We start from the raw sequence: 1,153,433 nt of genomic DNA on the forward strand, positions 1-1,153,433 counted from the left end.
CCACATCACTCAGGGACACCACCACATCACTCATGAACACCACCACATCACTCAGGAACACCACTCAAGGGCACCACCACATCACTCAGGGACACCACCGCATCACTCAGGGACACCACAACATCACTCAGGGACCCACTCAGGGGCACCACCACATCACTCAGGGACACCACCGCATCACTCAGGGACACCACCACATCACTCAGGAACACCAGCACATCACTCAGGGACCCCACCACATCACTAATGGACACCACCACATCACTCAGGAACACCACTCAGGGGCACCACCACATCACTCTGGGACACCACCACATCACTCAGGGGCACCAACACATCACTCAGGAACACCAGCACATCACTCAGGGACACCACCACATCACTCAGGGACACCACCACATCACTTTGGGACACCACCACATCACTCGAGGACACCACCACATCACTCTGGGACACCACCACATCACTCTGGGACCCCACCACATCACTCAGGAACACCACCACATCACTCGGGAACACCACCACGTCACTCAGGGGCACCACCACATCACTCAGGGACACCACCACATCACTCAAAGGCACCACCCCATCACTCAGGGACACCACCACATTATTCAGGGACAAGACCACATTACTCAGGAACACCACCACATCACTCAGGGACACCACCACATCACTCAGGGACACCACCACATCACTCGGGGACACCACCACATCACTCAGGGACACCACCCCATCACTCGGGGACACCACCACATCACCCAGGGACACCACCACATCACTCGGGGACACCACCACATCACTCTGGGACACCACCACATCACTCAGGGACACCACCAAATCACTTTGGGACACCACCACATCACTCGAGGACACCACCACATCACTCTGGGACCCCACCACATCACTCAGGAACACCACCACATCACTCGGGAACACCACCACGTCACTCAGGAACAACACCACATCACTCAGGGACACCACCACATAAGGACACCACCATATCACTCAGGGGCACAACCACACCACTCAGGGACACCACCACATCACTCAGGGACACCACCACATTACTCAGGAACACCACCACTTCACTCAGGGACACCACCACATCACTCAGGGACACCACCACATCACTCAGGGACACCACCACATCACTCAGGGGCACCACCACATCACTCAGAGGCACCACTCAGGGGCACCACCACATCACTCAGGGACACCACCACATCACTCAGGGACACCACCACATCACTCGGGAACACCACCACATCCCTCAGGGATACCACCACATCATTCGGGGACACCACCACATCACTCGGGGACACCACCACATCACTCGGGGACACCACCACATCATTCGGAAACACCACCACATCACTCAGGAACAGCACTCAGGGGCACCACCACATCACTCAGGGACACCACCGCCTCACTCCAGGAGACCACACACCTCACTCAGGGGCACCACCCAGTGGCACCACCACATCACTCAGGGACACCACCGCATCACTCAGGGACACCACCACATCACTCAGGAACACCACCACATCACTCAGGAACACTACCACATCACTCAGGGACACCACCACATCACTCGAGAACATCACCACATCACTCAGGGACACCACCACATCACTCAGGGACACCACCACATCACTCAGGCCACTACCACATCACTCGGGGCCACCACCACATCACTCAGGGACACCACCACATCACTCCGAGACACCGCCACATCACTCGGAGACCCCACCACATCACTCAGGGACATCCCCACATCACTCAGGGGCACCACCACATCACTCAGGAACACCACCACATCACTCAGGAACACCACCACATCACTCAGGGACACCACCACATCACTCGAGAACACCACCACATCACTCAGGGACACCACCACATCACTCAGGGACACCACCACATCACTCGGGCCACCACCACATCACTCGGGGCCACCACCACATCACTCAGGGACACCACCACATCACTCCGACACACCGCCACATCACTCGGGGACCTCACCACATCACTCAGGGACATCACCACATCACTCAGGGGCACCACCACATCACTCAGGGACAACACCACATCACTCGGGGACACCACCACATCACTCGGGGACACCACCACATCACTCAGGGGCACCACCACATCACTCAGGGACACCACCACATCACTCATGAACACCACCACTTCACTCAGGAACACCACTCAAGGGCACCACCACATCACTCAGGGACACCACCGCATCACTCAGGGACACCACAACATCACTCAGGGACCCACTCAGGGGCACCACCACATCACTCAGGGACACCACCGCATCACTCAGGGACACCACCACATCACTCAGGAACACCAGCACATCACTCAGGGACCCCACCACATCACTAATGGACACCACCACATCACTCAGGAACACCACTCAGGGGCACCACCACATCACTCTGGGACACCACCACATCACTCAGGGGCACCAACACATCACTCAGGAACACCAGCACATCACTCAGGGACACCACCACATCACTCAGGGACACCACCACATCACTTTGGGACACCACCACATCACTCGAGGACACCACCACATCACTCTGGGACACCACCACATCACTCTGGGACCCCACCACATCACTCAGGAACACCACCACATCACTCGGGAACACCACCACGTCACTCAGGGGCACCACCACATCACTCAGGGACACCACCACATCACTCAAAGGCACCACCCCATCACTCAGGGACACCACCACATTATTCAGGGACAAGACCACATTACTCAGGAACACCACCACATCACTCAGGGACACCACCACATCACTCAGGGACACCACCACATCACTCGGGGACACCACCACATCACTCAGGGACACCACCCCATCACTCGGGGACACCACCACATCACCCAGGGACACCACCACATCACTCGGGGACACCACCACATCACTCTGGGACACCACCACATCACTCAGGGACACCACCACATCACTTTGGGACACCACCACATCACTCGAGGACACCACCACATCACTCTGGGACCCCACCACATCACTCAGGAACACCACCACATCACTCGGGAACACCACCACGTCACTCAGGAACAACACCACATCACTCAGGGACACCACCACATAAGGACACCACCATATCACTCAGGGGCACAACCACACCACTCAGGGACACCACCACATCACTCAGGGACACCACCACATTACTCAGGAACACCACCACTTCACTCAGGGACACCACCACATCACTCAGGGACACCACCACATCACTCAGGGACACCACCACATCACTCAGGGGCACCACCACATCACTCAGAGGCACCACTCAGGGGCACCACCACATCACTCAGGGACACCACCACATCACTCAGGGACACCACCACATCACTCGGGAACACCACCACATCCCTCAGGGATACCACCACATCATTCGGGGACACCACCACATCACTCGGGGACACCACCACATCACTCGGGGACACCACCACATCATTCGGAAACACCACCACATCACTCAGGAACAGCACTCAGGGGCACCACCACATCACTCAGGGACACCACCGCCTCACTCCAGGAGACCACACACCTCACTCAGGGGCACCACCCAGTGGCACCACCACATCACTCAGGGACACCACCGCATCACTCAGGGACACCACCACATCACTCAGGAACACCACCACATCACTCAGGAACACTACCACATCACTCAGGGACACCACCACATCACTCGAGAACATCACCACATCACTCAGGGACACCACCACATCACTCAGGGACACCACCACATCACTCGGGCCACTACCACATCACTCGGGGCCACCACCACATCACTCAGGGACACCACCACATCACTCCGAGACACCGCCACATCACTCGGAGACCCCACCACATCACTCAGGGACATCCCCACATCACTCAGGGGCACCACCACATCACTCAGGAACACCACCACATCACTCAGGAACACCACCACATCACTCAGGGACACCACCACATCACTCGAGAACACCACCACATCACTCAGGGACACCACCACATCACTCAGGGACACCACCACATCACTCGGGCCACCACCACATCACTCGGGGCCACCACCACATCACTCAGGGACACCACCACATCACTCCGACACACCGCCACATCACTCGGGGACCTCACCACATCACTCAGGGACATCACCACATCACTCAGGGGCACCACCACATCACTCAGGGACAACACCACATCACTCGGGGACACCACCACATCACTCGGGGACACCACCACATCACTCAGGGGCACCACCACATCACTCAGGGACACCACCACATCACTCATGAACACCACCACTTCACTCAGGAACACCACTCAAGGGCACCACCACATCACTCAGGGACACCACCGCATCACTCAGGGACACCACAACATCACTCAGGGACCCACTCAGGGGCACCACCACATCACTCAGGGACACCACCGCATCACTCAGGGACACCACCACATCACTCAGGAACACCAGCACATCACTCAGGGACCCCACCACATCACTAATGGACACCACCACATCACTCAGGAACACCACTCAGGGGCACCACCACATCACTCTGGGACACCACCACATCACTCAGGGGCACCAACACATCACTCAGGAACACCAGCACATCACTCAGGGACACCACCACATCACTCAGGGACACCACCACATCACTTTGGGACACCACCACATCACTCGAGGACACCACCACATCACTCTGGGACACCACCACATCACTCTGGGACCCCACCACATCACTCAGGAACACCACCACATCACTCGGGAACACCACCACGTCACTCAGGGGCACCACCACATCACTCAGGGACACCACCACATCACTCAAAGGCACCACCCCATCACTCAGGGACACCACCACATTATTCAGGGACAACACCACATTACTCAGGAACACCACCACATCACTCAGGGACACCACCACATCACTCAGGGACACCACCACATCACTCGGGGACACCACCACATCACTCAGGGACACCACCCCATCACTCGGGGACACCACCACATCACCCAGGGACACCACCACATCACTCGGGGACACCACCACATCACTCTGGGACACCACCACATCACTCAGGGACACCACCACATCACTTTGGGACACCACCACATCACTCGAGGACACCACCACATCACTCTGGGACCCCACCACATCACTCAGGAACACCACCACATCACTCGGGAACACCACCACGTCACTCAGGAACAACACCACATCACTCAGGGACACCACCACATAAGGACACCACCATATCACTCAGGGGCACAACCACACCACTCAGGGACACCACCACATCACTCAGGGACACCACCACATTACTCAGGAACACCACCACTTCACTCAGGGACACCACCACATCACTCAGGGACACCACCACATCACTCAGGGACACCACCACATCACTCAGGGGCACCACCACATCACTCAGAGGCACCACTCAGGGGCACCACCACATCACTCAGGGACACCACCACATCACTCAGGGACACCACCACATCACTCGGGAACACCACCACATCCCTCAGGGACACCACCACATCATTCGGGGACACCACCACATCACTCGGGGACACCACCACATCACTCGGGGACACCACCACATCATTCGGAAACACCACCACATCACTCAGGAACAGCACTCAGGGGCACCACCACATCACTCAGGGACACCACCGCCTCACTCCAGGAGACCACACACCTCACTCAGGGGCACCACCCAGTGGCACCACCACATCACTCAGGGACACCACCGCATCACTCAGGGACACCACCACATCACTCAGGAACACCACCACATCACTCAGGAACACTACCACATCACTCAGGGACACCACCACATCACTCGAGAACATCACCACATCACTCAGGGACACCACCACATCACTCAGGGACACCACCACATCACTCGGGCCACTACCACATCACTCGGGGCCACCACCACATCACTCAGGGGCACCACCACATCACTCAGAGGCACCACTCAGGGGCACCACCTCATCACTCAGGGACACCACCACATCACTCAGGGACACCACCACATCACTCAGGAACACCAGCACATCCCTCAGGGACACCACCACATCACTCGGGGACACCACCACATCACTCAGGGACACCACCACATCACTCTGAAACACCACCACATCACTCAGGAACAGCACTCAGGGGCACCACCACATCACTCAGGGACACCACCGCATCACTCCGGAACACCACACACCTCACTCAGGGGCACCACCCAGGGGCACCACCACATCACTCAGGGACACCACCGCATCACTCAGGGACACCACCACATCACTCAGGAACACCACCACATCACTCGGGAACACCACCACATCACTCAGGGACACCACCACATCACTCGAGAACACCACCACATCACTCAGGGACACCACCACATCACTCAGGGACACCACCACATCACTCGGGGCCACCACCACATCACTCGGGCCACCACCACATCACTCAGGGACACCACCACATCACTCCGACACACCGCCACATCACTCGGGGACCTCACCACATCACTCAGGGACATCACCACATCACTCAGGGGCACCACCACATCACTCAGGGACAACACCACATCACTCATGGACACCACCACATCACTCGGGGACACCACCACATCACTCAGGGACACCACCACGTCCCTTGGGGACACCACCACATCACTCTGGGACACCTCCACATCACTCTGGGACACCACCACATCACTCATGAACACCACCACATCACTCAGGAACACCACTCAAGGGCACCACCACATCACTCAGGGACACCACCGCATCACTCAGGGACACACCAACATCACTCAGGGACCCACTCAGGGGCACCACCACATCACTCAGGGACACCACCGCATCACTCAGGGACACCACCACATCACTCAGGAACACCAGCACATCACTCAGGGACCCCACCACATCACTAATGGACACCACCACATCACTCAGGGACACCACCGCATCACTCAGAGACACCACACACCTCTCTCAAGGGCACCACCCAGGGGCACCACCACATCACTCAGGGACACCACCGCATCACTCAGGGACACCACCACATCACTCAGGAACACCACCACATCACTCAGGAACACCACCACATCACTCAGGGGCACCACCACATCACTCGAGAACACCACCACATCACTCAGGGACACCACCACATCACTCAGGGACACCCCCACATCACTCGGGGCCACCACCACATCACTCGGGCCACCACCACATCACTCTGGGACACCACCACATCACTCCGACACACCGCCACATCACTCGGGGACCCCACCACATCACTCAGGGACATCACCACATCACTTAGGGGCACCACCACATCACTCAGGGAAAACACCACATCACTCGGGGACACCACCACATCACTCGGGGACACCACAACATCACTCAGGGGCACCACCACATCACTCAGGGACAACACCACATCACTTGGGGACACCACCACATCACTCGGGGACACCACCACATCACTCAGGGACACCACCACGTCCCTTGGGGACACCACCACATCACTCTGGGACACCTCCACATCACTCTTGGACACCACCGCATCACTCATGAACACCACCACATCACTCAGGAACACCACTCAAGGGCACCACCACATCACTCAGGGACACCACCGCATCACTCAGGGACACCACAACATCACTCAGGGACCCACTCAGGGGCACCACCACATCACTCAGGGACACCACCGCATCACTCAGGGACACCACCACATCACTCAGGAACACCAGCACATCACTCAGGGAACCCACCACATCACTAATGGACACCACCACATCACTCAGGAACACCACTCAGGGGCACCACCACATCACTCTGGGACACCACCACATCACTCAGAGGCACCAACACATCACTCAGGGACACCACCACATCACTTTGGGACACCACCACATCACTCGAGGACACCACCACATCACTCAGGAACACCACCACATCACTCGGGAACACCACCACGTCACTCAGGGGCACCACCACATCACTCAGGGACACCACCACATCACTCAGGGGCACCACCCCATCACTCAGGAACACCACCACATTATTCAGGGACAACACCACATCACTCAGGAACACCACCACATCACTCAGGGACACCACCACATCACTCAGGGACACCACCACATCACTCGGGGACACCACCACATCACTCAGGGACACCACCCCATCACTCGGGGACACCACCACATCACCCAGGGACACCACCACATCACTCGGGGACACCACCACATCACTCTGGGACACCACCACATCACTCAGGGACACCACTACATCACTTTGGGACACCACCACATCACTCGAGGACACCTCCACATCACTCTGGGACCCCACCACATCACTCAGGAACACCACCACATCACTCGGGAACACCACCACGTCACTCAGGAACAACACCACATCACTCAGGGACACCACCACATCAGGACACCACCATATCACTCAGGGGCACAACCACACCACTCAGGGACACCACCACATCACTCAGGGACACCACCACATTACTCAGGAACACCACCACTTCACTCAGGGACACCACCACATCACTCAGGGACACCACCACATCACTCAGGGATACCACCACATCACTCAGGGGCACCACCACATCACTCAGAGGCACCACTCAGGGGCACCACCTCATCACTCAGGGACACCACCACATCACTCAGGGACACCACCACATCACTCAGGAACACCAGCACATCCCTCAGGGACACCACCACATCACTCGGGGACACCACCACATCACTCAGGGACACCACCACATCACTCTGAAACACCACCACATCACTCAGGAACAGCACTCAGGGGCACCACCACATCACTCAGGGACACCACCGCATCACTCCGGGACACCACACACCTCACTCAGGGGCACCACCCAGGGGCACCACCACATCACTCAGGGACACCACCGCATCACTCAGGGACACCACCACATCACTCAGGAACACCACCACATCACTCAGGAACACCACCACATCACTCAGGGACACCACCACATCACTCGAGAACACCACCACATCACTCAGGGACACCACCACATCACTCAGGGACACCACCACATCACTCGGGGCCACCACCACATCACTCGGGGCCACCACCACATCACTCAGGGACACCACCACATCACTCCGACACACCGCCACATCACTCGGGGACCTCACCACATCACTCAGGGACATCACCACATCACTCAGGGGCACCACCACATCACTCAGGGACAACACCACATCACTCAGGGACACCACCACATCACTCGGGGACACCGCCACATCACTCAGGGGCACCACCACATCACTCAGGGACAACACCACATCACTCGGGGACACCACCACATCACTCGGGGACACCACCACATCACTCAGGGACACCACCACATCACTTGGGGACACCACCACATCACTCTGGGACACCTCCACATCACTCTGGGACACCACCACATCACTCATGAACACCACCACATCACTCAGTACCACCACTCAAGGGCACCACCACATCACTCAGGGACACCACCGTATCACTCAGGGACACCACAACATCACTCAGGGACCCACTTAGGGGCACCACCACATCACTCAGGGACACCACCGCATCACTCAGGGACACCACCACATCACTCAGGAACACCAGCACATCACTCAGGGACCCCACCACATCACTAATGGACACCACCACATCACTCAGGAACACCACTCAGGGGCACCACCACATCACTCTGGGACACCACCACATCACTCAGGGGCACCAACACATCACTCAGGAACACCAGTACATCACTCAGGGACACCACCACATCAGTCAGGGACACCACCACATCACTTTGGGACACCACCACATCATTTGAGGACACCACCACGTCACTCTGGGACACCACCACATCACTCTGGGACCCCACCACATCACTCAGGAACACCACCACATCACTCGGGAACACCACCACGTCACTCAGGGGCACCACCACATCACTCAGGGACACCACCACATCACTCAGGGGCACCACCCCATCACTCAGGGACACCACCACATCACTCAGGGACAACACCACATTACTCAGGGACACCACCACATCACTCAGGGACACCACCACATCACTCGGGGACACCACCACATCACTCAGGGACACCACCCCATCACTCGGGGACACCACCTCATCTCCCAGGGACACCACCACATAACTCGGGGACACCACCACATCACTCTGGGACACCACCACATCACTCGAGGACACCACCACATCACTCTGGGACACCACCACATCACTCTGGGACCCCACCACATCACTCAGGAACACCACCACATCACTCGGGAACACCACCACATCACTCAGGAACAACACCACATCACTCAGGGACACCACCACATCAGGACACCACCATATCACTCAGGGGCACAACCACACCACTCAGGGACACCACCACATCACTCAGGGACACCACCACATTACTCAGGAACACCACTACTTCACTCAGGGACACCACCACATCACTCAGGGACACCACCACATCACTCGGGGACACCACCACATCACTCAGGGACACCACCACATCACTCGAGAACACCACCACATCACTCAGGGACACCACCACATCACTCAGGGACACCACCACATCACTCGGGGCCACCACCACATCACTCGGGGCCACCACCACATCACTCAGGGACACCACCACATCACTCCGACACACCGCCACATCACTCGGGGACCTCACCACATCACTCAGGGACATCACCACATCACTCAGGGGCACCACCACATCACTCAGGGACAACACCACATCACTCGGGGACACCACCACGTCACTCAGGAACAACACCACATCACTCAGGGACACCACCACATCAAGACACCACCACGTCACTCAGGAACACCACCACATCACTCCGACACACCGCCACATCACTCGGGGACCTCACCACATCACTCAGGGACATCACCACATCACTCAGGGGCACCACCACATCACTCAGGGGCACAACCACACCACTCAGGGACACCACCACATCACTCAGGGACACCACCACATTACTCAGGAACACCACTACTTCACTCAGGGACACCACTACATCACTCAGGGACACCACCACATCACTCGGGGACACCACCACATCACTCGGGGACACCACCACATCACTCAGGGACACCACCACATCACTCGGGGACACCACCACATCACTCTGGGACACCACCACATCACTCAGGAACACCACCACATCACTCAGGGACACCACCACATAACTTTGGGACACCACCACATCACTCGAGGACACCACCACATCACTCTGGGACACAACCACATCACTCTGGGACCCCACCACATCACTCAGGAACACCACCACATCACTCAGGAACACCACCACATCACTCAGGGGTACCACCACATCACTCAGGGACACCACCACATCACTCAGGGCCACCACCACATCACCCAGGGACACCACCACATCACTCAGGAACAACACCACATCACTCAGGGACACCACCACATCACTCGGGGACACCACCACATCACTCGGGGACACCACCACATCACTCTGGGACACCACCACATCACTCAGGGACACCACCACATCACTCGGGGACACCACCACATCACTCTGGGACACCACCACATCACTCAGGAACACCAACACATCACTCAGGAACACCACCACATCACTCAGGAACACCACCACATCACTCAGGGACACCACCACATCAGGACACCACCATATCACTCAGGAACACCACCACATCACTCAGGAACACCACCACAGCACTCAGGGACACCACCACATCACTCAGGGACACCACCACATCACTCTGGGATGCCACCATATCACTCGCGGACACCACCACATCACTCAGGGACACCACCACATCACTCGGGTACACCACCACATCACTCTGGGACACCACCACATCACCCAGGAACACCACCACATCACTCAGGAACACCACCACATCACTCAGGGGCACCACCACATTACTCAGGGACACAACCACATCAGGACACCACCATATCACTCAGGAACACCACCACATCACTCAGCAACACCACCACATCACTCAGGTGCACCACCACATCACTCAGGGACACCACCACATCACTCAGGGACACCACCACATCACTCAGGAACACCACCACATCACTCAGGCACCCCACTCGGCCAACGTCTTCTTTCCATCTAGGAACGGGGCAGCAGCGGGTAATTACACACCAACATTACCTGATCCACAAAAAACTTCTGCCTACTCTCTTGTAGTTGATCATGATCCTCTCACACTCAACCCCCTGGAAACACACTCGGACAAAAAAAATTCCCCGAGAGTTTGGAGCCCTCCACTGAACGCCACCCTCCTTGAATTGGCTACCGATGGCCATCTGGTCAAGCAGAGCGAGATCCAACGCAGAAATCTCAGCTCACTGCCCTTAGGAAGCAAAAACAAGTCAATGGTACTCGAGGCCATGATACACAGAGAGGAGCAAAAAGACGATGCGTCCAACCTCCAGCCTGTTAGCAGTTCACCAATTGCGGCGAAGTCTACCCGAGATGAGTGCATGGTTTCTCAAAATTACGCCAAAGGTCAAGGAGGTGACCCTCCATGCCCCCGCCTCCCAATTTCCCCCCATCCCCATCCAAAATACTACACTCGAGCCTGAGCTGCACCAGTGCTCAAACACCTCCAAATACTCGGCCAGCTACACCAACAGCACTACCAACGGCATCCCAACGCCGCACTTTATTGCCGTTTAACGATTCCCATTCCATAAACAACTCCATCAACGACGAAATGTCCTCAATAGCAGTCCAGGAGTGGGATGAATTAGTCGCCACATACAATCGCAACCCTCCTGAAGGGAAACTGACTACGAGCGCCTCGCCCAAAAAAGAAAGACACACTAGCCTTGACAAACCAGCTCTCGACACCCCATGGATAACAATCTTAAATACCCTGCAATACTCGGCCACCGCTTTGGACTTCCAATCACAAAAAATGGATTTACAACTTTCTGTCCTGCAATCAATGGCTGACTCCATTTCTGGGATTGATCGAAAAATCTCGGATCTGAACGGCCTCATAAAACGAGGCCAAGACGCCGTCTTTGCAGCTCAATCATCTCCGTTAAAATTGTCTCCCTATGACCCTCTCTTAGACAAGCTTTCATCTCTTCCATCGATGCTAGGGGTCTTGATAAGTAACTTAAAATCAACAGTCACTCAAACCCTAATGCCCCAAACCTTCGACCCAATCCCAGTATCCTCTGTGTCGATACCATGCCCAGTGACCAAGCCCCCTGCCACCATCTCACCCTCAGTTCAATCACTATCTCCAGGATCTCAGGAAACAGAGTTAGCACCTCCCACTCGGATCATAGCTGACCCCCCTTCACACTCCAAAGCCAAGTCCCGGAGAAAGAATAAAAGGAAAGGCAGATATCGGGCTCTAACATGCACCACGCATAAGGTTGAAGATCACTCGAGTTCCTCTCCCTCATCACCCTCCGTCACCCGGAGCCAGACAACCAATGTCCAGTCATCTCCACTGCCCGAGGCTCCACGTACTTCCCCTTTGGTATCTCTTTCCCAGAGTGCAAACTCAGGTCTCACACCTGCAAAGAAATCGTCACCTTCAAAATACAAACAGAAACTTTTGCAATTCAAACCAATACAACTAGGCCAAAACATTGTCTTCACAAAACCTAAACCAGCTGACGTGGCCTCAACAACAGGCTATGATGACACTCCCATGGCCAACGTCACTGAGAAACCCCAACAGCCTACATCAAAATTAAACATCACATTAGGGTCAACAAGGCTGGCCAACGACCATAGTGGGTTCTCCCCTGCCCCAGAGATAACCTCTTCAGGTTCACAGACTGATCAGGTGCAACAGGAGAACAAGTGTCCAGCAATAGTCTCAGCAACAATGAAGCACCCGAGCAATCCAACTTCGATCCTCTTCATCCCTGAATATAGATCTAGAGGCAAGGACGATATATTGAACAGGGGCAATATATTAAAACTTATGCACTCACTAACAAACCTTGCAAAAATCAGCACCACCGACCTCCTCCAAGTAGGGTTTCAGCCCAACACCGCCCCTCAGTGCCCAGACATAACAAAAACAACCTGGAATTCCTCGGAGACAGCGCATAAAATAATGAAAGAGGAAGCAACGTTCCAACAATGGGGGATCGCCTTGAAACTTGAAAAGCAACCCCGTTACCCGACTCCTCTCCTACCTCCCACCTGGTCACAATCTCAAAATAACATCAGTTCAATACTAAAGGGAGCCAGGAGCAGTTCACCCGGGCCTCTCGGGGGAACCGTAAAAAGTCCTCGACTTGCACAAAATAAAAGCCATGGAACTCAACTTTTTAATTCCGACTTTAATTGGAAGTCAATTCAGCGTACAATATGCTTCACGAACGTAGATAATTAACAAAAAGGGCAAGTTCCCTCCAATTACTCACCAAGGGGCAGGGTTTTAAGAATCTGTTCATGGAACATTAACGGCCTAGAAAGCAAAAAGACCGCCCCCAAATTCCTACAATATCTACTCACATTTGACCTCCTATTATTACAAGAAACCTGGGAAGACAAAGGATTAGATCTTCAGGGCTTCACGTCCTGTTCCATACCGGCAAACAAAAATTCAATCTTTGGTCGCAGATCGGGAGGGATGACGGTCCTCGCATCCATATCAACAATAGGCAAAATGGTGGCAATGGACTTTCAACATTTCTCCACCAAGTGTCATCCAGGTGGTAAAGCTCTCACTTTTGCTAACAATGCAGCCCCAAGAAACAATCATAATCAACACCTATGTGCATCCCAAACAGAAACATAAGGCGGTAGAAGAGCTGGTGAAAAATAAGGGAAGCCAGTCTGTCTGATCTACTCTTGATAGCCGGTGACTTCATTACGCTTCTCATAAGCAAAGATCAAGACAGCGACCTCACTCAAGAACTAAACTCAGCATGGGGCGTGCCGCCTCAAGGAATCACAAAAAATAATACCCGAACGAAGCTCTCGTAAAAAATCCTTTTCCACTTGGAACAACTCAATCTAAGGGCCTTAAACGGTCGCTATGCCGAAGACGACCCTCCAGTAGCCACCTTCCACTCTAACTTGCACTCCTCGCATCTCGACTACATCTTCGTTTCTCTGAACATGTTTTGTTGGGTTTCTTCCTTCAAAATTGGAGCGAGCGACTTCAGCGACCACCTGCCCCTAGTGGCTGAAATAAGACCTAGCTCGAATCTGGAAATTGCGCCCTTTACTGGCCTAGTTACAGATGTTAGTTCAAACTTAAAGCGGCTACGGTGTAACCCCGGCAACATTGACTCCATCAGCCTCACCGCGAAAACCCTTTTTTCTCAAATCTCTGGGTCCTCCACCAAGCTGACGGGCGTCTGGCAAAACTTCTGCGACGCCATGATGGAGAAAATGAAAGGTATGGCGTCCAAAAATCCAGGACAAATAAAGGGTTCTTCGATCGGGAACCACTTAACCATGGACATGAAAGTACAAAAACGAATAATAAATCAAACCTTGAGACTAATGAGAAAGGACCAGGCAAATTGTAGCTTGCAAACAGTTCTCCGGGAAGCTAAAAAACAGCTTAAACGGATGAAATGGGAAAGTCAAAAGCAAAGAAATGACGATTTTTGGGTAAAACTTGTCCACGAGGGGAAGCAGAAAAACAGCTCCAGGTTTTGGCGAATGGTGAAAAGATTGCAGAACCCCGACCACTTAGGGCAAAACTCTCATATATCTGAGGAAGTATGGACAAAATACCTATCATCACACTTCAGTGATAATGACACTTTAGGTGTCACTGCAACAATGCCTCCTGGCTTAACACCTTTAAGGCCTGGGAACAAGGAACAAATCAATTACCACGAGATCGCGAGCATAGAGGAAATATGGGAGGGTGATGTAATAAGGCCAACGAAATCTGACTATCTAAAAGAGGAAGAAAGTCTAGCAAACGGCGCCGAGCAAGAGCGAATGAAAATTATCCCAGCATACATCAGTCGGCAAATAAAAAAAGGGAGACCTAATGGAGCGCCAGGGCCAAATGGAATACCATCTATGTTGTACAAATCAGATGCAGATTTTTGGAGTGTATCTCTGGACCCAATATTTACCAACATAAACTCCACTTTGACACTTCCTGACTTATGGCATGGGTCCGTCATAAGTCCTATTTACAAACACGGGAACAAGAGCCATCCAAATAGTTACCGTCTCATTGCTTTGCTTGACGTTAAAGCAAAATACTTTGCAGGACTTATCCTGGAGGAATTAACATCATGGGCCTCCAAAAATGCATATCACGAACATGAGAACACAAACTAAGGAGGAATGTATTAATTAGGTTGACTGACATGTTGATATTTTTAAAGCATCCAGTTATTACACAGAGTTTTAAAATGGTAAAAACTGTTTATTTGACACTGTGCGACATATTTAAAATTGAGTTAAACTAGAATTGTCATACTTAATGAAGAACAAGATTAGTGATTGTGATTATTTGTTATCTATTCACAGTGACCCCCGAAGAAGGGCGTTGAGCCCGAAATGCATTGGGTAAAATTTTTTAAATAAACGCTGTCTGAAATGAATTTATGCGTCAGTCCTGTTCACACTGAAGGTCCGGATAGACATGGTTGGAGCAGTAAAAAATCGAAAATGGCATATACACTGAGCGTGCGCACTCGCATTTAAGTTGGTGAAAAAATATGAGAAATAGACAAGATTATGGAATACATGGATGAATGTTGGACAAAATAACATAAAATAACGCAATGGGCACTTTCAGCTGTGCGATTGTCTGGGGCGAGATGTAGCCCCACTACAGTGATGCCTCCAAAAATGCCATCATTCCCTTGAACCAAACGGGTTTCTGCAAAGGTCAAGGGACCATCACCAGCATCATGGCTCTGTCCCTTTTGATGAGCGCAGCAAAAGTAGCTAAGTCACCCTTATTCCTTACATTTATCGATTATTCTGCAGCTTTCGATCACGTTGATCGCAACAAACTTTGGCTGAAACTTTACAACTGGGGCATTCCGAAGCGCCTCCTAGACGTTCTAATACTGTTCCACTCCAATACCTGGATTAAAATCAAGCTTGGTGCTGGCACACACGTCTCGAAGCCGATCAGGACGACAAAGGGATTAAAACAGGGTTGCCTTCTTGCGCCCATCCTATTTAATCTCTTTCTAGCGGATCTGCCTGCAGAATTAGAGAAATGCCGTAATCACGCACCCAAGTTAGGGAACATCACCCTCTCAAATCTGTTGTACGCCGACGACCTTGTGTTGATAAGCCGCTCCCAAGTAGGCCTCCAGCACCTCCTGAACGCAACCTACGCCTTCTCAGCAAAGAACGCCCTCCAAATAAATCTTCATAAGTCAAAATCCATGACGGTCAATTATAGGAAAAAACTGAACCCTTGCTGGTACCTGAATGGAGAAAAACTTGATAGGGTAGCCTCATATAAATATCTGGATGTCCTCTTGGATTCAAACAACAACTCTAGACCTCAACTCCATTCCATCCGAGGGAAAGCACAATGACTTACCTGGCATTAAAATCTGTAAAGGCAAAACTCCCTGATCTCACACTAAAACCATTTCTTTAAATCTTGCGTGCGAAACTACAACCAACTCTCACGTATGGGAGTGAATCACTTTATGGGAAGGATGCCGAACTGCTTGACACGGTCATAGCCAACTCCTATAGGGCCATTTTCAACCTTCCTACATATGTCTCCCCTGCCCAGATTAGTTTGGAATTCGGCATCATCAAACAAACTCTAGAAAGGCGGAGTGCGTATGTAGCAACCTGGCGCAAAATCCGCAACGCAGAAGCCGACTCCCTAAACGCCAACATATGGTCTGAGCTACTACGGCACCGCATGTCGCTGCATAGAGTTTATCTTTTTTAATCAATTGAAGTCCTAGGTTTGTCTGACACCTGGGATACGTCTACAGACCTCCAGTCCTTTAAAAAACTGGCTAACAAAATCAGCACGCATCATCTCTGCGATTGAAGACAAGAAAGTCCTAGCAACAGGACAACCCTGGGTGGATATGGTAAAATACAGTCACAAGCATACCTTAATATCGGGATGAAAATACAAGTCAAAGAAAAGTTCTTGAAACTGCGCCTCGGTGTAATCCCGACATTGCCACACCTCCCCCCCTGGGTGAGACCACCCGCTTTGCAACAGTGTCGCCTGTGCAAGTCTGGCATGGAGGATATTATCCACGTGATATGTATATGCTCCAGACTGAGGGACCTGAGGCGCAATCTCCTGCTTCCATTTTTTAAGTCACATGCTGTACGGACCTGTAGGCAGGCAGTTATACTATGCTTTACTTCTAGCAACACAAAATTTAACTGCCAGGTCGTGAAGTTCTTTGACTCATTAAAAAAAAGACTTGACATCGTTTGAAGTTCTTCACTAGCACCTGAGGACATTTTTGATCTGCTCACAGTAATGCAGTATTCTTTTTAATTCTAATTACAGTATGGTTTTTAATGTTGCTACTGGTATTTTATATTTTTGTAAAGATTTTAATTAATCATGTACAAATAAATATTACTTACTTACTTACACTCAGGCACACCACCACATCACTCGGGGACACCACCACATCACTCGGGGACACCACCACATCACTCGGGGACACCACCACATCACTTGTTGACACCGCCACATCACTCTGGGACACCACCACATCACTCTGGGACACCACCACATCACTTTAAGGAGACACCACCACATCACTCAGGAACACCAACACATCACTCAGGAACACCACCACATCACTTAGGAACACCACCACATCACTCAGGGGCACCGCCACATCACACAGGGACATCACCACATCACTCAGGGACACCCCCATATCACTCAAGAACACCACTACATCACTCAGGAACACCACCACATCACTCAGGGGCACCACCACATCACTCAGGGACACCACCACATCACTCAAGAACACCACCACATCACTCAGCCCAACAACATCATCACTCAGCACCACAACAGCACTGTCCTTGCTTGCTACCAACAAGCATTGCCATAGCCAATAGGACTCACATTAGGAAAGTGTAAGCTATTGGCTTTGTGAATAACAATGCTATTCATTTATATATTTATTTTCAAAGCTAACACATATTAAAAAAAATTGTCATTTACAATACCAATAGCTCACACTTTCCTAATGCGAGACCTAATGCATTGCAAATGCTTGTTATTCAATACTTGTCCCTCCTGTGTAGATGTATCAAGTGATACATCGTGGAATTATTGTGACTTTGCCAATGAAGGCATCGAGCATGTCGAAACGGGCATAGACATAAAGAAGATCTATCATTTAGCCACTCTATCCATTTGTTTATTCATCAAATGTACTTTGTGTTTTCTAATTATCGATTTTGCAAACCTGTTATCACAACTTATCTCTATATTCAATGGGAAAATGTGTGACTTTTGATTAGTATGTTTATGTTGATTTTGCTAAGTCATGTTCAGATGTTGTCGCACTTCTGTTATTTTTTAATTATTGGAATATTCATTAGGATGATTTTAAATAATTTTGAATTAAATAATTGATTTTTTTAATGATTTGATGAATACACTGAGTCTGTAATATCATGGCTGTGTTCTGTTAGGTCTTAGATACTACTTAGAGCTATAGTTGCCTAGGGGTGTTTTCTCAATTACAGTAATTTCCCTGCCCTAGAAACCCACGTTAGTAGCAGGGTGTCCTTGCTTTTTTGATTTTACAACGAAAACAAGCATAATGGATAAAAGGGGCATGAACACTGACACAAAGCAAAACATCTCCATAATAGTAGATTTACAAGGAGAGATTACTGGAGAACAGAACTTACTGTCATTATTTCATAAGCTTACAAGATGGTGGAGTTTATGATAGAATTCATAGGGCATCACAGAAGCAGATTTTGGGATAGAGAAGGTTAGAACTACATGTCCCATGAATCATTGTAGATGTCAGTTGCTCTATAACCTTTTGTAAATAATGACTCACAATAACCTGGAAGAGCTATAAAAAGAGCTTCCACTTGAGGAACAATGCAGATTATTCAGTCTTTGAATCCTATATGGACCTTCTGCTGTTTTTCCTGAAAATCCTTGAACTTTTAAGGTGGTAAGGGTGCTTGCACCGATTCCTGTTCATGCATTTCTGAAAATCTGTATTTAATTATATTTAGTACCACAGAGTATTTTCTTTAATATTTTCATGTTTCTCAGTTTGAAATCAAATAAAGCTATAATTGGTGTCAAGGTCTTCATTAGAAGTGGTAAATCTTGAAGGAGGTAATTATTTGCTGGATTGCTTAAACTGCGAGGACATGGAAGTTACTGCTTAATTAAATCAAGAGATGAACACTTAGGAGCCTATTACGATGGCGGGGGGACTATGTCCGCCCGCCACCACATCATATCACGGGACGGACCGCCCATGTTGCAGTGGTCCCGCCATTCAAATTAGCATGCTCCCGCCACACTGGCAGTCACATCCTGCATTTATTACATTGCGTCGGGCAGTGCTGTAAGCAGCACCCGCCGCAATGTAAAAAATGCATGTTGTGCATTTGCATGAACAATATGACAGGCACCGCACGGTGCCTGCCACCTTGTGCATGCAAATGCAGGCATGTGCACCCCAACACCCTGGGGGCCCGCAACGCTGCCATGGAAAGGCAGCTTTCCGCCTGCATCGTGATATGGATGGTGGCGTCTTGCAGACACAGCACCATGTCATGCCCCTTTTCCTTTGGGTCGACGAGGCGACCGGTGGAAAAGTGGCAGACGGTCTTTCCGTCCGCCATGGACCCCCCAGCCATACTAATATGGCGGTAGGTCTATGGATGGCGGGCGGATCGCCCCCGCTGGGCCAGCGATGGCTACCGCCGACCTACCCACCATCCTAATAGGCCCCTTAGCTTTTGCTTTCTACAAATTCTTTCTTGATATAACATTGCTTGAGGTCATATTGGAACAATATGGAGAAATAACTATTTCTTATGTTCATTCATATATGATGAAATATGTTGATTCTTTACCAGAAGTAGTTCATTTTTTTTAAGAAGTGTTTTCACATTTGGTTTATTTTGTTTTATTGTTTTAATAAACTTAACAGGTGATCAAGTGGAGTTGAGGAAGTTTGGTTCTTCCCCTGTGAGGTACAGTTTCTATTTGTTTTTGGTGGGTATATGTTTCCTCAAATAGAGGTTCTATGCATTTTAGTGTGAAGAGTATAAATACATGACATCTACTACTTATTTTTTAGCTGGGTATTAGACAAGCATAAGGACACACGTACTACCGTTGAAACAGCCTCTTCCTCATCTCGGAATTACAAGAGCAAAAATAATATTTTGGTTTGTTACATGTAAAGCTTAAGGTATAGGGAACATATTTATTATGTTAAACAATGTGTGGAATGATTAATGTATGTTGCGCTTATTCCAGGTCTTCTTCCCAGCTGTTCCCTTCCCTTTCCTTCTCTCACTTGATCACCTCAAACTTCTGTGCTATAATAGCAGATGGAATTGAGACTCTCGAGAGGTGGACCCTATTGTGCATCAAACGGATCCTGAGGGCATTGATCGTCATTGTTACAGCTCAACTCTCCCTAGAAGAGCTACCTTTTTCCCCATCCAAGCATCTATCCTTTCATCTTTTCACCCTTACATCTACCTGCTGACACCCACCATTTCACCATCACATTCTGTCATCTATTTATTCTTTCATCTATCAAATCTTTCAACACGTTATCCATCTATTCACACATCCACCATCAATACATGCATTAATCCATATATACATCTGCCCGCCCATTTTATCTATTGACTTACACATCTTTCTAGAAAGCTTTTCATCCATCAACTGTTCCTTTTTGCCATTGATCCACTTAGATTTCCATTCTCTGCCATCCATTCACCCATCCACCCATCACCCTTTCTTTCTTCCATCCGTGTCTTCACCTTTCCTTCCATTCAACATTCGATCCTTCTTTCCCTTCTCTATTAACCCATGTTTATTTCTTTGTAAAGCATTCATTGAGAGCTTTGGTCTGCTGAGTTGTAGACAGAAAAGTCCCAAGAGGAAACCCTTCACTGCAGTAGCTGCTAAAGCGAAGTGTTCACAATGTCCCTGCTCCATCTATGTGTTGTAGGGATATCGGATCCTTGCTCCTTAACTGCACAGAAATTGGCAGCTGTAGAACTCCTGAATTTTACAATGAAAACATTTTTGAATCAGAGTGTGACATGAGATGTCTACTAGTTAAAATGAAGTGGGTGCAGTAATGACAGGGACCATTGCAGAACTGCTCAAAGGGGAGCCACAAATAATAGTTCCAACCATCTCAACAATTGTTGTGGGAGAACTGTCTTCAGTGCAGCATCTACACTTATTCGACAGCTGTAGAAAATCAGCACAAGCGTTCATAGATTTAAAACTTTACCTCCTGACATCAAAGTTGAATATTAAACTTGAATTGACATCTTGAGCATGTATATCTGCCATTAGAAAGTTGAAATGTTGAGAGCTTCTTTGAAGACAAGGGAGTTGTCCATACCCCATATAGCTTATAGAGATCTTCTCTTCCAACATGCCAATGTTTGTCTTTCTTATTCTCCTTTTTAATTTAGAACATTTTACCCCCAGTGTGTGGAATGTTCTAATAGCATTATAGCTCTTCCACTTCTGGCTAAAACAGTTGGTAAACATCCCCACCCTTGTTACCGGTGCTCGGGCCTGTAACCCATGTTTGTGGCCTATAACAACTGTTACAGCCCTCAGGAGTGGACTGTAAAGCATTTCTTCTTTTTTTTAGACCTCATTCCGCTTTTCAATTCCAGCTGTAGACTTACAACCCCTATGATGCCGCCCCATTCATTTGTCAGGGGCCATAGGTCTACAAGCATGGGAAGACATTATCAACCTTATTCAAACTAACCAGGCCAACTGAATTTCCAAGTTCGGGGTCTGATGTAATCATGGGACTTTGATTCTACCCTTCCGCCACATTCTTCCCAGCCATGTAATCAGCTGCCCCCAAACATATGATCCTCTTGAAAGCTTAGGAGAGGTGTCCATGTTCAAAGGGAGAGGTGTGGCGCTAGGGCGACTGACTCCGGAATCTGGGGACCACGGTTCGATCCCTGGCACTGGCGGCAGATTAGCCCAGCATCATGTGACCCTGGGCAATAGCTTGCTTAATCTTCCCGACGGCCCCCAGCGCCTAGAGACCCTTACGGGTGATTGTGCGCTTTACAAATGTGGATTATTATTATTATTACTGAATTTAGGCACTCAGATTTAGTAGGAGGATCTTTTGATACCCAATTCCTGCAGATTTCCCTCTTCGCCAGAAGGATCGTGTAGAACATCAGCTTACTTTTTTTTTATAATTTCACAGCTTCTTCTACTTTCCCAAAAATGATTAATCCAAAGTTTATCTTATTGTCAACTCGCAGCTTCTGACTTATGCTCCTGTTTACCTCTTCCCAGAACTGTTGAATCTTTGGGCACTCCATGAAGAGATGAATATCATCAGCCTTCTCCATGCCACACTTCATGCAGCATGATGGATCCCTTTTCCCCAGTTTTAAAATGTTAAAATCCTGTTTGGGTAGCTGAAAGTTCTATGAAGTGAAAATAGATGGTTCCTGCTCAGATCTGCAGGTTTTACTGTAGTATAAAGTATCCGTATTGATACTTGCCATAGATCTCGAATCTGCAGCTGCGGCAAGCTTCTTCCCCATAGTTCCCCTGGAAGTGTGAAGTCTCCGTCCATGCTATCCAGAAGCAGCCAGTATGAGCGTGAAACTGTTCTCTTTCTAATTTTCCCCTTTGGTAGCTGTTCTTCCAGCTCATTTGAGTTTCCATCCTAAGGCATCCGATCTCGGACCAACTTTTTAACTACAGGAGCTTGAAAGCTGTAATTTTACCCTGAGCTGCTCTTTGTATATCTTCCCATGGGAATAACTTGCTGTGCTGTAATATTCCCCCCCAGTGTTGTATCCCCATCTCCCTGATGGAAGTTGCCAACTTATCTTTCAGGCACCCAGGTGTGCTGGGGGACTCCCATACTGGTGCATACCTGGTAAAGGATGCAAGCTTCCGACTGCAAAAGATGGGTGGTTGCTCTCTGCTCTGCTACTAAGGCCGCCCTTGGTTGGAACGCGGTGCCCCTGGCTCTCTGTTGCATTCAGGACATCAATGTGTTTAAGAAAAAACTGAAAACGCACTTATCCATCTAATTCTGATCCCCGCTGTTTTGCTAGGCTCGCGCCGGGACACTCCTGTAGTATCTGAATGTGTTATAAATGCAACTAAGATAACAAGCTTCGTAGCGCCTTGTATCAGAGATAACACTTTTAATCTTACTCTTTTTGTAAAATGTTATATCCCCAAACTTATTAGGAATTCAAGTTACCCCTCTTACATCCTTCAGCATAACTTTGATTGGGCTCCCCTTGCAACGGTTTTCTTAAGTAAGCACCTACAGTTATTCAACTGAAAAGCCCATGCGTAAATCTGAAAGTCTGGCAGTGAGATTCCTCCCTTCTCTGATCTTTTATGAAGCTTCTTCCAGTAGGTTTGCAGACCTTTCGGTGTCTAGATAAAGCAGTTAATGGTTCCTTGCCGCCTCCCCGACCACCCATTTTTAAAATACATATAAATGGAGTTAAAGAGTTAGGTAAATTTTGGTAGGATAGTCATTTTTAACAAGTTGACCCTTTCAAAGATAGTTAACGGTAGGTGGGACCAACTAGCTAAAAGGCATTTGGTGTCTTTCATTTCGCTTTTAAAGTTGTATTTCGCGATCTTATCTATATCCTGCATGATTTTTATCCTCATTCCAGGCTATTATTCAACCTTCCAAAATCCGATGCCAGTTGCTCAACTACAGGGAGATCTTTTTTCCCATCTATTGTGCTTAAAGTGTAATTTCTTACTCTTTCCCCTCAGCCTCTTTGCCAGTGGTTTAATGTATAAGTTAAACAATTTTCATTTAGAGAACAGGTGAGATAGAGACTTAGAGCGCTTAATTGAGACCAAGGCCAGTCTTGATCTCGCCCAACTGTTAAACACTCCGACTCATGCGACGGGCTATATACTGGGCAGAATATGCTCCGACAATCCCCCCTAATCATAATGAGGATATTGCCTCTGACATGGTCTGACCACCTGGTGTGGATGAGCACAAAGAAAAGCATTACGAGGTCGGGAAACAATTGGATTAACATGGTTTGAAAAAGGAATAAAGGGATTTTTGAAACTTGAAGTAGGATTGAATATCCTTTCAGGCAGTGGCGCCTGTGATACAAAATTGAATCAGATGCACTAGACTTGGCTTTCACTAAAACAAATCCAAAACCCTAAAAGACTTAGATCATACTGTGACTGACTATCACTCTTGGATAGATGAAGCAGTAACAAGGCTAATCCCTGAAAAAAGTATTTACGACACAGGGCAACGCCATCTGATCCGTGGTTCTCGGGTACACTTAAGACCCAAAAGCAACTCTGCCATAGGCTACACCGCAAGGTGAGGCATAGTTACAAAGACAACAAAAGAGAAATATATAACAACTCAATCAGAGAGTCTAAGAACATGATTCGAGAAGAAAAACATTTCTATTTCTCAAACAAAATCGAGACTGCCAAAAACTCCACTAAAGAGCTCTATAAGACAATTAAACTATTCATAAATGTCCCTGGAAATAGGAATACAAATGTAAACCAATCATTCTGTAATACATTAGCCTCATTTTTTCAGGCTAAACAATGCGTTCATGGCGAAATCTTTGTCGACCTCTTGTTTCTCCGATAAGACATCCTTACTTTCCAATTCTGAAAGGTTAGTTTCCTTTTAACTACTTATAGCTGAACAGGCACTTAGCTGTATTAAGACAATGAAATCAGTCTCCTCAAATGACGCATGCCCCCCAAAAATGGTTCAACAGGTCTCAGAAACAATATTTGCTCGAATAGTTGACATTTTTATGAAATGTTCAGCTCTGGCTATTTTCCCAAGGCCTGGGAAAAAACCTCGATCCTAACCTTGGTAAAAAAAAAGGCCTGTCTTTCTACTGCAGATCCTAGTTAATATCGGCCTATATCTCATCTCCCTTTCCTTTATAAATGCAAACAATCAGCTTGATTCTACCCAATTCAGCTTTCAAAGCGCCAACAATATGTAATCTGCCCTAATCGTTGCAATGGAAGACATAAGATCTACTCTTGACAAAGGAGGAAATACGGCATTGATTTTTTTACACCTCTGACCATATGACAGGGTCAGTCACAACATACTGATTTACCGTCTCTACTCCTTAGGAATCAGGGAAGCAGCTTTAGCTCTTCCAAAATCCTTCCTCTCAAAAAGGTAACAACTGGTAGCTCTCGACAAATTTGTATCTGATCCCTTTGTGCTCCCATGTTGGGTGCCACATGGATCCTCTTTAAGCCCCACTCTTTTCAACTTATATGTCACCCCACTGGCCAGTCTTATAAAATTGTTTAGTTTCCCAGTGATATCCTACGCTGATGATACCCAGATTGTGGTCTCAGTGTCCAGTAATCCCGACAACACTGCAGCCAGGTTTCATGATTTTATGCTGTATATTGGCAACTGGATGGCAAATAATTGCCTAGAACTGAACTCGGGAAAGAAAGTTGTTCTCTTGTTTGGGAATAATACCTCCTTCTGGTCTCCTAGCTCGAATCCTCTTGAAATGGGTACACTGCCAACACCTGTCGAGAAAACAAGAAACTTAGGAATTATTTTTGACAACAGGCTGACATTTTTTGTACATTGTTAAGATGCTTAGGAAAATGCTTCCATTTAGCCCTAAGAACGTGCAAAAGACAGTGGTCATGGCCCTAGTCTTATCCAAATTGGATTACAGCAATGCACTTTGTACCAACATGCAGCTGAAACCTCTTAATAAACTGCAGATACTGCAAAATGCGGCAGCCCGACTTCTACACGGAATCCCCAAGCATCAATTTGTATCCTTGGTGCTTAAACAGCTGCATTGGAAAAGCTATAAAGAAGTGCATTGCTTTTATGGCTCTCTACATCACCTTTAAAACACTTCATAACTCAGACTCTGAGTACTTTAAATGCAGTTTTTCTTGGTACATCTCCTCTAGGCCATTACGTTCATCTATAGCCAAGACGTAGTTGTTCTCAAATTCAGAAAATCATCCAGGGGAGGCAGAAGCTTTGTCACATACACTACACAAATTATGGAATACCCTCCCTCTAAAAATAAAAGAAATGAAAAATCATCTTTAATTTAGGAAAGCTATAAAAACCTTGTTGTTTAACCAATAGTTTGCCTTGACAGAAAGTCTCCTCACACATTGAGCCAATCACTCCATATTGATTAAGTAAAGCCAGCGCCAAGGCGCATTCGACAATTTGAGCATTTTAGAAATATAATTTTCATTTAATTTAGTTTCACAGTAAGGGGGAAAGAGGGCATCCCTGCCTCGTCCTTGTCATGATTTTGAACTCTGTTGGTATTCTGCCATTTATGAGACTTTTGGCCACAGGATTTGTATGTATTCGTTTAACTACACTCTGGAAAATCTCTCCTAGGTTATAAAGTATCAGAACTGCATTCAAATAGGACCAGTTTACCTTATTGAACGCCTTAGTGGCGTTGAGTGTCTAAAAAAGTAGGGGGACTTCACAGATGGTCACCAGGTCAGTTGCACATATCAGCTTGTGCGTCAGTTCCTGAAGATATCTACCCTTCATAAAACCCTTATGGTTCACGAGAACCATGTCCCCCGGTACCTGCCCCAACCTCTTAGTTCAAATGTTAGTCGCTATTTAAAAGCATTATAGGTCTATACAACTCACCAGAGCTTTGGGTATTTCCCTGGCTTTAAGATTAGAGGAATTACAGCCTTACCCCACGATTGCAGCAAGATTTTCCAAGATTTCACAGAACAGCATGGTCATGGTGGGGGTTATTTTATTTCCTAGGACCTTATAGAACTCATTGAGAAGACCTTCCCGACCGGCAGCTTTCCCTCTCTAGCTTAAATTGGGCTTCTGCCTGACCTTGTGTTCCTTAATCTCTTGATTTAGTCACACTCTCTGAAACTCCATTAGTTCATTCAGTTATGCATTTTGTTAATGTACTTTTCCCTTAGTATGCAGGGAATTTCAGTTGGGTTGTAGCACCTATCTTCTTGAACTCCTCTATTCGCTTCCCCAACTCCCACTGTCTATTCAGGGTGGTGCTTTAGATATCCGACCTGATTTCAAATGTGAGCCCACTTCCTTTCAGGGATTTCTGCTTCAGTGTTTTGGCCAAGATCTGCTCTTTTGTGGAGTATGTTAGGAAGTTCGCCAAGATCTTCCATGGCTTGCTCCTATGGGGGTGTTTCCTAAATGGGTTCTTGTGTACTGTGACCTCTGTGATGTATCTGGGCTATAATTCTGTTGTTCCTACATGGTACCTTGTACATGGGGGTTCTAAGTATTGACAGTTGCTGCTGTGTCCGTGATGGCTGAGGTTGTGCAGATAATTAAGGTGATTTGGAGAAGGGAGAAAGAAAAAGCAACCTCAACATCGAGGAATATTTTCGGAAAAACGGAAACTTGTGCGACGAAAAAAGCGCAGTTGGGGAGAAGAATACTACTTGAACTGGAGCTACCGTGAGGCGTAGTAAGGGACTGGTCAGGCGGTAGGTGGAATTTGGAGGTGGTATTCGCTAGGCCCCGTTTATGTTTCATGAGTGACGCGTAGTCTGGAGCTGCCTGCGTCATTGAAACACGAGTTCAACGTGCGTGTCAAGCCTCGTTTGAGATTGGAGCGTAACGCGTGTGGCTACCGCATTTCAAACCTCGTTTTGGAGCAAGCTGCATAGGTGTATGGGAGGAAACAAGCCCAATCGTCTTCAGAAAAAAGTCTAAATGTGGATGTGACATCATCTGCGGACATTTTGTGAGAGATTTTTTTTGTTGTTGTTTTTATCGTTATTGCTGCAAAAGGAATAAGGGTGACATCGTTTTAATACAATATGAATAAATAGCAGTTGTGAGGAAATCGGAAGAAGATTGCTCAAAAGGTACTGCTATTAGAGAAAAACGAGATCATCGGGAAGAGATCTTGGGATTGTACGGGACGCTTTGCGGTAAAGAAAGGATGGACAAATCTTTATGAGTGAATAAAAAATAAGAAGAAGTAGACACAAGTTAAAGAGGAATATACTCACTTCTGTTTTGGTGTGGAAAAGCAAAATTGTTTAAGTGCTTGTACTTACGGTGACAGGCACACCTCAAGTGTTATTTTGTTTAGTAACATTGAATACTCATTAGCATGTGTACAATTTTAATTTAGTTTAAAGTGTATTCATTTAGCTTGGTGCTTGTGAAAACGGTGACAGGCACACCTGTAAGCGAATTCAATTAGAACTAAGTGGTGTTTAAATGAGGTATATTAGTGTAAGGGGGATATAATTTTAGATATATATTTTTTTTGTGGTGAGAGAAAATGCAGAATGTGACTTCACCCCCGTTCTTTCTTTCTGATCCAGGGGATCCTCCTATTAGGTGGAAAAAATGGAGGAACATTTTTGAAAATTATGTGAGGGTCTGTGGAAGGAATCTTAGTGCAGAAAGGAAACATGCACTTTTGATGCATTGTCTGGGGGTGAGGGACAGGAAGTTTTAGAGAACTTGCCTCAGCTAAGTCAGGCAGATCAAAGGGGGCTAAATGAGTATGCGAATTGCATAAAACAATTGGACTTACATTTTTTACCGAAAGTAAGTACGATTATGGAGCGATATTACTTTGTTTTAAGGGAAGAAGGAAAGGGAGAAACAGTCGAGCAATTTGTCACTGCTTTACGCCAGTTGGCATCGAGCTGTAAGTTTGGGGAATTGGTTGAGGAAAGAATACATGACCAGTTTGTGCTAAGATGTTCGAATGACAAAATTAGGGAGGAACTTTGGCTGAAAGATGAGCCACCTTTGGATGATGTCATGGTTATAGCTAAGCGGGTTGAACATATGGTCAAATGTGTGGGTGAATTGAGTAGAGCGGGTAAGACTGGGACTAGTGGTGAAAAGGTAGAAGAGGTACAGTGTCAAGAAGTGAAGATTACACAGGACAAAAAGAGGAAAGATTCTGTTGATGTCAAAAGTAGTTCCGGTGATAACCAAGCTGGTAAAACACCAATAGAAAAGAAAGGTGTGGGTGTTTTTCAAGGCAACTGCTTTAGATGTGGCAGATTTGGACATATGGCTAATGCTAAAGAGTGTCAAGGCTGGAAAGTTATTTGCAATGTGTGTGGAAAAAGAGGTCATTTTGGGAAGAATTGTCGTTTAAAAAACAGAAGAGGTGTTAGGGTTGAGACTAAAGAAGTCACCTTTCAAATAAATGACTGTAATGTAGAACATCCGTCTGAGTGGGTTAGTGTGGGTGGTGTAAGGATAAAAATGAAATTTGATTCGTGCTCTCACTTGACTTTGTTTCAAAGCAAGATTTTTTGAAGTTTTTCTCAAAGAACATTGTCTTAAAAAAAATTGCTGTAAAACCAACTGGATATGGGGGAACACCCATCAAAATGTTGGAATGTTTTAGTGAAAGCATAGAATATAATGGGAGGTTTGTGGTGGCAAAAATGTATGTGGCTGAAAAAGGCGATAGCTGGTCGCATCAAGCAGGATTGGGGGTGGTACTCAATCCTAATGCTAAACCCTCTGTTCAGGTTCAATCGGTGGAGGGTGTAGGAGAAGAACTTGTGGAAAATTATAAGGATTTATTTTGTGAGAAACTTGGATGTTTGAGAGGGTACAAACACCAGATAAGGTTAAAGTATGGTGCTAACCCTGTTGCGGTGAAAGTGAGGCGGATCCCAATTTGTATGCAAGATGCTGTAAAGAAAGAAATTGATAAATTGTTGAAGGCTGGGGTAATTTAGCCTGTGGAGGCAACAGAATGGCTGGCCCCAATTGTCGTTGCCAGGAAGCCCAATAATGAAATTCGTCTGTGTGTGGATCTTCGTGCTTTGAACAAGGAGGTGGTGGTAGATACATTTCCGCTACCTAATATTGAAGAATTGGTTGCCACATTGGATGGAGCTTGCTTTTTTCAACATTGGATATGGCTTTGGCCTATCATCAAGTCCCACTCAGCAAGGAACCACAAGAGTTAACAGCTTTTATAACTCCTTTTGGATCATTCAAATGTTTAAGGATGCCGTTTGGCCTAATTTCCGCTGCCTCGGTGTTTCAGAGGATTATGAATGATTTTTTTAAAGGTGTTAACTGGTGTGAAATGTTATCAGGATGATGTGTTAGTTTGTGGCAGTACAAATTAGGAACATGATGTGAGATTGAGATGCGTGTTAGGAAAAATGTTAAAGGTGGCGTTATCTCTCAGACGTGACAAATGCAAATTTGGTGTAACAGAACTGGACTATTTGGAACATCACATTTCTGGTTTGGGTGTGAGACTTAAGGAAGATCTGGTCAAAACCATTGAAGAACTGAAGGAACCATGTTCGAAAGATGAGCTTTCATTATTCTTGGGAATGGTTGAATTTTACAATAAATTCATAAATTTTTTTGCGGATAAGACGGAGAAACTCAGGAGTGTGATGTGTAGGAAAAGTGGGTTTGTTTGGACGGATGAATGTAACAGGGAGTTTGTTCAAATTAAGAAAGAACTTAAAAATGCTGTGAATCTTCAAGCCTTTAGACCTGGTGATCCCACTTTTATTGTCACAGATGCCAGCAGTAAAGGTCTGGGGGCATTACTGTTTCAAGTGAGGAAGGGTAGTGAGGATCTTATAGCTTGTGCTTCTAGATGTTTGAAGGGTGCCGAACTTAATTATTCGGTAATTGAGAAGGAGGCGCTTGCCATTTTTTGGGCTGTCAATAAGTTTAGAAAATTTGTTTGGGGAATTCCTTTTGTAGTAAGATCAGATCACAAATGTTTAAGGATGCCGTTTGGCCTAATTTCCGCTGCGTCGGTGTTTCAGAGGAATATGAAGGATTTTTTTAAAGGTGTTAACTGGTGTTAAATGTTATCAGGATGATGTGTTAGTTTGTGGCAGTACAAATTAGGAACATGATGTGAGATTGAGATGCGTGTTAGGAAAAATGTTAAAGGTGGCGTTATCTCTCAGACGTGACAAATGCAAATTTGGTGTAACAGAACTGGACTATTTGGAACATCACATTTCTGGTTTGGGTGTGAGATTTAAGGAAGATCTGGTCAAAACCATTGAAGAACTGAAGGAACCATGTTCGAAAGATGAGCTTTCATCATTCTTGGGAATGGTTGAATTTTACAATAAATTCATACATTTTTTTGCGGATAAGACGGAGAAACTCAGGAGTGTGATGTGTAGGAAAAGTGGGTTTGTTTGGACGGATGAATGTAACAGGGAGTTTGTTCAAATTAAGAAAGAACTTAAAAATGCTGTGAATCTTCAAGCCTTTAGACCTGGTGATCCCACTTTTATTGTCACAGATGCAAGCAGTAAAGGTCTGGGGGCATTACTGTTTCAAGTTAGGAAGGGTAGTGAGGATCTAATAGCTTGTGCTTCTAGATGTTTGAAGGGTGCCAAACTTAATTATTCGGTAATTGAGAAGGAGGCGCTTGCCATTTTTTGGGCTGTCAATAAGTTTAGAACATTTGTTTGGGGAATTCCTTTTGTAGTAAGATCAGATCACAAACCACTAAGGGAAATTTTGGAGAAAAAAGGTCTTGATTCTGTGTCTTCAAGGGTTAGAAGGTGGGTCATTTCTCTACAAGAATTTGACTTTAAATTTGAATATATTCCAGGCAGTAGAAATGTTTCTGCAGATTGTTTGTCATGCTTGGTGAATAATGTTGAAAATACAGTTTCAGATGGCAATGTTGATGAGAGTGCTGATGAGTGTGATGTCAGGGTGTGTGATATTACTCTTGGTGCCATAAAAGAGGATGAGTGGAAGGAGGAATTAGCTAAGGATGGTGAGCTGGTGGAAGTTATGGACTTGTTGTCTAGGAACTTGAATGGAAAGTTGTCTAAACCTTGGTCTTTGATATCTCATGAGTTGACCATTGTTGAGGGTGTTCTGGAAAGGGGCACAAGATTAATTCCTCCAGCGGTCATGAGAAGTAACATTGTAAACATGGCTCACAAAGGACATATGGGGATTTCGAAAACAAAGGAACGCATCAGGCAGGATTTATGGTAGCCTGGTCTAGATTTAATGGTTGAGCGAGTGGTTCGTGATTGTGTGCCTTGTCAGTTGAGTGACAAAGTTCTTAAACCGAGATGTCCTCTCATGATTTGTAGGAGGTTGCCTTTGTGTCCATGGGATGAAGTTGCCATAGACATACTGGATCCTTTGCATGGTGAACAGCAAACTCCTTACTTGTTTGTGTTATTTATTTATTTATTTAATGAAACTTATAAAGCGCGCAAATGCCCGAGGGCGTCTCGGCGCTGATGGATTTGTACTCTTGGTGGGTGGAAGTAAGCGCTGTGCGTGAAATAACTTCTCGGCGTGTGATTACGTTTTTGGATTCTATCTTTAAGAGAGAGAGTTTTCCGAAATCCTTGCTTTCAGATAATGGTCCTCAATTTTGTTCAGATGAGATGGAGAATTATCTGTCAGCTTGTGGTGTTGTACACAGAAAGATCTCTTTTTTTAACAAAAAATGCTCAGCCCATACCAATATGTTTCAGATATCAAAAAACAATATAATACAGTTTTCGAAATTGCAATATAATATCAATCACATAAACATTTATTCCCAAAGCCCAACGAATTTGCTGAAGACTTTGTTTTTTCCAAAAACTTTTCTTATTTCTTTATTTTGAAGGATGATATTTTCATTTAATCTTTAAAAACATGATATATGATCATAGCCTACGTGGCGCGTTTCGTCTCCACGAGACTTCTTCAAGGCTTTATTTGTAATCCTTCTTGCATATTTTTTCTTATATGTCTTGCGCAAAGGAACGCCCAATATTTTGGTTGGCGTGTTCTTATCACGCATTAAATCGTGCCGGCCAGAAAGTGCATGTACATATTCCTCAGAGTTGAGCAGTATTAGCTTCGATGTAGTCCTCAATAGTGTATTTCTGTCTCAATTAAGTGTTAGACGAGCAGAGAGTTCGGTCTGATGTCAGACAGGCAAGAAAAGCTCCGCGTCGGCTATGATCATGTATCATGTTTTTAAAGGTTAAATGAAAATATCATCCTTTAAAATAAAGAAATAAGAAAAGTTTTTGGAAAAAACAAAGTCTTCAGCAAATTCATTGGGCTTTGGGAGTAAATGTTTATGTGATTGATATATTGCAATTTCGAAAACTGTATTATATTGTTTTTTGATATCTGAAACATATTGGGATGTGCTGAGCATTTTTTGTTAAGAATATTAATTTTGGTTTTCCAAAATATAAGGGGAGCTTAGGAGGTCAGGTTCCCAGTTCGTGCACTACTACTTTATCTCTGATACAACCTAGAACATTAGCGATACCAGTGCAGGTCTAGGGTGCCTTGACCTTTCATCTCATGTGTCACAGAAAGATCTCATTATATCATCCAGAGTCTAATGGCTCTTTGGAAAGGTTCAACAAAACGCTGAAAGAGTGTATTCAGTTGGCTAGAGTAAATTGTCTTGATTGGAGGGTGGAGCTACAGAATAGGATCTCTGCATATCGCTTTTCACCTCATTCCACCACTGGTAGAACTCCGTTTGAATTGTTTAGAGGGAGGCCTTCAAATACCAGTTTGTGTCCAGGTTGGATGAATTTGGATAAAGGTTTCAAAGATAATAAGATTGTACAGTGGAGAGATAAAGAGTTACATCTACAAGAAAAGAGAAAAGTATACTATGATGTGAGGAAATCTGCAAAGGTTTCAAATTTTAAGATCGGGGACTTGGTTAAAATTAAAGTTCCTGTGGGGTGCAAGAAATGGTCAAAATTTACTGATGCTAAAACAATTATCAAAATGTTCAATAATGCTGTGAAAACGGATGATGGGTGTATTTGGAATCTTAATCGTGTGGCGCATCTGCTTACCCGGGATCCTGAAGAAGTCCATGTGTCCTCTGGTGGTGGTGCATCCAATTCTGATGCCAGTGATGTTACTAACCGCAGGAGTCTCAGAGTTGTTAGAGCTCCTGATTATCTGAAAGATTTTGTAAGATAACATGTCATTTGTGACAATTTCCTTTCTTGTAAGTTTTAATGTATTTGTTCATATAGGAAGGGAGATGTGTGATGTATCTGGGTTCTGATTCTGTTGTTCCTACATGGAACCTTGTACATGGGGGTTCTAAGTATTGACAGTTGCTGCTGTGTCCGTGATGGCTGAGGTTGTTTAATAAATACCTCCAACTACTTCAATCATACTGGATCCTGGTGTCACCTTATTACAACCTCCTCTGAGACTTCTGACAGGCCCCCTGATTTAAGAAGGACTACAATAAACCTCTTAATATCCTTCCCTTCAAGACTCCTGTGTTGTTTCTCCTTGCACTATTTTTTAGTGATTCAAGTTTACCCTGGATCTCTCTCTCTCTAAGTTGTATTGGTCTTATCTCCTCTCTGTCTTTTGTGGCGACAGCTTTCAATTCTGCTACGGAATCCTCAAGGACGTGTGTTCTTAGAACCGGCGAGTCTAGTTTTTCCACCAGGCTTTCACACATACTCTGAATCTCTCTCTGCTTTGTTGTGGAGATGGTAAACCAGTTTTTACCTCTACCATCAGAGGGTGTAGCATTCTTTTGATTGCGTCCCACCTGGAGAGTGGTGTCCCAATGTTGCGCTTTAAATGAGGTTGTGCAATTCCTTTCATAGCCAGTGCACAATCTCCAACCTCATTCCCCAGTGCAGACTCTTCCGCAAGCTCCCCAAAGTTCCCTTTCCCTCATTTATCTCCATCTCTGCAAATGCTTGGTATCTGTTATTTTGGGTATACACCCGTTACGACGCAACTTTTACTCCGCACTACCATTACAACGCGGGCATTACAACGCATGACATTACAACGCATTGCGCTGGGGGGCGCTCTAGGATAAGAGGTAAGTTTAATTTACTATCCAACACCTTCCCTAGGGTCCACGGGGACTGGAGTTAGAATAGTAAATTATACTTACCACTATCCAGCACCCCAAAGCGCTATGCGTTGTAACGGTATTCGTTGTAAATACCGCGTTGTAATGGTATGCGGAGTAAAAGTATGCGTTGTAACGTCATACATCCGTTATTTTGTGCTACACCATCCATCCTCAGAATTCTAAATGCGGTGTGTAGGTTTTTGCCCCCTTCTGGCTGCTGGGAGATGGGGCAGCTGGAACTGCTGCTTTTTAGATTAATAAGCTCACTCCTCTCAATAATACTATCACCCGCCTGCCTCACCAAATTTCTCCCAGTAGTAGGACTGGGCAGAATTTTAAAGAAGGTCCTCAAAGAAGGGGCTACTCTCACTGGCTATTGTTTGAGTGACTCGCCTCTGCTCCTTTGAGTGGGGGCTGCTTTTAAGCTCACGTTTGAGCTAGTCATGAGCAAAGGGGTTTTACACCAGTTCACTCGATTTACTCCTTTCACCCCAATGCTACTTGCTTTAACTTTAATGATTTTTGTAGGCTCATATGCTTGTTTGCCAACGGCCTGTGGGGCCATTAATTGGAGCTTTGTTGTACTTCCGAGGTACGTATCTGTTTCTTTTTTCTTGCCCGACCCCCACTCTTCAGGGTAATCTGTCACAAGCCTACCTTTTCTGTAATTGTTCTCCACTCTTGGGGCGGGGGACCTTACTCCACTAGTTCTGGCGCATTTGGCCGTAACAGAGTGCCCTCAATGTCTGTGCCCTGGTTCCTTGGCAGGCACTGAGCAGACAGTGGTCCTGTGGTGACGCTTCCTCACTTCCCTCGGAGGGGAATCCATGCTGTTGCCTGATGCCCCTTCCACACTTTCCGTGCGACCCGCAGCCAGCGCTCCTTGTCTTCCTCACCTTACTCTGCTGTTCTTGCCATGTCTGTTCCATGTGGCGTTAGCAAGAGTTACAGCCCCCGCAACTTCCGCAGTGTGATGCCGAAGCCTGTCAAAGGTAAGTTATTTTAGGAATCAGCCTTCCGCACCCTCCTTTAGTTTCCTCATTACAAGCCATTGTGTGACTGACTAACTATCTGGATGCCATGTTCTTCGAGTCTCTTTCGGGCTATAAATCTCAGATAACCTTTTCCCAAAATGGCTAAGATTAGAGTCAGAAGAGTAAATATGACAACTTTACTGTCCAAAACCTTACCTTAACTGGTTTAAATTGGAGTGGGAATGGTAAATGTCACTCTTTTTGTGTCCAAAGCCTTCCACTGAATAGTTTAGACTTGGGTGGAAATATTAAAAGTCCTCCCTTTTGTGTCCGAACCCTTTGCTTAATGGTTTAGATTGGAGTGGGAATGGCAAATGTTACCCCTTTTATGTCCAAAACCATCCACTAAATAGTGTGGATTGGAGTGGGAATAGTAAATGTCCCCACTTTAGCGTCCAACATCTTACCCAAATGGTTTAGATTGGAGTAGAGATTGTAAATGTGACCGCTTTAGTGCCCAACACCCTCCAGTAAATGGCCTAGATTGAAGCAGGAATTGTAAATCCAACCCCTTTAGTGTCCAAACCTTCCCTGTAATGGCTTAGAATGGAGTGGTTAGAGGAAATATGAGCCTGTTAGAGTCCAACAATTTACCCAAAATGGCTTAGAGTGGATTGGGAATGTCAAATGTCACCCCTTTATGAATGAATAAAACAGGATACATACAGTGCACGGCTACTCAAAAATAGTGTACTAGCACTTTTCACAGTGAACAAAAAGGAGGGGTGCCAACTGACTAATGAGTAAAAAGCCAAGTTTGTAATTTCTTTTTTAAATTCATCTCAGAATCAATTTGTCGTAGGTCTGAGGGGAGTTTGTTCCATGCCCAAGGGCAAAAATAGGAAAAAGGCCTCCAACTTTTAAAAAAGCAGACCCTCTGGACTATGACCAAGTGGCCATTAGATGAACCAAGTTTCTCTTCAGGCTGTAATGTTGTGTCCTAGTAGACAGACATCTTGGGCCAGTTTGGTGCAACAGTACATTAGGAACAGAATATTAAACAGAATGCGTTTGTTCACCAATGCGGATGCCTCAAGTGCGGGGAGTTATGATACCATCTTGGGAGATAGAGCTTAAGGCGAGCTGCAGCATTTTGGACTATTTGAAGTTTTCTGACTGGATCTAGTGGGAGACCTGAGTAAAGAGCATTGATAATCCAGCCTAGCCATAATCAAGGCCAATACCAATGTTTTCCTGGCAGGGAAGGAAATTAAGTTCAAACATTATTTGCTGTGCATAAGAGGCCAAAGCATGTTTCTCCACCGTGTTTATTTGTTTTTGAAAGGTCAACTGCTTGTCGACCTTGACTCCCAGATTTATGACAGCCCCATCTTGCACTTTGGGAAGTGTGTCTCCCTCAGATCAATGTATTTGACAATTCAGGTTGAAATAGTGTCCAAAGCAGAGTATCCCTTACTTATGGGCATTGCACTAAAGTTGCTTGACACACATCTATTGAAAACTGATGTAAGACATGGTTTGATAGCATCACGGAAGATTGCTTCACCTTTCTTAAATAAAGAGAAAAGCTGACTGTGGTCAGCGTAGGAGAATATTTTGACCCCTTAAGACTCTACCACAGCAGCAAGTGGGGTCATATAGATGTTAAACATCGTTGGAGTAAGGGCAGAACCTTGAGGAACTCCTACTGTAACTCTCCTTGTACTTGAGGAATACAAACATATCTAGACTTCCTACCCCCTATCATCAAGAAAAGGTTTCAGCTACTTCAAAGCTGAACCCCAATCCCTATGTCCTGTGGGCGAGAGAGCAGCCTGAAATGTGGGACTGTATCCAAAACTGCTGACAAGTCCATCAAAATCAAAACAGCTTTTCTCCCGCATCCAGGGTATTTCTAACTAGTTCCGACACTTCCAGGAGTGCGATCTCTTTACTAAACTTTGGCCCAAAAGCCAGACTGGCTAGTGTGAAGTAGCTCATTTGGTTCTAAATAGTCTGACAGCTGCCAATTTACACATTTTCCAATAGTTTGGACAGCGCTTGCAACAAAGAAATAGGTCTATAACTTCCGGGGATATTAGGGTCTGCTGTGGGTTTTTTGAGGAGGGGTAACATTTTTGCCTGTTTCTACAATGTTGGAACGAGAGCTGTTGACAGACTCATTCAACAGTGTATTAAACAGTGGTTAATGGCATTCATACCCAAGGCTAAAAGAAAGGGGGGACAGGGATCCAAGGGTGACCTTGATTTCAGGTTTAAGATACCTGCCCTAGTGTCTTCCATAGAAAGCTGATAATAGAGAGATTTTGAGCAAGACACATTTTTTGGGCTTTTGGCAGGAGTGTAGGAACCCAAGTCTGATATCTCTGTCACATTTAGGCTAGTTTGTATTTCCTGAGTTTTACCACAGAAAAATGTGGACAGTTGTTCACACCACTCAGCAGAGGGTTACTTTTAGTGCCCAAAGCCCTCGCCTAAATGGGTTACATTGTAGTAGGAATAGTAAGTGTTACACCATTAGTGTCCAAAACCTTCCTTAAATTTACTTAGATAGGAGTTGGCAGAGTAATTGTTACCCCTTTAGTGTCCAGTACCTACCCCTAAATACCTTAGATTGGAGCGGGAGTAGTTAACACCTTCCCCTAAATGCCTAAATGCCTTAGATTGGAGTGGGAATAGTAAATATGACTCAGTTAGTGTCCAACACCTTCCCGTTAATTGCTTAGGTTGGAGTGGGAATAGTAAATGTGACTCCTTTAGTGTCCAACACCTTCCCGTAAATGGCTTAGGTTGGAGTGGGAATAGTAAATGTGTGCCTTGTACTGTCCAACATCTTCTCCTAAATGGCTTAGATCGGAGTGGAAATAGCAAATGTGGCCGCTATAGTGTCCATCACATTCCCCTAATGGGTTATATCGGAGTAGGAATAGTTATAGTGATCCCATTGGTGTACAACTTAACCCTTACAATTGTTTCAATAGTAGTGGGACTAGGAAGTGTAACTATTATCGTGTATACTATATTATATTGCAGTAGATGTATGACGTTACAACGCATACTTTTACCACGCATACCTTTACAACGCGGTTTTTACCACGCATACCTTTACAACGCATAGGGGAGAGTGAGACACTTGTGCCTGTGCCGGTCCCAGTCCCTGTGCGTGGAAGCAGGGAACGCCATCGGGCGGAGCCGTGAGGGAAACGGCAGTATTGTGGCAGAAAGGGAGCGCCGGGAGATTCCCTCCCGAAGACTACAACCCCCAGCAGCCTAAGGGGCGCCCGTGACGCAAGGCAAGCGCACGGAGGCGCTTGAAAAGCAGACGCGGCCGAGAGCCCCGGGGGAGAGTGAGACACTTGTGCCTGTGCTGGTCCCAGTCCCTGTGCGTGGAAGCAGGGAACGCCATCGGGCGGAGCCGTGAGGGAAATGGCAGTATTGTGGCAGAAAGGGAGCGCCGGGAGATTCCCTCCCGAAGACTACAGCCCCCAGCAGCCTAAGGGGCGCCCGTGACGCAAGGCAAGCGCACGGAAGCGCTTGAAAAGCAGACGCGGCCGAGAGCCCCGGGGGAGAGTGAGACACTTGTGCCTGTGCCGGTCCCAGTCCCTGTGCGTGGAAGCAGGGAACGCCATCGGGCGGAGCCGTGAGGGAAACGGCAGTATTGTGGCAGAAAGGGAGCGCCGGGAGATTCCCTCCCGAAGACTACAACCCCCAGCAGCCTAAGGGGCGCCCGTGACGCAAGGCAACCTCACGGAGGCGCTTGAAAAGCAGACACGGCCGAGAGCCCCGGGGAGAGTGAGACACTTGTGCCTGTGCCGGTCCCAGTCCCTGTGCGTGGAAGCAGGGAACGCCATTGGGCGGAGCCATGAGGGAAACGGCAGTATTGTGGCAGAAAGGGAGCGCCAGGAGATTCCCTCCCGAAGACTACAACCCCCAGCAGCCTAAGGGGCGCCCGTGACGCAAGGCAAGCGCACGGAGGCGCTTGAAAAGCAGACGCGGCCGAGAGCCCCGGGGGAGAGTGAGACACTTGTGCCTGTGCCGGTCCCAGTCCCTGTGCGTGGAAGCAGGGAACGCCATCGGGCGGAGCCGTGAGGGAAACTGCAGTATTGTGGCAGAAAGGGAGCGCCGGGAGATTCCCTCCCGAAGACTACAACCCCCAGCAGCCTAAGGGGCGCCCGTGACGCAAGGCAAGCGCACGGAGGTGCTTGAAAAGCAGACGTGGCCGAGAGCCCCGGGGGAGAGTGAGACACTTGTGCCTGTGCCGGTCCCAGTCCCTGTGCGTGGAAGCAGGGAACGCCATCGGGCGGAGCCGTGAGGGAAACGGCAGTATTGTGGCAGAAAGGGAGCGCCGGGAGATTCCCTCCCGAAGACTACAACCCCCAGCAGCCTAAGGGGCGCCCGTGACGCAAGGCAAGCGCACGGAGGCGCTTGAAAAGCAGACGCGGCGGAGAGCCCCGGGGGAGAGTGAGACACTTGTGCCTGTGCTGGTCCCAGTCCCTGTGCGTGGAAGCAGGGAACGCCATCGGGCGGAGCCGTGAGGGAAACGGCAGTATTGTGGCAGAAAGGGAGCGCCGGGAGATTCCCTCCCGAAGACTACAACCCCCAGCAGCCTAAGGGGCGCCCGTGACGCAAGGCAAGGGCACGGAGGCGCTTGAAAAGCAGACGTGCCCTCTCGCCCTGCGAGTCGCGCGCGGGAGGAGCCAGGGAGAAGCCCGGGACAAGGGCGGGGCCGTCTGTGGCTGTCCGGGGCAGGCGGAGGCAGGGCAGGGCCACGATCCCCTGGCAGTTTGGCCTCTGGACTCAGTCATCTTGTAGTGAGTGCCTAACATCTTGTTTATTCAATCTTTATATTGATTCTGTCTATCGAGTAAATGGCAAAACTGCGCTCTGCTAAAACTCCAGCCCTAGTCGGGACATTGGACAATTACATGGTTAAGATGGTCACAAAGATAAATTCTGATCGTCGTCTGTCGCTCAGCCGGATTAGCCCCCCCGCCTCACCTACAGTCAACCTTCTTGTCTTAGATAACACTGAGAATGTGAATGAGGGAGCTCTATTTGTTCCCCCCCTTGTAGTGTCAGATTTTGACACTGCTTCTACTTCGGCGGATATTCCCGATAGCAATGATGTACTGTCATCTTCTCCCATTGCTGTTCCATCCTTGATCCGCTGCCCAGTTAGGGCTTGTAGAAGACTGATTAATAAGCGTGGGGGGAAACGTAAAACCAAGAAAATTGCAACCTCTCAGCCTGTTCGGGCGGAGGTAACGAATGATAATAGTATTGAGGGGGTAACGAAGCTGTTAATAGTGACCATCTTCAGCTATTTGCAGATATGTTGACCACTAAATTGGAGTTAATGATTAAACCCCTAATGGTAAAAGTAGATATGGTGACAAAAGAGGTAGCCAGATTAAGCACACTCTTATCTCCTCCAGCTCAAGCAATCACTAAAAATAGCATAAATGTAAATCAGAGTGATACCTCTGAGGGCGCTGTAGCAAATGGGAAGGGGGTTGATTACAAATTAGATCAAGTCTCAAAGGAGGTTTCTAGACTTGGGTGCCTCTTGTTCACACATTTGTCACGGACTAAACCGCCCCAGATCATTGGACCAGGTATAGCTGCTACGGCAGCGGCTTCTGGTTCAAATAGCAGCAAGGGGGTCAAAGGTACATCCACGGGACCACCTGTTATCTCTGTAAGTTCTGCCCAACCTCTGTCAAAGCCTGATACCATAGCTCCTCCCCTACAGAAGAAAATAGTTGCCAATAAGACAGGCGATAATAACCTGAGGGGGTTAATGGGGAGGAAAAAACCCGTAGTCAATTTACCCCCTGATTGTGCACCATACACAGTGGTCTTAACAAATGTCCCGACAGTAGACCCAAACTCTTTTGAAGCACGGGAAGAGTTGACCAGTTCTCTAGGCAATAAAGTCATTGCTTGGCTAAATAAATACTGTGGGTTTCCCACCGCTTTCTGTAATGACATAGTGTCAGTGCGCAGGGTTGACTGGATTGGCACCTCAAGAAAATCATGCAGAGGCGACTGTGTCATTGTGAATTTAAGACACCCGCAGCACGTCGCAACTGTATTGTTAAGGGCGGCCTCCTTACCGGTCACCGAGGACAATATAAGTGTGCGCCCATTGGGGTATTTTTATAACCATCTGAGCATGACTCCTACTCCTAATTCTTATGTTGGTCATCAGACTCCTACCTACCCCTCAAACAGGCAGGCCTTTTTTCCTGGGATGCCCCAAGAACACCAACCGCTTGTGAATATGGACTCATATTGCTATAATTTGTGTAGGCCTTACCCACAATCACTTCCAATTTTGCCCTTGTCTAACCGGTTCGCCCCTCTGTCATCTTTAAGTGAAAATGATTGACTGTCCACCAACGAGGGTTCCTCAAATGAACATTGTCGAATAATGACTTGGAACATTGCCGGTATTAGGGCCAAGGTAGGGATTGATGAATGGATTAAACTACTGAAGACCTTCGACATTCTTGCATTCCAGGAAACCTGGGACTTAATGAACAGTTTCTCTTTGGATGGTTACACACATTTTTCCGTACCTGCTACTAGAGGTGGGGCAGGCAGACCAGGCGGGGGGCTTGTTAATTTTGTTTAAATCGTCTTTAAAAGGGGTGTTAACACAACACAATTCCGGTTCCCAAAACTGTTTGATTGTTGAACTTAACCCTCCCTCTTTTTCAAACATTTTGTTTATTAATTTCTATAATTCTAGTCCTAATGATGACACTAGGCAGAATGTGGATATCATTGAATCTTTCTTGTCAGTCTATAGAACCAAGGTAAAAGAGTTTGAAGTTATTCTCCTAGGTGATTTTAATGTTCATCCCTGCAATCAGTCATGCATAGGTCCCTCAGAAGAGGGGCCTCCGCACTCATCATTAATACACTTTGAGCATTCTACTAGGGGGGAGACCCTTGAATCTTATTTGAATGCTTGGAATCTGTATGAATCTAGTTGTGGGGATTTTGATAGTAGAACTCCTACCTTTAAAGGTAATGGCAACGGTACTGTAATTGACTATATATTTATGTCTTGTCAGATTTTAGTGAGGGTGGTTCACTATGGTACTATGGTCTCAGTATTTAGCGACCATAACCCTGTAGTGGCGGAGGTGTTGTCAACTGTCTTTTTGAATCAGTGCGGGTTAGGTGGGAATAGAAGTCAAGATGTGGTGTTAAAGGACCAGGGTCGCAGATTGAAGTGGTCTTCCGTTGTCCCCGAGGACGTTCTTCACGCCGTCCTTGATAGCACTGAAAATGATGTGTTAACATGTTTAGATACAAGGGCATCAAATCCCCAAGTAATGTCTGCCTTTGGTAATATCTGTAAAACCATTGACATCAGCCTGACAAATAAGAAAAAAAAGTCTAAGCTTAGGGAGAAAAAATGGTTTGATCATGCATGTTCAAGAGCTCACACTGTTCTGGTTAAGGCTCTTAAAGCTGTCCCTAAAGACCGCCCACTAATAACCACATTAAGATCTTTATATAAAAAAGCCTTAGAAAATAGGAAGAAGGAGATCAGGGAATCTGCCTGGTCACAACTGTCTGACCCTGAGATTGTTAAAAATAATGCTGACTTTTGGAGGGTAGTCAATCAGCCCTTCTTTTCAGATAAGGATCAAGCTTCCCTTGAATTAAATATCCCGGATGGTGATTGGATCGATCATTTTGAGGCAATATATTCGAGTAATTTAGTTGATGATCTGTCAGACGGTCTCTCTTTTTCTCAGGAGGTGCAGGGTGTTGTTTTTGAGGCCTCTGAAGTGGAAAAGGCCATCGATCAGACCTTAAAAAATAAGGCCCCCGGGCCGGATGGAGTCCCTGCTGACTTCTTTAAAACGGACACAAAGCTTTGGTCGAGGGTGTTGTGCGGTGTTTTTAATGCCATAACTAGATACAGTATTCCAGCATCCTGGAAGGAGTCTGTAATTATTCCCGTCTTTAAGAAGGGAATTAGGGTAGACCCAGCATGTTATCGCCCGATATCTCTTATCGATTCATCAGTAAAAATTATGGGCAGGGTCATCCTACTTAGACTCCAGGCATGGCTTGATGATAGAGGGGTCTTATCTAACCTGCAGTATGGTTTCAGAACTAAACGGGGTACCATGGACCAGTGCCTTAATCTGCAGATGTTAGTGGATAAATACACCAGGGCAAAAGATGGGTCGTTATATTTAGGGTTCATGGACTTATCTTCGGCCTTTGACCTCGTGAACCGTACTAAATTGTGGCACATCCTTGCCGATTTGGGTCTTGATCGGGCACTTGTAAACCTTCTAGCCGATCTCCATTCAGACCTCCAGGCTTCCGTCAGGGTTGATTCGGGGGAGCGACGTACTAGTCGTTTTAAGTCCAAAAGAGGGGTGAGACAGGGGTGCATTTTGGCACCCCTGCTCTTCACAGTTTATATCAATGCCCTTGAATCCGAGTTAAAGACAGCAACACCGGACATACCGCGTATAGGGAAGACCTGTGTTCCTGTCCTCCTGTATGCGGATGATGCGGTGCTTTTGTCCCGCACAGGGCTGGGACTTCAGCGGTTACTAGATGCCTTTGGCTTTTTTATGACTTCATTAGATCTTAAAATAAATGCCAAAAAGTCACAAATTATGATGGTGGGTAAAGGCTCACGCTGCAAGAAAGCTAAAACTTTCTATTGTAGTAAAGCAGAAATGCAAAGAGTATCAACATTCCCGTATTTAGGAGTCATGTTTGAAGATAAGGGGAGTTGGGGCCCCCAAATAAGAAACAGAAATAGTGCCCTAGTAAGAACATCTTCTGCCATTTTGAGTTTCAGCAGAAGGCTGGGGGCTAGGCCAGTCCCAGCCCTTATGACTATCTACAACGCTAAGTGCGTGTCTGTTGCAACCTATGGCTGTTCATTATGGGGATATGGATCGATAGACTGTCTTCAGGCTTCTGAAAACAAATTTTTTAGATCAGTCTTGTCTGTACCTCAGTCTACACCATCTTATTCGGTTCATTCTGAACTGGGGGCCGATTTTATAGCAGACAAAATTCGAGTGGCCCCTTTAATTATGTGGCTTAAAATTTGGCTTAATAATGAACTATCTTTAAACCAGGCCATTTTGAAAGACTGTCTTTTACTTGACAACGCCCACAAAATCAAGTGGTTAACCTATGTTAAAAATGGTTTTAGCGCTCTGGGACGACCTAACCTCTTTTCCTCACTGGAGTCTATATCCCGGACTGATATTGTTAGAATCAAAAGTGACATGCTCATGAGGCTGTCCCTATTAAGAGAGGAAAAGGAGCTGATAAAACCTTTGGTTAGAGCACACCTTTTGGTTGCAACCCCTCCAGGCCCTGAATTCTATCTCACTCTGGTTAACCGCCCCTTTCATAGGTTTTTATTAACTCGTTTCCGCCTAAATATGATTCACCTGATATTAGGTCAGTACACAACGTGTAAACCTGATGAATTTCCACCTTGTTCTTGTGATAGTTTTTCTATCCAAGATACTATACATTTCACCATGTTCTGTGGGCACTTTATAGTGGAAAGGAGGAAGTATCTTGTGCCAATCTTAAAAAAGGCAGGGTTTCTGCAGGTCAGACCAGCACTTCTCTATTTGCAGCTGTTAAATCATCCCAGCACTGTCTTTCACGTAGCCAATTATTTGGTGTGTGCGGTGCGCACCAAGAAAAGACTCATGGAGAATGAGAGATTGGCCACATTGTTGTGAAGCTTTGCACCTTGCACTTTAGTAGTTAAATATTACCATATATCAGGAATTAGGTTGACGGCGGTATGATGATTTTTAAATATTTTATGACATAGTTTTTTATGAATTTAGTGATGATCTTAAAAATCCTTTGCTTTTTTGTTTTGTCTTTTATTAAACTATGATATGTGGTTTTTAAATCTAAAGATGTATATTTTTAACATTGTATAACGTGTGTTTTTCTTTATGTACCGTGCCTTTTTTTGATATTGATTTATCGAAATAAAGATTTTTGACTGACTGACTGACTGGCATAGCGCTTAGAGGTGCTGGATAGTGGTAAGTATAATTTTCTATTCCAACTCCAGTCCCCGTGGACACTAGGGAAGGTGTTGGATAGAAAATTAAACTTATTTCCTATCCTAGAGCGCCCCCCAGCGCAATGCTTTGTAATGGCTTGCGTTGTAATGCCAGCGTTGTAATGGTATTGCGTGGTAAAAAATGCGTGGTAAAGGTTGTATACCTATTGCAGTGTATTAGATATAAATCTTTAAGTATTACATTTTTTACATATGTCATTAGTATTGACTTTTTTTAAAAGGACAGAAACTTACACTGTTTATGACTTCTATATGTTTCTTTATTTCGTTTTTTATATTTTATTTAATGTATATGTTTACATATTTAAACAGATATTTTTTAAATATATAAAAGTTTTTTGTTAACTTTTTAACAACGTTTCTTATATTTTTTAACATACAAAGGTTTTGAACATTGTTTTACATATTGGTACTTTTCAAAATGTTTGCAAGCATGTTACAATTTTTTAATAATATACATTTGTTATACGTAGTTTTGGTAACAAGTTTAATTTACTTTTTAAAGTATATTACAAATAGTTATTTTTATAGACTATTTATTTGATACTTAACATGAAATTTAGTTTTTATACATTTGTTTATTCAGTTTTCCAACATAATGGATACAAAGATATAACATTGCAGCATTATTACAATTTAACACAGACAGTTAATTTTTTGAGTGTGCGGTAGGTGCAGAGTCCAGGCAGGGAATTCCAGCATGCATACTTAACGTGAAGTTAGATTTTCATGATACATGATTTTATATCATTGCTACTTTTTTTACAATTTTTGGTTAAAATCCCATTGTTTTCTATAGGAAGATAGCGTATTTTTCAATTTTTACCGGCAACTGTACTGTTGTGGTCTCTGTCTGTCATTTTTCATTGGATTTGCTGGGAGCAAGCCACAGTTACCTGCTGCGGAATGTTGGATAAGGTAAGACCTTTTTCATTTTTTTTCAGAGGGCTTTTGGGGGGTATTAGGGATGAGGGTAAAACTAGTTAATGGTTGTTATAGTGTCTTTATTTTGAGGATTATTTAGTCATAGTTTGTGTTCTGCTGGTTAGTAGTGTTATGCATTAGGCCTGCTAAGAGTTTAGTAGTAATCTAGTGTTATTTTTAGTTATTGTAATGTTATAATTTGTGTTTATCCAAAGGGGATGATGGACGGAGTGTTGAACATTGCAAGCACTCACCCCCAGTCAACTGATCTGGGTTTAACCCATCATCATTCTTTAGCTCACTCCGCCACCCCAGTTCAGACATGGCCTTATGCAAATCAGTCTGACCCAGTGCCTCATGGAAACAGTCCAGCCCGAACTGCCAAGCCATGTCTTCCCTGGACCGGAAACAAGCATCCTGGGACCGGTTTCTGGCTAATCATCCGTCATCAGCCAGGTTAGCTTGAATCCAGTGGCAAAGTGAGCAAGGGACACACGTCTGGGCATACCCTGCCAACTTAGGGTGAACAACAGGGCCCTAAACATGATTTAGCTACTCCTTTCTAATCAGGAATTACAGCTTAAATTTTGTTTTAATGATGTGTGAGTTTCCTGCCTCACAGTTGTCCAGCACCCCGTAGCACTACTTAATGGCGGCTGCAGCTGCACTGTGAACGTGCAGTTCACTATTCTTAGTGGACTTGCTCCTTCCACTGCGCAGAGCCTTTTGGTAGCTGCTGCTGTGGTCCTCTCCTGCTGCTGCTGGCACCACTGACCCATAGGTCAGAAGTTCGAGGCCCTCCTCCACCTGCCGGCTCCTGGCTGCACCTCATCCCTGGTGGTCCAGTGGTAGAGCGTTACTGTTCTGTGGTACCCTCATTCATAGGCCCCCAGCCGACCCCCCTTCACCAACTCCATAATAGACCTCATCACACCCCAGGCTCTCGCATCCGCTGACTACATCCTACTTGGAGACCTCAACTTCCAACTGGACAACCCCAGTGACCAGAACACAGCTTCTCTCCTGGAGAACCTAGCCAACATCGGCCTCAAGCAGCCAGTCACACACTTGACTCCGTCTTCTTTGCCAGCAGGCACATCAGCTACTGCCACGCCACCTTACTCATCTGAACCGACAATCACTGTGTACACCTGGCCTTCAACACGCTCACCGCATACCCCCGTCACCATCGCCCCCTACTGGATCAAGGCCACCGAAGAACTCCTTGTCAACTCCCTCAGCACAACTACTCCGCCAACGCCCATGGACGCTAACACCGCAGCAAGCAACCTCCACCAATGGATCTCCAACTGCGCAGACACCTTGGCATTCCTCAAGAGAAGACCAGGCAAACAATAATCTAAGGTGGCCAGCTAGTTCACCCCCACCCTCCATGAATCCAGATGCACCTGCCGATGTCTCAAGAAGAAATAGAGGAGCAACAAAACTCCAGAAGCTTACGCAACCTTCATATCCACTGTCAACACACAACACCTCTTCCTCAAAACCACTAAGAAAACAGCCATCCAAAACAGAATCAACACCAACGCACACAACAGCAAGGAACTATTCACCATCATCAAGGAGTTCACCAGGCCCAACAGCGAGACCTCAGATGTTTCCCCCCTTCCAAGACCTCTGCAATAAACTCGTCACCTTCTTCCACTACAAGATCTGGAAGATCGATGACAGTTCCGACACCCTAGACCCTGCCGACACACCCGCCAGCATCACAAACAAACTAGCCGCCCTTCAACAGATCATGCTCTGCTGGACCCTGCTCACTACAGACAACGTGCTCAAGAGCATCCACTGAGGGGCCTCAATGGACCCATGCCCATACTACATCTTCCACATTGCAGCCGCTGCCATCGCCCCCCAGCTCTGCCATGCCATCAACTGATCCATTGAAAACCGCCACCTTCCCCGAAGACTGGAAACACGCTGAGATCAACCCCCTGCTGAAGAAGCCATCCGCAGATCCAACAGACCTCAAGATCCTCAGACCAATCTCTCTCCTCCCCTTCCTAGCCAAGGTCATAGGGAAGGCAATCAATGCCCATCCGTCCAAGTTTATCAAAGCTAACCACATCCTGGACGCCTCCCAATCTGGATTCAATAGCAACCACAGCACATAGACTGCACTCCCCGCCACCACAGACGACAGCCTCTCCCTCCTCGACCGGGGTGAGACAGCAGCGATTATCATACTGGAACTCTCAGCCACCTTCGACACTGTCTCCCACTGCACCGTAATCACCAGACTCCACGATGCCGGCATCCACGACAGGGCTCTGGAATGGATCCACTCCTTCCTCACTGGTCAGAGCCATCAAGTCAGACTACCACCGTTCCTCTCTGAACCCACGGAGATCCGCTGTGGAGTCCCAAAAGGCTCCTCCCTAAGCCCCACCCTTTTCGACGTCTACATGGAATCCTTTGTAGCCATCGTCAGAAACTATGGACTCAACACCGTCGCCTACGCTGACAAAACCCAGCTGATCCTATCCCTTACCAATGAACCATCAACTGCCAGAAACAGCTTCCAGAGTGTGATGAAGGCCGTCGCAACATGGATGAAAGATAGTTGCCTCAAGCTCAACTTGGACAAGACCGGAGTCCTCATCCTGAGACCCACCACATCAGCCTGGGCCGACTCCTAGTGGCCAGCTGCTCTGGGCGCTCACCCTACCGCGGCAGACCACTCACGCAGCCTTGGCATCATACTGGACTCTTGGTTCACAATGAACGGACAAATTAATGCTGTTTCCTCAGCCTACATCCACACGCTCTGCTTGCTCCAAAAGACTTTCAGATCACCACAGAATCCAGAAGGACCCCAAGCCCTCATCACAGACTTCCCTACGGCAATGCACTCTATGCCTGCGTCACGCAGAAACAGCTCAATAAACCACAGTATGTCCATAATGCCACCGCCGGACTGGTCCTCGACATTCCCGCTGCTGCCACATCATGCAACACCTCTGACATTTCCACTAACTCCCAGTCAACAAAAAAATAACTTTCAAGTGCCTCACTCACGCCTACAAAGCCCTACACAACGAAGGACCAGCGGCCCTGAACCACCGCCTCACTTTCCAAATAACCACCAGACAACTTCAGTCCCCCCAACTCTCGCTCACCTCCATCCCCAGGATCCACAAGTCTAGAACTGGAGGAAAATTGTTCTCCTACCTCACCGCCAAGACATGGAACTCCCTGCCGCGGTACCTCAGCCAATCAGCGGCACTGACCAAATTCAGGAAGAACCTCAAGACCTGGCTCTTTGAATCATCCTCCACCCAGTCAACCAGCAGCCCCCCTACCCCCCAGAGCCATGAGACCCTCATGTGTGAGTAGCCATGCTATACAAGCCCCTGATTGACTGATGGTTAATCTTAATTTTAATGTGGTTTAGTAGTTCGTAGAAAGTTCTACTTTTTTTAGTATGTAGCAACGCATATATGAGGGATATATTAGTGTTTTGATATTCACCATCTATGGTGTACAACTATGTGAATGATTTAGGGCATACTTTGAATGTTACATTCATCATTCATGTTTGACATTGGCTTAGTCTTAGTAAATTATCTGTAGTAGCAATCAAAATAATGCGTTTGTTAATATTAAGGTTGTCATGTAGGAGGAAGGGTTCATCATTATGAGTGGTAGTTAAGAATTCAGCGATGTGGATGTCTTCAAATCTTCAAGAAGCAGCAGGAGAATCACTGGTGTCATTGTTAGTTTGTGCTGTTAAGCGGGTGTAGCGGAGAGCTGACGTGATGCGTTCAGGTACTTTGGGGAGTATATCTTTTAGAATTTTAGTAGTCGGTTCCTGGGAACTAGTGCTTGCCGCTTTTAAATCTTTAAGTACATCCCTTACTTTGCTTCTGGTGACATTTGGGGGTTGTTATGTTCTCCCACATTAATACCAACATCATATTTAGTTATAGCCCTCCCAAAGCAGGCATTAGAGTATCATTTTGTACATTTTCAATTAATATTCCCTACACTTGTGCTTTCTCGCCTGTGACAGTAACCCATGTGTGAGTGGAATTGTTTGGCTTTCTGTGAGGTGATATATCCTGCTTTTTCTGTCCTTCTGAATCAAAATAGTTTAATAATATAGTTAAATATATTTTAATAATTTTACATTTCCTTTGCAAATGAACATAAAATATTACAAGAATTGTTTTGCATGGCATACTTACAACGTGTTGTTGATTATAATTGCAGTTGTGTGGAAGGTGTTTCAGTGTAAAGTTTTATTAGTTATATTCTAAAGGTTTATTTGTGGGTCGTGTCTAGAGGTTTTACGTTTTACATTTAAGGTTTAGCTCATACTTAGAAGTGATTTGATTGTAATGTCTCTTTTTTGCCTTTCTCCTGGTGTTCGATTGTATAATTTTATTGGTGGTTCTATAGGTTTTAGATGATGTACTTTTTCTATAGTAACTCAAGTTTGGTAAGTAAATACAAATAGAGATTTTGATTACTTATTTGTATTTTTACATTTTTTAAATTAGTAACTTTCAGTATATTTTACTTCATTTTAAAAGGTTGTTGTATATTTCGCTACAGTTTTTTTTGGGGGGGTTCTGATGACAATCCAGCAGTCTTGCTGCTTTAGTGTTTTCGGTGCGGTGAATGTTAAAATGTTCTGCTCCATTTATATTATATTTTTAAATAATTTCCTTTATGTATCGGTTAATTTATTTTATGGTTGTTTTTATTTGTTAATGTTCATTTAGTTTGATTTTTTTAATGAGTTATTATCATTTATGATGAAGGCTAATAAATTTTTCTGTTTTAGTTTTAAATATATCTTTCTGGATTTTTTGTGTTATTTTGGATGTATTGTTTATGTTTAACTGTCTTTATTAATGTTTATTTTGTTTATTAAATGAATTGTACCGAGTCTTTTTTGTTAATTATTTGATGTATTTAAATGTATTTTTGTTAATGTGTTCACAATTTATTTTATCTGTTTAAAATCTAAATAATGTAGTTAGACAATGTATTGATTTATGTAAACTTTAATTTACATCTTGTTTGAAGTAGAACAGAGTTGTATATTATTTTGTAAAATGTGGCTTTTGTTTTAGCGATATTAGTGTAGTCAACAAAATGTGTTTTGATATTTTTTACTTTTTATATATTTATTTAAAGGTATCAATATATTTGCTTACAATATTTGTTGGTTTGATATCAGTAGAAATAGATATTTTTAACAGCAATATTTTTGTCATTGATATTTGTGTTTGTGTCATTTATGTATAGAGTGGTGATATTTTTGTAAACAATATTTGTTTCCAATATGTTTGTGAATCAATATTGTTTTCAACGATATGATGTCGTTGATCCCAAAGAAACTTGCAATACCCATGACACAAATGTTTTTGTTAGACTAGAATAGAGCTCTACCCTCTAGAAAATATGTGCTGAACACACTGAGCTTTTTTTTCTCCCATCGAAAGTCAACTAGGTGTCGAAAGAGTACTTTCAAATCATGGTCAATGTATCTGGGGACAAGAGCGCTCCAAGACCCTTCTGCATAGCGGATGAAGTAACTTTGCAGCGCGTCTCAGAAAATTCATAAATTCCATTGAACTCTACCAAGTAGGGAATACATGCTCTATATTAACCATAATGCAGTGACCAAATATCTATAGCTATGGTGACAAGCTTTTCCCAGGATTGTATTAATTTTAGGCAAAGAGATAAATATGTGTGCTAGATCTCCTCTTTCACTCAAACATCTTTGGCAAGAGTTGCTTGACTTGAATACATGCTATTGAAGTCTGACACAAGTGTTGTGTATGCAATTAGTTATCCTGCGCATGGTCAAACATGTGTTATATGACAGGCAATATTTTATTTCCAGTTTCCATACCTCTGTCAGAGTACTACTCCTTTTTTTCTTTACAAATATCTACATCATATTCTAAGTTACTCTTTATAATTTTGTTTCTCACCTAGTTACGTTTCATGTTGCCAAAAAATATATTTTAAAAAAGAGAGGTTTCTCACTAAGGCCCTAACAGAGGAGTTTTGTGCCCATACTCTCTTCCTCTTCTTTCAAGATATTAAGTACTGCTTGCATTTTATGTTCTAATTAATCATAATGAAAAATCTAATTCAAATGAATCCTAAACCATAAGATTAAATCAGATAAAATATTTACTCAAACATATTGCCTAATATGTTTTTTCCTCAGGTTAGAATGTTAAAAGAGAGTTGAAGAATATAAAAGAATGGAATATAGCTGCAAATGACTTGAGGACGAATGTTACCCCATTTTGAATTACAAGATATAAAGAATGATCATGTTCATTACACTGGGTTTAATCTTACACTGATGCCTACAGGAGTCTATTATTTAATTTTTATTTTACATGCTTAAAAATTTGGGAGTTGCCAGCAGCATACATAATACTTTTACATTTGTGAGTGCAATTCCACCATTTTAGCATATGTAGTGCTCTCTCATGCAACCAAGACGTGCATGGTTATAAAATTGCCTGCTGATAGTTTAAATGCAATTAAATTAAACTGGAACAACAAGGTCCAAGCTCTGTAAAGCTTGAACATTAAAGCACTCTCCCTCTAACACTCAGCTGGGCAAAATTGGTAGGATTATATTCCATAGTGGGTGGTTTAAAGTTGCAGACGATTTCTCTTTTAAGGTTTAATTAAGTAAATCTTTGGTATTCCAATTGATTGATGGTGGATTGTATGATGATATTTATTGATGATGTTTTATTTGGTGATCATATTTTGATGTATGTTAAGTTTTAGTTAACTGAACAATAAAGTCTTAGGGCCTCATGCATCAAGCTAAGGAATAGCAATTCCTTGATAGCGATTCTTAAGGAATCGCAATTACTTATGCAAGTAGGTTTTGCTAAAATATTAGCGTTTCCTGCACATTCCTTAATTGCGAATCGCAAATTGTGATTCTCAATTAAGGAATGTCTTCCCATTCATTCCTATGGGCCTTTAGGCCCATAGGAATGAATGGGACAGTGTTCGCAATTTGCGATTACCAAAAAGCTAAGTGCAAATTGCGCATGCAATTTCAAGGGTGCAAGGGGGCGAAATGGCTCCACTGATGCACCCCCAACAAAGGTAAGTATGCACATGTGGTGCCCTTAGGGCATGTGTATGCACCACTTTGCACTTTGAAAAATGCATTTTTGTGCATTTTTCAAAGGAATTGCAAATTACCATCAACTTGTAGTTGATGATCGTTTGCAATTCCAAATTGGGAAAACACAATTTGTGAATGCATAATGCATCGCAATTAGGGAATCGCAATTTGTGATTCCCTAACTGTATTTGCAAAATAGGTAATCGTAAAAATTGCGGTGTCCTGTTTTGCGAATGCCTTTGGGCTTGATTCATCGCAAATAGCATTTTACCGATCGCAAACGGGCTGATTCTGTGAATCGGCCCATTTGCAACCGGTAAAATGCTTGATGCATGTGCCCCTTACTTTCTACTGAATTAACCAGTAGTCATACAAACAAACAAACATGCACTAGTCATTCGTTCATAAACTTTATTTGGCTGCAAAAAAATACAGCCATAAAAGTACATAACTAAAATCACACATATAATTACAGCATACAAAGAATAAAATCCACACTCCTTCATCAGATCTCCTAATTGTTTAGTATATAAGACCCAAAGGTTACTATAAAACATCCAGCCCCAGTTAAAATAACAATATTATATAAAAGTGGTACGGTTAAAACACATTTAAAAAATGGTATGTACAGATCATTTTACAGTTGTATAATACATCAGTAATATAGACATATCAAAGCCTCGTAAATCAAAAACAATATGGTATATGTTACCCCATCCATTAGCTCTTGCGATATGCTTTCCTTGTTTTAATGGCATTCGTTATAAACAGGGCAACATTGTAACACACATCAGGACCACCTAGTGACACTAAGAAGTTCAATGCGATTTTATGTGTTCAAATATTCTGGGCAATAAACATAGGTTTCAAATAATGGAGCCTCAAATTCTGGTACATTTGAAAAGAATAATAGAAAGTGTAGAGTGCCTTGTTTGCTATGACTATCACAGGGGCACAGAATTGCATCAGAGGGGCAAGACCGCACATGTGCAAAGGCGACTAGGTGATGCACAATACCACACCTCAACCGTGTCAACACAAAGCGGTGTTGTATAATATTTACATATGTCAGATAACGGTTAGCCCCATCTACCTCATCCAGGGTCTTATAAAATATCACTAGCGATTTTTTCCCCTTGTCCAGATCACGCTTAGCAACCATAACTTGGATTTTTTTTTTTACTCCTATTCTTGGAAAGTGATGTCACCTGGGTAATATCAGACCAAACTGACAGATTACACAATTCACCCAGAAGAGAGTGGATGTTAAATATCCACAGTATATTTAGGACTTTATCCAAAGTTAGACAGTTAAGGGTTATTGTTAGAACTGGCTATTTCTGGTAGGCTAAGGCTGACGCCAAAGCCAGGCAGAAACCACCATTCTAGACAGGGCAAGGGAGTCACACGCCAAGATAACCCCTACTCACCCCCTTAGTAGCTTGGCACGAGCAGTAAGGCTAAACACTGAGGCAATGTGTAAAGCATTTTCGCAAGCACACAACAGCAACAACATCCTAGGCACACCACAAAAGGAACTCCACACAAGGTTATATAAAAATAACTTATGTATTGTCAAAACACATCAGATAGAAATCACACATGTACATTGTGCCAACTGGCACGGGCAATATTCACAAGGGATTATTTACAAGACAGGGCCACATGGGCCACTGTCAGGATCAACACTTTTAGAAATAGCACTTCTAGAACTTAGAATAAGTATAGCACAAAATAACAGTTATAAATCACAACCAGTAACTACTGGTAACAGGTAAGTACCACCTACGCAACCCTAACCACCTTAGGAGAATGTCATGCAGGGGACCAGGACCTCACTAGGACCACCTGTACTGGAAAGAACAATCACCTAAGAATAAAATACACTTAGGGGTATAAGCAAGAACACATTACACATGATGCATCACAACATTCAGCGGTGTAACACAGGAAAACACATGAGGCCTAAAACATTCAGAGGTGTAAGGAAAGAAAACACATGATGCATAAAAATACATTCAGCGGTGTGAGAACAAGGCACATGATGCATCAAAAACACATTCAGAGGCGCAGGGAAGGAAAAACACATGATGCATAAACCAACACATTCAGAGGTGTAAAATCAAGGAAGACACATGATGCATAAAAACATTCAGAGGTGCCAGAACATAACTCAATAGCGCAAAAACACATGATGCCCATAAACATTCAGAGGTGTAAGATCAAGGTGCGTAATCATATTAAATGCATTACATTTCCTAGCACCACATCACATTGCGCCAAACTCACATTAGGCAATTACCATCACATAGATAATCACATTGCGCCTAAATAAAAACACATACCAGCCCCCATCTAATAAAGGGACTAAAGAGCCCTGTGTCCAGAATGTCAGGGTGCGCTGCCATGCAGCGCCAGTCAGGGGTGCGCCACTGGCGCAAAACCTAAACGTTGCAGGTGCCCACTACTTGCTGGGCACCTGAGAACAATCACAAGACCTAAACGGTGCAGCTGCCCACTAATTGCTGGGCAGCTGGGAAGCAGAACTGCGGCAAGGCTCTCACTAGCCCTCAGGGACCCAAAACTGCACCAACTGGGAGCCTTCTAGGCTCTGAACTGTGCACGTTGGAGCCACACAGGCTCTGGACATCACACATGTCCCCAACGTTGGAGCCACACAGGCTCTTCAACAAATATGCCCCATGGAGCCCTCAGGCTCTGAAAACAACTGTGCCCCCTAGAGCCTCCGTGGCTCTAAACACAAAATGCCCCGAGCCTCTGAGCAAATGTCCCCAGGAGCCCTCTGAGCCTCGCTGGGCTCGAAATGGCCAAATGCTCCCCAGAGCCTCTCTGGCTCTACAACAAATCTATGGGCAGGGAGCCTCTCTGGCTCTCAATCAAGGAAATGCTGCCTTGAGCCTCACGGGCTCACAACCACTCAGGCCCTCGTCGCTGGAGTCCGGGGGACTCTGAACACACCATGGCCCGTGGAGCACAGATCGCGCCACTGGGGGGGGGGCGGACACCGGCAATGTGTCCCGACGCCCCCCTCTCCTTACAGCAACACCCCCGACTCACCGGCTCTGCTGCGGGGAGGCTCCATCGTCGCGCCGCCTCTCTGCGGCGTCCCCCCTGCTGCCGGCACTCCTCCGCACTCGGGCCGCGTGTCGGGGCTCTGCCCGCACACAGGGCACTTCACTCGAGCCCCGGCCACGCTACCTCTCTGCTCCTCTTCTTTTCTCGGGGCTCCCTCTCTGTCACGGGAGCCCCACAGCGGCCGCCGCCATCTTCTTCCCCGGTCTCCCTCTCTGGTCACGGGAGACTGGCAAAACAGGCAATGGCTTCCCCCAGGCAGGGGGAAGCGGAAAACACGTCCTCCCGGCCCCGCCCACAACCAGGCGGCGGGCCGGACATCTTCTTCCGGTGTTTCCTCCGGGCTGCGGCGGTGACCAAACGGGGGCAATAAGGAGGGGTGGGCACCCTCGAAATTTAAATAAAATAGAGGAGCGAGGTGGGCACTCACAAAATAATTAAACAAACGGGCAAAATCGCAGGGTAGGCACCTGCCAATTCTCACGCAAAATGTGTGATGGCGACACGCTCGCTATGGGTCCAAATAAAGCGCTCTCCCAGCGCTATAAGCACTAAAGCAGCCCCCATGAGTGAAGGGGGCAGGAGAGCCAGGCAAAGGGGTACCCAAAAGTCCTGGGCAGGAAAGTCCAGCAAAAACTTCTTCAGGGGTCCAGGACAAGTCCATCAGGGGTCCAGGACAAGTCCATCAGGTATCCAGGGACTGGGCAGGGCTCAGGGAGGCAAGCCTTCCCCTGAGCCCAAGCAGCAGCACGCCCCTGGCAGGATTCAAGTCAGAAACAAGAACATTTTTAGAGTGTCACAGCACCCTTTTTATACCCAAAAAAGTCTTTGAAGTCTTTGTGTAATTGGGCCCTGAGCCCGTTCTAAACCATTTCTTGGGTGTTGCTGGAGCCCTTGGGCTTCCTGGCTTCCTTCTTTCTTTCAGTATCAGGGACAGAGGTGACAGTCGCCCAGCGGGAGGTGGAGCCAGCATTGTGGTCAGGCAGGCACAGCCCTATTCACTCCCAGGTGCTATCTCCTCCCACTTACCTGGCAGCAGATGCAGCCTTTCATCCACGGGCTGACTCAGACAACCTCCTGGGGGCTCTGCAGCCCCTGTCATCCTCAAACCAGACAGTCAATCCACAAGCATGCCCAGGCTCACTCCTGGGGCCAGGCTCCAGCCAATCACACGCCAGACACAAATTACACAAATATGCCAACCTCTAAAAGTGGCACTTCTACACTAGACACAATCATGCCGCATATACCATTACGCAGCATTCAATCTCACGAGTTCGTACATACCAAACTCGACCCTACACACCCCACACATCAGGAACTACCATGGGCATACATATTCCCCATTCATTCCTATGGGAGGGCAGGTCACTCACCACACACAGAGAGCTCACGCACTTTACACTGTACCACAGTGAAAAAGTGCGCAGAGGCCTAAAATCACCAACACCAGGTTCCAGAAACAGGCTAGGAAAAAGCAGAAAGTTTCGGGGTGAACCTGCCAAAAAGGGCCAGGTCCAACAGTTATTTTTCTAGTAAAACAAACCTCCTGCTTGGCCCAAAGTGATACCCATAATAACAATGGTTTAACCAGAAGGAAATCCTCTACAGATTGCAGATTGTGAACTATAGTGTTTGCTGCACATGGTGGCAAATTTAAAAACCTTTTTAAAAAAGTATTTTCCTCAATTTGCAATTTCCTCAATGTCCATTGGCATATCCCCAGAGACCAGCTCCATAGGTTGCCATTGTCACGCCCTTAGCTTTATATATAGCGAACATTTCCTTAATAGTTCGGCTGCCCAGTTTCGAGGCAAACTTCAAAATTCCCTGAGAGGCCTTGCTCAGTTTGGCTCTGGTATTTAGTACATGCTGAATCCATGCCCCATTGCCTACAAACTGTATGCCCAGATAACAAAAGGATTTCACTGAGACAATTGGTGTACTGTCAATAGAAAGGGTTCTACATAGTTTTCGTGTTTGACCACCAGACCATGGTAAATGTTTTGGTTTTGTTGATAACCATTTTCCATAAAGACATAAATTCGCCAAATGCATTCATCAGTTCCTGAAGACCCACTGGTGTTCTAGCTAGGAGTACAGGGTCATCGGCATAAAGAAACACTGGTATTGAGTATCCTCCAGCCTTAGGGGAATCTTTCTGCAGCGACTCAAGATGACTATCGACCCCATTAATCATTAATAAAAATGCCACGCACTACTTTAAATTGAGGCGTGAATTCTCCTTGAGGGCCAAATGGAACCTCCTTAGCTTTTCAGAGATATGAGAGGAACCCTACACTCGGTCTAGGTGCACCTAGAAAGCTCAGCAATACCCATAATAAATTCTGTTAAACTAAATCAAAAGCACTGCTCAGATCTTAAACATGCACTACTCATGCCCTCTCCTACTCCACACAACTAAGCAGTATTGTCAGCTTCCTTCTATACAATTTTCTGAGACAAGGCAAATCCCTCCTTCGGGTCGAAGATGCCAATAGCTCTATGGCACCATCTGCGTATAAATACAGTGCCGAGAGGTTAAGACCTCTAAGTCATGCCGATTGCATTGTGTTTCCTTTTGGATTAAGCAACCGTAATTTGGGCCCCTACTTCCAGTGTTTCGGGCAGTGGTCGAAGTGCATTGAAAAAGTATGGGAACTGGGATGCTATGTGCAAAGGGGCCGGGTGAGTGAGCTTCAGGGAATGGTCTAAGGCGTGGCTTAATAAAACGAAATATTCTGTAACTTTTTTCAGTCTTTCACCTTCACGTAACTACATTTAAAATATTAAACAGCTTAAATGAAAAAAATAATTTAAGTTAATCAGTCTAAAATGCACTATCGTACATTATGAAATCATTATTATTTTGTGCACTGCGTAGGTCTGTGTCTGTAACCAGAGAGCTACAGAACTAAACCCTGGTTGGAGCAGTGGAAAATAGTGACTTGTGTATGTTTAGTGCTACGAGGTCCCAGTCTGTCTCATAAAGCACTGTGCATATATATGTAAATCATTATTTTAAACTTGCGTAACACACAGGAGATAGGCTGCTACATAACGCGCAAAAAGGTTTAAGATGATAAAAGGCTTCTAACATATAGATTTTATGAATATCCAAACTGTGCACAGTGCAAATATTTTATAAGTATTCTTTAATAACTCAATCTTTACAGCTCGCAAAACTGTGTTATCAGGAAGCGTCAAGTGAGTCCAACACCAGCACCCACTTCCAAGCACCCTTTACAACTGCCGATTAACCAGTTGCGCACATTTACATTTCTTTCAGGTAAGCAGGCACCCTGACAGGAAGGCTTGATTAACTCTCTGGCCCTCCTTCCGTTTTACAGCACGGAAGACTACCTGCCTTACACTTCAGCTGAAGCATTTCAACTTTTGTCTTTTCATAAAAAGTAGGAGTAGTGTTTTTCCTAAATTAAAATAAGAATGGGCACGTCTGGCCCCTCAGATCCCGCCCACTCCGACCACTGATTTCGGGACGTGTATCTTTTAAGAAACTTTGAGGTGTTTATACTCAGTGTGTCAGTTGTGCGTGTACCCCATTTCAGCAGACTACAGCAGCCCGTGGTGACATGCACAGCCCCTCAGTAGTGTTTGGCTCTGCTGTGCTAGGGCGCACCTGCTGAGGGGTATGGGAGGGTAAGGGCAGCCCAGGACTCTCCGTCACCCCCCACCTCGCCGGGGGAGGGGCCACGCCGCCCGGAAACAGGACCTGAGTGCCACTGGTAATCCACGTACGAAGTCGTCGCCGGGGCAGAAGATGGCAGAGCGGCGTGCCTTCTCCCTCCCACTGAGGTAACCGGGCTGGCGGCCAGCACTCCCCTCTGTCGATCGGCACTGCTGGGGGCGCCTAGAGCGGATTCGAGCTCACAGCGGCGCTTGGAGGAGAAAGGGCGATGCGAGGAGGATCCAGCGCCCGGTGACAGCGCCCGAAAGAAAGGATGCGGCTTCGGGGAGCTCCGCGGTGCCCACGGATGCCAGCACTAGTGGTGCTGCTGCTATGGCTGGTGAGGATAAACAGTGCATTGAGTTGAAACTCATTCTATGGCTGTAACACTCACACTCACGCAACAATCCGCCCCGCGCCCCATTCTAGAATTGGTTCCCGTGTTTTCCCATTCCTTCCTCGTCCAGTGTCACTATTATTCGGCACGTTTCCTTGGGGTCACTGCACCATGATTTCCAAATGAAGAGCCTTGTGTTGAGTTCCCGGGTTACCGTGCTGCACTGCTGGCTGAAGCTGCTATACCTGTTTAAAGACAGGTGCAGAGCAGCGCTCCCCTTCCGCCTACATTCCGAGGCATGAGCGACGCCGCGCCTGTCATGAGTGACGCCCCGTCTGTATACATGCATGCCATCACTCCTAGTGAAAGCCACGTTTATTTTAGGGCAACACATTGTAGCTTCCCCCTCTTAAAACGCCTTCTGCTTTAATGCAAGTTAATAAGGGGAGTACATTAATTTCTTTAGTGTATTTCTAAAGCGTCCTTTTTACTGTTCCCAAATGGTGAAATTGATGCGCCTGGACAAGCACCAGGTGCACACAATATGAAGTGCCCAAGAAGCAGCGCGGGGTAGAAAAACACATAACAGACAGGACAACAGACGGCACAGAGGTCAAAGAGCAGCATAGGGCAAAAAATGGTATCTAGGGTGTGACCTATTCACCCTATCAGTGAGGCAGTGAATCACGAGCTGTATGTAAATAGACTGTTATTTATTGGAAGGGTGTAAACCTCACCAACGTTTGGGATGGCACAAACCTACATTCTCAATTTTTGCCTTAAGGCAGTTATATGAATAGCACTTCAACGCCTTTAACCGCATGTCCACAAAACAAAGATGCATGATGAACATTTAGAAAACAGCCATGTTGTGAACTGGCGAGAAAGATCTTACATTTTGTACCCAGCTCCTTTGATAATCGCATCAGGGTCGGCATTTAGCATGGGCATCATGCCCGGTTCCAGGAGCGTATATCTGGAGGGGACAAGGGTGCGTGTGGGTGGGCCAATGTGTGCCCAATTTTTCACAATTCTGGAGGTAAGCCGCAAGTGCCAGATTTATATTATATTTTCTTTCAAACCATCATACAGAGCATGGGTAGAGCTAATTGAGCGTAAAAGCAAGTGTCTACACTGGTCAGGCCCAACCCTCATAATTTCCAACAGGCTGCACTTCAATAAAAGACCCTGGACACCAAACACATTGTAATAGTAGTTCAAGTTTAAGAAAGTCCCTGTAATCCCACCCAAGCCTCTGCATCTTTGCACTAGGAAGAATGGCTATTTTCTCCTTGCAATTTGCCCAACACCTATTTCTTTGCACACTGTGATCTTTGTAACTGTTTATTTTCATAACATTACTTTTCTTTCATTGATAAAAAAAGTTTATAAAAACAGCAACACATTAGGAACAAACGAAAGCAGTATTCTTGATACCTGAGAGCAGTTTTCATGCCTGGCAATTGTAAAACTGGTAGTTGCAGTCAAAGTGGTCACCTTCTGCCCCGTATCACACAGGGAGCCCCAGGGAAGCAACAGCCCGCTTTGTGCGCCCTCGGACACTATGGTTTTATAGAAGAGGGACACTTGTGTGTAACCCTGGGAGTAGTTGGGATAGCGGGGCTACAATAAGGTCCACAGAGTTGGAAACAAACTCCGTGGAACTCCGCTCCGCCACCCGCCTCCACCCCCCTATTAACAAATAATTCTACATTAATTAAAAGTAAATTAAAAACATGTATCTGTACTGAGGTGTCCCCTGGCTGCCCTCCTCCTCTTCCTCGCCGTCTGGGTAATCCTTGCAAACACTGCGCATGTGCCTGCGCCCGCACATTTGCAGTTTTATCAAGAATCACCCACAGTACGTCTTTGGACACTGCAAGTGGCTGGGCACCATTGCGGTTTAGAGCATGGTAGCTTTTATTCTGGTGAGGTCCCGGGGTGGGTGTTCCGTGACTTGCGTGGCGCAATGGCAGGTAAGCACGACAGTCAGGCTGCAGAGCCCTGCATTGGATGAAATATGCCAAACTCAGGTTCCTCCTTTGTGTACACAAACAAAAAGGAGCTAAAAGGAATAAGGGCACCCTCCACAGAGTAACTAAGTAACACACAAAAAACAACCAAGATAGCTAAAAGCAAACAGTTTGCTATCATCTCGACCTCCACAGTAGGAACTCAATTCCAGTGAAGTGGAATAGAGCAACTAAAATGTATATTAAAAAAAATGTATTTATACCCAGAAGTCACAAGCTCGGTTAGGTTATGGCGTTAAGGATTCACCTCATGGAAGTGATTAGAGGCAACAGGTGCTAATCAGACTATTATATCACCAGGCTTCTTGTCATCGGTGCTCGTTCCAATGGGCTGGGAGGCCATGTGTGTGCACAGGTTACTAGTGCAGTGATCACAAGGACCTCTCTGATGCTTCAGAGTACTAGCTATGAAGAGAGTCAAATTGACTTACCTCATCAAAGACATGAATGGAGCTCTTTACCAAGCAAAATAGAACTGCTTAACCAGATCTTCATACAACATCTGTTTGTGTTCTAATGGTAGCGCAGAGGCGTACTGGAGTATTTCGATATTAAAAATCTGTGACTCAATCACAATCTTCCCAGAGTTCTCACAGTATCTTTTTTACTACTTTCAAACCACTGGAGAAGAAGGCATATATACAACCCTTTAAAAAAAATAAAAAATTTCCGTTTCCAATCTTAACAGTAATCAGAAAGGTCCACCTCTAAGAGGATCGGTGTGTATCCTGTTGTCTATGGAATACACACAATGTGTTAAAATACCCCTCACACACCAAAAGGGCCCTTGGTGTCATGCTTCATCATCGGGGTCTTCCCGCCCGGCTGCCGGACGGGGCAGTGCTGCGACAAGCGACTACGCTGGAGCACCTTTAAATGTGGGTGCTATGTGAGTGAATTTGAGTGAGTGTCAGTGGGGTCAGGGGTGATAAAAAGGTGATGTTAAAAAATACCTGGCCTGGTGATAGAAAAATCTATTTAATAAACACTGGCTGGTATTATTAAAAAAAGTGGTGTCGGAAAGGATAAGCGGGTTAATGGGCTTACTTTCCTGTGCGGGTCAACATGTTTCGGGGCGCTATGCCCCTTCGTCAGGACCGGGGACAGATCCCCCTGTCACTCACTAATGTTTCTCCACAATAAAGTGTATGTACAAAGAAGTGTGGTGGTGATCTTATTTATCAATGTGTATAAATATACAGTTTATATTAATACACTTCCCTTGCTAATGCTAAGATACTGATGTAGTATGCCTAAAAGACAAGAGCACAGTATTATTAATGCGCGGATCCCACAGCGCTAATCTCTGTATTGCCTGTAAGGAGAAAAAGGACAAACATACATATAGCAGTAGTCTGGCGCTAGGGAACCCGAGAAGGGAGTCCATAATTTTCATAGTTATTAAGGTGTTAGATACTACACAGTTAAGCACACACATAATTGAGCTCACACATTGTTTACATGTCCAGTACCGTAAATTCAAATGGGGAGATACTGCACTTATTTTAAAAGATACATACTTAGTAAGGTGAGGAACAATGCCCCATGAGCCAACTCTAGAGCGAAGGGTATTTGAGGGTCCAACTGCAGGTGAGACAAAAATGGGAAAAAAGAAGAAAAATAGGGGGATTTCTGGTCCCAGTATTCTGATGGTAAGTAACTTAGAAGTGTGGTAGTGAAACCACATAAGCCACTGTCTTTTAGTCTTCCCCATTCGGCTATGCCGTACTTACTCAACCCCCAGCCTCGTTGTGCTTCCTCCTCCGTCCGTGGCTTCCGTGATAGTGAGGATGGAAGTTTGGGCGGGTGTTTTTATAGTGGTGTTAATAGGTACATCAGGGCTGGTCTAATTAGTTAAGGGCTTCTGACTCCGGACAGCTGTGCCAGAAAGGAAGGGTGCTTAGGTCTGGTTGGTGCGGTGGCCATTGTTAACTAGTCACCGATCTTTTTTATTTTGTTAGCACAGGGAATGGTGGTTAGTTCCGAAGTTCCCCGTGACTAATCGCCATGTAGATATCTCTTTTAGGTTAAGTTAAAGTGGTTAGGGAGGTAAAAATCACCGTCTTGGTCCAACCGCTGTCTGGTGCGTAATGCGCATGGGCGGAAGAGTGTTTCCAGGCCGCGCATGCGTGGTGGAATGTGATCGGTCCGAGCATGCGCGGTGGAAAGGGTAAACACTACGCATGCGCGGGCGGCAGTGGCACAATGCATGCGATTGAAAAGGGTTTGTGTTGGCTCATACCTTCAATTTACAAAATAAAGTTTAACAAAACTCATGATGCATAAAGCGGACAGGCTGTTGTGTAACATCTTGGCGTTGTTTCTTGGAAAAAAACTTTTTGGATATTGATGGGGAAAGGAACTTATTAGTATGATACAGCAATGTTTAATGTGGCTATATTTATAAATGTGGCAGGCTTGTATATTAGGTCTGGATACTAAAATTCAATTCTTAGACAGGCACAGATTGTGACAGCTGATTGGGCTAGTGTTATACTCTCTTGAGACATGGAGCTGGTCAAGAGTTTAGTTTAGTTGAGACCAGGGTATATCATCGTTTAGGCCAGTAAGATGTGTACCCAACCGATGCACCCACCTCTGTTCTTTCGTTAGAAGGTCCTTGTCATTGTTGAAAACCTCTATGACCGTCCATCTCAGATCATGAATGCTGTGACCCTTTGTCACATAGTGTGTCGCCATTTTATCATGGAAGATGCAGCAGGCCTCACCTTCGATGATGAAGAAGTCGATAGGATACTAGCTACTCTCCGCCCTTTTGAAGGGCTGAGCAATTCGGAACCAGGCACAAACGATGGCGATTGGGATGAACTAGCTGTTCTGAGAAGAACACAGATAAAGACAGCTTTACATGGCCTACTGATGTCAGAGTACCTCAAGACAAAAACTGCCCCTCCTGGCCTAATAGTAAAAAATGAACCTTTCTTTTTCACACATGACTTAGAATTCAAAAGAGACTGGTCATTGATAAGTTGGAGGTGTACTAGGGACTGGCTAGTCCTGATTATAAAAACTGCCACCAAACTTACACAAGAACTGAAAATAGAAATAACAAAACTTGAGGTGAAAATTAAAAGTTACCTATCTCCAGCCGCCCTCAAAAAAAGACTTGAGGAACTTAATCAGGAAATGACAGATTTTGAACTAACCTTAAAGAAAAGCAAATATAAGAAACACAAAAAAGATACAGAGGGCTTTACACAAGAACGCATATATCCCTATATCAAAAAAGACTATGTGTCCAAAAATCACAATAGTGATCAAGACACAGACAACTCAGACACAAGCTCCAACAGTTCAGGTTCGAGCAGGAACAGCAATCAGGGAGCCAGAGGTGGGACGCGATCCCTTAGAAGACCATATCCACCAGGCGGGGGAGGTTGGGCACCCTACTAAGGGCCACCTGGATACATGCAATATCCACCAATGCCACCCTATATGGGTAATCAGTTCCAACCTTGGGACCAACAGGCACCCGCATACAACTATTATGGTCCACCGCCTTTTTTAGGCCAGCGCCAAGGCCCCCGAAGGGGAAGGAACCGAAAGGGCACCCAGGTACACTGGAACCAACAACCAGCAGCACCCCCAGGAGTGTCAACCCAGAGCCAGACTGCATCAACCAGTCGGGGAACCTTGTGGTGAACCTATCTGATTTGCAATTAACAGAAGCCCAAGAGAAAGTCCTGTCAAAGGGGTTGGGTTTTGTCCCAACCAATAAAATGGACAAATTCAAAATCTGCCAGGAAATGAAAGAGTTCATGTGGAAATTAAAGCTACGAGCGTTCTTCCAGAACTCTGAGAATGAGACTATTGACCAATCTGACACAGGTCTAAAGAAAAAATCAACCTTTACCCTACTTGACTCTACAATACCGGTGGAACTCCTGGCTTTTGAGAAAGCGGTGATGGAGGATCTAGAGAAACTACACACAGATACAGGCACTAAATTCCAGAACATCTCCAGATTAGAGAGAGTTGCCCTACATGAGCTTGCCAACAACCAAGACATTGTGATAAAGCCGGCCGACAAAGGCGGTGCCACAGTTATACAGACCTATGGAAACTACGATAGGGAATGTAGGAAGTTGTTGGAAGATAGGCGCAACTATCAAATACTGAGGGATGACCCAACAGAAGAGGTCAGGATTTGTATTATGATAATGATCGAGGAAGCCACAGCACATGATTGGCTCTCTAAAAAAGAAAGTGAATTTCTGATTCAAGACAACCCCAAAACACCATATTTTTACACGATACCAAAGATTCTTAAGGATGCCCCTTATCCACCTGGACGCCCTATAGTATCAGGTATCGATTCAATCCTTGAACCGTTGTCAAAATTTGCTGACGCATTTCTCAGACCCATTGTGCAAGCAACCAGTACCTATCGGAGAGACACGAAAGCTGTTCTACAGCTGGTCAAAGAGATACAGTTCGACCCGGAACAACACCTCCTAGTAGGTTTGGACGTAGAAAGTCTCTACACAAGCCTTCCCCACCAAGAAACTTTGGAGATAATAGAGGAAGTTCTTTTCTCCACCCCCTGGAAATATCACACAACAAGACAGGTGGTACTTGAGTGCATCTCCCTAACACTGAAGAAAAATTATTTTCAATACGAAGATACTTTCTACCTGCAAAAGCACGGCATGAGTATGGGCAGCACCTGTGCCCCTAGTCTGGCAGGTTTGTACGTACACCACCTGGAAACGTCCAAGATCCTCAACGACCAGAATCCCTATAGAAACCACGTGGTAACGTGGAAGAGGTACATTGACGATGTGCTTGTGATCTGGAGGGGGGATCAGGACTCAGTCAACCTGTTTATGGAATGGCTAAACCAACAAGACCGGTTCTTAAAATTTACCCACACTGTTTCTAAAGAGAACCTTGTGTTCCTAGATCTGAATATCTACCCCATTGATGGGAAACTAGAAACAAGCACACATTTCAAACCCACAGCTAAAAACAGCCTGTTACTTTACGACAGCTTTCACCCTCCACACCTACGCGAGAATCTACCCTATGGGCAATTCCTTCGACTGCGACGCAACTGCAGCAATATCAAGGATTTTAAGACCCAGGCGGCAGATTTGGAGTGTAAATTACTGATTAGAAACTATCCAAAAGCCATTGTCAAAAAAGGCCAAAAAAGAGCCCGCAACAACAACAGAGAGGCCCTACTAGAAGAAACCTCTAACAAGGAGCCCGACCCAAGACCCATCTGTGTTACAACGTATAACACCAACTCCAACCACATCACTAAAATTGTGAACAAACATTGGAGAATGCTCAATTGTGGTAAACTTGATTTCCCGAAACCTATGTTCTCACATAGGAGAGGCAAGAATCTTAAAGATATGCTGGTTCACACAAGGCCTAGGAACACTGAGTCCAACGCCCCCACCAGACTTACAGAAGTTGGAGGCCACCACCCATGTGGCTCATGTGCGTCTTGTCAAAACACGCAAAAAAGCCGTACAATCACATTCTCCAATCAAAAAACATGGGAACAACGCGCATTTACTAATTGTATTAGTCGCAACGTGGTTTACTTAATCACCTGTCCCTGTAAAAAAGAATATATAGGGATGACAAGCAGACCGGTGAAAATTCGTATGAATGAACACCGCAGCAATGTACGCTGCAAAAAAACCACCACTAAAATGGCGACACACTATGTGACAAAGGGTCACAGCATTCATGATCTGAGATGGACGGTCATAGAGGTTTTCAACAATGACAAGGACCTTCTAACGAAAGAACAGAGGTGGGTGCATCGGTTGGGTACACATCTTACTGGCCTAAACGATGATATACCCTGGTCTCAACTAAACTAAACTCTTGACCAGCTCCATGTCTCAAGAGAGTATAACACTAGCCCAATCAGCTGTCACAATCTGTGCCTGTCTAAGAATTGAATTTTAGTATCCAGACCTAATATACAAGCCTGCCACATTTATAAATATAGCCACATTAAACATTGCTGTATCATACTAATAAGTTCCTTTCCCCATCAATATCCAAAAAGTTTTTTTCCAAGAAACAACTCCAAGATGGTACACAACAGCCTGTCCGCTTTATGCATCATGAGTTTTGTTAAACTTTATTTTGTAAATTGAAGGTATGAGCCAACACAAACCCTTTTCAATCGCATGCATTGTGCCACTGCCGCCCGCGCATGCGTAGTGTTTACCCTTTCCACCGCGCATGCTCGGACCGATCACATTCCACCACGCATGCGCGGCCTGGAAACACTCTTCCGCCCATGCGCATTACGCACCAGACAGCGGTTGGACCAAGACGGTGATTTTTACCTCCCTAACCACTTTAACTTAACCTAAAAGAGATATCTACATGGCGATTAGTCACAGGGAACTTCGGAACTAACCACCATTCCCTGTGTTAACAAAATAAAAAAGATCGGTGACTAGTTAACAATGGCCACCGCACCAACCAGACCTAAGCACCCTTCCTTTCTGGCACAGCTGTCCGGAGTCAGAAGCCCTTAACTAATTAGACCAGCCCTGATTTACCTATTAACACCACTATAAAAACACCCGCCCAAACTTCCATCCTCACTATCACGGAAGCCACGGACGGAGGAGGAAGCACAACGAGGCTGGGGGTTGAGTAAGTACGGCATAGACAAATGGGGAAGACTAAAAGACAGTGGCTTATGTGGTTTCACTACCACACTTCTAAGTTACTTACCATCAGAATACTGGGACCAGAAACTCCCCTATTTTTCTTCTTTTTTCCCATTTTTGTCTCACCTGCAGTTGGACCCTCAAATACCCTTCGCTCTAGAGTTGGCTCATGGGGCATTGTTCCTCACCTTGCTAAGTATGTATCTTTTAAAATAAGTGCAGTATCTCCCCATTTGAATTTACTGTACTGGACATGTAAACAATGTGTGAGCTCAATTATGTGTGTGCTTAACTGTGTAGTATCTAACACCTTAATAACTATGAAAATTATGGACTCCCTTCTCGGGTTCCCTAGCGCCAGACTACTGCTATATGTATGTTTGTCCTTTTTCTCCTTACAGGCAATACAGAGATTAGCGCTGTGGGATCCGCGCATTAATAATACTGTGCTCTTGTCTTTTAGGCATACTACATCAGTATCTTAGCATTAGCAAGGGAAGTGTATTAATATAAACTGTATATTTATACACATTGATAAATAAGATCACCACCACACTTCTTTGTACATACACTTTATTGTGGAGAAACATTAGTGAGTGACAGGGGGATCTGTCCCCGGTCCTGACGAAGGGGCATGGCGCCCCGAAACATGTTGACCCGCACAGGAAAGTAAGCCCATTAACCCGCTTATCCTTTCCGACACCACTTTTTTTATTAATACCAGCCAGTGTTTATTAAATAGTTTTTTCTATCACCAGGCCAGGTATTTTTTAACATCACCTTTTCATCACCCCTGACCCCACTGACACTCACTCAAATTCACTCACATAGCACCCACATTTAAAGGTGCTCCAGCGCAGTCGCTTGTCGCAGCACTGCCCCGTCCGGCAACCGGGCGGGAAGACCCCGATGATGAAGCATGACACCAAGGGCCCTTTTGGTGTGTGAGGGGTATTTTAACACATTGTGTGTATTCCATAGACAACAGGATACACACCGATCCTCTTAGAGGTGGACCTTTCTGATTACTGTTACTTTCGCAAGAGGAGGACGTGCCCACCTCGGTGCCACACAGCACCACCTCTTCCTTCCCCTTTTTTGATTTCCTTACCGTTTCCAATCTTAAACATGAAACAATTTCTTACCTAGCGTGTGCAGACATCAGAGAAGTCATTCTCAACTTCTTGAAACACTTCACCAGAACTTCTCTTTCAAGAAATGTTTTGACAGATACGAAGATGCAGACTTATTACTGGCCACTATCTAGCTAATCATACTACAGGACATCATGCAAAATGAAATTATGAGGCAATTTCTAGAATACATGATTTCACAACTGCGTTTCCACAAATAGATTCAGACCTAAGGGAGGCAGTGGATCTGCCATGGCGAGTATTAGAGAAGAGTTCCTCCTCTCAATGCATTAAGACTATAAAGAACTTAACTACTCACAACCCTCTGAGCTGCCTAGGAAGCAGTGGGCAAAGGCATATTACTAGGAAGGCTAAAAGAATGGCCAAGTGTGCCTGGGTTCCACTTAAAATGAAACCAAGACAACAGATACGGTCTGTGCTTTTTAAACCACCTTTTATGTCAATGCTGTACAGCCTACCTTTTAGATAATGTTTTTCTCCTTATAGTTCAATATCTATGTGCACTTTACGGTGAACTTTGATATTAGTTACACAAGAGGTTTCACATATATGCCCATAACACTGAAATCACCTTCTGACTCAAAACAGATGAGTGAACCAGGTCTACCCCAGCTCATTTTTGGACAATGTATTTCAGTGTAACTTTTTTGCTTCTCTGGATTTCAAGTTACAATTCCTATTCTTGGAGGAGTAGAGCTTGTTTGATTGACATGGAAACCTGACAACACCTCTGCTTTGCTTTAAGTTAGACATCTGTGAGTTCTGTTTGAGCTCATTCGCTCCAGATGTCATTGATGGACCCAAGATCCTCAACATACATCTTTGTTTGGCTTGGAAAATTCTCTCATTTCTCCAAACTGTCCATCTACCTGAGAGAACAAGACCATGTGGATGGCAGGCCTACACTATTGTAGAGCCATTTGTATTGTAAACCCAAAGAAGCTAATTGGCAGGCTGCAGGTGGTACCAGAATGAGGTGGCAAGAATGCAGATGAACTTTCGGAAGCTTAGCCACATAACACCAGCTTTCAAAGTAATCCATGGTCTCTAGGTGGGCCCAACGTTCAGGTTCAAATTCTTCTGTTCCTAGCATACAGCTTTCAGATTTAAAGGACCAGGACCCCTGCAGGAATTAGCATGCATTACCCACTGACCAGGAATTTGCAGTGAACCACAGCACAGCACATCAACCAACAATTCTTCAAACAGCCTTTAGACGGTGGCAAATGTTTGCTAGTACCCTGGCACAGGCTGCGAAATGCTCTGAATCCAAGTCTGAGGGATTCCCAAAACTCTAGAAAACTTAATGTTTAAAGTATAGGTATGATTTTGTGGTTCAAGAACATTGGAAAAGCCAAGCTGCACTCTGGTACTCCAGAGGTCTCAATGAAAGCAAAAGAGCAACAAAAAAACTTGAAATGATCAGCAGAAAAGCACAACTTATAAGTCGTTGATAGCCCTGTAAGAACAAATGAAAAGACACATATCATCCGGTGGACTAAATTAAACTACAAAAATACTATAAATTATCTTGGAACGCTGGCCCACACAATAAAACAATGTACAAATTCTATTTTACTCACAAAATCCCAAGCTCCCAAAACCTTGTCAAATTCTTTGCACAGGTAATTTAATCCATTCATAGCTTGCTGACAAAACCAGGCACTCCTTAACATAAGATTGGTCAAGACTATCAACCTGGACCTAAAGTTATGTCTAAACTCCTTTCATGATCAAACAAACTGAATAGCAGCCTCTTAATTACTGCACTACAGATAATACACCAAAAATAATGGATGCTGGAGACACTTGTTTCAGACACTAATCTCAAGAATGTGAGAAACTGTTCTGAAATGGCTTAAATCTTTCCTCCTCAAGATCCCAAATTGTGAAATTCGACTGACTCACCTCAAACCAGTTCTATGTGAAAACTGTTGTTTCACGAGGTTCTATCGTCTCCCATAATCTATTAAACATGTATATGGAGCAAGTTGCTATAACACTTCAAGATAAACAAATCTGCATACATCAATATGCTGTTGACACTCAGCTTTGTCTTCAGATGTCAGGCATGTCCAGCATAACTCATCTGAAATCGTTCTAAGGATTAGCTAACCAACCAGGTGTCATCTCACACAGAAAAAAGCCCTACAACAACCAAATTGCTGCTGACAATCTACTATAAACCCCCAAAAGGCCATCTATTCCATCCACTTTAGGATATATGTATCTCTAGTCACTTGTGCAAAATTGTGACTTCATTTTAGGTCAAAATCACATTTAAATGATCACATTGTGTAGAGAATTAAATCTGGTTCCTATCAATTATATCCCTTGTAATGACTTCAGATCTACAGTATAGGTGGTCATTCTCACGCATCAAGATGTAGGTCATTCTATCCTGGCAGGCCTATCACAACCTTCTGGCACACCTCCTTCTGCTATCTTGCATGCAGCTTCCAGTTAGTCACAGATCATGATGCTAAGAATTCTGACTCTCTTTCTCCTATCCCAAGAAGGCATCTATGGCTCCAGTTAGTGTGAAGCCTGAGTGGAAGTCATGTTGGCCTGCATAACTCTTAGAGCAATAAACTTAGGCCTTCATTTTACCACAAGGAAACAAAACTATGGTTTACTGGCAGGCAATGGAAAACGAAAGCCAAAATATCTAAGCAGGCCTTCCCTTGTCTCACTCCACGGCAGTGGTACTCCATACCGGACTACATCTGGCTAAATCCTGACCCCCCCCCCTTGCAATCTGAATAGTTTTGAAAATGCACCTTTTTAGATTTTATTTCCCTGGTTAATAGTCCCCATATATTCTACCATTTACATTTATGTTTTTTTAAACAGCCACGTAATTATCTGAGAAAGCTTCACTTCCCTTGCTGCTATAGAAACACCTTATATTGGTCTGAACTAAACAAACGATGACAAGCGGCAGTTTATAATATTACGGGATAGATTAGTCCAGACCAGTGACATGGTCTGAGGCACTCTAATGTCGTGGCTGCTAAAACTGAAGAGGAGCTTTAAGACAGGCGTACAAGTTTTTGGTTTTGGTCTAATGGGTACAATTAAACCATTGAGCGCACCTGTGCAGCGATTCCTGGTCCTTTTGAGACAAGGAATTCACTTGTAGTGAAAAATCGGTGTCATAATGTATTATAATATCGCATAGCATAATTCGCAACAAACCTCAACAAAGGACAGTGATGAAAGGAATGCATGAATGATTCTCACCCCCTGACGATGACCCGGGCTTGGATTCCAAACCATCTTTTTTAGCACGCTATTCCACTTTAAACTGAGATCAGATATATGCACATCAGTCTTTGTCCAGCTTCAATAGGAACAGTCCAAGCCTTTCGGCAACCCACGTCACCTGCAGAGTGAAACACAAGCAGCCCCAGAGGAGGTGTTTCCTACTTAAACCTCCTCAGTGAGTTTTAACTTGAGTCTTGTGACAACGTGAGCTCAGGTCCATGTCTGGTTACACCCGTCGCAACTAGGTTGTCTACTGCTTTGTAGTATACGGTGATATGGCATAACTTAATACACTATGGTATAACACTTCAAAATAGTCTCATTGTGAATTAGATTTCTTTTTACTCAACAAGGATATAGTTTTACTCTACACATCAAAAAGTAATGAAGATAAATACAACAACTTCAAACGGGAACTCACTAAATATGTCCTGGCCACACAGAAATGAAAGGAAGTAGCTCTTGATCATCAATCTGTGCAGAAGTGCTTGTTTGCTGCTGAGAAATGCAAGAACTCTCCCCTTAAAAGTATTGTAGCAGTGCTTGTGAAGTGCCGGTGCTATCCCTTTAAATGAAAGAAGTGCACATACTTTTAGTTCCTGCCCATTTAAAGCAGTGTCCTCAATGGAATTCAGACTTGTGCGCGAGTTAAAGAGGGCGTGGGGCCCCACTATTGGAAGTGGCCCTGTAGGCCCTGGGTATCTTATCACTGCCATGGGGCATGCCTGGTATTACGGCAGCCCCCTCGAATAAGGGAGGCCTTCGGGCATCGGTAAATCCACGGGCTGGTGGAGGTAGTGGTGGGACGGATAGAAGGTATTATTTTGGGCCAATCGTAATGAGGGACGGCATGTTTTGCTCCCCGCCTCCCGCCTGACCCGCCCTCCCGGGTCCCTTCTTATGACGCCCCCTCAGCGACCGCGCAGCGGACGCGCGCAGCGGGAGCACCGAAGGTGCGCCAAAGGTAAGCCCGTCTGCGCCCGTCCGTGCCTGGACCGCGCCCAGTGCCAGGACCCCTGGCCCCCGCAGATCCCAGCCCACCCGCCGGACGTACGACGCCGCCACCCTCATCGCACTCAACGACGGACGAGCCCCGGGATGCTACCGTGCCACCCCGAGGCGCTCCCACGGACCCTTCTGCTGCACCGCCTGCAAGTTCACCTGCATCCGGACCTGCCTCGCACCAGCACCCGCCAAGACGAACACCAGCACCAACCACCTCAAGTGCATCCTGCTCAACACCCGCTCAGTCCACAGACACGCCATCGAACTCTGGAACCTCATCGACACCACAGCTCCTGACGTTGCCTTCCTCACGGAGACCTGGATGAACGCCTCTTCAGTGCCCGACATCGCCATCGCCATCCCGGACGGCTACAAGATCATCCGGAGGGACCGCACCGCCAACCAGATGGGAGGAGGCATCGCCATCATCCACAGGGACACCATCCGCATCACGACCCACACCGACGACATCCTGACTACCGCCGAACACCTACACTTCCAGATCCACACCGACCCGAAGACCACCCTCAGAGGCACCCTGATCTACCGACCCCCGGGACCACGCACACAATTCAGCGAGGACATCGCCGACTTCGTCAGCCCGCATGCCCTCCCCTCCGCTGACTACATCCTCCTGGGGGACCTCAACTTCCACCTGGAGAACAACAATGACCGCAACACCACCACCCTGCTCGACAACCTCGCCAACCTCGGACTCAAGCAGCTGGTGACCACCCCCACCCACCTCGCCGGACACACACTCGACGCCGTCTTCTCATCCTGCAAAGACATCGCCTTCAGCCACGCCACAGGACTCCACTGGACGGACCACAGCTGCGTCCACTTCACCTTCAGAAGAACGACGATCCACCACCACCAGCAACAGGTCGCCCGCAGAAACTGGAGCAAGATCACTGTCGACCAGCTCGCCGCTTCCCTGAGTCAGCACCCTCCCGCCAGCTCAGCGAACCCCAGCCAGGCCGCCGACAACCTCACAAAGTGGATCAGCAACTGCACGGACGAACTCGCCCCACTGAAGACCCCGCCCAGCAGACCCGGCAGCAAGAAGGCCCCATGGTTCACCGACGAACTCAAGAGCTCCAAGAAGAACTGCCGAGCCCTCGAGAAAGCCTGGAGAAGGGAGCCAACACCGGACAACATGACCACCCTCAAGCTTGCCACCCGGAAGCACCACCAGCTGATCCGCGACACCAAGAAAACTGCATTCAAGGACCGACTGGACAACAACGCACACAACTGCAAGGAACTCTTCAACATCGTGAAAGAGCTCTCCAACCCCAACGCCGGAAACAACGACATCACCCCATCGCAAGAACTCTGCAACTCCCTCGCCTCCTACTTCCACAACAAGATCGCGGACATACACAACAGCTTCAGCACACAACCGACGAACGCAACGTCCGACTCAACCGATCCACCGCCCCCCACCACCACCCTCCGCGCCTGGACTACCATCAGCACCGAAGACACCGTCCGCACGATGAACTCCATCCACTCTGGATCTCCGACCGACCCTTGCCCTCACCACGTCTTCAACAAGGCCGACGCTGTCATCGCACCCCACCTGCGGGACATCATCAACACCTCACTCGACACCGCCACCTTCCCTGAGAGCTGGAAGCACGCCGAACTCAGCGCTCTACTCAAGAAACCAACAGCGGACCCCACCGAACTGAAGAATTACCGCCCCATCTCGCTCCTCCCGTTTCCAGCCAAAGTCATCGAGAAGACCGTCAACAAGCAACTGGCCGCCTTCCTCGAGACGAACGGATCCCTCGACCCCTCACAGTCTGGCTTCCGAGCCAACCACAGCACCGAGACCGCCCTCATCGCTGCCACCGATGACATCCGAACCCTGATGGATAACAGGGAAACAGCGGCCCTCATCCTCCTAGACCTCTACGCGGCCTTCGACACCGTCTGCCACCGCACCCTAGTGCAGCGCCTCTACAACGCCGGAATCCAGGAGAAGGCACTGGAATGGATCATCTCCTTCCTCGACGGAAGAACCCAGAGAGTCCGCCTACCTCCGTACAAATCAAAGGCCACCGAAGTCATCTGCGTCGTACCCCAAGGATCCTCGCTGAGCCCAACCCTCTTCAATGTCTACATGAGCCCCCTCGCGGCCATCGCACGCCAACACAACCTGAACATCATCTCCTACGCCGACGATACCCAGCTGATCCTCTCCCTTACCAACGACCCCGCCGCCGCCAGAGCCAACCTTCACGAAGGAATGAAAGAAGTAGCCGAGTGGATGTCGACCAGCCGCCTGAAGCTGAACTCGGACAAGACGGAAGTCCTCATCCTGGGATCCTCGCCCTCCGCCTGGGACGACTCCTGGTGGCCCCCCGCCCTGGGAACTGCACCCAAACCGACAGACCACGCACGCAACCTGGGCTTCATCCTGGACTCCTCCCTCTCCATGACCAAGCAAGTCAACGCAGTCTCCTCGTCGTGCTTCAACATCCTGCGCATGCTACGGAAAATCTTCCGGTGGATCCCCACCGAGACCAGGAAGACTGTCACCCAGGCCCTCGTCACCAGCCGACTGGACTACGGCAACGCCCTCTACGCCGGAACCACCGCCAAGCTCCAGAAGAGACTCCAACGGATCCAGAACGCCTCGGCCAGACTCATCCTCGACATCCCACGACACAGCCACATCTCCGGACACCTAAGAGACCTGCACTGGCTCCCGGTCAACAAGAGAATCACCTTCCGTCTCCTCACCCACGCACACAAAGCCCTACACGATCAAGGCCCGAGCTACCTCAACAACCGCATCAACTTCTACGCTCCCAAACGACACCTCCGATCAGCCAGCCACGCCCTCGCCGCCGTCCCCCGCATCCGAAGAACGACAACAGGAGGAAGGTCCTTCTCCTACCTGGCTGCCAAGACCTGGAACTCCCTCCCGACCGACCTGCGCCTGACCCAAGACCACCTCGCCTTCAGGAAGAAGCTCAAGACCTGGCTGTTCGGGCAGTAGCAGCACCCCCCCCCCCCCTAGCGCCTTGAGACCCTCCGGGTAAGTAGAGCGCTCTATAAATGTCTATGATTGATTGATTGATTGATATTTAGGCAGCCGTAGGTGATACTACAAGCAAAGAAAATGCTACCACCTCCCCAAACTGAGTTGCACTGGAAATCCGGGAAGAGGCTCAGGTTTGTATTTCACGTGCCTCAGTCTCCCTCTCCAATTTCTCCTTTGGCACATGCAGAGTTAATCTAATTCCTTCTGCAGCCTGAACAGTGGTTTTATTGCGCACAGAGCTTGATTGCTATATTCCGGCTTGTGTGTCAGCACGAGAGGTGCGGTCAGCCGCAACACTGAAACTGAAAGAAACGTTGATACGAAGGAAAACAAAAGCGGACATCGGTTCCAGATACACAAAGAGCGACATCTCCTAGTTTTCATTAACCTAGTGACGTGTGGCGTTTATCGAACAGAATGTAAGGACTGGATACAGCGCTAAAACCATTGTTTATCGTTTATTGCATTCTGCAGCGAGCTCTGGATGAAACCAGGTTCTTGTGACTCGTTGTCTGTGACACAGGACAGGACGCATGGGTCCTGTTGGCAAGCAGCGTGCGTGAGTGAGCAAACAAAGCTGCAGGTGGTTGGTGTGTTAGTATAATCCGATTAACGCCCAAATCCAGTGTCGGATGAATCACGAATGCTGGATGACGCCTTCATGTGTACATTGTCATCCCTTAGTCCTTGTGCACACATTCACCCCTCCCACAAGCTGCGACAGTGCAGTGTCTTTCCACCTTCAGCTGATTCTACATTTGCGCAACTCTTGTGAAACTTTTTGAGGACCAGCTAACTTTAGCAGCCTGGATGATGAGATCGTTGTGTCATTTATGTAAACAACCTCATAGACCACAATCGATTGCCGTTTGTTAAGGAATCACAGTTCCATTTCAGCATCTCGAGAGCAAATTCATATGCAGGTGAGTTCACCCAGATCTGAAGGGAGCAACATTATAAATCACGAAAACAATTAAAAGGGTGTAATGATTTTTCGATCCGACTTTTTTGAACATTTAGAACTGACAGCATGTCTTGCAGGCTCTAAGTGGGAGTCGGCTTTCTCCCAGTGCTTTAGAAAATCACAGACATTTCACTGAAAACTTCATTTGAAGGCATGCAGTGGCTATAATACACGCTCTAAAATAATTGAAGCTCACAATTTATAAACAATTCTGGACCTGTAACAATGCACCAGATTCTGCTCATGACGTAATAGATGGTGCAGCAGAAATAATAAACTAGAGACATCAATGACAGCACTAATAAAATCACATATCACATCGTCATTGACATCATCGACACTGTTACTAAGGTAATACACTGGAGCTCGCTCGACTAGGCAAAACCTTTGGCCATACCAAGCAGTATAAAGAGGAACATCTGCCAGGCCCATGGCTAAGGATAGGGTCATGTGGCCAGAGACAGCTGTGTCTGATAGCCTTTAGACACAGAGAGTGGGTTTCCACTCAGACATGTACTGCAGGGGAAATGATACAGACGCCAGAGGCTACTTTGGTTATGCACAGCGGTCTATGTCCACAGAGCCTGGCAAAATGCCTAGCCTGTGATCAATATTCCTAATCCAAGAGCCACTGGACATGGCCATGGAGAGTAAAGTCTGGCTGCTGCCAATTGCCTACATACGCATCCTATCCACATCCATAGTGATCTGAGGGCCTGCTGGGCCATGGCACATGTAGTACTGTTGGTCACTGGTCATGCCGGGTGCTCAACTCCTATTGCAGCACATAGCTTTTGGACGGACACAGCTGGCTTTGTGTTCTACTTCCAACCAGTGTTATAGTGCTTCCATTGCAGCCAGTGTACAGCTCTAAACTGCAGATTTGACCTGCCAAAATAAACCATTTGCCAGGCTGAACCTCTCTTTTGAATAAATATAAAGCAGACCCTAAACAGCTAATATGTCAAGGGGCTGTGCATTTAAAAGGTTGGACCTGAACTTTAAAGTTTTACATATCCTGGTAGTAAAAAACTCACAAAATTGGTTTTCACTACTGTGAGGCTTACATCTCAGATAGGTTAAAATGGGATTACCTTGTTATATTTAATAAGTGCTAACATTTGATTTGAAACAGGTAAAACTGTCAAGTTGGTCTCAAAAGATTTGTAATTTAAAAATGCTAATCCTCTTTAATTGTAAAGTCAGATTTTAAGTCACAATTCTGAAAACGCCACTTTTAGAAAGTTGGCATTTTCTTGTCCTAACCATTTGGTGCATGCAGCCTTGATGCTGGATCACATCAGTGGGGGTAGTTGGCCTTTGTTTAGTCTTCCCAGACAGTGCGAGAAAGGGGCTGCCAGAATGGGATAGGCCGAGCTGGAGCTGTTCCCTGCCCTTCTTACATATCATAGGACCACCTCAGCACAGTCACAAAGAACTTGAAACCAGTCTTTTGTCACCCTACCCCTCTTGGAGCCTGGTGAGGTGAGGAATGAAATTCCAGAACGAGATGTGAGGGGAAGTCTAGAAGTTTCTCCCACTTCAAAGGCTAGCACCGGATATACATTTTGGACCCTCAGGCCAACTCTTCAGTTTACTCCTGGACTTGCGGAGGGCCCCCAGAAGGACTGCCTTGTACTTCAGAGGACTGCCCCGCTGCTTGATGCCTGCTTTGTACCTCATAGAACAGCTCTGCTGCTACCAGAGGACTGCCCTTCTCTTTGAAGCTTGCCTTGTACCCTCAGTGAACTGCTGTGCTACTTTAGGCCTGCCTTGCTGCTTGATCATATAACTACCAGAGTGACTGTAAGGGTCAGGTGGCTGAACTGTTTGGAGCTGCAAGGACACATCAAACTCCAAAGGCCTCTCTGCAACTGCGTAGCTGACCTTTTGCACTGGACCTGCTTCAGCCCTGCTGGCCTCTGCTAAAGTGAGTTCTTTATCCCCAAGTGTTGCCTCCCTAGGTACTGGACCGTTGACTGGCATCAGTTGAGCTCCTCCTGTGAAGAAAGGGAGAAATCCTGAAGTTCTGAGATCTTCGCGTCTACAAAGAGACCTGTTTGCACTGAGATCCTGCCACCCACTCCAACCACCAGTGTAAAGGCCCAGTGAGCCTGACTGTTCTAGCTACATCGACCGCCAGTGACGACCGCCAACATGAAATCTGCACTTCGTGCTACAGCGAAGACAGGCTATGGTGCGCGCCAACGCAAGGCTCCAGCAACAACCATCTGTAATATCGGATAGGATCTTCATGCTACAACGATGACCATCCACGGGGCCTTGTTTGCTCTTTACTGTAGAGCAACAACCATCCGCCATGCTCTCCTCGCAGTCTCCTCCATTGCAAACTGAACTCTTCGTGCTGGACTTTTAGAAGGTGACGTTTTCAGCTGGACTAACTCGGTCCTTGTATCTGGCCCCTGCTCCATCGTGGTCAGCCTGAACTTGTGACCTTCCCCGGTCTAGCACGGCCACATGACCACGAGTAGCGCTTTATGCTTTTAGGTGCTATGCTTACCTAAATCTTTGAAATTGCATATCTCTGGTTCTACAGATTGTTGTCTCTATGGGCTCAAATCATTTATTCAATTTTACTCTATCTTTCTAAACTGGTGTGGGATTTTTCTTGTGTTGTTTTTTCACTTTATTACTGTTTGAGTGCTGCATAACTACTTGACATGTTGCCTCTAAGTTAAGCCTGACTGCTTTTGTGCCAAGCTATCAGATGGTTAAGCATATGTTAATTTAGTGACTTTTGTGGTTCACTCTGACAGGGATTGTGGCTGTTGCTTGAGAAGGGTATTTCACCCTCCTCAATCAGCTTTAGGTTCCACATTTTGGCAGCTTTCACAGGGAAAGTTCCCAATGCAAAACTGAAATCATTACAGTGAGTGTCCCTTTCTTCCTGGAGAACGTGGGCCTTTTTAGTCAGGGGCAAGTTCTGAGGGATTATTAGAAAAGACTGCTGTGATAATACGGCCTGGTATATGATGTCCACTATTGTAAGTGGGCACCTTGCACCAGCTCAGACAACCCTTATGGTGATTTAAGAGGTCTCAGACAACCTGAGAAAGCTAGCCAAGTGGTAGCTGTGGAGAGCAGCCTCCAGGCTTAGTCTTGAAGGATTGTAAAGTAGCTTGTTTTACCAGAATGCAATCTTATAGTATAGATTAAATGAAAAAGAACCACACAAAGTATTTATAAACATATGTATTTATTATATCACACGTACATTGCAGTATCTCCTGCACAGAGATAGACACAAAGCACACAATACTTTAGCAAATAAATCACAGTAGATAGCACTAATACACTGTGGGCCCCAGGGGGGGACCAAACCATAAACTAAGAAAGTTGTATAAGAACCACGACTCGAGTCAGGACAATTTTGAGAGGACGTAGAATTGCTGGGGACCCACAGAACCACCCAAGGTAAGTAGATAAGGACCCCATAGAGAGCATGTGCAGTGTGTGAACACAACTGTGTTTTCCGTACAAGTCTATGTGCAAGTCGCGGTTGGAATTTGAAAGATTAGAGACCCTTCCCAGTGGACCCTAAAGAAACCCTATGGAAGACAGAAGGTTGGAGAGCCACTACACCCGTGGATACCGTGATATCCAAGTTACCTATCCCAAGAAAGCCCAGTGCATAGGTGTGAAGTGGCGTCGGAAACCGCAGTCGAACTCAATGGAGGACTTCAGGAAAGTGCCGCTGTTGGAAGAGGAGAAATGGCCTGGAGGAATCCAAAGGTGAATTCTTGAAGAGGAGTACCTGAAAGCCGAGGGGACAGAATCTATGTCATTCGGGAGGGACCAGGAGCCCTGGAAGGCGAATGCCTTCCGATGTCGGGTGCTTCAGGAAAGATGAGGTGACATTGACTCTGCAGCTGAGAGGACCAGGCGATGCTGAGGATGAACAGGACCCGTATACGAGCTGTCCCATGAAGGATGTTGAGTGCTGAGGGGTCGGTGTCCGGCAGGAGCACCAACAAGCCTTGACAAATGCAACCTATACATGAAGTCAAGAAGAAGCACGGTTGGGATCAGCAAGGTCCAGGAGACTCACCACAAGCAGGGGAGTCAGGGAAGGCCTCAAGCAATCGGGGGAGCCAAAGGAAAACAAAGGTGACCCTCAAATGGACCCACAGGCCAAAGGCACAGGAGTCACAAGTGGACCTCAAGTAGTTCACCAAAAGATGCAGGCCACGATGCACACGATGCAATGTGGCCAAAGATTCTGGTCACTGGGGGTGCTCGAGGTTGGGGCTACTTGGAGCCTGAAGATCTTCTTGCAAAGATGTCAACAAGCCTTTGCAACTGCGGTCGGTGCATCCCAGGGGTTTGATTATTGCAACCCCCACAAGGTCTACTGGCCTCAAACTTGTTAAGAGGGTAGAGCAGGCCTCGGGAGCTGAGGAAAACCACCACCTGTATTGCAGACCCCCCGGAGTCCGGAGGAGCTCTGGATCTGCAGACCAGTCGTCTTCTTTGCGGTGGCTGCGAATGCAGGGGAGTGACTCCTTCACTCCAAGGGAGATTACTTCGGTTGTCCTTGATGCTTCACAGGCATTGGAAGGTTCCTGTATGATGCACAGGCACAGCCGATGGAGCAGACTGGAAGGGATACAAAGTCATGCCCAAACGAAGTCCAGCGAAGTCCAGAGTGCCCAAATGGTAGAAATTAAGTGGTTTCAGTTCTGAATCTTATTCCATGATGAATCTAGGGACCTACACCCAGGTAAGCCTTAAGTACCCTAAGGAAAGGGTAGGAAGATTCAGGGAACCCTCCCAGGGGAGGGTCTAGACATGGGGGAGGTTACTCCCATGTCATTGGACCAGTTTCGCGCCAGAGCTAGAGCCAACGGCTCCCAGGACTGGTTTGAACTGGATTATGCATAGGGACACCAAATGTGCCCCTCATGCAGACTTTCAGCTGCAGGCAAGCGCACCCACACAGCCCTAACACACTGATTCCTGTCTGGTAGGTGGTCACACCTCCCTGTGGCAGGATGTCTATTGTTCTGCCTTCCCCTGCTTGAGCTTGGCTCAGCAGCAGGAGGGCACAAATATGTTTCTGGTCGGCAGCAACCATTCTGTTCTGTCCGGGACTAGAAGGCTGGTACCGGGAATATTGAGAGTCTAATGGAGGGCCCTTCCAGGGCTTGGAATCATACCTCCCACACCGTTTATGGTGTGGAGGTACAACATGTTTGATACCAAACATGATAGGATTCGTTGCAGCCGATTTTGAGATGGTCATCGCGTGATTACGTGGTGCCTCTCAATTCAGTATATGGCTGCTTCACTGAAAACCTGGGAGAATGGTCTCCATAGGCTGCAGGGGTGTCCTGCTCATGCATGGGCACCCTCTCACTTAAAACCAAGCACCCTGCCATCAGGATTGTAAAGGCCTGCTATAGGGGTGACATAGGGTTTAAATGCAGTGCCCCTTAAGTAAGTGATGCAAGCACCAACTTACACAGGCTGCAATGGCAGGCCTGTATTTCCATTGTGAATGGTCTCTCATGGGTGGCATAATGCTTGCTTCAGCCCATGGAAGACCTCTGGGGTACCTATGCCCTGGGTACATGGGTATAATATACTAGGGACTGATAAGGGTGCCCCAGTATCCAATCTGGGATTGTACCTAGGTACTGAACACAGCAGTTTAGGGAGAAAGCAGATAGACTGGGGTCCTGATTAGCAGGATCCCAGTCAGACTAGTCAAAAACAGCATCACATCAAGCAAAAAGTAGGGGTAACCATAAGAAGCAGATCCTACTTTCCTACACCTGCTTTTCCTCTATACTGTCAACCTTCAGTACACATGCATGATTGGTTCCTATTTATTTAACTGAAAAGGTACTTAAAAGTGAGTCATGGTTATGTATCCAGATTACAGAAAATATACCAGTAATGTGAAGTGTTATATAAATGCAAGTACAATGTAATGCAGTGGAAAACTGTGTACATTTGCCTAAAATACTTCAGGTGAAAGGATATTATGGTTAAATCACTGGTATTTGCCTGGTATGGTGAGCTGCACAATATTAACTTCCTCAAAACATTTCACATTATCTCTCATGTTACAGATAACATACATTATAACCTTTTTGATGGTATCACATGAGCAGTGACAGCACTGACGCCACTTAGATCCTCTGCACCTCTTACCCCACAGGCTTCCCCTTTGGTACTACCCAGCATGCTTCGAGCGCTTAGCCCCCCCTGCCTTCTCCCATACCTTGCTGGTTCTTGTTCGCCCCATGCTTGCCATGGACTTCCACCATGACCATGCAACTGTGTATGTAGGCACTGGCCTTTAAATAGAGTTGTAATGGTGTGTCTTATTGTGACCAACTTTATAAAATTTTTAAGGTAATAAAGAGGACACTGCTACAGTTACACACTAGCAATACTTATGTATTTATACATTATTGCATTAATTATAGATAGCACGGTTTTTGTCCCAAATCGTTGGTGCATTGTGTGGCTGGCTCTGAAAAGGTGCACATTTGAATTTTGTGCACCGGTTCTTGGGAAAGCCATATAACAGTCAAGGTGTGTGTTGTTGGTAGGAAGCAGGGCAGGTGCCCTAACTGAGGTTAACTTCTCCCCCGTGCCTGAACAACGCTGAGGAACTGTCAGAGGGTTCCAAAAGGATCACTCCCCAAATCATTCATATTTTATCTGCTGCTTACATACAATTTTGGAGTCCTAACCTTAATCAAGCATGTGGACGGAGTACTAGAAAAAGTTCCGTTGGTACTCCAGAGAGCCAACGTAAAATGCCTGATGCATGAGCCAGAATGTTTTGAATAAACCCTCAGTTTGATTGGTAGCTACTCAAGTGACATCAGTAGAGGTGAAATGTCATTGGAAATCTTTAGGGTGAAGATTAGATGGGCACCATAGTTTTGCAATGTTTTGACCTTGTTTGTCTTTGGTGCTAAGACTTCTGTAGAGTTTATTGCAGTCATCAATACTGTATTTGGCTGTTGAAAAGACAAACACAGTTGAATAGCATGTCATCAATAATTGTAGGATCCGATTGATGTGGTAAACATGCTAGAATACATTTTGTTTTACACTTGTTTGATGAGTTACAATTTTTTCAACTGGGTTGAGTGTATTGAAAGGGTATCTATGGGTGATAAAACAGGAGCGCCATAGGGGTTGCTAGAGATTGGTCATGGTCTTGCTGTTTTTTGTTCTTTTGCAGCGTGGTGACTTTTGGCTATGCGATTCTTACACATGTGAGGCAATAAATGAAGACACATCAATTTCTCATACACTATGCAGTATTCGTATGGATCTGGTATCCTTGATCTTTGAGTAATAGTCTATGTTGTGATTTCTCTGAATGGTCATAGAAGTTGCTATGTAGCTGTTCGATAAAAGCATAGATAGAAAAGAGCCCCATGGCACACCAATTTCGCAATTTAGTAAAAGGAACCTGGGCCTAGATGTATCAAGCCTTTTGCGATTCGTTAAGGCCGAAATTCGCAGAATTTCGGCCTTAACGAATCGCAAACGGACATTTTGCATCTTTTGGGATGTATTAGAAATTAGCAAAATAAGAAATCGCAAAAAATTGCGATTCCTTATTTTGCTTAAGCATTTAAGGAATCGCAATTTTGCGATTCCTTAAATGCCATGTATGAAATTTTTTTACATTGCGAATTCAGGTTAAGGAATCGCAAATTAACACCAATTTGAGGTTTGTGTTAATTTGCGATATCCTTTCAAAAACCAAAATATGACAATTTTGAAGGTGGCATGTGACACACATACATGCCCATAGGGCATGTATGTGTGCCATATGCACACACATGTAAGTTTCAGGGGTGCAGCAGGGTGTCCATGAGACACCCCTGCACCCTTGAAATAATTCTCAAATTGCGATTAGCAAATTGCGAATTCGCAATTTGAGAATTACTTCACAATCATTCCTAAGGGCCTCCTGGCTTATAGGAATGCATGGGAAATTATTCCTTATTTGCGAATTCGCAAAATGCGAATTCGCAAATAAAGATTAATAAGGAATCGCTAAAAAAAAGCGATTTTTTACATACATTCCGTTTTGCGAATCTTAAATAGCGATTCGCTAAAAATCGCTATTTAAGATTCCCAAAATGGAATCTTGATACATCTAGGCCTTGGTTTCATTTACGGAATATGATTTGATAGGAATGCCTAGAATAAATGTAGTGCCCTCAACTCAACAGGGTTTCACTAACCAACTGAAGACGATAATGTGTTCTACGACATCAAAGGAATTAGATTGAGGTTGATTGATGTATACTACTGCTCCCTTCCACCTTTCCTAGCTCATGATAATCAAATTTCCACATTCTAGAGCTGATGGCATGCTAGACAGGCTTCAATAAAAGTGTTATCCCTCTCCCACAGCCAGACTTTTGTCTCGCCCCAGGAAAAAGAACTGTTGTAACCCCACCTGAGACAATGTATGAAGGCTTTTCTTCTTGCTCCTTCTTTCATCCCTGCCGAATGGTGGAGGAGGTTTTCCCTCATCTCCCTGACCAGATACTCTAATCTTGTTATCACCCTTCTGATAGAAAGAGGATGTTAGAGAGGCTTTCATAAGCAATTTACCTTGGCCAGTTCAACTTTCCTGCTCTGCTTTAGCCCTGTCTAGAGGACCTAAGGGATTTTTTCTTCACTGTCAACCAGCTTGTACAATTCAGAGAGGAGCCAGGACTGACTCTTTAGGGTCACATGACATAAATCTTCAGTTATGACCCCGTTTCTGATGTAGGACTACAGAGCATCGCAGAAAACGGAAAAACAGTATAAGGATGTCATCTTGTGTAAACCCAGTTTGACCATGTCAGGACCATGAAGATTTGGGACTTGACAACTTGCACTCATTACCACAGAAACAGCCCAGTTTCATTAGTTTCTCATGTGCACAACATCTATTCCCTGTGCTTCACCCATATCCACACAGAAGGCCCAGTGAACTCCAATATATCTATGTTCTCTCTGAAAGCCTTGCCTCCCACTCATGAACTAGAATTAAAGAGGATTGGTTCACCAAACATCTCTGGTAAGCGCCTTTGGGGTAGTAGATCATGGCAAACAGGGGGCCCAAGCGCTGCTGTGTCATTGATAAGACTAGCTCTCAGGGTTCACCTACTACAGTGACATCTTTGGTTACATATACATGTTGTACCTTAGTATATAAACATGTGATGTTAGATAGTGTCCTCAACAATAAACAATCTAATGACTCATAACAGGACCCTGATGATGCTGTCGCACACATGCACTGATTCATCTTATCACCTGCACCTAGCAGTAACTACCTCAAAACATTGCTCCATCACTTAACTTGCATCCACTGGTTCATGCACTGTACCTTCCCTCACTGACAACTACACCTGCACCCATCAACACCTGCTCTCTCTTGTACAAGTACTGCACTTATATCCACTGTCTCAAGAAGTTCACATCAGCATCTAACCTAGCACGCCTCTGTTCATGAGGACAACCTTACAATACATTACTTATATGAGAGCGCTGTTATTGGAACGGCGAGCCAAGTGACACACTATAGACACAGACACTGGAGAGAAGTAGACACTCGGAGACAGACAGTGGATGACATGGATACTGGAAGGTATAGAAACTGGGGAGACATAGACACTGCAGTGACACAGAAAGAGAGGAAACACTAGCTCTGGACGACACATACACTGGAAGACAAAGATATAAAATGCAATTACAATGAAAAAAGAGAGAGACAAGTGTGAGGGCACGACAATGAAGGGACACACAAAGTAGAGAGACAAAGACTGAAGAATGCATGCCTCTGATCAGACTCAGCTGGAGTCCCAACATTAATGCAGAATACAGCCTCCAGTCAGCCCTCAGCCATACCAGGTCATACTAATGTCAGAGGGTGCTATGCAAAGGCAAAGTAACATAACATAAAGTAACATAATACTTAGTATAGGATTTTGCCCTACATTGACCACTTCAAATGTTTCTTTTTGGCTCTGTCTTTGTTCAGTTTGTGCAGTAGGAATTGAACACCATACAGAATTGTAGGAAATAAGACTCAGAGAGAAGAAGATGCTACAATCTTGATATGAGGATTGACTGAGCTCCCACAGTGCCTAACCAGTCCCACTGACAGAAGTAAACTGCTTTCTGCCAGGATTCCCAGGCTCGCTTTTGATAACCTAGCATAAGAAGCAAGACCCTTCTCAAGGAAAATTAATGTGGCTTGTGTGCAAGAATTGACCAAACAATAATACAGTTAAAAAATGAAGAACGGAAACTCTGCAAAAAGTCCAGGTCCATCTGGTCCAGTGGAATTCTTGCAGGAAGGCCTTTCGCATGTCCCTCTGCTGCCTCCGTCTAGAGGAGAAAAGAACAGAGCAAACCACGTTTCTTGAACAGTACATTCACACCCATTTAGCTTTAGGGGTCAGCCAGAATCTGGCACTTCCAACCCTGGAGCAAAATACCTGAGCAAAAGCTGAACACACAGTTGGAGGCAACACTCAACAATCATCAAGCAGGGTGAAATTCTGCAAAAGCAGGTGCCTGGGAAATGTTCTTTTCTCTTCATTTCCAGAGAGAATTCATGGAGTGAGTTAAACAACGTTTTTTAAAGGGCAAGCCAGTCATGCAGGGGTGATGAAGGATTTCAATGTTTGTGCTGCAGCTAAGTAATGGACCTCCTTTCCTGGTGACAAACTTTGTGGCAACACAACTGTTCTGGACTTCCCTGTTCCACAGCTTTAAAAGTGGTGTACCTCTGCCTCAACAGTGTGGAGCTCTCTAACCCAACTCCAGCCCTGACTCTCCCATTCACGTCCACTGGAAATCAAAGGATATCTATTTCCCTGAATCACTATTCGGTCCCAGGCTCCTATAGTGCCTCATTACCCTGCTGAGTCCGCCTGAGTTAAAAAAAATAATTAATGAGGTAGAAGAAAAAAAAGTAGAATTCATAAATTCTTAGACATGTGTCAAACTTATTATTTCATTAGATTACATAAAAAGAGCATTACATGTTCAGGGCATTGCATACTAAATAGAAAAAAATCATACACATTTCACATATCATAGTTAAATCATACTTTAAACTTTATTGTGACATTGTTCCTCACACAATTTTCTCAAAGGTTCCCAACTTAGGCGACCTTTAGACTAAGTTGAATTTATCTGCTTAGCCGTTGCTGGAATATATGGGGTTCGGAACTAAGCCATTCAGCAGCTATACATAATTGGCCAATGGTGGTGACTCCAACGAAAAGGGGAGGAGGCATGGTTGTAGCTGAATCCTGTTCCCTATGAAGTCAATTATTCTGTTCAAGAATAGCTTCAATGCCCTACAGGAGGCAAACATGTGAACTGTATCTGCTGGCTCCTCTCCACAACAGGGCAATGCGAGTTATCACGACAGTGCAAAGACTGGCAGGTGTGTAATACATATTGAACAATGTCTTATAAATCAACATTTTTAAGGTGACAGAGAGTAGCGTCCTCCTGCTTGATCTTAAGGATTCCTCTATATCTATTTCTATTTTCCCTGGGTGTCACCGATACTAGGGGCATGAGTAACTTTGAGGGTGATAGTTACAGGGCATTACAAAGTGGATCCTGGGAATCCTCGTAGAAATGAGGAAATACACGGGGAATTTGTAATTCCTTATCTAATTCCTTTGGAGATGTTAGCTGCTTTCAGCCAAAGCGATCAGGAGAAATGAATCATGGTGAAATGTATCAAGTCCATAGGAGCTCAACAGACCTTGTAGTACTAATGGGACGGATTAAGGTTGGTATTGGCCCCATTGGAGTTACTATAAGACTTGTGACCCCCAGGACCCCGACCGGCTTTCTGTAATGCCATCTCCAACCTCATCATCCCCTAGCCATCGACTCCCTCTACTACGTCCAACTTAGCGACATCAATTTCCACGTCGATGACCCCAGCAAGCCAACTTTAACACTCTCCTGGAGAACCTGAACAACATTGGCTTACCCAACTGGTCACCCATCCCACCCACAAAGCCGATTCACACTCGACTCCATCGTCACCTCCAGTGACAGAATGAAATTCAGCCACATCACAGAACTCACCTGGACCAAACACTCCATTGTTCACTTCACCATCTGCCATGCTTAGCACACCATCACCAAGCATCACAACTCCTCCCACCCCAGTTCCCTTGATTCCTGTACATGGAGTGAAAGCAATTGTAAAATTATTAAATAAAAAAAAATATTTTCATTATGAAATGTTACAAATTGTCAGATTCCTTATGAGATATCCTGTTTAAAATGCCTATGTTAATGATTGTTATCAGAAAATGATTTACAGTATATTTGGATGAGAGTTGCTCTGCATTATCAGTTTCTTCCAAAGGCATACACCATAGCTTTTGGAAGAGCTATTTCTTTTAATGTACTAGGCTATATTTTGTTACATTTTACTCATATTTTGATAGGCAATCGTTTTCCTGGCCTGTTGTCCCCTGATCTCACTGTAGTTCCTCTTTTCATTAAAGTACACTGCTATCCCCTGCCCTTCAATAACAAAGCAATCCCTATGAAAGAATTTGGGACAGAGGTCGTAATAAGGTCACTAGATTTAAAAAAAACTGGATAAAAAAGTTTGAAGAATTTACTGACAACATTTGCAACAACCATTTGGAAAGTTGTGGGGCTTGCATTGGCTGCGAGCCTTTCCACTTTGTCAATGCTTGTTTCATTTTTATCAAAGTTTTTGTAAAACTTTAATATTGGGAGAGCTTCAGAGCACATGCCGATATATAAAATAAAATGGCTAAAAATATTTGGCCGCAAAAAGTTAACATTTCAACAGTAGTCCCTGGCACGCAAGAGATCTACTTTGTGTTGATGTGGTCCTTTTGAAAGAGCAGAATGTCGTTGCGCAGGTTAGCCAATGCCTAAAATGGGTTGACCAATTTGCAGCACTGTAAGCTGTAGTACCAAAAAAATTGAGAAGAAGGAGGTCATGTTTACAACTCAACTCTTCTTATCATTTGGAAAAAGTTCACTGAATTGAATTCATGTCTATTGAGAAGGCACTTTTAGTGATTGTTTTCAACCTGCTCCTCCAATATATACCTGTACATTTTGATAACGCAGTACGATTGTGAAAGATTTGTCTTGAGGATGGCCCCATGAACTTTATGCTGACAAAAGAGACATTATCCACTACAACAGGTCTTGTGATAGAACAAAAGGATTGTGCAATCAAGCGAAATGAACACTAATGGCAAGGACTTGTTTTGATAGGTTAATCTGCTGACAATAGATTGATGTGATATTTGTTTAATATTTGGTTTATGAATCCTTTCACTGAATTAAACCAAAAATGATTATTTGTGAATGAAGTGCACCTCAATGAATTATATGAGCAGTGTATGTGATTTTTGTCTCATGCAGATACAGTCACCGGATACCAAGGGTTCCACTGACCTAAAACCAGTTTAATAACATTGCTAAATGTCTCCTTCAGGGGGATTTTTGTGTTTGAATAGTATACATGCCCAGCCACTTGGGCCACTCGGGCCAATTGGGTCACTCTATTGTTGTCGGAGTATGCTTAAGTGGGCAGAAGAAAATGTGAATTACAAAATAACAGACCACTGGGTGAGCAGGGCTCGCTGAAAGTCCCTATAAGTATATTATATATATATATATACTTTTAGTAAAATCAAAAGGTCTTGGATAATGCCATACATATAAATAGAGGAAATTGAGGAGAATAAATGAAAAAAGTGCAGTTGCATTGCAACAGCCAGCTTGAAATGTGGTTGGAGTGAAGTAGAGAATACAGAAAATATCCCCAACACTTCAGAATCTTCCACAACTTTTATGGCTTTTTTAAAACAGATCACAGAGACCATCTATTAGTTTGAATGAACTAAAAATTATAAAATATTTATCAAAAGTGCAGTAAAAAAAGATTGAATCTAAATCGGGTTTAAAACTCTCCAGGCTGTCACCAGGGCTCTTTCTACACCTTGTATATCCAACAGAAGTCTAAAAAGGACTTTGATATTCTTTTTCAGACCTCAGTATGACAACACTTTTGTATTTAGAAGTGTGCATTTAAGTGATACTTTCTTGTATGAGCTTGCAGTATTTGGTATCTTTCTGATGGAGCTCTATATAAATGCTAAAAATGCCACAAGAGTTCTACAGGCAGGAGATTTTTATTGTCGAGTTCACCAAGAGAAAAACGACCATTGTTTGGTCTTTGAAATCTTTGTACCACTTGCACACTGTAGGAAAAAGTCCAAAGCTCTACACCTAATTATTCAGGTAATTTTAAAAGCTACCCGAGTCACTCATCTCCCATTGAGGGCCTGGGGATAAGCATGTGTACTTGTTCAGTGGGTTACTTGGGATTTGGTTAAAGCACAATATCATTTAATTGTTGAATCAATCACTGAGCAGGGTGTTTATGAACAAAAATGATATCTTTTAACCTTGAATACTCTATAAAACAGATTTATTAACTACAAACAGTAAAAAGGGGTTTAGTTACACATAGTACATTTAATTTTTGATGCAATAAAGTGAGAAAGACAGTGATAGGTGCTTTGTGCCCCCAGTGATCTTACACAAAAGAAGAGTAATTTCGCATAAAGAACATGTATAGTACACGGATGCAGAGAGCACACAACTTCAAGCTATTATTTGTTAGAACATGTCTTTGCTTACGGGCATGGCTACCGCTTGAGGGAGATAGCCGTGTAGCCTGTGTGCTCCGCCATGCCCGACCACGAAATAGGCTCACCCTACTGTCAGAAAGACTTCGATCCTGTAGGACTCTTCCGGGGTCGGATGACATGCTGTGCTTCCAAGGATCTGATCATCGCGCTGCCAGCTGCAGAGAGGTACTTAATTTGAGCTGAGCTCCAGAGGTGAGCTCGCTCCACATGGACTTCTGCTGGAGCCCTCCTGATCTCAAAATGGCCAACAAGAGAACACCACATTAACAAAAGCATCCTCCATTTGCACTGAACCTTCCAACCACGACCCAAACTCAGCGCGAGTAATCTCCTCAATACATGCTACACGGCACTTGCATGGTAGGTGCTTTCTACCAACGTTGTTATGTTCATCTGATGCTCCACAACACAGGGGAGCTTCAGAATTTTGCCTGACCGTAAGATAGCCTCTGCTGAAACACTGTGCTCCTTCTAGAATACACTCAGCCCTTAGACCTATCATCTCCTTAAAGCCGTATTGCATGCATTATTGCGGGCAATTAGCCAGTTGGGAGCCAAATTGTAGTGACAAATTTGGGCCCTAGAACCAACTGGGTACCCTCCCTTTTGCCAGACTCCACACAGTGCTCCTGTCATTGTATACATCCAGCCGACCTAACCAACCGCCCTGAACTGGGTTTGAAAATCTCATAAGGGGCGACATACTCCATCATCATGTCTGAACCATGAACACATGCCGCCAGGGAAGCAAGTGGGGGGGGAGGGTGTAAACAACCTAAACCAGCACAAAAGAGGTCTAAACAGGAGCCCCCATCCCAGACTCTCCTATCAAAACACAATCTGACAACAATGTAGCATTAGTCTTAATTATTCAAAAGTTTGACACACTGCACGTCCTTGCACAATGCATGAAGACCACCATGGAATCCATACAGCTTGACCTCTCATCCTTAAAACAAGAAATACTATTGATAAGAGGCAGAGTCACTGAAGTGGAATCACATTTAAACCTCCAGGAAGACCACAAGTATAGCTCTGCAAAGACACTAACAACCACTACTGTAAGACTGGCCCAGTTGGAGAGGAAGCAGGGGGGCAATCTCCATCCTATGGCACATTCATCGAAAAATGGATCCCTCAAGTGTTGGGAATAAACTACCCAAAAGACTTTGAAATAACACAAGCTCACAGAGTGCCCACCTCCAACCCCAAGAACAGTGATGCTCCAAGAGCCCTTATTTTCAGACCCCTCTGATGTTCGCAAACCGAGGCAATCCTCACAGAGATAAAGAAGATGCCACAGATTAAATGGCAAGGCTCCTCCATTGTGATCTCCCACGACTATTTTAAAGAAACTGTCAAAAAAAGGAAAGCGTTCCTGTCCCAGCGTCAGTCTCTTAAAGACTTATCAACACAATTCTCCTTCATAGGACCAGCATGACTGAAGACAACCCACAATGGAAAGATTACCATTTTTAAGGATCCTAAGGCCTTGAACTCCTTCATTGCCGGCATTCAGGACCTGAAGATGAGATCCTAACGTTTCACGTTGATGTGGTCTACAACTTACCTATGCTGTTAACCACTACCAACCTACACTAACCTGAGTTACGTCAAATCGTATATATCACTAATCTTTTTAAAGATCTCTAGCCAGAAGTGCGACCAGAAAGTCTGACCTATCCAATATTTGTTGTTATACCGGACCCCAGTTAATATACTCTGTCGCACAGCCTCTAGTCTGCCACTAACACCCTTATATCTCAGTTTACTAAACATTTCTACATGTTTTCTAACACTGAGACTGCACACCTCCAGTTCTGCATGGTACTGTAACCTAACAGCTACTATCAGTTACTAACTATCACCTTTCTAACAACTAATACTCCAAAACCTTAGATCTGCCTCACTACGGTTTCACTACTGTTTTTCTATGCAAATTGTTTGTGTGCATAGAAAGCTTCAGTTCTTAATATGCGCAATGGTTTATATTCAGTATAATCTTGGATGTTTCATTGTTATTTCGTTTACCACCTATGTTCACATCCACTTGTAGTAAACGCTCACTCGTTGATGAGCAACCCGTTACCTTCATAATAGAAGCACCCTTGGCATTTCTTTCCCATGAACATCTCACTTTGGGTACAGCAAAATCCCTTACAGTCTCTCACTCTTAACTACTGACACATACACTTTGCACCTTGGGTACAGCCAAACTCCATTATATTCTCTTTACAAATGACTCTAAGGGCGCGGTCCCCAGCCCATGGTCCTAAGGTCGACCACTCGTAGCCTCCACCACCCATTCTCATAGGTTTTCCTATATACCCCCTTAGGGTACCCAGACACATGTACACTCTGCCTATGTTAATTCTGTGCTATCTATTCCTCCCACTAAGTCCACTCTCTCTCTTTCTCCCCTTCTCTATCCTATCCTCTATTATCTCCATACCCACCACCCCTGCTTTTGTTCTCATCCATCCCTCCACTCCTCCACACCACCCCCTCCACCCTTCCTCACCCACCCCTCCACCCAACACCTTCCGGCAATCTACCTGGGCCAAGTCTAACATAATCCATAACTCATTTTCATTTATAACCTAAAGATACTTTCTCCTAACGTTAAGGGATTAAACTATTGAAGGAAACACAAAAAATTCCTAGACTTCACCCATCAACTCAATGGAGACCTCATACTCCTACAAGAAAAAAAGTCGCTCTTCAAGAAGCTTTTCTTCTAAAGAAAGCTTGGGTTAGTGACCTATCCTATGTGCCAGCTGTCAACAAGAAAATTGCCTAATCACCCTTATTTCCAACTCCTCTAGTGTTACAATAAACTCTACAGAAGCTGACCCTAACGGCAGGTGGCACATCACCAAACTCCATAAAGATAGCACCGAAATTATAGCTGTGAACATTTATGCTCCCAATAGCGATAGTCCAACTTTTTGGACACACCTCAACAAAAAACTGTCTCTCTTGCCCCCTCACTGCAGAATCATTGTGGGTGGAGTCTTTAAACTCCCTTGGGATTGGACCCTAGATAGAAACTCTGCATGCTCTTTTTCACCCAACTAGTCTCACAGACAAATGCTAAATCTTTGCAAAACCCTCAAACTGAAATACGTTTGGAGACTGTTCAACAAACACAAGCAAGGACTACCCATTCTTCTCCCACCCTTTTAACGCCTTTTCTCATATAGACTATATTATAGTTGATGAATTGCATTTCCAAGCCACCTTCACACCTACCATTGTACCAATCATAGTTTCCGATCAAGCCTTCACTTCCCTGCTACACAACATTTCATGCAGCATGCCTAATTCCAAATCATGGAGAATTAATTACCTCCTCACAGAAGAACCTACCTTTAAAGAAATAATTAGGAAAGAGATTGATCAATACATAGAATTCAAAAAGAGCTCGGGCCCTAACCCCAAATTGTATTGAATGCTCTCAAAACCACCTTTCGGGACTTATGATTAAACTAAAATCAAGGAAAAATAAGCAAGATAACCTCGACCAATTGGAATACCAAGTAAAATCTATAGTAAAAGACCTTCAGCTCCCCTGAGATAAATCACAACTAAACCTTTTAACCAAATTAAAATATGAAAACAATAAGGTTTTAAGTAACAAAGCACACTTAATGGTCTTAGATATAAAGGTATCAATCTCTGCGGACGAAACAAAGCGGGAAGTATAATAGTTTTCTATCTAAAACAAAACTACCATAGACCATGGATAACTCCATCACTAATGAACTTGGCATACCCTCCACTAAAGAAAGAGACATTTTATTCACCTTTAAAAACTTTGGTCGCACCCTTTATTCAAAAAGCAGTAATCCGTTTGAAACTTGCCTAGAATACCTCAACAAGATTAACATTACCAAGATAGATGACACAACCAAACTCTCATTAGAAAATCCTATCTCCAAAAAAGAAATTTCGAATGTAACTAAAAAACGCAAAGCTAGGAGGGCACCAGGCCTTCTAGCAAACATGGGGATCATTCCTGATTGGTAAACAGTCAACATATCGAGTAAAAAATATCGAATGGACATAATATCGAGTTTAAAATATAGAATGGACAAAATATAGAATGGACAGAATATAGACATCAAAAATATAGTTTTTAAGGTAAGTAATGTAATATCGAATGTTAAAAATATAGAAAGCTAAAATATCGAAGTATATAATATAGGTTATTAAAATAATCGAATTTTTAATAATATCTATTTTTTTATAGTGTTTTTTATGTAATTATATGTGTGAAAAGTGTGTATTTATGTTATAATTTATTTTAATTAATGAATTTTGTTTTTTAAATTTTTACGTAATTTAATTCTGTAGCAGGTTGTGGGCTTATAGGGGAAAAGGGTGGGAAGTAATTTAATTATAATTCATTAAATATGTAAATTTATTTATTGGTATTCATTTTTAATTAATTAATGTATTTATATTTGGTAATTAATTACATTTTAATTAGCAATTCATTGTAATTAGTTGATTAATTGCTAATTATGTTAATTTTACTAATTTATTTTCTGTAGCGGGTTGTGGGTTTATAGGGGAATTGGGTGGGAAGTAATTTATTTATAATTAATTAAATATGTGAAATTATTTATTGGTATTTATTTAGAATTAATTGTTAATTAATTTTTTATGGGTAATTAATTAAATTTAAATTGCCAATTAATTTGATTTAATTGATTAATTGCTAATTATGTTAATTTTACTACTTTATTTTCTGTAGTGGGTTGTGGGTTTATAGGGGAATAGGGTGGGAAGTAATTTATTTATAATTGATTAAATAATTCAATTTATTTCATTGTATTTAATTTGAATTAATTGTTAATTAATTTTTAATTGTTAATTAAATAATAGTTAATTTGTAATTAATTTGTATTAATAGGTAACTAATTGTAATAATTAATTTTAATTTGTAATTTTAATTGATTAATTATTATATTATATTAAATTGTTAATTACTTTTAATTCATTTTTTATAGATATTAATTTATATTTTTTTTAAATAATATATGAAGTATTTACTTTCCCTACAGTTGCATTCTGTGGAGTAGGAATAGTAATTTTTACCCCTACGCTATCCAACGCTTTCCCTACTGTTGCACTCTTTGGAGTGGGAATAGTAATTTTAACCCTCACGCTATCCAATGCTTTCCCTACTGTTGCACTCTTTTGAGTGGGAATAGTAATTTTAACCACTACGCTATCCAACGCTTTCCCTACTGTTGCACTCTTTGGAGTGGGAATAGTAATTTTTACCCCTACGCTATCCAACGCTTTCCCTACTGTTGCACTCACTGGAGTGGGAATAGCAATTTTTACCCCTACGCTATCCAACGCTTTCCCTACTGTTGCACCCACTGGAGTGGGAATAGTAATTTTTACCCCTACGCTATCCAACGCTTTCCCTACTGTTGCACCCACTGGAGTGGGAATAGTAATTTTTACCTCTACGCTATCCAACGCTTTCCCTACTGTTGCACTCACTGGAGTGGGAATAGCAATTTTTACCCCTACGCTATCCAACGCTTTCCCTACTGTTGCACTCACTGGAGTGGGAATAGTAATTTTTACCCCTACGCTATCCAACGCTTTCCCTACTGTTGCACCCACTGGAGTGGGAATAGTAATTTTTACCTCTACGCTATCCAACGCTTTCCCTACTGTTGCACTCACTGGAGTGGGAATAGTAATTTTTACCCCTACCCTATCCAACGCTTTCCCTACTGTTGCACCCACTGGAGTGGGAATAGTAATTTTTACCTCTACGCTATCCAACGCTTTCCCTACTGTTGCACTCACTGGAGTGGGAATAGTAATTTTTACCCCTACGCTATCCAACGCTTTCCCTACTGTTGCACCCACTGGAGTGGGAATAGTAATTTTTACCCCTACGCTATCCAAAGCTTTCCCTACTGTTGCACTCTTTGGAGTTGGAATAGTAATTTTTACCCCTACGCTATCCAACGCTTTCCCTACTGTTTCACCCAATGGAGTGGGAATAGTAATTTTTACCCCAACGCTATCCAATGCTTTCCCTACTGTTGCACTCACTGGAGTGTGACTAGTAATTTTTATCCCTACGCTATCCAACGCTTTCCCTACTGTTGCACTCTTTGGAGTGGGAATAGTAATTTTTACCCCTACGCTATCCAACGCTTTCCCTACTGTTGCACTCTTTGGAGTGGGAATAGTAATTTTTACCCCTATGCTATCCAATGCTTTCCCTACTGTTGCACTCACTGGAGGGGGAATAGTAATTTTTACCCCTACGTTATCCAACGCTTTTCCTACTGTTGCACTCACTGGAGTGGGAATAGTAATTTTTACCCCTACGCTAGCCAAAGCTTTCCCTACTGTTGCACTCACTGGAGTGCGAATACTAATTTTTACCGCTACGCTATCCAACGCTTTCCCTAATGTTTCACTAATGGGAGTGACCTGATGTTGGTACTGTCCCATTTATAATAGAATATTAACATGTGAGTAGATTATCATAAGATGAATTTTATTTATTATATCTTCTTTTACACATATTAACAAGTTTTCTAGTATTCCTTATACATTATTTGAAAAACAGCAATATGAACAGTCTACAAATACATTTCAAAATTCTTTCTGTGTATTATGACACAATCAATAACACCTTTCCTTAATTTGGTTAAAACACAATGGTACCATCAAAGATAGAACGACTACCTTTATACCCAAACCTCCCATTCTATCTTTCATTCACACTGTAACACTAGCCTACACAACATTCATACAGGTGCCTCAGTAATCTATACATCAAAACGAGCCTCAGCAGAGATACAGCATGTGATGTTATCCGCTGCGGTGTTGTGAGCTGGGATCTGTTTTCCAAAAAGAGGTCTAGGCACGTTTCGGTGTGGGCATATAATTCTTTTTCAGGACCGCACAAAAATATTTAAATCACTTCCAGGGATAGGTATGATGGGAAGAGTCTAATAAAAACAAATGATTAAATGGGATCAGGACCAACCAATATAACCTCCCAGGCTTCGAAGAAATAACCTTTATATTAAAGGTGGGTTTACATACCATCACTCAAAAAAACACCAAAAACTGGTAAGGAATAAAGGGTCATATATTGGTAAATACTATTTACCGATTCTAAAATACCGAATGTTACTGATTCGGTATTTCAGAATCGGTAAATGGTATGTAGCTAAAAATTTGGTAAATATTACCGATGCGGTAATATTCGGTATTACCGAATCGGTATTTACCGATTCGGTAATTCCCATTCATTCCTATGGGCCTCAAGGCCCATAGGAATGAATGGGAAGCCATTCACTATTACCGATTCGGTAAATACCGAATCAGTAATAGAGGGATCACATTCAAGGGTGGCAGGGTGTCACATTGACACCCTGTTGCACCCCTGAATCATGCTCATGTGGCACACATACATGCCCTAAGGGCATGTATGTCTGCTACATGGCACTGTTGAAAAAGCACAAAATTGCTTTTTCGAAGGTTTTCGATATTTACCACCAACTTGTAGTTGGTGGTAAATAACGAATCCTTAAAGCACATAAGCACTCTTAAATGTGTTTCCTACATACCCAATTTGGTAAATAATGATTCGGTAAATACAGAATCGCTAAATACCAATTCTGTATTTACCGAATCATCACCAACATTGGAAATGGCTCAATACCGGTCGGTGAGCCTGAAATTTACAGAATTTCGGGTTTATCGTTCAGTAATGAGCCACCTACATCGGGCCCAAAGTGTTCTTCTGTCGAAAGAAAGTTTTACCTCTCCTGAGCATTTATTGTACAGAACCAAGGCGCATTCTTTGTCCCATTTGCCATGCATAAGGTGAAATTAATTCACAAGTCATAAAGCAATTATTTTAGATAGAAAGAGGCAAGGGAATAGATTCACAGAAAGTCTCTTGCATGCTTACAGTGCTACTTAAACTAACCCATTCAAAAGTGCATTTAAAAATATATCTGCCCTTACTATGATGGTTACGGGGACGTCTCTTCTCTAAGGGTGCACTGGTCCTTAAGGATTATATGTGGATTCAGAAGCATACCCCCATTTAATGATGAGCAAACATCTTTAGATTCGTCTCTACATTTGAGTTCTTCTTTTGAAAAATTAATGAGGAGAATGTTTTTTTTCTCATTCAAACATGATCTTTTTTTTTAAATATACATTTCTGTTGTCGCTAATGAGGCACTATGTTTTACCTTTATCAGAAGTTTGGCTCAGTCACTGTTGAGTCTGCAGGGGTGCCATCCATCTGGCGATTCAGATTAACGTTTTTGGTTCTTGGTTATTCGAAATCAATGTCCTAATAAATGAAAAAAAGTGACCTATTCATTTAGTTAGTTCAAAAGATGCCAAGAAGATAATGAGATAGGGAGCATGGAGTCTAAAAGTGTCTCTAAAGAGATGCACATGAGATAAAGCAAGAGAAATTCCAAACAGTATATTTCTGTCTCTTTTTGTAGATAGGGCACCTGATATCCGGATATAATCTCACTAATGTCACAAATTAACTGTTCATGCCTACCTTGTATGTCGCTATGCTATTTCTAAAGCTATCTTAACAGAGGGGGCATGCAGGCTCAATTTCAAATGTCTAACTTTCATATGTGATCTACAGCTGGTAGGAGCCATGACACAACCTAGATAGAGCATATAAAATAGGAGCAAGGTCTAAAAGATGTAACTACTTAGAATCGATTGTACTAGACCAATAGGATTTATTGACATTGCATCTGGTTCACAAGCATAGTAGCATTACAAAAGCCGATGTTCAAATGGGTGGTAATGATTGTTAAGCAAAAGGCTACAATATACAAGATGTTGCTGTTTGAGGATGTTTATCACACATCAGTGGTGGCTGGTGACATTTGAAAGTGGTGAGGCGTAAAATAAATATCACACTGCACTGTGGCGAGCGAGCGTAGCGAGCGAGCCTGAACAACATACGGGAGGGTTAGGGGGGTTCTTCCCCTGAGAAATTTTGAAAAAAGAGTGGGCAAATGGTGCATTTTCAAGCAAAATTGAGAAATTAAAATAATAAGAATACATTCAAATGACCTAACACATGAAGTCAAGTTGTAATAAAGTAATTCGAAGTAGCAATGAGAAATAGACCTTAAAACATGTAAAATAAATTACAGCATGAGTTTTAGTTAAATGTAAGGTGGTTGAACATGTGTCCATACCTCTACATCTACTTTTCCGTGACTTATTTAAACAAATTCAGATCATACATTTTATCACTTTTGTATTTACGCTTTAGGTACTTAAGTTTACATGCCAAAGGAAAAAAGATTTCATTTTTACAATTTTACTGATTTTATTACCCGTATTGGCATATAAACACCAGCTAGGCCGCTAAACAGTTTTTAGGTGGCAAGGATGAAAACATACACAACATACTTCAACCACACACCGTATTCAGTGTAGCATGCTACCCACGCAGGCTAGCCCACATAGGGGTAGTACGCACTGTATAAATGCTGCAATATAATACATCCTAGTCACAGCAGCCCAACAGCATGTGCCAATCCTCTACCTCACCTGTAGGTACCTGGCAAACTTCAATTTTCTGTGATTCAACCTGACCTCACTAACACACAGGGTTAAACCACAAGCGGGCAACCGTGCATTAATTTTATTATTGTATAAATAATGACTTTCCCAGGATGTCTGAGAGAAACAGGAAAGCACACACACCGATGCAGAGATAGGCCAAACCTTAAAGCCGAAACGGCGCACCTGCCTTTTATCAGAGGTGAAATGAGATGCAAATGCATGCATCTGACCCAAAGATCTGCCGTCGAGGAAAGAACGAGGGGTGACATTTTTGCTGACATGCCTGCCTACAGGTGAATTAATTGTAACCGCGCGTGCAAAACAAACAGGCCCGGCTGAGTGGAAATGCACAAGGCTATTTTTAGCAACTCAGACCGAGAAACGTAGTGGTATCAAAATGCCTGGAACACAAATCAATTGAATCTTCAAGAGAGCAATATATTATGCATTTTTAAAAGTGGTAAAGATATGCTTTTAATCTACGCTCATGATTCCACCTCCAAGCAGTGCCAGGGCGGGAAACCATCAACGTCATTACTACCTCAGGCTACCAGTGAACACACATTTCTTTTTATTAGGGATAGCGACACAAGATTTCAGCAACAGGAGTCACTCCTAGGTAACAGACTGTGGTAACATTAACAGACTTCCAGGAAATTCAATATCCTCATAAATTCTCGTAGCTGCTAAGTATGGGCGAAATTTGCGAATTCGCGGTCCGTGAAATCGTGCGAAAGCGAATTTGTGATCCGCAGAATTCGCGAATTCGTGCGAGTTTGCAGATTTTTTGGTGTGTTCACGGGGTTTTTTGCTTATTCGCGGACCGCTTGCAGCGCACCGACCGCGAGGTTTCCCATGCGGTCGTACATGGGCGCGGCCATCTTGTGCACGTTGCTTAGTTCCGTTTCCGGGTGCTATTGGCAATGTCGCATTGTGTGCGGCGCGCTATTATGAGTTCTCGCTTGTTTTTGCGTACTCGCGGGGGAAATATCATGCAAACTTACCCACGCGGTCCTCAATGGGCGCGCCCATCTTGTTTTTCATTCATTGCTATGGTTCTGTGCATGCTTTCTAATCCTCCTTTCATCTGTGCAATCCTTTGTTTCTTTGGACTTTTTAAAATCTTTTCTACTCTATATCTATCCCTCTTTTTTTCTAGATCTATGTTTTGTGTTTTTTTCAACTTTTCGTTACTTTTAAAGCTACTTTTGTAAACTTTTTTTTTCTTTACGTTTTCCTTATTCTTTCCTTTTCTTTTTCTTTCTGCTGTACAGGACCATGGCAAAGGGAGCCGGGAAGGAGAAGGGGAAGGGTCCCGCACCCCGTACCTGGCTCCCTTGTGGGTGGTTACAAGGAGAGGAAGTGATGGCCAGGGAGATATTCAGCGCGGTGGAGGTGGCCGCAGTGATCTTTTATGTGCAGCACCACCTCCCCAAGACCGTGGCAGCAGGGGGCAGGCTCACGGCAGGGTATGGCCTCCGGGAGCGTCGCCAGCTGTGGGGAAAGGTGTGCCGGGCCATGCGGAGGGAGTCAGGGGTCCGGCGCACCTACCAGCAAGTGACGCATCGGTGGTTGGACCTCCTTGAACGCGAGCAGGACCTGCTTCACCTGCTCGGTGTGGAGATCCCTGTCCTTGGTGAGTAGCTATTTAATAACTACTTTGTTTTCTTCTGCTCTGTGTTATATTGCTAATATATGTTTTTCCCGAAGAGCACATTGCAGGTAAATTAACGTTTACATAGCTTCTGTGATTGCAGGTGCTTGCCTGCTCAATGGCGTTGCTACTATGCTTACTTGTTTGCAACTTTGTGCTCATTTGGCCTGAATATGTATGAGTGTAGTACTTTACAGAACTGCGTAATGCTAGAGAGACTAGAGACTCAAGTCTAGTCCTTCCTTTGTACTCCTGCTGCCACTAAGAAGAAGAGATAGTGATGGATTGATAGGTTCAGGTTGAGTATATTATGACTTGTTATTAGTAGTAGTAGTAGGACATTTTTTAGTGCTCTGCAATCATGATGACGGACTGTGTCTGTCACATCGCGTGCTGCTGAGTGCTGGCAGTCGTAGTAGAACCTTTTTGTTGTTGGTTTAGTTAGTGATTTACATAACTTTCCATGTAGACGGTCTGCGAATCCAGCAATACTGTACTAGTATCCTCCTAGTTGACCAGATCAGATAGGTCAATACATGTAGTGCAATTCTTGCTAATTTGTTTCCCCGAGATAATTTAGGATTGTGGTCAAAGAAATCAAATATTTCCAAAAAACAATCATCCATGTTTGTGTTTATTTCATGATCATCAGCACCTCCCAGACAGCACCACCCCAGACTCCGGCGGAACAGAGTGGGCAGGAGGAACGGTCCACTGCAGGCTCTTCTGCTGGTCCCAGTAAGTAGTTCTGTTGTTAATATAATTATAATTCCCTAACTCTATTTTTTACAAAATAGTCTTTGATCTCCTTGTACACTGTTTCTACGTTCCTATCCTGCCTCTCTACCATCACTCTCTGTGCTACTACTATTTACTATTATTTATGAGTCGGTGTGTGTAGGTAGCTAAGCTTGCCTAGTCGGCAAACGGTGTTAAACAAAACTCTGATCCAGCAATAGGTCTAGAGGCACTCAGTGCAGTCCTCTGGGTTGCCCTTGCTGTCTATTCCAGTATTCTTAATGTTAGTGCTTTGACAATTTCCAACAACAAAATGTCAATGTCCACCAAGAATAAGCTAGTAGTTGGCTTTTTGATTTGATAGTAGCACTTACCACACCGCTAGTGTTTCAGGGACTATTTTGCACATACAGAAGTATGGACAAGAGAAATAGGACATTGTTGATGATAGGTGCAGTTCGACTTTCCACATACCTCAGTCAGAAGTAACTGTGCGGGACTCGGGAGCCCTCACCTTGTTGGAACTTCAAGTCCTCCTGGTGGTGATGAGGAGTAGTTGGTTCTGTCTGTAATTATAACAATGTTGCACGTTAAAGAGCAAGCATTCATCAGTTGTGCCAAAAAGAGTTGCATGTTATGGCTAAGCATATAAGTTAACTCCCTCCCCAAAACCGTGACTTCTTTTCACTCCCAATAATTAAAAATTGTTTAACATTTTCTCTTCCATTACGAGACGAAGTAGGGGGTGGTGTATGGCATCTAAAAATATGACATGTTTTTTCTAGGCGTCACAACATCTGATGCAGCACTTGCCACCACCTGTGCCGGGGCCAGCAGCGCGAGTGGTCCACTCAAGCGGCGGCGCCACCAGGAGGAGCTGAGGGGAATGGCTCAGCAGCGGTGGACGGTGGTAAGTTATTATTATACTCCTTACTTATTGACATTTTAGAGTAGGCTCGCAAAAGAGTGTATGATGTACTGTACAGTAGAAAGTATACCTCTACAAGTACACTGTACTGTTAGGAACAGTTACTGATTTAGAACTACATTTTATTTAGCCAGTCACGGAGAAGACAGTCACCCTTGACTTAGCAATAGCATTAGCGGCGGTAGTTCTCGAGTAAGCAATGGCCCTCTCAATTTGACTTCAAATCAGCTGGGAAACTTTTATCGTGAAGCCAAGTCATATCAGATTAACTTGAGGGATGTGATGAACGAAAAGGTGAAAGAACTTAGGGTCAATGGAAGGACTGAAGAATGACTAAAGAATGATACGTGTTTTTGAATGCAGGCAGAGGTGGCTGATAGGAAGGAATCAAATGCATGGCTGCTTGAAGCAAGGATGGTTGGAGGAGAAAGAAAAAATGACTGCCTGTGTGGGTCAATCAGAAAAATCATGTGTGGTGTGCATTGCAATATATCATTTGGGTGAAACTCAAATGCAAGTCAAGACGGTGGTTTACCAAATAAAATGAAAAGGGTGTTATTTGGTTTTTGAGAAAAAGTTAAGTTGTTACAGTTGAGACATTAAGAAGAATGATAGACGTTTACTTTGGAAGCCTGGATGGTATCTTCTTCCTCATACATAGCAGAGGTGTATGTAGCGCAGACGCTCAGTGCATGAAGAGTGTTACTTTGTTCGAACAGCATGTCCGCGCCAGAGTAGCAAAGCATAGGAAATCCAAATACTACAAGTTGTGATTGTTCTGAAACTCTCCCTTGCCCAAAGTAACAGTACAGTAGTTTACTTTGCAAGCACAGCATATATTGTGTATGTATTGTATAGCTGACAATTATATCAAGTCAAGTCCCTTCCTCCGGCAATTATGGTTACCACATTCACTCCCTATGTTCATAACTTTCTTTCTGATGTTCTAATCATGGGTGGACTATCGCTGTTGTTCACTCAATCTATCAGAATAAAGCACCTAAAGTCATGCATCAAATAAGCAAAGAGATCATGTGATCGGCTGGAGACATGATCAGAAATGAATAATCTTCATTGTCCTTTTGTAGTACTGAAGGCCCGGGGGGCAGTGCGAAATATAAATTACATTGAGCAGTAGCCCTTGATGTAACCGAGTATGGCCAGTGCCACCCCTATACAAAAGTAATGCATGCAAGTCTGCCTCTCTTTTTCTTGGGTGCAAGCTGACTGAGCTGGCATTATGCCGGCTACCACAAGTTCACGTACAAGTAATTTCTTTCGCAAAACTAGAGAAAAAAAGACGAATACTGGTGTACTCTCTGACTCTCTGACTATGTATTGAGTGAGTCCATAGTGCTGCCTGGTAGAAGAATTCCTGAAACTCCCACTGTTACAGGCCTATAAAGACGGCGGAAAGGTACATGCCAAAATGTTATACTGTGCTTGCAAATTGCTAGTGTTACTGTGAGACAACTTTCTGTTGAAATATTTTTATGTTATTGTTAAAGAGTATTGGTTACATAATTTTTCTTACTTTCTTCATATAGATGCTCCCAAAAAGCTCACCAGAGGGGAGATGGCTGTCCGGGCCAGGGCCCGGAACATGGAGGCCATTGGGGTTGAATATTGCCGGCTGTGGGCTCGGCAAAACGAGGAGGGAACATCAACAACTTCCTCCAGCACTGCCACCGTGTCCAGCAGCCAGCAGCCTCCATCCCAGCGCCGTGCTCGGACAGCCCCCCGCCGCTGCTCAGCTGCAAGACCATCAGCAGTTGGCCCCCTCAGAGCCTGGAAGGCACGCGTGCGCCGCCTAACCTTACGAGTGGACTTCCTGGGGCGCAAGGTGGAAGACCAAGAAAAAAAGCTCCGGGACCTCCGCAAGGACCGCCTGCACAAACACCGCCGGAAATGACTGTGTCCCTTGCCCTTTTTTTAAAGACTGTTGGAGGGGTGCGAATCAGGAGTTGGGATGTATTTATTTTTGGACTACTTGAAATGGACAATTGTTTGGGTTAGGGAGGGGTGGGACTAGTTTATTTTTGTTAGGGGAAATACATCATTATTCATTTTACATACTTCAACATAGTGTACGCTTTGATCTTGTTTTGTGGGGTGGTGGGCGGGAGTTACGGCACATTTGGTTTTCCTCAAACTTACCAGCATGAATGATCTAAAACGTCCAAAAATGTTCAAAAGTGCCACTAACAGAGTTAGTGAATTCAATTGGCCTACTAGTACTTTACTTGTACTACTATCAGTCTCTCCTCCGCATCCTAGCCCATCTTTCTACCTCCCCAAAATGCTTATCTTACCTGTGATTCGTGTTTGAGAATAGAGCTAGGCACAGCGCTTGCTGCATGTCAAATGGCGATTACACCATCCCGGACCGAAATTCTGTTGTTGTGGTGTTAGTAGTAGGAGTGGTGCCACACTAGCAGTAGCAGCATATAAAAAACAAAGTAAAAAATGAGACATTGAGTGGCCTGAGAGGAGTATTAGAAGGAACAGTAGCCTAAGCAATGCTGAAGATAAGTATGGGGAAAAAAGAATTGCATGGATGATTATGGCTACAACAAGAACAGTGATACAGCAGCGTATACAACAAGTCTTCTTGACATGTAGGAGGATGATGTTGACGATGGATCCAATCGATGGTGGGGATGAAATTCTGAATTTATTTTAAAATACTCATTGTTGTTTTTTTACCCAGAATTACAATATCCTAGGATTCATTTAGCTGCCTTAAAATTGAGTTGAGGAGGTTGCGTGCACCTTTTCCTCCCCAGCAAGTGAGTTGAATTATTGTTGTAATTTACTCACACCTCAATGAAAACCACACAGCCCGGGGGAAGAGGGTTAGGGTTTGAAACTTGGATGGGAATGGGGTTTGTGGGTAAAGTTTTGTGGAGAGAGGAAAAAAAAACACAGCATGGACAAACAACAAATGAAGATAAACAAATCTTTGGATACGAAGCTATTCATAAATCTTTTAAGGGACATAAAGGAAGTGCATGCACGTCTGCATGCATGAAGTTGTTTGCTAAATGGATAGGTTTCTGTAAAGTAAGTAGTACTTTCTACAATGTACTATGAAGAAACAACAATGTGACAGTACAGGGCTGCAGTAATTACGCAATTTCACTTGCCTATCTGCCCTCAGAGAAAAGAACCACTTCTTACATTAAATTAGTTTAAAAAATTGCAAAGAAAAAAGTATACAATGGCTGGAGGGATGAATTAAAGCAGAGAGCAAACAAATGCACAGTGTCACACTCACAGAAGTTCACAGCAATAACATTACTTAAAAGCTAAGATGAAATGAAGATGGATACTGTAACTGTATGTTGTTGTAGTTGTCCTGTTGAATTTGGGAAGTTGCATGCATCCAGCCATTCCTCTTTCGCGGTACTCCTCCATTCCATCTGACGCTCCGCCGATCAATGTTGGGGACCAGAAGACACCTTGTCCACTGCCTGCCTGGCGGATGCTGAATTGCAGGTCGCTAAGCCTGAGGTCATCCTTTTTGTCATTGCACAGGGTAAAAGCCGGCCTGTAATTGTTGATGGAAAAACAGGAAGTGATATTAAAACACCACGGAGAAAAACATATAAGGTATGCTGTGTAGTGCAAAAATAACACTTTCTGTTTCAAAGTCGACAGTATTACAAAACATACAAGCATCATTTCGAAAGTGCGTACTCTGAGTCTCCTTTTCAAGTGTGGGCGAAATTTGCTGATGTTTCCTCTCAAGCTATGTGTAAATTGTAAACAGCGATTTCAAAACCCTAACCCTAATTCTAACCCTAGGCCCTAACCCCCCTTTTTCACCATGGATTTTGTCCAAACCACTTGATTCCGATATTAGACCTTCCCAGCAATGCCCCAAGAGCCGCCAACCCACCCGCAATAAAGTAGAAGGCCCCCAAACAGGCAAAAAGCAAAAATGCTAAATCTCATACATAGCAAAATTTAGGCCTAGTTCCCAAATCACTCCATGCGTGCTCTCCAGCTAGGCCCTAACTCCCCTTTCCAACCATGGATTTCTTCAAACCACTTGCAACCAAAAGTAGGCATGCCCAGCATTGCTCAAAGACCCCCCAAACCCCCCCAAACACGAGGAACCCCCCAAACAGCCCCCCAAAAACAGGCAAGTGAGAAAAAACTGAAAAACTTTTTCACCATGGATTTTCTCCAAACCACATGATTCCGATATTAGACCTTCCCAGCAATGCCCCAAGTTCCGCCAACCCACCCGCAAAAAAGTAGAAGTCCCCCAAACAGGCAAAAAGCAAAAATGCAAAAACTCATACTTATAATATTTTCGGCCTAGTTCCCAAATCACGCCATGCGCGCTCTGCAGCTAGGTCATAACTCCCCTTTTCCACCATGGATTTCCTTAAAAACAAATGCAATCAAAATTAGACTGTGCCAGCAGTGCTCCCAGACCCCAACCCCCCCCCCCAAACACCAGGAACCCCCCCAAACAGCCCCCCACAAAGAGGCAAGTGAGCAAAAACGGAAACACTTTTTCACCATGTATTTTGTCCAAACCTCTTGATTCCGATATTAGACCTTCCCAGCAATGCCCCAAGACCCGCCAACCCACGCGCAAAAAAGCAGAACCCCCCCAAACAGGCAAAAAGCAAAAATGCAAAAACTCATACTTAGAATATTTTCAGCCTAGTTCCCAAATCACTCCATGCACGCTCTGCAGCTAGGCCCTAACTCCCCTTTCCAACCATGGATTTTCTTCAAACCACTTGCAACCAAAATTAGGCATGCCCAGCATTGCTCAAAGACCCCCCAGCCCCCCAAACAGCCCCCCAAAAACAGGCAAGTGAGCAAAAACGGAAAAACTTTTTCACCATGGATTTTGTCCAAACCAATTGATTCCGATATTAGAACTTCACAGCAATGCCCCAAGAGCCGCCAACCCACCGCAAAAAAGCAGAACCCCTCCAAAACAGGCAAAAAGCAAAAATGCAAAAACTCATACTTAGAATATTTTCGGCCTAGTTCCCAAATCACTCCATGCGCGCTTTGCAGCTAGGCCCTAACTCCCCTTTCCAACCATGGATTTTCGTCAAACCACTTGCAACCACAATTAGGCATGCCCAGCATTGCTCAAAGACCCCCCAACCCTCCCAAACACCAGGAACCCCCCCCCCAAACAGCCCCCCAAAAACAGGCAAGTGAGCAAAAACGGAAAAACTTTTTCACCATGGATTTTCTCCAAACCACTTGATTCCGATATTAGACCTTCCCAGCAAAGCCCCCAGACCCGTCAACCCACCCGCAAAAAAGTAGAAGACCCTCAAACAGGCAAATATGCATAATCTCACACTTAGAACATTTTCGTCCTTCCTTCAATTCTGTCCAAACGCGCTCTGCAGCTAGGCCGTAACCCCCTTTTTCCACCATGGATTTTCTTCAAACCACTTGCAATCAAAATTAGACCTTCCCAGCAGTGCTCCAAGACCCCCTGACCCAGCACCGCAAACCTAGAACACCCCAAAAGAGCCCCCCAAAAACCTGCAATACTGGTATATTCAAAACATGGCAAATTGCGCTGTTCACAAAAAACACAAAAAACAAACAGCAGTTGGTTTCAACAGAGACAGACAGCCATTGCTGTCCACTGCATGCCATCTTCTCATTATTCATTACCTGTTCTACTTTTTGTCAGCATCTTCTTCGGAAAGTGAGGGCCCACAGGGCAGCCTCTCCTGTCATTTTCAGAAGTAAGTCTGTCAACAATCAGCAAGCATGTAGTCAGTCAGTAATTTCAGTCCCACTTGAGGGGACTCGTCTCCGAAGACAACGTTTCTTTATTCTCCATTATCCATCCATCTGCCTTGAGGGAAATGGATAGGGGGAGTATGGAGGAGGAGGATAGAGGAGCATAATTGAGTTGTGAACTTGTGAACCTCAGGAATGCACACTGTGGCACCTTCAAATCAATAAGGAAAATAGGATGAAGACAGTGCTGATGATGGACTTGTTGTGATTAGGTGATTAGAGTTTTGTTGTGGTAAAAGTTGCAAAACAAAGAAAGACACACAGGAATAAAAGTGAATAAGGACGAAAAAAAGGAAGTAATTTTCAGGCCTCGGTGTCAGGGAAGTAGAGCTCGTCCTCATAGTCTATGAATTGAGACGGGAGTAGGTCAAGTAACAGAGAAGAACTTCTGTCGGCGTCACCTAAGTCGGTGTCCTCTTCTTCCTGCGCGCACTCACGTATTTTGTAATCGGGTGGTATGAAGTGCTGATTCATCTTGATTATTGTTAACCTCTCCACATTTTTGGGCGAGAGGCGGGCCCTTTTTGAAGTTACAATGGCACCAGCAGCACTGAAAACACGTTCAGAAGACACACTTGCGAGTGGGTAAGACAATTAATCTAGAGCCAGGTTGGTGATCAGTCGCCATACAGGCCTATTCCTATACCAATACAGCAATGGGTTCTCCATAAGACAGACCTCTGTTGGGTCATCCAGATAGGCCTGCACCACTGACTCGAGGTTCTCCAGGGTTGCTCTACTTTGCATATCATCTGTGGCCTTTGCAGCAGTGGACCGAGCAAACCCTTGCTGAGTTAGCCAATCCGCTTCCGACAATATTTTTTTTGGGCCTGGTGCAGGTGAGGATGATGACACCATTGCGGGTGTCGTTAACGGCTGTGAGGGAAAGTGACTCCCTTCGGCCATGGATTCAGAAGTGGAACTTGACGCCGGATGGCCTGCTGATTCAGTTGTACTTGTGCTGCCTCCTTGAAATTTCTGCCGCTCTTTTTCTAACCGAGTGGCTGACACAGCGAGCCAATGTTTGTACTTTGAAACATCTGCTTCATCAAAAGGAATGAATGCTTTGCTGGCCACTGCCTTTTTGTACCGTGGATCCAGAATAGTGGCACAAATGTAATGTTGTTCTGTATTTATGTTTTTAAGCCTTTCATTGTGAAGTAGGCGCCTTAATAACTTCTCCGCCAAATCATATGCTTCTCGCTTTTCAGCATCATCTCTGAACGTTGAAGACACGTCCTTCAGTTGGTGCTCTAGCATGACCAACAATGGGATAGCTTTGCCCAAAGAACAGTCCTCCCTGCTGACTTCACGCGTGAAGATCTCAAAAGGACGAAGCATGTCTGTCAGGCTTGCAATTAGCTTCCATTCCTCCAACTCTAGCCCAGAACCCAGTTTATAGACATACTCATTTATTACCCCCCACTGCTCAGACAGACGCTCAAGCATGTAAAAGGTTGAGTTCTAACGTGTTGCCACCTCCTGGATTAGTCCTTTGACTGGCAGTTTACGTTCATGTTGAATGCTCCTCAGCTGCTTCCGGGCCTTAAAAGAATGGCTGAAATGTGTGCAGATTCTTTGGCAGATGGTCAGTAATTTGATGACTCTGTCTTCTTTTTTCAAGAATTTTTGCACCACGATGTTAATACTGTGCGCCAAACACGGCACTCTGAAATATTCACCATCAGACATGGCCCTAACTATATTACTGCCATTATCCGTGGAAACATAACCAACTATGCGATTTCTTGGATGCACCCATTCATTGACCTTCCTGTTAACCTCCTGCAAAAGGGTAGCTGCAGTGTGAGATTTCTCCATGGCAAACATGCCTACTGTTACATGTTTGCGAGTAGCTTGAAAAACTGTGTCTGTGTCAACACCTGCTTGTTTTAACTGTTGTTTGACCCCTGCAAAAGGGACCCAGTGTGCAGTGATGCACATGTAATCAAGGGCTTGGCAACTGGTCCAAATGTCTGTTGTCATGTGGATAGTGTGAACAGCACTCTTCAGAATAGCTGCGCCAATCACCTCCAGCACATCTTGATGTAGTGCTGGAACAGCAACCCTGGCAAAATAGGACCGGCTAGGAACCTTCCATTTAGGGCAGACTGTTGCCACAAATTCAAGAAAACCCACCCCTTCCTCGAAAGAGAAAGGGAGAAGGTCCAGCGCTAGCATTTTAGCCAGCTTTGCGTTATACAGACGTACCGTTGGGTGGTTGTGTTCAAATGGCGCATCCGACCAAAACATGCTTCTAATGGTGTGCTGGGACATTTTACGTGATGATGATGATGATGCAGACTTCAAACCAGTTAGGGTCATTGATGTAGTTTTTCACATTGGTGTCTCTCCCAGACTCTCAGTGTGACTCATACAGGGTAGAGGGTGTGGGCGCTACCACTGCAATGCTGCTGCAAGGGGTACTGGGTGTACCAGAAAAAATGTCGGTCGGTTCTTGACTTCCCCCCTGCACAATCAGCCCCTCATCAGCATCAGATGCAATATGAATGGATACATTTTGATCAGTTCTACTTGGGTTTTCCCGGATCTTCCTTAGGTGCGCCTCCCACCGGATAGTGTGGTGTTTTTGGAGATGACCTCTCTGGCCTCCGGTACCATAGTTGGTACCAAGCTTACCCCGACTAACTAATACTTTACAAATCGAACAAACGACCATGTTTTCCGCCCTTTGGCTAACAGTAAAGAAGTCCAAAACTGGGGACTGGAAATGTCTGCTGGTGGTGGAGATGCTACTTTGACTTTCAATGCCAGATGAAGTGGAGGATGGGTGTGGCTGAATTTGTTTCTGTTGTTCACTTACAGCACCACTACTTGAGGTAATTGAGGTCGAGCTGGATGGAGGTCCCTGCCGGCCCTTCTGACTAAAAAATATGGAAGCTGTAGGTTGTGTTGGTGTTGTAGTTAACTGCGTTGGTGGTGGTACCAGTGCCACGCCGCCCACATCCTGCTCAGCAGCCATTCGGGACAGGGTGAAAATAACTGTCTGCTGCATGCCCGCTGGGGCTGGAGTGACGTCTGTGATGACTGGGTCGTCGTCAGACTGTTCATCAGCAGCAGAAGACACCACTTCTTGTTCGTCGTCTTCACACATAAGTCGAAGCCTTGTGGGAACCTTCCTTTTAGGTTTAGCTGCCTTTGTCGGCTCATGGGGTGCCTCACTCTCAGACTGAATTTGTGGGTTCCAATCAGGATCAAGGTCATCAGAATGAAGGGGGCTTGAAGAAGAACTTGTAGTAGTAGTAGCCCTCCTTGACCTTTTTCTTGCTGGGGATCTGGAAGACAATGGATCATCCTCAGGAGGAGTGGCTTCCTCGGATGTTACCTCCACTTGAATATCAATTTCCGGATTTGCCCCTACTTCTGGGGGAACAAGCGTTGTAGGCAGGTGTGCCACTCCATGAACCTCTAGTTGCACCTCTCCATGCACCTCTCCTTACGCCTCTCCTTGCGCCTCTCCTTGCCCATGAACCTGCGCTTGTACTAGTTGCACCTGTGGTTGTCATTGCGGCTGAGGTTGTTGAACACTTGTCAGCTGAGTTACACCCGGCGTTGATTGGATGGTACTTTCTTGTGATGAGCCAACATCACTGGTCGATGGTAATTGGACAACCAAAGTGGCTGCCGCAGCAGCACTCATGGTCTTGGACCTAACTTGGCATGGTGGCACTGAGCCCAATGAAGCGGAGATGCTGCTTCCAAATTGGTCCCCGGTGGACACCGCTGCTGCTGCAGGCGTAGTTTTTTTTCCCCAAAAAAGGTGTCGGTGGGCACACCAGTCTCCTTGGTAGCTGGTGCCACTTGCTTCTTCTTCTCCTTCTTACTGGCAGTGGCACTGGCATTTTTTTCACTGAGACGCTAAGGCCACCTTTTTTTGGGGCCATCTTCTTCAGGTGTCAGAACAGCAGGCCGCAGTTGCACGAGTTGCAGAGTTGTCTTGTCTGTGGCCACACGTGACGTTGTGCTGCACACACCGCTGCAGGACTTCTTCCTGGCACTGGTGGTTCTCTTGTGCACCTAAAAGCAATGAAAGCCAGAGGAACATCAGTTAAACACCCCAAAAAGTCAAAAAACAAACAGAAATCACCACAATCCAATGCCATCCATGCCCTCAATGATGTTTAAATTCAAGACACCCCACAGAAAGACTTGGTCCATGCACCACTCACTACCCCTGGGCCTAATGGAAGAAAGCAAGGCAAACTGGGTGCAGTACTGAGGACACTGCCTGGCTTCAAAATGTCCCCTTGTCTCCCAGCCACATGGCCAGGTCCTGCCTGTACCAGGCTTCAAAATGGCCCCCACCCACATGGCCAGGCCCCAACACCACCCCAAAAAGTCGAAAACCACACAAAAATCACCACAATCCAATGGCATCCATGCCCTCAATGATGTTTAAATTCAAGACACCCCACAGAAAGACTTGGTCCATGCACCACTCACTACCCCTGGGCCTAATGGAAGAAAGCAAGGCAAACTGGGTGCAGGTCTGAGCACACTGCCTGGCTTCAAAATGGCCCCTTGACCCCATCACATGGCCAGGCCCTGCCTGGACCAGGCCTCAAAATGGCCCCCACCCACATGGCCAGGCCCCAACAACACCCCAAAAAGTCAAAAAACACACAAAAATCACCACAATCCCAAGCCATCCATGCCCTCAATGATGTGTAAATTCAAGACACCCCACAGAAAGACTTGGTCCATGCACCACTCACTACCCTTGGGCGTACTGGCTAGTGTGGCTTTACAGGCACCCCAAAATAAAATAAAAAAATCCACATATAGTGAGCTAAAATTCAATGACATAAATGAGATTTAAGTTCAACAAAACTCACAGAAACAGATGTATTATGCACCCATGACTAACCCTTGGCCTACTGGATACTGTGGCTACCACAATATATTTTTTTTAAAGTTGTGAAAAGTTTTAAAATTGTAGTTGCAGCAACTGCAATGCCACAAACAAACAACACCAACTTACTTGTAAAATCTCAAATCCAAAAGCGATCCAAAAGCTCCAAAGTCCTAAAAGTCCTCAAATACAAATATCCAGCAGCAGTCACAAAAAGTAATACAACGAAGGATACAGTCGTGGACGAAAAAAGTCCTGCGAGATACTCGCGGAACGTGGGAGATTTATGGTATGACGGGCGTTTGGGGGGATGGACATGGGTTCGTTGTGGGGAGGGAGGGGTTTAATTAAAAGGGTTATGTGCAGATCTTTGCTGTAAGCCTTTTTAACCTTTTCATTGAATCTTACGTATTCTGTGCATTGTTTCCGTGTGACAATGATGGTGTGGCCTGTTGAAGTCTTTAATCAATTAACAGGAAATACATGCTCTATGACATAAAAAAAACAGCAGGCTACGGAGCTCCGATCTTCTGCACGTCCCATTTCTAATGATGGACCACACAGTAGCTAGTGAACATACTGTCCTGCCCATGAGGGCGGGATTTTTTTTAGTTTTGAGGCAGCTGGTGCTATTTTATGACAATCTCTGGCATCTATTTGTAAAAGAGGTGGCCTTCTGGGCACTTTCCTCTTCTGAAATACCTCACAGTGTTTTTATTTATGCATCCGTCACGTAACCCTTTATGTCTAGTGTTCAGAGAATATGACGTGTTTGCAAATAATAGAGAATGGTTCCCTGGAGAAATCCAAATCCTACAACATGTCGTCGCTCTGAAGACGGTGCCCTTGCTTTTTTCGGACGTGGCGAAGTGGAGGCCGTAAAATTAGCTGTACGGTGAAATATGTTGTGATGTGGCTTAGCTGGTTGTGTTGGGTTGCCATTTTCACACTGAACGCAAGATTTCACACACCCAGGGGTCGCGGAGCGAGCAGGAATGCTGGCTTCATGCGCAAATAACTGTCAGGGATCCCTAAAGTAAAACAACTATTTATTTTAGGGTTTAGCATTAGCAACAAACAGTTCGATGGGAACACAACTTGTGCCCCGGGAAATCTCAGAAAGCAGAATAAATAAGACATTCAGCGCTAAGGCATTTGTTCGGTATGCTAACAGAATATCATAAAAAAGAAAAGAAAACTCACCGCCGCCTCAGCTCTTGACTTCTGCAGTCCCGCTTTTTCCGTTCTCCTCAAGGAAGCCACCCACAGGCAGCCTCCCTCCACTCCACTAATCACAACGCTGCAATGGCAGCGTTGTGATTGGTGTGGTGCAGGCACTCAGCGGCCCAGGCGGACGCCTAATCAGAGGCCCTTTTCTCTATGTAGGCTGCATACAGCCTAAATAGAAAAAAGGGAGAGTGCTCATGACTGCTTTGGTCGGCCCCAGGCTAGCCACTCCCCCCTTGCCCTTGCCCTCAAGCGGGATCGCCCACCCACCCTCCCACAACCAGGCACTTCTGCTTCTCGCACTGCAAGAAAGCAGTGGGGCGATGCCCCATGATCCTATGGAGGAGTCGCCACTGTCACACATTCTTACCCACTGCAAGACTGCAAGAGGAGTTCCTTCCGTTTCGGCTGAAAAACCAGCGTAAGATGTGTCGACCAGCGTCTGGCGTTCAGCCTGTTCAATGGAACTAATATTTAAAAAACTAACGTCAGCACACACATAATGCGTGTGTAGGTAGTGCTGAAAGCTGCTAAAAGGTGTCCCATCTTGAAGTGTGGTCCGGGAGTAATATAACCGAATCTAGACATGTAATAAGTGGAATGATTTTAATAAAGCTATTGTCAGCACACATGCAGAGTGTGCATAAACAGTTCAGGGAATAATTCCCCCTACTAGGTATGTTGCCATCTTTAAATGGGGTGTGCTAGTAACCTCACCAAGGTCTTTGAGTCTAACAGGGGTGAGGGGTACAAATGTGCAAAAACTGTCTTTTATCTTCCTATATCTGAATTCAGGGGTGTGTCAGTCAATAGGGGAATTCTACATAGGTGTAATTAGTGGAAAAGGGAATGTTCCATGATGATGAAGAATACTGCTAGCACCTAAGTAATGTTATGTAACTTTCCATATGATTTCTTCATTTAATTCTTCTTTTACCATATTGAGTAAAAAGATCGAAAGGTCTCTCTTTCTTTACGTTCTTCCATCATGGTGCTTCCTGGTTTCTGTTTTACCTTTTCCAAAATTAACGGTGTGCAGTCTAAATATCGAGTATTTTTTTTCGAATGGACATAATATCGACTCCAGAATATCGAGATGGCATAAATATCGAGGTAAGTAATATCGATGTATTTATTATCGATATTCATGTATGTAAAAAAATATCGATTGAAAAAATATCGAGTAAGTAATATCGATAGTAAAAAATATCGTTTTTTCTAGTAGTTTAAAAATATCGAAAGTTGTGTTATCGACAGTCATAATATCGACTAATAATATTGATATAAATAATATCGAATAGTTAAATGTACACTGTTTTAAATTTTTGTTACTACCTTTATTGTTAAAATATATGTTCATTTTTTATTTATTTATATTGAAATACATTTTTATTAAATTAATAATTTAAAAAAATTATTCAAATACTATAATAATTTCTAGGAACGGGTAGTGAGTTTTTAGGGGAATAGGGTGGGAAGTAATTTAATTATAATTAATTAAATATGTAAATTTATTAATTGGTAGTAATATTTAATTAATTGTTAATTAAAAAATTATTGTTGATTATTTAAACATTAATTGGTAATTAATTTAATTTAATTGATTAATTGTTAATTATGTTAATTTAAATAATTTATGTCATGTAGCGGGTTGTGGGTTTATAGGGGAATAGGGTGGGAAGTAATTTAATTATAATTATTTAAATATGTAAATATATTAATTGGTAGTAATATTTAATTAATTGTTAATTAAAAAATAATTGTTGATTATTTTACAATTAATTGGTAATTAATTTAATTTAATTGATTAATTGCTAATTATGTTAATTTAAATAATGTATGTCATGTAGCGGGTTGTGGGTTTATAGGGGAATAGGGTGGGAAGTAATTTAATTATAATTAATTAAATATGTAAATATATTAATTGGTAGTAATATTTAATTAATTGTTAATTAAAATATAATTGTTGATAATTAAAAAATGAATTGGTAATTAATTTAATTTAATTGATTAATTGCTGATTATGTTAATTACAAATTTTTATTTCCTGTAGTGGGTTGTGTGTTTATAGGGGAATAGAGTGGGAAGTAATTTAATAATGAAATATTAATATTTTTTTAAGGTATACAACGTTTACCACACAATTTTTACAACGGACTACCATTACAACAAAACTTTTACAACGCAAATACCATAACAACGCATGTATTTAGAACAAATGATTTTACTACGCAGGTACTTTTACAATGCATACCATTACAACGTAAGTATTGGTAAGTATATAATTATATTTCAAATGTTATAGTTTTGGATTTTTGGGTAAAGGGGTATTTTTAGGGTTCAGGGTCAGTTTTCAGTTTTTGGGTAAAGGGGTATTTTTAGGGTTCAGGGTCAGTTTTCAGTATTTGGGTAAAGGGGTATTTTTAGAGTTCAGGGTCAGTTTTCAGTTTTTGGGTAAAGGGGTATTTTTAGGGTTCTGGGTCAGTTTTCAGTTTTTGGGTAAAGGGGTATTTTTAGGGGTCAGGGTCAGTTTTCAGTATTTGGGTAAAGGGGTATTTTTAAGGTTCAGGGTCAGTTTTCTGTTTTTGGGTAAAGGGGTATTTTTAGGGTTCAGGGTCAGTTTTCAGTTTTTGGGTAAAGGGGTATTTTTAGGGTTCAGGGTCAGTTTTCAGTTTTTGGGTAAAGGGGTATTTTTAGGGTTCAGGGTCAGTTTTCAGTTTTTGGGTAAAGGGGTATTTTTTGGGTTGAGGGTCAGTTTTCAGTTTTTGGGTAAAGGGGTATTTTTAGGGTACAGGGTCAGTTTTCAGTTTTTGGGTAAAGGGGTATTTTTAGGGTTTAGGGTCAGTTTTCAGTTTTTGGGTGAAGGGGTATTTTTAGAGTTCAGGGTCAGTTTTCAGTTTTTGGGTAAAGGGGTATTTTTAGGGTTCAGGGTCAGTTTTTAGTTTTTGGGTAAAGGGGTATTTTTTGGGTTGAGGGTCAGTTTTCAGTTTTTGGGTAAAGGGGTATTTTTAGGGTTCAGGGTCAGTTTTCAGTTTTTGGGTAAAGGGGTATTTTTAGGGTTCAGGGTCAGTTTTGAGTTTTAGGGTAAAGGGGTATTTTTAGGGTTCAGGGTCAGTTTGGGGTTTTTGGGTAGAGGGGTACAGGGTAAAAATAACGTACATTTAAATTTACATTAAATTACTTTAATTAAATTATTTTTAATTATATTAATTTCAATTAATTTACATTAATAAAAATATTATATAATTACCAATACTTACGTTGTAATGGTATGCGTTGTAAAGGTATTTGCGTTGTAAAAACATTCGTTGTAAATACATGCGGTGTAATGGTATTTGTGTTGTTAAAGTTTTGTTGTAAAGGTATGCGTTGTAAAAGTATGCGTTGAAATGTCATACATCTTTTATTTAATTGTATGTAATAGAAAATAATTGTAATATAATTTATAATTATCAAAAAAATAATTGGTAATTAGTTGTAAATTAGTATTAATAGGTAAGTAATAGAAATAATTATAGTTAATTAGTAATTTTAATATATTAATTATTATATAAAATTAAATAGTTAATCATTTGTAAAAAAAATTATATTGATATTATTTTGTAATTTTTTTATTAATATATGAAGTCTTTACTTTCCCTACTGTTGCACCCACTGGAGTGGGAATAGTAATTAGTATGGGTTCAGTGTCCAGCACCTTCCATGAGTTTACAATTGGTGAAGTGGGAATTGTAATTTGTATGGTTTTAATGTGTAGTATGGTTTTGTGAGTTTATAATTGGTGCAGTGGAAATAAGAAAACATTTTTTATACAAATAATTGTTATTGGTAGGATACTATAATAAAGTTTTACATTTACATAGAACATTTTTGTATTAATTATAATTATAGTTATTGTAGTAGTTAAAAGATAAATACATTTTTAAAATTATTAAAATTTAAAATGCATTTTTAAATAGAATATTTCATATGTAATTAATATTTATATAGAATAATAAAGAAGGAAACATACACAGGGTTAAATGCAATAAATGAAAAACAGTTTATTAACATATAACAAATAATTTGTAAGTAGAGATGTATTTTTTATTTCTATTGAAAATTGTCAGTAAACAGTTTTTATTATCAAAAAAAATATATGAAGTGCATATATATGTTTTTAACAAATAAATGATATTAACATAATTTTATGTTTATTCACATATATTGTAATTTAAATAGTTAAAGAAACAAATTGGTAATATGTACTTTTCATTTAATAACAATTATTTTATTCACATAGACATTGAATATATTGTCATAGATAAATATGTATATTTCTTTTATAACAGTAACACTTTTGTTTCTTACAAAGTAATCATATATTTTTTAAAATTAATATTATGAATATTGAACATATTTATAATATTAATTTTTACATAGATAAACACACAAATACATTTTTATATACATACATAATGTTTAAACTCATATTAGCTATTTTTATAAACAAATTATTTGTAACAAGGTTATATATGGAATTTTTTTAACATATAGATTATTTTCAAAATGTATATATAAATCATAAAATATTATTTAAAGTAACAGATAACAGTTGAATAATTATTTGAAAGTAATGAATATTTAAGAAATAATTTTCTACAATTTAAATAATTATTTACACTTAATATAATACTCAGTGTATTTTTTTAAAGTATTGGAATATAGAAATTAAAGAGGTTTTTGCTGTATACAGGGACTACTTTTTAACCGCGTAATGTTATTTAGGCTTATTTGGTGCTTCAACAGATCGCGTTTGGATGCTGCTTCGCGTTAGAGAGGGTAAGTTTGTTTTAATTGTATTTTAGAAGTTAATGAAGTTAGTGTTAGTGTATGTGTGGTGTGTTTAGGTGTATGTAGATAGGGTTATTAAGAGAAGATTGTGTTTTCGGTGTTAGGTAGAGTGTACGATATTTGATTTTTACCGCGTTTTAGTTGTAGGTGTGTGACGTGAGCTAATATGTTTAAATGTTACAAAGATAATATGTTTGGTGTATAAATATGTGTTTTTATATATGTATGGGTGTTTTTGTGTGGGTGGGTATGTATTTTATTTTTTCCAGGTTATCGTCGCGTTTTACTGTTTTTGAGGAGTTCCTTCTTTTTCGATCAGAGTTGTGTGACGAGTATTATATACTCTTATTTTTGCACACAAATATTTTAGTTTTCAAGTTTTCCAGGAGCTTTTTTTTTTCAACATTACTATTTTCGGGTTTTTAATCGTATATCGTGTGTATTACATTGGAGAGGAGTCGCTATGGATTTGCTTGTATTTTTCCATTTTTTTTTGGGCTTCCATGGATTGTATGGGTTTTTGCAATGGTGTCGTATGGATTGCTTGGAATTGGATTACGTTTGAAGCTGCAACAGAAATGTAAGTATTTACAAAAAAATTCATGGGTGGGGAAACTGTTGTAATTTTTGCTTTAGTTACGTTGTATGTAACATTTTGTAAATACATTATCTAAATACATTTTATATATGTTCATATTATGTATTTGATAATTTAATTGCAAATTGTTACATGTAAAAATCAAGGAATTTAGAAAAAAAATGCTTAATGTAACGTGTATAGTTATGTTATGTTTTAAAGAATAGTTTTTGCAATCATTGATAGATATTCTAGTCCTTTGCTAGTTGGATAGAGGGTAACTTGACTTTGGAGTGTGTTATACATTTTTTTCGTTTCTTTGGTGAGTTTAGGTCCGATCAAAGTTACTGATTGCTCTATTCGGAGCTCCTGGTAACTCTGTTCTTTTTGTAAGGATTGTATTAATTTGTGAAGGGTAGGCGTTCCTCGGCCTGTAGTTGCTTGGAAGGCATTGTGCCATCCTTCAACTGCATTGTTTGTTTTAGCTTCCTTATTTAGTGTGCTAAGGTAGACATTCCACCAAGCTATTTGGTATTTGGGTTGTCTTCTATGGCCTGATCTGTGTAGCCTTCCTACCCATGTGTCTTCGAAGTAGTCAAGCATAGGGCTTAGTCTTTCTTCGTTTCTTTTATAGTAGGGGCTGTCTATTAACAAGTTATAGTGCTCAGTTACATCTGTCAGTGGAACATAGGCTAGGGCGATGAGTTTTTTATTTGATAAGCAAATGTGCTATCAGTGGCGTATTGGATACTCAAGGTAGATTTTTGTAGATGTCGCCAGATACATTGGTTAAAATGGTAATAGCAACCTTGTATTGCTGTGTGTGGGTATGTTTTAAGGATGCTGTTTATCATTGCTTTTTCAAAGTCAATGATAATTTTTTGTGGAAAATAGTTGTTAGTATGTTGATTGACTTCAGTTAGTATTTCTTGATAGGTAGCTTGCTGTTTGTTTGTTTGGTAGAAGGGCATAAAGGAATGGAATATTAGCATTTTGGAAATGACCATGGATAGTGTATAATTGATAAAAAGGTTTGGGGCATACAGAAAAAGTACCGTCCATCATCCAAGTTTGGCATTGGGTACGTTTAGTCATGTTGTTTGCTGTGGCAAACAGTATAATTCTTTTATCTGTAGATTTGTTGTCATAGAGTATAACATTATCTTTATTGTTACAGAGAGTTCAGGGGGAATTTGCACTTCTTCAAATGTTTTTGGTGTGGGAGGAGTAGTGCATGTTGCTCTTTTTTGTCTAGCTACAGTTCTTTTAAGGGATTCGATAGATGGTAATTGGCTAGAAGCATGTTGGGGAAGTACACTTAAATGGTGTTTCAGAATAGCAGTTGTTGGTTGATCAGTACTAGTACTAGCTTCTTTAAGGGAATCTAGCATTTGTCTAATCTCTATTTCTATTACATTGGGTGGGTGATTATGTTCCTTAGTATAAGTAACAGTAGTTTCCTGAGTTATAGCTCTACCATAACATTTGTTGGCATAATATTTCGTACACTTCCAAAACACTTTCATATCTTTTTGTTTCTCTTGAGTGTAGACATATCCCATGTAACAAAGAAGCATTTTCCCTTTTTGTGAATAAATGAATTTAGCTCCTTCAGTCATGATTGTATTGTAGTGCTAGGCGGTAATTAAAAGAGAATGTCATTACATTTTTTGAAAAAATAATGTTGTATTCTAATAATACAGTTTAATACATTTCTGATTTACCTGTAAATCTTTTGATGATTTCAAGTAGTTCTTTTCAGGTGTTGATGTTCTTCAAACTGTTATTTTCTGTGTATATATTTTTGTACCTGTGGAAGTTGAGAAAAAGTGTACAAATATTTTATAACTATTTATGATATTTTGGTAGAGGTTTTTAGCTAGTTTCAATTTAGTTACCTATCTATTAAATGTCGAAGTTACATTTCAATTATATACTTACTTATTTATATTTAACTTTTGATGTCCAGGTGTTGTCTAGGTCTTCTGTATTTTCTTTTTGTCTGTAGGATAAATAGTAAAAAAAAACATATATTTTAGGTATTTGGCTTTTAAAGATAGGTGTGAGGTTTGAGAGTTACATTTTCGATGGCAAATAATGTAGTAGTACTTACTTTAGATAGGTGTAGCTGTCTTTATGTTGAAGTCAAGAAGTTTTCTTTCACAAATCCTGCAGAGTTTCGTCTTCCTTTAGTTAGTTGATGTAGGCAGCATTTTTAGTTTGCTGTAATCTTGTTTATATAGTATGAGTGTAATTGTTTGTGAAATAGGATTGGTTGTTTAAATTGATAGTCTGTTTTTATTTGTGGATTTGAATTTTTTAACCTGTTATGCAAATTGCTTTCCTTATATGGGTGACGCCAATTAACGTTTATTTAATGTGTAAGGCCTTATTTAGTATAGGTAATGTTACCTTTATATTTTTAAAGTGGAGGAATATATATAATTTGCAGTAAGAAATGTTTAGTTGTTGGAAACATTGTTTATGTATTATAAAATGTATGTTTGTATTTATTTTGTGTTATAAATGTTAGGAAAATATATAGTATGTTTTATAGCTTCATAGAAACAATTAGTGAATAATTATGATTAGTATGACTAAATTTAAAGATAATAAAGTGATTTATTCAAGGATGTAGTAATTTCGATATTTAAAAAAAACGATCAATTTGCTATCTATATTTTTGTATTCGATATTTTGACTGTTTTTGATTTATAGATGTGATAATCAATGTTTTAGAAATCGATAATGTAGATAGTCGATATTGTTGTAGTCGTTGTTTTTTTTAGTCGATAATGTGGTTTCGATATTTTAGTGTTTTGTTGTTTAAGTATAGGCAAGCGATAATTTTGTAGTCGATAATTTGTCATCGATATTTTGTCCAGTCGATATTCGGTCTGTTGAGGTTATGTCAGTGATCCAAAATTAACATTGTAACTTCCATTCCTGAATGTTTCAAGGTCAGGAAATGTTGTACCAGGGGGGACCTGTATATTTCTAGTTTGAATTGCAAATTTGTGTTCTCTACATAGAATACGGAATTCCCTCCCTGTCTCACCAGTATAGTCCAAACCACATCGGTACCTAAGAAGGTATAGAATCTTAATGTAACAGAACTGCGGACAGTGGACCACTCCTGTTCCAAGCACCAATCCTAATATCACCAATATAATTTGTGTTGCTGATTTCTAAAGTACTGGCGTGCAATTTTCAAATGCCCCCTGTCCCCAAGGGCATATCCAAAAAGTTGGAAATAATCTATATTTTTTATAAATGAAAAAGCACCGCTGCAAAGTTAAATGTCCAATAGTTCGTCGAAGAGTATTAACTCGTTAGGCCGTTCACATTCATACAGACGCTGAATCGTAAGCAATGATGAAAAGATATATGGAATTCAATGTTCCTTTAATAGTCCATACAAACACCAGCCAACGCGTTTCGTTCCGTTACCAGAACTTCTTCAGGGCTAAATAATTTTCCAGACGCTGGGTGTTTCTGATCCGAAATCCTCATCCATAAGTGTATGTATATTTCCTGAGTTTGGATTACCTCACTATGTTAGACTCATCTTAATGGTCCTATTCCATTAGGAGAACATATATGTCCGATATTGTGCCAGGTATTAACCCGTATGGTCAATAAACCATCCTCGATGGTAGCGTCTCGGATCTCCGGCGTCAGTAACAGTCCAACTAAGGATAGAATGTTCTTACTTGTGCAAATCGTCAAATCTTTAAGTTTGCCTGAGCGTCCATGGTATTCCCATTGGGTTGTGACTTGTGCTGTATCACATGTGTGGCATGTGCCACAGCTATGATTCCCCTTAACCAGTGGGGTACCATCCATGGTCCTCTGTGTGTCTTCTGTTTTGGTGCTTTGTCTTTTATTCACAAATTCCTTTGACTTTGAAGTTAACTTTGGAGTGATTGGTTACACAGATGAGCTTATCTCCTTCCTTTTTATTCTTTCCATGTAAGATAGCGTCATGATTATAGTATCTAGCTCTCTTGAATGCTTGTTTTACCAAGCATCTTGGATATCCGCTCTGCAATAGTTTGGCCATAGGTTCTTGTCTATTCTGCATATATGTCTTTACCATAGTACGGTTGCATCTTTTTGTGAGGAACACACCGTATGGAATGGAGTCCTTTTGACTATTAGGATGGAAACTAGCATGTTGTAAAACCATATTCCTGGCAGTGGGTTTTCCATATAGACTTACTTAGAGTAGGCCTTATTGTTCTGAAATCCTAATGTCCTAATATTTTACTGTCTGTCTGTTGGTGTTGTTGTAAACTTTAATTTGTCATTACTAGAATTGAGCCACTTCATAAATTCTACAAGTGGTTCATGAGGAATATGTCACCTATGAATCATGACCAACACCTCACATTTTCATGAAATGGTGCCATTTCATTGAAGTTGTGCTTACTCTCATACTCACCCATATAGATGTTTGCTATGAGGAGGCACAAGAAGCCCCTTGCTGGTCCCTTTGATTTACTGGTAAATATTATCATTAAATTCAAAGAAGTTGTTGAACAGAACAATTTCCAAACAATCACTGATAAACTGATTCAGTCTGTCCCACGGCGTTTGTGTCATTACTTCCTGTGCAGCTCCTAATTTCTCCATTAGAGGAATATGAGTGTACAGTTGTTTGATATCAAGTGTCACTAAAATTTCTCATTGCTGGTTAAATGCAATATTCTTTATTTTCTAGGTCATGTCTTCTGGGTCTCTAATAAAGAATGTGCATAATTTCGTCAGAGGGCAGAGAACTGCATCAACGTATTTTGATAGAGGTTCTGTAATTAAATTAATAGAAGAAATGATGGGCTGAATTGGTGGGTCTGTTATATTTGTATGTGTTTTCAGGACTCCATATAAATCTGGGGTCACCAGATTGTCTTTATTAAGAATTCATACTCCTTTCAGATATCTCCATTACGTAACTCCCTTAAAGTCAGATGTTCTATTTTCGTCTTTAGTATCAGGAATAATTTGGTTGAAGCTCTTTTATAGTGTTCTGGCATGTGTAGCATGCCTTGTATTTTAGTAATGTAGTTGGCAGTATCCATTACCACAATTTCTCCACCCTTGTCACATGGCGTAAGTGTGATGTTGTTTTTTTGTAGGATACCTAGTTGTAGCTGTAATCTCACTTTTAGTTAGATTTTGTGATGTTGGTGGAATGTATTTTGTAATATTACCAAGATCTTTTAAAACAGCTTCTTCGAAATAGCCTCTTCTGGCCCTACCATTTCAAGAGTGAATGAATGAATACTTTATTGTGTGGTTACTCAAAACCATTACATTAAAAACCAGAATACAAAATTGCAAAAGTTAAAACCAAGAGAGTGTCGGCAAGCAAGTCTGTGTACTGGGCGCTGGTGGATACAGTGAGAAGGGTTCATAGTGGGGCAGCCCAATGTGTGTCTGCAAGGTCTCTATTCATGTGTGCGCTGGGTGGCCATCAGCTTGGACCGTGTCTGATGGATATATTTTCCGAAAGAGGCCATCTGTTTTACCATCGTTAGTGTGTATAGTTGGTAAATTGCCTCCTTTGCGGTGCGTGACTCCACTTGTATTAGAATAGGCCTGAGGTAGAGACTGCGAGCCGTACGCAGCGCCGAGCAACAAAATAGGAGGTGGGCCAGTGACTCTCGTTTGTACCTGCAGAGCCTGCATTCCCGTGCAGCTAGTCCAGCCAGTTCAGAGGCGTATAGTTCTTTTAGGGGCAGGGGGTGTAGTCTGTAGGCTAAAATCTTATGAAGGGCTGCACGGCCCACTGCCTGCGTGAGGTGGGATTTAGGGTTGTGCACAGTGTGCGGTAGGCATAGGGACTCGTGAAAGTTTCTATTAGCCAATGACTCCAGGTCCAGTTCCTGCGAACGAGCACGTACTTGTTTTTTGATCGCGTTTTTGATGGCAGTATAACTGACGTGTTCGGGATTCCAGGACTCTGTGGCTAGATGGAGAAGATCCTTTGCCGCATTAAGAGTGGCTGACCAGGGATTCCCAGGTTCCATAAAGATATGTTTCAATACTGCCTTGAGTGTGTTCCCGTGTGCCGCTGTTGTGAGGAAGTAATATTTACTTAAGGCGGCGATCTCTTCCAGATTTTGCTGGTTGAGAGAGAACTCTAAACGGACGAGCGTATTTCTGGTGCACCTTGGTAAATGGAACAGTCTCTTATAAGCTCTGCAGTGTATTTTTTCTAGGTCCTTGTTGAGTTTACCCGGGAACGCTTGTTGAGCATAATTGAGGGCCGGCATTAGCTTAGCTTTGAGTACTCTTTGAATAGCCGTTGTAGAGGGGCTATATAACGAGGCTTGTAACTTGCAGAGTGCATGGGTGATGGTTTTACCTTTTCCTTGAATTTTCTTTAAGTGGACGCTTGGAAGCCCCGACTCTTGGTAGAAAATGCCCAGGTAGGTGTATCGCTGTGTGGTTTCCAAGGAGAGATGGCCAAGCCTCCACCTTACTGATTTTTTCTTTGGGTAGTGTCCGAAGATGATTACTTTTGATTTGGAGTGATTTGCTACCAGCCTGTTTTTCTTGTTATATAGTGCAAGTGCCGTCAGCGCCTTTTGTAACCCAATTTTAGTGTGGTCCAGAAGTACCAAATCATCTGCATATTGCATAAATTGAATTTTGGTCCCTCCGATCTTTGGGGTTGCTAAGGCTGCCCCGGACAAGGCCCTCTCCATGTCCGCTGTATATAGATTGAACAACAGTGGGGCCAAGACGCACCCTTGTTTTAGGCCTCGATCTGTGTCAATCTTGGCGGATGCGGAGTCCCGGATTTTTTTTACTATTTTGGACACTAAAATTTTTCCGGGCGGGGCCTTCTTTTCGGTAACAGTGTCAGGCTCATCACCTGCTATGGGTGCGTCATTTTGCCGGTTAACTGATCCCTCTTCATTATAAAGGGCTTTTACATGGGCGACCCAAATGGATGCCTCAAGGGAGTTTTCTCTATGGTTTGTACCTCGTCCGAGATTGATTAGGTAGCTCCAGAACTCTTGCGATTTCCCGGGGCTCAACAGGTCGAAGATTTTTAGCCATTGTGCTTCGCAGTGGTCACGTTTTGCATCCCAAACCTTCTTGGAGTGGCTTTTTGTGGCTTCTTGTAATTGTATTTTGTTTGAGTTTGAGCCGATTTTACGAAAGGCTTTTCGTTTCGTGTTCAGTTGTTTAGCACTTTTTTAAATTATTTCATTGTGTCCATATGCAGTTGGAGGATGCCAGTGGGTTGTTCTATCTGTATCCCCGCGAAGTTTTGTCGCCATGGTCCCGGTTATGCCGTTCCATGTTGCTATAGCACCCTTCTTCTGTTCACTTGGTGGCCAGCCTATCCACGAGTTTGCCCAGTTGTTAAATGAGGTAATTACAATCGGCCCCCATTTAATTCTTCTGGGTAACTTTATCAGTTCTTCGCCGTTGGCTGCTCCAATGCATTGTAGCCTGTGGCGTGTGTTCACTGTAAAGTTCAGCGTGATGGTTAGAGCGGCATGATCGCTGTCACTGCGCGGATGAACTGAGAAATTTGACATCAGGGGTTGCAGTTTGTCACTTAAGATGATGTAGTCGATTGTCGTTTGGTTGTTGTACTTATGACCGACAATAGCTCCTGGGCTGTTCTTTAAATGAACTGAATGCGCTGTCGCCAGTTTGCAAGATTTTAGTAGGTCATTCAGTGCAGTAGTAGTCCCAGACTGGTGACTTTGTGTGGTTTGCACCCCTATGTTATGGGTATTGAGGTCACCAAGGATAATGCATTCTAATGACGGGAATTGGAGCAGTAAGGACTCTAAATAGTTTGTAAGCGTCAGCGGGTTGGCTGTAGGCCCGTGTGGATTATAGTAAATATTAATAAGTAAGATTGAAAAATTCCCGTTTGTCGAGTGGCGGCCTTTCAGGATGCCCGCATGAAGGAAGTCTGGAAGGTTGTTTTTTTCCGCGAATTCCAATTTCAACGAATGCTATATGTAGACGCATGTCCCCCCCGATGGTCTTCCAAAGATGTTGATCTTTTTTGCTGCTTTACCATATTCTGCATATCCTCTTAATTAAAGTGGATTGATCAACCAGGATTTTTGTATACAGATTATGTCCGCCTCCTCCATGAATTTCACCGTAGTTTGATTTTGGAGCAGCCTTTTGAGCCCAGCGACGTTCCAGGTCATGATTTTCAAGTTATTAGAGGTCCGGTTTTTATTTAAGGGTTTCAGTTGTGCGTTGGTCGTGCTTTGGCAATGGCTGTTAGGAGCTGGGATTTAGTATTTGTGGCAGCCAAGACCAGTCTTTGCTCACACACCCCTTTGTTACGCATAAGCGGTTGCCTTGGCTCAAGTTTGTTGTTATCTTGATTGGGGTGCCGTTGATTAGACCTGTGTTTATGCTGCCTTTAGACCCCTGAAGGATGGACATCGCATTTAGGGCGTGAATAGAGGAGGCGTTCGAGCATAGTCGCCCTCCAGCTAGCTGTTCCGGGCTTTCCTGATGGAAATGCGAGAAATGAGTTTTTAAGATTAGGGGTTATTTTTGCGTTGACTTAGACTTTATTTTTATACCCCAGCTTTCCAGTAGCTTTTGTTGACTTTTCAGTGCCTCAGCTATGTTCGAAGTGGTAAAAATTAATTCTGTGGTTTCATTTTTCTCCTCCGGGTCTGGCGGCAGGAAAGAGATGGTCTCAATATCTGTAGTTTTTATCCCTTCCAGCCCTTGGATGTTTGCGCAAAGTGTTAGGAGGTTGCTACGGTTGAGGATGTCCCACTTTCCCTATGAGACATAGTCAGGGTACAGCATTATTTTCCGGTCCTGGATTTGCGTGTAGTTTGGTTGGCCTGCAGAGTCCGCATCCTTCCACTTTTTTGCCTGGGCGCCAAATAGTGGTGGCTGTGCCGCATCAGGTGGGTGGGCGTGTGCCTGCTTTGTTAGCCCTGTTGACTGCTGGAAAGCCGCCATGAGCGGTGAGCTGGACGGGCCGTTGTTAGACGGCATATTTTCAGCATGCTCTGGTTTAATGATGTCCGATGACAATTGAATCGCTTTGCGCGTCGTGGTCATTGATTGAGCAGCGGGCTGTAAGTTTGTTGGATGCAAGTCATAGTCGCTTGTTGATCCTTGATTCACTTCCCCACTGATTTGTGCTTGTGAGTTATTTGCTTGATTTTGTGATGACGATGCTGGGGCTAGCTGAGGAGCTGCAAAGGAAGCCAGCGTCGTCAAATCTATTGCTGCATTGATTATGTTTGAAGGATCCGGAGTTGACTCAATTGTTTCTACCATTTTAGTGGTTGCTGCCAATTGCGTTGTTTGCTGGCTCTCGGTGTGATCAGGCGTCTGGTTATCAGGCCGTAGCCATTGCCGGATAGAACTGGAAGCATAGGATTTGTTTTTATTCGCCTTGTTAGCATAGGATTTGTTTTTATTTGCCTTGTTTCAAGAGTGGGGATAAACATTGATTTAGGTTAACAACCTGACTAATTTAACTCAGCATTCTCTATGCTGTTATTTATAAAGTACTTCTTTAGTCTGATCTTCCTAAAAAATTAGAATGCATCCTGATTGAGTTTGAACTCATTTGTATTAGTGCTGGGGACAAAAGATAGCCCCCTTGTCAGTAGTGCCCTTTCTTCATTCCCAATCTTAGTGGATGATAAATTAAAGATTGGTATGGTGTCTGACTCCATTTTTTCTAGTTTTGTTGTAGCCTCCAATATTGTTGTTTCTGGGTTGTAAGATACTGATCTTGAGGGTCTGACTGGAAATGCTTCACCCTGTTTTGTCTGTGATATATTTTCCTCCCTCTGCCCCTGCATCTGGCTAAAAAAGGGGACTGGTCTGAGTACTGATAATTTTGTCCTTGTGAAGCCCTATATGTGTTGTATGTCCTGTCACCTTCCAGTGGGCAGGGCTGTCACCATCTGAATCTGTAGAATAAGTATCCGAGAAGGTGATCACTGTTCTTTTCTTTCTATTAGTTGGATCTGTTTGTCCTGGTTCTTGTACCCACTCTTGATAATAACTAGCTGTTAAATAAGGATATGCCTTCTCTTGTGTGTACCATCTAATCTCTTTTTTAAGTTTGTCTGTTTTTTTCTTTATTAAGTACTCTTCAAAATCTTGTAGTTCTTCACTAATCGCTTTTAGTTTTCTCTTTGCTTCTTCTAACAAATAGTGCCAGAGCATTTCTGACTCTAAGTCCAGATGGAATTACTCCTGCCCTGAGGTATTCAAGCATAAATAGTGCATGAAATTCTGTTCTTTTGACTTTTTCTTGAGATTTTGTTGTTTCAGCGATTCACTGTTGTCTACATTTGTTAAGACTACTCTCTTTTCTGGATTAGTTGTTTGTCCCACCAGGGCATTGAAGTCATCATCTGAAAAAACCAAAAGTCTTCAGTGCTTGCATTTATTTAAAAGAAAATTAAACCAAGGTCGAAAGCCTATCTAAATAGCTTACCTAAAAATTTTATTATCTTCTTTATTCAATGCAATCCGGAAAGTGCAAATTACATCTTAAATGATGGCTTTTACACATGAAACCCACCACATGCAAGAACCTGCCGTTAAATAACCGCTAGACAATCAAGTGTAAGAAGGTGATCCCCTGAACAGATACTTTTAGGTCTTGGTGCAGGGGGAAACAGACACAACTAAGAAGAAGAGATAAGCACCCTCTAGACCTGTATTACTTCCATTTTGCTAATACATGCTGTTGGTACTGTCCCTTTTATGATAGAATATTAACATGTGAGATCAGTTTGACCTCTTGTTGGAAAACAGATCCCAGCTCACAACACTGCAGTGGATAATATCACATGATGTATCTCTGCTGAGACTTGTTTTGATGTATAGATTACTGGGATACCTGTATGAATGTTGAGCATGCTAGTGTTGCAGTGCGAATGAAAGATAGAATGAGAGGATTGGGCGATGAAGGTAGCTGGTCTATCTTTGATGGTACCAAAACATTTTTAACCAAATCAAAGAAATGTGTTATTAATTTGCCACAATACATAGAAAGAATTTTGAAACATTTTTGTACACCATTCATATTAATATGCTGTTTTCAAATAATTTATAAGGAATAATAGAACACTTGGTAAAATAAATACATGTAAAAGAAGATGAAATAAAATTGATCTGAAGATATAATAAAACTGAGGATACGGAACCCACAATTTATAAAGAATATAACTGATTTATCTAAGCATAAATCTCAAATGGATAAAGAGGGGTCCTTGGCTTGGTGAAGTTTTAGTGACTTCTCAACTCTCTTAACAAAATTAATTTTAGAAAGTAATTGATTTGACTTATTCTGCGGTAAATTTTAAAAAGCTGCAGATTTGTTTGTCTATCTTTAGAATTTTCAGCCTTTATGTATGTTCAATATTAGAAGCAGATAACTAGTCTTTATCTCAAATATATTAAAAACCCATAACTAGAAAGTTGATTTGTTTTACGTTCATTACTTTGTTATTCTTTTATCACTATTATCTTCAGTACAAAGAAACTACTCTGTATAAATAAAGAAAATATTCCTTGCTAGGCTTTTGTTTAATATGTTGTACTGTGTGCCAGATACTTAGTTGGCCTTTCTCATTCACGCCTGTCATGCCCATCGCTGTCATAAAGCATTTCAGAATTATTTGTGTCATATGTGCTTGACAGTTTTCTATAGTCCCCTCTCATGATTTCAATATAGGTCTCCTACTGGCAACTTACTTATTAATATCTATTTATGTATTTTTTTTCATAACCTTTATTATTGTTTCTTACTATGGCAGTTAAGAAAGAGGACATTACAAGAATGCAGCTGCCTTCATAGAACTTGGGTACAGTCAAGGAGGTAAAATATACATAGCCAATTAGAATAGGAACAAAGCAGGTCCGTGGACGATGATCTTCCCATGAAGTGAGGCAAGAGATAACCATCATCTTACACATGCATAACATAAACCAAGTGTAATGACACCAGTGCTACATCGAGGACATTGATCTTCCTCCGATGTCTCCATCCTGTTTCTGTTAGACTCCACTTGACAATAACCATTGGCAAAGGCCTAGCTCAGGGAAACTTCCCATTTTTAAAGAATATTTGTGACAACACAGACAATATGAAAAAGCAAAAGTATTAAAACAAATCTAAAAATAAAAAAGAAGTCAAGCAGCCCTTACACTGCAGTACACTCCTTTTCAGGAAGATATGCACATGTGATCAAGAAAACCTAGGGGCTAATTTGTGAAAACGTAAGGGCCAGGGCCTCAGTTATTTCTCAGAAGGCCATCCTGGCTCCCACTACCCTTGCTAGGTCTGCCAAATGTCAGTTCCTGTTCTACTTCTAACTATCCTACTGGTACAGATGTGACATTTTTCACTATCCTATTATCCCAGGCCACTTCAAGTTGAATGGATGGTCTTGCCTCACCCATTTCAATATGAATTTCAAAGTATATTAAGATGTAAAACACTCTGCTGGACTTATAAAAGACTGACAGTGCCACCACATTGTGAACTCTCATACATAAGTGCTGGTGCTTAGAAATAAATACGGGTGCCAAGCACCTGCAGACAAATTAAGCACTGGAAATGCAATCACTAATAGAGCAAGACACCCGCAGTATGAATTGGGCTGATCTGGTACCCTTTGCTATTAGCTGTGGAGGGTGGAAGCAAAATGTGAATGACTTTTATACAGACCAAACATGGCTGACCGAAAGCCCCTGAATGTATCAGTATAGTTATATATTTTTATAATAATTCTTTGCAGAAAACATGAGGTTGAGGAGAGAGCTATAGCTGTCTCTAAACCAGGCCGCAACATGGTTTAAACGGGACCCACCTATCCCGTAGCATTCCCTTTCCAGGGTCTGAGATGTTGGGATCTCTGTATGTTGTTTTTAGCCTAAAACATTTGAAAGTAACATAAACATATGTTTGCCAATAATGTTTTTCATTGTTGAGATGCTTCTCACAAAAATGTGTGTTTACCCTCACGCTGGTAGCTAGGCTCTCCTTAGAAATGAACTCTACTCTCAGAAACAACATTGCACACTAACACGAGGACCAAGCACTGGTGGCACATTGGTGATGTGAAACAACTTAAGTATACATGAGGATTTTGCTTTCTAAAACACACAATATCAATCGACATTATGAAAATTAACTTTATTTGGGCAGACTGCCATTAATATATTTTCGATTTGGCATATTTTGGGAATAGTTAAGCAAAAGCGTAAACATTTTAGGAATAATGCACATAATTAAAGCCACACCATAGAAAAGCAACACCACAGCTGTATGCACAAGAAACAATTGCTTACTTTTGTTATTCACACACTGCCATTGTAAAATAGTTGGTGCATGGCTGCATTACATTTTTGAAATTCTATTTAACATTTAAAGTGAAATATTTGAATTTCTAAGAAGTGGTATAGTTATAAAAAGGCTTCTAATTTATTAATAATTTCCGTAAGACGGGGTTCATAATATCAGTATTTGTTGTAGTTTGACTGTCTTTCCCCATCTTAGGCTCAGGTCTCATCCAGGTGTGCACACCGTCCCTTCCTCTGAGTTCTGCAAGAGGAGGAAGATCATTGCTGCAGAAGTGTTCTATATACCAGAGTCTTTTTTTAGTACCAGTCTTTATGGACCTTTTGTAAATATGATGGTATGTTCTGAATCAAAGTATGAAGTTGGTTAAAGGGTCCATGTGTTAGCCTTCTCCTGCTTTTTCCTTTTGTTTTTTTTTGTTTCCTGGTTGAAGTTTAGTTAGTGCTAGTCTTTTTTTGCGATCACCTGATGTACAGTAACAGCTTACTGATTCTTCTTCAGACCTGGAAATTTCAGGCTAGATTATACTTTTTAGACTGCTAGAGAAACCGCTTCTGAAACCACCTTGTGTAGAGTTTAAGTTATTGTTCTGTTGGTCCAGTTCATTCATTTGCTTGACAATTAGTCTTGCAGAGATTTTTTTATGTCAGGTAGGTTGGAATATAGCCCTTTAGGAGCCTGGTACACAGTTTGTCTTGTATCTATAGTGTTGCAATCAAGCTTGTTTTTCAAGATTCAGGGATGCTTCTTTTGTTAATTTGTGTTCACCGCCTAGCAACATATTTTAAGCACTGCATTGGAATCCAGTTTGGTCCTGGGGCTTTGTTCACTTTTAATCTTGTGACTGCTTTGAGGGCCACTTGAGGCATGAACTAGTCAGTCGAGGTGTCCATGGTATGTCTTATAACTGTTTCTTGTGGTACTCGATGCGCTCATTCCTGGTAATGAGTGCACTCATCTTCACAGAAGAGTCTTTTTAGAGTATGCTATCCATTCTTATGTCAGAATGTTGGCGTTTATGTTGTATTGAGCGTTTCCTGTGCCATTTGCAACCGACCTCCAGAGTTGTTTGGAGTGCTTGCTCATAGATGTTTCTATGAGTGGATGCAATTGTGACTTTTCTTATCTTTCTAGGCCGAGTCTATGAGATAGCTTAAGCTGTCGGGTTGCCAAAAATTATTATGAGCGTACAGCCCACCCACTACTTGCCATTGGTTAGCTTTATTGGCTCTCTCATTTGCTTGCTTCTTATTCAATGGCCTCACTCCCTCTTCTTGTGTTTGTCCTTCCTTTGGCATATAGCTTCTTTATGATCTTTTTGAGTGGCGAGCTTATATATCTTTCCACTGCTCACATTTAGGCTGCTACTATCTTTTTCAATCAGCACTTTATTAGAGTGTATGTGTTTTTATAGCTCTCTTTCCTTGTGTGCTGTTTCACGCCTCAAATTCCCTCCACTTGCAGTGTGTTGCTCCCTACACCTCCCAGCTTGTCAGTTAAAGCACAGAAATATAGATGTTTTTGCTGAGGTGTGGCTGATGAGTAGATTTTAAGGGTTGTTTTTGTTTGATCTCCTGTATTCCATTACAAAAAGCGCAAGCTTTTGCACTCAGACGTTTATGGCGGTGCAGTAGGGGCCATCTCCTGCACTCACTCAGCTGGTATCAGAAGTAAAAGGTCTATTTAGCATGCAAACTTAGGGGCCAATTCCGATTGCGGATTTCCCGCATCCACCGGGCCGGCGGAAGCCACCGCCGGCCCGGAGGATGCGGGAAAACCGCCGCGGAGGCATGATAGACCCACCGCCAAATTAGGATGGCTGGTGGGTCTTGCAATCTGTCCTCCGCTTTTCCGCCGTGGTCGCCTTCCGACCGCAGCGGAAAAGCATTAACATGGCTGGCGGTGTCTATCAGACACCGCCAGCCATATTAGGATGGAGTAGATATTATGCTTTTCCACGGCGGCTTTTCCGCCGTGGAAAAGCATACGGACCTTCACTTTGGGGGCCCGTTGCGGGCCCCCTGGGTGAAGGGGGGGTGGGGGATGCACATGGGGGGTACCTATGGTACCCCCCGGCATTTGCGTGTACAAAGCGGCAGGCACCGCACGGTGCCTGCTGCTTTGTGCACGCAAATGCCGTGCATGCATTTTTAACATTGCGGCGGGTGCAGCTTGAAGCTGCACCCGCCGCAATGTTAAGGATAGAGGATGTGACTGCCACCCTGGCGGTCATATTCTAATCTGCACGGAGGGACCGCCGCTGCCCCTGCGGACGTTCCCTCCTACTCTATGGTGGCGGACAAACTCCGGTCCGTCCGCCATCATAATCGGCCCCTAAGTGCCAATTCTCTGCAAGAAACTTCTTCTGAGGGACATACATCTGCTCCCTGGGCTACTGCGAGGAGCAAATCGCTGCATCCTGTGGAAGGTAAATTAGGGCTTGTAAATTGTTTCCCTTACATTCTAACATTTCTTATTCTTTTAAAATCTGTTTAGAGTTTAATGAGTGAAAAGTATATGAAAGATAAATGATGGGATTTATAAAGATTAATTCAATGCACAGTTGTGAGATACCATAAGGTGTATATGCATTTCCTTCAAAATTAAGATTTTTTTAAATGTTACTCTTTTTTTAAACAATACTTTACACAAAAGTATTGGTAAAGTCAACCGCTCAGCACTTTTATTAAAGGCATGAACTCTTGACTCAGCCAAAGCTTGTTTTGGCTTTTGTTAAGGTTTTGTACCCTGTTCTTAGTTTTGAGTTTGGTTTTTGCCTTGCATGTAGAATATTTGGGACTTGGCTGGTTTCATTCAATATCAAACGAAGAGATTTTTCTTTTACAATGATTATTTTTTTGAAGTCTTTTTTGCATATACTTCAGCCATGCTTAGTTATATAGATTTTTTTATTTAGTCAGTTATAGAATCGGATGTGCAGAGCCTGGTCCGGCTTGTCGTTTGATAGCTTCTCTCATTTCTTCGAGGCTTGACTGTCGTGTGTCAATGTAGCTAAGCTCTGTTTATGACTAAAATATTTTTTCATTGTAGGATCCACTGCCCGCTTTAGGCAGGATGACCACATCTGTCACCGTGCTTTCGGAACAAAAACTGAACTCTGATGACTTCCTCGAACTTAGCAATGTACCAGAAACAGTCCGTGATTGTGAAATCGATGTACATTATTTGTGTTCGAACCCTTGTATTGTGAACCTTGAAGTAGTGGCTTCTTCTGAGTTTAGAAGTGCAGTTTCCATCATTAAGAAGAGGTGGCAAAATGAAAATCATCTTTATGTCCACAGAACCAGGAAAGTGGATATAAAATTCCCAAATATTATGGCATACAGGGATGATTATGTCATCAGGCACTCAATAATCATTCATTCTGTGTTGGTAAGAGCTTGGATCACTCACCAAAACTTGAACAACCAGCCTGACGAGACCAATGGAGCCTCCATGCCTGCAGTTGCAAAGACCTTTGCTGTACTGAGACCTCTTCCACCTTTTCAACGCCCTTTCAAAGATCACAGATTATGCCTTGCATGGAACATTGAGATGTTGTGGAAAATAGAAGAAAATCGAATACCTCAATGCCCTTCTGAAGATGGTGAGTACAACTTTATTGCAAAATATGCTTTTCTTTGCACTTGGATCATGATTACTTGCTGATGGCCGTAGAGGGATGTTAGTCATTAATACTTTCCATTGGTGATGCAAATAACCCCATCCTTATCCATGACTGTGATCCATAAAAAGCAAATTGCCCTCATGAATATTCCTTTTAGAAATTCGACATGCCAACATGAACGGTCTGCAAGCAGTAAAGATAGCTTTACCTTTGTTGGTAAAACAAAGTCTTAATCATAGTATTCTAGCTTATTTAATAGTAAACATTAGTGCATCAGCGGTAAAATGCAGCTTCTGAGTGCACACAGTCTATGTCTCTGGGAACCAGCAGACCAATCCCATACATGTGTGCACCTGTTACATGGTCACCTCTTTATCAGTGACTGCTGTTTTTATATATGCTGGATTGTTTGCCATGTTCTAAAAGTTCACTAAAGCTCGTAGATTAACAACCAGGTTCCATATTACAGAAGTGCCCAAGGGGCGCAACAAGGGTTTGCACTTGCTTTGCGCCCCTCCCTCTGCACTTTGGTATAACAGAAGGGGCCACAGACACTTGTGCACCTCCTTCTGTAATATCCATAGCGCTGGCGCACATAAAGCACTTGCGTTATCATCAGAGGGCATTTCCTCATTTGCATGGGGGAGTATCCCCATGTAAATGAGGGAGTCCCTTTACTTCTGCACCCGCACAGTATTATAGATGCAGGCGCAGAAGCAAAGAAGCTGTCAAAAGGCGCACTAACAGTACACTACCTAAACGGTGGCGCACTGTCAGTGCATCCCCTGATTGCAGCCCTCTGGTGGGAGGGAAAGGGGTTCCATGGACCCCAGACATCCCCTTGCAGTCGGGTGCAGTCACTCACTGCACCGGCTGCAAGGTGATCAATAATCCCCCTTAAAAGTGAAGGCAAGTTGCTGCCTGCATTATAAAATACGAAGTGGCTTCAAAGCAACAAGCCGGTTTTTCACACGATTGCGCTGCCCTGAGGGGAGTGCATTCATCCAAATATGGAACATATTCCATGTTTGTGGCATGTGTACCTTTTAAAAGGTGCACCCGCTGCAAAGAAGTAAAATGCGCCGTATGTATGATATGGTACCAGTTATTAGTCTCTGGTGGGCTGATGCAGAGAAGCTCCAAGCAAACACACTAAGGAGCACGTACTAGGCAAAAAGACAGATACTTTGATGTTAAGTATTTCAGTCGAGAATGATGAGGCATCTTTTGGTGGGTAACTGATGCTCTAAGTTGTAACTTATAAAGGACAATCCATAGTTATATAGCCAATCTTATTTTGAGATTTCCAAGTCAGGTTCATCATTAAAACTTGTTTTCCACCATTATATCAGCATTCAACGGAATGTCAGGTTTGGATAGTTTTTAACAAAGATGCACTTACAGGATATGAAAAAGTTGCGTATAATAAAATTTTTGACTTGAGAAAGAGGTCATCTGTGAAAATTACTCAAAGTGCACTTACCTACAATTTGCATAAATACGCCCAAATGTTGTCAATTAACTGTGCTTGAAGCTTTACAATTTGCATACACACAATATCCAGCTACACGCCCCTGCCAACTCTGATAATTGTGTGACACGTTTCTCATAGTATATCTGACAATCCAGGATACACAGAGCCAGTGACTGATTCTAAGCCCACAACAACTTTTATTTGGGTGTCTTACATTCTTCAGTTACTGTCTAGCAAAACATTGATACAAATGCAAGATATATTCTTCATCTACGAGGACTCCCCGAACGTTCGGGGGGAAAAAACACTATTGCTATAACTTTGCATTGGTTCTGAAATTACAAACCATACAAGCGCTAGCAAAGTGTGCAATTGAACATGCAACTGATCATGGAAGTCAAAGTGACACAACTGGAACATATTGAATGCAATGTTTCCACACATTTATATATTTTCCAATTGTCTGACTTTTTGGAATTTGTCGTGCATTTATAACCCTGATCGATATTACCGCACCAGCAAGTTGCAGTTTCTTGCATAAGAGCATACTATTTCCACACTTGAAATCCACTTCTAGAAACATATGTCATACCATCCCATATTCCCTTAGGCATCATGATAAAAACAGCAGATAACATGTGCCAGTTAGGGTAGCTCAAGAGATAGGAACAGTGTCAACCTGAGAATATGCTACATGAGTTTAGGGCATATATTTTACTCAAGTTGCAAGTCATTTTTCATCAGTGTTGTGCCCATCATCCCAGCAAAGCTTGGGAGTTGATATGCCAATGCAGAGGAAGAAAGTACACATCCAGCTATGGATGCTTTGCCCACACTGCACACAGAAAGTGACATATATCCCAACCACAAAAGTGTTGCCTGCTGAGAGAGTGCCACAAATAAGTATTCTTGATATGCCAAATCTTTAATGGAAGACAGCATTGTTCAAATAGCGCAAATGCCTCGCGTATGTCACTGTCCTGCCCAACGCGTTTCGTGCTTCAACAGCACTTCCTCATGGGCTGCGGGCATCATTAAGAGCGAAGGCTCAGAAGTTTCAGTAGCACCAGTTTAAATGTTGTTTCCTCCCGCCCAGGTGGATGTGGCCAACCGCATGTGCCGCTGGTACCTGTAGTGCCACTCTATTCCTCAAGTGAGTCGTTGTGCACTTCTCTCCCAATTAAAACAAGATAAATCCCAAGTGGGTTGCGATAGCATATTCACCATTAGTTATGCTTGTGATGTCTTTCATCGGCATACTTGTCCCAATGCTGTGACGTCGAGTGGTGCCGAAGCTGGACTGCACGAGTGCAGCAGGGCTCCTCTCGCGGCCCAGGCTGTGCCGCTAGTATCCCAACCACAAAAGTTGCCTGCTGAGAGAGTGCCACAAACAAGTATTCTTGATATGCCAAATCTTTAATGGAAGACAGCAATGTTCAAATAGCGCAAATGCCTCGCGTATGTCACTGTCCTGCCCAACGCGTTTCGTGCTTCAACAGCACTTCCTCATGGGCTGCGGGCATCATTAAGAGCGAAGGCTCAGAAGTTTCAGTAGCACCAGTTTAAATGTTGTTTCCTCCCGCCCAGGTGGACGTGGCCAACCGCATGTGCCGCTGGTACTTGTAGTGCCACTCTATTCCTCAAGTGAGTCGCTGTGCACTTCTCTCCCAATTAAAACAAGATAAATCCCAAGTGGGTTTCGATAGCATATTCACCATTCGTTATGCTTGTGATGTCATTTATACCCGCTGTAACTGTGGCTGTTGCTCGTGTGCGAACCTGCCGAGTGGGCAATTGGGAGCATGAATTTACACGCGGCAGTCCAGCCGCGAGGTTTGGACCACCCCTCAGACGGGGGTCACGGGCATTGATACACAGAGCCCACTATGTGAAGTAGAAACAAGAGATTAATGGACTTCCTGTTCACCGAGGCCCATCTGTGGGCTTGGAATACGGAACTGTGCCCAAAGGATAAGGGATACGAACTACATTACCCACAATTCATCAGTGTTATGCTCATTCGAGTAGCCCATCTGTGGGCAGTTAATTAAGTATATGAAAGTGTGGGTGTATCCCTAGAACACTTTCCCAGGTCGAGCCTCTGAAGACGAGCAACACGGCTCAGAAACGCGTCAGGCTTTCAACCATGACAGGGTAGCTGCAGTTGTCGGTGCGCATGGAGGTCTTTTACCCTCTGTAACTGTGGCTGCTGCTTGTGTGCGAACCTGCCGAGTGGACAATTGGGAGCATGAATTTACATGCGGCAGTCCAGCCACGAAGTTTGCACCACCCCTCAGACGGGGGTCACGGGCATTGATACACAGAGCCCACTATGTGAAGCAGAAGCAAGGGATTAATGGACTTCCTGTTTCCCTTGGCCCATCTGTGGGCTTGGAATACGGAACTGTGCCCGAAGGATAAGGGATACGAACTACAGTTCCCACAATTCATCAGCGTTATGATCATTCGAGTAGCCCATCTGTGGGCGGTTAATTAAGTATATAAAAGTGTGGGCGTATCCCTAGAAGCTTTCCCAGGTCGTGCCTCTGAAGACGAGCAACACGGCTCAGAAACGCGTCAGGCTTTCATCCATGACAGGGAAGCTGCAGTTGTCGGTGCGAATGTAGGTCCTTTACCCGTTGTAACTGTGGCTGCTGCTCGTGTGCAAACCTGCTGAGTGGGCGGTCGCCAGTAGGCCGTTATAGTTAGGACCTATTTTCCATAGGAAATTCGCAACATTCTATTCCCAATAACTTTGGCGCCGGTTGACGATTCTTCGCAGAATTTTTATAACTCGTGGGGCGCTCCACTCCACTCCTATCCTGAAAGTTTCAGTTTGATTCGTCCAGCGGGGGCCGAGAAAAAAGGGGGGTCCCAAAACGTGTTTTCCCCATGCAGTTTTCCATAGGAACCTTCAGTCGCAGCTTCAGCCCGAACTGTTGAACGGAATTACACCAAATTTGGCAAAGAGGTAGTCCTTTGTTCAGACTCAAGCCTTTTTGTTAAATGGTGTAAATCTGTTCAGTAGTTGCTGAGAAAATCAAAAGTAAAATCATATATATATCTATGGCCGGGGAGGATCCGCGCACCCTCCCGATGACAAGCTCTATGCTAATTGGCTGTCAACACTAGCCAGGAAGTGTTGGCAGCCATAATGTGCCTCGGTAGAACTTTTTAAATCGGCAAAATCCACGCAGGGTGCGCGGATCTTGCCGGTAAAAAAAAAAAAAGCACAGGCTCCCGCACTTCCTTGGTAATTAGCCCCCGGGGGGCCAAATCCCTGGGGCAATACTGATTATGTAAAGGGGGGCCCAGAGGGGCCCCCCAGCCCCGGAGACCGCCTACCCCAGGGCTTCTTTAAATTATGTGCGGGGGGCTCTCAGGCCTCCCAAGCCCCGGGGACCACCACCCCCCGGGGCTTTTTAGGTTGTGGGTGGGGGGCCGTGCGGCCCATCTCCTGCAGCCTAGTCATGGCCCTGGGGACCGCCACCCCCCAGGGCCGGCTCCTGCAGTGTCCTGGGGGTGCCAACCCCCAGGACACTGCAGGAAATGTCATCTGTGCTGTCATGAGTAATGTCACTGACCATGTCATGAGTGATGTAATATGTGACGTCATCAACACATCAACAGTGCATTGTGGGGGCGCGAGTTATAGTTAGCTGAACCAACTATAACGGGGGAATTTTAATGGTCTTGTATGAGGGAAATGTCCAACTAACTATAACACCCCTGAAACCTATGGTTTTTTCAGTGAATATATATAGTTAGGATTTTTTCTCTATGGGATTTTTGAAAATTCTATGTCTAATAACTTTGGCGTTTGTGGACGGAATTGGCTGAAATTTTCAGGAAAATGGCACATTTTGTTTCTGAGTAGCCCTTGAAAATGTGGGGGGGGTTCATCAAGGGGGGGCCGAGAAAAAAGGGGGGTCCCAAAACGTGTTTTTAACATTGAGTTTTCCATAGGGCGGTTGGCCTCACTTTTAGCCCGAACGGCTGAATGGATTTGCACGAAACTTGGCAAAATTGTAGGGACTGGTAGCCCGATGTGCCTTTGCTAGGTCTCAATATATGTGCTTCAGTGGATTTTGAGAAATTAACATTCAAAAAAAGATATATATCTGTAACAGCGGACCGGGCAGCGCTCCGGTTCGCGGACTTTTCGCGGTACGGAGCTTTGTGAAGCGAAGCTGATTGGTTCTCCGGCGTCTGTGAACATTCCAAACAGTCCGTAGCGGCCGCCATCTTGTCTCTCGGTAGGATCGAGAGACAAGAGGAGGCCAAGGCAAATGACCATAAGGGGGCATAGTAGATCCTCGCTGACCCCCTAGGTTTGATGTGGAGGTTTTAAAAGGGCCCCGCGGGGCAAAAAAAAAAAATAATAATAATAAACGAACGGCTGAATGGATTTGCACGAAACTTGGTAAAATATTAGGGACTGGTAGCTCGATGTGCCTTTGCTAGGTCTCAATATATGTGCTCCAGTGGATTTTGAGAAATTAACGTTCAAAAAAAGATATATATCTGTAACAGCGCTCCGCTTCGCGTAACGGAGGTTTGCGAAGCTGATTGGTTCTCCGGCGTCTGTAAACATTGCAAACAGTCCGTAGCGGCCGCCATCTTGTCTCCCGGTAGGATCGAGAGACAAGAGGCGGCCAAAGCGAAGGGGCAAATGACCATAAGGGGGCATAGTAGATCCTCCTTGACCTCTTAGGTTTGATGTGGAGGTTTTAAAAGGGCCCCGCGGGGCAAAAAAAAAAATAATAATAATAATCGAACGGCTGAATGGATTTGCACGAAACTTGGCAAAATTGTAGGGACTGGTAGCTCGATGTGCCTTTGCTAGGTCTCAATATATGTGCTTCAGTGGATTTTGAGAAATTAACGTTCAAAAAGAAGATATATATCTGTAACAGCGCTCCGCTTCGCGGAGATAAAATTATATCTGTATTACCTAGCTGTTGCTAACACCAGTTAGCGACGGCTAGTAGGAGATAGCGACCATCTTGGGCCCCACTTTGCATGTGAGGGATATTTATCACTAATGACATGCAAAGTGGGCATGCCAAGATGTTAGCGACTGGAAACAGTCGCTAACATCGCTATCTCCTATTATCAACTTTTGGAAATATTCGCGATAAGCGCGAATATCTCCAAAAGCTAGCACCTGCCCTGAGCAGTTCTTAGCCATGTTATCCAATGGGAGGTGGATAACATGGCTAAGAGCATTAGCTCGGTAATGCATGAATATCGCTGAGTTTTCAGCGATATTAATGCATTGCGGTCGTTTTTTATCGTATTTGCGATAAACCTTGATAATAGCAAGGTTTATCTGCGATAATTTCTGACGATGCTTAGCGGTAAAAAAATCGTTGCTAAGCATCGTTAGGGATAAATATCGCTTAACTTTGGTAATATGCCCCAACGTCTGTTAACGTTCGATTCGAAGGAAATCAAGAAGTGTTGAAAAACATTGTCTGCGCCATCTTGCCTTTTTTCAAATGCCACACTTTTGTCGTGCACGGCAGTCATTTTAGATGCCTTGACCAGACCCACTCTGTGCACGCTGTCGATCCTTAGCATGGCTCCCCACCCTCGCAAGCATCTCCCCCAGGCAGTGGTCACCCCGCTCTCTGTCTTATGCATGGGTAATAAACCACCCCCCATCTGCGCTGCTCTTCCCTGAGAATCACACCCTGTGCCCGCCCGACACCTCCCTTTCGCCCTATTCACTTCCGCACCCTCTGACACTCCTTTTCCTCTGTGTCCGATTGTCCAGGCCGGTCCTAGGGTATCAGCTAGCCCTGCAGATGTAGTTTATGGCCCCAGCTGTAAAGAATCACCCCTCTTCAAAGGAGTTATAGTAGATCAAGGCCCACACTCGATGAGATCCGTCACAGCAGACGCGTTCCTATTATCTGAAAACCATCCTGTATTGTGATTGGGGAGGGGACCGAGCCTGAAGCGGAAGATTCCAGGGATGACTCTACATCAAAGTTTTTACAATTATGTGTCACATTAAAAATATATAGCACTCCAACAAAGTAGTAAGATTATAAAACTTTAATAACTTATAAATATATACAAGAAAACAAAAACAGTAATAACATATAAACATTTTTAGGGAAAAACAACGAAGTAGCGGTCGGCTGTGCGAATAGTCCCAACGCAGCACAACGTCCAGATTTCTGGCGTGGGGCGTCGCGGGGGGTGGGTCATCAGTAGCAAACTGTTGTGCGAATAGTTCCAAGGCAGCAGAACGATGGCACCAAGGTGATGTCCAGTAAGTTGCCGCACTGGTTTTGGTATCCTACAATGCTGCTCCGAATAACGGCGTGGGGCGCCCCGGTGGAGGCGGCGTGAACGGGCCTCTCCAGGTGGAGTCTCGTCTGTTGTAGTGGGGCGCCCCTTTACCGTTTCAGTTGCCATTCCGTCCGCTTTTGGTCCACTGTGTCAAAAGCCGCAATTCAGCTGAGTTGCGCCCACTCTTGCGGTGCAGCGATAGGCGGCTGTCACAGGACTCTCAAAATGGCGGCAGGCTGTTTCCTTTTTGGGCCTGGTCCACTGAAATGGCCCTGGGACACCTTGGAAATTGGACGCTTGTCTGCTAGGTCTTGGACCCCATTCTAGAAAGCGTCCCCTCCGCCTTGAAGATTCTACAAAAGTCTTGGGGGCCCCCGACTCCTGCAGGTTTCCGGTGGGGAGCGGCTGCCATGATTGCTCGCGGAATGACCACGACGGAGCTACGAGATGGTGGTGCTCTCATGCTGACGCCAGCTTCAGTCTGAAACATCCAGAAACAAGGTGGGGCTTTCATCGTTTGGGAAAAAAAAAAACGTTTTCATCCAATGAAAAGTGTTGTTTTTAGGTCATATGATCAAGCCTTCCATCATTAGGAAACCAAAAGTAAAATGAACCAATGAAAAGTTTTATAAACAAGTCACATGACCTGTTATGCGGCACAGGGTATAAAATGCGGAGAAAATACGTTGGCACGTGAGGCGGCGTCAGTAGCGGACCGATGTGCGAATAGGCCGAAGGCAACACAACGCGCCAAGATCCGGATGGCACCGAGGTGGTGTCCAGCAAGTTGCAGCACTGGTGTGGCCATCCTACAATGCTGAAAGTCGGCGTGGGGCGCCCCGTTGCCCTGTGAGTTTGCGTCAGTAGCGGACCGATGTGCGAATAGGCCGAAGGCAGCACAACGCGCCAAGATCCGGATGGCACCGAGGTGGTGTCTAGCAAGTTGTGGCACTGGTGTGGCCATCCTACAATGGTAAAAGTCGGCGTGGGGCGCCCTGTTGGCCTGTGAGATGGTGTCAGTTGCGGACCGATGTGCGAATGGGGCCAAAGGCAGCGCAACAATATTTTCTGAATAGAAGACACCACAAGGCGCTGAGATGCCAAGATCCGGATGGCACCGAGGTGGTGTCTAGCAAGTTGTGGCACTGGTGTGGCCATCCTACAATGGTAAAAGTCGGCGTGGGGCGCCCTGTTGGCCTGTGAGATGGTGTCAGTAGCGGACCGATGTGCGAATGGGGCCAAAGGCAGCGCAACAATATTTTCTGTATGGAAGATACCACTAGGCGTTGAGATGCCAAGATCCGGATGGCACCGAGGTGATGTCTAGCAAGTTGCTGTACTGGTGTGGCCATCCTACAATGCTGAAACTCGGCGTGGGGCGCCCCGTTGGCCTGTGAGGTGGCGTCAGTAGCGGACCGATGTGTGAATAGGCCGGAACCAGCACAAGGCGCCAAGATCCAGATGTCACCGTGGTGGTTTCATAGTTGAGAGGCACTTCATCTGCAGTGGGGCGCCGAGATCCGGATGGCACCGAGGTGATGTCTAGCAAGTTGCTGTACTGGTGTGGTCATCCTACAATGCTGAAACTCGGCGTGGGGCGCCCCATTAGCCTGTGAGATGGCGTCAGTAGCGGACCGATGTGCGAATGGGGCCAAAGGCAGCGCAACAATATTTTTGGAATAGAAGACACCACAAGGCGCTGAGATTCGGTTAGCACCGAGGTGGTGTCTAGCAAGCTATGCAGCTGAGTTGCGTGCGCACTTGCGGCGAATAGGTCGAAGGCAGCACAACAATGTTTTCTGAATAGAAGACACCACAAGGCACTGAGATTCGGTTACCACCGAGGTGATGTCTAGCAAGTTGCCGCACTGGTGTGGCCATCCTACAATACTGCTCCGAATAACGGCGTGGGGTGCCCGAAGGGGGGGGGGAGGCGGCGTGAACGGGCCTTCCTAGGTGGAGGCTCGTCTGCTGTAGTGGGGCGCCCCTTTACCGTTTCAGTTGCCATTCAGCTGAGTTTCGGCTGCTCTTGATGCTACAGCGACAGGCGGCTGCAACAGGACTCTCAATATGGCGGCCTGTTCTTTGGATTTGGGCCTGGTCCACTAAAATGGCCCTGGGACACCTTAGAACTCGGACGCTCGATTTTTTTTTCCTTTCCTGTACATGCAAAAAAAGGTAAATGCCCGGTACGTTACACGCTTCATCTGCCACGATGAACTCTCCAGAGGAACCGAAAAAAAATATAGTTATGGTAACTATACCATGCATCGTCATATGGAGAGGTGGCACCAATTAATTATAGTGCTGCATAAAAGAGAGATTTGGAGGAGAACCCCTGACCTGCTAGTACATTCATCAAAGAAGTGGCACTGACAGCATCAGAGGCAAGGGAAACGGTCCCAAATATTTAGAAGAACTTTGGAAAGATTAAAATGACATGTTTAGATTGTGGCAAATTAATTTCATGTGGACAGATGAGTGTTACTCTAATAAATACAGCATATGAACATCATCATAGTCGATGGTTGGTAGAGACATTTTGACTATATCCTGGACCTGCCCGTCCTCGCCCAAAATGGCGCCGGAATAAATGGGACTCGTAACTCCTTGTTGTGTACTGGTTGCAGAACCTTGAAATCACGAGATACGTATGCAGTTTTGAAGCACATGGCGGGCGGGGACGAGAATTGATTGAATATTTCGACATCCCTATTGATATTAAGTTCTGATGTGTTATTGATTACTGTACTATTGAAAGTTCGAATTAACGTCACCCATGGTACTTGCCCGCAAATGTATATCTAGATAATTTTATTGTAACTGGCCCTGTCGTATTTTAATTATAAAATGTACGTCCACCGATTCCGTAACTGTTAGACACCTTAGTTCTTGCAACCTAATGGCCCGCCCGTTACGTTCCTCTACAGTGTAAATGTCTACTCATCATATACGATTACAGTTTGCTCCGTGGCCGGCCCACGTGGTTATAGGCTCGTATTTGTATAATGAAATTTTCACAATAAAGGTTTTTAAAAGAAAACATGGTAGTAGTATATACATTGGTAACGTTTTTAATAATAGTCACTGTTTTAGAATCATTAAAAGGCAAGTGAAATAAAGCAGACCAATTACATGAAGGGTAAAAGGTATAATACGAAGGAACGCAGTAAAGATAAATGGTCAAGGGCTGTTGTGTTTTCTACTCCTGCAACATAAAGTGATCGATAAGAATCTCATATTCAGGCGTATCGGCGACTAAGACAGCAGGTCGACTCTCTTTTGCTCAACGGCTCCGTCATGGGACGAAGAAACGCTCTTTTTCTCGAAAAAAGAATATATTTTACTTGCAGGACAGTTGTAAATTTTCCGGGAAAGTACATTAGCCTGGAACATTATAACATATATTTAAGAAAAAATAATGTTCGGAAGTAATAAAAAGCGTAATTTTTAGGTCATATGACCAAGCCTTTCATCATTAGAATAAGAAAAGTAAAATGAACCAATGAAAAGTTTTAACAAGTCACATGACTTGTTATGCTTACGTTACGCGCTGCGCGCCCTGGATGACTTCCGGATGCGCTAACGCGGCGCGTCATATGACGCATTACGCGACAACGCAGGTCCAGAATATAGTCAAAATGTCTCCACCAACCAGCGGTCGGAACACAACCCCTTTCAGCAGGCTAAATAGTTCTGTTAAATGACAACAGAAGGGACAGGCAACAAGAACCATCAGTCAAAGAGGGGAGGGCTAGTTCTTCTCTACCGGGTACATTGGGGCGCTACCGGAACTGATCGAATTGGTAGTCTACAGTGTTTCTGGATGTTTCAGACTGAAGCTGGGTTTAGCATGAGAGCAGCACCATTTCGTAGCTCCGTCGTGGCCATTCCGCAACCAATCATGGCAGCCGCTCTTTATCGTTATTTTGGGCGGGGTGGGTGGCGGAGCCGAGCTGTTTTGCAGCCATCATTGTGTGGAGTTCAGTTCATCTCACTAGTTTTGTATTTGTCATGAGGGATTGTTCCTAATGTTTCTATTTTAGCGAGGTCAAAAAGAGATCCCATTAGTGGCCTACTGATTTTGCTCGATTCCTTTTCTTTTTTTTTTACACGATTTTTCGTTATCTGCAAAGACTAAACAGAGTATTGCGACTCTGTGTTTGTTTGTAAATAGAGAATGAACCAAAGAGAACCAATTCTAAAACAGTAAATACTTGGATAACAATCAATCAAATGGAGAGAGAAGCAGGCACGACGTATTACAACGGGGGTAAAGGCCTGCGTTCACTACCTTTCACTATCTGCAAAGAGAGAGTACTCCTAATAGAAATGAGGGGGGGGGGCACCATTCAAAGCAGATCAGTGTGCATAAACACGAACACGAAAATGTTTTCACTTACCGCTTATGATATTTGCTATTAAAAAACCATTGAAATTCACTGAAAAAACCATAGGTTATAGACCATATATAGTTAGGAATTAGCATTTACAAAACCTTGAAAATTCACTGAAAAAACCATAGGTTATAGACCATATATAGTTAGGAATTAGCATTTAAAAAACCTTATTTTACTCACACAAAACCATTGAAATTCCATATATAGTTAGTTGCACTAACTATATATCGCGCACCCGCAATCCACTGCTGATGATGTCACATATTACATCATTCATGACATGGTCAGTGACATCACTGATGACATCACTGATGACATCTCAAATGACATCACTGATGACATCACTGATGACATCTCATTTGACATCAATGACCACATCACTGATGATATCATTCATGTGACAATACAATGCATCTCCTCACATTTTAATATAACCTCTGTTTCACCCAGTGTTAAATACAGAGTATAATTTTTGAAACCATTGACACACCAATACTAGTTACTACATACGCACTCACTGATTCCTACGTCTACACACACATTCACTCATTCACCCATACAATCATTCATACATACAATCACTCATGTTTACAACACTATCATATGCACTCATACACCTATACAGACACTCACACTCTGCCACTCATCCATGGAGTTACTCACACACCTAGTCAGTCCTGTAAAGAATCAATCACACTTCCATTTTCTTGTCTATACAGTTAAACATAGAGCACCTTACATTTTCAAACATATACTAACACATACTTACTTTCTTATACAATCATTGATACAAGTACACATTGATCTGCACAGAGTCACACACCTCCCAGCCAGCCACACACACACTCAGTCTCCCATACAAATACTTGGACAATCAATCAATAACCCATATAGTTAATCATATAGCTACTGATCAACACATGCAGCAGTTTACAGAACAACAGACATAATGATGCACAAATTAAGACAGTTTAGTCACTAACCCATGCACTCAGTGAGACACATTTAATCACTCACTCATACATTCAGTCATGCACCTACTAAATCCTTCGTCCAGACACTTATACATCTACTCATTCTTCAATATGTAAAACATATTTAAACTTTACAGAAACACACAGTCACTGGATGATGTCATCAGTGATGTCATCAGTGATGTCATTTGAGATGTCATCAGTGATGTCATCAGTGATGTCACTGACCATGTCATGAATGATGTAATATGTGACATCATCAGCAGTGGATTGCGGGTGCGCGATATATAGTTAGTGCAACTAACTATATATGGAATTTCAATGGTTTTGTGTGAGTAAAATAAGGTTTTTTAAATGCTAATTCCTAACTATATATGGTCTATAACCTATGGTTTTTTCAGTGAATTTTCAAGGTTTTGTAAATGCTAATTCCTAACTATATATGGTCTATAACCTATGGTTTTTTCAGTGAATATATATATATATATATATATATATATATATATATATATATATATATATATATATATATATATAGGAACACAGCTCCTCCTCAGCACGCTCTGCGCTTGCAGCCCACGCTTCCACGCCAGCAAGTAGAGGAACGGACCAGCAAAGTCAGCAAGATGTAATTTATTTATTTACACATAACCCACAGAACCAGCGACGCGTTTCAGGCAAAGGTGCCCTTGTTCGCGCTGCAACATAATCAAAATTTTAATGCTTTTTTATACACTTATGTTTAAAGAATGTCACCACCCCCTGGTGGCGACCTGCAGTGTCACATGTGTAACAAACAGTGTAAAAATACTATCGCTGCTAGTCTTTCTATTGCATAGCACCTCGAAAAATCGTTACTGGTTAAAATCCATGTAATTCAAAGGAAACTCCGAATTAACAAACAATTTTAAAACATGTACAAAGACTGTTGTTATGTCAGTCATTACAGATGTGAGTTTCTTTAAACTTGCAGAATGTAGAATGACAGTATAAATACAATACTCTTAATCCTGAGAACGACCACCAATTAAGTAATTGTCACAGTAAGTCATTTGTAGCATTTCTATGAGCATGTGCAAATCTGTGCATAAGCAGCGAGAGATAAAGTACAAAAAGTGTAAAAAAGTGCAAAGTGTTTTAGTCAAAAAGTGCAAAGTGCGAGAATCAGCCGCACTACCATCCGAACAGGGATACCATCAAATTTCATACATTTATAATTTCTCGAATTCTTAATTTCATGAATAGCTGTATGACTAAATTCTAGGTTCCCTAAAATTACAAATGGTAAAATAGTATCAAAAAGATTAAAAATGGGCATATGTAAAAATAGTATCATACCCCATAACTAAGTACATGTCATGACACATTATAACTTGATCTAAAATCCTCTAGAAAAAGTAAAAAGAGATTTCATGATATACTAATGTAAACAGTTCATCTGTAAACATCAAGGCAAATAAGTTAAAAACCTAAATACAATGATATATATAGAAATATTTATGTGATATAAACCTGAGGAAAATGGAAGTGTATGTTACAAAAAAAAATCTCCTTTGCAGTAAGAATATATCTGATGTAATCACATCACTCAACTTTATCCACCTAAGGCTCATTACTCACTACTCATAGCTCCACTGGTGTTGTAAGTCTAGTTTCTCCTAATAGGGAACCTAACTAGGAGAAAATTGTACCAAGGGAGGAGAAGAAAGAAAGAAAATGAACAAACAATAGACCTACTCAGCAATATCTAGGGATATACAGTCTAGTGCTACAAGTAGTGGTGCATTTCTTCAATATTGTTGAGCTCATTTGGCCAACGGCTATCGAGCTCTAAAATGAATCTACTCTCCATTTTTCTAAGCTGGAGTTCACGATCTCCCCCTCTTTTATGCAACGGGACCGCTCCAATAACAAAATAACTCAAGCATGTAAGGTCATTGTTGTGGACCCTTTTGAAATGCCGGGCAACCGGATAGGCCGGGTCACTGTGTAATATTGCCCGTAAATGCTGCAATATCCGGACATGCACCTGGAGCTTAGTACTGCCAACATATCTAAGCCCACAGGTGCATGTCAGGACGTAAACAGCATGGTCTGTTTTACAGGAGAAGTTACCCAAAATCGGTTTGGCAATGGTGCTAAACGGAGTGGAATAATGCGAGATAGTAGTGCCAAATTTGCAAGCACGACAGCTTGAGCATCTAAAAAAACCCCGAGCAGGACGTAGCCAAGGCTTTTTAGTTTTGAGCTCAGGGGCTGCTCTGTCCAGGCAATTACCCATTGTTTTCGCACGTCTGAAAGTGACAGTAGGGGAAGCAGGCAATCTGGTATTGAGTACATGGTCACTAAGGACAATAGGCCAGTTTTTATTAATTATGGACTTGATTTTCCTATCCTCTCTACTGTATGTGGTAATCAGGCGTGGGCATTCTACTAGAGGATCTGTTACGATAGGGGTTTCTTCCACAGAAGTTATTGTGGGAAAAAGACTTTCTCTGGACCGAGATAAGGATTATTCAAGGGCTGCTTTTAAGATGGTATCAGAATAACCCCTTGCCTTTAGCCGTATCATAAGTTCTGCCAAACAAGTTTCATAATCAGAAGGAGAACTACAAATCCTCTTTAACCTCAAGATCTCGCCATAGGGGATTCCTGAGATAGTGTGTCTAGGGTGCATGCTGGTTGCGTGCAACGTAGCATTACCCGCGGTTGGTTTTCTGTGAAGAGTGGTTTTGAGTGTGCCATTAGCAACATACACTTCAACATCTAAAAATTGAATTCTGTTTTTATCAATATGCGCCGTAAAGTTGAGATTAAGAGTATTGCAATTTATCTCATGAATGAATAAAAGGGCTTCCTCTTTAGTACCTCTCCAAGCAATCAAAATATCATCTATGTACCTCAAGAAACAACTCACATGGCCATCCATCCACGCTTTATGGCATACATTGAGGACCTGCTCCTCCCACCAGCCAACGTGCAAGCACGCATAGCTGGGAGAGAAGCAGGCCCCCATTGCCACCCCTCTAAGCTGTCTGAAAATCTCTTTACTAAAAGAGAAAAAATTATTGTGGAGGCACCATTCCATGAGATACAAAATGACCTTGTTATGTTCATAATATATCATCGATCGCTTGGAAAGATAATACTTCACTGCTGAAAGTCCTTGTCCGTGATCTATGCTTGTATAAAGCGCCTCCACATCTAATGAGATGAGCCACATGTCATTATCCCATTCAATAGTTGCAATTTTACTAATAAAATCACTGGTGTCACGTGTGAAGCTGGGCAGTTTTTTAAAAAGTCTGGGAGAAAAAAATCGATATATTCCCAAACTTTTTCACCCACACTGCCAATAGCAGACACGATGGGCCTGCCAGGTATTGGTTGCACAGCTTTGTGTACCTTTAGGATAAGGTAAAGGGATGGCAAAACGGGAAAGTTAATACACATAAATTTGTACTCCTCTGATGAAATTAAGCCCTCTCTTTTCCATTGGCCCAACATCTTGTGTAGTTTATGCTTAGCATTCTCATATTCTTTGTGTGAGGCTCTAACGTAACACAGGGGGTCGTCCAGTTGACGTTTGGCCTAACTGATGTAATGCTGTTTGGGCCAAATTACTAAATTACCCCCCTTGTCCGATTCTTTGATCACGATTTCATGGTTGTTTTCCAATTTTTTCATCAACTTATCATAGGCGCATTTGATATGTACCTCCTTTTTTCTATGTTTGTTGTTGACCTTAGTATAAAGCTTTTTAATATCGTTGGTAATGCAGTCGTGAAAGATGTCGATTGCATCTTTAGGCATTAGAGCAGAGGTCTTCAAACTTTTGTAGGTTGAGCCCCCCCAGCTGAATTTTTTTAAATGTCGGGCCCCCCCACCACCTGACAGAAATTTCGGGAATCTAGTACACTACATATTCGACCGCCACCCGCATATCCCGGCCATATCGGCAAATAATGTTCAACACAATAAGAGTGTTTAGTGGGTGTGGTTAAATGACAAAGGCTTATTACATAGCTCAAAACACAATTTTCCAAGATAAAATGTGCGCAAATTGTTTTTACTAGGATGCTTCGTTTTACACGACATAGATTGATTATAACACCATCAACATTAATGTGACGGGTGTGCCTGTTTTTTTGCCACAGAGACGGTCAATCTGTGGATGGATTTTCGCGACAGCCATCCTCAGGTTGTGCTCCACATCCAGTCTTGAACTGTACTTAGTCTTTAATATCGCAAGCGCCGAGAACCCAATCTCACATAAATAGGAAGAGCTAAAAGGCAAGAGAGTTTTGATAGCAATTGTGCTGTGCGTACAGATTCCGTGAGGATGAGGCACTCTTGCTTTACTTCCTAAAAATAAAATGTCTTTGCTCTCTTGTGTTGTTCTTTTGTCTGGTAATAAGTGGCTGACCAAGAGTGAATTGGTGATTCCCATTTGGATATGAGTTTTTGTAATAATGTAAAAATGAAAATCTCTTTGAACAGGAGAAGGCGCCGTGCTCCAGGTTTTTGTTAATCTATATTTGGGCACACAAAGTTTCTTTCTCCTTTGCTCAGTTCCTATGGGCCTTGCCCAAACCCCCAAAGATGTTTCTTTACACTACAGAAGTATGGGCACGTCATGCCCCATTGCAATTTTCTTTAAATTACCTTGCTCTCAATAGGTGTGCAAAGGTTTCAGATTGCTATGTGTGACATTTTTATAATTTCAGTGTAATTGGGAGTGACATTTCAATGACTATGAGTGACACTTTCTCACGAGCAAACTCAAGCAGTGAAGATGAGGGAAACAAATATCTGGAATTGCACCCATTTGATCAACATGACTGTGCCAGCAAAAGCACATTTTCATAGCATAGCAAGTCAGTGTAACAGTAGATCATGATTTACACTCTGTTCCTGCACCGGGGCAATGGAGGTCTGATCTGTGTCACCTTAGCACAGTGAGTAACTGAATGTGCTGTAATGTGACACACTTTACACCTGGCAGCCACGGACTGTAGGCAGTTGCCTGATCGTGCGCTGCCAAGAAGGCATTTGCTAATTAACACAAACACACTCTGGTAGTAAAGTAAAGTAAAGTAAAGTCCACATTTGTAAAGCGCACAATCACCCGTAAGGGTCTCTAGGCGCTGGGGGCCGTCGGGAAGATTAAGCGAGCTATTGCCCAGAGTCACATGGTGCTGGGCTAACCTGCCGCCGGAGCCGGGGATCGAACCGTGGTCCCCAGATTCCAGCGTCAGTCGCCATGGCCGCGGCGCCACACCTCTCCCACCAAGGGCACTGCACAATACACTGAGGCTGGATAAATCGAATTACTATAGTTAGGCCTTAACAAGAAGCATTTCAATATTTCCTGCCAGGTGACTCGGTGTGACCAGCGCTGCTCAGCTCACTTTAATTAACTGCATGATGTATTCTGGGAGCTGTAGTGCAGACTGGGTCCGGATTAGTTGTTCCATTGCTGATTTGTAAAAGAAAAGTCCAAGGCAGAAGTGTGTGAGAGCGAGGAAGAAGAAGGTCTGGAGTGCCACAGGCCTTTCCTAAATAGATTTGATTTTAAAAAAAAAAGCTGAAGACAGGAGCACTAGAGTTTCCTGGTAACCTTACTAAGGTGGGCAGACATTCGCTCCAAGCTTCCCTCCCTTCACATCAATTTTACTTGATGCATCCTACTCCATCGAGAAAAAAATAACATGTGTACAGAAACAGACACATATTGCAGTTTCTGCTCACAATACCTTGAAAAAAACGGGATACCGAAAAGACATTTGCAAGCCTCCCAGATTAGAAGCACGCCTCTGTTCCTGGCAGGCCTGGCTGAAACCCCCAGGGAGGTTTCTTTACATTTCAAAAGTATGAGCACGTCGTGTCCCGGTGCAATAGTTAAAACTAACATCGTGTGTCTTCGATTTCCCTGTTTCCCCAACCCCACCCCAGCCTCCTCACCATCCACCTCTGCCCTGACTTAAAAAACATTTAAAGAATGGTTGCATCCAAAGAATATCTTCACACACACTGCAGATAAACTGGTGGTTTAAATCTTTCAACGGCAGCAGGAGAACTCCACTGCATCAGCAGAAGAATTCTTCACCGCGAGGAAGCAAAATGCAAATTCCAGACCAAGATAACCTCGACAGGACAGCAACCTAAGGAAGTAAAAGTCAGCAAACGGAGGAGTGAAGAAACGCCACACTACCCAAAAAGGTAAAGAATTCATGAGATTTATGCTCCTGGTCTCGCGGCACTTCCTGCCATCTGAAATGCTGTCCTCTTCATTTGTGTAACTTGATCAGTGATGACGTTACTAAGTGCTGATTGGCTGCGGTGCAGGAGTTAGCCAATCTAAAATCCCCATTTGAAATGGGGAAGAAATGCAGGAAGTAAACATACATACTTTCGAGTCTATGTGGTACATTCGAAAACAAAGGTGAGGTTTCAAGTGAAGTGGCGCCCCCACTGAGATGACGGCGCGCCCCGCCCCACAGATTGAAGAAGTCTGCATTAGAGGAATGTATTTGGATTTACTTCTAAATGGACTTAGGCCTGCACCCTTTTGAGAGATGGATATTTTGCTCAAGCGACTTTGTGTGGCCTCATCAGGATCCATTTCTAAATTGTTGGAAGAGTCAAGCAAGTCGTTTGCATCCAGAAAGATGTGTGTGTCAGCAGCACATAGTTGGTTGATGCCGCTGGGTACATTTTCTTCATCTAAAGAGTCGGTTTTATTGCGCTCTTTAGCGGATTGCAAAGCGAAATGTTTTTTCAATTTTAGTTACCTTATGAAACAAAATAAATCTACCCTGGTCATGGCATAATTGAAACTCTGAACAGGTGAATAGTTCAATCCCAATGATAATAATTGTTCTTCTGCCTTGTTTAAGGTAACATTGGAAAGATTGATGATCGTATTGTCCATTAATGGCGTTTCCCCCATGTTTTTTTCTTCTTTTTTTGTTGCTGTTGTGCACTGGCGTTGTTTCCGTTTGCGCCGTCGTGCCTTCCGATTTTGGTTCCTCCTTTGTCTGTTTGCGAGTTGGATTGCCATGACCTCAGGGTTTGAAGCCTCTCCTCCACAACAAAATCCATTTCTTGCTGGAGGTTGAGTGTTTCCAGTCCTATTAAGTTTAAATCAGAGTTGGAAGAACAAGACGATAAAGAGTCTACACTTGGTGCGCTTGTTAAGGATGAGATGTCACTGCCAGGTTCATTACTTTCACTATTCACAGCGCCTGATGCCATGGTGTTAGAGCTTGAGGCAGGTATAGTATTGTTGGAATTACTCCCCGTCACATTTTTCTTTTTAGCATACGCTTGTCTTTTAGCTGTGTTATATTTGCGTGAGAATGTGAAAATCCTGCCATAACGATAATCATCGGCATCTCGAGTGAATTTGGTTGCCTTGCGTATCTTTATTTTTTCCTCATGTTTGCGCACCTGTTCATTCATGTTGTCTGTCAGTTTCTTTATTTCTTGGAGTTCCGGGCGAGCATTTATCTCCATTTCCATTGTTTTGATTTGCCCCAACAACTTTGTACGATCGCTGGCAGCATATTTAATTAATATGCATACAAGGTTCATCGAGGCGGCCAGATTGCTCTCACCCCATTCCTGCAACATGGCCGGATCTGGATTGACAAAACTTGGCGCCAAGAGGATGCGTAACCCCAGAGGAACGCGACCAACCTCCTCATATTTGCTCAGGGATTTGTGCTCCCACCATTTAGTGCACTCTGCTTTTTAGGTTGTGGGAGGGGGGCAGTGCGGCCCATCTCCTGCAGCCTTGTCATGGCCCTGGGGACCGCCACCCCCCAGGGCCGGCTCCTGCAGTGTCCTGGGGGTGCCAACCCCCAGGACACTGCAGGAAATGTCATCTGTGCTGTCATGAGTAATGTCACTGACCATGTCATGAGTGATGTAATATGTGACGTCATCAACAGTGCATTGTGGGGGCGCGAGTTATAGTTAGCTGAACTAACTATAACGGGGGAATTTTAATGGTCTTGTATGAGGGAAATGTCCAACTAATTATAACACCCCTGAAACCTATGGTTTTTTCAGTGAATATATAAATAAATATATATATATATATATATATATATATATATATATATATATATATATATATATATGTATGTGTATATATATATATATATATATATATATATATATATATATATATATATATATATATATATATTCATCTCAAGTGCCCTGAGCTTTACAGAGGTCACACAATGCAGCCCTTTACCATCCGGTTTAGAAGCCTCGAGGCTGCTTGCAGTTATTTGCATCCATTTCTTTTCTCGATTCCTTGCTTGATTCCCGACGCGTTTCGAGGCAGAACGCCTCTTCCTCATGGGTGCTACACAGAAAAAATGAATACCTCACCAGTGTTGTCTCTCTGATTATTTTATTGAGAACATCGCCCCCAATGGGCGTGGCACACAAGAGTTGCCCGATGGCATGCTGGTCCATGTAGGTCTTGGGGTGAGTGTTGTATTGAAAGTTCATTTGAAAGTTCATTGTCTCTGTGTTCTTTTATGAAGCTTTTTATAATCCTTAAGTAGGCTGGATTGCAAAACTGCAGGCTTCGTTTTACCATAGAGCTACATGCCTACACGGAAAGAAAGGGTTTCTTTCCAAGCCTTTCCATTCAGTTCGTAGGAAATGGTGCTCCTCTGCCACGGCCAGGACTGCCGTGCGTTAAATATTCATCTCAAATGCCCTAAACTTTACAGAGGTCACACAATGCAGCCCTTTACCATCCGGTTTAGAAGCCTCGAGGCCGAGGCTGCTAGCAGTTATTTGCATCCATTTCTTTTCTCGATTCCTTGCTCGATTCCCGATGCGTTTCGAGGCAGAACGCCTCTTCCTCATGGGTGCTACACAGAAAAAATGAATACCTCACCAGTGTTGTCTCTCTGATTATTTTATTATATATATATATATATATATCCCCCATGCTTACCCAAATTCAGGAAGCACGAGCCACAATGATCCAAGTTCGATTCAATTACGATTTATTCTCCGGGCAAAACAGACGCGTTTCGAGCACACAAGCTCTTGGTCACATTTAACTAACTCCTGTTCCTAAAATGAATTACGGGAAGTATTTCGTCATAGATGTACATACATCTCCTTGTCATTATTCATTCCAACGGGGTAGGCGGTACCAGCTTGTAGAATGAATCTAGATTCCACTCTACCTAGGGCTTGGTTTCCACCCCTGGGTTTTTTAGGGATGGTGTCTAATGCAAAGTATTTGGCAGAAGTCCAATCATGGTTGTGTGCCTGGCTGAAGTGTCTTGCTGTGTTATAACAAAATCCTTATTAGTGATAGCTCGCCAGTGCTCCAAGATTCTTTTCTTTACTGGGAAGGTGGTGGACCCCACATACCAAATGCCACAAGGGCATGTGACCACGTAGATTGTAAAATCAGTGCCGCAACTTATGTTGTTTCTTATGCGCCACTGCCTGTTAGTTCTCTGGAGTGTAATCTCTCTAACGTTGGTGCTGTGACTACAGGCTTTACATTTGCCACACTTTTGGAATCCTCCCATTTTCTCAAGTCAGGTTGTCTTACGTTGTCGCAATTGGCTTCCAACTAACATGTCCTTGATAGAGGGTCCCTTTCTATATGTAATAGATGGATAGTGCCCTAGCTTATCTTTGAGGATCAAGTCTTGTGTCAGGATGTCCCATCTCTTTCTGATTATTTGACTGCATTGTGCCGATTGAGTATTATATGTGGTTATCTGTCTTATTAATGATTCTTTTTCTGTTACTTTAGTTTTAGTTGCTTTGTACAGGGCATCATCTCTCTTGATTTCATCAGCTATTCTCTCCCCCCAACTCAAACATCTTGAGTGGGTACCCTCTAGCAATGAATCTATTTCTCATCTCTTTCTTATTGCTCTGATAGTTTGTCTCGGAACTACAGCTCCTCTTGGCTCTCAAGAATTTGCTGAAGGGGATACTCCACATAAAATGAGGGGGGTGGCAACTGTCTGAGTGCAAAATAGAGTTCTCTGCTGTCGTTTTTCTAAAAAGATTAGTTTCCAATTTATTCTATTTGATGGTGAGTCTTATATCGAGGAAGTCTACTGTGTGTTTACCATGCTGCCTGTTGAATTTGAGGTTAACTATATTTTTATTCAATACTGTCAAAAATTCGAGTAGTTCTTCTTCCCTCCCCTCCCACACAAAGAAGACATCGTATATGTACCTCAGCCATATGTTTACTTGGTTGGTCCACTGTTCAAGGGACTCACTCCAGATACCTGCTTCTCCCACCAGCCTACCAAAAGATTGATGTAGCTGGGAGCAAAGCAGGTGCACATAGAAGTCCCCTGGAATTGCTTGTACAGTACACCATTAAACATAAAAACATTTTCCAACAGACATATCTCAATCATCTGTAAAATCATTTGGGTATGTGCTAACAAATATATGCTTCTGGTCTTTAGAAAATGTTTGCACGCCCTCAGGATATCATGATGTCTAATCTTTGTATAAAGACTTTCCACGTCCAGACATACCAGCCAATGATCTTTGCCCCAATGGGTATTTTCAATTTTTTGCAGAAAGTCTTTGGTGCCTCTCACATAAGATGTTAGGTCTTTGACATATCCAGCCAGAAAGTGATCTATATACATGGAGACATGTTCAAAAAGACTGTTTTTAGAGGAAACTATGGGGCAACCAGGGGGTTTGTGTGAGTCTTTATGTACCTTAAGTAGTAAGTAAAAGGTGGGTTTATCATTCTTTAAGCATTGCTGCTCATCCCAATTCAATAAGCTGCTATCAGCCCACTCTCTGGGATGTTCAGTAAATCTTGCATGTAGTTTGACTAGGTATGAATTGTCTACTTTGACATAGCAAGTGGTGTTGTTAAGCTGTCTCATTGCCTCCTGTATATACTAGTAATTTCTATCCCATAGTACGATATTCCCGCCTTTATCGGACGGTTTGATGACGATACTCTCATCATATTGTAAGGCTAAAATTGCGTCTCTCTGTGTTTTGGTTAAGTTAGATCTAATAACTGTTTTTTTCAGTGGGCGTAGAATGTCTTGGCTAACTACCTCGTGAAAAACATCAATGTTATCTTTCGGGATTTGTGGCATGTATTTGGATTTTGCCCTGAAGTGTGTGGTTACCGTGTTGCTTGGTCAATCCCAAAGCTAGCTATTGTTGTAATGTTACCTGGGTCGTGTAGATCCCATGCTTGTGAGTCATGGGCCACCCCTTCCTCTACCAGGTCTTCAAGTGATCTGAGAATGTTAATGTCTTCAATGGAAAGGTATATCGTTGTTCTAGTATCTTGCAAAGGACTCTGTCCTTTCTTTCTCAAGGTGTGAATTTTGAACAGCTTCAAATTGCGTACAAAATGATACATATCTATGCGTGTCTGGGTGTAATCAAGGGGTGTGTCACAACAGAAGGTCAAACCTAATTTAAGCACACCCTCTTCAATTTGCGTAATTACCCTTTTGGATAAGTTCATTACCGTAAGTTCTTGTCCATCCATTATTTGGCCTTCTGAGACTGTCCCCTTTTCCCCACGCCAGTAATGCTGCTCTTTCCTCCGTCGGTTTTGTCTTCTTTCGCTTGTGTTTTTCCTCCTCTTCCTCTGCCCCTTGTTCTCCCTTGTGATGACTGTTAGTTTATTTTTTGCATGAGGTGCCGTTCCTTGGGAAAAAACACAATTTCACATGGATTTGAAATGTTGCTATCAATGGAACCCACATTGGAACTAAGACTTGTACCGGATTCCCATCTTCCTCTATCCGCTTCGAATCTTGTCATCAACTGCGGCCAGTACTTTGTTTACCTCGTTCTGGTCTTGATCTTTCGCCATGTCGTCGAGCAGGCTTTGTATTTGGTCCATCAACTCTTTATGTTCCTCCAAAGCGTTCTTAATCAGGATATACAGCTTTGTTTTTGAGCATGCGTTAGTATTATCCATCCGTACTTTTAATATTTCCTGTTTGGAGATATTCAAGGTGGGCACAATGAAGATTCTGTGACCCCTTGGTATTCAGTCTACATGAAGGTAGTTCTGGAGCGCGGTCGCCTCCCACCACCTGCTCAGTTCTTTTCTCCGTAATCTCTCCAAGGTGTTACCCTTTTGTTTGATGGATGCTGTAGGTTGCGGCTGGCTAGTGTTTGTTCCCTCTTTTTGGTGATCAGTTGGCGTTTTAAAAAAAATCGTGCTTGCTGAGTCTTCCCGAACTCCATGGCCCACAATGCAATACAAACTTCCGATCTCGTTTGCTTGGATCGCGTCTTCCGGACAGCTGTCCTGATGCACCCTGGTAGCTTATTCATCGTCTTACGGCTCACCCATTCACACTCCTGAACTGTCCGTGCTTACGGTAGTCTGCAGATCCATCTCCACGGTGCTGCGCTAAAGTGGTGCGTTATTCGCGCTGCCGCCTGGCATTCTCTGGTTGATTTTCCCAATCAAAAAAAAGTTTTTGCGGTGCTGAAGTCCTCATGCAGGTCGGGGCTAGTCTTGAGCAGGTGCCCCCGCTCTCTTAAATCCACCACCACGCTTACCCAAATTCAGAAAGCACGAGCCACACTGATCCAAGTTTGATTCAATTATGGTTTATTCTCTGGGCAAAACAGATGCGTTTCAAGCTCACAAGCTCTTGGTCTCACACACACACACACACATATATATATATATATATATATATATATATATATATATATATATATCCAACAACCTCTCCCCTCGGGAAGAAAACGAGCCGCACACACAACGGTAGGATTTCTGATGGGTTTATTTCAGCGCTTGTAGTCCTAATGCATTTCGGTCTCCTGACCTTTTTTAAAGGAAGCCCCAGCATCTTGCTAATCACACCGTTACAAGTTGAATGCCGGCAGTTATACTTTTTCACCCCCCAGTGGGCGGCCCTCATTGAGCCATCTTGCATAGGCATTCTGGTCCCTGTGGTCCATGATTAGTACGTTTGTAGCCCTCCAGTGGGTGATGCTGTTCGATATTTCCGCTGTTTTGCCGCTTTCCGTTGTTTCCTCGCCAAAGCCATTTTCAGGCTGCATGAAAACCTTGCCACATAGAGAGAGAGAGAGAGAGAGAGAGAGAGAGAAAGAGAGAGAGAGAGCGAGAGAGAGAGAGAGAGAGAGAGAGAGAGAGAGAGAGAGAGAGAGAGAGAGAGAGATTGAGCAGGATGGTTCAATTCACAAATGTGTGGTTTTCCAACCAAAGCCAGGGTCATCAGTTGGTGGTCCATTTTGGGATTTAAATCGACGTTTCTGTCCAAAACAACTTGGTAAATTGAAAAAACGGGTACAGGTATCCAAATAGCCCCAAAAGAGGTACTCACAAGGGAACGAAATGTGCAGCAAGGCCCTTGTTACATAAGGATTTGCACACAGGTTTTGCATCAGGAACCTATTGTATGCTTAGTATTTTACTTGGATAGGACGAGTGCAGCAAAATCCAGAGGAAGTGTAACCATTACTCATGAAAGCCCAATGTGGGCCAAGACCTTGATTTAATAAGTTGAAAGAAAAACAATATGAACTGAAAATGATTAAAGGAGGTTAGAGAAGGTAGTACAGCAGAACCATTAAATGCAAACGTTTTTTGATGATTCATCTCCTTGCATTCTGACAAGGATCAAGAACATTCAAAATAACAAGCAGGTGGGTCAGTGAATGGCTTTACTGTGCAATTAAACTACACTGTGATGTATGCAAACATACACAGTCTGTTTCTTTTGACACCAAAAGGACGTGGAATTAAAACATGACACTTGCATTCTACCTATTCCTAATGCACTGGCAGATCTTTACTTGTTTGTTGTTCAGACTGTGCCCATGGGTTTGTTGGTGTCATGTACCAGTTTCAAGATGAAAAATGGGCAGCTATGCGGAGTTCAGGAATGGCAAATGTGTTTTGTTATCTAGCTGACCTTTTGTTTGTGAAGGGGGCAGAGAAGCAGGGCCAGTGCACACAGCTATTGGCAGGCCTTCAGAAGTTGGCAGTGGAACTCAGGTTGTCTGGTGCCTCAAAAAAAGTCTAAAGGTCTGGTCGCCAAATTGATGTTTTGAGGGTTTGCATTCCATGACAATGGAATTCATTTCTAGCAAAGGTTTTGAAAAATATGCTGCATTTGTTAGAGCATTTTATATTTGCATGCGAGACAGTGGCACCATGCAGGACATTCTGTAGGAAGATGGCATTGACCTTCGTAGTCTTGAGTAGGCTGCATCACAGGATGAGAATTTCTGGCAGTATGAGAGGAAATGAGGAGGTTGTTACTGCTAGGCACTGTGGTTACTGAAAACATGGGTATTAGTTCAGCAGGCTTAGATTCAGTCGGTCTAACCAGGGTTTAATAGTTGTAGGTTGTAGGGTGTACACCATTGGCTTGAAGGTTGGAAGAAGGGATGTATCTTAACTATTTACCCTCTTGGTGACAGTGTGGGTTTGGGCAAGGTAGTTTCAAACTCGTGATCTAAAATATTCGAGACGTGTCTGAAGGTGTCTTATCTTCAGGCAGTGGAGAGCCCTAGAATGAAAGGCTCTTGGAAAACATGCCTGAATTGAGGATGATAGCACACCTATCAGCCTCGCCAACAAGCAGATAGAAATATGATGTTGTGACTACTTGTGACTACTTCACCCTCAACCCCTTCTATATCACCTTTAACTTTGCTTCTGGCAAAGGACAAATCTCTTTCCACATTGATAAGGAAAACCAATAACTGATTCAAGTCTATGGCCCCTTGAACTTGCTTCACAAACCTTCCTCCCACCTGTCCCAAGAATATTTACATTCACCCCGATTATTAAATCTTTGAAGCAGAAAGCATGCATCATAGAATGTTAACTAAACGTATCCTCTAACAAATAAATGTTTTTGTCCCTATATGCCTGTAGCCACATACGTTGTTTTTACTTTCCAAATAGTGTGTTGCGCCATGCTTGCTATGTTCCATTATTTGTGTTAACTAAGTTGGGACACCACATTGACTGTATGCCGAAGTAATGTCTTAAAAGATGAGGGCCAGACAACCTATGGAATTGTTAGCACAGAAGAAATAGAAAGGCTTCACCTAGCAGCTGAAAGAGCCAGTCATTCTGAATCTAGAGCAGATGCCAATCACTTTGAGCTCTGCAGACCCCTCGGTCTTTATATATAGTTGGGTGATTTAAAAACTTGTTGAAGTTACAAAGGTCTTCTAATTGAAATGGCTTGGTACACCAGGGTTGATACCTTAAAGTTTACTTAAGTGGTCAACAATATAAATGTACTGTGGGAGCTAAACCTCAATAATTGTACTGCAGACCAATAATTTATGCACCCTGAAATTTTACCTCGGGCAGCCCATCTCGGTTGCTCTTGTTTATCTAGGGGCAAGAGACATCACCCTTCCCAACATTAAACCTACTGATTAGCAGAGTAAAATTCACAGGAACTGGGACCACTCAATAACTGAGTTCTAGATCAAAAATGAGTTTAAAATATTTATTACAGAATTGTTACTATAACGGTACAGACAAATGAATAGATTCCTATGAAGTCTCTGATGCAGAACACAAAATCATAAATTAGAGCAAAAATCTCTACTGTAAGCAGTTACATTTCTCTAGATTCTAACTGTCAAACTCGTAAAGAGTACTGACAGCATTCTAAGTAGGAAGGAGAAAGCCTCAAATAAATCAGACAGTGTCTCCGGGGGAAAATGAGAAGTCTGCCACCAACCTTCTAAACTTGGGTGTTTTATCCACAATTGTATGCATTAACTAATAGCAAAACTGCATAGTCAGGATGACATTCATCCCAGCTGGGTCACACCGGCAGATCAAAAGAAGCTTCATTAATAATTAAAACTCTTAGCATTAACTCATTTCTTAAGGTAAACTGAAATATTCTGTTTGCGTCCACAGCAGCTGCACTCCAGAGAAGTAGATACAGTATGAAATATTTTTCAAACAAAAGCTCATAGAATTACGTTAGTTTACAGACCTACATCTGAACCTCTAGTGGAAATCCTTCAAAATGATACATGGAGCACGAAGTGCAAAGTTTCATTCCAAATACACCCTTTCTAAGGATAATCAGCAATTATGTCATAGCACTCTGTGGTTTGCGGAAACTGTGAGGAGAGAAGACTCACAGCAGGTCTCTGACTGGGAGGGAGAATGAGTAACAGCAAGGTGAGCAGAACACCAGAAACCTCATCCTTTCTAATAAAATGGAGCCATGCACGAAAACGTTGCATAACTACACTTTATTATTATTATTATTAGTATTTTTTTTTTTGAGAACCTTTATTGTCACGTCAGGTAAATACAAGTACGGGCCTACAACCACTCCGGCCGGCCGCTAATCAAGACATACATATAGCAAAGCAATGTAGAAAAGACAGCAGCCCGAAAGTCAGGGCAGAATAAGTGTCCAGGTTATAACTCGCAATCAAACGTACTGTGCATGATCCAGGATTTGAGAAGGTCCATATTTCAATAAAGAAAACTAAGAATCAATGCCATACGGTCACACATGGTCCTACGATAGCAGTACAAAGCAGGAAATCCGCAAAAATGCAAATACGTCGGAAGCAGCGGGGGTAAGGCACACGAGTCAGGATAAATGCAAAAACAAATACGTTGTGTAGCAAGCTGCACCCCACCCCTCAAGATGAGCATACTGTAGGAGACATGCAAAACGACGACACCACAAAAAGGAAGGAAGATAAAGGGCCATAGAAACAAAAAAAGGACAAATTAACAAACCCCTTCCCCCTACCCCCCACCCTGCACCCCTGCAGAAGGCTACGGCCTATCCCCCCCCCAACAGCGTGCCTGTCGCCCTAAATAAGAGACCCGAAATATAGAAGAAAAGAAAAAGAAGAAGAAGAGGAAAAATACGGGGAAGGGCCCTCAATTTGGCCGCCCGGCCCCCCCCCCCACCACCGCGCACAGTAAACATTCTAAAAGCAAGATCAGAATAGCCATGGAAAGCATCACCACCAATAGCACAATCAATAACATCCCCGCTGAGTGTCCCCCTAAACACAGTCAGCCAGCACTAAATCCCACTATGTCCTAGACGGTCTCACCCCTGGCCTTTCTTATCAGTAGTACCAACACACGCCCACTGATCAATCGGCACACAGAGCAACATGGAGGGTCCAAGTGATCCAGGCAGACCGGGCAGTGTCGTCAATCTATGGGACTTCAGCCACCAAAACCCAGCCGAGCAGAAATGGCGGAAATCCGTCTGTGTCAGTATCGACCCCGAAAACACCCTCCAGTCCGGGCATAGTCTCACCAACCAGGGAAAGAGAGTCACACCATCCGGGAAGCGCCGGTGCGCCGCCGGTGCGGGCCAAGCCATAGATCGACATCGTGTCCCCAGCCGCCGAGTAGACAAGTGCCCAGACGAGTCACTCACATGTACGACAGGTCCGGCCAAAGCTATATCATGGACCGGGTCTTCCAGAGTCTCCACGAACATAGGCGTAGCTGGAGCACTCATCACTGACGCAGAGGCGGACACACCGGCGCCCCCCCGAGATCGAACTATGCCCGCGTGGAACGGTGGGACAACAATGGCGGCCATCCTTCCTCCCAGATCCCGGGCGTCCCGGAGCAGGGACGTATGCAGGGTTGTTAACGCAGCCAGGATATCTCTGAACGTGGGCTCCATCTCGTGTTTCCAGACACCAGGACTCTCTCGCACAGCAGCTTCGCAGCCCGGATGCGGTCTGCATAAGAGGGTGCCGTCCGCCATCTTAGCTGATCCGGCCTCGTCCTTCTCCATCTGACCTCGGGACTGGGCCCCGGACCAGGGCGCGACAGGAGTCACTACGGGGAGCCGGAAAGTCAAGGCAGGCTTCTCAGCGAAGGGCCACCGAAAGGCTAAACAAAATCTCCGCCGCTCCCTGGGAGTCGCCCACCAAGTCCGGGAGAGGTCATGAGTCGTGCCCGGACACAACACCGGAAAGGGGGCCAAATATCGTGCACTCCCCTCGACCCTGCTTCACCGCACGTCCCACAAGGCACTCCACCAGATGGACTGGGTCGGCACTGTCGCCATCGGCCCTTCAGATGTCCGGTGTCCTCCGGCCGACCCCTCACCCTCACCAGAGGCTGCTGTTGTCGCAGTCTCGGCCGGCCACTCTCCACACTCGACACCCCGGTCTCAGCTCCGTGAAGGCCGCAAAACATTCGGGGACATTTCAACGGGTCCGCCGCACAGAAAAGCCTCAGGAGCAAACGGTCAGTGAAAGTTGTCCTTTGCCTACTTGAATATGCCGTTACGGCTCAGGATAGTGGCCAGGATGTATGCGCGGGGTGAGAAGGCTCACGGAGCCGAGCGACTATGCAGCCATCTCGGTCGCCAGCTTGGCTCCTCCCTACACTTTATTATTAATCAGACTTCTAATCAATATTATCCAGTTGTTTCAAGTTCATCTTCATTAGTTCATCGGTTATGATCATACACATGTTTAAAATCAGTAATTTGCACAAGTAATTTGTCACAAAAAATGTGCACATAAGAAAAAACTTTAACAACATTATAATCTGGAAGACATGATTTCTCAGCTTCAAACCTTTTGTGCTTGCTAAGGGATACTTGGTTACTCCTAGACTCATGGCCTGGACAGACTAAATAAAAGGTGTTGCTGAAGGCAAGGTTTGGAAGAATGATGACAGAAGTAGAGAAGATCAGGCATTCAACTTTAAAAAAAGATGCATATTTCCGGCAAAGAAATGGAAATTGCAGACTTTAACTATGTCAATGATTTGTATCCAATTTCATCACCAACTAGGTGTCATCAGTGCATAATTGGAAGTCAACATTATACTTCTTAGATAAACCAGCAAAAGGTTGCCTTGGGAGAATATTGGTCCATTTGTGGGTGAATCCCCCCTCAGGGGAAGACCGTGGAGGACTACATCACAGCTACCCTCCTCCCCCCATAGGGAGGCAGGATAGGCTGGTCAGAGGGAAGAGTCTGGGAGTGCTCTGGGGGCTTGTTGCCTCAAATGGAGGTCGGGGGAGTCTACGGAGAGGGACCACCCCTTGCGGTCTGTTGAGGAGGACCCTTCTAGGATTAAAATTCAGCGACACAGGACTATGGGTTTGGTGCCCCTGGAGTCAGCGATGGAGCTGGGAGATGGTACTGGCTGAACGCTCACTCTCTTGATGAGTCTTATAATGTTCTGAGATACCTTTAGCCTTTTTTGTTCTCTTGCCTCTCTGCTTCTGTGTCTCCTGTTTTTCAGAAGTTGTGTATCTTGCCTGAGTTTATCATGTGATCTTTGGATTTCCACAGTTGCTCCAGAATGAGTCACTATAGTTGACTGGATGTGTGTTTTAGGGTCGATATGGCACTGAATGATTTGCTGGGTGCAGATGGCTGCCTCCATGATAATGGTAGATTGCAGCTTTGGGTTTCAGGTTTAGGCTGTGGGTCTTGACAGGGAGGATACAAATGGATATGCATTATGTGTTATCAATGTTTTACTACTGTTTTTCCGAAGGGGGGCATCACAATAGGGTGATTGTTTGGCAATCCCACAGTTAGTAGGAGGTTAAGGTTTTACTACAGTGCATTACAGCTATCTTCTGGTTGCTCTTATTTGTCCAGGCTGCTACATGATGATGATGGATTGGGATGGGAAGTAGGTTGGGTCCCCGGTGGTTGAACACATTTACCTCCTTGACTGGCTGTACTAATATTGTGATGTGGAATGTGCGAGGCCTAAAGGGCTACACCAAGAGGTATAGGGTCCACTCTTTCATGAGGTGCCATAAGATGTAGATTGTCTCCAGGAGACCCAAGTCATGGAGGAAGAAAGATCATAGGCTGGGTAAGAAGGGGAAGGGCAATAGTTTTCGGCCCCTTACTCCACTTATGCACTATTGTGGCTATCTGGCTTAAGCATGATTGTGACTATCTGGATCGGAACCTTACCTTCTTCTATAGTGTACACCTGATTGTAGGACTATCACACTCCTCAACACTTATGCACCCAAAGTGATGGTAAGCATTTCTTCAACCGCATTCAGGATTTGCTGGTAAACAGTGTTGGACACCCAGTGATATGGGCGGGAGAATATAACTGTTTCTTGATGGAGCCGAGGACCAGTAACACCCAAAAAATGGAACTTAGCCTCTGATGACCAAGTCACTCGCCATGGTCTTGCACAACCTAGGGTTCTCGGACAGCTGGGGAATATTACACACTGGGAGACATGAGTATACCTGCCATTCATCTGCACAAAACACTTATAGTTGATTGGACCGACTCCTGGTGGCTGGGATGGACCCCTGGAGATTGCACGGGGTGTTTCATCATGGGAGATATCTATCAGATCATTGCAGGTCCTCTTGCACTGCGGAGCGTAGATGGAGCATGCCTACCGACCTTCTGAGAGACTCATTGTGCAGGGAGGTGCTAGCAACTACACACAAGAACTTCCTGTCGGTTAATCGGGGGACGGTTTCCTCCAGGGCACTAGACTCTGTGGCTCTCAAGGCAGTTATGAGGGGGGCCTGCATTGGCTCTACTTATGGGGTCCGGAAGCAATTGAAGGCTGACCTAGTGGGCCAGGAGCTCTGCTTGAAGGAGGTCCAGGGGTTGGATTTGACTTCACCAGAGGCACGTGTGAAGGAGCTTTGGCTCCGTAGGGAGTTGCAGTGTCTGTGGGCCATCCTGGGTAAGTGTATGTTGTGCACAAAGTGTCAGTGCCTCAACAGGGAGGGAGACAAATCTGGCAGGCTATTACCTTGAATACTAAGAAAGGAACAGGCGAGCCCTCGTGCTTCATGTCTGATTCTCTGTTGGTACTTTGTTGACAAATTCCCAGGCCATCTCAAGCAGGTATACCAAGCTTATGGGCTGGGTCCAGAGGGGAGAATGAAGGATTTCCTGCGCATGGTGGGATTGTCGAACCCTCGAAAAGATCTGGGAAGGGAGATTATGGTGGAGGAGTTGGGCAAAGCCATTAAGGCCCTCGACAGATCTAAGGCACCCGGAGGGGATGGATTCCCTGTGGAATTCTTTCAGGCCTATTCCACAGTACCTAAAGGCAAACTACTGGAGGTATTTTAGGAGGCACAGAGGAATTGGATTCTTCTGGCCACGAAGAGGGAGAGCTTTGTCTGTGTTATGCCAAAACCTGTTAGAGACGATGCAGATCCTTCATTATAAAGGTCCCTTGCCATGCTTAATTTGGATGTCAAGATTCTGTGTAAGTTGCTTGTGACCAGATTGGGGGTGGTAATCTATATGATAGAGGATTAGTGCATGAGGATCAATGAGGTTTTATACCGGCATGTAGCACAGCATTTAATCTTGTTAGGCTCACTCATGTGCTCCATGAGACACTCAATTATAATCAGGAGCTGGCCCTGGCCTTTGATACTGTTGAGAGGGCTTGCTTGCAAGCGGTACAGGCTGGTGTGGGATTTGGGACCGTGTTCTGCAGCTGGGTGCGAATTCTTTTCACTGTCTGTATGGTCCATGTTCCGGTTGGGTGTGATCTAGGAAAGGAAGCAGAGCTGGGGTAGGTCTCGCCGTGGATGCTGGTCCGTGTCCATGAAGCTAATTAGCATTCACTCTGCCCTTCACTTGCGAGGGCTGAACTATAACCCTTTTTGGAATGTTTTTTTCTGAACTAGAAGTACATGTTTTACCAATACCTTGGTTGAGTAATTGATAATCTCACTTTTGAGAATACACTCCCAGAGATTCCTGTCACTGTGTAGATTAGGGTAATTTTTAGGCCCTGAAGAATTGCCTCATGATCACTTTTGACAAGAATAGGCGAGAAACGTGTTAACCAATCAAACTAAGCCTATTAAAGCTATCTAGGCCCATTATATCCTATGGTAGAGATCACCATTTCAACTATGCAAGTGAACTCATTCATTAACATGTCTTGATTCTGAGCTTCACATAACTTATTTTAATACACTTTTTTGTTCTCACCAATCTACACTAATAGCCCACACACCCTCACTTCATCAAATGGCTGTTCTATAAAAAGATCTCCAGCAAAGACCCCTCTTTCGGGTGACCATCAGGCATTGCAGCGCCGTCCTGCTGAGGTGCTAGTCCAGTGATGAAGCATGACACCCATCTGGGTGTGTTAGGGCTTTTGTTCCTATTGGAGCCTATTCTCATCTTAAAATACCTTCCTAGGCATTCCATCTTCTATACTTCCACAAGGAACTGCATATCTTGTTTAGACTCTGTGATATATATCGGGCCACCTATATCGGGCCATAGGTGGTGGGGCGGGGGACTGGACAGTACTCCCTCCTGTCACCCCTGCTCTTCGCACGCGCAATTGAACCACTGGCTCTGCTGTTGTGTCTGGAGTTAGAGCAATGAGGGATTCCAGTAGGGGGCTCCATGCATGTCACCTCCTTGTATGCTGATGATGCATTGATTTATGTCCACGCCCCAGGTTGTCGGTGCTGATCTTAATGGGCTTACTCACTACTTTTGGGCAGGTATCTGGGCTCTGGGTGAATGTCTATACGTCGCTGCTTTTCCCACTGGGAAGACTGATCAGGGTGCTTGAGGTCCTATTGCCAGAGTTAGGCCGCCTATGGGAAATTGAAGGGTTCCGATATCTGGGTATCAAAGTGGCTCATACTGAGGTGGTTTTTCTGCACCTGAATGTAGATACTATCCTGGAACGACTGAAGGCCGCTATAGCTTTCTGTTCCAGACTCCGCCTGTCTGTGATGGGCAGGGCGGCAGTGGCGAAATGGTCTTCTTGCCTCTGTGTTTTACTTGGTACAAAACGCGTTGTTCCCGCTTCGGCCAGGATCCCAGAATACTTTCGACACTTAGATAGCTTACTTATCTCGCTCATCTGGGTGGGGAGATGCAGCAGGGTGGCACTGTCAGTCCTTAAACTCGATCTGGAGTATAGAGGACTGGCCCTCCAGGACTTACAAACTTAATATTACGCCACCACACTGCAATATGTGGTGAAATTGTTGACCGACTCTGACAAATGGGATTAGAGTTAGTATGTAGAAATGTTAGGGGGGATATGCTGGTATGGTTATTGATGAGAGGGGGCCACTCTGACTACCCAGTTCCATACTTGGTGAAACAGACAGCGAGCGTGTGAAAAGCTGTGGTCACAAGGGTTCTGCCCAGAGCTCCCTTTGATAGAGAGTTCAGTCTGTGTGCCTGGACCCGTTTCGTACAATCGACAGGGATATGTCTGTGGAGCAATGGGGGTTAAGGATGTGCAGTGGCAAGTGACCTATACCCGGGGGAGGAGTTTCTTTCACATTATGAGGCGTAGGAGGTGTTTGGGGTGGGGCCTAGTCACTTCACCTACTATACTGAATTGGAAAATACAGCCAAAGAGATGTGGGCTGTGTTCCCGGCAGCGATACAACTCTCCCAGGTGCACAGTGGGTTGCTCCAGTGGTGGGACGGGCGGCATCTCATTACCCTGATTTATGGCGCGCTACAGGTGGATAGGGAGAGCTCGGAGTGTGTAGGGGAGCCTATTGCAGATGCAGACTGGTCCTGCGGTTGGAAGCAGGTGAGGTGGGTATCTTGTAACCACAGGTTTAAATTACTACATTTTAATTTCCTTCACAGTGCTTATGTGACCCCTAGATAGTTAAACAGGATAGGCCTCCTGAGGGTTGCTAGCTGTGCGCGATGTGGTGAGTTGGGGGCCTCTTTTCTACACTTAGCCTGAGTCTGCCCTGAGATTCAGGATTTCTGTAGGGCTGTGGTGCCATCCATTGTGAGAGCTACAGGCTTGAAGTTCTCCCTCGACCCGCTGCCTTGCCTCTTGGGAGTGGTGACATAGCCCAAGGGCTGCAAAACCCCTTATAAGATTGCCCAGTGGCATTGCTATTAGCGAAGAGAAGAACAGCCATTGGGTGGGTGGTTGACAGGCTGGTGCAATTGAATTCATGGCTCAGGGAACCTGTGAATGGGGAGCTTTGGAGGAGACCCATGAGCACCTTACCCATGCAGATGAGAAACCCAAAGATGAAATCTTGACCTGGAGGACGGTGACACCAAGTTGGGGGGAGGGCTTGGACACTGATTCGTGAGATACTTCTTTAGATTTTCATGCCTTGTATAGAACGTGACAGCCAAGTGTGTTCATGTATACTCCACTGTATCACTGAGTAATTGAGCGATGGCTTGGATTCATCATTCTGTTATCTTAAATGCACGTTGTTATGCCCCCAAAGACCTGCATTTTATTGTATTGCACAGATAATTTTGGTATGGACTGGATGGAAGGGAGCAATAGTCCTATATTGCAATGTACTCTGTATTATTTGCACTGCTTGTTTCTTTTCTTTGGTTTTTGTTCTGTTGTATGAGAAAATGAATAAAACAGTTTAAATATTTTTTTTGTATTTTACTTTTCTTTTTTTTTTAACAGACACCATTCAGATCCTTAATTTTACATATGCATCTAGCGGAGGGCATCATGGTATCATAAAAAAAATTGAGAAGTTTCAGAACCGAGAACTTGAAGCAAGGAGACAGCAGCTGAGCGTTTATCCTATGTAAGCAAAAGATTACGTTTTTGTTTTGAAGAAAACATCTCTTTAATATTATGTATTGATATAGTTGACTCAAGGCTGCTTCCTTTAGAGGCTTATTTCTGAGGACCTGATTATGCATCTGTCAGAATTTCGTGTGGGGATTCCCAGGGCCCAGAATTTCTGATTCTGCACAAAGGCATAATGAAATGTGAGGGACCCCCCTACAAAGAACATGGAGAGAGCCCTCCTCCCCCACCAAGTCAGGAGCTCTTAGGCCAGAGGCCCGCCACCCGCGGTGCATTTTTGCGAGCAGAGTTTCAAAAGGGAAAACTGGGACAGGTCAAATATAGAAGTAGGACTAAAAGATGCTAATGAAAATGAAAGAGACTCACAAGAAAGAGTGCGGGCGCGCACACATATACCCCGATTCACAACAGTGAACTTAAAATTTGTATAAGTTTACTCTTTTTTGTTATCGCAAACTATTTAAAAGTAACTTTACGATTGCGGACACTTCGTGGTCAGTGTGGCTAACTCTGTGCAAAAATAGATAGTACAGGCCCATATTTTTTTGTGGGGAGTTCTCCACCCCAACTGCGAAATCTAAGTTAATATTAAAAAGTCTATTTGTGAATACCGAAAAAGAGTACATTTACACAAAAGTGTAAGTTTACCTTTGTGAATTGGGCCCAGGGTATGATACAGTAACTTGCAAACACTCTTAAAACTGAAGATTACAGGTAAAAAAAAAATCCATACTAAAGCTCTGTTAATGTTACAGATGCATCAGAAAAGATATATTGAAACTACTTTTACTTATAAAGGTACCTTGATATGTATTGTGATCCTGGTGTATCCAGCATAATGATGACCAGCACAGACTCTTTCTTAAGGTTTTAGACTTTTGTTCATTTGAACTGTTAATTTACAGGAAGACTCCAGTTTGAAAGCTCAATCTATGGCAGCCTGGCATGACCTCCTCCATATCCACCATTCCCTTTTCTTCTCTTCTCTGGGAGTATGAATGGGGACCCAGCTGACCTGCTGTGACCTTGGGTATGGTAACTGGTGGTCTTGTAAAGCCTCCAATACTTTGGGGTGAAGTTAGCCCTATAAAGCTTCAAAAAAATAAAATAATATTTAGGATGTTTTGGACTTGATGCTGCTACTAACTCAGCATCAACTCAACCTTCTTCTAGAAAACCGGGACATGTATTTAAAAGTGTAAAAAGCGTGGGGACACTGGGACAGAGCACCAACAACCGAGATATCTGGTCACCCTGCTGAGGGGTGCCCTGGAGCTAAAGGTCACCCCCGGGAGCTGCGGGCCGCTGATTGAGCTCCAAATTTCATAGTCTGAGGTTGTCCATGGAATGGGAAATAACCCCATGATCGCAGAATAATTGAATGCATTATCAGGTCCAGAAGTTGTGGACCCCATACTTTTAGGCTAAGAGACACTTGCCTGTGGAATTCCAACTGGAGTTATTGTGCTAAGTGAAATTCTGTCACCTGTAAGTAGGAACTTAATCTCTTTAGTGTCCTCATGGTAAATATATTAAGGAGGTGTTTTTCATCCATCTGTTGAGGGTCAGATGTGAGGTCAGCAGGAAAGGTATTTTCACCCTTTTTAGGGCAAGCCTAGTCAGCGCTTGCACTGTCTCTTCAAGACATGTTGTATTCTATTTTGTTGGCTGTTTTCATTTGTCAGTGTCCTTTAAAAACCCTTATTTCTAAGTGGGCATATTTCCTATTAGTCCCTCCTGTTTATTCTGTATTAGTTCCCTCTCATGGAGCAAATCCCCATTTCTAGTAGGCTTCCATTTGTCCCATCTTAGTTACTGGCTCAGGGACTTTTTTCTTTACGCTTCAGATAGCATTTCTCCAGAGTGGTTGTGTTTTGACTAGCTACAAGCTTTTCTGTAAACAGGGCTATAAATTGTGGTCTGATCCCTGACATCAAAGTGAGAGGATTCTGTGATACTCCACCATTTAGCATCAAGTGAGGCAGCAAGAGGTCCGAGCACCCGCTCAGCCTCGGTTCACTTTCCATCACAGCGCTGCTCTCATTTCAACTTGTTTGTTTGAATAACTGGATCTGTGCAACACAGTAAGTGGCGATGCTGGAGCGCAGACTGCCTCCCAGGCCGAGCGAGAGTCCTATTATCTTTAGCATGTCAGGGCTCCCTCCCCTGCTCTTCATGCACAATAGCACATTAACCTAGAGCCACTTTGAATCTGCTATAAATATAACAAGCATTGGCATAGCCAATAGGTCTCGCCTTTGGGACCTTATAAGTATTTAATTATGGAGCGCAAAATCCTTGGTGCAACATCGACTGTTGCATGGCTAAACACTTATAATGTCACAAAGGCGAGACCTATTGCTATGCCAATGCTTGTTTTTTGAGAGGTGAGTAGACCAGTTGGGACTGGGGAGCTTGTGGAACCTACCAATATAAGACCATCAGGAATTTCCACCTCTCCACTCTTTGATAGGACAACCTGAAAGTAGTCAGACCTCACCATTATAACTTCTGTTTTGTTCATCTCGACCTTAGGCAAAATTTAAAAAAAATCTATAAAAACCTTAAAACCACATCATATGTTCCATTACTTCCGACCTCAATAGCTTGTTTAATTAAAGCCTGAGGCAACCTAACTTCAGTGGCCAGCACAGTGCAACCAACATCTACACCACATGCGTTAAACATACATAGTATTCGATCAAAATAGGCCCAACACTTTGTCAAGCTTATAATTTTCATATACAGCATGTTTCTTCAATCACGTACATCACAACCAAGAACGAACTGTGCTGTTCCTCAAATAAATACACTGACTACCAACCGTTGAAAATGTATCAACGTATAGATAAAGACAATGTTTACAGTTGTTTTTAAATTACAAATAGTAAAACGAGACTCGTAAAAGACAGAAATAAATAATGTCACCTTGCGGTGAATATACATTAAACCGTGAAAGGAAAATGGTTATTTTTCAGAATCCCGTCTCTCGAAGCCCCTGCAGAGCAAGACGTGTGTAAAGTTGTTTCAGCTGCACACGTCTACCTCCCAGCGCCAAACCAAGATCGGCGGGAAAACATGGGATCACTCTTCCCTCTCCACAATGGATGGAGCGACATCGATCTGATCAAGATTCAAAATATACATATTTCTACATGGCCTGATGGGTGTCCCACTCTCGTAGCCAAGCAAGACTAGAAGCCTCATTGGATTTTTCATAACCCCCTGAGGCATGAGCCCAGCCTTGGCCTCTGCAGAGAGGACGAACAAATACATGTACTTTCCACCGTCTCCTTTGGACTGTACTGTTAGGAATGTATGATGCTAGGAAACCAACAGACCTGCCAGAAAAGCTCTTACAGGGTTTATCAATCAATCACTGCATTTATAAAGCGCAACAGCTACCTCAGCGGAGGTGTCCGGGTATACTTGAGGAATCCCGGAAACCCATGAATCAGAACTAGTATGAACATGGTCATTTTATAATGAGTGTCTGTGCTACTCTAATATATGTCATCTGTGGTATTATTATCACCGTAGTCATGGATGTCTCAGCAAAATTAATATTTTTAGCTTGACTGCAGTATAAACACCAAATATTGTTTGTCACACACCCCTAATCGATTGATAGAGGAAACTGCCTGTCTGCCTTATTTAATTTCTTATGCTACCTTGCTGCCCCTCCATACCCGCTGGAGAACTACTGGTCTTTACTATAGTTTCCTCATTGGCACCAAATCCCTTAGCATAATTCGCCCCACATTTCTGTGGCGCTGGGACAACATATTGAGTGATTTACAACAGTCATCTGAACACATTGCTTTCTTCTGAAGTGTTAGTGCATGTTACATTTGTAACTCCATGAGCCCTAGCAAGGTCATTCTGCAGGTAACGTTCACCTCCCAGCTGCTAAAGATAAACAGTGCAGAAGTGGAAAGATCCCCTTCAAGGTTATCTGAGCGTAACCGAATACAGGTGGCAGTGTGCACACACTAAATTCATAGCCTGCTGATTCTGCTCATTCGAATCAAGAAAACGTGTTAAACAAACACACTGCACTCCAAAACTCAAATACACTTTTAATATGTATCAAGGCCTGTAACGTATATTAACGTCATCAAATGCCCATATAGGGCTAATTTAAAACTTAATCTGAGCTACTTGAGCGGATACAGCCTAACAGATCCTACTCTCCACTCCAGAAAGTGCAGAGGGTGCAGATTTAGCATGGTGTCTGCAAAGAGGGTCACAGGTGGGAGAGAGTCACAGTTTGGACTCAAAAGCCCCTGCTAGATCTCACAAAGGCCCTTAAGAGTTGGGTTACAATGTATTGCTTTTGTCTTTCTGGGCAGACCAGATGTAGTTTGTTACTGGTTAATAAATGTGGCAATTGATTATGTGAATTCTATGATGCTCTTTGTCTCACCACTTTAATTATATCTGTTTGCTTATAGTCTGTGCTTTTGCTATGTGTATAGTTGTAGGATTGCTGCTATTAAGGTCTGGGGATATATTCATTTCTATAAACATATTTACTGTTTACATATTGGTGTTTACGGGGGTGGTGCGTTTAGCATTTTTCTTGTTTATATTTTATTTGTGTGCTTTGAAGCTGATGCAGTGTTTGCATTGCATTGGCCTCCACAAATAATGAGTCAAGCAAACAAACAAACACACAAGTAAAGTCAATAAAGTTTTACCATGTGCTACTTCGAAGCTGTTGGAGCAGTATGAGAGGCCACCATTGCTGCAGACTCTGGATTGCACCTTGTCCCACAAGGTGCCAGCTGAACATTGGCGAGCCCGGCCCCATGAGACCAGGGTCCAGGGAGGTGGGCAGGAAAGCTGGCTTTGCTGTTTGCTGTCTGACGATTTTGTGCCTTCCAATACAGATAATGTGCTCATCCTTGGCTTTTTTGGGGGGTGGGGGCATGGACATCTTCAGTGCTGCTGCACTCCGCAAAGGATCTCCCTCTGCTTTTTTCTGATTTAATCATGACATGAGGGTGACACACTTGAAATATGTTTATCCTGTTACTGTGACAGATCATCCATCATCTACACACTATCATATGAACTTTTGAGTTGTTGAAAGTGACATCACTGCTCGCTTCCATGAACCCAATTTCCCAAGACCCCTGGAATCTTGTCCCACTGTGATTATCTAGATCTGAAGTTGTATTACATGGTGGAAAAAACTCAACTGGTTTGTAATTTCCATTTCCATTTTAATACATCTAGCCCTGCATGTATAATGGGGAGAAAGGAGAACTTGAAGTACAGAATGCATACAAAAAGAACCAAACCTAGGTGAACCTTACACACAATTTCTTGCTGATTGCGATTCCTCTAGTGAAAGTGCATGATTTTGTCCCACAGATCTAACACATTAATTTAGAAAAAAACTATGGTAGAGGTGTTCACACCGTCTGTTCCCAAGTTCAGAACAGCTAATGGGAAATATTCCCATAGACCAACTATGTCGACATCCTTGGACACAAGTAAGCCGAGACTTGTACTGAGATTTGAATTTGTTTTAATGTTTGATACAGGTCAAATGCTGAGAGAAAGACTGTACTAATACCTTAGCATGCCTGAAATTAGCAATATCTTGTATCTGAATGTTATGTCTTTAGGTAACTGTGGAATAGTGATGTCAAAGTCTCAACATTTTCCATCATAAAATGACAAAACTTTACAAGCTTCACAAAGTATGCGAACTTTTCAATGGTTTAATAAAAAAATAGTGAAAACAAAATCCTGATTCAGTAATGCAAAAACACTTCCCAATCCAATTAGTAACAAAATAGACAAATTCAACTGACAGCTGCTAAAGAATAGCTTCCATAATATTTCATGCTATTGATAATGACGGTTACTCTAATGTGAGCTCTGGAACATGGGCCTCAAAGTGCACAGCAAGATTAAAACAGCATCTTGATGATCCTGATTTTCAAAGATTTATAAGTAACTGTGGGGTAAATTTAATACAAGATACTTGTTTATATTTGCAGTTAAGGATTGAAATGAAAGGCATGACCCTCCAGTGCCGGTCCCTGTGGCGACTTATATTAACGTATTTTCCCAGTACGGGAGCAGTCGGCCATTAACTCATTGTAAACAAGTCTCAGCACCTACTTGTAGCCGCTGTGCTTTGATGTGAATACAACACTCTAGAACAGGGATTCCAACCTCTTCTGTAATAAGAGCTACTTATGTTCAATGAAACTCATCAAGGGCTACTAATATTATTATTAGTGTTGTAATAGTGGACACATCAGACAAGAATACACTAGTGGCCAACAAACACACGATTGTCAATGATCACCTTAGTGCATCAGCCTCTACATGGGTACTACATACCAGCCATAGCTGCAATACCTTTGGCACCAAGGTAATAACATTTGTAAAAAGGCTTCACCATACCATGATTTATCACTCAAATATCAGCTTTACATATATTGTGGAAACAGACATTTTTCTCCAAATTTCAGCTTATGAGTTCTGAACATCAACACATTTTCTTGTTAACTATACAGTCTGAATTTGGTTATACGTATATGAATTCAACCAAGTAAAAGCTTCTAATTTAGTAGTCTGGGCAGCACAGGGGAGAGCCATTTACAGGTGCCTGGAGAGCTACCAGTAGCTCACAAGCTATTTGTTGGAGAAGCCCGTTCTAAAACATTCCCACATATGTGAGTAATAAAGGCAAAAGGAAATTGTCTTTAGTAGCCTGCAAGGATCCACTATGTTTATAACTTCGATCCTTTGTTTATCTTATCAGTTTTCCTAAACACTAGCAGCCCAGTCACAACAGTCACTGGCTTCAGTGTAGGTTGCCACAGTTAAAACAGTCTCTATGTCTGCTTCTATTTTTAGGCTGCGGTTGTTTCCTATTTCAAAGCTAATCACAAGTTTGCATTTTTATAACTGGCTTGAAGTCAAGTGCAGCACAACAGCTTCAGTCATATTTCTATATGCCAACGAGTTGATTATGACATCACATAATTTCTCCATAGCTTGAAATGGTTCTTTAAGTCTCTGCTAGACTTTTACCCATTTAATATTATTTCGTATTAAAATTTGAAATGTGATTTTCTCTTTAAAATCAGGTACAACCTGAAGGCAAGTAATGATTTTTTATTAAATATATGCTTTATTATTCAGCACTTATAATACTTATAAGAATGCAATTAAAGCCTACCACAAACTAGTTCAAAAGACTAAAGCCTCATTCTATGCCAACTTGATTACGTCGAGCCCCATCCCCTCTAAAACTATTTTTTCTCTTTTGAAAGATATGATAAAATCCCCGGCAAGAACTAACAATACCATATCCACTAACATGCAATGCGAATAACTGGCAAGGCAATTCTTCAATAAGGTAGAATGAATCTACAGTGCACTCAACATGAGGCTGGGAGCCTCCAAATCTTGGGCGATCTCTACTTCAACAGTCCTCCCTCACTCTCCAAGATCTGCCACCCATGTCTCTTAAGGACCTGGAGTTCCTGGCAGCTAAGGTCAAATCAGGTTCTCCTGAAGATCCTATAAAAACGGACATCTTTAGGAAATTTGATGATTGTCTTTTGATTGAGGGCAGGGAACTGATCAATATATCGCTCCTGTTGGCAGAGATTCCTAAATCATGGAAGCACACAAAGGTCATTCCATTGCTGAAAAAGAGCGCAATAGATACATCTCTGCTGGAGAATTTTTGGCCAATCTCTCTGCTTCCATATTTGGCTAAGATCATGGAGTCCCATGTTAACATTACCCTGACCAAATACTTGGAAGCTAATTAGATTTTAGACAGATCACAAAATGGTTTCCGGCTCAGACATAGTACGGAATCTGCTCTTTTGGTTGTCACAGAGCAGCTGTGGGACACGTTAGATGAGGGCAACACTTCGGCAGTGATTTCACTTGATCTCTGTGCGGCCTCTGACACGGTCTCCCATAAGATTTTGCTTCAACGGCTATGGGAGATCGGGGTCAAAGGCAAGGCCCAGGCCTGGTTTGCGTCTTTTCTATCTAAGCGCTCCTTTCAGGTCTATGCCCCTCCCTACTTCTCCAGCATCTACCCCTCAGCTGTGGTGTTCCCAGGGCTCTACCTTGAGCCCCACGTTGTTTAACATGTATGTCTGCCCACTGGCCCTCTTGGCCAAAGCTCGGAACATTAATATGGTATCTTATGCTGATGATATCCAGTTAGTATTTACCTTTTCCAACAATCCGGATCAGGACCAACTGAAATTCCGTGAAGATGTCCTGGCCATCGCGGATTGGATGGCGGGCAACTATTTACAACGCAACTCCTCCAAGACTGAGGTGCTCTTGGTGTGCCATGATACCTATAAATGGGACTACCAATGGTGGCCCACGGCTCTGGGTACACCTCCCCAATTGAAAATTGCAGTCAAGAACCTAGGGGTCCTGATGGATAATGGCCTTTCATTTGAGCTTCTCGCTAAAAAAGTGGCAGGTACATGCTTTGGCCTCTTACGCGGCCTAAAACCCATTCTGGGGTTCTTTGATGCATCTATACGCCAAACAATTGTTCGATCTGTAGTTCAGTCATGCCTAGACTATTGTAATGGGCTCCTACATGGCATGAATAAAACTGTAATTAGAAGACTCCAGCGGGCACAGAATGCTTTGGCACGCATCCTATTTGCCCTACCAAAGTACTGTCACACCGCCAATCTTCTCTGGCGTCTTCATTGGCTGCCAATTGAACAGAGAGCTCAGTTTAAAACTATCTGCATCACATATAAGATCTTAGATGGCCAGGGTTCCCAAATTCTGTAGGGGCTTTGCACTTCATACGTTCCATCATGAGCACTACGCTCCGCTGACCTGCAGCTGGCTTGCACTCCTCGTGTATGCAAGAATAGAGTTGGGGGGCGCTATTTCAAGGCTCTGGCCCCTGCCCTATGGAATTCCATGGAGCACACAAGATCATTGGGCATTTAGGAAATTGATTAAGACCTGGCTTTTTTCTTCCAACTAGCCCTAATTTCTCTGGCCACTTGACTGCTAGCGCTGGGACAGCCATGCGCTATATAAATGCGTTTAACATAACATAGCATAACACTTGCATCTCTGTTAACAAACAATGAAGTATTATATACGAACTGTCCTCTGTGTTTGAAATAATCTGAATGTTTGCCAGCTGTATCTCCTCTGTGCTGCCCAGACTACTAAATTAGAAGCTTTTACTTGGTTGAATTCATATACGTATAACCAAATTTAGACTTTATAGTTGACACGAAAATGTGTTGATTTTCAGAACTCATGAGCTGAAATTTGGAGAAAAATGGCTACCTTTTCACAATATATATTTATGTTATTACCTTTGTGTTAAAGGCATTGCATCTATGGCTGGTATGTAGTACCCATGTAGAGGCTGATGCACTGAGGTGATCATTGATAATCCGGAGTTTGTTGGCCACTAGTGTAATCTTGTCTGATGTGGCCACTATTACAACACTAATATTATTATTAGTAGCGCTTGATGAGTTTCATTGAACATAAGTAGCTCTTATTACAGAATCAGTTGGAATCCCTGTTCTAGAATGTTGCATTCACATCAACGCACAGTGGCTACAAGTAGGTGCTGAGACTTGTTCACAATAAGTTAATGGTGGTCTGCTCCCGTACTGGGAAAATACGTTAATATAAGTCGCCACAGAGACTGACTCTGGAGTTTCATGCCTTTCATTTCAATCCTTAACTGCAAATATAAACAAGTATCCTGTATTAAAACTGCCCCACAGTTATTTATACATCTTTAAAAATAAGGATCATCAAGATGCTGTTTTAATCTTGCTGTGCAATTTCAAAATCTTGATTCCAGCCTGTATTTGCTTTTTTTGCAAACTCCACTAGATGTTGTTTCACAAAAACTCGAAATAATAGCTGGTTGGTTAAGTCCATTTCACCACATCCAAGTTTAGTGAAAATCCATTCAGCAGTTTTTTAAGTAGACGTGTCAATATTTTCCCTATGGGAATTACATTTTGAAATTACATTTGGATTCCCTTCACTTTTGCCCCCTTGATTTATTGTCTCAAAATGTACTTCCCTGCAATCACTGGCATCTAAGAGTTCTATTTTCTTTTCCCCTTTTTCTTGATGGTCCTTCAACAGATCCGGGAAGATACTTCCCATGTCCAACCGGCCAATGACTACCCTAGTCTCCAGTGGGTTTTACTCGAAGGGGAGGCTGTGGTTCTGCTATAGCTTCTTGGTAGACTGCAAGAGCATATCTTATTTGCAAGCGTTTAGAAAATTGTGACTTGTGTAAGTCAAATTCTGATTGTAACATCAATAATTATTTCGTATGTGGACCGTGGCGTGCATCTCCTAATTTGTAGATGCAAATAAGGTTCCATTTTCAAAACCAGTCTGTTGTGTACTATGCTTTACCCATACCCCACATCCTCTGGCCCTTGGATGCAGTGGGGAGCTTTGAGCCAGCGATATATTACCACTTCAATCATAACCAGGAGGGTCCTTGGGATGGAGATCATCTACAACACTCCAGCCGGGCCTGTTTTATTGTTTGTCTGAGATTCAAGTTTAAATGCTGCATCCGCCTCCCCTCTTTTATTTAATGTCCGAGATTTAAGTTTAAATGTGTGGTCATATAAGGGCATGTTCATCATCTCCATTCCGCCCTTGTATACCAATTGTGTGAATTGATCAAATGTGTTCTTTGGGTTCAGCGTACAGTTGCTCATACATTTTTCAAATCATCTCTGGTGCATTTCAAACACAACATTCTGTAATACATTCAGGAGTTCAGGCAATGTCATAATTTTAAATAAGGTGTTTCCCTTCTCTTCCATATATCTTTGGAGACTTTCTGTTTGTGAGGTAAGAGTCAGGTCCCAAGAAAGGTTGGAATCTATGGCTGTGTATATGCCAAGATATATTAAACTAAATGTTTGGAGTTTTAATCTGGATTGCCAATTGGTAATCTCAGGGTGTTTTCTTACCAGGAATAACAAGCATTTGCAAAGCAATAGGTCTCACATTTACTCAAGCTTAAGCTATTGGCATTGTAAATGACAATGCATTTTATATATGTTTAAAAAACCAAAACATGACTTTAAAGCATTGTCATTTACAAGGCCAATAGCTTAAGCTCACGTAAATGCGAGACCTATTGCAAATGGTAGGCATCCAGACAATGGGAGGGATAACGAAGGAGCCACGCCAACGGCAGGGGGGCACAGACAATGGAGGGGAAGGAGGGATTGTAAAGAAAGCACCAAAGCATGTGGTGCTTGCAGTAAGAGAAACTGGATAAAAAAAATGGGGCTCACAGTCTAAATAACATGGACTGCGTAACAACTGAAGTAAAGGGGCCAGTCGCATTGGGATGGTGACAAATGAAGAGGAGACGGTACTAAAGAGGGATTAACAAGCCTATTTGCGAATCAGAAGCCGGTATTTAGGACAGACAATGACACAAGTCAATGGTAAATATGGGTAGAGAGTGGGCGGGACTTCTATTCCCTACACTACAGCAGATCGCCAGAGCAGCGCATGCGCGCTGGCTTCTGCTCGACCTAGAAAAGTAATTGACGGAATACAAATGTGCAAATGCCAAAATAGCTAAAATTGGGAGGCTCGGGTAGTCTGCAGAAAAAAATAAACAAAAATGACCGTCAGCAAACAGTGTGGGAGCAGGAATATCATCAGTGTCATATACTTGTTATCCAGCCAATCTGGTATGTTAGTTATTTTTTATCTGAATAAATCACTTAAACAATTATCATTCTTCAATATTTTGTGTTAACTTAGGAGTCTTCGAGTCGTTCTGAAATTATATCTAGGCAACGGGCGCCAGGCAATGGGGCGTAACTTGTAGGCTACTTTTGTTAGGTTTTAGACCTGGCAATCACTATTTCCGCCACAAGAGATTTGCCAAAGATAACACAACGTATCTAAGCTTGACGCCAAACATTAATTTCCCAAGTCTCGATCACATAGAAGACAGTCCTAGGATGAAACAATGCGAAACATAAATTGAGGATACTGCCAGAGCGTACCAACTCTGGAACTGGTGAACCAGGTTTAGGCTTTGACACCGACCCATCCTTCTGTGAATCTATACATATCACGTAATTAACCCGGGCCTAGAAAATATGAATGTGACCTTATGTAATGTAACCCGCACTCCTGTAATACGCTCCAGTTTCTTCGAGTCCAGTTCATGCTGTATAAAAATAAGCACACTGGGAGTACTCTTACCTTGTGGTCCTCTGTACCTTCCTCCACGGGCACCGCGGTGTCCTCCCGGTGTTCCCAGAAGTCTTGGCACACCAGGCACAGGGCCTGCTGGTCCTGTTCGCAGTAGAACCTTACCGGTTCGTTGTGTTTAGTGCAGCAGCCAACCTGCAGCCGCTCCAGCTGCTCTACGAGTTTGGACATGTTAGCGAAATGTTGGTTCGGCTGCAGTTTCTTCCAGCGGGACACCCTGCAGCACTGCGGGCACGGTAAGTTGCACTGCAGTCCCCGCCAGGTCCAGTTGATGCACGACCGGCAGAAACTTTGGCCGCATTTTACCGACACTGGGTTTCGGAAGGGGTCCAGATGGCAGACTGGACAGGCAGGCTCCTCCTCCAGGCTATGCAAGGGGTCTGGGATGGCGGCAGAAGCCATGGCAAATAGAACTCCTCCACTGTCGGCTCAAGCGAAACTGTGAGCCACACACGGTTGGCTCTACCGCCATCCGAGTGTAAACAAGAACACGAGTGAGAACCGCAGGTGAACCACAGACTACCCACTATCCATGACCAATGCAGTGACCATCTTTGGAATCATTCTCTTTAGGAAGAAAATCTAAAGAACACCTCGTCAATTAGCTTGCTACCTTTGTAGTACATAAAAGAAAGAGAGTAATAGATGGGATGTAAATAAGAAGTTATTCTTCTAAAGTATGCATCGTAAATATTGTTACATACTATGCATTGTAAATATTGTTAGATACACGTCTGAAGTAATTGCTATTTTAAATGAGAAAACCCTAGTAGAATTGAGAAAACATTAAATTATTTTTCGATTAGGATAATGGGAGGGAGGGGAGGGTAGGGTGGGTGGGAAAGGAGGCACGGACAATGGGAGGGCGGGATTATAACGAAGGTACCTAGAGGGAGGGATGGATGTAAAGAAGGTGCAGAGAGGGAAGACGCATGTAAAGAAAGCATGTTATGCCTGCTGTAAGAGAAACTAGATAAACAAAACAGTGCTCACAGTGTATATAACACCTACCATGTAACATCTTAAGTAAAAGGGCCAGTCGCCATAGGAGGTGACAAATGAAGAGGAGGTGGTACTAAGGAGGAACTAACAAGCCTATTTTCAAATCAGAAGCCAGCATTTAGGACAGACAATGACACAAGACAATGGCAAATATGGGCAGGGCTTTTAATTGCTACTCCACCACAACAAGTCTCGCACAGCAGCGCATGCGCACTGGCTCAGGCTCGACCTAAAAAGGGCTTTTCACAATTAACTCTTAGACCAGAGGGCTCTTTCCGAGATATACATAGTTAAGTTATCCTAATACTATTAATTAGATATTCACCAAAATAATAATAATCATTTACTTCTCTCCACAAGTTATCAAACCATGGCCCAGATAAGGAAAAAAGCCCATTTTGCATGCGCACAAAATAACAAAATGAATTTGCACATCATTAAAATGTGCAGCGGGCACACAAAAAATGTTTCATGCATAAATTTCCCGCCGTTCAAAATTTACTCAGGAATGTACTGCAAGATGTTTCTGACCCAGATGTAAATGCATCCCTCAAACACAGAGGGATGACTTCATCTCTCAACCTGGACCGTAACACGTTTTCTCTGGGAAAAGGCCCGCTGGTTGTTCCACTGCTACTAGGGGTTGGGCAGAATGGCAACCTGACACCAATCTCTCCCTTGAAAAGGAATGTGGCACCCTGAGCCATACACTGAGGTGACAAAGGCCCCAGAGGCGCCGGAGGCAGCATGAAACTTCTAACTGGTTCTATGAGGAATTAAAAATTGTCAAACTAAAAACGCGTCAGGCAGAACGGAAGTGGCAGAGAAGTTATACTCCATCAGAAAGGAAGAAGTATGCTGAAGCACTCACGGAATACAAAGCCGCCATAGTGGAGGCAAAAAAGGCCTACTATTCTTCGTGGGTGCTTAACTCTAATAACAAGTCCAGTGATATTTTTAAAATCGTCAGAAAACTCTCTAGTCCTGACCGAATTACCTTGGCTATCACACCTTCCCAGGCTCTGTGTGATGAGCTGAACACATTCCTCGTGGAAAAAATTAAGATCATTCAGAACTCCATTTGCACAGGTCATTTGGAATGAAAATCCTATAAATCATATGAAAATCCTATTACGATGACTAAATTCCAAAAGATCACCCCTGATCGATTGGAGGAACTCAAGAATAAGGTGCAGTCTGGTTCCCCCAATGACCTCTGTCCTGTCAGGATACACAAAGAACTCTATCCCACTTCCCAACCACCTTCCTTTCCCTTTTAAATACTTCTTTGGAGCAAGGGGTAGTCCCACTCGCCTTCAAAGAGGCAGTGTTAGTGCCATTGCAAAAAAAGGCGGGAGTAGATCCTAGCGTTCTGAGTAACTGTAGGCCTATTTCACTCCTTCCCTACCTAGCCAAACTGTTGGAGGCACATGTGGCAAAACTCCTATGCGCCTTCATTGAAGACTCCAACTTTTTGGTCTCCAATCAGGCAGGGTTCAGACCAAAGCACTCTACAGAATCAGTTATTATAAGTGTCATGGACGACCTGAAGGAAGGCGCAGACAGGGGGTGCACCCAGGCCTTTTAGACCTGTCTGCGGCCTTCGACACTGTGGACCTCTCTATATTAGTGGATAGATTAGCAGCGGCAGGTCTGAGGGGCACTGCTCTGGCATGGATGCTCTAATTTCTAAAGGAGCGTTCCCAGTCCCTCAGACTGGCACCCTTCAGGTCCTCCCGGGTGAATACCACTTGTGGGGTACCTCAAGGTTCTTCTCTTTCACCGCATCTGTTTAATGTACACATCTGTCCCCTGATTTATGCTCTTCAAGAGAGAGGAGAGAAGGTATACAATTATGCAGATGATATGCAGCTGATCTTCCCACTTGATGGTACAAATGACTCCAAGGACGCATTTCAACATACTATGCTCTTTATCAAGGAATGGATGACCCATAACTATCTCAAGTTAAATTCAGATAAGACAGAGATAATTATCGCAAACAATAGAATACAACAGTGGACACCAGCACATTGGCCTGCTGCTTTGGGTATTCCCCCTACACCCAAAAAGTCAGTAAAAAGCCTGGGAATTAAGATAAATTCTGATCTTTCCATGCAGGATCAGATCAGCTTGGTCTCATCTGCCTGTATGTACCAACTGAGGATATTCAAGAAAATTAGGACATTTTTCTCTAAGGAGGCTAGCATAACCATCTTGCTTGCACTAATAATGACCCGGTTGGATTACGCAAACTCCATATATTTAGGACTTCCTGTTGGTCAAATTCATAGGTTACAGCTCATTCAAAATCAAGCAGCTAGGCTGGTTTTCCAGCAACCGAGACAGTGCCACACTTAACCATTAATGAAGCAGCTTCATTAGCTCCCTGTGATTCAGCGGTCTATGTTTAAAACCGGTTGTATGATTTTTAATGCACTCCATGACTCAGGACCCAAGTTCATATGCGCCAAGATTGCAAGATACATGCCCACATGGAATCTCAGATCAGCGACAATTAATATGTTGACTGTTCCAAGATTTAAACTTAAGAGAATGGGTGTTCGCGTTTCTCGGTATTAGGTTCCACCTTGTGGAATTCCTTTCCAATCGAAATTAGACTAACCTCAGAATATTCTAGCTTCAGGAAAAGACTCAAAACATGGTTAATCACTCAAGTTTATTGTTAGAGCCTGAAGGATAGCTCAAGTCTCCCCTCAGCGCCATGAGACCGTTGGTATACGAGCGCTTTATAAGTTCCATAAACATAAACAAACATAACAAAATCAAGGCGAAAGCCCACGAGACCTCAAAGCCATAAACGGTGTACACCAACATGGATTAACCACAAAAGGCTGTGGTAACTCATGGTGTCTTAGTAGGCATGAAAGTGAGTCTCTGGTTGGTAGAAATTCTCTACGCAAAATATCATTAGAAGTATAGCAGGAGTACTTTCCACTTCTCTGCAGAGCTCTGAAATAGAGGAGGGGAGGGATCAGTGTGGGACAGGACACCAATCATTTACTGTTTTTACGACTTGAGTGTTGTAGTATAAAATTACTTTTACACCATAAATTAGGAAGATAAATGTAATTCACTTCATTAATGTGCACAGGTTCTTTAAGAACAGTACATCATTGTGCTGCCATAAGTGACATGGCTGGTGGGTCAAGAGACTGCTGACATCAGCTTGTACCAATCACTGTACCCTCTTGGCCTATGTGATCCACTGCATTGCATCACAGTGGGTATGGCGGCTTGTATGTATGTACCTGATGTTTATGTACTAAAATATGCCAAAAAGTGATGGCTGGAATGCTTGAATTAATCTCAGCCAGTTCTAATTAACCTGGCCGAATCCCAATCCATTGTTATTTTGCCCACCATGCCACCTCCGTTTGGACATAGTCATAGCAAATCTGTCTTGGCCCTCCTCCAATGGGAATGGTGGGGCCAGAACTGCCAGGCCAGGTCTGCCCTGAAACTGAACAAAAGACACCCAGGACCAGTTTTGCAATAGTTAGGGCTCATCAGCCTGGTTTAGCTTGGATCTAGTGACCCAGTGAGCACATGTCCCTTGTTTGGGCATACCTGTCCCATTTAGGGTGACACACTGAAATATACAAAAAAGTGATGGTTAGAATGCTTGAATTAATTTCAGCAACTGGTAATTACTCGAGCCACATCCAAATCTATTATTATTTTGCACACCATGACACCTCAATTTGGACCCAGCCATATGCAAATCAGCCTTGACTTTGCTCCTCAAAGCAACAGTGTAGCCCAAATTGCCAGGCCAGCTCCTCCGTGAACTGGCACACAACCAACCCAGGTCAGGTTTCGCCCTAGTTAGAGTTCATCAGCTAGGTATAGCTTGGTTCCAATGACACAATGTGCACAGGACCATGTCAGGGCATACCAGTCCCACTTAGGATGAAACGCTAAAATATAAAAAAAAAACTGATGGATGGAATACTTGAATTAATCTCAGCCACTGGTAATTACCCGGGCTGCATCCAAACCCATCATTATTTTGCACAACATGCCATTTCAGTTTGGACCTAGCTATATTCAAATCAATCTTGCCCCTGCTCCAGTAGGAACAGTCCAGCCTGAACTTCCAGGCCACGTCCTCCCCGAACCGGTGGATTGGGATGCGGCCCAAGTAATTACAGGTGGCTTAGATTAATTCAAGCATTCCATCCATCACTTTTTTGTATAATTTAGCTTGTTATTCATGTGTACATGTATGTGGTATATGTAAAGTAGGATCAGCAAAGATCTGCAAAGCAAAAAATACAAGATAGAAAATGGGAGATGAGAAGGAAACCAATGTGTGTCACTAACATTAGTATTGTTGCAAGTAAGAAATATTCCACAATAGAGTTGTATTAGGGATATGATCAATGCTCTGAGTAGCGATGGCGATTGTTTGGTTTTTACTTGTAATGTTTCTCAGTGGTGTCTGATTTGATTTGTTTAGCCTTTATAGTATGGCTTTATCAAATGTATGGATCTTGCAATACTTTATTTTATGTGTTACTTTACTTTCCAGCTTTACTTTCTCAATATGGATGTACTTGCTGAATTACTGCTCGAATTTGCTGTGCGGAATATTACACCACATTGATCCAAACAACAAGTATACCACACCACTATTATTTCTAACTGAAGAAGGTAAGTGTTGCTTGAGATAGATGACATGTGGGCAGAATATTGAAGGTACCTGGATATGATTATATGAATATGGTTTTTTCCAGAGTACCCTCTTCTTAGGCAAATTGCAGTAACTCTATAACACAAGACTACAACACCCACCACCTCAGATTAGTAAGGACAACCTATTATGTTTTGTATCTGAACTAGTGTTTAGCATTCAGCAGTTGAAGTCCTGTTCATAAACCTATAAATATTTTTAATATATTTAGAATATCAATTACTGACAGACACCGTAATTCTTTAAAGTAGATAGTTCTTTTTTCTGGTGGCTTCTTTTGAGACACACACAAGAGCTACTGATTCATCACACACGAAAGCATGACTTGTGTCACAGTGGAGCTTGGGAAACAGGATCTCTGAAGTGTTTCTTCTCTAGCCGGGATACTTTTCATCTCAGAGTTTTAAATATTACAAAAGACTCTAGAGCTATCAAGAGGACCATAATTATGCTTACTGCTGACATCTGTGACTGACCTGCAGTTTAAGTCTCGTAATCTTGAAAGGACCAGCTTACATTTTAATTTTACTCAGTTTGGTAACTTAACTACCATTACTTTCAGTAAATTATTATTAGTAGCAAAAGTAGTAATAATAGTAGTGGTATAAGAGTTATATTACTACGGCTTCTACTACTACCAATAACAAGAGGTATGACCTATATTTGCTGAAAAAGGAAAAGCCTCGCGACTCTAGAAGAGACAAGTTGCAAGGGAGCCATGATGGGTAAGGAAAACTCCCCTAAAGTTAATGGGATTACTGCCAGTACGGTTAGTCTGCAGTGGTCTGTGTGGTAAATGAATGACAACTTGATCCAAATATCTCCCATGAAAAAGAATGGAACGTTCTCAGCCCCACAATCAGGCACCACAAACCAAAGTGTAAATCCCCACACAACCTTAATGCCTTCCAAGTTAATAAAACAGTATACACTCTTGAGGATTATCTACAGGTTGTCTAAGTACGACTGTGCTATTGTCAACAGCTTCCTTTCCCCTTGCGCCGAGCAACCAATAGTGCCATCCTCTGCGTGTTGGTGTGAGGATTTGTCCTCATTTTTAGAAAATAAAATAGCAGGGATCCAGGCTAGTCTGCGCACTGCCTGTCTCAGTCAGAGCTTCCCAGCCCTAGCTCACTCCACACCTTCTTCTTCCACTATTCACGTCTTCAGGGAACTTTCCCCACCATCTGAAGTCGATACCCTAGCAGTCCTACTGACCCCTGTCCCGCGCGCGTTCTTGGAGGGGTGGCGGAGGTGCTCTGTCATGAGATCACTAAAATCACTAGTCTCTCCTTTAGGACGGCGACAGTCCCCGATTGCTGGAAGCAGGCTAAACTTCTGCCATTGCTGTAGAAATCGGGCCTGGACCCGGCAGTTCCAGCTAACTACCGGCCAATCTCCCTGTTACCAGTATTGGCCAAGGTATGCGAGAAGATTGCTTTCCGCCAATTGAACACTTTTGTGGAAACTTCTCATGCCCTCTACCCCGCTCAGTCCGGATTCCGCGCCGCCCACAGCATTGGCATTGATGGAAATGTCCGAGGCTATCACGGAGTGTCTGGACGCGGGCGGCAGAGCGGCTCTAATATTATTGGACCTCTCTGCCGCTTTCGACGCGGTTCCCCATCTGCTTCTCCTCACTCGTCTGTCATCCATTGGCGTCACCGGTTCAGCCCTAGAGTGGTTGACATCATTTTTTCTCCACCTGACTCAGCAGGTATGGCTACCCCTCTTTTCGTCATCGGCCAAGCTCCTTTTCACCGGGGTGCCCCAGGGGTCGACTTCAAGTCCGTTATTGTTTAATATATATCTGACCCCTCTGATTGTCTTGGCCGAACAACTCGGTGCTAAATAATAATAAAACGCTGATGACACGCAGCTGCTGTTTACTTGGTCGGCCACGGATCTGGACACTTCATCTGCCCGGACCTGTCTTTCATCAGTCTTCAATTGGCTGGCATCTGCCCAGCCAAAATGCAATGAGGCCAAATCTGAAATTCCACTCTATGGGCAGTTCCCCCCACATTTCAGAGAATCCCTGTGGCCTTCGGACATTCCATCTCCTAGCTCCATTGGCAATCCGGCTAAAAACCTGGGGGTGTGGTCCGGGGAAGATTTAAAATTTGAGGAACATATTAAAAGCTCACCTGCGGTTGTTTTGGTACTCTTAAAGCTCTCTGCAAATTTTTTCCTCTTCTTCCCAGAGCGGCGAGAGAAACAGTGACGAGAGCTCTCATTCTCTCTCGCCTTGACTACGCTAATGCCCTGTTCATCGGCATCCCAGCATACCTGACTACCCGCCTTCAGATAATACAAAATGCGGCTGAAAGACTTCTTTTTAACATCTCAAGGAAGACTAGCGTCCTCCTCCATCTGCACAGTCTGCACTGTCTTCCAGTCTCTCAACGGATTGCATTTAAGACCCTTTCTATTGCCCACAGAGCCATCTACGATCAGGGCCCACTCTACTTGAGGAAACGTTTTTCTCTATATCTTCCTACCCGCCCCCTTCGATCTGCCACTCAATACCGACTGGTTGTCCCACGCTTCAAACGATCCCACCTAGGTGGACACTCTATTGCTGTGAAAGCAGAAGTTGCCTGGAATTCTCTACCTCTGGCTCTTCGAGCTAATCAGATTTTTAATTTCTTTTAAAAAAGCACTCAAGACCTATCTTTTCAAAATGACGCTTTAATTCTCTCTCCTCTATCTGTATTGTTTGCCTCTTTACATCTCTCTCTTCGTGCCAGTGTAATTGAGTAATTGAGAGTAATTGAGCGTGCTACAAAACCACCTATAACATAACATTTGGTTAGTACGAATTATCTGAGCATGACGGCAATGCACATGTGTGTCAATGCAGCTTGAAATGGGAGACTAGGTTAATGCTGACATTTTCCAAAGCAAAAATTCGTTTATATTACCTTTCTCCCACCTAAAATTGTCTCCTTTTGAATGCAAATCTATGGGGAAAATAAATGGCCACCCCCCTTATTTTTTATTTTTCAGAATCTGTATGGTATGATCCAAGGTGTGCTGAAGCAGAACAAATCAGTCTCCCTCTCTACTCAAATAACTAATTTCAAAGAAATTTACTGAAACAATTTTGTACATATAATGGAACAGGACCTGGCTTCCCATAACATGCATTAGGAGGGTAACTCTTCCATTATGCCTAAAATTGCAGACAACCACAATAAATACATAATTACACATTTCTTTTCATCCCATACTCATGATTACCATCCCCAGCCACAGAAGTGAAGGTAGAAGTTCTCATTAAAAGAAAGCATCAAGAACAAAAATGTTAACATCAAAAATGGGATAGATAAAGTATGAGATGGTAAGGATTACTGCCCAAGTAGGAGCACCATATAAGTGAACATCCTCTCTTTAGTGTCAGTGCCAATATAGGTAGACATGGCAGTATTTGAATATGTCCTCCCCGAAACCAAAATGCGGGTACCACCAAAAGGCACAGGGGAGTAGGCTGCTTAACCCTAAACATGCAAATCAGGTGGACCATAACAACCGCTCTTTCAGACCATAACACAGAAGATTCCATGGAAGGGGCATGCTGGATGCACATGATAAAGTATTTTGATGAGCTTGCAGAAATTGTTTAGCAAAGTCCAGAATGAGGAGACTGCTTTCAAATACTGGTTTTGAGGTTTACCGGACTTAGGGGCCTATTATGATTGCGGTTTTCCCGCATCCTCCGGGCCGGCGGAAGCCACCGCCAGCCCGGAGGATGCGGGAAAACTGCCTCTAGCCTCGAAAGACCCACCGCCAAATTAGGATGGCTGGTGGGTCTGGCATTCCGTCCGCAGATTTTCCGTCGCTGTCGCCTTCCGACCGCGGCGGAAAAGCTTTAACATGGCTGGCGGTGTCTATCAGACACCGCCAGCCCTATTAGGATGGTGTGAAAGGCATGCTTTTCCGCGGCGGCTTTACCGCCATGGAAAAGCATACTGACTTTCACTTCGGGGGCCTGTTGCAGGCCCCCTGGGTGAAGGTGGGGTGGGGGTGCACATGGGGGGTACCTATGGTACCCCCCTGCATTTGCGTGCACAAAGCAGCAGGCACTGCGCGGTGCCTGCTGCTTTGTGCATGCAAATGCAATGCATGCATTTTTAACCTTGCGGCGGGTGCAGCTTGAAGCCGCAATGTTAAAGATAGAGGATGTGACCGCCACCCTGGCGGTCACATCCTAATCTGCTCGGAGGGAACGCCGCAGCCCTTGCGGACGTCCCCTCCTGCTCAGGGGTTGCGGACGGACTCAAGTCCGTCCGCGATCATAATCGGCCCTTATGTTTGATAGATAAAATATTGCTACAGCAGCGTCTGAGGTAGCCATTGCTGCAAACATTCAGTTTTGGAAGTGGGCAAGTACAGTGGATGGGTCTTGGCATTCCTTGGCTATCTTTTTATGTCCACCTAGAGGCATTTAAACCTTTTATATGGCATTGGGTCATCTTGAGTCTGAGTTAAATCAGTTGTCCTGCTGCTTTTCTCTGCTTAACCTCTATTTTTCCTTAATTAACTCCCCGTTCTATCCTTCCTCACCTGGGCTGCTTTAGACCGTTTGGCCCCATGCGACTCACTTAATCATTCCCCGTCTGACCAGCATCGAGCAGCAGCTCTGTTGGATACATGCCAGAAGTAGATAGAAGGGACTATGGGCAAGTGTATCAAACATTTTTTGTGTTCGCAAACTGGCTGATTCTCAGAATTAGCCCGTTTGCAAATGCAAAAAATGCTTTTCACATGTAACAAACCCTATTTTGCGATTCTGTAACCTGTTACTGAATCGCAAAATGGATTTGCGATTCGGTATTTGGAAGGGGCGTGTTTATGGCGTCCCTTCCAAATACTGAATCGTAACGGTATGTATGAAGGTTTTGTGACCATGAATGCCATTGCAGAACATTTGCAATTTACCATCAACTTCAAGCTGGTGCTAACCCATTCGCAAATGGGAAGGAGTCCCCAACAGACCCCTTCCCCTTTGTGAATGTATGCAAAAGTCTTTTTTTAAGAGCAGGCAGTGGTCCCACAGACCACTGCCTGCTCTTAAAAAATGAAAGGTAAACTTTTTCATTTTTCATTTTGTAAAGCATCCCGTTTTCCTTTAAGGAAAATGGGATGCTGTACAAAAATATGATTGCTTTATTTAAAAGCAATCACGGATACAGTGGTCTGCTGACACCAGCAGGCTACCATGCCTGTGATTTTAGCGATTCTTTGGGGGCCGCAAATTGAAACCTACCTCGTTAATATTAATGAGTTAGGTCGATTTGCAACCCCCTAAGAATCGCTAAATGAAACTCTTGGAGTTTCATACATTTGTAATAGTGATCACCTAATTGCAATTCCCAGAAAATCGCAATTAGGTAATCGCTATTACAAATGATGATACATGTGGCCCTATCTGATGATGGAGACAATTATAGCTTCTCAAATAAGACCTTGAGTGACTGAAACCACAAAGAAAGCAGAGTATTTATGCTGTTGCAAAATGAATACTATTTCCTGATATAATGGAAGTTCTGACCGCTCCTCATCACAGGCGCGGATTATAGGAGGCTAAGCTCTTATAGTGTCATAGTCATATTCAATTTGATTGTATGAATATTTAAAACCTTTACAAGCAAGCAAAGCAATTGAGATTATTCAACATACAAAGTTAAAAAAACACATTATAAGAACAAACAGAGCTCTAAGTTCAGGACAGAAAAGATTTAGCAGAGCCTTATTTTAAGAAGATAAAACAGGTAAAAAAGCAAAGTTGAGAACTGCTCTTTTTTTTCAATTGATGTCACAACAAAGACAAACGTTTAACACATTTTAAGGAACAATGTGCATAACACGCTAAGCAAGGACCCATTATAGGGTGGACAGATCTGCAATCAGCACTAGGAAGAGACAAGTCACAGAATTATCTTGCTCTCAGACTGACCCATTACATGTGAAAAAAAGACATACCTTTTCGTCGCCGATCACCAGCCGCCGCCTCTCCTCCGACACAAGAACAGGGAGCATCCAGACTCCTCTAGCCAATCACGTCGCTGCCTTACAGCAGCAACATGATTGGTCTGAGCCCCTTGGTTCGGCGCACAGACGGGAACTTGGGGGCTGTGCATGTCTCCATCGAGGCTGTACAATGCAGTCGATGGGGAACATTCAAAGTGCGCATGACTGTTTAGCCAACCCAAGTCAGCCGTCCAAACCGTTGCGCACTTGAGGTGTAGCAGCAACAACACCTCCTCCCTCTACCTGGCTGTGAGAAGCCCAACCCCACCCCAATCAGGCTGGCTCCTTACAGAAGAAAATTATAATAATGTAACGTTATTAATGTTGCTTTATTATCATTGCTTTATTATAATTTCCTTTTTCTTTTTACACTTAGTGGGGCGAGGCTCCTCTGCCTTAGTGTAGGAACCGCCCCTGCTGTCCACTCGCTGGATTCACTGAGATGAAGTTGATGACCCAGGAAGAGGAAAGGTAAAAAAGAGCAGTTTTGTAAGGTTTTGTCAGGTCAGTAAGCTGTGCAGGCACCTGTATTGGGAAGCATTGGTCTGAAGCCTCCGAGGGGCTGTGCATCAGCAGGTCTGCTCGTCTACCAGGGCAAAACAGAAGAATCTGCTGCATGCATCAGCAGTACTTAGTTGGTAAAAAAATAAATAAGTGCCAGGGCACTCTTCAAGAGGCTTGCACTACACTTTGCCACTGTCAGCGCTGCCAATGACAGTACTAACACAGTTACTAACCATCATACTGCTCCAAGTGTGAGAATTCAGACTTTTTGAGGCTTCCAAAGCTGTTAAAATGGCTTGGGTGGCAGGTATTAGTTGAAACCACTGGCTCAAATTAGGCCTTGTGCATTTACCAACCTGCCCTAGATCCTCAATCTGCTCATGTTTACATGCTCTCCAATTAAAGGCCCAGCTGCTTCTATCTGCATCCACCTATCACAGCTAAGAGGATGCTGTCAACCTTGATGGCCAGCTTCAAAGAATGGAGTCCTCAAAAGTAGAATTTTTTAACATGGAGCTGCTTTTCCATCAAATTACACCCCAGCAACAGCCTAGTTTTCTGCCTTGGAAGGATTACTATCATGCACGAGGCTGACTATTTCTACGTGTAGGAGGCTTTGGAAGGCTTTCGGAGTTTACAAGTGACGCACCACTTTCTCCAACTAGTAGTGCCTCAAGTCATCAAGACTGGCTAAGGCCCACATGCTTTTGCAGTTTCCATTGGTCAGTTGTCTTACCAAAAGGAGTGCTCTGATGGGGACCAAGCAGATACCGCTGGACTAGAGTACATAACACTGTTTCCAAGACAGGAATAAGGCTTCCACCTAGTGATAAATGCAGAGTGCAAACAAATTATTCCTGCAATGTCTTTCCAAGACAAGCTCATAATGCAAGGACTTTGATCCTAATCCATGCCAGCAGATCTTGGCCTACCTTCACATCCAATTCACCTTGGCCATCAATATTCTTTCAGTTTTTCAAGGCCCGCTGTCATTTCCAGTTCAGATTCCTGCCTTTTGTGTCAAGTTTTGTCCTCTGACCCCAAATTTTTAATAAGAATTTGGTTCTCCTGGAAGGGTTATTTAACGAGTAGGGATTGCAAGCTTCTCCTAACTGAATGGCTACTCACTGCAGCTTTTTTTCAAAACTTAGGCAGATGTATTTCTAAATATCAGCAGCTTCCATCGCGAAGATAAATGTCGTGCTTCTGGCTTTTGACCTTATTTCTTAACTCGTCACATTTCTGGATGGTTCAATGTTCCTTTTTCCACTAGTTACAGAATTATCTTGCGACTTTTATAGCATATACCAGTGCACATTTTTACATGTTCATGGCAGCCTCAGAACATTTGAATCTTTGTGCCACCTACTTCTAAAATCATTGCTAGACAGTGTCTTCTCCCTTGCCCTAGTTTTCCACATTGTAGTAGCTCTCAGTGTGTCTCTCTGTAAAGCTCATATAAATCCATCTCCTCTTTACCTGCCAATTTTCCTGACTTGGGTCTTCAGAAGATAGTCTCCTCACAGGGACCTGCACAAGCCATGAATCACACTAGGCAACCAGCCAATTTTGCAGTCTTCTTCTGCACCTGATCGTAATTGTCAGATTTGTGTGTCTCCGTAGGTCTTCACCATAGGGCATATTATCTCTTCTTTCTCTTTCGATTTTTGTGGATGTTTTTCTCTTGACCTGTACAATTTCAAAGGAGTCGTGGGATAAAAGGTCTCGGCATAATGATTTCTCAAGAGGTTTGAGTCCCAGAAGCTGGTGGTTTATTCTCCTATCCACATAGGGCATGTCTTTGATCCTGTAGGCATTTCAGAAAGTTACTTTTAAAACACTGGAGGAAGTGTTTTTGTCAGCTAAGATTTTCTTCTTTGTAATCCCCACTTGGGACCATTTGGGTGATAGAATTTGATCCTTTATTGTGTCAGGAATAAGCAATTTGTATAAAATAATCTGATGTTTAGTTCTAAGTATTATTTTCTGAACCTTGTCCGACCTTTCTTTTCTCTCCACTCTTATGTCTAGGACTGCAGTCCCTCCATTGCTCGTATGTCCAACACTTTCTCTTTAAGCCTGTTTGTTGTCATTTCATCAGATAGAATAGCTATTTGTCTTTTTATAACCCAGAGACCAGTTGTAAGAGGCCCCCTGTACCTACTGTCAGTAGATAGTCTTGTTTTGCACTTACTAGTGCCTTTACAGTTGTTGGAATATGCATCTGAATCATGGTTCAAAGTAACACAATCACTCTGTGGCATCTAACACGTGCAACATTGTATGCTCATGCAGGTTGATGTGAAATGTATGTGCCTTTCCAGCATGGCGTTTCAGTTTATGCATTCTGTTGGATTTGTGTGTTGAAGATTTGTAAGTAAATAGATTGTAAATGGTGCAGCAACTTGCTTAGCTGCCACCTGGGTGGATTCTCGTTTTACTGTTCCATGCATTCTAATGCAGTTCAGTTATGTGATGACGAATATGGACGAGGGTTTAATATTCCCAATTTTTCATGTGTAAACTTTTTTCCGTCCTAGTATTCCTTGTCCATTTCAATGTTTCGCCAGTTTAGCAGGTAGGGGGACATGAGGGGCGGGGGTCAGATTCAAAGGTTTATTAGCATGTTTATCTATCAACTGGACCATTCTCTGAAGGCTGGTGTCACAGCATTAGGCCAAGATCCACTCTTGGCTAAAGCTAAGTCCATGAAGGTGTGTTTTTAGATCCTGTTATTTTAGATCTGCCGTCATCAATTTCCACTGACAAGTTCCCTCATGCTTTGCTGTTTTTCAGGTTCTGTTCATATTCAAATGCAGCTTGTTAGTGGATTGGACTTTGCAGTAAAAACAAACTTCAAGCTTCCAATAAGGAATTGGTTTCGACTGGACTTCGTTTTTGATGGCAGACAGGTACTTTACAAAGGTTACAAGAGAAGAATTTATTATGCTTGTCTGTTCAAAATATGTTTAAAAGAAGCATTAGGGCAGCAGCTGTTACATTTCTAAAAGTGCTATTTTCACATAGGGAACCACTTTCTAAAAATGTGCAAAACTGATGTAAGCGAGGGAGTATCAGTAGTGTTTTCTGTACTTTCACTTGATTGCCTTCTTAGGGTCCAACAGGGTATAACTTTAATGCAATGACGTGTAAAAAAATGGAAAATATCCACTGGTCAACAATGTTTTCTACAGTTTCTCGTAGTGAAACAGTTGAGCCGCTCATGAATCATTAGGGATTAGCTCATTAAGGAGTCTGAACTGTCACCTACGTCTGTGTCTTAAAGGTCTGGTGTTATGTTGGAAATGTGAAGTATTCAGTGTGTTTCCCAAGAGACAGATGCCCTGAAACCGGCCCCAGGATGCTTGTTTCCGGTCCAGGGAGGACCTGGCTTGGCAGTTCGGGTGACTGTTCCCATAAGGAAAAGGGTCAAGACAGAGCAAAAGAATGATGGATTAAACCCAGATCCTTGTGACTGGGAGTGAATATTTGAATTGTCCAGCATTCCGTCCGTCCATCAATTGTTTCTTTTGCAGATCCTGTAGGCAGCCACAGGTACTGAAATCACACTTTTTGATGTTTAAAATTGACTGCATTTCACAGTAAAACTTGGGTGGTTATAAACCAGCTAGTCGGATATCATAACAGAATCAGAATCAAACACAGCCCTCTCCATTCTATTCCCAAACAATAAATACCTCAAAACTTTCTGACTCACCAGTTTTGCCTCCTCGTGTCCTCTCCACTTTCCTGGATCAATTTCAGGCACCATACTGGCCAGACAAGGGGCTCAGCCTAGGCTTTCTTGCTGTTCTTAAGATTCCTTGTTTAAGCATGCATGCTAGGAGGCAGGATTTCAAGGTCTTAGCAGCCAAAGAACTGAAATAGTAATCCACACTCCACTTGCCTGACTGAATCCTTCCTCCAAAGAGTCCTGAAAACCATTCTCTTCTGTTGATCGTCTTCTATGTGCCAATATACCCTTGCGTAATAGTTTGCCCTCCTCAAGAAATACATTAAGTGAATACATAAAATCATAATATTGTAACTATTTGTAATTTGCATTGACGAACTCCAGCTCTTCAGAAACGAGTAGGATAAGTTTGCAAATTACAATTTCATCAAGCTAGCCTTCTGTACTCAAAAACATCCTCTAGGAAATCAGTCATGTCTGCCATTGCTGCTCTTTCTACTAAGCATACTTCGGAAAATTCCCAAAATAGAGACCTGATCCTGAATCTTACAGTGCCACAGCAACATCTTCTTCAATTTGCCATTTACAGGACAAATGATGCAATCTATAACAAAATGTCCCACTGATGTATGAAGAGCTTGACACTTGGAGGTTTCTGCATAGTTTATATTTCACAGTTTAAAAAAAATGTATTTTATTGCATTTTTTCCGAATAGCACATCGTGTATTGCACCTGCTCAGCACATTGCCTTGTTACAGCCAAGGATTTTTGCACTTCTGCATAGCGCAAGTGCTACTCAGTTTAATTTTAAACAGAACTTCTCACAACAATAAACATAAAGTCACAATATCACAGGTTTTACACATGAACAAGTAATTAATCTTCTGGGTTAGATAAATCATAGGTTAGGATCAAAAGGTATGGCACAGTCTTCTGAAAGCAAGTTGGAAAACGAGTCCCCACTCCCCCGTCCCCCACTCTGCATAACATACCTTTTCTCAGCACAGGCTCAAAGCATGTGCTCTGTCATCGTTTCTTCTTAAGGCAGACGTTTATCGGGGGGAATCTCAGAGCCTTGTTCAACTAGGGCCACCGGTCCAGGTAATCTGTGAGTCTGGGGTCAGCTCCGACTAGTTTCATATGAACACCCTCAGCAACGCACCAATCAGCCACCCCTCTACCATTGGCACCTTGGCATTGAATTGCCAACCGTCACGTGGTCAGCAACAGGGTAAAATCGATAAACTTTTTCTTTGTCAGTCATTTCATAATGAGGCCCCTATTTCTAATAGAAAGAGTTGCTGTGTGCGTTGTTGGTCACGGTGTATCCTCTGCCAGGAAGTGACCGCTACCAGTTTCCAGGAATCCTGTAGTTTACTGCATGACCATGTCAGGTGATAGCATGTCTCTCTTTGTCTCACTTGGAACATCAAAGAGACTTTGTATTAACTAATTTATGAAGGATGACAGGGGTTATATATGTACGATGTACAAAATTAAACTGTATAATTCGCAATCTATTGGGACTGGCTGCAGTTGTAATAAGCGTGACAGAGCATCGCCACTGCTTATCCTAGAACTGCGCATTAGAGTCCATCTCCCACTTTTGCCAAATGTGTTAAACAGGTACAACATGTCTGCCCAGATCGCCTTTGTCAAATGTGTTATCACTCCCAGGCTTCCATCTGTCTGTGCGAGCACCGTCAAAGTTGCAGAAACATGCCTCTCAACATCCAGAGGACCCCATCGCGCTCAGGCCAGCTGGCGCAGTGCCCAGTAATGTATGAATTGCCCTGCTTGAACCTGACAGAGGGTCTGAGGTTGCTTGCTTCAATATAAGCATATGCCTGTCAGTGTATAAATCACCCACTTCTCGGAAGTTCCCTGTTTTCCAGCAACTCAATTCAGTTCCTTGTCTAGACTCTAGAACTCGGAGAAACCCTATAGTGGCATTACCCTGGAGTAAGGGAAAACACGACCCAGAGTGATCCGAGCATGTCCTGCGCATCTACTGACAGTCTCAGGGTCTTCTCAGCTGGCAGAGATGTGCCTCTTTTTCGATATATGGTCTGAGTGAGTTTCAATTGTGATCTGGATCCTGTGAATAGAGTCCTGTCTTTGCGGTTATCGGTACAATACCAGCCTGCTCTGAAATATAGTTGCAAGGCCTGGTAGTATGCTTCCAGGTCAAGAATTCAGAGTCCGCCCTGTTTATATGTGCACTGCAAGATCTCCATTTTTACTCTGCTCCTATTTTCCCCCACGTAAGACTGATCAGTGCCAATTTGACTTTTACTAATATATCATGGGGGATTGGTAACATACTGCATTGAAATAAATACAAGGGTGTACTAGGGATTACCAACATTTTTGCTGTCGCTATTCTACCCACCATAGACAGAAGGATATCCTCTACCACAGATCACCTTTAACGACCATGAAAACACTACAATGGATTCAGAACTTTGCTGCCAGACCCCTCCAACATAAAAAACCACAAGACCACATCTCCGCTGCCTTGAAAGCCCTACATTGTTTATCGGTTGCCAGAAGATCCCCTTTCAAGCTGCTTTGTATCACCCACAAAGCGATCCATGGAACAGGACTGCGCTTCAACAGGAATAAAATCACTAAACACATTCAACAAAGGGACCGCCGCTCTAGAGTGGTACCGCGCCTCAAAATGCCAACGTCCAAGAAAAAAACTATGGGTGGCACATCCTTCTCTGTTCAAGCAGCCACACTATGGAACTCTTTACTCCCAAACATAAAATCCACGGATAACCACCTTATCATCAGAAAACTACTCAAGAATTGGCTCTTCCCCACATAACCACTGAAATATACAGCATATCACTCTGTATATAAGCATTTATGTGGACTATAGATATGTACCGATATATGTGTATTGCTTTGTATAAACGTGTAGAATAATTATGTTAAAAAAATATTAATATTCATTAGATCTGCTTAACAAATGTACATATTACTAATAGTTACATTATTCTATGCTTTTAACATGTTTATAAGTGACTGCATAAATAAGTAAATCTATTATCATAACTATTGATCTACAATTGCTTCACTATTGAATTACAAAAAAAATATAAATAAATACAATTAATTTAAAGTGCAACAACACTTGAAAGCCGGTTTTATTTAATGTATCTTTAATCTACATATATTACCTTCCTTTATGCATCTATTTACCTTCCATGTAATTATGGATCTATATATTTATTACTTTTCTTCTAATTCAGCATATCCAATTTCTCACCCTATACCACTCTCAAAATATCCTCTACCTCAACTCTCTGACTCATCTCAAACCTCTTTCTACTACTCTTTCCAATGCACTACCCTATTTCTCACCCTTACCTCTATCAATGTATCCTCTACCTCCACTCTCTCATTGATCGTAAACCCAATACCACTACTATGACCTCCAAAATAACCCTTTCTAGACTGTTCCCTACTCTACCCCTCCTTACGTCATCTCATACCTCTTTTACTATTCCGATCCCCCAAACAAGCCTTTTAAAACCCTTTGCTCTGACTCTCCCCCTCCACCTTCCTTTTACTTATTCCAAGCCTCCTTCTACTGCTAAGAGCTCCAAAACATCCCTCCACTCTCCCTTTCAATCCAAATAACAGACTAACATGTCCACCACTCAAATTAATTTCATATTTCACTATTCTAATTCACCACTAATCCTTTATGGATTCCGGAATACGGTGCTACTCGCTGAAAAAGCGCTTTAACACCTCATCAGGGGTAGCAAGTGCTATATAAATGCAAACCTTTTTCCCTCTTCTATCCCTCCACTACCCTTTTCAATCCAAATAACTGGCCAACATATCCACCACACAAATTACTTTCATATTTCACTATACTAATTCACCACTAATCCTTTATGGGTTCTGGAGTAGCATGTCACTCGCCGAAAGGGCGCTTGAACACCCCATCTGGGGTAATAAGCGCTATATAAATGCAGACCTTTTTCCCTCTTCTATACCTCCACTATCCTTCTCAATCCAAATAACTGACTAACATATCCACCAATCAAATGACTTTTGTTTTTCACTATACTAATTCACCACTAATCTTTTATGGGTTCTGGAGTAGAGTGCTACTCGATGAAAAAAAAGCTTCAAAGCCTCGTCAGGGGTAGTAAGCGCTTTATAAATGCATTTACAATTGCAATATGTTGCTTTATTTGCATATGATGCTGATAACTTCTGTGTGTTTCAAACAATTTTGGTACCGACACCTTTTCTATGTATTTCAATGTCCTTCTGTGATATCTGGTTGCAAAATACTGATTGTAAACTGTACCCAATCATGTTTGCGACCAGTAAAGATTTTTAAGAACCAAAAATATGATTTTAAAATATGAATCGTAGTGGGTCAGAAGACGACCTACCTCATGAATATTAATGAGTGATGTAGCAAATTGTAATTTGCTACAATTCTATGTCATCGCAGGGATGGTGGCCTGCTGGGGTCAGCAGACCAGCTTGTCTGTGGTCGCAGTTCAATATTGTCAACTTTAAAAAACTAATTCTGGCCATTTTTCTTTAAGGAAACTGGCCTGCGTTTAAAAAGAAATGTTTACTTTTTTGTTTGTTCGAGAGTTTGCAGTGGTCCTGTGGACCACAGCCTACTCCCAATAAAGCTTTTTTTAGCATTCATAAAGGAGAAGGGGAGCTCCAAGTGACCCTTTTGCGAATGGGTTACCTCTCAACCAGTAATGTTTTGAGGTTTTTCAACCGCTATTTTTTACCTAAACCTTTGAAACATATAGCGTGGAGATTCTGTTTGGAGGTGACGACTACAACTCACCAGTTCCAAAAAAACAGTTTTTCAATTGCAAACTTGAAATCGTAGTGTTTGTAACTGAAAAACTACTTTGTACATCTGGGACCTTATTCTGCATTGTGATTGCACCTGGCTCACCTTTTAAAGGGTGCGCCAGGCGCACACAATCACAATGCACCCTATTATGATTTATGCGCTGCCCCCTGGGCAGCTGCGAACTCGCACTGCCCTGGGGGCAGCACATACATGTGAAAACACTGTGCAGCTGCTCCGTGTTTTCACAGTGCAGACCGCACCCGCCGGCACTTTTACAGGGTAATAGACATTCCCTTGCCTGCAAGGGGATGTCTGGGGGGTCCATGGGACTCCCTTTATCCCCTGCAAAGGGTTACTCTAAGGAGGCGCACTGACAGTGTGCCACCTTTCAAATGGCGCACTGTCAGTGCGCCTCCTGAGGGCTTCTTTGACTCTGCACCCGCTTCTTTAAAATGGCGGGGCGCAGTGTCAAACAAATTCTCTCATTTGCATAGGGCATGCCCGTATGCAAATGAGGGAACACCCCCTGTTGATAGCGCTGGCACTTTAACAGAGGGTGTTCCCTCATTTTCGCTTTCAGTGCTCCAGCGGTATCGGTATTCTAGAAGGGGACGCACAAGCGTCTGCGCCCCCTTCTATTATACCAACTTACTGTAATACGGCCCTTGTTCTCTAACCTGGCAGGCATAAACTGTTGTGCCTTATCTCTTATGAATTACTACAATATTTCCTCAGATTGCGTTTCTCATTCTGTACAAAATGCAGAAATTATTAGAGCCAGGCATCTGTTTCTCTTTCCAATGGTGAAATACTTTTGTAGGTGAGGCAAATGGGTTCTGCCCATTTTTTAAGCCAGGTTCTTTTGCTTTAGATCAGCCGGGTTATGGACCCTCCCTACCTAACTCTTACTCTCACTCTCAGTAATTTTATGGTAAATTGGACTGAATTTGTTTACTGAAATGTTCACCTTTTAAGATACGGCTGCCGTGACGCAGCGGGGTAAGGGGAAGGCTGGTTATACATGAACATGTGTGCACATGTGAGTGCGCATGGGTGCAGGCTGCTTGGGAGACACTACAGTCATGTGCCTCCTGGCAGCTGCATACAGGTAAACTTCTACTGGCAATTCGACCTGTCAAACTAACCCCCTTTTGACAGGCTTAAACCTTCCCTTTAGATATTTATAAGTCAGGACTATGTATGCCTTATTTCCCATAAATTCTGTATATATTTGTAAATTAATGCATAGTATTTAGTAGACTGTGTGTATTAAATTAAATTTTACTTTTTCAAAGAAAAAGTACTGACTGAACAGTCATTTATTGAGTGTTATTATTGCATGCCTGAGAATGGTGATTACTAAACCACACCACCTCCCTAAGTTGGCATTGGACTGCTCTGCTTCGCTACATCAAGTGAGTCAAGTGCTGCAATGGGGTGCTTGGCTCCCAGAAAGAAGACAATGTGGACCTATTACTTTGTGCAGGACTCACATCCTGCACAGCTAATAACCAAATAACCACATTTTTTTCAGTAGGCTTCTGAATAGTGTTCCCTGCTTGTCATCATTGCTAGTAGTACGTTTTCTGTTTTGATCACAAATAACACTCTAAACATCTTTCTGGCAGGGTTTCTTTTGTACCTTCTATAGGTTTGGCTTGCTAAGTTATTGACTTCCAAATGTCTTTGCAGAGGAACCCTATTCCATGTATCATATGAAGGAAGTAGCCTTACAAACATATGTCGCAACGTCAACTCCTCTCATTGATCAAACAGCAGATGCAGGGTATTTTACCTCATGCTAACAGGTTAACCTGCAAATGTTTTCTATGTATAATGCACACCAGGGCCTTGCCACCCAGCCTAGCAGCAATGAGGCGTGACCATAATATGGTAGTTCGTGGAATCTTTCTTTTCCTCCCTCCGAGAAGACATCCAGGCGTTGAAACACAAACTTTTGTGTGACATCTGAGTGGTCACACAAGAGCTGGATGGTAATGGGGTACAAGCTTTCCACTCTGGAGGCCAATCCTGCTGCCCAAGGGGATGAGCTTGAACACCTGCAGCAGTAGGTCCTTCGCCTTCCGGAGCAACAGGCTCTTTTCCAAGCCCACACAGAATATCTGTAGAACCGCTTCCATAGAAACAACATCTGCATCAGAGGTGTTCCCACCGAGCCTAAAAGCACCGACATAACAGACTTTGTGCGTGCGTTTTTTCACCAGGTCCTGGGTGCAGACACCAAGGCCGCCATAAAATTTGATCACACAGGCAGAATCAGTCATGATACCAGAGAAAGCATGTCCCCTATGGACATTTTAACTTGTGTCCATGATTTATAGCACATGGAACAAATCCTACGCCTGGCGTGAGATGCACTCCCTGTTCATTTCGGGGGACACAAGCTGGCACTCTTCCAAAACCTCTCTGCACTAATGCTTCAGAAGCGCAGGGGTTTTCGACATGTCACAGATTTTCTCACAAGCAAAGGTGTGCCATACAGTTGGGGCCACCCATTTAGCATTATCTTGCGCTGCGACAACAAACTTCATCATGTCCGGACACTCGAAGAGAAACAACACCTCCTCCTGCTACCACCTCCTTCTTTTTTTTTTTTGTATCCTCATTTGCCTTGCCCTCCATGCAGGATCGCCAACCACCTTGCGTGTCACATGCCAGAAGGCTTCAGATCTTTGCCCTCTCATGTATTGAGACACGATTATTGATACTGGCGGAAAAAGAATCCCAAACGAAATGAGGGGAGGGGGATAGAGTACGAGCACGCCCTTACTCCTTCTCCATCTCGGTATATTTCAACCTGCCGGACCAACAGTATCTCGACGGGCACCCTTGTACTTGGTCCATGGAGTATTCTAGGCATAATCATTGGACCCGGGGGAAAAAAAAGAAAAAAAAGAAAAAAAAAACCCGGGATCATCTTCTCCACTGAACCAACATGTCCCAAAAGGCCAGATTTCTTTGGTTCCCGATTTAGCAAGGTCCACTTTAGATGTTTCATATAACGCTGTTAGCCAGCCCGAGTGTGACGGGGCTGTGTTCTCCACCCAAACTTTGCAAATTTGCCTCCTGGCCACTAGAATCGCATAAAATAAAAAGGACCTAGCCTGGCCAGTTATGCCTGCCTCGAGGCCAAAGATGATTAGTGGCAGCGTGATTGATAGCGAGATGTTTAAGATAGAATCCAAGGACCTTTTTACTTCCTCCCAAAAGTTGGCGATATGGGGACAGTCCATGAACATATGCACGTCCGATGCTTCCCTGTGGTTGCATTTATTACATTTCTTTCCCGGGAGGAATTTAGACAATCTCAGGGGCATGAGGTAGACCCTGTGTAGCTTGAACAGGTGATTCCGCCTAAGCCAAGCTGGTTTCACGATTTTATATAAGAGGGTGAAGGATTTTATCCATATCGCCTCACATGGGAGCCCGAGCTCTTCACCCCATAGTTCATCTGGAAGAACCAGGTCCCCATCCACCTCCTCCAACAGAGTCCAATACCATAGGGCAACCTCCTTGCCTCCCCCTGGGCGCTCTACCAGCTGTTGTTCCAAACTACTGATCCTTACTAATGGGACGCCTTTCCTGATCAAAACCTTGGCCCAACTTTCTAGCTGTAGATATTTAAATCTGGAGAAGCCCGAGCCCACCTTCTCCCATAATTCCTCCCAGACCCTCAACTTCCCTTCAACCACAAGCTCCCCCATCTTACCACCCTGGACTCCCTTACAGGAATGGACAATCTGTCTTGCAAACATAGTGGTAAACCCGGGGATTCCCATATCGGTGCATAGTTGGAATAGTAGGACAGCCCTATTCTTTTCCTAATATGAGACCATGCTGTCCCTAAGGATGCTAGAATTTTTAATTTAATCTTTTAAAAAAATTTCTGGTCCCCAAATTTAAATAAGAACCCGTCGGTTACCAAGTCCGACCCCTTCAGCATGGATTTAAACATTGTCCCAGATGATACACCCAATGGCGTTTTTAGAAGCATTCTTGTATGGGGCAGCTGAAAAGCCCATGCATAGTACTGCAGGTCCGGAAGGGCGAGCCCTCCCTTCTCCCTTCTCCTCCTCAACTTTTTCCATGCTAGTCGAGTGGACTTGTAATTCCATCTAAAAGAATTGATTTCTTGCTGACTTTTATCCAGCGATTTACCATCGAAGGTCAGAGGGATGGTATTGAAGATGAAAGTAAATTTCGGTAGGATAGACATCTTGACTAGATTAACCCTACCCAAGATGGTCAGGGGAAGATGAGTCCATGATCTCATTAGCCTCTTGCACTCATTATTTATACGCTCTAGATTATGATGAGCGATGTCCCCTATTTCTTGCACTACCCTTATGCTGAGGTATCTCATGGAGGTTGTCACACCTAGATGTAGATTGGGGATGTTCCATGCCATGATCTCAGTTTTGCTGGCATTGATTTCGTATACAGATATACCCCCAAACTCTTCCGCCCTCTTAATTACTGCGGGAAATGCTTTGGCTGGGTCTGACATAAATATTAAAATGTTGTCCGCGTATAATGCAGCCTTCCTCTCCCACTCTCCGAACTTGAATGGTGGGATGTTTTCGTCATCCCGCAAGATCTGGGCAAACGGCTCGATGTAAAGATCGAAAAGAAGGGGGGAAAGCAGACATTCCTGCCGCGTTCCCCTCGTAATTTTAACAGAGTCGGTCAGAACACCGTTTATCAGGAGCCTCGCTGAAGGAGCGCTATACATCAGAGAGATAACACGACAAAAGCCCTCGCCAAAGCCGAACTTCTTTAAGACTGCCTCCAAGTAAAACCAATTGACCCTGTCAAAGGCCTTTGTCGCGTCTAAGGTGAGAGTGGCTAAAGGGAGAGAGAAGGTCGAGGCTAAGTCGATTGCCCCGAGAAGATCATACGTTAAATCAGACAACTGCCTCCCTTTGATAAAACCCTTCTGGTCTTGCTGCAGAATTTCCCCTATTACCGCCCCCAATCTCGCTGACAGGATGGATGCAAAGATCTTATAATCGCTATTTAAAAGCGAGATTGGTCTATAGGATCCACAGTCTGTTGGATCCTTCCCTGGCTTGGGGATTAAAACAATAGTCGCCTCTCCCCAAGACTTTGTAGGGGCCTCACCGTTCCTTAATATTCCATTAAAGAGGGTCATCAATATTGGAACTACTGCAGCACCCAGGACTCGGTATAACTCTCCTGGCAGACCATCCGGACCGGCAGCCTTCCCTTGTTTTAGTTGTCCCATGGCCTTACTGACCTCAGCCTCCGATATGGGCATCTCCAGACAGTTGCTCTGAGCTATTGAGAGAGTAGGCAGAGTGATGTTGTCCAACCAAGTATCTCTTTTGCCAATATCATTCATGTTATCCTCCCTGTATATCTCCTCAAAAAACTCATAAAAAGCTTGCCCGATCTCCTGATTAGAGGTCCTTGCCAGGGCCTCTCCCTCCATCTTTATCTCTCTAATGTAATTCTTGGCTTGCTCGGACTTGACTTTCCAAGCCAAGATCCTACCTGCCGCTTCCCCAAATTCAAAATGCGAGATCTTGCTCGCCTCCCATCTTTTCGATACTCTCTCCTGAAGAATGTTCTCAAGCTGTCTTTTCATTGCTCCGAGTTGTTTTTGCTCCTCCTGGGACCCCAAAGAAGCCCCCAACTTATCCTCAAGGAACCTCATCTCCAGCTCGAGCCTGTTTATCAGTTCTCGATACACTTTCCGCCTATAAGAGGCTCTGTTTGTGATACATCCTCTAAGGAAAGCTTTTAAGGTTTCCCATACTATGGCAAATGCCGCAGAATCCAGGTTAGACTCCAAGAAGGAAATGGTTTCCGATACAAGATAGGCTACTTCCTCCGCTTCCAGTAGTAGAGTGCGGTCAAACGACCAGGAAGGATGTTTCACCTGAGACTCTAGCTTAAGAACAAACATTAAAGCTGAGTGGTCCGACAAGTGAGATGGGAGGTATTCTATTGTAGTTAGTCTGTCTTTGAGGCTGTAGCTAAATAAAGCATAATCTATCCTTGATTTATGCTCATATTTCAAGTTTCGGAAGGAGACCCCAAGTTTATTACCCACCCTTTCCCACCACAGATCTGCCAATCCAAGTTGCGACATTGATGTAATAAGCGACTGCCTTGATTTAGAAGGGATACTCGCTCTAGACCGTGGGGATTTATCTAATTTAGGATTGAGCACAATGTTGAAATCTCCAACCCATACAATTGGATCTTGCGAGGAAACTAAGTTATTGCTAATGATATCAAGGAAAGTTTTATCATCTGTGTTAGGGCCATAATAGCCAATCACTGTGCAGATCCAGCCATCCACTGAAATTCTCAACAACAACCATCTACCACTTTGGTCCTCTTTGGAATCCAAAATCTGAACTTTTGCTGATTTTTTAAAGATAAAGAGGATTCCTCTGATGTTTGCATTATGATCTGTGCAGTAAAAACTATGTTATTTTAATAAACCTATAATCTCAGCCTTCAGTAAATGTGTCTCCTGCAACACAATGATCTGCGTGGAGGAGTCCCTGAGATATTGCAGAATCCTTTCTCTTCTGCTCCTCACAAGCAGGCCATTGACGTTCCAGGACAGGAATTGAACCGACATCAGCATGTAACTTTCCACACTCCCCTTATTTGCTGCCTCCTGAGTGACTTTTTGTTTTGACCTCCATTGGCTCCCCAACAAAAGAACAAACCATTCTTAAAGAGAGCAAGCTTATGAGGATTTTTTATTATTTTGCCCCTCACCCCAACCCTCCCCCCTCCCCTGGAAAACCCACCCATACTTACTCCGGCTGGATGAAAAGCCGGATTTGCGTCTTCCGACGGCTCCCCCCTCTCCGCACCATCTCGCCACCGCTAGACCCAGGGGCTATCCTGAAAACAAGCTATCAGAAGACTTTACTTGACCCCCACCCATTGTAAAAACAGCAATAGTAGTGCCCATAAACCCATAATATTAATGCTAGGAAGGTAACTCATTTGCAAAAGTGTTTGTTTTGTTCCCCCTTCTCTTTCAACTATTTTTGTGTATATATATATATATATGTATTTTTTTTCTCCCTTTATTCGTTATTTTTGTTTATTATTATTCTTTTTTTTTTGCTTTTACTGCCAGGTAAAAATCCTTTACACTCCTTACAGTAATATGTACTCACCCCCTTTCATCTTTTTTTTATTTTTTTTAATTTATTTACCACTATTTAAGCCCTACGTTCTAATGTTTGGTTTACATAGAGGAAAACTTTATTAATCTTTATTAATCTTTTCCCGTTCTCCATTACATTCCCTAATGTTGTGGGGCCAAAAAACCATAAGGGGGCTAGGACCTAGAACAAGTTATTGGAACTAGACTCCCCCCTGTGAATGAATGTTGATGGATTCCAGAAGTTCGTCAGCATCTGCGGGTGATCGAATGTTATGCATCTTGTTATTATACATTATGCGTAAAAACGCAGGGAACCGCATCTGCACTGATGCCCCTAGAGCCCTGAACTTATCCATGCGCTGGCCTAGCTCCCACTGTCTGTCCAGTGTGGATTTCGACAAGTCTGACCTTATCTCGAATGAGAAATCCGGGCCCTTTAGTGTTTTTGCCTTTAAGGCTAGATTCAAGATTTTTTCCTTCAGGGAATAGGTTAAGAAATTAACCAGTATCTTCCTGGCTTTAGTTCTACCAGGGTTTAGACGGAAGGGGTCACGGTGGATCCGTTGGATGTCCTTCTCGAGCTCCTCCGCAGGTTCTTCAAGATCCAGGGAGTCTTTTAGAATCCTAACCACGAATGCCTTGACATCTCCCCCCTCTTTTCCTTCAGGGATCTTCAAGAGTCGAACATTGTTCCTCCGAGAATAGTTTTCGAGTGATTCCACCCTCTCCCGCATAGCTTCTCCCTCACGCCGCAGGTACTGGATTTTAGACTCAGCAATCCCTAGGCTGGATTTCAGCCGACCCACTTCCCCTTCCAACAACTCTGTTCTTTCATACAGGCCATCCACTTTCCTCTCGAGATTCTCACATGAGGACCTGATCTCATTTTGGTTGGCCTTGGAAACTACGAAATCGTTTCTTATCTCCTCCCTCATTGAGGCTATAGATGCCACCAGAGCCTCCAGTGTGTTCCCAACACTGTTCCCTCCACTGTGTCCTGCTACCACCTCCTTCTTGATGACACCTCCAATATGGAGCCCAGGAAAGCCTGGGGTCCTGCTGGCGGATGAGAACAGTGTTGGTGCTGCTTTCCGTAACACTCAGCGAAACCTGCGTCCTGACCCCACAGCCATGACCCTGGAGTGACAAGCAATCATCATCAGCCTTTCACGGGACTCGGATTGCGTTGAGGTGGACTGACTTGATCCGGACAGGCTCATGGTCCTTTCTGCTTTCCTTCTAGCCATTCTCCAACGCATCAGAACTCTGGCGCGGTATGGGTGCATAGGACCATGAATGCCACTCCTGATGTGGACTGATTAGCCCACAAACCTGGACTTGCTACCCGGATATTTCTCCTCTCTGCTGTTTTCTGGTTTTTCAGACTGTCCTAGGCTTATGATTTACTTAAATGGAAAGATGGGATTTTACTCACTCTATCTACTGAGCCATTCAGAACCCCTAACGCACCACAGATTCCTCTCAATGGGTTTCCACATCCCTGCTTGTTGGCCAAGTGCCCGCCATTGCCTCACATTACTGGGACACAGTGACACACAGATCCCATACCTGCACGCCCCAAAACATTAAAATAACTATCCTCAATGTACAAGGGCTTACTAACCACACTAAAAGAAAGGTGGTACTCTCAACTTTGAAGCAGATAGGTGGGTACATCTGCCTCCTACAAGAAACCCATCTGATTCCCCAAGACTGGCACAGGATTTGATCCTGCTACCTCCCACAACAATACATCCCTTCAGTCCATGAAATAAAGGAAGGGTGGCTATCCTATTCTCACGCTCCTTCAGGGGGACATTCTTGACCAAGGTGGCTGAAATTCAGGGTAGATTAATGGCCGTCCAAGTGATAGGGGATTCCCATTCACAGTTCCCAGCATATATGCACCAAATAAAAACCAGGAGTGATTTAATAGTCAGGAAATATAATGTCCTTGAATCGCCCAACCACTCCATCCTTATAGGAGGAGACCGTAACTTAGTCATGAATAATGACCTAGACCGATTGGGAGAGCGTTTTGTCCACACAGTGGCTCTCTTGAATGAAGGAAGAGGCTGGATGCAAGAAGAAGGACTAGGTGATCTCTGGAGACAGGCACGCCCAAATGCCAGGGACTATACATACTACTCTTTGCCCATAAAACCTATGCTTCATTTTCTCGGTTGTCTGGCAATACAGTCCAAGAGATTTCAATTGAGCCCATTAGGCTATCTGACCATGCTGTGCTGGCCCGCACTCTTCATACTTGAATACCTACGGGTCCCACTAACCCGTGGAGACGACTGGACATACTACTCCATTGCCCTGACACAGTTCAAAAACTGGCGCGCTCCATGGCAGAATTCCTCAATACCAATGATACAGAGGATGTATCCATAGCTACCTTATGGGAGACATTGAAGGTGGTGATGAGGGTAAAACTCATTGCAACCTCCCCTGCAGACAATAAAACCCACAAGGCAAAGAGAATATGATTAGAAGGTGTCAAAAAATGTGAAGCTATTCATCAAAGAACTTGGGCCTCAATGATCTGGAACAGCCAGAAGGCACGTGGACACAACTGCGTCAACTTGACATGGACCATGCGGAATATGCCCTATTAAGACTCCAACACAAATTTTGCACAAGGGAAGACAAATGCGGCACCACTCTCGCCCACAGACTGCTAGCTAAACGACAGGGTCAAGGACCTGTGTAGACCGGATGGCACGGAGGAGACGGAGGACAATGACATAGCGGTCTGCTTTGAAGATTTCTACGGAGACTGAAAGTCTTACATATCTCCATGGTGTGCATGTTTCAGAATTGACCCTTAAACAAATGGAATCTTTAGGCCAGCCAGTTTGCATTAAAGAGGTCATATCAGCCATTGCCCACACCTCTCCAACCACTTGACCCGGATGGCTTTTCTGCCTTGTTCTAAAAATCCTTCTATCCGGTTTTAGCTCTAATACTTACCAGACTATTCAATTCCTTTTTTGACATGGAATCCCTCCTGCTCTCTTTGCTTGAGGGACTCATAGCAGTAATTCCGAAGCCAGGAAAAAAAATGGGCTACCTTGTTGCTTCCAACGGCTCGCCTCAGTGGCTTATCCCCCATAGGCAATGCGGGGAAAGCACCAAGAGAATCCTGCATTTAGTGGACAATTTTAGACGCTCTCGTCAGGAGATAGTGCTACTGGCAATGAACACTGAGAAGGCGTTTGAAAGGGTGCACTGGTCCTTCCTTGTCGCTACCCTGAGGAGTTAGGAGTCAGTTCTGCAGCTGGATAAGCAGTGCTGCAGTGCACCGCAGGTGGCACGTGAGGGTTAATGCCATCCTGTTGGACTCCTTCCCCATTAGCAGGGAGATTCAACATGGGTGATCGATGTCCCCCTTATTATTCGCCCTATACATTGAGCTGATGGTGCAGAGAGTGCTTGATGACCCAAACATTATGGGAGACCGGTTCGGCAGGGGCATGCACACCATTAGCTTGTATGGTGACGTTCTTGTCTCCCTCTGCAACCATTCACACTCCCTTCCTGCTTTACTCACTGATCTGCAGCTCTTTGAGCAAGCTTCTGGTTTTAAATTCAACCTGCAGAAATTCCAAGCGCTCAGTCTCTTAGTTTCCCCAGCCCTCCAGGTGCAATTGGCTACCCGAAATCCATGACCTGGTCATAGTCTGACATCTCCTATCTTGGAGTGCGGATAGCCCTTGATTAATTACTGTACCGTGCTGTGTAGGGTCAAAGCGGACCTCAGCCAGTGGAATACATTATGACCTCTCCTGGCTCGGTTGCATCCCTGCCCTGAAAATGACAGTACTCTCTAGAGACCTGTACATGTTTCAAGGGCTCCTAATCACAGCCCTGCCAAGTATCCTCAAGAGTTTACGAATGGAGCTCCTCTGGTTTATTTGGAATGGCAAGCGGCCCTGGAAGCACAAGACGTTAGCTTACCACCCCACAGTGGAGGGTGGACCGGGGGTCCCCGACCTGGCACGCTATTATCAGGCCCCACAACTAGGCTTCCTAGTGGAATGGCACTGAATCCAGCCAGAGAAACAATGATGTTTTATGGACCATGTGAAAGCGGAGACTCCTATTTGGAAATCTACCTGACTACCACACAAACATAGGGCCTGGGGGCGCTACTCTTCACCCATCATGAGGGCTACTCTTCAAACCTGGGATTTGGTGGGGCTTTAGAGGCGGGGGCCAGACCACATTTCCTTCTCCAATGACCCCCATTCTGGGTAACCCTAACTTCACCCTGGGTCTCCATCTCTTAGCCTTTGCTGCCTGGCAACAGGCAGGATGTAGATTGGTAGGACAGCTCTTCGATGGGTGTGGGCTAATCCAGCTTGATCGCTTGAAGGAGGACTTTGACCTCCCAGAATCTGAACGTCTCTGCAAACTCCAAATCTCTCACTGGATTATGCAGCCCTCTGTCCACAATAGCGCAGAGAGGATCCTTACCCCATTCAAGAAAAGGCTCATTTGATGGAGGGAGGTAAGCGCCTCATAACTGTACTTTACATCCTTCACTCACTGGGTCCCACGGGAGAGAGGACTTCTGGGAGTCAAATCAGGGGCACTGTCTCACACTGAAAGAATGTAGCGAGATCTTTTATTGGCCATATCATACGTAATGTAGTCTGCACAGAAACAGTCATCAAGATCATCACTTATTGGTGCTATACCCCTGCCAGACTTTGCAGAAATAAAAAACACCCGCAGAGGGACTTGCTGGCGCAGCTGTGGTGTGCCTGGCACACAGATACACCTTCTAAGGTCCTGCCCAAAGCTAGCAAGGTCCTGGGAGGATATCCTTGAGTACACTGATATCCACATGAGCACATAGCTGCTTCGCTTCCCGGCTTATATAATTCTGGGCCTCCCTAACTCCCTTACGTATCAAATAAAATCCAAATGAGGGAGGCAGATTATACTAGCTCTCAGGGCAGCGCATCAGGCCATTCTTTCCCACTGGGGTGACACCACAGTGCCAACATACACTACATGACATCTTAGGCTGTGGTGGATCCTAAACATGAGAAGCTAACTCTGGTTGCAGAGCATAGCTAAGAGGAATATCATGAACTCTGGAGCTACTTTATCTCTCTCCTCTCCACGGAGTTCAATTAACTCACTTGCCCTAAATACTTGTTGGTCCTGCGCCTGCAGATGCAAAACATGAGGTCACATAAACCACTACCAAAGGGAGATTTATGCAATCTCGCCTTATTCTCCCATCAGGGTCACATTCACGGTTCCCTTGCTAAACCACGAGTGAGTACAGAGGGGAGTGGGATGGAGGGGTTTGGTTGGGCTCTTTCTCTTCGTTCCTATCCTACTTTCATGCCATTAGTTCATCCCATTAGTTCCTCCCTAATTTCAAGCACGGACCTAGCTGTGGGCATGACTGTTGGTTGCTCTGCGTGTTGACTTATGTAATAATTGCAAGAAACAGAATTTAACCTCAAGAACTCTTTAGATGCCTTAGTGAAGAAGTATTCAAATTCACAGCAGCCCAAGTGACATAGACGTTTACATTTATTTAATACAGTATATCAACATTTTCAGTATAGTTCACTTTTTAAAAAGGATACATTAAGACATAATTAGCTCTGATCTCAGTTCTCTGTGAGTTGCCTCCTAAACTGGAAGAAAACTTGCACGGTTCTTTGGGAAGAACTGTTTTCTAAGAAAAGCAGGCATAATAAATAACCAATTTACCATGGTGCAGCAGAAATAGCATCAAGAAGTTGGCATAGAGATGGGTACAGCTATACATTATATTAATGTGTTCTGGTTCTACATCCCTCAACTTCTGCGAGTGTAATTAAATTATTATATATGCATCACCTTGAGTTGCCGTGCCTCCTATTCACGTTTTGGCTCTCATATGTTCCCTAGATAGTAGATCTGATGATACAGGCATACTTTCCGACTTTCTGGAACTTCACGAAACCCTGCAAACATACTCAATAAAAACACTATGGATTTTGCCTGCCCTGCACTCAGTCTCATGGACTTTCAAAGGACAGACAACTCACAGAATTTAAAATGACTGGAAGGTGCATTAGGACATCAAACCCTTTTGTTTTCTAGTTTTGCCATACTGGAGACGGATGTATGACGTTACAACGCAGGCTATTACAACGCCTGCCTTTACAACGTGGTTTTTACATCGCATACCATTACAACTCATAGCGCTTTTGGGTGCTGGATAGTGAATAGTTTAATTTACTATTCCAACTCCAGTCCCCGTGGACACTAGGGAAGGTGTTGGATAGTAAATTAAACTTATTCCCTATCCTAGAGCGCCCCCCAGCGCAATGTGTTGTAATAGTTTGCGTTGTAACGACCGCGTTGTAATGGTAGTGCGTTGTAAAAGTTTTGTTGTAAGTGATGTTTACCACTGGAGACTGTTTCTCCTTGTGGGTTAGTTCCTTCCCCTTCTCTCCACCAATTAGGAGGACGCTTAGGGAACTTTTTGTTCTTGTTTACATACTTACTACAACCTTTTATGGGAGTACCTAAGCCAGTGTAGATGAAGTGGAAAGAAAATTGGGATGGTATTTGAATCTCACAATTATGACTTAGTTGATGTTCAATGACTTTCAAGTCTCTACCCTATTACCCTTCTTCTGAGAACACACATAATCCTGCCCCTAACTCCACGCTTACAAGTAGGGGAATGTTGCTCACTGATATATTTTCTAATGCAGAAAGATCCATCTACAAATATAGGTATGCAGATACTGTTTCTATGAATTTGGATCGTCCATTGCCCCAATACATGGGATTTTTGCTCACCTGTGTTGACAAATACTACAGACAATGTTATACTACTGGAAAGGTTACTACCCACCTCTCCCAACAAATTTTACACTTGTTTTAATATTTAGAAGCTCTTTTATATATAGTCATACAAATGATGCACAACCATATCTTCGTGCTAAACACACACACGAGGTGACTATAGAAAGCGCTAAAGTAAATAGCTAAAAAGAAGGTAAATGGCCTAAAGAGGAGGTAAATAGCTATTTTGGAGTGTTTATCAGTACGAATCTATATTTGAACACCCAGAAAAAAAGAAACAAGCAAAAATACTTTATCTCATCTTTGATCTTTAAAAAAACCTGTTTGAATGTCGGACGAAAAAGCTATATGTCTTCCCTCAAACAGGGCAATCCGGCTTAGTTAACTATTACTCTTATTTGTGGTCTGGTAGTGGTAGTTAAATTAGAAGATTCCATTCAGTGATGCTACAGTGTCTTGTCTTGCCATCATAATATAAAAGTAGTGGATGAAATCAGTAAGTTAGATAAATCAAAGTATTCACGACAAATAGGCTTCATTTCAAGACAATATCTAGAGTCTAATATGAAGTACATAGATATTAAGAAACAATTACATGTTTGAGATGTGGTGTAATTATCATTTGTGTCGGGATACCAGAACATGCATTTCAGTAGGTAGTTCTTAGGCTTTTTTGTACCACATTTGCACCCTCTTTTACCTGCAGTATTGGTGTCAGCGTTGTGCTTCATAAATATATAGGAAGAAAGTAGGCAACGTTGTTGAAGAAAAGGGAGTAACTTCCCCACATGTCAGGAGTAGCGTTAACATGTATACACTTATTTCTGTTTAGTAGGCCTAGACCCATGCTCCAAAGCACTGTACCCATATAAACATTCAGTGAACACAAGGATTCACAGAAATCAGTAAATACCAGAAATGTAGGGGATGTAATTAGATAAAATGTAATCAAAGGTGGGCTCTTGATGTCTGTTAACGTTCTAACAGACCAGACATGCTGCAAAACAACTAAGGGGCTGGGTGATCATGAGACTTTAACTTATAAAAATCGAAAACGTCTGAGAGTCATTACGAACATTATGCTTCCTCAGTCTGTCCATTTACTTTTCATTGCACTTAGGGTATGTTAATAAATATGTTTATTTGGTTTTGTTCAGCTTACAGTAATGACTCATGGTGGGGAGCGTATGGAACAAAGACAACACCAAGTGTTCAGGTAAGAAAAATCATCAGTCCCTCTGTTGTACACATACATGAATACACGAGATACACATTCCAAGGGCTTCATTCATGTTGCAGCTCTAATCCTCAGGTACAACATTTTTTTAAACACCCCATTTTAGAGAAATGTCCTAGTTACCAGTAAAGGACAAGAGACTTGCTCTATAATGTGTCGTAGATGAGCTGCCTTATGAGCTCACCCTCCAGCGCTAGGGTTTGGCTTAGTAAAGTGGCAGTGACTATTGCTGGAATTATATTGCTTTCACTGCAATATGCGACATGCACATGTTTTTTTTTTACCAAGTTTTAGACTACTTTGCCATTCCGGTTACCAGTTCACGAAACATAAACCTCCACCAATTTGGTAGGGTTGGCTCAGAATGTGCAGTACATGCAAAACAAGCAATGTCTATTTGCAGCAGGCTCACAGTTTTCAAGGTCCTGCCACTGCTAAATCTATTATATATCACAAAAGCAGGCTTAGCATGCAGGCTGTGAGCGCAGAAAGCTTCCAAGCAGAGATTTCCAACACGCTGGACCAATGTGACCCCAGACTAGGGAGCAAAGCCCAAAGAAAAAGACATTCTGGAAAATGGTACTCAGCAGATCTCAAAACACTCAAATGAAAGTGCAAAACACTTGAGCATAAGTGAAGACTATCTAAACAATACATGGATAGGTTGTCATTTAAAACAGAAATGAGGAACTACAGCAATGCTATTAAAAACCCCAAATAAGCCTACTTTGCAAAACGTATACACAATAACAGCAACTCACCAAAAGACCTCTACAAAATAGTCAAGGAGCAATATAATCCAGCTAGCCTGTCACAAGCCTGCTCCCCCCCAAGGGAGGGCTGCAAGGCAATCAGTAGATTTTTTTCCGATAAAATCTCTGTGATTTATTCTTCATTCGGTGATCAGCATCTACCAGATGACACTCACTGGGATGCCTTAGATCCTCACCCTGATGTCTATTCTCATCTCTGTAACTTCAACTCCTTCACACAGGAGCAGGTTGCAGTAGCAACGGGTGAAGTTAAATCAAGATCCCCACTAGATCAATGTCCTCATTTTATCTTCTCCCGGATTATATCAACTATATGCCCTTATGTAACCCACCCATTTAACCAATCTATGCACACTGCAGTATTTCTAGAGATCTGGAAGAAAGCCACTGTGGTTTCCCTACTAAACAAAAGCGAGCACTGATGTTCAAAACCCAGTCAACTATCGACCATACTTAGCTAAAGTAATGGAGAAGTTGGTAAATAAACAGCTATCCAACTGCCTTGAGACCAATGAGCTGCTGGACCCAACCCAAAATGGTTTTAAAGCCAATAACAGTACTGAAACCACCCTCTTGGCAGTACTTGGCAACATCAGATCCCTGATTGACTAGGGAAAAGCCGCCAACCTGATCCTGTTGGATTTGTTGCCGACTTTCAACACTGTCTCACACAATCTCCTGTTGAAAACACTTCATGGAAAAGGTATACATTCCAAAGCCCTTCAGTGGCTTTGCTCTTTATTAAGTAATCGAACACAGACCATACAACTAGGCACTTTTTCCTCAAACCCAAAACCCATTAAGTATGGTGTCCCACAGGGAGCTTCTCTGAGCCTGACCCTTTTTAATGTCTACGTATTATCGTTAGAGAAAATCAGCAAAAAATGAAGAGTCGGTATCTGCTCTTACGCAGACGATACACAACTGTTGATTGCTGTTAATGGGCTTCAAGATACGAGGATTAGACTAACCAACTGCCTCTCAGAAATGGCGGATTGGATTTCAATCCCTGTCTGAAACCGAATGCAGAAAAATCTGAGATTTTACTCTTTGAAGGAGCACAGTCAGTCTGGAATGCAACCTGGTGGCCCTCTTTACTGGGCAATGCACCCGCACCCAAACAGGCTGCAAAAAACATAGGCATTCTTGCTGATAATGCACTAACCATACAGCTTTGCAACACTAAAATTGCTAAAAAGACTATTTCAATGGATTCCTCTCAAGTGTAGGAAGACTATCGTCCAAGCTCTGCTCATTAGCAAATTAGACTATGGGAATGCACTCTTCATGGGTATGGCGGACTACATGTTCACTCGACTGCAGATGGTCCAGAATGCGGCTGGCAAACTGGTATGCAACAAACGCAAATACACTTCAGCATCAGAATACAAGAGGACACTCCACTGGCTCCCTGTGCGACAAAGGGCCAAATTTAAACTATTAAGCCATGCGTAAATAAAAAATGTAAATGTAGGAATTTGTAAAGCGCACAGCTACCTCCACCGGAGGTGTCCCGGCGCTGTCCGTATACCGCTTAGGAACCCTTCCTGGCTTTCCTGGGAAATGTCCACTCCTGGGCACCGCCCAGGTGCAGCCAGGCATCCCAGCGCTTTTGGGGCCGTTGTGGAGACTAAGCAAGCTATTGCCCAGAGTTGCAGCGTGGGACCCATGATCAGAACAGGCACTGAGGCGAGAATATCCAGTCAGGGGAATTAATGAGCCGGAGACCCGCCGAGGCGGGAATCGAACCCTGGTCCCTGACAGAACTCTGCATCAAGGTCTGCCTGCTCTAACCATTGAGCCACACTTCTCCACACTTCATGCGTACAAAGTCCTACACCAGTTGGGCCCCAGAATTCTTCATGATAGAGTCGTCTTTTATGCACCCAGGCGGAACTTGAGGTCATGCCACCAGGCATGGGCAAAAACTTAACGCATCAAGAAAAGCAGGGCTGGAGGTCACTCCTTTTCACATCTAGCGGCGAATCACTGGAATGAATTACTTTTAAAACTTAGGCTTATCGATGACTACCTAGTATTCAGGAAAACTTTAAAAATGCATCTGTTTCCCAAGACCTGTTTAGTAACCTGGAGACCCTCTTTCAGAACCGCACCCTCACTTATAATGTGCCGTCCGTAGCGCCGTGATATCCATATAGATGAATGATGCGCTGTATAAATAAATAAATAAGAAATACTCTTGTGATATATCCTTGATTTGCCAGGTATAATTAGTCACCACTAAGTATCACCATAAAACCATCACAATTGTGGCCAGAACAAAAAAAGTTTCTGACAAATCTGCTGCAGCACCTGACCAAAAGTTCACTTTCTATGTATTTGTTAATAACACAAGGTATTGGCTATTCCACATCAAATTTGAAGACACCATGTAAAGTTAGCTGTACTTCTAATGCCATTCGCAACAGATACCGAACCTCTGGTGTTTTACCAGCGATTATCCTTATTATTCTGTTCCATTGTACTCATTCCATGTAACTTGGTAGCTGCCAGCATGAGAAACTATGACCTGCAGCATGCACAAAGATGCAAGCAGAAAGTGCACGAACCCAATGAACTACTTTACTAGTATTCTAACTTGTGAACTGGAGGCTACACTGAGATATCTGTAGTTGCTGCTCAACTCACTGGACTGTCTTGTCGGGTTTGGAACCTTTTCCTACATGTTCTACAGATATCTGTACATCAGGGTAATTAATCGACAAGGCTATCTGAATATATATTTTTCTTCGGTTAAAAAGCTGTCCTTTATGTGAGAAATGTTCTGGAGAACTACTTGCATTGTTAGTTTATTACTTCACAAGTCTGGTCAAGAGGTGATGGAAGCGTGCTTCCATCACCTTAATGTCTACTGTTGAGGGAAGGTTTAGAGTGCACATCATGAAGGGCACAAATTGCCAGCTCGCTGTTCCAATGTTAAATATAACAATCCAAAAGACACCGAAGAGAGAGTTCAGACTCAGCAATTCAATTCAAATCCTTTTTTTGCTTGTTAGCTATGGATCGTATTAGGTTGTTTATTTAGTCCTGTTCACAACTTTCATCCCTCCTGTACCTGTGGAAAATCCGTAATAGCTGCAAACGGCTTGCTATGTAGTTAGTAAAGTACTGGAGTAACTGCTGGGCTCAGTGATGGGACATCCTCTAAGGACGGGCTAGAATAAGAGTCAAAATGGTGCTGAAGACAGGAACGCAGGCCTAGTGGTGGCATATGGGTGTGTGAAGTGATTACAGAGACGAAGGGGATAGCTGAGAGAGGAACTTCCTACCCAGTGATGTTATTGCTTCTAGCGACAACATGACTTGGAGTCAAGGTGGCACTAGAGCCAGAATTTGGGGGTAAACAACGTTTACCACAAAACTTTTTCCCCGCAGGGAATTATAACGTGGTCTTTACAACGACCGAGTTATAATACCGCATACCATTACTCCGCAAGTCGGAACAACATCTTGCGAAGGGGGGAGAAGGTGTTGGATTTAAAATCCAACACCTTCCCTAATGTCTGCACAGACTGGAGTTGGAATAGTAAATTAGACTGTTCCAACATCCAGTGCCCCCCCCTAACAATCACTTGCTGGGTAATGGTATGCGGAATTACAACGGTCGTTGTAACGACCAGGTTGTAATTCCCTGCGGGGAAAAAGACTGGGGGATAACAAGGCATATTCGGATTTGGGGCAGGACGGTAGTACTAAAATGAAACAAAGAAATGAAGGATGGGGTCCTGTGTTCACTGCACACTGGATTCAAGCTAACTTGGCTGATGAGGGGTGATGCCCCAAAAACGGTCCCAGGATGCTTGTTTCTGGTTCAGGGAGGACCTGGCTTAGCAGTACAGGCTGTGCTGTTCCCATGAGGAACAGGATCAAGACTGATCTGCATATTGCTAGGTCCAAAATGGGGTGATGTGGTGAACAAAATAATGATGAATTAAACCCAGATCTTTGTGACAGGGAGTGAATGTTTGCATTGTTTAGCATTCTTTCCATCAATTGTTCCTTTTGCATTGGTAAAGTTACATGAACTTATCTGCTAGGCCCTAGCCAAACACATGCACATGCACGAAATCAACCCCATGATAGCAAACCCCACATACCAAGGTTTCTGAAGCCACAGAATGCCTCTACCTGCTGAAGTAGGCCCAGTGGCTGCAGAAGGTGGGCTGCTTGAAAACAGTTATGGTAAACCTATACATCCTCAACTTATGTACCTTGTGGTAAAAATAGGGCTTAATGAATGGCATCATGGCATTTGTGCCTGAACATTCACACCTTTTATGAAGAACGACACAGATACTGAGAAGAGAACAGGAGAAAAAAGGCATTAAAGAAGACAGGACAATGCAAGAGTTCAGTTCCTGCCTGTGAGCTAGGAGCACAACAGCCATAGATAGAGGGAAGGTGGCAGAAGGAGACAAGTGGAGAACAGAGAGGGCACAGAAAACAAGGCTGATTCAAGGATGTGCGAAATCTAATTAATTAACATTGAAAAGAATTAATCGATTACTTTAATGTGCAAAAAGACATGCATTATAAGTGTGCTGATTTGTAATAGCCAGTCCTACACTTGTATATATATGAGAACACTTTTAATATTTCTATTCTAACTGTGACTTAAAACTTTCTAGAGGGCATTTGATAGAAAGCATGAATTTACATGTACAAAGAAAAGAAATGAACACATTTTGGTCTTATTTCCTGCCACGTAGACCTATAGATAGTGTTAAGGCTTCTCAGATTAATTGAAGCTATTTGATGAAACCATTAGAAAACCTTTTTCTTATGTCATTAGAAGAATGAAACATTAACATGACGCGTAGACAAACATAGTAATGTCTTGAAAAATATTTGGAAGAAAGACAAAGATGAATTTAGAAAGAAAATGGTATATCTGAAATTATGATTAGACAGTTAGGACAAAGGGAAAGTTTGCTTTTACAGAAGGGCACCAAAATGAACCAGACATGTGGGAATTAATAGCTGTGAAGAGACATTTGAATTATTGGGAGAGACATGGTAAATTTTGAGAGCGGAATCATCAATTCCAGTAGTTTCTTTTCTTTGTGGCCAGAAAGCCTATTTTGTGTTACCTGCTAACTCGGAGGGAATCTTTAATTTAGGGGTGCTATTTTCTAAAATGTGCCATGTGAATAGTATAGATGTATTAACAATATCGCCAGCACACAGACACACTTGTACTGCAGAGAAGGAAGCTCAATGTGTGGGAGATATATTTGGAGAAATCATTTTACCTGTAGGAGTCATTCTAAATGACAAAAAGATTAGAAAACGTAACTGTTGTCAACAAGCTAGCAACTAGTACTTCTGGAGCTCTGATAGTAATAAAGACTGAGTTGATTGCCATACGTTCAATTGTTTTGCAGGATCGGTTAGCATTATACTTTTTACTAAACAAAAAAAGGCTGAATCTGCAAAATGCTTAAATGAACCCATTGTTGTTCATACATACTTGATGAGAGTAAAAAAATAGAGAATTTTCCAAAGGTCATTTTAGACTTGAAAGCTGAATTGCAAGTGTTGGTAACACTGAGGGCCCAATTACAACTTTGGCGGTGCGATGCCGTGTCTATCCCACCACTGCAGCGCCAAAGTCGTGGTCAGACCGCCCAGCAGATTAGCAGTTTCCTCTTGTTTGCCTGGTTAGTTTTTGACATAGCCCCAGTTGTGCCTCTAAAAATGGCCATCGCAATGGGAACACCAAAAACTGTTTCTGCATGGCATGGTATGAACACTCCATACTGTGCAGGAACTAGGGTGCATGCACACAAGTGGGCCCATGTTGTGCCCTCCCTGTGTGCATCCCCAAGCGGATGAGGCACAGGGGGCCTTACAGGGTCCCTTTGTTCCCTCTTCTCCACAGAGTTTATGGAGGAGGAACCTCCATGACACCGCTGGCGCAGAGGAAACTTGTAATATGCTTGCCAAGCATATTGCGACCTACTGACTGCCGCAATACTGCCAGGGAACAGCCATTACTTGGCGGCTGCAGCAGGGCTGTGGCAGTCCCACTGCCCAACTCATAATAGGGCAGTCAGGAGACCGCCCGAGCCATGCCCCTGCGAGTCTAGTGTTCTAGAAAACGTTGGGAAAGGAATTCACACAATTATAAATTGGATTGCGATAGCAGGAGGAGGTATTTTGAAGGCTATACTTATACTAGTACCAAACTAGGCCTTTGTTTGTTATACCTATTTGTTTTAGTAAAAGGCTGTAGATATTTCTTACACAAGAAAATGAAAAAAGAAATGAATACAAGATTTAAAAATGGTTTAACATTAAATTAAATCATGAATGATGACTATAGGAAGTCATTGAAATTTCAAACGTTAAAAAGAAAGAGAAGGGATTCAACAGAAGATGAAAGTGCCTTTTGAATAGAACTCACATGTGAAACCTTGATAGTGTGATGGTTAAGGTAACCATCATGTGGGGTAATTGGGACAGCTAATTAATTAATATGGAAAATAATTAATCTAGTGGTTTAATGTGCATTGATAAATATAAAACGTAATGCAGAAAAGACACGTATTTGAAATATGCTGATTTGCAATAGGCAGTCATACCTACCTGAGTAGTCCTTAGAAAAGCTATGAAGCAATTTTCCTTAACTAGAATCAAACCTATTATTGATGAAATGTGCACAACGTGAATTAGAAGCTTGACTTTACATTGGCATGCTTAGAAATGATTGTCATAACTTCAGAATATTCTAGTTTAACAAATGTATTACTTTATAAGCAACATTTTTATTCTCAATTGTCATGAACTAGAAACATTTGTGCATTTTAAACAATAATGCTTGCTTCGTACTAAAAGGAATGCATTACCTAACACAGATTTTGCTTTTTAGTTAATAGTTCATTGTTCTCGTTGTGAAACAATTTGAGATGTAGAAGGTCATCTGTGTTTTAAGGCATATGGGAACCAAGTCCAATGTTTCCAGAATTTAACTATGCAAAACTAACTGTAGCTAACTTTGTGATGAGGTGTACAAGCCACATGTATTTTCGGGGGAACGGAATAGGCAAACCTTTTTTTACCAAAGAATGCTGCCATCCTATTGGCTCATGGAAGAAGAAGCCTGATACAATGTTTTAATATTCTTTTCTGACTATTATATCAGTGTGTGTTCTTACATTCCATCCCAAGTCCCTGACGATATACTGTTTTCCCTTTTACCTCATTTTGCTATTTGATTTTCAACAGTTTGCTACTGCAACTGTATGCTGATTTGCTTGGATGTATTGAAACATGGCTGAGTCCTATGAACTACTCTTTATGGGAGGTTCTGTTCTAATTTGACATTGAAGCTTTATGCTTCTCTGATCTCACTCTTTTCGTTTGAACTTATACTCTTCATGGGTTCTACAAATCTAAAATTCTGATCCTGATCTTAGAAAAGAATTTCTTTATGGAAATCGCATAATGCGCTATATTTTTGATGTGCTTTTGATGAGATTTCTGTAAACGCACTTGATTTATGGACTAACTGAAATAAAGACAAAATAAACTACTATCTCTTAATGAGAATAAAGGTTTTATAAAATTATCACAACTCTCATCATTGACTGAACTCAAAGCTGTTAATGAAATCTAAGTTTGTGATGTCTGATTTTCTCCTTGACTCCTAATACAACATTTCAAGATGCATCAAGAGAAAGAAGAATGATTTAGCCCCAAAAACGGGGCTTAACACTGCAGGGGATAGTACTAAAACAATGTTTTGAGATCATTTTTAGGGTCAAGTCCGCGCTATCAGAGGCAACTCTTCATACTACAGTACACTTCAATGATGTGCAAGATAGACACCTTGCATGCAGTGTGAGTATGTGGATTATTATATACTTGCATTTAGGGAGAGACAGAGACAGAAAGAGAGAGCTACAGATGGCCAGAGAGGGAATCCCACAATCCCATCTCTAATTAACTGCAAAGACATATGTAAGTTTAGAATGTCTGCTCTCCATACTGGAGCAGAAATGGGCCTACATGGTGCACTCATGCGAAGCAGTAGCAACGGGAGCATGCAACTTGCCATTCCTACCATCATTCTACCTCCACTGGCTTGACCGAATAGACAGCTGCCGCAGGAGTTGTTGGAATGGTAGTTCGGTGCATATATCACACAACTTAATGCTACTTTATGAAGAGAGCAGGATTGCAAAGATCAGCTTGTAGCCTAGTGAGGGACTACATTGTTGACTAATCAACATTGTAAAATGACAACACAAAAAATATAAACCTTCACAAAATTCTTTATACAGCTCCAAAATCTGAATACACTTGAAACAAATGACGGATGGAAGGTGCAAATCCAAAGAAGCTAACGGCAAAAATAACTGACCCAAACTCTATGTGCATTTGTTATTAGTATAAGTCCTGGCAACATCAGACAAGAAAATGGAGGCACTAGATTGTGAAATGAATACAAAATATATTTGACACATATTTCACTTATGCATTTAACTAACATTTACCCATATTAATCTATTGCCTTAAGTAAAAGAAAGAACCAAACAATTTTTCACTTATGTATGCTGCTCATCTGACAAATGGAGTTGAATCATTCCTATTATACAATGAAAACTGTATTGGTTGAATTTTAGCTCTGGTCTACAGGCAGTTTTAGCTGTCTCGCCAGCCTCATGTTTAAAAACGATGGCCAATAAAAAAGCATACATACATACATACATACATACATACAGGTGCTTTCAGCCAGTGAATTTCATGTTTTGGTCTGTCAAGATGTCATTCACATTACTCCTGCCGACTACTGCACGGGACAATGGGAAAACCCACTTTATCCATTGGCTGTCTCGCACTGTGAATAAGGCTATTTTCCTAATCACGAGTGTATAGCTTTCTCAAAGGGAATTCATTTGAGTGCCAATGCTGTTGTGCCTGGGCAACAGAGTAGCTTCTTTAGTTTTACATTTTTTCCATCTTGTTATTTTCATATTGCCTTTGGTTGCAAAATAAATAAATCAATGAATAAAATATTGCACACTTGCCAAGGTCTAATTGTGTAAAAGATGCAAAAGTATAGAAAATTCAGTTTGCTCAATTAGTCACCCAGGTACAAAAATCTTTAAAATATGTCTGCATGTTTTCAACAGTGTGTAGTCATATATAGATTTGATTACTTTAATGTTTGCTACTTGCTATTTTTTTTATTTATTTCTTTGGGTTTCACCTTTTCAGATGCTGTGATGACTTGTTATGCCTTTAACTCTAGAAGACTGTTCATATTCTTTCAGTTACATTGACAAAAAATGTGTTTTTATCTTTAGCAATTCCGAGCAGATATACGGCCTGATTCATGAACCGAAATTGCGATCGCAATAGCTGCGAAAAAGCTAATGCGAGCGCAATAGTCAAAATCGGTATTCATGAAGAAAATAGCGAATTCGCAAACACAGAATAACGAATACGCAAAATTATTCGCAGAATCCCGGCAGTAGCCCATTTGCGAATCGGAAATTGCGAGGAACCACGGATACAGCGAAAAATATTGCGAAATCCCAATATAATCGCAATCGCTATTCAAGAAAAATCGCTAATTGCGAAAAACACGTAAATCGCAAATTGCGAGGCGCATTTTAAGGGCAACCCAAAGCAGGTGGTAACCATCAAAGCCTATGAAATTTTTTTTGAAAATCAGGAACAGGTGCTGGCCTGACCAAACACACTTCAGGAGATGCAGCAGCAGCATTAGGAGTCTCGCAATGTCAGGACCCTACATGGTGGTCAGGCGGCGAAGGCTACAGCGAGCAGCACGGAGGAGACGTAGGATCCAGGAGAGGATATTCCGCCAGCGGGTCACCCTGCTGGGCCAAACCAGAGAGCAAATATACGGAAAGTACCGCCTGAATGGGGCAATGATCATCAAGCTAATTCAGGACCTTGACCCCCTGATGCAGCACCCAACAAGGCGGACCAATGCCGTGCCCACACATGTCCAGGTATTGTGCAGCCTGCACCTTCTGGCCTCCGGGAGCTTCCAGGGGATAGTTGCTGTTGCAGGGGGGATATCCCAGCCCACCATGTCCCGCTGCCTGAAGAGTTTCCTAAATGCAATGCTGACCCAGCTACACCACCACATCAAATTTTCCACCAGCCAACAGGAGTTGGATGAGACCAAGCATCAATTCTACAATGTTGCGCATTTCCCACATGTGATAGGATGCATTGACTGTAACCACATCGCCATCTGCCCACCAGCTGAAACGGAGTATATGTACCGCAACCGCAAGTCCTACCACTCCCTCAACATCCAGATGGTGTGCAATGCTAAGACATACATCACGGACATAGTGGCACAGTACCCGGGGAGCACACATGACTCCTTCATATTCCGGCACAGCGGCCTCCACACACGACTGGCCAGGGGAGACTTTGGTGAAGGACACCTACTTGGTAAGGACACTTGGCCCACAATGTTACACTGTGATGAAGTAGCTGCGCTGCACAGGCACTCACCCTCTGCTCCTCTCATGCAGGTGACAGTGGCTACGCCCTCCGTGAATACCTCCTCACCCCATACCTCAATCCTGCTACACCACAGCAACGGCGTTACAATGTAGCACACATACGCACAAGGAATGGCATGGAGAGGACATTTGGGCTACTAAAGAGCAGATTCCGCATACTGCACAAGACTGGTGGGGCCATGTACTACAGTCCTGATGTGTGCTGCCGCATTGTGGCTGTGTGTGCAATACTACACAACATTGCTACCAAGCGCCGGATACCTGTAGAGATCTCTGGCAGTGAGTCGGAAGGGGACGACCGGCCACCTGCACATGTGCGTCAAGCACGCGGGGAGAATCCAGCTGAAGGACACAGACGCCGCAACCACATCACAATGAACAGTTTCTAGTGCACCCACTCCCCTCACCCCACAATTCACAAATGCATGCCAATGGAAATAATGACAGGAGGCGGATGTACAATGCTAGAATAAATATTATTGTTGAAGTCACAATAATAATGACTTTTTGCAATTCTTAACATGTGAGCAGTATTGTGCCATACTCCTCTAAATCATACACAGGACATGCTTCTATCATCAGCATGTCCCTGCCAAAGGACAGTAAAGTCAAGTGCGCCTCCGGCGCACGGCACCCAATCGCCTTTCAGGCTCATCCTCTGGGACGGCACGTGAACCAGCAGTAGGCCTGCTGCTGCGGCGTAGCACACCAACCTGTGAGGCAGACAGGCTGCTGACACTGGAGATCCCCTCACTAGTGTCGTCCCCACCACCATTGGCTGGGCCGGTTGGATGAAGTGCCAGTACGGCACTGGTGACCTGCTCCAAGACTCGCGCCACATCCTCGCAGCATTGCACCAGCTGCAGCTGCATAGCTAGGCACCGACGTGAGAGCTGGGAGGTGGCATTACCAATGACATAGTTCGAGCGCGTGTAGGCAGATAGCCGCGTAAGTAGCTGGCGGTGGCGGCGGCGGGCAGTGTTGCGCTGCGAGATGATGGCTGCAGTGTTCGCCTCCATAGCAGTTGTCATCCGCTCTATCCTGTCCGACACATTTGCAACATTGCGGCCAATGTTGTGGAGCTGGAGTTGCATTGCCCCTTGGCGTCGTGCCTGCAGTTGATGGATGCTCAGCATCCGGCGCTCTATGCTCTGCCCTGGCACGCGCACAGCCATCCCCTCCTGCCGCTGCGTGCTGTGCTCTGCTGGCGAACCCTGCCATGCCTGCTGTGCTGCCTGGCCACAGTGGGTGTGCGCACTGTCTCCGCACTAGCAGCACCAGATGTTGAGGGTCCCGCTGGTGGTGGTGTTGCGGTTGACAATGGTGCAGCGCCTGATGGTGCTGGCGCAGATGGTGCTGGTCTGGCAGCAGGGATTGGTGCAGCGCCTCATGGTACTGGCGCAGATGGTGCTGGTCTGGCAGCAGGAATTGGTGCAGCGCCTGATGGTGCTGGCGCAGATGGTGCTGGTCTGGCTGCAGGGAATGGTGCAGCGCCTGATGGTGTTGGTGCAGATAGTGCTGGTCTGGCAGCAGGGATCGGTGCAGCGCCTGATGGTGCAGGATGTGTGGCTGTTGGCACCTCCTCTGCATCCTCTGGTGCCTCGTCTATGTGCAGCCTGTCGCTGTCGCTGCTGTTGTTGTCAGCCCCACCTATGAGGGGAAGTGGACCTAGATTAATTGCATGTGTCTGTCACACGTGCAGTTGCTACATGCATGCTGGCTGACATTCCCTGACTGGCTTTGGCATTGCGTACTTTGGCGAAAAAAGTGGTTGGTGGTGCACAGCGATTATTGGATAAGTTCAATTAAAGGTAGATAAGTTGATGGGTGCTCTGGTGGGTAGTGTCTCCGACTAGAACACTATATGACAAAAACGAAGTTGTGTGTGCATAAGGCTATGCAGCTACATCCCCATTCAGGCACACCAGTGAAGCAGAAATGCTTTTTGAGTTCCAAATTGCAAAATACTTTTATTGTGGTAACATATGTTTCAAGTGTTGGTCGATATTTAATTCATATCAATTCAATGTTGTAACTGGTTAATCCAAACGAGGAACATTCCAAATGCATGAATTCATTCCCAATGCATTTCGGGCAAAAGCCCTTTCTCAAGGGATTCTACAAAGAAGACAAGAGCATGTAAAGATGAGGGCGTGTAAAAATGAGGAAAAGCGGCGCGCAGTATAAATTAATGCGTTACGTGTCTATCAATATGTGCAACCGAAAAGGCATCACAACAATCACCGGGACGTGTTCCTACCGAGTGGTAGAAAAATGAAAGGTGGAGTTAATCGGTATCTGGGCGTGCTCGATAATTATACAAAATAACAACATGCTTAAGGAGGCTGAGTTACACTGGGTGAGGCAAACTTACTTGGAATTCAGTGCGACGCGTGGCGTTTCTAACAGGATCAGTGTAACGGTGAACGCGCTGAATGTGACGGGTATAAGCAGGTGGTGAGGACGCGAAATAAACAGGGGACTGAAAAGTGGGTTAACCTCATGCAAAAGAAGTGCCGCCATATTGGAACGGGGTGTGTTGAACGAATAGGTGCAGCAAAGAAGGAATATGGGGTGGAAAATAGGTGAATCAAAGTCTGAGAAACTACACAAATTAAGATTATGCAGACGCAATAAAGATACAATGTAACACATTTGTAATAAATCACAAATAACAGCTGTATTCACAATGATCGTTGTGTCCAAATGGTTTAAGGGTCTGTAGACGGTAAATCCATTCTAATTCTCTTTTCAGTAGGAATTTATTGTTATCAATCCCTTCTTTTTTCTTCACGATTTCCAAAATGATGAATTGCAATTGTGCAATGGTGTGTCTTGCTTCCAGAAAGTGTGTGGCAATGTTGGATTTAACGTTTTTGAGTCGAAAGTTTGATTTGTGTTCGTTTAAACATATTTTGATTTTTATTTCTGTTTTGCCAACATATAGTTTGCCACATGGGCACTTTAGTGCATAAATTAAGTTGCTGGAGTCGCATGTTCCATTTACTTGTAATTTGATGACGGTGCCTTTCATAGGATGTCGAATGATATTTCCCTTAATAACACAATTGAAATGGCTACAATTCAAACAGGGTTGAGTATCTTTATAGTTTTGCACTGTAGTGGTTGTTTTAGATAAAATTTCTTTGATATTTTTGCTTCTCGTGTGAGCAAACAGTGGTAAGGGCTGAAATATGTCACCAAAATCTGGTTCAACTTGAAGGATGGGCCAATGTTTGAGGATGATCCTTTTGTAGATGTGGCTGACAGTTGAGAATTTGGATACCAGGACGATACGTTTGTGATCTTCCGTGGGTTGTTTGGTTAAAGCTTCTTGTCGTGATATTTGTTTCACTCGATTGTGTGCTTCAAATAGTATCTCTGGAGGATACCCTCTGTCTAAGAATCGATCTTGCATCTCTAACAATCGTGTTTCCAAGGTGTCATCATCAGATACGATGCGTTTAACTCGTAATAGTTGAGAGAAAGGCAGATGTTTCTTCAAAGATTCTTGATGATAGCTTTGATAATGTAAAGAGTTGTTTCGATCAGTACTTTTTCTGTACAAATCAGTTGTGACCCCAGTGGGGGTGATTTTGATGTTGACATCCAAAAACAATATTTCTGTATCGCTAATTTGCCATGTTAACTGGATGCGATCATCTTGCAAATTGAGTTGATGAAGAGATTGTTCCAGAGTTTCTTTGGAATCCGTCCAGACGAAAAATAGATCGTCTATGTATCTCACGTAGAGTTTGATTTTGTCTTGAAAGTTGGTGTTGCCGTAAATGTGTTTACTTTCGAAGTCTTCCATATAGATATTAGCATATGTGGGGGCTGCGCAGTTTCCCATCGCCATCCCGGAGAGTTGTAGAAACCATTCATTTTGAACTTGAAAATAACTGTGGTACAGTGTGTAAACCATTAGTTCCATCAGGAAAGATTGCATGGAGTTTTCAATGTCACTGTGCAGTAATGCTTGTTCGATCGCTGCAATACCACCCTCATGTGGTATAGATGTATATAATGAGCTAACATCTGCAGTACACAAAATGTATGGTTGTGTTTCATCAAATTGAAGACTGGCCAGCTTTAGTAAGAAGTCTGTTGTATCCTTGATATAACTGGTGGCTTTAGTGACGATCGGTTGTAAGTAGCGATCTAACAATTTGCCAGAAGGTTCATGAATGGACCCCTTGGTAGAAACTATTGGTCGAAATGGAGGATTTTTGAGATCCTTGTGGATTTTAGGACTCATGTGTAGATCGTGACACCCTTAAATCTTTAGCTAACAATCCAGACATTAAATGCACTAAGGCTGACAAAGGAGGAGCTTTAGTTATACTTGATACTGCTTTCTATGAACAACGTCTTCAGGAACACATACAAGACACCTCACTGTACATGAAACTCGACAACAACCCCACCAATGAGTTTCAAAACACCCTCAAAGACATCGTCATGCGAGCTTTTCAAAATGATGTGATTCAAGAACGAACCAAGAATTTTCTATTGGTAGAACATCCTAGGAGTCCAACTCTACACATGAGTCCTAAAATCCACAAGGATCTCAAAAATCCTCCATTTCGACCAATAGTTTCTACCAAGGGGTCCATTCATGAACCTTCTGGCAAATTGTTAGATCGCTACTTACAACCGATCGTCACTAAAGCCACCAGTTATATCAAGGATACAACAGACTTCTTACTAAAGCTGGCCAGTCTTCAATTTGATGAAACACAACCATACATTTTGTGTACTGCAGATGTTAGCTCATTATATACATCTATACCACATGAGGGTGGTATTGCAGCGATCGAACAAGCATTACTGCACAGTGACATTGAAAACTCCATGCAATCTTTCCTGATGGAACTAATGGTTTACACACTGTACCACAGTTATTTTCAAGTTCAAAATGAATGGTTTCTACAACTCTCCGGGATGGCGATGGGAAACTGCGCAGCCCCCACATATGCTAATATCTATATGGAAGACTTCGAAAGTAAACACATTTACGGCAACACCAACTTTCAAGACAAGATCAAACTCTACGTGAGATACATAGACGATCTATTTTTCGTCTGGACGGATTCCAAAGAAACTCTGGAACAATCTCTTCATCAACTCAATTTGCAAGATGATCGCATCCAGTTAACATGGCAAATTAGCGATACAGAAATATCGTTTTTGGATGTCAACATCAAAATCACCCCCACTGGGGTCACAACTGATTTGTACAGAAAAAGTACTGATCGAAACAACTCTTTACATTATCAAAGCTATCATCAAGAATCTTTGAAGAAACATCTGCCTTTCTCTCAACTATTACGAGTTAAACGCATCGTATCTGATGATGACACCTTGGAAACACGATTGTTAGAGATGCAAGATCGATTCTTAGACAGAGGGTATCCTCCAGAGATACTATTTGAAGCACACAATCGAGTGAAACAAATATCACGACAAGAAGCTTTAACCAAACAACCCACGGAAGATCACAAACGTATCGTCCTGGTATCCAAATTCTCAACTGTCAGCCACATCTACAAAAGGATCATCCTCAAACATTGGCCCATCCTTCAAGTTGAACCAGATTTTGGTGACATATTTCAGCCCTTACCACTGTTTGCTCACACGAGAAGCAAAAATATCAAAGAAATTTTATCTAAAACAACCACTACAGTGCAAAACTATAAAGGTACTCAACCCTGTTTGAATTGTAGCCATTGCAATTGTGTTATTAAGGGAAATATCATTCGACATCCTATGAAAGGCACCGTCATCAAATTACAAGTAAATGGAATATGCGACTCCAGCAACTTAATTTATGCACTAAAGTGCCCATGTGGCAAACTATATGTTGGCAAAACAGAAAGAAAAATCAAAATACGTTTAAACGAACACAAATCAAACATTCGACTCAAAAACGTTAAATCCAACATTGCCACACACTTTCTGGAAGCAAGACACACCATTGCACAATTGCAATTCATCATTTTGGAAATCGTGAAGAAAAAAGAAGGGATTGATAACAATAAATTCCTACTGAAAAGAGAATTAGAATGGATTTACCGTCTACAGACCCTTAAACCATTTGGACACAACGATCGTTGTGAATACAGCTGTTATTTGTGATTTATTACAAATGTGTTACATTGTATCTTTATTGCGTCTGCATAATCTTAATTTGTGTAGTTTCTCAGACTTTGATTCACCTATTTTCCACCCCATATTCCTTCTTTGCTGCACCTATTCGTTCAACACACCCCGTTCCAATATGGCGGCACTTCTTTTGCATGAGGTTAACCCACTTTTCAGTCCCCTGTTTATTTCGCGTCCTCACCACCTGCTTATACCCGTCACATTCAGCGCGTTCACCGTTACACTGATCCTGTTAGAAACGCCACGCGTCGCACTGAATTCCAAGTAAGTTTGCCTCACCCAGTGTAACTCAGCCTCCTTAAGCATGTTGTTATTTTGTATAATTATCGAGCACGCCCAGATACCGATTAACTCCACCTTTCATTTTTCTACCACTCGGTAGGAACACGTCCCGGTGATTGTTGTGATGCCTTTTCGGTTGCACATATTGATAAACACGTAACGCATTAATTTATACTGCGCGCCGCTTTTCCTCATTTTTACACGCCCTCATCTTTACATGCTCTTGTCTTCTTTGTAGAATCCCTTGAGAAAGGGCTTTTGCCCGAAATGCATTGGGAATGAATTCATGCATTTGGAATGTTCCTCGTTTGGATTAACCAGTTACAACATTGAATTGATATGAATTAAATATCGACCAACACTTGAAACATATGTTACCACAATAAAAGTATTTTGCAATTTGGAACTCAAAAAGCATTTCTGCTTCACTGGTGTGCCTGAATGGGGATGTAGCTGCATAGCCTTATGCACACACAACTTCGTTATTGCGTACTTTGGGACATGTCTGGCTGCATTGGGGTTTTTGTACATTGTGGGCAGACTACATGTCCCACAATGCTTTTGGGCATGACCTAATGTGCATGGATTGCATGACTTGGGTGGATTATGGGAGGCTATAGGGTCATGGCCATTGTCAGGGGACAGGGTCGCAGTCGCATGCCACTTACCTTGGCTGTCTTGGGTGGGTTGGGATGAGTACAGAGTGATGACCCCTATACACGCCTCTGGCTCAAGTGTGTCCTCCACACGGTCCTCCAAGGGGGTGTTGGGAGGGACTGTAGGATCTTCACCTACAGTAGCCAGGGTCTCGCCCAGCCTCGCTGCCACCCTCTCCTTGGCACGACCTCGTAGGTCGTACCACCTCTTTTTTAGCTCCTCGTGCGACCTGTGTGTCACGCCCACAGCGTTGACTTTTGCGCCGATCCCCAGCCACAGTCGGCGTTTCTCCGCTTCAGGCACCCTCCTGGAGTCCTTTCCAAATAGTTTTGGGTAGTTTTCTACCACTCCCTCTATCAGGTGCTCCAACTCCTGCTCATTAAATTTGAGCTTCTGCTTGCGCCCGGTGTCACTGTGCCCTGGTGCTGCATCCTCTGCCATTGCTGCAGTCACAAAAGTGAGGATTTGAAAGTTTGGAGGTGTTCTGGAAGGAGCTCTGTGAGATGCAGCCTCGAGATCTGCCTCACTGTTCTGTATGGGGGTGGGAACTGCCTGCTTCCTGGTTGTGATGTCATCACTGTGCTCAAAATGCGACTTCCCGTTTTAGCGATCTCGCTATTAGCGAGATCGCATTTAGCGAACTCGCTAATAGCGATATCGCAATTCCTACACGGATTTTGACGGAAATAGCGATTTTCCAGCGATTTTTGAAATTCGCTAACGCTTTTTGCGGCCGCGTGCGAATCGCTTTATTTTGTTGCAGATTTTGATGAATGCCGGTCTGCGAATTCTAAATTGCGATTCGCTGTCAATCGCAATTTAGAATTCGCGCAATTCGGTTTTCATGAATCAGCCCGATAGTTTTTTGTTACTTAATTTGGTTTTCTGACGGAAGTACTGTGCCCTTTTAGACAGTTCATTTCAGAACTTTATTTTAAGGATCTTTTAAATAGTAATATGGTTGTGTCTCAATTTGCATACATAGCAATTTAGTATGCTGCTTTTAAAATATCCAAGGTTTAATTAATGTATATTCTTTTAGCTTTTCGGAGGATGTATATCACAATGATACTTCAGGATACTGTGTTCTTGGAGGCAGCAAGTTTGTGCCCGGTATCCGGGGATTCTTTGGCCCTGCAAAATATCATCGTCTCCGAGCACTGGACATACAAGAGGTAAATTTATATTTGAGTAGTATGCCTTTCAGTACTATGACAAAATAAAGGTAGAATTTGAGTTGATATGCCAGTGTGTACATGTGTGCCACTAAACCGAAAGTAGCAAACCGTACGTTTTAAAATATAACTGCATCTTTTCTTTCAATGTGTCGTACATGCTCCACAATTAGCATGCTTCTCGTAATTAATTGTAATGGAAAGTCAAGGACCACATTGGCATCCTTAATATTAGCTGAGGTCTGAGAGTAAATGTTATGTTATGTAGCATTTTTATAAAGCGCGACAGCTTCCCCAGCAGAGAGACGCCCCGGCGCTAACAGCAGTAAAATGAACGAGGCAGAACGAGGCAGAGAGCAACAGGCCTATTGCTGTGGGAAGAGGTATGTCTTGATAGCCTTCCTGAATTCTAGCATGTTGTTGAGGCTACGGATCTGTACAGGCAGAGAGTTCCAGAGTGTTGCCGCCATGGTCGAAAAGAACGCCCCCCCCCGCGCGCACCCTCCTAACCTAGGGCACCACAACCAGGTGTTACCCCTTGTTGAACCTCGAACTCTATCTGCCTGGCCACTGGCAACCAATGGAATTCGCGAATGGCATCTGTTACAGGGCAGGCTCTGCGGAGACCCAGGAGGGTTCTGGCAGCCACCTTTTGGACCCTCTGCAGTCTCAGAATTTCCGCTTTGATAGCCCCCAGATACAGTGAGCTGGCATAATCCAGTCTTGACAAAATCGAGGCCTGGATGATGACCTGCGTAGTAGATGCATCAAAAAAGCCCAGTAAAGGTCTAAGCCCCCGCAGCAGCCCAAAACTGGTCAATGCCACCTTTTTAGTTTGGACTTGGAAGCTGAGGGACGAATCCACTTAACCCCCAGATTCTTCACCACCTGCCTGCTTGGGGGGGGTTGCCAAGGGTTTTGGGCCACCAGTGCTCACTCCACAGCCCATGGTCTCTTCCCACCAATAACACCTCAGATGTTCGAAGTCAAGGCCACTGCTCCCACTGAAAGGCCAGTCCAGACACAACACCAGGGCATTTTTGTTTCATATGTCAGTAGCTAAAACACCTGGATCGAAAGTCAACCCAAGAGAAGCAAAGAGACCAAAGACCAGATCCTTCAAAGGAACATTGAGAATGTAATTGTCCTGGCACAGACACTAAAGGCATACTGTCATCTCCCCTTGGTGCCCCTGCATAATGAAGTATGAATGAGTGAAAACACTTAAAAAGCACCCTTTATAGGAAACTGTCCCTATGATCGATAAACCATAGCCCCAGAGGGCAGGGAGGAAATAATAAACCTAGAATAGTTCGGGCTTCAGAGTGGATTTGAGTGCCAGGAAATTTTTCATCCTGCAAATATCACATGTAAGGCTTTCCATATATTTTATACCAGGGACTGAAAGGAAAAGAACCAACTCTTCAATACTTGAGGCCAGTAAGTAAGGAGATTGAGAGACAATGAGTGGACACTAGATCAAGCAATGGTGCTAGGCTTCATTTTCACTATGTACTTCAGAAACCAGCTACTGGACAATCTTTAAGAAGAAACATATTCCTTTGATTACCTCTCTAGTTAGAACTTCTTATACGGCATTGCCTGTCTGCAGCTTTAAAATGTTCATGAGTGTTAAAATTATATACCAAGCTGTATTGGTGAATCAGTGGATGTATGATTGCCTGTATGGATGAATCTGTGGGTGGGTGTCTGACTGTATAAGTGAATGAAAAAGGTGTTTCAGTGAATGTATGGGTGAGTGACTAGGTTGTACGAATGTCTGTATCAGTCTGTCAGTTGCTGTCAAAATGGTTGTATGGGTAGGTGATTGGGTATGTGAGTGGCTGTATGGGTGATTGATTGGTTGTCTTACTACCTTTATGAGTGGCTGTTTGGGTGAGTGAGGGTGTGTGTGACTGCCTGCATGGATGAGTGAGTGGGTGAGTCACTGGCTGTATGGATTAGTTAGTGCGTCTGTGAGGGGCTGTATGGGTGACTGAGTGTGTGTATGGATGTGTCAATGAGTGAATGGATGTCAGGGGTATATGGGTGAGTAACTGCATATGTGAAAGGCAGTATAGGTGAGTGTTGAAGTATATGAGAGACGGTATGTGTGAGTGAGCGATTGTGAGAGTGGCCGTATGGGCGAGTATGTGCTCATGTCTGTGACTGTATAGGTGATTGAGTATGTATCTGTATGAATAAGTTAGTCGGTGTGTGTATAACTGTATAGGTGAGTAAGTGGCTATGTAATTGACTCTTGTTGAGTGGCCATGTGTGTGAGTAGCTCTATGGATGACTGACAGTGTCTGAGTGGCTATATAGTTCTATGAGTGGATATATCAGTGGCTGTATTGGTGAGTGAGTTGGTTATGAGTGGCTGTATGGTTGAGTAAGTGCATGTGTGTGCAGACCTATGAATCAGTGAGTGGGTGTGTAAGTACTGGTATGGGTGTGGCAACGGTTTTGAGAATGGTAGTGTGGAAGTTGGAGTAGGTGTTTGAAAGGTTATATTGGGGTGTGAGCGGTGCATCAGAGATTGTGTGGATGAGGCCATTACCCCCAGTAAAGCCCACACAGTGGGTTTGCTGAGAGGTTTTTGGTGGCCACGCCCCGTTTCTCCACCACTCTGTAAACGTGCCTCCTAGTGCACTACTAGTTGGGAGATGAAGTCCCCTTGGCACTTGAGGGTTCTTGGGGGCCAACAAGCCCTGCTGTTACCTCCAGTAAGACCCACACAGCTGCATTGCTGAGAGGTCATAAGAGGCCACACACCCTTTCTCCACTATTCTGCCAATGTGGCTCCTGGTGCTCTACTACTTCGAGGATGAAGTCCCCTTTAGTCCTGAGGCCCTCAGGACTCAATGGGACCTCCTCCCCCCACCAGTAGTGTGCGGAGAGGTGGATTTGCAGAGCGTTGGAGAAAGGGGACGTGGCCTCCAACCACCCCATAGCAATCCCTCTGTTTGGGGAAAACTGGAGGTAGCAGGAGGTCTTGTTTACCCTTGCGAACCCTCAGCAGCCAAGGGGACTTCATCCCCCAAACAGGAGAGCGCCACGAGTCACACTTGCAGAGTAGTGGAGAAAGGAGTCGGGCCTCTGGTGAATTGCCATTTTCTTTTCCTTCGCTGAACCATTTTGGGCCCTGGGGACCCCATCCCCGGAGCCTGCCCCTGTTTTTGAACTATTTTGTTAAATAAAATGGAGGTGGGCCGCGCGGCCTCCCTTCCAAGGTCTATTATTTTGGCCCTAGGGACCCCATCCCCCAGGGCCAGGCCTTTATACTTTTTATAAATGAGGAGGAGGCCAAACAGCCCCTTCCCCATGCCTAATTCTCCAATCTCCCAAGTCCAGGCCTTCATAATTTGTAAGAAAATTGGAAGGGGAGGCCCGCGCGGCCGCTCTCTCTGAGCCAATATCGCCCAGGGACCCCAACTCCTGGAGCATGGCCACCTCAATGGGGGCCACGGAGGGAGACTGAAGGCCCTCGCGTGCCCTGCCGGCTCCCTGTGTCCTGCGGGAGCCGACATTGCTTCTAGACAGAGGGAACTGCTAACAGCAGCTTTCTCTGTTTGCTATGGTTTGACAGGAGCGGTGGTCCAGCTAAGTCATAGCAAACTGCAATGTCCCGGGTTGTGTGCACCGTACCCCAGGACATTGCTGGAGCCATGTGGGCTCCTGTAGGGGGGCCGCGGGCCTTTGTTCAAAATTTCCCCGGGGAGGTGGTGGTCTGAAACAAACCCCCTTAATTATTGTATTTGTGCCACGAACGAGGTGGCAGTCCCCTGTGCTATGGAGTAGGCCAAAGGTCTTTCCCAGCTTAGCAAAAAAATAAAGTATGTGCCCCGATTGGTGGCGGTTCAAGGGATAGTTGGGGTCCTCGAGGCCCCTCATCATATGGAAATTAGCCCTATGGAGTTGGCGGTCTCCGGGACAGGGGGGTCCGTGAGGCCCCCCATATAATTGAAATATTGGGATTAGCCCCGGGGAGGTGGTGGTCTCTGGGGCTTCAGTAAGCCCTGGGAGGGCTCTCCCCTCCTAAATGTATTATATGACCCCAGGACCTGGCCCACCCGAGGGTTGTTGAAAAGCAAGCGCAAGAGCCCATGCTTTCTTTAAAAAAAAACAATTGCTGCAAATTCACAGATATCGCGATTTAAAAAATATATATATTTTTATGCTGTGATGGGGTCCAGGATTGGGGTCAGGGTATTCCTCCCCTGCCCACTTTTATTTTTTTTCTATTTTTTTGGGGGGTGTGTCTATGAAGCCGAGCCCCAAGATGGCTGCTAACACTTCCTGGTTGAAGTGTTGCCAGGCAATCAGAGTCGTGCATTTTCCTGCATGAGCTCGTCTTTTTTCATCAAGGCTTCGTCACCAGAGATATCACTATAATTTTTAACTTACATTTCTCAAAAACTACTGACCAGATTTACAACAAATAAGAAAAAGGCACTTTCTTGAACCAAAATCTACTTCCCTCCCAAATTTAAGAGAAATTAAACAAATTGAACATTCCGCAACTTATCAGCATTTCTTGCAGTCTTTAAAATAGAAAAGATCATTAACTCAGATTTTGTTGTCTATTACATAAGCATTTAGCTGCCAATAACATTGAGACTGCCACTTAAATATCAGTCCATTCAGCCATGTGGCTTCATTGGAATGCTGTAAGTTGTTTGTATAGTCTTTGGATTACAGAAATAAAAAGTAAGTCACTATTTGCCTTCATGCAACATAACTTTGGAACGCTGTCAGCCAGTCTTTGAGTCACGAAAATGAAAACAATCCTTAAATCGTAAAGTGCATATTGTTAAGCAGCGGAGCTTGCCTTGATCTGTCAACATAGCTGCTTGAACGCTATGCTTATAAATCAAGTGCTGTCAAAGCAGTAGCTCACTCTCTCAATTTCACCCTTCAGCCAATAGCCTACATCGGTGCCCTGCCCTTCTCACCCCCAATAACCCAATAACCTGATGTGGTGGCCGGATATATTCTATTGGGAATAACTTTGGCGCCGGTTGAGGAATCTGCCTGAATTTTTCAGCAACTTTGCCTCGCGGCGCTCTGGTCCTTCCCTGAAAGTTTGGGGGGGATTCGTCAAGCGGCGGCCGAGATAAAAGGGGGGTCCCAAAACATGTTTTCCCCATGTTAATTTCCATAGGGCGGTCAGTCGCACTTTTAGCTCGAACGGCTGAATGGATTTTCACCAAACTTGGCAAAATTGTAGGGACTGGTAGCCCGATGTGCCTTTGCTATATCTCAAGATATGTGCTCCAGTGGATTTTGAGTAATTTAGGTTCAAAAAATTTTATATATCTATGGCAGCGCCCCGGTACGCGCACCGGGGAGCGCTCCGGGCGCGCCCCGTGACTTGCGCACGGAAAGCTGATTGGCTCTCGGGTGTCTGTAAACATTCGAAACAGTCCGCAGCGGCCGCTATCTTGTGTCTCGGTAGGATCGAGACACAAGAGGTGGCAAAAAACAAAGGGGGAAATGACCAAAAGGGGGCAGGGTACACCCCCCCTGACCCCCTAGGTTTGATGTGGGGGCCATAAAAGGGTCCCGCGGGACAACATTTTTTTTTAATTTTTTTCCGATTTTCGCGGGGGAGCGCCCGGTACGCGCACCGGGGAGCGTACCGGAGAGCGTACTTTGGTGAAATATAGTGAAAATAATAGTGTAAAATAATTTTGAGTGATTACAGGTAGGGTAGCTCTGAAAAGAGCTTTTAATTCTGTGGCTGTTTTAGGTACCTACAAGTACATCCCACACACACCCACATGCACACAACCCCACACCTCCACACCCACACACTCCCCACACACACCTCACACACGCACACCTCCACCCACACCCCACACCCCCACACCGACACCTTACACATCCACACCCACACCCACACATCCCACACACACACACTCACACACACACCTCACCCCCCAACACACACACACGCACACACAGATACCTCACAGACACACCTCACACATCCCACACACACACCTCTCCCCCCCCACACACACACACACGCACACCTCACAGACACACCCAAACATCCCACACATACACACACATCCTACACACATACCCCCCACACCCACACACACACCCCACACACACCTCAGACACCCACACCCCCACCTACACCCAAACACCCCACACACCCACACCCACACACACACCTTACACACCCACATCCCCACCCACACCCACATACCCCACACACCTACACACACCTATACACCTCATCTCCCCTCAGACACACACACACAAACACACACTCCTCACAGACACATCCCACACATCCCCCACACACACCTCACCCCTTCCCCACACACACACACCTCTGACACACATCTCACACACACACACACACACGTGTTACCATCCTTGTGGGGACTATGTGTGAATACCAGCCTTGTGGGGACTAACCTTTCCCAATGTTTTTAAAATACACTTATAACAGAAAAATTTTAAGAAAAAATTCATGATACAGGATCCTGCTTCAAATTTGTAAATATATTGTTATTTAATCATGCGCACAGCACCATCCTTGTGGGGACTTGAACACGTGCTACCATCCTTGTGGGGACCTAGTCCGTAACACTATTTGTGATTTAATATAGTCAAAGGTACATGGCTAAATATTTTACCAACAATATACACAAACAACATTATAATCTATTCATATATGAACTGCTGCATATATACTAGGGGTATACATTAAAGACAGATTCTGTTAATGTGACAGAAAATATCATATCTTGCTTAAAGAAAGACCCTTAAAGCTGTATTTAACCTATTTATTAGTGCTTAAAATCTTAGGAGATAAGGGAACGAACACATTAACATATGGAACTAAGGAATATGGTCAAGTGGAACCCAGAGCTTGATTAGCTGCTAACGTTTTTGCCAAAATACATGTTCAAGTCCCAACAGAGATAGTGGGTGAAGATCATTGTGTTTAAGTAGTGGGTGAAGATCATTGTGTTTAAGTCTCCATAGAAATAATATGTACTTTCAAAGCTTAAATCCCATTATAAAGAGTGTGAAGCTAATGATGTTCAAGTCCACACAGAGGGGCACATTACGATGGAGGATTTTCCGCATTCTCCGGGCCGGCGGAAGCCACCGCCGGCCTGGCGGATGCGGAAAATCCTCTGCGGACCCACCAAAGACCCACCGCCACATTAGGATGGCTGGTGGGTCCTGGTTTCAGTCCGCTGCTTTTCCACCACGGTTGGCTTACAACTGCGGCGGGAAAGGCCTAATATGGTGGCGGTGTCTCTCAGACACCGCCAGCCATTTTAGGATGTCTGGAATTCAATGTCTTTACACGGCGGCATTTCCGCCGTGCAAAGGCATACGGATTCTTGTTTGGGGGCCCGTTGCGGGCCCCCAGGGGTGAAGGGGGGTGGGGGCTGCACATGGGGGGTACTGCATTTGCATGCACAGAGCGTTAGGCACCGCACGGTGCCTGCCGCTTTGTGCATGCAAATGCACAACCTTCATTTTTAACATTGCGGCGGGTGCTGCTTCAAGCAGCAACCGCCGCAATGTTAAAAATAGAGGGTGTGACCGCCAGGGTGGCGGTCACATCCTAATTGCACAGGAGGGAACGCCGCAGCACATGTGGACGTTTCTTCCTACTCAGGGCTCGCGGACGGACGCAAGTCCGTCCACGATCGTAATGGGCACCAGAGATTGTGTGTAATTATAGGAATGCTCAAGTCCTCACAGAGATGGTGTGTTATCATGGAGATGTTCAAGTATCCACAGAGATGGTGTGTTATTATAGTGATGTTCAAGTCCCCACAAAGATAGTGTGTTATCATGGAGATGTTCAAGTCCCCACAGAGATGGTGTGTTATTATAGTGATGTTCAAGTCCCCACAAAGGTAGTGTTTTATTACAGTGTTGTTCAAGTCCCCACAAAGATAGTGTGTTATCATGGAGATGTTCAAGTCCCCACAGAGATGGTGTGTTATTACAGTGTTGTGCAAGTCCCCACAGAGATAGTGCATGAAGGTGATTGTGTTTAAGTCCTCATTAAAATAGGGCCCAATTCACAAAGGTAAACTTAGACAAAAAAGTCTAACTTTATAACTTTTCAGTATTTACAAATGTAAGCTTAGACCAAAAGTATAACTTTACTACTTTTGAATATTCACAAAGCCCCATACAGAGAATGTGAATCTGATGATGTTCAAGACGAAACAGAGATTGCGTGTAATTACAGGAATGCTCAAGTCCCCACAGAGATGATATGTTATTATAGTGCTGTTCAAGTCCCCACAAAGATAGTGTGTTATTATAGCGATGTTGAAGTCCCCACCGAGATAGTGCATGAAGATGGTTGTGTTTAAATCCTCATTAAAATAGGGCCCGATTCACAAAGGTAAACTTAGACAAAAAGTCTAACTTTACTACTTTTCAGTATTTACAAAGCCCCATACAGAGAATGCAAAGTTGATGACGTTCAAGCCGAAACAAAGCTTGCGTGTAATTACGGAATGCTCAAGTCCCCACAGAGATGGTGTGTGACTATAGTATTACCATGGTCACCAAAGAGAATGTGTGTGATTATAGACATGCCAAGGACCCCACAGAGATAGTGTGTGATTATAGACATGCCCAGGTCCCCACAGAGATAGTGTGTGATTATAGGCGTGCCCAGGTCCCCACAGAGATAGTGTGTGATTATAGAGATGTCGAGGTCCCCACAGAGATAGTGTGTGATTATAGACAAGCCCAGGTCCCCACAGAGATAGTGTGTGATTATAGACCAGCCCAGGTCCCCACAGAGATAGTGTGTGATTATAGAGATGTCGAAGTCCCCACAGAGATGTTGTGTAACTATAGTATTACCACAGTTGCCAAAGTGAATGTGTGTGATTATAGACATACCCAGGTCCCCACAGAGATAGAGTGTGATTAAAGACATGGGCAGGTCCTCACAGAGATAGTGTGTGATTATAGACAAGCCCAGGTCCCCACAGAGATAGTGTGTGATTATAGAGATGTCGAAGTCCCCACAGAGATGTTGTGTAACTATAGTATTACCACAGTTGCCAAAGTGAATGTGTGTGGTTATAGACATACCCAGGTCCCCACAGAGATAGAGTGTGATTAAAGACATGCGCAGGTCCTCACAGAGATAGTGTGTGATTGTAGACATGCCAGGTCCCCATAGAGTTAGTGTGTGATTATTATTTCACTGTACGTAATGAAAAGCTACTGCACTCTACTCCACTGTATTTCACTACTCCACTCTACGCCACTATATGCCACTCCACTCGACGACACTCTATGCCATGTCACTCTACCACAATGTACGTCCCTCTATTGCACTGTGGCCACTCCACTCTACAGCACTCTCCTCCACTGTATGCCACTCCACTCTACTCCTCACTACCACACTATACAACACTCTACTCTACAGCACTACACTTTGCTTCTCCACTGTGACAGTCCACTGTATGACACTCTCCTGCACTCTACTCAATGCTACTTTACACCACTCCACTCTATGCCACTTCACTTTATGCTCCTACACTGTTTGCCATGCCATTCTATAACACAACACTCTACTCTACTGTATTGCATACCACTCAACTCTATGCTGCTCCACTCTACTCTGACACACCACTGCACTCTAATCCACTTCTCTCTACTGTACAATACACCCCTTCACTCAATCTACTCCACTCTATGCCACTCCATTCTATGCCACCTCACTGTACACTATTCCACTCTACGCCACTCTGCTCTAGCACACTGTACAACACTGCATTCTACAGCACTCTACAACAGTCCACTGCATGACACTCTCCTCTGGTCTACTCTACATCACTACACTGTACGACACGTCACTCTATGGTGCAGCACTCCACTCTAATGTACAACATGCCACTCCACTCTTCTCTACAACATGCCACTCTACACCACTCCACACTAAGCCTCTATGTTATACGCCACTCTACCCAACTCCACTGTTCACCACTCCACTGTACGCTATTCCACTCTATGCCACTCCACTCTACAACACTCAAATCCACTGTATGCCACTCCACTCTATAATGCCCCAATCTAGGACACTCCACTGTATGACAGTCCACTGTATAACACTCTCCTCCAATCTACTGTACACCACAGTTGCACCAGAGAGGGAGGTAAAAATCTCCCTGCAGTCTAGTCCAAGTCGAAGCATGGAGCATAAGGAAGTAGCTATCATTAGTGCAGCAGGTACAGTGGCATGGGAAGAGGCAGGGTGAAGAGCCAAAAAAAGCCTGATCTTGACATTAAGAATTGGGGAGCTGATACTGCATTGTATTGTACAGTGATTCATGTGGGGTGCCGGAGCACATTTTAGGACAGGTAGCATGCTAACCCCTGAGGGAGTGTGGGGCTGGCAGAGGATGTTTTCATTATCATTCCATGTGGGAAGTGTTTTGATTTCATGGATGAGTGACCGGAGAGGTGCTCTTTTCTTGTCTTGGGGCACAGTGCATATGAACGGAGCAAGATCTTTGAGAGATCGGCACTCATATAATATAGTTAGAACTAACATGCATAGGCAGCATTCGCCTAGTCAGATGGACAGCAAGGTAATGTGTGCAAATACACTATAGGGATTACCAGATAAGTAATCCTTTTGGCAACGTCTGCAAGGCAGAGACCCTTCCAAGTGTGTAAAATGATAGAGTGTACAACATTTGCTTAGTCTGTTTTTGTTTAATTATGCAAAAGTTCAGGAAAATTATGCGAAATCATAAAATTACGCAAATGTAAATCCATTATTTAGTCGTACATTTGAGCACAAAATGAGTTTTGCAGTAAAAACAGCACGAAAGAACGTAAGTGGCGTAAAGAAAAGGCTCTCATGTTCTGGACATTTGCATTAGTCCCATGCATTTGCGATAAATGTTTGCCACAAATGCCACGTAGTTATGTGAGGTGGCACTGGCATTTGTATAACAAGCGTAGCATGAAATTCAAGAAATTACATGAATTAAGCAGCTTAATTTGAATTTCAACCGGGTCTCAATATGATGCCAAATGGTAATGATGGGATTTGGTGCTAAGAGATGTATCCATGCACCTTTATTTTTTTTAAGGTAGAGATACTGTCTACTAATGTACAATTATATGGCATTGACTATAGAGAAGAACACCATGAGATGTGAAATAAACTGTCCACTGAAAGAGTTTTAACTAAAAGAAATGCTGCTGACCGAGGGATCTTACAAAGGGTTGGGTAGGTTAAGAAAAAGAAGACGATTAGACTGTAAGGATCTGCTTATAAAAAGCACGCAAACATTAGCAGGCAATCGATATTTTAAGTCAAAGCTATAGGTTTTCCTTCAGGTTCTGTAAAATAGTTATGACATCAAAGTACAACATAATGTGTTTGTTTTAGAATGCTAATAATCAACTAAAGACTTCAGGAGCCCACTTTTGCTCTATTAGTGGCGCTGCCACACTGGAGCGGCCGGATTGTAACCCCTAAAAATAATACTATAGCCATTATACGCTGTGGTGCAGTATAAGTAACTGTAATGTGTAATGTGGAACTATTTCTCAAAACCAATGACCCATGTGGCCCTGTCTTGTAAATAATCCCTTATGAATATTGCCCGTGCCAGTTGGCACAATGTACATGTGTGATTTCTATCTGATGTGGTTTTGACAATACAGAAGTTATTTTTATATAACCTTGTGTGGAGTTCCTTTTGTGGTGTGCCTAAGATGTTGTTGCTGTTGTGCGCTGGCGCAAATGCGCTTTACACATTGCCTCCGAGTTTAGCCTCACTGCTCGTGCCAAGCTACCAAGGGGGTGAGCAGGGGTTATCTTGGCGTGTGACTCCCTCGCCCTGACTAGAATGGTGGTTTCTGCCTGGCTTGGGCGTCAGCCTTAGCCTACCAGAAATAGCCAGTTCTAACATTGGGTCAACGCCCACAGCGTTTGTCATGGCCCCAGCGTGCCCCTTGATGCGCGCAATTACGACTCACATGGCATGAAGGGCGGAACGTGCCACACGCCCCCAGCGTTTGTCACGGCCCCAGCACACGCCCACAGCAGAACGCAGACACGCCCACAGGGGACTACTTTGCTGGCAGGGTTCTTTTACCTTTTAAATGTATATGGTGGCCGTCTGCATAGCCTATGTCTTTCTGCCGCAACTGCCCTTTCCAACGCTGTATTGGGTGTTGTGATTGGTGCTGTGGTTACTGAGATTACCCGCCTCAAAGGTTTGGGCTCTCTCTTTATAATATTAGTATGGATATATATATATATATATATATATATATATATATATATATATATATATATATATATATATATATATATATATATATATATATATATATTCACTGAAAAAACCATAGGTTATAGACCATATATAGTTAGGAATTAGCATTTAGAAAACCTTATTTCACTCACACAAAACCATTGAAATTCCATATATAGTTAGTTGCACTAACTATATATCGCGCACCCGCAATCCACTGCTGATGATGTCACATATTACATCATTCATGACATGGTCAGTGACATCACTGATGACATCACTGATGACATCTCAAATGACATCACTGATGATATCTCTTTTGACATCAATGGTCACATCAATGATGATATCATTAATGTGACAATACAATGCATCTCCTCAACTTTAATATAACCTCTGTTACACCCAGTGTTAAATACAGAGTATAATTTTTGAAACCATTGACACACCAATACTAGTTACTACATACGCATTCACTGATTCCTACGTCTACACACACATTCACTCATTCACCCATACAATCATTCATACATACAATCACTCATCTTTACAACACTATCATATGCACTCATACACCTATACAGACACTCACACTCTGCCACTCATCCATGGAGTTACTCACACACCTAGTCAGTCCTGTAAAGAATCAATCACACTTCCATTTTCTAATCTACACAGTTAAACATAGAGTACCTTACATTTTCAAACATATACTAACACATACTTACTCTCTTATAGAATCACTGATACAAGTACACATTGATCTGCACAGAGTCACACACCTCCCAGCCAGCCATACACACACTCAGTCTCCCATACAAATACTTGTGCAACCAATCAATAACCCATATAGCTACTTATATAGCTACTGATCAACACATGCAGCAGCTTGCACAACAACAGACATACTGATGCACACTTTCAGACAGTTTAGTCACTAACCCGTGCATTTAGTAAGACGCATTTAATCACTCACTCATACAGTCAATCACGCACCTACTAAAACCTTCATTCAGACACTTATACATCCACTCATTCTTCAATATGTAAAACATATTTAAACTTTACAGAAACACATAATCACTGGATGTTGTCATCAGTGATGTCATCAGTGATGTCACTGACCATGTCATGAATGATGTAATATGTGACATCATCAGCAGTGGATTGCGGGTGCGCGATATATAGTTAGTGCAACTAACTATATATGGAATTTCAATGGTTTTGTGTGAGTGAAATAAGGTTTTCTAAATGCTAATTCCTAACTATATATGGTCTATAACCTATGGTTTTTTCAGTGAATTTTCAAGGTTTTGTAAATGCTAATTCCTAACTATATATGGTCTATAACCTATGGTTTTTTCTGTGAATTTCATTGTTTTTTTAACAGCTAATATCTGTAGCTGTAAAATGTATTCTTCTTTAAATCCAAAAATATATTTTATATGTTTATGAATAATTTTTTTTTAAAATATTTTTTTTTCTTCGTTCCCGCTTCGCGAATCGGGAAGCTTCCCGTTAGCTGACCTTGATGCCGCGAAATAGACCGCGAGCCGGTAAACGTTTCTTTACCGCAAGTGCCGCGTTAGAAAACAACATCGTGACGCCTCCCGTCCGCATGACGTTCCACGTTGTCGCGTGATACGTCATATGACGTGCTACGTTAGCGAACTGGTACGCGAAGCGAGTGCCAAAGCGCAGGTTTCTGGAAGCAAACCGGGAGGCCCTGCAAAGCGCTTAACGTAAACACAGCAAGTCATGTGACTTGGTAATAACACTTTTCATTGGTTCATTTCACTTTTGGTTTCCTAATGATGTAAGACTAGGTCATATAATCTAAAATGAACACTTTTGATTGGTTGAGAACTCTTGTTTTTCCCAAATGATGAAAATCCCTCCTTCTTTCCTCACTCTGACTTTCATCATTGTGAGAGAAAGACCCTTTGTGATCACTGAGCAATGGCTTCTTTAGTAGCTTCAGCTGGTGCTTCCCCACCACCTCCACCACATCCAAGGAAGAGTGGACCACCTGCTCAAGTTGTAATTCAACAAGAAGAAGAAGAAGAGGAACAGGAGGACGAGCACGAAGAGAGGCAGTTTTTGCCTGAGCAGCCCAAGACGTCTCACCGGAAAGAAAACTTCATTTGGCAATTTTTTAAAATTCCCAAAGGTCAGAAAAAAGTAAATGCAAGATACGTAACTTGCCTTATATGTCAAGATAGACTGTCCAGAGGGACCGACAAAAAATACAGTTTCGGAAACTACACAATGCATCGCCATATGACTAGGTGGCATCCTAACAACTACAGTGCTGCACAGTTTCGGAACGACCTAGATAATCTCCCTATTATGGCCAGAAGATCTGTTGTACCGGAAGTAACGGGACCAGAGGGCAGGGAGATGGTGCCAAATATACAAATGAGATTTGGTGAAGTAAAACACACCTGCGTATTTTGCGATGGATTCATTTCCTACGGAGGAAGAAGCATCACTCTGATCAACAGAGCTATTGACTATCATATGCAAGTTTGTCCGAAACGCCCAAAATAATAAATACTTCTTTTTTTTGTTTTGTTGCTCCTGTTGAGCCCTTTACAATGAATCGTTTTCATTGCCCCCTCCAAGAAAAACCCCAAAAAATATAAAACTGTTCCGAAAAATTCAAAAACATTAAAAAAATGTTCAGAAAAATAAAAAAAAAAGTTCTTTTCAGAACTACCTCCCCGTTATTAAAAAATTGGTACAATATTTGGAACTGTGCCAACCTCTATTTCTCTTAGTTCGCTTCCTAGTTCGCTCGCTGGTACGCGAACTGGAAGCGAACCAAAAACAGTAAGTATAAGGGAAGGAAACACACACTTATGTTAAAAGAAAGACAGCTATAGGGGAGTAAACTAGAGATACTATTACCCATAATCCACTACTGATGATGTCACATATTACATCATTCATGACATGCTCAGTGACATCATCAGCAGAGGATTGCGGGTTTTTTGGCAACATGCCTTATCCACGGTTTAATAACGCTGCCTTTTGCTTTATATAAGTTTTCAAATTGTATGAAATATATACCAATAGGTCTTTATGAACCTATAGGTAGTGCTTTTGTTCATGAGGTCTGGTCGCTTCCATACACATACAGATGTTTCAAAGATGATCAAGAAGTTTATCTGAATGGAGAGGAATGCACTGAGACGCCAGATCATTCACTAATGTGTAGGCACATACAGTTACACGATTCATGCAACAAACACCGACCAAATATGGCTTGCGTGTTGCAAGGCACGCCAGTTCCTGCTATCATCCCCACGTTCAAGTTGTTGGAAAATGGTAGTTATTTGATGCTCAATAATGAAGATTGTTCTGAGTTAATTAAAAGTATTCCTTTTATCGTAACAGTAAGTGAACGGGTTATTTGCTGCAGAAATGTTCTATTTCCTCCCACACATGAACATAGGGAGTTTTCAATCTGGCCACAAATACCAACCTTGGGACACGTTTCAACGGCATGACAAGAATAAGAGCTCTTTTGTCTCAGAGAGAGGTGGCCTTGAGTTCGGCCCGTGAAACTTTCGTACTTCACATAGCGAACACCCGTACACAGGTTTGCCTTTCAATTTCAGCAACATGTTTCCGACTATCTTTAACGCATCCTCCACAAAATCCCTGGCACACTTTTTTAAAGTTGTTACCAGTGGTCTCGTGACTTCATTTGAGAAAATCTTTGGAGTCATCCCTGCTCCCTTTCATTCCATTTTCTCCACTCTGGTTCGTGGATTGCATTTTTACTTGCATTACCAGCGGACGCTCTTGTGCTTTTTTACATTTTTAAATATGGATGTCCCTCCTATGCAACCTCCGACCCTGCAGCTGCTGACACTGTTCCGCAATCGCATGCTAGAATATTATGGCACAATGCCGTTGGCGATATTAAGCACGGCATATGGATTATCTTTTCGGTTCTCCTACTTCACCTGTGTCCAGCCTGTATTTCACTGCCTGACCTGTGATTTCGATTGGGCCATTGATTTGTGTCTCTGCGGACCGGTTTCTCCTGACGTCGACTTTAATCAGCTGATGACTCCTATCATTACTCACGAGTTGATTTGTCCTGGCGAAAGGATTATGGCTGTGGCATTGATGCATGGACTACTTGGTCCCTGGAATTTACTGGCGGCAGCACAGTCTTTCTTGGAACACAGCTTTCTTGAAAACCCACCGAGCTGTCCTCTGATGGTGATAGAGGATCCGGTGCTGGGAGAGCACGTATGTTCTTTTCCGCTTTTAAATTGGATGGCTGAACTGTTTTCGGATGAAGACGGTGACTTCCTGTTGGAGGCTGTTGCAGCTTATTTTGCATACACAGTTATGTCATAGACCTTTTTCATGTTTCATATGCTGAGTACTAGCATTTCATTGACAATTCATTGACTTAATTGTCAAGTTTTTATTATTTACCTTGCCTATTGGCTTAAGACTCGATAAAGTACTTGGCTGTTTTATTTTTCTTTAGCATTGAATTTTCCTAGTTTTTAATGCTTTACCTTGCGGACCGTCCACATATAAACTTGCAATCTGCTCTCATGAGATGGCACTTCTATTATCTTATTCAGTTCGTTTCCGGATCATGAGGAGGTGTCATCTAGGTCCTGGATATCTTTACACCGTGTTAAGTTAGCATGGGCTCATTACCGGTTTAAACGCCATTTTTCCTTTTTTGCAACTTCTGCACACGACATTTAGTTGTTGCTTTAGCTTTCCACCTAGTAGTTCATCGTGGTTTACATGAGAATAATATGTTATTGGTCTACTATCTGCTTTACTTGTTAAACTATATCTGTACAGCGAGTGCTAAAGTTTCAAGAACAACACGATACAGAATTGTTATGAGGTCTGATCTCCACGACTTCATACTCATAACATAAGTGCAACTTCTGCCAATTCTGGGCATGAGGCGGGTTTTATATTGCTTTGCCGAACACACATACACAACAGTTGATGCGGTTCACATGAAGAGAGAGCTGGTGTATGCTGATGTGATTCCTTCAAATCTAAGACACTAAAGTATGGGCACGCCCTAAACCAACACAAAGAGACCTTCTTAGCAAATAATATAATATGTGTATTAGGGAGGGTGAGATATAAGCAGCCGCGGGCCGTGGAGGGAGTTACGGTGAGGCAGGGAGGCGGGGAGGGGGAGAAGCAGGGTGGAGCCCTCTCTACCTTGCCCCTCCCCCTCCCCGCCTCCCTGCCCCACCGTAACTCCCTCCACGGCCCGCGGCTGCTTATAAGTGTTGCTAACTCTTATTCATTTACAGCATGTTAACATACTGTCACCATTCGCTTTTTATGTACTAGTAACTATGCTGGTAATTTTGCTACTGATAATATGTGTACTTGTATTCTCCACCCTGCTTCTCCCCCTCCCCGCCTCCCTGCCTCACCGTAACTCCCTCCACGGCCCGCGGCTGCTTATAAGTGTTGCTAACTCTTATTCATTTACAGCATGTTAACATACTATCACCATTCACTTTTTATGTACTAGTAACTATGCTGGTAATTTTGCTACTGATAATATGTGTACTTTTATTATCTAAGGTACTACGCCTGAGAAGACGGCATTAGTAAATAAACATTTCAAATACACATGTGTTCTTCTTAACTCCATGTTCTGGTTTCTAAGAAATATATAACGACCGACTGTTCATGAGTTCCACGTATCCTGAGGTACTATAAGTTCATATTATGGATTGTCTAAACATTGAGAGTTTGTTATATCCAATGTGACACTGTACCTAGCTTGCTAAATAGTTTTTGATTACTAACGTGAGTTTTGGGACACCCTAATTCGCCGAGGTTCCAATCCTCTGTCCACAGTTCTGTGTGAGAACAGAAACCCTGCGACAGGGGCACCCCCGACCCTTGCTGGACCTTCATCACACTTGCGATACAACTCCAGCAATGCGCCACCTTTACGGCACAGATACATCACGCATCTGTGCTGTTTTTGCCCCGTGATGCGCCGCATTGTAAATGCAGCACACCATAGGTGACGGAACAGCGGCACAGAATGACTAACACATCCCTGGTGATGCGCCAGTCATCATAAATCTATCCCTATGCTTCTTATCTTGTTAGAGATGAACCGCCATATGTATCATCAAAGTTATTTGCATTTCCTAAATAGCGAACTTTAAGGAATAAATAGCGATTCTTTACCATTCCTAGTTTGCGATGAGCTATTTGCTAATTAGCCGAATGTAGCCCAATGAAGCCCAATGTAGCCCAATGTAGCCCAAAGATGGCCGCCAGACACACAAAAAAACAAATGTAGCCCAAATATCAGCCAGATGTAGCCCAACTATAGCCCAGTGACAGAATGACCAATCAGCTTCGCAAACCTCCGTTACGCGAAGCGGAGCGCTGTTACAGATATATATCTTTTTTTGAACGTTAATTTCTCAAAATCCACTGGAGCACATATATTGAGACCTAGCAAAGGCACATCGGGCTACCAGTCCCTAATATTTTGCCAAGTTTCGTGCAAATCCATTCAGCCGTTCAATTATTATTTTTATTATTTTTTTTTGCCCCGCGGGGCCCTTTTAAAACCTCCACATCAAACCTAGGGGGTCAGCGAGGATCTACTATGCCCCCTTATAGTTATTTCCCCCTTTGTTTTGACCTCCTCTTGTCTCTCGATCCTACCGAGAGACAAGATGGCGGCCGCTACGGACTGTTTGGAATGTTGACAGACGCCGGAGAACCAATCAGCTTCGCTTCACAAAGCTCCGTTGCGCGAAAAGTCCGCGAACCAGAGCGCTAACCGGTCCGCTGTTACAGATATATATCTTTTTTTAAACGTTAATTTCTCAAAATCCACTGGAGCACATATATTGAGACCTACAAAAGGCACATCGGGCTACCAGTCCCTACAATTTTGCCAAGTTTCGTGCAAATCCATTCAGCCGTTCGGGCTAAAAGTGAGGCCAACCGCCCTATGGAAAACTCAATGTTAAAAACACGTTTTGGGACCCCCCTTTTTTCTCGGCCCCCACTGGACGAACCCCCCCCAAATTTTCAAGGGCTGCTCAGAAACAAAATGTGCCATTTTCCTGAAAATTTCAGCCAATTCCGTCCACAAACGCCAAAGTTATTAGACATAGAATTTTCAAAAAACCCATAGAGAAAAAATCCTAACTATATATACCTACTGGCGACCGCCAGTAGGTAATATATATATTTCATTGGGGGAAATATGTAAAAAAAAATTATATTGGGGTAGTTACTCCCCCAATACCCTCTTTTTTGTTTCTTTTTTAAAAATGTTTTCTTTTGGAGGAATCCCTCAACCCTTCATTTTTTATTTTTTTTATACCCATTACCTCCCTTTACCCTAAAAAACCATTGCCTCATTTTATTCCTACCTGCCCCTGAACCCAAAAAACCCTTACCTCCCTCTACTTCTACCTATCCCTGAACTCTATAAAAGCTTTATCTCTACCTGCCCTTGAATCCAAAAAAACCTTTACAACTCGCATTACCCTGTTTCCTTATCCAACCCTGAGCCCTAAGGAATGCCCTCGCTGCCGTACACTGGCTACCGGTCAGGGAGCGAATCCTTTTTAAAACCCTGTGTGCCAGTCACCGCATTCTGCAGGGAAACGGACCTAGCTACCTACATAGTCTAATGCCCCCTACACGGGCCTTGAGATCCTTGGGGATGGGACAGGTCAAAATTCCAGTAATCAAAAGAGCGAGAATTGGTGGCCGATCTTTCCGCTACCTAGCCGCTAAACACTGGAATGGCCTCCCACTCGCTCTCAAGACAGAACCATTGGAAAGGCTCTTTCGAAAAAACGAAAGACCTAGCTCTTCCACATATAGGGTTCCCTCTTAGCGTTATCAGGTTACTGCAAACAGACAGGTAGATTGGCTGCAGTGCGGGGACACACTAGTGCGTGTAACCATGCACTTTATAAGCTTACTTATTATTATTATTATTAAAAAATCCTTTAATCTGCTTACTATCCTGCTCCTTAACCCATCCCGGGACCATAAAAGCTCATTTAAGACTCTTATCACCCTGTACACTTACCCATTCTATTACCCTTAAGTCCACCATTTTTAATAACAATATTTCTGACATTTCAAAAAATACTTATCTATGTGATAATCTAATGTGTGGGAGAGTTTGCCAAAAAGGCTTGAGTGGTACTTACCTGTGTAAAATTGTCCTGCGGGGTAAAGACAGCAGGCCTTATTTATGGGGCTTTGCACCACTTTTGCGCCACTGTTGCATTACTTTTTGTGACCCACCGTACAAAATGCACCATGTTGCGCCCTATTTACAAAGTGCCGCATCTAGGCAGATGCATCACTTTGTAAAGCCCTGTGCTACATTATAACTGCATCAGGTATAATGTAGGCAGGGTGGGCGTTCCCTCTCAATAAGCCTCGTAGAAGTAAATGTAAATGTTTTTGTACTTGTATAGCACACAGCTACCCGGACCGGGTCTCCCGGCGCTTGTACTCATACCGCTAAGGAACCCTTCTTGGCTTTTCCCTGTGAAATGTCCACTCCTGGGCATCCCCAAGGTGCAGCCAGGCATCCCAGCGCTGTTGGGGCTGTTGTGGAGATTAAGCAAGCTATTGCCCAGAGTTGCAGCATGGGACCCATGATTAGAATAGGCACAGAGGCAAGAAATCAGGTCTGAGGAATTAAGAGCTCAAGACCCCGCCAAGACCCGCCGAGGTGGGAATTGAACCCTGGTCCCAGGCTAGACCTCTGCATCAGGGTCTGCCACTCTAACCATTGAGCCACACTTCTCCACAAGTGGAGTAGTAAAATCTATGATATTTCACTGCCCCACTTCTAGGACGGCACTGCTACAAAATCTAACGCCGATCTCACAGCAGGCACATTTAACATAGGACTTGCCCATGTGTAATGACCCATTGCTGGAGTTCGTCAGTTTTGCGACATACTCCAGCGATGCGTCATTACTGTGCCTACAGATACATCAGAAATTCTGATGTATCTGTAACTCATTGCGACTTGGAGCACCATACATTAAATAGTGCATCCATTGTGTTGCAAGGAGGGCTCAGTGAAAACTGCTGCATTGGGTTTTTCACGCAGAGATGCGTCAGTTTTCATAAATAAGGCCCCTCATTTCTCTGCCTACTGCTGTGCAGTCATACATCACTTACTTTAAGCAGAACACCGTGAGATGTGAAAAGGTCAACAACAAAATTTGTGCCGAAAATAAATGCAGCTCATGCAAGGGTATGTTTTATGAAGAGAAAGAACATTAAACCATGACATGCTTGCTTCAAAATAACACGAACATTGACATGCAGTCAGTGTCGGTGCATAAATGCAGTTTTAAGACAGGACTGTTGTTTGTCAGTGCATCTGGAAATAAAATGACCGTATGGTCTAAAATATAAATTTCTTTTGTTGGACATTTGCCTTTGTAGCAGGTGTGGCGCCTTTTCACATATAATAAAGGATGAGAAATGGTTGCATTTTCGAAAATAATTTTCACTGCAGAAAGTGTCTCTTTAAGCTTCTGTGTGTGCTAATGTCGAAAACAGTGACTCCAGACTTCTGAGAAGTGCAGCCGCTCAAAAGAAATGCACATACACCGGTGTCCCCGGAGCTGGGAGTGTCAAGGTCTAGGCCCTTTGACATTCAGAGCTGCCTGGGACGGCGCATTCACACCTCTTCCTCAGCATTAGGCATGACAATAGAAGCCCGGCACTCGGACATCAACAGGAGGGAGAAGGGGCTGCTTCAGAGACTGAAGTACTGACTGAGCTCTTCTCTTTGAAAGTGCAATGCTCTCCTGTACGCAGAGAAGGAGAGAGGGGAGCCCCGTTCTCATGTCTTTGAAAAGCGCCATTTCACCACATTCTTAGAAATTATTTTTAAACATTGTAGATTCTGAGCAAAATAGAAAATTTCTTATCTCAAATCTGTGTGTATATTTTTTTTTATATAGAAAAAGGCAATCTCTACCCATGCAATACTGCAAGAGGTTCCAACGCCTTTTAAAGCTTTGGATGTGCTTGCACTTTTTCGATGGTTTGAATTTCCTGTCTGATAATGTTTGGCTTTCATTCTGTGCTCTGTGTGTGATTTCTCAGCACTTGGTTATAGCAAGCCTCTCCTGTTGAAATGGAAAGCTGAGTGTGTACACACTGTGCTTTCATAGAGTAACCTATAAAATCCCGGTATTACCGTTCAAGTGTTGTAAGTTGTAGTTTAGCTTTTCCAATTGTAAATGCAGAACAATAAGTCTCAGAACGCAAAAAGCACTGGCAAAACCTTTTCGGTCTGGCCTGCATATTCAGCTATAATCCAGAACTACTGCTTTTGCTTTGGTTTTAAATGTGGTAAAACATTCTCATTGGGTGGCCCCCCTTCTGAAGCGGAGGGATTAAGTAGGCATAAAAGATGGTGCAGCTGCAGTGTAATTTCAACAAACCTTCACTGTCGGCAAAAGGCCACAACATCTATTTTTAGTTGTTGTTTAGAGAAAGAAAGAAAAGCTTATAGACTATAAAAAAAATAAGATCACTCTAGCAATGTAAATTGGTCTGTAACATATCTTAACCTGTAAATACAGTGGCCATTTTCTAAACTTAGACAATTTTTTATAATGTCCGGGTTTAAGGCTATTTCATCTTTAGCACACACCGAGTGCCAGAGCTTTAGTGGTGCCAACTTAATTTGGACAAAAGCTTTCTGACAAACAGGTTTTCTTTCACCTGAAGGGAGCCAGTGTCACAATAACCCCACATCCCAGTGCCATAGACCATAGCCGTGCAACATCGAGCCATTTTTTGATTGCATCCATCGGCTTGCACTCAAGCTTCCCAGCAAACCGGAATAGGGCCTCTGTTGCTTGATTAAAATGGGCATGCTTGACTTTAAGTGAGACCAAGAACTTTTATGATCAATATAAATGCCCAGATAACTAAATATTGTGGCACAGGCAAGTTTTTCTTTCTTAATATAGAGAGCTCTGGTTTTCAAGATAGTACTTTCTAAAATCTTTCTGTGAGATTTAGCAATATTTGTCTGCAGTCCCAGTAGGCTCATGTAGTAGACAAATCTATTTAACAAGAGTTGTAAGGCCATCCCTGTCCTTGACATCAGGACCCAATCATCTGCATATAGCAGAGCAGGGTGTCTTCTTGAGCCCACCGCGGGTGTCTACCTCGTCTGGATTCAACAAGGTCTATCAATCATTTATATATAGTCAAAAAAGGAACAGAGCCAGCACACACACTTGTTGCATGCCTCTCTTCATTTTGACGGGGTACGCATATTTCCCATTAGTGCCATACCTAATATAAGCAGTCAAATACTCATACATTTGCACCAAAAAGTGAACCAAAGCTTCCTTCATTTCCATGTCAAACATTTCGCCGTAGAGCTTTCGGATATCCAACCAATAGAAGGCAAAAGTAAGGTACTAAAAAGATAATAAGAGACAGCTCTTCTTCGCCTGGGCATATTTACTAATTATCAAATCAACTGCAGTGTTAGACACTGCTCTGTCATGCCCAGACCCTTCTAAAGCCATACTGTATTGGGGACAGGCTACCTTTTTCGGCTACCCAGGCATCCAAAAGGGCCAACAAGATCCTTCCCAAAACCTGTGTTGCTTGAACATTAAATACCTTTAAAAACAGAGACAAGAAGCTATTGGCAAAACAGGAACACTTGGTTTTATTAAACAATGCGACCAGGAGCACTTTCACAGGCATAGGGTTTGAAGAATGTCTCAATTTACAATTGGTAGAACATGGATCACTATACAGTTGATTGAATGCAATAAAACAGTTCTGGTGATACTTTTATGGTAAGTAATGTGAACCTCTGTCTTTGGAGCCATAAATTAATGTATTGGATGAGGTATCCAGGTGGGCCTCGACCCTGCGTGAACACAATAGGCCTTTGAGTAATGTGTCCAGATGTCCAGCATGGGGAGAGCATGACCACTGTGTGTGCTGTGTCCTGCCTGGCTATGTGTACTCTTTTTGGTTATTTACAAATAGTTTGGAGGACGAGTCCTCTTCCTTCTCCTCTACCTCTCCCATTGTTTTTCTGATGTATGTGTCCTTACCGTCATGTGGCATCTGCCTTCATGGTGTTTTGGGAACGCATGCACCCCTCCGGCAATGTGTGCTTTATAGGGGGCCAATCTCCCTGGGCCATTGTGGTGTCGCTGCACCGATCTGTGGGAATGATCTGAGATTTCTTGTTCACACCTTTGTCTGCTGGCTATGTCCCCCCCCACACCTGTGACCTGTCAATTAGTGATCTCAGGCCTGGGTCTCTGGCCCTGGGAACTACGTATTTCTGAGTCAGGTTTGACATGGAGTTCATAATGGGTGAATCGGACAAGAAAGATATGATTTCGTTTTTATACATGTAGGTATAATTATTCATATTGACATCAGCTTGCGTGTGGAATCAATCAAGGAAAAAGGGCGATAACAACGGGTAGCTGATCTGTCACCTTTTTTAAAGATGGGAACGATAATGGAATTGGACCAGGATTTAAGTGGACCAATGGCAGCAGCGCTTCTGAGCATGTTCGTGATAAATGGAGCCCAAAGAGCGATATTGTTAGTAAATATGTCCATTGGTACTCCATCCCGTCTTTGAGCCTTATTCATTGTACTCTGCTGAATTGCAGTTCAGACCTCCCCTCTGATAAAGGGTGGCAAGCCCGAACAGGCGGCTTGAAAATCAACTCTTGCAAAGCCCTGATCACTATTAGGATCAGCAGGGTCGTCATATAACTTGGAGAAGTGCTCAACCCATTTATTAGGAGATATAGTTGAGTCCAGGGGAGTGTTCTGACTGTCACTTAAATAAGGGGCATTGACCGTATTTCAAAATTGACAGTATCTTTTTTAAACTGGCCACATGTAAGTTCTCCCAGGCTTCTTGTCTAATTGTCATCTTCCTTTTCAGAATGGCTTGCCTATAGTTCCATCTGCCTACCCTTACCTTCTCTCTGTCTCTAGGTACCCCCTTCAAGGTGGTAATAAGTGATTTGTGAGCAGAGGAACATGCATTGTCAAACCCTTTAATGGTATGGCAAATCCCATTGAAAGCTCCCAAGATTTTGGAGGGATCCAGCTTCTCGTCAAAACAGCAGTTTCCATTTTTCTCAACAAGGTCTTAAAGCACTGTGTATGCACTGCGACCCATTACAAAGGAATCTTCTGTTTTTAGTTAAAACAATTGGACCGATAACAGCTTAACAGTGGTGGGCTACCTTTCCCAGTTCCAAAGAAATTACCATAGGATTATGGTCACTGAGACCATTCTTTAATATCCACAAGTTATTGACTTATGACTGTGACACATTGGAAGAGCAATGCAATCAATACGACTACCTTGTCCTCTGCTCGAATAGGTAATATGGCCATATGATGGTATAGAGATGAGCAATGGCAGGGACAAGCGAATGCTTTGTCAAGATAGCCACTTTTTCGTAGATATTGAGCAGTTCTGCTCTCTCAAGTTCAGGTGAGCAACTTTGCTTGCTGCAGTGCGTTGAGCAAACTCTATGTAAATCTGGGCCTATGGGCCAGCATCTCCTATGAGTGAAACTTGGAAGTGAAACTTAGCGGAGATGCACAATGCGTTTGACACTGTGCAACCCAAAGTGTGTGGAAGTAATATTAAGACATGTCAATGCATTTTTCCTAGTCACACAATGCCTTCCTCCACCCACATGCATAGAGCAGAGTTGCTTTTCTTTTTGAAGAGCTCGCTCGATTTACATTTAAAACAAAAAATTATTCCTTAGTGTATTTGGTAAAAGATTAATGATCTTATGTACTTGATATTGCCATGTTGTATAGCAATACCAACCTTGTACTTTTTGGTGTCAGTTTTGAACGTCCTCAAAGCTCCAATTTGATGCACTATTGATAAAAGTTTGTCATGATAGTTTTCACTGCAGTTTTTTTACAGTGGTTTATGATAAACTTCATGTCGATCAGAAAATAGAGTAATATTGCTTTCGGTGCATTGCTCTTTGACACAATGACTTTCAAAATGAACTTCTCTTTGTTGTGTAAAGAAATAAAGTGGTACGACACTGAACAAATGTACGCATACTCCAGCGCTGTTTTATCTACAAGCCTGTGAGTATCAGCAGCCCAGGGAAAATTGAAGTATATATAGCATGCTATACAATTCATTGTTATATTTCCCCAGCAGGTGCCAACCAAAACCATGAAATGGGACAATAGTTTATTCTGCTTTTGAGTGAGGGCAGGAAGGGTGTGTTTAGTAGTTCCTGCTAAGCATTTTATAGCAGCTCTGGAAAATTAAATATAAATGGGCTCTTGGAATGCTGAGCAAATGTTCCAGTGACATTGTAAGGGTGCCTTGGACCCCAAATTAACAGCAGAATGTGTCCACTTATCTGTTGATTGGGGAGTAAAATGCAGCTATAATGGTAGTGCATTCTGTGCAAGTGATCGGCTGCACTAGTAAATCACTATCCTGAAAGACAGGTTCTTCCTATCTTTGTATGAATGTGACGTAGAGTCTTTCAAATTGCGTTGATAGTGTGCAATATGTGACTTCAGTATCAGCAGACATCTTTTCTGAAAGTCGTCAGATCGCTACGGGCAGACTCTAAGACCTTACATAGGGCATGGGTAAAGGCAATCATTTAGGTGACTGCTGCCAACAGAGGCCAATAATCCGTTCTCCACACCAGCACCACAAGCACAACCACAAGCGCTGCTACAGGCTGTTTATCATAAGTTTACAAAGAAATCAGTTCTCTAACTTTAATCCATGTGCATTCCCTGAACAAACACGCTTTCAGGGGAGGGACAGAACTTATGCCCAATCAACTCTTGTAAACATGGTTACTAACAGATGGGCGGAGGACAAGACCTTCTGTGTAGTTCTGCTGAAATCTCTTTTTTAGGTTGCTCACATAACCTCAGACGACAACTGCAGTATCAAGCCCAACCTAATAATAGAGAAAATGAGTGCCTGCCATTGCTTAACTTGATCTCTGGTAATCACCATGCCTCTCAGATTAGAATTTGAATTAAGAATAGCAAATATGAATCTGTATTCAGAAATTGGTCCTTTTTAACTAGAAATGAGCTGTACATGTCCAAATCCACAATAATGCTCCCAGCTTATTGCAGGCAACAAAGAAGCAGTCAGTTCAGTCTAGTTTCTACGTTGTATTCTGGGCATGGACATATCACTCACTAGTCTTCTCACCCTCACAGATCCAGGAATTAAAAACTCATAAAAGTTAAAAAGGTGTTTAATGTTTGATTCCTCAGCTGATTAAAGAGTTTCTATCCCAGGCTATCACAGGCTTGCACAGACTTTTAATATTAATTTGACACTGGGCTGGTATCTGACCTGGGCACAGATCATCGGATGTATGTCCTGACAACGCGGGCTGCCATTACGACGCATCCATTACAACGCAAGTCGTTACAACGACTTGCGCTGTAGGCGCTGGTTTGTGGTATAGTTTAATTTTCTATTCCAACTCCAGCCCACGTAACAGTAGGGAAGGTGTTGGAATAGAAAATAAAACTATTCCTTTACCAAGAGTGCCCTCCAGCGCAAGTCGTAACGACTTGCTTTGTGATGGCAGCGTGGTGTAAAGCCCGCGATGTCATGGCTGTCTCCCCAGATCATCAGTTTGACCTAGTCAAGAGTATGGAATCTCAGCTGGTCAAGGGCCTGAAGTCTCAGTTCTGCATAGGGCTCCAGGATGATCTGGGGACAGGTGTGCAGTCAAAGATACACATAGGGCTGCTGTTTCATCTTGGCAGAGAGCCTCAGTCAGAGCTGTGCACAGACTGTAGCTAGAGCTAGGCACAGGCAAGAAGCCTGAGCCGGGCACAGGCCTGCGGCTTCTTCTCGGTACAGACCTGCAATTTCAGTTTGGTAACAGGTCTGCAGTCTGCAAAGGGTGCAGGCCTGCATGAAGAGTTTGGTGCATGGCCACAGGTAGAGTTGTACACAGAGCCATAGTCAGGGCAGGGCACGGGAATTGAGTCTGAGCTGAGCATAGTTCTACAGTCTCAGCTGGGCACAGAAAAATAGTCAGAGCTGGGAACAGGATTGACATTAAAGCTGAGCACAGGTCTGCAGCCTCAACTGGACTCAGACAAGCAGTCTGAGCTAGACATAGACCTGCAGTTTTAGGTGGGAATAGGACTGCAGTTTGAGTTTGGCATAGGGATATAGTCTCGCATGGGCTTAAGGGCTAAATCTGGAGCTACCTACAGGGCTGCAGCCTGACTTGTATTGTTAGGAAGTTATTTTTTTCCTGCTGGATGGCTTGCCCTCTGTGGTAGAGGTGTGGAAAATTCATATAATTTCTATTTGCATATTAATGAGGACTTTATCGAAAATGAAGTGCAATTTGGCACATTTACATGAGTTTCAAAGCTGGTATTTAGAGCTGTCTTTTAGTGTGAAATGCATCATCATGTTCACTTTGACATGTACATTGCCCATGACCCAAGCAGCAGATGCTCTCTTTCTATTTGTTCCTGTTATTCCAATACTCCCACAATAGGATTTTTCTCCCTATAGAAATGGAACATTAACAGTGGCATAGGGGTCTAATTTCAGGTAAAAAGCATAAAGCAACCACAATGGACTCAAGTTCTGGAGGACTGGAGAATCTTGTTGGCCCCACTAGCCCATTACAACTCGGACCGAAGGCAACGGATGCAGTGGCTGATTCAGATGTTGGGTTTTGGTTGTTCCGGAGACCTCAGAGACTTCTTTTTGGAGTTTATGCTGAACAGGTCTGCTGTTCATGGATGTCTTGAGTCATTTTCAAAGACAAGAAGTCCTCCCAATTTTCTGGAGTCACAGCTGCAGGACATGTCGACTATGGAACATTTTTTGATGAGGGCTGCAGACAAGCTTCTCTGCTTTTGCAGCTCGGTGGTGTCCTCTCTCTTATTAGGTCATCAGGATCCAATTGTATATCGCCAGGGACTAACCTAAATACTGAATTTAGAGTTGCTAGCGGAGCAAAGGGTAGCAGTCCATGGACTGCTGCCCCTTGGGTCTATGCCCCCTCTGAAAAGGAGGCATAACCCTGTCCCAGAATTCCTAGGTATATCATTGCAAAGATAACTACCTCTGAAAATCTATGTCCACCTTGCACCTTAGGGGTGGTACTAGCCTGGGGTGGCACGCCTACCTGACTAGCTAATTGTCCCCACCTGTCTAGATGCCAAGTGGGCTCTGGGCAGGGGTTGTGGCTTCCTCTCCTGTGAGGGGAGGCAGATTAGCATTCCAAAGGCGTTGGCTCCTTTGAAGCTCCCCAACCCAAGGAGGCTAATCAGCAGTTCATCCTGTGGGAGGGGGTGATACACCCTCTCCCCGGACAGGCTTTTGTTCTTGAACTCCTGAAGGGGCTCAACCTAGGAGGTCATAAACTTGTCTTGGTGGCAGGCTGGCAGAATTCAGGCAGCAAGCACATAAGACGCAGCCTGCAATGGTAGTTGTGCATGTGCTTGGTGAGGAGAGGCACAATTTGTGCTGCTGCCCTTGGGGAACCCTCCATTAGTACCCCAGGCCCAAGCTACCATGTATACCCTTTTCTAGGGGCTTACAGTGGTATCTAACATTTTGCCAATTGGGGAAACCATTGTACAGTTATTGGGAAAGAACACTGGTACTGGGAACCTGGTTAGCAGGGACACAGTACACCGCAGTCAAAGTAGCATCACAAAACCAGAAAATAGTGGGTGATACGGCAACAAAAAATCCAGTTTACCATATCCAGGGTGTACCAATTGGCAGGTTTGGTGGATCTGAGCATTTTGGCTGTACTAGGGAGAGACAGTTGGATGCGCTGGTGATCCAGGCATTGAAGTACTCTACTGCTTGGCCCAAGTTGGTCATGGTGTTAGGCTGTGTGATGCTGAGAGCGTCGATCCACTGGTTCTGAGTGACACTGGCCCAGCTGTGGAGTGGGGCACTGGGGAAGTTGGGGGTGGTATGGGGGGGTCCATCGAGGGTGAAGTGTATGATGGAGTGGTCTGACCAGGTGGCTTCTGTGGTGTGGCTGTATCATATTCTGTTGATGGACGTGAAGATGGGGTCTAGCGTTTGTCCTGCTTTGTGTTTGGGGTATGTAACCAGTTGCATGAGTCCAAAGTTGTATAATCTTTCCAGTAGGTCAGTGGAGTTGGTGTCAGTGTGGTTGTCCAGGTGGAAGTTGAGGTATCCCAGGAAGACATAGGGACCGATTCACAAAATTAATCTGAGGCAAAATCCTAACTTTACGACTTTCGGTATTCACAGAAGGCATTTAGGAGTAGTAAAGTTAGGATTCCTAACTTTACTACTACAAAACTGAGAACAATTCTAACCTTGTGACTTTTGGTATTCACAAAAGGCATTTAGTAGTAGTAAAGTTAGGAATCCTAACTTTACTACTACTAAATGCCTTTTGTGAATAAAAAAAGTCGTAACCTTAGGACTTTGTCTCAGATTACTTTAGTGAATCAGGCCGAAAGTGTTCAGATTCTATGTGCTGTGTGACCTTACAATGGAAATATGCAAAAATGGTGGAGATTCTGGCGTGGGCTTTTTTCTGACACAAGTGTCTCCAAGTGGTACTTCAGCATGTGTAGTGATACCGGGGCCTGAGCATGTAAGAGACTCACTCCCCTCAATTATGATAGTGTTTTACAGCATAACCTTTAAGCATTGTGGTCTATTATACATGCTTTTCTAAAGGTCCATTGCATCCCAGACTCAACTATGTAGTTAGGGCTCCATGGAGAGGTCACCAGACAGCTGTCCAGTTGAGGTAATCACTAGTAGGGCTTGCTATCGAAAGTTTTTTTTCAAAGTACAGAATGGAGCAATAATGTGTGCCAAGGTCAGGTTTGAAGATCTTAATCAAATGCCTTTTTTCTAAGTCCAAAGAAATTTGAAGACTGAAATTGTTTTAATTATCTGAGTACTGCACCATTGAAAGCACAGGCATAAGAGATTGTAAAATATACGATCAGCCATTAATTTCTCGAAATATGTTGCTCATATTGTAAAATGTTTCAGACAGAAATATGTTCAGATATTTCTCCGCCACTAGAGTAGAACAGGAATATACTTTAGTAATAGGTGCATTCTCCTCCCCTTCAAACACATGGCTCCGTCACGTGAGGAAGAAGTGATATCAGAAGGAGACCATGGTTTGGCCACACTTTGTGGAGATGACTCTTTGAGCCTTGTTGTACTGACTGGATATATTCAAAATCTGCATGAAAGCTCCTTAATGAAACTGTTGTCAGCACTAGCTATACAGACACTTCACTAAGCAAGGTAGCAATATTAATGTTTATATATTTAGAGTTGCTAGAATACATACCAGTTCCATTTGTCTTAAAGCATTCCAGCCTTTAGCCCTAACAATAGTCAATGGCACTGGGTCAATACACAGGGTCTCACAGGGTTAGGAACTAATCAGAGCACCTCAAACCAACAGTTTCTATTTTGCTTCCTAAATGCTTGTATAATTAGCACTTCTCAGCTACTCCACTACCCTCCCGACCTGTCGCAGACTGGAATAAGGTCCATTTAGATGAGGGCTTTCTCATACTTTACTGCACTAGTTCCAGGCCATCTCCTGCTAGTTGCTGTGCACATACTGTCCTGGAGAGGTTCCACTGGCTGAATCTGTCTGTCTATCCAAAGGGTTTGATATGTGGCAGTCGCTGGCTTCTGGAGACAGTGTTTGCTTTAGCTGGGCCCTGGCCCACTGCCAGTCCTGGGCCCAGTTTTTTGTCAAAACGCATCAAGATTCTAAATGCTGCTGAGGAGGACAGTGTTGTGTTAGAAAATAGATAGATTTGTGACCTTGAATACATTTGTAATCACATGGCAGCAGTTAAGGCAGCTTCCAGTTCAGTGCAGTCCATAGAAAGGGTATATTTATGTATTCTCCTATATGAACATAATTGCTTCGTTCAACTTGTGATGAATGTCAGTCAAAGAGTCATACACATGGCATTTAAATGTCACAAAAGACCACTGAAATCCAATAAATGATTCAAATGATCTAACTGAAAACTTAGCAGCTGTGGACATCTGAAAGTGAGAACCTTTGGGATGTTTTGTGGATGTACGTCAGTACAACGCGATCTTTTAGATCGCGGTACTTTACAACGCTGCCATTACAACGCAAGTCGTTTGCGTTGGTGTGCGCGGATTGAGGATTATTATAATTTTGTATTCCAACACCAGCCCACGTCAGTAGGGAAGGTGTTGGAATATAAAATTACAATATTCCTTACCCAACAGCGCCATCCAGCGCAAGTTGCAGTAACGACTTGTGTTGTAATGGCATCGTTGTAAAGGTAGTGCGGTGTAAACACCGCGTTGTAAACGATGTTTTCCATGTTTTGTTCATGGACTCAATTGAGAAACGTTGTCCATCTTTCATTTCAGCAACAATCAACAGAATAACATGAATGGCTTTTTAAGAACACTTATACACATATATATATACTCCCAAGCCATAAATCTCAGGCAATTTGCGGACTCTATGTGATCTGCTCACAGATGCCAAATGCTCAGAGCGGGCCTCTTTAGAAAGATTAGTTCACTCTGTAGTGCTGCCTGCCAAGGTTAAAACTGGGACAAATTACAGTAAGCACCCATCAAAAACATACCATCCTTGCACAGTGACTCTACTATATACCTCCTGTTGCAACCTACCCCTGCAACTGAGCTTTCCCCACATCTCAGTTTCTATACAAGGCAGAGCAGACCGTCACACTCAGAGTGGCAGGTGTGAACTCCTTGGCATATCAAGACGCCGCATGGACACATGCTGCAGGGCACCAGGTGCATACGATGGATTCAGAGCGCTCAAAGCAAGTTTTTTGATCCCTGTGCATCCGGGTCTTTTATTACCTCCCTCTTAAGTGTGCATTTCAAGATACACATTTGAAAAGCTTTAAGAAGTCTTTCTGCGTGGAGTATTGCAAAAAAACAGGGGGGCAGATTTACAAGCCCCTTGCGACACTTTTGCGCCGCCATTGCGTCACTTTTGTGACACAGCGGCCGTGTAAAAAAAGCGGGCAATTTACAATGTGAGGCATCTAGGGAGATGAGTAACCTTGTAAAGCCCTGTGTCACAGTATATCTGCATCAGAAAAAATGTATGCAGGGTGTGTGTTCCCACGCAGGAAAGCCTCTTAAAAGCGACACAGTGAAATCTACAACATTTCACTGCGTCACTTTTAGGATGCCACTGCGTCAAAACCTTATGCCTGATTGAAGCAGGCGTTAGGAGTGACACAGTGTAGTGGGAATAGGCCTCAAAATGCATTGCTGGAGTGGCGCCGTGCTTGCGACATGACTCCAGCAATGCGTGAATTTTCCCCCACCAGATGCTGCAGAATTTGAAGCATCTGTCAATCCTTGCTCCATGGTGTGTCATATTGTAAATATAGCGCATCCATGGTGGCGCAAGGGTTTCTCAGGGTAATGCAGGGAAAGGGACGCATCTGTACAGATGCGTCACTTTCTTGTAAGTATGCCCCAGGATGTTTTATTTATGTATGGCCTTTAAAAGTAGGCTTCATTTTTGCACTCCAATTTTGTTTTTAACATTACAGTGCTAGCCGTGTTAAAGTGCACCAGTAAAGAATATTGCACAGGGTACACCAATGGTCAAACCGGCCCTCAAGATGGCAATTTAATATAGGCATGCAACAGCTACTTGTGCAGGAACACGTAAGTAGAAATACATCACGGAATCTCCTGTTTAAAGAGAAGAACAAGTAGATCCATCCAGTAACACATCCTGAAAAAGTCTATTAGAGACGTGCTTATATAATAAGCTTATATTACACATAAAAGTGCTGCTGCCTGGATAAAAGGTGTATTTTGTTCACCTACAAGGTAATATTTTAAAAAAACAGTTAAGTGTCTGTGCACATGAAGTTCGGTAGTGCTCTTCAAAATCCTACGTTTGAACTTCAGGCCGCGATTTTGGAAAGCTAATGCTCATGTGCCTCAGCGACATCCTTTACTGTCAAACTCACAAGACGGTCACTCCTTGCTGCTGCCCTGTCTCCCAACGTATCAAAGGCACGTTCTGACAGCACGTCCCATCCCCCAGCCTATTTTTTCAATCAAGTTCGGGGACTTTCTGTAGACCGGTCTGTGCTCTTGCTAATCAGCCTTTTGTTATTCATGATTGTCCATTAGCGCATTTCTTACTGGCTAAGCGAAAGGCCTGCTTGGGGGGTTACTCTTTGTCAGTGGAAACTGTAGCAGCGGACAGAGTGTAAGGTTTCTTGTAACATGTTCGTATACTTTTTGTTTGTGGCTCTTTATTTTAAATAAATGGAAAGTTATACGCGAAAATATGACTTGATGACTAGGTGAGAGATTCAAGCCCCTGAACTGCAGTTAAAACTACAGGCATCCTGACGTTGCCATTTCACAAAATGTTTTGAGAGAGAAAATGAAATAATATACTTTTATCACTGGTCCGTTTATCTCTTCACACCACCGACATTATCACACTGTTTAAAAATTGCATACTAAGGGGCAGATTTTCAAAAAATACACGCAGCGCAGTCTCTACATTATGTAGTGTTTCCTCCTAAAAACAAGCATTGGCAAAGTCATCAGGAAACTGTTGTAATATTCATATTTTTATTTTATTTTTCTTGTAAGCATACACCCAAACAATACAAGAGTAAAAACCTGCTGTGGCAGATATACGCTTTCAATATAAATGTTTAAAATGATAAGCATTAACCATTCTTTATAATTTTTAAAAATTAGCACAGATGCTTTCTAGCAAGCAAGTGTATTTAGAATAGGTATGCACAGCCTTTTTACTTTTAATGCACATCGCAGGAAAATATGATTTATATTGGAGCAAGGAAAATGTACTACAGAGTTTAAATTACTGTATCCTGATGGCGTTATTTAAAAACACAAGGTGGCCAAAAACAATTAGAATGATAAAGATTGGAAAGAAAGTGGCATTGGCAAAATAAAGTTTTTGCCTACCAGCAGCCTTCCCACTGCAGTGCACTTAATTTTAGGTTGGTGTGCACATGCGATCTGCTAAAATGTATTCAATGTCAGTGCAAGAGTCAGTGGCTAAGTGGGCTGATCCATTGCCTCATTTTGCATGCTGTGGTGACTGAAGTGTAAGGTAAAGTAAGATCCTAAATAGTGAATAGGTTAGGTGTGGAAAATGTAAAAAATAGGATTCAATTGATTGTGCAGGTCTATGCTTTTCGAAGAAAATAGCTACCAAAATAAAAAACTGCAACGTCAGTAGCTTCATTTGCTTCTTAAAAAAAGGAAAAAAGGTTACATATAATTAAAAAGTCCCCTTTATTCAGCTATTAAGTTTTCTGATGGGTTTGCTTCTTCAGAAATACTATCCTCTCTGTTGCTAGATGAGATCCAAATCCTCAAGTGTGTTTAATATGCTAAGTGTGTTTAAGGCTGCAGTACCACCTCCTGTCTACAGGGGCAGAGCGAGCAAAACAATAAACACACTTGGTGAAACACAGGTCCCCACAAGGCAATTTTTTAAAAAGTTGTAAAAATTGGCACATATGTTTCTGAAGTCATTTCCAATCATTTAGAACATTGTACCTTGTGGGGACTTGGGTTCAGGTCCCCACAGTGCAATCAAGTCCCCACAGTGTGAGTGTGTTATCGTACTCAAGTCCCCACAAGGATAGTAACACAAACCCACACACACACACCACACACACCTCACACCCACACACCCACACACCCACACACACACTCCTCTCACACACACACCCACCCCCCCCACACACACACCCACACACACACCCCCACCCCCCCACACACACACCACACACACACACACACACTCATTATTTTTTTTATTTTTTTGAGGGGGTGCGCGCCCCGGTACACGTATCGGTACACGTACCGGTACGCGTACCCTGGAGAAAAAAAGAAAGACAGAGTTTTTTTAAAATGTAGCATTTTTATATAAATTGGAGGTAGTTCTGAAAAGAACTGTTTTTTATTCTTATTGTTGTTTTATATTTTTTTTATTGGTTTTTTGTACCCCGTGACTTTAAAAAAAAAAAAAATATTATTTTTTGCCTTGGGGGTCCTTGTGGGACCCCCTGAGCAGGCCTAGGGGGTCAGGGTGTTTCTACTCTGGCCCCTTTGCGAGTTTCACATCTTTGTTTCACTGCTTTCTTGTGCCTTGGTTCGAACAAGGCACAAGATGGCTGCCAGGGACACCCAGTATGCAAGGGGAATTAGTTCCCCCTCTTCAAACATGCACGGGGGCTGCGTTGCAGAGAGGTGTAAAAAAGGGTGTGGCCTCATTACACCTCTATGCAATGCAGCCATCTGGCGCATACTGGAGGCTCCTGGTGGGCTAGTTGGCCCCCAGGGACCCCCATTATGCAAGGGGAATTAGTTCCCCCTATGCAAACACGCCAGGCGGCTGCGTTGCAGAGAGGTGTAACAAGGGGCATAGCCTCATTACACCTCTGCAATGCAGCCCCCTGGCACATACTGGAGGTTCCAGGTGGGCTAGTTGGCCCCCAGGGGCCCCCAGTATGCAGGGGGAATGAGTTCCCCCTCTTCAAACATGCACGGGGGCTGCGTTGCAGAGAGGTGTAAAAAGGGCCGTGGCTTAATTACACCTCTCTGCAATGCAGTCCCCTGGTGCATACTGGAGATTCCTGGTGGGCTTTCAGGTCTTATATAGTTAGGAATTAGCATTAAAAAAAACTTTGAAATTCACTGAAAAAACCATAGGTTTCAGGCCTAATATAGTTAGGAATTAGCATTTAAAAAACCTTTGAAATTCACTGAAAAAACCATAGGTTTCAGGCCTTATATAGTTAGGAATTAGCATTTAAAAAACCTTTGAAATTCACTGAAAAAACCATAGGTTTCAGACCTTATATAGTTAGGAATTAGCATTTAAAAAAACCTTTGAAATTCACTGAAAAAACCATAGGTTTCAGGCCTTATATAGTTAGGAATTAGCATTTAAAAAAACCTTTGAAATTCACTCAAATATATATATATATATAGGCTCCAACGTATGCAAGGTACAGCACACACGGGCTCTCCGGGAAAGTTAAAAACACCTTTATTTGCAGACGCGTTTCAGCAATTAGCTTTCATCAGTGCACAGGATCTCTCATGCACAGCGCTCCGATTTTTGAAGAGAAGGATATCTCTCCTGATTGGTCAGCTGTCGATGTGTGGCAATTAAAGCAGGACTTCGCCGTAACTGAAAGGTGATATTTCAAGTTTGAATGGAAATTGTTCATTTTCAGCGCAATTCAGTGATGTTTTTCATGCTGTTAATGTCGTTTTAGAATTATTCAAGTTCGCTGCAATAACACTTGTCACAAGCGCTGTGTGTGCATTTCCCTCGCCAAGCCTCTTTAACAACCGGTCGGAGCCGCAGGCAACGGTAAATAGAGTTGTCCTCGAATTTGGATAATTCCCGACATATGGTCGACGGGCCCTCCCGTTAAGAGACGGTTCACCGTCTGTATTGTTTAACGCTCCAAGTTCCTTCAGGCAGACATTCGAACTACAATAACATTTAACATGAAACGCGTTGGGATTGACTTGAGTATCATGTGGGCTGGTCCCTGGTTCTGTTTTGCTTCCTGCAATAAAGAAAGGTGTTGGCGATACATACCTGTTCGAGTGACGTCTTCTACAGCAGGCAACTCTTTGCATTGGATGTTAGCGGGTTTTGCCTGAGCCGCCAAACACTTCCCAGTGCTGTTCCAGTGTCCCAGCGAGTTTGTCAAACGGCGGACTTGCTTTTGGAAACAGGTGCCATTTTTGTGAGGGAAAGCAAGCAGCACGAGTAACTTCGAACTTGGCCACAATCCACTTGGATAAGAACTTTAATAAATATGCAAAGCAATTTGTGATGCCGCTCACGGAAGAAAAATGACGTGCACCACAATTACCAGCAGGCCACTGTGTTGGCCACGCCCACGGAGGCAGAGTAATTTGAATATAAAGGTTGCCGCCAAAAGTGCCTCACTATTGACTTAGATCCCAAAGCCCCTTAAAAAGTGTTTTTAACATGAAATGCCTTGGGATGGAATTGAGTATCACACGGCCCCCTCCTGGCAAAAACAAACAAAAAACAAAAAAAACAAGGCCAGGTCCCAGGGGATGGGGTACCGAGGGACAGAAGTGGCCCTGGGGAGGGGGACCACGTGGTCCCCTTTCCCAGCAAAAATACATTTCAAAAACGAGGCCAGGCACCAGGGGATAGGGGTCCCGGGGCCTAATAGTGCCCCTGGGAATGGGGGCCACACAGCCCCCTGCCATGCTCAGTCCCTGGGGGATGGGGTCCCCAGGGCCCAAAGAATGTTAAGCAAAGGGGGGCAACACAGCCCCCTTCCAACAAAAGAAGTAAAAAACAGAAGCCGGCATCTTGCTAGAGGCCACGGCCCCTCCCTGCACCACTCTGCACATGTGCCTCCTGGCGCATTTTGGGTAGAAGTCCCCTAGAATCTTATGGGTCCCTAGGGGCCAACTAGCCCGCCAGGTACCTCCAGTAAACCCCACACAGTGGAATTGCAGAGAGGTGGTCTGAGGCCTCACCCCTTTTTACACCACTCTGCAAACACACCTCTTGGCGCATTGCTGGTGGGACGATGAGGTCCTCTTGTGTCGTGAGGTCCTCAGGACTAAAGTGGACTTCATCCCCCAAGCAGCAGTGTAGCAAGAGTCACGTTTGCAGAGTCATGTAAAAATGGGACGTGGCCTTTGAGCACTCTCAGCAATCTAGCTGTATGGGGCTTACTGGAGGTAACAGGATGGCTAGTTGGCCCCCAGGGACCCTCAGGAGGAAAGGGGACTTCATCCCCCAACCAAGAGCGCGCCAGGACACGCGTTTGCAGAGTGGTGGAGAAAAGGGGCATGACCTGTGTCCACCTCTCAGCAATCGCACTGTGTGGGGCTTACTGGAGGTAAGAGGTGGGTTAGTTGGCCCTTAAAGGACCCCCAGCAGTGAAGGGGACTTCAATCCCCATCCAAGAGCGTCCCAGGGAGCGCGTTTGCAGAGTGGTGGGTAAAGGGGGCGTGGCCTGCTATGAAAATTTAGCAATCCTGCTGTGTGGGACTTACTGGAGGTAATAGGAGGGGTAGTTGGCCCCCAAGGATGTCCTTGGGAGCCAACTACCCCTCTTGTTACCTCCAGTAAGTCTTTGGAGGCCATGCCCCCCTTTCTCCACCACTCTGCTAATGCACCCCCTGGAAGACTCCGGGATGGGGGATGAAGTCCAATTTACTCCTGAGGGACTTTGAGGGCCAAGAAGCCCTCCTGGGTCCTCCTGCAAGTCCTATGCAGCGGAATTCCTGTGCGCTGGTCAGAGGCCCAGCACCTTTTCTCCACCACTCTGTAAACGCGACTACTAGTTAAAGAAGTGTTTGCAATGTCATAGGTTTTGCATTTGCAAGAGTTAGAGCCATTGGCGTTGCAAATGTAAATGTTTTTTGCTAATGTTTTTTGGAGTGGAGTGGATGTACATTGTGTGTAGTGGAATTATGTGGTATGTTGTGCAGTGAAATTATGTGGATAGAAAGTATGTGGTATTTAGTGTTAAGGAATTATGTAGAGTGGAATTATGTGTTATGGAGATTAACTATGAGGTATGGTAGTCTGTGTTGTGGAGTGGTAACCTCAGGTTTAGTGTTTCTCGTTTCCATAGAAGCTCAACTATGAACTCAGTGAGACAAAAAAAGAAGGAATCACTGAGGAGCACTTGTGGACCTAGTCAGAGGTATGAGCAGGGCCATTGGAATTATGCAACTGTTTTTTCTGCACCAACTTTCGCACAATTTTAAATTTTTCGCATTAGCCACATAATTCATCATCTACTTCCTAATGTGCAGATTTGAACAACACAAATCCTTGTTTCTAGCTCAAACGGCTCAAACGTTACTAGAAATGCAGTGACAAGTGTTACAGCATGGTGGAAGGCCCTTTGAAAACCTAGAATGGTCATCTGTTACTTATTGATAAATGTGGGTGTTAAATTGGTACTAATGGTGTGCAAGCCACTCTTGCTTCCTTCTTCGCCTCTCTTGCCTCTTTCTGCATTTCTGTTGCTTCTTTCTGCACATTTCTTTCTTTTTCTGCGCTTCTCTTGCCTCTTTCCACAAATCACTTCTACTTTCTGCACCTCTCTTGCCTCTTTCTGCATGTCTGTTTCCTCTTTCTGTACTTCATTTGCTTCTTTATTTACCCCTCTTACCTCTTTCTGCACCCTTCTTCCCTCTTTCTGCACCTCTTGCTTTTTCTGTACCACTCTTACATCTTTCTGTACCATTTTTGCCTGCCTCTTTCTGCACTTCTTTTGTTTCTTTCTGCACTTGTCTTGCTTCTTTCTGCACCCCTCTTTCTGCATGTCTGTTGCCTCTTTCTGTACCCCATTTGCTTCTTTATTCACCCCATTTACCTCTTTCTGCACCCTTCTTCCCTCTTTCTGCACCTCTCTTGCTTTTTCTGTACCACTCATATCTTTCTGCACCATTTTTGCCTGCCTCTTTCTGCACTTCTTTTGTTTCTTTCTGTGCCTGTCTTGCTTCTTTCTGCACCCCTCTTTCTTCACTTCTGTTGCTTCTTACTACACTTATCTTGCTTCTTCTGCACCTTACCTGCTTCTTTCTGCATCCCTCTTGCACATTTCTGCACCCCTCTTGCCTCTTTCTGCACCCCTTTTACCTGTTTCTGTATCTCTCTTACCTCGGTCTGCACCATTCTTGCCTCTTTCGGTACCTCTGTTCCGTTTTTCTTCACCTGTCTTGTCTCTTTCCGCACCATTTGTGCCTCTTTCAGTCCCTCTGTTGCTTCTTTCTGCATTTCTGTTCCTCTTTCTGCACCCCTCCTGCCTCTTTCTATACCCCTCTTGCCTCTTTGTGCACCTCTCCTGCCCCTTTCTGCAACCCTCTTGCCTATTTTCATACCTCTGTTGGTTCTTCCTGTACCTCTTCTGTACTTCACTTGCCCCTTTTTGCACCCCTCTTAGTTCTTTTGCACTGCTCTTCTTTCTTTCTGCACTTTTCTTGCCTCTTTCTGCACCCCTGTTGCTTTATTCTGCACTTTCCATGCTTCTTTCTGTACCTGTCTTGCTTCTTTTTGCATCCCTGTTGACTCTTTCTGCACTCGTCTTCCCTCTTTCTGTACCTTTCTTGCCTGTTTCTGCATCTCACTTGCCTGTTTCTGCACTTTTATTGCATCTTTCTACACCTCTGTTGCTTCTTTCAGCAATTCTTTTGCTTCTTTCTGTACCACACTTGCCTCTTCCCGCACTTCTCTTGCCTCTTTCTGTTCCCCTGTTATTTCATTCCACACTTTCCATGCTTCTTTCTGCACCAGTCGTGCTTCTTTCTGTACCCCTGTTGTCTCTATCCGTACCTCTTTTGCCTGTTTCTGCAACTCTCTTGCCTCTTTCTGCAGTTCTCCTGCCTCCTTCTGCACCCCTGTTGCTTCATTCTACACTTTCCATGCTTCTTTCTACACCTGTCTTGCTTCTTTCTGCACTCCTGTTATCTCTTTCTGCACTCGTCTTCCCTCTTTATGTATCTTTCTTGCCTGTTTCTGCATCTTACTTGCCTCTTTCTGCACTGTTCTTGCTTCTTTCAGCAATGCTCTTGCCTCTTTCTGTACTTCTCCTGCTTATTTCTGCACCCTACTTGGCTCTTTCTGCACCTGTCTTATCTCTTTGTGCAACTCTCTTGCTTCTTTCTAAACCTCTCCTCCCTCTTTCTGCACCACTCTTGTCTCTTTTTGTGCCTCTGTTGCTTCTTTCTGCACTTTTCTTCCCTCTTTCGGTACCCTTCTTGCCTCTTTCAGCACCTCGGTTGCTTCTTTATGCACTTCTCTTCCATCTTTCTGCACTCCTCGTGCCTCCTTCTCCGCCTCTGTTGCTTCTTTCTGTATTTCTCTTGCCACTTTTTGTACCTCTGTTGGTTCTTTCTGCACTGCTCTTGCCTCTTTCTGCACTCTGTTCCTTCTTTCTGTACTTCTTTTGTTTCTTTATGTACCTGTCCTGCTTCTTTCTGCACCCCTCTTGCCTCTCTCTACCCCTATTCCCTCCTTTTGCACTTCTGTTGCTTCTTTCTGCACTTCTGTTACTTTTTCTGCACCTCACTTGCCTCTTTCTGCACCACTATTGCCTCTTTATGCAGTTTTCTTGCTTCCTTCTGCATTTCACTTCTTTCTGCACCTCTCTATTTTCTTTCTGCACCTCACTTGCTTCTTTCTGCACCCCTTTCCCCTGTTTATGCACCCCTCTTCCCTCTTTGTGCAACTCTCTTGTCACCTTCTATATCTCTCTTCCCTCTTTCTGCACCACTCTTGCCTCTTTTGGTACCTCTGTTCCGTCTTTCTTCACCTGTCTTGTCTCTTTCTGCACCCTTCGTGCCTCTTTCAGCACCTCTGTTGCTTCTTTCTGAAGTTCTGTTCCTCTTTCTGCACCCCTCCTGCCTCTTTCTGTACCATCCTGCCTCTTTGTGCACCTCTCCTATCCGTTTCTACACACTTCTTGCCTCTTTTTCCACCTCTGCTTGTTCTTGCTGCACCTCTTTTGCTTTGTGTTGCGCGTCACTTGCCTCTTTCTGTACCCCTCTTGCCTCTTTCTGCTCCTCTGTTGGTTCTTTCTGCACTGCTCTGGCTTTTTCCTGCACCTGTGTTCCAAATTACTGAATGCCTCTTGCCTTTTTCTGCACCCCTCTTCTCTCTTTCTGCACCTGTCTTGCCTCAGTCTGACCACCTATTCCCTCTTTCTGCACCCCTTTTGCCTGTTTCTGGAACTCTCTTGCCTCTTTCTGCACTTCTCATGCCTCCTTCTGTACCTCACTTGCCTCCTATTGCATCTCTGTTGGTTCTTTTGGACTGTTATTGCTTCGTTCTGTACCTCTCGTACACATTTCTGCATCCCTCTTATCTCTTTCTGCACCCCTTTTACCTTCTTCTGCACCTCTCTTACCTCGGTTTGATGTTCTCTTGCCACCTTCTGCACCTCTGTTGCTTCTTTCTGTACTTCTCTTGCCTCTTTCTGTACCCCTTTTGCTTCATTCTGCACTTTCCATGCTTCTTACTGCACCTGTCTTGCTTCTTTCTGCACCCCTGTTGTCTCTTTCTGCACTCGCCTTCCCTCTTTCTGTACCTTTCTTTCCTGTTTCTGCATCTCACTTGCCTCTTTCTGCACTTTTCTTGCTTCTTTCAGTAATTTTTTTGCTTCTTTCTGCACCTCACTTGCCTCTCTCTGTACTTCTCTTGCCTCTTTCTGTTCCCCTGTTCTTCATTCTGCACATTCCATGCTTCTTTCTGCACCAGTCTTGCTTTTTTTTGCACCCCTGTTGTCTCTTTCTGTACCTCTTTTGCCAGTTTCTACAACTCTCTTGCCTCTTTCTTCAGTTCTCCTGCCTCCTTCTGCACCCCTGTTGCTTCATTCTGCACTTTCCGTGCTTCTTTCTGCACCTGTCTTGCTTCTTTTTGCATCCCTGTTGACTCTTTCTGCACTCGTCTTCCCTCTTTATGTACCTTTCTTGCCTGTTTCTGCATCTCACTTGCCTGTTTCTGCACTTTTCTTGCTTCTTTCAGCAATTCTTTTGCTTCTTTCTGTACCACACTTGCCTCTTCCTGCACTTCTCTTGTCTCTTTCTGTTCCCCTGTAATTTCATTCCACACTTTCCATGCTTCTTTCTGCACCAGTCGTGCTTCTTTCTGTACCCCTGTTGTCTCTATCTGTACCTCTTTTGCCTGTTTCTGCAACTCTCTTGCCTCTTTCTGCAGTTCTCCTGCCTCCTTCTGCACCCCTGTTGCTTCATTCTGCACTTTCCATGCTTCTTTCTACACCTGTCTTGCTTCTTTCTGCACTCCTGTTATCTCTTTCTGCCCTCGTCTTCCATCTTTATGTATCTTTCTTGCCTGTTTCTGCATCTTACTTGCCTCTTTCTGCACTGTTCTTGCTTCTTTCAGCAATGCTCTTGCCTCTTTCTGTACTTCTCCTGCTTATTTCTGCACCCCACTTGGCTCTTTCTGCACCTGTCTTCTCTCTTTGTGCAACTCTCTTGCTTCTTTCTACACCTCTCTTCCCTCTTTCTGCACCACTCTTGCCTCTTTTTGTGCCTCTGTTGCTTCTTTCCGCATTTCTCTTCCCTCTTTCGGTACCCTTCTTGCCTCTTTCAGCACCTTGGTTGCTTCTTTCTGCACTTCTCTTCCTTCTTTCTGCACTCCTTGTGCCTCCTTCTCCGCCTCTGTTGCTTCTTTCTGTACTTCTCTTGCCACTTTTTGCACCTCTGTTGGTTATGTCTGCACTGCTCTTGCTTCTTTCTGCACCTCTCTTGCCCTCTTACATCTTTCTACACCTTTCTACATCTTCTACACTCCTTTTAGCAATTATCTTGCCTCTTTATGCACTTCTCTTCCTTCTTTCTGTACCCCTCCTACCCCTTTCTGTACCTCTTGCCTCTTTGTGCACCCCTCCTACCTCTTTCTGCAACCATCTTTCCTCTTTTTGCACCTCTGTTGGTTCTTTCTGCACTGCTCTTGCTTCCTTCTGCCCCTCACTTGCTTCTTTCTGTACTTCTCTTGCTTCTTTACACACCTCTGCTTCTTCTTTCAGCAATTCTCATGCCTCTTTCTGTATTTATCTTCCTTCTTTCTGCACCCCTCCTGCCTCTTTCTGTAACTCTATTGCCTCTTTGTGCACCCTTCTACCTCTTTCTGCACCCATTGCTTCTTTTTGCACCTCTGTTGGTTCTTTCTGCACTGCTCTTGCTTTTTTCTGCACCTCACTTGCCTCTTTCTGCACTTCTCTTGCTTCTTTCTACACCTCTGTTTCTTCTTTCAGCAATTCTCTTGCCTCTTTCTGCACTTCTCTTGCTTGTTTTTATACCTCTCTTGCATCTTTCCGCTCCTCTGTGTCCTCTTTCTGCACTTCACTTGCTTCTTTCTGCAGCTCTCTTGCCTCTTCCAGCACCTCTGTTGCTTCTTTTTACACTTTTCTTGCCTCTTTCTGCACATACAGGGCTACTTTTAAGCGACCTCAGGCTCAGCAGTGCACGCAGAAAAGGGCTTCCGGCCTCTACACTGTCATGCCCTAATATATGCTAGATACTTAGAGGTAGTTTTAATCTCCCTGCCCTATTATGTACTAGAGCCTTACATGGGAGGTCATGCCAATCACAGGGATACCCCAACCCATAGTGTACCCTCGCGTATTTAGGTGTTTTCACTGTATTTTAAGTGTCTTTCAGCATAGCACTGGTTCCAGAGTCAGTTACCACCAATACCAGTCAGCAAAACGTTGGGGGCACAGGATGATTTTGCAACAAGGACTCTTTCTGCACCTCTGTTGGTTCTTTCTGCATATCTCTTCCTTCATTTGTCTTTCTGAGCTTCTGTTGCCTCTTTCTGCAATTCTCTTTGCTTTTTAGTGCACTTTTCTTCCTCTTTCTGCACAAGTCCTACCTCTGTAGGCATAGTTAGAAATTAACATTTAAAAAACCTTTGAAATTCACTGAACAAAAACCATAGATTTCAGGGGCGTTATAATTAGGAATTAACATTTAAAAACCTTTGAAATTCACTGAAAATCCATAGGTTTCAGGGGCGTTATAGTTAGGAATTAGCATTTAAAAAACCTTAGAAATTCACTGAAAAAAACATAGGATTCAGGGGTGTTTTAGTTAGGAATTAGCATTTAAAAAACATTAGAAATTCACTGAAAAAACATAGAATTCAGGGACTTTATAGTTAGAAATTAGCATTTAAAAAAACCTTAGAAATTCACTGAAAAAAACACAGGTTTCAGGGATGTTATAGTTAGTTGGACATTTCACTCGTACAAAGCCATAGAAATTTGGCTGTTATAATTAGCTGACCTAACTATAACTTGCGCCCCAGCAATGCACTGGTGATGACGTCACATATTAAATCATTCATGACATGGTCATTGACATCACTGATGACATTCATGATGACATCTCAAATGATACAACTGATGACATCACTGGTGACATCATCCACATGATAATCTGATGTACCTCCTCATACCCTATTATAACCTTTGATACACCCACTTTAAAATACACACTACTATTTTCGAAACCACAGATACACCAATACCAGTTGCTACATACCCACTCACTGATTCCTAGGTCTACCCACACATCCACTCATTCAGCCATACAGTCACTCATACTTGCAGTCACTTCTCAATTCAGCACTATCATATGCACTCATACACCTATACAGACACTCACACACATCCACTCATCCAGAGTTACTCACAAACCTAGTCAGTCATGCAAAGAATCAATCACACTCCCATTTACTCACCTATACCGTTATACACACACCAACTCACTTATGCATACAGATACTAACACATACTTACTCTCTTATACAATCACTGATACAAGCACACACTCATCCATACAGCCAGTCTCACATTCACTCCCTCTCCCATATAGTCATTGATATACTCCAACACTCACGTATACTGCCTTTGACATATGTAGTTATTCACACATGTACCACTGAGACATCCATTCACTCACCAACACACCCATACACACACTCACCCACCCATACAGCCTTTCACACATGCAGTCTTGAATCCATACACCCAGTGAATCACCCGCTCACACATCTATGCACAGAGTGACACATCCCCACCCACCCATACATACACTTAGGCACCCATACAGATACTCAGCCAACCAAATAATAACCCATATAGACACTCATGTAGGTACTCACCAACCCATGCAGCCGCTTACACAGCAACTGACAGACTGTTACAGGCATTCACACAGGTTAGTCACTAACCCATGCATTTACTTATACAGTTAGTCAGCACCTACTAAATCATCCATTCAGACACTCATACATCCACTCATTATATATATTTAAAACATATATAAACTTTACAGAAACACACAGTCACTGGATGATGTCATTTGTGATGTAATTCGAGATGTCATCAGTGATGTCACTGGCCATGTCATGAATGATGTAATATGTGACGTCATCAGCAGTGCATTGTAGAGGCGCGAGTTATAGTTAGCTCAACTAACTATAAAGCCAAATTTCTCTCTTTTTTTTTTTTACGAGTGAAATGTCCAACTAACTATAACGTCCCTGAAACCTATGTTTTTTTCAGTGAATATATATATATATATATATATATATATATATATATATATATATATATATTCACTGAAAAAACCATAGGTTATAGACCATATATAGTTAGGAATTAGCATTTAAAAAACCTTATTTTACTCACACAAAACCATTGAAATTCCATATATAGTTAGTTGTACTAACTATATATCGCGCACCCGCAATCCACTGCTGATCATGTCACATATTACATCATTCATGACATGGTCAGTGACATCACTGATGACATCACTGATGACATCTCAAATGACATCACTGATGACATCACTGATGACAACATCCAGTGACTGTATTTTTCTGTAAAGTTAAAATATGTCTTGAGTGGATGTATAAGTGTCTGGATGATGGATTTAGTAGGTGCATGACTGACTGTATGAGTGAGTGATTAAATGTGTCTCACTGAGTGCATGGGTTAGTGACTAAACTGTCTTAATTTGTGCATCATTATGTCTGTTGTTCTGAAAACTGCTGCATGTGTTGTTCAGTAGCTATATGAGTAACTATATGGGTTATTGATTGGTTGCCCAAGTATTTGTATGGGAGACTGAGTGTGTGTGTGGGTGGCTGGGAGGTGTATGACTCTGTGCATAGATGTGTGAGCAGTTGATTCACTAGATGTATGGGTTCAAAAGTGCATGTGGAAACAGCTGTATGGGCGGTTGACTGTGTGCATCAGTGTATTGGTGAGTGAATGGATATCTCAGTGCTACATGTCAAAGTAAGTACATATGTAAAACACAGTACATGTGAGACTTGACATATATAAATAACTGTGCATAAGAGCCAGTGAATGTGTGAGTGGCTGTATGCATCATTGTGAACTTGTATCCGGGATTGTATAAGAGAGTAAATATGTTTTAGTATATGTTTGAATAAGTAAGGTGTGTATAACTGTATAGTTGGGAAAATGGAGGTGTGATTGATTGTTTGCATGACTGACTAGGTGTGTGTGTAACTTCATGGATGAATGACAATCTGTGAGTCTGTGTTTACACTGAGTGTATCTAAGGTTATATTAGAGTCTGAAGAGGTTCATCGTATTATCACATGAATGATGTCATCAGTGATGTGATCAGTAATGTCAAATGAGATGTCATCAGTGATGTCATCAGTGATGTCATTTGAGATGTCATCAGTGATGTCATCAGTGATGTCATTTGAGATGTCATCAGTGATGTCATCAGTGATGTCATTTGAGATGTCATCAGTGATGTCATCAGTGATGTCACTGACCATGTCATGAATGATGTAATATGTGACATGATCAGCAGTGGATTGCGGGTGCGCGATATATAGTTAGTACAACTAACTATATATGGAATTTCAATGGTTTTGTGTGAGTAAAATAAGGTTTTTTAAATGCTAATTCCTAACTATATATGGTCTATAACCTATGGTTTTTTCAGTGAATTTTCAAGGTTTTGTAAATGCTAATTCCTAACTATATATGGTCTATAACCTATGGTTTTTTCAGTGAATTTCAATGGTTTTTTAATAGCAAATATCATAAGCTGTCGAATGTCAAGTACGTGGTAAGTAAAAACATTTTCTTCGTGTTTATGCACACTGATCTGCTTTGAATGCTGCCCCCCCCCTCATTTCTATTAGGAGTACTCTCTCTTTGCAGATAGTGAAGGGTAGTTAACGCAGGCCTTTGCCCCCGTTGTAATCCGTCGTGCCTGCTTCTCTCTCCATTTCATTGATTGTTCTCTTTGGTTCATTCTCTATTTACAAACAAGCACAGAGTCGCAATACTCTGTTTAGTCTTTGCAGATAGCGAAAAATCGTGTAAAAAAACAAAAGGAATCGAGCAAAATCAGTAGGCCACTAATGGGATCTCTTTTTGACCTGGCTAAAATAGAAACATTAGGAACAACCTGTTGAAAATAGCAATGTGTATGTGCATAAGCGGCGTTCATTTGTGTTCACAGTACCCCTTCTTGATTGTTTGAATCGAGCATTGAATTGTTCGAAGTTCGTTCTCTTAAGAATCTTCTCTGCCTGCAAACGAGGAAGAATAGGAATATTCTCTCTCCCTTTGCAGATAGTGAAGGGTAGGTAACGCAAACCTTTAACACGTCGTGCCTATTTCGTTCCTCATTGATTGATTGTTTCCCCAAACATTGACTGTTTGGGAATTGGTTCTTTTTGGAGGTATTCCCTGTTTGCAAATATACGTAGGAAAATCTTTGCAAATAGTGAAAGGGTACGTAATGCGGACCTTTCTCCCCAGTTGTAATCTGTCATGCCTATCTACTCCCCACTGATTGATGCACCTGTTTCACACGGACCATTTACTAGAGATACGTCATCTGGCCCGACCAGAGAGCACCCCTAGTGAAAAGGACATATGCAATAATAACGGAGTGATCACTGTATCCTGTTAACAGAAACTTTAGCATGAAACAACCTGGAAAGAAAAGAATAGGAAAACGAAAATCAGTAGGCCACTGATGAACATGAACTTTTATTAAACAACGAACAAAGAAACGATAACATAACGTAATGATAAAACCTATTAATGTCCTAGAAACAAGAAAATGTTAGAAATATGCCAGTGGTGAGAGACCAGAAAAACAGTAAGAGAAACCAAATCACCCCTCGCTGTCCCACCGCCTGCCACGCCAAAAAAATCGATAGACTAGGGAAAATGCAAGTCAGTAGAACATCCGCCCCCACTCTGGAAACTTCCAAGGTGGGGCAGGGTTGCGGCTACGCCCAGCCGGGAGCAGCCCATATAAGGCGGGTCCTGCTGCCACGCCTCGGCCAGGAGATCCTAACGTAGGGTGTAGCCGGAGGAGAGGCCGAGGCCAGCGGGACCCGGCCAGGGGATTGCCTTTACAACGCTGAAGAGTTGCAGGGGGGGAATGTCTCCTCGACCCTCCCCTCTCTCTCCCAGTCCGGCCGCGGTGGCCCTTGAGAGTTTCAGGTAGTCCCGCCACATGCTCTTCCGGTCCGGCCACCAACGGTCGGGGGGCCGAGGCCGACGGGATCCGGCTGCAGCCGATAAACCAAGGAACCCGTTCATGGGGCCAGAGCCAGGGGCGTCCGGCCGACATCCACCGGAAGCCCGGCCCGAAGACGGACGGGACACTTCTTCTTTCTTGAATAATGGCTGCGACAACACTGGGGGGGATGTCTTGCACATGCCTCCGACCCCCCCCCCCCCTCGTCCTCATCGCCTGGTCCGGCCATAACAAATCTCAAGCGAGACGCCGAGGGGTGCACTGGGAGGGAGAGACGATGCGAACAGGCCTCTCCCGCCTCCCCAGTGGAGGCTTCCCACCTGCACCCTCAGCGCTCCAAGCGCCCGGAAAAGGGTTCTTCCACTGTGGCGATGCTGCAACGTCTCGCCCGGCAGGGTGGAGCCCGTCCGCTCATTTGACCCCGCGATCGCCAGTAGCTACCGAACTCTCAAAATGGCGGTCGACCTGGCAAGAGCGGGCCCAGCATAAAGAAATGGCCCGGTCACTGGTTGACTCCACCACCGTAGTCCTCCACGACCTTGAAGATTCTAGAGGAGCCGCGGGAGTCTCCGACCCCCGCAGACACCCCCGATGGGGAATGACTGCCATGATCGCCCGTGGAGTGACGAAACTGTATCCGCGGGACGTCGGCGCTCCCATGCTGGCGCCAGCCTCACTTTGAATTACTAGAATCCTGCAGACCTCAGTTCCGGTGAAAGCACAGTGTGACCCGGTAGGAAAAATTGTTGCACCCCCTCCCCTTTTTGACTGATAGTTCAAACCACCGATCCTTTCCTTTGCCCTTTTAACGGAACTTTGGACTGCCTCCCCCTCTTTTACATTTTCTAGAGAAAACAAAACATTAACCACTACATTAGCATAGCAGTTGACACCAGAACTGTTTTCAAATTGAAAACCAACAACATCTTCAACAGAATCCTTTTTGTTTCTGCTGTGACCCTGCTACAGCACAGGCATTGTCCCCAGCAGTAATTCTGCAATGCCGGTAAGAATAGCTGTGGTGCCTACTGGACTCACTCACCCCCGCGGCGCCCCACGCCGTTATTTGCTGGGCGGCAACTTACTAGACATCACTTTCGTGCCATCTAGATTTCAGCGCGTTCTGCTGCCTTGGAACTATTCGCACAACAGACTGCTACTGACGACCCACCCCCAGGCAACATCTTCTGAATTTTCATAATTTGAAAGAACTAGTAACATGTCCTCATCAGGAATTCAAAAGAAATTGCCACGGTCTCTTCGTTGTTTAAATGTTTTTACTGTTTTTGTTTTGTTGTATATATTTATATGTTATTAAAGTTTTATATTCCTACTACTTTGTTGGAGTGCTATATATTTTTAATGTGACACATAATTGTAAAAACTTTGATGTACAAAGAGTCATTCCTAGAATCTTCCGCTTCAGGCTCGGTCCCCTCCCCAATCACAATACAGGATGGTTTTCAGATAGTAGGAACACGTGTGGTGTGACGGATCTCATCGGGTGTGGGCCTTGATCTACTATAACTCCTTTGAAGAGGGGTGATTCTTTACAGCTGGAGCCATAAACTACATCTGCAGGGCTAGCTGATAGCCTGGACAATCGGACACAGAGGAAGAGGAGTGTCAGAGGGTGCGGTAGTGAATAGGGCGAAAGGGAGGTGTCGGGCGGGCACAGAGTGTGATTCTCAGGGAAGAGCAGCGCAGATGGGGGGAGGTTTATTGCCCATGCATAAGACAGAGAGCGGGGGTGACCAGTGCCTGGGGAAGATGCTTGCGAGGGTGGGGAGCCATGCTACGAATCGACAGCGTGCAGAGAGTGGGTCTGGTCAAGGCATCTAAAATGGCTGCCGTGCACGACAAAAGTGTGGCATTTCAAAAAAGGCAAGATGGCGCAAACAATGTTTTTCAACACTTCCTCATAACCTTCGAATCGAACGTTAACAGACGTTGGTGCATATTACCAAACTTAAGCGATATTTATCGCTAACGATGCTTACCAACGAATTTTTTACCGCTAAGCATCGTCAGAAATTATCGAAGATAAACCTTGCTATTATCAAGGTTTATCGCAAATGCGATAAAAAACGGCCGCAATGCATGAATATCGCTAAAAAGTCAGCGATATTCATGCATTACCGAGCTAATGCTCTTAGCCATGTTATCCACCTCCCATTGGATAACATGGCTAAGAACTGCTCAGGGCAGGTGTTACTTTTTGGAGATATTCGCGCTTAGCGCGAATATCTCCAAAAGTTGGTAATAGGAGATATATATCTTGCATGTTGTAATGCAAATTATTGTGGTATATGGAACTCATACCATAATCTCTCAGGAAAGCAGAAACTGATCCTTTTGGGACCGCCTGAGAAGGCCAAGGGGGTGAGGGGTACTCTACTTTGCCCCCTTTTCACGTTCCGAACTATTTTATTTTACTCTCTTCTGTAATTACACAAAATAGCAGCGATAAGATGCATCAGAGACACACAGTGAGAGAAAGGAGGCCGGAGATAAAGAAGAGATGTCAAATACACATTGGAGATAATATAGTGGGAGAAGGGAAGTAAATATGAGTAAACTTACCATGTAACATAAAAATGTTGCACTCTATACTATAAGTCTCATTTTATACTACAATCACTTCGCTACAACCTCATAAATTAAAAATAAAAATGAATAATGTCTCAAACAATTTTTGATTTCTAAATATAAATTTATTCTTCAGAATTTTCTAAATTTGAAAGAACTAGTAACATGTCCTCATCAGCAATTTCCTCTTCAATCATCTCATCTGGAATCTCCTCATTAAAAGTCTGCAATGATGATTCTTGTAACTCTATGGTCTCCAATCATTCGATAAATTCGCCATCAACAGATTGATCAAAAAAATCATTCAAGTCATCTCCTCCTTGTGACAATATTTCATTATTGGTGCTGTCAATTTCAATCAATGTAGTGGAATCATTCAAGTCATCTCCTCCTTGTGACAATATTTCATTATTGGTGCTGTCAATTTCAATCAATGTAGTGGAATCATTCAAGTCATCTCCTCGTGACAATATTTCATTATTGGTGCTCTCAATTTCAATCAATGTAGTGGAATCATTCAAGTCATCTCCTCCTTGTGACAATATTTCATTATTGGTGCTGTCAATTTCAATCAATCTAATGAAATCATACAAGTCATCTCCTCCTTGTGACAATATTTCATTATTGGTGCTCTCAATTTCAATCAATGTAGTGGACAATGCAAAAGAAATTGCCACGGTCTCTTCATTGTGAGCCATTTTATTTTGAAATTGCTTGCTGTAAATTGCAGAAAAAAATAATCACTTTCATTTATCGTTTTTAGTAATACATAATATAAAACTAACTTTATCTAGTATTTAGTATAACAGAAGGACTGCAAATAAATAACAGAAAACATTTTTCAAATTATCTTCAAGTGTACAACATAGTTCCCCTTACAAATTAACAACTCACCTTTTTAAAAGTAGGAGAAGTGTTAGTACTGTGTAAATCAAACACCAGAAATTCACCACCAAAAATTCCTCACAAATGTACCTCAGACAGTAGTATCACAAAATGGCTGTGGTTTCCTCTCATTTGACATATATACATAACCAATTAACTTTCATCACACACAAATACAAAACCAAAGTAACATTTTAATTGGTTCTAAATTTCAACACTTTCAAATGTGTTTTCCCCATGCAATTTTCCATAGGACATTTACATACGTCTACAGCCTGAATGGCTGAACGGAATTACACCAAACTTGGCAAAATGGTACATCAAACCTAAGAGGTCAGGAAGGATCTACTATGCCCCCTTATGGTCATTTGCCCCTTCGCTTTGGCCTCCTCTTGTCTCTCGATCCTACCGAGAGACAAGATGGCAGCCGCTACGGACTGTTTGGAATGTTGACAGACGCCGGAGAACCAATCAGCTTCGTAAAGCTCCGTAACGCGAAAAGTACGCGAAGCGGAGCGCTGTTACAGATATATATCTTTTTTTGAACGTTAATTTCTCAAAATCCACTGGAGCACATATATTGAGACCTAGCAAAGGCACATCGGGCTACCAGTCCCTAATATTTTGCCAAGTTTCGTGCAAATCCATTCAGCCGTTCGATTATTGACATTTAGATACGTCTACAGCCTGAATGGCTGAACGGAATTACACCAAACTTGGCAAAATGGTACATCAAACCTAAGAGGTCAGGGAGGATCTACTATGCCCCCTTATGGTCATTTGCCCCTTCGCTTTCGCCTCCTCTTGTCTCTCGATCCTACCGAGAGACAAGATGGCGGCCGCTACGGACTGTTTGGAATGTTTACAGACGCCGGAGAACCAATCAGCTTCGCTTCACAAAGCTCCGTTGCGCGAAAAGTACGCGAACCGGAGCGCTGCCCGGTCCGCTGTTACAGATATATATCTTTTTTTAAACGTTAATTTCTCAAAATCCACTGGAGCACATATATTGAGACCTACAAAAGGCACATCGGGCTACCAGTCCCTACAATTTTGCCAAGTTTCGTGCAAATCCATTCAGCCGTTCGGGCTAAAAGTGAGGCCAACCGCCCTATGGAAAACTCAATGTTAAAAACACGTTTTGGGACCCCCCTTTTTTCTCGACCCCCCCTGGACGAACCCCCCCCCAATTTTCAGGGGCTGCTCAGAAACAAAATGTGCCATTTTCCTGAAAATTTCAGCCAATTCCGTCCACAAACGCCAAAGTTATTAGACATAGAATTTTCAAAAATCCCATAGAGAAAAAATCCTAACTATATATACCTACTGGCGACCGCCAGTAGGTAATATATATACATTTTTTTTTGCGACAACAAGAAATTGATCCAAATGTTTACAAATTGAGTAGATATTAATTTGATCTTTCTTTGTTCCTGTTGAGATTAAGATTAATAACAGGGAATGTGCATAGCAGGTAATTAATTTTTTTCTGCTTACAAAATTACACATGTTTACAGAAAATGTTTTAAATCCTTAATTTTGGTTTATATTTCCGTTAAAGTTTTCAACACTTGCACTTTACAAATGAAATTGATATCTTTGCATTTTATTAACCCACTATAAGATGGCCACCACATAATTGTTATTGTTGGGGCTGGTGAAATGTCCATCTTCTGTTTTCATGGCTATGATGACGTATGGAGGGTTTAAGATGGTTGTGTCACTAAAGGGTAATCGACATTGAAAAAGCCGCGAGGCGAAACGCGTCTGTCGATAGGAGGGGAGAGGGCTCAAGCACCGAATAAAGCATTTCCAGCTTTATAATCAACTCCGAGTGTGCCTTTCATTGCTGCAAGCCAGAAAACTGTTTGCCAAGTGAAGTAATATATATATATACATATATATATATAGCACTCTCTGGTACCCGCCCTGGCGGAAGGAGAAAGGGAGCAGCCGAGGTATCTTACCTCCATTGGGCTGATTGCTGTACGCGTCGCGCCCCTGCACACTGATTCCTGACGCTAGTGGCTGTGGCGGCATCGGGGACCCGAGGAGGGTCTCGTTATTTGGAGACTCTGCGGGGTGACACATCGAGCCTGCTAGCCTACAGGGTGGCCGCCATTGAGGACAATCTACCCATCCCGGCAATTTTCACCTACCTTCACTGCGGATACACTGCATTGTGGGTGTTGCAGTCCCAGGATGATGTCGGACTGCAGCAGGTGAGCACGATTGCAAATGGGGGGAGGAGCGGCACCCACGTGACGTACTTTAAAGGCAGCAGGAAACATCTTGGTGATGATGCACGAGTCTGGTGTTGGGCGCTGAAGAAGGGGATGCCCGAAATGCATTCGCCGCCATTGGACTTTGAGCTTTGAATAATAAAGTCCCTCCAACCCTTCCCCTGGGTTCCTGCTCTTTTCTTTGAAGGGAGACGCCTGTCATATATATATATATATATATATATATATATATATATATATATATATATATATTCACTGAAAAAACCATAGGTTTCAGGCCTTATATAGTTAGGAATCAGCATTTAAAAAACCTTTGAAATTCACTGAAAAAAACATAGATTTCAGGCCTTATATAGTTAGGAATTAGCATTTAAAAAAACCTTTAAAATTCACTGAAAAAAACATAGATTTCAGGAGTTATATTAGTTAGGAATTAGTTTTTAAAAAACCTTTGAAATTCACTCAAAAAACTATAAGTTTTAGTGGTGTTATAGTTAGCTGGACATTTTACTCATACAAAACCAATGAAATTGCTCCTATATAGTTAGTTGTACTAACTATATTTCGCGCACCCGCAATCCACTGCTGATGATGTCACATATTAGATCATTCATGACATGGTCAGTGACATCACTGATGACATCTCAAATGACATCACTGATGACATCACTGATGACATCAAACTTATAGTTTTTTGAGTGAATTTCAAAGGTTTTTTAAAAACTAATTCCTAACTATATAACTCCTGAAATCTATGGTTTTTTCAGTGAATTTCAAAGGTTTTTTTAAATGCTAATTCCTAACTATATAAGGCCTGAAACCTATGGTTTTTTCAGTGAATTTCAAATGAATGAACAATAGAACACTATCAAAAATACTTATACATCTATATCAACATTAAACAACAGCACGCATCCTATTCACATATGAAGTCATCCTACTCACTTATGCAAACAATGGATCATACTTACATATTTACTTAGCAAAACACATACAAACACCACTTCTTCTATTCATTAAAATAGTAAGTCATACTTAGTGAATTATAAAATCATTATTACAAGTATACAGTTATCCATACAGTCACTCACACAATCATTGTGTCTTATGTATACTTATTTATATACAACAACTGACACATACACTGCCTTTTATTTTTCTAGTTTGTTGGACCTGTACCTTTAAGAAATATATTTGCTCATCACCACACCCATAAAGAGATTCCCTCACCCAAACTGTTAGAACATGTAGTTTTAACTTCATATATCTACTGAATCAACTATTCACACATCTTTGGACAGTCACACACCCCGCACCGAACCACACACACTTTCACACTCCCATACAAATACTCAGTTAACTAATCAATAACTAATATAGACTTTCACATAGCTAGTAACCAACTGTAGAATCTGTTTACACAACAACTGACAAAGTGATACAGATATTCACATAGTTTAGTCACTATCCACTATATTTAGTGAGACATTATAAATTGGTCAAGTAAACAGTCAATTACACTGCTACTAAATCCTCCATCCAAATATTTATTTATATATATCCACTCATTCTTCAATGCAGATTGCTATATATATAATGCATATTTAAATAACGAAGCAAACCACATTCACTGGATGATGTCATCAGCGATGTCATCAGTGATGTAATTTGAGATGTCATCAGAGATGTCACTGACCATGTCATGAATGATCTAATATGTGACATCATCAGCAGTGGATTGCGGGTGCGCGAAATATAGTTAGTACAACTAACTATATAGGAGCAATTTCAATGGTTTTGTATGAGTAAAATGTCCAGCTAACTATAACACCCCTAAAACTTATAGTTTTTTGAGTGAATTTCAAATGTTTTGTAAAAGCTAATTCCTAACTATATAACTCCTGAAACCTATGGTTTTTTTCAGTGAATATATATATATATATATATATATATATATATATTACCTACTGGCGGTCGCCAGTAGGTATATATAGTTAGGATTTTTTCTCTATGGGTTTTTTGAAAATTCTATGTCTAATAACTTTGGCGTTTGTGGACGGAATTGGCTGAAATTTTCAGGAAAATGGCACATTTTGTTTCTGAGCAGCCCTTGAAAATTTGGGGGGGGTTCGTCAAGGGGGGGCCGAGAAAAAAGGGGGGTCCCAAAACGTGTTTTTAACATTGAGTTTTCCATAGGGCGGTTGGCCTCACTTTTAGCCCGAACGGCTGAATGGATTTGCACGAAACTTGGCAAAATTGTAGGGACTGGTAGCCCGATGTGCCTTTTGTAGGTCTCAATATATGTGCTCCAGTGGATTTTGAGAAATTAACGTTTAAAAAAAGATATATATCTGTAACAGCGGACCAGGCAGCGCTCCGGTTCGCGTACTTTACGCGCAACGGAGCTTTGTGAAGCGAAGCTGATTGGTTCTCCGGCGTCTGTCAACATTCCAAAAAGTCCGTAGCGGCTGCCATCTTGTCTCTCGGTAGGATCGAGAGACAAGAGGAGGTCAAAACAAAGGGGGAAATAACTATAAGGGGGCATAGTAGATCCTCGCTGACCCCCTAGGTTTGATGTGGAGGTTTTAAAAGGGCCCCGCGGGGCAAAAAAAAATAATAATAATAATAATCGAACGGCTGAATGGATTTGCACGAAACTTGGCAAAATATTAGGGACTGGTAGCCCGATGTGCCTTTGCTAGGTCTCAATATATGTGCTCCAGTGGATTTTGAGAAATTAACGTTCAAAAAAAGATATATATCTGTAACAGCGCTCCGCTTCGCGTAACGGAGGTTTGCGAAGCTGATTGGTCATTCTGTCACTGGGCTATAGTTGGGCTACATCTGGCTGATATTTGGGCTACATTTGTTTTTTTGTGTGTCTGGCGGCCATCTTTGGGCTACATTGGGCTACATTGGGCTTCATTGGGCTACATTGGGCTACATTTGGGCTCCAACATATATATAGGCCAATGTAGCCCAATATATATTTTTCAAAGTTAATTTTCGTAAAAACCACTGGAGCATATATCTTGAGACATAGCAAAGGCACATCGGGCTACCAGTCCCTACAATTTTGCCAAGTTTCGTGGAAATCCATTCAGCCGTTCGAGCTAAAAGTGAGTCCAACCGCCCTATGGAAATGAAGGAAATGAATGGGTAATTTGTAATTAGCAAATAGCTAATCGCAAACTAGGAATGGTAAAGAATCGCTATTTATTCCTTAAAGTTCGCTATTTAGGAAATGCAAAAAACTTTGATGATACATATGGCGGTTCATCTCTAACAAGATAAGAAGCATAGGGATACATTTATGATGACTGGCGCATCACCAGGGATGTGTTAGTCATTCTGTGCCGCTGTTCCGTCACCTATGGTGTGCTGCATTTACAATGCGGCGCATCATGGGGCAAAAACAGCACAGATGCGTGATGTATCTGTGCCGTAAAGGTGGCGCATTGCTGGAGTTGTATCGCAAGTGTGATGAAGCTCCAGCAAGGGTCGGGGGGGCCCCTGTCGCAGGGTTTCTGTTCTCACACAGAACTGTGGACAGAGGATTGGAACCTCGGCGAATTAGGGTGTCCCAAAACTCACGTTAGTAATCAAAAACTCCTTAGCAAGCTAGGTACAGTGTCACATTGGATATAACAAACTCTCAATGTTTAGACAATCCAGAATATGAACTTATAGTACCTCAGGATACGTGGAACTCATGAACAGTCGGTCGTTATATATTTCTTAGAAACCAGAACATGGAGTTAAGAAGAACACATGTGTATTTGAAATGTTTATTTACTAATGCCGTCTTCTCAGGCGTAGTATCTTAGATAATAGAAGTACACATATTATCAGTAGCAAAATTACCAGCATAGTTACTAGTACATAAAAAGCGAATGGTGACAGTATGTTAACATGCAGTAAATGAATAAGAGTTAGCAACACTTATAAGCAGCCGCGGGCCGTGGAGGGAGTTACGGTGGGGCAGGGAGGCGGGGAGGGGGAGGGGCAAGGTAGAGAGGGCTCCACCCTGCTTCTCCCCCTCCCCGCCTCCCTGCCCCACCGTAACTCCCTCCACGGCCCGCGTTTGCTTATATCTCACCCTCCCTAATACACATATTATATTATTTGCTAAGAAGGTCTCTTTGTGTTGGTTTAGGGCGTGCCCATACTTTAGTGTCTTAGATTTGAAGGAATCACATCAGCATACACCAGCTCTCTCTTCATGTGAACCGCATCAACTGTTGTGTATGTGTGTTCGGCAAAGCAATATAAAACTCGCCTCATGCCCAGAATTGGCAGAAGTTGCACTTATGTTATGAGTATGAAGTCGTGGAGATCAGACCTCATAACAATTCTGTATCGTGTTGTTCTTGAAACTTTAGCACTCGCTGTACAGATATAGTTTAACAAGCAAAGCAGATAGTAGAGCAATAACATATTATTCTCATGTAAACCACGATGAACTACTAGGTGGAAAGCTAAAGCAACAACTAAGTGTCGTGTGCAGAAGTTGCAAAAAAGGAAAAATGGCGTTTAAACCGGTAATGAGCCCATGCTAACTTAACACGGTGTAAAGATATCCAGGACCTAGATGACACCTCCCCATGATCCGGAAACGAACTGAATAAGATAATAGAAGTGCCATCTCATGAGAGCAGATTGCAAGTTTATATGTGGACGGTCCGCAAGGTAAAGCATTAAAAACTAGGAAAATTTAATGCTAAAGAAAAATAAAACAGCCAAGTACTTTATCGAGTCTTAAGCCAATAGGCAAGGTAAATAATAAAAACTTGACAAATAAGTCAATGAATTGTCAATGAAATGCTAGTACTCAGCATATCAAACATGAAAAAGGTCTATGACATAACTGTGTATGCAAAATAAGCTGCAACAGCCTCCAATAGGAAGTCACCGTCTTCATCCGAAAACAGTTCAGCCATCCAATTTAAAAGCGGAAAAGAACATACGTGCTCTCCCAGCACCGGATCCTCTATCACCATCAGAGGACAGCTCGGTGGGTTTTCAAGAAAGCTCTGTTCCAAGAAAGACTGTGCTGCCGCCAGTAAATTCCAGGGACCAAGTAGTCCATGCATCAATGCCACAGCCATAATCCTTTCGCCAGGACAAACCAACTCGTGAGTAATGATAGGAGTCATCAGCTGATTAAAGTCGACGTCAGGAGAAACCGGTCCGCAGAGACACAAATCAATGGCCCAATCGAAATCACAGGTCAGGCAGTGAAATACAGGCTGGACACAGGTGAAGTAGGAGAATCGAAAAGATAATCCATATGCCGTGCTTAATATCGCCAACGGCATTGTGCCATAATATTCTAGCATGCGATTGCGGAACAGTGTCAGCAGCTGCAGGGTGGGAGGTTGCATAGGAGGGACATCCATATTTAAAAATGTAAAAAAGCACAAGAGCGTCCGCTGGTAATGCAAGTAAAAATGCCAATCCACGAACCGGAGTGGAGAAAATGGAATGAAAGGAAGCAGGGATGACTCCAAAGATTTTCTCAAATGAAGTCACGAGACCACTGGTAACAACTTTAAAAAAGTGCGCCAGGGTCTTTGTGGAGGATGCGTTAAAGATAGTCGGAACCATCTTGCTGAAATTGAAAGGCAAATCTGAATTAAAAGTATTCCTTTTATCGTAACAGTAAGTGAACGGGTTATTTGCTGCAGAAATGTTCTATTTCCTCCCACACATGAACATAGGGAGTTTTCAATCTGGCCACAAATACCAACCTTGGGACAGATTTCAACGGCATGGCAAGAATAAGAGCTCTTTTGTCTCAGAGAGAGGTGGCCTTGAGTTCGGCCCGTGAAACTTTCGTGCTTCACATAGCGAACACCCGTACAGAGGTGCAGACCCATTTCAATTAACTCAGAACAATCTTCATTATTGAGCATCAAATAACTACCATTTTCCAACAACTTGAACGTGGGGATGATAGCAGGAACTGGCGTGCCTTGCAACACGCAAGCCATATTTGGTCGGTGTTTGTTGCATGAACCGTGTAACTGTATGTGCCTACACATTAGTGAATGATCTGGCGTCTCAGTGCATTCCTCTCCATTCAGATAAACTTCTTGATCATCTTTGAAACATCTGTATGTGTATGGAAGCGACCAGACCTCATGAAGAAAAGCACTACCTAAAGGTTCATAACGACCTATTGGTATATATTTCATACAATTTGAAAACTTATATAAAGCAAAAGGCAGCGTTATTAAACCGTGGATAAGGCACGTTGCCAAAAAACCCGCAATCCTCTGCTGATGATGTCACTGAGCATGTCATGAATGATGTAATATGTGACATCATCAGCAGTGGATTACGGGTAATAGTATCTCTAGTTTACTCCCCTATAGCTGTCTTTCTTTTAACATAAGTGTCTGTTTCCTTCCCTTATACTTACTGTTTTTGGTTCGCTTCTAGTTCGCGTACCGGCGAGCGAACTGGGAAGCGAACTAAGAGAAATAGAGGTTGGCACAGTTCCAAATATTGTACCAATTTTTTAATAACGGGGAGGTAGTTCTGAAAAGAACTTTTTTTTTTATTGTTTTTGTTGTTTTATATTTTTTTTATTATTTTTCGGAACTTTTTTTACTTTTTTTGAATTTTTCTGAAGTTTTATATTTTTTGGGGTTTTTCTTGGAGGGGGCAATGAAAACGATTCATTGTAAAGGGCTCAACAGGAGCAACAAAACAAAAAAAGAAGTATTTATTATTTTGGGCGTTTCGTACAAACTTGCATATGATAGTCAATAGCTCTGTTGATCAGAGTGATGCTTTTTTCTCCGTAGGAAATGAATCCATCGCAAAATACGCAGGTGTGTTTTACTTCACCAAATTTCATTTGTATATTTGGCACCATCTCCCTGCCCTCTGGTCCCGTTACTTCCGGTACAACAGATCTTCTGGCCATAATAGGGAGATTATCTAGGTCGTTCCGAAACTGTGCAGCACTGTAGTTGTTAGGATGCCACCTAGTCATATGGCGATGCATTGTGTAGTTTCCGAAACTGTATTTTTTCTCGGTTCCTCTGGACAGTCTATCTTGACATATAAGGCAAGTTACGTATCTTGCATTTACTTTTTTCTGACCTTTGGGAATTTTAAAAAATTGCCAAATGAAGTTTTCTTTCCGGTGAGACGTCCTGGGCTGCTCAGGCAAAAACTGCCTCTCTTCGTGCTCGTCGTCCTGTTCCTCTTCTTCTTCTTCTTGTTGAATTATAACTTGAGCAGGTGGTCCACTCTTCCTTGGATGTGGTGGAGGTGGTGGGGAAGCACCAGCTGAAGCTACTAAAGAAGCCATTGCTCAGTGATCACAAAGGGTCTTTCTCTCACAATGATGAAAGTCAGAGTGAGGAAAGAAGGAGGGATTTTCATCATTTGGGAAAAACAAGAGTTCTCAACCAATCAAAAGTGTTCATTTTAGATTATATGACCTAGTCTTACATCATTAGGAAACCAAAAGTGAAATGAACCAATGAAAAGTGTTATTACCAAGTCACATGACTTGCTGTGTTTACGTTAAGCGCTTTGCAGGGCCTCCCGGTTTGCTTCCAGAAACCTGCGCTTTGCGACTCGCTTCGCGTACCAGTTCGCTAACGTAGCACGTCATATGACGTATCACGCGACAACGTGAAACGTCATGCGGACGGGAGGCGTCACGGTGTTGTTTTCTAACGCGGCACTTGCGGTAAAGAAACGTTTACCGGCTCGCGGTCTATTTCGCGGCATCAAGGTCAGCTAACGGGAAGCTTCCCGATTCGCGAAGCGGGAACGAAGAAAAAAAAATATTTAAAAAAAAAATTATTCATAAACATATAAAATATATTTTTGGATTTAAAGAAGAATACATTTTACAGCTACAGATATTAGCTGTTAAAAAACCAATGAAATTCACAGAAAAAACCATAGGTTATAGACCATATATAGTTAGGAATTAGCATTTACAAAACCTTGAAAATTCACTGAAAAAACCACAGGTTATAGACCATATATAGTTAGGAATTAGCATTTAGAAAACCTTATTTTACTCACACAAAACCATTGAAATTCCATATATAGTTAGTTGCACTAACTATATATCGTGCACCCGCAATCCACTGCTGATGATGTCACATATTACATCATTCATGACATGGTCAGTGACATCACTGATGACATCACTGATGACATCTCAAATGACATCACTGATGACATCACTGATGACATCTCATTTGACATCAATGACCACATCACTGATGATATCATTCATGTGACAATACAATGCATCTCCTCACATTTTAATATAACCTCTGTTTCACCCAGTGTTAAAAAGAGAGTATAATTTTTGAAACCATTGACACACCAATACTAGTTACTACATACGCACTCACTGATTGCTACGTCTACACACACCTTCACTCATTCACCCATACAATCATTCATACATACAATCACTCATCTTTACAACACTATCATATGCACTCATACACCTATACAGACACTCACAGTCTGCCACTCATCCATGGAGTTACTCACACACCTAGTCAGTCCTGTAAAGAATCAATGACACTTCCATTTTCTTGTCTATACAGTTAAACATAGAGCACCTTACATTTTCAAACATATACTAACACATACTTACCTTCTTATACAATCATTGATACAAGTACAGATTGATCTGCACAGAGTCACACACCTCCCAGCTAGCCACACACACACTCAGTCTCCCATACAAATACTTGGGCAATCAATCAATAACCCATATAGTTACTCATATAGCTACTGATCAACACATGCAGCAGTTTACAGAACAACAGACATAATGATGCACAAATTAAGACAGTTTAGTCACTAACCCATGCAGTCAGTGAGACACATTTAATCACTCACTCATACAGTCAGTCATGCACCTACTAAATCCTTCGTCCAGACACTTACACATCCACTCATTCTTCAATATGTAAGACATATTTAAACTTTATAGAAACACACAGTCACTGGATGATGTCATCAGTGATCTCATCAGTGATGTCATTTGAGATGTCATCAGTGATGTCATCAGTGATGTCACTGACCATGTCATGAATGATGTAATATGTGACATCATCAGCAGTGGATTGCGGGTGCACGATATATAGTTAGTGCAACTAACTATATATGGAATTTCAATGGTTTTGTGTGAGTAAAATAAGGTTTTCTAAATGCTAATTCCTAACTATATATGGTCTATAACCTGTGGTTTTTTCAGTGAATATATATATATATATATATATATATATATATATATATATTTAAAGCTCGCGTTGCACAAGTTGCAAAACCACTCACGGGCAGGTGCATGGAAGTGGCTGTGCATGCCACAATGTCACATAGCTCCAATCCCTTTATTTAAAAGAGAAAAACCAGCACTCATGAGAGACGTTCTGCAGGGGTTTATTCACAAACAAACAGACGTGTTTCGGCAATGCCTTCCTTGGTGTTTACCGACACGCCGGGTGGCCGCCGTTTTTATACACATTTCATTGCAATGTCAGAATACACATGGGACTGACTCCGCAGTACCACAGCGAGTGGCATTTTGTAGTGTGCAAAACGTAATGTTAAACAAGACCAATTCATTACTCCACCTCGTTTAAATATGTTCACTCGTTTTTTGACTCTTTGTATAAATATTAAATACCATTTCATGCATTGTTTAAAAATTACGTTTCTAAACATTTTACGAGTATGTGAGCATTAATAAGCACTTTTTGCATAATCCATGCCCCGTATCATTTCACCATATATGTTTGCAGTTCCAAAAACTCCCGTCCTGCCGAGAATCGGCCGGATCGGCGAATCTTTCTACACACCCTGTAGCTTCCGTCTCAAAATCACAAGTGCGTGAACTATTCCTTTTTAAGCGCAAAAGTTCTCCATAAGGGATACCTTGCACCAATTTTGGCGGATGATTGCTTGTTGCAAAAATAATTGAGTTCCCCGCCGTTATTTTACGGTATAATGCTGATTTGCCCGTCGTCAATAAACACCCTCAGATCCAGATAGTTCACTGCCACTGGACTCACTGTACCTGAGAAGTGCAAGTTCACGTCATTTCTGTTTAGTTCACCAATGAAGCCCTGTGCTGTCTCCATATTGCCTTGCCATACTATGAACAAATCGTCTATATAACGATACCACTGAATTGCTGCACCTGTCTCATCCCCGATGGTATGGGTTCTGGGCACCTCCTCCTCCCACCAGCCTACGAACAAGTTTGCATAACTGGGGGCGAAGCAGGTGCCCATTGCTGTTCCGGAGACCTGTCTGAAGTATTTATCCTCAAACACAAAGATGTTATTAGTAAGGCAAAACCTTATACATTCCAATAGCATAACATTGTGTTCCGCAAATCGCAGTTCTCTTTTATTCAAATAGTATTGCATCACTTTCAGGCCATTTTCATGATTAATACAAGTGTACAGACTTGTGATGTCCAATACCATTCATTGGTAAGTATTGTCCCATGTCATTTTAGATATTTTGCTTAAAAAGTCCTTTGTGTCTTTCACATATGATTTTAATCGCAACACAAAAGGGAAAAGAAAGTAATCAAAGACCCTCGATAAATGTTTCATCAAGCTCCCTTGCGATGAAACGATGGGCCTACCTGGAGGATGCACATCGTCCTTGTGAATCTTTGGAATGAGATAAAATGTCGCCACTATGGGATTCGAGCTGCTCAAGAAAAGATGTTCCTCCGGCCCTAACATCATTCTCGTATTCCAGAATTTTATCAAGGTTTCATACTCCTCTATGCTTGCCAAATATATTTCACGCGTTGTTCCAACATATTGCTTGTTATCCGAAAGTTGTCGTAAGGCTTCTTCTCGATATGCAGTTCTTGTTTGAAAAACTACATTACCGCCTTTATCAGAAGGCTTTATGATTATAGGTTTGTCCTCCATTAGATTTTTAATGGCAGCATTTTCATCCTTGGATAGGTTTTCCTGGCGTTTGCATCTCTGATTTTTACTTCTGAAATCCACCAAATCGTTGGTCATAGCTTCTGAAAACACATCTATTGCATCGTATGGCATTTGTGGGACAAAGATCGACAGGTTTAAACGGACTCTCCTGTGTTCCTTACTCGATTCCAGTCTGTACTGCCCTCTGTGCCATGCCCATCTCCAGGATGCTACGATTTTCAGTTGTTTTATCCAGATTTTGTAGCAATTCTGCTGCTTCTAGATCATTGCATGTTAATGCATCTGTAGCAGTTATCCTTTGTGCAATAGTCTTGCTCTCCTTTGCCTTTGCTCGTAATTTGAAGTATTTGTGCAATTTTAATTTCCATATGAAACAGAAAAGGTCAATGCGCGTTTGAGTGAACTCAAGATGACTCGTGGCACAGAATTTTAGTCCTAATTATAACCCCTTAGTTTCAATATCCGTCAATTTTTTTGGGGTCAAGTTTCACTACTGTGAGATTTGTGGTGCTTACTTCCTCTTAGTGAATTTCTTCTTCCGTGTACCCCACGCTGGTGCTCTGCCTCTTCCTCTTCCGGCCCCACCCAGATCTCTGTGTTCTTTGGTGGCTTGTTCCGGTGGCTTGTTTTTGCCTCCCCTCAACCCAATGGATTAAACAGTGGGGAGGAACTAGCATGGCATTTGGGGGTCTAATAGAGAGATGAAGCGCTGAAGAATACGGTTAAAGTTCAGGATTAGGTTTAAACATCTAAAATTGTGCCATAGTGAAATTTAAAAACTGATGGGTTATTTGAATGCAGTTTCAGAATAGATTGGGTTGTAAACGGTGTGACTGAGTGAATGATACAAGGCAGTTTTTATATATGCATATAGATATCATAGGTTGAGGAGTCCATTAATAAAATGTATGAATTTTTGATTTTTTTTTACAAACTGTGTGTATTAAGCCTTATTGTGATATATACTGTATTTAAAATTATAAGATAGTTGCCTGAGAATTTACACTATTATTATGTGTTACAAGCACCCAGTATTGGCATCCATAGTACCCTACTCCTCTCATGAGCAGCATATTTCAACAGTCTATGCAGCATGTACCAAGGAGTCAACATGTTTAATGGGCAGATTCAATTAACTTGAGATCCCAAATGCAGAAATCACAGATGAGGACTACCCTTTTAAGACCTGACTTGATGAACCCACACAAAACAGAGATTTCCTTTTTAATTTCTATATTGGGATGAATATACAACAAACGTCTTCATATGTTTGTAATAATTAATTTTTTTAGTGTGTCATAGAAACCTACTCAAGAATTCAAATAATTTGAGCACGCCTGATGTTGGGTGCCAATTGTCAAAGAGAAAGGTACCAAAAGGTGGGTGATGAACTTCAGGACGGCAATGGAGCCAAAACAACTGAGAGATGTTTCACGGCCATGACCCAGTGTCTGCAGAGATGCTATATAGTCAGTACCTCCTAGAACCCCCCGCCAAAAAACTGGAAGTGTCCGTCAGCTAGCCTGTAGGATCCTGTTCTCCAGACACACCATTCTTGACCATAACTTGAATGTAGCTTTATAACCCACTGCCAAGGACTATACTTCTTGTTAAAGGCTAGGAACCTGATGGGAGAGGACCTTTAAGAATGGATATAGACTGAAGCAGAAAGGCTATAAGGCTATTCCAACATTCTACCCACAAATGCTCTAAATTAACGAAGGAGAAACATAAAGACAAACATTGGTATGTTGAAGCAGAAGGCTTATACCAGCCATTATAGGCCTGGAGCCTCTCCATTGTCTTCAAAGGAGCTCCCAACATTCCAATGTTCTAATGAGGGCTTGAAGTCTGCATTTCCGAGTATTGGCCCTTCATTAGTGAGATCTTTCCCACTAGTCATAACACCTAGACCTATTATTCAGACTTCCTTTTACTTTCTGAATCTCTTCCTCCATATTATTTTTAATTTTTCTCTGAAGCTCGTGTTTAACGATTGATCCTATATCTTCTCAATAATTCAAACTTATCTCGATTTTTTTTGTCAGGTTTCTATATTCTTAACTGATATTACACATCATATTTTTCAGTAAATGTCTTCACTTGGTTTGACGGTCAGAATATTCTTGTTATAGAGGAAGATATTCAGAAAGTAAAAGAAAACACTGCTTCAGGCTATTTACGAATTCTAGAAGAAATAGTTAGGAATATTTGATATCCTCAAATCAGAAAAATTGGAAGTGCACTGTTATACAAAAGATGAATTGTGAAGATCTATTCAGCTGAGAAATCAAATAACATTCAAGAAATACTTGATTCATTTAGGCAGTGAAAGACACATATTATGTTATAGAATGCCTCATGGAATCTGTGAAAACTTAATTTAATACTGGCTAAACATCCTGATGAAGGTGAGAAGTCGCATCCTGCTGAAACTTTGTGAAGATAGTCTATAAAATAAAATAAACTGGCCTGTAACATGCAGGAGAGCTGTTGATAATCCTGATTTGACATTAAGGAATCAACAAAAAACTTGTGTGAGTCATTTCTCCCTGCCCAGTATATACTGAAGGATTGCATGACTGCAATTGCATGTCTGAGTAAGTTAAATTAGTCATTATAAAGCCTTTGTGGTATATAGACATGTCATGTGTATAAAAGCAGAAATATAAGGAGTGTATGTATGTGATAATTTCAATATATTGTTGTTGCAAAGTCATCCTGTGCCCTGGGCACCCCCCAACTTTTTGCTGACTGATACTGGTGGTAACTGACTCTGACTGACCCTGGGCTCTGCCTACCCAGGCCCAGGGCCAGTGCTATTCTGAAAGAGACACATTAGAATCCAGTTAAAATACCTACATACACTAGGGTACACAATGCTATAGTGGGGTACCCCTGTGATTGGCATGACCTCCCCTATAGGACCCTCGTATATAATAGGGCAGGGGGATTGAAACTACCTAGAAGTCCCCAGTGCCCTGGGGCATGGCAGTTTAGAGGCCAGCAGACTTTTTCTGCACTTGCATGTGTGCACTGCTGAAGCCTGAGGTCAGTACAGCCCTGGTTGCCAGGACAGCTTTTAAAAAGTAAATTGTGCCCAAATTCGACTTTGGTGTTTGGGGCACTTAAAAATTGATAACCTACAATGTTGTGGCATATTAGGGACCCCCAGGGTCTCCCCAAGGTATCCCAGGGGTGGGGGGTCAGGTATGTATAAGCTACACCCTTATAAAATGAGTTTTATATGCCTGGGTAAAGTGACATTTTACATTTCACTCCCCACATTGTGGTAAAGTGCTGCTCAAATTCGACTTTGATGCTAGGAGCACTGTGGAGGGAGAATCTGCAATATTTCTACAGATTCAGACCCCTAAAGTCTCCCCTAGTTGCACATGGGGTGGGGCTCCTGTAGATATAAGGCAAGTACTTATAAAATATGTTTCTTGTAATGGCCCAAGTCATTTTTCCCATTGTAAATCCCCTGTTGCATAGGTTAACATGGTAGGAAGGGATTGATTATTAACTCTTGATAGGAGAGGGATAGAAATGCCATTCAAAGACTTCCCAGAATGGTATTAAGAAATCCAACAATATCTTGTTGTTGAATTTCTCCTAAAGTGTACATGCAAGAAGTTATATGACTTTCTTGTTTGTTAGTTCAAATTCAGCCTTTCAGTGGTCTGCCCTGATTGGTCCGAGTTAAGTGGATTAGTCAGGCTGCCTTGAAGAGGTGATCAAGAGCCATTGGGGTTAACCAGCTCTGCTGGCAGGGCAGTGTGCTGTTCCATAGGAATGCCAGACCAGGGGGAGGAGTCGTAAACTGTGTTCTTCAAAGAGGAGAGTAGAGACCATTGGCATTTACAGCTCTGAACTTCCCACCTTAGGCAGATGTTATGATTAAGGAAGGTATGAGCAGATACAGAGGGGAGAGTCTAAGTAAATTAGCCATCCTGGGGGTGGGGGGGGGTTTAGCCAGCTCTTACCTCCTCGCTGGAAAATCAGCCAATATGGATTTGGAAGGTTTGATGCACTCTGGGACAAAATAATGCCACACTCTGCAGGATGTGGTCATATCCTGGAGGAGCTACCCTGCTCCCATTGGTCAGAAGTGACCTTCTGCTTGACCCAGAGAACTTGGAATAAGTATCTGAGAGGGGCAGAGCCTTCCAGATCTGCTGCTTGAAACTTACTAAAGCAAGAAGTGCCCTGTTGAAAAGTTTTGATGTGCAGAGATTTCTAAGGCCTGTCCTCTAAAGACTGCACCATCTGAAACTACAGCCCTGTGGATTATCTTGCTGGAAAAGAACTAAAGAGTAGACTCCCTGAAAGCTACACGTTAACAGAGGTCATCTGGAACATCACCAACTAAATCTACACCTTGGAGAACCATCAGTGGATTTTTAAGGGTTTTGTACCAGTGGATTGTGGGAACTGACATCCTCACCTTTCAAGGACCATCTTGGAGGTTCCAGACCCTTGGAGTGAGTTTGAGACACTTTGGGACCCCTTGAGGAACTTCAGGAAGAAGGTCAAGAAGTTTGGAGAACTTTGGACCAACTTTGGAAAAAAAGCTCCACAGAGGGACCGACTCAACCTGGCCAGCCAGGCCGCCTGCCTTCAACCGCGAACCGCCCAAGCCATCCAGGTTCATCCTGCTAAAAGCTCCATCGCTCCAACCTTCAGAGATTGACCGGGACTAGAAGAAAACTGAAGCCGGCGAACCCTCACCGGATCCGGCTACATGAGGAGCATCAAGAGACCCCACAAGAAAATGCTCCAGAAAAGTTTCTAAGTCCGCTCGTAGAAAAGGTGACCGGGAGCAACCGCGAAAGCCAAGCCACCTGCCTTCCATCGCGTGCCGGCCTGTATTTTTGGTTGCCCCGCTGAAGCGATCTTGAGAAATGTCCTAAGTCTCCTCCAGGGAAGTTGATCGGGACCTCGTCACAAGTCAAGCTGGTGAACCCTCACTGAATCCGGATTGGCTGGGAGCTTCGAGGGGCCTCGAGGAGAAAAGTGCCAGAAAAGTTTCTAATCATGAAGGTAGAAACTGAAACCGGGATCTGCTGTGAGCTGAAGCCATTCAGGGCTCCATCGCACCTGGCCTGAAACTTTGACTTTGGCCCGGTCTATCGCGAGCAGGTATCACAATATTGTGCTATAATCTTGTAAGTGCTATATTTGATTACATTTTCTCCGGTTCCCTGCAGTGAATTTTTGTTGTTTTGGTGTCATTTTAAAGATAAAAATATCTCCTATGTTTATAAATTGGTGTTGGACTTTTATTATGTGTTGCGTCTTAGTTATGTACTGAAATTGTGTTTTCAAATGCTTTACTTACCTGTCTTTGAAGTTAAGCCTGTCTGCTCGCAGCCACGTTACCAAGGGTTGAGCATAGGAATAATTTTCTAAGACCTATGCTGAGTCCTACCATGTGTTAGTGGCCTTATTGCCAGTCACAGACCTACATTTGCCCCTACCAATAACCCACTTTCTAACAATTGTGAACTCTTTTGTAAATTGTTTGTATAATAATGAATAAGCTATTAGGGATGATATGGGGTGGGTGGTATTCCTTATGTCAGACCTATGGTATTTATTCTAGTTTATGAAATGAGGAGTGGAGACTTACTGATGTAAATTAAGAAATATGTTATGTGTCTATTACTCTTCTTTGATAAAGGTCTGCTATATAGGATCATTTCAATAAAAAGGCCTAACGTAGCACAGCCCAAAAGATTCTGGATCATAGTTTGCAGATGACTCTCAATATTCTAGTAGATACCTTTACATGTGGAGTGTTTTTGGATATCTCAGGGTTGGTATACCTTATAAAATTAGTTAGGATTCATTAACAAGCAGGTTTGTGGGTATTCACAAATATATTTCTAGTAGTTTACCTGAAAAGCTGTACAGCTTTGTATTGGTTAGGACAGGAATACATTTGATTTCAGGGTGAGAAAAGAGAAAACTTGCTTCCTAAATTGAGTGTGCTCAGAAGAAAAACATTTTCCACATGGAGTAATAAGAAAGTTCAACAGTGCAAATCCAGTGACATATATGACTATTTGGAAATATACAGATGCTACTTTATGAATGTTACAACATATGTTTACCTGGAATTCCAAGTATGTCAACCATTTCCACAAATGTAAGAGGAACCCTCTGGAAGTAAATTTCTGATTTTCATGGTGAATTGGACTCTCAAGTATCTCCCGTGTTATCCAGTGACTGACCAATTTAATTTTCAAGTTTATCCCACACAGTTTGTCTTTTCCCCTTTAAGAATCAGAATACGAATAAGAATAATAAGTATTGTTATTATTCATATAAAAAGGCTTCCCATTCAGACCAAAACATAGAATGCAAATACTGCTGCTTCTGCTACTACTACTATAACAGTACTACTACTAATAATAACAGTAACATCAATAAGTTTGCCATTCATGATCGTGTCAAAATATTTTTTCCAAGGATATGAGTTGAAAATGTTTTCAATGGTAAAGACAATTTATCATTGCACTAATAGTGCAGATAATCTCAAACTTGCACCTGAAAGTTACTTTGTGGTTAGTGAGACCATTTTCTGCTTTACCTTGAATCTTCAATATGATATTGTTATCTCACTTCTTACTACATAACCTCTTCCCATTTGCTTATTTTATTTCCCTAGATTAGTAATCCTCATTTTGGAAGAGAAATTGCCGAGAAGATTACTTTATACTATAAAAGATGCTCCAGTATTCAAGACATTGTATATCTGTATATCAATGTTCTGCAACAAGGAAGAACCACAAAAGCAGAGAGTATGTATTGCATTACGGTTGTTCATTCCCTTTGTGGTGACCACAAAGGGATAAGGATGATCGTGGCATTGGTGGGGGCCTGGGGGGGCATGGTTTCTATAGAACTGTTGATGTATCACAGAGCATATGAAGTACATAAATTAACGCAAAAGTGGCAGTAGCAAACTAGCTACACTTACTAATGAGGCTTTCCTTTAATAGCCCAGTGATGCATGAATACATGAAACAGGCATGATAATGGATGATTCGGAATGAATCAATTCATGGGGTTAAGGCTCTAAACAAGATACAAGATACAAAAGTTTGTTCTCTGAAGTCAAGTCTCCCTTGGTTGTTTGAGTGAATCAATGTATTTGCCAGTTCATCTCGATGGATCTGACGGAGCTAATTGATTCTGTAAATGTTCTTTCTCTCAACAGGAACGCTTGACTACTATTCTGAACTGGACCGCCAATATGGAGAAAAGCCTGTGTGTCCTGCCTTTCCTTGGGGAAAACAACTGGCAGACAAATACAGTAACTTGTTAAACCTTCTGCGGGAGATTGATCTGGAAACAGCACTTGGTAAACATGATTCATATTCTCTGCACCTATAAATCCTCACTAATATTCCTGTCCTTGGTGTTCCACAAAAACCTGCCTTTCACCCTCTCCATATTTGTTTATACACCACTTTACAACATTTCTACAAGAAATACACTCTCCTCTTTTTTCTATTGCATCCATGCTTATGACACCCAGGCCATTTTCTGTATTCCTACTTTCTCCATTGACCTGCAGTTGTGGGCCACAGATTGCTATTTGGCAATCCTTCATTAGATGACTCTTTGATCCTTCATGCTCAGCTCAGCTAAACTAAGACTCTGTATTGCCCCTTCTCCACTGTGCTCTGCAGGCTCTCTGACCCTATCTTCTTCCATCACAACACCAACATGTGCTCCCATTTGACTAGAAGTCTTGGTGCCCATTGCAGCTAATTCTTTGCACCTCAGATTCCCCCATCTAAAAGCTGCCATAGCAACCAGTTGCCATGCATTTACCGTCAGGAAAATAAACCCTTCCTTTAATCTCACCCCACTAGCACTCTTCAATTCACTTCTAGCAAACCAAACACTCGGAACAGACACCGGGTTTGCCTTTCACATTACCACTTGGCATCCCAGGATATGGCAATCAGCTTTGCTACCAGAACATTGTTTCACCTACTCAGACACACTCCCCTTCTAATAAGCATTGCCTAGACGCATGGATGATGGCTACTAAATAAACCATCTTCAGACTCCTAACTTAATCATCCAAGCTCCCCCAGCGCAGTGGGGCTGTCCCACTGCACCCTGGCACACATCTCCTCTTGCAGCTATCAACCCCCTCGCCTCTCCCAAGCCACCCTTGTGGGAAATACACATTCAGGTCTTTTTGTGTATAGGGGCCACTTGAAAACATAAAGGCCTCTTCATATATATCTCTTATTCTGCCTAATCCGAAGTGAAATTTCCATCACTCCTCTATCATTGATCTCATGCTCGCTCACAACCCTGGCGGCTTCCAGACACATCACTGCATAAAGTGTGTAGGATAAACCTGAACTGTCCACCAATGATAAAATATATTGCTTTCCTTTACGTTCCCCAAAGAATATTGATTTATATGTATCTGCATGTGCTGATGTGCTAAGTACAACATTTCTGGTGGAAATGGTATGTATTTACTTTATAAATAAATACATAGATAAATATTGTTTTTTTCCAAACCAACAGTGCTTTCTAATTTAATCCTGTTTTGTTTTAGTATCAGAGAATCCCCTGGATAGTGCACGAGAAATAGGCGAAAGGATGTTTAAGTATATTACTAAGAAATTATCACGCTCGGATGGTTTGGAATATTTGAACTCCTCTATTCCTACACTTGTGGAATCCAGCTGCTGTGGATACCATAAAGCATCACACTTGCTTGCAGTCATGTATGAAACCGGACTAACCGTGTCTGCAGATTCTTTGCAGGTATTTTATCTTAAATGAACAGATGTGATTTGTTATTTTTTAAATATATTTCAGGCGCAGCTCTACAGTCAGATCAATATCTGCATTGCATTGCACTTCTGATCACAAATAATGGAACAAATGTATGTGGGAGTGTGCTGACCAATAGGGGCAGCCCATTCCCAATTTTATCTTCAGTAAAACACAAACTTGAAATCTCCGATACCATCACCCTTCACAATATTGACACTCTATGTTTAATCTCCTATTACCCACAGGCTATTTTATATTTAGGAATTACAGAATTGACAAAGTTGGAGGAGGTGTTGCAGTCATCTTTAGAAACTCCTTTCAACTTTTCATATCAGCCCCTTCCACACTGTTGAATGCTTATCTCTTGAGCTTCAATTACACCACCACTCACCCCTCAGATTCCATGCCATCTACCACCCGCCTTGTAGCGGCCTTTTGTTTATGGAGGAACTTACTGACTTCATCAGAGACCAATACTCGCAAAGTGACAATCAGACCTTCGTTGGTGACTTCAAACTCCACTGGGGCTTACCGCAAGACTCTTCTGCGAACTCGCTGGCCACCTTCCTCTCTGCAAACGATCTTATCCAACACTGCACAGAATCAACACACTCTAGGGGCTCAATCCTGGACCTTGTTATTTCTAAAGCAGGCATGCTTTCTATCACTACCCCTATTCATGTAGACTGGTCTGACCACCTCCTCATCTCTTCACCAATCACACTCTATAACTCTTGGCCAACCTAAGAGGGCTACATCCTGGTTCCGTGACGCTAAAAATATTGATGTCGGTTCCCTCTGTGACAAACTCACCTCCCAATGCCTCACAGTCCTTGCAGTCGAAATCAATAACGTCGCTCCTCTCCAAAGCAAAAAGATAAGGCCCACTCCCTCGGCACCTTGGTTCAACAAATCCCTCTATGAAGAAAGAAAGCACCTAAGATTCCTGGAGAAACAATGGAGGCAAGCGCCCTCCACCGATAATTTGGCCACGCTTCGTTCAGCAAGATCCAAGTACCACAAGCTCATCTTCCACTTCAGAACCCTTCTTGACTCAGCCAAAAATAGACCCAAAAAACTATTCAATCTCATCAAGAATCCTAACTTCTCTCCCCCAACCTCCAAGTTGGAGGATTCTACAAAGAAAGCAGCGGATATCACTATATTCTTTGATGTATAAGGGAAATCACTGGTGGATCAGGTCGCTCATCCTACCCCTCCAGAGGAGTGCAAATCCTTAGCCATTTGGCAGAACTTTGACCCCCATCTCTGAAGATGCCCTCCTCAATTGCATCCTCAAAACAAAGCCCTCCAACCATTCTCTTGACCCCATCCCTAGTGCCATTGCCATTGACTTCTATACCGATTCCCTTTCCTATTGGACCACTCTGGTCAACCTCTCCCTCTGTCAAGGCTCCCTTCCGGTCTCCTTCAAATTGGGCAGGTCACCCCTCTGCTTAAAAAACCCACTGATGATGCGAATGACCTCAACAACTTCCGCCCCATCACTAACCTACCCTTTCTTGCGTAGATCACATAAAGATGTATAGCGAAACAACTCTCTTGTCATATCATGGACAATGATCTTCTTGACAATTGTCAGTCCGGCTTCATCCAAAACTGCAGCACTGAAACAGCCCTGCTGCAAGTGATTGATGACGTGCTGCGGATACTCGATTCGGGGGGTCCTGTCTTCTAATTCTCCTTGACCTTTCTGTAGTCTTTGACACGCTCAATCACAACACTCTCCTCAACACTCTTCAACAGAGAAAGGGCATGGAGGGCACTGTGCTTAAATGGTTTGCTTCCTTTTTCTATGATAGATCCCAAATGATCAAAACAGCGAACAGTCTTTCATCTCCTTTGGCGGTAGGTCAAGGTGTTCTTCAAGGCTCTATACTTGCAACCACATTGTTGAATCTCTGTTTAGAACCACTGGGAAATCTCCTAAGTAAATCCGGGATCCACTATCATCTCAATGCAGATGACACTCAAATCTACCTCAAGGTTGCCTCCACTCATGATCTCGCCATCCTAAGCTCTACTCTCAACTCCATTCAAAACTGGATGTCAACTCAGCAACTGATTCTGAATCCCTCACAACTGAATTCCTCCTCCTCTCCTCCTCACTTTCTCCTCCCCCGGTTCAATCATGGATGGATCAAATGAATCTACTTGACAATAAACCCATCATTGTCGACAGCGCAAAATCCCTTGGTGTCATACTCGACAAAAAACTCAATCTAATCTCCCACATTAATTCCATTGCAAAGTCTGCTCGATACCAACTGCGCCTTCTTTGGGGAATTCGTTGCTTCTTTCCGGAGCAAAACCTTAAAACCCTGGTCCAATCGCTGGTCCTCTCTAGACTGGACTACTGCAATTCTCTTCTTACTGGCCTCCCCAAATTCCACCTGTCCCCCCTTAAATCTGTTCTCCTTTCAGCAGCTTGTTTCATTTATGGGGCCAAAAGAAGCGACCACATCACACCCATGTTATCCACCCTCCGTTGGCTGCCCATCGAGGCTAGAGCTATCTACAAGACTGCCTATATCACCCACAAAGCCTTGCACTCCTCCTCTCCTCGCTACCTGGCGAATAAATTTAAACTCTCTGGAGGCTCTAGACCATCACGTAATGCGGAAAATTTACTGCTTGAACCTCCCACTTTCATGAAGGAAAGATCGATGGCCCAATCCTTTTCAGGCAACACAGTGAGAATCTAGAACTCACTTCCGCCTCAGCTCCGAACGGATGTATGATGGTACAACGCAGGTTGTACACCGCAGTACTATACAACGAGGGTTTTCCAACGCAAGTCGTTACCACAACTTGCGCTGTAGGGTGCTGGACTTAGGAATAGTAAGAATGGTTTCTCTATTCCAACACCAGCCTACGTACAGTAGGGAAGGTGTTGGAATGGTAAATGTACCATTCCTTAGTCTAGAGCGCCCTCCAGCGTAAGTCGTGGTAACGACTTGCGTTGTAAAACCCTCATTGTAATGGCACTGCGGTGTAAAACCCGCGTTGTAATAGATGTTCCCCGCTCCGGACCACCACCTCCTCCCAGGCCTTCAAAACTGACCTCAAAGTTCTCCTCCTCCAAAGACACTTCCAAATTTAATTCACGCCCTCTCTATTATCTGAAGGAAGACCTTCCATTATAGAAAATTCTATTCTCCATGACTATGGAAGTGCCTTCCCAATGTGTTCTTGTGGTTGTAGTGTGTGCCATTTATTGCAGTATTATCCTTCTACCCGTGTTTGGTACTCTTTTGTAACATGCACACGTCACTTTTCTGTTGTAACCCCCTGTTTGCTACCTCTTACATTTTGTTTGCTTTAGATACTTTCACAAGTGCCACCATTGCCTACATAACGTTCTTGTGCTTGAGTGTCTGCCATTTATTGCAGTATTATACCTCTACTGGTACTTTCTACGCTTTTGTAACTTGCACACATGTCACTTTTTCCTCCTGTATTGTACCATTTGCTACCTCTTGTATTTAGTTTGCTCACAATTGTCACTTTTGCCTCATGTAACTTAACGTTTGCTTTTGTAATTTGTTCACTTGTAATTTTCTCCTCATGTATCATTACTGTTCCTATTGTGAAGCACTCTGACACCTTCGGGTAAAGTCCGCGCAATATAAAAACGCATAAATAAATACTAAAGTATTTCCTTTAGAATTCACCTCCAGAAAAGTTGATCATCTAGCGTTATGTGGCCTCAGCTCTCACAATACATTTGCTCTACCCAACAGCCTCTTGGAGAAGAGCTAATCTACCCCTGACTTGTTAGATTTTTGAATAATTAAAATTCACTTGCACTGATTGGCTTTGCATTGCATTGCTACTCAACTGCCAAGGACTGAGTGGATAAGCTTGATCTTCTTTCTCAAAAAGGGATGTTCTACAGATTTGAGTGATCCCTGTTACTTCAAGAACTATGGAAAAATTCTTACTGTGCAAAAATAGGCAATTATTACACTATATCTTGTCTACCAAGTATGTATATTGGAACAGGTGAAACTAATACTGTGATCTTTGGGCTATGGAATGTGTTCATATCATAGATTCACACATTGACACTTCATGAAAGGTTTGTTGGAGATCATTTAGGATCCATCACATGTTACTGTGATCAACATATATACATGTATGCCATCACACAGGGCTCATGGGGCCATTGCCGACTTTGGAGCTGGGGAACAAGGTTCGAGTCTCGGCATCGGCTCAACATCCTGTGATTCTGGGCAAATCACTTAATCAACCTGTGCCTACCCAAAATTAATGTGTCCTTGTGTAATGTAACTTGTGCTCATGTAAAGCACTCCAATATCTTTGGGTCGAGTTCGCGCTACAAAAAACTGAAAAAAATACCAAAGGGACCTAATGTTACAGGGCCATTACTTTGTGACTTTAATGTAGTACCCATTGCATCTTTGACATCAGCTACTTGAAAGAAGAAGCCTTAAGTACACCCTAGTAATGCCTCAACAGTAACTATTTAATTAAGTAATAGGATCCTACATTTTACATCTTCTGTGACCTTTGGCCCTCTTTCACATGGGTAATCAACTTCCATACATTTTTATCCATCCTGCCTCACTGAAAATAATACACTTACAGGCACCACCTTTGCTACAAAACATGAAAAATGTGAAAAAGCATACTTTCCATCTACTGTGACCTCCGGCCTTCCCCACATATATGTAATGAACTTCCATAAATGTGGACCCATCCTACCTCACTAAGGACGCGATGTAGGTAGTAGGGAAATACCGATTCCTAAATACCGAATTTTACCGATTCGGAATTTAGAAATCGGTATTTCAGATGTAGGTAAGAATTCGGTAAAAAATACAGAATTCTTAATATTCGTTATTACTGAATCAGTAATTGAGATTCAGTAATAATGAATACCTACCCATTCATCCCTATGGGCTTGGAGGCCCACAGGAATGAATGTGAAGATATTCGGTATTACCGATTCGGTATTACCGAATCGGTAATACCGGTAGGAATTTCAAGGGTGCCAGGGTGTCCAAAGGACACCCTCTTGCACCCCTGAAATGTGCATGTGTTCCTTAAATGCAAGGCCAAAGAGTAATCAGTATTAAGGAATCGGTATTTACCGATTCCTTATTACCGATTCCTTCCCTACATCCCACATGGCTAAATACAAGTCGGTTGCGGTGAAATTTAGCAAATTTCACCGTTACCGACCGTTATTTGCCCACCTACATCTGGCCCTTAATCTAATACTCGAGGGGGTAGTATGTCCCTACTTCCAGACTCCACCTTTGCTGCAAAACATGAAAAATGTGAAGAAGCATCCATTTGGTGGCTTCTACTGAAATAAATCTCTGTAATGAAGGAAGGGCTAGATTATATTAAAAATGGACATCCTCTCTAACTGACCTAATTGTAAGATTCACAACACTGGATAATTGTCAAGTATAGTCTTCTCCCTAACCCTAAAGTTTTTCGCCCATATGTAGTCTTTCTAGAGCTATACCTTAGTGCTAGCATCTTTCCTAGAGTGACAATAGAAAGGGATGTAACACAGAGGGCTTACCACCCCTAAGTTTGAATGGCAGCTTCTGACTGTGAAACCTAGGACCTTCAGAGACTCTGGATGAGTGGGCACATGGAAGTATGCACCTTTTCAGTCCAGAGTTACAAGAAAATCCCCCTTGGAGCTCAGAGAATTACATTCTGGAGCAATAAAATGTTGAATCTCAGGTACTACATAGATTTGTTTTTTTGATCCAAAACAAGGCAGAAGGCACCATTTGGACTTCGCCCTCTCGGCAAGGTCACCTCTAAACTTTTTGCCTTCACCCCTCCTGTTTTCTTAACCCATTTGTGTTGGCCTTTAGGGCGCTGTGCCCTTTACCTTTACTAACCAGTGCTAAAGTGGTTATGCCCTCTCCCTAAAACATGGCACATTTGGCTTACACCCAATTGGCACATCTAGTTTGTTTATAAGTTCCTAGTAAAGTGGTTCAACCTGTACTCAGGGTCTGTAAATTTAATGCTTCTAGTGGAGCTGTAGCCCTTATAGTGCCACCCACTTAATTAGCCTTTTAAAACATGTCTCAGGCCTGCTTTTGCAGCCTGTGTGCAGTTTTAAGTTGCCAATTGGACCCAGCAAAATAAACATTTTTCCAGGCCCAAACCGCCCTTTGTAATACATATAAATCACCCCTAGGGAAGGCCCTAAACAGCCAGTTGGGCAGGGTGCAATGTATTTAAAAAGTTGGACATGTATTTTTAAGTTTTACATGTGCTGGTAGTGAAACACTCCTAAATTTGTTTTTCACTACTGCGAGGCCTACCGCTCCCATAGGATAACATTAGGTTACCTTTTTTTTTCTTTTTTGTTATAAATGTGTTTATTGGCATTTTTTCACATATCAGATTACAAAATTTGCTTGGCGCCAGTGAATGGCAGGCATTGCAGTTATAACTTTACAACAAACTTAACGATTAAAACATACGACTGCATTACAGATATAATTACTTAGAAGCATCAACACGTAATTACCTAAACAGTGCATTCTTGCCTTATTATAGAGCTCTTATATTCTACCGCTTTGACTCTCCGATCCCTGTTCTATTTGTACCTCTCATTGCACAAAGCACACAGTGTGAAGCTAGGTGTGTACTGCTGTTATATCTGGGATGGGTGCATTTTCCTCCTCAGATTGATTTGTGCGTATCCAATCTAGTATTGGCCCTCAGATTGCTTTTGGCCAAGAGGCTGTGGGCATTAATTCCCATAATATTGGGAGCTGGGTCTGACAGTAAATGACATTCTGCAACCATTTCCTAATCGACGGGGCATTCGGTTTCTCCCAATGCATAGCCACTCTGTGCTTTGCGAATAGCAGCAGCATGGCATGTAATTTCCTTCTGCCCGCCGGGGTCTCCTTCACATAGCCTAATGTTCCTACCAGTGGGGTGGGTTTAGTTGGTGTCCCCAGAACCTCCCTGATCATATTGAATATGTCTACCCAGTATTTTCCTATGGGAGGGCAACTCCAAGCCAGGTGTAAGAATGATGCTGGTGTAGCCCTACACCTCCAGTAGCCAGCATCTGGCCTTAGTCCCATACGATGTAACTGGGTGGGGATTCTGTAAAATCTATGCTGAAATTTGAAATGGATTAGTCTTTGCTTATAATTAGGAGACAGCATCCATAACTGGCCGCAGCAGAACTTCCACTACTCTCGGACGAGTAGTGGAAGTTCTCTCGGAGTGGGGGTTAATTTCAGTGTTCCAGTATTGTAATGCTTTAGGTATTGTCACCGGAAAAGTATTCTGCATGGTGTTGTATAATCGTGGGATTAACCTGTGCGGCGACGGACCTAACACTGTATGTTCAAGTACGTGCAGTGTGGGCGGGGGGATGGGGAATGTGGTGTGCACCTGTCGGTATGTCGCCCGTATCCGATAATATAAGACCAGCTCTGGGATATAAATCAGCAAATGTATTCATACCTAGTCCTTGCACTAGGATTACATTCCCTTTGTTTTACAGTGGGTGTATGTGAGGGTCCAATGGCATGAATGGGGAATATAGGACCTCTAACATGGCTCTATTCCTCAGGCCTTCCCATCCCCATCGCAGTGTTACTACTGTATCAATTTAATTTCGTGGGCATTTGTATGGCTGATATAGTGCAACCTGGAGTGGGGTCGGCGCAGCCTTGTCCGTCTCCACCGCAACATCTGGCTGGAACAGGACGGGGTGAATCCAGTAATGTAGGCACTGGGCTTGTGCGCAATATGCATATAGGGGGATGTCCGGCACGCCCATCCACCTTGTAACAGGGGAAGCATCAGAAGTTCCCATGATACACAGGCTTGTTTCCTTACTCACACCAAAGATACCAACAAGGAGCACAGTGTTATGAAGAAGGCCTGTGTGAGTGGGAGATTTATGAAAAAATATAGAAATCTAGGCAGAATAATCATTTTAGCTATTGCAATTCATCCTGCCGGGGGCAGTGGTAACCTAGACCAAGTCTCTTGCACTCCAACCATGTCACCGCCCTGCCATAATTCATAGCCCACAGTTCTTGTGTATTTTGGCTCAGTCAGATTCCCAAGTAGCGTACTGGGCCATCCGCCCATTTAAGAGGGTACTCCAGCTGGCAGAGCATTGTGTCTGCCATTAGCGCGAACAGGACCAATTTTGCCCAATTTATCTACACACCAGACAGCCCCCTGAATTTTAGGATTTCCTGCAGCACTGGGTGCAAGTTCTGCGTATAGCGATATGATGAGCCCTGTAGTAGTGAACCCCAGTCCCCTGGCTGCATGGTGCTGCCAAAATCTTGCCGCCAGTGGCTCCATAGCAATGGCAAATAGCAGGGGAGATAGGGGACATCCCTGCCTTGTGCCGCGGGTAATTGGTAGCTGCAGGGAGATTAGACCATTTAATCTAGGCTGGTGGTAGGAGATGTATACAGCAACTTTAGCTGGTTTATATAGGTTGGGCTGAATTCCAGTACTGCTAATATAGAGATCAGATATTGCCACTTCAATGAATCAAAGGCCTTGGTAGCATCTAGATGCGCTGCCAGGGCATGCGAGTGAGGGTCTAAATAAAGCAACAGCGGGAAGAAGATGCGTAAGTTGTGTGTCGTAGATCTGCCCTGGATGAAGCCGGACTAGTCAGACCTAGCGATCAGGGGAAGCAGGGGCTGCATCCTATTTGTGAGTAATTAGCATAATTTTTTGTATTAGTATTTATCAAGGAGAGGGGGCAATACGAGTCTCTCTCAGTGGGCGCTTTCCCTGGCTTGAGTAATGAAATTATGATTGCTTTCTGCATTGTTGGGGGAAAGATCCCAGTTTCCTGTGCCTCACCATAAACTGCCAGGAGTTGGGGTGCTAGCAGGTCTGCATAACTGTTGTAAAAGGCATCCGAAAGGCCATCTGAGCCCAGGGCTTTGTCAGAGTGGAGGCCTTTTATTACTTGTCTAATATCTTCCACAATGTAGGGTTCATCTAAATAGGCCCTATGCCAACTACCCAGCCACAGCAGCTCGAGGGAATCTAAATAGGCCAGCAAGTCAGCAGATATGGTGCAAGGAGTGGATGTGTATAGTGTGGTGTAGAATTTTGTGAACTGAGTACTTCCTGGGGTCCCCTGGCAGCTTTACAATTGTCATCTAGGATCTCTGAAATGAACATAACATTATTAGGTGTGGGTAGCCTGTGTGCCAAGGTTCTGCGTGGCCTGTCTGCTTTTCTGTACCGCCTGGCCCAAACATATTTTCCCATAAATTTCACCTCTCTCAGTGCCTCCTCTTCGTATTCTGAGATTTGTTCCCTTATTGCTCCCAGTAGATTAGCATCTTCATTACAAAATACTTTATTTAGATATATAAAAACATATCTTTAAAAAATTCTTCCAGCACATTGATACAATCTTACAACTTAAAGGAATAAAAAAATAAAAAAAAATAAGAGCAAAATAAAATGTGGCCTGCTTAACAGTGCTTACAGCAACGTGGCAATTTAGAAATTAGCGCTCCCGGAAAATGCAGATGGAGTTAAATACATTTTTCTGCACAATGGTCCAATTTTCCTAGAAGACTATAAGCATGCTGAACGAATTTGGCCAATTTTATGTTTAAAACAGTGTTCTCTGAGGACAGAGCAGCAATAATGGCGTGTCTGCAAGACCGAACTCCCAACCTGTTCCATTCCGGCCTGAGTAGGCGTTTGCGTTGGAGGATAAAACAGGGGCATATACAAAGCACGTGCAAAAAAGTTTCGTTTGCTGACCCACACCGTCTGCACGTTTGATCAACCCTTTTTTGACGCCATACAGGGAGATTTTGAAGGAAGCGCCAGTCTCCCAGTCTTAGGGCGATCAGGCATCGCTTTAGGTGATAGGAGAATGTCATTGAAAGATAATTTGCCGGGGATAATCGTTTGTAGCAGTTGATTACTGCCCAAGCATGGCTACGTTTCACAAGGAGAGCTTTGTCCATGATCAGGGATTTCAGTCTTGTAGCTTTTTTGATAGTAATTTTGAAGGCGGTCTGGCTTGGGTTAAGGGCCCAAAGATCCGCAGCAGACATTTGTTGAATGTAATCATTTAGGAGGCGGCCGAATGTTCCCCCCGGATTGCTCATACTGATTTCATTCCAAACCAAGAGTTCCAAAGTACCAGCTTCTGCCTGTCTTAGTTTGTGGATCACGTTAAGGTATGAGCCAACATTAGAGGATTCATAGTTAATTAAGCCCAGCTCTAATCTGACCTGTGCTGGCGAGGAGGAACTCGGCAGGTGAAGCAGTTTCTTATAGAGTTTAGTTGTCAGTTTATTTAAGGATTTATTCATTTTTCCCTTAAAGATCTCTATGCCATACGAAAGTGTGGGCCCGATCTTTGCTCTGAGCACTTCCAATAGGGGCAAGACCGTGGGGCCTGAGAGTCTCCTCGAGAGCTTAGCCAAGGATATCATGAACGCTGTAGCCTTGGCTGCAATCACAGTGCTCTGTTTGGTGAAACTGCCCCTGGAGTCCAAATGGACCCCTAAGTATTTGTACGATTTGCCGATTGAGATGCTTTCTTTGTTTATTGTCCAGCCTCCACCGCTGTAGCGTTTTTTGCCAAACGGAACAACCATAGTTTTTTTCATGTTAATTTCTAACTGATTGTTAACCGTGTATTGCATTAAGTCATCCAGGAGTCTCTGTAGCCCCACTCTGGTGAGACTGAACAGTGCCAAGTCGTCGGCATATAAGAGATTGCATAATGCCGTGCCTCCTACTTTTGGAGGATGGCTAATTACTTTCTCTAGAGAACTTGATAGGTCCGCAATGAATAGATTGAAGAGAAGGGGAGCCAGCACGCATCCCTGTTTGACACCACGAAAGGTCCAAATTTTCCGAGAGAGATGCGCGCCAGACCCTAACTTCAATCGAACCCATGTGTTGGAATACAGCAAGATGATGGGATTCAGGATGTTATCTGGGATTCCCCACTGCTTCAGTTTTTGCCACAGAGCAGCCCTAGGCACCCTGTCAAATGCTGCTTTGAAATCGACAAAGCAGCAAAAGATCGACCTGGAATTTATAAGGGCTTTGTCAATGATGGTGGAGATTGCCAGTAGGTTTGTCATTGTTCCTGATTTGGCAACGAACCCTGTCTGATTTAAAGGAATCAGATTTTTGTCCTTTGCCCATTGTCTGAGATCCTCCAAAATGTGGCCTGCAAAGTGCTTTGCCTCTATGTCCAACAAGGCAATTAATCTGTAGTTGTTCGGGTTGCCTCGTGCTCCGGCTTTAAAGATGGGATGGATAATAGCACCTCTCCAAGAGTCCGGGATGGTTTGGTGGCTCAGGGTGTAGTTAAAGAGATTTGATAGCACCTTGGACCAAAAAGGGGCGTCGGATTTGAATAGCCTCTGCGGCAGGCCATTCGGGCCTGGGTCTCCGTCTTGTCTCCCTTTCGTCAGTGCTTTGACTACTCTTTCTTCGGACAATTCCTTAAATGTGGAAGGCCCCTGCGTTTGATTGGGTGAAAGGTTCGATGTTATGCCCGTGCCAATGTCAGAGGCCCATATTAATCCAGGGCGGTCAGGGTTATCTTGTGCCTGGAGATGCTCTGTTAAGTACGAGATCCAGTATGCTTCCTGGATGTTCGCTGATCCAAAAGATGTTGTATTTTGACCGATGTTGTTGACAAGTGACCAAAATGTCTTTGAGTTCTGTTGTTTGCTTTCCCATACCAGTTTAACCCAGAATCGAGATTCCTGGTCCTTTCTCTCTTGGGTGACTGCCTTCCTGAATGCCTTTTGGGCTTGACGGTATGTGTCGAAGAAGCTGCTGTTCTCTGGGGATTTTAAAAGCAACCTCAGTGCATTATTTCTTGCTCTTTTTAGTGTTTTTATCATGGGGAGTGCATTTGCTCCTACTGGTGGTGTGCGGTTTGGGCCCTGCCTTGTCGCTGGATAAATTCTAATCAAATGTGCGCATAACTGCGACCATGTTGCTGTGGGGGAGGCCATTTGGTCTAGAGCATACATGATAAAATCCTTGCTTGTTTTTAGGATACATTGACAGTTGAACTCACTCCATTTCAGGCGTTTTAGGTTATCGGAATATATTCCTTTGTATGTGGATGGAGCCTTTTTATGGAGAGCTAAATTTGTGGCAAAAGAAACGACCAATGGCCTATGGTCGCTTTCGAGCCTTGGCAAGACGGAGAAGCTAGCCAAATTGGACAAAAATTCCGAATTACAAATGGTAAAGTCCAGGTAAGATTTTGTTCTTCCATTTGACCAAGTCCAGTTTGGGGGGGAGTCACTAGCTGATCTCCCATTCACCTCCAGATACCCTGCATTGTACAGTGTTAACACGGTGACCTCGCCTAATATATTGAAAGCTTGCGTGGGGGGTTTAGATTGGGGGACAGCCTCAATTATGCTGGTCTGGTTGGGTCCTTCTGAGTCTGCTATGTTCCCCTGGAAAAGGTTCGTGTTAAAGCCCCCTGTAATGATGCGGTCCGAGTTGGGATATTCTGTGGCTATGTCGTTCATTGTTTCACAGAATCTGGCCAGGTGGTCTTTTTTTGTGCAGGTATTAGGATTAATATACACATTTATAAGTAAGAGCAATCGCTGTCTGCTCCGTAGATTAATTTTGACCCCCAGTAGCCAGTCTTCTTTCAGATTCAGTTGACTGAATTCACCTTTTAGATTGTTAGATATGTATATGGAGAGCCCGCCTTTAGGGTGGCCGAAGCGGCTGTCCCTCAATGCCTGTTTCCGATATTCAATGAATCCTTCAATAGGGCGGCCCTCAAGTTCCCATGTTTCCTGCAGGGCGATGGCCACGTGTTCCCCCAGAAAAGACATAGTGTCTTCATTTGCAAATTTTTGATGTAGGCCGCTGATGTTCCATGAGCACAGTGAGAAAAGTGGCTCCCCCTTGCTGCTGACCACACTGTGCTGTTGTATCCCTGGCAGAGGGAGTGATTTTAATGAATGGTATGTTTTTGCTGGTGGACCTGTCACAGATGGTCAGTTTCTGCTTTTTGTGGCCAATACTGCTGGCAGCCATCCCCAGACATGATCAGGTTCATTGTTTCTCACCGCTGTTTCAGGGCATGTAAGTTCTATATCCGGCCCTGAGGCATTTTTTAGAACAGAGAACGGCCTCCCATGCTCTGTATTTTTGGTGAGGGCCGGCTTGTTGGGTGTAGTTGCTCCTGATAGCAGCGTGATTGGATACCCTGGTGTTGAGTAGGGGTGCACTCTAATCCCCCAATTCCGCAGTGTAGCCTTGTGTTCGAGAAAGGCTCCAGTCCAGCCTGCCTGCGTGAAAGTTGCAACAGTAACTTCAGAGGGTTGGTTTCCTCGTGGGGGAAGAAATTCAATTGATACGCTGTTATTCGTGTCCAGACCCGCTAGCCCCGGTAGGCCTTCCGCTAATTTCAGCAAATTTGATCTGTTAAGAATTTCGTGCCGCCCCTTAGATTTGTACTCAGGGGCTAATAGAATCCGATGACACGATTGGTTGTCGCTTCGCGGCTCTGATGCAATTGTGGGTTTGGGGATCAGTTTTTCGATTGTTGCATCAGATCTGTTTTTATGTAGCTTCTGTGGTGATTGGAGGGGAGCCTGTTTTGATTGTGGAGTATGACTGATCCGAGCAGCTTTGTCATTGCAAATGGTTTTGGTGAAATTCAATTTTGACGTTCTTTTTTCGTTCCCAGAAGGGGGGAGATCCATTAAAAGCCGAGATTTTCCTGCCGCTGTCTCTTGTCCAGTGTTGCTTGGCCTTACTGGACTCACCCTTATACTTGTTGCAGGATCGCTACCCTCTATTTTCGTTGCCGAGGCGATTGTTGATGTTCTTAGACTCTGAGGGCTTCTCGCCAGTTCTTGAGTGGGTAAGCCCACTGTTGGTCCATTCGAGATTGATGTTGGGTTTGTTGTTGGTACCACTGCGCTGGGCTCTATGGAGGATTTTTTGTTTTCGGCTATCGAAAAAATGGGGAAGAGATTCTGATGAGTCAAGTTGGGATTAGCCCTGAGTTTGTTTCTCGCTTTGCGTTGGCGTTTACGCTCTCTTTTACTGCACGGGGGAATAGGCCTGGGAGAGGCCAGGGCTGACGGAGCGGGCGAAGAAACAAGACTATTGATTAGTCCGTCCTCGGGTTTGGTATGCTGGTTTGTAGGCACGGGTGATGATGGGAGCGTGCAAATTTCATCCATCGGTTTTGTTGGAGCACTGTGGAGGTGACCGTTCACCGATGGAAGGCGGTTAATTGATCCTGTGAAATCCGTTTCTTCTTCCTTTGTTTTTGTATTTTTATTTCCACAGTCCTCCAGTGGTTTGTCCTGTTCTTGATATTTAGTGGGTTGCAGTGTGGCTGACACGTGTCCCCCCCTCAGCTGCTTTACTTCCCTGATAACTGTGGAGAGGCAATCTGGGAGCAGGGAGATGGAGTCAATGATTGGAGAGCAGCAGCACGTTGGTTGAACAAAGTTTGCAGATGCTTGCGCTCTAAGAATTAACGAGTTCAATTGATCTAGTTTACCGTCGACCCCTGACGTAAAGAGTGCCAAGGTGTTTAGTAGATCAACTTGCACCTCTAGTTTTATTGCATGATAGTTAAGTGCGGTCACGATTTGTTGAAGGGTCTGCAATAGATGAGGCCAAACACTGGTCGTAGAGTCCTCTTCTGTGTTAGTTTTGTCATCCGGAGTGAGACTCGGGCTTGTGGGATTTGAGGTGGTTTTAAAGAAGTGGGGCAGATTCGACATGGATTGATCGTTTGGTGCCATCTGCGCTAATTGACTTTGACATAGAGTCCTTATTTGGCCAAGAGGTGGAGATAGCTTGTGTAAAGGACTTGAGACTGTTGATGCTGTTAATGTTTTTATTATTGGTGAGGTTAGCGAATTTAGAGGTGGGCAACTGCCATTGGGTGGCGGTGGCCCGGCTTGGCCATGGATTTGGGCCGTCGTTGTTTGCTGTGGGGAGCCCATAAGTGGCTTAATCGGGAAATGTGAACGTTGTGGCGGCAGAGGGGAGGCCTCTATTGAACACATGATATCTTCCAGCTGTGATTGCGGTTGAGGGGCAACCCCATTATCGTCTGCCAGAGGGGTGGAGGGCTTCTCCGGATTGAGTGGAGCTGTTTGGGTATTTTCCCTAATTTGGTTGATGCAGGTAGCCCCAAATAAAAAAACCTCTGACGGTTCTTTTGCTGGCATTGTGTTGAGTACCCAATTTTGCGATGGTGCTTTAAGATCAAACCCTAAGTGGTCGGAGGTTGTAAAGGGGGTTGCCTCCGAGGCTTGCGGGTGTTTCTCTGATAATTGTATTGGTTCTGCTATTTTTAATGGGGTCTTTCTAAAATAATCCCGTAGGGTTAGACTGTTGAGTTTCAGAGGTTTTGAAGTGGTGTGGTATGCTGGTTTGTAGGCACGGGTGATGATGGGAGCGTGCAAATTTCATCCATCGGTTTTGTTGGAGCACTGTGGAGGTGACCTTTCACCGATGGAAGGCGGTTAATTGATCCTGTGAAATCCGTTTCTTCTTCCTTTGTTTTTGTATTTTTATTTCCACAGTCCTCCAGTGGTTTGTCCTGTTCTTGATATTTAGTGGGTTGCAGTGTGGCTGACACGTGTCCCCCCCTCAGCTGCTTTACTTCCCTGATAACTGTGGAGAAGCAATCTGGGAGCAGGGAGAGGGAGTCAATGATTGGAGAGCAGCAGCACGTTGGTTGAACAAAGTTTGCAGATGCTTGCGCTCTTAGAATTAACGAGTTCAATTGATCTAGTTTACCGTCGATCCCTGACGTAAAGAGTGCCAAGGTGTTTAGTAGATCAACTTGCACCTCTAGTTTTATTGAATGATAGTTAAGTGCGGTCACGATTTGTTGAAGGGTCTGCAATAGATGAGGCCAAACACTGGTCGTAGAGTCCTCTTCTGTGTTAGGTTTGTCATCCGGAGTGAGACTCGGGCTTGTGGGATTTGAGGTGGTTTTAAAGAAGTGGGGCAGATTCGACATGGATTGATCGTTTGGTGCCATCTGCGCTAATTGACTTTGACATAGAGTCCTTATTTGGCCAAGAGGTGGAGATAGCTTGTGTAAAGGACTTGAGACTGTTGATGCTGTTAATGTTTTTATTATTGGTGAGGTTAGCGAATTTAGAGGTGGGCAACTGCCATTGGGTTGCGGTGGCCCGGCTTGGCCATGGATTTGGGCCGTCGTTGTTTGCTGTGGGGAGCCCATAAGTGGCTTAATCGGGAAATGTGAACGTTGTGGCGGCAGAGGGGAGGCCTCTATTGAACACATGATATCTTCCAGCTGTGATTGCGGTTGAGGGGCAACCCCATTATCGTCTGCCAGAGGGGTGGAGGGCTTCTCCGGATTGAGTGGAGCTGTTTGGGTATTTTCCCTAATTTGGTTGATGCAGGTAGCCCCAAATAAAAAAAACCTCTGACGGTTCTTTTGCTGGCATTGTGTTGAGTACCCAATTTTGCGATGGTGCTTTAAGATCAAACCCTAAGTGGTCGGAGGTTGTAAAGGGGGTTGCCTCCGAGGCTTGCGGGTGTTTCTCTGATAATTGTATTGGTTCTGCTATTTTTAATGGGGTCTTTCTAAAATAATCCCGTAGGGTTAGGCTGTTGAGTTTTAGAGGTTTTGAAGTGTGCTTGGCGTGGCTCTGAACACCAGCTGCGTCTGGTTGCTTGGGCTTCCTTCGCTTGGGTGCAGTGTACTTTCTTTCTTTTCCGGATCTCATTACTCCAGAGAGGTCTTGGCTTGAGCTCTTTTTCACCGCTGAGTCAGTTAGTGTGTTCTTCATGTCCCAGATTCCCTTACAGACAGCTGTCCCAGCTGGTCGATTCAGGCCAAGCCTGTGCCTCCCGTGTGTCCCGCTGTGTTGCTATGTTATGTCGGCGTTTCAATCTGGGGGCTCTGGACTCCTCGTTTCGCTCGACAGCTCGACAACTCACAGGTCCTGCCACACTGGAGTGCACTGGAAGGTGATTCGTGACTCCCGCCACACAGTGGGTCTGCTCACGGCTCTCCGTGCTCAGGCATGCCCGGTGTTCTATAGGGCAAGTTGTAGCTCTCCGCCACACTGTGGTGCAGATTGCGGCTCTCCGCCGCGCTGTAGGGCGACTCGCGGCTCTCCGCGGCTCTCCTCGGCTCACTGCCACGCTCAGGCTTGCCCAGGGGTTTTGCTGCGTTGAACAATAATTTGCGGCTCCCTTGAAGGGGTTTGTAAAGCCTGGTCCGGCGCGGAGCACATGGAGCTCACTAGAGGGCACTCCACCTCCAACAGCAGCGGCGCTGGCTTCTGGCGCTCTGGGCTGTTGAAGTAACGTGTGGAGGTGGGTACAGTGAAGGTGGGGGTGGATGTCCCAGCCGCTAATGCCAGCGCTCGCGGCCCAGGCAGCCCTCTCGCGGCCCCCCCTCACCTCTCCCCGAGGCACGGCTGCTCCCTCCTCGCGGCTTTCACAGGCGGCAGACCGCTGTCTCCTCGTGTCTCGCGGCTAGCGGCTCGTTCCACTGCCGCCGCTTGCCGCTGTTAGATTGTACCTTCGCGGGGGAGGGAGGGAGGAGAAGGCTGTGACCTCCGCGGCCCCCGCAGTTCGTGGCTTCATAGTACCTCGATGGCGAAGTACGCTCCTCTCTCCTCTCCTCTCCTCTCCTCTCACCTCTCTCCTCGGACACCTCGGCTCAGACTCCTCTCAACAGCGCCTTCAGTACCATACTACTGTAGTTCCAGGTCTCTGATGTTGGTTTCTAATTTTCCGAGGAATTGCCTAATAGATTTCAGCACCCCTGCTTGTCTGGAGATGCATTTCCCTCAGATAACAGCCTTAAATGCTTCCCAGAGAGTAGCTTGCATTTGTACCGAACATGTGTTGGTAGCAAAATAGTCTTCTATATCTCTTTTGATTTCTTCCCGAAAAGGCATGTGGGGGAAGCCTCCAGCAAGTTACTCTTTGCAACCCCTCAGGTATTGTCAGCTGTAATCGGACAGGAGCGTGGTCCGACAGAGTCCTGGCTTGGTGTTCGATATCAGTTGTCCAGGCTGATATATTTGGTGACACTAGCAGTAATCTAATCTTGACCAGGAATTTTTGGTGAGCTGTGATGCAGGTACCCTCAGTCATGTCAGGGTTCCATTGCCGCAAATGTCTGTCAGTTTCCCCTCTACTATGATAGTGTTGAAGGCTGTGTTAGATTTTGGATGTAGTTTTGGGGACCCTCCCTTCCTGTCCATGCCGTCATCAACCAATGCATTGAAGTCACCACCCCAAATAATAGTGTCATTCCCCACTGTGTTTTGTTTTGCCCATACGGTATGGAAAAAATCAAGCATGTCGACGTTCGCCCCATATATTGCCGCCAAGGTTACCTTCAATGTTCCCAACTTGCCGCCTAGTATCATAAATCTCCCTTCCGGATGAACATGCACCGTGGGTTTCTGACTAGGCCAATCCACATCTAATTAATAGGGACACCCCTCTGGCGAAGTTAGAATAGATGGAGGAGTAAATGGAGCCCCATCACTTATTGGTTAGCTTTGCGTGTGAGGTGCTATTTAAGTGCATTTCCTGTATGAAGCATGTGTCAATATTGTGTCTGGCTAAGTAGGAATACACAAGTCTGGTCTTGAGGTTATTGTTTAGCCCCCCAATGTTCCATGTAAGAAGGTTGTAGGATGTCATATTGAGATGACTTTGATGTCTAAGTGTTTAGATCTTTGTTTCGCTGGGCTGCTAAGGTATAGATGTGTACTTGTATGCGCAGTCAGCAAATGGTACTGTGGGAGTAGATTCGGAGTAAGGCACTTAGGTGGTACAAACATGTTGCTTCTTGCTATAGACTGATAAGGTGTTTTGCTGTCCCGTCTACCTAAATGAACAATCCCATCCCTCACACCAACACCCAAACAGGTTGAGCCCAAAATCCCTCCCCAACTCAATATTGTGTCCCAGACAGCTGTTTTGGGACAACTGGTGAGAGTTCTCCCTGGAGGCATGACTACACTGGCGTACAGCCCTGCCTTACAACGGGGTGGCTGCACAAGTGTATGAGAGCTTAACTAACCATACAATTAGGGACAGTCTCTCGGCCTATAACCACATGAACATTATAATTGCATGATGGAGCTGCTGATACCTAAAAACAAAAACAAAGGGATGCCCACTCTTTCAGTTAGTGTATACTTAATAATACCTGGCAGTGCAAGGCACTGCAAAGTTAGTCATTGTCACTGAGTTCGGCATCTCAGGGGCCACCTGCTGTCGACTTCACTGCTCGTTTCTGGCCACCTATATGCTTGGCAAATGTTATGGACAATTTAGCATCCGTAAAGTGGTGCACTGATCCCTTGTGGGCTATCATCAATTTGGCTGAGTATAGCACTGCGTATGATATGTCAACTTGCCTCCGAATGCGTTTAAATGACACAAATTCCCATCTAGCTGCTTGGACCGCAGGAGTAAAGTCCAGATATAGGGGGATGTTGTTGCCCTTATAGTTGATGCTCCCTCTTTCCCTAGCCAGGTGCAGAATGGTGTCCCGGTCACAATAGTTTAATAAATGAGCTAGGATTGGTCTCGGCGTAGCTTTGACCGGGGGTCTGGGCCCCAGTGCTCTATGGGCCTTCTCAACTATAAACATCACTGAGAGCTCAGGACCAAATAGGTCGCGCAGTAGATCTTCCACAAACAATTCCATCTTGGAACTCACGGTAGTTTCTGGAATGCCAGTTATTCGGAGGTTGTTTCTGTGTGACCTGGCTTCCAAATCGTCATTCTTGGCCCTGATGATGTTGAGTAGTTTGTCCATATGGAGCAGTTGCTCCTTGGTTTCGATTTCTCGTGCGCTTCAGTGGAGCGGTTGTCTAGCTGATCTAGTCGGGTCTCGTGAGTGTCCACCTGCTTCTTGACCTGGTCTAGCTGAGAGATGGGTAGGTCCAGCTATTATCAAGGTTGTTTAGGCTAGATTTCATATCTAGTAGCAGGGAGCAAAGATCATCTCCACTCGTTTCAACTCCATCCCTTGTGCTCAGCTCTGGGTCAGTGTCTGCCTCGGTGTTTATTTGGGAGTGAGTCTTTTATTTTCGACTGGGAGCTTCGTCTGTTTGGTATCATGTTTCCCCATAGCGCCTCCAGCGCCCAACGGGGGTCCAATTGCGTGGGAAGGATAGTCAGCGCACTTTTAGGTATTCTTGGGGGGGAAACCTTGTACACCAAATTTTGCGGTAGCTTTCAGGGCTATCTCCATCACTGTGCGTAACTTATGGTAGTGCTGAATGCGCAATGTGACTTCCCCCTAGTGAGCGATCAAGTAGCATCGCCCACACAATCCCCGATCTTTGCTATGGGCCAGACCACCCCCACTCAGGAGGAATTGTGTATACGATGAACGGCTTCAGTAGGGACCCAGACCAGAATACAATTATCTCATGTCCTGGAGTCTTATCCAGGCGGTCTGGGTTGCAGCTTCAGCCGTAGGCCCTCATGCAGTGCAATTTTAACAGTGCCTGTTTTGGGACCTTTGGGCGGCAGCACCTAGTCTCTTATTTGTTAAGGACTATAGAGTCGGAATCCCAGTCTCCGTTAATTGATCACGGGGGAGTAGTATTCTTCAAGCTGGCGACCCCCAGGATCTGGCCCACGGATCCTCGGTGCAGATTCAGCGTCAGATGCAACCCTCTGGCAGATTATGCATTTTCTCCTCGCTTCTGTGTGCATGCTTCTTCACCATATCAGGCACGGCGCCGAGGCAAGCCAACCCTCTCAGGCCGCGCCACAGGGCCCGGACCGCCGCTCTGGCTAACAGATGTTTGCACCAATAACTTCAAGACCCGCAAGCTCTCTAGCCAGTAGGATGATTCAGTATTGTATGGCAGCCGGCAGAACCCTCTCAATGAGCGGCCATCTTGCTGCTCGGCAAGCCCTGCCCCCCTTAGTTTACCTTATTTAATTTATTAAGTTCTAACATTTGATTGGGAATAGGTAGAAAGGTAATGGTTGGACTTAAGTGAAGGGTAATTTCAAAACCTCTTCAATGGTTAAGATGAACTTCAGATTATAATTTAGAAAATGCCACTATTAGAAAGTTCTTTGAGAAAAATAGTGCTGACCATACAAAAATTATAATAACTCCGTATTTAGAGTAACAAATCAACCTTAATTAAAGATTTGTTTGGTATTATTTATTTATACCCTTTTAATTCATTTGTTTTTTAGTTAGAAAATAGTTCAGACAAAAAAGACATACCTTGTACATACAATTATTCAAAAAAGGAGAGAGGGGAAAAAAAGAAGAACAAACTTCAAATGACTGTACTTAATCACAATAACATTTACATAAAACATAGATCCACAACTATGTACATTTGCACAATTATTTGTGTACCAACACAAATACTCATTGACAGTTGATTTCTAATCCAAAGAATCAAGGAAAATCAAGAAAAATCAGATGGAGAAAAGATAAATCAATATCATGCACAGTATAAACAAGGCAGAAATGCTTAGTCAAACTTTCAGTCATTAAGGGAGCAATGTAATCCCAGATCTGACTAAGCATTTCAGCCTTGTTTATACTGTGCATGATATTGATTTATCTTTTCTCCATCTGATTTTTTCTTGATTTTCCTTGATTCTTTGGATTAGAAATCAACTGTCAATGAGTATTTGTGTTGGTGCACAAATAATTGTGCAAATGTACATAGTTGTGGATCTATGTTTTATGTAAATGTTATTGTGATTAAGTACAGTCATTTGAAGTTTGTTCTTCTTTTTTTCCCCTCTCTCCTTTTTTGAATAATTGTATGTACAAGGTATGTCTTTTTTGTCTGAACTATTTTCTAACTAAAACACAAATGAATTAAAAGGGTATAAATAAATAACACCAAACAAATCTTTAATTAAGGTTGATTTGTTACTCTAAATACGGAGTTATTATAATTTTTGTATGGTCAGCACTATTTTTCTCAAAGAATTTACATAGGGTCCAGCTGTCCTTACTCCCCAGGACCTATCTCCCTGTTTACAAAAACTATTAGAAAGTTAACACAAGGAGTTCTCCGTGCCACTGGAGTCAAGCTAGCCTGACTGATAGGGGGACACCCCAAAACCGGTCCTAGGATGCTTGTTTCCAGTTCAGGGAAGACCGGACCTGACAGTTCGGGCTGGACTGTTCCCATTGGGTGCAGGTTCAAGACTGATTTGCATATGGCTGGGTTCAAACTGGAATAGCATGGGGAGCAAACAAGCGATGGATTTAGGCCCAGATCTCTGTATTGTGGTGAATGTATGACATTGTTATGCATTCTGTCCATCAATTGTTCTTTTTGCATTTGTCAACCCAGTGGGACAGGTATGCCCAGACGTGGGTCTGTGCTCCCGATGCCACTGGAGTCAAGTTATCCAGGCTGATGAAGGGTGAAACTCTAAAACAGGTCCTAGGATGCTTGTTTCCAGTCCAGGGAAGACCTGGCCTGGCAGTTTTGGCTGGACTGTTCCTATTGGGTGCAGGGTCAAGACTGATTTGCGTATGGCTGGATTCAAACTGGAATGGCATGGGGAGCAAAGCAAAAAAACGATGGATTTAGGCCCAGATGTCTGTACTTGGGTGAATGCATGACATTGTTCTGCCTTTTGTCCATCAATTGTTCTTTTTACCATTAGAATTTTGCCATTTTCCTGCTCTAAACTTTCTGAGGGCTTCTAGGATTTTCCACCTGACTAGGCCTGTTAATTGCTCCCCCATAAGGGATGCAAATTGGGCCCAGACTGTGAACCATAGGGCCTGGAAATAGCTGGGAGAGCGCCATCCTGTCAGGATGGGATGGGTGGAGCAATTTCCTGTCCCACTTACATTTCAAAGACTGCCACTAACAAACAACCTGACAGCAAGTCTATTGTCACCGCAGACCCCCTTGAGCCTGGGCAGGGAGGAAGGAAATTTCAGAACTAACTATGGGTATAAAACTCTTATAGTTTCTTCCACTTCAAAGATGTCACCAGTTACAAAAGAAGGACCCTCAGACCCACTCTTTAGTACATTCCTGGACCAGCGAAACCCCCCCCCCCCGAAGGGCTGCCCCTGTTGCTTGAGACCTGCTGTGGATCTCAAAGGACTGCCTTGCTGATACCAGAGGACTGCCCTGCTGCTTGAAACCCGCCTTGTACCCTCAGAGGATTGCCATGCTGCTTGAGACTTCCAATGCTGCTTGATCCCAAGACTACAGGAGTGACTGCAAGGGATAGTTGGCTTGACTCCTGTTCTGAGCTACCAGCACATAAAAAGCTCCGACAACCTTGAATCGGTGCTTGAAGTGCATCCTACCCTCCAAGTGATGCCTGCCCATCCTGGTGCTAAAGGTGCTCAAGCAGCAAAAAAACAAATCTTGGGACTTCGAAAATGTTCTATCTAAAAGTGCTCTGAGAACCAACAGGAGACAGGAACCTACCTGCTAGCCGATCCGCCCCAGGTGCATTGTCGATCGACCATACTTAGTTTTAGCTTCTTATACATTCTTCTGTGCAGCAGCTATTCCTGCTCAAGAGCTTTCTTCGGAAAGGTATCCGGCGTCCTGAAGCGCTTGTGAATTTCACCTTCTCATACATTTTTCTCTGAAATTTCTTCTAAGTCTGAAAGTAAGCAGCGACCACGCCCAATCCAACTTGTGTATCTGAACTGCGCTCCATCACGCTCAGCCATAACTTTCGACTTTGCCCCCGTCTCGTGTGATGTCGGTGGTTGGCTCTTTGATGTTTTAGGTGCTAGTTTTACTAAGACATGCTCGCCGTAATGATGATCACCTTGGGGACAACAACCATGGTGTACCTAGGCCTCAGGCCAGGCACTCAGCTCGAGTCTCCCTCTTGAAATCAGTCTCCCTTCTCCACCTATGGCATCTGAATGGAGAGAAGGTAGAGACCCAATTACATGCCATCTCCATTCCATGTCGGCGTATACGCGATCCGGTGAGCAGGAAGCGCGTATTGCATTTACTTTCATTTTCACACATGCTTGTGTATGTGATCCTTTGCCGAGGTGGGATGGATACAAAAGTAAAACTATGACATGGAGGGGCAAACGTGGGGTAACCCTTGCATTATGCAGGGCTGTGAAAATACTTGATTGAAGTAGCAAGCGGTAAAAAAGTGCATTTCACTCATATTTACTATGAATTTAAGAAAGCATTGTTTCCTTCACATAGGCACACAAGTACTAAACATGAGGATAGCGCAGTTCCATGCCCTGACTGCAGGCTCACAGTGGCAGTCAGACTGGAGAGATCTGCAAGTGCACGGCTAGTCAACCACCAAACAACAATTTTGACTCGTCTTAAAGAGAAATGTAGGAAACAGCAAGCAGCTGAAGAGCCCGCCTTTAGAAATCTCTCGAAGTGGTTTGCAGGAAACAGAACACCGTGCCTTGCAGTCAGAAAAGGCACTGCACAGGGTGCACCGGTTCAGAACGGATGCATTCAAAGTGTTCTGTGAATCTTAAAATTGTAATTATTGAAGTAACATAATATATTGTATGAGATTTGAGTTGAAAAAAAATCAAAGCAAAGTCCTGGTTTGCTTCTTACTCTCTAAATTGCTGCAGAATCAGTTTTGTGTTTCATTTTCCAATGTTTGTAGTTGGGTGCTAATCTCACCCAGTTTAACCAACAAAATGTTGTTCATTGTGAGCAAGAGGAGATCCAACGTCATGCGCACTAGCCCTGTTTCAGAGCACCTGCTCTATATTCTACTGCATAGCCCCTGTACTTGTGCAAACATCTTATGCATTATAATTATTGCATGCTTCCTGATAGAAAATACAGCAAACACTGAGAAGGCGAAAAACACATTTAAATCACCCGATGTCCTTACCATTACAGATGGGTTTGTAGTGTAGTTCCTATTATCCCAATAGGCTCTGCGCATTGGAATAATACCTTCAATAGTATAGGCCTAGACCAGACGTTAACTAGGTCTACTACTGTCGATATTAGACTTAAAGTTTTGGGTTTGCCAGCTAGCTCGGAGTTCACTAGAAACTTTCTCGAATGTTCAGGAAGGAATTAACTTCCCTGATTAGACAAGAAGGGATTTAGTTTCTGACAACCATAGAACATGACAACTTTGCTCTCCCCTAATCAAGAGTGTATCTCGAGAGTCGTGTGAACAAAAGGCAATTTATTTTACTCAGTCAGTACGTGCATTCTTAGTCTCATCAGATTGTAGAGAAAAGGAAGAGACGGGCGTGTTCAATAAAAGATGTTATTTATTGATCAGTCTCTTTTCTCGTACAAGAGAAATGGATCGATATTATTGCAATACTTATCGTTAAGTAAAGTGCATACATTAAAAGCAGAAGTATAAAATAATACTGTAAAAACATTGATATGGTTTCTAAGCCATATGAAGGTTTAAAATGAATAAAATATATTACATACACATATACATTTGACTAAACGTACTCAACTGGTGTTTCTAGATACGCCTACCCCGTGTACCTGACCTAAGCCTAATACGTGGGCGGGAATAGAAAGTTACAGTTTAAGTTAAGTTTGTTTTTGCCAAGTGACTGACTAAAGAATTCTGTGTGAGGGGTTATTCAGTTCTGTACCTGGAAGTTAGGATGAATGAGGGATGGTATCTCTCTTCTCTGCTCTCGATATTCCAGGCTGCCTGCGAGGGCTACCCGGAAACGCCGGTGCTGGATTTCTCGGCAGGAGAAAGCAGCGCGTCTCGTTCTCAGCGCGTCAGGAAGGCGGGGCTGCGCCAGCGGGGTCTGCTCTGCTCTGGGCTTCGGCAAGTATGGCTGCTCCGTCTCGTCACCACCGCGTGTGTTTGCATAGGGCAATATCGGTAATATTTATACCTTTAAGGTGCCGAGATTGACGTAAGGATGGACATAGATACGTCAATAAGGATGTCATACGACCAGGTCGTTAGCACATTCTTTTGCTGAAGTTCTTGGTGAAATCAAAACAATGGCCGCAGGGTTTTTCCCAGGTTGTCATAGGTTTGATTTGTTATGAGAACTCCGTATGCCTTATCAGGGGCTGGAGGAATATCGCTTGTCTAATTAGATCGCAAGCGTTATGACCTAATCAGATAACACGTTCCTGTGCCGTAGTGTGGCTTCGTCAGATTACGGTATCTGCATCATGGGGGTTTGCTGCCTCATGGGCTGACTGCTAGTTAACTTGTTGGTTTGTTAACCAGAATAGGGTCAGGAATAGGGGGATCGATTCAGAACCTATAGGAATACATCACACCCACTCCACGCTAACTATGGTCATATTTACTAATCTATGCATAGTAAAACATAGTACAATATATTATAGAGTATTGTGTATACCTTACCACCCCAAAATACATAAATGCATTTTGAAATTTTCAAATATACGGAAGAAATGCAGTCAAGCTGTAGAATAAAGCTAAAGTAAGAACGCATTTGTATACATTATTGCTATTTGGTATATGAGATTTACACATGAAATGGCTCTCAATACAGAAAAAAAGTTCGAGGCCACTTCATCACAGAATATAATAACAATGAACATACCAGCGGGCAGCTAATGTCTATAAGCTGTCTAAAAATAGAAATCTTAGTTCTCTAGGAATAGTTTCTTACTTTAAGCAGAAGATAAGTGTCCCGAAAAATTGTAAAAAATAATTTGGGGCTGCTGAAAAAATTGCTGTCCGTGAACTGGAGGGAAAATTGTTCATGTGACTTTATTATTAAAGTTGAAGGCCAAATTCAGGGAACGCCGTGTACGAGTTTGTTCAAAAGTCCCTATTTCTGTTCTGGTGAGAACATCATATCATTTAGGCTTTCGAAAAAGTTGTCAACAGCTTCCTGGGAGAGTTCCACTAACTCGGAAATAGGTGTAACCATGCATTCATGCGCATGATTGTCTCCATTGACATTCTGATTTGGATTGCTGACAGAAGGTCGTACCTGATCGATGCTGCTTTCATCTTGTACTTCACTACCCCTTAATCGTAGTGGTGAAGCTTCCACGAATGCCGTCATCAGGATTGGTAGCCTTTGAGGGCAGCACAAAGCATGAGCCTTGATCGGACTCAACAATGTTTCTGCAACCAGTGGCGCATCCGATTGTAGCGTCAGACAGGTGTCTAACACGCATTCTTCTCCGCATAGCAGGCACCTTAATACAGGTAAAACACATCGTTGCCACATAGGTCGAAAGGATAGAAACCAAGTCATGTTCAGGTCTCTAAGCCGGGATAGTCCCAGGATTCTTGATATCCGGTCTCGGTATCCAATGGCTAGGATTGTTTCTTCCCTTGTCGCAGGTGTTTTGTCTGTGACATGGTTTGCCATAACGAAAAATAAGGACTAGGAATAGGATTCCTGCAATCAGTCCTAAAATGAGGGGAAGTCCGCCAAAAATCGAATGGATGAAGTCTGGAAAAATACCCAGTATGGCTTTGAATGGTGTTAATGCCATCGAAAATACTGTCTTAAATACCTGTGAGACCCCACTGGTATCAGAAATATTTAAGATTTCATTCAGGAATTCTGCGAAATGTATGGGGGAATTAGTTGATAACAATGAATGTATCTCTGCAGTCGTCCTTGCGACTTGTAGATCATATGTTTCTTTTGATGACGTGAGCCTGGTCGGCGTCTGAAGAAGCACTGTTTTCATTCTGCTTAAAGTATCTATTCGAATAGAAGTAATTTTCAAGTTGGGCCATGCCCTTGCCTCCCTGTCTGGGAAGGAGCTGGGGAACAATGAGTGTCCACAGCACTTGACCTTCGCAGTCGTAGTTACGAGATAAGGAGTCCCGGGCATAAGACTACAACATCTGCGATCTACAATTAGAATGTAACTCCCATTATAGAGTCTTTGAAAGAATGGTTCTATCTCTGTTGCAGGTGCGCCTTGCTGTGTAGTGTAGCTCCTATTTTCCCAATAGGCTCTGCGCATTGGAATAATACCTACAGCAGTAAAGGCCTAGACCAGACGTTAACTAGGTCTACTACTGTCGATACTAGACTTAATTTTTGGGTTTGCCAGCGTAGCTCAGAGTTCGCTAGAAACTTTCTCGAATGTTCAAGGAGGAATTAACTTCCCTGATTAGACAAGAAGGGATTTAGTTTCTGACAACCATAGAACATGACAACTTTGCTCTCCCCTAATCAAGAGTCAATCTCGAGAGTCGTGTGAGCACAAGGCAATTATTTTACTCAGTCAGTACGTGCATTCTTAGTCTCATCAGAATGTAGAGAAAAGGAAGAGACGGGCGTGTTCAATAAAAGATGTTATTTATTGATCAGTCTCTTTTCTCGTACAAGAGAAATGGATCGATATTATTGCAATACTTATAGTTAAGTAAAGTGCATACATTAAAAGCAATAGTATAAAATAATACTGTAAAAACATTGATATGGTTTCTGAGCCATATGATGTTTAAAATGATTAAAATATATTTACATACACATATACATTTGACTAAACGTACTCAACTGGTGTTTCTAAATACGCCTACCCCGTGTACCTGACCTAAGTCTAATGCGTGGGCGGGAATAGAAAGTTACAGTTTAAGTTAAGTTTGTTTTTGCCAAGTGAATAACTAAAGAATTCTCTGTGAGGGGTTATTCAGTTCTGTACCTGGAAGTTAGGATGAATGAGGAATGGTATCTCTTTCTCTGCTCTCGATATTCCAGGCTGCCTGCGAGGGCTGCCCAGAAACGCCGGTGCTGGGTCTCTCGGCTTGAGATAGCAGCGCGTCTCTCAGCGCGTCAGGAAGGCGGGGCTGCGCCAGCGGGGTCTGCTTCTGCTCTCGGCTTCGGCAAGTGTGGCTGCTCCGTCTTGTCACCACGCGTGTGTTTGCATAGGGCAAGATCGGCAATATTTATACCTTAAAGGTGCCGAGATTGACGTAAAGATGGACATAGATACGTCAATAAAGATGTCATACGACTTGCTCGTTAGCACATTCTTTACTAAAGTTCTCTGTGAAATCAAAACAATGGCTGCACGGATTTTCCAGGTTGTCATAGGTTTGATTTGTTATGAGAACGTCGTATGCCTTATCAGGGGCTGGAGGAATGTCGCTTGTCTAATTAGATCTCAAGCGTTATGACCTAATCAGATAACACGTTCCTGTGCCGTAGTGTGACTGCGTCAGATAACGGTATCTGCATCATGGGGGCTGTTCTTGCCTCATGGGCTGACTGTTAGTTAACTTGATAGTTAGTTTAACCAGAATAGGGTCAGGAATAGGGGGATCGATTCAGAACCTATAGGAATACACGACACCCACTCCACGCTAACTATGGTCATATTTACTAATCTATGCATAGTATAACATAGTACAACATACTATAGACAATAGTGTATACCTTACCACCCCAAAATACATAAATGCATTTTGAAATTTTCAAATATACTGAAAAATTGCAGTCATTTATATTGTATGCACTTAAGCTATGAATTAAATGCAAAAGTAAACACGCATTTGTATGCATTATTGCTAATTTGGTATTTGAAAAATACACATGAAATGGCTCTTAATATAGCTATACAGAAAGGAAGTTCGAGACCATCTCATCACATAATAAAATATTTGTGAACATCCCAGCGGGCAACTAAAGTTTATAGAGTATCTAAAAATAGGAATCTTAGTTCTCTAGGAATAGTTTCTTACTTTAAGCAGAAGATAAGTGTCCCGAAAAATTTGTGAAAAATAATTTGGGGCTGCTAAAAAATTGTTGTCCGTGAACTGGTGGGAAGAATTGTTCATGTGACTTTATTTTTAAAGTTGAAGGCCGAATTCAGGGAACGCCGTGTGCGAGCTTGCTCAAAAGTCTCTATTTCTGTTCTGGAGAGAACATCATATCATTCAGGCTTTCGAAAAAACTGTCAACAGCTTCATGGGAAAGTTCCACTAAGTCGGAAATAGGGGTAACCATGCATTCGTGCGCATGATTGTCTGCATTGACATTCTGATTCGCATTGCTGACAGAAGGTCGTACCTGTTCGATGCTGCTTTCATCTTGAACTTCACTACTCTTCAATCGCAGTGGTGAAGATTCCAGGAATGCCGTCATCAGGATTGGCAGCCTTTGAGGGCAGCACAAAGCGTGAACCTTGGTAGGAACCAACAGTGTATCTGCATCCACTGGCGCATCCGATTGTAGCGTCAGACAGGTGTCTAACACGCATTCTTCTCCGCATAGCAGACACCTTAGTACAGGTAAAACACACCTTTGCCACATTGGTCGAAATGATAGAAACCAGGTCATGTTTAGGTCTCTAAGCCGGGAGAGTCCCAGGATTTTTGATATCCGGTCCCGGTATCCAATGGCTAGGATCGTCTCTTCCATTGTCGCGAGAGTTTGATCTGTGACATGGGTTGCCATAACGAAAAATAAGGACTAAGAATAGGATTCCTGCAATTAGTCCCAGGATCAGGGGAAGTCCGCCAAAAATCGAATGGACGAAATCTGGAAAAATACCCAGTATGGCTTTGAATGGTGTTAATGCCATCGAAAATACTGTCTTAAATACCCCTGAGATCCCATTGGTATCAGAAATATTTAAGATTTCGCTCAGGATTTCTGCGAAATGTACGGGGGAATTAGTTGATAATAATGTATGTATCTCTGCAGTCGTCCTTGCGACTTGTAGATCATACGTTTCTTTTGATGACGTGAGCCTTGTAGGCGTCTGAAGAAGCACTGTTTTCATTCTGCTTAAAGTATCTATTCGAATAGAAGTAATTTTCAAACTGGGCCATGCCCTTGCCTCCCTGTCTGGAAAGGAGCTGGGGAATAAAGAACGTCCACAGCACTTGACCTTCGCCGTCGTAGTGACTAGATAAGGAGTCCCGGGCATAAGACTACAACATCTGCGGTCTACAATAAGAATGTAACTCCCATTATAGAGTCTTTGAAAGAATGGTTCTATTTCAGTTGCAGGTGCGCCTTGCTGGTGACATGAAAGGTTGTACGAATTCCCTTCACAGGCTCCGTGCAAACTAATACCGTTACACAGAAGCGTGCCGCTTAGTGACATAGCACAATTGTTGCCACTAAGAAACACTTTCTGTCCTTTATTACTGACACATGCATGTGAATAGGGCAGGTTCCAAGTTGTTTTAAGGTACCCCTTTCCCAATTTCTCGTACATGCCAGCCTGTATATATTTTTGGCAGTATTGAAACCTGAAGGTTGAGATTGGAATATTTATGATTCCGTGTATTATCCATTCACTGACAGGTCGTTCTGACATTGTCATTGGTAATCTTTCTAGTTTTTCAATGCTCAAGATTGTATAATCAGCACCCTTTTGCGCCATACCGATTTGTCTATCAGTAAGGTTAAAGATTTGGAATAGTGACGTTGTGTTGATTAAACGCCAAGGCACATAGCCTGAACGCAGATTTTGTAACGTCCAGCCAAGCTGTACAATAGAACGCAATTGTGACTGACCATGTTGTAATAACAGTAAGTCTTGCGATAATATATCGATTGCTGACGACACAATGCTGTCCAAAGAAAAAATTCTGGAGGACAGAGTCATTAACCCATTGTCCACTACAGAAAGTGATTTTTCCAAATTAATACGGTCAATTTCCCGTATTCTTTCTGCTGTCTCAATTTGAGTAACCTTCCAGGCCTCATTGTATGCTGCATATACAGAGGCTGCTATGAAACGCTTTTGACGCTGTTTGCGTGGTCCCATTATGAAATCACGCAAGTCAGCACCATCAGTAAGTAAAGTTAGGTGTTGCTTAATTTCAGGCAGTGTGGAAGTTTGTAGCCACTGAAGGCATAATTTGCCCACACTGTAGGTTGTTATTATCCCTGGGTGATGTCTTTGGGGATATCTAGGGTCTGGCCTGGTCATTTTGAAACCCTGTGTTTTATTCAGGAATCTATCTTGACAGTTATTTGTATCTGTGGGCCAGATCAACCATTGTTTCCAATCAGGATGTGTTCTGTTTTGGTTTAGTATATGGTTTACGTCTATCTCTTCATCTGTATCAGAGCTATTGTTAAACATTGTTGGCTTTGGAATAGACGGTTTAATTAAATCTTTGATTTTGGCTAAGCCAAGACAGGTGGTTTGTTGAACAGTGTCATTTAAAAATATCATTTGTTCTGGGATCATGCAGGCTCTAAACAAAGCTTCTATACCCTGTACTTGCCATTCTTTTGTACCCCAAACACTTTTCAAATCAACATTTTTGTCCCAATAATCAAATCCAAATGTATTCATTTTTTCAAAGAATGAATCTGAATATATCAATTTTGTGTTGGTTATCATGGTTTTCATCCCTGTCTTGTTTGACAATTTAAAATAAAATGTTTCAGCATTACTTGTGTTAAAACCTGAAAAATATGAATATTTGTCATATACGGTTCTAGAGCTCCCTTTTGGAGGTGTAGCACAATGTTCCCATTGATTATAACTTAAAACATTTCTAGGTTGTGCAGATTTATGTAAAAAATGGTTACCATAATGGTTATAGCAATACATACTATCATAATTTGTAGAACCTTGCAAATAATCATGTTTTGTAAATTTAGCAGACATTACTAAGTCAGACATCATGTTGTTAATACTTTCGAAGTCCCAATCATCAGCAAATGAGTTTGGTTTTGCAAAGTCACTCAAGGTGATCTTGATTTGGTGTGGATATTTCATGATCTCGACCGGACCATAAATTTCATAGTCAGTGTTGTCCCAGGCTACCCCACCAGGTATAGGATTGGCTGTGAAGTTGGCTGAAGAAAGTTCTCTTTTCTCGACGTGTGAAGATGTGTGTGGTTTGAGGACCAAGTTGATGTTCTGACTTGCTGTGTCCATTTTAGCATATTTTCCCTCAATGAAGCGTCCCAAAGTAAATACCATGATGAGCCAAAGTATGAGGATAAATGCACCAAAACCCACCCAAAATTCAATCCACGGAGAAACCAGATATGTTTCTTTCAGATGTTTCAAAAGTTCCTTCGCTTTGTCTTTAAAGGATTTCGATGATGGCTGTGTCTTTGATTCACTGAAGCCGTCAGAGGAATCATCGAAGTTGATGAAGTAACCGGATGCAGTTCTGTCAATTGTTCCAATTGGTTCAGGATTTCTGTTTTTTGCATTTTCACTTGGTACTTCAGTATAGATTGGTGTGTCTCTGCTAAATGTCTTTATTTGGGTTTTCAGAGGTCTGAGTTCTATTGCATTGTTGCATAGTCCTTCTTGTTCTTCTGCAGGCGTTTCGAATGTGATGAGCCTTTTTGTTAGGACCTCTGTGCTGGTAGCAAACCTTGGTGTTCTGCTACTTGTTGGGAGTCCACTTGGCCTACTGTTTGTTATCGGCCACATGTTGTGGTTTTACCAGGTCGATGGATACAACTCGGTTCTCCTTTTTACCAGCAAGTGGCGGTAGTACAACTGATCTTGTCCCGTTGACAGACAAGACAGGAACTGCTTTTCTGTAGGAAGGCCCAAATTCCTTCTTTACCGCGATCTTTTCCCTGACTAGATCCCCGACTTTTGGAATCCAGACAGGTCTTGCTGGGACAGGTGGTGATTCTTCAGTGGTCGTTGGCTGTTGTTTCAACTGTATGTTGCTCAGGTCTTTTCTTGTTTTGTTTAAGTCCTGCAAAATAGCCAAACGGTCTTTGACATCAAAGCTTTTTTCTTTAACCACTGAAGTCTGACTATCAAGGTCAGAGATCAACATCCTAGTTCCAAATAATAATTCGTACGGACTGAATCCCTTCAGAGAATTTCTTGGCAAGTTATTTAGACTACTTTGGACACTTATTAGATGTTTGACCCACCCAGCTCCCGAACCTAATATCCTTTCCATTATAGATTGCTTTCTGCCTTGGTTTTTTCTTTACACCATCCAGTACCCTCAGGAAGGAAGTGAGAAGATTCCCGCTGGGCTGTGCTCATTTGGCCATGTTTCCCCCCAGGCTGGTGTGCCAGAGTGAAAACAATGGTCGAACGTAACATGCTCTTAGCGTATATGCCATTTAGACTCGCAAATCTTGTATAATAGTCCGGACGTCAGCCGAGTGCTGGTGATCTACATTATAAGTGGAAACTAGCCTGTATATGTTAATCGCAAGCCATTCTTTTTGCTGGTAATATTATCTGCCTTGATACGACGAGGTATTAAACTGCTTCTCTCCCCACTGCGATCTCTGTTGCAGTTTGGGCAGTTTTTTACAAACATGGTGTAGTGCAGGCTCATGCCTGGCCACCAGTACCGTGATTGTAATTCTTCCAGAGAATCTTTTAATTTAAGGTGTCTGTGACCCTCGCCCATGTGTGCGTCTGCGATTAACAAGTTTCTCCTGTCCATGTTTGGAATCACTCTATCCCCCACTCCAGGGATTCGAGCAAAAGGGACGGAGTTCGCATCGATTATGTATGTATAATTGAGTGGATAGTTGATCGGTAACGCTGAGCAGTCGCCTTTTGATGACGTTTTCACCGCCAGCATTGTTTCACCGTCAATGTATTTTAATGTACGCTTTTTTCGGTCTACGGGAGCCGGTTTAGTGGCTGCCGCTGCGGCTGCTTCAGCCAATGAATTCCCCACAACGTGAACGCCATCACGCTGATGACTCAGTGAGTGTGTCACGTGAGTCTTTGGTAGTTCTTTTTTCAAAAGAGCTACTTGTTCCCAGAGCAGTTTCTGCTTTATTGGTGCATCTGTGTCATCTTTGTAACCGTTCTGAATCAATGTCTGCAAATCCTTGTTATATGCTTTGACGCAGTAATATGAATCTGACACTATAAGTGTCGGGAATTCGCGATCCGCATTATCTAGCGCCATTTTCAAAGCTATTATTTCAGTTTGTAGTTCTGAATTAGTTTCTACTGAGTGTGATTTTGTTAATAGAGGTCTTAGTTTACCTCCGCGCCACACTTCTTTTGTAATCTCACATGTGGGGTTGTATGCATGTTCTCCCCAAACGGAGGGTTGAGCATGTCCGTCTGTATAGATTACACAGGCGTAATGTCGTAGAGGAAGAATGTCGATTGGCAGAGGATACGTCTTTTCATATTTTAGATTTTTTAATTCTTCTAGTTCTGGATCAAAGAAGTAGTATACTTTGTCCATTGTGATTGAATTCACCCATTGTATCCATTCCGGATTCAATGTTGTTGTTGGTAAATTACACGGTGTTGTTAGTGCCTCAAAGGCTGATTCTGCTGTTCTGACTGTGATATGTCTGCCGTCAGCTATCTCTTTTTCTCTAGCTATTGCGGTTTGAACTGCACGAATGATTTTTTCTGTATTACTGAATTTCTGTTCAGCTTCTGTGTACAAGTGTGATTTGAATGCAATTGGTACCTTTTCTCCTTCATTAGAAGTCAGGTATGTGAATCCGCATCTCCCTGGGATGACTCGAATCACAAGATTGCGTGTGTTATCACGTGTTTCTAATTTTGTTTTAATTAGCTTGTCTGTTTGTAAGGATCTCAAAATTTCTGTGTGTGTTTGAGTCCAACTGGATCTTTTAAAGTCTGGTTTAATTAGATCATAAAGGGGTTTGACCCTTTCTGCGTAATTTGCAATGTATGTTCTTCCGAAATTTAGGAAACCTAGAATCGACTGTAGGTTTTTTAGTGTTTTAGGAGCTTGGATTACGGCACATTTCTCTAGGAAATTGTCAGCCAAGCTTTTGCCTTCACTTGATAACTCATATCCTAAGAATAGGACCGTCAGATGGGCAATTCTGGATTTTTTAAAGTTGAATTTGTAACCCTCTGCAGCGAACCCAAGTATTATGGTGTTCACTCTTTTCAAGTGAGTATCCAAGTCATCATCTGTTAAGTAAATGTCATCGACATAAGATAATGCTTCATCATCATATAGTTGTAGTAATTCTGTTACTCTCGCTGAGAATACCCCCGGGCTGTTCTTGTACCCCTGGGCTAACCGACAGAATTGTTTTTGAGTGCCATTTACTGAGAATGCAGTTAAGTATCTGCTCTCTGGTGCTATGTTTTGACAAAAGAATCCATTGGAGATGTCCAAGGTTGTTTTGTATTTTTTGCGCACTATGTTATTCATTAGTGCAGCACTGTGTGAGTTTTGCACTGCAAAGGTTTTGCAACATGTGTTAAGGTGTCGGTAATCCAAAACTAGACGATATGAATTGTCTGGTTTGGAGACCGGAAACAAAGGATTGTTCATTTGTGAGGTGCAAGTTTCAATCACCCCCTGGTATTCTAGCTGATCTAGTATTTCATTTACCTGTTTTTTAGCTTCTTGCTTAATTGGGTACTGCCTTTGTGCAGTAGGTTGTGATTTTAACTGGATTTTGTGAGGAGGGGAGTCCTCATCCCATCCTACATGATTTTTATATAAAGCAGGTGCTAAGGCCACTGCCCACTTTCTAGCAAGTGTGTATTTTTTATGAATCGGGATTTGATTGGAGAAGGCAGGCATAATTACTTCTTCGCCATGAGGGCACTCCCTGACAAACTCTGGTGGCCAGTCTTTTTCAGCTAGAAGGATGTCATAACCCTTTGAGAGGTTATCCCAAAATAGTCCCCTTATTTTCCTAGTCTTATCTCCCTCTATACGTAATGTTATCTCGTATATCTTGTGGGGCTTGCTAACTCTGGTGTCTGCAGTTTCCACTTGAAGGTATTCATTCGTGTCCACTGTCTCCAGATGATTCATAAGGACTTTGCGAGCTATGCTCACCTCTGCTGCGCTGTCTAGCATTGTCTGAGCCCATTCTCCGTTTTTCAGTTGTGTCCTCAGTATTCTCGGCATTATTAACTACCTTGATACTGGCTACCTTCTTTTTTGGAAATTGTAATTTCTTTTTTAGTTGAGCAGGTTCCTTGTCTTTGGACTTGGCGTGCTCTTCTGATCGTCCTCTTCTTTCCGATTTCTGCGAGGAAGTCTGAAAAGATTGAGAGGGACGTGTATCAATGTCTTGATATCTATCAGGTTTTTTAATATTATCCCTATTTCTAAAGTTATATCTATTCCCAGAGGGGTCACTCTGCGGTGACCTCTGTCTTTGGTTTGGAGATTTCTCTCTTCGCCTGGGAGACCTCCCTCGGGACTGGAATTTCTTTTCTTTAGGATTGGATTGTTTGTTTCCATCCCAGTTCTTTTTTGGTGAATTATTATTAAAAAATATTTTTTTCTGGACTTGTAGTCAGTTGCGGTTTTACTGGTATTCCACCTAGACTATCTCTGCCTAGTTCTTCATAGGATTTTTCTATGATTCTGGCAATTTCAGCTGGTTGGTCTGCTATATCTGTCTCTTTTAACCTCTGGCGGATCGCCACGTTTGCTGCTTCACCTTTTATGTTGGCTAATAATATAGCCGAGACCTGCTTGAAGTCTTTTAGTAATTTCATACCAAGAGTTAAAGCAGGTTCTGGACCGTATTCATCTTGAATTTGTTTTAGCACATCTGGTATTACCGAAATGGATGGAACACCGTGCGTTTTTGTGTGGATGGAAGCAAAGACTGTACCCCAAGTGTCACAGTCCTCAATGTGTGGTGCGATTCCCATTGGGAGACATATAGTCAGAATCCTGTGTTTTTCTAATGGGGTGGTGTCAGGAAACACCGCCTCTATTTGGGTGATTTTCTCTGCCAACCAGAATGGTATCTGTTCCCGTTTAGCTGGAACTTTACCTAGGCAGGATTGGATGTTCTGTGGTGTAATTTTATTTGTGTTCCCCTGGTGAGGGGTCAGCTGTGGAAGTTTAATCGCTGGCTGAATTGTTGAAGTCCGCATTACATACTGAACTAATTGTCTATGAATTTTTAGTAGTTGTTTTAGCTGTATTAACAGCTCTGCTGCAGGCATTCTTTCGATGTCTGGATGTGGTGTGTATCCGGCTAAGACCGGCCACGTTGCTCCTGGTCTTCCTAAAGGACCGAGCCTTGTAATGTGATTGTTATGTTTTAGGGCGCCATCAAATAAGAGCAAATGCTCTTGGAATTTGAGTGGTACTTCCACCTCCTCGAATGGAGTGTACGTTTCAGGAGGTTCCTCTACTTTGTAATAGTGGAAGTACTTTGTTACAGCATTTGCTGCTGGAAAATGTATCCATGAATAGTATACCTCCGTCTGCCGATATTCGTGTGCCTCGATTACGAATATGACTGTGCCACCTCTAGGTGTCAGTCCATTTTCTATAAGTTTTAAGGTTATAGATCTCCTTTTAATGACCGGAATGAGTGTTATATTCGGGTCTGCTGCTTGCATGGTAGCATCAGCATCTGCGAGTTCAGTTGCTAATCTAACTGCCTCTCTTTCATCATCACTCTCTGTCATTTTAAAGACAGAATGGTATTATGTTTGTTTGCAGATCAGGTTTCTTTATGGAAACAGAGATTAGATGCACAATATTTTGGGACTGCTTTTATCCTTCAACGTTGACTATACCAAGAACCATACATAGGAGTTCCCTCCTGCGAGGTCTTGGAGGATATAACCTTTCACCCACTCCAGACGTCTTTGGAGTATTTGGGAAAAGGGGTCTGAGTGAGAAAGCACGACTGAGTTACTCTAAATGTCTTACGTTAGTTTTATCGCCCTTTCCAAACGCGTTGGGCGCCATGTAGTGTAGCTCCTATTTTCCCAATAGGCTCTGCGCATTGGAATAATACCTACAGCAGTAAAGGCCTAGACAAGACGTTAACTAGGTCTACTACTGTCGATACTAGACTTAATTTTTGGGTTTGCCAGCGTAGCTCAGAGTTCGCTAGAAACTTTCTCGAATGTTCAAGGAGGAATTAACTTCCCTGATTAGACAAGAAGGGATTTAGTTTCTGACAACCATAGAACATGACAACTTTGCTCTCCCCTAATCAAGAGTCAATCTCGAGAGTCGTGTGAGCACAAGGCAATTATTTTACTCAGTCAGTACGTGCATTCTTAGTCTCATCAGAATGTAGAGAAAAGGAAGAGACGGGCGTGTTCAATAAAAGATGTTATTTATTGATCAGTCTCTTTTCTCGTACAAGAGAAATGGATCGATATTATTGCAATACTTATAGTTAAGTAAAGTGCATACATTAAAAGCAATAGTATAAAATAATACTGTAAAAACATTGATATGGTTTCTGAGCCATATGATGTTTAAAATGATTAAAATATATTTACATACACATATACATTTGACTAAACGTACTCAACTGGTGTTTCTAAATACGCCTACCCCGTGTACCTGACCTAAGTCTAATGCGTGGGCGGGAATAGAAAGTTACAGTTTAAGTTAAGTTTGTTTTTGCCAAGTGAATAACTAAAGAATTCTCTGTGAGGGGTTATTCAGTTCTGTACCTGGAAGTTAGGATGAATGAGGAATGGTATCTCTTTCTCTGCTCTCGATATTCCAGGCTGCCTGCGAGGGCTGCCCAGAAACGCCGGTGCTGGGTCTCTCGGCTTGAGATAGCAGCGCGTCTCTCAGCGCGTCAGGAAGGTGGGGCTGCGCCAGCGGGGTCTGCTTCTGCTCTCGGCTTCGGCAAGTGTGGCTGCTCCGTCTTGTCACCACGCGTGTGTTTGCATAGGGCAAGATCGGCAATATTTATACCTTAAAGGTGCCGAGATTGACGTAAAGATGGACATAGATACGTCAATAAAGATGTCATACGACTTGCTCGTTAGCACATTCTTTACTAAAGTTCTCTGTGAAATCAAAACAATGGCCGCACGGATTTTCCAGGTTGTCATAGGTTTGATTTGTTATGAGAACGTCGTATGCCTTATCAGGGGCTGGAGGAATGTCGCTTGTCTAATTAGATCTCAAGCGTTATGACCTAATCAGATAACACGATCCTGTGCCGTAGTGTGACTGCGTCAGATAACGGTATCTGCATCATGGGGGCTGTTCTTGCCTCATGGGCTGACTGTTAGTTAACTTGATAGTTAGTTTAACCAGAATAGGGTCAGGAATAGGGGGATCGATTCAGAACCTATAGGAATACACGACAGCTGGTGACATGAAAGGTTATTTGAGTTCCCTTCACAGGCTCCGTGCAAACTAATTCCGTTACACAGAAGTGTACCGCTTAGTGACATTGCACAATTATTGCCACTAAGAAATACTTTCTGTCCTTTATTACTGACACATGCATGTGAATAGGGCAGGTCCCATGTTGTTTTAATGTACCCCTTTCCCAATTTCTCGTACATGCCAGCCTGTATATATTTTTGGCAGTATTGAAACCTGAAGGTTGAAATTGGAATATTTATTATCACATGTATTATCCATTCACTGACAGGTCGTTCTGACATTGTCACTGGTAATCTCTCAAGTTTCTCAATGCTCAGGATTGTATAATCAGCTCCCTTTTGGGCCATACTGATTTGTCTATCAGTAAGGTTAAAGATATAGAATAGTGACGTTGTGTTGATTAAACGCCAAGGCACATAGCCTGAACGCAGATTTTGTAACGTCCAGCCAAGCTGTACAATAGAACGCAATTGGGACTGACTGTGTTGTAATAACAGTAAGTCTTGCGATAATATGTCGATTGCTGAAGACACAATGCTGTCCAAAGAAAAAATTCTGGAGGACAGAGTCATTAACCCATTGTCCACTACAGAAAGTGATTTTTCCAAATTAATACGGTCAATTTCCCGTATTCTCTCTGCTGTTTCAATTTGAGTAACCTTCCAGGCCTCATTGTATGCTGCATATACAGAGGCTGCTATGAAACGCTTTTGACGCTGTTTGCGTGGTCCCATAGTGAAATCATGCAAGTCAGCACCATCAGTAAGTAAAGTTAGGTGTTGCTTAATTTCTGCCAGTGTGGAAGTTTGTAGCCATTGAAGGCATAATTTGCCCACACTGTAGGTGGTTATTATCCCTGGGTGATGTCTTTGAGGATATCTAGGGTCTGGCCTGGTCATTTTGAACCCCTGTGTTTTGTTCAGGAATCTGTCTTGACAGTTATTAGTATCTGTGGGCCAGATCAACCACTGTTTCCAATCTGGATGTGTTCTGTTTTGGTTTAATACATAATTTACGTCTATCTCTTCTTCTGTAGAACTATTTCTGTTCATTGTTGGTTTTGGAATAGACGGTTTATTTAAGTCTTTGATTTTGGCTAAGCCAAGACAGGTGGTTTGTTGAACAGTGTCATTTAAAAATATAATTTGTTCTGGGATCATGCAGGCTCTTAACAAAGATTCTATACCCTGTACTTGCCATTCTTTTGTACCCCAAACACTTTTCAATTCAACATTTTTGTCCCAATAATCAAAACCAAAAGTATTCATTTGTTCAAAGAATGAGTCTGAATATATCAATTTCGTGTTGGTTATCATGGTCTTCATCCCTGTCTTATTTGACAATTTGAAATAAAATGTTTCAGCATTACTTATGTTAAAACCTGAAAAATATGAATATTTGTCGTAAACGGTTCTTGAGCTTCCTTTGGGAGGGGTTGCACAATGTTCCCATTGATTATAATTTAAAACATTTCTAGGTTGTGCAGATCTATGTAGAAAATGGTTACCATAGTGGTTATAACAGTACATACTATCATAATTTGTAGAACCCTGCAAAAAATCATGTTTGGTAAATTTAGCAGACATTACTAAGTCAGACATCATATTATTAATGCTTTCGAAGTCCCAATCATCAGCAAATGAGCTTGGTTTTACAAAGTCACTCAATGAGATCTTAATTTGGTGTGGATATTTCAGGATTTCGACCGGACCATAAATGTCATAGTCAGTGTTATCCCATGCTACCCCACCCGGTATAGGATTGGCTGTGAAGTTGGCTGAAGAAAGTTCTCTTTTCTCGACGTGTGAAGATGTGTGTGGTTTGAGGATCAAGTTGATTTTCTGACTTGCTGTGTCCATTTTAGCATATTTTCCCTCAATGAAGCGTCCCAAAGTTAGTACCATGATGAGCCAAAGTATGAGGATAAATGCACCAAAACCCACCCAAAATTCAAGCCATGGAGAAACCACATATGTTTCTTTCAGTTGTTTCAAAAGTTCTTTAGCTTTATCTTTAAAGGTTTTTGATGATGGCTGTGTCTTTGATTCACTGAAGCCTTCAGAGGAATCATCGAAGTTTATGAAGTAGCCGGATGCAGTTCTGTCAATTGTTCCAATTGGTTCAGGATTACTGTTTCTTGCATTTGCACTTGGTACTTCATTATAGATTGGTGTGTCTCTGCTAAATGATTTTATTTGGGTTTTCAGAGGTCTAAGTTCCATTGCATTGTTGCATAGTCCTTGTTGTTCTTCTGTAGGTGTTTCGAATGTAATGAGCCTCTTAGTTAGGACCTCTGTATTGGTAGCAAACCTTGGTGTTCTGCTACTTATTGGGAGTCCACTTGGCCTACTATTTGTTATCGGCCACATGATTGTGGTTTTACCAGGTCGATGGATACAACTCGCTTCTCCTTTTTACCAGCAAGCGGCGGTAGTACAACTGATCTTGTCCCGTTGACAGACAAGACAGGAACTGCTTTTCTGTAAGAAGGCCCAAATTCCTTCTTTACCGCGATCTTTTCTCTGACCAGATCCCCGACTTTTGGAATCCAGACAGGTCTTGCTGGGACAGGTGGTGGTTCTTCAGTGGTTGTTGGCTGTTGTTTCAACTTTATGTTGCTCAGGTCTTTTCTTGTTTTGTTTAAGTCCTGCAAAATAGCCAAACGGTCTTTGATATCAAAGCTTTTTTCTTTCACCACTGAAGTCTGACTATCAAGGTCAGAGATCAACATCCTAGTTCCAAATAATAATTCGTACGGACTGAATCCCTTCAGAGAATTTCTTGGCAAGTTATTTAGACTACGTTGGACACTTATTAGATGTTTGACCCACCCAGCTCCTGAACCTAATACCTTTCCGTTATAGATTGCTTTATGCCTTGGTTTTTTCTTTACACCATCCCATATCCCTCAGGAAGGAAGTGAGAAGATTCCCGCTGTGCTATGCTCATTTGGCCATGTGTCCCCTCAGGCTGGAGGGCTAGAGTGGAAACAATGGTCAAACGTAGCATGCTCTTAGCGTATATGCCATTTAGACTCGCAAATCTTTGTATAACAGTCCAGACGTCAGCCGAGTGCTGGTGGTCTACATTATAAGTGGAAACTAGCCTGTATATGTTAATCGCAAGCCTTGCTTTTTACTCTTGATTTTTTCTGGAGTAAAACGACGAGGTATGAAGCTGTTTCTCTCCCCACTGCGATCTCTGTTGCAGTTTGGGCAGTTTTTTACAAACATGGTGTGATGCAGGCTCATGCCTGGCCACCAGTACCGTGATTGTAATTCTTTCAGAGAATCTTTTAGTTTGAGGTGTCCGAGACCCTCGCCCATATGTGCGTCTGCGATTAACAAGTTTCTCCTGTCCATGTTTGGAATCACTCTATCCCCCACTCCAGGGATTCGAGCAAAAGGGACGGAGTTTGCATCGATTATGTATGTATAATTGAGTGGATAGTTGATCGGTAGCGCTGAGCTGTCGCCTTTTAATGACGTTTTCACCGCCAGCACTGTTTCACCGTCAATGTATTTTAATGTACGCTTTTTTCGAACTACGGGAGCCGATTTAGTTGCTACCGCTGTGGCTGTGTCAGCCAATGAATTCCCTGCAACGTGAACGCCATCACGCTGATGACTCAGTGAGTGTGTCACGTGAGTCTTTGGTAGTTCTTTTTGTTAAAGAGCTATTTGTTCCCAGAGCAGTTTCTGCTTTATTGTTGCATCTGTGTCATCTTTGTAACCGTTTTGAATCCATGTCTGCAAATCATTGTTATATGATTTGACGCAGTAATATGAATCTGACACTATAAGTGTCGGGAATTCGCGATCCGCATTATCTAGCGCCATTTTCAATGCTAATATTTCAGTTTGTTGTTCTGAATTAGTTTCTACTGAGTGTGTTTTTGTTAATAGAGGTCTTAGTTTACCTCCGCGCCACACTTCTTTTGTAATCCCACATGTGGGGTTGTATGCTTGTTCTCCCCAAACGGGGGGTTGAGCATGTCCGTCTGTATAAATTACACAGGCGTAATGTCGTAAAGGCAGAATATCGATTGGCAGAGGGAATGTTCTTTCATATTCTAGATTTTTTAATTCCTCTAGTTCTGGATCAAAGTAGTAGTATACTTTGTCCGTTGTGATTGAATTCACCCATTGTATCCATTCCGGATTCAATGTTGTTGTTGGTAAATTACACGGCGTTGTTAATGCCTCCAAGGCTGATTCAGCTGTTCTGACAGTGATTTGTCTACCGTCCGCTTGATCTTTTTCTCTAGCTATTGTGGTTTGAACTGCATGAACTATTTTTTCTTTAATGCTGAATTTCTGTTCAGCCTCTGTGTACAAGTGTGATTTGAATGCAATTGGTACCTTTTCTCCCTCATTAGAGGTCAGGTATGTGAATCCGCATCTCCCTGGGATGACTCGGATCACAAGATTGCGTGTGTTATCACGTGTTTCTAATTTTGTTTTAATTAGCATGTCTGTTTGTAAGGATCTCAATATTTCTGTGTGTATTTGAGTCCAATTAGATCTTTTAAAATCTGGTTTTATTAGATCATAAAGGGGTTTGACCCTTTCTGCGTAATTTGCAATATATGTTCTTCCGAAATTTAGGAAGCCTAGAATTGACTGTAGGTTTTTTAGTGTTCTAGGTGCTTGGAGTACGGCACATTTTTCTAGAAAATTGTCAGCCAGGCTTTTGCCTTCACTTGATAACTCATATCCTAAGAACAGGACTGTCAGATGGGCAATTCTGGATTTTTTAAAGTTGAATTTGTAACCCTCTGCTGCGAACCCAAGTATTATGGTGTTCACTCTCTTCAAGTGAGTCTCCAAGTCATCATCTGTTAAATATATATCGTCGACATACGATAATGCTTCGTCGTCATATATTTGTAGTAATTCTGTTACTCTCGCTGAGAATACTCCCGGGCTGTTCTTGTACCCCTGGGCTAACCGACAGAATTGTTTTTGAGTGCCATTTATTGAGAACGCAGACAAATATCTGCTCTCTGGTGCTATGTTTTGACAAAAGAATCCATTAGAGATGTCTAAGGTTGTTTTGTATTTTTTGCGCACTATGTTATTCATTAGTGCAGCACTATGTGAGTTTTGCACTGCAAAAGTTTTGCAACATGAGTTAAGGTGTCGGTAATCAAAAACTAGACGGTATGAATTGTCTGGTTTGGAGACCGGAAACAAAGGGTTGTTCATTTGTGAGGTGCAAGTTTCAATCACCCCCTGGTATTCTAGCTGATCTAGAATTTCTTTTACCTGTTTTTTAGCTTCTTGCTTAATCGGGTACTGCCTTTGTGCAGTAGGTTGTGATTTTAACTGGATTTTGTGAGGAGGAGAGTCCTCATCCCATCCTACGTGATTTTTATATAAAGCAGGAGCTAGAGCTACTGCCCACTTTCTAGCAAGTGTGTATTTTTTATGAATTGGGATGCGATTTGAGAAGGCAGGCATAATTACTTCTTCGCCATGAGGGCACTCCCTGACAAACTCTGGTGGCCAGTCTTTTTCAGCTAGAAGGATGTCATAGCCCTTGGAGAGATTATCCCAAAATAGTCCCCTTATTTTTCTAGTCTTATCTCCCTCTATACGTAATGTTATTTCGTATATTTTGTGAGGTTTGCTAACTCTGGTGTCTGCAGTTTCCACTTGAAGATATTCATTCGTGTCCACTGTCTCCAGATGATTCATAAGGACTTTGCGAGCTATGCTCACTTCTGCTGCGCTGTCTAGCATTGTCTGAGCCCATTCTCCGTTTTTCAGTTGTGTCCTCAGTATTCTCGGCATTGTTAACTACCTTGATACTGGCTACCTTCTTTTTTGGAAATTGTAATTTCTTTTTTAGCTGAGCAGGTTCCTTGTCTTTGGACTTGGCGTGCTCTTCTCTTTGTTCTGATCGTCCTCTTCTTTCCGATTTCTGCGAGGAAGTCTGAAAAGATTGAGAGGGACGTGTATCAATGTCTTGATATCTATCAGGCTTTTTTATATTATCCCTATTTCTAAGGTTATATCTTTTCCCAGAGGGGTCACTCTGGGGTGACCTGTGTCTTTGGTTCGGAGATTTTTCTCTTCGCCTTGGAGACCTGCCTCTGGACTGGAATTTCTTTTCTTTAGGATTGGATTGTTTGTTTCCATCCCAGCTCTTTTTCTGTGATGTTGAATTATTATTAAAAAATATTTTTTCAGGACTTTCAATCAGTTGTGGTTTTACTGGTATTCCACCTAAACTATCTCTACCTAGTTCCTCATAGGATTTTTCTATGATTCTGGCAATTTCAGATGGTTGGTCTGCTATATCTGTCTCCTTTAACCTCTGGCGGATCGCCACGTTTGCTGCTTCTCCCTTTATGTTGGCTAATAATATAGCTGAGACCTGCTTGAAGTCTTTTAGTAATTTCATACCAAGAGTTAAAGCGGGTTCTGGACCATATTCGTCTTGAATTTGTTTTAGCACATCTGGTATAACCGAAATGGATGGAACACCGTGCGTTTTTGTGTAAATGGAAGCAAAGACTGTACCCCAAGTGTCACAGTCCTCAATGTGTGGTGCGATTCCCATTGGAAGACAGATAGTCAGAATCCTGTGTTTTTCTAACGGGGTGGTGTCAGGAAACACCGCCTCTATTTGGGTTATTTTCTGTGCCAACCAGAATGGTATTTGTTCCCGTTTAGCTGGTACTTTACCTAGGCAGGACTGTATGTTCTGTGGTGTAATTTTATTTGTGTTCCCCTGGTGAGGGGTCAGCTGTGGAATTTTAATCGCTGGCTGAATTGTAGAAGTCCGCATCACATACTGGACTAATTGTCTATGTATTTTTATTAATTGTTTTAGCTGTGTTAAAAGGTTTGCTGCAGACATCCCGTCGATGTCTGGATGTGGTGTGTATCCGGCTAGGACCGGCCACGTTGCTCCTGGTCTACCTAAGGGACCGAGCCTGGTGATGTGATTATTATGTTTTAGGGCGCCATCAAATAAGAGCAGGTGCTCTTGAAATTTGAGTGGTACTTCCACCTCCTCGAAAGGAGTGTACGTTTCAGGAGGTTCCTCTATTTTGTAATAGTGGAAATACTTTGTTACAGCATTTGCTGCTGGAAAATTTATCCATGAATAGTATACCTCTGTCTGCCGATATTCGTGTGCCTCAATTACGAATATGACTGTACCACCTCTAGGTGTCAGTCCATTTTCTATAAGTTTTAAGGTTATAGATTTCCTTTTGATGACCGGGATGAGTATTATATCCTGGTCTGCATCTTGTATAGCAGCATCAGCGGCTGCAAGTTCAGTTGCTAATCTAACTGTCTCTCTTTCTTCATCACTGTCTACCATTTTACTGACAGGATGGTTACTTTGTTTGTTTGCAGATCAGGTTTCTTATGGAAACAAAGATTAGATGCACAATATTCTGGAACAGTGTATCCTTCAACGTTGACTATACCAAGAACCATACATAGGAGTTCCCTCCTGCGAGGTCTGGCGGATATTACCTTTCACCCACTCCAGACGTCTTTGGAGTATTATGGGAAAAGGGGTCTGAGTGAGAAAGCACGACTGAGTTACTTTAAATGTCTTACGTTAGTTTTATCGCCCTTTCCAAACACGTTGGGCGCCATGTAGTGTAGTTCCTATTATCCCAATAGGCTCTGCGCATTGGAATAATACCTTCAATAGTATAGGCCTAGACCAGACGTTAACTAGGTCTACTACTGTCGATATTAGACTTAAAGTTTTGGGTTTGCCAGCTAGCTCAGAGTTCACTAGAAACTTTCTCGAATGTTCAGGAAGGAATTAACTTCCCTGATTAGACAAGAAGGGATTTAGTTTCTGACAACCATAGAACATGACAACTTTGCTCTCCCCTAATCAAGAGTGTATCTCGAGAGTCGTGTGAACAAAAGGCAATTTATTTTACTCAGTCAGTACGTGCATTCTTAGTCTCATCAGATTGTAGAGAAAAGGAAGAGACGGGCGTGTTCAATAAAAGATATTATTTATTGATCAGTCTCTTTTCTCGTACAAGAGAAATGGATCGATATTATTGCAATACTTATCGTTAAGTAAAGTGCATACATTAAAAGCAGAAGTATAAAATAATACTGTAAAAACATTGATATGGTTTCTAAGCCATATGAAGGTTTAAAATGAATAAAATATATTACATACACATATACATTTGACTAAACGTACTCAACTGGTGTTTCTAGATACGCCTACCCCGTGTACCTGACCTAAGCCTAATACGTGGGCGGGAATAGAAAGTTACAGTTTAAGTTAAGTTTGTTTTTGCCAAGTGACTGACTAAAGAATTCTCTGTGAGGGGTTATTCAGTTCTGTACCTGGAAGTTAGGATGAATGAGGGATGGTATCTCTCTTCTCTGCTCTCGATATTCCAGGCTGCCTGCGAGGGCTACCCGGAAACGCCGGTGCTGGATTTCTCGGCAGGAGAAAGCAGCGCGTTTTGTTCTCAGCGCGTCAGGAAGGCGGGGCTGCGCCAGCGGGGTCTGCTCTGCTCTGGGCTTCGGCAAGTATGGCTGCTCCGTCTCGTCACCACCGCGTGTGTTTGCATAGGGCAATATCGGTAATATTTATACCTTTAAGGTGCCGAGATTGACGTAAGGATGGACATAGATACGTCAATAAGGATGTCATACGACCAGGTCGTTAGCACATTCTTTTGCTGAAGTTCTTGGTGAAATCAAAACAATGGCCGCAGGGTTTTTCCCAGGTTGTCATAGGTTTGATTTGTTATGAGAACTCCGTATGCCTTATCAGGGGCTGGAGGAATATCGCTTGTCTAATTAGATCGCAAGCGTTATGACCTAATCAGATAACACGTTCCTGTGCCGTAGTGTGGCTTCGTCAGATTACGGTATCTGCATCATGGGGGTTTGCTGCCTCATGGGCTGACTGCTAGTTAACTTGTTGGTTTGTTAACCAGAATAGGGTCAGGAATAGGGGGATCGATTCAGAACCTATAGGAATACATCACAGGTTGGCCTGGACGCACACAGTTCTGTGGCTCTCTTTTGTCCAGGCTGTAATCATTACAATTTTTTGATCATCAGGCTACATTAGACTAAGATATGTGATGTGTAATAATTATTACTAAGGCTTTGACTGAAAGTTCTTTCACCTTGTTTGCACTTTTTGGCTAATCTATCCAGTCCCAAAAAAGAGGTTTCATGGCATCTGTGTGGGTACCGGCTTGATGTTTTAAAAACGGAGGTGACAATAAAGCGCGGCGTGCGTGGCTTTGCCTAAGAGTTCTTTCACCTTGTATGCAAATATCGCAAATCTGGCCAGTTCCATTGGGATCTTCAAATTGAGTGAATGCTTGAATTAATCTCAGACACTGGTAGTTGCCTGGGACAGCATCCCAATCCATCATTATTTTGCATACCATGGCACCTCAGTTTGCACCCAGCTATATACAAATCAGTCTTGACCCTACTCCAATCGGTTGTATGTCGTTACAACGCATTCCGTAGCAACGCATGCCTTTACCACGCATGCGTTACAATGGAATGCTTTTTCCATGCATAACCTTTACCACGAATATTCCTTTACCACGCATAGATTTACAACGATTTTAAGCATTTAAGCATGGTAAGGGCATACTCTTGGCAAAAGGTTATACCCCTCCCCTGTACCTTTACATGACCCCACAGCCCTCACTCCTTATAATTTCCCCTGCCCTTAACCCTTATTCTTTTTTTTTTTAAACTAAAATTCCCTCTTACCTTTTCATGTCGTCTCCTCTCCATCTTCCTCGGTGACGTCACTGATGTCGTACGTCGTAAAGAGGAAGCAGAAGTTTCTTTCCGTTTCCTCTTAAGCGACGCTGATTGCCTCAGTTTCGGAACATCAGTGTGGAAAAGTCAGCCCATAACGCACCTGATGCACAGGCTGCTGGCGCAGGACGCCTCTTAGTTGCCATCTTGAACAATTACCAAATAAAGAGACGGGCGCTGGAGGCAGGAAAACAAGAACAGAGTTTTATTTCTCATGAGGAGAGCCTGTCATTTCGGACACTCGCATAGTGTCTTCAGGAGGTGCTCTAACAAGTTTCTCTGAGGCTTCGTCTTTTATACACATGTTTATGATGCACAAACATTCCTTATTGCAATAAAGACGCTTTGAAGTAGGAAAAAGCATGCTTGGAATCCCAGCTTCAGGCCTATTCCCATACCAGTCGCTCAGATGTCATCCTCCCCTCCTGAATGTAACAAGAGATTGTGATCTCTCAGCCGGACATTCCTACAGGACACGAGGGCAGGAGGGGATGATCAGATCAAAGGTTGGGCAGGCGATAAGATCGGGCACTTCGGTTGGTGTATCACGGTTTTGTTATGCTGGGCAGGAAAAGGGGGGGGTGTACATCCACGAGGCTTGGTCTTAGGACTTGGGACCGGATCGAAAGGACAAGTGCAGCTGGGGGGGCTCGTCAGCTGAGGGGAAGGGTGTTCTTGGGAGGAAATGGGGGGGTGTGGGTCAAGCAGGAGTGTTACTTCTAGAGCAGGGTCACGCAGAGGGAGAGGGTTTTATGGCCGATGCATGAGCAGTGCGCGCGGGGAGGGGTGCCGGGGGTTTAACAAACGGGCAGAGAGGCCATGGTGCCTAAAATGGCTGTCGTGTACGTGTGTGCATGGGTCTATGCTGGCGGGATAACACAGTCAGTGTTTCGCGATATCCGTTCTGCTTACAACAAGGGGTACAGTGAACACAAATGAACGCCGCTTATGTGCATATACATTGCCATTTTCAACAGTCGCCGCTTTTTTACATAAGTTAGTTCATTTCGGTGTTTACCCCAACTGACGGAGTGTACATATAGCCATGTGTGGCCAATGAAATAGCGTTTGTCAATACTAGCAGATTGCGTGTAACCATATACAGTCGATACGATTGGCGGAATGCGGTACATATGAATTTACATTTGTTGGGTTATTCATACAAGTCTAGAGATCGGCATAATACTTAGTCGGGGTCAATCAAGAAAAAGGTTCCGACACATTATAGAATCAGGTTCTGACTTTCTCTCCGGTGACATCAACATACAGTAAAAAGTGCTCTGATACCTTCGGGTCTTGTCAGTGCTATAAGAGACTTTTGGAAAACTAAATACATGAGTGACCGATGAAACATTTTTGAAAGCAATACAAAAATGGTTGAGGGAGGAATTCAGTTCGATACAAGCAATTAGTCAAGGGGTGGGTAGAAAGTTCAGGAAGGGGGGTCTTCGTCACAATGTCTTTTTAACAGCGAGCCATCACTGGTAGGCTCTGGTAGTCCGTCTTCTTTCGTTGGCGCTGTTGAGCACCGGCGGTGGAGCTATAGGTCCAGCTCGGATTCATCCTTACGCGTTGCAGGGTGCGATCAGTCCTCTGCTGTTAGATCACAGTCCTGTTTCCTAACTGATCTTCTTAGGGGTGCCTCATGCTGGGCACCTGCGTGTCTTTCTTCCGTGGCAAAACCTTATTCTATCTAAATGCTGCTCTTCTTTTCTGAGTCAAAAGTTATGCGAAAAGGGTGATGTTGTTGAATAATCGAGGGAAGAGAGGGCGGAGTGGGATCAGATCTTTGAACACACCAAGGGACCAAAGGAGCAAAGGACGACGAGCAGGCAGGCCCATCAGTCGGGCTCAAAAGGGACGGGGACTTCAGGCACGAGTGGGTCAGCAAATCAAGGCAGCCCTTCATTCCTTCATCTGCCGAGTTTGAGAGTGGTGCCTCGTCCCGCGTCTCGTTGCTCTGCGACTCCACCTTTGGTTGAGGTCACACGTGCTTCATGATCTGTGGCCAGGCTGTGCGTCACATCCAGCTCCTCTCCTCCGGTGATTGTATCTTTGAATGGGTACAAAACAAGTTTTAGAAAACAGGCAGGAGAAGACATTTATACATCTCAATTCCGTCCCCAATCCTAAGTAGGTGGGGGATAGGTTCATTGGTCACAGTCAGAAGTCATCACTTATGGAGTATGTAGGAGGGCATTTCCACTGAATTCGTAAGCCTATTTGGCGTTCATTCGTGACGTACGTGGAGAGAAATCGGACTCCCATCGACAGTGTATTCTATCAAACTCGAAATCGAGTCCTTAGGTAGAGACTCGCCCTTTTTTAACCCAAGTACTGACAATCTTACATTTCCCTTCGGGGTCGGCTAACTCTTGCAAGCAGGGGGGTTATCATCATGAGAGGGGGGCAGAAGTTAAACATGCTTTTCTTGGGGAGCGACGGTTAATCAAGGTCATCAATTACGCTTCGGGGATAGCTGATATGGAGCTGGGATAAATCGGGAGAAGCAAGGACGCTTTGGACAGGGAGCTGGGGTCAATCGGGAGAAGCGAGGACGCTTTGGACAGGAAGCTGGGGTCAATCGGGAGAAGCGAGGACGCTTTGGACATCCGCACTTAAGTGCAGAGGGGTGAGGCAATCTGGGCATTGGGGATTGCATTTCTAACGAACTGAAAAACAGAAGACCATTGACGTTATAGTCCCCCTATAAAAAGGCCAGATTAGGGGACATCAGTCGTCTTACCTGTCCTTTCTTTCATTACCAACTCGGGTTCTATCGTTTTGCAGAAAGGAGAGGTAGTAATATGGCAAGTTACAATCGTTTTAGTTCATGTCAATTTTGCCGAACACCTTTGTGTTCGAAGAGACCCAATTAGGTTTGTGCCGGTGGGGCACAACGTTACCACACAAGGGAGGAGGGAACAGGGGGACCCTCAGAGAGAGAGAGAGTCGTCCGCACTCTAAACGAACCATTCGGTACACGTATGACATGGAGAGAGAGAGAGAGAGAGAGAGAGAGAGAGAGAGAGAGAAACGTGTACAATAATAGGCCATTTAGTGCGCACACAACACAGAACAGCAGGGGTCAAGTAATACGGAAACACAGGCAGAGGGACGACGTAGATCCATACATTACGTACACACAAACTCAGGCGGGGGAGACAGTACATGTATTATATACAAAAATCCAAGACAAAACATAGAACAGTTATTGGTATTCTATACATAAATCCAAGACAAAACATAGAACAGTTATTGGCCAAAATGATCTCTTCCTGTATGCTGCGCATCCTTAGCATCCTAAGCTCTTTTTACCTTTTTCTTCTCTTTTATCGTCGGCTGCCTTCACTGGTGGCTTTGGTTGCACACACTTACGCCTTTGGCAATTGGTCAAGAACTAACCTGGTCGGGCTAATGCTCACGGTGGGCTGAGGCAACAGTGGGTGTCAGTTGGGAGAACAATGGGGCAGCTTTGAGTTTCATGTCTATGAGGGTGCGAAAAGGAGGTAGTAGATTTTAAACACTGGCAACATTCCTAGTCCTCCAAGCGGAGGGTACTTGGGTAAACCTCACCTCGGAATATTCCTTAAACTTTCCCTATTTAGTTAAACGTAGGAATTTATTCATTAGTGCACGTCATTCTTGGTTGTATTATTCGAGGTGCCGAGCGAACTCATATTTTGTAGTTTCCGCTTCAGGCTGTCCTCCCAAGCGCTAAGTTCAGGGAGAGAAATAGTCATTGTTTGCTCGTCGTGTGTAGGCACCATAATCGAACCCCTTTTTCCCATCTCTTCGTCCGCTAGATCACCATTTTTTTTTTCGTACTTTAATCGACGTTCCGATGTGACCTGCAGAAAGAGGGAAAAAAGAAGGGGGGGGCGGGGGCAGCATTTAAAAACACATTAGCGCGCATAAACCCGAAAAGGCTTTTACTTACTACATACTCGGCCTATCTCCACGGGATGCAGTCCCTGCCAACTTGGCGTTTAAGCCCAGGTGGACCGTTAGTGTGGGAGAGATGATTATCGGAAGCCTGTGGATAGCATAGGTCGCCCAAGTGTGGTATTACGGATAGTGTGCAGGGGGGGGGGTCAGAACAAAGGGCAGTCGGTGCAAAGTGGGGGGCGAGCTCGTGCTCTCCTTTGAGGAAAAGGGATAACCTACAGTGGTACGGGGTCATTGTCGTTCGTACTAGGGGGGTCAGGTGGCACTCCTTCGGGGCGACTTAGGGGCATTTTAAAACAACTTTCCTGATACAGGTAGCATATAAAGTATAGGCTAAATACCAGGATCTTTAGCGGTTGCTTTAGGCTGTACAAAAATGAAAAACACATACAACAAAAACCTGGACCGTTCATATTTGCAATATTTCTGCGTACTATACCTTTTAACCCTTAACTAATCGAGCTGAGCCATTTCACCTGTATTTTAGTTATATCGGAAATAGTGGTTATTTATTCGAAACTTACCAATCTACGCGTGACAACTACGTTTGCTTTTTCCAAAAATCTTTAATAAGAATGTCGGTGCACAAATACGGGCCTACAACCCCGTGGGCCGGCCACGGAGCAGGCTGGAACTGTACATGTGGGGATACTTATTAGTGGAAAACCTAATGGAGTCGGTGGTCGTTGATTTCATAATAAAAAGTGCGACAAGTGCAATAAAATCATATCGAAACTTCAGTGTGAGCGAGTATCATAAGTGTTGAAATTCGAACTTTCAATAATCATGATGCGCCAAAACTTAACAACAATTCATTGTCCGAATGTTCAATCAGTACCCATCTCATGTCAATTCATTGTCCGAACACATAATCAGTACCCATCCCATATCAATTCATTGTGTTTAAAAAAACTGCATACATATCTCATGACACCAAGGCTGAGCAATCGGGGTACAACAAGGAGTTGAAAGTTTCATTTGTACCAGCGCCATTTTGGGTGCAGCCAGGCAGATCCAGGCATAGTCAAAATCTCCACCAACTCGTGGTTGGCCCAGAGCCTCTTTCGGCAGTCCAAAAGTTCCGTTAAAGGGCAACAGAAAGGATCGGCGGTATGAACCATCAGTCAAAGGGGGAGGGAGGCAACATTTTTTTTTTTCTACTGGGTCATACTGGGTTTTCACCGGAACTGATCCGAACTGTAGTCTGCAGGATTTTAGTCATTCAAACTGAGGCTGGAGCCAGCATGGGAGCGCCGACGTCTCGCGGCTACATTTTCATCGTTTCGCGGGCAATCATGGCAGTCATTCCCCATCGGGGGTGTCTGCGGGGGTCGGGGGCCCCCGTGGCTCTCATAGAATCTTCAAAGTCGAGGAGAACACTTCTGATTGTGGGACTCATTTCTTAATTAACAAGCAACCGGGCCATCCCTTCACGCCGGGCCCGCTCCTGCAGGGTCGACCGCCATTTTACGAGTTCCAGCAGTCACTGCATCACAAGAGTGGACGAACCCTTGTCGGGTGAGTGGAGCGTTGGGGGTGCCACTGGGGGCCTCCACCTGGGGAGGTGGGAGAGGCTCGTTCGCGCCGCCTCTCCCTCCCAGCGCACCCCATGCCGTTTTTCTCGGCGTTAACATTCATGATGGCCGGACCAGGCGATGAGAGGGGGGGGGTCGGAGGCATAGGCAAGACATCCCCCCCGTGGTCTGCAAGGCGACAGAAGAAGGGAATGGGAGGACCAGTACATTTCCGGAGCCATCCACCCCATGGCTTCTTGTGAAAGCCGGACCAGGCGAATAAGAGGGGGGGGGTCGGAGGCACAAGCAAGACATCCCCCCCCCGGTGGCCTGCAAGGCGCCGCTTCAGGGCCGAACGGGGAGCTCATACCAAGCCGGGGCTGGACCAGGAGATACGAGGGGGGGAGTCGATGGCATGAGCAAGACATCCCCCCCGTGTTGTCGCAGCCATTATTGAAGAAAGAAGAGGAGGGGACGCCCGGATCCCGTCGGCCTTGGCTCCTCTTCTGGCCCACCTTATGCGACGACCTCCCCGGCCGACGGCTGGCAGCAGGACCCGCCCTACACGTGCCGAAGATCTCGTCTTCCGGAGGGGCGTAGCCGCGGACCTGTTGCACTTCGGGAGTTTCCAGAATGGGGGTAGGTATCTGCTGACTTGTATCTATCTCATGTTACCGTTATTGGGGCGTGGCAGGCGGTGGGACAGACATGTTTGGAGCAGTGAGGGGTGGCAAAGCCTAGTTGCCTCGTGGCCGTCGCGATGTCAAGCTTGGCTTCTCTCACCATTTTCATGTTTCTTATTACGGGCTTATTTCTAACGTTTCTTATTTCTAGCGAAATCATGTGTTTTATCGTGAGCTATTTCTAACGTTTTCCTATATGTAGCGAAATCAAAAACTCATCAGTGGCCTACTGATTTTGCTTTCTTATTTCTTTCTTTTTTTTTTTTTTTCCTTTCCTTTCTAGCGTGTTTCATGCTAAAGTTTCTGTTAACAGGATACGGTGATTACTTCGTTATTGTTGCATATGTCCTTTTTATTAGGGGTGCCCTCCGGTCGAGCCAGATGACCTACCTCTAATAAATGGTCCGGGTGGAACTAGTTTACCAATCAGTGGGTCGTAGATAGGCACGAGAGATTACAACGGGGGACAAAGGTCCACATTACCTACCCTTCACTACTTGCAAAGATCAGACAGAATATTTCTTTTCTACGTTATTTGCAAACAGGGAATGCCTCGAACGAACTATTCCTTGAACAATAAAATGTCCAAGTAATCAATCAATCAGTGGGGAGAAAAAATGGGCATGACGGATTACAATAGGGGACAAAAATCTGCATTACCTATCCTTCACTATCTGCAAAGGGAGGCAGAATATTTCTATTCTTCCCTGTTTGTAGACAGGGAATATCTCAAAGAGCAATAATCGATAAAAATCGATAACAAACAATCAGTGGGGAGAAAGATAGGCATGACGGATTACAATGGGGGACAAACGTCTGCATTACCTATCCTTCACTATTTGCAAAGAGAGAGGAACGTTCCTATTCATCGCTGTTTGCAAATAGAAAATGTCTCAAAGAGAACCAATACTTCAAGTACAATCAATCAATCAATCAGATGGATAAAGCCATCCTACCAATCGGACGTAAAGACGTCCTACTTAACCTTACCCGGACCGGACCGTGTGGGCAATTCTTCGCCTTCCCTTTTCCAGCGCCCAATCGTTCTCTTTCTCCATGTTTTTACCGCAGCATTCCTGTGGGATTCCAGTCAGGACAGTAGGTCACTTGAGAGAGGTCCGTTCGGAATCGGTGAAGTTCATTCAATCGGCAGCCGGACGAGGGCCCTCTCAAGGCAGGTATACTCCAATCATTTAGATGTTCACCCCATCGTCTGGACCTCTCTTACCGGACCTTATGTCGCTGATGGGCCCCACGTTGGGCGCCAATTGTGGAAAAGTCAGCCCATAACGCACCTGATGCCCAGGCTGCTGGCGCAGGACGCTTCTTAGTTCCCATCTTGAACAATTACCAAATAAAGAGACGGGCGCTGGAAGCAGGAAAACAAGAACAGAGTTTTATTTCTCATGAGGAGAGCCTGTCATTTCGGACACTCGCATAGTGTCTTCAGGAGGTGCTCTAACAAGTTTCTCTGAGGCTTCGTCTTTTATACACATGTTTTTGATGCACAAACATTCCTTATTGCAATAAAGACGCTTTGAAGTAGGAAAAAGCATGCTTGGAATCCCAGCTTCAGGCCTATTCCCATACCAGTCGCTCAGATGTCATCCTCCCCTCCTGAATGTAACAAGAGATTGTGATCTCTCAGCCGGACATTCCTACAGGACACGAGGGCAGGAGGGGATGATCAGATCAAAGGTTGGGCAGGCGATAAGATCGGGCACTTCGGTTGGTGTATCACGGTTTTGTTATGCTGGGCAGGAAAAGGGGGGGTGTACATCCACGAGGCTTGGTCTTAGGACTTGGGACCGGGTCGAAAGGCCAAGTGCAGCTGGGGGGGCTCGTCAGCTGAGGGGAAGGGTGTTCTTGGGAGGAAATGGGGGGGTGTGGGTCAAGCAGGAGTGTTACTTCTAGAGCAGGTTCACGCAGAGGGAGAGGGTTTTATGGCCGATGCATGAGCAGTGCGCGCGGGGAGGGGTGCCGGGGGTTTAACAAACGGGCAGAGAGGCCATGGTGCCTAAAATGGCTGTCGTGTACGTGTGTGCATGGGTCTATGCTGGCGGGATAACACAGTCAGTGTTTCGCGATATCCGTTCTGCTTACAACAAGGGGTACAGTGAACACAAATGAACGCCGCTTATGTGCATATACATTGCCATTTTCAACATCAGGTGCAGTTTTTTTTTTGGGGGGGAGACCCCCCAAGCCCCCTTTTTCTTTTTTTAGCATTTACCACACATGCCTTTACTACGTATCTCGTAGTAAAGGTATGCGTGGTAAGGACTGTCATTGTAACCACGCATGCGTTGTAATGCATGCGTGGTAAACGTTTTCGTGAAAACGGCCGCGTTGTAGTGGCCGTTTTCCCTCCAATCAGAACAGTCCAGCCCGAACTGGCAAGCCAATTTCTCCCTGAACCGGAACACCGAGAACCTAGGACCGGTTTCGCCCCAGTTATGGGCCCATCAGCATGGCACAGCTTGGTTCCAGCGACACAGTATGTTTTTCTAGCTGATATGGTTACCTTGTAAGAATGTGTAGAAGCATGGGGCTACGGGAGTGGAGGTGGCCTGCTCTATACACTGGCTCAGGGGGAGAGACCCAAGCAAGACCAGAATGACATCTACAGTATTGAGATATCAGGCAGCCACATACAGGAGTCGTTAATCTGCACTTTCCCAATGCCAGGGAGGTGGGAAGGTTAGTGAAGTTCTGAGGGTACTCCTACTTGCAGGTACCTGAGCTGTGATCTCTTGCTGTGAGTCGCCTGCTTTAGAGCAGGGGGCTATTTTGTGTCCTATCAACATGCTATAGGAAAAAACATCAACATCCGCAATACACTGGTCCCAAATCTGACAGGAAACCTATTGAAGCAATATTTAAAGCCCTCTTCTGTATGTGTATGTTGTGTCGGGTGGTGTGTACATTGTGTGGTGAAATTAGGTCTGGCACACATGACAGAGAAAAAGCTCTCTGTACCCAGACCAAAATAACAGACGACCAGAGGAAGACTATAGCTACATTCAATGTGTGGCTAAAATATAGCTACCTTCAAGACAGTGCCAACCAACAGAGGGCAAAATGTAAGCAGATAGGGGCAACAGAAACTTGCACACAGTAAAGGGTAAAGAAGAAAATATTGGAGCAGAAAGAAAAGACAACAAATTCAGATGATAACAAATTAGTTAACACACTTAAAAATTATTGGAAAATATTTGTAGGAAATATTTTGTCAGGAGCACATAGAAGATTTTAGATGCCATCCGCAGTTATCGACAATAGTAAATCCAACAATAAATATCATATTCTTTCATTTTGTGCCTCAGGGATTGTTGTACAGCTTGGTTGGGGCTCAAGGAGATGATCGTCTTGCTGTGATGAAACTTGGGTACAAACATTATCAAGGCACTGATAATTATCCACTAGATCTGGACCTTTCCTATGCTTATTACAGCAATATCGCCAAAAAGACAGCCCTTGACCTTCAGACATTTCAAGGGGAGCAGGTAAAGTCTTTTTCTCATTGCTTACTCCTCGTTGCTTACTGTTTGCTTGTTTCATATAGACCTATATATGAATAAATGTTTCTAGCATACATTCTGCTTCTTATTAAAGTGACACATGACTTCAATAAGGTACATTTGCACAAGGATAAGGGGACTTTTTGAGGGAATGTGTGGGGCAGTGAAATATTTTTAATTGCCATATTGTTCATTCTAATGACTTGCGTCACGTGTTATCCTCACTTAGTTACGTCCCCTTTTAATGAATTGATTACAGTATATGGTTATCTGATTTAATATCGTTTCAGTTTTTGAAATCTCTATGTTGCTTCTTTTCTAACTTTACAATATATTTTCACATTTTATTTGTAATAAAAAAATAAGAACGTTGAACAGCACCGAGCACACTTATCAAAGTGCAAATAGTAAGTAAGTAAGCAAAGAACTTGTAGAGCGCACACATGCCGAGGAAGGTTCCACTGTTAAGTCTCCTGCGTCTTGGCGCTAGGGTTTGCCAGAAAACAAGTAGAAAGACCGGGAAGCATGTACACCATACCATCAAATGGCGTTTTCTACATATACTGTTATATGGAGAAAATATGAGAGTTTCTCCCATGGTATGCCTTGTTGCGAAGCAATTTATAGCAGGAGGAGCTGGGGTCTCTCTCTGAAATCAGTGCTTAATTTGTAAAAAAAAGAAGTGCAGGTGTTGCAAATTTTGCCAAGGAGGACACCGCTCACGTCTTCCTCCGGTGAGCCCCACTTTCAACACTCTCACTGCCACAGTCTCTATCTTCTAACCTTGATCTGTTGTCTGTCCCCTAAGTCTTTGCCCTAAGAGTCTATCCTCCAACCTCTCTAATTGTTTTCTATCACCTTTGTCACACCCTGTATTTCTGATTTGCCCTCTATTAATTTTAGCCCTGCCCTTTTTTCTCTTCACTTTTATCCATGCTCTGCTCTCTCTCCCCTCAATCTTGGCTCTTTACTATCACTCTCTAACAGTGATAAACTGTGTCTCCATTTTATCATTTGTCTGCTTTTATTCCTTTGTCCTGTTCTCCACAGCCTTTCGTTGTATCTTCTCTCTTCTGAATGCTCGCTTCTCCACATCATGGCTGCTTTCTCTTTGTATCAGATTTGCTCTCCTCCTTTTCTTCTACTTCGCTCCGTTGTATCTCTCTCCTCTCTTGTTGTTTTTTCTCCTCTTTACTCTTGCTGTCTCTCATCTCTAACACTGCCGCTGCCTGTGACCCCTGTCGCCAGCCTGTACCTGTCCCTGCTATTTTGAACTCTGCGTTTTCCTGTTATCATTCCTAAAGAAGCGGAAGATGACGTGTTTTACTTTCTTTACTACACTGAGTACAAAAACAAAATGTACACCAAATGAAAATGCTTTTTTGCATATATTAATCAGTGTGATATGACTGGGTTTATTGCGGAACAGGCGGCTGCTTGAGCACAACAGGTCATGTCACTGCTAGTGCTGCCTGTAATTAGTAGGTCCAGGGATGGCGACGGCATCGGCATCCACTGCTCAGTTTGCTGTGATCCTACCTGCTACAGCACAGGCAATGTCCCCAGTTGTAATGCTGCCAATCCCAGTAAGTATGGCTGTGGTACCTACTGGACTCACTCACGCGCATCAATTACCATGCTGGAGTGCAGCGCACAGACTCTACTGGTGACGCCATGGCGCACAAACGTTGCGTTGGGCCACAGCCGCATCGAGCACATTGAGGATAGCAGGGCTGCCGGTTATGCTACTCTGGCTACGTAGCAAGTGGAAAGTCCCACTTACTTTCATTTATTCTTCCAAAAGAGCCCTCACTCCCAGGTTCCAAATGTGCTCTTGCAGCTTCCTTGCCTCAAATCCGTCATGAGCCAGCCCCCATCTACAGTTATTCAATGGGCGTTTTCGGCTCAGGCAGTGGCAGGGTACAGCAGACTAGGGGAATAGAATGCAAGCCATAGTTTGTCGATGACTTCTTGGATTTGTGATCAGTGTGATGACATAGTCACTAACGTGGTGATACACAATCATACGGATGTATGACGTTACAACGCATACTTTTACAACGCCTACCTTTACATCGCAAGTTTTACAATGCATACCATTACAACGCATAGTGCTTTTGGGCGCTGGATAGTGAATAGTTTAATTTACTATTCCAACTCCAGTCCCCGTGGATAGTAGGGAAGGTGTTGGATAGTACATTAAACCTATTCCCTATCCAAGAGCGCCCCCCAGCGCAATGCGTTGTAATGGTTTGCGTTGTAAAAGTTGCGTCGTAAAGGCACTGCGTGGTAAAAGTTGCGTTGTAAAGGATGTTTACCCAATCATACCTGCCTGGACAGGCGTATGCCGGCCTGCCTATTAATATTTACCAGCCAGTCACCATGCAATGTTTGTTATTCTTTTTATTTTGAATTGAACAATTAAAAGTGAGACCACCACCTGCAGGTTCAGAAATTGTAGCCCTGTGAAAGAAGTGCAGGTGCTGAGCACCTGAAAGCACCTGCTCAAATTAAACACTGTCGAAAGTGATTAACACTTACATTTTACTAAGAACTTTTTTTGTCTTTTTTTACATTTTTCCAATTTAAAAACCTTTATCTCAGGGTCTATGTGTGCACTTTAATGCAATGTAGGTAACACATAATTGCTGAACATAAGGTATTCTCTGCGCTATCCCCAGGGGTCAACCCAAATTGGATGCACAGGGAAATGCACTATACCACAGAATTAATTGGTGTTGGTTAGCGCAGAGACTTATTTGGGAACCAGTGTGGAGAAAAGAATTATGATATTTATATAGAAGACCTCCATATCGGCAAGTCACATGCCATGAGAGTTGCCTGGAGCGGAATTTTAGTCCTGAGGAGACCACTATATGTAGGACTGCGACAGTTTTGTGGAAATCATAAGCAGTAGTTTCGTTTTCTGGAACAGTTATACTGCACTGATATGTTGATCTATAGATACCCACATTGTATATATGTATCATATGTTAACTATCACACTTTTGCACTTATGATCACTGCACCAACTGCACTTTTTTAATCTTTTGGTCAGCGCCATTAAATAACGAATACAATAAAATTGTTAATTTTGTATATAATCTACAGTACAGACGCAGGGGCGGCTGGTGACATTTGAAAGTGGTGAGCCGTAAACTAATTTGCATATTGCACCGCAGCGAGCACAGTGAGCGAGCGCAGCGAGCGAGCCCGAACCACCTTGCATCCATCCATACATCATTCATGCATCCACCCATCCATCCATCCACCCACCCATCCTGCATCCATACATCATTCATTCATTCATTCATCCACCCATCCATCCATCAATTCTGCATCCATCATTCATTCATGCATCCACCCATCCATCATCCACCATTCATTCATGCATCCACCCATCCTGCATCCATCATCCATCCATCCACCCATCCATCCTGCATCCTTTCCTGCATCCATTCACCCATCCATTCATCCATCCATCCATCCTGCATCCATCATTCATTCATGCATCCACCCATCCATCCACCCATCCATCATCCACCATTCATTCATGCATCCACCCATCCACCCATCCTGCATCCATCATCCATCCATCCACCCATCCATCCTGCATCCTTTCCTGCATCCATTCACCCATCCATTCATCCATCCATCCATCCTGCATCCATCATTCATTCATGCATCCACCCATCTGTATGCGTGTAGTTACACGCATACAGATGGGTGACGTAAATGCTACTATTTCCTCAGAAACCCACATTCTTTTTCTGTTTTATTTTAAGTTCCGTGATTTATTGAAGCGTAAATCTTTGCTCAAACTAAGCCCTATTTGTCTTGGTAAGTCAGGCAGACTCCTGCTTATAAAGTCCAATAAGAGTAACAAGGTGAATGAATAAAATGGCTTTGACAAGAGTGTGAACATCCTTCCGACTACAGCGTGACAGTGATAACCGGCCTCAATTCATACGTCTGATTTCCACCTGAACTTCTTTTCTTGCTTTGCTCTCTGAAGCAGTTCACTGCCGACCACATTTTTAATCCCATTGAATGCTACTTTTCACGATGAAACAATAAGACTTCTAGTTTAAATATGTGCCAATTCTTCTGACACAAATCTATACATTCTCCTCCCATTTCACGATTATTTACAATAAGAGGCTCGAACCTGGTTTCCCAGCACCAAAGTCGGCCGCGCTAACCGTCAGGATTGGCTGGGGAGGGGGCACCATGACTCCTCGCCCAGTCCCCCTGTGTAACCCCGGGGGCTGCGGCCCGCCCCCAGGTCCTCTCTCTAAGGGGAAATGCACAGGGAATCAATCTGCGCATGCGCGAACATGATTCTGCCCATAAATCAACTTGCGCAGATGCAGCAGGCCCATCCGCCCCCCCGCACGGAAAAGTCGGGTGTCTCCCGGATTCCCGGGCGGCAGGTAGCGAGCAAGATTATTTCAGTATTTGTTGTATTTGTATTTTCATGACGACGCGGTGGGTCCATGGGGCTTAGTGGGGCTACGCCCCTACGCCCCAATGGACGCACCGCGCCCAGACGTAGTTTTTACCTCATGGGATGACCGGAGTGAATCTTGTCTTTATTTTGCATGCATCCAGGTTCCGTTAATTGGGCAGACTTGGGTTTGGTCATGTGTGTTTTCTATATGTACAATACAGGCTCTGAAAGGTATGCAGGTTGCACACTCTGCTGGACCAAAAAGTATTTACATTTTATTGATTTACATTTCTTTTTCTCAACATAAATCTCATATGACCCAGTTTGGGACGGCATTTCAGTTACTTTTATTTACTAATGAACTGAAAATGCAGGTAGTTTCCATCCTAAAAAATCAGTTTGCAGTATTTCTTGTTGTCAAAAGTCTTTAGGTGGAAAGGTGGAAAAATCAAAAGAATATCTTCAAATTTAGTGCGGTTGGAACAGAAGGGGTAGCTTTACAGGGGAAAATAATTTCTCCATAGAGAAACTACTTTAAGTGAATATGTTGACATACAATGAAGCAGTACATTTCTTCATGCAAAATGTACACTTGCTACATTTATGCATGCATACATGCTTACGCAAGTCAGTAAGTGTTGAAGCTTGTATCAGCCAAACCAAAAAAGGACACTGTTCCAGGGCGGGGTTTAAAGATTTACCTAACGCCCTCAAAAAAGAGGAGAGGAAAAGAAATCTAGATTAAATGAGTACCCACAGGTGAAGTGAAAGAGCAGGGCTTGTCTCTTGTTGCCCTCACACACCCCGGAGGGTGTCATGTTTCATCATCGGGCATTTACTCCTCATAGGGCCGGCGCTGCAATTCCCTACGGGCCCCCGAAGGGTCACTTTATCGGAGATCTTTTTCAGAGTGTGCCGGATGGGGCATGCAAGTGTGTGGGGTGTGGGTACTAAGGGGAGGGTAAGACAGGTGCGTGCAAAGTGAGATAACAAATTGAGATAAAGAACTTTTCTCTGGGTTGTTAATAAAAGGTGGAATCATATCAACCCAGTGGGTAAAATATTACCCCAAACAGGCAGCACTGTGCCTGAGTGTAGCAAGTCAACAGGTTTCGCGCCTCTATTGACACAAAGGTCGTTGGTGCTTCATCAGGACCAAGAATCAAAGAATTAGTGATGTGCACTTTATAATAATCATAAAGATAAATACCCTCGAGGAGAGCCAGGCCGAGCCAGAACGTTGTGTGCCCTACAGAGTGGCTAAAACTGGAGGCCACTCCCGAAACCTTAACCTAGAAAAGAAAAACTAAATAGAGCATAGGGAATGTGCATCAGTACAACTTGATGTACAAAGATGTGCCACAATCGTGTGCGCATCGTCCCGCAGTTAAAAGACATGAGACATAAGGAAACCTGGTGAAACACAGCCCCCACATGGCATCCCAATTAGGTCCAGTGGCGAGTCGAGCATGCGCAGCATCCAAAATACTGGCTGTCACATGTAAGGTCTCGTCATGTGCTATCACCGATACCCACGAAGGTACCCATACCTATAGCATGGAGGGACCCAGAATCAAGGATTTGTGCACTGAAAATGGCTAAAACAGGCATGGCAGGTCTCATCTACCCTCTATTAATGGAGAGTAGGATGAAACAAATGGTGGAATGGTACTGAAACCTCTGTTTCCTCAATCCCTTGCCACACAAGGAATGCCATGTATAAGTAACAATATCCTCATTAACTCATAACTACATGGACACATGCGAGTACTCGTATAAATAATATCCTTACCCAAAACTCTGAGGAGAATTACTCCAAGGGCTGGAGGCGATGGATATCCGCGCCTGGTCAGACTAAGAATGAAAAAATTTAATGGAAGGCCATGAGTAAACAAGCTTAATCCAATGTCAATACTGTACGCTAAGCCCTAATCACACGCACACTCCATAACTTACAATTTTTAGCGAGTGCCGACTGCCATGCACCTACCCTATCCATGCGCCTGCCAAAGATTATGGCCATGCATAGATTAAATAGTATCAGCAAATGGTGGTTAGGCAGCTCCCACTACTGGGACGTCTCGCCATTGCGTCCTGGTGGGTAGTGCGCATGTGTGGATGCTGGCCCCAACTGCGCATGCATCCAAGTTTAGAGGGAGAGAGCTATTCCCCTGCGCCTGCATACAGGCATGCTGCTTGTGGGCTAGTCATTAGGACAATAATGGATGCTTGCCCCAAATACGCAAGGCACATGAGTGCCTAGAACGCAAAGGCACGGGGGAACTGTTATGGGTGGTTAAATCCCTCAGCTTCAGGGATAGTGTCCCCTTCATATTTATAGTTAAACCTCAAGGTGCGGTGCCCCTAATCTAAAAAGAAAGGTAAGGACTACAAGGACATAAAATTCGCAGAGTCCTGGTATAGATGTATCCAGGTCTACCTCCTGACAGCATTTCTATCAGGTTAGACAAAAAAGTTTTTCGGGGGAATGGTAGTGTGTGTGGGGGGTTTTCAGTCTCATGTAAGAAAAGAAAAAAGAAAACAGAAGGGATAGGAAAGCAATACGATCCCTCAGCCAAACAGCCTTGCATTCGCTATATCAACACAAAGAAAAAGAAGAGGGACCAAGGAGCCAATTATGGTCCAGTGTCCATGCTTCTTTAATATAACATCCAAACCAAAAAAGGACACTGTTCCAAGGCGGGGTTTAAAGGTTTACCCAACACCCTCAAAAAAGAGGAGAGGAAAATATCTATGCTGATAATAAGACATTTGTAGACAGAACTTTCATATGGTATGGGTAGATATGAAATCTGGAATTACGCATAGAAACTATCTTAATATAGTTGTTCAACAGACATAAACACTCTGGCTCTAATTACGATTTTGGGGGGACTCATGTCTGCCCGGCACTGTTGCGGACTGGGAACCGACTGACCTCAGGTCAGTGGTGCCGACTGCATCATTTGGCTGCGACTACACACAGTGCGGTCGGAAACATACATTTATCTATGGGAGCTTGTGTGGCAGGTGAAAACGCCCACAGCATAAGCTCCCATAGAAAAATGGAGGTTTCAAAACTTGAGGTGCCTGTCACCTGGCTCAAGGATGTGGAGGGGGGCACCTTAGGTATCCCCCAGGGCAGTAAATGGAGGCTGAGAAGTGATGGGGCCCTGCTAGGGACCTCCATAGACACTTACCAACAACAGTTCCATGTCAGAAAGACTGACAGGGAACGGCTGTCGGAAAGTGCCATTGTAACTCCGATGGCGGAAACTCCATCCCTAGTGGATTATGAGGCCTTTCCAACTGGGCGATGGGCTCCTTGAGCCCGTCGGAACACGTCGGATTTCCCAGCTGGTTTAAACTTTGGTCGCCTTCATTATAATACGCGGTCAGACTTGAAACCTGCAATGTCAGTCGGAAAGCCTGCTGCCAGTGGTCAGAGGCTTTCCAACCAACATTGTAATAAGACCCTCTGTGTTTTTTATAGGTAAATGGCCACTTTCCTTTTTAGGTCTCGCCTTGAGCGCAGCGCGAATGGGCTGCTCTAGGAGAAGGCCTCCTATAATCACTGCAGACATTCAGAACGCTTTCAGAAAGCTCATGCATGTGGTTGTCACATCAATTGGCCTTTCCTTATGGCTTTCAAGAAATGAAAGCACGCAATTGGCCAAACTATATGCATTATCACAACACCGCACTGATGCTACATCCTCTCACCATTTATACCCTCCCTATCGCCTTCCCACTATTCAGGTACATTGATGATCGCATGTTTAAGCCCTTGCAGAAAAATATAGTGTCCATCAAATATGAGGTGAATCCTAAACTCGGTTCATGGTTCGGACAGCCGGGGAGAGGCGTAGCCTGGTACTGCAAGGTAAAATGGAGGTGAATGGGGGTCAGAGATATTGTGGTCAACGGGTTGGGTAAGGCCCAAAGAAGAAGTGTGTAATGGTTTGTGGTGTGACACTTCCAACTGATGGGGGGGCCATCATTTTGGAGCATGTTGCTTAGAGAATAGCACCACCATAAGAGGCCTGTCTTCCTGACGGTACCCCCACCCCCTTCCAGGCGACCATGTCTGATGCACATAATTAAGCTTGTGAGACCTTTCAGACAAAGCATCCACAGCTTTCATTGGATCTTCACTCAAGGTGGACCAGCCGAAGAAAGGAGAGACTCCTTAGCAGCAAGGCCCTCATTGGATCTTCACTCCACGTGGGCCAGCAGAAGAAGAGAGAGACCATTTAGCTGCGACATGCTCATATGCCTTGATTTCCTCAGAGATAAATATCTGTATGAACAGGCATTTCCAGGAAAATGCAGAAATTACAATCCAATTAGGTTTAGAGCACCACACTTAGACTCCCCATTCCTTTAGCAAAGATGGCAGCAGTCTATAGACCTTGTGACTCCAAGGTAGTGCGAGAATTCTCTTGTCTAGAAGAATTCTGTCACATCTAACAACTGGCTCCAGAGAGAAAACCAGAGCAAGCTGCCAGTCTTCCTCCTCTGGTCTTTCCATGTAGAGCTCCAGTTGATGCATGTCAATTCTTGGGATCTCTGTGAAGCCACAATTGTTTGTAAACTGTAACACTTCTACAAAGATCCGCTACAAATAGTTAGGAGGTGGTCTTTATGGTTAGTGTGGAGCAGTACTTGAGTGCACAGATTCCTCTTTTGTACAGTTGGCAGGGTCATGGACCACTTTAAACCCTGCTTTGGCTGAGCGTAAGGGAATTAAGAATCCATAGTGGTTGCTGCAGCACCATCCCCCTGTGGCTTGCTTGAAGCCAGGGTTTAAATGACAGTCCCGTCCCAGGGATTAATGCATTTGTAGATGTCACATGTAATCCTTACGAGGCCTTAAGATTGTTTTATATGGTCTTACTTTTTCCCCATAAAGTTGGCTTTATTTGAATCCATTTACCAGGCAATGACCTCTGTTATTTTTAACTTAATTTGACCTTTGACCAAGTAGGTTATCAACAAGCTTATCCATTGTTTAAACCTGAGAATGAAGACAAAAGTATCATAGATAACTAACTGCGTGGTACTCAACATGTTTGGTAATTTGTTAGGGTTCCTGAAGTCATAGAATCAGAAGGAAGCATTAGTCTAAATACCGAGGGTAATTTGAGGGTACTATGAGAATGTCAACACAATTATATATTTCTACCAGATAAGTGGGTTATCTGGTCACCGGCCTCAGACGTTGTAGTCATCGTCTGTAGATGTGACTTTCAAGAATAATTTTAGTTTCCTAAAATGGGCGATTACATTACCAAAGAGAATAACTCTAGTTTCCTGTAGTAGGTGAGTACGGTGGTGACTTGTTTCCACTTCCAGAATATTACAACCAACATGGGACTGTGTTACAAATTAGGTTAAAGTTAAGAGATTTGTGGTTGTGTTGGATGTCTTGCTCCCGTTTGACCCCCAGGGTAATGGTATTATCGCCCCAGGTTCATATCTTCAGAAATGCACTAAGACCATTAGCCATTTTTACCTGAAAGCAAACTTGCTAACTCATATACATATGCTACTTTCGGCCACACTTGAATATTGCCAAGGTATTTCAGTCTAGTGCTCAAGATACATAGATCTAGACCATGGGTACTCACAAACAAATTCCCAGGGGCCACACATTATGGTCTGTGGTGTGCCTGAGGAGCACATTGATTCTAGCAGAGTGGGAGTGAGGTTTTGGAGGGGATACAAGGATGGTGTAGCAGAAGCGAAGCATTCATATGGGGGGGCAGCGAGTCATGGAGTTATTTTGAGGGTTTCATTTGATGCTGCCCTCTAAAGGAAGCTGCGAGTCTCTAGAAGAGTCATTGATTGGACTGTACTGTATAATGCTGTGCCTGAACCACCATCTCTCTAACCCATCTTGGGGTAAGCATTCTCAGCAAGCTATTGCTACCTTGGGAGAATCCCGTTTTTAAAGCAAGTAACTTAACTATTGAAGTGGAATGAACTCAAATTGCACAATGTAAGAACTGAAAAGAATAACCTGGGATAAATGCTGGCTGCCCCACTAGTCTAAATTGTGTGATCCTAACCAATTTTTTTATTTCACTGTGGCTCGTCTTTCTTCATTATCACATATAAAAGCATTTTCAGATACATTAGTTCAGGATGTGCACTGTACAAAACCTTATCTTGTGTACTATTTATTAAATTATTATGTTGTCCATGTACAATAACAACCCAAGCGACCTGGAAAGGTCCACTTGATGACTGACTTGCCTCTTGGTACACTATTTTTTTCAGGGTGGGAGGAGACATTAACTTTTCTGTGTTCACTTTTGAAAACGTTTTCAGGGTGGGAGGAGAAAAGAACATTTGTATATTCATTTTTTAAAACTATCACTTTAAAAAAATATTTTTCAATGCACTGATATATCATGTTCTAAGGTGCAACACTTCTGCACATTAATGAAATTCACTTTTTTGGATTTTGGAGAGACGTTATCACATTTTTTTTAAATTAATATTTTAATTTATTTTTTGGAATCCACCAAATAAATGACAAATACAGCCACATCTCACCTTCACATTATAACCACCTATTTGACAGATCACATCCCCAGACTATAGTATGCCTCCCACCTCTCCCATAACTTTTCATACTTCAGTCGACATCCTCGTGCAGTATGAATAGGCTTTTCGAGGTGAATGCACCAGTCTAATCTGCTCTCCATTCTGCGAGGGACAGGGTGCGGGGTAGTTCTGTCTCAGGGCAATATCCTGCTTAGCAATCAGTGTGGCAACACCAATGAACCTAAGGTCCGCCCGGGAGCCACCAATCTCATCAACCTTGCCCAGCAGACCCACCCTGGGAGTTAGGCCAAGGTCCCGCTCCAAGACCTCCTAAAGCTCACGTTGTATTCACAGCTAATATGTGGACATAACCAGGCAGGCCCAGACTACGTGGGAAAAGTCAGCCAGAGCTGTGGAACAGCAGAAGGAGACAGGTTGAGGGATTCTCCTGCACAATGTAAGTGTATTGGTGTGAGGTACTCCGTGTGTAGGCAATTTAATTTATTCAGCCAGAGGCGTGTGTAGATGGCCAACATGCACAGAGCCAGCGTGGACTCCCTCCAATCTGCCTCTTCGAGCTCACCAACCCAGCCCTCCCAGCAGAGTCGGAGGGTATCAGAACCGTGTGGGGGATTCGTAGTGAGCAATAAATAAATTTGGGACATTGCGACTTTACCAATGCAGCCCACCAGCAGTTTGGCCTCCAGGGGGCTAAATTCCAGAACCTCCGTGTCAGGTGGGATGTTAGCTAAAAGGGTGTGGTGCAGTTACAGATATTGATGGAATTGTGTTTGAATAAGATTGTAGCAATCCTGTAGGTCTCAAAAGGGCAAAATGTGTTTCCCCTGCCAGACATCCCCAAAGATGTGATGCCGATCTTCTCCCATTTGTGGAAGCCCTCTAGGCCAGTCGAGTGGTGGAGCTAGCCTCCACAGGGTGGTCATCCCAGTCAATTTACAGTTCCAGCTTAGGAAGATCAGTGTGAATCTCCAGCAAAGGAAGATCACACATGTGTTGCCAGACAGGCTATAAGGTACTAGAGCACCGTACAGTGTATCTAGAATGCTGTCAAATCTTAGGAAGAAAGCTTTCCTCGATGTGTTGGATCCTCCCACCATCGATGAGCCTGTTGTTAACAACAATTAGTTGGGGGTCCAGGTAATAGCATTAGAGGGTCATCATTCCTAACCAACCATCATACGGAGATTGTCTACCATTGGGAAATGCATTTCGGGAGTGACCGCCTGACCAGACAAAGGAGCAAAGAGTGGAGTTGAGTGCATGGAACCAGCGTGGGGGAATTTGTAGTGGGAAGTGTTGGAATATGTATATAATGCAAGGGAGAATCCTCTGAAATATGATATAATACTATGGCTGATGCGTAGTGGCACCTTCTGCCATCTACATCAAACCTTACAGAAGGCTTTCACTGTGAGGGAATTTTTTATAATTTGTGGTTATTTTTGATAAATTAACTTGCAGACTTGACCTGATTTAGATCTTGGCGGATGGGTTACTTCGTCACGGAGTTGGAATTCAGGTTGGCAGAAATACAAATCCCATAGGAAATAATGGAATTTATATTTCGGCGGAAGGGATATACGTCACCGTTGTAACGGAGTAACCTGTCTGCCAAAATCTAAATCAGGCTCTAAGTTTGATTTGCTTGTTCATGTGGATGTTTTAAGTGGTTGTATGCTTTAAGTGTTTGGCTATGTAATAGCCCCGATATGAGAAACAACATATTGGTATGGAGGATTGACACAGTCTCAGATTTTAATTCATTATCTTTCTTTTCTCCCTTAGGCGTATGTTGAAACTGTAAGGATAATGGAAGATGAAACTCTAAAATCACAGACTAAAGAAAATGGCGATGTATTCCTGTGGCTCAAGCATGAAGCAGCAAGAGGCGATGCTGTTGCTCAGGTAAAAAACAAGATATTTTTTTCTCTTCGTTTGAATATGGAATTCTTTTGGAACAGGGCGTAATTTAGTGAAACTCTTAGAGACAGTCCGATATTTGAAACATTTAAAAAGCTTGTGTGAAAGGCAATATGCATAAGTTGCCATTTTAAATTCTGTGGATTTTTCATATGCATTTCGTGTTACACTGAAAATGTGTTTCAATGAACACTTTATAATCTTCCTGTCAGTGTAATGCATGTATAGCAAAGCAGGTTACATACATTTCCAAGAGAGATTTGATTTTTGTTCTGGGGTGCTGACTTGCAAAGGCCATTTAATTGTTGGTTTTATATATTCTTAGCGATATATATATATATTCACTGAAAAAACCATAGGTTATAGACCATATATAGTTAGGAATTAGCATTTACAAAACCTTGAAAATTCACTGAAAAAACCATAGGTTATAGACCATATATAGTTAGGAATTAGCATTTAAAAAACCTTATTTTACTCACACAAAACCATTGAAATTCCATATATAGTTAGTTGCACTAACTATATATTGCGCACCCGCAATCCACTGCTGATGATGTCACATATTACATCATTCATGACATGGTCAGTGACATCACTGATGACATCACTGATGACATCTCAAATGACATCACTGATGACATCACTGATGACAACATCCAGTGACTATGTTTCTGTAAAGTTAAAATATGTCTTACATATTGAAGAATGAGTGGATGTATAAGTGTCTGGACGAAGGATTTAGTAGGTGCATGACTGAATGTATGAGTGAGTGATTAAATGTGTCTCACTGAGTGCATGGGTTAGTGACTAAACTGTCTTAATTTGTGCATCATTATGTCTGTTGTTCTGTAAACTGCTGCATGTGTTGATCAGTAGCTATATGAGTAACTATATGGGTTATTGATTGATTGCCCAAGTATTTGCATGGGAGACTGAGTGTGTGTGTGGCTGGATGGGAGGTGTGTGACTCTGTACAGATCAATGTGTACTTGTATCAATGATTGTATAAGAGAGTAAGTATGTGTTAGTATATGGTTGAAAACGTAAGGTGCTCTATGTTTAACTGTATAGAGTAGAAAATGGAAGTGTGATTGATTCTTTACAGGACTGACTAGGTGTGTGAGTAACTCCATGGATGAGTGGCAGAGTGTGAGTGTCTGTATAGGTGTATGAGTGCATATGATTGTGTTGTAAACATGAGTGATTGTATGTATGAATGATTGTATGGGTGAATGAGTGAATGTGTGTGTAGACGTAGGAATCAGTGAGTACGTATGTAGTAACTAGTATTGGTGTGTCAATGGTTTCAAAAATTATACTCTGTTTTTAACACTGGGTGAAACAGAGGTTATATTAAAATGTGAGGAGATGCATTGTATTGTCACATGAATGATATCATCAGTGATGTGATCATTGATGTCAAGTGAGATGTCATCAGTGATGTCATTTGAGATGTCATCAGTGATGTCATCAGTGATGTCACTGACCATGTCATGAATGATGTAATATGTGACATCATCAGCAGTGGATTGCGGGTGCGCAATATATAGTTAGTGCAACTAACTATATATGGAATTTCAATGGTTTTGTGTGAGTAAAATAAGGTTTTTTAAATGCTAATTCCTAACTATATATGGTCTATAACCTATGGTTTTTTCAGTGAATTTTCAAGGTTTTGTAAATGCTAATTCCTAACTATATATGGTCTATAACCTATGGTTTTTTCAGTGAATTTCAATGGTTTTTTAATAGCAAATATCATAAGCTGTCGAATGTCAAGTACGTGGTAAGTAAAAACATTTTCGTGTTTATGCACACTGATCTGCTTTGATTGCTGCCCCCCACCCCTCATTTCTATTAGGAGTACTCTCTCTTTGCAGATAGTGAAGGGTAGTTAACGCAGCCCTTTCCCCCTTTGTAATCCGTCGTGCCTGCTTCTCTCTCCATTTGATTGATTGTTCTCTTTGGTTCATTCTCTATTTACAAACAAGCACAGAGTCGCAATACTCTGTTTAGTCTTTGCAGATAGCGAAAAATCGTGTAAAAAAACAAAAGGAATCGAGCAAAATCAGTAGGCCACTAATGGGATCTCTTTTGACCTCGCTAAAATAGAAACATTAGGAACAACCTGTTGAAAATAGCAATGCGTATGTATATAAGCGGCGTTCATTTGTGTTCACAGTACCCCTTGTTGATTGTTTCAATCGAGCATTGAATTGTTCGAAGTTAATTCTCTTAACGATCTTCTCTACCTGCAAACGAGGAAGAATAGGAATATTCTATCTCCCTTTGCAGATAGTGAAGGGTAGGTAACGCAAGCCTTTAACACGTCGTACCTATTTCATTCCTCATTGATTGATTGATTGTCCGAACATTGACTGTTTGGGAATTAGTTCTTTTTGGAGGTATTCCCTGTTTGCAAATAAACGTAGGAAAATCTTTGCAAGTAGTGAAAGGGTACGTAATGCGGACCGTTCTCCCCCGTTGTAATCTGTCATGCCTATCTACTCCCCACTGATTGATGCACCTTTTTCACCCGGACCATTTACTAGAGATACGTCATCTGGCCCGACCAGAGAGCACCCCTAGTGAAAAGGACATATGCAATAATAACGAAGTGATCACTGTATCCTGTTAACAGAAACTTTACCATGAAACAACCTGGAAAGAAAAAAATAGGAAAACGAAAATCAGTAGGCCACTGATGAACATGAACTTTTATTAAACAACGAACAAAGAAACGATAACATAACGTAATGATAAAACCTATTAATGTCCTAGAAACAAGAAAACGTTAAAATATGCCAGTGGTGAGAGACCAGAAAAACAGTAAGAGAAACCAAATCACCCCTCGCTGTCCCACCGCCTGCCACGCCAAAAAAATCGATAGACTAGGGAAAATGCAAGTCAGTAGAACATCCACCCCCACTCTGGAAACTTCCAAGGTGGGGCAGGGTTCCGGCTACGCCCAGCCGGGAGCAGCCCATATAAGGCAGGTCCTGCTGCCACGCCTCGGCCAGGAGATCCTAACGTAGGGTGTAGCCGGAGGAGAGGCCGAGACCAGCGGGACCCGGCCAGGGGATTGCCTTTACAACGCTGAACAGTTGCAGGGGGGGGGAATGTCTCCTCGACCCTCCCCTCTCTCTCCCAGTCCGGCCGCGGTGGCCCTTGAGAGTTGCAGGTAGTCCCGCCACATGCTCTTCCGGTCCGACCACCAACGGTCGGGGGGCCGAGGCCGACGGGATCCGGCTGCAGCCGATAAACCAAGAAACCCGTTCATGGGGCCAGAGCCAGGGGCGTCCGGCCGACATCCACCGGAAGCCCGGCCCGAAGACGGACGGGACACTTCTTTCTTTTATAATGGCTGCGACAACACTGGAGGGGGATGTCTTGCACATGCCTCCGACCCCCCCCTCGTCCTCATCGCCTGGTCCGGCCATAACAAATCTCAAGCGAGACGCCGTGGGGTGCACTGGGAGGGAGAGACGGTGCGAACAGGCCTCTCCCGCCTCCCCAGGTGGAGGCTTCCCAGCTGCACCCTCAGCGCTCCAGGCGGTGGCATCCTAACAACTACAGTGCTGCACAGTTTCGGAACGACCTAGATAACGGTTCTTCCACTGTGGCCATGCTGCAACGTCTCGCCCGGCAGGGTGGAGCCCGTCCGCTCATGTGACCCCGCGATCGCCGGTAGCTGCCGAACTCTCAAAATGGCGGTCGACCTGGCAAGAGCGGGCCCAACATAAAGAAATGGCCCGGTCACTGGTTGACTCCACCACCGTAGTCCTCCACGACCTTGAAGATTCTAGAGGAGCCGCGGGAGTCTCCGACCCCCGATGGGGAATGACTGCCATGATCGCCCGTGGAGTGACGAAACTGTATCCGCGGGACGTCGGCGCTCCCATGCTGGCGCCAGCCTCACTTTGAATTACTACAATCCTGCAGACCTTACTTCCGGTGAAAGCACAGTGTGACCCGGTAGGAAAAATTATTGCACCCCCTCCCCTTTTTGACTGATAGTTCAAACCACCGATCCTTTCCTTTGCCCTTTTAACGGAACTTTGGACTGCCTCCCCCTCTTTTACATTTTCTAGAGAAAACAAAACATTAACCACTACATTAGCATAGCAGTTGACACCAGAACTGTTTTCAAATTGAAAACCAACAACATCTTCAACAGAATCCTTTTTGTTTCTGCTGTGACCCTGCTACAGCACAGGCATTGTCCCCAGCAGTAATTCTGCAATGCCGGTAAGAATAGCTGTGGTGCCTACTGGACTCACTCACCCCCGCGGCGCCCCACGCCGTTTTTTGCTGGGCGGCAACTTACTAGACATCACTTTCGTGCCATCTAGATTTCAGCGCGTTCTGCTGCCTTGGAACTATTCGCACAACAGACCGCTACTGACAAGAATATTTCATTATTGGTGCTGTCAATTTCAATAAATCTATTGGATAATTAAAAAGAAATTGCCACGGTCTCTTCGTTGTTTAAATGTTTTTACTGTTTTTGTTTTGTTGTATATATTTATATGTTATTAAAATTTTATATTCCTACTACTTTGTTGGAGTGCTATATATTTTTAATGTGACACATAATTGTAAAAACTTTGATGTACAAAGAGTCATTCCTGGAATCTTCCGCTTCAGGCTCGGTCCCCTCCCCAATCACAATACAGGATGGTTTTCAGATAGTAGGAACGCGTGTGCTGTGACGGATCACATCGGGTGTGGGCCTTGATCTACTATAACTCCTTTGAAGAGGGGTGATTCTTTACAGCTGGGGCCATAAACTACATCTGCAGGGCTAGCTGATAGCCTAGGACCGGCCTGGACATTCGGACACAGAGGAAGAGGAGTGTCAGAGGGTGCGGTAGTGAATAGGGCGAAAGGGAGGTGTCGGGCGGGCACAGAGTGTGATTCTCAGGGAAGAGCAGCGCAGATGGGGGGAGGTTTATTGCCCATGCATAAGACAGAGAGCGGTGGTGACCAGTGCCTGGGGGAGATGCTTACGAGGGTGAGGAGCCATGCTACGAATCGACAGCGTGCAGAGAGTGGGTCTGGTCAAGACATCTAAAATGGCTGCCGTGCACGACAAAAGTGTGGCATTTCAAAAAAGGCAAGATGGCGCAGACAATGTTTTTCAACACTTCCTCATTTCCTTCGAATCGAACGTTAACAGACGTTGGGGCATATTACCAAAGTTAAGCGATATTTATCCCTAACGATGCTTACCAACCAATTTTTTACCACTAAGCATCGTCAGAAATTATCGAAGATAAACCTTACTATTATCAAGGTTTATCGCAAATGCGATAATAAACGGCCGCAATGCATGAATATCGCTAAAAACTCAGCGATATTCATGCATTACCGAGCTAATACTCTTAGCCATGTTATCCACCTCCCATTGGATAACATGGCTAAGAACTGCTCAGGGCAGGTGTTACTTTTTGGAGATATTCGCGCTTAGCGCGAATATCTCCAAAAGTTGGTAATAGGAGATAGATATCTTGCATGTTGTAATGCAAGTTATTGTGGTATATGGAACTCATACCATAATCTCTCAGGAAAGCAGAAACTGATCCTTTTGGGACCGCCTAAAAAGGCCTAGGGGGTGAGGAGTACTCTACTTTGCCCCCTTTTCACGTTCCGAACTATTTTATTTTACTCTCTTCTGTAATTACACAAAATACCAGCGATAAGATGCATCGGAGACACACAGTGAGAGAAAGGAGGCCGGAGATGAAGAAGACATGTCAAATACACATTGGAGATAATATAGTGGCAGAAGGGAAGTAAATATGAGTAAACTTACCATGTAACATAAAAATGTTGCACTCTATACTATAAGTCTCATTTTATACTACAATCACTTCGCTACAACCTCATAAATTAAAAATAAAAATAAATAATGTCTCAAACAATTTTTGATTTCTAAATATAAATTTATTCTTCAGAATTTTCTAAATTTGAAACAACTAGTAACATGTCCTCATCAGTAATTTCCTCTTCAATCATCTCATCTGGAATCTCCTCATTAAAAGTCTGCAATGATGATTCTTGTAACTCTATGGTCTCCAAACACTCGATAAATTCGCCATCAAGAGATTGATCAAAAAAATCATTCAAGTCATCTCCTCCTTCTGACAATATTTCATTATTGGTGCTGTCCATTTCAATCAATGTAGTGGAATCATTCAAGTCATCTCCTCGTGACAATATTTCATTATTGGTGCTCTCAATTTCAATCAATGTAGTGGAATCATTCAAGTCATCTCCTCCTTGTGACAATATTTCATTATTGGTGCTGTCCATTTCAATCAATCTAATGGAATCATACAAGCCATCTCCTCCTTGTGACAATATTTCATTATTGGTGCTCTCAATTTCAATCAATGTAGTGGAATCATTCAAGTCATCTCCTTGTGACAATATTTCATTCTTGGTGCTGTCCATTTCAATCAATCTAATGGAATCATACAAGTCATGTCCTCCTTGTGACAATATTTCATTATTGGTGCTCTCAATTTCAATCAATGTAGTGGACAATTCAAAAGAAATTGCCACGGTCTCTTCATTGTGAGCCATTTTATTTTGAAATTGCTTGCTGTAAATTGCAGAAAAAAATAATCACTTTCATTTATCGTTTTTAGTAATACATAATATAAAACTAACTTCATCAAGTATTTAGTATAACAGAAGGACTGCAAATAAATAACAGAAAACATTTTTCAAATTATCTTCAAGTGTACAACATAGTTCCCCTTACAAATTAACAACTCACCTTTTTAAAAGTAGCAGAAGTGTTAGTACTGTGTAAATCAAACACCAGAAATTCACCACCAAAAATTCCTCACAAATGTACCTCAGACAGTAGTATCACAAAATGGCTGTGGTTTCCTCTCATTTGACATATATACATAACCAATTAACTTTCATCACACACAAATACAAAACCAAAGTAACATTTTAATTGGTTCTAAATTTCAACACTTTCAAATGTGTTTTCCCCATGCAATTTTCCATAGGACATTTACATACGTCTACAGCCTGAATGGCTGAACGGAATTACACCAAACTTGGCAAAATGGTACATCAAACCTAAGAGGTCAGGAAGGATCTACTATGCCCCCTTATGGTCATTTCCCCCTTCGCTTTGGCCTCCTCTTGTCTCTCAATCCTACCGAGGGACAAGATGGCGGCCGCTACGGACTGTTTGGAATGTTGACAGACGCCGGAGAACCAATCAGCTTCGCAAAGCTCCGTAACGCGAAAAGTACGCGAAGCGGAGCGCTGTTACAGATATATATCTTTTTTTCAACGTTAATTTCTCAAAATCCACTGGAGCACATATATTGAGACCTAGCAAAGGCACATCGGGCTACCAGTCCCTAATATTTTGCCAAGTTTCGTGCAAATCCATTCAGCCGTTCGATTATTATTATTTTGTTTTTTTTTTGCCCCGCGGGGCCCTTTTAAAACCTCCACATCAAACCTAGGGGGTCAGCGAGGATCTACTATGCCCCCTTATAGTTATTTCCCCCTTTGTTTTGACCTCCTCTTGTCTCTCGATCCTACCGAGAGACAAGATGGCGGCCGCTACGGACTGTTTGGAATGTTGACAGACGCCGGAGAACCAATCAGCTTCGCTTCACAAAGCTCCGTTGCGCGAAAAGTCCGCGAACCAGAGCGCTAACCGGTCCGCTGTTACAGATATATATCTTTTTTTAAACGTTAATTTCTCAAAATCCACTGGAGCACATATATTGAGACCTACAAAAGGCACATCGGGCTACCAGTCCCTACAATTTTGCCAAGTTTCGTGCAAATCCATTCAGCCGTTCGGGCTAAAAGTGAGGCCAACCGCCCTATGGAAAACTCAATGTTAAAAACACGTTTTGGGACCCCCCTTTTTTCTCGGCCCCCACTGGACGAACCCCCCCCAAATTTTCAAGGGCTGCTCAGAAACAAAATGTGCCATTTTCCTGAAAATTTCAGCCGATTCCGTCCACAAACGCCAAAGTTATTAGACATAGAATTTTCAAAAAACCCATAGAGAAAAAATCCTAACTATATATACCTACTGGCGACCGCCAGTAGGTAATATATATATATATATATATATATATATATATATATATATATATATAGCTATCATGTAGATTCGTTGAACTGCACCAAAGGTTTTAGCAAAAAATATATATATATGTATAAAACAAAAAAAAAAAAATATATAAATATATATATGTATGTATATATATATATATATATATATATATATAAATTTTTTTTTTTGCACAAAGGACGCCGCACACAGCAACTTCTTTTTATCGATTTATTTCAGTGCCCAGTCTAACACCAACGCGTTTCAGCCTGACGGCCTTGCTCACGGTAAGTGCAATTACTTTCTTGCAACTGTTTATACTTTCTTTGATTTCTACTATTCCCATAGACTTCTGGGATATGTAGTCCATGTTTACATACAAGAATACACTTTCTGTTAGACAATGTTCTCAAAGTTATTTCATGGGATATTTTTTCGCAATGTATTTCAAAAACAAGTGTGTATTTGATCAGACATGTTTGCAATCTTGTTGCATTTATACATTGATTTATACATACAGAATGCCCTGAAAAAATATCTGCCCTCATAAGAGATAAAGAAAAGAAACATGGAACCATCATGTGAAAGCAAATTGATATGGGTACTATACCATAATGCAGGACATATACATAGATGCAAGTTGCAATGAGCTGGTCTCATATACACAAAAATAGTTGAAAAATGTATAAATGCAGCACTGCTACATGTATGAGAAATGTTATTAATAGCATTTAAATATCAAATTTTGAAAAGATTGCAAACATGTCTGATCAAATACACACTTGTTTTTTAAATACATTGCGAAAAAATATCCCATGAAATAACTTTGAGAACATTGTCTAACAGAAAGTGTATTCTTGTATGTAAACATGGACTACATATCCCAGAAGTCTATGGGAATAGTAGAAATCAAAGTAAGTATAAACAGTTGCAAGAAAGTAATTGCACTTACCGTGAGCAAGGCCGTCAGGCTGAAACGCGTTGGTGTTAGACTGGGCACTGAAATAAATCGATAAAAAGAAGTTGCTGTGTGCGGCGTCCTTTGTGCAAAAAATTGTCTTTTTGGCCATTGGTCTGGCCCAACGCCAGCACCCGCTGTGGAGCGATCCTGTGAGCAGACCACATTGTTTGAAAAAAAAAAAATAAAAAAAATAAATAATATATATATATATATATATATATATATATATATATATATATATATATATATATATATATATATATATATATATATATATATATATATATATATATATATATATTCCAAAAGAACTCCCAACAGCTACCTCCAATCCCACAAGATCGGCGAAGCAGGAGACGGACCACAATTGAGGGTAACAATTCTTTACTGCAGAGAAGGGTCAGATGATAAAGCCAGCAATGACGCGTTTCGGGCCAAACGGACTTGTTCAAATTTTTTGTCACTTGGTGTAAATCACGTCAGCATTTTTAAAGAAATTAGGGTTAAAAAATAGATAGTTCAACATGTTGGTCTTGTGGGAGTCCCGATAGAGAAATTAAATATTTAGAGTAATCTGATAGCTGAGAGGGCTTTTTTTTCCTGTTGGCTATCTAGGTATCATTGGACTTGGCTCAGGAAGGATTATTGTGCACCCCCTCCCCTTAATAAAGAAAGCAGCCCCAGCTGCCATTTTTGTCTCCCGATCCTGCGGGACTCCCGCGGGAGCCTGTAAGTTGCAAGCTTTTTTGGGGGGTTTGGCCCATGGTGGGTCCCTCTGGTTCCCCGCATGGGGACTAGGGGGCAGGCATCCCTCCTTTGCCCTCTTATTTATTTTTTATTTAACACTTCAGGACAGGGGACTAACGGCTTGATTACAAGTCTACTGGTCTTTGACCTCCAGACTCTTGTGGCACAGTGGTGGATATCCTGCCGCCACCATATTACGAGGCGGCCATTCAGACTACTACTGCTGTGCCAGATGCTGGTGGTAGCTCAGCAGGCAGGGGCATACAGTAGGCAAGATGGGACCACTGCAGTTCTCCAATCATAATACAAGTTTCTCCACCGCCAGCCTTTTCATGGCAGTGAGCCTGCCATGAAAAGGCTGGCAATGGGGAAACAAAGCCCTCCACCGCCATGGGGATGCATTCAGGTGGGCATCACATGTGCTCCCTGTTTGCATGCACCCCAAGTTTCAGCACGTCATGGACTTCACAGTCCATGCCGTCCTGGAACTGCTTTCACGTTCGCATTGTGGTGCCCATTTACAGGGCACCGCCATGGGAAAGGCAAAAGAAAAGCCCACCAGACACACGTTGAACTTGTAATCTGGCAGAGAGGCCATGAATGGCTTTGGCGGTGCTGTGCCAGTGCAGCTCCGCCAAAGTCGGAATCAGGCCCTAAGTCCCTGAGTCCTGTAATGCCTGCCAGCAATATTTTTTAGAGCAATCGCGGGAGTCTGGCTCCCGCAGGCGCAAATTGGCCCAAGGGAAAAAAAGGTCCCTAGGCCAATCAGAACACTCTATTTTTAATTTGGCACTCCCGCAAGAGTCTCTACAGCCTATTGCACGCCCAATCCTCCATATATATATATATAAACAGATTTACACCAAATCACAAAGAGCACAATCTACCTTCCTGCCTGATTTGGTGTAATTTTGTTCAGCAGTTTTTGCTGTAGCCCTGTCTAAAGAAGTCTATAGAAAATACATGGATATTTTGTGTTTTTGGCCCCCCTTTATTCTGTACCCAAGGGGTCCCAAATGAAATTTACATAGAGATTTTTGAACAGTACACCATCTCAAACAGCAACACCAAATTACAACAAATTTGACAGAAAACTTGATTATTATGCAGAAAGTGTGCTTTTTGTGATTTGGTGAAGATCATTTCATTAGTTTTTGAGAAATTATAGTTCAAAATGTATGTACAGATTGATGGCTGGGTACATGGGACTCCTGCAGGAGTCCCCTGCACAAGTAACATTAAATAGTAGAGTGATATGATTAGCTGATGGGGCTCTTTACCACTTCACCTTCATGCTACTGTGGAAGCAAAAAGCTTATGCAAGACCTGTTGAAGCTTGTGCTCTAATTGGCTGGCTGCAACAAGTAGAAAAATGTTGTGGCCTCCATTACAGGACTCAGGTACTCGGTTCCAGTAACCTTAAAATCAAAATAAAATAAGAAGTAAGTGACTGGGTTTAAAAGATACTGAGACGAACCAACTGTAATTCGCAAAGCAGACTTTAGCCATCTGAAGGCCCGCTTTTTGGCTTTAACTAAATGATAGCTATATAACCACTAACAGTTCTCTCCCATACCATCAATCACACAGAGACTTACTCACCCAAACAGTCACACACACACCCACTTACTTACTCATACTAATAGTAATATGTACTTACTCACCTATACAGTTAGTGACAGAAGCACACACTCATCCAAATAGTCAAGCATATTCACTCACTCACACATACAGTCACTTATATACTCACCTATACTGCCTTTCAAATACCCAGTTACACACTCATACTGACACAGCCATACACACTCACTCACCCAGCTTCTCACATGCACTCAGTACCCCACACAGCCACTTACTCTCCACACACACAAACAACCATAGAGGTAGCCAGACAACCAATGAGTCAACCATATAGCCATTCACATACCCACTAACACACTCGTACACCCACTTAGACTTCAACTGACAAACTGATACACACATTCCCACAACCAGTCACTCACCCATACATTCACTAAGACACGTAATCACACTTTTATAGTCAGTCACGCACCCACTGAGTCATTCATACAGACAGTCATGCACCCACGGATTCACCAATACACCTTAGTATATATATTTAACAATCATAAACTTTTTAAAAACAGTCACTGGACGATGTCATCAGTGATGTCATTTGAGATGTCATCAGTGAATGCACTGACCATGTCATCAGTGATTTCCTTAGTTATGTAACTGACCATGTCATGAGTGATGAAATATGTGAGGTCATAAGCAGTGCATTGCGGGGCACAAGTTATAGTTAACTCAGGTAACTATAACAGCTTAATTTCTCTGGTTTCGTATGAGTAAAATCTGACTCTAACTATAATGTCCATGTGATACTTATTTTTTAGTGAATTTTTAAGATTTATTAAATGCTAATTCCTAACTATAAAGTCACTGTAACATTTGCTTTAGTTTAGTGACTTTCCAAGGTTTTTTAACTAGCAGTCACTTTTGCAGAGAGTGGTGGAGAAAGGGGGCTGAGCCTCCGACCAGCTCTCAGGACTTTCACTATGTAGGACTTACAGCAGGTACCAGGAGGACTTCTTGGCCCCCAAGGTCATTCTAGAGCCAAGGGGACTTTATCCCCCTACTAGTAGTTCGCCGGAAGGCACATTTACAGAGTGGTGAAGAAAGGGGGCATGGCCTCAGATAACTTCTCGTGCAAAACAAACTACCTCTGACACCATAGATCCAAATTTTCTTTTTTACCAGTGGATTTTTTATTTATCCCCGGATTATAGTTGAATATAAGGAACTTTTTTGTTTACTTTACCCAAAACACATTCACCCTATGCAGGACTAGCTAGACAAAGAAAACATACTTTATGTACATCTAGACATTATTTACAATACCCAAACATCTATACAATTTACCAACATGAAACATATTGATGCTATCAGGCACCAAAGACTGTATAATTCATCAGGCCAATAATAGTCCAATTCCTTTTTTAGTGGACAGTACAACTCCTTTTTCAATGGACAATACAGGGACACCTCTCATTAATGTCTTCAAAGTACATTAGTGTTTTGTGCCAAGAGGAGGTCGCACCAATGTCTTGAACCTAGTATAGGGCCTTACGCCGTAGGCTCTATTGTGTCCGAAACTGGGACCAAAATCGGTGCTAGGATCTTGAGCGAACCTCTCAGAGACAGGTAACCAACGCGTTTCGACCTTCTAGCTGGCACTTCTTAAAGTGAAGGTCTTCATCAGGGTAAATCTTTCTCAAGGAGGACTTGTAGTACATGTGTGATTAAAAATCAGCAGCTAGTGAAACGCTATTTATATATCTAATATTTACAGACAAGTGCAATTGGATAGCTGGAGCATTACATACCAAATGTAGTTTTTTTCTTGACTTTTCAGGGGCGAGGAATTCCTTTATGGTACAATCAGGGGGATGCATAGGCTGGAAAAAAACATTATAATGCATGGGCATTATCCCTGATGTATATGCGCCACATGGATGCGCTTTGCTACTTGTGTAAATTATAAATATTAGTAATTACTGGTGTTTATTGAGACTGCCCCGGAGAGAGGAAAAGTTGTGTAAGGTGTCTTAAATCAAGGGATTACTGTCTTCGTGGTTACTCGAAGAGGTCCCCAGGTGTGTGCACAAAGTGAGATGGCGCATAGTCATAGTGATTTCTCACACCCGCAGTGTGCATGCGAACAGAGAGTATCGTGTGTCACCTCAGTGATTGACCATAAGACATACAGCAGGGAAACGGCAAGTCATAGTCTTTTACAAAGCATGCATTATGCATGCGAGCAAACGTAATCGCATTTCGCCTTAGTGATTGCCCATGGCACATACAGCAGGAATGTACCTGTGCTTAGTTGCAAGTACTTCAGGACCCCACACGCGGCTCGTGTTCTCCGGGGGGGCGAGGTTTCTTGTTTCGGTACCTGAAAGCTGATCCTGGCTTCACGCTCACCTTTGTGAAGCGGCACAGCAAATATCTCCCTACGTAGGAAAGGAGCTCCAATGTTTGCGTAGCTGTGGGCACCTTTTTTAACAAATCCCCATCCTTCAGCGTTCATGGAGGTGCTTCCATAGAACTAGTTGTGCCTGACTTTATCCTAGTTCCAGTTCCTGCGTTTGGAGCTGGACCTTCTTAAATGAGACACGTACTAATGTTCGAATGTGCCTCGGGCTCAGACTTTCGTTGGCAGCCGAATTCTTGGACGCTTGGTGTCCCAAATACTCATGAAGCGGCAGTCATGTTTTAGTTAAGAAGTAAAGAAAGCCAATCTACGTGTCTTCACTATAAATGCCATAAGTTCCCTAAGTAGCGCCCTATTAGAATTCTGTCTCTAAAACCTAAGGGGGGAAAGAGGAAAGAAGAACCATTGTCATAGTTTGATCATACACAGTGGTTTATCTCACTCATTTTGTTCAGTCCGTTATTGATTGTGTTTAGGTACATAATAGTTTTGGCTTCAAATCGAGAAAAGAGATTATCGATGTTGTTGCCAGACACATGTTTTAGTATTGTCCATTTTAAGTCGTTGGAGGCGTGTTGATATTCCATACAATGTGTTACCATTGGTGCAGTTGTAATTTTGCATCTAATTCTTGAACGATGTGTGATTCTCTTCTTTATGGCTTGGGTCATTTTTCCAACATATGCTTTCGGACATGGACACACCTCACAGTATATTACGTTGTGCATATTACAGTTAGTGAACGCTTCATGTTTCACAAACTTGTGTCCATATGTAAACATAGAGCCTTCTATTGTGCTGTCACAAGAGGAACAATTACCACATTTTCTGTGTCCTTTGATAGGTGGTTATGAAAGTAAAGTTCGAAGTATCTGGGTATTTTTTCTCTCTGAGGTATCGGCCCGTACCAGTTTGTCCTTTATACTTCTGTTTTTATTCAGTGCGAAGATCGAAAGATCTTTCAGTGGTTCCAGTGCTTTTACTGTGGCCCAATTTTTTCGCACTATTTTCTTCACGTCTTTAGTGCACCCCGAAAATGTGGTTACACATACCAGGGGGACATTTTCATTTCTTTCTTTCGGTATAAGAAGTGTTTCCCTGGGAGTGTACCAGGCTCTTTTAATAGCCCTCTTCAGGAGTTTTCTCGGGTAACCGCATTCCACCAGTTTCTCCATAAGTACTTTCGCGTTCTCAAAATAATCATCCTTTTTCATACAATTGTGTCTTGTTCTTAAAAACTGATAAACGGCAAATTTTCCTGAAGGTTCCGTTGGTGAAAACTTGAAAAGTGAAGTATGGTGTTTCTATCAGTTTTTTTCTTGTAGAGGATTGTATACAGAAGCCCTTCTTCGTGTTTTATCATCAAGTCCAGAAAGTTCATCTCGGTTTTATTATAGTTAATTGTGAACTGGATATCTTTGTTCCTATTGTTGACCCAATTTAGGAATTCCATGATTATTTCTCTTGAGCCTCTCCATAGCAAAAAAACATCGTCAATGTAACGGTACCACATTTTCATATGGATTATTACTGTAAATCCATCTGTGCCTTAAATAGAGCCATAAACATTATTACCATTTCAGGCACAAAAGGACAGCCCATTGCGGCTCCTTTTATTTCTACATATTGGGATCCGTTGAAATGGAAAAAAATATATTTTAGAGATATTTTAGCCATTTGACGTAAAAAAGTAGTCGGCACATTGTGGGGACGTACACATTTCTCCAAGAAGAATTCAATAGCTTCCTACCCTGCTTCTTGCGGGATGTTTGGATATAAGCTAACGTCTAGCGTAACTAGACATTCCTCTTCTTTTTCAAACAGTTGCCCCTCCGGTAGTGTGATGGCCTGTATCATGTCTTAGCTGGTAGTATCTCCTACCAGAGGTTTTAGGAAGGTAGCCACGTATTTAGCTGGTCTTTCTAGGATGGAATTCACTCCTGAGATAATTGGTCTTCCGAGAGGATTCTGAATATCCTTGTGGACCTTTGGTAGGACGTATATAATTGGCGTCCTAGGGTTATCATTATTCAGATACTGTGCTTCTTTTTTAGACAACCATCCTTCCGTTTCTCCAACGGTGATACGGTTATTAAGTTTAGTTTTAATCAAGTTAGTAAAATCTTGATCTGAACGTTTGTAGTGTTCTTCTTGGGACAACTGTTGTGCAACTTCTGATTCCTATTTGTCACGTTGTAGAATGACAATAGCACCACCCTTGTCTGCAGGCTTTATTATTGTCTCTTCATTTTCCATTAGTTTATCCAAGGCTGTATTCTCATTTTTTGACAAGTTCCATTTGGTGTAGATTTTCTTTTTATCTAGTGTGTTTAGATCTCTCATTACGTTCTTTTTGAATTCGAGCAATTCAATGGGCATTGAATCAGAGGCAGGGAGGAGCGTCGAGGGGTGCCTGAGCCCCGAATAGTTGATAGTCGTGGTCACTTGTTTGTTTGAAAAGAAGACTTTCAGCCTAATTTTTCTGAAAAGTTGTAGTATCTCCAGCTTAGTTTGGCCAATGTCTGGTTTAACTGTAGGTATGAAAGACAACCCTTTCTGGAGCACTGTTGTTTCTTCTTGTGATTAGGTATAGTTAGACAGATTATAGATAGAATTCTTCTCCTCTTCTACATTGATATACTTTCCTCCGAGTCGTGATCTCCCCTTGGTATTGTTGAGGAGGAGGTGGGCCATTGTACCACTGTGCTGGTCTTGTTCTTCCTGTTGGCCGTCTGTGTTCTCGCTCTAAAAAAGACCCCAGTTGGTAAAATTGTCTAGGTTTGTTTCCAAAGTTACTGGTTGAAGGTTCCGAGTCACTTGAATGATCTGAATACAAAGAGGCATCAGAGAATGTGGTGTATTGTCTCCTGCTTCTGCCGCCATAAGTGCGGAGCATACCAACATTGGCAGGCTGTTTATAATATTCCTTATCGAGGTACGGATAGGTCTTCTTTTCTGTAAAATTACTGATATCTTTCTGAAGTTTTGATCGCTTTAAATCCTCTGTATTCTCTTTAAAGATTTCGTCCTCTTTTTCAATTTTAGCCAAGAGTGCCTGGGCGTTCTGAACTGCTGTGTTGTTTAGAAAATGTTCTTCCAATTCTTTTATCAGTTTTAGTTCTTTTAGGCACAATCACTCCGCTGTCTTAATAGAGTGAAACATCGAGTCTCGCGAACATTTTGTCCCTACATGGCTGAATCCATCTAGGCACTCTGGTTGGTCTGTAAATATTACTGGAACATTTGTCACTTGGAGACCAGCTGGTATAGTGCCTCCTCAGACAACTTCTCAGCAGTCCTGCTGTGTGGTGCTTACTGGAGGTAACAGGAGGGGTAGTTGGCCCACAAGGATGTCCTTGGGGGCTAACTACCCCTCTAATTACCTCCAGTAAGTCCCATACAGCAGGATTGCTGAAATTTGATAGCAGGCCACTCCCCCTTTCCCCACCACTCTGCAAACACACCTCCTGACCCACTACTAGTAGTAGGGGACTTCCTCCCTCATCCAGGAGCACACCAGGTAGGGCATTTACAGCGTAGTGGAGAAAGGGGGTGGGGCCTCCAGCGAGTTGCAGCTTTTAAAAGATGTTTACATATTTTTGAGGAAGGAGGGCCCTGTGGCACCCCTTCTCTTGACCATTTTGTTCCCCGGGGACCCCGTCGCCCGGGGCATGCCCCTTAAAAAAAATGGAAGGGGGCGGCACCCCCTGCTGATGTTAGCCCTGGGGACCCCATCTCATGGAGCCCGCCTCTATTTGTATTTTTTTTAATTTCACACTGAGGGGGCCAGGCCCCAGGGCCCAAATCCCTCCCGGGTGTAACCAATGTTTTTTTAAATAATAAATAGAAGGGGGCCACATGGCTCCCCTCCCAAAGCTGATTTCAGCCATGGGGACCCAAGACCCCAGGAGCAGGCCTATATTTTTAATATATTTTTTGTTAAAAGGGAGTGGGGCCACATGGTCCTCCTTCCAAGGCTGATTTTGGCTCCGGGGACCCCATCCCCCGGGGCCAGGCCTTTATTTTTAAAGGGAGGGGGCCATGTAGCCCTTTTCCCAGGCCTAATTTGGCTCCAGTGACCCCATTCCCCAGGGCAGGCCTTGAACAACTTTTTTTTATGGGGTCGGGGGGTATGGAGTTCCCCCTCCCAGCCTGATATTGCCCCAGGGACCCCATCCCTGGGGCATGGCTTCTTGTTAGGGACCATAGGGGAAGCCTCAAGGCCCCAGCAGACCCTACCGGCTCCCCGCCTCCTGTGGGAGCTGGCATTGCTTTTGTGGTGGTGGTTCCCCACGTTTAATTATATTAGTGGTGGCATTGCCCTGGGCTGTGTGGGGGGGGGGGGGCTTGAGCCCCCGCACATTATTTTTACATATGGCCCCAGGGAAGTGCTGGTCCCCGGGGCTTCGGGGGGCCACATGGTCGCCACATTTCAGTATACGCGCCCCAGGGAAATGGTGGTCCTCGGGGCTGCGTACGGGGGTTAGAGTCCCCCACACATTATTTTAAACATACTCTGGGGTGGTGGTGTTCCCCCAGGCTGTGGAGGGACTGCGTGGTCTCTGCATTTCAGTAAATTAGCCCCAGGGAGGTGGCGGTCCCTAGCGCTTTTTCGGGGGCTGGATCCCCCCATGCATTATCTTTTTAATATAGTCCCGTGGAGGTGGCGGTCCTGGGGGCAGCTGGGGTTGCATGGCCCCCATGCATTTCAGTGATTCAGCCCCGGGGAGATGGCGGTCCCCAGGGCTACAGGCTCAGCGGGATTTGTCCCACCCAGGGGTATATTTAAATGAAGCGCGGCAACCTGCGCTTCATTTAAATATGGGGAGGGAGGGCCGGAAGAGTGAGTGACGGCAAGTGCCCGTCGTGTTGGGTAGGTGGAGGTGAACAGAGAAGTTATTTACAAAAAAGAAAAAGGGAAGTTATTTACAGTAAAATGCAGGCTAAGTTAGGTTGCTGGGGCAGGAGGGGTTTCATGTATACATGATGAGGGAAAAAACTTTAATCATGGTAGGAGGTAAAGGAGGAAAAATCAAAAGGGTATCTACCCATTCTTGGGAGGTCTAGTGACCCTAGCAGGTACGAGGCCTTACGTGAAAGTTCTCCAACCTGCTGACACTGTGTTGCGGTGGAGACCCCTCCCCGCCACACAGCATGAACAGAGAAACCATGTATCACTTATACAAGGCGAAGCAGAGTCCAGATATCTAAGTTGTACTCATACAATGTGGACTGAGAGTTCCTCGTCCTCATTAAGACCGAAGGGGTTCTTGGTGTCGAGGAGCAAGATGTACCTAGACTGCAGCACTCGCAGTTGTTTCTCCCCGTTCCCCCCTTGGGGACTTGCTGCCACCCTGTCAACACCAAAGAAAGATAGACTATTGGCATTTTTATCATGATGTTTTAACCAATGTTTAGCAGTGGAGTAACTCAGATCACAATGTTTGATCGCCCTGATGTGTTCAAGGATTCTCTTCTTCACAGGGAAGATCGTGCTTCCTACGTACATTTTACCACATGGACAAACAATGGCATATACACAATAATCAGAGTTACAGTTTATGAATCTGGATATGTCGCCTGTTTTGCCGGTAGGCAAGGGGTATGGTCTTCTGTTTTTACTTGTGCTACAGGCCTTGTACCTGCCGCACTTGAAGAAACTCTGTTGTTTACTCCCACCCATGTAGTTGTTAACTAACATGTCTATCAGGGATCTAGATTTTCGGTAGGACACCAAGGGGACTTTGCTGACTGTCGCTCCTATTTTCGGGTCATTCTTAACAATATGCCAATGTTTCCTCAGAGTTTCCCGGACCCTGTGTGATTCAACGTTGTACTCTGTTATCAATCGGATCTCACTCCCTCCCTCTTTGGGTCCTGGTCTTTTTACTACCAGGGAAGCCCTATCTCTGGATTCTGCTCTTTTGGTCGCTGCACTTAAGATTCTATCGGGATAGCCTCGCTTCCTGAATCTGTGGGTCATGACCTTTCTCTCCTTTTCATAACTCATCTCAGTGTTGCAATTGCGTTTAGCCCTTATGAGATCCCCATACGGATGCTCCATTTCAGTTTAGGGGGGTGATGGCTGTTGGCATGGAGGAGGCTGTTCCCCGCTGTGGCTTACCTATGTAAGGAGGTAGATAGGTTCCCATTTTCCACCCTCACATGCACACCCTCACATGCACATCTAGGAAATCCATTTCCCCTTTGTCAATCTTGTGTGTGAAGCGTAGGCTGACTTTGTTGGAGTTCAGTCACGTGAGGAACTGGTCTAGTTCAGGTTTGCTACCCCCTTAAATCATAAAAACATCATCGATGTAGCGGGTCCAGAAGACCACATGTTGCGTCAGATGTTCATTCGCATCGCTCCACACAATCTGTTCCTCCCACCATCCCATCATCATGCATGCGTAGCTTGGCGCAAAGCATATATATATCTATTACCTACTGGCGGTCGCCAGTAGGTAGTTATAGTTAGAACCTAGTTTCATATGAAATCCGCAACATTCTATTTGGAATAACTTTGGCGCGGGTAAATGAATCTTCGCAAAATTCTCCAAGAAAATGGCCTGCTCCGCTCCTTCCCTGAAAGTTTGGGGGTGATTCGTCAAGCGGGGGCCGAGAAAAAAGGGGGGTCCCAAAACGTGTTTTCCCCATGCAATTTTCCATAGGGACATTTAGGATGGGCTACAGCCCGAACTGCTGAACAGAATTACACCAAATTTGGCAGAGAGGTAGAGTTTAGTTCGCAGATGACACTTTTTGTTAAATGGTGTAAATCCGTGCAGTAGTTCCTTAGAAAATCAAAAGTAAAATCATAGATATATCTATAGACGAAGTAAAAATGTTGTAATTTTTTTTTTTTAAATTGCGGGATGCACGTAGGATACGCGTATGGCATGCAATTAAAAAAGAAAAACCTAAAGCCCGATTTAGTGCTAATTAGCCCGGGGGGAATGTAGTTTATTATCAAGGAGGGCCCCGGGGACCACTACCCCCCGGGGCTTTTTTAAAAATATATGTGCGGAGGGGGCTCATGCCCCCCGCAGTAAATGTAAATGTATATGTGTGGGGGGGGCTCTTAGGTCCCCCCAAACCCTGGGTACCTCCTCTCCCCGGGGCTTCAAAACATTAATTGAGGGGGGCTCTGAGGTCCCTTCAGCCCGGGGAGCGCCACCCTCTGGGGCTTTAAAATATTAATTGAGGGGGATCTCTGAGGTCCCCCAAGCCCCGGGAACCGCCACCCCCGGGGCTTTAAAATATGAATTGAGGCGGGGTCTGAGGCCCCCCCCAGTCCCGGGGAGCGACACCCCCTGCGGCTTTAAACTATTAATTCGGGGGCTCTGAGGCCTCCCCAGCTCCGGGGACCGCTACCCCAGGGCTTCTTGAAAGTGTTGGATGGGGGCCGCGTGGCCCCCCTCCTGGAGCCCAAGATGGACCTGTGTACCGCCACCCCCCAGGGCCAGCTCCTACAGTGTCCCGGAGTGCACAGCCCTGGGACACTGCAGTTTGCAATGTCAGGGCGGGAGCCTCGCGGCTCCTACCCTGTCATTGGAAACTGCTTTCCTATTAGGAAGAGAGAGCAGGTTAAACCGCTCTCTCTTCCAAATAGGAAAGCAGATTGCTTTTTCTCAGGGGGAGCAGCATGTTAGTTGTTCTCCCTGAGGAAAAGCAATGCCGGCTCCAGAAGGACGCGGGGAGCCGGCTGGGACCGTGGGACCTTGGGGGCATTGGGGCTCCCTCTACTGTCCCCAACATTTCATGTAAGCCCCGGGGGCTATTTTGTTTTTAACGGTAAAATAGTACGCTCTTCAAAGCCCCGGGGACCACCACTGCCCGGGGCTTTATGTATTGTGGGAGGGACGGATTTTGCAATGTTCCGGGGTGCCCATCTCGCCCTCCCATAGCAAGGAAATATTTTTTCTCTTTCAAAATCTAAATCAGATTGCTTTTCTACATGGGGAGCTGCATGTTAGTAGTTCCTGCTGTGGAAAAGTAATGCCGGCTCCCAAATGCATAGAAGGTGTGCACCAAAGGTGCTGGAGTTGCGCACTATACAGATTATGAGTTGTGCATCCAGGGCGTGCACAACAGGGGGCTGCACTGAGCTGGGTGCACAACTTTTACTTTTTCTGTTAAAAAATAGCTCCTATCAGAACTTTCTAATATTCCTGGGGATAGTATCCCCCGGGTCTTATAAAGAAATGTTGGGGACCGTGAGGGGAACCACTATGCCCCCACGGTCCGGCATTCCACGTTCTTTGGGAGCCGGCATTGCTTTTAAACATGGGGAGATGCTATCTTGCATGTGGAAATGCAATCTTGTTTGGATTTTGAAAGTGAGAACAGATTTCACTGCTCTGTCTTTCAAAATTCAAACTAAGTTTGTTATGGGAGGGCAGGAGCGGGGAGACTTCCGCCCTCTCATAGCAAACAGCAGTGTCCCACGGGTAGGCACCCCGGGATACTGCAGGAACGGGCTCTGGGCTTGGGGGTCTCCAGGGCTCTCGAGGGCACCAGGCGGAGGGCCACGCAGCCCTCCTCACACAATACAGAAATCTCTTGGGGGTGGTTGTTCCCAGGGTTTGAGGGGCGTCATTGAGGCCCACACACTTTTAATTTTGTAGGGGGTGGGGGCCTTGGACGCGAAAGTGGCGCAAGGGGGTTGTAAATCTGGTATTGTGTTTTGTTTTACTATGCTTTCCTTTCTGTCTTGTAGAGGATCCAGGGTAAATATAATGTTTTTTGTACAGCCAGTACCTTTCAACCCTACCCCCAAATGGCTTTCTGTCTGTTACCATAGTAACAGTTCATGGAACACTTACGTGAGCACAGAGGTTAGAAGTTCACCACACTATGTTGCTAATGGTGTTGTACTTTTAAAGTTTTGGATTAGGACCTTTAGTTGTAGCTATAGAGTCTGGTACAGATCTGGTAACGAGTTAGTCTCAGAATTATACTTCAAATTATAAATATCATTTCTATTGGGGACCGCTACCCCCCCCCCCAAAAAAAAAGTATATATGTTTTTTAATTAACTTTTATTGAAACAACAATAAATAACTGGAAACGTAACCTAAAGATAACAATACAATAAAGACCTAGAAACATAACTTTAATAAAACAGTATAATAAACAAAATATTCATAGCTCACCTTTTGCCTCTCTTGTGTGTCTAAGCATGTGCTGGTTCATAGTCTACCCTCCAGTTTGGTGATCTGAAAGATAGAATATAGACTTTGTAATAGCATAGTACATACAACTGCACACGTATATTTGCTCTTTATTTATTTGTATATATTTTTTTTACTTCCACTGTAAGGAGGTGTTTGTGCGCTGTTTTTCTTCCAAAGTAGTACATTACATACACTCCCACTGCATAGCGGTGAGTTCTAGATATTGCAGAGCAGATTTACAAGCTCCCTGCGCCACCAGTACGTCACTTTTTGTGACGTACTGTTGGCGCAGGGGACTCCTCTAGATTTACGAGAGGCCACCTTGTGTGACTTTTCCTCTCCTTGTAAATATGGCCCCTTCACATGCAGCACTTTGCGGTGAAGGGGCGTTCCATGGGTGTTGCTGTGGGTATTCCCACGCAACACCCATGAAACAAGACACATTGTCCAGATTTACGAGAAATCGTAAATCTGGAGATGCGCCTGAATGCTACATCACCCTAGAGGTGTCGTAGCAAGGCGTAACGAGGACAAATGTTTTCTTTTGTCCTCGGTTTTTTTCCTCTTTCAATGCGTGCTGCATTCTACGCACGCGTTGAAAGAGGAAAAAAGCCTTTAGTGATTGTTTTTGTGCAGGAAGGTGCCTCTTCCTGCACATAAACAAACTCCCCTTGGCGCAGGCATCCTTGCACCATGGTGCAAGGGTGCCTACACCGGCGTATAGAAACTGCTTGTGCGCCAGCAGAGGGGAGAGCACAGGAATGCAACATATTCTTGTAAATATGTTGCTTTCCTACGCTCTCAAAGTGATGTCACGTGGTGCAGCCAAACGGCTTCCGGTGCCACGCTGCGGCACTTTCATCTCATTGACTCGCAGAGTCTGGAGGTGAGTGTTTTTCTTAAGAAGTCAGAGGCAGATTTACAAGCTCCTTGTGCTACTTTTCCCATGTTAAAGGTGACACAAAAGTGGCGCAAGAAGCTTGTAGATCAGTTCGTCAGACTGTTGTAACCTATCTATTCTCACTGCTCGGAGGTAATTGTATATTTCTACGTAGTGAATGTGCTGGACACTACCCACTCTCTCCTTTCACAGATAACTTGTTATTGTTTCGGAAACAAGCTTCTTTGCTCACCTAGTGCCATTGGCGTGATTCAATGAGGGTGCACTACGTGTCGAAGCAGGCTTCACTGTGGCCAACAGAGTTCACTACTTGTACTTAGGTACGGTTGTGCACGGCTGAGTGGACAGCTGCGACCATAACTTTAAAATAGAAAGAGGAACGATGTGAGAGAAAGTGAGAAAGAGAAAGAGAGAAAAAACAACATTAAAACGTGGGAGAGAGAAAGTTATAGATGGAACAGTTAATACTGGAGAAAATACTCGTAGCTCACCTTTTGCCTCCGTTGTGTCCAAGCATGTGGTAGTTCATACTGCACCCTCCAAATTAGTGATCGGAAAGATAGTATAAAGAGTTAGTAATAGTATAGTCCCAATTTCTCCTTTGACTGATGACTTGTTGTTCTTTCGGAAACAAGCTTCTTTGCTCAACTTGTGCCATTGGTGTGATTCAAAGAGGGTGCACTACGTGTCGAAGCAGCTTTCTCAGAAGTTGTTACGATGGCCACGCATCATCGCAGAATCCTCGAACATTGAGTTTTAGAAGTGTTGGGGGGGACGCCAATTTGTGAAACACAACCTGTAAGATAAAAAGGAAGTTAACATTGTGTGTAATTTTTTTATCAAAGGAAAGAGGAACTGACAGAGTGACTGCAAAGAATAGTCGCAGCTCAACTTTCTGTCACCAGTGTGTTTTTCACCACGTGCTGAGACATAATGCACCCTGAAGCTCTACATCTAAAAGATAGTAAAAGAAAGATGTTATGATTGGTAATTGTTACTATCTTAATGTGGAGTTGGATAACATCGCCCTTTCACACACGTTCCTTCTCACATTTATAAGAACTATTTGTATAGTTTATATTCCGGATGTTTGAGCGATTATAAAAATGTCCCTGCTATTGGAAAAAAAATATATACATGTAATTTGATACACTATATAGGACTGCGTTTTTCTAAATCGCTGCGTCGTTTTTGTATCCAGTTTGCTACAGCCCTTCGACTCCCTCTGATGCGTACCCAGGACTCACTGCTCACCTTTTTATGGATAGGACACCTTCTACATCATGCAGTCCCGCTCTGCCACTAAGAAGTCTCACATATGGTGCAGAGTCTTGATATCTCTATGGCTAACAACATACTCGTGCTCCCATCATCATCATCACAGGTTCTTCACTCGCTCAGTGCTTCGGGTACCACTTACTCAGTGACCAAAGAGGCCATGCACATGGTAGTGGGCCCCTTTGTTCGGTAGTTTGGGCCTACATGAAGCGTGCAAACCACCAGGACGGGCCAAAACAGTGCTTGCGATGGGAGCAACTCTAAAATGGCATACAGCAAGTACGCCCCCATCTTTTTTATAGGTAGGGTCACGTGTGTAGTGACGTATGTGCTGGATGGGTGTGGTGTGGGTGTATACCAGCCATGAGGGAGTGTGTGTGCCGATCTGACAACTAGACCTGGAACTAAGAAATCACTACAATGGAAATCTGGGCCACGTAGTGTTGTTGTTTTTTCCTGGTAGCGGAGTGGGCTGTACTAACGTTTTCAGCCTTGATTAATTTACCACCACCCCCCGGAGCTTTTAAATGTTGGGAGGGGGGCCGCGCAGATCCGGGACACTGCAGGAGCTGGCCCTGGGGCGTGGCAGTCTCCAGGGTCTTTGAGGGCTCTAGGCATAGGGACACGCAGTCTGCCTCACACAATACACTAAAAAAGAGGAGAAAGTGATGAGAGATGATTTGTGACGTGTTTAGGCTTGAGAGCCTGGATAATCATTGAATGGGGTCTGGCAGTGAAGTGCGTAGTTATTCTGGAAGAAGTCTTTCAGGGTCTTGCGAAAGCAAGTCATCTTTAATAATTGCCTCTCGCTGTGTGTACTTGCAAGGTTATCTGATTTGCTCGTATGTTAAAAAAAGATACTTTCAACACCTCTTTTTGATTGGTTGTGAAGCATTGTAAGAAGATGTATTAGGGACCAATACCTTTCCTTGCGCAGATTTTGGAAAACATTTGATTGGCTGTTGTGTGGTTAAGTGTACCTTCCTCATGCTAATTTTGATTGGCTTTTTTTTTCTATGTGACGTTACGATACACTCACCATGTATGTAGCACATTTTGTGACGCACTTTATTTTACAATGCTTTTCAAAAACTAGTTGTGGTAGGGTGTTTTTAACTTAAAGTGTGTAGTCTGCTTACAAGTTTGTTGACTGTAAAGGTATTTCAAAATATGCACAAGTTTTCAAAATATTTTTATTGAGTCTTTTATAATCATCTTACAGGATGAAATGCAATTTTTTTTTTTTCATTCATTGGTATCACCCGTTGGACCACAATTCTTTTATTTTATCATAAGCAGTCATTTATTAAGTTTACATTATATAAGTATTGCCCATCATTTTTTTTTAATGTTTTGGCTTTTTTTGCTTTCATTTAAAGTAGAATAGAAGTGCTACGACAAACACTCCCTCACTCCTCCCACTTTTAAGTCACGTTTTTCAGTTGACAGGTGTTCTCATTTGCACTGTTTTAGTGTGTCACGTGTTTATGTAAACGTGCCTCTTTCTATACTTTTTAACTTTCGTATAATTTCTAAAATGCTTTATTTAAACTTGTTTTTGTTATTAAAGCATTTTGTAGGGGGGGCCTTGGACGTGAAAGTGGCGCAAGGGGGTTATAAATCTGGAACACAGTATTTTGTTTTACTTTGCTTTCCTTTCTGTCTTGTAGAGGATCCAGGGTAAATATAATGGTTTATGTACAGCTAGTACCTTTCAACTCCACCACCAAACGGCTTTCTGCCTGTTACCATAGTAACAGATCATGGAACAGTTTAGTGAGCACAGAGGTTAGAAGTTCACCACACTATGTTGCTAATAGAAATAGTTACTTAGAGGAGTTTTACATTACCGTTAGTCATAGAAGTCAGTGGAAAATATAATAAAAATAATAGCAGGGGTTCGCTGGGGCACTCACAGTCCTGGGGCTTCACTCGTGTTGGAAGGGGGGTGCAGTAGGCTGTGGAAATTATATCGGGAAAACAACAATGCGGCTTATTGCATCTTTTCTTTAATATAATGTGGAATAATGTATATTTATTAGGCAATGTTCACTTTTGTTACAGATACAATCACTTTGTTACAGGCAATTTATTAATATGTAGGACGGCGTGTTCTGTATGTGTGCGTGATACAAATTTAACATTTAATTGGCTAAGGTGTTCTAACAACAATCTTAATGTTCATTTGGGTGTGAACTATTGGAAGTAGAAGTATTTTCTGTAATTCACTTGTGCTCTCGAGAGTTGCAAGGACATGTAATTGGGTTTCATGTTGTCTGAAGGACTTTCCTGAGCTTTATGTTGGTTGGTTGCGAACTATTGAAAGTAAAAGTGTTGTCAGCCATTCATTTTCACTCTGCGGAGTAGGAGGGACATCTGATTGGCTGACGTGTTTTAAGGAGGACTTTCCTAAGCTTAATGTTTATTGGCTGTAAACTGTTGAAAGTGAAAGTGTTGTTAGCGATTCCTTCCTGTTCGTGGAGTATTAGGGTAACGTGTTCCAAGCGGGACCTTTCGAAGCTTAATGTTTATTGCCTGTGAAGTATTAAAAGTAGAGGTTTTGGCAGTCATTCCCTCCTCTGCGGAAAAACATGGACATTTTATTGGCTAAAGTGATCCGAGCACAAGTTTGCTCCTTATTGGGTGGGAACGGTTCACTGTTGTGAGTGATTTTGTGATGCACTTCCAAAGGAGTATGGGAAAAGAAAGTAGTAGAGGGCAGGTTAGGAACAATATTAACTCTGTACAGTGCTCATAAGGTGGTGGAGAGGGATTATGAGGGATTTTCTTTTTTTATATGTTTCAAGGGTCATTTATATAATTGCCGGGTGGTGTATAAATCAGGGCGGAAAAATGACAGTGTCTTGCGCTGTTTTTTTTATCAAGTTTGCGGGTGACATACTTCTTAGGAGTACTATTTACTTATAATGTGGTGTTTACTTTTCTGATGGGGAGGTGTGGTTGAGCAGCAAAAAATTCAATCTAGGTTTGAAACTGTTTGTATTAAGCAAATACACATAAACTTTCTCCAGAAACTGTCACTGTATATATGAAAGGGGTGAGAGTTAAAAATGGAATTTCATAAAATATCAGTTAAGCGTGGCCACACCTTCCTTTTTTCTGCTACAGTTTGTAAAAGTGTTGCCCCATATTGTTGATAATGTAAGAGGGCATCAGTTACTTTTAGATAAAGTAGAATAGAAGTGCTACAGCAAACTCCCGCCCTACATTATCTGAGGTCAAGAGAACAAGTAAAAAATAGTTAAATACAAGTGACTTCATGTTACATAGAAATGTATGCATTATTATTTTTCAAATTTGTATTCTGTAGAATTCAGGAATGTTCTGTCGTAGTGCTTAGAGGTTGCACACTGTTCTGCTAACAAATCACATACTCACTTAAGAATATACAGGATGGTACTCTTATAATATACATTACTGGTCCTATGTATTCTTTAGGGAGAAGGTGAATAGGATCCGCAAATAAGAATAGAAATTAGAAAATAACAATCAGAAATGTAGGGTTTATTAAATATTTAAAGTAACAAAGTATGCATGATAGCTATATATTTTACTCTGCAATATCGTAAAATATGTTTCTTGAAACAAACTATATACAGATATATGTTACAAATGGCGTTGAAAAATCTCCTATTCCTCTTCTGTGACAATAGGACAATCTATTACAATATAACGATTGATACCATTACAGTAAAAAGAAAAGGAAAATAAAGTTATCTATTTAACAGAACGTCCATAATGAAATACTTCCGAGCGGTAATTATTTACTGAACTTCTTTTCTCCGGGAGGTGAAAAAGTTTGATCTTCGTGGCGACGGGTCATAAACTCCTCTGAGATCATGACTGTGAGAATTATAATATATATATATATATATATTTACACAGTATATGATCATAAGAGGGGAACAGACTAAAAACCAAAAGCTGGTGACGTTGTTATAATATACATATTAACAGTATATGATCTCTAGGGGAAAACACAGTAACAACTGGAATATGGTGACGTTGATTGTAAATGTTTAGGGTTTGCGCCAACAGGTCACCAACACCTCTCAAGCGAAGTACAGCGTCAACATTATAATATAGAAAGTCACAATATATAAGCTGAAAGAAACCAGAAAAGGAGCAATGTTTGTTGTAATCTATCTGTTTCTGAAAACAAGCTGCTGACGTTACAGAGAAAAAGCGAAAAACATACCATAACATTTTTTTCTAGATATAAATGTTTAAATATTGACAAATAGCCACAAATTATAACTAAGTACTATGCCTATGCCATATTGAAACAACTTACAACTCCGGAATATGTTTGTTGACGCAAAAGAAGAGTCCGATGCTAGAAAAGGGAACCTGCATTACAGATTGGCAACTCATAAATAACTCACAAAAACGAAACTAATTGCACAGTAGGTGTGGTTTATATAGCTTTTGGTTCTTTAATAGTCTATGGAAGGAAGATTTGCTCCGCCTATGTAGATGTCACGTTTTACAGTTTACACGTGCTGACTTTTTAACTGTTTGGCTTCTGCACGTGTTGGGAAAAGTTACAAACTGAGCAGCTGTAAAGGTTTCGGTTTCCATAATAATACATATAAGGTCATTATTATCTACATACGTTGGAGAGTGTAAAAAGTGTTACTCAGTAAACTGTGTTTTTTGCATTCTCATGATTAAAAACATCTAAATAGAAGACATAAAAAAATATATAGTTTACAATAGAAGAAAAAACACAGATTAATATTTGTTATTACTATGCTTCTTAATTAAAAAAATGCTAGCATTTGTAAATCGTAAAGCTACCCTCTATGTGTGCTGGCGCTTGGGGCGTTGGGAAGATTAAGCAAGATATTTCTTACAGTGAGATAGTGGTAGGCTAAGATGTCATAGTGTATAAAATGGGACATGGCTTGAGAACAGGTCTCTGCAACGTCCATGTATGGTATTGAATAGAAAGACATGCTTGGCTAGTAGAGACTAGGGACTTACAGGATTAAAAGAGACCAAATTGCTCAACATAAAATACGTCACAGAGTATGTTTTCAAATACTCTTTCATATTTAGAAGGACAGTATAAGTTGATGTGTGTAGCTTTTCTTCTCTATGTAAATGTCCTCATTATATACAATACTTTGTGTTGAAGGGGCGTTCTACAGCTGTTGCTGTGAGTATTTTCGACTTATATAAGCAATGACTAATTTCTAATTATGTTAAAAGGTGACTATTAGATAGGTGTTTAAGGATTGATGTGTGTGAAAACACATAAAGTATTCAAAAACTAGTGTGAGAATTGTACCTAAATACACACAGATTCACAGTGTTATTCTAGACAAGCAACAGTATCCTTTGGATTTTACTAAAACACATTTACTAGTTTGGAAGGGGTAAGGTGAATAGACATATTCTACATTTTTTAGTACTGCATTTTAGTATAAGAGCCTGGATCATTTTCCATAGTCATAAGCAGCGACTGGTTTCGAATTTTACGAAAACTTAAGAACAGGTTATGTTTATAAGCAATTATATTTATATAACCTTATGAAGTACTTAAAATCTACTCATGGAATGTTATTAGACAATGGTATTTACATAATATTTTTTTGGGCCAAAATAGTTTATAAACCTACTTTTGTATTATGTACTAAGAAAACTGTTAAAGTGAAGTGTTTATGTTTTTGTGCAAGGACCTAGAACATAACAGATTTGTTATGGATAAAGAGGAGAATATTACCGAAGACACATTGAAAATGAGCAACAGTTTAATTGAAGTACAAAATCTACCTATACCTGTGATTTTGAAAATGAAAGCAATGATGCTGATTTTTTGGAAGCACTGGATCACGTAGAGTTACTGGAAGCTATAAACTCTGAAATGGCAAACCAGCAGTATGATCTCGAAGAAGTACCAGATGAACTCCTTTTAAAAGCTGTGTTAAAATATGAGATGTCTGAAGAATAATTTTATTGTTTAATAATAATAAAGCATTGAGCACTATGTACAAATCCATTCACAGTACTAAAACTCAAGCGCTTATAGTTTCACTCAGACACTCTCTTTACAGTATTCTATTGATTCAGTCATAAGCCAGTACTTATGCAGCGAAGTAGGCCTTAAGACATGGACCGCTTCAAACCCTTATACAAAATGCATGCAGTCTTGTATCTACCTGCACACTTGTCTTTTATACCTTTAATTCCCCAGTCTGAATCCTTACACTTCTACCAAGCACTCTGTCACTGCTGTTCCACTGTTGTAGTGACCCATTCAGCAGTATGTACTAATCCATTCACTGTGCTAAAACTAAAGCAGTTAAAAAATCAGGCACTCTCCTTGCACAACTGTAATCATTCAGTCAGTACCCAAGTACGCATGCAGCGAAGTACGCCTTAGAGTATGGACTGCTTGAAAACCCTATGCACTATGCATGCAGTCTTACATCTACCTGCACATTTGTCTTTTACACCTTCAATTCCCCAGTCTGTATGCTTACACTTCCAGCAAACACTCTGTTACTGCCCTTGTACTGTTATAGTGACCCATTCAGCAGTATGTACTAATCATTCAGTGCGCTAAAACTCAAGCACTTCACTCAGACACTCTCCTTACGGTAGTGTAATCATTCACTCAGTACCCAAGTACTCATGTAGTGAAGTAGGTCTTAGGACAAGGACTACTTCAAAGCTGTATGCTGTATGCATACAGTCTTCTATCCCATACAGTCTTCTATCCCTTTGCTACCCATCGCCACCGACCCTGTGCCTGACCCTAAAATGGCGGCCAAAGAAGACATCGCCTGACTTCACAGTGAGTTATGACTGTGAAACTCATGAGGGGCATTTAACAGGGGGTCAACGGAACGCCCTATCCCTCTATCCTCAACCACTCCTTCAAAAATGACCAAGGAGGTCCTGCAGACCTAAACTCCTTACCTTCACGCCAGACAGGGTACAATTCTATCAGAATGATCATGGCTGTTAGAGCTTATTAACAAGCAACCTAGAACTGCGTTAGACCAGATCCCTCACGGAGCTGGCTGTTGGTGTGTACGTCTGGGAGGCTTTCTGCATGTCCTCTCCTGATCAGAGCCCCCATCTCACACCATTCTCAAGACGCTAGCCTACAAAAGTCTAACTACCAACTGGAACCGATCACCGCAAACTCCTTAGCAGTACCACACGGGCTTAAGACCCTCTCCATCGGCCTGGAACGTCAACCTCAACACTCTACGGGAACACCTGGGCTCGTCACTCTGGGCCTCCTAAGCTCCTAGCTGCACATCTCAATTCACCAGACTCTCCCCCCTCTCCTATCCTCACCATGGCCCGGGACCAACCTCCCCCTCCTCCGCCAGTAACAGTTGCCCACCTCAAACCTCACAGTCGGAACTCCTACACCATCATCTTCCCCCCCTCCTCTCTACAAAGCTTCGACGCACTTTCAAGCAAAAACTCATCCGCAAACATGAAGAAACCCTAATCACTGACATCTACCACTCGACCTCCGTAGGACCGATGAAGATGGACCTAATATTCCACACAGAAAGACCCGAATATTGGGTCTCCACAATTAGAACGCGGATGTTCATCGCCAAAACCACCTCCACTGCTCACAGCTGCAAACTAACTACGATTCTTCCATTCAGATCAGTTGGCAAGGGCTATACAACCGTGACTATCTTCACCAATGGCACAGTCCTCATACAAGCCAACAATGATAACCTGGAAGCTTTTGACTCCTTATTCCCCTCTCTCAAGTCAGCCCTCCCTTCCCCGCCTCACCTCGCATCTACACCCTCACCGTCCACTCCCTCTACAGACAGAGAAGACCGCGACATGACCCCCCTCGATCCACATACAGCCCGTCAGGCTCCCTCCCCACCCGCCACATCCCACCCCCCACGCCCACTCATCCACAACCTACAGGAAAGCCAACTCTCACCCCCCCTCCACCCTCCCTTACCACCTCTCCCCCCATAGCTACCTCCCACCTCCGAGGACAATCACCCCCCGGTCAACTGGCAGCTCACAGCCAACGAGCCTCCCCTCGAATATCCCCCCCACTCTCCCACCTCCGAGGACAATCACCCCCCGGTCAACTGGCAGCTCACAGCCAACGAGCCTCCCCTCGAATATCCCCCCCACTCTCAAACGTCCCCCGTCTTATCCTCCTCCTGACCCTCCCCCCTTCCCGCCCATGTCCAATATCTCACCCAACCCTCTTCCCACACAACCCCCGCCCTCTACCCCGATCCCTATCTCCCAACCCACTCCCCCGCACTACAACACGCCCGGCCCCACTGCAGTTGCCCACAACCCCCCCATTGATTCCACTACTAAGCGGCTCACAGCCTTGGAAAAACAGGTCGACTCCATCACCCAAGGCCTAATTGAAATACTCCTCAACCTCGGTATAGCCTGTATTCCCCCTAAATTCCCTCCCCGAACGCCTCTCCTCGCCAACGACAACACCACCCAGGGACCCACAGTTCCCCACAATGCACAATATAATCCCTCCAAACATCCCAATACCCCTCCCCAATCGCCCCTCCTCGCCAACGACAGCATCACCCAGGGGCCCACAGGAGCCCTCAACGCTCACCCGATCGATCCCTATCCCAAGAGCCTGGCTTCCAGTCCCAAAAAACCTGAACTCTCCAGAGCCCCATGGACTAGGCCCCCGACCACTACCTCATCTCACATCCCACCTTGCTCTAAACACCTGACCACTAGACCACTCAGATCAGAAGCGCCTATGTCAGACAGAGAAGCAACATTACTAGCCACGTCCTACGACTCTCCCATCTCAGTCTCACCTAAATCTAAAATCCAAGTAATCACTGGTTATCGGAAAGATCAACTCACCCTCAAACGACAAAGATTACCAGTCCTCACCGCCATACCCAGAGAAGCTAAAGACAAACCAACCAGCATGCAGGAGAGAATCACCAACTGCCTCCTAATCAACTGCAGATCGGCCTCATTACATGCAACGGACATAGCTGAAGCCATCCTCACACACGACATAGATGTTGCGTTCCTCACTGAGACCTGGCTAAATAAGTCATCTCCCCCCTGCCTAGACATGCTGGTTCCTCCGGGATTCTCCCTCATCTCCAAAGACAGGATAGAACAACGAGGAGGTGGAGTTGCTATCATCCACAAGGACAGCTGGATCATCACAGAAACCTCCCCCTTTGAATACAACTCATTTGAATGTCTATCCGTTTCCATCAAAGCCAAAGACAATGATTCTCTATTTTGCCATCTACTCTATCACCCCCCGGGCAGAAACAATGAGTTTGGAGACCAACTATCCAACCTGATCGCTCAAGACGCTCTCGGCGATTCCAAAAACCTAATTCTTGGTGACCTAAATCTCCGATGGAATGAAACCCGCAACCCTCTAATTAGATCGCTATCCAACCTCCTCGCAGATAACAACCTCACTCAACATTGCACTGAGGAGACACACTACAAAGGAGCACTGGACGCCATCATTGCACAAAAGAATTCAATCACGATCAACCACATACTCCCCGTTGACTGGTCAGATCATCATATGATCCTATTTCACATTAATCACCCTATCATCCCGTTCAAACCTCCCCAAGACCCACCCAAATGGTCAAGAAACCTCTCTCAAGTCCCCCTAGACATTCTAGAAGGGCAGCTAAGCTCACTTCTCCCAGACAACTCTCCACACCTTTCGACCAACGATCTCATTGACCAGTACAACTCTGAGCTAGTCTCCATTCTCGATAATCTAGCTCCTCCAAAGCTCAAAAGAAGCCGTACCACCCCGTCCAGAACCTGGTTCAATTCGGACCTCAACGCAGAAAGAAGAACATTGAGAGCCAAAGAAAGAAAGTGGAGAAACAACCCAACAACCTTCCTTCGCCTACAACTAAAAACAGCCCGAAAGAAGTATAACAACCATATCAAAAACAAGAAATCCAACTTCTTCCGAGAGGCACTTGCCAACTCCAAAAACAGACCTAAGGAACTCTACAACATAATCAGACACCAAACATCCAAGCCTCTGCCCTCACCCCTGCAGGCGTCCAAAGAACTATGCGACAACTTCGCAAGCTTCTTCAACGAAAAGGTCCTAAAAATCGAACTATCTCTAGACATCAGCACCACAACCATCCCTCAGGCCCTCCCTTCCGGCCCCCCTCCCCTACCTTGGCTAAGCTTTCGCCACGTGCAGGAAACGGAGATAATCTCGCTAATCTCGACCTCCAAACCATCAGCTCACATCTCAGACCCCATTCCCCCCTCACTTGTCAAAAAAATGAAGCTCACCTTAGCACCAATATGGGGCAAAATCATAAACAGCTCCCTACAAAGCGGAGTGGTCCCCGACTGTCTAAAAATGGGACAAGTCACTCCTTTGCTGAAAAAACCCGGCCTTGACTCTGCAGACTTGAACAATTTCAGACCGATATCCAACCTCCCTCTACTCGCCAAAACACTGGAACGCTGCGTGCTCCTGCAACTAACTCATCACCTGGATAACATCAATCTCCTGGACCCCCTCCAATCTGGCTTCAGACAAGGTCGTAGCACAGAAACCGCAATGCTGAACATCATAGACGACATTCACGGTTCTCTTGACGCTGACAAGTGCTGCCTTCTCATACTCCTCGATCTTTCCGTAGCGTTCGACACGGTAGACCATAAGCTCCTCATCAAAACTCTGCAAGTAAGAGCCGGCCTCGGCGAGGTAGTTCTTGACTGGTTTTCTTCCTTTCTCCACAACCGCTCGCAAATAATAAAACTGAAGAACTTCACCTCCGAAACACAGCAAGTCAACAAGGGTGTCCCCCAAGGATCAATACTTTCTCCTCAGCTCTTCAACATCTATATGGAACCGCTCGCCAAACTACTCAGGAATGCCAACATCCTCTTCCACCTCTACGCGGATGACACGCAGATCTACCTGGAAACCTCTTCACCCAACGACATCCATAGACTAAATGCTGTCTTAAAAGATGTTCAAGATTGGCTGACAAAAAACCACCTGAAACTCAATCCCGACAAGACCGAAACCCTTCTCATATCAAACAAAGAAGACAACCCTCAAGTCACGGAGTGGCTGAAGTCGATCGATGCTCTTAAAGGTTCTCTCACGCCAACGGACTCCGTCAAATCTCTGGGTTTCACCCTAGACCCCAAACTCACCTTGACAAACCACATCAAGAACTCGGCAAAAAGTGCTTTCTTCAACCTCAGACTGCTGAACAAAATCAAACCTTTCATTCCTAACAAGGATCTTAAACTAGCTACACAATCTCTAGTCCTATCTAGACTGGACTATGGGAATTCAATCCTTACAGGTATCCCCAAATCACACTTGGCGCCACTAAAAACAACACTACATGCGGCAGCAAGAATGATCACAGGATGCAAAAAATTCGACCACATCTCCCCAGCACTCAAAGAACTTGAATGGCTTCCGGTGGAAATGCGTAGCTCCTTCAGAACGGCCTGCCTAACCCACAAAGCCCTCCACACCGGTAAACCTGAATACCTGGCAACCAAGCTCAAAAAAGCAGGCCAAAGCAGATATTTGAGAAGCTCCAACTCCCTGCTGCTCATCCTTCCAAAAACCAGAAAGAAGAAAACTGCGGACCGCTCCTTCACTGGAAATGCCCCCAAAATATGGAACTCTATCCCTCCACATATCAGAACTCTACCGTCCTATGCGGAATTCAAGAACCAACTCAAATCCTTGTTCCTCATCCGCTCCCTAGGTCCCAGATAACCAGGATCTCCCACTGAACTATGTGTTAGCTATGTATCCTTACACCAAAAGTCCCACTGTTACGCACTTTCCCTCCCCCAATATTGGACTGCCTCTACTTGTTACATGTCTTGTTGTTCACCCTGTCACGCCTGTTACTGTAAAGCGCTCTGCTACCTTCGGGTCTTGTTAGCGCTATAGAAAACTTCTAAATATAATAATACGTGCAAACTTGTCTTTCACATCTTCAATTCCCCACTCTGTATCCTTACACTTTCACCAAACAGTCTGTCACTGCTGTTGCACTATTGTGGTGACCCATCAGGCAGTATGTGCTTATCCATTCATTTGGACTTTTTTAACAGTATTATTTTTAAAGGAAAGAAATGGAAGTGCACAAAGAAAACAGCGTGTGACTGGAACAAAGAAACAAAAAAAAAATAAACGGCGGGAGCAGCGGTGCTCTTGTTTGCGCCTGCAAATCAAATCAATGGACTGTTCGCCATAACATAATGTCTCTTTACAAAATTAGCAAAGAATGATAAGGTCTCCAAAATCGGGATGGATGCGGACTCGATGGTGCTGTGGAAGTGCTGGCTACAGCTGGTGGAGGGTTTTCCCGCAGCCTGTTGCATGCAGCTCTCGCATAATTGCGGGAATGAACAGTCTTCACATGTCTCAACATGCTGGCGGTTCCAAAATAATATTTTTTATTCGGATCACCTCTAGAAAGCATGGTCCCACACACCTTACAGTTGACCTTGGTAGCATTCACTTTCTTTTCTCCTTCTGGAAAGGAAAAAACAAATCCAGATTAATGCCTCCTTCCTCTTCGGGGCTGGGCTTCCTGCACAAATTCTTCATCTGAAGAGTGTTCAGATAAACTTTCATTCTACTATGCAGCCATATTAAAGATGTTTTGGAAAACACAGGAACTTCTCAAAACAGATGGTTCTTCAGTGAAGGTGAAAGAAGAATGATTAAAATGGGTGGGGTCCTTCAACAGTTACAATAGGAAGTATTATTAACTAATCAAATCTCTTGTTTTGAAGTCACGTAGGGTGCGCTTACGATGCGAGTACATTCGACGTACCCTGAACTATGCGTAATTGCTTTTAAAAGTAATATACACGTATTAAAACTAGATTAATACTTTTTTTTATGATAACCTCATATAATGCCTTGGCTTAAAATTTACATTAAATACATAAATATGTCTTTTTAAGCCTTAAAAAAATCGCGGGGTATGCGTAACGTACGCCGTAGAAAAGCACATAAAGTCACGTGGAAGCTCCGATGTGACGCATAACGTCAAAACGTATTCGCAACGTATGGGCTGGTACGCGTACAGTACGATTACAGGTGCAAAGGATAATGTGAGGACGGTACGTGTACTATACCACAAAAAAAATATTTATATATTGAAAAAAAATGTTACGAATAAAAAATATTTTTTTAATTCAGTTTTTTTAATTATTTTACATTAAAAATATGTAATGTATTTAAAAAAATAAAATAGCTAAAAGTAATTATTATGAAAAATTTACTAAATGTACTAAATTTGTATAAAAAAAATAAATATAACAATTAATAGATATAAACATTGGCATTTATAAAACCTATGAAATTCACTGAAAAAACCATAGGTTTTAGCCACGTTATAGTTAGGAATTAGCATTTAAAAAACCTTGCAAATTCACTGAAAAAACCATAGGTTTCACACACATTATAGATAGGAATTTTGCATTTAAAAAACCTTAGAAATTCACTGAAAAAACCATAGATTTCACACATGGTATAGTTAGCTGGACATTTCACTCATACAAAACTGTAGTTTCTATTTTTCAATGTGTGAATCAAAGGTTATATTAGGGTGAGAGGAGATGTGCCGCTCTTTCACAAGGATGATGTCAATCCTTGTTTTCTTTACAGATTTTCTGGTCCTGAGGAGAATCCCAAAACTAAAGGGATTCGGAACGCGTAGACCATTGGTTCTGCCAACTAGTGCTCCTGCTAAAAATCAATTCTGTTAAGTTACACCTAATAATTGTGACTATTTGTGATTGGTTGTACAGTTTGAAAAACATTTTTGTATATGGTGTATATATGAGAAATTAATGGTGTAAATTGAAGGTTTTGGCAGTCCAGGTGCCTCTCAAGAGGGTAATTGAATTTCCCTTGTTGTATCTGCACCCAGTATGTTGAATGTGTTTTGTGTGTGATGAATAGAGCGAGTCTGTGAGTTTGTATGAATGCTTGTTTGATTTTTTCACCAGTCCCGACGTCCACACTCAATTTCATTACATGTGGTTTGGTTTTAAGTGCAAATAATTTTGCTATGATTGAAAAATAGTACATTTGAATAAAAAGCTACTAATGAGCTTTTAGATGCATTGTCTTGTGGTCTATGCATTTTTTGCCGAATAGTTGTGAATAAGGGATCAGTATTGGCATTTTTTCTTGTTATATAGCATCTTTTAGCCCAGCACTGACCATGAAAAGTAGTTCCAAGCATACTTACAAGTAACTTGTATTTCCTTCCATAGGAATCCCATTCCTATAAAAAAAAAAATGAATACATTTAGATTTGCGGGTCAGGCTCTAGTGGATGGGATCCAGGGCCCAAAAAAAAAAAAAAAGAATGGGGGCCACACAATGTAATGTCATTTAAAAAATAAAATATCGAAAAATATATAGTTAAAAAAAAATAGTGAATCAGTATCAAAAAAATAAATATAACAATAAATATATTTAAAATTTGTCATTTACAAAACCTTTAAAATTCACTGAAATGAGATGTCATCCGTGATGCCATCAGTGATGTCACTGACCATGTCATAAATGATGTAATATGTGACATTATCGACTATCCAGCCTTCTTTTGCCCCAATCGATCTCACAGCCTCCCTCCAAAGGTTTTTTCAGAAGTCCGACGCGTTTCGGGGCAGACACGCCCCTTCTTCATGGACATGAACAAAGTGCACATTACACTCACCAATTTGATTTGAATGCAATTTATTCAAAACGGGGCCGTCCTAAGTGGGCGTGGCTCATCATGCTATGCTCCCAGGCATGCTGGAAGCTGTAGTCTCTAATGGTGAGTATCAATTGTTCCTTGAGTAGGTTGTGCACAAATGTCTTTGATTCGGCATCTTGGTTATTTCACCTCCTAGTTGAAGGTAGGGGGGTAGGCTCTGGGACGATAATTATTTTCATGATGTTTCATGCTGTACAAGCAAAGATGAGTATCTTCGCTCCAGTCCTCTTCATGTTGATAGCTTCAAGCATTCGACGAAGCGGAGCCCCTCCCACGGTCAAGGCAGACCGGAGAAATGGGATCATCCTAAACCACGATGTTCGAGCAACGACTCACCCGAACAACGAGGAAAGAACAACGAAGACTGCTCAACATCGACGGACGGAACCACGACGGCCGGAACCATGACTTGACGCCCACGTCACTTGTCAAAGATTTCTTCCGCCTACAATCCCTTTACGCACAATACGATTGGGCTTTGTTGGAGTAAAACGTCAGTCATCTCTGCCCAATCAGAAACATTTGTCTAATGCAAAAGGTTTAGAAAAAAAAATGAAAATGACATCGTTTAGAATGCACGCTGGTTGGCGTAAACAGTTGTAAGAGCATAGAACATGGAATTCTGAGACATTCAAAGGTAGGTCATAACTTAAAATTAAAGTAATTTTCAATAAATAAAATTATTATTTTGGAGTAATATTTAAAAAAAGAGTTAAATAACATTAGTATTTAAAATAACGTATAAAAACTTACACTTCAAGCAAAACGTTAATAACGGAGATTTGGTGGGTGTGGGGGGTTTTCCCCCCACAAATAATGACTAAAAAAAGGATTTTCGTTGTACAGAAAGTCGTACTAAAAAAAGTAGTTGTAATGAAAAGATCGATGTTTAAACTTTCGTGGTTTAGGAGGTCGTGGTTCAGGCAGTCGTGGTTCAAGCAGTAGTGATTAAGTCATACAACCCGGAGAAATATGTGAAAGCAATGCGCCAGGTGCTTCGAGAGGGCTGACCATGAAAACATCGACTATCCAGCCTTCTTTTGCCCCAATCGATCTCACAGCCTCCCTCCAAAGGTTTTTTCAGAAGTCCGGCGCGTTTCGGGGCAGACACGCCCCTTCTTCATGGACATGAACAAAGTGCACAATACACTCACCAATTTGATTTGAGTGCAATTTATTCAAAACGGGGCCGTCCTAAGTGGGCGTGGCTCATCATGCTATGCTCCCAGGCATGCTGGAAGCTGTAGTCTCTAATGGTGAGTATCAATTGTTCCTTGAGTAGGTTGTGCACAAATGTCTTTGATTCGTCATCTTGGTTATTTCACCTCCTAGTTGAAGGTAGGGGGTAGGCTCTGGGACGATAATTATTTTCATGATGTTTCATGCTGTACAAGCAAAGATGAGTATCTTCGCTCCAGTCCTCGTCATGTTGTTAGCTTCAAGCATTCGACGAAGCGGAGCCCCTCCCACGGTCAAGGCAGACCGGAGAAATATGTGAAAGCAATGCGCCAGGCGCTTCGAGAGGGCTCACCATGAAAACATCGACTATCCAGCCTTCTTTTGCCCCAATCGATCTCACAGCCTCCCTCCAAAGGTTGTTTCATAAGTCCGGCACGTTTCAGGGCAGACACGCCCCTTCTTCATGGACATGCACAAAGTGCACATTACACTCACCAATTTGATTTGAATGCAATTTATTCAAAACGGGGCCGTCCTAAGTGGGCGTGGCCCATCATGCTATGCTCCCAGGCATGCTGGAAGCTGTAGTCTCTAATGGTGAGTATCAATTGTTCCTTGAGTAGGTTGTGCACAAATGTCTTTGATTCGTCATCTTGGTTATTTCACCTCCTAGTTGAAGGTAGGGGGGTAGGCTCTGGGACGATAATTATTTTCATGATGTTTCATGCTGTACAAGCAAAGATGAGTATCTTCGCTCCAGTCCTCGTCATGTTGTTAGCTTCAAGCATTCGACGAAGCGGAGCCCCTCCCACGGTCAAGGCAGACCGGAGAAATATGTGAAAGCAATGCGCCAGGCGCTTCGAGAGGGCTCACCATGAAAACATCGACTATCCAGCCTTCTTTTGCCCCAATCGATCTCACAGCCTCCCTCCAAAGGTTTTTTCAGAAGTCCGACGCGTTTCGGGGCAGACACGCCCCTTCTTCATGGACATGAACAAAGTGCACATTACACTCACCAATTGGATTTGAATGCAATTTATTTAAAACGGGGCCGTCCTAAGTGGGCGTGGCTCATCATGCTATGCTCCCAGGCATGCTGGAAGCTGTAGTCTCTAATGGTGAGTATCAATTGTTCCTTGAGTAGGTTGTGCACAAATGTCTTTGATTCGTCATCTTGGTTATTTCACCTCCTAGTTGAAGGTAGGGGGTAGGCTCTGGGACGATAATTATTTTCATGATGTTTCATGCTGTACAAGCAAAGATGAGTATCTTCGCTCCAGTCCTCGTCATGTTGTTAGCTTCAAGCATTCGACGAAGCGGAGCCCCTCCCACGGTCAAGGCAGACCGGAGAAATATGTGAAAGCAATGCGCCAGGCGCTTCGAGAGGGCTCACCATGAAAACATCGACTATCCAGCCTTCTTTTGCCCCAATCGATCTCACAGCCTCCCTCCAAAGGTTGTTTCATAAGTCCGGCACGTTTCAGGGCAGACACGCCCCTTCTTCATGGACATGCACAAAGTGCACATTACACTCACCAATTTGATTTGAATGCAATTTATTCAAAACGGGGCCGTCCTAAGTGGGCGTGGCCCATCATGCTATGCTCCCAGGCATGCTGGAAGCTGTAGTCTCTAATGGTGAGTATCAATTGTTCCTTGAGTAGGTTGTGCACAAATGTCTTTGATTCGTCATCTTGGTTATTTCACCTCCTAGTTGAAGGTAGGGGGGTAGGCTCTGGGACGATAATTATTTTCATGATGTTTCATGCTGTACAAGCAAAGATGAGTATCTTCGCTCCAGTCCTCGTCATGTTGTTAGCTTCAAGCATTCGACGAAGCGGAGCCCCTCCCACGGTCAAGGCAGACCGGAGAAATATGTGAAACCAATGCACCAGGCGCTTCGAGAGGGCTCACCATGAAAACATCGGCTATCCAGCCTTCTTTTGCCCCAATCGATCTCACAGCCTCCCTCCAAAGGTTTTTTCATAAGTCCGGCACGTTTCGGGGCAGACACGCCCCTTCTTCATGGACATGAACAAAGTGCACATTACACTCACCAATTTGATTTGAATGCAATTTATTTAAAACGGGGCCGTCCTAAGTGGGCGTGGCTCATCATGCTATGCTCCCAGGCATGCTGGAAGCTGTAGTCTCTAATGGTGAGTATCAATTGTTCCTTGAGTAGGTTGTGCACAAATGTCTTTGATTCGTCATCTTGGTTATTTCACCTCCTAGTTGAAGGTAGGGGGGTAGGCTCTGGGACGATAATTATTTTCATGATGTTTCATGCTGTACAAGCAAAGATGAGTATCTTCGCTCCAGTCCTCGTCATGTTGTTAGCTTCAAGCATTCGACGAAGCGGAGCCCCTCCCACGGTCAAGGCAGACCGGAGAAATATGTGAAAACAATGCGCCAGGCGCTTCGAGAGGGCTCACCATGAAAACATCGACTATCCAGCCTTCTTTTGCCCCAATCGATCTCACAGCCTCCCTCCAAAGGTTTTTTCAGAAGTCCGACGCGTTTCGGGGCAGACACGCCCCTACTTCATGGACATGAACAAAGTGCACATTACACTCACCAATTTGATTTGAATGCAATTTATTCAAAACGGGGCCGTCCTAAGTGGGCGTGGCTCATCATGCTATGCTCCCAGGCATGCTGGAAGCTGTAGTCTCTAATGGTGAGTATCAATTGTTCCTTGAGTAGGTTGTGAACAAATGTCTTTGATTCGTCATCTTGGTTATTTCACCTCCTAGTTGAAGGTAGGGGGGTAGGCTCTGGGACGATAATTATTTTCATGATGTTTCATGCTGTACAAGCAAAGATGAGTATCTTCGCTCCAGTCTTCGTCATGTTGTTAGCTTCAAGCATTCGACGAAGCGGAGCCCCTCCCACGGTCAAGGCAGACCGGAGAAATATGTGAAAGCAATGCGCCAGGCGTTCGAGAGGGCTCACCATGAAAACATCGACTATCCAGCCTTCTTTTGCCCCAATCGATCTCACAGCCTCCCTCCAAAGGTTTTTTCAGAAGTCCGACGCGTTTCGGGGCAGACACGCCCCTTCTTCATGGACATGAACAAAGTGCACATTACACTCACCAATTTGATTTGAATGCAATTTATTCAAAACGGGGCCGTCCTAAGTGGGCGTGGCTCATCATGCTATGCTCCCAGGCATGCTGGAAGCTGTAGTCTCTAATGGTGAGTATCAATTGTTGCTTGAGTAGGTAATTGTGCACAAATGTCTTTGATTCGTCATCTTGGTTATTTCACCTCCTAGTTGAAGGTAGGGGGGTAGGCTCTGGGACGATAATTATTTTCATGATGTTTCAGGCTGTACAAGCAAAGAAGAGTATCTTCGCTCCAGTCCTCGTCATGTTGTTAGCTTCAAGCATTCGACGAAGCGGAGCCCCTCCCATGGTCAAGGCAGACCGGAGAAAATGTGAAAGCAATGTGCCAGGCGCTTCGAGAGGGCTCACCATGAAAACATCGACTATCCAGCCTTCTTTTGCCCCAATCGATCTCACAGCCTCCCTCCAAAGGTTTTTTTCAAATTGGTAAGTGTAATGTGGACTTTGTTCATGTCCATGAAGAAGGGGCGTGTCTGCCCCGAAACGCGTCGGACTTCTGAAAAAACCTTTGGAGGGAGGCTGTGAGATCGATTGGGGCAAAAGAAGGCTGGATAGTCGATGTTTTCATGGTGAGCCCTCTCGAAGCGCCTGGCGCATTGCTTTCACATATTTCTCCGGTCTGCCTTGACCGTGGGAGGGGCTCCGCTTCGTCGAATGCTTGAAGCTAACAACATGACGAGGACTGGAGCAAAGATACTCATCTTTGCTTGTACAGCATGAAACATCATGAAAATAATTATCGTCCCAGAGCCTACCCCCCTACCTTCAACTAGGAGGTGAAATAACCAAGATGACGAATCAAAGACATTTGTGCACAACCTACTCAAGGAACAATTGATACTCACCATTAGAGACTACAGCTTCCAGCATGCCTGGAAGCATAGCATGATGAGCCACGCCCACTTAGGACGGCCCCGTTTTGAATAAATTGCATTCAAATCAAATTGGTGAGTGTAATGTGCACTTTGTTCATGTCCATGAAGAAGGGGCGTGTCTGCCCCGAAACGCGTCGGACTTCTGAAAAAACCTTTGGAGGGAGGCTGTGAGATCGATTGGGGCAAAAGAAGGTTGTATAGTCGATGTTTTCATGGTGAGCCCTCTTGAAGCGCCTGGCGCATTGCTTTCACATATATATATATATATCTATATATATATATATATATATAGATATATATATATATATATATCTATATATATATATATATATATATTCACTGATATGTAAAAGAAACAATCACAGGCATGCATACATGTAGTTTAATAGAACTTAATTAAATATTTTGTAAGTAATCAATAATAATAAACATTGTATTGAGTGCATTATTGAAATATGCATTTGAATATAATCTGTAATTTTGGGAGAAAGATAATCTGCTTTATATATAGGGTGTTGTGTGTGCAGGGATAATGTTTGACTGCTAGTGGGGGGTGGGGGTTAGTCCACCCGTGACCAAACCCCTTCAGCACAGCCAAAGGCCTTGCACAGTGTGTAGTTTGCTGTCTGCAAGGGTGGCCGCAGGGCCTGGCCCGTGGCCAGGCCCTGCAGCCGACCCTCCCCCACAGGAAGTCAATCCCTTCCCCTCTATACCCATCACCTGATATACACAGCAGATCTATTATCTTTCTCTAAAAATTGAAAATCATTTTACTCAAATGCATATTGATTGATTTTGTTCAGCCGAAGGCCGTGCATGGTGGGGGCTGGCTTTACTTATGGTAATAAAATATAACTACATGTAAAAAAAAAACTAGAAATTAACTGAAAAAAACAGGTTAAAGTAACTTTATAGTTAGGCAAAATGTTCAGTAACAATGTAACGTTTTAGATTCTAAAACTCTTAGCAATCCACCAGTTATAATTATAGTTATCTCAAGTAACTACAACTCATGCCTTAAGGTAACTATAACTTGCACCCTCGCTATGCACTGAAAATGACCTAACATATTACATCACTCATGACATCTTCTAGGATTTTATTGATAATTTCACTATAACATACGCAATGAAATTATTGATGAGAAACCTGTGCATGGCGTGTGCACAATTTATAGTTACCGTAGGGCACGAGTTATAGTTACTTGAGATAACTGTAACTATAACTGGTGAAGTTCTGTGGTTTTTATAGTTTAAAACATTACGTTGTTACTGAACATTTCACCTAACTATAACTTTACTTTAAGATTTGGTTTCTTCAGTGAACAAAAAAACCAAAGATAGATAGGTAGATACATGATAAAGTTTAGTTGTATGATACTGTGTAAGGGACTTCACCGTCTGCATCTAGAATTAACTAACTCACTCCACTGTGTTTTGTTGTTGGAATTTTAACCAACAAACAGCACTGCATTACAGGGACACTTGCCCACAACACTTCATCCGAGCACAATAACGAATAGTACTTCACTGCAAACCACAAACTCAACACAAGGACACTAAATCTACAAAATGAATCATACAAATGTTGCACACAATACTGCATTGGAAAAATAGGATATTAACCTCTACACCACACCTTAGACAGGCTAAACGATCACACTGCATTGTAAGAATATTAGCTCATAACCTCCAGAGTGTACAGAGTCGTTGGAAACACACTCACTGCTCTGGCAAACATCTAAAATATGCCAACCATACAGAATGCACTGTATAATATAAGCACTAAGTGAACACACATCAGTTGTCTTTTAGTGCTCTAATCCATCACAAGGCATTTAATCCTGTGGCCATCAGCACAATATTTGCAGCATCCCAAGCATACAACCCACCATTCTTCATTGCAGTGTATCCAAGCGATACTAATACAGCACATTGCATCTATCCTACAGGCACTAAGCCATCTCACTGTAATAGTCCCCAAAAAATCATGTCACACTGCAGTGCTTCTATGGGCGCAATAATCACTTGCACTCTACTGCATACTTTTGCCAATAGCCATTGTATTGTTAAAGCCATTATTGTAGCCTTTTTAATTATAGAGATACATTGTTTAGGTAAGCCAAACATATTTGTTAAATTAATTAAGCATTAAAAGCACACAGTATATTTACTATATTATCACTTGATAATGCATTTTCTTCAAAGTCATGTTTGCTACTCCTAAACAATCTGATGCCCTCTCTCATGTCCAGATTTTGTTTAATACATGAATGACAAAGAAGCTACCGCCTACCTCTTTGCCCTTACACCTTAGGACATTGCATATACATGACTTTCAGTAGAACTTCAGTTGATTTGCATCAGCCCATCTTACGTCAAGCTGTTTCAGATTTTCACAGTAATATTTCTTATGTGTCCATTGTATTTTTTCAAATCTAGCATCGACTTGCTCAGATGCTATTTTGGGGACAGCAAGGCATTGCCAAAAATACTGAGGCAGCAGTAGAGTGGTATGAAAAAGGCGCCCTAGAAAATGAAGATCCAGTAACAATGTACGACTACGCCATTGTCTTATTTAAGGTAAGACACAAAACGAGTTCTCTTTTTTTTTTTAAATATAAAAATGTGTTCAAACAGAAAATGAAATGTTATTTATAATATTTTTAGACTATCATTTACTCTCATTTACATAAAGGAAGTTAAAACATGTTTACTTTTTGACTTCAAGAATAATATATTGCTGTATTCCATATTTAGTGTGTTACAACATAAATGTAGTTGCAAAAACATCTTGTAAAGTTCATTTATAATATTTAAAATATTTGATTTTCAATCTTGTTTAGTAGATGCTACTCACTTAATTCTGAGGACCAATAATCTATTAACATCAACTCCTTCTCGTCCTTTTTCTGTTGCTTACCTGAAGCTAGTCCTTCACCTCTGAGACCAGGGTTAATATTGAAAAAGTCGATCAAAACATGGATAATGATACATTTATGTATAAAAATTAAATCTCATCTTCATTGACGAATTTGCCTGTTGTGAACACCATGTCAACCCCGACTCAGAAATATGGCATGTAGCCAGCAGACAAATACGCAAATAGTAAATCCCAGATTGATCCTACAGATCGGCGCAGCAACACCACAATGGTACTGGGAGATTGGACCCAAAAAAGCACACATGGTAGGCGGGGTACGCGTGTTCCCAGAACACCATAAAGTCAGATGTCACATGAAGTTAGGAAAACTTCGCCAATCAAGACACAGTACACTCATTACACGCAGTGATCACATGCTCCCCATGCCGGACATCTGGACACATTACCCTCTGGGGAAAAAGGATAGCTGGGAATATTTTATTACATTCAATGCATTGTTTAATTAAATGAACTGTTTCTGTTTTGACAAACGCCTCTTGTCTCTTGTTTTTTAAGGAATTTTATGCTCAAGCAACATTTTGGCAAGCCACGTAGCAATAGGCAATATCAAATCTCTCTTAGGTAGTCTTATCGGAGAGTAGACCACCACAGTGTTCACCTGAGTTTACATCCCAACAATTACACTGACAAACACTGAGCATGACGAGCAGCATTCAGTTGTTACAGGCACTGAATTTGGACGGCCCTGAGGGAGATGTTGACTGACTGTCCTGATGTAGGAGGGCTAATGGCGGAGACTATGAAGCCAGGGGAGACAATAACTGATTTTCTAGATAGGATGAAGATATGATGGGGACACGAGACCGGTCAGCCGTGGACTGACACAGGCCCACAGGTCACATTATTGCGCAAAATTCTCTAAAAGGGGCTGTCCACTGAGACACAAAGCAGATCGGACAGTGTGGTTGGGTTAGACACCAAGCTGTTGCAGGAGAGATACAAGCCCATATATTGCAATACCTCAAAAAGAAGCAAGAGACGGATAGAGAAAAACAGGAGAAAGCTCAGAGAGACACTACTAAATTGATCCAACACAAATTTAAAAATACCTCCCTTGAAGGGGCGGCATTGGCTGCAAACATGCAAATGCAACCAATCTTAAAGGTGGCTCCAGCACAAAAAATCCCAGAGTGTTTCAACCTAGCAATAGTGGCAGAGGCCAGGGAGGTTGACAGCAACCAGACCTTAGGGAATGCTACTATTGCCACCGGATGGGCCACCTTGCGGACCAATGCCGGTTAAAAGAATACCACCAACAGAGATTGATGGGCCATCCACAAAAACCAAGCCCTGGGAACTCCGAATACACCTTACATTCAGCTGCAGGGAGGTCGATCAGCCGCTTTACCTCAACAGGAATCAGGTAGTTGGACAAACACATGACAACGGCAACCACAGACAGGGAACTCATCCCAACAGGAGCTCTGGACATAGCTTTGGAAAAGAGATGTAACTATCTGGGGAGGGAATGCCTTCACACAAACACAGAATCCAAATGCACAGTAAAAATCAAACCCCAGAGTAAAATACAACCCATTCGCCCACATCCCGAGAATTAACCGTACCAAAAGCCAAAAGAAGTACCAATGAGACAACGATGAGAATGCAAACTTTTATTTGCATCTGGGGATTGAAGACCGATTGGGTATCCTCACTGCAGTCTGCCATTAAGGGCGCCTGCTGGAGCCAAGTCCTCACTCTGCTGCTGATCTCCCAGGGCCGGTTGGCTGGCCACGGTCCAGGGGGAGGGTAGTTTGATGAGGGTGTGGGCCGCTCTCTGACCAAGTACTTAAAAAGCAGACACCCAAGTCCCTGCATCAAAAGTCAAATGGGATGGGATCCAATTCCTAAGTCGAAAGGTCCCCATTCTCAGACATTCGAACCATGTTTTCTGTATGGCATGTAGTTCCAAAAGTGCCCACAAAACCTAGAAGCCTCTGGCCAAATGGAATCCCTCTTTAAGTTTAAAACATATTTGTCCTCAAGTGGTGGGATCCAGGATTCCTGTATGCGTGGAATAGTGAGGGTCCCACAACCTCCACAGCACATGCAGAAAAATCATTAAGTTATGAGTTGCCCGCATAGCGCCCAGTCCGTCAAGAGGTTCGTCAGGTTAACCAGACAGCCCAGATTTGCAAAACAGTCCTGGTTTAGTCATCACTCCTAGGCAAAGTTAATCTTGAGTTCCTGGCCTTGGCCCCAGGCTCCCCATGTTCTTATAATCTCTGCAATGTTTTCTGCTCTTTTCTTCAGGTTTTTCGAAATCTCATTTCTAGTCACCATGCCATACCCATCCAAAATAAGCGACAGGAGCACGCCCGCAAGTTGGAAGTCCCGAGCCATATGCCGGGAACCGCAGATTCAAAAACGACTGAGGAGACGTGGTCCGAGGGAGAGTGGGGTGCCTGGGAGAAGGGTGGCATCAAAGTCCATCCCAGCTCCAAGCGAGAGTAAAACACAAAAAGCACTCATCCCTGTGTCAGGCGTAGCAATTGACCAATGCTCCAGTCCTCACATACACCCACTGGAGAAAGCAAAAATCCCCAACCTCAGTGACCACAAGACAGCAATCAGGGGAGCAACTGTCTGACCCCCTCAGCCTTAAGATAAGTGAAATAGCAGATTGTGCAAGATCTAGGGAAGTGGCTAAATCCCAAAAAGTAGTCGAAAGTTAGTTAAAAAACAGAAGCCTCTACAGAAAGGGTGGAAGCGAGATATCTGGTGCCACAAGGGATGGGCACGTTGCACACCGCATGCCGAGAGATATGTGATCTCGGGGCACGCTGCAACCACCAACACTTATCAGTGACACACTCCCTCCTTGTACAGTCCCACGCACATGTAGGTTGAAGGTTACCTGCACCGATGGCGTCCCAGGGACACATCAGGAGAGACATGGTCTTGGACAACTAGCAACGCCCTTAAAGCCCCAGATAAAAACTAATAGATCCATCCCTATAATCACAAGAACTCTCCCATAAAAACAAATCCAAGCATCAGTTAAGTGTAAGGACTCAAAAATAGATGAATCCGCCTGATTTCCCAGAAGCCTCCTTTCAGACTTTAAACATCAAAAGGATACCACAACTGGGCCCACCTTCTGGTGCCCCACATAAAACAAAAAAAATATAAAGTGTGGAGTTCACACCACTGAGAGAAATAAAGGAACCTCGAAGAAATGATCATTAACCACGGCGTACATGCAATGTTTTCTGATTTGACAAGCAAACCAAGTTCTTATCCAGCAGTTCTAAAATCAAACCACCAAATGCACCACTTTTCAACTTCCACATCATCACCCCCAATGTGGATCTAATGTGTAAGAATCAAAACTTCACTACACTGTGAAGTTTTTTGACCGAACTGTTTAACGAAAACACCCGATAAACAGAGGACCACAGACATCTCCCCTGGATCCATATCAGAGACCTACAATGTTATGTTGTTGTTGTTGATAACTTTTATTTCGGTCAAACGACCATAAAAAGTGCATACAAAGTACATCAGCACGGACAATAAAACAATAAATAGTCATAAAATGTTAAAAAAGAGAATTAAACTAAGAGTTATCACAATACGAGACGTTAAAAACTGTATATACAACAATTAAGTTAAAAAGGTATATCTCCTGCGCCACATATTAAATAAATAACGAGAGACCGCAAACACAATGGGAGGATGTGTATCATATGTCAGTATCCTACAAGCCTGCCTAAAGTGCAAAAGTCCCAGGTTCTTGCAGATCGGTGTTAGCCAGCGTTTTCTAGTTGCAGAATAGGCAGGGCAGAAAAACAGCACATGGGTTACATTCTCAGTTTTGTAGCTACATGCTGGGCAAACTTCTTAGGATTTAACCATTTAGATGTAAAAGACATAACTGGAAGAGTGCCATGCCTTAACTGTAGATACAACTTTCGAGCAACTGGGGGTTCGATTAGGTTAATGAATTCCTCAACTTTAGGTTCTGATTTAACTAGGAGGAACTCAGATGTCAGCTTACCCAGTGATGCAGAGCTCATTAGTGATTGATAGTTTGACATACGTATCTGAGAAAGAAGTTCATTCTTAGATATCCCGAGGCAGAAAATCTCAGGGGTTTCCCACAGTTCAGGAAAACCTAAACGGGTACTAACAGCCCTAATATGCTGAAGCCAAGGGATCTTTATGTTTTAAGAAGGGGCAAGATCTAAAAAAAATCCGCTCTATACGCATCCAATTCAGGGACTGACCAAAACCTCTTCCAGTACATAATTGGTCTAGCACTAGTGATCTCCTCTATTGGCAACATGCCAAGGTCAAATCTAAGGGGGATCAATGGCGTGCTAGATGGTAACCCTACTAGATTTCTAACGAAAGACTGCTCCACCTTTTTAAATTTCATTATCTGCTTGTGCCCCCAAAGTTCAGGTCCGTAGGTTGCTGCCGACTTAGCCTGACGGCAATATATCTCTAGGGCTGGGAACACCGGCCTGAAAGTAGACGCCCTGAAAACCTTACTTATGCCCTCCGCTAGCTGGGATAACTTGAGTGTGGATTTAGCAATCTGCATATTCCAACCAAAATTCTCTGTTAACGTGACACCCAAATAAACAAATGTTTTAACCCTTTCAAGGGGAGTACCATGTAAAACGGGGTTTGGGCGTACACGCTTAGGGGGGTTAAAAATCATAAATTTTGTTTTACCTAGGTTGATTTCCAACCCCCGAAGGTCGCAAAACTCCACAAAACCATCAAGTATTCTCTGAATGCCCGATGATGTTCTAGACAACAGCAGAGTGTCGTCTGCGAACATCAGAGCGGGCACTCTACCAGTAACTAGTTTAGGGGCATCGTTATTTTCCACACCATTCAGATGTTCCACAAGTCCATTTATGTAGAGGCTGAATAACGTTGGCGCCAAAACGCACCCTTGGCGAACTCCTTTTTGAACAGGGAATTGATCTGTGAGTTCGCCATGCGTGCCACACCTCACCTGAGCAAAATTATTTTCATGAAACCTGGAAAGAATGGCTAGCAAATAGGGCTGGAGGCCCAGGTCTGCCAGTACTCTCCACAATTTTCCACGCGGAACAAGATCAAAAGCTGCCCGCAGGTCCACGAACACAAGGTAGAGGCTGCCACCCTCCACCTTAGCTGTCTTCCAGTACAAGACCTGCAGGCGAAATATTTGATCTAGAGTGGAGGTGCCAGACCTAAAACCTGCCTGGAGTATAGACAGTATCCCATTATCCTCAATCCACCCTAAAATCCTAGCGAGGATGACCCTCCCCATCAGCTTTTGAGATGTATGAATTAGGCTGATCAGTCTATAATTAGAAGGGGTTAATAGGCAACTCTTTTTTAAGACAGGCACGATTTCAGCTCCTAACCAGGTAGGGGGCAAATCATCTCCCTGTAGAATGCCGTTAAACAAAACAACCAAATAGGGGGCCCAGATTTTCGGTTGCATCCTAAACAAATCCCCTGGTAGTTTATCCCAACCTGGGGCCTTATTAATAATCAACTTGCCTATAGTAATCTCTACCTCAGCCAGGGTAAAGAGTTTGACTGGGGCGGGGCATAAGGGAACTGTAGTTAGCCGTCCCCGCTCAGCCCCACTAATGCTTTTAGGCTGCTGAGGTTCATGAGTAGTAACAGGCTTTTCATCAGACTCAGAAATGCCATAAAGATCGCAAAAGTGGCTTTCCTAAATTAAAGGGGCAATATTTGGAGCAAATGCGGGGGTATGCCCACTAAATCTAGTTGCAACTATAGACCAAAATGATTTGAAGTCATTGGTACTAAGCGCCGATCCCAATTCCTCCCACATAAAGTCCTCCCATTCCTTCTTGGCATCACAAATTGCTTTTTTATACATGCTGCGATGGGCCCAGATTTCCTCCCTGTTATTGGATTTTATTACTATAAGGAGGGCCTTTTTGGCCTTCCGACAGGAGGCGTTGAACCATCTAGAAGTTGCAGTTCGAGGCTGATTTAACTTTCTCACCGGGTACAGAATGTCTTTGAGTGCGGCAGCCAATTGAATATGTATTTCAGATGCCCTACCTAAGTGGCCGATTTCCCCATATCTTCAATGAATGGAATGACAAGCTCATTGAATTCGGCAAGTTTACTAGTGGACATCTGGAGGTCTGGCCATTTGACCCTGCGTCTACAGTTTGTTATTACTAAAGGCCTAATGGTGAAGTGTTCAGACGAAGTTTGGCATTTCAGCCCAAAGCTCCCCGGTTTAAGTGACAGGACCAAAGCATTATGATCACTGTCAGATCTTTCAATGACCCTGAACTCATGCAGCCTATCCCAATGCCTGGCCTCGATGAAAATATAATCGATTACTGAGGTGCTAATTTTTAATCGATTAAACGTGTTTTTCCCTGGTCTATCAGGGTCCACCCTCCCATTATAGGCTTGCAATGATGTAGCTAACGAGAATGACTGCAATTGCAGAACCAGGGGGGTCCATGCCTTGACCCGAGTAATCAATGGGTCAGGAATAGCCCACAACAAGTCAACTTCATCCGGATTGCTCAAATTAGGATCCATGAGTGGCTCAAAGTGACAATTGAAATCTCCACCCAGGATTAGCACGGTGGATGAATCAATCGATTGAATGAAAGTTAGCAAGGTCTCAATAGCCTCAGACTCAAGGCCCTGCCTAACTGGCCTTGAGTACACATTGATCAAGGCAATGTCCGGCCCATTTAATATACTCAACAGCACACACTGGACATCCATTGAATTAGTTGAAATTTGAGATGCCTTAGCTCCTAAGTGCGTGCCAACCCATATAGACAGCCCACCCGAGGGCCTACCCCTCTCACCCTTACTTGCCAAGATATCGTATATTGCAAAACCCTGAACCCTACTTTCTTTTAGCTCCCAGGTTTCCTGCAACATACAAAGGTCATGTGAGGCCATAAAAGAGCCCCACTCTGGGACGGGCAGTTTATTCTTAAGACCCGCCACATTCCAGGAGAGAATTTTAACATGGGCAGCCGACAAATCTTGCTTAGTTGGTTCACAGTCCAAGGTACCAGAAAGGTCATTAATAATGGAAGTGGTAAGAGCTGTCCCCAACTCAGGGTCACAGTTCAGTGGTGGGTAGTCATCAGGAGAAATAACAATAATGGGTTGAGTAGTTTGTTCTGATGCCAGGACTTGCACTAGGGGACTAGGTTTAGCATTTGCATCTAAGTTCTCATTTGCAGATCGCATATTAGTGGGGACTCCCATTTGTCAATCGCATTCGTCAAAGCCTGAAAAGGCATCAAACCTATTTGTGACTTCCAACGGGGTAAATGGTAACAGATGGTCCATCCTCCCATTTCCTAGCAAATGGTCCATCCTCCTAGTTCCATTTCTATGGCTCCTGAAAGGTACGGTTTCCCACCCAAATGCATTTTCAGCAGTCATAAAATTAGGTGCCTGCATCATATGCCGATTGTTAAATGGTATAGATGGTTTAGTCTGCGGGCGAGTTAATACCCCGGGATGGAGTGTAGGGTTTACTAGAGATCTCGGATAGAAATAAGTCAGATCACAAGGAACGATGGAGTTGTCAACGTTCCCTGGAATCCAATGTTATGTATTTTTGCTCTTCTATGGACCCTCCATCTAGTTTGGGTGCTGCAGCACCCATTCTCTGCCAAAGAGCCACCTAACCAAATGGAGTCTGTTCAGAAACTATGACACAGCTTGCGTAGGGATCGCTCCCATGTCACTTATAATTACACCGACCCAAACACTAGCATTACACAACACGTGGTATAAGCACATGACTTCTTTGGGCTCTAAGGCAGCAGCCAGGATGTGTTACTCGCTGATACCACCTGCATTTTTCGCCCTTCTCTTAAAACCATGTGAACGGACCAAAGAAACAGGCCTCTACTTTCTATTTAAAAATAAATACAAGGAAACATTCAAGATCACAAGGGCCGGGTAAAAGGATAAATCCCCTTCTAGGGGATCGTTAATTTGATCAGTATTGAATATGAGAAACTAAGGTGACTATCACATGGTTAACCCTTGGCTAAGCAAGACCTCAAATGCAGGAAAGTTACGAGAGAGAAGGATTTAAATATTTCAACTTCTAAAATTGTTCAATGACCTTAAGGGCATTCTCAGTGGATTCACAGGGGAGGGAATCCCATTAGAGTCTGTCAAGAGACGCGCACAAATTGATTATTATGGGAGTGGTTCAATATGTGATCTTAGTTTCACACAGCTTCAACTAATTACTAAGCATGTAACACCATTTTGCACACAATACATTTAGGCCTAGATTACAGTGTAAGTAACCAGTAACAGTGCTCAGAGTTGTTACATGTCTTCCCAGTAAATTGTAGATGGTAAGAAAATATTGCTGATTCAAATTCTTTTGTGTTTCGCTAACGAGAAATCCACTGCATGTGTATGTGTAACCTAATCATTGTATGCTTGTAAATCCATGATGCATTTTTATTTGGTTAATCATATTACATCAGCCTCTATTTTTTATTTGTGTAGGGTCACGGAGTACCAAAGAACCCAAAACTGGCTCTTAAACTCATGCGGAAAGCAGCTGCTCAGGTAAAGTGAGAACATTTATCAAGTGAGTTTGTCTGCCTACTTTACTAGTAGAAAGGTTTTGAATCTTACAGATGGTATTAACAGCAATTTTACCAAAGCAATTAAAATAAAATGCAAGTCTTTTCTAATGGCCATGTTAATAGAAATCAATGCTATAATTTGTTGTCATTATTAGGAGAAACTATCAAGTTATTGTTAGTACTGCACAAAAGGTTTACAAGGACTAGAACATTTCAGTTTTGCCAACACAATAATAAAATCGCTTTAATGATGTGAAAAGTAGACCAGTCCTTGTTGTACCGAACATGAGAACCAACCAACGCGCGTTTCGTCACCACTGTTACTTTCTCAAGGCTCAATATAGTGCAATTTGTGAGGAGAAGTGAGACGGCTCAAAGGACGTAATTCGAAATGATTCCGTAAATTCAGCATACAAAGTTTTAAAACAATATCTCAGTCATCTTTGGTCGCTGTTACCGCAGGTAATGGAAAGGGTCGTGGCCCAAACCGCATCTGGGGCACTATCCGACGGCAGAGACGGGAGGAGACGATTTCAATCAAAAGAAGTTCGGCGAGAAAATGAGGGACTTATCATAGTGCCCCAGATGCCGTTTTGACCAACATCTATGCTACTAGGGATACTGTCTACACAGAAGTCCTTGTAAACATTTTGTACCAAGACTGATAGGTTGTTATCATGAAATAAATTAGTGATTGTTTAGATAAATGCACTTTCCGTGTTTCCTGTGTCACAAGGAATTTCCCTGTTATTTTTTTCTTTGAGTTAGACTGACCGATTACTGTAGTTAATTTAATATGAATTACTGTGAGTGCCAGGGTTTCTTTGTTTGTAAGCATTACACAAGTTACTGCTGTTTCTTGCGTTTTTTACACCTTCGGTAGTGGGGTATTTTACCTGGAGTGGCATCAATCCTACTTTTTTTATGCAAAGGTTATTATCTATATTCATTCTATACGCCCTTATATACAGCAACTTTGAGGTGCAACCCTTGTATCTACCACTACATTCCTTTGTTCTATACCACTTAGAGTTAGTACACATCGAAAATCAAGATCCAGATTTAGCTTCATAAATGGCAGCAGTGTGTATTACCTTCAGATATGGCAGTAGTGAATTTGAGATGTGTTTTGGTAAGAAAAAGAGTCATCATAATAGCTTTTTTATTATTAATATTGCTATTGGGTAGTTCAGCAATGAAAGGTGATGTTAAATAACTAGTAAAGCAAGAAACTAAAGAGACATAAAATGAGAAAATTATAACAATTATTAACATCTTATCAATTCGCATATCATTAGTTACTTTGGATCACCTTCTAAGCACTGAAAAAACAATAAGAAAGGGTATAAGCAAATTATTCAGTACCGAAGCAATTGTGACAATTTTTCAGGATGGCAGAATGTATCTCCTAAAAATGGCACATCGGTGCTTATCAACTACTTATTGATGGTGGGCAGATTTAACCCATTTTCGAGCTATACATAATCATGCTATGACAATGGCAATGCAAACAAGATGGACACTTGTGTTGGGCATACTCATTGTGGTCTTAAACATAATATTTTAGACTGAAAGCACAATATCAGTATTGCGTCTATCAGAGAAAAGTCTTACAATGTCTGTCCAATATTCAAGCAAATAAGGGAAGCTAACAAAGAAATGTATAATATCTGCATACCCGAGAATGCTTCTTGGAGAATTAAAATTTCAGCTAATTTTCCAAGTGGAATTTTTTTCTGGCATATAGTATAACATACAGAGAGTTTTCAAATGTTTTGAAACTGGGCTAGTGAGAGCATCCTTTCGATCGCTGTTAACTGTTGTGTCTTGATATGGGAACTCTTGAATCTGAAAAAAGGGTGATGATCTCTTTCCGAAACTACCTTGTCTATTGAGAATTACCCCCAAGTCAGCAGAAGCCCTGTACAAGAGATCATTTTGGGTGGAGGAAAAGCAAATGGTACCGAAACCTCCAAAAAGTAGTTCCAGAATGGCTGGACTCACAACAGAGGACTAAACCTATGAAAAAAAGGAAGAACAAGAGGTTACTAGTTAATAAAGGAGTTCTATACTAACTAGCAGCATGCAGAGGCTGCCAGAAATATTGTTAAGTTATATACTGAATTACATTCTGGAAGGAAAGGAGCTGTTCCAGAAGGAAATCTCTACCATCTAAGTTTAGGCTAACCTAGCTTAAACTGCATATCAGGGGCACCATCTTGAACTGGGACATCTATAGTTATCCAAGTTGTCCCCTGCAGCCTATGAAGCCAAGAGGGTAGCAGAAGACAGGTTAGGGAGCAAACAGCGCCCCCCTTGTCCCCCCAAAGATTCCCTGACCTGGGCTTTTTGGCCTACACTGCCGATGGGTAAACCACTGCAAGTAGGAAGGTGAATAGTCTGCATACTGTGCTGCCGGGAGAAAGCTGCGTCCCAGAAGTGGAGCTTCCAACAGTATACCTTCCACCCCTTGAAGCCACAGGTTTTGTGGGATGCTGCCAAAAAAGTGTACGGATTAGAAAAGTTATATGGACAGCCTCAGCAGGTTCCCAGAACTGATCAGAGACAGGATACCCTTTCCACCTCACAAGGTATTGTAGGTTGCCTGGAAAACAATGAGAATTCAAATTCTGATTGACCATCAATCAAGCGGTGCAGGAGTGGGGCTCAAGAACAACTGCCATAAATGAAAGGTGTCAGTTGAGACACTTGTAAGGTAGGGTAAATTTCCAAGGCTTTAGGAATTTCAGCCTAATAGTGACAAGTTAATCTTCTCAACAATGAAAAAGCTACCAAAATATCATAGACTAAATTTGGACCTACCATACTTAACAGGTGGAAACTAAGAGGACAACACAATTTATCCCCAATCTGGCTTGTTTCGTCTTTGTTTATTGGAATGATTCTTCATCTTTATCTGTTTTATTTGTAATTTTTTAACTACTTGCTTTCTGGACTTTATCTGAAGGCGAACCAAATAAGTGATGGTGCGGCACCTTGGGGCCCTAACAACTTAAGGGCACATCCTAGGATGAAACCCCTGCAAATAGAAAAAGGGATATACTTTGGTGACAGTATGGGCACTACTACTAATAAAGGCAAACTCAGAAAAGGGGATTAAGAGTACCCAGTAATCACTTGTGGCACTACAAAATCTTATGGAATATTGTTCAAGGGTTTCATTGGGCCGCTCTGTGAGTCAATTAGTTCTTGGATGAAACCCAGAGCACAGGTTCTAGTTATCCCTAGGGCTATACAAAATGTTTAAAACAAATGTGAGACAAACTGAGGTCACCTATCAGAAATATTTTTCTCTGGACAGCCATGAATTCTGTAAACATTTTGGCTGTGCCAAAAGAACTTTTCTTTAGCACTGGGTAATTTGTTAAGAGCAGAACAATTTGCCATCTTTGAATATGAATTAACAGTTATCATAATAGTCCTCTTTGCTTCGCAGGGCGTTAGTGCCACCAAGTATTCCATACCAATGATATGACATGGTCCCAGAGCAATCCTCAAATGTTGACGTAACCCTAAAGGGAAGTTCCAAGGAAGAACAACCCTTTCTTGTCGGATAAAGAAAGTTTAATAACTTCTCTTTGCTTGAGCCTCCATTGGGCTATACGGACATTCTACAAGAAGGAAGTTAGGAGAGACATGATGGGGTTAGGAGGAAGAATAGTTTGAGATCTAGACTCAGTCTCCTGAAGGTATTGGCAAGAAACCACATCAGCCACATTATTTAAAGATTAAGGGAAAAAAGTCACGCAAAAATCAAATTAAGAAAAATAAAATCCCAGCAAGCCTTACAACTGTTCCGGCACTGAATGGTTTTTAGTGCTTGCAAGTTCTGATCTTGAAGGGGTGTCTAGCTCCTAGTAATAAATGTTCCACTCCATGCATGCCTCTGTCATAGCCTGTAGTTCATGTCCTGAAACTGAGTAGTCCTGCTCCTGGGATAGGGAGTAAGAGTAGTAGTAATTTAGGGTTTTATGAGAATTTAATTTACACCCAGAAATAGCACGAAATGTAGCTGCCTAGGCTTTTATATGTGGGATGGCTCTAAGGGTGTCTATAGAGTAGAAAGCCACATCATCAGCATATCCATTAGTCTTTATTTCTACCTCACTCAGTTCTATTGAGATTATATCTTTTTGATTACGAATACGAAATAAATAGGGTTTTAAATAGATAGCAAACAGCAGTTGGGACATTGTGCAGCCCCGCAGTTTCTCTCTATTAATTTGGAAAGATTCAGAAGCCTGCCCAGATTACACAATTTTTGCTACAGGTTGTTTATGCAGTGCTATGACTCAGATGACAATCTGTTCCCAATATCAATCCTTTTCGTAACAATCTAGAGAAAGGGTCATTAAATTATACCAAAAGCTTTTTTTGCATCCAAGAGAATAATACCGGCAGGCTTATATAAAGTATTGGCTGTATCAACAATAGAATTACCCATGTTTGTATGAATGGTAGTTTCTTACCATGGAACTACCCAGGTTGTTGTTCCAATCATAGAAACAAAAAAATTGCCAAGAATATTTGAATAAATGTTAGCATCTGAATTAATTAGCTATATAAGCCAGTATGATGCACTTTCATCAGCGGGTTGCCCTTTTTGAGGAAACTGCTATACTGATAGAGTTGAATGAGATTGGAATTGGAGTTCCAATTTCAATGGCCATCATTACCTGTAAGAGAAGAGGGAAGAAGGTCTTGTCATTGAGATAAATTGCTGCTTCTGTGTTCTAATCTGAACTATTAAAATGGCATGTACCGACTGAATCTAAGTATGTGTGTATAGTTTCTTGTATGCAAAGGTTTTGAGCATTGGATAGGGCCTGACAAAAAAATGTGCATTCTTTAAGTATCCCTTTGGGTTTGAAATTCTCATTCTTCTCGTCATCCCTAATACTAAAATTTAGATTTCTGTTGTATCGTTATTTTATGTTATGTTAACTGGGATTTATAGAGCACATTATCACCGACAGGTCTCTTAGAGCTGCAAGAGGTTAGCTAAAACCCCGCCAAAGGTTGAATGTACATGCTCCCGGTCAGGGCCTCTGATGTGCCCAAAGCCTCTATAAATAGAAGAGTCTTGAGTCTTTTCCTAAATGGGAGAAGGGCGGATTCCTTACGTAGGCTCTCTGGTAGACTATTCCAAAGTTGGGGGACCAATACAGAAAAGGCTCTGCCGCCTTTTGAGGTTGTTTTGAATCATGGGGAGGCTAGTAGGCCTGCCTCGGATGACCTAAGGGTACATCCTGGCACATATTTCCCTAGGCGCTCCTTAATGTATACTGGGGCCTGGCCATGGATGCTTTGTGGGCGATATGATGCAAGAGAACAGGGTTTTAGTACACAGAAAGTGATGGCACTCAGCTAATTAACGTTTGTGTGTTGTACGTAAAACAATTAGGTGTGGTGCTAACAAGGAAGGGGAGACCCTAATAACCCCTTAATATGTGTAGGAAGATCCTAACACATGTACAAGTAGCAACAGTCCCGTGCACACATACAATATAATGAAAACAATGTAGAACAATGTAGAAGATTTTGAATACAACTGGAACAAAAATCAATCCGGGTCTTCCGGATTGAGTCAGCCGCAGAAGTGCCCCGCTGCTCGTCGAGCGGACCACCGCGCTGGACTTCCTGCGCTGAATGGGAAAGAGAGTCTGTTTCTGTGGGAGTGAAATTGGCAGCAAAAGCAGAACTTCCCCCTCATCAAGCGACCCACTTGGGATAAACTTATAATTATTGACAATGTTCGGCGACACCCACTGGGGTTTAATTAGAAGAACTACAGGGACCAAGATGCCTTGTGACCACGCCCACTGGGGCGGGACTCGGTACTTTAATAAGTGTTCCTCATTGAAGTCGAGACATTGTTGCCAGTGATCAAGGGCAGAGGACTGCCCAAAACGCGTTTGGCTATTGCATCATTAGCACGTGAGGAGTGAGCTGCTTCTGTTTGCCATCCTGCTGAATAAAGGAGTCAAAGCTCTCTTTGTGTGGCATTTCTACAGGAGTAACTTTGTGTGGATTGATTTAAAGCGGCTGGCCCAGCCGCAGAAGTGCCCCGCTGCTCGTCGAGCGGACCGCCAGCGCTGGACTTCCTGAGCTGAATGGGAAAGAGAGTCTGTTTCTGTTTGAGTGAAATTGGCGGCACAAGCAGAACTTCCCCCTCATCGAGCGACCCACTTGGGATAAAATTTTAATTATTGATAATGTTCGGCGACACCCACTGGGGTTTAATTAGAGGAAATAAGGGACCGAGATGCCTTGTGACCACGCCCACTGGGGTGGTACACGGTACTTTATTAAGTGTTCCTGGTTGAAGTCGAGACATTGTTGCCTGAGATCAAGGGCAGAGGACTGCCCGAAACACGTTTGGCTATTGCATCATTAGCACGTGAGGAGTGAGCTGCTTCTGTTTGCCATCCTGCTGAATAAAGGAGTCAAAGCTCTCTTTGTGTGGCATTTCTACAGGGGTAACTTTGTGTGGATTGATATATATATATATATATCCTCCAACTTTACAATTTGTAAAGAATCGGGACACACTCACGGGTGGGTTATGAATTCTTTATTATCATTTCATGATTTTGTTTGAACAATCGAAAATCCTTGTGATGAGATCTTTGCAATGTCTCCATAACTTTCTTTGGCCTCTTCTGAGAAGTAAGTTCTGTCAGGGGAGCCACAATGGTCCCATAGTTCAGAACAAATCTTCTATAGTAACCAGTCAGACCAAGCATTAGCCTGACCTGTGTCTGAGCTGAGTTGAGGAGCTGTCCAATACATAATTGTTTGGATTTTGGCTCAGGTGTGCTACACAACTCTGCCCTATTTGGCACTTGCTGGCCTCAACAGTCAGATCTGCCAGCTGAATGGCCTGTAGCACTTCCGTCAGGTGGTTTAAGTGATCCTCCCAGGTGGAGCTGTGCACAGCTATATCATCCAGATAAGCTGCACTGAACTGTTCCAACCAAGACAGGACCCTGTTCACCAACCTTTGGAAGGTGGCAGGGGCATTCTTTAAGCCAAAGGGAATTACGCTGAACTGGTAATGTCCCTCTGGTGTGGAGAGTTTTACCTTTACACTTAAAACCTTTTCTGGAGCTTTTTCTTCTGACGTTGCTCGACCCACCACAGCATGTCAGATTTGGAGAGGTTTTGCTGGCTTGACTTTCCATCATGCCTTGATCAAATCCTGGAAGTCCTGAGCTTTCAGCACAAATAACCTGAAATCCTGGTCGGGTCACAGTTGAAGGTATTTGGCTTGACTTTCACGGTCGGGTCGTTCACCTTACAAAGCTTTTTACCAAAAGTACTCTAAACTTCAGGAGGAGGTGCTGCCAGAAGATCGCCTTGTCGGTTCAAAGTGTCCAAATCTCCAATCCAAAAGTCTGGAATCTCCTAGATGTCTAGACCACAATTCCAACAATGCACCTGGCCAAATCCATAAATCCATGGGGATTCTTGGTGGAGTTTGCTGACCTCTCCCTTCCTCATTCAGTGAGGGAAATCTGCCAGTAGCCTGAAGTCGCACAAAATGTACTCAGCTACTTAGCAGCCCCTAAACTATTGTGACGATGGGATCCTGTCCGGAATCGAGAGGAATAAAACTTTGACACCGAAGACTAGAAATAGACCTCTCTCACATCTCTTCCTACAGCAGTTAGAGAATTGGAACAGAGCCGAGCCCCCCCTTCCTGCCAGGAGAAGAAAGCGGTCCCTGTTTCTTCAACTGGGCTGAATTACCAGGAAGCCCCACCCCCTGTGATGACGCTGATGACTTAGAGCCGGTAAAACCAGGAAGTGCAGAGGAGACGGCGTGTTCTACACCCTGAGAAGGAAGCAAGTGCGGAGAGAGTGCAGCGAAGGAGGAGAGGAGAGGATCGAATGAAGGAACAGGAGAGGAGCCAACCCAACGTCTACCGGAGCCAGGAGGCCAACGGCACGGCTTATCGGCCAGCCACGCTTCAGGGGAAGCGTGGCTCACACAGGTATGTTCGCGTATCTTGGGTTGGGCGGGAAGGAAGGGTTTTAAACCACCATAGTCTACCTTGGAAAAACCCCATCACTCCCCTGTCCGGAGCACAGCCGACACAACGTACCAAGTTGTTTTTTTTGGGTTTCCCGTGTGCACAGAGTGACTCCTCACTTCCCTTCCCCTGCTCACTGGTCACGTGACTGAACTCAGTCTTTCAGTTCCTTTACTCCCTCATACTCCGGACCGGCGACTGGCCCTGGAATCACCCTGGAGTGGAAAAAAAGAGGAAAAGGCTTTTCAAAAGGGCGTGCATCCCCGGAGAAGGAGTTGGAAGCGTCCCTACCCTACTATAGACATACTATACGCAGGAAAAGACAGCTAAAACCAATAAAATCTGGGTTAAATTAATATACTGTCTCCGCGATTTCCTCTAGCCCGCCACACCTATCAATGAGCTGATCAGCATCAGCCCCTAACCTATCAATTAGTTCATCAGCGTATAGGGTGAGCATCAGTATTAGTGACTGCATTTAGTCCTCTGTAGTCCACACATAACCTTAACTCCTCCTTCCCTCTGGAGATTAGGTTTGGGCACTATCACTACTGGGCAGGCCCATGGACTGTCAGAGGGTCAATTACGCATAACTACAGCATTTTAGCCACCTCCGCCTTGATACTGGCTCTGACCTGGTCAGGCAACCTATACAGTTTATTTATGACAGGTGGGCTGTCACTAGTGTCAATGTGGTGCACACACCAATCAGTGATACCTGGGGTCAAACAGAACAGACCGACAAACTGCCCCAGCACCTGCTTGCAGTCTCTGTGCTGCTGGGCTGTCAATTTGGGAGAGAGTACAACTCCCACCATTAACCCATCTTGCTCATTGCAGGAGAGGAGGCCGGGCACTGGCTCAGTTTCCTCCTCTTTTCCCTCATCTGTGACCAGTAACATGTTTATGTCTGCTCTGTCATGGGAGGATTTCAATCTATTGACATGCAGGACCCTATGAGGGTTCCTGTGAGTGTTAAGGTCGACCAGGTAGTTGAACTCACCCTTTTTCTCAAAGATTGGATAAGGAACAGGCCACTTGTCATGGAGAGCCCTAGGAGCCACAGGCTCCAACACCAACAGTCCTGGAGTATACTCAGGCACTGCAGTTTTTTTTTATATCATACCAGTGCTTCATGAGATCCTGATAGCCCTCCAGTTTCGTTTCCTGCCTGCCTTGTACATGGACTCTACCATGTGAGATCTGAGGCCTAGCACATAGTCAAGCACGTTGTCCTTTGCTTCCTTGAGAGGCTTCTCAAAAGACTTTCTCAGCAGGCACAATGGCCCCCTCACAGCAAGTCTAAACAGCAGCTCAAATGGACTGAAACCAACAACTTTCTGTATATTCTCTCTGTAGGCAAACTGTAGGCGAGGGAGGGGAACATCCATATCATCCTGAATTTGTCAGACAACTGATTAATCATGCTCTTCTGGGTCTTATTGAATCTTTCCACCAGACCATTAGACTGGGAGGGATATGGGGTGGTGAACTTGTAAGTAACACCACATTCATCCCACATGGCTTTCCAATAGCTGGACATAAAGTTTGTGCCCCTATCTGAAACAATAAGTTTTGGGAAACTTACTCTAGTACCAGAATGTGCAGCAGACACCTTCATTCAGAGGGCAGGCCTTTGGGTGCATAGCCAGATTCCGACAGGGCGGCCCTTCTTTTCCTTGTAGTTTCAGGCAGTAGACCTGAGAGACTATACACACATTTACTCAATGTTCTGTGGTGATAAGCAGGGGGGAACCTCTGTCTGTTCATGCTGAGTACCACCCAAAAGCATGGCAACTTCCTCCAAAGTGTGGCATTTTCTTATCCCACAAAGTACTGTACTCCCACAATCCAACTTGGGTAATTTCTCTCCAGAGGAGTAAGAGCTAGGTAAACCAACCCACAGTGTAGCTCATTTCCATTAGCACCCCTCCCCTTGATTTATGCATATTCCTTTCCTAAGCCTGCCATCTGGCTGGGGCACAAGATGTGGGGGTAGGTACGTCTGGCATTCCTTACTGTGCTGCACTCTCTTTGGGCTCGGCTTGATTTACCCAACCCCCGCTGCAGGACCCATCCTCCCCCGCTGCGGAGCTCTCTCCATCAGATAACCTCTGCTCAGGCCAGGCCACTTATCACCTATTCAAAGCAGCCTGGCTAAGCCTATTAAAGCTAGCCAATCAGCAGAGACCACTAGACGGCTGGATTTTAGATTACAGAAGAGAAAGTTCCATATCTTCTCTTCTCTACTAGTTATGATACATTGAACAGTGGCAAGTTGTTGAAATTCATCAACACAAATCTTTTAAGTCCTTTAATCCCTTCCCCGTGGGGCTAATTCCCACACGGTGCGGGGGATGAGGGGGGCCGCGCGTGGCACCGCGGTGCTCGTGACGAGCTCAGCTCGTCTCGCTGCACAGTGGAGCTGTGCTCATGACGAGCTCAGCTCGTCATGACTCTGTTCACTCAATGGAACGCCCCGCACAGGAGGGGAATTATCCCCACGTGGGTGTTCCGCGGCAGTTATGACCAGCTCAGCTCGTCATGAGCACAGCTCCACTATGCCTCATGATGAGCTGAGCTCGCCATGAGTGTCCAACAGGTTAATGAGATTTATTCATTTCATAGCAATAGTTATATCTACATCAAACATTGCAATGTTAGACTATGGAGCTCAGTATCTACAATGGGGAAAAATTAAATGGGCAGTTTTTCCCCACCAGTAAATATAAAACATCTATTATAAGTCCCTGCTCAAAGTTACATGGCCCCCAAGCCCTGGTACACCTAGGGATACCTCATACATAAACATAAGATAGATTATCACTTCTAAAGTGCCCATACCACCAAAGTCGAGTTTGCAAAAAATTTACATTTAAAGACAGTCTGCAGCGTCAGGCTGCCTTCAAAATGACAGCTGGCACTCAGCAATTCAAACAGGAACAATGCAGGCCCTCTAAACTTCCATGCCCTATTAAATACTAGGGACCTAAAGGTATTTTGAACTCCCTAGCCCTATTAAAAACTAGGGACTTATAGGACCAGTCAATACCAATTGTGAGAAATGACTTTTAAAGGCAGGCTGCAGGCAGAACTGCCTTTAAAAGGACAGTAGGAACACAGCAGCTCACATGTACAAGTGTATGAAATCTGCTGTCCTCTAAACCTCCATGCCCAATTATATACTAGGGACTTATAGTGTCTGTCGTTGCAAATTGTAAGTGTACCATATTACATGTACCTTTTTTTCCCATAGAACTGGCCCTGGGCACGGTTAGCAGAGCCGAGGGTGCAGTCAGAGTCAGATAACCCTAATAGGATTTAGAAATAAAGGGCTGAACTGGGCAAAAGGATGACTTTTTAACAATAACAACGATGAAGTCAAGATGAGTACCACCAGGATTCCCAGAGCCCTCCCATCAAGCATCCTCCTACAAAATGAGAATCATAGGGTTTTCACTGCCAGTACCACGTGTGCATACTATGCTGTGCCCTATGACACCTCGGGCCCTGGGGAATCCCCAGGATTCAAACCCTGAACTGCTGGGAGTGTTTGCTATCCCACTTCACTGCAGTGCAAACACAACAGTGTATAAAGAATGAGTCTGTGGAGACAAACCAATGATGTTGAATCTTTTTTAGACACACCTGGTATCATTCCCCATCCTGAGCACTTTGTGGTTCCTGAAAGAACCAACGAGGAGACACTGCCGTGTTGATCATAGGGCTCACATCGTTATTTGACTCCCATCAGCACCAGCGTCCACTTAGAGTATTTTCATTCAGCTGAAACTTCGAGACTTTGGGCCCCCTATGTTATGCTGAAGATACTGAGATGTATTCAGGATCAGTCTGTGGCCACTACTCACTAAACAGAACTGTGCACCGAAGAAAAACCACAAACCCACGAATGTTTACATAATGAGCCACATGTTTACCGAAAAAGTATTTTGCTCATTCCGTTTCCGAACACTTTCATTACAGTTCTAGACTTCAATAAACTTGTATTCTAAGTTTGTCATATGCAGGGATTGTTGCCTAGTTGTCACTCTAATTAGTGGCTGAATAAGACAAGCTTTAGCAAAGTCAGTAGGTGTTGCATTGGCAGCTTTGTCAATACTTTTTTAGTCATGGCTTTTGAACAGCTATAGTAAAGGGATAGCTCCTGGGCCTGCATCGATCTAAAAAAAATATTGTCTGAAAGTAAAACATTTTGGGGGGTTTTAAATGGCACAAATTGCCATAGTTGTGTTTGACACTTAAGGGAATTACTTTGTGCTCCTTGTGAAAGAACGGAATGCCGTCACTGTTAGCCAGTGGCCGAAGAGGCTTATCCATTGCTCCATGATGAAGTGGGTGTAAATGACACAACAATTGGTCAGTGAATGAAGAGGGCTGGCTAAAAGCCCCTACAAAAAAGTATTTTCTTTCATATAATTTTAGTAAAATTGAAAGGTATTTTCTAACGCCAGACCAAACATTTTAATATCTCAACAAGAGTGAAAAGTGGCCCATTGTTCTGAATAAAGTATGCCCCACATGTACAAGTGTACATTAAAAAGTCCACTTTTGATTCAAACGGCATCCTATTTGCAGACCAACACTACTTACTCGTGTCAAGCTACAATCTTGTTGTCAGTGTATCTTTACTTACGTGAACAAATGTATACATGGACACTGAGGTAAAACTTAATGCTTCACTTGTAAGTGGAGACTCCAAAAGGTGAATGTAGAACATCAAAAAATCGTGAAATTGTCCTATAACCGATCGAATTGTCAAAGGTATAAATCCTCACTTGAATAATTCCACAAAGCAAAAACATTAAATATTTTTCTCATTAAGCACAAATATGAATATTGTTTGCATTGACTGGTGTGAGAGTTTCTGCATGATTTAAGTAGTTCCAAAACATCCCATTCTGTTTGTTTCAACATCACACTTAGATTTTGTCAATAACACATATTTGTATCAGCTGGTCAAACTACAGTGACTCCAAAACCCAGGTGTGTGTCCTGCATTGCCTGTATTTGAAGAACCATACCACAGCTTCTCATAAAACCGTCCACTGGCTTCCTTCCAAGGAACGATTTGAACTCATATAAATCACACATAACACCCTTTTACGTAATACCTGTCATTTTTGCGGTCTTGCTACAGGCAGCTCCATCTCTCTGTACTGAGACAGTATTGTATAACATGTTCCTCAGAGCCAATCTTTGCTCAGGATTGCAGGATGGCTTCCATGTCAGTCTCAGTTGCCATGCTTCTATTGCTTTCCTCCCTTTATGTATTTGATCTGCCAGATTAGATTTTTGTTTCGCTTTTGGTAGATTTGTCGCTTTTTTTATAACGAAGAGTTGCAACGGAGCCCTGTTTAAATGACACCCATTTGCTGCCTTTTAGTGCCACCTAGTGATTTATAGAAAACCTGCAGGAAAATGGGTGCAATACAACAAATATATCCTGTTAGCAAGTATTGGCAATGGCTGTCAAACACGCTTGTATCTAAAGGTAAGCGAGTCCAATTTGCATTGCAAATTCTTGATAATTTGTTATCAGTCGTCGACTGCCACGGCTCCCCAATATCATGCATTTTGAGATGTAGACGAGCATGCTTTGGAGGCTGTGGTTTTTCAGTCTGAATATCTAATCTGTGGTATACACTTTGGCTATTTTTTAATTGAGCTGCTAACTAAACTTTGTTTAGAAAAGGGCTGAAAATATCTCAGGCTTAGAAGAGCCACGCCTGCCTATAAATTCTCGAGTTCGATGAGAGTGAATTGCCCCAGTCTTCACGTTCTTGGCCTACCAGAGGTATGTGCCTCCCCTTCCAGTAGCCACGATGCCGCGATGCTAACAAGCATTTAGAATGCAATAGGTCTCGCAATTTCGAGATTTTGAGCTATTGGCATTGTAAATGGCAAAACCTTTATTATATTAAAAGGCATTGTCATTTACAATACCAATAGGTCAAACTTTGCCAAAAGCGAGACCTATTGTTTTGCAGAGCACAGCGTCTGTTAAGCAGGCGTCGTGCTCACCATTAAAGTAAAAAAAAAAAAAGAAAAGAAAACGGAGTGCAGTGTCCGTGAAGTGGGCGCCATGCTCACCAGTAAAGTAAAAAAAAAAAGAGAGAAACCGCGCGGTGTCCCTGAAACGGGCACCGCGCACAACAGTAAAGTTTCTAAAAAGAAAAAGGAAACTGAGCGAGGGATCTCTAAAGCAGGCGCCGTGCTCAGCATGAAGGTTTATTAAAAAAAAAAAATTACAAGAAAGCATCGTGTCCCTGAAGCGGACGCCGCGTTCTTCTTAAAAGTAATTTTTTTTTAAGTGTTGCCATTGTACTGTTGAGGTAGGGGGCAGGCAATTTTCAAGTTAGAGCAGCATAGCGCTCAATAAGAAAGAGGCTGCCATTGTCCCGTGTGTGCACTCTGCAAATACAACAAAAAGCAGCCATCATTTTCCCCATTAGTGAGCAATAAACTAAATAGTGCTCACCTACTTATAACATGCACCGTGTAACAAGCCAAGTAAAAGGGCCAGTCGCCACGGGAGGTTACAAATGAAGACAAGGCGGTACTAAGGAGGGACTAACAAGCCTATCTACAAATCTGAAGCCAGCATTTAGGATGGGCAATGACAAAAGCCAATCAAAAATATGGGCAGAGAGTGGGTGGGGCTTCAAATGTATACTCCAATACAGCATGCCTCACCGAGCAGCACATGCGTGCTGACTCTAGGCTCGACCCAAAAACTGTGACTGAAGCTCCCTCGCTCCAGTCGTGTCTCCTGTGCAATTAAAATAGGCGTAAATGAAATTTAAAAAATGCCAAATCCGGACAACTACAAAAAAAATTAATTTACAGCATCCGGGGAGAACCTTGCGCTCTGTTATGTTGGAGCCAGCCCCTCCTATAAAATACTACACAGAAAAACAAAAATGCAGAGCAAAAAGGACCCCTCATCTGGTGTTAAAGTAAAAGCTACATCTCCAAAAATGCAGACTGGACGGTCAACTCCCGATTAGTGCCACTCAGCTTGGTGGTTTATGAAAGCCGTTAAGACAGGGACATTTCCCAAGACGCTCTGTAGTGCCCCTGTTGGACTTGGCCCTTCTGGCAAGTTCACCCCGAAACTTTTTGCATTCTCCTAGCCTTTTCTGTAACTCGGTGTTGATGATTTTAGGCCTCTGAGCACTTTAGCACTGTGGTCCAGTGTAAAGTGCGTGTGCTCTCTGTGTATGTGTGGTGAGATTGGCCTGCCCTCCTATAAGAATGCATTGGGGATGAGTGTGTACGTGGTAACTCCTGGTATGAGGAGAGCAGCAGGGGTGAGTTTAGTATGTATGAACTTGTGAGGATAAATGCTGGGCAATGGTGTGCACAGATTTATGGTGACTGGTGGAGAAATGCCACTTTTAGAAGTTGGCATTTCTGTGTGCTTTGTGATTGCCTGCCTGATATGAATTGCATGTCTGGGTTGTGAGTGACAGGATGCTGAGCTGAATGGGACACCTGGAGGAAGAGTGGTGGGAGGGGTAATTCCCTGACTCTGAATATGCTGGTGTCTTCCCTAGTGAATGCTGGCTCCGCCCCCCTGTGTTGTGTCTGATGGGGAGCCCCCACCTAGCAATGGGGAAGAGGAGCCCTGTCAACAGAGTGCTCCAATTCCCCCATGAACCAGTTTCTGCTGGTTTCCCAAGCCCTGTGCTGGCGCAGACAAAAGAGAAAGGGTGTATAAAAGAAGGGTCTGTGACCCCATGTTGTTGTTCAGTCCTGGGTGCTGTTCCTGACGCTGAGGAGGCGTGCTGCTGCTGAGGTCCAGAGGGACCTGCCAGGAGGGCAGCCTCTGGGGGCCCAGCATTGCCCCCTGATTCCTAAAGACTTTCTTTTGGTTGCACCTAGCGCCTGGTGAGCGCTATACTTTCTCCAAAGGAAGAGGAGCGCGTGCGCTGTTGAAGCGCTGCTCTACATGTGGAGATGGAGGGAATCCCCAGCATAGGGATTCCCCCTGTGATGCTGTGACCGAGCAGGAGCCCACCCCGCATTCTACCACACCGGGCGGGAGCCTACCCCGCTGTATACATATTTTAAAGGCAGGAGCCCACCCTGCGCTTTGTTCAGGAGTGAGGGAGCCTACCCCTCATTGCCCCCACATGTAAAGGGACTCGAGCCAGCTGCCGCTTCACGACCCAGAAGTCAGGCAAGCTTCCTGACTCCGGGCGGAGCAACGTCTGGAAAAAGGAAGTGAGGGCGGAAGAGAGGATGGGAGCCTACCCCGCCTCCAAGAGCTCCAAAAATGAAGTCCTGGGTTCCAGGAGGGAGCCCAGGTGAAGCGGAGAGGCTGCGTCTGCTGGGGCAGGGCTCACCTGTGCCGGTGGGAGCCCTGCATGTGCCCCTGAAGCCCCGGGTCCCAGGAGGGGGCCCGGGAGAAGTGAGGTGAGGCGTGGAGAGAGTCCTGCGCGGTGAGGAGACAGGAGAAGTGAGGCCGGTCCTCAGCGAAGAGGCGAGAGAGTCCCCGAGGACTGGGGGCTCTCCTGATGCCTGCTTGCCGAGTGAGGGAGCAGAGCAGAGAGTCCAGCGGAGACACAGCACATCCCGGTGAGTGGGGGCTGAGGTGGGAGCAGATATCTTGTGCTCCCTGTGAGCAGTGTTGGTGCTGGGTCCAGTGAGGGCTTTGCATGGCACACTGTCGGTGCCTGGGGATTGTGGACAGAGCCCCATGAAAGGGGGCTCCGTGTAAACGTAGTGCCGAGGTCGGCACCAGAGGAGCCTTGTGAATTCCAATGGCAGTGTTTCAGCCTGCCCCCACCTGGCAAAGGGGAAGTGGTTCACAAAGATCGCCATCTGTTTGTTGCTGGCTCCTACGAGGACACCGTTGTTTTAGGGCCCTGGTGGGGGGTACCGAGGGCTCTATGGGGCCCGTGCCCATTTGGCCTTAATTGGTGAAGAGAGTCCCTGAGTGGGACAGAAGGTCACAGTGGTGCCATCTGGTGATTCCAGCTGCCCAGCAATCAGTGGTCAACTGCTACGTTGAGGCCAGGGCGCATGGAGGAGGTAACCCAGGAGGCACATTGGTGCCCGCACATTGCATACATTTGCTACAGCTGCAAGTTGCAGCTTTGCACCCCGACATTCTGGATATAGGGCATTTGAGCCCTGCGAGAAGGCCAGTTGGCATGGGGTCATAGGTAGGATGGTGAAAGGGCGCAAAGCCCTCAGGTGATGTATGCACCTGGTAGTGGTGTTACCGTGAGGCACTGCTGAGTTCCTGCCTGAGATGTATTAAGTGCCAAATGTGATGTATTCACCCTGGTTTATGCCTCTCATGATGGTTATATTCATGAGGTTCTTGCATAATGAGTTTATGTTGGTGAGGCCTAATGCGTTAACGTGTTTTTGCTTAGGAGAGTGTCTACGTTAATGAGGTTGGCCTAATGTGATTTATGCCTAATGCCATGTTATGATGTATTGGGGAGTGCCTATTTGCATAATGTGTTTATGCTTATAGGGTTAGTGCATAATGTGTTTATGCTGGTAAAGCCCATAGCATAATGTGTTTATGCTGAGGAGGTTTGGGCCTAATGTGGTTTTATGTCTAATGTGGTAATGCTTAGGCCATTATGGTACCAGTAATTACTGGTTGTGGTTTACATTTTACTGACCTTTTCTGATGGTTCTGACCATGGCCCGATTGTCCTGGCCCTGTATATAGTCCCCTGTGAATATTGCCTGTGCCAGTTGGCACAGTGTAAATGAGTGATTATGTTTCTAATGTGTTTATGTGAATACAAAGGTTATTTTTTATATAACCTTGTGTGGAGTGTCTTTTGTGATGTGCCTAGTGTGTTGCTGCTGTGTGCGTGTTGCGTAAACGCTTTACACATTGCCTCAGGGATAAGCCTGATTGCTCGTGCCAAGCTACCAATGGGGTGAGCAGGGGTTATCTTTGGCGTGTAACTCCCTTGCCCTGACTAGAGTGGTGGTTTCTGTCTGGCTTTGACGCAAGCCTTAGCCAACCAGAAATCCTATTTCTAACAGCAACGTACAACTAGAACAAACAAAAGCCGTAACTAAAGACCAGCTGCTTCTGCAATGGACCCCAAGTTCCTGTGGAAGCCGTAGTTCCTTCGAAATACTGATCACACCAACTGGCAAAGGAAGGGCTGATTAAGAGTTAACTTGCAATGATTTGTTACTCTGTGTATTTAAAATAATGCAGTAGTATTAGCACAGTTTGTAAAGATGAAATTTGCTAATAAGACCCTTATTTAACTGACAAAATCACTCTCTTAACACACTCATAAATATGCCATGTCACTTGAACCCATCCACACAAAAGTATGTTGCGTAACCAAATATACATAACTAGCAGTTAGGGATTTTTTTTAAGGGGGTCATGATTTTAAAACTCCAATAGGTAGGCGAGTCATCACCTCTAAAGCACCATGGTCATGCTAGTGATAAAGCACCTACGTATAAACCTCACGTCCTCTCATTCACACATACAACAATTTTACATCTACATGGACATCTGACAGCATTAATCGGACACAGAATGAAGCCCCAACATGTTTCGTGGGTGTCCTAGCACACTGTTATTATGGGACTTGCAGTTTCAAGAGTAACATTATAATTTTTCATAAAAGCATGCTAAGTAATGTAGGCAATAAAGCAAGAAATAAATGGTGGAGTTTCACATGACATGGGCTCATATGTAGCAGCATTGACTACTAATGGCCACTTACTGCATTGCAGGGAACGCTTCTCCCCATGTTCATTCCATTTTAGCAGGTGTCCTAGCACATTATTATGGAACTTGCAGTTTAGCTATTAATATTATAATGTTTCAAATAGGCATGAAAAATGATTTAGGGTAAAAAGCAATAATTAAATGTTGGGGTTACAAATGACAAGGGCTCACAAAGCAGCAGTCTTGTTACTAGTCGTCTCCTGCAGGACAGGGAGCACACCTCATGGTGTTCATTTCATTACAAGAAGTACAAAAGCTTAACATTGCGCTGCTTTTTCTCTGACTGAGCACAGATAACATGCTAGGTAATCCCTTAATCCTGTTCATACTCAATCCCCCTGGCCCCTACAATCACATTTCTCAAACTATACATACTTGACTTCGTTACCACCTCATACCACTATTCCCCGCTTTAATTACACACTCATCTCAAGAAGAGAAACCCTCTCTTACACAGTGCCTCCTTTTCAATGTTGTGCATCCTCCTACAAAACCCACTCACCCCCTGCAGCAAAGTTTCAAGCATTGCAATACACTCACTCCCAGTATTTGTTTTTTCCTTACCAAACTGCCATACGCCATAACCAGCACCACGTTTAAACCCGACAACCAGTTGCTGCTGTCTGTCGCCATGACGCTGTGCTGGGACCCCAATTCATCCAAACCCCACAGCTTGCATGCTCCTCAACTCACACCCCCGGCCAGAAGAAGTCTTCATAGTCCTCATCACGTGACTAAATAGGCAACGAGAGAAGGAAGCACGAGGGGTAGTGCGTCGGCAACCCGCATGGCAAATTAGAGTAATTATAGAATGAGTGATGAGGAAAGAGTACTAAAGAAAACATCCGTCTACACAAACGAGGAGTCTGAAAAGTTAAAACGTTGTTGGTCATAGAATACACATTTTTGAAGCCATGGTGCACAATTGACATGTTCTTGATACACATACTTTATATTACATAGTTGATTTGCATGTGAGTTTTACACTTTTAGGATAAATACCAATTGTATGCGTAGCAATACTCAATAAACCATAGGCAATGATACTGCTAATTTTTCTTATTTACAATTTTAGAATGGTTCTGTAATTCCTTGTGTTCTTGCTTGCCTTTCAACAAAGATCAATATTAAAAAGAATATTTGCAATGCAATAGGTCCCCGCTGCTTCAGAAGAGAAAGTGCACATGGCGCGCTGAATGTAAGCAAACTCAATAAACAAAATAGTGCTTACAGACTTAAGAACATGGACCACATAACAACCGAAGTAAAAGGGCCAGTCGCCATGGGAGGTTAAAGAAGACAAATGGCAATAATGAGGGACTAACAAGCCTATTTACGAATTAGAAGCCAGCATTTACAAAGGCACATGTTCCATACTTCAGTACAACAAGTCTCGCAGAGCCGCGCATGTGCGCTGACTCAAGACTCGACCTAAAAGGGGCGTAAGTGGATAGGGCCTTCCAAAAAAGACTTTGGAGGAAAACAACAATTTGGCAGAAAACCTCCAGAAAATGGTAATTGCAGGCGACGGCAGCTGGAATACTGGAAGTAGCGGAAACAGGTGCAGGATGGAACTAACAGAGTACATAGCAGGACAGGAATCAGAACCCAGGATAACAGCAGGAAGCTTAGAAACCCTCTGCAGGCATTCCTGCCAAGTACCATGCATCAGGCGTTAGACTAACACATTTCAGTTTGGTGCTGCGCATCATAGCATTGAAATGCATTTGTCACGCATTTATAGTGGCATGACCACACTGTGAGAGGCGCACTCAAGGAACCTATACCTGCATTTATGTAGTGAGCGTGCTGCCAGTACGTGCGCTCTGTGCTGACTATGAACCAAGCCTGCTGGGTCAAATACACTTTTACCCTGGACTGAAAAGTAGGGGCGATTTGAGCTGGTCATGGCTTCAATGAACTAATGGAGCCGACCTCTCACTCAAGCACTCAAGCGTGGTCTGCCAGCGCGAGTCTGCTAGTGACACCCGAGGTGATATAAAATATTAGGACACAGGAGTGCACTTGTGTGTCTCCAAGGGCGTGCCTTGTTGGTTTGTTATTTTCGACATTGCTGCCCTCTGAGTGTGCAGCACCTTTTGTAAATACTGCATGTAGCATGACGTAAAACTTTACTTTACTTTTTCAGTTGACACCTCGCTTCAGGTCAGTTCTCCAAGACAGCTTTCCATGACCGTGCCCAGGCACCAGCACAGCAGCTGAACATTAAAGAGCCAGCGCCTTTATTTAGGTCCTTCAACATCCAGTCAGCACTTTCATGCTTCCACTCTCCCAGCTATGTATGAGCGCACCCTGCACACTTTTTGTAGGAACACCATCCACGTGCTGGCTACACAATCACAATAATTAACTTAATTTGTGTTTTTAGATTTTGTTGCCATTTCGTAGTGCGGTACATAATGGCTAGGGGAAAATACGGTTTAATAATAGAGTAAAAAACCAGCTACGGACATGCAGAGCCACAGTCATACAATATCTTGGAGGCCGCTCCATCGAACTATCTTGTAAAGCCATGACACTCTGGAAAATGGCAGCCAAAGAATTAGACAACAAACATGAATGAACTTGAGCGGTTCCATCAAGACTGCTTGGACCTTTTTCTTCTCTTGCACTGACATAATTTCCGGTCTCCTTGCTCACAGCACCGCCTCACACTGCTCAAAATTGCATTGACTATAAAAGTTCACTTTGTGTACTATCTATTGATGATGATTCAGTACATGACAGCATCGTGTTTTTATCTTTCTGCACCTTTTTAACCTTCATTATTTTAAAATGTTTGTACTATTGTGCTTTATCCACTCTTTTGTGATTTTTAACGAGATCAAATAAATCATTTTTGACTGACTAATAATAGAGACAGAGTGAGGGCAGCTACGTCTCCATCGGATGTACATTCACTAGAATTCACTAGAATAGTATTGTTATATTTGATGGTGTTTGATGTTGCAAACATTTGATAATGTGATGTTTGTGTTGTGATCGTGGAAAGCGATTTCGTGATGTGATGTTTGGCGAAGCAGCAGGATGTTTTGCGATGTGACGTTTGGTGATCTTTGAGCATGTTTGATGAGGTGATGTTTAGTGGTGTGTTATTTGATGATGTAATTTTGGCAATGTTAGGATTTTACAAAGGCCTGATATTTTATGGTATGAAAGGGCATGGTATGGTACCTTATGGCAGGCCCCACCACGATCAAGCAGTATGGCTGATAGGTCCCAGAGATGTTAAGGAAGCGGCCGGCACCTTTTGTTTTGCTTGCTGTGCCACAGCTAATGCAGTTCAGAGGGAAGATCTGACTGAAAGATTGTTAGCTAATAATTTTGGGCTGTTCGAAGGTCTTTTGGGTCTGGTGGGGCAGCACCGGGTTTTACTGTTGATTTCTTCAACATTTAGAAACCGTGACTGGACCTTAAATGCGAGGCATCTCTACTTTGTACAATACATATGCAGACCAGTGGAAGTTGCAGGCTGCAGCTTTTGGTTTCCTTGCTGAGCCTGGCACCAGTGCAGTCCCTTCCCAGGGTGTATATGACGGCACTATCACAGGTAAGAGAGTGGGCTGAATTTATTCTGCTATTTGAGGGTGGGCCTTCTAGTTTTGGTGCGCAACACCGGGTTTTACTGTTCATTTCCATGATATAATTAAGAAACCTTGTCTGGTGCTTAAATGCCAGGATTCTCTACCTTGCAAAACAAGTATGCAGTTGAGATGTCAGGACAGGAGGCAACTTTCTTTTTCCTTGACACGCCAGCTGCCAGTGCATCAGGGGCATACCGCAGACCCCCGCTGCCCAGTGGTGCGGGGGGGGGGCAAGCTCCAGGGGCCCCCTGGGCACTGCCCTCTGGCCGGAGAGCTGCTGATTTAGCTCGGAGGGGGCCCCTCTACATACCGTGCAGGGAGGCCCCCTCAGTTTTCGTTACGCCAGTGCAGTGCATGCCCAGAAGGGTGCAGTGCACCTGTAATCTTGGCACAGGTGCGCACTTAAAAGGTGCCGGCCACCTGTGGTCTGCAGCTCTGATGGACAACAATGACTATCAGCTGCCATACAAGAAGACTGCCTGACATGATACACACCTCACACTGGCCCTATGATAACTAGAAAGTTCAAGCGTAGTGCCAGAGATAAGCTTAAGTGAATGTGCACCACCTGTGCCTGCAAAATATGAATGGATGCTCATGTAAAGCACTCTGTTAGAAATGGGGGTCTCAAGTTGGCAGAGGTAGGTACCTTTGTCCAAGTCGGGACACTTGCTTCTAGTCAGAGTATGTTGGAAACACACTCTAGATAAAACCTGCTCACCTCCTTGGTAGCTTGGTACGGGCAGACAGGCTTATCCCAAAGGCAATGTGTAAAGTATTTGTACTCAAAACACACAGTAATACAGTGATAACACAACACCAATTTAGAAACATAAAGTATCTTTATCTAAGCTCAACAAGACAAAAACTGCAAAATATCCAACATACAGGTAATAAGATATGACTTTAGAACAGTTATTGCAAAAATAAAGTTTGAAGAAAACAAATAGCTCCACCCAGGGCTATTGCAACGTAGTGACAGCAATACATCCAAAGTGTGTCACTGACCACAAGGGGCACGGCGTCAGGCATGGAGTCACACGGACCCCCAAACAAACAGTACCTTTGGAAATGAAGTCCATGATGATGCACGGTGTCGCGGAGGTAAGGTGTAAGTGCCGAGGTTGAGGACGGTTGCCTGGTTGCCACGGTGGAGGCGAGGATTCGTGTCCGCGAGGAGACGTTGTGTCGAATGCAGAACAGGGGAAGCCAGATGCGTCAGTGGTGAGGCGTCGGTTCTGGTGAGGCGATGCAAAGTCGGCGAGTTCATGGAGTCACCCTCGGCGGTTACCGGCACCGCGATAACAGCATGCAGACGGAGTCGGTGGAAGGACTGGCGTCGGGAATGCAGATAACTGCCGGCTTTGCCAGGCATCAGCAGGTGTCAGAGCTGCAGTGTAGGCCGGGCTGTGCATCGTGCACTTCACGAGCAGAGCCCCTGGCCTCGTTGCAGGTCGCGGCATCACTGCAGCATCGCTGATGTCGTCAGAGATTGCTTTTCTTGCTTCTCTTTTGTTTCTTCCAGCTCCCAACAGCAGAAACAACCTCCTGAGGCCCAAAACTGGAACAGGCACTTCCTGGCAGGTCAGAACTCTCAGCAATAGAGTTCAGTGGAGCTGGTGCTGAAGTCTTTGTGTCCCTGAGACTTCAGAAAAGGAGGCCCGCACACAGAAGCCCTCGGACATTCTTCTTCAAGAGGGTTCATCAGCAAAGTTGCAGTCTTTGTCCTTTCCTTGGCATAAGCAGAAACTGTAGGCCAACCCCTCACAGCAAAAGGGGCAGTGCTCCTCAAAGCTTCTGGGCCCTTCTCCTTGGCAAAGGTTCCCTTTGAGTCCAGAAGTGATCTAAAGTTCTGGGGTTTAAGGTCCACTACTTATACCCCATTTTGTCTTTGTTCTCTTTGTGCAAGGGTGTCTGAGCCCAGTTCAAACCAGTTCTGTCCTCACTAGTGTAGTATGACCACAGGGGGGGGGAGACAGCATTGTGCAAGGGAGACAAGCCAACTTCAGGTGCAAGGAAAACTCCTCCCACTACTGTAAATGCGGTCAACCCCCATTCACTCAGCTCGGAGTCATCTAGGAACATCCAGTCACTCCTCAAATCCCCCCAGCGGCTTTCTACAGTCAAGGCACATCCCTAACCCCTGTCACTCCAAAACTACACAGTTAATTCACAAACAGACAGAGGCACACAGAATGGTTAAACAAGAAAATGCATACTTTCTAAAAGTACAAAACGGGGGAGTGATTCAATTCAGGAGTACAGAGGCTGGAATCAGGAGTACAGAGGCCGTCCTGCTCCCAGCAGAAGCGGTCGCTCCACAAGCTGATCCACGCCTTCACCCGCCCTGGTACAGTAGCGATCTCGCACTGCACTGCGTGAGCCTGCAGAACTTTTCTAATATACATCGATTGCCTGCATCATTTTCGGACCTTATTGAAATTAGCCTGCATAATTATTTTGCTCTTCGCCAAGAGATACCTGATAGCAGCGCTTCTTGCCAGGGTGCGCTAGTCCAACTGTTTATATTGTTGCCTGCTGATTTAACTTGATTTAACTGATTGAACCTGATTAGCATTAGCCTCGTGCATTTGCCTTCGTGCCCCAGTCCGGTTGTAGTATTGGCTTGCAGCCATCTTGTTTGTTGTTGTTAGAGCCTCCCTGCCCTGATCTCCACCCCGCTCCCCGCCTCCCAGCTGACCCTCCCTCGCCCCTCCCCCTCCACTATCCACTTATGTCAGATGTCTGTTCGCGCAGCGTCCACGCGCAGCGGTCGCGCCCCATGCGCGCCGAAGGTGCGCCAAAGGTAAGCCCGTCTACGCCCGTCCGCGCCTGGACCGCGCCCAGCACCAGACCCCCTGGCTCCCGCAACCCGCACTCCTCCCGCATATCGTATGACGCCGCCACCCTCTTAGCCCTTAACCCCGGAGGCACACCACAATGCTACGAGGCTGCCCCTGGACGTACCCACGGTCCATTCGCCTGTCACTCCTGCAAGTTCGTCTGTATCAAGACCCACACCAAATCCACTCCCTCCAAACACAGCCCGACTCTAACCACCTGAAGTGCATCCTGCTGAACACCCGCTCGGTCCACAGACACGTCACTGAACTCTGGGATCTACTCGACACTACATCACCGGACGTCGCCTTCCTTACTGAAACATGGATGAACGCATCATCAACACCCGACATCGCCATTGCCATCTCGGACAATTACAAGATCATCCGGAAAGACCGCGCCGTCCAAACTGGAGGAGGCATCGCCATCGTCCATAAGAACACCATTAAAATCACGTCCAGCTCCGACGATAACCTTACAACCGCCGAACACCTCCACTTCCAGATCCACACCGACTCTAGGACCACACTCAGAGGCACCCTCATCTACAGGCCTCCAGGAACCCGTAAACAATTCAGCGAAGACATCACTGACTTCATCAGTCCACATGCCCTCGCCTCCGAGAACTACATTCTACTAGGAGACCTCAACTTCCACCTGGAAAAGAAAAACGACAGCAACACCACCACCCTTCTTGACAACCTGGCCAATCTCGGCCTCAAACAACTTGTTGACACCCCCACCCATGTAGCCGGACACACGCTCGACCCAATCTTCACCTCCAGCAAACACATCTCCTTCGACCACACCACAGCTCTCCACTGGACGGACCACTGTTGTGTTCACTTCAGCTACAAAACCACCTCGACCCACAACCCCCCACAACCTATCCCCCGGAGAAAATGGAACAAAATCACCACCGACCAACTCCTCACATCGCTCAACCAGAACCCACCCGCCCTCTCATCGGACCCAAACCAAGCTGCCATCAAATTCAAACAATGGATCACTCACAGCGCTGACGAATTAGCACCCTTGAAAAACCATCACACCAAACAAGACAACAAAAAGGCCCCTTGGTTCAACGATGACCTTAAGAAATCCAAAAAACTATGCCGTACTCTCGAGAAAACATGGAGAAAAAACCCGACAAGCGACAACATGACCACCTTCAAATCAGCCACCCGCAAACACCACCAGCTGATTCGATCCACCAAGAAATCAGCATTCAAGAATCGACTCGACAACAACGCCCATAACAGCAAGGAACCATTCAACATCGTCAAAGAATTCACCAACCCCACCGCAGCCTCAAACGACATCACTCCCTCCCAAGACCTCTGCGACTCGTTATCCTCCTTCTTCTACAACAAAATTGCCGACATACATAACAGCTTCAAAAATAGTGCCAATGAACAATCCTCGCCACCCCCATCAGAACCTAAACCGACCTCTAACAACCTCAACGCCTGGAACCCAATTACCACCGAAGACACCATCCGCCTAATGAATTCCATCCACTCTGGCTCGCCAACCGACCCATGTCCCCACCACATCTACAACAAAGCAGACTCCATCATCGCACCCCATATCCGTGATATCATAAACTACTCCTTCAACTCTGCTACCTTCCCAGAAAGTTGGAAACATGCCGAAGTCAGCGCCCTCCTGAAGAAACCCACACCAGACCCCTCTGAACTTAAAAACTACCGCCCCATATCCCTCCTCCCATTCCCGGCCAAAGTCATTGAGAAAGCCGTCAATAGCCAACTCGCCGCCTTCCTCTAATCCAACAACTCCCTCGATCCCTCACAATCCGGCTTTCAAGCCAAACACAGCACCGAAACCGCCCTCATCACAGCAACAGACGACATTCGAACACTACTGGACAACGGAGAAACAGTGGCCCTCATTCTACTCGACCTCTCCGCCGCCTTCGACACTGTCTGCCACAGCACCCTCATACAACGCCTCAGCAACATCAGCATAAAAGGTAAAGCATTGGACTGGATCATCTCGTTCGTCGCCGGAAGAACCCAGAGAGTCCGCCTCCCCCCATTCAAATCAGAGGCCACCGAAGTCATCTGCGGTGTACCACAAGGATCATCACTCAGTCCCACCCTCTTCAACGTTTACATGAGTCCACTCGCTTCCATCGCCCGCCAACACAACCTCAATATCATCTCCTACGCTGACGACACCCAGCTGATCCTTTCCCTCACCAAAGACCCCAACACCGCCAAGACCAATCTTCACGAAGGCATGAAAGAAGTAGCCATATGGATGAAAAACAGCCGCCTAAAACTTAACTCTGACAAAACGGAAGTGCTCATCCTAGGATCATCCCCCTCTGCCTGGGACGACTCTTGGTGGCCTTCGGATCTGGGCTCCGCACCCATACCCACAGACCACGCACGTAACCTAGGCTTCATCCTAGACTCCTCCCTCTCGATGACCAGACAAGTCAACGCCGTCTCATCCTCCTGCTTCAACGTACTTCGTATGCTCAAAAAAATCTTCAACTGAATCCCCACCGAGACAGGAAAGACTGTCACCCACGCACTGGTTACGAGTCGACTAGACTACGGAAACAACCTCTACGCCGGAATTACAGCCAAACTACAGAAAAAACTCCAACGCATCCAAAACGCATCGGCGAGACTCATTTTGGACATCCCTCGCCAAGATCACATTACCGGCCACCTGAAAGACCTCCACTGGCTTCCCGTCAACAAGAGAATAACATTCCATCTCCTCACCCACGCACACAAGGCCCTCTACAAACTAGGACCCGAATGCCTCAACACTCGACTATCCTTCTACACACCCACCCGCCAACTAAGATCCTCCAATCAAGGCCTCGCCGCAGTCCCGCGTATACAGAGATCCACCATGGGAGGTAGATCCTTCTCCTACTTGGCGGCCAGGACCTGGAACTCACTCCCCACTCACCTCCGCCTTACACAGAACCACATCTCCTTCAGAAAAGAACTCAAAACCTGGCTATTCGATAAATAACTCACCCCCTCCCCAAGCGCCTTGAGACCCTCTGGGTGAGTAGTGCGCTATACAAATTCTTGAACTTGAACTTGAACTTGAATCAATTACATACTGACAATACAAAAAGTACCTCTGTAACCATAAATAAAACATTACTAGTACCTCAGTAGTCCTTTTTATTAACTCTGGGCTTCATTCATTTGTATTCTTTTTTGTTTTATTAAGCCAAGGTTTTTTTCCCATAATATAAATTCAAACATACACCTCTAAATGTTTTGAAATATTCACAAAAACAGTGCCGGGAAAACGATATTTACATTACACACATACATTTAGTCAATAACTAAGACTCTTTTTACAAACATACCCTGGAATAAGGAGAAGCTGGAACACAAAGAGTCTACACCGGCTCGCTCAAGTACTAACATCCGCGTCCCCTTGAAGGCAAAACGAGAAAGCACAAATATTGAAGGAAGCAGAATCTCAAGAAGCACATAGAACTGAAGAGCTTGAGTGATTATTAAAAACTACGCCCACGTTTCTGCTCATACATCAAGAAACCTACATTTGGATCCATGTGTCCTACTTGAACTCTGTCCTGCCCTGATGAAGACCTTCTTTCAATGCATCGGTTTGGTCCCAATATGAAGGTCCAAACGCGTAGGCTTTTCTCTCCATGAGGCCAAGAGCAACCAAAAAGAAGAATAATATATTGAGCAACAGAGTTTCTGAGCTTGATTGAACAAGCTTAGCAATAGAGTTTTAGAGTAGTACTCTGACCTCTCCAGGACCCCGAAAATAGATGGTATTGAGGACATAAACACAATAGGTCCCGGTACCAGACACACGTCTGTAGGACAATGTTCTCATGTTTAAAACAGAACTAAATGTATAGTAATGTTTGACTTTGTCTTTATGTTTGTAAAAAGAGCCTTAGTTATTGACCAAATGTATGTGTGTCATGTAAATATTGTTTTCCCAACACTGTTTTTGTGAATATTGCAAATGATTTAGAGGTGTATGTTTGAATTTATAATATGGGAAAAAAAACCTTTGCTTAAAAAAACTAAAAAGAATACAAATGAATGAACCCCAGAGTTTATAAAAAAGGACTACTGAGGTATTAGTAATGTTGTATGTATGGTTACAGAGGTACCTCTTGTATTGTCAATACTTTCTAAAAGTGGAATTTTTTTCAAACACAAATTTAAAAATACTCAAAAATGTGTTATTAAATTCTGAGTTCAGAGAGCCTAAACTTTATTCTTCCCTCTTGTCCCAATGGGGAGTTGCACTTGTAAGAGGTTGCAACGTATCTTCCAGTCTATCCTGTGGGACAGATAGTCTTTCAATAGTGAAAAACAACATTTTCAGTATTTCACTATCAGGACATGTCACACACACTAATACAAGTCCTACCTTTCACATACACTGCACCCTGCCCCTGTGAGTCCCCTGGGCCTACCATGGTGGTGCCTTACATGTAAGAAAAGGGAAGGTGAGGGCCTTGTAAGTAGGTGCACTTATCAGGTTGACAAGACCGTTTAAACTGTGCACAAACACTGCAGTGGCAGGTCTGAGAGACCTTTTCAGGGCTACTCATGTGGGTGGCCCAATCAGTCCTGCAGGCCCACTAGTAGCATTTAATTTACAGGCCCTGGCACACTCAGTGCACTTTACTAGGGACTCACCAGTGAATCAAATATGCCAATCAGGGAGAACCAATTGTAAAAACAATTTACACAGGGAGCACTTGCACTTCGACATTGATCAGCAGTGGCAAAGTGCCCAAAGCACCTAAGCCACCAAAAACGAAATCCAGCACATCATCAAAAATACAGGCGGTAGAGGCAAAAAGTCAGCGGAAACCATGTCAAAGATGCCAAATCTAACACACTCCATTACCTCCAAGTCATGTTTGCGCTATATAAGAACTGAAAAAAAAACCGAACCTGGCAATAAAGTAAAAACAAGCCTCACTTAGCAGGAGCCATTGTGAGACGATGGGCAGCCCCCAACAGGAGCTCATTGTACAGCAACACTGCCATTGTGAGCTCAATGGCCCCCTGCAGAACACAAGGTAAAGACGCACTCTCTGACTTCACTCAGCCTGGCACTGCAGAGAGCCTGATTCACTGATCATGACATAGGTGAGTTCCACTGGTGGAGATGAGTGCAATGTCTGTGTGTCAAGTTGGTTAGTGTCCTTCCATTTCTGGTGTTTTACAGCAGTTTTAAGGTCTTCTAAGAGTTTGCCATTGCTCAAATGGGTGTAATTTATGATATTTATATGTTTCCCACATCTTCATTGCTAGCTTTTTGCTCACGATAAAGCGTCATTCATAGTATTTGAACGTCACTCATAATAACACTGACATTTTGAAAATGTCATATATAAGCAATCTGAAACCTTGGCAGCTATGAGCAGGACTGATGATGCATTGCGACACAAAGGCAATGCAATTCTGATCTCCTTATATACACAAAACACAGGAAATTACATCAGGAGAAAAAGAAACCATGATTAATTGGGAAAGTACTGTAGGGAAACTAAGGAAGGTCACCATATTGGATTGGGCAAATATACTTCCTTCCCAAGGAATCTTGGGAGGAAAAAACACCAAGAACATGGGTATACACAAGGTACCTCCTAGCAACAAGCTCCCCCAGGATCAGAATGGAGGCGCCGAGGACAACTCCGGCAAGCAGCAGCCCACCGGAGCTCCCTGCACCATCATCGTGGGAGAGGTGCCACAAATCACGCCCATCGGAGCCTGCATTTGAAGGTGGTATCCGGCACGACTGCAGCAACACCAAATGTTTCAGATTTAAAAAGCATTATCTGCTATCTATGTAAAACTCTAGTTAATGTCTTAAATGTACATTTGCATATAATGAGTGTGTTTTTCATGAATAGGGTTCACATCAGGCTATGAATGGACTTGGATGGTATTATCATGCACTTAAGAAGAATTATACCAAAGCAGTGAAATACTGGACAAAGGCAGACAAAATGGGAAACGTTGATGCAGCTTTCAACATCGGAGTCCTGTATTTAGATGGAATTCATCCCTTACAGCCCAACAAGAACGAAGTAAGTAAAATTTTGCTTTCTTCTAGTATTTAGTACTTGGTACATTATACCCTTGAGTGATAAATCAAAATATTTAATCTGCCCAGTTCCAAGAGTACACTAATGTTCGACATATCAATGTATTGATTCCTTAATGATTCTGTAATATTAGTTTACCTGTATCTTTTTAGGTCGAGCCTAGCGCAGCTAGGAAAACAACTTCCTGCCATCAGTTCAGCTTTCCTAAAAGCTCGTGTATGTGGGGCTCACACGCCATTGGCTTTTGCGTCTAGCTTTAGTACGCAATTGGCCAAAGGCGTGTGGAGATCCCAGCTTCTTGTGAAAAGTTTACTCCCAGAGCGATTTGCTCTCGGGAGCCAGCAGCGCAGGGGGCATCTTTTTAATTAGCCTGCCTGCGCTTGTCTCCCGAGAGCAAAACGCTCTGAGAGTGAACATTTCACAGGAAGCTGGGTGGTGATATTTCACTGCCTCTGATGCGGCCCTGGTACATCGACCCCCCCCCCACGGGCCACCTGTTTGTTTGAGTATCCTCTGAACCGGAAGTCACAGCAGTACGACCCCTTCAGGTGAAACAACATGGTCTTCGCCTTTGACCTGTCCGGGGGTCGCACCCTGAACCTGGGAAGGGGACCCCTCCTGAGAAACGTGGAGGCCTGTGAGACGGCAAGGCGTCTGTGGGGGTACAGCGGCCCCGTCCTGAGACAACCCCCAGAGAAATATGTATCCAAAGAGGAGGCAGGCAGCGTCATCCATGAAGAGAGTTTTAAAGCCTTGTCTGCATGGCAGTAATTCCTGTTTTCATTCACTTTGCATCAATAATCAGACACAGCCCCTGCACAGCCCGCCCGCAGAGCCCGCACACAGCCGCCTCTTCGACCGCCTTGCTTTCCCCCGTCCTTAGGGTGACCAACTGTCCGTAAATTTCACGGACAGTCCGTAATTTCGGTCGTCTGTCCGTTGTCCGTGAAGAATCTTTTAACGGACGCCATTTGTCCGTAATTTTAACCGGTGGCATGATCGGTCGCAACCCCCTGAAGCCGGCGCAGCTTCCACCCACCTCCCTTCTGGACTCCGATGCTGAGGTCGGGTGTAAGAGACTCTGAGGCAGTACAAAAGCTCACATACCCAGCCGAATTGGAGAGGCACAGCGGGGTGGCAACCCTCACACCTCCAGCCCTTGATGAGGTGTTAAGAGGTGCTTGCTTAAAGGTGACTGAGGGGGGGCGGCAGCTTCAGGAGCAGGGGGGGCATCTATTCAGATGCAAACAGCCCTGAATGCGCCATGTCTCCGCAATTTAGAGGGGCTTCACACATTCCATTTCTGCCCAGGGCCCCAAACATCCGAGAACCGGCCCTGATTACACCGAGGCAGCACGTGGTTCTCTTCACAGAGCGTAATTACTGTCACTAGATTGTAAGCAAACATGGGTTCTTCAAACAAGCAGTCTATAATGTAAGGAAATAAAGAAATGGCACAATCACATCCACACTGATTAACAAACTATGGAGGACAATCAGTTCTCTTGGAGTATCTCCTTTAAGTACTGTACATCAGTGTGTGGGGGGGGGGCAGCAAAACTAACATTTTGGATAGAGAGCCTGTCTTCTCGTTGTCTTGTCCAGGAGGGGGTGAGGAGCCCTACCCACCCTGGAAGAGACCAAGATGATACTAGAATAATGCATGCCCACCCCTGTGCCCACCCTGGTGGATCCTGTTCCCCCTCCTGTGATGCTCCTCCCCCCAGTGGTGGTTCCTATCCCCCCCCCGCCTGTGATGGCTCCTGTCCCCCCATGTGTTGGATCCTTTCTCCCCATGTGTTGGATCCTGTCTCTGCCCTGGGTGGCTTCTGCCCCAGTCCTGGAATGGCTCCTGCAGCGAGGGTGGTTCTTGATGGGCCTCTTCTCAAAAAGGCTCAGCTCAAAATTAATATGAAAAGGTGGGCGAGTGAGCAAGTGAAGGGATGGCTGGATGGCTGGATGTATTAGTGAAAGGGTGAATGGATGAATGAAAGATTGAATACATGGATAATGAGAGGATGGATGGATAGATGAGAGTGGAAGGAAGGAAGAGAGAAAAGGTAAATAGCTGGATGTATGAGTGGAAGGGTAGCTGGATGGGTAAAAGGGTGGATGGATGAGTGAAAAGATGGATGAGTGAAAAGGTGGATGATGAATGAGTGGGTGGATGCATGAGTGAAATGATGGATGGATTGATGAACTGATAAGTGCAAGGGTGAATGGATGGACAGATGAGCGAAAGGGTGGATGTAAGGATGGATGAGTGAGTGAGTGAAAAGGAAGGTAGATGGCCAAAAGGATGAATAGATGAGTGAAGGAGTGAAAGGATAAATGGATGAGAGAAAGGATGGATGAGTGATAGGGTCAATGGATGGATTCATGAGTGGATGAGTAGATGGGTGGGTGGGTGGATGGATGGAAGGAAGGATTGTAAGTGAAAGGGTCGATGGAGAGAGAAAGGGAGGATGGATGACTGAAAGGGTGGAAGGATGAGTGACAGGGTGGATGGATAGTAAGTGAAAGGATGGCTGGATGGGTGAAAGGGTAAATAGCTGTATGGATGAGTGAATGAATGAATGGATGGGTAGAAGAGTGGATGCATGAGTGTACAGATGGATAGGGTGAAAGGGTGGATGGATGGATAATGGATGGATGAGTGAAAGGATGAATGAAGGGATGGATGAGTGAAATGATAGATGGAAGGATACATGATGGATAGGTTTAAAATGGTTGAATATGTTTGGATATGGCTGGGCTTACTTATATACTTTTGCGCGACCTCTGATGTGTCTGTAAAACGTATCCAATTGTCATGAAGTTTTGTCCTGAATTTTGACCTCCTGTCCTGAATGTGTGTCCTGAATTTCGACCCTTTGTCCTGAATTTTTACACTCACCGTCCTGAATTTGAACCAATGCCAGTTGGTCACCCTACCCGTCCTCCTCCTGCCACTGAAGACCGTGCTCTCTCCCACCAGAAACTGACAGCTGGGATATTCACCCGACCCCGCAGACTGCCTATGGGTTTTCATATTGTAACTGGTGCACCAAGCGCTGCAATCCCTCTGAGTGAAGTCCGCGCTACATACAACTGCAAACAATATATTACTTTTATTATTCAAAGCTTAAGCTGCTTTTTTACTGGCTAAAGCACGCATGTTCTACCCGCCCAATAAACCCATTATACTTTCTGCTCTTTAAATTTTCCTAAAGTTTAATGTTAAACTCTCAGAAAATCTACTTTTCCGAATTGCCTTTCTAAGTCTACTGCTTTGGTGCCACCTGCAGGTTTGATGCCAATCGCATTGCCTAGGAGGCAGAGTGTATTCTGTAGTGACATGTGCATACATTACAAGTCACAGACTCCAATACCTGGTATTTAGTATAGTAGGATAATGCGCCTGCTGCTCCCGCGGTTGATTGTGACTCCAAGTTTAGCTCTATTTTATGTTATATATTGATATAGCTAAAGCTGTCTCCAGTTGAAGCAGGGCACATTGCATCGAACATTTTAATGTCAAGAGGAGCATCTCTGACTGAAGGTGCTGTGTGTGCTTGTATCAGAAAGGAAATGAGATTACAAAAACAAGCATTGGCAAAGTCAGTAGTTGTGGTCTATAACGAGGGCAAGGACTTCTTCAATAGATCTCTGCGCAAGTGAACACCTTTTGAGCTGATAAAAGCAATGTACATCATATACTTACATAGAGGTGCTTTTGAGTTGGTCGGCTGGATGATTGAGTGAATGAATAAATGGGCAGAGACTTCGTGTGAGAGGCAAGGGTGGGGTTTTGAAGCTGACTAACTGAAGGTAGAGTACGATACTCCAATAACGTTGTCAGAATATTGACCAACATAAATATTTTACTGTAAATACCATCTATCAAAATAACGCCCCCAGTGAGTTAATAATACAAATTCTACACCTAACAGGGCAATATTTTAGGGCACAACATATGTCAGGCAGTGTTTCTGACAATGACATTCTCACAAGCAAAGAGAGTGATGTGGGACAACTGGCAGTGCATGGACAAGGGGCAGTGACAGATGAATGAATGAATTAATTCGTGGAAAAGTGCAGGGATGCATGACTGAATGAATGGGTGAATACATAAATGGGGGGTGCTGGGGCATTCTATGAGAAGGAACAGTGAAGCTGCTAAAGGTTTGAAACATAAAGGAGAAAGCAGTCGAGACATAAGGGAATGGGGGGACCACACACAGCAAGTACTTAATTTGTGCCTGTGTTTGCCAATGCTTGGCACCAGCACTTACGTATATACATCATCACATGTTTATGACAGCTTAACACATGGTAACGCCATCGGTCTATTTTTGAGCAAAACTCTTTGTAAATTCTGGTGGTGGTAGACGTGGTAGAGGACCACCACCAGAATTTACGGTTAGGATCCATGCTGTGTGGATCCTAACACCAAATGTGCCAGCTATTTGAACACCACGTCCACCACCCCCACCACCATGTCCACCACCACATAAACCACCACGTCCACCATCACCACGTCAAACACTACCACGTACACAACCAACACGCCCAGCACCACCAAGTCCACCATCACATCGTCCACCACCAGGTCCACCACCACATCCACCACCACCATGCTCACCACCACCACCATGTCCACCATCACCATGTCCACCACGTCCACAACCACCACGTCCACCACCACGTACACCACCACTACATCCACCACCACATCCACCACTACCATGTCCACCACCATCATGTCCACCACGACGACATCCACCACCACCACAACCACCACCACATCCACCATGTCCACCACCACCATGTCCACCACCACCACCACAACCACTACCACGTCCATCACCACCACCAAGTCCACCACTTCCACCACCACCACGTCCACCACCACATCCACCACTACCCCCACCACTACCCCCACCACCACAACGTCCACCACCACCCCATCCACCACCACCATGTCTACCACCACTAACTACATCCACCACCACCAAATCCACTACCAGGTCCACCTCCACCAGGTCCACCACCACCATGTCCACCACTGCCACATCCACCACCACCACACCCTCCACCACCACGTCCACCACGTTCAGCATGTCCACCGCCATGTCCACCACCACCACATCAACCACCACCACCATTTCCACCACCATGTCCTCCACCACCAAATCCACCACCACCACACCCACCACGTCCACCTCCACATCCACCACCACCACCACATCCACTGGCACCACATCTACCACCACCACATCTACCACCACCACGTCTACCACCACCATGTCCACCACCATGTCCACCACAGGTCCACCACCAGCATTTCCACCACTACCATGTCCACCACCACCACGTCCACCACCACATCCACCACCACCATGTCCACCACCACATCCATCACCACCACCACGCCCACCACAACGCCCACCACCAACACATCCACCACCACCACTTCCACCACCACCACATCCACCACCACCACCACGTCCACCACCACCATATCAAAGACCACCACATCCACCACCACCACGTCAAACACCACCACATCCACCACCATGTCCACCACCACCACCACATCCTCCACCACCACCACCACGTCCACTACCACTACAGCCACCACCACCACGTCCACCACCACCACATCCACTCTCACCACATCTCTACCTCACAGTGGCATACCTGCACAAGCCACTTACTCAAAAAAAGCATTGGCATAGCCAATAGGTCTTGCCTTTGTGACCGTATAAGTGTTTAGCCATGCAAAACTTGATGTTGTTGCACTAAGGATATTGTGCTGGATAACTAAACACTTATAAGTTCCCAAAGGCAAGACCTATTGGCTATGCCAATGCTTGTTTAAACACGTTGTGTGTATTTCCACATTTGTGGCTCTCAATGTTATATTTGAATTATCTGGATGTATCACAACACTATGGTACCTGTTGCACTACAGCTTCAGTTAGCAACATCTGTTACCTCCTTCCCTACCTAATCTCACATACACTGCATACCCATTACCTGATTCTGTTTCAACATACATGTAATATATCCACAAAGCGATTCCAGTCTCCGCCACGTCATCCCATGTTGTATCACTCTTTTCTTCAACAATTGCCTATGTACAGACTTCACTTTTGCCACTCAGCCTCCTGCCACATATTTTGGATCAAGCTCTTACTATTCCAACCCAAACATGAGAACATGCATGAGTGCCCATCATCAAAGTTTATGAAAGTCATGTTGAGTCAAACTACTTGCTAATATCAGCCGCTGCCTCTCCACCATTCACACAGTCATGGTATTTACTAAACCATCCTACTTCAAAACACCCATATTGTGCCAATAAACACTGTCGCCTCTCTGAAACCCCATATATTCTTATTCCCCACACCCCCACTAAAATCTATCAATCAGTTCTCACTCAAGGCAAATTCTTTACTTTAATTCTTCTAGACGATCCAAGTATTGAGAACATTCTTTTTCCTCCTTCCAACAATGCATCCTTATTCATCATGTGCTCCTTCCACATGCAACCCACAGGAACACTTTCCACATTCACACTCATTCACAATCCCGACATTCATTCATTCTGGCTCTCATTTTTACAGTTCAGTAATTTTGACCATGTTTTTATCCAAGGAAATACTACCAAACACTTTTGAGTTTTCGTACTTTGTATAAAACACAGCGTTTGAAGTAGGATCCTTTGCACCTGAATACTATACATTTTCATTCTTTCCAATCAGTTTTCCCCATGCAGATTTACCCAGGTGTTGCTTGGCAAAGTGTGCACACTGAGTGATCACGGTTGAGCAGTATTGAAGAAAAATTCAAAATTCCAGGTGTAGTTGTAAGATCCCAGCCCAATATTTCTGGCCCTATCAGAAATAGGCCCTATATAGCATTTATTTTCACCTCTTCCAAACCGATTAATTCCAGCGCAAAAAAACCTCTAAAATGGCTTCTCTACACCCTCCAATTGGCACCTTTTTGTGTGAGTGAATGATAGTTATAATTCTTGTTTACCTTAGGCCATGTTGCAATACATTATATTAGTAATGCCTCTGTCGGATGATTTCTGCCAATGAATGGACTCTTAGCGTTGGAGTGATTGAGTCACAGGACGAGTGACAATATTTATATCGAACAAACGTATTGAGTCATTTATTAGAATTTCGTTAGCGCATTTATAGAAAGCAGTTGATAGGTAACAGAGCCAATACTACAAGGGATAAACTCAGTATGGACATGCGTGTCTGTGTGCGTCAAAAAGTCTAAATAAAAATAAGAGAAAGGGAAATTATAATTATCGGTATAGATTACTAAATTCAAGTACCGAAGCTGAGAACTGCTTCAAGGTAGGCTTTGCAGCCGAGGAATGAAGCGCCCACAGTTTTATGAATATTCAAGTTTCATATAAAATTGAATGAAACTTTTACAGAGTTCAACAATATAATACAACAATAACATTTAAAAAATAACCACAACACATGCAACCTCCTTCTGAAAATAAGAAAAACATAACAAATACAATTCATCTTTTTAAAATGTGAAAGTACATCTCAAAATATCAGAAGAAAACCCCAACAAAATGTAAATACCACATATCACGTGTGTGCAGATGGAGGACTTGTAAGAAGATGCATCTATTCTTGTTAATTTTGTGCATTCATTCACCCCTGAGGCGGAAAGCCGGGGGTTCTAGCCTGCTAACATTCATTTTTAGGTTTCGACCTGGGAGTTGCAACTGCGTAGCAGTTGCTCCTCCCACGGCGAAACCTCATGATCCTACATATTGACTTTGGTTCCGCCTCGGTCTCCCATTGGCTAGCTCCATAAATGGAGGCTAGCCATTGAGAGACAGAGGCTGTCAATAACGCTTTCTCTTGAAAACGCGATTCGGGGGCGTTTCGCGGTGTTTTTTTAAGCCCCGCCCCTTTGTCCCGGGCCGCGCTGTGATTGGCTGCCGGCCCGGGACACCCCCGTGATGTCATTCCCGGGCCGTGCTGTGATTGGCTGGCCGGCCCGGGTCATCACGCCTCCCTGCAAACTTTCAGTCTGCATTAGGCTTCCAAACAGTCTTTCCCTAGTGCGACAGAAGTGTTGTTTGCTGTGTTGGTGATTCAGCTTTCACATGCTGATAATTTGAATTTCCTTATTAAAGACTTTTGTGCAAAATCGCAGCATTGCTTCGTATCCTGCAGATTGATGGGCCCCAAGGAGGTAGCACTCTGCCAGCGAGCGATGGGCTTCGAACTGAAAACATAAACTTGACAACAGCAAAATAAACCCGGCAAACAACAACAGAAATGTGGTGATTCACATAATTACAAGATAAGAAACATCAGGGGAGGAAAGCACGTTGGCAATGATTGCGGACGCTTTACAGTGTTTAGCTACACTGGTTGTTTCTCCCGCAGGATCCCTGGCAGCCCGGCATTTCCACTTTACATTCCGACTCGTGCCCACGGTGGTGGGGGTTGGCAGCAAGACACGCTTCAGATAAACATCATACAGACACAAATCGACACTGCCCACCCTTCTGAAAAGCTCTCTCCATATCCCCCTATTTGCGGGATAATGGGCTTTCACCGTGTCAGCCGGCCCATTCACGCAGCGCCATTCCTCACACACTCCGGCCGATTGCATCTGTCTCATCCCCTTTCATCTCCGCCGCTCGGGATTCTTCACGAGACAAGGCCTCGCCTAATGCTTCCGCCCTGCTTACGCGTCTGCGTCTGCCAGAAACACTTTGCGCGCCTCTGCCTCACCCCCGCCCAGTATGGAGCCACCGGAACCTGTGCCGGGTTATTCATTTTGCATTAGCATCCACTTTGAAAAACACGGGGCGTATCCATTGATAAATTATTGAGAGGCAAAATGCTACAAAACATACATAAACGTTTGCGACCAGGCCTTCGGAAGACACAGTTCGGCATTAGTGCTTCGCAAGCACATCTTTTTACCATGACTCTTTTTAGCTCATTTACTTTTATCTGGAAGGATGACATTTGTGTGAAAGCATGCACAGTGTGTTATTTTTTTTTTACCATACGTGTTTTTCAGTAGTCTGTTGTACTGAGTATTTTGTACTGTTTTTTGTTAAATGTATGAGAGATAAAGGACTGCTTAGTGCACTATGGCCTGGATCAAAATAAACAGCCAGGCCCACAACGCATGCCACCCTCCAATTACAAAAACATTTGATGCGCAAGAAATAAGTCAACCTACAAGGAAAGAAGGTGTGGGTGTGTGTGTGTGTGTGTGTGTGTGTGTGTGATTTCTCCTGGGTGTGTGTGTATGTGACTGCTCCAGAGTGTGTGTGTGTGTGTGTGTATGTGACTGCTCCAGTGTGTGTGTGTGTGTATGTGACTGCTCCAGAGTCTGTGTGTGTGTATATGTGACTGCTCCAGTGTGTGTGTGTGTGACTGCTCCAGTGTGTGTGTGTGTGTGTGACTGCCCCAGTGTGTGTGTGTGACTGCTCCAGTGTGTGTGTGTGTGTGGGGGGGGCTCTGGGTGTGGCTGGCTCTGGGTGTGTGGGTCTGGGTGTGTGTGTGGTAGTAATTGCTGTCTGCTGAGCTCGTCCGTAGGGTACAATAGTTCTCACATTTGCGAGATATTAAGCTATTGGCAATGTAAATGACAATGCCATTTATTTATCTGTTTTCAAAACCAACACATAAATACAAATTTTGTCATTTACAATGCCAATAGCTCTAACTTCTCCAAAGGTGAAACCGTTGCATTGTAAATGCTTGTTTAACTGTGTTTGTCACTTTAATGTATTTGCTTCGTTTTTGCTTATAAAATCATGGAATTGAATTTTTAACTTACTACACAGCAATCTGCAAACCCTGCTCCCCACTAAGAGGACTCGGCGCTGACGCGCTCTCAGAGAGGGTACCGCCATTTTGGTGGGACACCTGGTTAGCGCACTAGTCGCTTGCTGCCTCCCGCCCTCCCTGATATTTAAATTGCGCTCAGGTGCTCGCGCGCTTAGATTTTGTGCATTCATTCACCCCTGAGGCAGAAAGCCGGGGGTTCTAGCCTGCTAACATTCATTTTTAAACTGTTTGTCACTTTAATGTATTTGCTTCGTTTTTGCTTATAAAATCATGTGATTGAATTTTTAACTTACTGCACCCGGTTACACAGCAATCTGCAAACCCTGCTCCCCACTAAGAGGACTCGGCGCTGACGCGCTCGCAGAGAGGGTACCGCCATTTTGGGGGGAGACCTGGTTAGCGCACTAGTCGCTCGCTGCCTCTCACCCTCCTCTCACCCTCCTCCAGCACTATAAAATGAACACTTCACACCGACGGCGCAGCGGGCGCACCGGCGGCGCGCCGAAGGCAAGCCCGTCTGCGCCCGTCCGCGCCCGGCTGGGGCCAGGGGCCATAACCCCTGGTCCTCCTACGGTCCTGGGGAAGCACTACAGCTCGGGCATCCTTCATACCTTAAGACCCCCTGCGAGAGCAAGCTGCTGCCACCCATTTCATCCCCTGGATTTACCCACTATTTGCCCTCACTGCAATGAAAGACTCATCGCCACTCAGAAGGGAGCCGACCTACACACTTTTACAATGTTTCTTTTAAACTGTAGGTCTTTACCGAAGCATAGCTTGGAAATCTCACTATTGCTGGACGAACTCGTCCCCGATGCAATCTTTTTAACCGAAACTTGGCTAACCTCTGATTCCGAACCCGACCTAGTGCAAGCACTTCCACCTGGTTATCAAATTGCACGCAGGGACCGTGCCCAGGGGAAAGGCGGGTGTTAGAACTGGCTATTTCTGGTAGGCTAAGGCTGACGCCAAAGCCAGGCAGAAACCACCATTCTAGTCAGGGCGAGGGAGACACACGCCAAGATTACCCCTGCTCACCCCCTTGGTAGCTTGGCACGAGCAGTGAGGCTAAACTCGGAGGCAATGTGTAAAGCATTTGCGCCAGCACACAACAGCAACAACATACTAGGCACACCAAAAAAGGAACTCCACACAAGGTTATATTAAAATAACTTTTGTATTGTCAAAATCACATCAGATAGAAATCACACATGTACATTGTGCCAACTGGCACGGACAATATTCACAAGGAATTATTTACAGGACAGGGCCACATGGGCCACTGTCAGAATCAACACTTAGTAGAAATAGAAATACTGTCAAGAAATTAGAATAAAGGATATAAAATCACTGTAGCACAAAATAACAATTGTAGATCACATACAGTAACTACTGGGAACAGGTAAGTACACACTACGCAATACTAATAACCATAGGCCTAGATCACGCATGGACACATAACCTCTCTAGTATAACTATACTAGGCAAAACACAACCACCTAAGAATAAAATACATTTAGGGGTAGAAGCAAGAACACATTACACATGATGCATCAAAAACACATTCAGCGGTGTAGGGAAAAAGGTAAACACATGATGCATAAAACATTCAGAGGTGTAAGGAAAGAAAGAACACATGATGCATAAAAATACATTCAGAGGTGCAGGGAAACAAAACACATGATGCCTAAAACATTCAGCGGTGTAATAACAAGACACATGATGCATCAAAAACATTCAGAGGTGCCAGAACATATCTCAATAGCGCAAAAACACATGATGCCTAAAACATTCAGAGGTGCAAGGAAAAACCACTTAATTGCACAAAACCTACATAAGCCACCACCTGTGGCAGTCCCTAGGCCAACTGGCCTTGTTGGGGCTAGAACGCCCTGTGCCTCAATGTCAGGGCCTAAACGGTGCAGGTGCCCACTACTTGCTGGGCACCTGTGGACAATCCCAAGCGCCTAAACGGTGCAGCTGCCCACTAATTGCTGGGCAGCTGGGAAACATCAAAAACTGCGACAGGGCCCTCACTGACCCTTTGGCGCAAACTGCGCCCACTGCTGGAGCCACACAGGCTCTGGGCATGTCACGTGCCCCAAACGTTGGAGCCACACAGGCTCTAAAACTATATATGCACCATGGGGCCCTCAGGCTCTGAAAACCATGGCACCTCGAGCCTCGCTGGGCTCGTGAATCAAAATAGGGGCGGGAGCCTCTCGGGGCTCCAAAGAACAAAGCATGCCCCCAGAGCCTCTCTCAGGCTCTCAGCAAATAAAAATGCCCATGAGCCTCTCTCCGGCTCTAAATACACAAACCGGCACTCGAGCCTCTCTGGGCTCAACAACGAAGAGGCTGGGGCCGATCCTCGCAGGCCCGGAAGGGGAAAGGTAGGCGGAGTCCCTCTCGGGGGACTCGATATCCCTGGGGGCCCCACGGGTCTAGGAGCACAACTAGCAATCCACTGGAGGGGAGGGGCGGGCCCCGGCAAGGTGCCCCAACGCCCCCTCCCCTTCTCTGCACTCACCGGGTCGGCGCGCCGGTCTTCTCTCTCCCCGGGGCTCCCTCAGCACACGGGAGCCCCAGCAGCAGGCCACGCTTCCTCCTCTCTTCCCGGGGCTCCCTCCAGATCACGGGAGGCCCCGGGCGGCCATTACCACTCTCCGCCTCTTCTCCCCGGCCACATACCCTCTCTCTCGGCTGCAGGGGCGGGACTTCCGGTGCTTTGTCTCGGGGCCGCGCTGCGATTTTTGCCCCCAAACGCTTTGTAGCGCTTTCATTGTTTTTATCGAGGGTGCCCACCCCTCGGATATTGATACCCCGCCTGCCTGCCTAGAACCCGGAAGTGTTGGGGCCGGCCCGTTTTTAGGCAGGCAGGCGGGGTATCAATATCCGAGGGGTGGGCACCCTCGATAAAAACAATGAAAGCGCTACAAAGCGTTTGGGGGCAAAAATAAAGCGCTCTCCGCGCTATAAATGAAATACAGCGCTTCTTGGCCAACATAAGGCGCTGGGGGAGAGATAAGGCGCTCCAAAGCGCTAGAGGCAACACATAAAGCAATAAAAAGTCCTTTCAGGAGTCCAGGACCTCAGCAGTCCAGGACATAAGATGGAGCACAGCAGCTCCCAGTAAAGGGAAAGTCCATCAGGTGTCCAGGGGCTGGGCAGGGCTCAGGGAGGCAAGCCTTCCCCTGAGCCCAAGCAGCAGCACGCCTCTGGCAGGATTCAAGTCCAAAAACAAGAACATTTTGGAAGGGGACACAGCCCCTTCTTATACACAGAAAAGTATTTGAAGTCTTTGTGCAGGCAGTGTGAGAACCAGCTAGAACTGGTTATAGGGAAGTCCTTTCAGTATCAGGGACAGAGGTGACAGTCGCCCAGCGGGGAGGTGGAGCCAGCATTGTGGCAGGCAGGCACAGCCTCATTCACTCCCAGGTGCTATCTCCTCCCACTTCCTTGGCAGCAGATGCTGCCTTTCATCCACGGGCGGACTCAGACAACCTCCTGGGGGCTCTGCAGCCCCTGTCACCCTCAAACCAGACAGTCAATCCACAAGCAGGCACAGTCACTCTGGGCCAGGCTCACCAGCCAATCACACGCCAGGCACAAATTACACAAATATGCCAACTTCTCAAAGTGGCACTTCTAGACTAGACACAACCATGCCGCATACACCATTACGCAGAATTCAATCTCACGAGTTCGCACATATCAAACTCAACCCTGCACTCCCCACACATCAGGAACTACCATGGGCATACATATTCCCCATTCATTCCTATGGGAGGGCAAGTCACTCACCACACATACACAGAGAGCACCCACACTTTACACTGTACCACAGTGAAAAAGTGTGCCAAGACCTAAAATCACCAACACCAGGTTCCAGAAACAGGCTAGGAAAAAGCAAAAAGTTTCAGGGTGAACCTGCCAGAAGGGCCAGGTCCAACAGCGGGGGACTTGCAATCATTTATAAAGCACAATACTCGTGCCACTGCACCTCGGACACCATTCCTGACTGTGAAAGTCTGTCCTTCTCTATCAAATTCTCTTCCAACAACTGCTTCTCAGGGATCCTTATTTATCGCCCCCCAGGTCCATTGAACCAATTTCATATTGCACTACCTCCCTTTGTAGCAGAATTAGCTACGTCTCCCTCAAATTTTACGTTGCTGGAGGACCTCAATATCCATTTCGATAACGGGTCAGACAACATGGTTAAAGAGCTGACTGCAAGTTTGGCGGCAGTTCAGCTGGAGCAATTAGCGCTAGCTCCAACGCACATAAAAGGGCATCTACTGGACCCTGTATTTAGCAACTGTGTAGAACTTAAGACTGGTCCCATTACCCATCTTCCTTGGACAGACCACTTCTTAATCCCTCTTATCTGGTCGATACATAGACCCGCTTCCTGCACTCCTAATCTGCGAAAGATGAGAAACTGGTCCAGGCTCCCATTAGAACAGTGGACCAGCTCCCTGGCAGCCTCCAGACCCTCATTTTCCCAGAATCCCCTACTTGATAACAAGGAATTCGACAATTGGATCCGGAAGTCACTTGACTCCATACTCCCCTTTAGAAAAATTAGCTTAAAAAGGCCACGAGAAACAGCCCCATGGTACTCGGAGGAGCTAAGAGCAAAAAAGCGACATTGTAGGAAGCTTGAAAGAAAGTGGTGCTTAGGATATGCCACCATAGACAAAGCCATGTATATAGAGGCTATTATAGCATACAAATCAGCAATAAAATGGACACAGTCTACCTACTACAGTGAAAAAATCATGAAGGCCAGATCAAAACCAAGAGAGATCTTCCAAATTGTTAAAAGTCTCACCAAACTTCCCCCACCCATGCTCCCTAATGATAACCCACTCTCCCGCTGCAATGATCTAGCGGAATTTTTCTATCAGAAAATAAATAAAATGTACTCTTCATTTGCGGTCACAGTATTGGAGCCCCTCATCAATGCACCCTCTCTCCCTATGGAAATTGATCACTCCCCCTGAACAACCCTGGACCATTTCCCTCTGCTAGACCTGGAAACGCTAGGACCACTGATACAGCAAGTAAAGTCAGGTTCCCCATGCGACCCCGCCCCTCCTTGCACTATGGTTGCAGCCAGTCAAGTTATTCTTCCCACCCTGATGGAGCTTCTCAACATCTCTCTAACCACAGGTAGTGTTCCACCTACTTGGAAACAAGCTATGGTGAGAGCACTTTTGAAAAAGCCTAATCTGGACCCAACCAATTTTAACAACTACCGCCCCATTTCCCTGTTACCCTGGGTGAGCAAAATCCTGGAGAAATACATTAATTCCCATCTAACAATGTATCTCGAGAATAACCACCTACTCGATGTCTCCCAGACAGGATTTCGCCCAAAACATGGGACGGAAACGGCCCTGTTAGCCGTGACAGAGGAAACCAGGCGGATCTTGGATCGGGGAGGATCAGTGGCAGTCATCCTCCTCGATCTAAGTGCGGCGTTCGACACGGTATGTCATAAAACTCTGCTGTGTCGATTGCTTAATCTTGGAGTATCGAGGAACGCTTTGGCTTGGTTTAAATCCTTTTTGAGCGGAAGGACATTCCAAGTCTTTGACGGTGACTCTTTCTCCTCAAGCAAACCTCTGGATTGTGGGGTACCGCAGGGATCGTCACTGAGCCCTGCGCTATTCAATGTGTACATGAGACCACTGGCTGAGATTGTCCACCCATATGGTATTAAGATCATCACATATGCGGATGACACTCAGCTGGTGGTCTCGCTCGCACTAAAGAACAGTGAAATGGCTCAGATTAATTTGACTACCTGCATGGAAGAGGTCAAAAACTGGATGACAACATCTTCCCTTAAGCTTAACGGTGACAAAACCGAGCTTATGTTGCTCGGCCCGCCAGCTCTGTCTACCATCGACCTCTTATGGCCCACCAGCCTGGGTACACCGCCCATCCCGAAAGACAACATAAAAAGCCTCGGGGTTTGGCTGGATAAATCTTTAACCCTTAACACCCAAGCAACTAAGACATCTGCGACCTGCTTTGGAATCATTAGGATACTGAAGAAAATCCTTCCGCTCCTACACTTTGAAGCCAAGCAGGCTGTGGTACAAGGCTTAATGCAATCCCGACTAGATTTTAGCAATGCCCTGTAGTTAGGGGCACCGGAGTACGTCTTGCAAAAACCCCAGCGGACGCAGAATTGTGCGGCACGCACACTGCTTCAGCTCCCACGAAGAGCGTCTGTAGAATCCGGGATGAGGACCCTGCACTGGCTCCCTGTCAGGGAGAGAATCAAATTTAAAGCCATGCGCATTTCCCACCAAGCCTTCTGGAAATCTGGCCCTAAGATTAATCATCCTCTGCTTTCCCCTTGCCACCCCAGCAAACAACTTCGCTCTGCCAATGCATTCTTGGCTATAGCCCCTCGGATTAAGAGATACAGAGATGGAGGTAGGTCCTTTACCTTTAACGCTGCCAAACTATGGAACTCGCTCCCTTTACATCTAAGATCCAATCCCAATCTGTCATCTTTCCGCAAGCAGCTTAAAACCTTCCTCTTCACCAAACAAAACTAACCCTAAGCTGCTGTATCACGATGCACTATTCTTCTTTCTCAGCGCTTGGACGCCCGAGGACAGCAGTCGCGCTTTATAAAACCCCTTTTCATTTCATTTCATTAATTTGATATAATAAAATGCACTATTAAAGGATATACAAAACGCTTTCTAATATCTCTCTAAACAGGGCAGATATGAAATGCATAAAAAAGAATCAGGGGGCTGGCCTCTCCATCTCGCCATCTCGCTTTTAGAATGTTGTGAAGATTGGCAATCCGTAAAAACTAAAGCACACATTGTACCTATGGGGAATTTGATTAAAAAACAGATGAGGTTGTAAATCCCCCAAACTGTTCATAGCAATAAAACTTCAATATGGTCCAATCTTTCATATCAAAGGAAAGGCTTAATTTATCAATTTGAACTTTGAGAAAATGACATAACTGAGAAGAAGACCATCTTTTGAAAACATCCTTACTGCAATTAAAACTCTTCAATCCAAAATTAAAATGAGTATAAAAAGTAATTTTATCAGCAAGTTCCGAATCTAGATTTGAGAGAAGAAGAGCCTTCAGTGACCTGGCTGGCGCTTGAAGGAACTTAAAGCCCACCGAATCATGTTTGCTGGAGCTTGTACAAAAATGCTGGATAAGCCTATCCCTAACCAAAGAACTTGGACTGAAATTGCTGAGCTCAGACTCCAAAGTTTTCACAGAATCTTCCCTTCATTTAAATTTAGGAAGGACCAACAGGAAATTAGAATATATTCATTCTAGTACATAAGTGAGAGTAGGGGGTATTGATAATTTATAAATATGTAAAAAATTATTAAAATGCCTTTCCCCCATACAATTATAGAAGTTATAAAAAGCTCTAGAATAGGCCTGGGCTTTTTCCCCTAAATTAGTAGAATGGAATTTGTGGGAGAAATTAGTATTGAAAAATCTGCCTAAATAAACACCTTTTTTTTTTCTTGACCGATGTAACAATTAAATATACCTCTTCTTTTACTAACACGAAAACTACAAGTGTCTGCCCACCTAAATCCTTCGTTCCCACAGATTTGTTTGCACATCTAGTGAGTTCACATCAAATAAAATTATGTCATCTGCATATAGCGTGCAGAGGATAAGACCCCAATCTTGGAGGAATAATATTCACCTGCATCTTGATTTTATTTAATATGAAGACATTGGTCAAGATTCTTTATGTGCTTTTATACCTCAGGCAATTTGACAGCTCCTGGAAATCTGAGGTAAATGAATGTCACTTCTATTGGATTTACAAGCTGGACCAGGACACTAATCAACATATATTTTGCCTGTGTCCTAGTCTGCTTGAGGCACAAAGAAAATAGTTAGAACCCATTTTTATAGCAAAAGGAATAAGAACAATCCCTGAATCAATTTTTATTCTTTTTCAGGTGTGCTACATCAAACATTATTTGTCTTATTGTAAAATGTTTTGACCTGGCCACTAAGTTATGCAAGAGTGTAACACTTAAAGTTTTCTGTGGGAGTGGACTTACTAGGAGGTTTCACTGCATAAATATGTACTATATCAATAATTAGTTTTAGCAATGGTAATTCATAATATATAGAATATGCTATAATGATTTTAATAGTAGACTTTTTAGGTAGTGATATTTCTTGTGTGTGTATATATATATATATATATATATATATATATATTCACTGAAAAAACCATAGGTTATAGACCATATATAGTTAGGAATTAGCATTTAAAAAACCTTATTTTACTCACACAAAACCATTGAAATTCCATATATAGTTAGTTGCACTAACTATATATCGTGCACCCGCAATCCACTGCTGATCATGTCACATATTACATCATTCATGACATGGTCAGTGACATCACTGATGACATCACTGATGACATCTCAAATGACATCACTGATGACAACATCCAGTGACTGTATTTTTCTGTAAAGTTAAAATATGTCTTGAGTGGATGTATAAGTGTCTGGATGAAGGATTTAGTAGGTGCATGACTGACTGTATGAGTGAGTGATTAAATGTGTCTCACTGAATGCATGGGTTAGTGACTAAACTGTCTTAATTTGTGCATCATTATGTCTGTTGTTCTGTAAACTGCTGCATGTGTTGATCATTAGCTATACGAGAGGCTATATGTGTTATTAATTGGTTGCCCAAGTATTTCTATGGGAGATTGAGTTTGTGTGGGGGTGGCTGGAAGGTGTGAGACTCTATGCATAGATGTGTGAGCAGTTTATTCACTAGGTGTATGAGTTCAAGAGTGCATGTGGAAACAGCTACATGGGCAGTTGACTGTGTGCATGAGTGTATTGATGAGTGAATGGATATCTCAATGCTACATGTTATAGTAAGTACATATGTAAAACACAGTACATGTGAGAGTTGGCATATATAAATAACTGTGCATGAGAGCCACTGAATGAGTGAGTGGTTGTATCGATCATTGTGAAATTGTATCAGGGATTGTATAAGAGAGTAAATATGTGTTAGTATATGTTTCAATAAGTAAGGTGTGTTTAACTGTATAGTTGAAGAAATGGAGGTGAGATTGTTTCTTTGCATGACTGACTGGGTGTGTGAGTAACTCCATGGATGAGTGGCAGTGTGTGAGTGTCTGTATACACTGAGTGTATCTAAGGTTATATTAGAGTCTGAAGAGGTTTATCGTATTAGCACAAGAATGATGTCAAATGAGATGTCATCAGTGATGTCATCAGTGATGTCATTTGAGATGTCATCAGTGATGTCATCAGTGATGTCACTGACCATGTCATGAATGATGTAATATGTGACATGATCAGCAGTGGATTGCGGGTGCACGATATATAGTTAGTGCAACTAACTATATATGGAATTTCAATGGTTTTGTGTGAGTAAAATAAGGTTTTTTAAATGCTAATTCCTAACTATATATGGTCTATAACCTACGGTTTTTTCAGTGAATTTTCAAGGTTTTGTAAATGCTAATTCCTAACTATATATGGTCTATAACCTATGGTTTTTTCAGTGAATTTTCAAGGTTTTGTAAATGCTAATTCCTAACTATATATGGTCCATAACCTATGGTTTTTTCTGTGAATTTCATTGGTTTTTTAACAGCTAATATCTGTAGCTGTAAAATGTATTCTTCTTTAAATCCCAAAATATATTTTATATGTTTATGAATAATTTTTTTTTAAAATATTTTTTTTTCTTCGTTCCCGCTTCGCAAATCGGGAAGCTTCCCGTTAGCTGACCTTGATGCCGCGAAATAGACCGCGAGCCGGTAAACGTTTCTTTACCGCAAGTGCCGCGTTACAAAACAACATCGTGACGCCTCCCGTCCGCATGACGTTTCACGTTGTCGCGTGATACGTCATATGACGTACTACGTTAGCGAACTGGTACGCGAAGCGAGTCGCAAAGCGCAGGTTTCTGGAAGCAAACCGGGAGGCCCTGCAAAGCGCTTAACGTAAACACAGCAAGTCATGTGACTTGGTAATAACACTTTTCATTGGTTCATTTCACTTTTGGTTTCCTAATGATGTAAGACTAGGTCATATAATCTAAAATGAACACTTTTGATTGGTTGAGAACTCTTGTTTTTCCCAAATGATGAAAATCCCTCCTTCTTTCCTCACTCTGACTTTCATCATTGTGAGAGAAAGACCCTTTGTGATCACTGAGCAATGGCTTCTTTAGTAGCTTCAGCTGGTGCTTCCCCACCACCTCCACCACATCCAAGGAAGAGTGGACCACCTGCTCAAGTTATAATTCAACAAGAAGAAGAAGAAGAGGAACAGGAGGACGAGCACGAAGAGAGGCAGTTTTTGCCTGAGCAGCCCAGGACGTCTCACCGGAAAGAAAACTTCATTTGGCAATTTTTTAAAATTCCCAAAGGTCAGAAAAAAGTAAATGCAAGATACGTAACTTGCCTTATATGTCAAGATAGACTGTCCAGAGGGACCGACAAAAAATACAGTTTCGGAAACTACACAATGCATCGCCATATGACTAGGTGGCATCCTAACAACTACAGTGCTGCACAGTTTCGGAACGACCTAGATAATCTCCCTATTATGGCCAGAAGATCTGTTGTACCGGAAGTAACGGGACCAGAGGGCAGGGAGATGGTGCCAAATATACAAATGAGATTTGGTGAAGTAAAACACACCTGCGTATTTTGCGATGGATTCATTTCCTACGGAGAAAGAAGCATCACTCTGATCAACAGAGCTATTGACTATCATATGCAAGTTTGTCCGAAACGCCCAAAATAATAAATACTTCTTTTTTTTGTTTTGTTGCTCCTGTTGAGCCCTTTACAATGAATCGTTTTCATTGCCCCCTCCAAGAAAAACCCCAAAAAATATAAAACTGTTCTGAAAAATTCAAAAACAGTAAAAAAATGTTCAGAAAAATAAAAAAAAAAGTTCTTTTCAGAACTACCTCCCCGTTATTCAAAAATTGGTACAATATTTGGAACTGTGCCAACCTCTATTTCTCTTAGTTCGCTTCCTAGTTCGCTCGCCGGTACGCGAACTGGAAGCGAACCAAAAACAGTAAGTATAAGGGAGGGAAACACACACTTATGTTAAAATAAAGACAGCTATAGGGGAGTAAACTAGAGATACTATTACCCGTAATCCACTGCTGATGATGTCACATATTACATCATTCATGACATGCTCAGTGACATCATCAGCAGAGGATTGCGGGTTTTTTGACAACATGCCTTATCCACGGTTTAATAACGCTGCCTTTTGCTTTATATAAGTTTTCAAATTGTATGAAATATATACCAATAGGTCGTTATGAACCTTTAGGTAGTGCTTTTCTTCATGAGGTCTGGTCGCTTCCATACACATACAGATGTTTCAAAGATGATCAAGAAGTTTATCTGAATGGAGAGGAATGCACTGAGACGCCAGATCATTCACTAATGTGTAGGCACATACAGTTACACGGTTCATGCAACAAACACCGACCAAATATGGCTTGCGTGTTGCAAGGCACGCCAGTTCCTGCTATCATCCCCACGTTCAAGTTGTTGGAAAATGGTAGTTATTTGATGCTCAATAATGAAGATTGTTCTGAGTTAATTAAAAGTATTCCTTTTATCGTAACAGTAAGTGAACGGGTTATTTGCTGCAGAAATGTTCTATTTCCTCCCACACATGAACATAGGGAGTTTTCAATCTGGCCACAAATACCAACCTTGGGACACGTTTCAACGGCATGGCAAGAATAAGAGCTCTTTTGTCTCAGAGAGAGGTGGCCTTGAGTTCGGCCCGTGAAACTTTCGTACTTCACATAGCGAACACCCGTACAGAGGTGCACACCCTTTTCAATTAAGATTTGCCTTTCAATTTCAGCAACATGTTTCCGACTATCTTTAACGCATCCTCCACAAAGTCCCTGACACACTTTTTTAAAGTTGTTACCAGTGGCCTCGTGACTTCATTTGAGAAAATCTTTGGAGTCATCCCTGCTTCCTTTCATTGTATTTTCTGCACTCTGGTTCGTGGATTGGCATTTTTACTTGCATTACCAGCGGACGCTCTTGTGCTTTTTTACATTTTTAAATATGGATGTCCCTCCTATGCAACCTCCGACCCTGCAGCTGCTGACACTGTTCCGCAATCGCATGCTAGAATATTATGGCACAATGCCGTTGGCGATATTAAGCACGGCATATGGATTATCTTTTCGGTTCTCCTACTTCACCTGTATCCAGCCTGTATTTCACTGCCTGACCTGTGATTTCGATTGGGCCATTGATTTGTGTCTCTGCGGACCGGTTTCTCCTGACGTCGACTTTAATCAGCTGATGACTCCTATCATTACTCACGAGTTGGTTTGTCCTGGCGAAAGGATTATGGCTGTGGCATTGATGCATGGACTACTTGGTCCCTGGAATTTACTGGCGGCAGCACAGTCTTTCTTGGAACAGAGCTTTCTTGAAAACCCACCGAGCTGTCCTCTGATGGTGATAGAGGATCCGGTGCTGGGAGAGCACGTATGTTCTTTTCCGCTTTTAAATTGGATGGCTGAACTGTTTTCGGATGAAGACGGTGACTTCCTATTGGAGGCTGTTGCAGCTTATTTTGCATACACAGTTATGTCATAGACCTTTTTCATGTTTGATATGCTGAGTACTAGCATTTCATTGACAATTCATTAACTTATTTGTCAAGTTTTTATTATTTACCTTGCCTATTGGCTTAAGACTCGATAAAGTACTTGGCTGTTTTATTTTTCTTTAGCATTAAATTTTCCTAGTTTTTAATGCTTTACCTTGCGGACCGTCCACATATAAACTTGCAATCTGCTCTCATGAGATGGCACTTCTATTATCTTATTCAGTTCGTTTCCGGATCATGAGGAGGTGTCATCTAGGTCCTGGATATCTTTACACCGTGTTAAGTTAGCATGGGCTCATTACCGGTTTAAACGCCATTTTTCCTTTTTTGCAACTTCTGCACACGACACTTAGTTGTTGCTTTAGCTTTCCACCTAGTAGTTCATCGTGGTTTACATGAGAATAATATGTTATTGGTCTACTATCTGCTTTACTTGTTAAACTATATCTGTACAGCGAGTGCTAAAGTTTCAAGAACAACACGATACAGAATTGTTATGAGGTCTGATCTCCACGACTTCATACTCATAACATAAGTGCAACTTCTGCCAATTCTGGGCATGAGGCGGGTTTTATATTGCTTTGCCGAACACACATACACAACAGTTGATGCGGTTCACATGAAGAGAGAGCTGGTGTATGCTGATGTGATTCCTTCAAATCTAAGACACTAAAGTATGGGCACGCCCTAAACCAACACAAAGAGACCTTCTTAGCAAATAATATAATATGTGTATTAGGGAGGGTGAGATATAAGCAGCCGCGGGCCGTGGAGGGAGTTACGGTGAGGCAGGGAGGCGGGGAGGGGGAGAAGCAGGGTGGAGCCCTCTCTACCTTGCCCCTCCCCCTCCCCGCCTCCCTGCCCCACCGTAACTCCCTCCACGGCCCGCGGCTGCTTATAAGTGTTGCTAACTCTTATTCATTTACAGCATGTTAACATACTGTCACCATTCGCTTTTTATGTACTAGTAACTATGCTGGTAATTTTGCTACTGATAATATGTGTACTTGTATTCTCCACCCTGCTTCTCCCCCTCCCCGCCTCCCTGCCTCACCGTAACTCCCTCCACGGCCCGCGGCTGCTTATAAGTGTTGCTAACTCTTATTCATTTACAGCATGTTAACATACTATCACCATTCACTTTTTATGTACTAGTAACTATGCTGGTAATTTTGCTACTGATAATATGTGTACTTTTATTATCTAAGGTACTACGCCTGAGAAGACGGCATTAGTAAATAAACATTTCAAATACACATCTGTTCTTCTTAACTCCATTTTCTGGTTTCTAAGAAATCTATAACGACCGACTGTTCATGAGTTCCACGTATCCTGAGGTACTATAAGTTCATATTCTGGATTGTCTAAACATTGAGAGTTTGTTATATCCAATGTGACACTGTACCTAGCTTGCTAAGGAGTTTTTGATTACTAACGTGAGTTTTGGGACACCCTAATTCGCCGAGGTTCCAATACTCTGTCCACAGTTCTGTGTGAGAACAGAAACCCTGCGACAGGGGCACCCCCGACCCTTGCTGGAGCTTCATCACACTTGCGATACAACTCCAGCAATGCATTCGCCGAGGTTCCAATCCTCTGTCCACAGTTCTGTGTGAGAACAGAAACCCTGCGACAGGGGCACCCCCGACCCTTGCTGGAGCTTCATCACACTTGCGATACAACTCCAGCAATGCGCCACCTTTACGGCACAGATACATCACGCATCTGTGCTGTTTTTGCCCCATGATGCGCCGCATTGTAAATGCAGCACACCATAGGTGACGGAACAGCGGCACAGAATGACTAACACATCCCTGGTGATGCGCCAGTCATCATAAATGTATCCCTATGCTTCTTATCTTGTTAGAGATGAACCGCCATATATATCATCAAAGTTTTTTGCATTTCCTAAATAGCGAACTTTAAGGAATAAATAGCGATTCTTTACCATTCCTAGTTTGCGATGAGCTATTTGCTAATTAGCCGAATGTAGCCCAATGAAGCCCAATGTAGCCCAATGTAGCCCAAAGATGGCCGCCAGACACACAAAAAAACAAATGTAGCCCAAATATCAGCCAGATGTAGCCCAACTATAGCCCAGTGACAGAATGACCAATCAGCTTCGCAAACCTCCGTTACGCGAAGCGGAGCGCTGTTACAGATATATATCTTTTTTTGAACGTTAATTTCTCAAAATCCACTGGAGCACATATATTGAGACCTAGCAAAGGCACATCGGGCTACCAGTCCCTACAATTTTGCCAAGTTTCGTGCAAATCCATTCAGCCGTTCGATTATTATTATTATTTTTATTTTTTGCCCCGCGGGGCCCTTTTAAAACCTCCACATCAAACCTAGGGGGTCAGCGAGGATCTACTATTCCCCCTTATGGTCATTTGCCCCTTCGCTTTGGCCTCCTCTTGTCTCTCGATCCTACCGAGAGACAAGATGGCGGCCGCTACGGACTGTTTGGAATGTTGACAGACGCCAGAGAACCAATCAGCTTCGCTTCACAAAGCTCCGTTGCGCGAAAAGTACGCGTCCTGGGCCGCTGCCCGGTCCGCTGTTACAGATATATATCTTTTTTTAAACGTTAATTTCTCAAAATCCACTGGAGCACATATATTGAGACCCACAAAAGGCACATCGGGCTACCAGTCCCTACAATTTTGCCAAGTTTCGTGCAAATCCATTCAGCCGTTCGGGCTAAAAGTGAGGCCAACCGCCCTATGGAAAACTCAATGTTAAAAACACGTTTTGGGACCCCCCTTTTTTCTCGGCCCCCACTGGACAAACCCCCCCCAAATTTTCAAGGGCTGCTCAGAAACAAAATGTGCCATTTTCCTGAAAATTTCAGCCAATTCCGTCCACAAACGCCAAAGTTATTAGACATAGAATTTTCAAAAAACCCATAGAGAAAAAATCCTAACTATATATACCTACTGGCGACCGCCAGTAGGTAATATATATATATATATATATATATATATATATATATATATATATATATATATATATATATATATATATATATATATTGCATATGAGTTTAAAGAAAACTTAAAGAATAACATTTATTCATTTATTCATTCATTCATATGGTTATAATATCGGCAACCAATTTCCAATATAAATGTGTATCTTTATTGTTAAAAGCAGAGAGCATTCTTTCCCTATCATTTTATTTTAAATGTATCTTTTCAAAGATAATGAATTGATAATTGTTGTAATTTGTAGAGATTTGGATAAAGATCTTGATTTTCATTACAATAATTTCTGCGTAATAGTTCCATTGACTCTCAGACCACTTTTCTTATGATAGTAACCATTCGGTGAAACTAATGAGTCCTATCACCAAATCTCATTTTATGTTGCAAACAGTTTGCGTCAGATATAAACCCATTGAGAAGTAAGTATTCATATATTTTCAGGGTAACCTGAACAGGAGGGTGAGGATGTTAAAACTATGGATTCCACTAGATAACATACATTATGGAGAATTCAAAAACTCTGGCATTTTACATGTGTTTAGATACCTTAATAAAGATGTTAGCATGAGGCATTTTGTAAAATATTTTGCTCTTGATAATATCAGGAAAAAACATGGATAGAGGGTGACTGTCAATTTCTATTCATTCAACAACACCAAATGAGGAGCTCAGTCTAGTGTGATCTACTTTATTCTACATGTAATTGATCGATTAAAACATCACCAATACACATGGGTGTATAGGCCAGTGTACCACATGCCATCCAACCCTTGACCATTCACATTTTTAGATGTTTGAGTATTGTTTTCCCACTGTCCCCCACTGATTCAACTCAGACTACAGAGGATGGCATAATTAAATCTAAGATCAAAAGTATTAGTCTCTCTGTCTTGATGGAAATCATAAATTTCCATCAATCATTAATGTAACTCATCAGCTTTAGTTCTCAAATCGGACAAAAGTCTGATCTTAGCAGCTCGTAATCTTTACTACTAATCATTACCAAATCATTCATGTTTGAGTAGCCAAATTTGTTTCAAAATTTCAAAGCTATCTTATTTCCACTGAGACAACAATTTAAGTCCAGTGACAATGGGTTGTCCTACGCGCCTCTGGGCATCCTTTGCTAGATTGCACTAAATGTCTGTGGAGTACTTTAAATACTGCTAGGCTTTATTCATGAATAAGCCAACTCTCCAGTATTAGTAGTAACTGATATAAAAAACGAATTAACATCTATACTTGACAAATGGTTCTTGAAGTAAGTGACCTGATCAGGGCAACAGCATATGAAGAGTCACTGTTATTCGCTTCATTCTTTACATTGATGTGCAGATTCTCACTTAGTCAGGGTCAATCCCCCCTCAATAGCACAGGAACAAAGCCCTGTACCATCCCATCATTAAATTTTTCATTCGAACCGTCCTTTAATTTCAACAAGTATAGCAAAACAATCCAAATTAAATTTTACTCCAGAAGAGGATCAGCTTCTAGGTAGCAGCTTATTAGCACAATCAGTTAAAGGGCAGAATATCAGTATTGCCACATATATGCAACCCGCATAGGAGATAATTGTTCCCTCCACTTGAGACTAAATGCCATTTCAGATATTACTTCCATACTCAATCAAGCTGAGGATATTAGGCTCAGCTCCCTATAGCAATCACGCATAGTTGAGGAAGGAAATGCAATAGCTAAAATATTTTAACTATTTTCTGTGATGGGCATTTTGTAGTTGGAGTAAACATTATGATCAAAAAACAAACCAGCCTCATTGTTTCTCCATGTTTTCAATCCAATTGCCTTTCAAACTATGACTTCTTCCAGATTTTTCTTTCTCGTTTTTATATTTTCACTTTGAGGACTATGGCTGGTCTAAACATCTCTTGTGTTGATTATTTACCATGGTTTTTCATTATGTGATACCCTTTTATAAAAGCTGCAGAGATATTTCTTTATATTTGCTTTGCAATATTGGAACAGACTAGGAGAAACTGAACAGGTGTTTACCGTGGTATCAGTTACCTGATATTGTAAGTAATGGACCAATGTGTAGACAAAATAGTTGTAATGCAAGCAGCTACACGAATCAGCAGCATAATTTATCAGCAGAAGCAATGCATTTTTCCTGAAAACATATTTTAAATGCAATTGTATAAAAATCTGATAGGGAGAAATCAAGTGCTTGCTGCTCACAATGATCGCCAATGCTCAAAAATCTTTATATAGAGAGTGAGGCAAATCTCCAAGGAACAACATTCTTTGTCAGCAATCACTTAATTTGGATAGTCACAAACACCCTCTATTAGACAAATTGATCCTAGTTAAAAAGTGTTCGTGTTGACAGTATTTCTACTCATTAATATATTGAGGATCACCGTCAATACATGCATTTTTAAGAGTGCAAGTTCTCATGGAGTTTTGTAGCGGTAAGGGTCAATATGAAGGATTTCCCTTGATTCCCTTGGATTCTAATATGAGGCTGCAAGAGTGAGTACTAAGCAATGAATGCATTCCACAGTATCACATGGTTAAGGCTATGAAGGAAAGAAGAGACGAACAGCAGTTCGACCATCACTGTCCTCCTTATCCAATAAATGAAGAAACGCTACTGGGAAGCGTAATTTCTATGTGATCACCACATCTTTTCTTGTTCTATCTTCTTGGAATTTTGAGACTGAATGGACTCTAAAGTTCAATGACCATCAAACCCCATTTCACATGTCTAGTTACATACCGCAAAAAGACACAGCTCAAACAAGTTAGCCGCTTAAAAAGAACCTCGGATAATTCATAAAGTGCAACATGCATAATGCAGAATCCTTCTGGTATCTTCTAACAACAAAACATAAAACTCTCATAAAGTCCTAGGATCACCACAGAGAAAATATTTTAAAGGGCTACTGATCTTAATTTTCATAAGACCAGTTCTTGACAGTTTACCGTTTCAGCTTCCATGTCTTCAATAGAGTACTGAGATGCCACTGAAGTTGAACCAGAGATAAATGCATCTTCCAGTTGTTGCTGCCTCAAAGGAGCAGCCACTAGGCACAGGATTTTCATTATTTTTTTTTTTATTTATTTGAACTTTTTACCGCGCACAGCTACCCACAGTGGGTTTCCCGGCGCTAGGGATAGACTGGAGAAGAAGATGTCAGATAAGCCAGCATACAGGTACCAACTACTTATGTGAACAACAGCGTTTTCAGTGCTCTACGAAAGCGAAGAAGACTGGTCTCTAATTTAAGGGCTGTAGGAAGGGCATTCCAATATTTAGGACCAAGATAGGAAAAGGAGCATCCCCCCATCCTTACCAGCTTAAATCTTGGTACAATGAAATTCCCAGTTTCCGAAGATCGTAAAGTACGTTTGGGCCTGTAAGGTTGCACCAGCTTTTGTAAGTATGTAGGTGCAATACCTTCCTTGATTCTAAACATATAGCACAGTGTCTGAAACTTTATGCGACTAGAGACCTTAAGCCAATGGAGATCATACAAGGCAGATAATGCCGAAGTTCTTCTAGGAACATTCTTCAAAAGTCGCGCGGCAGCATTTTGTACCACCTGCAGCACTTTAACAGTGGCTACATCAGCGCCCAAATATACTATGTTACCATAGTCCAGGCAGGATGTTATCAATGCCTGGACGACCGTTCTACGGGAGGGAATGGGAAGCATCCATAGGATCTTTTGTAGCCACCTAAGAGTAGAAAAACAGGTTGCTGCGACCTTAGTGGCCTGCTGCTTCATTGTTAACTTGTCGTCAATTTGGACGCTCAAATTACGTACAGCATGTGTGGGCACAGGAAGTGAACCCATCTCATTTGGCCAGTGCTGAGGGCCCCAGAGGTTCTTGTTTTTTCCCAGAATGACCACCTCTGTCTTCTCCCCATTCAGTTTGAGACAGTTCCTCTGCATCCAGTCAGCCACAAGAGTGAGGCCAGATTTTAGTGCAGAGGGGTTATTCTCGTCTCGCCCTGATAGGTAGAAGACAATCTGGGTGTCATCCGCATAAGAGAACAGAGTCAGCCCCGCCTGCTCAACGATGTTAGCCAAGGGTTTTACATAAAGATTGAACAATAGGGGGCTGAGTATTGACCCCTGAGGGACACCCCGCGCTGATGGACAGACCGCTGATGCCGCCTTAGCGGAGAACACTTGAAAGGTTCGCTCCCCAAGAAAGGAGGCCACCCAGGCTAAGGCCATACCAGTCACACCAAGAGACCGCAGAGAGTCGAGGAGGATGAAATGTGACACGGTGTCGAAAGCTGCGCTCAAATCCAACAGGATGAGCGCCATAGTTTCACCCTGATCGACACCGTGTCGGAGACTCTCTGTCACCCCAAGGAAGGCTGTCTCGGTCGAGTGGCGAGTCCGAAAACCCGACTGGGATGAATGTAGGAAACCAGAACTTTCCACCAGTTCAGTAAGCTGGGTGTTAATGTGTCTCTCTAACACTTTAGAAAAGATGGGCAGCAAAGATATAAGACGAAAATTTGCGGGATTTAAAATATCAGCACCAGTCTTTTTTAACAAGGGCACTACCATAGCGTGTTTCCATGGCTGGGGGATAAATGCCTCAGTAAGTGAGGCATTTAGCAATTTAACAAAGATCTGATGGGTGGAGGAATCTAGTTGTTTCAATATTTTAACCGGAAGTGCATCGCACGGGAAACCAGAGCGCACACTGTTTAGACAAGAAGAAAAAGAAACATTGTCTAGTGGTTGCCATACAGAGAGTTTGGCGACACCATCGACACTAGCAGATAACTGAATAGAGCCAGATGCAGAAGGTGTCACCACCGGTGACGGGGTGAAAAGATCATAAATCATGTCGATTTTCTTGATAAAAAAGTCTGCTAAGGATTGACATTGAACCGCGTCAAGCGCGGGAGGCATAGGAATAGAGTCTGCACCTGTTAGTTTTTTTACAACTGAAAAAAGCATCTTGGGGCAATTTTGTGCATCTGAAACTACTTTTTTAGTAAAGTCTGCTCCAGCTGTTTTGCAGCTTTTATGATAGCCCTTCAGAGCTTCTCTATATGCTACTTTGCGAGTAGGGGAATAGTTGTGCCTCCACTTTCTTTCTAGAGTCTTACATTGAGTGCGAAGGCACTTAAGCTTATCAGAAAACCATGGTGCAGGGGGGTGATGAGGCATAGATTTCTTAGATATCAGAGGAAGCGTGGAATCAACAGCATTATTTAGCCACTGACCGACTGCACAATTTAGTGCAGAGATAGGTAGGTCAGTGTTAGGGAGTGTCCTCAATAATTGTTTATTAAGTTCTAGCATGTTAATTTTCCCCCAACTGCGTGTCCGTTTATCTATTCCCTTTACGATCCTTGATGCTGTCCTAGTAGTATCTAATGAGAAAGGAACAGCATAGTGATTGGACCATTCTATTGGGCGTGCTTTCTGGGAGCAGTCCAACTGTAGATTTGACATGAGGGGATCTAATAAATGACCAGCATGGTGTGTAGGGGCAGAGTTCAGTAGCTGAATGTTGAAAACTTCAAGAATAGAAATAAGCTGTTTACTAGATGTACAATCAGAATCTTCGAGATGGATATTTAAGTCCCCAAGAATCGTAAAGTTGGCTGCTCTAAGTAGTAAGGGGGCCAGGAAATCCGGCAAAGAAGAAACCCAGGGATTAGCATTCCCAGGAGGGCGATAGATTAATAAACCTGTCAATGTAAACTGAGGGCTAATAATTAACTTAAACAGGGCTGCCTCGCAACCTTTAAGAGAAATATCTTCAAATTTACAGGTATACTTAGATTTAAAAATCATAGCTATCCCCCCCCTTGCCTGAGACCCTATCCTTTCTTACGATAACGTAATTAGGGGGAATTGCAGCGGCAATATCGGGGCCAGAACTGTCATGTAGCCAGGTTTCTGTAAGAAACACTGCATCCGGTTGTTCTGAAGTCAAAAATGTTGTACTTGTGTTGTGGGAGAGATCTACAGTTAACACTCCAGAACTATAAAGGGGAGTGTAAAGAGACAGTTTTAGATGAAACAGGCCTACTGCGTCTGCAGTGGCGCCTCAGCGATCTGCAGCTCGCCGGCATTCCCAGAGCAAATCTGCAGTGGTGACATTTAAATTTGGGGAAGGGCAGTGTACATACAGAGCAGTTCTTGCTAGAAGTACGGCGCCATAGATATAGTTCCTCTGCAGAATAGGAGAGAAACATAGTGTGGAAAAGTAAAACAAAAACACAAAGTTACTAACGAATAAAAATAGGGGACTGGCCAGAGCCCAGAGCTCGTCAAGCGCGGACGAGCGCAGACGGGCTGACTCAGGCGAGACTCCGGCGCTAGGGACGGCGCTTCCGCAAGCGCGACCGCTAGCGCGATAAGATGACCATTTCCTTTTATGTGTTCCACTAGAGCGCTCACACCGCTCTGGGCCACACTGAAGATGGCCGCCGTGGGATGATTTTCCTAACCCCAATTAAAGCAAAAAAAGGCCGCTAGAGCCCTAAAATGTTGGCGTAAATGCGTGCAGGTGGCCTAGGGGTATGCTGTCTGCAAACGCAGAGTGAAAATATACAATTTTAAAAACACGGGTAAAACGAGTAAAATGACTCGAACAGCTGACAGATGCTGATTAAATGTTAGCCCTTCACTAGTAGCGTTTCCTGATGGCAGCAGGCAAAGAATCTCGCGAGCACTATCACAGGGCTCCTTTTATGTGTTCCACTAGAGCGCTCACACCGCTCTGGGCCACACTGAAGATGGCCGCCGTGGGATGATTTTCCTAACCCCAATTAAAGCCAAAAACGGCCGCTAGAGCCCTAAAATGTTGGCGTAAATGCGTGCAGGTGGCCTAGGGGTATGCTGTCTGCAAACACAGAGTGAAAATATACAATTTTAAAAACACGGGTAAAACGAGTAAAATGCCTCGAACAGCTGACAGATGCTGATTAAATGTTAGCCCTTCACTAGTAGCGTTTCCTGATGGTAGCAGGCAAAGAATCCAGTATTATATTGAAAGTTTGGTGGAAGCACCAGCAGAACATGTCTCATATTCACTCTTGATTTTGAATAGTCCATTGTTACAGCCGTAGGCATCATCATCAGTTAAGTCGTTCAAAAGAATGTTCCTAACCCCAAAGGATCTGTTTACCGACCTTAAGGCATGTTGATGCAGAGAAGTTACACAAATGCCTCAATGTTGTTCAAGTACCTCAAAAGCATTATTTCAAAATCTATCATTTTAACCCTTGGACTAATATTCCACTTTAGTCACTGCCTCCTTAGCAGGGTTATCTTTCGATTTTTAGGTCGAGCCTAGAGCGGCAGCGTGCAATCACTGCTTGCTTTGCGAGGAATGCAGTATTCAGTATGGAGTAGAAGCTCTGTGGAAGCTCCGCCCACTCTCTGCCCATCTTTTTTTTTGGCTTAGTTACTAAACGCTGCCTTCCGATTGGTTTTAGGCTTGGTAGTCCCTCCTTAAGACGGCCATGTCGTCATTTGTATCCTTCGATGGCTACTGGCCCCTTTACTTCGAGTGTTGTAGAGCATGTTCTATTTAGATTGAGAACACTATTTTCTTCCCATGCCCCCCCCCCCGCAGTCCGTGCTTTCGATTCCCAGTGCTTCGATGTTGCAACCCTAAATGCAGGACTGTAAGAACCACAACTACGCTGATGCCTGAAGTGCAAATGTAACAGCCCCCGACTGAGAAGTGCGGGACAGGCTGTAATAATACTCCACCCTTGGATATGAAATGATCTGATCCTGATATCAGATAAATACCACATTTCCTATCACTTCCAGGACACGAGGTTTGTGTTTTCAAATGGTTCCTTAATTTCGGGATTGGGTGCTGGGGCGTAGCGGGGGGGGGGTAGGGCGGTCGACCCTGGGCAGCACAATTCGTGCTGCATGCGTTTTGGAGGCGAACCTCCCCCACCTCCCACTCATCTGTGGCCAACGGCGGTGAGGAAAACACAGGAATCGAGCCACTAAAGCAACTTGATGTTCCCTTTCATTTGTATGAATCCGCAGTTGCTTATCTAAACAAGCCTTTGCAATGCAATAGGTATCGCATTTACGCAACTTTAGGCTATTGATATTGTAAATGACAATGCCTATTATTTTTGTTTTTTCAAACATAAACAAAAGGCATTGTCATTTACAATGCCAATAGCTTAAACTCGCGTAATTCTCTTTACCTTGGCGCCAACAAGTCCAGTATCCGTGCGCCTGCAGAGAATACAGAATGCAGCTGCCCGCATCCTACTGGCGCTCCCGAAATCTTGGTCCGTATCTCAATCCCTACCTAAACTACATTGGTTGCCTGTCAAAAAAAGAATCCAGTTCAAAACGCTTTGCGTGGCTCACAGGATTCTGACCCAATAAGCACCATTGGGGCTGGCCAATTTGCTAGCTTTCTATGCGCCTCGGCGTACTTTAAGATCCACCGACCAAGATCTGTTTTGTATTCCTCGAGTCTTAAGAACGAGAGCTGGAGGCCGCTCCTTTCGCACTCTTGCGACTAAACTTTGGAACTCGCTCCCAGTCTCTATCAGAGGGATCCACAATCATCTCGCATTTCATAAAGCCGTAAAGACCTGGCTCTTCCCGCCTCGTTCAGTCTCAAGTCTTTGGTCGCACAGGGACGCCCCGTTGCTGGGGCAGCTATGTGCATTACAAATCCGACAATAATAATAATAATAATAATAGATGCGAGACCTATTGCATTGCGAATGCTTGTTAAGATTTCTTGAAGTTCGAGGTTACTGGTCTTTGGTAATGTTTAGATGCACACTTTTCCTTAAAAAGTTGATTAAGTTCTTACTAATCCACTATCAAAGTCTCTGAGCAGAAACTATTTGTACAAGATGGGGTGTAGGCATAGGTGTCAGGTTCATATGACATTTTCACTCCTCCAAGCCCTCCAGTTCCACTTTCCAAGAACTTAAAATATGGACAAACTAGATTTTGGAGAAATTCATTTACTGAATTTGATGAAATCGTAGAGACAAAGCTCAAACTAAGATAAATGTTTAAATTCTGTGTCTTACCTGATTTTCCTTCAAACAGTGAATTCACCAGATATTATAGTATTTTAGTATTTCCGCAGCCTCCTGTGCCCCGTATCTTCTGGCCTAAACTCAGACGTCCACATGACCCAGGATCTGTTTGGAGTGCTTCATGAATAAGCACAATTTTTGTGTTGTAGATGCTGAAGTTTGGGCAGTACAAACACGACATGAATAATATCCAAACTATATTTCAAAATAGAGCTGCAGAATTCCCAAGTGCCCCTTTACTAAGAAAATTCTCTAGAACCTATCCCCCTAACACAGGCAGTAAACATTGCACTTCCCTAGAACCTCAGGCACCTAAAATAGCTCAAAGTAAAGAAATTAAAAATTGCTGCTCACTCTGAACTGTGTGATTAGCCTCTAAAGCCATACATTACAATTACCCTCCTAGCTAGCATTGAAACTACACCTCCACAGAGGAACAGAAACAAAGAAGGGTAGGAGCTGGAAATATCAACATTCAACAGGCAGAGAACACACAACTGATCTTTCTCTAGAGCAGCACCTTTAGTTTGGGATAAAATATCTGCTGAATTTATGAGGGCCCTCACACAAAAAGTGTCAGAAGATTTCCGCTCTATCCGATAAAGCTGCCAAGTAAACAGACTCAGCAGCTCACCAACCCATTTAATTCAACCAAAGACTGTTTTTGATTTTTACCAGATGTTCAGATGCTGAGCCACTGCACTCCTGCATATTTCTATTTGTCATTTACACCTATAGGTTTATCAGTGTAAACAAAAATGACACCTTTGTGTGACAATGCAACATTTCACTCACTATGTCAAACTGTAAAGAGCTCCAATATTATCTTGATATGGTCAGCCCTAGACAAAACTCCAAATACGTACGATCTTCACTCAGTAGACTTTCCCAAAGCTCCAAGCAAATGATCCGTCGGCACTTCTCTACCCTCTGATTAATCAGCAGCCAGAATTTTTTAGGTGCACATAATGGTGAATCTTTTAATGACGGAATTATCACATGCATCTTTCATCAAAATTGTTTCTAATGATGAATCGTTTAGGAGAATATTTTGTTAGATTTATAGACCATAGTTTTAGACTTATAGCATGACTAATACTGTTTGAGGTCTAGGATATGTGTTTAAAGATCTTGGGTTGAATGGACTTGTTGATGGTACATTACATACATGATCTATCAACCCTAAAGCTGAGCGATTATATTAGGTGACAGCCATAATTACTGACCACAAACCAGTAGAACAATTTGTCAGATGCCAATAAAGAGAAAGACCTACTATGGTAAATGGAGATGTATAATGTTGATAACACAACCATACATTTTTCAGTGGTTAATTAGGCAGGCCACACAAACTGTTTCCGATCTCCTCACTCCCCGCCCTGGAAAAATGCATTGTCTTCATTCATAAAGGGGCTGTAGTAGCAGTCTGCGATCCACACATACAAGTATTTCATGTATTTATTGAGTCGTATGACCCCACAGTAGTAGCCTGTGTCTAGTATGCAGGATTTGAGCTCCTCCTTGGAGTCTTGTCCATCCACGGTGAGATTGCATGTCCTCCATGGAGTCATGCATTTATTTATTTATGCATATTTATATAGCGCAGACATTACTCTTTTAAAGGGTAGGGGTTGAAGGAACATTACATCAGCATTTCCTGATGGTCTGGGGCTGCCTAATATTTTGAGTGTGTACGCCAGATAACAGCGAGTGGATGTGTGCAGGGCTTTATGGGTGATTTATGCTGTCTTGTAGATAGCCCTTGCTTTCTTTGGCAACTATCGAGGAGTGATCACCATTGGGGTAATGTGGTCATTTCTTTCGGCCCCATAGATAAATTAGGCATCAAGTGTACAATAGCTTTCGAAGGGGTGAGGTGGGTTTTGGGGAGACCAGTCAGCAGAGAGTTGCAATAGTCTATTGTGGATAGTGTAGTAAAGGAAGATACAGAGTCCAGCTGTATAGTTAGATAATCCTTTATTGTAGCTCTCTTATAGGATAGATGAGTAGGAGAAGATAGGAAGTACAGATGTAGCCCCACCAGGAACAAGCTCCAAGCAGCTCAGCCTGAGTTGACTAACTGACACTGTGAGCCAGAGAGTCACCCAAGCATTCTATGATGTCATGTCATGTCATGGACATTCTATTCATTGGAAAACAGTAGAGAAGTAATTTACTACACATCCTCCTTCCTTATGGAATGACAACAGAATAGAGAGAAAGATAGGCAAGATACCTCAAATATAACATTAGCCTGAAAGTACAAAATGAGATACACAAATCTAATAATGTACGACATGTACGGCATGAGATATCATTAGCATGAGTAGAAATACAATAAGATGCTAAATTTTAGATGAACAGAAAAACAACTACATGTTACTACTATATGCCTCATCCCCCTCCCTTAGGGAAACAGCATGGTTTAGATGAATAAGGACCAATGCAGCAAAGAAAGGTGATCACACTCACAACCTCCCCGTACATGGGTACACCACAGGGTAGGCACCCTGGTAAACAAAGATGAGTGTAGACACAGACCCTTGGGAGAGATACAACAGGGGTATAATTCACTCTAGACAACCAGAAGAGTGGAAGCCCCATAACAAGACTACAGTAAAACCCTAGAGAAAAACGCTCTGAAAAAAACCACAAAAAAAACATTCCACTGGTCAAGACATACTGACACTTAAAATAAGATAACGCTCCTCACCCAAAGTCCTACCAACAAGACACCCTTGGCCACGAGTTCCAAGCAGGAAAACTTCAAAAGGAGCATAGAGTCAAGAAGAAAAGATGTCTAAACAATGTTCACCAAAAATAGGGAACAACGCAGGGTACTACCCCTGTAAAATAATACAACCTCCCCTAAATAGGGTACACCGCAGGTTAGACAGCCTGGGAACTGGAATGGAGCATTGACTACCCACAAACACACAACCTCCCCTAAATAGGGTACACCGCAGGTTAGTCACCCTGGAAACTGAAGTGGAGCATTGACTACACACAAACACGCAACCTCCCCTAAATAGGGTACACCGCAAGATACTCATCCTGGGAACTGTAATGGGGCATTGACTACCCACAAACACGCAACCTCCCCTAAGTAGGGTACACTACAGGAAATTTACACTGGGAACTGAAATGCGGCATTGACTACCCACAAACACTACCACCACCCCAAAGTAGGGTACACCACAGGATACTCACCCCGGAAAACCAAAACTACAATATCCCGTAAATAGGGTACACCATAAGGTTCAACATCACCCTAGAAAACAGAAATGGGCATGGACTACCCACAAAGCACACAACCTCCCCAAAGAAGGGTACACCGTAGGGTTAAAAATCACTTAACCTCCCCTGATAAGGGTAGATTACAGGGTACTCACCCTGGAAAACTGAAAACTAAGATTAGAGGCATTGACTACCCCCACAACCTCCTCAAAGAAACAGGTACCCTCTACATAAGAAAACTAAATCAAGACAGATTCAATGGTACACTACACTTATGAGCTGTACAGAACGCTTACTGTCACACAACACACTTGAATTCAAAACTGAATTGGAGCAGAGAACGCACATACAACTTCCCCAAAGAAAAGGGTACACACTGCACTAAATCATATACCAAATAGGACATGCATTATATCAACTTGCTCTGTGTTCCCTTGTAAAGAGCTGCGGGTCCATGTATTGTCCGTTCTGCTGTCCACGCATTCACGAGAGCTCCAGGAACATTGTTCTTGTCCCAGCACAAATAGGCAACACCAGGGAACTCCTCGTGGACTTCGTCAGGAGCACAGTGACCTCCTCCAAATTAGCGCAATGTCCTCCACTTACATGTCGCACTAGCCGTTGAGCCGTTGGAGAGAACTGTACTCGCAATACTCACTTACTCGAGCAGAGCGGGTTATTTGTTGTCCGCAAATCTTTATTGGCAATGCGGTTGGCGGTTTATCGGCAAAAGAAGTACACCGCAGTAAAGTTTGCCAAGATTCCCAAACATGCAACCACAAAATGGCGGCTTGCGGCAGGAGCGTGCACCAAAGCATCCATTGCAGCAAGTGACTGAGAGAGGAACGAACGTCACAGAAGAGTGATTGTAGGCATGTCGAGTGCAGGCGCGCAGAGCAGGCGCCTGGCGGGGGCTCGTGGGCCATTTGAAAGTCAACAGTCGAACTGCCATGGATCAAAGGTGACATCTAAAATATCCAAATGCAAATAAGTAAGGTAAAGTGCCCCATACATCAGAATAACATGGCCCCGTTGGCTGACTAAAGATGCCTCTCGGAACACGCACGCTGGGACCGCCAGCTAAATACCCACGATGCTGCTATTTACCAGCGTGTCAGGATACCACTTGCAGTACACTGAAAATCACTTTCCCCAAAAACGTATGAGCTTACCAACAGTGCCGCTTTTGTGAACACTCTTGAGTCCCTTCCAAAGCTGTGAAAACACAGGCAAACTCTGCTAGATGCTGATTTTTGCTTCTAAGTCTTCTCCAAGGCTGCCAGTTACTCATGCAGGCGCCAAGCTCCAAAAGCAGACCACAATTCAGCATCAGTCTTAGAGAGTGTACCAGTAAGTGCCTCTTTTGTGGAAACTGTTGAGTCCCTTCTAACACAGCAGGACAGGAAACTTATGACCCTTGGGGAAACAGTGTTGTAGGAGCGACTCGAAGAGTGTTGCTAATGGGACATGTTCACTGTAGGAATCTTCCAGACTGTAGCAGGGTGACAGCAGGCTCATTACTGACGAACACCCTGGGTGCAGGCTGTCCAGATAGTACAGGACACTGGTGGGGCTAGCTAGGGCGTTACCTTTTGGTTTAAATTGACTTTTTTGAAGTCCTTAATGTTCCTTTTCTTGTAATTCCTTGGTTCCTTAGTTGGCCTTTCTCCTTAGTTCATGCATAGGTTCATCCTGTTGACAATCGTCGCCAAGTTGTAGTAAAGGAAGATACAGAGTCCAGCTGTATAGTTAGATAATCCTTTATTGTAGCTCTCTTCTAGGATAGATGAGTAGGAGAAGATAGGAAGTACAGATGTAGCCCCACCAGGAGCAAGCTCCAAGCAGCTCAGCCTGAGTTGACAAGCTGACACTGTGAGCCAGAGAGTCACCCAAGCATTCTATGATGTCATGTCATGTCATGGACATTCTATTCATTGGAATACATTAGAGAAGTAATTTACTACAGATAGCATCAGTGAAAGGGCAAGCAATGTAAAATCGTGTTCTGGGATGTAGTGGCGGATTCCCCACAGAAGACTTAGTTGATAGCGAGCATTTTTGGTGAAAGTGCTGATTTGGGAATGTAACTTGAGTCTTTTGTCTAGAATGACTTGGCACTGTCAACAATGGTGAGTTTACAGTTGAGTGTGTGTCTATCCAGGATTGCAGCAGAGGTGTTGATTTCGAATGGGAGATGAGGAGAAATTCAGTTTTAGAGGGGTTCAGCTGTAGGTTATGTGAGATCATCCAGCCGTGCACAGAGTTTAGGGCGGTGGTGAGTAGCGAGATATCGTCCTGTGAGGAGAAATTTAGATACAGCTGTCTGTCATCCGCGTACTGGTGATAGGAGATCCCTGACTTCTTAAGAAGGACTTTAGGTCAAGTATGGAACCTTTACTGTGTGTGGACTTGAAGTTATGTTAGCTCAGATCATTGTTGTATGGTCATTTATGAGGTCAGTGCATTCCTCTATAAAGGCTGTATCATTACCTGATGGTTGTTAGATTGCGTTTATCCTTAAGGGCGGACTTGTCATAGGCCTAGAGTGTGGCACTGAAACATGGAGAAGGGGCAAATTGGTATCTCCGTACATTGCTGGGAGTCTCTGTAGATTACTACCACCCCAACTTTGCCTACTCAGTCCTTTCTGATGATGGAGTAGTTTGGAGGAAGTAGAAAATCAAAGGTGTTGAACCATGGTGAGTCAGGATTAAGAGGTCAAAATTGTATTTAGTGATGGTTTTGGAAATCTCCAGTTTGTGCTTCATTGCAGATCTACCATTGTGAAGTCGTAGTTGTCTGGGGCTGAGGTGGTGGTGGTGGTAGGAGGAATGGGAGTGGAGAGGATTGGGGTGAGTTGGGTGCTATAACATATAGAAAGGTTGGCAGTGTCAGCTTGGGAGAGACTTGTGTTAATCTTTTGGGTGGAGGTAACAGTCTATTTCTAGATATTGAGTGAGGATAGTGTGTCTTTGGCTGGGGCAGATAGTTTAAGCGATATGATAGTCTTGTGTTTAGTTGGGATACAGTCTAATCAAGCTGGCACAGTTTCGAGCTGAAGAGAACTAGTTAATGTTCTAGGTGGTGGGTTTTGGGAGACAGGGGCTGGGGTATAGGAGTTTGACAGGGGGTGGGAGGGAGTTTGAGCTATGGAGACTGGGGATGAGGTGAGAGGATCTTGGTGGGGCAGAGCACCATGTTGTGAGATATGTTGTGTGATCCCAGCAGGGTCATGAAAAATGGTCCCAGGGGTGGTCGTTAAGTGAGGTGGGGCTGTTTGCCAGTTACTGTGTGCTGATGTCATGTGAGGGGAAGGAGTAAAGTGAATGACTGAGAGAGATGTTTAGCCAGAGTCACAGAAGGCAATGTGTGCATAGTTGGGAGATGGTAGATTGAGGTGTAGTTGGGAGTTCCGGGTAGCCGGCAATACTGAGGTAATACAGGGATCTGGTTGTAAGTGTGCAGGTTCATTTAGCGAGGAGAAGTTTTTTAAGTGGTGGGGGAGGTGAGATATTGAGGTTGGAGCCATCAGATGTAGTGACACAACAGAGGGATTGTACTTAGTGTGGGTGAGGGATGTGATGTTGGTGGGGGAAGAAGGATTAGCCCACGAAGGGTCTGTGATGAGTGTGGGAGGTGGGTTGGGTGTGGCTGCAGGGTTGTCTTTGTGGTGGAGGGTTGTTCTGTTTGTGTGAAAGGGAGGTGAGTAGAAGAGTGGAATGACGTAAGAAGGTGAGGTATGGTAGGATGGGCTATTGTTTGTGTGATCCAGATGGATGGTTTTGTGCCAGTGGGTGGTCTTTGGGGGGTAGCTATTTGTGAAAGGTAGAGGGGAAGTTATTGATTGTGCAAGGTAAGGTAGTAGGGGATGGGGACAATTTTGGGGGGAATAGTGAACATTAGACATTTTTATTTATTATAACATTGGGAGGTATGGTTGAACATGAAAAGTATTCCTGATGAGGTGACCGCCCTACGACGCTCCTTGAGTGAATTGGCGCACAGAGTCCAGGCCCTTGAGGTCCGAGCGGAGGACAGTGAAGGCCGCTCACGGCATAATAACCTCCGCATCGTGGGTGTGCCGGAGCATGAGGAGGTCCCATATGCGGTCCAATTTCTGGAGAACTGGCTGCGGGCAGAGGTTGCCCCAGAGGGCCTTTCCCCATTCTATGCGCTGGAGCGAGCGCACAGGGTCCCGGCCCGCCCGCCCAAGCCTGGTGCTCCGCCCCGACCGATAGTGGCGCGGCTATTACACTATCGCGACCGGGACTTCATCCTACAAAGGGCTCGAGAACAACAGAACCTGCAAATAGGCAACAGCCGGGTGATGATATTTCCGGATTACACCAGGGAAGTGCAACGGCAACGGTCCTCCTTTTTGGCCATCAAGAAGAAGCTACGACAGCTCAGCATCCCATACGCCATGCTCTTCCCAGCACGTCTGCGGGGGACGGCGGATGTGAAGACCCACTTTTTCCTTACCCCGCAGACAGCATGGGACTGGTTGGAGAGTCGGGGTGGAACGACGGGGGGCTTCTCACGGCCAACTTCACCTCGAGAACGACAAGAGTCTGCCTCACCAACGGGGGAGCCCCACTTCCCCGGTGGCTCAGAGACATGAACGGGACAAGGCGATCCGGGCTGTGGTGGCCATCAGTCAGGGAGCGACCAGCCCGTCGAGTGTTGTCACTAAAGCAGCGAAGAGTGGAACGGGGAGCCCGGGCTCCGGCAGCTCTCAGGGCCTCTACAATATGGAATTACCGAATGTCACCCCACAGACAGCGGACGGAATATTTGGGTGATGGGCCTGCAGAAGTTATGGGAGATACATGATTTAGGGCCTGTTACGCTACCTGCTCTTGGGGGGCGATTGGAGATGGGGCAGCGCGACTGATGATGATCTCAAGATTGCCGGGGTCTTAGCTGGCTATACAGGTTTTTCTCCAAGGGTGGCCGGGGGGGGGCTCTGGGGGCATTAAGCGCGAGCCAAGAGTTTCCTCCTAGTTACAGTTATGCTTTCGAGCAGTTTGGTTTGGATTGGAACCTGTTCTTGTGTGCCTGTCCTGGGGAGTGGGAGTTGGGGGCAGTTTATGTGTTGAGGGGGCTTGGGGAGGGTCGGACATGCCACTAGGGGGGGTGCAGTAAATGTGTACACACAACAGATCCATGGGTACCTGCATAGGCCTTAAAGTCATGACCTGGAATGTCCGAGGGATGCATACCATGTGCAGGCGACACAAAATACCCGCATACTTGGTACGGAGGGGAGTGCAGATCTCTCTCCTTCAGGAAACACACTTGACGGAGATAGAGGGGAAGGCACTACAACGTCGCTGGGGAGGTCAGGTTTTTCACACCACTTACTCGGCATATGCCAGGGGAACACTGGTTTGGATAAGAGCAGGAGTACCGTTTCAATGTTTGAGGCAGGTGGTTGACCCTGAGGGTAGATTTACAGTGGTCACAGGGCGACTAGATGGACGGGACATTACGCTGGGAAGCATATACGCCCCTAATATAGATCAACCCACCTTTCTTGCACAACTTTCACAGAAGCTGGCGGGGGTGCTCACGGGCTCTGTGTTAATGGGGGGGATTTTAACTGTGTAACAGACGTGGACCTGGACCGTTCCCCCCCACCACTCCCTGACGCCCCCAGTTGTAGAATAGCAGAAGGCTGGAGGGATTGGCAGCGGAGTAGTTGGGGGCTTACAGACACCTGGTGGGCCCATCATCCTAGGGAACGTGACTACTCTTACTTTTCTGCAGTTCATGAGTTGCATGTCAGACTGGACGCGGTCTTGTGCTCCCCGGACGTTCATATGCAGGTTACAACGAGTGAATACCTCGCCAGAACGACCTCTGATCACAACCCCCTACTGGTGACCTTGAATTGGGTTCGGGTTAGAACGGCGATTCCCAATTGGCGTCTCAGGCCGGAGGCCCTGGAAGACCAGGTCTTCCAGACCACCATAGGCACAGCCATAGGGGAGTACTTCCAGCACAATGCGGGCACCTCCTCCAGTCTGCATAATGAATGGGACACGTTTAAAGCGGTGATCCGCGGACGGTGCATTGGAGAGGCGGTGGGTGTTCGCAGAACTCTATTGAGTGAGGTACAGGGGGCGGAACAACGACTTCGGGACAAGGAACGAGAAAGACCGGGGCGGGTGGATGTCCAGGAGGAGCTACTAAGGGCAAAGGAGGAGCTGGCCACACAAGTGGAGAGGCTGAGATGTTTTGATTATAAGGCCTACATGGTGCGAGCGCATGCGGAACGCGATAAGTCAGGGGCGCTCCTGGCCTGGTTAGCGAATCCGGCCCACAGGGGCACACCGATCCTGGAGCTACGAGACGAGGGGGGGACATCCCACTTTGGGCAGCAGGCAATCAACATGCAATTCCTATATTACTACTCCACGCTGTATCATAGCGCGCTAGACCCCAGGGAACTGGAAGACGGGGATTTCCTAGATATAGAATTACCGCAGATTGAAGCAGAGGAGGCAGGAAACTTGGGCCGCCCGGTGGAATTGGGCAAGGTCCGGAGTGCCCTCAAACGCATGGCTAAGAACAAAACCCCAGGCACTGATGGGTTCCCATCGGAGTTTTATGTCGCCAATATTGATGTACTGGCCCCATAGCTGGGGTCTCTCTACAATCGATCAAAACAGGTTGGTTATTTGCCCACCTCGACGAGAGAGGCAGTGATTGTCCTGCTCCTTAAACCTGGGAAACCGGAGTGGGATCGAACAGCGTATCGCCCCCTCGCGATGTTAAACATTGAGTATAAGGTACTGAGTGGCATATTGGCACATCGCCTGATGGTGCACATGACGACCCTGGTACATGAGGACCAATCTGGTTTCATCCCCACCCGGAACACGGCGGTGAATATTAGGAGGCTGTGTCAACTACTGCAGGAGTCGGAGGCCGGAGGTGAAGAGGCATGTGTGCTATCCATTGCCATCGAAAAGGTCTTTGATAGCCTAGAGTGGCCATACTTGTTTCAAGTTTTGAGGACCTTCGGCCTGGGTGAGGGGTTTGTCGCATGGACGCAGATCCTATACTTCAATTCGACGGCCAGAGTCCGGACGGGGGGGGGGTGATTTCGGCAGCGTGTGCGGTGGGTAGGGGAACGAGGCAGGGCTGCCCACTATCTCCCCTCCTGTTTGCCCTAGCAATGGAGCCCCTAGCGGTGCGTGCACGGAGGGGGGAACACTACAGGGGCCTAGAGGTGCTGGGTCGAATGCACCATATTGCCCTACACGCCGACGACTTACTGATGTTCCTCGCCGATAACATTGGCGCGCTCTGTGGAGCTCGGGAACTGTTGGAGAGATTGGGAAGGGTGGCGGGACTCAGGGTTAACTGGGCCAAGACCTGTCTGTTTCCGGTGCGGGGTGGCCGTGGTGCTCACCCTGAGGGGCTGGATGTGGGATGGGAAGGTAGCTGTTTACCGTACTTGGGGGTGCGGATTTACCATGGCGCAGCCGATTTATTTGAAGGTAACATAGGCTGGGCCCTGCGAAACACCAAGAATAACCTGGACTTCTGTGGGTCATTACCCTTGTCGGTCGCGGTGTGAGTGGCACTACTAAAAATGATAACCCTCCCCCGGTTGCACTATTACTTTGTGACTCTGCCACTTTGGATACCAGGGAGGTACTTCGCCCAACTCAACTCCATAATCTCGGGCTTCTTGTGGGGTTCAGGGAGGAGCAGAGTGGCACTACCTACCCTGATGCGCCCAAGACAGGAGGGAGGCCTTGCTACGCCTGATTTCGAGGCCTACTACCATGTGGCCCAATTTCAATGGTTTACCCAAAGATTGGCGAGGAGGTTGGGCCTGGAAGTGGCTCAGAGAGGCTGGGATGCAGAGATGCACCAACTGGCTCGGATTCTTCTGTGCCTCCCATTGCGGGAAGGGGAGGTCCCCGGGGAGCTCTGGGTCCTGAGGCTCTGCTGGAATAGGGCCCTACGACACCATAGGGGTGGTTCGGCGTATTCGCCGAGGTTCCGGTATGGCTCTGCATGGAACTTCCGCATGGGGGGAATTGGCAGCGGCTACATGAGTGGGAGGAATTTCGGGATCTCCACCCTTGGGGATCTGTACGAAGATGGTGCACTCCTACCGTTTCAAGAACTAGTGGACAGACATGAGCTGCCTGCGCAGGACTTTCTCCTACACGCGGCCGTGGCGGCTGTGATGCGCAAACATTGGAAGGGAGGACTAGAGGAACCACGGGTTTTCCCCCTTGCCAATATGTGGTCACCTCTGCGGGAAGGGTCAAGGTGGTCACGTGCCTGTACCTCAGATTGACACAGGGCTTGAGGACCTCACTGGAGAGATTGCGTGCCAAATGGGAGGTGGACCTAGGAACCCCCATCGAGACTAAACCTTGGGAAATGCTGATGGAAAGAGCATGGAAATGTTCCCGAAACGCCAGATTTCAACTCATCCTATTCTATGTGTTCCATCGGGCGTACCTCACTGCTTCCAAACTTAATGAGTTCTTCCACTCTCATGCTGCCTGTCCACGATGCAGACTGGGGGATGCAGGGTACATGCATATGTTCTGGGATTGCCCTATATTCCGGGGGTACTGGGGAGGGATAATGACAAAATTAACTGAGGTAACAGAGAAGGACCTACAAAGTACTCCAGCTGTGTGTCTTCTACAGTGGTTCCCCCACACTGCCCGCAGCAAAACTACCAGCAGGTTTTTGGATTTGGGTCTGGTTCTAGCCAAGCGCGAAATCACTAACCCTGGGCGTAGTGGGGCTCCGCGGAGCTACGCGGAGTGGGCGAGAAGCTACGCCCACTCCCGCACTCCGCGTAGCCCCACTACGCACCTCCCTCCCACTCTCCTCTACATACATTATTTGAGCAAAATACCCTTAATAAAACAATTTTAAAGCACTTACCGTGTCCGGGGCTCGTCCGGGGCTCCCTCTTGGAATCGCGTCGTCATGGATACCAATGCGCATGCGTGGGCGGCCGCGCATGCGCATTGGTATCTATGAAGGGACGCTATTCCAAGAGGGAGCCCCGGACGAGCCCCGGACACGGTAAGTGCTTTAAAATTGTTTTATTAAGGGTAGTTTGCTTAAATAATGTATGAAGGGGAGGGCGGGAGGGAGGCGGGTGGCGGCCGACTCGGCTACGCACACGGAGTGGGCGTAGTGTTGCCGGCTACGCTGTCTACGCAAAATGTGTAGGAGGCAGCACTATGCCTACTCCGTGGGCGTAGCCGATTCGGACGCCCAGGCTTAGAAATCACCAGTCATTGGAAAGCGGCCACAGGCCCTAATGCAGGGCGCTGGCTCAGAGAATTTCTCAAGTGGGCGGACTACGAGGGGACCCTCCAACTAGCTCGAAAAAACTGACAATGACAAGTTATGGGACACAGCCAAAGCCTGGGTAGCACTGACAGATCTACTTAAGGACCCGACTGACGAAGAGGACTGATCCTCCTGATCCTATGTGCCCTTTAGGTTGTATGGGACCTCAGCTGCGGTCAGTGTGATGACCAAGTAGGCGGGAGGTGGGATCTCCTGATTGGGCGCATTCTCCCGGATGGAGATTAGACCACTGACACAGGTCTCAATTGAAGTGTGCGGAATACATTATGAGCAGCACACATGGTATTGGAGAAGCGGCATGTCTGAGGGGAGGGAGGAGGGTAGGGGTGGGAGAGTTGCGTGGGGGAGGGGTGTGTGTCTGTTGGGGGGGGGGGAGGGGAGGAGAGTTGGATGTTCGGTTCCCTGATCTATTGAATGGAAGACAACTATATCTAGTATGAATGAGTACTAAATAGCTTGAGTCCCGCGGAGATATGCTGCTAGGCGACGCAGTTATGACACCTGACTCAAGAAAGACTGTGCACTGCATGCTGAAAGTACAGAGAATGCAATTGAATGGCTGAAAGGTGAAGCAATGTTCTACTATATCTGCATTTATAACTTAGACGTTATGAGCTTACCATGCATTTAATGAAAACGTGAAAAAGATGTATGCCCTCTGAAGTAAAAAACTCAATAAAATCTGTTTAAAAAAAATAAAAATTGGGAGGTATGGTTGGGCGGGTGAGGCTATTCTGTTAGGGGTAGGCGGCAAGACACTGGCTATGGATTAGAGGGGACTCAGAATGGGGGTTGAGTAGGTAGCCTGGGGTTAGGTTATTCGTTGAAGGAGGCTTTCAGTAGGGCATTGAGGAAGACTGGGAAGGTGTGGTCAAATAGTGCGAGGTGCAAGCCTGTGGACTGAATCAGGTCCCTACCATTATTGGAGATGGAGATAGTGGTGGTTCCCTTGAATACTGGTGAGGAGGTGATTCGGAGTTTGTGGCCATTGGAAATGATAGTAGACAATATAAAATTGAGTTTGTCATTGATATTGGACCAGGATGTAGTTATTTGTGAAGAAGATAAGGCCTGTTTTAAGATTTCCATATCGACCACTGTAATATTGATCAACAAATAGTGTGTCTGGAAAATCTTCTAAGGTGTTGTGCTTCAACCTTTTTTGCTGAGGATTCGGCGAGATTACGAAGGTATGTAATCTTGAAAGAGTACAAGCAGAGTATTATTATTTCAGGCGATTTTATTTTATAGATTCTCTGTGTTGTTGTGTATCCCCACATTATGGGTTTGGTTCCACGGAAGAGAAATGTGCCACCAAAATGGATATCATTTAATTGTTTTGCAATTTGCTTCAATGTACTTTGCCTCCTCCTACCTGCATTGAAGTGTACTGATGGGAGATCACACGTGATGCTTGTGACATAGCTTGGAGACCCAGGGATGTTACAGTTTTGGCTTTCTTGTGTAGGGTTTTCTCATTTTACACTAGGTCTGGGAAGCTCTGAGTGTGGCTAATAGACTGGTAGAATCGGGTAATATCGTTCCTGAGTGGACTTAATGGTCATCAGTATTATAATAGTGTAATAAAGATCAGATGGTATGTTATGTTTCATATGTATTTGTAAAGTGCACTATCACCTGCGTGGGTATCCTGGCGCTGAGCAAGTCTTTGTGCCTAGCCCTACCTATGGTAGGTGGATTAATTCATGCATGAAATAAATGCATTGGATCTAGTAGGTACCAAAGGGGATGATCTAGGAAGCGCAACACAGCACTAAAGGGGCTCACAATGTGGTGTCTCTTTTTGACCATAAACCAGTTTGCTAGTACGAAAAGCTTCACCCACTCTTAGGTGGCAAGCTTCATCGTCAGGTTCCTCCTCACACCACTCACCAAAGTGGTGGTGGTGTTAGGTACAAATCACCCCAAAAAACTGGAGAGGAGTACCTATAAGATGTACGTTAGGGGTAAGACACAATAATGTGAGCTATCTGATGTGGTAAGCATCATCAGCGTATAGTAAAGAAAAAAGTGAGGGAAAATTAAAAAAAACCTCTTGATAGACTCAGTCATAGCTTTAATGGATGTCCCCAGGGAACATATTAAAAGTGAAGACAGGAGTGTGACTTTAACCCATTTGTGACACTGAGAATCTGGCAAGTTGGTTGAATGTATGATGTTCCATATATGATGACAGAAGTTTAAAATTGGCTTGCAAATGATTCTAAACATTCTGAGAGCACTCATTGGTCTACGGTACATGCTTCCTTTGCCTTGTTTATGAGTGTAGACAACTCTTTGGTGTTGCGCTGTTTGTGTGTTAGATAGATTTAGTTGCAACTTGACTGGAAGGTGCTTAGCACACTGCTGGTTTCAATGTAAATTTTGCTTTACATGGTGCCCCTGAAATGGATTTCTACTTAGTCAGGATTTCATGCTTAGCGAGTGGCTTTTTCAAGGGTGCAATAATTACCACATGCTTAAGAATGCCATTGACAACATCTGCGTATAAGGCTATATTTATGAGATTAGTGATAAGGGGTGCCATGGTAATAAACCCTACAACTGTCTTAAGTTGTGTGACATCACAGTAACTCTGCTGTCCTCTGAGATGTTGTGTTTCATTACAGGACGATTTCAAGGTCTATTTGAAGCTGTGTTCCACCAAAAGAGATAGTTCTCCATTTAGTTTACTTCAATATGATTTTAAATCCTCCGTGGTGTTTAGTGTAACTACAGTAGGTGTTTAGGTCCTCCTTGTTTCTTTGTTCTACCAACGAAGTATGAATGTTCTTTAAAAATTAAAAGAATGTTCACTTTTGCTGTGACTTTCAAGATACGTGAACACTTTTCTGTGACCATTGGATAGGATGTTTTTTTGGTGGAGAGAGGAGCCTGAAAGCTCTCTTTAAAGTGTTCGAATCATGTTTGGTTTATAAAAGAAAAGGAAAGGGTTCAGGTAAGGTTTCTATGTCAAGGCCAACAAGCTCTTAGGACAGGCCATAAACTTTACATGAAAGTAAGACATATCTCAAAATCATTGAACACCCACTACGCAATTCTTGCCAGGAAGTCCATCTCACAAATGTGCTTTGGAGCTATAAACTAGGGGTGGGTGAAACTCACAGGGTTTCACTCCACCTAATTACGCAGAGTTACATAAAAACTCTTCGAGATTCCGAGGAGTTCAACGAACAGGCAGAAATTGGTACATCGCTCTGCTTGCCGTGATTTTTAGCACCTGGGACTTGTTCTGCATTGAAAGATCAGCCCAAACTGTGCGCCAGAGGGAGACTTTTCTTTGCTGACACTCGAGAATATTTTGTAATCGAGCTTCAGCTTTCTGACTGCTAACGTAACTGCCCCCTACTGCCATGTTGAGAAAATCTCGCCAGGTGTCATTCAAGTGCCCGAACACCGAGAGACACACATTCTTGCTAGTGTTTGCCAACTTAATGTTAGCGAGCCGCGCGTGAGAAAATACTCCACCACGTAGTGATTTACGGAGTTTTGGCAGAACTCCACGTTACAAGCGTAAGAGTGGGCAGAAGGCACAAACTCTGCCTGCAGAGTGGAATTTATCGCTCACCCCTGCTGTAAACCTGAGTTTACAACATGTTTTATGCATCAGAGGCTTTTTCACTAAAAACAAGGAATGTGTTAGCAGGTTGGCAGTTAATCTGAATTTTTAAAGGATTACAATTCTGGTCAGTAAGAAAGAGAAACACTAACCATTTTTGTTGTTTTTTTTACAGACCCTTGCTTTTGACTACATACACAGAGCTGCAAAAGGAGGGCATCTTGACGGAGCTATTCTATCTTCACACTACTTTATGACAGGCAGCCTGCACAGCGTCCCTAGAGACCCAGAGACTGCTACACTGTAAGATACTGTACTTAATTTGTATGTGTGTTGTCGGCGAGATCTAGAATTGCATCTACACAATGGTGTGATGTTTGCTGAGCGGAAAATATGCTGCCTCTTAAAACACAGCTTTTTGGGAGTGTTTATGTTCTCAACCAAGTGCCATATAATGTATCTGTAGGACGTGCAGTAATTGGACTACTGCATATTTAACTTGGTGGATTAAAAAAATGTTTTGGGTATTAGTGCATTACCCAATTGATATTCATAATGCATTGCATTGTGAAAAAATGTAGCAATTTATAGTAGCACAATGGCAGCAACGACCCGCACATAATTGTTAAACTTGATTTTCCTGTGTTAGTTCACATTCATGTGCTCGAAAAACAAAATCAGCGATCCTGTTTCTGATGTCCCATGCCACCCTAATTGAGGGTTTCACTGACTTGGAAATTCATTTCCTGCCCCTTCCCCGCATCCCATATTGCCAATATTGCCATGCACACATTGACGATACCTGGGGGGAAGTAAAGGTTTTTGTCTGAATATGTTTGCAGACAGAAACGAAAATCAGTTTTAGTTTTTTTAATAATTTACTTTTTTGCATAAGGTTATTATTGAAACCTTTACAAAATGTGCTAAAAAGAGAGCGTTCATGTTAAACGATACAATTAAAATTTAAAACAAGTTATGAATTTGTGATAACTTTTCACCCTCCAATATCTGTCTTCTGTAACAACAATGTTGCATGCACTCGAAGGCACTTGAAAATGACTAGAATCTTATGTATTTATTCATAACTTTTCAATTTAAAAAAATGTATTTGTAGCGTTAACATGGACACGCTCTTTTTTAGCTCATTTTGTAAAGGTTTTAATTATAACCATATGCAAGTACATTATCAGCTTTAGTTTTTTTCTAAATTTCCCTACACATCACAATGTTTTTGTGGGGATTTAAAATAGTATAAGACTGTGCCTTTGTCGTCCAATTTTTCTTTTTTGAATGTGCATTATAAAAATGATCTCAGTTTTAGTGCTTCAGTTTCCTTTGTTAAATAACAACATGCTTAATATGCCTATAAGGCAGTCATTCAGAATGGGCTAGGACTTGGGGAAGTTTGTGCAGAAAAACACAGTTTTGAATTTTCTTATTTGAAACGGTGGGAATGTAATTTTGCCATATTAGTCCTCATTACTTCTTAACCCCTTGTCTGGAATGATGGCCTCGAGGCAGGAAGGAGGTCCCTTTTGATGAACTGGAAGAGAAACAACGGTGGTGTATGGGAGTAGACTGATACTAGGGAGTAGCCAGAACATTAAAATACCCCCAAACCAAAGTCTGGTGGCACCAAGTGAAGCAAGTGAGCCCTACCGTCTCCAGAAGCGTTCCCTTGTTTCTTTCATTCAAGCATTTCTCCATCCATCCTTTCATCTTTCCATCCAGGTGCTGACATGTACCAGTTCAAATTTACATTTAGTCACCCGTTCATTCTTTAATCCATCCATCCTTCAATGTTTCACCATTCCATCCTTTCATTGTCCATTCCATCCATCAATTCATTCACACTTCCATCTTCTATGCATCCATCCATCCACCCATTCCTTGATGTACCCATCCATCAGCAAAGCCTTCTATCCATCCACCAATTAATTCATCAATCCACACTCTCAGGCTTCCCTTTACTCTGCCACCATTTCACCTGTTCATTCTCCTATCCACGTAAACCACAAAAGAGAGAGTCAGGGGGAAAAAATGGCCAGCCTACTGTCCCCACTCAAAGATCAGTCAACACAATAAGAGTAGGTAGCCAAAAAACAAAAAGAAGAGGGGGAGAGGGAAACTCAATTGCCACCTAAGATCAAAAGAAAATGTCTTGTATTTGAGACTAAGAAGGAGGTCTAGAAGGCCATTCTTAATGGAAGAGGATGTCTCATACACAATATTGTGTCATGCATCATCATAGACATCCTCTCCCCACCCTGGTAAGATGATACGACCAGTGCGGACTCAACCTCCACAAAAACTTGTTGGCGGTAGGAGGGAGTTCTTAGATAAATCTTGCAGGATAAGTCAGGATCCAGTTCAATTAAAAGTGCCTTCAGGTTCCTCGGTTATCACCTTTATTAGTGAGGATCTGAGGTACATTTAAGCCAAAACTAGTCAATGGACTCTATAGAGAATAATGTCTCTGATCCATCTATAAAACGGCCAACATGTTTGTGCCCACACTAAGAGCCATATAGGTCTGGGGCAATCGTCAGGGCTGTCGGATCCCTACAGTAATTCGAAGATGGTGTCTCCTACGTCTTACTATCCCAGGGAAAGGGGGTACACCTAAGAAGTGCCCTAAATAAGACCTACCTGAAACAATGCTAAGTGTGCCTGTCGAAGTGAGAGATGATCAAAACAATAGTACCTTCAGTGATAGATCAAAAACTAAAAGATGAACTAAAGAACACCAATAGTGATACACACGTTTGTTCACCATAGTAGTTCTTAAATAAGGACACCCAACCCGTGTACAGCTAGACAGAAATACTTAGATGGTAAAGGTGAAACAGTCACTTGGATTAAAAACAAAAAGCCCCACTGTGGAAACTATTAATGACAAACTTAGTGATATCCCAATCATTAGATCTATATAGAGAAATCACTATGCTATGTTAAGAGCTCAAACTCGTGGAGCACTGAGTCCTACAACTCTGTCAACTGGTACTGTATGCTGCTAGCAGTGCACATATATTCCTTGCCCTTTTGAAGGAATACATTGGTTGTCCAATGTCTAGACCTCCTGACTCCAGCACTTTCCAATTTTTGTTCAGCATAGCTGTGAATTGGTTTGACAGTATACTGAAGGTAGAGACACATATTAGCCAGTTGCAATGCTTTTTTGGTTGTGTCTGGAGCTGCTGTTCACAGTTGTTGTGCATTGCACTCTTGTTCGCTCTCTTGACTAGTTTTCTAGGGTAATTCGTAGATGTCAATTTGTCCATTTTTTTGTAGCATGAACCATATAGCCATTTTGTTCCGTACAGTTGCATCTCTACCGTAGAAACTGGCCTACCAGTTGATTCTCTCTTAGGCCCTGTGGGTGCCAACTGTCAAATCTCAAGAGGCTGTTGCGGTCCGTGGGTTTATAGAAGACCTCACTCGTCAAAATGCCATCCCTATCTCTTATTAACAGGTCTAAGATGGCAAGTTCTCCATGTCTAATGGTCAAAGTAAACCTAAGGTAAGGCTCTTGTGAATTTATCCAGGATCCAAACTCATTTACCTCTTCACTATTCCCTGTCCAGATCAAAAGGACATCATCGATGTACCGCTTCCATAGCCTGATTTTGCTTAGGAAGGGTTTATCGGTACTATAGATGATATTAGATTCCAAAGAGTGTACATAAAGGCAGGCTAGACTTGGGGCAAAAGTGCTCCCCATGGAAGTTCGATGAATTTGCAGGTAGAAGTCACCCTCATATTCAAAATAATTCCTTGTTAGTGTGTCGTGGGCCATATCAAGCACAAAATCCTTAGGAGTGATTGATTCCCATTCACTTTCATTAAGGATATTTTCCACTACTGCAAGAGTTGCTTCCTGTGGTATATTTGTGTACAAGGACTCCACGTCAAGGGTGACTAGGAGTTCCTGAGTGCCATTGAACTGTAGGTTCTCGATCAGATTTAAGACATCCTTTGTGTCCTGCAGGTACGATGGCATGTCCTTCAATAGGGGTCTGAAGAAGTGATCGCAGAATTTTGATAGCGGTTCAAGACAAGAGCCCATGCCTGATACTATTGGGCACCCGGGAGGGGGAAACTTATTTTTATGTACCTTTGGAAGGATGTAAAAGTAAGGAACATCCTCTGTGGGATCCTGACAATCCTTAAGTCCCTGAAGTCAGGGTCACCCACGGATCCATGCCCAGCCAGGGTGCTCGGTGGGGTGGCTGATACAGTGTGTAAAGAGTTCACCCAGATTGTGAACCTCTCCCTCTCTACTGCGACGGTCCCGACCGACTGGAAGCAGGCCAAACTACTACCGCTCCTAAAAAAGGCCGGGATGGATCCTGCTGCCCCTTCAAGTTACCGGCCGATATCCCTGTTGCCGGCACTGGCTACAGTCTGCGAAAAAATGGCTTTTCGCCAACTGGACCACTTTGTTGAGTCATCTCATGCCTTTCACCCTGCTCAATCAGGGTTTCGGGCAGCCTACAGCACCGAGACTGCCCTGGTGGAGATCTCAGAAGCGATGCGGGAGTGCCTTGATGGAGGCGGCAGAGAGGTTCTGATTTTACTAGACCTCTCTGCCGTCTTCGATACGGTGCCCCACGGGCTTCTCCTTGCCAGGTTGTCTGCTATTGGCATCACCAGATCTGCTCTTGATTGGCTGACGTCATTTCTTGATGACAGGACCCAACAAGTGTGGTTGCCACCGTATGCCTCCCGCCCTAGAAATCTCACAACTGTATTCCCGCAGGGGTCTACCCTCAGCCCCCTTCTTTTTAATGTATATTTGACTCCGTTGATCTACCTGGCCGAACATCTGGGGGCTTAAATTATGGCCTACGCCGATGACACCCAACGTTTGTTCACCTGGCCGGGGGACAATTTGGACACATCGGCTGTTCAGCCCTGCCTTCCATCTGTCTTCCGGTGGTTAGCGCTTGCCCAACTTAAGTGCAACGAAGAAAAGTCTGAGGTCCTTTTCTATGGTTTCTTCCCCGACAACTTTAAAAATCTCTTGTGGCCTCCTGACATTCCTTGCCCCAAATCTATGGGCGGTCCTGCTAAGAATTTGGGGGTCTGGTTCGGAAATGATCTGAAGTTTGAAGACCATATTAAAAGACTTACTGGTGCATGCTTTGGAACTCTCAAAGCTTTACGCAGATTCTTTACTCTTCTGCCAAGAGAGGCCAAAGAGACAGTGGCGCGCCCTCATTCTTTCTAGGCTGGACGACGCGAATGCCCTGTTCTGTGGCCTACCCTCCTATCTGATCAAACGGCTCCAGGTGATTCAGAACGCGGTTGCAAGACTCCTGTTTAATCTGCCCAGGAGATCCAGCATTCGCCCTCACCTGCGTAGCCTACACTGGCTTCCGGTGGCACAGCGTATTACCTTTAAAGCATTGGTCCTTTCCTTTCGAGTGACCCATCAGCTTGGGCCACTATACTTGAGAAAACACTTTTCTCTTTATGTCCCCAATCGCTGTCTTCAATCAGCTAATCAGAGCAGGATGGCTGTGCCCAGATTTAAGTTCACCAGGTTGGGAGGTCAGTCTATCTCGGTGATGGTTGCCAGAGCCTGGAATGCACTCCCTCTCCACCTGCGGGCAGCCCAGACCATCTCATGCTTTAAGAAAGGTCTAAAAACTCATTTGTTTAATATTACCGACAAATTTACCCATATGTCCCCCTCTCTGCTCACCGCACACCATTCCACGCTCCGCGCCAGGATACTCGCAAGTAACAGAGCGCGTTATAAAATATTTAATAACATAACATAACATTGTCAGAGGTTTGTAATGGTGGGTATTGTTAAGAAGTTTCTTACACTCATCTCTACATTTCCCTTGGGAGGACCACAATAGCACCCCCCTTATCTGCTGCCTTTATGGTGATCGATTCATAATCGGATAACACTTTTAATGCCTCAAGCTCTCCCGTCATAATATTTTGCAAATTCTTTTTGCGTTCTGAGCCTAGCTCGTCCACCCCCGGCCGAACTGCCTTATCAAAGTCTAGGACTTCAGGGGACATAAGTGAAGTAGGAGGGTTAAATGAAGACTTGCACCTTATGCCTGTGTTTTTTTCTTCTTCTTCCCATTGTGGTCTGTCTAGGAAGAAAACCTCGAATCTAATCTTACACAGAAACTCGAAGAGTTCGTTCTGGAGGACGAAAGTGTTAGTGTGGGGTCTAGAGACAAAACCAAGACCCTTGTTTAGAGCTCCCCTCTTATCTCCACTCAAAGTACGATTACTGAGATTGATGACAATATTCTCGTTGATGTCTACGATTTGCTGGTGCTCGGTGTCTCTTCCCGTGGTGTTGCAGACTCCTGTGGGGTTGCCTTGACACCTCTTTTTGTTTCCCCCTTCCTCTCTCTAAAAAAAGTTGCGGACCATTGGTTGGAAAATACCATTGCATAGCTTGTGGGGTATAACTTGGAGTATGCCCAAGGTTTTGAGGATGCCCAAAGCTTGGAGGGGCCCCAAAACCAACCCCTCCAAGGGGTGTCATAATGAGGTTGGAAAGGACCTTTCTGGAACTGTACTTTTTGGAAGCCCCTTTGCCTATTAGACCCTCTTTGGTTCCAATTTCTTCCTCTCCTTTGGCGGGTATTATCCTGATATTCCCATCAGAAGAGGTACTTCCAGTAGACAACCTCTCTGAGTCACTTTGTGCCACAGGAAGAAAGTCTACCCTTGAATATGGGTAAATTGTTTCATGGGAAAACCTTTTAAGATCTTTTTGACATTTTGAGATCTTATGTGGAGTCATTTACTCCCTGAACTCCCAAGAGTCCTGGTCGTCTCCTCAAGTTTTTTCTTAAATACACTCACCCTTATTCCAGATTTAAGATTAATTTCACAAGTTATTATCTGGAAAAGCAGAGCATCAGACAGTCTTTTAGCTGTTCTGATGATCAACACCAACCAGTCCCTTGTGCACCGCCAGGCAATCAGGGACCAGAAATTACATAATTCTTTATCCAATAAGAAACTCCTAGGTTCGTTAGTCACTATCAGTCCATTTGGGGCTGAATTTGTTCTCAAGTACTCTGCTAGTATGGCACCATGAAGTACCGTGTTTACCTGTGCTCTTTTAATTTCTACCAGGATATACCTGTCACCCAATTGGGTAACCGTCTGTGCTGAGGTGGTATCCCCCGCAAAAAGAACAATTGATGGACAGAACGTAGAACCATGTCATACATTCACCCGAGTACAGAGATCTGGGCTTAAACCCATTGTTTTTTTGCTCACCATGCCATTCCAGTTTGTACCCAGCCATATGCAAATCAGTCTTGACCCTGCGCCCAATGGGAACAGTTCAGCCCTAACTGCCAGGCCAGTCCTACCTGGACTGGAAACAAGCATCCTAGGACCGGTTTCGGGCTTTCGGCCCTCATCAGCCAGGATAGCTTGACTCCAGTGGCATGGAGAGCACGGGACCCACGTCTAGGCATACTTCCCACACTGGGTGACAAATGCAAAAAGAACATGCAAACTGCTCAAGACTTTTTTGGGCCCCCAAGAGGGCCGGCAAAGCAGTCATTGCACTCTTAGGAGTGTGCTGCCCACCACTCCTCACCTCTCCCCGCATCCTTATGCAAAGCTGCAGAAGTAAGAGAAAATTAAATGATAATTATGTGAGTAGTTATCGGACGACGCTCCTCCGCCTTAGCAGAGGAGCTGCCACTGCTTTCACCCTTCCTTCCTTTCAGCCCTCCGTCCTTCTCTCCCTTTTCTATCAATCCATCACTTTTATTGTGTTAATAATGAGCTTTTTTCCTGCTAAGTAACAGTCAGAATAGCCCCATAAAGAAACCCACCCCGCGGTAGCTGCTAAAATGGGGAGGTCATAGTGCCACTGGGATATTAAGACCTAAGTGGCATTGTGTACAATGGATTGAGACATATTAACAGTATTCCCCAGCAATGTTCCCTCTAATTTTGTCCTCTGTGTGCGACAATGTAAGGTCTCTGTGCACTGTATCCTTTGCCATGTAAACTGAGGAGGTGCAGAACCTGTGCTAGCGATTTAACACGAGAGCAACCAAATGGAAAAAATAGTGTTTCTAATTTGAATCACATTGCACTTTAAGTTTTTCATCCATCCTTCATTTGCTGATAAAGGATTGCGTGTGAGTTGGTTTGAAAACTATTGCCCCCCTCAAACTTGTATAATTCCTTTCTAGGTTGAAATCAAGTGAGTTTGGGAGTTGTTTGGAATCCAACTGCCTCCTAAGCTTTTTACTTTTTCTTACTTGAGGACAGTGTTGAAAACACAAAAGAGAATTGGAAGGACACTGAATATTTCCGCCATTAATCTTAGCGAGGCATCAGAAAAACAGACATGAGAACCTGCAGTGATAATGCAATTAATTGGTAAAAGGGGTGGGCCCAGGAGTAGTGATCATTATACATGATGGAAACGCTTGGTCATAAAATTCTAAACCACTATAATTTCATGCCATCACATTTAGCTTGGTTGTGTCACTAAAAGAGAGAACAATTCATAATTAAATCAGTCTGACTGTGATCCAAAGGAGTAGTTCAGTTGAAACCTCTTGCCCAGGTCCTCTCTCCTCAGGAAGTTAATCATCCTAGAATGTGCTTGATGGCAACTCTTTCATCTGTAGAGGTCTCTTGACCAACAGCGGCCCATCCTTTAGGAGAGAGTGGCAACCCCCCACCTTTTGGCCAACATAAAGAATGACTGTCAGGCTGAGCAAAGGTCAGTCTGACAGACACTGTTCATTTTCAGGTGAGGAAGCCAGGATCTAAACATGTGCCAAACGTGCAGGTGCCTGGCTGCTTGAGCTGACCTTTGCTGGGCTGAAGATTTCACAGCCATCTGGGCGTGACCTCTTCAGCCTGGCTATGTGCCTCAAGATCCTCTCCCTTATTACGAGGGGAAGCCTTTCTGATAGTCTCAGACGTGGGCAGTTCAGTTTTAAGCCCTGAAGTACCCAGGGGCATGTGCCCACTGACACTTAGTCACAGAATGGGGTTGAGTCAGTTGTCTCACTTGACACATCCTACTTAATGACAAGTGAAGAACTGCTGCCTCCCCTCATTGGCTGACCAAAGTACTGCCAGTGAGAGGAGGCGGCAGTCCCAACCCTTCTGGAACCACCGAATCTTCCCACCTCAAGATGCTGCAGAAGGTAAGTGTTATGTTTTTTAATGTTTGGTGTTTACGTGTATGTAAGATTGTATGTGTGTTTGTGAAGGCATGCTGTCAATGTGGGTGTGTGTGTGTGCATGTGAACAGTCAGTGCATGTGTGCAAGTTTCTGAATGCATGGGGGTGTGAGTGAGTGAGCATGTAGATGGGTGAGTGAATGTGTGTGCGTGTGTCCTGCTCCTCCCTCCTATTGAATTATCGGCTGCCACTGCTCTTGACTCCAAAAGTGAAACATCCAGGATACAGCAGTATGGGAATCATGGAACAAAGGATGGATCTCTATCACTTCTCTGCAAGAAATGAATGTTCTACAACAACCTCCTGTCAGGAAGAAAAAGTTAACCCCTCCCCTATTCAGAATTCAGAAAGCAATAAATACCTGACTGTAATCTACTGCTTGATTCATAAGCTGCAGGTTACAAGATGTAATGAAACATCCTGCGATCCTATCTCTCATTGACATTTACATTCATTTTCATACAATGCGGTAATACGTGCATGCTGCAATATGATTGGACAATACCTTTGAGCCGCATACACCAAGCATCTACAAATAGACTACAGAATAAATTGACATACGACAAACCAAGCATCACAAATAGGTATTTACTCGAGCACCAGCAACGCATGATGGGGGTCTTGCATAGGCCATATGATTAGAAATGCTAGACCAGGGTTCTCCAACATTTTCTGTTATGAGAACAATGCAAAACATATGCTATACTCTGCTGTAGCAAAACCTGTTGCTACCCTACGCCATGTAATGAGATCACTTGAAAATATTCTACAGGAAAATATTGGGGTAGTACTACAACTTTCTTGAGTAACTTACATGAGAAGACAGGTGATAAAAGCTCAGAAGCAGGTAAAGTTGTAGATAAAGCTTTATTGATGCAACCATCAACCAGGAAAGACAGCAACTGACTCTTCAGGAGAAAACATAACATTCTGACAATGATGTCAGGAAGGTAGAGCTAGTAAAGTTCCATTAAAGGGACAGTAACTAAAGAACAGTAACCATAACACATCCCCTTTCCGATAAACGAAACAGGAAGGAAAATGTATAAAGCTTAGGTCATTACATAATCATTGAATTTCCGAGGAAGGTGAGAAGTCCTCCCAGAAACAGTTCTTTGATAACGAGGAGAAGAAGTAACACTAGGATTGCAAGAAGAATTGGAACTGCTGTTGGGATAGAACTTAACAGCATCACATTTGGCCAATTTAGACATGTTCCAAGTACAATTATTGTCTAAAGTGACAACATTCTTCCTGATGGAAACAATGGTGAAAGGACCAGTGAAGTTTGAAACACCCTTATGACCACACTTGGATTTCTTCACCAGAACACGATCACCTACATTCCACTTCCTGAGTTTGACATGCATTTTAGTATCATAACGATGTTTATATTTCTGCTGGTAATTTGTCAACGCTTCCCTCCTTCTCACCTCTCTTTCCACACTGTCACCACGACCCTTCTCGGGAAGCCAGGTAGGATTGAGTTTGGAACAAGCCAATCTACCCCTCAAGGCTTCAAAAGGGGATCTCTGCATGACAGCATTGGGAGTCGCGCGATGCGCCCACCACGTCTCCCTCAAGACACTGCTAAAAGAAGCTTTGGATTCCAAAGCCCTCTGTGCACAACTCTTCACAACTCTATTCATCCTCTCCGTGAGACCATTAGCTTGTGGAGAGTAAAGAGCTGTCTTCTGATGGATGATGCCAAGGTCTTTCAAGAAATCATCCATCTCCCTGGAGGTGAACTGCACCCCATTGTCAGTGAGCAGGAATTTAGGAACACCCTCTGACCCAAATACCTCCTTCAAAAACTCAATCACTGTTCTAGAATTGACAACACTCATACACTTGGAAACAACCCATTTGGAAGTAAAATCAACTAACAATACAACAAATCTTTCATGTGCAGGCATAAGTTCAAACGGACCCGCAATGTCCAGGCCTAATTTAGTCCACACAGCAACAGGAACTTCAATCGGTGACAAAGGAGAATGACTAGTGGTGCGTGATTTGTCATTGACAGCACATAAATGACAATCCTTGACAACAGCTTCCACCATGCCATCCATACCGGGCCACCAGTACCTTTCCCTGGTACGAGCTTTCGTGAGATTCCTACCCAAATGCCCTTCATGAGCTATGTTAACGATTCTCTCTCTCAAATCACCTGGAGGTACCACTCTGTCACCCCTCATCAAGTTGTCCTGAATGAAAGTTAAATCATCCCTCACTGACCAAAAAGGCTTCAAAACACCCTCAAGAGCATTATAATTAGGCCAACCATCTCTAATCACACCCTTAAGTAGTTGAAAACTAGCGTCATCAGCCACGCTCCGTGACCATTCCTCTTTGGAAATACTAGACTCCAAAACCCAGTTCACACAAACACTTTCAGTGACACAATCCCTTACAACAGGAAGACGAGAAAGACAATCAGCAGGTTTATTGTTCGATCCAGGAATGTACTGTACCTTAAAGTTGAATTCTTGTAATCCCTCACTCCATCTTTTCAACCTAGGCGTCATATGATCACTTTGATGACATGAAAAGATTTGTACCAGAGGACGATGATCAGATTTCACAACGAAAGGAATTCCCCACAAATAAAATTTAAAGTGGAGCACTGACCAAAATACCGCTAACGCTTCTCTCTCGATACAAGAATAATTAAGCTCAGCCTCTCTCAAGGCCCTTGAAGCGAAAGCAACGACAACCTCTTCACCATTCACTACTTGTGAAAGTACAGCACCCAAACCCTTAAGACTGGTGTCAGTTGTGAGAATAGTTTTGAGTTTCGAGTCAAAATGATCCAAAGTAGGCATTTTACCGATCTCTTTCTTCACCAACTCAAACGCCCTCTCACAATCAGCAGACCAAGAAAAATGTACACCTTTCTTTAAAAGAGATCTAATAGGTTCGACCAGACTGGCAAAACCTTTGACAAACTTAGAATAAAATTCTGCCATCCCTAAAAATGACTTGACCTGATCTTTGTTCACAGGAGTCGGTGCTCCAACAATGCTCTCAGCTAACTCCAGTTTAGGCTGAATCCCATTCCCAGAAATGACATGTCCCAAATATGTAACTGACTTTAAACCAATGCGACACTTTTCCTTTTTCACAGTAAGTCCACTCTCTCCTAACTTGCTCAAAACAGACCTTAATACTTTGTCATGTTCACCCTCATCCACCCCATATAGCAAGATATCGTCCTGAAAGAACATGACGTTTGAAAGACAACCCAAGACCATCTTCATTACTCTCTGAAAACACGCAGCAGCTGAAGCTAAACCGAATGGCATTCGTAGAAATTGGTAAGCACCTAATGGCGTGACAAAAGAAGTAAGATGCCTGCAATCTTTATGTAATACAACTTGATGGTAAGCTGAAGAGAGATCAAGTACACTAAATACCTTCGCACCCTTCAAAGTACTAATGCTCTCAGCTATATTGGGTAATGGTTGTCGATCCACCCAGATCCACTCATTCAAACCGTGTAAATCCACACACATCCTAATTGACTTTCCACCATCCTTGGGTGCTAAAACCACTGGACTCAACCATTCCGAAGATTCTATTTCTTCGATCACTCCTAAATTCAACAATTTCTCAATCTCACACTTAAGTGGCTCAAGCATCATGTTGGGTACCTTTCTCACCTTGTGCACACATGGCCTGGCAGATTTCTTGAGGATAATTCTATGCTCAAAACCTTTTAAACATAGTTCAAGTTCAAGTTCAGGCATTTATAAAGCGCACTACTCACCCAGAGGGTCTCAAGGCGCTAGAGGGAGGGGTTCACTATTTATCGAATAGCCAAGTTTTTCCCAAGGTATCTGCAAAGACAACATCCCAAGGTATCTGCAAAGACTTTTGGATAATCAGCAAAGTATGTCTCAGAACTAGACACATAATGTACCAGAGGAGAAGTGGCAACATGAAAGTGTGCAGCAAGAAAATCTTCCTTCAACATAACTTGATTTTTTGGATCCTTTGCTCCTGGATCACGGATAATCCCCAAATCATGCTGATGTCGCCATCCAAGAAGATTATCACCTCTGACAGCAACATACACCTTACCAGAGATGCATCTTCCTCTGAAAGAAATGTTAGCTACGGTATAACCCAGTACCTCTATCCTTGACTTGTTGTAACTCAAAGGAGAGCTATCAGAAGGTAAAAGTTTAACATTCCCTAACCCAACCTCCTCATCCCAAATTTTGTTCCCAATTAAGGTGAAAGGAGAACCTGAGTCAGCCATAAGTTTGAACACGAACTTGTCAATGGCAATATCACTAAATGGCATAAATATGTGTTCAACATGAACCATACCTTCGCTAACACTAGAAACTGCAACTGTACGTATAATATCAGAACTCGGTTCGTTGCCCTCTTTCTTTTTACCAGACTTGCACACACGTGCATAGTGTCCTTTGATACCGCAATTATTACAAATGCTGTCTTTAGCAAAACATTGAGGAAAATTGGAAGTGTGAAAGAAACTTCCACACCTAAAGCAACGCATTTTTTGGCTAGTGAAGGAACGTTGTTGACGAGAATCTTGTTCCTTAGAGTTAGTGGATTCCCTAGAAGAAGAAGGGCGTGTTTCAGAAAAACTTTTCTGCAAAGATGGATTCTTTTGAAAAGATTTACTCTTAGGTCCAGCACTAACTTTGGCAACATCCTGACATTCAGAGAAATCATCCTCTCCTAACGTATGCACAGAGTCGGGAGTTTTCTTCTTATGATCGCTAACAGTTTGACTCTCATCCTCTTTATTTTTTCTTATTTCTTTGACCCATGTAGAAGTGTTCTCCATACCTTCTACAATATCTACTGCATCTTTTAATGTAGGATTTCTTGCCAATAATTTTTCTTGCACTCTAGAACTGTTTGTGCATCGAACAAGTTGATCTCTGACAAGAGATTCTGAAAGATCACCAAAATCACAAGTGCGTGAAAGAGTTTTTAAGGCAGAAACATAGGTTCCTACACGCTCACGAGCGCCTTGAACTCGAGTAAAAAATCTATGTCGCTCTAAAACAACGTTAATCCTTGGGCCAAAATACTGTTCCAACATAGTCATAGACATTTCGAAAACATCCGCAGGTTCACCATCAGCTCCGCCCATAGGTATAGTGTCCATACTATCATATGTGTGTCTACCCTCAACACCCAAATTGTGTAATAAGATAGCTTGTTTTCTGAAAGCTGAAAACTTCTCTCCCCCAATAGCAACTAAATACGAGTCAAACAAATTCCTCCATCTCTTCCAAGGCAGAATGGGTTCACCCTCCTCTGAAAGGAATGGAGGTGGCTGTGACATGCTAGACGTAGTAGCCATTGTAAAAACAAACCTATTAAAATGAAAGAATGTAAGTAAACAAATGTGACAATTTTGGCAAGTTTTCAAAGCGAAAATTGTAAATACCAATAAGCTATTGTAAAATTAGTAATGTTTGTTCAAAACCTTGGTGAAAGCAGTCAAAACCACAATAGTAGCTGAAAGAAACAAAACATCACCAAATAGTAGATTGTAGTTGAAGAAACGTGCTGTTGTGCACATCAACGAAGAAAGTAAGAAAAGTGTGGTTCTTTCTGAAGAAATGCGCTGCTGTGCATATCAGCGTAGATAATTGAGGGTTAAAATGAAATGCGCTGCCGTGCGCATCGGCGCTGTCAACCCTGTTGTGAAGGTAAACAATATGCACTGCCGTGCATATCGGCGCGGTTGACAGGGAAAATCCAAAATGGCCGCTGCGTGATGTCGTCACGCGTAGGACGTCAGACGTTAGACGTCCGGGTCAGGAGTCAAGCTGCCGGATGAAGCTGCCAGGAAGAGAAGACTCGCGTAGGGTGCACTCGCGCAAGGCATGGAACAAACTGGTTGCCAGGCGAGGGAAGCACTCACAGGACTCACCGAGTGACACGCGATGGCGCACGCGAAGTCACACGCGATGGCACCCGCGATGTCTTTCAAATGGCAACAAAGTAACGGTAAGCCTCAGGAAGAGGAAATTACCTTAAGTAAAATTAGTCGAGTAATTTAAGATTTTGAGTTTTCTCTTGAACCAAAAGTCGGCAAGGAGGTGCAGCAGACTCCACAATGTAGCAGAAAAAGTATGAACAGCGGTCCAAACAATAAGAGAGTCTAACTGTTGTTCAGCAAAGCAGCTAGGAAAGCCAAAAGGTTAAAGAATCCAAACCAAACAAGGCATGAAAGTGAGGCCAAAGTTGAAGGTCCCAATGTTAGAAGGCAGGTTCAGGACAGTAGGTCTGTGTCCTGCATAATCCAATGTCCAATGTCCAAAAACGAAAAATGAGAAAAAAACAAATCCAAGTCCAATCTGAAGAGATGGGGAGTTGATGGTTGCAGGTGCCTGTCCCCAATCAAGTCTTGACCCTCGTCGCCAGTGATAAAAGCTCAGAAGCAGGTAAAGTTGTAGATAAAGCTTTATTGATGCAACCATCAACCAGGAAAGACAGCAACTGACTCTTCAGGAGAAAACATAACATTCTGACAATGATGTCAGGAAGGTAGAGTTAGTAAAGTTCTATTAAAGGGACAGTAACTAAAGAACAGTAACCATAACAACAGGCTTCAGGCCTATGTTTAAAAGGCCTGTCCTACAACACGTGATTTAGAATCCACAGTGTGCCTTCATGGACAGTATTTGAGTGCCTCTGTGTGTTTTTTCCTTGAGTGCTTCCAAACATGTCACAGCAATGAACACCTAAACCTAAAAGAATCCATATCTCTTGGCTTTGGCAATCTTCAATTCAGTTTCAATATATTTATTCGATTTCATGATGACAACATAATAGATATAAATTACAATTTCACGAGGAATAAATTCATAAAGAAAATAAAGACACATGCCACCAAATATAACCGCAAAATCGACTAATAAAATTTCATTTCTGTTCCTGAAACACAGATCCCATAATATACATGACCAATTAAAACTGATAAATTGGACATAGAAGATACATCAGAACCACATATGACAGTCCCAGTAAAATATCTATACATTAGAGTTAAGACCGGTCCCGGGGGATAAGATAATAAACCTTATAACTACCGTTCATCGACTTCCTGCTTTTTACAGACATTTTAAAAATGGAACATGCATTCTCTCATACGGAATTTCCTTGATAGTCATAAACGTTGAATAGTTCTGCCTGCCTGCGGGGACCCTGGAGCACTTTTTCCAATATATCTTCTTAAGTGCTGAAGTTTGCCTTTTTTCAGGAAGGCTTTGAAAAATCACCTAAAAACGTCATAATGCTCCCAAGAGGACAAGGCTACTGTGGTCAGAATTCTTCAACTTGAAGGGGCAAAAGGAGAGACTCCAAGGAATATGCACTTAAGGCGTGAACAATTTTGCAAGGTCACAGTAAAAGAACCATCAATGTAACCCATAGGCTGACCTTATAAGTAAAGAAAAAGGAGACTGTGTCTTAAAGAACAGTGAGACCTCCAATATCCCATCATGCTCAGCCAGAGGCAGTAACCTCAGTTCTTTTTCCCAGCTCCTGCTGACAGGATCCTTGAAGCATTGAACTCGACTATTGAGGTTTTTTCTTCAAATTAAAACTTTAAAGTTCAGTGTTTTTTGCTTCACTCAACATCTTTTGTCTTTCTCTATTGAGGGAAGTATTTTCCTGACCGAAATTTTTTATTTTTTCTGTGTGAAATGCCTTCTCTTTTTGACAAATATCTTTGCTGTGGCAAGAAAAAGACCAAAACAGACCCCACGAGGTCTGTATATCTGTTTACCATCTTCCCACCTTCCTGCATCCTGTGACATCTGCAAGACCTTCTCAATACAAATCTTTTTTTTTTTGTCATCATCTCACTAAAGACTTTCACAGATTTAACAAGCCAATTTTTCTCTCTACGTATCTGGGGGCCCCTTTGGCTCACTGTTTCTGTCTAGGCCCCATGGCCTTCCTCACGTGATTGAGGACTGGTGTAATCATAGAACCATGATGCCAGGAGCCATTTTAGTTTTTAACACATTAATTAATTAACCAGGTGCCTTTGACATGCCCATCTTGTAAGTGGCTGCCAGATGTTTGGAGGACCATCCTCTCCAGTATCTTGCTCTAGCCATGACATGTTAATGGCGGCTTTTAGCCAGTCTTACCTGCCCGGTGGGGTGGCATCTTTCCACTTGATGCAGATCTCTCTCCTTGCCAAGAGTATTAAGTATAGTAGGAGAGCTCTTTGACTCTGTGTGAACACCCCATTGGTAGAATCGTTCTTACCAAAAAACACCAGTAGTAGATCTACTTCTATATCCATTTCAAAGATAGATGAAAGGGTGTCCCCCACACCTTTCCAAAAGATGTCTAATTCTGTGCATTGAAAAAAAAATATGCACGTCATTGGCATTGATTTGAGTGCATCTGGGACAGCTTGGTGGCGGGATAGGTGCGAATTTTGCAATTTTGACTGGGGTGTAATATAGCCTATTTATCACAAAAAAAATAATATCTTTAATGATGATTCGAATGATTCTTTCATACTTGGGGCGAGTGGCGTTGAATTCCAGATTGATGAAGGGGAGGGAATCTTGACTTCCTCAGCTTCTTGGATTCGTACATACCAGAGAGCTATCTCTTTCTTCCTAGGACTGGGGTCTTGCAACAACTGCTCTAATTCCCAATTCCCTGAGATGTCCCCAACTTCTGACACATACCATGATTTTAATTGGAGATACTTAAATCTTGAAAACAGGGGGCCAATCTTGACTTGTAGAACTTCCCAGGGAAGAATGCCCTCTGAATCAACCAAATCCGACCATCTAACCATCCCTGAATTTTTGATTGGTATCGCCAGTCTGTCTTTCAAACAGAGTGGAGTCCTGGGGGAATCCCAGATTGGGGCAAAATCAGAAAAGTACCCTATGCCCGATATACTTCTGATTCTATACCAATTAGATAATGCTGATCTCAACACCTTGAGCCGAACCCTCTTAAAAAATGTTGGTGCACCAAACTTATACAAAAAGCCTCCCTGACCCCCGCCCCCCTCCACCACGACCAATTCCCTAAGTACTCTACCCGAAGCCGATTGTTCAGGATAAGATAGTAACATCCTAACACCTATGAATTAATTGGAAGGCCATCAGATACCAATTGATGTCCGGGAGTGCTAATCCTCTTTTGAGGAGCTTCCTCTTCAGCTTTTTCCATGACATCCTGGCCTTCTTCTGACCCCAGATAAAACTGCCTATTTTCCCCTGTATCCTCCTGATGTTTTTCTAGGAAAACTCATTTCGTACAGACAGTTAAGCACTGACAGTGAAGCACTGTTACTCGGATGCTTCGGCTAAAATCCTACTGAATGGTTCTTTGACTCCAAGCTTCTCAATTCAAAGGGGGACTAGGCAGGGTTATCCCCTGTCCCCACTATTATTCAACCTCTACATAGAACCCCTAGCACAGACCATCAGACTCAATGATAACATTATCCCATTTAAATCATCAATCTATGAGAACAAATTGGCACTATATGCTGACGTTGTTATAGTTTACACCAGCGACCCAGAATATACCATGCCACAATTGGAGGGATGTATGGCATTACAACGCATGCTTTTACCATGCATGCCTTTACAACAGGGTTTTTACAACGCAAACCTTTACAACGCATATCGCTTTGGGGTGCTGGATAGTGAATAGTTTAATTTACTATTCCAACTCCAGTCCCCGTGGACACTAGGGAAGGTGTTGGATAGTAAATTAAACTTATTCCCTATCCTAGAGCGCCCCCCAGCGGAATGCGTTGTAATGGTTTGCGTTGTAAAAGTTGCGTCGTAAAGGCACTGCGTGGTAAAACTTGCGTTGTAAAGGATGTTTCCCCAATTGGAGTATATGCTGGGGGAATTTGGTAAGGTTTCGGGGTATCTTGTAAATTCGGATAAGACCGAAGTAATGTGTTGGAACACTGCATATAGAGGTGGTCCTGAAAGTAAAGAATTTATATATCTTGGAATCAAAATAGTCAAAGAACTAAATAGAATTCCGCTGATAAACCTAGGGAAAATAGAAAAGGATATAGACTATCTGTTTGCTAAATGGAAGAACCTCCATTTGACCATCTATGGGAGGGTTAATTTACAAAAAATGTCAGTGCTCCCAAAACTGACGTATATTTTTAATGCAATCCCACTAACTTTTCCTCCATACGAATCTTGCATGCCAGGGAAAAAAATCACCTTCAAGTAAGGGAAGAAAGAAGAGGATAGCAAAAAGCCAGTGGGAGGTGATTCTTCAACTAGAGCTCTTCCCTAAGTCTCCAGTGGGCATGGGAGGTCTGAGAGGTGTTTTTCAGGAAGAAAATGCTATCTTTCCCAGTATACAATGTGAGAGGAGGTACGGCACCAACATGCTTGCCGTCATTGACTGGCACAACGCCGTATAAGCTTTGACGCTCGACAGCCAGAAAGACTTGAGCGACGTCGAGACCTGCTTCACACCACCAACCGGTGTCGAGGGATTCTGAATCACCATCGAGAACCAAACACCGAGAGTTGTCGATGTCGAGAAGCCAGTCGGCATCGAGGGCGAGCCTACGTTGACAAGGATTGACGTCGAGAGGCACATCAACGTTGAAAACGAGTTGACAATGATGAAGGTCGATGTCGAGAAGGTCGTCGACATCGAGGAGACCACAGAAACCCTCCTAAAGAAGGAGAAACTATTCATTATCTGATTCTCACTCCAGGTCTCTATGTTAGAATTACCCTCTTCTCCTATTCTGGTATGTTCTCCCCCTGGTTCACTGGCACCGAAGGATCATCTGCCTTCGGCACTACCAACTCCTCCTCCTCCTACTCTGGCTAGACAAACTCCAGTTTTGCCATGACCAGCTCTACTGGCACCTATCATTCCACCTCCTGTGGTGCCACAGATTCCTGTCACGCAAGTTCCTATGAGATCGCGCTCAAGGAAAAGCCTTCTCTGTCACCATCGTCACCATTCACCTGGACGTTCAACTTCTAGATCACAACACTCTTGATCGCATCACAGATCTCATCACAGATCAGGATCACATTCCCACCGCCATCGCAATGGGGATACGTCCTCTGCCACCAGGGACTACTTTCCTACCTATTCAAACTCACCTTAGCCTCGGTCCTCACCAATTGTGACTTCAAAACCTTTCAGGAGGTTCATGTTCGAGGCGTAGCTAAATTAAATTTACCAATGGCATTTCCCACTCCATCGATGTTGGTGATCTTTGAAACACTTCACCAATGCTTGGCCTTAAGGAATTTGCTTCCACTAGTGCTGGGTCAACTTGAGCCAGCCAAGGTATTGTTTCTCACTCCAGCTAAAGCAAATTTGGCACCCTCCAGGCTCCAAAAGAAATTCCGCCCTACGAAGCAAAAAACGCTCTTTCTGTACCCCGACCCTCCACCTGTCTCAGTGTGGATATTAGCTGCCCGTAAATCTCATGCCACATCTCCATCTGCTACTTCTCCCCCGGATAAGGAGAGCAAAAGGTTGGACTCGTCAGGTCTGCAGCACGAAGGCTATGTTCTTGAAAGCAACCAGCACAACAGCCCTCCTAGGGAGCTATGATCGAACCTTGTGGGATTCCATCCTTCGCTTCACAGATCACCTTCCTAAAGAACACCGGGAGGATTTTCTAGAAGTCGTCCCGGAGCCGCCACGGTCTGTAACTAGATCATCAGTGCGGCGGCGGATTTCTCGATTCTAGCTGCCCACAGTTACTGTCACAGGTCTTCTTGTGCAGACATGCATGGCTCTTACTGACATCACTGAAGCCTGACGCTCTGCTATGTATTCAGAATTTACCTTTTTCGGGCTCCACTCTGTTCGGCTCGCATGCCAATGCAGAAATGGCAAGGATGACGATGGATACTATGAAAGCTGTAGGACTAGAGAAATTGAAAGAACAACGCTGTCCGTTCCAACCCTACCACCCTCATTTCCCTTTGCAGAGGGTTCAAATCCCTCAATGGCAGTCCGGGAGATCACAACACCATCAAAGGTATTAATAGTCTCAGCGCAAGCAGCAGAGGGGACGTGCTAGACGGCACACTAACCAAGGGGGCTTATAGCCTACGGCATCAAAACCCTGAATCCTTTCTTCTCCCTCTTCCGTTACCCACTCTGGTAGGAGAAAGCATGCCAAATTACTTGGTAGAGTGGCAACGGTTGACAACAGATGCCTGGGTCTTGAATATTGTCAAAAATGGCTATTGTCTTAGGTTCACTGCCCCACCGCCATCCATGTGTCACAAGAAAGCGGTGAAATCTGTCCCTGGAAACCCAAGAAGACTGGGTATTTACTCCAGGTACTTTCTCGTGCCATAGAAGGGCAGGCAAGAGTTCAGGCCCATTCTCGACCTCTGAATCTCAAGCAAATGGATTTGAAAGGAAAAGTTCAGGATGCTGGTGTTACATCAAATATACCCTCAACTTCACCAGGGAGACTGGCTTTGCTCACTAGACCTGCACAAGACTTATTTTCATATTCCCATTGCAAAGTAACTTCTGAAATTCCTCAGATTCGTCGTGGGGCAGAACCACGATCAATAGGCGATTTTACTATTTGGTCTCGAGTCAGCACCCAGGACATTTTCCAAATGCATGGCTGTAGTAGCAGCACATCTACGAAAACACAGGATCTTGGTCTTTCCTTATATGGATGACTGGCTGATCAAGGCGTCCTCCTTCCCAGAAGCCCAACTGCATTTTCAATGGACTTGCGATCTTCTTCATCGGTTGGGTTTTCACGTCAAATTTCAAAAGTCCACGTCAACACCGGTCCAGACTTTGCACTACGTAGGAGCTACTATCAACACACTGCAGGAAAAGATGTTTCCTTTGGAGGAACAATGTTTATCCATTAGCCAGAAGTGTCACGCCCTCAAGCAGATAGCCTGTCCAACAGTCCTCCTAGTCTCCTCTCTCCTCGGCTTGATGGCCTCCTGCATGTTTCTTACTCCCAATGCACGCCTCCACTTGCGCCCTCTCCAGGAGTGCTTGGAGGATCAGTGGAGCCAGTTCTCTGGTAACTGGGAGGACAGGATCACCCTATCCACTCAGTGCAGTGACTTTGCCACCAGGTTTTATCATCCAAGGTCATTGTGGAATGCCCTGTAGATTGACTGGCCCAACAATTGTTTTTACGCTTTTCCACAAATACCTCTGGTCCTAGCAGTTTCGTGCAAGCTTTCAACCATGACAGCCAAGATGATCCTCATTGCCCGTGGCAGCTATGGTTCCAGACCTGCTTCACCGGTCACTCTTTCCACATCTCAGGCTGCCATTCAGGCCAGATCTTCTCACGAAGTTCAGAGGTCAGCTATTATGTCACAGCCTCTCCTCCTTGAGTTTGGCAGCATGGCACATGAGATATTGCAGTATGGCCATCTGAACCTACATCAGGACTGTTTGGACATTCTAAAGGAAACCAAACTTCCATCTACGTGATCTGTGTATGCCTTTAAATTGAGGCAATTTTGCATTTGGTGTTCTTCCAGGCAGATCGATCCCAGGAGGATGTCATTCTCCCATATTTGTTACACCTTGCTAAATCTGGCCTCAAGTTCTCTTCCATCAAAGTCCACCTCAATGCACTCACGTCATGCAGGAAAAGTCCTTCACAAAACTCTTTCTTTAGAATTCCAGTTGAACATGAATCAGACTCCACCCACTTTCCTTCAAAACCCATCTTCTCCAGCTGAGAGAGCCCTCCAGTCGCTGGATGTAAAGAGAGTGTTAAAGTTCTACCTGGATAAACCAAATCTATTTGCAAATCGCAACAGCTGTTTATCAATTATAAATCAGTTTGCACAGGGCATTGCTACCTCCAAACAGTCTGTCCCCAGGTGGATTGTTAATTGCATCCTATGCTGTTGACAGCTAGCTAATAAATCTCTTACTGACAAACCCAAAGCGCACTCTACTAGAGGCAAGGCAGTCATTACTGCTTTTATGAGAAATATCCTCTCTGCAGACAACTGCAAAGCGGCTACATGGATATCAGTTCACACATTTACTACGCACTACTGCCTTGACACAGATGCTAGACTAGAGCATATGAAGTGGGACAGGCGTCCCTCAAAAATCTCTTTGCCTGATTCTCTATCTTTTGGTTTCTGTCCACTTCACCACTTCAAGAGGGATGGGCTTGTAATTCTATTCAGCGTTTATGACTATACATGGAAATCCCCTACGAGAGAAGTTATAATTTCTTACTTGTATCTCCAGTTCTCTCGTAGGGGTATTTCCATGATAGTAATAAGCAACCCTTCCTCCTCCCCGGTGGAGCGGACGGACACTTTCATGATCCGCTATTAATCAGCTAGTAAAGCCTCAAAAAGATCTGAGGTTACTGCCTCTAGATAAGCATGATGGGATATAGGATGACGCACTGTTCTTAAAGACAGTCTCTTTTTTCTCTATTTATAATGGCAGCCTATGGGCTACATTGCCCTGTACTTCAACATCCCTTGTCTCTCATAGCAAAAGGGTTTGTGAAGGTTCTTTTACTGTGCCCTTGCAAAATTATTCATGAATTAAGTGCATATTTCCTTGGAGTCTCTCCTTTTGCCCCTTCAAGATGAAGAATTCTGACCACTGTAGCCTTGGCCTTTTATGGTGCATTATGACTTTCTTAAGTGACTTTTCAAGGCCTTCCGGAAGAAATGCAAACTTCAAAACTTAAGAAGATATATTGGAAAAAGTGCTCCGGAGTCCCAGAAAGCGGGCGGGACTATTCAACGTTTATGACTATAATGGAAATAGCCCTACGAAAGAAATGAAGTTACAGGTAAGAAACAATACCTTATGACATGAACTATCTAAAAACTGGAGATACATCAAAGTATTTTTGCACTACTCAAATGCCAGGGGTTTTAAGAAAGGTTTAGCAAAACTGAAAAAAATTAAATCTATAAAGTTTACAGAAGAACATAAAGTGCTTAAGTGATTGTTCCAAAAGTCCATCACATGGACAGGCAAGGACTCTTCCCTGCCCCAGTGGCAAGCAACGTCTGAAAAACATAGGGGCCGATTCACATAACTAATCTGAGACAAAATCCTAAACTTAATACTTTTGGTATTCACAGAAGGCATTTAGTAGTAGTACATTTAGGATTTTATCTTAAGTTAGGATTTTGTCTTAAGACCCAAACTTAAGACAAATTTAAGTTTAACTTAAGTTTAACTTAAGACAAAATCCTAACTTAAGACACAATCCTAACTTAAGACAAAATCCTGACTTTACTACTTCTAAGTGCCTTCTGTGAATACCAAAAGTAGTACGTTTAGGATTTTGTCTCAGATTAGTTCTGTGAATCGGCCCCATAGTACACACTGTGCCTTTCCTAAAGCGAGAATGGAGAGATCTCTCCCACTGTGACAATTCCATGGTTAAATAAAACGCAGTCGCCACTGGTGCTGAAAGCAAAAAATAATCTCTAATAGAGCCTTTACTAAAAACCCCATCCAATCTTTGATTAAGACAAAAATCTACAGGATGGGACTTCACCAACATCTTATCAGACCTGGTTAAATTGACCAGTGCAGAAAATATTTCAGGGAGACGAATTTTATTAAAAGACATACAAACACATTTCAGCCAGGGGTTAGAGAGGCGCCTGCCTAACTTGAGACAACCTAAGATAACCTCCCTATTATTGCCTGCCTCAGCTTTAGATCGCGCACTGTCCCATAGCAGAAGCGGAGCTAAATTAACTGGTTTGGTAATATAGGATAGATTTAATTCCAAATGCAGAATAAAATAAGAGTTGTTGGGGGGAGGTAACAAGACACCTACAGATCCGATTTTCTTCAACCTGTGAGGGGGGCATTATGGTACCCCCAAACCACTGCACCATTTAGAGCTGCTGGAACACACTGCAGATTATATATTTAAATGTAGGGAGAAATAATCCCCTCACCTACACTTTGAGGAAGATTGAATAAAGCTCCCACCACCCTACTTAATTTCAGACAAGAGACGTTGGTTGACCTGAGACTGCCAAGAACCTACTGAATCAGAAATAACACCAAGGTAATTTAAGTTTGTCACGCTACTCAGAAAATGATCGATTTTCTGTGAATCACTGTTGCCCCTTCTCCCTTACACTTTCCCTGTTAAGAAGTGCTCTGACTGCACCTCCTCAGAGCTTCTGTTCAGAGCATCTGGGGCTGAATCCTGCTGGGCAGATGTGCACCTCAGTCATAATTATGGAGCACGATGCTCCCACTCAAGCCTCTACACCCCTTCCCAAATGGGTTTCCCTGCTGTCACCAAGAGAAAGGCGAACATCTGGCCTGCTCACATTTTAAATGACGAGCAGCGGCTGGCAGCGGCTGGCATCGGCTTTACATGACTCTGAGTGCAAGAGGCAAGCCAGATGCGCCAACAGGCACAAACCTTCAAGGCAACATAGTTCCCCAGTTACCACAACAAGCATAGTGCCTTAGGCAACCCCAGGACTGCTTAATCACGAATATGCCTCTCAATAAGGACAGGCATACATGTGTTCCCCATACTTTTTTAGAGGGGTTTTTAGAGGGGAGATACTGGAAAAGATAAATGTGGGATCCCTGTGGGGGAGAGAGGTCCACCTTTCCTTTTAAGCATGATTGTGAGTCAGACAGCAGGCCTTCTCTGACAGAGATCTCGCTAAGACTAGCTCTACTGATAGCTACAGATATGAAGGCAAAACATTTGCAGGACCAAAAAGACAGTTGGGTTCTCGATGTACTTATCCAGGGTCGGCTCACTAGATTACCCATGCATGATAGACAATGCACTTCTCTACTATTTATGTGAATCAATGCCATTATTTTAGGCAGGCTGAGCATTGTCTGTGGATGTGGCGGTCTTTCTAAACAGTCCTTCACTGATGATATACGGACAGTGGCCGATCCTCCACTAAGGCGGAGGAGGGTCGCCCCACTGCTTTTCAGCAGTGTAAGGAAATATAAAATGATAATAACTAAATGTTATTATCATGTTATTTTTTTCTGTTGCAGGGTGCAGCAGCCTTGCCAGGCGGGCAGGGCTGCAATGCTGACAGAGCAGGGGAGGTGTGGTTTTCACTCCCTAAGTGCGCATGAATGTTTGGCCGACTGTCTCAGACTGGCCAAACATTCATTTTCTTTTAGCATGTTCTTCACCCAGGCTGCATTACAGCCTGGGTGGAGAACATGCCAAGGCTCCCAGTCCCCGTTTGAGTGCCGAACCATGGCACTCAGACCAATCACAGCGCTGCATTGCAGCATTGTGATTGGCTCAGGGAAGCCTGGGTGCTTCCTGTTCCGTGCTCTGGCAGGAGGAGAGACACAGCGAGGAAGACGCAGCAAGGAGGACGCGATGAGGAGATAAGTTTAATTTTATTTTTTATTTACCTCCTTCCTCCCTCCTCCCCACCCTGCCACCCCCGATCAGTGCCGGCCACCATTGTATACGGAAGTGGGATGCACAGATATCTAAACCAGGATGCTGTGTCCGTATGTCTCCTGCCTCGACGGGGGCCATACTCACATAGGATTTTGAAATTGCCTTTGGCTGTTGGTTACAGAGATTCCTTGTGCCTTTAAGTGATTCAGGACCAAAGGGAACAACATTCTCTAGCTCAAGATGGGACTAGTTCTCATACTACTCATAAGTATCATTGTAGTCTCTAGTAGTCTGTGTCAGGCAGGACTTCCCCAGGTAGCACTCCTGGGGGTATTAGCCACTGCTTCCAAAACATTTTGCCCCAATCCATACAAAATATTTCATTTGACTCCTTTTTTCAGTAAGTTTAGATCCAGGCTGATTTTTTCGGCACCCACCCACCTATCCACCAGGGCCGGCTTTAACCCTGGTGGTACCCAGTGCACCAATCTTTGTTGTCGCCCCCTCCCGCCCTCAAAAAACCTTTCTTCACAAATTCGCTTACTACCATGCCCCACCAGCGCCTCTCATCTCTCCATAGCCCATCTCTGACATGCACTTCATTTGTTTTATAGCACTACTACTAGTGTAGGGTGTCAGTGCACTTTACATCTCACACGCACACAGAAACAACGAATCATATTTGTGTCAATCAGTCTATAGGAAATGTTACATAGAATAATAAGGGTTACAAGGTGTAGAACTTATATGTCGCTGATACTAGTAGGCAGCTTATTTTCAGAGTGTTTGGTCTGGAGAAGCACCGATTCTGGATTAAAAAAATACCACAGTGGTTGGCTTTACCAATAAGAATATATGTCTACCCAAATTAACCCTTTTTAGCAGCTAATTAGTATAATGAAAAAGTGGGGAAAACACATAAAGTTCTCACCTCTACCATGCAGTTTGTGTGCAGCTCTTTGATGACAGTTCATAGAGCATAGTGCTATAATAGGGTTGTAACTTATGAACTTCAAGTATCAAAAAGATCTCTCAGACAAATGTTGTAACTTACTGAGCAATCCACATAAAATATGGTTCGATGACTTGCATGGCACCGGCATATTAACCCTCTGCGCTACTTTATGATGAGCAGAAACTGCCACTAGAAAAAACTCTGGTCTCTCTCCAGCAAGAACATTATCCACCTGAGTTTTCTCGACATTTTTATTGTTACCTGAAAAATGCTGGACACAGAAGGAACTCTTCTGCAGGTGCTTTGTAAACCTGTGTTATTTCTAAACACGGCGCAAACTAAGGTCAGTGCCAGGTGCGGCTGCACCGCCCGAGAGCTGGCCCAGCATCCACCTGGCTAAACACACACCAACTATGTGTCCACTTGCAGCCAGATCCCTCCCACACAATCTGTACGTAGTCTGTAATCAGCTTTCCATGTGCAAGTATACAAGTAGTTATCCTGTTCCACTAACCTATGTAAACATTATCAGGCAGTTACCTTTACTCTTTCTTTTCCCCTCATTATACTCTGTTGGGAGAGCCCCTACCTGTTATACGCCACGTGGAGTCTGTTTTCCCCACTCAGAGGGCTGACTTTAAAATCGGCATGAGCAGCTGTGTGTCCCCAAGAGATGCTCAATTTCCACAAAGTCGGTGGGCAGTTTCAGGGGTGTAACACCAGTGTCGCATTTGCAGTGACAAAGAGGTCTGAAAGCCCCACTGCACCTCAATTATTGCTGTCTTTTAACTGTGAAACAAGGGCATGAGGCCATTTTCCTTGTTTGCATTAGAGCCTACGACACTCTTGCTATGCCACTGGACAATTTTAAATGTTTTAAAAATAGAAACAAAATTGTGTTTCCCTTTAACAATGAATAATGGAAAACAATTCGAATAGTTGAACACGTAGAGAAAGGAAACCTACTTACTGGCTTACTGTTTCTGGGCTAAAGTAATCAAGCAAAGATGATCTTGAGGTCTTTGAGTTCATCCATGGAATTACATTTCAGAATTCATTAACTTTAATAATATCACCTGCAAAGCACGGGTCCAAAGTACAGTGGTATAAAGTTAGACGTGCAGAAGTGATAGTTATTGATGTATACATTCACACTGCTATAGATACATGTTATTATTTTAGTGCTCCATAGCAACTTCACTCCACACATATGCTGACGCTGGCACACGATCTCATTTCAGTTGGACCTGGTGTTCATAAATGCCCTTAAAAGGAAAGTTTCACCCATCACAAATGTGGGTGCATTGAATGCCCTCCAATACATAATCACAGAACCATTCCATCATTATTTCCATTGTTAGTGCCTAAAAGGTATCATTGGGAACCACCACGTTTCACCCACCTTCCTGGTCTCTTACATGTGTTCCGTTGTTACATCTTGGTGAGCATTTCATGGCAACATATCCACACAAATTAGCACTTATAATGTGCCAGACAATAGAAAGATAGAGAAAGGTGGTGCCTTGCAGGGACCGTATCACAGATACATCGCATTTTCCTTGTTGGCGCCGGGCGCACCTTTTGAAAGATGCACTCTATACAAACAAGGACAATGTGCTGTATTGGGATGAATGTGCTAGCCCCAAGGCTTCCACGAACTCGTGCTGCCCTGGGGACAGTACATTCATGTGAAAAACAGAGAGGCTGCTTTGAAGCCGCGCCATGTTTCCCAGTGCAGGCGGGAACCCGTCTGCACTTTTAAGGGGAATTGGAGATGCCCTTGAAGGCGGGTGCAGTGAGTGATTGCACCCTCTTGCAAGGGGATGTTTGGGGGTCTTTGGGTCCCCCTTCCCTCCCAGAGGGCTTCCATCAGGGGGTGCACTGACAGTGCGCCACCTTTTAGGAAGTGCACTGTCCGTGCGCCTCCTGACAGCTTTGTTACTTTTGCACCTCCGTCTATAATCAGTGAATCAGCATTTGTAAAGTGCAACTCTGTCACCCCTAGGGGTAATGCGGCGCAGGCATAGAGGCCATACCCCCATGCAAATGATGGAGCGCCCTATGATAATAGCGCAGGCACTTATGTGCGTCAGCACTATTGGTATTACAGAAGGGGACACACAAGCGTCTGTGGACCCTTCTGTAATACCAAAGTGCCCTGGGAGCCTGCAAAGTAGGCGCACATGCCTGTTGTGCCCCGGGGCACTTATGTAATATGTCCCGAAGTGTTAACTTTAAGCTGTTGCATGGGCGTTACATCACCTTTTTATGTCTCTTCCATGCAATTAAATTTTCCCTTGGCAATTTATGGCACCCTGATGCCAGCCATTCACCCAAAGCCACATTCACCAGCCGGACAGGTCTGCATTCAAGCAAGAATGGTAATTATGGAAAACATCATATTCTCATTGCTGTTTTAGACTGTATGATCTTCTGTCATATTATAGGAAAAAACAAAGTGCTTACATTACCCTCATTCGTAATCACGTGTTTGCCTCTCCAACATGTAATCCCTACCTATATGCATTACAGCCACATTTTTTATGTTTCTTTGGTACCCACTGTTGCTTTTTCAAAGCACTAGTGTTTGTATGCATATAATCTATAGGGATGTTCAAAATCTTACATTTCCTAGCAGAGACTTGGAAAGGTGAAAAACCTCACTATGATACAAATTGCTAAATTTGTCCTGTTTATGTTCGTTATAAGCATACCACAAGCAAGCCATCAGGTATATCGTAATGCACTTGCAATTATATACAAAATGCGGTTGTCAAAACAATATTAAAAATCCTTACTATTAGTGCCTAATAAGAATTACGATTGTTCAAACCATCTATTCCCATGGTTTGTTCTGGTGGGCCACCAACACCAAAAACCTGCACTACTAAGTTAATTTCCTGTAGCTAAATACCTGCTTACAGGCTCCAACACAGTGTTATAACATTTCATCCTCAAAAGCCCTTTGCACTTTACACAGTAACTACATTTGTTATAGATTTTCCTTATAAACAGATAACATAAGAAGTCTGGCATAACCTTTCCCAGTGAACTGATAAGGTCTCAAAACATCAAACACAACTGGTCATGGTTACTATCAACACTCCTGGAGCTTCAAAAATAACCTTCCATTCGATTCACCATTGGATGACATTGTTTGTAACAGGGGCCCCATACAACGTTGGAACATTTCAGGACTAAAAGTTAAAAAAAGAAGATAAAGACTTTGTCTTTTTCATAAAACCACACAATATTTGCATTTTCTAAGAAACATAGTCATTAGATGAAAACTGAGTTTGATGGTTTTATCAAGTATAGCATCAGAGCAACAAAATAAGGAAGGTAAAACTGAAAGAGGTCTAACTATTTGAGTCTCGCCCAAATGCAGTCATTTACACAGAAAAACATGACAATTAACTTTAAGTATTATAGATGATGAATGGATTCTTGACATATTTAAACATTATCCTCACTCAGGACACTCCGAAAAGAATTCAGTCTTGATAAAAGACCTCCAGAGGAGCATTAGCACTGTCGACAGGAATCATTAGTCCAGACAGTGGAACCAAGTAAGAAGGCCTGTTCGCACATTATAATTGTATGCGGACATTTCAGTATTAAACCCCATCCATTGATGACAGATAAGGAGGTATATAAAGAAGAGTCTGCGTTAGTAATACCCTACCCACAAATAAAAAATCTCAGGAATACGAAGCTTGACGTAAAAGGAAGGGCCTGATTTATATTTTGATGGACAGCCCATTGCTCCGCCGTGGTGATAGATTAAATTACTCTTTCCCCATGGTGGAGGGACAGCCTGCCAAATTTATAAATGGATGCCAAGCAGGCAATCATTTAGAATGCATTGTCAGAAACCGCAGTCATGGCGGTTCTGCAAATGCAGTAAAATAATAGTGATATGTCACCCATCCTGACTGGGTGGGTGGATATACAATAACTTCTTCGACAGCCCTGACTCCATCAGGCTGTCGGAGAGGTTTGGCTATGGCCGTGATGGAGTAGTCCGCACCGAAGCCAAAGCTATTGTCCGCCCGCATATAAATTTGGTGGCTGAACCATTATGTTGGTTGTCCATCGTCGTTGCAACTAAGTATACATACCACCAACTAAAATGCTGACCACTAGTGCCTTACAACCACTCAGCAGGTGAACCCTATCTGACACACTGGGAAAAAAACAATCAGGAGCGCTTGAATGAGAACATGCCTATTAACCTGGAGTCTTGGTATTTGGTATTCAATATGAAAATTGAGATCAGAATTAAAAGTGATCAAGGCCCGCTGATAGCGAGAATATGGCTCCTGACTTGTCAAACTCTCGGACACCAGAAACAATGCCATTTAGAGCCTGTTAAACTGGTATGTAAGCTGAACAGGAAAATATTTTTTCGATACGAAAGCTTTATAAGGAAAACAAGCAGGAAGCCAGTATCCAGTACGTATCTGAACACTGAGAACTAGCAGAAATGTAGGAGATAATAAACAGATGTGCTATTCAGAGGCTGGAGAGTCGTCTAAAAATAATGTACATTTCTAGCAAACATCTCAGTGAATACTCTTCCAACATACGGGCTGGGTATAGAACTAAGGTAGAATTGTTTGACGCAGAATATTTGAATCTTAAATGCGCCCTATTTTATACTCTGAGATGCATGCACAGTAATCCAGAGGAAGACTAGCGCCTAAAATCCATGAGACAGGAATATAAATGCCTTCCCAAGCGCACAAATAGGAAGTAAAAGCCTGGATGGCCCTTAGAAAGATTCTAAAAGACAGAAATTCAAGATGGTCCTAGGAGTTGATCAGATAGGGCTGTGAGGGCCGGGCAATGAACTTGGAAACAGGTTTTACTCAAGCTGCATGGGTAGAGCAGCTCTCTGCAATGTGCCAAAAGGCTTGGTCGCCAGGTCTGATTGAACTGGAGGCTAATTCTAAACCCTGTATAGATGAGCAGCCTATTCAAAATGTAAAAAAGTAATCATCCACTGAAGTAGCCACCAAGCCCTCTCCTGAATTCTCTGAAGAGGAACCCACACATCCATTCTTAGCTAGAAGCCGCTGATGCACCTGGTCTTGATAAAATGCCAACTGATGTCTTCCGTAATAACTTGTCAACATTTGTTCCTGTTTTAATAATGTAGTACAAAGGGGGTGGTGATGGACGGAGCATCTGAACCAATCAAACACTCACACCCAGTCAACAGATCTGGGTTTAATCCATCACCGTTCTTTAGCCCACTCTGCCACCCCAGTTCAGACATGGACATATGCAAATCAGTCTGAGACTGTGCCTCATGGGAACAGTCCAGCCCGAACTGCCAAGCCATGCCTTCCCTGGACCGGAAACAAGCTTCCGAGGACCGGTTTCTGGCATTACAGCCGTCTTCAGCCCGGCTTGCTTGAATCCAGTGGCAAAGTGAGCAAGTGAGCAAGGGACTCACGTCTGAGCATACCCTGCCAACTTATGGCAAACAAAGTGGTACAAAAGGGGGTGGTGATGGACGGAGCATCTGAACCAATCAAACACTCACACCCAGTTAACAGATCTGGGTTTAATCCATCACCGTTCTTTAGCCCACTCTGCCACCCCAGTTCAGACATGGCCATATGCAAATCAGTCTGACCCTGTGCCTCATGGGAACAGTCCAGCCCGAACTGCCAAGCCATGCCTTCCCTGGACCGGAAACAAGCTTCCGAGGACCGGTTTCGGATTCATTATCCTCTTCAGCCAGGCTATCTTGAATCCAGTGGCCAAGTGAGCAAGGGACTCACGTCTGAGCATACCCTGCCACACTTAGGGTGAACAAAGCGATACAAAAGGGGATGATGGACGGAGCGTTTGAGCAAATCAAACACTCACCCCCAGTCAACTGATCTGGGTTTAATCCATCACCATTCTTTAGCTCACTCAGCCACCACAGTTCTGACATGGCCATATGCAAATCAGTCTGACCCTGTGCCTCATGGGAACAGTCCAGCCCGAACTGCCAAGCCATGTCTTCCCTGGACCGGAAACAAGCCGGATCTTCCTATTCATCAACCCCAAGCTGGGAGTCTGTCAAAAAGCCTTCCAAGATGTCTGCTAAAACAATGCATCACATCAACTGCATTGGTTCAACCATTTTGCAAATACTTTAAATGAATTAGGCTGTGCAGAGTACTGGTCCCAGCCTGAGCGGATGAAGAGATCTAATTTGTAACTAACAAAAAGGCAATGTTGGACCACTTGGCCAAAGAATCTTGCCACAAAAGGAGCCAAACTAATGTCACAGTTTTGGAAATTAGGGCCTATGTCTCATTCAAATGATATATGAACATTTTATATCCAGTGATAAAAAGATCACTGTACGCAAGATTTAGGCTAAGTACACTGACAGTGATACACAAGTATTGTCAAACATCAAATGATGAAAAATACTTTAAACTCTTGATTTTCAATTTTTGTCACATAGCCGAGACAAATAACAGAGGTGACATATTCGCCATCAGTTACAACATAATATTTATTGTGCAGTAAGGTCAGAGTGCTGGTCGTGTTGCCCTTACGCCCCCTTTTCTGCTGTTTCTTCGATAGGAGAGGATCAGCAACTCTCCCTCCATGAGGGTACTTAAGTAAGACTTACAGTTATCCAGACACCACATTCCACTAGGGACGTTCCTCCCACTTATTTCTACGCCACGACCTCAGTTGTGGGTCCAGGGCTCCTGCCAGTACCATATATGTGGGGTTATTCTCACTTTGGAGACCCCCCCCTTTAGGATCCCAGCAAGGGGGGCTGAGCTGGAGTACCCCTCCCCCAGTGCCACTGTAGTCAGCGCCACACCCTCTATATCAATTACATCTTGTAGCAATCACTCCAGACAGTCATCCTCCATTTGCTTGTCCATTCAGACTTCTTTAAATGCATCTCAGTTCCACCAGGGACCATTCCTCTAGGTCTTTAACCCATGCCTAAATCATGGGCCACCCTACGCTTGGCTAGCAGGAGCCATAACTGCATAAACCAATAGCATGCTCTGCCCTCTTTAAGGCGTGGGATTAGACCCAGCAGACACTGCTTAGCTGTAGTTGCAATGCAGATACTGGTAGTGCTTTGTAAGCGCTTGTAACTGTATGTTAGAGGGAGAGCAAATTGTTTCGCACTTTATGCTTCCTTGTGCCAAATTAGTGCGGGCAAGGAGGCTGTATCTAAAACCTGTTTATATAAAACATTAAATTAGACGTTTCAGGGATGCAATGTGCTTATGCTATCAGTTGGCTTCTGAAGCCTTTTTCATCCTGGTAGCCTCATAAATCCTTGAAACATGGAAGGCTACATAGACCCAGTTCTTTTCCTTGCATGTGGATCTCTGGAAGAGGATAAATTAATTAAGAACATTGTCTTCTACTGCACTAAATGTAGTGGTCTTTTTTTTGTAAACAAATTGTATTACATTTTTATATATGGTACAACGGCGGCCCCAGGGCCTTCACAACAATACATTTCAATACAAATGCCACCATGTACCAGAAGGAAAAGAGAAAAACAATTAACCTGTACTAAAATTGAGCACAGATTCAGCACCCCAACCTCCCCCCCACCACTCAATCATTACCGCATCATGTCTAACTAGATAATTATATAACATTTACAGAAGCTACACAAGGTAATTGCTTTCCCGCAGTACGAGGGATTCCAGGGACTCTACTACTGGTAAGTCAATACTTCTATAATCTGCCCATCATTGCCATATCCTTCGGTGCTTCTGCGTGCAGCCCCATGCCTGGAACACTGCTAATTCCATTCCCATGCACCAGTCTAAAGCTGTTTCCTAAGGATAGGAGTGTGGCACTCTTCCAATGTTGTTGTCTGCAATATCCCGTTTAGCAAGAGAGAGCCCTAGGAATGCATGGTGCTGTTTGTACACCTATTGCCACCAATTTCGTCTGTGCTGTGAAGCCAAACTAATTTGGGATCAGACCGGATGTGCCATGATAGCACCTTACCAATACAGGAAAATATCTTATACCAGTAAGGTTGGAGAGCGCTGCAGCTCCACACTGTATGGAGGAAGGTGCCAGTTGCTCGGTTGCACCTAAGGCACACCGGCGACGATATTGCATCCATGTGCTGGAGGCAGTGTCTGGTGTAATAGGCTCGTTGAAGGAATTTGAATTCAATCAGATGGTAGGAAGATGCTATAGCGGCACCGCAAGGGCTTTCCAGTGCCTCCGTCCAGTCATCATCTGAAAGATCAGGTATGTCACTTTCCCAATTCTGTCGAAGTGTGTCTAGTGTTGTATTGTTATGTGTAACTATGGTTTGATATATTTGTCTGATCTTATGTGTACCTATGTCCCCCATTAATAATCGCCCTTGCAATGGATGGAATTCTGGAAGCTCTATCAGTGTTGCAAGGTATGGGGCCAGAGCATGTCTGAGTTGCAGGTATTTGTAGAATTGATTACAGTGGAGGTGATATTCTTCCTGGAGTTTCTGGAAGGATTTAAGTACTGTTCCTTTCATTACATCTCCTAGTGTGGATAAACCAATAAGATCCCAAGAGACAAACCCGGACAATGTCTCAACTTGTCGATATAAGATCCCTGCCATAATGGGGTCATCTATGTTAAACGCCCCTCCCAACACACCTGCCAGACCATGCGTCTCCACAACTGAATCACTACCTTGGTGGCAGTGGTAGATGGTTCAAGTGACTGCAGCTATACAGTAAGTCGAGCAACGATTGGTCCTCGTCATGCCTCTCTCAACCGTAAATGTTGTGTCCGTCTAAGAATTGTACCACCATTCATTAATGTTGAGGAGGTGAGAAGCTAAGTAATAAGCTAATATTTCGGCCGCCGCAATCCCGCCACAGTAGGTGGATTTGGTACATGTTCGCAGTGTGACTCGGGTAGCCTGCCGCCCCACAAAATGTTAGTGAGGATTGCGTTTATTTGTGTAAACCACGATTGTGGTATACCATAGGGGTAATTCTGAAGCTGATATAGAATTCGCGGTAATGAGACCATAGATGAACAAGTTCCAATATATGTGGTAGGAGGCGGTTTGCAAGGATCTTACCTAAGAGTTTGGCTTCTAGATTTAGTAATGAAATGGGCCGATATGAAGATGGGTCATTATGGGGCACTCTGGTTTGAGAATTACCACAATTTCGGTATGATGCCAATCGGGAGGATCTCTTGTATTGCCCCGAGCAAATTAGGGCCTATCTGGGAAATGCATCCTCTAAGGAACTCACTTGGGAACCCATTTGGACCCAAGGCCCGACCAGGGTGCATGGCATGAAGAGCGGTAGTGAGCATGTTGGGGGCGTCCATTTGTTCACATATGTTATCTGGAAGCGTCTTCGGCAGTATATCACACAGGAATTCTTTAATTAACCCTGGGGAAAGGAGTTCCCTCTTTCTGTATAAGTCTGCGTAGTGCGCGATAAATGTTTGGGCCACCCCCTGGGGTTTGTGCATAGGGTGCCGTCTGTGCCCCGAAGTACTTGTATTGGGGACTGTGACTGTGTTGCTTGACATAGGCAATGCAATGTCTTGCTCGACTTGTCACCCCATTGGTATATTATGTGCTGGGTCGCTAGCCACGCCTTTTGGGCTTAGTTTGCGAGTAGTTGGTTAATCTGTTGTTGGAGAAGAGGAGCCGGCTACCGGCCTTTTCTCCACCTTCAGCCCATATCTCGTCTTTGAGAGCTCGCTGACGAGACTCCAGTTCTACAATCTGTCCATGGCGGCGCCACCTCGCCCCAGCACAGCAGCTGATATCGACTTTACGTATGGTGGGTTTGAAGGCCTCCCATAAAACTACACCTGAGGACGTGAACTCTGTGTTAAGTGCAAAGTAGTCTGAGATGGCCTGGTGAAGGGTTGCCATGTACTTGGGGTCCCTTAAATGCTAAGGTGACGTTCTCCAGTGGAACCAGGGTCGCTGAGGTCCTATATGTAGTTTAAATGTCATGGGGAGTGCTCAGAGAATCCTCATGGGAGGACAGAGGTAGATGCGGCCCTGTGGACATACGACAATAGAAGAAACATGTAGTCTAGCCAGGATAGGGACCCGTGTGTTGGTGAGAAGAAGGTATATTCGATGTCAGTTGGGTGATATACCCTCCACACATCAGACCACCCCAATGAGGCTGCTAGGAGAGGTGGCTTTGATTCCCTTGTGACATGATCGTGTTCGCCAATGCGCCACCTATCTAAGGGTTGAATGGTGTTGTTCCAGTCCCCTCCCATCACGGACAGACCATCATGTAGGGCTCCCCATAAACTTATGACTTTCTCCACAAAGGTGTGTCCTAGTGGGGGATATAGAAACTGCCCAAGACCAGGGACTCCCTATATAATGTACTTGCTACTATAGTGTACAGCCCTCCTAACCAGGTTTGGGTGCACTTAAAGGGGATCCTGCGATGAATAAGAATGGCTGTACCCCGTGACCCCAGGTGAATCCAGAGTGGCATATTTGATCGAATACATAGCGTGTCAGGCAAGGGGCTCTATTGCCCATCATGTGGGTCTCTTGCACCAGCAATACATCGACACCAAGTCTCTTGTCTTGGTTTAACACTGCTCCCGCTTGATTTTATCTAGCATCCTCCGCACATTCCAAGTCACAATAAATGTAGTATTATTTACATTAAATGATTTGCACATTTGCTCATCCGGGGGCATGCAAATTGATCTGCACTTTATGCTATTTTACACTAAATCACTGTAGGCAAGGACAGTGTATCTTTGGCCTTTTGTAATAAAATATACTATTAGACTATGCAGTAATGCAACGTCCTATGCCTCCCATGGGGCCCCTGAAGCCTTCCATCCTGGCAGACTCATACATCATGGCACCATAGAAAGCTAATAGATCAGGTTTCCAATGGGCCCGGTTCTATGCTTGGTAATGGGGCTTAGTGCACATGATGAACGGATCAGGTGAATTTCAAACGATTAGTGTTTATGGCTTTTAGAAATGTCTTTAATTTAATGGCTTTTTTAAAACTGAAACAATAAAGCACTTATATTCGTATTCATTTATTTGTCTTACTTTACCGATATCCCCACTGGAACCTGAATAACATTTCTTCTATGTAGGATCTAATTTTGGTGTGACTTTGTGTAATTAAAAGTGCTTCTCTTTTTATTGAAACGAAGTTAGTATGAGCTATAAATTACTGTGCATGCTGTTTGAATGTTGTTTGACTGTTTGAGTTATGGGTCTCTTTTCCCAGTAAACTACCTCACTGAGAACCCTTTGACTGCTTACTCTCGCGTCACTGAGAAGTGAGTGCATAAATGTGGACCAGTTTGAAGAGTCATAGTAGGATAGACATCAGAACACCAGAGACAAATCACCTCAAAAACCCACATTTCCCCTATTGGGCCTAAGGCCTCCAAACGAGGTCTGATAGTTACCATTTAAAATTCTATATTGTGGCTCCTGAGTCTTTTTTTTGTATGCATATCTAAGAGTTGCCTCTTCTGGAAAGGTATGAAAACTTTGTTTATTATAGTAGTGATCAATATGAGGAGGGCAAAATAGTCATTTTTTCAAGACCTGTGTCCCTTGTAAGCAAAACACATCAAGGCTTCCCTTTCTGATGTACTTTTTTGTACTATTAAGGTATTTCAGCCATTCCCTCGTTATTCTCTTCTGATTGTTATGTACATTATTTTTGGTGCTATCTAGTATGCAGCCTCTATATTTTTACAACTAAGTACCTTAAATCTGGACATCTGCATCACCCCTTACACCGCCCATTAGAGCACCTCTAACTTAATAAACTTTTGAATAGAAGAAAAATAAGAAAAATAATATGACAACAAACTAAAACAGGTCCAGAAAATGCCTAGAACAAATAAATTCAGCTGTAGTTCGTTTACCAACCCATCCTGCGTGCTCCCCCATCCTTGCTCTTACAGGTGTGAGAATGTCCTATATATTGCACTGGTGTAATCTTGATAATTTTGGAGGGTGCCATCTTCCAAAGATATCGTTTCAACATAGATTGTAATGCTTTAGTCATGATAATCCGCACCTTGGATGGATGCACAATAACCATCTCAAGTGCAACTCTGCGAAAACAGAGATCCTGCCCTTCGGGAAAAACAACATCTTTTCCCCTCGTACATGCTGGCCTTTAGACGCAGAACCCCCCCCCAATATCATCAATGCAACACGCAACTTGGGTATAAAATTTGACGATATGCTGTCCTTTAAACAGCAATCTAAAGAAGTGGCCGGTGTCTGTTTCAACATAATCAAGGGCCTCAGAAAGTTTTTTGACTACCTCCCACTGGCCGCCCGCCGTACGGTTGCAATCGCTCTCATAACATCGAGAATCGATTACTGCAACAGTTTGTACGCAGGAGCGGCAAAATCTACCCTGCACAAACTGCAAATGATCCAAAATGCGGCGGCCCGGCTTGTCTTGAGATGGCCTAGAAGATCATCCGCATCAGCTGCTCTGAATGCGTTGCACTGGCTACCCATCCAAAAACGAATACTATTCAAGATCCTTCTGATCACATACAGAGGCTTCCACAAGTGTGGACCTAAATATCTGTCAATCAAATTTCACAGATACCTCCCAAAGAGGGAACTTAGATCAGCCACAGCTAATCTAATGACCATACCCAAGTTTCGACTGTCCACCAAGGGTGGTAAATCCTTGGCAGTCCTAGGCGCCAAAGCCTGGAATACCCTTCCAGCCAAACTTAGAGCATCACCATCAGAAAAAATCTATAAAAAACTCTTAAAAACCTGGATTTATGGACTATCTGATGCAAAATGCAAGACTCTAGTCTAAGGACATCTAAAGCGCAGCTACTACCCCCAAACTCTCCATCTTTGCAGTGAAGTCAGCAGCGCCGAGATGCTCCCTGGAGTGTATGTGCGCTATACAAAAACCACAAAACATCAAACAAACATTGGATCAAAGCACTATTTTTACTCAAGTACTGATTGCCTCCCACATCCATGGAGGCTACTGCTTTTGTTGTTTACTGCAGTCTTTTATCTGTGCATTGTCCATTTTAGACTTGATCATCCTGAAACATGTTCAATATGTTCAAGCTTGTATCCTTATCTTGATGTTTATTGGCGCTGTAAGACAATGCCTCCTTTTACATGATCACCCCACTTGTTTTGGACTGATGCTGTTGGTTTGTAGAATCTGTACACTGGGACCCTGCTAACCAATCCCCAGTGCATTTGCTGTGAGCCCTACAAACTTGTGCATTGGTTAGAAATCCAAGTTGGTGCTTTTAACAAACCTATAAACCCCTAGTATATGGTCCCAGCCTAGCCAGGGCCAGTATGTTAAATGTCACTAGTGAGCTGCAGCACCTATTGTGACACCACTAAAGTTACAAGGCAAAGAATATCTTCCGGTCTTTTGCCAGGCCTAAATCTTTCTTTTGAATACTTACAAGTCACCCCTAAGGTAGGACCTAAACAGGGCAAGGGGCTTGGTATTTAAAAGTATGACCTGTGTCATGGCATTGAAAAATCTCAAAAGTAATTTTTCACTGTGGCAAGGTTGGCTGTCCCATAGAAAAGCACTGGGTTACATTTTTACACCTTATAATGCATAACTTTAGGTTGGGAACAGCTAGAATAGGGGTTCAAGTGCTCATATTAATAGTAATTTTTAAAATCCTATCTAATGGTTGTCAGAATTTAAATCACTATTTTCAAAATGCCACTTATAGAAAGTTGACATTATCCTGCCTAAAGCATCTAGTAGCTAGTTTTTTCAGAGTTAATTCCAAACTGTCACTTGGCAGCCTGTTGACCTGTAGCAGGGAGGTGTGAATGACCCCCATTAAAGTAAACTAAAGGGCTGGGAGGAGCTTTGACCGCCTCCTGACAGGATGGCCTGGGGGATGTGCTCACAAACTGAACAGGCTTCAGTGAGGAAACCTTGGGCAGATGTAACTCACACTTAGGCCTGCCCCTGCCATTGTCCAAGTAGCCAGAGTAGCACTAATCCCAGTGGGGGGAAAACATGCTGCAGAACTGATTTACAGGGTTGGGGGCAGAGCTCTGACCAGAGAAGTAGACATAAACTGTTTTAGTACTGATAAATCCTTTACACATTTCTCCTAAATGTACCCTGTCTGCTCTGTGCTACCATTACCACCGGTTAATGGTTGAGCTAAGGTTTACATTATTGAGACCTAAGTCACACTAGTAATGATAATTACGTACTTGTATAGCACACGACTCCCCGGAGGCATCTCAGCGCTTGTATGAATACCCGCTGAGGAACCCTTCCTGGCCTTTCCCTGTGAGGTTCCCACTCCTGGGCACCCCCAAGGTGAAGCCAGGCATCCTAGCGTTGTTGGGGCCGTTGTGTAGATTAAGCAAGCTATTGCCCAGAGTTGCAGAGTGGGACTCATGATTAGAATAGGCACCGAGGTGAGAATTATCAGGTCCGAGGAAATTGAGCCCAAGACCCGCCAAGGCGGGAATTGAACCCTGGTCCCGGGCCAGACTTCTGCATCAGGGTCTGCCGCTCTAACCATTGAGCCACACTTCTCTACTAGTACACTAGTACATAAGAGTGACATTATTACTTGAAGTCGACTAGAATCACTTCAACTAATAATCCGCTTTCTCACAATCTCCAAACTGAAAGTAGATTTCAAACAGGATTGGCCATTGTTGGGTAATATTTTGGACAGAATGTTTGCAGGGAGATAGAACCTGGGTGAGGGAGACCATTGATGAAGAGCTGGTGGTTGGAGCTGTTGTTCTAGCTGCTCTCTCATCCTGCTGCACGTATGAAGAAAATCCTTCACTCACCAACCGGCATGGAGTATTTTTATCCACCAGCACTCTATGTTGCGTCTCTCAAAAGTTTGATGATGGTTTGCACGTTTTGCACCAAATCAGTATCGTTGTTATGTCTTGATACATTTTTGGATAGGATTTGGCTCCAGAAACTGGTAACATCATCTTAGCAAGGAAGTAGAGTGTGCTTTGCTTGGCAACCACGTGCTATGAAATCTCTACAATTTCTCTTTTCAGCTCCACATGTTACCTCGGATTTCCTGGAGGAGTGTACTAGTGCATGCTGTGCTGTCATAGTCTCTGGTCACCTTTTTTCAATGATTTTTATCTGCATTATCCATTCTGGGACAAATCTCCAAATATTTTTTTTTCAATTGATGATCTTTATTTTAAGATTAAACCTGCTGTTTTTGTCAGGTTTTGCATTACCATTTTATCAGAACCTGCACGTCCTCTAATTGAATAGCCTGCACTTGAAGCCCTAAGGTTAGGACATTCCTGCTCTTTTCAGAACTGTTTTTGAAGGTTTGCTATTAAGTTGTCTTGGAATGCAGTTAAACATTGCATAATGTTTTCTTTCATGAGTGGGGGGCAATTGTTAGCTAGGGCTAGCATATTTGCAGATTTTTTGTTTGCAAAGTTGGCCTTTGTCCCTCTTTAATGAGCACCTTCCTGTCATCTTCTATTATTCCATTATTGCTTTGAGCCTTGCCATTGCTTCATCTAATTAAATCCTGGCCTTACCATGCTGTATCAGTGCCTAATTAATATCAAAGTGTTTATTTCAATAAGTTGGTAGAGCTCACCACACTATCTTAGTGTTTCATCCAGACCACCTAACATGTGGCATTTATTGCTATGGCTCTTCACAATAGCATGCGGTTCCTCAATCTTTATAATGCTTCTGCTTTTACTGCCTGTTAGAAGTGGGAGTCTCTAGTTGGCAATTGTTTGCAACTTTGTCCAAGTAAGGACCCTTGCTTCTAGTCAGGGCAAGGGAGTTATGCCCTTAGACAACCCTTGCTCACCCCCTTGGTAACTTGGAACGAGCAGTCAGGCTTATCTCAGAGGCAGTGTGTAAAGCATTTGTGCATAAATACAGTAACACGGTGAAAACACTGGAAATGAAAACCACACCAGTTTAGAAAAATAGGAAATCTTTATCTACACCAAACAAGACCAAAACAACAAAGATCCACCATACATATGTCAAGATATCATCAAAAAGAGGTGATTAACAAAAATAAATATTGTAGCAACAAATAGCTCCCCCTGGGGCTATTACGACATCGTAACTGATGAAAATCCAGAAGCACGGCGCCGACCACGTGGTGCACAGGCCAGTCACAGAGTCGCGCGGACCCCCAAGAACAGTACCTTGGCAAATGATGAAAACAAAGACGGTGCACGGCATCGAGGAGGTGATGTGTTGGCACCGTATGGTGTCAGTTCCTTACATCCACAGGGGATGTGAAGCGTCGGTTCATTACTACCACAGGGGAGGTGAGGTGTCGGTTCCTTACTGTTGTTGGGAAGGTGAGAAATTGGTTCCTTGCTGTTGCTGGGGAGGTGACAAAGCCTTGGCAGCGATGTGCCACTTCCTTACGATGGGGCGGGGTAGATAAATTCAGGAGGTCACCCACCTCAAGAATTGGCTCCATGATGACGAAGCCCCGGCATCAGTGAGTTCGCACTTGCGCTGCGAGTCGTGCGGTGCGTGGTGAGTGTCAAAAGCAGTGCCCTTGGCTCCAGTGCAGGCAGCGGCCTCAGTGACGGTATCAGAGTCGATACGATGCGGCATTGGCAGGCGTCGGGGTTGCGGTGCAAGTCGGGCGATGCATCGTGCACTTCACGATCGGTGCCCACAACTTTTTTGCAGGTCGGGGCATCACTCGCCAGCGTCAGTGTTATTATTTCCTTCTGTGGCACCTGAAACAGCGGTTCCAGGTGCAGGAGGACAGAGGGAGCAAAGTCTTTGTGTCCTTAAGACTTCCGAACTGTAGGCAAGCTCTACACCAAGCCCTTGGAGATCTTCTTCAAGCAGGATACTCAGAACATTTCAGTCATTGTCATCTCCTTTGCAGAAGCAGCCACTGCAGGCCAACCCAGCAAAGCATCCACACAGTGATGGGGCAGTACTCCTCCTCTAGCCCTTTTCCATGGCAGAGGTTCGTCTAAAGTTCTGGGGTCTATTTGTACAGCATTTTTCCTATGTTCTCTGGTGGCAAAAAGTCTCTCAGATCAGTCCAAACCAGAACTGTCCTATCTGGTCCAGCTTCTTGGCAGGAGGTGGAGACAGCATTGTGCATGTGAGACAGGGCCTATTCAGGTACAAGGAAAACTTCTCGTATTACTCTAAATACACCACATGTCTATTCAGCCCAGCTCTGAGTCACCCAGGAAAGGCAGGACACACCTAAAACCCCGTCCCCCCATGGTGATTGTCTGTAGTGAATGCACAACCCGAGCACGTGTCACTTCAAAACCAGACAGTCAATACAAAACTCAGCAGAGGAGATGTGTTATTAAATTCTGAGTTCAGAGAACCTAACCTCCCTCTTTCTATCTTGTCCCCATGGGAAGTTATACTTTTAAGATGTTATAAAGTATCTCCCATGCTATCCTATAGGACAGATAGCCTTTCAATAGTATGTCTCACTGACCCAGTACATGTCCTACCTTTCATATACACTGCAACCTGCCCTCGGGGGTGCCATGAGCCTACATTAGGGGTGACTCACTTGTAAGAAAAGGGAAGGTTTGGGCCTGGCGAGTGGGGGTATTTTCCAGGTCGACATGGCAGTTTAAACCTGCGCACGCAGACACGGCAGTGGCAGGTCTGAGATACATTTACAGGGCTACTCATGTGAGTGTCACAATTGGTGCGCAAGCCCACTAGTAGCATTTGATTTAGAGGCCCTGGCACACTCAGTAAACTTTACTAGGGACTTACCAGTAAATCAAATATGCCTATCATGGATAACCAATCATGTTCACAATTTACTCAGAGAGCATATTCACTTTAGCACTGATTAGCAGTGGTAAAGCACCCAGGGTCCTAAAGCCAACAAAAACAGGCCAGGAAAAATAGAAGGAAGAAGCAAAACGTTTGGGGATAACACTGCAAACAGGGCCTTTTTCACCACTTCCCTACATGCCTAATGTTTCAGTACTCTTCTCTAGGTGCACCTCGTAGTAATGATAGCAACTACTACAATGTGAGACATTTATTTATATCTCCTTTCCCCCATGTGAACAGCATGTTAATAATGCACTTTTTCAATCATAATGGAATCCTTTGTGGAGTCCCACAATGCAGTCACCCTTGGGTCTCCATTCTCTGATATCAGCTAGGATCCTACATCACTACAACATGGCCTGGTCACCTTCTGCATCATCTTTTCCACTTCCTGAACTCTCCCGTACATGCTGCGTGTCTTAACTCCTTGTGTTTAGCTTTCAGTGCTTCACCTCACTCTGAATCGCTTCGGTATGTGACTAAAATAAAAGTGCATTGTGGAGGCACAATATTTAGTCATTATTTACAAGTATTTCTCAGTTACTGTATGCCACTTGTAGGCCGCTTCATGGTCTATTAAAAATAGAGAATTCCTTTCATTTATTACCCTTACCAGCTGATATCAGAGACATTATTTGCAATGAGTGACAAGTCTGATAGTCAGTCAATATATTCCACTGAGACATGACTTTTAATAGGTATTGCTCATTGACCTTAGTTAATAAATATCTGCCGAATCTCTAAACTTTCTCTGCAAAGAACAGAGGACACCATAACCTTAGCCTGACACTAATATTCCAGCATTGGTACACTTAGTATTGTGATTTTCCACCGTGTCTTTACTTCATTTTGGACTTGTTCATCTGTCTTTCTTGGAGTCTCTAGGCTCCTTGATGTTTCATTTTTGATAAAAAACCGTGTCATCTTATATTCAGTGCAATCGTTTACTTTAATTCTCTTATTGCTCCCACTCGGCTCCCCTATATTACTTAGATTTCAAGCTTTGATAGAGGGTGCTACTCTGGACTGGGGTTTTCTCTGTATCAGCATTTCCTTATTCACTGAGATATATTTCCTAAAGTTAGTAAGATCTTTTAAGTAATTTAGAATCTTCCTGTTATCCCCTGCATTTCCTCCAAATGTGTATCTGCTTACTTTACCAACGGTTACATATTTCTATGTCGTCTGCTTCCTTCACTTGGATGAAGGTCCTGTCACTACGTTTACATTTTTTAACCTAATTATTTGGACCACTTGCTATTGAGTGGCAGTTTCCTTCAGTATTTCCTAAATATTTTATTCAGTATATAATGCTTCTTTCATCTTTCATAATCTCCCATTCTGCATTTAACTTTTGTTGATTTCTCTTGAATTAATTTCGTTCTGAAATTGATATAATTGTCTCCTCTTTTCCTATATTACCTATTCCAGTTCTTGAAGCAAAAATAGTTCCCACGTCCCAATTGCCAGTCCAATATATTCTCCATACAATGCCTTCCCTGCTCCTCTGGTTCAATGTATTTTACTTTATTTTTCACTTACCACACAACCGTACTACATTCTCCATAATCTCACGTTATAGCTATTTGTCCATCTTCACAGCATTATCTTTGTAATAAGCTACAGTGAAAGTGAAGAACAAAATTGTATGATGTCTAAAATGGAATATATGAAATAATTGTAATCATCAAATGAATATTGTTAATGGCTTTATCATAGGAATTTATTTATAGAGCGATAGCAATTTCGAGACAGTATGAAGACCCTTTTGTGTTATGAATATGAAAACCTTTTAATGCAAATGAATGTTTGATTGGAGGATTGAGTAAGCATGTGTTATGTGTGCTAGAGGATGAGTCAGGTGAAATTGTTATATATAATAAAAACCCTTTTTCTCTCAGGAGACCTGTGTTTGAAACATTTAGGATGTATTGCCTGAATGTGGGGATGTATTGTTGCCCTACACACAAAAGATATTGAGTACTTTTGTATAATTATGTGTTGAGAAAACAATTGACAAAATAAAAGGCAAAAAACTAGACAAAGTCACTCAGTATTTCCCTCTCACACATCCCTGCTTTCTTTTTCGGGAGTTTGTGTTGTTTTTCCTTCTTTCTCTCAAACTGTTCAAAGCTAAACATCTTATAAACCTTTTTAACTGGTCATAACTGGGCGTGGCTTGACTGCCAGACTTGACGGACACGAACTAGGTGAGTTCCCGGCCCTCGTGATCATCCACTTGCAACTTTAGGGCCCAAGGGTCCCCAATGGTATTCTTCACATGCTGTGGAGCCTGGTGGTCTCTGTGGGTGCATCCCCCTGAGCAACCAACAGCTGGGGAGCCACCCAGTGCCAAGGAGCTACCACAGTAGGGTAGGCTCCGTGGCATTGAACACAAGTGCCCGGAACGCTTTCATGAGGGTGGCTGCCCATCCAGTTTTCTATTCAGCATCAGAGATGGAAGGCACCCACCTCTACTTGGATGAAAACCGGCGGTGATGAGGGGTCCTGTTGAGCCTGTCTAGGCTGCATCTCCTGCAACTGCATTAGGGGACGCAGTGCCTGAATGGACCCTGAAGCCTTCCACCCCTCATCTCTTTGGCCAGGACTTTAGCATGTGAGCCCGGGCAGCTGTGCATACTTTTCTTCCTTCTGGCTCCTGCCCTGGACCCTGCCATGCAGACTGCAGACGGAGGGAATCCTGCTGGGACTGCCTGTGCTTCTTCTCGGACTACTGCATTGTGGGGACATGGCCCATGCTCGGAGTCCGCAGTCTAGCCCCACTCCTCCCATTTGTTTTGCTGAGCGCTCAAAGGGGGGCTTTGGAGCTGATGCAGGATGCTTAAGCCTGAGACTGTACAGCCGATGAAAATGGAAACTCTGACTGGTCACTGAAGGTGAACTGCGGTAAGGAGCTGCCACTGCAGGAATGTCTGATGTCAAAGGTGGCCTCTGCTGGATGGCAGCAGTGCTGGGGGCCCTGAACTAATTGGGAGACATTTTTTGAGGGCAGTGATATCTGCTAAAGTTGTTGCTCATCGAGCACAGCACTACCTATTGTTCATCAAACAGAATTGTTTTGGGTGCCAGGCCTCATGACGTTTGCTCTTGATGACATTACCCCATCTGAATACTGGATTGGCATGTGAGAGACTGCTTGTGCCTCCAGGATTAATTGAGTACAACCTTCATGGGTGAGGCAGGTCATTAAACCCTTCACCATACAGCAAACCTCTACTGGAATCCTTGTGCTGACTCTATCACTATATATAACTCTGATGCATGTGGCCTGCCTCTGCCCAGCCTTTAACTCCGAACGTAGATCCAAACTTAAAGTTGAATGGAACAACCAGGGCGTTCGATCCTGTAGGCAAGCGATTATAGTGGCCTTGAACCCTGAAAACATTGCTTTAAACATAAAACTCACAAAATTCATTCAGCTGGCATACCGCAACCGTAACCACACTGGGCCCTACTAATGCACCCCCCCTATATTTTTTAATCTTGATGTTCTCAACAATAGTTTTTAATTTTGAGGGGGCATAAATTGAAATTCTATCATTGGCACTATGGGCAATGGGTACTTTATAAAAGGGTTGACGGGAAAAGTATCTTGCACAATACGTCTTAATCTACTTTTTCTCTAATTATTATTGCCCTGTGTATTTATTTTTCTTTTAAACTGTTATGGACTAAGGAGGCCCAAGAGCGGACAACCTCTTTTTTTACATTGCTGCCTATGAACTGTGTATGATCTTTCCTTGTTTTAACAGTCGCTTTACAATGTGAACTTTGTAACTTCTTTTAAAGATATAAGTTTATATCTAAATAAAGATACTTTGATTTGATGATTTGATTTGATCTATCACTAGTTATTCTACTCAGTATCCTGTATACAATCATTGCATGAGGAAATGGAGAGGAGTGGACAAGCAACAAAGGGACTCTCCCTCTGCCACTCTACCCCAGGTGCTACACCACCAGTCACTGCTCAACTCAGAACAGGGCGATCTCATGTTTCCTACTCGACCCCCTGCAGAAATGGGTCCCCAGCAGACAAAGGGCTCCCCCTCCGATAGCTGGGTGCAATATTAGCTGTAATTGCTGAGTCTTGGGAAGCCTTTGAGGCAAAATTAGATTCTTTCACCAATCACAAGGCGATTCTCATGGAAATTCAGTTAAAACTGTTGGAAAGAGTTTCTACAAATACTCAATCCATTGTGCAACTTCAACTATCTACCCAAACCATTGCCGATCAGACACAATCAATCCTGAAGCATCTGAATATAACGGAGGGTAAACTGGACGACGCAGAAGGACGATCCAATCACAATAATGTTAGGATTATAGGCTTACCAGAGGGTGAAGAGAGCACTTACCCTGTGTCTCTTTCCTTGAACACTAGATAAAACAAGATATTGCTACTTCTACACTCACCCCGCATTTTGTGATTGAACATGCACGCAGGGTATTGGCACAGCGTCCTCCTCTGGGAGCCCAGGCGCATAACCCATAATTGCGAAACTGTTGAACCATTGTCATTGGGATATAATGCTGGCAGCAGCCTGCCTAAAGGTTACTGTTTGTTTCAACAACGCAAAAAGTGCTGTTTTTCCTGCACTATATGCTGGCAGTTCAGCACCAAAGAGCATCTTTCCTATTGTTCAAGAAGAAATTGTGAGACATTGGACTGAAAAAAACTCAAATAATTCCTGCCAAATTGCGCATTTCAGATGGTCAGAGTGTCCATTTCTTCCCACACCCTAAGGCAGAATGCGACTGGGTGAAAGCCTTTGATAAACAGGCACCTGGCTGCTCTGTGTCCCCGCACTAACCCTAAAATGGATGATATAATGACCACAGTCTGGAGGCTGTGCCACTGGTGATGGAGATGCTGCACACCCTTGCTTTCACAGAGCAGGAGGGAGCTACGGGACATAGTCACAGCAACAGCCTCCTTGCAGGCTCTGTCGGAATCACCACATCTGCTGTCTTCAGCTTCCACTGTTTTCAGGAAATGACCCCATGTCCGGGTAATTTTGCTTTGACACTTCTACACTCCCACCCACTGTGATCCATATTTTTTTTTACGCTGGGGGAACCTCCTCCATAAGGCATGTTTGGTTCCTAGCCTGTGGTTTAAGTGGTCTCTCTAAATGGGGGATGCTCGCCTTGAAATGTCTGATGGACATAGGATGGTAGGCACTTTCGGACTTTGAATGCTATTTCTTAGCTGCTCAGCTGCAGTAGACGGCTCATTGGCTCTCCGGCCAATCCTTAAATGATTGGGTTCTTGTTGGCAGATTAAGGGGAAGTTTGTTGAACTCCCTACTATTCTCATCCACTCACTTGGATCTTCAGGCTAATAGTCTACTTTGCATAGCGGTTGACTATCTGGCCAGGACCAATAAACTGACTGGCACAGTGACACACTTTGCTCCTGCTATCCCCCTAATTGGACCTACTGACTAAAACAGACATTTGAGACTGGGACACTTAGGTCTCAGGCATGCAGCTGGACTTTCTACAACCAGCAATCTATTTCTTAATGGTGAGATAATTAACTTTAATATGCTAGTGGCAGATTGTGATTTCCCAGCCGGGCAATTCCTTATAAATGAGAGCATCTTACAGTCATTTTACACCTTCGTTCATATCCAAAATCAAATAACCCTGACACACAATGTATACAAGGCACTTCACACATCGGTCCTGGAGGGAAATGTATATGACCATCTATCGGGTCAGAGGGGAGGCATAAGGCTTCCAACGTATTCCTCGTGCCTTAAGACACACACAGGTTGCAACATCTCTGTTTCCTAGGAAGTCACAAGACCTCTGGTAGAGTTTTGGCCGTCAGGTATAGCTTGATGAAATACTAGATTTGTCAGTTTCCCCTTGGAGTAGTTCTACCACATAGCATATGTGGATGCAAGGGAGTAATAGTCTATATTGTGAATCTACAAACCTCTTTGTTTCATGGTGCAGAGGCCATCTAGTTCTGTCTTTTGGAAGAGGAGAGGGAGAAATGTTTTTTTGTTGCCAATCCAAATTGTTGTTTATTGTTCACTCAATCCAATCGCAGCCTCACGAAATGCATTTTTCTCAACTCCATCGCTTCTTCAGGGCTGTCAGGTACAAATGCAATTATTTCCCATAAAAACGTAAAAAAATGTTGAAGAAATATTTCCGTAATTTTACCCCAGGCATTTTCAGAACATCATCATCATAAAATTGTCATGAAAAACTCCCCAAAACGTACATTTTGTATACCAATCACAAAATATAGATATTATAATATCCCATGGATTTCCACCACAAAAAGCAAAGGTACTCTTGGCCAGTTTGATACCCGACTTTCGACATTTTGATGGAAGCTATTTTCCCCAACCATGAAAAAGCATGCAGGTGCCATGAGAGGTGCTTTGAGTGACCTAAAAAAGATGTTTAATACTTCTCATAGTGCAGTTATATAAATCAGGTGTTAAGGTGATCCCACAATAAATTAGGCCTACAAATGTTTGAAAGGGGTCTCATTTTGCAGCGAAAAAAGACACTTCTCTCAACTAAAAACTATTAGCCCCATTGATTTCCCCAGGATCACCTGGAGACTGACTAAGGATTGATATTTCTCAAATAGAGGTAGAAACATCTCTATGGGGTTCTAGATGGATCTGATAAAGAGAGGAGGATATCAACAGCAAAGGCTGATACCTTAAAAGTGTCTTGATGGAAGGGCATGCCCAATCCCTGCAATATCTTAGTTCCTCTGAAGTAGCGCTCCAGCTGGAGAGTGAAAAGCATTGGGAATAGGAGGCATTTGTGCTTCTTCAAACCCATATCTTTGGTGATTTACCTCAAGTTACACTAACTCTAATCCATGGTGCTTCATAAAACACCTCAATTCACCAGAGAAAGCATAGACCAGTTGGCTCTGTCAAAGGTTTTCTCCATGTCCAGGGATAGCAGACTAATTCTTTATGGCATTTCCATGCTAAATAAGTTATGTGGAGAGCTCTATTAGTTCTGTCGCTAGTACAGGGACAAAGACAGTTTGGTCTGCGTATACAAGACTTGACAGAAAATATTCCAACCTGCTTGTGAGGATCTTGGCTATTATTTTAGTATCAATATCCAATAAAGATATAGGTATGTAGGATTGCCATTTAACAGGATCCTTATGCGACTTCTTGATTACAGTGATGGTTGCTTCAGACATCACTGGAGATAATCAACATGACTGAATTATTTTATTGTAAACCTCAGTCAATAAAGGGGCTAACAATGGGGCGAAGATCCAATAGAATGAAGTAGTGAAGTCATTGGGGTTCGAGCCGGGGCCTTGCCTAGTTTCAAGTGCATGATAACGGTATGCATTTCGTTCACTGAAATTGGTTTACCTAGGTCAGCTCTATCGTACGGTGACTGATTGCTAATAAGCTGTTTGGGCCTCTCTATCAGCAGTGTATGCCATGTACAGCATGCTGTAATACTCATGGAAGGTCAGAGCCTTCCACTCTTTGGAGGTATGGGAAGTGCCAGCTGTGTCTTTACCCTCCTTAATGAACTCCCGAGCTCATTGCAAGTAGTTAATTATACAAAACTTTAAGGATCAAAATGGACTGCAAAGTGCAGTCAACACTGTCCAGATTTTCCTTGATCAATTTTGCTTATATTTTTGTTCTATAGGAATAAGCTGTTCATCGACCTAAAGCAACTCCATTTTTATCATACGCCTGAGGCAGCTGGCCTCCTTGATAAGTACTCCTTATATTACCAATTTCGATGCATCCCAAACAATCCCAGGACTAAACTCTCCCATATGAGTAAAAGCGAGGTACTCCTGTATTGCTTACCTTGTTTTTTGTAGGGCCACTGGGCCCTAGAGCAAGGAATTATTCAATCCCCAAGTGCCCTAGCTCCAGTAGTGCCATTGCCCAAGCCATTCCAGTTCAGGGTAAAGTGGGCCGTGATCTGATATAGTCAGATGGCCCTGGGTGACATCTTGGATTAGCAGTAGCAGCTACTGATCAAGTACGATAAAGTAAATTCTAGCATAGGTGTAGTGTGCAGCTGAAAATTGCAAATATTGGGTCGATAATGGGTGTGGATATCGCCAGGTGTCAAAGAACCCAAGATCATCCAGAATGGCTTCACCTGCCTCAGAGATGGCTGGAGTCCCTCCAACTCTCTGAAGAAACTTATCTAGCACAAGATGCACTCGACAATAAGTAGATGTTCTGTGGAACTACCTAGCTTCTGTATTGTTGTAATTAAGTATGCTTCCTGGCCTACATTTGGCCAGTAAATAATCGCAATGGCACTTATATACCCTCCCATTCATCGACTACTGGGAGCCATCTACTTTGTTTGTCCGCCTAAAACCTCCTTCTCAAGGAATCTAGCTTTATGTTTGATTAATATGGCAGCACTCACTTTTTTTGATGGGAATGAGGCATGATCCTGTATAGGGAAGAACCTCGTGCAGTGTTAATGGTGGTCGCCTTTGAGTAAGTGTTTCTCTTGTAGATGTCCACCCCGATCTTGTTAATTCACCCACAATATTAAGACATTTTGTAGGGTTATTAAGGCTCAAACATTATATGTGAGTACCTGTAGTGTTGGTGGTTTTATCGTTATGTAAAATAATGCAAATCTGGGAACCCAGCCATAGCGATGTAGGAGACCTAGCAGACCCAATGTTACCTATAATGAGCGGTGTCAATTCCCTACCCGAACCCATCAAGAAACCCCCTACTAAATAAACGAAACATCACCATTCAACCTGAGGCATACTATCAATAAGTATTATAGAAATAAAAGGTAAACCAGTGTAAATCCACTCCGTCTAGTCTCTCTTGTGCGACCTTCAAAGAATCGTTCAGGAGTGTATCAACCCTGAAAGGCTGTTTGGAGGATCCATTCACAGAGACCTTTCTCCACTTCCTCCACTCAGTAGCCCTGCTCCAAAACATCTCTTTGTAACTCCTAAAGGTCACTGCAAAGATCTGTTTTGAGAGACGGAATCTCCTCCTTGTGGTCTCAAAAGGCTGCTAACAGGAAGTCCTTTATGGTTCCCGAATCTGCCAGCATTGACCCGAGTAGATTGTGCTCTACTTGCACCTCAGATTAGTGATGCTATGTGGCCCCCAGTTGTGGGTGGGTCTGCTGTGGAAGGGCTCTTGCAATGCTCCAAACTCTGCTCAGTATGGCCGATCTCCAATCACCAGCTTACTCCACATGCTTGAGTTATGAGGCTGCTCAACTGCCCGGGGCCTCACAGGAGTGCACCGGTGACCACAAGCGCAGCACTGTGGCTGGGTCTCCACCCCCACTTCTGTTGTGCTAGTCTGAGCCCTGCAGTTGAGAGGCACAAGACCGCAGCAGTGCAATCAACTTGATCCCAGCTGCAGGGGCTACACGGACACCTCAGGAACTGTGCCTCATAGCAGAAAAGAAGGGGTAAATTCAGAGATCAGGGTCAGAGCTCCGAAATCAGGCCTTCACAATGTTCAGCGTCTAACCATGCCCCCTCGGAGCTGCTTTTAATTCATTCATGACACAGACAGAGCTCTTTATTTTACAAATACCTTTTGAAAAAGGTACAATATGAACATAAATATACTTAACCTCCTAGCAAGTTTTATCTAAGTTTTCAGAATTTTTCTTCTTTTTCATTGTGTTTATTCTGTGTTAAAGTTTTGGCTGTGCAAAGGCATGTAGGGTGTTCATTGTGCAAGTACTGTATTGAAATGTCATGATCTTTCTTATTTTTCAGGTGGGTAAAATATGCAGCAGAGCAGAATGGCTATTTGGGGTTTGAACTTAGGAAGGCTTTAGATGCCTACTTGGATATGTCCTGGTAAGTTAGTCTCAGTTTTATTCTAATTTTTTAGTTTTAGTTTTTATTTAGAAAGGAAGCGTGGGGGGAGCGCCGGGTTTGCGGGGTGAAGGTTTAACGACTTCCATGCTAATGACAAGGCCAGCTCGTCATGCAGTTTACTGGAGCTGTGCTTATGATGAGCTGACCTTGTCATGAACAATGGGAGTTCTCTAGTACCAGCACCCAGCGGGAATTGCCTTAGCATTGAAGGTGTTAAACTAATATTAAACAATAAAAAATGTAAGCTTATCTACTGCTGCCCGCCTCCCGCTCTCGCCTTCGTGCTGGGACTTCCTTGTCCCAGCAGACACACTGTGACTACATCACAGACTCCATGACCAATCCCTGTGCTGCAGCGCAGCGTTTGGACTGAGCAGGCTAGAAAGATGCTCCGCTTGGGTCAGAGAGTCTGTGGGGTTTCTCTAAACCAGCTGTTCAATACAGCCGGGTTAGGGAAACCTAAGAGCTCATGTGTTTTTTGGTCAGCCTGAGACAACCAGCCAAACTCACATGAGCACTTAGGGAGTGCACCTAGCACTCCCCCTCCCATGCTTCGGCCCGCCCCTCCCTGTACATGTTGGCAGAGCCAGCAGCTTAGAAAATAAAACAATATTGAAATATTGTTTTATTTTTTTGCTGCTGACTTTTAGCCAGTGATGTGGGGCTCCTCCGCCAATGCGGAAGGGCGCCTCTGCTCATATTACATATACATGCACGACTGGTGGATATTGCTGCAGTCCAGAGTAGGTACTAGAACTGCACAAAACAATTTTCATTAGATCCCAGAAACACTATCTCAGATGTTACGCGGAAATCCAGCCTAGATGCATCTATACCTGTCTATTTAAACTGTCTCTCATGGCTTAGTAAACACCACCATCAATTTGGTGGGAGACTGTCCCAAAAACCCAGATTGGACTTTTTGAAACAACCTTTAAATCTAAGGTTCATAGTATGTGAAGGAACATTAGTCTTAACAGTTTATATCCTATTGTGTCATGAAGGCCACAGGCTTTCAAGTGCAATGAATGTCTCAAATAACTAAATAACTAAAAAGCAGCTGGTGTAAACACCCTAGCCCTCCTGGTTGTAATATCTTTTATGGGACTAAGGTAAATAGATTAATGGTACTGTGAGTCTAAAACAGGGCTGAAGACTACTAAGGCTGATCGTTATTACAGTACGGTGGGAAATATCATATTAGATGGAGGTTGGTGACCCTATCTGCTGGCAATATTTACATTCCTTGGGCCCTTTTCGCATAGGGTCTGCTTGGAGCATAAAACATTTACTCTAGTAGCATTACTTGGATGCTTGGAGCAAATATCTGAGTTTAATGGTATTTACAGAGAATCCCAGAAATTGGCCTCGATATGTTCAACGGTTGCAAGTTTTCGCACATCCAGATGCTTAGGAACTTTCGCAAGTGGAATTATAACCAGGAGTACAATTCTTCATGAAGAATGTGATCCAGATTTCCATGTCTCTAAAGGGAATCTGGATTCATATAATAGTTCTGGACTCAAGAATTAAAACTTCGTCGAAACATGACGAATTTGGTATCAAAAGACCGAGAATGACGAGTACATCATGTACATGTATTTTCAGCCTATTCGAGTGACGATTTCACCTCGAGATCGTCACTTACATTCTGTCCCATTCATGTGTTGCCCTTTACATAGGCCTTAATCCAGTTGAATTTGATTCCACAAGGACACGTACTCCATAATCGACTTTTCCCTGACCTCAGTACAAGTTGGAACCATTGCCCCAGGCCGAACTCGTTAGGTCAGTTCCCTCCCAGTGGCCGAGCAAGATAGCATCTAGGCTCAACAAACCATAAAACCATTTCAGCGCGCACACCTGCCATATCTCGCTCACATCTTTCTCCACTCCTTTGCTTCACTTACTTTATGGTGGGGAGGTGCCCATTTTTATTAGGGGTCCAGTGATATCTGATGAAATGTTGGGCCTTGCCAAATGATTTGTTGTAGGCAGCACAAAGTGAAATATGGACATGTCATCATGACTCTGCTTTTTTCTTTTGAACCAAAATATGTTAACAATTTACTTTACAACCAAGAATGTTTTGCCTGAGGCCCAAAATTGTGTATAAGAAGAGAAGCCTAACTTTGCAAAAGTGTGCAGTCTCCTGAGAACATACCCGTATTGTACTTCTAGGACACTTGTTACCTTGGTTGCAGCCAATAAACTAATCTTTGACTTCACCTAGAAGACTCCGAGTTTCTGTAGGTCTGGATCAGGAAGAACCCGAGGTCTCTGGGTGTTGATTCCCTGGCACCGCTGGGTTACCGGTTCTGTGCCGGTTCTTAAAAACCCAGTACCTCAATTGGCGCCAACGTTTGGGGCGATTCCAGTGGTACCAGTCAGCCTGAAGATCGTGAGGAGCTTCATGTGGAAATTCCGGAGGACGGCCAACCACCTCATCGACCCCTGCATGTCGACGTGGTCCGAAGGTCTTTGCTGCGAGGTTCCCCGCTTCCCGACGGCTACAAGGACTGCTGCCCTGGCTATCGCCCTGATTTGGACCCTTGAAGTTTTTTGGTAGAGCGAAACACTGAGACGAGTCTTCTGGTGACGTCATCGATATTTCAGTTAAGTATAAGTGGAGCGTCTCCCAGTCCTTAGTTGGACTTACTTTTGGGTATCTTTTGGATACAAAGTTTTGTATTGGTACTTGCAAGCACCAAAACCGAAGGACTCGTGTATTCACAAGAAATATCGTAATCGATAATCCTTTGAAGTTTGGAACTAGACTAGAGAGCGAAGATGCCTAGTCTTAGACTTGGGAATTTGTTTTGTCTTGGTGGTAATAATAGGGACTCCCGATTGGAGGACTCATGTCCGGTTCCTCCAGTTGGAACTCCGACTTACGAACTGTATGTAAAACATGGGGTAGGCCCCATCACCTACAACGAAGTATGGATTAAATACACTAGGAAAGATGGTGTTCTAAAATGGCCCCAATATGATAGTTTTGATTCTGAAATCTTAGACAACCTTGAAGTTAAACTCTTTAAAAAGAAAGCCCGGCCGGCGATGTTTGACTCTTTCCCCTTATGGCGTAAAGAAGCCAAACAAAAAGAAATTAAATTAGCTAAGAAAAATAAGAGAGAAGGGGGACTGTCAGTAATGCAAGCTGCTGTGCAGTTTAAAGATAATGAGGAAGAGCAGATGAATGAGCAGTTGCACAGGCAACGTAAAATGGCAATAGATAAGTGTTATCCAGTTTTGCCGTCTCTTCAGCAAGAGGCAGCAAAAGAACGTGAAAAAGACCCATTAATGTCGCATTTGCTAAATTCACCACCCCCTATGCGCAGAATGCCACAGCACCCCCGCAACCTTTAGTTGCGCAAACTACGCCTCCTGCTCCTCCACAGCACCCACCAGCTGTTCTTCAGCTGGCTCCTACTTCTTCGGTGCAGCCTCCTTCAGGCCCACCGACCACCTCTGTTTCACCTGTGTTGTCTACAATTTTGCCTACTGTACTTTTCACGTCTCCTAATGCCCCCTCTATGATTTTGCCTAGTGCCCCCTCTATTTCCCCTGATACCTCTTCTGCTATCTCTACCCCCGCCTTATCTCACCCCGTTTTTCCATCTGTTTGTCCTTCAGTTTCACCTTCCATTCGGCAGAAAATGGCCAGCACTGTTACTAATCTTCTTTTACCTCTTTTCGGGTTGCCTGCTACGACCCCTAACATAGGAAGAAGACAGTTGCGAAGTCAACTGCCTGATTATCAAGAGAGAGATTCACTGAATAGTTTAGCTCGGAAATGGGTCATGGATACTGCAAAATATGATGTACAGTCTGTCATGGAAGTCTTCCATCAATGGGAAGCAGCGACACAGAGATATGTTTTCGAACAGATGTGTGTTTTTCTTGGCGAGGATTTAGAAGACAATGATCAGGAATGCATCCCACAAGAGATGTGTCGTGTACGGTTTAAGTTTGGAGAGGGTATGATTGTAGGTCCAGATGTGGAAAAAACAGTTGAAATGTTGTTATCATATCGAAGTAAGGGAAGCAGTTCTGGGTCACCATCTGAATCTAATACATCCAGTAGGAAAAAGGCGCGACAATACCCTATGAGAGAAGTTCCCCCACAATGGAGAGAGGGTGACACGACTGCTGTCCCACCTATTCTGCCACACTTTCAGCGTGTATGGGTACATGTCCCATGGAAGCGAGCTGAAGTTTTAGCACTCAAACAAACATTACCAGATCCGCGTAAAAATCCTGCAGGGTACTATAAAGAGTTGTAACAAACTGCTGGGTCATGTATAATGAATTTAGCCGATATCGATATGTTATTTGGGAATGTTGTTCCACAGCCTTTATGGGGTAAAATTCGTCATATAGATCATGACCAGGAATTAGGTGACACATGGGCTAATATTACTGCTGCAGATGCCCGCCAAGTTGGTGGTGCCAAGCCTGAGCCTTTGATAGCAGAACTCCCTGGTAAAATAGTAGATTACATGAAAACGATAATGCCTGCAATACGCATAAATTGGGATAAGTTGTCTGCATGCAAGCAAAAGAAAGAAGAAACTGTTTCAGATTTCTTCACCAGATTTGAAGAAACATTCATTGACCACAGCGGTCAAGATATGACCACAGAAGGTGGTCAGAGATTGTTTGTCGATAAATTCGTGCACAATCTGCTTCCAGAATTGTGTAAAAAATTGAAAGATTCAGAAAGTTCTTGGGCAGTCTCATCTTCGGCCCAGATATTGGCCACTGCGCAATATTACGAAAATAGAGACAAAGATGAGAAAGATAAAGTAGAAAAGAAAACCAGAGAACTAAAAACGAAGGTTTTGCTACAGCAAGCCTATCCGCCACGTGGTGGTGGTAATCAAAATAATAATGGCCAGAATCACTACCAAAATACTTTTCAGCAGCCTCAACAGTATCAGAGAAACTCACAAAGATTCGAGTATACTCAACCCCGTGTATTTGTAGGCCCCAACCAGTGTTTATATTGCAAACAAGAGGGTCATTACAAGTATAATTGTCCTGTCCTATCACAACATGCAAATGGAGTTTCTGGTGTAAGAGGTCGTGGCAGTCAGCAAGCACCTTGAGGTAGAGGGCGTGGAAACGCCCCACAGGACACACGTCCCCTTCTACCACAAAACTCTATGAACAGGTTTGACCAGCCAAATAACGTATCTGACAGGACGGCTCAATACTATGTTGATGATTATTACACAGAAAATGAGCAGTGGGAGAATAATGATTGCTAGGACAGCCATAGACAAAGAGAGGGAGTTGTTTCAGTTCCAGTAGATCAGAGTGGACCTTACGTTGAGGTGATTACATCAGGTGTGTCAGAACCTTTTCTGTTGGATACTGGTGCTACAAAGAGTTCTATTATGCACTCCAAACTCCCTGGCGCACCTTTGTCTGGCGAAATGAACGTTTCTGTAGGTTTTTCTGGCGCCCCAGTTAGAAATCCGATTTTTGACCCTTTGTCTCTTTCTGTTGGTCCCTGCGAATTCGAAGCACCCCTCATACTGACAACAGGTTGTGGTGAAAATTTGCTAGGATTGGATTTGTTAAAAAGATTGTATGTGACTTTGTACTGTTCTCCTTCAGGAGTGCAACTTACTTTAGGTAAGAAAGTGGTTTCTCCCATGTATTTGTCGAGAGATGCACTTCTAGCAGAATTGTCATTTCTCCCGGATATTCTTCGGGCTACTGGTCCTAATGATGTTGGTCTTTTAGAAATTCCACCATATGTTGTAACATTGAAGTCGAATGTCAAAATGCCACGAATTCCCCAATACAGAATATCTAATGAGGGTGAAAAAGCTTTGCTAGCGATTGTTTACGAATTGATTGAAAAGGATGTAATTGAAGAAACACGAGGCAACGTTTGCAATAGTCCTGTTCTGCCTGTTTTAAAACGAACTGACCCTTCTCAGCCACCTGTGTATAGATTCGTGATTGATCTTCGAGAAGTAAATAAGATAGTTGTGCCACAATTCCCAGTTGTCCCCGACATTACCACATTATTGACTATGATTCCAGCTTCTGCTTCATGGTTTTCAGTGATTGACCTAAAGAATGCTTTCTTCAGCATCCCAATTGCTGAGGAGAGCAGGGACATTTTTTCCTTCATTTTAGGAGGTCGAAGCTTCCGCTTTAAACGCGCTCCTCAAGGCTACTGTGAAAACCCCTCAATATACAGTCAAGCTTTGAAAGCACAGCTTGACACGATTGTTTTGCCTAAAGGTGCCACTCTTGTACAGTATGTGGACGATTTGCTCATTGCTGCAGATACTGAGAAAATTTGTAAAAAGGCCACATTGACATTATTGCGTCATCTGTGTGATCTGCATCACAAGGTGTCACTTTCCAAGCTTTAATATTGCCGACAAGAAGTGACCTACTTAGGTCACCTCTTATCGAAGGAGGGAAGGAAACTGACCCCAGAAAGAATTCAGGCAATAGCGAAATTGAATGTGCCAAGAACACAGAGAGAAGTGCGTGCTTTGTTGGGCATTACATCGTACTGTAGACAGTGGATTCCAAATTTTTCGTTATTGGCCAAACCCTTGGTGGCATTAACGTGTAAAAATACACCCAATCCCATTCCTTGGTCTGAAGAGTGTCAGAAGAGTTTTCTCGAATTACGCACAGCATTATGTTCGGCTCCTGTGTTAGGTACCCCCAACTACAGTAAGCCTTTCACATTGTATGTCCACGAGAAGGAAGGCTGTGCATTGTCTGTGCTGACTCAGTTATTCGGAGATAGACAGCGGCCATGCGCCTACTTTTCTTCAACTTTGGATCCGGTAGCACAAGCATTGCCAAGTTGCTTAAGGGCCACAGCAGCAGCAGCTGTTTCTATTCGACAGTCTGCTGGTCTAGTAATGAATAATACACTAATCGTGATGGTCCCGCATGCAGTAGACACATTGTTAAATAGGACCAAGACACAGCACTTAACTAGTGCTCGACTGTCCAGTTACGAATTGACGCTGTTAGCGAGCCATGTGCACATAAAAAGGTGCAGTACTTTGAATCTAGCCACACTGTTACCAATTGCAGAGGAATCAGATGCTTTAGAACAGCACGATTGTTTCCTCACAACAGAGGAAGAGACAAAAGGGAGAGTGGATTTATTTGACACTCCTCTCGCTGAATGTGATGGTACATTATGGGTAGATGGTTCATGCTTTAAGTTCCCAAATGGTAACGTGACTGCAACATATGCTGTCACGACTTTGCACACAGTTGTTGAAACTGCACGAATACCACATGGTTCAGCTCAAGCCGCAGAATTAGTCGCCCTTACGAGAGCATGTGCATTGTCCAAAGGAATGAAAGTGACCGTCTACACTGATAGTCAGTATGCTTTTGGCGTGGCTCACAGTTTTGGACGATTGTGGAGAGAACGTGGATTCCTGACTTCGCATGGAGCTAAGATTCAGCATGGTCAGTTGGTGAATGAGCTTCTTGAATCACTGACCTTGCCCCTGCAAATGGCGATTGTGAAATGCAGTGCTCACAAGAAGGTGACTGATGATGTAGGTCGTGGAAATGCGTTTGCTGATGAGACCGCTAAAGAAACGGCAAAGAATGTGATGGGCCGAATGTATGTTGCAGGCCCTGAAAGATGGACTGGTGAGGTCGGAATATGTGAGGACACGATAGAAAGTGTGAAGTCCATCCAAGCTGAGGCCACAGAAAAAGAGTTGAGCACGTGGAGAGAGAGTACAGGAAGAATGGATGCAAATGCTTGTTGGGTTGAATTGACAGAGCATCAGAGATGGTTGTTACCCGATGCATATGTGCTTGCAGTGGTTACAATGGCTCATGGAATGGCTCATATCAGAGTGAAAGGGATTTGCGAGTTGTTGGCCCCAGTGTGGAAGAATTCAGGGATTCCCAAGTGTGCAGAGAATGTTGTCAAGAATTGCATGGTATGTCTGAAGCACAATCCTGGTAGGGGAACCCCAACTCCAGCTGGTCATTTTGCACCTCCTACGTATCCATTCGAGGTTTTGCAGCTAGATTTCATACACATGGAGAGGTGCAACAACTTAAAATACGTGCTCGTTGTTGTTTGTGCCTTCTCAAGATGGGTAGAAGCCTATCCCCTAAAAGACAATACTGCCTTGTCCACAGCAAAAGCCCTTGTAAAAGAGTACTTCCCCAGGTTCGGAATGCCTAGAATGGTCTGGTCTGACAACGGAAGTGAATTTGTGGGTCGTGTGATGAAAAGAGTGTGTGAAGGGCTAGGCATTAGGCAGAAGTTCCACGCTGCAAATCACCCCCAATCAGCTGGATTAGTAGAATGTTACAATGGCACGCTTAAACTTAAATTGGCCAAAATCCAAGCGAGCACAGGTCTTAAATGGCCTGATGCTCTACCCTTAGCACTCCTATCCAGCAGAATGACTGTGCACTCGCGAGTGAAACTCAGCCCTTACGAAATTGTCTTTGGCCGGCCAGCCAACATATGGGGAGTGCCTAGGCCCACGAAGTTCAGCGAGCTGCAACATCCTATTTTGCTTGATTACTTGTATGAATTGACGGCTAAATTGCGTGTTTTGCATCAACAGGTCCACAACACTCTGCCTCCGGTCTCTGAGACTCCAGGTCACTCCATTGTCCCTGGATCCTGGATACTCGTGCGAAACTTTCAAAGGACAAAGAACGACCAGCCCAGGTGGACCGGGCCGCACCTCGTCCTTCTTTCCACGAGGTCAGCTGTTCGAGTGGAGGGGAAGGCCAACTGGATCCACGGGGTCCATTGCAAGAGAATCCCTTCACCTCCGCCACATGACCAGTGGGTCCAGAAAGGTGGCACTGACTCAGAACTTACAACTGTGCCACGTGTCATACCTGTCAGCAATGACCGTGTAAAAGAAACTAACCCTGAATGTGAAAGCGAGAACATTTTTCAAGAAACTGTGCCACCATCAGAACCATCGAACTCTTTGGAGCCTGAACTGCTGTTTCAGGACCAGACAGTACCAGGGAAAAGACGCTACAATCTAAGACCGAGAAAAACAGACTAATAAAGTGATTCCTTTTTATGATTTGAGACCAAGACCTATGGACAAGCGAAAATATTTTTTTTCCCTCCCAAGTACTATTTTTGAAAGTGCAGATCTCACATCTAGGTAACTTGCTTATTTTTGTTTTTCGAACCGCCATCCGGGTTCCGCTGCTAGGGCCGCGGTTGATTAAAGTCTTTTGGGTGCAGCTGGCGACGTTAGGTTGGTAGTTCTGGTCAGTCCAAGGGAGTTGCCCTAGATTGACGGAAGCATCCTTTAGCAGAGGCAACCTACCACCGCGGGCAGCACCTTAGAGAGGATGGAGTTTCCTGATGTGGAGAGACCTGCCAAACAAATGAACTTTAAGCAGAGACTGTGTGACACGATGACAAAGAAAAGTTTTATAATATTGTGTATTTTTATGCTACCCAGCGTAATGATCTTTTTGATAAGTTATGTTTTATTCTCTTTCCATGTAACATTTGCGCCCACTGCATCACCCATACCTCCTCCTACTGTTTCCTCTCATTCTTTCCACCCTCTGCCTAACCACGAATCCAATAGGAGATTAGAGTTCATTAATAACTCCTTTGTTCAGGTATTACACCAACACCAACTAGTAATGAACACAACTAACTGTTGGGTGTGCGGTCTCATGCCTCACACAACGGATAAAGGTATCCCCTATTTGGTCCTGCCATTTAGTCACAATGGTTCAGTATGGGCATATAGGACAATGTTCATATATGCACGAGAAATCAAACCCCTACGTTCTGTAAAAGACAACCTCAAGACTAGCGCCCTAGTCAAAGGTATAGTTGACATGATCAAGGAAGTAACTTCTTATGAAGATACTCCGGATGATGAGATACTTGCATATGTAGGTTGGAACGTGACTGGATATGGCACTACATTAAGTGAGAAACAGCAAGCCAAAAGATCGTCCCCTATCTGGATCGTACCCCATCAAGGTCACCTGTGTCTGCAAGGTATTGGCAAGAATCCCAGAGCTCAGCTAGGGAAGAGTATCTGTACAGAAACGTATGTTTTTGGATCTCAGACTTCCCCTGCGTTTCTAGCCGCTAAGGGTACTTATTTCATCTGCCATGATAGAGCCTATACATGGTTGCCCCCTGACTTCTCGGGCTCATGTTTTGTTTCATTCCTGTTGCCTCCCACGTACACAGCAGCGGCAGATTACCACCGGACAAGGGTAGTTAGAGGTGTTTTGAGTAAAGAAGACACTGCAGGTCAAGAATTTGGAGACTTTGCAAAGGGTTTTCTGCCGTTCTGGGGATCCATGGCTAACAGTAGAAACATAAGGCAATTAACAAGGGTAGTTGAGTCCACCGTGACCGAAACTGCTGGTGCCCTTAGTAACTTGACTGCTGAGCTCCAGTCGGATCGACTTATGAACCTTCAGAACCGGGTCGCTTTGGATGTTATACTTGCAGACCGAGGTGGAGTATGCAAATTGATCCAATCTAGTTGTTGCATTTTCATCCCAGATAATGCTCCAACAGTGTACAGGGCCATCTCCAAACTGCATAAGATTTCCGAATCTATTCATGGGGATAAAGGAGATTGGTCGCTAATGGGATGGTTCTGGGAACTGATATCTGCCTGGGGATGGAAAATTCTGATGATCATTGGGATGGTCTTAGCCATTCTTTTCCTGTTCTGTCTGTGCCTACAGTGTGCTCCTGCAATATGTGGCCTCTGTGTTACATCATGTGTAAGGAAGCCTGTGTCAAGAGATGAACTAAGTACTAGAATGATGTTACAGCAACATCTCAATGACTTTAGGAATATAGATCTGGACTCAGACTAACATGAGGATAGATTAATTGCCTATGTAAGGGCAAAAGGAGGGTTTGTGGTTCTGAAAATCTGGATTCATATAATAGTTCTGGACTCAAGAATTAAAACTTCGTCGAAACATGACGAATTTGGTATCAAAAGACCGAGAATGACGAGTACATCATGTACATGTATTTTCAGCCTATTCGAGTGACGATTTCACCTCGAGATCGTCACTTACATTCTGTCCCATTCATGTGTTGCCCTTTACATAGGCCTTAATCCAGTTGAAATGAAATGAAATGAAAAATTGCATTTGTATAGCGCATAACTGCCCTGAGGCCTCGCAGCTGTTGAAGATAAAATGGTTTAGCGCAGGCTCAGGGCAGATCAGCAGGATTTAGCAAACAAATGCGTTTTCAAGGCCTTTCTGAACGAGAGGAGGTTGCTATTTCCTCGGATGGCAAAGGGGAGGGCGTTCCAAAGTCTGGTCGCCGAATGGGAAAAAGAACGGCCACCCCAACGGGCTTTATTAATTTTAGAGGAGGTGGCCAACTGCAGAGTACCAGACCGAAGGGGGCGTGTAGGGACATAAGGCGTGACCAGAGGGTGCAGAATCGCTAGGCCTACACGATGAAAGGATTTGTGCATAATGCACAGAGCTTTAAACTGCACTCTGGCAGTCATTGGGAGCCAATGGAGGTCCCTCAGAGCCTTCCTCGCCGACTGCCGACGGGACAGATTGAACAGTAGGCGGGCCGCACTGTTTTGTGTGACCTGGAGCCTCTGAAGAACCGAAGTCGGTGCTCCCAGGTAGAGAGCGTTCCCATAATCCAGGCGGGAGAGAATCAGGGCCTGGACCATGATCCTCCTCGCCTGGAAAGGGAGCAAAGGGAGCACCCGCCGGAGCATCCTCATGAGTCCGAAGCAAGTGGCCGCAGTCTTAGTAGCCTGGACCGAGAAATCAAGGGCGGTGTCAAGCCAGATCCCGAGGCTCTTTATCTGGGACTTGGGGACAGGAGGAGCGCCAAGACATGGTGGCCAGACGGGTGCAAGAGCAGAAGGGGAGGGATTTCCGAGGAGAATGATGTCTGTCTTCTCCCCGTTAAGCTTGAGACAGGAGGCTTGCATCCAACTGGCAACAGCCTCTAGACAGGGGCCTAAGGTGTTGGATGATCCATCAGCGTGGTCTAACGAGACCACCAGCTGCGTATAATCCACGTAGGTGACTATACGCACACCAAAGGGATGGACTATCCTGTCCAGAGGCTCCATGTAGGCGTTAAAGAGGGTCGGGCTCAGGGAGGAGCCCTGAGGGACCCCACACCTGAGAGGATGTTTAGGAGAGACTATCTCACCCTCGAAGACCCGGAAAAAGCGCTCACTCAGAAAGGAGGTGAGCCAGTCCAGAGCCGCGCCCGACACGCCCATGCCCGCCAGTCGGTGTACTAGCGTGGCATGGTTCACCGTGTCGAACGCGGCGCTAAGGTCTAACAAGATAATGGCCACCTTTCCTCCCTGATCCAAAGTCATTTTTGCTTCCTCTGTGACCGCCAACATGGCGGTTTCTGTGCCATGTTGAGGGCGAAAACCTGTCTGGGAGGCATGCAACAGACAGTTGGACTCCAAATAGTCTGTTAAGATATTGTTAGCGTGCCTCTCCAGCAGTTTACTCAGCCAGGGAAGCAACGAAATGGGACGGTAGTTGGACAAGTTGTTTTGGTCCAAGGAGGGTTTCTTGAGAAGCGCCCTCACCATGGCACACTTCCAAGCAAGCGGGACCAACCTGGACACAATAGAGGTGTTTAAAGCTTCCAGGATAACAGGACGAATAACGTCCAGTGCCTTGACAAGGATCCGGGGGGGTGCCGGGTCATTAGGAGAGCCGGAAGAGACTTTGGAGATTAATCCATCCAGGCTGCCGGCATCAAGAAGCGGAATTGTATCCAGCTTGCAGAGAGCCGGAGAGTCAGCTGGCTTAGAAGGGACGGAGGGGGTGTTGACCGTAGGATTACTAAATGAGGAGTATATGGTCGAGATTTTCTTGGAAAAAAAGGCAGCTAGCTCATTACAGCGGTCTTGTGCCCCTTCAGCAGTAGGACGCTCAGCTGGAGGTGAAATAAGGGATTTGGCTATCCTAAAGATTTCCCTAGGCGCGTTGGCTGCAGCACTAATTTTCCCTTCATAGAAGGAAGTTTGCGCCATTTTAATCTCTGATTTATAGAGCCTCATTGCGGACCTATAATCATCTTTCCTAGACAGAGAATGGTCCTTCCTCCACGCTCTCTCTAGTCTGCGGCAGTCAAGCTTTAATAACCTCAGAGCAGGAGTGTACCAGGGTGCAACTTTAGGTCTTCTGATGAGTTTACAGGGGCGTTTGGGAAGAACTTTGTCTAAGGTGCTGGAAATCCAGTGATCAAATTTGCTAGAAGCAGAGGCAGGGGTCGAGGCCCTTCCTGGGGGGTCTTGAGTGAGAGCCGTTGTCCAGTCGGTGAGGGGAAGTGAGGACCATTTCCTGCCCATGTACTTGGTAGAGGCTTCACAGGGGGAACAAGAGTTAGAAAGCCAGGTGAACGGTATAAAAAAATGATCCGTCCAAGGCAAAGGAACAGGGGACTCTACATTAAGATTGATATTACTGTATATGTGATCAAGGAGATGTCCCATCTTATGGGTCGCCTGATGGCCTCTCTGGCAAAGGTCTAACGCTTGCATGTTGGCCCGCAAGTTATTAGCTGCCATATCCTGGGGGTCATCTGAATGGATATTAAAATCCCCAAGCAGAGTGAGGTTAGATGAGGTCACGACTGCGTTGGCGGTGAGATCAGTAATTTGAGTGATAAAATTATTCAGGGAACCTGGTGGTCGGTAGAGTAAAATACCAGACAAAGTGGTGGTGGGGGAGAGATCAAGTGCAAAGTGTAAGCTCTCACAAGTCAGCAAGGAATTAGGAGTGACCCGACACTTAAAGGTGTCCCTGTATATAATTGCTAGGCCCCCGCCTCTCCCTGATTGGCGGTCGAGGTGCTTAAGGGTGTAGCCTGGAGGTGTGGCCCATATTAAGGACGGGTCGTTGTCAATCTGAAGCCAAGTTTCCGTTAAAAATAGAGCGTCAGGATTAAGCTCATCAATCAACAGATGCAACTCTGTGGAGTGTTTAGGTAGCGACCGACAATTGAGGAGATACAATCTCCAAGTCTCTCCCAAAGGGAGGGAATCGTTACATGGGCAGGAGGTGCTCCATGTACAGTGCTTGCAGTGATGGTTGGTGTTAGCTGGAGAGACGGAATGGCAACAGGAAGGACTGACAGGGGGGCGTAAGGAGTGTAACCACAAAGAGTTGTAGGCAACTCGAGTACCGACCATGGTGCCGGTCACCATCGCAGACCAGGGCCAGCGAGAAGCGTCTGAACGTGGACTGGCGCAGACTGGCTTCTCTTTGGCACCTCTTCGGCGCGTATACGGTGCTACCGCTGCGCGTCACCGCTGCGCGAGATAAGGAGAGGCTATATAGATTAGGCGAGGGGGGAGACTAGCCCGTCAACCTCCCCCAAGATGGCTGCCCAGTTGAATTTGATTCCACAAGGACACGTACTCCTTAATCGACTTTTCCCTGACCTCAGTACAAGTTGGAACCATTGCCCCAGGCCGAACTCGTTAGGTCAGTTCCCTCCCAGTGGCCGAGCAAGATAGCATCTAGGCTCAACAAACCATAAAACCATTTCAGCGCGCACACCTGCCATATCTCGCTCACATCTTTCTCCACTCCTTTGCTTCACTTACTTTATGGTGGGGAGGTGCCCGTTTTTATTAGGGGTCCAGTGATATCTGATGAAATGTTGGGCCTTGCCAAATGATTTGTTGTAGGCAGCACAAAGTGAAATATGGACATGTCATCATGACTCTGCTTTTTTCTTTTGAACCAAAATATGTTAACAATTTACTTTACAACCAAGAATGTTTTGCCCGAGGCCCAAAATTGTGTATAAGAAGAGAAGCCTAACTTTGCAAAAGTGTGCAGTCTCCTGAGAACATACCCGTATTGTACTTCTAGGACACTTGTTACCTTGGTTGCAGCCAATAAACTAATCTTTGACTTCACCTAGAAGACTCCCAGTTTCTGTAGGTCTGGATCAGGAAGAACCCGAGGTCTCTGGGTGTTGATTCCCTGGCACCGCTGGGTTACCGGTTCTGTGCCGGTTCTTAAAAACCCAGTACCTCAATGTTTTCCCCCTTTGGAGAACCGCTGACCTTTTCCTCCATGAAATGGTGTGTGTTCTGTACCCAATTTCTTCATGGAAGCACCGTTCTACACAGGAGTATTGATGTTCAGAGGGAGGCCATTGCAGCCCAGCCTACAAATGCATCCCTACTTATAAAATTGTGAATACAGAAATTACCCATTCTGATGAGAATCCACAAGTTTCTTTTGAAGGATAAATCTTGGGAATTTCTGATTCTGTGAATTATGAATGGGATTCTGTATTCACAAGTACATTTTGCTACAACCTCAATTGATTATAAGTGCGCAAAAGCATCCACTTAACTTGAACTATTTGATCTTTGATTCTGGAAAAGGAGCATGGGTTGCATTGTTTGGCCAGTAGAGGTAGATCTTTTGTGCTAAACCCAGCTTGCCATTTCTTCGCAGGCCCTGTCCTTTTACTTTCATTGGAATAGATCTCAACATCAACAGACAGTCTCATATCTATGTTATTTGTTATAGAATTTCTTTATCCATTTCAGGCATGAATCACTTCTGCATTACCTTCTAACAGCTGAGACTGGAGTTGAAATGTCACAAACAAACTTGGCTTACCTCTGTGAGGAGAGACCCGTATGTATGCTGTCCGAAACTGTAACAAAATATTTAGAAATTATGTACACGCTACAGTACTTTCACATTTAATATTTTGAACAGAAATGATGTCTTTGCATGAAATTGCAGAATATAGTGGAGGTGGGGGCTGTGGTGTTGGGCCCTGTGGTGCTAACGTAACCTGATGGGGCCCCCTTGCACAATGTGGAGTGGGGCACCTGAGACTCCCATAGGGTATGGTCCATACCTCACAGAAATGCATAGACCTTAGGTTGAATGAGGGCCCCTGGAGGGTGGATATCCTCTGCGCTACAGGGGATGGATTGGTCTGCGTTTCTCCAGTGGCTGGGCATTATCTCTACAATAGAGAGAACTAGTGACTATGGACCGAAATGTGCCGATGACAATACATCTCTACACATATGCGACAGTGGCAGCTCTAACTCTCTGTGTGCAGCATATCTGCTGATTACCCTTCCTTCCTCTATGCTCTTAAAATGGGGTGGAGCTGGAGAGAGAATAGGAGGTAGTTAAAGAACCGCAGAGGGTGGACCTTATGGATTTACCACGCAAGCCACCTTGGTCAGGTTCCCCACCTCCAACCTCAAGCCTTGCTTGGATAAGCCTCCTTGTCCCTGCACTGCATGCTGTTCATGTTGGTTGGCAGTGCAAGCGGACCAGCAAAGTTGGAGAGATTTTATAGTGGATACGTTTCTCTGCATATGGAAGGAACATTGCATCTTAGTGTGGTGGCTGAAAGTTGATTCTTGATCCTGTTGCAACCTACAAGCTCAAAATTAGGCCACACCTGTGCCCTGCATGTGAAGAAAGTATGTAAGGATAGCAACACGCATTTTTGGCAATATTCTTACAATTGTAGAATTCCACACTCGTAGATAATTAGTCATGTATTTGTCTCGAATCATTTTTCAGCAATCTGAATGTTAAAATCTGTTTTTTCAACAGAAACTGGCAGCAAAATATTTATCCATTGACTGTGTTTGGAGATACTACAATTTTTCAGTGTTCCAGAGCGAGGCTCCTTCTTCTGGTACGTATTGTTGGAAATGGAGACTTTATCTGATAACTTTTGAGGATATTATCAATTTTATAGGTCTGAACTTACCTTCACTAAATGGGTCCTCTTTTTCACTGGGCATTGACGATGAAGTGCAGACCTGCAGGGAGGTTCCATCTCTTGCCTCGTCTAGATTTATCATTCACACTGCTCCTAGTGCCATTAGCTGGCTTGCCCTATGGCTGATTGAGCTGGTTTCAGGCACATACTGCTAAGAGTTATTTTGGGCCTTCTGTCTGAGTCAAGGTTTTTTCTGGTCATGCTGAACCTTTCAACAGTAATTCTTCAAATGAGCCCCATGCAGTGATGTTTGATTAAATGTAATATAGTCCTGATGAATACCTATGGATACACTGCCACTCAGGTCAAAACGTTGTACTTTGTCTATTTGATTAATGAGTGGTAACCATTGAAAGGTCATAAAAAAGAATAACAAAAACATGGATTTTGTTTGTGGAAACTTCACTTCATCACTTGTTTGTTTGTTGTACGACTATGTGCATCTGAATCATTGTACATTTCATAGTACAAACACCATAGCACTGCACCACAAATGCAAGTATTGTTTTCAGTTTGTATGATGATGAATGCAGACCATTAACTCTGATTTCTGTATCTTTTTTATGTGAATTCATGTACTGCAACATCAATATTTTCTAATGTATAAATATATGTACTTAAAATGAATCGCATTTATATTTTAATATTTTTTTATTAATTAATCTAACAACATTATATTTGGAGCAATTACATTTAATTTTAAATTAATTTAATGTTACATATATTTCATTAAATGCAATATGTATTTTTAATAAAAATTATTGTATTTCAATATATATAATGTCATTTTAATTTATACCTCCCTGAACCCCGAAAACCCCTTACAAACCCTATATGCTACCCACCCCTGATTTTTAAAACCCTTTGCTACCCTTGAACACTACCCATCCCAGAGCCCTAAAACCCCCTTAATACACCTACACACAATGCATCCCTAACCCCTAAAAAAACGCACTATTCCTTTACACAATCCGTCTAACCCATACAAAAACTGCCCCTAAAACCACCGATCCCTGCACCCTTAAAACCATTCATTACTCATATAGACAACTGTTATGATCTAGTTGTCATCTTTTATCTTTTCCCACCTCCTAATATTAAAAAAAAATGTTTTTTTTTACTTTTAATCTCCTGCTAAGCTCTATATTTCAAACATGTCAATTGCTAAAATGTCTCAACCCTCCCCCCCCATTTTTAAATGAGGATGGGGAGCCACAAATCCCATGGGACAGATGACTTAAAATTTAACATTCATATCTTACTGCTATAGGAGGTGAAAAATGTTCATCAGTAAGAAAACAACATATTCTCCTTCACAATCTAGGTACTTATGGGAGGAGAGTTTATGAAGATCTTGCAATTGGTGGAGAGGAGGGAGGTGAAGGGGATGATGATGTGTTCACTACAACTTTAAGGAAATTAAGTTCCCATTTCAAAGATAAGATCAATGTAGTCTTAGAGTGACACAAGTTTTTTAAAAGAGTGTAAGGTAAAAACTAAAAAGTTACATTATACATTGCTGCATTGAGGGGGCTTTCTGCTACTTGTGATTTTGGTGTGCTTACTGATTCTCTTATAAGAGATCAATTGGTTTGTTGCACCAATGATCACAAGGTGCAAGAGTGATTACTAACCCAGAATCCTGATTTGGAAGAAGCTGTAAGTTTAGCTAAAGTTATAGAACATACGGCATATTGTGTTAAAGAAATGAAAAGTAGTAAAGAAAATACCACAGATTAAAGACATGCAAATGTGATTAAAGAAGATGATGAAGTTCTGAAGAGAACAGATGCTCATGCCATAGCCAAGACCAAAACTAAGAAAGAGAATTTTAGGTGTTACCGATGTGGGAACAGCAATCATCTGGCCAATTTCCCTAGATGTCCAGCCAGAGTGGTGACCTGCAGAAAGTGCAACAAAATGGGTCACTTTTCAAAAGTGTGTAACGCCAAAGAGGCAAAAAGTGAAGTACATGTCATACATGAAGAATATGGGGTGGGGTCTAAAGACAACAAATTTATTTTTCAAGTGCATGACCAAGAGTTGGAAGAGAATAATAATTACCCAAAATGTGAAATACAGTTAGATGGGAAAAATGTGGATGCCTTTGCAGACTCATGTTCACCATATACCCTCATTGATGAAAATACATTTAATTCTTTGTTTAAGGTAAATGAATACTGTCTTGAAACGCCTGACATACACCCAGGGGGATATAATAAGGAACCAATTCCTTTGAAATGTATGGTGAAAATTCGCTTCACATTCAGGGATAGACACACATATGGTAAAGTCTACATTACGGAGAAGGGTAGTAACCTGTTAGGGTGGAAACCCCAAAAGGACTTAGGTATTACACTTGACCTCAATAACAAAGAACGGGGCCTATTAGGGACAGATCTTTGATGGGAGTGGGGGTATGTGAAGAATTTCCTGAAGTTTTTACAGACAGAGTAGGAGTTCTAAAATACTATATGCAAAAAATAAAATTAAAAAATGATGCCATACCGGTTGCACACAAAACCAGATCCATTCCTTTGCTTAAGCATGAACCGTTGAAAAGAGGACTTGAAAAGTTAGAGAAACAAGGAATCATCCAAGCTATAGGAACCTCAGAATGGCTGGCCCCCATTGTGATCACTAAAAAAAAAAAAATCGGAGGAGATCCGCCTGTGTGTGGATCTGAGGAGCCTTAATGGTAACATTTGGGTCGACAGGTACCCCTTTCCCAAGTTTAATGAAATGCTAGCAGTTATCAATGGTGCTAAATTCTTCTCTGTTTTGGACCTGACATCGGCGTATCATCAAGTGCCTTTACACCCGGAATCACAATCATTAACAGCTTTTACCACTCCATTTGGCGCGTATACGTTTCTGAGGATGCCATTTGGGTTGGCTTTGGCCACATCGGCCTTCCAAAGAATAATTCAACATATCCTGATGAATGTAGACAAATCCTTATGTTTCCAGGACGATATCCTTATCTATGGGGGCCATAGAAAAAGAGCATGATTGTAATTTAAGAAAAGGGTGTGATTAACTCAGAGATGCAGCTCTCACTATCAAGAGAAGCAAATGCAAGATAGGGTGGCGTCAGTGGATTTCCTGGGTCACCCACTCTCCAGTAAAGGCATGAAACCCAAAGTAGATCTTGTAGAGTCAGTATTAGAAGCTCCTGTACCGACAAATAAAGATGAGATTAAATCATTCTTAGGTCTTGCAGAATATATGTCAAATTGTATTAGGAACTTTTCTGATGTAGTTCAACCAATACGAGATCTTTTAAAGAAGGAAGCTAAGTATACGTGATTACCTGTTCATAACAGTGCATTCATAAATCTAAAATGAGCAATTGCAACGGCACCTTGCATAGGCAACTTTGATTGTACAAAAGATACCCTACTCACCACTGATGCCAGTAATAGAGGCATTGGAGCTACACTCTCTCAGATGCAAAACGGCAAGACGATCATAGCATTTTCTTCCAGGTCACTTAAAGAGGCAGAAATCAACTATTCTACCATGGAAAAGGAAGCTTTGTCTTGTTTCTGGGCAACTAATCATTTCATATTTTTTTTATGGGGCATACCGTTCAAACTGAGAACAGACCACAAACCCCTTGTGTCCCTTTTTGCATCTAAAGACATCGGAAAGACAACACCCAGAATTGGAAAATGGCTAGTTTCTTTGCAAAACTTCAATTTTAAAATAGAGTATATCCCAGGCAACAAAAATCAATTGGCTGATTTTTTATCTCGTCTTCCAGTAGTCAAGTCGGAGGAAGAAGACATAGAAGATTTTGAGGTACTTTAAGTTACCATCCCTGCCATTCTTGAAGATGAGTGGAAGAAAGAAATGACGAAGGACACTACTCTTAAAGCTGTTGCCGAGAAAATTGAGAGTGGTTGGCCAAAGAAATGTGTAGACCTTCCATTTGAGTTACAACCTTATTTGAATGTAAGAGAAGAGTTGTGGATAAGTTCCAATCCATATAAATCTGATAAAATGATACCTCCGGAGAGTCTCAGAAAACATACATGTGATCTAGCTCATGAGGGTCACCCAGGAAGGAACCTTACCAAAAGCAAGTTACGTTCAGTCTATTGGTTTCCAGGTATGGATACGCACATTTAAGATCTGGTTAAAGGATGCCATACGTGTGCTATCAGTGACAAAACCAAATGTACTAGGAGAGTACCATTAGAACTTTTTTGTGAACAAGATAGATACCAAAGCCATCAAACTTTTCCTGTCAGACACCTTTTCCAATGAAGGTATACCTCATACCCTCATTACTGATAATGGGGTTCAATTGGTCTCGGAGGAGATAAATGAGTTCCTTGCTAGTTTGGCAATAAAACACATAACCACTCCATTGTACTGTCCCCAAGCCAATGGGTTGGTAGAACGCTGCAATAGGATGATCAAAGATACTTAACAACTAGCAATAGAATCCCATAAACCCATCATTCAGTCTATTAAGGACATAATTTGGTCATATGCCATAACTCCTAACAGTGTCACAGGTTATTCCCCTTTTTGTCTTTTTGGGGCCAGGAGAGCGGGGATTTCAAGAGACAAACACGAGGGAATATGAATTAATTATTTACTTTTCCCTCATGGTAGTCTCTCGAAATCCCCCCTCACCTGGCCCCACCTCCCCACCGCTCTTACCTGTATACGCCGCGGCTGTGCCGAACATAGGGCCTCATTACAATGCCGGTCGGACGCATGTCGGAGACGGGACCGCCAACAAGGATTCGCCGGTCCCGCTTCCCAAATTACGATGCGACGGCCTTCACAGCTGTCAGAAAGTTTGTATTTCCTATTTCGGCTTGTGCTGTGCTCCACAGCACAAGCCACATTAGGAAAATTCACTTTTTAAACGTCCATGCCCATTGTGGCAGGCACCATGCAGTGCCTGCCTCTCAATGCATGGATGTTTAGGGATGCAACGCAGGTGCCCCCCAGGGCCAATAGCTGAGGGCCATGGGGGACAGGGGCCTCCTTGGGCCCCCAAAAGCACCCTTTCCACCAGCCTTTTCACGGGTCGTAGAACCAATATGAAAAGGCTGTCGTAAAGGTGCATCGTAATCACCATAGTAGTGCCTGAGCAGGCACCGCCTCCATTTTGGGATTACAATCGACCCATGCCTCGACGGGCTTCTTGAGCCTGTCAGAGGTAGAGCATATTCACACCCGCAGGCATTGGTCTGACCCCCTGGATCACAATAAGGTGGTTGGACTGATGCCTCAGATGTCGGGTGGAACGCCATTGACAAGTTGCCGGATGACCTTCCGCCTGCTATCGTAATAAGGCCTGTAGTGTTTCTGAACAGTAAAATAATATTGCACTAGGGACCGTCCCATTCCAGGGCAGCTGCCCAGTTTAGAAATAGTGTCCATACAGAATACCGCACACTGAAGATGAATAAAAAGTACTGTAATGAAAGAGTATATACCAAAAAGAAAACAAAAAAACGAAAGGACTGGTCTCCAGTCCATCCACTGAAGTGGGCTAGATTTAAGGTAGATATGCACACATGATCAAACAAAATGCTGTTACTCACAAGTCAATGGGGGGGTTGTATGTCATTACAACGCGGGCTTTTACCCCGCATGCCATTACAACACGGGGATTACAACGAAAGTCGTTACAACGACTTTCACTGGAGGGCGCTGGATAGTGGAATAGTTTAATTTTCTATTCCAACTCCAGCCCACGTTGACAGTAGGGAAGGTGTTGGATAGAAAATTAACTATTCCCTATCCAACAGCGCCCTCCAGCGAAAGTCATTGTAACGACTTTCGTTGTAATCCCCGCGTTGTAATGGTAGTGCGGGGTAATCCCTGCGTTGTAATGGCTGTTCTCCAATAGAGCCACTGGGAGAAATAGGGTAACTCATTGCCCCATGTTGTATTCCTGTATAGGGACTAACAGAATGTTAATGATAATCCAACAAACAGAATAAGGCTATCCCAACGCGTCTGTATGTACGTATATGTATGTAGAGTTGTTATGTGTGGCTTTCATAGAAAGCCTCCATCATTTATTTCAGTTTCTAAATGTTATAATTCACTGCTATGATGTAGCAACAGATGATAACAAAACTATTTACCCACTGTTGCTACGTCATACAGGTTTTTCATGCCAGGCTGACAGGGCTCTCTGATAGCCTGTCAGTGTAGCTCTGCTGGTCTGCTTTGAATGAAGACAGGAGGCACAGCTGCAGGAGAGGAAGGAAGGCAGGAGGTAGGTGTTGGGGTTAGTCAAGAATGGCAGGTCACATTTTTTTTAACCTTTGGTACAGGTATAAATATCAGAGGCCATAATATGTATGGCTCTCCCATTACTCATCTGCTACTGCGTAGCAGTTCAAAATAGGGGCAAATGAGTTTGGGGGCCATACATAAAATGCAAATATAGATGGTTAAAAAGGATGTTTTTAACCCTGCGGTTCTGATTGACATCATTGACAACTCGATCTTCACTCTTGTTGTCTATTTGATGTCAGTCACCCCTCAGTGAAAAACATCCTTCTAATTCACTATTATCCACCTATAATTTTATGTATGTATAATTTTATGTATTTATGTTCATTACAAAGGCCTAGCAGGCAATTGTAAATATGTACAAAATCAGAGTCAGCCAAACAATATACAACCTCTCCTAAAAGTGCCTAACAAGAGTTCTTGCAGCGCAAACCATCTACCCCAGGGAGGTCTTGTCATATAGGTAACAAACACCATACTCATGTCTTTTATAATACTCTATGAGAATCCAGGAAACACAGAATCTGTGAACAGGCTTTACCTCAGTCGAATAGCAACCCACCCTTTAAGAAGTTTTGGCTTTAACATTTTCTTTTCACAATAAATAAGTCAGGCTTACTCCTTTTGCTATACCTTTTCATAAGGAACAGGTAACACCTATGGCATATCATATGACATTCCTTTTTCAAATGAACCATTCATGTTTGCTATTAGAGCTGAGATCCTTAGGGTGATCTTCCCCCAACTTTATTTTTTGCTTTCCCCCCGCCACTTTTCTGAACTTGTTTTGCTGGCCTTAGGACTCTGAGCACTTTCCCACTGCTTACCAGTACTAAAGTGTAGGTACTCTCTCCCTAAAATATAGTAATAGTGGCTCATCCTCAATTGCCAAATGTAACTTACTTATAAGCCCCTAGCAAAGTGCACCACATGTGCCCAGGGCCTGAAGATTAAATGTTACTAGCAGGTCTGCAGCACTTGTGCCATCCACTAAAGTAGCCCTCTAAACATGGCTCAGGCCTTCCATTGTGTGTGCAGTTTATAGTGCCATTTCGACCTGGCAAGGTAAACCTCTTGCCAGGCCAAAACATTCCCTTTTCATGCAAGCAAGTCACCCCTAAGTTACGCCTTGAACAACCCAGAGGACAGTGTGCAATGTATTTAAAAGGCAGGACATGTACTTTTAAGTTTTACAAGTCCAGGTAGTGAAAATCTCTCAAATTCGTTTCCCACTACTGCAAGGCCTATCTCTACAATAGATGGATATTGGGATTAGGTTATTACATTTTATAAGTGTAATTCCTAATTGTGAAGACATAGATGTCTCTGGAATCACAATTTAAAATCCAAACTGACAGTGAAGTCAGATTTTAAATTTCCATTCCTAAAATGCCACTTTAAGAAAGTTGACATTCTCTTACTTTAGCCATTTGGTGCCTGCTGCCTGTCTCTGATACACGTCTGGGAAGGGTGACAGCTGTGCTTTGTGTATTCCCCTAGACAGCCACACACAATGGGCGCTTAGGTGTGAACTGATGGGCCATACTGGCAGGATGGGAGGGAGAAGCTGGACCCAGCCTCACTTACACCTAAATAGGCTGTATCCTGTCCCCACGCAAAGGGCTGCATACCCCCCTGTAGTGAGTCTGGAGCCAGGGTCTCTGACACCACCACATCAGTATACTTCTGGACCTGTGAAGACTCTGCCATATAGAAGGATTGCTGTGCTGCTGAAGGACTGCCACTCTGCTTGACTACTGCTTTGCTGGACTTCTGCCTTGCTGTGCTACCGTGCTGCTTGCTGTTCCCCTGCCTGGGAGAGAAGGACTGAACTTACATCACTCGAACCCAGAGTGACTCCAAGGGCTTGCTGGCTGGCTTTCTGATCTGCAGTCTCAGGGCCATAAAAGACCTCCAACCATCCTGGCTTTGCACCTGGACTCTGCCATCAGTGAGTCTGCCCTGCCAAGTGGTGCCACCCCAGTCCTGGACCCTTAGAAGTGGGCCTAATTGTTGCTTTATTAGAACCCACACCTCTTTTGTCGAACCGGCACAGCTGGAATAGGCACCTCCTCGCAGGTCAGAACTCTCAGCAATCAAGTTCAGGGGAGCTGGCGGTGAACTCTTTGTGTCCCTGAGACTTCAGAACAGGAGGCAAGCACACTCTGTCCCTTGGAGATTCTTCTTCAAGCAGGTTCACAGCAAAGTTCCGGTCTTTGTCCTTTCCTTGGCAGAAACAGTAACTGCAGGCCAACCCCACACAGCACACTGCAAAGGGGCAATACTTCTCCTCTCAGCTCTAAAGCTCTTCTCCTTGGCAAAGGTTCCCCTTGAATCCAGAAGTGAGCTAAATGTTCTGGGGTTTAAGGTCTACTACTTATACCCCAATTTGTCTTTATTGTCTTTGTGCAAGGGTCTCTGAGCCCAGTCCAAACCAGTTCTGTCCTCACTGGTGTACTATGACCATAGGGGGTGGAGACAGCATTGTGCAATGGAGACAGACCCTATTGAGATGCAAGGTAAACTTCTCTCACTACTCTAAATGCAGCCAAGCCCCATTCAGCTCAGCTCAATGTCATCCAGAAAGGACCAGGCACACTTCAACCCCCCCCCAGTGGTTGTCTACAGTGAATGCACATCCGCATCCCCTGTCACTCAAAAACCAGTCAATCCACAAACAGGCAGAGGCAGACAGAATGGTTAAACAAGAAAATGCCTACTTTCTAAAAGTGACATTTTTAAACACACAATTTAAAAACCATCTTTACTAAAAGATGTGTTATTAAATTCTAAGTTCAGAGAGCTTAAAGTTTATTTCTCTAGCTTGTCCCATTGGGAAGTCATACTTGTAAGATGTGATAAAAGTACCTCCCATTCTATCTTGTGGGACAGATAGCCTTTCAATAGGCCCACTAGTATCATTTAATTTACATCGCTGGCACCCTTAGTAGTAAATCAAATATGCCAATCATAGATAACCAATTATGTTCACAATTTACACAGAGAGCACATGCACTTTATCACTGATTACCAGTGGTAAAGTTCCCAGCATCCTAAAGCCAACAGCAGGTCAGGAAATATAGGGTGAAGAAGCAAAAGGTTTGGGGACAACCCTGCAAAAAGTGCAAAGTCCAACACAAAATAATACACAACCCCTCCTAAAATGGCATAAACGTATTCTTGAAGCTCAAATCTACCCCCAGCATTTGTCACTGGGGTAACCTATTCCAAATGCCTGGACTTCTATGGTAATCTGTGGCAGACTATGGATCAAAATACCTGTCGACAGTCTTTAAATCACTAAAACGACAATCAACTCTTACAGCCTATTGGCTTTAACATTTGCTTTCCACATTCAATATATCAGGCCTACTTCTTTGTTCATATCTTTTCCTAATAAAATACCTATGACATGTGACATAACTTTCCAAAATGAGCTAATCAGGCCTATAACTTTTAATGTTGGATTGTCATCATCAACTCGGGCCTCTTCTCTCTATGCAGCCATCGCATGTGCATATATGTATAACATTATTATTGGTAAAACAATATACAGTCCCTTTTTAGAAGGCCTAACAAGGATTACCTAACTACAAATCTTCAACCATAAGGGTTTATCCAAGGCGGTAAGCAATAGGAAATCTCTTGCTTACTAAACTAATATGTGAGATTACAGTTAATGAAATACCAGTCTACAGTCTTCAACTAGGTGTAATAACAATTGAACTTCTATTGTTGTCAATAAATACATTTCACTTGTAGCTTTGTTGTAACTCTTCACAACAAACAGGTCGGACTAGAGCTGGGATGACCGTACCGGGCATCGGGAGGCTGGAAGGGTGCTGGCCGGTTTTGGAGCATTGGGGGCCGATGATGTTACTGGGGGCCGGTTTTGCTGCAAGATCAGCCCCCAGTAACAAAAGCCGCAGTGTGTCACACTTGCGCAACCCCCAACCCCTGGGAGCTGGTCCAACAAAAGTGTCAGTGCTGCTTTGAATTCCCAGTCTGACCCTGGGTCGAACTTATGGAATAAAACATAATGTTTCCAATGAACCAATCAGGCTTCTAGCCTTCATCTTTGGCTTGCTGCCTTCACTACCCAAGGCCTCCTGTACTGCACATAAGCTAGTAACCCGTAGGCACACAGTAATACAATTATAAATATGTTCACAATTACTGTTGGCAAAGCAATATACAAGCCTATCTGAAAAGGCAAGTATTTGTGATGGGGTAAAGAAACACTAAAACCCTTCAGTCGTATGATAATCTGTAAAAATCCACATAAATAAATACTTATTTGCAAGTTTTAACCCATCATGGGTGTTGTGTGCATCATGATTAAAGGATCCCAAAATAAGGCAGTCAGTCATAAACTTTATTGTGATTTAAAAAAATCACAAAAGTTGATACAGAATACACATAGAGGTGAGGGTAAAATATATCTAAGTTACAACTTAAAATAGATCATCTAAAATTAGAACAACCACCCTGAAATTTCATATTCATACAATAAATAGCTTAAAAATGCTAAAAATTCACCCCGGCAATACTGCCATCTGGGGAGCCAGTCTCCGTTGTATCAGTTTACAGATCAATTTTTAGTCATACAATATCGGTACAATAAAGTTCATAGTGCTAAATTGTTCATCTAAAGCTACAGAGCATAAACATTTACCTAGGGCTCCTTTCTTTCCACCGAGTCACCCACACCCATCCCAGAAACTTAGCAACAGCAATTTCAATGGACTCTTCCATGGATGTTTTTAGAATCCTGAATGCCTTGCTGCTAGTCCTGGTCCCCAAATTTGAACATATGGGTTTCAGCCTGCTGGACCTACTTTACTGTACGCTGGGCAGGCAAAGAACATATGTACCACTGATTCATTCGAATCAGGGCAAAATGGGCAATTGCTGATATTCGAGCTACACCATTTGTTGGTAAATGCGTTAGAAGGGAGCGAACCCACCCTAAACTGATGATACAGTTTCCTGTCTTTGGGGGTGGTGATTTGATCCCAATAACCTTCGTATTTTGCTTCATGCTTGATCTCAATGAAGGCTCTGCACAGAGAGGGGCCAGTTAAAGCTGCAAACCGCCTCATAATTAACATATTCCAATTCGCTGCCTTGAGCTCGGTTTTGGTTGGAAATACACTGTCAGCAGGGGATGTCCATAAATGGCTTATCCCCATCTCACAGAGTGTGGTTTTAACACGCCTTAACCATAAAATATTTCTCATGAATCAGCCTCTCTAACTTCTAGTAGAGCCAGGGCATAGTGTGAAAGCTCCCGGGTCACCCATAGCCTTCTCCAGTAAGCAACTGGCCTATAGTGTGCCACATCCCCGATCGAATGGCAACCCAGATCTGAATACAAAGGTAATAACAGGGTGGACTGAGGGAGGCCAATTATGGACCTCAGGAATTTATTTTGTGCCATCACCAGAGAGTCCAAATTGGCATAACCCCACAGTTCTGCCCCGTATAAGATCGAGGCGCAAATTTTGGTGTGATAGATTTGTAATACGGGAGCAATTGGTTTGGTGTATGATAATCTCTGCTCCTTCAGCAGAGCACCCGAGAGTTGGGGGTGCCTGTCAGTGAGCAATTATATTTGGGGCTTCCAGCTTAATTTTTTATCAAAAGTTACCCTTAGATATGAAAAAAATCTCAGTTTGTTCCAGAGTACCTCCCTTCATTTCAACTCTCCCCACAATATTCTTGAATTTGTGTAGGACCATATATTTAGTTTTATCCACATTAACAATAAGATCGTGCTCCTCTTGAGAGGGCACATTGAAGGCCCTTTCTTGTCTTGGAGAGAATGAGGGTGTCGTCTGCAAACACGAGTAACGGGATTTTAGACCCTGCTAAAGACGGCGCATCCATAGGAAAGTTCTCAAAATATTGCACTACCCAGTTAATACATAGTGAGAAGAGGGTGGGTGCTAAAACGCACCCCTGTCTAACCCCATTCTCAACAGGAAACTTTTCGGTGGTAATTCCCTGCGCATCCCATCTTACCTGCGCGTAGTTAGCGGCATGTAACTTGACCAGAAGTGGCAGAATATCCAACGGCATACCTAAGTTCAAAAAAGTGCGCCACTTCTTGGTACGGGGAACGAGGTCGAAAGCCGACTTAAGGTCGATGAAGACTGCATAAATGGTGCCTCTCCCTAGTACTACAGTACGCCAGTATATAAGAATAAACCTGAACACCTGGTCGATGGTACTAGTACATGACCGAAAACCTTCCTGGAGGTGGGACAGGATGTCACATTCCTCCATCCAAGCCTGAATTCTACTTAGTACCAACCTTGTTGATACCTTTTGTATACAATGAATGAGGCGTATGGGCCTAAAATTCTCAGGTTGAGAGCGATCCCCTTTTTTATAAATAGGAAGTAATTCTGCTCCTGCCCAAGTGCTGGGCATAGATGCTCCATTGGCAAGAGCATTCACAAGGAGCTGAATGTACGATACCCAGATATGTATATCGTGGAGGAACAGATCAGCGGGGATGCAATCAGGCCCAGGCGCCCTGTATCTTGGGACTAAGAGTAGAGCATTTTCCACCTCTTTCTTGGTAAAGTATAGAGTGGAAATGGGGAATGGCATGTCAAAACAATCATGTGCATCACCAGCACATACAAACTGGGCTTTGAAATGTGAGACCCACTGGTCTGGCTCCATGTGATTCGTAGGCACCTTACTAGGGGCCACACTACCCCACTTCACCAGGTGCCAGAAAACAGTCATGTTTCTCCCCGAACATGCCTTAGGCAGTTCCGCCCAATGTTGTTCATCCCAGTCCCTTTTGGTGCAATATTGGACTATCTTATACCCTAGCCTTGCATATTTCTTCCCTATCTTTTGACCTGATTGCCAAAGCTAAAGTTCTATAAGCCGTACGACAAGAAGTGTCATACCAGGCGGCGGCTTTAAAGCCCGAGTGAATCAAAGGTTTTTTCATTTTGGAAGTAAAAAAACTTTTAAGCTGGGTACAAAGTTCCTCATGGACCTGCCCAACTGTAAAATTAAGCTCTTCCTGTGATGCGCAAGTCTGTAAAATACCTAAAGCATTAACTACCAACCTACTAATTTTCTTCATATGCTCATCCTTTTTAATCACATTTGCCCATTTGACTCGTCTGGTATCATTTGTCAGTTGAGCCTCCACATAATCTATACGTGGGGCCAAACCGGCTCCGTGGGATGTATACATGGGATGTAAGGAGAGCAATAGCGGGTTATGGTCACTCTCAGGTCATTCACGGACCACCATATCTATTAAATTGGACCAGAACTCTTTATTAAGTAGGAAAACATCTTTTCGACTGCTACTCAGTCCAGTGCTAAAGGTATGCAAACCCTGCTTATCAGAGACAGATCTCCCGTTAACTGCCCTAACCCCTTGTTCCAGGCAGACAACCTTTAATTGGAGTGCTGCACACGACCATCTTTTTATTACAGGAAGATCCAGCGAGGAAATGGACCAATGAGCATTCTCCTCTGTACTAAGATTTATGTCATAAAGATCCAGAGGTTCAAATGTACAATTAAAATCACCAGCTATTATAACATTTTTGTCACCTCTATGTTCTAATAAAAATATATCTAAAACTGCTACAGTTGGAGAAGCTTTCCCACCTTGCAGACCCCTTGAATAAACGTTAATAAGTAGCAGGTCTGGAACAATTGCCTGTTGTAACCTAATTATGAGGATATCCCTACAATTAATGTAAAGCTCCTCCACCTTATACTGATCACATTGTCTGACCCAGGTGGTCAAACCCCCTTTTGGTCTACCATGCTGCCCTTGTTCCGCAGCCTTAGAAAAGTTTAAATAACCTTGGCAGAATACTTGGTCCATGGCCCATGTCTCTTGGAAAAACAGAATATCTAGCTCCTTGATAAATATAGACCAATCTACAGGGGTCCTGCGGTATCACTGGGATTGTTACTATAACCTGGCTGATGGCATTAGCCACACATCACCACAGGAGCAGTAACCCCTTCATTCAGATGGTTATCTACAGGTGTCAAGCCACAATCCTTTCCCATATTCCTCCTAGTTATACCCGGAGACTTTTCGTTATTTAGCCCATTCGGTATGGGTGGTAGGGAACTTCCTCTGTTAGTGGAGCCTAAAACCCTGTCACCCTCTCCCGGCTCAGCCGTTAAAGGGGAGGTCTTGCTTGTGACCAGAGAACAACTTAGTCAGTCGCTATCCTTCAGGTTAGAGAAGAGCTCAAATCTGTTTTGTGTTAGGATTTACATAATCGTAGGAGCCTTGAGCCTGGGCTACGTCCCTTGAACCAGCCCTTCTTATTATTTGAAAAGAAGTGTTTCGATAAAAGAAGCCTAATGGCAATATACTAATGTTGTCCCTACTCAGATGCCTAGACCCAACCCTGTCTAGAATAGTTTTAACTAGCAGTGGGTACCAGTAACGCAGCACCACTCAATCGCCACTGAAGGATTTTGGGGTTTCCCCTACCCATGAAATTCTGCGTATCATTTTGAATTCTTGAAATAGGCAGTTACCCAACCCAGTTCTAGTGTTCAGCAGGTGGAGGGCCTTGTTCTTGAGTGTTCATCGCTGCCTGGGGAAAGGACTGGCACATTAGAGAGTACGATGGTATATGGTGTGGCTTCAGGCGGTAGGTTGAGGAATTTGCAAGAGCTCTGTAAGCCACCTTGTGACATCCCTGGGTCTTGGCGCCCAACACGTTCCCTACTAAGGCCGGCATTAACAGGGGTGGTATGTGAGATACGTGGATTTACAATAGGAGCTGGCACTGCAGTGTTAGCGCTACAACCAGCCTCAGTAATGGGCGTTCTTATTTTGTGCGCTGTTGCCAATCTAGATTTAGTTGAACCACCTGGTATTACCTTGCTCAATATGGGCTTTGGGGAAAAGAGATGTTGCTCTATTTTGGTCAGTCTCGAATCAATGCCAGACAATTTTGTGAATAAGTGATCGAGCATAGCTGCAAATTTCTCTTCAAGTTTAGCATCTTCAAAGTCGCTAGACACCTGTCTAATATTGGCCGCGTCCCCACCACCTGGTGGGCTCAAAATACCTTGGGCTAGAGCAACATTGGGGCCTCCCTCATTACCCCGAATGGTTATTTTAGCCACTTTACTAACCTGGTGCGAGGATTGAGGCAGGCCACGCGCCTTCCTCTTTTTATGCACCTGGTATTCCCTTGCTCAATATATACAAATAACAAGGAATGCTGACCAGCTCCTGAGTAGATCAAAGAGTCCGGTGAAAGGGGGGTGGCCCATCCCTGCCTCCTCCTGGCTCTGACGGGAGCCCTTGAGCGCTTATGAAGCACCTCCTGGCGCTTCCCTGTGACTGGGGAGTGCAAGCCCAACACAGGGTATGCTGGGAATCGAAGTCCCCTGCTCCCAAATTGGTGGTAGCTGACAGCGGAAGTGACGTGAGGGCAGGCACAGGCGTTGTGGTCCCCTCAGACCATTTCAGGCGAGAGCTTTGGCAGGGTGGGCAATGTGAGCAACAGTCACGAAGGATTGGCGAGACCCGTGCTGCGGGAGCCCTTGAGCGCTTATGAAGCGCCTCCTGGTGCTTCCCTGTGATGCGGAGTGCAAGCGCCACACAGGGAATGCATCCGCGTTGGTGGTAGCTGAAAACAGGAGCGACGTGAGGGCAGGCACAGTCTTTGCGGTCCCCTCAGACTGTTTCCGGTGAGAGCTTTGGCAGGGTGGCCATGGTGAGCAACAGTCACGAAGGATTGGCGAGACCCCAAAATAAGTAGCAAACTATGTGTGCTGGGTTCTCAAATTTTAATCTAATTTGGATTTAAAATCAAGGAGGCAATTCACAAAGATTTTTCCGTGAGAGGTTGGGTCTTATTCATGGGTTAGGTATAACTTACTAATAATTTTTCTAGGTCTGATTGGCAAAGCTTTTTGGATGATAGGAGTAACACAAACCTAATACCAAAGAAGCCATGTGAATAAAGCCTATGGCTTGTGACTATATGTGGGTGCTGTTTTTATATGTTTCAGATCAAGTATAATAAGGCCTCAGCAGTTTCTGGATGGATTAGTGAAGGAATTCATTGGTGTGACTATAACTTTCATTGACAATAATTTGTTGAAGTGCTGCTGCTGTTTCTGTTCATTTAGTAATTAGAAACCACTCAGTAATGTTGCCCAGGTACTGAACAGAGTGTGGCCCAATCACTTTACAAAGGTCTTTTAGCAGTAACATTTTAATGTACTATAATATAAAATATAATAGACATAATATTGAATTTATGATTTTAATCAACAAACACGCTACAAAGTCATATAAGATGAATACATCTATATTTTTCAGAAAGCTGGATCACCAAACCACAGGCAGCCACCAACTGGTAGAATCTCAATAAAAGGACGCACCATCAAAATGCAAGAGAAATCAAATGAAAAACGCTTTATGTCATGTGGTTCCATTATTTTAGTTACTCCTCTTGGAAACGTGAGCAACGCCTTGAAAAAAAGCACAGAATATCAGGGTACCTCTTACCAGGGCTTTACAACTCAATCAATCAGGATTTAGAAAGCGCGGCAAATCTCCCAAGACAGCCCCTGAGAAAGTCCTTGCACCCTCTTACTCTAAGTAGACTGTTAACAAAATACTGGTGCAGCCACCACATTGTGGGCCGATGTGTACCAGCAATGTTTGGTCAAGCCTTTTGGTCATATACATTCAGGCTGATAGAATTGGACAGTCAAACTGCCATAGGCTCAGTGTCAGAAACTCAGTGCTCTCTGCCTCACCATTAAGACTATATGCTGATGTGCATCTAAACTGAGTAGAAGCATATATTTGCTGCATGTAGAGTCCTTCCTTACTCACGACATATAAATGCTGTTACTGGATCCACTTTCAGATGCCACCCACCCCTTAATGACCTCATTCCGTTATGTATTCTGGTCTTCTTGGTGAAATCTATATGAGGAAGCATCCACTATAAATTGTTGTTTAAATAAGCTGACTTGAAGATATATTTGGCATTTAATTTCCTCAAGCAAGGGTATAATAAATCTAATCTGAACCCTCTAACAACAAGTTTATCTGGCTTTGGGATCAACTCTGTACTGAATGACTTACCGTACCTCTCGCTTCCTGATCTTCCGTTACCAATTTTCTATCACTTTAAGTACTTTGGACTTCTGATCATTAAGTGCTGTACAAATTACACTAAGAGCCCTGATGAAAGCATGCATTTTATCCCCAGCCCTTGGGTTGGTAGTAAAAAGCAATAACTAATTGGGGTGAAATGGGCCCCTCATATGGTCCTTGGTGGCACTGCATCGGCTGCACCATGAATAGCTGTGCCCTTCTCGCACACAGTGCATGAGGGTTCCCAATGGTAGACATTTTGAAGTACAAAAACAATACAAAGTTTAACATAGCATTTGAAAAGATATGCGCTCGCCATTCAGCCGTTCCGCTGTGAGGATAGCCAATGAACGTTTGAAACAAATGAGAAAAGGGCAAAAAGAGGATTACATTGTCACATAGAGTGACCGTGAAATTCTTGTGCACACCCATTAAATTGCAACTTTGTACTGCTGACAGAAGGTTTCCATGGTGTTCTTTACAGTGGAAGCAAACAGAGAACAGCTTCTGCTAGAGGAAGTGATAGGATTTTTTACAGGTTGAGAAAGTTAAAGGACACAGCAAAAGTGTGTATTGAAGAAAGATATTCTGCACAGGTAATTATATTTTTCCTGTGGATACAAGAGAAAATATATTGGCATATGTGCATTTATAGTAAAGGTCTGTCAAGAAGTCTAACATTAAGGAACTACTATTTTAGTCTCCTTACAATCTTTCACCCAATTGCGGCAATACTCCTAACAGGTGATTTTAACTTTCAACTTTTTGGATAGTTATAATGAATTCAACTGGCATGAACCAGTGGAGAATCACTGGAAGGTGCCAGAGTCAGCAGTCTCCGCCCAGAGTCTTGACATTCTCAGTATCGTGTGCTGGGCCATGCTTTAAGACTTGAGCCTGGGGGCTCTGAACAGCCGCTTCCCAAGGGATAACTCTACCTCATGATGCCCACCAGAATCAGAACAAGCAGATTGGCTGTCTTAGATGAGACTTTTGTATCAATAGAGCCAATGTGTGTCTTCACATATTTTGAAATAATACAGCAGACTGAAAGTGATCACTAACCTGAAACCTGCACATCACAGATACATTAATCCGCAATGTCATCTTAGGCAGTGGCGGGCCAACAGGACAATGCTAGGAGAATTAAATGGTCATTACTTATCCGAAACAAACTGAACCAATGGATGGTTGTCACAGCTCCAGACCAGATCTAGCAAATATCTGAGAAGGTCTTTGTTGTAAATAGGATGGTTATAGACGACAGGATACTTCTAGATGATTACATGTAGATTTATTGTAGGACACAGCTGAGTACACAACCTCGCCAGCTGACCAGACCATCAACTGACACTAGTAGAATTCTTAGGTGGAAGTAAGAACATACATAGGCATTGTGGTAGACAGAGAATGAGAGAACACTAAGAAAGGACTAAGACTACAGACAACCACATTACATGAAGAATCAATGTACAACACATCTCCCTCCTTTATAGAAAAGAAATGAAATAAAGCAAAAACAGAGATTACAACACCTACCCCATGTAGTACAAAAATGAGATACACAAATCTAATTAAGTACCAAACGAGGTATCACTAACACGAACGGAAAACAATAAGATAGTAGACATTTTGTACTACACACTCCATCCCTCTCCCCTGGTGAAACCACAACATGGTTTAGATGAGTGAAAATCAATGCAACAAAGAAAAGGTGTTTACGCCCACAACCTCCCCAAACATGGGTACACCAGAGGGTAGTTACACTTTCCACACTGACCCCCAAAACCCATAATAAGTTAAACAAACCAGGTAAGAATATATAAGCTCTCCTAGATAGAGTACATCAGGGGTATTGGCCCTTAAAACTAGAATAAGGCACTGAATGTCAAAACAACCTCTCCATGAAGAAAACAAAAGGAGAACAGACCCTTGAAACTGGATGAAGAGGGAAACGCTCATACAACCTGAAGTAATCACTAATATGAAACTGGTTCGAAGTTCGTTATAAGTAGCTCTATGTGGCTCCATGAAGGTTGTCTTCTACCATTATCAACAAGTCAACCCAACTATAGACACAAGTATCGTGACCTGCAGCAGGCAAGACCAATCAAGTCTCATAAGTAACATTGAAACTGTCATCGTGTACCTGGTGTTGATCTAGTACGAGCACTCTCATACCTCATTCATGCACCATTTACCAATGCACTTGGTGACTTAATCACATACAACACACAACCAAACAGGGGTGGCCACAAACAACATAACAACTCACACACAACATATGTTGTGGGACAAACCCTAGTCCTGGTTCCTCTCAGAACCTTTCTGTCACAACTCTCTGTCGTGAATCTGGGACCTTAGACCAGGTACTTCTGTAAGCCCCACTGTCACAAATTTCCTCAAGGTTCCGGGACTCAAAACCTTCTTCTTAATTCAACTGGAAACTTCTCAGTCACAATCGCTCAGACGCTCAATCCTCTCCTAGATTCTCTGATTTGCTTCTGGACTCACTGTTCCATTTCTGATCTTTTTCTTAAAGTTTTGGAGTCACCACACTTACAGCAATTATCCTGTACATTCTCAGTCCTGAACATAGGTTTTAGACTCTACCTTATTCACCGACCCAGTTCAGAACTCACTGTTCCTGTTTCGGAGTCTCTAGACTCCACGCCACTATTCCGGACTCCTTCACTTCTCCTTGACATCGTTTGCCCTCTCCTGTTTAGATGCTAGAATCTTTGTCCTTTGATATACTTCGTCCTCTCCCAGTATCATAAGCAATGTAAAGAAATTCATTTTCCTTCCTGAAGTTTTCACTTCAAAAGATGGATTCGTCCATCCTTGTTGTAAATCTTGGAACCTTTGTCCCAAATACGGGCTTTCAGACTTTGCCTCCGTTGTGGACTTCTTGTCCAAACTCTGACAGTTGCCGTCGTGGACTTTCTGACTAAACACTCACTTGGAACTTTTGTCCCCGTTGTGGACTTACCGTCCAGAGTCACACGTGGAACATCTGTCCCCATTGTGAACTCACCGTCCCGAGTCTCACCTGGAACCTCTGTCCCCGTTGTGGACTTACCGTCCAGAGTCTCACGTGGGACCGCTGTCCCCGTAACCTATCGCCAAGACTCTCACCTGGGACCACTGTCCCCACTATGGACTTACCGTCTAGAGACTCACATGGGACCAGGACCTTTGTCCCCGTTGTGAACTTACTATCCAGAGTCTCACTTGGGACCTCTGTCCCCGATGTGGACCTTCCGTCGAGACTCTCACCTGGGACCTTTGTCCCGGTTGTGAACATTTTGTTCATCTTGCAAACTTGACTCTACTTGCAAGACCATTGTCCATGCGCTGTTTCCATACTTTGTTTTCTTTTATTTCTGTCCCCTCGCTTTTATGACTCAATTAAGGACTAATTTCTCCTTGCTCTTTGACTTTCCGAGGATTCCATGCACCGATAGTTATTGGACATTTGTCCATAGATTTTCTGTCAAGCCAAAGTCTCCTTTATGCTTCTTTGCCATGCATAAGTACTAATTACGGTTGTAAGGCAGTTCAATTTACTATGTACACTTCGACTCATTTCCAGATTATTCCCAGATCTCTGTTACCATTACGAAAAGATAGGTGGCAATGTTAACTAAAATTTCACTGTGTAACTGTGTACAATGGTGTACAATGATCAAACGAAGACTCGGTTTAAATACTGCTCCTTCGATGTTAACATAGAACTAATGCACAGTTTTCCGTCAGTTCAAACCCACAGTAGGACTTCTTGAAAAAATGAAACCGGCAGAGAAGATGAAATAATATTATTCTCTCGCCTCTAAAAACACACGCATCGCTATTGTACTGGTTAGACTATTCTCACCTTGAGACTGTAGTTTGACCGTTCATTTCACTCAGGGAAGGCTTGATTCTTGTATCGGCAAAGGAGAGGAACTAGTTAAGATATGGCTGAAAGACGTTGCGCAGTGACGTACTGAAATGTCTCATACAGCTAAGCACTGGTAACCAGGACAACATCGACGTGCCACATAGAACGCTCCGTTTCTCCGCTAGTACAAACTGAAGATCCACTACGTCATCATAGCAAGGATGACAGCGCAGAGGGAGGATCACTCTGCCCCCCAACGGCAAGGCAGACCGAGTGAATTCTCACACACAAGGCAGGTAGACGCAGGGTAGGATTTCTCACCTGAGAAGATAAGTTGTTCCTCTTGCTATGTTTTTTGTTGCTGCTGCGGCCGGTTTCTTCTTATTTTCTTCAAAGCAGCGTGTGTCCGTTTAATGCTTGTGATTACCTCGTTTTGGCAGCATGTGTATCCGGTTTTCATGTCATTCTCTGACTTATGGCAGCAGTTGTGGCTTGAACATTACAGATACTTCGCTTTAATATGTTCCATTTGAGAAGTCCATTTGCAACAATATTGGCAACAGAGGAGAAAACCTATGAACTGGACTAATAAAGTTACAGGCTTCTTTAAATTATTGAGAAGAGTTTCACAGCATCTGTAATTCCTTTTCCTCTTGGTTTCAACTCAACAGACAGAGATGTACTTTAATTTGACTTTTGCTATCACTTTAGAAAGGTTACTTAACTTATCAATGCGCTTTAAATACTTGCAGCTGGATTGTTCTGTTTCCACTGCGCTTCAAAGATTTCAAGTTACTTGACCGCTTTATTATTTTCCCACACCTTATTTCTTGATCAGTTAAGGTTGCGCCGTACTGCCAGAGATGAGTAATGTACTCACAGTTCTTTACTTGCTTTAAATTCCTCTTTGTTTTTCTTCATTCATCTGGTTTCAAATTTCTTTTGTAGATATCACTGGCAGCAGGTAGGTGGGGTGGGTTCTTTTCGCGAGGTGTAACTCAAGCTGTGTTAGATGATTTCTTCTCTGGTCTGGTCAGCAGAAAACGTCGCCAAAATGTTGTAAATAGGATGGTTATAGACGACAGGATACTTCTAGATGATTACATGTAGATTTATTGTAGGACACAGCTGAGTACACAACCTCGCCAGCTGACCAGACCATCAACTGACACTAGTAGAATTCTTAGGTGGAAGTAAGAACATACATAGGCATTGTGGTAGACAGAGAATGAGAGAACACTAAGAAAGGACTAAGACTACAGACAACCACATTACATGAAGAATCAATGTACAACAGTCTTCCCCAGATAAGTTGCCCCAGTAAATTGCCGCACCACGTGTGATGTAAATAAGATAGGGTCCAACTGTGTATGGTGGCCGTGTGAGAGGGAAAAGAAGGGAGTAATCGAGCATGCCTCTGTTGTGTTCCCTCCAGACATTGAGCAAGGACCAACTTCCCACTCAACTCCAAAGGTCTTAGCTTGTTTGGTGGCTCCTGTGTGTGGCAGAGGAGGGTCAGAATGGTTAAGATCATCATCCAAGACTGCATTAATGTCTTCTCCTATCAACCAAGTTGGAAGATACACACTGGAGGAAAAGGTCTTGATCGGTGTTCGGCACATATACGCTGCCTAAATCCAACATTTCTCCATCAAATGACCCATGGATAAAGACATAGGGCCCATGTCAGTTTTAACGTCCACGGGAAAACCCAGAATGTCTGGTGGTGAATAATTGATCCCTCTATTTGATGTGTAGTTTCATGGCTTCTGGAGCAGTGAGGTGAGTCTCCTGTTAGTAAACTATGGTCGCCTTCCGGCGATGGAACTGTGCCAGGACTCTATGCTGTTTGTGAATTGATCCCAACCCCCTTAAATTGTGATGCAGTCGACATGAGAGTGTACTAGCACCAGTCAAGGTGGCAGGGACCCTCTGGTCCAACACAACCTTACGTTCAACCTAAAAACAAACTAATAAACAGTTGTTAATACTCAAACAATACATTGGGCAACTGCTTGCAGAGGGGGGCCAACACCACTGTATGAGGAGTTGACTGTGTTTCAAGGCTCACCCCCGTGTGGGCACCACGAGAACCTTAGTACTAGATCGACATCAGACACCAGTAAAGAAATAAACCCAGGCACAGTAACCCCAACCGCTTGGATGTAGTAAGTACAGAGTGTGCATATAAGGGCTGTGGCTGAAGTATAATCATCGATGAATAACTTTATAAGTCCCAAAATAAAGAAAAGCCACAGAGATATGGATCCAGTGTATCCTCACCGTGCCCTCTCCCGAATTGTCCACTGTGTTAAGAATGAGAGATAGAAGAGGTTTGGGTCAAAAGGGAGAGATACAGACAAGAAAGGGAGGAGTAAAGGGTGTAAGAAGGGGGAGCACAATGAAGGACTTATCTGAACCATCCGCAAGACGTGGCAGTGGGAACAACATGGCGGGCATAATCTGTGACAGAATTCAGTTTAATCAGCAGTTTGTGGAGGCCGTTTCATATTGGGATAATTTTGCTCCAGCAAATCCCATGCAGCATTTGGGGAGTCAAAGAAAATGAACTTTTGGTCATGTAGCACTTTCAATCATGCTGGGTACATCAGGACATAGGTAAGGCCCTCAGTGAGCAACTGTCTTTTGACTGCCATGAAGGAAGCACGTCTCCTCTATACTTCCAAGGTATAATCTGTGAACAATGTTACTGTGGCATTGTCCATTGTTATGGGAGCCCTCCCCCTAGCCTGGAGGAGATTATCTAGGTCTCTGAAATTGAGAATGTGCGCAATCATGGGGTGGGGGGTGTTCCGGTGGGGGTGATGGGGGGGGGTGTCTGGTTGGCACACAGTGTGCATGTTCCACGGCAAACAGGGCAGAAAGCCAAATGGGGGGGGGGGGACGACACTGATTGTCTGGAGCCAGTGTTCAACAAATTGCTTCCGGTTAGAGCCTTTCACTACCTCCGGCATGTCTATAATGCGCACATTATTGAGACGTGCGTGGCCATCTGTGTCCTCAGCCCTGTCATGAAGGATGGTGAACTGCTGGTGAGTTCAGAGATTGCTGTTGAGTGTGATGCCTGCACAGGAGCCAGTGTAAACAGAGTAGTTCCAGCTGTTGTCAACTTTTCAGAATGTTTGCGGTGATCATCTCGTAAGATCCCAAAATCAGCGAACAAAGCGTCTATGCAATGCTCAATTGGAAAGCTAGAGTCCCAAATTTCCTGAAGTATCACATCTAGTTTATTTAGCGAGGGAACTAGGTGCATGGGTGGGCCACAGTCCTCAAGAGTATGAATAGATTAGCCATCAGAGATACTTAGCTGGGAGGGACCCCGTCCCCCACCCTGTTGAGAAACAAATTTGTGGATTTAGTGCACCCTATGGTAGTGGCTTTAGCATTAGCATGATATGGACTGTGATGCTAGTGGAGGTAAGTTCAACAAGCCAGTCTGAAAGTAAGTGTTTGCCAATTTAGATCTCCCCAGGCAACAGGAGAGTTCAGGCAAGGTACCCAGCAATTGAAGAGCGCCAAGTGTCAGACAGTGCCACTGGTGAGGAGGATTGGTGCAATGCCTTCTCCTGGGAGAGGACTGAGTCCCATGCAGTGCTGCCAGGCCACTGCTGCCTCCACAATACCAGGTTGGTAGCCCTTGGTGGTTATTAGTTGCTAATGGACACACAGGCGCAATCAGCTCAGTGAAGTCTTGCCTCAACTACACTAAGCCCACGGAGCTGAAAGATGTCATCAGCCCCTGCAGGCCTCCATTGGCTAGCTGTGGTTCATGTTTCTTCTTAATGGAGAGTCCAGGACCTGAGCGAATTGCTGATACCAAAGGAGATGGGACACCAGCCAGCCCCAACTCACAGGATTCTTGAATCTGTTCTTTGCTATACTCGTGTCTTGGTCAGACCATGACCTGGAAGGTGGACAGATAGGCGCCAGGGAAGGGCCACCAAGCCTGCAGGCTGAGAGAGTCACAGTCCGCACAAGAGAACCCTAGGCATGTTACAGTGGCTCACATGGCATTCCAGTTCGTATTGATTGAGGCCCCACGTTCGGGGATCGACAGTACAACACAGCAGATATGTTGACGTCGGAGCCCATATAAAATTACTACTAGGTCAGGGGACGAAAAAGGGGGGTAGGGATCGTCGATTCCCCCCCAACCACTGTTGCTGGACACTGCGGGTGGGGCCTCTGTCCCAGGGACACGGGGGTCCATGACTCCTACGCCCACCCAGAAACAGGCAGTCACTCCCAGGCTGCTGAGGGAAAACTCGGACCGGCCATGCTGTCTGCAGAATGTAAGCCGCAGCCAGTCCCATCAGCAGTCCTGGTCCATCCCAGCAGTGTCCACATGGGCTGGGCTCGTAACGGTCAGTCACATCAGTGGGTGCTGCAGAGGTACCCCTTCATTGTGGGGTGTGTGGGTTCATATTTGTACAGTGGCGGCTGGTGAAAATTTAGTGGGCAAATGGTGCATTTTCAAGACTTTTGAAAGCCAATGTGCTAAACAGAAACAGGCCACTGCCTCCCCTCAAAATATTGCCAGTTCCAAGGCCTCATGAACTAACCATTCTAAATTGCACTAAAACATAATTAATTCTAATAATGTTGCATAAATAGGTTGGATCTGTCTACTGAGCCAGTGCCTACGTGAGATAAAGTGACGTTGAAGATGGCCCAACAGAGTCAAATGCCTACTTTTTCCACATAGAATATCACACCACATCTCTTTTCCACTGGAAAACAGTCCCACAATTTGCACAGTTCACGGGAACACAACATTACAATATGCAAAACTGATATACTACTATGAGAAAATCACAGGGCGCATCACAGGACGTTACCACAGGAAAATAACACAAGAATGGGCACACCTCAAAGGGAAGCAACAGAATAATATTCCTGCGAGGTGCACAGTACACAGCTGCACACACAGAAAGCAGGACTACAGTGTACACAACTCAGAGGAAAGACAGAGGTAGACATTGCTTTAAGGTGCCAACAGGCGGCTTCCCACAAGAAAACAGCACTATAATTAGTACAAGTTAACGAGAATAGTTTAGGAACATAAGCCAACTGTCTACACCCTCTGTGGTATAATACACACAAGATTGTAATTGTAATGCTATAATAAGGGCCACTGGAATTACAAGATTCTTCGGCTGCAGCGTGATCCACATACTCATTAACTTGCTACACGTCCCACATAATTCCTCCTCTGCAGCATAGTTGGCTTTTTCCATTGCGCATAAATTAGTCAATACTTCCACAACATTTGGTCCTTCTCTGCTGCATTATTCCAATTTCTAGAGGCCCTGGAGCTGTAATATATGCGGTCTAGAGACTGACCACATGAACATGGTACTGTAATGTGTGCAATCCAATGATTAAGCAGAGGACCACGGCGCTCCAATAAACACTGCCACGTGTCCAATAAAACATGGGATCCAACACCATAATGTGGCAATTTTGCGAATAACAGCCTGAGGACAATATGGGTATACCTCGCAAAGCAGGGTTTGGCAAGCACAGGAAAACAGCACAAAATGCGGAAACTAGGAAATAAACACAGTCAACGAGAGGTATGTGAACACAGTACTATAATACCCACAAACCACAGAATAAGAATCAGTGAAACTTACACTGCCATAGATATAGTAACCTTGTGATATCATATTAAGGTATGTAGAATGTGCCAATTAGCATATGAGCACAATACGTGTATGTTCCACATTCCCCGACTAATCATTACACTGGAGTGCTTTAAATCGGGCACACCACACAGTAGTGCGCTAAGCCGCTATCTTCTATTACAACAGAGCTCACTCACGCAGGCTGAAGCAGGGCTATCCACTGCCACAGGACTTGTGTGACAAACCCACTGCATGCTGAGCGCGCAAGTGCATGGCTCATGAGGCCTAGTAAAAACATGGGGCCTCATTTATGAGGCCTTGCGTGAGTTTTGCGCTTCCGATGCGTCACTTTTTTTGACGCATCGGCGGCATAAAACATGCCTCCTGATGCGCACTGTTTACAAAGTGACGCATCTAAGCAGATGCGTCACTTTGTAAACCCCTGCGCTACATTATACCTGCGTCAGGTATAATGTATGCAGAGGGGGCGTTCACCCGCCAAAAGCATCGTAATAGTGACCCAGTGAAATCTATGAGATTTCACTGCATCACTTTTAGGACGCTGTTGCGTCAAAATCTTGCGCCTGCCTCACAGCAGGCGTAAGACTGATGCAAGCCCTTTCACATGGGGCTTTCCCCATGTGAAAGGAAGCATTGCTGGAGTTGCGTCACTTTTGTGACACACTCCAGCAATGCGTCACTTTTGCGCCTACAGATACGTAAGAAATACTGACGTATCTGTAACTCCTTGCGACATGATGCGTCATATTATAAATATGACGCATCAATCATGTCGCAGGGAGAGCGTGAAAACAGCGATGCGTCACTTTTCATAAATGAGGCCCATAGTGCCTACTGGAAGGCGCCCAGTGATACTGACACCCACTAGCTTTAGGAGAAAGAATAAATGTGTCATTGTAACTACCCTGGAACTTTTCAAACATTTCACTCGACGCTCTTATACGTATGCCTGTGCGGCGAGTCAACTATAAAGTAAAGGGCAGCACATGAAAACTCCTGAAACAAATAAAGATATTAGATGTTTCTATTGCCCAACTCAATAGACCTCGTTATGTCAACCTCATTAAATAAAGGCGTGATTCAGAACTGACTGGAGTCTTATATGTGACTTTGAACTCAAACACAGATGAGTGCTTTTTTGAAGTTTGCACGCATAGAAGAGTGTGTTTTGCATAATGTACATGAATTTTGATAGGGACATCATTTTAAAGAATGTAGCCCTTCCAAAAATTACAACGGAGTTTGTTCCAGTGATCTTTATTTTCTTTAAATTGCTGGTGTAAAATTCCCCGGTTCTGGTCATAGCACTCCACTTTGTGTCTGGCATGTATATCCCCAGAGAGCAGAAGTCATTGATTCTGACGGGTATGTCACTGTTGACTGCTATGGCGTATGTTGTGCCTGAAAGGATCAATTGTAGGCTGGGGTGGAAGACATATTGTGTTTTGGACTAACTAAACATGAATTACAGTGAATGTTTCCTTCACAAAGTGGGTGTACAGCATATACTTTACCACCTCACTCTGCCACAGTCAGTTTTCTTCAGGCGATGCAAGGCGTCTCAGCTCCCTCTCCCTTCTGAGGCATTCAGTTGTTGCTCTTGGGAAGGTGACTGTGGATTTCAGTTTCTACCTATCCATTTGCATGGCTCAATGTAGTAATGCGGCAGCTGCCCAAAAGATGGTTACATTTGTTGTGAAATGTGACTAAGATCCAAAGAAAAGGCTTGATTATTCCAGAACAAGTATAAGGATGAGCCCTTGGACATGATGGGGCTTGGCCAGAAAACAGGAAATCTCAGTAAGTGCACGGGCACTGGCTAACAAGTTGAAGGAGAAATTATAACTACATTATTTCAGAAGGCCTTCTCCGTCCTAGGCAATAGAAATTGCAATCATGCAAATATATAAGCCATATTAGTTGAGAGCTCAAGGAAATGCTAACCAAGAGAATCAAAAGTTGGGATAATTCACACAGATGTTAGCCAGCTCCTCAGTCCATTGAGGGCTCTTTGGAGAGATACGTCTATAAAGAAAATAATTAAGTTTGTGAATACTTTTACAGCCATTAACTAAGCCAATGCTTCTATGAAGACAGCCTTTCCTGATCATGTTTATGGAAGACACGTCATTTCAGGGGCCCCTCTTATGGCTAGATACAGTTCCATTGTGTGAGAAATTGGGTTGTTGATTAAGGGGGTGTGAGCCCATCTCAAGCAACAGCTACAATCCTTTTCAGGGTGAACCACAAAGAGTCATTATATGTTAATGTTAATGTTAAATGAACTTGTACCGCGCACAGCTGCCCCAGCCAAGGGGCGTCCCGGCGCTTGCTGTAAGAAGTGTGTCAGTAAAGAGTGATAGTTCTGTCACAGTGAGGTCGTTGAACATTAGCAGAAAAGGTGGGTTTTTATTGCTTTCCTGAAAGGTAGAAGTTCTTTAATTTTTCGAATATGGATAGGGAGTCCATTCCAAAGTCTTGCGGCGAGGTGTCTAAATGACCTACCGCCCATTCTTGCCAGTTTGAAGCGGGGTACTACTGCCAGGTTAACCTGAGCTTAACCCTCAGATAGTTTGGCACCAAAGGAGTCAGCCTTATTGGAGGGAATGTGTAAAGTATTCATGCAGCACTTAAACAGTAATAAAGTGAAAACACAACAGAAGAAAAACACCACACCAATTTAGATAGAGTACATTTTAATAAATTATTTGACACCAAAACGACAAACAAAATCCAATCAGTAGAACTGGAGTTATGATTTTATGTTTTAGGTGACAAATAGCACCTACAAAGCAACAGCACCAATTGCAGACATCTAGTGGTGCAAGACTGGAGCAAACCCAAAAGTTATGACTGATCGTGATGAAGCGCTGTTTGGATCCACAAAGTGGATCAGGGCGAGTCTCTGCTTACCTCCAGACTTAAAGGAAACTTTTAAGAAAAATGTCTGAGAAGGTAAAGTTCAGCAAGGTAAGCGGTATCCGAAGAAGAGGCATCCTTGTCAGGAAGCCACTGGATGAGGTCGCTGTGAAGATTTTTTTATTCGGACTTACTCTCTTTTTGGGAAGTCAAAGATCTCCAGCGGGACAGACTGTAGTTGACGAGGACTCCACAAGACTTGATACCCTTCTGCTAAGAGCAGCTGAAGAGTATTTGCTGCAGAGAAGAACATAGCGGAAGCTCCTGGGAAGTCAGGCCAACTGACGATGCACCATGGGTAGGTCCCGGACCCCTCTCGGTTCTCAGACCACTTATTGGCAAAAAATGTTCAAAGTACCAAGTTTTGGATTTGGGCTACCTGTGCAACTTTAGCACAAGGGTAAAGGGTAAAGAACTGGAGGGGCACCACTTGGAGGGCCAGAACTCACCCAGGCTGGGGCTAAATGCAGGTTCAATATGATTGGAGCCTTTTTTGTCCCTGAGACTCTGATCAAGAAACCATCCAACTAGCCCTTTAAGTCATTCTGGAAGTCTTGGGTTCCAACAGGGAAGCAGGTCTCCAGCAGCAGGAGAGTCCTCTAAGGGTACAAGCCAGGCTTCAGCCAACAATGCCATCCTCTTAGTATAGCAGGGTAGTTCTCTGAAGTACACAGCAGGCAGCAGGGAAGCCCTGAGAGCCCTCACTCAGGTCTAGAAATGAACTGAAGAGTGGATCTGAGAGCCCTAGTTTTGTTCCTGCTGTTTTCCTCCTACAGATGTGTCTCTAATTTCCTGCCTATTTGTCGTGGTCCCAGTCTATCTGCAGGCACAACAGGCTAGTGTGAAGTCATTTGTGTGTCAGCTGAGGCAGTGACTTTGAAGTACAAGTAGGACTGTGCACACCTCTGCCCTCCATCCTGCTTTGGATGGTCCATCTGCCAACACACAGTTTCTTTATTGTGCGGCTATGTGGGAGGAATACACAAAGGCACACTGCCAACTACACCTAATCATAGGAATCTAGGAAACGGGCTGCAGGCACTAAATGATTAGAACAAGAAAATGCCAACTTTCTAAAAGTATATCAGTGTCTTTGGGCAACCCAATATACTCATGTGGACGTTCTAAAAGTGGCATTTTAAGAATTGTGACGAAAATGTGACTTTACCATTTAAGAGGGCTTTTTATTACAATTCTTTAGGCTCCAAACCTGACTGTCTTCCTGATCCCAATGGAAAGTTATCACGCAATTAGTGCTGCAGGCCCACTAGTAGCATTTAATTTACCTGTCCTGTGAATATGGTATATCACTTTACTAGTCCCAATACAAAACAAACATAGCAGCCAAGAAAAATAGAACGATTAGATCTGCTCACTCTAACTAGTCCACCAGAGTTCCTTTTGCTACTTTTCCACTCAAACTCAACATCAGATGCAGATTCTGGTTTAAGGTGCAGAAAGGGATTTGGTGTATCAAGCTGAAGGGAGCTCCGACAGAGAAATGAGTCATTACTAAATATTAGTGTTTTCCATCTTAGTGGTTGCATTAGCAATATCATTTTAGTTCAGAAGAGAGGGAATAGACATTGGTCTGAGATCAACCAAAAATAATTTATTGCATGTCTGATACACATGTGCTTCAAGATGCAGAACATCTATCTGCTCAGGGTTATTTTGCAAGAAGTTGACTGGCTTACAAGACTCGATTTCAAACATACACATCCATGGATTTCTGTCTTCGAGCCACATTGTCGGTACAGTTTAAATGGCAAGAGGACGTCCGGGCATCTACCTGCATCACTTTTGGTTTATCTTCAGCCCGTGATGGTTTTACAAAGCTGTTGAAGCTGAGAACAGCAACTCTCTACTTGCCAGGAATATACAAGATTAAGTAAATGAGCGACATTGCATTCATCTCACATAAGGATAGAACCTTATGTTTTCTAATAAATGCAGACAAATCCACACTTTACCTCTAGGAAGGTGGAATCTTTGGGTTTCTCACTAAATGCAGTGGTGGACATGCATAGTCGTCCACCCCTGACTTACAGGAAGACTTGGAGAGAGAGAGGATAGGCTAAAAAAATGGAGACTGTCTATGTCCACAAGGGTATGTAGTACACATTGCTCCAAAAGATGCGATGGGAATGATATGATTGTAGCATCACATGTAGTCCTGGATTGGAAGAGCAAGCGTTGGGAATGGCCCGGGTTTTGTTATTGATTCAGATGACAGAAGATCAGTTTGCCTGACAAGTTGTGAAGTATAGTTGGTAGTTTATCTCAGTGGTCTAGAAGTTTGTATGCCAAAATATTAAGTAAAAAAAATGGACATGCCAAAACATCAACAACCATAATATCATGAAGGTAAGTATATATTGGTAAATATAGGTTTACTATTCTTATCTCCATATCTACTTACCATAAAGATGTATATTGTCATGATATTTATATGTAGGGTTTTACATGTAGTAAATCTAAACCAAAAATATTTTGGCACACCGATACTTAAATGTCGGTGTTGCGAAGTAAACTTTTGAGAGTTCATTGCATGTCACTTTGCAAGTAAGTGTTTTATCAGAGACTGATTTCAGTGCTCTGTCTTACTTTCCATGGTAAACATATCAGCAGTGATGTATATGCCCCATTTGGAGCACATGGCTCGTCCCCTGATGGAGTTAGGCCAGGATATTTAGCAATATGGCATCTAATGGCAAATTTCCAGGTCTGGCCAGACTAAATTTCTAGACAGGCCTAGATCAGGAGCAACTGAATCGTGGGCAGGGAGTCAGTCTAATTCTTGAACTTCATGTAGCACCTTGTGTTGGAGACAGTTTTGCTTCCAGTTTCATCCTCCCAACGTTTTTTTAGCTGGAGCCCGGGTCTTCTCACCACATCCATGAATGACCTTCTTCTCTGGACCAGCTATGCATTTCTCCCCATTCTTTGTAATTTTCAGGGTGATTTTGGACGCCAAAACCTAGTTTTTGCTGATTACTCCTATGCATATTACAAATGTGAGTCCTGAGTCTCCTGGAACGTCTTTGAAATATTCAATTCACATTACCCAGGTTCCAAATCTTTTCTGGAACCCACCGAGAGATGAGAGGATCCTTAGCTTAGTGGCGCTGAAAATGTTATGGCAAGACTGCACCTCACAACTTCCTTGTTTTTAGCTCACGCTAACCCTTCTCTGAGACGAGACACATGAATTTTGAAAATCTAGCTTGCCCTCCCAAAATGTATGCATTATTGCTAGTTACAAAGGCCATCTGCATGTTCTCTCCTATGAGCTCATTATTGCACCGGCTTGAATTCTTAGTGAAAATTTTGTCATGAGATCAGTACTACAAATCCCTGTGATAAAGTATATATTTACATCTTGCCTTCTCTCAGGGAGCAGATGTATGGGGATCCCTTTGTTAGTTAATTCAGTGACTTGCTGACTATTCATTTTGGCAATAAATACTTTACACAGTAAATCGGAGACCCTTTCTTTGACACAAGCTTTTTAGTGTAAGTTACCTTGTCCTTCCTGGACCCTTGTGTTTCCTAGGAAGGCAAGCTTCCTCAAGAAAAAATCCTTTGTAAATTACAGAATTTTGTTTCAATGAGTGAGATTTATGAATAGGTCATAGGTAAGAACCGAGTAAGATACTACAACCCACAGGAAATGCTTTGTGAATCAGGTCTCGATGTTTAAGTGCATTTTACACAAAGACAAATATAACACACACATATTCATAGAAATAGCTTTATGATTCGGGTCCATGGCATCATTCATCCTGTTTTTCCAATGTTTTACGTTATTATTAAAAGCATGGGTTCCCTTTTTTTGTTTTCTTGAAAAGGAGGACGGGGGGTGCACGGGTAGGTGAGTTCTTGTTCAACATGATTTTTATGACCAATGGGTTAAAGTTGGGTATTAGTTTTTTATATCCCTCGCCCTTGGAACACAATGGATTGCTCATTCACTACTGAGATTCCTCCACGAAAAGTTTATATTTTCCCCTTTTCTACCAGCCACCATCTAGATCTTGCTCGACTACTTAGAGCAGGGTCAGTTTAAACCGAATTAATTTTTCAGGGATTTGGCTGTGATGCTCATAGGATTTCGTTCACATATACATCTTTATGGTACTCTCCGATGTATCTGTTACTTTCGACAAATCTAGCTTTAGAAACCTTATTCTGTTTTGTGGTCTGCTGCCTGTTTTTTAGCCTGGCTATAATAGCGTCTATTGTACTAAAGACTGAAATTCATCTAGAAGGCACTGTAAGGTAGCACAAGGGCATGCAGAATACAGAAGTATATTGACCTTCTCGTGGTGGCATCAAGTTCAGTCTTTTCCCCTTTATTGCCTTGTTAGTAGGTATTCCTCGTCGTCATGTGCCAGTCACTCCTTTTTACGCTGAAGTTAGTGGACTCAGCTGCCACGTCATTAGAAACACTTGCATTTGGAGTGTTTCCAAATGATCTGTAAACTCCTTGACATTGATGGGCTGGTGGTGTTGTGTATTCCAAGGCTATTATTAGCATCCAGTTGTTCTTCTATCAGCCGAAAACATCATGATGCTGTCTTAAAAGTGGTACATAATCAGCACCACCCACAATTTCAGTTGTTACCAAGACAAATGCATTATACTAGTTGTAGTTTATCATGGAAATCAACTATAAAACCGGCTCACAGAACCTTAAAACCGACCCATAATCAGCCAAAAACAAGCCTATACACTAACCTTTCAGAGCTGCCATTCGGGCACTGACAGACTGTCCTATAGGCCAATCTGAACCTGAATACATATCTCACAATATCCTGAATGTATGAACACTCAACAGGATATAAGCATCGAAGGGATTAAACAACACAAAAAAACGTCAAAGGGATAAAATGTTGGGTACTTTTACTCCAGCAGTACAAGGGTCAATTTTTGGATAATCACACTTATAATCTATTATTTGGGGCTTGCAGCATATGCAAAGGCTCCTTGACCCACAGTCCAGTTAGCAATTTAAAAGGGGGGCCTACTGAACCAGCCAAAGACTTCTTGTTTTTGATACCCAGCTCCTCCTTTTCCTCTCAGTATTTCTCATTGGCAAACCACATCTTCTAAGCAGCTAAATCTGCGAATGTACATCATGTTCTGTCCTAAGCACTATTGTCTTATCATTATTATTATTATTATTATTATTACATACTAGGTGTGGTAAATAACTCATATTTTAAGTTTTTCACTAGGAAATGAGTCATAACAGGGGGAATCAGTATTTAAAGCAACAAATTGCACGATTGGCCGGTTTACCAGTCTTTTTTCCCTGATAAATTGCAGCAGGACTGACCTGTCTAAATCTGTCAAGGGGAAACACTGAGGTGTGATAATTATTATGCTACTCAGAATTCCAAAGACTTCAAACTCTTATTGGTATAGGGCTCTGAATGTGACCCCCAACTTCTGACCAACACAATAGTGCTTTATCCCAAACACTTGTCTTCCTGTGAGCTCTACAAAACAAATGGTTTAATGGTACTCGATTTATTGACCTAAGACATATGTCAGGCTGAGATGAGCCTTTCGGATGTCAATCTTGGTCCAGCCAATAAAAGACAATGGCAACAGTCCAACATTTGATACACTCCACATTTTTGGAGTTGTATGAAGGAATATGGTGTGACATTCACCCAAATTCCAAAACCCAACAAAAGTCTCTACAACAAGGGAGACAGGATGATGTTGGAATTTGCCAAAATTAAGTGAAAGGGGTCATTCACCAGATTTAAAAAGTAGTTGGTATGCTCAGACACTGACCAATGTAATCCTACTTGTTTTGGCTGGAAGCAGTTCCATGAGTGGATCCTTTGATCCATTCAATTAAGCCCAGTCTCTGTGAATCTGGAATTATCCCACGATTAAATGAATTACGAGGATCTCAAGCCCAAATGTATTGAAGTCCATTATTAGCGAGATCCGGTACATATACGTTTTCTGTGAGAAAGGACCTCCTTTTGCCTGCACACCCCTATTTTTTATGGACTGACGCTGCTGGTTATTGAACTTTGCGCTCAGGGGCACTGCTGTCCAAGCCCCATTGTACGTTCTCTGAGCCCTGAAAATGGTTAAATTGGCTAATCCCCATTTGATATATTTAAATTTCCAGTATGGCCTTACCATACAGTGCAGGAAAATACAACAATGGCATGGAAAAGTTAAATGTTACCTGTGAACTACAGTACATGGTGTGCCATTCACTAGGCTGACAAAGAAAACATTGAGTCAGACCAACCTGTGTAGCCTGACTCCTGCAGCTAGTAAACCTTCAGGAGATCCTGTCAAAATAACCCTTTTTGACATGAAAGAACCCTACTTTTGAATATTAAATAGGACATCCCTGAGTAGACCTTTTATTCCAGAAGGTAGAGTACTCAGTATTCGAATGTGATAGATGCAGCAATTTAGTGTAGGTATTTACCTACAATGAGCCACCCGTCTCCCCAAAATTATTTTCATTGTAAATGGGCAGTTGCTATACTAGAGACAAACTAAAGTTTAAAATAAAATCAGAACTCGTTTTGGTTTGGGAGAAGCTACCAGAGTTGTTCCACCATCATGTTTAATGTTTATAAAAATAAATACAATTCAGTTGTGAAGTTGGATTTTTAATTAATATTCAGGAAAAGGGACTTTTAAAAAGTTTGACTTTGTCTGCCTAAACCTCCTGTGGGCTTATTACCATTAACCTGCCAGCAGTGGGCCTATGTCAGTTCTCCACTATAATGAAGAGTGAAAACCACTCAAGAGTGTAAATAAAGGCTTTGGCCGTTTGGGAGAACGACCTGGGTGTGTGGTATGTGACTCCTATCAGCTCAGGAAGGGCAGTTGGGGAGGGTTCAGGATCTTCATCTACTTGAAATGGACCAGGGTAAGGCCAGCCAATTCAGAGTTAGGTGTAAAGGGCTTTGGGAAGTGAAGCCTTAGTTCTCTGGGCCCTCTCTTTCCAGCTTGTCACCAGCCCAGTGGGAGGGAGAGCTGATCTCAGAACCAGTTTGTTGTAGCTGCAGAGGAGAGGACTGCTCATTTCCCTAAATACACCTCTGGCTGACACAGCAATATCCTCCAAGAGCAGAAAGGTGTTGCCATCTTTGATTCGCCTCAGAATAGTGTATTTTGGGATTGTTTGCAGTAAGGCAAACAGGATGTGCTGCAAAAGTAGGAAGGGCTCATTGCTTAGTGAATGTCCCGGAGTCACCCCTACCCACTGGCTTGTTAAACCTACAGAAGTAGCACATCACCTACAGCTCATCAGAACACTTTCTAGACCAGTGGATGAACAGAAGACGATTGAGCTTGCTGTTTGAGATCTTTGTGGAGACCTCAAGAGCTTGACCTGCTCTCACTTGCACTCAGGACTAAGATATGGATTACAAGGGGCATTTGGGTACAGGGACACAACAAACTGCAACAGGCCTTTTTTCCTGAAGTGCATAGCTGACTTGTTGTAAATTCACCTGGGCTGGACCCTGCTGGTGGCCTTCCCTGGCCATTATTGTCACTGATGACCTGGAAGCCTTAGAGGTGGCCAAGAAGAGCTATTCCAGAAAATCAGAAAAGTTGGGATTTATTTGACCTCTTAAGGCCTCTAGAGGTTCAGCGAGACTGCATTGCAAAGATGCCCAACTGTGAGAGGACTTTATCGGATACAGCTTCCAGGCAGGCCCAGCTGGAGGATTTTGAGCTCCAAAATAGAGACAAATGGTCTCATTTCATTTTGGCTGATGGAGGTAAATCTGCTGGCATTGCAGAGCACTTTAGTCTCACCATAAAAATGATCCTCCGTCTGCCAAATGTAAAGTTGTCTGCCAGTGTTGCATACTACTATAAACATTGGCAGGAACTGGCAGTACCATCCATAAAACTTTTAACATGTTTATGTTTTCCAAAACAAAATTCCAAACCGTGATTTTGTTTTTGCAAAACCAATGACCCCCACACCAAGAGTATAGTTGCACATGTATGGGGTCATTTAAAACGTTTTACTGTTCCTTACCACCATTGCTTTTATGGTAGTAAGGAAAGTAAAAACTGTCTATTCCACTGCCCACTCTAAATTGTGTGGGTGGGCAAAGGGCCAAATATCTGATGGGCCTTACTCCATCAGCAGTCAGAGAAGTGTGTCAGCAGTGGAGGGGTAGTCACTTTGTCTGACATACTTAAGGTCCAACTGTCTAGAAATCAGGCCGACGGACTGTAAGTTTGCCGGAGAGAAAACTCTTTTGCCATTGCAACGGAGTACCCTCTATGCCATAAATTAAATCAGCCCCTTAGTCCAAAGGTAGAAACCTTGACCAGGTGAAGAGCTAAAAGTGTCAGCCTGCAAGAGGACTTCGGCAGCTGCTAAATTTGAATATTCACACTTGGAAACTTTTCAGCCAAAACCACAGCTTCAGAGGGACCTCGTCCAGTTCCTTTCCAACTTTGAGAGGATGCCACCCGATAAACCTGCAGCCATGCCTCAATGGAGGAGTTCAAGTTCTATTTCAAAGACTAAATCAGAAGGTAACATCTTGGTGTACCCAACTTGTGCTCCATCCCGATCAGCCTGAAATCACTTATATATCCTGTTAAAGCAAGAACAGTAACTTTTGATTGGTGCTTTAGATTTTATTGGCACTTTTTGCTGTAATCCTTTAAAAAATCATATTACCTGTGCTCTTGTTAGATTTTTGTCATTTTGGTCATTACATTTTCTGTGTTTTTAAAAATTGTTCTGTTGTGATTTTACTGTTTAAGTGCTTTGATGCTGCTAAACGTTTTCCTAAGTTAAGCCTGTCTGTATTGTGCCTTAACTACCAAAGAGTTGAGCCCAGGTTCATTTATTGAAACAGTGTTTTACCCGACAAATTTATGGCTGCATGCTTTGTGGTGGACTCACATCCACCCCAATTAATAAGCCACCTTTTACATTTTTTCTGTTTCACTGTGGTTTGACGAACTGACTGTTCTGCAAGAGTTCAATTAATGATCATTCACCTTTACCATGACAATTTTAGCACATTTGGAAATTCCATAGGTATTACAAATCTACACATGTGATTCATAATCTTGAGAGATGAATAATTGAACAATAATTTCATCTTCATTCCCTAATGGCATTGTCTTGTATGTAAAAGGACACAATGTTTATTTTAGGTTATTGTACTATATCGGTAGTTTATGTATTTGGTATTCTATATGTTTGTATCATTATCAAAAATGTGATCATACATGAAGCCTGCCTTCTGGCCTCATTTTAGACTGCTTGCATATCTCATCACCAGTACTTGTTTGATTTCATTTGAAAATTAATTCTGTGTTTATGGTTTTATTGAGGATACTAACAATTGCACATAATGATTTTTATAGCATACTTAAAGATGGGCGATCTCTACTATTATGGTTATCACAAACATTCAAAAGATCTTGAGATGGCGGCATGGATGTATACACAAGCTGCTCTGCTTGATGATTCACAGGTATCTGAAGTTTAACAAGTTTTTCTTTCCATAAATAAAGAGCCTCTAAGTTTCCTGCTTTTGTTTATTTTCCTTTAACATTGGAACAAAACTTTATTGAACTTTGCCTACTTTATCCTTTCATGTCACCGCGAAACATTCAATTTCACTCTTTGCTATCGCTTTTACTTCAATTTAGACAACAAAAATGAGTACATGTTGAAATACTGATACCACTTAGCAGGATAAGAGAAGTGAGTGACTGAATACACTTTACTTGGTGTGTCAAAGGTTCCACAACAGATCTATTAGGTTTCCCTAAATCAAATGTTTTAAAATGATCTAGCTGTTCGTAGCTTGCCCTCTGTGTTGAACCACCCAGTCAGTTAACTTCTCAAGAGTGGTAAAATTGCATTGATTGAACCTCTTATTGTGTTTTTCAAAATTATTAGGGCCACTCTCATTAGATTTCCAATGCTCCAAACGGAGCCTGTGATCATTGCAGCGAAAAAAACTTTCAGATGTCTCTCTTCACTCTCTTTGAGTTAGGTTCATTTGAAAAAGGTGTTAAAAATCAGATTACGTTGTCAGAGAGTCTCTCATCAACAGTTGAAATGAAACGCCTAACCCCCCAAATGAGAATACAAAGACAGGTATCTGCATTTTACAACAGGCTAATATTTACCTATTCTCCTACAAATAATATGAATTACTGCCATGATTTTTCGTAACTCAACAAACAAAAAGATTAAAAGCATGAACCCTTATTACAGTTCAACCATATTTTATCACTCATCCCTGACCAATTAGGCTAATCTCTACCAATTTTCTAATAAATTGAACTACACGAAGTTTGTCTTACAATATCTAGCCAAGTCATGTACCATCATGCGTACCTAAAGGCCAAATGGCCTGAAGTTGGAGATACAATTTTCAGCATCTCTATAGTAACCTGTCTATAAGGAGGCTTGAATTGCCCTGAAAGCAGATACCTTTTGTACCATGGGAGTCAGTGTCTACTCATACACTTGACTCTTATTTCAGTTATACTGATCCATGAACAATACTTTCATTCACAATTTCAGGAAATATATGGAAGCTGCAGCTGGTGGATCATGTCAATTCTCTTGATATGGAATTGAACAAGGCAGTCTATAGGTACTGAGCCACAGAAAAACCCAGCTGCTGCAGACAGTGTAAAACTCCCTTCTCCTGCTTGTTAGTGCAAGCTTCATAATAAGTAAATGTAAGAAAATTGTGCACACATAGTTTTAAAGCTGACAAGCCATGTTCTGCAAGGTCCTCAAAGTGTTAAACAGATCTGTTATCTAGGCCCTAAAATACTTTCATGCACTCTAAAACACTCTATACACAAACAGTAAACATGTTAGCATGCAACCAGGCCTGTGTCACATCCCATCGAATATCACATTTATATTTAATTCAAAGCTAAACCAGCTATGATGTCTTCATCATTATGTATATACAATAGTTAAATGACATTATCCAATATATTTCCATATTTTATTCAGTTCAAATCATGTTACAATTTCAAATCATAATTCCATTTTCTTTTTTCATTATTATTTACAAACAATTGCATTTCAGCTTCAGTATTTCAATTATCATCAATGCATTTTAGAAATTAAATTTCCTTCAACTGGCTGATATCCATATATATTTTCAAATCATGTAATCTCAAGGGGGAAGCAGACTCATTTCTTTTTTCTAATATATAAAAACCATCCGCATTAATGAACACATAATTGTTTGGCTTTATCTACTGGGAGTCACACAAATGTTATCCTCTAGCATATATACAAATACACCTATTGACAGAAACATAACATGAACACCCTTATATTCTCCTACAGTCCATATTCCTTCTTTCTACATACCAATGTAAAAGAAAATACCATAGATTTATTTTTCAGTCTTTCTGTTTTCTTCTCCTAAGAAAGCTATTCACTACATATCCTCGACTCTTTTTGCATCTGGACCTCTTCTCCTCTTATTTCTCTGACCTTGTAACTCCTTGCCCATTACTTCAAATACTTTCTGTTAGTGCATTACAATATTTTAGCCAGATTTAAAGTATAGCATTTCATGCTTCCTTTCTAAATCTTTCTGCTAATCCATCTCTATTTTTTTCAATTAATCTCATTCCAGTTTTCAAGAGCACTATTGTGAAAGCGTAATTAATGTCTGAAATGGTATCTTTCCATTGAAGAAGATTTTCCACATGTAACATAATACATCTTGTCTGTAGCACAGACCTAGCTGCAGGGTCAGGAGACCCCTCTGTAGATAAGAGTTGAAGAAGCTCTAGCCTAAGATATGCATCTAATGGTAGGATTGAAGAGAGTACAGAAAAACTAGTTATTTGGATCCTTTAATTCTTGATAGGCAAGTATTCAGTCTAATTTCCTTAGGGATGGATTTCCATAATCAGAGATGTAAGCAGGAGATTTATTAGCTTTAGTTATTTCCAAAATTATACAGCTTCTGTTTCTGGTGTGGCCATCTGTGAGTTTCAGTTTATCATTCAGGTAGCATGGTAGTTCTGTGTTGATTGCTTTCTTGAAGTCACTAATCACTTGCCTCCTGACTTCCAGGGCGCTAGCTTGCCCGCTGAATCGGTTCGTAATCTGGGGGTGATGTTCAGTGCTAGCTTGCAGCTTGATGTGTCAGTGAATCGAACGGTGGCCACCTGTATGGCGTTGCTCTGCTCGCTGCGTAAGATCTTACCATTGCTCCCTGCACAGGCTAGACCAGAGGTAGTACGGAGCATAATTTTAAGTCGTATTGACTATTGTAACGCACTACTTCTGGGGGCTCCGGCTACTCTAGTTGGAAAACTGCAGCGGGTACAGAATTTTGCCGCCAAACTGGCCCTCTCACGTCGACGCCTGGATTCCTCTGCTAAGGCACTTAGGGACCTCCACTGGCTGCCAGTCTCCCAGAGGATTGATTTTAAAGCAATGTGCCTGGTATTTAGGGCTCTACACGGACAGGGTCCGTCCCCTTTGCAGGATCTCTTTTCCTGGTACACCCCTTCTAGATCTCTACGGTCAGCCTCAGCTCATTTGGTGGTTGTACCTAAGATTCTGAGGTCTCGGACGGGCGGCCGGTCCTTTAGGTTTACCGCTGCAAGATTGTGGAACTCCCTTCCTTTGGGTCTGAGGGGTATGGAAAATGTTTGCTCTTTTAAAAAAGCCCTGAAAACCCACCTGTTCCCTAGAGCAATGTAAATGTATCTGCTGCTGGAAACATCATGTATGCGTAAGTGTCAGTACAGTCTAAGCGCCAGGATGCCCGACGGGTGACAGAAATTGCGCTATATAAGTACATCTATACATACATACATACATACATACTTACAGTGGGAATCAGTGAAGACGTGCTCTAATGGGAGTGGTATGTTCAGGTTTTCGGTCTCCTGTACTTTTCTGCCTGCACGATGGATACACGATGGAAGGTTATGCCTGTGCAGCATTGGGTACACCCACCAAAATTGTATTTCTCAATCCAGATGTGTTTGAACAACAGATGTACTGCTAGTTTGAATTCTGATGAAGAATGTTGTTTTTACTTTTCTTGGTAGAACTGATAGGATGATGGTCTCCTCAGTCTGGAGACTGAGATGTTGGTCTGTGATAAATCAGAGAGACTTTGCATAAGGAGCCAGAGAGGGGACAATAGAGGTAGTGTGTAGGGTGTTAAACCTTCTTTACATTGGGGGCAGTGAGTCATTAGAAAAGAGTAGTTGGGCTCATTTTCAGGAAGAGTGAGTACATCAGTTAGTTCATTTATTGGGGAAGGATTTTAGATTTCAATTGTTTCATTGAATATTTGGTATATTTATAAAAATATAAGTCAGACAGTTATATAAGGCATATAATATAAGGCAGGTAGTTGGAAAGTGTACCGTGGTACACTCCTCCAACTACAAAACTCACCCCTTCCTTCTAAGACCCTAAATCAACCTGCGTTCGTGGGTGCTTGCTCCTCCTCCCCCAGAGCTATTCATTGCTCTCCTCCTTGCTCTCCCTATTCTTCTATTCATCTAGGCTATATTTATCTGCCTCAGAGAGTCCTACCTCTCTGAGTCATTTTGGGGATGTTTGGCCTCTGTAGTCACCGTTAAAGTAGGAAAGAATAGCTCATCATATATTATATAAAACCTGTGCTAGGTTTAGGGCTCCGAAATTCAATTTCTCATTACCTTAGAGCGACCAAAGTCTCCAATAGCATAGCTTTAATGTCAGGACCTGGTCCTTGTACCACAAGGTTAAACCACCTGTTTTGCTGCTAGGATGTGGCATGATATAGTACTGCCATTTGCTGGTAACATAAGGTAGGCATTCAGGGCTGAGACCTTGAAGACTACCAGCATTCGAAGAAGGTTTTTGGTTTATCTATACCGACTGGATTTTCTATATGTGAGCATATCTGTGCTTCATCTCCATATTGATGTATTCCATATTTATGGTGTGCCTTATTGTGGCAGAGCTTCAATACATATAATTAAAAGAAGTGGTGAGGGAATGGATCCTTCTGGAACTTTAAATGTATTGAGTTTGGGAAGTCATTCTGTTTTAGTAAGGTTCACTTCCAGAAAGAAAGAGGACATCCACTTGGTTTGTTTTAGGATTTTAGATTACCTATGCAGCTGTATTTGATTCCTCAAATGTAGCTGGGCATTGTCTGCATATTGATGTATGAAAATATTTTTGACTTGCATTATGGTGGCCAAAGGTTTCGTGCATAAGTTGAAAAGATATAGTGAGAGAGCAGATCCTTGGGGGCACCACATGTACCTGGAAGCACAGATGGTTCAAATGAAACTAGTTTTATCAATTGAGAGCTTGAGGAGAGGAATGATTGAAACCAATTCAGAACCGACCCATCTATTCCTATTCTTAGTAAGAGGATGTGTAGAAGATTTAACCTTTTGAGAGATCAGGCAGAACCAGCAGGGAAGGATCCCCTTTGTCTAGGATACTCAGGGAATTAATTTGTGGCATTTTCAGTACTATATTTCAGGGGCCCCGCCTTAAGCTGGATCACTTCCTTTATCACAGGACGCACACAATCAGTGAGACTTGGCACCTTCAGAGCTCCCAGATTTCCTACTACATGTGAAGTCCCTCAAAGAACTTCATTATCACCTTTATTATTTAACCTTTATCTTCGCCCACTATTATATTCCTTAAGGAACTCTAAAGTCACTATTTATAACTATGCGGATAATCTCCACCTTGTCTTCCCCCTTAATACTGCAGATTCTGTGATAGAATTCCAGAACACCATGACACACATACAGAGGTGGATGAACCTCAACCATCTTAAGCTTAACCCAGGCAAGACTGAATTGATCTTGCCTGGGAAAAGCGAATTAAGTTGGGGCCCATACTTCTGGCCACCTAGTATGGGGGACCCACCCACCAAATCTCTCTCGGTTAAAAGTTTGGGGGTCACGCTCAGTGCAGATCTCTCACTGAAAGGACAAGTTGGAACAGTAGTCTCTGCTAGTTTCTTTCAAATTAGGAAAATAAAAAAAATAGCCCAGTTTCTAACGCAATCTGCACTTATCCAGGTTATTATTGCCCTTGTTCTTTCCCTACTGGATTTCTCTAACAGTCTGTACTTGGGTCTTCCAGCAGGCCTGTTAAAAAGACTTCAACTTGTTCAAAACCAAGCGGCCAGGCTTATCTGTAAACAACCGAAATGGCAGCCTATCAGACCTGGCCTGGAAAGACTACACTGGCTACCTGTGGTGCAAAGGGTTGCTTTTAAAACTGGATGCATTATTTTCAAAGCTCTGCAGAACACAGGCCCAAAATTTATCAAGAAAATTGTCTCTAGGTACAACCCCTCATTAAACCTCCGCTCTGCTTATTAAGCCCTTTTGGTTGTCCCGACTTTTAAGAAAAAACACCTGGGTGGTAGCTAGCTGCTTTCGCCATCTTGCAGCTACTTTCTGGAATTCACTCCCTCTGCCTGTAAGGCAGAGTCCACACCTCCTTACCTTTAGACATTCTCTTAAGACGTGGCTTTTCATTCAGGCTTACCTCTAGAGTATTATTTTTGTGATATGTTCCCTCTCGATAGCGCCATGAAGCCTACGGGCGTACACGCGCTTAATAAATAAATATTAACATAACATAACATATATTTGGGATGAAAGCCAGAGTGGAACTCTTTAAGAAGGGAGTTCTTGTTGATATGAGACATGAGCTGTCAAGCACCTGCTTTCTCTCTATATTTTCCCATTAGGAAATCTTGGTAAAATGGTATTCAGTAAATTAATGCAAAAAGGTTTCTCTGTGTTATCGTTGGTTTTTGTGAGCACCTGCTCAAGTATTACATTTCATTGATACTAATGTGTAGCCAGCCATATGTTAAAATGTTAAGCCAACTCTGTTGTTTGTTTATTTGTTCTAATTTTTAATTTGCCCTCATAGTTAGGTCAAAATGGATACTGAATTGTAAATATGACAAATGTACTCTCACATGCAAACAAAATCTTAGCTTTCATTATTTTTCTTTTATGGGAATGGTGCACTATGCCCCCTGGATCATGTTGTAAAGGTCTGCACTATTTACAAATTCCACTCAAAAGTCTCATTCTTTTTCAGTTTTGCGAGTATTTGTACCTCTCTCATAATATCCCTGCCTACTTTAAGCTTGTCTTTCAAATTTTTCCACATCTCTGTTTTTAAAATTGTTCTCTTTTACTTTAACAATTGGCTAAAAAGAAGTCTTTCATTTGGCTGAGTGGATGAAAACTTTCGTAATGAAAGTTTTTTGTTCTGTTAGTTTAATTTACATATCCCTATTGAATTTGTTTGTTTCTGGAATTAATGATCGATCTAAAAGGTGTGTTTTTGGTGTTCCTACTTTAACAGCAAATTTTACTCTATCATTTCTTTGATTTTTTCATTCATAAAATTCCAATAATTCAGATGTTTTTTTCTTGCCAAATCCCCGTGAAATCATCACTATAATATTCCCCAAAAAGATTTTGGGGATTCGCTTTACCTTAAGTATACACAATATATTTTTACATAATATATATTGCCGCTGGATGGAGCCATGTTAGAGCCCTTCCTGCTCCTCGACATTCTTACCTACTTGATTTGAATAAATCTGAAAATTTCATAATGGAGTATTATGTGCAATTATTACAACATGAAAATCTTGTTCACCGTCACATGTTGCTGTTGGTGTCGTAAAACCCTTTCAACCCTATCTATTCTCTTGCAAAAGAATATAGATGTATACAGAGATAAAAAACAAGAGTAAATAAAATTGTCTCCATCTGGAACCTTAAAACAATTAGCACCTAATGCAATCACCTTCATCTTTAATGAATGTCAATATTGTCTTGATATTTAGGAAATCATCAACATATATTGTCAAAGGTTATAGTATGCAATTAATCTTTGCTATAATTGGTCTTTCTGGAGGCTTCCACAACATGGCATTTATGGGTTGCAAACAAAGTATATGAACTGCAAAACCTTATTAGCTAAACAATTGTTAAACGTAAATTAGAACATTGGAATGTTGGGAGCTCCATTGCAGACAATGGAGTGCTCCCTGCTTCTACGGGCCGGTAAAGGCCCGCAGAGCAACATTCAAATGTTCTACAAAGGCTTCTCGAAGTTCGAGGAGATTTATATCCCCTCGAGCTTCGAAAACCCTTTGTTTAATTTGTTAGAACATTCTGCCCTCTAGTGGCAGAATGTTCTAATAGCCTTATAGCCCTTCGTAGCAGGGCTATACCGGCAATTAAAGTACCGCTGGACGACCGCACTAGCTGTTAGGCCACATTCTCTCCCCAATTTTCTTAACATTTCTTTAGAATGATTTAAGCTGAAAAGACCTCCCGCGCTTCAGATTGTGCTGACCTGAGCTCTACATAATGATGTTATTTACACCCCGTTTTGACAAAGTGTAATTCTATATTAAAATCTCATCTCACCAAACTGGACTATTGGGTAGGGACACTGTATATAATGTTTGGAGCCTCATTTGGCAGGTATCAGCCAAATCATCTACATGCGTCCAATCTAAAGATAGCGCCTATAACTTGAATCTGAGATGTCGCGTGAGTCCGACCAGCCTCAAAGCAGTGTTTGAGGGCTCTGATAAGTGTTGGAGATGATATGTAGAATTAGGCTTTTATTACCACATGTAGTGGGTGTGCATGTGCATCAAAACCTTCTGGAAAGAGGTACCTTTTTACATCAAAGACGTAAGAGGCATACTGATTCTTTCTGATCCCCTGACTGTGCTATTGGGAGACATTGATGACGCGGGCTTATGCCCATTGTTATTTCCTATAGGACGTTTAATGCCACAATTCTTGCAACGGTGCAGACTGACTATTGCATAAAAAGGAAAGGCCCATCAATCACTATGAGCAAAGAGTGGACGAAAAGCTAGAACTTACATGCAATGGAAAAATTGAAAGCTACAGTTAAAGATGGGCAGTCCAGTTTGAGACAATTTGAATACCTTTCCACGGGAGACAACCTTTACAACGCAACTTTTACTACGCAGTGCCATTACGATGCAACTTTTACAACGCAAACCATTACAACGCATTGCGCTGGGGGGCGCTCTAGGATAGGGAATAGGTTTAATTTACTATCCAACACCTTCCCTACTATCCACGGGGACTGGAGTTGGAATAGTAAATTAAACAATTCATTATCCAGCGCCCCAAAGCACTATGCGTTGTAAAGGCATGCGTTGTGAAAACTGCGTTGTAAAGGCATGCGTTGTGAAAGCATGCGTTGTGATGTCATACATCCCCTTTCCACACCTATATGAAAAGCCAAGCCTTAAGTATGCACTTGCATCCTACGCCCAATTAGTTTTTAGTGCAGGAGTGTTCCCTCATCCTTGATGCCTTATTAAACATACGGCAGCCTCTTGGTACATGTATCAATGTGCTTCTTTTCTTTGTCTGTCATAGTCTGTGAACTTTGTTTTCCTCACAATTTGATCTTCAATATTAGGTGCATCTGTAAATGGTGAAGTGCAAAACCTTCTATTCCACTGCAAAGTGATATTTAGTTAATGTACCCTGATGACAAAAGAAGGTGGCAAAACCTCCTATACTTTGGTTTAATCAGCAATTACTTCCAGCGAGATTTTGAAAATGCCAGTAATATTTATATCAAACTCAGGGCATGAGCAGGTACTGGCTGGTACTTAGGTCCTGAACTTCTTTAATTTAAAAAGGAGAGTACATCCACTTCCCAGCACTGCTGCAATAGATTTAATGGAAAAGTACTGGCACCTTTCAGGAACATCAGATAGTGAGTACCTGCACTTCTATGTTTACATTTAAGGCAATGCGTGTAGGCATCAGTGTGTAGCATGTTATGACATGACCAACTACTAAAGCAGACAAAAGACATTGGAATGAAAAGAGATTTGCTTCTTATGCCAGATAAAGTAGCACATTTGGGCTGAGGTAAACATGGGGACCCACTTCTAAGTCTGACTCAAAAGGAAGATGCTTTACATTTGCAATGTGTGCTATTTCATAAAATAATGCAATCATTATGGTTGAGCACAACATACATTTTAGGTGACCTATAACAGATTGATCAACTTCTACTGAGGACGATGGCCTAGAGACACTAAAGTGTTGGTACAGTTGTAAGATAATTTTTGGGTGCGACTGCTACTGAGAAAACGTCTTGCGTTGGCTACCCGAGTCAATGTAACTTCCAATAGTGTGTGACATACCTCCATGGAAGCCCACCTCCATGGCAACAACAATGTGAGTACTACTGCTGAACAGTTTTTCTAAGTACTTCAAGTAAAATGTACCAAATGTAAATTATTTTTACAATCCTACAATTAAATTAGCATAGGTTATGACTGTATCTGGTGAATAAAGTCCTCTTCTCAATGTACTGTATTGTATTTCTAGGGGTTCTTCAACTTGGCTCTGCTTCATGAGGAGGGGTTTATGCTACAAGACGATGTGCTGGAGCATTTAAAAATTAATACAACCGCCGACCCTGCTGACGTGTCTATACTTTTACAGCTTTATGAAAGGTAAGTTTATGTTTCTGCTAGGCTCTACATTCCATAGCAATTGTCTCTGGCATATAAATTATCTGCTCATTCTAGCAGTACTTAGTGAATTAGCTGCAACCTGTGGAGGTTCACAAGCGCCGTGCATTCTAAAAGGCGATGGTTATATGATCTTACTTCTCTGTTAGTGGATCCTTGTTACTATTTGGAAACACTAAATTGCAATGCGGGATCCCTGAACACTTCTAAAATAGAGAAATAACATTTCCACAAGCCCCCCCCCAATAAAAAAAAGCATATGTAAAGACAACATATCTTTTCTAATTTGCATGTTTTAGAGATATTAGATCCTGTTCCCTTCAGTAGCGCGTCAAAGTGAATTAAGGGTCCTGTGGCTGTGCTGCTTGCTGAGATTATAGAAGCTCTTGGCTGCTTAAAGTGACAAAGCACTTTTTCTTCTGTCAGCCTTTATGTTCATTAAAGTAATTTTCTTTTAATTTTTCTGTTGTTAAACGAGTTGAAGGAGCGAAGTTAATGTAGATAGACAGCTCTGTTTTTCTAAACTGGGTTTTAATTTTGTGATTTTTACTTTGTACGTTTGTATCAAAAGTAAGAAAAAAAGCAAATGGTGACTTTGCATCAGCATTATTTTTTTCCTCCATACTTCACAGTTGCTCCTGAGTTCTGTATGTGTGCAGTAATATTCAGTATCTATGACCAGTGGCAGCCGTTAAGTACAGCTTGGAGGGATACTGTGGACCCAATACCACATTTACTAACTTACACCCATGCATTCACATGCAGAAATGCGAACACACTCACACACCCCTTCACAACACTTACTCACAAATACACATACATTCATACATGCATACAACAAACAGGTAATGAAAGACACTTACCTGCTTCAGCTCTCGGGGAGGGAAGCCTTTGAGTTGCAGGAGGGTTGGGACTACTATCTCCCCTCATTGGCAGACCTCAGGTCACCCCATGAGGGGAGGCAGCACTCCCTACCTCGTCACAGAGTAGGATGAGGTCAGAGAGACTGCTAACCCCACCAACTGCTTGAGGAGGTATCAGTGATAGATACTCTGCCCTGGGCACTACAGGGCTTAAAACTGAAGAACACAGGTAGGAGACTAACACTGATGGTCTCCCCTTCCATCTCTGTCTCGCACCTCCTCCTCTGTGGTTGCAAAGTGGCCATATTGGTGTTACTCACAACCACATACATTAGCAAAACTTTACAGAGTTTTCCAGTTAAGTGCTACTTTTTTTCTCTCCTCTTAGTTGAAACAATATTGCTATCCCCAGGTAAGGAACTACTCCATTTCTGGAGGTACTGCAATACCTGGTGCAGCCTCGGCACAGAGAGAAAAAAAAGGTTCAAAAGACAAAAAGCGGCTGGTGTCCCGCTCAGCTTTATTCTCCATACATATTGTACGTAATGGCGGGTTTGTTAAATACTTCTAATTTAGTGAGGCTAATAGGATTCTCTCCAGACCCCACTCTCTTTGGTCTATCTCTTGCACAAACACAACCCTTAACTTGTATCTATCTCTCCTCTCCTCAAAGACTACCTCATTAATCCCCGTCTGCACCCACTACTCCCCATCCCTCACATTTATTTCCTTGCTGTTCCATATCCCTCCTATTTCCTCTAACCCTGCCCCCTGCTACTGCATCTCACAATGCACCCTCAACTTCCCCCCCCGTATTTCATCCTCACTTTGTCCATTCCACTCCAAACAAAAACACATAAAGACATTGTCATTTACAATGCCAATAGCTATAACTCTGGCAAATGCGAGACCTCTTGCATTGCAAATGCTTGTTTCTTTTGGAAACTCATTCTGAGGCATCTTAAGAGAACAAGAATGAAAAGTTTGAAAAGTACAGCTCGTTCACAAAGGTTATTTGTTGAGCAAATTAGCAGATGCCTGAGTACCTTCATATTACCAGCACGTGTTTTATACGGCATTCACAGAGATTTGCAAAGGAGCACAGCTGGAGATGCCTGGTACAATGTAATGGTGATGTTGGGTAAATACATATGGCTGGATAACTCTTAATCTACCAGCACAAATGCACCACATTCAAAACGTGTTCCAACCACAGACACAATACCTAGTTCTAATGGAGATGTTCGACCTAGTGGGTTTCAAATGTTGAGGATTTTATCACAGAGACACAGCGAGAGTGAACTCTTGACCTAAGTGAAGTGGTACGGAAATACAGTAACATATGTCTACCCCTTACTTGGTCCCTAATATACTCCATTGACATCCAGCCTGAAAGCAGAGTTGCAGCTTGTGCTGTGCTGTGCCACCTGGTGGTGCTAGATAGTCGTTGCTAGGAAACCGTTTTCCATATCAGGATGCAGCCTGGAGGAGTATTCACATATACATACGGTAAACAATCTTCAATGAGATCTGTCCATCATTATTCTTCAGTCTAGCACTGCCTTCTCAGAGCCTTACTGCCTTTTAATGAGACTGCTGAAATCCATTCAGTTTATTTAAAATAGACTGCCTTCTGCACTGGCAGTCAGTGGCTGAATTGCATAGCATTACCGCCTAACCCTTGTTGACTCTGATTATTTATCTTCTCAGACTGAGGCTGACTCCCTCTTGTTTCACAGGGATAACAAAAGCCCTCCCTCTTCATCTTTCCCAATTCCTTCAGATCTACACAGAAACCAGTTTGGTAAAGTGGAGAAAAAAGTGTCCTTGTCAGTTTTAATGGCCTTCTTCTCTTGTAATGGTGTGTTCCTGTTGGCCCACTGCTCCTGTACTCCTGTGGACTGGTGCAGTTAAGGGCAACTGATTCTACCTGACCTCTGAGTGGCTATTTTTCTGAGGTTGTTGTAATGAATTTTGAGGTGCTAAAGACCTCCTGGCATTGACACTGTTGACCATGTGCTATTCTCTGTGTCTTCTCTTTAGCCCTCAATTATATTTCACCACTCTCCTGGTGGCTGCCAAGGGGTACTTGTTGGATTTTTTCTCTGAAGGTTTATATCTTTTCAGATCAGGAGCTGTGTGAGCATTGGAGAGACACACTTCTTCTAGGTTGCTGGCTTCTCCTATGTAGAAAGTCATGGAGAATGCACACACAGGCTGCTGGCTGTATGACTGTTAAACCATATGAAAGATGCACTTCTGTTGAATATACATAGAACTTTCAGGCTTTTCCTAGTGGTTGGAGGAACAGTAAAGTCTCTGGGATTCCCCTTAACAGCTTCAGGCGTTCTTCTGGTGATGAGTTCCATTCTAATGTACCTGCACTCACGTGTCAGGTAAGGTATTCCCTCTCGTTGTCAAAACACTGTTTTCTTTGACCTTCTGCCTCAGATTCTTGGGGACACTGTTGACAAATTGTAGGTCAGCCAGTTTGATCTTTTGTAACATCCCATGGTCCAGTTTGCTACTTTGTTTCTCTTCCAGGGTATTTGATTAAACTCTCTTGATGTACCATTGTCTTAGTGGTAAGCAGGTCCTTTGCACTTGCAGTGGTCTTTCTAAAGGAGGTCTTCAGCAGGCCAACATGTACTGTTTTGCATATGGTGCATTTCTCTATTTGTTCCCTTTGTACTGATTGTGTCTCCTTTTGTGAATTCTCTTTGGCTAATGTGGGGGTGCACACCATGCCAGGGCTGGCTCAGTTCATGGTGTGCTGCTTGCCATCATGGCCTTAACTGTTTCCTAACCTCTTTCTACCATCTGATTTCTGGAGTTGACATGTTGGCTTTCCTTTGTGGAGAGCATAGAAATGTTCCTTGCTGGTCACTACAGTTTGTTGTGGTACAGTTGGGTATGGCAGTGCAAAATCTGGGTTTCAGCCTTGGTCCATTGCCTATCATTTTTGGTTGATGATTCCATCATGGGAGCATCTTCCTGTGAAGGGTTTGATGTGCAATGTGCCTTGCCTTTTCCATTGTGAATGTTTCTTATTTGAATGCTCTATTGCTGTTCAGTAAGAATTAAGGGCTATGCTTACTGATTTGGGCACATGGAGTGTTGCAGATTGGTTGCCATTGTAGTCTGTAATCACTCCTGTGGATGGCAGTCCATCACTGTAATTGGTTAGTACCTTGTGTTCTCCCATATACCTGCAGCGTTTGATGGATGGCTAGGTTCTGGCTATTCCCACCCTTCTCCTTGTCGCTATGTGGGTGTTCATTGTGACCCTTGCTTCCCTTTCTATTTGTATTCCTTATATGCACATGAATGACAGGGGCATACTCAAAAATAGTCCACAATACAAGTTTACATTCTTATGTAATTATACACAACAATATCCAGTGAATTGAATAAAAGATTGATGATCCCAAACATATGTAGCTCCTGGAATATTCTTTATCAGCAATCTTTTATTCAACTCGCCGAATATCAACATGTATAATTTCATAACAATTTTAAATTATATTGTGGACTTCTTGGGGGGTGCCCTTTCCTTCATTTGGATACTTTGTTTAATTAGGGTTTTAGAGTGGTTAGCCCTGAAAACTGGGCATCCATGTTGTTGGAACAACATTGAGGACAACGACATTTAGCACAACCACTCAAAGCAGCAGCTTAAAGAGTTTTACAATAAGTCTTATATCTGCTTTTCCATTAGCCAGCAGTTGTTTTGTTTTTGTTATCTGTTGTGAGGGATGATTGCAGCCTTCTCATGTCATTTCAGGGTGCCCTCCTAGTGGCTGTTCATGCCTGGAAGTTGTGCTAAGAATGGATGTCTAATTTTGCCATTGCGTACTTGTGATACAGCAAGGTCAGCTGGGCAATTCAGGAAAAATATCTCTTGCAGCTTGTTGTGTACATGTAGCCACACAGAAGGTAATCTCACTGACCTTTGGAGTACACTTCCTTGTCTTGGTGGTAACAGGCCCAGCCTTCTAGATGTTTTTTTGCAATGTATGGCTCAGGAGAGTTTTAATTTTGATTGCAGTTCACTTTAACAAAAACAGAGATCTTGAGTTGAATAAGTGGCATTCCTCAAGAAGGCGTTCCACGCCGATGCGCGCATTGAGATGTGAATGAACATTAGCCACAGCATCATCAAAATACAAAATATTTGGATATGTGATTTTGTAAAAACATGAAGACCAACAATGTGTAACAAAAAATAACAGGTTGTGTTATTACCTGCAAATGAGAGATTGTGATATAAACTGTAATTGACTCCTAAGAGAGTAGAATGTATAAAAGACATAGAAATACCCAAGACCAATCAAGAAAAAAATGTAAAAAGGAATTAATGGGTTTTAAATGTTTGATGTGGGGGTTCAAGAAGTATGAATGACTATGAAACAGAGCGAGAAGGATGGTTTAATTGAATCCAATCATGATGTATGGGATATTATCCATGCAAAGTGAAGAAACAATATATATGTTAATAAATAATGATTATTGATGATGGCATCGCTAATAAAACATATAAATGCAAAGTAATTATTTTCCTCTCTGTGGCATACATTTTTTTCAAATAAGTATTAGAATGTGTGAATTGAAAGATCATGGTTGCCAGTGTTGTACTTTATCAGCGCTAAGAGCTGGTCATTGCTGGAGCTGTGCATTGACGGGAGATACAGTGGTTGTTGCTAATGTGGACGCTGAGTCGAAGAGCAGGTCGTTGATGGAGCTTCGCATTGTAAACATCAAGGATAGTCAGTTCGTTACACAAAGAGTCCACTTGTGGACACATGAAGCCCAAAACCTCAGTTAAGTCTGATTGTGGTTATGGCGATATAGAAGAATGTTCTTGTCAATGCGAAGAGCCAAAAACCTCTGGATTGTTACCTGGAATCCAACTCTTATAGTTTGTAGGAGTACACTCTGACTCCAGCCTACGGTCCAGGACCTGGTGGCACCTCTTGGGGACCAGGACTAACTTAAGAAGAGGACATTGTGGGGCTCAGAAATGTCCAGCTGGTGCCGGAAATATAGGCAGTTGTAGTAAAGACCTATGGAGATTGTTGTGTCCCTGTAGCTCAAACAGGCAATCGGCAAGTGACCCTTCACCTTGGAGTCACTTTTGGGGAACCTGAGTTCATGGCTAGCAGGTCAAGTCTCGCTTATACAGACGGTGTAGGTAGCCCTTCTCCTAAATCTTCCACAGGCCCAGGAGTGTTCCGATTAGAGGTTCTGAAGGTGCCACATTTATTTCTGATGGGTGGATATCCTTGGCCTACTCCCAAATTGGTTCTGGTCAGTTCTTCACCTTTCCCAGGGATTGCCTCCAATCTGTCTAAAGGAACACAGGCAAGGGCAGGTGTGGTGTCAAGTTCCTTTAAGTGTGCTGCGGGCACGGTCCTTTGAAGTGTTGCCAAACTCTTATTAATGATTACATTTAATAAGGTGACTCAGTGTTAGTATATGGGAGAGGTAGCCTTTCAACAGTGAAAATGACTTTAGGAGTTTTTCCACAGTCTGGAGATGTAAAGCTTAAGTACACGTGTCCTACTTTTTAAATGCAGCCTACCTTATGAGCCTTTAGGGCTTACATAAGGGGTGGCTTATAAGAATTAATAAAAAGGGAGGTTAAGGCCTGGTAAAATGTATATTTGCCAGGTTGAAATGGCAGTTTAAAAACTGCCCTACAAGTTGCAGTGGCAAGCCTGACATGTTTACTGGGCTACTTAAGTGGGTGGCACAATGAGTGCTACTGGTTAATAGTAGCATTTAATGTACAGGCTCTGTGTACACTTGGTACTACTTAGGGACTTTAGCAAATAAACGTACCAATCAGAGGGATGCCTATGTTAACATGTTAAAGGGAGAGAGCATGCACACTTTACCACTGATTAGTAAGAGTAAAGTGCACAGAGTACAAAAAGGGGAACAGAACCCATGCTACCTTTTGAGCATCTACTGTTTGGCTTACAGCAACCTATCCCACACAACCACAATGAAGTAAAATCCAGTATCGTACAATCTTTCTGCCCTTGGAGTTTGGAGGTTACTGATTTGCTATCGAGAGGAGATGTTATAGAAATGAGCATCCCCTACTTCTCCACTACACCAAACAGTTTTGGGGATCAGCTTCCCCTCCCACTGGGCTGGTGATAGCACCTCTTTACGTACTTGGGGTTTAGGGATCTCTGACATTCTGCATCCTTGCTTTTGGGTGTTTTTCTCTTTTTCGTTGGGTTGGTGGCATCAACCACTTCTTGCCAGTTGTACTGTTGGACTTGCAGTATTAGGCATTTTTGTCTAAGCCTCTTCTTTTTTCTACGCCTTTTCTGTGACAGTTGTTTGCTATGGTCTTGAGGTATGTAGAGGTACGTCCCTTGAGTTAGGCTTGTACTTGTTTGATGATGTTGCTTCTTTGGTTACTGTCAGTCTATCAGGTGTCGGATGTGTTTTTCAGGGTGTGCTTCCTGTCTGCCATTCCCTAAAGTTGGCTAGCTCAATTCGCTCTTCATACCTGCCTCTATTAAGAACTGCTTGGGTATTGAGTCATTGGGTGAGGAATCTACAGGTAAAAATATCCATCAGACTGAAATGATCACTTTTTTATGTAACACACTTTCTGGTGCATACACTAATCAGCTGCAGATTCCTGGCCAATCAACTGACCTCCATCACTTTGGAGTATTTATTATATTTCTTATATGGTATTTTGTTAGTTCTATGCACTGTATCATTTAAATCTTTAAGGCTATTTTTGCCTCTCAAGGTGTGGGGGGAAAAGCATAAAAAGTGACATCAGAGGAATGGGTGGTGCACAATGGCTCTTGGTAGGTGCCATAATTGGCTTGGAGCCTTGGTATTGGTGCCGAAGAACAGTTACGGATTTTCTGTATCTATTCTGGCACCTGGGGAAAATTCAAGAGTTGCTGAATCAACAGGTGCATAAATAACTAACACAGATTGTTACTGACGGTATCATTTTTGTGTACCCCATAACAAAAGTGTCTTGTTTTAGGGCAGTTTTGTCCTTAGTCTTATTCACATTAACAAGGTGAACTATGACAGTTATGCATAGAGGATAAGCTATGGCACGTTTGAGTAATAATGATTCATAAAAATATCAGATGTTGCTAATGGAATAAAGAACCACAATGTTGTCTTATGGGTCAAAGCGCATGCACAAGACCCTCTTCTAGCAACCTTATAACCTGAAAACAAAAATTGTTCAACTAGAAAGCAACAGCATGACAGTAATACTATAAACGTTTATGGAAACTATAGTTTATATTTTGGCCTTTAATAAACACGTCATTTATTCTTACCAAATTCGTTCGGCTAATCTCATTGTGAGATGTTTTATAGATTTATTTTTTAGCCAAACTCACGTGGGACCTGACTTTTTTATTTATCTTCTTAACACTGAAAGGGCGAGATTTTGATCGATACCTTATATCTATTGATCCAAACCTCGATCTGGTCGACTGAACCTTTATTGCCTGTCTTGGAAGGAAACAGTACACCTATCTGCAAATTAGTTCACCCAAGAAAGGACTCTACTCTCAAAGATCACGGACAACTTCTAGGTTTCAAAAGTTTATTGTAAAGATATAATGAGCTGCAAATACAAGCATCTCAGAATGAGATTCACGAGGTACACAGGTCCAATTACATACATGTGCTCTCGAAAAGCCCTCAGACGAGCAACAGAAATCACTAACACAAGTTCTAAAAATAGCAAAGCTATCAGCATAGACGCATATCTCTCCTTCATTTAGGTTGGAGGAAAACAAACACAGGTTAGGCGTCCCTACCCTGTTCTAGATGGTATCCCTACTTAACCAAATCCCAACCTAACAAAGGTGTCAGCAATGAATGACCCCCAAGGGAAGTCACCCACTCTAAGTCTCTTGGTGAAAACCTAAAGTTCTCCAGTCATGACCCCTCACTGCCTACCCATCCGCTCTCTAAAGGGTCCTCAGGTCTCTGCTCTAACTCCACCCAGGGGTGCTGTCCCTAATACAAAACAGTCAACAACATTTGAGACGCCCCTTGCGAAACGCCTCTCACGTGGTGCAACTTCAGGCTTTTTCCATGATGCTTTGTATTGGGCCTCAGACGTTAGAGTTGACCTTGCTTCTCAGTCTCTTCTCCGGCCCGCTGATACCCCTTAAACATTCCAGAACCCTCCTCCATGTCTGGGCCGTCTACTGAACAGACCTCTATTCATTCACTTATAATTGGATCCCCCCTTTCCTGTTGCAGACAGATATCTGCCGCCAAGAACCCAACTCTCATAGACTTCTAAAAAAGGCTTGCAACATTTCTCAGCCCAGACATGTACGTGTAAATCAATGCTAAAACATTTCAGGCCTACAATATTTCACATTATGATTATAGCATTCAATTTCTTCATTTAATTAAAGCATGTTAAAACTCTTATTCTATTATTTAGAAAACATTACTCTAAATCATGGCCCATTAATGCAATGACCAAAAACGTTAAACAATCTGTGTCGTGAAAAGAAACACCTTCCCTTTTAGCTCCAGCTCTGGCCCTGAGGCCTACCACGTTCTGCGTTTTACCACAGACCATCTTATATGTTTAACAGCTACACGACATAGATTCAAAATAATCACGTCTACTAAAATCATATAATGTCACACATTTCTGTATTAGTTCCACTTCTACTTAAATCTCTATATTAGCTATACATTTAGAATATAATTTCAGATACTATTAGCACTCATGGCATTTCTCTTCATGAATTATGCTCTCTATAGGTAAGTGTGATGTACTCATATATTTATATCAGTTTGCGCTCTCTCAGTTCCCCCCTTTGATGACCTCTCGGGGTCATCACTAACATTTAAACTGCAGTTATTGCTGGCATTCTCTGCGCTTCCAGAGCTCTCAGGCTCCTGTACTGATTATCTTGTATGGCAGCCAATCTCTGCAACTGTTCTCTTTGGGCCCTTTCTGACCTTCTTGCTCTGTACCATTTGAATACCCTCACCAATCCCCACAATATTATCCCACAGATCAATATTATGATGATAGGCTTTAGGATATACCAAATAAAGCTTTTGCCTAAGGTGGAAAACCACCCTCCAACTGTACTCATTCCGTGGCCCACCCTTTCCCAGACATTTTCTCTACTCAAGTCTTCGATCTCTTTGTGTATATTAGTTATGTTCTTAATAACTTTCTCAAGGGGTTTTGAAAGGTCTGGTATGTAAGTGCAACATTCCTGAACCTTCAAAGCCTTACAGACTCCGCCCTCTTTTGCTAATAAGACATCTAATGCAAGCCGATTTTGAAGAACCATAGCCCTTATCGATTGCATCTCTCCTTCTACCAGCATTAAGGACTGAGCAGTGCTGGCAGACAACCTGTCGACAACTGTTGCCAGTCGTCTAATTTTAACATCATTAAGGATTATTCCCAAAAGAGGGAACATAGCTCCAAAGACATCTCCAACCATTTCTGCATCGCCTAAATCTCTCCTTCCCCTCGATGATGTCTGGCCCTCAATGATCAATAAGTCTTGTGCATGATATATTTTGGGGAAGACAATTGCCAAGTAACATGATCCATACCAGTTGTCAGGTAGTCTCACGTAAGCATTTCTTCCACATACAAAATACACATTTGGAATCACTTGCATTCCCTTCAGGAAATCCTTAGTGTAGTACTCTAAATTAAAAGCATGTTCACAGTCAACTTCACCCACGTATACATTTTCATAATACGTTTTGGCTCGGTGAAGACATAACTTTCCTCTCTGCGCTTTATCTAAAGCTATTGGACCACTACTACCCTTTCTCTTGTGTGACTTCTCTTCCTCGGTCCAATCTAATTTCCCTTGTCCTGATTTTTTCAAAATCTTTTGTCTCCTGTAACGATCATCCACCTGCCCTATGAACTTTTTCTCGACTTCTGACACCTTGCATGTCAGATTATTTCTACGGGCATGTGAAGTATCTAAGGTAATCCAAGGAATGAAGAACTTGGCCAATCTGTCTTCACTCTTCCAGTAATCCCATTTATTCATCTGCTTATAATTCGGGACTTCTGGCAACACAGAATCATAATTGGAGAAATAGTATTCAAAACTATCTCTCTCATAAAATATACTAAGCAATAAGCTACATGTAATGCCATATGTCAGAGGGAGGTGATGATATCGAATTCCTTCATCTACAGACGCAGGCAACTGCATGCAGACGTAGCAATCCTTAACCTCCATGGCATCCACGTATTCATACAAAAGTTTAGCATAAGCATTTGACCTAAAGTCTCCTTGGGACTCGTCTACATGTAACCTGCGGGCTTCTGCAGCCAATAACGCTTTCTCTTGAGTGTTTTCCCTTTTCTCACCTGCAACAGTGGGTGTAAGTGTTACTACAGAATTCGCATCAGTTACCTTTACCTCTTCCTCATGTCCCTTTACATAAGAAATTGTTACCACTAAAGCTATTAATATTATCACTCCTACTATTAGTGTACCTATTATACATTTAGCTCTGCGGTTCGGGGTGCCGGCCTCCATTTCGTCAGACAATCTAGCTTTTCCCTTTTTCTTTGCAAAAAAAGTTCTTTTCCTCTCGTTCCTTTACAGTCTCTTTCAATCCTTTTTTGTCTTTAGAATCCACACAGCTGGAGGCTGACAGCCTTTTTCGCAAAAAGTCCTTTCACAGTTCAAAAAGACAACCCTAGCCCTTCTCCATCCACTCAAGGGGTTCCCTAAAATTCTCTGCTTCCTGGGCGCTAGGTAATCTTCTTTTCTTCTGCTTGCTTTATTTACAAAGTCCTTTAACAATCGACTATTAGATTTGTGGTTGCAGCTTCAATAGCATAGTTCAATATTTCCATGCGAAGAGTATGCTCTTCATGTGCTGTTATCGTGGTACCAAAGTCGGGGAATTTCAATTCTGTAAGAAACATGTGTTTTAACTTGCTGAGGCGGGGAGGTCTGGGGAGCACGAATGTTAGTGACCCTTCTTGTTCGACACCGGGTACCAACAGTTGTATTTCCACGGTGATAATGGGCTCAGAACTGGACACCACCACCGCTCGGATCCTCCCTGTCTCCGGTTTCACAGACATTTGTCGCCAGATATGTCCACTCAGGTGTGGAGTATCTTCTGTTAGGCACACGCACTCTTCTTGACCTCCTTCGGTTCGGTGCCTCAGCGCCCTGAGCACCTTCTTCTGGGTCTGAGTCTTCTGATATCGGAGGAAGGGTTGCTTCTGGAGTTGACCTTAGGCTAGAACTTCTTCTTTGCGGCCAATTTGCTTCTCCACGTGCCCTTCTACTCCTTCTCCTTCTGGTCTGTTCTCGCTCTCTTTCAGACCTGTCAGGGTCAGACTCGTACTCCCAGCTGTCTTCTCCTTCTGTAGCGTCTTCTGTTTCGCTGTTGTACTGACCGTCCTCAGCTTGGTCAGACTCGTTCCCTGCTTCCACTGGCACCTCTACAGCTTGGCTAGCCCCCTCTATGGCTTCTTGGTCCTCAGCTGGACGTCCATCCGAGAGAGGAGCTGTTTCCAGAGGTGCTGGAACCCTTTTCGTATGCGACGCGTGTATCCAGTTGGGCAGGCCTCCCACCTTTACAGCTGTACTTGTGATCAGGATGACCTGGTAGGGCCCACGCCAACGAATATCCAAGCAGCTTCTTCTCACATGTTTCTTCACCAGGACCCAGTCCCCAGGATACAGGTCATGGCAAGGGCCCTGGCACGCTGGAACCTCTGCAGCCTGCACCTGAAGGGACACAGAACGCATGGCGTCAGACAGCCCCTTACAATAGTCCAGGATCATATCATCTGTGATATTTAACAGTGCAGTAGCTGGAATAGATGGCAGTCTCATTGCTCTCCCCATTAACACCTCATGTGGTGACAACCCTGTTCTTCTGTCTGGGGTACTACGAAGGCTCATGAGTACTAATGGCAGGGCATCAGGCCAACTCAGGGTCGTTGAGGAGCAAACTTTCGCTATTCTGGACTTGATCGTGCCATTAATTTGTTCCACAATTCCTGAGGCTTCTGGTCGGTAACTGCAATGGAGCTTTTGGTCTATATTCAGTGCAACACAAATCATCTTCACAAGCTCGCTGTTAAAATGTGTTCCCCTATCTGATTCCAAAAAGGCCGGCACCCCGAAACGAGGGATAAGTTCTCTAAGCAGTAACTTAGCCACTGTGAGGGTGTCGCACCTACGTGTAGGGTATGCCTCAACCCATCTGGAGAACACACAAACAACCACCAGGACATAGCGGAGGCGGTTGCATCTTGGCATTTCAATGAAATCTATCTGCATTCTGTTGAATGGACCTCCAGACCTTCCTATGTGACTTAGTGCAACTGGTGTTCTTTTTCCTACATTCAGCTGCTGGCAGGTCACACAACGCTGGCACACTGCTTCTGCTGCTATTCTAAACTTAGGATTGTACCAAGTCTGTCTAAACACTCTCAGCATAGCATCTCTCCCTAAGTGTACGGGACCATGTATGAGTCTAGCCATTGGACTCACCATCTCATTGGGCAATACTGCTCTGCCGTCTGCTGAGACCCAAAAATGAGTCTCACCCATTACACATCCTGCCTTTACCCATGTTTCCTTTTCTGAATCAGGAGCATTTTCTTGCATGGTTGACAATTCATCCCAAGTATCAACAGTTTCCAGTATCATGGCTAATTCAGTTCTTACATTTATTCCACCCACATCCACCTCTGTGAAAGAGTAACCTTGTTCTGCGCAATACCGCGCAACTTCATCAGCATATCTATTGCCTTTCGAAACAAAGTCCTCATTTTTGGTATGTGCGATGCACTTTACAACTGCGATACTTGCTGGACATTGCAATGCTTCTAACAACAAGCGCACAAACTCTCCATTGCGAATGGGAGAGCCTGAAGAAGTCATGAACCCTCTTTGAGACCATAACTGCCCGTAATCATGAACTACCCCAAACCCGTATTGGCTGTCGGTGTAGATGGTGACTCGAATTTGATTGCCTGCTAAGCAAGCACGTGTTAGGGCAATAATCTCGGCTACCTGAGCGGAGTTTACTCCTTCCAGGCACCCTGCTTCCACAACTCCTTCAATTGTACAAACAGCATAAGCTGCTCTCAACTGCCCAACTTCGTCTCTTACACATGAGCCATCGACAAAGAAAACTTCGTCTGGGTCGGTCAGTGGCTCATCTACGATGTCGGGTCTGGGTTTGGTGCATAGTTCAGTCACATCGAGACAGTCATGGTCTGTATATTCATCATCATCATCAATATCATTTGGAAGTGGCATTAAGGTAGCAGGGTTCAAAACAGAGCATCTCTTGAGGGTCACGTTCTCTGCAGCAAGAATAACTTGCTCATAGCGCGTGAGCCTGCTATTGGTCAGATGCTGTGTTTTGGTCCTGGTCATCAACAGTTCAACAGAATGTGGCACGCACACCTCTAACGGGTGCCCCATGACGATATTTTCACATCTCTCAATGCTGACACCCGTTGCAGCAACGGATTTGAGACATCCGGGCAACGCTGCGGCTACTGGGTCTAAAGTAGCTGAGAAATAAGCAACTGGTCTACGGGCATTCCCATGGATTTGGACCAACACAGACAACGCACAACCTTCTCTCTCACAACAGTAAAGAAAGAATTGTTTATTGTAATCAGGCATTCCCAATGCCGGAGCACGACACAGGTCCTCTCTCAGCTGTAAGAATGCCATCAAACAGTCTTTGTCCCATGGTACCGGATCACTCACCTCCTTGTGCGTCAGTTTTTGCAAAGGTTTTGCTTTCAGTGAAAAGTTCACGATCCACTGTCGGCAATAACCCACCATCCCTAGGAACATCCTGACCTCTCTCTGGGTCTGAGGCGCATTCATTTTCATGATCGCCTCTATCCTATCTGGTGACACTTTTCGTTTGCCTTTCTCAATTCTGTGTCCCAAGTACTGCACTTCTGTCAGGCAGTACTGCAATTTTCCCGGGGATACCTTATGCCCATTGGCAGCTAGGTGATTTAACAAAGCAATGGAGTCTTCCCTGCAAGCTTCTTCTGTGTCTGACGCCACAAGGAGGTCGTCTATGTACTGGACCAGAACTGACTTCTGGGGCAGCACTAGACTTTCAAGATTTTTCTTCAGAAGCTGGTTAAAGATCGATGGACTCTCTGTATACCCCTGAGGGATACGACACCATGTTAGGACGCGATTTTCCAGTTTAAATGCGAAAAGAAAATGGCTATCTTCGTCCAAAGGGATCGAAAAGAAAGCCTGACAAAGATCGATCACAGTGAACCACTCAGCTTGGAATGGAATCTGAAACAGTATCACTGATGGATTCGGCACCACTGGACAACATGAAACGACTATGTTATTAATCTTTCGCAGGTCCTGTACTATCCGAAATTTCCCATTGGGTTTCTGCAGACCCATAATCGGGGAGTTGCATGGACTACCCACAATTTCTTTCAGTATTCCCTGTTTAATCATGGACTCGATCACGGGTTTTATGCCTGCAATCGTTTCTGGAGTCAATTTGTATTGGGGTGTTCTTGGGAACTCAGCATGCGGTTTCACTACTATTTTCACTGGGTCCACCCCTTTGACCAATCCAATTTCTTCCCCAGTGAAATCCCATACTTCTGATGCCACTGTCTCTCTCAAATCCCAGGGAAGCTCGTCTACTGTCAAAGTAGGGTACAGCTCCACACATATTCTTGAGTTTGCAACTTTGAAATCTGCATCATCATCATTAGTCAATACCTCCACTCCCTGGGGTGTACAGTATATAGTACAATTCAATTTGCACAACAGGTCTCTTCCTAGCAGACACACAGGGCTTGAATCGCAAACCACAAATTGGTGCTCATCGCTGTACTTCCCTATTTTCACCTGTACCGGTTCTGTCAATTGGCTGGTTATTCTCCTGTTTGCGACCCCTACCACCTGTATGGTCTCTCCAGACATGGGCAGGTCTGGAACTGCAGCTGATCTGATCGTGGATCTAGTGGCTCCTGTGTCCACCAGAAATGTCGTAGGGCACCCTGCTACTTCTGCTTCCACATAGGGTCCCCTCTGATCTACCTCTAAGGCTGCCCCAAGGGTGCAGTCTTCTCTTTCCACTCTCTGTCCGGTTAATGGGTCCACATAATAGCATTCTTCCCCTTCCATAAACAGGGGCATTTGTCTATAGGTCTTACCCATACTCCCTACTCGAGGAGGTTGCGGGAACTGGGCTCGGGGAGGAGCCCCCCCCCCTTTGAGCACCTTTCCTTGGTATGGCGTCGCCCCTCTCATAGGTGCGCTCTGGACCTCTTCCTCCTCTATCTCATGCTCTCCGATCTCTACATTGTAAGGGCACTCGCGTTTCCAATGCCCCAACTCGTTGCACTGGTGGCACCTAGTCGTTTTCTTCAAGGTAGCTATGTCTACTCTGGGTCTAAAGGTAGTACTCTCCTCATTACCCTTGTTCTGACTGTACTGCTTCTTACCTCCTGTACCTGTCCCTTGCTGCTGTTGTTGCGGTCCCCCCTTTCCTGCTGTCTGCAATTGTACCACCATCAGCTTCTCTTTTAGTTTCTTAGCCTTGGAGTCTACCTCATCACAGCAGTACCTGGCATATCTCAGTATTTCATCTAGGGGTCTACTTTGCCAACAAATCGAGTGTTGCTGAATCATTAAACTAATATCCGGTCTCAGTCCCAGGACGAACTTGGACACGAATTGCCCTATGTCCTTTGGATCCATTACATCCAAGCCGCTATACTGTTTAAACGCCTTCAGCAATCTCTCGTAATATTCATGGACTGTCTCTTTGGGTTCCTGTCTCGTTCTGTCTATTCTGACCCAATCTATGTCTTGCATTGGCACTTTTTCTTTCAGCCAAGTCATCACTCTCTCGAATTTTGCCATCACGATCTCGGACGGCCCATTAGTCCTAGCATCTCTCTCTGGCTCCGTTGTGGGCCACTCAGCGCTAACCTTGCATGCTGTCCACAGATCTCCTGGTACTACAATGTCAAACAGCGTGTTCAGATCTATCCATAGGACTTTTGAGATCTTTACAAACCTCTCGACTTGCTTGTACCACTCCACGGGGCTCTCTCGTAACTTGGGGAAAGATGTGGTAAAAGCAGCTAAATCTCCCCTACTCCAAGGGACATGTACATAGCTCCCATTGGCAACTTCACGCAAAGGGTAAGCTTCTATTCCCTGCTGTCCTGGTGTTATACCAATCATACTTCTTCTGCCGGTCCCTTTCTTGGACCACCTCTCTTCCCATTTATCTAGTGCCCTCCATGTCCTTATTCCAGTAATCAGTTCCCTTATGTGTGTTTTCAGCCCAATCGTTCTCCTCTCATCTAGATCTCGATCTGAGTAATGTAGCCTGTGGTTACCCTGTAATGCTTTGGTTCTTGACAAGTCCACCATATATTTGCCTGCTAGTTCGACTAACTTCTCATGGACTGCTCTCGCCTTTCGTGTGATGTCCTTTGCCATATACAGTATTTCATCCTGTTCATACATTTCCATTCTTTCTAAAGGCAGGGTACCATCTACCATGTCATCCAGATCTGACCTTAAGCTGGAGACATCAAGTCTCTTGGCTTTTATCTCAGCTCGCAATATGTCTTTCGAAGGGGGCTCACTGGTCTCCCTACCATCCCAACTTCGAGCTCTGCGTTTGGGCTCAGGAGAATTAATGGGTGGCCTCCCTTGCTCCCATCTCTCCAGGTCCCATGCTCGGCCATCCGATCTTGGAAGGTGATGGAACACGGGCCTTTTATCCCTACTCTCTCTCTGCCCACTCTCGTCTTCTTCTCTCCTCACACCGCACATCTCTCTGTTATTTTCCCTCTGGTCGCTACACTCCCTTTGCCTCGTATCGCTCAGTATCCGATACGATCCTTCCTGGTTCCCCATATTCCCTGGGCTGCGCTCATTTCTGTCATCACAGGGACTATGGTGCGACCTCTCACAACTCCCATTCTGTTCTCTGGTGGCAGGCACACAGTGTGGACACTTAAAGCTGTTCCTGTACTCTTGCGCTCTCCTCTCCCCTTCACTGAGTATTGGGCACGCCACCCCTCCACTCCCGGGGCCCCCGTTTTCCAGGTCTGTTCTACCTCCATTCCGGGCCCAATGGGTGACTCCCCTACTCCCTCTACAGTCCCACTCCGGGCTACTCTCCCCAGCCCCGCAGTGAGTTCGTGCTCTGCTGTCCTGACTTTCCCTTTCTGCTTCTGCAGCATTGATGCACTTTTGAGCCTTCACTGCCTCATCCCACTGCTTCATGTACTCATTTAGCTCTTGAAAGGATTTTCGTCCAGATCCCCTCAGATCCATTGGCCATCTAGGGCCCCCAGGATCTCCTCCTGGGTCCCCTGCTGTGTGCATCGGGGTGCTCCACTCTCTGGGTATCGGCATCTGACTTGGGGAATTAGTGGTATCGTTCCTCCTTGCCTGCTCTGCTCTTTCTCTGTCTTTCCGTTTCCGTTCTTCCCCTTTTGCTCTCTCTTGGTCATATATCGATATTATAGGACCTATGGTAACAGGTACCTGTAGTGCATCTGGTAATGGGTAGGATGTGGCGCTTTCCGTTTCCGGCGCTCTTTGTACCACAAACCTACCGACTACCTGTTGCACCTGACTAGGCTGGAGCAACTCTTTCTTTGGCTCAGGATCCCACTCTGAACTGGGAAGCGGTCTATGCTCTCCTGCATTGCCCCCCTTTTCTCCTTCAGTATTCTCGACCTCTCCCCCTGCTCTATTATACGGGGGTGGCCTGTCTGTCAGTAATCTGTTTATCAGGCTGTCCTCTGTTTCGCTCTCATCATCTTCTTCTAGGGGGCTTTTATTTACTGGCGCCTCTAACACTGGGTACAGTTTATTTATTTCCAAATTATGCACTCTCCATCTTTTAGCATCCGCATCCCACCTGGCATCCTGTACTGCCCTTACCGAGCGTTTCACCCTTTCTTGTCGTCTGTTCATATTCCTTTCATGCGCTGCCCTAAGCCATGCATCAAGGGCTTCAAACTGGGTTGGTCTAGGCAAGGGTCTCTTTGAGGTCATGACTGATTTCAATCGATGTAACACCTCTAATCTGAACGTCCCGTACTTCGGGAACGTCAGTTCCTCGTTTCCTTCAGTAATCTTACTCCACTCTGATATCCAAAGGATCGTATGCAACCCAACATTTACTGCCATATAACGAGCTGGCGTACCCTCCGGCGGGGCTTCTTCCCCTTCATACGATCCTCGCCTCTCTTTCTTAAACAGCGCTTTCAACCATTTAAAACACTTCATAATTATGCGCACAAAATTCAGCCTCGCTACTCTGTTTACTTCCTGATGACAATCCACCAATCCTGTCGCGGCTTTGCTAGCTTGGCCTATCACAGCGCGGTCTTTCTCCTGTCAGCCAATCACTGCGCGACACCACCTGACGTCTCTTTTCTCCGCTTCGCAGCAGCACCCCTCCTTTCTCAACTCGTCTCCCGGTTATGCATGCGTCCCATTCATACACTGAAAAATGACTACTTCCGACCAAGCGGTCACTTCTCTCGACTGTACGTCCACAGTCTATCTGTAATTGTCAACACAACTGACGAGATGTCTATCGTCTCTCTGATAGGTTACTTACACACACAGTAACTTCCGACCAGCGTCCGTTACTCACGCACTCACTCTTACGTTCCCCCTATCTCGGTCTCTCGGGTGATCAATGGTACCTCATGACCCCCTTCACACTAGTTGACAATTACTCTGGGTGTCCGATACACCCGAACCACTTAAGCTCTCCTTGAACTTAAGATTTCCACTGGTTGCGCGCGCTCACAACCTGTTCCACAGTCACTCTACAGACATTCAACTCCGCCAGACATTACAACATAGATACAATACAAAAACACCGCAATCTAACACGCATAACCCTTTATACTCACTCTCGACCGATACTGCTGCTTTTTCTGTCTCACGTCATCCGGATCTTCATCTGCGGGCTGTTCTTCCGATCATCGATTTCTAGGGGCCTTGGGGTAAGCTAACCTGGCCTAGGTCACCGTCCTCAAGAAGGCAACCATCCTCTATAGCTACCAACTGAAAGGGCGAGATTTTGATCGATACCTTATATCTATTGATCCAAACCTCGATCTGGTCGACTGAACCTTTATTGCCTGTCTTGGAAGGAAACAGTACACCTATCTGCAAATTAGTTCACCCAAGAAAGGACTCTACTCTCAAAGATCACGGACAACTTCTAGGTTTCAAAAGTTTATTGTAAAGATATAATGAGCTGCAAATACAAGCATCTCAGAATGAGATTCACGAGGTACACAGGTCCAATTACATACATGTGCTCTCGAAAAGCCCTCAGACGAGCAACAGAAATCACTAACACAAGTTCTAAAAATAGCAAAGCTATCAGCATAGACGCATATCTCTCCTTCATTTAGGTTGGAGGAAAACAAACACAGGTTAGGCGTCCCTACCCTGTTCTAGATGGTATCCCTACTTAACCAAATCCCAACCTAACAAAGGTGTCAGCAATGAATGACCCCCAAGGGAAGTCACCCACTCTAAGTCTCTTGGTGAAAACCTAAAGTTCTCCAGTCATGACCCCTCACTGCCTACCCATCCGCTCTCTAAAGGGTCCTCAGGTCTCTGCTCTAACTCCACCCAGGGGTGCTGTCCCTAATACAAAACAGTCAACAACATTTGAGACGCCCCTTGCGAAACGCCTCTCACGTGGTGCAACTTCAGGCTTTTTCCATGATGCTTTGTATTGGGCCTCAGACGTTAGAGTTGACCTTGCTTCTCAGTCTCTTCTCCGGCCCGCTGATACCCCTTAAACATTCCAGAACCCTCCTCCATGTCTGGGCCGTCTACTGAACAGACCTCTATTCATTCACTTATAATTGGATCCCCCCTTTCCTGTTGCAGACAGATATCTGCCGCCAAGAACCCAACTCTCATAGACTTCTAAAAAAGGCTTGCAACATTTCTCAGCCCAGACATGTACGTGTAAATCAATGCTAAAACATTTCAGGCCTACAATATTTCACATTATGATTATAGCATTCAATTTCTTCATTTAATTAAAGCATGTTAAAACTCTTATTCTATTATTTAGAAAACATTACTCTAAATCATGGCCCATTAATGCAATGACCAAAAACGTTAAACAATCTGTGTCGTGAAAAGAAACACCTTCCCTTTTAGCTCCAGCTCTGGCCCTGAGGCCTACCACGTTCTGCGTTTTACCACAGACCATCTTATATGTTTAACAGCTACACGACATAGATTCAAAATAATCACGTCTACTAAAATCATATAATGTCACACATTTCTGTATTAGTTCCACTTCTACTTAAATCTCTATATTAGCTATACATTTAGAATATAATTTCAGATACTATTAGCACTCATGGCATTTCTCTTCATGAATTATGCTCTCTATAGGTAAGTGTGATGTACTCATATATTTATATCAGTTTGCGCTCTCTCACTCTAAAATAATATTTGTCATTTTCAATTTCTCCCTCAACCTTTGACATATTTCTTTGTTCCGTTTAGGTGTCGCAGCTTGAGTAACGAGGAATCTATCAGCCCGTGCTCCTTAGCGTTGTCTTACTTTTATGTGAAGGTTATTTGGGAGAGTATTTCAGAGTCTTCTCTGGTAAGTCAACATCTTGAACAAGAACCTCAGTACTTACGTTTCAGGGATGCACCACTTAGTACCGTGCACGAAGTAGCTCTGCTTACATTGTCCTGAGAAAGAAGCTAAGTGCATACTTGTTCTAACCTAGCCACATTCTCACGAGGCTCTTACTATAAGGTTATAAATTTATTTGCATAGTTAATTAAAACCGTTGCAAAATGCCAGCATTATCAAAAGAAAAGAACACAATTTATATACATTTACAATGCATTCCTTCATAATTATTCATTTTAAAAGCTTCTAAAAAATAAAAAGAATGACTTTTCTAAAATGAAGCAGCTGCAACAGCGAAATGTATAATTTCTGACAATTGCTGCCACACCATTCCAGACCATCCAACCCAACTTTTTTCCGACCATTGACAAGCCCTTCTGACCTTGGCGAACCACCCTCTTTTCCGCACAACATTCTTTCAGGTACTGTACTGTCCGACCTCCGCATACTGCAGATGTAAAAGTTAATTTCTTTCAGGGGAATTTCTTGACTGCGCCTCAGGACATTTGCCCATGTGTTCCCCCACGAGGCGTTTACTAAAAGTTAGAATCTTTTGGTGTACTTAATAAAGTTAAAGCTGTGATCCAAAAATAAAACTCATATGACACCAACATTTTTCTTTTATCAGGCCATTATCCTAGGAACTCTGCTCCTGACAACCCTGATTGCACGCGCAGTGGTCTATTTCCATTCTTTGACAGGTAACATCTTTCTTCTTTGATGCATGGCCTAAAACATAAATAAATGTGGCGAGTGGGCGGTGGCAGGGCCCTGAACTGCTGGCGCTTTTAAGTGGGGGGTACTCCTTGCTGCTATTTCTTTTACTGCTTTTAATATCTTCTGCTGATAATAACGCGCTATTACTGGTGACATCAACGCGCTATTACTTTATGCCCAGGCTAGTGTTGGGAAAACTCATTAATCCTACCTTAGGGTGTTAGCTGGAGGCCTGAGCTCAATCTCTACTCCTTCCCACCCCCGGTCCGACGCGGTAATTAGTACCGTTACGCGGAGGTCGAGGAAGGGAGACCCAGGCACTTCCGGTGGACCAGTCAGCGGTCTAGTTGCTGAGAATCGCCAGGAAATAAAGCCGCATGTTGAAGCGGCCGCGCAGTGCTGAGTGGGTGGTGGCAGAGCCCTGAACAGCTGGCGCTTTTAAGTGGGGGGTACTCCTTGCTTCTATTTCTTTTACTGCTTTTAATATCTTCTGCTGATAATAACACGCTATTACTGGTGACATCAATGCGCTATTACTTACTGCCCAGGCTAGTGTTGGGAACGCTCATTAATCCTACCTTAGGGTGTTAGCTGGAGGCTTGAGCTCAATCTCTACTCCTTCCTGCCCCGGTCCGATGCGGTAATTAGTACCGTTGTGCGGAGGGCGAGGAAGGGAGAGCCAGGCACTTCCAGTGGACCTGTCAACGGTCTAGTTGCTGAGAACCGGCAGGAAATACAGGCGCACGTTGAAGCGGCCGCGCAGTGGTGAGTGGGTGGTGGCAGAGCCCTGAACTGCTGTTTTTTTTAAGTGGGGGTACTCCTTGCTGCTATTTCTTTTACTGCTTTTAATATCTTCTGCTGATAATAACGCGCTATTACTGGTGACATCAACGCGCTATTACTTTCTGCCCAGACTAGTGTTGGGCAAACTCGTTGATCCTACCTTAGGGTGTTAGCTGGAGGCCTGAGCTCAATCTCCTCCTTCCCGCCCCGGTCCGACGTGGTATTTAGTACCGTTACGGGGAGGGCCAAGAAGGGAAAGCCAGGCACTTCCTGTGGACCGGTCAGCGGTCTAGTTGCTGAGGATCAGCAGGAAATAAAGCTGCATGTTGAAGCGGCCGCGCAGCGGGCACGCCAAAGGCAAGCCCGTTTGCACCCGTCCGCGGCCGAATGGGGCCCGGGGCCAGAACCCCTGGCTGTTCGGGTAGAACACTGCGATTCAGCTCCCAAGAACTGCACGCCCTATGCCTCCCTATAGCGGGGATATGCAGGCATAGTATGATTGGAGGTAGGACCTGCAGGTACTGCTCGTTTAGATTCAATACTGGGAGGGTGATGAAGGAGCTGAGCTCAGATCTGCGCTGTGGCTTGTTGAATTGTAGATCTCTCAGGATGCAAAGACTGGAGATATTCGACCTACTCTCGGATGGGCAGCTCGATGTGCTGTTCCTTTCCGAGACTTGGAGGCATTACTCCCCGGCTATGCAATTGTTAGGATCAATAGGTCTTTTGGCATAGGTGGTGGGGTTGCAATTATTCATAGACACACCCTTCAATGTTCCCTTGAGCCTATCACTATTGCTGATAGTGAGGTGGGCTCCTTCACGATTAAGGCGGATCTAAATAATTCCGGGGCTCTTGGTCTATAGACCACCGGGTCTCCCTACCCGGTTCTCACCTAGTTTGCTCGAGGGTCTTACGCACTTGGCATTACGCCATGACAAACTCCTAGTGCTCGGCGACCTCAATTTACATTTTGACGATGGGGGCAGCTGAACTATGCCAAGAACTGCTGATGCTGCAACTTAGTTTGAAATCCCACTCCCCTACACATCAACGTGGTCATTTACTTGATCCCATTTTTGTGAACTGGGAGGGCATTGTAGTTAACACCCCCCTCCCTGTCCCATGGTCAGACCACTTTATGGTCCCCTTTACGATGAGGGTGCAGAGGCCCAGGTTCCAGGAGAAATCTAAGAGGGTCATTAACTGTCGGAAATGGGTTGGTTTCTCTTGTGAAAAATTCAATAGTGCCCTGATCCAGGGCAGGCCTCCTGGTGGCTCCGACATTGAAAGTGCATGCGCAAAGTTAAATAGGCGTATAACAGCAGCACTGGACAGCACTGCCCCTCTGCTACCTAGTAAATTTCCGGATAGAACACAGAAATCTGCACCGTGGTACAATACTGCGCTGCGTACGGCCAATACAGAATGCAAATGCCTTGAGAGGTGCTGGATTAAGGGATTCTCAGTCCAGGACAAGAGGGAGTCCCATGATATGCGGAAAAAATACCATAGGCTCATTAGACGAGCTAAGGCAACGCATTATCAGGATAGAATTGGGGCAGCTGAAAATTCCCGAAAGAACTGTTGAAGATCTATAAGGAGATTTCTTCCCTAGTGACCACTGCTGTGCCGGTCTCCGGCTCGGAAGAATCGTGTAACCGTTTGGCAGACTTCTTTTCAGACAAAGTGGAGAAAATTTACTCCACCTTTCCAGAGTCTGCAAAGGAGGGTCTTGAACCTGCGGAGGATGCCAGGGTGGCCGGGGAGGACAGTTTCATCATTCCCCCCCAAGAGCTGCTAAGAAAAACTTGCCTGAGTGTCAAGTCGGGCTTCCCCAGAGATCCAGCCTCCCCCAAAGTGCTTAGGGAGAGCATTTCCGTCATTGAGCCCTACATTAGACATCTCTTGGGGGTATCTTTCCGGTCTTGCACTGTGCCAGGTAGTTGGAAGGAAGCAGTGGTCCTCCCATTACCCAAGAAACCCAATGTCAGCATAGAGAAACTTGACAATTTACGGCCTCTTTCACTACTCCCTTACATTGCCAAAGTGACGGAGAAGGTTGTTAATAAACAACTAATGGCACATGTTGAGAATCACAACCTCCTGCACCCCTCCCAATCTGGCTACCGTGCCTTACACTCAACAGAGTCTGCTCTGCTCTTTGCTACGGAAACCATCAGACAATGCACAGATGCTGGGCAGACAACGGCCTTAAAACTCCTGGACTTGAGCGCCGCCTTTGACACTGTCGCTTATCACACCTTGCTGCAGTGTCTGAATAAAGTTGGCGTCTCTTCTGCACTGAAGTGGATGAAATCTTTCATAGCAGAATGCAGTTTCCAAGTGATGCAGGGATCCCACTACTCTAAAATTATCAAAACTGAAACAGGGAGTGCCACAGGGATCGGCCCTGAGCCCGACCATGTTCAATCTCTATTTGAGACCTCTTGCTGAGATAGCGGATGGGTTCGGGATCAGGGTCGTGTCCTATGCCGATGACACCCAGCTGGTGGTCTCCCTGACTCAGGAACCGGACTTGGCAGCCTCCAATTTTGTGGCATGCATTCAGGAGCATGCTTCCTGGATGGCTAACAACTGACTGAAACTGAATGGAGACAAGACCGAGGTGCTTGTTGTGGGGAAGGCTCCATCAGTATGGTCCTCGGCTTGGTGGGCCCCTAGTCTGGGTCCCACTGACTCCTATTGACTCCGGTCTCTCCCTCGGGCCCCAGGTGGGGACAGTTGTCTCCACCTGCATGTTCCAGCTGCGCAGGATCAGGAAGGTGGCTTATCTCCTCACTCCTGAAGCTCTCCTGCAAGTAATCATGGCCCTTGTCCTCTCCCGCTTAGATTTTTCGAATGCTATCTATCATGGTCTGCCCAAAACATCTCTCTGCAGACTCCAATTCGTTCAGAATCAAGCGGCGAGATTGGCCTTTGGGATTCCGAAATGGCAATCCGCCAAACCCCTCCTTCTAAAACTGCACTGGCTCCCCGTCATTTCGAGGGCAGCCTTTAAGATCGGCTGCCTTACCTTTAAATCTTTATCTGGTTCCTGTCCTGTCTTTTTGAAATCTCTCATCAGGACCTACAGCCCCTCACGGAACCTGAGATCCTCTCATCTGCACCTCTTACTCACTCCCCCTGTCAAACTCTGCAGATCCGGAGGCCGGAGATTTGCATTCCTGGCCCCCAAACTTTGGAATTCCTTCCCCCTCTCTCTCAAAACCTCCAATTCCCTCACCCTCTTCCGTAAATCCCTAAAAACTTGGCTCTTCCCTCAATCTGGCTAAACCCTTCCAGTCCCTCAGCAGTCTGCCAGCGCCAGGAAACCCATGGTGTCAGCGCGCTTTATAAATTCCCCTTACAATACAATACAATACAATACCCCCACTCCCTGCACTCAGGTGAAGAACTTGTGAGTGTGGTTGGACTCTAACTTGCCCTTTGAATATCAAACCAGAAGTGTAGTGGGTACCTGTTTGGGAGTCCTTAAGTGCCTCAGGAAAACTCTGCATCTGCTTCCTATTGAGGCCAGGAAGACTATGGTGCATTCCCTTGTGACATCTCGCCTGGACTATGGCAACATATTGTACCTGGGTACCACTGCCAAATGTATGAACAGACTTCAGGTTCTACAGAATGCCGCTGCTTGCCTGGTTCTTGTGCAGCCTAGGAGGGCCGCCTCTAGCAAAGCATTGGCTTCCCTACATTGGCTTCCCATTAGGGAGAGAGTGCTGTTTAAGGCACTCTGTGTGTGCCACCGCATCACCCAGGGAACTGGTCCATCATACTTGACGAACTTGCTCACTCGATATTTCCCCACACGGCTTCTTAGATCATGTGGGAATGGTTTGTTGCTTGTCCCTAAGGTCATGAAGGCCAGGATGGGTGGCCGGTCGTTCCGCTTTCTGGTTGCCCAGAACTGGAATAAACTTCCCCTGGGTCTCCGGCTGGAGGCATCGGAGTTTAAATTTAGGAGAGATCTGAACACCCACCTTTTCTCCCGTGTGCAGGGATAGCCCGTTCTAACTTGATTGTGCCCGTAAGTTAACCTCCACTCACCACAGCGCTGGGACACACCGGTTGGTGTAACCAGGCGTTTTACAAATGTACCTATTATTATTATTATTATTATTATTATTATTATTATTATTATTATTATTATAATTGTTGTTATTAAATACTGCTGATTCAGGGCATGTGACTGACCCAGGTGTATTACATTCTTTAAGCGCATTTTATATAAAGTTAAGACATGCCCTAATGAATATTTTTTGTACTTACTTAACATAATGTGATATCTGCGTCACCAGGAAAGGCAGCCTAATCAATCACTTTCAAAGTTTTACAAAAAGTGGCATACATATTAGAAGTATTTGTTAAATATGGCTTCCATTGGCTTTATTGTGAAGAACCACATCGAAATCATGATATTGGCTTCTGTGACACAACAAAAGTGGTTACCCGCTGTTGTGACTTCAGCAGGGGAAGTGAGTAGCCTAGTGACAACACAGATACCTCATGCTTCATTCTTGTTGTCTATCTGATTTCAGTCAAAACTCCTCTGTGAAAAAAATCCTCGCTGTTCACAGTTGCTCATCTATAATTCTACATTTAATGCTTGTGCAATACAGCTTGTAGAGAACATGCACAGTGCGCATGACTGTTTGGCCTTACAGTGCAGCAACCATTCCTTCACCCTCTTAGATCACACTATCCTAGCCCTGCCCTAATATGGAGCTTGCAGACAGACTAAAAATAAAATGATAATAACATTCAATTATAATTTAATTTTTCCTTTGCACTGCCTTAGCGGAGGAGCCACCTGCGGAGCAATGTACAGTCAAAAGGCAATCATACAGTGAACAAGTGAGAGGTAGCTGGTTATTGGATTGTTACTGCATGTGATGTAGTGTTCTTTACTGAGGTGTGGATTCACCTCTTTCCTAAATTGGAGCAACATTAGGGTGGTCCCATTGGATATGAGGCTGTTGTTTGAGATCCTAAGTTCATAGATGGAAAAGGGACTGCTGCCTTGTTTTACCCTTTTTTACACTTTGGCTCGAGTATGGAGGTGGCCTGGTTTAGGGTGTGCTGAGCGCCACCAGAGAGGATGAGTTTCTCTACAAGATAGGTAGGGGTACAGTGGCAGTCCTGCCAAGTATCCCGCATCACGTGTGACACTAACGCATTTCAGTGTGGTAATCCGCATTACCGTACTGAAATGCATTGTCACGCATATGCAGGTGTCTCAGTTTCACTGTAAGTGCTGCCTAAAACTGTTAAGTGTGGCAGTGCGCTATCCGTGGCGTTCTCGCTGTTCCTGCAACCAGTGTCGGGCTCCTAGGCGAGTTAAGGCTGCTGGCAGCAGGGCCGGTCCTAGGACTTTTGGGGCCCCGGGCAGAAAGGAAATGTGAGGCCCCCCTAATTTACATACAGCGTGAAATCACAGAGCATGACATCACAGGAAGTGCCATCAATTGTTTATTTTTAAGCGACATTGCAGGAAGCACCTTTCTTGGTGAGAATATCAGTAAAACAATAACATAAATATTAACACTATTAGAATAAGCACTTATTTTACATTTCAATAAACTGGACATACATTATGTAAGTCACACTGGATGGAAAGTTTTAGCCTAAGTCTCTCCAAAACGTATAAGTTCAATCAGATGTTAACAATTTGTTTCCAGATTGGTGCATTAGATCTATATATGTGCATGCTGTATTTATATAGGACAGGGAATGGGCCCCTCAAGTCATGCTGCGCTTGACCAGGTCTGTGAGGCCCACACAAGAGACAGCCTATTTCTGAACCCTACCCACCATGGTCCAGCCAGCAAACCACAGGGGAGGGCCCTTCCTCCTCTAACAATTGCAGCATCGAGTAATGGCTGGGATCCCTTGATGAAAAGAATCAATCCCTAACTTCTAAAAGTGAAGAACATGCTCCACCCAACCTATCCCTTGGCATCCACCTGGGACAGAAGTCAGCTTTCCATCATTACTCTGCAGGACTCTAAGCGTGCTTGTGGTTTCACCAAGATGATGTATAAATGGAGGTTACCAAATATCACTGAGTTCATTTTGAGGTTTTCATTCCATGACACCCTGTCCTAAATCAGACTCCTATTCTCTTTAACACATAAAGAATACTGGAAAGTTATGAGTCTTCAAACAAGCTATCTTGGTTCTCCTACTTGACCAAATTGTTTGATCCTGGCCAAATCATGTTCTTCCTGTACCTTTAACTTCTTAAATGTCATTCTCTCATGGGCTGACTGGCCATTATCTCAAAGACTTTATGGTGAGTGCTGCTTGTTCTGGGGTGATTCATTTCCACTGTTTACTTCCTCAATTTTAGCATCCCTAAAGGTGAAAATGTTTAATAAAGTGGCCTGTGTATGGCACTTGCTTTGGTACAGGTACTCCATCCCAGTTACCATGTTAGTAAATGCTGCCCTCTTGCACCGCTGTAAAGGAAAGCCATTGTTAAGACATTGCCACTAGGCTATGCTGCTCGAGGCTTACCGGCTACACTGTTTGTTTTTTACACCATATTGATTAGACTACTTGTCTAGATCACTTCCTTGGCAAGCAAAAAGGGTTAAACGTTTGATATCCTGCAGGAACTCACTACAGTATGCTGTGCAAACATATAAAAGAAAAGCAGAGCAATCTTAGCAAACTGCCTTCCACTTTTGGTGGGCCTCCCTAGACTTGACCATGGCTGTGACGTCCAGGGGAGTGAAGGCCTCTCCTGGCTTGTAATGCAGGACCATGGCTGTGAGGTGTAGGTGAGTGGGCTAGCGGTGTAGCAATGGTGCCATTGGTCATTGTTACTGCAAGGTAAATGGGCCACTCTCGTCCGTCCCCCCCGCGCCGGATCCCCAAGATGGATATATAACATCCATAATTCTGGTAAATATGGTCTAAAGCACACCGGACTCCAGTGCCATTGCACCTTCTGCACTATTAATTCCAAGACCCTGGGTGGGGCCACATTCCATGGACCTCGCAGCCATAGTCCTGTACAAGACAGACATAATCTAGGTACATAGGGGACCTAACACCCTACAGTTCCACTTTCACGGCACCTGCTGCACTTTAATTAGCCACGCCTCTACAAGGGGTCTCACAATGATGGTCCTGTGATGCGAGACCTGACAGTGGATGAACATTGTTGAGAGAGGAAGGGAAACTGTGCCGTAACGGTGGTGCATTGAGCCCTGAAGCAAACAAGGTACATTGTTCCTCCGTCTACTGAATGGACAGTAAAATACAGCCATAATGTAATTACATTGGCCCCAAAACCCCACAAGGCAACAGAGACACTGCACTTGCTATTCAGTCTATAGCTACAACCCTCAGAGCCATGGTCCAGTGCTGGGAGGCCTAGGACAGAAGGATACCTTTCTTGGGACTCTGAGCACTAGAGCAAGGCTTTAAAGCCTAGGAGAGGATAGGCTTTTCCGGGTCCTCACAGCTCTAGGTCAATGCTCTGAGGTGCATGGGAGAAGGGACCAGTGGCAAAGTATGGGCTTAGATGCAAGTAAACGATGCTGGACAGTAAAACTCAGCAATACCTTTGGTGCACTGGCTCCTTGCTACCCATGTACCCTGGTGCCATAGCACCTGCTGCACTGATAGCTACACCCATGATAGAGCGACACCCCCCCTATGGTCTCATAGCCATGGACTAGTGCCTCAAAGCTCATGGGTGGGCACTCCCTGCACTGGGTATCCAAACGTGGCTGATGGGCCCAGGGGAGAATCTGCTCTCAGCCTCAGAGTGCAGAAACATGGATGTGAGGCCTATGAAAGACAAGCAAGTTGCATAGCAATGGTGCTAGGACCCTGGTGCAAAGGAAAAGCGTCTCCTTAACTTTGCCCACTGCCTGCACAGTAAAATACTGCTATTGTTTGGGTACTCTGGGCACCTAATACCCCTGGCTTGGTACTAGGTGTAGGTGAAGGAGTTTAACTCCCTTGGGCCTTGCAGCACTGAACCATGGCTTCGCACCCTAGAGTGCCCCCTCCCAACCCCGCCTGCCTTGGGCCTCTCAACCACGGTCTAGAGCAACGGGGCCTAGGAGAGCGGAGTCCAGTGTAATTGCGGCCTCTTCCCTGCATCTCGCAACAATGGTCTGGCACTGCAAGCCCAGTTAATGGGGGTTTTCTCTGCTGCACATTCCCCATGATTCAGAGCTGTAAGGAGCAGGGGAGTGAGTATGAGCTTTCCCCTGGGCCTCACATCTATGATCTAGTGTTGTGAGGCCAAGGGGGTGTGGTCCCACTCCACTATGTCTCCAGCAGTGGTCTAGCACTGCTAGGCCAAGGGGAGGGTGGTCCCATCTCCATAGTGGGTCCCATCCCCTAGTCTTCAAATCTACTGGCTGGTGTTGCAAGGCCCATGAGAGGCGGCCCCACGGACTTGGGCCTCTCATCAATGGTCTAGTCCAGCTGCAAGTCTCAGAGGAGAAGAGTCTCCATTCCTGGGCCACATAGATATGACCCATCACTGAGTCCCAGGAGAAGGGGGCCAGTCCACTGGAGCTCACAGGCATGGTCTAGCACTGTGAGGCCATAGTAGGATGGCCAATTTCCAATTTTGCTTTCACCGGGCACTTTGTGCCCTTTGAGACACATTGTGCTTGCTGAGACATCCAACGTTTCTTGTGTAGCAGAGGAACTGCAAAGTCACATAGAAGATTTTTGGAACTTCATTTTAAATCTCTGCCTCTGACACAAACCATCTTAAAGTAATTCAGCTGGAGACTGAGTTTATTGATTGTGATTGCTATTCATACCGTATGTGATTTTTGGATCCTGTTACCACGCCCTGGAGTAAGCCTTAACTACTCACTATTGGAAACTTTGAGTGACAAGTTTAGAAAATGAACTCTGGTATTCATATGGAATGAAGTGCTTAAGCTTTTAAACACCAGTAGCAAATATCAGTTTCTAGCAGTGTCTAGTAGTAACATCCACCACAGGACCTTGTCCAGTGGGTATGTTTTAGCCAGGGAACTGTGTTATTTGACATCTAATCTCAGCTTTACCATTTCACCTAAATATGATGGAAATAAACACTATAACTAGAATTACATTGCACTGAGAAGGGCACCCCCTTGACCAGTGGACTAGCTGTAAATGTGGAACGAGGGGCCACATTTTTAAACCCCGGCCTCTCACCTGAACAAATTCTGTGTTCTTGGGCAATCACTTTTCTTAAATTATTGCTGTGCTCCTTTTTTTGGCAAAACTGGGAGTATTTTGACCCCATTTAAAAACTGCTAGAAAGCGTATGATTACAACATGGACTACGGTCCTGATTATGACTACAGCAGTCTACCCGCCGTATCATGACTTTGGCAATTGGACTGCCACAGTACAGCTGCAACCTGTCAGAGGCTGCAATATATTGGTGTTGCCGCAACACCGCCAAGCATATTATGATTTGCCTCACCGCCATCCATTTCATTGGGGTGAGACTGCCATGAAAAGAGTGGTGGTGAGGAAACAAACAGGGCCCTAACAGGGCCCCCTGGTGTCTCTGTGAATGGGGGTGCATGCGGGAGGGGCACGTTCTGCTGCCCTGTATCTTTGCACCCTCAGTTCCTGCACGGGATGGAATTCATGACATAGAGCATTCCTTACCTGCAGGAACGTACAGCGGCAGTCCCATGGCGGTGCCTTTCTAAGACACCGCTGCAGCACATCCGCCTGCCAAGGATTACAGTCATAATCCGGCAGGCAATGTGGGGGCGGCTTTGGCGGTCCTACCATGAAGCACTGGTGTGGCGCTCCACAGGAGGACAGCCAAAGTCGCAATCAGGCCTTAAATATTACCTGGGAGAGAAGTGCCCAGTCACATGGTATATTCACCTAAATGCAATAAAGTGGTAAATGTATAGCCAGGGCCACTGAAACTAAGCAATTGTGCGGCCAGGGTGGTTTTCCCATAATTATGGAATTGCCACATTTTCCACATAATCGATCATCTGCTCCATAATCTACAGATTTTAAGCATAAAAACATTTTTATTTGCTCTAACAGTTCAAAAGTTACTAAAAACCCAGCAACGTGTTGCCATGCAATGAAAGGCCCATGTCAAAGGTTCAATGGTCCCCTATTGTTTTCTTATTACTATGTTTGGGTGTTGAATTGATACTAATGGGGGCAGACTGTTCACCGACAGTGTTAACAAGCATAAAATGAAGGAAGAATTAAGTAATACTATGATCAAATATACTGCATTACACTGCATACATTTTTTACCACATAATTTAGTGAACCCTGCCGCACAATTTGGCTGTCTTCTGCTGCATAATTACAGTGGGCCTGTGCATTGCCTTTACAACAGTAGAAGTGTGTCACAGTCCTGGCTCTACTATTTTAATCAACTGTTTGTTCCTGGGCAAATACTAATCTCCTTGTTCCTCCTTTAGTGATTTGACCTTGTGACAGCCCTTTGAAATAACCTTACAGGGCATACCCTCAGTACAGCTCCTTTTAATAGCTTTCATGCACTCATTTAAGGCTGTTTGCATCCTGGTGACTAAAGGATTTAAGGAAGTTGCCTTGCACGGGACCCCTCGTGTGCTGCACTGCGTCCCTGTCTGCTGTCCACAAGCACCTCTTTCACAGCTCATCATGGACTGAAAGAGAGGCGCTTGGCTTTTGAAGGGTTGAAAGTGCGCGATTTAGGGTGTCCTGCCGTGTCTTTGTATGGGCAGCATGAGACATGATCCCCAATCACAGGAGCTGATTAGCCTGGGAGAGGTTCTTTGTTCCCCGAGCATGCTACTTAAGGTGTAGAGCTGCGAGGCCCAGGGGGTGAGGCCCCTTTCCTTGTGCCTCCCACGCAGTCATGGCAGTGTGGCGAGGCCCATGGAAGTGCGTCCTGCATTTAATATTTCCAGAGGCTCACGCACATGTTTGCGAGGCCTGGGGCCTCGCACCTCTACATCACAGCTGTGAGGCCCAAGGCAGGAGCTTTAAAAGTGCGAGGCCCCTTGTTGGTCGGCTGGCCGCGGGGCCCTGGGCAGCTGCCCACACTGCCCATGCCTAGCGCCGGCCCTGGCTGGCAGGCTCACACTTACTCCAACTGCTACATTGTAGCACAATCCATTATTACAATTCCCCGGGCGCGGCTCTGTCAGCCTAACCAGGGGCGTAACACAGGCCCCCGCAGCCCACGCGGTGCGGGGGGGCCCGGGTGCTCCAGGGGCCCCCTCGTTTAGCAGAGCCAGCAAGGAAGCCTCTTCAAATCTAAGTACTCATGAATTAAATAGTGCGCACGGCCTCCCCATAAAATTAAATGGTGCACGCACGTCAGGGCCTCTTATGAAATGAAATGATTTCATAAACAAGAGGCCCTGACATGCGTGCACCATTTAAATGGTTGGTGCGCATGCGCACGCCTTGGCCCCGCCGGGCCTCTGAGGCTTTTCATAATTTAATGGTGCGCAGTTGTCTCCACCGGCGCAGGTCTGGGAAAGAAAATGTGGCATCTGATATCCCCTGTCAGCATGCAGCAGCGATGTGCACGGCCTCTGCCAGCCCCACAGGTCAGTACTGCAGGAGACCATGCCCGGGTCTGGGAGGGCGAGGGGTGAGGGGGGGGGGGGTGGCATTCACAAGCAGAAACTATCAGCTCTTTCTTAATCCTAACATCATTGGTGCCTGCAGGCTCGCAATCAAAGCCTAACTTTCATTATAACTTTTATTTACAATGCAATGCCGTGGGCTACTTTAAGTGAATGGGGATTGGGGCGAGGTCATGGGGGGATAGCTGCTATTTCTGTGCACGTGTAAATAGAAGGGATATCTGGACTGCAAGCTCCCGCCGTCACACAGTAATGAAGAGATGAAAACTATTTTATTGTCGAAACAGTGTGAAGGATGTTGCCATTGCTAGAAAAGTAAGTGAAAATAAACATACACTCAGGATATACATCTAAGAAGTGGTTTGTTATGTTTTCTTTCTGCTAGGCATTATTCATACCTTTTGTCCATTGTCACTGGACGTATGCAGCTGGGGTACACCAAATTATGTAGCAGGGTTGACTAAATTATGTGGCAAAATAAGACACATTACTACATGCAATGTGGCACCTTTTGTGAAAGTTCAAATTCATTATTTGTACATTTTTACACATTAACACCATCTTGGAAAAGGTAACATCTAGTTAGGACTACTTGAACACCGAAATACAAAATGAAGGTGACCAGTCTACCTTTATGAAAGACCTTCCAAGTTGCTGCATTTTTAGCATGTTTTGATTTGTTTAAGCTGGAAACAACATTTTGTTTTGTTAAAATCTGCAAATTATGCTGAAGATGATGAATATGTGACAAATGTGGCAAATATATAATTATATGGAATTCGCTACAGCCGCAGAAACCTATAATTCCAGTGGTCCTACTTATGGCACTCCATTAAGCAAAAACAAACACTGATAATGGCAAAGTTTTGCCTGTTCTTAATAGAAAAGACGTGTTAAGTTATACAAAGAAAAGCACTGGCAACAATTTCATGGCAGCACTGGCAACATGTGCTGCCACTATCCTTCCTACTCGCAGTGTCCCTAGGTGATCACAAAAGGAGGAGACAGCTATTATAATTAGAAGGAATTTAAAGAACAGACACCTAACTTTGGGGCAGCGGTAACTGTGCATTTGTACTCTTCCAACAAATTCTCTCATCATATCACATAAATAGAAATCGATTATAGTTAGGGCCTCTGGAATTATGCAACTCTGCAGCATAGCATTTTATACGTCATTCTGGATTTGTAACATTTCCCTCATAATACATCATCAGCTCATGGGTGATCTCAGCCGTGAAGGTGAGGCTAACAGAAGAGAGTGTGGTGGAGGGAGAGAAGGATGAAGTGAAGAGAGGGGACGGTGAAGCAGAGACGGGAGTGTAATCAGGGGGCAGCTGAGGCACAAGGGATGACAGTGAGTCAGAAGGACAGAGGAGGGCTAGCCAGAAGGAGAGGAGGGCGAGAAAGAGAGAAGGGCGTGGAAGATGGAAAAGCGCGAGGAAGAGAGAGAAAGGTAAGGTGGAGAGAGGAGGGTGAAGTGGAAATAGAAGGTTGAAGTGGAGTTAGAGTAAGTTGATGCACAGTCAGAGGATGGCGAGGTCAGGAGAGAGTGAAAGTAGGATAAGGCAGAGAAATCAGAGGATGACGGCAGAGATATACGAAAGTGAAATGGAGAAAGAAGGGTGCTGCAGGGAAACAGGTGGATAGGAAAGACTGAGATGGGAGGAAGTAGAGAGTGGGTGAGCAAGAAAGTAGAGTGAAGCAGAGAGAAAGGAAAGTAAAGTCAGGAGAGGGAAGGGACAGACAGAGAAAGAAGGGTGAGGTGGAGAAAGCAGATGAGATACAGTCAGTAACTTTACACCTCTACAAATAAAGGGTTAAAATGAGTGGACAGATGCCAGCAGTAGATATGGTATGCAGCCCACAAGACCACCTGCCATGCCATGACCCAGCTCTCAAACACCATACCTGGGAGACTCTGGGCAAAACCACTTAGCTTTATGGCCCACCCATGCTTCCCCATGGCCCTCCCAGTTCCCAGGTCCTGAAACCGGGCCTGGAGGAGACTCAGATTTGGGACACGGTGTGGCTCTCTCTCGAGCGTGCCCAGCCTCCTCACACCTCGTGGCCTTGCTCGGAGCCGCGCCCACACCCCTCACACACCCCTTACACTTCCAAGAGAGTAGAAGGTGGGTGCCTTGGCGCCGTAGGTCACGTAGTTGCCTTAGCCCGGCGCAGAGGAGTAGGGGCTGCCTTAGACCCCCAGGGCGGCCACCGTGGCCAGCAGACTGCTCTCATACACCAGGCAGTAGACGAAGGGTCTGCGCCGAGGCCCCGGCCTCGACATGCCCCAGCCGCCAGTCAAACTCACAGCAGGTGGTCAGGGAGTTGGTGGTCATCAGGAACAGGAGGGGGAGAGAGAGAGGCGTGAAGGGAGAGGGGAGACATGGCCTGAGCATAGACCACCCTACCGACACACTCAGGAAGGAGAGACGGGTGCTAGAGCCGGGGCAAGCGTCAGGCTCCGAGGGCACGATCAGAGTTGAGGCTGGAGAGAGGGGAAGGAGTACAGGGGGAGATTAGAGCAGTGCAGGTGGAAGGGCGAGATTTTGATCGATACCTCATCACTATTGATCCAAACCTCGATCTGGTCGACTGAACCTTTGTTGCCTGTCTTTGAGGAAGAAAGTGCCCCTGTTACCAAACCAGTTCACCCAATAAAGGACCCTGCTCCCAAAGATCACAAACAACTTCTAGCTTTCAAAAGTTTATTGTAAAGATATGATAAGCTGCAAATACAGGCATCTCAGAATGAGATTCACGAGATACACAGGTCCAACTACATACATGTGCTCTCTGAAAGCCCTCAAACGAGCAACGGAAATTACTAACACAAGTTCTAAGAATAACAAAGCTATCAGCATTGACGCATATCTCTCCTTCATTTAAGTTGGAGGAAAACGCACAGGTTAGGCTGTCCCTACCCTGCTCTAGATGGTATCCCTACTTAACCAAATCCCAACCTAACAAAGGTGTCAGCAGTGAATGACCCCCAAGGGAAGTCACTCACTCTAAGTCTCTTGGTGAAAACCTATAGTTCTCCAGTCATGACCCCTCTCTGCCTACCCATCCGCTCTCTAAAGGGTCCTCAGGTATCTGCTCTAACTCCACCCAGGGGTGCTGTCCCTAATACAAACAGTCAACAACATTTGAGACGCCCCTCGCGAGACGCCTCTCACGTGGTGTAGCTTCTGGCTTTTTCCATGCTGCTTTGTGTTGGGCCTCATACGTTGGAGTTGACCTTGCTTCTCAGACTCTTCTCCGGCCCGCTGATACCCCTTAAACATTCCGGAACCCTCCTCCATGTCTGGGCCGTCTACTGAACAGACCTCTATTCATTCATTTATAATTGGATCCCCCCTTTCCTTGCAGACAGACATCTGCAGCCAAGAACCCAACTCTCATAGACTTCCAAAAAGGCTTGCAACATTTCTTGGCCCAGACATGTACGTGTAAATCAATGTTAAAACATTTCAGGCCTACAATATTTCTCATAATGATTATAGCATTCAACTTCTTCATTAATTAAAGCATGTTAATACTCTTATTCTATTATTCAGTAAACACATCTATAAATCATGGCCCATTTAATGCAATGACCAAAACATTAATACAATCTATGTCGTGAAAAGAAACACCTTCCCTTTTAGCTCTGGCCCTGAGGCCTACCACATTCTGCGTTTAACCACATACCATCTTACATTTTAACAGCTACACGACATGGATTCAGAAATAATCACATCTACTAAAATCATATAGTGTCACACATTTCTGTATTAGTTCCACTTCTACTTAAATCTCTACGTTAGCTATACATTCAGAATATAATTTCAAATACTATTAGCACTCATGGCATTTCTCCTCATGATTTGTGCTTACTACAGGTAAGTGTGATGCACTCATACATTTAGGTCAGTTTGCGCTCTCTCAGTTCCCCCCTTTGATGACCTCTCGGGGTCATCACTAACATTTAAACTGTAGTTATTGCTAGCATAACTTGTCTCTGCGCTTCCAGAGCCCTCAGACTCCTGTACTGATTATCTTGTATGGCAGCCAATCTCTGCAGCTGCTCTCTTTGGGCCCTTTCTGACCTTCTTGCTCTGTACCATTTGAATACCCTCACCAATCCCCACAATATGATCCCACAGATCAATATTATGATGATAGGTTTTAGTATATACCACACAAAGCTTTTGCCTAGGGTGGAAATCCACCCTCCAACTGCACTCATTCCGTGGCCCACCTTTTCCCAGACATTTTCTCTACTCAAGTCTTCGATCTCTTTGTGAATATCAGTTATGTTCCTAATAACTTTCTCAAGGGGCTTTGAATTGTCTGGAATGTAAGTACAACATTCCTGAACCTTCAAAGCCTTACAGACTCCGCCCTCTTTTGCTAGTAGGACATCTAACGCAAGACGGTTCTGAAGAACCATAGCCCTTATCGATTGCATCTCTCCTTCTACCAGCATTAAGGACTGAGCAGTGCTGGCAGACAACCTGTCGACGACTGTTGCCAGTCGTCTAATTTTAACATCATTAAGGATTAAACCCAAAAGAGGGAACATAGCTCCAAAGACATCTCCAACCATTTCTGCATCTCCTACATCTCTCCTTCCCCTCGATGATGTCTTGCCCTCAATGATCACTAAGTCTTGTGCATGATATATTTTGGGGAAGACAATTGCTAGGTAACATGATCCATACCAGTTGTCAGGTAGTCTCACATAGGCATTTCTTCCACATACAAAATACACATTTGGAATCACTTGCATTCCTTTCAGGAAGTCTTTAGTATAGTACTCTATATTGAAAGCATGTTCACAGTCAACTTCTCCCACGTATACATTTTCATAATACGTTTTGGCTCGGTGAAGACATAGCTTTCCTCTCTGCGTCTTATCTAAAGCTATTGGACCACTACTACCCTTTCTCTTGTGTGCCTTCTCTTCCTCGGTCCAATCTGTTTTCCATTGTCCTGATTTTTTCAAAATCTTTTGTCTCCTGTAACGATCATCCACCTGCCCTATGAACTTCTTCTCGACTTCTGACACCTTGCATGTCAGGTTATTTCTACGGGCATGTGAAGTATCTAAGGTAATCCAAGGAATGAAGAACTTGGCCAATCTGTCTTCACTCTTCCAGTAATCCCATTTGTTCATCTGCTTATAATTTGGGACTTCTGGCAACACTGAATCATAATTGGAGAAATAGTATTCGAAACTATCTCTCTCATAAAATATACTAAGCAATAAGCTACATGTAATGCCATATGTCAGCGGGAGGTGATGGTATCTAATGCCTTCATCTACAGACGCCGGCAACTGCATGCAGACGTAACAGTCCTTAACCTCCATGGCATCCACGTATTCATATAAAAGTTTAGCATAAGCATTTGACCTAAAGTCTCCTTGGGACTCATCTACGTGTAACCTGCGGGCTTCTGCAGCTAATAACGCTTTCTCTTGAGTGTTTTCCCTTTTCTCACCAGCAACAGTAGGTGTAAGCGTTTCTACAGAATTCACATCAGTTACCTTTGCCTCTTCCTCATGTCCCTTTACATAAGAAATTGTTACCACTAAAGCTATTAATATTATCACTCCTACTATTAGTGTACCTATTATACATTTAGCTCTGCGGTTCTGGGTGCCGGCTTCCATTTCGTCAGACAATATGGCTCTCTCTTATCTTAGCAAAAAGTTATTTTCTTCTCGTTCCTTTACAGTCTCTTTTTAATCCTTTAGTCTTTAGAATCCACACAACTGGAAGCTGACAACCTTCTTCGCAAAAGTCCTTTAACAGTTCAATAAAGACAACCCTAACCCTTCTCCATCAACTCAAGGGAAGTTCCCTAATATTCTCTGCTTCCTGGGCGCTAGGTAATCTTCTTTTTCTGCTTGCTTTATTTACAAAGTCCTTTAACAGTCTACTATCAGGTTTGTGCCTGTAGCTTCGATAGCATAGTTCAGTATTTCCAAACGAAGATTGTGCTCTTCATGTGCTGTTATCGTTGTACCAAAGTCGGGGAATTGCAATTCTGAGAGAAACATGTGTTTTAACTTGCTGAGGCGGGGAGGTCTGGGGAGCATGAATGTTAGTGACCCTTCTTGTTCGACTCCGGGTACCAACAGTCGTATTTCCACGGTGACAATGGGCTCAGAACTGGACACCACCACCGCTCGGATCCTCCCTGTCTCCGGTTTCACAGACATTTGTCGCCAGATATGTCCACTCAGGTGTGGAGTATCTTCTGTTAGGCACACGCACTCTTCTTGACCTTCTTCGGTCCGGTGCTTCAGCGCCCTGAGCACCTTCTTCCGGGTCTGAGTCTTCTGATATCGGAGGAAGGGTTACCTCTGGAGTTGACCTCAGGCTAGAGCTCCTTCTTTGCGGCCAATTAGCTTCTCCACGTGCCCTTCTACTCCTTCTCCTTCTTGTCTGTTCTCGCTCTCTGTCAGACCTGTCAGTGTCTGACTCGTACTCCCAGCTACTTTCTCCTTCTGTAGCGTCTTCCGTTTCGCTGTTGTACTGACCGTCCTCAGCTTGGTCAGACTCGTTCCCTGCTTCCGCTGGCACCTCTACAGCTTGGCTAGCCCCCTCTATGGCTTCTCGGTCCTCTTCTGGACGTCTATCCGAGAGAGGAGCTGTTTCTTCCCGAGGTGCTGGAACCCTTCGCGTATGTGACGCGTGGATCCAATTGGGCAGGCCTCCCACCTTCACAGCTGTGTTCGTGATCAGGATGATCTGGAAGGGCCCACGCCAACGAATATCCAAGCAGCTTCTTCTCACATGTTTTTTCACCAGGACCCAGTCCCCAGGGTACAGGTCATGGCACGGGCCCTGGCACGATGGAACCTCGGCAGCCTGCACCTGAAGGGACACAGAACGAATGGCGTCAGACAGCCCCTTACAATAGTCCAGGATCATATCATCTGTGATATTTAACAGTGCAGTAGTTGGGACAGATGGCAGCCTCATTGCTCTCCCCATTAACACCTCATGTGGTGACAACCCCGTTCTTCTGTCTGGGGTACTACGAAGGCTCATGAGGACCAATGGCAGGGCGTCAGGCCAACTCAGGGTCGTTGAGGAACAAACTTTGGCTATTCTGGCCTTGATCGTGCCATTGATCTGCTCCACAATTCCTGAGGCTTCTGGTCGGTAACTGCAATGCAACTTCTGATCGATATTCAGAGCTGCACAAATCATTTTCACAAGCTCGCTGTTAAAATGTGTTCCCCTATCTGATTCCAAAAAGGCCGGCACCCCGAAGCGCGGAATGAGTTCCCTAAGCAGTAACTTGGCCACTGTGAGGGTGTCGCACCTACGTGTAGGGTATGCCTCAACCCATCTGGAGAACACACAAACAACCACCAGGACATAGCGGAGGCGGTTGCACCTTGGCATTTCAATGAAATCTATCTGCATTCGATTGAATGGACCTCCAGACCTTCCTATGTGACTCAGTGCAACTGGTGTTCTTTTTCCTACGTTCAGCTGCTGGCAGGTCACACAACGCTGGCACACTGCTTCTGCTGCTATTCTAAACTTAGGATTGTACCAAGTCTGTCTAAACACTCTCAGCATAGCATCTCTCCCTAAGTGTACGGGACCATGTATGAGTCTGGCCATTGGACTCACCATCTCATTGGGCAACACTGCTCTGCCGTCTGCTGAGACCCAAAAATGGGACTCACCCATTACACATCCTGCCTTTTCCCATGTTTCTTTTTCAGAATCAGGAGTATTTTCTTGCATGTTTGACAGTTCATCCCAAGTATCAACAGTTTCCAGTATCATGGCTAATTCAGTCCTTACATTTATTCCACCCACTTCCACCTCTGTGAAAGAGTACCCTTGTTCCGCGCAATACCGCGCAACTTCATCAGCATATCTATTGCCTTTCGAAACGAAGTCCTCATTTCTGGTATGTGCGGTGCACTTTACAACTGCGATACCTGCTGGGCATTGCAACGCCTCTAACAACAGGCGCACAAACTCTCCATTGCGAATGGGAGAGCCTGAAGAGGTCATGAACCCTCTTTGAGACCATAACTGCCCGTAATCATGAACCACCCCATAACCATATTGGCTGTCGGTGTATATGGTGACTCGAATTTGATTGCTTGCCAAGCAAGCACGTGTCAAAGCAATAATCTCGGCTACCTGAGCGGAGTGTACTCCTTCCAGGCACCCAGCTTCCACAACTCCAGTAATTGTACAAACAGCATAAGCTGCTCTCAACTGCCCAACTTCGTCTCTTACACATGAGCCATCGACAAAGAAAATTTCGTCTGGGTCGGTCAGTGGCTCATCTACGATGTCGGGTCTGGGTTTGGTGCATAGTTCAGTCACATCAAGGCAGTCATGGTCTGTACATTCATCATCATCCTCGATATCATTTGGGAGTGGCATCAAGGTGGCAGGGTTCAAAACAGAGCATCTCTTGAGGGTCACATTCTCTGCAGCAAGAATAACTTGCTCATAGCGCGTGAGCCTGCTGTTGGTCAGATGCTGTGTTTTGGTCCTGGTCATCAACAGTTCAACAGAATGGGGCACGCACACCTCTAACGGGTGCCCCATGACGATATTTTCACATCTTTCAATGCTGACACCCGTTGCAGCAACGGATTTGAGACATCCGGGCAACGCTGCGGCTACTGGGTCTAAAGTAGCCGAGAAATAAGCAACTGGTCTACGGGCATTCCCATGGATTTGGACTAACACAGACAACGCGCAACCTTCTCTCTCACAACAGTAAAGAAAAAATGGTTTATTGTAATCAGGCATTCCCAATGCCGGAGCACGACACAGGTCCTCTCGCAGCTGTAGGAATGCCATCAAACAGTCTTTGTCCCATGGTACCGGGTCGCTCACCTCCTTGTGCGTCAGTTTTTGCAAGGGCTTTGCTTTCAGTGAAAAGTTCACGATCCACTGTCGGCAATAACCCACCATCCCTAGGAACATCCTGACCTCTCTCTGTGTCTTAGGCGCATTCATTTTCATGATCGCCTCTATCCTGTCTGGTGACACCTTTCGTTTGCCTTTCTCTATTCTGTGTCCCAAGTACTGCACTTCTGTCAGGCAGTACTGCAATTTTCCCGGGGACACCTTGTGCCCATTGGCAGCTAGGTGATTTAACAAAGCAATGGAGTCCTCCCTGCAAGCTTCTTCTGTTTCTGATGCCACGAGGAGGTCGTCTATGTACTGGACCAGAACTGACTTCTGGGGCAGCACTAGACTTTCAAGATTTTTCTTCAAAAGCTGGTTAAAGATCGATGGGCTCTCTGTATACCCCTGAGGGATACGACACCATGTTAGGACGCGATTTTCCAGCTTAAATGCGAAAAGAAAATGGCTTTCTTCGTCCAGAGGGATCGAAAAGAAAGCCTGACAAAGATCGATCACAGTGAACCACTCAGCTTGGAATGGAATCTGAAACAGTATCACTGATGGATTCGGTACCACTGGACAACACGAAACGACTATGTTATTAATCTTTCGAAGGTCCTGCACTATCCTGAATTTCCCATTTGGTTTCTGCAGACCCATAATCGGGGAGTTGCATGGACTACCCACGATTTCTTTCAGTATTCCCTGTTTAATCATGGACTCGATCACGGGTTTTATGCCTGCAATCGTTTCTGGAGTCAATTTATATTGGGGTGTTCTTGGGAACTCAGCATGCGGTTTCACTACAATTTTCACTGGGTCCACCCCTTTGACCAATCCAATCTCTTCCCCAGTGAAATCCCATACTTCTGGTGCCACTGTCTCTCTCAAGTCCCAGGGGAGCTCATCTACTGTCAAAGTAGGGTACAGCTCCACGCATATTCTTGAGTTTGCAACTTTGAAATCTGCGTCATCATCATTGGTCAATACCTCCACTCCCTGAGGTGTACAGTATATAGTACAATTCAATTTACACAACAGGTCTCTCCCTAGCAGACACACAGGACTTGAATCGCAAACCACAAACTGGTGCTCATCGCTGTACTTCCCTATTTTCACCTGTACCGGTTCTGTCAATTGGCTGGTTATTCTCCTGTTTGCGACCCCTACCACTTGTATGGTCTCTCCAGACATGGGCAGGTCTGGAACTGCAGCTGATCTGATCGTGGATCTAGTGGCTCCTGTGTCCACCAGAAATGTCGTAGGGCACCCTGCTACTTCTGCTTCAACATAGGGTCCCCTCTGGTCCACCTCCAAGGCTGCCCCGAGGGTGCAGTCTTCTCTTTCCACTCTCTGTCCGGTTAATGGGTCCACATAATAGCACTCTTCTCCCTCCACAAACAGGGGCATTTGTCTATAGGTCTTACCCATAGTCCCTACTCGAGGAGGTTGCGGGAACTGGGCTCGGGGAGGAGCCCCCCCCCCTTTGAGCACCTTTCCTTGGTATGGCGTCACCCCTCTTGTAGGCGCGCTCTGGACCTCTTCCTCCTCTATCTCTTGTTCTCCTATCTCTACATTGTAGGGACACTCGCGTTTCCAATGCCCCACCTCGTTACACTGGTGGCACCTAGTCGTTTTCTTCAAGGCAGCTATGTCTATTCTGGGTCTAAAGGTGGAACTCTCCTCATTGCCCTTGTTCTGACTGTACTGCTTCTTTCCTCCTGTACCTGTTCCTTGCTGCTGTTGCTGTTGTCCCCCCTTCCCTGCTGCCTGCATCTGTACCACCATCAACTTTTCTTTTAGTTTCTTCGCCTTGGAGTCTATCTCATCACAGCAGTACCTGGCATATCTCAGTATTTCGTCTAGGGGTTTACTTTGCCAACAAATCGAGTGTTGCTGAATCATTAAACTAATATCCGGTCTCAGTCCCAGGACGAACTTGGACACGAATTGCCCTATGTCTTTTGGATCCATTACATCCAAGCCGCTATACTGTTTAAACGCCTTCAGCAATCTCTCGTAATATTCGTGGACGGTCTCTTTGGGTTCCTGTCTGGTTCGGTCTATTCTGACCCAATCTATGTCTTGCATTGGCACTTTCTCTTTCAGCCAAGTCATTACTCTCTCGAATTTTGCCATCACAATCTCGGACGGCCCATTAGTCTTAGCATCTCTCTCTGGCTCCGTTGTGGGCCACTCAGCGCTAACCTTGCATGCTGTCCACAGATCTCCTGGTACTACAATGTCAAACAGCGTGTTCAGATCTATCCATAGGACCTTTGAGATTTTTACAAATCTCTCGACTTGCTTGTACCACTCCACTGGGTTTTCCCGCAATTTGGGGAAGGAGGTGGTAAAAGCAGCTAAATCTCCCCTACTCCAAGGGACATGTACATAGTTCCCATTTGCGACTTCACGCAAAGGGTAAGCTTCTATTCCCTGCTGTCCTCCTGGTGTCATACCAAGCGTGCTTCTCCTGCCGGTCCCTTTCTTGGACCACCTCTCTTCCCACTTATCTAGTGCCCTCCATGTCCTTATTCCAGTAATCAGTTCCCTTATGTGCGTTTTCAGCCCAATCGTTCTCCTCTCATCTAGGTCTCGATCTGTATAATGTAGCCTGTGGTTACCCTGTAATGCTTTGGTTCTTGACAGGTCCACCATATATTTGCCTGCTAGTTCGACTAACTTCTCATGGATTGCTCTCGCTTTTCGAGTAATGTCCTTTGCCATATACAGTATTTCATCTTGCTCATACATTTCCATTCTTTCCAAAGGCCGGGTACCATCTATCATGTCATCCAGGTCTGACCTTAAGCTGGCGACATCAAGTCTCTTGGCTTTTATCTCAGCTCGCAATATGTCTTTCGAAGGGGGCTCACTGGTCTCCCTACCATCCCAACTTCGAGCTCTACGTTTGGGCTCAGGAGAGTTAATGAGTGGTCTCCCTTGCTCCCATCTCTCCAGGTCCCATGCTCGGCCATCCGATCTTGGAAGGTGATGGAACACGGGCCTGTTACCCCCACTCTTGATCTGCCCACTCTCTTCTTCTTCTCTCCTTTCACCGTACGCCTCTCTGTTATTTTCCCTCTGGTCGCTACTCTCCCTTTGCCTAGTATCGCTCAGTATCCGATACGATCCTTCCTGGTTCCCCATATTCCCTGGGCTGCGCTCATTTCCGTCATCACAGGGACTATGGTGCGACCTCTCACAACTCCCATTCAGTTCTCTGGTGCCGGGCACACAGTGTGGACACTTAAAGCTGTTTCTGTACTCTTGCGCTCTCCTCTCCTCTTCACTGAGTATTGGGCGCGCCACCCTCCCATTCCCGGGGCCCCCGTTTTCCAGGTCTGTTCTACCTCCACTCCGGGCCCAATGGGTGACTCCCCTACTATCTCTCTCTCTACAGTCCCACTCCGGGCTACTCTCCCCAGCCCCGCAGTGAGTCCGTGCTCTGCTGTCCTGACTTTCCCTTTCAGCTTCTGCAGCTATGATGCTCTTGTGAGCCTCCACTGCCTCATCCCACTTCTTCATGTACTCATTTAGCTCTTGAAAGGATTTTCGTCCAGATCCCCTCAGATCCACTGGCCATCTAGGGCCCCCAGGATCCCCTCCTGGATCCCCTGCTGTGTGCATCGGGGTGCTCCACTCTCTTGGTATCGGCATCTGACTTGGGGAATTAATCGTATCGTTCCTCCTTGCCGTCCCTGCTCTTTCTCTGTCCTTCCGTACCCGTTCTTCCCCTCTTGCTCTCTCTTGGTCATATATCGATATTATAGGACCTATGGTAACAGGTACCTGTAGTGCATCTGGTAATGCGTAGGATGTGGCGCTTTCCGTTTCCGGCGCTCTTTGTACCACAAACCTCCCGACTACTTGTTGCACCTGACTAGGCTGGGACAGCTCTTTCTTTGCCTCAGGATCCCACTCTGAACTGGGAAGCGGTCCATGCTCTCCTGCATTGCCCCCCTTTTCTCCTTCACTATGCTCGACCTCTCCCCCTGCTCTATTATACGGGGGTGGCCTGTCTGTCAATAATCTGTTTATCAGGCTGTCCTCTGTTTCGCTCTCATCATCTTCTTCTAGGGGGCTTTTATTTTCGGGCACCTCTAACACTGGGTACAGTTTATTTACTTCCATGTTATGCACTCTCCATCTTTTAGCATCCGCATCCCACCTGGCATCCTGTACTGCCCTTACCGATCGTTTCACCCTTTCTTGTCGTCTGTTCATATTCTTTTCATGCGCTGCCCTAATCCATGCATCAAGAGCTTCAAACTGGGTCGGTCTAGGCAAGGGTCTCATTGAGGTCATGACTGATTTTAATCGATGTAACACCTCTAATCTGAACGTCCCGTACTTCGGGAACGTCAGTTCCTCATTTCCTTCCGTAATCTTACTCCACTCTGATATCCAAAGGATCGTATGCAACCCAACATTTACTGCCATGTAACGTGCCGGCGTACCCTCCGGCGGGGCTTCTTCCCCTTCATACGATCCCCGCTTCTCTTTTTTAAACACCGCTCTCAGCCATTTAAAACACTTCATAATTATGCGCACAATATCCAGCCTCGCTACTCTGTTTACTTCCTGATGACAATCCACCAATCCTGTCGCGGCTTTGCTAACTTGGCCTATCGCAGCGCGGTCTTTCTCCGGTCGGCCAATCACGTCGCGACACTTTCTGACGTCTTTGCTAGCTGGCCTATCACGGCGCGGTCTTTCTCCGGTCAGCCAATCACTGCGCGACACTTCCTGACGTCACTTTTCTCCGCTTCGCAGCAGCACCCCTCCTTTCTCAACTCGTCTCCCGGTCATGCATGCGTCCCATTCATACACCGAAAAATGACTACTTCCGACCAAGCGGTCACTTCCCTCGACTGTACGTCCACAGTCTATATGTAATTGTCAACACAACTGACGAAATGTCTATCGTCTCTCTGATAGGTTGCTTACACACACAGTAACCTCCGACCAGCGTCCGTTACTCACGCACTCACTCTTACGTTCCCCCTATCTCGGTCTTTCGGGTGATCAATGGTACCTCATGACCCCCTTCACACTAGTTAACAATTACTCTGGGTGTCCGATACACCCGAACCACTTAAGCTCTCCTTGAACTTAAGATTTCCACCGGTTGCGCGCGCTCACAACCTGTTCCACAGTCACTCTACAGACATTCAACTCCGCCAGACATTACAACATAGATACAATACAAAAACACCGCAATCTAACACGCATGACCCTTTATACTCACTCTCGACCGATACTGCTGCTTTTTCTGTCTCACGTCATCCGGATCTTCTTCGGCAGGCGGTTCTTCCGATCATCGATTTCTAGGGGCCTTGGGGTAAGCTAACCTGGCCTAGGTCACCGTCCTCAAGAAGGCAACCATCCTCTATAGCTACCAACTGGAAGGGCGAGATTTTGATCGATACCTCATCACTATTGATCCAAACCTCGATCTGGTCGACTGAACCTTTGTTGCCTGTCTTTGAGGAAGAAAGTGCCCCTGTTACCAAACCAGTTCACCCAATAAAGGACCCTGCTCCCAAAGATCACAAACAACTTCTAGCTTTCAAAAGTTTATTGTAAAGATATGATAAGCTGCAAATACAGGCATCTCAGAATGAGATTCACGAGATACACAGGTCCAACTACATACATGTGCTCTCTGAAAGCCCTCAGACGAGCAACGGAAATTACTAACACAAGTTCTAAGAATAACAAAGCTATCAGCATTGACGCATATCTCTCCTTCATTTAAGTTGGAGGAAAACGCACAGGTTAGGCTGTCCCTACCCTGCTCTAGATGGTATCCCTACTTAACCAAATCCCAACCTAACAAAGGTGTCAGCAGTGAATGACCCCCAAGGGAAGTCACTCACTCTAAGTCTCTTGGTGAAAACCTATAGTTCTCCAGTCATGACCCCTCTCTGCCTACCCATCCGCTCTCTAAAGGGTCCTCAGGTATCTGCTCTAACTCCACCCAGGGGTGCTGTCCCTAATACAAACAGTCAACAACATTTGAGACGCCCCTCGCGAGACGCCTCTCACGTGGTGTAGCTTCTGGCTTTTTCCATGCTGCTTTGTGTTGGGCCTCATACGTTGGAGTTGACCTTGCTTCTCAGACTCTTCTCCGGCCCGCTGATACCCCTTAAACATTCCGGAACCCTCCTCCATGTCTGGGCCGTCTACTGAACAGACCTCTATTCATTCATTTATAATTGGATCCCCCCTTTCCTTGCAGACAGACATCTGCAGCCAAGAACCCAACTCTCATAGACTTCCAAAAAGGCTTGCAACATTTCTTGGCCCAGACATGTACGTGTAAATCAATGTTAAAACATTTCAGGCCTACAATATTTCTCATAATGATTATAGCATTCAACTTCTTCATTAATTAAAGCATGTTAATACTCTTATTCTATTATTCAGTAAACACATCTATAAATCATGGCCCATTTAATGCAATGACCAAAACATTAATACAATCTATGTCGTGAAAAGAAACACCTTCCCTTTTAGCTCTGGCCCTGAGGCCTACCACATTCTGCGTTTAACCACATACCATCTTACATTTTAACAGCTACACGACATGGATTCAGAAATAATCACATCTACTAAAATCATATAGTGTCACACATTTCTGTATTAGTTCCACTTCTACTTAAATCTCTACGTTAGCTATACATTCAGAATATAATTTCAAATACTATTAGCACTCATGGCATTTCTCCTCATGATTTGTGCTTACTACAGGTAAGTGTGATGCACTCATACATTTAGGTCAGTTTGCGCTCTCTCACAGGCAGCGAGGGCACAATGGCACATCTTGGGCATGAGGGAGGGGGTGGTAAGAGCAGAGAGCGCCCTTAAGCCGATCCGGAGTGCTGTCACACTGGGACAGCAGAGAAGGTGGGGAGTGGCAGGGAGAGGGTGAGTTAGAAAGTAAGCGCTACAATCACTAAGAAACTACCAGAGAGAGGGCCTGGTGGCGGAGAAAGAGGGAGGCTACATTGAGAACGCCCCGGCCACTGCAAACTCGGACGGGGGGTGGCGAGAGGGGTCCGAGGCATGCAGCAGATCCGTGTCAGTGTAATGCTAAGGGGGGAGGGCGGGTGGGGAGAGACGCAGGTGTGGCACTCACTAAAAGATTGCCGAGTGATGGAGAGAGAGGGGTGCCAGTGACTGGGGCAGAGAGAGCACGCTGGCACACTCGGGCAGAGAGGGGTTAAAGAAGCAGCACGCAGCGGGTCGCTGGCACTGACACACCTGGACAGCTGATGAAGGGCGAGGCAGAGATGGGGGGAAAGTGTCATGAGAGAGGATTAGGGTAGAGGTGTTGTCCGAGACACAGCAAGAGCTCCCTAGCATGGACTCACTCAGTCAGAAGAAGAGGACAGAGAGGAGGGGAGAAAACCAGGTGTGGTTTGCACCAATATTTCACTGTCAGCACACACCTGTGGAGCACAGGCAGGGCCGGACTGGCTACCGGACGTTTTGGCATGCTGCCGAGCTGGGGGCTGATTTCCTTGATGGGGACCTGCATGTGCTGAACGAAATTCGTTTTGCTTTGTTTATTTCGAAGCACACGCAGGTCTCCATCAACGAAATTAGCCCCCACTGCAGTGACATCAGCCCCCAGCTTGGCAGCATGCCAAAATGCCCGGAAGTTAGTCCGGCCCTGAGCACAGTGCATCCAGGGAGGTATAGAAAGGGGCTAGAAGCTTGCATTGCACAATAAGCTCACTAGTGTTGACAGACTAGGACAGGAGGGGGCAGAGAAAGAGATGTGTTTTCTGACGCACAGTGGGGGCTTTGTGGCACACTCGTGCAGCAGAAAGCTCCAGGGGTTAGAGTCTAGAGAGAGGGGTCTAGACAAGATGGGTGCCGTGCAAGTCAACTAGCTCCGGCGGACGGGGGTGAGGCAGAGACATGACATGCACAGAGAGGCCGTTAGGACTGACACACACATCCTGCAGGGAGGGGCACGAGGCAGGGGGCGATGGGTGGCCTGCAGCGAGGACTCACGGGCAGCGCCACACAGGGAGGAGAGAGTGACAGGGAGAAAAGGTGAACGCAGAAAGGCACCCTGAAGCTACTCCCAGTGAAACACTCGGGAAACAGAGAGGGGCCAAGGGGCCTTAAAGTGAGGCCTAGAGCAGAGTTCAGTGGTGCTAACTCTCTAGGCAGACTGAAGATGGGGGCACGGAGGTCTGAGGTCACAGGCAGGGCCGGCGCTAGGCATGGGCAGTGTGGGCAGCCGCCCAGGGCCTCGCGCTCAGCAAAACACAGGGGGCCTCGCGCCCCTGTGAAAGGTCACACTTTCACAGCTCACTTCAGGGCCCCCGGCAGCGCCTCGGGCGCCTTGGTTAAGTACCGGCCATTCTCGGCTCTGTTTGGGCATTTTGTATCCAAGCAACAGAGGCCCCTTTGTTTCTTTCGAGCACCAGCCGGACACAGGTAAGAGAAGGTGGGTGAGGGGAGGAGGGAGCAGCCAGATCAACTGGCTTTTGTTATACTTCGAATCTTGGTAGGGCAGTGTCTTGTATATTAAAATGTATGCATAAGCAATATTTGACTTGTACTGATCTGACAGGGGGGGCAATATTACATACACATCGAAAATATATTTACTGTTGCCATCTAAGCTAGGTACAGCTACAATTGAAGCACACCCCTTCAGCTGACGTTTTTTTTTTTTTTTTTTTTTGCTCTCTGATGAGCTCTCTGCAGTGTCTTGGGAAGTGCCTTGTTACGGTTTGAAGGCCCAGGGGAGGGGGGCCCCCTCCCAGGGCCTCATAGCACTGTGTCGAGCTGGAAGGTCATGGTGTGGGGGCCCCCTTCCCTGGGCCTTGTAGCCTTCGGTGTCTGTTTCAGAAAGCGCAGAAAGAGTGTAGGTTTTAAGCAGGACTCATTTATATATTGGTGATACATTTGGCAAGTTAGTGAAGGTGGCAATGTATGCCTCCAATGAGCCTGTCCTGGACTACAAAATTATCATCTTTGTAATGTGGGCATTGTAGCCATCGGTGGCTATTGGGCAGGAAGCAGAGACGTGAAAAAGTAAGTGAAGCAAAATCAGTTGCAGTGGAAACCACGTTCATAAATTACTAGTAGAACAGCACCTTGACGTTTAAGTATAGTGGACCTTTTAAACAAGCATTTGCAATGCAATAGGTCTCGCATTAGGAAAGTTTGAGCTATTGGTCTTGTAAATGACAATTTTATTATTTATGTCTTGGTTTTGAAAATAGCTAAATTAATAGCTTTGTCATTTACAATGCCAATAGTTATAACTTTCGCAAATGTGACACCTTTAGCATTTGTAAAGCAACATGTTTTGTATTTACGTGACTTAGATGTATTGATATTACAAATAACAATGGCTTTTAATTTTTTAATTAATTAATACTTAAATAAAAGTGATTGTAATTTATAATGGCAACAGCTTAAACTTTTGTAAATAACTTTTGTGAAGATTATGTTCAGTGTATTTTATTGTGAAGAAAATCCAAGAACAGAAGTGAAATATTAACATCGTTTTGTGACATTTGTAATAAAGCTTGAAACATTGAGAGAATGTATTTGAACCAGTTGTTGTTGAATGGTTGCACATATTGATGCTGTGATGGCGCGGAGTGATGTGGTGGCGACGAGTGATGCTGTGGCGGCGACGAGTGATGCTGTGGCTTTCAGTGATGCTATGGTAGCGCATAGTGATGTTGTGGTGCCCCTGAGTGATGCTGTGGTGGCCGTGAGTGATGCTGTGGAGGCCGTGAGTGATGCTGTGGTGGTGCTGAGTGGTGCTGTGGTGGTGCTGAGTGGTGCTGTGGTGGTGCTGAGTGATAATGTGATGGCGCTGAGTGATGCTGGGGTGGCGCTGAGTGATGCTGTGGTGGTGCTGAGGGATGCTGGGGTGGCACTGAGTGATGCTGTGGTGGTGCTGTGGTGGTGCTGTGGTGGTGCTGAGTGGTGATGCTGTGGTGGTGCTGAGTGATGCTGTGGTGGTGCTGAGGGATGCTGTGGTGGTGCTGAGTGGTGGTGTGGTGGTGCTGAGTGGTGCTGTGGTGGTGCTGAGTGATGCTGTGGTGGTGCTGAGTGATGCTGTGGTGGTGCTGAGTGAGGCTGTGGTGGTGCTGAGTGATGCTGTGGTGGTGCTGAGTGGTGCTGAGTGATGCTGTGGTGATGCTGAGTGATGCTGTGGTGGTGTGGTGGTGCTGAGTGGTGCTGTGGTAGTGCTGAGTGATGCTGTGGTGGTGCTGAGTGATGCTGTGGTGGTGCTGAGTGGTGCTGTGGTGGTGCTGAGTGGTGCTGTGGTGGTGCTGAGTGGTGCCGTGGTGGTGCTGAGTGGTGCCGTGGTGGTGCTGAGTGATGCTGTGGTGGTGCTGAGTGGTGCTGTGGTGGTGCTGAGTGGTGCTGTGGTGGTGCTGAGTGATGCTGAGGTGGCGCTGAGTGATGCTGTGGTGGTGCTGAGTGGTGCTGTGGTGGTGCTGAGTGACTTCTTGCAGTGATCATTTCGATGGCCATGCTATCAACTTCTCAACCATATTGCTTCAAAATGCATTTTATCCTCTAGTCCTGAAGTACGGCATGGACCAGAAGATGCTCTTTATGCGTTACTGGCAAGATGTGTCAGTAAATCAGATGCTCACTCCTGACCTGCGGTTCCTACACGTAAATCGTGCCTAGGCAAGCTAACACTTTTAACCTTCCAAGGTCGGTATATTACACACCCTTAAAGATTACGTAATAGTAACGCTCGCCACTGCACAAAAAGTCTGCTCTACATTGCTGTTCACCGGTAGGTGAGGTGGCCTCCTCTAGAATTCTCTGCGCTTCAACACTCGCCAGTCCTCTTATAGCTCCTTACTCATCTCAAGCACCTATGACCTAGGATACTAAGATTAAATGTTACTATGTTATGTTACGTCATGATGGTACCTTGACTCTACAACTTGATAGCAAAGCATGCTGTTCCGTCTCACAGTCCTCATACCCCACTATGCGATTGCTCCTCTTTCTTCTATACTGTGCCTGTACTCTTTGTTTGAAAAATCTCAATTAAAAAGATGCTGAAGCCCTTTGAGCCCAATGGGCAACGTGCCTGATCCTGAGTAATCACTGTTGTAGGTGCTAAGCTTCCTGGTGCAAGGTCGGCGATCTTTGGACCAATCTATGTAATTTTCACTTTCAAACTAAAACCAGCAGAATCAAAAAGTTTTAACTTGTCAGCTAGAAGAGCCATGGGCCAGATGTTCAAACATTTTTGTGGTTACAAGCGATCTGGTTTGGAGTTTGTGACCTCACTGCATTTTGCAACAAGCATTGTGTTCATTCTCTCAACCTTGTTTCATTGCAATATTTAATTTTATCTACTTTTTATAATAAATTGATATTTGCTCACGTGTTTTCAATCCCCTCTACTTTTTGTCCATGTTACTGATATCCACATTAGTTAGCTTCAGTGATGCCAAATAAGATCAATAGTACTGCGATGTCGCTTTCTGTGATGTCACTTCTTGTGACGCAATATGCAACAAGGGGGGCCTCGCATCTTCCCTTTCGCCCGGGGCCTCAGAAGGCCTAGGACCGGCCCTGGTCACAGGCCTGGCATAAAGGTGGGCCACAGTGAGAGTAAGACTCTTCGACAGTTACGAGTGGCACAAAGATGGTGCGGTCAGAGTCGTGACCTTCTGGAATCTGAGGAGGCGGGCGTCCAGGCACAGTCAGTCAGCCCACCTCCCCGGTAATTACCCAGCACCGCAGCTCATGGCCTGGAAAGTTGAGTCGAATTCCGCACTGCAGGCTGCAGCACGTGTTAACAATAATTTGCTTTTTAGTGTAAACTGCAGCATGCGCCGCGCGATCAGCTGCCTGCCAGTAGTGTTACTAGTTAAATCTCCCATGCCAGTTTCAGACTACCTTTAAATGTAGAGAGTTGATGATGCTTTCATTGTTCATAAACCACGTGGACACATGTACCCCACGGGTGAGACTTTTTGCACACTCGGCTCTTAGACTCAAGCGGGTCTCAGCATAAGGGCACAATGCACAAAGGCACAGAAGGAGATGCATGGGTGGGTTTTCTGTAGTCCTAATTTTACTGTTTAAGGTGTACAAAGACTCCTCCGCAGAGGGCTAGCAGGTGCCACCGGAGTGGACTGGAGTTATGCGAGTGTGACATCCAAACTTTGCCAGTGGTGTGTCCAAAATTGAATGTGCAGATAAAGTGTATTTGAAAAGCGCACATTTACCCAATTGTATCTTTGTGCTGAATAACAGATGTTTATCGTTACCCAACTCAATGGAACTCATTTTATCGACCTCAGAAGTATAAAAGGCCTGCTGGGGTTTGAACCTGTGACCACAAGAACACAGGCCCCCACAGTGGATGTATTAATCCACTAAGCCACCAGACCCAGCTTCAGTTACTTAAGGGGACGTGGACTAGGATGTAAACAAGGAACCAACAGGGCCTTGCAAGTTTGCGGAGTGAGTAGAAAAGGGGTGGGAAAGGCACAACGCACGATACACCGGTCACAAAGCCTTGACACTGTGCACGTGTAGGGTCTGAGGACTCACTCAGCCAGGAGCCTGCCAATCTATTCATTCTGGAGATTTTTTGGGCATAGTCTGGAATAATTCTGCAAAACCACAAAAAGCGAATACATCGGTTCAACTCACCAGTGAAATGTAAACCTCACAGACGTAATCTATACCTTGTTAATGGACACCTTCGGGAATATCTAGTGAGGATGTTGTCCGTTCATTGCCTGAGATGTCATTGTGGGCTCCGCTGACGTCTGATCCGGCCAGCATCGAGTACAGAGACGTGAACCCACCCTAGCATGAACCACTTCATGGTGACAGGGGCTCGGATGCATTCCCCGGCGAGGCCTTGACGCTGGAAATGGAAACATTCCTCCATCCAGACGCACACACCTCTTTTGAGGTTTCCAAAAATGAACGGACACCCTCTACTGTTCCAGCAATATCTCCTAGAACAAATGGTGCTATTGAAAACCTAGGAATCTAAGTCTAAAACGCTTTTGTCCGATTCCATCGCATAGATTTGCACATATTCGTCCTTTATGTAAAGCGCTTGCCTTGGTCACAACTGGGTCTGGTAGGCACTAAATGAAACTACACATGATAAACACGACAAAGAGTAAGGAACGGTAGCTGTCCTGGGCCCTCCCTCGGTCTGCATTAGCGACTCAGAGTTTGTGAGAACCTGTTTTTTGGTTTGCATCTGTTGCTTTCAGTTTGATATTCCTATTTGAATCAGATAATGTTAATTGAAAGCACTGACGCCAATGCCGAGGTACACTACGCGGGGGACTGGTGAACATGATAGAAAACGTGGCCATGTCATGCTGAAGTCAAATCAATGTATACTAGAGTTCTGGGTGGTAAGGCAAAGTGGTAGGTGATGGGCCGGGCCGCCGTGGAGGGGCCCCCTCCATGTGCTTTGCAGGGGGGCCCACTCAAGTTTCGTTACGCCACTGAGCCTGACGTCATTGAGGTGGTATGTCTAATAACTGTCTGTCACTGGACCCCCTCCCCTCCCCTAGGACTCATGGGAGTCCAGACAGCCCTGTCTGGACAATTATCAGAAGAAGCAGGTCGGGCGGCAAACCCGTGAATTTCCGCAGCAGCTCACGGCATGAGCCTGCCTGCTGCCGCCAGCCCTGCAGAGTAGAGTCGCTCCCCGCAATTATGGAGCTCCACCGGCAAGTCTTCTCGTCACTCGTCAGGACTGACTCTCATCTGCCAATGGCGGCAGAGGCCCAAATAAGTACCAGCCTGTGTATGGTGGTGACTACAAATGCCGACTCCTAGTGTTGACTCCAGACTCTGGGATTCATTCCTAAAGCACAAACAATTTAATCTATTGATGTTGGCGTGCACTGCCTGTCCTCCTCATACGTAACACGGTGGTAAATAAACTCAAACGAGGTACCAGAAGGAAAGCAGCGATGGCAGTGCCTACCTTGTCCCCTGAGACCTCTTTAATGCTTCTCTCGCGAGTCGCAGGTCACTGTTCAAGTAAAGTCCGGAGTTTCAACCTCTCTGATAAATTCGATTGTTATTCCTTGCTGCAGCGCCATCCATGGGCCCTGGATCCTGTTTGTTGGCGTCAAGGTGCCCGTAATTAGGATGATAAAAACTCGATCACCCGTCAAGTCAGATGACGTGGCGAGTGCCCTGCCTCTTAACCTTTAAGGCCCTGGCCCCATTCCAGCCCACACACCTACCCCTAGACTGCTTAAGTACCTGGGAAAATCACATTTTTTTTCATGGGAAAGTTGTGATTTTCAAATTCTGCTCCAATACAAGTTTTACAGGCTGCAAGGCCGGTTTGGACTATAGGCGCATCCAGCTCCATAAGTTAATATTGAGCCAGGTTCAAGGGCAGGGCCGCAGCTAATCTTAGCCTGAATCTTACTGTGTCAGAGGTAGTGTGAAAACACCTAGGCACATGCTGTGAGGCCCGCAGGAGGGGACTCTCCCTGCTTTACAGCTGGGCCTGGTGCACTGAAGCATTCAGCAGCTCACTGACAAGGCAGGGTGCATTTACATCTCAAAGCCTCCCATTTAGAATCGGTAACACCTTGATTGGAAACACAGACAGCCGTCCACCAGCGCAAGGCAGCACACGACTAAATAAGTGAAGTAGAAAATGTATTTCCCCTACTGAAAGAGTCAGTGAAAAAGAAAAAAAAGATTCACTTCAATTTAGTACCAAATCAAGAAAGATATCTAAATCAATGCACACCTGTCGAATTACCCGCAATTTTCGGGTGCATGCAAAATTTGGTTTAAATACTAACAAAATGTGCATCTCACCCGCAGATGGACTGTTAGGCCTGCATGTCAGTGTAAATTGATGTGCAACTTCTCCTGTGTCTGTGAAAGAACTCTTCATTGTCTTTTTATTTGTAACATCCCAAATAACCAGCAAGTGACAGGCTGAAACAGTGCCCACACCACTGCGCCCCAGTACAGTGAGCAGGTTTGTATAGCAGTTTTGGCTTGCACTTGCAGGCTTCAGTAATATAGCTCAGTTGACTCACTTCCAGGCACGACATGGTGCTCAGAAGATCAGAGTTTCAAACTGTGGTTGAGGTCCTAGTGTCTTTGCCCAGGTAGCTCAAGGGAAGTATTCAAGGAGGAAAATGTGTTTTCAGGAGCACCAAAGACACTAGTTTCTGCTCGAATCTCATGCAAACAGAGCATACCTTTCAACGCATTACACGTAGGAACACTGCGTAATTTGAAGAAAACAAACATGTTTCCCCTAGAGTGCATTGCTACCACTTCTAGATCTGACGTTATCTGGTATTGTTTCATGTTTTTATTGCATATCTCAAGAGTAGTGGCAGTTGTTGCTTGTTGTGCAGGCAGACACTTCATGTCCAATGGCTACCTGTGTTCTTGTTTAAGGAAGTGTATATTTTCTGTTAAATCCTGCATTCATTTAAGTAGTTCCTACACCGTCTTGTGAAGTTTATGCTGCTATATAGACATGCAGCCGGGCTGCTGAGCGTGACGGGGCCTGCCTGTTGTCACAGCTCCAGCTTGCCAGGCTTACAAAATCAGTAAGTGACTGAGTCTGAGTAACTGACGGTGTAATCTCCTAGTTGTACTTGCTGTGCTATAAAATTAGCTTTTTAGGCTAGCGAGCAGTCATGAATGATCATATCAATAGGATCATCCCCTGAGCCGCTGCAGTGCCTGCCTGCCCTCTAATACTGATAACTGCAGTCATGCAGTCTGCCTCTGATGAGTGCCCTTCCATTTATGGTGCTTTGCAGCAGTTTTTAGACCTTCTTAGAGTTTCTCTTTGCTCAAATTGGTCTGAATTTCTGATATTTATATGTTTCTCCCGTCTTCATTCCTTCATGTTGCTCGTGAGAAAGTGTCACTCATGGTCGTTAAAATGTCACTCATAATTACACTGAAATTATGGAAATGTCACACATAGCAATCTAAAACCTTGGCAGCTATGCTGTGGTAATGTTTTATAAGGGGGCAGAGAATGAGTATCACGTGGTTGTTTCTGAAATCCGGTAATCACTAGAGCAAGGCGTCTTTTATGTCTTTTAAATTCTCATTATCTTGCATTTTTTGAAAGATTGCAAAACACGTTTCCTCATAACTCATTTGCTTTTCTTATTTTGGATTTCAAATTAATAGTGACTTATATAATGAGAGGTCCTTCTATGGCTCTCATTTCCTGCCTGTTAAAGAATAATGCATTATTTACTACTCACATTGTGCTAAAATCAATAGCACTTATTTTTTTTTAAGTTCAGTAAGATTTTATTGAATTTTTAAGAAAGGAGCAATACATGAAGACATACAGAAAAAGTGAAGAAATTCATTAAAATACAGAGAAGCGAAAAAAGAATACTCATAAATAAACAGTCATGAAGAAAATTCATCGCAATACATTAAAATTGTCATTTAAAGGAAAACAAAAGAGGGGGAAAGGAGGGGAAGGGGGGGAAGGGAGAAGGGAAGGGGAAATATACAATTCATAGCAGAAATACTGAAATAAGTAGAGTTACTAATACTACATGAGCAATATAACAACAAGAATTATAACTGTACATAAGAATCTATGGGAGACCAGAAAGATTGAAAAGTCGAAGAATTATGATTAACACCTTGTAATGATAATTGCGCACCTCTTCTTGTAAAGACAATCCAGGACCACCAAGCATGGACTGAAAGGGAAGAAGCATCCTTCCAACAAAAAGTGATGGATTTTATCGCAGCTGATACTAGGAAATTAAATAATTTTGCTGCAATATCATCAAGGGGTACACTCAAAGCAACAGACTTACATATAATTAAATCATAAGAGGGTAAATCAGAAATAGGCAAAATTTTCTGTATTACGTTCCATACTTCAGACCAAAATTTCAAAATAATCGGACAATCAAATAACATATGACGTAAGGAACCAGGATGTAACTTGCAATGCCAGCATGCATTAGATGGTAATAAGTGAGCATTAAATAAACGCAATGGTGTCCATAAGGACAATAGCACTTATGTGGAGCTATTTCCAGATACATTCTTAAACCCATTTGATTTACGAAGAAAAAAAATGTTTACTCTTTCCTTGATCACTTCAGCTACCAAATGGTCTTTGAGAACATGCAGTAAAGCTACTTCTTTTCTACTTTAAAAACAAATGCTGAACTCAATTTATGCCTGGCATTCTTAATAATAAACACAACTTGCTTCTCTGTTTTTTTTTTATCCTCATCATCAAGAAATTGTGAAAATAATCCCCCCACTACTTCTTATTGATAAACATTGTGCTAGTGCCTCTTCTCCACTCAGACAAAACGATTTTGAGCTTAGCTTGAGTCGTAGGGAATATTTGATTTTGGATAACGCAAGAGACTTGCTGCTTTTTTGTTAGTCATCATTCAAGATCAGTATCAAGGCTCATTAAGTTAAATGATGACTAGGGGAGCTCTGCGCCTCAGGAATTAAATATAGCAAGTCTAGTGCTGCAACTCTGTCCAAACGTACATCCACGAACGATGTGAACCAGAAATTCAGAATGGAGTGCACAATGCATTACTATTCCTAGAGAAATACAAAAAAAGTTGTAATACTTGAATCTCACTGTTTATGGAATTTTCAATTGAAACAAATAATTGTCTGAGCTCATGTAAAAAGTTCAAGGCTGACCAAGGATTCATATATCCTAATATGCAAAGATTCGAAAAAAACTTCCTTTGGCATGGTTTGTTTCTGTAATTTAGAAATATTCTGGTGAAGGCTTTTCTGTGGTGAAGAAATAAAGCAAAGGCCTTTTTAGTCACAAAGTCCAAGAGTCGATTTCCGCCTTATCAGAAAACTTCAGCTGATTGCAGTTCTTCTAGTCCCTGATGAATAGCAATGTATTTTGAAAAGAAGCTTGAGAATCTGGTGAATTGCTGATAGCAAAGAGCTGTTACATATCCTCTGCTTCATATATGTTTTTTGGATTTTTAATCCGAAATAAACAAATTGAATTTAATTGAATAAATATCAATTTATTTTGGACTTTATATAATTTAGCCATGAATGCTATTACAACAAAGGTCATTACTTTTATTATAACAATAGATAGGTAAAGATGTGTATTTAATATGATAGGAAAATAGTAATTTAAAAAACATAATCTTTCTGCCCTACTCTCTGATTTTTGTGGACCTGGATAAGCTGATATTTGTGACCAGTGTGCAGTTTGGGCCATCCAGACAAGCTCTAGTTCCATGTACGTTTACCTAAAATGTGGAAAGTGTTTTGACTTTGTAATTGGCGTATTTGACATTAATATATGTCCGACATAAAGGACACATAGGGAACACATCTATGTGAATATCCAATCTCTCATGTGAGCTTGCAGCAAAGCTTTTATCACTCAATCCCTATGACATGAGCTGGGGTCCTGATTAGGCCTGAAAAAGTGTAAAGAAAAAATACCCAGTGCTTTCCAATGAAATCCCGGATTTAACACAGTGCAAGTCAGCCATCAGTGAGCCTAATACAGTAAGTTCAAAATGTATAGTGCCTAAATATAAAATATAAAGTTTCACCCTGGGCATTCATCTGAAAATGTAACAAGTTTAACTGGCGTTAACGTTGAGGCAGTACACTATTAATCTTCTGTCTATTTATTTCAGTCATTTGATTAGAATACAGTGTTGTTTAGGTTGCCAGGGTAAAGTTTATAAGGTTGTTTCAAGGTTTGAATGCTGAGAACTGGTAAATGCCCTTATTGATTGCCCCAAAAAAGCTTAACTCCTCCCAGTAGCCACAGTGTCTCCATGCACTGAACAGTATATAGGAAAGGTAGCCAGCGTGTTCTTACGATGTTTCCGGTTATAAGCCCAAAACAAAGTGTAAATAAAAAACACCTCCACAGTCTTGTAGCCCTTGATTGAAGATCAGTACTGACCAATTATCAAGGCACTGAACTCCTCTTACAAACCTTTTTTAAATCAGGGTACATGGCGTCACTGCCGTCCTGTACAAAGGTATATACCCAGGCCTAGAATTATGACAACAACCAAGGCTATTACAACAGCAAGATTAAAAATTAAAAAGGTGAACACACAGATTGACAACAACATTTTCTGATATTTAAGAATTTAATTCCAATGATAAAACAATCGATCAGTAACATATAGACGTAACAAAACTGATATATTGAATACAATTAATACATTAAAAGATATAATTTTCATAAATCAATTTTTTTAAAAACAACATTTGTTCTGATAGATATGCAGTTTTACAGATATGGTCTTCCCAGATATTATGGGGGGGTGGGGGGCTGTTTATCTCAACGCGTTTCGACACGTAGTTGTGTCTTCATCAGGAAAATATTTTACAGCCAATTATCTAAAGAGAACAAAACATATTTTTAGTTTTTTGAAACATTTAAGACTGTGTGTTCAAAAACAAAACAATATATAATTACATAGCCTGGTTTGGTTGAAAGGTAAACATTATTTCATAATGCTGAAGTATTGGGTTTATTGCATCTTGACATTAGTTCAAGGAAAACAAAACTCTATATCCATGATATTCGATATTTCCATATATATAATTTTCACATATATTTGGTATAGTTGATCAATACATTTCATTGCATTTTATTGCATTTTATCAAATTTATGTAAAAAGGCTCCTTCTGTGCGAGATGAAGAAAAGAGAGAGAGAGAGGAAAACCTAGAATGGTGAATTCTACGGCATCAAGGTGACTCTCTTACACGCAAAAAGAGAATGTTCTAGTGTCTTTTATAAATCAAAACTTTTTTTCTATTATAGTTTGTTCTACACAAAGATATTACATGCCGCTATTTTCGACCAATGCTTGTTTCTAAAGAACATGCAGTTTTGTATGTGTATGTATCCGTATGAACTTGCTAGAAGCACATCAAATACATAAACACAGTTATACTTATTTTTTACCTTTGAAAGACCGGTTTGTTTCCACACACCTAACTATTAGTTTTAAGCATCTTACCTAGACTATCTTTTACCGCTTTCTGAAAGTTTCAGAACGATGAGGGCGAAGAGTGAGGCACCTTTCTTTCCTTTCGCAATCAGTATCGGTATGTGAAACCTGCAGAAAAAAACCGGTTCCTAACTCTAAGTTAATCTTTCACAAGGAGGTGGTCTAGAGGTATTAATTTGCATAAAAACGTTTTAAGATCTCATTCCGTTTTTTACATGATCGCGTGTTACCTGGGTTTGGCGGTTTCACTGCATTCATCCCACTCTTCGGTTCGAACAATTAAAACATATTTTGCTTTTTTTAAAACCAGATATTCTGAAAAAAGAGGTGGAAATGCAAGCTTAGAACGATGGCCTCCCTAGATTATAATACTTTATACTAACGTTCTCTCTAATTTTTTGTATATAAACCGTATCATATTACTTATTCGGAAAACGTTAATCTAATGTGCATTTTATTCAAACATATTTGCTATTTGAATCTGATAATAAGTCGGTTCCCTATTTAACCTTAAACAAGGTTCCTGAAATATAAAGTATTACTCTCGACGGTAGTGTATATACATGCGGCATGATTTTACCTGCTTGGACTATTCTTCTCAGAATTGTAAATCTTTAGCGTTATAACTCTTTAGCTTCATGAGTGTTTTGGCCAACCAAAAGCGCCATCACGGGACGTCGTGTACAAATTAAAGTCGTCTTTTTGGATAGCAGCAGTTCTGAGGGGACAGAATCGTTATAGTTATATTTTAATGGAATAATGATATGTTACTTTTCATCATTCTTGTAAAGAGAACAGGTTTATACTTATAAAGGAGACAGATGTATACCTTTGCCACTACGCGGGTTTTAATAGATCCTGTCTGTTAAACTTCCTGAGCAGGTAACGGAAAGAAGCAGGATTTTCTTTTTTTATTATTTCCAAGGTCTTCTAGGCTTCCTGATAGATGAACGTTTTCTCATTAAAATGGAAGTTATCCTCTGCAAGACAGAAGAGTGCAAAAGAAGGGTACAGTCAAACTGTTAACTAATTCCCCTTAGTTTACTAGTATTTAGCGGTTAGGCAGGGAATAGATGTCGGAGCTCTTCCTATTTTCAAAATCTTACCGGTTAGAATGGTGACAGACTCCTGTCTCACGACGCCTCGCCTGATGCAAAAGAAGGTGTTTGTAATCTGTTTTCTCATTGGTATTTATACCAAACAGGTTCAGTGTCATCTCGGTATATCTACACCCACATTTAAAGCCGCAGTATATCCGAGATCAGTATGTTCTAATTGTCATTTTTGGTTTCTTTTAGAGCTGACTCTAAGAGTAGAACATTACCGTTGTTATTAATCATTTTGTCTTTAGGAAGGTTCCAAAACTTTAACGAATATAGGCTATGGTGAACTTTATTCTAGACGAACAATACTATTCATTTCCTTTTAATATATACTAGAGCACTTATGTTCTCATAACCACATATATATTTTTATCCATTTTTATATGATTGCATTCTCCCAGGGTAACTCATGATTAAGACCATGTTTGAATGTTCCAAGAGTAAAAATCCAGTAGACCTCTTTCTTTTTTCTTATCCTGTCTCCACCTTTACTGTTGGGTATGTGGACTTTCTCTAGTATTCGCCATTTCAGTTCATCATTATTATTATTATTATTAATAAATTTTATAGAGCGCGTAGTCACCCGTGAGTATCCCAGCGCTAGGAACAATTAACCAGAGGGGAGTGAGGGGCAAGGAGGTGAGAAGGGGATTTAAGGGAAAAGGACGGTTTTCAGCCTCTTTCTGAAACGTAGATAGTTGGGTTCTGTTCTGATCTCGCGGGGGAGGGCGTTCCAGAGACGTGCGGTATGAACCGAGAAGCGTCTTCCACCCGTCCGGGCCTTCTTGACTCTGGGGATGGTGATGAAATGTTCCTGATCGGAGCGAAGAGCTCTTCCGGCTTTGTACGGTATAATGAATTTAGCTAGGATCGGAGGTCCTTTGTTTTGCAGAGATTTGTGGGCCAGGCAAAGGGCTTTGAACTGGACTCGTTCCCTGATCGGGAGCCAGTGGAGAAGCCTAAGAGCCGGCTTAGCTGAGGCTCTTGCGGGTTGTTGGTGACGATCCGGGCAGCCGCATTTTGGATCCTCTGTAGCCGGTTCAGAGTGGCCTCAGGAGCGCCCAGGTAGATGGAATTGCTGTAATCGATCCTGGAAAGTATTAGGCCTTGGATCAATAGTTTTTTTGCGGTAGGAGGGAGTAAAGGGAGGATCTTACGGATTGATTTCAGGAGCCCAAAGCATGTTCCGGCTACTTTCTTTGCCTGTGTGGCAAACGAAAGGTCTTTTTCGAGCCAGACTCCCAAGCTCTTAACCTCGGATTTTGGGTCTGGGGGCGGGCCTAAACAGGGTGGCCAGATGTTCTGTGACCAGATGTTCGGTGACAGGGAGGGTCCCTTCTGACCCAGGAGGAGGATGTCGGTTTTAGAGCCGTTAAGTTTGAGATGGGAACGGTTCATCCATCCTTTTATATCCGTGAGACAATTATAGAGGTCCGGAGGTTGTTGGCTTGGGTGGGATAGGGAGACCACTAGTTGTGTATCGTCAGCGTAGCTGACGATGCTCACTCCGAAAGGGATGACTACCTCCTCCAGTGGGGACATGTAGATGTTAAACAATGTGGGGCTCAGGGAGGAGCCCTGAGGTACGCCACACTGGAGGGGTTTTTCGGAGGAGCGGGTGTTGTTCTCCCAGATTTGAAAGGACCGATGCCCCAAAAAGGAGGATAGCCAGGACAGTGCTTTTCCTTCCACGCCGACACTCCTGAGGCGTTGGATCAGGTGTTGGTGGTTGACGGTGTCGAAGGCCGCACTGAGGTCGAGGAGGATCACTGCCACTGATCCTCCAGTGTCGAGCAGTGCTCTGGCCTCTTCCACCGCTACCAGGAGGGCGATGTCGGTGCCCTGCCCTGGGCGGAATCCCGTTTGCGATCTTTTCAGCCGATCATTGGTTTCGAGAAATTGGGATAGTTTTCCGTTTACCAATTTTTCGGCGATTTTGCTAGTTCCAGGGAGGAGGGAGATTGGCCTGTAGTTGGCTAAGTCGGCGGGGTCAAGGGAAGGTTTCTTCAACAGTGCCTTGACTACTGCCGCTTTCCAGTTGGGGGGACGATACCCTGTTCCAGTGAGGTGTTAATGAGCTGGGTGAGGGGGGGACGATCGTGGGTGCTACACTCTTAAGAAAGCGTAACGGCGCCGGGTCTCTGGGGGAGCCGCTTTTGCTGTTATTTAGCGTGCTTTCGACCTCCTCAACTGTCACTGGTCCCCAAGAGGTGAGACAAGGGGCGATAGGAGTGTTATTGGTCTCTATATCCTCGCACGTGTTGGTAGTTGGAATTGAATCGAGGATTTTCTGGATCTTATCCGTGAAGAAGTTGGCTAATTTGTAGCATTTTTCCTCGTCAGCCTTGGGGTCTGTTGAGATTCTGGGTGATGAGTCGGGGACTTTGAGGAGCTCCTTTAGAATGGTGAAAGATTCTTTACTGGAGCACGCAGCGTGTTCTATTCTTTTTTGAAAGAATAGACTTTTAGTTTTCTGGAGAGAGGATTTATAGGTTTGGAGTGCGGTTTGGTAGGCGTCCTTTTTGTCCTTATCCTTATCCTTCCTCCAGGAGCGTTCCATTTTCTTGCATTCCTGTCTAAGGACTTTAAGCTCTGGAGTATACCAGGGAGCGGGGGTGATTCGTTTGGAATGTTTGAGGGTGGTTATTTTGGGGAGGAGTTGATCCAATGAGGATGTGATCCAGAGATTGTACTGATCATCAGCGACGATCGGGTCACCAGAGAGAGTCGGTGTGGAATTAGCAAAGGTGTTAGCCCACTCCTCTGGGACAAGTTTGTACCAGCGTCGATCGGTGATACGGGTTTTGGCGGTTTGTGGGGGGGCTGTAAATAGAGGGCAGGAGAAGAGGATAAGGAAATGATCTGTCCATGGGAGAGGAAGAGAGGGGCCGGTGGTAATGTCAACGATATTAGTCAGGACGGGGTCCAGGAGATGTCCTTTGTCATGAGTGGGTCCTTTATTGACCAGCCTAAAGTTAAATGACCGCAGGTCATGCAGTAGATCGAGTGCTGTGGAGTCTGTTGGGTCTCCGAAGTGGAGGTTAAGGTCGCCAGCTAAAAGGAAGTTGGGGGCGGAGGCGGCTAGTTGTGCCACCGTCTCCGTGAGGGCGTTGGTGAATTTTCCTGGTGGACCCGGAGGTCGATATATCAGCAGACCCGTTATGGAATGAGCTGGGGCAGTTTGGAGAGTGAAGTGGCAGCTTTCGCATTCATCGATGTTAGCATTGCTGATTCTGGAAATGAGGCGTTCTTTGTAAATTATTGCCAGTCCCCCTCCTCTCCCTTTGGGTCTATGCAGGGTTTGGATCAGGTAGCCCGGGGGGAGAGTGTTGACGATGTCGGAGTCAGAAGTTGCAGAGAGCCACGTTTCTGTGAGAAACAGTGCATCCAGACTGTAGTCTTGTATCAGTAAGTTGGTCTCATGCGTGTGCTTAGGGAGGGAGCGGCAATTAAGAAGGCCCATCAGTAGCTCTGTCCTGACCGGGGTCTGGGTGCCTGGGTTACAGCGTGCGCAGTTGATATAGGGTTTGCCTTCTGCGTGAATGTACAGACATTCCGGCTTTTTTTCCACGTTAAGAGCCCGGAGCGAGTCACTCGTATATATCAGGCGCTCAGGCGGCAAAACCGGCATAGTTCCAGGGCCTGGGTCCGGGCCCAGACGGGCTTGCCTTAGGCGCTCCCGCTGCGCTCGTCCGCTGCGCTTGCGTGGGACACACATTTATGGAGAGAGGGGGATGGGCGTGGCCTATCGTGTGGGCGTGGCCTCGCGTTTCCCAGCGATGGCGTCTGTGTGCCGTTTCCCTTTCCCACAGCGCTAGGTTCCGCTGATTGTGGGTGCCTGCTTGGCGGGAAAGTGGTTGCAGTGGCTGGGGGTAGGTGCACAGGTTTTAAAAATACAGATAAATCACAGTTTCAATAATTTTAAAAACGAGCGTGATGACACCTCCGGCTTCCGCCTCAGAGGTTAAGCAATTCCAATGACCGGCGCTCTAGATCAGCGCTTACATAGGGTTGGGGGTGGGCGTGGCCTATCGTGTGGGCGTGGCCTTCGCGTTTCCCAGCGATGGCGTCTGTGTGCCGTTTCCCTTTCCCACAGCGCTAGGTTCCGCTGATTGTGGGTGCCTGCTTGGCGGGAAAGTGTTTGCAGTGGCTGGGGGTAGGTGCACAGGTTTTAAAAATACAGATAAATCACAGTTTCAATAATTTTAAAAACAAGCGTGATGACACCTCCGGCTTCCGCCTCAGAGGTTAAGCAATTCCAATGACCGGCGCTCTAGATCAGCGCTTACATAGGGTTGGGGGTGGGCGTGGCCTATCGTGTGGGCGTGGCCTCGCGTTTCCCAGCGATGGCGTCTGTGTGCCGTTTCCCTTTCCCACAGCGCTAGGTTCCGCTGATTGTGGGTGCCTGCTTGGCGGGAAAGTGGTTGCAGTGGCTGGGGGTAGGTGCACAGGTTTTAAAAATACAGATAAATCACAGTTTCAATAATTTTAAAAACGAGCGTGATGACACCTCCGGCTTCCGCCTCAGAGGTTAAGCAATTCCAATGACCGGCGCTCTAGATCAGCGCTTACATAGGGTTGGGGGTGGGCGTGGCCTATCGTGTGGGCGTGGCCTCGCGTTTCCCAGCGATGGCGTCTGTGTGCCGTTTCCCTTTCCCACAGCGCTAGGTTCCGCTGATTGTGGGTGCCTGCTTGGCGGGAAAGTGGTTGCAGTGGCTGGGGGTAGGTGCACAGGTTTTAAAAATACAGATAAATCACAGTTTCAATAATTTTAAAAACGAGGGTGATGACACCTCCGGCTTCCGCCTCAGAGGTTAAGCAATTCCAATGACCGGCGCTCTAGATCAGCGCTTACATAGGGTTGGGGGTGGGCGTGGCCTATCGTGTGGGCGTGGCCTCGCGTTTCCCAGCGATGGCGTCTGTGTGCCGTTTCCCTTTCCCACAGCGCTAGGTTCCGCTGATTGTGGGTGCCTGCTTGGCGGGAAAGTGGTTGCAGTGGCTGGGGGTAGGTGCACAGGTTTTAAAAATACAGATAAATCCCAGTTTCAATAATTTTAAAAACGAGCGTGATGACACCTCCGGCTTCCGCCTCAGAGGTTAAGTAATTCCAATCATGTGAGTGTTTGTACTCTATGAAGTGGTTAACTAGAGGTGCTGCCAGTTTCCTGGTTCTTATTGCTGACCTATGTTCTGTTAATCTTGTCTTTATTGCTCGTGACGTCTCACCCACATAACCAAGATGGCATGGACATGTGATTAAGTATATAACATTTTGGGTGTTGCACGTCCATATTTCTTTAGCCTGAATGTTGATATCATTAAATATTAAATTTTCTCCCGTGATGATACTGTTACATGACTTACATGAACCGCAACGGGATGTTCCTTTTACTGTGCCATTGTTCGCAATTGATCTCTGTAAAAAAGGGGGATTATCCGTCCTTTTAATATATTTAGAATGTACAATTTGATCTTTCAGATTCTTATTTCGCTTGTGAGCATAGAGTGGTTTAGCTATTTTTTGTTGATTTTCATTCAAATTCAGTAGGTGCCAATTAGAATTTATTATTTGTCTGACTGTAGAGTCTAGGGTAGAGTGTTTTGTAACACAGACTAACGTTGAGTTTGTACTTTGTTTTTGTGAATGTAAAAGTGCGTCTCGATCATAAAATCTTGCCCTCTTATAGGCCTCTCTAACTAGACGGCGAGGGTATCCTCTCTCGATGAATTTTTCTTTCATGCTTTCAGACTGATTGTCATAATCTCTAAGGTTAGTACAATTACGTCTTACCCTTAGAAATTGAGAAAAGGGAATACTGTCTTTCTGGCATTTGGGGTGATAGCTCTTAAAATGTAATAATGTGTTCCTCGCTGTGGGTTTGGTATATAAATCTACTTCCAGCAGGCCTTCGTTGTTTTTTATATAGATATCCAAAAACTCTACTTTTGTCGTATTGGTATGGGCAGTAAATCGGAGATTTTTGTCTGCCAAGTTCAGCCAAAGGAGAAAATCTCCCAGAGTCTGTTCCCCATCGGTCCACACGAAAAAGCTGTCATCTATGTATCGGTACCAATGGGAAACAGACTCAAAGAAGGGGGCCATTTCATTGAAGATGTTTTGATCCTCGAATGCAGTCATATAGATGTTTGCTATAGAGGGAGCCATAGAAGCTCCCATACTGACTCCCTTAGTCTGTAAGAACAGGTTTTCTCCAAATTCAAAAAAGTTTTCATGTAAAACGAGTGTTAGACATTCCTTAATGAAAGTTTTAGAACAGGGTGTTTGATATTTGTCAATGAACCACATTGTGGTTTCAATTGCTCCTGTTTGGGGGATGTTGCTATATAGGGACTCAATATCTAGGGTCACTAAAATGTCTCTTTGTTCATTAAAGGGTAGTGTCTCTACTTTAGTAATAATTGCAGCCGTATCTTTGATATATGATGGAGACAGAGAAATGGACGAAGAATATTATCCAAATACTTAGAGACTGCTTCAAGGGGTGTACCTATTGTGGAGACGATCGGACGATATGGAGGGTTATCCTGATTTTTGTGGATCTTAGGTAACCCATAAATGCAAGAAGTTTTCTTATCAGATTTATTTAGAAATTCAAACTCCTTTTTATTTATGATCCCTTCCTCGTGTGCTTTTGCTGTTAGCCTGCTTATAGTTTTAATTAACCTTTCTGTAGGATTTAGTTTAATGCTTTTGTAGAAAGTAGGATCATTCAGCATTTTAAGCATATTGGTCTCATATGTGATGCTATCTATTAGGACTATTCCTCCTCCTTTGTCGCTGCTTTTTATAGTCACAGCCTTATCTTTCTTGAAATTGGTAAGCGAATTATGTTCCTCCTTGGTTATATTGTATTTAGGTTTTGGGATAAATCTGAGTGCCTGATCTAATTTGTTTAAGACTGCCTTTTCAAAAATTGCTGTTTCAGGACCTACCTGATCTAGAGATGGAGTAAATGTCGAGGGCAGAGCTACTATATTTGATGCTGCGTCGGCTGATTCAATGGGGTCACTATCTAAGAAGAATTTTTTTAATCTAATCTTCCGAAAGAAGGAATGAAGATCCTGATATAACTCAAATATATTCACATTGGTATGAGGGACAAAAGATAATCCTTTGGATAATAGGGAGACATCAGCAGGAGCTAAAGTGCGTGAGGATAGATTGAATATTGGGATTACATCCCGTTCCTCCAATACTGTTTGTTCCTGGTTTCTAGATATTGTTGAGGTTCCTGGGCATACTGATGGTTCTGGTAATTGCCTCTTGTTGTGTTTTGGAACCTGACCCTTGGGCGTCCCCTTCTCCCCCCCCGTTGTCCTAAAAAAGGCTGGCGGTTATTTCTTTGGCCATTTCTAGGGTCGAATGGTCTTTCATCCTGATAACCCATGCTATTCTCACCATCTGATTCAGCATCTGAGGAATCAGAGAAAGTGTTGATTTTATATTGAGAATTGTAATTATGTTGTCCTGATTGAGTGTCTGCTTTATAGAAGCCGTCTACGGTATATGGATAGGTCCGTTCTAAGGTATAGAACCTTTTATCTTTTATAAATTTGTCATCCTTTCTTTTTCTGAGATAATCTGAGAATGACGCAATATCGTTTTTTATGGCTTCCAGTTGTTTATTAGCATCCTCAACTGTGGTTGACTTCCTGATTTTATCTTCTAGTTCCTCTATTTCTTTTTTTATTTCTGCCGATATCTCTTTGGATGTTGATATTATTAAGATCATAAGATCTCTGGAGCAGCGACTCGCAATCATGCTCCATTTGATGAGAAAAGATTTAATATCCACAAAAAGGCCAGGGATATTTCTAATCCTAAGCCCTAATGGGATAATACCGTTTTTAAGATAATTCAGCATGAATTCTCCATGCGCCTCTATCCTAATTAGTTTCTTTTGTAGGTTCGATAATTTATTAATATCACTACTATTGTGGGAGTTACTAGAAGAGCTATTTCCAAACGTGACATTGGTGCCTACTAGCGTTGCGAAGTCCTCATCCGAGAACCCGAACGTTTGTAATTGGGCCATTGGTTTCTTTGTTACCTGAGTGCTACTATTAGATAGAAATTATTAGAGAAAAACAGGAGAAAACAGAAATTAGGAGCCAAGGTACATAGACCCAATCAGGTCAACAAAGACAAAAGGATGAGATAAGTGAAAACACACTTTGTTGTGTACTCCAGCAATCTAAGTATACATGATATAAAATGGACGTCCCACACGGATATACCGTGGGTAAATTATGTAGTGTATCAGGGACCCCCTGGTAAGGATGAAAATCCTGGGACAGGGAAATTGTTCAGTACAAAGGTATATACCCAGGCCTAGAATTATGACAACAACCAAGGCTATTACAACAGCAAGATTAAAAATTAAAAAGGTGAACACACAGATTGACAACAACATTTTCTGATATTTAAGAATTTAATTCCAATGATAAAACAATCGATCAGTAACATATAGACGTAACAAAACTGATATATTGAATACAATTAATACATTAAAAGATATAATTTTCATAAATCAATTTTTTAAAAAACAACATTTGTTCTGATAGATATGCAGTTTTACAGATATGGTCTTCCCAGATATTATTGGGGGGGGGGGGCTGTTTATCTCAACGCGTTTCGACACGTAGTTGTGTCTTCATCAGGAAAATATTTTACAGCCAATTATCTAAAGAGAACAAAACATATTTTTAGTTTTTTGAAACATTTAAGACTGTGTTCAAAAACAAAACAATATATAATTACATAGCCTGGTTTGGTTGAAAGGTAAAAATTATTTCATAATGCTGAAGTATTGGGTTTATTGCATCTTGACATTAGTTCAAGGAAAACAAAACTCTATATCCATGATATTCGATATTTCCATATATATAATTTTCACATATATTTGGTATAGTTGATCAATACATTTCATTGCATTTTATTGCATTTTATCAAATTTATGTAAAAAGGCTCCTTCTGTGCGAGATGAAGAAAAGAGAGAGAGAGAGGAAAACCTAGAATGGTGAATTCTACGGGATCAAGGTGACTCTCTTACACGCAAAAAGAGAATGTTCTAGTGTCTTTTATAAATCGAAACTTTTTTTTGAAACATTTAAGACTGTGTGTTCAAAAACAAAACAATATATAATTACATAGCCTGGTTTGGTTGAAAGGTAAAAATTATTTCATAATGCTGAAGTATTGGGTTTATTGCATCTTGACATTAGTTCAAGGAAAACAAAACTCTATATCCATGATATTCGATATTTCCATATATATAATTTTCACATATATTTGGTATAGTTGATCAATACATTTCATTGCATTTTATTGCATTTTATCAAATTTATGTAAAAAGGCTCCTTCTGTGCGAGATGAAGAAAAGAGAGAGAGAGAGGAAAACCTAGAATGGTGAATTCTACGGCATCAAGATGACTCTCCTACACGCAAAAAGAGAATGTTCTAGTGTCTTTTATAAATCGAAACTTTTTTTCTATTATAGTTTGTTCTACACAAAGATATTACATGCCGCTATTTTCGACCAATGCTTGTTTCTAAAGAAAATGCGGTTTTGTATGTGTATGTATCCGTATGAACTTGCTAGAAGCACATCAAATACATATACACAGTTATACTTATTTTTTACCTTTGAAAGACCGGTTTGTTTCCACACACCTAACTATTAGTTTTAAGCATCTTACCTAGACTATCTTTTACCGCTTTCTGAAAGTTTCAGAACGATGAGGGCGAAGAGTGAGGCACCTTTCTTTCCTTTCGCAATCAGTATCGGTATGTGAAACCTGCAGAAAAAAACCGGTTCCTAACTCTAAGTTAATCTTTCACAAGGAGGTGGTCTAGAGGTATTAATTTGCATAAAAACGTTTTAAGATCTCATTCCGTTTTTACATGATCGCGTGTTACCTGGGTTTGGCGGTTTCACTGCATTCATCCCACTCTTCGGTTCGAACAATTAAAACATATTTTGCTTTTTTTAAAACCAGATATTCTGAAAAAAGAGGTGGAAATGCAAGCTTAGAACGATGGCCTCCCTAGATTATAATACTTTATACTAACGTTCTCTCTAATTTTTTGTATATAAACCGTATCATATTACTTATTCGGAAAACGTTAATCTAATGTGCATTTTATTCAAACATATTTGCTATTTGAATCTGATAATAAGTCGGTTCCCTATTTAACCTTAAACAAGGTTCCTGAAATATAAAGTATTACTCTCGACGGTAGTGTATATACATGCGGCATGATTTTACCTGCTTGGACTATTCTTCTCAGAATTGTAAATCTTTAGCGTTATAACTCTTTAGCTTCATGAGTGTTTTGGCCAACCAAAAGCGCCATCACGGGACGTCGTGTACAAATTAAAGTCGTCTTTTTGGATAGCAGCAGTTCTGAGGGGACAGAATCGTTATAGTTATATTTTAATGGAATAATGATATGTTACTTTTCGTCATTCTTGTAAAGAGAACAGGTTTATACTTATAAAGGAGACAGATGTATACCTTTGCCACTACGCGGGTTTTAATAGATCCTGTCTGTTAAACTTCCTGAGCAGGTAACGGAAAGAAGCAGGATTTTCTTTTTTTATTATTTCCAAGGTCTTCTAGGCTTCCTGATAGATGAACGTTTTCTCATTAAAATGGAAGTTATCCTCTGCAAGACAGAAGAGTGCAAAAGAAGGGTACAGTCAAACTGTTAACTAATTCCCCTTAGTTTACTAGTATTTAGCGGTTAGGCAGGGAATAGATGTCGGAGCTCTTCCTATTTTCAAAATCTTACCGGTTAGAATGGTGACAGACTCCTGTCTCACGACGCCTCGCCTGATGCAAAAGAAGGTGTTTGTAATCTGTTTTCTCATTGGTATTTATACCAAACAGGTTCAGTGTCATCTCGGTATATCTACACCCACATTTAAAGCCGCAGTATATCCGAGATCAGTATGTTCTAATTGTCATTTTTGGTTTCTTTTAGAGCTGACTCTAAGAGTAGAACATTACCGTTGTTATTAATCATTTTGTCTTTAGGAAGGTTCCAAAACTTTAACGAAGATAGGCTATGGTGAACTTTATTCTAGACGAACAATACTATTCATTTCCTTTTACTATATACTAGAGCACTTATGTTCTCATAACCACATATATATTATTATCTATTTTTATATGATTGCATTCTCCCAGGGTAACTCATGATTAAGACCATGTTTGAATGTTCCAAGAGTAAAAATCCAGTAGACCTCTTTCTTTTTTCTTATCCTGTCTCCACCTTTACTGTTGGGTATGTGGACTTTCTCTAGTATTCGCCATTTCAGTTCATCATTATTATTATTATTATTAATACATTTTATAGAGCGCGTAGTCACCCGTGAGTATCCCAGCGCTAGGAACAATTAACCAGAGGGGAGTGAGGGGCAAGGAGGTGAGAAGGGGATTTAAGGGAAAAGGACGGTTTTCAGCCTCTTTCTGAAACGTAGATAGTTGGGTTCTGTTCTGATCTCGCGGGGGAGGGCGTTCCAGAGACGTGCGGTATGAACCGAGAAGCGTCTTCCACCCGTCCGGGCCTTCTTGACTCTGGGGATGGTGATGAAATGTTCCTGATTGGAGCGAAGAGCTCTTCCGGCTTTGTACGGTATAATGAATTTAGCTAGGATCGGAGGTCCTTTGTTTTGCAGAGATTTGTGGGCCAGGCAAAGGGCTTTGAACTGGACTCGTTCCCTGATCGGGAGCCAGTGGAGAAGCCTAAGAGCCGGCTTAGCTGAGGCTCTTGCGGGTTGTTGGTGACGATCCGGGCAGCCGCATTTTGGATCCTCTGTAGCCGGTTCAGAGTGGCCTCAGGAGCGCCCAGGTAGATGGAATTGCTGTAATCGATCCTGGAAAGTATTAGGCCTTGGATCAATAGTTTTTTTGCGGTAGGAGGGAGTAAAGGGAGGATCTTACGGATTGATTTCAGGAGCCCAAAGCATGTTCCGGCTACTTTCTTTGCCTGTGTGGCAAACGAAAGGTCTTTTTCGAGCCAGACTCCCAAGCTCTTAACCTCGGATTTTGGGTCTGGGGGCGGGCCTAAACAGGGTGGCCAGATGTTCTGTGACCAGATGTTCGGTGACAGGGAGGGTCCCTTCTGACCCAGAGGAGGATGTCGGTTTTAGAGCCGTTAAGTTTGAGATGGGAACGGTTCATCCATCCTTGTATATCCGTGAGACAATTATAGAGGTCCGGAGGTTGTTGGCTTGGGTGGGATAGGGAGACCACTAGTTGTGTATCGTCAGCGTAGCTGACGATGCTCACTCCGAAAGGGATGACTACCTCCTCCAGTGGGGACATGTAGATGTTAAACAATGTGGGGCTCAGGGAGGAGCCCTGAGGTACGCCACACTGGAGGGGTTTTTCGGAGGAGCGGGTGTTGTTCTCCCAGATTTGAAAGGACCGATGCCCCAAAAAGGAGGATAGCCAGGACAGTGCTTTTCCTTCCACGCCGACACTCCTGAGGCGTTGGATCAGGAGTTGGTGGTTGACGGTGTCGAAGGCCGCACTGAGGTCGAGGAGGATCACTGCCACTGATCCTCCAGTGTCGAGCAGTGCTCTGGCCTCTTCCACCGCTACCAGGAGGGCGATGTCGGTGCCCTGCCCTGGGCGGAATCCCGTTTGCGATCTTTTCAGCCGATCATTGGTTTCCAGAAATTGGGATAGTTTTCTGTTTACCAGTTTTTCGGCGATTTTGCTAGTTCCAGGGAGGAGGGAGATTGGCCTGTAGTTGGCTAAGTCGGCGGGGTCAAGGGAAGGTTTCTTCAACAGTGCCTTGACTACTGCCGCTTTCCAGTTGGGGGGGACCGATACCCTGTTCCAGTGAGGTGTTAATGAGCTGGGTGAGGGGGGGACGAACGTGGGTGCTACACTCTTAAGAAAGCGTAACAGCGCCGGGTCTCTGGGGGAGCCGCTTTTGATGTTATTTAGCGTGCTTTCGACCTCCTCAACTGTCAATGGTCCCCAAGAGGTGAGACAAGGGGCGATAGGAGTGTTATTGGTCTCTATATCCTCGCACGTGTTGGTAGTTGGAATTGAATCGAGGATTTTCTGGATCTTATCCGTGAAGAAGTTGGCTAATTTGTAGCATTTTTCCTCGTCAGCCTTGGGGTCTGTTGAGATTCTGGGTGATGAGTCGGGGACTTTGAGGAGCTCCTTTAGAATGGTGAAAGATTCTTTACTGGAGCACGCAGCGTGTTCTATTCTTTTTTGAAAGAATAGACTTTTAGTTTTCTGGAGAGAGGATTTATAGGTTTGGAGTGTGGTTTGGTAGGCGTCCTTTTTGTCCTTATCCTTATCCTTCCTCCAGGAGCGTTCCATTTTCTTGCATTCCTGTCTAAGGACTTTAAGCTCTGGAGTATACCAGGGAGCGGGGGTGATTCGTTTGGAATGTTTGAGGGTGGTTATTTTGGGGAGGAGTTGGTCCAATGAGGATGTGATCCAGAGATTGTACTGATCATCAGCGACGATCGGGTCACCAGAGAGAGTCGGTGTGGAATTAGCAAAGGTGTTAGCCCACTCCTCTGGGACAAGTTTGTACCAGCGTCGATCGGTGATACGGGTTTTGGCGGTTTGTGGGGGGGCTGTAAATAGAGGGCAGGAGAAGAGGATAAGGAAATGATCTGTCCATGGGAGAGGAAGAGAGGGGCCGGTGGTAATGTCAACGATATTAGCCAGGACGGGGTCCAGGAGATGTCCTTTGTCATGAGTGGGTCCTTTATTGACCAGCCTAAAGTTAAATGACCGCAGGTCATGCAGTAGATCGAGTGCTGTGGAGTCTGTTGGGTCTCCGAAGTGGAGGTTAAGGTCGCCAGCTAAAAGGAAGTTGGGGGCGGAGGCGGCTAGTTGTGCCACCGTCTCCGTGAGGGCGTTGGTGAATTTTCCTGGTGGACCCGGAGGTCGATATATCAGCAGACCCGTTATGGAATGAGCTGGGGCAGTTTGGAGAGTGAAGTGGCAGCTTTCGCATTCATCGATGTTAGCATTGCTGATTCTGCAAATGAGGCGTTCTTTGTAAATTATTGCCAGTCCCCCTCCTCTCCCTTTGGGTCTATGCAGGGTTTGGATCAGGTAGCCCGGGGGGAGAGTGTTGACGATGTCGGAGTCAGAAGTTGCAGAGAGCCACGTTTCTGTGAGAAACAGTGCATCCAGACTGTAGTCTTGTATCAGTAAGTTGGTCTCATGCGTGTGCTTAGGGAGGGAGCGGCAATTAAGAAGGCCCATCAGTAGCTCTGTCCTGACCGGGGTCTGGGTGCCTGGGTTACAGCGTGCGCAGTTGATATAGGGTTTGCCTTCTGCGTGAATGTACAGACATTCCGGCTTTTTTTCCACGTTAAGAGCCCGGAGCGAGTCACTCGTATATATCAGGCGCTCAGGCGGCAAAACCGGCATAGTTCCAGGGCCTGGGTCCGTCTGGGCCCGGACGGGCCCAGACGGGCTTGCCTTAGGCGCGCCTTCGGCGCGCAAACGGCGCTCCCGCTGCGCTCGTCCGCTGCGCTTGCGTGGGACACACATTTATGGAGAGAGGGGGATGGGCGTGGCCTATCGTGTGGGCGTGGCCTCGCGTTTCCCAGCGATGGCGTCTGTGTGCCGTTTCCCTTTCCCACAGCGCTAGGTTCCGCTGATTGTGGGTGCCTGCTTGGCGGGAAAGTGGTTGCAGTGGCTGGGGGTAGGTGCACAGGTTTTAAAAATACAGATAAATCACAGTTTTAATAATTTTAAAAACGAGCGTGATGACACCTCCGGCTTCCGCCTCAGAGGTTAAGCAATTCCAATGACCGGCGCTCTAGATCAGCGCTTACATAGGGTTGGGGGTGGGCGTGGCCTATCGTGTGGGCGTGGCCTCGCGTTTCCCAGCGATGGCGTCTGTGTGCCGTTTCCCTTTCCCACAGCGCTAGGTTCCGCTGATTGTGGGTGCCTGCTTGGCGGGAAAGTGGTTGCAGTGGCTGGGGGTAGGTGCACAGGTTTTAAAAATACAGATAAATCACAGTTTCAATAATTTTAAAAACGAGCGTGATGACACCTCCGGCTTCCGCCTCAGAGATTAAGCAATTCCAATGACCGGCGCTCTAGATCAGCGCTTACATAGGGTTGGGGGTGGGCGTGGCCTATCGTGTGGGCGTGGCCTCGCGTTTCCCAGCGATGGCGTCTGTGTGCCGTTTCCCTTTCCCACATCGCTAGGTTCCGCTGATTGTGGGTGCCTGCTTGGCGGGAAAGTGGTTGCAGTGGCTGGGGGTAGGTGCACAGGTTTTAAAAATACAGATAAATCTCAGTTTCAATAATTTTAAAAACGAGCGTGATGACACCTCCGGCTTCCGCCTCAGAGGTTAAGCAATTCCAATGACCGGCGCTCTAGATCAGCGCTTACATAGGGTTGGGGGTGGGCGTGGCCTATCGTGTGGGCGTGGCCTCGCGTTTCCCAGCGATGGCGTCTGTGTGCCGTTTCCCTTTCCCACAGCGCTAGGTTCCGCTGATTGTGGGTGCCTGCTTGGCGGGAAAGTGGTTGCAGTGGCTGGGGGTAGGTGCACAGGTTTTAAAAATACAGATAAATCACAGTTTCAATAATTTTAAAAACGAGCGTGATGACACCTCCGGCTTCCGCCTCAGAGGTTAAGTAATTCCAATCATGTGAGTGTTTGTACTCTATGAAGTGGTTAACTAGAGGTGCTGCCAGTTTCCTGGTTCTTATTGCTGACCTATGTTCTGTTAATCTTGTCTTTATTGCTCGTGACGTCTCACCCACATAACCAAGATGGCATGGACATGTGATTAAGTATATAACATTTTGGGTGTTGCACGTCCATAATTCTTTAGCCTGAATGTTGATATCATTAAATATAAAATTTTCTCCCGTGATGATACTGTTACATGACTTACATGAACCGCAACGGGATGTTCCTTTTACTGTGCCATTGTTCGCAATTGATCTCTGTAAAAAAGGAGGATTATCCGTCCTTTTAATATATTTAGAATGTACAATTTGATCTTTCAGATTCTTATTTCGCTTGTGAGCATAGAGTGGTTTAGCTATTTTTTGTTGATTTTCATTCAAATTCAGTAGGTGCCAATTAGAATTTATTATTTGTCTGACTGTAGAGTCTAGGGTAGAGTGTTTTGTAACACAGACTAACGTTGAGTTTGTACTTTGTTTTTGTGAATGTAAAAGTGCGTCTCGATCATAAAATCTTGCCCTCTTATAGGCCTCTCTAACTAGACGGCGAGGGTATCCTCTCTCGATGAATTTTTCTTTCATGCTTTCAGACTGATTGTCATAATCTCTAAGGTTAGTACAATTACGTCTTACCCTTAGAAATTGAGAAAAGGGAATACTGTCTTTCTGGCATTTGGGGTGATAGCTCTTAAAATGTAATAATGTGTTCCTCGCTGTGGGTTTGGTATATAAATCTACTTCCAGCAGGCCTTCGTTGTTTTTTATATAGATATCCAAAAACTCTACTTTTGTCGTATTGGTATGGGCAGTAAATCGGAGATTTTTGTCTGCCAAGTTCAGCCAAAGGAGAAAATCTCCCAGAGTCTGTTCCCCATCGGTCCACACGAAAAAGATGTCATCTATGTATCGGTACCAATGGGAAACAGACTCAAAGAAGGGGGCCATTTCATTGAAGATGTTTTGATCCTCGAATGCAGTCATATAGATGTTTGCTATAGAGGGAGCCATAGAAGCTCCCATACTGACTCCCTTAGTCTGTAAGAACAGGTTTTCTCCAAATTCAAAAAAGTTTTCATGTAAAACGAGTGTTAGACATTCCTTAATGAAAGTTTTAGAACAGGGTATTTGATATTTGTCAATGAACCACATTGTGGTTTCAATTGCTCCTGTTTGGGGGATGTTGCTATATAGGGACTCAATATCTAGGGTCACTAAGATGTCTCTTTGTTCATTAAAGGGTAGTGTCTCTACTTTAGTAATAATTGCAGCCGTATCTTTGATATATGATGGAGACAGAGAAATGTATGGACGAAGAATATTATCCAAATACTTAGAGACTGCTTCAAGGGGTGTACCTATTGTGGAGACGATCGGACGATATGGAGGGTTATCCTGATTTTTGTGGATCTTAGGTAACCCATAAATGCAAGAAGTTTTCTTATCAGATTTATTTAGAAATTCAAACTCCTTTTTATTTATGATCCCTTCCTCGTGTGCTTTTGCTGTTAGCCTGCTTATAGTTTTAATTAACCTTTCTGTAGGATTTAGTTTAATGCTTTTGTAGAAAGTAGGATCATTCAGCATTTTAAGCATATTGGTCTCATATGTGATGCTATCTATTAGGACTATTCCTCCTCCTTTGTCGCTGCTTTTTATAGTCACAGCCTTATCTTTCTTGAAATTGGTAAGCGAATTATGTTCCTCCTTGGTTATATTGTATTTAGGTTTTGGGATACATCTGAGTGCCTGATCTAATTTGTTTAAGACTGCCTTTTCAAAAATTGCTGTTTCAGGACCTACCTGATCTAGAGATGGAGTAAATGTCGAGGGCAGAGCTACTATATTTGATGCTGCGTCGGCTGATTCAATGGGGTCACTATCTAAGAAGAATTTTTTTAATCTAATCTTCCGAAAGAAGGAATGAAGATCCTGATATAACTCAAATATATTCACATTGGTATGAGGGACAAAAGATAATCCTTTGGATAATAGGGAGACATCAGCAGGAGCTAAAGTGCGTGAGGATAGATTGAATATTGGGATTACATCCCGTTCCTCCAATACTGTTTGTTCCTGGTTTCTAGATATTGTTGAGGTTTCTGGGCATACTGATGGTTCTGGTAATTGCCTCTTGTTGTGTTTTGGAACCTGACCCTTGGGCGTCCCCTTCTCCCCCCCGTTGTCCTAAAAAAGGCTGGCGGTTATTTCTTTGGCCATTTCTAGGGTCGAATGGTCTTTCATCCTGATAACCCATGCTATTCTCACCATCTGATTCAGCATTTGAGGAATCAGAGAAAGTGTTGATTTTATATTGAGAATTGTAATTATGTTGTCCTGATTGAGTGTCTGCTTTATAGAAGCCGTCTACGGTATATGGATAGGTCCGTTCTAAGGTATAGAACCTTTTATCTTTTATAAATTTGTCATCCTTTCTTTTTCTGAGATAATCTGAGAATGACGCAATATCGTTTTTTATGGCTTCCAGTTGGTTATTAGCATCCTCAACTGTGGTTGACTTCCTGATTTTATCTTCTAGTTCCTCTATTTCTTTTTTTATTTCTGCCGATATCTCTTTGGATGTTGATATTATTAAGATCATAAGATCTCTGGAGCAGCGACTCGCAATCATGCTCCATTTGATGAGAAAAGATTTAATATCCACAAAAAGGCCAGGGATATTTCTAATCCTAAGCCCTAATGGGATAATACCGTTTTTAAGATAATTCAGCATGAATTCTCCATGCGCCTCTATCCTAATTAGTTTCTTTTGTAGGTTCGATAATTTATTAATATCACTACTATTGTGGGAGTTACTAGAAGAGCTATTTCCAAACGTGACATTGGTGCCTACTAGCGTTGCGAAGTCCTCATCCGAGAACCCGAACGTTTGTAATTGGGCCATTGGTTTCTTTGTTACCTGAGTGCTACTATTAGATAGAAATTAATAGAGAAAAACAGGAGAAAACAGAAAATAGGAGCCAAGGTACATAGACCCAATCAGGTCAACAAAGACAAAAGGATGAGATAAGTGAAAACACACTTTGTTGTGTACTCCAGCAATCTAAGTATACATGATATAAAATGGACGTCCCACACGGATATACCGTGGGTAAATTATGTAGTGTATCAGGGACCCCCTGGTAAGGATGAAAATCCTGGGACAGGGAAATTGTTCAGTACAAAGGTATATACCCAGGCCTAGAATTATGACAACAACCAAGGCTATTACAACAGCAAGATTAAAAATTAAAAAGGTGAACACACAGATTGACAACAACATTTTCTGATATTTAAGAATTTAATTCCAATGATAAAACAATCGATCAGTAACATATAGACGTAACAAAACTGATATATTGAATACAATTAATACATTAAAAGATATAATTTTCATAAATCAATTTTTTTTAAAACAACATTTGTTCTGATAGATATGCAGTTTTACAGATATGGTCTTCCCAGATATTATTGGGGGGGGGCTGTTTATCTCAACGCGTTTCGACACGTAGTTGTGTCTTCATCAGGAAAATATTTTACAGCCAATTATCTAAAGAGAACAAAACATATTTTTAGTTTTTTGAAACATTTAAGACTGTGTGTTCAAAAACAAAACAATATATAATTACATAGCCTGGTTTGGTTGAAAGGTAAAAATTATTTCATAATGCTGAAGTATTGGGTTTATTGCATCTTGACATTAGTTCAAGGAAAACAAAACTCTATATCCATGATATTCGATATTTCCATATATATAATTTTCACATATATTTGGTATAGTTGATCAATACATTTCATTGCATTTTATCAAATTTATGTAAAAAGGCTCCTTCTGTGCGAGATGAAGAAAAGAGAGAGAGAGAGGAAAACCTAGAATGGTGAATTCTACGGGATCAAGGTGACTCTCTTACACGCAAAAAGAGAATGTTCTAGTGTCTTTTATAAATCGAAACGTTTTTTTCTATTATAGTTTGTTCTACACAAAGATATTACATGCCGCTATTTTCGACCAATGCTTGTTTCTAAAGAACATGCGGTTTTGTATGTGTATGTATCCGTATGAACTTGCTAGAAGCACATCAAATACATATACACAGTTATACTTATTTTTTACCTTTGAAAGACCGGTTTGTTTCCACACACCTAACTATTAGTTTTAAGCATCTTACCTAGACTATCTTTTACCGCTTTCTGAAAGTTTCAGAACGATGAGGGCGAAGAGTGAGACACCTTTCTTTCCTTTCGCAATCAGTATCGGTATGTGAAACCTGCAGAAAAAAAAGCGGTTCCTAACTCTAAGTTAATCTTTCACAAGGAGGTGGTCTAGAGGTATTAATTTGCATAAAAACGTTTTAAGATCTCATTCCGTTTTTTACATGATCGCGTGTTACCTGGGTTTGGCGGTTTCACTGCATTCATCCCACTCTTCGGTTCGAACAATTAAAACATATTTTGCTTTTTTTAAAACCAGATATTCTGAAAAAAGAGGTGGAAATGCAAGCTTAGAACGATGGCCTCCCTAGATTATAATACTTTATACTAACGTTCTCTCTAATTTTTTGTATATAAACCGTATCATATTACTTTTTCCGCCTTATTCGGAAAACGTTAATCTAATGTGCATTTTATTCAAACATATTTGCTATTTGAATCTGATAATAAGTCGGTTCCCTATTTAACCTTAAACAAGGTTCCTGAAATATAAAGTATTACTCTCGACGGTAGTGTATATACATGCGGCGGTCTTTCAAAGGTAAAAAATAAGTATAACTGTGTATATGTATTTGATGTGCTTCTAGCAAGTTCATACGGATACATACACATACAAAACCGCATGTTCTTTAGAAACAAGCATTGGTCGAAAATAGCGGCATGTATATCTTTGTGTAGAACAAACTATAATAGAAAAAAGTTTCGATTTATAAAAGACACTAGAACATTCTCTTTTTGCGTGTAAGAGAGTCACCTTGATCCCGTAGAATTCACCATTCTAGGTTTTCCTCTCTCTCTCTCTTTTCTTCATCTCGCACAGAAGGAGCCTTTTTACATAAATTTGATAAAATGCAATAAAATGCAATGAAATGTATTGATCAACTATACCAAATATATGTGAAAATTATATATATGGAAATATCGAATATCATGGATATAGAGTTTTGTTTTCCTTGAACTAATGTCAAGATGCAATAAACCCAATACTTCAGCATTATGAAATAATTTTTACCTTTCAACCAAACCAGGCTATGTAATTATATATTGTTTTGTTTTTGAACACACAGTCTTAAATGTTTCAAAAAACTAAAAATATGTTTTGTTCTCTTTAGATAATTGGCTGTAAAATATTTTCCTGATGAAGACACAACTACGTGTCGAAACGCGTTGAGATAAACAGCCCCCCCCCATAATATCTGGGAAGACCATATCTGTAAAACTGCATATCTATCAGAACAAATGTTGTTTTTTAAAAAATTGATTTATGAAAATTATATCTTTTAATGTATTAATTGTATTCAATATATCAGTTTTGTTACGTCTATATGTTACTGATCGATTGTTTTATCATTGGAATTAAATTCTTAAATATCAGAAAATGTTGTTGTCAATCTGTGTGTTCACCTTTTTAATTTTTAATCTTGCTGTTGTAATAGCCTTGGTTGTTGTCATAATTCTAGGCCTGGGTATATACCTTTGTACTGAACAATTTCCCTGTCCCAGGATTTTCATCCTTACCAGGGGGTCCCTGATACACTACATAAGTCACTGCCGTCCTGCCCTACTGTTTTTACAATTTCTGAGTGATATGTACTGTGTTGGTATAATAATTGTTTTTTTAAAAAGTACTTTGAGGAGAAGGAAAAATGTAATACGTTCTTAAACACTTTTATGGCTTAGCACTAATTGTAATGTATGGAACTGTATTAACTTGTGTATGAAATGTCGCTTTTATGATTTTATAAACTTGTGGAATCGAATAAAGCTTTTCTACCTACCCTCTTACATCAGGAAGGAGAAAAAAAGCAAGCAGAGAATGCCCTAAGGGAGAAGTTGCAGCTGCTAGAAGCCCACAATATGGGGCAAAAGCATTAGCAAAGGGGAAAAGAAGATGACAAAAAATAAGGAAATAAATATGTAGCAATGTATCCATCACTTGCAAATACTCCTTCATATATGATTATAAGAACTGACTTAATGGGAAAAAGCGCTATTTTAATTTTGGAGTGAGAAGTTCAAATATCCTAAGGTCAGACCATCTTCTTGCGAAGAATATAAGACTTGTCCATGGGCTTTTCCTGAAAATCATGGCATTTGTTTTGTACATAAGGAAGCCCAAGTTAGACACACTTCGTCCAGCTCTTAATTCCACAGTTCTGCCACTGTCCGTCAAGACTGATGCTCCTGGTAGCTTGTGGCACATTCCTCCAGGTGATCATGAGTCCGGACACTCCAGAGCAGTCACAGCTTGATCACGGCATCTAGCTACACAGAGTGTTCCTTCTTCTTTTTCTTGATACAAATGTAAAGGGTTGTCAGATTCCTGACTTTAAGAAGACCAGTTTGACCTAGTGCATAAGTTAATGGAATTATTTCACACCTCCTCCATATCTAGGAGAGTAGCTTGCCTTCAATGATATAGAACCTTAGAGGCATAAAGGTCGTCCTGGTATCACTACATCTGTTTTAGCAACTATCCAGGGGCGGGGGGCCCAAAGCTCCAAGGGGCTCCCTCGGCACTGCACTCTGTCCGGAGAGCTCCTAATTGAACCCGGAGGTGGCCCCTCTACATACCTTGCAGGGAGGCCCCCTCAATTTTCGTTATGCCAGTGCAACTATCCGTGAAGGTAGTTCAACCCTGATTAAAGCTCTGCTTAGGCAAAGGTTCGGCCTACTCTCACAGTTTCTTGTCTTAGCATGCTCTTGTTAAAGGAAGATTCATTTTGATTAAAGCTCAGGTCCAAAAAAAGTCATCTAATCTGATACGGCCCATCTGTTTTGACGACTAAGAATTCACAAAAAAGTCACAGCATGTGACTACTTTTAAGGGTAGATATGATGGACTAGGCTGAAGCATTTCAGTGTGTTGATCTTAAGGGGCCAGAGAATGTTGACTTTGTGAGGAGCTTGAAGTGAATGAGCAGGAGAGACAGCGCGAAATAGATTTAGTCAAAGCTAAAGTCTACTCTTTGATAGAACAAAGCATTGTGGAACTACTAGTGTAGGACACCAGGCCAGGTCTCAATAACTAGAATATACTTCTGAAATGTTAGAGAAGGAAATGTGTGGAGATTCTGACGTTTCTGTGGTTGATTTGGGATCAACTTTATATAAACAGATAACATAATTGAAAGCGGATTTGTGCTTGAAAATGAGAAGGCAACAGAACATTACCTGTCTGAACAATTCCTGTGTACCTACAGAAAGACTAAGCAGTGTGTCGCTCTTCGCCTGAATCTCTGTACCTGAATAGGTACTCTTATGAACTTGGGCCCTGGACACTTGTTGATCCACAAGAGTGTCCAAAGCTGTCCAGAAATAAGTGGCCTGTTGTAGTACCTATTCATCTGCTGATACGATTTCCAGAAGATCCAAGAGACTGAAGGAGTATTATTCTCCTGAAAAAACGACCAACAAGTCCACTCATCATATTCCAGCCTCTCAATGACTTAAACATTCAAATACAGCATGAGTTGTTTTTTGTTAAGAGGAATTCATGTGAATATTGCATAAAAATAATAGATACATAGTGTATAAGAATGATAGATACATTGTGTAAAGGTGGAAAGAAAATAATATAAAATGTACGGTATACAATTCAATACTGTAATATCTGTAAACACGAGATTTGTGCAGAGTTAGAGAATTGTGCAATGTGAACTAAAGATCTTCATTTGTATAGCACATTCCTGAAAGGTAGGAACGTTTTATCGTATGTAGCCATACAGATTGTAGCATTTATATGACAGTCCCATATCATCACTTTTGATTGTATGTTTTTGTGTTCTTTAGGCACTGCTTCTTTGGAAAGTCTTGAATCATCTCAAAGTCGAAATCACTCTACTGATAATGCAGGCAGCATATCATCTGAGACAGGAGAGCTGGCTGTAAACAGCAACACAAGGCATCAGGCCCATCAAGAAGGACCATCACATTTTCTCATTTGGGATACAATGTTAGCAATGATTTCTACTGTAAAGCAAGTACTAAGAAGGCACAGACCAGCGTTGGAGTTTTTTGCAACAATTTTAGGAATTTTCTTATGCATGAGATACATGACATATGTATTACATCACACATAAGCAACGACAAAAGGATTAACACAATGATAACATAATGCATTCATTCAGCCCTTGGTGGCAGGCCTTTGGAATGCAATAATAGAGTGAATGCAACATTCATATCTATCATAAAAGAATAACGCGCCATGCTTCCAAAAAAGAATGTTAAGACTTCTAGTTATTCTAAATGATCAATCAATCAGTAAACTTATGAAGCATGAACTACTCCCTGCGATGGTCTCAAGGTGCTGAACAAACCTAGAGGATAACTTCTGTGGTGAGGGGAAAAGAAAGTTTCCAGTTCAAATCAAGTGGCAATTTGATGTTTCATGGAGATTTGTGATCTATTTGGGTGATTTTCAGATCAGGGCAACATGAAAATATTATGACTGTGAAATATGTGACTTGTTCTCTCAAAACAATCTTTACCAAAGAAGAATAAACATAATTATTTCAAAATGAAAGAATGATGGCTCTTAAATTTGATTGACAATAGGGGACTGGGGTATAGACAAAAAGAGTCAAAGTGAGATATTGTCTTGATGATGAATTGTTTACAGCCGATTAAGGTAGCTTAGGAATTTATCTGTGCTCTATCTCTTGGCCAATTTATGTGATTCTAGCCAAGAAAGTATATTGTCCTGTGCATCAGCCTTGACTTCCAACAAGATTGTGTGTGCCAACCCACATGTATCAGGGCACAATATGCCTATTGACCCACGAATTTCGAAGTGAATCATCCTCCTTATTTTGATATTGAGATTCCAAAGCAACGCAAAGGCTTTGATCTATCAAGTAAAAATGATTCTGCTAGCACAAGCCAGCCTTCACCTCAGGGATGGGACAACTGTGGCCTTTCCGGCTAAGTTTCTCTCAGTCAAAACTCAGTATTCCTCCTTCTCACTTGACAATCTGGGGGTAAAGATGGAAGTGGCAGCAAGAGCCTCAACCATAGGTGTGGTTGATAGTATGGTTTATCACATACCCGCAATGCAAGCTTTGCTACAATGGTGAAAGGAAGGGGCATAGGCTACTGTCAGCAAGGATGGTGATGACACTGCCACCAAGTCAGGCCGTGCAATTGGTGATGGTGTTAGCAGTATATTTGCCAGATTTATTTTTATATTTGCCAGGCTGAGCTTCTAAGAGTGGGTGAAAACAAGGGCCAGAGAGGGATCCTAGAGCGAGAAAGTGTGGGTTCCCTAGATACTTAGGGTACACAATTCCCCCCAAAATGGAGGGTCTCTTAAATGACTTTGCTCTCTGGCTAGATATGGACAAGTAATTTACAGCAATAACAGTTTCAACAAATGGAAAACACCACAAAAAGCAACACTACACACTGCCAACAGTCACCATACAGAGATGGCACTATCAGTCAGAACTCTTGCCAGGGGATGGACAATCTGTGTGTATGCCCAGTGCACCAGATGGTCCTTTCTACCTAATACTTATTCAAGTCAAAAAGTACACTTGACTTTAAAAAGAACACAAGATGGAGAGGGACCGCTAGGAGGAGTATGGCCAAGCCCTCCATGCAGTCAACAACATCTATTGCGCTGTGTGTGCTTCTAATATTATGCCGTGTAACTTGGCCGGGCATAAAGCCTGCCTGATCTGGATAAACCAAATCTGTGATATGCAGAACTAGGCATTTGGCGATCGCCTTGGCTAAGAGCTTAGCTTCTACATTGAGGAGGCGATATCAGGCGATATGAAGAATACTGTTCCGGGAGTCAACCCGGTTTCAAGAAAACGACAATCTTGCATGTCTTCAATCTGGCAGGAGGCCTTCGCCCTCCCCGGCCGCTTCATGAGCCGCCAAATATGGATTCAGCAATTGTGAATGATATTTCAGGAAGAACTCACAAGGGAAGCTATTCGGGCCAGGTGCCTTACCCGCCCACATATCCAACAGCACGGTTAGCAATTCTCTAGGAGTATAAGAACTATCTGCAAGATCAAAGCAGATCCTGTGGTAATAGCACAGAGGCTAAACCAATTTCGATTAGCGATGAATTGTGGACAAAATATGTCTCTGAATTATATGCCTGCAATCCAGTCAATTCTGACTTCTCTTTTGCCTTTAAATACACTGGCCTTACACTGAAAATGAATATGGTCTCCCTTCTGGGGAACAAATTAGAGACTTCATCCACAAAGCTAGACCTTCCGGTGTTATGGGTAAAGACCAAATCCTGATCAATGTGATAAAAAAAAGAAGCTTCCCTTTGGTCCATTTTTTTATCTCCAGTTTTTAAATATTGTTAACAACATGGAAAAATACAGAGATCATGGGAAGGGAGTAATGTGGTCCCATTGTATAAAATGAGTTCTGTAGTCTTCCAAATAGTTATCACAAATATCCTTTTTACACCAAACGTTTTAAACCAGTGTTTCCCAAATGTTTGACTTCTTGGGACCCTCACTAAATCATTACTGGAATCAAGGGACCCGCCCATGAATCATAACTGGGAGCCAGGCACTCCGGCCTAAGCATTGTTGATGATTTTAATGATAATGTGGTGTCCAATGTCTCACGCACATCATCGGATAGAGCATGGGGGATCATCAATTAATTTCTGAACGAGTTCTGCAGGGATGGTCTCACGAGGAGCATATAAATCTGCAAAGTATGAGGCAAAACAGTCAGCAATAAGTGACAGGTCCATAGGAATTGTCCCGCCCGGACCCCGTACACTCAAAACGGTCTGTGGGTGCAGCGTCTGCTCACACAGGTGATGTAGCAAGGCACTGGATTTATCTTCCCACTGATAAATCCTTCTTCGGGTGACGAGCCAGCAAAGTTGAGCCCCATCCTCTTGCATACGATTGCTGCGTACTTAGCAGCTTTCTGCGTTCAGTGTGCCCCTCTTCATCTCTGCTTGCGCACTCTAAGGTGAGAAATTGGGCCTCAATCTGCAGCAATTTATTGTGGCTCTGCCGGCATCTTGCTGCGCAGAAAGCAAGGTCCACCCCTCTAAGCGAGGGCTTCATTGCCTCTCATAAAGTGACATGAGAGTCCACCATATTCGTGTTATGTGTAAAGTATTCCATGAGGGACCTGTGAATGTGTGATCTGTACTTCTTGTCTTGCCCCAGCCATGGTGACAGCCACCACCGGAACTGGGAGCGTCTAGGATCTAAGAACAATTGCACAGAGACAGGTGAGTGGTCCGACAGGCCCCCATGTAAAATCACCACTGAAAGTAACCTGTGAGCATGTGCCGTAGAGAGGAAGATGTATTCAAGGCGAGAGAAGGACTAGTGAACTCCGGTAAAATATGTGTATTCATGGGCAGTGGGATGTAATGCCCTCCAAGAGTCAGCACACCCCATTCTCTGGACCATGGGCAGTAATCTGGAGTCTCGGGTCATTGTTGCTCGCTCTGTGGCGCGCCATCTATCTTTTGTCAGGCATAAAACATAATTCCAGTCCACCCCGACTATCGTCAGTCCAGAAGAGATCTCGGTCCAAAGTGTTGTTAGCCGCTCTACTAGAGTCCACGTCCGGGGAGGCATAGATACTGCCCAGATCGGCGGGTTCCCCATATAAGCTTCCATATATCACAATGAACCTACCCTGGTGGTCTGACGATGTCTTGCTCTATATATATTTAAAGGGGACACTACGGTGTACGATGTTTGCTACCCCGCGGGAGCCTCTAGTGAATCCAGCATGATGAGTTTATGCGTAGCCAAATCTTACGAGGCAAGGTGACTTGGTGCCCATTAGGTGGGTCTCCTGGAGGAATAGACTGTCAGCTTTATAGCGCTTAAGCTGCCGCAAAAGAACTCCCCTTTTAATCTTATCCATTAGGCCATTAGTATTTCAGCTTATAACTCAAAGCTCCCTTCCTCTATCCCTAGTTGGATCTTGCATCATGACTGACGCTGAGACATATGGGCAAATGATGGCATTGAAATGGCCAAGGTGATCCCCAGTTTACATGTATTGAAAGACATAGTGGCATTGATAAAGAACAAGAATACCCAAACAGTTTTCCCAAGAATCCCCCACCCAAATACCTCACAAACATGGAAGTATCTGTCACAGCATGATGCAGCTCCACCCCCCAACGGGGGATGAAAATGCTCTTTTTAGACCGCCTGAAGGTGGACATTATGTGTACTCAAGAAACATGGTGTTCTGATGTTATTAATTTAATATTTATTACTCTTTTCATATTCTGCCAGGGGAACCAAGATGATGCATGCGAGTGGTGAATATTGATCCTGCTAAGCACAAATTATTTATGGTAAAATAAATGTTTTGCTCACCACTCAGAATCAGTATCAGTATCAAATATCTTTATTCGGCACTTCAAAAGATACCATAAAAGTACATACAAACATTTAAAAACCACATTAAAAAGATAAAAACCATTACATTCTTACATATCGGAAGTTTCCTGTTATCCAGTCTCTGTTTGCAGGGCATTACAATCACTTATCTCTCTCGTATTCCTTAGTCTCCTTGCCACCTAATAAAACTCAATATACAAGACAGTGTGTAAGCATCTGTGGCCTTCTGCAAAAACAATAGGGCTGCCTTGGCATGTTTACATTTTGCTCGTTTCAGAATTCCCACTAGGAACTTATGCCTGGGAGATGAGTAAAATGAGCATAACAATACAAAGTGAAGGGTATCCTGCGGAGACCTATTGTCGCAGCCGCAGGTACCTTTCTGCTCCACCGTTAAAGTAAAACCAGAGGGACAGTCAATAAATGGTGCAACATATTGAACCTGAGACGGGTCATGTAAAATCTATCTTGTGCAATGTGAGTCACTGATAGATAGGGTTCCATTCCACTTTCCATTTTCAATGATCTGTAGGACACAACCGTGGATTTATACTCTTCTGTAGCCGCCCTACTCATGGTTGTCCATTCACCAAACAGTTTCTTGACCATTGTCTTATTCTGGGCGTTAAGGGCTTCAGGCACGGTGAAAAAGTTCTTACATCCAACGGCCTCTAAGGTGTCTTTTACATATTTTATCCATGGGATGGAGCTCCCTTTGTCACGATTCAGGCAGTCTTTGATAACTTGCCTGCTCAAACCGGCCTCAGGATTAGACCAGATTTTGACCCATGCCAGGAGCAGCCTGATCTTAATTTGGTCTTCGATATAGGATTCTCCCAATTCCTCGTGTATGATAAAGGATGGGGTGCTTTGCGGTACTTTCAAGATCCTTCTAAAAAACGTATTTTCTTCTGCCTGGACCTGGTATGTATTTGCGAATCCCCAAACTTCCGATCCATAGGCTGCTTTAGCGCAGCATATTGATCTTTACAAATTCATCACTTGGTCCGGGACCATCTACCCAGTCTTCTCCCATAGCCCATTATAGCCCCTGTCGAGGCCACCAGTTTTGCAACATGTTTATCCACCAGGGATTTAAACTTTAGGAGCCATCGAATAGTACACCTAGGTAAGAAAAGGACTGGACCAGGCCTATTTTATGGGGGCCTATCTTGTAAGCCAATTTCTTATTTGGTCTTGCCCCCGCTAACATAACATATGACTTGTCCAGATTTGCTGACAGATCAAGTGTGGCCATGAAACTTACGAATCCATCAATCAACCTCTGGAGCCCCCGCGGTGTTCGAGCTAACAGCACCGCGTCATCTGCCTAAAGCAGGACGGGGATTGGGCGGGAGCCTATTTGGGGGGAATCCACTCCAAGTTTACATAGTTCCCTGTCCAGGTTGTTGATATACAAAGAGAGCAGAAATGGAGCTAAAATACAGCCCAGCCGCACTCCGCTCGTGCATGGAAATGGTAGGGTCTTACTTCCATCTTGGTTGTAGCGGACAGACGCAGATGTATTCCAGTGTAGGGCCTTGAGGATGTCAACTATATCTTGTTCCACCCCTAGGTCTATCATCAGGGCCCATAGTTTCTCCCTATTCACGTGATCAAAGGCCGCGGAGAGATCCATGAACCCTAGGTAGACCGCCTCCTTGCTGGCTATAGTGTACTTTGCAATCAAGAGGTATAGGTTCAGGCACTGATCCGTGGTTGACCTTCCCTCCCTGAACCCATATTGTATATCTGTTATTTGTTGGTTACTATCTGCCCATTCTGAGAGGCGTTTTAGAATGACACGACCCAGCACCTTCGCCGTAACATCAATGAGGGATATTGGGCGATAGCATTGGGGGTCATCCCGGTTCCCTTTCTTAAATATTGGTACGATCGTTGCTGAGGACCAAGAGTGCGGCAGACCTGCCTCTACTGCCGCATTCAGGACCCTCGTAAGAATGGGAACCCACAGTTCCACATTACTGAGGTAGAGGTCGGGGGGTATACCATCTGGGCCGGGTGCTTTGTTCTTAGTGAGCCCAAGAATTGCCCGTTCTACTTCTGCCAAGGTAATCTCTAGCTGTGCAGTCAGCTTTAGCCTCTGCCCTTCATCATAGTTTGTTTCACCTGTGTGATTATACAAGTTCTGAAAGTGTGCCTGCCACTGCTCGGGTAAGATGGTATTCAGGATTTGTGGGGCGTTTGAATCTTGGAAGCATGGTTTGTTTATGATTTTCCAAAACTCAGACAAGTCTCTTCTTTCTGCCGCCTCCCTTAAATCCTCCCAGGCTTGTCTTTGGAGGATGGCTTTGCGAGTTTTTAACGTCTTTTTGTATATCAATCTGCTTTGGGCTTTTCGTGTATCATCCCTGGGACGCTGTTTTAGGCTAAGTTTAAGATCTTTATGAGCCTTTGAGCATTCTTTATCAAACCATCGAGGTGTGGTGGCTCGTGCCCTGGTTTTGGTGGTCTTTAGAAGTCCATTGATGAGATGTGCCATCTCCTCGAAAGCAGTCACTACTGCTACTCCCTCTTTATTTAGGTCGAGGCATACATTTATTGCCTCTGACCCTTTGGTTATTAGGCTTTTGTAAAACGTTTCCCCGTCTATTTTAGACCATCTAAGCCTTCTCCCTTGGTCTGTTATCCTTTCTATCTTATCTGCTCTGGGTAGTGCGTTCTTACGTTTTAAACATTTTAGCTCCACCACCAATGGGTTATGGTTGCTAAATATACTATTTTCAATTGCCGCCCTACTGACCCATGTTTTGAGTGTGGGGGAAACCATAGTAAAATCTATGTACAAGTGACATCCTCTCCCTTAAAGGTTGGGCTGAGTTCTCCGGTACTACCCATCTCAACCATGTCCATCGTGTGGGCCAAATTATACCTTTTCATCACCTTGTCTATTTCCCACCCCTCTGGGGAGTGTACAAAGTGTGGCCCTTTCTCCACTGTGCATCGTGACCAGTCCTTGTTTAGTGGTCTTAAGTTCCCACAGAGGTGGCAATTAAAGTCCCCAACAAGGACGACACAAGGGCCAACTACTGCTTTTGTCTCCAATAACTGGGCATTTAAGTAAAAGTCTAGTTCTTTTATTACGTTTCCCCTGCTATTTGCACCTACAGTGTTATACCAGTTTACCAGTATAATGTTTAACCCTTTAGAGCGAAGGCCTACAGCCTGCATATTCTGCGATTTCCAGTTAAAGTTGGACCATACCCCTCCTATCCGGAGATCTACGTATATTAGTAGCCCTCCCACCGCTCTCCCTGAGGAAGACCTTTGTGTAGGAACTGGGAAACACTTAAACCCCTCCATGGTAAAGTGGTTAGAATCAGTCATCCAGGTCTCCTGTAAACATATAACATGAAACCTGGTGATGTATTCTCTCCATTCCTGTACATTATATTTGGCAGCAAGTCCTGCTATATTCCAGGATACGATTTTGAGTCCATCCTGCCAGTCTGATATGTGTACCCCAGCCCCGTGTGGGTGATTGGTCCTGTCTCCCTCAGCTATAGTTATACCATTTGGGACATGTACAGTGTCTAACTTTGTCCCTTCTATTTTCTCTGAGCTGGGTGCATCCCACATATCTTTCCTCAGTGCCTCATGATCTATAAGCTGGGTTTCCCATTTTTGCTCTGATTCACCCTTCTCGCTACATCCATCTCTCGTACATTCTCCGGGGGTAATGGGTAGTGTGTTTCCCTTCAGTGTGGACTCTTTTATAAGTTTTCCCTTGACAGATTGAGATGGGGAGTTTCCATCCCATGGGAGTCAATCCACCTCCTCCAATACACTGAACCTATTCCAGTGGGCTTGTAATGGGTTTATAAGATTGTGTGGGAAGATGCCCTCCCCCGGTACTCGCCACTGTTGCATTCTATTTGATGGGCCATGATGGCCCCTCCTGCAAGGAGCCCTGTTAGGGTAGACTAATCTCCAGGGTGGGGTGGAATAGAAGTATGACAGGTATAGGGGATATATTTGGGTGCTTGATCCACCCAGGGGGCATTGCAGATATAATCCACAGCAGAGGTGACCCTAAAATTTATTACTATGATATCTCCTGCCACGGTTTTTGGTCCCTCCCCAATCCACTCCACTCTTCTAACTGCGAGTATTTCCCTTGAGATGTTTGAGGGTAATGGTCTATTTGCGCTTAGCCATTGCATACACTTATTTTTTAGATCAGAGTGGTTTTCTCTTCTCCCTTCATCTAAGGGCGGGACTCCTGTTAGTGCAACAACGAAGGGCAGAGCTTCCGGGGGGAGGTTAAAAGGTCGGCAATCGGGCTGGATCTGCTTTAACCGGTACGTTTCTTCTTGTTTTAGGCAAACTGTTTTTAATCTAATTTCTGCCCTCCTTAGGGTTGGGGCCGATTTTATCATTGTTGGGGTTAGAGTTTCCTGCTCCCTGGTGGATCTGGCCATGGGTGGTGGTTGTAGGACGTGGGGGTGATGGAGCTCTGGTGACTTGATGGTGGTTAAAGATGTTCCTACATTCATGATCGATGTAAGAGAGTTTACTGGTGATGCTACCTTATCCCTATGTATGATTCTTGGTGTGGCGCTCTGCTCGGACGGAGCTAGATTGCTTAGGGGATTCAAGGGCTTTGTGGTCCCTACCCCCCTGTTGTTTAAAATAGAGACTAATCTGTCAATCTTAGCCACCAAGGGTTTGATGTGAGTGACAATAGTCTGTTCCAGGCATGCCTGTAGGTCGGCCACATTATTAGTGACCCAGCAAGGTACACCTGGTGTCAGTTACGGCGTGTTGGTTGTTGGCGTCACCAGATTATGATTTGTTATGGGTTTTTTCCCCATTTTCTTTTTTGGTAAGCTGTCTTTTCTCCTTCTAGGACATGATTTACTTGTTTTGGGGATTTCCGATCTAGGGGATAAGTTCAGATCTGTAGGGGAATCCTCAACCACTATAGGGGTCTCTATGGGTGCTTGTGCGCAAGGAAGCTCAACATAAGATGATGTTAAATAGGAGCTTAAATCAGGGCCATCTGTTACAATAGCTGAGCAATCCCCTCCTGGGTCTTGAGTGCTAACAGTGGGTGTAAGTGAAAACCTTCTCTCAGTGTTTTCAATTGCCGTTGCGACCACCCCTATGGTTTGTTGTATCATCCTGTCTATTGCTGTTAAGCTGGATAAAGGCTGAGGCATGGCCGCTTGCAACCTGGTGTTTGGGCGCTTTATGGCAGTTTTTGCCCTTTTACCCGCATTACTCATTCTTTACAGGTGATTGCTGATTCAGTGGTGGGTGTTGCAAGAGTCCCCCACCGGTTCAGTATTTACTCCTTCCAACTAGGACCTGGACCGTTTAGGGCCAAGGGGTTATATATGTTGGTTAACAGTACCTTTAGTTGGTAATCTAGGTTTCGAAGGCGTCCGCTGCAGGTGAAAGAGGGGCTGCCCAGCCCGGCCTCATCCGGCCTCCGACAGCCACAGACGGCCCGCCCTCTGCCCGGGCTCAGCCCGGCGACCATCCGCGCGCGTCCCGCCAGGCGGGAGATGTGACGCCTTTTTCAAGCACCTCCGGGCGCGTTTGGAGGCGTGACCAAGCTGAGGGCTCCTGGGTAATGTAGTGCCCAGTTCCCCCCGCTCTGCGGCTGCGCCTGGTGACCTGCGGCGCTTGCGGTGGGGGGGAACGGCAACAGGGCAGAGTGACGGCAAGCAGACTCCCAGCAGGGAAAAGCAGCGAAACAAGGGTCCAGGGTGTCCGGCGTGGTCAAGGTGAGCTCTGGATACTGGCAACCCACTCGCCAGTAGGTGTGATGCCTTTTTCAAGCGCCTCCGGGCGCGTTTGCAGGCGTGGCCAAGCTGAGGGCTCCTGGGTAATGTAGTGCACAGTTCCCCCCGCTCTGCGGCTACGCCTGGTGACCTGCGGCACTTGCGGCGGCGGGCAACGGCAACAGGGCAGCAGGGCAGAGTGACAGCAAGCAGACTCCCAGCAGGGAAAAGCAGCGAAACAAGGGTCAAGGGTGTCCGGCGTGGTCAAGGTGAGCTCTGGATACTGGCAACCCCTCAAATTTGGCATAATGGGTGAACATCACTATGAACACCATCCACTCCGGATCTCCGCTAGACCCATGCCCTCACCACATCTTCAACAAGGCCTGCACAGCCGTCGCACCCCGTCTCCGGAAAATAATCAACTTTTCCTTCGAGACAGCAACCTTCCCAGAAAGCTGGAAGCACACCGAGATCAACGCCTTACTCAAGAAACCCAAACCGACCCCAGGGACCTCAAGAACTTCCGACCCATCTCCCTACTCCCGTTCCCGGCGAAGGTCACTGAGAAAATCGTCAACAAACAACTGAACCGCTACATTCAGGAAAACAGCATCCTGGACCCGTCGCAGTCTGGATTCCGCAGCAACCACAGCACCGAAACCGCCCTCATTGCCACCACGGACGACATCAGGACCCTACTTGACAAGGAAGAAACAGCAGCCCTCATCCTCCTGGACCTGTCAGCCGCCTTTGACATGGTCTGCCACCGCACACTACAAACACGCCTACACGACACTGGGCTCCTAGAGAAGGCCCTGGACTGGGCCACATCCTTCCTTCCCGGCAGAACTCAGAGCGTCTGCCTCCCCCCCCTTCGGCTCAGAAGCCACCGAGATCATCTGTGGCGTACCGCAGGGCTCTTCCCTCAACCCAACACTGTTCAACATCTACATGGCGCCCCTCGCCCACGTCACCCGACAGCACGACCTCAACATCATCTCCTACGCCAATGACACCCAGCTGATCCTCTCACCAAGGACCCTCACACCACCAAAACCAACCTCCACAAAGGAATGAAAGCTGTCGCCGAATGGATGAGGAACAGCTGACTGAAGCTGAATTCGGACAAGATGGAGGTCCTCATCCTTGGATCCTCCCCTTCAGCCTGGCATGACTCCTGGTGGCCGACAACTCTAGGAACAGCCCTGACACCCACCGACCACGCACGGAACCTGGGGGTCATCCTCGACTCCACCCTCTCCATGACTAAACAGGTCAACGCCGTCTCCTCATCCTGCTTCAACACCCTCCGAATGCTCCACAGGATCTTCAAGTGGATCCCCACTGAAACAAGAAGAACAGTCACACAGACCCTAGCCACCAGCAGGCTGGACTACCGAAACGCCCTCTATGCAGGAACTTTGGCCAAGCTCCTGAGATGACTGCAACGCATCCAGACGCATGGGCACGTCGGATCCTCTACATCCCCCACCGCAGCCACATCTCATCCCACCTGAGAGACCTGCACTGGCTCCCCATCAACAAGAGGATAACCTTTAAACTCCTCATCCACGCACACAAAGCTCTCCACAACATCGGCCCAGCATACCTCAACAGATGACTCAGCTTCTACACCCCCATCCACCAGCTCTGCTCCACCGGCCTCGCCTTGGCCACAGTCCCCCTCATCTGAAGAACCACCGCCGGTGGCAGATCCTTCTCCCACCTCGCCGCCAAGACCTGGAACACCCTCCCCACCAACCTACGGCAGACCCAAGACGTACGGCCTTCAGAAGACTCCTCAAGACCTGGCTCTTCGATCAATAGCAGCGCCTACCCCCCCCCCCAGCTCCCTGAGACCCTCACGGGAATGTAGCACGCTTCAGAAGTGTATTGATTGATTGATTGATTGATATGAAGGGAGTTGTATGTCATGTGCTGCTTCTAGTGAATATGTGCATTCTGCTTGAAGGTAAGAATCAACTAATAACTAAATCTATATTGCCATTTGTAGTGTAGTGTATTGAAAACAAAAAATGCTCTTCTGTAAATATAGTTGGTGATTTTAAGGCTAAGGTATTCAACTAAGCCCGGCAGGTTTTTGCGGATACAGAAAGAGAAGAGGTGCTAACTATTTCTTCTGTTTTCTTGCCTGCTAACAATAAGCAGGTAAATGTAGGAGGGTCTTGTAGACTTCTTGAGAGCATGAGTGCCTCATTGCAAACCGGAGAGTAGAAATTATGGGCCAGATGTAGGTAAATACTATTTACCGATTCCTAAATACCGAATTTTACCGATTCGGTATTTAAGAATCGGTAAATAGTATGTAGGTAAAAAATCTGTAATTTTTACCGATTCGGTAATATTCCTTATTACCAATTCGGTATTTACCGAATTAGTAATAAGGAATACCGTCCCATTCATTCCAATGGGCCTGGAGTTCCATAGGAATGAATGGGAAGCCATTCACTATTACCGATTCGGTAAATACCGAATCGGTAATAGGGGGAGCATATTCAAGGGTGGCAGGGTGTCACATTGACACCCTGTTGCACATGTGGCGCAAATACATGCCCTTGCCACATGGCACTTTTAAAAAAGCACAAAATTGCTTTTTTAAAGGTATTCGATATTTATCACCAACTTGTAGTTGGTGGTAAATAACGAATCCTTAAATAAAAAATGCACTCACTTGAGTGCTCCCTACATAGGATTTAAGGATTCTGTAATTTACGGATTCGGTATTTTAAGGATTCGGTAATTTACCGATTCCTTAAATTACCGAATCGGTAAATTACCGAATCCTTAAATCTAGCCACCTACATTGGAAAAAGCTAATTACCGGTCGGTAACGACTAATTTACCGAATTTCAGCTGTTATCGACTACCTAAATATGGCTCTATATTCCTGTGAATTTCAACCATTGTTGTAAGGGTCAATCCATAATAAATTGCTATTGTGTCTTATTCCATCTTTGGTCTACTAACTGATATGAATATTATTAATAGCGCTTTTAGTAATCAGTGTTTTAACTTTTTTGATTGAGTTTTCATTAGAAGCGATATCAGAAGGAGGAAAGGGATGATAGAGCTGAATAAATCTAATGATTGAATACATTGTGCAACGGGAAAAATAGCTAAACTAAGTGAAAGATGCTATTGAGGATGTACTTATGCCGTATGAAATATCGATAATAAAGTTTGATATATATATATGAGGGATAATGTCAGAGGGATGTTACAAACACGTAAAGCGTCAACATTAAAACATGCATGAGGGGCTCCTGACCCCAAGAACGTGACCTTTCCCTGGAAATAAATGGGCTTATTAGGCACCTATTTGTGTATTTTTCTCTGATGTGAGGTAAAATAATTCATTTGTCAAAAGAAGAGCAAGACATAAAAAGCTCACAAAAAGGCATGAAGTGCACCATCAATGGATAGAACGTAAAGTGGCAGCTGTTTCTAGGAGTATAAGAACTTTCTGGAAGATCAAAGCAGAGGCTAAGCCAATTTCGATTAGCGATGAATTGTGGACAAAATATGTCTCTGAATTATATGCCTGCAATCCAGTCAATTCTGACTTCTCTTTTGCCTTTAAATACACTGGCCTTACACTGAAAATGAATATGGTCTCCCTTCTGAGGAACAATTTAGAGACTTTATCCACAAAGCTAGACCTTCCGGTGTTATGGGTAAAAACCAAATCCTGATCAATGTGATAAAAAAAAGAAGCTTCCCTTTGGTCCATTTTTTTATCTCCAGTTTTTAAATATTGTTATCAACATGGAAAAATACAGAGATCATGGGAAGGGAGTGATGTGGTCCCATTGTATAAAATCCGTTCTTTAGTCTTCCAAATAGTTATCAACAAATATCCTTTTTACACCAAACGTTTTAAACCAGTGTTTCCCAAACGTTTGACTTCTTGGGACCCTCACTAACTAATTACTGGAATCAAGGGACCCACCCATTAATCATAACTGGGAGCCAGGCACACCGGCCTAAGCATTGATGATGATTTTAATCCCAAATCAATACACAAAAAAGACAGAAAAAAAAGCATTTATCAAACAAATACACAAATGTTGGTACACATATTAAAAAATAAATGTTTTACTTTTAATAGAAAGGTTGGAGCTTTTCGAAATTCAATTGAGGCCACCCATCATCCATACTATATTCTGTTTGATGCACCTGCACTGCTTCCACAAACCAATCTGAGGAGCTAAACCTGCGCTACAGAAGAGGTTAAAAGCCTGGGAGTCCCTCCCAAATTACTGAGATTAATTGAGGCAATTCATACCTTCACGAGGTGCCAAGGGCTACTTGGTGTAAACCTATCAACGTTTTGTACTAAAAATGGATTTGAAGCAGGGATACCTTTTCTTACCTCTATGGTTTTCACTTTATTTTTACAATTTGCCTATAGTTCTTTCTAGCTCAGAGGAAGATGCTCCAAGTGTGGGAGAGCAAAAAGTGTCATGCTTACTCTATGCAGATGATATAATGATATTAGATATTACTTCCAGGGGCCTTCAGAAGAATTTGCACTGCCTCAAACGATGTGCTGAAGTGCATTGCTTGAGATAAATGTGTGAAAAAGTAGATTGCTTGTGTTTAAAGGGAAGATCTGTCTGAAAGAAATTAAATGTACATGACATGTCTCCAACCTAGAAGAAAAAGAATAAACTGAGCATGCAGTTTGAAAGTTCTTATCTTATGCAAATGACTTTTGTACCTTTTTTAATGCACGGGGGCATCTTTTAATGCTATATTATAAATTATAATATACCGTTAAAAGATGCCCCTGTGCATTAAAAAAGTATCGAAAGCCATTTGCATGAGATAAGAACTTTCAAACTGCAAATTCCCTCTACCATTTTGTATGCAACAGAAACTATTGACAGTACAAAATGTGGGTATGGATTAATGCACTGTAGGGAAATTTCACTTTGGAGTCTATTGTATTTTGAGATCTTTGTCAAACAGAGAGAAGACAGTGTCTTTTTGTACGAATCTTTAATTTTCCCTGGCTCTATTCAACTTCTGGAATTGATGTCCTTATCAGAGCTAAAAGCTGTTAAAAAAGAAATTTGTGACGCATACGGTTAGTATGAAATTAGATGTTGAATATTGAGTACAAAATAAATATTTGATGTCATTGTCTCTTCTTTTGTTTTGGAAAATCCTCAGGATAAGTGATAAGGAATATAGACTATGGAGTACTTTGATTGTTTTTATTAATCATGGTAAACAAATTGCCATTAAAAGGTGTTATGGGGGCGGGACAGTTATTAAAGATGAATGATAGGATTTGCGACATATGGAACAATATCGTTCAAATCTTTGACCATGTAGTTTCTACTTGCACCTCTTACAATGTCAAATTTTTAAGCCTTTTTTTATTAGGCATGTTATATTATTTGTGGCAAAGGCTTATCAATTCTTAAAGAATTCTAAAAATGAAATGATTCATTTTAGAATTGTAATGTTTTTCTTAAAGATTCTTCATTTTGTATGGCAAATGAAATATTAAAGTGTGCTTATATGTCTTGTGGATCTCATTGAAGTTCCAAATGTATTAAATACATTAATTATTCTTGTGCAAGATGGTCTAGATTGGAGTGGGAAAAGTAAATAATACCCCTCCACTGTTCAACACCTTCCCAAAGATGGTTTTAGTTTGGATTAGAAATAGTATATTGTATGCATTCCGTGTGTAAGTGTTTTCAGTAAATATATTCTAGGGTATTAGGTGATTTACAGTTAGTTTGTGTTTTATTTACTGTGATCATTGAGTTATGTAATAGATGGTTGTAGTTGATTGTGTTGTTAATTTTGCAATAAATAGAAACTTTTTTATATTTTGGTTATTGATTGCTCTATTGTCTAATCATTGTTATTGGTAACTATGTTCTTATTGCAGTATTTCTAGAAATGTGTAGGGTAGAGTGGCTTTGACCTAATATGACTTGGAAGATGGTGGGCCATCCCTCCACTGCATTTTTAGTTTTGGATTGATGACCTATGGTGCTCTTCTATATGTTCCACCATGGTATTTAAAACTTGTGTTTCCATCTGTAGCCAGACCATTGCAGTCTGCCAACCCAAGTGCTAAGTAGTGTGTGAGGGGACTTTGTTTTTGTTATTTTTTTTGGAACTATGGAGATTTTATTAGTATGTTGTACTTACTGGCTAGCTACTTCTGTGACTGATAGGTAGGCTTGTGATATTAGGTTTTTTAATTTCAAAGGCCAACTCACTGTTTGTTGCATATTCTACACATTTCTGGAGCTGTCTCCAAATGTTTTGATTAAAACTATAATAGCAGCCTTATATGGCTATGTGTGGACAGATCTTTGGAATTGCTTGCTCTTAGACCTCTCAGCCTTTGGGTGGTCTTCTCCCAACCTTTTTGCCTTCATCCCTCCTATTTTAGCCAAATTTGTTTTTGTTGGCCTGAAGACACTTTACTACCAGTTCCAGTGCTAAAGTGCTTGTGCTCTCTTCTATAAACATGATCAAATTGGCTTACACCTGATTGTCATATTTAATTCACTTAACAATCTTTTATAGAGTAGTATACTATATACCCAGGGACTGTAAATTAAAGATGCATGATGAAATCACTCATACATTTACAATGTAAGCCTTTAGCATGCGTCCTTTAACACGCAATGCCTCTACCACACATTTTCTTTACCATGGAAGTCTTTACCACGCAATGTAACTATATCGCAGGTAAGTGAACCCATATATATATATGGGTACACTTATATATATATGTGTGTGTGTGTGTATATATATAAATGTAGAGCGGGGATAAGAAAAGGACTACCATTGAAAGGTATATGCAATGCTAACATAAAAGCATAGCGGTAGATGGACACAGAATGATCCTCTAAATACCTTACTAGCGTGACATAACCTCTGCTGCACCAATGGAAGAAAATGATCAGTAAATGCAACCTGTTGCTGAGCAGGTGCCACTTACAGATTACTCTATTTCTTTTGGACAGAGAATTTTATTTTACTTGTACAGTGTTAGGCAGGCGTTTCTGTAACAAGTGTCTACATTAGCATCTGCATGGGCACACCTGTGTTCCTCAAAAAAAATAGGACTCCAATACATTTTTTCACAATAGATTCATTTCAAACGTACTCCGTTTATTTGATTTGTTCTTTCTTGAAATTGTTTTCATTTAATTTCAAATCAAGATATTCTTTATACATTATCCTCTTTAGCACGGCATTTTTGCTCCTATGCATTTCGGGCTGAGAGCCCTTCTTCAGGGAGCATCACTGCAAGAAGATCGTAGCACATATGTTGTTCATACCATAAACATTTCAACATACATTATTACCATTATAACACATCTTCAACTTGTAAACTTTTTAATGATGAGTAAGTTCATTGAGTGCTCGTGTGTTTTGTGAACGTAATCATGGAACCTAAATATGCTTTGTGGTGTTCGAGTTTTAAACTGTGAGCATGCGTTCAGTGCTCTGATAATGGTGAACCGTGTAGATACACATTATATTTATTTATTTATTTATTTGCAATCTTATACCGCGCTGGGAATCGACTCCCGAAGGAGTATCTCCGCGCCCTTGGCATCATTTTAAGCAAAGCAGGTTCTTTCATGTGTCCTATTTCCTAATATAGATAACCTAATATTGGAAGAGAAAAGTTTTTAGTTTCTTCCTAAACGGAAGGTGTTCCCTGCGTTGACTGATTTCTCTGGGGAGATTATTCCATAGCTTAGGGCCGGCAACAGATAGGGCCCTGCCCCCTTGCCTTGACTTCTTAATCCTTGGGACACATAGGAGTTCTTGATCTCCTGATCTAAGCGATCGAGAGGGAACATATACACCAAATTTTTTAGTCAGGTAGTCAGGGCCTTTCCCTATAAGGCACTTATGGATAATACAGCACGTCTTGAACATTACCCTCTGTTTCACTGGAAGCCAGTGAAGTTTGGCCAACAGGGGTTTAGATGGAGTGCGTGCAGGGGCATTAAGGACAAGGCGTGCCGCGGTGTTTTGCACAACCTGCAACCTGGAAATGACCCCCTCGTTGGCAGCTAGCAACAATCCGTTGCAGTAGTCTAGTCTGCTCAATATGAGCGCCTGTACCAAAGTTCTTCTGGTGGTATCAGGGAGCAGGGGGAACACTCTTCGGAGAAGCCCAATAACATGGAAACAGGAGCCAACCACTTGGTTTCCATGTTGTTTCAAGGAAAGCTCCTGGTCCAGTTTTACTCCGAGATTTTTCACGCACTGTTTGGGCTCAGGGACTGGGCACAGATCTTGCGGCCACCAGTCGGGAGTCCACAGGCGTTTAGCTTCCCTGAAGAGCATCACCTCCGTTTTGGAGACGTTGCACTGTATATCCCACGTGTAACCAATTATTTAAAAAACGATGTTAGCTCACAGTGTTCAGTATTCGTTATTGTCTTGTTCTCCTTATGAAAAAAGGGTAAATATTAGCGGATTTAATCGCGCACGGTGCATCGACTGATATTGACTTATAGCCGCTAAACAGCTAAAGACTTACCGATATTTTGATTCCCGAATTCTCCAATGTTGTCCCTGATCGTTCCGATGGCCGAAAAGCAAAGGTATTTCCGTGAATGTGCAAATCTTACCCTCAATTGCTTAAAACCTTAAACATGTGATCGCTCTGAATCACAAGTACATAGATATCATAAAAAGACTACGGGCATCTGTTACAAAGATGAATGATGCGTAGACCAGGTGATGTAGAACAAGATCTCTGCTTTATTCACAAGATCACTTCTTAGTTACAGGTTACAAGATATTAGGTAGATCCATTAGAGTGCCCCACCAGGAGCAGCCTCTTCACTCCTCAGCCCATCCACACCAACTGATTCTCCCTTCCAATCCAAACACACACAACATTCTATCTGACCTCATCATAGGCTGAGCAGCAAAGGAGAGAACATCTGTAGAGAGAGTGCATTGAGTAAAAGGTACATTACAACACATCTCCCCCTTTATAGTGATGGAAAACATTCAACATGTATGAAGCTGAATAAAACACACGTTTCAGCAAAGGAGGATGCAATAACAACAAAAATATACATCACCCCCTTGCTATAATGATCATAACAATCAAATGCATGAAAGTCGAAAAACATACAAATGAGGGTAAATGAGGATACATGAAATAACTAAGATTACTACACACATCTCCCCTTCATAATGATCACAAACAACAAGAATGCAAGATAAATAAATCCATTCTTAAAAACTAAAGAACTAGTGGATACTATCCACATAACTCACACCCTAAACCGCGGGTACAATAGTGTCACACTTCACAAAGTACCAAATGCGCCACATACTAAACCAGTACGAAACTGCAACAGAACAGGGATCTACCACCCTCAACTGCACAAACTAATGGCAGAACAGTTCTACCTCAAAGAAGAGTAATAAGACTCTGCCCATACCAAGACAGGGTAATATAACCTCAAAAACACTCTAAAAACAAAAAGAAAATCCAAAGCAGACGTAATATGGGTCTCCTTAAACCCAAGGCAACATAATACGGGGTTCTTTAACCCAACCAAACATATTTTGGGCATCTCTAACCCAATGTGCACAGCCAAAATGCACAGTCCAAACACCTCCAAAAGGCAAAAACCACATACAGGGTATCAGCAAAACCACTAGGAAAAGATACACGAGAGGTAAACTTCCCACGTGCGTACCCGTAACGCACAGTCTATATAATGAGTATACATAACCCATGACAACCCCAGGTATCCCTGAACCCCAGATATACTGGCCAAAACTTGAAATTCAGAAAATCTAGCACAAACGGCAGTCAAAACACTCTTACAACATACAATGGGTATCCGGTATCCTTAAACCCAAGACATAATGGCCAAAATTTGGAATAAAGAAAATTTAGAGAAAATGAGCACAGTCCTGAACACAGTCAAGCGCAACAGGGAACACATCACCCTGTGAACTAGAGTACTCATCCCTAGAAAATCTACAAAGCATACTAAAATTCATCACACCATAAACATTACACGTCATCCTATACACAACCACAAACTTAGTAAATGCATTATATGAAAACGGGCTTGCAACATTTTCCCAATTGTGTGCTCCTTGCTCATGCAACATTTTCCCAATTGTGTGCTCCTTGCTCATTACACCACTCTTTGCCTTACAGTCCGTTGTATCATCCAACTCAATTAAAATCATACACCAGGGCTCGATCTTTGCCCCCGAGGAATGTCAAAATGAACATAGAGACTACATGTAAATGCACAGTACCTTGACTGAAGTAATATCGAGTGTCCTGCAAGAAAGTGTTTTCATATCGCTCCTCGTAAATCACTGCTGCCATCATTATTTACCAATGCGTTGCTGATCTCCTTAAAAATAATGTGGTTGGCAAGATAACCTATAAATCTGTAATCAAGTTCCCCACACAAAATGGCGGCACGTAACAGGCGTCGCACCGGGTGGCACTCGGCACGTCTGTGCTGGAAAAACATTGGAGAATGCAGCAGCTAATCTTCGACGTCAGAAAGGCCTTCACGCGGTAGACAGCAGGTAAGAATAATGGGCATTACTTGGCACGCGCATAGTTTAACAAACACACATGACAGTTAAACTGTCAACACTTGCGCAGTGAAAATAAAATGATAAAAGATTATTGAAATGTCGAATATTCAATACTCAGCACATGGGGACAGGCTCTACGTATATCTTGACTTTAACACAGAGAGTCTGAAAACATCGACTGTGCGCAGCTCCTCATAAATTACAACAGGCTCACCGCATATCTTCACTTTCAGGCAGAGAGTCTGATAATATCCCCTGTGCGCCGCTCCTAATAAATTGTAAAAGGCTCAATAAGTGAATAAATTACATGGGCTGCGTGCAGTAGGTGACTTGGGCTGCGTGCAGCTTTCCTTAAATCTGATTTCCTCAAAAGTTATATAAAAGGCTCACAAGGCTAAAAACTGTCTGTTCACAATGACACGAACAACACTGTGAGAGTAGGTAATTAACTCACATTCGGCACATCTAGAGTTTTCTTTTTGTCAGAGACTGAGCACAGCTGTCACCATAAATCTGCAACCTCTGGATTAGATTTCACATGCAGGGTCTGTAATGGAGCACAACAGAGCGCTCCCACTCATAAAGCACGGAGGCAAAAATGTAATGGTTCTCAGCACAACTCAAGCAAAACTTTAAAATGCAAGCCAAAAACTGTCCCAAATCTGTATCAAGAACTCAAACACCCTGGGGTTGAAGGCTGTCCAGATTGAAAAGGACACTGGTGGGGCTAACCAGGGTGCTTTCCTTTCTTTGATATTTGCGTTATTTCTCTAATTTCAATATTATTCAGTAGGTTCTTTAAATACAGACTTATCTTTTGTAGGTTCCTTAATTCCTTTCCTTTAGTCCTGCTTACTCCACGCGTAAAGTTCTTTTAAATCGTCGCCAGTGTTACAGAGATGAATGATGCGTAGACCAGGTGATGTAGAACAAGATCTCTGCTTTATTCACAAGATCACTTCTTAGTTACAGATTACAAGATATTAGGTAGATCCATTAGAGTGTCCCACCAGGAGCAGCCTCTTCACTGCTCAGCCCATCCACACCAACTGATTCTCCCTTCCAATCCAAACACACACAACATTCTATCTGACCTCATCATTGGCTGAGCAGCAAAGGTGAGAACATCTGTAGAGAGAGTGCATTGAGTAAAAGGTACATTACAACACCATCATATACGGTTAGTTTTGGAAATGTTAATGGAAACATCCCAATTAGGAAAAGCTGAATTAATGTTCATGTGAATACCATTGTAATATTCACACAATATTGTATGACATTTAATCGAATCAAATAAGCTCTAGGGCGAATGTCTGTGAAGGGGACTATTACGGAATGAACCTGATCATTCAGACATTATGTATTTGTAGTGATCACGCTGGACGTGGTTGAAGTCAACTTGATTTATTAAGGCTACAAGGTAGGAGAGGTAGGCACAGCCTCTCACAGCAACTGTTCTCCTTACAACTGAACATAACCAAGTTGCTAGGAGATGATGATATTCTAAATAGAATATCACTACAGAACCCCCACTCAGAATAAACATAAGCAGAATACAACATATCTTCCTTTTTCCTAAAACAAAATAAAAATATCAAATAACAAATCCAAATGTACAAAAGGACTAACGATGTAGTGAAGACCACAACTCAACAACAAGTAGATGTCACAAATAGTCTTAAGTTACATCTGGACTAAAAGTAAACTTTTTCAGAAAATATTGAAAAAAAACATAACAGTATCTATAAACAACAATAGAAAAATGCAGGAGGGATAATTCTACCATAATTAATTAGTCTCTATATCTAGAAGGTTTAACAATGTGTCTGAAATTCCGTCTGACAAAGGTTTGGTCTGAGCAGGAAGGTCTAGAAGTTTCAGAGGATAAACTTTAGGCTAGATTGAACTCTGATGCGAACCTTGACAATTCTATTAAGATATCACCAATGTCCACCAGAGACTTTAACTGCATTACCTGCAATCTTGAGAACCTCAATAGGCTCACTAAATTTAAAAACACCTTTCTTAGTAAACACAGGAGACTTTATTTTAACCATGTCTCCTACCTCAAGAGGAACCAATTTGGTTGCTTTCTTGCTTTCTTAACATCAAACCATTCTTTTTGTTTGATTTGAGAGTTATTCACATTATCTATCACAGTAGACATTAGCTTGGAAACATCAGAATCAAACATTATCCATTTACTCATCCATCCAGGTCTAAAATTGCAATTGGTCTTTCTTCCCCTTAGTAATTCAAAAGGACTGACTATACTGGATAAATGAGGTGTAAGACCAAATTAAACTGTAAATTGCTTTCTGAACATCATGGTTCCCTGTTCTAGGCCATCTTATGCACTCCCCAATCACCCTATTCATTCTTTCCACCAGACCATTTGATTGTGGGTGATATAACAAGGTTTTGCAGTGTTTTACTCCAGATTCCAAAGGAAAATTTTGAAACACATGACTCACAAATTGTGTGCCATTATCCGAAACAAGAGTTTCAGGACAGTCTTCCTTCAACCATACCTCTTTAACAAAAGAGAATAGTTTTAGTGTTAGCATCTCTGACTAACTTGACCGCGGGCCATTTAGACGTGTAGTCTATGAGAACTAACACAAAAAGTAAACCTCCTTGAAGACTGTAATAAGGTCCCAGATATCTATACCAAGCTTCAACCAAGGTCTTTGCGGGCACTCAATAGGTAAGAGGGTAGGAACAGATACTTTCAAGCTTTTGTCAGAGGTACCACAGACCTGACAATTAGAGACAATGTCTTCAATTTCGGAGTCCATCCTGGGCCACCAATAAGTGTCTCTTATACGACGCTTCGTGACGGTGCATCCAAGATGACCCTCATGAGCTTTGTGTATAATTTCAAGACGGAAAACTTGTGGAGGAACACATTTGTCACTCCTAAGAAGTAAACCATCTTCCAAGGTAAGTTTGTCTTGAACTTTCAAAAAAGGTTGGACAAGGGAATTGGTAGCTTTCTCTCTAGGCCATCCCTCAATAACATGAGAGCTTACCTCTTTGAGAACACAATCAGATTCCATGTCTCTTAACCATTCACTTTCCGAACATAAATTCATACAAGAGACTTCTAACGCTGCAACTAAACAATCTTCACAGTCTTCCTCTGATAATTCATGTAACTTGACATTTTCAAAATCTGTAGACCTAACTGGAAACCTAGACAAAAAATCAGCACGTCCATTTTTTCCGCCTGATATGTATTGAACATCGAACTGATATTGGAGAAGTTTCGAAACCATACGTAAAATTCTGTGAGTGGAGCACTTGCTCATACCCCCACCAAGAATGGTTACTAAAGGCTTGTGGTCAGTCTGTAGAAAAAAACTCTTTCCCCATACGTAAGAGCAAAACTTCTCTATCACCCACATGCAAGCTAGCAACTCCTTCTCTGTGACAGAGTATTGAAGTTCTGCGGATCTTAAAACTCTAGAGGCAAAACCAACTGTATTTTCAATGCCTCTGTTATTTTGAGTCAACATGGCACCCATACCTTCTTGGCTTGCATCTACTGTGATACAACAAAGAAGATTATTGTCAAATAGCTTGAGGAAGGAATCATTTCTTAGGAAAGATTTTAATTTGTTGAGAGCAGCTTCACACTCATCACACCTTACAAACTTCTCTTTTTTTAAATGTTACTAATAGGTCTAACCATAGTAACAAAATTGGGTATAAACCTAGAATAATATTCGCATAGACCCAACAGTGATTTCACACTAGCCTTATCTTTAGGAGGAGGGGCATCCCTGATAGCTGAGAGTAAACCAGATTTTGGACTCACCCCGTCCTTGGAGATAACATGACCTAAGTACTCCACACTGGATTTGAGAAATTCACACTTCTCTTCTTTTAGTGACACCTCATTTTTTTTAAAAGAGAAAGAACCATACCAAGAGTTAAATTATGGGAGTCCAAATCACTTCCAAAAACTAATACGTCATCTTGAAACACTAAGACATTCTTCACTTCATTAAGTATGTTACTCATGATTCTCTGGAAAACAGAGGCAGCAGACGCAAGCCCGAAAGGCATCTGACAATATTTGAATGTACCTAGAGGAGAAACAAAAGAAGTTAAGTGGCGAGACTCGGGGTCTAATTCCACCTGGTGGTACGCACTAGCTAAGTCCAACTTAGTGAAGAAACACGCCCCCTTGGTGGAAGCAAGAAGATCACAAATTTTAGGCAAGGGATGTGAATCTATTCAAATATGTTTATTTAATGATCTGAGATAAACACAGACGTTCAGATCTCCACCCCTCTTCCTGGCCACAACTAAGGGAGACAACCAGTGAGAGGATTCAGTTGGCTCGATGGTTCCCCTTGAGCAAAGATTTTTTAGTTCATTATCTAAATCTTCTCTAACATTAAAAGGAACTCCCCTGAGTTTGTGTTTTATTGGTGTGGCTCCCTTCTTAACTACTATCTTATGTTTAAAACCTTTAATTTTACCTAGTCTTTTCTCGAAAACTTCAGGAAATTTGTTTTTCCATTTTTTACTTTCTTCGTCGTTACCTACAACTAAGACTTGTTCTTCTGCTCCAGGTCTAAGCATCATACCACAAAGGCCCTGATGAAACCATCCTACAATTTTGAGGCCCTTGACTGCAAAATATATTTTCCCTTTGATTGTTCTGTCTTTAAAAACCAATTTGTCTTCAAAAAATCCTAAAAGATCAATTTTCCGCCCTTCGTAGGACACAGGTCATCTATCAGGAGGTAATAGATCTTGTAACCCTTTCCATACATCATCAAAGAGTCTTTGAGTAATCATTGTTATCTTAGCTCCTGAATCAACTAGAAGTTTAATAGTATGTGGACCAATAGTAATGTCTACAATAGGATCTCTGCATGAAGACGGATCACCTTCAACAACAACTTTAGAACTGTTACTTCCTAAGTTTTCTTCACATGTAACTACAGAAATGACTTCTGAGTCTGAGTCCCTATCTGACTCAACAGAACAGACAGGTGTCTTCTTTGAATATTTCTTTTTAAGACAGACTTTGGCAAAGTGGCCTATTTTTTTTTACAATAGTTACACATTACCTCTGTAGCATGACATCTGGTACCTTTTTGATGAAAAGGGCTTCCACACCTCAATCACATATGGTTGCTTCCTCTTGAAAACTTAGACTCATGACCCTTGTGAAAAGAAGTGGTATTAGAAGAATTGAGATTAGATTTTGCAAGTGACTTTGAAACATTACCAACTTGCACAACATTAACAACATCACTAGGCTTCTCGTCAATTTCTTTAAGAGAGACAACAGATATCTCAATCATTTTGGCAATTTTCAATGTTTCATCTAAGGAAGGATCCGCCAAGCTTAGAAGTTTTGGTCTGATGTTTTTGTCTCTGCAATGGCACACAAATTGATCTCTGATCAATTGGTCAGTAAAGTTTTCAAACTTGCAATCAGCAGCAAGTTTCCGTAACGTTGATATGTAGGTATCAACATCTTCAGACTCTGTTTGTTTCCTCTTAAAAAATGTAGGACGTAAGACCATGAGGCTAGGTTTTTTGGCAAATCTGTGTTTGAGCTTTGAAACAGTTTGTTGCTATTCATCCAAATCTTGAGATTCATCTTGTGTCAGAGATGGCAGATGTTTAAAAATAGATCTAGCTTCGAAATCAAGAGAATAAAGGAGCAAAACTGTTTTCCTCTCTGCTGCAAAACTAGATGCACCAATAGTACCTAAATAAATTTCAAATGCATCATGCCAAATTTCCCATCGGATCTCCTGGAGAATCCAAAAAGAAGGTGGGGGGTTGACGGATTGTGAAGTTGTCATGTTTACGATAAAAATATAAATAAAGCATTGTAGAGTAAGAGTAAAAGTTAAGAGAAAATGGATATCACTGTGAACATTCGTGGAACACATACACAGTTAGCACAGTAGTGACGCACATGCCATTTTATGTGTATCACTGAAATAACACACATTGATGAATAATGAATGTAGAAATGTGTGTGTCACTGAATTGAAATGTAATACAAAAAATTAGGAATTGAAGTAAATCATAAAAGAAAATATAAGAGTGTGCGCATCACTGAGGTAACACGCATTAAAGTGTATTAAAAAAAATGTGCTTGTCACAGAATTGATATATTTGGATGAGTTTAAAATTTTCACAGTGTGCGTGTCAGTGAAATACACGCATTATTGTATGCGACGAAATTAAAGTGTGCGTGTTACTGAAGTAACACACTAAAATTGGCTTTGAATTAATTTGCTTGGATGTTTATAAAAAAAATTAATTCCACAGTGTGCGTGTCACGGAAATACGCGCATTGATGTACACAATGAAGTAAGTGTGCGTGTCACTGAAGTAATACGCGTAGAATAGGTCTGATTGAAGCTAACAACACACGTCATCCTGAAAATTCAAACCCAATACAATATGGCCTCCACGTCGACGTAGTGACGTGTTGACTTCAGAATGAGGCTGAAGCTTTCTGAAGAGACGAAGTGCCGAACATGGGTGAAACGTTCTGAACAACGCGCTCAGAGTAAGTGAAGAGAAACAGTTTAATTAATCTTTTGAAAGATGCACGCTGTACTCTCCTTTCTACACTGAGTGTAAGAACCAGAATTCTTTGAAAACCACTTTAAAAAAAAAATGAACGTAATAAGTTCAAATGTCGGCAGATGTCAAAGTGGAAATAGCGAAAATTACATCAATATAGTTCAGAAGGGTTTCAAGCGGTTCTTTTGTGGGTCAAAATAATGTGCTTAATGGTGGCAAAAGTCAATGTTGAAATAACATCAATGTCGGCAAATGTCAATGTTGAAATCACATAAATTTTGTAAAAGTACTTGAAAAATGTTTGATGCGGCGTTTAAAGGAAACGGAGAGAAGTAAAATTGCCTACCGTCTCACAGATGAAATAAAGAAGTCCTTTATTCGTTAGAAGTCGCTTTGTAGAAACTTGAAGTTAGATGATTTCCTTATTAATCTGAGATCGATTTGAAGAAGTTAGAAAATGGATGAATGAAGATGACATTTTCTTATCTTCATGAGCGTCACACGCTAGACTAGACTAATGTAGTCTAGTCTATCTACTGAAATGCCCATGTGGCAAAGTCTATGTGGGAAAAACTGAACGAAAAATTAAGACACAAATGAATGAACATAAATCAAACATTAGAACAAAAAACATGAAATCAGTAGTTGCGGCGCATTTTCTGGAAGAACACCATAATATTTCACAATTAAAATTTCTGGTTTTAGAAACAATACAAAGAGTAGAAGGAAAAGACAATAATAAATATCTGCTGCTTCGATAAAACTTCTGGATTAGTAAACTCAATTCAAGCAAACCAAATGGTCTGAGTGACCGGATAGAATACGCATGTTATCTTTAATATAATAATTTTAGGACATTTGTCCAGTATAGTTTCTGTTACCTTGGTATATTTAGTAAGTGATTTAATGGATTCAACATACATGGAACCCTCCACATATAATAAATTTCATCATAACAGTAATCACATATCAATGTGATTTGATCACATATAACCGTGGAATACATAACATCTGAATGATCAGGTTAATTCCGTAATAGTCCACTTCACAGACATTCGCCTTAGGGCTTACTTGATTTGATTAAATGTCATACAATATTGTGTGAATATTACAATGGTATTCACATGAACATTAATTCAGCTTTCTTCATTGAAATTTTTCCATTAACATTTCCAAAACTAACCGTATATGATGCCCGTAGTCTTTCTACGATATCTATGTACTTGTGATTCAGAGCGATCACATGGTTAGCGTTTTAACCAATTGCAGGCAAGATTCGCACATTCACGGAAGTGCCTTTGCTTTTCGGCACCCGGAACGACCAGGGACAACATCGGAGAATTTGGGAATCAAAATATCAGTAAGTCTATAGCTGTTTAGCGGCTATAAGTCAATATCAGTCAATGCACCGTGCGCAATTACATATGCTAATATTTAACCTTTTTTCATAAGGAGAACAAGATAATAAAAAATATTGAACGCTGTGAGTTAACCATGCTTTTTGAATAATTGGTTACACGTGGAACATAATGTGGATCTACGCGGTTCACCATTATCAGAACACTGAACGCATGCTCACACTTTAAAACTCGAACACCACAGAGCATATTTAGATTCCATGATTATGTTCACAAAACACACATGAGCACTCAATGAACTTACTCATTATTAAAAAGTTTACAAGTTGAAGATGTGTTATAATTTTAATAATGTATGTTGAAATGTTTATGGTATGTACAACATATGTGCTACGATCATCTTGCAGTGATGCTCCCTGAAGAAGGGCTCTCAGCCCGAAATGCATCGGAGCCCAAAATGCCGTGCTAAAGAGGATAATGTATAAAAAATATCATGATTTGAAATTAAATGAAAACAATTTCAAGAAAGAAGTTATCAAATAAACGGAGTACTTTGACATTAATTTATTGTGAAAACATTTATTGGAGTCCTATTTTTTTGAGGAACACAGGTGTGCCCATGGGAATGCAACCAATTTAGGTTGGAAGCACTGTATTATGTTCATGACCCAGACGTCTCCAGGACAGAAGACGCCACCCGAGGAGCACCCAACAAATAAAAAAAACACGATTAAAAAGGTCTACCTTAACAATTAAAGAGGTTGTGCGCCAACCGCATTTTTCTGAATTTAGATTAGCATCTGAACATTACTTATTATGTATGTAGGGCTCAAGATATTTTTGAGAAACTTTCATCAATAATTCCTTTTGTGTTTTAATTTTTTTAGTTACTCTCAAATCACAGTTTAACCACTCTTTGCTTAAAATTTTATCTAGTATATGTTATGGCTGTGTTGAGCAGCATAAACCATGTGCTATTTCAAACACATTTGTCAAATTGACTTAAACTGCTTGTTAAATGTTCCTTGTTAAATAAGAAGGTTGATTTACAGACATTTTCAAATACATTATTCTAGTGTTAAGTGAGCCATTCAATGAGAACATTGGATTTTTAGGTTCTTATGCCAACATTAATAGTTTAAGCTCTCTTATAGGTATTGCTGTGTTCCGGTAGAAATTATAATTTGGATATAGATGAGGAAAAGAAAAGTAAAGAAACAAAGAATGTATAGAGTAATACTGGATTATCCATATGAAAACTGAAAATCCTGATTTAACTAATATTTTTATCCATCTAGTCATCCAAGTTTGACAGTGAATTTACGTTAGCATTATGTCTGCACATCTAAATATAAAGTAAACTGTGTTGTGAAAGTCAGCCTGAGATATTGACTTCTGATGATTATGTGATTTTTAGGTCGTACCTTAATAGGCCATGCGCTGTCTCTTCAAGACATGTTGTTTACAATCTCTGGGCTTATAACCCACCCATTGCTTCCTATTTGTTATTTCGAGTATTAGTTGTAAATGCTTGCTTGTATGTGGTCTGCCTGTAATAGATGGCCCTCCTTTTCGTCTGCAGTTTCCTCCCACAGAGCATGCCTAAGTTACGTGCGTCCTTACACTTCTTTGCTTTTAGGTTTGTTTGTCGGCACTATTTATTTGTTTGCTTTCTGCAAGTGTTTGTGGAAGCATTGTAGTTACCTTTGTTCGATGTGGGAAGCATTGTAGTTACCTTTGTTCAGGTGTTGCCTTTTAAAAGATGTTTCTCTGGTTTCTGTCTGGCAGCGTTTGTTGCCTTTTTTGTGTTATAATGGATTTATTTTTGTGTGTCACATTTTGTAAGGTTTTTAACATTGTGCATTATTACCTGTGTGTTGAGTTTGGTATGCTTTTAAACATTATGCCTGCAAGGTTAGCATGTGAAAGATTTTTAAACCTTATAAACATGTTGCATTATAGTTGAATTATTTTCACATACGTTGCACTTTGTAAGCTTTTAAAGATTGTGCATTATTTTCTGTGTATTGCTTTTTATGAGCTTTTAACCATCATGCCAGGAAGGCAGTGTGTGTAGGCTTTTTAAAGCTTATAATCATTTTACTTTATAATTGAGTTATTTTTCTGAAAGTTGTTGTGGAAGCATTTAATAGATTTTCTCTTTTCTTGCAGTTTGTTGTATCTTTTACCTTACTTGATTGCTACATTGTGTTTTTATACATTCACCATGTTTTTGTACTTTTTACGAGAATGTTCTTGCTGCAAAGTTTCCTGATGTGCTAGCTTTACCACGATGGATGTCAAACTCCAGGTTCACCTGTTTTTACCCCTTGCAACTTCAAACGGACCATGTTTTAGAAAGTGTAATCTGGCGGTATATGTAAAGACATGTTATGTATTTATAAAGTTAGGGCTTTTCAATTATTTGTGGATACAACGTTTTTGTCTTAGTACTTTAGTTAATTATAGTGAGGAAGCTACTTTGGATGTGCTGCTGTATAGTCAAAAAGATTAAATATTTAAAAATAAAAAAGAGCAAGGTAAACTTGCATTTGCTCTGGGTTTATTATTTAACGATGGAAGAGGGAGTCTACAAATATTTCATTGTGTGGACCCTTACAGAGCATATTACTACTGGGAATGTAACTTAAAATAAACAAACAGATTTAGTTTACACTCCGCTTATAGATTAGAAATAATAGGCAGATTACATGATCTGGTAACTCAAAATGACTTATTTACATACCAAACCACATGTTGTTTACTCAGCGATGACTATCTTTGCAGCTGAGCTAAATTACTGATTGACATGTCAGGTCTGTTGCCCGCTGTCAGAACTATTTAGAGGCTGAATCTGTGGTTTGGGTTTTTATGTGTGTTTTATCCTGTGTTTTATTGATTGTTTTGAAAGCCATCTGCACTTCAAAACTTAGTTGCCCACCCTGAATGTACTGAGGAGCAGATTTGCAACTTCTAGCGCATCTCTGCAAATCAACAAGGATGCGCTAGAACAGATGCAACACGCAATCCCCCCATTGTGCAACCACGGATGCGTCGCTTTTACAATGCGGCGCACCATGGTGCAAGGAGGGGCAGGTGCATGATGCATCTTGTGGCGTACGGATGGCGCATTGCTGGAGTCACACCACAAGCGCAACGCAACTTCTGCAATGCACAGAGGCCGCCCATACGTAACGTGGTGCGTTACTCCTTATGCCTCCTTCAAGCAGGCGTAAGGGTTTGACGCAGCAGCGTCATAAAACTGACTCAGTTGAATCTTGTAGATTTCACTGCGTCAGTTCTAGGGGGCTTTCCTGCGAGGGAACGCCCATCCTGCGACAGAACGCCCACATGAAACCTGACTCCGGTTTCATGTGTCGCAGGGCTTTACAATGTGAGGCATCTGCCTAGATGTCTCACGTTGTAAATAAGTCAGAAAGTGGCACAAGGTTTACGCTGCCGCTGCATCACAAAAGTGACGCAATGACGGCGTAAAAGTGTCGCAAGGGGCTTGGAAATCTGCCCCTAAGTGTTGGAAACTATCATGTCATGTTCAGAGCGTTCGTGCCTTTCTGTATTAATTTTTACTTCTATCGGGAACATTACCATTTATGCTGCTTCTTTTAGGGGCATGCAATGTTGTATATGCACGTTAGGCCAAAGGGGCCGGTCCATGAGTTTGCCTAGATCCTTTCCTCACTTTGGCCACCATTTTAAGGTTAACGGGCTAGCTGTAGGTGGGGGATGTCCCAACCCTTTATTAAGACAGCCGGTGCGTGGACACAGACTCAGGTCTGTTAACTGCTGTCAGAACCATTTAGAGGCTGAGCCTATGATTTGATTTTTATGTGTGTTTTATCAGTTGTTTTAAAAGCATCGGCACTTTCAAGCATATTTGCCTATCCCGTATGTACTAATTTCGGCAGTGTTCAGCACTATAATGTTGTGTTCTGAGCGTTAGTGCCTCTCCATGTAAATTTTCACTTTTGTTGGGCAAAATAACATTTAATTTCTGCTGCTACTATTGGGAGCATCTTGTGTTGCATTTGTACTATAGGCTGGGGAGGCTGGGCCACAAGTTTGCCTAGACATTTTTCCCACTTTGCCCTCTGACTTGAGGTTAGTGTTCTGGCTGCGGGCGGGGGATGTCCCCTCCATTTATTAAGACAACCACCATGGTGATGTGCACCAAGCTCATGCAGTGGGCACACCGCTGGTGCACCAAATGTACGCCTAAGATAAACCTGTCTGCGCTCGGCCCTCGCTCAGTTCCAGTCATGCTGCCCAAATTTCTTCCAGCCAGGACCTGAAGTTGGTGTATTCCTTTCAGGAGATTCACTTGTTATATCATGGCGTTCCTTGTACAGATTTGTATGAACTTTTAATTTCCTCCTTTCCTCCGCTCTGTTCTTCCTGTTCTGCAAAGTTGCCTGGTCAAGATCTGCCTAAGAGTACTACACAGATGCTACCTAAATGCACTTGCAAATACTCTTGTGGTTCAGGCAGCATTGGTCAATGTATTAAGCGCACTGTGGACTGAGTTAAGCAAGTGGCCCTTCTGCTTTTAGATCTATCGGTGGTGTTATTTACAGTTTCTAACCCTATCTTCCTTCATCAACTAAGTAATAAACCTTAGCCTGGTTTGAGTCCTTTCTACCTGGAAGAAGTCAGCCAGTATGGATGCCATCTTTTGCACCTGACCGCAAACCTTTAAGATTCAGCATTCCTCAGGGCTCTGCACTGAGCCCAATGCTACTTAATGTCTACATGGCTCCTCTGGCAATTGTGGGGAAATCTTTTGGCATACAAGTGGTGTTGTATACTGATGACACTCGATTCTTCTTACCCGAGGAAGTAATATTCCCAATGACTAGAATAGATTCATCGGATGTCTGTTAGTGATATTCCTGTGGTTGTGCAAAAGTAATCTTCAATACAACACCAGCAAAACCGAACTATTTGTTTTTGGCACCACCCCTCCTTTTTTAATTCTAGCCCAGCCTGGCTGCTTAGCCTACCCCAGTTGTACACAACCTGGGGTAACGTTTGACAATATTTATTCTTCAGTTCCCAGGTGGACAGTGTGGTAGGAGTGTGCTTTGGGCTTTTTAGCACATTAAATAAAAAATCTGTTTCTGCTTCCTTCACACTACAAGAAAATGGTCATTCATGCTCTCATAACCTCATGGTTGAATTACGCCAAGGCTCTTTACTAGGGACACCTGCCGTTCCAATTTAAGAGACTCCAGCTGGTGCAAAACACTACAGTCCACCTTCTGTTAGGGCTCCAGAAAAACAATCACACTGCTTGCCAATCCGTGAGTGAGCTCATTTCAAGGGACTTGTGTTGGCCGATAGAGCCTTTAAAAAGTCATATTCTTGTTACCTGGCTAACAGACTCGTTCACTACCTCTCAACAAGAACTCTTGGGGTCATATTTACAAGGGCTTTATCCCTGCTTTTTTGGCTTAAAAAGCCAAAAAAGAGGAGATACAACTATCACCCTATTTACAAGAGCGTGCTAACATGCATAATTGCATGTTAGCACTTTTTTTTTACCAACGCCTCTCTTTGCATCTCTAATAAGATGCAAGTGGGCGTAACTGGGCGTACCCCGGATGGACAACCTTGCAAATATCGCTGATGTTCACATTGCGATATTTACAAGGCTAGCTTGCACATTCGAGTGCATTTGGGGACGTTACTCACGTTGGGAATAACGCAACAAGATTAATTTATCATTCCTTTTACTCATTAGGAAGAACCAAATAGCACCGATTTACCTGCTAGCAAATTGTAACACCACATAATGCAACAGGAGTGCGACCATTCTTTATTTTTATTCACAACCTACCCATGCACATGTGCTGAATCCAGCAAAGCAGCAGCTCTGTAAGCCAGACTGACAATGCAAGTGACAGTGGCTGCAGTCAAAATAATTGATATGGTGCACGAGTTGACATTGAGATGACCCAGTGTCTATCACATCCATAGAGGAGCAGGTCACACTCCGACACATCCATGTGCACCTATAACCCATGACGTCAATAACACATCTGCAGACAAACAATGCACAAGAGCACAAAATCTGTCCAAGAGCACAGCTGGTCCAAGTCGCTAACATCTCAGCACCCGAAAAGCACACATGTCAAAGGCACACCGTCCCAAAGGAATAAGGGGCCGCAAAATCAGACCTGCAGGGGCGGCTCTCCCACAATTCAGCACACACACATAGCAATCACAACACATCAACATTGACAACAATGTGGTACAAAGTGTAACACTTACACCACAGGACAGAGGACACAACTGGTGCCGCTTGTGTGTAGTAATTGGCCACTCATATCTGGCATTACAGGACACTGTGAGATGATAATGTACGAGTACAACCACACATCCGTCATGCAGTCGAAATGTCCACTGTCTCCCATCAAATAGCCAGCTCCACCAAAACAGTCACAATGTATATTGTCATGCAGTCTGTATGTAAACATCTACAGAGCGTCAACATACATGGGACACACTGTTAACCTTCATCTCCCCTTTACATTGCAGAGGGACAATGAACACCTCCTGTAGAGCAGACCACACATATCATCAGTGATGATGAAGAGGAGACCCTGCACATAACACCACCACACACACCTGACACACCGGACACAGAAGACATATCAGAGGAGTAAGCTGTGGATGGTAATGAATGTGTGAGGAAGGAGGCAGTAGCACCCATTCCTGCCATATTGCCTGTCCCTGCCTGGTTCAGCCCTATGCATCATGCCCTGTGACAACACGTCCCACTGTCCCCCGGAACACTCAGCAACATTCACCTGAACCCAGACATGAACTGCCATATCTGCTCTGGCTACCAATGCCACAGCAAGCCCGCTGCGGACTGAACTCTTCCAATTCACTTTTCAATCCCCCAAGGACTCAAGTTGGCCCACCACTGGGCAACCATGTAATGTGGACTTGGTATGGCCATGTACTGCTCCAGCTCTGGAATCCCCCAAAATGTGAATAAAACATTCGAAATCACACAGATGTGTCATGTCTATGTTCACTCATGTATAACAGTATGGATGAATGTAGGGACATTGATTCCACTGAAATGTACAACAAGGGAAAATGACATCAATGCGCATGTTTGACCCTGACCCACATGGTCAATTAGATGACTGTGAAGGTGTGAAGTAGCTGTGGCCACGTTGCACATGAACTACAATCTTGCAACACCCCAACGTAGCCCCACGTCCATGTGTTAAATAGGGCTGTGTGTATAAATGACAAAATCGGTAACAGGCCAGAAGTGGTGTCCCCCATCACATGTGACAACAGAACGTCACTTCACATACTTACTCACACACATATGTGTGGACACAGTCTGTTTTGATGGATAACATTGCTCTACATGGCCATAAGTTGGACACCATACTCACATTGCTGAAGACACGTAAGTGCACAGGTCTGCCAGCAACTATCCCAAACACAATGTCTGACTCACAGAGTTGGAGCTGTGTATGGACAATGCTCATTGAGGCACGTACTGTGTCATTCTAATCAACACTCATCACAGTTGAACACTAGTGATGTTGTGTAGGCTTTATTAGCATGTGCGTGTCAGTACGTGCAAGGCAAGGGCCACAACATGCAGAGAAGACACTTACAGGCAGCATAGGAACATGTTGAGGTGCAGGAAATGGGGAGGCAAAAATAAACACAAATCATTACGGTTGGCAACACGCTCAACCCACCTCGCCTTGCTGGACAAGTCATGTGCTGTTTGGCGTATGCTCATTGCCCCGTGTCAGGGGATACGACTCACAGCTCATGAGATCTGCATAGTGCTGTACCACCGGACTGCGCATACTGTCTTCTCTGCTGACAGTGAGCAGGTGTAAGGGTCCTACAAGGTCACATGTCATCCTACATTGCCATGTGTGTACTCTCCCCCGAGCAGTATGTCAGAGTTGGGAACGTTGCCAAACGATGCTGGGCAGCTCCACCCATGGGACTGCATCCCCTTGCCCAGGTGTGTGTAGCATAGTTTCACGCACATGCATTCTGAGTCCAGGCGTAGGCAGACATGTCCACTGTTGTTGTGGGTGTATGTGAGCATTCCCCAAGGTGTAACAAGGTATGGGGAACTGTGTTGTGGCTGACAATCCGATGTGGCTGCAGGAGCGTAGTTACTCATCCACAAATGCGAGCGCAGCTTCATGGGCAATCTGTTCCAAGAGTACATTGTTGTCGAGTTCAAGGAACACGAGGGAGAGCCAATCCATTAACTAGTCCGGGCAGATGTGCTCCGTCCACACCATTTCACCAATCCGCAACACAGACCAATAAGGGAACGCCTCGATGTAGTCACCGCACACGAGGAGTTGTGCAATCTCCCATGCACAACTGCCAGCACATACGCCAAAGATCAAGGCATCCCATGCACGGGTATCCTGGTGACACTCCTGTTTGTGGGCCAACATGGGGCTCACAGTCAAGTCAAAATCCAATTCAGCTACCGTTGCATTGGATAGGCAGACCTCCATGCGACACTCAAATGTGCATGATCGACAGTGGAACCAGCGCTGGACGCAGGTGACATAGGCAAGACGGAGTGATCCCAACAGATGTAGCATTTGTGCATGGTACAGTTCCAATTGACAGGGGCTGTGCATGTGCCCCAGATGGCCTGCCATTGCATTTGTTGGTCTCGTAGCACAGGCAGTCCGCAGACCGGCGGCAGTTTGGTGAACGATATGCCGCAGCTCTGGCCAATGAGTCGTATGTGTGCGCAACGTTTGGACGTACGGGTTGTTTTTTACCAATGTGTCACGGGCAGCCCTTGCAGGTGTAGCTCGTGCAGGGACAAGTGTGTGCAGGGTGTGGACGCGTTGGTCATTCATTAGCGCAGTTCGTGGTGTGGGAGTTGTTGGAGTCTGGTATGGTATCTCACGGAGGGTGTGCCAGCTGCTTTCAAGACCAAAGTCGGAGGTTGGGTTGTCCTCCCGCCTTGTGCATTGAGACAAAAGAGCTTTCATGCCTAATTTTAGTCTGACTACTGCTTGCATTTCTTGAATGTGATGTGGCCTTCGCGCTGACATTACTGCCAGGCCTTAGGTTTGGGGTGCACCAATTGCAAAACACACGCACCAGTTGAAATGTATGAATGGGCCAAGGGCCCGATTGTCCTTGCGCTCCTTGTTCAGTCTCTCTCTTTCTCTCGCTTTTGTTCTCTCTCTCTCTCTCCCTCTCCTTTGATGAGTGCCTGACACACCTTCTCATCTTGGATATTGTCTTGCAGGCTGTGACTTACAGATTGTCCAGGGATGCCCCGCCATGACTCTTCAACATAGTTGTTTGGAGACAAATTTGATTGTGATATTTTGTTTCGACTTTCAATGGTAAATGAATGATTCGGATTTTCTGTACTCTCATGTATGTTAATTGTTGTAAAGTTGTGACATCAGGCGAATGCTTTTATTCACGATTTCATGACGTTGATGTGCAATTTCTTGGTCCAGGAGAGGTGGGAGAGGCCCGTGGTAGGGCCCGGGGGGTTGGAGGGATGGGGGTTGGTCCTGGGTGTGGTGGCGGTGGGTGTTGTGGCCCTCTTGGGTGTCCGTGCTGCATGATCAGTGGCTCCATGGCATCTGCTGTTCTTCAGGTGTGGCTCTGGGCTGGGCTCCCTTTTCTGGGGCAGGTTGTAGTCCGACTTTCCACCAGGTCGGAGCAGGTGTTAATTTCCTGCTGCTAACGCACCTTGTTTTGTGACTTCATCGCAGATCTGGCTGGTCGTTGAGAATGTTGTGATGTGGTGTTGTTGTGGCTTTTTGCACAGGAACGCCTACTCTGCATCTCATTAGCGATAGTTGCCGGGGTCATCTCTGGCGATGTTTTTTGCAGCTGCTATCGTAGGTAAACTGGTGATATGGGCTGTTAGCACCTGCTTGTGGATGGGGAGATACATGTATGGCAACTTTGGCTGCGATAAAGTGCCAATAACTCTGCGATAGATCCTTAAGAATATGTCCCTCAGTTGTTCACTTTAAAAAACAATCGCTTTCACTGCTTCCAAACAGAACTCATTTCCCTTTTCTAATAATTAGTTTCAACTCCTTCAGACAAAAACTACAATGTATTGGCAAATACAATACTTTGTAAGCTTACTTTAAAAATGCACAAAGCTTATATAAAATAGCAGTCTATCTTCGGTAATTATACATTTGCGACATATGACTCAGCAGGCCCATAATATGTCTGCATTTCCCCTATTTTCTTATTTACCTACGGATGCCGTACACGGATAATAGCACAGTGGGATGCAAAATAGATTATTACTGAACGGACACCTGTGTTGCATTTGTGAAATTAGAGCTTTTCAACTATTTTCATTCACAACAATGTTTTCCTTTAAGTACTTTCCTTAATTATAGAGAGGAAGGATCCTTAAATAATACTTAAAGGTCCTGTAAAACAGCTGGATTTCGTCTTTTATTGTTACTTTGCGACGTTTGGCCGAGCTGCTTCAGACTCAAATGTGTTGAAATATTATTAAATAAACAAAGTGCAAAAGAAACAGATGCATTATTTATAGTTTTTTTTTTAATCTATCTGGTGGTCACTTGATTAAATCCCAGGAGTGGCAACTAGTTTTTAATCCTTCCAAGGTCAGCAGTTTCATCGTGAGATTGAGTGATTGCTGTATTTTACTGCAGTTGGAAACTGGAAAAACTTGTGTTAAGTGCTTGCTACATGACTATAATCAAAGTGCCATTCAATCTTTGTTAAATTTTTATTTAATGATGGAAGAGGAACTCCACAAATCGTTCACTGTGAGGACGGTGGCAAAGCATATTACCACAGGAAATGTTTAAAAAACAGATTTCGTTTACATGTTGTTTTTAAGTTAGAAAAATTAAGACCGCTGACATGCTTTGCTCAGTGAAACTGACTGGCGTTGTTTAATACAGCGATGGCTCTCTTTGCAGCTGCTAAATTACTGAGTGATATGGACAGCAGCCTGCTTCCCAGCACAGCCTTTGATTATGCATCCCCCTCACAGCATGGCTGCTGCCATCTTGTAGCACCTATAACGCATAAACAAAGACACGTGAGCGCTTTAATGCCATCTAGGTGCCTAAGAAAATCTAAGGCTTGGAGACACAGAATAGTGGACTTCAACCTCCTGCTCCACCCCTTTTCAACCCTTGCAGCTCCAAACGTACTGTTTTTAGCTTGTGTAATCTTGCAAAAGATCTTTAATGCTTTTGGAAAGGGTGCAGTCTGAAGTTCTGATTGTTTTTTTTGTATTTTTTTTCATAATATTGCTATCTATGGTTCATTTTACAAAGGCCAATTAAAAATTGGCGAAAATCCGTGACAAGAATATTCAATTCTATTAAGGACACGGAGGCAAGGATTATGCTTCTCAATTTTCTTTACTGAAAATTCTCAGCAGCCAATCAGAAAAGTGAAAACAAATACATACTACAATACCCATAAACCCTAGAAGGTATCACATGGTAACCGTAGAGTAGACCCCTATATAAGGAGCATAAGAGAATAGTACATCCTCTTTCTTTGTGTAAAATAACAGTTAAGTCCAAACAATAATAAACACAGTCCGATATCTGGAACCACAGGAAGAAAAATCCATCCGTCAACAGTAAATCCGTTGGCCAACAGGCAACAACGAAAACTTGAAGTTATCTTCAATGAAACAGCATCCAACGTGAGGGCACGAAGAGTCTCCTCAAAGGTGAATGACACCAAAGGTTACTTGAGGTCAGAACCTGAAATTGAAAGATAAAGCCATAATACCAGACCAGACCATTAAAAGGAGTTACATCATAAGGGGAGGGTAAAAAAGAGCATAAATATATACCTTGTAGTATAAACATTTCAAATGAGACATTACAGTACTGAAGTATGGGTAAGATAATCCTCGCCTCCGTGTCCTTAATAGAATTGAAAGTTCTTGTCACGAATGTTCGCAAATTGTGAATTCTATGTCAGGACCGGAGGCTCCGATTATGCTTGTTCAAAGCTGAGCCACCACAACAGATGCAACATTAACAATAGGTTTGTAATAACATGTTTTAAATGTAGAATCAGAGGACCAATCAGCTGTTTTCATAATGTCCAATAAACTGACTCGCATAGAAAAAGCTTTGGATGCCATAGCTCCAAGAGCAGAATGAGCACCAAATCTAGAAACATCAATACCTGCTTCGCCCATGAGCCAACGCACCCATCTTGCTAGTGTAGCTGGGGTCACTGGGGGAAAAGGCTTCTGCAAAGCAATCAACAATTGACCTGTCATATCTTGACGAAAACCTGCAGTACTCACCTCATAATCTCGGGTACATTGTACCACACACAATTTTGGATTGTCAGAAAATACAGGGTAAGTGACGGAAGAGGTGTTACATTTAGTGCGTCTTGTGATCAAAAAAGTAACACCTTCTGGAGAAAATCTGTGACCCGCCAGTTCAAGAGCGGGAATATCAGAAACGTGTTTACAGGAGACTAGACAAAGCAACATAGAGAGTTTGGCAGAAAGTTGCTTACGAGACAAAGACTGATTTAGCGGCCAGGAATCCAAAAGGCGTAAGACAAGGGAGACATCCCAAAGCTCTGAATATTTAGAACAGGGAGGTTTCACCAACCGAATACCTCTAAGTAATTTACACAACAAAGGATGTTCACCAAGATGTTTGCCATCAATGGGCACGTGACCCGCCGAAATGGCTGATCGGAAATTGTTGACAGTGCGATAAGCAAGGCCGGAAGCGGCTAAGGACGCCAGAACGTTCACTACCAGGGAGACATCTGCTGAAGCTGGATCCACTTCCCGTTGAGAGCACCAATCACACCAACGTTTCCATGCTGTAGCATAATGTTTGTGGGTGTTGGGCGACCAAGCTTCGCTGATGAATCTGGTAGTGTCTCTCGAAATATCTGGGACTTTCCAGGGATCCCCAAAATTCGCCAAGCGACCAGCATGAGTTGACCTGATGTTATCAACGGATGTGGAGATTGGAGAGGGTCTAACAACAGATTCCGCTGTTGGGAAAGAAGGACTGGAACTGCACATAACATCTGCAAAAGCACCAGGAACCACGCTTGAGCCCTCCTAAGAGGAGTGATCAGAATCAGTTCCACCTGATAACAATTTGTCCGGGCCAGCACCCTCGGAATCATCACAAACGTAGGGAAAGCATAACAAAGAGCCGGAGGCCACACCTGCAAAAAAGCATCCGTGGCTAGAGCCTCCGGATCCGGATGGCAGCTGAAAAACACTGGAATCTGTTTGTTGAGCCTGGAGGCAAATAGGTCGATTTTTGCAAAGACCCCACAACTTGGTCAACAAACGGATCACTCAAGGGTGAAACCGCCAATCGCTGAAGTCCTGAAGATGTCGGGAATGCCAATCGGAAACCTGGTTGCTGCACCCTGGAAGATACTCCGCCACTACAAACAATTTGTTCTGAAGGCAAAAGTGCCAAAAATCCTTTGCAATTTCCGCTAGAAGTCGGGATTGTGTCCCGCCCAACTTGTTGACATAACGAACCACAGACACGTTGTCCATGCGGAGAAGGATGCAACAATTCATCTGGGTGGGCGAGAGGCACCGAATCGCAAAGGAACCCGCCAGCAGTTACAGTCAATTGATGTGGAGAAACAGTTCCTCCTGAGACCAACAACTGCCTGTGGACAGTTGACCGCACCGGGCTCCCCAACCCCACCGACTGGCATCGGATTCTATGACTACCTCCGGCGTGTTGCCGAACAGGACTCGACCGTTCCACGACTCCATATGTTCCAGCCACCACAACATCTCCCACCTCACCTCCTCTGAGAGGAATCTGATCGGAATACCTGAGGCCTTTCTGGAGATGGCGTATCTTGAGCCGTTGAAGTGCTCGGTAATGAAGGTGACCCGGGAAGATCGCTTGTATAGAAGAAGCTAACAACCCGACGACCCGGGCTACAGACCTCAAGGACACAGTCTGCCTGTTCAAAATCAACCTTGACTCTCTCTTGATCGATCTGATCTTTTGAGGGGGCAAGAGGAGGTCACAAGAGAGGGAATTGACCAGAAAGCCCAGAAACTCCACAGTTTGGGAGGGAATCAACACAGATTTCTGAGGGTTGACTAGAAATCCCAAATTCTGCAATAGGTCTACGGTCCAGGCAAGATTTTTTAATACCAGACGAGGGCACTGACCCATGATGAGAATGTTGTCTAGATAAATGATGAGGCGAACGCCTCTGGTACGTAGAAACTCGACTATAGGCCTCAGAAGTTTCGTGAAGCACCAAGGTGCTGATGAGAGGCCGAAAGGAAGGACTTTGTACTCGTACTATGTTCCCTGCCATTAGAATTGAAGAAAGCGACGATGAAGTCTTTAAATGGGCACTGACAGATAAGCATCTTTCAGATCCAGACGGACCATCCAGTCCCCTTCCTGAAGAAGATCGCAAAGAAGATGGATCCCCTCCATCTTGAAGTGACGATAAACAACCCATCCATTGAACTTCCTGAGATTTAAAACAAGCCTGGATACACACCCTTCTTCTGAACCAGGAAGACGTTGCTGACAAAGCCCTGAGGGTGACGAATCATCCGCACTATTGCCCCTTTCTGCAGCAGAGACCCGATCTCGTTGGAAATGAAGACCTGATCTTGATAGGAAAAGACCATCGGATGCGGGGGAAGAGTCTGAGATGGGGAATGAGGAAATTCGATTTTGTAACCCTGAACTGATTCCAGGATCAACGCATCTTGCGAGATCTCTTGCCATTTGTTGAGAAAAAACTGGAGTCGGCCCCCCAATTGAACCTCTAAAAAAGGAATTAGGCTCACCTGAAGCAGCGGCATCGCGTTGACCTCCCTGGTTACACCATAGCGTCCTTTCTTGTTGTAGTTTCGGGAACCACGTGTGGGATAGAAGTTGGTGGAGGAATTGGAGTCTTGATACTTCCGACCCCGGAAATTATATCCTCGCTGGGTGCCTTGTTGGTAACCATGGCCAAACGACCGCCCCGATGTCGTTTGGCCCTTCCCAAAAACATTTTAAGGAACTTGCGCTTTGTCTAGGCCACTAAAAGTGGCGACAAATTTTGTCAACTCTTTCAAAAATGGTTGGCCAAATAAAAGACCTTGCGCCAAAGGACCTGACTCAGAGGAAGATAACTCCGCTAATTTAGGGTCAAGTTTCAGTAGAATAGAGCGGCGGCGCTCACTGAACATTGCACAGTTGGCATTGCCCAATAGACAAAAAGCACGTTGAGCCCACCCAATTAAATCATCAGGATTGATTATCTGCCGTGAAGCCTTTGATTTGAAACCCAAATCCAAAATTTTTGTTAGGGGGGCAGTCAAATCGAGTAATTTGTCCTGGCAGGACCTCCATGCACGATCTATCCCTTTCTTAGGGTCCTTAGTATATTTCTTTAAATATGTAAGCATGAAAGGATCCACTTCCGGAGTATCCGCCACCTTGTCTGCCAAATCTGGACGTGGACATTCTAACCGCAAACGCGCCCTGACATTTTTGTCAAAGTCTCAAGTGGGACTGTACATAATCAGCAACCTCAGTAGAGGGAAGCCAAGAGGAAGAGTTAGCATGAATAATTGCAGTGGGATCAAATGTCAGCAAAGCAGGATGAGAAGGAGCGTCAACGAACCGCTCTTTGCATTGCTTCTTGGCTGAGGGAGGAGAAGCCTCTGGCTCAGACGTCGAAGCAGAGGAGGAGGTATCACCATCATCCCTACGAGGTGATTTAGAAGAAGTATCTTTGCTCGTAGAAACATAAGAGTGTTCAGAGGACAAGGTCTGTGCGAGCTTGGCAAAATCTGAGCGTGTGGGTTCTTAGATGCCTTAACACTAGAAGAAGAAGAAAGGGACTTAGCGCCAGGTACCCAGCCCTGCTGTACATCATAATTGCATAAATGGCTTTTCAAGGGTTCAATAGCCCTGACCATAGCATTGTTAATGGAGTGCTGAACTCACACATCCAGAGCCTCAATAAGCTCATTCTCCAATGACCCAGAGGGTTCCTCCTCAAAATAGTCTGCGTCATCATAAAAATATTCAGACATGATAGACCCTGGTAAGTGACAAAAATATACCCACTGGAGGAAATGGAGACAATAAGCACTGCCAGTGGCAAAAACAACCAAAAGGTAATGACAGTGACAAATAAGGGGGAGTGGCAAAACCCCAGGCAAGCCAAGCAACAAAGGAATGTAGAAACCCAAGTGTGCAAGGATATTAAAATGTGGAGGGAGGGCTTGCCCAGCAATACCACTCTAGGTAGAGCCTATGCAAAATTATCCAGCCCAAAGCCCTGCAACATGACCAGGGCGTCGCTGGGAGGCTGACAAGGTTGTGGGTATAAAGCAATACAAGCGCTGCTCCTGCGCTCCAGAATACCCGTAAACAATGTTTGAAATCGCCGGTATGCAGAAAATGACTGCCGCGCATGCGCGGAACGGCCGAAACCTATGTCTGTTCGAGGTCAGAGCAGGCAGAGTGCGCCCGACCTTGCTCCCCGTCTCCTGCTCCACAAATGAGCTCGCGGGCACAAAGCGCCCGGAACCGGGAGGCTAGTCGCGTTCCCAACGGCGTGTACCGCCAGCAAGAATCACAGCAATAAATAGATAAAGTCACCGCATACAGTTGTGAAGCGCTCGCTGCAAACAGCGCTCGGGACCAGAGAAGAGGGAATACAGCCGGCGGCGCTCGCACACAGACGAGGGCCGCCGCGGGAAAGACGGTCTGAGTGACAGCTAAAACTGGCCAAAACACCAGAGGAAGAGCGCGAATGAACGCTACATGAGCAATATGATGAAAGAAAGTGCCAGGAGCGTGTAAACACAAGATTCAGCCACAGCGTGAACAGCGCAAGCAAATAACAACACACAGGTAACAGTGAATAAATTAGTAGCACATAAAGCGATTAGGCAAGCAACAGCATGAAAGCACTAGTAAAGTAAATGCACTTAACTGGCTGTGGAGCAGCAAAGAAAGAGGATGTACTGTTCTCTTATCCTCCTTATATAGGGGTCTACTCTATGGTTACCATGTGATACCCTCTAGGGTTTATGGGTATTGTAGTATGTATTTGTTTTCACTTTTTTGATTGGCTGCTGAGGATTTTCAGTGAAGAAAATTGAGAAGCATAATCGGAGCCTCCGGTCCTGACATAGAATTAAGTTTTACTGTTAGCCTATCTGTTTTAACTTTCGTTTGTGTAATTCAAAGCAAGACAAATAGTATGGAATTTGTTACTAACTTGTACATGGCATATCAGTACCAATACGTTACAGCAGTTTTCTGTTAGTTTATACTTGTAAATTCAAACTCGACAATTTGAAATACCTGTTTACTGTTATATCGGCGCAAAAATTTACACAATGAGGTCTACCTGCCCAACGCTTCCTATTATACATTGTATGCAAATACTTTTAATTTACAAACAGTCACAAACACGTTGACAATATCCACACTCTTTGACATTCACTTGGCCCACAACACAGCTGCATGTCACCTATGTTCTTTTTTAGCGACGGCTGAGGGACACACATAATGGCACAGTATGATGCAAAATATATTAATTTTGTGTAATTACATTAACATTTAAAAAAAATCAGCTTACAGATCAGTGTGCCAACTTTTTATAATACAGTGTGTAATATGGGTATATGCTTATGATTAATTGCACCACTTTAATACATAATGTCCTGACTGCCGAGAAAAAGACTCCTACCTAATACTTCCTGACATGCCAATAATGCACAGATGGCGTGGGGGGAGGGGAGAGGTGGAAATGGGGTAGAGAGAGGACCTTCAAGCTTCATTATCATTTCTTGACGATCCGAAATTGTTGATTTGCTGCTAGGCCTCTGGGATAGTTCTGTTGGGTTGGTTGGGGTATTAGTTCTTCAAGAAAGCCAGACACAAACCTTCATTCATAACTGGTCATAACTGGCTGAGCGCAGAGCCCACGTGTATAGTTCAATTGACATTTTCCGCCCGACCTCCGGGTTGTGGGCTGAATGGCTGTGTAACCGTGATACCGTAGTCTTTCGCTACCACTACAATTTGCACTATTGATGACCGCTGTATAACTGTGAATAACTATCTGCAATAAAAACAGATTTAAAAAAAAAAAAAGATTAATTGCACCACTGAATTATGAAATGTTCACTATAGCGCTTCAACACGCCATTTCTGACATACTTGACATTTTTTATGCATCTTTTAGTTCCTAATGCCCACATGCATCAACATTGCCATTTGCGATAAATAAGGAATCGCTAATAAGGAATCACAAATGGCAATGCATGAAGAAATTGCTAAATAAATTGCGATTTCTTAAAATTCCTTAATTGTGACTCGCAAATTGCGAATTGCAATTAAGGAATAGATACCCATTCATTCCTATGGGCCTAGAGGCCCATAGGAATGAATGGGAAGAATGGGAAGACATTCTTAATTTGCAATTCACCATTAGAAATTCACAAATTAAGAATGCTATTTCAAGGGTGCAGGGGTGTCACCCTTGACACCCTGTTGCACCCCTGAAATCTGCCTATAAGTACATTTTGCACACACACATGCCCCAAGGGCATGTGTGTGTGTGTAAAATGGAACTTTAAAAAATGCACTTTAGTGCATTTTTCAAAGTTTTCGCAAATTACCATGAAGGTCAACTTCATGGTAATTTGCTATCCTTAGTTGCGAATACGCAAATTTTGAAAGTTCGATGCGAAATTACAAAAATGTTAATGCATCCCAAATATTGGAATTGCATTCGGAACCGGCCGAATTTTGCGATTCGCACCATTTGCGAATGCAATTTCCTTTGATGCATGTGCCCCATAGTGCTCATAACATCCACAACGCAGCTGGTGCATCATTATATCAATGGACCTAAAAATAGAATTCTATGAATTATAAACGTTACTCAAAGATATTGCCCAAACACTGATACAACTACAATATCAAAATTTGGAACATTTAAATGCACTTATACTTTTTGCTACAAGTAATATATAAGGCTTTTAAAAAAACACACACAAATATGACAAGCATCAAATTATACACATCCTTCTTAAGTTCACGGGGACGATATGGAAATGCTGTTCTCAAGGTCAAACAAACATCGGTTTAACTGTTTTAAAATATAAAGTTGTTTTAGCACGGAAACACAGACAGTGGGTTTGTTTTCAGGGAAACATCATAGCTGCTTTGAATAGCAGTCCGAGGTCTTTACATTTGAGTGTTTTAGGGAAACAAATTGTTTTAAAAGTCTGCAAGTATTGTAAGTCTGCACAGAGAATGGATTCATATTTTTGGAGCTTCACTTTTAAATTACTTTCGTTATAATAAAATCATGTTGCGGTCGAATTACGTGTGACATTTTTTTTTAATTCAATTCCACAAATTTGAAAAAATACGCAATACAATTATTTTAACTCATGCAACCAATGGCTCTCACACTCTCTGTCTATATTTACCTCTCCCGATTACCTGTGAAGTACGTTTTTTGCAATGGATGTATTACAGACATTGTAAAAAAACTTGACAAAATGTAAATGTAAACAAAAAATTGTAAAATAAAAAAGTTTACACAAAGTGCAATATGTCGAAAACTTTAATAACATATAACAGATTAACATTTGTAATAAAATTCTTTTTGCAAAAAATGCTTACCTTATTGACTAGAAAGATTAAGAAAAATTAAAAGCTAGAACCACTATATGCAGTTTATTTTGACTTCAAATTCAAAACATAACACCAAAAACAATACACTATGCTTTCAGTTTCCATACAGGAAAAAATATAACAGCATATTATACAACATGGAACGTGTGCAAGGTACACACGGAAGTGTTACCCTTCACTTATTTTAGCTTATGGATGTCCAAAAAATGACAAGAGGAAGACATTTATATTCAGCTTTAAACTGACCTTTATTCCACCTTGGACAATGCTGCCTTTCAGCCTTCCTATTATATATATATATATATATATATATATATATATATATACCAAATCCTGCTCCGAGTGAGGAAGGCACGTACACAAGGCAGTCAAGATACGGCAATATTTATTTTCTTGGGTCTCCCCAGACCCTGCGACCAGAGAGACGCGTTTCAGCTGCGCAGCAGCCTTTATCAATCTACTTTGCGCCAAAACTCAGTAAGTATTTATGTAGTTTTCCACTCTAGATAAGCATGGACATGAAAGACATACTATGGTTTGGAGGCAGTATCCTGACATAAACACATTGTTATGTAAAAGCACTAACGTGAGAAAAGAGAATTTGACTATAAACACATACAAATTCATGCTATGCGATACAAACAATAATGCAACACAATATAGTGCACACATCAGCATAATACTGAAAACTGCCGTCAACTGCCAAAGAGTGCCTGTGATGAACCTGTTGCGCTTAATGCACAAAATTAAAAGTCACCAGCCTGTTTCTTAAAGCGCATGCCATGTAAATAATTCAACGTTATACTGAGCTAGATAAGATGGAATCTGGCGCCAATGCCCTCAAATAATATAGCCCTCATAAAATTACAGAGACATATGATAAAAAGCACGCTGTGTAAATTGCTCAGAGCATTTTGAATATATATATATATACATATATATATATATATATATATATATATATATATATATATATATATATTCACTGAAAAAACCATAGGTTATAGACCATATATAGTTAGGAATTAGCATTTACAAAACCTTGAAAATTCACTGAAAAAACCATAGGTTATAGACCATATATAGTTAGGAATTAGCATTTAAAAAACCTTATTTTACTCACACAAAACCATTGAAATTCCATATATAGTTAGTTGCACTAACTATATATCGCGCACCCGCAATCCACTGCTGATCATGTCACATATTACATCATTCATGACATGGTCAGTGACATCACTGATGACATCACTGATGACATCTCAAATGACATCACTGATGACATCTCAAATGACATCACTGATGACATCATCTAGTGTCTGTGTGTTTTTGTAAAGTTTAAATATGTTTTACATATTGAAGAATGAGTGGATGTATAAGTGTCTGGATGAAGGATTTAGTAGGTGCGTGACTGTATGAGTGAGTGATTAAATGTGTCTCACTGAATGCATGGGTTAGTGACTAAACTGTCTTAATTTGTGCATCATTATGTCTGTTGTTCTGTAAACTGCTGCATGTGTTGATCATTAGCTATACGAGAGGCTATATGTGTTATTAATTGGTTGCCCAAGTATTTCTATGGGAGATTGAGTTTGTGTAGGGGTGGCTGGAAGGTGTGTGACTCTATGCATAGATGTGTGAGCAGTTTATTCACTAGGTGTATGAGTTCAAGAGTGCATGTGGAAACAGCTACATGGGCAGTTGACTGTGTGCATGAGTGTATTGATGAGTGAATGGATATCTCAATGCTACATGTCATAGTAAGTACATATGTAAAACACAGTACATGTGAGAGTTGGCATATATAAATAACTGTGCATGAGAGCCACTGAATGAGTGAGTAGTTGTATCGATCATTGTGAACTTGTATCAGGGATTGTATAAGAGAGTAAATATGTGTTAGTATATGTTTCAATAAGTAAGGTGTGTTTAACTGTATAGTTGAAGAAATGGAGGTGAGATTGTTTCTTTGCATGACTGACTGGGTGTGTGAGTAACTCCATGGATGAGTGGCAGTGTGTGAGTGTCTGTATACACTGAGTGTATCTAAGGTTATATTAGAGTCTGAAGAGGTTTATCGTATTAGCACAAGAATGATGTCAAATGAGATGTCATCAGTGATGTCATCAGTGATGTCATTTGAGATGTCATCAGTGATGTCATCAGTGATGTCACTGACCATGTCATGAATGATGTAATATGTGACATGATCAGCAGTGGATTGCGGGTGCGCGATATATAGTTAGTGCAACTAACTATATATGGAATTTCAATGGTTTTGTGTGAGTAAAATAAGGTTTTTTAAATGCTAATTCCTAACTATATATGGTCTATAACCTATGGTTTTTTCAGTGAATTTTCAAGGTTTTGTAAATGCTAATTCCTAACTATATATGGTCTATAACCTATGGTTTTTTCAGTGAATTTCAATGGTTTTTTAATAGCAAATATCATAAGCTGTCGAATGTCAAGTACGTGGTAAGTGAAAACATTTTCGTGTTTATGCACACTGATCTGCTTTGAATGGTGCCCCCCCCCCTCATTTCTATTAGGAGTACTCTCTCTTTGCAGATAGTGAAAGGTAGTTAACGCAGGCCTTTGCCCCCATTGTAATCCGTCGTGCCTGCTTCTCTCTCCATTTGATTGATTGTTATCCAAGTATTTACTGTTTTAGAATTAGTTCTCTTTGGTTCATTCTCTATTTACAAACAAACACAGAGTCGCAATACTCTGTTTAGTCTTTGCAGATAACGAAAAATCGTGTAAAAAAAAAGAAAAGGAATCGAGCAAAATCAGTAGGCCACTAATGGGATCTCTTTTTGACCTCGCTAAAATAGAAACATTAGGAACAACCCCTCATGACAAATACAAAACTAGTGAGATGAACTGAACTCCACACAATGATGGCTGCAAAACAGCTCGGCTCCGCCACCCACCCCGCCCAAAATAACGATAAAGAACGGCTGCCATGATTGGTTGCGGAATGACCACGACGGAGCTACGAAATGGTGCTGCTCTCATGCTAACCCCAGCTTCAGTCTGAAACATCCAGAAACACTGTAGACTACCAATTCGATCAGTTCCGGTAGCGCCCCAATGTAACCCGGTAGAGAAGAACTAGCCCTCCCCTCTTTGACTGATGGTTCTTGTTGCCTGTCCCTTCTGTTGTCATTTAACAGAACTATTTAGCCTGCTGAAAGGGGTTGTGTTCCGACCGCTGGTTGGTGGAGACATTTTGACTATATTCTGTACCTGCGTTGTCGCGTAATGCGTCATATGACGCGCCGCGTTAGCGCATCCGGAAGTCATCCGGGGCGCGCAGCGCGTAATGTAAGCATAACAAGTCATGTGACTTGTTAATAAAACTTTTCATTGGTTCATTTTACTTTTCTTATTGTAATGATGAAAGGCTTGGTCATATGACCTAAAAATTACGCTTTTCATTACTTCCGAACATTATTTTTTCTTAAATATATGTTATAATGTTCCAGGCTAATGTACTTTCCCGGAAATTTTACAACTGTCCTGCAAGTAAAATATATTCTTTTTTCGAGAAAAAGAGCGTTTCTTCGTCCCATGACGGAGCCGTTGAGCAAAAGAGGGTCGACCTGCTGTCTTAGTCGCCGATACGCCTGAATATGAGATTCTTATCGATCACTTTATGTTGCAGGAATAGAAAACACAACAGCCCTTGACCATTTATCTTTACTGCGTTCCTTCGTATTATACCTTTTACCCTTCATGTAATTGGTCTGCTTTATTTCACTTGCCTTTTAATGATTCTAAAACAGTCACTATTATTAAAAACTTTACCAATGTATATACTACTACCATGTTTTCTTTTAAAAACCTTTATTGTGAAAATTTCATTATACAAATACGAGCCTATAACCACGTGGGCCTGCCACAGAGCAAACTGTAATCGTATATGATGAATAGACATTTACACTGTAGAGGAACGTAACGGGCGGGCCATTAGGTTGCAAGAACTAAGGTGTCTAACAGTTACGGAATCGGTGGACGTACATTTTATAATTAAAATACGACAGGGCCAGTTACAATAAAATTATCTAGATATACATTTGCGGGCAAGTACCATGGGTGACGTTAATTCGAACTTTCAACAGTACAGTAATCAATAACACATCAGAACTTAATATCAATAGGGATGTCGAAATATTCAATCAATTCTCGTCCCCGCCCGCCATGTGCTTCAAAACTGCATACGTATCTCGTGATTTCAAGGTTCTGCAACCAGTACACAACAAGGAGTTACGAGTCCCATTTATTCCGGCGCCATTTTGGGCGAGGACGGGCAGGTCCAGGATATAGTCAAAATGTCTCTACCAACCATCGACTATGATGATGTTCATATGCTGTATTTATTAGAGTAACACTCATCTGTCCACATGAAATTAATTTGCCACAATCTAAACATGTCATTTTAATCTTTCCAAAGTTCTTCTAAATATTTGGGACCGTTTCCCTTGCCTCTGAAGCTCTCAGTGCCACTTCTTTGATGAATGTACTAGCAGGTCAGGGGTTCTCCTCCAAATCTCTCTTTTATGCAGCACTATAATTAATTGGTGCCACCTCTCCATATGACGATGCATGGTATAGTTACCACAACTATATATTTTTTCGGTTCCTCTGGAGAGTTCATCGTGGCAGATGAAGCGTGTAACGTACCGGGCATTTACCTTTTTTTGCATGTACAGGAAAGGAAAAAAAAATCGAGCGTCCGAGTTCTAAGGTGTCCCAGGGCCATTTTAGTGGACCAGGCCCAAATCCAAAGAACAGGCCGCCATTTTGAGAGTCCTCTTGCAGCCGCCTGTCGCTGTAGCATCAAGAGCAGCCGAAACTCAGCTGAATGGCAACTGAAACGGTAAAGGGGCGCCCCACTACAGCAGACGAGCCTCCATCTAGGAAGGCCCATTCACGCCGGCTCCCCCCCCCCTTCGGGCACCCCACGCCGTTATTCGGAGCAGTATTGTAGGATGGCCACACCAGTGCGGCAACTTGCTAGACATCACCTCGGTGGTAACCGAATCTCAACGCCTTGTGGTGTCTCCTATTCAGAAAACATTGTTATGCTGCCTTCAACCTATTCGCCGCAAGTGCGCACACAACTCAACTGCATAGCTTGCTAGACACCACCTCGGTGCCATCCGGATCTTGGAATGTCAGCACCTTTTGGTGTCTTCTCTTCAGAAAATATTGTTGCGCTGCCTTTGGCCCCATTCGCACATCGGTCCGCTACTGACGCCATCTCACAGGCTAATGGGGCGCCCCACGCCGAGTTTCAGCATTGTAGAATAACCACACCAGTACAGCAACTTGCTAGACATCACCTCGGTGCCATCCGGATCTCGGCGCCCCACTGCAGATGAAGTGCCTCTCAACTATGAAACCACCACGGTGACATCCGGATCTTGGCGCGTTGTGCTGCCTTCGGCCTATTCGCACATCGGTCCGCTACTGACGCCATCTCACAGGCTAATGGGGCGACCCACGCCGAGTTTCAGCATTGTAGGATGACCACACCAGTACAGCAACTTGCTAGACATCACCTCAGTGCCATCCGAATCTTGGCATCTCAACGCCTAGTGGTATCTTCCATACAAAAAATATTGTTACGCTGCCTTTGGCCCCATTCGCACATCAGTCCGCAACTTAGACATCACCTCGGTGCCATCCGGATCTTGGCATCTCAGCGCCTTGTGGTGTCAGTCAGAAAATATTGTTGCGCTGCCTTTGGCCCCATTCACACATCGGTCCGCTACTGACGCCATCTCACAGGCCAACGGGGCGCCCCACGCCGACTTTCAACATTGTAGGATGGCCACAGAAGTGCGACAACTTACTAGACACCACCTCGGTGCCATCCGGATCTTGGCGCGTTATGCTGCCTTCGGCCTATTCGCACATCGGTCCGCTACTGACGCAAACTCACAGGCCAACGGGGCGCCCCACGCCGACTTTCAGCATTGTAGGATGGCCACACCAGTGCTGCAACTTGCTGGACACCACCTCGGTGCCATCCGGATCTTGGCGCGTTGTATTGCCTTCGGCCTATTCGCACATCGGTCCGCTACTGACGCCGCCTCACGTGCCAACGTATTTTCTCCGCATTTTATACCCTATGCCGCATAACAGGTCATGTGACTTGTTTATAAAACTTTTCATTGGTTCATTTTACTTTTGGTTTCCTAATGATGGAAGGCTTGATCATATGACCTAAAAACAACACTTTTCATTGGATGAAAACTTTTTTTTTCCCCCAAACGATGAAAGCCCCACCTTGTTTCTGGATGTTTCAGACTAAACTGGTGTCAGCATGAGAGCACCACCATCTCGTAGCTCCGTCGTGGTCATTCCGCGAGCAATCATGGCAGCCGCTCCCCACCAGAAGCCTGCAGGAGTCGGGGCCCCCAAAACTTTTGATGAATTCTCAAGGCGGAGGGGACGCTTTCGAGAATGGGGTCCAAGACCTAGCAGACAAGCATCCGATTTCCAAGGTGTCCCAGGGCCATTTCAGTGGACCACGCCCAAAAAGGAAAGAGCCTGCCGCCATTTTGAGAGTCCTGTGGCAGCCGCCTATCGCTGCACCGCAAGAGTGGGCGCAACTCAGCTGAATGGCGGATTTTGACACAGTGGACCAAAAGCGGACAGAATGGCAACTGAAACGGTAAAGGGGCGCCCCACTAAAACAGATGAGACTCCACCTGGAGAGGCCCGTTCACGCCGCCTCCCCCGGGGCGCCCCACGCCGTTATTCGGAGCAGCATTGTAGGATACCAAAACCAGTGCGGCAACTTACTGGACATCACCTTGGTGCCATCGTTCTGCTGCCTTGGAACTATTCGCACAACAGTTTGCTACTGATGACCCACCCCCCGCGACGCCCCACGCCGTTATTTGCTGGGTGGCAACTTACTAGACATCACTTTCGTGTCATCTAGATTTCGGCGCGTTCTGCTGCCTTGGAACTATTCGCACAACAGTTTGCTACTGATGACCCACCCCCCGCGACGCCCCACGCCGGAAATCTGGACGTTGTGCTGCGTTGGGACTATTCGCACAGCCGACCGCTACTTCGTTGTTTTTCCCTAAAAGTGTTTATATGTTATTACTATTTTTGTTTTCTTGTATATATTTATAAATTATTAAAGTTTTATAATCTTACTACTTTGTCGGAGTGCTATATATTTTTAATGTGACACATAATTGTAAAAACTTTGATGTACAAAGAGTCATCCCTGGAATCTTCCGCTTCACGCTCGGTCCCCTCCCCAATCACAATACAGGATGGTTTTCAGATAATAGCAACGCTTCTGCTGTGACGGATCTCATCGAGTGTGGGCCTTGATCTACTATAACTCCTTTGAAGAGGGGTGATTCTTTACAGCTGTGGCCATAAACTACATCTGCAGGGCTAGCTGATAGCCTAGGACCGGCCTGGACAATCGGACACAGAGGAAAAGGAGTGTCAGAGGGTGCGGTAGTGAATAGGGCGAAAGGGAGGTGTCGGGCGGGCACAGGGTGTGATTCTCAGGGAAGAGCAGCGCAGATGGGGGGAGGTTTATTACCCATGGATAAGACAGAGAGCGGGGGTGACCACTGCCTGGGTGAGATGCTTGCGAGGGTGGGGAGCCATGCTAAGGATCGACAGCGTGCACAGAGTGGGTCTGGTCAAGGCATCTAAAATGGCTGCCGTGCACGACAAAAGTGTGGCATTTGAAAAAAGACAAGATGGCGCACACAATGTTTTTCAACAATTCCTGATTTCCTTCGAATCGAACGTTAACAGACGTTGGGGCATATTACCAAAGTTAAGCGATATTTATCCCTAACGATGCATTGCAAAGATTTTTTTACCGTCAGAAATTATCGCAGATAAACCTTGCTATTATCAAGGTTTATCGCAAATACGATAAAAAACGACCGCAATGCATTAATATCGCTGAAAACTCAGCGATATTCATGCATTACCGAGCTAATGCTCTTAGCCATGTTATCCACCTCCCATTGGATAACATGGCTAAGAACTGCTCAGGGCAGCTGTTACTTTTTGGAGATATTCGCGCTTATCTCGAATATTTCCAAAAGTTGATAATAGGAGATAGCGATGTTAGCGACTGTTTCCAGTCGCTAACATCTTGGCATGCCCACTTTGCATGTCATTAGTGATAAATATCACTCACATGCAAAGTGGGACCCAAGATGGTCGCTATCTCCTACTAGCCGTCGCTAACTGGTGTTAGCAACAGCTAGGTAATACAGATATAATTTTATCTCCGCGAAGCGGAGCGCTGTTACAGATATATATCTTGTTTTTGAACGTTAATTTCTCAAAATGCACTGAAGCACATATATTGAGACATAGCAAAGGCACATCGGGCTACCAGTCCCTAGGAGATAGCGATGTTAGCGACTGTTTCCAGTCGCTAACATCTTGGCATGCCCACTTTGCATGTCATTAGTGATAAATATCACTCACATGCAAAGTGGGACCCAAGATGGTCGCTATCTCCTACTAGCCGTCGCTAACTGGTGTTAGCAACAGCTAGGTAATACAGATATAATTTTATCTCCGCGAAGCGGAGCGCTGTTACAGATATATATCTTGTTTTTGAACGTTAATTTCTCAAAATGCACTGAAGCACATATATTGAGACATAGCAAAGGCACATCGGGCTACCAGTCCCTAATATTTTACCAAGTTTCGTGCAAATCCATTCAGCCGTTCGATTATTATTATTATTTTTTTTTTTTGCCCCGCGGGGCCTTTTTAAAACCTCCACATCAAACCTAGGGGGTCAGCGAGGATCTACTATGCCCCCTTATGGTCATTTGCCCCTTCGCTTTGGCCTCCTCTTGTCTCTCGATCCTACCGAGAGACAAGATGGTGGCCGCTACGTACTGTTTGGAATGTTTACAGACACCGGAGAGCCAATCAGCTTCGCTTCGCAAAGCTCCGTAACGCGAAAAGTACGCGAAGCGGTGCGCTGTTACAGATATATATCTTTTTTTGAACGTTAATTTCTCAAAATCCACTGAAGCACATATATTGAGACCTAGCAAAGGCACATCGGGCTACCAGTCCCTACAATTTTGCCAAGTTTCGTGCAAATCCATTCAGCCGTTCGATTATTATTATTATTTTTTTTTTTTGCCCCGCGGGGCCCTTTTAAAACCTCCACATCAAACCTAGGGGGTCAGCGAGGATCTACTATTCCCCCTTATGGTCATTTGCCCCTTCGCTTTGGCCTCCTCTTGTCTCTCGATCCTACAGAGAGACAAGATGGCGGCCGCTACGGACTGTTTGGAATGTTGACAGACGCCAGAGAACCAATCAGCTTCGCTTCACAAAGCTCCGTTGCGCGAAAAGTACGCGTCCTGGGCCGCTGCCCGGTCCGCTGTTACAGATATATATCTTTTTTTAAACGTTAATTTCTCAAAATCCACTGGAGCACATATATTGAGACCTACAAAAGGCACATCGGGCTACCAGTCCCTACAATTTTGCCAAGTTTCGTGCAAATCCATTCAGCCGTTCGGGCTAAAAGTGAGGCCAACCGCCCTATGGAAAACTCAATGTTAAAAACACGTTTTGGGACCCCCCTTTTTTCTCGGCCCCCACTGGACGAACCCCCCCCAAATTTTCAAGGGCTGCTCAGAAACAAAATGTGCCATTTTCCTGAAAATTTCAGCCAATTCCGTCCACAAACGCCAAAGCTATTAGACATAGAATTTTCAAAAAACCCATAGAGAAAAAATCCTAACTATATATACCTACTGGCGACCGCCAGTAGGTAATATATATATATATATATATATATATATATCCAAATTCCACTCTCTACGTGTTTTGGCGGTCGCCAGTAGGTAGTTAAAGTTAGGACCTAGTTTCCATAGGAAATCTGCAACATTCTATTTGGAATAACTTAGGCGCCGGGTGACGAATCTTCACAAAATTCTCAAAGAAGATGGGGCGCTCCGCTCCTTCCCTGAAAGTTTTGGGGTGATTCGTGAAGCGGGCCCGAGAAAAAAAGGGGGGGCCCAAAACATGTTTTCCCCATGCAATTTTCCATAGGGTTCTTTAATTGAGGCTACAGCCCGAACTGCTGAACAGAATGACACCAAATTTGGCAAAAAGGTAAAGTTTGGTTCCCAGATTATGCTTTTTTTTTAAGTGGTGTAAATCTGTTCAGTAGTTCCTTAGAAAATCAAAAGTAAAATCATAGATATATATCCAAAAGTTGTAACGTACGTGTACCGCCAGAGGATAGTACGCGTACCATTACAAGCACGAGCTGCATGCTAATTGTCTGTCAACACTACAAACCAGGAAGTGTTGGCAGCAATATTGTGCCTCGCTAGGGACCACCCTTAATTGATATTGCAGTAGGCCCTGAAGAGAATCCCCAACGATTCCAGTGGGATTCAAAACGCGTAGGCCCCGCCACAATTGGTCTGCGTGAGCATCTGGGCATCTAAGTAGTTGAACCCGGAGTTCTATTTTGTACATTACCTTGCAGCATTAATTTATAATGAATTTCAATTAGTCTGTCTGAGATATAGGAATGTACTATGAAAAAATAGTTAACTTCATTGCTCTTGGAAAATACTTGTAGACCGTGGCTGTTTCTTGTTTTTTACTGTTGTGTTACTGTGTTTATAAATTGCACATATTTTTTCCCTTAAAGTGTGTGAATGTGATATGGTTGTTTGTGATATGCTTGCAATTTTGAATGAATGATTGAATGCATGGTTAATGCCTCTATGTCCCACGTGTTTGTCAGAAAAAACCTTTTTGTACTATGAATTAAACCTTGAAATACATTCTTTGAATTTTTTTTGAATAAAATGCTATTGATGAGCAATTCCCATTCTTGAATTTCTTTTCAGGATTTGGATGGACATTGGTTTATTCAAATTATTTATATCAGTATTGGCATTTCTGTTTTGTTAGATAACTATCCGGCTCAGCCTTACTGATTAGAGCCAGCCCTCATTTGTTTCTTGTCGGTAGAACCGAGGCACAAGAAAACAAAAAAGAAACGCAAAAAACGCGAAAAGGGGGCAGGGTAGAAACACTTTGGAAAAAATCGCGGGATACGCGTACCCTGCCGATAAAAATAGAAATGTGCATATATATATATATTTTTAGCCCCCCGGGGGGGCCAAATCCTGGGGGGAAATTGATTGTTTCTAAAGGGGCCCCCCCAGCCCCGGGGACAACCGCCCCCCGGGGCTTTACAAATGATGGGAGGGAGGCCACGCGGCCCCCCTCCTGGAGCCTTTGATGGCCCTGGGGACCACAACCACCCAGGGCCGGCTCCTGCAGTGTCCCGGGGTGCCTACCCCCAGGACACTGTTGTTTGCTATGGTAGGGCGGGAGCCTCGCGGTTCCCGCCCTACCATAGCAAACTGCTTTCCGATTTGGAAGAGAGAGCAGATTAACCTGCTCTCTCTTTCAAATAGGAAAGCAGATTGCTTTTCATCAGAGAGAGCAGCATGTAAACTGATCTCCCTGACGAAAAGCAATGCCGGCTCCCGACGGATGCGGGGAGCCGGTTGGGACCGTGGGGGCGTTGGGGCTCCCCCCATGGTCCCCAACATTTTATTTGAGCCCCGGGGGATGGGGTCCCCGGGGATAATAAAAATTAGTGATGGGGCTATTTCTTTATGGTAAATTTATAGTACGCGTACCAAGCGCGGCCGTACGACGTATGGTGCAAGGTTCCTAGGTCGTCCCGTATGCGTACCTAAGCAAGAAAAAAAGAATAAAACAATATGTTTTACAGATATCTATCAAGGTTATATGTTTAGATGTTGGTTGGTTCTAACAAGAGCTTTTCTCTTTATTGGTACTTATAAGTAAGTACCTTTTGCAGAGTCTAAACTTGTTGAAGAGGAGTGTTTTACAGTGTGCTGACAGTTAACTTTTGCATGATGTGTTGGGGGTAGGGTTTAAAGTTATGTGAGTTGGAAAGGGTTCAAATGATCAACCAATAGAAATGTGTGTTTGGTTTTGAATTAATGTGTGAAGCAATTTGATTTGTTATTAATATGTGTATATGTGTAAATTGAGAGGGAAAATGTGCCATTTTTTGGTTTTGCTGCGAACACTGAGGTAGAGAGATTCTGTATAAGAATACATGCTCTGTGACTGGCATTCTTCTTAATCTACAAATCAATTTGAAAGGTGAGCTGATAACTTGTAAGGGAATGTATGTGGTGTATTTTGTTTTTAGTAAGAGTAATGTGTTTATCCTTCTAAAGTGTGTAGAATCAGATTCTGAGTTTGTCGGCATTTGGATAACTATTCTGATAAAGCCATTTGGTAAGTTAATGTGTTTAGTGAGTAAGCTTTGTGCAATAAAGTGCAGTACTAAAAAAACTGTAGATTGTGTGCATTCACTTTTTCCGTTGTGGAGTAGTTAATAGTGTTGCTTGTTCAGAATCAGGCTTGTGTTTTAAATCTACATTTTCCAATCAGTATACATACACTATTGTAAATTCTCTGGGATATATTTACAAGCCTCCTGTGCGTCTTTGTGCTGCCATTGCATTACTTTTTTGATACAATGTTCGCACAAATAATACAGCAAATTGTTTATGTATTTGTAAAAAGACTCATGGTTGTACAGTAAAATGCAGTAATTATATTTCTGTAATGTGTGCACCCATATTAGCCCTTCAAGAGTAATTCATTGTGCTTTTTGTCTAGCATCAGACCTGTGTTTTAAATCTACAATTTCACAGTTAATATACATAAACTGCTGCATATACTCTGGTGCAGACTTACGAGCCCCTTGTGCCTCTTTGTTGTTGTATTGTGTCACTTTTTAATGTAATTTTGGCACAAAAAATGCACCAATTTGCTTATGTATTTGCAAAATGAGTCAGGATTGACCACTGAAATGTAGTAGTTATATACATGGAATGTGTGCAGTCACTTTAACCGTTTCTAAACTAGTAAATGTGTTCAAATGCAAGGTCTTATATTTTTTGTCTAGAATCACACTGTGGGTTTGTGTGCATTTAGCAATTATATTCACCCCTTTTTCACATTCTCCCCTCTTTCTCCTTATACTCCCTCTTCTTTCCTAATTCACACCCCTCTCTCCTTACACTCCCTCTCTCTCCTCACACTCCTCCTTGCTCTCGTTATAGTCTCCCTTCTCTTCTCACACTCCTACCTCTCTCCTTAAACTCCCTCCTCTCTCCTCATACTCTCCACTCTCCTCATACTCCCCCTCTCCCCTCATATTCCCCCGTTTCCTCATACTCCCCTTTTTCTCCTCATATTTCTCCTTATACTCCCCCTCTCTCTTCATACCCCCTTTACTCCTCCTCATACTCTCCCATCTCCTTATACTCCTCCCTCTCTCCTCATAGTACCTCTTCTCTCCTCATTCACCCTCTCTCTTGTTATACTCTTCTTTTATCCCCATTCTCCCCATTCTCTTCTCATACTCTCTCTTCTCTCATACTTCCACCTCTCTCCTCATACCCCCTTCACTCCTCATACTCCTCCATCTCCTCATACTCCTCCCTCTCTCCTCATAGTACCCCAACTCTTCTAATACACTCCCTCTCTTCTTATACTTCCCTTTTTCTCCACATTCTCACCTTTTCTTCTTATACTCCCCCTTCTCTCCTCATACATACCCCTCTCTGCTTACAGTCCTCTTTTCTCCTCATACTTGCCCCTCTTTTTCATACTCCCCTCTCTCTCCTCATATTCCTCCTCTCTCTCCTCATACTCCCCTTCTCTCCTCATATTCATCTTCGCTCTCCTTATACTTCCTCTTGCTATCTTATATTCCATTCTCCCTCCTCATACTCTTTTCTCATATTTCCCCCTCTTTCCTCTTACTGTTCCCTCTCTCCTCATACTCCCTTTCTCCTCATATTCCCCTCTCTCCTCATACTCCCCCCTCTCTCCTCACACTCTCCCTCTCTCTCCTTATACTCCCCCTCTCTTCTGATATTCCCCCTCTTTCCTCATTCTCACCTCTCTCCTCATACTCCCCCCTCTTCTCATATTATCTGCTCTTTCCTCTTAATGTTCCCTCTCTCCTCATACTCCCTTTGTCCTCATATTCCCCTCTCTCCTCATACACCCCCTCTCTCCTTATATTTGTCTTTTCTCCACATTCTCTCCCCTCTCTCTCCTCCCTCTCTCCTCATACTCCTCCCTCTCTCCTCATATCTCCCTCACTCCTCATACTCCCCCATCCCTTCATACTCCTCCCTCTCTTCATATTCCTTCTTTTCCATATACTCTCCCCTCCCCCCTCTCTCCTCACACTCCTCTCTCTCTCCTCAAACACCCCCCTCTCCCCTCACACTCTCCCTCTCTCCTTATACTCCCCCCTCTCTTCTGATATTCCCCCTCTTTCCATATTTTCACTTCTCTCCTAATACTCCCCCCATTTCCCATATTTCCACCTCTATCCTCTTACTGTTCACTCTCTCCTCATACTCCCTTTCTCCTCATATTCCCTTCTCTCCTCATATACCCCTTTGCTCCTTATATTTCTCTTTTCTCCACATTCTCTCCTCTTACTCTTCCCTCTGTCCTCATACCTCCCTCACTCCTCATACTTCCCCATCCCTTCATACTCCTCCCTCTCTTCACATTCTCTCTTTCCCATATACTCCCCCTCTCTCCTCATACTCCTCTCTCTCCTCATACTCCCCCCTCTCCCTTCACACTCTCCCTCTCTCTCCTTATACAACCCCTTCTCTCTCTCCTGATATTCCCCCTCTTCTCATATTTCCACCTCTCTCCTCTTACTGTTCCCTCTCTCCTCATACTCCCATTCTCCTCATATTCCCTTCTCTCCTCATTCACCCCCTCTCTCCTTATATTCCTCCTCTCTTTCCTCATACTCCCCCCTCTCTCCTCATATTCCTCCTCTCTCTCCTCATACTCCCTCATCTCTCCTGATATTCCTCTCTCTCCTCATACTCCCCCCTCTCCTCATACTTCTCTGTCTTCTCTGTCTCTCCTATTACTCTCCCGTCTCTCCTCATACTGCCTTTCTCCTCATATTCCCCCTTTCCTCATACTCCCCATCTCTGTTGTCATACACCCCCCTCTCTCCTCATACTCCTTACTGTCTCCTCATTCTCCCCCCTCTCTCCTGATACTCCCCCCTGTCCTAATACTCCCTTCTCTCTCCTCTTAATCCTCCCTCTCTCCTCATACCTCCCTCACTCCTCATGCTTCCCCATCCCTTCATACTCCTCCCTCTCTTCATATTCCCTCTTTTCCACATACTCTCCCCTCTGTCCATGTACTCGTCCCTCTCTTCTGATACTCCCCCTTGTCCTCATATTCCCCCCTGTCCTCATATTCCCCCCTCTCCTCATACTTCTAACTGTCTTCTTATAGTCACCCTCACTCCTTACACACCCCCTGTCTCTTTATATTCCTCTTTTCTCCACATTCTTCCCCCTATTTGTTCATATTCCGTCCTCTCTCCTCATAGACACTCTTCTCTCCTTATACTCCCCCTTTCTCCTTATACTCGCCCCTCTTTCCACATACTCCCCCTTCTCTCCTCATACTCTTCTCTCTCTCCTCATACTCCCCCTGTTTTCTTACACTCTCCCTCTCTCTTCTTATACTTCATATTCCTCTTTTCCATATACTCCCCCTCCCCCTTCTCCTCATACTCCCCTCTCTCTCCTCATACTCACCCTTCTCTCCTCACACTCTCCCTCTCTCTACTTATACTCCCCCATCTCTCCTGATATTCCCCCTCTTTCCTCATTCTCACCTCTCTCTGCTCATACTCTTCTCTTTCCTCATACTCCTCCCTGTCCTCATACACCCCCCTCTCTCCTCTTACTCCTCCCTCTCTCCTCATACTTCCCTTTTCCTCATATTCCCCCTGTCCTCATATTCCCCCCTCTCCTCATACTTCTTACAGTACCCCCTCTCTCCTTATACACTTCCTGTCTCCTTATATTCCTCTTTTTTCCATATTTTTCAACTCACTCTTCATATTCCGTCCTCTCTCCTCATACACACTCCTCTCTCCTTATACTCCCCCTTTCTCCTCATATTCGCCCCTCTTTCCACATACTCCCCCTTCTCTCCTCATACTCCTCTCTCTCTCCTCATACTCCCCCCTCTTGCCTCACAGTCTCCTTCTCTTTTCTGATACTCCCCCCCTCTCTCCTGATATTCCCCCTCTTTCCTTATTCTCACATCTCTCTCCTCATGTTCCTCCCTGTCCTCATACTCCCCCCTGTCCTCATACTACCCCCTCTCTCCTCGTATTTCTCACTCTCTCCTCATACTCCCCTTTATTTTCATATTGCCACGGTCCTCATACTCTACCTCTCTATCCTCATACTCCCTCCTCTCTCCTTATATTCTTTCTCTCTCCTCATTTCCCCCTCTCACTCCTTATACTCTCCCCTGTCATCATACTCTCTGCTCTCTCCTCTTACTGCACCCTCTTTCCTTATACTCCTCCTTTTCCTCATATTCCCCCCTGTCTTCATACTCCCCCTCTCTGTCTTCATACTCCTCCAACTCTCTCCTCACATTCCTCTTCTCTCCTTATTCCCCCTCTCTCCTCATACTCCCCCTTCTCTTCATACTCCCTCCTCTCTCTGCTTACTCCTCCCTCTCTCCTCATACCTCCCCCATAACAATTTCCAAGTCAGTATATATACACTGCTGTATACACTTTGGGGCAGATTTACAAGAACCTTGCGCCTCTTTGTTGTTCTATTGTGTCACATTTTTGATGTAATGTTGGCACAAATAATGCAGCAAATTGTATATGTATTTGCAAAATGAGTCAGGGTTGTCTACTGAAATGTAGTAGTTATATACATGGAATGTGTGCAGTCACTTAACTGTTTTAGTCTAGTAAATGTGTTTTGGTAGAATGCATGGTCTTATATTTTTGGTCTTGAATCAGACCGTGCATCTGTGTACATTTAGGAATTATAGTTGCCCCTTTTTCCATATTCTCCCCCCTCTCTCATACTCTCACCGCTCTCCTCATATACACCGTTCTCTCCTTATGCTCCCCCTCTCTCCTCACACTCCTTTTCTCTCTATTCATACTCTTCCTTCTCTCCTTATACTCTCACCTCTCTCCTCCTACTTTTCCCTCTCTCCTTATACTCTCCACTCTCCTCATACTCATCTTCTCCCCTCATACTCCCCATCTCTTCATACTCCCCCCTCTCCTTATATTTCCTCCTCTCATCATACTCTCCCCTCTCTCCTCATACCCCCTTCACTCCTCATACTCCCCCATCTGCTCATACTCCTCCCTCTCTCCTCATACTCCACCCTCTGTCCTCATACACCGCCTCTCTCCTTATACTCCCCTTTACTCCACATTCTCTCCCCTCTCTTGCCATACTCTCCCCTCTCTTTTTATACACACCTCTCTTTCTTTATATTACTCTTTTCTCCTCATACTCGCCTCACACTCCCTCTCTCTCTTCTTATACTACCTCCTCTCTCCTTATAGTCCCTCTCTCTCCTCACATTCCTCCTCTCTCTGCTTATACTCTCCCTTCTCTCCTCATACTCCCACCTCTCTCGTCATACTCCCCCTTCTCTTCTCATACTCTATACTCTCCTCATACTCCCCCTCTCCCCTCAGACCCTCCTGTCTCATCATACTCCCCCCTCTCCTCATATTTTTCCTTCTCCTCATACCCCCCTCTCCTCTCCTCTCCTCATACTCTCCCTTGTCCTCATACTCCCTCTTTTCTTATCTTAGTCCTTCTTCTCTCCTCATACGTCCCCCTCTCCTTATATTCCACCCTCTCCTCATACTCCCCCCTCTCTCCCCATACCCCACCTCCCCTCATGCTCTCCCCATCTCCTCATAGTCCTGCCTCTCTCCTCATACTCCCTCCTCTCTCCTCATACTATCCCCTCTCTTCTCACACACCCCTTCTCTCCTTATACTCCCCCTCTCTACCACATTCTCCCCCTCTCTCCTCGTACTTCCCCTTTTCTTGTTATACTCCTCCTCTCGTCTCATACTTGCCCCTCTCTCCACATATTCCCCTTTATCTCCTCATACTGCCAGCTCCCTCCTCATACACCTTCCTCTCTTTCCCCTTGTACTGTTATAGTGATGCATTTAGTATCATGTACTAATCCATTCACTGCTCAAAAGTTCAACTACTGATAAGTTGATTAAGGTACTCTTCTTCCAGATGTAGTTCTTGAAAGTTTTATGCAGTATGTATGCACTTCTGTTATCAGTTACACAGTTGTTTTTTTTACTTAGTCATTTTACATTGTATATATTTAGTAATAGAATAGTATATTTCATATATTTATTTTTATAATGTTATATATATTTTTTATAACAGATTCTCTTTATCAACACTAAAAGAAATCCATCATGCCTTCAAAAAGTGAAAAGAGGAAACAACATAATAAAGCTTAATATTTAAAGAGAAGTCATCCATGAGATTTACCTGAACAACAATGTGTGAGCAAAAAGAAAAAACTCCTGGTAAGACAACGAAGATTTTTTTGAAGACCTATCAAACACTAGAAGTAGTGTGGACAATGTCAAAAATACAAACAGTGTATCTGCAACTAAAAAGAAAAATGGGAGAAAAGAGAAAAATGATGGAAAATCATCTTGTAAACAAACACTGTATAGTATAGGGGGGAAGAATCAATTTCAGGAAATTTGAAAAAGATTGCTTTAAAATAGAGTTGTGTCGAATTTGAGGAAGGAAATGAAGAAATGTAAAAGAAAAACAGCATTTTATAAGGAGAAGAAACGTATAGAAAATATAGTTGAGAAGGCTTTCGAATTGAAAAACAAGTTGTTTATTTTAGTAATCAGTAGAAATCGATCACTAGATAAGCCAATCCATTTAATGAAGGCCAAAAGTAAGTAGACAAGAGTAATTAACAGAAGTAATTTTTCTGATGTTTTTTTGGGTGAATGGAAACATAGTTCAAGTTCTGAGCCTTTTTTTAATGAAGAGAATTATTTTGAAAGTAATGATTTGTTGCATGCAGTTGACACCAGTGGTCGAGCTTATGAGGTTAGAAATAGTTGTCCTATTGAGAAAGAGAAAATTGTTCCCAGAAATGCAGAAGAGGTGTTAGCTGATGCAGTTTTAGGGAGACGTCCTAAAGCTCCAGGGTGCACTTGGGATTGCATTAGTATTTGTAGTGTACGGCAGGAATCTATTGATTTTTTACGCAATTTCTTACGTGAGTATACTAAGAAAAGTGTTAAACAAAAGATTAAGATGTTGCAAGAACTAGACCCTTGTCGAGTGAGAGAAAATACTGGTTTGTAAGGTCAATCTCTGGCTTGTGTAAAAAAGTATGTCGAAGTGTTTTTCACCATTTTAGGATGTTAGCAGTACATCATACTCAAATGAGGAAATTAGTCAGAACATTGTATTATGCAAAAAGTCCAGCACTAATGTTAAAAAAGTATGTAATGAACATTTGTGAAGAATCCAGGTTAGTTACTTTGGTCCTGAGGAAGACAGTGCAGAAACTGATACATTAATAGAAGGAAATGTGGAATAGAATGTACAACATTGTAGTACAGAACAGTTTGAGCAAGAAATTACAAAGTTTAAGGTGAGTTCAGGTGAAAGGCCAAATTATTCTTGTATTTGTTGTTGACAAACTCATTATAAAAATCAGACCAGGACTGTTGATCTGTATTTAAAAAGTAAAAAGGAAAATAATAATGAGTGGAAGGAATTTGCAACTTATTTGTTGGTAGAGAATTGTTTTGATTTGGGGTCTGATCACGTATTTGTAAATATTGCTATAACAAATTAGACGAGAACAATATGCCAGCTAGAGCTGTGCATAATAATCTTGAGTTGGTAAATATTCCTTCTGAACTGATGGATTTAAATACCTACGAGTCTATTCGTATTTAATGTGTGCATCCATTTCAGGCTATTGTTTGTATGGAGCCTAAGACAGGGAAATTGCCTCCTTCAGATTTACAGAGAGGATTAAAGGGAAGAGTTGTATATTTGCTCTAGATTTAAAGAAAAATATTGAAACAATAGGTTTAGAAAATGTATAAGATGAACCTTTAGTTATTCTTGTTAATGGCGATCCTACTAAGAGTAAGAAAATCTGGCAAGAATTAGTGGATGTTAGGAAAGTGAAAAAGGCAACGTTGTATCTGGTAAAAAATAATCAATACTATAAAAATGTGTACGTGGGAGAAGAAGAAATAACTGTAGAAGAAGATAGTGACTCGTCATGTGGACAAATTGAAAAAGTGGATGTGTCCAGAACTGAAGAAAACTACGAACATTACAGTGTTCATCCACTTCATTCCAAAGAAGTTATGGGGAATACTATAGAGTTATTTCAAATGAAAGAAGCAAATGGAAGTCCCATTAGTGTATGGGAAGAAAGCTTTGAAGCTCGTTGTTTCCCTCAGTTGTTTCCAACAGGAAAAGGCGGACGATATGATGACCAACCTGTGCAGATTCCTGCATCTGAATACCGGGCATCAAGATTATATGCAGAAGATCCAAGATTTCGACAATGTATTCCGTATTTGTTTCATCTTTTGTTTGAGAGTGACTTGTCTGGACATTCTTATGCAGTCAACCATATATTGAAAACAGGTGTACATCTGCAAAATATTTCGGCAAAGGAATTTATGGATAAAGTACAGTAGAAAGATAATGCTTTGGAATCTCAGCTGATTAATCTCATGGCAAGTCAGCGTGGTACTAATGAGTGCTGGTACCGTCATCATGGAGAACGTAAATGTATGCTAAGGAACTTAGGAACTCCTACATGGTTCCTTACTCTAAGCTGTGCTGAATATGCTTGGGATGATTTACTTCAATTTCTTCGAGAGGCAAATGCAAATATAGTAAATATTGAATACAAGACACCTGGAGAATTGTGCTCTTTGGATCCAGTTAATGTATGCAGGTATTTCAATCATAGATTTGAAGCTATGATGTCTTTTACCACCAATAAAAAAAATCCTCCTCTTGGAGAGGTGCTTGGTATCAAGCAAGAGGTGCTCCTCACATACATATGCTAATATGGATAAAAGATGCTCCCAAATTTGGAACAGATTCAGATGATACTGTGTTGTCTTTTATTGAAGAATATGCTACATGTGCTATACCCAAAAGCACAGAAGAAAAGGACTTAAGACAACAAGTCTTACGATTCCAAAGCCATCGTTGTGGGAAATGCTGTTGTCAAAAGTACAAATCTAAAGACAAATTCTACACTAAATGTCGTTTTGGATTTTCACGTCCTGTAATATCAAAAGGAAGAGTGAACAGTTTTATGTCATCTTTGCGACGTACTATCAGAAGAAAGTCTCAAAAAATACCTACAACTTAAGAAGAAATGAAGAGTCAAAATACATAAATGACTACAACCCAATTTTGTTGTCCATGTGGAATGCTAACATGGATATTCAATACGTTGCGGACAATTCCATTGCTGTTGCTCGATATGTAACATCCTCAGAAAAGACGAAATTGAAGGAAATGTGGGAAGAGATTTCCCACGAGAAAAGTCTAAGTAAGAAATTATATAGTTACAGTTTGAAGATGTTATCTCATCGAGAAATTGGAGCGTATGAATGCTGAGATCGCTTATCATCTGCAAGTCTATACTCCAAATCTAGAAGAATCATTTGGGTGAGTCTAGGTCTTGCGGCAACATGAAATCGAGTCCTTAAATCTGTACAAGAAATTGAATATTTAGCTGAAAAAGAGCCAGAAAGTACAGATATTGTGAAAACAAATATGTTGGATACATATTATCCAAATAGAAGTCATCATCTTGAGAACATTTGTCTCTATGAAGTGCTGCAAAACTATATTTTTAAACGGAATATTACAGAAAACATCAATAATCGAATATATGCTGTGATTGATTCTGAAGGACGTTTGGTGAAACAAAGAAAAGGACATTTTGATTTATCACCGTAAACTGAGTTGTGAAACTCCTGACAAAAGGGAACTTTACTATTTAGCTCTTTTGCAACTCTTCAAGCCGTGGCATTCAGAATTGGAATTACTTGGAGATTTTCAGAGCTATGAAGATTCATTCAACGCAACTAAAGATACTATACAATGTCCTGTTTTTGCTAATTATGTGAAAATGTTGAACGACGAAATTGAGCAAGAAGCTACAATTGCAGCTGAGATTGCTAGAGACAGTTCTCAAGACAGTCAAACTTCTGCTCCGTTGAGTCAGGATCCACTAGGAGAACCAATTGTTCAAAATGAAGCAGCAATTGCCATGGATGAGGTGGAAACAGCAATGTATCAAGCTCAAGAAGATGTAATAAACTTAGGAAATTTGGATGAACAACAACATGTTGAGCAGAAACAAATATATGACCAAGTGAGAGAACAGATTGACCATAGATTATTTCATGAAAAGAAAGAGTGTTCTTGCTCATCATTTCAACCTATCCGAATGTACGTGAGTGGACAAGCTGGAACAGAAAACGTTTTTTAATTAAAGTAATTACAACTTATCTACAGAAAATAACTGAGTCGCATTTGTCTTGTGTTGTCACTACTCTAAATGGGTTGGCCATTATCAAAAACGGGGTGTCCCAGTTTAGGCCATGGACCTGGGTTCTATATGGGTTCAAAAACAATGGTCCAAGACTAACAATCATATATGAAACAAATTCACACTTATAATCAATATTTACATTTTTTGAAACCGCTAAACAGTAAGTTCCTATCGTATGGCTCAAGGTACTTGGTTTTGGACATTTGCAACAACTGACCAGAAAAAATGTCTTTCAGAGATGGAGTTTATTGAGTCACTCCCTCCTGAGGCATTAATTATCCGTTGCTTATACTTTTTTAATTTTATCAGTTATCGGTACAAAAAGAGCATAGTGTGTCCAGGAATGTGCAAAAGGGTGCTTAAGTGATAAGAAGAGATGATGTGAAAGCGTCAAAAAGGTGACATAAGGAGAATATTTACAATGATTTTTGAAAAAACTGATCATACACTCCCAGTTATGAGGGCACCTGGCCACCGAACTTTGTCATATCAATTTAACATCATTGATTTACAGCAGAGTTAAATTCATTGGTTTAGAGAATACTGTCTATCGGGAGTGGTCCGGTCGCAGGGTAAACATTGACGCCCTTTTTTATCCTGCGCCCGGACCACTCCCGATAGATAGTATTTTCTAAACCAATGAATTTATTTCTGCTGTAAATCAATGATGTTAAATTGATATTACAAAGTTCGGTGGCCAGGTGCCCTCATAACTGGTAGTGTATGACCAGATTTTACAAAAATCATTGTAAATATTCTCCTTATGTCACCTTTTTGATGCTTTCACATCACCTCTTCTTATCACTTAAGCACCCTTTTGAAAATTCCTGGACACACTATGCTCTTTTTGTACCGATAACTGATAAAATTAAAAAAGTATAAGCAACGCATAATTGATGCTACAGGAGGGAGTGACTCAATAAACTCCATCTCTGAAAGAAATTTTTTCTGGTCAGTTGTTGCATATGTCCAAAACCAAGTACCTTGATCCATACGATATGAACTTACTGTTTAGCGGTTTCAAAAAATTTAAATATTGATTGTAAATGTGAATTTGTTTCATATATGATCGTTAGTCTTGGATCATTGTTTGTGATACTAAATGGGTTGGCAGCACACAATCTTAAAGGAATTACATTACATTGTTTAATAATGCTACCAGTAGAGCATTAAAACAAATTGGAATACCACAAGCTATCTGGAAAAGCTTGTTGTGAAGTTTCAAGACTCTTGAAGAAAATGAAACCTCTCATTATTGATGAGGTAAGCATGGTATCACACTTAATGCTTGCCTTTGTGCATTTCAGAATGCAGCAAATTCTTAAAACAGAGTATGACGTATTATTTTGAGGAAAACACGTCATAGTTTTTGGAAATCTACTACAACTTACTCCTGTAAAAGGACAACCAGTGTTTAAAACACTGGCGCATGAAGATACCAGAAAGTCTTTGGGGAGCTTTGGAAATGTTAACATTTGGTCATATTTTGAGTATAAGGAACTTATTACAAATATGCGACAGGCAAATGATGCTGATTATGGAACTATTCTTCAAGATATAAGAATTGGAAAAGTGACTGAACATGGCAAACAAGCTTTACAGAGACGATTACTTTCCAATTTGTTTCCAAATGAAAATATTGTTCCTGAGCAAATATATATGAGAATTGCAGAAAACAAATCTGTAATCTGCTTAATGCCAATACTGCATGAATGTTGTATATTAAATGAAGACATTTTAAAGTTGGAAAATGAAGAAATTATAAAATTGGAAGCTATTGATAAAATAGAGCATGAAGGAATCACTATTATTTTGACAGAAAAGTTGAAGAGGAAATTGGATTCTTTAGAGAAATCGATAATTAAAACTGCTGGTTTAGAAAAGACTTTATATGCATGTGTAAACTGTAGGGTAATTTTACGACGTAATTTGAATGTGGAAAAAGGTTTAGTAAATGGAGCAATGGGTAAAGTTGTTGATTTCGCTAATTAAGTAAATAGAGATGGTATTGAATTTTTGAAAATGAAATTTGATCAATTTGAAGAAGTACAACAATTTAATCGTTGTTCAGCTAGGTTTTTGCTTGTAATAGATTTGCATGTTCGCAGAAAACAGTTTCCTGTTTCTTTGGCGTATGCGGTGACTATTCATAAATCTCAAGGTTTAAGTGTAGATAGTGCTTTAGTGAATATTGGAAGTACTGTGTTTAAAGAGGGTATGGCATGTGTTGCTTTGTCTCGAGTGAGAACTTTATCTGGATTGTACTTGATTGATTTTGATGAGAAAAAGATTAGTGCAGATGCAAACTGTGTGAAAGAGTATAATAGGGTAAGAAGAGAATATGCACCCAATTTAGGTCAATATCCAGTATTTGTGGTAGTTAGAAAAAGAAGATATGAGAATATCTATACTGAAGCTGTAGAGAAAGAAAAAAAACAAGATGAAGTTGTGATTGCAAGCAAAAAGAAAAAGGAAACTGTTGAAGAGATTGTTGGTTATCAGTTTGAAAATAGTTCTGGTGTCAACTGCTATGCTAATGTAGTTGTTAATGTTGTTTTTTTTCTTGAAAGTTTGCAACAGCAAATTGTTGAAAATCGGGAAAAAAGATTCTGTTCGTTGTTGTATTCTGTTTATGAGAAATGTAGTAGTGATAAAAGTAAAATATAAAGTGTTTCTGATATTCGAAATGTTTTAGACATATGTTCTGGTTCTACTCAATTTACACAGAATATTCTGCAAGATTGTCAGGAATTTCTAATGTATATGCTTGTTGTATTGGAAGATGAAGGTACAGATATTGAAAACATTTTTGGCCTTTCTAATAAATTACAACATGACTGTGAAAATTGTTTGTTTACATGTAGCACTAACATAGACACTGAAAGATTTATATATTTGGTTGTACCAGACTGTGAATCAGTGTCTTTTAACAATCTAGTTAGAGGAGCAAGTCAAAACATGGAGTGTAGCCAATGTAAATCACAAATGTCATCAACATTATTTATACAAAGATATGGACAGTATGTAATTTTAATGCTGTAACGTTGTAGAGCTGATTGAAGAACATTGGAAACTTTAATAAAAAAATGGTAGGTACTAAACTATCAATATCAGGAAGAACTTTTGTAGCTGTAGCAATTATTTTTCATGATGGTCCTTATACAACATCTGGACATTACACTGTTTATTTAAAATGGCCGAAAGGTTGGAAACATTGTAAGGATAGTCAATTGGTTTTTAAACAACGTTTGCCTAAAGAGTTACCAAATTCTTACCTAATATTTTGAAAGCCAACATTTTAGGAACAAAATTTGGCCTTTCAGGATTACTGCTGTTAAGGTAGGTTGGTCTGGTGTTGTAGAGTACTTTGTGAGTGAGGGTGAGGAGCTTGAAGATGATCCTCTTGTTGATGTTGAGGCAGTGTAGGTGTATCAGGTTGTGGGTGATGTGGCTGCCACAGGGGACATTAATGATCAGTCGGGTGGAGGTGTTTTGGATTTGTTGTAGTTGTTGTAGGTGTTTGGCTGGAATTCCTGTGTAGAGTGTGTTGCCATAGTCTAGTCTGCAGCTGATGAGGGCGTGTGCCACTGTTCTTCTTTTTTCTGTTAGCATCCACTTGTAAATGTTGCGGAGCTTGCAGAAGGTGTTGTAGCAGTACGAGGAGATGCTGTACACTTGCTTACACATGGAGAGGGAGGAGTTGATGATGAATCCTAGGTTGTGTACATGGTCGGTAGGTGTTGGTACTGTTCACAGTGTAGTCGGCCACCAGGAGTCGTCCCAGGCTGAGGGGATGGGTCTTAGAATGAATACCTCCGTCTTGTCTGAGTTCAGGTTTAGAGAGCTGATCCTTATGCAGTTGGCGATGGCTTTCATTCCCTCGTGGATGTTGCTTTTGGTGGTATGTGGCTCCTTGGTGGGGGAGAGGATGAGTTGGGTGTCGTCAGCATAGGAGATGATGTTGAGGTTGTGATGGCGGGCCACTTGTGTGAGGGTGGCCATGTAGATGTTGAATAGCATTGGGCTGAGGGATGAGCCCTGGGGGATGCTGCAAATGATGTTGGTGGTTTCGGATCAGAAGGCTGGGAGGCGGACGGTGAGGATTACTATTGAACAACTTCGAAACTAAGGATTTGACACATACTATTTGGCCATGAGGAAAAGTATCTAAAACCATTAAGGACTTTTTGTTGTATATTTTGTCAGCATATATTTGTAAGTAACATTATTTACAGTGTATGAAAATTAATCATAATGTTTTGTTATTTTATGATTGTTTCAGATGTCTCATATTTACTTAGGAAATTGCTCTTAAAAAACATTTAACATATGTTTTATTTCTATTTTTTAGATTGTTATTGAGAATGTTGAATGTTTTTTTAAGATAATCTTATTGATAGTCTTATTTTTTGCCCGCTGTTATGTGATGAGTACTGTTGAACTCACTGTTTCTAGTGAAATTCAATATATTCTGAGAACAGCAAAAAAGGCAAATGAAATGCTTTACAAATTATTTTGTGTTGTAAAATATATATTGTAACTGTATTTTTTCTTGTCTTCCACAGATGCTAAATTTATAATATATACTTTTTTTATTATTTATTATTTTTAAGGTAAGTATAAGTAATTATAAACAATGGTCAATGGGATGTGCTTCTACAGAGCTGAAGGAGCAAGAGATGGATGGAGTACATATCCGTGCAAAGATGGTTTGTGTTTTATAAACACATTTGAGAAAGTTAACATAGATACTGAGTGTACCTGAGGACCTACTATCTTTGAACATATATTTAAAAAATGCCAGAGACTTTTATTATAGAGGTTTTTAAAATGAAACATGGCTTCAGAACAGCTTTCTGCAACGTACCAGTATGGTATTGAATACAAAGACATGCTTGACTAGTAGAGACTAGAGAGTTTTAGGTTTAAAGAGATCAAATTATTCTACATCACAGAGAGAGTTTAAAAAATACTCTTTTATGTTTAGAAGGACAGGATAAGTTACTGTGTGTAGTTTTTCTTCTCTATGTAAATATGTCCTCATCATACACAATACTTTGTGTTAAAGTGGTGTTCGATATCTGTTGCTGTGAATATTTTTGACTTATATAAGGAATGACTACTTTCTTATTATGTTACAAGGTGAGTACTGGATAGGTCTTTAAGAATTGATGTGTGTGAAAACCCATGAAGTATTAAAAAACTAGTGTGATAATGGTACCTAAATATACACAGATACACAGTGTTATTCTGGACAACAAACATTATTCCTTGCATTTTACTAAAACAATTTACTAGTTTGGAACGGGTAAGGTGAATAGACATATTCTACATTTTTTAGTACTGCATTTTACTAAAACAGCCTGAGTCTTTTCCTATAATCATAAAGAGTGACTGGTTTCAAAATTTAAGAAAACTTAAGAACAGGATATCCTTATAAGTAATTATATTTATATAACCTTATAAAGTATTAAAACTCTAATGTTGGAATGTTATTAGACAATGGTATTTTTATAATATTTTTTTAAGGCCAAAATAGTTAATACAGCTAGTTTTGTATTATGTATTAAGAAAACTGCTAAAATGAAGTGTTTATGTTTTTGTACAAGGACCTACAACATAACAGATTAATTATGGAAGGAGAACAGAACAATACCGAGGACACTTTGGAAATTACCAACAGTCTCATAGAAGAACTAAACGTCCCTCCACAAGTAGCGAGAGTGAAGAACAAGAAATGAGTGCGGCAGATATGAGCTGTGATTTCCTAGACGAAAGTTTAGATACTGATTTTGTGGAAGCATTAGATTATATCGAATTTTTCGAACATATAAATTCCAAAATTGTTAACCAGGAAATTGATGTCAATGAAATACCTGATGAACTTCTTTTAGAAGCTCTGTTAAATTATGAGATATTAGAAGAATACATTTACTGTTTAATAATAATAAAGGTGTGAGCACTATCTACTAATGTATTCACTGTACTAAAATTGAAGCACTTATAGATTCACTTATACATTCTTTACATTATTCTATTGATTCAAAATATGCAAAGTGGGTCTGAGGGCATGGATTGCTTGAAATCCCTATGGACTATGCATGAAGTCTGGTATCTACCTGCATACTTATCTTGTATACCTTCAATTCTGTAGTGTGTATCCATACACTTGAACTAAACACTCTGTCACTGCTGTTTCAGCATTGTAGTGAGTCATTCAGCAGTATGTACTTATCTATGCACTGTGCTAAAAGTGAAGCAGTTATACATTCAGCTAGATACTCTCCTTGCAGAACTGTAGTCATTCAGTCAGTACCCACGTACTCATGCAGTAAAGTTGGTCTTAGGGCATGGACTTCTTCAAATCCCTATACAGTATGCATGCACTCTTTTATGCACCTGTAAAGTTGTCTTTTAAACTTTCAATTGCCCAGTCTGTATTCTTACACTTCCTCCAAACACTCTGCCACTGCTATTTCAATATTGTAGTGAGGCAATCAGAAGTATGTGCTTATCGATGCACTGTGCTAAAACTGAAGCTGTTATATATTCAGTCAGGCATTCTCTTTGTAGAATTGTAATCATCCAGTCAGTACCCAAGTACTCATGGAGCAAAGTAGGCCTTAGGCCATGGATTGCTTAAAACCCCTATAGACTATGCTTACAGTCTTCTATGCACCTGCAAACTTGATTTTATACCTTCAATTCCCCAGTCTGTATCCTTACACTTCTAGCAAACATTCTGTCACTGCTGATTCAGTACTGTACTGAGCCATTCAGCAGCATATGTTTATCTATGCACTGTGCTAAAACTGAAGGTGTTATAATTTCAGTCAGGCATTCTCCTTGCAGAACTGTAATCATCCAGTCAGTACCCAAGTACACATGGAGGAAAGTAGGCCTTAGGTCATGGACTGCTTGAAACCCATATAGACTATGCATGTAGTCTTCTATGCACCTGCAAACTTGTCTTTTATACCTTCAATTCCCTATTTTGTATCCTTACACTTCCAGCAAACACTCTCTCACTGCTGTTTCAGTATTGTAGTTAGCCATTCAGCAGTATGTCCTTATCTATGCATTGTGTTAAAAGTGAAGCTCTTATAAATTCAGTGAGGCACTCTCCTTGCAGAACTGTAATCATCCAGTCAGTACCCTAGGAGTCATGGAGCAAAGTAAGCCTTAGGTCATGGACTGCTTCAAACCCCTATAGACTATGCATGCAGTCTTCTATGCACCTGCAAACTTGTCTTTTATACCTTCAATTGCCCAATCTGTATCCTTACACTTCCAGCAAACACTCTGTCACTGCTGATTCAGTATTCTACTGAACTATTCAGCAGTATGTCGTTATCTATGCACTGTGCTAAAACTGAAGCTGTTATAAATTCAGTTAGGCACTATCCTTGCAGAACTGTACTCATCCAGTCAGTACTTAAGTACTCATTCAGCAAAGTAGACCTTAGGGCATGGACTGCTTCAGACCCCTATAGATTATGCATGCAGTCTTCCGTGCACCTGCAAACTTGCATTTAATACCTTCAATTGCCCAGTCTGTATCCTTAAACTTCCAGCAAACACTCTGTCACTGCTGTTTTAGTATTGTAGTGAGCCATTCAGCAGTATGTGCTTATCTATGCAATGTGACTGATTCATCAGTGTGTAGTAATCCATTCACTACATTAAAACACTAATGGGCACATATACAATAACTGTCACATCCCCAGGGATATGTTTAGAAAAACAAACAAGGGGCTCCGGGTTTCGTGCATGGATACATTCAAAATTGCATACGTTGAACACTTCGAAACACAAATTGGTAAAACAAACTATGGGTAAATATTCTGTTTGGTGTGGTGGTGGTGTAAAAGAGGCACAAGGGGGTTGTAAATCTGCCCCTAACACTTACAAATTCACTGAGGAAGTTTCACCAGCAGTGCAAAGGGAAGCATAGACATGAACATATTTATGCACGTATGTTACATTCAAGTGCTTCGGAAGCACTACAGTATACTATAAGTAAACACCTTGTAGATTTATGATGTAGCACTTCCTTATAGTTCTGCACTTTCACTTTCACCATACACTACTAATATATTCATTCATTCATTTATGCACTACACATTCACTCAAACAAAGTTTTACACACTATGATAGAAATATAGCTCTTTTTTTGACCAGTGAAGGTAGTTCTGTTTTTTTGTCTTTTTTGAAGTTTTTTATTTTTTTGGGATTTTTTGAAAAAAAAAGAAATTCAACAGGAAAAAAATGGAACTGGAGAAACAAAACAGTCAAAAACTGGAACAAAAAATTTTTTATTGGCCGGAGCAATGGTGATTCTGTTTCCGTCTGCAAATTAAGTCTATTGATTGCTCACCATAACAAAGTTTGTTTGCAGAATGTACACAAAATAATAAGATCAGCACAATCAGGGCAAATATCTGGGTGCAGACTTGATTCTCCAGCAGATGATGTAGTTCCTTGAGATGTTGGAGTCTCCCTACGTAATGTGCTGCATGCACCATGAGCATAGTTATTAGGATGCACATTTTTTACGTGCCTCACCATACTCGCTGTTCCAAAAGAATAGTGCTTAGCAGGATTTCCTCTGGAGAGCACTGTTGAACAAATTTTACACGTCACTTTTGCAGCATTGACTTTCTTTTCTCCTTCTGGCAAAGAGAAACATTTCCTGGGCAATGCCTCCTTTCTCTTGGGGGCTGGTTCCTCCACCAGAAAGTCTTCATCTGAAGAATGTTTAGAGATGTCTTCAGGTTGCTGTGCAGCCATAATGAACAATCTTAGAATAAACAGCTCCTTCTCAAAAATATGTTTTTTCAGTGAAGAACAGAGAAGAATGATTAAAATGGGTGGGGTCTTTCAGCAGTTAGAATAGGAAGTATTATGAACCAATCAAATCTCTTGTTTTGAAGTCTCATGGCTTTGCGCATGCGTACGGTGCTCTTACGGTACGATTACGGTGCAAGTACATACGACATACCACCGCGATTTGCGTAATTGCTTTTAAAGGTAATATACGCTTATTAAAAGTAAAAAAAAACCTATTTTCATGATTATCACAGATAATGTCTTCCCTTAATATTTACAATAAATTCATAAATATATATTGTTATAAACAATTAAAATCTTTCACGCAGTATGTGTACGGGCACCGTACAAACGTACGTGACATCACGCGGAAGCGCCGATGCGATGCGTAACGTTAAAACGTATTCGCGGATGGCGCAAATCACGTACGCGTACCGTACAATTACAAAAAAATATATATTTAAAAACAAAATATATTTATTTATTTTTAATATATTGAAAAAAAATTAAAGTAATACAAAATATATTTTTGAATTTTGTTTTTTTATTATTTTACACTAAAAATATATAATGTGACTTAAAAAATAACATAACTAAAAATAATTATCATAAAAATTTAAGAAATTAGTTTAAAAAGAAAGAAATATAATAATTAATACATTTAAAAATTATCATTTACAAAACCTTTGAAATTCACTGAAAACACCATAGGTTTCAGCCACGTTATAATTAGGAATTACAATTTAAAAAACCTTGCAAATTCACTGAAAAAAACATAGGTTTCACACACGTTATAGTTAGCTAGACATTTCACTCATACAAAACCATTGAAATTCCCCGTTATAGTTAGTTCAGCTAACTATAACTCGCGCGCCTGCAATGCAGTGCTGATGACGTCACATATTACATCACTCATGACATGGTCAGTGACATCACTCAGGACATCACTGATGACATCTCAAATTACATACAAATATTGCCTACAGTAGGTAGTTATAGTTAAGATCTTTTTTCTATAGGAAATCCGCAATAACGTTGGCACCCGTTGACAAATCTTTGCAAAATTTTCAAAACTCATGGGGCGCTCCGGTCTGCTCCTATCTTGAAAGTTTTGGGGTGATTCGTAAAGCGGGGGCTGAGAAAAAAGGGAAGTCCCAAAACGGGTTTTTCGCATGCAATTTTCCATGGGAAACTTTAGACACGGCTACAGCCCGAACTGCTGAATGGAATTACCCCAAATTTGGCAGAGGTAGTTCTCGGTTCAGAAAGAATCCTTTTTGTTAAGTGATGTAAATCCGTTCAGTAGTTGCTGAGAAAATCAAAAGTAAAATATTATATATATCTATGGCCGCGCAGGATCCGTGCACCGTCCCGATCACAAGCTTTATGCTAATTGGCTGTCAACACTCCAAACCAGGAAGTGTTGGCAGCCATCTTGTACCTCGGTAGAACCGAGGCACAAGAAATCAGTAAAACTAAGGTGCAAAATACAAAAAGGGGGCAGGGTAGACACACTCTGACCCCCTAGTACTGCTTAGGGGGTCCCACAAGGACCTCCAGGGCACCCAAATGTATTTATTTATTTTTTAAATTGGCAAAATCCGCGCAGGGTGTGCGGATCCAGCCGAGAAAAAAAACGAAGCGCGGGCTCCCGCGCTTCGTTGCTATTTAGCACCCAGGGGGGGCCAAGTCTTCCCGGCTCCCGCCCTGCCATAGCAAACTTGGTTTGGATTTTGAAAGAGAGAGCAGTTCCTGCTCTCCCTTTCAAAATGCAAACCGAATTTCTTTTCCACACGGGGAGCTGCATCTTAGCAGCTCCCTATGTGGAAAAGTAATTTCGGCTCCCGAGGGACGCGGGGAGCCTGCGGGACCCTGGGGGGATCGGGGAACCCCCCCACGGTCCCCAACCGAGAGGGCCAGCCCCAGGGGATGGGGTCTCCGGGGCTACAAGTGGCCCGGGAGGGCGGCCACATGCTCCCTCCCCAAAACTTTAGTTAAAAAAAATCAAAAATGGCCAACCCCGGGGGATGGGTCCCCGGGGCCATAAGTGGCCTGAGGAGGGGTCAATGCAGCTCCCCTCCCAAAAAATTATAATAAAAAAAGGTCATGCCCGGGGATTGGGGTCCCAGGGGACGATGAAGGCCTCGGGAGGTGGAACACGCAGCCCCCTTCCACATTTTTTAATTTTAAAAAACTTATGGGGCAGGTCCTGGGGGATGGGGTTCCCAGGGCCAATAAATTAGAAAAAGAAGGGGGGCCACACAGCCACCTTCTTAAAAAAATATATAAAAGATCGGCATCGCGTCTGAGGCCACGGCCCCTCCTTGCAGCATTCAGCAAACGTGCCCCCTGGCACGTTTGCAGATGGGGAACAAATTCCCCTTGAATATGGGGGGTGCCTGTCAGCCAGCTAGCCCACCAAGAACCTCCAGTATGCGCCAGGGGGCTGCATTGCAGAGAGGTGTTCTGAGGCCTCACCCCTTTTTAAACCTCTCTGCAACACAGCTCTATGGCGCTTAATGGAGGTAGATGGTGGGCTAGTTGCACCCCAGGGACCCTCAGGATTCAAGGGAGTTAATCTCCCAACTTAAAAAGCGCCAAAGGTGCGTTTGCACAATGGTGAAGGGAGGGGCAGGGCCTGAGGTGACATGTGTGAAAACACGCCCTGTGGCGCGTTTTAAGTTGAGGAATTAACACCTCTTCAATCCTGAGGGCCCTGGGGGCCAACTAGCCCACCAGGTACCTCCAGTAAACGCCACGAGCTGCGTTGCAGTGTTGTAAAAAGGGGCGTGGCCTCTGAACACCTATCTGCAACGCAGCTCTCTGGCGCATATGGAGGTACCTTGTGGGCTAGTTGGCCCCCAAGGACCCTCAGGATTGAGGAGGAATTAATTCTCCAGCTTAAAACGCGCCACAGGGTGTGTTTGCAAACATTTCACCTCAGGCCACGCCCCCTTCCTTCACCATTGTGCAAAACATACCTCGTGGCGAGTTGTAAGTTGGGGAATTAATTATCTTTCAATACTGAGCTCTGTGGTGCTTACTGAAGGTACCTAGTGGGCTAGTTTGAGCCTAGGGACCCTTAGGATTCAAGGGAACTTAATCTCTCAACATAAAACGGCCACAGGGTGCGCTTTACACAGCGGTGAGGAGTGGAGATGGGGCCTGAGGTGACGTGTGCAAACACGCCCTGTGACAAATTTTAAGTTGGGGAAATAATTCCCCTTCAATCCTCAGAAACCCTGGGGGCCAACTAGCCCACCAGGTGCTTCCAGTAAGCACCACTGCGCTGCGTTGCAGAGAGGTGGTGCAGGCCGTGTCCCTTTTTACAACTCTGCAATGGTGCTTCCTGGAGGTACCTTGTGGGCTAACTTGCCCCTAGGGACCCTAAGGATTCAAGGGAACTTAATCTCCCTACTTAACCCCTTCGCTGCTGCCGTCGCGCGAGCTACCTCCCTGATGCTCCGCATGTCCAACGGCCGATGCGGCCGCACCCGTTTCTTCGAACGTTCAGCACTGGCGCTGAACGTTCGAAGCAGCAAATGGGTAAAATGACCAGAGGGCGTGTTCGCACAGTGGAGAAGGGAGGGGATGGGGCCGGAGGTAACGTGTGCAAACACGTCCTATGGTGCGTTTTAAGTTGGGGAAATAATTTCCCTTCAAACCTGAGGACCCCTGGGGGCTAATTAGCCACCAGGTGCTTCCACTATGCGCCACCGCGCTGCGTTGCAGAGAGGTGGTCCAGGCCATGCCACTTTTTACACCTCTCTGCAACGCAGCTCTGTGGCACTAATTGGAGATACCTAGTGGGCTAGTTGTACCCAAGGGATATTAAAACTGCCACAGGGCATCTTTGCACACGTCAGCTCAGCTCCCCCTCCCTTCACCAGTGTGCAAACACACCCTGTGGTGCGTTTTTTCATATGGTGGGTAAAGTCTACTTGAATCCTGAGTGTCCCTTGGGTACAACTAGCCAAGGTAGTTTTAATTCCCCTACCCTATTATATACTAGGGGCTTACAGAGGAGGTCATGCTAATAACGGGTACCCCAAGGCATTGTGTTCCCTAGCGTATGTAGGTGTTTAACTGTATTCTAAGTGTCCTTTAGCATAGCACTGGCTCTAGGCCTGGTTAGTCAGAGTCAGTTACCACCGGTAACCGTCTGAAAAAGTTGTGGGTACAGGATGATTTTGCAATAAGGCCTCTTTCTGCTCCTCAGTTGGTTCTTTCTGCACATGTCTTGCTTCTTCCTGCACTTTTCTTCGTCTTTGTGGACTTCTTTTGCTTCTTTCTGCATTTCTTTTGCTTCTTTCTGTGTATTTTTCTTCTTTCTTCACATGTACTACCTCTGTAGGTATAGTTAGAAACTAGAATTTAAAAAACCTTAGAAATTCACTTAAAAAACAATAGGTTTATACTAATGGTCCTGCTCAGTAAAAAGGTTAAAATCTGTTAAGTATTAAAAAAATTAATTGCAATGAAAAGTCCACCTGTAGATCTAAAAATGACTTAACCCCAAAATGATCTACCAAATCACCTGGTCACCTGACTCCTGCTTGGCTTCAGGTACCAAAATATAAGGAATTGAAGCATTCTGGTACTTCAGGATTGTTCAAAAGCAATGTATGCATGGGGAGTGGTGGAATTCCCAGAAACCTCCTAACATTGGATCAAATCCTTTCAAGGGCTACTGTAGTCCTCAATCACATTTTTTTTTAATCTCTCACTATTAAATTTACTCATACTGATGCGGAGATTGTTCATAGCTGAAATGGCATGGAGAAAGTTATCTGGATAGAATTCCTTTAGCATGCAGATATGGTTGGACATGCCAGCCCAGTAATAGAGGGAATTTCAAAGATTTTAGGGATCTCTGTTCTTTCTTCACGTCCAGATAAATTTGGTTACTATAGAATCTAGCTGCTTGATCAGATAACTCTTGGTTAAGCACGATCTTTGCAACTGAGATCCACGTATTATTCACAGAAACATATCTATATGTGAAAGAGTTTCAGGGGAGGCAGAATAAGGCGTGAAACTAGGTTTGTTGGCTCTCTCAAAGTGCCATAGATCAACCAGTGAGTATGAGGAAATACGTTCAGTGCCCCTCTGAGCCAATACTTCCCCCAAAGAGCAGTGTTCAAGTGTTCCTGGACCTGATGTTTAGAATATTCTTGCTGGTATAAAGTGGCATTATAATACCCAAAAATAATGAGGGGCTATAGTAAAGTAGGATCTGCTTCAATGGTTACCCCTACTTTTTGCCTGGTATAAAGCTGGTTTTGCCTAGTCTGACTGGGATCCTGCTAATCAGGACTCTAGTCTATCTGCTTTCTCCCTAAATTGTTGTGTTCAGTACTTAGATTCATCCCATATTGGATACTGGGGTAACCTTGTAAGTCCCTGGTGTATGGTACTAAGGTAATCAGGGCATAGGTACCCCAGAGGTTTCCCATGGGCTGAAGCATGTATTATGCCACCCATGAGAGACCATTCAAAATGGAATTACAGGCCTGTCTTTGTGGCATGTGTAAGCTGGTGTAGCACCAATTACTAAAGATATATGTTTCCTATAGCTAGGGTCACTGCACTTAAAACTTATAAGTCACCCCTATAGCATGCCTTTGCAATCCTGATGGCAGGATGCTTGGTTCTAAGTGAGAGGGTGCCCCTGCATGAGCAGTACACCCCTGCAGCCTACAGAGTTTGTTCTCCCGGGCAGTCATCAAATCAGCCATATACTATATAGAGGGACACCGCATATTTATGCGATGACCATCTAAAAAATGGCTGCAATTAATCCTATCATGTTTGGTATCAAACATGTGGAAATCATACCCCCACACCGTAAAAGGTGTGAGAGGTATGAATCCAAGCACTGCAAGAGCCCTCCGTTAGGCTCTCAGTGTTGCAGGTACCAGCCATCTCATCCAGGACAGCACAAAATTGTTGCTGCCGCCCAGAGACACGATTCTGCCCTCCTGTTGCTGAGCCAAGCTCGAGCAGGGGAAGGAAGACCAACAGGCATCCTGTCACAGGGAGGTGTGACCACTTCTCAGACAGGATTTAGTGTATTGGGATGGGGTGGGTGCACTTGCCAGTGCCATACAGTCTGCATGAAGGGTGTGCATAGTCCAGTCCAAACCAGTCCTGGGAGACTTTGGCTCCCACTCTTGCACAAAACTGGACAAAGGACATAGGAGTACCCAGCCCCCTGTCCAGGACCTCCCCTGAGAGGGTCCCCTGAATCTTCCCAACCCTTTCCCTAGGGTAAATAAGGACTTGGGTGGAGGTCCCTAGATTCATCGTGGGATAAGATTCAGATCAGATACGACTGCTCTTCTACCACCTGGGCACTCTGGACTTTGCCTGGGCCTGGCTTCATCTCTCTTCCAGTCTTCTGCATCGTCTGTGCCTGTGCATCATACAGGAATCTTCCAAGGCTTGTGAAGCATCAAAGACAATTAAAGAAATTAACCTTGGAGTGAAGGAGTCACTCACCTGCATCCGCAGGTACAGCAACTAAGTTGACTGGTCTATTGATCCTGAGCTCCTCCGGACTATGAAAGTTTCTGCAACACAGGTGGTGGTTTTCCACAGCTCCCAAGGCCTGCCCAGCCCTCTCACCAAGTTTGAGGCCAGTATCCCTTGTGGGGGTTGCAATAACTGAACCACTGTGTACTGTGTCAACTTGCAGTTACAAAACATATTGTCTTCTTTACAAGAAGATCTTTGAGCTCCAAGTAGCCCCAACCTTGAGCAGCTCCAGTGACCAGGATCTTCATCCACACCGCATCGTGTGCTTTGTGGCCTGCATCATTTTGGTGAGCTGCTTGCGGTCCTCTCGCGACTCCAGTGCCTCTGGCCTGTGGGTCCACTTGAGGGTCACCGTAGTTTCTTTTGGGCTCCCCTGATTGCTTGGGTCTGCCCTGACTCCCCTGCTTTTGGTGAGTCCCCTGGACCTTGCTGGTCCCGACGTTGCTCCTTCTTCAATTCCTGCGTTTGTGACATTTGCCAAGCTTTGTTGGTGCTCCCGCTGGACACTGACTGCTCAGCACTTGACATCCTTTGTGGGACAGCTCATGCATGGTTCCTGGTCCTCCTCAGCATTGCCTGGTCCTCACCGTTGCAGAATCAAGGTCATCGTCATCCATCCTGCAACACCCGACATCAGAGGACATTCGTCTTTCAAGTCTCTTGGTCACCCTTAGTGACATAGACTCTGTCCCCTCTGCTTGCAGGTACCTCTCATCAAGAATCCATCATTGGATTCCACCGGACACTTTCTCCTCTTCCAGCAGTGGCACTTTCCTGAAGTCCTTTATTGCGTTTGACAGCGGTTTCTGACACCACTTCACACATATGCACCCGGCACCCAACCTTCTGTCTTCCACAGGGTTTCTTCAGGGTTCTTTGGCAAGGGTCCTTAATCTTTAAAAATCCAACCGCGACTTACACGTAGAGTTGTACGGAGCATGCAGTTGTGTTCCTACACTGCACACGCTGTCCATGGGGTCTCTATCTACTCATCTTGGGTAGTTCCTTGGGCCCCCAGCACTTCTACGTCCTCTCGACCTGGTCCTGACCCGGGCCGTGGTTCTTGTACCACTTTCTTAGTATACGGTTTGGACCCCACCTGAGCCCACTGTGTATTTCATGCTGTTAACTGTGTTTCTTTGCTAAAGTATTGTTTGCATGGTGCATATCTCCTGGTAGGAGATATTTATATGTGTTAGAGAGTATTTTATAATAAATACATATTTTTATAAATACTTTGTGTGGTTCTTTTTCACTTAATCTGTACTATAGGATTGTATTCTGGTAAAACAAGCTGCTTTACACTCCTTTTGGACTAAGCCTGTAGGCTGCTCTCCACAGCTACCAATTAGGTAGCTTTAAATGGTTGTCTAAGACCTCTTAAATCACCATATGGGTTGTCTGGACTGGTGCAAGGTGTCCACTTACATAAGTGTACATCATATACCAGGCCAGGTGCTCCCATGGGCGATGGTCAAAGATGGAGTACAGTCAACAAAAAGTCAACAATTGCTGCGTCATCCTTATCCGTACTATAGATTACACAGAGAGTAAGGCTCATATTGTTCTTCTGGATAGCCAGGAGGAGCCACCCACCACTAGAGTCAATCTTTTGCCTCAGAACAAGCCATTTACTGTCCGGGCCAATAATACAGCTCCCCTCAAAGCAGAAGTAAAACAAGATGTACATAAAACTGTATAGCCAAGCTCCTTTATTTATTTGCCTCGTTTATAAAGTGCACTGCCACCTAACAGCTATCCCGGCACAGTAGTACTCAATAGTGGGAGAGAGAGGGGATACCATTCAATGTGTCATAACTCAGCAGTATAGTACAGGGTTCAAAAATTAAAAGTCACTTTAGCTTTTTGGAAAAAGTCAAGTTTTAAGCCCTTTTCTAAAATATAAAAGATCAGCAGGGTCTCTCAGGGCAGCTGGAAGATCATTCCATAATCGAGCTGCTTCAATCGTGAATGCTCATCCTCCGAGCCTAGCCTTTATTAACCTGTCCACCCTGGGCATCTTGGCTGAGGAGGAGTATAAGCTCCTGTTGGGGTCATACCATTTTAGTTTTTTCTGAACGTTATTGACCCATTGCCGTGGCGGGATTTAAAAACAGTGCAAAGAGACTTAAACATTATTCTTTGCATTAATGGTAGCCAATGTAAATCTTTCAGAGACCAAGCTACAGAAAATCTTCTTGGCCTATTCAGTGCCAATTTATCTGCCGCTGCTTGAACTCTCTTGAGCCACATGATTAGGTCAATTGGGGCTCCTAGCAGTAGGGAATTGTAATAGTCCAGTCTAATTAGAATCACACTTCCTACCACCAATGATTTAGAAGAAATAGGAAGCAATTTGAGAATCTTCTGTAGTGCTCTGATTAAGGAAACGGAGATCCCTGCTGGCTTGTTGACATGTGCTTCAAAGCTAAGCTTCCAGTCAAAAATTAACCCCAAGTTAGTGCCTGCTTCTGAGGGTACCTAGACCTTATCAGAAGATGCTGGCTACAAATTAGGTGGGAGCGGGACCGGAATCTTAGACACTGGTCAGCACATGATTGCTGTCTTGTCTCAATTAAACTGCAATGAATTGGATTCAAGCCCCACTGTAATCTCATTCATGGAATGTGTTCAAAGGCATTAATTGATCTCCTTCCAGTGATAAAATTAATTGGGTATCATCAACGTAATTAACCACATTAACGTATTATTTATTTTAAGAGTTTTACAGAGCGCTAGCTGGACCAGAGGGTATCAGAGCACTACGCAGCAAGTAACTTATATGCACACAGGCAGTACAGAGATTATAGTAGAACAAAGGGGTTCGTGATGGGTATAGTTCGAACAAAGGAGTGATCGAGCGGAAGGAAACAAGTAGGGTGCAGTTCACACAAGATGAGTATCCGGTAAGTTTTCTTTTTCAGGGTGGAGGGAGGGGATAGGATTTCTAGAAGGGGTCAGTGTCACAGGGCACAGGGTTAAAGTCAGATGGAGTGCCAGCTCAGGTACTTCCTTGGATCCTATCGGTTTGCTAGTGAGCGGTTGAGGAAGAGGACTTTGAGCAGGTTTTTGAATTTTGCAAACAAGGGGATCGTTCTGATGTGGGGGGAGTGGAGTGCCAGATTTTGGACGTGCTACCAGCATACAACCTGGCCGCGATTTTTCTTTCTTGCATGTTTTCAGCGGGATGAGTAGCAGAGTATTGGAGCTCCTGAGGTTCCTGGACTGGCCGGCCCTTTTGAGTTTGACGGCCAGGTATTGCGATTTGCCTGTGTGAAGGGCTTTGTGCGTGAGGCAGGCTGTTCTGAAGCTGGCTCGCATTTCAATTGGGAGCCATTTTAGCTCTCTGGGTGCGGGCAAGATGTGGTTGAATTTCTTAGTTCTGGTGACCATTCTGGCTGCTGCATTAAAGGTTGTTTTGAGGGGGGCGAGGTGGGATTTTGCTGTACGAGTCAGGGCTGCAATCCCGTAATCGAGTCTGGAGAGCACCAGTGCTTGGGCGGCTTGTTGAAGGTCCCTGGGCGGGAGGAAGGGTTTTATGTTGTGCAATAATTTCAAATTGAGGAAAGCACTTTTATGATTATGATTTGATAAGTAAGATCGGTGGGCTTATATATAGATGATGAACAGTATCAGAATGTATTGATGACACTTGCGGGACACCATGTTTTATGGCCCTGAATTATGAGCAAAATGGAAGGAGGGACACAGCCTGCTGTCTGTCTGACAAATAGGAATGCAACCACTTTGCCACCAAGCCCTTAACTGCAATTGATGAGAGCCTGGCCAAAAGGATGATATGATTGACTGTATCAAAAGCAATAATGAAATCTCTGCAGGGGATAAATTGTTCTCCTGGAGGCAGAAGATTTGTGTCTTAAGGGTATTTAATTCTTACCAGACTATTTTACGCTCTTTGAGGTGGTAAACAGTCAGAATATCGAGTAGGAAATGTCGACTTGCACTAATATCGAGTGCAAAATATCATGATACATAAATATCTAATGCCAGAATATCGAGGACAAGAATATCGAGTTTAAGGTAAGAAATGTTGCATTCCAAAATATCAAATTCATTAATATCAATTGCAAAAATATAGTTGTTAAAAATATCATTGTTTTAGTCACTGTTATGTATTTTAGTGTGTATTTTAAATGTATGTGCTATATTTTTTTGGCTAAGTGTTGCATTTTTTAAAATTTATGTGGTAAATTTTTAGAAGTGATACATTTTATTTTCATTACATTTTGTGTTTTAGTTCTGTAGCAGGTTGTGGGTTTATAGGGGAATAGGTTGGGAAGTAATTTAATTATAATACATTGAATATTATTTTGTATTTATTAGATTTTTATTTTATAGTGTTAATCATGGTAGTTAATTGATTATTAATTATTAATAAGTGACTATTAATTTTTATTGATTAATTGGTAAATATGTAAATTGTGTAATTTTTATAGGAGTGGGTTGTGGGTTTATAGGGCAATAGGGTGGGAAGTAAGTTAATTATGGTTAAATTATTAATATTTTTTCATAGTTAATATTTATTTATATAATATTTTATATTATTAACTGTGGAAAATAATGCATTATTCATTATTTATTCTTTGTTAATTGATACTAATTAATCACATTTTAATTTTGCCAACTGTGTAATCATTTTGATGTGTGAGATGTGGAGTTTATAGTGGTAAATGAAGGAAAGTAAATGTTTTTTTAATGAATTAATGATTTTCTGTTAATTGATATTAATTTACTAATGCAAAATTAGTTAAGTAAATTGTGTAAATATTTTTAGGTGTGTGTTTTGGGGTTTATTGGGGTATAGGATGGAAAGTAATTTCAGAAAAAAACTCAAGTAAGCATTTAAAGTGAACTGTATTTACCATAATGCTAAGGGGTGACCTGTGCTGGGAGGTGCAGCAGTGTGCTCCCGTCCCCCTTCTGTTTGAAAAGGCTCCCGTAAGCCAATGTGCTGATGAGCTTTTGGAGAAGCACCTGTGCGACAAAGAGAGGTACTGAGACCTGAGAGGATTGTGCAAAAGGAGTATATAGCTGGCATTCTGAGTGGGTGCGTCCTGTCTAGGTGATGGTGCCAGCAAGGGACAGGGTTTCACCCCGGCGGCCATATACTTAAAAGACCAATTAACATCTAGCAGGTAGTAGAAAGGATAGACACTGGTGGAAAGGTATTTGTGGGTATTAACTCTGTACCATCTGGATCTCACTTAGCTCCTATTCATCAGTTGGAGAGGAGACAGAGTCCAAGGCCCACTGTACAAAGACAGCTGCGACAATATCTTTCCGGTAGGTAACTGACAAATCCTCAGTGCTGCTCAGGGCCAACAACGTGATACCAAAGGGGATGATGGACGGAACGCTTGAGCAAATCAAACACTCACCCCTAGTCAACAGATCTGGGTTTAATCCATTATCATTCTTTAGCTCACTTCACCCCCCCAGTTCAGACATGGCCACATGCAAATCAGTCTGACCCTGTGCCTCATGGGAACAGTCTAGCCCGAACTGCCAAGCCATGTCTTTCCTCGACCGGAAATAAGCATCCTGGGACCGGGTTTTGCTGGCTAATCAGCAGTCATCAGCCAGGCTAGCTTGAATGCAGTGGCAAAGTGAGCATGGGACGCTCGTGTGGGCAAAACCAGCCAACTTGGAGTGAACAAGGCAAAACCAAAGGGGATGATAATGGACGGAGTTACGAACAATACAAGCACTCACCTCCAGTCAATTGATCTGGGTTTAATCCATCATCATTCTATAGCCCACTCAGAAACCCCAGTTCAAACATGGCCATATGCAAATCAGTCAGACCCTATGCCTCATGGGATCAGTCCTGCCAGAAGCAAGCCTGTCTTATGACGGCTGATTAGCCAGAAACCGGTCCCAGGATGCTTGCTTCTGGTCCAAGGAAGACATGGCTTGGCAGTTCGGGCTGGATTGTTCCATTGAGGCACATGGTCAGACTGATTTGCATATCTGAACTGGGGTGGTGGAGTGGGATAAAGAATGATGATGGATTAAACCCAGATCAGTTGACTGGGGGTGAGTGTTTGATTTGCTCAAGCGCTCTGTCCATCATCCCCTGTGGTATTGCTTTGTTCGCCCTAAGCTGGCAGGGTATACCCAGACGTGGGTCCCTTGCTCACTTTGCCACTGGATTCAAGTTAGCCTCACTGATGACGGCTGTTTAGCCAGAAACCGGTCCCAGGATACTTGTTTCCGGTCCAGGGAAGACATGGCTTGACTTGGCTTGGCTTGGCTGTTCGGACTGGACTGTTCCCATGAGGCACAGGGTCAGACTGATTTGCATATGGCCATGTCTGAACTGGGGTGGTGGAGTGAGCTGAAGAATGATGATGGATTAAACCCAGATCAGTTGACTGAGAGTGAGTGTTTGATTTGCTCCAACGCTCTCCCCATCATCATCTTTGCTATCGTTCTTTTAGCCCTAAGTTGGCAGGGTATTCCCAGAAGTGGGTGCCTTGCTAACTTTGCCACTGAATTCAAGATAGCGTGGCTAATCAGGGTTTTGAACCCGAAACCGGTCCCAGGATACTGGTTTCTGGTCCAGGGAAGACATGGCTTGGCAGTTCTGAATGGACTGTTCCCATCAAGCACATGGTCAGACTGATTTGCATATGGCCATGTCTGAACTGGGGTGGTGGAGTGAGCTAAAGAATGATGATGGATTAAACAGAGATCAGTTGACTGGGGGTGAGTGTTTGATTTGCTCAAGCGCGCCGTCCATCGTCCCCTTTGGTATCACTTTGTTCGCCCTAAGTTGGCAGATTATGCCCAGACTTGGGTCCCTCCCTTGCTCACATGACCACTGCATTCAAGCAAGCGTGGCTTATGTCGGCTGATTAGCCAGAAACCGGTCCCAGGATGCTTGTTTGCGGTCCAATGAAGACATGGCTTGGCAGTTCGGGCTAGACTGTTCCAATGAGGCACAGGGTCAAACTGATTTGCATATGGCCATGTCTGAACTAGGGTGGTGGAGTGAGCTAAAGAATGATGATGGATTAAACCCAGATCAGTTAACTGGGGGTGAGTGTTTGATTTGCTCAAACGCTCTGTCCATCATCCTCTTTGGTATTGCTTTGTTCGACCTAAGTTGGCAGGGTTATGCCCAGGCGTGGGTCTCTTGCTCACTTTGCCACTGGATTCAAGATAGCCTGGCTGAAGTGGGTTTTGACCATGAAACCGGTCCCAGGATGCTTGTTTCTGGTCCAGGGAAGACCTGGCTTGGCATTTCGGGCTGGACTGATTCCATGAGGCACAGGGTCAAACTGATTTGCAAATGGCCATTTCTGAACTGGGGTGGTGGAGTGAGCTAAAGAATGATGATAGATTAAACCCAGATCAGTTGACGGGGGGTGAGTGTTTGATTTGCTCAAACGCTCTGTCCATCATCCCCTTTGGTATCGCTTTGTTTGCTCTAAGTTGGCAGTTTATGCCCAGACATGGGTCCCTTGCTCAAATGGCCACTGGATTCAAGCAAGACTGACTTATGATGGCTGATTAGCCAGAAACCAGTGCCAGGATGCTTGTTTCCGGTCCAGGGAAGATATGGCTTGGCAGTTCGGGCTGGACTGTTCCCATGACGCACAGGGTCAGACTGATTTGCATATGGCCATGTCTGAACTGGGGTGGTAGAGTGAAGCTAAAGAAAGACGATGAATTAAACCCAGATCAGTTGCCTGGGGGTCAGTGTTTGATTTGCTCAAGTGCTCTGTCCATCATTCTCTTTGGTATTGCTTTGTTCACCCTAAGTTGGCAGGGTATGCCCAGTCGTGGGTCCCTTGCTCACTTTGCCACTGGATTCAAGTTAGCCTGGCTGATGACGGCTGTTTAGCCAGAAACCGGTCCCAGGATGCTTGTTTCCGGTCCAGGGAAGACATGGCTTGGCAGTTTGGGCTAGACTGTTTCAATGAGGCACAGGGTCAAACTGATTTGCATATGGCCATGTCTGAACTAGGGTGGTGGAGTGAGCTAAAGAATGATGATGGATTAAACCCAGATCAGTTGACTGGGGTGAGTGTTGATTTGCTCAAACGCTCTGTCCATCATCCTCTTTGGTATTGCTTTGTTCGACCTAAGTTGGCAGGGTATGCCCAGGCGTGGGTCCCTTGCTCACTTTGCCACTGGATTCAAGTTAGCCTCATTGATGACGGCTGTTTAGCCAGAAACCGGTCCCAGGATACTTGTTTCCGGTCCAGGGAAGACATGGCTTGACTTGGCTTGGCTTGGCTGTTCGGACTGGACTGTTCCCATGAGGCACAGGGTCAGACTGATTTGCATATGGCCATGTCTGAACTGGGGTGGTGGAGTGAGCTGAAGAATGATGATGGATTAAACCCAGATCAGTTGACTGAGAGTGAGTGTTTGATTTACTCCAACGCTCTCCCCATCATCATCTTTGCTATCGTTCTTTTAGCCCTAAGTTGGCAGGGTATTCCCAGAAGTGGGTGCCTTGCTCACTTTGCCACTGAATTCAAGATAGCGTGGCTAATCAGGGTTTTGAACCCGAAACCGGTCCCAGGATACTTGTTTCTGGTCCAGGGAAGACATGGCTTGGCAGTTCTGAATGGACTGTTCCCATCAAGCACATGGTCAGACTGATTTGCATATGGCCATGTCTGAACTGGGGTGGTGGAGTGAGCTAAAGAATGATGATGGATTAAACAGAGATCAGTTGACTGGGGGTGAGTGTTTGATTTGCTCAAGCGCGCCGTCCATCGTCCCCTTTGGTATCACTTTGTTCGCCCTAAGTTGGCAGATTATGCCCAGACATGGGTCCCTCCCTTGCTCACATGGCCACTGCATTCAAGCAAGCGTGGCTTATGTCGGCTGATTAGCCAGAAACCGGTCCCAGGATGGTTGTTTCTTGTCCAGGAAAGACATGGCTTGACAGTTCGGGCCGGACTGTTCACATGAGGAACAGGGTCATACTGATTTGCATATGGCCATGTTGTCAGTACTGGGGTGGTGGAGTGAGCTAAAGAATGATGATGGATTAAACCCAGATCAGTTGACTGGGGGTGAGTGTTTGATTTGCTCAAGCGCTCCGTCCATCATCCCCTTTGGTATTGCGTTGTACGCCCTAAGTTTGCAGGGTATGCCCAGACGTGGATCCCTTGCTCACTTTGCCACTCGATTCAAGTTAGCCTGGCTGATGACGGCTGATGAGCCAGAAACCGTTCCCAGGATGCTTGTTTGCGGTCCAATGAAGACATGGCTTGGCAGTTTAGGCTAGACTGTTCCAATGAGGCACAGGGTCAAACTGATTTGCATATGGCCATGTCTGAACTAGGGTGGTGGAGTGAGCTAAAGAATGATGATGGATTAAACCCAGATCAGTTGACTGGGGGTGAGTGTTTGATTTGCTCAAAAGCTCTGTCCATCATCCTCTTTGGTATTGCTTTGTTCGACCTAAGTTGGCAGGGTTATGCCCAGGCGTGGGTCTCTTGCTCACTTTGCCACTGGATTCAAGATAGCCTGGCTGAAGTGGGTTTTGACCATGAAACCGGTCCCAGGATGCTTGTTTCTGGTCCAGGGAAGACCTGGCTTGGCATTTCTGGCTGGACTGATTCCATGAGGCACAGGGTCAAACTGATTTGCAAATGGCCATTTCTGAACTGGGGTGGTGGAGTGAGCTAAAGAATGATGATAGATTAAACCCAGATCAGTTGACGGGGGATGAGTGTTTGATTTGCTCAAACGCTCTGTCCATCATCCCCTTTGGTATCGCTTTGTTTGCTCTAAGTTGGCAGTTTATGTCTAGACATGGGTCCCTTCCTCAAATGGCCACTGGATTCAAGCAAGACTGACTTATGATGGCTGATTAGCCAGAAACCAGTGCCAGGATGCTTGTTTCCGGTCCAGGGAAGATATGGCTTGGCAGTTCGGGCTGGACTGTTCCCATGACGCACAGGGTCAGACTGATTTGCATATGGCCATGTCTGAACTGGGGTGGTAGAGTGAAGCTAAAGAAAGACGATGAATTAAACCCAGATCAGTTGCCTGGGGGTCAGTGTTTGATTTGCTCAAGTGCTCTGTCCATCATTCTCTTTGGTATTGCTTTGTTCACCCTAAGTTGGCAGGGTATGCCCAGTCGTGGGTCCCTTGCTCACTTTGCCACTGGATTCAAGTTAGCCTGGCTGATGACGGCTGTTTAGCCAGAAACCGGTCCCAGGATGCTTGTTTCCGGTCCAGGGAAGACATGGCTTGGCAGTTTGGGCTAGACTGTTCCAATGAGGCACAGGGTCAAACTGATTTGCATATGGCCATGTCTGAACTAGGGTGGTGGAGTGAGCTAAAGAATGATGATGGATTAAACCCAGATCAGTTGACTGGGGTGAGTGTTTGATTTGCTCAAACGCTCTGTCCATCATCCTCTTTGGTATTGCTTTGTTCGACCTAAGTTGGCAGGGTATGCCCAGGCGTGGGTCCCTTGCTCACTTTGCCACTGGATTCAAGATAGCCTGGCTGAAGAGGGTTTTGACCATGAAACCGGTCCCAGGATGCTTGTTTCTGGTTCAGGGAAGACCTGGCTTGGCAGTTCGGGCTGGACTGTTTCCATGAGGCACAGGGTCAAACTGATTTGCAAATGGCCCTGTCTGAACTGGGGTGGTGGAGTGAGCTAAAGAATGATGATAGATTAAACCCAGATCAGTTGACGGGGGGTGAGTGTTTGATTTGCTCAAACGCTCTATCCATCATCCCCTTTGGTATTGCTTTGTTCGCCCTACGTTGGCAGGGTATGCCCAGACGTGGGTCCCTTGCTCACTTTGCCACTGGATTCAAGTTAGCCTGGCTTATGACGGCTGATTAGCCAGAAACCGGTCCCAGGATGCTTGTTTCTGGTCCAATGAAAATATGGCTTGGCAGTTCGGGCTAGACTGTTCCCATGAGGCACTGGGTCAGACTGATTTGCATATGGCCATATCTGAACTGGAGTGTTGAAGTGAGCTAAAGAATGATTATGGATTAATCCCAGATCAGTTGACTCGGTGAGTGTTTGATTTGCTCAAACACTCCGTCCATCATCCCCTTTGATATCGGACTGTTCCCATGAGGCACAGAGTCAGACTGATTTGTTTAAGGCCATGTCTGAACTGGGGTGGTGGAGTGAGCTAAAGAATGATGATGGAATATACCCAGATCAGTTAACTGGGGGTGAGTGCTTGCATTGTTCAACACTCCGTCCATAATCCCCTTTAGTTTTGCTTTGTTCACCCTAAGTTGGAGGGTATACCTAGACGTGGGTCCCTTACTCACTTTGCCACTGGATTCAAGATAGCCCGGCTGGTGAGGGTTTTGAACCCGAAACCGGTCCCAGGATGCTTGTTTCTGGTCCAGGGAAGACATGGCTTGGCAGTTCTGAATGGACTGTTCCCATCAGGCACAGGGCAGACTGATTTGCATATGGCCATGTCTGAACTGGGGTGGTTGAGTGAGCTGAAGAATGATGATTTATTAAACAGAGATCAGTTGACTGGGGGTGAGTGTTTGATTTGCTCAAGCGCACCGTCTTTCATCCCCTTTGGTATCACTTTATTTCCCCTAAGTTGGCAGGGTATGCCCAGACGTGGGTCCCTTGCTCACTTTGCCACTGGATTCAAGTTAGCCTGGCTGATGACGGCTGTTTAGCCAGAAACCGGTCCCAGGATGCTTGTTTCCGGTACAGGGAAGACATGGCTTGGTAGTTCGGGCTAGACTGTTCCAATGAGGCACAGGGTCAAACTGATTTGCATATGGCCATGTCTGAACTAGGGTGGTGGAGTGAGCTAAAGACTGATGATGTATTAAACCAAGATCAGTTGACTGGGGGTGAGTGTTTGATTTGCTCAAACGCTCTGTCCATCATCCTCTTTGGTATTGCTTTGTTTGACCTAAGTTGACAGGGTATGCCCAGGCGTGGGTCCCTTGCTCACTTTGCCACTGGATACAAGATAGCCTGGCTGAAGAGGGTTTTGACCCCGAAACAGGTCGCAGGATGCTTGTTTCTGGTCCAGGGAAGACCTGGCTTGGCAGTTCGGGCTGGACTGTTGTCATGAGGCACAGAGTCAGACTGATTTGCATATGGCCATGTCTGAATTGGGGTGGTGGAGTGAGGTAAAAAATGATGATGTATTAAACCCAGATCAGTTGACTGAGGGTGAGTGTTTGATTGGTTCAGATGCTCCGTCCATCACCACCCACTTTTGTACCACTTTGTTCGCCATAAGTTGGCAGGGTATGCTCAGACGTGAGTACCTTGCTCACTTTGCCACTGGATTCAAGCAAGCCAGGCTGAAGACGGCTGAAATGCCAGAAACCTGTCCTCTGAAGCTTGTTTACGGCCCAGGGAAGGCATGGCTTGGCAGTTCGGGCTGGACTGTTCCCATGAGGCACAGGGTCAGACTGATTTGTATATGGCCATGTCTGAACTGGGGTGGCAGAGTGGGCTAAAGAATGGTGATGGATTAAACCCAGATCTGTTGACTGGGTGTGAGTGTTTGATTAGTTCAGATGCTCCGTCCATCACCACCCCCTTTTGTACCACTTTGTTCGCCATAAGTTGGCAGGGTATGCTCAGACGTGAGTCCCTTGCTCACTTTGCCACTGGATTCAAGCAAGCCGGGCTGAAGACGGCTGAAATGCCAGAAACCGATCCTCGGAAGCTTGTTTCCAGTCCAGGGAAGGCATGGCTTGGCAGTTCGGGCTAAAATGTTCCCATGCGGCACAGGGTCAGACTGATTTGTATATGGCCATGTCTGAACTGGGCTGGCAGAGTGGGCTAAAGAACGGTGATGGATTAAACTCAGATCTGTTGACTGGGTGTGAGTGTTTGATTGGTTCAGATGCTCAGTCCATCACCACCCCCTTTTGTACCACTTTGTTCGCCATAAGTTGGCAGGGTATGCTCAGGCGTGAGTCCCTTGCTCACTTTGCCATTGGATTCAAGCAAGCCGGGCTGAAGACGGCTGAAATGCCAGAAACCGGTCCTCGGAAGCTTGTTTCCGGTCCAGGGAAGGCATGGCTTGGCAGTTCGGGCTGGACTGTTCCCATGAGGCACATGGTCGGACTGATTTGTATATGGCCTTGTCTGAACTGGGGTGGCAGAGTGGGCTAAAGAACGGTGATGGATTAAACCCGGATCTGTTGACTGGGTGTGAGTGTTTGATTGGTTCAGATGCTCTTTCCATCAACACCCCCTTTTGTACCACTTTGTTTGCCATAAGTTGGCAGGGTATGCTCAGACCTGAGTCCCTTGCTCACTTTGCCACTGGATTCAAGCAAGCCAGGCTGAAGACGGCTGAAATGCAAGAAACCGGTCCACGGAAGCTTGTTTCCGGTCCAGGGAAGGCATGGCTTGGCAGTTCGGGCTGGACTGTTCCCATGAGGCACAGGGTCAGACTGATTTGTATATGGCCATGTCTGAACTGGGGTGGCAGAGTGGGCTAAAGAACGGTGATGGATTAAACCCAGATCTGTTGACTGGGTGTGAGTGTTTGATTGGTTCAGATGCTCCGTCCACCACCACTAAGCATGGGCGTAAAATCCGTTCCGCTCGCGGATTTTGCGGATTTTCGGTAAATTCGCAATCCGCAAACTCTCGCAAACTTGCCGAAAATTCATAAAATCCGTGCGAAGTAGATTTTTTGCTTGATCGCACTTGCCAACTAGAATACTATACAATTTCGCGGGAGTAAATACTTGCGAACACGTAGATGCGGCGGGCAGCGACAATCTCGCAATTGCGAGATTGCAAAATTTGCAATTTCGCACAAGAAATCCACCAGCAGGCAGCATAAACCTTGAAAATTATGATTTTTATCAGAATAACTCCTCAGGTTGCCATTTGCATGCACTTTTTCTTTGCAAGGAGTCCATTTTGGGGGGTGGAGGTGGGAGGAAGGAAGTGCCCCACAGTCTCCAACTTCCTGTTCCTGTCCACCAGGCTCCTCCCAGTGCTTTCTTCATGTGCTGGTCACTTTGATTTGGATCTTGACCTGGAAGGATTACTTTTGTGGATGCTGCTGGATATTTGGATTTTTGCAAAACTGAAAGCACTCAGCAGGTGCAAAAGTTCAATCTTATCATTAGTAACCATTCCCTGTAGTGCTTCCTGAGGGGCCCCTTCAGAGTTCATTTGCCTACTTGCAACTATTCTATGACCCTGCTCTGACCCTCACAGCAGGCTCAGAGAATAGCTACAAGTATACAACAAAGGTCCTGTTAAAAAAATTACACTGCAACAGAAAGCAATTACAGACAAAACTGAAAGCACTCAGCAGGTGCAAAAGTTCAATCTTATCATTAGTAACCATTCCCTGTAGTGCTTCCTGAGGGGCCCCTTCAGAGTTCAGCAAATTACAGATAAGGAAGCAGGTGCCAGCCAGACTGGAAGTTTAAATTCAGTGACACATTAATCAACCCCAAATTAATTCATGTCAGTTGAAGCAGGGCAGGTGTGCTTGCTTTTTTTCACCCCCATAATCTACAGTGATAAACCAACCAGAGGGTGGCATTGATGTACCAGAGGGTGGCATGGGTGTACCAGAGGGTGGCAGTGGTGAAACAGAGGGTGCTGTGAACCTGTGATGATGAACCAGATGTAGAAACAACATAGTCGCGGCCGTTGCAAGCCAACAAGTAAGTTCGCAATTGCGAACTGGTACAGAACCCTCGCGAACTGGCAGAAATCCTTGCGAACACAAAAAAAAAATCCGCAAATTCGCGAGAGTTCGCGAATTTTGCGGATTGCGAATCCGTAAATACGCAAGTTCGCGGATTGCCAATTCGTAAAATCCGCCCATGCTTAATCACCACCCCCTTTTGTACCACTTTGTTCGCCATAAGTTGGCAGGGTATGCTCAGACGTGAGTCCCTTGCTCACTTTGCCACTGGATTCAAGCAAGCCGGGCTGAAGACGGCTGAAATGCCAGAAACCGGTCCTCGGAAGCTTGTTTCCGGTCCAGGGAAGGCATGGCTTGGCAGTTCGGGCTGGACTGTTCCCATGAGGTACAGGGTCAGACTGATTTGTATATGGCCATGTCTGAACTGGGGTGGCAGAGTGGGCTAAAGAACGGTGATGGATTAAACCCAGATCAGTTGACTGGGTGTGAGTGTTTGATTGGTTCAGATGCTCCGTCCATCACCACCCCCTTTTGTACCACATTGTTCGCCATAAGTTGGCAGGGTGTGCTCAGACGTGAGTCCCTTGCTCACTTTGCCACTGGATTCAAGCAAGCCGAGCTGAAGACGGCTGAAATGCCTGAAACCGGTCCTCGGAAGCTTGTTTCCGGTCCAGGGAAAGCATGGCTTGGCAGTTCGGGCTAAACTGTTCCAATGAGGCACAGGGTCAGACTGATTTGTATATGGCCATGTCTGAACTGGGGTGGCAGAGTGGGCTAAAGAACGGTGATGGATTAAACCCAGATCTGTTGACTGGGTGTGAGTGTTTGATTGGTTCAGATGCTCCGTCCATCACCACCCCCTTTTGTACCACTTTGTGCGCCATAAGTTGGCAGGGTATGCTCAGGCGTGAGTCTCTTGCTCACTTTGCCACTGGATTCAAGCAAGCCGGGCTGAAGACGGCTGTAATGCCAGAAACCGGTCCTCGGAAGCTTGTTTCCGGTCCAGGGAAGGCAAGGCTTGGCAGTTTGGGCTGGACTGTTCCCATGAGGCACAGGGCCAGACTGATTTGAATATGGCCTTGTCTGAACTGGGGTGGCAGAGTGGGCTAAAGAACGGTGATGGATTAAACCCAGATCTGTTGACTGGGTGTGAGTGTTTGATTGGTTCAGATGCTCCGTCCATCAACACCCCCTTTTGTACCACTTTGTTCGTCATAAGTTGGCAGGGTATGCTCAGACCTGAGTCCTTGCTCACTTTGCCACTGGATTCAAGCAAGCCGGGCTGAAGACGGCTGAAATGCCAGAAACCGGTCCACGGAAGCTTGTTTCCGGTCCAGGGAAGGCATGGCTTGGCAGTTCGCGCTGGACTGTTCCCATGAGGCACAGGGTCAGACTGATTTGTATATGGCCATGTCTGAACTGGGGTGGCAGAGAGGGCTAAAGTACGGTGATCGATTAAACCCAGATCTGTTGACTGGGTGTGAGTGTGTGATTGGTTCAGATGCTCCGTCCATCACCACCCCCTTTTGTACCACTTTGTTCGCCATAAGTTGGCAGGGTATGCTCAGACGTGAGTCCCTTGCTCACTTTGCCACTGGATTCAAGCAAGCCGTGCTGAAGACGGCTGAAATGCCAGAAACTGGTCCTCGGAAGCTTGTTTCCGGTCCAGGGAAGGCATGGCTTGGCAGTTCGGGCTGGACTGTTCCCATGAGGCACAGGGTCAGACTGATTTGTATATGGCCATGTCTGACCTGGGGTGGCAGAGTGGGCTAAAGAACGGTGATGGATTAAACCCAGATCTGTGACTGGGTGTGAGTGTTTGATTGGTTCAGATGCTCCGTCCATGACCACCCCCTTTTGTACCATTATGTCGGCTGATTAGCCAGAAACAGGCCCAGGATGGTTATTTCCATTCCAGGGAAGACATGGCTTGGCAGTTCGGGCTGGACTGTTCCTATGAGGCACAGGGCAGACTAATTTGCTTTTGGCCATGTCTGAACAGGGGTTGCGCAGTGAGCTAAAAAATGATGATGGATTAAACCCAGATCAGTTGACTGGGGGGGAGTTTTTGATTTTCTCAAATGCTCTCTCCATCATCCCCTTTGGTATCTCTTTGTTCGCCCTAAGTTGGCAGGGTATGCCCAGACGTGGGTCCCTTGCTCACATGGCCACTGGATTCAAGCAAGCCTAGCTTATGTCTGCTGATTAGCCAGAAACCAGTACTAGGATGCTTGTTTCTGTTCCAGGGAAGACATGGCTTAGCAGTTTGGGCTGGACTGTTCCCATGAGGCGCAGGGTCAGATCGATTTGCATATGGACATGTCTGAACTGGGGTGGTGCAGTGAGCTAAAGAATGATGATGGATTAAACCCAGATCAGTTGACTGGGGGTGAGCGTTTGATTTACTCAAGCGCTCCGTCCATAATCCCCTTTGGTATTGCTTTGTCCGCCCTAAGTTTGCAGAGTATGCCCAGACGTGGGTCCCTTGCTCACTTTGCCACTGGATTCAAGTTAGCCTGGCTTATGAAGGCTGATTAGCCAGAAACCGGTCCCAGGATGCTTGTTTCCGGTCCAATGAAAATATGGCTTGGCAGTTCGCGCTGGACTGTTCCCATGAGGCACAGGGTCAGACTGATTTGCATATGGCCATGTCTGAACTGGGGTGTTGAAGTGAGCTAAAGAATGATGATGGCTTAATCCCAGATCAGTTGACTCGGGTGAGTGTTTGATTTGCTCAAACACTCCGTCCATCATCCCCTTTGGTATCGGACTGTTCCCATGAGGCACAGAGTCAGACTGATTTGTATAAGGCCATGTCTGAACTGGGGTGGTGGAGTGAGCTAAAGAATGATGATGGAATATACCCAGATCAGTTGACTGGGGGTGAGTGCTTGCATTGTACAACACTCCGTCCAAATCCCCTTTAGTTTTGCTTTGTTCGCCCTAAGTTGGAGGGTATGCCTAGACATGGGTCCCTTGCTCACTTTGCCACTGGATTCAAGATAGCCTGGCTGATTAGGGTTTTGAACCCGAAACCGGTCCCAGGATGCTTGTTTCTGGTCCAGGGAAGACATTGCTTGGCAGTTCTGAATGGACTGTTCCCATCAGGCACAGGGTCAGACTGATTTGCATTTGGCCATGTCTTAACTAGGGTGGTGGAGTGAGCTAAAGAATGATGATTGACAGAGATCAGTTGACTGGGGGTGAGTGTTTTATTTTCTCAAGCGCGCCGTCTTTCATCCCCTTTCGTATCACTTTGTTTCCCCTAAGTTGGCAGGGTATGCCCAGACGTGAGTCCCTTGCTCACTTTGCCACTGGATTCAAGCAAGCCGGGCTGAATACGGCTGAAATGCCAGAAACCGGTCCTCGGAAGCTTGTTTCCGGTCCAGGGAAGGCATTGCTTGGCAGTTCGGGCTGGACTGTTCCCATGAGGCACAGGGTCAGACTGATTGGTATATGGCAATGTCTGAACTGGGGTGGCAGAGTGGGCTAAAGAACGGTGATGGATTAAACCCAGATCTGTTGAATGGGTATGAGTGTTTGATTGGTTCAGATGCTCCGTCCATCACCACCCCCTTTTGTACCACTTTGTTCGCCATAAGTTGGCAGGGTATGCTCAGACGTGAGTCCCTTGCTCACTTTGCCACTGGATTCAAGCAAGCCGGGCTGAAGACGGCTGAAATGCCAGAAACCGGTCCTCAGAAGCTTGTTTCCGGTCCAGGGAAGGCATGGCTTGGCAGTTCGGGCTAAACTGTTCCCATGAGGCACAGGGTCAGACTGATTTGTATATGGCCATGTCTGAACTGGGGTGGCAGAGTGGGCTAAAGAACTGTGGTGGATTAAACTCACATCTGTTGACTAGGTGTGAGTGTTTGATTGGTTCAGATGCTCCGTCCATCACCACCCCCTTTTGTACCACTTTGTTCGCCATAAGTTGGCAGGGTATGCTCAGGCGTGAGTCCCTTGCTCACTTTGCCACTGGATTCAAGCAAGCCGGGCTGAATACGGCTGAAATGCCAGAAACCGGTCCTCGGAAGCTTGTTTCGGGTCCAGGGAAGGCATGGCTTGGCAGTTCGGGCTGGACTGTTCCCATGAGGCACAGGGTCAGACTGATTTGTATATGGCCATGTCTGAACTGGGGTGGCAGAGTGGGCTAAAGAACGGTGATGGATTAAACCCAGATCTGTTGACTGGGTGTGAGTGTTTGATTGGTTCAGATGCTCCATCCATCACCACCCCCTTTTGTACCACTTTGTTCGCCATACGTTGGCAGGGTATGCTCAGACGTGAGTCCCTTGCTCACTTTGCCACTGGATTCAAGCAAGCTGGGCTGAAGACGGCTGAAGACGGCTGAAATGCCAGAAACCGGTCCTCGGAAGCTTGATTCCGATCCAGGGAAGGCATGGCTTGGCAGTTCGGGCTAAACTGATCCCATGAGGCACAGGGTCAGACTGATTTGTATATGGCCATGTCTGAACTGGGGTGGCAGAGTGGGCTAAAGAACTGTGGTGGATTAAACTCAGATCTGTTGACTGGGTGTGAGTGTTTGATTGGTTCAGATGCTCCGTCCATCACCACCCCCTTTTGTACCACTTTGTTCGCCAGAAGTTGGCAGGGTATGCTCAGGCGTGAGTCCCTTGCTCACTTTGCCACTGGATTCAAGGAAGCCGGGCTGAAATGCCAGAAACCGGTTCTTGGAAGCTTGTTTCCGGTCCAGGGAAGGCATGGCTTGGCAGTTCGGGCTGGACTGTTCCCATGAGGCACAGGGTCAGACTGATTTGTATATGGCCATGTCTGAACTGGAGTGGCAGAGTGGGCTAAAGAACGGTGATGGATTAAACCCAGATTTGTTGACTGGGTGTGATGTTTGATTGGTTCAGATGCTCCGTCCATCAACACCCCCTTTTGTACCACTTTGTTCGCCATAAGTTGGCAGGGTATGCTCAGACCTGAGTCCCTTGCTCACTTTGCTACTGGATTCAAGCAAGCCGGGCTGAAGACGGCTGAAATGCCAGAAACCGGTCCACGGAAGCTTGTTTCCGGTCCAGGGAAGGCATGGCTTGGCAGTTCGGGCTGGACTGTTCCCATGAGGCACAGGGTCAGACTGATTTGTATATGGCCATGTCTGAACTGGGGTGGCAGAGTGGGCTAAAGAACGGTGATGGATTAAACCCAGATCTGTTGACTGGGTGTGAGTGTTTGATTGGTTCAGATGCTCCGTCCATCACCACCCCCTTTTGTACCACTTTGTTCGCCATAAGTTGGCAGGGTATGCTCAGACGTGAGTCCCTTGCTCACTTTGCCACTGGATTCAAGCAAGCCGGGCTGAAGACGGCTGAAATGCCAGAAACCGGCCCTCGGAAGCTTGTTTCCGGTCCAGGGAAGGCATGGCTTGGCAGTTCGGGCTTGACTGTTCCCATGAGGCACAGGGTCAGACTGATTTGTATATGGCCTTGTCTGAACTGGGGTGGCAGAGTGGGCTAAAGAACGGTGATGGATTAAACCCAGATCTGCTGACTGGGTGTGAGTGTTCGATTGGTTCAGATGCTCCGTCCATCTCCACCCCCTTTTGTACCACGTTGTTCGCCATAAGTTGGCAGGGTATGCTCAGGCGTGAGTCCCTTGCTCACTTTGCCACTGGATTCAAGCAAGCCGGGCTGAAGATGGCTGAAATGTCAGAAACCGGTCCTCGGAAGCTTGTTTCCGGTCCAGGGAAGGCATGGCTTGGCAGTTCGGGCTGGACTCCATGAGGCACAGGGTCAGACTGATTTGTATATGGCCTTGTCTGAACTGGGGAGGCAGAGTGGGCTAAAGAACGGTGATGGATTAAACCCAGATCTGTTGACTGAGTGTGAGTGTTTGATTGGTTCAGATGCTCCGTCCATCAACACCCACTTTTATACCACTTTATTCGCCATAAGTTGGCAGGGTATGCTCAGACCTGAGTCCCTTGCTCACTTTGCCACTGGATTCATGCAAGCCGGACTGAAGACGGCTGAAATACCAGAAACCGGTCCACGGAAGCTTGTTTCCGGTCCAGGGAAGGCATGGCTTGGCAGTTCGGGCTGGACTGTTCCCATGAGGCACAGGGTCAGACTGATTTGTATATGGCCATTTCTGAACTGGGGTGGCAGAGTGGGCTAAAGAACGGTGATGGATTAAACCCAGATCTGTTGACTGGGTGTGAGTGTTTGATTGGTTCAGATGCTCTGTCCATCAACACCCCCTTTTGTACCACTTTGTTCGCCATAGGTTGGCAGGGTATGCTCAGACCTGAGTCCCTTGCTCACTTTGCCACTGGATTCAAGCAAGCCATTCTGAAGACGGCTGAAGTGCCAGAAACCGGTCCACGGAAGCTGGTTTCCGGTCCAGGGAAGGCATGGCTTGGCAGTTCGGGCTGGACTGTTCCCATGAGGCACAGGGTCAGACTGATTTGTATATGGCCATGTCTGAACTGGGGTGGCAGAGTGGGCTAAAGAACGGTGATGGATTAAACCCAGATCTGTTGACTGGGTGTGATTGTTTGATTGGATCAGATGCTCCGTCCATCACCACCCCCTTTTGTACCACTTTGTTCGCCATAAGTTGGCAGGGTATGCTCAGACGTGAGTCCCTTGCTCACTTTGCCACTGGATTCAAGCAATCCGGGCTGAAGGCGGCTGAAATGCCAGAAACCGGTCCTCGGAAGCTTGTATCCGGTCCAGGGGAGGCATGGCTTGGCAGTTCGGGCTGGACTGTTCCCATGAGGTACAGGGTCAGACTGATTTGTATATGGTCATGTATGAACTGGGGTGGCAGAGTGGGCTAACGAACGGTGATGGATTAAACCCAGATCTGTTGACTGGGTGTGAGTGTTTGATTGGTTCAGATGCTCCGTCCATCACCACCCCCTTTTGTACCACTTTGTTCGCCATAAGTTGGCAGGGTATGCTCAGACGTGAGTTCCTTGCTCACTTTGCCGCTGGATTCAAGCAAGCCGGGCTGAAGACGGCTGCAATGCCAGAAACCGGTCCTCGGAAGCTTGTTTCCGGTCCAGGGAAGGCATGGCTTGGCAGTTTGGGCTGGACTGTTCCCATGAGGCACAGGGTCAGACTGATTTGTATATGGCCTTGTCTGAACTGGGGTGGCAGAGTGGGCTAAAGAACGGTGATGGATTAAACCCAGATCTGTTGACTGGGTGTGAGTGTTTGATTGGTTCAGATGCTCTGTCCATCAACACCCCCTTTTGTACCACTTTGTTCGCCATAGGTTGGCAGGGTATGCTCAGACCTGAGTCCCTTGCTCACTTTGCCACTGGATTCAAGCAAGCCATTCTGAAGACGGCTGAAGTGCCAGAAACCGGTCCACGGAAGCTGGTTTCCGGTCCAGGGAAGGCATGGCTTGGCAGTTCGGGCTGGACTGTTCCCATGAGGCACAGGGTCAGACTGATTTGTATATGGCCATGTCTGAACTGGGGTGGCAGAGTGGGCTAAAGAACGGTGATGGATTAAACCCAGATCTGTTGACTGGGTGTGATTGTTTGATTGGATCAGATTCTCCGTCCATCACCACCCCCTTTTGTACCACTTTGTTCGCCATAAGTTGGCAGGGTATGCTCAGACGTGAGTCCCTTGCTCACTTTGCCACTGGATTCAAGCAATCCGGGCTGAAGGCGGCTGAAATGCCAGAAACCGGTCCTCGGAAGCTTGTATCCGGTCCAGGGGAGGCATGGCTTGGCAGTTCGGGCTGGACTGTTCCCATGAGGTACAGGGTCAGACTGATTTGTATATGGTCATGTATGAACTGGGGTGGCAGAGTGGGCTAACGAACGGTGATGGATTAAACCCAGATCTGTTGACTGGGTGTGAGTGTTTGATTGGTTCAGATGCTCCGTCCATCACCACCCCCTTTTGTACCACTTTGTTCGCCATAAGTTGGCAGGGTATGCTCAGACGTGAGTTCCTTGCTCACTTTGCCGCTGGATTCAAGCAAGCCGGGCTGAAGACGGCTGCAATGCCAGAAACCGGTCCTCGGAAGCTTGTTTCCGGTCCAGGGAAGGCATGGCTTGGCAGTTTGGGCTGGACTGTTCCCATGAGGCACAGGGTCAGACTGATTTGTATATGGCCTTGTCTGAACTGGGGTGGCAGAGTGGGCTAAAGAACGGTGATGGATTAAACCCAGATCTGTTGACTGGGTGTGAGTGTTTGATTGGTTTAGATGCTCCGTCCATCAACACCTCTTTTGTACCACTTTGTTCGCCATAAGTTGGCAGGGTATGCTCAGACCTGAGTCCCTTGCTCACTTTGCCACTGGATTCAAGCAAGCCGGGCTGAAGACGGCTGAAATGCCAGAAACCGGTCCACGGAAGCTTCTTTCCGGTCCAAGGAAGGCATTGCTTGGCAGTTCGGGCTGGACTGTTCCCATGAGGCACAGGGTCAGACTGATTTGTATATGGCCATGTCTGAACTGGGGTGGCAGAGTGGGCTAAAGAACAGTGATCGATTAAACCCAGATCTGTTGACTGGGTGTGAGTGTTTGATTGGTTCAGATGCTCCGTCCAACGACACCCCCTTTTGTACCACTTTGTTCGCCATAAGTTGGCAGGGTATGCTCAGACCTGAGTCCCTTGCTCACTTTGCCACTGGATTCAAGCAAGCCGGGCTGAAGACGGCTGAAATGCCAGAAACTGGTCCACGGAAGCTTGTTTCCGGTCCAGGGAAGGCATGGCTTGGCAGTTCGCGCTGGACTGTTCCCATGAGGCACAGGGTCAGACTGATTTGTATATGGCCATGTCTGAACTGGGGTGGCAGATTGGGCTAAAGAACGGTGATGGATTAAACCCAGATCTGTTGACTGGGTGTGAGTGTTTGATTGGTTCAGATGCTCCGTCCATCACCACCCCCTTTTGTACCACGTTGTTCGCCATAAGTTGGCAGGGTATGCTCAGGCGTGAGTCCCTTGCTCACTTTGCCACTGGATTCAAGCAAGCCGGGCTGAAGATGGCTGAAATGTCAGAAACCGGTCCTCGGAAGCTTGTTTCCGGTCCAGGGAAGGCATGGCTTGGCAGTTAGGGCTGGACTCCATGAGGCACAGGGTCAGACTGATTTGTATATGGACTTGTCTGAACTGGGGTGGCAGAGTGGGCTAAAGAATGGTGATGGATTAAACCCAGATCTGTTGACTGGGTGTGAGTGTTTGATTGGTTCAGATGCTCCGTCCATCAACACCCACTTTTATACCACTTTATTCGCCATAAGTTGGCAGGGTATGCTCAGACCTGAGTCCCTTGCTCACTTTGCCACTGGATTCATGCAAGCCGGACTGAAGACTGCTGAAATGCCAGAAACCGGTCCACGGAAGCTTGTTTCCGGCCCAGGGAAGGCATGGCTTGGCAGTTCGGGCTGGACTGTTCCCATGAGGCACAGGGTCAGACTGATTTGTATATGGCCATGTCTGAACTGGGGTGGCAGAGTGGGCTAAAGAACGGTGATGGATTAAATCCAGATCTGTTGAATGGGTATGAGTGTTTGATTGGTTCAGATGCTCCGTCCATCACCACCCCCTTTTGTACCACTTTGTTCGCCATAAGTTGGCAGGGTATGCTCAGACGTGAGTCCCTTGCTCACTTTGCCACTGGATTCAAGCAATCCGGGCTGAAGGCGGCTGAAATGCCAGAAACCGGTCCTCGGAAGCTTGTTTCCGGTCCAGGGAAGGCATGGCTTGGCAGTTCGGGCTGAACTGTTCCCATGAGGCACAGGGTCAGACTGATTTGTATATGACCATGTCTGAACTGCGGTGGCAGAGTGGGCTAAAGACCGGTGATGGATTAAACCCAGATCTGTTGACTGGGTGTGAGTGTTTGATTGGTTCAGATGCTCCGTCCATCAACACCCACTTTTGTACCACTTTATTCGCCATAAGTTGGCAGGGTATGCTCAGACCTGAGTCCCTTGCTCACTTTGCCACTGGATTCATGCAAGCCGGACTGAAGACGGCTGAAATGCCAGAAACCGGTCCACGGAAGCTTGTTTCCGGTCCAGGGAAGGCATGGCTTGGCAGTTCGGGCTGGACTGTTCCCATGAGGCACAGGGTCAGACTGATTTGTATATGGCCATTTCTGAACTGGGGTGGCAGAGTGGGCTAAAGAACGGTGATGGATTAAACCCAGATCTGTTGACTGGGTGTGAGTGTTTGATTGGTTCAGATGCTCTGTCCATCAACACCCCCCTTTGTACCACTTTGTTCGCCATAGGTTGGCAGGGTATGCTCAGACCTGAGTCCCTTGCTCACTTTGCCACTGGATTCAAGCAAGCCAGGCTGAAGACGGCTGAAATGCCAGAAACCGGTCCACGGAAGCTGGTTTCCGGTCCAGGGAAGGCATGGCTTGGCAGTTCGGGCTGGACTGTTCCCATGAGGCACAGGGTCAGACTGATTTGTATATGGCAATGTCTGAACTGGGGTGGCAGAGTGGGCTAAAGAACGGTGATGGATTAAACCCAGATCTGTTGACTGGGTGTGAGTGTTTGATTGGTTCAGATGCTCCATCCATCACCACCCCCTTTTGTACCACTTTGTTCGCCATAAGTTGGCAGGGTATGCTCAGACGTGAGTCCCTTGCTCACTTTGCCACTGGATTCAAGCAATCCGGGCTGAAGGCGGCTGAAATGCCAGAAACCGGTCCTCGGAAGCTTGTTTCCGGTCCAGGGGAGGCATGGCTTGGCAGTTCGGGCTGGACTGTTCCCATGAGGTACAGGGTCAGACTGATTTGTATATGGCCATGTATGAACTGGGGTGGGAGAGTGGGCTAACGAACGGTGATGGATTAAACCCAGATCTGTTGACTGGGTGTGAGTGTTTGATTGGTTCAGATGCTCCGTCCATCACCACCCCCTTTTGTACCACTTTGTTCGCCATAAGTTGGCAGGGTATGCTCAGGCGTGAGTCCCTTGCTCACTTTGCCACTGGATTCAAGCAAGCCGGGCTGAATACGGCTGAAATGCCAGAAACCGGTCCTCGGAAGCTTGTTTCCGGTCCAGGGAAGGCATGGCTTGGCAGTTTGGGCTGGACTGTTCCCATGAGGCACAGGGTCAGACTGATTTGTATATGGCCTTGTCTGAACTGGGGTGGCAGAGTGGGCTAAAGAACGGTGATGGATTAAACCCAGATCTGTTGACTGGGTGTGAGTGTTTGATTGGTTCAGATGCTCCGTCCATCAACACCCCCTTTTGTACCACTTTGTTCACCATAAGTTGGCAGGGTATGCTCAGACCTGAGTCCCTTGCTCACTTTGCCACTGGATTCAAGCAATCCGGGCTGAAGGCGGCTGAAATGCCAGAAACCGGTCCTCGGAAGCTTGTATCCGGTCCAGGGGAGGCATGGCTTGGCAGTTCGGGCTGGACTGTTCCCATGAGGTACAGGGTCAGACTGATTTGTATATGGTCATGTATGAACTGGGGTGGCAGAGTGGGCTAACGAACGGTGATGGATTAAACCCAGATCTGTTGACTGGGTGTGAGTGTTTGATTGGTTCAGATGCTCCGTCCATCACCACCCCCTTTTGTACCACTTTGTTCGCCATAAGTTGGCAGGGTATGCTCAGACGTGAGTTCCTTGCTCACTTTGCCACTGGATTCAAGCAAGCCGGGCTGAAGACGGCTGCAATGCCAGAAACCGGTCCTCGGAAGCTTGTTTCCGGTCCAGGGAAGGCATGGCTTGGCAGTTTGGGCTGGACTGTTCCCATGAGGCACAGGGTCAGACTGATTTGTATATGGCCTTGTCTGAACTGGGGTGGCAGAGTGGGCTAAAGAACGGTGATGGATTAAACCCAGATCTGTTGACTGGGTGTGAGTGTTTGATTGGTTTAGATGCTCCGTCCATCAACACCTCTTTTGTACCACTTTGTTCGCCATAAGTTGGCAGGGTATGCTCAGACCTGAGTCCCTTGCTCACTTTGCCACTGGATTCAAGCAAGCCGGGCTGAAGACGGCTGAAATGCCAGAAACCGGTCCACGGAAGCTTCTTTCCGGTCCAAGGAAGGCATTGCTTGGCAGTTCGGGCTGGACTGTTCCCATGAGGCACAGGGTCAGACTGATTTGTATATGGCCATGTCTGAACTGGGGTGGCAGAGTGGGCTAAAGAACAGTGATCGATTAAACCCAGATCTGTTGACTGGGTGTGAGTGTTTGATTGGTTCAGATGCTCCGTCCAACGACACCCCCTTTTGTACCACTTTGTTCGCCATAAGTTGGCAGGGTATGCTCAGACCTGAGTCCCTTGCTCACTTTGCCACTGGATTCAAGCAAGCCGGGCTGAAGACGGCTGAAATGCCAGAAACTGGTCCACGGAAGCTTGTTTCCGGTCCAGGGAAGGCATGGCTTGGCAGTTCGCGCTGGACTGTTCCCATGAGGCACAGGGTCAGACTGATTTGTATATGGCCATGTCTGAACTGGGGTGGCAGATTGGGCTAAAGAACGGTGATGGATTGAACCCAGATCTGTTGACTGGGTGTGAGTGTTTGATTGGTTCAGATGCTCCGTCCATCACCACCCCCTTTTGTACCACGTTGTTCGCCATAAGTTGGCAGGGTATGCTCAGGCGTGAGTCCCTTGCTCACTTTGCCACTGGATTCAAGCAAGCCGGGCTGAAGATGGCTGAAATGTCAGAAACCGGTCCTCGGAAGCTTGTTTCCGGTCCAGGGAAGGCATGGCTTGGCAGTTCGGGCTGGACTCCATGAGGCACAGGGTCAGACTGATTTGTATATGGACTTGTCTGAACTGGGGTGGCAGAGTGGGCTAAAGAATGGTGATGGATTAAACCCAGATCTGTTGACTGGGTGTGAGTGTTTGATTGGTTCAGATGCTCCGTCCATCAACACCCACTTTTATACCACTTTATTCGCCATAAGTTGGCAGGGTATGCTCAGACCTGAGTCCCTTGCTCACTTTGCCACTGGATTCATGCAAGCCGGACTGAAGACTGCTGAAATGCCAGAAACCGGTCCACGGAAGCTTGTTTCCGGCCCAGGGAAGGCATGGCTTGGCAGTTCGGGCTGGACTGTTCCCATGAGGCACAGGGTCAGACTGATTTGTATATGGCCATGTCTGAACTGGGGTGGCAGAGTGGGCTAAAGAACGGTGATGGATTAAACCCAGATCTGTTGAATGGGTATGAGTGTTTGATTGGTTCAGATGCTCCGTCCATCACCACCCCCTTTTGTACCACTTTGTTCGCCATAAGTTGGCAGGGTATGCTCAGACGTGAGTCCCTTGCTCACTTTGCCACTGGATTCAAGCAATCCGGGCTGAAGGCGGCTGAAATGCCAGAAACCGGTCCTCGGAAGCTTGTTTCCGGTCTGGGGAAGGCATGGCTTGGCAGTTCGGGCTGAACTGTTCCCATGAGGCACAGGGTCAGACTGATTTGTATATGACCATGTCTGAACTGCGGTGGCAGAGTGGGCTAAAGACCGGTGATGGATTAAACCCAGATCTGTTGACTGGGTGTGAGTGTTTGATTGGTTCAGATGCTCCGTCCATCAACACCCACTTTTGTACCACTTTATTCGCCATAAGTTGGCAGGGTATGCTCAGACCTGAGTCCCTTGCTCACTTTGCCACTGGATACATGCAAGCCGGACTGAAGACGGCTGAAATGCCAGAAACCGGTCCACGGAAGCTTGTTTCCGGTCCAGGGAAGGCATGGCTTGGCAGTTCGGGCTGGACTGTTCCCATGAGGCACAGGGTCAGACTGATTTGTATATGGCCATGTCTGAACTGGGGTGGCAGAGTGGGCTAAAGAACGGTGATGGATTAAACCCAGATCTGTTGACTGGGTGTGAGTGTTTGATTGGTTCAGATGCTCTGTCCATCAACACCCCCCTTTGTACCACTTTGTTCGCCATAGGTTGGCAGGGTATGCTCAGACCTGAGTCCCTTGCTCACTTTGCCACTGGATTCAAGCAAGCCAGGCTGAAGACGGCTGAAATGCCAGAAACCGGTCCACGGAAGCTGGTTTCCGGTCCAGGGAAGGCATGGCTTGGCAGTTCGGGCTGGACTGTTCCCATGAGGCACAGGGTCAGACTGATTTGTATATGGCAATGTCTGAACTGGGGTGGCAGAGTGGGCTAAAGAACGGTGATGGATTAAACCCAGATCTGTTGACTGGGTGTGAGTGTTTGATTGGTTCAGATGCTCCATCCATCACCACCCCCTTTTGTACCACTTTGTTCGCCATAAGTTGGCAGGGTATGCTCAGACGTGAGTCCCTTGCTCACTTTGCCACTGGATTCAAGCAATCATGGCTGAAGGCGGCTGAAATGCCAGAAACCGGTCCTCGGAAGCTTGTTTCCGGTCCAGGGGAGGCATGGCTTGGCAGTTCAGGCTGGACTGTTCCCATGAGGTACAGGGTCAGACTGATTTGTATATGGCCATGTATGAACTGGGGTGGCAGAGTGGGCTAACGAACGGTGATGGATTAAACCCAGATCTGTTGACTGGGTGTGAGTGTTTGATTGGTTCAGATGCTCCGTCCATCACCACCCCCTTTTGTACCACTTTGTTCGCCATAAGTTGGCAGGGTATGCTCAGGCGTGAGTCCCTTGCTCACTTTGCCACTGGATTCAAGCAAGCCGGGCTGAATACGGCTGAAATGCCAGAAACCGGTCCTCGGAAGCTTGTTTCCGGTCCAGGGAAGGCATGGCTTGGCAGTTTGGGCTGGACTGTTCCCATGAGGCACAGGGTCAGACTAATTTGTATATGGCCTTGTCTGAACTGGGGTGGCAGAGTGGGCTAAAGAACGGTGATGGATTAAACCCAGATCTGTTGACTGGGTGTGAGTGTTTGATTGGTTCAGATGCTCCGTCCATCAACACCCCCTTTTGTACCACTTTGTTCACCATAAGTTGGCAGGGTATGCTCAGACCTGAGTCCCTTGCTCACTTTGCCACTGGATTCAAGCAAGTCGGGATGAAGACGGCTGAAATGCCAGAAACCGGTCCATGGAAGCTTGTTTCCGGTCCAGGGAAGGCATGGCTTGGCAGTTCGGGCTGGACTGTTCCCATGAGGCACAGGGTCAGACTGATTTGTATATGGCCATGTCTGAACTGGGGTGGCAGAGTGGGCTAAAGAACGGTGATGGATTAAACCCAGATCCGTTGACTGGGTGTGAGTGTTTGATTGGTTCAGATGCTCAGTCCATCAACACCCCCTTTTGTACCACTTTGTTCGCCATAAGTTGGCAGGGTATGCTCAGACCTGAGTCCCTTGCTCACTTTGCCACTGGATTCAAGCAAGTCGGGCTGAAGACGGCTGAAATGCCAGAAACCGGTCCACAGAAGCTTGTTTGCGGTCCAGGGAAGGCATGGCTTGGCAGTTCGGGCTGGACTGTTCCCATGAGGCACAGGGTCAGACTGATTTGTATATGGCCTTGTCTGAACTGGGGTGGCAGAGTGGGCTAAAGAACGGTGATGGATTAAACCCAGATCTGTTGACTGGGTGTGAGTGTTTGATTGGTTCAGATGCTCCGTCCATCAACACCCCCTTTTGTACCACTTTGTTCGCCATAAGTTGGCAGGGTATGCTCAGACCTGAGTCCCTTGCTCACTTTGCCACTGGATTCAAGCAAGTCGGGATGAAGACGGCTGAAATGCCAGAAACCGGTCCACGGAAGCTTGTTTCCGGTCCAGGGAAGGCATGGCTTGGCAGTTCGGGCTGGACTGTTCCCATGAGGCACAGGGTCAGACTGATTTGTATATGGCCATGTCTGAACTTGGGTGGCAGAGTGGGCTAAAGAACGGTGATGGATTAAACCCAGATCTGTTGACTGGGTGTGAGTGTTTGATTGGTTCAGATGCTCCGTCCATCAACACCCCCTTTTGTACCACTTTGTTCGCCATAAGTTAGCAGGGTATGCTCAGGCGTGAGTCCCTTGCTAGCTTTGCCACTGGATTCAAGCAAGCCGGGCTGAATACGGCTGAAATGCCAGAAACCGGTCCTCGGAAGCTTGTTTCCGGTCCAGGGAAGGCATGGCTTGGCAGTTCGGGCTAAACTGTTCCCATGAGGCACAGGGTCAGACTGATTTGTATATGGCCATGTCTGAACTGGGGTGGCAGAGTGGGCTAAAGAACTGTGGTGGATTAAACTCAGATCTGTTGACTGGGTGTGAGTGTTTGATTGGTTCAGATGCTCCGTCCATCACCACCCACTTTTGTACCATTATGTCGGCTGATTAGCCAGAAACCGGTCCCAGGATGGTTATTTCCATTCCAGGGAAGACATGGCTTGGCAGTTCGGGCTGGACTGTTCCTATGAGGCACAGGGCAGACAAATTTGCTTTTGGCCATGTCTGAACTGGGGTGGCGCAGTGAGCTAAAAAATGATGATGGATTAAACCCAGATCAGTTGACTGGGGGGGAGTTTTTGATTTTCTCAAATGCTCTCTCCATCATCCTCTTTGGTATCTCTTTGTTCGCCCTAAGTTGGCAGGGTATGCCCAACGTGGGTCCCTTGCTCAGATGGCCACTGGATTTAAGCAAGCCTAGCTTATGTCTGCTGATTAGCCAGAAACCGGTAATAGGATGCTTGTTTCTGTTCCAGGGAAGACATCGCTTAGCAGTTTGGGCTGGACTGTTCCCATGAGGCACAGGGTCAGATCGATTTGCATGTGGCCATGTCTGAACTGGGGTGGTGGAGTGAGCTAAAGAATGATGATGGATTAAACCCAGATCAGTTCACTGGGGGTGAGCGTTTGATTTACTCAAGCGCTCCGTTCATAATCCCCTTTGGTATTGCTTTGTTCGCCCTAAGTTTGCAGAGTATGCCCAGACGTGGGTCCCTTGCTCACTTTGCCACTGGATTCAAGTTAGCCTGGCTTATGACGGCTGATTAGCCAGAAACCGGTCCCAGGATGCTTGTTTCCGGTCCAATGAAAATATGGCTTGGCAGTTCGCGCTGGACTGTTCCCATGAGGCACAGGGTCAGACTGATTTGTATGTGGCCATGTCTGAACTGGGGTGTTGAAGTGAGCTAAAGAATGATGATGGATTAATCCCAGATCAGTTGACTCGGGTGAGTGTTTGATTTGCTCAAACACTCCGTCCATCATCCCCTTTGGTATCGGACTGTTCCCATGAGGCACAGAGTCAGACTGATTTGTATAAGGCCATGTCTAAACTGGGGTGGTGGAGTGAGCTAAAGAATGATGATGGAATATACCCAGATCAGTTGACTGGGGGTGAGTGTTTGCCTTGTACAACACTCCGTCCATAATCCCCTTTAGTTTTGCTTTGTTCGCCCTAAGTTGGAGGGTATGCCTAGACGTGGGTCCCTTGCTCACTTTGCCACTGGATTCAAGATAGCCTGGCTGATGAGGGTTTTGAACCCGAAACCGATCCCAGTATGCTTGTTTCTGGTCCAGGGAAGACATTGCTTGGCAGTTCTGAATGGACTGTTCCCATCAGGCACAGGGTCAGACTGATTTGCATATGGCCATGTCTGAACAGGGGTGGTGGAGTGAGCTAAAGAATGATGATTGACAGAGATCAGTTGACTGGGGGTGAGTGCTTGATTTGCTCAAGCGCGCCGTCTTTCATACCCTTTGGTATTACTTTGTTTCCCCTAAGTTGGCAGGGTATGCCCAGACGTGAGTCCCTTGCTCACTTTGCCACTGGATTCAAGCAAGCCGGGCTGAATACGGCTGAAATGCCAGAAACCGGTCCTCGGAAGCTTGTTTCCGGTCCAGGGAAGGCATGGCTTGGCAGTTCGGGCTGGACTGTTCCCATGAGGCACAGGGTCAGACTGATTTGCATATGGCCATGTCTGAACTGGGGTGGCAGAGTGGGCTAAAGAACGGTGATGGATTAAATCCAGATCTGTTGACTGGGTGTGAGTGTTTGATTGGTTCAGATGCTCCGTCCATCACCACCCCCTTTTGTACCACTTTGTTCGCCATAAGTTAGCAGGGTATGCTCAGGCGTGAGTCCCTTGCTAGCTTTGCCACTGGATTCAAGCAAGCCGGGCTGAATACGGCTGAAATGCCAGAAACCGGTCCTCGGAAGCTTGTTTCCGGTCCAGGGAAGGCATGGCTTGGCAGTTCGGGCTAAACTGTTCCCATGAGGCACAGGGTCAGACTGATTTGTATATGGCCATGTCTGAACTGGGGTGGCAGAGTGGGCTAAAGAACTGTGGTGGATTAAACTCAGATCTGTTGACTTGGTGTGAGTGTTTGATTGGTTCAGATGCTCCGTCCATCAACACCCCCTTTTGTACCACTTTGTTCGCCATAAGTTGGCAGGGTATGCTCAGACCTGAGTCCCTTGCTCACATTGCCACTGGATTCAAGCAAGCCGGGCTGAAGACGGCTGAAATTCCAGAAACCGGTCCACGGAAGCTTGTTTCTGGTCCAGGGATGGCATGGCTTGGCAGTTCGGGCTGGACTGTTCCCATGAGGCACAGGGTCAGACTGATTTGAATATGGCCATGTCTGAACTGGGGTGGCAGAGTGGGCTAAAGAACGGTGATGGATTAAACCCAGATCTGTTGACTGGGTGTGAGTGTTTGATTGGTTCAGATGCTCCGTCCATCACCACCCCCTTTTGTACCACTTTGTTCGCCATAAGTTGGCAGGGTATGCTCAGACGTGAGTCCCTTGCTCACTTTGCCACTGGATTCAAGCAAGCCGGGCTGAAGACGGCTGAAATGCCAGAAACCGGTCCTCGGAAGCTTGTTTCCGGTCCAGGGAAGACATGGCTTGGCAGTTCGGGCTGGACTGTTCCCATGAGGCACAGGGTCAGACTGATTTGTATATGGCCATGTCTGAACTGGGGTGGCAGAGTGGGCTAAAGAACGGTGATGGATTAAACCCAGATCTGTTGACTGGGTGTGAGTGTTTGATTGGTGCAGATGCTCCGTCCATCACCACCCCCTTTTGTACCACTTTGTTCGCCATAAGTTGGCAGGGTATACTCAGACGTGAGTCCCTTGCTCACTTTGCCACTGGAGTCAAGCAAGCCGAGCTGAAGACGGCTGAAATGCCAGAAACTGGTCCTCGGAAGCTTGTTTCCGGTCCAGGGAAGGCATGGCTTCGCAGTTCGGGCTAAACTGTTCCCATGAGGCACAGGGTCAGACTGATTTGTATATGGCCATGTCTGAACTGGGGTGGCAGAGTGGGCTAAAGAACGGTGATGGATTAAACCCAGATCTGTTGACTGGGTGTGAGTGTTTGATTGGTTCAGATGCTCCGTCCATCACCACCCCCTTTTGTACCACTTTGTTAGCCATAAGTTGGCAGGGTATGCTCAGACGTGAGTCCCTTGCTCACTTTGCCACTGGATTCAAGCAAGCCGGGCTGAAGACGGCTGAAATGCCAGAAACCGGTCCTCGGAAGGCTTGTTTACGGTCCAGGGAAGGCATGGCTTGGCAGTTCGGGCTGGACTGTTCCCATCAGGCACAGGGTCAGACTGATTTGAATATGGCCATGTCTGAACTGGGGTGGCAGAGTAGGCTAAAGAACGGTGATGGATTAAACCCTGATCTGTTGACTGGGTGTGAGTGTTTGATTGGTTCAGATGCTCCGTCCATGACCACCCCCTTTTGTACCATTATGTTGGCTGATTAGCCAGAAACCGGTCCCAGGATGGTTATTTCCATTCCAGGGAAGACATGGCTTGGCAGTTTGGGCTGGAGTGTTCCTATGGGGCACAGGGAAGACTAATTTGCTTTTGGCCATGTCTGAACTGGGGTGGCGCAGTGAGCTAAAAAATGATGATGGATTAAACCCAGATCAGTTGACTGGAGGGAGTTTTTGATTTTCTCAAATGCTCTCTCCATCATCCCCTTTGGTATCTCTTTGTTCGCCCTAAGTTGGCAGGGTATGCCCAGACGTGGGTCCCTTGCTCACATGGCCACTGGATTCAAGCAAGCCTAGCTTATGTCTGCTGATTAGCCAGAAACCGGTAGTAGGATGCTTGTTTCTGTTCCAGGGAAGACTTGGCTTAGCAGTTTGGGCTGGACTGTTCCCATGAGGCACAGGGTCAGATCGATTTGCATATGACCATGTCTGAACTGGGGTGGTGGAGTGAGCTAAAGAATGATGATGGATTAAACCCAGATCAGTTGACTGGGGGTGAGCGTTTGATTTACTCAAGCGCTCCGTCCATAATCCCCTTTGGTATTGCTTTGTTCGCCCTAAGTTGGCAGAGTATGCCCAGACGTGGGTCCCTTGCTCACTTTGCCACTGGATTCAAGTTAGCCTGGCTTATGACGGCTGATTAGCCAGAAACCGGTCCCAGGGTGCTTGTTTCTGGTCCAATGAAAATATGGCTTGGCAGTACGCGCTGGACTGTTCCCATGAGGCACAGGGTCAGACTGATTTGTATAAGGCCATGTCTGAACTGGGGTGGTGGAGTGAGCTAAAGAATGATGATGGAATATACCCAGATCAGTTGACTGGAAGTGAGTGGCTGCATTGTACAACACTCCGTCCATAATCCTCCTTAGTTTTGCTTTGTTCACCCTAAGTTGGAGGGTATGCCTAGACGTGGGTCCCTTGCTCACTTTGCCACTGGATTCAAGATAGCCTGGCTGATGAGGGTTTTGAAACCGAAACCGGTCCCAGGATGCTTGTTTCTGGTCCAGGGAAGACATTGCTTGGCAGTTCTGAATGGACTGTTCCCATCAGGCACAGGGTCAGACTGATTTGCATATGGCCCTGTCTGAACTGGGGTGGTGGAGTGAGCTAAAGAATGATGATTGACAGAGATCAGTTGACTGGGGGTGAGTGTTTGATTTGCTCAAGCGCGCCGTCTTTCATCCCCTTTGGTATTACTTTGTTTCCCCTAAGTTGGCAGGGTATGCCCAGACGTGGGTCCCTTGCTCACATGGCCACTGGATTCAAGATAGCCTGGCTTATGTCGGCTGATTAGCCAGAAACCGGCCCGGGATGGTTGTTTCTTGTCCAGGGAATACATGGCTTGGCAGTTCGGGCTGTACTGTTCCTATGAGGCTCAGGGTCAGACTGATTTGCATATGGTCATGTCTGAACTGGGGTGGTGAAGTGAGCTAAAGAATTATGATGGATTAAACCCACATCAGTTGACTGGGGGTGAGTGTTTGATTTGTTCAAGCGCTCCGTCCATCATCCCCTTTGGTATCGCTTTGTTCGCTCTAAGTTGGCAGTTTATGCCCAGACGTGGGTCCCTTGCTCACATGGCCACTGGTTTCAAGCAAGTCTGGCTTATGATGGCTGATTAGCTAGAAACCAGTCCCAGGATGCTTGTTTCCGGTCCAGGGAAGACATGGCTTGGCAGTTCAGGCTGGACTGTTCCCATGACGCACAGGGTCAGACTGATTTGCCTATGGCCATGTCTAAACTGGGGTGGTAGAGTGATCTAAAGAAAGATGATGAATTAAACCCAAATCAATTGTCTGGGTGTCAGTGTTTGATTTGCTCAAGTGCTCCGTCCGCCATTACCTGTGGTATTGCTTTGTTCGCCCTAACTTGGCAGGGTATGTCCAGACGTGGGTCCCTTGCTCACTTTGCCACTGGATTCAAGTTAGCCTGGCTGATGACGGCTGTTTAGCCAGAAACCGGTCCCAGGATGCTTGTTTCTGGTCCGGGAAGACCTGACTTGGCAGTTCGGACTGGACTGTTCCCATGAGGCACAGGGTCAAACTGATTTGCAAATGGCCATGTCTGAACTGGGGTGGTGGAGTGAGCTAAAGAATGATGATGGATTAAACCCAGATCAGTTGACTGGGGGTGAGCGTTTGATTTACTCAAGCGCTCCGTCCATAATCCCCTTTGGTATTGCTTTGTTCGCCCTAAGTTGGCAGAGTATGCCCAGACGTGGGTCCCTTGCTCACTTTGCCACTGGATTCAAGTTAGCCTGGCTTATGACGGCTGATTAGCCAGAAACCGGTCCCAGGGTGCTTGTTTCTGGTCCAATGAAAATATGGCTTGGCAGTACGCGCTGGACTGTTCCCATGAGGCACAGGGTCAGACTGATTTGCATATGGCCATGTCTGAACTGGGGTGGTGGAGTGAGCTAAAGAATGATGATGGAATATACCCAGATCAGTTGACTGGAAGTGAGTGGCTGCATTGTACAACACTCCGTCCATAATCCTCCTTAGTTTTGCTTTGTTCGCCCTAAGTTGGAGGGTATGCCTAGACGTGGGTCCCTTGCTCACTTTGCCACTGGATTCAAGATAGCCTGGCTGATGAGGGTTTTGAAACCGAAACCGGTCCCAGGATGCTTGTTTCTGGTCCAGGGAAGACATTGCTTGGCAGTTCTGAATGGACTGTTCCCATCAGGCACAGGGTCAGACTGATTTGCATATGGCCCTGTCTGAACTGGGGTGGTGGAGTGAGCTAAAGAATGATGATTGACAGAGATCAGTTGACTGGGGGTGAGTGTTTGATTTGCTCAAGCGCGCCGTCTTTCATCCCCTTTGGTATTACTTTGTTTCCCCTAAGTTGGCAGGGTATGCCCAGACGTGGGTCCCTTGCTCACATGGCCACTGGATTCAAGATAGCCTGGCTTATGTCGGCTGATTAGCCAGAAACCGGCCCGGGATGGTTGTTTCTTGTCCAGGGAATACATGGCTTGGCAGTTCGGGCTGTACTGTTCCTATGAGGCTCAGGGTTAGACTGATTTGCATATGGTCATGTCTGAACTGGGGTGGTGAAGTGAGCTAAAGAATTATGATGGATTAAACCCACATCAGTTGACTGGGGGTGAGTGTTTGATTTGTTCAAGCGCTCCGTCCATCATCCCCTTTGGTATCGCTTTGTTCGCTCTAAGTTGGCAGTTTATGCCCAGACGTGGGTCCCTTGCTCACATGGCCACTGGTTTCAAGCAAGTCTGGCTTATGATGGCTGATTAGCTAGAAACCAGTCCCAGGATGCTTGTTTCCGGTCCAGGGAAGACATGGCTTGGCAGTTCAGGCTGGACTGTTCCCATGACGCACAGGGTCAGACTGATTTGCATATGGCCATGTCTAAACTGGGGTGGTAGAGTGATCTAAAGAAAGATGATGAATTAAACCCAAATCAATTGTCTGGGTGTCAGTGTTTGATTTGCTCAAGTGCTCCGTCGCCATTACCTGTGGTATTGCTTTGTTCGCCCTAACTTGGCAGGGTATGTCCAGACGTGGGTCCCTTGCTCACTTTGCCACTGGATTCAAGTTAGCCTGGCTGATGACGGCTGTTTAGCCAGAAACCGGTCCCAGGATGCTTGTTTCTGGTCCGGGAAGACCTGACTTGGCAGTTCGGACTGGACTGTTCCCATGAGGCACAGGGTCAAACTGATTTGCAAATGGCCATGTCTGAACTGGGGTGGTGCAGTGAGCTAAAGAATTATGATAGATTAAACCAAGATCATTTGACTGGGGGTGAGTTTTTGATTTGCTCAAATGCTCTCTCCATCATCCCCTTTGGTATCGCTTTGTTTGCCCTAAGTTGGCAGGGTATGCCCAGACGTGGGTCCCTTGCTCACAATTCCACTGGATTCAAGCAAGCCTGGCTTATGATGGCTGATTAGCCAGAAACGGTCCCAGGATGCTTGTTTCCGGTCCAGGGAAGACATAGCTTGGCAGTTCGGGCTGAACTGTTCCCATGAGGCACAGGGTCAGATTTATTTGCATATGGCCATGTCTGAACTGGGGTGGTAGAGTGAGCTAAAGAAAGATGATGAATTAAACCCAAATCAGTTGCCTGGGTGTCAGTGTTTGATTAGCTCAAGTGCTCCGTCCGCCATTACCTGTGGTATTGCTTTGTTCGCCCTAACTTGGCAGGGTATGCCCAGACGTGGGTCCCTTGCTCACTTTGCCACTGGATTCAAGTTAGCCTGGCTGATGACGGCTGTTTAGCCAGAAACCGGTCCCAGGATGCTTGTTTCTGGTCCAGGGATGACCTAAATTGGCAGTTCAGGCTGGACTGTTCCCATGAGGCACAGGGTCAAACTGATTTTGCAAATGGCCATGTCTGAACTGGGGTGGTGGAGTGAGCTAAAGAATGATGATAGATTAAACCAAGATCATTTGACTGGGGGTGAGTTTTTGATTTGCTCAAATGCTCTCTCCATCATCCCCTTTGGTATCGCTTTATTTGCCCTAAGTTGGCAGGGTATGCCCAGACGTTGGTCCCTTGCTCACAATTCCACTGGATTCAAGCAAGCCTGGCTTATGATGGCTGATTAGCCAGAAACGGTCCCAGGATGCTTGTTTCCGGTCCAGGGAAGACATGGCTTGGCAGTTCGGGCTGAACTGTTCCCATGAGGCACAGGGTCAGATTGATTTGCATATGGCCATGTCTGAACTGGGGTGGTGGAGTGAGCTAAAGAATGATGATGGATTAAACCCAGATCAGTTGACTGGGGGCTAGTGTTTGATTTGCTCAAGCGCTCAGTCCATCATCCCCTGTGGTACTGCTTTGTTCGCCCTAAGTTGGGAGGGTAAGCGCAGACGTGGGTCCCTTGCTCACATGGCCACTGGATTTAAGCAAGCCTGGCTTATGTCGGCTGATTAGCCAGAAACCGGTCCCAGGATGGCTGTTTCTTGTCCTGGGAAGACATGGCTTGGCAGTTCGGGCTGGACTGTTCCCATGGGGTACAGGGTCAAACTGATTTGCAAATGGCCATGTCTGAACTGGGGTGGTGGAGTGATCTAAAGAATGATGATAGATTAAACGCAGATCAGTTGACTGGGGGTGAGTTTTTGATTTGCTCAAATGCTTTCTCCTTCATCCCCTATGGTATCGCTTTGTTCGCCCTAAGTTGTCAGGGTATGCTCAGACGTGGGTCCCTTGCTCACTTTGCCACTGGATTCAAGCTAGCCTGGCTGATGACGGCTGATTAGCCAAAAACAAGGTCCCAGTATGCTTGTTTCCGGTCCAGTGAAGACTTGGCTTGGCAGTTCGGGCTGGACTGTTCCAATGAGGCACAGTCAGACTGATTTGCATATGGCCATGCCGAACTGGGATGGCGGAGTTAGCTAAAGAATGACGATGGATTAAACCCAGATCAGTTGACTTGAGGTGAGTGCTTGCATTGTTAAACACTCCGTTGATCATCCCCTTTGGCTTCGCTCAGAGCCAACAAAGCAGATGGAGCAACAGCGGAGAAGGTGTCATGATTGAGTTCCTTTAGGGCTCCAGGCAAGCAATATGCTCATGAGCAGTTTGGTCATTGTTTTCATCATTGTTGGACAAACTGCCCGAGTCAGGGAGAGAAAAGAAGGCCTCTGGCCTTGAAAAAAATTATCCGGTGGCTGTGCCTCTGAAACAACTGCGACCCCAACTCTGAGGGGCATCCGGTATGCTCCTGCATGTTTCCAGGTTTCAGCTGGTGTATGGTCTCTCCCACATTGGTCCCATCCAGTTGGACTATGGTAAGATCTGTTGAGATGAGACAGAGAGTCAATAGGGCTTTCACCCTTGCCATAGTATGGAATTGGCAGTATTGGAGATATCAGACCATACTTATTGGTCATTGGATGCTGGAAAAAAATGCTGTCTTGATCCTCCTAGATTTATTCGCTGCCTTTGACAACGTCCCACACTCTAGCCTCCTCCACTGATTGCCATAGGTATGGGGGTATTTTTTGGGACTGGTATAAGTCTTTCTTAGACTCTAGAGGCCAGTCGGTTTGGCTTGCTACTTTTTCTTCCCAAGTGAAGGCAGTCATATAAGGGTTTCTGTATGGTTCTTTGCTGAACCCCACCCTCTTTTGTATTCTCATGTCCCCTTTGGCCTCAGTGGTGGAGCAGTTTGGGTGCCAAATTACTTCATATGCCAACAATACCCTTAGCTCTTTGCTTTTGATGTTTACCATGCATCTCAAGCTACATCTTTCACTGACTGCATGTGAGCCATCTTTGACTGGATGCAGGATAGCCAGTTTAAATGCAAATCATAGAAGATGGAAGTAATCCCATTTAAACATTATCTGTCTAACTGTGGGAAGATCTTTGGCCCCTAGTGCTGCCAGTCCCTCCTCCCCAGCCGTCGTTGTTGAAAGCTTAAGGGTGATGCTGGACTGAGACCTTCCCATGTTGCCGCAGATTTCGGCAGTGGTGGGCCAATGTTTCGCCATGCTCTGCACCCTGAAGAAATTCATCCTCCCCCTTCCTTTGGAAGTTACCAAAGTGGTGATTTATTCATTGATCAATTCACATCTTGATTATGCTAACACTCTCTATAGGAGTTGCAGATGCGTTGGTGAACTGCCTGAAGGTTGTCCAAAATGCAGCAGGAAGGCTTCTTTTTCATCCTCCCAAGCATTCTTCCATCTTCTCAGCTCTGAAAGCTCTCCACTGACTTCTCATCAGGAAATGGATCCTAATCAAAGCCCTGGTCCTGGTCCTGGTCCATAGGGCTGTGTACCAGTCCAGCTCAAAGAGATTTGTTCAGTATTTTCCTACCAGAGGGCTGCATTCTGCCTTGCTTTTGTCGATCCCCCACTTTAATTGTGTCTGAAGGGGCGGTAAAGCTCTCCCTCCCTCTTAGTGCCGGCACACTCCGAGGAGTAGCTTTGTGCTGTATTAGTCCCTCATTCCTTAATTCATTGCAACAAAGTATTGAGACAGCCACTTCCCTTTCCCGTAATAGTAGAAGGAACAATGTTGCAAGTTATGTTGAGAGATCTCGAGCGAGATACTCTAGACTGCTCAGGTGTGAGGAGCCTAGCTCTTCTTCTCACCCATATGCCCTCATAACTCATCCGGCTGCCATACAGCCTTTTTGTTCCTGCTCCGATGCAACCACGGGAGTATGCTGGCAGCGGCTCCTACTTTGTTAGTGCTTTAAATGCCACAGATACCATCTGGAATGCCACGTGGCGTGCACAATCAGCAAGACACCAAAAGCAGGTACAATGAGAGAGTGAGAGGGCAGGAGTGATAAGTGAACCATCTCAGTCTCCTTCTGGTGTATCCCAGTGTGGGCCCTGATCTGCGACTGGCCATATCTAACCATGGACTGGCATCTTGCGGTTCTGAAAAAAATACATTAATCTCTCGATTAAAGATTGCGTATAATCCAAGAGTTATATCTAATCATACTTCTATATCTCTGCTTACCCAAGTGGATGGCCTCCTTCAGCCTTCTGTGCTTCAAGGGTGGACATTTGAGCATGGATTGCTCTAAGAAGAGGATTATATTTGCCCTATAGATGTACTTTTACATGAATTTTTAGGTTGTGTGTGTGGTTATGTGTGTGGTTGTGTGTGTGGTGTGTGTGCGTGGTTGTGTGTGTGGGCAGTTAAGGTGGCCGTACAGGCATTCGGTGAAGTCTCAGGGTACAGGCTAAATCTCAATAAAATCTGATCTAATGCTATCCCTTCTGCTTAGGATAATCGATGGGTATTCTCAGCTTCCTATCTGGGGGTAGAATTGTCGTTTCGAATGGAGGAGGTCATCAAATATAACTATGGAGCAATCCTTCAACATAAATCCAATGAGTGCAATAAGTGGAATAGATTGTACTTGGGCTTAATAAGCAGGTGTAATCTCAATAAAATGATCATTCTCCCTAGGTAGTTGTATCTTTTTCATTGTATCCCTCTCTGTTTTCTCCATGCCCTTTTTTTAACAGGATTGAGTCTTGCTGGCAGATGTTTGTTTGGAGTTATAGGAAGTCTTGTTGCAAGACAGTTTCTTCAGCTGCCTAAGAAGAAGGGCAAAGTCTCTCTCCCTGTATTGTAACTTTACTATCTCGCCTCATTTTTATCTCTACTCCATCTGGTTTTGAGTTGGGGGATGTGTGAGCAGGTTCATATGTTTGATGAGTATCTGCCATTAGGAGAATCGATCGCTCCAGGTGTCAGCATGATCAACACAGTTTACTTTGACAGATCCCAGCTTAAGACTTTAAAGGTTTTCCACCTCATCAGGAGATCTCTTAAAAAAGTATTTCCCAATACTACTTTGTCCAACTAATACATATATTTAGGATTTAACCCTCATTTACCTCTCAGTGTCCATTATGGTATCTGGAACAGCTGGGAGGCAGCTCAATTGTTTACCCTGGGTCAATTTGTTGAATGGGGTGTTTTCCTGTCCATCGAGAATATACAGCAGCAGTTTTTCCTTTCATCGTATCAAATCAAATCAATCAAGCTTTATTCGACTATTTGTAAAAATAATCATAAAAGCACATTAAAATACAGTTAAAATAGCATGTTAAAAGAAACCACATTAGCCAGAAAAACTGGATGAACAGCAACATATAAGAAGCCATTTAGTTATAATATACAGTTCAAGTTATCACATGGAGATAGTCTTTCTGCAAAAGAAGACAGACTGTAAAAACATTGAAACAGATAAAACTACAAGTTCTTCCCCAAGGGATTGCATAACCTTAAATGGGGACAACATTGTAGCAAACTAAGTGATCTGAGCACCGGGAGTATCCACCTTTTTCTCTGAACTAGATAAAATTTACAAAAAAAATAAACCATGCATGGTGGATTGAACTGACAACTCATCACATGGGCATCTAGTCAGCTGTCTGGACCAATCATTTCTGGGAAACTAGGTGACCTGTGAATGATGCCCATCCTAAAACGTGTAAGCAAGAATCTTTCATAGACAGATATAACAAGATTTAAATAGGGCTGCATCTTGAAGGTAGTCAAGGTGTATTGTTGGGCGAGCACTATAATTTTGGTAATCTCTAAATCTAATATTTTCGACATGATGCAGACAGCTATTTTTAAAATCCTTCCTGTTAGATTTGCGGGTCTCTAGTTGGCACAGGTAGGTACTTGTGACAAATATGGACCCTCTCCTCTAGTCAGGATAAGGGGATTACACTCTTAAAAAAAACCTGGTCACCCCCTTGGTAGCGTGGCACGAGCAGTCAAGGTTTATTTCAGAGGCGTTGTAAGTTAAGCAGTTGTGACCACATACAGTAACCCAGTGACAATACTACAACTAGACACCACACAGGTTTTATATTGAAAATAAGTAGACTTTATATAGTTACCACAAGACCATAAACGACAAAAATACACACTATGGTTACTTTAAGATGGTAGATTTAAGCTTAGTTCAGTTCAGTTCTTAGATGCGACACTCTGCGTCGATGTACCTCAAGTTGCGTTGCACTTCCACGACAAGCAATGTTGCAGAGAAGGGAAATGCGGCAAAGTTCAGATACAAAGAAATAAAGACGTGAAGATCTTCCAGATGCGGCACGCTTCTCGGGGATGCGAGAAGTCCTCGGTTCGATGCGTGGACTGCAGCGGCGACACCCTTACGATGCCACGGCAACAGCTCCAGTGGCGATGCTCTTATCCACGATGCGTGAAACTTCTGCTCGATGCTACATCTACAGCGGCGATATCCAACATGCGATGGCAGCAGCTCCGACCGCAAAACGCTTCTCGGGGATGCGAGGTGCTCTTGGTCAATGAGGTGCAATGCGACAGTTCCAGCGGCGACACCCTCATTCAAAGTTGCGACAGTAGGCACAGCGACGGTGACACGCTCCGACCTCGTTGTGAGATTCTTCTCCTGATGTGGTGCAGTGCGATACCTCTATCGGCAACACCCTGCTTTGGAGTTGCGACGGCAGCAGATGCGACGGCGACACGCTTCCTCTTCATTGCAGCACACTTCTCTCCGATGCGGTGCAGTGCGACAGTTCCAGCTGCGACACTCTCCTTCGGAGTTGCGACGGCATGCACAGCGACGGCGACACGCTTCTTCTCGTTGAGTCGCACTTCCAACTCCTTGTGACACGCAGTTCCTCAGAAGGCCCAAAACAACAGCAGCCACTTCCAAAATACCTCTGGGGAGCTGGGGGATGAAGTCTGTTGTCCCTGAGACTTCAGCAGGAGGCAAGCTCTTTTCCAAGCCCTTGGAGATCCTTCACAAGTACAAAGCAAAGTACACAAAGTTCCTTTCTCCTTCCTTTGGCAGTAAGGCAACCACTGCAGGCCAATCCCCCAAGCAGCACTTCAGCTTGGGAATATTCTCTCCTCAAATTCTTCAGGTTCCTCTCCTCAGGAAAGGTTTCTTCTTGTAGTCCAAAAGTGATCTAATTTCATGGGATCGGGGTCCCAATATTTATACCCCAAATCCTTTGTTCTCTGAGGGGAGAGGGGCCTTTGCCCAGTTTAAACCAGTTCTGAAGCACTCCGTTTACCAGACTTCTCCTTTCCTTTCACAGTGCAGGGCAGGCACCAGGAGGTGGTGCCAGCACTGTGGAAGGCAAGTACAGTCCTGGAGCACTTTGTTTACAGGACTCCTTCTCTTCTTTCAGTGTGCAGGGCAGAGACATCAGCCTCTCCCCAGGGGGTGGAGCCAGCATTGTGGAAGGCAGGCACAGCCCTATTCAAGGTTCAGGTGCAACTCCTCCCTCCCATCTAGATGCAGATCTCTCTATTCACCACTGGGTGACTCAACCTGTCTCCTGGAATTCCCGAGCCCTGTCACTCACAAAGCCAGACATAGGAATACACAACCTAGCAGAGGCAGGTTTTAATGGTTAGACAAGCAAACACCTACTTTCTAAAAGTGGTATTTGCAAACACAGAATATTAAAATATACTTTACTGAAAGATGTATTTTATTATTCTGAGTGCAGGCATACTAAACTCGAATTTCTACCAAGTTCTCTGTGTCTGTTAGGATTATAAAATGTAATAACTGTAACGGCCCATTCTGGCCTATGGAGAACAGGTAACCTTGCAATAGTGAAAAACGAAAATGGCTGTAATTCCCTATTAGGACATGGCACACACATCAGGGTTTGTCCTACCTTATACTTACAATGCAATCCTTGGGCCTATCATAGGGGTGACTGATATGAAGCAAAGGGAAGGTTTAGGGACTGGTAAGTGGGTGCACTTGCCCAGTCGGAATGACAGTACCAGACTGCACGCAGGCTCTGCAACGGCAGACCTTAGACACATTTTACAAGGTTGCTTCTGTGGGTGGCACAACCAGTGCTGCAGGTCCACCAGCAGCATTTGGATTTACACGCTCTGGGCACACTCAGTGCACTAGTACCAAAAATTGCCTATGCACACACTAACACTGATTATTTACATTCGTATCTGTACAAGTACAATGCAAATTTGTAGAATCGTTCCACAACCAGCTGGTTTTGGAATGATTAAAATCTTGAAAATCATGGAAACTTTGTGTCAAGGAATCTATTAATGTTGTTGTCTTTTGTTCTACAAATTTGCATTGTTCTTGTACAGATACGAATTTAAATAATCAGTGTTAGTGTGTGCATAGGCAATTTTTGGTACGAGTTATTTGTGTGTCTGTTTTAACAGACATACTTTTGAGCGGTCATAGGGTTTTCCCGCTCGGCAGTTGCACCACATAGACCTCTTAGAATCACACACAATTTGCGTAGACTTTAGGCAGAGTGCCCAGTCACTTCTCTGAGAACTAATTAACCCTGTGTAGCTGAGTACACACTCAGTGCACTAGACTAGGGTCTGACAAGTAAACCAAATAGCCAAACATGGAACCACTTATTAATACATCAACTTACAATAGGGAGCACTTGCACTGTGGCACTGGATAGCAGTGGCACAGTGCCGAAAGCATCTAACACCAGCAAAAATGCATGAGGCAACAGCAAAAATGGAAGGGAGACCCACGCCAATGGTGCCAGGTCTAACACGTGTCCCCTCCAGCTAAAATGTGGGGAGAACTACCCTAACTCCTGGGAGTTCTCTTCACTAAGGCGGAAAAATCTAGACAGACCATCAGCGTTGGCGTGTTCTGTACCAGGGCGGTGTTCCACCGTAAAGTCCATACCCTGTAGGGAAATAGACCACCTCAACAGCTTTGGATTCTCACCCCTCATCTGCATCAACCTGTGGGGGCCTGTGGTCTGTCTGAACCCAGAAGTGACTCCCAAACAGGTATAGTCTCAACTTCTTCAGTGCCCAGACCTCAGCAAATGCCTCACGCTCAATTGCACTCCACCTCTGTTCTTGTGGAAGTAACCTTTTACTGATAAAGGCTACAGGTTGATCTAGGCCCGCCTCATTTATCTGTGACAGAACAGCACCCACACCATGGTCTGAAGCATCTGTCTGAACGATAAACTCACTTGAAAAGTTGGGCGCCCTGAGCACGGGCCTCAAAAGCTTTCTGACAGGTGTCAGTCCAGATCACCTTCTTGGGCTGCTTCCTGGAAGTCAGCTCTGTTAAGGGTGCAAAAATGTTGCCATACCCCTTGACAAACCTCCTGTAATACCCTGTGAGTCCTAAAAAGGCCCTCACCTCTGTCTGGGTGGCTCCCAAGCCAGGATGGTTTCAATCTTGTGTTGTAGAGGCGCCACCTGGCCGCTCCCAACTTGGTGTCCCAAGTACACCACAGAACCCTCCCCGTTCTGGCATTTACTTGCCTTGATCGTGAGGCCTGCTTTCCGCAGCACCATGAACACTTCCCAGAGGTGGCGCAGATGTTCCTCCCAATTGGCACTGAATACAGCAATGTCATCCAGGTAGGCAGCACTGAATTCCTCCAGTCCAACCATCACCTGGTTGACCAACTTCTGTAAGGTGGCAGGGGCATTGTTCATCCCAAAGGGCATAACACGGAACTGGAAATGCCCATCTGGTGTGGAGAATGCCGACCTCTCCTTTGCCCCATCAGTCAAGGTGATCTGCCAGTACCTAGACATTAAGTCAAACGTGCTGAGGTACCGTGCAGCCCCTAGCCGATCTATGAGCTCATCAGCTCTGGGGATGGGGTGTGCGTCAGTCTTCGTGACTGAATTGAGCCCGCTGTAGTCCACACAGAACTGGAGTTTGGGTGTGGCACCCGGCGCTGCAGCCTTCGTGACCAAGACCACTGGGCTGGCCCAAGGACTGCTAGATGACTCAATCACCCCGGTGTGGCTGCTCTCTTGACTGAGTGGTGGAGGAAATATCATAAAAAGTCAGGGATCCTTAGGTATTGGGCGTAATTGAGGTCACAGGAGAGCCATCAGGGCTTAGAACATCTTTGTTGATGATGGTATTTATCTATGCACAAGGAACAGCAAGTGAATTCCCCAGAGACACATGTTTTTGCTAGCTTCTCTCAACTCAGTAACTGTTAGGCTAGTGTTATATGAGGACGTTTCCCACCCTGGTTGGTTGCATCCATTGTCAGCAATATCATGATGTTTCTTGGGGGCATACTGGGACCAGTGGGAGTGGAGGAAATGCCCCATAACCACCTGCTGATGTCAGCCCTTCGGGGCTGACCCTGTATTTTTCATGCCACCCATGCTCTTTCTCAGTTTGTGGAGTTTACATGCCTATTTTTTAAGCATTCCAGGATTCCCAGGATTTTTGGCCCTAGATAGATTAAACCCAGATCTGTGAATATGGGTGAATGTTTGCATTGTTTAGCATTACATCCATCATCTGTACTTTTTTGCTTTTGTCGCCCTCAGTGGGAAGGGTTTGCCCAGACATGGGTCCCATGCTCACTGTGCCACTGGATTCTAGCTAGCCTGGCTGATGAGGGCTGATACTCCCAAAAAGGTCACACGATGCTTGTTTCTGGTCTAGGGAGGATCTAGCTTGACATTTTTGGTTGGACTGTTCCAATGAGGAGCAGGGTCATGACTGATTTACATACGGCTGGGTCCAAATTGGGATGGCGTGGAGAGCAAAAGAACAATGGATCAAACCCAGATCTGTGACTGAGTGTGAATATTTGCACTGTTCAGCATTCTGTCCATCATCTGTTCTTTTTGCAAAAGTACAAACATGCCAATGATGAAACAGAGACAGAGTGGTTGATGTGTGCCATGTACCAGACATGCGAGGCTGAAAGAATATAAAATATTAGGTACATACTTGAGAAATATTCTCTTAGTCCCTCAGAGAAGCTGAATGGTTAAAATTGTGCAGCAGAGCTTTCAGCTACCCTGCTTCTTCTCCTTGAAGCTGCATGTAAACAAGCCCACTCCCATGGTGGGATGTCAATCTGGCCCAGTTCAAGTAATCCCACATGTTTATTCAAGGAAAGAGTGAGCACAGCAGTCATTAGAAGCAGTGTCTGCACTGTAGAGCCAGAGGCCAGTCACTGATGGGAGGTGGGAGGCAGGCCACAATAAGGAGAATCCATTGGGTCAGCATTAGACATCCAAGCAAGCAAATCTGCTGGCGTAGACACCACATCAACACCGGTAGCAAGAAAGGGGTCTAGGGCTCTGACACTGTTGCAGGGATTCTGCTGTGAAACAGAACTAAGCTTGGAACCATAGAACATCAGTCGGTAGGGACTGAGTCACCATACCACCTCAGTATCTATGAGTGTGAGTCCAACTAGCTATTATGCCTCACTTGCCCTCCTAACTTTACCAGAGAAACAAGTGAATTTGCACCCCTGAAGGCAACCCTCTCAGGGATCTCGGTAACAGGACACACCCTTGTGATCTCGTACATGTCCACAATAAGTTAACTATGAAAAACCTTGTCATTTTAGAGGCCAGAGTGGCATAAAACCCCCTCCTATGCTACTAAAGCTGAATTATTATATATGAAAGATCTCTGGGGTTTCTGGAAGACCCCGTACCTTAGCATGCATAGATGGACGTTCTACATCTCAGCAGATCCAGTGCTCTTGTCTCAGAATTCTCATTCCAGGTGTGTGTTTTTGGCTCATTTGCTAGTCTATATGATAGGGCATATGTGTAAATAAACAATAGCTGCATTCTTGTGTTATGTCTAGGTGCTAGTTCCGGGCCAGAAAGAATAACAAGGACCATTGTTGTTTGACCTTGTCTATGGTGTTCAGACTAAAACCCAGGAAAAGAACAGAACACGAGAACATATGCAGGCTCTGTGTGAAAGTGCAATAAGACACAAAAGCAAGCGTGTTTAAAAAGTAACATGTGCAAAGGAAATGAGGCTTACAGTAGGAAAAACTACAATGGGCCATGCAGGTAACACACAACACCATCCCTTTGGTAAGGATAATAGCACTTAGAAAGATACTAGATATGATAAATGTAATTTAAAAGTAAACATGATCAAAGCCTTGTTTCAAAGATGTGAATGACCAAAAATTATAATTAGAAGAAAAAGCCAACTTAGAAAACTCTTTAAATTAAGGAGCTTTGGAGGAATTCATAATGTAACTCGACATTTCATAGGCCAAAGACTGCAGAAAGGAATCAGACAGACTCCTCAGATAATGAGGTATCAACAGCCCAGGTAAGGAGCTCCAAAGAGCAAGCATGCTCTGCTTGTGCAGCCAATGCTGAGACAGTTACCCGACAACCTGCATCCATGTTAACAGACCCTGTATCTTGTGATTCATGCACTGATGCACACGATTCCTCTTAGGCCATAGGTGCAAACTTTGCATTGTGTAGCAGTCGCAAGCCCAAAAGACAGTTCTGAAAATGGGTCACTTAAGGATTCATCAGCAGTCCAAAGTCCAAGACAGCGGGTTTCTGCAAAGCCAGGCATTTATCCAGTGCCCTTTCGGAGGGACACCAGATGCAATGGAACATAAGTTGCACACAAGTAAACCAGACAAGCAGACATGTCAAAGACCAAAAAAGATCTAGTTCTTGCAGTAGAAGCATTCCAAAGATATGATTCATCTGCTAGTGTTGGAGCAAAGCTAGTTCCAAAGCGTCCACAAAAGGAGCATCCATTATGGAGAATCAAGAAAAGGATGAGAATACTGCAAATAAGGAATGACAGCACCAGTAATCCTCCAAATACACTAGCGAAAATGGAGTGGGGTAATAGCCCGTATTACTTCAAAGATGGTCTCCGAAGAACTAATGAGGTCAGAGCCTACCACTTTTAAAAAGTGTGCAAGGCTGTCCGTACTAGAGGCATTAAATATTTGATGCACAAGTTCTACGAAATACAGGGGAAGGTTTGTGTTTAACAATGACTGTATCTCACTAGAAATTTTAGCCACCTGTAATTCGAAGGTCTCGCGAGAAGATGTAAGAGCTACTTCTTGCTGAAACAATAAGGCTATTAGTTTGCTTAGTTTGTTGACGTCTGCCTTCAAAGTTGCAATGGAAGGCCGTAGTGAGCTATCTACAATCCCATACTGAGAAGTAAACAAGACATTGCTGCAACAAGTGACTAACTGGGAAACTGACAAAATATATGGGACTCCAGCCCGCATTCCACAGCAGTCTTGATCACTAAGCATGAGATAACTTCCGTTAGAGAGTACTGTAATGAAAGGAAGAATTGTGAGAACCGTTATTCCTTTTAAATGCCAAGCCAAATTAGATGCCGAAGTGTTACATGCTCAGTGAATGTTTACATGTGGATGTCGGACAGTGGCGTTGCATTCTTCACCAGTGATATAAACTTCCTTGTCACTACGATCACAACAACAATCAAAGGGGAGTGACCATACTTCATGTATGTAACTGATACCTATGAGTTCAAATCTGCCTACAGGAAAATGTTTCATGCAAGCTGTGAATTTAAATGTCGAAATAGGGAGTGAAATATTTTTTTGTGTTAACCCCACCACCAAAGGCGTTTCAGCTATAGTGAAAGGGAATTGTTCTCATTTTTCTAAATGCAACATTGTATAGGTCGCACCTTTCACAGCTATCAATTGTTGTTTATGTGTTAAGTTAAAAGGTGACAACAAAAAGTACCATTTAAGTAATGTCATGGAACACTACCATTTTTAAGTGTTTGAAGCATCCAGCTAAACTGCATAATAGATCTAAGCCGACTTTGCCCATATTACAGTATGGACATGTCCCGCTGCACAATATCAATAACAGAGGACACAATGTTCTTTAAGTTCTAAATACAAGATGACAGCATATTAATCATGTTATACTAACAGATAGCACTTTGTTCAAATTATCTTGGTCTCTTTGCCTCAGACGTGCATCAGCTTCCATTTGGGATAATTTCCAAAATGTATTAAAAGTAGCATATATAAGTATTTTAGAACATGGGGATTTTAGACCCAAAAGAAAATCTGACAAATTCATGTCCTTAGACAGAAGAGAAAGATGTTGTGTTACTGCAGACAGTGTGGACTATTACAACCATTGTTGACATATCCTTCCTACTGAATAGGTGGTAATAATTCCAGAATATTTTGACTGGGAGCATCAGGGATAAGGTTTATTCAATTTAAACCCAGGTGTGGAATTAAGCAAATGAGCTTCACAACCATTTATGTCCACTGGCCACAACAACCACCCGCCAGGACTCAAAAATGAAGAATTAAATGAACTGTTTTTCACCATGCTATTTAATAGTTCTTCTTTTAATTTAGAAAACTCTGCCAATTATCAAAACAGACAGAAGACGGCATTCATTTAATTTTTGCTAATTCCAGAAAAGTAATTTGCTGGATTGTTTCACTCAGGAAAATTATCTGTCAGAGAATTAAACAGGCTCTCTATAAGGTTTTGATGCCCTGACCTGCCAGGTCTTCGTACCCCAAATCAATTTCAAATCAATGGTGTCCTTCCAGTCATCATAACCTTTAAGGGCCAACTGATTGACTAACATAGTAGTATACTTAAGCTTAGTTTGAGTAAGCATATATTTCCTTTGTGGTGTTGGAGTTTATTTAAAATATGGCATGGGGTCTGAAGCGTAATATCCTGTGAAACAAGTGTATTTACCTTATTGCTGTTGGGAATTTTCTGGTGGGGGATTTGAACAATGTTCCCAGTGGGTAGAGTTAAAATGTTGACGCTGTCTACCAGTTCTATGTTGGAAATGGTGTCCATAATGATGGTAGCAGAACTTATCAGCGTAATTGGCAGGGTTTAGGTATAGATCTTCTGATCCAAACCCATAATTCTGAATGGAATTTACAGTGTAAAAATCCCAATCATCTGAATGGAACCCAGGTACTATTACATCACCCATAAAAATTTTCAACACATACGGTATATGCAGGATCTCTGTCAGACCATGAACGTTGAAAAGAACTCTATCTGAAACAAATCCATCAGTCACTGTAATGGCTGAAATGTTAACGAGGGACAAGTCTCTTTTCATTTTATGAGTCAATACCCCGTCAACCAGTTCTGTAGCAGAGCATTCCAGGAAGTAATGGCCATTGATTAGTAGAAAAAACCCAGCTACAAATATAATCCACAAGAAAATCAAGGAGAGTATGATCCAGACATATATCCAAGGAGGGATCAGATAAGTGCATTTCAACCATGAAAGTGCAGCTTGAGTCCCCATCTCTGCGTGAGAGCAGCAGTCTGTTATTCACATGCATAAATCTCACCCTTTCGTCACACGTAGGTGTGGATATAAGCATGTGTGTTTTAGTGCCTTGTTCTCGGCAATGGTAAGTTTAGGGGCCAGATGTAGGAGCCGAAATACAGGTCGGTAACGGCAGATTTCGGCCGTTACCGACCGGTATTTAAGATTTGGGATGTAGGGGCATTCTTTTTACAGAATCGGTAAATTTACCGATTCGGTAAATTTACCGATTCTGTAAAATACCGAATCGGTATTTTTACAGATTCGGTAAATCTCAGATGTAGGTGGGACTCTTCAGAGTCCCAATGGCCCTACAAATTCGGTATTTTACCACCCAATCCAATTGGCTGTTAAAATACCGAATTCAGGTGTGCATGCACATGTGTGCATGCACACCTATGCCATGTGACAGACAGACATGCCCTTAGGGCATGTCTGTGTGCCACATGGCGCACATGTCAATTTCTGGGGTGCCAGAGGGTGTCAAAGTGACACCCCCTGCACCCTTGCAGAATTCGGCATTTATCGATTCGGTAATTACCGAGTCGGTATTTCCCATTGATTCCTATGGGCTGTGAAGCCCATAGGAATCAATAGGAAATACAGATTCGGTATTTACCGAATCGGTAAATACCGAATATTAGCGATTCGGTAATTCCACATCTGGAATTACCTACATCTCCCCCCTCTATTTTACCGATTCATAAATACCGAATCGGTAAAATTCGTTATTTATGATTCGGTAAAATAGACTTAGAATGCTAATCTTTTGTTATGTGTATTGTGCTGAGACTCCTCACCATGATAATCTCTTCTACTGTGGCAACCCTGGCCCTGGCTGCATGTTGCTGGCCCCGGCTGCATGTTGCTGGCTCCATAGAAGTGGAGCTGCTGCATTTTTGCCTCTTAAAAATTGATCCAAAAGACGAGCAGGCCAGGGTTCTTCTTCCCCTGTGAAGTTGATCCAAATATCTGAGTCAAGCACAAAGTGAGAGATATGTGCTTACTGTAGACAGTTATCTGCTGTTTGGCATTACAACTGGCCTTATCTTCGCACCCTTAACAACATTAATACCAAAAACATGGATTGATTTACGAACAATGAGTTTTGAAAATGTTAAGGCAATGCATGTAGCGATTTAGTTCCTCTCTTATTTAAATTTTTAAATAATCTTGCCTTCCTCAAGAGTTAGCTATTTAGTCATGTTGTGTTTCTGGTTATTTTTTGGTCCATACTTTGAGTTGTGCCGTTTGTTTTTGAGGGGCTTAGATCGAGGGCTCTGACACTGAAGCCACACCAAAGTGCCTGTCACTGTCATTGGGTTGGCCTCTCTGCAGAGCACACAGAAGAATGGTCCTGCATTCCAGTTGTAATAGCAATTCAGTGAAAATGTGTGTGAAGGGGGTGCACAGACGGTAAATCATTTACAGGGCAAAAGCAAAAGGAAATACATTGGCTAATTAAGAGGGAGTACAGTGTATGTTTAGAAGTGGTGAAGTGAGGGAGATGAGAGGAAGTGTATTCGGGGAGAGAGAAAAGAGGGTGCTGAAGAGGAAACAGAGGTGGGTTATATGTAGTGACTGTTCCTCTAGGGAACATTTTCCCCCAGTTTCTATATCTCCTCTTCAGGCTCCTCATCCTCTTTTGCTTGCGTCTGATTCTACTCCAAGTTAAGTCTTCCCGTGCGTCTGGTGATAGAGTTATCGTGTCTCCATACCATAGTCCTTTCCTTAGATCGAGGGCTTTTAGTAGCTGTAACCGTCTGTACTGTATTGGGCCCAGGGAGATGGCCTGAATGGAGGAAGAAAGGATTCCCAGGACTCCTGCCAGATATCTGAGTAGGATTGTGTCTTTGGATAAGACCATCCTCACGTCTTTTTTATCTTCACCACCTTCTTGTGAGGTAAAATTAGTTGGGATAGAGTGGAATCCCCTTGAAAGACCAGAAATTCTATTCTTGGAGTAGGGTCAACACTGACTTCTCTGTATTTATAATGAATCCTAGATTTTCTAAGAGTTCCATTGTCATTAGTAAGTTTTACTGAGCTTCCAGTTTGTCCTGTGACATGATGAGGATGTCGTCTAGGTATATAATTAACTACACTCTTTTTTCCCTGAGGTAAGTTACTGCTGGTCAGAGTACTTTTGTGAAACATCACGGGCCGAAGACAGCCTGAAAGGGAGGCAAAGAAATTGATAGAGCATGCGCCTCCATGTGATGCGGGGTCAATTTTGGCTGTCCTCGTCCATGGGAATCATAAAGTAGGCGTCTTTGAGGTCTAGTTTTTCTAGCCAATCCTTGGCCTAAAGTATATCACTCAAGAGGTGTATACCTTCCATTTTGAAATGTGTGTAAACTAAGAATTTGTTCAGGTCTCTCAAGTTTTTAACTGGTCACCAGCACTTGTCTTGTTTCTTTACTAGAAAGATTGCCCATATGAGGATGCCACATACACTGGGGTTACTGTACTCGGCGCCGCAGACAGCAGTAGAGTAGGTAAGCTGCCTTTCCCTCTTCTTTAGCCAAACGCATTTCGGGCTTCCTTGAGCTCTTGATCACTGGCAGAAAGGATACAGGAAGAGGAATGATGGAAATGGCTTCATTTAAATATCACGTACCGCCCATGTGGGCCCGGGGTATGCTGGATACGATAGTCCGTTGTAATACCCCTAGACTCTCACTCCTATAACCAAGTGGTTACCATTTCTGAGCCTCTTTAAAATACAAATTCCTGGTCAGGTGAAAAGTTCTGGCAGCACTGCTTCCAACCGCTACAATGTTCCTGCGGCTCAGGCACCCGATGTCCTGAAAGGACCAGTGATTACAAGTGCCTGGGGTCCGCGCACAGCATCAGGGCATTCTCGCGACCCTACATGGCCGCATTAACATCTTCAAACACAGTTTGCCCATATGAGGATGCCACGTACACCGAGGTTACTGCACTCGGCACCGCAGACAGCAGTAGAGTAGGTAAACTGCCTTTCCCTCTCGTAGCCAAACGCGTTTCGGCTTCCTTGAGCCCTTAATCACTGGCAGAAAGGATACAGGAAGCAGAATGATGGAAATGGCTTTATTTTAACATCAAGTCCCACCCATGTGGGCCGGGGGTATGCTGGATATGATAATCTGTTGTAATACCCCTAGACCCTCACTCCTATAACCAAGTGGTTACCGTTCCTGCGCCTCTTATATATTACCTACTGGCGGTCGCCAGTAGGTATATATAGTTAGGATTTTTTCCCTATGGGATTTTTGAAAATTCTATGTCTAATAACTTTGGCGTTTGTGGACGGAATTGGCTGAAATTTTCAGGAAAATGGCATATTTTGTTTCTGAGCAGCCCTTGAAAATTTGGGGGGGGTTCGTCAAGGGGGGGCCGAGACAAAAGGGGGGTCCCAAAACGTGTTTTTAACATTGAGTTTTCCATAGGGCGGTTGGCCTCACTTTTAGCCCGAAGGGCTGAATGGATTTGCACGAAACTTGGCAAAATTGTAGGGACTGGTAGCCCGATGTGCCTTTTGTAGGTCTCAATATATGTGCTTCAGTGGATTTTGAGAAATTAACGTTCAAAAAAAGATATATATCTGTAACAGCGGACCGGGCAGCGCTCCAGTTCGCGTACTTTTCGCGCAACGGAGCTTTGTGAAGCGAAGCTGATTGGTTCTCCGGCGTCTGTAAACATTCCAAACAGTCCGTAGCGGCCGCCATCTTGTCTCTCGGTAGGATCGAGAGACAAGAGGAGGCCAAAGCGAAGGGGCAAATGACCATAAGGGGGCATAGTAGATTCTCGCTGACCCCCTAGGTTTGATGTGGAGGTTTTAAAAGGGCCCCGCGGGCCAAAAAAAATAAAAAATAATAATAATCGAACGGCTGAATGGATTTGCACGAAACTTGGCAAAATTGTAGGGACTGGTAGCCCGATGTGCCTTTGCTAGGTCTCAATATATGTGCTCCAGTGGATTTTGAGAAATTAACGTTCAAAAAAAGATATATATCTGTAACAGCGCTCCGCTTCGGAGCTTTGCGAAGCTGATTGGTTCTTCGGCGTCTGTAAACATTCCAAACAGTCCGTAGCGGCCGCCATCTTGTCTCTCGGTAGGATCGAGAGACAAGAGGAGGCCAAAGCGAAGGGGCAAATGACCATAAGGGGGCATAGTAGATCGTCCCTGACCCCCTAGGTTTGATGTGGAGGCTTTAAAAGGGTCTCGCAGGGCAAAAAAAAAATATATCGTTTTTTTAGTTTTTTTGCGTGGAGTGCGCCCGGTTCGCGAACCGGGAAGCGTTCTGGGGAGCGTACTTTCTTGAAAATTAGTGAAAAAAGTTAGAGTAAAATAATAATTGTGAGTGATCAGATGTAGGGTAGCTCTGAGAAGAGCTTTTGGGTTTATGGTACATTTAGGTACTTATAAGTAGGTACCAATGCACAGTCTTAAATTCAAAATGAAAACTCTGTTGCCCTCATCTGAGAAGTGAACTCCATCTCCTCTGTAGATATCTTGCATGTAGTAACGCAAGTTATTGTTGTACAGAGAGCCCATTCCATGGTCTCTCATGTAAGCTGAAACAGATTTGTTTACATGCTTCCTCGACTTCTCAATTTGTGGACAAAATTGGTTTGACCACCTCCATTTATGTCTTTGGCATATATTTGAATATACCAAGGCAGTCTGAGGAAAAAGTGCCATCAATTGCTCAAAGGTGTCCTTTAAAAGCATTTCCAGACCTACCCCAGTCAAAGTGCCCAAATCATTACCTCCACAGTGCACAATTAACAGGTCAGGTTTTGGCAAATGCATAAAGGTTTTCACCAATGGTATCAATTGGTGACATTTTAATCCTCTGTGGCCAAACCACTTAATTTCCACATCTTGTAAATTGAGGTTAGGTAAATTCCTGTTCTCAGCATACCTCTGAGCCCAATAGATGTAACTATGTCCAACAATCCAGACAGAAAACATGGTGAGAGAAGGTTCTCCTGCAGTCAGATGAAGTGTGGCAATGAAATGGCAGTTGAAAAAATAAGAGTTTAAAATGAAAAAAACTGTGGAGTTTCTGTGTTAATGAAGCAGTAACAGTGATTGGTGGATTTTGATTGCTGAAAACAGAAAGTTAGGGTGCATGGATGAGTTGTTTGAAAGATGTATTTTGAGTGGTCAAGAAAAAATCATTAAATGAAAGAATGCACTGGATATGAGGTGCACTGAGAGTTCAGAGTTCAATTGCAACATTGTTGTGTGAACTTGCAAACACCAGAGGTCTTCCAAGACGTGGTTGCCATGCAGAAAAGGCATGAAATGGCAGAGGGGGGAAGGGTTTTCATTTGAAAAAAAGTGAGGGAAGAGTTTTGATTGGGTGACATGAGAGATATGTGTGAAGAATTACAGCATTTCTGTGCTTTTGATAGCTGCAGACTTTGGAGTGCATACCTTTTGCTCTGCTGAAGACAAATTGGTGTGTTTCTGAGACTGTTTTGAAACTCAAAGTATTTGCTAAGGTGAGAAAAGATTTCTTTAATTTAGATAGAAAATAGTGTGCTTTAAGGAGAAAATTATGAAGAAAGTTGTGTTTTTCAAATGTTGCTTTGTCTCAAGTGTTTTACAAATAGATTTTGTTTCTTTGAGAAATTGTAATTGGAGAAAATGTGAAGTATTAGTACTGACAGGGTTTTTATGTGCATAGGAGCTGTGGAGTGTTTTCGAATTATGACTTGTAAATAGTTTTTGAGAAAAAGCAATGGTTTTAATATTGATGACAAGGACATAATGGTGTCTGCTTCTTTATAAGGTAATTGAGAGTCTCTGATGTTATTTTTCCCATTTCAATGTAAGAAGTTTGTCTGTGGAGCAAATTGCTTGTAAATATGCTCCCACCTGTGCATGGCAAATTTAGATTTTGAATGTTTGCGTTACATAGGCATGTTAAAGGTGACTGAAAAATGCTGCAAAGGCAATCAAAAAACGCTTTTATGTGTCTTAAGGACATTTTAAGTCATTTCCCCATGTGCAGTGTTTTCAAATTATGAGTTGAAAATCGTTTTTGAGGTAAAGGAATGTTTTCAAAATTTATGTGCGCCATATGCCCCCAAATTTCTTTTTCAGGGGTGCAGCAGGGTGTTCTTGAGACACCCCTGCACCCTCGGAAAAATTCGTAATTTGCGATGAGGTAATTGCTAATCGCAAATTGCACCTTCATTCCTATGGGCCTCCTGCTGCATGGAAATGAATGGGTAATTTGTAATTAGCAAATAGCTCATCGCAAACTAGGAATGGTAAAGAATCGCTATTTATTCCTTAAAGTTCGCTATTTAGGAAATGCAAAAAACTTTGATGATACATATGGCGGTTCATCTCTAACAAGATAAGAAGCATAGGGATAGATTTATGATGACTGGCGCATCACCAGGGATGTGTTAGTCATTCTGTGCCGCTGTTCCGTCACCTATGGTGTGCTGCATTTACAATGCGGCGCATCATGGGGCAAAAACAGCACAGATGCGTGACGTATCTGTGCCGTAAAGGTGGCGCATTGCTGGAGTTGTATCGCAAGTGTGATGAAGCTCCAGCAAGGCTCAGGGGTGTCCCTGTCGCAGGGTTTCTGTTCTCACACAGAACTGTGGACAGAGGATTGGAACCTCGGCGAATTAGGGTGCCCCAAAACTCACCTTAGTAATCAAAAACCCCTTAGCAAGCTAGGTACAGTGTCACATTGGATATAACAAACTCTCAATGTTTAGACAATCCAGAATATGAACTTATAGTACCTCAGGATACGTGGAACTCATGAACAGTCGGTCGTTATATATTTCTTAGAAACCAGAACATGGAGTTAAGAAGAACACATGTGTATTTGAAATGTTTATTTACTAATGCCGTCTTCTCAGGCGTAGTATCTTAGATAATAGAAGTACACATATTATCAGTAGCAAAATTACCAGCATAGTTACTAGTACATAAAAAGCGAATGGTGACAGTATGTTAACATGCTGTAAATGAATAAGAGTTAGCAACACTTATAAGCAGCCGCGGGCCGTGGAGGGAGTTACGGTGGGGCAGGGAGGCGGGTAGGGGGAGGGGCAGGGTGGAGAGGGCTCCACCCTGCCCCTCCCCCTCCCCGCCTCCCTGCCTCACCGTAACTCCCTCCACGGCCCGCGGCTGCTTATATCTGACCCTCCCTAATACACATATTATATTATTTGCTAAGAAGGTCTCTTTGTGTTGGTTTAGGGCGTGCCCATACTTTAGTGTCTTAGATTTGAAGGAATCACATCAGCATACACCAGCTCTCTCTTCATGTGAACCGCATCAAGTGTTGTGTATGTGTGTTCGGCAAAGCAATATAAAACCCGCCTCATGCCCAGAATTGGCAGAAGCTGCACTTATGTTATGAGTATGAAGTCGTGGAGATCAGACCTCATAACAATTCTGTATCGTGTTGTTCTTGAAACTTCAGCAGTCGCTGTACAGATATAGTTTAACAAGCAAAGCAGATAGTAGAGCAATAACATATTATTCTCATGTAAACCACGATGAACTACTAGGTTGAAAGCTAAAGCAACAACTAAGTGTTGTGTGCAGAAGTTGCAAAAAAGGAAAAATGGCGTTTAAACCGGTAATGAGCCCATGCTAACTTAACACGGTGTAAAGATATCCAGGATCTAGATGACACCTCCCCATGATCCGGAAACGAACTGAATAAGATAATAGAAGTGGCATCTCATGAGAGCAGATTGCAACTTTATATGTGGACGGTCCGCAAGGTAAAACATTAAAAGCTAGGAAAATTTAATGCTAAAGAAAAATAAAACAGCCAACTATAAAAACTTGACAAATAAGTCAATGAATTGTCAATGAAATGCTAGTACTCAGCATATCAAACATGAAAAAGGTCTATGACATAACTGTGTATGCAAAATAAGCTGCAACAGCCTCCAATAGGAAGTCACCGTCTTCATCCGAAAAGAGTTCAGCCATCCAATTTAAAAGCGGAAAAGAACATACGTGCTCTCCCAGCACCGGATCCTCTATCACCATCAGAGGACAGCTCGGTGGGTTTTCAAGAAAGCTCTGTTCCAAGAAAGACTGTGTTGCCGCCAGTAAATTCCAGGGACCAATTAGTCCATGCATCAATGCCACAGCCATAATCCTTTCGCCAGGACAAACCAACTCGTGAGTAATGATAGGAGTCATCAGCTGATTAAAGTCGACGTCAGGAGAAACCGGTCCGCAGAGACACAAATCAATGGCCCAATCGAAATCACAGGTCAGGCAGTGAAATACAGGCTGGACACAGGTGAAGTAGGAGAATCGAAAAGATAATCCATATGCCGTGCTTAATATCGCCAACGGCATTGTGCCATAATATTCAAGCATGCGATTGCGGAACAGCGTCAGCAGCTGCAGGGCGGGAGCTTGCACAGGAGGGACATCCATATTTAAAAATGTAAAAAAGCACAAGAGCGTCCGCTGGTAATGCAAGTAAAAATGGGAATCCACCAAGCACAGTGGAAAAAATAGAATGAAAGAAAGCAGGGATGACTCCAAAGATTTTCTCAAATGAAGTCACGAGACCACTGGTAACAACTTTAAAAAAGTGCGCCAGGCCCTTTGTGGAGGACGCGTTAAAGATAGTCCGAACCATCTTGCTGAAATGGAAAGGCAAATCTGTATTTAAAAGGGTCTGCACCTCTGTACGGGTGTTCGCTATGTGAAGCACGAAAGTTTCACAGGCCGAACTCAAGGCCACCTCTCTCTGAGACAAAAGAGCTCTTATTCTTGCCATGCCGTTGAAATCTGTTCCCAAGGTTGGTATTTGTGGCCAGATTGAAAACTCCCTATGTTCATGTGTGGGAGGAAATAGAACATTTCTGCAGCAAATAACCGGTTCACTTACTGTTACGATAAAAGGAATACTTTTAATTAACCCAGAACAATCTTCATTATAGAGCATCAAATAACTACCATTTTCCAACAACTTGAACGTGGGGATGATAGCAGGAACTGGCGTGCCTTGCAACATGCAAGCCATATTTGGTCGGTGTTTGTTGCATGAACCGTGTAACTGTATGTGCCTACACATTAGTGAATGATGTGGCGTCTCAGTGCATTCCTCTCCATTCAGATAAACTTCTTGATCATCTTTGAAACATCTGTATGTGTATGGAAGCGACCAGACCTCATGAAGAAAACCTCTACCTAAAGGTGCATAACGACCTATTGGTATATATTTCATACAATTTGAAAACTTATATAAAGCAAAAGGCAGCGTTATTAAACCGTGGATAAGGCACGTTGCCAAAGCAGCCAACCTTTTGGATTTATACTGGAAATGTTAAAGGAAGAATTATGGAGTAGGGCCTGTAAATCTTTAATGGACAACCGAGTAAAATTACTCCAACCATCATATTCCTCTAACTCCGGGATAGTAGGGGTGTTTAATTTTTTAGAAGTAGCCAATCCAAAGCATTTGGTCTGGGAAATTGTTTCATTCACAAACAACATATGATTTGGGATGAGATATGCACGGTGCAAAGCCTCAGTGCCTTTTACCTGCCAGGTTCGTGAACCCCAAACTGATGTAGATCCTGGATATCTTTACACTGTGTTAAGTTAGCATGGGCTCATTATTGGTTTAAACGCCATTTTTCCTTTTTTGCAACTTCTGCACACGACACTTAGTTGTTGCTTTAGCTTTCAGCCTACCTGCGTCAAGATCTATGCCTGCTTCAAGCAGGCGCAGGGTTTTGATGCAGCTTTGTCCTATCTGATTGTAAATGCGGCAGACTGTGGGTGGTAGAGCAGCGGTGCACGTTAACTGGTGCATCTCTGGGGATGTGCTAGTTAATATAAATCTGCCCCTTTCCATACATACTGAGCATGTCATGAATGATGTAATATGTTACATCATCAGCAGTGGATTACGGGTAATAGTATCTCTAGTTTACTCCCCTATAGCTGTCTTTCTTTTAACATAACTGTCTGTTTCCTTCCCTTATACTTACTGTTTTTTTGGTTCGCTTCCGGTTCGCGTACCGACGAGCGAACTGGGAAGCGAACTAAGAGAAATAGAGGTTGGCACAGTTCCAAATATTGTACCAATTTTTTAATACCGGGGAGGTAGTTCTGAAAAGAACTTTTTTTTTATTGTTTTTGTTGTTTTATATTTTTTTTATTATTTTTCTGAACATTTTTTTACTTTTTTTGAATTTTTCTGAACAGTTTTATATTTTTTTTGTTTTTTTTTGGAGGGGGCAACGAAAACGATTCATTGTAAAGGGCTCAACAGGAGCAAAAAAAAAAAAAAAGAATTTATTGTTTGGGGCGTTTCGGACAAAACATGAGCATGATTGTCAATAGCTCTGTTGATCAGAGTGATGCTACTTTCTCCGTAGCAAATGAATCCACTGCAATGTACGCAGACTTGTTTTACTTCACGAAATCTCGTTTGTATATTTGGCACCATCTCCCTGCCCTCTGGTCCCGTTACTTCCGGTACAACACATCTTCTGGCCATAATAGGGAGATTATCTAGGTAGTTACGAAACTGTGCAGCACTGTAGTTGTTAGGATGCCACCTAGTCATATGGCGATGCATTGTGTAGTTTCCGAAACTGTATTTTTTGTCGGTCCCTCTGGACAGTCTATCTTGACATATAAGGCAAGTTACGTATCTTGCATTTACTTTTTTCTGACCTTTGGGAATTTAAAAAAATTGCCAAATGAAGTTTTCTTTCCGGTGAGACGTCCTGGGCTCCTCAGGCAAAAAGTGCCTCTCTTCGTGCTCTTCGTCCTGTTCCTCTTCTTCCTCTTCTTGCTGAATTATAACTTCAGCAGGTGGTCCACTCTTCCTTGGATGTGGTGGAGGTGGTGGGGAAGCACCAGCTGAAGCTACTAAAGAAGCCATTGCTCACTGGTAACAAAGGGTCTTTCTCTCACAATGATGAAAGTCAGAGTGAGGAAAGAAGGAGGGATTTTCATCATTTGGGAAAAACAATAGTTCTCAACCAATGAAAAGTGTTCATTTTAGATTATATGACCTAGTCTTACATCATTAGGAAACCAAAAGTGAAATGAACCAATGAAAAGTGTTATTACCAAGTCACATGACCTGCTGTGTTTACGTTACGCGCTTTGCAGGGCCTCCCGGTTTGCTTCCAGAAACCTGCGCTTTGCGCCTCGTTTCGCGTACCAGTTCGCTAACGTAGCACGTCATATGACGTATCACGCGACAACGCGAAACGTCATGTGGACGGGAGGCGTCACGATGTTGTTTTCTAACGCGGCAGTTGCGGTAAAGAAACGTTTACCGGCTCGCGGTCCATTTCGCGGCATCAAGGTCAGCTAACGGGAAGTTTCCCGATTCGCGAAGCGGGAACGAAGAAAAAAATATATAAATTTTTTTTTTTATTAATAAACATATAAAATATATTTTTGGATTTAAAGAAGAATACATTTTACAGCTACAGATATTAGCTGTTAAAAAACCAATGAAATTCACTGAAAAAACCATAGGTTATAGACCATATATAGTTAGGAATTAGCATTTAGAAAACCTTATTTTACTCACACAAAACCATTGAAATTCCATATATAGTTAGTTGCACTAACTATATATCGCGCACCCGCAATCCACTGCTGATGATGTCACATATTACATCATTCATGACATGGTCAGTGACATCACTGATGACATCACTGATGACATCTCAAATGACATCACTGATGATATCTCATTTGACATCAATGGTCACATCAATGATGATATCATTAATGTGACAATACAATGCATCTCCTCACACTTTAATATAACCTCTGTTACACCCAGTGTTAAATACAGAGTATAATTTTTGAAACCATTGACACACCAATACTAGTTACTACATACGCACTCACTGATTCCTACGTCTACACACACATTCACTCATTCACCCATACAATCATTCATACATACAATCACTCATCTTTACAACACTATCATATGCACTCATACACCTATACAGACACTCACACTCTGCCACTCATCCATGGAGTTACTCACACACCTAGTCAGTCCTGTAAAGAATCAATCACACTTCCATTTTCTAATCTACACAGTTAAACATAGAGTACCTTACATTTTCAAACATATACTAACACATACTTACACTCTTATAGAATCACTGATACAAGTACACATTGATCTGCACAGAGTCACACACCTCCCAGCCAGCCATACACACACTCAGTCTCCCATACAAATACTTGTGCAACCAATCAATAACCCATATAGCTACTTATATAGCTACTGATCAACACATGAAGCAGCTTGCACAACAACAGACATACTGATGCACACTTTCAGACAGTTTAGTCACTAACCCGTGCATTTAGTAAGACGCATTTAATCACTCACTCATACAGTCAATCACGCACCTACTAAAACCTTCATTCAGACACTTATACATCCACTCATTCTTCAATATGTAAAACATATTTAAACTTTACAGAAACACATAATCACTGGATGTTGTCATCAGTGATGTCATTTGAGATGTCATCAGTGATGTCATCAGTGATGTCACTGACCATGTCATGAATGATGTAATATGTGACATCATCAGCAGTGGATTGCGGGTGCGCGATATATAGTTAGTGCAACTAACTATATATGGAAGTTCAATGGTTTTGTGTGAGTATAATAAGGTTTTCTAAATGCTAATTCCTAACTATATATGGTCTATAACCTATGGTTTTTTCAGTGAATATATATATATATATTCACAGAAATTCCTCCGTTATAGTTAGTTCATCTAACTTTAACTCGTGCACCTGCAATGCACTGCTGATGATGTCACATATTACATCATTCATGACATGTTCAGTGACTTCACTGATGACATCACTGATGACATCTCAAATGATATCACTGATGACATCATCCAGTGAATGTGGTTTAGTTTGAAATTTAAATATGTATTATATATTTACCAATCTGTATTGAAGATTGAGTAGATATATAACTGTCTGGATGGAGGATTTAGTAGCTGTCTGACTGTTTAAGTGAGTAATTAAAAGTGCCTCATGTAATACATGGATTAGTAACTAAACTATGTGAATGTGTGCATCACTGTCTCTGTTGTATAACATGCTGCATCAGTTGGTCATTAACTACATGAGTGTGTATATTAGTTATTGATTAGTTGGGTGCGTATTTGTATAGGACACTGAGTTTGTGTGTGGTTGGATGGGGTGTGTGTAACTATACATAGATGTGTGAATGGTTGATTGACTAGGTGTATAGGTTTAAAAAGTGCATGTGGAAATAGTTGTGTGGGTGACTGAGTGTATTTATTTGTGTGTTGGTGAGCGAATATGTGTTTTAGTTGTACATCTTCAACAAGGTAAAACAATAAAAGGCATTGTATGTGAGAGTTGGTGTATATAAATAAGTATATGTAAAAGTCAGTGATTGTGAGAGTAACTATATGAATGAGTGTATAAATGTAATGGTGATATTTCAACATATTAACTATGAGTTACTATGTGTTTGAATAAATGAGGTGTTGTGTGTATAATTGTGTACATGAGTAAATATAAGTGTGATTTAATTTTTTTTATGAGTGAGTAGGATAACTACATAACCGACTAAGACTGCTGATGTGTCAATGTCTATATATGTGTATACGTTCATTTAATAGTGTTCTATTAATTAGTGACTGCATGTATAAGTGATTCTGTTGTTGAATTGGTAGTTGAGTTTGTAGACTTAGGAATCAGTGAGTGTGTATGTAGTAACTGGTATTGGTGTGTCAATGGTTTCAAATATGGTACTCTGAATTGTACAGTAAGGGATGAAAGGTTATACTAGTGTATGTTGAGGGGTATCAGATTGTCACGTGGATGATGTCATCAGTGATGTCATCAGTGATGTTATTTGAGATGTCATCAGTGATGTCATCAGTGATGTCACTGACCATGTCATGAATGATGTAATATGTGACATCATCAGCAGTGCATTGCGGGAGCATGAGTTATAGTTAGCAGAACTAACTATAACGGAGAAATTTCTATGGTTTTGTACGAGTGAAATGTTCAGCTGTACTTATAATAAACTTATATTATTTTAAATATATTTTCGCGAAGTCGTGTCGGGTGCATGCTTCGTGAGCGCAGAGTGCGCGGATCCCATGTGACCTCAAAAAAAAAGATTTCATTGGTTTATAACATTTCCCACTGCAACTATTGAAGGACCCCACCCATTGTAATCATTCTTGTTGAAGCATCTATGGAGAGACATCCCTTTTCCTACAAGAACCATTTTTGCTTGTTTTTTCGGTGTTTTTCAAAACATATCAAACAAAATGGCATCTGGACAGCAGCAGCAACAGGAGGAAGTATCTTCTGAAGAAAAATTGTTGCAGGAGGCACCACTTCCACAGAGGCCGGAATCTGTTGTGTGGAAATTCTTCACTTTTCCACCTGGAGAGAAGAAAGTAAATGCGAGAAATGTGACGTGCAAAATTTGTGACCGAGTCCTGTCAAGAGGCAGTGAAAAAAAATACTCTTGTGGCACTGCTTCTATGTACAAGCATCTCCGGACCTCACATCCTCTCAATCTTGCTCGGGAGGAAATGAGGCGAGCTTCTTTAAACACCTCACCTACTGTGGCAAGTACTTCTGGAGCATCCTCAGGAACACCGGCAATGGACATTAGGCCAGAATTCTCCTTTCTCGAGCAACACTGCGTGAAGTGTAAGAAACTTATATGCTTCGGTGAGCAGTTACGGATGCAGTTTGTGCTGCACAACGCAACCATTGTTGTTAATTTTTTTGTTTTTGGAAGGATAAGTAATTCCAAAAGTTTCCTGTTTTATTCGTTCTTTTTTTGTTCATTTTTTGAAAAAACACCAAAAAAATACAAAGTTGTTCAAATAAAAATAAAAGAAAATACAAAAGAAAAAAGAAGAAAAAAAGTTCTTATCAGAACTATCTTATCTGGTTAAAGAAAGAACTATAATTGCAAGGTAATGTGTGAAAGTTTGGTTGAATATATGTAGACAGCATGATTGACTGAAAGAATCCATTAGTAGTGTATGGTGAATTTATAGGTGCAGATTTATGAGGAAGCACTGCAGTGTGACACTGCAAGCACTTTAGCTGCACTGCACTGTGGCTCTTCCGAAGCACAGGGATGTGACATATATACATGAATATGTTGCAACTCTGTGTTTCCCTCTGCACTGCTGCACAAACTGCAGCCATGGGGTGACACGGGCACCCTTGCACCATGGTGCAAGGATGTCTGTGTTATGTGGAGATCTTCCTGCACAAAAACAATCAATAAAGGCATTTTCCTCTTTCAATGTATGCTGTGGAATGCAGCATGCATTGAAAGAGGAAAAAATGAGGAGAAATGAAAACAATTCTCCTCGTTGCGCCTTGCTTCACCAACTCTAGGATGGCGCAGCATTCATGCGCATCTCCAGATTTACGTTTTTCTCATTAATCTGGAGATGTGTCTTGATCTATGGGTGTTGCATGGGAACACCCACAGCAACACCTATGGAACGCCCCTTCAACGCAAAGTTCTGTGTATGAAGGGGTCGTATTTACAAGGAGAGGAAAAACCATGCAGGGTGACTTTTCCTCTCCTTGTAAATATGAAGTAGTGCCTGGCGCCATCACTATGTTACAAAAAGTGACATACTGGTGGCAAAGGGTGCTTGTAAATCTGCTCCATAAGTGCTTAGGTATTGGCAGACCGATACAATAAGAACATAGTGCTGGATGGGTGATTGAAGAATTGCATGAGATTGACATGAGGTATCCTACGCTGCATGGGTACTACTTGAGTATTTAATGGAGTGGACCAATAGTATGTATCTGCTTAGAGATTTGAAGGGATTATGCACTGAATATTTTGTGTGTACTTGTGTTGGTGCCTAGGTCATTTTATAAGAATACTACTAGTAACTGGAATGATGATAGTGCTGCAAACAGAGTGAACACTTAATTTATAAGTGCTTACGTATTGGTGGAGTGATAGGATAAGTAGATAGTGGTAGATAAGTAATTAAAGAAGTGCATGGGACAGACTGGACAATTCCTACACTGAATGAATACTAACTGGGTATTTAGAGGAGTGTATCAATATTATGTAGCTAGTTAGAGGTCTGCTTGGATAGTGCACAAAATATTATAGCTGTACTTGTGTTAATAGCAAGGCCATTCCATAAGTTCATGACTAGTAACTAGAATAATTACAGTATTACAAACAGAGTGTATAGTGAATGTATAAGTGCTTAGTTATTGGTGGAGTAATAGGATACGTAGATAGTGCTGGATGGGTGATTGGAGAAATGCATGGGACAGACAGGAGGATTCCTACACTGCATAGGTACAAACTGGGTATTTAGAAGAGCGTATCAATAGTTTGTAGCTGGTTAGAGGTGTGCATGCATAGTGTACAAAATATTGTACCTGCACTTGTGTTACTGACTACGCCATCCCTTACGTATACAACTAATAACTGGAGTAATTTCAGTGTTGCAAAGAAAGTGCCTGATGAATTTATAAGTGCTTAGGTATTGGTGGAGTGATAGGATAGGTGGATAGTGCTGGATGGGTGAATGAAGAAGTGCATGGGACAGACAGAAGGATACCGAGACTGCATAGGTACCAACTGGGTATTTAGAAGAATGTATCAATAGTAAGCAGTGGCTGAAAATTAGTTTGCGATTTTTGGGCAATTTTGTGATCCGCGAATCCCGCGAAATTGCCAACAATTCGCGAGTTGGTGAATTTTTTTTTGCTTGTTCGCGCTTCAAAAATACAATGTAGCGCGCGGCGTTGACTTACCATGATTCTGAGTTCGCCGAGTTGTTTTCATCCCAGTTTGCGTGCGCTGCGCCATTTTGGATCTGGCTGCTTGATCGCTCAAGACTGTTCGACCACGAGTATGTCATGGAGTCCCGCCATCTTGCACTGCGAGACATTGATAACACGAATACGTCACATATCGCGAGAGTAAACAATAGCGAATACGTAGATGCGACGCGCAGCTGACATCCGGCGGGAGATTTGAATAGCTCGCTTTCCTGAAGTCGCAAAAATTGCAATTCTGCACAAGAAATCTATCGCTGGCAGCATAAACCTTCTGAAAATGATGATTTGGATCAGAATAACTCCTCAAATTGACATTTGGCTGCACTTTGTTGTGCAAGGAGTCAATTTTTTGGGGGGTGGGAGGAAGGAAGTGCCCGAGAGTCTCCAACTTCCTGCTCCTGTCCAGCAGGCTCCTCCCAGTGCTTTGTCCATGTCATGGTCACTTTTCATTTGGATCTGAAGCTGGAAGGATTACTCTTTGTGGCAGCTGCTGGATATTTGTATTTGAGGACTTTTTGTTTGGATCACTTTTGGATTTGAGATTTTATAAGTAAATTGGTGTTGTTTGTTTGGGGCATTGCAGTTGCTGCAACTACAATTTATAAACTTTTTCACAACTTTAAAAAATATATATTGTGAGTAGCCACAGTATCAGGTAGGCCCAGGTTTAGTCATGTGTGCATGATACAACTGTTTCTGTGAGTTTTGTTGAACTTAAATATCATTTACGGCATGGATGGCATGGAATTGAATAGCTAATTGTAAGTTTTTTTTAATTTTGGGATGCATGTTAAAGTCACAGTAGCCAGTAGGCCCAGGGGTAGTCAGTGGTGCATGGAGCAAGTCTTTCTGTGGGGTCTCTTGAATTTAAACATCATTTAGGGGCCTGGTCCAGGGCCTGGCCACGTGGGTGGGGACCATTTTGAGGCCTGGTCTAGGGCCTGGCTATGTGGGTGGGGGTCTAGGGGCCATTTTGAAGCCAGGCAGTGTGCTTTGTGCCATAGGCCTGCACCCAGTCTACCTTGCTTTCATCCATAATCCCAGGGGTACTCAGTGGTGCATGGACCAAGTCTTTATGTGGGGTCTGTTGAATTTAAACATCATTTAGGGCATGGGTGGCATTGGATTGAGGTGATTTTTGTGTGTATTTCGATTTTTTGGGTGTTGTTGGGGCCTGGTCCAGGGCCTGGCCATGTGGGTGGGGACCATTTTGAGGCCTGGTCCAGGGCCTGGCCATGTGGGTGGGGGTCTAGGGACCATTTTGAAGCCAGGCAGTGTGCTTTGTGCCATAGGCCTGCACCCAGTCTGCCTTGCTTTCATCCATTATGCCCAGGGGTACTCAGTGGTGCATGGACCAAGTCTTTCCGTTGGGTCTCTTGAATTTAAACATCATTTAGGGCATGGATGGCATTGGATTGAGGTGATTTTTGTGTGTATTTCGATTTTTTGGGTGTTGTTGGGGCCTGGTCTATGGCCTGGCCATGTGGGTGGGGACCATTTTGAGGCCTGGTCCAGGGCCTGGCCATGTGGGTGGGGGTCTAGGGGCCATTTCGAAGCCAGGCAGTGTGCTTTGTGCCTTAGGCCTGCACCCAGTCTACCTTGCTTTCATCCATTATGCCCAGGGGTACTCAGTGGTGCATGGACCAATTCTTTCTGTGGGGTCTGTTGAATTTAAACATCATTTAGGGCCTGGATGGCATTGGATAGAGGGGATTTCTGTGTGTATTTTGAATTATTGGGTGTTGTTGGGGCCTGGTCCAGGGTCTGGCCATGTGGGTGGGAACCATTTTGAGGCCTCGTCCAGGGCCTGGCCATGTGGGTGGGGATCTAGGGACCATTTTGAAGCCAGGCAGTGTGCTTTGTGCCATAGGCCTGCACCCAGTCTGCCTTGCTTTCATCCATTATGCCCAGGGGTACTCAGTGGTACATGGACCAAGTCTTTCTGTGGGGTCTCTTGAATTTCAACATCATTTAGGGCATGGATGGCATTGGATTGAGGTGATTTTTGTGTGCATTTCGATTTTTTGGCTGTTGTTGGGGCCTGGTCCAGGGCCTGGCCATGTGGGTGGGGGGGGGATATTGAGGCCAGGCAGGTTTTGCCCTAGGCCGGCAAGCTTGCGGGCCAGTAGGCCTAGGGTTATGAATGGGTACATGAAACAACTCTCTCTGTGTGGTCTCCCTTCTATTAATTTAAACATCTATTTTTGATTATAATTGCAATTTTTATTTTGGGGCTTTCCATTTTTGGGTGTGTTGTGTTAATAATAATAAATACCTAGTTGCAATAGTATTAATTGAAGCACGACATATGCAACATTTATTTAACTGATGTTCCTCTGGCTTCTTTGCTTTTAGGTGCACAAAGACTGAGAACCAGGAATCATCCTCATCATCATCGCTTGTTGTAGTGCCAGGAAGAAGTCCTGCTGCGGTGTGTGTACAAAGTTGCGTGACGTCACGTGGGGCCACACACAGACAACTCTGCACCTCATGCAACTGCGTCCTGCTGTTCTGACATCTGAAGAAGATGGGCCCAAAGAAAGGTAGCCGTAGCTCCTCTACCAAGAAAGTTGCCAGTGCCACTGCCAGTAAGAAGGAGCAGAAGAAGCAAGTGGCGCCACTTACCGAGGAGACTGGTGTGCCGACGCCACTTTTTTTGGGGAAAAAAAACTACGCCTGCAGCAGCAGTGTCCGCCGGGGACCAAGCTGGGAGCAGCACCTCCACTTCATTGGTCGCAGTACCACCACGCCAAGTTAGGCCCAAGCCCATGAGTGCCGCAGAGGCAGCTACTTTAATTGCTCTTTCACCATCGACCAGTGATGTTGGCATTGACTCAAAGCAAATTAGCATCCAATCAACGCAGGGTGTAACTCATCTGACGAGTGTTCAACCACAGCCGCAACGACCACCACAGGTGCAACAAGGAGAGGCGCAAGGAGAGGCGCAAGGAGAGGCACAAGGAGAGGCACAACTGCCCACAATACTTGGTCCTCCAGAAGTAGCGGCCCATTAGGAAATCGAGATTCATGCGGAGGTATCAGCCGAGCAAGCCACTCCTGATAATCCATGGTCTTCCAGATCCCCAGCAAGGAAAAGGAGGGCTAGTACAACTTCTTCTTCAAGCCCCCTTCCTTCTGATGATCTAGATCTTGATTGGCACCCACCAATTCAGTCTGAGAGGGAGGCACGCCATGAGCCGACAAAGCTAGGTAAAAGGAAGGTTCCTGCAAGGCTTTTAGTTATGGGTGTTGACGAAGAAGAAGTAGAAGTGGTGTATTCTGCTGCTGATGAAGAGTCTGTCGATGACGACCCAGTCATCACAGTCGTCACTCCAGCCCCAGTGGGCATGCAGCAGACAGACATGTTTACCTTATCCCGAATTGCTGCGCGGGATGTGGGCAGCGTGGCACTGGTACCACCACCAACACAGGTAACTACTACACTAACACGACCTACAGCTTCCATATTTTCTCCTCAGAAGGGCCGGTAGGGACCTCCATCCAGCTCGACCTCCATTACCTCAAGTAGTGGTGCTGTAAGTGCACAACAGAGTCAAATTCTGCCACGCCCATCCTCCACTTCATCTGGCATTGAAAGTGGCACCACCACCAGAAATCTCAACTCCCCAGTTTGGGACTTCTTTAGTATTAGCAAAAAGGCGGAAAACCAAGTTATTTGTTCGAATTGTAAACAAGTGGTTAGACAGGGTAAGCTTGGCACCAACTATGGTACCGGAGGCCAGAGAGGTCATCTCCAAAAACACCACAGCATCCAGTGGGAGGCGGGCCTAAGTAACATCCGGAAACCAAAAGTACAAATCCAAATGTAGCCATTGATATTGCATCTGATGACGAGGAGCTGATCGTGCAGGGGGGAGGTGAAGAAGCGAGAGACATTTTTTCTGGTACACACAGTACCCCTGGCAGCAGGATTGCAGTGGTAGCGTCCACACCCTCTACACCAGCAACATCTAGGTGGCACAGTAAGAGTCTGATAGAGACACCAATGCGAAAAAGTACATCAATGAGCCTAACTGGGTTGAGGAAGTCTGGATCATCATCACATATGAAAACGGTCCAGACCACCATTAAAAGCATGTTTTGGTCGGAGGCGCTGTTGGAACGCAACCACCCAACGGCATGTCTCTATAAGCAATGCTGGCTAAAATGTTAGCGCTGGACCTTCTCCCTTATTCTTTCATGGAAGGGATGGGTTTTCTAGAATTTGTGGCAACAGTCTGCCCTAAAAGGAAGGTTCCTACCCGGTCCTATTTTGCCAGAGTTGCGGTTCCAGCACTACATCACGATGTGCTGGAGGTGATTGGGGCAGCTTTGCAGAAGAGTGCTGTTTACACTATCCACCTGACAACAGACATGTGGACCAGTTGCCAAGCCGTTGATTACATGTGCATCACTGCACACTGGGTCTCTTTTGCAGGGGTTAGAGAGAAGATAGCTGCAGGTGTTGACAGTGTCACAATTTTTCAAGCTACTCATAAACATGCAACAGTAGCCACGTTTGCCATGGAGAAATCTCATACTGCAGTAAACATTTTGGAGGAATTTAACAGTTAGGTCTTTGAATGGCTGCAGCCAAGAAGGCGCATGATTGGTTATGTTTCCACGGATAATGGCAGAAATATAGTTAAGGCCATGGCTGATGGTGGCTATTTCAGAGTGCCGTGTTTGGTGCACAGCATTAACATTATTGTTCAAGTTTTCCTAAAAAAAGAAAACACAGTCAGCAAGTTACTGACCACCTGCCAAAGAATCTGCACACATTTCAGCCATTCTTTTAAGGCCCGGAAGCAGCTGAGGATCATTCAACGTGACCATAGAGTGCCAGTCGGAGGACTCATCCAGGAGGTGGCAACACGTTAGAACTCAACCTTCTACATGCTTGAGCGTCTGTTTGAGCAGTACTTGGTAATCAATGAGTATGTCTTTCACGCATGAGGTGCTTCTATGAAAGACATGAGGCAAGAGGTGGAGTAATGGGACCTAGTTAAAAGACTGACAGACATGCTTCGTCCTTTTGAGGTCTTCACGTGTGAAGTCAGCAGGGAGGACTGTACTTTGGGCAAAGCTATCCCATTGTTGCGCATGCTAGAGCCCCAACTGAAGGCGGTGTCTTCAAGGTTCCGAGTTGATGCTGAGAAACAAGACGCATCAGTTGGCGGAGAGCTTATTAAGCTGCCTAGCTGACAATGCAAGGCTTAAAGCAATACATTCAGAACAACATTACATTTGTGCCACTATTCTGGATCCACGGTACAAAAAGGCACTGGCCAGCAATACATTCATTCCAGATGTTTCCAAGTACAAACATTGGCTAGCTCTGTCAGCCACTCGGTTCGAAAAAGAGCGACAGGAAATTGAAGGAACCACCACAAGAACTACTAAAGCAGTAGGCCATCCAGCGTCAAGGTCCACTTCTGTGGCCGAAGGCAGTCACTTTCCATCAGAGCCGTTACCGACACCAGCAACCGTATCATCATCACCTCCACCAGGCCCAGCCATAATATTGTTGGAAGCAGATTGGATAACTCATCAAGGGTTTGCTCGTTCCAGTGTTGATGCAAAGGCAACAGATGGTACGCAAAGTGGAGCACCGCTGGAAGACCTTGAGTGGATGGCGTAGGCCTATCTGGATGACCCAACAGAGGTCTTCTTTGATCAGAACCCATTGGTGTATTGGTATGGGAAAAGGCCTCAATGGCCACTGATCACCATGCTGGCTATAAATTATTTGGCTTGCCCACTCGCAAGTGTGTCTTCTGAACGTGTTTTCAGTGCTGCTGGTGCCATTGTAACTTCAAAAAGGACCTGCCTCTCGCCCAAAAATGTGGAGAGGTTAACAATGATCAAGATGAATCAGCACTTCATACCACCAGATTACAAAATACGTGAATCCACGCAGGAAAAAGAAGACACCGACTTAGGTGACGGAAGTTCTTCTCTGTTAGCTGACCTACTCCCGGTTCAATTCACAGAGTTTGAGGACGAGCTCTACTTCCCTGACACCTAGGCTTGAAATACTTACTTTATTTTTTTTCCGTCCTTATTCACTTTTATTTCTGTGTCTTTCTTTGTTTCGCAACTTTTAGCACAACAAAACTTTAATCACAACAAATCCATCAGCAGCACTGTCTTCATCTTATTTCCATATTGAAGTTGCCGCTGTCTGCATTCCTGAAGTTCACTAGTTCACAACTCAGTCATGCTCCTCTATCCTCCTCCTCCAGACTCCCCCTATCCATTTCCCTCAAGGTAGATGGCCGGATTACACAGAATCAAAAAACTGTCGCTTCGTAGACGAGTCCCCTCAAAAGAAGTGGGACTGGAATGACTGACTATGCTGACTGTTACCTCTGAAATAGACACGAGAGGCTGCCCTGTGGCCCTTCACTTAAGAATAAGATGCTGACAAAAAGTGGAACAGGTAATGAATGATGAGATGGCATGCAGTGGACAACACTGGCTGTCTGGCTCTGATGAAAGCAATTGTTGTTTGTTTGTTGTGCATGAAATAAATCCTATGTGTTCTGTTATTCTTTAATCTTTTACACACTAAATGTAACTCAAGTCTACTCTGTTTACCTTGTTTAATACAAATTGTACTTCTTCTGCAGGAGCCATTACGTTGTATTTTTTAACATGGAAAATGTCCTTGGACTCATTGTGTGTAGACTGTGACTGCATGAACAACATTGAGTTTGCCAACACCATGATGATGATGAGTCATGATGACCAAAGTAACATAATATCTTCACAGTCACTCACTGGGATGGATGGATCATCATCGTCGATTTACGGAAGAACTATGGCCATTTCGTGAGTGGCAAACAGGTAAACAAGTCAACAACAACCACAGCAGAACTACATGTCAGTCTAGTTGTGGTATGGAGTGGTCAAGCCAGTGTAGTATTATGCCAGAGTCCAGACAGCAGTTCAATTAAAATTGCGGCTATGTGGGTTGCTATATAAAATTAGATCTGCTTTGTCTGTCTGTGTCACAGAGGTATGCTAAATGGAGGGTTGTTCACTCAGTAGTGCCTGCCTTGGCCATCTGCATGGCCCTGGCCTGCTGTGTTCTAATTATTACTGTCTCCGAAGGCTCAGAGTCCAATGGTGTCCCGCAGCAACCAGATAGTGTCCATGGATGTTCCCCGACATTCATGGACACTATCTGGTCGAACATTGGTGGCGTCTGAGACTATGGACTAGGGGGTAGTTTTCATCCTCATGTAGCTGTAGGTGGTGGCAATGAGGCTGTAGCATTCCACTTCTCCATTTGCTGCTTCCGGACGGATACTGCCCTCTGCATCATGCCCTGGAGGACACCTTCCATTGTTTTCCGTGAGCCTCCGCCACAGTCCCCTTGGACATCATCGAGGACCCGCTCAGTCTGCGTGGTCCTACCTCAGTGGACCACAAGTCACCGTCCCATGGAGGTGTGCATGTGCTGGCCGCTGTGCATCCGGGGCCACTAACTCTGCACAGATAAAGTCAGGGACCCTGTCTGAATGAATATTGAATGGCCTTGAAGATTATGGCCTTGGGGTCGTCAAAGCCATGTGTATGTGGCCCTGCGCTGTCCGCTGCCTCCGGCCTCAACTGTGGTCCACCAGGGCTCACAAATCCAATTGAGTCCTGACCGGCCCGGACGTGGCATCACCGCAGGAGGCACACGCCATCATCGGCAGGATCACCTCCAACTGCCATTTGCCAGAGTCGATACAGTGGTACTGGCAGACTGACGGAGTTGCTCAAACCTGTCTTGGATGTCATCATCTGCCTGATACCCTGCTCAGCACTCCAGGTGCCACTGACTCAGCGCATCGCAACCCTTGGACCTTTAATGATTGAGTTTTGTGCTGTGGAGAGGTTGTGCAGCAATTTCATCTCAAGCAGTGTGGGAGACCTGGGACGTTGATAAGGAAGATGATGCAGGTTTAACACACCCCACTGCATCTGCATCATAATATCTTGAAGGGACACAATCCTAGACATTTTCTTCACATGAACGCACTCAGCTCTAGTGCCCCAACCTCAGTGCACTGCAACTCACAGACACTTCTGTGTGCATATTGGGTGACCTCTGTACTTGCTCCGGCTCCCTTCATGTTGCTCATCAGTTGACTCTGTTTTGCTGGTGTTTTCTGTTTCTGTTTCAATGGTGTCCACTCTTCAAGTTGTTGCCAGCCCCAAGCACTCCTTTCGGGCTGGCTTACACTCACCCCACACACATCCAGCACAGGCTTCACTGCACATGTGGCCCTGCCAATAAAGAGGCCGGGCGCACTTGCCCGTAGCCAGTTCCACATACTATCTGCATGTGTCCCTGTGGTCTTGTTGTATGCATGATGGCCCTGGGCCCTATGACATTACATTGTGCTGTGTACATCGGACGCAGACATGTCACCGCAGGAGGCAGGTTAGACCTTGGACATGTAGCTTTGTCATCACCCACACAATACATAAGAGGAGTGGACTGGGCTGCCATACACAGAGCCAACGTGGGCGTGTGATTGATATTTGCATGCCCCTGGGCGTGGTTCTGTTCACCGAATATGCATCTGCATGTGTCTCTGTGGCAGTGTGGGTCTCCTTTGTGGGGTGTAGGTGGTCCCTGAAGGGTATTAGACACCCACGTATGTGATCTAGTTTGCCTCCCATGGGTTTGGATCCCACCCACACCTGTTCAGGCACCTACTTTTAACATTCTGACACATGACATTGGGATGCCATATGTGGGTGAGTGAGGTGTTGGGAGCCAGGGTAAACAACCGTTACAACGCAACTTTTACAACGGACTACTTTTACAACGCAACTTTTACAACGCAGGATCCATTACAACGAACTACCATTACAACGCATTTTTTTACAACGCAATACCTTTACAACGCATACCATTACAACGTAAGTATTGGTAAGTATATAATTATAGTAAAAATGTTTTATTTTGGGGTTTTTGGGTAAAGGGGTATTTTTAGGGTTCAGGGCTAGGTTTGGGTTTTTGGGTAAAGGGGTATTTTTAGGGTTCAGGGCTAGGTTTGGGTTTTTGTGTAAAGGGGTATTTTTAGGGTTCAGGGCTAGGTTTGGGTTTTTGGGTAAATGGGTATTTTTAGGGTTCAGGGCTAGGTTTGGGTTTTTGGGTCAAGGGGTATTTTTAGGGTTCAGGGCTAGGTTTGGGTTTTTGGGTAAAGGGGTATTTTTAGGGTTCAGGGCCAGGTTTGGGTTTTTGGGTAAGGGGTTTTTTTAGGGTTCAGGGCTAGGTTTGGGTTTTTGGGTAAAGGATTATTTTTAGGGTTCAGGGCCAGGTTTGGGTTTTTGGGTAAAGGGGTATTTTTAGGGTTCAGGGCTAGGTTTGGGTTTTTGGGTAAAGGGGTATTTTTAGGGTTCAGGGCTAGGTTTGGGTTTTTGGGTAAAGGGGTATTTTTAGGGTTCAGGGCTAGGTTTGGGTTTTTGTGTAAAGGGGTATTTTTAGGGTTCAGGGCTAGGTTTGGGTTTTTGGGTAAAGGGGTATTTTTAGGGTTCAGGACCAGGTTTGGGTTTTTGGGTAAAGGGGTATTTTTAGGGTTCAGGGCCAGGTTTGGGTTTTTGGGTAAAGGGGTATTTTTAGGGTTCAGGGCTAGGTTTGGGTTTTGGGATACAGGGGTATTTTTAGGGTTCAGGGCTAGGTTTGGGTTTTGGGGTACAGGGGTACTGGGTAAAAATAAATTAAAAATAATATTAAATTAAAATAAATTAAATTAATTTTAATTAATTACATTTAAAAAATATTATATACTTACCAATACTTACGTTGTAATGGTATGCGTTGTAAAGGTATTGCTTTGTAAAAAATGCGTTGTAATGGTAGTTCGTTGTAATGGTTTCTGCGTTGTAAAAATTGCGTGGTAAAGGTAGGCGTTGTAAATGTATGCGTGGTAACGTCATACATCCGGAGCCAGCCATGCTTGCAGGTGCTTCCTGCTGTGTGGTCTGTTGCAGGGGCTGTGTTCTCCTCTATGCATGGGATATCCATGGGCTGTTGTTGGGCATCAGTGTTGAAGGTGTGGTGGTCCTCTCCAACATCACTGATGAGTCGTCTTCTCTGCTCTGCTGGAGGTGTTGTGTGTCCCTCTGCAATGTGAAGGGGAGATGCATGTTGACATTGTGTTGACATGTATTTTGGCGCATTGTTCTTGTTTACATGCAGACTGTATGGCAATGTACATTGTGACTATTTGGGAGGTGCTGGATTTCGATGTGGCATAGTGGACATTTGGACTACATGACGGATGTGAGGTTGTATGCGTACATTTCCATTTCACAGCTTCCAGCTCTGTCAGATTTAGTTGGCCAGTTTCAGCGTGTGTGTGGAGCTAGTTGTGTCCTTTCTTCTGCAGTGTCGTGTTTGCACATTGTGCCACATTGTCGTCAACGTGGATGTGCTGTTCTTCCTATGTGTGTGTGCTGCAGTGTGCCACGGGGTTCAACGACGTGATCAAGGGTCATTGTGGCTGTGCAGTGCGCTACACATCGTTGTACATGTATGCCATTGTGCCCATCTCCCCCTTCCCCTCAATCCCTGGTCGTTACTCACACTGTTGTTGTTGCGTCAGGTCTTGCCTGAGGTGTTTCTGGACTTGCGACACCTTGCACCGTCTCCACACTGATGACTGTGGTCTCCATTTGCTCCAGCTCCTCCAGTGGTGCAGGACTCCCACCTCCTGACGCCGTTGTTGCCTTCCTGTTGGCTGCGGCTTTGTGCCTGGTTTAGGTTTTCACATCATGCCAGCGCTGTTGGCCTCCTCCATTGGCCTCCTCGACACTCTGACTGCATTCAAGGTAGTCTAATTGTGGGTAAGTTGATGGTAGTGTTCTGTCACCTACATGACGCTGATCTGGTTTCCTGCGGACTTCACCCTGTCTTCCTCTCCCTCTTCTCCTTGGCCTTCCCCAAACCCATTGTTCCTTACTGGTGGTCTGTGGGGTTTGTGAGGTGTGCGTTGGCCTCTGCACTCGGTCAGGGTGCATCCATGTTGCTACGCACTTTGGAATTGTTTCTGGTGTGTTTTTTTTAGCTTTTATAGTGCATTTTCCCACCAGACGCGTGTGATTTGCAGGCCTGCTGCTGGTTTTTGCGGCTTTTTGTACTGTGATTGGGCTCATCGCAACTTTTTTTGCGTTGGTGTTTTGCATTTTTGCGGTGTTGCGTTGATTTTAATGCAGTAATTTGATGCATTAACTGGAGACTATCGCATGGTACAGCTGCATTGTGAATACTTAGTTAACACAGCATAATGTTCCAGCGATAGACTGCGATGTTTTGTGTTGGGTTAAGTTACTCTTGCGATGATTATCACACGTTCTTGAGAATATCCCCCAAAGTGTGCTCAAAGGGTGTTTGCAGTACCTTTCCATCGCTGAAGGAGACAAAAAGATCGGAGGCTGTGTCAACCGAAGCCTGGTGCCAGATCAGATGACTGGTTATGGCTAGGCAGAACCATCAATCTGTGGAGTAAGAATACCTGACATGGAGCAAAAGAATCACCAACAGACAACCCTCTGTTAGGAATGTGTTCCTGGAATATAAATGCCCTGGGAAACAAAATTATGGACAACCAGGGGCAGATTTAAAAGGAACTGATGCATCTGCATAGAAGCATCAGTTTCATTGCGCCAGCATCAAATGTCCTTGCGCCACCATGGATGCGCTGTATTTACAATACAATGCTCCATAGTGCAAGAATTAACAGATGCGTCAGAAATTCAGACGCATCTATTGGCCAAAAAGTGACGCATTGCTGGAGTTGCTCATGAAAGTGACGCAAGTCCAGCAATGCACCACAACAGATAGGTGAGTCCCATTCAAAAAGCCCTGGGTCATTCCTTACACCTAGTCTGAGCAGGTGTAGAGAATTTAACGCGTTGAAGGCGTAGAGTGACGCAGTGAAATGTTGTAAATTTCATTGCGTCAGTTCTATATGGCTTTTTGCATGAGAACGCCCACCCTGCATACATTATACCTGACGCAGGTATAATGTGACGCAGGGCTTTTCAATGTGACGCATCTCCCTAGATGTGTCACGTTGTATATTGGCAGTATTGTTTACGCCACTGTTGTGTCAAAAAAAGTGCAGCAATGGCGGTACAAGGAGGTGCAAGGGGCTTGTAAATCTGCCCCCAGCCTTTGCTATATTTCCCAAACTTGGATCTCATCCTTCTACAAGAGACTTTACTAAATCAACCATACCATCTACAAGGATTCAAAGCATTTCATCACCTGGCTGTGAAACTTGCCAAATTTGGGCACCATAAAATAGGTCTCACAATATACTCCTCAATTAAGAGTATAAACATAATCAAGGAGATGGTTGTCACATCAACAGCAATAACCACCATAAAGTTACCCAGAGTGGACTTAGGAGGCATAGCATCAACCAACGACCAATATTGCTGAATATATACCTACATCCACATGACAAAGTCAATGGAGGTAAACTCTTGAGTTCTGAAATAACTGGGCTACTAAGAAGAGTATACACCAAATTGTATGGTAACAGGGGATTTCAACATACACTCAATGGGGCCCCCAGATAGGGATCAACTAATGGAATAACAAGGTCCACATGGAATATCCCACATCAGGAAGAATGTAAATGGGGTAAGCAAAGGAGGTTATTAAAAAGTTTTTTAGAGGACATGGACAAGTTGTGTGCTAGACTTTTACATGACATAAAAATACAGCGCAAGATTTTAGTGCAAATAAAGAGCTTGCAGAACCCAAATGCGCATGGTGTCAGCTCACACCTGAAAGAAGAAGCCTGGGCCACCTGTCTCTGGTACCATTTCAACACAGAATCAGATTGCACCATGAAAGAAGAACAGAGATCGGGACACACGCCATTTGGTACATTTTCTGAACTAGATATCCACTGGCAACGTTCCCGTTTGTGTTCACAGGCTCACTGATTGCTAACAGGATATCCAAAGGTAGGACAGAGGGGGTGCCAATCCTGTCCAAGCAAGATCTGGATTACTTGTCGGCGTCATTACTACGACTCTGCGAACAGATACTTGAAGCAGAAACAATACCAGATTCTTGGAAGGCGTCAATCATATCCCCAACACACAAGAAAGGCGACAAGAATGAAGCAAGAAACTATAGGCTGGTCGCCTTAATAGACAATGATGTCAAACTTTATGCTGCCTTCTCTTGGAAGAACTTAAAGACTGGGCAACCAAAAGGGCAGTTATTCCCGTTAACCAAATGGGATTCTGCAAGCACATGGGAACCAACACAAGTGTACTCATCCTTTCCCTCCTGATAGACGCTGTGAGAAATGCCAACCTACCACTCTACGTATGCTTTTATTTAAGTGTATTTTCTATAGCGTGCAGCTACCCCAACGGGGTGTCCCGCCGCTGTGCATGATCATACTCAGATGAGGGGAAATTAACAGAAGAGGAGAGTTTTTAGAGCTCTGCGAAAGGGTAGTTCTTCATTAATTATACGGATAGAAACAGGCAGTTTGTTCCATAGGGCAGAGGCACTGACCTGAAAAGTTTTGCCCCCTGAGCGAGCTCTTTTGTATCTAGTAGTAGACAGCAAATGTTGAGAACTGGAGCGGAGACACCTTGCATTGCTATAGGGTTGGAGGCAGGAGGCCAGATAGGCGCAACCTTTACCCCTAAGTGAACGATGTGCAAGGGTGAGAGCCTTAAATTCGGCTCTTCTTTGGATCGGTAGCCAGTGCAATGCCCGTCGGTGGGGGGAAATATGCTCTCGCAGAGAGATACCACACACTAACCGAACCGCTGCGTTTTGGACGATCTGAAGCCTGTCTAAAAGGCCAGAGGTCAACCCTAGGTGAAGACCATTCGCCTAATCTAGATGCGAGGTGATAAGGGCCTGGACAATCGTTTTCCTGGTGTTAGGGGGAAGGAAATTAATACATTTCCTGATCATCCTGATCTTTGAAAAACAAGAGGAGGACACTGTTTGGACCTGGTTCTTAAAGGAAAGAGTGGTATCCCATCTAACCCCCAGGTTCCTAACTGGATCCTTCGGGAGAGGGGCAGAGCTCAAGTCAAGTGGCCACCAAAGGTTAGAGTCCAAAGGTGATGGCTGATGAAAAAATAAGACCTCCGTTTTTCCGGCATTGAGTCGGAGGAAGTTGTCATCCATCCACTGAACAACTTTACGGAGACAATTTTTTAATGGGTCAAAGGTAGTGGCAGTAGGGGTGTCATCATAAGCAAACAACAATTGAATGTCGTCTGCATATGAAATGGCCTTAATTCCCAGCTCCGAGATAAGCTCTGCAAGTGGGGAAAAATACACATTAAATAATAGCGGACTCAATGTCGAGCCCTAGGGGACTCCCCATTCTAGTGGGCGATGATTGGACTTGAAAGGGGGAGTAGACACAGCCTGTGTCCGATTGGCGAGGAAAGAGGACAGCCAATACAGAGCCTTACCTCGGATACCCTTAGACCTAAGGCGGTCAATCAGGACGGGGTGAGAGACGGAGTCAAATGCTGCCGATAAATCGAGCAGCACCAACACCGCTCTAGAGCCCCCGTCCAGTTTCCACCTTACAGAATCGGCCATTTCAATCAGTGCCGACTCAGTACTATGGCCAGTCCTGAATCCATGCTGAGAGGTATGGAGAAGGCCATGGGTCTCAAGGAAACCGGCCAGTTGCTGGTGTACAAGCTTTTCTAGTACCTTGGCAGGGGCAGGCAGTAGCGATATAGGCCTATAGTTGGCCGGTTCATCGGGGTCAGCATTAGCCTTTTTGAGGATAGGGACGAGGAGGGCATGTTTCCAGGAATCCGGGAAAAGCCCGGACCTCAGAGACTCGTTCCAGATGTCATTAAGTGAGGGGTTTAAGAGAGGAGCCAGTAGTTTGTATTGTTTGGCAGGCCACGGGTCAAGGAGAGAGCCTGATCTGCATTTAGACAGCTCAGTTAAGGAGCATTCTAAGGTAATCTCCTCGAAGGCTGAGAAGACCGATACAGGGTCAGAGGGGTAATCAATTTTTTCAACCATGACAGAGTTAGAGTTAATTGGGAACGAATCATAAATATTAGCAATTTTTTCCTCGAAATAATCTGAGAGATGGGTACATAGGGCTTGAGATGTCCGCTGAACACGTTTAAGGGCTACTGGCTCTGAGAAAAACTTGACTATATTAAAAATCTCTCTGGATGAGCCATGGGCCCCGTTAATTTTCTCTTCTAAGAAGATTCTTTTGTGATTTATAATATTCTTACGGTAGTCCTTAAGGGCTGTTTTATATATCCGCTTACACTCAGAGAGTAAGACAATCTCCAGCGCTGCTCTAAAAGTTTGCAAGCGGATTTAGATTTGCGTAACTCATCAGAGTACCAGGGTGAAGAAGGGGCAGCTCGGTGCGTTTTTATAGGCCTGGTAGGGGCAAGGGAATCAATAGCGGAAGATACCCAATTGTTAAAGGTGGTCAATCGGGAATCAAGATCCGGCACTTCCCATGGGGTAGCAGCCGGCAGGCAGGCGGCCATACTGTCAATGGTGACCTTGCTCCAATTACGACCTGTGGTCTTGGCAGGAACAGGAGGTTTATCTCGGCGGTCAAAGGAAAAGGTAAAAGGGATGAAGAAATGATCCGACCAGACTACAGGATAGAGATCCCCTATAGTGATTTCATTAAGGTTAGAGCAAATGAGATCCAATGTGTGGCCTGCTCTATGGGTGGGGTGAGAAATCAACTGACTCAACCCTTCATCATTCAGGGTAGCGAGAAAATTAAGACAGGTGGTATCTAGTGTGTCCTCCGCATGGAGGTTAAGATCCCCCAATAAAGTAAAATTAGCATAGCGGAGGCTAGCCTGAAGAATAAAATCCAGGAAGGTAGACAAAAAGGAGACCTTAGACTTAGGGGGGCGATAAACTAAGAATCCTGAGAACGAAATATTCGCTGAAAGCTGGATGGAAAAGGGGAGTCCTTCAATGAATTCAATTTGTGGATAAGGGAAGGAGGAAATGGTCCAGTGTGACCTAAAAATAATCGCAATGCCACCACCGGGATGAGGACTCTGTCTGTTAACACATAACATTTTATAATTCGGGGGAATAGCTAATGATATAGCAGGATTGGATTCCTCTCCCAGCCATGTTTCTGTCAAAAAAAGGAGATCCCAATTATTGTCCACCAATGATTGGAAGATATCTAAGGAATGCTTTACCAAGGAGCGGCAATTAATTAAGCCAGCTTTGAGGGTTACATTTTTTGGATTAATTAAACTATGTCGAGACCAAGGGCGGGTGTGTAGGAGGGGGCAGGGGTACGGCTGGTCAGCAGTATTGTGAACCTGACAGCACGGGCTACAAAGATTGGGAAAGGCAGAAAGATCAGCTTGCATAGGGGGGAGGAGGGCACAGGAGGTAGGCTTCAAAGAGAGTAAAGTCACCTTACTGAAAGTAATAACCTCAGAAGTAGAAAATCCATCAGAGGGTGTGGCCGCGGCCGCGGCATGGTCGCGGACGGGCACAGACGGGCAGGACTCTGGCACGACTCCGGCGCAGGTCCGGTGCGTCCGCTGATCGCGTCTGCTGCGCGGAGGAGAGCCCATCCCCTTATGTGCTGGCCACTCGAAATGTGTGGAGATGCTTCCCCACCAAAGATGACCGCCGCACTTCTGCCTGCCCGGGAGAGGGTCTCCCCAGCCCCAAAATCGGCTGCGATGTAATTAGAAGGCAAGGCAGTGCAGGGGTGAGTGAGCAAGAGTCAATGGTTGACTCGTTTTTAATAAAAAAGCGATTTCCGAAATTTTTAAATAGTAAGTAAAAAATTTGCAGCAGGAAATGCTTCATCGACTATTCATCCTCCTTCGACAACATAGACAGGAAGAAACTATGGGTTTAACTAGACCAAAAAGAAATTCCATCTGCTCTCTTGAATCACCTGATCCTTTCACATACAGTCACCTGGGTCCAAGTGAAGCTGGGAGCTGGGGATCACCTTTCTAGAAAGATACCAACTACTAAGGGGCTGAAACAAGGCTGTGTACTGGCCCCAACTTTATTTAATCTTTTTATGTCAGACCTATGAACAGAGCTGGATAAATGAAAATCCCATGCCCCAAAGATGAGAGGACTTACTCTCTCAAACTGACTTTATGACGAAGATCTTGGACTGATCAGCCGCAACCCGATTGGCCTCCAACATCTATTAGACACCAGGCAAAGCTTCTCTACTGACAATGGATTAGGCATAAACCCACACAAATCCAAAGTGATGCAGCTAAACCAAAAAAAGAATAGTCATAGATACCATTGTCACTTGGAAGGTCACCCCCTAGAAGCAGTAGAAGAATATAAATACCCGAGAGTGATAATAGACAGCAAATTCACATTTACGGCACCAAAAGAGGCCATATTAATAAGAAGAAATGCAATGGCGGGCACATTAAAAAACATCAAACTCAAAACTACTGGCTTAAGCTTTATGCCTCTGCTCCAGGTTATTCAAACAAAGCTTACTCCAACTATCACCTATGGGAGCGAGCTGTCTGCAGGGAAGGGAATGCAAGCATGTTTGACAATACCATAGTGAAAGCCCTGAAAATATTATTCAACCTACCTAAATATACCTCGCCGGCCCAAGTATGATTAGAATTTGGCCTGCAGATGCAACAAATAGCATCCATAGGTTCCTCTGTCAAGTGCTGGTATAAAATCAAGAATGCACATTTATGGAAGGAACTCCAGTCAAAAAAAGACAGTGCAGCTATGATCTATCTGCGAGCTTCAATAGATCCACTGAGCTTATGTTACGTGAACTCTGGGAGGCTGATGGACCTTACAAATGCTGCTTAAGAGTAGGATTCACAAAAGCGACTAAGGAAGAATGCCTTCAACATCGTCTAGGTATTCTCCCATCGCTATTCCACCTGCCTCAATGGAAACTATCGCAGTAACTGTTGCCTATGCAGGAAAGCTAAAGAGGATGTGTTACATCTACTCTGCATATGTGGGAGACTAAATAATGAACACAGACTCCTGTTCAAACCCATCTTAAAGACCAAAGGATTAAGAAAATACAGGCAGGCAGTGAAAGCATGCTTTAAAGGGGAAGACGTTCAGTTGGCCTGTCGTCTCGTATGATTATGGGCATAGTGGGAAAAATATTAAACACCAGCATCCTAGAGCCCATCCTGGCTCTCCTACTTAAAAACTTCTGACACTGCAACTTAAGGCTCTTAAAAGGCTCTAGACACATTGCGTCCTTCGGGCACCCAATCTCAGCCAATCAATCAGATTGCCCAATTTCTAAATCTCAGACAACCAATTCCTAGCCACCATTGCTCCTGCTACCTAGAGAAGTATTTCACCTTCTGCTGAATGTGCACATTGCCAGTTCCTATTGTATAGGGAATTATTTTGCACACTGCTGATTTTGCACATCACCGCTGAGCATCAACCACCAATCTTCATTGCTGTTCCTAACTAGAGAATTATTCTGCACACCGCTGACTTTGTACACTGCCTGCTCGTTTTGCCTGGAGATTTACCTTGCACACTCCGGATTTTGCATATTGCCGTTGTTCGTGGTGCCCCACGTATTCCTGGACCTTTCATTCTCAATAACTCTTCTAACTATGTAAAATATTTTTTATATGTTTTTTACTTTTATATGGTGTTAATGTGGTACCTTGACTATTGCTATAAAAGCAAACTGTAAATCTTGGCTCGCAATCATGGGTTTAATTTTGGGAAATCTGCGTCTCATTGTTTTATTATTGGAATGGTTTTAAGTAATCACACAAATAAAGATACTTACTTGCACTGCTAACCAGTGCTAAAGTGCATGTGCTCTTTCCCTACAAAATGATTACATTGGCATATCCACATGTGGCCTATTTTATTTACTTACAAGTGCCTCGTAAAGTGCACTACATTTGCCCATGGCCTGTATTTAAATGCTACTAGTGGGCTTGCAGCAGTGATTATGCCACCCACTTAACAAGCCCTTTTAACATTTTGCCATTGTAGAGCCTGTGTATGCAATTTTAAACTGCCATTTTGACCTGGCAATTTAGCTCTCATGCCAGGCACACACCTTCCTTTTTAATACATATGTCACCCCTAAGGTAGGCCCTAAACATTCCTAAAGGCCCGATGCATTGTCTTTAAAAAGTAGGACTTGTACCTTTAAGTTTTGCATGTCCTGGTAGTGAAAAACAATTCAATTTGATTTTCACTACTGCAAGGCCCATATCTCCCATTGGTTAGCATTGGGATTACCTTATTACTTTTTAGAAGTGTAATTTCTAATTAAGAAACAATCGATATTTCGATTTTGGTGTATCTGAACTCACAATTTAAAATCATAACTTATGGTAAAGTTTGATTCTATGTTGCCAGTCTGAAAATGGCACTTTTAGAAAGTTGCCATTTTCTTTTTACTTTATACCATTCTGTGCCTCTGCCTGTCGCTGAATACACATCTGGGGTGAATGACAGCTGGGCTTTATGCATTCCCTCTAGACAGCCACACACAAAGGGAGCTTAGGTGTGCCTAATTGCCTATTCACATCCTGATAGGCCATCGCCAGGCTGATGGGCCATCTTGGGCAGGATGGGAGGGAAGAGCATTGCACATTTATGGGCTTTGCCTGTCCCCACACAAAGTGCTGCATTTTACCCTGTACTATATCTGGAACCAGGGCATGAAGGGCAAGGACTTTGTACACTTTGAAGGCCTCTCTTTCAAGTCAGCCCCACTTCAAAGGCACAACTGGGGATAAGTACTGGACCTCAGATACCACCACTTCAGTACTGTTATGGACCTGAGGACATTCTGTCATGGGGAAGGACTGCTGTGCTTTGCTGAACTCTATTGGACTCTTGCTCTGCTGAGGCTGTCCTACTGCCTATTGCCCTCGTTGCCTGGTAGTGAGAAGGACTGGACCTGCATCTTTACATCCTCAAAACGTAAATAGCTCCAAGGGCTCGTATGCTTGCCTCCTGTTTCAGGGATATCAAAGATTTCATCAACTCTCCTGCAATTTTTGGGACTCTGCTGTGAGTTTAACCTGCCAATCATGTACTGGGCCCTTAGAAGTAGGTTTTCTGAAGTTTGACAGCAGGAATTGACACATTGCCGTCATTACGCCGGTTGGACCCTATGCATTTCCTTCAACGCCGCGTCATCGCCTGCCAAGTACATCACATCACCTGCTGTACAGCACAATGATGAGGCATCACATACCTCGCAAGGAAGCTGACGCATCTTGGATTGCGTAGTTCAGAACCGACTCATCGCCTACATCCAGCCAGATAAGCAATAATGCATCGCCTCCTCGGCTTAACGCATCAAAGCCTTGAAAGGTATCTGCCAGTTTATGCTCCCTTTCACGTTCTGAACATCGGTTTGTAATTTCATCTATTTGTTTTTAGCATCAGCGTTAATTTTCATAGTTTCTACTGAACTGATACACTATGGGCAGACAACACACCAATTTCCACATAGCAATTGGCCGTCTGGAATTAATAAACAGTTATACTTGCTGGAGAAAACTGTTTTGTTTGGGCACAGGTTTGACTCATTATAAAGTAGCACAGAGTGTTACTGTGCCTGCTAAACAGCACACTAAGTAGAACCAGGTCACATATTTGTATTTTATTTTATGTAAATAGCTCAATTGGTTACTGCTTTTTACACAGAAATTCGTTTGTTACTTGCAGTTCACTTTGTAAGTGACAATCTTTTTAATACAGATACGAACTTGCAACAAAAAGCTGCACGTAGTTTGGACTGGACTGTTCCCATGGGGCACAGGGTCAGCGCTGATTTGCATATCGCCATTGTCTAACCCAGGGTGGTGTGGAGTGGAAAAACGATGGATTTGGGCCCAGATCTTTGGACTGGGGTGAATGTGTGACATTGATCCACATTCTGTCCATCATTGTTGTGTTTGCAGGTACCGCTCTAAGTGTACTGGGGATGCTCAGACGTGAGTCCCAGGCACTCCACACCACTGGAATCAAGCTAGCCGGGCTGATGAGAGGTGTTACCTCGAAACCGGGCCGGTCCTCGGATGCTTGTTTCCGTTCTGGGAAGGACATGGCTTTTGTAGTTTGGACTGGACTGTTCCCATGGGGCACAGGGTCAGCGCTGATTTGCATATCGCCATTGTCTAACCCAGGGTGGTGTGGAGTGGAAAAACGATGGATTTGGGCCCAGATCTTTGGACTGGGGTGAATGTGTGACATTGATCCACATTCTGTCCATCATTGTTGTGTTTGCAGGTACCGCTCTAAGTGTACTGGGGATGCTCAGACGTGAGTCCCAGGCACTCCACACCACTGGAATCAAGCTAGCCGGGCTGATGAGAGGTGTTACCTCGAAACCGGGCCGGTCCTCGGATGCTTGTTTCCGTTCTGGGAAGGACATGGCTTTTGTAGTTTGGACTGGACTGTTCCCATGGGGCACAGGGTCAGCGCTGATTTGCATATCGCCATTGTCTAACCCAGGGTGGTGTGGAGTGGAAAAACAATGGATTTGGGCCCAGATCTTTGGACTGGGGTGAATGTGTGACATTGATCCACATTCTGTCCATCATTGTTGTGTTTGCAGGTACCGCTCTAAGTGTACTAAACGGCAAGGCATACGTTTACGTCTCAAAGTCAAGTTCCTTTTTTTTAAAGGTTTTATAGATAATATTTTATGACCATCTCTTTTATTAAACATTGCCTTGTGTGAATTTATAAAATGTACATTTGATTATGGTTAATAGGTCGTGCGCTGCAGGGGGTTGGGTGCCTGGGGTGCATTGGGGATAGGATATGGCCGCAGACCATTCCACGCCACACCACGCATGGTCAAAGGCCATACACTACAGAGGGTAGAGTGCCCGCAGGGGGTTGGGCGCTCACGAGGCATGGGGGCAGAGCCAAGACATCTGAAATTACATCATTTATGACACTATGGGGCAAGGCGGGGGACGGGGTTATAGTGTATGCCAATAATGTCAAGTTGTAAGGAATCACGCTACTGACTGAATCTGATAAAAAACTGGGCAATTTATACATGTTTGTTTAAAGAGATTATGATCTCGGATAGCACGATAAGAACGTAATTTCCTTCTGTGACAGGTTGTAAGGATAAGAATTATAAGCGTTTTGCATTGATTGAGGTGGAATAAATGTGAGGGCTCTGCGCATGTTGGAATATATTGAGATCTCAGATGACTTAATAAAACACTGTCTTTCATCTGTAATGAGTCAAAATGATACAGTGTGTATATTTTGGTTATTAATTATTTTTGAAGGACGCTGCTGAGTTTTCAAATTGACATGACTACACGTTGAATGACTTCTGTTGCAATGCAAGCGTCTTTGGACATGGTGGTTTCGTAATATTTGGGGCTCCGTTGACTAGATATGCTTTCGGCTTCTTTGACTGTGGTGGTTATTTTTAAGGGACTCTGCACATAGTCATTTCAGAATATTGGTTGTTCGGGTAGTTTGACAAGTACCCGGCTGCTTTCCATAATAGGACTAAACTATTTGGATTAAACAGCATGTTTGATTTTGACAGTAGCTGTGCATGCAGAATGTTTGTGAGCAGCTAGTCATATTAGCTCTTCTGTTTTGTTGTGTAACAAAAGGAGGTGACTTGTTTTGGTTGTGTTTCAGTAAAAAGCATCGTCCATGTCTGATATTAGGAAATTTTGTCGGTCCTTACATTTTTAAAAACCTTTTAACTTTTGAAGTCTTGTAATTACCTTTTTTAGTGTGTTATTATTATTCGGAGAAATGAATCTATGGCTTTTGGGATGTTGCCAATTTTAACAAAAACTGAAGCGACAGCTAATTTGGACATCTAACACACATGAGGAATCTTCGATATTTGAATGTGGAAAAATTGGTGTGGTAAGTAATTGATATCAATGGAGCCATATTTAATCTTGGTGAGTCTGGTTTGTTGATACATATTTTATTTTTTGCCTTACAAGAACAGTTGTTAGTTGTTTTCAGTTTTTAGGAACCTTTATTGAATATTAGTATTATGAATATTATGATATTTTATTTAATATTATATAGTTTACAAACATTGCAGTAATTCATTTTTCTATATAACTATAATACATTTCTTAACGCTGTGTGCATATAAGCGGATCTCACTTTGGACAGTGTGAACCTTACTAGAAAATCAATCCACATGAGAAACTGCTGGGTAGTCTTGCAAGTTTGATATTCATTATTATGCTCTTTAAACTTAAATTCTGATAGTGATGCTCAACGAATAAGTTATCAGCTTAAAGACTTGCTATATGAGGCCTTACCTTATGTTTTTTCCGTGCACGGAGCGTAGCTGGCCGCCCACCCTTAATTTCATCCCACGAAAAAGGCAATGAGGTCATCTGCTGCCTTTGTTATTGATTTTATCAGCATATCTAATTAATTTGTTATTGCCTCTAGAGATGTAAAACTATTTGTTGATAGGCTGCTTCAACATTTAAATTGCCTGATTGACTTTATATAATGATATTGAGAACAGCAATTGTTCATTGAAGGGAAATTGGTATTGCAATGTAGTGTGTTTTCATTTTTGAACAAATAGTTTAACATGCTAGTGGTGTCAGGATGTTGTGTGCCATTTCAAATATAATGTAAATATTGAACAGAATTTGGCAGACAGGGGACCCAGTGCTTCACCACTTGAAGTAATCACTGTGTTCCAAGCAGAAGTTGCCTATCTCTAACAACCAGCTGCTCATTTGCCATACATTAGAGACATTAAACAAAATCGAGAAGCAACAAAGTGTATACAAAGAAGGTATGTACAAGAAACAACAAAGACAAGACTGATGGGTCCTTTTTGTTTGTCTTTTATTTGTGTTCCTCAGAAAACACAAGAGCATCCAACATGTTTCAACTTATCACATGCTTCCTTAGGGCTGCAAACATGCAACGACCATAGATGCAAAAAAAAATTATGCTTAATAAAAGACACAAACTATTCAATGCATATTACACTCATACCCATGCCATAAAAACCCACACCATATAAACCAGTCATTGTACCAAAACAATACAAAAAATAGATATTTTTTTAAAAAACATAAGACGGTTCATTACAAATAATACCGCAGAGACATACTAAATTATATCGTTCAGACATAACAGATATTGATCTAGAGATTTACACACCATTACAATATACCTACCACTATCACATAAATCCAATGTATGTGTAAACATAGAAGATTGTAAAACAGATTTTCTACTGTCAACCAACATGGATTTGTACAAAAGGAAATGATAATAAGAGGTGCGAGATACACATATGATACAAGACAGAGTGTACAAATCAAATGAAAAGGGAGGATACATAAAACAAGTGAAACATACGAGAAAATAATAGGAAATGGTGAATAGATTAACAAAACATAATATTCAAGACCAGAAGGTAAAAAGCATTCAAAAAAGCTTGATTTAGGTCAAGTACAACCCTAAAACTGTAGGGAAGAAAATTTGTGGAAGGCAGTGCATCAAGGACCCATCTATCTTGTTGTTGTTGTTATTTCTTGTACAAACTTTCTTTGTTTACACTTTATCTTATTGCCTCTAGATTTTGTTTAATAAATGTAAATATAAATTATTCTCGTGAAAAGATGCAGAAATTCTTGTTATCTTGTTTTTGCAATAATCTGTGCTGTGATTTTATAATTGTGCATCTACTGTATCAGTTGTATTGTTTAATCTTATAAAAACAATTATTGTAAAAGTTAAGAGACTCATTTTCATAAATTATATTTTAATTGATGTCTCTATGCATATTTTCTACAGCCCTGAAGAAGTGATTTTGTACTGACAAAACACTGCAAGGCATGTGTTGGCTGTTTGGGCTACTGCTAGCCATTCTTCAAAACAACGAAAGCTGATTGTGCCTGATGCTGATGTTGAATAGACATGCACGCATCATATAACCCTTCATTGTAAAAGGGGCTCAAGTTTTTTAACTTTTTCTAATCAATACATTTTTTATCTTTTTGTAACCATGATTAGTTTTTGTATTGTGCTTTTATATTAATGTTGTGAGAGAAACAGGCAGACTCTTACAACCTATTGTTCGGCTATATCGGAAACTATGAAAACAAAATTAATAAGGGGGCATGGTAGGGACCCCTGACTGCCTGCCTTTCATGAGGCAGGCTGGAAGGGATTCCCCCAGGGACCAAAACATTTGTCAGTGGATACTGAGGTACTCTCATGGGACTCAATGTGGCCCTCCCGGGGGTTACTATGTAAATTCCACTGCAGCAGTACAGTAGGAATGTGCAGGCTTCACAAGGAGAAGCTTGCACTGTCCTGCTGTACTGTGAAAGTGACGCTTGGTTGTGGTACCTTTAAAAAACAAACATAATAATACATATACTTCTGGGGCAAGGGTTAGGGGGTTGGCACCTGTGGGTGCTGTAACAGGAAGTGAAAGTGACATTTTACTTCGGTTTGATAATAAGAATTAATCTTACGTTAAAAAAGGCCTAGAAGTTTACCCTAAAAAAAGAAAGTTAAAGTGATATTATAGTTAGGTGCTGAAACAACACACAAACTAATTTGTAACAAATCCCCAAAACACTGAAATGCACCAGTTATAATTTACTGAGCTACCTTACAACCCCACTATACACTGCTTAGGACCTCACTTATTACATAACTCATGGCATGTTAAATTATATCATTGAGGACAACACTGATCAAATGTCATAATTGATGAGAACACGGTTGACTGAATTCAATGAATGTGACAGTTTGCTGGCATATTTGTGAAATTAACCAAACTTAGTAGTTTTTATGCTCCATGTTTACTCCATTTTCAGGCCCATAAGATATCGTAATATCTCTGTGGACATTGATTTGCTCAGCAATTTATTTAAGTGTAAACTTACACCTGTAAATTACTCACAAGTGTAAGGTACCTTTGTAAGCAACCCCTAAACTGTGTCTGTATACAATAAGACCAGCAATTTATTAAACCTTGAATGTCATTGAACAGGATGTTTGGCGCCTATTTTCCTTAGGGAGTTGTAGAGTTTAAATACCTAATCTGTCATATATTTTTAAGTCAGCAGCTTTGCATGTATGCATTCTGCACTGATAGGCATGCTAAACCAGAACACGTGGTCTACCCTCTGTAGTTTGTATCCTGAACATTAGACACATTCTTACAATCATGCTACACTTGAACAGTTTATAAGTCACCCAAAGTTTGTACATTCTACAACAATATAAATTGTCACTGAATTTTCATGGTAATAAATATTTGCACCTTTTTAAGTTCCAGTTTATATAGAATTTGCCAATAGCACAACATGACAAATGTTTAATTTAAGACTGTATACAGATTCCACAGATAATGTGGATGTAATGTGAGGAGTGGCATTATTTTTGTATATTTTTGACAATAGGCCTTTGAGTTAAACCAGAACATATTTGTAACATATGTCAACGACTTACAGTACTTGCACTCAGTCTGTTACTTTGTTTTAAATAGAGTACTGTTTGCACGTAAAACTTCACTGGTAGCTACAGCGTGCATCATATAACTTGTACCGTACTAAATCTGAATGACACTTCTCTCATAAAGATAATACGTGCTTTTGGCACCTACATAACCTTTTGTTTTTGTTTTTAAATGATGTAGTTATTTATAGAGTAATGTGAAGAGCAGTAGGTTGGATGATGCCATCAGTAATAACATCAATAATGTTATCTGAGATGTCATCAATTATGCCATTTTAATTGTCATGAGAGATGTGATCTGTGGGGTCATAAGCAGTGTATGGCATGGGTACACGTTATAGTTAGTTGAGAAGTCTTGCAGAGGTTTTTAAATTTTTAATTATAATTTTTGTGTTATTTCAACACCTTATTATCATGTAATTTCAAACGTAGGGGCCTATTATGATTGCGGTTTTCCCGCAACCTCCGGGCCGGCGGAAGCCACCGCCGGCCCGGAGGATGCGGGAAAACCGCCGCGAAGCCTAGAAAGACCCACCGCCACATTAGGATGGCTGGTGGGTCTTGCAATCCGTCTGCAACTTTTCCGCCGCGTCGCCTTCCGACCGCGGAGGCAAAGCTTTAACATGGCTGGCGGTGTCTATCAGACACCGCCAGCCATATTAGGATGGTGTAAAATGTATGCTTTTCCACGGCGGCTTTTCTGCCGTGGAAAAGCATACGGACCTTCACTTCGGGAGCCCGTTGCGGTCCCCCTGGGTAAAGGGGGTGTGGGGGGTGCACATGGGGGGTACCTATGGTACCCCCCCTGCATTTGCGTGAACAAAGCAGCAGGCACCGCGCGGTGCCTGCCGCTTTGTGCATGCAAATGCGATGCAGGCATTTTTAACATTGCGGCGGGTGCAGCTTGAAGCTGCACCCGCCGCAATGTTAAAGATAGAGGATGTGACCGCCACCCTGGCGGTCACATCCTAATCTGCACGGAGGGAACACCGCAGCCCATGCGGACGTTCCCTCCTACTCTGGGGTCGCGGACGGACTCAAGTCCGTCCGCGATTCTAACCAACCCCTTATTTCTTCAGTGGATTTCAAGAGTTTTTCACTTAAGCTAAAATTTTGATACTATAACTTGCAAGAATATCACTTTAAAGGTTTTTTTTTGGTGTGAATTTCTGCAGGTTTTTGTTATGTAAAATTACATTTTATTACCATACCTAACTTCAGCCTCACTTTAACCCATGAATTGTTTTGTGAATTTCTAGTGTTTTTTTGGTCATATTCTCACAATGTTCCTGCTAAAGACTTTAAGACATTGCAAAGATGCCATCAATGATGTCATTAATGCTGTAATTTAACATCTCATGAGTGATGCAATATTGGAGACCATAAGAAGTGCATGAAGGGGCACAAGTTATAGCTATCTAAGTAAGGTATAGCTAAGCCATAACTATTGAATTTCCAATTCTCTTTTGTTTTTAAATGGCAATTTTTACCATATTGCAAAACAAAAATATGTTAATCTCACACTTTTTATATATCTAAACATATATATATAAATGTATATATCTATAACCACTTTCGTCCTCCGCGCCTCGTTCTCCAGCGAGCATAAAAGACGAAGCAAATCCCATATTTGGCACACAGATTTTATTTAAATGGAGCCACTAAATCCGACGCGTTTTGGGCGTCCGCCCTTGTTCACAGATCGTCAGTACAGAGTTCACCATTTTCTTATGTTTCTTTTTCTACACCACACGTGATAGTAGAAATGGAAGAGACACTATTAGCGGTAAGCCATACATTTTCTATCTTTCTTATTGACTTATTTTTTTGTTTTTTTTGTTTTTCACCATGTTGTTTTCCTATACATAATAAAATGAACAATGTTAGGAATATTGCTGCATACATGCATATCAATTGAACCACAGATAATATTGGCTTTTATATCTTAAAACCACAATGAAAAATTGGCCAAGGGCTATAATAATTTAGAAGGTACATTAAAACCTTTCTATCAGGCCTAGCTTATGGTTATAAAAACAGTTATTTTCTCTCTTTCTCCATCCGTTATTGTATATTTTTAGTGCAAATCACGCAATAAATATGTGCAAATATTCATTCACATAGTTTGTGCAAAAAAGGCAATAAAGTGCTTTTCACATGATTTGTGCAAAAAACGCAATAAAGTGCTTTTTTGTAAACATTTGACTTTTGTGCAAAATATCGCAACAATTTCAATAAACATATTTATTTATTTATTTATTTTTTGCATTTGTAATGCGCACAGATACCCACAAAGGGTTTCCCGGCGCCATGGTTAAGAGAACAAGGCACAGAAAGCAACTGCTGACAACACATTGACCGCTATTTGTTTAAACAGTTATTTATTAAACAGCCAGGTTTTAACTTGTTTCTTAAAACTGGCATAGTTCTCCTCTTTGCGCAGGGCTAAAGGAAGGGAGTTCCAAAGAACTGGTCCCAGGTGGGAAAAAGATTTACCTCCCATTCGGGCCAGTTTGAATCTGGGTACCGTGAAGGTTGCTCCATTTAAAGAGCGGAGATTCCGTACAGGTACATGGGGCCTAACCAGTTTCTGCAGATACCGTGGTGCGGTTCCCGCTCTGATCTTGAACATGTAGGTCAAGGCCTTAAACCGGACCCGGTTCTCAACTTTCAACCAGTGTAGGTCTCTAAGGTGACTCGAGATCCTTGCTGTCCTAGGGATCTTACACAACAGCCTGGCTGCGGAGTTCTGGACCAGCTGTAACCGCCTGGTTACAGCTAAGTTGGAGCCCAGGTATAGAATGTTACCGTAGTCAAGCCTAGATGTTATTAGCGCATTGACTACGGTCTTCTGGGTATCCACAGGCAGCATCCAGATAATCTTCCGCAACCATTTAATAATCGTGAAACAAATACCAGCCACTTTATTAGCCTGTTGTTTCATCGATAAAGAATCATCGATGCACACCCCTAAGTTTCTAACCTGGGTAGCTGGGCTGGGGAAAGCGCCCAGGGATGGCGGCCAGTGCCTCTCCTGCCACAGATCACGATTTTTTCCCAGGAGAAGAATCTCCGTCTTCTCCCCGTTGAGCTTCAGCTGGTTTGTTGACATCCAGCTGAAGACCTCCTGAAGACCAAGTTTCAGAGCTGAAGGGGATGAAGACTCTGAGTTGGTGAGGGAAAAAATAATCTGTGAGTCATCCGCATAGGTCATGAGTTCAAGACCTACCCGCTCTGCTAAATCAGCGAGGGGGCGGAGATAAAGATTGAAAAATAATGGGCTTAGAATTGAGCCCTGGGGCACGCCATGGGATGACGGAAAAATATCCGACTGGGCATATGAGGACGAGATCTGAAACGTCCGGTTGCTCAGATAAGATCTAATCCAGTCCAATGCGGTCCCTCCGACACCATCCCCACTCAGCCTGGCAAGCAGTCTGTTGTGCGAGATGGTGTCGAAAGCCGCGCTCAAATCGAGCAGGACGAGAGCAACCGTTTGTCCGTCGTCCAAAAGTCCCCTGATCTTCTCCGTGACTCCCAGGAGGGCAGATTCGGTGGAATGGCCTGCCCTGAAGCCCGACTGGGAATAGTGGAGCAAGTTGTTGTTCTCCGTGTACGATGAGAGCACGCCATGGATATGCTTCTCTAAAATTTTTGAGAAAGCAGGCAGCAGAGATATTGGGCGGTAGTTTGCAAGAACCTCTGGGTCAGCAGATGGCTTCTTCAACAGAGGGCTGACCATAGCGTGCTTCCACGATGCCGGAACAGTTGCCAGACGGATGGAGGCATTAAGTGTCTCGGCAATAGTTCCTAAAGCACCGTCATCCAGTTGGCACAGAATGTTAATAGGGAGGGGATCGCACGGAGAGCCTGATTTGATGGAGGTCGCCAAAAGTTTTAAGGTGCCCACGGAAATGTAAGGCCAGGAATCCAGCCGATTTCCTAGTGGGCTTTCTGAAGAAAGGGCTTCCCTGTCCTCCCTCACCGGGGGGTTGATGTTTGCAAGAATAGTATCGATCTTTCCCACAAAGTACGTAGCAAGATCTTGGCATTTTTGAGGGGTCAGGGGGCGCGCGACCGCCGCAGAATTTGCTCCGGCTAAGTCTTTTACAGTACTGAAAAGGGTCCGTGCTTTATTGGCAGCCATATTAATGGTTTCCGTTACATAAAATGCCTTAGCTCTGGAACAGGCCGTGTGATAGAGGTTTCTAGCCCTACGGTACAGTTCCTTAGATTGAGGATCATAGTGCTTGCGCCACTTCCTCTCAAGTCCCTTACACTTGGTTTTTTCCAGCTTCAGTTCTTCCGTATACCAGGGAGCCGGGGGCCGATGGACATTCCCTCTGCACCTTGTAACGGGTAGGCAAATATCCACTGCACTTTGTAGCCAGGTGTGGGCTTCCAGCGCATTGATCTCCATATCATCACCTAAAACTGGGGGGGATACCCGTAAAGCATTCTGCAGTTCGGTCAAATCTATCTTTTTCCAGTTTCTCATGGAAATTGGGGGCCGGGCAGAACCTAGCTTGTCAGGTTGTATAAGCGTAATACTAAAGAGCGTTAGGAAATGGTCCGACCAACAAATAGGGTCGGTTTTTAACCATTTCAGCTCCTGTATGTTGGAGATAATGGGATCCAACAGGTGCCCAGCTTTATGCGTGGGGTCCTCATTTCTCAGGGACATATTCAAAGTATTAAAATCTTCCAGAAGGTTGGAAGCGATACAATTAGATTTATCCTCAAAATGGAGGTTTAAGTCCCCCAATATGGTCAGATTTTGGGCATTTAGGAAGTACGGGGAAATAAGGTTAACCAAATTTGCAGCCCATACACTGCCATTACCCGGGGGGCGGTAAATTAAGAAGCCGGAGAACATAAAATTAGGGTTCAAGGATATTTTAAAAAATGCGGCTTCGCATCCAGGGATATTGACCGATTCAAAGTCACAATTAAAATCCCTGTCAAAGATCATAGCGATACCCCCGCCGACCTGTCTTTCTCTGTCTGCTCTAACAATAGCATAGTTAGAGGGCAGAGCAGCGGCTACATCGGGGCCTGAGCCGTCGTGCAACCAGGTCTCTGTTAAAAATATCGCACAAGGTTTTTCTTCCATTAGGAGGTGGTGAATATCAGCTTTGTGTTGGGGCAGTGATCTACAATTCACAGTGTAAAAAGTAAAAGTACGAGAGTTTGCAACAGAGGCTAGAGTAGGTGGCCTAGGCTTATATAGGACCTCTGGATAGGGTTGAATATTAGTAAGTGCAAAAGCACAATGAGGGCACACATGTGTACCTTGATCTTACATGTGCAAATAACGCATATGTAGAGAAAAGAACACCATTTTTCAAAAATAGCTACGTTCATTAAATGGCCCACAATCAAAAGATTTATAAACGTAGTGGTTAGACTATAAAATCCTCTATCTGCATGAATGCAGTATTTCATAAAAAAGGCCAAATTATTTTATCTGTGGAAAATTTATGAAAAAGGAAAACAGCAAAACCACCTGCACTAGAGTATACCTAGCAAACAGTGTGGCTAAATTATATATTATAAATAGAAAAAAGATATAGACTTATAACGCTGTATCAATCATGTATATATATATATATATTCACTGAAAAAAAGCATAGGTTGTCATGAATGATGTAGGTTCCACGGTTTTTTAAATGCTAATCCCTAACTATAACATGACTGAAACCTATGGTTTTTTCAGAGAATTTCAAAAGGTATTTTAAATGATAATTCCTAACTATAACAGGCCTCAAACCTATGTTTTTGTTCAGTGAATTTCAAAGGTTTTTTCAACGATTATTTTTAAAATATATTTATTATCTTTTTTCATATTCTTTTACTACATTTTTTAATCTATTTATTTTAAGATATCTTATATTTTAAATTACATTACAAATATTTAATAAAAATATCTATTTTCTTATTTTTTTATATTGTTTTAAATACATTTATATTATTTTCTTCATTGTTAATTTTTAAAAAATGTTTTGGGAGTCGCGCACCTTTCTCGATCGCTGCGCGTAACCTAGCCACCATTTTAGGATTATTGTGTAGGATCCGCGTAGGGTGTGTGACGGGTCTGAATTTTTTGTGCGATTGCTATGCGACTGGTACGCGACTTGTGACGCATACGCAACATGTACGAATTATGCTATGCGGGGTTGGGCGTGACGCCATATGCGTGTTGGACGCGGTGGGTGCACGACTCAAGCGAAATTTTTTTAATGTGTAAAAAGATATATATATATATATATATATATATATGTATTTAATATAAATATTAAGGCATGATATTATCTAAGCTAATAAAAAAAAATATTCTTTTACTTTTAATAAAGTTAAATTACTTTTAAATGAAATTTCGCGAAGTCGCGCTGGGTGCGAGCTGTGTCGGCACACCCTAAGCAGACCCCATGTGACCAGAAAAAAAGAGATTTGATTGGTTCATAACATTTCCTATTCTAACTATTGAAGAACGCCACCCATTTCAATCACTCTTCTTAGACCTTCCTTGAGAGAAGACCTGTCTCCAGAAGAACATCACATTTTTTTTTGGAGACCTCAATTTAGTTCTTGGAGAGAAAATTGCTACACCAGTGGTAGAATCTTCTGAGTCTGATCATTCTGGGGCAGAAGAATTTCTTCCAGAACCTCCCCCTCCTGAAAAATATCTGTTAATTGTTTGGAAATGTTTTACTTTCCCGGAGGGGCAAAAGAAAGTAAATGCCACAAAGGTGACGTGTAAGATATGCAAAGCAGTGCTCTCCAGAGGAGACCCAAACAAGAAATACTCTTGTGGCACTGCAATTGCTGCACCCCGTAAACTATGCACACAAGGAATGCAGAAGACTGCGTCGAAATGCTCCTGCACCACCGCCAATCCCTAGTACCTCTGCGGCATCACCATCTACATCAGCACCAGAGATACGTCCCCAATTTGGGAGAGTTAAAATGCATTGTGTACAATCCAATTGTTTGATTTGTTACGGGGAGCAGTCAGTGGACCTTGTTTGTCGTGCCATCGATATCCATCAATGCTATTTTTTTTATTTTTTTTCCTTCAAAGTTTTTGGTTTTGTTCGTTCTGTTGACTTTTTCTTCCTGTTAAAAAACCCACCAAAAAAGAAAAAATCATTAAAAAAATAAATACAAAAATACAAAACTACAAAAAGAAAAAAAAGTTATTTTCAGAACTAACTACTTTGGTTAAAAAGCTAAATTTGTATGCTAGTGTGTGAAAGTTTACATGAAAGTATGTCTAGTGGATAATTGACTGAAAGAATGCATTTGTGGTGTATCGTGAATGTATAAGTGCAGAACTATAAGGAAGTGCTGCAGCATGACACTGTAAAATCTTTAGCTACAGTGTGCTGTGGTACTTCCTAAGCACAGTGATGTAACATATGTACAAAGATATGTTGCAAGTCTGTGCTTCCCTCTGCACTGCTACTTAAACTGCAGCTATGTGGTGACGCAGGCACCCTTGCACCATGGTGCAGGGATATCTGTGTCGTGTGGAGTTTGTTTTTGTGCAAAAAGACACACCTTTCTTCACAAAAAACTATTTGTGAAGGCATTTATCTCCTTCAATGTATACTGTACATCTTAGCATACATTCAAAGTGGAAAAATGAGGAGAAATGAAATTAATTCTCCTTGGTGTGCCGTGCTACACCAATTGGAGGACACTGCAGCATTCACACACATGTCCAGATTTATGATTTCTGATAAATCTGAAGATGTGTCTTGTTCTATGAGTGTTCTGTGCAAACACGCACAGCAACACCCATAGAACGCCCTATCAACGCAAAGTAGTATGTATAATAAGGTTGTATTTACATGGAGAAGAAAAGGTACACAGACTGCCTTTTCCTCTCTTTGTAAATATGAAACAGTGTCTGGCACTAAAAGTATGATGTACATGCATAGTATATAAAGAAATGAATTTGTATTAGGGTTAATAGCTAGGCCAATTCTTATTATGTGAGTAACAAGTAAAAAAATTGTCAGTACTGCAGAAAGAGAACAAGATAAATGTATAAGTACTTACATTTTGACAAACTTATAGGACATGTTTATAGATTACTGAAGGGAAAGGATGGGGCCTGATATGACATGTGCAAAGACACTTGGTGATGTGTTTTAAGTTAAGGAATTTTGTCTCTTTTAATTCTGAAATTCCCTGGGCCCTACTAGTCCACCATATCTCTCTATTGAATACCATAACATGTGTGTTGCAGACAGGTGCTGTGAAGCTGTGTCCTATTTGATACCTGTCTGCAATGGAATTCTCTGGCACAAATCTACTCCATCCATCTTCCCTTTTTTCAACTGTGTGCAAACATACACCATTGTGCATTTTAAGACTTACTTAAACTTACCTCCACAGTAATACACCTAAAAAACGCTACACATTTTATTCAGTTGTTTTTTATAATCTAAGTTGTGGTAAATTGCATATTTTAGAATTAGGATTTATGAAAGAAAAGAAAAAAAAATTATAACATATAATAATATAGTTTTAACAGCACAGCATAATTTTAACATTTTACATACTATTTTCTTTGCCTTTTTTGCTGTTCTCAGAATATATTGAATTTCACTAGAAACAGTGATTTCAATCGTACTCATCACATAACAGAGGGCAAAAAAAAACAATCAATAAGATTGTTTAAAAAAAATAAGAATCTATCCTCAATAAAACACCGTATAATACAAATAACACATATATAAAATGCTTACTGCTAAGAAAATTTTATAACTTAAAGTTATGAACACTGTAAATGTTGTCGCTTAAAACTATACACCGAGACAATGTGCAAGAAAAAGTCTGTAATTCAAACATATACCTTTCCTTGAGGCCAAATTGTATTATTGCAATCCTTTTTATTTAAATTGTCCAATAGTAATCCTATTAAATCACAATAATAGATTCCTCAGAGGCTGAATTATCCTCCTAAAAACTTTGGCTTTAAAAATATTAGGTTGGAATTTGGTAATTCGCTAGGCAAACGTTGTTTGAAAACCAACTGAGCATCATTGCAAAGTGTCCAGCCTTTTTCACATTTTAGATAGGCAGTGTGATATCCAGATGTTGTGGAAGGACCATCATGGAAAATGATTGCTGCTACTACAAAAGTCCTTCCTGATATTGATAGTTGAGTTGCTACAAAATGTTTTAATAAAGTGTCTAATTTTCTTCCATCAGTTGTACAGCGTTGCATCATTAAAATTATATATTGTCCATTTCTTTGTATAAATAATGTTGATAACATTTCTGATTTGCATTGGCTACACTCCATGTTTTGATATGCTGCTTTAATTAATTTATTGAAAGACACTGATTTACAGTCCGGTAATGTCAAATATAGAAATCTCTCAGTGTCTACATTAGTGCTACATGTATACATACAATTTCACAATGATGTTCCCATTTATAACAAAGGCCAAAAAGATTTTCAATTTCTACACCTTCATTTTCCAATATGGTAAGCATATACATTAGAAATTCCTGAGCATCTTGTTGGACATTCTGCGTAAATTGTGTAGAACCAGAACATACATCCTAAAGATTACGAACATCACAAACGCTTTGTATTTTACTTGTATCAGTTCTCAATTTTTCATAAATGGAATGCAACAAGGAACACATTTTTTTTTCCCGATTCTTTATAATTTGCTGTTGCAAACGTTCAAGGAAACAAACAACATTGACCACTACATTAGCACAGCAGTTGACACCTGAACTATTTTCAAACCGATAACCAACAATCTCTTCAACCGTGTCTTTTTTCTTTTTGCTTGCAATGACATTATCTTGTTTTTTCCCTTCTCTATACCTTCACCACAGATTTTCTCATACCTACTTTTTCGACCTACAACACGCTTTTCAAAAACAGGATATTGACCTAAATTGGGAGCATACGTTCTTCTTAACCTATTATACTCTTTTACACAGTTTGCATCTGCGGTAACCTTTGTGTCATCAAAATCAATCAAAAACAAACAAGATAAAGTTCTGACTCACGACAAAGCAACATATGCCCTACACTCTTTAAACACAGTACTTTTATGTTCCCCAAAGCACTGTCTATACTTAAACCTTGAGATATATGAATAGTCACTGCATATGCCAGAGAAACTGTTTTCTATGGACATATACATCTTTAACAAGCAAAAAACGAACTGAACAATGGCCAATTTGTTTCACTTCTCAATCTGATCAAATTACATTTTTAAAAATTAAATACCATCTTTATTCGAATACTGAACAAAATCCACAACTTTGAACATTGCTCCATTAACTAAACCTGTTTCTACATCCAAATTGCATCTTAAAATGACCCGACAGTTTCTGTATGCATATAGATTCTTTTGTAAACCAGCAGTTTTTTCTAAAGAATCCAATTTTGTCTTCAATGTTTCTGTCAAAATAATATTGATTCCTTCATGTTCTATTTTATGGATGACTTCCATTTTTATTATTTCTTCATTTTCCAGCTTCAAAAGTTGTTTGTTGAATATAGAACACTCACGCAGTGTTGGCATTAAGCAGATTACAGATTTGTTTTCAGCAATTTTCATGTATATGTTTTCAGGAACTATATTCTCATTTGGAAACAGATTGGAAAGTAACCGACTCTGCAAAGCTTGTTTGCCATGTTCTGTCAGTACTCCAATTCTTATATCTCGAAGAATACTTCCATAATCAACATCATTTGCCTGTCGCATATTTGTAATGAGTTCTTTGTATTCAAAATATAACCAAATGTTAACATTTCCAACACTACCCAGACACTTTCTGTTGTCTTCGTGCGCAAGTCTTTTAAATACTGGTTGTCCTTTTACGGGAGTAAGTTGCAATTGCAATAGATCTCTGAAAACTATGACATGTTTTCCTCCAAATAACACGTCATACTCTGTTTTAAGAATTTGCTGCATTCTTAAATGCACAAAAGCAAGCATTAAGTTTGAGACTATGGTTACCACATCAATAATCAGAATTTTTTATTTTCTTCAGCACTCTAGAAACTTCACAACAAGCTTCTCTAGATAGCTTGTGATATTCCATTTTGTTTTCATGCTCCACAGGTAGCATTAGAAAACAATGACATGTAATCCCTTTAATGTTGTGCGCTGCCAACCCAGTTGGAGCAGTTACAACATTAGTGGTGATTACTTTAATTAAGAAACTTTTTCCTGTTCCAGCTTGTCCACTCACATACATTTGGATAGGTTGAAATGATGTGCATGTGCATTCTTTCTTTTCATGTAGAAATCTGTCGTCAACCTGTTGTCTCACTTGCTGATATATTTGTATCTGTTCAACATTTAGTTGTTCTTCAAGTTTGCTCATTTCGCTTCATTTTCAACAATTGGTTATCTTAGTGGATCTTGACTCAGCGCAGCAGTACTTTTACTGTCTTGAGAACTGTCTCTAGCAATCTCAGCTGCAATTTTACCTGCAATTTTAGCTTCTTGATCTATTTCATCGTTTAACATTTTCACCTAATTAGCAAAAGCAGTGCATTCTATGGTATCTTTACAAGCATTGAAGGAATTTTCATAGCTCTGGAATTCTCAAAGTAATTCTAATTCGCCACGGTTTGAACAGTTGTAAAATAGCTAAATCGTAAAATTCCTTTTTATCAGCAGTGTTGCAACTCATCCTCCTCTGATTAATCAAATTTCCTTTCGTTTGTTTCACTAAACATCCTTCAGAACCAATCACTCAATATGTTCCATCATTGATGCTCTGTGTAGTATTCCGTTTAAAAGTGTAGTTTTGAAGCACTTCATAGAGACTCAAGTTCTCAAGATGATGAATTCTGTTTGGGTAATATGTATCCAATATATTCATTTTCAAAATATCTGAACTTTCTGGATCTTTTTCTGCTAAATATTCAATTTCTTGTACAGAGTTCAGTACCCGATTTCGCATTGCTGCAAGACCTAGACTCACCCAAATTATTCTTCTAGATTTGGAGTATAGACTTGCAGATGATAATTGATCTGAGCATTCATATGCTCCGATTTCTCAATGGGATAACATCTTCAAACAGAAACTGTATAATTTCTTACTTAGAGTTTTCTCATGAGAAATCTCTTCCCACATTTCTTCCAATTCCGTCTTTTCTGATTTTGTAATGTAGGATGTTACATATCGAGCAACAACAATGGAATTGTCCGCAACATACTGAATATCCATGTTAGTATTCCACATGGATAGAATAACTGGATTGTAGTCATTTATGTATTTTCACTCTTCGCTTCTTCTTAAATTGTAAGTATTTTTTGGAGACTTTCTTGTGATGGTATGTAGCATAGCTGACATAAAACTGTTCAATCCTCCTTTCAATATTACAGGAAGTGGAAATGCAAAACGACATTTGGTATAGAATTTATCCTTAGACTTGTACTTTCGTCGACAGTATTTTCCACATCGATGGCTTTCGAATCGTAAGGCTTGTTGTCTTAAGTTGTTTTCTTCTGTGCTTTTGGGTACAGCACATGTGGCATATTCTTCAATAAAAGACAAAACAGTATCATCCAAATCTATTCCAAATTTGGGGGCGTCCTTGATCCATAACAGCATTTGTATATGAGGAGCTCCTCTTGCTTGATACTCCTTTCTCCAAAAGAAATCCACAACTTCTCCCAGAGGAGGATTAATTTTATTGCATATAAAAGACATCATAGCTTCAAATCTGTGATTGAAATACCTGCATACATTAACAGGATCCAAAGAGCATAATTCTCCAGGTGTCTTGCATTCAATATTTTTTATATTGGAATTTGCCTCTCGAAGGAATTCAAGTAAATCATCGGAAAATACTGAGCACAACTTAGGGTAAGAAACAATGTAAGGGTTCCTAAGTTCCTTAGCATACATTTAAGTTCTCCATGACGACGATACCAATATTCATTAGTGCCACGCTGACATGCCATCAGATTAATCACCTGAGATTCTAAATGATCATCTCTCTGATACACTTTATCCATAAAATCCTTTGCAGATACATTTTACGGATGTACTCCTGTTTTCAAAATGTGATTAACTGCATATGGAAGTCCAGCCAAGTCACTTTCAAACAAAAGATGAAATATATAAGGGATACATTGTCGAAATCTTGGATCTTCTGCATATAATCTTGTTGTCCGATATTCAGATGCAGGAATCTGCACAGGACGTTCATCATATCGTCCACCTTTTACAACTGCGGAAAACAATGAGCTTCCAAGCTCTCTTCCCATACACTCATGGGACTTCCCTTTGCTTTTTTCATTTGAAACAACTCAATGGTGTCCCCCATCACTTCTTTTGAATGAAGTGGATGTACACTGTAATGTTCATAGACTTCTTCACATCTTGACATGTCCACTTCTTTAATGTATCCACTTGATGTTTCAGTATATTCTGCTAAAAGTATTTCATCATCTTCCATATAAACATTTTTATAGTACTTATTGTTTTTTAATCAAATACAAAGTTGCCTTCTGTACTTTCCTAACCCACTAACTACTGCCAGATTTGCTTACTCTTAGTAGGCACACCATTAACTAGTATAACTAGTGGTTCCCTTTCTACACTCTGTACACCATTACTTTCTATATTTTTTTTTAAATCTAATGGTAAATACATAACTCTTCCTTTTAATCATCTTTGTAAATCTGAAGGAGGCATTTTACCTGTTTTACGCTCCATACGAACAATAGCCTGAAACGGGTGCACACATTGAATGAGAATAGACTCAAAGGTATTTAAATCTATCAGTTCTGTATGAATAGCAACCAACTCTAAATTATTATGGACACCTATAGCAGGCATTTTATTCTCATTTACTTTGTTATAAAAATATTTACAAATACGCTGATCAGAACCCAAATCAAAACAATTTTCTACCAACAAGTGTGTTGCAAATTCCTTCCACATATTATTATTTTCTCTTTCATTTTTTAAATACAGATCAACACTCCAAGTCTGATTTTTATAGTGAGTTCGCCGACAACAAATACAAGAAAAATTAGAGCTTTCACCTGAAATCACCTTAAACTTTGTAATTGATCATCAACATTTTTTGTAATAGTACTCCACATTGTCTTCAACATTTTCTTCTATTGATGTCTCAGTTTCTTCACTCTCTTGTTCAGGACCAAAGTAAGAAAACTCAATTTCATCACAAATCTTCTTCACATCTGATACTGACCCATGCAAAAGAGCATTATTCAACTCATTTAACTGTAGTGCTGGACTTTTTGCATAATGCAATCTTATGACTCACTTCGGTATTTGAGTATGATGTACTGCCAACATCCTGAAATGGTGAAAAACACTTTGACATACTTCTCTAGAAATACAAGCCAGAGAAGACCTTGCAAACCAGTATTTTTTCTTACTCTGCAAGGGTCTAGTCCTTGCAACATCCTAATCTTTTGTTTAACACTTTTTTAGTATATTTTCTTAAGAAATTGCGTAAAAGATCAATAGATTCTTGTGGTACACTACAAATACTACTGTAATCCCAAGTGAACACTAGGGCTTTAGGACGTCTGCCTAGAACTTCATCAGCTATCACTTCTTCTGCATTTCTAGGAACCATTTTCTCTCTCAATTGGACAACCATTTCTAACCTCATAAGCTCAACCACTGGTGTCAACTGCATGCAACATATCATTGGTCTAAAATAACTCTCTTCATTAAAGAAAGGCTCTGAACTTGAACTGTGTTTCCATTCCCCCCCAAAAAATCACAAAAATGTGTTCTATTAATTACTCTTTTCCTCTTACTTTTGGCCTTCATTATATGGATTGGTTTATCTAGTCATCGAATTCTGTTTAAAACTAAAATAAATAATTTCCTCTGTACTTCAAACACCTTTTCAACAATAGATTCAATATGCTTCTTCTTTTTATAAAACAGTGCTCTCTTTTTATATTTCTTCATATCTTTCAGCAAATTATTTACTACTCTACTATAAAATGATTTTTTACGTATTTCTTTATATTGATTTTCTTTTCTTTTACCAGTTGTTGCTTCCTTTGAATGTACATTGCCTTTTTTTCCTTTCCTTCTTTTTTTTAACAATTTTTTGTGGTTGGAACATTTTCAGTGCTTTCAACATTGTAAATATTCTTTCCGAGTCTAGTAAGATTTTTAATACATTTGTTAGTGTTCTTACCAGAACATTTTCTCTTTTTAGTCACATCATCTTGGCTATCCAATACTTGTTGAGTTTTCTTCAAGTAACTGTCCTTTATCTCTCTTTCTTTTTCTGAAATTCTCAGGCATGATAATTTTTATTTTAATAATGATAAACAATATCTGTAAAAAATAAACATAAATAAATGTATATTCATAACTTTATAAAATATACTTTTCTATTACTATACAAACACATTCTACATATATACTAACTGGGGAATTGTAGACCTGAAGCACAAATGTGAAGGTGGTTAGACTACTACAAGCATAGTGCATAGGAGTTTGAAGCACTCTGTGCCCTAAATCCTGACTCACTGCATGAGTACATGCATACTGACAGAATGATTACAGTACTATAAGGAGAGACAGTTGGTGATTTCATAATTCATTGAGTTTTACTTTAGTGAAAGGATTAGTACATGGTACTGAGCGAGTCACTGTGGGATTGCAAGAGCACTCACAGGGTGTTTGCTGGAGTGTATGGATACTAACTGGGGAATTGTATGCCTGAAATACAAGTGAGAAGGTGTTTAGACTACTACATGCACAGTGCATAGGAGTTTGAAGCAGTCCGTGGCCTAAATCCTGGCTCACTGCATGACTGCATGCATACTGACTGAATGATTTCAGTACTATAAGGAGAGACAGTGGGTGAATTCATAATTGATTTAGTTTTTGTTTAGTTAATGGATTAGTACATGGTACTGAAAGAGTCACTATTGGTTTGGAAGAGCACTCACAGGGTGTTTGTTGGAGTGTATGGATACTAACTGGGGAATTGTTGGCCTGAAACAAAAGTGTGAAGGTGGTTAGACTATCACATGCATAGTGCATAGGAGTTTGAAGCACTCTGTGCCCTAAATCCTGACTCAATGCATGAGTACATGCATACTGACTGAATGATTACAGTACTATAAGGAGAGGCAGTGGGTGAATTCATAAGTATTGAGTTTTACTTTAGTGAATGGATTAGTACAAGGTACTGAAAGAGTCACTATGGGATTGCAAGAGCACTCACAGGGTGTTTTTTCTGGAGTGTATGGATACTAACTGGGGAATTGTAGGCTTGAAACACAAGTGTGACGGTGGTTAGACCACTACATGCATAGTGTATAGGAGTTTTAAACACTCCATGCCCTAAACCCTGGCTCACTGCATGAATACATGCATACTAACTGAATGATTACAGTACTATAAGGACAGACAGTGGTGAATGCATAATTGATTGAGTTTTATTTTACTGAAAGGATTAGTGCACAGTACTGAAAGAATCACTATGGGATTTGGAGAGCACTCACATGGTGTTTGCTGGAGTGTATGGATACTAACTGGGGAATTGTAGGCCTGAAACACAAGTGTGAAGGTGGTTAGAGTACAACATGCATAGTGCATAAGAGTTTGAAGCACTCCGTGCCCTAAATCCTGGCTTACTACATGAGTACATGCATATTGACTGAATGATTACAGTACTATAAGGACAGACAGTGGGTGAATGCCTAATTGATTGAGTTTTACTTCAGTGAAAGAATTAGTACATGGTACTGAAATAGTAACTATAGGATTGGAAGAGCACTCACAGGGTGTTTGCTGGAGTGTATGAATACTAACTGGGGAATTGTAGGCGTGAAACACAAGTGTGAAGGTGGTTAGAGTACTACATGCATAGTGCATAGGAGTTTGAAGCACTCCGTGCCCTAAATTCTGGCTCACTGCATGAGTCCATGCATACTGACTGAATGATTACAGTACTATAAGGAGAGAGAGTGGGTGAATTCATAATTGATTGGCTTTTACTTTACTGAAAGGATTAGTACATTGTACTGAAATAGTCACTATGGGATTGGAAGAGCACTCACAGGGTATTTGCTGGAGTGTATGGATGCTACGTGGGGAATTGTAGGCCTGAAACATAAATGTGAAGGTGGTTAGACTACTACACGCATAGTGCATAGAATTTTGAATCACTCCGTGCCCTATATCCAGGCTCACTGAATGAGTACATGCATACTGACTGAATGATTACAGTACTCTAAGAATGTACTCTAAGAATGTGAGAGTCTGTAAGAGGTAAGATGACTGCACACATTCCACACATTTGGCAACATGATAAGTTTTTAACCAGTTATATATCGTCAAGCATATGAAGTACCCATAAGCTTCTCTCACAACAGTTCCCAAATGTACACAGACTCACAGTGTGATTCTAGACAACGAAGACTATCCCTTGGACCTCATCAAAACACTTTGACAGATCTACAAAAACTAAGGTTACAGTACACATTCCACATATTTCATTACTGCATTTCAGTGTTAAAGCCTAACTCACTTTCCAAATACATAATCAATGTCTATTTTCTAATTCTACCAAAACTTAACAACAAGAAAGGTTTTTCAGCACTTATGTGTCTGCAAACACATCAAGCAACCAAATGATTATCTCACAATTTTTTCAAACACACACTGACTCACCGTGTGATTCTAGACAAATAACAGTATCCCTTGCACTTTAGAAAAAACATTTACTAGCCTGGAACAGGTGACATGACTGCACACATTCCACATATTTTAGAAATGCACTGTACTGTGGAAGCCTTACTCATTTTGCAAATACATAAACAACGACTTCTTTCAAAAACTTGTCAACAGCATAAGTTTTAACCAGTTATATATCTGCAAGCACATGAAGTACCCACAGGCTTCTCTCACAACAGTTCCCAAATGTACACAGACTCACAGTGTGATTGTACACAACCAAGACTATCACTTGGACTTCATCAAAACACATTGACTGATCTACAAAAACTAAGGTGACAGCACACATTCCACATATTTCATTACTGCTTTTCAGTGTCAAAGCCTAACTCATTTTACAAATACATAAGCAATGTCTATTTTCTAATTCTAGCAAAACTTAACAACAAGAAAGGTTTTTAAGCACTTATGTGACCACAAACACATCAAGCAACCAAATGATTCTCTCACAGTGTGATTCTTGATAAATAACAGTATCCCTGGCACTTTAGAAAAAACATTTAGTAGTCTGTAACAGGTGTCATGACTGCACACATTCCACATATTTTAGAAAACAATCTCACAAACTGAATCTAGACAAGCAAGACTACTCCCTGGACTTTACCAAGAGAAACACATTAATCTTATTAAAAACAAAAACACACCACATACAACCTCTCACAAAATAATAAGCTACCTTTCAAATTGATTTGTAAATTAAGAGGTATGTCAGTCACACACCAGATTTTCTTATACAGAATGTCTGTACTGTGCAGCTCTTAGCAAAACCAAAAAAATGGCAAGCTTTCCCTCTCATTCTGCACGCATATACATGGAAATATCAATTCACATTGCTTCCCACCTTACATCAAAAGCTAATACACATTTCCATTGGTTACACATTTCAGCCCTTTCCAAGTGCCATAAATTTGAACCCTACCCCCAATCTGCTCACTGCCTGTTACCATAGAAACAGTTCATGGAATACTTAACTAAACTCATAGATCACAAGTTCAGCACACAATGTTGTTAATCCAAACAGCAAGTGTGCTTGACTTTTCAAAATATCAGCGTATCCTATGTAATGTTCCTTTCAAATACTTTTTCTGAACCAATAAGATACATGCTTTTAAAAAACAAAAACATGCAACCTACTTTTCAGACTAGAATGATATCAAACAACCAATCATTTCTTTTCTTTTTTCAAAACTGCATCTTATCCACCATTTTAGAAACATCTTACTCTCAAACTGCCATTTCACATACAGAGACCATCTGAGTGCATCCAGAACTCCCTTCAAGATGCTTAAAGTGTGGATTGTGGGGCACAGCTATATTTTCTGGAGCCAAAGGTATGCCGAAAACAGAAGCATGGTCAAAGACCTAGCTTTGCCAAATGTAGACATTAAATGGATTGGACAGAGAGCGTTAAAGTGGCACCTATTGATGCCATTGGTTAAATCCTTTTTGCATCTCCATCACCCTGACCTCATAATTGTGCACTGTGGTGGCAATGATCTAGGCACTTTCACTGGGTTAGGTCTGGAAATGGTTATAAAGGAGACCTTTACAGAATTGATGTAACTTTTCCCCCAAACTGCCTTTGTCTATTCTAACATGTGCCAAAGGCAGAAATGGAACTGATCCAATAATGGTTGTTCACAGATTGAGAAAGCTAGGAAGCATGTCAATAAATATGTTTCTGCTTTTCTCCGAGATTATAAGATGGGGCCCATTTACCACAACAATCTGCGTTTCAATATGGATGGCATCTATAGGAGAGATGGTGTACATTTTACAGATGAGGGTAACAGAGTCTTCCTCTTGAACTTTAGACTCTGCATAGGTACTTACTTGTAGGTACCAAAATCTCTCAATAAACAGAAGGGCTCTTTTTAGAGGCACCCATGAACTAATCACAAAAGCTTGATGTACACCGGAAAAATTTATATATTTTTTTTACTTGGAGTCTTGCACCCAACGCGTCAGAGTCATGCACCCAACGCGTAGAAGTCGTGCACCAAACGCGCTGGAGTCATGCACCCTACACATTAGGAGTCGTGCTTCCAACGGGTGCACACCAGGGGGCCGTGCTGAACGCCGTGCTGGGTGCGCAACTCCTAATTGTACTGGGAAAAAAAATAGCCCCTATCACTAATTTCAATTCTCCCCGGGGACCCCATCCCCCGGGGCTTAAATAAGATGTTCGGGACCGTGGGGGGAGCCCCAACGCCCCCTCGGTCCCAGCTGGCTCCCAGCGTCCTTCGGGAGCCGGCATTGCTTTTCCACATGGGAAGCTGCTAACATGCAGCTCCCCGTGTGGAAAAGCAATATGGTTTGGATTTTGAAAGAGAGAGCAGGTTTCCCTGCTCTCTCATTTAAAATCCAAACCAAGTTTCCTATGGAAGGGCAGAAGTCTTGGCTCCTGCCCTCCCATAGCAAACAGCAGTGTCCTGGGTGTGGGCACACCGAGACACTGCAGGAGCTGGCCCTAGGGGGTGGTGGTCCCCAGGGCCACAACAAGGCTCCAAGAGGGAGGCCTCCCTGGGCCTTGGGGGGGCCCTTGAGCCCCCCACCATGAATTTTGCTGGGGGTGGCCTTAGAGCCCCCCAACCATTTATTTTGTACTCCCGGGGGGGAGCGATTCCCGGGCCTGGGGGGCCCCTCTGGAGCCCCCATGAATTTTAATTATTTGCCCCCGGGATTTGGCCCCCCTGGGGGCTAATTATGAAAGAAGCTTTGTTATATATATATTTTTTTTTACGGCAGGATCCGTGCATCTTGCGCATACTTTGCCGTTTAAAAAAAAAAAAATTGGGGGGCCCTGGGAGTCCTTGTAGAACCCACTAAGCAGGTCTAGAGGGTCAGCTTATTTCTACCCTGGCGCCTTTATACATTTTGCACACTTATTCCAGTAACTTCTTCAGCCTCGCATCTACCGAGGCACAAGATGGCTGCCAACACTTCCTGGTTTCGAATGTTGACACCCACTTGACAGCCAATTCAGCATGCGATCGGGACGGTGCGCCCAGGGTGCGCTCAGGATGCGCGGATCTTGCGCGGCCATAGATATATATGTACTTTTAAATGTCATTTTGTCAGCAACTACTGAACGGATTTACACCATTTAAGCAAAAGGCACGCGTCTGAACTAAGGACTACCTCTTTGTCAAATTTGGTGTAATTCTGGTCAGCAGTTCAGGCTGTAGCCGCGATGAACGGTTCCTATGGAAAATTGCCCCCCTTTTTTCTCGGCCCCCGCTTGAGGAATCACCCTGAGACTTTCAGGATAGGAGCGCACCAGAGCTGGCCATTAGTTTTGAAACTTTTGTGAAGATTCGTCAACCGGTGCCAAAGTTATTTCAAATAGAATATTGCGGATTTCCTATGGATAATAGGTCCTAACTATAACTACTAACTGCTAATAACTACTATCCATAGGAAATCTGCAACATTCTATTTGGGATAACTTTGGCGCCGATTGACGAATCTGCGTGAAATTTTCCAAACTTTTGGCCAGCTCCGGTCCGCTCCTATCCTGGAAGTTTGACGATGATCTATCAAGCAGGGTCAGAGAAAAAAGAGGGGTTTCCAAAATGAGCCAAGCAGCCCCCCTACCCATTAACAAATAAAAAATATTTATTTTAAAAAGGCCGGCCCCGGGGAATGGGGTCCCCGGGGCCTTGAAGTGGCCTGAGGAGGGGGGCTATGCAGCCCCCTTCCATAAAAAAATAATAACATTAATTGTCTATGCCCCGGGGTATGGGGTACCCGGGACCCGGAATTGGCCATGGGAGGGGGGCCACGTGGTCCTCTTCTCATAAAAAACAATGTAAAAATGTATATTTGGGGGTCAGGCCCTGGGGGATGGGGTCCCCACGGCCCAAAAAAACTAAAAGGAAGGGGGGCCACACAGCCCTCCTTTCAATTATTCTTTTTTTTAAAAGACGCAATCGTCCCTAGGCCCTGCCCCCTCACAAACACACTCGGCAAACGCATCCTGTGGCGCGTTTTAAATTGGGTAATTAATTCCCCTTCAATACTGGGGGTCCCTCAGTGCAGCATCTTTGAGCCCAGTACTGATGCTGATAAGTAATTCTAACCATACTTACCAGTAACTTGTATTTCCTTCCATAGGCTAACATTGACTGGTTTCAATTCTTCTAAGTGTGGAGTTTTGCAACTTTTAAATATTCACCTAAAATCATCCGAACAACGAATTCCGATTTACTCACCTGTTATCAGGAGATAACCCAGTGTTGCATCTCTGAAAAGCAATTCTAACCATACTTACCAGTAACTTGTATTTCCTTCCATATGAATCCATTGTCTGGTTTTCACCAGAAAAGGTTCTCTTTCTATTTTCACAAACTACAAATATTCCTAAAAAATTGCCTGTATGACTTAAACGCATTCTTTCAACTGTTTACAGGAGATGCACCAGTGCTGGGTCCAGGATCTACCACTGAGTAAGTAAAAGTAACGATAACACTACTTACCTGCTAAGTGAATTTCCTTCCTTAGGGTAACATTGACTGGTTTCACTTCTTCTAAGTGTGGAGTTTTGGAACTTTAAAATATTCACCTAAACTCAGCCGAACTACGAAGCCGATTTACTCACCCGTTATCAGGAGAGACCTCAGTGCTGCATCTTTGAGCCCAGTACTGATACTGAAATTTAATTCTAACCATACTTACCAGTAACTTGAATTTCCTTCCACGGGCTAACATTGACTGGTTTTCACTTGGAAATTCTTCTGTGTGGAGTTTTGGAACTTTTAAATATTCACCCAAAAACATCTGAACAACAAATTCCGATTTACTTACCTGTTATAAGGAGAGAACTCATGCTGCATCTTTTAGCCCGATTCAGAAAAGGGGGTGGTGATGAACAGAGTGTCTGAATTAAGCAGACCACTCTTACCCAGTCCAAAGATCAGGGCTTGATCCATCACCGTTATTTATCTCACTGCCCCATCCCAGCTCAGAACCTGGCTATATGCAAATTAGTCTGTCCCTGGCCCAGTGCATCATGGGAACAGGGCAGACCAAACTACCAAGCCAATTCTTCACCAAAAAGGAGACAAGCTACCGGGGACCGGTTTCTGGCATTTCAGCCTCTTCGGCCCGGCTTGCTTGAATCCTGATGGAGCAGTGAGAAAGGGACTCATGTCTGAGTATACCCTGCCACACCTATAGTGGCCAAAAACGATTCAGAAAAGGGGGTGGTGATGAACAGAGTGTCTGAATTAAGCAGACCACTCTTACCCAGTCCAAAGATCAGGGCTTGATCCATCACCGTTATTTATCTCACTGCCCCATCCCAGCTCAGAACCTGGCTATATGCAAATTAGTCTGTCCCTGGCCCAGTGCATCATGGGAACAGGGCAGACCAAACTACCAAGCCAATTCTTCACCAGAAAGGAGACAAGCTACCGGGGACCGGTTTCTGGCATTTCAGCCTCTTCGGCCCGGCTTGCTTGAATCCTGATGGAGCAGTGAGAAAGGGACTCATGTCTGAGTATACCCTGCCACACCTATAGTGGCCAAAAACGATTCAGAAAAGGGGGTGGTGATGAACAGAGTGTCTGAATTAAGCAGACCACTCTTACCCAGTCCAAAGATCAGGGCTTGATCCATCACCGTTATTTATCTCACTGCCCCATCCCAGCTCAGAACCTGGCTATATGCAAATTAGTCTGTCCCTGGCCCAGTGCATCATGGGAACAGGGCAGACCAAACTACCAAGCCAATTCTTCACCAGAAAGGAGACAAGCTACCGGGGACCGGTTTCTGGCATTTCAGCCTCTTCGGCCCGGCTTGCTTGAATCCTGATGGAGCAGTGAGAAAGGGACTCATGTCTGAGTATACCCTGCCACACCTATAGTGGCCAAAAACGATTCAGAAAAGGGGGTGGTGATGAACAGAGTGTCTGAATTAAGCAGACCACTCTTACCCAGTCCAAAGATCAGGGCTTGATCCATCACCGTTATTTATCTCACTGCCCCATCCCAGCTCATAACCTGGCTATATGCAAATTAGTCTGTCCCTGGCCCAGTGCATCATGGGAACAGGGCAGACCAAACTACCAAGCCAATTCTTCACCAGAAAGGAGACAAGCTACCGGGGACCGGTTTCTGGCATTTCAGCCTCTTCGGCCCGGCTTGCTTGAATCCTGATGGAGCAGTGAGAAAGGGACTCATGTCTGAGTATACCCTGCCACACCTATAGTGGCCAAAAACGATTCAGAAAAGGGGGTGGTGATGAACAGAGTGTCTGAATTAAGCAGACCACTCTTACCCAGTCCAAAGATCAGGGCTTGATCCATCACCGTTATTTATCTCACTGCCCCATCCCAGCTCAGAACCTGGCTATATGCAAATTAGTCTGTCCCTGGCCCAGTGCATCATGGGAACAGGGCAGACCAAACTACCAAGCCAATTCTTCACCAGAAAGGAGACAAGCTACCGGGGACCGGTTTCTGGCATTTCAGCCTCTTCGGCCCGGCTTGCTTGAATCCTGATGGAGCAGTGAGAAAGGGACTCATGTCTGAGTATACCCTGTCACACCTATAGTGGCCAAAAACGATTCAGAAAAGGGGGTGGTGATGAACAGAGTGTCTGAATTAAGCAGACCACTCTTACCCAGTCCAAAGATCAGGGCTTGATCCATCACCGTTATTTATCTCACTGCCCCATCCCAGCTCAGAACCTGGCTATATGCAAATTAGTCTGTCCCTGGCCCAGTGCATCATGGGAACAGGGCAGACCAAACTACCAAGCCAATTCTTCACCAGAAAGGAGACAAGCTACCGGGGACCGGTTTCTGGCATTTCAGCCTCTTCGGCCCGGCTTGCTTGAATCCTGATGGAGCAGTGAGAAAGGGACTCATGTCTGAGTATACCCTGCCACACCTATAGTGGCCAAAAACGATTCAGAAAAGGGGGTGGTGATGAACAGAGTGTCTGAATTAAGCAGACCACTCTTACCCAGTCCAAAGATCAGGGCTTGATCCATCACCGTTATTTATCTCACTGCCCCATCCCAGCTCAGAACCTGGCTATATGCAAATTAGTCTGTCCCTGGCCCAGTGCATCATGGGAACAGGGCAGACCAAACTACCAAGCCAATTCTTCACCAGAAAGGAGACAAGCTACCGGGGACCGGTTTCTGGCATTTCAGCCTCTTCGGCCCGGCTTGCTTGAATCCTGATGGAGCAGTGAGAAAGGGACTCATGTCTGAGTATACCCTGCCACACCTATAGTGGCCAAAAACGATTCAGAAAAGGGGGTGGTGATGAACAGAGTGTCTGAATTAAGCAGACCACTCTTACCCAGTCCAAAGATCAGGGCTTGATCCATCACCGTTATTTATCTCACTGCCCCATCCCAGCTCAGAACCTGGCTATATGCAAATTAGTCTGTCCCTGGCCCAGTGCATCATGGGAACAGGGCAGACCAAACTACCAAGCCAATTCTTCACCAGAAAGGAGACAAGCTACCGGGGACCGGTTTCTGGCATTTCAGCCTCTTCGGCCCGGCTTGCTTGAATCCTGATGGAGCAGTGAGAAAGGGACTCATGTCTGAGTATACCCTGCCACACCTATAGTGGCCAAAAACGATTCAGAAAAGGGGGTGGTGATGAACAGAGTGTCTGAATTAAGCAGACCACTCTTACCCAGTCCAAAGATCAGGGCTTGATCCATCACCGTTATTTATCTCACTGCCCCATCCCAGCTCTGAACCTGGCTATATGCAAATTAGTCTGTCCCTGGCCCAGTGCATCATGGGAACAGGGCAGACCAAACTACCAAGCCAATTCTTCACCAGAAAGGAGACAAGCTACCGGGGACCGGTTTCTGGCATTTCAGCCTCTTCGGCCCGGCTTGCTTGAATCCTGATGGAGCAGTGAGAAAGGGACTCATGTCTGAGTATACCCTGCCACACCTATAGTGGCCAAAAACGATTCAGAAAAGGGGGTGGTGATGAACAGAGTGTCTGAATTAAGCAGACCACTCTTACCCAGTCCAAAGATCAGGGCTTGATCCATCACCGTTATTTATCTCACTGCCCCATCCCAGCTCAGAACCTGGCTATATGCAAATTAGTCTGTCCCTGGCCCAGTGCATCATGGGAACAGGGCAGACCAAACTACCAAGCCAATTCTTCACCAGAAAGGAGACAAGCTACCGGGGACCGTTTTCTGGCATTTCAGCCTCTTCGGCCCGGCTTGCTTGAATCCTGATGGAGCAGTGAGAAAGGGACTCATGTCTGAGTATACCCTGCCACACCTATAGTGGCCAAAAACGATTCAGAAAAGGGGGTGGTGATGAACAGAGTGTCTGAATTAAGCAGACCACTCTTACCCAGTCCAAAGATCAGGGCTTGATCCATCACCGTTATTTATCTCACTGCCCCATCCCAGCTCAGAACCTGGCTATATGCAAATTAGTCTGTCCCTGGCCCAGTGCATCATGGGAACAGGGCAGACCAAACTACCAAGCCAATTCTTCACCAGAAAGGAGACAAGCTACCGGGGACCGGTTTCTGGCATTTCAGCCTCTTCGGCCCGGCTTGCTTGAATCCTGATGGAGCAGTGAGAAAGGGACTCATGTCTGAGTATACCCTGCCACACCTATAGTGGCCAAAAACGATTCAGAAAAGGGGGTGGTGATGAACAGAGTGTCTGAATTAAGCAGACCACTCTTACCCAGTCCAAAGATCAGGGCTTGATCCATCACCGTTATTTATCTCACTGCCCCATCCCAGCTCAGAACCTGGCTATATGCAAATTAGTCTGTCCCTGGCCCAGTGCATCATGGGAACAGGGCAGACCAAACTACCAAGCCAATTTTTCACCAGAAAGGAGACAAGCTACCGGGGACCGGTTTCTGGCATTTCAGCCTCTTCGGCCCGGCTTGCTTGAATCCTGATGGAGCAGTGAGAAAGGGACTCATGTCTGAGTATACCCTGCCACACCTATAGTGGCCAAAAACGATTCAGAAAAGGGGGTGGTGATGAACAGAGTGTCTGAATTAAGCAGACCACTCTTACCCAGTCCAAAGATCAGGGCTTGATCCATCACCGTTATTTATCTCACTGCCCCATCCCAGCTCAGAACCTGGCTATATGCAAATTAGTCTGTCCCTGGCCCAGTGCATCATGGGAACAGGGCAGACCAAACTACCAAGCCAATTCTTCACCAGAAAGGAGACAAGCTACCGGGGACCGGTTTCTGGCATTTCAGCCTCTTCGGCCCGGCTTGCTTGAATCCTGATGGAGCAGTGAGAAAGGGACTCATGTCTGAGTATACCCTGCCACACCTATAGTGGCCAAAAACGATTCAGAAAAGGGGGTGGTGATGAACAGAGTGTCTGAATTAAGCAGACCACTCTTACCCAGTCCAAAGATCAGGGCTTGATCCATCACCGTTATTTATCTCACTGCCCCATCCCTTGCTCATTGCACCATCAGGATTCAAGCAAGCCGGGCCGACGACGCCTGAAATGGCAGAAACCGGTCCCCGGAAGCTTGTTTCCTTCCCAGTACAAGAATTGGCTTGGTAGTTTGGTTTGCCCTGTTCCCATCATGCACTGGGACAGGAACAGACTAATTTGCATATAGCCAAGTTCTGAGCTGGGATGGTGCAGTGAGCTAAAAAACGGTGATGGATCAAGCCCTGATCTTTGGACTGGGTAAGAGTGGTCTGCTTAATTCAGACACTCTGTTCATCACCACCCCCTTTTCTGAAGCATCTTTTAGCCCAGCACTGACCCTTAAAAGTAAATCTTACTATACTTACAAGTAACTTGCATTTCCTTCCATAGGAATCCATTGTCTGGTTTTTACCAGAAAAGTTTTTAAGTGTCTATTTTCACAAACTACAAATATTGCCTAAAAATCGCTTGCATGACTTAAACGCATTCTTTCAACTGTTTACAGGAAATGCACCAGTGCTGGATCCAGGATCCACCACTGAGTAAGAAAAAGTAACGATAACACTACTTACTTGCTAAGTGAATTTCCTCCCATGGGATAACATTGTTGATTCCATGTGAAAAAGTTTCCAAGTGTCAACTTTTAAAATACAATAATATTCCTTAAAAATCACTACTGTAACCAAAACACTTTTACTCAACTGTTTACAGGAGATGTCCCAGGACTGAATCTAGGATCCAGTCCTGTGGTTAGAAAAGTAATCCATAAAGTAATAATTGCATTTAAGTAGAAATTCCCATTCAGCTCAATGTTGCATTGTGTTTGAAATTGTGTTGCCCATTGCAACAACTGTAACTACTGTACTTAAAACTCTATTGCCTATTTGAAAAGTATTTAAACTAAAGTAATTCATTCTGAGGGAGTATATTTTGGAATGTAATGTATAATGTAATTTAAAAAATAAAATATCTAAAAATAAATAGTTTAAAGATTTTTGTAAATCAGTATAAAAAAATATAAGAATTAATACATTTAAAAATTGCCATTTACAAAACCTTTGAGATTCACTGAAAAAACCATAGGTTTCAGACATGTTATAGTTAGGAATTAGCATTTAAAAAAACCTTGGAAATTCACTGAAAAAACCATAGGTTTTAGGAGTGTTATAGTTAGGTGGACATTTCACTAGTACAAAACCATTGAAATTCCCCTGTTATAGTTAGTTGTACTAACAATAACTTGTGCGCCCGCAATCCACTGCTGATTATGTCACATATTACATCATTCATGAGATGGTCAGTGACATCACTGATGACATCATTCATGACATCTCAAATGACATCACTGATGTCATCCTCGAAGCAGAGACAGCGTCCTTCGTTCTCTACCATTTATTTATTTATTTAGGAAGCTTATAAAGCGCGCGGCTACCCCCGTCGGGGTGTCCCGGCGCTAAGAATACAAGTTAATCACAGAAGGGGATAACCATGTTCAAAACCATCCAACCTGAAGCTATAGAGGCTCACCTGATCAGAGTTTGGTGAACAGCCAGGTTTTTAATTTGCGACGGAAAATTTGCTCTGAATCAGTGAACCTCAGGTCCAGAGTAAGGCTATTCCAGTACTTGGCCGCCGTCACGCCGAACGTTCTGCCGCCACTCCGGGTAAGCCTAAATCTGGGAACAATCAGTAAACGGAGGCTGTTGAATCTCAGGTGTCTTTCTGACATGGATAATTTGAGTCTTTTGCTCAGGTAAGCCGGGCCAATTCCATGAATGGCCCGAAAGGCAAGGATCAGAATTTTGAATTGAATGCCATCAGGTGAGGGGGATGGTACTCCCCTAGGTTTTTCTTGGCTACATATATACATATAGGCATATACATGTTACAGCTACATATCTAGGCTAGGCACATGTAGGCAATTTACTTAGGGCCCGCATTTTAGAAAAATGCAAGTGCTACTGTTTTTATCTGAACTGCTTGTGATCATCCTATTGGCACTATGGTAGAAATGTATCTAATATTTACTACATTGGTACTAGCAATCACTTTCGTATGCTTCTGTCTCCTGATTGTCGCAGCAAATATGATTTACACTGATGCTGGACCAATAAATACTTATCGAATTGTCCTAATCGCCATCCTGTGTATTTTCTGAGAATAAGTGAGCACGAGTGACTGAGTGAAAAGTACTTTACTGTTTTGCATGATCCCTGAGGAATCCGGGTTGTCATGCCAGAAACTACCTACATCACTGTAATACAGGGGGTTGGTAGCGGCACTGTAGAGCTAGCTGGTCTAATGGAAGACGTATCCTATTGAGGGGTGTCTGGAAGCGGTCTGGATATCAAGCCCTCAGTTTAGGTCATCCAAAATGCGCAGGTCCTGGTGATTCCTAGGAACTACCCGACATAATAATGAGGACGTCTGTCCTGTTGTTCAAAGACAGACAAATTGCTTTTCCTTTCCAAGAAGCTGCTGAACAAGACCTAGAATCACAACTCAAACATGATATCATTGAGTATTCTACTGGTCCAATGCCATGGGTTTCTCCTATAAAGACCCCGGCACTCCTGGGATTACAGCTCTACTGGTGAGACAAATTGCTCCTGCAGTTAGATTAATATGCAACTTATCCATCAAGTCAGGAAAAATGCCCTTAGCCTGGAAATGGGCACATAATATACTTATCCAAAAAAAGAGCAACTTGGATCCATCTATTCTGTCAAACTACAGACCCATTTAACTTCTTCCATGTCTGGTAAAGCTGCTGGAATATCTAATCAACAAGAAGGTGAATAATTATCTTGAAGTGAATAAAGTCTTGGATCCTTCACAATCAGGTTTCAGAGCAATGCATAGCACCTAGTCGCCATTGATGACTGTGACGGACATCATCAGATGCTCGCGGGATGGTGGCACACCTACTATGCTGGTGCTCTTAGACCTAACTGCTGCATTTGATTCTGTGGCCCATGTTAAGCTACTCCAAAGATTTCAAGAGGTTGGGATTGAAAGGCCTGCCCTGGTCTGGATGTAGGACTTCCTGAAAGATAGTGTGGAAAAGTAAATTTTGCCATGTTCTGTGTCCCTACGCCCCATCCATCATATGATATGTGTGCATGATCAATATGCATATGTTATTCCTCATTTCTGATTAAAGACGCAATTCCAGTTGTGTCCACCTCTAGTATGTTAGTTTCCAGTCCTCGTGAATACTACGAATATCAGGCCTATGTAAGTAATGTTGCCACGTTTCCCAGTGTGCACGTTATTCAATTATAAAGTCCCCGTTTCCAGGCCTCAAAAGGGCCCGGACCACAGTTTTCAGCTCCTGTCTCCTGAAAGCCTCGCTGAGGAGCGATACAGCCCCCACCTGTATCCTCGACCCTTCACTTACTTCCTGCCTCGCAGTGCCCGGTGCAGCCCGGCTCTGCCTCTGAGTCTGCCAAAAGTATGTTATAGTTCCTGCTATCAGTTCAGTCCTCCTCCTCTGCATTCCTAAGCTACTGAACTGCATCAATAGTTTCCGTCATTGTCTAGCCTTCTCGTCTCCATGTTAGAGAAATACTGTATTTAATGGTCATTTAATATTCTTCACGCACTACATGTAGAATAATGCATGGTCCAGTCTTAGAATCAAGTTAGCCTCTCCCCTCATGACTTCTAGTTTATATCAACATGTTCCCTAAACATTAGATACTAGATAGGGTTTAGGTACATGTCGCTCCGACCCTCCAGACTCTAGTCTCTGCTCCTAGCACAGAGTTCGTAGCCCCCAGCTTCTCCCAGTAACACGTCATTGCTAGTTTTCGCGCACCATTAGGCTAGAGGTCCCGGCTCCTTAGGTAGCCCCCTCCAATGTTTCCGCCCATTCATGACATATTCTGTTACGTTTTGCATCACATGTCTAAGTAAACTCCCAGTTACACCTCTTTTCACTCTTATCTCTCGCGACTGCTACGCGTCACGCCTTCTACTCCACCCACTGTTACGCCTACTGCAATGAAATGCTATGTGTTTGCGCTATGTATATAAGTCAATGTTATGTTATTAAATGTTAGCGCGCTCATCCCAGACCTAGCCCCAGCAGCTGCTGGGCCCCTTTTTCCCTGCCATTCTGCTCCTATGCAGGTTGTCCTGATCCTGTCCTTATGCTGTAATAAACCTGCAGAAAACTCCTACTACCTCGAATCTTGACTCTTATTTTATTGAGCTATCTGTTATTCATTCATTCATCCAAAAATAGGGTATTATTTATTTATTTACCACATAATGGCGCCCGAATAGGGACTTGCCCTTTCCCCACGCGTCGGTGAAGCCACGCCGACCCCCTGACCCTCTACAGTCGTGACGGAACTCTTCTGCGCAGTGGCAGATATTTCTGCTCAAGTATCCCTCAGGCCCACGGAGGAGACGGAGGAGGCGGTCCAGCATCCGAACGAGACGGTGGAGGAACGCGGCGAGTCCCGACCAGAGCCCAAGCCGAGAGTCCAAGGTCCGAGGTATCCGGAGGCCCACCCGTAATTGAAGCCCGAAGTCCGAAGTTCGTCGTCGTAGTCCAGTCCCGTCCGAGGCCTTCCGTTCCGTGCTGCCCGGTGAGTACCATTGCTGGGGTAGTATCTAGACAGGGTCAGTCTGAATTGACTCCTGGTCCGTGGGTTGGTGGTACCCAAGCCCACAAACGAAGTGTTCACCTAGGTGGATACGGGTCTTGATGTGTTCCTTTATGGGACCGGTATGTTCCGTACTGTTACAGCAGTGCATCCAGTAATTCTAGTCTGTTCCGTTCTCGAGAATTCTGTTCTGTTTCTGTTTTCAGTATTTTCAGGTAATATTCTGTTCGAACTGTTATTTATCATGTTGTTTAATGTATTTTCAATGTCGTGGTATGCCTGAATTGTTTTCCCAATTGTTACTGTTTTTCGTGTAGTGTATTGTGTTCCGATTCAAGTTTAGAATGCCGCTCTTTTCCAAGCTACGTCAGTTAAAAACTAGAAAGGGTCTGCTAGAAGCAGCAGTTCCTGTTCCGCCTAGGGACAGTCCAGGTCACTTTATGTATCAGAAACATGGCATAAGCGCCATATTGTATCTAGATTTATGGGTAGAGTATACCAAACAGTTAGAAGAAAAGTATAGATGGCCCGTATCGGGTACGTGGGATGCCGAATGTATCATGCGAGTAGAAGAAGCATTATGGAAAAAGAAAGCCAGACAGTCACAGAAAGATGCCATCGAGTTATGGCGTAAGGAAGCGCATAGAAGAACGGAAAAGGAAGTCAGAAAGTCAGAGCTAAGTAGAGAATCCCAAGAACGAGCCCAAGAAAGAGAATTAATCGAGATAGGTGAACAAGTCAAAGCCGAACAGTCAGACAGACGGAGGCATGCTCTTATTAAGGGTATGTATCCTCTTCTTGCCGAGGGTTTGCCAAAAGCGACCCCAGAGGCATCCAGTAATTTTCCGCCGCCATTAGTTCCGACCAAGCTACGTCACAAACCGACCGCAGCTGATATTTTTATTTCGTCCTATTTGGACGACACAGTTCCCGAATATGCAAATCCTGTTCGCGCTCCGCCTGTCCCTGTAAATCAGGCACTTCCCGTTCCTCCAGACACCGGAGTACCTGCTACGGTACCCCCGGGTCAGCCTGCCATACAAGTCCAGCCCACGTTACAATTACCGACCCTGCAAGCACGAAGAATGTCAGTCGACGATTCTAGTCTAGGGGCCGCAGGAGGAGGTCCTCCTCAAACCCCACCGCCACACAATCGTTTATCAGCACTCGAATTACATGCTCAAGCATCACAGCGTACTCCTAGAAGTAATAAGTCTGTTACAGAAATCAGACAGGCCCTTGCCGAATGTGTCTATGACACAGTCCCAGGCGAGTATAATATGGTTTTATATTCCGTACGCGTAAGAAGGGTGACCGAGTATCTAGTCACCTTGCCGAATATGAAGGAAGTTCTGGACAGAATATATCGTTTCATCCGTACAGGGGATGATCCAGAAAGTATTGGCGAGATTATGTCTCAAAGGAAAGCCGAGATTCAGCTCATGATATTAAAGTTCCTGATCAATTGTTTAATAAGAGAACAAGATTACCCGTCTAAAGATCCCGCCGAAATGAGAATCCTAACAAGGTGGAGTGATAATATAGCCGAGGGTAAGCACAAGACCATTAGTGCCATGGAGAGTATGTACAAGAAAATTCGTAAAGAAATAATAAGGTTACACGAACAGCGTAAAGCAGCACAAGTAAGCGAGAAAGAAAGTATCTCTGATCCTGAAGAGGAAGACGAGAATCCCGCCAGAATAGCGTATGTAGGAAAATCCAGATTTCCAGATCGCCATTTACGTCCAGAACCCAAGTCTATGTTTCATCATCCAGCGCCAGAACGAGGTTCTCTAGAACAAGTATTTCAGGCTACCGATCACATTCTGAAATCACGAGTCGGTTATAGCGAATTAAGTACCATGCACGAACAAGAACTAGCCCGATCAGCAGTCCGATGGATTACTGATTCTACCACTTTTCCAGACGAAATAGTGGCACAAATGTTTCTGAAACTGCCCCCAGCCGAGCAACGACTGGTGGGTATGTATATGATCCAGCACCTCATTACCCTGTATGAGGGTCAACATTCTGATCCAGGCCCGTTACATGATATCCTGAACGAGTTACTCCAGTACAGATGGAGAGGTCTAGGTACCGATTTAATTAGTGTCATTCTAGAACAGCGCCACAAGTATAGAACGTTCCTGAACCCGCATTTTGTTCATGTCTCACCCCCAGAAAGTAAACCATTCTACATAGACAGACAGAATCCGCTACGAGAAGTCCACCCAGTCCAGGGGGCGGGTGGCGAAATGCAACGAGTGTTTGTATACACTCCGATTTCAAAGATGGAACTCCTTGAAATGAAGAAATTAATTCCCTGTCATGACAAAGATCCAGCGGGGTTCCATAGAGAATTAAAAGACATGCTCCGTATGGGAGAATACACTTACCCCGATGTCATTAAAATGTTAAAGGTCCTGCTACCCGCAGGGGTGTACGAAAAGTTAAAGGAAAAAGAATGGGAGGTGGGAGAGAAAAAGATCGATTGGACAGCTCTAGAAGCTGAAGACAAGGCACGAGTACCAGGTACCGGTCTTGGAGATAAATGTAAAGAATTACCAGAATTACTGATTCAAGTTTTACCCAGATTATTGACAACTAGGAAAGAAGACTGGGATGCAATCTCAGCCTGTAAACAGAAACAGGATGAGGATATTAGTGATTTTTATTCTAGATTCGAGAAATGTTTCAGTATTAACAGTGGTCTTAAGACAAGTAGTGAGTCATACCCTCATCTTTTCGTTACCAAATTAGTCGAGAATTCAAGTCCACAAATTAAAAACCGAGTTTTGAAAGTTGAAAGCACCTGGCAAGCAAATACTCCGTCCCAGATGCTCCAGATGCTCCAGTATCACCAGAATAGAATCAGAGAAGAGCAAGAACACGAAAGAAAACGTATGAAAGACACGAAAATGAAAGTGCTAGTTGCACAATCTATTCCTCAAGACAGTCAGAAGAGGGGTCCGAATCAAGCCAGTCATCCTGCGGCTCCCGTTAAAGGGAACTGCAATTATTGTAAACAGCCAGGTCATTTTATAAACGAGTGTGCAGTTCTGAAACATAACATAGCTACTGGTAAGACTAAAGAAAGACCACGTCCGCCGAGACAAGAACAAGTTTTACAGACTCCTCAGCCACAGAATGCACAACAGACAGTTACAGTACCGCAGCCTATTGCTGCAACACAGCACGTTACATCGCAGATGTACCAGTATGCACAGTCCGAGTATCCAGAGTACCAGTCATATTCATGAAACAGCCTAGAGAGGGAGGTAGGCTTGCCTCTCATCGAGATACCTGTAGACCAAGAAGGTCCCTATGTGCATAGTCAAGTATTAGGGAAAGACAGAAAGTTCTTGATCGATACAGGGGCAAGTAGGACCACAATTAGTCATGCCGAAGTTCCAGGGGCTCCGCTCTCAGGCTCAAGAAATGTTTCCCTTGGATTTTCAGGAAAACCCATAGTTAATGAGATATCAAAGCCAGTTACTCTAGAAGTAGGTCCATTGTCCCGTACTACTGATCTGTTACTTACTAAGTCATGTCCGGAAAATCTATTAGGCATTAAGACACTGAAAGAATTAGGTGCAGTTATTTGTTGTTCCCCAGAGGGAATACGTCTGTTCCTACGTGACTTTAAGGGTCACTATGTATTACGAGATTTTGATCCAAGATTGTCTAATGTTCCGCAGCATTTATGGGCGCAAGGTCCAACTGATGTAGGTTACATGCAAATCACACCCTATCGTGTGACTCTCAAACCAGGTGTAGTGTTACCACGAATCAGGCAGTACAGATTGCCACCTGAGGCTGTAGCAGCCTTATCCAAGATTATTGACGAGCTCATGGCTCAAGGAGTAGTTGTAGAAACTGACTCCAATGTATGTAATTCTCCGATCATTCCTGTCATGAAACGAACTGATCCAAATGCACCCCCAGTATATCGATTAGTGATTGATTTACGAGAACTTAACAAATGTATTATTCCTCAGTACCCAGTTGTCCCAGATATTTCTTCCCTGTTAACAGCCATTGATTCCGAAGCCATGTTTTTCACTGTTATTGACCTCAAGAATGCATTTTTTAGTGTTCCAATTCATCCAGACAGCCAGTTTCTTTTCGGATTTTGTTTAAATGGAAGGAGCTATATGTTTACACGCGCTCCTCAAGGTTTCACAGAAAGCCCTAGTATTTACAGTCAAGCACTCAAGAGACAACTAGACAACATTCACATGCCAACTGACACTGCCCTGCTCCAGTATGTCGATGATCTACTGGTCACAGCCCGTTCTGAACGTGACTGCGAGCGTGCATCACTTACAGTTTTGTATTTTCTAGCCGAGATGGGGCACAAGGTGTCACCTTCGAAGCTTCAATTCTGTGTCCAGCAAGTGGTATACTTAGGACACTTGCTGTCCAAGAGGGGTAGGCAGTTGACACCCGACCGTATCCAGTTAATAGCGAGTCTTCCCCAGCCCAGAACCCAGAAGGAGGTACGTGCCTTTATCGGCCTTACTTCCTATTGTAGACAATGGATTCCCCAGTATGCATTCCTAGCCAAGCCACTGATACAGTTAACGACACAGGAGGCAGCCGTATCGACTGTCCTCCCTTGGACATCTGACCATACACTTAGTTTCAACGAGTTAAAGAAAGCCCTATGTCAAGCTCCAGTTCTAGCTACACCGAACTATAGTAAGCCTTTTATACTTTTCGTTACAGAACGCGAAGGTACAGCATTATCTGTTCTCACACAAGATCAAGCAGGTCAATACAAGCCCTGTGCTTATTTTTCGAGCACATTAGATCCAGTCGCCCAGGCGTTGCCTGCGTGCCTCAAGTCAGTTGCAGCCACAGCACTAGCTATCAGACAAAGTGATTCTATAGTTTTAGGGCATTCCCTGACAGTACAAGTCCCACATTCAGTAGAAATTCTTTTAAACCGAACACAAACTCAGCACTTGACAATTGCACGTTTGACAGGTTATGAATTGACACTGTTCCAGCCACACATAGAAATTAGACGCTGCAACGTCCTGAATCCTGCTACACTGTTACCATCAGTTAGTTCAAATCTAGACACACATGATTGTGTGGAAGTAATTAACATTACGACAAAGCCAAGACAAGACTTGACAGATATTCCGTTACCAGATCCTGACCTGACACTTTATGTGGATGGTTCATGTATGAGAACTAGTACAGGAGAACTAGTCGCCGCGTATGCAGTGACTACTGACACTGAAGTTATTGAAACACACCGTATTGATACTCTGTCCGCTCAAGCAGCAGAGCTAGTCGCTCTGACACAAGCCTGTATACATGCCAATAACCTGAAGGTTAATATTTACACAGATTCACGTTACGCATTCGGAGTTGTACACGACTTCGGAGTGCTCTGGCAGGAGAGAGGTTTTATGACTTCTCATGGAACCAAGATTCAGCATGGTCTCCTTATTCAAGCCCTGTTAGATGCCATACATTTACCGACATCTATTGCTATCATGAAGTGCAAAGCACATACGAAAGTCACAGACATTATTTCCCAAGGTAATGATTTAGCGGACCGCACAGCCAAGCTTACAGCACAGACTCCAGACATTCCAGTTAATCAGACACATATTCCAGATCTGACTACATGCATGACAGTTAAGGACCCTACTCAAGATGTCATAGATATCCAGTCACATGCTACACCCGATGAAATCAAGAAATGGTCTGTACAAGGAGGGGTCCAGACAGATCAAGGATGGTTAACGAAGGGTAGAGCCACATGGTTTCTCCCCGATTCTATGGTTCAAGTCATTATCAATACCGCACATAGTCCAGCACATTTAGGAGAAAAAGCTATGTTAGACAGTATCCAGAACATTTGGTTCAACAAGCATTTACGAGCTGCAGCCAAGCAGAAAGTCCGTACCTGTATGATATGTTGTCAGTTTAATCCAGGTAAAAGTGTTCCGGTGGAACAAGGTGGTTTCCAGCCCCCTGACCACCCTTTCGAGGTCCTCCAGATGGATTATATTCAAATGGAGCGATGTCGAGGTTTCAAGTATGTCCTTGTAGTTGTATGCGCTTTGTCCAGATGGACAGAAGCATATCCAGTCCCAGATTACACAGCCGCGACCACTGCCAAGCAGTTGGTTCGTGAATTCTTCCCTAGATATGGACTCCCTAGAGTCGTATATTCTGATAACGGCCAGCCATTCTCATCCGAACTCATGAAACACGTTTCCCTTTTGTTAGGGTACCAGTGGAAGTTCCATTGTGTACGCCATCCAGAAGCAGCTGGATTAGTTGAAAGGCATAATCAGACTCTGAAAATCCGTATAGCAAAAGTTTGTAAAGACAAGGGTGTGGACTGGTTAGTAGCTTTGCCAGTCGCTCTGTTTTACATGCGTATGGTCGCACATTCCAGATCAGGTCTGTCCCCGTATGAGGTCGTTTTCGGCCGCCCCCCTAATATGTGGGGTACTCCTAGACCCCGAAGTATTACCGATGTTTCATGTAATATGCTGACAGATTACCTAGCTTCCTTGATGTCTGCCCTCAACTCATGTCGTTCACAGGTTGCCGCCGCATTTCCAGACAATACCGAGGTGGCACCGCACGAGATCGTTCCAGGTTCCTTGGTGATGATCAGAAATTTTGACAGATCAAGTCCGCTGGAACCACGTTGGAAGGAGCCACGTCAAGTCCTCTTGACCACCCGAACTGCCGTCAAGTTGGAAGGCAGGAAGGGGTGGATTCACCTTTCTCATGTAAAACTTTTCAAAGGACCGAAACCAGTCTTCAAAAACATTTCCAAGAACATTTCCCAGGATTCGAAGGATTGCCAGAACATTGTTTTAAAGGACTGTCCCGCAAAAGACATTTTTACAACCCCTCCCTTGTTAGAGAAAACTCCGCAACAGGAGTATAAGTTAAAGCTCAGGTCTAATAAGTCAGCCAGTTTGATTGTATAAGTCCTCCCCTAGGTGAAACGGTTAGACTGTTTCTGACATGTATAAAATAGACCCCCATAGTGAGAGAGTCAGTCAAAGCTCAATCAATTGTATCATTTTTCTGAGTTTCATATTATTCATCAGCATAATGATTTCTTGTACCAGCTATGCTTTCTATCTGTGTTTTTCAGTTCCTCATGTAAATATGTCTGCTCATGCTACAGTAGAGCACACGTTTAGTGATCTGCCTCCTCACGAATATGCATACCGCCTCGCCATGCGTAATAACACATTTATCCGTATGTTACATTATTCACACCAGACCAGCAATGCCACTAATTGTTGGGTGTGTGGTCGACTCCCCCCTTTCCAGACACCGAAGGGAGTTCTGCCACTCTTTCCTTATCCATTCTCACACAATGGTTCGTGTGGAGCATGGTCCACGTTAACGTCATCCTCAACAGATATGTCTTTTCTTAACAGTACATGTTTCCCAGACAAGCAAAGTTTCCCCCACAGAACAGGTTTAGATTTAGAAAATGAAGTATATAATTTAGGAAATTATTCGTCGAATTTCATGGTTCTGAATGTTCAGTCTGATACTACTCCAGACTCACCCGCTATTTCAGTACTACCAGTCAAAGGCGAATTATGTGTCCGTAGTTATGGTTCTGTACATATAGGACATAGTGAATGTACTACTATTATCAAGTATAGTGACAGTAGGAAATCTATTTTTAAAGCTTCACGTCATTCTTATTTTGTTTGTGGTCAAACTGCATATGTCCGTCTGCCCCTCGATTGGGAGGGAACCTGTTACATTGCTTTCCTACTACCACCTGTTTTTCTAGCCCCACCTGACTATCATAGGAATTCTTTTTTAGTACACACTAGACACAAGAGAAATCTCCCGATTGTCGATTATACTGAAACCGCCGCAGAGCAATTCATTGATATAGATAAAGGTGTTTTCCCTTATTTAGGTACAATTGTAAATAGTAAGCTAATTCGTAGGTTAGCAAGAACCCTTGAAGCAGTAGTAGATGAGACTGCCTCCGCTCTAGGTAACTTAACTGAAGAGCAATCCTTTATGAGAATTGTCGTTTTACAGAATCGTCTCGTCCTTGACGTCATACTGGCCGATAGGGGCGGGGCCTGTAGAATTCTCGGATCCAGTTGTTGCATTTTCATTCCAAATAACGCGCCGTCTGTTTATTCAGCTATAACCAGACTTCATAAAATTGCCCATCTGTTACACCAAGATCCAGGCACCTGGACATGGTCCGGTTGGTTCTGGAATATAATTTCCGCCTGGGGATGGAAGGTCCTGTCCTTTCTAGGTATTGCAGTAGCGATCATATTTAGCTGCTGCCTCTGTATACAATGTGGCCCTGCGATTTGCAGCATGTGTGCTACCTCTTGTATTCCTAGTCTCAAGCCCCGTTCTAAATCCCGTTCCAAGACAATTCGAGACGAGCAAATGGTACTGTATGAAATGATAGATGGTATCATGAATATTGATGTTTCCTGATGGAAACGTAGTGACAAGGAGGGAATGTGGAAAAGTAAATTTTGCCATGTTCTGTGTCCCTACGCCCCATCCATCATATGATATGTGTGCATGATCAATATGCATATGTTATTCCTCATTTCTGATTAAAGACGCAATTCCAGTTGTGTCCACCTCTAGTATGTTAGTTTCCAGTCCTCGTGAATACTACGAATATCAGGCCTATGTAAGTAATGTTGCCACGTTTCCCAGTGTGCACGTTATTCAATTATAAAGTCCCCGTTTCCAGGCCTCAAAAGGGCCCGGACCACAGTTTTCAGCTCCTGTCTCCTGAAAGCCTCGCTGAGGAGCGATACAGCCCCCACCTGTATCCTCGACCCTTCACTTACTTCCTGCCTCGCAGTGCCCGGTGCAGCCCGGCTCTGCCTCTGAGTCTGCCAAAAGTATGTTATAGTTCCTGCTATCAGTTCAGTCCTCCTCCTCTGCATTCCTAAGCTACTGAACTGCATCAATAGTTTCCGTCATTGTCTAGCCTTCTCGTCTCCATGTTAGAGAAATACTGTATTTAATGGTCATTTAATATTCTTCACGCACTACATGTAGAATAATGCATGGTCCAGTCTTAGAATCAAGTTAGCCTCTCCCCTCATGACTTCTAGTTTATATCAACATGTTCCCTAAACATTAGATACTAGATAGGGTTTAGGTACATGTCGCTCCGACCCTCCAGACTCTAGTCTCTGCTCCTAGCACAGAGTTCGTAGCCCCCAGCTTCTCCCAGTAACACGTCATTGCTAGTTTTCGCGCACCATTAGGCTAGAGGTCCCGGCTCCTTAGGTAGCCCCCTCCAATGTTTCCGCCCATTCATGACATATTCTGTTACGTTTTGCATCACATGTCTAAGTAAACTCCCAGTTACACCTCTTTTCACTCTTATCTCTCGCGACTGCTACGCGTCACGCCTTCTACTCCACCCACTGTTACGCCTACTGCAATGAAATGCTATGTGTTTGCGCTATGTATATAAGTCAATGTTATGTTATTAAATGTTAGCGCGCTCATCCCAGACCTAGCCCCAGCAGCTGCTGGGCCCCTTTTTCCCTGCCATTCTGCTCCTATGCAGGTTGTCCTGATCCTGTCCTTATGCTGTAATAAACCTGCAGAAAACTCCTACTACCTCGAATCTTGACTCTTATTTTATTGAGCTATCTGTTATTCATTCATTCATCCAAAAATAGGGTATTATTTATTTATTTACCACAATAGAATGCAGTGCGTCTCGCGGGAAGCCTTCAAAGCCAAGCCCAATCTGGTTGATAAAGGGATCCCTCAAAGGTCGTGTTTGAGTACCCACATTATTAAACATTTATGTGGCTCCCCTCACAAAATTTATCAGAGCATAGGGCTTTGAGATCCGGTCATACGCAGACGATACTCAGCTGGTCTTGTCCTTTGACAATGATTTTGACAAAGTGAAGTTTCGCTTCTTGCAGGGCATGACAGTGATTGTCAAATGGATGTCAGATCATTTCCTACAGCTGAACCTAGAGAAAACCGAGATTACTCTGTTTGGGAAAGCACGAACCGGTAGACTCCAGATTGGTGGCCACCAGAGCTAGGCAAGGTCCCTATCCCTACCAAAGTAGCTAAAAACTTAAAAATAAAGTTAGACTAGGAAAGTAACATGAAAGACCAAGTGCAATCTACAACGGGCACTTGTTTCTACGTGCTGCAACTATTGAAGCAAGCTTTTCCATTTCTTCCCTTGTTTTCTAGGAAGGCCTTGGTACAGGTCCATGTTGGGAGTCAGCTGCATTACGGCAAGGCGCTCCTGGCCTCTGTCAAAGAATGTCAATTGTTGAAACTACAGGTCATGCAAAACACAGCAGCACGGTTGATTTGTAATCAACCACCAAGATCAGCTTCTGCTTTCCTCCTAAAAACACTTCGCTGGCTACCAGTAAAGAACAGAATAATATTCAAAATGTTCTGCCTAACCCATAAAACCCAGCCGGCACAGGTAAATGTGGTGGGGTGGTCGAGCGGTGGTATGGTGGTGCGGGGCAGAGGCGGGACGGGAAGTGGAAAGTCCATAGACGACAGAATAGGTATATTTAAATAAATAAATAATACGTGGGAAGTCGACAGGCGACAGAATAGGCATATTTGAATAAATAAATAATACCCATTCCGTCGTCTGTCAGCTTACCCCTGCCGCACACTGCCACACCCTGACGCGCACTGCCTTGCCCCACCGCTCTTACTTGTGCCGGCCGCCGCTGCCGGCTGGGCAAGGGTCCAAAGTATCTTTGACGAAGAATCAAGCAATATTACATTGCTGAACTTGCGCTCCAGTTAGAAGGAACTACTGTCAGTACGTCCCTCGCATTCAAAGATCTACATGAGGCGGAAGATCTTCTTCCTATCTGGCACCGGCCCTTTGGAAAAAACTGCTACTTCATGTCAAAATCTGTCCTGACTATAATAAATTTGGGAAAGAACTAAAAACGGCTCCTGAGGGGGTGATTCGTGTATGTTATCAAATAAATTAATGAATTCAAATTTATTTATTCATAGTGGTCATACCCAAAAAGAAACATGCAGTAACTGTACTCATCTGTGTTGATATGCATCAGGCAAACAAGGCAATTGAGAGACGATGACATCCAGGTCCGTACACTGCTGATGTGATAGCGCAAAGATCTTCTCTCGCGTTGATTTAAATAAAGGATATCATCAGTTAAAAATCGAAGAAGATTGCAGATAGATTACAACCTTTTCTACACATATTGGTCTGTTTCAATACAAAATACTAAGTTTTGGTGTGTCTTCAGCTGCAGTCATTTTTCAAAACATCATTCGATGTGGTATACAGCCTGTCATGAATGTGTTAAATTATAGTGAGGATATATTAGTTTTGGGAGCTATACAACTTGAGCATGATAAAGCTCGCACACAAGTGTGTTGTTTACTTGATGATGCATGTCAGACTTTAAAAGTGGACTAGTGTGAGTTCCATAAGACAAAGCTGAAATTCTTTGGCTATATCTTTTCTGATCCGGCTAAAATGCAGGCACAAGATGTTTCCATGCTTTGTTCATTCCTTGGCATGGCCATTTTCTATTCCAGATACTAATGAGACTTTGCCACTGTAAGTGCTCAGTTGAGGGACTTGACAAAAAAGAATGTTCTATTTAAGTGTTCACATGAATGGGAGAAAAGTTTTAAAAGAATCAAACAAGCTATTGAGATTGCTACAGAAATGGCATTCTTCAATCAAAAGCTTAATACTGAGGTTGTAGTTGACCCTAGCCCAGTTGCATTAGTGCATTAGGTGATATTCTTGCACAGCATGGCAGACAGGGGGGTGTGTTGCTTCGCCGTGCTGCAAGATGGCCGCTTGCTAAAGGGGCTCTGCCGGCCGGGCCCACAATCCAAAATAGGTCTGCTTCCTACAGGACGATTGGAAACAAAGTGATTGCTGTCTAATGCCCAAGAAAGATTGGGATCAAGAATCGGTGACTGCAGAACAGAAACAAATGGCTGGCATGCAAGAATTGCGCTGGCTGATTGCGCGCGCTCCGTGCAGAGTCCTGCAACGCCATTGAGGCCTACTCTGATGACATCCCAGTAATCTCCCGTAATATCATATACCAAGTAGCTGCAACTACGGGCGAGCTCGAGAGTCACAGATAGGGTGCTGCTGGTGTGAACCTGGCATCCAACTAAGGCCCTTATCGGTGCTGAGCCCCGAAATCCAGCTGAGGCCAGAGTGTGCTCGAACCTGGTAGGGCAGAGCTATAGGCTGCGAGGGAAGGAAATCTGTGGAGAGCAGGTGCCACCGCTCAGATCAACACCTTGGAAAACCAAACACGCGACTGGCTTTGTCCCCGTAGCGTGAAGCGGCAGAGACGGAGCAGCAGGCCCGAAGTGAGGACTGCGTAAGTACACTGTTGTGCCTGGGGGGCTGTTGGCATCAGTGGGGGCTTGCAGGCCCTCCCACGGACTGAGGCAGTGCTGCGGTATGCCTCGTTCACGTGGGGGTGAGCCCGGGGCCAGCTGGCTAGTTACAGAGCTTGAGGGGTGATCCGGGCCGGTGTACTTGCGGCAGGGAGCACCTGGCTTCCTGGCTTCCTGGCACAGTGGCAATAGCTGGTGCCTTCGGGAGCCAGTTGGTGATCATGCTGTTTGCTCCTGCGGGTGCCTCCTGCTGATCCATTGCTCCCCACAAGAAGAAACTACTCATGGAATGGCCAAAGTGAGGGCTCCATTCAACACCTGGCACTGCCAGACTAGTCTGCATACAGGGGGTCCTGCACACAGGGAATGAGGATTCCCCGCTACAAACGATCAGCAGAACCAACTGGCACCATAGGCTCCTCTGGTCGTCTACTTACTATATACTGTGAAGGAATGCAAACCTAACCGCACAGTCTTTAAGACCTTCTATCTCTAGCCAACATGGGAAAAATTGACCACAAGCAGTCAAAACAACCATTTGAGAACAAGCGCCTCACTCGCACCATGGACGCTTGCTCTGAACCTGACACAGAGCTGAGTGCCAGAGATTGCAGAGAAAGACAGGATGAGGACCTGCGGGCCATAATGCTCGATATCTGCTCTAGCATAAAATCCATTGACAATAAAAAAGACGTGCTCCCCTCCAGACTCAACAAGGTAAGGAGACAGGTCGACTTCCACGAGACTCGCCTGGACACACTGGAGAATCGCATCTCAGATGAGCACGTCTATCAAGTCGAATTCAGGGAGCACCTTCTCCAAATGGATAAGATACTCACAGTAATTAAAGCCAAAAACAAAGATTTGGAAGCGTGCTCCAGGCCCAACAATCTTAAAATTGCTGGAATACCTGAAAGCACCGCCATTCCCAAAATGGAATCGTGCGTTGAAACACTGTTATGGGATTTATTTAGTCCAGTCCTCTCCCCTCTGCTGATTGTTGAATATGCGCATCGCTTACTGTGGCCTAGACCACCTGCTAGAGCAGCCCGAGGCCTATCATTGCACGCTTGTTAAACTATTGTGACCCGACCCGGTGCTAAAAGCGGCCAGAGACGAATGTCCCATAACCCACCAAAGCAACAGCATTTCCTTTTTCCCTGACTTTACGCCACTGGTACAAGACACCCGAAAAGAGTTTACCAAATGCATTCTACAGCGGGATGAAATGCAGTATGCCGCTATATCCCGCAAAATTAAGAATTTCACATGGCGGGTGATCCCAGGCTTTTACAGATACTAAATCAGCACTGAAATTTGCCAAACGCATAACCACCAAGAGACAGTCACCCCACTCTTCTCAGCAGGCCAGATCTGAACAGGGACTCAGTGACAATGATTAAGTGCGTCACAAATGCTAGGTGCTTCAAGAGTTACTTCGCTCTGAAAGTAGTTACAATTAGTCAATATCGCACATGAACACAGGAACTATACCCATTAGGACAAAAAGAATACATGTGCAACCAGACTATGTGTATGTCTACATACTCCGAGATTCGCCGAACAAGTAATACAATTCGGCCAACCTGCCGTATGGTAGAACTGTATGCCGGTGGCCCAGGCCCCTACTTGGATAACTCCCATAGTTCGTTATGGTCGCCTACACTGGATTAACAAAGGGAGGGGGGAGGAACGAGTATCATAACCTAGTTGGGCAGTTGGTGTGGGTGGAGGGAGGGTTTGGGAATTAACAGAGTTAGGGGGCAAGGTTTTTTACAGTTTTTTATGGCAGACCACACAATGTGCGCAAAGGCAGGGCAGGCAGTTTGGAGCATAAATCACATAATAATTTTCGTACATGTTATGGACCAGCTGGTCGACTTGCAGAGTATTGCAGGACACCTCACACATACTTACATGAGATGGTAATGGATATATGTCAGAGGTAAAGTTCCTTACATGGAACATTAGAGGACTGAACGACCATAAAAAAGTCAGGCTAATTCATTCCCATCTAATCCGGCACAAAATTGACATTTGTTTCTTACAAGAAACAAACCCCGGAAGCAGGGATGAACCAAAACTCCACAACAGACATTGGGGTGAGGTGCACTCAGTGCCATATTTTAACTATGCTAGAGGGGTAGCGATCTTGATCAGACAGGGTGCTGGCTAGACAACCTCCCGTACACTACTGGATCCAGAAGGTCGCTACACTAGTTTAAGAGGCACTCTGATTACAACCCCAGTAACACTGGTCACAATCTATGGACCTAACGCAGAGGACCCACACTTCTTCGCTACCGTGTGGTCAAAAAACGCACTGCTTGACTGAGACATATTGATATGGGGTGCGACTTCAATATTATTATGCATGACTCTTTGGACCGTGGGGCTCCGCCCGCCAGTTGCATCCTAGAGCCAATAAAAAAATTCTCTCCCTTACTCAAGAAAACGGACTGATAGATATATTGTGCCGTTGGCATTCAGACATTAGAGAGGGCACCTGTATCTCATCACAGCACCTAGTCCAGGCTGGATTTTTGGCTTGTTTTGGGTGATGTTGTGATCTGGACTACTGACACTCAACACATGCTGCGTACGTGATCTGACCATGCCCCGGCATTGCTCGTCTGGAGCGTACCACAGACTATACCTCAAGCTTTTTGCTGGCATCTACCCCCACATGCACTGCAAGATGCAATTTTCAGAGAGGAGATATGGGGGAGCTCACTCAATTTTTCTCTATTAATAAAGGTTCGGTAGGCTCCCCCTCAACGTTATGGGAAGCCTTCAAGGCAGTGATAAGGGGGATGTAAAGCTAAGCAGTCTGAGGTTCTAAAATCTATCAGGCGAACATTAGAGGCGCTGTAACGGAACATACGTGATTCTGAACTCCTATTCTCCCAAACTGGCGAGACTGTTCATCTAGCCACCCTTAGAGGGAAAATCTCTGAATTCAGAGAAGAGGTGTTCAGGGAAACACACTTCCTGTGGTAAAACGCTTGGACACCCGTTATGGGGAAGGAGACCACCAGACAGGGCTTTAGCAAATACACTCAGGCAAACACGCACCTCGGCCCCCATAACTGAACTTCAAGATAACTACTCTAACCCAATAAGAAGACAGACGGCCACACTCATACGATTAGCTGGCTTCTACGCCTCCCTTTACAAGGCCACACAGGACGGCCCTCACCCAGAGCTGCAGAATTATCTGAATTCTATTTAGCTAGTTTTGCTCAGTGAAGCACACCGGGCCTACTTGGATGAACACTTTACCACAGAGGACATCATTCAGGCCATAAATAGTATGCTTGGAGACAAGGCTGCAGGACTTGACAGACTGACAACTTCATTTTATAAGACATTTGCAGTCAAGCTTACTCACCACCTACTGGTAGTTTATCAGGAATCTTTCAACCAAGGCTCTTTGCCACCGACAATGAGGGAAGCAGTGATAATCTGTCTCGTAAAACCTTACAAACCGGCCCATATGTGTGACTTGTATTGCCCACTTTCGCTTATTAATATTGATGCCAAAATTCTAGCTAAGTTGCTCGCCACCAGGATGCGGCCTCTCCTATCAATTTATCGCCAGGTCTGACCAGTCGGTTTATCCCTGGCAGGTCCAAAGCGCATAACCTGTGCACATTCTAACCCATTCTGCACCAAATTGATCCCCAATTACTGGCACTCGCAGCCTTTCTAGACGCAACCAAAGCGTTTGATTCACTAGAATGGACATATCTTCTTACTATATTACCCAGGCTGGGATTCAGTTCAAACTTCATACAGCTAATCTGTCTGCTCTACACCGATCCCACAGCGAGACTGAAAGTTAAGGGTTTACTGTCTGACCCATTCCCGAGAACACATAGAACTAGGCAGGGGTGTCCCCCTCACCACTGCTATTTGCGGTGGGCATGGAGCCACTATCAGCCAGAATGCTCCAGCATCGCACTTCAAGGGGTTTGGGGTTTACAGATAGAGGCTTAATAATATCAATGTACACAGACAATATCACTTTATATATTCGAACACCGTATGAGAACTTGAACCCTGCTCTGAGAGAGGTTCTCCAATTTGGAGCCATGTCTGGTAAAAAGGTGAATTGGGCTAAGTCAACGCTTTTACCCCTGACTGACACCCCACTCAGGATGGAGTTGTACTTCGCACTAACCTGGCCAAGGGCCTGGTTAAATATTTAGGGATGTGGCTCAGTAGAGACATACAGGAGATCTGGCGTATGAATTATGGCCTGGTGGAGGAGTGGCTAGAGATCAAGATAGCCACCTTATTCACGCTACCATTGTCCCTGGCTGGAAGACTAGCCATAGCCAAAATGATAATATTACTCAAATTACTATACTTATTCGCAAACATACCGCTACCACTCACATAGCATTCTTTGAGAAACTTCAATCTCTGATGAGAACCAATGTTTGGCCTGGGAAACAGCTGCGCACAACCTGGGAACTCTTGACATTAGCACTCTCGCAAGGAGGAATGGGAGCGCCTTATTTTGAAGTATATGCTTTTTGTGCGCAAGCTGAATACCTGCACTACTGGGTTCATCCGATTCCCTTTCAACGTCATGTGGCGGTGAAAAAAGACATAGCAGTGCCCACCCCTCTGCAGGTTGCTCTACACCAAAAATATCAGAGAGTAAGGAGGTAAACACCGTTAGATCACTGGGGTGGGCATGGGAGGGACTAAGAAGGCGTGCAAAGATTCTGTCACTTTATGCACCTTCAATACCACTTGCATAACACCTGCTCATTCCCCCTCTATAGGACAAAGGAGCCATACAACATGCTCACCATATGGGCCTAAATAGCTTCGGCGATCTATACCCGGACAATTTATTCTTGGCTCATCCATTCGGCCCTGGCAAATCCCAGGCACCACTTCTGGAATTACTCTTATACTTTCAACTCAGGGCTATATGCAGATAATGGTACGTTTCTTTCCCAGCAACACCAACTGCCCTGACAGCACTAGGAAGTGTGTTAACTACCCCATCGCCTCGGAAGCTAGTCACATGTCTTGACCACATTCCACAAGCTACTTCACTGCTCACAATGGCTAGAGCACTAGAGCAATGGTGTTCAGAACTAGTCCCACCCCCCACAGATGAACAATGGGCCTATTGCTGCTCCATGCTTAAGTATCTCTCACCTAATTATAGGCAGCGACTCATACAACTTACATTTCTCCATAGACTGATTTACACACCTCTACAGATGCATAGAATGGGACTGAGACCCAACGCAGAATACTGGAGATGCAAACAGGCACAAACTTCATTCTTACAACTAGTGTGGTCCTGCCTACCTATATGCCGGTACTGGAAGAGAGTATATGAGATAATAGACAAAGTCACGTGGTTACACCTGCAATGCACACCACTCGTTGCTATATTGGGTCATGTCAAGCAGGCCCTACCTGATATAAGCCGGCTTTCAGCTATGATGCTACAGCTTGCCAAGCATACAATCGCAATACACTTGGGATAAAATACGATCCCTCAAATGGACACCTGGGTACATGAGATCACCTTCTGCAAGGATCAGCTCACTGCCTTCTTGGAGCTAATGCCACTAGCATCCAGGCCACGGGACATTTGGGCACCATTCATAATATGGGCCAATATGAGAACTACGGCTGCAACAAGCACTTCCCAAGGTGAAATAGGCACACAGTTGTCTGTTCTAGTCTGCCCGGACCCGAAACCCTAACATAAATTGGGTTTGCCCACAAGTCTTGAATTTCAGTAGTATCTCTAGCCCACCTGGGCAAAGTACAGACCGGAATAAGCTCACTGCACTAGCTATCAATAATGTTACTTAGTTAACTGTTTTATGGACTCGTCGGCTGCTGCTCTAACAAATGTATACTGTAAGTTGATTGTTTTTCTTCTTTTTGTGCTCACTGTATGAGAAGAATCGGTTAGGTTCTGGTCTACCGCATCTATGTAACATGCCTCGTTGTGATCTATGCCAATGTAACTGTATTATCACTATGGCATGTAATGTTTGTATACATGACAGAAAAAAACGAAAAAAATATATATATATAAATAGATGACAGCATGGAGGACAGCGAACACCCGAATGCTTGAAGACATTTAGTGTCATATACAAGTATTAGCTTGTCCCAAACAGAAGGCGCTCATTCACAACCTGAGAAAGAAAGTTTAGCCATGGTGTGGGCTTGTGTGCATTTCCATGTATTCCTGTACGGAAAGCCTTTTATGAAAGATCATCAAGCGTTACTAACCATATTTGGCAATCCAAAGGCCAAGATGCCGGTTTGTATTAAATGGTGATGGCTACGGTTACAAGAGTACATTTACACAATTGTGCATCTTCCAGGGAAAGATTAAAACCCTGTGGACTGATTTTCCAGAGTGTCTATACAAGGTCCTGGTACCCCATCCAAGATGGCTGAAGCCTATATTAACTTTCCTGTAAAGTAAAACACACCAGCTGCCATTTCGTTAGGACGGATCATCACTGTCACAAGTCAAGATAGTAACATGCTTAAGTTGAAGGACATTATCATACATCAGTCATGGAATCAGCACACCTGACCTCTTACTAGTGACAGTGAGTGCCAAAAACACAAAAATGTAAAAGATGAACTGTCCATAACTCAAGATGGCATTATCTTGAGAGGTTGAAGCATTGCGTACAACAAAAGATAATTGAAGTGGCACATGAGGGACCTCGTGGAATCATGACCACAAAACGAGCTCTCTGAGACCAAGTCAGATTTCCTTACCTCAATGAGAGTTGAAAGAGAATTAAAGGCCTGTCATCTACTCAACTGCCTCTCTATGAAAACAGTTTAACACAGTTTGAGCATATCAGAACTGCTGAATTATGCATGGGAAAGCCATTAACTATTTTGGTCCACTCTACAATGGACATCACCTGATGTTGATTGTGGACAAATATTCACAATTTCCTTTTATTAAAGATCTCTAGTCTACCACTCAGGACCGAGTTATTGAGAGATTAGACTGCATCTTTGCGACACAGGGTGTTTCAGCAATATGGAAATCTGACAATGGCCCACCTTTCAACAGTCGATAATTTAGAGACTTTTTAAATAATTTGAATATAAAGCATCAGAAGAGCACACCACTGTGGCCATAGGCCAATTGCCTTGTTGAATGCTTTTTGTGAATATGCTAAAGAAAGCAGTGCAGCGTGCTACTACAGAGAAGCTCAGTCTCAAAACTGTATTGAATTCCACTTCAAGAGCTTCTCATTCAACTCCTCACTCAACCACTGAAGAGAGCTCTATAACATTGATGATCATGAGAGAGAAAGTGCCGGGCCCAGGAGGTCTAGACCTTTTCTGGAGACACACTCCGATGGTTCTTTTTCGCAGCATGAGAGTGTAAAGGAGAGAAATATGTTATCAAACAGTTAATTAGCCAATGATTCTGTTTGATACATATTAACCCACTGATAACTACATATGGTTAGTTACTTGATTGCAAAGCCAAACATAACTGGACATAGAGTCACCTCAACAAGAGAGTATAGAAATACAAAGGAATTAGCATGAATCCAAATCTACGCATGCAATTCAGACAGTGCAAAACTATTACATCAAGAAGTAGGATACAGAGGTTCAGAAAGCATGAGTCCAATGTTCCCTGCATCAAGGGTTGATGAGTAAAAAGCATCAAATCCATCCCAAATCTAGCACTATGAAGCTATCCCTACATAATTGTTTTCCATAGAAAGGAAAGGTGTTGGTACGTAGAGTCTTCCTAAGAAGGCTATTAACCATCAGTGGGTCAAGAAGCATAAAGCCACTATCGCAAAGAAAATACTCGTTCTAGAATTGTAGGAGGCTGATTTGGTATGTGGTGCCCACTTATTCAAGTGTGGCACCCTGTGCCAATGCAGACAACCCTAATGGTGTTTTTAGTGGTTTAGACAACCTTAGAAAGCTCTCTGAGTGGTAGCTGTGGAAAGCAGCGTTCAGGCTTAGTCTAGGAGGAGTGTAAAGCAGCTTGTTTCACCATTATCTAATCTTATAGTGCAGATAAAGTGAAAAATAACCACACATTGTAGGTATAAAAATAGTTGTTTATTACAGACGCTCACTAAACCAATGCAATATCTAATGCCCGGAGATATAATAACAATACATGCAATACTTTGATAATATGATAAGTAAATAGCATGAAAATACAGGGGAAGACCAAAAGTATAGAAAAATAGTGGAATGCGACTAACGACTCAAGTCAGGAGTGGACCCAGAATGCTTAGAAGTGCTGGGGACGCAAGGAACCACCTGATACAAGAACCCAGGAACCCCATGGAGGCCGTGTGCTAAGTGGGTACATGAGCACGTGCTCAAGTTAAGCCAATAAGGAAGTTGCGCTTGCAAGTCTCAGGAAAAAGGATTGTTCCCAGAGGACTTGGAAGACACAGCAAGGAAGATGGATGGTTCAAGCGTCACCCTACCTGTCGATACTCAGGAGACAAGGTTATCTGTCCGAGGGAAGCCAGGTGAATAGGTATGAATTGGGTTCGGGAACTGCCGTAGACTCTAATGAAGGACGTTAAGCAAGACGCTGCTGGCGAAGAAGCTGGAAGAGTCTGGTGGAATCCAAGCCTGGATTCAATTAAAGAGAGGTGAAGTTTAGTATGTATGGACTCACAGTGTCATATTGCATCTTTCTTTAAAGCTGGTTTTGTCACTGTGTGTTTATAAACCACTCTTTTAGAAAGTGGCTGAGATCTGTGCTCTGATCATTTCTGTGTGTCTCTGAAATGTGGATTGTCTGTCTGGAATTGAAAGGTGAGAGGAGCTAGGACCGCTCTTGACCTAGAGAGGGGTTGAGATGGCATCAGGCTTCCCTGCATCTAGAGAGTAGGGAGAGGAGAAGCACGGGAGCTGAAAAGGCCTGGGCTAATGCTATGAACCAATTAACTCATCTCCTGCTGAGTGATTAAGGAACCAGAACCCCAGGTATCAAAGGGAGAGAGGTGACACTGCAAGGGAGACTCCCAGAACTGATTTAGGGAGGGGTCAGGGACCCCTGAGCACATACAAACTTCTATGACATGAGGGGTATAACTATGAGAGCTGAAACCACTGAACATTGGAATGAAACAGATATGGATTGAGACTGAAAAGACTTGGACCCATTCTGTAGTCAAGAGGAACCTCTGCTAAAGAAGGAACAACTGAAGAGACTGCTGTGGATGGACCAATCTTTGCTTCGTGATCTGGGGTTGGTCTACAGTTTGCTGTTCTAACTAAGGGAGAGGATGTTGGGACTGTGCTTAGAGGCGCAGGGTCACCCTGCTTGAAGAGGACTGTGCTTTGTGCTGTGTCTTGTAACCCCAAGGGCTCAAGGTGTGCTGGCTCCCTGTTTGGAAATACAGGATCATAAAAGTTTCAGGAGAAGTCCCAAGCAACGCGGTGCGCGCGTGCTTTTTTGCCACTTAAGACCCTCAGCAGTTGTGCCTTGTGATCGTGGGCATGCAGGAGCAAGCTAAATCTCAGATGCGCTGAGTGCGTATCGTGGTGCAGGCCAAGGCGTTGGTGAGGGGTGCAGGGTTTACAGAATCACCAATTTACTGCTGCAGCACAAGGTAACATAGAGAAATGGGAGCATGGGACTGCACCATGTGTGGGCACCTTATGATTGCGGTACTGCCGACTGGAGGGCCGTCGGTCCAGAGACCGCAATGGTGTCAGTCAGAGGCAACTCCGACTGATATCTTCATCGACCCCTTAATATTCTAAAAGCAACATTAATTCAAAAATAGAATTGATTTAATATATATTTTAACAAAAAAATGTAATTAAGAAAGTTAAACCACATATATTAATTAATATATGAAATAATTTTATATATTGCATTGATAATCTTCTACTGCCCTGTAAAAGAAATACATCGCCTCACCAACAAGTTTGTATTTAGATCAAATGTTGATTTATGCTTTGGTCGTGGTCACTTAGGTGGTGGCGACCGCTGAACCAGCCCCGGCCCGGGAGGTGGAGAGAACTCATCACGCACTACCATTTGTTATATATATATATATATATATATATATATATATATATATATATATATATATATATATATTATATATTATATATATGTATGTATATATATTACCTACTGGCGGTCGCCAGTAGGTATATGTAGTTAGAACCTAGTTTCCATAGGAAATCCGCAACATTCTATTGGGAATAACTTTGGCGCCGGTTCATGAATCTCCGTGAATTTCTCAAAGAAGATGGCCCACTCCGCTCCGCTCCTTCCCTGAAAGTTTTGGGGGAATTCGTCAAGTGGGGGCTGAGAAACAAGGGGGGTTCCAAAACATGTTTTCCCCATGTTATTTTCCATAGGACGATTAGACACGGCTACAGCCCAACCCCCAAACCGCTGAAGGGAATTACACCAAACTTGGCAAAATGGTAGGGACTGGTACGCAGTATGGCCTTTTGTTTAAATGGTGTAAATCCTGCTGGTAGTTGTTGAGAAAATTGAATTTGAAAAAATGTATATATATATATAAGCTTACTGTTAGCTTACTGTACTCTGTACCTTCCCGAGTACGAGCTGCATTCCGATTGGCTGCCAATGTCTGTCTGCACTCCAAAACAGAAATTGTTGGCAGCCATCTTGTACCTCGGTAGACTGAGGCACAGGAAAGCAGAAAAACAAACGTGTAGAACTCAAAAAGGGGGCAGGGTAGAAGCACCCTCACCCCCTAGGCCTGCTCAGGGGGTCCCACAAGGACCCCCCAGGCCCAATTTCTTCTATTGTTTTTTGAAAAATCGCGGGGTACGCCATCTTGGGACCAATATACATGATAGCACCTCATTAAAAAGCATTGCAGTTAATACAGGGTTTTAGGACTTTAGTTACATTATAAATCATTTGTTGATGGTACCATACTCATTTTAGGAATTGTGGTGTGTTCTAAGGTGATTTTACCATGTGAAGAAGCCTTCTGCTGGGATATCATGAATCATGTTTGAAAGAAAACTATTATCTCATGCTTTTCCCATAGTGGTTTGGAAGGGGATCTATAAGCTAAACTGAAAGCATATTTTCTGTAAATTCACGTTATCTTTCTCAGTCATGTGAGAATGAAGTCTGACATTCTCAGTAAAACATGTACATCCAACAAGGACAGAGACTGTCAGTTGATTCCTTTGTGTTCTACTGCAGCCTCCTAGAGTGTTCCAAAGAACAACTAGAGCACTAACAGTCCTACTTATTACAAAGGTATGGCACACCTGAAGCCATCTTGATTGGAATAAAGTGGTAACTCTTAAAACATTTAATTTAAAAAGGAACAAAATGAGGGGGTATATTTTGCCATAGAAAGTATGATTAGTGCTGCAGAAAGAAAAAGTAGGGCACATTTTGAGTGACTTCTCAAATCCTCTTCTATTGCATTAAAAGATTCTGACATGCAGTCTCCCAAGATGGCCACCAGAGACAAAAGAGCCCAAATGTAGCCCAAATATCACCCAGATGTAGCCAAGTATAGCCCAATGGCAGAATGTCCCAGAGTGTTCTAAAGAACAACTAGAGCGCTAAAAGTCTTACTTCTGACAAAAGTATGGCACACCAGAAGCCATCTTGATTGGAATGAAGTGGTAAGTCTGAAAACATTTAATTTAAAAAGGAACAAAATGAGGGGGTTCATTTTGCCATAGAAAGTATGATTAGTGCTTCAGAAAGAAAAATGAGGGCACATTTTGAGTGACTTCTCAAATCGTCTTCTATTTCATTAAAAAAATTCTGACATGCAGACTGAAACATGCACTTTGAATAGCAGCAGCAGACTTCCCTGGTGAGCAGTAGCTTTACTTAAGTGATCTAATGAGCAACTAGAGTGCTAACATTGAAAATTTATGGCAAATGTGTGACACATCTGAATGCCTTCTTGATGGAACCAAAGTAAACAAGCATTGAAAATGCAATAGATCTCGCCCTCGTTTAAGTTAAAGCCATTCTGTTTGTAATGAGGTGGCTTTTTAGCTTTGCATTTATTAGTGTTTTTCAAACTTTCATGTAAATAACATGCATATGTATGCATATATGTATATGTATGCATGCATTTATATTTGTATTTATATAGATATGCAGATTATATATTTTTACATATGTATGTATATATATACACATACATATATATAAATGCATATGCATATATATGTATATATATATATATATGTATATTCACTGAAAAAACCATAGGTTATAGACCATATATAGTTAGGAATTAGCATTTACAAAACCTTGAAAATTCACTGAAAAAAACATAGGTTATAGACCATATATAGTTAGGAATTAGCATTTACAAAACCTTATTTTACTCACACAAAACCATTGAAATTCCATATATAGTTAGTTGCACTAACTATATATCGCGCACCCGCAATCCACTGCTGATGATGTCACATATTACATCATTCATGACATGGTCAGTGACATCACTGATGACATCACTGATGACATCTCAAATGACATCACTGATGACAACATCCAGTGATTATGTGTTTCTGTAAAGTTTAAATATGTTTTACATATTGAAGAATGAGTGGATGTATAAGTGTCTGAATGAAGGTTTTAGTAGGTGCGTGATTGACTGTATGAGTGAGTGATTAAATGCGTCTTACTAAATGCACGGGTTAGTGACTAAACTGTTTGAAAGTGTGCATCAGTATGTCTGTTGTTGTGCAAGCTGCTGCATGTGTTGATCAGTAGCTATATAAGTAGCTATATGGGTTATTGATTGGTTGCACAAGTATTTGTATGGGAGACTGAGTGTGTGTATGGCTGGCTGGGAGGTGTGTGACTCTGTGCAGATCAATGTGTACTTGTATCAGTGATTCTATAAGAGAGTAAGTATGTGTTAGTATATGTTTGAAAATGTAAGGTACTCTATGTTTAACTGTGTAGATTAGAAAATGGAAGTGTGATTGATTCTTTACAGGACTGACTAGGTGTGTGAGTAACTCCATGGATGAGTGGCAGAGTGTGAGTGTCTGTATAGGTGTATGAGTGCATATGATAGTGTTGTAAAGATGAGTGATTGTATGTATGAATGATTGTGTGGGTGAATGAGTGAATGTGTGTGTAGACGTAGGAATCAGTGAGTGCGTATGTAGTAACTAGTATTGGTGTGTCAATGGTTTCAAAAATTATACTCTGTATTTAACACTGGGTGTAACAGAGGTTATATTAAAGTGTGAGGAGATGCATTGTATTGTCACATTAATGATATCATCATTGATGTGACCATTGATGTCAAATGAGATATCATCAGTGATGTCATTTGAGATGTCATCAGTGATGTCATCAGTGATGTCACTGACCATGTCATGAATGATGTAATATGTGACATCATCAGCAGTGGATTGCGGGTGCGCGATATATAGTTAGTGCAACTAACTATATATGGAATTTCAATGGTTTTGTGTGAGTAAAATAAGGTTTTGTAAATGCTAATTCCTAACTATATATGGTCTATAACCTATGGTTTTTTCAGTGAATTTTCAAGGTTTTGTAAATGCTAATTCCTAACTATATATGGTCTATAACCTATGGTTTTTTCAGTGAATTTCATTGGTTTTTTAACAGCTAATATCTGTAGCTGTAAAATGTATTCTTCTTTAAATCCAAAAATATATTTTATATGTTTATTAATAACTTTTTTTTAAAATATTTTTTTTTCTTCGTTCCCGCTTCGCGAATCGGGAAGCTTCCCGTTAGCTGACCTTGATGCCGCGAAATAGACCGCGAGCCGGTAAACGTTTCTTTACCGCAACTGCCGCGTTAGAAAACAACATCGTGACGCCTCCCGTCCGCATGACGTTTCGCGTTGTCGCGTGATACGTCATATGACGTGCTACGTTAGCGAACTCGTACGCTTACCGAGTCGCAAAGCACAGGTTTCTGGAAGCAAACCGGGAGGCCCTGCAAAGCGCGTAACGTAAACACAGCAGGTCATGTGACTTGGTAATAACACTTTTCATTGGTTCATTTCACTTTCGGTTTCCTAATGATGTAAGACTAGGTCATATGATCTAAAATGAACACTTTTCATTGGTTGAGAACTATTTTTTTTCCCAAATGGTGAAAATCCCTCCTTCTTTCCTCACTCTGACTTTCATCATTGTGAGAGAAAGACCCTTTGTTACCAGTGAGCAATGGCTTCTTTACTAGCTTCAGCTGGTGCTTCCCCACCACCTCCACCACATCCAAGGAAGAGTGGACCACCTGCTAAAGTTATAATTCAGCAAGAAGAGGAAGAAGAGGAACAGGACGACCTAGATAATCTCCCTATTATGGCCAGAAGATCTGTTGTACCGGAAGTAACGGGACCAGAGGGCAGGGAGATGGTGCCAAATATACAAACGAGATTTTGTGAAGTAAAACAAGTCTGCGTACATTGCAGTGGATTCATTTGCTACGGAGAAAGTAGCATCACTCTGATCAACAGAGCTATTGACAATCATGCTCATGTTTGTCCGATACTCCCCAAACAATAAATTATTTTTTTTTGTTATCTTGCTCCTGTTGAGCCCTTTACAATGAATCGTTTTCGTTGCCCCCTCCGAAAAAAAACAAAAAAAAATATAAAACTGTTCAGAAAAATTCAAAAAAAGTAAAAAAATGTTCAGAAAAATAATAAAAAAAATATAAAACAACAAAAACAATTTAAAAAAAAGTTCTTTTCAGAACTACCTCCTCGTTATTAAAAAATTGGTACAATATTTGCAACTGTGCCAACCTCTATTTCTCTTAGTTCGCTTCCCAGTTCGCTCCCCGGTACGCGAACCGGAAGCGAACCAAAAAATTCTTTTTTTTAAAAAAGAACAGTAAGTATAAGGGAAGGAAACAGACAGTTATGTTAAAAGAAAGACAGCTATAGGGGAGTAAACTAGAGATACTATTACCCGTAATCCACTGCTGATGATGTCACATGTTACATCATTCATGACATGCTCAGTGACATCATCAGCAGAGGATTGCAGGTAACAGTATCCCTAGTTTATTCCCTATAGCTGTGTTTCTTTTAACATAACTGTCTGTTTCCTTCCCTTATACTTACTGTTCTTTTTAAAAAAAAATTTTTAGATCAGTCAGAAACAGTGAAAGTAATGAAATATAAAAGACTACGTAGAATATGAGCACTGTATGCAACAACTTTGACACTTACAGAAGCCTCACCTTCTCCATGCCTCCTACACAGTTCTACATGTACATCATAAATGCAAACAGAACAGAATTAATTATACATGTTAAATGGTTTATTTTTGCTGTTCTCAGAATGTATCAAATTTCACTAAAACAGTGACTTGAAGGTATTCATCATATAACAGCGGGGAAAAAAAAACACAATCAAAATGATTGTGTTTAAAAAACCCATACAACATTACAAATCAGAATTCAGAACTCCTTAAAGTTAACTTACTTTCCATGACGGCCAAGGATGTCCTATGAACAGCTTACACTCTGTTGTGCTGTTATTACTTTCAACCCGCCACTTTCTGAAAGAAAACCTCCATCGTTTTCAAAAACATGTTACATACAATAAATGACTTCTTGCTCTCTACCACAAGTTTCCCCAAGGCCAAATCTTGTCAGAGCCATGTATAACTCTTGGATTTCTTGTTAGCCAATCCCGTCTTTTCGCATTTCCGCAACTTTCAGAATTAAAATGTTGAAGATCATTTACACAATCCTGGACTAGTAATATCTTCCCCTTCTTGCTCAATCATGTTCTACATTTCCTATCACACTGATACTGCTTACTATGAAGCAGACTTACACTACCTTTATGACTAGTACAATTATTTAATTCTCTACATCACTTGTAATCACAAAGCAATGTAAAACAGTAGACAGCATTGCAGACTTACATTCCCTCTACTCCATGTTTTGATTGGCTGCTTCAATTAGCTTATAAAAAGAAATAGTTTTTCTGAACTCATTCAAAGTGCACGTATTTCTCAATAACGTCCAGTGTTATGGTAAAAAGTTATGTCTCTGTACTACACTTATCCTCAAGGCCAAATAGTGTAGGAGCCATGAAAACTTCTTGAAATTCCTCAGAGCACATCCCGAGATTCTTTCCCTAAAACTTTGGTTTTAAAAACACCAGGTAAGAGTTTTTAAGGTCATATGGCAATTTTTTTGTGAAAATTAAAACAGAATCATTGCAGAATGACCAGCCATTTCTACACTTTAAATAAGCTGTATAATGTCCTGATGTTATTGAAGGACCATCATGATATATAATTGCTACAGTTACAAAAGTCCTTCCTGATATTGACAACTGTGAAGCCACAAAATTTTTAATTAAAGTTGTCAATTTTGTTCCATCAGGCCTACATCGTTGGAACATTAAAATGACATACTGGCCATATGTTCGTATAAATAATGTGGACATCATTTCAGATTTACATTGCCTACACTCCATATTGTGATCAGCTGCTTTTACTAGCTTATTAAAAGAGACTGATTTACTGTCTGGCAAAGTTAAATATATAAATCTTTCTGAGTCTACACTAGTACTACTTGATACCCTACAGTTCTCGCAGTCATGCTGCCATTGATAAGAAAGCCCAAACAGGTGATCTACATCTACACCTTCAGCATGCAATACATCAAGCATATACATTAAAAACTCCTGACAATCTTGCTGACTATTTTGAGAGAATTGTGTTTGGCCTGAACATCTGTCTAACAGATTTCGAATTTCAGACACACTTTCTATGTTTGTTCTATCAGTGCTACATTTCTCTAACACAGAATTTAACAAACTGCAAAATCTTTGATCAGAATTGACCACAATCTCTTCTTTTACATTTTGTAGAGAAAACAAAACATTAACCACTACATTAGCATAGCAGTTGACACCAGAACTGTTTTCAAATTGAAAACCAACAACATCTTCAACAGAATCCTTTTTGTTTCTGCTTATAATTTCAGGTTCATCGACTTTTCGTCTTTTTGCTACAACCTCCCCAGTATTGGTCACATTTCTTCGTTTCCGGCCTACCACACGTTTCTCAAACAAAGGATACTGAGGCAAATGTGGCGCATACTCTCTTCTCAACCTATTGTATCCCTTAACACAATCTAGATCCGCACAAATGTTTGTGACATCACACTCAATCAAGTACAATCCCGATAAAGTCCTAACTCGTGACAATGCCACATATGCCATACCCTCCTTGAACACAGAACTGCCAATATTCACCAATGCACAGTCTACACTTAAACCTTGCGATTTATGGATTGTCACCGCATATGCCAAGCAAACAGGAAACTGCTTACGACGAACATATAAGTCTTTTACAAGCAGAACAACGAGCAATTAGCTGTACTTCCTCAATGCCATCAAATTTAATTTTTAAAAATTCAATTCCATCTCTATTTCTGTATTTCACAAAATCAACAACATTACCCATTGATCCATTTACCAGACCTCTTTCAACATGTAAATTCCTTCTTAAAATTATACGGCAGTTCAAGCACACATTCAGAGTCTTTTCAAAACCCGCAGTTTTAGATATACTCTTCTCTAATGAATCCAATTTTGTTTTCAGATTCTCAGACAAAATAATTGTTGATCCCATATGCTCTACTCTGTCAATAGCTTCCAATTTCACAATCTCTTGCTTTTCTAAATGCAACATTTTGTTGTTGAATTTGGCACATTCTGCAAGAGTTGGCATCAAACATATTCCAGATTTTTTCTCAGTAACTTTCTGAAAAATATTCTCAGGCACAACATCTTCGTCTGGATATAAATTTGTCAGTAATCGTGCATGTAAAGCTTCTTTCCCATGCTCGGTCACTTTTCCAATTCTAACATCTTGTAGAATAGTCTTGTAAACTTCATCCTTTGCCTGACGCATATTTTCATGCAGTTCAGCATAATTGAAGTTTAACCATATATTGACGTTGCCAATACTCCCTAAGCACTTCCTGGTATCTTCATGCGTGAGCATTTTGAACACAGGTTGCCCTTTCACTGGTGTCAGCTGCAGAAGATCTCCGAAAACAATGATGTGTTTGCCACCAAATAACACATCATACTCTGTTTTGAGAACTTCTTGCATTCTCAAATGCACAAAGGCAAGCATGACATTGGAAACCATGCTTACTTCGTCAATGATAAGAAGTTTCATTTTCCTCAAGACTCTTGAAACTTCAAAACAAGCATCTCCAGATAGCTTGTGATATTCTAATTTGTTGTCATGCTCCACTGGCAGCATCAGTAAACGATGTAAAGTAATCCCTTTAATGTTATGTGCTGCCAGTCCAGTTGGAGCGGTGACAACACAAGACAGCGATGACTCTGTCCTTTCCTGCAAATAACACGAAATTGCTTTAATAAGGAAACTTTTTCCAGTTCCCGCTTCTCCACTCACGTACAGTCGGACAGGCTTCAACGACGTACATGAGCACTCTTTCTTGTCATGACATAATCCATGATCAATTTGCATGGTAAGTTCGTCATATATTTTCCTCTGCTCAACGTTGAGTTGTCTTTCCAACTCTTCTAAGTTAACCGCATCCTCCTGAGCATGTGCCATGGCTCTTTCCACTTAATTCATAGCAGTGGCAGCTTCATTTTCGATAAGAGGTCCTCCTAGTGGATCCTGACTCAATGAAGCAGAACTCTGACTGTCCTGAGAACTGTCTCTGGCAATCTCGGCTGCAATCGTTGCTTCCTGCTCAATTTCCACATTCAACATTTCTACATATTTGGGAAAAGCAGGACATTCTATGGTCTCCTTGGCAGCATTGAATGAGTCTTCGTAACAAAGGAAATCTCCAAGCAGTTCCTCTTCTGCACGCCAAGGCTTAAAAAGTTGCAAAAGTGCTAAATAGAAAAACTCCTTTTTTTCACGAGATTCGCCACTCAATTTTCGATGGTTTATCAAGTGGCATTTTCTTTGCTTGACCAGACATCCCTCACTTCCTATTACAGCATACACTCCTTTCTCAGTATCTTCTTTGATGTTCCTCTTGAATATGTAATTTTGCAGAACCTCATACAGACAAACATTCTCGAGGTGACTGCTTCGATTTGGATAATATGTATCCAACATGTTGCTCTTCAAAATGTCGGTACTGTTTGGCTCCTTTTCCGCCAAATACTCAATTTCCCGCACAGGTTTCAGAACTCGATTACGCATTGCAGCAAGACCAACACTCGCCCAAACGATACTCCTGGACTTGGCATAGAGACTTGCTGAAGACAACCGGTCAGAACATTCGTAAGGTCCGATTTCTCGATGCGACAACATCTTCAGACTGAAACTGTACAACTTCTTGCTGAGGCTCTTTTCATGGGAAATGTCCTCCCACATATCCTTCAATTCTGTCTTCTCTTTTTTGGTGATGTAAGATGTCACATACTGAGCCACAGCCATACAGTTATCAGCCACAAACTGTATATCCATGTTAGCATTCCACATGGACAAAATCACCGGGTTGTAGTCGTTGATGTACTTAGACTCTTCGTTCCTCTTCAAATTGTATGTGTTTTTAGGTGATTTCTTCATCACATTATGTCGCAGCGAAGACATCAAACTGTTCACTCTTCCTTTAGAAATCACCGATCGTGGAAAGCCGAAACGACATTTGGTGTAGAACTTGTCTTTGTTCCGGAATTTACGACGACAGTACTTTCCACATCGATGGCTTTGGAAACGTAGAACTTTTTCTCTTAGGCTTTTTTTCTCCTTTGCGTTTGGAACAGCACACGTAGAATACTGTTCTATGAAACTCATCACTGAGTCGTCTGCATCCGTTCCAAATTTAGGTGCATCCTTGATCCACAGCAACATATGTATATGAGGAGCACCTCTTGCTTGGTACTCCTTCCTCCAGAAGAAATCCAACACCTCTCCAAGAGGTGGATTCTTCTTATTCATGATGAAAGACATCATACCTTCAAATCTATGATTGAAGTACCTACATACATTGACTGGATCCAAAGAGCACAGTTCTCCGGGTGTCTTGAATTCGATGTTTTCTACGTTAGCATTTGCCTCTCGTAGAAATTCAAGTAAGTCTTCCCAGCCATACTCAGCACAGCTCAAAGTGAGGAACCATGTGGGAGTTCCTAAGTTCCTCAGCATACATTTTAAATCACCATGACGACGGTACCAGTACTCATTAGTACCACGCTGACACGCCATGAGATTAATCAGGTGAGAATCCAAAATACTGTCTTGGACATTGACTTTATCCATAAAGTCACTTGCCGAGATGTTTTGCATGTGTATACCACTTTTCAAGATGTGGTTCACTGCATATGACAGTCCAGACAGATCGCTTTCAAACAGGAGATGAAACAAATAAGGAATGCATTGTCGAAACCTAGGATCTCCTGCATACAATCGCAAAGTCCGGTATTCAGAAGCAGGAATTTGATGAGGTCGCTCATCATATCTTCCTCCCTGACCTGTTGGAAAAAGCTGTGGGAAACACCGAGCTTCCAAACTTTCCTCCCAAACACTAATGGGACTCCCTTTCGCTTGTTTCATTTGAAACAACTCAATAGCATTCCCCATGACTTCCTTGGAATGCAAAGGATGAACACTATAATGTTCATATATTTCTTCACTAGTACAGGGTTCTACTTTCTCAATTTGACCAGCACACAAATCGCTATCCTCTTCCTCACTTACTTCCTCTTCTGCAACATATACATTTTTATAGTATTTATTATATTTTTTCAAATACAATGTTGCCCTTTTGACTTTCCTAACATCTACTAAATCTTGCCATATTTTCTTATTCTTTGTCGGAACCCCATTAACTAAGATAACAAGAGGTTCCTCTTCCACTTTTTCTACTCCAATTGTGTTAATGTTTTTCTTCAAATCTAGAGGCAAATAAACAACTCTTCCCTTTAATCCTCTCTGTAAATCTGATGGAGGCAATTTCCCTGTCTTTGGCTCCATTCTTACAATAGCCTGAAAGGGATGGATACTTTGAATCAAAATAGATTCATAAGTATTTAAATCCTTCAATTCAGAAGGAATCTCAACCAATTCCAGATTATTATGAACTGCTCTAGCAGGCATCTGGTTTTGATTTAATTTGTTACAACAATAAGTACACACACGTTGATCCAATCCCAAATCAAAACAATTTTCTACCATCAAGTATGTTGTAAAATCCTTCCATTCACTATTATTTTCCCTTTCACTTTTTCCATATAAATCCACTAACTTAGTCTGATTCTTATAATAAGTGCGTCGACAACACACACAAGTGAAATTTGGCCTCTCACTTGATTTCACCTCAAACGTCGCAATTTCCCTCTGGAAATTATCTGTACTGGAAACCTGTACACTATCTTCCACATTATTCTCTTCTTCTTGGTCAATTTCAACATTCTCCTCTTTACTTCCAAAGTAACAAAACTCAATTTCTTCACATATATTCTTCACATCTATTTAAGAACCATGCAAAAGAGCAGCGCATAATTGTTTAAGCATAATTGCTGGACTCTTAGCATAATACAACATTCTAACTAATTTCCTCACTTTATTATGATGCACTGCTAGCATCCTGAAATGATGAAAAACACTCTGGCATACTCTCCTGGAAAGACAAGCTAGTGAATGACCATGCAAACCTATCACTTCTCTCACTCTGCAAGGATCTAATTCTTGCAACAACTTCATTTTCTGCTTCAAACTTTTCTTACTAAATAACCGTATAAAATCACAAAGCAAATTGATGGAATCCTGTCGTACACTGCAAATACTACTACACTTCCAGGTGTACACAGGACCCTTAGGACGTCTCCCTAAAACCTCATTACCTAACACCTCTTCTATCTCTGTTCTCACAAGTTTTTCTTTTTCAACTGGACAACCATCTTTCACTTCATAAGCTCGACCACTGGTGTCAACTGCATGCACCAAATCATTATCCTGGAAATAACTCTCCTCATTAAAAAATGCCTCAGAGCTTGAACTATGCATCCATTCTCCAGAAAAAACTTCACAAAAATTACTACGATTAACTATTCTCTTCCATCTACTATTTCTTTTGAAATCATAAATTACCTTGTTTAGCTTCCTAATTCTATTGATTGTCAAAATAAATAACTTACGTTTAATTTCAAATGCCTGATCAATAACTTTCTCAACTATTTTTTTTCTCTTATAAAAAACCACTTTCTGCTGACCTTTCTTAATATTTTTTAACAAATTCCCAATTATCCTGTTGCAGAACATTCGTTTACGAATATCCCTAAACTGTTGTTTCCTTCTACTTTCATGCATAGAGTTATCTCTTACTCTAGCAGTAACATTTCTCATTGGCCTTTCCTTACCATTTGAATTCTTTCTCCTTTTCTGGACTGAAACATTTTCTGTAGTAATATTTTTTTTACTACACATATATCTTTTTCGACTCTTACCCGGTGCTTTCTTGGTGACTTGACAAATCTTTTTGTTAGAGGACTGCTGCATTATTCCATGGTCCTGCTGTCTTTGACGTTTTGCAGCCTTTCTTACTCTTTCTTTGCTAGGCATCCTAAAATCTTGAAATAATCTGCAGTTGAATCTGTGGTAAAATATAATAAAAAATGTTATTAACCACTATTACCCAACAGTAAATTAATAACAGTCATCAAAAACTTAACACACTACTTAAGTATATAATATACTGAAGCCTATCTCCAATTTTTCACTGAACAGGACTCATCTCTTCTTAACCTTGGATAAACCTCACCTACTCTGTGTCCCCTGCACATAATTAAATGTAAAGGGGCAGATTTATATTAACTAGCACATCCCCAGGGATGCACCAGTTAACGTGCACCGCTGCTCTGCCACCCACGGTGTGCCGCATTTACAATCAGATAGGACAAAGCTACATCAAAACCCTGCGCCTGCTTGAAGCAGGCATAGATCTTGACGCAGGTAGGCTGAAAGCTAAAGCAACAACTAAGTGTCGTGTGCAGAAGTTACAAAAAAGGAAAAATGGCGTTTAAACCAGTAATGAGACCATGCTAACGTAATACAGAGTAAAAATATCCAGGATCTACATCAGTTTGGGGTTCACGAACCTGGCAGGTGCAAGGCACTGAGGCTTTCCACCGTGCATGTCTCATCCCAAAACATATGTTGTTTGTGAATGAAACAATTTCCCAGACCAAATGCTTTGGATTGGCTACTTCTAAAAAATTAAACACCCCTACTATCCCGGAGTTAGAGGAATATGATGGTTGGAGTAATTTTACTCGTTGTCTATTAAAGATTTACAGGCCCTACTCCGTAATTCTTCCTTTAACATTTCCAGTATAAATCCAAAAGGTTGACTGCTTTGGCAACGTGCCTTATCCACGGTTTAATAACGCTGCCTTTTGCTTTATATAAGTTTTCAAATTGTATGAAATATATACCAATAGGTCGTTATTAACCTTTAGGTAGTGGTTTTCTTCATGAAGTCTGGTCGCTTCCATACACATACAGATTTTCAAAGATGATCAAGAACTTTATCTGAATGGAGAGGAATGCACTGAGACGCCAGATCATTCACTAATGTGTAGGCACATACAGTTACACGGTTCATGCAACAAACACCGACCAAATATGGCTTGCGTGTTGCAAGACACACCAGTTCCTGCTATCATCCCCACGTTCAAGTTCTTGGAAAATGGTAGTTATTTGATGCTCAATAATGAAGATTGTTCTGGGTTAATTAAAAGTATTCATTTTATCGTAACAGTAAATGAACGGGTTATTTGCTGCAGAAATGTTCTATTTCCTCCCACACATGAACATAGGGAGTTTTCAATCTGGCCACAAATACCAACCTTGGGAGCACATTTCAACGGCATGGCAAGAATAAGAGCTATTTTGTCTCAGAGAGAGGTGGCCTTGAGTTCGGCCCGTGAAACTTTCGTGCTTCACACAGCGAACACCCGTACAGAGGTGCAGACCCTTTTAAATACAGATTCGCCTTTCCATTTCAGCAAGATGGTTCGGACTATCTCTAACGCGTCCTCCACAAAGGGCCTGGCGCACTTTTTTAAAGTTGTTACCAGTGGTCTCGTGACTTCATTTGAGAAAATCTTTGGAGTCATCCCTGCTTTCTTACATTCTATTTTTTCCACTCTGCTTCGTGGATTCCCATTTTTACTTGCATTACCAGCGGACGCTCTTGTGCTTTTTTACATTTTTAAATATGGATGTCCCTCCTGTGCAAGCTCCCGCCCTGCAGCTGCTGACACTGTTCCGCAATAGCATGCTAGAATATTATGGCACAATGCCGTTGGCGATATTAAGCACGGCATATGGATTATCTTTTCTATGCTGATGTGATTCCTTCAAATCTAAGACACTAAAGTATCGGCACGCCCTAAACCAACACAAAGAGACCTTCTTAGCAAATAATATATTATGTGTATTAGGGAGGGTGAGATATAAGCAGCCGCGGGCCGTGGAGGGAGTTACGGTGGGGCAGGGATGCGGGGAGAGGGAGGGGCAGGGTGGAGCCCTCTCCACCCTGCCCCTCCCCCTCCCCGCCTCCCTGCCCCACCGTAACTCCCTCCACGGCCCGCGGCTGCTTATAAGTGTTGCTAACTCTTATTCATTTACAGCATGTTAACATACTGTCACCATTCGCTTTTTATGTACTATTGACTATGCTGGTAATTTTGCTACTGATAATATGTGTACTTGTATAATCTAAGATACTACGCCTGAGAAGACGGCATTAGTAAATAAACATTTCAAATACACATGTGTTCTTCTTAACTCCATGTTCTCGTTTCTAAGAAATATATAACGACCGACTGTTCATGAGTTCCACGTATCCTGAGGTACTATAAGTTCATATTCTGGATTGTCTAAACATTGAGAGTTTGTTATATCCAATGTGATACTGTACCTAGCTTGCTAAGGGGTTTTTATTACTAAGGTGAGTTTTGGGACACCCTAATTCGCCGAGGTTCCAATCCTCTGTCCACAGTTCTGTGTCAGAACAGAAACCCTGCGACAGGGGCACCCCTCAACCTTACTGGAGCTTCATCACACTTGCGATACAACTCCAGCAATGCACCAACTTTACGGCACAAATACGTCACGCATCTGTGCTGTTTTTGCCCCATGATGCGCCGCATTGTAAATGCAGCACACCATAGGTGACGGAACAGCGGCACAGAATGACTAACACATCCCTGGTGATGCGCCAGTCATCATAAATCTATCCCTATGCTTCTTATCTTGTTAGAGATAAACCGCCATATGTATCATCAAAGTTTTTTGCATTTCCTAAATAGCGAACTTTAAGGAATAAATAGCGATTCTTTACCATTCCTAGTTTGCGATGACCTATTTGCTAATTACAAATTACCCATTCATTTCCATGCAGCAGGAGGCCCATAGGAATGAAGGTGCAATTTGCGATTAGCAATTACCTCATCGCAAATTACGAATTTTTCCGACGGTGCAGGGGTGTCTCAAGAACACCCTGCTGCACCCCTGAAAAAGAAATTTGGGGTCATATGGCGCACATAAATTTTGAAAACATTCCTTTACCTCAAAAACGATTTTCAACTCATAATTTGAAAACACTGCACATGGGGAAATGACTTAAAATGTCCTTAAGACACATAAAAGCATTTTTTGATTGCCTTTGCAGCATGTTTCAGTCACCTTTAACATGCCTATGTAACGGAAACATTCAAAATCTAAATTTGCCATGCACAGGTGGGAGCATATTTACAAGCAATTTGCTCCACAGCCAAACTTCTTACATTGAAATGGGAAAAATAACATCAGAGACTCTCAATTACCTTATAAAGAAGCAGACACCATTATGTCCTTCTCATCAATATTAAAACCATTGCTTTTTCTCAAAAACGATTTACAAGTCATAATTTGAAAACACTCCACAGCTCCTATGCACATAAAAGCCCTGTCAGTACTAATACTTCACATTTTCTCCAATTACAATTTCTCAAAGAAACAAAATCTATTTGTGAAACACTTGAGACAAAGCAACATTTGAAAAACACAACTTTCTTCATAATTTTCTCCTTAAAGCACACTATTTTCTATCTAAATTAAAGAAATCTTTTCTCACCTTAGCAAATACTTTGAGTTTCAAAACAGTCTCAGAAACACACCAATTTGTCTTCAGCAGAGCAAAAGGTATGCACTCCAGAGTCTGCAGCTATCAAAAGCACAGAAATGCTGTAATTCCTCACACATATCTCTCATGTCACCCAATCAAAACTCTTCCCTCACTTTTTTTCAAAGCAAAACCCTTCCCCCCTCTGCCCCCTCTCTGCTTTTTCTGCATAGCAACCACCTCTTGCAAGACCTCTCACACAACAATGTTGCAATTGAACTCTGAACTCTCAGTGCACCTGCATATCCAGAGCATTCTTTCATTTAATGATTTTTTCTTCGCCACTCAAAATACATCTTTCAACGAACTCATCCATGCACACTAACTTTCTGTTTTCAGCAATCAAAATCCACCAATCACTCTTACTGCTTCATTAACACAGAAACTCCTCAGTTTTTTTCATTTTACACTCTCATTTTTTCAACTGCCATTTCATTGCCACACTTCATCTGACTGCAGCAGAACCTTCTCTCACCATGTTTTCTGTCTGGATTGTTGGACATAGTTACATATATTGGGCTCAGAGGTACGCTGAAAACAGGAATTTACCTAACCTCAATTTACAAGATGTGGAAATTAAGTGGTTTGGCCACAGAGGATTAAAATGTCACCAATTGATACCATTGGTGAAAACCTTTATGCATTTGCCAAAACCTGACCTGTTAATTGTGCACTGTGGAGGTAATGATTTGGGCACTTTGACTGGGGTAGGTCTGGAAATGCTTTTAAAGGACACCTTTGAGCAATTGATGGCACTTTTTCCTCAGACTGCCTTGGTATATTCAAATATATGCCAAAGACAGAAATGGAGGTGGTCGAACCAATTTTGTCCACAAATTGAGAAATCGAGGAAGCATGTAAACAAATCTGTTTCAGCTTACATGAGAGACCATGGAATGGGCTCCCTGTACAACAATAACTTGCGTTACTACATGCAAGATATCTACAGAGGAGATGGAGTTCACTTCTCAGATGAGGGCAACAGAGTTTTCACTCTGAATTTAAGACTGTGCATTGGTACCTACTTATAAGTACCTAAATGTACCATAAACCCAAAAGCTCTTCTCAGAGCTACCCTACATCTGATCACTCACAATTATTATTTTACTCTAACTTTTTTCACTAATTTTCAAGAAAGTACGCTCCCCAGAACGCTTCCCGGTTCGCGAACCGGGCGCACTCCACGCAAAAAAACTAAAAAAACGGTATATTTTTTTTTGCCCTGCGAGACCCTTTCAAAGCCTCCACATCAAACCTAGGGGGTCAGGGACGATCTACTATGCCCCCTTATGGTCATTTGCCTCTTCGCTTTGGCCTCCTCTTGTCTCTCGATCCTACCGAGAGACAAGATGGCGGCCGCTACGGACTGTTTGGAATGTTTACAGACGCCGAAAAACCAATCAGCTTCGCAAACCTCCGTAACGCGAAAAGTACGCGAAGCGGAGCGCTGTTACAGATATATATCTTTTTTTGAACGTTAATTTCTCAAAATCCACTGGAGCACATATATTGAGACCTAGCAAAGGCACATCGGGCTACCAGTCCCTACAATTTTGCCAAGTTTCGTGCAAATCCATTCAGCCGTTCGATTATTATTATTTTATTTTTTTTTGCCCCGCGGGGCCCTTTTAAAACCTCCACATCAAACGTAGGGGGTCAGCGAGGATCTACTATTCCCCCTTATGGTCATTTGCCCCTTCGCTTTGGCCTCCTCTTGTCTCTCGATCCTACCGAGAGACAAGATGGCGGCCGCTACGGACTGTTTGGAATGTTGACAGACGCCGGAGAACCAATCAGCTTCGCTTCACAAAGCTCCGTTGCGCGAAAAGTACGCGTCCTGGGACGCTGCCCGGTCCGCTGTTACAGATATATATCTTTTTTTAAACGTTAATTTCTCAAAATCCACTGGAGCACATATATTGAGACCTACAAAAGGCACATCGGGCTACCAGTCCCTACAATTTTGCCAAGTTTCGTGCAAATCCATTCAGCCGTTCGGGCTAAAAGTGAGGCCAACCGCCCTATGGAAATTAACATGGGAAAAACGTGTTTTGGGACCCCCCTTTTTTCTCGGCCCCCCCTTGACGAACCCCCCCAAAATTTTCAGGGGCTGCTCAGAAACAAAATGTGCCATTTTCCTGAAAATTTCAGCCAATTCCGTCCACAAACGCCAAAGTTATTAGACGTAGAATTTTCAAAAATCCCATAGAGAAAAAATCCTAACTATATATACCTACTGGCGACCGCCAGTAGGTAATGTGTGCGTGTAGAGAGGGGTAGAGAGGTAGAGCTATAGAGGTAGAGAGGTAGAGGTAGAGACTAGTAGAGAGAGAAGTAGAGAGAGGTAGAGAGGTAGAGAGCAGAGAGTGAGTAATAGAGAGTAGAGAGTGAGTAGTAGAGAGTAGTAGAGAGCAGTAGAGAAAGTAGCAGAGAGTGAGTAGTAGAGAGTAGTAGAGTGAATAGTAGAGTGAGTAGTAGAGAGTAGTAGAGAGTGAGTAGTAGAGTGTAGTAGAGAGTAAGTAGTAGAGTGAGTAGTAGAGAGCAGTAGAGAGTGAGTAGTAGAGAGTAGTAAAGAGTGAGTAGTAGAGAGTAGTAGAGAGAGAGTAGTAGAGCGTGAGTAGTAGAGAGTGGTAGAGATTGAGAAGTAGAGAGTGAGTAGTAGAGAGTAGTAGAGAGTGAGTAGTAAAGAGTGAGTAGTAGAGAGAGAGTAGTAGAGAGTGAGTAGTGGAGAGTAGAGAGTAGTAGAGAGTGAGTAGTAGAGAGTAGTAGATAGTGAGTAGTAGGGAGTGAGAAGTAGAGAGAGAGTAGTAGAATAGTAGAGAATGAGTAGTAGAGAGTGAGTATTAGAGAGTAGTGGAGTAGTAGAGAGTGAGTAGTAGAGAGTTGTGGAGAATATTCCAAAGTTTGGCACAGCACCACTTGCACAACAAGTCCAATCAAATCATATCACTTAGAGTCCTTATTGAAGCGCTGAATCTTGGTGTATATTCAAATGCTTTTATTTTCCTTAAGTTTATGTACCACAGCCAGCCGATGCGTTTTGTTCTGTACCACAGAACTTCTTCAGGGCGTTCTTATTTCCTTCAAGTTATGTCGGTATCCTGTTGTCATATAACTAGATATTTCTTCCAAATGTTAGACGAGACGTAAGTACATTCTTATTCAAAGTGACTAGGTATCAATTTAACCCACACAATTCGGGCAGGCTTGAGTAATTTATAGCATCCTCAAAGTCAGTCTTTCAAAAATTCCAAAGTATAGGACATGATAATCCAAATCCAAATGTTTCTCAAGAAAAGTCATTTTCAATCGTGCGGAATATCGGTGTTTGGGCAGATATGACCCAAGGACACGGTTTATGACTTTTCTTGAGAAACATTTGGATTTGGATTATCATGTCCTATACTTTGGATTTTTTGAAAGACTGACTTTGAGGATGCTATAAATTACTCAGGTCCATGGATGCTGCTGGGAACGCCCCCAGCAACACCCATTGCACACCCCTTTAACGCAGAACACTGCGTTAAAGTGACTGATATTTATCAGGCAGGATTACGCCACAAAAAGTGGCTTAGTCCTGCCTGATAAATATCACTCAGTCTTCTGCGCCACCGGAACGTAACAAAAAGTGCATCATTCATGACATGGTCAGTGACATCACTGATGACATCACTGATGACATCTCAAATGACGTCACTGATGACATCACTGATGACATCATCCATGTGACAATTAAATTCACCTCATCACACACAAGTATAATCTTTCATCACTCACTGTAAAATAGAACGTGCCATATTTGAAACCATTGACACACCAATAGAAATTTCTAAATACCCACTCAGTTATTCATAGAACTATACACACATCTAATCACTTACCTATAGATTCAGTGTTATATGCAGTGAATAATCAACAGAACACTATCAAATATACTTATACGCCTATTTCAACATTACACACCAGCACACATTGTATTCACTTTTAAAGACATCCTTCTGACTTATGCAAACAATTGATTATACTTACATTTACTCACCTACACACTTATAAAAACACTACTTCATCTATTTATATAGATAGTAACTCACACTTAGTGTGTTATAAAATCACTATTACAAGTATACAGTTATCCATATAGTGAATCATACAATCACTAAGTCTTAGGCACACTTAATTAGATATAACTGTCACATACACTGCCTTTTTTTCAAGTTTAATGGAGATGTACCATTGAGAGAAATATTTCATCACCACCACACCCATAAACATATACACTCACTGAAACAACTGTTATAACATGTAGTCTTAACCTCATATACCTACTGAATGAACTATTCACACATTTTTGGCAATCACACCCCCCTCACCAAACCACATAGACATTCATTTACCCATACAAATACTCAGTTAAGAAACCAATAACAAATATAGTCTTTAACATAGCAATTAAGACAAAGCAATAAAGACTTTCACACAGTTTTGTAACTACACATTATATATAGTGAGACTCTACAAATTAGTCAAGGAAACAATCAATGACACTGTTACTAAATCCACTATCCTCACATTTATATTTATATATCCACTCATTCTTCAATGCAAAGCAGTGTATTTATAATACATATTTAAATATCAAAGCAAACCACATTCACTGGATGATGTCATCAGTGGTGTCATCAGTGATGTCATTTGAGATGTCATCAGTGATGTAATCAGTGATGTCACTGACCATGTCATGAATGATGTAATATGTGACATCATCAGCAGTGGATTGCGGGCGCGTGAGTTATAGTGAGTACAACTAATTATAACGGGGGAAGTTCAATGGTTTTGTATGAGTAAAATGTCCAGCTAACTATAATATATATATATTTATATATACGTGTGCGGACGTGCGCGGACCTTCGCTCCGCGAGCTGCATGCTGATTGGCTGCCAATGTCTGTCAACACTCCAAAACAGAAATTGTTGGCAGCCATCTTGTGCCTCGGTAGACTGAGGCACAATAAAGCAGAAAAACAAACGTGTAGAACTCAAAAAGGGGGCAGGGTAGAAGCACCCTGACCTCCTAGGCCTGCTCAGGGGGTCCCACAAGGACCCCCCAAGGAAAAAATAAAATAAAAATTTTCGAAAAATCGCGGGCTGCGTGTTCCGCGTACGAAAGCGGACGGTACGCCGACGGTGACTGATGTCATTTGAGATGTCATCAGTGATGTCACTGACCATGTCATGAATGATGTAATATGTGACATCATCAGCAGTGGATTGCGGGTGTGCGAAATATAGTTAGTTCAACTAACTATATAGGAGCAATTTCAATGGTTTTGTATGAGTGAAATGTCCAGCTAACTGTAACACCCCTAAAACTTATAGTTTTTGGAGTGAAATTTAAAGGTTTTTTAAATGCTAACTCCTAACTATATAAGGCCTGAAACCTATGGTTTTTTCAGTGAATACATATATATATATATACATATATATAAATATATACACACACACACAAACACACCTACTAGCGGTCGTCAGTAGGTAGTTATAGTTAGGACCTATTTTCCAGAGGAAATCCGCAACATTTTATTTGGAATAACTTTGGAGCCGGTTAACAAATCTTCACGAAATTTTTAAAACTGAAGGCCCACTCAGGTCTGCTCCAATCCTGAAATTCTCAGGGTGATTCGTCAAGCGGGGGGTAAGCACTATAAATCCCTTGCATTGTTTACTCTTTTTAATCACCTTAGCATTTTTTATATAGCACTGGTAATTTTGATGGTTTTACTTTTTCTCAACTTTATTCGTGGGCACAAAACTTAGATGTGGGTGTGTCCATATCACTGTTAATTAAACACATCCAGTGAGGACAAAACATTGTCAATCCTATGATAAATAGGGCATTACCATTCTTTCTCCCTTCCTTTTTTCCACCTTTACAAATATAGAATTTGAGGAGCAATCTAAATATGGCGATTGCGGTTCTCTGTGGTTAGAGTTTTCAAAATAAATGTGTGCAAGTACAGTGGTTATGATGAGGTATTATGAAACTTGATGGATTTTCAATAAGGTATTTAACCACCAATGCAAGATATTCTGTGTATTTATACAGTTATGGTTTTATTAAGCGGTTTTATCATATTTATATGGATATGTAAATCTGAGTGTATATAATGCAATCATATTCTTATTCATTCGCTTTAAAAGTTTAAGTATATTTATTTATATATATATATATATATATATATATATATATATATATATATATATATATATATATATATATATATATATTTGCATAGGTGGAATGAATCATGACCAGCATTCAAAGGACTGTTCAATGCACATAATAACGAACAAAGAAACATACAAAATTAATGGCGATTGTGGCATTTAAGCAAAAATAAGATGTTTGTTGTTTTTTCGGGGGGGGTGAATTGCCTTATTCAGAATTTTGACAAATTTTAATCACTGGTTGTGAATTAATATGGTATTTATCAGGTTCATATGAGTGGGTATTGCACTAATACAAGATTTGTTAGGTGCGTGTGTAAATAAAGAGAAAATTGTCGAAAAAAACTAAAAAAAACCGAGGAAGTGTAGAAAAAAGCGAACCACTATTCAAATGCATTGTATAGATGGATAGGCGTCATGTGATCAAGTCCCAAGGCAGGGACGAAACGCGTCATGGCTGCCCCATCTTTGTTTGTACTTGCAACGAAATAAAATACTGAAGGTATTTCTGCATCTGTGGTCCGTGCTCTTCATTTCGGTATCCTGTGAGAGGAAGTGCGAAGTAGAGAAGAACTACCCTATATATATATATATATATATATATATATATATATTACCTACTGGCGGTCGCCAGTAGGTATATATAGTTAGGATTTTTTCTCTATGGGTTTTTTGAAAATTCTATGTCTAATAACTTTGGCGTTTGTGGACGGAATCGGCTGAAATTTTCAGGAAAATGGCACATTTTGTTTCTGAGCAGCCCTTGAAAATTTGGGGGGGGTTCGTCCAGTGGGGGCCGAGAAAAAAGGGGGGTCCCAAAACGTGTTTTTAACATTGAGTTTTCCATAGGGCGGTTGGCCTCACTTTTAGCCCGAACGGCTGAATGGATTTGCACGAAACTTGGCAAAATTGTAGGGACTGGTAGCCCGATGTGCCTTTTGTAGGTCTCAATATATGTGCTCCAGTGGATTTTGAGAAATTAACGTTTAAAAAAAGATATATATCTGTAACAGCGGACCGGTTAGCGCTCTGGTTCGCGGACTTTTCGCGCAACGGAGCTTTGTGAAGCGAAGCTGATTGGTTCTCCGGCGTCTGTCAACATTCCAAACAGTCCGTAGCGGCCGCCATCTTGTCTCTCGGTAGGATCGAGAGACAAGAGGAGGTCAAAACAAAGGGGGAAATAACTATAAGGGGGCATAGTAGATCCTCGCTGACCCCCTAGGTTTGATGTGGAGGTTTTAAAAGGGCCCCGCGGGGCAAAAAAAAATAATAATAATAATAATCGAACGGCTGAATGGATTTGCACGAAACTTGGCAAAATTGTAGGGACTGGTAGCCCGATGTGCCTTTGCTAGGTCTCAATATATGTGCTTCAGTGGATTTTGAGAAATTAACGTTCAAAAAAAGATATATATCTGTAACAGCGCACCGCTTCGCGTACTTTTCGCGTTACGGAGCTTTCCGAAGCGAAGCTGATTGGCTCTCCGGTGTCTGTAAACATTCCAAACAGTACGTAGCGGCCGCCATCTTGTCTCTCGGTAGGATCGAGAGACAAGAGGAGGCCAAAGCGAAGGGGCAAATGACCATAAGGGGGCATAGTAGATCCTCGCTGACCCCCTAGGTTTGATGTGGAGGTTTTAAAAGGGCCCCGCGGGGCAAAAAAAAAAAATATTAATAATAATCGAACGGCTGATGACCATAAGGGGGCATAGTAGATCCTCGCTGACCCCCTAGGTTTGATGTGGAGGTTTTAAAAGGGCCCCGCGGGGCAAAAAAAAAAAATAATAATAATAATCGAACGGCTGAATGGATTTGCACGAAACTTGGTAAAATATTAGGGACTGGTAGCCCGATGTGCCTTTGCTATGTCTCAATATATGTGCTTCAGTGCATTTTGAGAAATTAACGTTCAAAAACAAGATATATATCTGTAACAGCGCTCCGCTTCGCGGAGATAAAATTATATGTGTATTACCTAGCTGTTGCTAACACCAGTTAGCGACGGCTAGTAGGAGATAGCGACCATCTTGGGTCCCACTTTGCATGTGAGTGATATTTATCACTAATGACATGCAAAGTGGGCATGCCAAGATGTTAGCGACTGGAAACAGTCGCTAACATCGCTATCTCCTATTATCAACTTTTGGAAATATTCGAGATAAGCGCGAATATCTCCAAAAAGTAACAGCTGCCCTGAGCAGTTCTTAGCCATGTTATCCAATGGGAGGTGGATAACATGGCTAAGAGCATTAGCTCGGTAATGCATGAATATCGCGGAGTTTTCAGCGATATTAATGCATTGCGCTCGTTTTTTATCGTATTTGCGATAAACCTTGATAATAGCAAGGTTTATCTGCGATAATTTCTGACGGTAAAAAAATCTTTGCAATGCATCGTTAGGGATAAATATCGCTTAACTTTGGTAATATGCCCCAACGTCTGTTAACGTTCGATTCGAAGGAAATCAGGAATTGTTGAAAAACATTGTGTGCGCCATCTTGTCTTTTTTCAAATGCCACACTTTTGTCGTGCACGGCAGCCATTTTAGATGCCTTGACCAGATCCACTCTGTGCACGCTGTCGATCCTTAGCATGGCTCCCCACCCTCGCAAGCATCTCCCCCAGGCAGTGGTCACCCCCGCTCTCTGTTTTATGCATGGGTAATAAACCTCCCCCCATCTGCGCTGTTCTTCCCTGAGAATCACACCCTGTGCCCGCCCGACACCTCCCTTTCGCCCTATTCACTACCGCACCCTCTGACACTCCTTTTCCTCTGTGTCCGATTGTCCAGGCCGGTCCTAGGCTATCAGCTAGCCCTGCAGATGTAGTTTATGGCCACAGCTGTAAAGAATCACCCGTCTTCAAAGGAGTTATAGTAGATCAAGGCCCACACTCGATGAGATCCGTCACAGCAGAAGCGTTGCTATTATCTGAAAACCATCCTGTATTGTGATTGGGGAGGGGACCGAGCGTGAAGCGGAAAATTCCAGGGATGACTCTTTGTACATCAAAGTTTTTACAATTATGTGTCACATTAAAAATATATAGCACTCCGACAAAGTAGTAAGATTATAAAACTTTAATAATTTATAAATATATACAAGAAAACAAAAATAGTAATAACATATAAACATTTTTAGAGAAAAACAACGAAGTAGCGGTCGGCTGTGCGAATAGTCCCAACGCAGCACAACGTCCAGATTTCCGGCGTGGGGCGTCGCGGGGGGTGGGTGATCAGTAGCAAACTGTTGTGCGAATAGTTCCAAGGCAGCAGAACGCGCCGAAATCTAGATGACACGAAAGTGATGTCTAGTAAGTTGCCACCCAGCAAATAACGGCGTGGGGCGTCGCGGGGGGTGGGTCATCAGTAGCAAACTGTTGTGCGAATAGTTCCAAGGCAGCAGAACGATGGCACCAAGGTGATGTCCAGTAAGTTGCCGCACTGGTTTTGGTATCCTACAATGCTGCTCCGAATAACGGCGTGGAGCGCCCCGGGGGAGGCGGCGTGAACGGGCCTCTCCAGGTGGAGTCTCATCTGTTTTAGTGGGGCGCCCCTTTACCGTTTCAGTTGCCATTCCGTCCGCTTTTGGTCCACTGTGTCAAAAGCCGCAATTCAGCTGAGTTGCGCCCACTCTTGCGGTGCAGCGATAGGCGGCTGTCACAGGACTCTCAAAATGGCGGCAGGCTGTTTCCTTTTTGGGCCTGGTCCACTGAAATGGCCCTGGGACACCTTGGAAATCGGACGCTTGTCTGCTAGGTCTTGGACCCCATTCTCGAAAGCGTCCCCTCCGCCTTGAGAATTCATCAAAAGTTTTGGGGGCTCCGACTCCTGCAGGCTTCTGGTGGGGAGCGGCTGCCATGATTGCTCGCGGAATGACCACGACTGAGCTACGAGATGGTGGTGCTTTCATGCTGACGCCAGCTTCAGTCTGAAACATCCAGAAACAAGGTGGGGCTTTCATCGTTTGGGGGAAAAAAAAAGTTTTCATCCAATGAAAAGTGTTGTTTTTAGGTCATATGATCAAGCCTTCCATCATTAGGAAACCAAAAGTAAAATGAACCAATGAAAAGTTTTATAAACAAGTCACATGACCTGTTATGCGGCATAGGGTATAAAATGCGGAGAAAATACGTTGGCACGTGAGGCGGCGTCAGTAGCGGACCGATGTGCGAATAGGCCGAAGGCAATACAACGCGCCAAGATCCGGATGGCACCGAGGTGGTGTCATAGTTGAGAGTTCTGAGCAGCGGTTGTAACACTGTCTGAAGCTTATTTGCAGCTGCTGCAGCTTCACTACGCGCCAAGATCCGGATGGCACCGAGGTGGTGTGTAGGAAGTTGCCGCACTGGTGTGGCCATCCTACAATGCTGAAAGTCGGCGTGGGGCGCCCCGTTGGCCTGTGAGTTTGCGTCAGTAGCGGACCGATGTGCGAATAGGCCGAAGGCAGCACAACGCGCCAAGATCCGGATGGCACCGAGGTGGTGTCTAGTAAGTTGTCGCACTTCTGTGGCCATCCTACAATGTTGAAAGTCGGCGTGGGGCGCCCCGTTGGCCTGTGAGATGGTGTCAGTAGCGGACTGATGTGTGAATGGGGCCAAAGGCAGCGCAACAATATTTTCTACTATATTTCCGGTGTAGAAGACACCACAAGGCGCTGAGATGCCAAGATCCGGATGGCACCGAGGTGGTGTGTAGCAAGTTGCCGCACTGGTGTGGCCATCCTACAATGCTGAAAGTCGGCGTGGGGCGCCCCGTTGGCCTGTGAGATGGCGTCAGTAGCGGACCGATGTGCGAATAGGCCGAAGGCAGCACAACAATATTTTCTGACTGACACCACAAGGCGCTGAGATGCCAAGATCCGGATGGCACCGAGGTGATGTCTAAGTTGCGGACTGATGTGCGAATGGGGCCAAAGGCAGCGTAACAATATTTTTTGTATGGAAGATACCACTAGGCGTTGAGATGCCAAGATTCGGATGGCACTGAGGTGATGTCTAGCAAGTTGGTGTGGTCATCCTACAATGCTGAAACTCGGCGTGGGTCACCCCATTAGCCTGTGAGATGGCGTCAGTAGCGGACCGATGTGCGAATAGGCCGAAGGCAGCACAACGCGCCAAGATCCGGATGTCACCGTGGTGGTTTCATAGTTGAGAGGCACTTCATCTGCAGTGGGGCGCCGAGATCCGGATGGCACCGAGGTGATGTCTAGCAAGTTGCTGTACTGGTGTGGTCATCCTACAATGCTGAAACTCGGCGTGGGTCGCCCCATTAGCCTGTGAGATGGCGTCAGTAGCGGACCGATGTGCGAATAGGCCGAAGGCAGCACAACGCGCCAAGATCCGGATGTCACCGTGGTGGTTTCATAGTTGAGAGGCACTTCATCTGCAGTGGGGCGCCGAGATCCGGATGGCACCGAGGTGATGTCTAGCAAGTTGCTGTACTGGTGTGGTCATCCTACAATGCTGAAACTCGGCGTGGGTCGCCCCATTAGCCTGTGAGATGGCGTCAGTAGCGGACCGATGTGCGAATAGGCCGAAGGCAGCACAACGCGCCAAGATCCGGATGTCACCGTGGTGATTTCATAGTTGAGAGGCACTTCATCTGCAGTGGGGCGCCGAGATCCGGATGGCACCGAGGTGATGTCTAGCAAGTTGCTGTACTTGTGTGGTCATCCTACAATGCTGAAACTCGGCGTGGGTCGCCCCATTAGCCTGTGAGATAGCTGTTCTTTTGATTTGGGCCTGGCTCGTCTGCTGTAGTGGGGCGCCCCTTTACCGTTTCAGTTGCCATTCAGCTGAGTTTCGGCTGCTCTTGATGCTACAGCGACAGGCGGCTGCAACAGGACTCTCAAAATGGCGGCCTGTTCTTTGGATTTGGGCCTGGTCCACTAAAATGGCCCTGGGACACCTTAGAACTCGGACGCTCGATTTTTTTTTCCTTTCCTGTACATGCAAAAAAAGGTAAATGCCCGGTACGTTACACGCTTCATCTGCCACGATGAACTCTCCAGAGGAACCGAAAAAAAATATAGTTGTGGTAACTATACCATGCATCGTCATATGGAGAGGTGGCACCAATTAATTATAGTGCTGCATAAAAGAGAGATTTGGAGGAGAACCCGTGACCTGCTAGTACATTCATCAAAGAAGTGGCACTGAGAGCTTCAGAGGCAAGGGAAACGGTCCCAAATATTTAGAAGAACTTTGGAAAGATTAAAATGACATGTTTAGATTGTGGCAAATTAATTTCATGTGGACAGATGAGTGTTACTCTAATAAATACAGCATATGAACATCATCATAGTCGATGGTTGGTAGAGACATTTTGACTATATCCTGGACCTGCCCGTCCTCGCCCAAAATGGCGCCAGAATAAATGGGACTCGTAACTCCTTGTTGTGTACTGGTTGCAGAACCTTGAAATCACGAGATACGTATGCAGTTTTGAAGCACATGGCGGGCGGGGACGAGAATTGATTGAATATTTCGACATCCCTATTGATATTAAGTTCTGATGTGTTATTGATTACTGTACTGTTGAAAGTTCGAATTAACGTCACCCATGGTACTTGCCCGCAAATGTATATCTAGATAATTTTATTGTAACTGGCCCTGTCGTATTTTAATTATAAAATGTACGTCCACCGATTCCGTAACTGTTAGACACCTTAGTTCTTGCAACCTAATGGCCCGCCCGTTACGTTCCTCTACAGTGTAAATGTCTATTCATCATATACGATTACAGTTTGCTCCGTGGCCGGCCCACGTGGTTATAGGCTCGTATTTGTATAATGAAATTTTCACAATAAAGGTTTTTAAAAGAAAACATGGTAGTAGTATATACATTGGTAAAGTTTTTAATAATAGTCACTGTTTTAGAATCATTAAAAGGCAAGTGAAATAAAGCAGACCAATTACATGAAGGGTAAAAGGTATAATACGAAGGAACGCAGTAAAGATAAATGGTCAAGGGCTGTTGTGTTTTCTATTCCTGCAACATAAAGTGATCGATAAGAATCTCATATTCAGGCGTATCGGCGACTAAGACAGCAGGTCGACCCTCTTTTGCTCAACGGCTCCGTCATGGGACGAAGAAACGCTCTTTTTCTCGAAAAAAGAATATATTTTACTTGCAGGACAGTTGTAAAATTTCCGGGAAAGTACATTAGCCTGGAACATTATAACATATATTTAAGAAAAAATAATGTTCGGAAGTAATGAAAAGCGTAATTTTTAGGTCATATGACCAAGCCTTTCATCATTACAATAAGAAAAGTAAAATGAACCAATGAAAAGTTTTATTAACAAGTCACATGACTTGTTATGCTTACGTTACGCGCTGCGCGCCCCGGATGACTTCCGGATGCGCTAACGCGGCGCGTCATATGACGCATTACGCGACAACGCAGGTACAGAATATAGTCAAAATGTCTCCACCAACCAGCGGTCGGAACACAACCCCTTTCAGCAGGCTAAATAGTTCTGTTAAATGACAACAGAAGGGACAGGCAACAAGAACCATCAGTCAAAGAGGGGAGGGCTAGTTCTTCTCTACCTGGTTACATTGGGGCGCTACCGGAACTGATCGAATTGGTAGTCTACAGTGTTTCTGGATGTTTCAGACTGAAGCTGGGGTTAGCATGAGAGCAGCACCATTTCGTAGCTCCGTCGTGGTCATTCCGCAACCAATCATGGCAGCCGTTCTTTATCGTTATTTTGGGCGGGGTGGGTGGCGGAGCCGAGCTGTTTTGCAGCCATCATTGTGTGGAGTTCAGTTCATCTCACTAGTTTTGTATTTGTCATGAGGGGTTGTTCCTAATGTTTCTATTTTAGCGAGGTCAAAAAGAGATCCTATTAGTGGCCTACTGATTTTGCTCGATTCCTTTTCTTTTTTTTTACACGATTTTTCGTTATCTGCAAAGACTAAACAGAGTATTGCGACTCTGTGTTTGTTTGTAAATAGAGAATGAACCAAAAAGAACTAATTCTAAAACAGTAAATACTTGGATAACAATGAATCAAATGGAGAGAGAAGCAGGCACGACAGATTACAATGGGGGCAAAGACCTGCGTTAACTACCTTTCACTATCTGCAAAGAGAGAGTACTCCTAATAGAAATGAGGGGGGGGGGGGCACCATTCAAAGCAGATCAGTGTGCATAAACACGAAAATGTTTTCACTTACCACGTACTTGACATTCGACAGCTTATGATATTTGCTATTAAAAAACCATTGAAATTCACTGAAAAAACCATAGGTTATAGACCATATATAGTTAGGAATTAGCATTTACAAAACCTTGAAAATTCACTGAAAAAACCATAGGTTATAGACCATATATAGTTAGGAATTAGCATTTAAAAAACCTTATTTTACTCACACAAAACCATTGAAATTCCATATATAGTTAGTTGCACTAACTATATATCGCGCACCTGCAATCCACTGCTGATGATGTCACATATTACATCATTCATGACATGGTCAGTGACATCACTGATGACATCACTGATGACATCTCAAATGACATCACTGATGACATCACTGATGACAACATCCAGTGACTGTATGTTTCTGTAAAGTTAAAATGTGTCTTACATATTGAAGAATGAGTGGAAGTATAAGTGTCTGGACAAAGGATTTAGTAGGTGCATGACTGAATGCATGAGTGAGTGATTAAATGGGTCTCACTGAGTGCATGGGTTAGTGACTAAAGTGTCTTAATTTGTGCATCATTATGTCTGTTGTTCTGTAAACTGCTGCATGTTTTGATCAGTAGCTATATAATTAACTATATGGGTTACTGATTGATTGTCCAAGTATTTGTATGGGAGACTGAGTGTGTGTGTGGCTGGCTGGGAGGTGTGTGACTCTGTGCAGATCAATGTGTACTTGTATCAATGATTGTATAACAAGGTAAGTATGTGTTAGTATATGTTTGAAAATGTAAGGTGCTCTATGTTTAACTGTATAGACAAGAAAATGGAAGTGTCATTGATTCTTTACAGGACTGACTAGGTGTGTGAGTAACTCCATGGATGAGTGGCAGACTGTGAGTGTCTGTATAGGTGTATGAGTGCATATGATAGTGTTGTAAAGATGAGTGATTGTATGTATGAATGATAGTATGGGTGAATGAGTGAAGGTGTGTGTAGACGTAGGAATCAGTGAGTGCGTATGTAGTAACTAGTATTGGTGTGTCAATGGTTTCAAAAATTATATTCTGTATTTAACACTGGGTGAAACAGAGGTTATATTAAAATGTGAGGAGATGCATTGTATTGTCATATGAATGATATCATCAGTGATGTGGTCATTGATGTCAAATGAGATGTCATCAGTGATGTCATCAGTGATGTCATTTGAGATGTCATCAGTGATGTCATCAGTGATGTCACTGACCATGTCATGAATGATGTAATATGTGACATCATCAGCAGTGGATTGCAGGTGCGCGATATATAGTTAGTGCAACTAACTATATATGGAATTTCAATGGTTTTGTGTGAGTAAAATAAGGTTTTTTAAATGCTAATTCCTAACTATATATGGTCTATAACCTATGGTTTTTTCAGTGAATTTTCAAGGTTTTGTAAATGCTAATTCCTAACTATATATGGTCTATAACCTATGGTTTTTTCAGTGAATATATATATATATATATATATATATATATATATATATATATATATATATATATATATATATATATATATATATATATATATATATATATATATATATATATATCCAGTAGGTATATATAGTTAGGATTGTTTTCCATAGGGAAATTGCAACATTCTATTGGAAATAACTTTGGCGCCGGTTGAGGAATCTTCCTGAAATTTTCCTTAACTTTGCCTCGCGCCGCTCCGGTCCTTCCCTGAAAGTTTGGGGAGGATTCGTCAAGCGGGGGCCGAGATAAAAGGGGGCTCCCAAAACGTGTTTTCCCCATGGACTCACTTTTAGCCCGAACGGCTGAATGGTTTTCCACCAAACTTGTAGGGACTGGTAGCCCGATGTGCCTTTGCTCTGTCTCAAGATAGGTGCTCCAATGGTTTTTACGAAAATTTACTTTGAAAAAATATATATTGGGCTACTTTGGGCTATATATATGTTAGAGCCCAAATGTAGCCCAAAGTAGCCCAATGTAACCCAATGTAGCCCAATGTAGCCCAAAGATGGCCACCAGAGACAAAAAAAACAAATGTAGCCCAAATATCAGCCAGATGTAGCCCAACTATAGCCCAATGACAGAATGTCCCAGAGTGTTCTAAAGATGTGCCTTTGCTATGTCTCAAGATATGTGCTCCAGTGGTTTTTACGAAAATTAACTTTGAAAAAATATATATTGGGCTACATTGGGCTATATATATGTTAGAGCCCAAATGTAGCCCAATGTAGCCCAATGTAGCCCAAAGATGGCCACCAGAGACAAAAAAAACAAATGTAGCCCAAATATCAGCCAGATGTAGCCCAACTATAGACCAATGACCCAGAGTGTTCTAAAGAACAACTAGAGCGCTAACAGTCTTAGTAATGACAAAAGTATGGCACATCTGAAGTCATCTTGAATGGAATAAAGTGTTAACACTTAAAACATTTAATTTGCAAAGGAACAAAATGAGGGGGTTCATTTTGCCATAGAAATTATGATTAGTGCTGAAGAAAGAAAAATTAGGGCACATTTTGAGTGACTTCTCAAATCCTCTTATATTTCTTCTATTTCATTAAAAAAATGTCATCAGTGATGTCATCAGTGATGTCATTTGAGATGTCATCAGTGATGTCACTGACCATGTCATGAATGATCTAATATGTGACATCATCAGCAGTGGATTGCGGGTGCGCGAAATATAGTTAGTACAACTAACTATATAGGAGCAATTTCAATGGTTTTGTATGAGTAAAATGTCCAGCTAACTATAACACCACTAAAACTTATAGTTTTTTGAGTGAATTTCAAAGGTTTTTTTAAAGCTAATTCCTAACTATATAACTCCTGAAACCTATGGTTTTTTCAGTGAATTTCAAAGGTTTTTTTAAATGCTAATTCCTAACTATATAAGGCCTGAAACCTATGGTTTTTTCAGTGAATATATATATATATATATAATATATATATATATATATATATATATATATATATATATATATATATATATTTCCATGCACAAAGGTTGCCCTTAAGAAGCTGCCGCACACGGAGGGGTTGCTACACAAATCACCACAGGTAGCTTGGTTGCCAGTATGACCAACTGCTCTCCATACTGCCATTCGCGTTTCGAGCGTGTTTGCCGCTCTTGTTCCCTGGCTCAAATGACGAAAGAAGCAGGATAGTTTGAAACAGCTGATTTATTGGAGTAATGAGCCCCGCCCATGTGGGCGTCCTGCACCCAGGCATTCTGGTTACAGTAGTCCCGAAATAATGCCAATAGACTCTCAGTGTTCTTTTCACAAGTGTGGTGCTGTCTTCATCATGAAATATATAATCATCCTTGTTAGGTGAAGAGAGATGATTGCAAAACTGGCCCCCGCACCAATATATTCCTGTGGCTGAGGCCCCCACCGTTCCCTCAAGAGTCCATACATCACAGCACTCGGGATCCGCCCAGAAGCGGCGTGGCAGCTCCGCGACCGAGCCAGCCGCTATTAGTTCTATGCACAAAGGTTGCCCTTAAGAAGCTGTCGCACACGGAGGGGTTGCTACACAATTCACCACAGGTAGTATTGTGTTTTTATCCAGGAGCCTAAATTGATATTCCTATTTTATGCCCTTGTCCGGTTATAATCAATAATATCCATACAACGGCATAATAATCATATCCATATTCAGTCGTAGCACATGCTGTCACATTAAGCAAGGCTACTTCCCCGGCCCCCTAGAAAGCACAACGAGTTCTCTAAACAAATCCAAACCTCCAGCAACCTGGGAAATCCCCCTTGCTTTTGTTTTGATTTCATCCTAGAACTCCTGTAAAGCACTGTAAGAACGGCCAGTTCTTAGTGACATCTTTATTGACGTCTTATGTCCAACCTTACATCAAACCCGGCACCTTTCAGGTATAAATATACCAACATTGCCTTAAGCAAACACACCGTGGTGGATTTGGAGCAGAGCAGCTAACTACTTGCCCGAGAGTCCAGCTGATGCGAGAGCCCACGGACGCTGCCCCTCCCCTTTGATGCACTGAGAGAGACGCTGTCTTTTCTCCTGCCGAGAAATCCAGCTCCGGTGCTTCCAGATACCTTCGCGGGTTACTGGGATATCGAATCCTGAGAGAGAGATACCAGACCTCCTGCTTTCTAATACCCAGGTACGGAGCTGATTAAAACCTTAGAGAGAATTCTTGACTCAGATTCTTGGCAAAACCTACTTAACTTAAACTGCTACTTACTTACTCCTTCCCACGTATTAGGCTTAGGTCAGGGACACCGGGGTAGGCGTATTTAGAATCACCAGTTGTATCTGTATTGGTAAAAATGTCCTTTTAACTTATTCGATTTCTTTTATATTCATCTGTAAATCATGTAATGATAATATTATAATGCTGAGAGATAAGCGCATGATTCTTTTTACATTGTGTATTTTGTTTATGTCATACTTTTATGATTCTGTTTTAATGAATCGAAATAAAGTTTTCGAAAAGAAAAGAAAGAAAGAGTACGTCAGTCAATGTATATAAGTATGTATATATTTTATCTATTTTAAAGTATCTTATGGCTAAGAAACCATATCAATGCTTTTACAGTATTATTTCTTAATCCTCCTTTTACTGTACGCACTTTATTTTAATATGAGTATTGCAATTGTGGCAATTCATTTCTCTTGTATAAGAAAGAAGACTGCTCAATAAATAACAACCTTTTATTGAAAACGCCCGTCTCTCTTTTCTCTGCACTCTGGTGAAACTAAGTATGCACACTTGACTGAGTGAAATAGCTGTCTATTGTTTTCACACGACTCTAGAGATACACTCTTATTCTGAGAGAGCAAAGTTGTCATGTTATATGGTTGTCAGAAACTAATCCCTTCTCGTCTATCCAGGGAGGTTAAACTCCTCCTCGTTTATTCGAGAAAGTTTCTAGTGACCTCTGAGCTAGCTGGCAAAAACTTAAGTCTAATATAGTCAGTAGAGACCTAGTCGACCTCAGTCCTACGTCTACACTGCTGAATATATTATTCCAATGCGCAGAGCCTATTGGGAATATAGGAACTACACTACATGGCGCCCAACGTTTGGTAAGGTGATAAATCTAACGCAAGACGTTAGAGTAACTCAGTCGTGCTTTTTCACACAGACCCTTTTTCCCGTAAATACTCCAAAAGACGTCTGGAGTGGGTAAAAGGTTAAAATCCACCGGAACTTAGTAGAAAGAGATATCAATGTATAGTTTTTGGTATAGTCAACGTTGAAGGATACAGTGTTCCAAAATATTGTGCACCTAATCTTTGTTTCCTTGAAACCTGATCTGCAACCAAAAAACCTTCTGTCAGTAAAATGCCTGACGGAGACGAAGAAAGAGATGCTACAGCGTCTCAACTGTTGTTGGAAGACACAACTCTCCAACAGAATGACCCGAAGGCTATACTCATTCCGGTCAACATAAGAAGAACTATAACTCTTAAACTTATAGAAAATGGGCTAACACCTAGAGGTGGAATAGTCGTATTCGTAATTGAGGCCCATGAATAACGGCAGACAGAGGTATTCTATTCATGGATAAACTTTCCAGCAGCAAACGCTGTCACACACGACTTCCAATATTACAAAATAGAGGAACCTCCGGATGAGTACACTCCTTTCGAGGAGGTGGAAATCCCATTAAAATACCAAGAGCACCTGCTCTGGTTTAAAGGCGCCCTAAAACATAATAATCACATCACCAGGCTCGGTCCACCAGGTAGACCAGGAGCAACGTGGCCGGTTCTAGCCAGCTACACACCACATCCCGACATAGAAAAAATGTCAGTACCAGAACTTTTAGCCCAGCTAAAACAACTGATTAAAATACATAGACAATTAGTCCAATATGTAATGCGGACTTCAACAGTCCAACCAGCTATTAACATTCCACAGCTGACCCCTCATCAGGGGAACACAAACAAAATTACACCACAGAACATACAATCATGTCTTGGTAAAACACCCGCAAAACGGGAACAAATTCCATTCTGGTTAGCACAAAAAATCACTCAAATAGAGGCAGTATTTCCGGATACTACCCCTACTGAGAAACACAGAATTCTGATTATCTGTCTTCCAATGGGGATCGCTCCACATGTGGTGGACTGTGACACTTGGGACACAGTCTTTGCTTCCATTTACACAAAAACACACGGTTTTCCGTCCATGGAGGTAATACCAGATGTACTAAGACAGATTCAAAACGAATACGGTCCAGAACCTGCTTTAACTCTGGGTATGAAATTACTGAAAGACTTCAAGCAGGTCTCGGTTATATTATTAGCCAACATAAAAGGAGAAGCAGCATCTGTGGCAATCCGCCAGAAATTGAAAGAAACAGATATAGCAGACCAACCAATTGAACTTGCCAGAATCATAGAAAAATCCTATGAAGAACTAGGAAGAGATAGTTTGGGTGGGAAACCAGTAAAGCCCCAACTAACTGAAAATCCTGAAAAGATATTTATTAAAAATAATCTAAACACTCCAAAAAAGAGCTGGGATGGAAATAAACAATCCACTCCCAAAGAAAAAAGATTCCAGTCCAGAGATAGGTCTCCTCGGCGGAAAGAAAGATCTCCAGACCAAGGACACAAGTTTCCCCAGAGGGAGCCCTCCTAGAAAAGATACAACCTTAGAAACAGGGATAATCTAAAGAAACCTGATAGATATCAAGATATTGATACACGTCCCTCTCGATCTTTTCAGACTTCCTCGCAGAAATCGGAAAGAAGAGGACGGTCAGAACACAGGGAAAACCACGTCAAGTCCAAAGACAAGGAACCTGCTCATCAAAGTACAAAAAGTACAATTTCCAAGAAAGAAGGTAGCCAGTATTAAAATATTTAAACATGCCGAGGATCCTGAGGACACAACTGAAAAACGGAGAGTGGGCCCAGACAATGCTAGACAGCGCAGCAGAAGTGACAATAGCTCGCAAGATCCTGATGAATCATCTGGAGACAGTGGACACGAATGAATACATTCAGGTGGAAACTGCAGATACCAGAATTAGCAAACCTCATAAAATATACGAGATAACATTACGTATAGAGGGAGATAAGACTAGGAAAGTAAGGGGTCTATTTTGGGATAACCTTTCCAAAGGCTATGATAACCTTTTAGCTGAGAAAGACTGGCCACCAGAGTTTGTCAGGGAGTGCCCTCATGGCGAAGAAATGATTATGCCTGCCTTCTCAAATCATATTCCAATACATAAAAAATATACATATGCAAGAAAATGGGCAGTAGCCCAAGCTCCTGCATTATATAAAAATCATGTAGGATGGGATGAGGACTCTCCTCCTCACAAAATCCAGTTAAAATGTCAACCAACTGCACAAAGGCAGTACCCAATTAAGCAAGAAGCTAAAAAGAAAGTCAGGGAGATCTTAGATCACCTTGAATACCAAGGGGTGATTGAAACATGCACCTCTCAAATGAACAATCCTTTGTTTCCTGTCTCCGTACCAGACGATTCATATCATCTAGTTTTGGACTACAGACATCCTAACTCCTGCTGCAAGACATTTGCAGTAAAAAACTCACACAGTGCAGCACTTATGAATAACATCCTGCGCAAAAAATACAAAACAACATTAGACATCTCTAATGCATTCTTTTGTCAAAACATTGCACCTGAAAGCAGGTATTTGACCGCTTTCTCAATAATGGGGTCACAGAAAAATTTCTGTCGACTCCCACAGGGATTCAAGAATAGCCCAGGATTATTCTCAGCAAGGGTAACAGAGTTATTACAAATGTATGATGATGAGGCATTATCTTATGTCGATGACATCTATCTCACAGATGACGACTTGGATACTCCCTTGAAAAGAGTGAACACCATAATACTTGGGTTCGCAGCAGAGTGTTACAAATTCAACTTTAAAAAGTCACGAATTGCCCATCTAACAGTCCTGTTTTTAGGATATGAATTATCAAGTGAAGGCAAAAGCCTAGCAGACAATTTCTTAGAGAAATGCGCTGTACTCCATGCACCAAAAACGCTGAAGAACTTACAATCAATACTAAGTTTCCTGAATTTTGGAAGAACTCACATTCTAAATTACGCAGAGAGGGTTAAACCTCTCTATGAATTAATAAAACCAGATTTTAAACCAATCAATTGGACTCAAACACACACAGAAATTTTGAGATCATTGCAAACAGACATGTTAGCTAAAACAAAATTACAAACTTGCGATAACACACGCAACCTTGTAATCCGAGTCATCCCAGGAAGATGCCGATTCACGTACCTGACCTCTAATGAGGGAGAAAAGGTACCAATAGCTTACAAATCACACTTGTACACACAAGCTGAAAAAACATTCAGTAATACAGAAAACATTGTAAACGCGGTTCAAACTGCTGTAGCAAAAGAAAGAGCCCAAGCCGAAGGCAAAAGGATAACTGTTTTAACAGCAGAATCAGCCTTTGAGTAATTAACAAGCCCACGCAATTTAACTACCGTGGCCTTAGATCCAAAATGGATACAATGGGAAAATTTTCTTGCTACAGAAAAAGTGAAATACTATTTTGACCCGAATGAAAAAACTGAAAGATCTATTGTATGAAAAAGAATATCCTCTGCCAATCGAAATTCTGCCCCTACAACAGTACACCTGCGTAATATATACAGACGGATATGCAGAACCCTCAGTTTGGGGAAAACAAGCTTACAATGCTACGTGCGAGGTTGTTAAATGGAACGAAGGTAAATTGAGACCACTGGTAACAATGTCTCAATCTGTAAAAGACAATTCATGTCAACAAACTGAATTAATAGCTTTAAAAATGACGCTGGATATTGCCGATCGCGAATTCCCGACATTAATAGTGTGCGATTCGCATTCCTGCGTCAAGTCTTACAATAATGACTTGCAGAACTGGGTTCAAAATGGTTACAAAGATGACACAGGTGCCACAATCGAGCAAAAAACGCTTTGGGAACAAGTAGTTCTTTTACAGAAAGAACTACAAAAGACTCATGTGATACATACACTGAGTCATCAGCGTGATGGCGTTCACGTTGCAGGGAATCCATTGGCTAACACAGCCACAGCGGAAGCAACTAAACCGGCTTCCGTAGCCACAAAAAAGCGTTCAGATAAATACATAGACGGGGAAATCATGCTGGCGGTAAAAACGTCTTTAAAAAGCGACTGTGCAGCACTACCTGTGAACTATCCACTCAATTATACATACATAATAGATGCAAACTCCGTTCTGTTTGCTCGAATCCCTGGAGTGGGGGATAGAGTAATTCTAAACACAAACAGGAGAGTCTTGTTAATAGCAGACGCACACATGGGTAAAGGTCTAGGGCACCGAAAGATCAAGGAATCTATGAAGGAATTACCATCAGAATACTGGTGGCCGGGGATGAGCCTGCAACATTACAAATTTGTAATAAGCTGTCAAAACTGCAACAGAGATCGCAGTGGCGAACCGGCCAGAGTAGTGCCAGGACCCCAATTAGAGAGCATAAGGCGATCTATACGCATGATCAAACAGGAAAAAGGCGTCCCATTGTATATTATTTAAGACTAAATTCACTTAAAATGTGGCCCCAGCGCTCGGCTGACGCCAGAACTGTTATAAAAGATTTGCGAGTCTATATCGGCACATACGCAATTGGCATGCTACATTCTGACCAGGGTCCTGCTTTTAGCTCTCGAGCTTATAAGGAGGCCATGACCAGCATGCGCATTGCATTGCGGTACTCTTGTCCCTTCCATCCTGAGGGAAATGGGATTGTGGAAAGAAAAAACTGAGACATAAAGCAATCTATAACGGCGAGGGTATTAGGTTCGGGTGATGGGTGGGTCCAACATTTAACAAGTGTCCAACGTAGTCTTAATAATCTGCCAAGAAATTCTCTAAAAGGTTTCAGTCCGTACGAACTATTGTTCGGGACTAGAATGCATATTCAGGACTTAGATAGTCAGACTTCAGTGGTAGAAGAAAAATGCTTTGATATCAAAGATCGTTTGGCTATTTTATAGGACTTAAATGTAACAAGAAAAGACCTGAGCAACGTAAAGCTAAAACAGCAGTCAACAGCCACTGAAGATAAACCACCTGTCCCAGCAAGGCCTGTCTGGATTCCAAAAATTGGGGATCTGGTCAGAGAGAAGATTGCGGTGAAGAAGGAATTTGGGCCTTCTTACAGAAAAGCAGTACCGGTCTTAGCTGTCAGCGGAACAAGATCAGTTGTACTACCGCCCCTTGCTGGTAAAAAGGAGAACCGAGTTGTATCAATCGACCTGGTAAAACCACAATCATGTGGCCAATAATAAGTAGTAGGCCCAGTGGACTCCCAAGATGTAGCAGAACACCTAAACTTGCTACAATACAAGAGGTTCAAACTGAGAGACTAATCACATTTGATAAACCTGCAGTGAATAAAAAAGGACTATGCAAAAATGCCATGGAACTTGAGCCTCTTGAAACACAAATTGCAACAGTTCGTCAAGAAACGCCTGTCTACAACGATGTTGCCTCAGACTATGCTAATGAAGCAAATGAAAATCCAGAAGCGATTCCCACAATTGACAGAACTGCATCAGGCTACTTCATCAATTTCGATGACTTTTGTGAGGATCCAAGCGAGCCTGAAGAACAGCCAACAACAAAAACTTTTAAAGACAAAGTAACAGAACTCTTTCATCAACTCAAAGAAACCTATCTGATTTCTCCATGGATTGCATTTTGGATTGTGTTAGGTGTACTTTTCCTCCTGCTTTGGCTCATCATGGTTTTTTGTTTGGGAAAATTCATTGAGGGAAAATACAGTACAATGGACACAGCAAGTCAGAACATCAACTTGGTCCTAAAGTCACACAAGTCATCCCACATCGAGAAAAGAGAACTATCATCAGTCAATGTCACAGCCAATCCAATACCCGGTGGAGTAGCTTGGGACAAAACAGATTACGAAATCTATGGCCCGGTCGAGCTCTTGAAATATCCACACCAATTTAAGGTTTCATTAAGTGACTTTGTAAAACCGAGCACATTCTCTGATGATTGGGACTTTGAAAGTATTAATGAAATGATGTCAGATTTAGTAATGTCAGCAAAATTTACAGAACATGATTATTTACAGGGTTCATCAAATTATGAAGAAATGTATTGCTACAACCACTTTGCACATCACTATTTGCATAAATCTGCTCAACCTAAAATTGTTTTTAATTATAATCAATGGGAACATTGTGCAACTCCACCAAAAGGTAGTTCGAAAACATTTTACGAGAAATTCCCATACTTCTCTGGATTTAACACAAGTGATGCAGAAACGTTTTATTTCAAACTGTTAAATAAGACAGGGATGAAAACAATGCTGACAAACACTAAATTGATTTATTCGGAAACATTTTTTGAAAAATTAACTACATTTGATTTTGATTTTTGGAAAAACAACATTGAAACAAAAACCATCTGGGGTACTAAAGATTGGCAGGTCCAAGGTTTAGCATCATTATTTAGAGCCTGCATGATCCCAGAACAAATTATATTCCTGAATGACACCATTCAACAGACAACCTGTCTTGGCCTAGCCAAAATTAAAGACTTATACAAACCATCTATTCCAAAGCCAACACCTGACAGTAATAGCACTACAGATGTTGAGATAGACGTATCCCATATTTGTAACCAAAACAGAACACATCCTGATTGGAAAAAATGGTTGATCTGGCCCACAGACACAAATAGCTGTCAAGATAGATTCCTGAACAAAATACAGGGGTTCAAATTGACCAGGCCAGACCCAAGATACTCCCAGAGACAACATCCAGGGATAGTTACAACATACAGTGTAGGAAAACTCTGCCTCGAATGGTTACAGACATCCACACTGGCAGAAATTAAGCAACACTTGACTTTACTTAAAGACGGTGCTGACTTGCGTGATTTCATAATGGGGCCACGCAAACAGCGTCAAAAACGTTTCATAGCGGCCGGTATATAGGCAGCTTACAATGAAGCTTGGAAAGAAACGCAAATTGAAACAGCAGAAAAAATACGGGAAATTGACCGTATTAATTTGGAAAAATCACTTTCTGTTGTGGACAATGGGTTAATGACTCTGTCCTCCAGAATATATTCACTGGACAGTATTGTATCATCTGCTATTGATATAATAGAGCAGGACTTACTAATGTTACAACACGGTCAGTCCCAATTGTACAGCTTGGCTGGATGTTGCAAAATCTGCGTTCAGGCTACGTGCCCTGGCGTTTAATCAACACAACCTCATTATTCTCTATCTTTAACCTTACTGATACACAAATCAGTTTGGCACAAAAAGGGGCAGACTATACAATTCTGAGCATTGAAAAACTTGAGAGATTACCATTGACAATGTCAGAAAGACCTGTCATTGAATGGATAATACATGGAATAATAACAATTCCGATAACAATTTTCCAATTTAAATACTGTCAAGAGTATATACCAGCGGGCCAGTATGAAAGGTTGGGTAAAGGGTACATTAAGTCATCATGGAAATTACCTTACACACACACATGTTATAGTGAAAAGAAACAGAATGTATTTCTTAGTGGGAAAAATTGTAAACAATCTCTAAGCGGTATACTTCTGTGTCAAAGTATTGACCTGCATGGGGCCTGTGAGGGGACTTCAAATAACCTTTCACATCACCAGCACGGCACACCTGCAACACAAAGAGAGCCATTCTTTAGACGACTTTCTAACGGGAGTTACATTCTAATAGTGGACCACAGCTGTTGTGGCGTGGTGCCAGGAAAAGCTTATCTTGTGACCGTTAGTTCCATGGTCACTTGCTGTATGCAAGTATTGTATCCAAACAGCACTCCAGACATGGAGGCGAAAATGTGGCCTTTTTTGAATATCTCTTCTATTCGAATTGATACTTTAAGCAGAATGAAGTCTGTTCTTTTACAGACAACTGTGCCCTTGACGTCATCAAAAGAAACGTATGATCTACAAGTTGCAAGGACAACGGCGGAGATACATACCCTTTTATCATCAAATGTCCCAGTGCATTTCGCAGAAATGCTAAGCCAAATTCTAAATATGTCTGATACCAGTGGTATCCCACATATATTTAAGACAATTTTTTCGGGACTGTTAACACCCTTCGAAACAGTTCTGGGCATTTTTCCTAAATTTGTCCATTCTGTCTTTGGCGGCCTACCACTTCTGTTGGGACTCGTAGCAGGCATTTTATTTTTACTACTACTGCTTCGATATGGCAAGCCAAGTCGCAGACAAGACTCAAGCAACGATGGAAGAAACGATCCTAGCAATACGCTATCGGGACCGCATAACTAAAGTCCTTGGATTAGCCCGGCTACGAGATCTGAATATGACCTGGTTTCTTTCATTCAGACCCATCTGGTAGAATTGCATCTTACCTGTGCTTCGATGTATGCTATGCGGAGAAGAATGCGTGTTAGACGTCTGTCTTACACTACCATCAGCAGTACCATTGGATACAGATACTTTGCTAAGTCCTGTAACGGCTCATGCATCGTGTTGTCCCCAGCGGCTACCGATTCTGATGACGGCATTCGTTGAGACTTCACACTACGATTAGGGGGTAGTGAAGTACGAGATGAGAGCAACATCACCCAGGTACGACCTTCTGTGAGCATTGCTGATCCTGACATCGATGATAGCAATCATTCTCACGACTGCACAGTTGCGGCATTTTCGAACTTAATCGAACTTTCACCTGAAGCCGTAGACACCTTTTTGCGAGTCTGTCTGAAATGATGTTCTCCCCTGAACAAAAAGAATAACTTTTTAAGCAAACAAGCACACAGCGTTCCCTGAATTCTGAATTCGACGTTCAGCTTTGATAAACAAAAGCTACAGAAAATATTTGGAACTATTTTTTCCCCTGAAGCGAAATTATTTTTTTTCCCCTTCCAAAATATTTACCTTTTTTCTGACACTTGTACTCTGCTTAAAGTAGAACTATTCTTAGAAAACAGAGCTTCTATTTTTAGGAACTCTAGAGACAATATATTACCTCAGCCTCTAGCACATTTACAGCGACTGTAATATTATGTGATGGAATGGTCTCGACCTTTTTTTCTGTATTAGGAGCCATTTCATGTGTAAATTTCGCAAATCGTTCAGCTAATCATATATATGCATCATTTTAACTGAATGATTACACTGCTTAAAAAACGTACAGTACCAATATCATTTTCATGTACTTCGGATACACCATTTCAAATGCAAAAAATGTATTTTTGGGGTGGGTTGGAATACACATGCACCTTTAAATGTTTACTATTACTTAGTTTTTAGTAATGATGGACATTAGATCGTGTAGTGGGTATTGTGTTTTTATCCAGGAGCCTAAATCGATATTCCTATTTTATGCCCTTGTCCGGTTATAATCAATAATATCCATACAACGGCATAATAATCATATCCATATTCAGTCATAGCACATGCTGTCACATTAAGCAAGGCTACTTCCCCGCCCCCCTAGAAAGCATAACGAGTTCTCTAAACAAATCCAAACCTCCAGCAACCTGGGAAATTCCCCTTGCTTTTGTTTTGATTTCATCCGAGAACTCCTGTAAAGCACTGTAAGAACGGCCAGTTCTCAGTGACATCTTTAGTGACGTCTTATGTCCAACCTTACGTCAAACCCGGCACCTTTCAGGTATAAATATACCAACATTGCCTTAAGCAAACACACGGTGGTGGATTTGGAGCAGAGCAGCTAACTACTTGCCCGAGAGCCCAGCTGATGCGAGAGCCCACGGACGCTGCCCCTCCTCTTTGACGCACTGAGAGAGACGCTGTCTTTTCTCCTGCCGAGAAATCCAGCTCCGGTGCTTCCAGATACCTTCGCGGGTTACTGGGCTATCGAATCCTAAGAGAGAGATACCAGACCTCCTGCTTTAAAATACCCAGGTACGGAGCTGACTAAAACCTTAGAGAGAATTCTTGACTCAGATTCTTGGCAAAACCAACTTAACTTAAACTGCTACTTACTTACTCCTTCCCACGTATTAGGCTTGGGTCAGGTGCACCGGGGTAGGCGTATTTAGAAGCACCAGTTGAGTACGTTAGTCAATGTATATAAGTATGTATATATTTTATCTATTTTAAAGTATCTTATGGCTAAGAAACCATATCAATGCTTTTACAGTATTATTTCTTAATCCTCCTTTTACTGTACGCAATTTACTTTACTATGAGTATTGCAATTGTGGCAATTCATTTCTCTTGTATGAGAAAGAAGACTGCTCAATAAATAACAACCTTTTATTGAAAACGCCCGTCTCTCTTTTCTCTGCACTCTGGTGAAACTAAGTATGCACACTTGACTGAGTGAAATAGCGGTCTATTGTTTTCACACGACTCTAGAGATACACTCTTGTCATGTTATATAGTTGTCAGAAGCTAATCCCTTCTCATCTATCCAGGGAGGTTAAACTCCTCCTTGTTTATTCGAGAAAGTTTCTAGTGACCTCTGAGCTAGCTGGCAAAAACTTAAGTCTCATATAGTCAGTAGAGACCTAGTCTACCTCAGTCCTACGTCTACACTGCTGAATATATTATTCCAATGCGCAGAGCCTATTGGGAATATAGGAACTACACTACAGTAGCTTGGTTGCCAGTATGACCAACTGCTCTCCATACTGCCGTACGCGTTTCGAGCGTGTTTGCCGCTCTTGTTCACTGGCTCAAATGACGAAAGAAGCAGGATAGTTTGAAACAGCTGATTTATTGGAGTAATGAGTCCCGCCCATGTGGGCGTCCTGCACCTAGGCATTCTTGTTACAGTAGTCCCAAAATAATGCCAAAAGACTCTCAGTGTTCTTTTCACAAGTGTGCTGCTGTCTTCATCGTGAAATATATAATCATCCTTGTTAGGTGAAGAGAGATGATTGCAAAACTGGACCCCGCACCAATATATTCCTGTGGCTGAGGCCCCCACCGTTCCCTCGAGAGTCCGTACATCACAGCACTCGGGATCCGCCCAGAAGCGGCGGGGCAGCTCCGCGACCGAGCCAGCCGCTATTAGTTCCATGCACAAAGGTTGCCCTTAAGAAGCTGCCGCACACGGAGGGGTTGCTACACAAATCACCACAGGTAGCTTGGTTGCCAGTATGACCAACTGCTCTCCATACTGCCATATGCGTTTCGAGCGTGTTTGCCGCTCTTGTTCACTGGCTCAAATGACGAAAGAAGCAGGATAGTTTGAAACAGCTGATTTATTGGAGTAATGAGTCCCGCCCATGTGGGGGTCCTGCAGCTAGGCATTCTGGTTACAGTAGTCCCCACCAGAGGGAAAGAAATAAAAAAGGAAAAATTAATTATCTGGTACCCAGAGGCGAAACCGGTTGCTGTCTGAAGAACTTTCTCCCCCGAAGAAGGCCGAGTGAATGGCCGAAATGCAGTGGGACAATTAATCCGTCAAACTTAAATAAATAATGAAATGAAATCAACCGTGAATTAGTGCGACTCAAATCTTTCCTAGCCGGGTAAGGTGTCAAGATGTTATTTACGGCTTTGTCTTGCCGCGGAGTTACGCACCTCTTCAAGAGCGCCGTGCCTGCCCGACAAAGGACGACTGTGAAAATAGCGGAGAGCTTAAGGGCAGCGGCTGCTACCAGAAACTGGATTCTGGTCAGAGTCCCCATTGCACATGAAAGTGGCGTGCAGGGAAATCACGGAATTTATTCAAGACGTCAGACATCATCCACATGATTTGGTATGCAGCATACGGATACCAGAAAGCCTTGCAAATTGGTAATTGTGTAACGCCCACCAGAGGGAAAGAAATAAAAAAGGAACAATTAATTATCTGGTAGCCAGAGGCGAAACCGGTTACTGTCTGAAGAACTTTCTCCCCCGAAGAAGGCCGAGTGAATGGCCGAAATGCATTGGGACAATTAATCCGTCAAACTTGAATAAATATTGAAATGAAATCAACCGTGAATTAATGCGACTCAAATCTTTCCCAGCCGGGTAAGGTGTCAAGATGTTATTTACGGCGTTGTCCTGCCGCGGAGTTCCGCACCTCTTCAAGAGCGCCATGCCTGCCCGACAAAGGACGTCTGTGAAAATAACAGAGAGCTTCAGGGCAGCGGCTGCTACCAGAAACTGGATTCTGGTCGGAGTCCCCATTGCGCATGAAAGTAGCTTGCGGGGAAATCACGGCATTAATTCAAGACGTCAGACATCATCCACATGATTTTGTATGCAGCCTACGGATACCAGAAAGCGTTGCAAATTGGTAATGAGTAACACCCAAGAGAGGGAAAGAAATAAAAAAGGAACAAATAATTATCTGGTACCCAGAGGCGAAACCGGTTGCTGTCTGAAGAACTGTCTCCCCCGAAGAAGGCCGAGTGAATGGCCGAAATGCATTGGGACAATTAATCCATCAAACTTGAATAAATAATGAAATTAAATCTACCGTGAATTAGTGCGACTTAAATCTTTCCCAGCCGGGTAAGGTGTCAAGATGTTATTTACGGCTTTGTCCTGCCGCGGAGTTACGCACCTCTTCAAGAGCGCCATGCCTGCTCGACAAAGGACGACTGTGAAAATAGCGGAGAGCTTCAGGGCAGCGGCTGCTATCAGAAACTGGATTCTGGTTGGAGTCCCCATTGCGCATGAAAGCGGTGTGCGGGGAAATCACGGCATTAATTCAAGACGTCAGACATCATCCACATGATTTGGTATGCAGCCTACGGATACCAGAAAGCCTTGCAAATTGGTAATTGTGTAACGCCCACCAGAGGGAAAGAAATAAAAAAGGAACAATTAATTATCTGGTACCCAGAGGCGAAACCGGTTGCTGTCTGAAGAACTTTCTCCCCCGAAGAAGGCCGAGTGAATGGGCGAAATGCATTGGGACAATTAATCCATCAAACTTGAATAAATAATGAAATTAAATCAACCGTGAATTAGTGCGACATAAATCTTTCCCAGCCGGGTAAGGTGTCAAGATGTTATTTACGGCTTTGTCCTGCCGCGGAGTTACGCACCTCTTCAAGAGCGCCATGCCTGGCCGACAAAGGACGACTGTGAAAATAGCGGACAGCTTCAGGGCAGCGGCTGCTACCAGAAACTGGATTCTGGTCGGAGTCCCCATTGCGCATGAAAGAGGCGTGGGGGGAAATCACGGCATTAATTCAAAAAGTCAGACATCATCCACATGATTTGGTATGCAGCCTACGGATACCAGAAAGCCTTGCAAATTGGTAATTGTGTAACGCCCACCAGAGGGAAAGAAGTAAAAAAGGAACAATTAATTATCTGGTACCCAGAGGCGAAACCGGTTGCTGTCTGAAGAACTTTCTCCCCCGAAGAAGGCCGAGTGAATGGCCGAAATGCATTGGGACAATTAATCCGTCAAACTTGAATAAATAATGAAATGAAATCAACCGTGAATTAGTGCGACTCAAATCTTTCCCAGCCGGGTAAAGTGTCAAGATGTTATTTACGGCTTTGTCCTGCCGCGGAGTTACGCACCTCTTCAAGAGCGCCATGCCTGCCCGACAAAGGACGACTGTAAAAATAGCGAAGAGCTTCAGGGCAGCGGCTGCTACCAGAAACTGGATTCTGGTCGGAGTCCCCATTGCGCATGAAAGTGGCGTGCGGGGAAATCACGGCATTAATTCAAGACGTCAGACATCATCCACATGATTTGGTATGCAGCCTACGGATACCAGAAAGCCTTGCAAATTGGTAATTGTGTAACGCCCACCAGAGGGAAAGAAATAAAAAAGGAACAATTAATTATCTGGTACCCAGAGGCGAAACCGGTTGCTGTCTGAAGAACTTTCTCCCCCGAAGAAGGCCGAGTGAATGGGCGAAATGCATTGGGACAATTAATCCATCAAATTTGAATAAATAATGAAATTAAATCAACCATGAATTAGTGCGACATGAATCTTTCCCAGCCGGGTAAGGTGTCAAGATGTTATTTACGGCTTTGTCCTGCCATGGAGTTACACACCTCTTCAAGAGCACCATGCCGGCCCGACAAAGGACGACTGTGAAAATAGCGGAGAGCTTCAGGACAGCGTCTGCTACCAGAAACTGGATTCTGGTCAGAGTCCCCATTGCGCATGAAAGTGGCGTGCTGGGAAATCACTGCATTAATTCAAGACGTCAGACATCATCCACAAGATTCGGTATGCAGCCTACGGATACCAGAAAGCCTTGCAAATTGGTAATTGTGTAACGCCCACCAGAGGGAAAGAAATAAAAAAGGAACAATTAATTATCTGGTACCCAGAGGCGAAACCGGTTGCTGTCTGAAGAACTTTCTCCCCCGAAGAAGGCCGAGTGAATGGGCGAAATGCATTGGGACAATTAATCCATCAAACTTGAATAAATAATGAAATTAAATCTACCGTGAATTAGTGCGACTTAAATCTTTCCCAGCCGGGTAAGGTGTCAAGATGTTATTTACGGCTTTGTCCTGCCGCGGAGTTACGCACCTCTTCAAGAGCGCCATGCCTGCCCGACAAAGGACGACTGTGAAAATAGCGGACAGCTTCAGGGCAGCGGCTGCTACCAGAAACTGGATTCTGGTCGGAGTCCCCATTGCCCATGAAAGTGGCGTGCGGGGAAATCACGGCATTAGTTCAAGACGTCAGACATCATCCACATGATTTGGTATGCAGCCTACGGATACCAGAAAGCCTTGCAAATTGGTAATTGTGTAACGCCCACCAGAGGGAAAGAAATAAAAAAGGAACAATTAATTATCTGGTACCCAGAGGCGAAACCAGTTGCTGTCTGAAGAACTTTCTCCCCCGAAGAAGGCCGAGTGAATGGCCGAAATGCATTGGGACAATTAATCCGTCAAACTTGAATAAATAATTAAATGAAATCAACCGTGAATTAGTGCGACTCAAATCTCTCCCAGCCGGGTAAGGTGTCAAGATGTTATTTACGGCTTTGTCCTGCCGCGGAGTTACGCACCTCTTCAAGAGCGCCATGCCTGCCCGACAAAGGACGACTGTGAAAATAGCGGAGAGCTTCAGGGCAGCGGCTGCTACCAGAAACTGGATTCTGGTCGGAGTCCCCATTGAGCATGAAAGTGGCGTGTGGAGAAATCACGGCATTAATTCAAGACGTCAGACATCATCCACATGATTTGGTATGCAGCCTACGGATACCAGAAAGCCTTGCAAATTGGTAATTGTGTAACGCCCACCAGAGGGAAAGAAATAAAAAAGGAACAATTAATTATCTGGTACCCAGAGGCGAAACCGGTTGCTGTCTGAAGAACTTTCTCCCCCGAAGAAGGCCGAGTGAATGGCCGAAATGCATTGGGACAATTAATCCGTCAAACTTGAATAAATAATGAAATGAAATCAACCGTGAATTAGTGCGACTCAAATCATTCCCAGCCGGGTAAGGTGTCAAGATGTTATTTACGGCTTTGTCCTGCCGCGGAGTTACGCACCTCTTCAAGAGCGCCATGCCTGCCCGTCAAAGGACGACTGTGAAAATAGCGGAGAGCTTCAGGGCAGCGGCTGCTACCAGAAACTGGATTCTGGTCGGAGTCCAATCAATCAATCAATCAATCATGCCATTTGTATAGCGCACTTCTCACCCGGGAGGGTCTCAAGGCGCTTGGGGGGAGGGGTATGCTACTGCTCGAACAGCCAGGTCTTGAGTTGTTTCCTGAAGGCGAGATGGTCCTGGGTCAGCCGAAGGTGGATGGGGAGGGAGTTCCAAGTCTTGGCATCCAGGTAAGAGAAGGATCTTCCTCCGGCGGTGGCTCTTCGGATGCGTGGTACGGCTGCGAGGGCGAGGCTGGTGGACCGTAGCTGGCGGGTGGGCGTGTAGAAGGTCAGGTGGTCGTAGAGGTACTTGGGGCCCAGGTCATGGAGAGACTTGTGTGCGTGGGTGAGGAGCCGTAACGTGATCCTCTTGTCGACGGGGAGCCAGTGCAGGTTCCTCAGGTGGCTGGAGATGTGGCTGCGTCTGGGGACATCCAGGATGAGTCGGGCGGAGGCGTTCTGGATGGGCTGGAGTCTTTTCTGTAGCTTGGCTGTGGTTCCGGCGTAGAGGGCGTTTCCGTAGTCCAGTCGGCTGGTGACGAGTGCCTGGGTGGCAGTCTTCCTGGTCTCAGTCGGGATCCAGCGGAAGATCTTGCGAAGCATACGCAGGGTGTTGAAGCACGATGAGGAGACGGCGTTGACTTGTCTGGTCATCGAGAGGGAGGGGTCCAGGATGAAGCCCAGGTTGCGTGCGTGGTTGGTTGGCTTGGGTGCGGTGCCCAGGGCTGGGGGCCACCAGGAGTCGTCCCAGGCGGAGGGCGAAAATCCCAGGATGAGGACTTCCGTCTTGTCCGAGTTCAGTTTCAGGTGGCTGTCCTTCATCCACTCGGCGACGTCTTTCATCCCTTCGTGTAGGCAGGTTCTGGCGGTGTCGGGGTCTCTGGTGAGGGAGAGGATCAGCTGGGTGTCGTCGGCGTAAGAGATGATGTTGAGGTTGTGCTGGCGTGCGATGGCTGCGAGAGGTTTCATGTAGATGTTGAAGAGGGTGGGGCTGAGTGAAGATCCTTGCGGGACGCCGCAGATGACTTCGGTGGCCTCGGAGCGAAACGGGGGGAGGCGGACTCTTTGTGTTCTTCCGGCGAGGAACGAGATGATCCACTCCAGTGCCTTCTCTTGGATACCGATGTTGCTGAGGCGCTGGACTAGGGTGCGGTGGCAGACTGTGTCGAACGCAGCGGAGAGGTCCAGGAGGATGAGGGCCACTGTTTCCCCCTTGTCGAGCAGGGTCCGGATGTCGTCGGTGGCTGCGATGAGGGCGGTCTCGGTGCTGTGGTTGGCTCTGAAGCCGGACTGCGAGGGGTCGAGGGATCCGTTCGTCTCGAGGAAGGTGGTCAGCTGTCTGTTGACGATCTTCTCGATGACTTTAGCAGGAAAAGGGAGGAGCGAGATGGGGCGGACGTTTTTGAGATCGGTGGGGTCCGCTGTAGGTTTCTTCAGGAGGGCGCTGATCTCGGCGTGCTTCCAGCTCTCTGGGAAGGTGGCGGTGTTGAAGGAGGTGTTGATGATGTTCCGGAGTTGGGGTGCGATGGTGGAGTCGGCCTTGTTGAAGACGTGGTGTGGGCAGGGGTCGGTCGGTGGTCCGGAGTGGATGGTGTTCATCGTGCGGGCTGTGTCTTCGGTGGTCACCGTGGTCCAGGTGCGAAGGGTGGAGGTGGGGGGCGTTGGTTCGACGGTTGGGTGCGTGGGTGGGGCGTCGAAGCTGTTGTGGATGTCGGCGATCTTGCGGTGGAAGAACGAGGCGAGGGAGTCGCAGAGGTCTTGTGACGGAGTGATGTCGTTGGTGCCTGTGCTGGGGTTGGAGAACTCCTTGACGATAGTGAAGAGCTCTTTGCTGTCGTGGGCGTTGTTGTCCAGTCGTTCCTTCAGGGATTTCTTCTTGGTGGTGCGGATGAGCTGGTGATGCTTGCGGGTAGCGTATTTGAGGGCGGTCATGTTGTCGGTGGTCCGGTCGAGGAGCCAGGCTTTCTCGAGGGTGCGGCAGGTCTTCTTGGAGTCCTTGAGGTCGTCGGTGAACCAGGATGCCTTCTTGCTTCTGGGTCTGCTGGGAGGGTTCTTTAGTGGCGCGAGGTCGTCGGCGCAGGCGGTCAGCCACTGTGTGAAGTTGCGGGCTGCTTCGTTGGGGTCCGTTGTGTTGGCGGGTGGGCTCTGGCTGAGGGAGGTGGTGAGCTGGTCTGCGGTGATCTTGCTCCAATTCCTGTGAGGTACCTGTTGCGGGTGGTGGTGGGTCGTGGATCTTTTGAAGCTGAAGTGGACGCAGCTGTGGTCGGTCCAGTGGAGTCCGGTGGCGTGGCTGAAGGTGATGTACTTGCTGGAAGAGAAGACGGGATCAAGCGTGTGGCCGGCGTAGTGGGTGGGGGTGTTGACCAGTTGCTTGAGTCCGAGGTTGGCAAGGTTTTCCAGCAGGGCGGTGGTGTTGCGGTCCTTGTTGTTCTCCAGGTGGAAGTTGAGGTCCCCGAGGAGGATGTAGTCGGTGGAGGGGAGGGCGTGCGGGCTGCTCATGAAAGTGGCGTGCGGGGAAATCACGGCATTAATTCAAGACGTCTGACATCATCCACATGATTTGGTATGCAGCCTACGGATACCAGAAAGCCTTGCAAATTGCTAATTGTGTAACGCCCACCAGAGGGAAAGAAATAAAAAAGGAACAATTAATTATCTGGTACCCAGAGGCGAAACCGGTTGCTGTCTGAAGAACTTTCTCCCCCGAAGAAGGCCGAGTGAATGGCTGAAATGCATTGGGACAATTAATCCGTCAAACTTGAATAAATAATGAAATGAAATCAACCGTGAATTAGTGCGACTCAAATCTTTCCCAGCCGGGTAAGGTGTCAAGATATAGATATATATATATATATATATATAGATATATATATATATATATATATATATTACCTACTGGCGGTCGCCAGTAGGTATATATAGTTAGGATTTTTTCTCTATGGGTTTTTTGAAAATTCTATGTCTAATAACTTTGGCGTTTGTGGACGGAATTGGCTGAAATTTTCAGGAAAATGGCACATTTTGTTTCTGAGCAGCCCCTGAAAATTGGGGGGGGTTCGTCCAGGGGGGGTCGAGAAAAAAGGGGGGTCCTAAAACGTGTTTTTAACATTGAGTTTTCCATAGGGCGGTTGGCCTCACTTTTAGCCCGAACGGCTGAATGGATTTGCACGAAACTTGGCAAAATTGTAGGGACTGGTAGCCCGATGTGCCTTTTGTAGGTCTCAATATATGTGCTACAGTGGATTTTGAGAAATTAACGTTTAAAAAAGATATATATCTGTAACAGCGGACCGGGCAGCGCTCCAGGACGCGTACTTTTCGCGCAACGGAGCTTTGTGAAGCGAAGCTGATTGGTTCTCCGGCGTCTGTCAACATTCCAAACAGTCCGTAGCGGCCGCCATCTTGTCTCTCGGTAGGATCGAGAGACAAGAGGAGGCCAAAGCGAAGGGGCAAATGACCATAAGGGGGAATAGTAGATCCTCGCTGACCCCCTAGGTTTGATGTGGAGGTTTTAAAAGGGCCCCGCGGGGCAAAAAAAAAAAAAATAATAATAATCCAACGGCTGAATGGATTTGCACGAAACTTGGCAAAATTGTAGGGACTGGTAGCCCGATGTGCCTTTGCTAGGTCTCAATATATGTGCTTCAGTGGATTTTGAGAAATTAACGTTCAAAAAAAGATATATATCTGTAACAGCGCACCGCTTCGCGTACTTTTCGCGTTACGGAGCTTTGCGAAGCGAAGCTGATTGGCTCTCCGGTGTCTGTAAACATTCAAAACAGTACGTAGCGGCCGCCATCTTGTCTCTCGGTAGGATCGAGAGACAAGAGGAGGCCAAAGCGAAGGGGCAAATGACCATAAGGGGGCATAGTAGATCCTCGCTGACCCCCTAGGTTTGATGTGGAGGTATTAAAAGGGCCCCGTGGGGCAAAAAAAAATAATAATATTAATAATCGAACGGCTGAATGGATTTGCACGAAACTTGGTAAAATATTAGGGACTGGTAGCCCGATGTGCCTTTGCTAGGTCTCAATATATGTGCTTCAGTGCATTTTGAGAAATTAACGTTCAAAAACAAGATATATATCTGTAACAGCGCTCCGCTTCGCGGAGATAAAATTATATCTGTATTACCTAGCTGTTGCTAACACCAGTTAGCGACGGCTAGTAGGAGATAGCGACCATCTTGGGCCCCACTTTGCATGTGAGTGATATTTATCACTAATGACATGCAAAGTGGGCATGCCAAGATGTTAGCGACTGGAAACAGTCGCTAACATCGCTATCTCCTATTATCAACTTTTGGAAATATTCGAGATAAGCGCGAATATCTCCAAAAAGTAACAGCTGCCCTGAGCAGTTCTTAGCCATGTTATCCAATGGGAGGTGGATAACATGGCTAAGAGCATTAGCTCGGTAATGCATGAATATCGCTGAGTTTTCAGCGATATTAATGCATTGCGGTCGTTTTTTATCGTATTTGCGATAAACCTTGATAATAGCAAGGTTTATCTGCGATAATTTCTGACGGTAAAAAAATCTTTGCAATGCTTCGTTAGGGATAAATATCGCTTAACTTTGGTAATATGCCCCAACGTCTATTAACGTTCGATTCGAAGGAAATCAGGAAGTGTTGAAAAACATTGTCTGCGCCATCTTGTCTTTTTTCAAATGCCACACTTTTGTCGTGCACGGCAGCCATTTTAGATGCCTTGACCAGACCCACTCTGTGCACGCTGTCGATCCTTAGCATGGCTCCCCACCCTCGCAAGCATCTCACCCAGGCAGTGGTCACCCCCGCTCTCTGTCTTATGCATGGGTAATAAACCTCCCCCCTTCTGCGCTGTTCTTCCCTGAGAATCACACCCTGTGCCCGCCCGACACCTCCCTTTCGCCCTATTCACTACCGCACCCTCTGACACTCCTTTTCCTCTGTGTCCGATTGTCCAGGCCGGTCCTAGGCTATCAGCTAGCCCTGCAGATGTAGTTTATGGCCACAGCTGTAAAGAATCACCCCTCTTCAAAGGAGTTATAGTAGATCAAGGCCCACACTCGATGAGATCCGTCACAGCAGAAGCGTTGCTATTATCTGAAAACCATCCTGTATTGTGATTGGGGAGGGGACCGAGTGTGAAGCGGAAGATTCCAGGGATGACTCTTTGTACATCAAAGTTTTTACAATTATGTGTCACATTAAAAATATATAGCACTCCGACAAAGTAGTAAGATTATAAAACTTTAATAATTTATAAATATATACAAGAAAACAAAAATAGTAATAACATATAAACATTTTTAGGGAAAAACAACGAAGTAGCGGTTGGCTGTGCGAATAGTCCCAACGCAGCACAACGTCCAGATTTCCGGCGTGGGGCGTCGCGGGGGGTGGGTCATCAGTAGCAAACTGTTGTGCGAATAGTTCCAAGGCAGCAGAACGCGCCGAAATCTAGATGACACGAAAGTGATGTCTAGTAAGTTGCCACCCAGCAAATAACGGCGTGGGGCGTCGCGGGGGGTGGGTCATCAGTAGCAAACTGTTGTGCGAATAGTTCCAAGGCAGCAGAACGATGGCACCAAGGTGATGTCCAGTAAGTTGCCGCACTGGTTTTGGTATCCTACAATGCTGCTCCGAATAACGGCGTGGGGCGCCCCGGGGGAGGCGGCGTGAACGGGCCTCTCCAGGTGGAGTGTCATCTGTTGTAGTGGGGCGCCCCTTTACCGCTTCAGTTGCCATTCCGTCCGTTTTTGGTCCACTGTGTCAAAAGCCGCAATTCAGCTGAGTTGCGCCCACTCTTGCGGTGCAGCGATAGGCGGCTGTCACAGGACTCTCAAAATGGCGGCAGGCTCTTTCCTTTTTGGGCCTGGTCCACTGAAATGGCCCTGGGACACCTTGGAAATCGGACGCTTGTCTGCTAGGTCTTGGACCCCATTCTCGAAAGCGTCCCCTCCGCCTTGAGAATTCATCAAAAGTTTTGGGGGCCCCGACTCCTGCAGGCTTCTGGTGGGGAGCGGCTGCCATGATTGCTCGCGGAATGACCACGACGGAGCTACGAGATGGTGGTGCTCTCATGCTGACGCCAGTTTAGTCTGAAACATCCAGAAACAAGGTGGGGCTTTCATCGTTTGGGAAAAAAAATTTTTTTTCATCCAATGAAAAGTGTTGTTTTTAGGTCATATGATCAAGCCTTCCATCATTAGGAAACCAAAAGTAAAATGAACCAATGAAAAGTTTTATAAACAAGTCACATGACCTGTTATGCGGCATAGGGTATAAAATGCGGAGAAAATACGTTGGCACGTGAGGCGGCGTCAGTAGCGGACCGATGTGCGAATAGGCCGAAGGCAATACAACGCGCCAAGATCCGGATGGCACCGAGGTGGTGTCCAGCAAGTTGCAGCACTGGTGTGGCCATCCTACAATGCTGAAAGTCGGCGTGGGGCGCCCCGTTGGCCTGTGAGTTTGCGTCAGTAGCGGACCGATGTGCGAATAGGCTGAAGGCAGCACAACGCGCCAAGATCCGGATGGCACCGAGGTGGTGTCTAGTAAGTTGCCGCACTGGTGTGGCCATCCAACAATGCTGAAAGTCGGCGTGGGGCGCCCCGTTGGCCTGTGAGATGGCGTCAGTAGCGGACCGATGTGCGAATAGGCCGAAGGCAGCACAACGCGCCAAGATCCGGATGGCACCGAGGTGGTGTCTAGTAAGTTGTCGCACTTCTGTGGCCATCCTACAATGTTGATAGTCGGCGTGGGGCACCCCATTAGCCTGTGAGATGGCGTCAGTAGCGGACCGATGTGCGAATAGGCCGAAGGCAGCACAACGCGCCAAGATCCGGATGTCACCGTGGTGGTTTCATAGTTGAGAGGCACTTCATCTGCAGTGGGGCGCCGAGATCCGGATGGCACCGAGGTGATGTCTAGCAAGTTGCTGTACTGGTGTGGTCATTCTACAATGCTGAAAGTCGGCGTGGGGCGCCCCATTAGCCTGTGAGATGGCGTCAGTAGCGGACTGATGTGCGAATGGGGCCAAAGGCAGCGCAACAATATTTTCTGAAGAGAAGACACCAAAAGGTGCTGACATTCCAAGATCCGGATGGCACCGAGGTGGTGTCTAGCAAGCTATGCAGTTGAGTTGTGTGCGCACTTGCGGCGAATAGGTCGAAGGCAGCATAACAATGTTTTTTGAATAGAAGACACCACAAGGCGTTGAGATTCGGTTACCACCGAGGTGATGTCTAGCAAGTTGCCGCACTGGTGTGGCCATCCTACAATACTGCTCCGAATAACGGCGTGGGGTGCCCGAAGGGGGGGGGAGCCGGCGTGAATGGGCCTTCCTAGGTGGAGGCTCGTCTGCTGTAGTGGGGCGCCCCTTTACCGTTTCAGTTGCCATTCAGCTGAGTTTCGGCTGCTCTTGATGCTACAGCGACAGGCGGCTGCAAGAGGACTCTCAAAATGGCGGCCTGTTCTTTGGATTTGGGCCTGGTCCACTAAAATGGCCCTGGGACACCTTAGAACTCGGACGCTCAATTTTTTTTTCCTTTCCTGTACATGCAAAAAAAGGTAAATGCCCGGTACGTTACACGCTTCATCTGCCACGATGAACTCTCCAGAGGAACCGAAAAAAAATATAGTTGTGGTAACTATACCATGCATCGTCATATGGAGAGGTGGCACCAATTAATTATAGTGCTGCATAAAAGAGAGATTTGGAGGAGAACCCCTGACCTGCTAGTACATTCATCAAAGAAGTGGCACTGAGAGCTTCAGAGGCAAGGGAAACGGTCCCAAATATTTAGAAGAACTTTGGAAAGATTAAAATGACATGTTTAGATTGTGGCAAATTAATTTCATGTGGACAGATGAGTGTTACTCTAATAAATACAGCATATGAACATCATCATAGTCGATGGTTGGTAGAGACATTTTGACTATATCCTGGACCTGCCCGTCCTCGCCCAAAATGGCGCCGGAATAAATGGGACTCGTAACTCCTTGTTGTGTACTGGTTGCAGAACCTTGAAATCACGAGATACGTATGCAGTTTTGAAGCACATGGCGGGCGGGGACGAGAATTGATTGACTATTTCGACATCCCTATTGATATTAAGTTCTGATGTGTTATTGATTACTGTACTGTTGAAAGTTCGAATTAACGTCACCCATGGTACTTGCCCGCAAATGTATATCTAGATAATTTTATTGTAACTGGCCCTGTCGTATTTTAATTATAAAATGTACGTCCACCGATTCCGTAACTGTTAGACACCTTAGTTCTTGCAACCTAATGGCCCGCCCGTTACGTTCCTCTACAGTGTAAATGTCTATTCATCATATACGATTACAGTTTGCTCTGTGGCAGGCCCACGTGGTTATAGGCTCGTATTTGTATAATGAAATTTTCACAATAAAGGTTTTTAAAAGAAAACATGGTAGTAGTATATACATTGGTAAAGTTTTTAATAATAGTGACTGTTTTAGAATCATTAAAAGGCAAGTGAAATAAAGCAGACCAATTACATGAAGGGTAAAAGGTATAATACGAAGGAACGCAGTAAAGATAAATGGTCAAGGGCTGTTGTGTTTTCTATTCCTGCAACATAAAGTGATCGATAAGAATCTCATATTCAGGCGTATCGGCGACTAAGACAGCAGGTCGACCCTCTTTTGCTCAACGGCTCCGTCATGGGACGAAGAAACGCTCTTTTTCTCGAAAAAAGAATATATTTTACTTGCAGGACAGTTGTAAAATTTCCGGGAAAGTACATTAGCCTGGAACATTATAACATATATTTAAGAAAAAATAATGTTCGGAAGTAATGAAAAGCGTAATTTTTAGGTCATATGACCAAGCCTTTCATCATTACAATAAGAAAAGTAAAATGAACCAATGAAAAGTTTTATTAACAAGTCACATGACTTGTTATGCTTACGTTACGCGCTGCGCGCCCCGGATGACTTCCGGATGCGCTAACGCGGCGCGTCATGTGACGCATTACGCGACAACGCAGGTACAGAATATAGTCAAAATGTCTCCACCAACCAGCGGTCGGAACACAACCCCTTTCAGCAGGCTAAATAGTTCTGTTAAATGACAACAGAAGGGACAGGCAACAAGAACCATCAGTCAAAGAGGGGAGGGCTAGTTCTTCTCTACCGGGTTACATTGGGGCGCTACCGGAACTGATCGAATTGGTAGTCTACAGTGTTTCTGGATGTTTCAGACTGAAGCTGGGGTTAGCATGAGAGCAGCACCATTTCGTAGCTCCGTCGTGGTCATTCCGCAACCAATCATGGCAGCCGTTCTTTATCGTTATTTTGGGCGGGGTGGGTGGCGGAGCCGAGCTGTTTTGCAGCCATCATTGTGTGGAGTTCAGTTCATCTCACTAGTTTTGTATTTGTCATGAGGGGTTGTTCCTAATGTTTCTATTTTAGCGAGGTCAAAAAGAGATCCCATTAGTGGCCTACTGATTTTGCTCGATTCCTTTTCTTTTTTTTTACACGATTTTTCGTTATCTGCAAAGACTAAACAGAGTATTGCGACTCTGTGTTTGTTTGTAAATAGAGAATGAACCAAAGAGAACTAATTCTAAAACAGTAAATACTTGGATAACAATCAATGAAATGGAGAGAGAAGCAGGCACGACGGATTACAACGGGGGCAAAGGCCTGCGTTAACTACCTTTCACTATCTGCAAAGAGAGAGTACTCCTAATAGAAATGAGGGGGGGGGCACCATTCAAAGCAGATCAGTGTGCATAAACACGAAAATGTTTTCACTTACCACGTACTTGACATTCAACAGCTTATGATATTTGCTATTAAAAAACCATTGAAATTCACTGAAAAAACCATAGGTTATAGACCATATATAGTTAGGAATTAGCATTTAAAAAACCTTATTTTACTCACACAAAACCATTGAAATTCCATATATAGTTAGTTGCACTAACTATATATCGCGCACCCGCAATCCACTGCTGATCATGTCACATATTACATCATTCATGACATGGTCAGTGACATCACTGATGACATCACTGATGACATCTCAAATGACATCACTGATGACATCACTGATGACAACATCCAGTGACTGTATGTTTCTGTAAAGTTAAAATATGTCTTACATATTGAAGAATGAGTGGATGTATAAGTGTCTGGATGAAGGATTTAGTAGGTGCGTGACTGACTGTATGAGTGAGTGATTAAATGTGTCTCACTGAATGCATGGGTTAGTGACTAAACTGTCTTAATTTGTGCATCATTATGTCTGTTGTTCTGTAAACTGCTGCATGTGTTGATCATTAGCTATACGAGAGGCTATATGTGTTATTAATTGGTTGCCCAAGTATTTCTATGGGAGATTGAGTTTGTGTGGGGGTGGCTGGAAGGTGTGTGACTCTATGCATAGATGTGTGAGCAGTTTATTCACTAGGTGCATGTGGAAACAGCTACATGGGCAGTTGACTGTGTGCATGAGTGTATTGATGAGTGAATGGATATCTCAATGCTACATGTCATAGTAAGTACATATGTAAAACACAGTACATGTGAGAGTTGGCATATATAAATAACTGTGCATGAGAGCCACTGAATGAGTGAGTGGTTGTATCGATCATTGTGAACTTGTATCAGGGATTGTATAAGAGAGTAAATATGTGTTAGTATATGTTTCAATAAGTAAGGTGTGTTTAACTGTATAGTTGAAGAAATGGAGGTGAGATTGTTTCTTTGCATGACTGACTGGGTGTGTGAGTAACTCCATGGATGAGTGGCAGTGTGTGAGTGTCTGTATACACTGAGTGTATCTAAGGTTATATTAGAGTCTGAAGAGGTTTATCGTATTAGCACAAGAATGATGTCAAATGAGATGTCATCAGTGATGTCATCAGTGATGTCATTTGAGATGTCATCAGTGATGTCATCAGTGATGTCACTGACCATGTCATGAATGATGTAATATGTGACATGATCAGCAGTGGATTGCGGGTGCGCGATATATAGTTAGTGCAACTAACTATATATGGAATTTCAATGGTTTTGTGTGAGTAAAATAAGGTTTTTTAAATGCTAATTCCTAACTATATATGGTCTATAACCTATGGTTTTTTCAGTGAATATATATATATATATATATGAATATTTATATATATATATACACACACACACACACCTACTGGCGGTCGTCAGTAGGTAGTTATAGTTAGGACCTATTTTCCAGAGGAAATCCGCAACATTCTATTTAGAATAACTTTGGCACCGGTTGACAAATCTTTGCGAACTTTTTAAAACTGATGGCCCACTCAGGTCCGCTCCAATCCTGAAAGTCTTGGGGTGAATTATCAAGCGGGGGCCGAGAAAACAGGGGGGTCCCAAAACATGTTTTCCACATGCAATTTTCCATAGGGACTTTTAATCGCAGCTACAGCTCGAACTGCTGAATGGAATTACACCAAATTTTCCAGAAATGTAGACCTTGTTTCAGAGTCGTGCCTTTTGGTTAAATGGTATAAATCCGTTCAGTAGTTCCTGAGAAAATAAAATTCAAAATCACATATATATCTTGCCTCAGTGGATCCACGCACCCTAAGCGCACTATGCTGAGCACGAGCTGTATTCTAATTAGCTGTCAACACTCCAAATCGGGAAGTGTTGGTAGCCATCTTGTTCCTCGGTAGAACCGAAGCACAAGAAACCTAATAAAAACACTCAAAATGCAAAAAGGGGGAAGGGTAGAAATACCCTGACCCCCTAGGCCTGCTCCGGGGGTCCCACAAGGACCCCCAAGGCCCCAATTTGTTTAATATATTTTTTTTAAATCAGCAAAATCTGCGCATATTCGTATTTAGTCCCTGGGGGGCCAAATCCCAGGGGCAAAAAACACGCAAAACGCAAAAAAGGGGCAGGGTAGTAACACGCTGACGCCCTAGGCCCAAAAAAAATTGTTTTTATTTTTAAATCAGCAAAATCCACGCATATTGTTAATTATCCCCAGGGGGGGCAAGAAATTCAGGTGGGAGGCCCAAAGGGCCCCACAGCCCCAGGGACTGCCACCCCGGGGCCTTATTAAAAATTGTGCGGGGGCTCATAGCCCCCCCAGCCCCAGGGATCGCCACTCCTGGGGCTTTTAACAAAACTGGGTGGGGGCTCAAAGGCCCCACCAAGCCTCGGGGACCGCCACCCCTGTGGGCTTTTTGCTAATATAATCAGGGGCCTCATGGACCCCTGGCCCCCTGCAGCCCCGGGGCTTTTTTTTAATTTAAAGAAACCTGTGTGGGGGGGCTTGACCCCCCCCACACGCCCCGGGGACCACCACCCCCGGGGCTTTGTAAATTGTGGGAGTCTTGTGGCCCTGGGGACCGCCACCCCCCAGGGCTGGCCGCTGCAGTGTCCTAGGGTGCCTAAACCCGGGACACTGTAGTTTGCAATGACAGGGCGGGTGCAAACCTGTTCTTGCTTCAATGAAGCAAAGCAAATTGCTTTTCCACATTGGGAGCAGCATGTTAGCTGCTCCCCATGTGGAAAAGCAATGTTGGCTCCCGCAGGACGCAGGGAGCCGGCAAGGACTGTGGGGGAATTGGGAACCACCCACGGTACCCAAAGGAGAGGGCCAGCCTCGGAGGATGGGGTCCCCGGGGCTACAAGTGGCCCGGGAGGGGTGTCACACGGTCTCCCTCCCCAAAAGTAAAAAAAAAAAAAATAATAGAAAGGCCGGCCCTGGGGGATGGGTTCCCTGGGGCCATAAGTGGCCCGGGAGGGAGGCCACGCGGCCCCCTACCCAACAATTTTTAAAAAAACTTTAAAAAAAAGGAAAAGGCCGTGCCTCCGGGGATGGGGTCCCCGGGGCCGATTAAGGCCTCGGGAGGGGAGCCACACGGCCCCCTTCCACATTTTTTGTAATAAAAAAAAATAGGGGGCAGGCTCAGGGGGATGGGGATCCCAGGGGCAAAAAAAATAGAAAAAGAAGGGGGGCTACACAGCCTCCCTTCTTAAAAAAAATATTTAAAAGAATAAGACCGCCATCGCGCCCGGAGGCCCGCCCCCTCCTTTTATCACTCTGCAAATGCACCCCCTAGTGTGTTTGTAGAGGGGGAACGAATTCCCCTTGAATACTCGGGCTTCCTGGGGGCCAACCAGCCCACCAGGAACCTCCAGGATGCGCCAGGGGGCTGCGTTGCAGAGAGGTGTTCTGAGGCCATGCCCCTTTTTACACCTCTCTGCTACGCAGCTCTGTGGGGCTTAATGGAGGTTGCTGGTGGGCTAGTTGCACCCCATGGACCCTCAGGATTCAAGGGGAGGTAATCCCCCACCTCAAAACACACCACGGGCGTGTTTCCACGGTGGTGAAGGGAGGGGCCGGGGCCTGAGGTGATACGTGTGCAAACATGCCCTGTGGTGCGTTTTAATTTCAGGAATTAATTCCTCTTCAATCCTGAGGGTCCCTGTGGGCCAACTAGCCCACCAGGTACCTCCAGAAAGCGCCACGGAGCTGCATTGCAGAGTGTTGTGAAAAGTGGCTTGGCCTCTGAACACCACCCTGCAACGCAGCTCTCTGGCGCATACTGGAGGTACCTGGTGGACTAATTGGCCCCTACGGACCCTCGGAATTGAGGAGGAATTAATTCTCCAACTTAAAACGCACCACAGGGTGTGTTTGCAGACATGTCACCTCAGGCCCCGCCCCATTCCTTCACCATTGTGCAAATATTCCTATAAAATCAGCCGAACTACGAATTCCGATTTACTCACCTGTTATCAGAAAAGACCTCAGTGCTGCATCTTTGAGCCCAGTATTGATCCTGAAAAGTAATTCGAACTGTACTTACCAGTAACTTGAATTTGCTTCCATAGGATATCATTGCCTGCTTTTTTGCTGAAAAAGTTTCTGTGTCAATTTTTAAAACTTACAAATATTCCTCTAAAATCGGCCGAACTACGAATTCCGATTTACTCACCTGTTATCAGGAGAGACCTTAGTGCTGCATCTTTGAGCCCAGTGCTGATCATGAAAAGTAATTTGAACCGTACTTACCAGTAACTTGAATTTCCTTCCACAGGCTAACATTGAATAGTTTCACTTGGAAATTCTTCTAAGTGTGGAGTTTTGGAACTTACAAATATTCCTTTAAAATCAGCCGAACTACGAATTCCGATTTACTCACCTGTTATCAGTGAAGACCTCAGTGCTGCATCTTTTAGCCCAGTACTGATCCTGAAAAGTAATTCTAATCATACTTACAAGTAACTTGAATTTCCTTCTATAGGCTAACATTGACTGGTTTCAATTGGAAATTCTTCTGTGTGTGTAGTTTTGGAACTTACAAATATTTCTCTAAAATCAGTCGAACTACGAATTACAATTTACTCATCTGTTATCAGGAGAGACCTCAGTGCTGCATTTTTTAGCCCAGTACTGATCCTGAAAAGTAATTCTAACCGTACTTTCCAGTAACTTGAATTTCTTTCCATAGGCTAACATTGACTAGTTTCACTTGGATATTCTTCGAAGTGTGGAGTTTTGGAACTTACAAATATTCCTCTAAAATCAGCCGAACTACGAATTCCGATTTACTCACCTGTTATCAGGAGAGACCTCAGTACTGCATCTTTGAGCCCAGTACTGATCCTGAAAAGTAATTCTAACCGTACTTACCAGTAACTTGTATTTCCTTCCATAGGATATCATTACCTGCTCTTTTCTGAAAAAGTTTCTACATGTTGATTTTTGAAACTTACAAATATTCTCTAAAAATCGTGCCAACGATAAAAACTTAATTAATTGCCTGTTTTAGATAGAGGTCCCAGTGCTGAACATAGGAGTCCAGAACTGGATTACAAAAGTAACGTGAGCATACTTTACCTGCAAATTGAATTTCCTTCCATAGGATAACATTGGTAATTCCAACTGAAAAAAAATTAAGAAAATAATATAAATAATTAAAATTTAAAATATAAAACAAAAAAAATTCTGTTTCAATATTTTAAAAAACATTTTTTTTCCATTTATATAATGTAAAAATAAACAGTTAAAAAACTGTAGATAATCAGTATAAGAAATACATATAACTATTATTACATTAAAAATTATCATTTCAGACATGTTATAGTTAGGAATTAGCATTTAAAAAACCTTAGAAATTCACTGAAGAAAACATAGGTTTCAGGGCAGTTATAGTTAGCTGGACATTTCACTCATACAAAACCATTGAAATTCCGACGTTATAGTTAGTTCTGATAACTCCAACTCGTGCGCCCGCAATCCACTACTGATGATGTCACATATTACATCATTCATGACATGGTCAGTGACATCACTGATGACATCTCAAATTGCATCACTGATGACATCATCCACGTGACAATCCGATACACCCCATCATACACTAGTATAACCTTTCATCACTCACTGTATCATCTTTGAATCCATTTACACACCAATATAAGTTTCTAAAAACCCACTCAGTGATTCCTAGATCTACACACACACAGCTGATCACTTACCTATAGATTCACTCATACATGCTGTCAATGATCAATAGAACACTATCAAATATACTTTTACACCTATATGCGTGACTACTTTTTGGCCAAATACCAACCAGCTAAAGAAAATCATTTATCAAAATTGGCACCTGGTAAAAAACCTGGATAAAGCATTGATGCAGGCCCCATTGTTCGCATTCAAGAAAGAGAGAAGCATTGCCAATCATATTGTACGTGCTGCATTACCAAAACGTGAAGGTACCACCCTGAGAAGTATGATGGGATTGGCTCCTGTAATTGGCCATCATAAATGCGGTTCTTGCTCATGCTGTGAGCAGACACTAGAAGGAGTTGTGTTTTCACATGAAGGAATCAATTGGAGACATGAAACGTTCACAAACTGCAAATCAAAGATAGTGGTTAATGGAATCCTGTGTCCATGTCCAAAACTGTACGTGGGAAAAACCAGCCCGGAAATTCGTCAGCGGTTAACGCACCATAAATCAAGGATTAGGAAAAATGTAATGAACGCTCCGCTGGTGAACCATTGGAAACTAAAAGAACACTTGGAGAGAGATCTGAAATGGACCGTGATATCTAAAATTAAGGTGGATACCAGGGGAGGTGACATTCAGGCTAAGCTATCACAACGTGAAGTTTCATTGATTATGAAATTTAATACAGCCACCGCCAGCCTGAATGAAGTCTCAGAAATATTTAGAGTGTGGTGAGCCATGTGGGTGTCATTAAAGTACAGGTGACCCATGGGTCCCTTTACGCCTCTTGAGTGATGAGTTAAATTGTGTTTGGTACATAGGGAACGGAGATCTGTAGATCCGTGTGCTTAATTGGAATTGTGTATGCCTCTAGGTGAGGGGATGAGTGAGAACAACTGCTCGGGTAGTGGTGTAAAACATTTTTCCTCCCTTTTGCGGGCAATCGTGGTAAAGATAAGTGGAGTTTCTGGACAGTACCAGCGTGGAAGCTGGTTAAGGAATTACACTTTAGTTGAATGGTGTGTGCCCCTAGGTGTGTCGGTTCAGTTGTGTAAATTAATTGCTCCCCTGTGGGCTTATACAGAAAATGCATTTGGTCACTTTTTGGGTAGTTCAACTAAGAGTATTAGCACGGAAGCTGATTGTGCAAATACTGGACATTAGTGCCATTTGGCAATTATATTGCAAATCCAACTTTGTTTGGCTGGTCGAGTTATATGAGTAAACATAGGATCGTCAATAACCTCGAGGACTGGGTTCTCCCTTTCCGTGTCATCGATCTTGTCAATAAAGTTTTATACATCTGCCATGGCTGGTTTGTTCCACCCTGTGTGGTCAACTGACGCACTGCTAACATATGCCGTGAATTGGGGACATGTTTCTTGACGCGAGCCTGGATTTGTGTGCATCCGAGACGCAGGAAGTATTGGACAGCCCTTCCATTGGATTTAAAAACTCCATTTCCTATCGACCTCTCATCTCGGGAGCCGACGTCACACGCTGGAATTCGAGGCCGTGGACAGTCATCTTATGTAAACACGAAAAGAAAGCAAAAGATTATCCCTCAATGGCATTTGGGCTGGAATCAGGGAATGGATACTCAGGATCGGAGTGTCTTAGTTTACCTTTTGACGTCTTTTCCAAGCACATTTAGCAACTATTGGAACAAGTGGATGGAACAGAGTCCGGGGCCCCGGACATCTAAGCCGCAACTAAGGTAAGCCTTCCACCGGCATTTCTATCATTGCCATTCTGACTCAAAAACACGTATGCCATTGTCTGGCAGGCTTCGTTGGACCTGAGCCCGATTTCTCCTTCCCCTTGACGATACATTCACGAGACATCCCAGTGTACGTCTCTATTTATTACATTATTGACATTACCTCTAGCAAAAAATGACTTGACCAATGTGTATGATTGTCCTTAGTTTTGTATTTGTTTTTTAAGCTTGCAGTACATTCTCAGTCTTGTTACAGCAGATTTTGTCTGCAGATTCAGTAAGGTAGGCGGCTTGTACCGGTGGTGGCTTGCTTTTAAAAAGTGGTGTGCGCAACCCTTTAAATAAGAGACGTTGTTTCTTTCTGTTTTAGAACTACATGGTCCTGATGAGAACCCTCTAACCTGTTGGGTTCGAAACGCGTCGACCTGTTGTGCTTTTCTTTTGTCAAACAAACCATTGTAGTGCAGATTGTCCACTAAATGCACTTAACAATTGCTTTTGTTAGTAGATTGTGTTAGTTCAAATTCAGTTGTGCACTTTAGTGAGATTTGTTGGAAGGACTTTGGCTGTTAGACCCTTGGTTATGTGAGTTGGCCCCCCGGGTTTGTAGGCACTAAAACATTTTTTAGTATTGTGAAAACTGGCCCTACCTGGTGTGGCGGATGCATGGTATGAATGTTTGGTGCAAATGTTTTGAGTGAATTTTACATATGGTTGAAGAGTGGCATTGAGTGTCTGTTTGTGTCTCCGTAATTTGTTTATTAGTATGAAGTCTGTACTATTGTATATATTCTGTTGTATATATCTATGATGTACATATGTAGAGCCTTGTTTTGTAAGTAATTAACTAAGCTTTTTGCCAAATAAATAGATTGATGGCACTGTAAAGTGTGTGGATCTATCTGTTTAGTTTCAGGGTCTCGATATCAAATAAGTCTAGGAGTTGTGCTCAGTATTGGCACTTGTGTTGTTTTGTTGTAATAGTGACTCAGCCTTACTGAGTAGAGTCAAGGCCCTTTGGTGTTTCTTGATCCCCACCCATAGGGGCATATTGCCTATCACTACTGCCACCTCACCCGTAGGGGCATGATGACCACCACAACTGCCACCCCTACCCATATGTGTCATGTTGCCTATCACTACTGCCACACCCACCCATAGGGCATGTTGCCCACCACTACTGCCACCCCCACCCATAGGGGCATGTTGCTTATCACTACTGCCACCCCCATAGGGGCATGTTGCCTATCACAGCTGCCACCCCACCCATAGGGGCATGTTGCCCATCACTACTGCCACCCACACCCATTGGGCCATGTTGCCCATCACTACTGCCACCCCACACATAGGGGCATGTTGCCCACCACTACTGCCACCCCTACCCATATGTGTCATGTTTCCTATCACTACTGCCACCCCCACCCATAGGGGCATGTTGCCTATCACTACAGCCACCCCCACCCATATGTGTCACGTTGCCTATCACTACTGCCACCCCACTCATAGGGGCATGTCGCCTATCACTACTGCCACCCATAGGGGCATGTCACCTATCACTACTGCCACCTCACTCATAGGGGCATGTTGCCTATCACTACTGCCACCCCACTCATAGGGGCATGTCTCGTATCAATACAGCCACCCCCACCCATATGTGTCATGTTGCCTATCACTACTGCCACCCCGCTCATAGGGGCATGTCGCCTATCACTACTGCCACCCATAGGGGCATGTCACCTATCACTACTGCCACCTCACTCATAGGGGCATGTTGCCTATCATGACTGCCACCCCACTCATAGGTGTATGTCGCCTATCAATACTGCCACCTCACCCATAGGGGCATGTTACCCACCACTACTGCCACCCCTACCCATATGTGTCATGTTGCCTATCACTACTGCCACCCCATCCATAGGAGCATGTTGCCCACCACTACTGCCACCCCATCCATAGAGGCATGTTATCTATCACTACTGCCACCCCACCCATAGCGGCATGTTGCCCACCACTACTGCCCCCCCACCCATAGGGGCATGTTGCCTATCACTACTGCCACCCCACCCATAGGGGCATGTTGCCCATCACTACTGCCACCCCCACCCATAGGGGCATGTTGCCCACCACTACTGCCACCCCTACCCATATGTGTCAAGTTGCCTATCACTACTGACACCCCCACAGGCATGTTGCCCACCACCACTGTCACTCCCACCCATATGTGTCATGTTGCCTATCACTACTGCCACCCCCACCCATATGTATCATGTTGCCCACCACTACTGCCACCCCACCCATAGGGGCATGTTGCCTATCACTACAGCCACCCCCACCCATAGGGGTGTGTGTGTCTAACAATATTGACTCCCCCACCCATAGGATGGGTGATGCGCCACACATCCAGCAAACATCAACCTCAGGTATGTCAGCCAAATACATTCCCCATAACATCACGACAACAGTGTGTAGTGTTTGAAAAATACCCCCAACAGTAAATATGAGTTAGAACACACAATGTAACTACCATCACATGTGTGACCAACACCAGAGTGTGGGCTACACAAGTCAAGCTTCACAATAGCACTGTGCCAATGTGCTCAAAACCCACATCACTGTGTAGGTCCTATGTAAAATGTGTGGGCACAAACTGCAGCAAAAGTTGAGCATTGTGGCAAAGGGTGTAAATCCCCCATCACCACAGTGACCTAAAGGTAAGTGTCATCATGGAAATAGCTTCAAATGCCAAACAGCATGTATGAGTCCTGGTCGCAGAACATGACACACATTGTGTGGCAAAGTAGTAGTTGTGTCACATACCCACAGAGTTGTGGTGAGTCGAACAGTGTTGTGAAAACACTACATACTCTCAGCCATGCGCAGAAAAGCAACACCCATGGGGCTTACATTGCATACAGTGTAAAATGACACAAAAGCAGAAGTGACCATCATAATGCATACACACACCTCGAAACTAGATACACAAAGCAATACATCCTGTGTAGACTGTAGGTGTCAGTCCACAAAATCCAATTCCATGGCAGCAATGGGACAGGACAACCAGGAACAATGTGCAGAATGATGAGTTATGACTCATAGGGACAGCAGGGAAAATAAACTAAACAACATCCAGACAATTGCCCACAACAGCAACTCCAATGCACTGGTGCAGATGCACAAACACCAACAGGCAACCTCACAGTGCACATCTCACACAGCATGTGTGTGTGTGTGTGTCTCATTATCCCCAGGCAACTACACAACACATGAGGGTGGCTGAACCACAAAGACACAGATGTGAACACAGTACCACACAAAAGTAAGCCACTAATTGTGCACCCCTTAGTGGGCAATCAGGATTCATGAGATGATAGGGATACCAACAGACACATGTGACACAAGCTGGAATGAACATCAACTAAAACAGCATGAGACAGACCCACAACAGCACTACCGCCAGGGACCATACATTGGGGTGACACAAGCCTGCATGAAAGGTCCACTGTGATGTCAAAGGGAGATGTTGTGCAAACTGGGAAACACAGACCAGTGTCCTGTGACACAAACGTACATCACACCTACACAAACACCAATCACTCAGCATGGCACGTCAACCAGGGACAAAAGGGAGGTAGGGGCCCAGACATGCAAAAATTCTCATCTGTCTACCCTCAACACCACACACCCTGAACTGCACTGATGTGCATCACTGAAGTCCACATGGACCGGTAACAGGGCACTGGCACCCGTGATAAACACAGTAATGTTGTGAGGATCTAAGGTGCACAGACTCATCACACAAGAACAGTCTACAAACACGGTGAATGACAGACACACTGCACAGTATGCGGTACATGGCCATGACGTCAGACCTCCATTGACCTTAGGAATCCCTGACACAGTCCCAGAACAATACATAAGCCAAGGAGAACCACAAGGCACACATGCAGAAACCTGCCAACATTGCACCTCTGAACCTGACGGGTGGGAGCAATCACACACACACACACACATGTCTGAATCACTGAAAGGTACCACAATGGACACCTACATGATATTGCGAACAAACAAGTACCCAGGGGAGCCCTGACTGTGTAACATCTGCGTCTGACCACATCGACACTCAGAACTGACAAATCCTAATGATGACACACACATGAACAGTAGTGTGTCGTGCACCCACATATCTGGGAGGCCAAGACAAAGATGTGTGATGAACACAGGACAGCTCTGCAAGCATCACCAACACCAGCCTATAAAGGGAACATAGCCTGTGTAGAAAATGGGATGGGAACACACACAGACATGCCTACACAACACACACCATGGGCACAGACAATGTCACTGAACAACACACTAACTATATGGGACTCAACTCCTGTGGAAGCACATCTGTGCCAAACACAGTTCCAGCAGGTCACAGTCATGTCAGCACAACACTGGTTCAGTCATCCATCATGTAACACCCAATGTAGGCACTGGTCACATCCGCCTGGGTGCGGTACTGTTCCTTAAATCATCTGCACATTCACAATACATATATCTAGCAAGTTGCACAGAGGGCACAGTTGACTTCTACTGATGCCCACACCTGCATGTCCAATGGAGATGGACCCACAGTCAGGGAAAGAGACAAATTGGACAATGGGAAGCACATCATATGTGCATCAGTGCAAGCCACAGATGTGGCCATGCAAATTAAATGTTAACATCCCTGTGCTAAATTAGTTAATCATGACACACTCAGTTAGCAGCAAAGGATGACATGGATACCAACCTGAACAGGATACATATCTCATGTACCACATGGAGTACATCACATCAACACCTCAGTATCCGACATTGAAAATCCTGCATCATCACAGCAAGGTCAGGGTAAACATCATCAACATAATGTACAGCTAAATCAAATGCAAAAGGATAACAAACAATGCTTTATTCAGCAAATTCAAAACTGAAAGGGAAAGTTCAAAAAAGGACAAAGGCCAACGTCCTGTCAAAATCCAAAGTCCAAATAGGATGTTAGTGACACCTGTGACCCGTTGCTTGCCCACACTGCTAAGGACTGGGGAAATCCACTCTGAGGGGAATACATAGGGGCAGGCCAGGCACCGTAGGGATAGGATCAGGGCTCATTAGAAGGAGGCTGTGAAGAGGTGGTGGTGCAGGAGAGTCACGCCTCACTCCTGACTCCTGAGGAGTGAGCCGGGAGCTTTGATAGCTGCATTAGTAATCTTGCCATTTATTTCTATTTGTGCTCTTAACTGTGTGGGGAATTTAGTTCAATCACTTCTACCTCATTGCCCTATTTTAAAAGTTGTTTGCACTGTTGCTGCCTTTGGGGATCCACAGCTCGGGGCAAGGGAGGGAGTGTGTCCGCCATCTTGGGGGAGGAACGACGAGGTCGCAGACTAGTGTTTGCTGACTCGCCTGCCAGGCCACTTCCTGGGCTCCTATAAATGACGTCACTCAGGCACCCGCGCAGTCACCAGACTCCTGAGGCGTGAGCCGGGAGCTTTTATAGCGCTGCTTTAGTAATCTTGCCATTTATTTCTATTTGTGCTCTTAACTGTGTGGGGAATTTATTTCAATCACTTCTACCTCATTGCGTCGTATTTTAAAAGTTGTTTGCACTGTTGCTGCCCTTGGGGATCCACTGCTCGGGCAAGGGAGGGAGTGTGTCCGCCATCTTGGAGGAGAAACAACGATGTCACAGACTAGTGTTTGCTGACTCGCCTGCCTGGCCACCTCCTGGGCTCCTATAAATGACGCCAAAGGCAAGCCCGTCTGCGCCCGTCCGCACCGGGTCGATGCCAGACGCCAGGACCCCTGCATCTCCCAAAGGCGACATTCTCAGGTACACCCGCAAAAAACTTTTGGGTCTGGCCTCTAGGTGCCCATCAGCTCTGTGGGCCTTTCAAGAGCCGTCCTTGTGTGTAAACGCTGCGCCTTTAAAGTCATTTCTGAGGTGCAGTCTATCTGTCCATCCAATTACACCAAATTTAAGTTCCTCAGCTTAAATTGTCGTTCTTTGGTTAGTCACTACGCAGACGTATTTGATCTTTTAATAGCTGAGGCCCCTGATGTCCTTTTTCTTACAGAAACTTGGCTGCCCCAGGAGAGGGCTTGCACTCCCAGACGGCTATACTATATATCACATCAACGGAGAGGGGGAAGAGGGGGTGGCATTGCGGTGATAGCTAAAGTTGCATTTGCTGTCAACCTGTCGAAGGAAGAAATTGCGGGCTGTGAGAGTGCTCTCTTTAAAATAAAGCTTAGCTGCAACCTGACCATGTCCGGTCTCTAAATCTATAGACCTCCTGGGAATTTTCGCGAAGATATAGCGAATAAAATCGGATTTATGGCTAGTAAAGCGGCTAATTTTACCATCTTGGGGGATCTTAATCTGCACCTCGAGCTGAAAGGAAAGGCTGGGATCACCAACTTTTTAGGGAATCTAAAAGCTTTTCAGCTGCCGCAGCTGGTCTCGGAGGGCACACATGTGGCTGGGCATCTGCTTGATCCCATTTTGTCAATCTTGGCAAAATTCTATCCCCGGTTCCGCTGACATGGACCGACTATTCAGTAATTCCATTCTCTCTACTGTGGCAGGGTAGAGTTAATGTGGTTGGTCCTGTCATGGTGGCAAAACAGCCCTGGCATAAGCTTGACCGGGAGCTGCTCGCCACTCGGTTAGCGGAACACAGACCCCAGCTTCCCTCAGATATCGAGGAGGCGCATATGTGCTTTCATGATTGGCTGGTAGCTGGTCTGGATAGCTGCATTCCAGCAAAGCGGGGAGGTAAGGGACGTGGGCCATCTAATCCACGGTTCACAGATCTACTAACACAGGCAAAGAAGGGGTGCAAGCAGCTGGAACGTGCCTTGCGCCGCTTCTATGAGTCATCTGCCAAAGCAGTATATCGAGGGGCAGTCAAGGATTATCACAAGCTCATCCGTAAAACACGGGCAGAGTTGGTCGCCAATCAAATCTCGATAAGCTCCAATCCCACCAAGACCATCTTCAAGTTGCTTAAAAATATGAAGAGTGCAGGTTTGACCAGTATTTCCCCTGTAGTGTCAAATCATCATTGCGAGGCTCTAGCTCTCCACTTTGTGAAAAAAGTGGAGTTGATTTACCAGGGCCTCTCTACAGGGAGCACCCTTATTGAAAATGCTGTGCTGGCTGGGACAGACAATAGGGTAAATAATAGCCTGTTATCTTTGCCATTGTTGTTGCCCCAGGAGTTCGAGATCTTAAGTGCTAAAATCAAGTCGGGCCACCAGCTGACCCGGTGGCGGCGAATCATTTTCGCCAGCTTCAACCACTCATCTCCCCTGTGGCCCTCGAACTGGTCAACCTTTAACTGAAATCAGCCTCCGTCCCAAGGGCGTGGAAGCATGCTAAAATCATTCCGCTGTTAAAAAAGTCATCACTTGACCCTGAGGTCCCAGGTAATTACCGCCCCATATCTCAGCTCCCTTTCATGGCGAAAGTGGTGGAGGTACATGTAAATTCTATCTTGTCTAAATTCATTGATGAGCATAACATCTTTGACCCATCCCAACATGGGTTTCACCTCCGCCACAGCACGAAATCAGCTCTTCTTGCGGTCACGGAATCCATCCGAAGAAGGTTGGATGTAGGTGACTCTGTAGCCTTGGTCCTATTGGACCTAAGCACCGCTTTTGATATGGTGTCCCATGCGATCCTTCTTCAACGTCTTTAGACGGTCGGAATTAGGGATGATGCCCTGAAGTGGATCCGCTCCTTCCTGGCTGGGCGGTCGTTCCAAGTGTCCGTGCCGCCTTTCCATTCTCAGGAACACGCCCTGTGCCGGGGGGTACCTCAAGGTTCCATCTTGAGTCCACTTTTATTCAATCTGTATGTGGGACCTTTGGCGGAGGTGGCCAGAGGCAGGGGGTTGTCCTGGTGTCGTATGCAGACAACACCCAGCTGGTGATCACTTATTCTAAAATATTTCGTGCAAACCTGGAGAATTTCAAGGAGGATCTATCGATTATCTCGGACTGGATGAAGGCTAACTGCCTCCAATTAAACACCAGTAAATCCGAGATTCTACTGTATGGGAAGGACCAGGAGCTCTGCTCAGAGCAGTGGTGGCCTGATCATCTGAAACCTGCGCCGTCACCGAAGGAGACGTTAAAGAACTTGGGTGTCTAGTTCGACACCGGACTGTCAGGACTAGGGCGGCTTGCGGTCTAGGGCCCGCCCCACTCAGTACTTCCATGAGCTTGCCTATGTGTTTCAAGTCATTATGTGGCAAAGTTCATGGAACAGCCCTCTTTGGGCATTGGTGATTAAGGTGTACAAGCAGACAAAGCCACAGAAATTAACCTTTGCCCTCTTGATTCTTTACTGTGGTTCAGTGAGGGTTCTTATCTGTATTTGCCAGTTTCCCTGCATTGTAACCTCTGCTGTATGTTTCCTTAATCTTATTTTATCTTTCCGCAGCATGCGTGAGGAATGGCACGGGCTTTCCGAAAAATGCGTTAGGAACGGCACAGGCTTTCCGCGAAATGTGTGAGAAACGGCACAGGTGTGAGAAACGGCACGGGCGTGGTTACGTTGATAACCGCGACCGCGCCCAGTCTCCTATGCTCACTATTCAGCGTCTTTTAGTGGAATAGGAGGCAGATTGCTGGGGCTCCGTTTTCTTCTAGGCCCTACTGTCTCTTTTGTATCTGAGGTGAGTTCTGGGTTCCAGTTGGCTTCTTGGATATCCGGAGTGCTGTGGGAGGAGTTAGTATCCTGTTGAGATTTTTCTTCCATCCAGTGAATGCAGTTGCCCTGGATCTTTCAACGTTCCGTGAGTAGAGTAGGCCGTACTCTACAGGTAGGAGTTTGAACCTTGTTTTGAACTACGAAGTATTACTCAAATGTAAAATGTAAATGTACAGGAATTTATATAGCGCAAATCACCGAGCGGTTTCTAAGCGCTTGCTTAGGGAACCCGTCCTGGTATTCCCCTGTGAGATAACCCCGGCAGGGTATCCGCAAGGTGAAAGCCAGGCATCCCGCCGCGAGGGGCCGTTGTGGAGATTAAGCAAGCTATTGCCCAGAGTTGCAGAGTGTGAACCCGTGAATCGAGTAGGCACCGGAGCGAGAATTGTCGAGTCCATGGACATTTTAGGATTCAAGACCCCGCCGAGCCGGGAATTGAACCCTGGTCCCGGGCTGACCTCTGCTTCCAGGTCTGCCTCCTCTAACCAGTGAGCCACACTTCTCCTACTCAGAGTAACAGTTACTTACACTCTCCTTTTTATTTGCTTAAACCCCTGAGAGAATTTCTAACGATTCATTCAGAAGACTTAGTTGTGGAAATATTTACGTTATAATGTTTTTGAATGAAAGCTATTTGTTCGATACATAATTCTTAGACATAAGGAAGTGTAAAGAGGCAATAATTGTTTTGGTGATAGTAAACAAATAATAGAGCAAACCTCGATAGAAGGCAGTCGCTTTAAGCTGTTGATACTGGAGTCAAGTATTACGCTATATTTCAGTGCATTTCAGAAGGCCCCCAAAAAAGAACCTGATTGCCTAAACATTGCTTGCTGTTGAAACTCATAGGGATCCTGAATTAAGACAGAACCTGATGTTCTTTATTCTGCTTATGGGAAAAGTAGGGTTATGTATTTTAGTTTGTAAATAACTTTTCCTTTTCAGATCTCCTTCCCAGCTGTTCCCTTCCTAATCCCTTTCCCCCCGCTTGATCACTTCAATACTCTGTGTAATTCATACAATCAGAGTTGGAGGTATCGAGAGGTGGGTCCCTTATGTCTGAGGAAGACGAAGTCTGACACGGACTAACTTTTGAGAAGCAGACAAGAGCTGTTGCCGCAGTTTGCTTTGGGCTCGTGGGAGGACTGAGGCCCTTGCTTGGCTTCTTTCCTCCCAGAGTACGCCAAACCATCTTGCAGGTCTCCCGTCTTGCGAGGCTTGATTATGGCAATGCCTTATATCTAGGTGCCAATAAAGCTAGCATCAAACGCCTGCAGAGGGTCGAGAACACGGCAGCACGTATGCTAGTGGCACTCCCAAGATCTCAACCAGCGGCCCGGGTGCTTTTGAAGTTGCACTGGCTGCCAATTGAAGCACGCATTCAATTTAAGGTGCTATGCATCGCGCACAAAATTCGGAGTCATCAAGCCTCTATGGGGTTATCGGGTTTACTGAAGCCCTATTTGCCCAGGCGCGCTTTACGTTCTGCCAACCATGGTCTGGTTTGTGTCCCTCGAGTAAGGAAAGCGAGGGCAGGGGGTCTCTCGTTTGGCCTTTTGGCAGCCACACTGTGGAACTCCCTTCCAGTAAGCATCCGAGCCACCCCTAATCTTCTGACATTTCGGAAGTCCCTAAAAACATGGTTGTTTCCCACTATCTGATATTTGTCGCTTGTTGAGTTTCCCTGTCTCTCTTCTGGTTTCTGGCTGCGCTGGCACGTCTCGTCGCTGAGGCAGCCATGCGCATTACAAATCCTGTATAAATGAATACTGGCAACTGCAGTGGAGGTGTCTGACACGTTGTGTGCCATCACAACTGTGGAGCACAAGTCTGATGGGATGGGTGCCAGAACCACTGCAGTGGGCACGTAAGGTGCAGTGGACAGGGTCCCCACTGCAGTTCCCATGTCAGACTGGGTGGTCGTGGACTCCACTGCAGTGCCAAACTTCATGGGAGCAGAATGGGGTCCAGGTGAGGTTTGCAGGACAGAGGGGAGCACGCTCCCCACAGCAGTTGCACAGACAGGCTGACCGGGGGTGGTGTCAGTGGAAGAGCAAGTGGTAGGGGGGGAGGGCCTGAGTGTTTTGGGGATGATGTATCGGTGGGTGGGGGAACCTTGGGCATGGTGTGGTGGAGGAACCTTATGAGTGCTGACCTGTGGGATGGGGGAAGGAGGCTGTGCAGTGGAGCTGTGGGGTGGGGGTGGGATCTTGCTCTTCCGGGTACGGGGTGACTTGCAGGTGGGGGCCTCAGTCTGCCTGCGGCTGGGGGAGGGTGTCCGGGTGTGAGGGGCACTCCCCTCTGTGTTTGGGGACTTCCTCTTCCCCCTATACCCTGGATCTGCTGGATCGGTGGGGATGAGGCCAAGGTCACACAGGAAGAGCTTCTTTGGAGATGGGGTTGCAGGTGAGGCAAGGGAAGGGCTCTTGGAGGGAGAGGGATCGGAGGACTACAGAGTGGTTGTGGATGCCTGGGTGTGTGTTTGCAAACCATCCCCTGTGAGTGTGGTATCATTCCCCTGACTTTGCTTGCGTGCATGTCTTGACTTTGGTTTGGGTGATTGTGTGCTGTCTGTGTGTGTGTGTTTGGGTGACTGTGCAGGTGTGTGTGTGCTGGGGACAGGTAGGGTGCTAGGAATTGTTGATGGAGGCAGAGGCAGAAGGGGTGAGGGACTGTTGCAGGAGGGATACTGCTGCCATCAGGGAGGAGACGATGGACAGATTGGTCCTCTGTAGGGCAGACATGCCCGATGAGATGCCCTCCATGAACAACACCAGTTGTGTCAACAGACTGGTATGTGCATGTAGGACACTCAGCATTGATGTCTGCCCTACATGGATCTGTTTAAGCAAGTCCACAGACTCCTCACTCAGGGCAGCAGGGGACACAGGTGCAGGGGATGCGGTGCCTGGCAGGAAGGAGACATGCTCCCGAACACAGGAGCTGCCATGGACCTCTGGGATGGGAGCCAAGGGGAGGGTTGTGGTGGTGGTGGTGGTTGCGGGAACAACCTCACTATCTGTGGTTTGCTGGCTGCTGACATCCGCCCCCACAAGGGAGTCATCCTCTGAGCTTCTTTGGTCCTCAACTGAGGTGGATGGTGCCGAGGACTCCTCAGTGTGGCTCCCCTCACCCTCCGTGCCACTGGGTCCCTCTGACTCCTCGGTTGCTGGCCCTTGCAGGCTCTGCGGCTCCTCCATTTCTGTCTCCTCCTGTGCCCATGGATGTATCTGCATATAAGTTGGAAAACAAGACCCGCATTAGTCGCCTGCACTGACTGCACACAACACAGTGATTACAGCACATTACATGGCATGCACTGGCATCGTCAGCTGATGATTGCTCAAACTGCCCACACTGGTGTACATAGGGCAATAGCCAGTCTGAGCATCAACCATGGCACCCATATCCCTCCTGGACCTGTACTCATAAGCCTGTTGCATCTTGGCTGATAATACCCCAAAGTGCACACATGCACCACCTACACAGTTGTTGGACATGCAAGTAACCATGTGCAAGGTTGTAACTATACACACACATCACATCACATGCCACTCGCTCAGTACAGGTGTCAGGATGAATGGATAGCCAAAGTCACATTTCACAATCTTGTGAAGCCTAGCAGCACCACACACAATGATGTCCTCACGTCCTGATTGTGAATGACACAATGGGGTGCATGTAGCACCTTAGACACCAATGCAGGATCTCTCTTAGCAAGTCAATGCCCTGGCACAGGCATGCATGGTAAGTCAGTCTTCACTGCCACATGTCATAGGGGCAGGGCATCCGGACAACATTAGTCTGCACCGTGTCACAGTCATAGTTCATGCCCGTAGCATACTCTGGGGCTGACAAGTGCACTTGTCCGTCCCCTGCCAAAAACTGTTTCTTGGACTATGATGAACCCACATCACTAAAATCAGACATACGAGTGACTGCAAACACAACTACCTGAAAATGAGCACCTCACAGTCTGCTGCGAATTAAACACATCTGCCTGAAAATCACTGTTGCATAAAGCATTGTGCACAGTCAAGTGAGCACACCCCTACATGTTGCACAGGTATCGTCCCCATAGTCACATCTCAGATGTCCTGCTGACACTAAAATCATTGACAAACCAGTTGTCACAAAAAGGAAGCAACACCACAATGACATCGAGTCAGACACCTGATGGCACATTTCACTAAACACAATCAGTAGGTTAATACATGGGAGTGTGAGTACAGAGTCTCCCAATGCCGTGGAGTGGGCATGACTGGCCAGGTAAACCTGAAGCAGTGTATAGGCCTGGACAGTAGGCAGGTGTCTGGGCAAGTGTGACACACTTGATATACATACTCCTGAGCTCACTACATGGACTCACCTGCTGCATGGGTGTGTTTTGAAAACCCCAGACACATGTGGTGAGCCAGATCAGTAATCGGCACACACAGAACCCATGTCAGAGACCAGGCATTGTGCAAACAATAGTCCCACCCACGAAGCACACATTTGAGTCCCAGTAACATATGCTGTATAGGACCTGCAGCATGGCTGACTGCAGGGACACAGTGCCCAAGTGGGTTACAAGGATTAAACTTGTGAGGATCACTTATGTACACTCCTGGCTACAGTTTAAGGCCTGGATTGGCATTTCTGCATCTTTTTAGGAAACAGTGTTTAACATAAGACGTATCTCATGTGGCAAGGATGAACTATGGAAAATGTGGAACTTTGGATTAAATCACAATAAATAATGATTTATTTGAATGAATTGATGGCATCAGCTTCATGCTTGAATTAACGCAGTGCGTCTGAATTGGGGTGAGAAGTCGCCCTATCCTTTCAAATGTTCAATTATGCACGTGGTTTAGGGCAGACCATGTTTTTTGGACTTGCATGCAAACAGACTAAGAAGAGGATAAAAGTGAATAAAAGGAAGAAATCGGTGTGCACTCTGACACCCCCTTTTTTGCTTGAAGTATTACTGTCTGCCCTTTGACGAGTTGCACCCATCGACTACAGCTAAGGAGAAAATAAACAAATACAACGCTGTCACGTGAGAGACATTTGAAAGAACATCTTCTCAAAAGTGAACCCTTTCGAACTACTTTGTTTAAACATAGATTGGATCGAGATCTCATTCCTGTTTTAAACACGGTTTTTCAGCTAGCATACCAACATGCGTAGCATTAATCAGCACAGAATATTGTTATGTTTAGCTTAGGTGGAAATACAAAACCGAGGACATTGCATAATTAACGTAGTATACATCATCTAAGGGTGGGCGGGGTATTTAAGTTTGATTCCTAATTAGACCGAATGAACAGCATTTGGGATATTGTATGTTATGCGGTTTGGTAGACATGGTATTGAGGCGCTTTTAAGATAGCAAACATAGTGCAGAATGGGATTAGTAGTTCAACAGTGTGTGGCAATCATTGGGAAGGGGAATATTGAAGGGTGGGCATATTCTATGTAATGGGACAGGTGAAGTGTATGATGGGGTTGAAACTCAGGTTAAGAGGTGGTCAATACTTAGCTAATTAACAGGTTTGGTTAAAGTGATTAGAAAGTAACATAACTGCTGAGGCAGGATGCGACTAGGGATACATAGGGTTAAGTGTTGATGAGAGCTGACGAAAGATGGGGTGGAGACAGAGCACAGGTGCTATAATTTGCTGAACACGGTGAGGATGCAGGATGTGGACAGTTGTAAACTAATCGGGAGGCAAGCACAATGTCGTTTCTAGAAGGTAAAGGCTTGGGTAAATAATATCTGGGTGTTGGGCAATAACTCGTTTGGAAAAAAGGGTTTCATGCATGTTTATCAGAATGGACAACCGTGAGTTTAAATGATAGCATAGAATACAAGAGAAGTGAGGGAGGTGAGAGGTGGTTTTGGCATTTATTTAGTGGTAGCGTTTAGGCTATGTTTAGCGGAAAGGCATTGATTATGATAGAAAAACATCAAAACATGGGTTTGTAAATATTTGTGCAGTGATTAATAGATTTAAACATGTTTAAAATACAAGGTCTTACATTAATGTTTTTCAATTGTAGAACACCCCTGACGAAGGGCCAGGACTAGGCCCGAAATGCATTGGGTTACAAGGATTAAACTTGTGAGGATGACTTATGTACACTCCGGGCTACAGTTTAAGGCCTGGATTGGCATTTCTGCAGCTTTTTAAGATACAGTGTTTAACATAAGACGTATCTCATGTGGCAAGGATGAACTATGGAAATGTGGAACTTTGGATTAAATCACAATAAATAATGATTCATTTTAATGAATTTATGGCATCAGCTTCATGCTTGAATTAACGCAGTGCATCTGAATTGGGGTGAGAGGTCGCCCCATCCTTTCAAATGTTCAATTATGCACGTGGTTTAGGGCAGACCCTGTTTTTGGACTTGCACGCAAACAGACTAAAAAGAGGATAAAAGTGAATAAAAGGAAGAAATCGGTGTGCACTCTGACGCCCCCTTTTTGCTTCAGGTGAAGAAAGTCACAGCCTGTAGGGGCCACAACTGTGGATCAGATGAGGAGTGTGACTCACACAATTTAGGGTCATGAGTCCAGGACTACAAGACCAACGTAATGTGGAAGCATGACCAGGCCAAAAGACTGCAAATAGCATGTCAGACATAGGCTATATATTCAACTGCAACATTCCCAAATTCAGAAAACTTAAACCATGACACAAACAATAAAAATGATATCAAAAATAGTGTATTTTTAATAAAAACAGGGATACATTTCTTATACAATGTGAATATACAATTATATTGAATGGATGATAAAAAGTGATATATTTTCTATTTAAGAAAACACAAATTAAAAAGCATTAGACGGGCAATAATGCATGTCCTGTCTATTGTTGCTGTGGCTGTTGGGTATGAGTCAACGCGTTTCGACACGTCGTCGTGTCTTCCTCAGGACATTTATAATATCAGCCAATATATCTGAAATAGACCTCTATTTAAATGGTCCATCTATGAGTTTCTTCAATTAAAAACAGAGTAAGTGAGGCACCGTTATTTTTCTTTTGCTGAAATCGGCATGTGTCACCTCAATTTTGGGGATCCACTGCTCCCATCTCACTTAGTCTGTAATTACAGTTCCTGCGGGTTTTTTCAGTATAGGAATACCTCTTGGCTATAAAAAACGGGGAATTTTTTCCAGCTGTAAAACCCAACCAAACATATGGCAGTTACTAGTTAGGTTTAAACACAGTTCGTCTGATGTAATCAAAGAAAAGCTCTTCCCCGCATCTAATTACAGCGTCTGCATCGGGCTTGGTTAGTCTTTTTAGATAAACAAAACGCCGTTCAGATTTTCTTAAGGGGCTGGAGGCAGCGCTGCCGTCAAGCGGGTTTCTCCGTTTTTTCTCTCCCGACCGCGGAGATCAGCAAACTGTGTTGCTGGGCGCTCGCTTCTGGCTGGTCTCTAGTTTGTTAATCAGAGTACCGGCAGGAAACAAAGGGAAGCCTTTGCCGTTACAAGCCGCCGGGTGATTGGACCTTTGCATGAGGAAGAAAAAAAGCGCCAGAAAGGCACTTCCCAGGTACTCTGATTAACAAACTAGAGACCAGCCAGAAGCGAGCGCCCAGCAACACAGTTTGCTGATCTCCGCGGTCGGGAGAGAAAAAACGGAGAAACCCGCTTGACGGCAGCGCTGCCTCCAGCCCCTTAAGAAAATCTGAACGGCGTTTTGTTTATCTAAAAAGACTAACCAAGCCCGATGCAGAAGCTGTAATTAGATGCGGGGAAGAGCTTTTCTTTGATTACATCAGACGAACTGTGTTTAAACCTAACTAGTAACTGCCATATGTTTGGTTGGGTTTTACAGCTGGAAAAAATTCCCCGTTTTTTATAGCCAAGAGGTATTCCTATACTGAAAAAACCCGCAGGAACTGTAATTACAGACTAAGTGAGATGGGAGCAGTGGATCCCCAAAATTGAGGTGACACATGCCGATTTCAGCAAAAGAAAAATAACGGTGCCTCACTTACTCTGTTTTTAATTGAAGAAACTCATAGATGGACCATTTAAATAGAGGTCTATTTCAGATATATTGGCTGATATTATAAATGTCCTGAGGAAGACACGACGACGTGTCGAAACGCGTTGACTCATACCCAACAGCCACAGCAACAATAGACAGGACATGCATTATTGCCCGTCTAATGCTTTTTAATTTGTGTTTTCTTAAATAGAAAATATATCACTTTTTATCATCCATTCAATATAATTGTATATTCACATTGTATAAGAAATGTATCCCTGTTTTTATTAAAAATACACTATTTTTGATATCATTTTTATTGTTTGTGTCATGGTTTAAGTTTTCTGAATTTGGGAATGTTGCAGTTGAATATATAGCCTGTGTTTGCTAACGAATAGCCTGGGTGGTTACCCTCACATTGTATGTTTTCCCTGACCCAGGATTCTCATCCTTACCAGGGGGCCCTTGTTTTTTTCACAAATGTCAGACATAGTTCATAGATTGGGCATGGACTTACGCCCTTCTTGCTGCTGTCTGGCCTTCAATTGCCCATCTAGGTCCGGGAACACCACCGCCAGAATCCGGAGCATGGGGGGGTCAGGGTCCGGTGTCCGCCCCCACGGCGAGGAGGCGACAGCTTCAGCTGGACCCTTGCTTTCCTCCGGGTCCAGCCACGTAGGTCCTGCCACCTCTTCTAGCAGTTGCGTATCCGGCGCTTGTAGACACTGATCTTACGCTACTGGTGGGCATCAACCTGTGATGATGTCAAAGTAAAGAGGACATTACCACACATGTCACATAATTGTGCTGTATATAGCTGAAAATACATGTAGTCATCACAAAGCTAAAAGAGGTACACAGGTAGTGCACCCATAGAAATGTGCATTTGTCCTGCATTTCTGACATGGTAACATTGCATGCGAATTAAAGGCTTGCACTGCTGCACTTTTGCAGCAGGACACCTGTTCATCACATGTACCCACATTATTTGGGTGCTGAAAGTACTCAGTGCATATGCTTCCCACTGCTGTGCACACTTCTATTACTGCTAGTCAGACAACTTGCACAATTGGTAAGCAGTGGACTGCACACTCAACTGCTCCCCTGGTTTCCCATACAGCTTCCAGTACTGTGGGAGGACCCCGTCCAGAAGGGCCTGGTTCTCCTCCTCTGTGAATGCTTTGGCCCTCCCCAGAGTACGTGCCATTGCAGGATCCAGAGGATGCATAGACAGCAGCAGTGGTATCAGAGATGGGGTCCTGTAGCATGTAGTGCAGGCAAGTGAGCTCCCTGGGGGCCTTCCAGCCTTAAATCAGTGCTGCAGAGACAGAATCTGAGACATTACTCCTTACTGATAGGTCCGACACGGTTGCATTCTATGAATCTGTCCCATCCATGGAAATGTAGGACTCGTACACATCTTCCGCATCATTCAAAATTTCACCTTCATGACACCCTAGGATTGCAAAATTGTTGTAGGCATCTAACTGAATTCCCAGCGCACGACTCGAACAAATTTTGAATTTGCGTCCGTCTCCATGACAGCCCATTGTCAATGAGTGCTCACGGCTCGGTAAACTGACTATACGACGCGTATTTATTAAACCACATGCATCCGTCCTAATACGATTCAGTAGGCTATGCGTGCGCACGTCTCGGTCCGTGCCTGTACGACGCGTCTGCTTACAAGTCACCCGCGTCGGTTCAGATTGCAGTCAATAGCCAAGCAGTGCTCACGGCTCGGTCCAGAACTGCACGACGCGTTTCTGTAGATGTCACCACGTCGGGTCACATTGCATACGTGTCGTACATGCATGAACCGAGCTGTGTGCACGCATAGCCCATTGTCTTCAATGTGAACTGACGCGGGTGACTGTGATGCATACGCGTCGTGCAGTTAATAGACAAGGCATTTTCCAGGGGCACACCTTCAACATCATGTCCCACACTACAACCCGTGGCATGTAAGGCTGCATCACCTGTGTGTGTATGGGGGGGCAACATGTGTTTTCTTGTGTGCACTTTGGTGCAGCCACTCCCAGGCTGGGCACGGGTTCATGGGGACAGAATCCTTTTAGTGTTATGCACCTCCCAAATGTAATGTGCAAATTGTCACTTATGGGCATGAGTCATGGACACAGTAGCAGTTTGGAGATGTGTATGACCTGTCACATACACCCTGAGTCCAGGGTGGCATGGTATGTACGTCACTGCGAGACCCATAGCTGCAATCATGATGTACATCCACAGTCTGTGTGCATGTTGTGTCTTTGATGTCTGTAGTTCCATATGTCTAATGGGAGACAGACTTCACCATGGGCTTTGTGCATCAACATTGCTGGTGTGTGTGTCTCAGAGTCATCCATGTATGGCCAGCAGAGTCAACAGGGGCCACTACCTGTGGGACTCATGATTAATTGTGGGGTGTACATGATATGCTGTGTCATTCTAGTGCACATGCGTCAATACAGGGACTATGGCTATCTCCCTGACATGGAGTTGTGATGCCTGTGAAACATCAATCCTCACATGTCACTGTGTTGTGTGTTTTGTAAGTGAACGCAGTACATGGGTACTGTGCCACAGCCCAATGATTTGGCATTGCACTCCATGTGACTTCTGTACACATGTCTCACTGATGTGTGAGATGATGTGCATGAAGGTGACATATGTGTCCACATCCAACAGCACACACCTCAGTTCATTATGTATTGCTATGAAGTAGCATGTGATTTTTCGCAAGGTCAGTGACACATGGGTGGAGGAATGTCAAATCTTACTTTGCCCATCTCTGTACTGCAAGGCACCAGCTGTTCATAGACCGTTCCCAGACCTTGAAAGCATGTTGGAACGCGACTCCATCCGACGGTACCCCTTCACCAGACCACTGATTGAGGAGTTAGCGGAGGAGTTGGCGCCACGTCTGCTACCTGGCACTTACCCCAAAGGTGAAGGTGATGGCAGCCCTGCACCTCTTTGCCACCGGTAACTTCCAGTACACTGTGGCTACTGCTGTTGGGATGTCACAAACTATAATCAGCCGTGTGCTTCGTGATGTCTTGGAGGGGATGTTGCATTTCCTTGACTTGTACATCAGGTTTTCTATCTCTGGTTAACTCACTGACATAAAGGATGCTTTTTATAGACTGGGGAGGATGCCGAACGTCATTGGATCAATGGATGGTGCACATGTGACACTAATCCCACTACAGGCACATGAGCAGACCTACCGTAACAGGAAACATTTCCACTCCATCAATGCTCTGGTGGCATGTCTGGCGGACATGTGCATCACACCTGTATGTACGTTTCCCTGGTTCTGGGCACAATGCCTACGTCATGAGGAGGAGTCGCATAGCATTGATGATGTCACTGATGCCAAACCAGCTTGCCTGTCTTGTTGGTGTGTACTGTTTACCATTGTGTGTGTTTGGCAATGTTGTATCACACCCTCTTACAAGATTCAACTAATTCTTTGTATGTAGGTGACTCTGGATACCCCAACATGCCGTGGTTGCTGAAACCCCTCAGGAACCCTGTGACAGCAGCCAAGATGCATACAATGAAGCACATGGTCGAACCAGGAGAGTGATTGAGTGTACTTTTGGTCGCCAGAAACCGGAGGGGCCCTCCCATATGAGCCTACAAAGGTGTGCAAGATCATCATAGTATGCTGCATGCTACACAGCATGGCAGTGCTGAAGAAGATGCCTCTGGGAAAGCAGCCAGTTTACCTCCTGGTGGAGGCACAACATATTTGCAAAAATGGTGACCCATTGGAAATGCTGCTACAGTACACTGAGATGGAAAACCAAGATATTCCGCACTACGCATGTGTACGTATGTGAGGTTTTCAATGGAGGCAACACAATACTTAATGACCCGGGTTGCACGGGACCAGTGAACCATTCCCCCCTCCTTGATTTTTGTAACCATGGTTCATCTACATGACATTTGCACCAGGAAGTCAGGATGCGTGCCTGTACACTGCATTGTCTTCAGTCATCACAGACAGAGATTGATATTGTTGTTGCACATTGTCCAGCCAACATGAAGCCTTTCAATGTGCATGTTGTAGTGTGTGCATACCCAGCTCATGTATGGATTTCGATGTACATGGTCATTGGTACTCAAGGGCCATCAGGTGGCTGACACAGGAGTGTCATCCCTATTAACATTTGATTCTGCTTCCCTGTGAGGGAGTGTGGCAGCAATGACAAGATGGTTGACAGTGTTGCCCTGTTGTCTGTTGGTGCACAGGTCCCAGCAGGGCCTTGTGCTTCCCACAACAGATCCTGGTGTCAGACATCTTGTCAGTCCATTTCCACTCCCTGTGAGGTGAGCATGGTTCATAGTGAGCTTGCTGGGCCATGTAGGTGGCTGAGGATTGTGAGTGACTGCAACTCCCACCATGCTCTGGGTTATAACCCCCTTCCCTGCATGCCCTCACTTCCCTACTTTGGACTCTGCTTCCCTGTGAGGGAGTGTGCCTGTGCTGACAAGATGGATGACAGTGCAGTCCTGGTGTTTGTTGATGGCCAATTCCCTGCAGGGCCTTGTGCTCTCCACTACAGAGCCCAGTGTCAGACATCTTGTCAGACCATTTTGACTCCCTGCGAGGTGAGCATGGTTCAGTGTGAGCTTACTGGGCCATGTAGGTGGCTGAGGATTGTGAGTGACTACAACTCTTACCATGAATTGATTTGATTTGATTTGATTTAGGAATTTGTAGAGCGCACGAATGCCCTGGGGCGTCTTGGCGCTGGGTCAGATGCATAAATGTCTAGGCCTGCCAAGTTGGAAAACGGGGCTAAGCCAAGAAGAGCCATATTTTTGCGGCTTTCCTGAAGACTAGAAGGGAAGGACTACTTTTTATTGTAAGTGGCAGCTGGTTCCAGGCCTTGGCTGCGTGCAGCAGGAAACTTCTTCCCCCCTTCTCAGTTGTTTAAATATGGGGGTTGTGATCAGTTTGGCATTGCTAGATCTGAGGATCCTTGTTGGTTCATATTGTTTTAGGTTCCGTTTTAGAAAGTGGGAACCGATCCCATGAAGGGCATTATAGGCCAGGCAAGCTGACATGAAACGCACCCTTTTCTCCATTGTAAGCCAATGCAGACTCCTGAGTCTGTGGGCTACAGGTTCATGCTTAGGAATGTCCAGAATCAGCCTAGCCGCCGCATTTTGTAGTCATTGTAGTTTTAGCATCAGTTGCTTCTGCATCCCTGCATACAAGGCGTTCCAATAATCCAACCTCGAAAGAGCCAGCATGGTACCCAAGGTTTTGCGAGTGTCTACGGTAAGTATGAGCGCAAAATCCGTTACGCTCGCGGATTTTGTGAATTTTCGGTAAATTCGCGATCCGCGAACTCCCGCGAATTTGCCGCGAATTCGTAAATTTGCGAGCGGCGGGTTCCGGGGGCAAAAGTTCAAGCCTTGCTGGCCTGTTGTAACTAATTTACGATGGCGCCGGCAAGCTGCCAGCGGCATCCTAAAATAGTTACTAAATTAGCTTCAACAGGAAGCTCTAATAGATAAAATAAAGCAGGTGCTCGAGCGCCTGCTTTATTTTATCTATTAGAGCTTCCTGTTGAAGCTAATTTAGTAACTATTTTAGGATGGCGCTGGCAGCTTGCTGGCGCCATCGTAAAATAGTTACAACAGGCACAAAACAGTGGCGTCTTCTTGAATAAATATGAAGGGCAGGGTTCATTCTGGCACGACGGTCCTGGCACAAAAATTAAACCTCAACCGCAAGCACTTACAGATATCAATTAAGCATGTGCCCTAGTTGAAGCTTAAATTCAGTGACTCATTCATCGGCCCAAAAAACAATCGTGAGCGTTGTCAAGGCTGGGCAGATGTGCCTTCTTCCCAAATATACCATCGAAAATCAGCTGTGATGCTGGACAGAGGCCTTTGCATCCTTGACTTTCACGAGCGCAATCCTCGTGCTGTTCCTGTGGCCAGGAGCTTCTGTATCTTCATCTGCTGCTCTGATCGGTCTCTGACCTTTTATACACACAAGAGGCATGTGCACTCGCATGGAAGCCCCGTCCGTTTGGCCCCGCCCACACACTCGTGGTGTGCACCGTCTTCCCGCCATTTACCCACTATGATAGCTCACTCAAGGGACCCCTGCGCCCTTCGGCGCGATTGCATAGTAACACACACCTGGTCGCTGTAGACAACTCTCTGGCACTTTAGGTAGCTGTAGTGTAGTAAAAGCACTATACATTTACCCAACGAGGTAGCACTTACTGATTATCCAGTAGAAAGTACTCCAGTTGAGTAGAGGTGTGGCACAAAACGGTGGCGTCTTCTTGAATAAATATGAAGGGCAGGGTTCATTCTGGCACGATGGTCCTGGCATGGAAGCCCCGCCCCAAATCCGCCGATCCGCAAAATCCGCGGATTTTGCGGATCCACGATCCGTGAATACGCAAATCCGTGAATCGTGGATCCGCAAAATCCGCCCATGCTAAGTCTACGGGAATGAACGGCAGTAGCTTTTTTTTCAGTTTCAAGGTGTACCACACCGAGGAAGTCAGCTTGTTTGTCAGGGCTAGAAATGTAAGTTTATCGTCAAGCACGAAGCCCATATTCTTAACTTTATCCACTGGTAATGGGCAATCGCCAGGCTGTCCGGCCACCACTTCTGTGACCAGATGTTGGGTTTTATCCCGAATGGCAATACCTCTGATTTATCTCCGTTTAATTTCAAACAGTTTAGTTGCATCCAGTCGTTAACTTGTTTCAAGCATTTCCTAAACCTCTCCGCTGTTTCGTCTATTTTTTTGGAGATGGACACCACTATTTGGGTGTCATCGGCGTAGAAGATCGGAAGAAACTCATAGTTTCTGATGATTGTAGCTAATGGGGCTGCGTATATATTGATAACTGTGGAACCCCCCATGGAGACTTAAAGGATTTGGATGTACAATCCCCTATGTCAACTGTGAAGGTTCTATCTCTAAGGAAGGATGCAACAAGAGCAAGGGTAGAGTCGTGGACCCCCTGATCGGCGAGGCGAGACAGGAGTGTACCATGGTTGACGGTATCGAAGGCTGCCGATAGATCTAGCAAAATCAAGACAGCCTTCCCGTCTGCGTCCAATACACTCCTGATCTCTTCCACTGCCATGATCAAAGCTGTCTCGGTCCCGTGTTCTTCCCTAAACCCGTACTGTGATTGGTCTAGGGCGTGGGTGGACCTGAGGAACCCTGTCAGTTGCGAGTTTAGAATCTTTCCCAGCACTTCTGCCAGAAATGGTATTCTTGAAAATGGCCTGTAGTTAGCCGGGTCTAAGGTATCCAGATTTGGCTTTTTCAGCAATGGTGTAAACAGATGCTGTTTACCAACCATCTGGGAAGATGCTGTTATTTGCTTAGTAGCTCTGGGAACAGATGCAGGACCTTAGGTGGGCCATGCTCTGGGCTTCATCCCCCTTCTCAGCATGCCCTCACTCCCTCCTTTGGACTCTGAGTCCCTGTGAGGGAGTGTGCCTGTGCTGACAAGATGGCTAACAGTGCAGTCCTGGTGTTTGTTGGTGGCCTATTCCCTGCAGGGCCTTGTGCTACCCACAACAAAGGCCAGTGCCAGAGTTCTTGCCAGTACATTTCTCACACCTGTGAGGTGAGCATGGTTCAGGGAGGTGTTGTTGGTCCAATTGGGAGGGGGCATTATCTGTGGCAACCACCCCATCGTGCTTTTGGATACACTCACTACCCCAGCATTCCCACTATTCCTTCCTGTCAGTCAGCTTCACTGTGAGGTAGTGGTTGTGGTGACAGAATTTTCTGACGCTGTTTATTTAGATTGGTTCCACTGGCTTTCTCTATTAGTTGGTAGGTTTGTATATGTCATGACACAGTTAGGTATCAGTATGAGGTGGCCAGTATTGTGTTTGTATGACTAGCATGCACTTCTTGGGCTGATTGGCTTTTGTTTACTTTGCCTTTGCTATCAGTGCATGTTTTCACTGCCCCCTTAAGAGTGATGTATATGTATTGCGACACAATATTGAGTATATTGGTTATGTACTCACCAGGCTCTGGTATATCTGCTACGCAATGGACGCTCTCTGGTGGTAGCATGTCCAGCACCTTCTCCTCCCAGGACCTGAAGTATACTGGTTTGGTAGTAGGACCACTGCTGGTGCGATGGGCAAACTCATAGTCCTTGCGGATGAGGTTCTTGACCCTCCTACGCACATCATACCACCTGTTCTGGATGTCGGTCTTTGTGTGCAACATAGGTGCCCGTGCATTCACCTTTTCCACAATTCTCGCCCACATCTTGGTTTTCTGTGACATGGGGGTTCTTTGTACTAATGTACCACTTGCAAGATGGCCACCGGGTAGGAGCTCTCGGTAAGAGCTCCAAGTGCTGGAGATCCCAATTTTGGTGTTTATCTCCGTTAGCACCCAGCTGCATCCACATCATTCTGTGCAAGTAACTGGATGGACAAGTAACTTGATTAACAAGTAACTGGATATACAAGTAACATCGTCTTCCTTACCTGCCTGGCGGAGGTCAAAAACCTGCTGGGGATCCCTGACCTGCCTGGAGGCGGAACATCGCAGGAGAGGACCGAGTCACCCCAGCTTTCCTCTTCGGACCCTGGGCTCCCCCTGGCCGGATGCGGAGCACGACACGGCACGACACGGATGCCTGCTCAAGTTGTGGCTGCCCGTGAGTCAGTGGCTGCCGTCGGGACGAACTGTGGCTGTGCACCGGAGGTGACCGACCCGCCTGCAAGCACCATTGCTGGCGCCAGACGTGGCAGAAGTGGACACACCATCGGTCTGGCCATCGGAGGCGTGCTCCAGCTGCAGGGGTTGGATTGCTGCTGCCGAGGTGCTGGGAGATATCGGCAGGGTCTGGAGGGACTACTCAGCGGGAAACTGGAGGCGAGCAGAGGCGTGATTCGCCGCCACAGGAGCAGCAGCTGACGGAGTGGAGCCCTGAGGCGGGCCGGATCGCCCGGAGGAACGACGACGCACATCAAGAACCTTCCCCGCCTGTGACGGGAGCCGGAGGCGATAAGAGGTGGGGCGCCGCCGCCCAAGGAGCGGCGGGAATGGAGCATTGAGGCGGGTGGGACCCGGGGGGATAACTGACAACGGAAGACTGGAGCTTGCAACGTCTATGCCGGGAGCTGAGGTGTACGGAGGTTGCACCGCAGACCAGCGGAGATGCCTGAGTCTTGAGCCCCGAGGCGGACAGGAAAACACATGGCAACACGGCGTTGCCCAGGAGAACTACAGGAGAGGGGGAACAGGCAATAGGGGGTCTTAAAACAACGCCTATCGAAGTCGGAAGGGGCTGCACCTCAACTGCCCCGGCCGTGCACGCACGTCAACCTGCCAGTGGGCGTTGCACACTGTAGCTGTGTTCTTTTAGTGCATCACTTTGCAACACTTTGCTGGCAACAACATAGTACTGGCTGAGAAGATCTACAAGAAGGTATTTATCTACCCCGCTCGCCTGTACACATTTCCTTTGTTCAAAATGGCTGGGGACTTAAAACTGTAGAAATGGTAGGCAGACAAAATATCGAAATTAAAATATCGATATACAATAATATCGATGTTTTAATATCGATGGTATAGTATATCGATGTGCCATAATATCGACAGACAGAATATCGAGATTAAGGTATGTATGTTAGTAATATCGAAATTTTGATGTTTAGTGTTATGTATTTTATTATGTTGTTTATATGTTTGCTAAATATGTTTAGAAATGTATGTTTGAAAATTAGTAATTATGTTAACATTTTGCGTTTTAGTATTAGAGCGGGTTGTGGGTTTATAGGGGAATAGGGTGGGAAGTAATTTAATAATAATTAAATAATTAATATATATTTTTAAATTAATAATTAATTTGTAATTAATTGAAACTAATTAGTTAATTACATTAATTAGATTTAATGTGCTAAGATATATAATTTATTGTTATTGTTAATTAATAATTAATTGGTAATTAATTAATGTTAATTAGTTAATTACATTAATTAGATTTATAGTGCTAATATATTTAATTTAGTGTTATTGTTAATTAATAATTAATTTGTAATGAAATAATATTAAGTAGTAAATTAAATTAATTAGAGTTAATGTGTTAATATTTTTAATTTATTAATTTTTGATATTGTTAATTAATAATTAATTGGTCATTAATAATTATTAAGTGATTAAATGATTTCATTTATTTATGTGTAGTGGGTTGTGTGTTTATAGGGAAACAACCATTACAACGCAACTTTTACAACGCACTACCATTACAACGAAACTTTTACAACGCAAAAACTATTACAATGCATGCATTTACAACGCATGTTTTTACAACGCAGATACCTTTACAACGCATACCATTACAACGTAAGTATTGGTAAGTATATAATTATATTTAAAATGTTATAGTTTTGGGTTTTTGGGTCAAGGGGTATTTTTAGGGTTCGGGGTCAGTTTTTAGTTTTTGGGTAAAGGGGTATTTTTAGGGTTCAGGGTCAGTTTTTAGTTTTTGGGTAAAGGGGTATTTTTAGGGTTCAGGGTCAGTTTTTAGTTTTGGGTAAAGGGGTATTTTTAGGGCACAGGGTCAGTTTTTAGTTTTTGGGTAAAGGGGTATTTTTTGGGTTCAGGGTCAGTTTTTGGTTTTTGGGTAAAGGGGTATTTTTAGGGTTCAGGGTCAGTTTTTAGTTTTTGGGTAAAGGGGTATTTTTAGAGTTCAGGGTCAGTTTTTAGTTTTTGGGTAAAGGGGTATTTTTAGGGTTCAGGGTCAGTTTTGGGTTTTTGGGGTACAGGGGTACAGTGTAAAAATTAAAGTAATATTAAATTTAAATTAAATTAATTAAATTAAATTAAATTAAATTATATTATATTATATTAATTTTAATTAATTTACATAAAAAAATTATTATATACTTACCAATACTTACGTTGTAATGGTATGCGTTGTAAAAGTATCTGCGTTGTAAAAACATGCGTTAATATTTGTAAAATTATATGTATTTTTAAATAAATTTTAAATTATTATTAATACATTTAAAAAAATGATATTTTTAATTTCGATATTTTTGTACAACGATATTATTTTTTCGATAGTTTTGTACTTACCATTATGTAGATATAATTTCGATATTTTTGATTTCGATATTTTTGTGTCGATATTTTTGTATGTAGATATTCTGTCTGTCGATATTATGTCATACATTCGTAGAAATAAATCCCCTCCTGTACCACCGCCCCTAGTTGACCATGAGGATGCATTCCAACTAGATCAAGGGTCACCTAACTGAGATAAGTCTCTTCCCTCCCCACCAAGCAGAAACTAGGAAGCACCAACATAGAAATAGGACTAACTCGCCCTCAGTAGAAAGGGAAACTGATCTCTCCGAATACAGACAACAACAGACAAAGGACTAATACTGCTGCCTTATATCCTATTTTGGCAGCCATCTTGAACAGCTTGTTGAGCAGCAGAAATTGCAAAAAGGTATTTACATCACCACACTCGATCACATTGTTTACCTCATCTGTTCAAAATTGTCTGGGGACAGAAAACTGTAGCAATAACTCCCTTCCCGTACCCCCATTTTGGACCAGTAATTTTCACTTTAAAGTGACCCTACCCTAAGAACTGGACTCTTTGAGACTAATCTCATCTACAGCTCACTTTCACTTATCTATGTAGCTACACCTCCTGTGATTGAGTGTATGCCTTTATTGCAGTATTATACTTATACTTGTGCCTTGGATATATTTACCTGCACCTAATTTACTTTGCACCGATCGCTACCTCATACACTTCTGGCTGCTCATTAGTGTTACTTGACGCCTTAACTTGCTGTGGGCATATGTATGTATTTTGCTACAGTATTTCATCAGTATTATACGCATATCTGATTTTTATATATTTGTGTATGCTGCTAACACATATATTTTGATTTCTCACTAGTGCCTCTTTTGACCCATGTAACATATTGTCTGCATTTATCTCTTTTGACCCATGTAACATATTATCTGCATTTATTTGTAATATATTGTCTGCATTTATCTGTGCTCTTGTATATCTCTTCTGCTCACTCTCCCACATCCACCTTTACGCCATCCTAACATGGATCACTGCGGCAAGCACACATATAAAATAAACTACCCACCCGCACTCACAAAAAAAGCCGCCAAACGCTTTAAACACAACTTCCTGAGGTCCCACCCTGAAACACCCTTTGCCGACACCTACTTCTCACCGGTAAATGGACCCCTGAACACTGATATCATCTTCCACACCGCACGCAGAGCTCAATGGAGAAAAGCGTTCCTTACCTTACTCAACGTCTCCACCATCAGGAAATCCGCTCATGGACTAACACTCTCCATCGCACCATCCAAACTCTTCCCAGGCAGTTCAGTCATTACTATCTACAATAACGGGATTGTCCTAATTCAATCCACAGACAGGAACCTGGAACTACTCGACAACCTATTCCCCACTTTCAAAGAGCACCTCTCCAACCGTCGGACCTCCACACATACTCCAATCCAACTGAACCAGAACTCCTCACTTCCAACTAACGTCTCAGAACGACCCACCGCCTCTGACCCTCACAACTCGACTCTATCCCACCCCAAATCCCACCCCACTTTCTCCACCCCCACCACTCCCTACACTCCCGCCGCTCCTAGCTCCCCCTCCTGCCTTGACCTCTCTACCCCCATTCCCTTCTCCCTCCCGCCTGGCCCCCACTCCTCCCTCAACATCTCCCCCCCACCCTCTGCACTCAAACCACTCCTGACATACACCCCTCCCTCAACATCTCCCCCCATTCCCTGCACTCCCGCCACTCCTAGCCTTCACTCCTCCCTCAACAGCTCCCCCCCATTCTCTGCACTCAACCCATTCCTGACCTACACCCCTCCCTCAACATCTCCCCCCCACCCCCTGCACTCCCGCCACCCCTAGCCTTCACTCTTCCCTCAACCGTTCCCCCCCACCCTTAGCACTCCCGCCACTCCTGGTCCCCACTCCTCCCTCAACATCTCCCCCCCCACTCTCACGCCCCATTACTACACTTGCACCCTCGCAACGACCAGTCTCAACACGTCTCGCAATTGCCTCACCCCCCCTGTCATTGATTACCCTTCCAATAACTCTAACCCCATACCCAACGGCACGCTGGACACAATCATGACCACCCTCCTCCAAGTGAAAGAAGAACTCCACACGCTCAAAGAGTTACTCCCCACGCACACCGAGCACCCCCCCTCACCACCACTTCTCAACGAATCAACAACTCCCCCTCACATCCTAGTCACCCCTTACATGGGACCTCTATCCCCTCTCGCAATACCTCCAACCGGCCTCAGCGCACTAACAAGACACATCCTACTCGCTCCTTACATTGGACCTCTATCCCCTCTCGCAATACCGCCAACCGCCCCCAACGCGCTATCAAGACTCTCTCGGACCGCGACATACACACCCTACTCAGCACATATGTCCCGGCAACCCAAAACAGCTTAGCCACCACACACATGTCCATTCCTACGATTCTCTCCAACCCTATCAGGCACCCCACGCTTAGCAACAGAGGCTCTGTTCCCAACAACCTCACTAAAGTCCCTCTCACTATAGACCCCTCCACCTCCCCTTACACCCCCAGACTCAAATGCACACTTCTCAACTGTAGATCGGCCCAAAAACACTCGTCGGAGGTCGCTGACCTCATCTTGTCTATGAACCTTGACCTGGCCATACTAACTGAAACATGGTTAACTGAATCCTCCAATCCTATCATGGATATCCTAGTCCCCCCCAACTACTGCATCACTAGACTTGACAGGTCCAACAAGACTGGTGGCGGAATCGCCTGCATTTACAAGAGCAACCTCTCTATTAATAAGGTCACCGCCCCTTCTCTTACCTCCTGTGAATACTTCTGCCTTGATGTCATCAGTGAGAACAAACCTGTGTGTTCACTACACATCATGTACCACCCCCCGGGGGACAACCTCGTCTTCTCCCAACAACTCATGGACACAATGTCAATCAACGCAGGACGGCAAAACACACAAATTTACCTTGGTGACTACAATCTCCATTGGAATGACTGCAGTGACGCAGTAGTTAATAGCCTCAAAAATGTCCTTAACGCTTCTGACCTCACTCAAATTTGCAACACCCCGACACATGACAAAGGCTCTATCCTCGACCTTGTCATCTCCAAAGAAGACACCATTCAACTTGACTCAATCCAACCTTGTGACTGGTCAGACCACCATATTATCACATTCCTTATCAAGGAAAAAATAAAACGCATCCCGGTGCAATACTCCATGCCCAAAGTTTGGAAAAGAGACATGAGGAAACTCAATCCAAACTCTCTTCCCCCTAACAGCTGCAATCTCCTACTCCCCCCTACAGACGTTACTGACGTTCAGTACCTAACTGACCACTATCTCAACTCCATGGCCTCAATAATCAATGAGGCCGCTCCAATGCAACTGAAAAGAGTATCCACTAAGATATCCAACCCTTGGTACAACGGGAGTCTCAATGAAGAGAGACGGGCCATGCGAACGGCAGAGCGCACCTGGAGATCAGTTCCCTCGACATTGCATCTTAAAACTCTGAGGAAAAAGAGAAATGCATACTTCAGGAAAATAAAACGCTCAAAGTCAGAGTTCTTCAGACTCCAGCTAGACCAAGCAAAAAACCGTCCAAGTAAATTATTCGAGCTAATCCGATCTCAATCTAAGGAACAACCCCCAGCTGTCGACATTATGAGCACTACTCCTTCCTGTGAAGATTTCTCGGCTTTCTTTAACAAAAAACTGACAATATAAGGAGTGACCTCCTCAATGACGCAACCCTTTACTCAATACCCAACTGCATAACACACAATAAACTAAAAAACAATGCGACATGGTCATCCTTTGACACCTACTCTGAAGAAGAAATTTACAGAATACTCAGCACCCCAAAACCATCCAATCACCTCACTGACCCTCTTCCTGCTAACGCCGTAAAAGACTTCATCCCTTTGCTCCTCCCACTCTGGACTAAAATTATCAATAGCTCACTACAACAAGGAACTATCCCTGACTCCCTCAAAGTTGGACAAGTTACACCTTTACTGAAGAAACCAACAGCTGACCCCACTGATCTAAGCAATTACCGTCCGATTACCAACATTCCCACTCTCGCCAAACTTTTAGAAAAATGCGTCCAACTACAATTGACAAAGCACATAGAACAGTTTGATCTCCTCAACCCACATCAATCAGGCTTCCGAGCAGGGCACAGCACTGAAACAGCTATGACTCACATAATTGACGACGCCATCCAAATCTTAGATCAAAATAATACCTGCCTCCTCATCCTTCTTGATCTCTCTTCAGCATTCGACACAGTGAAACATGAGAACTTACTCGAACTCCTAAAGACAAGAATGGGCTTCTCTGGGACTGTGCTTCGTTAGTTCACCTCCTTTCTACACAACCGGTCTAAAAAATTCAAGAGCAAAAACTTGATGTCTTCCCCAGTCCCGGTATCGTTAGGTGTTCCTCAAGGATCCTGCCTATGCCCTACTTTGTTCAACCTAGTTATGGAACCTCTCACCACCCTGCTACAAGCATCCAATGTACACTTTCACATGTACGCCGATGACACTCAATTATATCTCAAGTTACAATCCCCCAAAGACATCCTGAGTCTGAATTCAACGATCAGAAGCACCCAATCTTGGCTGGCCGATAACCACCTCAAACTCAATGCTATGAAGACTGAGTTCCTCCTAATCTCACCTCCCACGAAAATATCTTCCGCACAAACATGGCTTAAGCACCTAACAGCACTTAATGTCCAACCGACCATCGTGGACTCAGCAAAATCCTTAGGCATAACACTTGACACCAACCTCAACATGCAGCAGCATATCAGCAAGGCAACTAAGGGGGCGAACTTCCAAATAAATACCTTGAGGAAACTTAAACCCTTCCTCCCAGCAAAAGACTTCCAAACCGCAGTACAAGCACTAGTCATCCCTCGCATAGACTACGGCAGCGTGGCCCTCTGCGGCCTCCCCCTAACTACAACTGCACCCCTCAGAGCATCACTAAACGCGGCAGCAAGACTCATCACTGGATCAAAAAAACATTCGCATATCTCCCCTGACTTTAAATCCTTGAACTGGCTGCCTCTTGAAGCCAGAATTCAGCTGAAAATTGCCTGCATGACGCACAAGGCTATACACCTGAAATCACCCAGCTACCTCACTCATAAGTTGACAATTTCCGGCGGGTCCAGAACTACCAGAAGTACAAACAATCTTCTGCTGAAACCGAGAAGATTCCGGAAGGAGAAAACTTACAAACGCTCCTTCTCAGGAATAGCGCCTAGGATCTGGAACGCACTTCCTCCTGAAACCAGGCTCATCTCCTCCTCCCTTCTTTTTAAGAAAGAAGTCAAAAACATCCTTATGGCTAAATACACTTGAACAATTACATTTGATTTACAATGTGTCGATCATTATTACCAGTATTATATTATTATATAGCCTATATACTCCTATGCACGTGTGATTTGACATGTATTAGACTACAGTGCTTAGATTCTTGCTCCCTCATATCTGTATTTTTCTCTATTTCTGTATTATTTACATTGTCTTGATGACCTAAGCTCCAAATATGCCATGCTACCTCATACCTGTACTATATGTAATATTTTTGCTATGTACATGAACTTGATGATCTACCTCCTTACTATGCCCCCTGTTCCCCTACCCTTCCACCTACCTTTGTAAAGCGCTCTGTTATCTGCAAAGATCTTGTTCGCGCTATATAAAACTTTCAAAATAAATAAATAAGTACCAAACAAATGTGGCTCCACTCTGAGGATTTCATCTACCAATACTTCTAACTCACTGTCTGTGAACAGCGGATTCTTCTTAGGGGGCATGGTGATGGGTGGGGGTGAGGAGTGATGTGTGGGTGTGGGTACAAGTGAGGGTGGGTGGGTGTCTGTTTTGCTAGTTGTATGTGGGAGTGCTTTTGGAGGGGTGTTGATGGAATGAAGGTTGTTTGATGGGTGAGTGGTGTCTCTGCTGTCTGAAGATGTTCTGTGCTGGCTGGTCTGTTGTATTTACAAAGGATCATGGTAGTGATTTTTGGACTTTTTATAGGTGGAGTTGTGGGTGTGTCTTTGTTGCACTTTTTTGTGCTATGTATTGACTTTGTCAATGCTTGATTAGACCTTTTTGGGTGTTTTTTCCTTGATGCTTTGTGGGCATGAAGGAGACGTTCTTCTGACAGAATCAGACGCTCATGTTGGCTCGTGCGGACTGCTCCATGTCTTTCACGCTGGCTTTGTTCTGTGTTGCATGCCAGTCGGTCGCAGGGGTCTCTCTCGCTTCAGGTACCTGATTTCTGTGCGTGTCGGTCATGCGGCTTGTGCTCCGTGCGAGTCGGTCTGGTTTCAAACGCATTGCATTGTACTGGGCGTGTCGGACATCGTGGGTACGTCTCGGTCAGGTTCATTCCAGGTTTGTGTCAGTCGGTGCGGCTCGTGTCCAGTTTCCGGTCAGATTGCTGGTTTTTGGATGGCTCGGTCGTATGGCTTATTTTCCGGACGGGTCGGTTGTAGGTCACGGGCTTTTTATCATACTGCGTGGGCCGTACGGTGCATGTAGGTGTCGGTCGGACTCCGTTCCAGGTCCGAGTTGGTCGGGCCGATTTCCAACTGATATTGGAATCGGCCCTTAGTGTGTTATAAAATCACTATTACAAGTATACAGTTATCCATACAGTCACTCGTACACCGAGTCTTATGTATACTTATTTATATACAACAACTGTCACATACACTGCCTTTTATTTTTTTAGTTTGTTGGACATATTCCATTGAGAGATATATTTGCTCATCACCACACTCATAAAGATATTCACTCACCCAAACAACTGTTATAACATGTAGTCTTAACCTCAAGTACCTACTGAATCGACTATTCACACATGTTTGGGCAGTCACACACCCCCCTCCGAACCACACACACATTCACTCTCCCATACAAATACTCAGTTAACTAATCAATAACTAATATAGACTTTCACATAGCTAGTAACCAACTGGTGCAGCAGTTTACACAACAACTGACAAAGTGATACAGATATTCACACAGTTTAGTCACTATCCAATATATTTAGTGAGACACTATAAATTAGTGAAGTAAACAGTCAATCACACTTCTACTAAATCCTCCATCTAGATATTTATATTTATATATCCATTCATTCGTCAATGCACATTGTTATTATTGTTAATTGATAGTTATTTAGCGCTAAATCACCGTCAGGTCTCTTAGCGCTCGGGAGGGAGTGGGCGTAGCTGCATAGACGACAACCGAAATCGAGCGTGGAACAGAGTTAAACTGTGCTTAGGGCCTCTATGAACAGGATTGTTTTAAGTGGTTTCCTGAACTGGAGTAGATTGGATTCCTTTTGGAGTTGCTCAGGTAGCTGGTTCCAGAGCTGGGGGACTAGGAAAGAGAAAGCTCTTCCCCCTTTTGATGCAGTCTTGTACCATGGACAGGACAGACGACAGGCCTTGGAGGACCACAGTGTGCGGCCCGGAACATAGGCCTAAAAGCGTTCTTTTATGTATGCTGGGGCTTGGCCAAAGATCGCTTTGTGGGCGATGCAGAGGCCCCTGAACTTAGCTTTTTGCCTCATAGGGAGCCAGCGCAGTTTGTGCAGCAAAGGGGTGGCGTGAGACCTTCTAGGGAGCCTGAAGATCATCCTGGCTGCATCATTCAAGACCACATACAGTCTGTTAGCCAGTTTTTGTGGGAGGCCAATGTATTAGGCATTGCCGTAGTCTAGCCTCGAGATGATAGTGGCGACACTATCATTTGGAGTGAGGTGGTGGAGAGAAGAAGGACAACTTTCCGCAATTGCCTAATCAGGCCGGTGCAGGTACTGACCACAGAAGAAATTCGGTTGGCCATGGAGAGCTCGGAATCAATTTTTATGCTGAGGCTCTTCACAATCGGCATGGGTTGGAGGGTGGGGCCTAGCTCTTGGGGCCAGAAATGGTCACTCCAAGGGAGTGTGTTGTGGGGATAACCAGGACCTCTGTCTTGTCCGGACTGATTTTCAGTGAGTTTGCTGTCATCCAACTCACTGCAAATCTAAGGACATTTTCTGCCAGTTCCTGAGCATGAGGGGTGTTATCAATGCTGAGGAGAAGTTGGGTGTCATCCGCATAGCCCATGTTGGGAAAAGCTGCTACCAAAGGTTGCAGATAGACATTAAAAAGGAGTGGGGACAGGGCTGAGCCATTGCTATATATATAGTACATATTTAAATAACGAACCACCACATTCACTGGATGATGTCATCAGTGATGTCATCAGTGATGGCATTTGAGATGTCATCAGTGATGTCATCAGTGATGTCACTGACCATGTCATGAATGATGTAATATGTAAAATCATCAGCAGTGGATTGCAGGCGTGCGGGTTATAGTTAGCAGAACTAACAATAACGGAGGAATTTCAATAGTTTTGTACGAGTGAAATGTCCAGCTAACTATAACAGCTCTGAAACCTATATTTTTTTCAGTGAATATATATATACATATATGTGTGTATATATAGGTATACATATACCAATAACATAACTTCTTTAAAAAACAAACCATTATAATTAAGTTAAAAAAGTAAATAACTTAAAATTTTGTAAAAATATTTTACACAAGAAAAATATTATTAGCTATAAATATTAAAATGTTATATAACCAAAAACATAATAATATAGATTATGACAATATGAAATAAATGATAAAATATTAAATGTAATACATATACTATTTACACCACGATTTTACAAAACTATACTAGCTATTATAGCAAATATATATAAAAAAATACTGCTCCCACTTCATGCAATGCACAAACAAGAAAACTAGGTACATTTGTTAATCTCCCTCCATTAACTACAACGTAGTGAAAGTGTTGGATTGCTGTGGGGTCAAATTTACTATACCCACTCCAGGCGGTACAACAGTAGGGAAAGTGTTGGATAGCAGAGGTGTCAAATTTACTATTCCCACTTCAGGCAGTACAACAGTAGGGAAAGTGTTGGATAGCGTAGGGGTAAAATTTACCATTACCACTCCAGTCAGTACAATTGTAGGAAAAGTGTTGGATTGCGGAGGAGTAAATTTACTATTCCCTCTCCAGTCAGTACAACAATAGGGAAAGTGTTGGATTGCGGAGGGGTACAATTTACTATTCCATCACCAGCCAGTAATACAGTAGGGAAAGTGATGGATTGCGGAGGGGTACAATTTAATCTTCCCTTTCCAGTCGGAGCAACATTAAACAAAAAAACCAAAACATTCTTTCAACAACATAGTAAATAAAGAAAATTATAAATATGCACAAAAAACAACAAATAATTTTAATATTAAAAATGTAAAAGATAAACACATACCACAGTGTTAAGTACATATCACAAATAACTACAAATATTATTATAATTCAAATACGAAAATATTTTTCATACAAATACATATTTTTATTTTGAAATTGTTTATCAACAAAAAATATTAATTACATAAATTTAATTTAGGTACCTCCTACCTTACAACCGCATAAAAAGGCACAACCGGCACCTAAAACTTAACTTTAAGACGCAAAATATGTACACTATTAATATAAATATTTATCAACAAACTAATTACCATTGCATTATTAATTATTATTTAATTATAATTAATTTACTTCTCACAATATACCCCTACAAAACACACAACACAATCATACATTGTTATTTACACAATTAACATAATTAATGATCAATTTAATAATTAATATTAATTTAAAAATTACGTACTAAAAATTAATCTAGTCCCCACACTGTACCCCAACAAAACCCACAACCCACCTGTAAAATCTTTTTTTCGTAATTTCATCGCACACAATTAACATATTTAATTATCAATTAAACAAAGTTTATTAAATACAATGTTAATATTAATTCATCAAAGAAAATGAGCTACCCACCCTTTACCCCATTAACCCTGCAACCCACACCTAAAATTAAACTTAAAACTCCTAAAAAAACAAATTAATTACACAATTAACATAATTATCAATGAATACATTTTTATTAACAACTAATTAATAATTAATTAAACATAAATTACTTCCCACCCTTTACCTCTATAAATCCCAGAACCTGCACATATATTTACATAAAGAAAACTTAATAGCACAATTAACATAATTAAATATCAATTAAATAAATAATATTAGATATATAATAATCATTAATGTATTATACCTCTATAACCCCACAACCCACTAAGGCACTAAAAATCACACAAAAATCACTACATTAAATTTAATAACTACTAAAAATGTAAGAAATATATTAAAGGAATAGAAAAAGGGGGGTAATGACTCTGGTATGTTTTGTCATGAGAGCATCTGGTTGGTATGCTCATGAAGCCCTCACCCACCAACCTAGTTGGTGGCATGCTTCATCATCGGGCCCACCCAGTGACACCTAGCGTGTCCCGGGTGTGCTTCGACGCCTGATTACAGCGGAGCTGGTATGTCGCTGAGTGTGCGGTGATGAATGTCATGAATGTGATGTTAAAACGGCTTGGCGATGGTCCCAGTACCCGTGGGTGAATTAGACTTTAATACCTGGGCCACCGTAAGGCTGTGGGATGTTGGTGGCAAGTTACGACCTCCTACATCCATGGTAAGTCAACATGTTTCAGCCAGTGCCTTATATATAAGCTGGCTATCTTCAGGACTAAGTAAAATAAAATAAAGTGTATGTGATTTAAACTAGTGGGTGTGTTAATCAGACTATGTGTATACACGCCCTAAAGTGTTTATCTATGTGTGAGAGGGGGGGATTCCCTTCTCTAAACACGCTAGTTTAAGCAGCATTGTGCTTCATGGTTTGTGAAGAGGCAGGGGGTTGACCAGCTTTTCTGGTTAGGATCCGCTCTGGACCTGTTGTGCCTCCTTCGCAAACCGGCACATAGTCTGATTACCATACTCACTAGTTTAAATCACATACACTTTATGTTATTTTACTTAGTCCTGAAGAAAGCCAGCTTATATATAAGGCACTGGCTGAAACATGTTGACTTACCATGGATGTAGGAGGTCGTAACTTGCCAGCAACATCCCACAGCCTTATTTTTAACCGCTGACGTTGGCCCAGGTATTAAAGTCTAATTCACCCACGGGTACTGGAACCATCACGACATTCATCACCGCACACTCAGCGACATACCAGCTCCGCTGTAATCAGGCGTCGAAGCACACCCGGGACACGCTAGGTGTCACTGGGTGGGCCCGATGATGAAGCATGCCACCAACTAGGTTGGTGGGTGAGGGCTTCATGAGCATACCAACCAGATGCTCTCATGACAAAACATACCAGAGTCATTACCCCCCTTTTTCTATTCCTAAATGCATAAGCTAGTCTTCTTTTGATTAACATTATATAAACCCCGGGGATAAGGACTAGCTTTCTGGTCCTCTCTCTCTCTTTTGATACGTAGAAATATATTAAAAACATAATACAAAAATGTTTCACCATATACATTTAAAATATATACTAAAATACTCAACAATAATTTTAAAAAGATATTTTACACAACTATGGGGTCGATTCCGATCCGATAAAATCCCCGTCCGTACGAATCGTATCCGGAGCCATTTCCGTACGACTCGTACGGACGCCGTACGACTGGGCGATTCCGATCCCGATCGGCCGACCCGGACGCGATTCGTACGGTACACGTCGATTCGTACGGAAAAGCGCACGATCACCTACACACCGTACGGCGCGTACCCCCCATGATCGCAGGGGTACGCGCCGTACCCCTGTGATCATGCGGGGTACGTGCCGTACACCCAGTGTACATGGGGTACGTGCCGTACACCCACCGTACATGGGGTACGGTGCGTACCCCATGTACGCTGGGTGTACGGCACGTACCCCGCATGATCACAGCGGTACGGCGCGTACCCCAGCGATCATGGGGGGTACGTGCCGTACCCGGGGGTGGCGTTCCGTACCTCTTTCGGCGCGAACTCTGCGTTTACGACTGTTTTCGGCTCCTGTAGGAAAAGGGTCGTACGGCGCGTACCCGACACGAATCGTACTTGCTGGGTCGTAAAAACCAGCTGCGAACCGTAGTGATGTCGCGTACAGCCGGTTCCGAGTGAAACTCGTACGGAGATTTGAGTCGTACGGAGTCCTGTACGACTCGTACGGAGTTTGGCACCTGGTACGGATCGTACTTCGTCGTACGTACGGGACGTCTACGGGTACGATTCGTATGGGGAAAAAACTCTCCGTACGACGATTCGGAGCGCATTTTACCGGATCGGAATCGACCCCTATGTTTTTGCACACAATAATAATGACTTCGATATTTTAAAAATCTATATTACTTACCTTAAAATCAACATTCTTGACAATATTCTTGCTGATGATATTTCCATATCACAATATTTTGGACACAATATTTTACTATGCCAACATTTTGTCTGAATAACCCCTATTAGCAGGTAAGTACCTCTAACTTCATGTGTATGTATAATCTGATATGGGGTTGCTAATGTTAGTATTCATAATCTTGATGACACATGTACCACTTACCATCGATCACTTGTACCTTAAATGAAGGTTAAACGTACATATTACAATCAATGCGCCTTCATCAATCAAATCTTTTCTATAGCTTCATAAATGAATTCAAGTTCAACAAGATCAAAAATAGTCCCTAAAGTTGTTAGCTACAAAGGTCTAATTCAAGAAACAGTTTGGAAATGTGTTTCTCCAAAAGACTTGGCTTCCAGGATATTTCTTTGTAACATGGATGGGTTGTCAACAAAAGCTCTAGGAAGATACAGTTTCCCCAACATGACTTACAAATCCACAACGCAAGAACCCTGGCTGCAATAACATAACAACTTGATTGCCTAGCAAGGACTACGTGAAATATGAGGTAAGTTGTTCCTAACGATCCATCATAGCCGCTGCCATCTTTAAACCTTGTGACAGCTTAGGGATATCTGGGAACTGTAGTTCCTGTTCAGTGCAGCTTCCACATGTGTAAAGTCTTTCATTCACCATGTTGAGCCAACACTTGATGGACAGCACCAACCTCTCCACTCTCAGAAAATGGTCAGGACAGTTAAGCCTAGAGCACAGTGTCTGCATGCTCTCTGAATGCAGGGCTGGCAATTGGTTGCGCTCGGTATGACAGTCATTTTAGGGCACCCCCCATGACTTCCTTCTCCATGAAATCCCTCACTACCACTCTCCAACAATGACCTCATCTCCCCAAAGCCTCTCTCTGACTTACATTACATTTTTTTATAGTTATAGTTTTATTGTTCACTCACACTTAGGGCCTGACTTCGATGTCAGGTGGAATACTTTCGTCTCTACACCGACTCGGTCCAGGGACTAACCTACACCCTGTCTGCAATTCCGACTGCCTCATTAGGATGCAACTGAGCACTGTTTGGTCACATTCCTCTATTTCACTAGGAAGCATGCATTACTGCCGTAAACTGGCCATAATGCATGCTCACATAGTGAAATGGGAGCTGCGGTTCATCCCTGCACTCTGTGGCAGGCACCTCACGGTGCATGCTACAAGGTGCAGGGATCAACAGGGGGGTCACCATAGGTGCCCCCTTGGCCTCCAACCAAAGGCTGTGCACCAAAGGGGGCCCTGCAGGGGTCCCCCAAACACGCTTTCCGACATAGGGCCTGATTAGGATGGCGGACGGACCAGCGTCCGTCCACCACCACTGAGGTGGAGGGACCGTCCGCAGGGGCTACGGCGTTCCCTCCCTCGGAATTAGTATGTGACCGCCACCCTGGCGGTCACATCCCCTATATTTGACATTGCGGCGGATGCTGCTTCAAGCAGCACCCGCGCAAGGTTAAATGTGCATGCAAAGGCAGGGGGGTACCATAGGTACCCCCCCCATGTGCACCCCCCACCCCCAACACCCCTGGGGGCCCACAACGGGCCCCATACTCAAACTCCACATGCTTTTCTACGGCGGAACACCCGCCGTTGAAAAGCATGTCTCCGCCGGCATCCTAATATGGCTGGCGGTGTCTGATAGACACCGCCACCATATAAGAGCTTTTCCGCCGCGGTCGGAAGAAGACTGCGGCGGAAAAGCGGCGGACGGAAATATGACCCCCCAGCCATCCTAATCTGGCGGGGGTCTTTTCTGTGTCCGCAGCGGTTAATCCGCATCCTCCGGGCCGGCGGTGGCTTCCGCCGGCCCGGAGGATGCGGATTAACCGCAATCGTAATCAGGCCCATAGTTTCCATGTAGGACAGGCCGGCATGGAAAACATTTATGAAATCGTGCATTGTAATATCAAGGGCGGAAAGGCCCGCCCTTGAGATTACAAGCAGGCTTCCAACTGGCGGACGGTCTCTCCGAGCCCGTCAAAAGCCAGCCGGTATGACCGGTCGGTTTCCTTTCCGACCGCATCCATCATAATGAGGCAGTCGGAAAGGAAACCAAGCGGCCCATAAGGATGCGGCCCTGAAGGGGCTGCATTGTAATCGGCCCTAATGTTCTGTCATCTGCATGGTAAACGTTTTTTGCAGCAGAAACATTTACCCACTATGCTACTTTATGATGAGGTACACAAAAAGGTGGGGAGCTAGAGAAGGGTTAGAGACCAGCGCGGGTATACTTCCCATACTCAGTTAGTCAAACACACAGATGCCGTCTGGTCTGGATGAAGAAGTTAGGCTAAAGGAGTAAACCCCAAATACGAAAGGCATCCCTTTAAACAACGGTTTTCCTCACCCACCAAAGGTGGTATGCTTCATCATTGCGGGAACCTCCTTGCACCATGAACCCTAGTCATTGTTCAGGTTATGACCACCTCTCTGAGAGGGAGGAGCTCATGGATGTTTTGTTTACTAGGAGGGTATTTACTAACCACCCAATGTGAGCTTGAAGGCCTGGTGAAGGACCAGTGCAAGAGGTGAGGTGCGTTAAGACTAGCTACATGGTTTGCAGCTTATCTTTATTATGGCGACTCTGTGCTAGGATTAAAAACATAAAAGCACAGCAGGAGAAATTAGACCTGCTTGTGTTGCTTGAAGATCAACATGTTTCGGCCAGTGACCTTGTCAGTGTTGTGACCTTCATCAGGATCTGGTTAGTGCTACTGCTGTGAGGGTGATGCGTAAATCAGGAAATGTACAAATTCTTTATATAAAAAGTATACAAAACCTGTTCGGAGACGTGAAAAAATTATACAGTAAGGTATTATCTCTAGTGGAAGTGTTCAAATAAGCCTATGCTTCAAAATTGTAATTGAAACATTCATTACAATAGCTACTTCTATATTTGTAGAAGGTCAATAAAAACAAATGAGACCGCGTGGTGTCTGCCATGCTGTGCATGGAGCTGCTGGGGGGTACCATAGGTACCCCCCATGTGCACCCCCCCACCCCCCCAGAGTCCATGGGGGCCCGCATCAGGCCGCCAATGCAGATTCCACATGTCTTTCCATGGCGGCATTGCCGCCACGGAAAGGCATTTAAACAGTCCCATCCTAATATGGCTGGCGGTGTCTGATAGACATCGCCACCATAGAAACCCTTTTCCGCCTCGGTCGCAAGGCGACCGGGGTGGAAAAGCGGCGGACGGTCTTTCCGTCTGCCGTGGACCCCCCAGCCATACTAATATGGCGGGGGGTCATTCCGGGACGGATGGCAGGCGGATTGCCCCCGCCAGGCCGGCCAGGCTTGCGGTGGCTAATGGGCCCCTATGTGAGGTATCTGAAATAGACACTTACCCGCCTAAGTCAGGTGTAATTACTCAGCTGTCCTTGGCACGGTTGCTCAAGGGGTAGTTATGTCTCTGACCTGAGTAATAGTCAAAGGAGAGAAACTTACAATCAAGCAAGACATGAACGTGTGGTAACAAAACATAGTTACAGTTAGGACCAAGGGCCAGATGTAGGAGCCAAAATACCGGTCGGTAACGGCCGAATTCGGCCGTTACCGACCGGTATTTGGGTTTTCAGATGTAGGGGCATATATTTTACAGATTCGGTAAATTTACCGAATCGGTAAATTTACCGAATCTGTAAAATACCGAATCGGTATTTTTACCGATTCGGTATTTCCAAATGTAGGTGGCACTCCTGAGAGTGCCGCAGGCCTTACAGATTCGGTATTTTACCACCCAATCCAATTGGGCATGTCTGTGTGCCACATGGCACACATACCTGTATTTAGGGTGCTAGAGGGTGTCAAAGTGACACCCCCTGCACCCTTGCAAAAATCGGTATTTACCGAATCGGTAAATACCGATTCGGTATTGCCCATTGATTCCTATGGGCTTCAAGGCCCATAGGAATCAATGGGCATTACCGAATCGGTATTTACCGATTCGGTAAATACCGATTCGGTAAAATTAAAAAGAAATTTACCTACATCTCAGTACTTCTATTTTACCGATTCATAAATACCGAATCGGTAAAATTCGGTATTTATGAATCGGTAAAATAGAATTACCTACATCTGGCCCCAAATCTCTTAAATCTCATTAAAATAGAAATTAATCTTAAAGATTAAGTTAATTGATGAATATAGATAGCTGGAAAGAAAATGGTTTGTAATCTGGAGCAAACAACTGAAACGACTAGTTGAACTACATAATATTATGCGTATACAAGTAACACGTTTGTCATGCCATCTCAACACCATGGTGTCACAGAAGGCTAGGTGGGTTTTTGAGCTAGGGTATTGGAAAAATCTGGACCCCACGTTGTGCTGACATGCCTTGTTTAGGTGAGGGTGGCATTTGGCAATAGAGATGCAGTATTAGAGATTATGCAAAATTAGCTAAAATGACGTGTCGGTGCATGTGGAGGCTATGTAAGCCCCTGGTAGACGTAGAGCCCGACTCACAATTGTCAGTGGTGAGTACGTCCCTAATGGGCAATGGATGTTACTGTGGGCATTTCACCACAACATCTATCAATTTTGCTGACCCATATTTACAAGGAAGGCATAAATATGGGGCAGCGCCAAAATTAACAAATGGGAAAACCTGGTCTAACCCTGGCGAAACAAGGAGGAATGTTTAATTTCTCCTCAGTTTTGGCTATTTCCATATGTGCTGTGTTGTGCAGCACACATGGAAACAGCAAAAAGTAAATAATTGTTTATGTGCAGGAAGGGACATTTTTTAAAAATTATGTTTTGCAACTTCTATGTGTGCTGCATTGAGCAGCACAAATAGAAGTTACAAAATGCCTTTTAAAGGTTGTTTATGTGCACGAATGGACACCTTCCTGCACATAAACAATCTTCCCTTGCATTAGACACCCTTGCACTGTGGTGCAAGGGTGTCTGCGTTGGCGCGAGGAAGCTAAATTGAGTGCCAGCGCAGGTGAAAAAGCAGGGCTGCATCATATTCTAAATAAATATGGTGCAGCCCTGAGTTTCTAAAGTGACGGAGCGTGCCGTTAGCCTTCTTGACACAACAACACTCTTCGCCACCTAACTAGTAAATATGCCTCTTAATGTCATAATTTCATACCGGCTCTAAAAACTGACCCCACAAAGAAGCTTGCCATAACAATAAGATCCATGGTAGACACTAAATACAATGGATGGCTCACTCCCAAAGACGCCGACTTTATTTGAACCAATGAACCTATCATTCCATACTTTAACATCCTTCCAAACATCCACAAGACACAGAGACCACTGCCAGGGAGACCTATCATCTCTGGCATTGGCTCTATTTTAGAGCCTTTGTCCCAGTTCGTGGACCACTTCTTGAAGCCTGTGGTTCTCATGATCCCACCTACCTGCAGGATACAAAAGGTGTATTCCGGCACCTTAAGGATCTTACTTTAGAGGTTGAAACAGACTACCTGGTATAATTAGATGTTGGATCACTTTATTCTTGTATTCCATCCATTTCCTATCCCTGGTTCTCCTGGTCCTCATGGCCATGGTCCTTCCCACGTTCCTTATGGTGATCTTTCATCTAGTACAATTGGTCATGGTCCCCTAATCTGTACCTCCCTGATCCTGCTCCTCTTTATCCTTCTAATCCTCCTGGCTCTGTTCCTTCAAGTCCTGGCCCTCTCAGTCCTGGACCTCATAATGTACTTGGTCATTTCCCATCTGGTCTGAGTCCTCCTGGTCCCTTCATCCAGTGTCTCTTGTTCCTTCTAGTTCTGTGGCTACCTGATTCATCTGGTTGCCCTTGCCTTGGTTCTCCAGGACCTCGTTCTCTTTTCAGACCCTCCTCTTGGGCTCTTCGAGCTCTTTGCGTTTTCGTTCTGGCTCTGTTCCAACTGGGCCTGGTCTCCCTGATTCTCCTCTTACCCTGTTCTTCCTGATCCTGAACCTTTTATCCATCTCGCCTAGTCGTCCTTGACTTGGTCCTCATGGTCCTGCACAGTCAGGTCTTGGTTTTCTTTGCCTTGCTGTTCCTTGTTACTTTTGTCCTTGTCCTCTATGTTCCAGTCCTCTTATTCCGTGTCCCCCAGGTTCTGAGCCCCCTGGTTTTGATTCAGTTAGTCCTGCCCTCCTTGTACGGGACAGCATATCTTTAGACCTCCTGGCTTTGGTCCTTCCTGGTACCCCTGGCCCTGGTCATTCACAACTCTCAGTGTCTTGCTGGACAACCTGACTCACGCTAGTCTTCCTTGCCTCGTTATTCCAGGCCCTTCTGATTCTCCAAGTCCTTCCTTGACCTCCTGGTGGGTCTGGTCATCCTGATTACCAGCCCCTCGACTTTTGAGTCCTGATAGTGTTGGTCCTTTCCCCCTTCTTCTCCCTTGTGTGGTCCTAGGTCCACTGGTCATCCTGGTCCTGTTCTTGCAGGTCACCCTGTTAATTATTCCCTTCATCTCCATCCTGCTGGTCCTGGTCCCCATCACTCTAGCTCCCTGGTCCTCATAATCCCACTGATCCACTTCGTCCTGTTCTCCCTAATTTGTCCTCATCTGGCTTCCCCTGAACCCTGGTTACAGTCCTCTTGGTTGTAGTTCTCATAGTCTCCTCGTTACAGGCTCCACATTTCCTCCTGATCCTGGTCACTTCTGGTCTTCCTGGCCGTTCTGCCTGTCTTACCTCCTATTCTTTGGACTCTGCCCCCATCACCCATGTCCTTCATATCCTCGTTCCATTGGGCCACCAGATTTTCCTTGCCCTGGCCCCCCTGCTTCCTCGGTCGTGGTTGCCATGGTTTTATCCATCCTGGTCCTCGCAATCCTCTATGTCTTTTTTACCCTAGTCCCTGTTGCCCTGGTCCTCGCAGCTGTGTCCCACTTCATCCTGGTCCTCTGGGCACTTGTCCTCTTTGCCCTAGGTGGTGTGGCAACCGTGCCACGCCCTTTAGCGTAAGCAAGTAAAACTGATCACCGGCTTATGTTTGGGTGGTAAAATGCAGCAGTAATCAGGGTCAGAGGGCACCTAGGGCCTCTGTGCTCTATAGTCACTGCCTGCTGCACCGTTGATAGCTACCCCTGCCTGTCCTGGTGGTCTCTGTGGCCCATGTGCACCAAGGTTGTCCTTGTTCTCGCCCCACTGGCTGTACAGTCCGCCTTGGTCTGCAGTTCAGGGATTGTTGCACTGCTTAACGTCTGCTCAGGGCTACCCTGTTTGTTATGAGCAAAAGTAACAACTCTAATGTTGGGGTCCTGGCTGCTGCTGACTTTCTCACCCGTGGACTACAATCCGTGCATAAGTTTTAGACTGTGACAAGATGCATGCGCCATTGCTGAGGTCCCTTCCTCTATTAGAAGGTAAAGCAAACTATCAGCCGTGCAGCAGATAATGGAAAGAGAATTGTTATTTTGTCGGCGACCGGATTATTTTTAGACACTGAAGAAGTGTTTGTTTCAAAGGTGGCTGACCGAAAGGACGCTTCCATGTGTTTTTTCCAATGTCAATTATGTCAGTAAACATAGCTAGAATTTCGGTGCACAGCAATAGTTACTTTCAGAATGTCACGCCAAATCGTGCAGGTCACCGAGTACATCCCCCCCCCCCCCCCCCCCTTGAATGCTAGGAAGTAAAGTTTGCAATAAAGGCTTATCTGCTTTATATTACTGGGCACTGAAAGTTTATGGCGCAATATTACGTGTCCCCGGTGATACTGAATGCTTGCAATAACACTACAAGTCAGTGCATGAGCTAGGCACAGAGAGCACAGCTTGAAAACACGAGAAGGCTGGCTTCAAAAAGCCACTGGCAGATCGACTTTTGGGGTAAATGGTGTTCACAGTTTAACTGAGGTTTCATGTCGTAGAAATTCGTTTCTGGGTGGTTTGGAAGCTCTGCACTACCCTGCAGTCCCCCGAAACATTCTTCCGTGTTGTAACTTTAGAAACTTTTTTTTAGTGAATTTTTTTGTTGTATTTCTTAGAACTTACAACGGTGAGACTCGGCATATCTAGAGAACAGTGCACGTTACACTCATTATACATACAAGAGACAGTAGGCATCAAGTGAAGACATTACAGGTATTCAGAGGACACGATAAAGAGTTATGCATACCCAGTAGCACTTCCCCACCCATGTATAGTCGTCCACTGCGCTTACATGTTATAACTATATCCGTCGTCAGATTGGAAAAATCATATCTACAATGTTATTAAAAATGAATACAAATCTCAGAAAGTTCTAGCATTGCGTTGATTCAGGTGCCTCACTGACATCACCTGCCTTGGTGAATTGGTAAATGTTGTATAATTCCCAGAAGATTTTTGGCCTGTTACGTGGGGGGAGTAGTTTGCTGTAAAGTTCCATCTGTGTGCTACAGAATGTCATGTCACTTTTCCACTGAGTGATCGTGGGGAGTGGTCCACGAAACCAGTTGATTGCCACCCTTCGTTTGGCCATCAGCAGACCCATATCAACCAACCTTCTGACCCCCTTGGGAATCAATTTGGAGTAGCCAATTAGTGCCAAAGTAGGGTCGGGGTCTAGGGCTAGCTTAGTAATTTGACCTATTTCCTTAAAAACTGAGACCCAGAAGGCAGAGACACCTGGGCAGTTCCAGGCCAGATGGAGGAAATCAGCTAGTTATGCATTACAGCGATCGCACTTTGTGTCATCACGTAGTCCGTATCTGTGCAGTCTTTCCCGAGTGTAATATACTCTATTGAGGTATTTAAAGTTGACCAGTCTATGCCTCTCGTTAAGCGAGATACGTTTGGTACTGGTGCAGCAGTAGGTCTACATAGAGTCATCTATTTCTATATTCAAGCTTTGGGGATTTCGTTCGTATAATGCGTGGTAAAGCTAATAATTTCGGGGATTCAAGGTATTCGTCACCTAGAATATCTCGCAGTGCGTGTCGTGTTCTGTGGAATTGGAATTGGAATTGCGTCAAAATGGAAGGTGCTGGTCCATTGGGGCTAAAATCCTCCCAGGTTTTGGATACCCCATCTTCAAACAACTCACCTACTGTCCGTATGCCCAGATATTTAAGTGCTTGTGTGACTGCCCTATCTCTGCACAGCGGTAGCCAAGTGCACCCATCAAGCAGGGCAGACTGCGAGTACAGGATCGCACTTGCTTGTTGTTGTAGCAGGTAGTGCCAGGGATGTGTCGTAGCATTGATGGAGTCCCAAAAACACTTCCTCCGGTCCGCCACTTGAAAGAGTAATGCAGGGACAGGGAGCGGGGACACCATCTCAGACTCTATACGAAGATGGGGGAAGATGGGGGATGTCTGGGCATGCGCACCCTGGGCAGCCCTATAATATAAATCAAAATCTGGTGCTCCAAGCCGCCCATATGATAAGGTAGAACCAGGATTTGCCATTTAACTCGCAGCTGCTTACCAGCCCAAGCTAACTAAACCATTAATGTGGTTAGATGGTTGGAGAAGGCATGCAGTAGGACCAAGGGGATATTAGAAAATAAAAACAGAAGGCGCAGTAACACCACAATTTACATGATGGATATTCTACCGAGGAGGGACAGCAGGAGGTTTAAGCCAATATAAGTTGCAGTGAGCAAACACGGCCTGCTGTGTTCCACTCAGGGACTGCTGCTCGGCAAGTCTAGCCACTCCGATAACCTCAGTTATACTTGTTTATAATCTGATGAAGTCGGGTGTGCACCAACGCTCTCCACCTGTGGCAACGAGCCAGACCACATGCCCTCTGAGCATTCAAACAGGCTCCCAGCCACTATAGATCGGTAGCATAGCTGCCAAGGTTTCAGATTGCTATGTGCGACATTTTCATAATTTCAGTGAAATTATGAGCGACATTTGAATGACTATGAGTGACACTGTCTCGCGGGCAAAATCAACTAATGAAGATCAGGGAAACCGATAAATATCAGAAATTACACCCACTTGGGCAACAAGAAACTCTAACAAGGTCTTCAAACCGGAGACAGACTGCATTTCTCAGTGACAGTGACATTTTACCCCTGAAATATAACCAAACACATAAGCCCATGGAAAAAGCGCAAAATATGAGAAATTACACCCTTTAAAACAGTAATAAGCCTTGGAAAGACTTTCAAGCTGCTGCATAGTCTCTGAATTGCAAAGTTACTAACCTACTGCCCCTTTCTAAGATAAATGTTAACTTACTGCTTTTCAAAAAGAGGTTTTTGTTTTGACATTTAAAAAATCAGAAACGTTCAGGTCTTACTAGCAATATGCTGCTTAGGCCGCATGTGGAGAGCAGGGCACGTGCACACTTCAGTACGGATTACAGCACTACCAGGTGTAACATGAAACCGAAGTACAGAACTTCCAAGATCGCTTTTAGGTGACCACGGAAAATGAAATAATTGCGTAACAAAATGTGAATGCAGAGCCTGAACACTGCCCAGAACTGAAGGGCCCCTGCACACATTTGTTTTCAGAAGGTGTTGTCACAGAGTTACTACATAGATACCGAGCACGAGAGCTGTGCTGAATTAAGTTCTCTGGTGGTACTGAAAGTATTAGGACTGGTAGCGCGCAAGCTGTAATGGTTACTTTAATTAGCTCGTGCTATTCGCGCGGTGTATTGCGCGAAAAGCACATTCTCTTCTTGTCATGTTTCAATAATACGACCACGCGTGTTGTGGTCGCGTGTTATGTTATTGTTTGATATTGCACCTCGTGCGATGCGGCCGTTTGGTGGTTACTCCTAACGTGTGTCCAGTCACCGTTGGGGTCTGCTACTGAACGGAGGCATCGCGCATCGGGTGGAGTTTATCTTGTTACTTATGAAATAAACCATCTACAGTTTTACTCAGTCTAGAGTGGATTATTCAATTTAACATTTGGCGACGATCGGGGACTAAACTCCACGCCATACCCACGCAATATTGTCATTTGATTTTCGACAATTTCAGACGTACCTTACCTTTGGTGTGAAGCTCTTCATTGAACTTTCTCTTCAACGACAAACAAGGTACGTCGATTTTACTTATGCGCGATTGACCCATAAACCAAGCATCTGGATTGGCCATTTTAGACTTTTCTTCATGGATTGGTCATAAAAACCTACGCTACCCAACGAGTGTGAAGATTGGCCAATTAAGACTAGAGACGCAAATCGTCTTTTTGCCTTCTTCTTTGACTCAGCTGTAATTCGCCAACCTATCATCCAATCTCAGAGGCGTTTCGAACGATCAGACTGTTGATTCGTTTTAACCCACTGTTTTAATCGACAAATCACACGTTTCTTTGTTTATGTTTAGAAACGGAAGGTCTACCATCGACGCGTGTTCACAGCTACACACCGATTTGATGGATGGTCTAACTCGCACGCTTTGAGAGGAGAGTTCATCACGGTAAATTATAATTTATGGCACATTGCATCAGCGATACGCACGCTTGGCGCATTGCTTCAGCGATATGCACGCTTGGAAAATAAACTGTCACAACCTTTCAGCGTGTCATTTCAGCGATACGCTCGCTTTAAAGATTCAGTTACCTTATCTTTTAAACATTTCATCAGCGATGCACACGCTTTAATATATTAACCTACAGTGCATCATTTCAGCGATGCACACGCTTTAAGATATATTGGTGATTTTAAGCAAATCCACGTTTTCTTTTAAATTTATTTTCTTGTCTTATTTAAAAAAAAATAAAAAAAAATGTAATTTACCCGTGAAATTATATTGACTATGGCTAACTTACATTTACAGCATATTACCCAACCTCCTCATTTTCTGAGTAAACCAGGAAGTCCAGAGATAATTTGGAAGGAGTGGTTCTCCTCATTTGAAAATCACCTTATTGCTATTGATGCTATTGATTTTTCTTCAGAGCGTAAATTCGCTATTCTTTTTGGTTGTCTGGGCCAAGCAGCTCAACGCATTTTTAAAAGTATTCCCCCAATTCCTCCCCCTCCTGGCCAGAGTGGTGATCGCAATTGGAATGTATATATGGAAGCTGTAGCCCGGTTAAAAAAACAATTTGCTGAGGAACCAAATATTATGTTAGAAAGACATAACTTCTAAGCAAGGAAACACAAAGATGGTGAAAAGGTTGAAGAATACATTTCTGCACTTAGGGTTTTAGCGACAACATGCGAATTTGGTCCCCTTTGCGATAATTATATCAGGGACCAATTTGTTTTTAACTGTTCTTCAAGGAAGATTAAAGAACATTTTTTAGGTTGCAAGAATCCTTCCCTAAGTGAGGTGATTGATCTTTCTTTAAGTATTGAACGTTCCACAATTACTAGCAAAGTCATGGCTGAAGCATCAAAAAGTGGTATTAATTTAATTAATTCTCCTGAGTCTTGTTTAGACAATGATGTATGTGCTGTAAATGTTAAAAACAGAAATCCGAAATTTGTACAAAAGAAACAACCTTCTACTTGTTACAGATGTGGATCAAACAACCATTTGGGTAATTTTCAAGGATGCCCTGCTATGAATAGACGTTGTGTCATTTGTAAAAAAAATGGGCCATTTTCAAGGGGTTTGTAGGAGTCTGAAGAAAACTCCTTCTGTTAACTATGTTGAATCCGACATGTTTGATGAATGCACTAATGCTTTTTCTAATATTGTTGTCACTTTAGACGATAATGGACAAGTGAATGATATAAAAGGTCCTTTATGCTCCGCTATTATTGACAACATTTCATTACAGGTTATGGCGGACTCTGGTTCTCCCTTTACTATTCTAAGAGATTCTACTTTCTATGACTTATGGAAAAAGAAAGTTGAATTATTGAGTTCAGATGTAAACCCTAAAGCATTTGGGGAAAAAGACATTAACATGATTGGATACTTTGAAGGACTAGTACAATGTTTGGGTAGAGAGACTTTTACCAAAATCTATGTTGCTGAAAAGGGCAAAAATATAGTTGGCTGGAAGGATCTTGCGCGCATGGGGTTATATTTAGTTCCTGGTGACGATAATCCTGTTAAGGTTGGGGACTTACCTGCATCAAGGGTTGAGTGCATGTCTGTTGAACAGTCTTTTGATGTTAAACTATTAATGGAAGAATTTAAACCTGTGTTCAGCGACAAAGTAGGCAGTGTGGAAGGTTTTGAACAAAGAATAAGACTGATCCCAGGGGCTCAGCCTGTAGCTCATAAAGTCAGGTCTGTTCCTTTGAGTGTTCGCGCAGAATTGAATACGTCTTTGAAAGATCTGTGTGATCAAGGGATTATTAAACCAGTTGATTCTTCACAGTGGGTCGCTCCGATTGTAGTCGCTCGCAAAAAGACTGGCGAGATTAGGCTCTGTGCGGATTTACGCGGCCTAAACAAAAATATTATTGTTGATTGTCACCCTCTACCAAAGATTCACGAACTTCTTGCTAATCTTGGTGGGGCTAGGTGGTTTTCCCTGATCGACTTGAAGTCGGCTTATCATCAAGTGGCCCTATCAAAGGAATCTCAAGAGTTAACCACTTTTATTACACCTTTTGGTGCATTTAAATTTTTGCGCCTCCCTTTCGGTCTAGCCTCAGCTGGAGGTGTCTTACAGAAGCTTATGCAATCACTTTTTCATGAAGTATCTGGGGTACAGGCTTACCTTGATGACATTTTGATTTATGCTAAATCTTTGGAGGAGCATAATACAATTTTGAGGCGAGTCCTCACCATTTTGATGTCTAAAAAAATGACTGTCCATGGTGACAAGTGCACATTTGCGGTGAAGGAACTAGATTACTTAGGACATACTATATCCCGGGAAGGGATTAAACCGAAATTCTCTGTAGTTAGAGCAATAGAAGATGCCAAACCTCCATCTGACAAGGACTCTCTTAGATCCTTTCTCGGTTTAGCCGAGTATTACGCTAGATTCGTTCCTGCTTATTCGGATTTGGTGGAACCTTTACGAGGTTTGTTGAGGAAAGGCTGCAGTTTTGTCTGGTCTCCTGAATTAGATAAAGTTTTAAATGACATAAAGAAACTGATTGTGTCCGCTAAAGCTCTCCACGCTTTTAGAGATGATTGTCTTTCTACTATAACGGTGGATGCAAGTATGTCTGGATTGGGCGCAGTATTGACCCAGAAAGTCGGAGGGAATGAACAGACAGTAGCTTTTGCATCACGTTCACTTAAATCATTTGAGACCAGATATAGCACAATTGAAAGGGAAGCATTAGCTTGTGTGTGGGCTGTACATAAGTTTAGAACATATATTTGGGGCAGAAAGTTTGAGCTTGTTACCGACCACAAACCTCTTGTCTTCATTTTTGAAAGGGTTGATTCTTCTTGTATGTCAGCTAGATTGATAAGGTTAGTTAGTAATTTACAGGAATTTCATTTTGAGGTCAAACACATTAGTGGTGGTAAGAATTTTAGAGCTGACTGTCTTTCTAGGCTTTCCATGATTAAGGATGATGTTGAGGACATGTCTCTTGAAGATATCGAATGTGTCACTTTGGTGGATGCTGTTGGTAGCCTATCCCCTGTTTTATCAGAGGTTGATTGGAAGGAAACAGGCAATAGTGATCCTGTTCTTCAGAAGGTCATTCATTACGCAACTCATAATTGGCCCGAACCTAGGTGTTTGGAGGGGGAATTACGTAGATTTTCACAAATTGCCGATGAACTTTCAATTGAGAATAACATCGTCCGTAGAGGTGACAAATTTGTTCCTCCTTTCAAGCTACGGCCTTTAATTATAGGTGAAGCTCATAAAGGCCATTTAGGGATTACTAAGACCATTATGAGAATTAAGGAACATTACTGGTGGCCCTCTTTGGATGTACAAGTCAAAAGATTAATTGATTCTTGCCCAGAATGCCTAGTTTCTGATAAGCATTGGCACACAATGAAAATGCCATTATCTCCAACTGAATTTCCACGAATGGCGTGGGAAAAAGTTGGTATTGATTTTTCAGGGCCTTATTGTATCCTCAACAAAGATTGTAAATATGTCATCTTACTGGTCGATTATTATTCAAAGTGGATGTACCACGAATTTGTTAAATCACCTGATTCTGATTCGACTATCTCACTTTTAAAAATAATTTTTGACGTAGAGGGAGCCCCTAGGGTACTTGTTAGCGATAATGGCACGCATTTTGTTTCTGATAAAATGAAGGAGTTCCTTGGTGATCTAGATATTAAACAACTTAAGGTCGCTTTATATTCCCCATCTTCTAATGGTTTAGTTGAAAGGGGGAATAAGGTGATTAAGGAGGGCGTCCAAACAGCGTTGGCTTGTGGAGCAAATGTAGTTAATTTTATTAAAGAAAAAGTTTGGCATTACAATACCTCTCCACACTGCACTACGGGAGTTTCTCCTTTTGTATTGTTGAGGAACAGAGGTTCACATTCTAAATTGTTTCCTTCATGGCTCCAGAAATTATCTGGAGATAAAGGTATCAATCTGGACGCTGTCCGGAAAAATGTAGTTAACAATCAAATGCTTATGAAAAAGAAGTTTGATTCCAAGGCTAACTTTTCCTCTGTGGATATTTCTGTGGATGACTGGGTTTTGTTAAAGAAACCTGTTAGAAGTAAAAAAGGAGAGTCAATTTTTTTCCGTCTTTTAAGGGTTCTCAAAGTCAGTAAAGGTGCAGCTTTTATCGATAATAAGGGTTGGTGGAACAAACGCCACCTGGTTAAGGTTTCACCCCAACAAGCAAACATTATTAAATACTTTAGGAGAGAACCTATTGATGACCCGGATTGGTGCCATTGGTTGAATGACCCTGTTGGAGTAATACGGCTATGTTAATAATCAGACTCATTCATCCAGCAGTCAGGTTATTCCCTCTGGTTCCATTCCTAGCAATGTCCTTTCTTCATGAGCTATTTCTTCTCATGGAAGAGTGATCAGAGCACCTAGAAAGTTCGACGATTTTGTCAGGTATTAAATTGTTGATGTTCATGGTATTCAAGGATTTTCAATTTCTTTTTATTCCTTTTCATTGTTATAAGGGGGAAGGTGATGTAATGGTTACTTTAATTAGCTCGTGCAATTCATGCGGTGTATTGAGCGAATAGCACGTTCTCTTCTTGTCATGTTTCAATAATACGACCACGCGTGTTGTGGTCGCGTGTTATGTTATTGTTTGATATTGCACCTCGTGCGATGCGGCTGTTTGGTGGTTACTCCTAACGTGTGTCCAGTCACCGTTGGGGTCTGCTACTGAACGGAGGCATCGCGCATCGGGTGGAGTTTATCTTGTCACTTATGAAATAAACCATCTACAGTTTTACTCAGTCTAGAGTGGATTATTCAACGTAACACAAGCGCTTTTAATAAAAATGGAAAGTACACTTTGAAGAAAGCTGATACCTCACTGAGGCAACTTACTTTGTGAGTCGACTCGAGCAGCAATTGTTGTACAAAGGCCTTCAGTTTCGTCTAAGGAAGCCTGGATAATAATGCGCCCATATCTGCTCTTAATATGTCATCTGCACGCGACCTTTGAGACACTCCGTCAAAATCCTAAAACCCTACAAGCACAGAAGTGAAAGTTTATCTAGCTCCTGACGTCCGGCGGCATGAGCCGCACAGGAACTGGGAATCGTGGCCGCATAGCTGCAGCACACTGCCATGATGCACTGCAGCAGAGCAGGCTCTTTCTCCCAGACACTGCCTGACTCACTGACTTGTCCCCGGCCCGCACGGCCGCACTAGTTTGCGCCTCCAATCACCCCGATGCCTCTGATGCGCGGCGGGCGGCCAGAGTGTCCTGTCGGTGAGTGATGAATTATTCAGTCACTCTGGGTCTCGGCGCCCCCACAGGGTCTGGCAAAGTAAGGGGGGGAGGGGGTCATTGCGGTGCTGTGCACCGCGGCAGACACTCAGCACTTGACCAGAGGACTCGTGGACTCGCATTGAATCCCGCGCCGCTTCTGCATCACTTCCCCTTCCTCTAGGACCGGAAGTCACAAGACCGTGCTACCGCCGCGTCGCAGGAAATGCAGCCTGGCGCCAGGCACTAGGCTGGGCAGATTTGTTTCTTTGTTGCGCTCTCGGCCACTCCAGAGCTGAGAGGAACAATATTGAACTATTTATTAACTTACTGAACCCAGCAATCAGCTGCTGGCAGCACGCCTTGGAGCACCAGAGCCGGCACACAGGCGCCGCCGGTGGCGCGCGCTGGCACCTGCAGAGCCAACATTTCTGAGTGGCACAAATGCGTGACAATGCATTTCAGTGCGGTGATGCGGCACACAGCACTGAAATGCGTGAGTGTCACACTGGATGCGTGATACTTGACAGACATGCGGTAGGAACCAGAGGAGCAATTTTATGAGATTGAGATAAATTTCCCGGGACAACTGTAACACTCAGCAATGGCAGGAACCCGGAGGCGGCCAACACCTGTAGCGTGGCACCGCTAGGACCAGGGGCAGACCCGTGAGCACACCTAGCCGCGCTGAACAGCAAGATTTGGGATGTCTTCAGCCCAGTTTGGGGCGCTGTGAGCAGCAGATCTTGCTTCACAACCCACACCATGTTCAGGCTTCAGCGGCTATAAACTGCAGGACCGGCCTTGTAGCAGAGCACCTGGGCCAAAAAGCGGACGTCAGCCCGTCTAAGTTACTCCTCACTCCCCGCACCTCCAAGCTTCCGCTGCGGGAGATCTTCGATTGTGGAGCGCACGCAGTCCGCAGCACCGTCTCGGGCGAGAGCTCCGTCCTGCCAAACGGTGAGTCCGACCAAGGAGTCACCAATGGCACTGCTCCCTCCGACAACGATGTCAGCTTCCAGGGGTGTTTCGCGTCGCTCCGGAGCAACGGCTGGCACACACAGGCTCCGCTCCCCGGCCAGGTCTCACTTCCGGCGGGCATGCAATATGCGAGGGTCTGGGGTTTTGCAGCCCAGTCATCTCACCGCACTGCTTTGTCTGCCGCACCATGTAATTCGGACTCCCAATCTTTGGAGTTGTCACAACTTGAAGCAGACCGTCGCTGCTGTACGGAGCACCACTTTATTGGGTTAGAGCTTCTAGCTAATGCCAGATTATTGCAGGATCATTAGTTGGTCGTGCAGAGCTTGTCTGTTATGCAGCCATCTTCGGCGCCGTCAAGCTTTGCCCCATAACTTTAGAAACTTATGTGGAGAAAATTAAGCTCCTATGTTGTGCAGCCAGGACGAGGGAAAGAATTTCAGGGCCACATGTTACACTTCATTCCAACCAATGAAACTCAGAATTGTGAGGTAATATCGTAAAGTTTCATCTCGTATTTTCCTGCCAGAAATAACACAGAACATTACTTCAAGGCCAGAATGGTGATAACCGTTCCATGTTTCTGGGCACCAATGCCAGAGGTTATGCACCAACGTCTGATTTCACCGCCTTGCACAAAAATGTTGATGAAGATTTGCACGGTTCTATTACCTCCTCGACTCGTCCAACTTTTTTGTCACAGTCCTCACGCATAAGTATTCTTTCAGCCCCACAAACATTGCTTTCCTATCCAGACTTAAAAAACTTTACCAATATGGCTGCCATTACTGAATTTAGGAACTTCAATCAAACACTTTGTCTTTATTTCTTTCTTTTGTCATATGTTACCTTCACGGTCTTAAACTAAGATTTAAACATTTACCTGAAATATATTATATTTTAATGATCTTATTCCTCTTTATAGACTGTAAGGAAATACCTCTTTTCGCAGGATCACCACTGTCCTCTTTGAAGTACAGAATAAGGGAAAACACACCATTGAGGTAAGGACATACTTTATTTATTACTCTCACTTGGGAGCTCACACTGCTCCAACCATATCTCTCTATAATCTGCCTCTATTTATCTAACTCGGCCCTCTCTGATTCTTATCTTCCTTCCCTCATCCTGCTTCTCTCTGTCTACGAGGTTCTAGTGCACTACAATTAATGTGCTACCACAACATTACATCCCCCCACTTGCACAAATTAGTCTAATTCCTGGGGAGCATTAGTTCTTCAATAAGATGTGCAGGTCTTCGACGAGCATGCTGTTGGTTGCTGGCCAAGTTTAAGTCAGTCCGTTCCCCCACAGCTGAGTAGGAGAGAAACACACCCATTGACTGGTGCTTGAGTGTCCTCAATAACATCACTTTTGCAAAACAGCTACTGGCTCTTCTGCCATTGGAGTGCACTTTCGAAAGTGAGCGGCATTCTGGGTTACCGTCTTGTCATCAGAGGCAGCCGTGATTATGGTACCTTTTAGATTTGTTATTTGCAGTGGATGTTCATGATATCAACTGTCATTCTTTCCCCTTTGTCCTTGCTTTACAAGCACCCAGATAGCACCTAGATAGTTGATATCTTGGCCCTCCGATGACTGTCCACGTATTCTTTCATTTAGGCATTCCTAGTTCTGTCTACCTCTGCCAGCTCCTCATGATTGGGAGCTTGACTGACACCGTTAGCTGAGTTTTCCCAGATGGGTATTCTCATGAGCACAGTGCGGCCCAACATCAGGGTGGCTGGACACTTGTCCGTGGTGCTGTGTGGCGTAGTTTTGTAAGCTCGTAGTATCTCATTCAGATCCATCTGGACATCTTACATGGATGGTTCTCCATGAAATGCCTGTAAGCTCAGACCGAATAATACGACACACCCCCTCCGTGACTGACCATCTTCTGTTGTATTATCCAGTCTGAAGAACTGTTCCATTTGACACTTAGGGGCCCATTACGATGTCGGGCGGATCGCCTCCGTCAGGCTGGCGGTAGCCACCACCGGCCGGGCGGAGGCAATCCGCCCGACATCCATTCCCGAATTCCCCCCGCCATATTAGTATGGCGGGGGGACCCTGGAAGACGGAAAGACCGTCTGCTGCTTTTCCGCCCCGGTCGCCTTGCGGCCGGGGCGGACAATGTTTAATATGGTGGCGGTGTCTCATAGACACCGCCAGCCATATTAGTATGGGCTGTCAGTCATGCCTTTCCGTGGCAGCAATGCCACCACAGAAAGGTATGCGGTCTTCACTCTGGGGGCCCCCTGCCGGCCCCCAGAGTGAAGGAGGGGTGGGGGCTGCACACGGGGAATACCTGTGGTACCCCCCCACATTTGCATAACCAAAGCGGCAGGCACCGCGCGGTGCCTGCCGCTTTGTTTATGCAAATGCTGAAATGCATTTCTAGCATTGTGGCGGGCGGTGCTGAGAGCACCGCCCGCCACAATGCTAGAAATGCAGGATGTGCCCGCCACTGTGGTGGGCACATCCTAATGCCCCCAACGGGACCCGTGCCCTTATGGCGGGCGGTCCCAATCCCCGCTAGGATGACGGGCGGACAAAGTCCGCCCGTCATCCTAATGACCCCCTTAGACTTTGATGTGACTTTGAAGTGACATTGCTGTAAAGAAATACATTAACCCTGATGAGGTTCTCTCGGAGGACGGAACGCATTGGCTGGGCTGTTTCTTTGATGTATTGAAGAATAATAAAGAAAATTGATTTGAGACTTCATACCACAGCTCCCGTGTTATTTTGATATGGGAGAAGAATACATTGATATTGACACCATTGAACTATATGTATTTAATGAAAGGAGGAGAGAAGAAACAAAGAGAACAAGCTCCACCAGACAATTATTGGATTCTTGAGGCACTCCTTTTTTTTGTGTGTTTTAATGCCCTTTTAGTAGCCAGAATGCTCCTGTGCCCTTTGTGTGCCAGGTTAACGACCCCTAGACACAGATATCTTGAAATTACCATCCTCTTGTCCCTTAGCAGGAGTCTTTCTTTGGCAATGGACAATTTGTCCTTTATGTGTTGAAACAAAGTATGTTCTTTAATGTCAAAGTGTCAATTGCTTCGGGGCTCTTCCAAGTGTCTCCATATGTTTGTTCAAATGTGGCATGTCACATCCTGTGGAGTGATATCTGCTGCTCTGGCTTCAAAGATGACTTCAAGGGGAGCTTCAGCTTGAGCAATGACAAATTGGATGTATTCCTCTGCTAGGGATTGTTTAGTTCTAGAAGATGCCCTGGAGTGTCTTGACATGTATTCAGTTGGATTTGCTGCTTTTCCAGGTTAGTGAAGTATTGCATATATATATATATATATATATATATATATATATATATATGTGTATTCTTGGAGACGGATTCTCCATCGATCTAACCTGGATGGCATCTTTGCCCGGGGGTTTCCGGCTATGGTTATTAGAGCTTGGTGGTCCGTAATGAGTGTAACATTTTTCCCATAAATGAAGATGCGAAAATTCCCACAGACCCAAACTACCACCAGGCTTTCCTTCTCTGGCTGTGAGTACACTCTCTCAGTATCATTCATACTGTGGCTGGCTTATGCCTCTATGTGTCTTTGATCACCTTTCTTATCGTATTGTGCTAGTATGCCTCCAAGCACCACATGACAAGTGTGGCTCAATGGTTAGAGCGGCAGACCCGGATGCAGAGGTCTAGCCTGGGACCAGGGTTCAATTCCCCGCCTCGGCGGGTCTTGCGCTCAAAATCCCACGGACCTGATAGTTCTCGCCTTAGTGCCTATTCCAATCATGGAGTCCCACTCTGCAACTCTGGGCAATAGCTTGCTTAATCTCCACAACGGCCCCCACAACGCTAAGGATGCCTGGCCTCCACCTTGGGGGTGCCCAGGAGTGAACACCTCACAGGGAAAGCCAGGATGGGTTCCACAGTGGTATTCGTACAAGCGCCTTGAGACCCTTGTGGGTGAGTAGTGCGCTATACAAGTATCAATTTACATTTACATTTACATAGTAATTTCGGTCTTCTGATGAGGATTGAAGTATGCCAGATTTTTGGACGACTCAATGGAGGCCTAGATTGTGGTAAATGCTTGAGCACATCTCGCTGAGCATTTAAATGTTTGACCTTGTTTTGTCAGTTCACGAAGAGGATAGCTGATAGTGTCATAATCCTTGATATAGTGCGCGCAGTAGCTGGCCATTCCTAGAAACGGCCGAATATCTAAAGCATCTCGAGGATGAGGGGTGTCATCCAGAGCTGTGACCTTTTTAGGTTCTGGTCTCATTCCTTCACTCGAAAAGATGTGTCCATAAAATTTCAATGTGGATCTGTGAAATTCACACTGGTCTTTGTTGAGCATTAGGATAGCTTCTAAGAGTGCATGGCACACCCGATCCAGTACTCTGTTGTGTTCTTGGATGGTGGCGCCAAACACAAGGATGTCATCACTGTAATTAAGGGTGTTGGGAATATGACAAATCACCCACCTGATCTCTTCTTGGAAAATCTCAGCAGCTGAAGAAACACCAAAGCGGAGCCATTTATACCTGATTGGACCTTGATAAATTGAAAAGGTGGTGATATAACATGAACTCCCATGGAGTTTGAGCTGGTGATAACCCTTGTTAAGGTCTAACTTAGAAAAGATTTTCGTCTAATTCAACAGTGTGATCGCGTCACTGATGTGGGGTCCCTGGTGCCTTTCCCATTCAATGGCAGTATCTGGGGCTCTCATGTCTACACATAGATGCACTTTACCATCTGATCCTCGTTTGGGCACCAGAACCACAGGGAACACCCAGGGAGTATGTACAGATATTCTCCTAATAATGTCAGTCCGGAGGGGATCCTGTAATTCATCCTCAACTTCCAGTTGGAGTTGAAAAGGCACTTTCATATGATAATGAGCCAAAGGTATGAGCAAATAGACTTGAAAATTAGCTATTTTACTGAGTCATGTGAACAATTTCAGAAACTTGTGTACAATGTCAGGTTCATCATCCACCAGGTACAGTATTTTCACCAGTTGGAGTCGATCAGCAGTGGGCAAGCTGAGGAGACAGTCTACTTCCGGCCCATCAATAATGTGAATGCATGCTTGTATAGTTCTGTCTTTATAGGTGAGGGATGTCTGAAATTGTCTGAGACATGGAAGAAGTTCTTTAGACATCCACGTATAGACTTGCACAGCGGCTTTGTGCAATTTAGGTTTCAGGTTTATTTTGTCGTATTCTGCGATAGAGATGTAATTGAGAGACGCTCCACTGCCGAGCACAAATTTAGCAGTTTGTTCTCCCATTTGGAGGTATAATCTCGGGTATTTCTTTACTCTGCCATGATTGGCAAACATACAGATGTACTCTTTGCTGTTCTCAGATATTGGTGTGAGGGATCTTGACTCATGGGATTCAGAGTGTTGTGACCTGTAAGTGACATGCGAATAGAGGCTTGATCACGGTGAGCTGGTGGAGCATCCATGTCGGTCCCATACAGCCTCTGAATCATGGCGAGAGTTAGATTCCCTTGATTTTCCATGAACGTCTATTAGCGATGTTCAGCATACCTTCTCAAAGTGATTATCTTTTCTGCACCACCGACATTTCTGACCTATAGCAGGGCATGACTCAATGTGCGGGAAGTCTTGTCCACAACGATAGCAGTTCAGCTGGCCATCCTGTCCCTTACCAGCCTGTTTGTGACTGCGACAATCTGCTCGTTGAGAATAATCTGTGTATTTGAATGTCTGCTGGCCTTCAGAGGAATGATGCTCTTTATGACGAGATTGAAGCCAGAAGGCCTGTTCAAGTTTTTATAACTTTTCAGCCTCCCTCTTCTTTGCATGTTCTTCAGCTTGATCGTTGACTATAGTCAATTCTTCTATTTCATCCAGAGAGTACTTTTTCTTTAGGAGACATCGATGCAGGGACTCTGACTGACATCCTTTAATAATCTGTAAACAAAGGGCATCTTCAGTCATGAAGGTGCCAAAAGTGCAGTAACGTGCTAGACATTTAACTCAAACAATAATTTCTCCCATGTATTTATCCTTCTCCTAGGAGGCCAAATTGAAGGTGTAGCGTTCGCAGTCAATGTTCCGTTTGTGAAAGAAATGCCTGTTAAGTGCCTCGCAGACATCTTGATAGGAGAACGTGACATCTGCTTGAAGTTCCTTGATGATCTAACCAACTTCTTTGCATACCACAATGAGATGTTGATCTGGGTCAGATACCTGTGACACGTTCATGAAGACTTCAAAATCTTCCAGCCATTTTTGCCAGCAAAGACCCATACCACCATCAGACACAAGGGCCAGAGGTTCCGGCAGGTGCAGAAAAGAAACTCTCAGCATGGCTGATCTGTGCGCGACATGTGACAAAGAGGCAGGTGACTCCAAAATGGCCCCATCTGTGTTGCGACCAGCGCATCACGTCAAGGTCGGTGATCATTTCTCCAAATACCAATGCTGGAGACAGAGCCTCTTCCCCTGTATAGTGCTTTGTAGTGTCTCATGACACACAAATGAAAAGAGGTTGATAAAGTCTTTCCCGCACTACCCTTTGGAGGCTTCCACAGAGGAATTCCCAGTGTCTGTCAAAGTTGACAATCTGATGGCTGGTGAAGGAAACTGGCTCTCCATACAGTGTACTAAAATTAGGTACACTGTGCAGAGAGTCCAGTTGGTCCCCAATTGGTTCACATAGGCTAAAGCAGATAATACTAACGCTCTCTTTAGTGGTAGTGTGGGTGAGCAGTTAGGCTTATCAGAGGGCAGTGCACACTCTGAGGGGAGACATATCTGACCTTCAGGAGTGCGAGTACCTTCTCCTGGTTGTTTGCAGCGTTGGTCAGGCCAGGGAGCTGCAATGCAGTGGCCCGGACTCTGCTCTTCGGTGCCTGCGGACTGCAGGCGAGTAGCTCCTCCACACCAAGGGAGACTTTCAGTGTTTGTTGAAGTGTTGGCAGCCTACCCAATGCTTTGGTAGTTCTTCAGATCACAAGACAAGACACTCTGTCTCGATTGTCGAGAGAGGGCTGAGGATGGCAGGGTTTTGCACCAAAGTCCAAAGTTCTGCTGCAGTTCTCGCCAGGCAGTAACTCCTCTTCATCCTTCTTCTGCTGGTCCTTTGAAACTGAGTTCTTGGATTCAAGGATGCCAATAAAATGCTCAATTTAGGGGCGTTTACCGATAGTGAAAGGTAGTAGCCAATGGGCTGCCTACCTTAGGGTGTTTACACCCTCTATATGACCACTTCCTGTTGGAAGTGGGTATAACCCTGACCCAAGAAGGTTAATTCCTGCCAAAACAACATAGAGGAATCTAAAAAGTGGGGTCCACATCAGCTAACCTGCCCTAGGGGTGGTGCTGGCTGAATGTGGGCACACCTCCTAGTCTAACTAATTTTCCCGACAGTGTTGACACCAAAAAGAGGGGTCAGGATAGGGAGATGGGCACCTTCACTATCTGGAGAAGCCCGGGTCGTATATAAAAGGTGGCAGGGCCTTCAAAGCTTCCTGCCCTGAAATGTCCATCCTGCTTGGAGGAGGTGTAAACATTGTCCCCCAGAGCAGGCTTTGTTCCTGTCCTCCGAAAGCGAAGGCTGTCACCTCAAGAGGTCAGAAACCTGTCGATGGTGGCTGGTTGTTCGAGATTAGTCAGTCAACACACTAGTGGTCAGTAGGTTTTCAGGGGGCACCTCTAAGGTGCCCTCTGTATACATTTATTTTGAAATCCAGCACTGGAATCAGTGTGGGTTTATTAAGTCGAGGGTACAGTGAAGCTGTTATGTAGCTGTGGAGCTAGTAATCACAAGAGTTCAGCCCATGTACTCGTCATGGCATCCCTGCGCACTCGTAATATCGAAGGGTAAACTTAGGTATCAGGTGGACACATTCACTCAAGCAAAAATGCCCACACATTGGTAGGTGCCCCCTGCCTTTGGGCTATAAGGTCTGCCCTTGGGGCAAAATACCTATACCACATGCAGTGCTTTGCTGGTATGGTACACATGGATGTGTGTCATATCGACTCTTCAGTTTTCTCTGCCCCAAGACATGCAGGCTTCAATGGAAGTTTGCATTATATTGTTGAGAGATCCCTTAGGGTGACACAATTTGTGCTGCAGCCTTTAGCGACCCTCTTTGGGTCTAAAACCCTGGGTACGTGGGGTACCGCTTACTAGGGACTTACAAGGGGTCCTTAAGGGTTGCTAATTGTGAAACACTTGTACGGTATAGGTAAAGAACACTGGTGCTGGGGACCTGGCTAGCAGGAACCCAGCACACTCTCAGTCATAGTTGCACCAGATACCAGGCAAAGAATGGGGGCAGCCATGTCAAAATAGGCCTTTTCCTACAGCTGGATTTTCTTCTCAGGGTACGGTGATTTCGGAGAATGTTCTTCCAATTGATCCACTTGACAAAAAGGTTGAAGGGCATGGGAAAGAGAGCCTATGCATCTGCTAACTTTTTCGACTCAAATGAATGTTTTCATGACCTATATAGTTCAATCTCTTCAAAAAGACTTTCAACTGCTTGCTAATTAGATGAAAGAGCGCATTGACTATCTGTGGACGCATGAAACAACAGGTGCACTTCTTTTCTCATGTCTTTTGATAACCTCTGAGCTTCAGTAGCTGCATCGGGGAGGCAATTGCTGAACATAGACATATCTGGATGTGCTCCTGGAAAGCGGTTGCAGCTTATCCATTTTAATGAAGCTGCTTATTGGTGGTACAAAGATCTTTGACCCACAGCTTGACGTCATGCTAAAGAAGTCAGTGAAGGGGGGTTCTAAAGAGCCCACAGCAAGATGGCCGCACCTTAGTGCTGCTCTGCTGGTGGGGGCTAAAAATCCAAACATAATCCTGTGAAAGGACTGCCATCACCTCAAATGTCGAGGCGCGAGTGATTGCCTAACACCTGCTGAGTGCTATGGAAGGTATATTGCATGACGGAATATGTTCTATGAGCTGAAGACGGCTCATAGAATAGATCTCGGCATGTGTGCAGTGGAGAAATATGGCAGTCGCTCTGCACTGCTAGCAGGCAAAAAGGTGAGCGCGCGCAATGGCTAACGGAGAGCGAGAAGACAAAGGGAGCACTCCGCACCGGCTGCAGGTAAGACTGGAAAGAGAAGCTTCGGGTGCTCAAAACTCAGATCAGCACTCCTACAAGTCATGCCCATGGAAGCATGAGTGACGTTGGTTGGCAGATGCAGATGCAGTGCGGGCCTGATCGTGGCCTGACGATGTAAAGCCTGGAGCGTGCCAAAAATAAGGAGTGGACCTGGGGTCGAGCACCAGGAAGACTGCAAGCACTGCAGTCAGAATGCGGCCCTCATGGCCCAGTGCACAAGACAAATTAAAAAAACAAGTAAAAAGATAAAGTAGTACAGCATGGACCAACAAGCAGCCTGTATATGAGGGGCGCCCTCAATTGCTGCATGCGGCCTACCTCGGTGAGTGGGACTGCTTGGACACACACGACTTATTGATATAGAAAGATGCAGCCAGCCCATTGTTTGGAGGTGAAAGAGTGAAGATGAAGTAAACCTGAAGCACATGATCTGCATAGTCATTGTGGGGCCTACTAATGAGATTCATGGTGGAGGTCACGATGGACTGCCTGCTGTGATGGGAGGTACATGATTTCTAAATTGCAGTGGAGGGCGGAAGGAACAGTTCAATGTCTGACTTGGCGGCGTTGTTATAAATCCTGCTGGTGAATAAGAGCTGTGGAGAAACACGATGACAGTAGGTGGGGAGTGGCCCCCTCATTGTGCCCGTGACTTGTGCAGGCAGGACCTGAATCCAGATTGGGTACTCTGGAGTGCTGCCTGCTGAGCAAACTGCATCCAATTCTACAGTACAATGGGTTCTGATGTGTTCTAACTGAAGATTTGCGAGGTGCCCTGGTGAAACGAGACCCACTGGCGCCAGAGGTTGGTGCACTGCTCAGCGTGCGACAATCTTCTCAGCCACTACATAGCATCCTGTGCCTCACACTGCCATTGGATTGAGAAAGCGCAATTGGACAGCTGAGTCCTGGGGAAAACTGATAAACAGCAGTCAAGGCTGAAGTTCTAGGCTTGGCGATCCACGAAATCCCAACAGCATGCACTGTCAGACTCAGAATACAACCTATTGACAGGTGGCGGGTCCTCCTAGGAAAGCACACTGCTAGCAATGCATAAAAGCCCGCAATCCATTATTGGTAAAATTGATGCATTAAATCTGTGTATGAACCATATGGCACGCGGTGGACTCTTTCTATTGCAAATTGGATTGATAATCTACCCTGGGGTAGAAGATCGCGTAGCCAGCATTCCATGTATTGCTCCGGATTCCTTCCTTCCTCGCCCTCCGGTAGGCCCACCACACGAATGTTGTTGCGTCTGGATAATCCCTCTGCATCTTCTGCTATGTCTTCCAGGGCATGAACGCGGTCTATCAAGTCTTGCAGCGCAGCTGTATGGCTCTGCCTGACAGGCTGGAGCTCCTGCAGTGTTTGGCCTTGTGTGGTGACTTTTTCAGCTAATGTGCCAACACAGATACCCCAACCTGGAGCCAGACCATGACCGTTCATTTTTAAAATGCTCAACTACAGGGACAGAGATGCGGTACTCCGTGAAACACGCAAGCTGGAAAGTCTCAGGGTAAGCGGCAGCCAGATTATGCTCTACCAGTACTACACCCCTCTGTTACAGCGACGTAGGAGCAATTATGCAGCAGTGATGCGCCAGCTCAGAGTTCCACAACTGCCGTACTCGTTGCTGATCACGGCCCAGCTGTGAGTGGTCACGAAAGAAGGGACCCTCTTCTTTGACTCTCCTGAGGAGGCATGGGACTGGCTGGAAGAGTCTGGAATATGGACAAGCGTGAGGTCTTGGGGCTCAGATGGTGACACCCCAGCGAACAGGAGGAACTGATGAAGAGGACCACGAGGACCTGCGAGAAGCACAAAACCAGGGGCTGCAGCCCGATCCCGGAGAAAATCAGGAGGGTACAGCAAGACGCCCTGGAAGCAGTTACAACCCTCGGATCTCCACACCCCAAAGAGACACTTTGATGACCAGTGGCTCCTCGTTGCCATCAACAGTCATTTCCAAAGACCCCGGCCTACCAGAGATAACCCCGCAAACTGCAGACAGCATTATATGATAAAGTGCCGGTGTGATGAACCCTGACAAGTTCAAGTTCAAGTTCCAGAATTTATATAGCGCACTATTCACCCAGAGGGTCTCAAGGCGCTTGGGGAAGGGGTTCATTATTTATCGAATAACCAGGTTTTAAGTTCTTTTCTGAAGGAGATGTGGTTCTGTGTAAGGCGGAGGTGGGTGGGGAGTGAGTTCCAGGTCTTGGCCGCCAAGTAGGAGAAGGATGCACCTCCCATGGTGGATCTTTGGATGCACGGGATTGCGGCGAGGCCTTGATCGGAGGATCTTAATTGGCGGGTGGGTGTGTAGAAGGATAGTCGAGTGTTAAGGCATTCGGGCCCTAGCTTGTAGAGGGCCTTGTGTGCGTGGGTGAGGAGACGGAATGTTATTTTCTTGTTGACGGGGAGCCAGTGGAGGTCTTTCAGGTGGCCGGTAATGTGATTTTGGCGAGGGATGTCCAAAATGAGTCTCGCTGATGCGTTTTGGATACGTTGGAGTTTTTTCAGTAATTTGGCTGTAATTCCGGCATAGAGGGTGTTTCCGTAGTCCAGTCGACTCGTGACTAGTGCGTGGGTGACAGTTTTTCTTGTCTCGTAGGGGATCCAACTGAAGATTTTTTTGAGCATACGAAGTACGTTGAAGCAGGAGGATGAGACGGCGTTGACTTGTCTGGTCATTGAGAGTGAGGAGTCTAGAATGAAGCCCAGGTTGTGTGCGTGATCTGTGGGTGTGGGTGCTGTGCCAAGAGTCGTCCCAGGCAGAGGGGGATGATCCTAGGATGAGCACCTCCGTTTTGTCTGAGTTCAGTTTTAGGCGGCTGGTTTTCATCCATTCGGCAACTTCTTTCATACCTTCGTGAAGATTGGTTTTGGCGGAGTTAGGGTCTTTGGTGAGGGAAAGGATCAGCTGGGTATCGTCAGAGTAGGAGATGATGTTAAGGTTGTGTTGACGCGCGATGGATGCGAGTGGACTCATGTAAACATTAAAGAGGGTGGGACTGAGTGATGAACCTTGAGGTACAACGCAAATGACTTCGGTAGCCTCTGATTTGAATGGGTGAAGTCGTACTCTCTGGGTTCTTCCGGCGAGGAAGGAGACGATCCAGTCCAACGCTTTTCCTTGTATTCCGATATTGTTGAGGCGTTGTATGAGGGTGCTGTGGCAGACTGTGTCGAAGGCGGCGGAGAGGTCGAGTAGAATGAGGGCCACTGTTTCTTCGTTGTCCATTAGTGTTCGGATGTTGTCTGTGGCTGCGATGAGGGCGGTTTCGGTGCTGTGTTTGGCTCGAAAGCCGTTCTGTGAGGGATCGAGGGAGTTGTTGTCTTCGAGGAAGGCGGCGAGTTGGCTATTGACAGCTTTCTCGATTACTTTTGCCGGGAAAGGGAGGAGGGATATTGGGCGGTAGTTTTTGAGTTCGGAGGGATCTGCTGTGGGTTTCTTCAGGAGGGCGCTGACTTCGGCATGTTTCCAGCTTTCTGGGAAGGTAGCAGAGATGAAGGAGCAGTTGATAATATCACGGAGGTGGGGTGCGATGATGGAGTCTGCTTTGTTGAAGATGTAGTGGGGACATGGGTCGGTTGGCGAACCAGAGTGGATGGACTTCATAAGGCGGATGGTGTCTTCGGTGGTGATTGGGTTCCAGGCGTTGAGATTGTTGGAGGGCGGTATAGGTTCTGAGGGGGGTGGGTAGGATTGTTCGTTGGTATTGTTTTCGAAGCTGTTATATATGTCGGCAATTTTGTTGTAGAAGAAGGAGGATAACGAGTCGCAGAGGTCTTGGGAGGGGGTGATGTCGTTTGAGGCTGCGGTGGGGTTGGTGAATTCTTTGACGATATTGAATAGTTCCTTGCTGTTATGGGCATTGTTGTCGAGTCGATTCTTGAAAGCTGATTTCTTGGTGGATCGAATCAGCTGGTGGTGTTTGCGGGTGGCTGCCTTGAAGGTGGTCATGTTGTCGGTGGTTGGGTTTTTTCTCCATGTTTTCTCTAGAGTACGGCAAAGTTTCTTGGATTTTTTAAGGTCATCGTTGAACCAGGGGGCCTTTTTGCTGTCTTGTTTGGTGTGATGGTTTTTCAAGGGTGCTAATTCGTCAGCGCTGTGAGTGATCCATTGTTTGAATTTGATGGCAGCTTGCTTAGGGTCAGAAGAGAGGGCGGGTGGGTTTTGGTTGAGCGATGTGAGGAGTTGGTCGGTGGTGATTTTGTTCCATTTTCTTCGGGGAATAGGTTGTGGGGGGTTGTGGGTCGAGGTGGTTTTGTAGCTGAAGTGAACACAACTGTGGTCCGTCCAATGGAGAGCTGTGGTGCGATCGAAGTAGATGTGTTTGCTGGAAGTGAAGATTGGGTCTAGCGTATGTCCGGCTATGTGGGTGGGGGTGTCCACAAGTTGTTTGAGTCCGAGATTGGCTAGGTTATCCAGTAGGGTGGTGGTGTTGTTGTCGTTATTCTTTTCCATGTGGAAGTTGAGGTCTCCTAGTAGGATGTAGTTCACGGAGGCGAGGGCATGTGGACTGATGAAGTCAGTGATGTCCTCGCTGAATTGTTTACGTGTTCCTGGAGGCCTGTAGATGAGGGTGCCTCTGAGTGTGGTTCTGGGGTCAGTGTGGACCTGGAAGTGGAGGTGTTCGGCGGTGGAAAGGTTAGCGTCGGAGCTAGTCGTGATTTTGACGGTGTTTTTATGGACGATGGCGATGCCTCCTCCTGTTTGGACGGGGCGGTCTTTACGGATGATCTTGTAATTGTCCGGGAAGGCTATGGCGATGTCGGGTGTTGATGATGCATTCATCCATGTTTCAGTGAGGAAGGCGATGTCTGGTGATAAAACGTCAAGTAGATCCCAGAGTTCGGTGGCGTGTCTGTGGACCGAGCGGGTGTTCAGTAGGATGCACTTCAGGTGGTTAGGGTTGGACCTGTGTTTGGGGTTAGTGGTTGTGGTAAGGGTCTTGACGCTGGTGAATTTGCAGGAGTGGCATGCGAAGGGCCCATGAGTACGTCCAGGGGCAGCTTCGAAGCATTGGGGAGCACGTCCAGGGTTAAGGGCTAGGAGGGTGGCTGCATCATACTTGATGCGGCCAGAGTGGGGTTTGCGGGGGCCAGGGGGTCTGGCGTTAGGCGCGGTCCAGGCGCGGACGGGCGTAGACGGGCTTATCTTTGGCGCACCTTCGGCGCGGCCGCAGCACGTGGACGCTGCGCGTAGGTCCATCTGTCTTACATGGAGAGTGGAGGGGGGCGGAGCGTGGGAGGGTCAGCTGGGAGGCGGGACCGGGGAGGAGACACGGGGAACAAACCAGGTAAACAAACCAACAAAATGGCAGTGGAGTATCTGAAAACAAAGCAGGGGCACAGTCGCCGATTACTAGTACACTGTTCAAAAAGCAAAGCGCTATAAATACAACACAATGCAGGGCCAATGAGCAGCGGAAATTAAATAAATAACTTACAACGATACCAGGCGCTACGATATCGTCGAAGCGCTCGGGTTGGTGATTTTAGCAGCAAACCGTCAGCAAAGCGTCAGCAAAGCGTAAGCAAAGCGTCTCGGGACAGGCAGGGAGCAAGGGGGAGCGACCTCTGACGAGCAGGTCCAGACGGTCACAGAGGCAGTGGGGGACGGGGCTGCAGAACGATACTAGTGTGTGGGAGGGTCAGCTGGGAGGCGGGAGCGGGGAGGAGACACGGGGAACAAACCAGGTAAACAAACCAACAAAATGGCAGTGGGGTATTTGAAAACAAAGCAGGGGCACAGTCGCCGATTACTAGTACATTGTGCAAAGCAAAGCGCTATAAATACAACACAATGCAGGGCAAATGAGCAGCGGAAATTAAATAAATAAGTTACAAGGATACCAGGCGCTACATATGCCCACGCAAGTAGAACATTGTTTGTTAATGTCTATGATCTCGCCTACTGCTGAGTGGAGGGGTGGGCCCGCAGGGTTACTTACCACGTACACCTCAATAGGGAGGATATAGAAATAATGCACCTACCGCTGGCCACACTCCACATCTTACCAGCTAAAACACATTCACCTGGGTTAGCACTTGGCGCTGCACACTACTGGTTCTGCAAGATAACACATGGGGTTACACAGATGGCACATTGCACATACGGTAATTGGGGGGACAACCATAGCACAACATTACTAGTGCGCACACCCTAATAGGCAGCACACTGACCTAGTCCACACTACTCAGTTGTTGCAGAGGTTTGGACGGACATCTCGGAATGTCCGCCCCAGATGGTATGATGTTTTTAGTTCATCTATTGGTTTTTTTTGCAGCGCCCCGACACACCTATACCCGTCCCTGACCACCGTGCCCTATGGCCCGCCCCGACCTTGGAACCATTGACGATTAACCTCATCAGCAATGACGCACACTGACATAATCACATGGAACATACGCTGCATGTACACGCCCATGCAATGCTATTCCATATTCGCACACCTCCAAAGGCACTCGGTTGCATTTGCTCTACTACAGGAAACACACATGACACAGCCGAAGCTAGACAGATTACGTAGGCGCTGGAGGGGACAAGTATACGGCACGGTATACTCAGCACATGCGAGTGGCACATTAATCTGGGTGAGAGCCAGTATACCGTTCATTGTGCCGACACGGTGATGGACCCTGAAGGCAGATACACCTTAGTGAGGGGGACACTCAATGGCCAACAAATACTGCTGGGTTCCATATATGCCCCAAACACAGACCAGCCTTCGTTCCTAATACATTTGTCCACAGTGTTGACCCCCTATGTAGACCCCCCTGGTTACTGGGCCGAGATTTCAATTTGGTGCTCGATGTACACTTGGACAGATCCTTCCCACTCCTCCAAAAGACGACAGTGGTGTCAAATGCGCAGGCGCTCACAGACTGGCTCTCACACTGCGCATTACTAGACATGTGGCGAGTCCTGCACCCTACTGAACTCAGTCTAGACATGCAGTTGGTGGACTTGTTTGCCATGGAGGAACTTGACATATCCCACATGGTGAGGTATCGTGGATGGGTTGTGAGACTGTTGATTTTAACCAATTGCTGGAGAAGTTATATACATGAATATTACAGGAATAACGGTATATAGCACCTAATGCTTGAGAACTTCTATGTCTACTTGTTAGAAAGTATTCATTACGAGCGGTAGTGTACCCTGTCATAATCAATAGTATTGGTATAGAATTGCATTAGCACCACTAACTCATTAGGATGTATGCAGGTCCTTGTGCTACTGGGGAGCATTGGCCACTAACAGTCCCTAGAGGGCGTACCCCAAATGTTTGTAGTTTATGTTAGAAGTGCTTGCATGCAAGCACAAAAGCTTGTTAGTAATGTTACTCATGAGTTTCTTTGTTCATACTGGGAAATCTTTGGCATGTTTGGGATGCTAAGGTAGGTGGCATGGAAGGTTAGATTATGATACTGCTTTGCCCTGATACAAGATGGTTGTCACAGATGCTGCATTGTCATGTTAATGAAATACTTATTAATCGATATTGGCTGAGCGTAGACCCGTCACCAGAGTCACCAGGAGGCTGCATGTCTTGGGTCAGGCGGAATGTTATGGTCCTCAACAACCCGAAGTAAAAGAGACAAGTACTAGCATACTTGGATCGACACGGAATTCAGGTTGCACTACTACAAGAAACAAACCTTACACGACATACTGAGCATGTCATTGAAACTAATGGGCTGGGGCGAGGGTGGCCTCTTCCTACTCCTCTTACTCAAGAGGGGTCATGGTTTGAATAAAAAAAGATGTGCATTTTACTCTTTTCCACTCTGAGACAGACGATCTAGGAAGATATATACTTATGCAGGGGGGTCTGTATGACACCTTGATCACTATTGTAAATGTGTATGGGCTTAATGTAAATGACCCAGAGTTTCATATGACTGTATGGCCTAGCCTGCACACACAGCCATCATCAGCAGTCTTGTGTGGTGGGGATTTCAACACAAGGATTGCTTGTCCCATGTGGATGGACCTGGTTGGCAGGCGGCAGGGGTGATAAGTGAAGGAATGCAGGAAAATGGCCTACCATTTATTTGTTCATAACTCCTGGTCTGAATTGGACTATTGGTTGGTGACGAGGGAGGTAAGCACATGGACGACCTCCTACAGATCAAAAATATTGTCTGAGCATGCCCCAGTCTTACTAGGGATCAGTATGCCTACACATCCCCCACCCAAGTTTCAGTGGAGATTGCAGACATCCTCCCTATTAAACCAGATTTTCCAAGAAAGAGAGAGGGCGGTGATAGTAGACTATTTCCATTACAATGTGAGGTCAGTACAAGGTAACACTACTGTATGGAAGGCATTCAAGGTGACTATAAGGGGAACATGTATAGGTCTTCAGGCCGAGGTTCTCAAATCCATACGTACCCATCTTAAAAATATAGATCCATACTGTTAGACCTAAAGAGGGCACACAAGCGCTCTATAAACCCCTGATTGATTGATTGATACATCCAGAACCTTTCAGATTTTCAAGGACACACGGCAGAGCTGCCCGATCTTGCCTCTTTTGTTTGCAATAGCATTGCAATTATTGGTGTGTAAACTATGACAACAACATGCACGTCAACTACCATTGACCATATTGTTATACGCTGACGACATATCACTGTATGTGAGGGATCCTAGATCCAACTTGGAACGCCTTATATGAGAATGCCTATGATACAAATGACACTCTGGGCTAGGTATAATAAGTCAAAGTCAACAATATTTCCCCTGATGCAGGACTCCATGCTATGTGCACTGGAGTACCCTCTAGAATGGTGCGAAGACACTGTCAAATATCTAGGAATATGGGTACATAAAGAACCCAATTTGGTCATAAGCTGCAATTATGGTACATAATTCTCACAGCTTTAGGATCAGGTATCGAGATGGATCAGGCTCCCACCGTCCTTCGCAGATAGAATAGCACTTATGAAAAGGGTGGTGCTACCCGGATTTCTGTAATTGTTAACAAGTATACCTATACTCCTGACACAGACATTTTCCATATGTTACGCTGTATGATTGGCATGGGCGGGTAAGCAACCTAGGAGTAACTGCAACACATTGATGCTGCCATACTGTGAGGGAGGGTTTGAAGCCCCAGATTTACACCTATACTACCTATGTGCAGAAGCACACTTTGCTGAATTCTGGCACTATCCAGCAAAATACACTCCACACGTGGCGGGAGGTAGTGGCAATGCTTACCCTGTGCCTCTCAAAGCAATGCTTCATGGTGCTCGCACTAACCTACCACGGAGAGAGATGGATACAATACAATGTGTCTCACAAGCATGGTGAATGTTGGGAAAGACATCACAGATGTAGCCCCTCTAAGCAGCGGCCCTGTCACTGGAGCACCACCCCACAATCTCAGTGATGAGGGAACGTTCAAGTGGAAGGGGGGGGCGTTGGTGGAATCTTGCAAAAATTGTCGAGGTGAGAACCAATCTGGTAGCGATATCGACAAAGACACTGTAATTATGCGGTTTAGTCCCAGTAAGTGCAGCATAATGTCTGATTTGACTAAAATGGATTCTCGTATAAGAAATTCTAGAATTAGTCACTCCCAAGAGATTCAGTGAGAGATATCTCAATTGTATTTTTTTTTTGTTTTATATTTGTTTTGGGGAAGGTATATAGTCAAGTAGTATTGGCAGAGAATGCTTTGACCCCGAACAGTCTTAGCATTCTCTGCTAATAGTTCTGATGTGGTCATGAATTGTGCTTCTAAGAATGTTATGGTTCAAGTGGGGACTGTTGACTGAGTCAGTTACTGGTGGGCTTACAGCTGGATGGAATTGTCAACCGTGTAGCCAGTACAATAAATCTTCTGAACCTAAATTGGCTCCAGCATCTTCACTACACCTTGTAATTCAACAAGCGAGCAATGAGTGCCCTCGAAGGAGCACGCAGGGGAGGAACCAGGGCCAGGGCCCTGCATGCATGTTCAAACACAAAGGTAGTAGATAACCACATAGGCTGCAGGCCGTTCCTCACCCACTTTTCCCGAAAATGCTCCATGGACTGCCTGTCTGCCTGCACCGGAAAACCCTGCAGACATAAAAGATTGCTCCTCAAGTATCACAGAGCGTCCTAAACGTGGTCCTTGAGGGTGCCAGTGACCGCAGTCAGGCCCACTTGCTGCTTGAGTTGTTGCACCTCCGCCTGAAGGGATGTAATGTTAGATTTAGCATTGTCCACCTTCTCTGCAACTTTTTGAAACTCAGCACAGAGCAGATTCATTCAATTACACTCATGCAATTTGTCCTTCTAGGGCCACCCTTGGCCCTTAAATGGTCTCCAAGAGGACAGCACATAATGGTTCCCTTTGGTATTCTGGTGAGTGCTCTGCCATAACCTGAGGACCCTGCCTGGTTATTCTCTAAGTGGTCTGGCATTGGGCAGTGTCCTGGCTGGGTGATGCCACCCCCGCAGTGAATATCCTCAATCTTCCACCACAGGTGCTGAACAGTGACCATGGCACCAAGGGAAAGGAACACAGGTCCCATTGGAGAAGGACATCTGTTATTCAGCACCTTGAGACCCATGGGTAATAAGTGTGCTTTACAAAATACATGTGTTATGTTATATGGACCATGTACTGACCACCAGAGCTCTCCTTGCCTCTGGGACCCCAACAACGCAGTCCTACCCCAGCAGAGGGCCCCGCAGAGTCTGGGCACACTCGAAATTCAGGTCTCACTACAGGCACATGGCACTTCTAGATCCAAAGCCAAATCTACTGCCAGCCACATGCAGGAGGGGCGCCTTCGCCAGTCGATGAGCAAGCGTAGCACTCCCTGCCACCTCCTCACAGTTGGGCTTTCAATAAACAGCCCACAGTAGGGAGGAGGCACCCTCACAGGCCGAGGAACGCCGGAAATTATGGAAATTTCCGTAAGGCTAGCCTCACCGCCTGCTCCGTCATGAGGTCCAGGAGCCGGGGTGGGGCCTCCAGCCATTATTCTGCGCCAGAACATGCCCCCCCCCCCCGCAAAGGCTAACTCTTTAGTACTGCCACAGACCAGCCAGTCCACCTCTCCCCGGAGCCAGTTGAAAGGGGTGCCACAGGACACAATACAGCTGATAAGGTGCACCTAGTCCTCATAGCCTGACCCTATCTCAAGTCCCAGGAGTCCAGACGGGGCCTCTGATAATTGTCCATTGCAGACTAATGCTCACCATGGGCTGGCTCGACAACATCGCAATGGACCGGGAAGGCCAATCATCATCCAGGATCCCTAGGCAACATTGCCACCAGATCCTGCTACATCGCCTAAAGCCCCACCCGAGCCCAGTATTATGGTGCAAGTCAGTACAGCCAGAAAGGCACACCCAGGCCTCTCCGCCAGGTACCGTAACCAGTCTCAGGTGTCTTGGCTGGGCCCTCAGTCCTCTCTTTGCATCATTGGGTGCCCCCAACAGGCCAGCTCAGCTACCCCCAACATTTCTGCTTAATCACTCATTCCCACAGAGGTCGTAGGTCTGTCGGGTCCCGCTATGGTGAGCTAAGCTTCTCCCTGAGCCAGGATCGATGCTGCAGGGAATGATGTGGGCAGAGCAGCTCCCTTAGGCTGCAGTAAACACAGGAGTGCATGCCATCCTCCCCGGGGATCTTCATCGCCATTAGGCCACCAAGACTTCACTCAGGGGAGGTGCGAGGCAAACCCCGTACTGTGGCAGCAGGATGACCGCAAAGCATCACAGGATGCCGCGGGATTCAGCCATGAGTTGCCTGCTGTCAGCCATCTTGGTTGGCCATGCCCCCCGCAGGTCCTACCTCTTAAATACATGGGGGCAGATTTAAAAGCCCCTTGCGTCACTTTCCCCATGTTAAAAGTGACGCAAAAGTGGCGTAATTGGCTTGTAAATCTGCCCCATTGTACCCAGTCCTGTGGTCTATTTAGGAACTATCCTAGGTGTGACTTATATGTAGTAAAAGGGCAGGTTTGAGCCTGGCAAAAGGTATATTTTGCCAGGTCGAAATGCAGTTTCAAACAGCACACACAGGCTGCAACGGCAGGCCTGAGACCAGTGCTTAATTTGTAAAAACACAAAAAAAGTTCAGGGGCTCCAAGTTTTATCACAGAATCTTGTTACCAGTGCTACCGAATGCGAGGTTGACTTTGATTTAATACTACGAGACACTCCCTGACAAAGTACGAAACGTCTCAGAAAAAAAAGTTTTTGCTCTAATGCTTTTGCCAAACAACGTTGTGTGTGAATAAAAGTATACCAATTGGCACCACTTAAAAATAGAATATTCATAAGTCCGTGCTGGCTGACAAACACACACCACCCTTTTAATGTGCAGAACATTTTTCAAGGGGCTCTCCCGTGTAGAGAAAAACAATTATTCTATTTACCATCCCCGCGTCTCTAATGGTCACCAACAATAAGCATTTGAGAATAATGCTTTTTTTGATGACCAACAAGGCCCGGTACTGAAGGAGGCAGAAATGTAGGCACTCATTTGCAGATTCACACTGAAGTCCAGCGGGCCAGTCAAGCTCAGCACCCAGCAACAGAGTGCCCAGGAGGCTGTTCCAGGCAGCGAAATGCCCTTAATTATAGTCACCTTTGCACACCATGAATGCAACATTGATCTTTGAAAATTAATCAGCACTGCCGGTGCCATCATGAAAGAAAGCTATAGCTCCGGCCCTGGAAAATAAGTGACAGTACTGAGAAGGGGACACAAATCAAGCTCTGCCTGGGGCATGTTTAAAAGGCTACTTAAGCGGGTGGCACTTTAGGCCCTGCAGGCCTACTAGTACCATTTAAATACAGGCCCTGGGTACATGTAGTACCACTTAACTAGGGTAATATAAGTAGATTAGATATGTCTTGAAAATGCTCTTACTCTAAAGTCTGTAGATGTCCCAGATTGCTCCTGGTTCTTCTATACGCCCGATAAAGCTGTATTAATCACATGGCCAGAAGTCTACAGCAGCTTTTAGATCTTTTTATTGTTTTTATGAATTTTTGTTAGTCACATGTTATGATCCTGGGACCAAAGAACATGAAAAGCGCACCTTTTTCAGTTCAGGATCATATTTTATTTAAGGTGGATAATTTTACATATTTAGGCATTTTACTAGACTCAAAACTTAGTTGGCAACCGCTAATTAAAAAGAACACTGGCTCCCTCATGGGGGCGTGTCCAGAGGCTAATGAATTCTCTTCCCGCTTAGGTCATAAGCCATTGAAAATCATGTTGGATGTATATAAACATAATTTCCACTCTCCCAGTGCCATCTCACTAACAGCGCCCTCGCAGGGCCTGGGGTGACCCTGCCCTGTTACATGTCCCAATACCAAACGTCCTCAGTGCGACGTACTGGCTCTAACACCTAGGTTGTGACCAACTCACTCACAGTTCCTTCTCAAAAGGCGCTAAACCATTACTCTGTGGGACGACACATGATCCCGCCCACTGATGCCCCCTGAACCTTACTCCACCCGGCAAGGCACTTAATCTCCACGGCCTGCTTGGACCCACTACACTGTGCCAGGGTATACACCCACATGAGACCATTATGATCCCGCGATTTTGCTTCCCTGAAGAACACGTGAACCCCCCATGTGTAATCCCCCTGCACATTCTCATGAGCCCCCCACACAGTGGGTTCATCACCTCCACTCATGGCAGAGCCAATATGCAGCAACATCACTGCACATTAGCGTAAGTTACCACCTTAGCCCCGCCAAGTTGCCGCTTTATACACAAACAGAGAGGGCACCCCTCCATTATAGTGCACAGATGGAGCGCGACTCCCCTATATGGATTAGCACTCTTCTAGAAGACCGCACATTTGCACGCGCATGTAAGCGATCTAGACATTCAACTGCGCCATGAAAATAAATAGAGAAAGCGCTACATACACCTGCATGTGAGTCTTTCTTCTGTTTCCTGTACTACAGGCATCTCCTCGAGACAATAGGAAGCTGAACATACACCTGCATGCAAGTCTTTCTTCTATTTCCTCTACTACAGGCATCTCCTCGAGACAACAGGAAGCTGAACACACTCCGTTACATGTGCCCAGGCCAGAACACCTGACACAGCTAACAAGCAACACCTGGCGCTTTCTACTGGTATTTAAGCGCTCTCTACACTGAAGCTAACTTCTCACGGAGCCTCTGCCCGGACAACAGGTTCATTGCAGGCCCAGCGACATCGCGCAGTAAGTACCTGAACTCGACTTTGTTAAGGGTACAGCCACCATTCATGCTGCCCCAGGCCGTGTCTGTGTGTGCATCCTTTTACTGCTACCTTGTTGGGTCCAGACTACCCCCCTCCCTCAGCAGCCTTTTTCCTTTTCTTCCCACAATTTAGAGTGAACATGGTCCTGGCCCCCGGCTGAGCTCCATGCTGAGTTGTTTGCTAAAATTAGGTGTAAGCAACTCCATTTTAATGTTTTTTATTCCTTCACCACTGTTTACGCCAACTCCGGTTACGGTACTTAGGCCTGATTTCACATATAATTACGCATATTGTGAGACCGGCCACACTTTCACTGCCTGCCACTGACGCCAACACTATCGCATTGTTTGTGGTCACCTTTAGGCACCCAGCGCAGCCTCACTGAATGCTTTTAGCCTGCTACAAGGAGCCTTGACTTAAATGTTTTGTCTGTCCTTTTTTACCCCCCACAGGTACAACTCGAGAGGAAACACCTCTTACACATATAAGCACCGTAGCGTGTGCTTTACACACAGGGCACTGACAAACTCATACAAACCCCTGTAACACCCTATACATATAAGGTCCTGACGAAAGTCAGTAGAAGAAAAGGCCTGGCTGAAACTAGTTGACTGCACAGGACGTCGGAGGCCATAAGCCTACCGTGCACGTCCGAAAGCCTTTGTCTTTATTGACTGCCTGGGGCCCACCATTAAAACAGTCTTTGGGACACCCAGGACAGTGTTTTAAACCTCACTCAGAGCACACTCACAGCACCCTCACAAACCAAAAAACCCGCTCCGCAGTAATCTGGCATCGAAGCACACCTGAGGTACACTCGGTATCTCGGGTGGGGCCCGATGATGAAGCATGCCACCAACTAGGTTGGTGGGTGAGGGCCTTCATAAAACCTAATGGTTTTCCTCCACCCACAGACATACAAACAATTTAAACCAGAGATACTTCTCATTGATTGCTAGGATGTATATAAAGCCAAATGTATACCAATTTCCACCTTTAGCAGTGAAATATGGGGTTACATGAATGTAGATTCTCTTGAGACTGCCAAAAACAAATACCTCAGAGGGCTCCTGGGTTTGGGGCAATATATCCCCATAAAAATTCTACATGAACATATAGGTCTTAGATATATTATAGACTACATTTGGTTGCGTCCTCTCTTCCTTTGGTGCAGGCTCTTGTCAAAAGATGTTCTGAACCTCAATAGACTAGTTACACTTGATTGAATGAAATTAGACATTTCACTTAAAATACCCTGGCTGGTTTATATAAGAGAACATTTTACGAAGTTAGGAGGACCAAAGTTATTTTTTAATCCATCTAATATTATTAAACAAGATGTGGCCTGGTTAAAGGAGGCTTTTTATGTAAGAGAAGTAGCTGACAGAAAAGCTCTATCTTTGCCCAAACCTCTATTTCAAAAATGTATTATGTTTAAATCAGTACCAGGGATAGAGCCATATTTATTTTATGATATGCCAACCCATCAGTGTCTTCTTTTTAACTTTTTTTTAGGTTGGGTCTGTTTCATCAGTTGTTGTATCCAGAGGGAATATGGTACAAGTGCCCTGAACTCCCATGTTGTTCTTGTAACTTGTCTTTTAAATGCTACAATTTACACATTGTGATGATATGCCTCATGTTTGCATAGCTTCGTCATACATTTTTAAAACCTGTTATTTTAACTCATGATTTTTACCACGTCAGGCCAGATATTTAGTTCTTGCAACTTTTAGCTTCACAGTCAACTTGTTACAATGTATCAATGTTTCTTATGGGGGGGAGGGTCTATAAAACATTGTGATAAGGAACACCCCTAGTGGTGCTGATCGCAGTAACGTTTTATGTAACGTTTTATTGTGATGGCTTTTACTGTACTTGTAGGATTTTCTTTCAAAATCAAACACAAATTTATGATGATGAGATTAAATGTGCCAATAGGCGACAAGCCAATGTTATCATGTGTTAGAAATGGGGTAGCATGGTGCAGAGCGGGCAGGCCAAACTTTTGTACTGTATAAAACATACAAGAGTAATCTCGAATGTAACCACAGTAGTCTCTGGACTGCGCCGACTGGCGCCAGGGCAGTATATACCAGGGGATTATTTACGGGGTAAATGAAAAAAAAGAAGGTAAGTCCATCAGTGTCAATGTTGCAATTAAAATGTAAGCATTAACATTTGGCATAACACATTAGGCGGGAACCCATCAGGCCTATAAAATTAGGTGCAAAACCATGTGTAGGGGCCCCAACTCCATTAGCATAAAAGCCTGGGCAACGCACTAGGCGGGACGTTAGGTACAACCTATAACATCATGGTAGGCGTAAACATATGAGCACCTCCTTTGGCAGGAAAACCTGAGACCTGAACAGGTTAACATTGGCAACATCATTCTAGGCACCACTGGGGCATCAGACAAATGGTGCAGGGCATAACACAGGGCCTTCTTTAGCATGAGCACATTCAACATGGGGGCATAAACCATTAGCACAAACACAATGGCAGGCCGGGCATGGCCCTTTAACGGGAGGCCGAAAGCGTTAGGCGGAAGATTTAGGGGCCTGAAGACATCATCAGGAGGGCCCTCAACAAACCTCTCCCCGAGTAGTGCCCTCACTGCTATGCAAACAAATGTGCCCCACATGGCCACAGGGCACCAACAAGGCCCACAGGTTGCTGATTAGGCCTACGCCCCTCTTCTGGCACTCTCAAATTAACAAGGTCCCCCTCGTGGCAACTGCCCCCTGTCCAGCGGGGCAGTTGGATCAAAACCAGTCACAGGCCCTTACCGTGTCTCTGGGGCCCCCACCCCGGGACTCACTTAACATAGACCCAAAGCTGTGAGTCATAGGGGGCCCAACCGGGGCAGTGGAGTCCAGCAAAATCTGTTTGGGGCCTGGGGGAGCCCCCACAATGACATACCAATCCCGGGGGCAGGCACCAACCCTGTGCCCGACACCCCCCAACCACGTGTGAACCGAGCCCCACTCACCGGGCTCCTCTTCTGGATTCGGCTCTTGACTCCGGGCTTCCTGTCACAGCCCCTACTACACCCGCGGAGCTCTCCTTGCACATGGGAGCCCCGCCAACACCAGCACCCCTCCTGTCTTCACCCGGGCCCCCTCCTGGGACCCGGGGCTTCAGTAGGCGGGCGCGAGGCTCCAGACGGCTTCGGAGGCCTCCCTCCTCTCTCTTCCTGTGCAGACTTACTCGCGGGGGCGATGACCGGTGGGGTGGACTCCCGCTCCGGTCCCGATTCATGAACGGGGCTCCCTCTTCACCAGGGAGCCCCACAACACCTCCTGCTGGCTTGTTCTGGCTTCCCGCCGACGGCTTCTATCGCGTGGGCCCACCCACCTCCAGACGGGCTTCTGCACTACCGCGTCTGTGGCGCCTCTTCTCTCCGGGCCGCGGCAGTGATTTGGTGGCAATCTCCGGTGCGGGATGGGCTCCCGCTGCAGTTCTCAACAGGCCTTCGCCCTAGGTGCAACTCGGCCGCGGCGGTGAGTCACGGCGGCAATTATGCGGGATGGGCACCCGCTGGGTCAATTAGGGGCTTCAACACGGGGTAGGCTCCCACTGGGGTGCAGACACGGCACTCTCCTTCTTCTTGCTCCCGGGATGCAGCCATGACTCCAGGCAGTCTCCAAATGCAGGGTAGGCACCCGCTTTTATTTAAATTGGCACCAGGGGAGCAATAATGCGGGGTAGGCACCCGCGGCGGTCAGTACAGCGCCACCATTACACGGGTCGGCTCACGTGGTGCTTGTAGGTACAACAGTTCTTCCTGGCCCCACAGCAACACAGATGAGTCCAAGGCATGCAGTGCTTTCAGTGGCGATCATAGCGCTTAGGGCTTCACAGCGCTTTTAACTAACACAGTACTTCAGGGCCACACAGGGCTGTTGGGTCCACACTTCTTATTGGGAAGAATCAATGTAGCTCGCTGCAGAAATCAGCTCCTCACCTCTGGTGCTGGGAATATAGCGCTGCACTCACCAAGCGCTAGTCAGCAGGCAAGCTTGGGACAGGAGATAGCGCTCTTTGGCACTGGCACTCTGATTATAGCGCTCCTCACCTCCTTCTGGCTGCAGTCAAAGGTGCACATTGGCAGTCAGGTAAGCGCTCTTCTTCTCCAGGCGCTTTTAGATGTAGCACTCGTGTGGCGCAAGGTCCCACCAGCCTCAGTGACCTAGGATGGCACTCCTTCTTTAGGGGCCAGGTAGCAGACCAGCAGGCACTACTGGGCAAGGTCAGTAGTCAGTGGCTAGTCATCAAGACAGGGCAGTAAGCTTTAACCATCCTGCAATGTAGCGTGGCACTCCTCCTGTACAGCAGCCTGTACTCCTGCAGTGGGGCTTCCACTAGCCCTGTGGACAGCGGAGGGGTTTTAGTTGGGTGCAGGGTCCAGCACACAGGCCGAAGTGGCGGTATCCCCTGGCAGCAGGTCCCCTCACGTTCATGTCCCTGCTCTGTCTGAGCACATGGTGGCACAGCCCCCTTATTATGTGCCCCTCACCCCATGTACCAGGCAGTGCCAGAAGCTTCTAGAAGCCTCTGGGGAACTGGTTCTAACTGGCTCAGAGGGAGGAGTAGAGCACCCTGGGTGCCAGGCTTTCCCTCCAAAATTTGGGATGGCAGGGAACCAAACATCTAGACCGCTAACCCACCACAGTCAGATGGCACAACACACAGCCATGGCATCCATTTTAAGAGCGACATTTCACCAGGGTGCATTTTTACAATGGGGGGTTAACAAGTGCACACACCATTGCATTACATTTATTATGACCTCTCACACCACACATGGCCTAAACATTTTTCTACCATGGGCGAGACGTCCTAAAACAGGGGGGTGAAAAGCAAAACATTTTGGGAAAATGGGCCAAGTCCAACACCATGTTTTCAGGAGTGAGCACACGCACTTTAACACCGGTTAGCAGTGGTAAAGTGTGCAGAGTCTTAAGCCCAACAAAAAAGAGATCAGAAAAATATGGAGGAGTAAGGCAAAATGTTTGGGGAAAGACAACCCTAAGCCTGACAGGTGTAGCAGTAACTTAATTACTTTAAAGCACTAATTAAATGGCTAGTGGAAACTATTATTAGGGTAATATTTACTGCATATAGTTTAACAAGCTAATATGGAAAACAAATGATTTTAGATACATAGAGTTATAAAAAACAATTAGTGGAGCAAAAGAAAAATATAAATTACATCTTAACCTTATTTGATTTCTATCTCTTTGAGCGACCACATATCGCTGTTTACATATCTTTGCTTTGCTGTTTCACATTTTCAAAAGATGGCTTATTTTAATTTCAAAATAACTATATTTCTTCCTCAATTTTAGTGTATGAAGATTCAAAGCTTGAAAGCGGTTGTGTTTGCTTCACAACAATTTATTTCTGGAGCACTGCACTTATCCATGCTTAGGAATGCATCTCATATTCTTTCGTGACAAGAATTTGAAAGCACATAGAGGGAGTAGTTGTTATGCGCCCAGAGGGACTACACCATAAGCACATGCATATTGGAGTTTTTATGAAAAGCTAGGACTGCTGACTTTAAGAGAAAGAAATCTGTGTAAACGTTTGTTTCCCTGTTACCCCTCTTTCCTTCCTTGCACCAGGGCCCATGACACACTTGTGACACCTGTACCCACCGCCAAACTCTAAATCAGACCTATTGTATTGGAGCTAGTCCGGTGGTGGCGCCCTGGCAGCATTATTCTCCACATGTTTTCAAATTTGTATGGGGAAAAGGCAAACTTTAGGTGTAAACACACGTAACTGCAAAGGGCAGGAACAAAAAAAATAAATGCTGACAGACAAACGTCCGCCTTCATGATTTACTCTTCAAAAATTAACAGACCAAAGGTGAAAAGGCAAAACAAACATATGTATATATGGCTTTCTTACACATCATGGAGCACATATCAAAGAACCAATTAGGGGAGAGAGAAGAGGGTTGTATGATAGAGGCATGCATTGCTAAACTACCCCTGCCTCTACAATGCTGCCTGAACCACTGATGCATCTGAACAACGCATTCCTTTACCACGCTTGCCTTTACCACACAATTGTGTGGTAAAGGCATGACTGGTAAAGAGATATATGAGGTAAAGATCAAACCCCAGCACCCCAAACACTAAAAACAACCCGGACCCTCCACCCAGAGCCCTAAAAGCAACCCTGACTCCCCGAGCCCTAAAAACAACCCTGATGCCCCCAGCTCTAAAAACAACTCTGACCCCCCTGAGCCCTAAACACAATTCCAAGCCCTAAAAACAACTTTGACCCTCCCAAGCCCTAAAAGCAAACGCCCCCCCCCCCAGCCCTAAAAACTTCCCCAACCCAGAGCCCTAAAAACGACCTCAAACCTTAATAACTACCCCGCAAACCCGGCCCAGCTCCTCTTACCTTTCTGCGTTAAGCTTTCTGTCCTGACACTTCCTGTTCCGCTTCCCATCCGGACATCTAGACCGCTCACTGCCTTGACCATGCATACACGTGGTTAAGGCAAACGTGGTTCTGATCTTGCTAGGAAACGGCACGAGTGGCTCAGCCCACGTTGTTAAGGCCGTTTCCCAGAACACAGAGACAGACATGCATCCCTATGAAGTACTAAAACACAAACGAGATGGAAAGCTGAACAAATAAAATATAGTCCCAACATTAGCACCGATATGATACAACACATGCAGCGAAAAGTCACGGTGAAAGCAAATGGCGAGAGAGCTGTACTCCAGGAGGATAAACAGAGAATAAGAAGGGAAAGGAGGTTGACAAGAAAGCTACCTAATTATGAGTAAACTTTAACTCTGGATTATTGCACACAGCGCAGACTGTACAGGCAGCTGGAACGGTATTGAGATAGCCAGCAACAGTAGAGTATCCAGGTTTCCACTCCCCTAAACTACATCTATTACCAATTTCTACATGCCAGGTTACATGTGTTCCTCGTCAGAAAGCGGTGTGCCGTTCTGCTAGCAGACCAAGCAGTTAACTTGTCCTTTAGGTTCATGAATATTAATAGGTCTCAAGGAATCCTTATTTTAAGGGTGCAAAAGCCCACCCACCTAGGTGGCATGCTTCATCATCAGGCCTGCTGTCACTGGGTGGGTGCTGCCATACCTACCGGGCTCCCAGAGCCTGGGGCTCTTTGTCCGAGATCTTTTCTCTCTCACCCTGGCCCAACATTAATCTGAACTTAGGATACTGCCCTACTTTGGTTGATGGTAAGAGTAAATGGCAGACTGGGTGAATTAGGAGTTAAAATTGGCTCTGGACACCCACTTGGTCAAATATATTGCTGACAGGTGGCTGTGTCAAGATGATAAATAAAACTGAACCTAAAGTGCCATTATTATGAGTCCTTGGTTTATTTTCAGTCGGGTCAACATATTTCATTCTCCAAAATTTGATCGGGGTCTAGGCATTTCGTCAGGACTAGATGTGGACCCTAATCTACACAGTAAATGATGTTTGTATTGAGGTAATTTAACAACAAGTAGTCAAAATTTCCTGGTGCCCCTTGACCGATTTAGTCAAATCGTGAGGGTCCCTTAAGGAAAACTCAGAGCAACGGCTCCCCACCAACATTCAGTCACGAGGATTATTGTATTCTATGATGTAATGTTCCTGGCTATTGATGCTGTTTCTAGGCAATGTGACTTCTACTACTGGACTCTGGTCAGTAAATTCTAGGAGAATGGTGGAAGACAGTTGCTGAGGATCAGGCTGGCCAGGGGTCGTTGCAAGCAGCTAAATAAACACCTCTCAGTTATACCCCCACCGTGTCCTGACATGACAACGAGGATGGGATTCTGACCAAGAGGACACCGTGGTAGTGAGGATTTTGTGGACTGCGAGCAAGATTCAGGTTTCCTATCAGAGTGAGGAATGATACAACCCATGGCCAGAAAAGGGAAATAATTTTGCCCTATGATGTAGCTCAAACAGAACCTGCATCAATATCCAAACTGAGGAGAGTGCAATGAGTGTTCTGCAATGTTTGGGGGCAAACCAGTAGCCTGAAGAAAGAGTTCTGCCCATAGAAGTGTGCAATACGGTGCTGTGCGCATTGGGGTGTTGCTGATCTGTCTGAAGGCAAAGGGCAATGTACAGTACACAATAGGAGCTACAAGCCAAACTTTGGAGGTTGCAAGGGTGCCGGTGAGTCCCAGAATTGATAACGAGTGTTGGAGGTGAACGGCTTACCTGCAAGTGGCATCAATTGAATAATGCGCTCCCCGCAGCATTGTTCAAAGACCTGGCTTTTTTCTAAGAGGTGAAGATCTGGCTCACTGTGGGCACGGCAGAAATGGCATGTCGGTGCAATCAAGAAGTAAAACGACTGTGAATTCAGGCGGCAATCATCAAGATTGCTGGCTGTTGATTGGAGGGTGTGTTGTCATGGTTACTCCCTTTCATTGGAGGGTGCGTTCAGGGATTCGGCACCCACATTAGGCCACACAAAGCGGTACCAGCTGGAGGTGGAAGCTGTGATGTCCCAAGGGCCTGGGACCAACCTGTAGTGAGCGTGCTGCGTGCTGGTGCCGCAGCAAGTAATTACACGCCACAATCTGATTATCACTCGGGCGCAGACTGCCTAACGTGGTCACGCCTACCTTTATTAATACCTACGGTCTCCACCTTCTGGCGTGTGTGCGGGAGTCAGCCCCTTCCGGAACCCAGACCGGCGGCAACACTGGTGCGCCTACTTTTTATATCCCATTCCAAATCGGTCCTTGACTGGCTTCCCAGTGACTCACAAATCACTTACTTGGCAGGCAAAGTCTTTCAGGGAGGTGCTCGGTTGGGGGTTCTCTCTCAGAGCATAACTGGACTGGCCTCGTTGGACTTAGGCTGAGCTGCAGGTTCAGGGCTTGGGGTTGGTGTTTCTGGGGGCTCTGGGGTTACCCCCGGAGTTCTTGGTGGGGAGGGAGACCTGAAGTTGTGGCCTTCCCTTTCTTCAGGCTCTGTTTGGCTGGCCCTCGGTTCTCCTGAGTCACTGGCGGTTTCGGCACCTGGAGCGTGGTTGTCCACCTGCTTGAACCAAGAGACATTCCGGGTGACGAACTCTCCATCCTTGTTGACTGTCACCATAGTTCCCTTCACATCGGTTACTGTCCAGTACCCCTGTTCGTACCGAGTCCGGAACTTCCTTCCAGTCTTTCATGATAATGGTGTCTCCTTGGAGCTAATGGCGAGACTTTGCTCTCCAAGCTTGGCTGGTTGCTTTTCTCCCTCCTCCTGAAGGCTCTCTCTTCATCAAATGAAGGGTGTGCCCACCCATGTGCGGTTGGGAGGCTGTCTCTGTGAGCTCCGTTAAACATTAATGCCCATGGCGCTTGGCGTGTAGAGCTCTGAGGGGTGCTCTGGTACTCCCACAGGAATCTCTGCAGGTGCTGTTCGGGTCAAATTGCTCTGTGATGGCAATACAAAGGGCCTTTTTGATTGTTCTCATAAAGCGTTCGATTTCACCGTTCGCTTGGGGCCATTCCTCGGTGATGCGCCTGTGCGTTGAAGGAATTCCTGAAAATCGTGCCCCTGGAACGGGGGCCCGTTGTCACTCTTGAGCTCTTCTGGACACCCACACATGGCGAAGATCTCCTCCAGCACAGGGCCAACATGGGAGAAGGCCATCGAGTTGACTATCTATACGACAGGGTACTTCGAGTAGCTGTCAAGCAGGGCAAGGGTGACTCTGCCATCCGAGAAACTCCCGAAGTCCACACTTAACTTCTCCCAGGGACGCTTTCCATGTTCCTCGGTGCAAATGGGCGTAGGCCTCTTGGGGCACTCGTTAGTTGACCTGACTGGCACTTCTGGACGGTTTCTTCAACTCGGGCATCCATTCCTGGGAACAAGACCTTCTCCCTCATGCAGGCTTTGATCTTTTCCACCCCTTGATGTCCTCCGTGGGCAAGTTGCGTCACTCGTGCTTGGAGAGATGCCGGGGTGACAATCCACGATCCTCACAACAGCATCCCTCCCTGGGTGACGCTCAGGTCATTCCGGAATTGCCACAGGTGTATCTCGGGACCCGTTCATTGGCTGATGGAAGAAATTGATGCCAGCACCCTCCTTGGACAGTCGCCCATACTTTGGCAGTGACTGGGTCGGCATCCGCTACTGCTGTGACCTCTTTGAGTGTCAGTGCTCGGGGACGTGTGAGCATCGAGATCAGGTTCAGGTGGGCCTCAGTGGGGTCAGTTTCAGCTCCTTCTCCCATGGTTTCCTCTGGGACAGGGTGTCTTGACAGGAAATTGGCGGGGTTCTTGGCGTCCAGCGGATATGCAACGTCCATCTCATATTGTTGGAGCCCAATAGCCCACCGTTCAATCCGAGGTGGCGGTGGGGTGCCAAGCCTTTGAATAATGGCACAAGAGGTTGTTGGTCCGTGATGATTTTGAACGAATGTCCGCATATGTACAGATGGAAGTGCTGACATGCCCACGGGATGACTAGGGCCTCCCTCTCAATTTGAGCGTATCGTTTCTCAGTTGGGGAGATCGCTTTACTGGCATACATTAGGGCTGCCCACCATCCGGGTTCTTACTCCTGCATGAGGACGTCTCCAAGGCCTAGAGGGCTGGCGTCCACCAATATCTCAGTTCGCTTGGTGCGGTTGAAATAAACGTGCGTGGTATGGTGGAGGAGGGCATTTTTGACTGTGTAGAAAGCTGCTTCTTTCGCTGGGCCCCACTGCCATGCGGTGTCTGCTCATGTGAGGTTTTGAAGGGGCTCTGCAATGGTAGCCAGGTCTGGGATGAACCCACCACAGTATGTGGTCATCCCCATGAAGCTGCGGACTTCTGCCACTGTCAGGGGTGCTGGTGCGTCCTTGATGGCCTAGGACTTCCGGTGGTCAACCTGGATTCCTTCTTGCGTGAATGTGTACCCCAAAAACTCTATTCGCTGATGGAATAGTAGGCACTTCTCCCGATGGAGGGTGACTCTATGATCCTGAAGCCGCTGGAGGGTAGCCCTCAGGTGTCTGTAGTGTTCTTCCGCTGTTTGCAAGTGGATGAGGATATCGTCACTCACGTTTAATACATCATGCAGCCCGACCAGGATTTCTTTGATAGTATTCTGGAAAATTTCGGATCCAGATATCCTGAAATTTCGAGAAGGGTGCTGAACGTTGTGATGTAGCTACTTTCTTTGGCAAGCACCAGCTGGTGGTAGCCGGCGTTCAGGTCTAGTTTCGAAAACCACCTCGCCCCATTCAGGTCGGCTACAATATCGTTCATGGTCAGCGTGATGTGGCGTTCACGCTGAATGGCCTTATTGGGAAAGTGCATGTCGATTTAGAGTCTTATCTTCCCCAGCTGGTGGGGCTTTTTGGTGATCACCATGGGTGACACCCAGGGCCTGGGTCCTGAGACCTTATCTAGAACCCCTCGGTCTTCCGGTTTCTGCAGCTCTTCTTCTACCAGCGGTCAGAGGTGGAAGGCAATTCTCCTGTGTTTCAGCGCTGTTGGCTTGATGGTTTGGTCTATATGTAGCTTAACTGGGACTTTCTTGATTCGTCCTAGCCCTTTGAATAGGTTCTCAAACTGGTCCATCAGTTCTCTGGTCTGCTCCACTTGCAAGCTTCTGGCAAACTTTACGAGTCCTAGATCCTCCGCTGTGTGGCTGCTTAGCAGCGTATCGCCTCCTGGTTGATGACGTGGATGTCAATCGTGATTTTGATGTCTTCTGACCATACTGGTACAGTCATTTTGCCTCTGAATGGAGCGGTGAGTCACTTCCATACATGAACATTTTTGTTTTGGTTGGTAGGAGTTCTGGTCGGGGCTTGGGCTTTGTATTGTTGGATCCCCATGACCGTGACTGATGCACCTGTGTTGATCACTGCATTGACGTCCGATCCGGATATCCGTATCGTGCATTGGGGCTGAGGCCGCCTGCTTCGTTTCAGTGCCTGGGTGAATGAGACCAGGTACGTTTCCCCTTCTTCGTTCGACAAGGTGTGTCTGCCTAGTAGCTGTTTTGTTCTGTCTTCCTCCATCCCGGGGTGGATGACAGTGAAGCGCTTGACATCTGGTGGACCAGTTTCCGCTTTTGCTTGTGTCGTCTTCCTTCTTTCTGCTGCGTCTTCCTTCTGCAAACCGACACAAAATGGTTTGCAATGCCACTGTTGGTGCACGTCTTCCCCTGGGCTGGGCACTTTTGAGGGGGGTGTTCTTCATGCCCACATTATCCGCACTGGCCTCTTGGGGTCGGCGGTGGGTGGTTTCTGGGTCTGGTAGCGTTGTCGCACCCTCTAATGGCGTCAGCTCGCTCAGCTTTGATGGTCGTGCCCTTTTCTGTGTTGCGCATCAGTGCCAGGTCCATCTGTTCCGCCCGTGCAGCCGAGAGGTCATGGGATCGTGCTAACACCAATATGTTGTTGATCGGAATGTTCAGCTGCCTTAGGATGAGGCCTCGCAGGACCTTGCTGCAAATCCCCAGAATCAGTTGTGCTCTGATCTCCTCTGCTGCTCTGTCTCCCACGAGATGGGTGCCGGCGAGTTCCCTCAGTCTTGCATTGAAGGAATCCACTGACTCACCCTCTCTTTGCTTTTCTTGCCTTAACGTGAAATGTTCGAAGTCTGGGTTCATTTGGGGGTCAAGGTGCACATTTAATGCTGTCACTGCTGCTGCATAATCATCAGGGGGGCCCGTGTTGGGGAGATGTTTGAAGAACAGCTATATTTCCTCCCGTGCATAATGGAGAAGCAGGGAGCGCTTGACCGCCCCATCCGTCTCTCTGGTGGCAATGAAGTAGTTCTCTAGGCGGCCAAGCCATGTTTGCCACCTCTGTGATGCTGTGGCGGGATCCGCCGACTCACTGAACGGTGGCAGGACACCTGTAGGGGATCACGGGGCTGCGCTGCGGCTGAGGTGAAGTGCCAAAGGGAATAGTGCCGACGCCCCAGGCCGACGAACTGGAACTTGTGGGGCATAGTGGCCTTGGTGCCTCCAAACATGGTCTTCTGACACGTGGTCGGCCCATCGGCGCCAAACAAGCGTGTTTTTTCCTCTTACCCAATGTGCACATCGTGCATGGCTTACTGTGTCAATGAGGTTGTGTCCTGCTTTCTTGTACCATGACCTGGTGCTGTTCCAGCACTAGGGCCTCCTCACTGTGTGAGGTTGGTGTGGGCCCTGAGCCCTGTTGCACCGTCTGTGGGTCTGTGCCCTACAGGGAGGGCTGCTGCTCTCTGAGGATGTGTGCACCATGGAGCTTGGGCCACTCCGCCCCTCATCGCCAATGTGATGTCCCAAGGGTCTGGGATGAACCTGTAGCGAGCATGCTGTGTTCTGGCACCGACACAAGCAATTACATGCCACACTCTGATTATCACTCGGGCGCGGACTGCCTAATGCGGTCCTGCCTACCTTTATTATTACCTGCGCGCTCTGCCTTCCGGCGTGAGCACGGGAGTCAGCCCCTTCCAGCACACAGTCTGGCGGCAACACTGGTGTGCTGACTTATTACAGAAGCATCACTGATGCACTCAGTAGTGTGTGAGCATGAGTGGTTAATTGATGTGGCTGGCAGCGGCGCCCACAGGTGGAAGAAGTGTTGCTTATGCGTAAAGCAGTGTGGGCATTGAAGTGCGTTTTCACTGATGGAGGCATCACTGCTGCACACAGCAGTGTGTGCACATTGGTAGATATTTGCTGTGGCTGACAGTGTCATCATTAGGAGGAGGAAGCTTTGCGGATCTGCACAGCAGTGTTTGGATTGAGGTGTATTTTTGCTGACACGCACAGCAGGATGCGTGTTTAGGGTGTTTTCACTGATGTGCTTGGCTTTGTGATTACATCAGAATATAATTACACTGATGCACTCGATTTGAGTGCTACATTGACACCATTATTTATGCATTACAACAAGGTACTGTTAATCAGTTTTATACTGGGGGCATTTAAGTATCTTTCTTACATTAATTTGGCTCTCTATCTATGCCAAATTGAGATCTTTCTGTGATGGCTGGTGACACTCAGCTCTACAGTAGTCTCTCACCTCAACACTGACATGTTTGTTGAACTGTCGTGTATTTCTATAGGTTCTGAATCGATCCCCCTATTCCTGACCCTATTCTGGTTAAACTACCTAGCTAGTTAACTAACAGTCAGCCCATGAGGCAAGAAATTCCCCATGATGCAGATACCGTTATCTGACGCAGTCACACTACGGCACAGGAACGTGTTATCTGATTAGGTCATAACGCTTGAGATCTAATTAGACAAGCGATATTCCTCCAGCCCCTGATAAGGCATACGACGTTCTCATAACAAATCAAACCAATGACAACCTGGATAATCCGTGCGGCCATTGTTTTGATTTCACAGAGAACTTTAGTAAAGAATGTGCTAACGAGCAAGTCGTATGACATCTTTATTGACGTACCTATGTCCATCCTTACGTCAATCCCGGCACCTTTAAGGTATAAATATTGCCGATCTTGCCCTATGCAAAACACACGCGTGGTGACAAGACGGAGCAGCCATACTTGCCGAAGCAGAGAGCAGAAGCAGACCCCGCAGGCAGCAGCCCCGCCTTCCTGACGCGCTGAGAGACGCGCTGCTATCTCAAGCCGAGAGACCCAGCACCGGCGCTTCCGGGTAGCCCTCGCAGGCAGCCTGGAATATCGAGAGCAGAGAAAGAGATACCATTCCTCATTCATCCTAAATTCCAGGTACAGAACTGAATAACCCCTCCTAGAGAATTCTTTAGTTATTCACTTGGCAAAAACAAACTTAACTTAAACTGTAACTTTCTATTCCCGCCCACGCATTAGACTTAGGTCAGGTACACGGGGTAGGCATATTTAGAAACACCAGTTGAGCACGTTTAGTCAAATATATATGTGTATGTAAATATATTTTAATCATTTTAAACATCATATGGCTCAGAAACCATATCAATGTTTTTACAGTATTATTTTATACTATTGCTTTTAATGTATGCACTTTACTTAACTATAAGTATCGCAATAATATCGATCCATTTCTCTTGTACGAGAAAAGAGACTGATCAATAAATAACACCTTTTATTGAACACGCCCGTCTCTTCCTTTTCTCTACATTCTGATGAGACTAAGAATGCACGTACTGACTGAGTAAAATAATTGCCTTGTGCTCACACGACTCTTGAGATTGACTCTTGATTAGGGGAGAGCAAAGTTGTCATGTTCTATGGTTGTCAGAAACTAAATCCCTTCTTGTCTAATCAGGGGAGTTAATTCCTTCCTTGAACATTCGAGAAAGTTTCTAGCGAACTCTGAGCTTAGCTGGCAAACCCAAAAATTAAGTCTAGTATCGACAGTAGTAGACCTAGTTAACGTCTGGCCTAGGCCTTTACTGCTGTAGGTACTATTCCAATGCGCAGAGCCTATTGGGAAAATAGGAACTACACTACATGGCGCCCAACGTGTTTGGAAAGGGCGATAAAACTAACGTAAGACATTTAGAGTAACTCAGTCGTGCTTTCTCACTCAGACCCCTTTTTCCAAAATACTCCAAAGACGTCTGGAGTGGGTGAAAGGTTATTATATCCTCCAAAACCTCGCAGGAGGGAACTCCTATGTATGGTTCTTGGTCTAGTCAACGTTGAAGGATAAAACAGTTCCAGAATATTGTGCATCTAATCTCTGTTTCCATAAAGAAACCTGATCTGCAAATAAAAATAATACCATCCTGTCAGTAAAATGGGAGACAGTGATGGAGAAAGAGAGGCAATTAGATTAGCTACTGAAATAGCAGATGCTGATGCTACCATGCAAACAGCAGACCCGGATATAATACTCATCCAGGTCGCCAAAAGGAGATCTATAACCTTAAAACTTATAGAAAATGGACTGACACCTAGAGGTGGCACAGTCATATTCGTAATTGAGGCACACGAATATCGGCAGACAGAGGTATACTATACATGGATACATTTTCCAGCAGCAAATGCTGTAACAAAGTACTTCCACTATTACAAAGTAGAGGAACCTCCTGAAACGTACACTCCTTTCGAGGAGGTGGAAGTACCACTCAAATTCCAAGAGCATTTGCTCTTATTTGATGGCGCCCTAAAACATAATAATCACATTACAAGGCTCGGTCCTTTAGGAAGACCAGGAGCAACGTGGCCGGTCTTAGCCGGATACACACCACATCCAGACATCGACGAGATGACTGCACCAGAGCTATTAATACAGCTAAAACAACTACTAAAAATTCACAGACAATTAGTTCAGTATGTAATGCGGACTTCTACAATTCAGCCAGCGATTAAACTACCACAGCTGACCTCTCACCAGGGGAACACAAATAAAATTACACCACAGAACATCCAATCCTGCCTAGGTAAGGTTCCAGCTAAAAGGGAACAGATACCATTCTGGTTGGCACAGAAAATCACCCAAATAGAGGCGATGTTTCCTGACACCACCCCGCTAGAAAAACACAGGATTCTGACTATATGTCTCCCAATGGGAATCGCACCACACATTGAGGACTGTGACACTTGGGGTACAGTCTTTGCTTCCATCTACACAAAAACGCACGGTGTTCCATCCATTTCGGTAATACCAGATGTGCTAAAACAAATTCAAGATGAATATGGTCCAGAACCTGCTTTAACTCTTGGTATGAAATTACTGAAAGACTTCAAGCAGGTCTCGGCTATATTACTAGCCAACATAAAGGGTGAAGCAGCAAACGTGGCGATCCGCCAGAGGTTAAAAGAGACAGATATAGCAGACCAACCAGCTGAAATTCCAGAATCATAGAAAAATCCTATGAAGAACTAGGCAGAGATAGTCTAGGTGGAATACCAGTAAAACCGCAACTGACTACAAGTCCAGAAAAAATGTTTTTTAATAATAATAATAATTCACCAAAAAAGAACTGGGATGGGAACAAACAATCCAATCCTAAAGAAAAGAAATTCCAGTCCAGAGGAAGGTCTCCTAGGCGAAGAGAGAAATCTCCAAACCCGAGACAAAGGTCACCTCAGAGTGAACCCTCTGGGAATAGATATAACCTTAGAAATAGGGATAATATTAAAAAACCTGATAGATATCAAGACATTGATACACGTCCCTCTCAATCTTTTCAGAATTCCTCGCAGAAATCGGAAAGAAGAGGACGATCAGAAGAGCACGCCAAGTCCAAAGACAAGGAACCTGCTCAACTGGAAAAGAAATCACAATTTCCAAAAAAGAAGGTAGCCAGTATCAAGGTAGTTAACAATGCCGAGAATACTGAGGACACAATTGAAAAACGGAGAGTGGGCCCAGACAATGCTAGACAGCGCAGCAGAGGTGAGCATAGCTCGCAAAGTCCTTATGAATCATCTGGAGACAGTGGACACGAATGAATACCTTCAAGTGGAAACTGCAGATACCAGAGTTAGCAAGCCCCACAAAATATACGAGATAACATTACGTATAGAGGGAGATAAGACTAGGAAAATAAGGGGACTATTTTGGGATAACCTATCCAAGGGCTATGACATCCTTCTAGCTGAAAAAGACTGGCCACCTGAGTTTGTCAGGGAGTGCCCTCATGGCGAAGAAGTAATTATGCCTGCCTTCTCGAATCAAATACCGATTCATAAAAAATACACACTTGCTAGAAAGTGGGCAGTGGCCTTAGCACCTGCTTTATATAAAAATCACGTAGGATGGGATGAGGATTCTCCTCCTCACAAAGTCCAGTTAAAATCACAACCAACTGCACAAAGGCAGTACCCAATTAAGCAAGAAGCTAAAAAACAAGTAAATGAAATACTAGATCAGCTAGAATACCAAGGGGTGATTGAAACTTGCACCTCACAAATAAACAATCCTTTGTTTCCGGTCTCCAAACCAGACAATTCGTACCGTCTAGTTTTGGATTACCGACACCTTAACACATGTTGCAAAACTTTTGCAGTGCAAAACTCACACAGTGCTGCACTAATGAATAACATAGTGCGCAAAAAATACAAAACAACCTTGGACATCTCCAACGGATTCTTTTGTCAAAACATAGCACCAGAGAGCAGATATTTAACTGCATTCTCAGTAAATGGCACTCAAAAACAATTCTGTCGGTTAGCCCAGGGGTACAAGAATAGCCCGGGGGTATTCTCAGCGAGAGTAACAGAATTACTACAACAATATGATGATGAAGCATTATCTTATGTCGATGACATTTACTTAACAGATGATGACTTGGAAACTCACTTGAAAAGAGTGAACACCATAATACTTGGTTTCGCTGCAGAGGGTTACAAATTCAACTTCAAAAAGTCCAGAATTGCCCATCTGACGGTCCTATTCTTAGGATATGAGTTATCAAGTGAAGGCAAAAGCCTGGCAGACAATTTCCTAGAGAAATGTGCCGTAATCCAAGCTCCTAAAACACTAAAAAACCTACAGTCAATTCTAGGCTTCCTAAATTTCGGAAGAACTTACATTGCTAATTACGCAGAAAGGGTCAAGCCCCTTTACGATCTAATTAAACCAGACTTTAAAAAATCCAGTTGGACTCAAACTCACACAGAAATTTTGAGATCCTTACAAACAGACATGCTAATTAAAACAAGATTAGAAACCCGTGATAATACACGCAACCTTGTGATCCGAGTCATCCCAGGGAGATGCGGATTCACATACCTAACCTCTAATGAGGGAGATAAGGTACCAATTGCATTCAAATCACATTTGTACACAAAAGCTGAACAGAGATTCAGCAACAAAGGAAAAATGGTTCAAGCAGTTCAAACCGCAATAGCTAGAGAAAAAGACATAGCTGATGGTCGACATATCACAGTCAGAACAGCTGAATCAGCCTTCGAGGCATTAACAACACCGTGTAATTTACCAACAACAACATTGGATCCAGATTGGTTGCAATGGGTAAATTCAATCACAACGGACAAAGTATACTACTTCTTTGATCCAGAACTAGAAGAATTGAAAAATCTAAAATATGAAAAAACGTATCCTCTGCCAATCGACATTCTGCCTCTAAGACATTACGCCTGTGTAATCTATACAGACGGACATGCTCAACCCTCCGTTTGGGGAGAACATGCATACAATCCCACATGTGAGATTACAAAAGAAGTGTGGCACGGAGGTAAACTAAGACCTCTATTAACAAAATCACACTCAGTAGAAACTAATTCAGAACTGCAAACTGAAATATTAGCTTTGAAAATGGCGCTAGATAATGCGGATCGCGAATTCCCGACGCTTATAGTGTCAGATTCATATTTCTGCGTCAAAGCATATAACAAGGATTTGCAGACATGGATTCAGAACGGTTACAAAGATGACACAGATGCACCAATAAAGCAGAGACTTCTCTGGGAACAAATAGCTCTTTTGAAGAAAGAACTACCAAAGACTCACGTGACTCACTCACTGAGTCATCAGCGTGATGGCGTTCACGTTGTGGGGAATTCATTGGCTGAGACAGCCGCAGCGGCAGCCACTAAATCGGCTCCCGTAGATCGAAAAAAGCGTACATTAAAATACATTGACGGCGAAACATTGCTGGCGGTGAAAACGTCATCAAAAGGCGACTGCTCAGCGTTACCGATCAACTATCCACTCAATTATACATACATAATCGATGCAAACTCCGTCCCTTTTGCTCGAATCCCTGGAGTGGGGGATAGAGTGATTCCAAACATGGACAGGAGAAACTTGTTAATCGCAGACGCACACATGGGCGAGGGTCACAGACACCTTAAATTAAAAGATTCTCTGGAAGAATTACAATCACGGTACTGGTGGCCAGGCATGAGCCTGCACTACACCATGTTTGTAAAAAACTGCCCAAACTGCAACAGAGATCGCAGTGGGGAGAGAAGCAGTTTAATACCTCGTCGTATCAAGGCAGATAACATCTCCACTAAAAAGAATGGCTTGCGATTAACATATACAGGCTAGTTCCCACTTATAATGTAGATCCACAGCACTCGGCTGACGTCCGGACTGTTATACAAGATTTGCGAGTCTAAATGGCATATACGCTAAGAGCATGCTACGTTCGACCATTTTTTTTTCTTTTTCTCAGGCAATCCAGCCTGGGGGGGGAAAGAATGGCCAAATGAGCACAGCCCAGCGGGAATCTTCTCACTTCCTTCCTGAGGGTATGGGATGGTGTAAAGAAAAAACCAAGACAGAAAGCAATCTATAATAGAAAGGATACTAGGTTCGGGAGCTTGGTGGGTCAAACATCTAATAAGTGTCCAACTTAGTCTAAATAACTTGCCAAGAAATTCTCTGAAGGGATTCAGTCCGTACGAATTATTATTCGGAACTAGGATGTTGATCTCTGACCTTGATAGTCAGACTTCAGTGGTAATAGAAAAAACCTTTGATGTCAAAGACCGTTTGGCTATTTTGCAGGACTTAAACAAAACAAGAAAAGACCTGAGCAACATACAGTTGAAACAACAGCCAACAACCACTGAAGAATCACCACCTGTCCCAGCAAGACCTGTCTGGATTCCAAAAGTCGGGGATCTAGTCAGGGAAAAGATCGCGGTAAAGAAGGAATTTGGGCCTTCTTACAGAAAAGCAGTTCCTGTCTTGTCTGTCAACGGGACAAGATCAGTTGTACTACCGCCACTTGCTGGAAAAAAGGAGAACCGAGTTGTATCCATCGACCTGGTAAAACCACAACATGTGGCCGATAACAAACAGTAGGCCAAGTGGACTCCCAATAAGTAGCAGAACACCAAGGTTTGCTACCAGTACAGAGGTCCTATCAAAGAGGCTCATCACATTCGAAACGCCTACAGAAGAACAACAAGGACTATGCAACAATGCAATAGAACTTAGACCTCTGAAAACCCAAATAAAGACATTTAGTAGAGACACACCAATCTATACAGAAGTACCAAGTGAAAATGCAAGAAACAAAAATCCTGAACCAATTGGAACAATTGACAGAACTGCATCCGGTTACTTCATCAACTTCGATGATTCCTCTGACGGTTTCAGCGAACAAAAGACACAGCCATCATCAAAATCCTTTAAAGACAAAGCGACGGAACTTTTGAAACAACTAAAAGAAACATATCTGATTTCTCCATGGATTGAATTTTGGGTGGGTTTTGGTGCATTTATCCTCATACTTTGGCTCATCATGGTATTTACCTTGGGACGCTTCATTGAGGGAAAATATGCTAAAATG

General features: G+C 44.0%; 1 protein-coding gene across 1 annotated transcript; it reads left to right on the top strand.

Annotated features, from left to right (window-relative positions):
* The first annotated feature begins 62,225 nt into the window (after window positions 1–62,225).
* On the top strand, window positions 62,226–746,380 carry SEL1L3 (SEL1L family member 3). Its single transcript, XM_078678371.1, has 24 exons — window positions 62,226–62,535; window positions 142,078–142,633; window positions 180,261–180,387; window positions 198,226–198,347; window positions 207,721–207,836; window positions 228,646–228,704; window positions 248,177–248,309; window positions 322,214–322,346; window positions 322,766–322,909; window positions 324,134–324,345; window positions 383,652–383,831; window positions 396,655–396,774; window positions 444,383–444,523; window positions 453,390–453,452; window positions 484,646–484,822; window positions 535,785–535,912; window positions 590,797–590,880; window positions 606,486–606,576; window positions 607,525–607,609; window positions 646,980–647,089; window positions 657,027–657,154; window positions 678,636–678,738; window positions 679,403–679,475; window positions 745,653–746,380. Exons 1-24 carry the CDS (start codon window positions 62,470–62,472, stop codon window positions 745,940–745,942), a joined length of 3,441 nt encoding a protein of 1,146 aa, XP_078534497.1. The 5' UTR covers window positions 62,226–62,469; the 3' UTR covers window positions 745,943–746,380.
* The last annotated feature ends 407,053 nt before the right edge of the window (window positions 746,381–1,153,433 follow it).

Source organism: Lissotriton helveticus, chromosome 2_2 (genome assembly GCF_964261635.1).
Source record: "Lissotriton helveticus chromosome 2_2, aLisHel1.1, whole genome shotgun sequence".
NCBI classification, from domain to species: Eukaryota; Metazoa; Chordata; class Amphibia; order Caudata; family Salamandridae; genus Lissotriton; species Lissotriton helveticus.

Coding starts and splice junctions, on each gene's coding strand:
- SEL1L3 (XM_078678371.1), top strand. CDS start 62,470: ATGCGGCTTCGGGGAGCTCCGCGGTGCCCACGGATGCCAGCACTAGTG. Junction 180,388..198,225: donor CAGCTGAGCGTTTATCCTAT/GTAAGCAAAAGA, acceptor TTTACTTTCCAG/CTTTACTTTCTCAATATGGA. Junction 198,348..207,720: donor ATTATTTCTAACTGAAGAAG/GTAAGTGTTGCT, acceptor GCTGTTTTTCAG/GTTCTGTTCATATTCAAATG.